The sequence below is a fragment of the Bos javanicus genome, chromosome 14 (genome assembly GCF_032452875.1).
Source record: "Bos javanicus breed banteng chromosome 14, ARS-OSU_banteng_1.0, whole genome shotgun sequence".
Classification (NCBI taxonomy): Eukaryota; Metazoa; Chordata; class Mammalia; order Artiodactyla; family Bovidae; genus Bos; species Bos javanicus.
In genome coordinates, this window is record NC_083881.1 from 27,379,310 (window position 1) to 28,532,742 (window position 1,153,433).

Here is a 1,153,433-nt window from a genome sequence, read left to right on the forward strand (position 1 = left end):
AACTGGGGTCAGGGGAAGGCCAGGAGGCGTGGTGTGTTCCTTGGAACTGGCACAGAAGGCAGAAATGGCTGCTTATGGTCCGTCAGTTTGTATTACATTTCAGAGAGGAAAATAAAGGCTGCTTTGATCTCTTTTTGGTCATGCATGATAATAGGGCTCAAAACCCTCGTCCTAGTTCATGGACACACCAGCTTCCAGATTAACTGAGTCATATACACAAACAAGAGAGACTGTTTCATGTGAAATAGTTTAGAACAAACTAACTATGTTGTATACTTATACACACAGCTATGGAATTGATCTTTGGAAAAGCTTTGGTACTTTCCAAAGTTCAAAGTGTTTGGAAGTGACAGTTTAAAGTAAAAAGCGTTTGACTTAAAATTATTGGTTAGTGTTTCATAAGACCAGCCTCTGAGGTAAGTATTTCAAGGTAATTAATTTCATTTAATCTTCACAATAGCTATAAGGAAACCCATTATTATCCTCATTTTATAGCTAGGATAACTGACACTCAGAGAGGTTAAGTGATTTGCTCAATGTTAAAGAGCTAATGGTGGCAGGTCAGGGTTCAAACCTGAACTTTTGACAGTTCTATATTGTATATAATGTCTGTATTTTATTTTACTTTTTTTGAAGTTAAAGACTATTAGCTGCCCAGGAGGCGCAGTGGTGAAGAATCCACCTGCCAAAATAGGACACTCAGGAGATGTGGGTTCAGGAAGATCCTCTGAAGGAGGGAATGGCAACCTGCTCCAGTATTCTTTCCTGGAGAATCCACGGACAGAGGAGCCTGGAGGGCTACAGTCCATGGGGTCACAAAGAGTTGGACACGACTGATCACGCATGCATTAGCTGCTACAGAATTGGTAATATTGCTTTCGTTCATTCCTGGAAATGCCGAATTGGTGTTGGTTTTGAGAACTAATCACACTTGGCTGTTTTGAATATCTGCAAGTAAATTTAATCTTAAAATGAGATTGTTTTCTTAGCAAAGCAATGAGTATAGAAATAAAAGCAGAATGAGGTTTTGAGGAGGAAGAAAACATTTTTGTTCCTTTGAAGGCTATTGATCCAGCGCAGATGATTCAGAATAAAAAGCCATTTCAGCTAAGTTTGGTTTGACTTTGACAAGGGTGGGGAAGTAAGGAGGAGGAAAGGGAAGTGACCATAAGTGAGTGGAGAGGGAAAGAAAAAAGAATTACGACTCACTGCAATGGGACCCCACTCCAGTACTCTTGCCTGGAAAATCCCATGGACGGAGGAGCCTGGTGAGCTGCAGTCTATGGGGTCATAAAGATTGGGACACGATTTAGCGACTAAAATCAAAACCATTTTTTGCCCAGATAACACAGACTCTTTTTACTCAAAGTATTCAAATACTCTGAACTTGTTGCCACACTCTTGATCATTAAAAAAAAAAAAAAAAACTCCTCAGGTTTGAAAAATGTTAGCTTTCTAAGAATCATCAACTGCTACTTTTTACTGTGTGTTCTCAAATGATGGCTTATGGCCTTTTCTTGCCTTTGAATACTATGACTTACATTTATAGTTTGTCTCCTCTAAAGGCAGCTTCAGTGTAGACGATCACGGGGATGCATTAGCGATGGAAAGATACACAAATATTAATTTCCAGACAAATAAAGTGAATGGAACAGTTTGACAACTGTGCATTCTAAAACACACAGAAAAGACTTACATGCGTAGGTGACTGAAGCAGAAGTGTTGATGGTTTGTGTAGTTTTTAACCACATCCATGAATCTCTCCTGTGAGAATTCAATCCAGTTCTACAGAGCTAGTGTTTTGTATAATAATCTAGTGAGAGATAGGAAGATGAGAGCTAATGGCAAGATGCTTGCCTTGGCTAATGAATTAAATACTAACAATCAAAAATTAATTTTTTTCCTCTGAAAGAAGCAGATGTATCAAAATTCATATATCTGTTGCTCTTCTTCAAGTTCTGTAACTTTAAATATGTTATTAAATTCTTCTGAGCCTCAATTTTCTAATCTGTTAAATGGGATTTCCTATTTTCTCCCATGATTGTTCAGAAAATATATTTAAGAGTGCTTTGTAAATGGTCATATACTTTTAAAATAGCATTTATATAAAAGTAGCTCAGATTATTTAGGAAAGTTTTCACCAAGCTAGTTTCAGTATAATCAACATAGGAACATTCTTATCTTCCTAAAGTAGATATGGTAAATATGAAATTTAACCCACCTTTTGCTCTCTGTAAGGAAAATTTTAGTATTTTAAATATCTTCATAACTGAGATAGTCTGCTCATGGTAAAGTGGAAAAATAAATGAGATCCTTGGCCAGATGCTTAAAAAATGTGAAGTGTCTGACCTTACAGTTTTGAAAATCATTTTGGGGAGGCTGCCCTACAAAGGGGCTTCCCAGGTGGCACTAGTGGAAAAGAACTTGCATGCCAATGCAGGAGACATAAGAGACACAGGGTTGATCTCTGGGTCGGGAAGATCCCCTGGAGGAGGTCATGGCAACCCACTTCAGGATTCTTGCCTGGAGAATTCCATGGACAAAGGAGCCCGGAGGGCTAAAGTCCATGGGGTCGCAAAGAGTTGGGCACGACTGAGCGACTGAGCATATACACACACACATTTCAGTGGATACAATATGGTGACTACAAAGATTCAGAGACTCAATCAGAATGAGTCAAAAATGTTTTTTATCTCCTTTCTGTATATGGTTCAAAGAGCTGATTTATCAGGCAATTCTCCCAATTGTTAGAGTGGGGTCTTCTCTAATGATCCAAGTGTCCTTACTGGATACTTACAGCTCTCCTACCACTGGACAGGCTAAGTTCATAAAAGCTTTTATAGACTCCTCAGTACAATTATTTTTTGTTCTTAATATTTATAGGAAAGTAAAGTAACCCAAATTGCATATCAAATCAACAATCTGAAGTCTTTGAAAGCTTAATTAATATAATGCTTATAATTATATTCCTACATTAAAAACTGACATTTGAATATTTGAGTGTATGGATTAAAAATGCTGCATTTTAATAAGGTACTTTAGCCCTGTAAATTCAGTGCATGAATGTTTTATGTTTCCCTCTATACAATTATAATTGTAGGTTTGTATGCTTCTGAGATCAGAAATCCATTTTCCCTCTAGTATGTTTTAAATGTGCCTAGAGAATGAATTGGAAGGGTGTGGATTTCTGAGATGGGAGTGGACCCCTAGGGGAGCCTTTGACTCTGTATGAATAAGCAAAGGGAAAGTCTGGTGGTGGGGTGCCTGGTAAGCATTTTGGTGTTATTTTCTTTGTGGAATGGGACGAAAGTAAGAAACATTGCTTACTCTTAATGTTTCAATTGCTGGGTTTACAATTTTTATTTTTTTACTTTTATGTGTGCTAATAATGATTCTTAAGTCTGTCCCTCTTCATTCTTAAAAAAGTAGCTGGTCTCTCCTTCACGTTCCTTCTATCACTAGCTATCAACCAACGCCAGACTCCCTGTGGCTTCACCCCTGAACTCTCCACAGATGCCTTCCAAGCCTGCTTCTTTTGCCCACTCTTTCTCCTGAGACACCTCCCCTCACTGAACCTTTACACTGAAAGTTTTTTTTAAGGTTAGGTCCAAGAAGCCCACTTTTTGTTTTTTTGGCTATGCAGGTCTTAGTTGCAGCATGTGGGATCTAGTTCCCTGACCAAGGATCGAACCCCGGCCCCCCTGCATTGGGAGCCTGGAGTGTTAACCATTGAACCACCAGGGAAATCCCTATACTGAACCTTCTATCTAGGTAACTAATGGTTACCTTGAATGCAACACATCTAAGCTTATAAATCCTTCTGTCAGAACTTAGTTTACCTCAACACTTATTATTATTATTTTGCTTATAGCATCACCATCTTTTGATTCACTTGGATTTGAATCAGCAGTATCTTTCAGGTTGTATCACCTCTGGGTTGCTCTGGTCAGATAATCCAAAGTCAAGTAATGCTGGACCAATTCTGTCCCTTTTTCCATCAAGCTCGTTCTGTATTTCAGGTCTTCACTTGCTTTCCATTTTGAGCATTCTCTGTTCTCTGCCTCCCTCATTCTGCCCAATCTGACCTCCATACCACAGCTCACGAGTCATCCTCTGCTGGTGGTTTGAGCTTTTTGACCACTACTCCCCTCCTGGCTGCCAGCACAGATACTGTCCAATGACTCCCCATTCTACTGAACTTCTACCTTTCTAATCTGACATTCACATTTTCTAAGATACAACCCTAGCTGTCATGTCATCCATTCTTTTCTTTCTCCTTATCCTTCATGAGTGATGAGGTGCTAGGGATATGTGATGTGCGGGACAAACTCCACACCTGCTTTTCTAGAGCGTGCAGCTAAAAGACAGATAGATAAGCAATCCCGTCAAATGTGATCAGTCCTCTGATAGGGAAGTGTGGGGGTGGAAAGTGAATGCACAAGGATCTCTTACTGAGTAGGGTGAAGAAACAACACTGAAGTTGAAATGTTTAAAAATTAATCAGCACAAGAAAGAGCTTCAATATCCACAAATCAATCAATGTAATACACCACATTAACAAATTGAAAAATAAAAGCCATATGATTATCTCAATAGATGCAGAGAAAGCCTTTGACAAAATTCAACATCCATTTATGACAAAAAAAAAAAAAAAAACTCTCCAGAAAGCAGGAATAGAAGGAACATACCTCAAAATAATAAAAGCTATATATGACAAACCCACAGCAAACATTATCCTCAATGCTGAAAAATTGAAAGCATTTCCCCTAAAGTCAGGAACAAGACAAGGGTGCCCACTTTCACCACTACTATTCAACATAGTTTTGGAAGTTTTGGCCACAGCAATCACAGCAGAAAAAGAAATAAAAGGAATCCAAATTGGAAAAGAAGAAGTAAAACTCTCACTTTTTGCAGATGACATGATCCTCTACATAGAAAACCCTAAAGACTCCACCAGAAAATTACTAGAGTTAATCAATGAATATAGTAAAGTTTCAGGATATAAAATCAACACACAGAAACCCCTTGCATTCCTATACACTAATAATGAGAGAATAGAAAGAGAAATTAAGGAAACAATTCCATTCACCATTGCAACAAAAAGAATAAAATACTTAGGAATATATCTACCTAAAGAAACTAAAGACCTATATATAGAAAACTATAAAATACTGGTGAAAGAAATCAAAGAGGACACTAATAGATGGAGAAATATACCATGTTCATGGATCGGAAGAATCAATATAGTGAAAATAGGTATACTACACAAAGCAATCTATAGATTCAATGCAATCCCTATCAAGCTACCAATGGTATTTTTCACAGAGCTAGAACAAATAATTTCACAATTTGTATGGAAATACAAAAAACCTCGAATAGCCAAAGCAATCTTGAGAAAGAAGAATGGAACTGGAGGAATCAAGCTGCCTGGCTTCAGGCTCTACTACAAAGCCACAGTCATCAAGACAGTATGGTACTGGCACAAAGACAGAAATATAGATCAATGGAACAAAATAGAAAGCCCAGAGATAAATCCACACACCTATGGACACCTTATCTTTGACAAAGGAGGCAAGAATATACAATGGAGAAAAGACAATCTCTTTAACAAGTGGTGCTGGGAAGACTGGTCAACCACTTGTAAAAGAATGAAACTAGAACACTTTCTCACACCATACACAAAAATAAACTCAAAATGGATTAAAGACCTAAACATAAGGCCAGAAACTATAGAACTCCTAGAGGAAAACATAGGCAAAACACTCTCCGACATAAACCACAGCAGGATCCTCTATGACCCACCGCCCAGAATATTGGAAATAAAAGCAAAAATAAACAAATGGGACCTAATTAAAATTAAAAGCTTCTGCACAACAAAGGAAACTATAAGCAAGGTGAAAAGACAGCCTTCAGAATGGGAGAAAATAATAGCAAATGAAGCAACTGACAAACAACTAATCTCAAAAATATACAAGCAACTCCTGCAGCTCAATTCCAGAAAAATAAATGACCCAATCAAAAATTGGGCCAAAGAACTAAATAGACATTTCTCCAAAGAAGACATACAGATGGCTAACAAACACATGAAAAGATGCTCAACATCACTCATTATCAGAAAATTGCAAGTCAAAATCACAATGAGGTACCATCTCACGCCAGTCAGAATGGCTGCAATCCAAAACTCTACAAGCAATAAATGCTGGAGAGGGTGTGGACAAAAGGGGACCCTCTTACACTGTTGGTGGGAATGCAAACTAGTATAGCCACTATGGAGAACTGTGTGGAGATTCCTTAAAAAACTGGACAGAGAACTGCCTTATGACCCAGCAATCCCACTGCTGGGCATACACACTGAGGAAACCAGAATTGAAAGAGACACGTGTAGCCCAATGTTCATTGCAGCACTGTTTATAATAGCCAGGACATGGAAGCAACCTAGATGTCCATCATCAGATGAATGGATAAGAAAGCAGTGGTACATATACACAATGGAGTATTACTCAGCCATTAAAAAGAATACATTTGAATCAGTTCTAATGAGGTGGATGAAATTGGAGCCTATTATACAGAGTGAAGTAAGCCAGAAAGAAAAACACCAATACAGTATACTATGCATATATATGGAATTTAGAAAGATAGTAATGATAACCCTGTATGCGAGACAGCAAAAGAGACACAGATGTATAGAACAGTCTTTTGGACCCTGTGGGAGAGGGAGAGGGTGGGAGGGAGGGAGAGGGAGAATGGCACTGAAACATGTATAATATCATATAAGAAATGAATCGCCAGTCCAGGTTTGACGCAGGATACAGGATCTTGGAGCTGGTGCACTGGGATGACCCAGAGGGATGGTACGGGGAGGGAGGTGGGAGGGGGGGTCAGGATGGGGAACACGTGTATACCTGTGGCAGATTCATGTGGATGTATGGCAAAACCAATACAATATTGTAAAGTAATTAGCCTCCAATTAAAATAAATAAATTTAAATAAAAAATAAATGAAAAGAGCTTGATCTAATTTGCAGTTGGAAGGTGTGCCCAGGTTGCAGTGTAGAAAGATGACTTGAGAGAGTGGTCCTCAAGGTTTAGTGTGTACTAGCATCTTTTGGAGAGCTTGTTAGAACACCCTTTGCTGAATCACACCTCCAAGTAGATCTGGGAAGAGCCTAAGAATCTACATTTTTGACAAGCTCCCAGGAGATGTTTAAGCTCCACATTTGAGAACCACTGCTCAGAGGGAAGAAAGACTGGAGGCTGGAGGCTATCTATAAGATAAGCTGTGATGAGTGACCTGGACTATAGGAGAGTGCAGTGATGGAGAGAAGTGCAAGGTCTTGAGAGCTGTGCAGAGCTGGACAAGCCCAGATTAAGCCATTGATGGGATGTGGAAATAATGGGAGGAAGGAGCCAAGATGGTGCCTAATTTCTGGTATCAACCCCTCTTTGGATTGTTGTTGTTGAGTCACTCAGTCATGTTCAATTCTTTGCAACCCCACGGACTATAGTCCGCCAGGCTCCTCTGTCCATGGGATTCTCCGGGCAAAGAATACTGAAGTGGGTTTCCATTTCCTTCTCCAGGGGATCTTCCTGACCCAGGGATGGAACCCAACTCTCCTGCACTGGCAGGCAGGTTCTTTACCACTATGTCATCAGGAAACAGCCTGGGTGGATGGATGCAGCTTAAAAAACTGAGATCGAAGAAGGAGAAGCACACCTTAAGGCAGAAGGTGCCGAGTTCAGCTTGAGGTAAAATATGATGCTGCTACCAAGCATATAGGTGCTGAATTGTACTTCCTGTGTTTGAATGTCAGCTTTATACCCTCCCACCTGGAGAACCTCAAATTTATTATTTTTTTTTAAATCAAGCTGTGCAACACCTTCATTAATAATAAACATTTTAAGTGAAAATAAGGAATGAATTGATCAAAAAACATCTCACTGCAAGTACTTAAATTGCTGATTAATCACTGAACAACTCCAATACTGTAAGTTAGTAGGGTCTACACTCACTCTGCATACATGTTTAACTACAAACAGATGGTCAAACAAAATCTTTAATCCCCTGTGCTCTAATTTCCTCATTTCAGTATCATGATAAAATAGTAACCACTTCAGACGATTGTGGTGAGGATTAAATGACATACTATATATAAAATGAAACAGTTTCAGCCATATTTTACCTGCTATGAGTAATTTCCTTCACATATCACTGGCTTTTTCCAAACTGGTACCTTTTTCCCAAAGGCTGCACATTCCATGTTTTTCTCTCTTTGTCGCTTTGCATATTCTGCTTCCTCTGTCTAGAATTTCTTTCTCTCATTCCTGAGCTGTACTTAGTTGCTCAGTCATATCCAACTCTTTGCGACCCTGTGAATTGTAGCTCACCAAGCTCCTTTGTCCACAGGGATTCTCCAGGTGAGAATACTGGAGTGGGTTGCCATGCCCTCCTCTAGGGGATCTACCCAACCCATGGATCCCACCCAGATCTCCGACATTGCAGGCAGATTCTTTGCAGTCTGAGCCACCAGGGAAGCCCTCTTTCATTCCTACTTATCTCTAAATATTTACTTCTCAGGGTCAGCATCAACTGCCACTCCATGAAGCCTTCTCAATGGCCCTTTGGCCCAGTGATCTTTGTCTTCTCACCTCCTAGCCCCCTTCATTTATGATCCCATTTTAGAAGCAACAATGTTTAGCCCTGTGGTCTGATGTCTCCTTTACATGCCTTGTACTGGCAATGATGTCCAATCACGTTTCATGACTTTCATTTATGCTTGCACCCAATTCTTGAATGAATTCTGAAGTTAGACTAAACATTACGGATAGCTGTTGCTTTTAGTTTTCACCAGCATTTGGATTTGAAGTTGGGGACACTGTTAGGATATCTTTATGTTTAATAAATCACACTTGGGACTTCCCTGGTGGTCCAGTGGCTAAGACTCGGTGCTCCCAATGCAGTGGGCCCAGATTCTATCCCTGGTTGGGGAACTAGATCCCACACGCCACAACTAAGAGTCCACAAGCTGCAACTAAAGATCGCTCATGCTGCAACTAAGACCTGGCACAGACAAATACACAAATAAATAAAAATAAATATTTATCACACTTGTATCCATAGCAACATGAGTTTATAAGTAGTTTATTAATTCAAGAGTGATTAATATCAACAAATCTTCTATTGCATTGTTTCCTGCTCCTTGGGGAAAACAATTCCGGGGTAAATAAAAATGTGCGTGGGTGCTCAGTCGATTCGGTTGTGTCTGACTCTTCGTGACCCTGTGGACTATAGACCACCAGGCTCCTCTGTCCATGGGATTCTCCAGGCAAGAATACTGGAGTGAGTTGTCATGCCCTCCTCTAGGGAATCTTCCCAACCCAGGGATCGAACAAATCAATACTGCTTTCCAGTTCCAAAAGAAAATGTACATTAAAAAAAATTGAGTAAGGATAGCTCTCTTTTTCTACACACACACACGTACACACACAGTGTTCTTAATAATTCTTAACACTCAGTTCTGTTTTGATTTCCTGTCTTAGTAGCATTTCAATATGGTCTACTTGTGGAATTGGGTCTCGTTAAAAAAGCTTGTTTCTACCATCTCTGCTTCATTTCTACCAACGAATATGTTCCAGAATGCCTTTTTTTTTTTTTTTTTACAAAACAAACCTGGAATAAATTCAGAGCATTTGCCAAGAAATATCTCTTGATCATCTTTTTCCCTGAGGAGGGTGTAAGTGGATTACAAGACTAAAAACAGGAAATACTTTGAAAATTGCTGAAACTCAGTGTGGGAAAATAATAATAGAAAATATTACTCTTTTAAAATTTTTTCTGAAACATATACTTTAGGGAAGAAAATGATAAAGATATTATTCTTCCTTTATTTTTTAAATTAATTAATTTATTTTAATTGAAGGATAATTGCTTTACAATATTGTGGTGGTTTTTGCCATACATTGACATGAATCAGCCATGGATGTACATGTGTCCCCCCAGCCTGAACCACACTTCCCTCCCCACCCTATCCCTCTGGGTTGTCCCAGAGCATGGACTCTGAGTGCCCTATCTACTTTACATATGGTATTATTCTTCCTTTAGAAGGATAAACTTACTCTATCAAAAGCAAACTCTTTTTTTCTTGTCGTAAAAGGAAAGCCCGGGCCTAAAATGATACAATCTATGATTAAAGAAAGTTTTGTATTAGACCTGTGCCACGCTAGGTATTCATAATATACAGAAGCCTGATACTTCTACTACATACTCCTATGGACTCTTCTTTCCTCTTGCATCTGGGGAGCTCTAGCCTGTGCTTGTCTGGGCATGAAATGTTAACCTTTCTCCCTTCACATTTTTTGAAGAAACTGCTCTTCTATCTGGAGGCTTCCCAGGTGGTACAGTGGTAAAGAATCCACTTGCCAATGTAGGAGATACAGGAGATGCCAGGAGATGCCAGTTCGATCCCTAAGTCAGGAAGATCCTGGAGGAGGAAATGGCAACCCACTCCAGTCCTCTTGCCTCGAAAATTCCATAGACAGAAGAGCCTGGTGGGCTAAAGTCCACGGAATCTCAAAGAGTCGGACATGATTGAGCATGCATGCATGCTCTCCTTGCTAGATGTACCAGCAGACAAGTTCCTTGCCCCCAAAGTTAGGTTTTGTAATGTTGTAAGAATTTGTATCACAAGGTCCTGCAAAGTTTGAGAAAAGCCAAGGCCAATTTCTTGCAGAACCATCATAAACAGTATTTCTCTAATCCCCAACATTCACCTAAAGTCTTCACCAGCTCACACAGATCCATGTAGTAGCTCCAGGGCATGCCTATGGTCCATGCAGTGTGAGTCTGGTGGTAACAATGTAGCTTATCCTGTCCTCCTTCTTGTGGCAACAAAGTTGTGATACTGAGTGTTTGACACTATGTATATATTTAGAACACAAGGCAATGCAAATGCAAGAAATCTATACAGTCATTACAGTGAAAAAGACATTCTTTCAGGACTAGCTAAACTCCCTCCAGTGCGTACAGTGGTCTTTTTTGATCATACCTGGGGAACACAGATTATGGTGACAGCATGGCCAGATTCATCCGCCTTCCCTCCTGAAAGGGGCTGTGATGTCCTTTCTCTTTCAACCACGGCAGTCTCAGCCCAGGTGCTGCTTCCCCCTTGGGTCAGCTCTTCCTCCTCAAACCATCCCTGGTGTGGCTATTGAAGCCAAACACACACACACACACACGCAGCTTTACTTTTTTACTAATTCCTTCCTGTCCTTTCCTGGTGGCTCAGATGGTAAAGAGTCCACCTGCAATTGCAGGAGATACAGATTCAATCCCTGGGTGTGGAAGATACCCTGGAGAAGGAAATGGCAACCATTTCCAGTATTCTTGCCTGGGAAATCCCATGGACAGAGGAGCCTGCTGGGCTACAGTCCATAGGATCACAAAAGAGTCAGACATGACTGAGGGACTAACACTTCCTGTCCTAGTCTTCCCCCTCCATAGCGGGGTCTCTGCAACTTCCTGTCTCTTATACCATCTCTCTTTTTTTTCCAAGGACACAGGACCTTTGAAACATTTAGACATTTAGGGACTCCTTTATCTTATTCTTTTAATTAATTAATTAATTTGGCTGTAATTTGGCTTAGATGCGGCTTGTGGACTTTCTCTAGTTGTTGCACATGGGCTTCTCTCAAGTTTGTGGTACGTGGGCTTCGTTGCCCGACTAGGGACTGAACCTGTGTCCCCTGCATTGGAGGGCTTCCCAGGTGGCATTAGTGGTAAAGAACCCTTCTACCACTCCTGGTTAGATGTAATAGACGTGGGTTTGATTCCTGGGTCTGGAAGATCCCCTGGAGGAGGGCATGGCAACCCACTGCAATATTCTTGCCTGGAGAATCCCATGGACAGAGGAGCCCAGTGAACTACAGTCTATAGGGTTGCAAAGAGTCTGACAAGACTGAAGTGACTTAGCACAGGCTAAAATTTATCATTTTAACATGTATAGTTCAGTGGCATCAAGTACCTTCTCAGTGTTGTACAACCATCACCACTGTCCAGCTTCAGAGTTTTTTGTCACCTCAAACAGAAATCACTTACCCATTTATTAGTCACTCTCCATCCTGACTCCCTCAAGCCCCTGACAACCCCTGAGCTTCTTTCTATTTTCTTGGATTTGCTTATTCTGAGTATTTCGAAGACATGTAATTATGTGCAGTCATATGTGGCATTTTGTGTCCAGCTTCTTTCACTTAGCATGTTTTCAAGTTTCATCCATTCACCTTGTAACATGTATCAATATTTCACTCCATTTTATGACTCAACAGTATTCTATTTTAAGGATATATTTTTTTTATCCATTCATCCATTAATGAACATTTTGATTTCTTCAATCTTCTGGCTATTGTGAATAGTGCTGCTGTGAATAATATGCAAGTTTTGTTTGAACAACTATTTTCAGTTTTTCTGGCTTTATATGTAGGAGTAGAATTGCTAAGTCATTGGGTAATTCTGTATTTAACTTGTTGAAGAATCATCAATCTGCTTTTCACAGAGGCTGCATCATTTTACATTCCCTTCAGCAAAGCATGAGGGTTACAATTTCTCCACATTATTGGTGATACTTATTATTTTCCATTTCTTCAAACAACCATTGATATTCCCATTGACTTCTCTGATAGTCCAGTGGTTAGGACTCCTCCCTGCCAATGCAGGGAATGTGGCTTTGATTCCTGGTTGGGGAACTTAGATTCCATATGCCACAAGCCCTGGCCAAAAAATGGGAAAACAGAAGTCCTGGTAGTAGGTGTGAAATGGTCTTCTTGTGGATTTGATTTGTGTTTCCCTATAGCTAATGATGATGAAATCAGTCATGAACATTCACTGGAAGGACTGATGCTGAAGCTGAAGCTCCAATACTTTGGCCACCTGATGCAAAGAACTGACTCATTGGAAAAGACACTGAGGCTGGGAAAGATTGAAGGCGGGAGGAGAAGGGGGCGATAGAGGATGAGATGGTTGGATGTCATCACCAACTCGATGGATATGAGTGTGAGCAAGCTCTGGGAGTTGGTGATGGACAGGGAAGCCTGGCGTGCTGCAGTCCATGGGTTGAAAAGAGTAGGACACGACTGAGCGACTGAACAGAACTGAACTGAATGATGATGAGCATCTTTTCATAAGCTTGTTGGTCAGTTGCATATCTTACATGGAGACATGTCTAGTCAAACTTTTGACCCACTATTAAATTGTTTTTTTTTTTTTTTCTTTTTTGCTACAAAACAGCTTTTATTCATTTGATCATCAGAGAGGAAAGGTATACTAACATTCCAGTAGAAAGCCTTACAAAATATGAAAGGATAGCAGTGATTGCTACAAAGAGATGCCTTGTTGATCTTGGCATCAAGTTAAAAAATTATGGGAGATTCTTCAGGCTTTGGTTAAAAAAAAAAAACACTATTTGAACTAAGTCTATTTTTAAAATCTAATTTTGAGAAAATAGAAATTTTTTTTTACCATACATGCTCTTCATACACCTGAGCAAGTAAGGAAGTGGTTATAATAAGGCCAGCTGGTCTTCCACTAACAGGACCAGAGCCAAAGTTCATGCCTGAGTTCCTCCACTGCAGACTAGGTTGGGCTGTTTGTTTTTGAGTTCTTTTGGTTTTTAAGAGGGCAATTTATAACCAATTGCTTCTGGATACTGTGGGAAGTGAAATCGTCTCCCAAAGTTGTTCATGCCCTAACCCTCCAAACCTACGAGTATGATACCTTATACAAAGGAAGGCACTTTGCAGATGTGAGTAAGTAAAGGATGTCGAGATAGGATGAATATCCTGCGTCATCTGGAGGGTCCCAGAGTAATCACAGAGATAGGAGCAGGAGAAGGACATGTTATGATGGAAGTGAAGGTTGGACTGATGACTTTTTTTTTTTTTTTGCTACACTGTGTGACTTGCAGGGTCTTACTTCCCCAACTAGAGATTGAACCCAGGCCCTCAGTTGTATAAGTGCAGAGTCCTAAACACTGGACCATCAGGGAATTCCTTAGAGTAATACTCTTTGAATATGCAAGAAGGGGCCACAAGCCAGGGGGACTCTAGAAACCAGAGAAGGCAAAAATCCAGATTCTGCCCTAGAGCTGCTATGAATAAATATGGCCCTGCTAACATGTGGACTTTAACACAGCAAAATTCCTTTCTGACCTCTGACCTCCAGGACTGTAAAGTTATAAATTTGTCTTGTGTTGACCCATTGACTTTGTGGTAACTTGCTAAAACCATACTTGGAAACTAATACAGATCTAGTGTTTTTGAAGACAGGAAATATATTTTAAAAATATAATAAAAAAATAAAGCTCTTTGGGAAGAGATGAGAATGATTTGGATAGACTCCACCCCAAGGCAAATAAGTTTGAAATCCACTAGGTACTTCCAGTGGACACATGGTTACCCTGACCTTGCAAGTTGCTCTACTAGAGATTCTAATAGAACCATATTAGTTAGATAAAATAGTTTTAATAAGCACATATATTTGTGAAGAAATAGTAATGAGTAGGGGCTTCCCTGATTACTCAGACAAGTAAAGAATCTGCCTGCAATGCAGGAGACCTGGGTTTGATCCCTGGGTAGAGAAGATCACCAGGAAAGGGAATGGCTAACTAGTAGGAAGGAAATCTATTAAGAAAAGACTTCTAAATTTTTTTGTAAAATCTACTTAATGCTCAGTAGAGGTCAGTAATGGAGCATGGCAGAAAAGAGAAATAAAAATAATAAATATGGAGAATTTGGGGAGATATTAAAGATTTCATGTATGATTCTCAAAATTAAGTCAGAGATATATCTTGGTTTAATATTGTGTATATCTTTGTTTTGTTCTTTGGAGGGAGGGTTATTTTTATGAAGCCTAATTCAGATTTAATAAAATGTACCCCTTCTAATATTCAGTGGATTTTGACAAATGTATGCACTTATGGAACTGTCACTGCAGTGAAGATACAGAACACTTCTTTTTATCACCCCCAACAGTTCACTTGGGCCCCTCCCCATTATTTCTTACAGTTCAGTTCAGTTCAGTTTAGTTGCTCAGTTATGTCTGACTCTTTGTGACCCCATGGACTGCAGCATGCCAGGTTTCCTTGTCCATCACCAACTCCCAGAGCTTATTCAAGCTCATGTACATTGAGTTGGTGATGCCATCCAACCATCTCATCCTCTGCTGTCCCCTTCTCCTCCTGCCCTCAATCTTTCCCAGCATCAGGATCTTTTCCAATGAGTTAGTTCTTCACATCAGGTGGCCAAAGTACTGGAGCTTCAGCTTCAGCATCAGTCCTTCCAATGAATATTCAGGACTGATTTTCTTTAGGATGGACTGGTTGAATCTCCTTGCAGGCCAAGGGACTCTCAAGAGTCTTCTTCAACACCACAGTTCAAAAGCATCAATTCTTCGATGCTCAGCTTTCTTAATAATCCAGCTCTCACATCCATACATGACTACTGGAAAAACCAAAGCTTTGTCAAGATGGAAATTTGTTAGCAAAGTAATGCCTCTGCTTTTAAATATGCTCTGTCTAGGTTGGTCATAACTTTTCTTCCAAGGAGTAAGCGTCTTTTAATTTCATGGCTGCAGTCATCGTCTGCAGTGATTTTGGAGCCCTAAAAAATAAAGTCTCTCACTGTTTCCCCATCTATTTGCCACAAAGCAATGGAACAAGATGCCATGATCTTTGTTTTCTGAATGTTAAGTTTTAAGCCAACTTCTTCACTCTCCTCTTTCACTTTCATCAAGAGGCTTTAGTTCCTCTTTGCTTTCTGCCATAAGGGTGGTGTCATTTGCATATCTGAGGTTATTGATATTTCTCCTAACAAAATTGATCACAGCATGTTCTTTATCCAGCCCAGTATTTCTTATGATGTACTCTGCATATAAGTTAAATAAGCAGGGTGACAATATACATAGTCCCTTTCCAATTTGGAATCAGTCTGTTGTTCCATGTCCAGTTCTAACTGTTGCTTCTTGTCCTACATGCAGATTTCTCAGGAGGCAAGTCAAGTGGTCTGGTATTCCCATCTCTTTCAGAATTTTCCACAGTTTGCTGTGATCCATATAGTCAAAGGCTTTGGCATAGTCAATAAAGCAGAAGTAGACAGAGTTGGACACGACTGAAGTGACTTAGCAGGAGCAGCAGATGTTTTTCTGAAACTCTCTTGTTTTTTCGATGGTACAGTGCATGTTGGCAATTTGATCTCTGGTTCCTCTGCCTTTTCTAAATCCAGCTTGAACATCTGGAAGTTCACGGTTAGCGTACTGTTGAGTCTGGCTTGGAGAATTTTGAGCCTTATTTTGCTAGCGTGTGAGATGAGTGCAATTGTGTGGTAGTTTGAGCATTCTTTGGCATTGCCGTTCCTAGGGATTGGAATGAAAACTGAGCTTTTCCAGTCCCATGGCCACGGCTGAGTTTTCCAAATTTGCTGGCATATTGAGTGCAGCACTTTCACAGCATCATCTTTTAGGATTTGAAATAGCTCAACTGGAATCCCATCACCTCCACTAACTTTGTTCATAGTGATTCTTCCTAAGGCCCACTTGACTTCACATTCCAGGATGTCTGGCTCTAGGTCAGTGATCACACCATCGTGATTATCTGGGTCATGAAGATCTTTTCTGTACAGTTCTTCTGTGTATTCTTGCCACCTCTTCTTAATATCTTCTGCTTCTGTTAGGTCCATACCACTTCTGTCCTTTATTGAGCCTATCTTTGCATGAAATGTTCTCTTGGTATCTCTAATTTTCTTGAAGAGATCTCTAGTCTTTCCTATTCTATTGTTTTCCTCTATTTCTTTGCACTGATCACTGAGGAAGGCTTTCTTATATCTTCTTGCTATTCTTTGGAACTGTGCATTCAGATGCTTATATCTTTCCTTTTCTCCTTTGCTTTTCACTTCTCTTCTTTTCACAGGTATTTGTAAGGCCTCCTCAGATAGCCATTTTTCTTTTTTGCACTTCTTTTTCTTGGGAAATGTCTTGCTCCCTTCTCCTGTGCAGTGTCGCAAACCTCCATCCATAGTTCATCAGGCACTCTGTCTATCAGATCTAGTCCCTTAAATATATTTCTCACTTCCACTGTATAATTGTTAGGGATTTGATTTAAGTCATACCTGAATGACCGGTCTAGTGGTTTTCCCTACTTTCTTCAATTTAAGTCTGAATTTGGCAATAAGGCATTCATGATCTGAGCCACAGTCAGCTCCCAGTCTTGTTTTTGCTGACTATATAGAGCTTCTCCATCTTTGGCTGCAAAGAATATAATCAATCTGATTTCAGTATTGACATCTGGTGCTGTCCATGTGTAGAGTCTTCTTCTGTGTTGTTGGAAGAGGGTGTTTGCTATGACCAGTTGCATTCTCTTGGCAGAACTCTATTAGCCTTTGTCCTGCTTCATTCTGTACTCCAAGGCCAAATTTGCCTGTTACTCAGGTATTTCTTGACTTCCTACTGTTGCATTCCAGTCCCCTATAATGAAACGGACATCTTTTTTGGGTGTTAGTTCTAGAAGGTCTTCATAGAACCGTTCAACTTCAGCTTCAGCATTAGTGGTCAGGGCATAGGCTTGGATTACTGTGATATTGAATGGCTTGCCTTGGAGATGAACAGAGATCATTCTGTTGCTTTTGAGATTGCATCCAAGTACTGCATTTTGGACTCTTTTGTTGACTATGATGGCTACTCCATTTCTTCTAAGGGATTCTTGCCCACAGTAGTAGATATAATGGTCATCTGAGTTAAATTCACCCATTTTAGTGCATTTTAGTTCACTGATTCCTAAAATGTCAATGTTCACTCTTGCCATCTCCTGTTTGATCACTTCCAATTTCCCTTGACTCATGGACCTAACATTCCAGGTTCCTATGCAATATTGCTCTTTACAGCATCAGACCTTACTTCCATCACCAGTCACATCCACAACTGGGTGTTGTTTTTGCTTTGGCTCCATCTCTTAATTCTTTCTGGAGTTATTTCTCCTCTGATCTCCAGTAGAATATTAGGCACCTACCAACCTGGGGAGTTCTTCTTTAAGTGTCTTATCTTTTTGCCTTTTCATACTGTTTATGGGGTTCTCAAGGCAGGATTACCGAAGTGGTTTGCCATTCTCTTCTCCAGTGGACCACATTTTGTTAGAACTCTCCACCATGACCTGTCCGTCTTGGGTGGCCCTATGCAGCATGTCATATAGTTTCTTTGAGTTAGACAAGGCTGTGGTCCATGTGATCAGATTGGTTAGTTTTCTGTGATTGTGGTTTTCAGTCTGTCTGCCCTCTGATGGAGAAGGATAAGAGGCTTATGAAAGCTTCCTGATGGGATAGACTGACTGAAAGGGATACTGGGTCTTGTTCTGATGGGCAGGGCCATGCTCTGTAAATCTTTAAATCAATTTTCTGTTGATGGGTTGGGATGTGTTCCCTCCCTGCTATTTACCTGGGGCCAAACTATGGTGGAGTAATGAAGATAATGGTGACCTCCCTCAAAAGAGCCCAGGCATGAATCAAGATCCATGAATGAAGGCAAATTGGATGTGAACAGACAGGAGATGTCAAGAATGAACATTGGCATTTTAGGAATCAGCAAACTAAAATGCACTAAAATGGGTGAATTTAACTCAGATGACCATTATATCTACTACTGTGGGCAAGAATCCCTTAGAAGAAATGGAGTAGCCATCATAGTCAACAAAAGAGTCCAAAATGCAGTACTTGGATGCAATCTCAAAAGCAACAGAATGATCTCTGTTCATCTCCAAGGCAAACCATTCAATATCACAGTAATCCAAGTCTATGCCCCGACCACTAATGCTGAAGAAGCTGAAGCTGAATGGTTCTATGAAGACCTTCTAGAACTAACACCCAAAAAAGATGTCCGTTTCATTATAGGGGACTGGAATGCAACAGTAGGAAGTCAAGAAATACCTGAGTAACAGGCAAATTTGGCCTTGGAGTACAGAATGAAGCAGGACAAAGGCTAATAGAGTTCTGCCAAGAGAATGCAACTGGTCATAGCAAACACCCTCTTCCAACAACACAGAAGAAGACTCTACACATGGACAGCACCAGATGTCAATACTGAAATCAGATTGATTATATTCTTTGCAGCCAAAGATGGAGACACTCTATTTAGTCAGCAAAATCAAGACTGGGAGCTGACTGTGGCTCAGCTTATGAATGCCTTATTCAGACTTAAATTGAAGAAAGTAGGGAAAGCCATTAGACCATTCAGGTATGACCTAAGTCAAATCCCTTATGATTATACAGTGGAAGTGGCAAATAGATTCAAGCAATTATTCCCTATACATCTATTCTCAAAGCCAGACAACCACTGATGTGCTTGACAGTGCTTCACCATAGATCAGATTTATTCATATTTATTCTTTCTAGAGTTCATGTAGATGGAATTCTATCTTATCTTCAGTTTTATATCTTAAGTAATATTTTAAGTTTGATAGGAGCTGCACCTATTAAATTATGGCAAAAATCTTCAGTGAACTGCACAGTGATTTTTTGATAGGAATAATTAACTCTGAATTCTTACTTTAGGATTCTATTAAAAAGTCTTAAACTAAATTTATTTGCCACTAAAAGAAATTTTTTAATCTAAGGCAGTGTTTTTCTCTTCCATAAGTAAAATAACTTTGTATAAGTTCTATTACTATTGTAATAGGTTTGATATTTTCCCTTTCTGATGAAGAAATCACCTGAGGTCACTTTAGAATTCAAGTTGATGCTTATGTTCCAAGCAAACTGTCATAGTTGTTTACAGAACAGGTGTGGATTATAGGTGAGCAGAGCAGTTTGGAAGGATTCCCAGCTAAGGTACATGAAAAATATTTTTAAAGAAGCTGTGACATTTCCCAAGAGATGTTGCTTCAAAGTGAAGTAAAGCACTTTAGTAATGGATCAAATATATGTTATATGGCCTACTTTAGAAGTGTATACATTGATGAAGAAGTAGAATTTAAAAATTTGTGCACTTCATGTATGCACATGTTTCCCCTCTACATCTCCCAGCTTTAATAAATCTGGAATATTGACTGTTACTGGTTTCAGGAATGTTTGGAAACTGAATCTCAAAAAGGAAGTTACAATGCATATCTCATATTATGAACTTATTTTACATTTCTTTCTCAACAAAATTGTATATCTTTACCTCTGATTTGTGGGGCTCACCTTAGTAAATGATTACAGAAAAAAATATAAAAATTGTGCATATGGACTACTGGGTCTTGCACTGTATGTGCTCAGTCTCTCAGTCATGTCTGACTCTTTGTGACCCCCTAGACTGTAGCCTGCCAGGCTGCTCTGTCTATGGGATTTTCTAGGCAAGAATACTGGTGTGGGTTGCCACCCGCTTCTACAGGGCATCTCCCTGACCCAGGGATTGAACCCGCATCTCCTGCATTGGCAGGTGGATTCTTAACCACTGAGCCACCTGAGAAGCACTACTTGCCAAACTCTGTCATTCAGAGTACAGGATGGAGGGTCAACAGCTTCCCTTCCTGAGAACTATGAGCACCAACACCGATCTAGAAAGTAATCACCAAAAACATCTAATTACCAGGCCAAAGGGATGACCATTTTCATACGTGCATCAAAGAAACCCAGCTAAATTCTCTGAGCCCTCATTGAGCGGCAAAGCCTCTTTCAGTAAAATGACAGCTCTCAAATGTAATCTGAAAATTCCAGTTTCCAAGAAAATGACCATTTCCATCATTGAACATCAGAATGGCTGAAGTTGAGAAAGGCAATGAAAATGGAAACAGAGGTTGACATAGACCACTGAGACCCAAAGATAATAGCAATGTCAAGTAAAAAGTTTGCAACACCCAAGTAGGATGCCCTGAATAAAGGCAGTGTAAGGTTATCTTCCAAAACAACAGAATGATCTCTGTTCATTTCCAGGGAAAACCATTCAATATCATGGTAATCCAAGTCTATACCCTGACCAGTAACACTGAAGAAGCTGAAGTCAAACAGTTCTATGAAGACTTACAAGATCTTTTAGAACTAACACCCAAAAAAGATGTCTTTTTCATTATAGTGGACTGGAATGCAAAAGTAGGAAGTCAAGAAACACCTGGAGTAACAGGCAAATTTGGCCTTGGAATACTGAATGAGGCAGGGCAAAGGCCAATAGAGTTTTGCCAAGAGAACACACTGGTCATAGCAAACACCCTCTTCCAACAAGAGATCTTCCAACAAGAGTCTTCAGGTGAAGACTCTACACATGGATGTCACCAGATGGCCAACACCGAAGTAAGATTGATTATATTCTTTGCAGCTGAAGATGGAGAAGCTCTATACAATCAGCAAAAACAAGACCGGGAGCTGACTATGGCTCAGATCATGAACTCCTTATTGCTAAATTCAGACTTAAATTTAAGAAAGTGGGGAAAACCACTAGACCATTCAAGTATGACCTAAATCAAATCCTTTATGATTATGCAGTGGAAGTGAGAAATACATTTAAGGGACTAGATATGATAGACAGAGTGCCTAATGAACTATGGACAGAGGTTTGTGACACTGTACAGGAGAAGGGAGCAAGACCATCCCCAAGAAAAAGAAATGCAAAAAAGAAAAATGTTTGTCTGAGGAGGCCTTACAAATACCTGTGAAAAGAAGAGAAGTGAAAAGCAAAGGAGAAAAGGAAAGTTATACCTATTTGAATGCAGAGTTCCAAAGAATAGCAAGGAGATATAAGAAAGCCTTCCTCAGTGATCAGTGCAAAGAAATAGAGGAAAACAATAGAATGGGAAAGACTAGAGATCTCTTCAAGAGAATTAGAGATACCAAGGGAACATTTCACGCAAAGATAGGCTCAATAAAGGACAGAAGTGGTATGGACCTAACAGAAGCAGAAGATATTAAGAAGAGGTGGCAAGGACATTAAGAAGATATTAAAAGAACTGTACAAAAAGATCTTCAGAACTCAGATAATCACATGGTGTGATCACTCACCTAGAGCCAGACATCCTGGAATGTGAAGTCAAGTGGGCCTTAGGAAGAATCACTATGAACAAAGTTAGTGGAGGTGATGGGATTCCAGTTGAGCTATTTCAAATCCTAAAAGATGATGCTGTGAAAGTGCTGCACTCAATATGCCAGCAAATTTGGAAAACTCAGCCGTGGCCATAGGACTGGAAAAGCTCAGTTTTCATTCCAATCCCTAGGAACGGCAATGCCAAAGAATGCTCAAACTACCACACAATTGCACTCACCTCACACGCTAGCAAAATAAGGCTCAAAATTCTCCAAGCCAGACTCAACAGTACACTAACCGTGAACTTCCAGATGTTCAAGCTGGATTTAGAAAAGGCAGAGGAACCAGAGATCGAATTGCCAACATGCATTGGATCATCGAAAAAGCAAGACAGTTTCAGAAAAACATCTACTTCTGCTTTGTTGACTATGCCAAAGCCTTTGACTATATGGATCACAATAAACTGTGGAAAATTCTGAAAGAGATGGGAATACCAAACTATCTGACCTGCCTCTTGAGAAACTTGTATGCAGGTCAGGAAGCAACAGTTGGACATTGAACAATAGACTGTTTCCAAGTAGGAGAAGGAGTACTTCAAGGTTGTATATTGTCACCCTGCTTAATTAACTTATATGCAGAGTACATCAAGAGAAACGCTGGGCTGGAAGAAGCACAAGCTGGAATCAAGATTGCCAGGAGAAATATCAATAACCTCAGATATGCAGATGACACCACCCTTATGGCAGAAAGTGAGGAAGAACTAAAAGGCTTCTTGATGAATGTGGAAGAGGAGAGTGAAAAAGTTGGCTTATTACTCAACATTCAGAAAACCAAGACCATAGCATCCAGTCCCATCACTTCATGGCAAATAGATGGAGAATCAATGGAAACAGTGAGAGACTTAATATTTTAGGGCTCCAAAATCACTGCAGGTGGTGTTTGCAGCTATGAAATTAAAAGATTCTTACTCCTTGGAAGAAAAGTTATGACCAACCTAGACAGCATATTAAAAAGCAGAGACATTACCTTGTCAAAAAAGGTCCCTCTAGTCAAGGCTATGGTTTTTCCAGTAGTCATGTATGGATGTGAGAGCTGGACTATAAAGAAAGCTGAGTGCCAAAGAATTGATGCTTTTGAACTGTGGTGTTGGAGAAGACTCTTAAGAGTCCCTTGGACTGCAAGGAGATCCAACCAGTCCATCCTAAAGGAGATCAGTCCTGGGTGTTCATTGTTAGGACTGATGTTGAAGCTGAAACTCCAATACTTTGGCCACCTATGCGGAGAGCTGACTCATTTGAAAAGACCCTGATGCTGGGAAAGATTGAGGGCAGAAGGAGAAGGGGACGACAGAGGAGGAGATGATTTGATGGCATCACCGACTCAATGGACATGAGTTTGGGCAAACTCCGGGAGTTGGTGACAGACAGGGAGGCTGCTGTGCTGCGGTTCATGGGGTTGCAAAGAGTCAGACACAACTAAGCAACTAAACTGAACTGAAGGTTAGTGCTGCTGGAAGAAAAGCTATGACAAACCTAAGCAGCACATTAAAAAGCAGAGACATTACTTTGCTGAGAAAGGTCTGTCTAATCAAAGCTATGGGTGTTCCAGTAGTCATGTATGAATGTGAGAGTTGGACTATAAAGAAAGCTGAAAGCCGAAGAATTGATGCTTTTGAACTGTGGTGTTGGGGAAGACTCTTGGAGAGTCCCTTGGACAGCAAGGAGATCCAACCAGTCAATCCTAAAGGAAATCAACCCTGAATATTCACTGGAAGGACTGATGCTGAAGCTCCAATACTTTGGCTACCTGATGTGAAGAGCCAACTCATTGGAAAAAGGCTTGATGCTGGGAAAGATTGAAGGCAAAAGGAGAAGAGGGTTGCAGAGGATAAGGTGGTTAGATGGTAACACCGACTCAATGGACATGAACTTTAACAAGTTCCGGTAGATAGTGGAGGACAGGGAAGCCTGGTGTTCTGCCTTCCATGGGGTTGCAGAGTCGGACACGACTGAGCAACTGAACAACAAACCAGGTAGTGCTACACCTTCAGACCTTCAGTCATCCAGGTGAGGGGCTGGGTACACAGCCTCATTCCCCAAGGTGGTGGTGCTATCGGATCAAACCCCTGGAGGAGTCCTCTGTGTGTGTGTGTGTGTGTGTGTGTGTGTGTGTGTGTGTGTCTATGTATATACACAGCCTATTTCAAAACATCTCTTTGGGGCAATTTCTTGCTGCTGATCCTCTTTTCACATGTCTTCTCTAGTAGCCAACCTGGCTGGAGAGTGGATGACCAACACTTTCTTTTGTCTTAGGAAGCTGGGGGAAGGGGCCTTCTGCTTGCATTATAAATGGTTCAGTGGAAGTGGGAGGAGCTTGCTTTGGATGAACTGACAATGAAAAACCTTCTAGGGGCTCCCAGCTGTGCAGCTCTTCCATTTCAGTCACTTATGTTTTTCCTAAGAGCTCTGTGCCCTTGATACTACTGAGTCATTCCATGCACACCACGTAGGATATCTTAGTGAGTGAGTAATCTTTGCTTAGTCCCCAGATCCCAGGGCTCTGTGGGGGTTTCTCAGCATCCACACACCAGTCAAATCACAGCAGTTGGGTTTGTCAATTTAATGTATTAGGGATCTGGGTATTGTTTCTATAAAAGGCATTCATTGCTGAAAAAAAATTTGAAAAACATGAATAAAATGTGTTAATTGCTTGGATTTGAATCCTGATTCTACCAATGTCTAGCTGTGTGCCATTCAGTAGTTCAACTCATCTTAGCTTCAAATTGTCTGTGGAATAAGGGTGGCTCAGATGGTAAAGAGTCTGTCTGCAATGCAGGTAGACCTGGGTTTGATCCCTGGGTTGAGAAGATCCCTTGGAGAAGGAAATGGCAGCCCACTTCAGGATTCTTGCCTGGAGAATCCCATGGACAGAGGAGCCTGGCAGGCCACAGTCCATGGGGTTGCAAGAGTCGGACACGACTTAGTGACTAAACCAACACCATCAGGAAGCTATACTTAGCTTTTTCAGAATGCACTGGCTTCAGGTTTTCAAGAGAGAAAGAGCTGAATCTGCAGAATCTTTTAAGGACGAGGCTTTGTAATGGAGAGGATGTACCTTAGCTTATGTTCAATGGGCCAAAGACACCTACAGAGTCAGTCCAGATTCCAGGCGGATCAAGAGATAGGCTCTACCTTTTGATGGAAACAGCAGCAACACATTGAAGAGGAGTGTAGACATTCAATATCTGGAGCTCTTGTATTTTTTTGTTGTTGTATTTTTTCTTAATTATTTATTTTTAATTGAAGGATAATTACAATATTGTGTTGGTTTCTGCCATGTACCAACATGGCTCAGTCATAGGTATACATATGTCCCCTCCCTCTTGAGCCTCCTTCCCACCTCCCACCCCATCCCACCCCTCTAGGTTGTCACAGAGCCCCAGTTTGAGTTCCCCGAGGCATACAGCAAATTTCCACTGGCTATCTATTTTACATATGGTAGTGTATGTTTCCATGCTACTCTCTCCATTCATCCCATCCTCTCCTTCCTATTCCCCAACCCCCCGTGTCTGTAATTCTGTTCTCTATGTCTGCATCTCTGTTGCTGCCTTTGGGAATATACATTATGTTACACATACAGTCCTGATTCTTTCTCCTTATTTTCTCGATCTCATATAGCCCTTTCAAAACTTATTCAATAAGCATTTATTACATTCCTATTATATTCTGGCATAGTGCTAGAGGCTGGGAACAGATCAGCCACTGTCTTCAAGGAATTTTCTCTTTTGTATCTATAAAATCAGAGGAACAAGCTCTGAATGGGGTAGGAAGGGGGATAATGACAAGAGCATGGCAGGAAGGTTAGCAGTAGGAAGCCAGCAACATGGGAAGGTAGGCTGGAAGGGAAGTGGAATCACATCATTGGATTTTTCCCAAAATTGCCTATAAGGGAGAATTTTATTCTCCCAGCCGTAAACATAATTTGTCTTTTTTCAGGAGTAATCTGACTTCAAAGAAAGGGAAGGTCCGTGCTGGGAGTCTAAGAACTACTTAGTACTGCTGGGAAGTAGTTTTAATGTCCTGGAATACCTCCTAGAGAGAGGAAATATCCGATGTTAACCCAGAGCTACAGTAAGTCAAGCAAGGCCATCTGCCAGATTCAGGGTTAGTGCCAAGGTCGGCCATTCAGGCAAGCCTTCCTGGAGCAGTGTTGGGAGGATGTGGAGCCAGGGCAGCTCCAGAGCATGAGGGGCGGGAAGAGCCTCCTGACTGGCAATTCTCATTGGAGTAAACATACCATCTGTCACTTGTCTGGCCCATAGTTTACCACCCTGCCCCCCAAGTACCCCAGTGTGGGAGGAAAAACAGAAAACAGAGCCGGCTCTGTTCACTCCTTTGTTCTGTAGACATGGTTGGCAGGGTGCCACCCACTCAACTCCAAACCACCAGGGCTTAAAACAAGCACAGTCTCATAGTCTCTCAAATCTCATGCCTTATGTTGTATGAAGAAGGCCTGGGAAATGTACTGTCAGTTGGCACAATGGAGATTCAAGTGGGTTCATTCCTTTTTAAAAATGAGATTTAAAACTCTGATGATGATAATTTACATAACCTTCTGTTTCCATAACATTCAATTGTGGAAGTTTTCAAGTTCACTGGACTTCCTTTGTGAACCTTTACAATATTTTCCTGAGGCAGATGAATGACAAATAGCTTCATCACAGGTGCTCAGATGATCCACTCTACTGAATTATATTAAAAAAGACCTGGTGAGTTTTTGATCTACATGTGCACTCGTGTCCCCCGCTCTGATATCAAGGTGCCCATCTCTTACTAAACAGCAGTTGCATTTTTCCACAGCCTTTCATAACATCTGCCAGTGCTACCCAAACAAATCCTGGAGTAATTAGGCAGCTCTAATGTAAATGTTTAATAGAGGCATGGGACTCTCCTCTGATTACTTCACTGCTGCAGAGAAACAGGACCTAATTTAACATTAAACCTGTAATTAGTGAATAGTGCTCTTCTGCTAGGGCAAACTCAGTCCTGTGTATTTTGATAATGACCTGTATTCAGAACTGAAATTAAACTAAGCTAGAAAAATCACACAGTGCTACCTTAGGGTAGCACACGAAGTCCATCTCCTGGAGACAGTTCACAAAAAGTAAATCTGAATTGCTATGGACCAGAGTTGACACTATTGGGGGAGCTGCAATTTTTTGTTTGTTTACCCTGGGACCTCCCACTCCTTTGGCTTATTTATATTTGTTGGTTGGTTGGTTTATTTACAAGACATTGTGGGGAATGTGAGTGGGTACCATATAGTCAATGCATTTCGTTTATTAAGAGAGCAAGGGTCTAAATAATACAAGTAGGCACTGATGCTCATCTTCAGTGGGCCTCTCCATTATAGAACAAAAAGACCTTTCATCTTTCATTTTTCAAGTAGAAGCAGCAGCTTTGGTCAGATGAATGTCTCCAAGTCTCTGGCTGTTTATTTCCAGGCATTACAGTCAGGGCTTTTGTTGATGATCGTGGCTGCAGGCTGAGCACTGAGCAGAGAGAAAATGGTGGCCCAAAAGAATGCATGCACCCCAGTGTTCATTACAGTGCTGTTTGCAATAACGACAACACACATGCCTGGGTGCTCAGTCGCTTCAGTTGTGTCTGACTCTTTGCGACCCTATGGACTGTAGCCTGCCAGGCTCCTTTGTCCACGGGATTCTCCAGGCAAGAATGCTGGAGTGGGTTGCCATGCCCTCCTCCAGGGGATCTTCTTAACCCAGGGATCGAACCCTGGTCTCCTGCATTGCAGGCAGATTCTTTACACCATTGGGGAAGCCCACGGACAACATGGAAGCGACCTAAATGTCTGTCAACGGAGGAATGGATCAAGAAGATGTGGTACATATATGCAATGGAATATTATTCAGCCTTAAAAAGAAGGAAATAATGCCATTTGCTGCAACATTAATAGATCTGCTGCTGCTGCTGCTGCTGCTGCTAAGTCGCTTCAGTCGTGTCTGACTCTGTGCAACCCCATAGACAGCAGCCCACCAGGCTCCCCCGTCCCTGGGATTCTCCAGGCAAGAACACTGGAGTGGGTTGCCATTTCCTTCTCCAATGCATGAAAGTGAAAAGTGAAAGTGAAGTCGCTCAGTCATGTCCAACTCTTTGCGACCTCATGGACTGCTGCCATACTGAGTGAAGTAAGTCAGACAGAGAAGAAGAAATCTTATAAGCATCCCTTATATGTGGAATCTGAAAAGAAATGATACAAATTAACTTAGAAAACAGAAACAGCTTTAAAGAACAAACTTATGGTTGCCATGGGGGAAGAATGAGGGTATGGTATAGTTAGGGAGTTTGGGATGGACATGTACACTCTGCTATATTTAAAATGGATAACCAACAAAGCCCTACTGTATAGCACAGGGAGCTCAGCTCATTGTTATGTGGCAGTCTGGATGGGAGGGGGGTCTGGGGGAGAATGGATACATGTACATGTATGGCTGAGTCCCTTTGCTGTCCATCTGAAACTATCAGAACATTGGTAATCGGCTATACTCCAATACAAAATAAAGGTTTTTTTGTTTGTTTGTTTTTTTGTTTTAAGAAGGAAATCTCAATCCTATGGGAGAATATTGATCCATGAGCTAAAGTCATTGAGAAATGTAGGATGATGATCTGGGATCCATAGAGGACAGAAAAAATGAGGATTTACAAACAGTATCATTTTTAACACATGGCCTTCAAAGCCAGAAAATTTTGGAGAAAAGAGAGGGAGAGCAAGAGTGGGCTTCCAGTCATGACTGGCAAGGAGGAAAAACAGACATAATGGCTTTAGTTCCTTGATGGTGCTGGGGGATAGAAAAGTATACACTTCAGGATTTCAAAAACTTCCTCTTCATCCCCAAGGCATTAACATAGATATATTGTTGAAATTCACTATACATTGTATTTTCTGGAAATTATACCCCTGCTTTACCATCAGTTTTTGTTGTTGGTCTTTGTTTAATGACTTTATTAGCTAATTCTGTAAAATACATAACCTTTGTTATGTGCAACCACTGACATCTCTGCTCGGTTAACTTCATTTCAATTGCTTAGTTGTGTCTGACTCTTTGTGACCCCATGGACTGCAGCATGCCAGGCTTTCCTGTCTATCACCAACTCCCAGAGCTTGCTCAAATGCATGTCCATTGAGTCGGTGATGCCATCCAACCATCTCATGCTGTCATCCCCTTCTCCTCCTGCCTTCAATCTTTCCCAGCATCAGGGTCTTTTCCAATGAGTCAGTTCTTTGCATCAGATGGCCAAAGTATTGGAGTTTCAGCTTCAGCATCAGTCCTTCCAATGAATATTCAGGACTGATTTTCTTTAGGATTGACTGGTTTGATCTCCTTGCAGTCCAAGGGACTCTCAAGAGTCTTCACCAACACCATAGTTTAAAAGTATCAATTCTTCGGCGTTCAGCTTTCTTTATGGTTCAAGTCTCACATCCATGCATGACCACTGGAAAAACCATAGCTTTGACTAGATGGATTGCTTAACTTAGTGGTCAGCTAATGACTGATCAAAAACTTCCTTAAATTCTTTGAACGAATACATTTCCTGTCCTTTGCTAAGGGGCTTTGCATGTATGTTAGGGCATGCATACTGCCTTAAATGGCAGTTTCCAACTGTGCCTTAGCTTTTGCTCTGGCTTTCAAACAATTTCAAAGCCCATACTAGAGCTTTCTCATGTCTTTCCTTGACAGGCTCACAGACTTACACATGCACATGGCTTTCTTGGGCTTCCCTTGCAGTTCAGTCAGTAAAGAATCTGCCTGCAACGCAAGAGGCCTGGGTTTGATTCCTGAGTTGGGAAGATCACCCTGGAGAAGGAAATGGCTACCCAATCCAATATTCTTGCCTGGAGAATCCTGTGGACAGAGGAGCCTGGTAGGTTTCTAGTCCATAGGGTTGCAAGAGTTGGACACGACTTAGCAACTAAACCATGGCTTTCTAGATTTCCATGTCAGAACTTTTCAAAGACTCTACAAACATTTCATTCTCAAAACATTTTTTAGTGTTTTTTGGCTCACTTCTTTTCAATCTTACCTTTTTAAGCCATGATTTTAAAATAATTTCTCTGTAATAAAAAATGTAAAATAACATTTTTTGGATTTTTTTTCCCAGACAGAAGCCATTCCAATAATGTGTGGTTGTTTTATAGACACATTTAATCATACTTTGCATGTATATATGACTAAGCTAAGTCGCGTCAGTCGTGTCCAACTCTGTGTGACCCCATAGACTGCAGCCCTCCAGGCTCCCCCATCCCTGGCAAGAATAGTGGAGTGGGTTGCCATTTCCTTCTCCGGTGCATGAAAGTGAAAAGCAAAAGTGAAGTCGCTCAGTCGTGTCTGACCCTCAGCGACCCCGTGGACTGCAGCCTACCAGGCTCTGCTGTCCATGGGATTTTCCAGGCAAGAGTACTGGAGTGGGGTGCCATTGCCTTCGACTACATCCTATAAATATTAGCTTTTGTCTGTAAGGTCAGGTACCATATCTTATTTACCATTCTGTCTATAATCAGCTAGCACAGTGGCTGACAAATAGCTGTTCACTCAACAAATACACAGGGGCAAATTTGAGGACAGAAAATTTCTTTAAGGAGATCAGATGAATGATTGCTTCTTTAAGAAATGCTTAGACATTTTCATCCTTTCATGATTGGTGGTAACTGCAATGAGGGAAAAACAGCTTTTGTCAGTCCTATATTTGAAAAATCAAAGCTAAAATATACAATAGTGTATGTGATGCTCCTAACTGCTACTGACATATTCCATGTCAGTTCTTACATTTTACCATCCATTGTTTTCACAAGGTGTTTCTGTGTATTTTGGAAGAAATTGTTTTCTGGTCAGCTCTGAGTATCTCAGCTCTAAACTGAGACTCTTCAACTGTCAGAGAATTAACATGTTTATGGAACTAATCTGTCACTAATCTAGTGTACAAAATTTCTCTTGTTCCTCTGCCAAGCCTATGCATCATGCTTTTAGTTGAAAGTGTTTTGAAATTTGTACTTTATGCTTTGTCATTATTCAAACAGAAAAAACCCTTGTGTGGAAAATAGTAATATATATTTATTATGTGCTGTGCTGTGCTCAGTCGTGTCTGACTCTTTGCGACTCTATGGACAGTAGCCCACCAGACTCCTCTGTCCATGGAATTTTGCAGGCAAGGATACTGTTTGATTGCCATTTTCTACTTCAGGGATCCCCCAACCCAGGGATCAAAGTAGCATCTCTTGCATTGGCAGATGGATTCTTTAGCACTGAGCCACCTGGGAAGCCATTTAATGATGCTCTTCCAATGAAATGAATGGATTTTTCAGATAATCTTTTTTTAATCCCTGTATTTACTTTCTAATTCAAAACTTGCATTTCTATTATATTCATGAAGGACATAAGAGAACTTACACATTAGCCTGTGAATCAACCTCAGAAAAGTGGTAAGTAAGGTTTTATACTTTTTTTAAACAAATGACTAATTTAACTTCAGGGAGAATCTAGCTTTATATTTGCATGAGAGATTTTCGTCATTATGGAAAACTATGAGAAAATGTACTTTCTTTGGTGCTGATATATTTGAATGTTAATTTTGAGTCCAGTTGTTGAATTGATGGAAAATGAACACACAAATATATATAATGCCGAGAAACTAAACATTTCATTTAAATCAGTGGCAGAAATATTCAACCCTGTTTTAGTGGAAATATCATGAAAATAAATCTGAATTCTGTAAATATTCTCCACTCATTTAAAGTCTTCCAGAATTAAAATTTCACAGAACTTCTATATCACGCAGTGTGTTCCTGCTAAGTTGCTTCAGTTGTGTCCGACTCTGTGTGACCCTATGTAGGCTGCCAGGCTCCTCTTTCCACGGGATTCTCCAGGCAAGAATACTGGATTGCCATATCCTTCTTCAAGGGATCTTCCCAACCCAAGGATGGAACCAGCATCTCTTGCATTCAGGCAGATTCTTTACCATCTGAGCTACCAGGGAAGCCCCAATGGACAGTGTGGTTTATATGAAATCTATAGAGGCTGTACAGTGCTTGGATCCAGAGAGATCTAAAACAAGAGAAGTTCAGTCATAGGGCTGGCACCTTGCTTCCTCAGAAATAAAGCATGAAACCAACAGTCACATATTAGCATTTGTTTTTGGATCAGGCTTTATGCCATTATCAAAGTAGACCACAACTTAATAACACTCAAACTAGATGGTTATTTAAGCAGGAAAAAAAAAATAGTTGCTTAACTTTATTTAAAAAACCAAGTGGTTTGTGGTTTATTTTTCTTTAGTTTTTCAGTTGATTATGATGACATTAATAATCCCAGCATGATTAGCAAATACCACTGAGAAATTTTTCTAGCCAAGAAAAAGAAGTTAGTTAATTTCTCCAATCCCATAACTTATTAAATGATGTGACAAATTTGTAGGAAAATGCCTTAGAGTGAATACTGATGTACTTCCCTTTTTCCAGTCCCCTTATTCAATGTATTTTTTTGGTGAAAGCTGTTGTTGTTTAGTCTCTCAGTCATATCTGAGACTCCATGAGACCCCATGGATTGTAGCCCACCAGGCTCCTCTGTCCATGCAATTCTCCAGGCAAGAACACTGTAGTGGGTTACTGATTCTTTCTCCAGGGGATCTTAACGGCCCAGGGATCAAACCCCCATCTCCTGCTTGGCAGGAAAATTCTTTACCTCTGAGCTGCCTGAAAAGCCTGTGGTGAAGATTACATTTCTCAATAGCAGAGAGACTGTGAACACAGAGGTTAGGTGCACAGACTTGGAAGCCATACTACCTGGGTTTAAAACCTAGCTTGGCTATGAAGTACCTGTGTGACATTGCAAGTCACTCAACTTCTTTTTTTAAAAATTATATTTATTTATTTTTAATTGATTATTATTTTACAATGTTGGTTTGATTTCTGTCAACTTCTTCATTTTAGTTTCTTCATCTGTAAAATGTAAAATACTAGTGATGACCTCATAGAGTTGGTAGAAGGCTAAGCAAAATAATGTATGTTAAGCACTTTGAGCAGTGCCTGGCATAAAATGTGCTATATGTGTCTGCCAATATTATTAGGTATGATTACTTCCAGCATCTATTTGGCTTCCCAGGTGGCACCAGTGTTAAAGAATCTGCCTGTCAATGCAGGAGACTCGGATTGGATCCCTGGGTCTGGAAGATCCCCTGGAGAAGGAAATGGCAACCCACTCCAGTATTCTCGCCTGGGAAATCCCATGCACAGAGGAGCCTGGTGGGCTACAGTCCATGGGCCTCAAAAGAGTTGGACATGACTGAGCATGCACATATACACTAGCATCTATTTACTGCTTTTGATTCTGACAGACTTCAAAACACAGCAAACAATTTTAAATGCATATATATCCTGCAAAGTATTTGAAGAATTTTAATAAAAATACTTCCCATTATTTCTAAAAAGTCTTTCTATTCCAAATATTCAATTTTGTAGATAGAGACACAAGAGAACAGACATTAATAATTATTCTACTTTCACACATGACCTTCTTTGAGCCACTTTGCAGTATTCCCAGTGAAAGAACTGAGTGTAATTGGGCCACCAGCTCTGTAGACTTCTGCTAAACTAGCTATCTGAAAGGTCATGTCTTGTTGAAAGTATCTTAGAACACCTGAGAGGCGATTTCCTGGTTTAGAATTAGAGAAATTAATTAGGACAAATGTTCTTATTAATTTGGAAATGAAATTGAGTTATTTGGAGATCTAAAACTAGTCACACACCTTTGGGAAAACATCTATGAACTGGCTGAGTTCAGCCTTGTGTGAAGCATATTTGAATAAAGTGTTTTAAGAAAGCAGATGTGAAAAATTAAATTGGGCATAGTGTGAAGAATGAAGGGTCAAAGAGACCAAAAGTAATGGATGCTGCATGTCATATGGGAAAGAAATCCAGTGAACCACAAACCAGCAAAAGCAGTGAAATGTTTGTTCCCTTTAGTTTTTGAAGACAATGGAGAAAAATATAAGCCACTGGTTGATAATTTCACAGTGTAACATTCCATGCAAATCATTAGAAAACTTCCAACTACAAGAAGAGATTATCCCCAAGCAGAGATAATGGCAAAGAAAATATAACTGCTTGAATTGTAAGACGCTCCTGGTGGCTCAGTGGTAAAGAATTTGCCTGTCAGTGCAGGAGACGGAGATTTGATCCCTGGGATGGGAAGATTCCCTGGAGAAGGAAATGGGAACCCACTCCAGTATTCTCATCTGGAAAATCCCATGGACAGAGGAGTCTGGTAGACTAGAGTCCATGGGATCTCAAACAACAACAACCACTACTTCAGAAAGGAGGGCCATATAAATTGTGGTTGGGATGGACAATGACCAAGCAGCAACTTCAGTTTGACATAAGGAAAGCAAAAAATTGTGCACTGGGGTTGGACTAAAACAGAATTCTGAGCCTCTCTCTGTCTTTCACTTTGCTTCAGTAGCTTCTGTCCTCAAGGCTTCAGGGAAGAGACAGCACCTGTTTCTCAAGAAGGGACGTGGTCCTGGTGGGTGCTATTGCTTGTCCTGGTGATGACGGTGATGTTCTTCGGGGTGCTGACTGGGTAATGGTGGGCGGATCTGAAAATCCAGATTATCTTCCTGCTTCTGTAGAACAAACTAGAGACCACTGGAGTGAGGGAAAAAGAAGTGGACCCTGCAGATTCTTTCTTACATTTCCATTCCATCAGATTCAAAGGCTGAATTTGAAAATATCTAAGGTTCCTTTTATGTTTGTGTGCTTAATATATCGTTTAATGAAGGCAAATTATTATTCTTGAACATGTTTTTTGTTCTTGTTTTGAATGAAACAAAACACCATTTTGAAAAAGAAACTGCCGAGTTTTTTCTTTTGTCTTTTTCAATGCTTACACTTACTTGTGGCAAACAGTAGGGGTCAGACAAAGAATAGCTGTATTTTTCCAGCTGAGTTCAAACTTCAGTTGTCATTGACCTTCCTGGTGTAAAGATTCTAAACTCAGCCAAATCATGTGTGCTGTGGATATTTAGACATGATTTTTTTTTAAAGATGAATCACTTGACTTCATTTAACTAAAATCGATGAGACTATCACACAGTTTTGAAAAATACAGTGACCTGATCATTGTGAGAAAGCTCCACTAGACCAGAGCAAGTTATTCTTGCTTAGTTGTAAATGTAGCATTAAGTGGGAAATGTAACAGCAGAAATACTGGCTTAGGGAGCTGGGAACACATGGCAGATGGGTCCCACAGGGCTCTTTTTTATCATTTAGCACAAACAAGCTATGCTTGTTTCAGCAGTGGGATGAAGTGTTCTAAAGGGCAGTGTCTCGGAGCAGAGAGTGGAAAGCACCAAGTGAACCACTGAGGCCAACTCAAAGACTGGAAGAATATTTAAAATTTTTTTTTCCTGGAGTATAGCCGATTACGGGCTTCCCTGGTAGGTCAGTAGGTAAAAAATCTGTCTGCAATGTGGGAGACCCAGGTTCAATCTCTGCATCTGAAAAGCCCCTCAAGAAGGGAATGGCAACCCATTACCAGTATTCTTGCCTGGAAAATCCTATGGACAAAGGAACCTGGTGGGTTACAGTCCATAGGGTTGCAAAGAGTTGGACCTAACTGAGCACATACCCACATGGCCCATTAGCAGTGTTGTGATAGATTCAGGTGAGCAGCAAAAGGACTCAGTCATATATATACATGTTCCTATTTTTCCCCAAACTCCCCTCCCATCCAGGCTGCCACATAACACTGGGTGGAGTTCCCTGTGTTATACAATATGTCCTTGTTTGTTATCCATTTGAAATATAGTGACGTGTACATGTCAATCCCAAACTCCCTAACTATCCGTTCTCCCCATCCTTCCCTCCAGCAACCATAAGTTCGTTCTTGAAGTCTGGGAATGAGTGGAGAATTAAAAAAAATAATGCTCTTGATGTCAATGGCAACACAGTAAAGATATTTACCTTTTAAACTCTTATAATAGGTAAATTCCACATGATTTCAGACACAGGACAAAACTTACTCAATGAGCATTTTATTAAAAAAGCAACGTTTTCAAGATGGACAGAGTTGCATCATCAATAGAAATTCTTTAAAAGATTTAAAAGATGATGGGTGAATATGAGAAGTCTTTTCTTTGTCAGTGTGCCCAAAAGTAGGCAAGGAAGGCTAATTGTACACTCAGGAATTGTTGTTCAGTCACTAAGTTGTGTCTGACTCTTTGTGACCCTGTGGACTGTAGCACGCAAGGATTCCCTGTCTTTCACCATCTCCCAGAGCTTGCTCAAATTCATGTCCATTGAGTCTGTGATGTCATCCAACCATCTCATCCTCTGTCTCCCCCTTCTCCTTCTGCCCTCAATCTTTCCCAGCATCAGGGTCTTTTCCAATGAGTCAGCCCTTCGTATCAGGTGGCCAAAGTACTGGAGCTTCAGCTTCAGCATTGGTCCTTCCAATGAATATTTCAGGGTTGTTTTCCTTTAGGACTGGTTTGATTTCCTTGCTGTCCAAGGGACTCTGAAGAGTCTTCCCTAGCACCACAATTTGAAAACATTAATTCTTCAGTGCTCAGCTATACTTCATCATAGTTTTTTTTTTTTTTTTTGCTCTAACCCTTTGAATGATTTTTTTAAACTATAATTTTGCACTTAAACAAGGATTTAATTAGAATTACACTTCGAATTTGCAATGATTTCCTTTAAGGAAAGACTTTCCCCATCTTTGTCACATTTAATGTACTAAATGCTCCATGTACTTAAGCTTTTTTTTCAAGTGTGCTGCATTTTTGCAATCTTTATAATCAAAGAACCTGGGTCTTTGCTAAGGAAGCACATTTGCTCAGTGCATGATAAATGCTGATCTAGAACACTGTAGACTTTTCTTCACAACTGATATGATGTCATTTTCCTCAACTTAGCATATTGATTTATGGTTCCTATCTTAAAATCACAGGCCTGGGAAGCACCTTGAGAAGCAACTATATTCAGTTCCCCTGACTCCACAGAGAACCAAAGAACTTGGCATGGAGAGATCCTACGATTGTCTTCAGAAGCCCTGTGTTTAATAATCCATAAGATTCTCAGAAAAGTTTTGTTATATCATGTTAAATTACCAGTGGTGCATAGATTTTGAGTTTCAATCCTAAGTAACTGGAATAAATTACTTTTTCTAACAAAACAGACATCCACATAGGATCTGAAGAAGTGCTGTCTATGTGAAACAAACTGAAAATATTACTTTTCTGGGCCGGAGCAAGAGATTTTCAGTCAAGTGCCCCCAACTCCATAAAGTGTCTATGCGGCAGTAAGCTGGACAATTTACATCACATGATCTGAGATGCAACCCTCTTGGACTTGCATAAATAATATTAGCAATAGGACTGAAACTGACAATACAATATAAACTATGACCTGGAGTCAGACACACTGGCAGGGTGATGGGTCAGGCAAACAGACAGCAATTTTAAGCTCATCTTAGCAAGTACTCTGAGTCCCAGCAGACATACCCAGGCTCAGCCAAGCTCCCCCACCCATGTACTCCTGTAAGTCATTTCCAGAGCAAGACCTTCTTTTGTCTGCTTATTCTCTAGATGCTAGTTTGCCTGATATTTGACCTTGACACATCTGATGATTTCTGATAGTGGATAGTCAAATGTTTACAGAACAGGCAGAAACTAGACTGAATTGCCTGGTGGTTCAGGGAACGATGTCATTCATTTCTACTCCATCAAAGGTGGAGAATAAGATGGGATAAAGGATGGTGGTCTATACTTTGCCCACAAAGTTTCGTTTAGTCAAGGCTATGGTTTTTCCTGTGGTCATGTATGGATATGAGAGTTGGACTGTGAAGAAGGCTGAGCACCGAAGAATTGATGCTTTTGAACTGTGGTGTTGGAAAAGACTCTTGAGAGTCCCTTGGACTGTAAGGAGATCCAACCAGTCCATTCTGAAGGAGATCAGCCCTGGGATTTCTTTGGAAGGAATGATGCTAAAGTTGAAACTCCAGTACTTTGGCCATCTCATGTGAAGAGTTGACTCATTGGAAAAGATTCTGATGCTGGGAGGGACTGGGGGCAAGAGGAGAAGGTGACGACAGGGGATGAGATGGCTGGATGGCATCACTGACTCGATGGATGTGAGTCTGAGTGAACTGCGGGAGTTGGTGATGGACAGGGAGGCCTGGCGTGCTGCGATTCATGGGGTCACAAAGAGTCGGAGACGACTGAGCGACTGATCTGATCTGATCTGATGGTCTTCTGGTACTCACGTATGGATGTGAGAGGTGGACCATAGAGAAGGCTGACCACCGAAAAATTGCTTTCAAATTGTGCTAGAAAAGACTCTTGAGAATCCTTGGACAGCAAGGAGATCAAACCAATCAATCCTAAAGTAAGTCAACTCTGAATATTCAATGGAAGGACTGATGCTGAAGCTCCAGTATATTGTCCACCTGTTTGGAAGAACTGACTCATTGGAAAAGACCCTGATGCTGGGAAAGATTGAGGGCAGAAGGACAAGAGGGCAGCAGAGGATGAGATGAGTGGAAAGCATCATTGACTCAATGGCCATGAACCTGGTCAAACTCTGGAAGATAGTGAGGGACAGGGAGGCCTGGCATGCTGCAGTCCATAGGGTCACAAAGAGTTGGACATGGCTTAGAGACTGAACAACAAAAAGGATCATGGAAAGCCCATGGGGCAGTGGCCACAGAACATGCAATAGACCAGTTGTGAAGAGTAACAAACTTTTATTGTCCTAAACCATTGAGATGTTAGGTTGTTGCTGCCCACTATTTGATAACCCCTTCTGACCAACGCAATATTGACTCCCAATATGGAAGTGTTACATTCTGCTTTTCTAACTTCCCACGATGTCATTAGTATTCTCTGCATTTTACAATATTTAAAAATAATCATCTTTTTAAAAGTGAAGTTATAGAAGATAATAATCCTTCAGGGAGATGCATCATTATTTATTTAATTAATTTCTTATGGTCAATTGGGGCTTCTCAGGTGGCTCAAATGGTAAAGAATCTGCCTGAAATGTGGGAGACCTGGATTTGGACCCTGGGTCAGGAAGATCCCCTGGAGAAAGAAATGGCAACCCACTCCAATATTCTTGCCTGGAGAATCCGATGGACAGAGGAGCCTGGTGGGATACAATCCATGGGGTTGCAAAGAGTTGGACACAACTGAGCAATTAACACTTTCACTTATGGTCTATTGTTTACACCTTTACATATCTCCCCTGCTTTTATTTAAATAATATTGAAAATATGTAGATCCATTGAATTTCTTCAGATTGATTTCCATGAGGGGAGGTTTACTAATTTCTTTATTAAATGACAAATTAATATATATTTCTTCATGGTCAAACCTTTACGTGGACTGAATCAACTTAGAGCATGATAAAAAATAATTTTAAATTGGGATTATAAGAAATATAGTTCATAATGCATGGTATAGGAGTACTTGCCCTTTGGACCAGTTATTCTGAATATCAGCTATGGAGATTAGAGTAGTTGGCATATAATGTCCCTTCAACTCAAGTGTTTTATTTATTTGGAGCTGAAAGTCCTTCAAGACACAGGCAAGCATCGTGTTGGTTACCCCAGAAGCCACCCTACGGGAGCTTTTCCTCCAGGCTCCCTGCTGAACATCAGTGTGAATAAACTCTGTACAATCTGCTTCTTGAGAGTTCAAAGCCAACTTTATGTCAAGATAAAATACCCTTTCCAGTTTTCTTTGATATTCTACCTGCTGAAATAATTTCTTAGTATTAATTATCAAATTAAAAATGAAGCAACATTTGGTTTTGAACTATTCGAACATGCTGACATTCATCTCTAAGGAACTGAGGACCTGGTCTCTTTAATCCAGAGATTTCTCATCCTCTGTCAAAATGCCACTTCCTCAAAAACAAGATCTTAAATGTGGATTTATGGAGAAATGTTTCAGTGTGGCAACTGAACATTAAAAGTAGTTTCATCATATATATCAGAAAATGATATTTTGGCTAGAAAATCATTGGTACCCTAGTAAAATAAGGTAGCTGATGAGAAAATGTAGAATATAGACATCATTTGAGTAGTAATTTTATCTTTTTCTCTGCTATGTCCCACTGCCTAGCACTTCCTAAGTGCTCAAACAAAATACGTTAAGTGAGTCAATAATTGAGTGAATGAAAGAAATCCTAAACCTGTATTTTCAGGACATAATGGCTAGTGCCTTCCTACACTAAAACAACTTTGTCTGATGTTTACTAATAACTTTGATAAATGAGAGTCCCAAATTATCTGTGAGCTGGTCTGCTTAGAAGTTCCTAAATAATTATATGGGGTGCTTGGTCGTGTCTGACTCTTTGCGGCTCCATGTATGGTAGCCCACCAGACTCCTCTGCCTATGGAATTTTCCAGGCAAGAATACTGGGATGGTATGCCATTTTCTCCTCCAGGGGATCTTCCTGACCCAGGGATTGAACCTATAGCCCTTAAGTCTCCTGCATTGGCAGGTGGATTTTTTTTTACCACTCACGCCACCGGGAAGCCCAATTATGTGGGGGATATTATGCAAATTCAAAGTCACTAATTCTTCAAATATAAATATCAAATTTCTGTAAAAAGAGATAGCATTCTTCAAGATTAATAATTATAAAATAAGGGCATTTTAAAAGGCTTTGTACTGATGCTTAAGCTCAGGAGATTAAAGAACTTGATAATTATCTACTAATGCTTCCTAGTGCCTGATAAATTCTAACAGAGTAATTAACAATATGCTCTAATATACTTAAGGATAAGACATGATGGACAAGAAATTTCCAGGCAATTAGTCTTCTCTGGTTTGGTTAGAAGGTACTAGGCAGATAAAGGAACCATTTAATCATGCAAGAAAAGTACCCATTTACTGAAAAAGGGCTGCTAGAGACTTTTATCAAGACTCTCAAAATATAAAAAGACACTTTAAATAGAGAAAGGCAAACAACTGACATCCCGCACAATTGACATGTCTTTAGAGATGACAAAGTAAAGAGATTTCTGGCCACTTATTATATAAAAGTGTGGAAATACAGAAGTTCCTACTTAAAAATTTCCCTTTATTGCATGCTTATTTTCTTCAACTTGCTAAATTCACATTTATATCATATCCATTCGTTCTCAGCTTAAACTACAACCATACTTTTAACCTCGCCTGTTTCCAAGTTATAGAGATGACTCCACATCCCTTTCGATGCCTCTTTTTATGTTCATATTTGATCAAGAGTTTGGTCTGTGCCGAGCCGGAATGGCTTGAAGGACGCACTTGACAGTTACAGTCCACTGGTAGCTGGAAGTGGTGGAGTTTCAGACTCTAATGCCAGCCAGGCCTGGGCTGGAATCCTGGCCCAGACAGCCCTGAGTGCACTGGAACAACATCTGCCAACTCTGGTCTACAAATGTAGGCAACCATAGCACCAATATTGAAGAGCTGTGATGGGGAAGAAATGAGATCATGGTGGAGGTACCAGCAACTCATGCCTCACAGGACAGTAAGCGTTTTCAATGTATTATCCCACTTCATCCTCACAACAGCCTAGAAAATCAGAACTACCGTCACCCCTACTCTCAGAAGCAGAAACCGAGGCAAGATGACTGACTGAGACATAGTGAGAACCTCATATGCATTATTATTTTTGTTGGTATGCATGGAGGACTTTTATGTGTTACTTGACTAAAAACATACTAAGGATCAACCAGCGTTACATTGAATCTGAAACTAGGTTGAAGACTTTATGTGAGTTTCTAAATTAATTCTCACATCATTCTTTGGCAGTACCACAGTCACCTGCATTTTGCAAATGAGCAAACTGAAGTTTAAAGAGGTTAAGTTACACATCTGAGGTATGAGAGGTAGAAAGCAAAAGAAGGGCCAAGATGAAAACCCAAGATGCAGAGGTAACCTGTGCTAGGGACGTCCCTGGTGGTCCAGTGGTTAAGAATCTGCCTGGCAGTGCAGGGGTCACGGGTTCTATCCCTGGTCGGGGAACTAAGATCCCACATGCCATGGAGCAACTAAGTCTGAACTCGGAAACTGTTGAGCCGGAGCCCCACAACTAGAGGGTCTGTGCCCCAGTGAAAAATCCTGCAAGATGCAACAAAGATCCCATGTGCAGCAACTAAGACCTGAGGCTGCCAAATAAATAAATAAATAAACTTTAAAAAAAGGAAAGCAACCTGTGCTAGTCTACACTAACTCAAGCTTATTACCTAAAATCCAGATAGTAAGCAAAGGGAAGTGTTAAATAAACAAAAGGAAGTGGATTTGACAGAGGTAGATTGTGGAATAAAAAGAAAAAGAGCATTCAGTGACAGTAATTCAATTCAGCATGTACACATTAATCTAATAATACTATGTCAAGCACTTGGGGCATAGAAAGTAATATGATATTTAATTGACTCTAACATGCCACCATTTGTGATGTGTATTAGTTTATTTTCAATTAAGGAAAAGAGTGCTGAGAGTAGTGGGAGACCCTGCTTAAAGTTGAGACGAATGTTATAAACTTGGTATAAGAGTAAAGAAGAAATAAGCCTGACAGAAAAGCACAGGGGAAGTTACATGTCTCAATCTTACCACTGGGCAAGGGAAGAAAATAAATCTCACTTGAAAAGGTAAGCTTGGTCTTCACTCATCTATGTGCTTTGAATATACACTGTAGGTTTAATCTAAAGTATTTTGGGGCTTCCCTGGTGACTCAGATTGTAAAGAATCTGCCTGAAATGCAGGAGACCTGGGTTCAATCCCTGGGTCAGGAAGTTCCCCTCGAGGAGGAAATTGCTACCCACTCCAGCATTCTTGCCTGGGAAATCCCATGGACAGAAGAGCCTGGAGGGCTCCAGTCCATGGGGTCGTAAAGAGTTAGACAAGACTAACACACAAACACACACAAAGTAGTTCCAGATTGGTAATATCTGACAGAAGCAGACTCAAACACTCTCTACAAGAACACACTGCCACTCAATCCTAAGATGACTGAACCTCCATTTATTGTAAAATGCATTCTGATTGCAGAGTTGTTGAAATGCGGGGAAAAACTCAGAAAAGATGAAAGAGGATATGACATGTACTTTCTGCCTTTAAAGAGCTTAGAAACATCTGATCTCATTATGATTAACAAGATAAAACACAAACAACAGCAGAAGTTATTAAATCAGAGTGCAGAATAAGTGTTACAGATGTGCAGCAAAATGAGAATTCAAAATTGACAAACATCTGGCAGAGGAATGAGGTGGGAAGTCTCCACGGGCGGGTGGGACTCAACCTGGCTCTTGATTTCTGGGCTGGATTTGGATGCGGAGGGAAGGCATAAAACGAGGTGTGGGGTGAGATTAAATTATAGTATTCAGTATTTTTAGATTGGAGGAAATAAGGAGATCAGTCTAGTTGAAATGGGGACCTTGTACTGGGCAGGTAAGTTTTGAGAGTCCTGTTGAGAAGATATCATAGAAGATTTGTAAGAGGAGACTTACGGTCTTCCCTAATGGCTCAGTGGTAAAGAATCTGCCTGCCATTGCAGGAGACATAGGTTTGATCCCTGTTCAGGGAAGAGTCCACATCCTTGGAGCAGGTAAGCTCATGCACTGTAACTGCTGAGCCTGTGCTCCAGAGCCTGCGAGCTGCAACTACCGAAGCCCGTGTGCCTAGAGCCCTTGCTCTGCAACAAGGGAAGTCACTGAAAAGAGAGTACCCCAACTAGAGAGTACTCCAACCACACACAGTAACTGGAGAGTAGCCGTCACTCACCTCAAATAGAGAAAAGCTCGAGTAGCAACGAAGACCCAGCATAATCAAAAATAAATAAATAAATAAAATTATATATATATATATATATAAAAGAGGCGACTTCAGTAAGTAAGGAATTAAGAATGGAAATGACATCATTCATTCATGTATTCAGAGCCACTTGATCAACCATCTACCCAATCAACAAACCTTAAACAGACTCTTTCATGCCAGGTACTGTTCTGAGAGCTAAGTATGAAATGATGGATGAGACAGTGTGAAAAAAAATGAAAGTGTTAGTTGCTCAGTCGAGTACAACTCTTTGCAACTCCATGGACTGTAGCCCACCAGGCTGCTCTGTCCATAGGATTCTCCAAGCAAGAATACCGGAGTGGGTTGGCCTTCCCTCCTCCAGAGGATCTTCCTGCTCCAGGGATTGAACCCGGGTCTCCTGAACTGCAGGCAGATTGTTTTTTTTTTTTTTTTTTTTTAACAATTTGAGCCACCAAGGAAGCCCATGAGACAGTATCCTGTTCTTAATTTACAGTCATTTAGCAGAAGAGCCAAGTGAACAATTGGGATTATACCACAGTATGTCTTATAATAGCTGTAATTTATCCAACAACAATTATTTCCGAGGTCCCAGGTAGATAACTTATATCTTACACATTATATTTTAAAAGCAAGAATATATTTATTTTAAAGGCAGTTTGTCATGGCAGCAATAAAAATCCAACACATTCTGTCTGATCAATTTTGCTTCTTTCATCCCTCAGGCATGTTGATTCTGAAAACATTTCCCAATCAACTTCAGGCAGCAAATCTCTACCTCAGTGTCTCGTTTCTATGGGATGTGACCTATGACACTAACAAATATTTGACTCTTTCATATTTTTTTCTACTTGAAATATCAATCTCACGTTCACAGAATCACTAGTGGTATTGAGATGGAGCAGGACCCTATGGTCTTTCCCCCTCTAATAGCTTCAGCTTGCCTTTTGCCTGTGAAAAAAAATTCAGCCAAAGAGTAAGTTAAATAAGAAAAGTGAGAAAATGCAAAAGCAAAGCAGAACAGTCCAACAAGACTAGTAGTTTAGTCATGAAGCAAACTGAGGACTTCAGTTTCTCCTCAAGGGCTGTAGATAATCTGAGCTGTCTCAAAGATACTGAAACCCCCATCCGGTGGAAGAAGTAATTATATGATGACCAGACTGTAATCATGACTTAACCTGCCACAATTCTGATAATCAGCCTCGAGGAAATGGGAACAAACCAACTCTGGAACTGAAGACTGACTGTACCTAAAACAGTCAAGTTGATGTTGGTCAGACCACCAATCAGCAATTTGAAGATGACTGTCAGAGCTGACTGTGCTGTTTCTGCATGTAGCCCCCTCACTGTCTGTAAGAGCTCTTGCCCCCTGATCGTCACAGGGGGTGGGGTGGGGGTGGCAGTTGGACTTTGGACAAGTGATCACCTTCCCCCCAGCATCCAAAATAAAGCAAACTTTCCTTTCCATCAACCTTACCTTCTTATTGGCTTTTGAGAGGAGAGCAACCAGACTCCACTTTTGGTTGCAGTCTTGCTGATAAAAGTCAGCTTAAGGGCATGAGATTGTGCAGCTTTATTTGCAAATGTGTAGCTAGGTTAGCTTTTGAGGGACGGTGGCCAAGAATGTGATGGGACAGGTGGAGACTGGCATAGAGAGAGTCAGGGAAATGGAAGACCCAGTGCAGCTTTCAGGGAGACTCAGGCAAGAACTGTGGGCCGTTCAGTTGGGGAGAATCTGTTCAGCAGGTTTTAGGACCCCAGTCCAGAAGACTGGTAGGCAGAAGATTAAGAACGAAAGGACCAGAGCCATAAGTACACTAAGTCCCCTACATACGAATGCCTTGCATTCTGAGAGTGTGTTCCTAAGTCCAATTTGTTCATAAGTGCAAGTTAGACTGGCTATCCAATTAACACAACCAGCTATATGCTGCTGCTGCTGCTAAGTCGCTTCAGTCGTGTCCAACTCTGTGCGACTCCGTAGATGGCAGCCCACCAGGCTCCGCCGTCCCTGGGATTCTCTAGGCAAGATCACTGGAGTGGGTTGCCATTTCCTTCTCCAATAACCAGCTATATAGTACTGTACTATAGTGGTTTATACTTTTTGCACGAGTAATATCTAAAAATTAAATGCAAAAAATAAAGAAAGCATTTTAAATCTTACAGTTCAGTACCTTGTGAAGTACAGTAGTACAATACAACAGCTGGCACACAGGAGCAGGCACTGAGTGAGCAGGCAAGAAGGACTGGAGGAGGGAGGGACGGTGGAGAAGACAGAGCTGAAGAATCGCCAGCAGTAGGAGATGGAAGGCAAGCTGCAACGTCACTCACGCCTGGCCTTGAAGGAACACACGTGCGCATCTTTGAAAGTTCTAAACTTGAAGGTTCATATGTAGAGGACTCAATGAATTGATGCTTTTGAACTGTGGTACTGGAGAAGACTCTTGAGAGTTCCTTGGACAGCAAGGAGATCAAACCAGTCAAGCCTAAAGGAAATCAGTCCTGAATATTCACTGGAAGGACTGATGCTGAAGGTGAAGCTCCAATACTTTGGCCACCTGATGCAAAGACTGAAAAGACCCTGATGCTGGGAAAGATTGAGGGCAAGAGGAGAAGGGGGCAACAGAGAAGGAGCGAGATGGTTGGATGGCATTACCGACTCAATGGACATGAGTTTGAGCAAACTTTGGAAGGTGGTGAAGGGCAAGAAAGCCTGGTGCGCTGCAGTCCATGGGATCACAAAGAGTTGGATATAGCGACTGAACAACAGTGTAGAGGACTTACTGTACTGAGGCTGGCATGAAAGAGGCAATTAATAAACGTGCACTCCTGCTTCTGTCCCCATGTGGATACCTGAGAAACTCCTCGGTTTCCTGGGACTCTTTTTCAGAGTATAATTTCCACTGAGCAGCAGGAAAAAGTACTTTTTTCTGTGTGGGTGCTTTAAAGCAACTAAAGCTATTATTGAAAGCAAGAGGAAAAAATGTCAAACAAATTGTCTCCTCTCTAATTTAAAAACAAATCCAAAATAACAAGGCCCAGATGTACATCTGAATGTAACTACAGGGAAAACAAAATGTGGTCGGCCTTACCACCTGTCAAGGAAATGCGTGTATGTGGAAAAGGGGATAAAAGCTACCATTAGCATCACCGAGGCTGCACTGGGGACCTGGGAGACACGGGAAATGCATTACCACAAAATGGGCTCATTTGAGCACTTTTCTTCAGATGGCAGGAGGCTTTTTCACATTAGTGCATGTTGAGGCTCACAGCCCTCGGAGGCATCGCGAACAGAGTCATCCAATACCAAATGGACTACAGTGAGAGCCTAATTACCTGCATCCATGTTGTGAACTCGTCTCAACACTCAAATTTTCCCAGCCCCTGGGAGAAGGACGGTGGCTGTGACATTTACTCAAAAAGGCCCAGAGAAGAGATGAACACCAGGCTTTCTTCTCCACGCCATCTGTTTACAGCATGGCTCACTCCCTGTTGTGTATCCTACTTGTAGTGTTGTAAGTGACCACCACCTGACAGGCCGAAAGCACCTTTACACGAAGCTCTGAGTTTTATGACCTTATTTATTTTTGAATTAATATAACTTTTTGGAGGGGTTGTGCTGTGCCCTTGCAGCTGTGAGGGGCTTTAGCGCACAGGCTCAGTAGTTGTGGCCCATGGGCTTAGTTGCTCCTCGGCATGTGGGGTCTCCTGGATCAGGGATTGAACTGGCATCTCCTGCATTGGCAGGCAGATTCTCTACCACTGAGCCACCAGGGAAGTCCTATGACTTTATTTTTTTTAATTTAATATCCTGCACCATGTTGCAACATGTATAGCACATTGGACTTCTAGTAATACCAGCAGAAAGAAAGGAAGCACTAAGAGAATTAGAAAGACAGAGAGAAATCCCCAATGACATCATAACCCTAGGGATCAAGCTGTAGGTGTCTAATGATGGATCCATATATGCACATCTCAGTTATATAAGCAAATATATTCTTATTTACTGCTTAGGTCAGAAGAGTTTTTTTTTTTTTTTTGCAATATGGTAATGCAGAAACTGCTTGGAAAATCCCATGAATGGAGGAGCCTAGTGGGCTACAGTCCATGGGGTTGCTAGGAGTCTGACACAACTGAGCGACTTCACTTTCACTTTTTGCTTTCATGCATTGGAGAAGGAAATGGCAACCCACTCCAGTGTTCTTGTCTTGAGAATCCCAGGGACGGGCGAGCCTGGTGGGCTGCCATCTATGGGGTCGCACAGAGTTGGACATGACTGAAGCGACTTAGCAGCAGCAGCAGCAATGCAGAAACATGCTATATCCTGTACTTCCTGGTGTTTTATTTGAGTAGATACCTATTTTTAAAAAATCCTTTTTAATAAACTCATTCAAAAATGAGTAGAAATTTCCAAGCTCATATTCATATTTAGTGTTACAATGTCACTGTAAGCAATATTTTTAGAAAAGATTCTAAACAGGCTTCTAGTATCACAATCTTATTTATCTGTACTATCAAATCAATATAATCTTGGCGCTAAAACTTCCATTTTACATAGTTTTATGCAGTTTAATGTTAATATTTTGGCCACCTGATGCAAAGAACCAACTCATTGGAAAAGACCCCGATGCTGGGAAAGTTTGAAGGCAGGAAAAGGGGATGACAGAGGAAGAGATGGTTGGATGGCATCACTGACTCAGTGGACATGGGTTTGAGCAAGCTCCAGGAGATAGTGAAGGACAGGGAAGCCTGGCGTGCAGGAGTCCATGGGATCACAAAGAGTCAGACAGGACTGAGTGACTGAACAACAGCAATGTTAAACCACCGTGAAGAACAGCTGAAGGAAAGAATGGAATACTGTTGGGCATAGAAAGATTTCTTAAGAGTACCTAGCTGCCAGATAAGCTCTCCAAAAAAGAAAAAAGAAAAAGAAAGAAAGAAAAAAAGAAAGAAAGAAAAACCAAAATAAAAAACTCCTGTTCACCAGGTGAAGTAGGATGCCAGGAAGCCCAAGGGCATTTGGCATTATGCAAATTTGGTTGAGCTCTTTCTACCAGTCCCACATAGATTTAACATTTCAAATTTCCTGAGAATGAAGGCAGCACATGAACAATTTTACGTGAAGGTAAAAGTGTCCATGAAAACATAACTATGAGCGACTGAACTGAACTGAACTGAAGACACTGTGTGAACTTTTTTCACTCTACATCATTGGTCATACCACACTTGAATTATTCATTAGCTTAACTGTGAATGTTCAAATTTTGACGACTGGGTCAAGCACACCGCCCCCTAGGATTTTGGTTATTTCCTTTTCTAGAAAATTCAGACTCAGAGTTCTCTGTCATGAACAGAAATTAATTCTAACTTGAACAAAAGGCATTTGTGTGCGAGGATGGATCTTAGGGTGTGTGTGGAGCCCTATGAGTAGAGCCTCATAGAATTGATACAAGGTAGCATAGTAGACTTGGAAACAGGAAGAAACCAAGGGAGAAATAAACCAAACACACACCTGTATACAACAGGACACAGCCTGGGAGGAGATCTCCACCTACTACACGAGAAATGACATACCTCCATCATTCCCTCTCCATCATTTAGTCGAGATGCAGATTCCCAGGAGATATTCATCATGTGGTCAGATGCAGGGAAAGAAAGTCTCTTTGACTGGTATTTCTGCAAGGAGAAGCGGACACTTGGATTTACTCTCCCCAAAGAAATCTGAGTACTATTATGGGTTCTATCCAGACAAAATGGTTGAACCTGGCAACTGCAGTACCTAGAGAACAGGAATCCGAAGTGACTGTTAACTCCTCAGAAAGCCAGGATACTAAAGGAGTAAACAGCATGATTACCGTCATTTTGTTTTGCTGTTTTAAGCTGCTCAGAAAATTGAAAAGGTTCTAGAAATATACATCTCAAAGGTAACGTGCAGGGCAGGTTTGGAGTGGGAACTACTTGGAGATGATATTTGTGATGATGCTGTGTGACTCCGAAACATTGTAAGAGGAAAAAGTTCGAGACTGTAAGCCTGCAAGCTATTTTCTGTTGCTTAAAGAGACTGGCTCCCTTACAATGAAAGAAATGAGTGTTAGTTGCTCAGCTGTGGCTGACTCTTTGCAACCCCATGGACTGTAGCCCACAAGGCTCTCTCTGTCCATGGGGTTTCCCAAGCAAGAATGCTGGACCTTCCTGACCCAGGGATTGAACCCAGGTCACCTGCATTGCAGACAGATTCTTTACCATCTGAGCCACCAGGGAAGCCCAGATCCCTTGCAAATAAAAAAAGCAGGCTTCCTAAGGGAGAAGGGCTGACTTCTCAAATTCACCTTTAAGGAGAAGATAGCAAGTCAGTCAGTAAATTCGTGAAAAATGCTTTTATTGGAAATATCACACTGAGCAAGACAACAAGGTAACATTTTTATTTCAAGTCTTTGTCCTCTAGGTTTCTAGTAAGCAAATGTGGTTATTCTCATCTATAGCATCTGCATGATGAGCCTATTTTCCAAGCACCTTATCTTTGCCATATTGGATTATTTAAAGCTAACTGAAGAAGAGAGTTCATCCTTAGACTGAAAGCCTGTGAACAAAAGCCTTGAGGTCTGTGTCAATTGTAGCTAAGCAACACACAAGAAGAGATGGTTGCAGGGAGGAAGGGGAAAAACGCATCATTGTTCTTTAACTACCAACCCATTTCCTTTACACTCAAAAGAATAGTAATAGAAAAAAGCAATCACACTTTCCTATAAGCAGCCCTTTGTCAGTGTAATTCACTGGTGCCATATCTAAATACTCAGAGGGTTTGACAGTCCTATCCATTACAATGCACCCTCACCATGTCGCTGCCTCAGAGGAATAGAGGCAAAATGACATTCAACTAGCCAAATAGAAGAACCCAGGGAAAAAACTATATATATGATGTGCCACTTGGATATAGCTTTGCAAAATGTGTCTTTTCCCTCTATCTTTTGTTGCATGTGTGCACCACCCAGCACAATTGCACACTTCACACACATTTATACAACAAAACTCATTTCTCTAAAATAGAAAAAAGTCCATATCTAGAAAAGACTCTGCTGCTGCTAAGTCGCTTCAGTCGTGTCTGACTCTGTGCAACCCCATAGACGGCGGCCCACCCGGCTCCTCTGTCCCTGGGATTCTCCAGGCGACAACACTGGAGTGGGTTGCCATTTTCTTCTCCAATGCATGAAAGGGAAAAGTGAAAGTGAAGTCGCTCAGTCGTGTCCGACTCTTCGTGACCCCATGGTCTGTAGCCCACCAGGCTCCTCCATCCACGGGATTTTCCAGGCAAGAGTACTGGAGTGGGGTGCCATTGGCTTCTCCAAGAAAAGACTCTAGTTATAGTAAAATTGATTTAGATTCTGTTATGACCTAGGCAGGGTTAGTTAGAAATTAAGGTTAAAAAAGAAGTATCACCTTTTCACTTTGTCTTTTTCTTTATTGCTATCGAGAAGCACAGTACAAATTTTGTAGGCAGGTAGAGTATAAAAGTAAGATTCAGTTACAGCATCTTCTCTAATATTTTTCTTTTATGCAATAGTTCCACAAAAATGAAGACTACAAATACAACATTGTAAAGCAACTAAACCATACTCCAATAAAAATTAATTTTAAAAATGTAGACATTTATATACACACTAAGGAAAATATTTATAGATCCAATGCAAAGCAGGTATCAATACTATGGATATATTCACCTTATATTCAATTCAAAAAAATATATTCAATTATATATATAAAATTTAAAAATAAAAAATAAACTGAAAGTCCCCATTCTCTCCCTTTCTTTCCTTATATTCATTTTGAAATAATTTGCACTGTGTATATATCAATATTTAGTATGATCAGGTGTTGACTTAGTAAGAAGTCTAATTTTTTGATTATTTGTTAATGAGCATTCCTTCAAAACACTCATATATACAATATCTTTCAACCTGCTTTGCATGTTATAAGAACCCAATGAATTTTGCATAAATGCAGGAACATTGAGTTTATTATTTAATTAATAAAAATACAGCAAAGAATGCTTGGTCATCACTGAAGTTACACCCTATGAGGGCAGGAACTTTGACTGTTTTATGAACTGCTCTATTCCCAACATAAAGAAGACAGCCCAATTCATTAAATATTAGTTATGTGCTAATATTATGGTTGAATCTAAAGCCTGGATATGTGTAGAGGATTATTGTGTAGCAAATTCAGTCCCTCTGAAGGTAGGAGGAAGAGATGACTCCTGTGATGGAAGTGATAAAGCAAGAGCATTGTTAAGGTGTTGACCTTATACAAATAGACTGCCAGTTATTTCTCTAGCAAAATGGGTTTATTTAGGATCAGCAAAGAGTTGTGATTCAGAGTCTGCAATTACAGGGAACAACATACAAGTTCCTGCAAAACAAGGAACAGAGCAAAGGGAATCTGGGATGGCCGTGGTAAACAAAGAGACCACTGGAGGAAATGAGAACTGAAAGCAGAGTGGGTTTTCATTGGCTGAGTTGTGGCAGCCCCCATTGGTTGAAGTCTTTCCAGGTGAGATGAGAAAGTCCTTCTACTCCCTGTTGGACCCTGCCTTGGTCATGTGTAACGATAGCACCCTCTTTTGGCCTCCTGACTCTATTTGATTCAGTTCAGTTCAGTTCAGTCACTTAGTCGTGTCCTACTCTTCGCGACCCAATGGACTGCAGCACACCAGGCTTCCTTGTCCATCACCAACTCCCAGAGCTTGCTTAAACTCATGTCCATTGAGTTGGGCTGATGCCATCCAACCATCTCATCCTCTGTCATCCACTTCTCCTCCTGCCCTCAATCTTTTCCAGCATCAGGGTCTTTTCCAATGAGTCAGTTCTTCACATCAGGTGGCCAAAGTATTGGAGTTTCAGCTTCAGCATTAGTCCTTCCAATGAATCTTCAGGACTGATTTCCTTCAGGATTGACTAGTTTGATCTTCTTGCAGTCCAAGGGGCTCTCAAGAGTCTTCTCCAACACCACAGTTCAAAAGTATCAATTCTTCAGTGCTCAGCTTTCTTTATGGTCCAACTCTCACATGCTTACATGACTACTGGAAAAACCATAGCTTTGACTAGATGAACCTTTGTTGGCAAAGTAATGTTTCTGCTTTTCAATATGCTGTTTAGGTTTGTCATAGCTTTTCTTCCAAGGAGTAAGCGTCTTTTAATTTCATGGCTGCTGTCACCATCTGCAGTGATTTTGGAGCTCAAGAAAATAAAGTCTGTCACTGTTTCCACTGTTTCCCCATCTATTTGCCATGAAGTGATGGGACTGGATGCCATGATCTTAGCTTTCTAAGTTGAGTTTTAAGTCAGCTTTTTCATTTTCCTTTTTCATTTTCATGAAGAGGCTTTTTAGTTTCTCTCACTTTCTGCCATAAGGGTGGAAAGGGTGGTGTCATCTGCATATCTGAGGGTATTGATATTTCTCCCTGCAATCTTGATTCCAGCTTGTGCTTCATCCAACCCAGCATTGCACATGAAGTACTCTGCATATAAGTTAAATAAGCAAGGTGACAATATACAGCCTTGACCTACTCCTTTCCCAATTTGGAACCATTCCTATTTTAATTAAGGTTTCTATTTTTTAACTTTTACGAAAAGAAAGGGAATATAAAGATAGGAACATGGACTCAGTTACAACTACTTTAGGAATTACTGATATGGCTTCCCAGGTGGTGCTAGTGGTAAAGAACCTTGCTGCCAATGCAAGAGATGCAGGAGATGTGGGGAAGATTCTCTGGAGAAGGGCATGGCAACCCACTCCAGCATTCTTGCCTGGAAAATCCCATGGATGGAGGAGACTGGTGGGCTACAGTCCATAGGGTCACACAGAGTTGGACATAATTGAAGCAACTTAGCACACAGTTGGAGAAGGCAACGGCACCCACTCCAGTGTTCTTGCCTGGAGAATCCCAGGGGTGGGGGAGCCTGGTGGGCTGCTGTCTATGGGGTCACACAGAGTTGGACATGACTGAAGTGACTTAGCAGCAGTAGCAGCAGCAGCACACACTAGAAAAAATACTTATTTCAAGGAAATGGCAGCTCAGAGTGTGTGGACAGGGAGGGGCTGACTTAATGCTCCTCAGCCAGCCTGGGCTCCTGTGTAGCACAGAAGACACCAGAAATTTCAGTTTCCTATAGGGGGAGGGGAGCTGGGTGAGCTGGGAGCCTCAGGTGGGCTCATTTTAGCATGAGCTAAGTGACCCTGAATCCAAGGGCTGATGGACAGGCCCCTCAGGATTCACATAAATGACCTTGACCTTGAATTGCACTAGTCGGAGCTGGAGAGGGGCCTGCTCAGCAGTGGCGGGTGCTGGGGTCCCAGGAGCTGGGCCTGGCTGAGCAAACACACAGGGAGTTACACCAGCAGGACCTGAGCAGGAACACAGGCAGGACTCTCTGGTTAAGACAGATGCAACCATCTCAGTAGAGACCAGCCAGAGGACAGTCAGGACTGGGGGCCAGTGCAGGGGACCAGCCAGCACCTTGGGCCAGGCCAGGGGCCCTCCCCTACCATCTGCACATCAGGAGGACTGGCCACTGCTCCTTCAGACAGCAGCCACCTGGGGGAGGAGCGGCGGCGGGTGGGGAGGAACAGGTCTGTAGGGTGAAGCAGCACCAGTGGGCATGCACCCACAGTGATGACCTGGACTGCAATACACTGAGTGGCCACCAAGTTTGCCTCTGCCCCACCTCCTCGGCCTTGCCCAGGGAAGTGGAGGCTGGTGAGGAGCAGATGACAAGAGAAAATAAAAGGTGTCATTCATTTGTTTTTATGAACCCAGTATGTTAACACTGCAAACTATCCTCTTTGAGGTCCTGGGGCCATGAGAAGAGCAGCTTTAGACAGAAACCAAGTGGTAGCCTGAGACTCAGACAGAAAAGAGCACAACTATCCTCAGTAGTCATAACAGCTCAAGGTGGTGAAGCCTGCCTGGGTAGGGGTAGAGGAGGGAAACAGGGGAAGGCCCAGCTCACAGCAGGAGCCCCTGACCAGAGAGGGAAGCTGACCGACCCAGAAGATGGTACCCGTGCTTCTAATCTGCTGTCAACTTGCTGGGTAATATAAGTGTGTTCTGCAATTACTCTAATCTATGGAGCTCTGTCTTATCTAAATTGCCTCTATTGAGGATTTGGAAGTCCCTAAAAAGCTAGTAACGTTAAACACGCATTTGACACTCAAATGTGCCCCACTCTACTGTTCTCAGTAGAGTTCGATTGGAGGAACTGAATCGGAAAGACCAAAAAAGAAAAATTCCAAGGCTCAGAGGATTACAGTGTGAAAGTGTCTTGAGAAGGCAATGACTGAATAGGCTCTGGACTGCTGTGCGGATGCCCTCGTTAATCCCACAGTTTCACAGCATCTTTTATTTATTTTTTTTTCTGTTGGTTTTGAATTAGAAGATAATTGCTTTACAATGTTGTATTGATTTCTGCTGTGCTACAACGTGAATCATCTATATGTATACACATATCCCCTTCCATCCCACCCCTCTAGGTCATCACAGCTAGCTGAGATGACCTGTGTTATACAGCTGTTGCAGCTGTATAACTGTCAGCTGTTATGCAGCTCACAGGAGCTGAGCTCCCTGTGTCATACAGCAGCTTCCCAATTAGCTATGCATTTTACACGTGAAAGTGTTAGTAACTCAGTCGTGTCCAATGCTTTGTGACCCCTTGGACTGTACTTCTGTTTATGCGATTCTCCGGGCAAGAAGACTGGAGTAGGTTGCCATTCCCTTCTCCAGAGGATCTTCATGATCCAGGGATCTAACCCACGTCTCCTGTGTTGCAGGCAGATTCTTTACTGAGCCAGTATATGTCAATACTACTCTCCCAATTTGTCCCACCCTCTTCTGCCCTTTCCAAATTTGCTGGCATATTGACTGCAGCACTTTTACAGTATCATCTTTCAGGATTTGAAATAGCTCAACTGGAATTCCATCACCTCCATTAGCTTTGTTTGTAGTGATGCTTTCTAAGGCCCACTTGACTTCACATTCCAGAATGTCTGGCTCTAGGTCAGTGATCACACCATCGTGATTATCTGGGTCATGAAGATCTTTTTTGTACAGTTCTGTGTATTCTTGCCACCTCTTCTTAATATCTTCTGCTTCTGTTAGGTCCATACCATTTCTGTCCTTTATTGAGCCCATCTTTGCATGAAATGTTCCCTTGGTATCTCTAATACTCTTCAAGAGATCTCTAGTCTTTCCCATTATATTGTTTTCCTCTATTTCTTTGCATTGATCACCAAGGAAGGCTTTCTTATCTCTTCTTGCTATTCTTTGGAACTATGCATTCAGATGCTTATATCTTTCCTTTTCTCCTTTGCTTTTCACTTCTCTTCTTTTCACAGCTATTTGTAAGGCCTCCCCAGACAGCCATTTTGCTTTTTTGCATTTCTTTTCCATGGGGATTGTCTTGATCCCTGTCTCCTGTATAATGTCACAAACCTCATTCCATAGTTCATCAGGCACTCTATCTGTCAGATCTAGGCCCTTAAATCTATTTCTCACTTCCACTGTATAATCATAAGGGATTTGATTTAGGTCATACCTGAATGGTCTATTTTTCATTCCAATCCCAAAGAAAGGCAATGCCAAAGAATGCTCAAACTACCGCACAATTGCACTCATCTCACATGCTAGTAAAGTAATGCTCAAAATTCTCCAAGCCAGGCTTCAGCAATACATGAACCGTGAACTTCCTGATGTTCAAGCTGGTTTTAGAAAAGGCAGAGGAACCAGAGATCAAATTGCCAACATCCGCTGGATCATTGAAAAAGCAAGAGAGTTCCAGAAAAACATCTATTTCTGCTTTATTGACTATGCCAAAGCCTTTGACTGTGTGGATCACAATAAACTGTGGAAAATTCTGAAAGAGATGGGAATACCAGACCACCTGACCTGCCTCTTGAGAAATCTGTATGCAGGTCAGGAAGCAACAGTTAGAACTGGACATGGAACAACAGACTGGTTCCAAATAGGAAAAGGAGTATGTCAAGGCTGTATATTGTCATCCTGCTTATTTAACTTATATGCAGAGTACATCATGAGAAACGCTGGGCTGGAAGAAACACAAGCTGGAATCAAGATTGCAGGGAGAAATATCAATAACCTCAGATATGCATATGATACCACCCTTATGGCAGAAAGTAAAGAGGAACTAAAAAGCCTCTTGATGAAGGTGAAAGAGGAGAGTGAAAAAATTGGCTTAAAGCTCAACATTCAGAAAACGAAGATCATGGCATCCGGTCCCATCACTTCATGGGAAATAGATGGGGAAACAGTGGAAACAGTGTCAGACTTTATTTTTTGGGGCTCCAAAATCACTGCAGATGGTGACTGCAGCCATGAAATTAAGAGACGCTTACTCCTTGGAAGGAAAGTTATGACCAACCTAGATAGCATATTCAAAAGCAGAGGCATTACTTTGCCAACAAAGGTCCATCTAGTCAAGGCTATGGTTTTTCCAGTGGTCATGTATGGATGTGAGAGTTGGACTGTGAAGAAGGCTGAGCGCTGAAGAATTGATGCTTTTGAACTGTGGTGTTGGAGAAGACTCTTGAGAGTCCCTTGGACTGCAGGGAGATCCAACCAGTCCATTCTGAAGGAGATCAGCCCTGGGATTTCTTTGGAGGGAATGATGCTGAAGCTGAAACTCCAGTACTTTGGCCCCCTCATGCGAAGAGTTGACTCATTGGAAAAGACTCTGATGCTGGGAGGGATTAGGGGCAGGAGGAGAAGGGGACGACAGAGGATGAGATGGCTGGATGGCATCACTGACTTGATGGACATGAGTCTGAGTGAACTGCGGGAGTTGGTGATGGACAGGGAGGCCTGGCGTGCTGCAATTCATGGGGTCTCAAAGAGTCGGAGACGACTGAGTGACTGAACTGAACTTCTGCCCTAGCTGTGCTCCCAACCATCTTATTCTGCCTAGATTGAGGAACATGGACTGGAAAAATGTAAGAGGATGTTCAAGGAAAGGGGTTCCCCAAAATTTCTCAAGGGCTCTCATAATTTAGTATTTTCTCATGAAATCCCCCTATCCAGAATTGTATTAAGCCCCAAATCCTTTAGTCTGGAAATACCCTTCATATCTTTTCTTTGTAAGTTACAGTTTAAGTTTCTTTTGCCTTTAGTCCAGAGCATCTTCTATGTAGATTATCCTTCACCAGCAGCTTTGTTATCTCACTGGAGAACCCAAGGTTAATGCTGCATCCAAGGCCATGACCTTTGTATTTTCCAGCTCATCATCTCTACAAATATGACCCAGTAATTGGTCTTCTTTTTCTTTAGAGAGATTTTTTTTTTTTAAAGTGAAGCACCATTTTAAAATGTGTAATTCAGGTGTGGATACCTCCTCACTATTTATAGACTTAATTATAGATTGTAAAACTAACTATAATCTCTATGGTGTTTCCCTCTGAAATTGCTCCAGATAGTCTCCATTAAATTTCACTACATCTTTGTGAAGTTTGGCCAGAAGATCAATTCTTTTGCTTTAATAGAAAGAAGAGAAGGAAAGTGGTTTGTCCAAGGTCAATCACCCAATTAGCACTGAAACCTTACCTAAAGGCCAGGTCACGTGATCCCTGCTTCTGTGCTCTATCAGGAAACCGTGTTGTCCCCAGACCCTGTGGTGGTGCCAGTTCAGCTGAAGCAGGCGGACCTCCCCTGAGGTACTCGGCCAGACAGAGAGCATGTAGCCCACCACAGGGGCCGCTCTGTCAGACAGCAGCGTCGCTAAATAGATTACATAGTACCGTACTGCACTGTACCATGCTATATATAAATACATCACACCATAGTAGCTACTCCCAGTGAATCACAGGCTTCCTGATCCATTGCTCTTTGGAGCTATTGGTTCTATTTCTTGGGCCTTTGATTCCTTCTCTGAAATGTCCCTCACTTCAGAAAAGAAAAAAAAAAAAGGCCATTGTTGTAGGTGAGTGGCTATCTCAATTTGCTTTCTGCTAGTGAAATTTTGAGAGTCTAAATGTCCTCATGCAATCTGAACAATGTTAGTGCCTCTAAATGGAAGCTGGTGGCTTTTATGCTTGGGTAAAACATTTACTTAAATTTCTTAGAAGCCCTTTTACCTAGTCGAAAGGCATTTCTCGACACTACTCTAAATCGTTTGTAGATCTTAATTTTTTTTATAGCCATGTTTTTGATTTGGTCATCACCATTAAGAATTTTACTGCATGGTGAAGTGGGATGTGAGAAAGTTTTATTTTCTCAGTTGGTACTGAGGCTTTTAAATTCCCTCTAAATTCTGCTTTAAAACTAAATCTTCAATAGAGAACAAGATGGCAGAGGAGTAGGTGAATGTGGAGTACATCTCTTTCCACAGATACATCAGGAACATACCTTCAGACACAGAAGTGCATGAAGAACAACAGCTGAGAGCAGACAGGAGTACCTGACCAGCAGAAAAGAATATACAGACCCATGCAAAACTCGGTAGGATGAAGAAACTAAGGAGAAAAACAGGAATGTTAGTAGACTGGACCTGCCCTCGATGGGTGAGGGAACTGAAGCAGGGGTCTGATCCCCATGTCGGGGCCATTGTCTGAGTCAGAGGAGAAACATTTAAGGCTGAGAGTGAAACAGCAGATCTGTGGCAGCCTAAATGGAATGAGAATCAGATGGTCCAAGCTGCAGCCATACATACCCTAACTGCACAGTGGCTGGGAGCTGAAGTTTAGGGATTGTGGAGCAATCCCTGGTGAGGGCTGCTGTTGACTGCAGAGAGAAGGATCAAGGGGATGTGAGGAAGGAGATCGTGGTGGGAAATGCCTGTGGCGGAAAACCCAGCAGCCATGGAAGCAACGTGATACTAATGAGTCATGCAAAGGGAGTGGAGCCATCACCGTAGCCTCTCTCTCTCTCCACACTCCAGCATGGGCAACTGAACAATAGAGAGGCTGGACCATTAAACACCTGATGAACTGAACTACAGAGTAGTTCACCCACCCAGGGTGCCCCTTTAACTGCTTGACAAGCCGATCTACAGAGTAGGACCCCGGGGGGGAGCTGCAGGGGCCCTCTATGTGCCTGATGTGCTGAACAACAGAGAAGGACGCCAGGCCAGGAAGCCCTCTAAGTGACTGAATGGGGGGAGCTATGGAGAAAGACTGGCCAAAGAGGGCTTCTGATTGCCAGCTACAAGAGGCTCGAAAAAGACTCTGATAGGGCCATAACTCCTGCAGCAGAGGCAGTCCGTGTCCCTGCATACAGCCAGGGTCCCCACAAGCCAAGCAGCTGCGCCACCTTCACGCTCAACTCTCACTGGGGCAGAGCTGCCACAGGCAAAAAAAGTCTTGTGCCTATGCACAAGCTCAGGGTTGCTTTGGTAGTGTCCGACTCTTTGTGACCCTGTGGACTGTGGCCTGCCAGCCTTCTCTGTCAGGGAGGGGGTTCTCCAGGCAAGAATACTGGAGCGTATGGGTCAATACTGGCTGCCATATCCTTCTAGAACACTATATTTCCTGCTGCCCTAGCCACCAACTCCCCTGAGTACCTGGTGCTGCCAGAACCCCTGCGACCCAAGCAGCTGTACCACCTCCACACCTGGCCCTCACAGAGGCAAACCCAGTCCTCTAGGGCAACCTCAGGAGCAAACCCCAGTGGACAACCCACATGCAGAGATGGAAATAAAACTGCAATTGAAATCCAGGGGCAGTGTGACTAAGGAAGAAAACCCAAAACCCTCCCACTAGCTGTACAAGCTGCAGATTAAATTCACATGATCAACTAGGCAGACTCTGTGTCTGTGGAACAGAGAAGGTCACTGAGAGCTCCCACAAAAGAAAATGTACTAGTTCTGATAGCTGTGGACATTGGAGGCAAGAACAGAGGAGTAAGAACAGATTAGAATCTGAGCTGCCCACTGTTTATAATAGCCAGGACATGGAAGCAACCTAGATGTCCATCAGCACACAAATGGATAAGAAAGCTGTGGTACATATACACAATGAGTATTATTCAACCATTAAAAAGAATATATTTGAATCAGTTCTAATGAGGTGGATGAAACTGGAGCCTATTATACAGAGTGAAGTAAGCCAGAAAGAAAAACACCAATATAGTATACTAATGAATATATATGGAATTGGTATATATAAGAAAGATGGTATTGATAATCCTGTACGCGAGACAGCAAAAGAGACACAGATATATAGAACAGTCTTTTGGACTCTGAGGGAGAGGGCGAGGGTGGAATGATTTGGGAGAATGGCATTGAAACATGTATAATATCATATGTGAAATGAATCACCAGTCCAGGTTCGATGCATGATACAGGATGCTCGGGGCTGGTGCACTGGGATGACCCAGAGGGATGGTACGGGGAGGGAGGTGGGAGGGGGGTTCAGGATGGGGAACACGTGTACACCCGTGGCAGATTCATGTGGATGTATGGCAAAACCAATACAATATTGTAAAGTAATTAGCCTCCAATTAAAATACATAAATTTATATTAAAAAAATAGGATCATCTTTTAGTATTTGGACACTGTTGAAAAGACTATTGTTTCTCCATTAAATTAATTGCCTTTGAAAAAAATAAAAAAAGAATCTGAGCTGCCCCCATAGCAGGTCCAGAGGTCAGCACAGTGTTGGAGGGCATCCTAGAAAGGTGAGGTGGACTGTGACTCCCATCGAGGGAAAGGACTCTGAGAGCAGTGACACAAGAAAAACATTCATTATTCTTATGTTTTGACTTGTTCTGTAGATTCTTTTGCTTTTTGTTTGTTTGTTTTCCTCCCCCCGCCCCATTGTAGTTATCGATTTTATTGGCACTATGAACTCTAATTAAGCTTTTGAGTTTTTTTTTTTCTTTTTTTTCTCAGTCACATTTTTTATTGTTATTATAAACTTCTGCGTCTATGTTGGGCTTTTGCAGTTCTGGGGAGTTTTTTTATTTTTTATTTTCTCTTTTTTTAATTTTAATTTTTCAAACCTATTATTATTTTTTCTACATTTATTCCTTTGCTTTTCCTACTGTTCTTTTACCCTTGCAGTTAATCTTTGATATATAAAAATCTTCTTTATATACCTCTCTTTAACTTTGTATATCTATTCTTTCTTTCATCTCTTTCTTTCCTTTAGCCTCAACATATTTGTTAGTTTTCTTGTCATTGCTTTATTCCTCAATTGGCATCTTGCATTAGTTTTGCTTTCCAGTTTGTGCTATAGTTAGTTTTGTTCTGATAGACATAATTTTTGGTTCCCTTTGTTCACCAGGTCAATATATTGTACTTTATTTTTGTTGGAATGCTTTTATTTTGCTTATGTGTGTATAATGATAGTGTGATCACTCACCTAGAGCCAGATATCCTGGAATGTGAAGTAAAGTGGGCCTTAGGAAGCATCACTATGAACAAAGCTTGTGGAGGAGATGGAATTCCAGTTGGGCTATTTCAAATCCTGGAAGATGATGCTGTGAAAGTGCTGCACTCAATATGCCAGCAAATTTGGAAAACTCAGCAGTGGCCACAGGACTAGAAAAGGTCAGTTTTCATTCCAATCCCAAAGAAAGGCAATGCCAAAGAATGCTCAAACTACCACACAATTGAATTCATTTCACATGCTAGTAAAGTAATGCTCAAAATTCTCCAAGCCAGGCTTCAGCAATACGTGAACTATGAACTTCCAGATGTTCAAGCTGGTTTTAGGAAAGGCAGAGGAACCAGAGATCAAATTGTCAACATCCGCTGGATCATTGAAAAAGCAAGAGAGATCCGGAAAAATATCTATTTCTGCTTTATTGACTGTGCCAATGCCTATGACTGTGTGGATCACAATAAACTGTGGAAAGTTCTGAAAGAGATGGGAATACCAGACCACCTGACCTGCCTCTTGAGAAATCTGTATGCAGGTCAGGAAGCAACAGTTAGAACTGGACATGGAACAACAGACTGGTTCCAAATAGGAAAAGGAGTATGTCAAGGCTGTATATTGTCACCCTGCTTATTTAACTTATATGCAGAGTACATCATGAGAAATGCTGGGCTGGAGGAAGCACAAGCTGGGATCAAGATTGCTGGGCGAAATACCAATAACCTCAGATATGCATATGATACCACCCTTATGGCAGAAAGCGAAGAAGAATTAAAGAGCCTCTTGATTAAAGTGAAAGAGGAGAGTGAAAAAGTTGTCTTAAAGCTCAACATTCAGAAAACTAAGATCATGAAATCTGGTCCCATCATTTTATGGCAAATAGATGGGGAAAGAGTAGAAACCGTGGCTGAATTTATTTTTCTGGGCTCCAAAATCACTATAGATGGTGATTGCAGCCATGAAATTAAAAGATGCTTACTCCTTGGAAGGAAAGTTATGACCAACCTAGACAGCATATTAAAAAGCAGAGACATTACTTTGTCAACAAAGGTCTGTCTAGTCAAGGCTATGATTTTTCCAGTGGTCATGTATGGATGTGAGAGTTGGACTATAAAGAAAGCTGAGCACCGAAGAATTGGTGCTTTTGAACTGTGGTGTTGGAGAAGACTCTTGAGAGTCCCTTAGACTGCAAGGAGATCCAACCAGTCTATTCTGAAGGAGATCAGTCCTGGATGTTCATTGGAAGGACTGATGTTGAAGCTGAAACTCCAATACTTTGGCCACCTGATGGGAAGTGCTGACTCATTTGAAAAGACCCTGATTCTGGGAAAGATTGAGGGCAGAAGGAGAAGGGGACAACAGAGGATGAGATGGTTGGGTGGCATCACCAACTCAATGGACGTGGGTCTGGGTGGACTCTGGGAGTTGGTGATGGACAGGGAGGTCTGGTCTGCTGCGACTCATGGGGTCACAAAGAGTCGGACACAACTGAGCGACTGAACTGAATTGAACTGAACTGTATATGTGTATATTCAGTCACACATTTTATTGTTGTTATAAACCTCTCCTTCTATGCTGGGCCTTTGCAGTTCTGTGGAGCTTTCCTTTTTCAAATCTCACTTAATGCCACAATAATTGGAATCTTCGTTCCTGACCAGAGATTAAGCCCTGAGCCTTTGGAGTGGGAGCACTGACTCCAAGACCCTAGACTACCAGAAAGCTTACCCTAGGGAGTATCAAATAGTGATACTCACACAAAGGAAACCACTGGTATACAGGACCCAGCATCACCCAGCCACCAGTAGCACCCTGTGCAGGGCACCTCATCTAAACAACAAACAAAACAAAAATACAAACCCAATCATCAGCAGACAGGATTACCACCTCACTCAGCCTGGCTCACCAGAGGAAAAACAAACAAACAAACAAAAACTCAGCACAAATCTCACCCTATAAGAAGCTTACACAAACCACTGGACCAACCTTAGGTGGGCAGAAATCAAAAGGAAGAAAGAATTCTTTTTGGAGCCTGGGAATAGGAGACCTCAAACAATAAGTTAAAAAATAAATAATGAAAAAGCAGAGAAGTGCTACACAAATGAAGGAGCAAACTATAAACACAGAAGTCCAAATAAATGAAGAGGAAATAGACAAACTACCAGAAAAAAATTCAAAATAATGATAGTAAAGATGATCAAAAACCTTGAAAGCAAAATGGAGAAAATGCAAGAATCGATTAACAAAGACCTAGAAGAATTAAAGAATAAACATACATACAACACAATTAATGAAATTAATAGCAGAATATCTGAAGCAGAAGAATGAATCAGTGAGATGGAAGATAGAATGGTAGAAATAACTTCTGAAGAGCAGAATAAAGTAAAAAAAGAAAGAAAGAAAAGAACTGAGGATAGTCTCAGAGACCTCTGGGACAATATCAAATGCACCAACATTCGAATTATAGAGGTCCCAGAAGAAGAAGCACCACTCCAGTACTCTTGCCTGGAAAATCCCATGGACGGAGGAGCCTGGTAGGCTGCAGTCCATGGGGCCTTGAAGAGTTGGACACGACTGAGCGACTTCACTTTCACTTTTTACTTTCCTGCATTGGAGAAGGAAATGGCAACCCACTCCAGTGTTCTTGCCTGGAGAATCCCAGGGACGGCGGAGTCTGGTGGGCTGCTGTCTGTGGGGTCGCACAGAGTCAGACACGACTGAAGCAGCTTAGCAGCAGCAGCAGCAGCAGAAGAAGAAAATAAAAACAAAGGGTAAGAGAAAATTTTTGAAGAGACCATAGTTGAAAATTTTCCCAACATAGAAAAGGAAATAGTCAGTCAAGTCCAAGAGGCACAGAGTCCCATACAGGATAAACCCAAGGAGAAAGATGCCAAGATACATATTAACCAAACTAACAAAGACTAAACACAAAGAAAGAACATTAAAAGCAGCAAGGGAGAAGCAACAACTAACATACAAGGGAAACCCCATTGCTTAACAGATGATGTTTCAGCAGAAACTCTGCAGGCCAGAAGGGAATGGCAGGATATATTTCAAGTACTGAAAGGGAAAAATCTACAACCAAAGTTACTGTACCCAACAAGGATCTCATTCATAATTGGTGGAGAAATCAAAAGCTTTTCAGACGAGCAAAAGTTAAGAGAATTCAGTACCACCAGACCAGCTTTATAACAAATGTTAAAAAGACTTATATAGTCAAGAAATACAAGAGAAGAAAAAAAAATCTACAAAATCAACCCCACACAATTAAGAAAATGGCAATAGGAACAAATATATCAATAATTACTTTAAATGTAAATAGGTTACATGCTCCAACCAAAAGACACAGACTGGCTGAATGGATACAAAAGCATAAGTTCAGTCACTCAATCGTGTCCAACTCTCTGTGACCCCATGAATTGCAGCACGCCAGGCCTCCCTATCCATCACCAACTCCAGGAGTCTACCCAAACCCATGTCCATTGAGTCGGTCATGCCATTCAGCTATCTCATCCTCTGTTGTCCCCTTCTCCTCCTGCCCCCAATCCTTTCCAGTGTTAGGGTCTTTTCCAATGAGTCAACTCTTCTCGTGAGGTGGCTTCAAAGTATTGGAGTTTCAGCTTCAACATCAGTCCTTTCAATGAACACCCAGGACTGATCTCCATTAGGATGGACTGGATCTTCTTGCAGTCCAAGGGACTCTCAAAAGTCTTCTCCAAGACCCATATATATGCTGTCTACGAGAAACCCACTTCAGATCAAGTTGCATATAGAATGAAAGTGAGAGGATTAAAAAATATATCCCATGAAAATGGGAAGCAAAAGAAAGCTGGAGTAGCAATCCTCATATCAGATAGAATAGACCTTAAAATAAAGAAGACTACAAGAAATAAGGAAGGACACTATATAATGATCAAGGGATCAATCCAAGAGGAAGATATAGCAATTGTAAATATCTATGCAGCCAACATAGGAGCACCGAAATACACAGGACAAACACTAACTGACATAAAAGGAGAAATTGACAGTAACACAATAATAGTAGGAGACTTTAACACTCCACCCACACCAATGGACAGATCACCAAAACAGAAAATTAATAAGGAAACACAATTCTTAAATGATACATTGGATGAGATGGATCTCGTTGATATCTTCAGGACATTCCATCAAATGCAGAAGAATACACCTTCTCAAGTGCACATGAAACATTGTCAAGGATAGACCACACCTTGGGTCACAAAAAAATTAAGTAAATTTTAAAAAATTGAAATCATATCAAGTATCTTCTCTGACCACAATGCTATGAGACTAGATATCAATTACAAGAAAAAAACTGTAAGAAACAAAAACACATGGAGATTAAACAGCATGTTTCTAAATAACCAACAGGTTACTGAAGAAATCAAAAGGGAAATCAAAAAACTTCTAGAAACAAATGACAGTGAAAACATGACAACTCAAAACCTATCAGTTCAGTTCAGTTTCAGTTCAGTCACTCAGTCGTGTCTGACTCTTTGCAACCCCATGAATTGCAGCACGCCAGGCCTCCCTGTCCATCACCAACTCCCGGAGTTCACTCACACTTGTGTCCATCGAGTCAGTGATTCCATCCAGCCATCTCATCCTCTGTCGTCACCTTCTCCTCCTGCCCTCAATCCCTCCCAGCATCAGGGTCTTTTCCAATGAGTCAACTCTTTGCATGAGGTGGCCAAAATATTGGAGCTTCAGCTTTAGCATCAGTCCTTCCAATGAACACCCAGGACTGATCTCCTTTAGAATGGACTGGCTGGATCTCCTTGCAGTCCAAGGGACTCTCAAGAGTCTTCTTCAACACCACAGTTCAAAACCTATGGTATGCAGCAAAAGCAGTTCTAAGAGAGAAGTTTATAGCAAAACAATCCTACCTCAAGAAACAAGAAAAACATTGAATAGACAACATAACTTTACACCTAAAACAACTGGAAAAAGAAGAAGAACAACAACAAAAAACCCCCCCCAAGATTAGTAGAAGGAAAGAAATCATAATGATCCCAGCAGAAATAATTGAAAAAGAAATGAAAGAAACAATAGTAAAGATTAATAAAACTAAAAGCTGGTTCTTTAAGAAGATAAATAAAATTGACAAGCCTTTAGCCAGAATCATCAAGAAAAAAAGAGAGAAGAATCAAATCAACAAAATTAGAAATGAAAAAGGAGAGCTTACAACAGACAATGCAGAATACAAAGGATTATAAGAGACTATTATGAGCAACTCTATGGCAAGAAAATGGATAACCTGGAAGAAATGGACAGATTCTTAGAAATGTTCAATCTTCCAAGACTGAACTGGGAAGAAACAGAAATTATGAACAACCCAATTACAAGCACTGAAATTGAAGCTGTGATAAAAATCTCCCAAAGAACAAAACCCAGGACCAGATGGCTTCACAGGAGAATTCTATCAAACATTTAGAGAAGAGCTAATGCCTACCCTTCTGTTGCTGCTGCTGCTGCTAAGTCGCTTCAGTCATGTCCGACTCTGTGTGACTCTGTAGACTGCAGCCCACCAGGCTCCCCCATCCCTGGGATTCTCCAGACAAGAACACTGGAGTGGGTTGCCATTTCCTTCTCCGATGCATGTAAGTGAAAAGTGAAAGTGAAGTCGCTCTGTAGTGCCCAACTCCTAGCGACCCCATGGACTGCAGCCCACCAGGCTCCTCCATCCATGGGATTTTCCAGGCAAGAGTACTGGAGTGGGGTGCCATCGCCTTCTCTGGCCTACCCTTCTAAACTCTTTCAAAAAATTGCAGAGGAAGGAACACTTCCAAACTCATTCTACGAGGCCACCATCACCCTGATACCAAACCAGACAAAGACAACACAAAAACAGAAAACTACTGGCCAATATCACTGATGAATATAGATGCAAAAATCCTCAACAAAATTTTAGCAAACAGAATTCAGCAACACATCATAAAGCTCATACACTATGATCAACTTGAGTTTATTCCATGAATGCAAGGATTCTTCAATATACACAAATCAATGTGATGCACCATATTAACAAATTGAAAGATAAAAACCATATGATCATCTCAATAGATGCAGAAAAAGCCTTTGACAAAATTCAGCACCCTTTTATGGTTAAAACTCTTCAAAAAATGGGCATAGAAGGAACCTACCTCAACATAGTAAAGGCCAAATATGATAAGCCTAAGCAAACATTTTTCTCAATAGTGAAAAGTTGAAAGCATTTCCCCAAAGATCAGGAAGAAGACAAGGGTGTCCACTTTCACCACGGTTATTCAACATAGTTCTGGAAGTCCTAGCTACAACAGTCAGAGAAGAAAAAGAAATAAAAGGAATCCAGATCAGAAAAGAAGAAGTAAACTCTTACTGTTTGCAGATGACATGATACTGTACATAGAAAACCCTAAAGACAGTATCAGAAAATTATTAGAGCTAATCGGTGAATTTAGCAAGGTTGCAGGATACAAAATCAATACACATAAATCACTTGTATTTCTATATACTAACAATGAAAAATCAGAAAGAGAAAGGAAGGAATCAATCCCATTCACCATTGCAACAAAAAGAATCAAATATCTAGGAATAAACTTACCTAAGGAGACAAATGGGGAAGGCAATGGCACCCCACTCCAGTACTCTTGCTTGGAAAATCCCATGGATGGAGGAGCCTGGTGGGCTGCAGTCCATGGGGTCGAGAAGAGTCAGATACGACTGAGCGACTTCACTTTCACTTTTCACTTTCATGCATTGGAGAAGGAAATGGCAATCCACTCCAGTGTTCTTGCCTGGAGAATCCCAGGGACGGGGGAGCCTGGTGGGCTGCCGTCTATGGGGTTGCACAGAGTCAGACATGACTGATGCAACTTAGCAGCAGCAGCAGCATGGAGACAAAAGAACTGTACTCAGAAAATTATAGGATACTGATGAAAGAAATCAAGGATGACGTAAACAGATGGAGAGATATTCCATATTCTTGGGTAGGAAGAATCAATATTGTGAAAATGACTATACTACCAAATGCAATCTACAGATTCAATGCATTCCCTATCAAATTACCAATGGCATTTTTCATAGAACTAGAACAGAAAATTCCACAATTCATATCAAAACACAAAAGACCCTGAATAGCCAAAGCAGTCTTGAGAAAGAAGAATGGAGCTGGAGGAATCAAGCTTCCTGACTTCAGATTAGACTACAAAGCTACAGTCATCAAGACAATATGGTACTGGCACAAAAACAGAAATATAGACCAATGGAACAAGATAGAAAGCCCAGAAATAAACCCATGCACCCATGGGTACCTTATTTTTGACAAAGGAAGCAACAGTATACAGTGGGGCAAGACAGCCTCTCTAATACATGGTGCTGGGAAAACTGGACAGCTACATGTAAAAGAATGAAATTAGAACACTTCCTAATACCATACATAAAGATAAACTCAGAGTGGATTAAAGACGTAAATGTAAGACCAGAAACTGTAAAACTCTTGGAGGGAAACAAAGGCAGAACACTTGACGTAAATCAAAGCAAGATCCTCTATGACCCACCTCCTAGAGTAAGGGAAATAAAAACAAAAGTAAATAAGTGGTACCTGATTAAGCTTAAAAGCTTTTGCATAGCAAAGGAAACTATAAGCAAGGTGAAGAGACAACCCTAAGAATGGGAGAAAATAATAGCAAATGAAACAACAGACAAAGGGTTAATTTCCAAAATATACAAGAAGCTCCTACAACTCTTTGCTAGAAAAACAAACAATACAATCAAAAAGTGGGAAAAAGACCTAAACAGACATTTCTCCAAAGAAGACATACAGATGGCTAACAAACACATGAAAAGATGCTCAACGTCACTAATTATTAGAGAAATGTAAATCAAAACTACAGTGAGATACCACCTCACACTGGGCAGAAGGGCCATCATCAAAAAATCTACAAACAATTAATGATCTAGAGAGTGTGGAGAAAAGGGTATGCTCTTGCACTGTTGGTGGGAATATAAATTGATACAGCCACTATGGAAGACGGTATGTACCTTCCTTAAAAAAAGAGGAATAAAACCACCATATGACCCAGTGATCCCATTCCTAGGCATATATGCTGAGGAAACCAGTGTTGAAGAAGACACATGTATCCCATTGTTCATTGCAGCACTATTTACGACAGCTAGAACATGGAAGCAACCTAGATGTCCATCAACAGATGAATGGATAAAGAAGTTGTGGTACATATACACAGTGGAATATTACTCAGCCATAAAAACAAATGAATGAGTCAGTTCTAATGAGGTGGATGAATCTAGAACCTATTATACAGAGTGAAGTGAGTCAGAAAGAGAAAGATAAATATCATATTCTAATGCACATATACGGAATATAGAAAAATGGTACTGAAGAACTTATTTACAGGGCAGCAAGGGAGAAACAGACATAGAGAATAGACTTACGGACATGGAGAGAAGGGAGGAGAGGGTGAGATGTATGGAAAGAGTAACATGGAAACTTACATTACTTTATGTAAAATATATAGCCAACAGGAATTTGCTGTATGGCTCAGGAAACTCAAACAGGGTCTCTGTATCAACCTAGAGGGGTGCGATGGGGAGGGAGATGGGAGGGAGGTTCAAAAGGGAGGGATGTATACCTATGGCTGATTCATGTTGAGGTTTGATCAGTCAGTTCAGTTCAGTCCCTCAGTCGTGTCTGACTCTTTGCGACCCCATGGACTGCAGCACGCCAGGCCTTCCTGTCCATCACCAACTCCCAGAGTTTACTCAAACTCATGTCCATTGAGTCGGTGATGCCATCCAATCATGAGGTTTGATAGAAAACAACAAAATTCTGTGAAGCAATTATCCTTCAATAAAAAACAAAAATCAAAAAAACTTTGCAATAACAACAACAATAAAAACTAAATTTTTCCTTAATTCATCTCCCTCCTCCCACATCTATGAAAAAGGAATGAAATGTCACTTGGAAGATTGTCTCCTCAGCAAATCCCAAAGCCCATCACGTATTTCCCCTTTTCCAAGTTGTTGCAGGTGTCAGTTTTGTCCACTGCTGTCCTATCTCTAACTCAGGTTGCCACTTTTACAGTTTTGCCATCAGCTCCTTCACTGTTTTTCTAGCTTCTGCTTAGTCTTAAAGCCAAGGTCATATATTTTAACCATTTCTTTCTGCAGCCCTCCACTGTCCATTGTCTTTCACTGTTGAGAAATCTAAAGAGATGTTACATGTCGATGTTTTGAATTTGACCTGACTCTCTTAAGAATCCGTGACTGTTCCATTCTCTTAAAACAATGGTACAATAATCCTACCTTTCTCTATGTTTCTTTGGGCAACACCCCACATCTAGCTTCCAACTGCATCATCAGTATGTTTTACAGCATAAAAACCACCCCAAACTCAGTTGTTTTTAGAACAACTACCTTTTATATGACTTCTAATTTTTGTGGGTCAGCAGTTTGGACTGGGCTCCGTCCCGTGTCTCAGTGGTGGTCACTCCAAGGTCAGAAGGGTATTGAGTTAGGGGCCTCTGCTTCTGGGGTTAGCCAGCTGGGCACCTGAACTAGGGGCCTGACTGGAAAGTGTTCTTCATCATTTGTCAGGCAGGCTCAAACTTTCTCACCAAGGATATGGCACAGGGTGCCAGGAGCATAACGAGGGGGCTCTAATACACAAGAACTTTCTTTTGTTTCTGTTGGCGTCACTTTTGCTGCTGTTCCATTGTCCTAAGTCAGTTACAGTCCAGTGTAGATATAAGATGAGTAGAGAAAGCACTTCTCTGTCATTTTTCATCTCCTATAGCCCATGAGTTTCCCTTTTCTTTTCCATTTTACCGTTACACTTTTGTTAGCCACAACTTCTTAAGAAATGGTGTTTTGCTTTGAGACTATTCTTGCTTGAAAATGTCTTTGTTCTGATCTTGCTTGATTCATAGTTTGCCTTGGTGTATAATCTAAGTTAGAAATATTTTTCCTGCTTAATTTTGAAGGCATCCCTTCACTGTCCTCTGTCTTCCACTGTTGAGAAATCTAAAGAGATTCTACATGTTGATGTTTTGGATTTGACCTGACTCTCTTAAGAACCTGTGACTCAGTTTCATTCTCTTGAGAAAATGGTACAATAATAATCCTACCTTTCTCCATGTGCTATGTAGAATAACATAGGAAGGTAACATGTATGTGGTGCTTGACAGGGGTCTGGTATGTAGGAATTGGCCCCTAGAATGGTAGTGTAATGCCCCACATTTCCTGTCTTCTATCGGCAATTTTAGAAATGGGAAATGGGGATTGGCAGCTACCAGCCACTCCTCATTACCCCACGCAATGACCCTCTTTGAAGCATCCTCAGAGGGATTTCCCAGATGGTCCAGTAGTTAAGACTTCGCCTTCCAATGCAGGCGGTGTGGGTTCGATCCCTGGTGAGGGGAACTAAGATCCCACATGCTGTGTGGCCTAGAAAAAATTTGTGTACCTCTGCACAAAACAAAAGAGCAAAACAACTGGTTGTACTTTGCACCATATGCAAAAGATTAACTAAAAAATGGATCACAGACGTAAGTAAATTTAAAAACCTAAAAGGAATTGAAAAGAAAATCCAAATGAGGATTTTTAAAACATCCTCAGAAATATTTTGCAAATAGATAGACTGAAAAGAAAAAAAAAAAAGGTGGTTTTGTCCTACCATTTATGAAGCAATGACAGCGGCTCAGCATATGCCTGACAGTGCTTTCGACTAAGCTGCCGGATCCAAAGTGAGAAGACAGGGTTTGGGTCACCTGTCAGCCAAGCTAATGCTGACTCTGTTATGAGAAAATTCACATGATTTTTCTTATCATTGAAGGCATAAACTTTCATTACAGAGGTGATCCCACTAAAAAAAAAAAAAGCATGAGATGACATTCTTGAGGTCCCATGAAAAGCTGAAAATTGTGATAAAGTATTCATTCCAAACCTTCCACAAGGAAGATGGTTGTCTCCCACTGCTAATAAGTGCTGAATATGCCCTGGAGAAGGGAATGGCTACCCACTCAAGTATTCTGGCCTGGGGAAGTCTGTGAATAGAGGAGCCTGGAGGGCTACAGTCCATGGGGTCGCAGAGTTGGACACAACTGAGCAATTAACACTTCCACTATGGGAGAATTAGGGAAGTTGATCCAATATGAGATTTTATTATTTTATTTTTATTATTTATTTATTTTTTTTTACTTTACAATATTGTATTGGTTTTGCCATACATCAACATGCATCTGCCACAGATATACATGTGTTCCCCATCCTGAACCCCCCTCCCACCTCCCTCCCCAAACCATCCCTCTGGGTCATCCCAGTGCACCAGCCCCAAGCTTCCTGTATCCTGCATCGAACCTTACTCTACATTTTCCCCTGGTGCTCTTCCTCCAACAATTCAGGTGATAAAGAGGTGTTTAAAAATGACAGAGCATCTCTTTATCATGCAAACATGAATATAAAATGTGAATAAAATTCAATCGTAAGTTATAAATTAGAGAAAAATAAAAAACATTAAAATTGTTCTGAAAACTCCACTTTTCTCTGAGGAAATTAACCTTGCAAAAACATTCCCTTTTCCTTTCAGAAAAGAATTTATTTTTTGCTGAAACAGATGGGAAATCAGAAAATACTTTAAAATGAATTTTGATTCTAAGCATATATATCTCCTTGTTTACCATAGATATTCTGTGAATTTAAAGAGGAGTATAAGGTCTCAGTGAAGATCCCACAAACATACAAAGCAGAAAGACGTGGCAAAAAGGAATTTTTATTTAAAGAGAATGTTGTTTTTAGACAATCATCACTGTTACTTGTGTGCTTGCTAATTTTTCATTATCTAAATACAAAGATATTACATTTATTAAAAATCTCAGATCAAGACTGATACTGTTCCCTCTTGACCAGGTTCATGAAATAAAATAATAAGCAAAATAATATTAGGGCTCCAGCCACACTTCTGACAGCTAATTTGGAACTCAACATCTACCTGACATTTGCCAGCATTTAGAGAAACCAATCTCTGTTTAACTGCCTCTAGCCTTATTTGTGAGTTGAAGCCCACTAATTCATCCTCCAAGTTAAAAAAATTTACTATTTTTTAAATGAAAGACTGACAGATAAACAGAAAGACACAAATACTTATAACCAATCATTATATTTAGTTATTTGTTAATAATTTTTTAAGTTGATATGTTGTATTTTCATTTTTGTTCAGTTCAAGAAATTTTCTTTCTTTCTTTTTTTTTTTTTTGGCTGCATGGCATGAGGGATCTTAGTTCTCCCACCAGCCCCCTGCAGTGCAAGCAAGAAGTCAGTCCTAACCATGGGATACCCAGGGAAATCCCACTTACAACTAATTATAATAAAAGGTCACTTATCATAAGTGCTATAAACAAAGCATACATGATCTGTAGTTACAGGGCCCTTCAATAGGTCTCTTTTAACCTGGGCTCAGACATTTGATGAAATTATGAACCTGACAGACAGGAGCTTTCAGAGGCGGGGTCTGCCGTCTGTGGGAATCTCATGACTCAGCACTGGGCTGGATTTTCTTGTGGGGCTGGGACCAGCCAGGTAATGCGCCACTGTGTTTGCTTTCCTGCCTTTCCAAAAAATTTTAAAGTTCTTTATTGAATTTGTTACCATATTGCTTCTGTTTTATGTTTTGGCTTTTTGGCTGAGATGCTTGTGGGATGTTAGCTCCCCGACCTGGGATCAAAACTGCACCTCTTGCGCTGGAAGGCGAAGTCTTAGACACTTGGCCACCAGGAACATCTCTTGCCTTTCCTACTTTACTCCTACTTTTCTCTTATACTTCCTGCCCTGCTATGGTGCCCCACACCCTCCAACAGAGTGGGGAATGGCTTTGGCTCTACTTCTTGGGGACCTGGGCTAGGACATGGGACTATCTTTCTTCTCCCCAGGGTTCCCGCTGGGTCCTTTGTCTTGTCACAACTTCCATTCTACCAGGGAGACATCATCTACTGTCAAAATTTCTGTTATGTAACAAACCATTTTATATGTATAAAATGATAAGATGTAATCTGATGATTCCTGGATCTCCACCTCCAGGGAGCCAGGTCTAATGGGATCTCTGTCCTTGGAAAATTTACAGGTATTTCCAACTCAACATGCCCCGCACTTATCCATGAGCCATACCCAAACTGCTCTCCCTTAGCGTTTCCTTTCTCAGTGAATGACATCACCATGCATCCAGATGTCTTCATCATTGAAAGCTAGAATCCTCATTCCCTCTCTCGCTGTTACTGTTCACTATTTACACCAGGTCTCCCATCAGGACTCAACAATTCTATGTTCTAAATGCACTTTAACCTCCTCTGAGTGATCCCACCTCCACTGCCACAGATTTGCTAAGCCATCTTTCTACTGCTCCTGCAACCCTCCAGCATATTCTTGAGACGGTAATCCCTGTAAAACACATCTCTCAAAGGCTTTTTGTTGTCCTTATATAAATATTCTTTAACGTTATGGAGTCTGCACTTACCTTCTATCTACATTTTCAGGTTCATTTCTCATCTCTCAACAATCTAAGGGTCTGGGTTCCATCTCTGCTGAACTTTTATTTCTTTAGGATCTCATGGTCTTTCTTACCTCTGAATCTTCACATAAGCTATTTCCTCTGCTTCAGACAGTCTCTCTCATCTTCACATTGCTAACTTCTACTCATCCTTCAGGTCTCAGCCTAGATATCACTTCCCTCAGGAAGCCCTCCTGAGATCCCCACTCTTTCCCCCAGTTTAGGTCAAGTGTTCCTGCTCTGGGGCCCAGGACCCTGGCACCGAGTCCCTCCCACCCAAGGGTGGTAGTAGCTTCCTGCTCTTTCTGGGTAGCTAATGTCTGGGTTCCTTCCCTCTCATTTTGTTTACCAGATTCTGTCATTCCTTATGTAACTCTTTCTATGTGATGGATTTCCTCTGTTGCAAATACTCCCAGTGTTTTCTACTTCATGGCTAGTTCTAAGTACTTAGTTTCTAACATGTGACTCACACGGTAAAGAATCTGGCTGCAATGCAGGAGACCTGGGTTTGATCCCTGGATTGGGAAGATTCCCTGGAGAAGGGAATGGCTACCCACTCCAGTATTCTTGCCTGGAGAATTCCATGGACAAAGGAGCCTGGTGGGCTACAATCCATGGGGTCTCAAAGAGTTGGACACAACTTAGTGACTGAACAACGACAGCAGAGCACTAAAGTCCATTTCCAGGGTGATTTCTGAGGAACATAGTATAACTCTGCACCTGTACGTATGCATTCATTGCCCTGGAGCTCTTCATCAGAGGGTATGTTTAATTGTCCTGCCCCTTCTGTAGAGGGGTTGGGGCTCGGTCTACCTTGCTCATAACTGCTTTCCGCAAAACCTGGCACAGTGATTGGCTTAAAAATATGTCTAACGTATAAACACATTTGTAAATGTTTTTGTCTTCTCACATTTGTACAAGTCTAGAGCATCCAGCTTTCTTTCCCTAGAATTTCAGGAAGCTGGTATGTGCTATCATGACTTTGCAGATTGTTTTAACCGCTTTCCCTACAGAATTACTTGAGATAGCATTATAATGACTTTTCACACACTAAATTTTTTTAGCTAGATTTTATCATCAAATACTAAGAAATATGTCAGATAGATGTGAATGAAGCTGTTATTACATGTTTCAAACTTTGCTTTCTGTCTTACATTCTGGTTCTGTTGGAATATAAAACCTAAAACCTACAGTCTTCAAGAATTTATTTCACTGCAAATGGGTAAATGAGACACTCATCTTTATTGTCTGCCAGGACTTGCCATGTGTGCACAGAGAGCCCAGCTTAATTTTAGCTGGGCTAAAATTAAAATTAACAACAAGATAAACATGAGAGATTCATCATTTATAACTTTAAAATAAGCTTATTGAAAGGCTATAGATTATGATGTACTTGGATATTCTCGCTAAATCAAGTGAAAAATGAAATTAAATTTGTTTTTTCCAGAAACTTTAAACAGAAGGGAGAGTCAGTAAAATTAGAATGAAACATTTATGAATGTGCTTTGGGAAACAGTTTTGGTTGAGTATATGATTTTGTTATTATCCACTAGCAAAATTTAACATTAAAGATAGTAAGAAGCAGCACACTTCAGTCATAAACCATTCATTCATAAATTATTTGGCCTTTTAATTTCTGACTTGAAAGTTTAATTAAGCATTCAACACTTTCTAATGTGTTCAATTAATTTTATCAAAACCTTGTATTCAAATTATTTTGTCAGTATAATCATGGCTACATCAGACTAAAAAGAAATGATTTTAAAACTGCTTCATGCAAGTCATGAAACACACAAAAAAGTTCTCACCTCTCAACAGGATGAGAATAAGAAGAACTATAATTATGTGGTTGAAAGAGTTTTATTAGGTATAAATGTCATTTAGAAATTTCTAAGAGTGGCCCTAAACTAGGTGGTATGGATTTAAAAAAGCATTAAAATGATACTAATGTAAGAATCATTTAATAATCATTAATGTATTATTTAGTGGATAGTCATACCTAACAATGAGCAAATTTGTAGAGCATTTTAAAAGGCATGTTTATAGAACACTGTTAATACTCATGTAAATAAATATTAATTGTGAAGAATAGACCTCAAGAAGTGTTAAATATATTTAGAAAAGAGAGAGCAAGGGCTAAGTGAAAATTGCTCATTTTGGTTAAAAAACAATCTTTAATCAGAACTATGTATATAAATAACATAGTCAAGAGTCAAGATACTTTCAAAATGTGATTTTACTAGTGAATATTAGGACAAGCAGTGTTTTTATTCTACCCTCTTCTACAAGAAATACTGGTAATTACAAATAATCAAGTGGAATTATTATTAGACAGAAATGGTATATGCAGGGACGATGCAGGTTACTTATGTCATATTACAATTTAAATACACATCTTGAAACACCTGACAATCAATATTTCCTCCAGAATTTTCATTAAGCCAATCTGTTTAAAATGCAACTTTTTAATTTAACTTTTAGTAAATTCAACCGCTTTATCTTCCCAGTGATGGACCATGAGTATCTGATCAGAAATAGACAACAATATTTCTCACTCTGATCACTGTTTAAAAATCCTTTTTTTCCAGAAAAAAAATTTTTTTCTTCTGGAGAAAAATGTATGTGTGTGTGTGTATATATATATATATATGACATTATATATATATATATATGACATTACTGTATATATCTAACATTAATATATCAAGAATACATTCTAACATTCTTCATGACTCCTGCCAAAGCCTCAGTTTACAGTCACCTCTATGAAAGATTTCTAATTTGGATGTTCACCTAGAAAGACTCAGTCACTGGGACCCACCCCAGGGCTCTCTTTGGAGATGCAGCAATCCGTTCTCAGTGCCATGTTAGATACTTGTTCTTTCATGGGTGTCCACAGATTTTTTAAGTTTGTTTGTGGATCTTTATTTTTGTTCACTTTGCTTGTTTTCTTTAGTAGATTCTCAGGTCAATCAGGTTGGTATCTGTGTACATAACCATATGGATGGAGATGATAAACAAGTTGTAGCTTTAGCATAGGGAAAGGAGACTGCAAAATCAGAACAGCAACCCAAATCCTTCACAGGGGGGTGGAATAGATACATTTTCAGTTCCAAGGGATTCTGGGTAGAGAATCTTAGATCAAGTGGTGTTTTTTTTTTGGTGGAGGGGGAGGCTGCGGAAGGAAGGGGATTGAAAGTCCCTTTTGTGTTGGCATGTCTGGAATCTTTTGCTTCTTCAGTTAGAGTTTCCAGGCATCTCCCCAGCACTAAGACTTCAGGCATAGAAAACTACAGGTGTACATTTTAAACGCATCCATAAACCAGAAGTCTTCCGCAACCTAGATATCTATCGACAGATGAATGTATAAAGAAGATGTGGCATATATGTATATACACACACAAAAATATACAATGGAATATTACTCAGCCATTAAAAAGGAGTGAATTTGAGTCAGTTGTAGTGACATGGATGAACCTAGAGCCTGTTATACAGACTGAAGTAAGTCAGAAAGAGGAAAACAGATATCATATATCAGATATCATGTATCTCTTTCATAGAGATGACTGTAAACTGAGGCTTTGGCAGCAGTCATGAAGAATATTAGAATGTATTCTTGATTATATATATATAGTAATGTCATATATATATATGTATGTGCCTACATTTTTCTCCAGAAAAAACAGATATCATATGCTAATGTATATATATATATATGGAATCTAGAAAAATAGAACTGATGAACCTATTTAAAGGGAAAAAACAGAGATACAGATGTAGAGAATGGGCTTATGGACACATCAGGAGAAGGAGAGGGTGGGACAAACTGAGGAAGTAGCACTGACATCTGTACACTACCATGTGTAAAATAGATAATTGGCGGGAAGCTGCTGTATAGCACAAGGAAGGCAGCTTGGAGCCCTGGGATGACCTACAGGGGTGGGATGGAGGTGGGGAGGCTCAAGAGGAAAGGACTTTGTTGGAAATTATGACTGATTTGCACTGTTGTATGTCAGAGACCAGCACAGCATTGTAAAGCAATTATCCTTGAATAAAAATAAGTAAATAAATAAAGAAAAATAATAGTAATAATAGTAATAAACCCTCACAGTTTCTTGGCTCAATACCACCCTGTTCCTCTACCCACTAGCCCTGGTTTACATCATTCTTAAATCTTCTCCCAAGTAAATGGGGTCTTCAGGGTCATAGTTTACAAGCAGCCATCTCAAGCTGTCTAGTGTGACTTATGTGTCATCACCTGCTTTCATAAACTGACCTGCACACTCCAGATAATTGTCATGAACATCCTGAGAGGATTTAACTGTTTTCAGTATAGTTGGTCTCTCCCTTCTTTGGTGTTTAATCCCACAGTAAGGAAGTCTTTATTTTCTTCTGAGCTCATAAACATCGCTTTATTACAAGGTTGAGTTCATGTTGTTCTGATGTATTTGGCCCTTTTCTCTAGATTTTAAGGTCCTGTCATAACCCAGTAAAGAATTTTCACCTTCTTATAAAGGTTTTCAACAGCATTTGTGGTCTCGTTATTTATGATGGCTAGCACCTGGTTTTGACTTCATCTGCCCTTCTAGGTAGTTCTGCTCAGTATTATCTGAATGTCTAGAATGAAGATAATTATTCAGAATATTGGGGCTTCCCTGGTGTCTCAGATGGTAAAGAATCCGCCTACAGTGTGGAAGACCTGGGTTCACTCCCTGGGTTGGGAAGATCCCCTAGAGAAGGGGAATTCAGAATATTAGGCTGGATGTCAGTCACCTTGTTTTTCCAACAAAATATTAAATACTGAGAAAACACACACACACACACAAATCTGATTGCTGATCCAGAGAGGGAGGTTAAACAATGCAGCCAAGAATGCTGCCATTTTTGTAAGCATATTTCTGGCATCTCTGGTGGGCTTCCCACTGCTAGGAAGAGAGGGTGGGAGTGAGGACGAGGAGGCTGGACCACCAGGCGCAGTGGTCCAGGGAGCTTCAGGGGCTCCGCCCTATGGCATTATTTTTAAGGTTCCTTTTGTGTGTGGGCGCATGTATGCGGGGATGTCTGTTACTTTACATGAGCATGTATGTTATTTCCACTACATTTGTTGCTCTGTAACAACTCCGAAAGCTGTCAAGCTTATCATCTGTTGAATCCTAATTGCTGATGACAATTTTTAGGATTATTAAATGCCATATGGGCTCAGGTCATAAATGATAATTTAAAAAATTAGAATAGTTTTCCAAAGTATTCAACTTAACAATACAGATAAGTCTGTTAAGAATGGATATTACAATTAAAAACAAAACAATGTCATTTGCAACAACATGGATTTTCATAAGTGAAGTAAGTCAGAAAGACAAATACCAAATGATATGACCTATATGTGCAATCTAAACTATGGCACAAATGAGTCTATCTACAAAAGTGAGAGAACAGATTTGTGGTTTCCAAAGGGAGGAGGTTGGGGGCGGGGAGGACTGGGAGTTTGAGATTAGCAGATGTGAACTATTATGTACAGGATGGCTACACAACAAGGTTCTACTGTATAGATTGTTTGCCTAGTGACTTGTGGTTGTATTTTTAGGAGTGAGGGTCTTTCCCATGTTCCTATATGCCAGTTAGAGGTGGAATACCTCATTTAGGTTTTGTTGCATTAAAAACTTTCCCCAAAATTAGCAGATTGAACAACAACAACAAAAGAATGGATATTACAATGATTTTAAATAAAGATTAGAAACACATAAATTAACTTTACAGTTGTATGTTCAGAAAAACTCTTGTCAGCTTAATAAGGACTTTTTAGTTTGAAACATATCTCCTGAGAGGGTAACAGGTAGGAAGGCCAGAGGTCCCCAAGTGGCAGGCGGAAATAAACTGCAAGTGGCAGATGTTTTTTCCTTTTCTACACAAAATCAAAAGGCCCTTCTTTTAATTCTGTGTTGGCTACACCTGCTTCTGCCTTGAGCTAACCAATACCGTTTTTCTTATGGAAATGTTTTCTTAAGCTATGTTAATGAAAGTGTATTTGCTTTGGAATCTGCCTTTCTTCAAAATGATTCTACCTAAGACTAACTCTGTTTCTTTCCTCAAACCTTGGGCTGATAACGGCTTAACAAACCAGTGTTCATGTCAATTGTTTCATGGCCAAGGGATGACACACCTGGTGCCATCCTGTCTCAAAAATACAGACTTCGGGAGAGGGGCTTGGGGAAACTTTCTTAGCCTTGAGGTGGCTCTCTTATCTGAGTAGCAGCTTGCTAACAGACATAAAATGCCTTGCTAAAGACTAGCAAGCAGGCACTCTTTCTGTCCCCTTCTGATGTCTGTGTCAGAAGCTTCCACTGTCTCTATTATACTTTAATAAAACTTTGCTACACAAAAGCTCCAAGTGGTCAGGCCTCGTTTCTGATCCCCGGATCGAATCCCTCTCCTCCAGAGGACACAAATCTCGGCATAGCACATAGCTTGCACCAGCAACCTTTCATTCCTATCTAAACTGATATTTTTGGATTAAGTCTCAGAAAATCATTTCTAAGTCTTCAGATATTTAAATGCGTGAATTGATTATGGGGGGTGGGAAAAGGGTGAAGAAAGACCTTTCCTATAAGTGGTATTTACCACATAGTCCCTCACTGAGTGTTATTTTAATCTATCTAATGAGGCAATGCAAAAAGGTCACATTTTTCAGAGTTAATAAAGGTAAATATGACCTGCCTGCATACATAACTATAGAACTGTCAATTGCACAAACAATTAATTATGTGAACAGATTAATCAGCCAGCAGTTATTAATCACTTGCTCTTTACCTCGCGGCATGCTAGGTGGTATGAATGATGTAGAACAATGCCCTTACAGATACATATTAATTTCTCAGGAAGTACGTTGGGGAAAAAAATGTAACAAAAGCTATTCAGAATAAAAGGTGAATTGATATTTAAAATCAGTGTGCAGCCATTACTTAGTTTTCAACAGTAATGAAAGATAATTGCCCTATGGTTTTCCTTTCCATTGACTTTATGAGTGAAACATCTGATTCACTTAACTTTACAAAGAGCCCTAGAAATCTCAAACATAACTTTGGGATGGATGGATGATATTCAGACAAATAGAATGGCAGATAAACAATGTATAGTTTCCAGTTGTCTAAAGTGAAGTTGCTCAGTTGTGTCCAACTGTTTGTAACCCCATAGACTGCAGCCTGCCAGGCTCCTCCATCCATGAGATTTTCCAGGCAAGAACACTGTAGCGAGTTGCATTCTTTCTCCAGGGGATCTCCCCGAACCAGGGATCAAACCCAGGTCTCCCGCACTGTAGCCTGACTCTTTACCATCTGAACCACCAGGGTCTAGGTCTGCCATTTTGAAGGATTTGGCTGTCTCAAATACTGCCTTACAAACAAAACAACACATAAACCATAATGGAAAAGAATATGAAAAAAATAAACATTATATATATATATATACACATATAATGTATAACTGAGTCACTGTGCTGTAAGCAGAAATAAATACAACATTGTAAATCAACTATATTTGAATAAAATAAATTTTAAAAATAAGTAAAAATGCTTTTTTTTTTCCTTTTTAGTCACCAAAGTGAAAGTGAAAGTCGCTCAGTCATGTCCAACTCTTTGCGACCCCATAACCTATGCAGTCCATGGAATTCTCCAGGCCAGAATACTGGATTGGGTAGCCTTTCCCTTCTCCAGGGGATCATACATCCATTCTTTGTGACTCCATGGACTGTAGTCCTTCAGGATCCTCTGTCCATGGGATTTTCTAGGCAAGATAGAAAAAAAAAATACAAAGCAAAAACTCCACAAAACAATATAACAAGCTAACCTCTTTAATGAGAATGTTGTGCTTTAAGTTCCTTTTGTTAAAAAAAATATTTGCCTTACCCCTTAGTAACCACAAGTCTGTTTTTCTATGTCTGTGAGTCTAAGTTCCTTTTTAAACATTAGGATATAAAAGTTCGACATTTGGATCAGTCAGGATCGACCCTAAGGGGAAAGAGATGGCACCCACAGGTTAGAATATTTTAAGGAAACTTTTAATTTACAAAGGAAATAATTACCAGGGTGTAGCGGGGTTTACAGAACCACAGATGTTCCCATCAGCACAAGGAATCCAGCAGCAGTTGAGGTGTTAACAACACCCAAACCTGAAAGGTGAAATCACAGATACTAACAGGGAGGAGGAAGGAGAAGCAGATCTTGGGCCAGAGAGACTTCCCTGGCAGTCGAGGGGTTAAGACTTTGAGCTTTCACAGCAGTGGGTACAGATTCCATCACTAGTTGGGAAATTCTGATCCTATCTGCCGCATGGCTCAATAAAACAACAAAACAAAACACTCAAACAGTCCCATGATCTTTCTTACCTCTAAGTCCTACCATAAGTTGTTTTCTCTGCTTGAAATGGTCTTCTCTTTCCTCTTCATTTTGTTGATTTCTCATCCTTCTGATCTTAAGCTAGATGTCACTTCATCCAGGAAGCCCTCCTGGATCTCCTTTAACCCCAGTTAAGAAGGATCCTTGTTATGGTCACCATTGCCACCTTTACTAGAGCTCTTAATCAGAGGGGTTAATTGTCCTCCTCCTTCGTGTATAGGAGTGGGGCCACTTTTCCCCAAGCCTAGTATGGTGACTGACACACAATAATGACTTAAATATGCCTAAAAACCAAGAGCAATATCAATACAACAACCTCATTTAAAGTAATTTTTTCTGATAGCGAGTGCCCAGAATTTTAGAAAACTTATGGGGATAGACTTTCTTTTTTAGATTATTTTAGAATGTCTCCTTCAGAAAGACAGGAGATGGCATTTTAAACACTTTGAAGATGGCAAGGTAGAGCATATTACTACTCGTTCTAAGAAATAACACCCCTGAGATGTGAATGCAATTGCCATTACATATTTCAAAGTTTTTTTGCTTTCTGTTTTGAATGTGGATTTGACAATAATACAGGGGAAATGGATCCTCTTAAGAAGTTTTTAAGAATGAGTTTTACAGCATGTGAGTGATTGAAGCACTTGGGGTGGAGTGCCTGCAAGCCAGGGGGCTGTCACTCACATAGACCAGACACAAACATCCTCAGGAGATACACTGCATTCTTCTGGACCCCTGTCTCTTGGTGTTAATGATCATCACTGTGTTTGATCATGGTCCTCTGGGCTTTTAATTTCATAATTGAAATGGAGTAGGTTTCATATACTCTTGCCCTTTTCGAAACGTTTTTAGCTGTCATTGTACTTGTTGATCTTGGTTTTGTGCCTCTTTGCTGTGTTGTGGGCACATGCATTGTTTCCATTTTATGTGTTGCTGAACTTGAAATTTATCATCTCTTGAGTAGAAATTAATGATGGTGATTTGTAAGGTTATAAAATGAATTGCAAGTTCGTAAGATGTGAGAATATTTAAATGTATTTTTTCAAAAAATAAAGATTACTAAAGTCTAAATATGTTGGAAATGATTCAGTGCTATATAGATATTATATAATTGCTTTAAACTATAAATATTAGAAATACATAAATTCATCTTCAGCCAAAGAATTGATGCTTTTGAACTGTGGTGTTGGAGAAGACTCTTGAGAGTCCCTTGGACTGCAAGGACATCCAACCAGTCCATTCTAAAGGAGATCAGTTCTGGGTGTTCTTTGGAAGGAATGATGCTAAAGCTGAAACTCCAGTACTTTGGCCACCTCATGTGAAGAGTTGACTCATTGGAAAAGACTCTGATGCTGGGAGGGGTTGGGGGCAGGAGGAGAAGGGAACGACAGAGAATGAGATGGCTGGATGGTATCACCGACTGGATGGACATGAGTTTGGGTGAACTCCAGGAGTTGGTGATGGACAGGCGGGCCTGACGTGCTGCAATTCATGGGGTCGCAAAGAGTCAGACACAACTGAGCGACTGAACTGAACTGAACTGAAGTATGTTGGAAATGATTCAGCACTATATAGATATTATATAATTGCTTTAAACTATAAATATTAGAAATACATAAATTCATCTTCAGCATGGTATACAGTGGTGGGCTGTGGGTGGGACAAGGTCTATCTAGACAGGGACTTTCATGTTTTAGTTCTAGGTCTGGAGCAAACACTATATACTCAACAAGGACTTTTTACTGTCTAAGCATGTTATCTTCTAGAACTGCGTCAGTATTTAAATAGTATTTAGTATTTAAATGTCTCAGCTGGCAATTTTGAAGGTGAATAGGAACAAAAGAGGCCACGGCACCATAAGACAGATACAAAGCTCTATTCTGCATCCTGTTTTGCTAGCTTATTTGAGTCTGAAATTTTTGAAATAGGTAAACCCTTTATTTCTACTTCTTGAGGTTATCTCAAGAAGCCCTTGTGATGATATAAAATATTTGAAGAATAACTATTTCACAGATTGAGAAATGGGTACTAGAGGTAAGTTAATTATTAACAGAATTGAAAACTTGGCATTCTCCATCACAATTCCCCAGCCCCAAACAATATTTTTAGCTAAAGAGGGAACGATTGGTAATACGTTTTATTATTAGTTTTGTTTCCCGTCTGTTTCCGTTGTCCTTATCCTTTTCAACTAGAAAAGCTCTTCATTCTTCAATTGTTCATTCACTCCCTTACTTGACAACGATTTATTGACCACCTACCACTCTGCTCAGGTTGTATGAACAGAGATGCAAGCAGCAGTCCCTGTTCCCAAAGAACTCACAGCTCGTTCAAATTGTCTAAAGGCAGAAGGCGGACGGAAAATAGCAAAGCTAGAGATGATGCAGTTGCCTACTTAGTTTGCATTGATGACAAGGAATTCAGGCGCTCTTATTCTTCTCATTGCAAGAAACATGGAAATTCAGGGAAAAGTCAGGACTACAGATGTAATTTGACTTTTTCACACTCGGAAACTCCATCCAAAAATGTAAGGTTTTCAAAATAGAAGTCTAGCATTGATTGGGAAGTTCATTTCTCTGAAACGATGAGAAATGAAATTGGTAGTAGAAACATAGAAGGCATCATTGACGAGGCAATTACATGGAGAATAAGATGAGTAGGGATGCATATCCTCAGAAATGACTTTATTTTTAATTTCTCAAATATTATAAAATAAGAACAACAAAGATGTGTTACATAATAAACTTTATCCTTCAAGGAGTGTCCACTGCAGTCCTGAGAGGTTTGAACTAATTTTTACAGATGCAGAAACAGAAGTCCAGGGAAGTTAGGTAACTTGCTCAGACATCCAGCTATTAGAAGATAGAGTGAGAATTTGGAATTAGCAGGGACAGGTTGCCGATTCCCGCTCCTGCCCTAAACTTGGCGTCCTTGGTATGAATCATCTGAGAATCCTTCAGGAGCCACCTTGATCCCTCCTGTGGCCGAGGGCGACTCTGCTCAGGTCCTTGGCTTCCCATTGAAGGATGAGATAGAAATGGGACATTTCCCCTCGGATAGGAAAAAAACTGACGGGGACATGTTTTAATTAAATTTGAGTAGAATTTCCATTCCAATAAGGGCATGAATTTATTCTCTCTGTCAAAATCCTTCAGGGCCATTTAAATCCTATCTCCTAATTAAGAACTTTGCACCAAAATTGTATTCGTGCACGCTTTGCTCTTCAAACTCTGCTTCAATCTAATAGAATATATTTTCAAACTTGCAGAACTGAAGAGAACAAAGGGCTTTAAAACTTTGCTGTACTCGTAAGGAAGCCGAGTGTCATTGTAGGCCTTGACGCAGCACTTCACAATGCTGAGGCTATGGGGGGACGCTAGTTCATCAGTAATAGGAATTTCATTAAAAATGCTAGTAATATATTAAACTGTACACATATGCACAAACATGTATATAAATGCAAAGACTATAAAACAAATGTACATTTAAAAAGTTTATATTATGGCTTGTTTTTAAGATAAAGAGTATTGTGTCCGAGAAAAGGAGCATTATCTGAAAGACCAGCTGATGAAGAACCTCAGAGTTGAATTTGTCCATCTTCAAAATAGTGTTTTAAAAGTAAATAAAATATCATCAGCCAATTCATATGCATCTTGCCTGTCCACTTACCTGGGTGTGTAATTCATCTTGTACAGTGTAATGTCATCTCTGATGATTTGTTGAAACAAAGAATTGTGTCTTTTGAAATCACAAATTAAATAAAAACCCTGAGTAGACTCAGGATGATTGTTGAATAATAGTTTCTAATCACAAACCACTTCAGTGGTTAACTTTAATCATCACATCTACCATTTTACATTTAACTCTTGAAAATCAAGGTCAAAGATAAAAAAGTAATTTTTTAAAACAATCTTCCTTCTTTCCCCTTTTGAGAAAAAATTTAGAGGAAGCAAAGTATCAGATTTGAATAGTAAGGAGTGTAAGACAGAAGAATCTGTAAGTATAAATGTTCAGATATAGTTCCTTGCTAAACAAGAAGAACATATTGACTGACTTGTTTCTCACATAGAAAACAAAACTTCAACTGGTATTTTAAATAATGACAGTTGGCATATGCAGTTTCAGTATAGAAATTATAATAAGAACCCTAGTTTACAGGTTTAAACTTCCTGGGAAATACTGAAGAATTTAATAACTTACTATAAGCCTGGAGAATAAACTTAGAATGTGTTTCAACAATTTTCCCACTAATATCTGTTTTAATCTTTTTGTGTATTCCAGGATCCAACCTAGGGTATTGCATTTTATTTAGTAACAGTTTTAAAATCTTTACCTGATATTTTATGAACCTGCCATAGAGACTTTTGAAAAACATGAAGTATTTTTTAATATAAATTTATTTATGTTAATTGGAGGCTAATTACTTTACAATATTGTATTGGTTTTGCCATACATCAACATGAATCTGCCACGGGTGTACACGTGTCCCCCATCCTGAAACCCCCTCCTTTTTCCTTCCCCGTACCATCCCTCTGGGTCATCCCAGTGCACCAGCCCTGAGCATCCTGAATCATGCATCAAACCTGGACTGGCGATTCGTTTCACATATGACATTATACGTGTTTCAATGCCATTCTCCCAAATCACCCCACCCTCGCCCTCTCCCACAGAGTTCAAAAGACTGTTCTATACATTTATGTCTCTTTTGCTGTCATGCATACAGGGTTATTGTTACCATCTTTCTAAATTCCATATATATGTGTTAGTATACTGTATTGGTGTTTTTCTTTCTTGCTTTCTTCACTCTGTATAATAGGCTCCAGTTTCATCCACCTCATTAGAACTGATTCAAATGTATTCTTTTTAATGGCTGAGTAATACTCCATTGTGTATATGTACCACAGCTTTCTTACCCATTCGTCTGCTGATGGACATCTAGGTTGCTTCCATGTCCTGGCTATTATAAACAGTGCTGTGATGAACACTGGGGTACATGTGTCTCTTTCAATTCTGGTTTCCTCAGTGTGTATGCCCAGCAGTGGGATTGCTGGGTCATATGGCAGTTCTATTTCCAGTTTTTTAAGGAACATCCACACTGTTCTCCATAGTGGCTGTACTAGTTTGCATTCCAACCAACAGTGTAAGAGGGTTCCCTTTTCGCCACACCCTCTCCAGCATTTATTGCTTATAGACTTTTGGATCACAGCCATTCTGACTGGTGTGAAATGGTACCTCATTGTGTTTTTGATTTGCATTTCTCTGATAATAAGTGATGTTGAGCATCTTTTCAAAACATGAAGTATTTTGTAGAATGTCCTTCATTGGGTTTTTCTGATGTTTCCTCATAATTCAGGTTAGTTCAGTCACTCAGTCATATCTGACTCTTTGCGACCCCATAAACCATAGCACACCAGGCCTCCCAGTCCATCACCAACTGCTGGAGTCTACCCAAACCCATGTCAACTGAGTCGGTGATGCCATCCAACCATCTCACCCTCTGTAATCCCCTTCTCCTTCTGCCCTCAATCTTTCCCAGCATCAGGGTCTTTTCAAATGAGTCAGCATTTCCCATCAGGTGGCCAAAGTATTGGAGTTTCAGCTTCAACATCAGTCCTAACATGAACACCCAGGATTGATCTCCTTCAGAATGGACTGGTTGGATCTCCTTGCAGTCCAAGGGACTCTCAAGAGTCTTCTCCAACACCACAGTTCAAAAGCATCAAGTCTTCGGCACTCAGCCTTCTTCACAGTCCAACTCTCACATCCATACATGACCACTGGAAAAGCCATAGCCTTGACCAGACAGACCTTTGTTGGCAAAGTAATGTCTCTGCTTTTGAATATGCTGTCTAGGTTGGTCATAACTTTCCTTCCAAGGAGTAAGCGTCTTTTAATTTCATGGCTGCAATCACCATCTGCAGTGATTTTGGAGCCCAGAAAAATAAAGTCTGGCACTGTTTCCATTGTTTCCCCATCTATTTCCCATGAAGTGATGGGACCAGATGCCATGATCTTATTTTTCTGAGTGTTGAGCTTTAAGCCAACATTTTCATTCTCCTCTTTCACTTTCATCAAGAGGTTCTTTAGTCCTTCTTCACTTTCTGCCATAAGGGTGGTGTTATCTGTGTATCTGAGGTTATTGATATTTCTCCTTGCAATCTTGATTCCAGCCTATGCTTCCTCCAGCCTAGCATTTCTCATGATGTACTCTGCATATAAGTTAAATAAGCAGGGTGACAATATACAGCCTTGAAGTACTCCTTTTCCTATTTGGACCAGTCTGTTGTTCCATGTCCAGTTCTAACTGTTGCTTCCTGACCTGCATACAGGTTTCTCAAGAGGCAGGTCAGGTGGTCTGGTATTCCCATCTCCTTCAGAATTTTTCACAGTTTATTGTGATCCACACAGTCAAAGGCTTTGGCATAGTCAATAAAGCAGAAATAGATGTTTTTCTGGAACTCTCTTGCTTTTTCCATGATTCAGCGGATGTTGGCAATTTGATTTCTGGTTCCTCTGCCTTTTCTAAAACCAGCTTGAACATCAGGAAGTTCACAATTCACACATTGCTGAAGCCTGGCTTGGAGAATTTTTAGCATTACTTTACTAGCATGTGAAATGAGTGCAATTGTGTGGTAGTTTGAGCATTTTTTGGCATTGCCTTTCTTTGGGATTGGAATGAAAACTGACCTTTTCCAGTTCTGTGGCCACTGCTGAGTTTTTCAAATTTGCTGGCATATTGAATGCAGCACTTTCACATCATCATCTTCCAGGATTTGAAATAGCTCAACTGGAATTCCATCACCTCCACTAGCTTTGTTCATAGTGATGCTTCCTAAGGCCCACTTGACTTCACATTCCAGGAATCTGGCTCTAGGTGAGTGTGAGTGATCACACCATCGTGATTATCTGAGTCATGAAGATCCTTTTTATACAGTTCTTCTGTGTATTCTTGCCACCTCTTCTTAATATCTTCTGCTTCTGTTAGGTCCATACCATTTCTGTCCTTTATTGAGCCCATCTTTGCATGAAATGTTCCCTTGGTATCTCTAATACTCTTCAAGAGATCTCTAGTCTTTCCCATTATATTGTTTTCCTCTATTTCTTTGCACTGATCGCTGAAGAAGGCTTTTTTATCTCTCCTTGCTATTCTTTGGAACTCTGCATTCAGATGCTTATATCTTTCCTTTTCTCCTTTGCTTTTTACTTCTCTTCTTTTCACAGCTATTTGTAAGACCTTCTCAGACAGCCATTTTTCTTTTTTGCATTTCTTTTTCTTGTGGATGGGGTGCTCCCTGTCTCCTGTACAATATCACGAACCTCCGTCCATAGTTCATCAGGAACTCTGTCTATCAGATATAGTCCCTTAAATCTATTTCTCAGTTCTACTGTATAATCATTAGGGATTTGATTTAGGTCACTTGAATGGTCTAGTGGTTTTCCCTACTTTCTTCAATTTAAGTCTGACTTTGGCAATAAGGAGTTCATGATCTGAGCCACAGTCAGCTCCCGGTCTTGTTTTTGCTGACTATATAGAGCTTCTCCATCTTTGGCTGCAAAGAATATAATTGATCTGGTTTTGGCGTTGACCATCTGGTGACATCCATGTGTAGAGTCTTCTCTTGTGTTGTTGGAAGACGGTGTTTGCTATGACCAGTGTGCTCTCTTGGCAGAACTCCATTGGCCTCATTATTAGACTAGGATTATGAATCTGGGGGAAGGATGTCACAGAAGTGAAGAATCATTACTCCATATCAGGAGCCCCATGATACCAACATGGCTTGTCTTTGATGACACTAACCTGGGTCGTTTGGGTAGGGTTCTGTCTGATAGGGTTTCTCCATAGGAAAGTTTCCATTTTTCCCTTTTCATATTCTGTTTTTTGGTGGAAAGTCACTAAATGTAGTTCATACTAAAAGGAAGGAAAATTAAGGTTCACCTCCTTCAGTGGAAAAAATAAAAGTGAAAATGTTACTGGCTTAGTCGTCATTTCCGACTCTTTGTGACTCTATGGACTGTAGCCCACCAGGCTCCTCTGTCCATGGAGTTCTCTAGTCAAGAACACTGGAGTGGGTTGCCATTTCCTCCTCCAGGCGCTCTTCCCAATGCAGGGATTGAACCTGGGTCTCCTGTGTTGCAGGCAGATTCTTTACCATCTGAGCCACCAGGGAAGCCCCTCCTTTAGTGAAGGCAACATAAAAAATATAGGTTAAGACCCAAGCAAGTGTTTGGAGGTAAACACTCTGAAGCTATGCAGATAACCTATGCTATGCTATGCTAATCACTTCAGTCGTGTCTGACTCTGTGTGACCCCATAGACGGCAGCCCACCAGGCTCCCCCGTCCCTGGGATTCTCCAGGCAAGAACACTGGAGTGGGTTGCCATTTCCTTCTCCAATGCATGAAAGTGAAAAGTGAAAGTGAAGTCACTCAGTCGTGTCCGACTCTTAGCGACCCCATGGACTGCAGTCTACCAGGCTCCTCTGTCCATGGGATTTTCCAGGCAAGAGTACTGGAGTGGGGTGCCATTGCCTTCTCCAATGCAGATAACCTGTTTCTCCTTAAAGCTTTCCCATTAATTTTATTGTTCATTGGTGGATCTTGCCTACAGTGATTATTGTTGTGGTATCCAGGGAGGAATTTTCTATTTTGCTCATACCATATTCTTTTGAAAAGCAACTTTTAAAAATAAGAATTCTGGTGCAGGATAAATTATATCTATTGAAATGGCTTAAGCTACACAAAGTGCATTTGTATTGTTTTCTTCAAAACAGTATCAGCTCAAAGAAACAAAGCCCATCACCATGCTGTCTCAGGGACAAGTGCACTAGAGCACTGAGTGATGCAAAGATGCTTAATGGTCCCAGGGCAGGTGCATCACCCTTTCTGACAGTGCTCATTTGCATATGCACGTTTAATCCCAGCAGGAGGTGTGCATTCAGGGGTCCCCCAGGGCAGAAATACAAACGCTCTCAGGTAAAAGCAATTCTTCATAAACTTTATAATCTCATTCCAAAACTCCAGTTGTCAGTGAACAGCTTTCTAGACTGACATCTTAAATCAAGAAAATGTCACGCGTGTACAGTAACTGGACTAATCTTTTCTGTAAATTGCTGCCTGTGGTTTTCAAAAACATGGTAAATTGCTGGCAATTGACAATGTGTCTCCCTGCACAGCTAACTTCACTTCTGCAGTTAACAAATCAGTCTTAAATTATTCATCAGATCACCCAGTGTCTACGTTCTGATTGACAGTCATTGATTTTGGGGACCTGGAATTCTGCCTTTTATACTGAGATAGAATTTGCCACCTGATTGTTTCTATTGTCTTCAAATGTAAAATTAAAACCATAAGCAGGAAAAATAAGTGCACGTCCTGCCGCAGTATCTCAGTTAATGTTGAAGCACAAGTCGCTACCCAGGCTTTTGCTCTCCCATGCTGCTAGGACGTAGAGCAGACTGTTCTCAGACTCACAATGCCCTCTAATGTTTCAAACACAGAGCTTTTCTCTGTTAATTGTGTAATTATTGGACAACAATTAAATGATTAATTATTTGTACAAGATAAAACATGAGATGCCCCATTAAGAAATGATGCTATTACACCACGGCACATTGTTCTGGGAACAGGGCTAAATCATCTTAAACAGCTCAAACAAATAGAATTTTGTTCCTAAAGTCTGTTTAGGAATGTAGTTTTTTTCTTCGGAGACTTCTTAGCACCATTTTTTTTTTTTCCTAGCAGTATACTTTTTTAAGGGGATTTTTTCCAGAAGCATATGTACCATTCCTTGAAGCATGTTTTTGAGTCAGTGCTGGCTCTGAGTTAAATAATACACATGGATCATAAAAGTGTCTTATATTTGAGAAACACATTTATCTATATTTGCTCAGGAAGATTAACTTCAAGGTACCTTAGAAGGATCTCCATCAAGAAGGCTTGTCACAGTTGCTCTGGTCTATATAGCTCAGTTTTATTTAGAGCATTTCTCTTCAAGATCACCTTTTAAGGACAGTGATTCACATTCTGATTCATGATCACATGCAATCACAAGTATAACTATAGGTAAAAGAATCTGGGAAAAGAGTGTGGGATGGAAATGGGCAAATCAATACAAATTCATCACAGGAGATAGGAAAAACATTGCTTTTCTTAACTGTGGTTTGTCATAAACACCCTCATATGTGAATATCAACATTAAATAGGAAATATTAAGGCTATATCCTCTTGGTTCTTAAACACAGTTCTTTTTTTCTTTATTGGGGGTAATCACAACGCTGTGTTGGTTTCTGTTGTACAACTTGAACCAGTCTTAACTGTATATATGTATAGGGCTTCCCAGGTGGCACCAGTGGTAAAGAACCTGGCCTGCCAATGCAGGAGACACAGTGCAGGTTCAATCCCTGGGTCAGGACGGTCCCCAGGAGGAGGGCATGGCAGCCCACTCCAGTATTCTTGCCTGGAGAATCCCCTGGCCAGAGGGGCTTGGTGGGTTACAGTCCATAGGGATGTAAAGAGTCATACACAACTAAAGTGATTCAGCACACACAGGCGCAGGTATATATACATACCTTCTTTTTGAGCCTCCCTTCCCCTCCCATCCCACTCCCTCTAGGTCTTAAAATTGTAAGTTTATAAGTTCTTAAACTTATAAACCTATTATGTTTTCCTCTGGAGACCATTGTTCATCCTTGGGTTTAACACTCTTGCTTTATGTAGCCGGAATTCTAAGAGAAGTCCCTTATAATACTTTCACATTGGATCATTATTTATTAAATTGTTTATGTTTCTCATTATGTAGAAAACTTTTTGAGAACAGAAGCTGACTACCTGGTGTATTTTTATGTTCCCAATTGCCATGCTCATGAGTTCTAAATTAAAATGTGGATGAATTGGTTCATAGTAGGTTGTCTTGTGTATCACGGAAAAGCCCTAAAACCGTGGCTTTCAGGATAGTCTCTTGTGTACAAGAAATCCATTAATAAGACAGTCTAGATGTGATGTCACAGCTCCTTAAAGTCAGAAAGTCCCAGGCCCTCCTCCTGTCTTTGTTTTATTATCCAAATGAATGACTTGTCTGTTCCAGGTTACTTTATGGTTCAAGCTGGCTGTTTAGGCTTCAGCCAATTCCTTTTTCCATCTTTCCCTACATAGTTCATTTGGTTTCCCCATCATTCTGTTTATCCTCATTCTCAGCCTTTCTCCTTCAGCATAGGAGATCTAGTCTCTGGTGGATGTCCTAAGACTGACACACCAGTCAAACTACAAATCAAATGTGCAGTGAACTTCCTCTGTGTAAAGAGAAATGTTTTAGCTCTGCCATTAAGTATGTGATTCTTGTCAAATGAGTTACAGAGGCAAGTTCGTATGGCAATTCAATAACTCTTTTTTTTTCCTCTATAATATTTCAGAAGGTAGTGCTGCATAATTGTATTATAAACTCTGTTCCTGCAAGGCCCTTTGGCTAAATATTCATCAGTGACCATTTAATTTCATGATATATTCTTAACTATTGTATCAAACTGCTTGAAGTCGTACATTGCCATTGTGTTAAGTAAAACAGTGTGACACGCCCATCAACGTACTTAGTGGTTCCCTTTTATAGTCTTTTGAAACATTGCAAATGTCACTAAAATTCTTCATGTCCCATTACCTCTTCATTGACGTTTCTCAACTATTGCTGTAACAGTAAGGGCGTATCCATTAAATACAAGAATTAACCTCACTGCAGGGTAATTGACAGTCTTAATGACGTTTACGGGTGTACTATTTGTTCTACATACTGTTATTCTAGAATGACCTTATGATACATATGCTTGCTCCATCAAGAATCCCACTTGTACATTTGCATTTCCTTTCAAAAGCCACAGCAACATATTGCACTGAACATTATGAAAGCTGTTTTCTTTGGAGCATAGCAATGCTTTCACTGACATTTAGCAGTCATAGCCTACTCTCAATGCTTTAACTTTGGCAAACAGTGACCTAACTCCCATAGATTGAAATGATTTCAGATTAATAAGAAAGGCATGCTGGTTTTGTTGATGCATGTGAGCAAAGTGGATAATTGTGGACACCATCACATCCACAGACCCTCAGGGAGATCAGAGAGGAGTGAGAGCAAGATTACCTCTACCCTCCCTCCAGCTTCAGTCTCACTCAGATGTGTTCCACGGCTCCATCCTACCCCTTGCTTAGGTGGCAGAGCCTGGGGAAGGAAGTGTGGGAAGAGGAGAAAACCCTCAAGCCACAAGCCACAAGTGTGGTTGGCTTGGCCAGGGAGCAATATAAGATGGTGATCTGACAATCAAGTTTTAACAGTTAAAGTTGGTCCAGACTCTAGGTATCGTGTACTAAGGAAATTGAAATAGGGATGTAACACGGAAGAATTAGGGAAGGAGTTATTGGAGAAAATATAATCCTTTCATATTTGTATTCCTGAATTGAAACTATGAAGTAAATGAATTACACAGACAAAACATTTAATTTCATTTAAAAAATGTTTATTCCTGTATGTTGACTGGAGGGAGAATATAGTACGAAATAAAATTGGCAGAGACAATATAGTTCAGTGTAGTTATTCAATTGTGTTTGCAAAGACCTGTTCAATACAGTTCTGTTATAAACATGAAATCAGAGAGATGCTGAATGAGGGCAATTAGAATGGTGACAGAAGAAGAGATGACCAATGATAAATTCTCTGTCAAGAAGATGGTTAAAGATCATGATGTCTAATGTTCAAGATAAATTCTCATTCATCATGTGCTGTTCTGCCATCTTTTGTTACAGTCTTCAATAAGTGTCTGCTATGACCAACAGCCCTGTGTTGGTGGTGTTTGATGCAACAGAGGAAGTGACTGGTAGAGGGACAAGAGAAGTGGGAGTGACAGTGAGGAACTTAAACCCAGCAGAAAAATGGGCTGCCTGTTGCCAATTCCATAGGCTGTACCTTCTCTGGTCTAATTTGCTATCTATTTCAAACTAGGTTATAGAGAAGGAAATAAAGCAAATGCAAATTGCAAGATTCAAAGTGGATTGAAATAAGCATAACATAATATACATAATGATTCTATTTGTAAAGTCCAAATTATCCTATAATCTGTATATGATAGAAGACACTTGGGCAATTATTAGCACATTATAAAGGAGAAGTACTAGCTTATAGGTATTGAACTTGGTATAAGAAATGCACTGTGTGGTCCACAGACACAGCTATTGATGTAAGATGTGACAAGTTCTAACTACACAGTATTTATATTGTAGAACAGATAGAAGCCATTTCTGAGGGTGTTAGACGAAATCCTCCAGGGATATCTTACTGCTTAACTGAATCAGTGCTTTTTTTTTTCTTTACAAAATGGGCCTCACTGGATTTTTTGTTAGGATTATTGTATAAGAATCTGCTAGTTCAGGCAGCATTTCCAAGATCTAAGCCATAAGGACCAGTAGAGACCCTTCATGGTAGTCAGAAAGCTTCAAGAGCGACAGCATGCATTTGAAGACTATAGTTGGAAATTTAAACCATAGATGTGGCTTTTTATTTAATCATACTATTTAGGTTCATCACAATGACAGCTTAAACTGTATACAAGAAAATATTTAAATCATTTAAAAAATTCAACACAAGCTGCTCTTATATTTGGAAAGCAATCAAATTCTGCTTCTGCAGGCATCCTAAAAAGCCTGTACCCTGTTGACATGTATGCTAGAAAGGCAGATGTAACAGTTGTGGAAGGGTTACCTACCCTCCTGAATGGGTCCTTTTGACTAGGAGCATTTGAGCCAATAGAACAAGACCAAATTCCATTGAGAAGTAGAGGAAGGCTTTAGGTTTTGATCACAGAATGGAGAGGTGCCAGTTCAAGCTCTGGGGCACACACTCCCCGCTCCCCAACCACCCTGGCTGTGGGCAGGGCTGGTTTGGAGGGACCTCGTGCTGGGGGCAGTTCTCATGAAGCACCACTGACGTCTTGAATCATGGTGTCTCTACAGCTGGGCTGAGGTGTTGGTGCCACCATTTGGCACCAGGAACTCTGGTCTGAAGGGCCAGGTGTGAGGCCTCTGCACACAGCACACTCTGAGCAAATGAAACTAGACAAAGCCCAAAGGAGAAAGAGAAAGGGTAGTCTTGATTTTATTGCCCAGATTCTGTTTTTGTTTCCTGGGATCTGTTCATGGGGTAGGCTGGTGGCGTGTGTCTCCTCTGCCTTTTGTCTGGCTCCTCATTCTTGAAGGACACTGAGGGCACAGGGCTGGCATCTGTGACTACTTCCTGGGGATGTGGGCATCATTCTGACCCCAGGGAGAGGAGTGAAACGCCCCCCAGCCACCTTACGTGTGTTTGGTTGTTCCCAGGCTTCAACCCTACGTGTTTGTAGCTCTGAGAGACCCCCATTTGTCTAACTTTTGGAAACAAAGGACCTGAGACAACACAGGATGCATGGCGCACATATCAGCAAGAGAAACGTGGTCACCTGCAGATGTTTCCTCAAAGTGCAGCTCTCTAAGTCTCCAGCCTGTACGAAAGTGTGTCCTGATGTGGTCTGTGTGCCCTGGTCACATGGGATCTCATTATCCCCTTTGTCACTTGAGACCCAAATGCTGGACCATTATCGTGTTGTGGGAATCCTGGGAGTCCAAACCTGGTGGTTATTTCTTTCAATGCTTTAGTCACGTTGGCAGTTGTTTGGGTTCTAGTGGGAAATGCTTCTATCCACCCAGAAAATGTGTGCATGCTTCCCAGGTGGCACAGTGGTAAAGAATCTGTCTGTCAGTACAGGAGACACAGGAGACGTGGGTTCGAAACCTGAATCAGGAAGATCAGGAGGAGGGCATGGCAGCGCATTCCAGTATTCTTGCCTGGAAAATCCAATGGACAGAGGAGTCTTAGTGGGCTACAGTCCATGGGGTTGCAGAGAGTCGGACATGACTGAGTGACTGACACTATATACATTAATACATGTCTATATACATTATAATATGTATTATATAATCATAGTAGGTCTAGATATAGAGACTATACTATATATAATATAGTACACATAGCTATCTTATAACTGGCATAATTCAATATGTGATATGGACAGTTGACAACCATCAGACAAAGCACTATATATGTATATGTGCGTATAGACATAGATACAGATTACTGTATCTGCAGGGTATATTTTACCTTATACTGTATTTACTATTTTTATAGGTCTATACACATGTGCAAAAGCATACATACACACAGAGTAGTTTTCTGTGCTGGTAATCAAATAGCATTTCACATTTTGGATTATCTCAAGGTCATGAAGAAATAGGAATAAATTAATGTCTTTGAATCCTAAATTAGAAGAAAAGACAACTTGGATTACTAAATCAGATGGCTATGTTATGGTTAAGAAAATGACTTTTTAAAAATAAGACTTTGAACTTAAACACTTTCTTAATTGTGAAACGTGTTAAGTATTCAGAAATGAAATTATTCTCTAAAGCTCATGCCCATTAAGCAGAGCATGGCCACTCTATTGTAGTTATTAAGATGCTAGGGAATACTCCCCTGGGAAAAAAGACAGTAAATGAGAGAATGTTGAACAAAACTAAAACATTTCTGGCTAGAAGACTAATTATATGAAATGATATAGAAAAATGAAGCTTTTACCTCTAGAAAGAGGAGGAGCTAATTTAGTCCAATCTACTGCAATTATGTTACCAAACACATTTTAACTCTGCTTCTTTGAAAGGGAATATTTAGAACTCTTCCCATATTTCCTGCCATAATTGCAACCTGCTAATCATATGAGTTCCATCATGATGACACATTGAGTAAATGCATGTGTAAAAGAATTAATGCATAGTCCTTGCTTTGAGCATGGAAAGCTACAGAGGCTTTCTGCTGAACTCATTGCAGACATTTAATGTATTAACCAGAATCTGTTGTCAAGATGACAACTGATGGCAGGCATTCTTTCCGGCACAATCTGGCTCTTTCTGCAGGAACCCTGTTTGTCTTTCATGACTTCATAAGGACACTCTGTACTCTCAACATCATTTGGACAGAAAGAAAAAACAATAAATAGCATTGGAGTTATTAATTGTGGTATCCCTGACCTCCTCCTCATACAACTTGGTTATGCTACAGTAGGAATATCAGCTGCTTAGAATGAAATTAGTGGTCTAGTGTAAAGCAGTTTATTTAATCAGATACGGTTTCATAATTTTCTATTTTTCATTTGTTTGCATTTATAAACAGTTAAGCATACTTACGAAAGCTGTTAAATGAATAGACTCATACTTCACATCCTGCACACAAAAGCCACCTAAAACTTCTCTGCCTGAAACCTGGCTTCCAGATTCTCCACTTAGGCTGTTCCAGAAGTCTGGGCACTGGCTGCCAGTGCTGTGGAATGAATGCTCATCTGGGAGTCAACAGAGATCATCCCATAGCTAATGAGAAGCACAGCTGTGTGACCTTGGACTAGTTACTTAAGCTTGCTGAATTTCAGTTCCCTGATCCATAAATTGGGACTCTTATTTCATAGAGTTGTTGGATCCATTAAATAAGATAAGACAACGCAGAATAAATGGTCAACGTGCTATTAAAATAGTATGGGTTAGCTGGATCTCTCCAAACTTCCATCTTTGCATTGATAAAATGAACATGCTTGACTGAAAAATAAATTTAGTTTCCTCTAATCCTATCGGAGAAGGCGATGGCACCCCACTCCAGCACTCTTGCCTGGAAAATCCCATGGACGGAGGAGCCTGGTAGGCTGCAGTCCATGGGGTCGCTAAGAGTTGGGCACGACTGAGCGACTTCACTTTCACTTTTCACTTTCATGCATTGGAGAAGAAAAAGGCAACCCACTCCAGTGTTCTTGCCTGGAGAGTCCCAGGGACAGGGGAGCCTGGTGGGCTGCCGTCTATGGGGTCGCACAGAGTCAGACACGACTGAAGTGACGCAGCAGCAGCAATCCTATACACCTATAAATTTGATATGCTTTCTACTATACTGCACACCAAGAGTAGAGACAATTTCTACCTTTGTATTCTTACCAGGAATAGTGTTGATGGAATGAATTTGTAACAAGCAAAAAAAAAAAAAATGAGAGAACCATAAGAAAAATGTCAATTGTTCATTGTTAAGAATGTGTGCCTGAGTGATTCTCATAACCCTCTGAGCCAAATCTTATGAACCCCAAGATAGTGGTATTTTTAATGCAGCTTTAATACCGCAGTCGCTTGTTTTTCTAAATCTTAGTTATACATGTCCTTCTCTTTTGCAGAAATCATGTCCACATTGATGTTTACAGTAAGCACTCTCTAGTGCTTATATTGTAATAATTGCCTTTCCTCATTCAATCTATTTTTAATTACTAATTCCTCAAACACTTAATGAAGATCCTTATATCTTAGACATAAGTGGGCACGGGAGAGTGAAAAAGCAAAACCCCACTGCAGCATCAAATAGGCAATTTTAGTTACAGCTGCTCAAGCTGGAGGGGATTCTGTATAGAGATAAACATAAAATAAGACAGACGTGTGGGATTTCTGAGCAGTGGAGAAAAGATATTTTTCTCTTCCCTCTAAAACTGCTACCAAAAGAGTCACTAAAAAGTATTCTTTTGAAGTACAACTTCAAAAGGCATTGCAAATTGGTAGAATATTGTACTTAGGATATTTCCAGAGATTTGAAAAATAAATCAGAGTATTTGAAAATCTAGAGCAATACAATTATAGTTGGTGTGCATTTATTGAGCCACATGACCAAGCTTAATAGGCAGAGGTGAGTGGTCCAGCTGAACCATATAATCTCCACTCTACAGAATCACATTGTCTTGTGAGACCTGGAACTGAGTAGACATCTTGAGACCAAGCAAGGAGGATGCTCAAAAAGATGAGTCTGTGAAGGAAGAGATAAATCAGAAAGACTCTGGGTCTTAAGTGATATAAGTCACTGGATTTACCAAACCTGGGTGCTGACAGATGAATTGGCCCCAATTAGTTTTTCTTTTTTTCTGTTTTGTATAGGCATTATTTTAATCATGTTTACAAATCACAGGAGAAAGAGTCCTGTTGGTTAGCCTCAGGCATCATTTCATGCCAATCTTGCAGAAGGCTGTCCAGTTCAACTGACATTTCCACCACCCTGCATGACTTCTTCAGTCTTTATGAAAAATTGTACCTCAAAAAGGAGAAACACACTGGGGATGCTGCAGCACTAGACAGGACAAAGGTGCTTAGTGGTCACAAAGCCAAGCGTCATACAGAAGGGAAGTCTAGTGTTTCCCCAAACTACAGCTTTGTGTAAACTAAGCATTCTGCTTTAAGCTTCATAAAATAATTGAAAATAAAGTTTAAAATACATTAAAACTTTAAAAGATTTTTTGATATGGACCATTTTAAAAATCTTTATTGAATTTACTAAAATATTGTTTCTGTTTTACGGGTTTTTTTTTTTTTTTGGCCCTGAAGCATGTGGGATCTTAGCTCCCAGGGATGGAACCCGAACATCTTACATTGGAAGGCAAAGTCTTAACCACTGAACTGCCAGGGAAGTCCCCCAAAGTATATTCTTATTCCAAGACTTTATATATGCAAAATAGTAAACCCTGAAAGTTACTAGATTCTTTCTAGTTTTTTTAACATATATGGTTATCTTCACACAAATCTCAATTTGAAAATGAGCATGTTTTTCAAAGTTATATAAATTAAGTAAAACTCTGCTACCCAAGTTAAAGAATAGTGTTTTTGAGTGGCATTCTTAATATTATCATAAATACATTCCAATACATGCCCAAAAAGTAATCCCACAATGTACCCTGCAAAGAATATAGAACAGCAGTTTTCAGATTTGAAATGGAGAGCTTAAAAGAAAAAGGGAGGGGAGGTTCCCTTTCTTCCATTATTTCCAGAACACTTTATCAGTAAGAGAGAGTAACTGAAAAGTGGTAAAAGTCACAAGTGTAAAACTGATGATGTCTACACGGTCAGGGATTAGGTCAATAGATTTACAATACATTGTTCTATCAATTTTAAGTTCTCAGACATTTAACATGTCTCTTTTTTTGTGACAAAATAGACAGGGAATATGTTGTTGATGATAAATGAGAATGATGAACTCATCTACAGAAGCTTGATCTATGCAGTTTCCTGCAAGAATGAAGGTGAATGAGGAAAAGAACAGGTCACTGAGTCTACCCAGTTCCAAGGGATTAACACTAGCCTTATTTAGAGTGTGACTGTAGGTTAATCACTAAACAGGCATTATCTCCTTTTGTCCTCACAGCCTTCCATAAGATAAATATTATTATCCTCAGTTTACTTACAGAGATGTTGAGACTCATCAAGGACAGACAGATCACAGTAATTCCCCAAAGCAGGATTCCTAGCCAGGCACACCTGCCTTCTAGCTCTTGCTCTTTCCATGATGACGTGTTGCTTCTACCATGACTCCAGCCTTGGGACTTGGTTGGTAGACGGAGCCTTCCTCCAGCCTCCAGGGTCACCTCATAAGCATTTATGAATGTCTCCTCTTCAGTGACTAAGTCCAGCACCACATAACTAAACTACTGAATGTTGTTTGTTTTTTTAGCTTCCATTTAAGTTCCTCTCACTGTAACTTCTCAGGGAGTTTCTATTAGCTATTCATAACCCTTCATCTTATCCTGTTTTCATTGCTTTCTCTACAAAGCAGACAGGTGTATAAAAATCTGTAACTATGCTTTTCAATCCTAACAACAACTCTGATGCAGCTGGAAGAAGCTAATCATCCTTAGTTTGCAGAACACCTGATAACCTGATGCTGTGTGTGTCCAGGGCCACTGTGTGTGTGTGTGTGTGTGTGTATACACGTGTGTGCTCAGTCATTTCCAACTCTTTTGCAACCCCATGGAACGCAGCCCGCCAGGCTCCTCTGTCAGTGGAATTTTCCAGGCCAGAATACTGGAGCAGGTTGCCATTTCCTTCTCCAGGCGATCTCCTGACCCAGGGATGGAATCCGCACCTCCTGCATCTCCCGCGTTGGCAGACAGGTTCTTTACCACTGTGCCACTGGTCCCCATACTGGACCACGATGCAGTTGCTACCTGATTTCATATCTGTCTCTGCTGCCACCTCCCGATGGCATTAATGCCACTGCGTTAATTATTTACTCAAGGCACTGGGCAGTATTCACAGAAGGGTGGCACTTAAGATTAATTTGCAGTGTGTCTCAGATCATATTTTCAGGCGCATTTTTAAACTCAATGAACTATGCCCTTAGTTTATTGATTGATTTTTTTTTTTTTTACTATTTCTTTTGTGGAAAAACCACAGTTCAAATATGATATTACCTTGCAACACTTTGAAGAATACTAAGTGCTTTGTTATTATTTTCCTACTTGCTATTCCTTATAATCTATCTGTAGTTAGATTTGGATTTCTTATCTCTATTTTCCAGATTAAAGAAACAGGGCAAAATGTGCCCCCATTTACAAAAGCTACTATAGACCATCAGAGTTTTGGTCTAGCCCATTGTTCTTGCTCATCTCTATCCCAAATTAATATATGAGATGGTGTTTATATGTCATTAAAATTTAAAGGTTCTCATCATTCAAAATACTTTAGATTATGTTTTTAAAGGAGTGATCATGTATATATTTAGTAATTTAAGCCTCAGATATGCATTTTTGAAAACACAAAAGAACAGAAATATGATGGAAAATAAAATTATACATGAAAGGAATAATAACACTAATACCTATAATTTAGCATGTAGCATGTGCCAGGCACTTGGACAAGCACTCCATAGGATATTTATCTTATCAGTCACCCTTTGCTATTGTCTGGATGTTTCTGTCCCATATCCCTCATCCCCCACCAAATTCACACACTGGAATCCTAACACCCGATGTGATGGTGTTAAGAGGTGGGGCCTTTGGGAAGTGATTGGTCATGAAGGTGGAATCCTGATGGATGGGAGTAGTGCTTTTAAACAAGAGATCCCCCTCCGAAGCTCTCTAGCCCTTTCTGCCGCAAGGATACAAACAGTGTGTAATCTGGAAGAGAGCCATCACCCAACCATGCCAGAATCCTAGTCAGTCGTCCAGCCTCCAGACCTCTAAGAAATATATTTCTGTTGTTCATAAATCACCCAACCTGTGATATTTTATTATAGAAGCCAAAATGGACCAAGACAGTCCCCAAAGGATTTTACAGGAGAAGAAACTGAAATTTAGGTTAAAGCTTAGCTCTGCTGGTGAGTGGCAAAGCCACAGTTCAAACAAAGTATTCAACTGACTTCAGGTTGAATGTTCTTAGCCTCACTGCCATACTGCCTCTCTAATTTTCCTTACGTATACTTTAACAGCTCATGTTCTACACAGATTCTGTCTTGTACTTGGTAACTTACTGTTCATGCATTGCTACTGGTAGCTATCCTTGCAAGTATTCATGCACTTGTTATCCACTCTATTTTCTAAATATTAAGATAGGTGTATATTCTAAGAACTTCTCCCGAGTAGTCTCCATGAAATTTCAGAAAGAACAGAACTCCCAGTAAACAGCATTCTTAAGTCATTAACACATAATGTACCACACGCATGTAGACTCTGGGGATATGAAGGTGAATTAGAAGAAATCTCTACTCTCATAGAACTTGATGTCTGGTTATTGTGCTGGGGAGCAGACGATTATGTAAACAGATAAACAAGTGTTATAATAAAGATGGGCAAACATGCAATGGGAGATTAGAGGCAGATGCTAGAGAATAATCATGCTTGAGGGAATCTCCATTTCTGGGTAGGTGTTTCTTGAGCTTGTCCTTGAAGGATGGAATATAATTAGGCAGAATAATAAAGGCATGACTTCAAAGCATATAAAAAGTATGTGTTCTGAACAGTAGATGCTCTCTGTATATTAATGAAAGAAAGACAGCAGTACATGATGAGGTTTATGGATGACTTAGAGATGATGTCTGATTCTGGAGAGTTTGGACTTACACATGGAAGTGTTATTGCTAAAATGTTTTAAATTTTATAAAGTCACAATTTGAAGATGCAATAGTTGGTCACAAAAATAAAAATGAGAATTATCATTCAGTCAGTTCAGTCGCTCAGTCGTGTCTGACTCTTTGCGACCCCATGAACTGCAGCACGCCAGGCCTCCCTGTCCATCACCAACTCCTAAGAACGGGATGGACCAACCAATTCCTCAGTGAGCCAGTTGTCTTCCTAGAAACCTAGTAAGTTACAAAAGTTAATTTCTCACATTTACTAATATTTCCAAGACCCCAAAAGATTTATTGTTACTGTGTTATTTTGTCATTCTCCTCAACTCTACTCTCATGGTTAGATTGTGACTGGGGATCAAGAACTATGATATATATGGGTTAAGTGCAACTTCTGTTGAGAGTGATATGCTATATGTAAAGAGGATGTGATTGTTATATAAAATATGCGGCAATAAGATTGAAAATGATATATAAATACAGCTTTGTAATAAACCACATCTCCCATGTTGCTGTTGTTCAGTTGCTATGTCCAACTCTTCGCGACCCAATGGGCTGCAGCATGCCAAGTTCCTCTGTCCTCCACTATCTCCCAGAGTTTGCTCAAATTCATGTCCATTGAGTCTGTGATGCTATCTAATCATCTCATTGTCTCCCGCTCTCTTCTCATTTTCCCTCAGTCTTTCCCAGCATCAGGGTCTTTTCCAATGAATCGGCTGTCCGCATCAGGTGTCCAGAGTATTAGAGCTTCAGCTTCAGCATCAGTTCTTCCAATGAATATTCAGGGTTGATTTCCTTTAGGGTTGACTGATTTGATCTCCCTAGCTCTTTGTGAATTAGTGAATTACAAATGTATTTGTTTGTCATTACATTTGAAAATGCAGATATCTTATCTTGTTGGGAAAAAGTCAACTTCAATGAGGTTAATAGCAAAACATTAAAGTAATAATGTAGTGGTTAAGCCATGTGGAAATTTTACCATGATTCTTCACATTTGTAACACTATTTTTCACAAAGCAGAAAATACTGCTTTATCCTCTGAAAGCATATACCATCGTAAATGTTTTTGAAAAGATGAATTTACCTATATAAATGTCTCTTATAGAAACAAATGGAACCATTGTATATTGGTTATGTTGCCTCAGTGTGTAACAAACACCTCATCAAATATTTTCCTCTGTGTCATCTCTAAGTGACCATTGCTGTCCTTTATTTCCTAGACTGACCCCCATAGTTCTGAGGGGTTTTGTGCTATTTGAAAAAGAAGGCAGAGGCCTCTTCAATTCCTTAGCATGTTCTGCGTCACCTTGGAAACTAATTGTGTATATCAGAAATTCCACTCTCCAATCTCAAGCTCATCAAATGCTACAGTCCTGCCCCAAGTACAGCATGCGATGCCAACTGCCTGTCAGAAATGCAGGTGGGTCCTCAGTGTATTGAAGATAATTATTGCCTTTTAGATATTGTAAATGGTTAAGTGCTTATTAAAATTAATTACAGAGAATTATCTTACCTGGCAGGGCCAGGGAATGGGATATTCTGGCTAGTGGTTCAATTGAAAGAAAGAGAAAATAAAAGATGATTGTGCTCCTGAGATTTAGTCTGGGTGTGTGTGAGGGGACTGGATTTTTCCAGCATGTTCTCTTTCATCAAGAAGACCATCACAGGATACCATCAGATATTTAAGTAGCAGCAAAATATTTTTCAGGATTGTTGTCAACTTTGGTTTAAACGATCCTCCAAATTCTTTGTCAGGAAGATCTCCTGGAGGAGGAAATGGAAGCCTGCTCCAGTATCCTTGATGGGAGAATTCCATGGACAGAGGAGCCTGGTGGGTTACAGTCCGTGGGATTCCTCCACTGCGCCTCTCACCTGCTTGTCCACCTGTCTTGCTTTTACAGCCTCCTCCACTAGTTCATTTTCTTTATAGTATTTTCTTAAATAGTATTGTCCCTAGGACTTTGTCTTCAGCCCTATTTTGATATCTCTTCTGCTCTCAACTTGTGTGACATAATCCTTTCATAGAGCTTCAATTATAAAACAAAAAAATTTCAAATCTGATTTGATCTCCATTTGTGACCTCTCTCTGCAATGAGAATCCCTAATGCAATCACATACTTTAGCTAAACAGCACAGACATTATTGCCACCCTCAACACTCTGTCTCCACTTAGATTTCATAAATCAATTGATACGTCATAATCACCTGGTCATTCAACTTAGAAAACATTTCCATATACATCAAAATGGATTTGTTACTAACTCTTGTCAGATTCTCCTCTGAAATGCACTTCAAACCCTATTCCCTGTCTTGCTTTCCAGTGATAACTGGCCTAGCTTGGGCTTTGGTTTCTTTACCCTGAGTTTATTCTAAAAGTTAAGGCATATGCTGATCTTGCTGACTCCTGTCTCTTTTGTTTCTTAGCTATCTTACATCCTGCTTCCAGCCCATCTTAATGATATAATCCCTGAGATAGTGGCTCCCCAAACTCAGACTAAAGTCCAAATTTTTGGAGCAATATGAAAAGTCCTTAACAATTTGAGACAAATATACACATCTAATCTTTATCTCTCCTACAGTAAAAGCCAAATACAGAAACAACCCATTTGACATTAAATCCTTTCTATAGATTCCATGCAGTTTTCCAGTGCCTTCTAAAAAATAAACTGTAAAACCCTGTGCTTTGGAGGTAATGCTTGGAACCTCACTGCCACTGTTAACAGCATCTTTTCTACGGTTTTGGTCATTGCCTCAACCTTGTGGAAACACTTGGGTTGTTTCTACCTTTGGCTACAATGAACAGTGCTGTTCTGTAAATATTTGCATTTACAGAACAGGGTTCATGTGGATGTATGATTTCATTTCTCTTGGATACATACCTAAGAATGGAATCAAATGTAACTCTATGTTTACTCTTTTTGAAAAGTGGATGAACTTTTTTTCTTAAATGACTGCACCATTTTATATTTCCACCAGCTATGTACAATGGTTCCAGTTTTCTGCATCATCACCAACACTTGCTATTATCTATTTGATTCTAGCCATCCTAGTGGGAGCCAAGTAGTAGCTTGTTGTGGTTTTGATTTGTACTTTCCTGAAGACTTAAGTCAGGAGGGGTGGCGGTGAGGAGATACCCCTTGTCCAAGGTAAGGAGCAGCGGCTGTGCTTTGCTGGAGCAGCCGTGAAGAGATACCCCACGTCCAAGGTAAGAGAAACCCAAATAAGACGGTAGGTGTTGCAAGAGGGCATCAGAGGGCAGACACACTGAAACCATACTCACAGAAAACTAGTCAATCTAATCACACTAGGACCACAGCCTTGTTTAACTCAATGAAACTAAGCCATGCCCTGTGGGGCCACCAAAGATGGGCGGGCATGGTGGAGAGGTCTGACACAATGTGGTCCACTGGAGAAGGAAATGGCAAACCACTTCAGTATTCTTGCCTTGAGAACCCCATGAACAGTATGAAGAGGCAAAATGATAGGATACTGAAAGAGGAACTCCCCAGGTCAGTAGGGGCCCAATATGCTACTGGAGATCAGTAGAGAAATAACTCCAGAAATAATGAAGGGATGGAGCCAAAGCAAAAACAATACCCAGCTGTGGATGTGACTGGTGATAGAAGCAAGGTCTGATGCTGTAAAGAGCAATATTGCATAGGAATCTGGAATGTCAGGTCCATGAATTAAGGCAAATTGGAAGTGGTCAAACAAGAGATGGCAAGAGTGAATGTCGACATTCTAGGAATCAGCAAACTAAAATGGACTGGAATGGGTGAATTTAACTCAGATGACCATTATATCTACAACTGCAGGCAGGAATCCCTCAGAAGAAATGGAGTAGCCATCATGGTCAACAAAAGAGTCCGAAATGCAGTACTTGGATGCAGTCTCAAAAACGACAGAATGATCTCTGTTCGTTTCCAAGGCAAACCATTCAGTATCACAGTAATCCAAGTCTATGCCCCAACCAGTACACTGAAGAAGCTGAAGTTGAACGGTTCTATGAAGACCTACAAGACCTTTTAGAACTAACATCCAAAAAAGATACCCTTTTCATTATAGGGGACTGGAATGCAAAAGTAGGAAGTCAAGAAACACCTGGAGTAACAGGCAAATTTGGCCTTGGAATACGGAATGAAGCAGGGCAAATACTAATAGTGTTTTGCCAAGAAAATGCACTGGTCATAGCAGACATCCTCTTCCAACAACACAAGAGAAGACTCTACACATGGACATCACCAGATGGTCAACACCAAAATCAGATTGATTATATTGTTTGCAGCCAAAGATGGAGAAGCTCTAGACAGTCAACAAAAACAAGACCAGGAGCTGACTGTGGCTCAGATCATGAACTCCTTATTGCCAAATTCAGACTTAAATTGAAAGTAGGGAAAACCACTCATAGAAGGCAATGGCACCCCACTCCAGTACTCTTGCCTGGAAAATCCCATGGACAGAGGAGCCCGGTAGGCTGCAGTCCATGGGGTCACTAAAAGTTGGACACAACTGAGTGACTTCACTTTCGCTTTCCACTTTCATGCACTGGAGAAGGCAATGGCAACCCACTCCAGTGTTCTTGCCTGGAGAATCCCAGAGACGGGGGAGCCTGGTGGGCTGCCATCTATGGGGTCGCACAGAATCGGACATGACTGAAGTGACTTAGCAGCAGCAGGGAAAACCACTAGACCATTCAACCACGACCTAAATCAAATCCCTTTTGATTATACAGTGGAAGTGAGAAATAGATTTAAGGGACTAGATCTGATAGAGTGCCTGATGAACTATGGACGGAGGTTCGTGACATTGTACAGGAGACAGGGATCAAAACCATTCCCATGGAAAAGAAACGCAAAAAAGCAAAATGGCTGTCTGAGGAGGCCTTACAAATAGCTGTGAAAAGAAGAGAAGCGAAAAGCAAAGGAGAAAAGGAAAAATATAAGCATCTGAATGCAGAGTTCCAAAGAATAGCAAGAAGAGATAAGAAAGCCTTCTTCAGCGATCAATGCAAAGAAATGGAGGAAAACAACAGAATGGGAAAGACTAGAGATCTCTTCAAGAAAATTAGAGATACCAAGGGAACATTTCATGCAAAGATGGGCTCGATAAAGGACAGAAATGGTATGGACCTGACAGAAGCAGAAGATATTAAGAAGAGGTGGCAAGAATACACAGAAGAACTACACAAAAAAGATCTTCACGGCCAAGATAATCACTATGGTGTGATCACTCACCTAGAGCCATACATTCTGGAATGTGAAGTCAAGTGGGCCTTAGAAAGCATCACTACGAACAAAGCTAGTGGAGGTGATGGAATTCCAGTTGAGCTATTTCAAATCCTGAAAGATGATGCTGTGAAAGTGCTGCACTCAATATGCCAGCCAATTTGGAAAACTCAGCAGTGGCCACAGGACTGGAAAAGGTCAGTTTTCATTCCAATCCCAAAGAAAGGCAATGCCAAAAAATGCTCAAACTACCACACAATTGCACTCATTTCACACGCTAGTAAAGTAATGCTCAAAATTCTCCAAGCCAGGCTTCAGCAATGCATGAACCGTGAACTTCCAGATGTTCAAGCTGGTTTTAGAAAAGGCAGAGGAACCAGAAATCAAAATGCCAACATCTGCTTGATCATCAAAAAGCAAGAGAGTTCCAGAAAAACATCTATTTCTGCTTTATTGACTATGCCAAAGCCTTTGACTGTATGGATCACAATAAACTGTGGAAAATTCTGAAAGAGATGGGAATACCAGACCACCTGACCTGCCTCTTGAGAAACCTGTATGCAGGTCAGGAAGCAACAGTTAGAACTGGACATGGAACAACAGACTGGTTCCAGATAGGAAAAGGAGTATGTCAAGGCTGTATATTATCACTCTGCTTATTCAACTTATATGCAGAGTACATCATGAGAAACACTGGGCTGGAAGAAACACAAGCTGGAATCAAGATTGCTGGGAGAAATATCAATAACCTCAGATATGCAGATGACACCACCCTTATGGCAGAAAGTGAAGAGGAACTCAAAAGCCTCTTGATGAAAGTGAAAGTGGAGAGTGAAAAAGTTGGCTTAAAGCTCAACATTCAGAAAACAAAGATCATGGCATCTGATCCCATCACTTCATGGCAAATAGATGGGGAAACAGTGGAAATAGTGTCAGACTTTATTTTGGGGGCTCCAAAATAACTGCAGATGGTGATTGCAGCCATGAAATTAAAAGACGCTTACTCCTTGGAAGAAAAGTGATGACCAACCTAGATAGCATATTGAAAAGCAGAGACATTACTTTGCCAACAAAGGTCCGTTTAGTCAAGGCTATGGTTTTTCCAGTGGTCCTGTATGGATGTGAGAGTTGGACTGTGAAGAAAGCTGAGCGCCAAAGAATTGATGCTTTTGAACTGTGGTGTTGGAGAAGACTCTTGAGAGTCCCTTGGACTGCAAGGAGATCCAACCAGTCCATTCTGAAGGTGATCAGCCCTGGGATTTCTTTGGAGGGAATGATGCTGAAGCTGAAACTCCAGTACTTTGGCCCCCTCATGCGAAAAGTTGACTCATTGGAAAAGACTCTGATGCTGGGAGGGATTGGGGGCAGGAGGCGAAGGGGATGACAGAGAATGAAATGGCTGGATGGCAACATTGACTCGATTGACGTGAGTCTGCGTGAACTCTGGGAGTTGGTGATGGACAGGGAGGCCTAGCCTGCTGGGATTCATGGGGTCACAAAGAGTTGGACATTTCTGAGAGACTGAACTGAACTGAACTGAAGACTTAGGACATGAAAAACTTTGCATGTGTTTATCGGCCGTTTTTAGACCTTCCTTGGAGGAGTGTCTAATCTATGATTTTTTTTTTCATTAGTATCATTTATTATTATGGTCTTAGACTGCTCTTTCACTTACTACCTCTAATGTGATTTAATTTTTGCATAATTTCTCCCCAAAAGACATATCATGTACACATATAATGTGAACCATTCCTCCCCCAGTCTTGTTTCCTGTACAGCAATTTTTCTTGCAGGTCACACGAGGATCTCAGATATAATAAGATTTTATGTCCACTAAAGCCAGATAATTCTCCATTGTTTGTCATATTATGTCACACAGAAGTTACCATGAAACATGGACTCTCTCCTTTTACCACTTCTTCTTTTTAGTGTTCATATTCTCTCAGTGTGGCCCAGTCCATAATGCTGGTATTTTATAATGTTCCTCTTTAGACCTTTCTATTAATCTGAAAAAGATTCATGTTTTTTCTTTCAGTTCATGAATGCTAGTTCATCTCCCTGGATTGGATTCATGTTAGGCAACCAAAAAGCTGTTCTTTGGTGTTTTCTCAGTTCCTGATTTACTAGGGAGCTGGTCTCTTTCCCAGTTCCCATACACCCACCATGTCTCTTACACCTCAGATTTTGAACTACCCAGAGTTGGTTTTATACCTTCCCCCCTCTGTATATATTGCATCAGGTGTCACAACTATTCTTATCACTTCTCCCCCTAGTTTCTGTGTTCCATTCACTAGCTCCAACTTCCCAGCTCCTTCTGCTTCTCTGGGATGCTTCTTGGAACCTGTAAGAACATCTGCAAGATGTCCTCTGCAGCTCTCATGGTTGCCTATGAAGCCTACACCTCTCTCTGCAGGTAATGCTGTTTCCAATATCCTTAATACTAGAGATTTGGGAGTGTGCAAACAACAGCCTTAAATTACCATCTACATAGAAGTTATTTCACAGCCAGTATGTGAGCAACAGAGAGCAAAGAAATCAGTCCAAATGCTGGTAGCAGGACCTGGGCTCAGGTTCCTTGCCTTCAGAGGTTGTGAGCAGGAACATCACAGTACATGGTGAGGTGTGGCAGAAGAGAGGGCTCATGGCAAATCCATCGGTGCCTAATTTATGGGAACCATGAAAACAACACGTGGCTGCCCCATCCTTCAGGTGCTCCTGCAGTGATGTGCATGGATGGGTCAGTTACCCCATTCACTGAGTTAATGGTTTCTTCACTGCCAGGAGAGCATGCGTGTGCTATTGGCCCAGTTCTTGTCAGAAAATCCTTAAAAGGTGTGTGTCCATCTGTGCACACATGCGTGTATGGGTATGTGTGAGTCTGTGAATCTCCACTCATCCTTGCCCTCATTCCAGCCCTGGCGAGGAGCGTGCGCTCTTACCTAGGTCAGCCCTGTGTACTTCCCCACGTGACGGATACTCTAACCTTCTAACCAGCTGTTTCCCCCCACACCCCTCTACAGGAACAAATTCTCCCACTGGTGTTTCCCTCTGCCCAGCAGATCTGTAACTTTTCTCTGATAGTTCTTGGACCTTTCCTATATTTCATCTCAATGAAGCTGCCTCTACATTTGCAGTCCAATCACATATCTTTCCATTCTAAAGTCACAGGTTATTCCCTCGCCTCTCGTTTCCTGCTTTATAGCTGTATCAATTTAGTTTAAAGTCCCCTCAACCCCTTTAGAATGACAGAGGAAAGCTGTATGTTATTTATGAAAGAGGTGAAAGGAGACAGAGACAAAGAGAGGAAAGTAACATATAAATTACCAAAAAGAAAAAATAGGGGAAGTGAGAGAAGTATTTCATCTTCTTTTTGAGATACATGGGAAACTTGCACCTACTGTGAAAATGTGCGCACCCATAACAAAGTTTACATAATAAAAATGCAGCAGTCATTCACTTCTTTCCCACAAGTCTTCAGATGTGCAAACTTCTCTGGCCTAAATCCCATCTGATGGAAAAAGCAATTCATTCTCTTGATGCTTTCTTATGTTTTCATACACATCTTCTTTTTCAGGGGCCCAATATTCATATAAAATAAGTATCAGTGACCTGGTTCTAAAAAGTTAAGCCTTTTTATTTGATCTTGGAACAGTGAAATGCTTTAAGCTGATGCTAAAGCAAATCTTATTGGCAAATTCATTGTTGTAGCCACATGTTCCGGGAAACAAACTCACTCAGAAGGACAGTGCAGAGAGTGGAGGGCAATTTATTACACCAGTGGGCCCGAGGCAGAGTCTCCTCTTAGCCAAGGACCCCGACCAGCATTTGTGAAAATCTTTTATACTCCAGGTGTACGTGTCTGAACCCACCACTCCAAATTCCTTGAGACTTACATAAACCAAGGAAAATATAATCCAAATAACCCCATGATTTACGTGCTCTGTGCTCAAACAGTCAAACAATTAGCCAATAATCAATAAACCTGAGGTTACACTCCAATAGATACAGAAAAATTTATGGCCTGTCTAGAGCAAGGGGTGATTAGTGTATGTTTTCTCTTAGGCGATGAGTAACCTAGATATGATTCAAGGTTCCCCGGTCTGGAGGGGGTCTTATCCTTCTGTTGTTTTCATAGGCACTAAACACAGAATCCAGAGTCCATTGGAAAGGTGGCCGAGCATGATCAGCATGAACAGGCCTAAGATGGAGTCCAGGCCTTATGAATTCCTTCTTCATCATAACTGGAACCTACAGTGATACTAATAACAAATGTTTATGGAGGGCTTGCCATGTGTCAGGCACACTTCTAAACACACAGCTTGCTTTGATTCATCGCAGCCTCCTTTCAGTTTTGTATGTCTTATTATGTGAGTATGTACTTAGTTGCTCAACCATGTCCGACTGTTTGTGACTTCATGGACGGAAGCTCACCAGGCTCCTCTGTCCATGGGATTCTCCAGGCAAGAATACTGGATTGGGTTGCTATTTCCTTCTTTACGGGATCTTCCTAGTCCAGGAATCAAACAAGGGTCTCCTGCACTGCAGGTGGATTCTTTACTATCTGAGCCTCCAGGGAAGCCCATGTATTATTATCGTTGAGCTGAATTAAGGCATAGAGTTTCAGTAACGTGTCCAGTCCTCAGTAAGACACTAAACAGAACGGTGATTTACCTGCAGGGACTCAAGTCACAGAGCTATTATTCATGACCACACCTTTATGCAACTCTACTAACTACATCATCTATTGATACAATTTAACATAATATTTTTCTATTTGAATCAACCCAAGTTTGCCCAGGGCAAACAGGTAGTATAGCACTAGAAAGTGCCATTCACATCAGTACGATGTGAATTGTGCTCCTAGGAGATGGAAGGCAGTATGGGGCTTCCCAGGTAGCACTAGTGGTAAAGAACTCACCTGCCAATGCAGGAGATGTAAGAGACAAGAGTTCAATCCCCTAGAGGAGAAAATGGCAACCCACTCCGGTATTCCTGCCTGGAGAATCCCATGGACAGAGGATCCTGGCAGGCTATAGTCTGTGGGGCCGCAAAGAGTTGGACATGACTGAAGTTACATAGTACAGGTCTTCAGTGTGTCATGAAATTTCCTTGGTGCTATTCTTGCCATCATGATATGTCTGAACATCTAGTTTAATAAACAACTAAAAGGAAATTAAATTTTGACCAGAAGAGAAGAATTAAGATAGTGCTTCTCCAACTCTAGTCAAACATGCAAATTTCTGAGTGCAACCCGCAGTGTTCATGGGAAAGTTGACAAGGTTTTACGGGTCTACTGACACAGACAATCTCCTGAACAGACAAGAAATGCTGCGGTTTGTGGGGAGGAGACGAGAGAAGAGCAGTGTTACTTTCCTCTATTTTTTGCTCCATTGTCATGAACATTAAGGATGCTTCTGTTTTTCACTCTTGTTCCCCCACAACTGCTGGCCGCTGCAGTAAATCAACAACTTCATCTCCAATAACTTAGTGCAGCCAGCCTCTGTGCTTGTAGCCCCAGGTGGGCTCCACAGATTACAGTTTCCTGATCTTTGGCTTGGTTCACATCACGGACTGGGCTGGGTGTTAATCCCCTCAGCCAGCATTTTTTTTTTAAGATTATTCTGCCCTTACTACTTTTGGGCCGTGGCTTGAATTCCAACCCACATGGTACCCTGACCACTGGCTGATATAGCTGGGATTCTTGTTTCCTGTTTCCCTCTTCCCTGTCTACTGTGGGAGGCCTCCCTGACCAAGACAGTTCCCACTGATCCCCTTGCTTCTATTCTTCAGCCAACACATCAGACTCACTGACCCTTTAGACACCAACTCTCCCTCTGACCACTGCACCTTGACTTGGTTTCTCTAGAAGGTGGCCATCCTCTGGAGTTAGCATTTGTGCCTACTAATGTGCCTAGTGGAAACTTAAATAAGAAAGAGAAGTAACTATGATTTCATTTTAGCTTCTAATTTGTCTTATTTATTTCTATGGAGAATTGAGTTGGGCTACATATGAATGAAATTAAAAGACACTTGCTCCTTGGAAGAAGAGCTATGACCAACCTAGACAGCATATTAAAAAGCAGAGATATTACTTTGCCAACAAAGGTCCACAGAGTCAAAGCTATGGGTTTTCCAGTAGTCATGTATGGATGTGAGAGTTGGACTATAAAGAAAGCTGAGCGCTAAAGAACTGATGTTTTTGAATTGTGATGTTGGAGAAGACTCTTGAGAGTCCTTTGCACTACAAGGAGATCAAACCAGTCAATCCTAAAGAAAAGGATTGGAAGGACTTCATTGGAAGGACTGATGCTAAAGCTGAAACTTCAATACTTTGGTCACCTGATGTGAAGAACTGACTCATTGGAAAAGACCCTGACGCTGGGAAAGATTGAATGCAGGAGGAGAAGGGGATGATAGAGGATGAGATGGTTGGATGGCATCACCGACTTGATGGACATGAGTTTGAGCAAGATCCAGGAGTTGGTGATGGACTGGGAAGCCTGGTATGCTGCAGTCCATGGGGTCACAGAGAATCTGACATGACTGAGCCACTGAACTGAACCTATGAATAGATGGAAAATCCAAGGAAATATTAAAGACATTGTTCTGACTCTAGAGAGAAAGATGGGTTTTAGAACAACAGGGTTGTTTTCTTATTTATGAAAAATAAAACAGTGTGTTCCAAAGAGAAGATAAGAAGACATGATTTCTAGTCTCAAAACATGCTGATAAGACTACCTGAGGAAGTAACACTAAACCTGGTTGAAAATAAGAGGTCACAAGAGACAAATACAGATGCTACGCATCACAGGACTTCAAAGGAGTTTTAAAAAAAAAATTGAGTTGAGCTGTAAAGTTTAAAAATAATATGGAAAAAATCCAAAGGCATCCTGTTTAATTGTCATATAATGTATATATAGGAAAATAGAAAATTGATCAGAAATCCACCTGCCAATTTCAAACACTGTTGAAATTCTTCACGGTCAGTATAAATATTAAAATAACGAACTTTGTTTTACTGTCAAAAGACAATAAGAAGGTTTTTTCAGTATATTCTTCAGATTTGACTGCTTTGCAGGTATCAGTATCAATAAGAATAAATTTCAGGTTATAGACCTGCCTTAGAGAAGTCTTATTCAGATTTTATAGAGCTGTTTGCCACAGTAAGATCCACTTTGGTTTTCCTTTTATCCAGCTAAAAGAATGATAACGATGCCACCATGAGGAATATGAAGCATAAAATTTTCTATTTCTATCAGATAGTGGAAAACCTAAATGGTGTAGAACTCGTACACGCTGAATGAAAGCCATTTAAGCAACTTATTGCACTTCCAAAGGCAATTAGAAATCCTCTTTCACTCTTAGATGTTCAGACCCATCAGGAGCTAATTAACTGCTTTGGCGGCAGAGGGATGTTGGTAACACAATTCACAGTTTCTGAATGGCTGCAGGGTATTTAATTTGAACAATGGAAGAATTAAAGGGCAGCCGTTAGCAAGAGTATCAATAGATAGAGTATGCTGCCTAAATGTTTCTTATTCAATTTCAAACATGAACTGCCTGAAGATTTATTTTGGGGTGATTTTTCATAATAAGAGAGCCTTACATTGCAAACACCAGTGAGGGAAGCCATCACTCTGTAACTGTGCCTTGTAGATGCTAATAGACTGTTTCTAGTCAAGAGCAACACGAGAATGGGATGAAAATGGTGTTCACGGCATCAAGGTCTGAACCCCCAGGCTTCTGCTAAGCCTAAGTCACTAAGCAAAGGACAATCCCAGCCCACTTGGCAACAGTTATCTTTAAAAATAGAAGAATATATTCAGAGGAGGATCCAAGCAGTTGGTTACTTAGATTGGTCTCTGGAAAAATAAGTCAGTATATGCTGTATCTTTGTCAACCGTTCTTTCAATGACTTCATTGACAAAACCGACAGCTGATAGCGGGGGTCAACAGGAAGGACAGCAAGAAGCCACCAACACCAGGCCGGTCCATTAGGGATTGCCTGCAGGTTTCCTCCCGCCCAGGCATTGACCCAAAGTGCTGAAGAATCTGGCTTCACAATCTGGCTGGGGTGACGGCCAGGATGTCCGCTGCCTTTGCACATCCAGTGCTGGTTTGAGAAATGTAAGGAAACTGTTCGTTTTCTTTTTTCTTTTTCTTCAACCTCCTGAGTCATGTGGTTCTGCAAACGAATACCTTCAACTAGGATTTAGACCACTAAGAACTTGCACAGAAAAACACACACTGAATGTGTGTTAAACCTCTACATTGTGATGAAGTTGCACTATGTACCATACTCTAAATGAAATGAGAGCTGTGTGTGTATGTGGGGTGGGTGCGTGCGTGTGTGTGTCTCTGCACGTGTGGGTAGTATGAGTGCGTTTTCTCTGGCTTTAAAATTTTAAAAGAAAAAAAAAAGCCATAGAGAGCAGTACTTGCCGAGGGTCATTTATTGCCCAAGTTTACAACAGTAGCGATACAAGTTTTTGCAAATTGAATTTGCCTCAGATTTCTCTGTCCTAATGCTTACTTTGCACAAGTATTTAAGCTATGGTATTGAGTATCCCCCTTTGTCGGAAATACCGCTCTTGCTGAACCGTCTTGACCATTGACTATGACACGGTTTCTTATTTATGTAAATACTTGCATCCCAATAGCCGACGGGCATCGGATGCAGAACCTAGAGCCAGTTTTCAGGAACAACTGCAAACCTGACTTGGTACTGTGCATCTATTCATAAAACACTTAAAACTGTGAAAATATGGTTTACACTTAACTGTACATAAAGGTAAATGGAGAACTCAGTTCAGTACCAGTTCATTTGTACATTTTGGGGGGGTGCTTTTCACATTAACTGCCCATCTGTGTAATTTATAGTTTGACATGATGTGTTTGTTTAAAAAAATTACATAGTATAAACCCATTAAAGATCTGAGGGAAAAGAAGCTTAATGTAGAACTAAGTTTTTAAAGTATGTTTTGTTTTTTTTTAAATCCTGGTCTTGGTGCAAATGTTAGCTATGCCTTATTCATATTACAGTTAGGTCACTATGCTGTGACATGGTCTGTATTCATGCTGCCCTAGATACTTTTGTAATTATTTGTTGCAGACTTGTGACTGTCCCTCTTAACTTTCTTTTATGTAAGTAATTTGTAAAAAGTTTCTTAAAATTTTTGCTTTTGCTTATTTAATTTTGAATAAAAGCTAAATTCGTAAAAAAAAAAAAAAAAAAAGAATATATTCAGGATCTATTAAGTACCCACCTCTGTCCATGCAACTCTCCAGGCAAGAATACTGGAGTGAGTTGCCATTCCCATCTCCGGGGGATCTTCCCAAGCTAGGGATCAAACCAGGTCTCCTGCATTGCAGGAGGATGCTTTACCATCTGAGCCACCGGGGAAGCCCATTAAGTAATTGCACTGCTACTTATTACCTCTATATTCCACACTCACCCTCTGTCTCAGAAGGAACAACTCACCTTGAGGTTTTCTTGAATCCTTTCTGTATTAAGTATTCTCTAAAAGTCGGACACGACTGAGCGACTTCCCTTTCACTTTTCACTTTCATGCATTGGAGAAGGAAATGGCAACCCACTCCAGTGTTCTTGCCTGGAGAATCCCAGGGACGGGGAGCCTGGTGGGCTGCGGTCTATGGGATCGCACAGTTGGACATGACTGAAGCGACTTAGCAGCAGCAGCAGAGAAACAAGAAAAAAGAGATTCCTATTCATAGCTTGATTCATCTGTATCTATGTATCTATAACTATATGGAGAGAGATAGGCTTCCTTGGCTGTTCAGTGACAAAGAACCCGCTTGCCAATACAGGAGACTTGGGTTCAATCCCAGGGTCAGGAAGATTCCCTGGAGCAGGAAATGGCAACCTGCTCCAATATTCTTGCCTGGAGAATCTCAAGGACCAAGGAGCCTTGCAGGCTACAGTCCATGGGATCGCAAAGAGTGAGAGGCGACTGAGAGACTAATACTTTCACTTTTCACTTTTCTCACGGCTTCCTTCTCACCTGAAAGAACTGCTGCCTATAACCAAGAGGCAGCCTTCCAGGCAGAGCGAAGACACCAAGAGCAAGGATCCTGGGGCAACAGAGAATCTGGCATCCTTTGGAATGAACACTTTTGCCCGAGCCATAGCAGAGGACAAAGAAATGTGGTACAGTCAGAGAGCTATGGAAGATGGTCTAGACCAAGGCTAGGAGTTTGGATTTTCATGTAAATCTCTTGGGGAGCCATGGTTGAGTTTTAAGTGGTGAAAGTGACTTAACCTGACTTATCTTTTAAAACAATCATATCCCTTTTAATTTTGAATTACTGCTATTTTGGTAAATATTCCCTTGCAAACTAGCCACTGAGCATCTCAAGGTCTGGAACAGATTTTTTTTTTTTTAATTGAAGTGCAATATTATAATGGTTTTAAGTTTACAGCATAGTAATGCTATATTTTTACAGATTATACTCATACAAAATTATTATAAAATATTGACTATATTCTCTGGGGTCTACATTACAGTTTTGTAACTTATTTTAAACCTAGTAGTTTGTGTCTCTTAATCCCTTCACCTAATTTCCCCCTCCCCTCAGTAGTAACCACCAGTTTGTTCTCTGTATCTGTGAGTCCTTTTCTGCTTTGCTATATGTGTGTGTTTGCTTTATTTTTTAGATTCCATATACAGGTAAAAAGCTACAGTATCTTATTTGCCTGACTTATTTTAACTAAGCATAATGCCATCCAGGTCCATCCATATTATTACAAAAGGCAAAATTTTGTTCTTTCTTTGTGATTGGGTAATATTCCATTGTATATATACCATGATTTTCTTATCTGTTCATCTGTTGACAGATACTTGGGATGCTTCCATATCTCTCTATTGTGAATAACACTCTGTGAACATTGGCGTGCATGTATCTTTTTGAGTTACTTGTTTTCTTCACTAATATCCAGGAGTGATATTGATGGCTCTTATGGCAGTTCTATTTTTAATTCTTTTGAGGAATCTCCATACTTTTTTCTATAGTGACTGTAACCAATTTACTACATTTTCCCCAACAGTGAATGAGGGTTCCCTTTCCTCCACATCTTTGCCGAAACATTATTTCTTGTCTTTTTGATGATAGTCATTCTGACAGATGGGAGGGGATACATCATTTCAGTTTTGATTGACAGCCCCTGATGATTAGCACCTTTCATATGTCTGTTGGCTGTGTGTACATCTTCTTCAGAAAGATGCCTATTTAGGTTCTTTGCCCATTTTTAAATTGTTTTTTGATAATGAAGTTCTTTATATATTTTAGATACGAACTTATTTTGGTTGTGTCTCTTATCTTTTCCTAACCTCATTTCTCCAGGACAAGGACAAGATCTCATTTGTTCTTTCTCTCTCTGATTTCTGCATAGTATATCTGGTAACTATACTTTAAACAAGGGTGTTTGATAAGTCATTTGATAGCAATTGTCAAAACTGATTTGAAGTTGCTCAGTCGTGTCCAACTCTTTGCGACCCCATGGACTATAGCCTGCCAGGTTCTTCCGTCCATTGGATTCTCCAGGCAAGAATACTGGAGTGGGTTGCCATTTCCTTCTCCAGGGGATATTCCAAACCCAGGGATCAAACCCAGGTCTCCAGCATTGACGGCAGATTCTTTACTGGCTGAGGCACAAAGGAAGTCCAGCAATTATCAAAGATTGGGCCAAAAATATGTCCACAATTGATGAAGTGGGTTAACACAAATAACACAGCTGCTTTTGAGATCAAATAGAAAACTGGAAAGGTAAGTGAAAAAAGAGTCCTTTGTCAGTATGTGGTTATCTTAAACTGGTAGAATGGCAATCTCTGTACCCAGCAAACAAAAACACAATGGAGCAACTATAAGAAAAGTAAGCGAAAAGCAAATAATAAGAACAGGTTTTGATTAATTGATTTCTCTTCCACTCAACTACTTGTGGGAGTTAATTTTCTGTGTCAACTTGATTCAGCTATAGGGTGCCCAGATATTTGGCTGGACATTATTTTTAGGTGTATTTGTGAGGGTGTTTCTGGATGAGATTAACATTTGAACTGGTGATGTGCTGAGGCCAATTTTCTTCCACAAAGTGAGTGGGCCTCATTCAATCCAGAAAGGCCAGAATGGACTAAAACTCTCTGCCTTTGAGCTGAGATGCTAATTTTCTCCTGCTTTGTACTTGGACTAGAATTGAAACTCTACCATTGACTCTCCTGGTGCTGACTTCTCAGTCATCATAATCCCATGAGCCAGTAATATATACATACATACACACATATGCCAGAGAAGGCAATGGCAACCCACTCCAGTACTCTTGCCTGGGAAATCCCATGAATGGAGGAGCCTAGTGGGCTACAGTCCATGGGGTCTCGAAGAGTCAGACTCGACTGAGCAACTTCACTTTCACTTTTCACTTTCCTGCACTGAAGAAGGAAATGGCAACCCACTCCAGTATGCTTGCCTGGAGAATCCCAGGGACGGGAGCCTGGTGGGCCGCCGTCTATGGGGTCGCACAGAGTCGGACATGACTGACTCGACTTAGCAGCAGCATGCACATATGCATATCCTATTAGTTCTGTTTCTCTGGAGAACCCTAATACATTATTTATAATGGAATTATGATCAGGAGTGAATGTTTAGAATATATATGAAAAATGAATGCATTACTGAATACATGACTGAATACAAGAAAAGCAGCGTTCATGTGAATAGGATTAAAAACACATATTGGACAATTCTGGCCACCTCTAAAATCTCAATGGAAAGGATTAAGTTTTTCCATTAGCATGCATTTATGATTTATTGTTGGAGATGTAATTAGTCTCTAAAATTATCCTTTTCCAGAAGTTTGTTCATTCTCTATTTCTCGGTATTAATTTTCTTATTATGCTTAAGCAATCTCTTGCTGATTAGCATGCATTTAAATAGCCAGGGTAATTTATTAAATTACATTTTTATAGACAGGTTAAATTATTTTAATTACATGTTTGAAACATACCATTAAATAAATATGATGATGTTAAATGTGTAACGATAGGATAGTGACAATTTAATAAGGCATTATAAATTTAGAATTTAAGTACTATTGATTTGAGCTTCAATGTTCTCAAAAATAACAAAAGTGAAGTTGCTCAGTTGTGTCCGACTCTTTGCAAACCCATGGACTGTAGCCTCCTAGGCTCCTCCATCCATGGGATTCTCCAGGCAAGAATACTGGAGTGGGTTGCCATTTCCTTCTCCAAGTCACTCAGTCATGTCCGACTCTTTGCAAACCCACGAACTATGCAATCCATGGAATTCTCCAGGCCAGAATACTGCAGTGGGTAGCCTTTCTCTTCTCCAGGGGATCTTCCCAACCGAGGGATTGAACCCAGGTCTCCTGCATTGCAGGTGGATTCTTTACCAGCTGAGCCACAAGGGAAGCCCAAGAGTACTGGATTGGGTAGCCTATCCCTTCTCCAGCAGATCTTTCTGACCCATCAAACCAGGGTCTCCTGTATTGCAGGTAGATTCTTTACCTATCAGGGAAGCCCAAGTGTATAGTAATAAGTTCTCATAGAACCCTTTGAATATACTGTATTTTGCATTTTTCAAATGGGTGAGAAAAATGTTAATGGCACATTGTAGGAAGAGCTTGTGAGATGCAGAACTCATTGTAGCCTTAAGGAAAATACCGTTTGTCATCTTATTAAAAATTACATGGAAAACGACTAAACATTTTGACTTAGGTCTGGTTCCCCAAGAAATTTTACATAAAAATGAAGTAGCATTTAATAAATGTTTGCTGTATTAGGGGCATCGATTTACCCTTAGAGTTCATAAAGTTCATTGAGAGAGGCAGAAAATAGAAGAAGGAATGGAATGTCTGTTCCTGGTCCAGGCTGCCCCTTGTGAGTGGGGCCGACAGTGCACACTCAACCCATGGGGAGGCAATGCGGCTTCATTTACATTGACAAGGGTTGGGCTATCTCTGCCCACTTTCTGGCAGCTGCATGAATCAAACTCCTATGTTTCAAGATGAAACTGTGAGAAGCCAACATTGCTGTTAACCCCGGTACCACCCCCACTGGCATTTCCTTATTTTATAATCATTCTTGGAGAAGGAAATGGCAACCCACTCCAGTATTCTTGTCTGGAGAATCCATAGACAGAGGAGCCTGGCAGGCTATAGTCCATGGGGTTGCAAGAGTCAGACATGACTTACTGACTAAAACAACCACCATAATCATTCATTTCTATGATCATTTTTTTTTCATCATGAAGTTGGCCCTTCTTTATTCTTTATTTAGACTTTTTTTCTGTACACTTTGCCTTTGGACACAAACATTACCTGAAAGGCAAGATTCTTTCCTGCATTAGGCTTGTCATTTGTTCTCTTTAATCATTACACTTAACCTTCAGTGACAGTTCTCTTTAATAATTACATTTAATCTTCAGAGAGTTATACTTTTCATGTCCTTGGAGAAAAGATGTGTGAAAGGGAAAGTGCCAGCATTACTTAAGTCACAAAGAGGCTTTATTAATTCACTTGTGCGCATCTGATTTAATTTACATTTTCTTGGATATTAACTTTTAAAGGCCAGAATATATAGCTATTAAAAATACCATAAAGCTGTTAGTTTAATATTTAAAAGGTAACATAATATACAAAGAGGATAAAAACAGAGGACATACTAGTTGGATTTTAGCTCAGCACCTAGTAGTTATGAGACTGCAGGTCACAGCATTTCCCAAAGATGCCAAATCCTTGTATATATACAGTCTACATGTCAGAGCAGATAATTTCTAATGCCTGCATTTCTAATGACAATTATAGAACACTCTAGTTCTTTTAGTAATATATCAATCAGTTTGAATTTTATGTGACTTCATTAAAAAGACTTTAATTCCATCCTAGACAGCATATTCAAAAGCAGAGACATTACTTTGCCAACAAAGGTTCGTCTAGTCAAGGCTATGGTTTTTCCTGTGGTCATGTATGGATGTGAGAGTTGGACTGTGAAGAAGGCTGAGCACTGAAGAATTGATGTTTTTGAACTGTGGTGTTGGAGAAGACTCTTGAGAGTCCCTTGGACTGCAGGGAGATCCAACCAGTCCATTCTGAAGGAGATCAGCCCTGGGATTTCTTCGGAAGGAATGATGCTAAAGCTGAAACTCCAGTACTTTGGCCACCTCATGCAAAGAGTTGACTCATTGGAAAAGACTCTGATGCTGGGAGGGATTAGGGGCAGGAGAAGGGGACGACAGAGGATGAGATGGCTGGATGGCATCACTGACTCGATGGACGTGAGTCTCAGTGAACTCCGGGAGTTGGTGATGGACAGGGAGGCCTGGCGTGCTGTGATTCATGGGGTCGCAAAGAGTCGGACACAACTGAGTGACTGATCTGATCTGATCTTTTTCCATTTGCAAATAGTTTTTCAATTTATATGATTTTTCATGAGTGTCCATAAAAATAAAACTCTGGTTTATCACAAATTTGATTGAACCATCCTTAATCAGGAATGTATTAGTATACAAAGTGGTGTTCTGTGGGCTTAATCCAGGTTGTGTCCTTTTTTGTCAATAAAGATTTATTGGCACACAGACACACCTGTCAGTTAATGTATTGTCTGTGACCTGCTCTTGTACTACAATGGTAGAGGTGAGTGGTTGAGACAGAATCACAGAGCTACAAAGCCTCAAATATTTACTTTCTGGATTTTTACCAGAAAAACATTTGCATGTTCCTGTTTTAGAACAAAGGAAGTCAAGTGCAAAAATGATAACGAAAATCTTATCCTTACTTTGAAATACCTCGGGTTAAATCAAGGCACCTCAAGAGGTTTCTCAAATCCTTTAGTGAAGTGAATTTGCTCAGTTGTGTCCGACTTTTTGTGACCCCATGGACTGTAGCCCACCAGGCTCCTCCATCTATGGAATTTTCTAGGCAAGAGTACTGGAGTGGGTTGCCATTTCCTTCTCTAGGGGATCTTCCCACCCAGGGATCGAACCCAGGTCTCCCGCATTGTGGGCAGACGCTTTACTGTCTGAGCCACCAGGGAATCTCAAATCCTTAAGCAGCTTTCAAAAGTAAATTTACATTAATAAGCATTTAAAAAGATGTCATAGTAATGGGAAGGAATAGGGAGCCCTGGGATATAGATTGTTTGGCCTTAACTTTTTATTTGTTTTGTCCCTAACTTTAGCACTTATAGCAACTTATTGAGGTTATACGACAATGTCTTTATCAAATCATTTTTACATTACTGTTAATAAATTGTAAAAACTAGCTAGGGCTTTTGATGCCTGCCAATACCATCAATGGCTCAAATTAATCACAGTAACAACAACAACAAAAGAACTCTCTTCAAACTGAGGACAGTAATGCATAATAATACAAAACTTTCCAGGTTTTTGTGATTCATTAAGAAAGTGATTTAACAGATTAAATAAGATTTTTAAGGTACAAATTACTCCGTTATCCTAACATCATTTTACAGCTTCAGTTTTTGATTTGAAAGCCCATGACATTCTTTATGAATTACCAAACTGTACTTGGGGTGGGGGGCCCTCTGGGGCAGGCAGGTGGTGGTGGTGATGTTGTTGTTTAGTTTTCAGTCGTGTCTGATTCTTTTGTGACCCCAGGGACTGTAGCTCACCAGGCTCCTCTGTCCATGAGATCTCTCAGGCAAGAATACTGGAGTGCATTGCCATTTCCTCCTCCAGGAGATCTTCCTGACCTAGGGATCAAACCTGCATTGGCAGACGGATTCCAGGCAGATTCTTTGCCACTGAATCACCAGGGAAGCCCAGTAGTGGTGATACGTAACTATAAATGAAGGACTGAAAAATACAAATCCCTGAAGCAAGATATAATTGCCACATGAAACACCACATAGACAAAATCTCACCAGAAATATAAATGCAAAGGATATGGAAATTAACATTACATTAACTTGGATCTCCTGGAGATCCTGCTTTAAGAGACTCTGATACCCATTCATTTCCTTTTTCAAATGTGCTCAGCCCAGTCATGTGAATGCATTACTGATATGGGGCAGTGCCAGCATGCAAGGACAGTGATGATAATTTTCCTCGTGGTCCATGAAGAAAATAAGCAACCTTAATGTGGCTCATTAGAAATCTGAATAAACACAAGTTTAGTTCACTCTGACCACACAGCAAGACACAACATCAGTAAGAATTAAATGGGCTTGGAGGTGGGGGGTAATGTGAAGGTAATTTTCTACTTCAAACTATAAACATATTTTTTAGGTGTTTTTAATACTTAAAAATTACTCCTGCAGAGAACATAATCTGCCACTATAAATCACTTGCACATGACCTGAAGGATAAGAAACAGAAGGAACTTTAATATATATCAAAGTTTATTGTTACTTTTATGATGTAACTAAATGATTATAAGCTGTAGCTACAGCTAACATCAATGGGTAATTCTGACCTAAAAGCCATAGCACAGGGCTGTGTGTGCGAGATGGATCATTCTGACAGTCCTAAGTGCACCATGAACTTTAAATATTTTATACCTTCCCTATCTGTGTCTGTTTCCAGTCAAACACAGACACAAATTGGAATATAGCTGGTTGACTGAAGCAATGGTTCAGAAAATCAGACCTGTATTTAATGGACTGTGGGTAAACCAAGCTTAGTTTCCACACTTGGTTTTTATTCATCTATTGAAAACTTTTTGATACCTTTATTGTTTGATTCAAAATCTATCCCCATTATAGAAATATAAACTATATAGAGTAACCAGTAATTTCTTCTTCCCCCCGCCCCTTAGGAAATACTCATTTCTCTCTGAAATTTAGTTCATTTAAAATTGAATACTGGATGCTTGGGGCTGGCACACTGGGACGACCCAGAGGGATGGTATGGGGAGGGAGGAGGGAGGAGGGTTCAGGATGGGGAACACATGTATACCTGTGGCGAATTCATTTCGATATTTGGCAAAACTAATACAATATTGTAAAGTTTAAAAATAAAATAAAATTAAAAAAAAAAGAAGCTAGGAAACAAACCAAAAAAAAAAAAAAATTGAATGCATCCTTGGATTTCTAATGACTTTTAAAATAGTTATGACTTTTAAAAACTTATCCATTCAGTTTTAATTGTAATACTGAGAGTTATGACCTCTTATGACCCTTTAAATACAACCATAAGTATTAGAGGTTTGACCCCAACTCTTTTGATTGGAAAAAACAAGGAAAGAGAGAATATGCCATTTAGAGAGGAATCTCGGGGCGGGGTCGCAGGGTGGGGGGGCGGATCAAGGGGAGGAAAAATATATGTGTATATATTTAACCTGATAAATTGAAAAGTAGATATTTATTAGATTAAAATATATATGCAAAGAAAGTGTATATTGGAGAAGGAAATGGCAACCCATTCCAGTATTCTTGCCTGGGAAATCCCATGGACAGAGGACTCTGGTGGACTATAGTCCATGGGGTCACAAAAGAGTTGGACACCACTTAGCAACATTACAACAACAACAACAACAACGTGTATATATAAAGTTCAGTTCAGTTCACTTCAGTGGCTCAGTCGTGTCCGACTCTTTGCGACCCCGTGAACTGCAGCACGCCAGGCCTCCCTGTCCATCACCAACTCCCGGAGTTCACTCAGACTCACATCCATCGAGTCAGTGATGCCATCCAGCCATCTCATCCTCTGTTGTCCCCTTCTCCTCCTGCCCTCAATCTCTCCCAGCATCAGAGTCTTTTCCAATGAGTCAACTCTTCGCATGAGGTGGCCAAAGTACTGGAGTTTCAGCTTTAGCATCATTCCTTCCGAAGAAATCCCAGGGCTGATCTCCTTCAGAATGGACTGGTTGGATCTCCTTGCAGTCCAAGGGACTCTCAAGAGTCTTCTCCAACACCACAGTTCAAAAGCATCAATTCTTCGGCATTCAGCTTTCTTCATATACTCTAATCTGATATATAAAATATTTGGCATATATCACCTTATTTATACATTAATGTATACTTTAATTTGATACATGAATATATATATATATGAAGTATATCCTGATTTGTATATGAAAATTCAAAAACGGTGGAACAGAAGTGTTTTTAGCGCAATAAAGGGCAAATCCTTCCCTAACACAGATATATTCCCTGATCTCAAGGACAAACACAAGTTGTTTCTCAGTTGATTGCGCTTCATTTCCAGTGGCAACTGTTGTACTATGCAAATTTACTGAGGAAACTGTGACAAGAAACTGATAACATCTGTCTGAAAAGGTTCTGAGCGCTCAACACTTGAATCACGTTATACTGAAGGAGCATGGAGTCTAGTGTGGAGGGTGTAACAGTGTGATGGAGGAGCAGCCCAGCCCTTGGGTAGAGTACTTCTCCCCTCAAGCATGCAGACACCCTGGAGGGAAATGTTAGCTCTGCAGTGGTGTTTGAGCTTTAATCTGGACTGTTAATGTTATGCTCAAACACTGCAAGTCTGGTCTTACTGTGAAGTGAAGAGGAAGGCTGAATAGATCGAGATGGACCTCACCCTTGACTATAAAAAATACTTCGCATTAAAATAAATAGAAATCATACAAAATATGTTTCAGAACACGATAGAATTAAACTAGAAACATGACTAGCCCCAAATATTTGGAAATTACACAACATATGTAAAATCCATGGGTCTAAGAAATCTCAAGAGAAATTTTAAAGTATTTTGAGCAGAATAACAAGGAAAATACAACTTGTCAAAATTTGTGTGATACATTGAAAGCAGTGCTTTGAAGAAAATGTATGACACTGAATGACTTTCAGAAAAGGAGAATGATCTAAAATCTTATACTTTCATCCTGTTAAACTGGAGAAAGAAGAATCATGTATGTCTAAAGCAAGCAGAAGAAAAGAAATGATAAAAAATGGAGTAAATATCAACGAAAATATAAATAGGAAAGTGATAGAGAAAAATTAATGAATCCAAAGCTAGTTCTTTGTAAAAACAAACAAACAAACAAAAAAGGAAAATAATTAGTAAGTCTCTAGCTAGGTTACCAAAAGAAAAAAAGAGAATTCATAAGTGGCTAATACCAAAAATATAAGAGGGTATTAAAAGAATAATAAAACATTATTATTTTAGTAATGAATAATGAAGATATTTAAATAATATTAAAAGTATATTAAATGTTAAAATAATTATAAAACAATACTGTAAAGAACTCTATGCCCACAAATTTGATAACTTAGATAAAATGAACCAATTGCTTTAAAAACACAAGCTACCAAAACTTACACAAGGAGAAATAAATATCTGAATAGGTTCATATCTGTTAAAGAAATTAAAGCAATAATTGAAAACCTTCCAAATAAAGAAAACACGAAGCTTGGGCGGTTTTACTAGTGTTTTCTAAAAAAACATTTAAGGAAAAAGTGATACCAGTTCTCTACAGTTTCATCCAGGAGATAGAAACAAAGTGAATACTTCCTAATTCATTCTATTCAGAATCATTGTGATAATGATACTAGATGAAGATGTTATAAGAAAGAAAAAGGGCAGACCAGTATCTCTCATGAATGTAAAAATCTTCAATAATCCCACAATATATGAAAATAATTGTATATTACAACCAATTGGAATTTATTCTGGCTATGTAAGACTGATTTAACATTCAAAAATTAATCAGTAAAATCCATTTAACAATAGGCTCAAGAAAAAACATGAGCTTGTATCATTTGATACAGAAAAAGATAACAAAATTTAACACCCAGAAAACTAGAGTTGAGAGGAAATTCCTCAATTTGATAAAGAGTATTTAAGAAAACCTTCAGCTAACATCATACTTATTGGCGAGAAATTGAACCATTGATCTACCCCACCCCACCCATTGATCATGTACAAAGCAAGGATCTTCTCTCCTATCATTCTGACTCAATATTATACTGGATGTCCAAGCTACTCCAGTAAAAGCAAACAAGAAAGAAAAAACAATTCAGACTATGATAAAAAAAAACTTTGTCCATTGATGATATGCTTTTTTCGTTTATAAGATCCCAAAGAATTAACAAAAATAACTATGACTCCAATAATAAGGTTAAACAATATTATTTCTTCAAATAATTTTTGACTTTCCTCCATTTGGGGGACTCTAATTAAATATATCGGAGAAGGCAATGGCACCCCACTCCAGTACTCTTGCCTGGAAAATCCCATGGATGGAGGAGCCTGGTAGGCTGCAGTCCATGGGGTCGCTAGGAGTCGGACACGACTGAGCAACTTCCCTTTCACTTTCCACTTTCATGCATTGGAGAAGGAAATGGCAACCTACTCCAGTGTTCTTGCCTGCAGAATCCCAGGGACGGAGGAGCCTGGTGGGCTGCTGTCTATGGGGTCGCACAGAGTCGGACACGAGTGACATGCTGCTGCTGCTGCTGCTGCTGCTGCGTCGCTTCAGACGTGACTTAGCAGTAATTACATATATGCTGGACTGCTTTGCACTTTCCGACAGGTTGTCCAGGCTTTATTTAACTTTTAAAGTTGCTTTTCTCTCTTATCTATTGTCTATCTATCTGTGTATCTACCTATGTATCTATTATTTATCATCTATTTAATATTGCTTTGTCTTTAAGTTTACTGAAAGTATTTATAAGTATCTAATACTCCAGTACTTTGGCCACTTCATGCGAAAAGTTCACTCATTGGAAAAGACTCTGATGCTGGGAGGGATTGGGGGCAGGAGGAGAAGGGGACGACAGAAGATGAGATGGCTGGATGGCATCGCTGACTCAATGGACATGAGTCTCAGTGAACTCCGGGAGTTGGTGATGGACAGGGAGGCCTGGCGTGCTGCGATGCATGGGGTCGCAAAGAGTCGGACACGACTGAGCGACTGATCTGATCTGATCTGAATAACCTATTAAACATTGAAAATGTTTTTCAATTCCCATTTTACACTTTTCTTGTGTAAAAGTAATATCTGGTTCATTTTTTATAAATTCTCCTCTCTGTTTAGGTTTACATTAAAAAAAACCCCTCATTATATTTGTAATAGCTGTATTAGAGCCTTTTTCTGTGAATCCCACCAGCTCTGTCATATTTAGTTATTTCAATAGTCGTTTTCTGTTTAGTTCTGGCTAAGATTTTCCTGCTTTTTCATATTCTAGTAAGTTTTAATTGGGTGCTAGTCACTTTATTGCACTTTTCTTGGAGTGTTGTGTCTTTCTTTAAAAAAAAATGCTAAAGTTAGTTTTGACAGTCAAGTTATTTGTGGAATAGCTTGATCCTTTTGAAGCTTTTTTCCAAGGTGTTTTTTGGGTGGGTCTGGGCTAGGTTTGCTGTAGGTATAAATTAACCTATTGGTGAAATATGATCATCCTGATGTCTCTACCATGATTGCTCACTGAGGCATCTCTTCTATGGCAGGTTGTAACTTGAACATCTTTTAGTTTTCAGTGATTTCTAGGATGTGTTTATATTATAAATTAACAGTATGTCTTAGCCTGACTTCAGGGCATTTTTGCTGTATGTGTGTGTGATCGGTCACATCGGACTCTTTGTAACCCCCTGACTAGACTGTAGTCCACCAGGCTCCTCTGTCGATGGGATTTTCCAGGCAACAATACTGGGGTGGGTTGTCACATGTGAACAAATTAATGTTCAGCCACACATTCAAATGGCTGAACTCTGTGCAGATTTCTAGGGCTCTTTCTCTGCATAGCTCCCTCTCTTCTCCAATCCTCTGTCCTTAAAATTTTGGCTGCTAGGGCTTAATCAAAATGCAATGTCTGTCTCCTCAATTCAGCAAAATCTCCATGGTATGCTCTTATAAGCTGCTTTTGAAAGTGCCTCCATGAAAAACCTTAGGGCAACTTATAAGCTTCTCTGTTAATTTTAATTTTCCAAGGAGCAAAGCCCTGCACTGCCTGCCATCCAATGTATAAAGTCAATTGTTTCATATAATTGTGTCCAATTGTTCCAATTGTTTTCCTAGTTGTTTCTGCCAGGAGGCAAAATTGGATACTGGTGACTCCAACAAGGCTTAGTGTGATTTTACAGCTTCTTTGGCTTATTCGCATTATTACAATCAGAAAAGCAGTCTGGTGAGTGCTTTTTGCCTTCCAGCTAGATGTAGAAATCAGGACTACAATATTTGTTAAACACTTACAAATATAAAAGCTTCTATGAAATTGTAAATTAAGTACTATTCCACTTGGGATCGTTCCACTCTGCTGTAAGAGTGGAGTGGTCTCTTGCATATCTCTGAGAGAGACAGATTTAATTCCCAGTTCAAATGGGCCAAGTCATCAAATGAGATTTAAGGCATAGAGTAGTGGTAAGTACTGAGCTTTGACCGAATAGGAAAACACGGTGGGCATATGAGTGCTAAGGAAGTCTAAAATGCACGTGTCTGACTCTTTGCAACCCCATGGACTATTCAGTCCATGGAATTCTCCAGGCCAGAATACTGGAGAGGGTAGCTGTTTTCCTTCTCCAGGGGATCTTCCCAACCCAGGGATCAAACCCAGGTCTCCCACATTGCAGGCAGATTCTTTACCAGCTGAGCCACCAGGGAAGCCCTCAGTCTTCTAGATGGCAGTATTAAGAGACGTAATACTCATTATTTCTTGGATTCATTTCTGCATGCTCCTAGTGGCTCAGACGCCTGCAATGCAGGAGACCCTGGTTTGATCCCTGAGTCAGGAAGAACCCCGGGAGAATAGATAGGCTACCCACTCCAGTATTCAAGGGCTTCCCTGGTGGCTCAGATGGTAGAGAATCTGCCTGCAATGTGGAAGGCCTGGTTTCAACTCCTGGGTTGGGAAGATCTTCTGGAGGAGGGCATGGCTACCCACTCCAGTATTGTTGCCTGGAGAATCCCATGGACAGAGGAACCTGGTGGGCTACAGTCCATGGGGTTGCAAAGCGTCAGACAAGACTGAGTGACTAAGCATATTGAGACATAATCTAATCTAATCTAATCTTTGGTGATAATACAAACTCCATATTCAAATTGCTTGGTCTAGAACAAGTAGATAATTTTAAAAGTACAATACCCTTCTCTTTGGCTGTTTCCCATGAAAAGATCAGAGACAATATGACAAAATATAACATCATAAGATATAAAAAGTTTGCTAATCTACAGTATCTTTTCCATATTACTTTGACTATAGGCCTTTAATTCACATCAGTGTCACAGAGAGTATTTTGGGTGACAACTTTTTTTTCTTATGTAGTAGTTCACTAAAACAATTCTATAGTTATTAGTCATTAAAAAATTTTTTTTAACAATTGTTTTTTGTTTAAGGATCTTACAATTATTAAAGAGGATCTTGGCTGAGTTCTTCAACCAGGAAGGTAAGACTGAGTTGGGAAATTAAATAAGAGGTATAGAGGGATATTATCCAGCAGTTTGTGAAGATTTCAGACTTGCAAATAACTTTCATAATGATTCTATTTTCCCTGAACATCTTTGCAAAGTCAGAGACCTTTTCTGTGCATTCCTATGGATTATTTTGGGCCATTTGGCCATTTTCTAAGAAGGAATAATATAAGGGGAAAATAAAGAGAAATTATCCAACTAGAAGACATACTTTTTAAGGTAACCAGGTTAAGTAAGGTAACTGATTGGTTCTAAAGTTCCTTTTTAAAAAAATTGCTTATTCTTACTCTTGTGTAAATTATCTATCATATACCAAACAACTTAAGGTGAGTTAACAATAATTTTATTTATACTTTAATTGGATGTATATAATCCTTGCTGCTGCTGCTGCTAAGTCGCTTCAGTCGTGTCCGACTCTGTGTGACCCCATAGACAGCAGCCCACCAGGCTCCCCCGTCCCTGGGATTCTCCAGGCAAGAACACTGGAGTAGGTTGCCATTTCCTTCTCCAATGCATGAAAGTGAAAAGTGAAAGTGAAGTCGTTCAGTCGTGTCTGACCCTCAGTGACCCCATGGACTGCAGCCCTCCAGGCTCCTCCATCCATGGGATTTTCCAGGCAAGAGTACTGGAGTGGGGTGCCATTGCCTTCTCCTTAGGACAAGTTAATTAACTTTTGTTTTTATAAGCTCTCTTTCATTTGTTCTCAGAGGATCTCAAAAAGATAACTAACACAGCATTTATTGCTATTGATTGCTAATAAGACAGCAGAAAGTAACTGAATTTTTTAGGTTAATAGAGTATTTTTTGAAAATCTGTTATTTTTGAGTATGATAAAGTCGATTACTATAACAACAATGCTTTCAGACACAAACTAGAGTTAGAGCAAACACAGATGCCAGTTATTTTAATTTGTTATATTTAATTCTATCAATCAGCTTTTATACATTAAATTATGAGTGTTTCAGTGTAACAGAAGTGGAAGATACTAAGAAGAGGTGGCAAGAATATACAGAACTATATAAAAAAGATCTTAATGAGCCAGATAACCACAGTGGTGTGATCACTCACCTAGAGAAAGACATCGTGGGGTGCAAAGTCAAGTTGGCCTTAGGAAGCATCACTTGAAAGAAAGCTACTGGAGGTGGTGGAATTGCAGTTGAGCTATTTAAAATCCTAAAAGATGATGCTGTTGAAGTGCTACACTCAATATGCCAGCAGATTTGGAAAACTTAGCAGTGGCCACAGGGCCAGAAAAGCTCAGTTTTCATTCCAATCCCAAGGAAAGGCAATGCAAGAGAATATTCAGACTACCACACAATTGCACTTATCTCACACGCTAGTAAAGTAATGCTCAAAATTATCCAAGCTAGGCTTTTAACAGCACGTGAACTGAGAAATTTCAGATGTTCAAGCTGGATTTAGAAACTGGAGAGGAATCAGAGATCAAATTGCCAACATCCATTGGATCATAGAAAAAGCAAGAGAATGCCAGAAAAATATCTACTTCTGCTTCATTGACTACGCTAAAGCCTTTGACTGTGTGGATCACAACAAACTTGGAAAATTCTTAAAAGATATGGAAATACCAGACCACCTTACCTGCCTCCTGAGAAATCCATATGCAGGTCAAGAAGCAACAGTTGTAACCAGACATGAAACAATGGACTGGTTCCAAATTGGGAAAGAAGTACATCACGGCTGTATATTGTCACCTTGCTTATTTAACTTATATGCAGAGTACATCATGAGAAATATGGACTGAATGAAGCATAGGCTGGAATCAAGATTGCAGGGAGAAATATCAATAACCTCAGATAAGAAGATGACACCACCCTTATGGCAGAAAGCAAAGAGGAATTCAAGAGCCTCTTGATGAAAGTGAAAGAGAAGAGTGAAAAAGCTGGATTAAAACTCAACATCCAAAAAACTAAGATCATGGCATCTGGTCCCATCACTTCATGGCAAATAGAAGGGGTAGCAATGGAACAGTGACAGACTTTATTTTTGGGGGCTCCAAAATCACTGCAGATGGTGACTGCAGCCATGAAATTAAAAGATGCTTGCTCCCTGGAAGAAAAGTTATGACAAACCTAAACAGTATACTGAAAAGCAGAGACATTACTTTGCCAACAAAGATTTGTCTAGTCAAAGCTATGGTTTTTCCAGTAGTCATGTATGCATGTGAGAGTTGGACCATAAAGAAAGCTGAGCACCAAAGAATTGAAGCTTGTGAACTATGGTGTCGGAGAAGACTCTTGAGAGCCCCTTGGACTGCAAGGAGATCAAACCAGTCAATCCTGAAGGTGATCAACCCTGAATATTCATTGGAGGGACTAATGGTGAAGCTGAAGCTCCAATACTTTGGCCACCTGATGTGAAGAACTGACTCACTGGAAAAGACCCTGATGCTGGGAATGATTGAAGGCAGGAGGAGAAGGGAAAGACAGAGGATGAGATGGTTGGATGGCATCACCAACTTCATGGACATAAGATGGACATGTACAAGCTCTGGGAGTTGGTGATGGACAGGGAAGCCCGGCGTGCTGCAGTCCATGGGGTCTCAAAGAGCCAGACATGACAGTGACTGAACTGAACTGAAGATTGTTTCACTTACAAGTTTAAATGTTATACTGGCTACTCTAAATTTTATGTCTCAATAAATTCAGCACAGATTAGTTCAGCCTGAGCTCCAGGCATAGTAAACAATATAGTTACCACAGAAAAAAAAGTTTTACTAATATTTTTATTTTGAGTTATATACAAGCTGCATTTAACTTCAGGAATGGACTACTTGGGGCTTCCCAGGTATCACTAGTGGTAAAGAACCCACCTGCCAATGCAGGAGACATAAGAGAGGTGGGTTCAATCCCCGGGTCGGGAAGGTCCTGGAGAAGGGCATGGCAACCCACTCCAGTATTCTTGCCTGCAGAATCCCATGGACAGAGGAGTCTGGCAGGCTACAGTCCACAGGGCTACACAGAGTCAGACACCACTGAAGCAACTTAGCATGCACACACATGGACTTTTTGTGCATTTATATTAATTCATGATCTTGTATCTAATGAGCATTCTAGCTGATTGAATTAAAATGTCAGCCTATTTAGAAGAAATTTTATAATTAGAAACCACAAAAGCATTTAAAGAAAGTAGAAATGTCCCTTTAGCTGTCTCCAAACCAAATCAAGAGCAGACATTTTAATTCTCTACCATTCTTTCTTATTTAACCCAGAAATCCTTATACTTGAATGCAACCATTTACTCATTCAACAGAACTGTGTCTAGAGTAATCTTTTCCTCCCTGGGAAATTTTGGTTTAAAAAAGTGACACATGTTGGAGGAAGCCTCTGCCCCACCCTTTAACATCTAGGCACAGGAAGCAGAAGGTGTGCTTTCCAACCTGAAGAAGAGAAGTGAAGTCAGCATCTAGAGAACTCCTTCCCACAGTCAGTGTCCTGGCATTGCTGTTTATTGGGAGGACAAGCTGGTTCACACTTTCCTATGTTTGCCCACCAGCTCCTCTACTTGGAGGGGCTCTGTCAGTGTCTCCAGCACATCACCTCTGCCTTATAAGCACATTCACCTCTTAAGCCCACCTCTTTCATTAAGTCCTTCCTGAACATCCCTCATCTCAGCGCATTCTGTTGTTTGACTGCACAGGAAGAGCACAGCATTTGCTTTTGACCAGTCAAATAAATTTATATATTTTCTATTTATATATAAATACACAAGTTGGAGAGAAAGGTAAATTCCTGCTTGTCACCACTTTCCTCCGGCTGTGTTACCTATCAGTAAAGAGTGGACATTCTGGGTTGGAACAGCTTTATTTAAGTCTGGTTCCTCATTTATTAGTTGCAGAACATATAAGTTATAATTTATTTCACTTTGCTGTGCCTCAGTTTTCTCTCTTTGAAATCAGGGATAATAGTAGTCATTCTGAAAATCGAGGATATGCAGTTACCTTATAACGTAATTGTAAAACATTAAATTGTATAAATAAATAGCACAGTGTAAGCATTCAATGGGCTTCCTAGGTGATGTGAGTGGTAAAGAACCCACCTGCCAGTGCAGGTAGATATAAGATTCACGAGTTTGATCCCTGGGTCCAGAAGATCCCCTGGAGGAGGGCACTGCAACCCATTCCAGTATTCTTGCCTGGAGAATCCCATGGACAGAGGAGCCAGAGGGCTGCAGTCCATAGGCTCGCCCAGAGTCAGACACGACTGAAGCCACTTAGTACACATGCAAGCATTTAATACACATTAGCTATTAAGTAAAGAATTTCAGCAGTCCATATCCACAGGCAATTTCAGAGAGAGAAAGAGTCACCCATGGAGAGAAAATCTCTTCTGGTTGCTCCAGAAAATTACCTCTGCCTCAGAGTGTAGGGGGCAGTGGGACCCAGGTATCTTTGCTTTTCCAAAGACCAAAGCCATGGGCTCTCACTTTCTTTTATGGCACTTTTGTATGAGTCCTTTGGAGTCGGAGTCAAGGATTTTAAGGGAGTTATTTTTGCAAGAGTTAACCTCTCCTTTTGCAAATAATGACCTGGGCTAGGAGGATGCCAGATGAGTTTCCATAGGTACAAACAGACTGACAATGGCCTGCCTGGGACAAGGAAGCTGGTGGAAAAGGTCCCATTTCTTGGCCACTTCGGTTTGGGTTATAACCTCTAACTCTCTGTGGTAAGTTTGCTAGTCATACAGATAGCGAGGTTGTCTGAACAACATGGTGGATCTTTCACCATGTTTTTGTTGATCTTGCCTACAGTCAACAGTGAATAGTTTAAAAACAATATTTAACTCTGAGTATAAACTAAAGAGAATATCAACATTTTTTTTTTTTAGCTTCGGAACAAAGGGAAACTTACTATTCTGAAAAGTTTTACATCTATAAAACTCTGCAAGTAAATAAGACCCAACATATTCATCTGATGAAGTGATAAAATTTGCCCTTTAATTTTATGCTGTAATCTCTAATCTCTATAGCACAAAAAAGGTCACTGCACAAAAATAACACCATGGCAGATTTTTATTGAATACTTTACAGTAGATTACAAAAATTATAAGAATACAAATGATGAATATAGTATTAGCTATCGTTTATTGCCTATCTGCTTGTGTCAGGTGCTTTATGTGACACACACTCATCCATCCTTCAGGTATATTCTGAGCATCCGCCGAGGGGATGCCATTAACAATACAAAAATGACCTCTGCTCTCATAACCAGCCTAATGAAGTGGAGCGACATTAAGCACTCATCACCATTAACCAATTTTCATTGTGGTCAAAACCATAAAGGATAAATTCAAGTGGCATGGGAAGACTTTGCTGAAGGAGTGATATTAAAACTGTAAATGACAAGATGCCAAGTGAGGTAGTGATGAGGGACAGAGACACTTTCAGGTAAAGAATACGGTATTTGATGATCAAAGGTCAGGTGTCGTCTCCATTTTACAGGAAGAAAAACAGAGCAATGTTAAAAATACTAATTTTGACAAAAATAAAGTCTGGGAACTTGACTGCTAAATTACACTTTTATAGAAATATACTCATTTAGGAAATAGAAGTCCTAACTGTGGACACAGTTAAAAACTAATATCCACACTGGGAATTGATGACACTTTTATAATTATTTGCTGTGTAAGAATTTAATCTATAAATATTAAAGATTAAATTCTACTCATATGCAAAGCCTGTTCTTTGATTACAGTGTTCATTTTTTCCAGCATTTGGAGAAAAGGGCTTATTGTTTCTAATATTCCTATTACCCAAACCTTTGCATTCCTTTCTCTCTGTTGTGCTAGGAAAGTTTTGAATCTCAACATCTTTAAAGGTAGACCATGCCCTGGGGGTCAACTCAGCAACTTGTTTAATCTTTTACATCCCTCCAGGAGATTCTGATTCTGCTAAAGTTTGGGAATCACTTCTTGAATTCTATCTTGAGAAACTTACATTTTTATTTCTTAGATTAGGGGAAAAACTCTTTAGCATCAGTTCAATGTTATGTGTTTTTTTCTTTTAAATTTTTTTAATCTATTTATTTTTTTACTTTACAATATTTTATTGGTTTTGCCATATATTGACATAAATCTGCCATGGGTGTACATGTGTTCCCCATCCTGAACCCCCCTCCCACCTCCCTCCCCATCCCATCCCTCTGGGTCATCCCAGTGCATCAGCCCTGAGCATCCTATATCATGCATTGAACCTGGACTGGCGATTCGTTTCACATATGATACTATACATGTTTCAATGCCATTCTCCCAAATCATCCCACCCTCGCCCTCTCCCATAGAGTCCATAAGACTGTTCTTTACATCAGTGTCTCTTTTGCTGTCTCACATACAGGGTCATCATTACCATCTTTCTAAATTCCATATATATGCATTAGTATACTGTATTGGTGTTTTTCTTTCTGACTTACTTCACTCTGTATAATAGGCTCCAGTTTCATCCACCTCATTAGAACTGATTCAAATGTATTCTTTTTAATGGCTGAGCAATATTCCCTGTGTATATGTATCACAGCTTTCTTATCCATTCGTCTGCTGATTGACATCTAGGTTGCTTCCATGTCCTGGCTATTATAAACAGTGCTGCGATGAACATCAGGGTACACGTGTTCTTTCAATTCTGGTTTCCTCAGTGTGTATGCCCAGCAGTGGGATTGCTGGGTCATATGGCAGTTCTATTTCCAGTTTTTTAAGGAATCTCCACACTCTTCTCCATAGTGGCTGTACTAGTTTGCATTCCAACCAACAGTGTAAGAAGGTTCCCTTTTCTCCACACCCTCTCCAGCATTTATTGCTTGTAGACTTTTGGATCGCAGCCATTCTGACTGGCATGAGATGGTACCTCATTGTGGTTTTGACTTGCATTTCTCTGATAATGAGTGATGTTGAGCATCTTTTCATGTGTTTGTTAGCCATCTGTATGTCTTCTTTGGAGAAATGTCTGTTCAGTTCTTTGGCCCACTTTTTGATTGGGTCATTTATTTTTCTGGAGTTGAGCTGCAGGAGTTGCTTGTATATTTTTGAGATTAATTCTTTGTCCATTGCTTCATTTGCTATTATTTTCTCCCATTCTGAAGGCTGTCTTTTCACCTTGCTTATAGTTTCCTTTGTTGTGCATAAGCTTTTAATTTTAATTAGGTCCCATTTGTTTATTTTTGCTTTTATTTCCAATATTCTGGGAGGTGGGCCATAGAGGATCCTGCTGTGGTTTATGTCAGAGAGTGTTTTGCCTATGTTTTCCTCTAGAAGTTTTATAGTTTCTGGTCTTATGTTTAGATCTTAAATTCACTTTGAGTTTATTTTTGTGTATGGTGTTAGAAAGTCATCTAGTTTCATTCTTTTACAAGTGGTTGACCAGTTTTCCCAGCACCATTTGTTGAAGAGATTGTCTTTTCTCCTTTGTATGCTTTTTCTAAAAAAATGTTATATAGAACTCTTCTTCCTAAGAACTCACATAACATACACAGTTCATGTATTACAGGTAAATACCATCTTTAGTGAGCAGTATCATATTCTTTTATGTTATTAAAATATAAGTAATGAAGTTATTTATGTATTTGCCATAGCAAATCAACAAATATCTGTTGCATACTCTGTATGTATCCACTCAAGTCTTAGGCACTAAAGGACAAAGTAAGGATAAATATATTTTTCCTAAACAAGACATCAGAAAGACATTTTATTCATCATTTGTGGTAATTAAGATAAACCTTCTTTATTTATACTCTACTAAGTTCCATTGATTGAAGATCTCACAATCTTATTGAGGAAATGAGGCTTATAAAGTAAAAACAATTAGTAATTAGTACATAATAATTTCCTGTCAAGTGACATCTTGTATAGTATAAATTATTAATGCTTCACTTGTGAGAATAGAGGAATTATTGTGAAATTAAAAAGAAGGAAGCCTTCAGCGGAAACAGTTGAAATGAGCCTTCAACATGAACAAAAGTGTGTTTGGTAAAAAGGAGAAGATGAAGGGTTTTGGTAAGGAAGAGCATATAAGAACAGTGGTGAGAAGATGGAGATTACCAAATGTGCAAGACAAGAAGATGGTTATTTAGAGTAGTTGAGGAAATACTTTAATTAATTCAGAGTTTAATCATATTAAACGTTAATATGAGTGTACTTACTTTTGCGATTTAAACTGCATTAACACTGTATAGCCCATAAATCATGGAGGACTTGAAAATGTGACCTGAAATGAACGGATATATGCTAATTTACTTGAGACTGGTGAAGAGCAGGGAAGTCTGATAAGGACAATGGAACATGACAAGATAAAGGACTGTGATTACAGTGGACACATGTATTGTTTGATCCTTGATCTGACCAGTAAGAGGTAAATCTAAAACATGAGAATGCTTTGGGGAAGGAGAAAACAGTGTGGCAAAACTATGGCAGCAGGCAGAATATACCCAAGTGCCACCATCCCATGCATTCTGCCATTTGTCCATCAACAAGTAGGCTAGCCTTCCTACATCAGCTTTCCCCCTCTTCTCTACCATATTCAACCTTTTGAATTTTATATTACAGATTGAAATAAGGAGGGAAAAGTAGAAAAAAGAGATAGGCAAGATCAGACTAGGGAAGAAATTTAGGGAAAGGTAAATATAAGCCTGAGGCTTAAGAGATTTATATGAAAAAAAAAAGGAAAAAAGCTAAGTAATGCCATGGACTGTGTACACGATCCACCACATGAGAAAAACATGAAAAGACACGAGTTATTTTGTAACTGCATATAGTGGTTATCTGTGTGTTCTTTGTTCTGAGACTGAACCACATGACTCATGATGTCAGTTTAGTGAATATCAAGTTTATACTGTTATATTTACTATGAGAAAGAAAAATGCACCTCTTAAGTACATCATGAGTTAAAAGGCTAAGCCATGTCACTCGCCAGCTTGTTCCTATTTCTAATCTCTAAAGAGAATCCACATTCTCCATGGCTTGTGAAGAGCCACCCACTGCTTCCTCAATCACTGTACCCAGGAAATGTCTCTAGATTGAGAAGAGGGAGGGAATGAGGAAGGCAGAGATATTCCGGAACCAGCGCAGAACAGTCTCTAAGATAAAGCCCCATTCTGTGACTCATCTCATTCTGACTCCAAAATAAATTACCGTAACTTCAATCACCTCTCGCTGCTGCTGCTGCTGCTAAGTCGCTTCAGTCGTGTCCAACTCTGTGCGACCGCATGGACTGCAGCCCACCAGGCTTCTCCGTCCATGGGATTCTCCAGGCAAGAACACTGGAGTGGGTTGCCATTTCCTTCTCCATCAATCACCTCTTACATGACTATTATTTTGTAGGAAGCACAGATACATTTCTTTGAGAGAAGAAAAATACCTTTCTTTATGGAATCCCCCTCAAGTTTTTTTCTGAGTTGATGATTAGAACAATAACAGTCAATATTTGCTGAGTGTCTACTATGTGCCAGGATTCTACTTGGTACTCTGTAGGTTTTACATGTGAAACAAGCCCTCTGAGAAGGTTCTGTTATTATCATCACAGGCATGGAGGGAGCAGTTGAGGATGGAGGGTAGAAAGGCACAGGAGAGTCAGGCAGAAATCTGTGAGTGTGGACTTTATCATGGGGGACTGGAGGGCTGTACGGGATTTTAACGCAGTAATACTATCATGTTGCACGGTAATCAGAGCGCAGAACCTGAATTATTCAAGGCTTCAACTAAAGTGCATTTGCTTAAACACCCAGATCAGAATTTGGGTAAAAAGGAGAGTTGGTGGTGAATGTTCCTGTTTATAATCCAACACTTGGGACTCACCGTAGGTGAATAACAAAATGGCTCAGTGCCAGGCAAGTCCTGACTCAAATGACACCCTCTCCTGCAACATATTAAATGTTTCACAAATTGCAGAAGATGTGTTTTTTGACTAGAGAGATCATTTCAGTTGTGAACTCTTTCAGAATTTTCCATTTTAAGTAAATAGATTTAATTTTCTTCTTTCTATTCATATGCAGATCTGCTAAATTATGTTTCACAGAAAGTAAAGTGGTCAGATTTAATCAGATCATTCATTCTTCCCAGACAGGGCTCTCAGTAATTACTTTTTATCTCAGATAATTTTAATTTGCCTTACATTTACATAATGAAATTATTTTGTATCAGCTTGCAAGGTCTCAGGAGGAATATTTTAAAATATCAACATTCAGTAGTCATTAATTGTTTATTTCACTTGTTTAACAATATTTATATATATTCTACTATGTGTAAGGAGCTGTTGCCATAGGCACATTGATTAGAAAGATAATCATGATTGTCTACAAAACACAAAGCTAAACAATAATTTGAATGTCTATGAAAAATAATCCAGATATTACAGGGCCCAATGCGAATTTTAGAGGGACCCTGCAATCAGGTATGACCACCTTCACAAGAATATTAATATATAATTTTATTCTTATTTTTAATTTGTAGACCAAATGTATGACAATTTTTTGTGTGTTTTAGAAAGTGGTTTAAATACAGTCCATGAATTCCTATAGCTTAATTGCTTTGTAATCAGAGTCTAAATCTTACTTACTTTTGTAATCTCTGTATCTAGCACACAGTTGGACACAAAGCAGACACAAAATGTTTTTTGTTGAATGAAAAATGAGTAATAAAAATTACCTTCTTTTCCCTGTTAACCATTGGCTGTTAAATCTATGGGGCCATTTTTTAAATTGGCTATGAAATCTCCTGTTGAAAATTGATTCTGTATTAATGATGTCATCACTTATTTGGTACTTATGAAATCAAGCTTACTGTCATTTTTCCCCTTGCATATATATTCTGTTCAGTCATTTTTATCATATAAATACTGGTGGTTCCTCAAAGATTAGCATTGTGAAAACATGAATGATTTGTTTATATGTGAATAATATATATTGACATTTTCATCACCTTTGAATTTTACTGAAATGTGCACACTTTAAGGTTTATCATTATTAATATTAAAATAATTTGAAACAAAGTAGTTTGTTTTGCATTAATGAAGCTCTTAGGCAAACTATTCCTCCACTGTCAAATTAATGCAGAAATATAAATATCATTCTCCGAGGAATCATGAACTTGAACACATGGTAATATCAGGATTTTAACAGCTGATTGAAAAAGAAAAAAAAAAAAACTTTTGCTGAAACTATATACTTAACAAATTTTAAACACTGAAGAAAGATTTAGATTTTAGATTAAGCAGATGTAAGAAACAAATCAGTCAAATTGAAAGAGAACAAATAAACTCTCTAAAATTCCAAATTCAACAAAATACTTATGTATTTTCTTCATTTATTCCTCCAAATAATTGAATAAGAAATAATTTATTTGAAGCTGTATTTAAAGAGTTATATCATGGGGGTATTAAAAAGACAACAGTTATAATACCTATTTAAAATTTATTGGATTTATTATGGTATAATATATCTGAAATAATAGTCCATAATGTAGTATTTTATGAGTTGTTCAGAGTGGATGTTGTTGCATAAGGAGCTTTACAAAAATAATGAATTGTCAAGTCTGATTTGTCTCAGCACCCAAAGTTCATGCACAAAATAATATAAAAATACACAGAGGTAGTGACATCTATACCTCAAAGTGAACACAATAGTTTCTTTTTAAAATGGATTTTTCCATGTCAACTTAGAAATACTACTTCTGCATGAATTTATCTTTCTTATCCAAAGGATTTCATAATTTTTCCTTTTACTTCATGCTGTATTTCCTCTTCTTCCTTCATTATATTACAATAAATTTTCTTCTCATTTAAATTCCTTCTTCCTATGTTTTTCTGTTATCATTTTCACCCATTCCCCAGTTCCAGGTACCACCTTAATTTTACCTTATTTCACAGCCTGGATTATATCCTTATTTCCATCACCAAGTTAGCAATTTCATTTAACTCCTTTCATAAGAACTATGTAGATGAAGGACCCTTTTGTCCATATATGTGTATGTGTTCAGTCACGTCTGACTCTTTGTGACCCCATGGCCTATAGCTCACCAGGCTCCTCTGTTCATGGAATTTCCCAGGCAAGAATACTGGAGTGGGTTACCATTTCCTCCTCCAGGGAATCTTTCAGACCCAGGGGTCAATCCCACGTCTCCTGCGTCTCCTGCATTGGCAGGCAGATTCTTTACCACTGAGCCACCTGGGAAGCCTGTCCACTAATATCTTCACCTAATAAACCTTAAATCCTCAAAGTATAGTGAACATCCAAATGGTCTCCCCATAACATCTCAGGAAAATTACCATGATGCCAGGTTCCCAGTGCCTTTTCTTGAGGTGGCAGCAATGAATCTCCCTGTCTATATCCTAAAGCAAAAGGCATACAGAACTGGGCAGATAACTATTGCCTCCAGATGTTTATCCATTACAGGGGCTATAAAGGCAATTGCTTTTCTCAGATGGAGCTGAATATCCATTTTATTCATAGGAAAAGCATTGGAAAAATAACTGTAATTCTCTAAGATACTGCATGACTACATTGCTTTAAGTGATCTCCAAGGGGCCTGAAAATTTAATTGGATTCTATGCAATTATGAAATTGTATCAGGAAGCAACTTAATAAGCAAGGTATTTTGTTCTTTGGAAGAGTAAAGACATTGAATAATTTTCTTCTGTTCTGCATGGCTATATCCATTCAAGGAATGTGGATATAGAAAAGCATTTATAATTTCCCTCATAATCAAAATGTTTATTCATGAAATTTTAGGCAGAGGGATGGGTTAATGTTTCACCAACACTGAGCCCTTCCTGAATCCTAAAATGAATAATAATGCATGATTTCTTACGTGTACAGCAGAGACTGTTTAAATTGATGTGTTCTTCAAGAGTAGCTTTGTAAACGGTATGGAAAACCATTGCTTTGCGTTTTTCATCTTCTACCTTAACCTACAGAAGTTAGTTTCAGGCAGAGGAAACTTCCAACTTTATGTTATAGTCTTATGTCTTCTCACAGGATAGCTCAGTCTTAAACTTACCATTAAGACTGAGCTATCCTGTTTAAGACTGAGCTATCCTGTGAGAAGCCATAAGACTATAAAATAAAGCTGGAAGTTTTACCCACTCCAGTATTCTTGGGCTTCCCTTGTGGCTCAGCTGGTAAAGAATCCGCTTGCAATGTGGGAGACCTGGGTTCAATCCCTGGGTTGAGAAGATCCCCTGGAGAAGGGAAAAGCTACCCACTCTAGTATTCTGGCCTATGGGGTCACAAAGAGTTGGAAACAACTGTGAGACTTGCACTTTCAAACTTACCATTAAGAATGGTGAGTGCAAGCATTCTGCAGGTCCTATTCCTCTGCTGAGGGGGTTTAAGGCATGAAGGCACTGCTCAGACATGTCATGATGATGTTGTGTCTCCTTGTGGCCCCAACCAGCTTCTGGTTCCATGAGTTTGTGTTTACAATCTCTAGGGAGAAAGCCTTCTTCCCCCAGCTGGGATCTCAGAGGACAGGTCAGCTGTGTCACAGCTTTTCCACCAGCATCGAAGTAAGTAAATCCACTTCAGGCTTGTCTTAGAAGTTCTTATGAGCTTAGTCTCTCAGTTGTGTCTGATTCTTTGTGACGCTATAGCCTGCCAGGCTCCTCTGTCCATGGGATTTTTCAAGCGAGAATACTGGAGCGGGTTTCCATTTCCTCCTCCAGGGGATCATCTTGGATTGACCCAGGAATTGAACTCACTTCTCCTGTGTCTCCTGCATTACAAGTGGATTCTTTACCCACTGAGCCAGTGGGGAAGTCTTTCTCCTGGCTTTATCAAAGAGCCATGCATTTGGCAGGTTTAGGAAATTTCTGCGGCCCATTAATTAACTGAGAAGCTGGCTTCTCGCTTGGCCACAGAATTCTTTGCTAGTAAGTGACTGGACCGTGTGAGTCCAACACTGTCATATGGCAGAGGAGATCTGTGTGCTTCAGATATAGACAGAGCTGGGTTGAGTCCCAGTTCAGAGATGACCTAACTGTGAGAAATCGAAAAGTTTATTTAAGTCCACTGAGTCCTGGGTTCTTAATTTTAAGTTAGGGTAGCTTAACTGTACCAGTTGTTTGAAAGTTACAGGTAATAGAGTGTGAAATGCTTAGAATAACACTTCATGAGCAATATGTGGGCTTCCCAGGTGGCACTAGTGGTAAAGAACCCACCTGCCTAATTAGGAGACATAAGAGACTTGGGTTCAATCCCTGGGTTGGGAAGATCCCTGGAGGAGGCTATGGCAACCCTCTCCAGTATTCTTGCCTGGAGAATCCCATGGACAGAGGAGCCAGGCAGGCTATAGTCCATAGGGTTAAAGAGTAGGACAAGACTGAAGCAACTTAGCATGCATAGAACGAGCATAGACTGAGGGTTTGTTAAGAGCAACTGATTAGGTGTGAATAAAAATTAGTTTTCTTGTTTGGCTTGTTTGTGATCATTTACCATATTCATCAGGACTTGAATAGCCAGGGAAGAAGCCTTATGAACAAAAATTTACCTGGAAAAACAAAATAAAGTTTCCAAATCATGAAATAAATCCTGGTTCCAAATGAAGTCTCCAACTAGTAAAGATGAAGATAGCATAAAGGTTTAAAAAAATTATAGCTTTTATATATCAAAGATAAAAACATAAAAATTATTATTCTGAAAAGGTACTTACAGTGTTCCAAAGTAACTCATAAGAAAAAAAATTAGCTTTCCATTTAGAAAAATTATTGTAGCAAATAGACACCACATTTTTTTCCCCTAGTATTAAGCCAGTACAAAACTTCTACATGGCTCTTGGAAAACACATAGGGAAAACTAATTAACATTTCAGAATTCTATGCTAACAGGTTATAATTTCCTCTCTTAAATAATAGAGTGCATGAGTTAAATATACCAATGATGAACAATGTAGATTTTGGGAATATTTGTGAAAAGTGATTTTCATAAAAAGAGAAATTTTCCCCAGCAGGTATTTACCTAGGCAACAAAAACCTTAAGCAAAACAATTTACTTTTTCTTCACAAGAAACCCTTCTAGCTGGCATGAAGGCACTGGTTAGGTATGTCATGATGACATTGTTCTGTTTCCCTGTGGCCCCAACTGGCCTCTGGTTCCATGGGTCTGTAAGCATCCCTCACTGGTTTAGACTCCCCCGGCATTCCAGGTGTGCTCATTATCCCAGTGGATAGAGCCTTGAGACAGAAATGCTTTGTGAGACCATGTGGACCGTGTATGGGACTGAACCTGTTAGAGCCTCTCTATAAACTAGTGAAAACTAGTGCTTACCAGTGGAGAGAGGGGAGGGAGGAGGGGCAAGGGGCAAGGGTAAGGAGTTAAAAAGTTCCAGGTACTGTGTCTGAAATAAATAAGATACAAGGATATAGTGTAAATCAAAGGAATATTGTCAATGTAACTATAAAAGGAGTAAAACCTTTAAAAATTGTGAATCACCATGTTGTTCTCCTGTAACACTGTACATTGACTATGCTTCAAGTAAAAAAAAGGTAATGCACATGTTTGAATATACTAGTTATATCCCCACCCTGTCTTTCCACGCACTCACACACATCCAAATACACAGCTTTGTATTGGATATTTCATATTTCATAGATTCAGTTGTTTTGACTCTTTGCTTCAATAAAGCATTTCAGTGAGTTCCGTTTGTAATAGGTGATTCATTTTCATCCTACTATCTGTCTTTATCATAACCAATTATGATATCAGAAATGTTTTCTGTTACCTCCCCAATAAAAACTAAAATAATTACAAATTTACCAGGAAATATTCCTTGATCCTTCTTTTATTTTCTTTCTAAGAAAGCAAGAAGTGTATTATGGTATAAAAAATGTAGTAAACTGCTGAAAATCACTAGGAGAAAATTACAAATATAAATAATACTATATTTATGTTACTTATGAAAATGTTGTTCAGAGACTAGAATGAAGGCTCAAACTCTCTCCCAAACTGAAGTTTTAATAGTGCTCCATCACATTATTCCTTTGAAACAATAAAAAATGTACTAATGAATGCGAACAACTCTCTTTTGCGTGGTAAAGAGAAAGAAAAGAAGTATAAGATTATACAATATTCTTTTTAAAAATAATTTTATTTATTTTTGTCTGTGCTGGGTCTTTGCTGCATGGGCTTTCTCTAGTTGTGGCAAACAGGGGCTATTCGTTATGATGCATGGTCTTCTCACTGCAGTGACTTGTCTTGTTGTGGAGCACAGGCTCTAGGGCACGTGACCTCAGTATTTGCAGCTCCTGGGCTCTAGAACAGGCTCTAGGCTCAACACTGGGGTGCATGGGCTTAATTGCTCTGAGGCATGTGGGATCTTCTCAGATCAGGGATCAAACCCTTGTCTCCTGCATTGGCAGGCAGATTCTTTACCTCTGAGACACCAGGGAAGCCCTACAATATTCTTTATTAAAGAAATTCTTCAGCTTCTAAGTCTGTGCCACAAAATAAAAATACCTGTATGACAGAGTTGTTTTTTCCTTTTGTCTATGGGTAGGGAAATCAGCTCTGCATTTCCCTGAGTAAATGACCATTTTTAAACTCACTTCACTTTTTTTTCAGTGCAAACTGTTGTACGCAGTCGGCCCTCTGCAGGTTCCGAATCCCGCAGATTTGAACACTTCTGATCCACAGTTGGTTGAATCCAAAGATGCAGACTCTTTAAATACGGAGGGTCCACTGCACTGTATCATTCTGTTCAGGGGACTTGAGGACCTGGAGTTTCTGTATGGAGGGTTTCTGGAGTCAGTCTCTTGCGGATACCCATGGGTGACTGTATCAAGATATACTACCTACTCTCTCCCAAGGCTAAGCATCACATGGCAAAATTTGGTTAGAAACAAAAGAATGTTTAGGGTTTTAGTAAAGCTAGAGTACTTCTTTGGGGAATCAACAGTTGGAGACATTGTTTGTCAAACTTATTCCTTCATATATTTTCTTCCTGGTTTTATCCATAGGCCTTACGACACTGGGCATAACCATTTTGATCATGTTATCTTTGTTGGATGGATCAACACAGCACAGCTTCTTTTTGCCATCCTCTAAGCAATAATGTCAGTAAAATTGTGTATGATATACTAGTTATAAAGGTATAAAGCATAAAATAGGTAAATTTTGAAATTTCTGTCTAATATGATCTAAAATTAGTTGATACATCCACAGTGGTCTGTTGGCCACATTCGAAGAGACACTGGCCACAGCTACAGCTGAGATCTTCCTTTATTTAACTGTAATATTTTAGTGGTTTATTTGGTGCTGCCTTTTCCCCTACAGTTACTAAACTTTATTTACACATTATACCAACATTTTGAGAAAGACTGCTGTACAAAATCTCAGACTATTCAGAAAAGAATTTTGTGTGTGCTTAGTCATGTCTGACTCTGTGATCCCATGGACTGTAGCCCTCCAGGCTCCTCTGTCCGTGGGATTGTGCAGGCAAGAACACTGGAGTGGATTTCCCTTTCCTTCTCCAGGGGGTCTTTGAGAACTTTCATCTCCTGCATGGGCAGGTGGATTCTTTACCACTGGGACACCAGGGAAGCCCCAAAGAAAAAAACCAGGTGGCTAGTCCTGCTTCACACTATCTGGAAAACTCTGATATCCTCACTGACTGCTTGAATAGATCCTGCTTTGCATAAATACATTTAATAACTTTGTATCCATAATGCCAACAGTTTATCCTATGAAACACTGGATTATAGCCTTTACTCTATTACATTATTTAACAATTTCAGAACCAAACAGATGAATAACAAGTAAGGAAACTGAATTTGTGATTAAAACCCTCCCAAACAAAGAAAAGCCCACAACCATAGGACTTCACTAGTGAATTCAAACACTTAAAGAATTAACGCCAATCTTTCTCAAACTCTTCTGAAAGTTGGAAAATGAAGGAGCACTCCCAAATTCATTTTATGATGTTAGCATTACCCTGATACCAAAGCCAAAATAGAACACTGCAAGAAAAGAGAACTGCAGGCCAACAACCTTGATGAATAGAGAGGGAAAATTTCTCAACAAAATATTAACAAATAAAATTCAACAGCCTTTTAAAAGGATCATACACCACAATCAAGTGGGATTTACCCATGGGATGCAAGGACAGTCCATTTATTATTTTCTACAATTTTTTATATGTTATATATTATATATTTTATATATATTATATATATATATTTTAATATATAATATATAACATGCATATATTTATATAATATGCATGTTATGTAATTTTTATAATATAATTGTGTATATTATATACAAATCAATCACATTAATAAGATGAAAGATAAAAATCATAATCATCTTTATAGATGCAAAAAAAGCATTTGACAAAATTAAGCATACTTTCATGATAAAAACTCTCCATGAATGCTGTATAAAAGGAATGTAACTCAATAATAATAAAGGCTAATTATGATAAGCCCATAGCTATCTTCACACTAAACAGTGAAAGGTTGAAAGTTTTTCCTCAGAGATTGGGATTGAGACAAGGGTACCCACTCTCACCACTTCTAATATCCCACTTACTGTTTGCTCAGTGAACTCTGCCTGTGTGTGGAGAAAATGTTGACAGTGGGCTTAAATAATTCCAGGTTCGTAACAATAAAAGAAGATAAGCATATGCAAATGCAATCAAGTAGCAAGTTTAAAATGACTAATTAACAAATACTTTTATTTGGATGCTATTAAGAAACTCCTTTATTGACAAATGTTTTAGAATCAAATGTTTTTTTGTAAGTAAAAGAAATGTATTTTTTAAGTTAAATGCTCAAGGTTTTAAGGGAGTAGAGAATGATGTCTACTGACCATTTTCCAAAGCAAATAGATTGTTTTTTGCATATATTAATCTAAAACATCAATTTGTGTCCGCCACATGGGAAGATAGGTCATCCTGATACTATAACTTTCCTGATTGTTCTTGTCTTTCTGATCGTCATTCTATGAAGGTAAATCATATGAGTATGGTGATATTTAGTAATAGAAATATACTAGTAAATACAAATTGTTATTGTTTTAGTCGCCAAGTCATGTCCGACTTTTTCGTGATCCCATGAACTGTAGTCCCGCCAGGCTCCTCTGTCCAGCAAATACAAGTGAAGTGATGTGAATACCGTGTCTCATTTTCAGTGTTGAGTACAGATGACTTAAACAGAAGTATAGCCCTGGAAAATAATGCAGGTCCTTAATTTTTATAATCCAGCAATATTTTATATGTCATAAAAGCTATATAAAAACATAGTATAAACCTTAAGAAAATCTGTTATACTTTTCTGATATTAGTAATTCTTTATGAGTTAATCATTGGCAATTTGGGTCTAATATTCCTTTTTCATGAAAAAGCACATATATTTAAATTTCATTAAAAATAACCTTCTAAGATTCAAAAAAAATTCCTCATGTGTAAAAGAATAATTAAGAAGGCCTTAGAACACTTTAACCAGACTTGCCATTTCCCATCATGTTGTAACATTTTCTCATAAAAAAATCATTTGTTTACTTTAGAATCCAGGTTGGTGCTTATTTTTCAAGCAAGCAGCCGTGACTGTTTACAGAGCAGATGTGGATTATAAATAAGCAGAGCAGAACATTTTGGAATAATTCCCTCTCAAGGTACATGAAAATGATATTTAAGCAACTTCTGATATTTCCCAAGAGATCCAGCTTAAAAGTTTGAAATTAATCAAATAACATTGCAGCTCTAAAGCTGTTAAAACATAGACATTTTTCCTGTGCACAGTCTGTCTGCAGTTACTCCCCTCTGCTTCTTCCAGCTTTAACACATCTTACTATGCTGCATGTGGTAGTTACCAGCATCAACAACCGACAACTGGATCCCGGGAAGGGGTTCCAAGCTGGGTCTCATATGGATTATTATTTTGAATCATTTCTTAGTTCTGTTCGCAGCCATATTTGAACGTTTTTTCAAGCCTCTGGTCTACTCACATCACTTTAAGCAAATTACAGAGAAAAAGATGAAGTGAATCTACATATGAATTTTTGACATCACCTGACGATCTCTTTACCATTCAGGATGGAAATTCAGAGTTTTGACTACAAGTACTAACACAGTTTTGGAAAGTCATCACCAAAACAGCCATCATCCCATCATCAGATGACAAAGAAGGACCTCTACACAATACTGGATCCTCTTGTTCTTCACCGAGAATCAGGAGACTGAATGCATGGAGTGTAGCTGCTTCCAGTTCTCAAAGGATACTCGGTAAATTCTAGGTTGAAAAGAAAGTCATTTCATCATCAGTTGTTAGCCATGCTGGAGTTGAGTAAAAGCAGTGAAAATGAAACAAGGCTGCAGTATGTTTCTGTAAAGCAACACAGGGAGGAAAAATGTTCAAAAAGTGAGATATATCCAAGTAGGTCATGTTAAATAACATTGATCTGAGGACTTTGCTACACAGAGTGCCTTAGTACAGACAACCGGAAACCTACAGTCCCCCATCTGTTGATTGCTGCCCTGGGTGAGGAACTCCTGGGTAGTGGCAGTATTGCCTCAAGTTCTTTGTGAAATTCTCAGTGCATGTGAGGGTAGCATATGGTTAAGAGAACAGAGTCTAACATTTTTAAAAAATGTTTTGAAAACTCTCCTCTTTTGCATTCTGCTTCTTCCAGCCTCTTTGCTGTTAGCTCATCAAGCTGGACAATAAGTGGCCCCTGCTCACTTTCTCTTTGGAAGCTGAGTGAAGAGAACTTCTTCTGTCACTGGACTTGGCACCGTTAGCTTGTCTCAACTGTCTGAACTCAAGAAGGGAAAAGTGCCTGGGCTGCTGGGCCCCCGGACAGCGCATTACTGCTGTTTCCCTTGCGTTTAACTTCACTTGACAGTGTGGAGCCTGCTCATACTTCTCAAAGTAGTGTCTAGTAAGCACTTTTGCTGTATGTCTCAGGGAATTCAAACCGGGGCTCTGTATCAACCTAGAGGGGTGGGATATGGAGGGAGATGGGAGGGAGGTTCAAGAGGGAGGGGACATATGTATACCTATGGCTGATTCATGTTGATGTTTGACAGAAAACAACAAAATCCTGTAAAGCAATTACCCTTCAATTAAAAAATAAATAGATTCAAAAAATATTAAAAAAAAAAGTGATTGCTCTTCATTTTGTCTTGGGGACCCTAGAGTTCTAAACTTGAACCACACCAGCTAGACTGGTCTGTTTTATTTATTAGGGATCTAGATAATAGTATGAGAAATGAAATTGGGAAACATTTCGATAAAAAGAGCATGGATACTATTTTGAGAAAAAGGGATGTTCTAGTTAAAAAACATTTTAGAGTGACTAATGTAGTAGTTAAAAGCTAGAATGAATTGGATTAGAATCATGGCTTTACTACTTTTCTTTTCAGTTTTTTTTTTTTTAATGTGGACCATTTAAAAAATCTTCATTGAATTTTTTACAATATTGCTTCTGTTTTATGTTTTGGTTTTTGGCCATGAAGCATAAGGGATTTTAGCTCATGAATAGGAACCACTGGACCACTAGGGAAATCCCTGCACCACTTTTTATTGGAGTGCACCTAATCCAACTCAGCTTCGAATTAGTAAGACTTGTGCTTCAATGCAGGGGGTATGGGTTCAATCTCATACCCCCTGCATTTAGGGAACTAAGATCATACATGCTGTGTGGTCCCCCCAAATTTTATTTTTTAATTTTTAACTTAAAAAATTAAAACTAAGGTTAATAATATTTCAGGGGCTTGTTATGAGAACAAAAAAGGATAATGAAATTAAAACTGTTAACTATTCCTATAATCCCACTCCACAAAATATTTTCATTAAAGTCAATTAAATTGTCTAGTCTAGGATATAGCAGCAGTAGCAGTCTAGGATATAACATCAAAGGCATAGTCCATGAAAAATAATTCAAAAGCTGTACTTCATTAAAATTAAAAGCTTCAGCTCTATTAAGGACACTGTAAAGAGAATGAAAAGACAAACCACAGACTAAAAGAAAATATTTGCAAGACACATCTGATAAAGGACTGTTGTCCAAATACACAAAGAACTCTTAAAACTCAACAGTAAGAAAACTAACAATCCAATTTTAAAATGGACCAAAGACTTTAAGACACCTCACCAACAAAGATATACAGATGGCAAGTGAACATGTAAGGAGAAGCTTCACATCATTTGTCATCAGGAAAATGCAAATTGAAACAAAATGCCATTGCACACTTATTAGAATGGCCAAAATCTGAAACACAAACAACACCAAATGCTGGTGAGGATGGAGAGCAACAGGAATTCTCATTCACTGTCAGTGGAAATGCAAAAAGAAGCACTCAGTTTGCCAGACTGTTAGATTGTTTCTTAAAACACTAAACGTACTTTTACCATATGATCTGGCAATTATGCTCTTTGGTATTTACCCAAAACTTATGTACACACAAAAACATGCTCGTGAATATCTGAGTAGCCTTATTCATTATAGAGAAAACTAGGAAGCAACCAAGATGTTCTTCACCAGGTGAATAAACTGTGGTACATCCAGTCAATGGAATATTATTCAGCACTAAAGAGAAATGAGCTACCAAGCCATGAAAACACATGAGGAAAGATTAAATGCATATTACTTAATGAAAAAGTCAATCTGAACAGCCTGCATGCTGTATGATTCAACCATCTGACCTTTCAGTGTTTGTCACTCAGTCATGTCTGACTCTTTGCAACCCCATGGGCTGTAGCCCACCAGGCTCCTCTGTCCATGGGATTCTCCAGGCAAGAATACTGGAGTGGGTTGCCATTCCCTTCTCCAGGGTATCTTCCTGACCCAGGGATTGAACCTGTGTCTCCTGCATTGCAGGCAGATGCTTTACCATCTGAGCCACTGGGGAAACACCTCTGATCTTTCTGAAAAAGACAAAACTGAACACTGAGAAGATTAGTGGTTTCCAGGGGTGGGTGGTTGGAGGGATGAGTAGGTACAACACAGAATTTTAGGAAAGTGAAAATACTCTGGGTGATACTATAATGATGGATGCTGCTGCTGCTGCTGCTGCTAAGTCGCTTATACAGGACCTTATATCTCTGTCCAAACCCATCAAATGTACAACACCAAGAGTGAATCATAATGGTAAACTACAGACCTTGAGTGATAAGGATATATCTATGTAGGTTCATCAATTCTAATAAATTCTACAAATGTATCACTCTGGTGAACCCTGAGGTCCCAGTCCTCACTGACACCACCAGGATTTCCTACTCAGAGTCACAGTGGCCCAGCCAGGTGTTGGGGACCAAGCGCCCCACCCAAAGTCTGTGCAGGGACAGGACAGCCCAAGATCAAAATTGGGGGTGAGGGGTGAACTGTGCATGCTTGGGCAGCAAGTCTTCCAGGAAACCACCGGCCCTGGGATAGCAACTCAGGTTTCTTATGGAACCTGGGAACCGCAATCCCACCTTTGCCAAGATCCAAAGTCAACAGCAACCTGAATGCACAGTTCCATTCCAAAACCAGAGACTAAGTTGTGTCAGGCCAGCAGAGACCTGAATGGGAGCTCACCTGATAATATCCGGTGCTGTTAGCTCTGACCGCCTTCCGTCACCAGACTCCCGCAGTCTTCCTCCTTCCCCTCTTCCTGCAGAGCTGAGCCTCTCAGGCTCCAAATGCTGCTCCACTCAAACCACCCGTGGGTAGAGGCAGGCTGGGGCCTGGGGCCTGGGGCCTGGTCTGCGTGGGTGGAGTACGGGGTTTTCCAGGAAGGGTGCAGCTGGAGCCCCCAGCGTGCGCTTTGGTGGTTTCAGTGGGTGAAGGGAAGTAAGTGTGGGTCCTGATGGAGGGGCAGGGAGAAGATGGGTTGGGAAGCCCTGAGTATCTGGGGCTACTCAGAGGACGGTGGAACTAGGCTGAGGAAGTGTGAGCTCGCGTGATCTCTTGAGATTTCTGTAGAGACCAGCAGGAGAATCCTGGATGAGAAACAGCTGAATGCCCCAGGTGCTCCCGGCCTCTCATTGCAGGCTCCTTCTTAAGGAGGCTGGCACTTGCCACTTATCAAACAAATCTCAATCCTCATGGACGCCTCCAGGATACCCTAGTCAAGGTCACAGTGAGGTACCGCCTCTCCCCAGGGGCCCAGCCAGGGTGAAAATTCCGGCCCAGTCCCAAAGGCTCTGCAGGTGCAGGACTGCCCCAGGTCAGACTGTGAGAGTGAACTGCTCGTGCTTGAGCAGCAAGCCTCTCGCCTTCCAGGAAACCAAAGGCCCCAAGTTAGCAATTCAGGGTTCTGGCACCCAACCTTGGAACTCAGGTACCACCTCTGCCAAGATCCAAGGCCACAGAAACCTGAACTGCACAGTTTCATTCTGAAATCAGAAATTAAGTTTGTCAGGCCAGCAGAAGACCTGAACTGAACCAGAGTTCACTTGATAGTACCTGGTGCTGTCTGCTTCGGCTGCCTTCCACTGCCAGTCTCCAGCCATCTTTCCCTTTCTCCTCTTTCTGCACACCTGAGTAGGCTGCCCTCCAAATACCACTTGCCTCGATGTCCATGCAAACCAAGGACTCACCTGCCTAATGCCTCCAATAGCTACCACAATATAAAAATATCAGAAGTGAAAAGGATAAAAAAATATGATATAACTGAAAACCCATTATACTATGTCCAAAAATCAATGGGTCAAAGGCTCAAATTATGAAATATAGTTAAAAGATCATAAAAGTACTGCACATCATAATTTTGGAGGTAAATTGATATATATATAGTCAAATTTATAGATGTAAAGGAGAAAGAAATGGCAACCCACTCCAGTGTTCTTGCCTGGAGAATCCCAGGGGCAGCGGAGCCTGGTGGGCTGCCGTCTATGGGGTCGCACAGAGTCGGACACGACTGAAGCGACTTAGCAGCAGCAGCAGCAGCAGCATAGATGTAAAAGCAACTGAAAACAAGGATGATTGAAAGCAAATTAGCTGAGGCTTCAACTCAAAAATTTAAAAATCTAGAAAAATGAGAAAAATTTGAAAATGAAATATTTTTAAAAACTATATAAGAAGGCAATAATTAACATATGAGGAAAAAATCAGTGAAATAGACAAAAAAGTAAAGCATTAACAAAATTCAATCTATTTTTAAAAGACAACTAATATAGACAATTCTCTAGTAAGATTTATCTGGAAAAAAAATTTTAAATAAATATGCAAAATTCAGAATAAAAGAAACCCACCTCTTACAGAGCAGCAATTCTTATAACTGTAACTGAATCTTTTGTTTGCTAAAATTGGCCAGTAAGAAATAGAAAACTGGAATAGTTCAATAACCATTAAAAATAATAGAATGATAGATGAAAACTTCTCTCCAAAAGAAGTCACCACCAAGATAGTCTACTTAAGCACTTTTAATCAACCATTCAAGGAACACATAATAACCTACAGCTTCTATAATTTGTCCTGGAAAACAGAAATAGAGACAAAGCTGCCTCTAATTTTTAGAAACTATGTAACATTTATGACAAAAATATACATTCAAGAAATTAACATTATAAATCATTCTCATTTGTGAATGTAGTCACAAAAATTCTGTGTAAAGGATTACCTAAATGAGCCCAAGGGTATTTTGTAGAAACATATAAGTTGTATTGTTTTTGCAAATTGTATTAATTTTTCAAATTGAAAGAAGCAACAAAATTATATAATTTATTAAACTAACTACACTAATTGAGTAAAAGGGAAATAATATGTCATTATAAATCATGTAAAAATAAAAGCGTTCAATAAAAAAACTTATTCTAATGGCTGGTAAATGGTCTGCACCCAGTGGCAACTTTTATTGTCATTTTTAAGCTTCAATGCTTTGGCCACCTGATGCAAAAAGTTGACTCATTAGAAAAGACCCTGATACTGGGAAAGATTGAAGGCAGGAGGAGAAGGGGACAACAGAGGACGAGATGGTTGGATGACATCACCAACCAATGGACATGAGTTTGAGCGAACTCTGGGAGATGGTGAAGGACCAGGAAGCCTTGCATGCTGCAGTCCACGGGATCACAGAGTCGGACACAACTGAGCAACTGAACAGCAAAAGATGGTGACAAAACCAAGCACACGAGGGAGGCTGATCATAGGGTAATAAATTAAGATAACCACAACAAAAATCCACAGTGAGGATTTTCCTTGATGTCCTCTCTGAGCATTTTCAGATTGAGAGGCTAAAACAATGAATTCTGCACATCATAGAAAAGCCCTAACCGTGCTTAGAGAAGAAAATGGAGTTTCTGCTCAAACCAATGCTGCGTACTGTTAGTCCAACTGATAATTTGTTAAAGACTAACTTTTTGCCTCCAAAAGCCCCCCATTAAAATATTTCTACCAATAAGTGTTATCTGAACCCTTTTCCTGAGAAATGGTTGCCCTGCACTGTATCAGGAATGTGGTCAGATTCAATGGAAAGTGGGTGCATATCCAGGGGAGGTCAGTCCTGTGTGAGCTGCACTATGTGGAACCTCGTTGTGGGGAGAAGGTCACCCAAAGAGTAGGTTTATGGGGAAGAATTTCAAATGAAATTCAGGCAAACCATCCAAACTGTTTGTCAGAGAGAGAGCTGGACAGACAGGGAAGACTAGGTTTGAGCATCCTCTTAGGAAAATGGATAAGATCAAGCATGTTCTGAACAGAGGGTGTTCAGAGAGCCTGGGGAACACCCCCAGCCTGAGAAAGGAGCTTATTATAGAGGAATCTGGGGCCTCAAGCAGCGGGGCAGAAGAAGGCATGGAGTAAACCTGGACCCAGAGCTTATTTCTTTGTGCATGAACTAGTCACCTGGCCAGTCCTGATTTTTCCTCTTTGGCTTGTCTTGTTAACTGTAACCCACGATTAACCCTTCAGGCATTGTATCATGAAGGGAAATACAGGAGATACTAAACATCTTTTACAAACCTTTTTTTTTTTAATTCCTCACTTCCCCTCCTGTCAAAGGAATGGAATGGGTGGTGGGATAATCTAGCATTATTTCACAATACAGGATGATGATGTAAAACATCCTAGGTGAGTCAGTGGTTCTGCCAGCAACCTTGACTTCACTAGTTTGCTGTTTTCTAATCAGTTCGGCAATTCTGTTAATTAGCCCATTGTTTCTGTCAATGCTACCAGTCTGTAGTAGGCAGGCATAAAGATTATGGCAGGGGTTTCGAACCTCCAAGATCCAATGACTAATGATCTGATGTGGAGCTGATGTAATAATAATAGAAATAAAATGCACGATAAATGTAAAAAAGTAAAGGAAACAGAGCCTGCTGAACTCTCTTGAGGGCAGTGACACACTTGGTAACTTCTGCTGCTGCTAAGTCGCTTCAGTCGTGTCCGACTCTGTGCAACCCCCATAGATGGCAGCCCACCAGGCTCCCCCGTCCCTGGGATTCTCTAGGCAAGAATACTGGAGTGAGTTGCCATTTCCTTCTCCAGTGCATGAAAAGTCAAAGTGAAGTCATTCAGTCATGTTCGACTCTTAGTGACCCCAGCCCACCAGGCTCCTCTGTCCATGGGATTTTCCAGGCAAGAGTACTGGAGTGGGGTTCCATTGCCTTCTACTCAAATGCAAACCACTAGGGCTTTATCAGTAAAATCTCATAGTGTTACAAATATCATGTCTTCGTGAAGATAAAAAGAGCTTAGGAAATGTGTCAACAGTTGCCACAAAAGGAGCCTATGTGGACTTTTTTTCAACATTAAACTCTGATTATGGTAATTTAAATAGATTTCTGTTTCTACAACACTGAATGCTTAAAGTTTTCTGGGCTTCTTTTTGTGATTTCTTGCAATATTTCCCTGAGGCAGATGAAGAATAAATACCTTCATTACAGGTGCTCAAACACACTATTGTAATGAGTTATGTTAAGAAGCACCTGCTTTGTTTCTTGATTTCATGCACTTGCTTATCCTGCTCTGATGTCAAGATGCTCATAAGTGGGTGCCCATCTCCTATGGAACAGGGACTGTGTTTTCCACAGCCTTTCAGAACATCTGCCAGTGCTACCCAAACAAATCCTGGCGTAATTAGGCAGCTCTAATGTAAATGTTTAATAGAGGCATGGGACTCTCCTCTGATTACTTTACTGCTGCAGAGAAATAGGACCCAATTTAACATTAAGCCTATAATTAGCAAATAGAGCTCTTTTGCTAGAGTAAACGAAATCCCTTGCATTTGGACAATAACTTGCATTCAAAAATTGAATTTAAATAACCTAGATAATCACAGCCCTAATTTGAACACACTAACCTGGTCAATCTCATTTAAGTTGCTTTCAAAGGGTAAATTCAAATCACTGTTGCCTGGAGTGGATTTAACTTGGAGCTATTTTTGTGTGTATTTCTTTTTTTTTTAGTTTTTAGCATAGAAGTAACATCAGAGTCTTCTACTCCTACCATAACCCTTCTTTTTTCTTTTCCTTTTTTTTTCTTTAGTGCTTACAAAGTATATTAGAACATTTATGGCTTTTATAGTTTAATGTTAGAATAGCACAGGTGTAAATGGTACAAATCTTAATACACATCTTTCTTTGGCTCTCTATCAAGAACAGGAGACACCCTGTGGCTCCACCTTTTATGTTTCAACAGGGGGAGTAGATTGGGCCAGTCTGAATTCTCAGTGTCTCAGGACACATAGCCCTGTCTGTTGTTGAACAGGGAAGCTGATTGTCCTTATTTTTATGTCCTTATTGGTTAGGATTTGAGCTGCTGCTGCTGCTGCTAAGTTGCATCAGTCATGTCCGACTCTGTGCAACCCCATAGACAGCAGCCCACCAGGCTCCTCCATCCCTGGGATTCTCCAGGCAAGAACACTGGAGTGGGTTGCCATTTCCTTCTCCAATGCATGAAAGTGAAAAGTCAAAGTGAAGTCACTCAGTTGTGTCCGACTCTTAGTGACCCCATGGACTGTAGCCTACCAGGCTTCCCCATCCATGGGATTTCCCAGGCAAGAGTGCTGGAGTGGGGTGCCATTGCCTTCTCCGAGGATTTGAGCAGAGGCTGCCATTTTGTTCTATTGTTATTGGTAATGACAAGATTTTGGGCGTGGCCATGAGAGTGTCTGAGAAAAGTGGATACACAAAGTCACTGTGGAAAGGAGATCAAGCAATGGAGAGGCCAGAGTATGGGAGAGATTAGTACAAGTATCCTGAAATTGCCAAGAATTAAAGCAAGGAACGGAGAAGGCAATGGCAACCTACTCCAGTACTCTTGCCTGGAAAATCCCATGGATGGAGGAGCCTGGTGGGCTGCCGTCCATGGGGTCACTAAGAGTCGAGCACGACTGAGCGACTTCACTTTCACTTTTCACTTTCATGCATTGGAGAAGGAAATGGCAACCCACTCCAGTGTTCTTGCCTGGAGAATTCCAGGGATGGGGAAGCCTGGTGGGCTGCTGTCTATGGGGTCGCACAGAGTTGGACACAACTGAAGTGACTTAGCAGCAGTAAAGCAAGAGAAAGCCCATGGTGGGAGCTAAGGTCTAGAATCAGTAAAAATTAATGGAAATTAAAAAAACAAACCAAAATGTTGTAAAATAATTATTTGATTTGTGAAATTCAAAGCTTAATGAACCTTTAGAAGGAAGGGAAGGAGAATAGTTTGAAACTAAGAAGTAAGAAGTCCACCCCCTGCCACAGTTTCCAGCACGGCATACAAGGCAGAAGGAAGCACAGCCTCCACTTGAGAGGCTGAAGGAGGTAAGGTCCTCAAGGGAGAAGCAGTTTTTCTCACATCAGGAACGTGATTGGAGCATTTAGAAAAGAGGCTAAGAATGCAGGTAGATGTGCGGATGATGGAAGGTGAGCTCCAGAGGGCATAGGAAGGTTTAGAGGTAGGCAAGGAGGAAAGAAAAGAGGCCATCAGAGACTGAGGGTGACTGATGTCCCCAATCTGGGGCTTCTTAAGATAGCAGCTTCTGAGGACAGCAGAAGTGAGCAGAACCAAGTTGGTTTCTGTCATTTCAAAGTAGGTGGTGGTGGAAAGGCTGAGTGTGAGCCAAGGACAGGAGTGGTAGCTGGGGATGTTTCTACTCCCCTGAGAAAAGTGTAGATGCTCTAGAGGCATCATACTGTCAGTTCCAGTATGCCTGTCAACTCAATTCCTACTGGGAGAGGAGGACATGCTCTTGGAGGCTGTGTGCTTTGCCTGCACCCTCAATGATGAAGCTGAGACTTCTATAGACACCTACCAGCAAAGGAATGGGCTCAGTTTTTGCTCCTGCTGACAAAGGTGTAAGTAGGCATGTTGTCAGTCCCAGAGCCCTGGTCCACTCCAGAAACTGCAACACTGTTTCATACTGTCTTAATTCTCTAGGATATGGGGAATTTTCAAATTCTTCAATGGTCTGTACTTCAAATACATTAATTGATGTGTAAGGGACCCAAGAAATATTCATGTTCAACTCTTTCATTCTACAAATGAGAAAATTGAAACGGAAAAGGATTAAATTACTTACCTTGGATAATGTCTTGCTGAAAGTTAATGAACAAATCAGAATGATAATTCAGATATCTTAATTCCTAAACTTCTGCTTTAAGGTTTGAAGAGTCTTTTGTTGGCTTCTAAATCATTATGGCTTTAATCACTTAAAAAAATCACTTGAGGAGGGTTCAGGATGGGGAGCATGTGATTTTTTTTTAAAAAATAAAAGAAAAAGAGAAAAAAAAATAGTTTTAGGCCAGAAAATATATAGATTATTTATTTTATGAATGAAAACTTTTAAATTGATAGTGTTTTGTGACTGAATATAGAATTTATCCATATTTTGAGCATTTTTTCACAAAACAGTTCAGTTGTTTAGTCATGTCTAACTCTTTGCAACCCCATGGACTGCAGCACGCTAGGCTTCCCTGTCCATCACCAACTCCCAGAGCTTGCTCAAACTCATGTCCAGAGAGTCGATGATGTCATCCAACCATCTCATCCTCTGTCATTCCCTTCTCCTCCAGCCTTCAATCTTTCCCAGCCTCAGAGTTTTTTCCAATGAGTCAGTTCTTCACATCAGGTGGCCAAAGTATTAGAGCTTCAGCATGAGTCATTCCAATGAATATTCAGGACTGACTTCCTTTAGGATTGAGTGGCTTGATCTCCTTGCAGTCCAAGGAACTCTCAAGAGTCTTCTCCAACATCACAGTTCAAAAGTATAAATTATTTGGCATTCAGCTTTCTTTATGGTCCATCTCTCTAATCCATACATGACTACTGGAGAAATCAAAACACTAAATACATAACAGTATTATGTGAACAATATTAGCATGTGGTCAAGATGTTATTTTGGTGGAATTTAAAGGCTGAAGTCATGTACAGATGTGAGAGTTGGACTATAAAGAAAGCTGAGCACAGAAAAATTGATGCTTTTGAATTGTGGTGTTGGAGAAGACTCTTGAGAGTTCCTTGGACTGCAAGGAGATCCAACCAGTCCACCCTAAAGGAGATCAGTCCTGGGTGTTCATTGGAAGGACTGATGTTGAAGCTGACACTCTGGTACTTTGGCCACCTGATGCGAAGAGCTGACTCTTTTGAAAAGACTCTGATGCTGGGAAAGATTGAGGGCTGGAGGAGAAGGGGATGACAGAGGATGAGATGGTTGGATGGCATCACCGACTCAATGGACATGAGTTTGGGTAAACTCCGGGATTTGGTGATGGACGGGAAGGCCTGGTGTGCTGGTGTTCATGGGGTCACAGAGTCGGACACAACTGAGCGACTGAACTGAACTGAAAGGCTGACTGGGCTTCAGGCTTCTCTGGTGGCTCAGATGGTAAAGAATCTGTCTGCAATGTTGGAGACATGGGTTCAATCCCTGGGTCAGGAAGATCCCCTGGAGAAGGAAATGGCAATCTACTTCAGTATTCTTGCCTGGGGAATCCATGGACAGAGAGTAGCCTGGTGGTACAAAGATTCAGAAACCAATGAACCACTGAACACACAAGGTGTTATTTGGGGGAATCAAAGGCTGAATAAGGAGTGTAAATTAGGGTTACTATAGGAACTGCACTTGAAGGAAGACTTCTGAATTCTCTCTTTCAGTCTTAGCAGTAAAATAGAGAATCAGCTCTCCCACACTGGAGATCGCATTTTTCTAGACAGTAGGTTTTGAACTTCTCTTATGAAGGAGTTTTCTCAGGGTGACATTGCACACTAATCCATATGTTTAAAATGATACACATAAAGCCCTGACTGCTATGTTATTACATGCCTGAGGCATCAAGGTAATTGCATTGCTAAAGTTCACCCTTTCTTGTGGTTCCCTTGTTTCAGAAATTCTATATTTTCTGTAATAGGGTATATTGCTTAAAACATTATATTTTATACTGGCCTTTGTCTTCTGGCAAAATCCAAACATTAAGTGTAAACTGAGTATAATTTGGAAAAGAATTATGAATTCGAGAAAACAATTTATGTTTATTAAATCAATGACTTGTGATTTTTAGTTTTTATATAGTAAAAAAAACGTACTCTTTAGATTGAATTTTATCCCCAAATACATAATTTTCAACAGACATCAGTATGCACATTCAATCCACCTTTACAGATGATTAAAAACACAGATATACCAGTTTCTGAGAGAAATTCTGCACCTTCTAAGTGAATTTTAAGCATTAAAAGTCAAGATATCAATACAAAAATAAATAATAGATATCTGATTCACCAGGTTATTACATTCTAAACCTTCAGTATTAAAATACAATTTTTCCATGTTATTAATTTTCTGTAAAAGAATCTCAGTGTCTAGAAAAGCTGTTTTCAGAAATCGTTATGCTGGTCAGACTCAGTTGTTTGATAACTTCATATAAATATTTAGCTGATCAATTAGGAATGATAAAAAGTCCCTCTTTGTTCTTCCTCTTCCATGTTTATATTCTCAATTCTCTGTAAGCTTCAATAGGAGGAAAAAGATAAATTAAATATAAACAACTTGTGTACTGACTGCAATATTTTTTTTGCATTCTGAACACATTTTTTAATCTATAAAGATATCCTGATTAATATTTCAAATACTGATGGAATTAATGTTTCATTGGGATCTGTCATCCAAATTCTTTTATCGTGTTTCAAAAGAAAGTACAGTGTGACATAGCAGACACTGTTTTTTTAACAGCTCAGGAAAAGAGTGCTTACCCCATGAAAATCACTGTCCTTCAGGTATTGAGTTTCTTGGTCCAAAAGATCAACATATTTCTAGTGGCATCACAGTAATTACAAAGAAGTCATTTGAAATCTGACTCCAAATCTGTGCTCAGAAGACCTGGTAGCACAGGGTCACCACAATGAAAATTAAGCCTACATAACTGATCAGACATTCCTAGAGGCTTCTGAGCTATCCTGGACAGGAGAAAAATATTAAAAGCTAAATCATTTCAAATTTCAGGGAAATGAGATGCTAGTGTTACCATCCAGATTTTTCTTACCAGCTCCTTACAGCAACATTTGCTATTTCATCTTCCTGCAGACAAATCAGTCAGGTCTCTGAATGATGTGGGGGCTTTCTTCATATTATTTACATGAAAATTATTTGATTATAATTCAGGCTATATTTTCTTTGTGAATTACAGCCAGTTTGCTGTGTGTGCAAATACAAATTACGTCATAGCAAATGGGACAAAAATAAAAGTTTGGAGGAAAACTTAAACTTATTATATTCACTTAAAAATTTCACAGAAAATTAAGAATGAGAAATTAAAGAAGGCACTCTAAAACTCCAATTTCTTTAAATATTTCTCTTTATAGTTACCTTGCTTCGTGGTCTTCATATTTCATAAAACAAAACTGAGAAAAAATACCTCTTCTCCATCTTTTCTCCAAATCCTTTAAGATTTTCATTCCAACATAGTTTTTATATATATATATATATATGAAATTTTGTTTTGTATTAAGGCAGAATAAGTTTTTCAGACAACACTACATATGAAAAGAACTACAGAAGATGTGTGTATATATATATATATATTTTTTTTTTTTTAATCCTTTGAGTAGTATGGAAGAGCTATGAAGTCTATAGAGGAAACAAAACAAAAACATCCCAAAGGTAATTCTAGCTTTGGGGAGAGAACAATTTCCTCCTTGATCCTGAAAACCTAAGAGATTGAAAACATCTTCAATCGGTTCACAGACTTCTGAGACAAGGTTGAAATTCAATGTCCATGAAGAGCCTGGCAAGTGCCAAGAGCTCTGAAAGTCTACACCTTAAAAAAAAAGCTACACTGAAAATAAGCTCAGCATTGTTTTGAGTTCCCAGGAATTAGCTCTGAGACAGTGCCTGATAGCCCTTGAAATATTCAGTATTTCCATTCCGTTAAAGACTTACTCTGGTAAATAGCTTTAGGACCCTTTGATTATGGTTAGGACCAATTTCACAAGGTATATATAAAGGCTTGGTTGCAAGGTTCATTTTGAAGTCTCTCTTGCTTTCTTTTATTCATGTTGTCTGTGAACTATTTCAGGCCTGGGAATCAAGAGAGGACCAACTCTATTTATTATAGTAGCTCAAGACAGACTTTTGTCCCAGAACTCAATTTTCATTTTGATTTCTGATGTTCTTCCAGGAAATTCATGTTCAATTGACTGTAGCAACACTGTGAGTCAAATGGGCTTATTGTGCCAGTCCCGCTGCTTGTTATGATGACCATGTTTGCCTCAGAGAGTGCTATGGCCTGACATTTCTTACCTTAGGGTCTAGAATATCTCTCATTCTGCATGGCAGAAGCAATGCAAATCTCCCAAAGCAGTCAGGAGTCTTCCTATACTACATATAGGAATTAGATTTTGGATGAGACACGTATTATTTATATGTGTGTATATGTGTGTGTGTGTGTGTGTGTGTGTGTGCGTGCGTGTGAGCATGTGCTAAGATTCCTCAGACATGTCTGACTCTTTGGGATGCCATGGACTGTAGCCCACCAGGCTCCTCTCTCCAGGGGATTCTCCAGGAAAGAATATTGGCGTGGGTGGCCATGCCCTCCTCCAGGGGCATCTTCCCACTCAAGGATCAAACCCATGTCTCTTTTCTCTTATGTCTCCTGCACTGGCAGGTGGGCTCTTTACCATGAGTGCCACCTACATTTACGTATGTATTCATATGAATTTGATTTTAGCTAATCTAGCCATTTCATTCTATGGAGTGCTATATTCCCCTCTAGGTTTATGGATAGGATTTGTCATTGTTATGTGCCTTATTTTTCCAGAAGTTAATTCAGTTTTTGCTTGTTGTCTGCAGTGTCGCTAACCTGTTGATACAAGCAAGAGAGAGCAATGGTGAAAGTCAAGGGAGATTCATCAGAATAGTAGTGGAGGAGTTCACAGAATGGCTAGAGTGCTGAACCTCATATTTGGAAAACAGATAGGAATCAAGGAGCTCAGGAGGAGCAGGTAAAGGGACAGCAGCTAAGCTGATTCAGGGACATGGGACCCTAATCACCACTGTTTCCTTCTGAGAGTTAGTATTCATTCAAATAATATCTTTATCATGTATGTTGTTCCTTTAATCGTGGCAAACTTTCTAAATGCCGCCAACACTCAAATATACACTCAGCATTCATCATTGGCAATTGCTCCGTCAAAAATTTTGTGAGGTTTTATTACAAATTTATTTTGACAATATCCCCAAAAATGCTTTTTTATTTTTAAATTCAAATGTTCCTATCAGTACCCTAAGAGACAAGAGAATTAACACTTAAGACAATGAGAATTGTGTTATTTTAAGACCATTGATAATTAGACAACTGCTAAGCAAGACTTTGTTTAATCAACTCATAAATATTCCCAAAGTAAGAAACTGAGTGGTAACTAGAATATGAGCTGCTCAAACTTCTGCTGAAAAATAAACTTAATAGGTTCAGTTCAGTTCACTCACTCAGTTGTGTCTGACTCTTTGCAACCCCATGAATCGCAGCACGCCAGGCCTCCCTGTCCATCACCAACTCCCGGAGTTCATTCAGACTCATGTCCATCGAGTCAGTGATGCCATCCAGCCATCTCATCCTCTGTCATCCCCTTCTCCTCCTGCCCCCAATCCCTCTCAGCATCAGAGTCTTTTCCGGTGAGTCAATTCTTCGCATGAGGTGGCCAAAGTACTGGAGTTTCAGCTTTAGCTTCATTCATTCCAAAGAAATCCCAGGGCTGATCTCCTTCAGAATGGACTGGATGGATCTCCTTGCAGTCCAAGGGACTCTCAAGAGTCTTCTCCAACACCACAGTTCAAAAGCATCAATTCTTTGGCACTCAGCTTTCTTCACAGTCCAACTCTCACATCCATACATGACCACAGGAAAAACCATAGCCTTGACTAGATGGACCTTTGTTGGCAAAGTAATGTCTCTGCTTTTGAATATGCTATCTAGGTTGGTCATAACTTTTCTTCCAAGGAGTAACCATCTTTTAATTTCATGGCTGAAGTCACCATCTGCAGTGATTTTGGAGCCCAAAAAAATAAAGTCTGACACTGTTTCCACTGTTTCCCCATCTATTTGCCATGAAGTGATGGGACCCGATGCCATGATCTTCGTTTTCTGAATGTTGAGCTTTAAGCCAACTTTTTCACTCTCCTCTTTCACCTTCATCAAGAGGCTTTTTAGTTCCTCTTCACTTTCTGCCATAAGAGTGGTGTCATGGAAAAGAAATGCAAAAAAAAGCAAAATGGCTATCTGAGGGGCCTTACAAATAGCTGTGAAAAGAAGAGAAGTGAAAAGCAAAGGAGAAAAGGAAAGATATAAGCATCTGAATGCAGAGTTCTAAAGAATAGCAAGAAGAGATAAGAAAGCCTTCCTCAGCAATCAATGCAAAGAAATAGAGGAAAACAACAGAATGGGAAAGACTAGAGATCTCTTCAAGAAAATTAGAGATATCAAGGAAACATTTCATGCAAAGATGGGCTCGATAAAGGACAGAAATGGTATGGAACTAACAGAAGCAGAAGATATTAAGAAGAGGTGGCAGGAATACACAGAAGAACTGTACAAAAAAGATCTTTACAACCCAGGTAATCATGATGGTGTGATCACTGACCTACAGCCAGACATCCTGGAATGTGAAGTCAAGTGGGCCTTAGAACGCATCACTATGAACAAAGCTAGTGGAGGTGATGGAATTCCAGTTGGGCTCTTTCAAATTCTGAAAGATGATGCTGTAAAAGTGCTGTACTCAATATGCCAGCACATTTGGAAAACTCAGCAGTGGCCACAGGACTGGAAAAGGTCAGTTTTCATTCCAATCCCAAAGAAAGGGAATGCCAAAGAATGCTCAAACTACCGCACAATTGCACTCATCTCACACGCAAGTGAAGTAATGCTCAAAATTCTCCAAGCCAGGCTTCAGCAATACATGAACTGTGAACTTCCAGATGTTCAAGCTGGTTTTAGAAAAGGCAGAGGAACCAGAGATCAAATTGCCAACATCCACTGGATCATTAAAAAAGCAAGAGAGTTCCAGAAAAATATCTATTTCTGCTTTATTGACTATGACAAAGGCTCAGAGGTTAAAGCATCTGCCCGCAATGTGGGAGACCTGGGTTTGATCCCTGGGTTGGGAAGATCCCCTGGAGAAGGAAATGGCAACCCACTCCAGTATTCTTACCTGGAGAATCCCATGGACGGAGGAGCCTGGTGGGCTATAGTCCACGGGGTCGCAAAGAGTGGGACACTAGTGAGCGACTTCACTTTCACTTTCAAAGCCTTTGACTGTGTGGATCACAATAAACTGTGGAAAATTCTGAAAGAGATGGGAATACCAGACCATCTGACCTGCCTCTTGAGAAACCTATATGCAGGTCAGGAAGCAACAGTTAGAACTGGACAGGGAACAACAGACTGGTTCCAAATAGGAAAAGGAGTACGTCAAGGCTGTATATTGTCACTCTGCTTATTCAACTTATATGCAGAGTACATCATGAGAAACGCTGGGCTGGAAGAAGCACAAGCTGGAATCAAGATTGCCAGGAGAAATATCAATAACCTCAGATATGCAGATAACTTAATAGGTTACATCTTGTCAAAAGTACTTTAGAATAACCTAGTGATAATCTCCTGATTTAGGGAGTAAATATCTTTATTAGTTTGGAAATAGGGAACAACATTGAATAATCCAACATCTAAAGCTAACCAGTCATCACTGGGAAACTATAAATTGACTGAATTCAGGATCAAAAGAAGTAGAAAATTCATAAATTAAGTAATGCAGATTTGGGGGTGTATAAGCAGGCTTCCCTGGTGACTAAGATGGTAAAGAATTTGCCTGCAGTGCAAGATTGAACCTAGGTTCAATCCCTGGGTCTGGAAGATCCCCTGGAGAAAGGAATGGCTACCCACTCCAGTATTCTTGCTTGGAGTATTCCATGGACAGAGGAGCCTGATGGGCTACAGTCCATGGGATCACAGAGTTGGACATGACTTAGCAACTAACACACAATAGTATATAATACAAAGGAGATGAGAAGAGCTAGATTTTAGGATTTTAAGAAAAACAAGCAAACAATACAATTCTCTTCTTTATCTGCCAAGAACATACCACCTGAAGTCATAGATGAGAGCTTTATAGGGCTTCTACTGTACAAAAAGGTTTCCTCCTACCAGAAAGGAGAGAGAGTTGGTTGAATCAAAGAGCTGTATTTGGGGATGTCTTGTAAAATGGTGGATAATTACTAAGATTATCTCAGTTGACTGGAGAAAAGTCAGACAACTCTGAACTCAGAATGGAATTAGTAGAGAATAAATCCTTTCTCCGGCCCTTTCTGCTGTGCCCTTGGACTAACTTGAACTTGCCCACCAACTTCCAAGCAGGCAATGAGTGAGTGCACCTACATCTTAGCCATGGCAGGGCCCAAGGAGAGGTGATGGCCGGGATTAAAGGCCGTTAATTATTTTCCCATGGTGGTAAAACAGATTTATGGCCAGTGTGGGTGCAAAGATTGGAATGCAGCTCCATAAACTAATTTAGATTAATTCTGTGATCCTTAAAAGTATCAGGCTCTGGTGTTTCTTCTATCAAATGGTGTTAACCTCCAAGCTTCTTCTGGGTTGATTTGTCTATGCTCAGTATTTACTCACTAAGGATGAAATTTTTTATGATTAAAAAAAAAAACAAACAACTGTGGGTATGTATTTCTTTGGAAACTTTTTTTTTGTTTAATACAGTCGGAATCCACACTTATTTGCTGTTAACACTAGAGGTCAGGCTAAGAATAGTCCTGTTTTCTATCCTATTATGAGCCATGTCAGATTTATAGATACCTAAGACATTGAGATTTTAGTTATGTCTTCCAAATTTCCATTATGTATTTTAGATTACTTACTCACACTTTTTCCACAATAAAGACAAACTAAATGAGAAAAAATTTCCTACAAACTAAAAAAATTAAGGAAATAAAAATATACGTCTAAGCTTTCTAATGCCAATATTACAAATGAAAGTCTAATAGTTGTTTTCAAAGTAAATCTTACAACCAAATGCATCACAGTTAACAGTCTACATTTGTTGTTGTTCAGTCACTAAGTTGTGTCCCACTCTGCGACCCCATGGACTGCAGCACTCCAGGCTTCTCTGTCTACATTACCTTTTCCTAAATATATCATGGTTAGGTACATTTTCCTAACCTTCCCTATTTTCTTTCCCCTTTTCTCTTTTCTGCCCTGTGGAATTACAAGTACTGTGATAAAAGCAACAATTTCCCCAAGACTCAGAGTAACATTGAAACTCAAACAAATGCAATCATAATGATGGGAAAATAATAACATCCACTTTAAAGCTATTTAAATGGATTTTGATATCATTTTGACATTTTGAAGGCTCTAGGTGTTATGCTTGTTTGTTAATTCGCTAAGAATATAGGTACACTGTAAACATAACCAGTCTCACACACACGTACATGCAGAAATAGATGCAATGTGACTCTACATAGAATTGGTGGATTATTTCACCTTACATAGGTAACCCAAATTAGAGCAAAGAAGGGAATGAAGATGCAGCTAGAGCTCAAAAGATAAGGTCAGCAAACATCAGCTAGTGCTTCATTGGCTGTAAAAGTAGAACTGGCCTCTAAGAAAATATAAACAGATAAATTTGCATTCCGTGAAAAGAAACTCTACTCTGTAGAAAGAAAAAAAGCATCATGTGTATATCACTTTCATTCATTTAATTCCTATGTGTCTGGAAATTAGCAACTGCCTTTCTATTTTAGCCAGTATAAGATCATTCCTGTGAACCTAAAACAGGATGCATGCATGCATGTTAAGTCACTTCAGTCATGTCTGACTCTTTGCAACCCCATGGAGTGTATCCTACCAGGCTCCTCTGCCATGGGATTCTCCAGGCAAGAATACTGGAGTGGGTTGCCATGCCCTCCACCAGGGGATCTTCCCAACCCAGGGATTGAACTTGAGTCTCTTATGTCTCCTGCACTGGCAGGAGGGTTCGTTAGCACTAGTGATATGCTTCAAGAAACTATTCTTTCTTCAAGGAACCAATGTAATCAATCATCTGCATGTGACAGTTTTACCTGAAGAATGATTTGATTAAAAAGTGAAGACACTGTGCAGAGGACAGGAAAGATTTTCCTAAGTGAGGGTGTTTGGTTGAGACAAACCCTTGAACTCAAGGGAAAAGGACTGTTTTCCTGCCAGTCATTTCCAGCGCTCTTTGTACTGGTCTCCCAACATGGAGGGGAGGGCAAGCTCTGGCTGCCTGACTTTGGATCAATTGACCTTTTACGTTTTTTTATTGTTTCCGCTGTCCTTTAAATCCACATCAATGTTTTGTTTTCTCCAGGGCATCTTTTCAGGCCTAGGTAAACAGGATGCCTCTTCCTGTACAAACAATGATGCAGCCTCAAGATGGAGCTTGGAGGTGAAGGGCTAAGAACAGAGTGGATGTCCCCTCCTTCATTCTGATACTGAACAGGAAAAGCTTCTGCATTCACTTGAATTTTTTGCCAGGAGACCTCTGCTTTGTCTCCTCATGGCAAGTTTAAAATAAAACCAGAATTAATGTTTTTTTAAGTCAAGAGCACATTTTTCAAAACCACTTTCACTTGTATTCATCAACCATACAATGACCAGCTGAGCACTTTTCTCTTTTTCAGGTCCTCTTGATCCTGGGCAACTGCTCCAACCAGGCTTTCTGTCTTCTCACCAAATCTAGACAACCTGGTCCATCCAGCCCTGAGGAAGGACCATCACTGTGCCCTGGCACTTAGAGTGACCTGGAGGGAGAAGCAGATTCTAGCACAGAAAGGACTTTTTTTGTTTCTCTGTATTACATACTTGCGTAACAGGATCAGTTTAGAGAAACTTTGGAAAGCTTAAAGTCAGCTTGTTGACATTAATATTTTTTTAGTAATGTATACAAATATAAGGCAAGTAAGAAGGCAAGTTAAATATAGCCTTTGCCTGTTCTCTAGCTGATTATAATCTAGAATGAAGGCACTGCTGCGCATAATAAAGTGTAAAACTGCTTTAGCATTATTGAGGATGACTGACATTTTTGTAAATGTGTATATTCTTCATGCATATGAATCTTAATTGCTTGATTGTCTTTATATGTGTGTGTGTGTGCTCATTTAAAATGTCTTGGGAATTACTTATTAACAAAAAGTAAATGTATTGCAGTAGTTTGTAATTTAGGAAGGTCTTACTGTGCTCCGTTTGATGAGGTGAATAATCCTTTCTTAATTATTTATTGTGTATTTATATCAGTATTTGGGTTTTGATACTTTTATACAAAATGAGTTACATAAATCCACGGAGTATTTGAAGTCAATAAGAGAGGTGAATAAAAAAAGTAAAGGTATAGTTTATTGACTGTTCTCATGTAACAAGCATTCCATCTCATTAACTTTTTATAACAAAGCAAAATGAACGTTCTTTTATGATCCTCCCTACATAGCTAGTGGAACTGAATGAAACTTGTGGAGGTGAAATCATTCACTCACAGTCACATACTGATTACTGGGCAGAGCTGGGACTCAGTTTCCATCTGGCTCCTGACGCTCATGCTTGGAACCCCTACTTTTCTCTCCTTTGAGGAAAGGGTTTTTCAAAATGCTGATACCAAAACAACAACAACAACAACAACAACAACAAAAACACACAAAATGCTGATACCAGTTGTTGCTATGCAGAGAAAGACTCTTATTCCTCACCTTCCCTGCCATCCTAGGTGCTCTTATTTAACCCAAGAATGATGAAAAGAGGCAAACTCTCCACGGACAACATAAAAGGATGACAAAGGCATTTTTGAAAAATGTTTTCTAATTGGAAAAACAGAATATGCTAATCTATAATAACTGGGGTAAGGAAAAAGGCAAAAAGTCATCAAAAATATTAGTCAACAGCTCTATTTTTCAGTCCTTGTTTCAAACTTAGTTGACTTTTTTTCCAATAAAAAAATTTAATTCTTCTATGTTCATGGATAGGAAGACCCAATATTGTCAAGAAGTTAGTTCTTCCCAAGTTGATCTATAGATTCCATGCAACTCCAATCAAAACTCAACATGTATGTCATGGATATTAAAAAACTTGCCCCAAAATTTATATAGAGAAGCAAAGACCCAGAAGAGCAAGTTCAATATTTAAGGAGAAGAACAAAGTTGGAGGGCTGATGCTACCTGACTTTGAGACTTACTCTAACCCACAGTAATCAAGACAGTGTGGTATTGGTGAAAAAACAGACAAATAAATCAATGATACAGAAGACAGAGCCTAGAAATAGAACCACACACACACACACACACACACATATATATAGTAATAGATTTTTGATGAAAGAACATACAATGGAGCAAAAATAGTCTTTTCACCAAATGATTTTGGGACATACACATGCAGAAGAAAATAAATCTAGATACAGACCTTATAAATGCCTTTCACAAAAATTCACTCAAAATAAAGACCTAAATGTAAAACACAGAATTATGAAACACCTAGAAGATAACATAAGCAAAAACCTCCATGACTTTGGGCATGATGATAACTTTTTAGTTACACCGAAGGCATAATCCATAAGATAAATAATAAGCAGAATTTTATTTAAAAATTTCTGCTTAGTAAAAGACAATGGCTAGAAGATGGAAAGACACACCAGTTATCTCTGGATTGGCTCATCCTCTAGAAGATTCTCCAGGGAGATCTTGTGCGTGTGTTAGTCACTCAGTCGTGTCTGACTCTTTGTGCAACCCCATGGACTGTAGCTCCCAGCCTCCTCTGACCATGGAATTCTCCAGGCTAGAATAGTGGAGTGGGTTGCCATTTCCTTCTCTAGGGGATCTTCCTAACCCAGGGATTAAACCCAGATCTCCTGCACTGCAGGCAAATTCTTTACCATCTGAGCCACCAGGGAAGATGGAACCCACATCTCATGTCTCTCGCATCGGCAGGCAGGTTCTTTACCACTAGTGCTACCTTGGAAGCCCAGGAGATCTTGAGAATGCAGTATAACATGGGTTTAAAATGTTAAATTATTTTTCTATAGCCTTGATAGTTGAATGACAGTTTTTCATAGTGCAAAATCTTTGATTCACATGTTTTTCATTGAAAATACTTTCTATTGTTGTTTAGCTTTTTATGTTGCTTTTAAGAAATCTAACATCAGTCAATTCTGTTGTCCTTCTAAATTATTGATCTTTTTGCCTGTAAGTCAAAAGGACTTGCCTGTAAATCCTAAAGATTTTTTTAGAATCAATTAAGTCTTATAGATTTATTAACATACATCTTGAAGTTAACCACTGTTAAGGTCTAACCCAATCAGCTCTCTCTCCTTTAAAGGTTTCATATGTCCAAACACACCTCAGTACAGTGAGTGGGTGTTAGTCAATCCAGAGGTTCATTACTCTCTCAGGTAAATGAGAAGTAAGGTGAGTTGTGGGGCTTTGATCTCCAGGCCCAGAGAAATGGACCAGAGGTCCTGGGCATACATGACAGGAGACCACCTGGGGATTTTGAATAATACTGAGGTGGACAGATTTCTAGCAGTGTTCCTAGTGTGGGGGCAGGCAGATCATGAAGCAGAGCAGTAGTGAGTCTTGCTGGCAGGTCTGATGCTCATCCCAGTAGGTTAACAATTGAACCAAGTGTCTTATTGCCTATGAGTGACTTAGGGCTTTCAACTTTTTCTCTATAGTAGTCTCAAGAAAAGTTCTCAGGTACTTGTTGGGTGTCTTTCCATATTTAAAAAGTGTTCTTATTTTATTTCCAGGAATATTTTTATTAAAGAATTAAATACCGGTTGCTTTATTGTTTGTTTTTCATTATCAGACTCCATATTATATGATGTTTTTGTATTTACCTCTTTCATTTTAAACCATCTACTTCTCATTTTTTTACTTATTTTTTAAACTTGTTTTCATTCTCTTGCTTACTTTACTACTTTTGTCCAAAGTCTCTTATTAAATGTTTGTTTAAACCTATTCTCCCTAAGCTACTTCACAACTGAGTCATCATTGCTGTTATAATTTCCCCCTTGTCTTCAAACTTTTCCTCTTCTTCTTCCTCCTTCTTCATTGAGTTCAATTTTTATTTCCTTTCTTCCTTAATATATATATGAAAGTGAAAGTGTTAGTCATTCAGTCATGTCTGATGCTTTGCAACCCAATGGACTGTAGCCCACCAGGCTTCTCAGTCTATGGGATTCTCCAGGCAAGAATACTGGAGTGGTTTGCCAATCTCCTCTCCAGGGTTTTATATATATATATATAAAGCAGAATGATATGTATATATCATATTACATATATATATATATATGTATATGCATGTATGTATCATTCTTCTTGTCCACATATGCTTGTTTGGGGATATTTAATTCAGTCTGGAATGTTGTATTAGAGTTTTCTTGTTTTTACTTGGTTTCCTGAGAGAGGATTTTCACCTGGGAGAGCAAACATCTGATTCCCACTGTTTCCCTCCTGTAGTAGTGGAGTGTGTAGATGCAGACAGCTTACAGCTGCAGTTTGTGGACAAGATGCTAGTGAAATGGATTAAGTTTTCTGTTTCAGGAGAAGGAAATTCTTCTGGACTGTTCAATTTGGGTTGTTTATTTTGTTAGTTTGAATGCAGATTGTATGCCTTTGATTTTATTTTTTATTCTTTTTTTTTTCTAGTATGATCACATTTCCCCATCCTGCTTCTTTTTTCCCTTTACCTTCCAGTATCCCCTAAACATCACTCTCTTTCTTATAACCTCATCCTTCAGAAAAAATGCCTCTCAATCATATCACCGTGAGCTCCACACACTGTTATGTCCTTTCTCCACTGTCAGTGCTTTGATTTATCAGAAGTGTTTTTCAGTATTTTCACACTTACAGTGGACTTTCTCTTGCTTGAAGGGCAGGTGTACGGCCATTTCTTCTCCTCTTCCCTCTTCCTCAGCAGTTTTTCCAAGCCCTCCTCTGCACCTCCACCCCATCTCTCATCTACAGCACTGAGAGATGGCACTGCTGAAAATAGGCATTTCTTTCTGTACTTACAGGTAATTTGAAGTTTGTAGTGTTGTATGAACTCTAGCAATGTCATTTTCCTGGTTTTATTTGCTATACTGAGCAAGAGATACTACAAAGGAGTGGCCACTGGGAAGAATGTAGTGTCACAAAGCCAAAGGATAAAAATCTTTCAGGAACGATGATCAATGTGGCAAGGGCCACTGGGAGGGTGAGTAAGATGAAGACAGAAAACTAGCCATTGGTTTAGGGTCATCCTTGGTCCCACTGAAAATGGGTACAAAAGACCGACTGGAATGTATTCTACAGAGAAAACTGTGAGAAAGTGGATACAGTAAACACAGCAAGTCCAGAGCACTAATTGGAGAAGGCTTATTATATAAGATTATATGCATGTGTGGTAGCTGAGAGTGTTATGGGGTCAAGTTTTATTTTTTTGTAACTTTTTATTTAAGCATATAGTTAACAAAAAACGCGTGTATCTTAAAAATACCTCTTGATGAACTTTCAGAAGCAGCAGCCTGCAGATCAAAGAATAGGCTACCACCCCCTTCCAGAAACCCTCAGTGCTCCATGAAGTCACCAATTATCTCCCAAAGGGTGACCCTTATGCTCATGTGCGACACCATAGTGCTGGCTTCTCTTTTGTGTCTGATTTCCTTTGCTGTGCATTATGTTTGTGATTGCTATTCACTTTTTGATTAACACTTATTGGTGGTTGTAGCATTTTCTTTCTCATCACCATTTAATTTTCTCTCATCTGAATATACTACAGCTTATTTATCATGGTATTGAAAGGAATTGTACAATTTTGGACTTTTATACATAGTGCTGCCATGTACCAGTCATGATTTCCTAATTTCTAGTCATGCATTTTCTTGTATGTGACTTTTGGTGAACATATGTATGTCTTTACCTAGGAATGAAATTCTTGGATTACAAAAAACACACATATGAACTAATTATAGCCAAGCAAACCTATACAGTTTATTTTTAGTTTGTTTATTCAGAACTATATTTGAGTTCACTTGCTGGATAATTTTTTCAGCCCTTACATAATACTTTTTAAAAACTTTCAATTTATCAATTGTGACACAGCTTTTAAATTGCCTTTCATTGAAGGCCAACCAACGAAGGCATGTGATGGTAGGCAAATTGGATGCTGCCTTTGAGAAGTATCACTTCATACATTTTTGCAGTTTTTCTCTTTGTTTAGTACTTTTTTCCTCATTGATTTGTAGATACTGTTTCCATTTCTGGATATGAGTGCTTTACTGGTTAGAGGCTCTTTTACAGTATGAGAAATAGTAAAGTATGTTTGAAGATGATAGGAACGATTTAGTGATTCAGGATACAGAAGGAAAGTGTGGGAGAGAAATCCTTGAGTGAACAGTGGGGATGAGATCCACCCAGCAGGAGGAGCTGACAAGTGTGACTCTATGGTAGTCAAACTTTTAGTTAAATGTTACTTTACTATTATAAATATGATAAATATGTTAACTAAACAAAGTTAGATTTTTATATTGAATCATTTTCCTGGAGAAGGAAATGGCAACCAACTCCAGTATTTTTGCCTAGAAAATTCCATGGACAGAGGAGCCTGGCAGGGTACAGTCCATGGGGTCACCAAGAGTCAGACATGACTGAGCACACACACACAAACACACACACACTGGATCATTTTAACTTTCCAAAAATGGGCAATCTTTATTAAAAATTTAGAATATAAAGTCTTTTTGCACATACATAAAGGAAAAGTATTCTGTGCTGTGTTCACTGGCTTTCTGTTATAAGGACATATGCCACTGTGTCATGGTACTAAATCTGAAATATTATTGTTGAATCATTCAATTTTTTTACCCTTTTTGCTTTTATTTAATCCAGTCTTTTGAATAATATTCATTTTGCATTACTTTATCTGACTATATTGCCTTCTTCTAAGCTTTTACTTTCATTAAATGGCCTAATGGGTATCTTCAACTACCCACTTGAAATTGTCTTGGGTTGTTTTTGTTTTGTTTTGTTGTTTTGTTTTGCATTTTCTTTCTCATGTATTTCAGCAAGTTTTAAGTTCTTCTGAATTTTAAAAATTTCTCTTTTACCTTATTTATTTTTATTTTCTTTAATGTCTTTAGTATTTTAATTTTTGCTAAATTTATTTTTAGCTTTTCTTAACTTGACAGGAAATATAAAATAAATAACAAGGACCTACTGTATAGCACAGGGAACTCTACTCAATTCACTGTAATGTGTATACTCTGTTACTCAATCACTGTAATGATCTCTAAGGGAAAGTAATCTAAAAAAAGAGTGAATACATGTGTATGTATAATTGATTTACTTTGTTGTAGAGTAAAAACTAATACAACATTGTAAATCAACTATACTCCAATAAATTTTTTTAAAGAGCTAAAGAAAAAGAAAATATATTAGCAGAAGATATTTAAATAATTCTTCAAATCCCAGTTTGAACACTTCTATTCCTTCATTCAGTCTTCAATGGATTTCTGGTTTTTTGCAATCCTGTTAGTAGCAAAATATGCAATCAAAACCTATGGTATTTACTTGAGCATTCATGAGCCCTGTGACAGGTTGCGCCAGAGGTGTCAGTTTAACAGAAGGGAGAAACAGACTGATAATTCTATTCCAGGAAAGTGCCTCCTTTCTGGATTAGTTTAACCAAACATGAAGTTCATGGGAGTTGGGGAGCGGGATTTCTCTGACATTGCTATATGCTATTAATAATCAAGGAGAGGCTAACTAGGGCCAAGAATTTTCATTATATAATTTTGGAATAAAGACAGTCTCTTCTTTGTGGGATCACCTAACAAACAGAAACATCCCCTCCAAAAGTCAGCATGACTTTGTTTCATATCTCAGAGCAAAAAAGAATTCTTGCCTCATCTCTCACTTTAACCCTCAGCTGTCAAAAGAAAAGTAGACTTCTTAATAGATATGCTTGTAACTTTAAAAAGAACAATTTTTTATAAGACTTTTCTGTCTTTGAAAAGTTAGGTGGAAAACTTGCAGCACAGAGGTCTCACTGACCTACCATTAATAACTGATGATTTTATCATCGCATTCTGGGTCCTACTCTAAGAGGAATATCTTTCCTTCAGTCAGTTCTGTCCAGCTTCCTCTCTCATTACAGGGTGATGTTTTCTACTCTCCCTCACACTTATAATTGTCCCTCCAAAATCCCCCCTCTCCTGCAGGATTATGGGTCCTTACAGTCATTTGTGGGCTTCCCTGGTGACTCATATGGTAAAGAGTCTGCCTGCAATGTAGGACACCAGGATTCCAGCCCTGGGTCGGGAAGATCCCCTGGAGAAAAGAACAGCAATCCACTCCAGTACTCTTGCCATGGAAAATTCCATGGACAGAGGAGCCTGGTGGGCTACAGTCCATGAGATCATTTGTATTGTTCATTATAGATTAGGTTTAGTCATGTCCGACACTTGCAACCCAATGGACTGTATATAATTTTTCATTATAGTCATTTGTATTGCTCATTATCCACATTCCCTAGATGTGAGAGTTGTCTATGGTGATTCTTCTCAGCTAACTTCTCAGTTTACCATGAACCTTCACATAAAACCGAGTCTAGAGAACAAGATGGCAGAGGAGTAGGTGGACGTGGAGGACATGTCTCTCCACCAATACATCAGGAATACACCTTCAGACGCAGAAGTGCATGCAGAACACCAGCTGAGAGTGGACAGGAGGGCCTGATCAATGGAAAAGAACATACAGAACCATGCAAAACTCAGTAGGACAAAGGGACTAGGGGGAAAAATGGGAGTCTTAGTAGGACTGGACCTGCCCTCTGCCAGTGGGGGAACTGAAGCAGGGGTCTGATCCCCACATGGGGGCAATTGTCTGAGCCAGAGGAGAAACATTTAAGGCTGAGAGTGAAACAGCAGATCTGTGGCCGCCTAAATAGAATGAGAACCAGACAGTCCTTGCTGCAGCCATACATACCCCGGACAAGGACGCAAGTCCCCTGGAAGGTACAGCGGCTGGGAGCTGGAGCTTAAGGATTGTGAAGCAATCAATCTCAGGGTGAGGGCTGCTGTTGACTGCAGAGAGAAGGATGAAGGGGATGTGAGGGAGGAGATTGTGGTGGGAAATGCCTGTGGAGGAAAGCCGGGCAGCCATGGAAACAAGGCGATAGTGTTGCAGTCTCAGGAGCCTCAGGAGCAAACCCCAGTGGATGACCCACGTGCAGAGGTGGAAATAAAACCACAATTGAAACCCAGGGGCAGTGTGGCTAAGGAAGAAGACCCAAAGTCTTCCCATCAGCTGTAGAAGCTGCAGATTAAATCCACACAATCAACTAAGCAGACTCTGTGTCTATGGAATATATAAAAGGTCATTGAGAGCTCCCACAAATGAAAAGGTACTCGTTCTGATAGCTGTGGACATCGGAGGCAAGAACACACAGGAGTAGGACCAGATTAGAATCTGAGCTGCCCCCACAGCAGGTCCAGAGATCAGCACAGTGCTGGAGGGCATCCTAGGGAGGGGAAGTGGACTGTGGGAAAGGACACTGACAGCAGTGACACGAGAAAAACATTATTCTTATGTTTTGACCTGTAGATTCTTTTAGATTTTTTTCTTTCCTTTTTCCCCCCTCTGTTGTAGTTGTTGATTTTATTGGCACTATGAAATCTAATTAAGCTTTTGAGCTTTTTTTTTCCTCAGTCACATTTTTTATAGTTGTTATAAACCTCTGCCTCTACATTGGGCTTTTGCAGTTCTGTGGAATTTTCCTTTTTTCTTTCTTCTTCCATTTTTTTCTTTTCTTTTTATTATAATTTTAATTTTTAATTTTTTAAGCCTATTATATTTTTCTACTTTTATTTCTTTGTTTGCCATTCCTACTGTTCTTTTTCCCTTGCAGTTAATCTTTAATGTATATAAATCTTCTTCATCTACTTCTATTTAACCTTGCATATCTATTCTTTCTTTCCTTTTTTTCTTTCCTCTTAACATTTTTGTTAGTTTTATTTTCATTGCTTTATTCCCCAATTGGCACCTGGCTTTAGTTCTGTTTTCCAGTTTGTGCTTTAGTTAGTTTTGTTCTGGTAGATATAATTTTTGGTTTCCTTTATTCACTGGGACAATCTATTGTACTTTGTTTTTGTTGGACTGTTTTGATTTTGCTTACGGGTGTATATGTATATGTGTATATTCAGTCACACTTTTTACTGTTGTTGTAAACCTCTGCCTCTACATTAGGCTTTTTCAGTTCTGTGGGGTTTTCCTTTTTTTCTTTTTTCTTTCTTCTTCCCGTTTTTTTTTCTTCTTTTCTCTTTTTTATAATTTTAATTTTTTTGAACCTATTATATTTTTTTCTAAATGTATTCCTTTCTTTGCCATTCCTACTGTTCTTCACTCCTTGCAGTTAATCTTTAATGTATATAAATCTTCTTCATCTACCTCTATTTAACTTTGCATATCTATTCTTTCTTTCTTTTCCTCTCAACATATTTGTTAGTATTGTTTTCATTGCTTTATTCCCCACTTGGCACTGTGCTTTACCTTTGTTTTCCACTTTGTGCTTTAGTTAGTTTTGTTCTTAACTGGTAAATATAGTTTTTGATTTCTTTTGTTCACCAGGTCAATCTACTGCACTTTATTTTTGTTGGACTGTTTTGACTTTGCTCATGGGTGTATATGTATATGTGTATATCTCTTTATTTTAATTATTATTTGCATGATTTTATAATTGCCATTAATTTGAGGATCATCTTTGGTTTCTAATTTTTGGATATTGGTTTTAATCTCACTTAAAGCCATTATACAGAGTGAAGTAAGCCAGAAAGAAAAACACCAATACAGTATACTAACACATATATGTGGAATTTAGAAAGATGGTAACAGTAACCCTGTGTATGAGACAGCAAAAGAGACACTGATGTATAGAACAGTCTTATGGACTCTGTGGGAGAGGGTGGGAAGATTTGGGAGAATGGCATTGAAACATGTAAAATATCATGTATGAAACGAGTCGCCAGTCCAGGTTTGATGCACAATACTGGATGCTTGGGGCTGGTGCACTGGGACGACCCAGAGGGATGGTATGGGGAGGGAGGAGGGAGGAGGGTTCAGGATGGGGAACACATGTATACCTGTGGTGGATTCATTTTGATATTTGGCAAAACTAATACAATTATGTAAAGTTTAAAAATAAAAAAAAATAAAAAATAAAAAAAGCCATAACAAACCATTTTTGGAATCTTTGTTCCTGACCAGAGACCAAACCCTGAGCCTTTGGAGTGGGAGCACTGACTCCAAGATCCTAAACTACCAGAGAACTATCCCTAGGGAGTACAAAATACTGAGAACTCACACAAAGGAAACCACTTGAATACAAGACCTGGCATCACCCAATCACCAAAAGTACCCTGTGCATGATGCCTCAGCTAAACAACAAACAAAACAAAAATACAAACCCAGTCATCAGCAGGCAGGATTACTCCTCACTCAGCCTTGCCCATCAGAGGAAAAACAAACAAACAAAAACTCAGCACAAATCTCACCCTATATGAAGCTTACACAAACCACTGGACCAAACTTAGGAGGGCAGAAATCAAAAGGAAGAAAGAATTCAACCCTGAAGCCTGGGAAAAGGAGACCTCAAACCCAGTAAGTTAAAAAAAATAATGAAAGGCAGAGAAATACTACACAAATGAAGAAACAAACTAGAAACATAGAAGTTCATATAAATGAAGAAGATATAGGCAAACTACCTGAAAAAGACTTCAGAATAATGATAGTAAAGATGATCAAAAACCTTGAAAACAAAATGGAGCAAATGCAAGAATCAATTAACAAAGACATAGAAGAATTAAAGATTAAACATACAGAGACAAACAACACAATTACTGAAAATAAAAATATTCTAGAAGGAATCAATAGCTGAATATCTGAAGCAGAAGAATGAATCTGTGAGCTGGAAGATAAAATGTTGGAAATAACTTCTGAAGAGCAGAATAAGGTAAAAACAATGAAAAGAACTGAGGATAGTGTCAGAGACCTCTGGGACAATATCAAATGCACCAATATTCGAATTATAGGGGTCCCAGAATAAAAAGAGAAAGAGAAAGGGCATGAGAAAATTTTTGAAGAGATTATAGTTGAAAATTTCCCCAGTATTGAAAAGCAAATAGTCAATCAAGTCCAAGAGGCACAGAGTCCCATATAGGATAAACCCAAGGAGAAACATGCCAAAACACATACTAATCAAACTAACAAAGACTAAACACAAAGAAAGAATATTAAAAGCAGCAAGGGAGAAGCAACAAGTAACATACAAGGGAAACCCCATACGCTTATCAGCTGATCTTTAAGCAGAAAAACCCTGCAGGCTAGAAGGTAATGGCAGGATATATTTAAAGTACTGCAAGGGGAAAATCTCCAACCAAGATTACTGTACCTGGCAAGAATCTCATTCAAAATTGATGGAGAGATCAAAAGCTTTTCAAACAAGCAAAAGTTAAGAGAATTCAATACCACCAAACCAGCTTTACAACAAATGTTAAAGGGACTTATATAGTCAAGAAATACAAGAGAAGAAAAAAAGATCTACAAAATCAACTCCAAACAATTAAGAAAATGACAATAGGAACATATATATATATATATATATATATATATATATATATATATATCTCAATAATTACTTTAAATGTTAATGGATTAAATGCTCCAACCAAAAACAAAACCCATAAATATGCTGTCTACAAGAAACCCACTTCAGACCCAAAGACACATATAGATTGAAACTGAGAGGATGGAATAATACATTACATGCAAATGGGAAGCAAAAGAAAGCTGAAGTAGCAATCTTCATATCAGAAAAAATAGACAATAAAATAAAGAATATTATAAGAGATAAGGAAGGACACTACATAATGATCAAGGGATCAATCCAAGAGGAAGATATAACAATTGTAAATATCTATGCACCCAACATAGGAGCACCTCAATACGTAAGACAAACATTAACAGACATAAAGGAGAAATTGACAGTAACACAATAATAGTAGGAGACTTTAACACCCCACTCGCACCAATGGACAGATCACCAAAACAGAAAATTAATAAGGAAACACAAGTCTTAAATGATACATTAGATAAGATGGATCTCTTTGATATCTTTAGAACATTCCATCAAAATGTAGAAGAATACAACTTCTTCTCAAGTGCACATGGAACATTCTCCAGGATAGACCACATCTTCAATTACAAATCAAATATCAGTTAATTTAAGAAAATTGAAATCATATCAAGCATCTTCTTGGACCACAACACTATAAGAGTAGATATCAATTACAAGGAAAAAAACTGTAAGAAACACAAACACGTGGAAATTAAACAATACGTTTCTAAATAACCAACAGGTTACTGAAGAAATCAAAAAGGAAATCAAAAAATGTCTAGAAACAAATGACAATGAAAACACAACTCAAAACCTATGGGATGCAGCAAAAGCAGTTTTAAGAGGGAAGTTTATAGCAACACAATCCCATCTCAAGAAACAAGAAAAACATCAAATATACAACTTAACTTTACACCAAAAACAACTGGAAAAAGAAAACCAAAAGAACCCAAAAATTAGTAGAAGGAAAGAAATCATTTATAAAGATCCAAGCAGAAATAAACAAAAAAGAAATGAAAGAAACAATAGTAAAGATTAATAAAACTAAAAGCTGGTTCTTTAAGAAGTTAAAAAAATTGGCAAACCTTTCACCAGACACATGAAGAAAAAAAGAGAGAAGACTCAATTCAACTAAATTAGAAATGAAAAAGGAGAGCTTACAACAGACAATGCAGAAATACAAAGGATTAGGAAAGATTATTTTGAAAAACTGTATGGCAATAAAATGGATAACCTGGAAGAAATGGACGGATTTTTAGAAAAGTTCAATCCTCCAAGTCTAAACCAGGAAGAAATATAAATTATGAATAACCGAACTACAAGCACTGAAACTGAAGCTGTGATAAAAAATCTCCCAAAAAGCAAAAGCCCAGGACTAGATGGCTTCATAGGAGAATTCTATTAAACATTTAGAGAAGAGCTAATGCCTATCCTTCTAAAACTCTTTCAAAAAATTGCAGAGGAAGGAACACTTCTAAACTCATTCTACGAGGCCACCAAAGCCAGACAAAGACAACACAAAAACAGAAAACTACAGGCCAATATCACTGATGAACATAGATGCAAAAATCCTCAACAAAATTTTAGTAAACGGAATTTAGCAGCACATCAAAAAGCTCATCCACCATGATCAAGTTGGGTTTATTCCAGGAATTCAAGGATTCTTCAATGTATGCAAATCAATCAATGTGATATACCATATTAACAAACTGAAAGATAAAAACCATATGATCATCTCAATAGATGCAGAAAAAGCCTTTGACAAAATTAAGCACCCTTTTATGATTAAAACTGTTCAAAAAATGGCCATAGAAGGAACCTATCTCAACATAGTAAAGGCCATATATGATAAGCCTACAGCAAACACTGAAAGCATTCCTCCTAAGATCAGGAACAAGACCAGGGTGTCCATTTTCACCACTGTTAATCAATATAGTTTTGGAAGTCCTAGCTATAGCAATCAGAGAAGAAAAATAAATAAAAGGACTCCAGATCAGAAAAGAAGATGTAAAGCCCTCACTATTTGCAGATGACATGATACTGTACATAGAAAATGCTAAAGATAGTATCAGAAAATTATTAGGGCTAATCCATGAATTTAGCAAAGTCACAGGATACAAAATCAATATACAGAAATCACTTGCATTTCTATATACTAACAATGAAAAATCAGAAAGAGAAATTAAGAAATCAACCCCATTCACCATTGCAACAAAAAGAATTAAATATCTAGTAATAAACTTACCTGAGGAGACAAAAGAACTGTACCCAGAAATTTATAAGACACTAATGAAAAAAATCAAAGATGACAGAAACAGATGGAGAGATATTCCGTATTCTTGGGTCAGAAGAATCAATACTGTGAAAATGACTATACTACCAAATGCAATCTACAGATTCAGTGAGATCCCTATCAAATTAACAATGGCATTTTTCAGAGAACTAGAACAAAAAATTTCACAATTCATATGGAAACACAAACGACCCTGAATAGCCAAAGCAGTCTTGAGAAATAAAAATGGAGCCAGAGGAATCAACCTTCCTGACTTTAGATTAGACTACAAAGCTACAGTCATCAAGACAATATTGTACTGGCACAAAAACAGAAATATAGACCAATGGAACAACATAGAAAGCCTGGAAATAAACCCATGCACCCATGATACCTTATTTTTGACAAAGGAAGCAACAATATACAATGGGGCAAAGACAGCCTCTCCAATACATGGTGCTGGGGAAACTGGACAGCTACATGTAAAAGAATGAAATTAGAACACCTCCTAACACCATACACAAAGATAAACTCAGAATGGATTATTTGGCAAAACTAATACAATTATGTACAGTTTAAAAAAAAAAAGATATAAATGTAAAACCAGAAACTATAAAGCTCTTAGGGGAAGACATAGGCAGAACACTTGACATAAATCAAAGCAAGATCATCTATGACCCACCTCCTGGAGTAAGGGAAATAAAAACAAAAGTAAACAAGTGGGACCTGATTAAACTTAAAAAGCACAGCAAAGGAAAAGCACAGCAAAGGAAACTATAAGCAAAGTGAAAAGACAGCTCTTAGAATGGGAGAAAGTAATAGCAAATGAAACAACTGGCAAGAATTCATTTCCAAAATATACTAGCAGCTCATACAACTCAATGCTAGAAAAACAAACAACCCAATCAAAAAGTGGGAAAAAGACCTAAACAGACATTTCTCCAAAGAAGACATACAGATGGCTAACAAAAACACATGAAAACGTGCTCATCATCGCTCATTATTACAGAAATGCAAATCAAAACTACAGTGAGATATCACCTCACACCATTCAGAATGGCCATCATTAAAAAGTCTCCTAGTCTCTGGAGAGGGTGTGAAGAAAAGGGAATGTGCTTGCACTATTGGTGGGAATGTAAATTGACACAGCCACTATGGAAGACAGTATGCAGATTCCTTAAAAAACTAATAAAACCATTACTTAAAAAAGTAATAAAACCATCATATGACCAAGCAATCCCACTGCTAGGCATATACCCTGAGGAAACCAAAATTGAAACAGACACATGTATCCCATTGTTCATTGCAGCACTATTTACAATGGGTAGAACATGGAAGCAACATAGATGTCCATCAACAGATCAATGGATAAGGAAGCTGTGGTACATATACACAATGGAATATTACTCAGCCATAAAAAGAAATGCATCTGAGCCAGTTCTGAAGAGGTGGATGAACCTAGAACCTATTATAAAGAGTGAAGTGAGTCAGAAAGAGAAAGATAAGTATCACATTCTAACACATATATATGGAATCTAGAAGAATGGTACTGAAGAACTCATTTACAGGGCAGCAATGGAGAAACAGAGATAGAGAATAGAGTTATGGACATGAGGAGATGGGAGGAGAGAGTAAAATGTATGGAAAGAGTAACATGGAAACTTACATTACCACATGTAAAATAGATAGCCAATGGGAATTTGCTCTATGGCTTCGGAAACCCAAACAGGGGCTCTGTATCAACCTAGAGGGGTTGGATGGGGAGGGAGATGGGAGGGAGGTTCGAAAGGGAGGGGATATATGTATAAAGTGAAGCGAAGTCGCTCAGTCGTGTCTGACTCTTTGTGACCCCGTGGACTGTAGCCCACCAGGCTCCTCAATCCACGGAATTTTCTAGGCAAGAATATTGGAGTAGGTTGCCATTTCCTTCTCCAGGAATCTTCCCGACCTAGGGATCGAACCCGTGTCTCCCGCATTTCAGGCAGACGCTTTACTCTCTGAGCCACCTGAGCCCTAAGCTTTGACAGAAAACAACAAAATTCTGTAAAACAATTATCCTTCAATAGAAAGATAAATAAACAACAACAACAAAAAGAACTGAGTCTAGAAGCTGGAAGTCTTTTCCAGATCTGAAATTTAATACCAGATCTGATAGTTAGCTACTTGCTACTGTGGCCAGAAAGCAATTGATGTTTTTCTAGGGAAATTAAAATGTTTTGTTCTCATGAGATTGAATTAAACCAATTAAAGAACTGGTTAAACATAAGACATGTTAATCTGTTTCAGGCCAGCCATATCCAGTAAGGGGTGATGTCTATTAAGTCACAGTTACATAGTTTCACTTTCCAAATGTCTCTAAAGCACAGGATAGGTTATTTTTATACTGGAAAGACTCCCAGACTATACTTTCTAGTGACTACTGTTATAATTACAATAGTTTATAACCTTCATCTTTCTTCTTTAATATTCTTCTTTCCTAAGATGCTTAGATTTTAAAAATATAAATCCCCATTCTTTAGAACTTTTGGCTCTTTCTTCTCTGGCTATATAGGAAAATATATATTTAGATAGATAGTAGAGATAAGAGGTCTGGCTATCTTGGTTCTAAGGAACAGAAGATAGGGGTGTGGCAGATTATCACCTGCCTCACAGGCTCAGGTAACATTTCATATTTTCCCCATTTTGATTCTGACACTCAGAGGGAGAGATGGCATGGTATGTCTTTTGTAGCCCTCCTGCCAAAATTGTCTAGTCTCTTGTTTTTACAAAGAAACTTCTGTCCATGGTATCATCTTTATCCTGACAAGTGGCATAATTATTTTCCAAGATGAGAGCACAGCACTTGGCAAGGGCATAATCAGAGGCTTATGATTAGTGAGTCTAGACTTGGAAGGCTGTTTCCATGGGTTGCTCATTTTCTGATGGCTTGTGACTCCAGGGGAAACACAGGGAACAAAGATACTGCTTGAGTTTTACCAATGATGTCAAAGAAAAAAATCATCACTCAAAATCTAAAACAGAAAAGTGAGCTTGTTGCTTATTAGACAAAGAAAAACTGCATTTGCAAAATGCAATCTCTGAATAAATCAACTGCTGATCTCACTTAGGATTTGTAGAAGCTTGGGATTGAATCCTGGATTGATAATGTATAGAAGAGGACCTTTTAGGGAGACATTGATCTCTAGCTGAGAAGGCTTGGTTATTGGAGCGTAGCTATGGCTAGTATTTTCAGGAGTAGGGGACCGTCACAAAATGCCTGGCTTACAGAAGTGTGATTGCTGATTCAGAGTCTTCACTGATCAACTGGGATTTTTTCAATGCCAGGTATGAATTACTTGTTACCATGGTCAAAGAAGAATCAGTCTATTTCAAGGGAAATGAAAATGTTCTTGTTCTTGGTGAACATTTTTATATACTCTTTGTACTTGCACTATGCACACCAATGTTTTATCTACTTGACTCTACTTAGGCTCATTGAGGGATCTTATAAAATTATAACCCTGTTTTCCATAGCACCCTGTGTAGTTTTCACTGGGTTGGGAGGTAGTCCATGACCAAGGTCTTCCGGAATGTAGTAGTAATGTCTCCAGAGAAATGAGGCAGAGCATCTTTTTAATGAGTTCAAAGACACATGAATGGAGAAATTTTTAAAAGTTCAGACAGAGATGGCTATAGTTACATCAGTTAACGAGTTCCCTAGTATACAAGGAAAGATAAACCTGACTAGAAGCCAAACCAAAAGACATGTTTTTTTATAGGCAACACTGCTTTTCTGGCTCCTCAAACCTGCCTCCATCTATCGTCTCACCTGCAAGTCCAAGTCTGGCTCGGCTTCTCATGTTTCCCTGCCCCACCTCCTCAGCCCAGCCGTGCTTCAGCACAGCTAAGATCTAAAACCTAGTTGAGATGTAATTTTTCTGCAGAACATAGAGTTCTCTTTTCCTTTCCACTGCTCACACAACATTGAGTACTGTGCACTCATACTTGTGGCCCTTGAGCCCCGCACACCTTATCCATCCACTGATGCTAATTTAAAAGATCAGGAATATACCACAGGATTGGGGCAGCACAATAGATACTCACCTTAAATGTGGGAAAATTCTAGGCACATAGCTGATTCATAGCAACTCTGCAACTGGATAGGTAGGTATTGCCAGTTTTTTGGTTAGAGCTCGTCCCTAATTCCTGGAAAAGAGTCTCAGTGGTATTTGGATCCACCCTTCATGGGCCTTCCTGGTAGTTCAAAAGGTAAGAAATGTGCCTGTAATGCAGGACATCTGGGTTTGATTCCTGGGTGGGAAAGATCCCCTGGAGAAGGGAATGACAACCCATTCTGGTATTCTTGCCTGGGAAATCCCATGGACAGAGGAACATGGTGGGATATCATCCATGGGGTAGCAAAGAGTCAGACACTTTCACTTTTCACTTTTTCATGAATTTGAGTCATTGGTCCTTTTCCATAAAAAAAAAATATGTCAGGTTTGCAGCTGTGTCGTTGTCTCATCCAACTTCCTCTCCATAAACTGTTAGGAGACCAAATACCAAAGTTACCTTTTTTCTTTTTTTTCACTTTTTAGTGTCTGTGTCGGTTTTAATTAACAGTCTTTCACCCAGCGCACATCTCCTGAAGTTTTGTAGTTGTCTAATACATCGGAATTATATTTCACTGGACTAGACCAAACCCATACTCTTATTACTCCCCAAGGCAACCAGTTACCTACTTTGGGCAATTTGTGAGGTCTTAGAAAAAAATTTTTTTTAATTCCTAAAAGTCTTAAAAATACTATTTCCTAACAAAGAGGATCTATAAGGCATTCCCTTACATCTTTATGAAGTATTAAAAAAAGGGTCATACAGCCTTATCCTGACTTCAACCTTGCCCAGAGACCTAGTCTTACTCCCTGGGGTTTGACTTATGCCCTATGGCCATTTCTGACTTTGAGAATCTCTTCCTGGCTAGAAAGACTGTCCTGGGTACTTTATATGTTCCCTAAATTCTGCTTGAAAACCCATCAACTTCCACTTTTCTTTTTAAATTTTCTAGCAGGCAAGACTATTTTATCATAGCTAGGATAGTCAATGTTTCAGAGTTCTGCCTGGAAATCCCCTTAGTTCCTTAATTAGCTACATTTCTTATCTTCTACCTGCAGCTCTTAAGTGTTGCCAAGCTTTCTGGTCCTAAGTAACTAGAATTCCCTTTTCTCATCACTGTGTCTCTTAGTGGATTGTAAGATGCATAAAAACAGAACCTCATCTTTTCTATTGCTATTAATATTATGTGCCAGTAGCCAGCACAGTGTCTGAAACATAATTGCTTAACAAATAAATAGAAACAGGAATGCCATCAAAGTTAAATGAAAATTTAGTGATAACGACATACTTATCCATAGGAAAAAAATGTCAAAAACATTAATGAAATTACAAATGATACTCAGTGTCATAGCAAGTACCAAATCCTTTAAAAATGCCCAGAAGTTCTTTGTAGTGTTTCTACATAAATGTCCTATCTCCTTCAATTCAAATATCCAAGATGAAGAAATGGAATGAAAAGCACCTATTTCCCATTTACTCATTTTTTATTGTTAATATTAAAGCAGCATAACCATAGAGGGCTAAATATGTTTTGGAGGCTAAACAGGCAAACAAATATATCAATGTTGTTCATCAAGAAAAACGCATTTTTATTTCCCAAAGCATAAAAATTTGAGGTGCAACCAAGCTAAATGGAGAACTGCCTAAGTAACCTGTGAGTATAGAAAAATAAATAGGCTACATGCCATTTAAAAATGGCATGGTACAATTTTTGAGAGCCATTTATATCTTTAGTTTCTTTTATAATATGAATGCAGGGACAGCATTTTGGAGGGTTTCTAATCTCTCTCCAGTTTACTGAATGTAGATAGCAAATAAATATATTTTTGAAAGGGTTTCTCCATTCTCACTGCATGAGTTTTAAGGGTTATATTAAAAGCTGTAGTTTCCCCCCCAAGATGGTAGTATCACTGCCACATTCGCAATCAGTCAAACTTGGTAAATATCTTCTAAGTCCTCAGTGTTGGTTTAGTTCACGATAAATGCTTATCACTGCCTCTAGAATATTTTATGTTTGCTTTCTTCCCATACCGATAAGATATAATTTTTCTCAACACAGATCATTGATTTTAAAGCATGAATCATAGAATGTCAGCCCAGTAAAGGACCTTGAGAAGTTATCTATTCCATATCCTTGCCTTCATATGGGTCCACCTTAGCCCACAGTGGATAATGTTCATTGATTCCATTTTTAAGGACCTTTGAAGGAAGAGGGTCTTTCAATTTTCTTCTGTAGCCCATTTCAGTGTTTAATAACCCATAAGGCTCTCAGGAAATTCTTCCTTATATCCATCCTAAATTACCAATGGCACATGGATTTAGAGTCCAATCTTAAGTAACTGGAATAAATTACCTGTGCCATGGAAACAGACATTCACTCTGAATTTGAAAAAGTGTTGTCTGTGTGAAATAAACTGAAAATATTACTTCTCGGGGATGGAGTAAGTGAATTTCAATCAGGTGCCCCCAACTCCACAAAGTGCTCGTGCTGCAGTAAGCCAGGTGATTGTTGTCAAGTAGTCTTGGCAAAGCCCTTCAGGATATTTCTGAGCGGTATAAGCCCCAAGGCCAGAACTGAACACAGAAGATGAACCACGACAAGGAGTCAGACAAATTGTGGTCAAGCTGAATGGGTGACAGGTTATGTACACAGACAGGCTTTCCAAGCGGATCTCAGCAAACACACTACATCTGAGCAGATGATGACAGGCTGAGCTCAAGTTCCTGTGCATGTCTGTGTCTTTTGGATAGAAGGAGTTGCCTTGATGGCAGGGCCCTGGAGAAACTGAGTACATTCAGTCTCTAAGGCAGCAGACTGACCAGCCCAGTTCACACCACCACAGTAACTGAGAAGTAGCAGCTTGTAGCCAGGGCTTTCCCTGGGGGGAGGCATCCTTCCAGTAACAGCCATCGTTTGGAAAAGCTAGGAAATGTGCTGAACTCTAGCTTTCATTAAATCTTTGGATAATTATAACAATATTACGGCACTTCCTTGAGGAAGTGGCTCAAATGGTAAAGAATCCACCTGCAGTATGGGAGACCTGGCTTTGATCCCTGGGCTGGGAAGATCCCCTGGAGGAGGGCATGCAACCTACTCCAGTATTCTTGCCTGGAGAATCCCCATGGACAGAGGAGCCTGGCAGGCTACAGTCCATGTGGTTGCAAAGCATCAGACACAACTGAGTGACTAAGCACAGCACAGCACAACAATATCATGAGAGGTGTGATTGTGTGCTCAGTCACTCAGTATATTTGCGTCTCCTGCATTAGCAGGTATGTTCTTTACCACTAGCGCTACCTGGGAATGAGATAGGTATAATTATTATCCTTATTTTACCATTAAGGAAATTAAAGAACAAAGAGATTAAGTAAACTTGCTCCAGCTACTAAGTGCCAGAATTGGAATTTAAAATAATGCAGTAATATTCCCTGGTGTCTCAGATGGTAAAGAATCTGCCTGCAATGCAGGAAACCTGAGTTTGATCCCTGGGTCAGGAAGATCCCCTGGAGAAGGGCATGGCCACTCACTCCGGTATTCTTGCCTGGAGAATTTCAAGGTCAGAGGAGCCTGGCGGACTACAGTCCATGGGTTCACAAAGAATCGGACATGACTGAGCAACTAACACACACACAGTCATATTCCAGAACCCACTCTCTTAACTACTATGTCTCACTGCCTCTCACACTAAATTAGAATAGGGAGCAATTTTTTGATGAAAGCCCTAATCAGTATCCACTCACATCACTGACCTCTAGCCAGCTGGTCAGGGTGGGTACAAATCAATACATTTCATTTATGAGTATACCATCAGTGCTTATCAAATTTAATGGAAAATACACAACAACAGGAATCTCTGAGTCATTTTTTAATCTCATAAATATCAAGTAGTAATGTCTTGTATCAGCTTTGCAATATATGACATCTCAATTTTCACAAACAGGCTGGCATCAAATAGGAATTAATATACTTGTTTTAAAGGTGAAAAATAAAAGCTAAGTTCCAGGGACATTATTTCTAAAAAGGAGAAGTTCTCAACAACCGGTCTTTCATCATGTTCTCTTTCAATTATGCCATGTTGAAAATTAACATATGTTGAAAAAAACTGAGTGTATATGGAATTTCTTATGTCTGAGGTAAATGACATTGAATATAACTACAAAAGCCCGTGATAAGGGATCACGCGAACACTCTTTCCAAGGGTCGCTCTTTCCCGGGCTGCCCTCTTGGGGACTGTTGTCCTTCTTGGACTAGTAGAGACTTAAGGTCATAGATAATTTCATTGACTTTCTACTTATCTAAGCCTCTGATCTATGAAAGTTAAAAATGAAAGAAAGTGGAACTCCATCATTCTCCCAACCTCTCCTCATTCTGTGAAAATCCTGGGAGAAATTCACTGTTCTATGATATCAGGAAGTGAAGTGAAGTCGCTCAGTGGCATCCGACTCTTTGCAACCCCATGGACTGTAGCCTATCAGGCTCTTCCATCCATGGGATTTTCCAGGCAAGAGTGCTGGAGTGGATTGCCATTTCCTTCTCCAGAGGGTCTTCCCAACTCAGGAATCGAACCTGGGTCTCCCGCATTGTAGGCAGACGCTTTACTGTCTGAGCCACCAGGGAAGCCATATGATATCAGGAGTGACGTTCAAACTGTGAACAAGTGTTACAGCTCAGTCACCAACCACTGAGACTCCCTGTGGAGCCAGGAGTTTCCCCTCCATTTGGTAGGTTTCAGTAGGTGCAGGAGGGTACCAGGTCTAGGAAATGGGTGGTTTGGAGAGAAGAGTCCTTGAATGGCTTGGAACAATGGCCACTTAATAACTGGGAAAAGAAACTTTTCAATATATCAATTCCAGTATAAGCCTACCAGTGTGAACTAACTAAATATTAACTCTTGTTGGGTTCCTTGAGGGCAGAAACTGTGTTCTAGATTTCATTAAACACCACAGCTCTGTAGGCCTTCACAATTATGAAACCCCCAAAGCTGTAAAAGATAAAAATTGTCTCTATAACTCATTTGGCTGCAAAACTTTGTCTGTGTTGATGTGAGACCATTTATAAACTTTGTTATTCCTAAGTGAATAGTCATGATTTTCATCACTGACACATTAATGTGTTTGATTATAGGATACTGTTTAGGGTTCCCCTGGGAGTATTTTGAAAGAGAAGATGAATGCACTGTTTTACCTTCTTAAAACTTGGAAAATTCTGCATTCAGGAGCATATTTGGTCCTAAGAGCTTGAATAAAGGGCTGTGTACAGATACCATCTAGCCTAGTATATGCTCTGGGACAGAGTAGCTTTCAACAACAAATTCTATTTTGTTGAATGAATGCGCCTATGCGGCTTTCAAAATTTTGCTTCAATAAGAAAAATGGGTAAAGGGAGTAGAAAAGCCAGTTTCTGCTCAGACTTGGGTTTGTACACCTATTTTATTTAAAATCAGAACAAAAATTATATCATTGGATTTATATCACACCATCATTTTCTGCACAAAGGCCAGGAGAAAACTATCCCCTATGGACAATTTACAAATGTAGATAGTAAACAGGCCTATATAACTAAGTCAGCACTTACATAACTTCTCGTGATCATATGCAGAACCCCATATATAGAAGATATTCACAGTCCTTTACATTAATAATAACCTTGAAAGGAAGATCGATATCAGTTTAGGAAACCATGTGCTTCACTTTGCCCAGAAACATTTCCAGTGTTCAAGAATACTCTGATGATACATTGTGAATCACATTGCCTTTTCTATGTTTAAAGTGATTAGAGGTATATAAAATCTCAGCCCTTGAAAGTACCAGAAATTGTCTCATTGGAAATACTGTGAAGGAAATATCACTAAAGATGAAAGAGAGATGAGAAATTTCAGTGTTTTAGAACAGATTCATATAAATACTTCTGCAAGATGAATTATCTTGAACCCACTGAAAACTTTCAAGTTTTCTCAATGAAAAGTTTTCAACAAATCACAATGACATAATTTGGACAGGAAACAGCATAAATCTCAGAATAACAGGATGACGGAAAAGGCAAAACCCAGATGGACTTAAAAATCGAAGGAGATTGAAAGCAGAATGGGGAACAGAGGATAGACCCTGTGGGCTAGAGAAAGTCAACATCTGAGAATGCCTGGAAGCCTGGGCAGTGGCAAAACACATTAGAGATCTGAAGTGCTCCTGCAGCATGTGAAGAATGATGAAACACGAGGCATAAAAACAGGCAAATCTAGAAGCACGTTGCAATCGGGCTGGGCACCATAAGAGACTGAACCAGAGCTGTGATTGCAATGGAAAAGCATGGGAAGGAAGTATAGCATACACTGAATTTTTTATGTTGCTCTTTCTACTTAGATCTTGGAGTCATGCTAATGGATTAATAACTCTGGGCTGATGGGCTAAAGGCTTAGATAGACTTTGCCTCTTGTAGCATATTTCTACCTTTTTTATAAAGGAGAAAAACTTAGGATGAATGAATACACGTCTGGCGATGGTTAGAAACGTTTTGTGAATGTTTCATGAGGAACCGAAGACATAGTGCAGTCCTTGCATGATTGTCATAATCTGATGTATTTTACCATTTCTCTCTGTCATGTTTATGGGGAAAAGAGTAAGAGAAAGATGTGCTGGCCTGCCCTTAGTGAAGTCTAACTGCAGCAGTGGTGATGTTCCTTTTTTAATCAAAGCATCATTATTCTTCATGATAAACTCAGAGAATAATAGAAACTACATTGCAGAGGGGAGACTACAATTATATGAAGTCTCTTTCGCTGAAAACAAATAAATAAAAGCGTTTCACAGAAATCACTTCCTCTATACCACCATCCATCAGGCTATTAAATATTACTTTGAGGATAAAATTCTAAGGTTATTAATCTATATAAAACCAAGTTTTCCAGGCTTGAGGAAAGCTGAGAAAATTTCCCATGGGAATTTCTACTCTTTTCTAAGGTTGAAGAAAAGACTCAATTCAGATGGTTATCAATAAACTTGAAATAATACAATGCATATTATTTTTAAAATGAAACAAACCTTCAGTTAGGTTTTCTTATTTTTTCCTTCTCTGCTGGGAAGCACTTGTTAGAGCTTTTGTGACTTGAATAATTTAATGGAATATCAAGAACTGAATAAATAGCTGCCTATGCATCCTCCTAAAATTTCCGTTATTATATGCTATAATATATTGATATTGAGAGATGCTGCTCCTTTACATTTTATAGTGAGTTTATAAATACATTAATACAGCTAAGTTGCTTACTATCATTGATGGTATAAAGATGAAAACCATTATTTCTTGATACATATTTTGTAAAAAATGAGTTTGAATATTTGACTACTGGGTGAGTTTATGCTTGCAGTAGTATGGAAGCTAGCTTGTTCTGTGACCTTAGTGCTTCTCTTTATAGCTAGGCATTAGTATTTTTTTTTTAATTGAAGTATTTTGGGCTTCTCAGGAGGTGCAGTGGTAAAGAATATGCTTGACAATGCAGGAGACACAAGAGACGTGGGTTGGATCCCTGGGTCAGGAAGATCCCCTGGATGATGAAATGGCAATCCACCCGAGTTAAAAAACAAAAACAAAAACAAAAACACCCTCCGTCTGTGTCTTCTCTTCTGTGCCAATATCAAGCCAAATATCACATTCTCAGCAATAATATTAATAACTGCACAAGCAACCTCAGCTTATTATTAAACCGTGTACCTCTGACATCAGATTCAGTAGTCTGCTCACATTGGCTTGTTTCCCACACTCTGCACCAAATACCCTCTCTCTCTCTCTGCTCAGTCATGTCCAACTCTGTGACCCCACAGACTGTCATCTGCCAGGCTCCTCTGTCCATGGGACTTTCCAGGCAAAAATACTGGAGTGGGTTGCCATTTCCTTTTCCAGGGGATCTTCCCGACCCAGGGATTGAATCCAGGTCTCCGTCTCCTGCATTGCAGGAGAATTCTTTAGCCACTGAGTCATCGGTATCAAAGACAGATGGCTGCCAACCAGTGGCAAGAATTGGAGCAGTGACAACCACACACTTCTAGGGTCTTTGAAGCCAAACACGATGTCTTTCCCTGGCTTACTGATTTCACTTATGTAATTAGCGGGGACGACAGATGATGAGATAGCTAGACGGCATCACAAACTCAACGGACATGAGTTTGCGTAAACTCTGGGAGCTGGAGATGGACAGGGAGGCCTGACGTGCTGCAGTCCATGGGGTTGCAAAGAGTCGGACACGACTGAGCTACTGAACTGAACTGAATTAGCCTTAGTCTGTTCTGTAAACCACTCAGTAAATAAATTGCCTTGTAGAATGATTCCTCTTGCCTTTACCCCTTTGTGGTACGGCTTCTGCTAGAAAAGCTCTCATTGTCAGTATTTCTTTCACTTTGGATAGTTGTATTTTCCAAATCCAGTGCAAGTAACATTCCCCTGACTCCAACAACCAATCTGTCTTATCTGTTACATTGAGTCGAGTCACAGAAATTATTATTTTATCTTGTTCCCCGGGATAACAGCTTCTCTTCCCAATGCTCCCCGGAATCAGAATCTTTGAATATTGCATACTGAGCCATCTGCTGGTCTCTATGTGGATTAGTAAGTTTAGATTTTGCTTTATCATAGGAAGGAAAAATTATCTTTCAAAGCTGAAATCAAGCCCACGTGCATGTGAGCATGCTCAATCCTATCCGACTCTGTGCGACTCCATGGACTGTAGCCGCCAGACTCCTCTGCCCATGGAATTTTCCAGGCAAGAATACTGGAGTGGGTTGCCATTTTCTTCTCCAGGGGATCTTGCCAACACAGGGATCGAACCTGTGTCTCTTGCATTGGCAAGCAGATTCTTTACCACTGCGCCCCCTGGGAAGCCCACCTGGAACTAATTCCTGCCATGGTAATGTGAGGATGGGTTCCTTATCTTTTAAATACCATCTCCCTGCCCTCCCCACAAATGTCACCTTTTAATAACATCATCCTATTTCCAGTCACCTAGACTTCAGACTTCCAAGTCATCTTTGGCTCATCTTATTCTTTCCTGTCTTGTATCCACTTCATTCCCAAGATCTACTTTTATATACTTGTCATTTCCACTGTGCAATTATTGTGTAGCTCACTTTACATGTTATACGCCATGTTTCCTGATACAATCCAGCCAGCATACTACAGCCACTCTTTATTATGTGAATACTATCAATTTCTGTTCAGAAGTTTCCAATGGTTTCATTTTTCCTGATTTAAGATAAACCTAGTTTCAGATATTGTAACATTGCTGATCATGGCCTCATTCTGTTTTCTGTCTTATTTCTCATTTATTTAAGCTGTACCTTCTTATTCCAGTCAAGTTGGCTTTCTCACTTCCCAAGAATATGCTAGAATCTTTATCCTGAGTCTTTAGTTACTGTGTTAGCATAAGGTCTCTGAATGAAATGGATGACAAATTAAAACTGGATGACTTGCAAGATTCTAATACAAGAATGCTTCCCAGGTGGTACAGTGGTAAAGAATCCATCTGCCAATACAGGAGATGCAGGAGATGTGGGTTCAATTCCTGGGTTGGGAAGATCCCCTGGAGGAGGGAACGGTAACCCACTCCAGTATTCTTGCCTGGGAAATCCTATGGACAGAGGGGCCTGGAGCATTACAGTCCACGGAGTCTCAAAGAGTGGGACACAATTGAGCACGCAAACAATTAAAATATATGTGAAAAACTTAAATGATAAAGGTGAAATCTCACTCCTGTGGGTTTAAAGCCAAGATGGACAACGGGGGTTACAGTCCAGGGAGATCACAAAAGAGTCAGATACAACTCAGCGACTAAACAACAATTAAGAGGAGATGGGTAACCTTATCAAAACAGCAGGCTAAACCGAAGTCTGGCTAATTTACCAGAGAAAGAAGGAAAAATAAAAAGGCCTCCCTAGGTCAGGGCCGGAGAAGGCAATGGCACCCCACTCCAGTACCCTTGCTTGGAAAATCCCGGGGACGGAGGAGCCTGTTAGGCTGCAATCCATGGGGTCGCTAAGAGTCGGACACGACTGAGCGACTTCACTTTCACTTTTCACTTTCATGCCTTGGAGAAGGAAATGGCAACCCACTCCAGTGTTCTTGCCTGGAGAATCCCAGTGACGGGGCAGCCTGGTGGGGTGCCATCTATGGGGTCGCACAGAGTCGGACACGACTGAAGTGACTTAGCATAGCATAGCATAGGTCAGGACAAAACTCAATACTGACTTCGAAAAATATCCCTACAAAAGATATCAGACTATTGGTAAATTTATGCCCCAGGTCATTACTGAAAACAATAGAGCTATTTGTCAGCTATTAGCACAGCCTCAAAGGTACCCCTGATACAATCAGAGGTAGACAATGAAGAATTGATGATTTTGAACTGTGGTGCTGGAGAGTCTCTCTGACTGCAAAGAGATCAAACCAGTCAATCCTTTTGGAAATCAACCCTGAATATTCATCAGAAGGACTGATGCTGAAGCTCCAGGACTCGGGCCATCTGAGGCAAAGAGCCAACTCATTGTAGAAGACCCTCATGCTGGGAAAGATTGAGGGCAGGAGGAGAAAGGGGTGGCAGAAGAGATGGTTGGTGGCATTATTGACTCAATGGACATGAGTTTGAGCAAACTCTGGGAGATAGTGAAGGACAGGGAAGCCTGGAGTGCTGCAGTCCGTGGGGTCACAAAGAGTCAGACACAGCTGAACAACAATGAACAACAAGAGACAGAGACATTCAAAGAGAATCCTGATGGTATAGCTGTCAACCCCCATGACTGTGTGCATGCCCTAGGCTGCAGCCTCTGAGGAGCCACATGTGTGATGCACAGTCGTTCAGTCGCTCAGTCATGTCTAACCCTTTGTGGCCCTTTGGATTGTAACCTGCCAGGCTCTTCTGCCCATGGGATTCTCCAGGCAAGAACACTGAAGGAGTTTTCCTTCTCCAGGGACTCTTCCCAACCCAGGGATCGAGAGCCACAACAAGGGTTTAAATGTAGCTAAGCAGTAGTCCTGGTGTGGGTGACGGTGCTGAGGATGAAACCAAGAGGAACTGAGACCTCAGCCTTGGAAGCACAGCTCTATTGCAGCAAAGTCAGCAGGCACCGATGTGTGGACTTGCTGGTGTATGAGAAAGATATACCCCAACTTTAGCATACTTTTATAAATCAGACTTCATGCAACTTACTGCTTTCCAAACATGGAGATTATGCAGACTTCTCTTTCTCCAGACTTCCTAGGATTCGGCTGGTGAGTCATGAGTGCTGGAGGGGAAGGTGAGAATGGAGGTTAGAGGTTTACAGAACTGGACTCGACTCTACAACATTCTGATCTGGTGGTTCTGAATGAGGTCCAGAAGCCTGCCTTTTTAATAAGCATCCCAGGAAGATTTTGAGAACATGTCATACAGATGTCAAACATTATGATAATTTATATCCATATAATTCTTTTCTTCCAGACTTTTTAGCTTTCATTAGATCTATCTAGGTTGAGAAAACAGTTACTTTTCCTGGGATGTAGCTATGCCCAGAATTGCAGAAATTACATCTGTGTGAAAAGATCATTTAAAAATAGTTTAATTCATGTATTCATTTGGTTGGAGGATTGAGGGAATGAAAAGTGCCCACCAAAGTGATAAGGTCTCTGAAGACTGAAAAATGAGGCAGGCAGCTGTGTACAATCGATGGGTCAGTTTATATATGGTTAGTTACTCAAAGGGAGAGCAAGTGGAACGAGGGTCTGGTGGACAACCATCTAGGAGCCTTCACAGCTGCACCACTTAGGGGCCATTGGGACAGATTTTATAGTTATCCTAGGGTATGGTGGTACGTACTTGAAAACAGAATGTGCATTCCTAAGTTAAGATTTATGAATGAGTACCTAGCCTTGCGGGCTTTCCAGGTGGTACTAATGGCAAACAGACCTGCCAATGCAGGAGACATAAGAGATGCAGGTTTGATTCCAGGGTTGCGAAGATCCCCTGGAGGAGGAAATGGCAACCCACTCCAGTATTCTCAGTATGCCTGAGAAATCCCATGGACAGAAGAGCCTGGGGAAACGCAGTCCACAGGGTTGCAGAGTCAGACACGACTGAAGCGACTTAGCGTTCACAGACACACCTAGCCTTCTGGGCACTGAGAACATGGTCTTCTTCATTGTTTGGGGACTAACAGCACAGAGGTCATCTGGTTCTGTTGACTATTAAACAATATCTATTAACTACAAACCCCCTGAAGACAAAGAAGTGATTTGGAACCGGGATAGTCCTGGGTGGGGGGGTATGTGCGTGCTCAGTCGTATCAGTTGGGTCCTACCCTTTGCGACTCCATGGACTGTAGCCCACCAGGCTTCTCTGCCCATGGGATTCACCAGACAAGAATACCAGACTGAGTTGCCATGTCTTCCTCCTGGGGATCTTCCAGACTCAGGGATCAAACCCATGTCTCCTGCATTGCCAGGTTATTTTTCCACTGAGCAACCTGGGAAGCCAATAGACCTGGGTAGGGTCAGTGAAAGGACAGGAGGAACTGTATGGGCCCAGGATGGCATCAGTGGCATCACTTATGCTAACATTCTTACAATTGTAACCATCTTTCAAAGAAAATTTTGTAATATAGAAAAAAAAAATGAATTCTTTTTGCACATTCTGCAATGAGCACTCTAAATGGAAAGGTACAGGAATGGTGCCCTAATTTTGAGTTATTTGTGGACACACAGTAAGTTATCATTTCCACTCTCTGTTCCTACCTGTCAACCCACTCGTTCTGTCTGGCACCTCCACCTTTGTCTATTTGAGATAAATAATGATTAGTAAATATTCCTTTACTGTCTTCAACAATTGTTTTGAAATCTCCAGAACCTCCATGGCCTGTTGAGTGCAACAGAACATCCTTCATTCTCAAGAGTTTGAAGCCCAAACTTCCCATTCAAAGAACTATTGATATCACTTGCTTCTGGAACACAGAAGGAAATAGCACATAGGAAAAAAAAAATTAATGGGTGAAACATCAGTCTGAATTGAATTAATCAAACTTAAACAAACAAAGGAGATAATTTGGAACTCGGAAACTACTGAATTCCAATTTTTGCATATTTGAGTGCTGTGCTATTAAATAACTGATTTTAGCCTGTTTCCCCCTATTTAGAATGATGAGGGTAATGCCACATATTTCAAAGGATTGGCAATGGAATGCCCAAGGTTTCAGTAAATACTTTGAGACTCGAAACCACTAAGTGCTAAGTGTTATTTTAACCAGAGTGCCTCGGAGAGTATCCATTGGCATTCCTCGCTGTTGAATGCAGGGTCTGGGAGTTCAGAGGAGGTGAGCTACCCCACTTAGCGCCTTCATGACTCATTGATCTGAGCTCTTAGACAACTGCTTGAACTTCACGTTTCTTAGAGAGTAGTTAGAGTTTGTAGCCGACTTCTCACCGGGGACGACTTGGAATGCCCCAAAGCAATATCAATGATAGCTTGAACTGGATGCGTCAGGGAATTTGAAAGGTGAAAAATGATAGGCTTGGAACATATATTCCCTCCAATGCTTCCAATTTTGCTCTGGGGTAGATTTTCTCTAAAAATACGTTATCTGAACGACTTAAAAATTCCAGGAGCAATAACTCATCTGACTGTGACGGTGGATTTTCAGCATCTCCAAGTTTTAAGGTGAAGATTCTGCAAAGCAATAGAAATTTGAAACCTGGCACAAATCCCAGACTTACACTGCCGTTGGGCTCTAAATAATAAACATTCCTTTCCCAATATTCGATCCAGCTACACCTACAGCCAGAGTGAGCACGTTCGTCATAAAGCAGGAAATGTGAAGATTTTGGAGACATTTTGTGTTTTAGTTTGGTTTCCTCTAACATAGAGCTTGAAAGGGGGTTTTAGGGCAGGTAATTTGCCTGACAGATTAACTCAGGAAGCAGAAGTAAGGAAGAGAGGGAGACAGAAAGACACCGTAGGAGGAAAGTCACTAAAAACGTGCAGTATGGTTAGGCTTCCCTGGTGGCTCAGTCAGTAAAGAATCAACTAGCAATGCAGGAGACCCGAGTTCGATCCCTGGGTTGGAAGATCCCCTGGAGAAGGAAATGGCTACCCACTCTAGTATTCTTGCCTGGAAAATTCGAAGGACAGAGGAGCCTGGCAGGCTACAGTCCACCGGGTCGCAAGAGTCAGACAATGACTTAGAGATTAAACCACCAACCCCCATTGTTGACACTGGTAAAGGCATTTGGGCAATTCATTCAGAACCTCTGAGAAATGAAGAGAACATTTTTTGGAAATGTCCTCATGAAAGTCAGGAAACAGCAGCCTTTATCCACTGAAATTCATCTCCCATTGGTCATTGGCCGAAGGTCACTTCCAATGGTGTGGCTTTAGACTGTGCCTAAGACTGACCAAACAAGTTCCGTTGGCATCTCAGAAGGCCCTGGAGCACCGTGCACTGATTCAGGCTGGCATGTTTGGGTACACCCAGGTGAATCAGAGTCCAGGTGCCACTGTCCACTGAGGGGAGGCTAACACTGAGGTGAGCCACGTGGCATTGCTATAGTACAGCCTGTTTCACCCTTTAGATTGCATCTTGTCCCTCACTAAGTCCACTCTGTCACCACATTTTCAAGGTGGGATTGGCTACAGTTGCTATCAAAGAGTTTTATACAGGCAGATTTAGTGGAGCAAGCTACGGTCCTCCCTGACGCAACTGGTATCCAGACCACAGTTAGGATTTACCATCTCCCTCTAGTCCATGTCCTAGACATGGGATTAAAAAGCAGAGACATCACTTAGCTGACAAAGACCTGTGTGGTCAAGGCTATGGTTTTTTCAGTAGTGAAAGTGGGACCATAAAGAAGGCTGAGCACCAAAGAATTAATGCTTTCAAATTGTGGTATTGGAGAAGATTCTTGAGAGTCTCTTGGACTGCAAGGAGATCAAACCAGTCAATCCTGAAGGAAAGCAACCTTGAATATTCATTGGAAGGACTGATGCTGAAGCTGATGCTCCAATACTTTGGCCACCTGATGTGAAGAGCAGACTCATTGGAAAAGATCCTGACGCTAGGAAAGATTGAAGGCAGAAGGAGAAGGGGACAACAGAGGATGAGATGGTTGGATGGCATCACTGACTCAGTGGACATGAGTTTGAGCAAACTCCAGGAGATAGTGAAGGACAGGGAAGCCTGGTGTGCTGCAGTCCATGGGGTCACAGAGAGTCGGACCCGACTTAGTGACTGAACAACAACAAAGCTGCATACGAGCACAGGCTGAAATGGGATCCCAAAAGAGTTGGATAAGATCTTATGAGATGAGAGCAAGACATGCAGGTGCGTGATGAGTTTGGATGCTGGAAGCACAAAAGCAGGCTGAGCTTCTGTGGAACTGTCCACCATGATTAAAAGTAAAATCAGAAGTGTGCCCAGTTGCTGGGAAGAGAGCATGTGACGTGTGCTACAATGTGGCATTACGAGGAAGTGATCTCACCACCTACCCTATACCATACCCTCTCCAAGCCCAACCATGTCTAGTGAGTCACTCTTTGTCTGATACTACCTAATTAATGAGGCATCTGTGTGCATGGCTGGAGAGCAGCCAGAGACCCAGAGCACATTCACCTGCACTTTCGAGTACTGCCCTGTAGATGACGCTGGTTGCCTGTAAAAGAAGGCCTGGAAGGTCTTTTTGCATACTGGGGCTTCCAGTGTGGTGCAATGGGTAAAGAATCTGCCTGCTAATGCAGGAGACACAAGAGATGAGGGTTTGATTCCTGAGTCAGGAAGATCCCCTGAAGTAGGAAATGGCAACCCACCCCAGTATTCTTGCCTGGGAAATTCCATGGACAGAGGAGCCTGGCAGGCTACAGTCCAGGGGGTCGCACATGACTGAGGAACTGAGCAAAGCACACAATATAGACCTCAAACTGTTTAGAGAGGGATCCTTGTTTCCCACCATAGTGTATATGAGACTGCATATCAAAATCTGGTCACGCTGAACTTGAACTCCTTCCCCAGAGACAGGAGGCAGGGTGTTGTAGCTAGCACAGGGCTTGGTGTTGTAGTTAGTACTGTGACAGCCCTGGTTTATTTCTCAGCTCTTAACCAATGGTGCTTATGATCCATGGGGTCACAGAAGAGTCAGACATGACTGAGTGACTAAACAACAACATGATACATAGCATATATTGCTACATATGCAATATGATATATGCATATATGCAATATGATACATAGCATATATACATAGTTTTATACACTGCCTGTGTGCATGCTAAGCCCCTTCAGACGTGTCCAACTCTGCGACTGTATGGACGATAGGCTCCTCTGTCCATGGGATTCTCCAGGCAAGAATACTGGAGTGGGTTGCCATGCCCTCCTTCAGGGATCGAACCAGCATCTCTTATGTCTCCTGCACTAGCAGGCATGTTCTTTACCACTGGGAGGCCCTCATACACTGTCTGGTGCATTGTGAATGTTCTGGAAGTGCCCTAGTGAGTGGCAGTTGTTAGTCTGCTGAATCTTTTCTGTTTTCTCCATTTTCCCTGAGTGTGCCTCCCTCATGTACCCCTCTCAGCTTCCCTCTAAAGTGTCCTTTTTTAAAAAAAAGAAATTCTTTTGATGTGGACCATTTTTAAAGTCTGTATTCAATTTATTACAATATTGCTTTGTGTTTTATGTTTTGGTTCTGGCCACGAGGCACATGATACCTTAGCTCCCTGACCAGGGATTAAACCCACATCCCTTGTACTAGAAGGCAAAGTCTTAACCACTGGACCACCAGGGGAGTCCCCCATCTGAAGTGTCTCTGATGAGCTCAGTCAGGGTCAGTCACCACACGGTGCTCCTACACCAAATGCAGTCATACCCGAAACATCGCCAGATGCCTTATGAAAATACGAATGTCTCCTGCTTTTCCCTCATGTGTCACTGTAGTCACCCTGTTGAGAAAGAAAATCATGTAAATCTTACGGGACTACCAGTTATGAAACCCATGCTGTGCTTTCCTAACGCTAAACAAACATCTTGGTAAACCACTCTTGTCTATTTCGTGGCTGGAATCTATCTGGTAGAATCAGACACTGATGGCTGTCTATGGTTTGCAGATATGAGCTTATGCCAGGCCAAGCCCTCAAAGAAGAGTTACCAGGCAGGCTTAGACATGGTTAGACAATTAATTGAGGAAGTACCCTGCAGAGTAAAGAGGGACGGGATAGGAGTAGGAGAAAGGAGCCTTTCCACTGTCCTGCAGGGCTGGCTCCTGTGAGTGCAGAAGAGAGAGGAGGGACTGAGAAGAAAGAGCCTCAGACCACTGTGTGGTTCTGGGGTGGTGTCACCAAACTAACACAAGTGCCCAAGCCAGGATGGGGGAGCCCCACACCTGGCATGAATGGTCTGCTGAGAAGTCCTGCCATCCTCAGTCACTGATAGGAGAAGTCGGGGGGAAGCAGGGACTCAGCTCGGGAGCCAAGAGCACTTGGAAGCAGCAGCTGGGGCCTGTGAGCCCCGTCAGGAAGTTCTCCTGATGCGGGGTTTCTGCAAGGCATCTCCACCATTCTCACAAACCTCTCTCTTGTCAAGCTTACTATCCTATTTTGAATCTTGGAGCATATATGATTTCTGGCCCCAATTCTCTACATAACCTGGAGTAAAATTTGTTCAAAAAGAAGACTTGGACTCAGAACTACACATGTAAGCCAACACATCTAAACCCTACATAAAAGCCCAGACCCTTGGAACAGGGCTTAATCCGCAAGGACAATTTGAGTCTGGCAGGAAGAGACGGTTGATCTGCTCTTCAGCACTTGTTATCTCTCTCGTGGGTGGCATTTGGCTCAGGCTGGTCAGTCTTGCCCTGCCCTAGATGTGTTGGGTTTTAAATAAACAGCTAAGTTTTAGGTGTGCTGCATGTTGATCTTTTCTGAGCAGTTGACTGCAGATTGTTTTTTTTTTTTTTTTTTTTGCTGCATCATTGGGTGTTGGCATATAACCAACTCCAAGGGTTTCAGGCAGTGCTTTTGACTGATCTGGAGCTTTCTGTCTCACTCAGTGAATCGCTCCTTCATTTTCCCACCCCCTGCACATTTCCTGTTAAGAGATGTTCACGTTCCCTGCAGTTGGCAGGTGGAGGGGCGAGCCTCAGACTGCTCCTTAGCAGAGAGCTCTGTCACTGTCCTGTGGCTTATCAGACACTTCACTGCCACTATGATGAGTTTGCCAGGCTCATCTTTTGTCTCTGATGATGAACGTTTGGCTGCATTTTTTTTTTTTTTTTTCCAGGAGGGAGTCTCTGTCTACAGATCAATTTGGACTTGACATTTAAAACTAAGACTTCCTTTTATTTCTGAGTAGTTTTGTTGATGTCAGTTTCTATACTCTGTCAGTTCCAATGCTATTTAGTATCTTTTCTAATTTAACGTTAAGAGCATCACAGAAAATATAAACAACTTGGCGGTTTAGAGGCTTCTGACACTCCTATATTGGCTGGCCGCAATTTATCTGATTTTTTTTTTTCTTTTTGATAACCAAGAAACCAGACAGGTTTTATCTTTTCAATATCCTATCATGGTGGCTACAAATGGAATCCCATGCATTTTTCTTTCCATGTGGATTGACAGAGTTAACTCATTTTCAATTTTTGGGGGGTGAGGACATACAAATGACCCTTGGTTTTACCTCCTGAAAGAGAGCTGAGTGGCAGCTTTGATGTGATGGGGAGATCAAGCACGCCGTGTCTGAGGCTGGTAGTGGATGACTCTTAGCTGCTTCCCAAGAGACGAGGTCCAGGTATCAGAAATCACCCTAGCCTGAGTACCAAAATCTCAGAGATGATGTCACTGGCTGAAACCTGTTCAGCTCTGAAAAGACTTCCTCCTTCGACCCTCATCTGCCTTCCTATTACAATCACTATTTAAAGATATAAGTGCTTCACAAACAGCAGTTCATTATTCCTCAAATCAATTTATGGGGTAGAAAAGGAAATGGGAGTTTCCAGGCTTTATCTCTATAAGATCTGAGATGGTGATTTAAAGCAGTCACTGGTGCCCTTCTACTTCCACCAAAGCAGCTTGATCGTTCTTAATATTTGTTTTCCCTTTTCTTCTCACACACTCTCTTACTTTTAATTGGGTAACAATTGTCTGGCATACAGAGTCAAAGAGAAATGTGTCATTGATGAAAATAATGTCACACGTTACAGGAGCGTCTTCCATTGTGGGTACGCCTTTTTTGCTAGCTACTTTATTTACGGTAAGAGAAAAGAGCTATTTTTCCTTGTCCTTTCGATACATTTATCATTTGCTCTAATGCCTGTTCTGTCTGCTTTTCCTGGGGACGACGTCTGCTGTCTTATATCTTTGTTTCTCCCCTTCCATCAGTACAGCCACTTAGCACACTGCCACGTTTCAGGACTAGAGGGAACACAAAGGCAGTCTCTCTCCTCTCTTTGACCTTGAGATCTGATATTTAAGGGGGCTTTTGCACTGTGTCCCCACATGACAATAAGAATGCTATGAATGCCTTGGAACCACTTTCAGTTCAATTCCATTAAGTGAAAATTTATGGAAAGTATTTCCGTGGAGTTATAGGGACGCACTTTTTATGATTATTATTATTGATTGCAATAAGTTTCAGTCCCATTCTAATCCTGGTATCCAGGGTCTTTTCGAGGCTGGAGAATGTACCTGCAACCTTGGACCTGGCTGTATGTTTTCCCACCATTTTTCCTTGAAGGGTGAACTGCAGGAAGTTTGTTCTATTTTATATACACCAAAATAGATTTTAATTTTTGTGCGGTTTTTACTTTGTAAAAGTCATAAATTTCAGAGTTAATTTTCTTTAGATTATATTCTCAATGCACTTGACTTTAAACTGGAAACAGGTTTCAACAGCTTGCACCAAATTCTGACATCACAGTTACTGGTTCAGACAAAGAGCCTCAGCAAAATAATTTTCAGGTTAGAGGCTTTTATTAAAACATTCTAGAAGAGTGTAAATAATAAGAATTGATTTATGGGCATTTTTTCTTTAGTCTACCTTCCAATTTGATACAAAATAACTTTTTAAAGTAAAAAACAAAGAGTGCACTAATGTTTGGGGGAAGACAAACTTTCTATGATGTAATCCTTGCAATAGATAAAACACTGAATTGTTGGTGAGTCACTAAGTTGTGTCTGACTCTTTGTAATCCCATGGACTGCAGCATGCCAGGCTTCCCTGTCCTTACCACCTCCCAGAATTTGTTCAAACTCATGTCCATTGAATCAGTGATGCCATCCAAACCAGCTCATCTTCTGTCGCCCCTTCTCCTTTTGCCCTCAATCTTTCCCAACATCAGAGTCTTTTCTAATGAGCTGGCTCTTCGTATCAGGTAGCCAAAGTATTGGAGCTTCAGCTTCAGCATCAGTCCACCCAATGAATATTCAGGGTTGATTTCTTTTAGGATTGACTGGTTGGATCTCCTTGCTGTCCAAAGGACTCTCAAGAGTCTTCTCCAGCACCATAGTTCAAAAGCATCAATTCTTTGGTGCTCAGCCTTCTTTATAGTTCAACTCTCGCATTTGTACATGACTACTGGAAAAACCATGGACATTGTATCAATCATGAAATAATAAGTGATGTCCTACAATATCCCCGAAGAGAAAAATCACTGAGAGGGGTCTCCTAGCTGACCCCTTCCACCAATGAGAATACCTGTGTGTCGGGGCCGATCAGGGCCAGTCAGCAGTAGTTTCAAGGAGTGCAGGGGTGAAGCGTGGTAGCAGCAGCACAGTAGAGAATCTGTGTGGGGTGGAGGGGAGGAGTGCCCAGACACAGAACAGAACAGTCCAGGTCTGCACTTGCTTTGGGGGCAGTTGGCAGAACTGACAGATGCATGGAAGCATAGTTTTCAGCACAGGTGACCTGTCAGAGTGGAGAGTCCTGGTGGAAAAGAGCATCCTAGTCGGGCTGGTGAGGCTCAGGAAGAAGTCAAAACGGAGAAATTGCCTCTACTGGCTCCATTGTCGGCACTGCTCGAGGTCTGGGACCAGAGACTCCACTGTGATGCCAGGATGTGTGTGTGTGTGTGAGTGCTTAGTCACTTAGTCATGTCTGATTCTTTGCAATCCTAAGAACTGTAGCCCGCAAGGCTCCACTGTCCACGGGATTTCGCAGGCAAGAATACTGGAGTGGGTTGCTATTTCCTCCTACAGGGGATCTTCTTGACCCATGGATTGAACCTGCATCTCCTGCATTGGCACGTGGGTTCTTTAGCACTGAGCCACCTGGGAAGCCGATCCTAGGATGCAGTTGGTCCAATCCACAGGACTCCGTAAGTGACTTCTTTCACAGGTGGTACCAGAGGGAAAAGGAGCTGTGAAATGAACAAGTTGGAGAGAGAGCCTCACACCTCAAACCCCTCGTCACTCTTCCATATAACGTACCTGTGCCAGCTTGGCAAAACTGCTAAATTCTCTGCTGCCCTTTGCTGTTCTCATTAGTCTTCATAACACCTGACGTGGGGATGGAGAGTAAGTGGGAGGCCTCCCAGGAGGTTTCAAACTGGGAAAGGCCAGGAGCGATGGCGAGAAAGACACCGCTGTGACCCTGAAAGTAATGACAGACCCACATGAACCCTGCTTCCTGACCGGCATGAGACTTGCCATGAGGATGTGAGGATTGTTTATATATTTAATTTTATATATATATATATATATATATATATATATATATATATATATATATATAATGTTCTGGCATCTTAAAAACTTTTCTGGCTGGTGAGAGGTTGCCCTTTCTGGAACTAAAGGTCCCAACCCAAGGCAGGCCTTTGATTTCTAAACTAATCAACCCAGAGCCCGCCCTCCTCTGTGGGCCTCTGAACACTGTGCTCAGTCATTCAGTTGTGTCTGACCTTAGTCTTTGCGACCTCATGGACTGTAGCCCACCAGGCTTCTCTGCCCATGGGATTCTCCAAGCAAGGATACTGGAGTGGGTTGCCATGCCCTCCTCCAGAGGATCTTCCCAGCCCAGGGATGGAACCTGTGTCTCTTATATCTCCTGCATTGGCAGTCAGGTTCTTTACCATTGCACCACCAGGAAGGCTCCTAGGAGGCAATATGTCTCTGCCTCCATCACCCCAGAGCCAGGTAACTGGCAGCTAGGGACTACCCCTAAAGCTAGGATTCTGCTGAATAGATTCAAACAAGCCAGTCCTTAACTGTTCGCCTGGCCTTGCCTTGCCTTTCCCTGGGAATCCTCCCAAAAGTGTCTAGTCAAAGCTTTCCCCTCCCTCCTGTTTTTTACTTCCTCACCAGTGAGGCCTCTGAACGTGGCCCTGCATGGTATGTGGGACCTATGTGTATAATAAACCTCACTTTCCTGAAGCTCTCTTGTGTCTCCTCTTGTGGCTTCACGTGACTGACCATCAGATAAAAAACCAAACACAGAGCAGTATAGAATGTTTTAAAAGTGCTTTGGACTGTTCAGAAGTATCCAGAGATTCAGTGGCAAGGGATATAAAAGTGGATTTTATTTTAATAGGAGGATTCTTCAAGTATCCTTTTCATTTTATTAAACTCAGTTACCAGGCACTGACCTCGACCCTGGGAGATACAGGGATGGAGTGAGTCATGACTCTGCTCCTCAAGCAGACAGTCAGCTGGATAAGATGCAGAGAAACAATAACTGCCTTTTGGGTATTTGGTGCCTGGTGAGAGGTGGAGAACTTGGGAGAGCAGGGGCTAGAAGGGAGGGTTTGCAGCCCCTTGAGCATCAGAGAAGGTTGTCTGGAGGAAGGCATCTTTATTTAGTCACCAAATACATTACTTTTTAAACCAGTGATATTGATGTTATATTGACGGATGTCCAGGATAAGAGGCTATATGTATGGATTTCCAGGAAAAGTCAAGCATTTTGAAGAAGTTTCTTGAAGAAACAATTTCTCAAACTAATGGATTTCAGAATGGATGGTGCTTGGGTAGTAAATTTGGGTGCTGAATAAAAGGCTTTTAAAATTGTGTACAGTTGACCTCTGAACAGCATGGTTTTGAGCTGCGTGGGTCCACTTACATGAAATATTTTTCAAAAGTAAATATTATAGCAGTACAAGATCCCCTACTAGTTGAATCCACAGATGTGGAATTGAGGATATGGAGGAACCTTGGTATAGGAGGAGCCTCAAGATATGGAGAACTGACTAAAAGTTATACTAGAATTTTCGATAATGTGGAGATTTGGGGCTTCTGGTCGTCATGGTGTTCAAGGGAGGGCTGTATTACTGTTGGGCATAAAGTTAAGACATTTCAAATCTTTAATAAAAATTATTTGTTTAGGTTTTACTCCTATAGAAAACACTCAATTTAATGAAAAAAAATTAATCATTATCCTCATATCTACATAGGGCTTCCTTGGTGGCTCAGAGGTAAAGAATCTGCCTGTCTAGGCAATAGACTCTGTTTCAATCCCTGGGTGGGGAAATTCCCTGGAGGAGGTAATGGCAACCCACTCCAAGATTCTTGCCCAGGAGATCCCATGGACAGAGGATACTGGCAGGTTATAGTCCATGGCGTGGCAAGAGAGTTCAGACATGACTTAGTGACTAAACGACATCTCTACATAATAATTTCATTCACTTTATAGTATAAGTTCTGATCAGTGTCTGTTTAGTTAGAAAGAGAGAGAACCAGGAATTGCCAACCATGTTATAATGAAAAGTATTAGTAAATACACTCTTGATCATGGAGTGCCAGGTGATATCACAGGCAACTACAGTTGATCTTGCAGTTTTTAGAATACAGAATACAGAATTTAGGACATTTTATGATGTAATCCATGAAAATGAATTTCATGGCTTTATTCACATACGTAAAGAGGGAGATGTTTAGTCTTTTTTAAATTGCATCTCGTAGGGGAAGTGCTTTGTGAACTGCACGGACCCTGTGAGGTGGAGCTTAGCCATGCTTAGTCATGTGGCAAAGAACACAGGATGTGAGTGCCATCTGGGGCTGGAGATGGTGCACAGCCTGACTAACCAACTCCTTCATTCAGTGCGCTTCCCTTTTCATCTGTCTGTCACACAATAAAGGGAATTAAAATCAGTGATTGATTGTGCTTCACTGCCTTATCCTCAAGGCAGGATACATAAACAAACGCACCAAATGAGAAGCTATTTAATCACATTCTCTTTTTTTCTGTGTATCTAACTCAGTGTATCATGGGCCAAGTCACTGACTTGTCTTTTTTTTTCAAAAGAGGAAAGGAAATTTATTTATCCCATTTGAATGTTTTTCCTGTGTGTTTTTTTTTTTGTGTTTTTCCACAAAACTGGCACTTTCCTAACCATCTACCTAACAACTTGGTTTGAAAAGAAGGTCCTAATTATTAAGGTCTTACTGCACTTGCCAATAACTCTAGAACAACAATAAATATAAGCAAGTCAGCAGCCATCTCTTTCCTTTTCTTAATTTTTACAGAAAATATTGATTTAAACATTAAATATGATAATATTGATGGTTTTGCTATAGATTAAAATATATCAGGTTAAGAAAGTTGTCTTCCGTTCCTATTCTTCAGTTGTTAAGTTCATGTCTGACTCTTCTATTCCTAGGTTGGTAAAAAACTTTTAATATACATGAACATTGGATTTTAGCATATATATATTTTTCTCATATCTTCTGACATAATCCAATGATTCCCCTCTTTTAATGTTAATGTAGTAAATGACATTAAAAGAATTTCTATTGTTCAAGCTTTCCTGCATGACTAGATAAAAGCAATGCTATTATTCTATATTACTTGTGGGGTTTATATATATATATATATGCCAACCTAGTTTTCTAACATTTTCAGGAGAATTTGGCATGCATACTCTTAATGAAATTGGCATGTCGTTCCTCTGTCATCTGCCTGTGGGAGGACCTGACTGTAAGTCACACAGCTGGAGGAGGGAAGAAGTGACTCTCCCTACTTCCTCTAAAGCTGTCCTGAGTGGTAGCTGCAATGATAATAATCCTGTAACAGCAACAGCTTTGGAAGTTGAGACAATATGGATTTTAGCAGCAGCAGCACCAGGGGATTCCTGTGATAGAGGCCACAGTGGCAGCAATGGGAACAATTCAGGAAGTAATGACAATATTAGCTGCAGCTGGAGCAGTTGACACATGAGTCCTCACGGTGGCAGCTTCAAAAACAGCAGTAATGACCCAGCCTCAGAAGGACCACTTGCTAGACTTCTGCTTAAGAAGCTGAACTTGGACATCTGAAGGTCTGAAGTACCTGCCATTGATCTCTGGGCAACATTTTCACTCCTCCAACTTAGAGGAAACAGAGATTGCTTGTAGTGACTAATTTTCAAACAACCCTACTTTTCCATCTTTGGCTCCATACATTCTCACAACTGATTTCTTGATGAAATATGACAAATGTGACTCATTTGTTTTGTTTCCCATGCAATGTTTTAATTTCCTAATTAATTGCAATTGTGGAAAACCTGGGGGTAAAATATAAAACTGCATTTTTCAGCCTCCTCTTGGCAGTCTTCAGAATAGGCAATGTGATACCCACTCCTTGCAAGGCAACAGTTGGCTGATTCTGAGTAATGTCTTCCCCTTTAAACAAGTTCATCACATTTCCCATCCAGGCAGCCTCCATTACTACACTTCCTTCCTGGCCCTGCACACACATATTTGCCATGCCCACTGTAAATGGTAAACATGCACAGCAGAAATTCAGGAATATTTATTTTCTTCACTTATCAAAGCAAGATGGATTTCAAAAGGTTCATAAAGATAACTGACTTAAACTGCAGTAGTAACATTTAGAGCCACCCCAGGTGGTACTAATGGTTAAATAATCCACCTGTCAATGCAGGAGACGCAGCAGATGTGGGTTCAATCCCTGAGTCGGGAAGATCCCCTGGAGGGGGCCACAGCAACCCACTCCAGTATTCTTGCATGGAGAATCCCATGGACAGAGGAGCTTGGTGGGCTATAGTCCATTGGGTCACAAAAAGTTGGATATGACTGAAGTGACTTAGCACAAGCACACAACATAGCTATTAAATGACAAATAAATAGACTAATCACATAAATACAGCTTTAAAATTAATTGTTTGGAAACAGCAAGGATTTGGTTTCTTTGGTTCTGTTTTTGTTTTGCTTGGTAATTTAAGCCTTAAGTAAAAGAAATGACATTATTTGCTCCACATTCTCAACTCTTTGTAGCTTTGGATTTTCTTTTTCCACGCATATGAATCCTTTGAAGTCAAGCAGGGCTGACGGCAGAGGACTGTTTGTGCAATCCAATCAGGCTAATTTCAATTTCAAGTGCAGGAGACAGGCATGCTTTTCATCGCCTCCTTTGTGCAGCTATGATGGATTGACTACTGTTGAGTTAGTAAGATTTCCAGGAAAGGACAGTACAAATGCTGGCCTAAGCAGCCTGTTAATAAATAGACCTCCAGTCTTGAAATCTCCCACTTGCTGTTTTAAGAGTAAAGCTCCACAAAGTGCAGAATACATTTCACTTTGCAGTTTCATCTGAAGAGCTACTGTTATTTACATTCCCACATGTTTTTAATAAGAAGTGCAGGGAAAAGAGCCCTGTATAAAAGAACATACAGACTTGTAAGAGCAAGAACTGGTAACAAAAAGAAGTAAGAGTTTCATGCTATCTAAATAAACATAATCTTATTTGCTTTATCCATTTCAAAATACTTTATTGAAATCTCTTTTTCAAAGGGTGTGGGCAGAATATGAGATAAACTCTTAACCCAATGAAATTATTTCTAAATGATTATCATGTGTTTGTATATGTACCCTTAAGTATATAAAAAAATCAAATCATCATTTGAAAAGAAGCATGGGCTGTATTGTGTGTTAGTCACTAAGTGGTGTCCGACTCGTTGTGACCCCATGGACTGTAGCCCACCAGGTTCCCCTGTCCATGGGATTTCCTAGGTAAGAATACTGGAGTGGGTTGCCATTTTCTTCTCCAGGGGATCTTTCTGACCTAGGGATTGAACCAGGGTCTCCTGCATTGCAGGCAGATTCTTTACTGTTTGAGCCACCAAGGAAGCCCTGAGCCATATTAAGTGTACAAAAAAAGTGTTTCCTGATGATTTTCTTTATTTTCATTGCTTAAATTCTTCCAAAAGAAAGAGAAAAACAAGTATAAAATGATGAACAAAAACAAAGCAAAACCAAAATAAATTATGTATCTAAACCCAACATCAATTCTCAATTAAAATCAAGAGAATTTTAAAAATTGTACTAATCAAAATAATACCTAGCTCGTACCATCTATTCACTGTGGGTCTGGAGCAGATCCAATGGATTTATGCTAATTTACTCATCTGATTCTCATAACACTTTCTGTTTAAAACCTTTATCAAGATTCTCATTTCACAGAGAAGGAAAGAGAAGTAATATAATTTTCTCAAGGCCATGGAGCTGGTTGAGTAAGATTCAAGTCCAGGCAATGGGCATTGGGAGGCTTTACCAGATGTTACTAGCTCTTGTTTTCCAGATACATATGTTTACATGTTGATTTAGTCAAATGCTGTTAATGCTGCTTCCATGAGATACGGACATTAGTCATGTCTTCAGGGTCTCTGATCTCATGTCTATCTAATTTCATCCAATTCTGCCCCTCTGGGTGACCTTCACTTCGATTGAAGACCTGAAGGAGGGGTTGGCGAAGTTGGGTAGAAGAGGCGCAGGTAGATAAGACTTCACAGAGATAGAGCAGTGGACATGGAGTTGATCCTTGAATTTGATGGTGAATTCCCTTGGGAGAGGTGTTGTGCCCTTTTGGAGCTTGGTAGTGGAGGGAGAAACCTTGTTGGATATTGTTGGACTCCTTGTTGGAGTATCATGCCAGGGAGAAACAGTAGGAGATGAAGACAGATGAAAAGCAGCCTTGTAAACCATCCTAAGACCTTACTGCACAGCTGAACCACGGCTCAGCAAGCCAGGGAGAAAGAAAGTGGAAGTGTTAGTCACTCAGTCATGTTTGACTCTTTGCAACCTCATAGACTATAGCTCTCTAGGTTCCTCTGTCCATGGGATTTCCCAGACAAGAATACTAGAGAGGGTTGCCATTTCCTCCTCCAGGGGATCTTCCCAACTCAGAGACTGAACCCACATCTCCTGCATCTCCTCTATAGGGAAGGTAAAATTCAACCTGGTCTGCTGTCCTGAAACTTGCATCCCTGGGCTGAGAAATATCTGACAAGTAGACCAGGGTGAAGAATCCAGGCCCTTTTTAGCTAAACACTTTAGAAATAAGGACTTCCCTGGTGGCTCAGACAGTAAAGCATCTGCCTATAGTGCGGGAGACCCGGGTTCAATTTCTCGGTCTGGAAGATCTCCTGGAGAAGGAAATGGCAGCCCACTCCAGTACTCTTGCCTGGAAAATCCCATAGACGGAGGAGTCTGGTAGGCTACCAACCATGGGGTTGCAAAGAGTTGGACACAACTGAGCGACTTCACTTTCATTTTCACTTTAGAAATAAGACTGTCTTCTGGGCAGAGCTGCTGCACATCACTAGACAGGCTTTTGCTCCAGGCATTAAAAAAAATGCACCTAAGTTGCTTCAGTCATGTCCAACTCTTTGCGACCCTATGGATTGTTGCCTGTAGGCTCCTCTGTCCGTGGGATTCTCCAAGTAAAAATGCTGGAGTGGATTGCCACACCCTCTTCCAGGGGATCTTCTCAACCCAGGGGTCGAACCTTCGTCTCTTATGTCTCTTGCACTGGCAGGTGGGTTCTTTACCACTAGTGCCACCAGGGAAGCCCATTTAAAAAAGTAAGGAACCTTAAGATTGAGGCCAGACTTATGGGTACAACGCTGCTTGGAGTGCCTTGAGCTTTCCTTTCTCATTCAAGGACAAGTTTAGCATTATCATTTGCTTTTTAACATGAAGACTAAGCCATTTGCATTTCCTTTTTTAAACTGTCTAATGATGTTTACAGGTGTTTCCCTGGTGGCTCAGATGGTAAAGAGTCTGCCTGCAAAACGAGGGACCCAGATTCGATCCCTGGGTCAGGAAGATCCCCTGGAGAAAGAAATGACAACCTACTCCAGTATTCTTGCCTGGGAAATACCATGGATGAAGGAGCCTGGCAGACTAAGTCCATGGGGTTGCAAAGAGTTGGACACAACTGAACGACTTCATTTACTTAATGATGTTTATGCTTAAGATGGCAAATGATGGTGGAGTGTTATAGGGTATTTGTTGTATTTACCTTTATCGTCACCATACAACTTAGACTGCGTAGTAATGACAGGAAATTTTGCCTGAATCCCTGTGACTTAGATCAAGTAATAATGAGAGAAAAAAATTGCCTGTCTTCTTCAGGTTAAGCTCAGAGGATCCACTCCTACTTTCTGCAGAATAAGTTAAATTTACATAGATTAATAGCAGGTTCATATGTTGGTTATGATAAAAAGGCTGTGCTTTTTCAACTGCACTGTGCTTCTGCAGAGCATTTAGATAAAATTCTTCCTCTCAGTTTGCTTACAAATACTTAGTAACTTAGTCGTTTTACATAAACTGCTTCCATTTCAATGAAGGATGTTATTTCCTAGCATGAGATATAAGCATACATGAATTTAAAATGAGATCATCTTTATGTCTGTTTCTTCAAGGATATATTGAAAATAGGATTTGCTAGAAACACCAACGATACTATAAAATATTCAATGGCATTCATACAAAAGGAAACAGCAGACAGAAATCTTCTGAAGCACTTGTATCAGAAATAGGGTCAGCCAGCACTTGAGGAAGTGGCAGGCTGATCTAAAACATGTATTTTCATGGGCATCTCAAGAAGCCTCAGGCAGAGGGTGTAAACATGAGACCCTCCTTGGACAGGGATAAAGGGCAAAAGTTTCTGGTAGCAAATGTTTGTGCATAACTTTTTGGATTAGCATCCTCAATCATCCCGACCGGTGCTCAGCAGAAATCTCTCCCCACCACTGTCCACTTACACATCCATTCATTCAAAAAATATTTATTTGTCCATGTCGGATCTTCATTGCATCATGTGAGATCTTTCGTTGTGGTGCATGGACTCTCTAGTTGGGAGTGTGGGCTTCAGTAGCTGCTGAAGCACGTGGGCTCAGTTGCTCCATGGCACATGGGATCTTAGATCCCTGACCAGGGATTGAACCCATGTCCCCTGCATTGCAAGGTGGATTCTTAAGCACTGGGCCACAGGGAAAGTCCCTTACAAACATTTTTAAAGTTAGGAACTAGACTAGGAACAGGGAAAACACAAAGAATGAGCCAGGACTGCTGTCTGTGACAAACTAAAGCAGTCCTTGAGGATTCTGTCACACTATGCCTGTGCTTTGGGATATAACTGTGTTTGAAGTGAAGGTTACTGTCAACTCCTTTTTCTTTTTTTTTAAGTTTTCAAATCTCCCTACCTATTATGATTCATGGATGTGACAGATTTCTTAGTTTTCTTATGATTATCTCCTCTTCTTTTTTCTACCGTGATAGAAGGAAATAAGACATAGTATTTATTATTTTTTTAATTTTATTTTATTTTTAAACTTTACAATATTGTATTAGTTTTGCCAAATATCGAAATGAATCCGCCACAGGTATACCTGTGTTCCCCATCCTGAACCTTTAAACAGTTAAATATGTTAATATTTCTTCTCCCTACACTTTCCCTACTGTGCTAAAGGAATAGCAAAAGTCAGAATCCTTTATCACTTACTTAGCAATGGTCTATAGAACAGTTATCATGGGATCATGCTGATGGTAAGTGATGGCTACTAGGCAGGAAAAGAGATTCACAGTCACTGACTAGCTGTGTTAGTTGCTTATTCTAGATATCTCTGTGGCTATTTTGAGAAGCAAGTACATTAAAAGGTAGAACAACACCTTAGCACTATAAATCTGGGCAAAGCATTAATGTTAACATATAATGATGCCCAGTTGAAGGGGTGGTTCATGCTATGGAGACTGTCTACCTAGAGCAGTCATTTATAGAAAGCATTTATGGTAGATGAACCATGACACTGTGTTCTTCTGGTAGCTTTTTTATTTCTAATGGGCGTTGACATGTATTCCCAAAGGTTCAAGCTTAACTGTCTCTGAGATGGGCCTCTTTCTCCATCTTTCAACCATGGTAATGCCTTTTATCCAATGAGACTCAAGAAAGAAAACCCAACTCATTGATCAGTATGTCATCACATGACTGGAATGAAACAGGAAAGCAGTCCAACCTCTGCACTGAAGCGTTAGCAAGTACCACAGGTGTATTAGTCTTCTGCTTCCATTTCAGGCTTCAACAGCGTCCAGAAGTTGTACTTTCTACCAAAAGGAATAGGGACATATAGGCTCATCTTTGCTCTTCAAAATGAGGCCTCACAAAGAACCAAGTTCTTCCAAATAGAAAAAGAAGCCCCAGGAGGTGTAAGGGACAAGTGAGAGGCAAGCAGAAGGTAACCCTTGTCAGAAGGATCTTTTTCTGAATATAAGAAATGGTAGCTTCGTACTGAAAGTAGATTTTGAGCTACACACAAGCAGAGACTGAGCATAATTGGCATATAATTAGAATAAGAGTTTTGATGCAAGGGCAAGTTGACCTCATTGGAGATCATCGTTACAGCATATCTAGAAGTAGGCTTGGCAGAACACATCAACGCTGGATGAGAAATACAGATGTGATCAAACTGTTCATTCTTGCAGTCACCTGTTGCTAAGAGTGATGCTAATACTTAGTGGGGAGGAAATAGGAAACTCAAGTCAGCATCTCAGTGTGAAATTTCTAGTATGTAGTATACCGTGATGGCCCACAGTACACCATGGTGTTTAGGCTAATGACCGTGAGCTGCCTGCTGTTCTGATCCTATGCTGTTGGTTAACTCATCATCTGCTCATCCTTTTGTTACTTTTATGAAATCAATTTAAAGAATCACTAAGTTTCATGTATAAAAAATTGAGTTGAATCTTACCAATTCTGCATTCAAGATACCAGTGCCAAGAATGGAACACCAGGTGAGTGTAAGTGTGTCTTGGTTTGGACTTTTATGGAAATAGATCCTTAGATAAAAATTCAAATGCAAGCAGTTTGTTTGGAAGATGGTTCCTGGAAATTACAGAAGGAAGTAGGACATGAAACCAAGAAGGGGAAGGGCCAATAAAGGCGGATTATGAAACAAACTGGGCTTCCCAGTTAGGTAAGTGGTAAAGAAAATACCTGCCAAGCAGGAGATGCAGGTTCAATACCTAGGTCAGGAAGATCCCCTGGAGAAGGGAATGGCAATCCACTCCAGTATTCTTGCCTGGAGAATCCAAATAGACAGAGAAGCCTGGCGGACTACAGTCTATGGGGTCACAAAGAGTCAGACACGACTGAGCTACTAACACACACATTAATACTTATGCGCATTGGTATATTTGGGGGGGACCATATATGCATAGTATAATACCATGGACAAATAAAAAATCCATAATTTATATATTACTAAAAAATAGTTTGCTCCATATAAGCCTAAGCTAATCTACTTTATATTAGGTTTTACATTTCAGATGGACTACTGTTCAGTGTTGCATATGCAGTCAAGGCTATGGTTTTTCCTGTGGTCATGTATGGATGTGAGAGTTGGACTATAACGAAAGCTGAGCGCCGAAGAATTGATGCTTTTGAACTGTGGTGTTGGAGAAGACTCTTGAGAGTCCCTTGGACTGCAAGGAGATCCAACCAGTCCATTCTAAAGGAGATCAGCCCTGGGTGTTCTTTGGAAGGAATGATGCTGAAGCTGAAACTCCAGTACTTTGGCCACCTCATGCGAAGAGTTGACTCATTGGAAAAGACTCTGATGCTGGGAGGGATTGGGGGAAGGAGGAGAAGGGGACGACAGAGGATGAGATGGCTGGATGGCATCACTGACTCGATGGACGTGAGTCTCAGTGAACTCGGGGAGTTGGTGATGGACAGGGAGGCCTGGTGTGCTGCGATTCATGGGGTCGCAAAGAATTGGACACGACTGAGCGACTGAACTGATCTGATCTGATGTTACATGTGTAGCATATTTTATATGATTATTTCTTACTTTTAACTATTTTAAAGTAATATTAGGCTACAAGAAAAGTAAATTACAGAGATCCCATATGTTTTCCTTAATGTTAACATCTTAGGGAAACATTATTTAATAAAATGTGACATTATATGATAGTGTGTGCTATTATATAATAATATAAGACTGATTCTGGAACCAGATAGATGTGAGCAGATCTGCTGCAAAAGTTCATCATTTTGTAGAGATATGCTTTCCATGTATGATGCTGAAATGGATAAAAATATTTACCATCCTTGGTTTAAAAATAGCAGAAAAAATTGTTTTATTTTGGAACACAATGTAATCCAATAGATAGATGGATAATACATACATACAAAGAACAAGTTGTGAGGCATCAGGGTTCACTGACTTTGTATTAATGTTATCTTTTTGCTTTCAGTCATGCCAGCTTCTCTTTCTTTGTTGGGGTCTAGCTAAGCTGCCATGCAGAGAAGTCTAATCTGATTTTCTGGAATCTTCAGAAAAGCAGAGGGCAGGAGAGCAGATTTTAATAGTAGGAAGGAAGTGTTCGAGTCTCTGATATGAGGGCTCTGACATAGTATGCACGCAGTGGCATTTGTTGCATAAAAATCCCCAGTGGTTACCAATGTTTGGCAATAAACTACTAAGTGAGACACGCTTGAGCTCCTGGTGTCAGGAGGGGCGTCTCAGTGCATGATATTAGAAACATCCTATATGTATATCACTATAGTAGTAGTTATGATAATAGTAAGCACAGAATCAGTGTTGTTAGACCAATAAAGCGTATGATAGGTAAATATTAATTGAGGCTTAGTTTTTAACCCAAATCATCCTTTTCAAATTTTTAAACTACTTATTACTAACAGTTCTTGAAGCAAAATGCTTCAAAGAAATTTTCTTATTCTTTCTCCTTTTGTAATTCTCGCATCCTCAAGCCTTTCTGGTGTTCTTAAAAACACTTCCACACACCCTATCCATCTGCCACTTCTTTCTCACTTTACTTCCTAATAAAACAGCCCCTTGAGGGTGGGTCACTTTTAAAGCTTTGATGTAAAGTGCTTATAGCAAGAAGGATCTCTCTTTGTAGGGAGTAAGGAACTATTGAAATTATAACTGCCATCTCTCTGGTGTCCCCAGCATACTGGGGCATTCCTTGCTATGCATAACAAGTGAATCAATTCTAACTAGAATTGATTGTGGCCTCAACAGGCATTGGACAGCACACTAATGTACCGCAGTCTTCACGACTGTGCTTCACACGTTCCACATGTAGGTCTCCAATTTCACTCTAGTGTGAACATTATCTTTGCTCCCACCAAGCAGCCATGCTGTCCTTTCAATATCTGTCAGATATCCATGAAGTTTAGTCAGTGGCAGCAGGAGGTGTGGAGGATTTTAATTTTCTTGTGCCAAGGAGGGCCCCACTCCCACCCAAATCAAGCAGGAAAAGACACTTATTTAGTGGCATGTTTAGGAACTTTTCTCAGTGGAGATAGGAAAACACTTATCAGTCTGAACACCATTTCATGCAAACGAAAGTGCCAAACAGGAAGGCTTCAAAAAAAAAAAAAAAAAGAAAGAAAGAAAGAAAAAAGAAAAACAAGCAGTGAAATGATTAAGGAGGAACTTTAGTTCCTACAAGCTGGTGTCTCAAATCCTAGTATTTGAAAGACCTGTGGACTCTATTATGCAGTCTGAAAATCTGCACTTTTGGATCTGTTCTCTAGGGGTGCTCTCTTAACCCAGGTATGTTACTCTCCCCATGTGTAAATAATTTGCTTCTCTCTCAACTTTAAGGGGATCAGGACTTGAGTTTCTCAAAAGGAATTTTACCAAGAAACTGAGAAATAGAAAAGATAGACTAAAGACAAACACATAGATTTGAGTGTCATTAGGGTATGTGTGCATGTTTATACGTATATGTATAATACAGGTATTTACTGTGCTCTAAAGGCAATGGCACCCCACTCCAGTACTCTTGCCTGGAAAATCCCATGGATGGAGGAGCCTGGTAGGCTGCAGTCTATGGGGTTGCTGAGGGTCGGACACGACTGAGCGACTTCACTTTCACTTTTCACTTTCATGCATTGGAGAAGGAAATGGCGACCCACTCCAGTGTTCTTGCCTGGAGAATCCCAGGGACGGGGGAGCCTGGTGGGCTCCTGTCTATGGGGTCACACAGAGTTGGACACGACTGAAGTGACTTAGCAGCATACATGTGTGTATACATATATATCCTACTGTGTGAGAAATATTATGCTAAAAATGTGCACAGGTTATATTTTTCATTCAAGAAATAATAAATTCAACTATTGTAAGCACTGGAGAAATAGCATTGCTTTTGAGTGGGGGAGATGGGAAATCATAAACAAATCACTGTTTTAATAGAAAATACAATAGGCTGGCTAGGGTGTTACATCAGACAGTGTGGTCAGCGAAGGCCTTGTAGGATGTGACATGAGGCTAAGATCTGCATGAAGCGAGGGAGCCAGACACAGGTAGGTGGAGGATGAAGAACAAATGTCAGGCTTAGTCCTACAGGGCAAGTCACATCACGCTGACTTTACACAGGAAAACAAGGAAGCAAAGTGACTTGTCTGAGATTCTACAGTGAGGAAGTGGTACAGGCTGTTCTGTAGATTATAATTTCTTTCTCCATCAGGTTTTCCAAAATCCTCCCTAGGCCCCAACCTTTTCCATTGTTCAGTCACTTTCTACTCTCTTCGCCTCTCCCCTCCCCAAGAGATCAGAGCATTCCCTTAGCATCCCTCATTGAGGGAGAAAACTTGATGACAGTGCTCAGTTCCAGGTGGGCTCAGCTTCCCTGACCCATCTGCTCTCCCTTTCCACCTCCAAGCCCTAGAAGGGAAGGGACAGAATGTATCACTTGGCTTTGCAAACCTGGCAGCGAGCATCGCTTTTGACATAAGCAATTGGCAAAAGAAACAAGAAAGAAATACTTGAGGGTGACACTGAGGAAGAAACAAAACAAAGAAGGGGGCGAGGACGATTTTTAGCTCATGATGCAAATCACTTTAGAAAACAAAGATGAGAGGCCGCAGTGACAAGCAGGTAGTCTCACACACTTTCTAGACTTCTCCCTAGCGTTGTGCTATCTCTGTGTCTTCTCTCTTCCTCTCTTTCAAAGCCAAAACCATTTTGCAACTGTCTTAAATTATTACAAGGAAGACTCTAATCTGGTTCCGTCGGTAAATGGGGCAGTGGGAAGGGAAAAGGTGCAGGAGGACCACCCTGGTCCCCTGGAATCACACCAGGATGGTGCCACTGGCTCTGGAGGTGGGGCCAATGCAAATGATTATGTCTCCTTCCCAGCAAACAGTTAGCTCCTCTGCAGGTGTCACTCGTGTCCTAAGATTCAAAGGCAGCGCAGTGAATGTGTAAATCCAGGAGCTCTTGAGTCAGATGACCTGGCTTTCCCTTTCTCTTCATCCATTCAGTAACCACTGGATGCCTGTTCCCAGTTCACATCTCTTCACTGGGGAGGCTCATGGCACGTACTTCATAGGTTGTTGTGAGGATGGAATAAATGAATATATGTAAAGCACTTAGCCTGGTGCCTGGCAAGGATCCAGTTCATCTTAGCTGCACATTTGGTACTTCTTGAAAAATAAAGTGATGAAAAAAAGGATATTTGGGTGAACGTATGTAAATGTGGAGGGAAGGAAGGACCATTATGTTTATTATCATCATTCATCGAAATCCCTGATGGTGAAGAGGCTATGATAATTTCTGGAAGTTGCAGGTGGTTCATGCCCTTTCTCTTTGGCTGCCTCCTTCAGTTTTAGAGGGGTCAGTAGTCTGGAATTTCTGCGCCATCACTTCTTGTATGCTAACGTACCTATCTGTCAGTGCCTATTCTTTCCTGTTGGTTTCATTCATCACGAAAGGTGATGGCTGTTTATTGTGCTTAGAAGCAGCATGTCCTCATAATCCTTGATCTCGAATGTCTTAAATGTTGGTTTTGGTTTTTTTTAAGCTTCTGACTCTATTAACCCCCTTCTCCGAGACAATGGACAGAGGTGCAACCTAACAACAAATGTGCTTTATCCTCTCCTTGACCCAAATCCTCAGGTTATTCGTGTGTCCCTACTACCATTTCAGAGCCACCATGCAGCGATTTTCCTGGGAACTATGTTTTAAGTTACAAACATCAGTCCTGAAGGAACGGTTCAGCAAGAGCCAGTTAATTTCAAGACAAATAAAACCACAACTCCCTGTAATGCCTGAAGGCATGGCTTGAGCAGTTTCCCTGTATGGAGTGAATTTTTAAAAACGCAGAGATCTTTCTCCTCTCATTAACCTACCACTAAGGACCCAGGAGGGCAGCACTGGGTTAGGATGGGGTTTCTGTGCCAAGTTCCGCAGAGCCTCTTTGGAGACGATCGGCCAGGAGGCTTGTTCTGCTCTTCCAGGTGCGCAAGCTCCGTGCGTTCTTTCACCAGATAGCAAAAGTGCGCGTGAAAACTGACACTGAGCCTTAAGAAACTGAATCTTCCGCAGAACTCCTCGGCTTTAACCTACTAGGGGAGAGCGAGCGAGCAACAGAGCCTCCTTGGTGTTCTTGGCGAGTTAGTCCTGGATCTTAACTATCCGGGATCAGGGCTTATTTCCAAGCTCCTTTCAAACAATTTAATTATCTCTGGGAAGAAATCATATTTATCTTCAAGCCGGAAACATTCTCATTCCTAGAAAATCCACGCGTCCTTATCTTTCACGCCTGGTGACAATTTCTAACATCCTTTTAGTTGAGAAACCTACGCCGGGTCTCCTCGCGGTTCCGACTTCTCCCCGCGCTCCGTACCAGCGCATCTCTTTGCCGCCGCATCGCCTCTGCCGGATCCAACTCGGTCAACTCGTCCCGGAGACTCCAGCAGGGGCGGCCTCCGGGGTAGCTGATCGCAGCGGCCGGGGGCGACCCTGGCCCCGAGATCCCGGAGCCCCACGCCCAGGGCCGGCCGAGTGGACGCGCCAGAGCCGGCAGCCCGCGTCTTGGAGCTCGGCCTGGCGCTGCGCTCGGCTTCTCGCCTCCGGGATCGTCTTCCACAGAGAGGTCTCAACTCCCACCCTCTGCACCTCCGGGCATCAAAGTCAAACCCGGCCCCCTGCTTCGTACATCCCTGGACCACCTTCCCAACATCCAGCACAGCCCCGGGCCAGAAAGCCCCGCCCGGGTCTCCCCAGTTCCAACCGCGCCGAGGGTCTCCCGCACCAGCCGTCGCCCCCGTTCACGCTCATTCATATTCATTCTCTTTCTCTTTCTCTCTTCCTCTCTCCAGACTCCTAACTAGACAGGCCGATCCTCCCCCCGCCACTCCCTTTCATTCATCCCCTCCGCCACACACACATACACATACACACACACAAACACACACGAGCGCGCGCGCACAGACACACACACAAGCACACACCGACATACACACGCGCGCACACACAGCCCACTCCACTTTTCAGACGCCCACTCCCCCACACACACTCCCCTCCCCTAAACATACTTCCACCCACTCACCATCTGTAGCCTCCCTCCCTCCGGTCCGCCCCCACCCCGCTCGCCCGGCTCCCCCTCCCCAAGAAGCAGACCTGCCCCGCGGGCCGCAGGGACCCCAGCCAGACGCTCGGGTCGTGCGCGCCGCACTGACCTCTGCCCGCCCGGGAAACTAACAAAGGCGGCGCGCGAGCCCGGCCCCGGGAGCGGAGAGCGGCGGCCGCGGGGCGCGCGAGCCGGGGCCGGGCGGGCGAGCGCCGAGAGGGGGCCGCTCCGGAGTCGGGAGGCGGCGGCGCCGGACGACGCGGACCTCAGGCGGCGCGCGCCGCTCGGACGCCGCGAGCACCATGGGCTGCTGCACCGGGCGCTGCTCGCTCATCGGCCTCTGCGCGCTGCAGCTGGTGAGTTTCTGCCCCGGCTCCCTCCGTCGGCCCTCGCCCTTCCGGCCAGCCGCGGGCAATCGCCCTGTGGCCCTGCCCTGCGCGAGGGCGCGGTCTCCCCGGGGCCCCGGGCGCCCGGCGTCGCCACGCGGTCCAGGGGCTACTGCCCCGGGGCGCCCGGGGGAGTGAGCGACTCCTCCGCCCCTGGGCTGACCAGCGGGCTTTAGCCCCTCCGTCTTCCAGCTGAAGTTTCACGGGGGCTTGGGGGCTCTTTCTTCTCGGGATGGTTTCAAGTAACGTGGTGTCATCAGAAGGTGCGTGGGAATGCCCAGTCTTGGGGAGACGGGGTCGCGCCCCGCTCCCCAAGTCTTAGTTAAGAGTGAGATATTCGTACCTTAAACGCGGTTGAAAGCGGGTGTTTGAGGAGGCTTGGATCTCCAGGAAGGATAGGAGGTCGCGCTGTGTGTGTTTTGAAACAGGTTTCAGCCTCCAACCTTCCAATTTCTCTGTAGATTTTGTTGAAATGTGGCGTGTTCAGACAGCGACAGACTGACAGCTGTCTTGTGGGACAGAAGGCGTGGTGGCTTGCCAGGGAGTGCGTGGAGTGGGAAGTTGGGGACCAGAGCGGAGAGTGAAAGGGCTTTCAGTGTGGGACGAACACTTCTCTTGATATATGTCCTGTTGGGACCTAGACTGGCCCTGTGGTCTCTTGCATAGTCGCTCGAGGTCAAGGCCACAGACCGATGTGTGAGACTTCTATGTGTGAGAGATTAATAGACATCTCCCTTTTATTACACTTAACGACAGACTCTTTAGATGCTATGTCAAGCTTTCTTCCAAGTGTTGTTTTTCAAAGTCACCAACATTAGCTAGCCTGTTTTGACTATCAGAAGGAAAAAGGTTTTTGGTGAGCTTGACTGCATAAGGTCAACCCTTGCAAGACTCGTTTACTGAGGGATAAAATAATGCTCTTTCTTTAATAGTTAGTCCTTGTACCCATGAATGTTTTAAGAGGTTTCACTTTTCTCTTGCCTCAGTGTTTGACTCTCCCATTAAACCCTCACTTTAGAGGTTCTCTTCATTGTTTACATAATGTGTGCATAATTTATATATTTATAGATCTGAAATCAGTGACTCCTTTGCCTTAAATCTCTGGAACATTCCTTCTGTCCTGTTAAATAGGATGTATTTTCTAGAGTTTTCCTGAAAAATAATTTTAAAATTCGCTGGAACACGAATGCTTTCTTTCATTAAGGAAGGAAGGACAGAGGATAATTTACACTTTGGTTGTTAGAAGTGGACATGGCTTATACGCTGGGAAAACAAGAAATATTTAGTCAGCCTTTGAGTATGCAAAATAGTAGATAGGCACACTGGGTTGTATAATCTATAGTGGCATCATTCTTTCTGTTTTATACACAAATGATATGTAAGGGTTTTTGATACAGCAGATTTTTCAATGCAGTTATGATGTCCTTAGTTGATATTGTACTTGTTTTGATGTTAATGTGTTTGGTATTTCATGTATCAGCCTGGAATGCCTCCATCTCCACATACACCTTAATTGATAGAAATGCAACTTACTCCTCAAAGCTTATCTAAAATTTCCACCTTATCTGTGGAGTCTTCCCTGGTGCTCCAGGTAAAATCAATCACTTCTTTTCCTTTAATTGCACAGTATATTGCCTTTTCCTCTGTGAGAATACATGTCATCCTCTTACGATATTTTTAGTGATTGACACATTACCAGACTGTAAGCAGCCTGAGGATAAGGAGCAAACACGATTCATCTTTGCAAATCCTGCAGTTCTTTAGGAGTGCCTGTATTAGGAGGGGAAACATATGGCTGAATTGATGATGGTAAATTAACATTTGTGATCCATATCGGGTTTTTACATGAACATTATTTTACCCTTAAAATTACCCTCTGAGGAAGGCAACCCATTTCTCTAGTTTGCAGAAGAGGAAGGTGATGCTCATAGAGTTCAACGACTTCTTCAAATTAGTAGTTTTTAGATAGTAGAGACAAAGGACTGATGGTAAACATTTGGTGATTAGGTCTTGGACAAACAAAACATATATGTATATATTACATTATTACATAATATGTTATAAATATTATGTCTATTAAGGATGTATAGCAAATCAACCCTGAACATTCATTGGAAGGACTGATGTTGAAGGTGAAGCTCCAGTACTTTGGCCACCTGATTTGAAGAACCGACTCATTGGAAAAGACCCTAACGCTGGGAAAGATTTAAGGCAAAAGGAGAAGGGGGCAACAGAGGATGAGATGGTTAGGTTATCATCACCGACTGAATGGACATGAATTTGAGCAAACTCTGGGAGATAGATAGTGAAGGACAGGGACGCCTGGTGTGCTGCAGTCTGTGGGGTCACAGAGTTGGACACGACTTAACGACTGAACACACAGCACTCTGTTTGACAATTAATAATAATAAAATAGGGCTTCTCAGGCGGCACTAGTGGTAAAGAATCTACCTGCAAATGCAGGAGACACAAGAGACATGAGTTCGATCCTTGGGTTAAGATACCATGGAGTAGGAAATGGCAACCCACTCCAGTATTCTTGCCTGGAGAATCTCATGGACGAGAAGCCTGGCAGGCTGCAATCCATGGGGTTGCAAAGAGTTGGACACGACTGAGCGCGCGCGCGTGCGTGCACACACACACACACACACACACACACACACACACACACACAATAATAAAATATGCAGTACCCTTGATTGTAAGTTCTACATAGCCAGTTAATTCTGGCAGGATCTCTTTTGTTCTGTGAATCTGATGAACCCTTTTCTAGGTTCAGTGATGTCTTCTTTCTGGATGGTCTCAATAGCACACTGCTGTCAAGGCTGCATCCTTGGAATGGTTTCAGCCTCTACCGAGGGCATGGTGGGCAGGACTTGCATTCCAAGGCCTGGGAGAGCGGGAGCCTCCCATTGCCTGGAGTCCCTCTTGAGAGTCACCTGGAGGTCAGGTCTGTTCCATGACCTCTTCCAGCATATGCAGATTCTTTGCTGAATTGGGTAATAGTTTTCAAGTACTGGAAAATTATTTTCTTCATTTCTTTTTTTAAACAAATCAACCACAGTCGATTTACAACATTGTGTCCGTTTCAGGGGTACAGCTTCAGATTCTTTTCCATTATACGTTATTACAAGGTAGTGAATAGAGTTCCCTGTGCTATAGAGTAAGTCCTTGTTTATCTATCTCATATATAGTACTGTGTATCCATTAATCCCAGATTCCTAATTTATCCGCCCCACCCTTTTGCCCCTTTTGTAACCTTAAGTTTATTTTCTATGTCTGTGAATCTGTTTCTGTTTTGTAAATAAGTTGAATTGTATTATTTTTTAAGATTTCACATATAAGTGATATCATATTTGTCTTTGTTTGACTTACTTCACTTAGTATGGTAATATCTAGTTGCATCCATGTTACTGCAGATGGCATTATTTCATTCTTTTTAATGCTCGAGTAATATCCCATTGTGTGTGTGTATATATATATATATATATGTACCACATCTTCTTTATCCATTCATCTGTTGATGGATACTTCGGTTGCTTCTATGTCTTGCCAGTTGTAAACAGTACTTCTGTGAACGTCGGGGTGCATGTATCTTTCTGAAGTAGAGTTTTCATTTTTTTTTCTGGATATATGTCCAGGAATGGGATTCCTGGATCATATGGTTATTCTATTTTTTTTTTTAAGGAACTTCTATATTTACATTCCTACCAAAAGTGTAGGAAGGTTCCCTTTTCTCCACACCCTCTCCAGCATTTATTATCTGTAGACATTTTGTTGATGGCCATTCTGACCCACGTGAAGTGATACCTCATTGTGATTTTGATTTGCATTTCTCTAATAATTAGCAATGCAGAACAGCTTTTCATGTGTCTGTTGGCCATCTGTGTATCTTCTTTGCAAAAATGTCTATTTAGGTCTTTTGCCCACTTTTTGATTGGGTTGCTTCAGCTCTTTTGTGCTATTGGGAATATAATGACCTGACACATTTTAAGTTTAAGACACATTGCTAGAAAAAAGTTCTCTATCATTTTCTTAAGTCTAGACAATCAACAAAACAGTGTTACACCCTGATTTTTAGCATTTGCCTATTTCTTTGGTGTAAATACTCCCACGCTGGCCAATTTGAAATAGACTATTACAAAGTCCTTCCATCATACAGATAAAATAAGCACTCGATAAGTGCAGAGTATTAGTCACTCAGTCGTGTCTGACTCTTTGCCACCCCATGGACTCCTTTGTCCATGGAATTCTCCAGGCAAGAATACTGACTTGGGTGGCCATTCCCTTCTCCAGAGCATCTTCCTGACCCAGGGATCGAACCTGGGTCTCCTGCATTGCATGCAGATTCTTTACCATCTGAGTCACCAAGGAAGCCCTCAAATAAGTATAAATAACCTCAACAGCATAAACAAAGTAAAACACAGTAAAATAATGAGGAAAGGATGTGCTTAAGATATTTTAGTCCCTCTGTTTTTTAATGCAATTGACTTAAAGTTTTTATTATTTATTTTAAAATAATGGTTAACAGCTGGCTCATTAAATTCCAAGTTTAACTTGATGAGCTGGTGTGAGCCTCCTCCAGCCTACCACCGGGTAGGACTCCCAGATCTAGTGTTCTTTCCACTAAATCCAGCTGTCTTTTTTCCCCTCTCGTGTTTTTTTCTGCTCCCACCAACTGTTGGAAGGTGGGGTTATGAAGCAACTGAAGGAAGTGTGGGTGTTGAGGGGGAATGGCATTCAGAGGACACATTTGCTGAAGAGAAGCTGAGTGCTGATGACTAAGTCACTGTGTGGACCATTAAAAGATGGCCCATTAACTCCCTCTAAAAGTTAAAGAAACAAATGAAAGGTTTTTAGTATCTCATTCACTTGGCTTCTGACCTCCCCGCTCCCAGATGGGGGATATCATTAGAGAGAATTTACCATTTTAAGGCTAGTGTATTTGAATGAGTTTTGGTTTGTAAAAAATCAGTCTCCTTCTGCTTCCTTTACTGCACTGCTCTGGCCATCTCCCATCCTTACTATGCTTCTAACCTCGAACACATTTGAATGTTTGCCTCACATTTCACATTCATATTCCTAGTTTTGCTAGATAAGCTTGGAGAGAATGTGAAAAGCATACCCATGGAAAACTGTGCAAAGTAAATCTTTTCTGAAAAAACGGTTTCAGGTAACAGATTCATGAAGTCATCCAAGAACTTTAGACACATTTTTGAAGCCTGCTTTTAATTTTGCTTGTTTTAGAATAATGTTTATATACATGTGAAACACTTGATTGTGTGCTTTTAGTAAACTGTTTTAGTTGCCACATTTAAAGGAGTCTTAATGGCATGTTTCTAAATCCAGAATTTCCTCCACATGCATTTCCAAGCCATTTTCTTTTCTTTTTCAAAAAATTAATTTATTTATTTTAATTGGAGGCTAATTACTTTACAGTATTGTAGTGGTTTTTGCCATACATTGACATGAGTCAGCCATGGGTGTACATGTGTTGCCTATCCTGAACCACCCCCCCCGCCCCCGACCCGACCTCCCTCCCCATCCCATCCTTCAGGGTCATCCCAGTGCATCGGCCATGAGCACCCTGTCTCATGCATCGAACCTGGACTGGTGATCTGTTTCACATATGATAATATACATGTTTCAATGCTGTTCTCTCAAATCATCCCACCCTCGCCTTCTCCCACAGAGTCCAAAAGTCTGTTCTTTACATCTGTGTCTCTTTTGCTGTCTCACATATAGGGTCATCTTTACCATCTTTCTAAATTCCATATATATGCGTTAGTATACTGTATTGGTGTTTTTCTTTCTGACTTACTTCACTCTGTATAATAGGCTCCAGTTTCATCCACTTCATTAGAACAGATTCAAATGCATTCTTTTTAATGGCTGAGTAATATTCCATTGTGTATATGTACCACAGCTTTCTTATCCATTCATCTGCCGGTGGACATCTAGGTTGCTTCCATGTCCTGGCTATTGCAAACAGTGCTGCAGCTTAGAGTTGTCTCGGTAAAGTGTTGAACTTAGCTTGGGATTGTACCCACAGAACTTTCAATGTCTTCCCCACATCACAGGGGCAGCTTTGTCCCTGGAGGTGGACATTGCTGCTGCTGCTAAGTCGCTTCAGTCGTGTCCAACTCTGTGCGACCCCATAGACGGCAGCCCACCAGGCTCCCCCATCCCTGGGATTCTCCAGGAAGAACACTGGAGTGGGTTGCCATTTCCTTCTCCAAGGCATGAAAGTAAAAAGTGAAAGTGAAGTCGCTCAGTCGTGTCCGACTCTTAGCGACCCCATGGACTGCAGCCCACCAGGCTCCTCCGTCCATAGATTTTCCAGGCAAGAGTACTGGAGTGGGGTGCCATTGCCTTCTCTGAGGTGGACATTACCAGGAGAGATTGATTGCATCTTGCATTGCATCACTTTATGGATAGGTGACTGCCATATTTTTATGAGGACTGAAAATTCCCAACTCTTACTTTCCATATTCACAGTAACAGAATCTTTAGAGGATTTATAAAAAAAAACAAGCAACTTTTAACACCACGATGGCCTCAATGTTTTTATTTTAGAGAACGTCCTGTCAAATGAAATCAAGCTAGTGATTTTTCTTTCTCATTGTGAAAAATCAGTTAACTTTCTCTCTACTCCACATTCAGACCATCTGTGACCACATGTGTCACTGTGATGTTGAGACAAAAGGTGTTGAGAGATGTCCTGGTGGCGTAGTTGTGGTAACATGTTTTTAAACTAAGTTTTATGAAATGAACCACTCAGTTATCATAGATATCTGGCAGTAAATGCAGAAATACATTTATTTTACTACATAGATAAACTGATACTTTTGTCTTAAGATGTTTTTTAACAGCTTTTTCTCTTCTCCTGAACAATATAATTTGTAATCATTTAGTTTCTATTCTTTTTCTACATTTAAACCGTCTGGTTCATCTTACAAAACTTAGAAATGGTTAGGGAAATTAAATGTTTGTCTAATGAAGAGACTTTCGTTAAAATGTGATAGGTGTTAAAATCATTACAATATTCTGCATTAGCCGCTTTTCTACAAACAGAAATCCCTTTGTAGCTCTTTTGTTATTTATGTGTACAGAGTATCAAATTTGCTTAAGAAATGTGTTCTTATGGGCTTCTGTGTTGAATTGTTTTCCCCACAAATTCTTATGTTCGAGTGACCCCCATGGACTTTTGCTCACCGGGCTCCTGTGTCTGTGGGATTCTCCAGGCAGAAATAGTGGAATAGGTTGCCATGCCTTCCTCCAGGGGAGTCTTCCCAACCAGGGATTGAACCTTCATCTCCAGTGTCTCCTGCACTACAGATGGATTCTTAACTGTTGAGCCATCGGGGAAGCACATATCAAGTGCTATTGGTTTTTAAAAATTGATTAATTAATTAATTTTAATTAATTTATTTTAATTGGAGGCTAATTACTTTACAATATTGTAGTGGTTTTGCCATACATTGACATGAATCAGCCATGGGTATACATGTGTTCCCCATCCTGGACAATTGTCCCTAGTTTTAACAAAATCATTTCCATTCTGATTATTTCCAAGAGGATAATCCTAATTATAAGATGCTTAAAAATAAATTGCTTTCTTTCCCCAGAACTTTAGTAGTACTTCCTTTTTTAAAAAACTGAACTGCTTTGTCTGTGTTTTTTTCATTTTTCTCTCACGAATTTTACAATGTCCATTTTGGGCCTCAAGGAAGCATTTGAACAATTATCCAGATTATATAAAAGAAGAATTTCAAATGTAAGCATAAGGAATTTTGAGTTAATATTACTTAAGATTTTGGCATTAGATACATATTAATATAACTGTGTGGCTTCTTTGCAAAAGTAGAAAATAAAGCAGGATTATTTATGTATCTTTTGACAATTTTCTTAAGCATTTGTTTTCATCAGTGAAGTATATCTTGCTTTAAAAAGCAGGATTCAAATGCTTAATAAAAAGTACTCTTTAGATAAAAATAAGAATGGAAAACACAAAATTTGAGGGCTTTCACAACAAGATGACAAATCATAGAAGCATCTACCTTCCATTCTTCCCAAGGTCCCAAAGAATGAAGTGATAATTGTGATGTAAAGAAAAGTGGAACAGATAGATGACCAGCAAAATTGAGGAATCCAGGAAGATAAGAAGCAGAGCATATTTTATCAGAGTCTTAATAGAAAGATGCGTGTGTTGTGTGAGCACAGGTGTTATATGTTGGGCAGAAATCCAACTCTATCCACTTGCCATGAGGAGCACTCTGGCACGGGGCTGAAGAACTGGGTCCCTTTTAGTGTCGCATTTTGAAAGTTAGCTGATGAGTATCATTGTGGAGATGACATGAAATAGCAGAATAAATGTATTAATCATTTTAAAAGTAAAGCTCATTATTAGGTAAACTAGGATTTTTAGTAATTTAGACAGAAAATGACAAGGTTAAGAAGAAAACCACAAATGGCTATCGTTTTAATTGCTTATTTTGATTTTCTTATAATACTGTTTATGTTACACTTCAAAATAATTTTGACATTAATTTTGAAACGAGATTTTTCACACAGTTTTGAAGATATTTTGAGTGTCAATTTTGGGAAACTATTTGACAAATATTTGATGAAGTTAAAGTGGACCTTCTTTCTTAGGTGCATCAAAAATTCATGCTTTTAATGCACATTTACACTAATTGATGTTAATGTGTATGAATCTTCATGCATTTATAACAGAATGCAACATTAGACTAAAAGATAGCACTTCCTCAAAGATTTGTATTCAAAATGCCAGTTAAATAGTGGAACAAACAAATGACATATAGCACAAACTATCTAATTTACATTTTTATTTGATATATTTGGCAGATACTGAAATAAAACAGGAGATAGACCCTAAATGTCCTTTAATGAAACATTCTTTTTTGAATTAACCTTTGTCTGTGTATAGTTGACTTACAATGCTGTGTTACTTTCTACTGTATGGCAAAGTGTATCAGTTATACATATACATGTATCCACTCTTTGTTAAATTCTTTGTAGGTGTAGGTAAAGTATTGGAGAACAGATATTTTAAGATGGGCATGCTGCTGCTGCTGCTGCTGCTAAGTCGCTTCAGTTGTATCTGACTCTGTGTGACCCCATAGATGGCAGCCCACCAGGCTCCCCAGTCCCTGGGATTCTCCAGGCAAGAACACTGGAGTGGGTTTCCATTTCCTTCTGCAATGCATGAAAGTGAAAAGTGAAAGTGAAGTTGTTCAGTCACGTCCAACTCTTCGAGACCCCATGGACTGCAGCCTACCAGGCTCTTCGATCCATGGAATTCTCCAGGCAAGAGTACTGGAGTGGGTTGCCATTGGCTTCTCCAAAGATGGGCATAGTAAAAAAAAAAAAAAAAAAAATCAGATGAAAACCTTGAGTTTTACTGGCTCACGGAATTAGGGAAGGTGAAATCCTTGAACTAGTAGATTGTTCTGTTTAACTTTTCTTAAGAGCATCCCTAGTTCCTTAATTTGGAGAATTATCTGAATTAGGGTTTCCTAGGTGGGGCAATGGAGAAGGCAATGGCACCCCACTCCAGTACTCTTGCCTGGAGAATCCCATGGACGGAGGAGCCTGGTAGGCTGCAGTCCATGGGGTCGCCAAGAGGCGGACACGACTGAGCGACTTCACTTTCACTTTTTACTTTCATGCCTTGGAGAAGGAAATGGCAACCCACTCCAGTATTCTTGCCTGGAGAATCCCGGGGACAGAGGAGCCTGTTGGGCTGCCGTCTATGGGGTTGTGCAGAGTCGGACATGACTGACGTGACTTAGCAGCAGTAGCAGCAGCAGGTGGGGCAATGGTAAAGAAACCGTCTGCCAATGCAGGAGACAGAAGAGATGGGTTTGATCCCTGGGTCTCGAAGATCCCCTGGAGGAGGGCGTGGCAACCCACTCCGGTATTCTTGCCTGGAGAATACTGAGGAGCCTGAACAGAGGAGCCTGGTGGGCTGCAGTCCAGGGGGTCATAAAGAGTTGGACACGAATGAAGACACAGCACACACACATCTGTTTATTGGGAAACAGAGATGAGGGTGAAGGCCGGTGAGCAAGCAGGAGTGGTGGTACTAACAAGGGCTCTGACTGCAAAAATTAAAGGGTCTTTTGTTAAATGAAGGAGGGGCAAGATCATGGCAATGTTGATGAACTTGTTCTGTTTTTCTAGATTTTTTTTTTCCCTGCATAGAGGACCACTCCTTAGAATGGTTTTCCTGATTCATTTCATTAAGTAGAATTAAATGTTTGAGTTTCTTCACTCTGTCTACAGGTACTTGCACTAAGAATGGCTTCATACAGAGGCCCAGTTCCTTTATTAACAGGTATTGAAATAGGATTGTAGCTATTCCAAGAGGTATTGGAATATGCTTGTAGCTATCAGATTCTTGTAAGAGATAGGAACTCAATGGATGGGATGATGAGTTTTAAATTTATTTCTGACAGTTTCTCTCTATTGCAGTCATTAGAGACATGGTTGGAGTTTGGTATTGATTAATATATGGTGTAATAAGTGCTTGCATGTGGGAAACCCCAGGCACCAGAGGTTGATTGGTTAATTGGTTAATTAAGGTACAGAGTGGAATGCTCTGTACTCAAGTTGTGTTTCCTGTCCTGATAACTAGCTGTGACTGATCATAATTAAGAAACTGGGAAATATAAAATTCTCATTAGTGGCAACTCATTATCAATTTATATTTAAAATATAAATTCTTAATGAGGGAGCTCTTTCAAATTATAGTTTATGAAAGGTATCATATCTTAGCTTTGAGGGGTCCTTAAGTGGCAACCCACTGGAGTATTCTTGCTGGGAAATCCCATGGACAGAAGAATCTGGTAGGCTACAGGCCATAGGGTCACAAAGAGTTGGACATGATTGAGCAGCTCTCATTGTTTTCTAAGAAATGGTCTGCTGCTGCTGCTGCTAAGTCGCTTCAGTCGTGTCTGACTCTGTGTGACCCCATGGACGGCAGCCCACCAGGCTCCCCCATCCCTGGGATTCTCCAGGCAAGAACACTGGAGTGGGTTGTCATTTCCTTCTCCAATGCATGAAGTCGATCAGTCCTGTCCAACTCTTAGCGACCGCATGGACTGCAGCCCACCAGGCTCCTCCATCCATGGGATTTTCCAGGCAAGAGTACTGGAGTGGGGTGCCATTGCCTTCTCTCTAGATCTGTCTTTATCACTATAACAAGTCAATGTCTGAATCTTCAATACCGAAGACCCTGATGTTGGTTCTTAAACTTTCTCTGAGAATGGAAAATTTTACAAGTAGCCAAATCCTCCTTATATTTAAGTGGAACTTCTCATGCTTGATTTCTATTCTGTCTTCTATATATTTGCCTTTTATCTGGATGATGAGTAGCAGCTGGAGGCAGTATCGTACTAGGGCCAGCTCATATCAACCAGGGAAAATTTACTGTTATGTTTCCAGAAATTCTGTGAGCCAGTTGTTAAGTGCAGCCTTTATTAAACATTAGTATAGTTATATAAAATTTAAATTATATTAAAGCAGAAGTAATAAGTATCGCAAATTCAGTCCTTCCTAATTATTTTACTGCACTGCTCTGTTGTCTGTACTTCAGGGGTGATCTTACATCTATGATGGTATGGTAGAAATTCTGTGTAATACTGTGCTGCTCAGCATCACTTTCCAATTCTGCAGCCAGTGACATCATTTTGGTAGCTCAAAATCTATTATGGTGTACGTATTCACATCACAGAGATACACAAACTCCAATCAGGGCCCTCCTCTCACCCCCCAGAACCAGTTACTAATGATTTACCAACTGCCACTGGGATGGGGCACTCACAGAAGAAAGCCTGTTTTTTTTTTCTTGGACATGTAGGGAACTGATTTATAAGCTCTTAATGGAACTAATTAATGCTTGAGTAAAAAGTATATTTCCTAACCTAAATGTTTTATTTAATGCTTCCAGTGCCTGTGCAAAATTGTATACACAATGGAGAAGTTTTTATTTTCAAAAATTCCACTATGAACTCCTTTTATTGCAAAAGCTTTCGGACCTCCTGAAACACTGGAGTTGATAACTGGTTTGTGACTAAATGATCCAGAGTTGATCATGGTTTCATTTCTGGGTGACTCCAGCAGTCCTACCTTTTTGGCACCAGGGACCTGTTTCTTGGAAGACAGTTTTTCCACAGACTGGGGGTTGGGGGTGGTTTGGGGATAATTCAAGGATGTTGCATTTATTGTGCACTGTATTCTATTATGATTACATCAGCTCCACCTAGGATCACCAGGCATTAGATCTCAGACACTGGGGACCTCTGGACTAGACTCTAGAATCCCCCACTGAGAGGAAAGTTGTTTCTGCCTGATCAGTGATGCTGGATTCCTGGGGCAGAAAGAGGACTTTCTTCTGAGCCCAGCTGCCCCACCTCTCTAAGCTGTTGGTCCTCACATCTTCCCCAGGGTTGTGACGTCCTTCAGTCAATGACAAAAAGGGCAAAATGCCCTCTTCCACCAGGGTTGGGATGAACTTCAATTTTCTATTGTCCCCACATTGAAATACTAAATATTCGATCTTGCAGGAGATTGGGAAAAGGTGATTTGCTTGTTTGTGTGTGTGTTAGTCACTCAGTCGTGTCTGACTCTTTGCGACCCCGCAGACTGTAGCCTTCCAGGCTTCTCTGTCCATGGAATTCTTCAGGAAAGAATATTTGAGAGCACACTAAAATATGTTTGGCTCATAAAGTTTATTTCCTGAATTTTAAAAAGTAATCATTGTTAACAATTTTGAATAAAACCCTGTTGCCCCCTAAGTTCTCTTGTTTCTTTCTTATAGCACCTCCATGAAGCAGATGTTGATATTTTTTTCCATTTGCTGATGCGAAAACTAAAATATGGAGACATTCTGCTATATATTGAAATCGTATATTAGTATATGGCTTAAGCCATCCCAAAAAAGCATATTAAAAAGCAGAGATGTCACTTTGCTGATAAAGTTCCATATAGTCAAAGCTATGGTTTTTCCAGTAGTCATGTATGGATGTGAGAGTTGGACCATAAAGAAGGCTGAGTGCTAGAGAACTGATGCTTTTGAATTGTGGTGTTGGAGAAGACTCTTGAGAGTTTCTTAAACAGCAAGGAGATCAAACCAGTCAATCCTAAAGGAAATCAACCCTGAGTATTCATTGGAAGGATTGATGCATAAGCTGAAGCTCCAATACTTTGACCACCTGATAAGAAGAGCTGACTCATGGGAAGACCCTGATGCTGGGAAGGATTGAGGGCAAGAGGAGAAGGGGAGATAGAGGATGAGATGGTTGGATGGCATCATCAACACAATGGACTTGAGTCTGAGCAAACTTTGGGAGATAGTGAAGGACAGGGAAGCCTGGCGTGCTGCAGTCCATGGGTCGTAAAGAGGCAGACACGATTCAGTAACTGAACAACAACTAAGCCATCAGAAATGAGGATAACAATTTTTTTTGTGTGTTACCTTAAGACTGAATTTAAAAAGAGAGTTGTTTCTATGGGTTCAGGCCAAACCTGCTGGAAAGAGTAGTTATTTAAGCAAGCTGTTTCTTTACATAAAATGTGATTTTTAAACCATGATCAAAGTGACTTAAGTAACATGAAGCAGCATTGCAGACTTCTTTTCTCTTCCATCTCTGTTAGTAGAGGTGGCTCTCTTCATGATGGATAGGTATTTTTAGAGTCTCTCAGGAGACACCCCAATTTATCCTGAAACAAAGGAATGAAATGCAAGGTTTATACACACCAGATATTCTACAGTTTTTGCATGCTCTACTTTCTTCAACAGATGAACCACTTCTGACAATGCTTGCACTGTCCAGATAGAATCTTCTAATACCATTGGGACCTCTACTAACAACTATCCTCTCTCTCTCTCTAAGACTTGAAGCCATGAATCCTTTTTGCTTTCTGATGGGAAACTCTTTCCTGGCCTTGGAGGGTATGATTGCCAAAGATCTAAATATTGCAGCCACATCATTGACTGAGTGTCTTAAATGCAGAGCCAATTAGGGGAAAGCATTAGATAAAGCCACTGACCCATTAGGAAGCCTGCAAAGGTTCCTCACAGCCTTTTCATCTAAAAGAGAGCTATGGTTGGGAATATAGATGGAGTCATCCTCAGGGATCTGTCTGTTGAAGCGTTTCACAAGTGGGAGACTTCACGTTTTGTAACATTTCACGGACTACACCATACAGAGGCACATTGGTCATCTATTATTAATATGTTAGTTTGACTAGTCCTAGAGTGTCTTTGTACACACTTTTTAACTCCTTGACTACTGATGATACTTTTACTGGAAGGCAGGGATTTGGGGGTATTAAGATATAAATAATGGCTCAGTTTTCTTTCAAGACAACACAAGTACAAGATATTGTTTTTCTTGGTTTATTTTTCTTTATTAATAATAAACTAGCTTGGTATTTAAAAATGTGGATGGATTCTAATTCATGATGCTTTATTTTTGTTCTGTTGTATTGAAGAAATTATATTATTTGCATGTTTTAGAGGACCATACTAAAGCTGAAGAGATAATTAAACATATTTTAGACATCTAAGTTTTATATTTTTTATATTTTTAGTCATCATAAAATTTAGTTTGATTTTTAAATGTTGATTTAAAAAACAATGAAAAGTTTAAAATGTCCTTCCGGAGAATGGTAGTTCAAGCTCTTTTTTATGAGTAGAAATACACTTCTTTATTTAATATGTATTTTGCATTATGTTTAATTAAGTCATCTGAAGTTTAGATTTGGGTCCAGTTTCGCCTGCATTGCCTGCATAAAGCATGACCTGTAATGAACGGAAAAGGAGCAGAGAACCATCGCTCCACAGGCATCAGAATTACACTCATGGACAAGTAGCCACAGTTTTCTCCAAGGTGCTGAAGTGAGTACCGGAGGCTCACCTTATGGAGGGGAATTCACAGCCGCATGATGAAATTAGTGCTGTAAAGGCAGCATTTAATGCGATATAACTTAACCCAATATAGCAGTGGAAAGTCAGATGATACTAGGAATAGATTGTCTGGATTGCAGTAAATATGAGTGAAAAAATAGTGCAGTAAGTCATGGCAGATTTCATAAGCTTCATCTGTAACCCCGAGGAATCAAATCCTTGGACATTTCTGGGAGTTCTTGGTAATTGGACTTATTTTTTCCCATCACATTCAAATATAGGGGGAATGATGTTTTTGACAGGGTTAAACTACATATTCATGTATAAACTCCATTGCATGCAGCAGTAACAATTTGCAAGAAAGTCCTGGAGATAAGAATTTGAACAGTAATAAACAACAGACAAAAGCCAAATCAGCAGTGTAATATTCTTTAAGCAGCAAATATTGCAATGCGTAATGTAAGCATGATATGTAGCAATCCTGTCTAGGCAGTGTCGATCAGATATATTTAAACAAACAAAAAAAAGGTGATAGTTTCATATTTCTCAGAGTGAAACATTTTGAGAAACGTATAGTTCAACTTCAAGGGAATGCTAATTCAGAAATTGTTCAGAAAGACAAATGAAGATATTTGGATTGTTTAGCTTAATGGTGGATTATTAGCATCACAAGGAACTGTTGCAGAATGCTGAAAGGAAAATACCCTCCTCCCCACCCCATCTTCTGCTGCTTCCATCTCTGTTTCCTTCATCCCTGGAATCATTGTCCTTCTCCACCTATTCTGATCCACCTGTTACTGAGCCAATATTGACAGAATAGTAGGTATGTCATCTTCAGCCCTTCAATTGGTTACAGTTAAGACTTTAAGTCATATGTGTGAAACTCTATTTCTTTTTAAAAATTAATTAGTTGACAATTAATTAATTTTCGTTTTTTACTTCGCTGGGTCTTTGTTGCTGCCCTGGGGCTTTCTCCAGTTGCGGTGCTCCGGCTTCTCACTGCGGTGGCTTCTCTCGTTGTGGCGCACACAGGCTCTAGGTGTGCAGGCTTCAGTAGTCGTGGTACATGGGCTTAGTTGCTCCACAGCATGTGAGATCTTCCTGGACCGGGGATTGAATCTATATCCCATGGATTGGCAGGTGGATTCTTAACCACTAGACCACCAGGGGAGTCTACGTAAAACTCTATTTCTTAGAAGCAGAAAGAATAAAAGATGATATGGCAAGATGCTAATAATACAGCAAGAGACACTTGGACACCTTATAAGATGGTCCCTTATTGCTCCTTGCCTGCTTGGTTCCCAGGCTTTCTTGGTGCTTCCCAAGATCTGACAACTGCCAGCTTGTGCTTCTAACCTATATTATTGCACTGGGCCTGTTCATATAATAAGATGCAATTGATGATAACTTAGCACCGTGTTTAGTTACATCTGTTGCTCGTGCTTTCCACATCCATCTCTTCCTGCAGACAAAGATGCAGACACTGAGGCTGACATACTGGCATTCAGCCTGGAGACCCTCCCTCTGCCGACCCCAGCTGCAGCTTTATCTGTTCAGCTGTCCATTATGACAGTAAAATTACAGCCTAATGGTGTCTGCACTGCTGCTCCTGTGACCACCATCTGCCTGTGTCACGTCGTGAATGCTCTCCTCAGTTGTATTTTTGTGAGCGTGACACTCTTATGGAGGCTCTCAGAGGCCACCTGGAGCAGTGTTTTATGATCTGGACTTTCCCACCCATGTAGCTGAGGAAGGAGCCATGTGACATTTCCAAAACAGCCACTTCCTTGACATAAGAGAAAAGTGGTATCAGAAACTCTCACCTTATGGCAGTGCGCGGTGGTTAAAACAGGTGCATAAAAGGTGCTATTACAGAAAACCAGTTTGACATTAATTTAGGTGCACAGGTGATCAGTCCTTAACTGTCTACTTCCCAAATCATTGTTTAAAATGACTACTTGAGAGTAGTCAAGTAGTCAAGCTCCTGCTCTCAAGTAGGAGCTTGAGAGTAGATGTGTGTTTCTTTCTACCACTCCATTTGCTTTTCACTCCAGTGTAAAGCCATGGTGGTGACTACTCTATAATTATACTCTTCTACCAAATGGCTGGCATGATCAAACTCAGTATCACTTTTATCTGAATAAGTTGTGAAGTTTACTGGAAGGAGATTTTGGAAATTGTTTCTGTGATGGTTTAAAGAATAGAATAGATTGAGGCTACTTTTGTCTGAAAGGACTGATTCAGCCTGTATTAGTGTTCTTCAGGGGACTAGAACCATTATAATGTGTATTTGTATATCTTTATAATACATGTATAATACACATGTATTATAAATGTATATGAGGAAATTTATTACAGGAATTGATTTATGTGATCATGAAGGTTGAGAAGGCCCCACCTGCTGTTGGCAAGCTGGAGAACCAGGAAGACTGACGTCCAAGGACAGGAGAAGATAGATGTTCTAGCTCAGGCAGAAAGAGCAAATTCTCTCTTCCTTAGCCCTTTTGTGGGGCTTCCCTGGTGGCTCAGATGGTAAAGAATCTCCCCACAATGACAGAGACCCGGGTTTGATTCCTGGGTTGGGAAGATCCCAAGGAGAAGGGAACGGCAACCCACTCCAGTATTCTTGCTTGGAGAATTCCATGGACAGAGGAGCCTGTTGGGCTACAGTCCATGGAGTCACAGAGAGTCGGACATGACTTCAGTGACGGAGCATACATGAGCAAAGCAGAGGAGAGAATCAAGCTCTGCATTGTGAATGTCTAGACTCAGATTCTTTGTACTCTGCTGACAAAGCTTATTTGTGTTCGCTATCCGTTGTATTTAGATGATATCGAAACCTGGGAAAGTCTGACCCAGGGAGACTGACTTGAGTAATGCCTTCTTTCAAATAGGTAATGTGAACTACCTTAGCATATCTGTGCCCAGGTAATTTGATTTCTGGAATGTGGGCCTACACTTGTTTTCTTATCTGGTCACATGAACCCTCTGCTGCTGTCTGAAAAGCATCCCCTATACAACATCTGTCACTGTCATTACTGCCCTGGGGGTCAAAGGTCACCTCTACTAGCATAGGATTGGTGTAATATGTAGACAGATAGATTCCCTTTAATTCTGCAATCTAGAAGACCATTGTTCAATAAGCCCCCTGTCCATAGTGGATAAGTATAGCTTGAAACTTTCTTAATACGGCAATACTATTGTACATCAGCTTACCTAGGCTTCCAAAAGCTATTTTCAACCCCAATGAGGGCCATGCAACCACATTCAAACACTTCTTAGCAACAGAGCTCTTTGGTAAACTGAAAATTGCCCAGTTTATGGAATTTTCTCTCTATCTTATAGTTTCTCATATTCCAATTCCCTAGAAAATTGCTTTGAGAAAAATGAGACAATATATCTCTGGAGTGGTCCATTTTTTTTTTTTTCATTCTACTGTGAAGCTGGGTATACAGTCCTAATTATCTTTGACCATGTTCCTTTTTGAAGGAGATATTCTCTTCTAGTTTATTCATACATCATAACAAAGTGTACAGGCTCTAAAAACAAGCTTTGGGACATTCATCTTTAATACACAAATATGTAGACTTTATTATTACATTTCTGAAGATTTCAGCACTTACAAGCTATGTGGGTCCACCTGCAGATATGTTTTTCCTATCACAGCCTTATAATGTCAATTATACTCAATTGTAAGTTAATTTAGGTCAACAACTTTGACTCTTGTGGCATTTGATAATCTCATTAATGTTGCTGACTGCCTCTGTATGAAAGACCCCAGCATGTACATAATTAAACATTCTCATCAGATTCACTATTTCATGAGAAGTCATAAAAAAGAAAACTTGAAGCAAAACTGACCCATTTATCTTCTAAAATTTTCTATGTACTTTAGATTAAGTAAAACAAAAAGTAATACTTAACATTGAAGTACAAATCACAGAGTCAGACATGACTGAGCAGCTAAGCACAGCACAGCACAAATAATCCAAAACAGTTTAATTTTATTTTACTTCATGTGGAGGACTTCATGCTTTTCTCCATTGTTTGGTAACCCAGATATCAAGTTTTTATTTTGAGCATGTAATGTGATATTAGTATTATAGTAGGGAAGTTTAGAAAGCCTTGTGAAATCATTTATTCTTCCTGTTCTTTTGAAAATTTGTGATAAGCTTAAAAACTGGTCTTAAAAACCTAATTAATATTTTTAGATGTCACCCATAAAAACATACATATTTCTCCTGTTTTCTTAGCATCAAACATGAAACATATTCAGAGTATTCACTCTAACATTTTTTCCAAAGTAGTTACAAGCTGTTTTAGTTTTAGTTAGAAACAATGCAGAGACAAAGGTCAAATGATAAATCTCAGCAGATGTGCTTCTGCCAGGGTTGGAATGCAGCATGAATAAGATTTACTGTGACCCAGACTTTCAACAGAATAGCTCATAACAGCAAGAGAGGGCCACAAATGAGGTGTTTTCTCTTTTATTGCACTCAACTCTTTGACTTATTTGTTCTTACTGTTGTCTTTAAGCCCAAGGTTTGTGGCAGACCCAGAGACTGGGAATTTCAGAAAGAAAGCTTTACATGGGACTGACTCAAGGAGCAAATGGAAAACATCTTGGTATGGTTGTCTGGGATCCAGTAGCAGGGTGTGCCTAAGAGCTAAGGCATTAAACAAACACCAGCTCTGGCCTGGTAGTATTAGGAGGCATGCAAGTTACGGTGAGGTAAGAATTTCAATATGATTTTATCCAGGTCAAGAATGTAATGTTTTCATAATGCTCTATTTTCCATGTAGTAAAGAACTACCAAGGGTTGTATTTTATTTTTTTTTAAGAAAATGGTAGATTTTAATTCAACCACACCAATGACTATAGTGAATGTTATTGGTGTAAACATAGGGACTGTAAAATCATATGAAGTAAGAAGACCCAAATATATACTTTTTACAAGAAACTACAAGAAGGGCTTCCCTGATAGCTCAGTTGGTAAAGAATACACCTGCAATGCAGGAGACCCTGGTTTGATTCCTGGGTTAGGAAGATCCTCTGAAGAAGGGATAGACTACCCACTCCAGTATTTTTGGGCTTCCCTTGTTGCTCAGCTGGTAAAGAATCCACCTGCAATACAGGACACCCTGGTTCAATCCCTGGGTTGGGAAGATCCCCTGGAGAAGGGAAAGGCTACCCACTCTAGTATTCTGGCCTAGAGAATTCCATGGGGTCACAAAGACTGAGCGACTTTCACTTGCACAAGAAACTAAGTTATTGTTCAGTCGCTAAGTTGTGTCCCACTCTTTTCGACCCCATGGACTGAAGCACACCAGGTTTCCCTGTCATACACTATCTCCAAATGTTTACTCAAACTCACGTCCACTGAGTCAGTGATACCATCCAACCATCTCATTCTCTGTTGCCCACTTCTCTTGCCCTCAGTCTTTCCCAGCATCAGGGTCTTTACCAATGAGTCAGCTCTTTGCATTAGGTGGTCAAATTATTGGAGCTTCAGCTTCAGTATCAGTGAGTATCCCTACAATGAGTACTCAGGGTTAATTTCCTTTAAGATTGACTGACTTGATCTACTTGCTGTCCAAGGGACTCTCAAGAGTCAAAGAATACAATAGATTAAAAATAAAGAATAAATAAAGTTATATGATGCAAGTCCGAAGGTTGTATCTTAATATTTTCAGGATACTAAGGGGTCCATTGGTCCATTTGTATAATAGCACTAGAAAGGACATAGAGTCTTTTTACTTTTTTAAAAGTGATGTTTTAGAGATCATCCACCACAAGCCCTTTCTTCTGAGAAGAGAGAGAATTAATTTCCACTCTCCTGTTTCTTCGGAGGGTGAGCTGTGTTGCTGAACTCCTGTGGTTGTCAGCTTTCTGCTCTACCACACTTAGGGAAAGTCCACAAGGATCTGCGGTGAGCCCCAGGCAGCTTGCCTCCTGGCTGTGGTTGAAGGCTGGGTTACTCTGCTTGCAGGGCTCAGCCGAGCAATTCATAAAAATGTGTGGCTAATAGCAGAGGCAGTGACTGGTGGTTAAACGGTAGAAAAGTCTGCCCTCCAGCCAGCCTCATAAGAAACAATGGGATCATAGTGCTCTGAGGTAAGAAGTGCTCAGTGAATGTTTGTGGTGCACGTGAATAAAGGAGGGAATGAACATATGGTCTTCTGGAGTGGAAGTGGGTCCTAAGTTCAGTAGGTCACTCCTTTCCTTTGGAATTCCCACAGCATCTCATCTCCCCTCGTTCTTCACCCTTCCGCTCACTTGGGGACCTGTGTGGTGACATTTTGGTTGCCCTGGTGATGGGAGTAGGGGAGGGATGAGGTGCTACTGGCATTTAGGTTCCCGTAGGGCAGAGATGATCCTTCAGTGAATAGGAAGTCTTGCACAGTGAGAAAGTCTTCCCTAAAATGATAACCAACATCCCGCCAAGAAGCACTGAATTTCCATCTGGGTTCTCTGATAGGAATGTCACAGACAAGAAGTCATCACTTCCTCAAGTAGACAAATATCTTGTTGGACATATTGTTGTTCAGTTGCTCAGTCGGGTCCAACTCTTTTCGACCCGCTGGACTGCAGTCCTTCACCATCTCTTGGAGCTTGCTCAAACTCATGTCCATTGCATCCCTCAGTGGTGATGCCATCCAACCATCTCATCCTCTGTCCTCCTCTGCTCCTTTTGCCTTCAATCTTTCCTAGCATCAGGGTCTTTTCTAACAAGTCAGCTCTTTGCATCAGGTGGCCAAAGTATTGGGGCTTCAGCTTCAGCATCAGTCCTTCCAATAAATATTCAGGATTGATTTCCTTTAGGATTGACTGGTTTGATCTCCTTGCAGTCCAAGGGACTCTCAAGAGTCTTCTCCAACACCACAGGTTCAAAAGGATCAATTCTTCAACATTCAGCCGACATATAACATTCAGAAAAAGATTTCCTGATGCTTAGCTAAAGCCTTGAAAATTCACCCATTGGTATCTGCTCTGTCCTCCAAAGGAGTGGAGAGACCCGTTAGCTTCCTCTAATGTTATTCGTACAACTCATTTACTGACCATCCCCATTCTGATTACTTTCCTCAGGGTTGGACAGGTTTTCTTTTGTCCTTGGTATGGTGGGACATTTAGAGCCTGACACTGTCCTCTGACTATGGCTTGACTGTGCAGCGTAAAAAGCACCTGGAGCCTTAGCGACTGAGGCTAACTTCTGATCTAGTCACAGCTGTTACTGTTATTTTTATGAATATAACTGAAGACTGTGTTTATCATTCTTGATTTTTATCAGCTGACCATTAAAAATTCCAATCTTATTCACATCAACCATTGGCAATCAGAATTTCCATCATCAGTGGGGGCAAACTTTTTCAGTAAAGAACCAGATAATAAATACTTGAGGCTTCTCAGGCCAGCTGGCCTCTGTGACAGCTACTTCACTGTGCCTTTGTAGCCAGAAAGCAACTGTGGACATGACATAAATCCTTGAGTGTGGTTGTGTTTCAATTTTATGTTCTTTACAAAAATAGGTGGTAGGCTAGATTTGGCTCCTGGGCCACAGTTTGCCAACCCCTGTTCTGTACTTAAAGATTTATTAGATTAAAATCCAAATGTGGTAGTGTATTTATTATGTCTGTTTATATTATTGTATTGATTTCAGCCAAATCATACAAACCATCTAAGCACCTCTTGAATTCTAATTACTCAAGTTCTGTTATTCAGTAAGAATTAGGTTCGTTTTCACTTTGTATCACCTAATATGTCACTTCTGTGCTTTTATCTAGTCATTCTTCATACCCAGAACAAAGACGCCTTGTACAGAATAAAGCCAAAAATAGACCCTAACTATGTAGCAAGTTTTAGCTTATGATGACTAGCCATCTAAGTGATAAATATTTGATTATAATAGTTTCATCATCAATTAATTCATGAATTCACACCAAAATTCCATTATGCACCACAATTATTTTTTCTTTATAAGAATCATGAGGGGGTTGTGTGTATTTTCTTCCTGAAATCAAGATGTATGTCTATTACAAGTTCTTGCCATTCCTCTCTATTAATGCCAACAAAACTATATTTCTCATATAAAACTGGCTTATAGTAAATTAACTATTTACGCATATATTCTTGCAGTTTGCTGAAAGTAGATGAAATCTCGTGAGTCTCACCCCTATACCTGCTCCTCTTGAGATACTTGCCCAAATGGGGTTTTCATGCCATTGTAGCATGACTGTGCTTCTGAGGTCACAGTTATGGACCTCTTAAAACTCTCTATCAGAGAAGGCAATGGCACCCCACTCCAGTACTCTTGCCTGGAAAATCCCATGGATGGAGGAGCCTGGTAGGCTGCAGTCCATGGGGTCGCTGGGAGTCAGACACGACTGAGCGACTTCACTTTCACTTTTCACTTTCATGCATTGGAGAAGGAAATGGCAACCCACTCCAGTGTTCTTGCCTGGAGAATCCCAGGGACGGGGGAGCCTGGTGAGCTGCCGTCTATGGGGTTGTGCAGAGTCGGACATGACTGAAGTGACTTAGCAGCAGCAGCAGCAAAACCCTCTATAGAGGAGGAAGAGTTAACAGGGTCTTAGCAGCAGCAGCATCCTTCTTCCTTCTTAAGGACTTCCTGGATCACTGCTGATCTCCATCAGACATCCTGCAGACATTCCAAGTAACAGAAAGGTAAACTAAGAAGCGCATATCTAAGTTTGTCTTTATTTAATAGAGTATTCTCTGTATTAATTACCTGTTATAAATAAATAAACCTGAAATTTAAGTGGTACAGGTGGCCAGAGAGTGGGAGTTAGTCATGTAAGTTTTTTATCTGCATGAGGAATGAAATATGAAAACTAAGAGGGCCGTCAACTTATTTTCCCTGGGGTAGCTTGCACTAGACGTACTTGGCACTCATCTGTTACTCTTAACACCAAATTGCATCCCTTTTGGGAAAAAGGATTTTCTGAAGCTGTGATAGTTCAGGGTTTTTCATAGTTGCAAGTGTGCCTGTTGTTTCTTGTACTGTTAAAGAGTAAAGCAGTGATGTGGTATTACAATAGGGAATGGGTCCAGGAAACTGAGCTCCACTGGGATTTGTACAGAGGAAATGTGGCATTTTAAAGGGGGATGAGAATCCAGGGAGTGGGTGAGAGGGGTGCTCTGTAGAGTTGGGGAAGTGAAAAATTATAAAAAATGGCAAGGGATAGTTGGTCCATGGGAAGGGTTTGCTGACCGCTGCGTATGATTGAATCCTGCTTTCTTTGCAGGTGTTGGCTGGAACAGACACTAAACTCTTGCAGCAACCTTGAGTTTTCTCAGGCAGGCACTTTAAGGGAAATTAGGGTCATCCTTGGGACACAGCCTTGAGCTGTTAGAAACTGTGTTAGTGTTTGTTCAAGTCCTTGTAGGCCAAAGTTGACTGGCCTATTCAAGAAGCAGGCTCAGAGGAGCCTGGCTAGAATTTTCAAAGAGCATCTTTGTCAGCATCCTTCACTAATCACTAGTGAAGTTGGGCGCTGTGTTTGATCTCTGATCGCCCCGAATCAGCTGTGATGATACTAAACTCTAGGATTCTGTACTGTGATACTATTCATTTGGGCCTGAGACCTGTACTGTAAAGGCCATTACTTTTTAGATGGATGCTCTGGGGCAGTGTGTGTGGGTCAGAGCGGGGGGAGGGGGAGGCGGAGGAGTGGGGGGAAGTGTGTGAAGGGAAGTCTCTGGTTGCTTTACATATTTTGTGAGCTCAATTTTCTTTTAAGGTGTTTGGAATATTATTTCATGTTCCATCTTCATTTAACTAGGACTGAGTAGGTAAATCTGAATTTTTTTCTGCCATTTTTGTCAAGTTGTAAGCCCCTTACTTCCACAGTCATAGACTGACTTCTTTCTTTTTTAAAATTATATAAATCCTGCCATTTCCAATTTAAAGACCAGTTTTGGTGAAGAACAGGGTAAGTGCTGTAAAAGGGGACAAATATTATTTGTGCTAAAGGAGTAGGAAAACCTTTTATAGTTTATATTTAAAGTGTTGTTTATATAATTTTATGAATCACAAGGTATAAGTTTTGTAGTGTTATGATATTTCTAATATAATTCCATTATTAGTAAACTGTTCCTATTACTATTTTAATTATTTTAATGTAAATTACATTAATTTAAATTTTAGTTTAAATTTATTTTAGTCTTGAATATATGTTGAGTGATGGACATTGAATAATATTCACTGTTCTGAATTTGAAGCTTATCATTCATTTTCTTCTTAGGTTTTCCCATGACTTTTTTAGATGCTTAAAAATGATAAACTATTTGAGGTTGAAACTTAGTTGTGTAGAAAATCAGGGTGTCTTTTTCTTGAATTTAAATAAGACCCAATATGTTAGAAATGTAGGGGAAAAATTCATATTTGAGAGAATGACATGTAACTAGTATATTATGTCAGTTCTGAATTTTATTTTTTTTAATTAGTAATTAAAGAGAAGTAGTTTTGAGTGGTGACAAGGCTATACATTGCTAGGCAACATTGCTAGACTTATGAAGAAAAACTAGAAATGAAGCAATAATTGTATTTCTGATTACCTCAAGCTCTATCGTAATGATCAGTTATAAAAATGAGAGATGGTATGCTATAAAGTATGTATATGCTTCATATTAATTTTATATTTACCTCCATATTCAGTTTTGTCTATTAAAATCACTTTTTTGTGTTAGGTTGGCAAATTTTCCAATTTATTAGTTCATCTATTTCTTTCAGGCAATATTCAATAGAGTGCTAAGAAAGGTTAAAATTAAAAGGCCAGGAATTTATAATTACTAGCAGTCATGCATAAATTATTGAGGATGGTAATTTTGAACGCTTTATTCATTAGAATAGTTTCAATTTGTTCAAGTCAGTCATCACAATAAAATTTTGACTCTCTCTTTGGACTTCAGCTAATATGTCTATGCTTTAGAATTCACTTAGTATTTCCATGCAATGGTGAATAAAATGCTATTTTCTCATCACTTTTCTGAATTTTATTTTTATAATACTCCATACTTTACCACAAAAGATTCTATTCCTTTGATCTTTGACTTGCTTGTTTTTTCTCTTGATTTGTATAATTTAATTATTTGCTAGTAATAGGTAAATTTTATTGATCAGTGAATTTCAATTTTGAAATGCCCCCAAACCAACTACTTTTGAAATCAAGGATAAAACAACTTAATTTTTTGAAATTGAAAAGCAGATGTGTTTTAGCTAAATTCTTAATGAATCTGTCAACAGTAATTGGATAGAATATTATATAAACAAGATACCTTTTTCTTTAGGTATCTTCTGGGTCTGTGTAGTAATTTCTAATTTGTAATGGACAGAAAGAGGTTTGTATTTTTGAAAGCTTCTGGTTTACTGGAGAATTAAACTTAGATCTGGGAAGATTTGTGGTGATGTATAGGTATATTGGTAAAGAATCTGCCTACCAATATAGAAGACACAGGAGACAAGGATTCAATCCCTGGGTTGGGAAGATCCCCTGGAGTAGAAAATGGCAACCCACTCCAGTATTCTTGCCTGGAGAACCCCATGGACAGAGGAACCTGGCAGGCTTTAGTCCATGGGGTCACAAAGAGTCAGACACGACTGAAGTGACTGATCACAGTACAGCATGGATTTGGGATGTATACTTGAATGCAATTCACTTTATTTATTTTTAAAATCCTTCTTTAATTATCTGTAAACTTCTGCTTCTGGCAGATGAAGTAACTGGTACTGAATTTTCTCTTTAACATAAACAATTGTAACACTGGACAGAAGAGCTAAGACAGTGGTTCTCAGGCACCAGGCAACAGGTAATGCAGGACTATGACTTTGACAAAGGGAAGACTCTACATGGTACTTTCTGAATGAGAAGCAGGGTCTAGAGCCTACCCAGACAACAGAGGTGTTGCTGATATGAAGAGGCAGGTGTTGGAGGTCAGAGCTGAAGTTTGTGGAGCAGGTAACAGAGAATGAGATGCACGGTGAGAAAGGAGGAGCTGATGAAGTTACATCTCAAGACATTGGCTGGAGCTGGGCCACAAAGAGCAAAGAATAGCATCAGAAATTATAAATAGTTGGATAAGTGTTTTTTCTTTATCTCTTTAAAAGGCAATAAAAATAATGGCATTGTATTATGGGTATTATATCACATATAGATATAAAATATATGAAAAAGGTGGTTCAAATAGATGGAATTATACTGCTGTAAAATTCTTACATTTTACTAAAAACATTATGATACTAATTAGGGTAAAGGATGTACAACAGACCTGCATGCAATTGGTCTATTAACTTTTGACAAAGGCACCAAGACAATTCAAGGGAGTAAAGAAAACCTTTTCAACAGATGGTGCTGGAATATTGGATAGACATATGAAAAAATATGAATTTTGACCTCTATTTAATTCCATTCACAAAAATTAATTTGAGATGGATCATAGACATAAACATAAAGGCTGAGCTTCTGACTTTCTGAAAGTAAACTTGAGAGAATAGCATTGCAACCTTTGAACAGGCAGAGACAGCGTGCAAAAGATAAAAGGAAAAAGATGATAAATTGTACGTCATAAATAAGAAACTTCTGTTCATCCAAAGACAAACTTTGTAAATGAAAAGACAAGACATAAGTAGAAAATATTTGCATTACACCTTCCTAAGAAGGGACTTGCATTTAGAATATTTTAAGAACTAATACAAACCAATAATTAAAAGATAAGAGCTGAATTTAAAAATAGACAAAGGAGTTGAAGAGAGAAACATTCAAGGACATATACAAATGCCAGGAAACATATGAAAAAATTCTCACAGTTATTGTTCATCAGGAAAATCAAGTTAAAATTACAATGAAATACTATTTCTTAGCTATTAAAAGACTGACAACACAGATGATGGTGAGGATGTAGAGCAACTGGAAGGCTCATATATGGTTGGAAGACTGTAAAAAGGGAAACTTAAGAAATGTGAAATTTCTCAGAAATTTAAACATATCCTTACTCAATTCCAGAATTCCACTCCTATGTGTTTACACAGAAAAAATATACATCAAGACAAAACCTTTTACACAATTGTTATAGTAGCTTTATTCAAAATATTCACAAACTACAAGCAACCCAAATATCCCCAAATTTCTGAATTAACTGCTGATGCACTCAATAATATGAACGTGAGTTTCAAAAATACTGTAATGAAGGAAAGGAGACAGACATAATCTTCTAGAAAAAGACGTGGGAGTTCTTACTGTATAATATATTTAAGTTCAAGAACTTTTATAGGAATAGAAATAATGGTGGTTCCTTAAGGGTGGTGGAGGAGGAAGAAGCTGTGGAAGGTGGCAAGTGGGAATGGAGAAAGGTCTATCTCTGTTGGATTGTTGGCTAAAGGGGTGTGGACATTTGTCAAAACTCATTGCATATAATTGTAGAAATAAGATCTTTGCATTTCTCTGGTGTGTTTCTTCATTCAAACATATGTTTAAGTGTTCAGTGTAGATTCCCTCTGAACACTTTAAAGCTCTGAATTTTGTGTTTTTCTCATTTGATAAAAATTATCTTTACGTATTTCAGTTACCTGCTAATTAGCTTTCCTAGTACCTCGTTTTGATGACTGCAGACATTTCACTGTCAGCAACCTTTAAGTCGGGTTCGATCCCTGGGTTAGGAAGATCCTGTGGAGAAGGGAAAGGCTACCCACTCCAGTATTCTGGCCTGGAGAATTCCATGGACTGTATAGTCCATGGAGTCGCAAAGAGTTGGACACAACTGAGTGACTTTCACTTTTCACTTTCAGCCTTTAAGTCAGCTTCCCTGGTGGCTCGGATGGTAAAGAATCTGCCTGCAATTTGGGAGACCTGGGTTTGATCCCTGGGTTGGGAAGATCCCCTGGAGAAGGGCAAGGCAACCCACTCCAGTATCCCTGCCTGGAGAATCTCCGTGGACAGAGGAACCTGGCAGGCTGCAGTACATGGACTCACAGAGTTGGAAACGACTGAGTGGCTAAGCACACCTTTAAGTCAGCTCTGCATTTTGTCCTTTCAGTAGAAAGCATGTTAGTGCAGAGACCATTTCTTCCGTCTTGTTAACTGTAATGTCCATTCTCTGTAATGACCAATTGATTGCTAATAAATTTCTCATGGACTCCTGAAAAACAGGTAATTAGATGATTTTCCTTTCAAGGTCTGGCTTTGCTTTTCATTTGTTCTGAGGATTTCAGGCTATAGGGAATACACCCACGTAATCCCCCTTAGAGTTTCAAATGCTTTGTTTATTAGGCAAATGGTTTGACAGAATATATATATACATGGACACAGACCTGTTTAAGGAAGATGCGTGTGGTGCCTTAATGGCTCTGCAGATCAAAAGAGAAGAGAAGAGAACTATGATAGCACTCAAACCAGAGCTGCTGAAACCACACCAAATATAATGGAAGCTGTGCTCATTACATACCTTCCTGAAACCAATATTCTGGAATGTTTTTGTTTCCTGAATTTTCAAATAAAGTGATGCTATTTATGCTTACACTTGCCAAAACTTAAAGATTGAAAAGTGCTTAATTTCAAGCCATGACTTAAAATAGTCTACATTTTTGGTGATATGTAGGCAAACATTTTGCTTTTTAAAATTTTGTGTTTTATGTACTCTGGGAATAAGTATAACAAGCCCATGAAATTCTTTGATGTCTTTGGAGATATATTTGTCTATTTTTAATAATGCATTGATTTAAAGAGAAGTCATACAACAAGCAGCACAAAAGTAGCAAGAATTATTAAGATTGATATACGAAAATTAGAGTAGTGAGATATTCTTCTTATACTTGGGAAAGCTACAGCACCTCCCTAACTGTTCACTATGGATTCCTTATTCTACTTTTCCTTTCTTAGATCTTGAGACCTCAGTCCAGAATGCTACCTGTTTCCTCTACTTCCGGATGACTTTCAAACTGGAAAGGGTGGTCCCTGAAAGAGTATGGAAAGGAGGTCTTTTCTTAACATAGCATTGGTGCTGACTGGCTCAGAAAATTGTGTTTGTGGGACTCTGGGAATTTGTCTTGTTTTTGGTCATTATAATCCCTGTGAAGAGGATTTAGGGGAAGAAGGTGGTGTCCCTGAAGGACATTCAGTTCAGTTCAGTCGCTCAGTGACATCCAACTCTTTGTGACCCCATGGACTGCAGCACCCCAGGCTTCACTGTCCATCATCAGCTCCTGGAGCTTGCTCAGCCTCATATCCATCAAGCTGGTGATGCCATCCAACCATCTCATCCTCTGTTGTCCCCTTCTCCTCCCGCCTTCAATCTTTCCCAGCATCAGGGTCTTTTCCAGTGAGTCATTTCTTCGCATCAGGTGGCCAAAGTATTGGTGCTTCAGCTTCAGCATCAGTCCTTCCAATGAATATTTAGGACTGATTTCCTTTAAGATTGACTGGTTGGATTTCCTTGCAGTCCAAGGGACTCTCAAGAGTCTTCTCCAACATCACAGTTCAAAAGCATCAGTTCTTTGGTGCTCAGCTTTCTTTATGCTCCAACTCTCACATGCTTATATGACTGCTGGAAAAACCAGGGCTTTGACTAGATGACTTAGCCAGTAAAGTAATGTCTCTGCTTTTTAATATGCTGTCTAGGTTGGTCATAGCTTTTCTTCCAAGGAGCAAGTGTCTTTTAATTTCATGGCTTCAGTCACCGTCTACAGTGATTTGGGAGCCCAGGAAAACAAAGTCTGTCACTGTTTCCATTGTTTCCCCATCTATTTGCCATTAAGTGATGGGACCAAATGCCATTATCTTTGTTTTTTGAACGTTGAGTTTTAAGCCAGCTTTTCACTCTCCTTTTTCACTTTAATCAATAGGCTCTTTGATTCCTCTTCACTTTCTGCCATAAGGGTGGTGTCATCTGCATGTCTGAGGGTATTGATATTTCTCCCTGCAAACTTGATTCCAGCTTGTGTTTCATCCAGCCTGGCATTTCACATAAGCAGGGTGACAATATGCAGCCTTGACATATTCCTTTCCAAATTTAGAACCAGTCCACTGTTCCCTGTGCAGTTCTTACTGTTGCTTCTTGGCCTACATACAGGTTTCTCAGCAAGCAAATAAGGGGGTCTGATGATTCCCATCTCTAAGAATTTTCCACAGTTTCTTGTGATCCATACAGTCAAGGCTTTAGCGTAGTCAATGAAGCAGAAGTAGATGTTTTTCTGGAATTCTCTTGCTTTTTCTACGATGCAATGGATGTTGGCAATATGATCTCTTGTTCCTCTGCCTTTTCTAAATCCAGCTTAGACATCCAAAAGTTCTTTGTTCATGTACTGTTGAAGCCTAGCTGGAGAATTTTGAGCATTACTTTGCTAGCGTGTGAGATGAGTGCAATTATGCACTCATAATTTGAGTATTCTTTGGTAGTTTGAGCATTCTTTGGCATTGCCTTTCTTTGGGATTGGAATGAAAACTGACCTTTTCCAGTCCTGTGGCCACTGTTGAGCTTTCCAAATTTGCTGGCATGTTGAGGGCAGCACTTAACAGCATCATCTTTTAGGATTTGAAATTGCTTAACTGGAATTCTGTCACCTCCACTAGCTTTGTTCGTAGTGATGTTTCCTAAGGCCTGCTTGACTTCACACCCCAGGATGTCTGGCTCTAGGTGAGTGGTCTCACCATCATGGTTATCTGGGTCAGAAGATCTTTCTATAGTTCTTCTGTGATCTCTTACCACCCCTTCTTAGTATCTTCTGCTTCTGTTAGGTCCATACCATTTCTGTCCTTTATTGTGTCCATCTTTGCATGAAATGTTCTCTTGGTATCTCTGATTTTCTTGAAGAGATCTCTAGTCTTTCCCATTCTGTTGTTTTCCTCTATTTCTTTGCATTGCTCACTTAGAAAGGCTTTCGTATCTCTCCTTGCTATTCTTTGAACTCTGCATTCAGATGGATGTATATTTATTTCCTTTTCTTCTTTGCCTTTAGCTTCTCTTCTTTTCTCAGCGATTTGTCAGGCCTCCTCAGACAACCTTTTTGCCTTTTTGCATTTTTTTTCATGGGAATGGTTTTGGTCACTGCCTTCTATACAGTGTTACGAATCTCCATCCATAGTTTTTCCAGCACTCTATCAGATCTAATCCCTTGAATCTATTTGTCACTTCCATTGTATAATAGTAAGGGATTTGATTTAGGTCATACCTGAATGGTCTAGTGGTTTTCCACTAGAAGGATGTCCAGTCTTTTTGTATTTTCTTTAGTGTTGTCTTTGCTGTTCTGGTTAAGATGGTGGATGTATGGTGCTTAGTTTCAGAGAGTAGGGCTCATTCAAGACCCAGCAACAATGATACACAGTCGGTAGGATTTTACCAAGAGGAAAAGGGTAAAATATGAATGAGATGCAAAAATAAACTCCCCAAATGGGAAAATCCCATATACGTAATTATTTAAATAGAAGTCAGTCAAAATTCCTAGATAAGTTTGGTACAAATGGCTTCAGTGACATCTGAGTTCAGTGGTTTAGACATGCATCTGTGAATAAGCTGGCGGAGAAACTGACCTTTTAGTTTTCAGATTTCTTAGTGAAAAGTAGCAACACAGTGATTTAAAGCATTGGTCCAGGACTGCACTAGAATGACTCCATAATTTCAAGTACACTACTGTTGATGGAAAATAAAGAGACACTGTCCTAGCACTCTTCAATATGCACCATAAAACTTCTCCTTTAATCTTTCTCCTGATATAGCCCAGGCTTCACAAATGCTAAAGCCACCAAAATACAGATATTCACAGGAGAAGACAAGATCACTGTAAAATCGAGAATGGATGTCTTCTAAGCCATTCATCTGAAATTGCTGGCTGTGAAATCTTGGCAAAATAATGCTTCTACTGAGTTGTGTATTTTATGATATGAAGGAAAGTTTATAGAAAACACAAATGTATGTTGTGCTCAGTTACAAACATAGCCATCTGCTTTCTCTTGGAAATACTAGCTTTGGGATATCCCATTATTAGTAACTATTATTAATAGATTCTCTTAAGGTGTCCCTGGAATGAGAATTAGAGTTTAAGAGTCTGAGCCTAAACCAGCAGAGGCTGGAGTAGATTTTGGGGAGCAGTTCATCAGAGGTTCCCTGACTTCCATCCTGGTCTCTCTTTTGTGTCCCCAGTTGGGCTCTGCAGTAGGATTTAGAGTTCCCCTTCTAGTGGCTTTTACAGCTCTCTGTGGCACCACTGCCTCTTTTTCATGCCACCTCCTGAATTGTGAATGAAACTTGACACCTGAGGGCCTTCAGAATCCATCCCCATTCAGTCCCTTTTCCTCTGGAGTTGATGTGTTGTTCAGTTGCTCAGTCGTGTCTGACTCTTTACAACCCCTAGCCCAGAACAGGGCTCCTCTGTCCATGGGATTCTCCAGGCAAGAATACTGGAGTGGGTTACCATTCCCTTCTCCAGGGAATTTTCTGGACCCAGGGATTGAATCTGGGTCTCTTGCATTGCAGGAAGATTCTTTACCATCTGAGCTATCAGGGAAGCCCCTATCTGGACTTGATAGACGAGGTTAACACACACCCCATGGAAATATCTGTACTAGGAAGCTTGAAAGCAATTGCAGTTTTCTTCACTTAGGATTTTACATGATTTATCAACTCAATTTTCTATACTTGCATATTGGAAAGAAAGACTAAATTAGACATAACTTTTCTCCTAGAAAATTGAATCTGTGTATTCTGCATGTGGGCGTATTTATTTATGGTGTACACCCTTCCATTCCAAGACTTGTGGTAGCTCACACACTTTTTAAATGCAAGATAAGGTACTTATTTATATATGCATCCCAAATGTCTAGCCAAGTTCTTGGTATCCTGCTGATAATTAATGTTTATGGAATCAAATTGAGCCTAAAGTAGAGCAAAGATTTTTAAAAATACCTTTTAAATTTTTTCAAATTTTATACTGGAGTATAGTTGATTTACAGTATTGTGTTAGTTTCAGGTGTGCAGCAACATGGTTCAGTTATACATACACATATATTATTGTTTTTCAGGTTCTTTCCCATGTAGGTTATTACAGAATATTTAGTAGAGTTCTCTGGGCTAGACAGTAAGTTCTTGTTGATTATTTTTTATGTAGTAATTTGTATAAGTTAATCCCCAACTCTTATTCTCCTGCCTCCACTGAACAAAGATGGTTTAAAGAAAGAAAATGATTATACCAGATGTCTGCAACAGAGTGTTGTCATTGGATCATTATTTGCCTCTGAGCTTCCTAAATTGTGCAGACTATTCCCTTTGTGATAAATTGTTCATGATTTAGTTTCTGACAAAGCAGCATATAACCCTTACCTTGAAAAGATATAAGAAAAATATAAAATTTATCTGAGCGTGTTTCATGTAAAGAAGTATAGAAATGTAATGGTCAGTATCCTTGACTGTATTTTCTTCCTATTTGTATGAAAGAAGATGCAGAAATATTTTTAAATGAACAATTCTCATGTACCCACGCTCAAATGCAGAAGGCACAATACGACACCATCCCATTTCAGTGAAGGAACTCTCTGTGGACCAGAGATAATACTGTTCAGGAATCCTCTATTTATATTACAATTTACTATGACAGAACTTGTATAATTTAAATGAATGAATCTCTATTAAACTATCATTTTCAAATATTACTGTTCTTGGCAAATTCCCAGCACGGATCAGTTCATGAATCTCTAACAAGTACATGTAGCCCAGCTAGTCAGTGATTTTGACTAAAGAAACAATCCTGACATGAAGAGGCAAGGTTGACCTTCAGTGGTGGGTGGGTTAGGAGCCTGATCTGTGTTCTTAACTGGATAGAAACCAGTTCATTTCAGTGCACAATTGAGGCACTTAGGTGCTTTCATGTAAGCAACTCACGGAAACAAGTCAATGACGTTTATCTGCACTTGGGCTGTGTGTGTGTGTGTGTGTGTGTATGAGTGTGTGTGTGTGTGCCCACGCACATGTGCGTGCATGTACTCAGTCATGTATGACTCTTTGAAACCCTATGGACTGTGTAGCCCGCCAGGCTCCTCTGTCCATGGGATTCTCCAGGCAAGAATACTAGAGTGGGTAGCCATTCCTTTCTCCAAGGTATCTGTCCAACCCAAGGATTGAAACCAGGTCTCCTGCATTGCAGGCAGATTCTTTGCCATCTGAGCCACTGGGGAAGCTCTGGGTTTATTGGTGCTGCTATAAATTATCACTGATTTCGAGAGGGTCTTCAACTTTCTCTGACTTTCCAAACTGCAGTGATTTCCATACATTTCCCCACCTCCTTCAGACCTTCCAGGCTGTTATACCTTGTTCTCTGTCCCATTTCTTACTCTCACCCAAAATATGACCAGCAACTAGGCCTTCCATCATCTCTGGGCCATCCATCACTCACTGGTCTCTCTTTTCCACCCACTAGTCCACCTTTCTATGACTGCTTCATCTACTATTTTAAAAAACATTTTATTGGTGTACAGTTGATTTACAGTGTTATGTTTTGGGTGTACAGCAAAGTGAATCAGTATATATATATCAGATCAGTCACTCAGTCGTGTCTGACTCTTTGCGACCCCATGAATCGCAGCATGCCAGGCCTCCCTATCCATCACCAACTCCCGGAGTTCACTCAGACTCATGTCCATCGAGTCAGTGATGCCATCCAGCCATCTCATCCTCTGTCGTCCCCTTCTCCTCTTGCCCCCAATCCCTCCCAGCATCAGAGTCTTTTCCAATGAGTCAACTCTTCGCATGAGGTGGCCAAAGTACCGGAGTTTCAGCTTTAGCATCATTCCTTCCAAAGAAATCCCAGGGCTGATCTCCTTCAGAATGGACTGGTTGGATCTCCTTGCAGTCCAAGGGACTCTCAAGAGTCTTCTCCAACACCACAGTTCAAAAGCATCAATTCTTCGGCACTCAGCCTTCTTCACAGTCCAACTCTCACATCCATACATGACCACAGGAAAAACCATAGCCTTGACTAGACGGACCTTTGTTGGCAAAGTAATGTCTCTGCTTTTCAATATGCTATCTAGGTTGGTCATAACTTTCCTTCCAAGGAGTAAGCATCTTTTAATTTCATGGCTGCAGTAACCATCTGTAGTGATTTTGGAGCCCAGAAAAATAAAGTCTGACACTGTTTCCACTGTTTCCCCATCTACTTCCCATGAAGTGATGGGACCGGATGCCATAATCTTCGTTTTCTGAATGTTGAGCTTTAAGCCAACTTTTTCACTCTCCACTTTCACTTTCATCAAGGGGTTTTTTAGTTCCTCTTCACTTTCTGCCATAAGGGTGGTGTCATCTGCATATCTGAGGTTATTGATATTTCTCCCGGCAATCTTGATTCCAGCTTGTGTTTCTTCCAGTCCAGTGTTTCTCATGATGTACTCTGCATATAAGTTAAATAAACAGGGTGACAATATACAGCCTTGACATACTCGTTTTCCTATTTGGAACCAGTCTGTTGTTCCATGTCCAGTTCTAACTGTTGCTTCCTGACCTGCATACAGGTTTCTCAAGAGGCAGGTTAGGTGGTCTGGTATTCCCATTTCTTGAAGAATTTTCCACAGTTGATTGTGATCCACACAGCCAAAGGCTTTGGCATAGTCAATAAAGCAGAAATAGATGTTTTTCTGGAACTCTCTTGCTTTTCCCATGATCCAGCGGATGTTGGCAATTTGATCTCTGGTTCTTCTGCCTTTTCTAAAACCAGCTTGAACTTCAGGAAGTTCACGGTTCACATATTGCTGAAGCCTGGCTTGGAGAATTTTGAGCATTACTTTACTAGCATGTGAGATGAGTGCAATTGTGTGGTAGTTTGAGCATTCTTTGGCATTGCCTTTCTTTGGGATTGGAATGAAAACTGACCTTTTTCAGTCCTGTGGCCACTGCTGAGTTTTCCAAATTTGTTGGCATATTGAGTGCAGCACTTTCACAGCATCATCTTTCAGGATTTGAAATAGCTCAACTGGAATTCCATCACCTCCACTAGCTTTGTTCACAGTGCTGCTTTCTAAGGCCCACTTGACTTCACATTCCAGGGTGTCTGACTCTAGGTCAGTGATCACACCATCATGATTATCTGGGTCGTGAAGATCTTTTTTGTACAGTTCTTCTGTGTATTCTTGCCTGTGTATATATTCTGTGTATATATTCTGTGTGTGTGTGTGTGTGTGTGTGTGTATATATATATATATATATATATATATATCTCCAGTCTTTTTTAGATTCTTTTCCCATATAGCCATTACAGAGTATTGAGTAGAGTTCCCTGTGCTATAATAGGTCCTTGTTAGTTATCTATTAATATTTTATGTTTGAAGTGCAGTTCCTTTGAACATTTCCCCCTTCACAGAAGAGTTTAACGTAAATGAATTTTATCATTACACTTTTTCATGTACGGATAGGATCTGTAGTCAAGATAATTTGAGAAAAACAAAAGCTATGTGAATTTAGAAGTTAATAGTCATTCAGAAAGGAAAGTCTCCCTGTATATTACCCCATGTATTCTTTGTTCCTTTATTTAATAGACTTTACAGTAATTTCCACATTTAATATATCAAAAGTTTTTTAAGTTACTCTTGGACACATGATAGGTTTCTCAGGTGGCTTAGCAGTAAAGAATCTGTTTGCTAATGCAGGAGACATGGATTCCATCCCTGTGTGGGGAAGATCCCCTGGAGGAGGGCATGGCAAGCCACTCCAGTATTCTTGCCTGGAGAATTCCATGGACAGAGGAGCCTGGTGGGCTATGGTCCATGGGGTCGCAAAGAGTCAGGCACAACTGAGTAACTGCGCATGCACGCACGGGCATGTGACACCAATTGCCCAATATGTAGATGTAGAAAGGCATGATTTTATTGCCTTTGCAGCATTTCTCCACTGTATTTCATTATCAATTTGTCATATATTTTTAGCTAAAAAAAGTGTGACTTTGAACTTGAATGTTGATCAGGTAATTCTAAATTAGAAATTTGAGGAATGAAGGTGCTATCTGTCAAAAATTATAATCAGAAGAAGAATTATTTCCCTGTCATTAATGCAATCTGAGTGGCAAAATGATTTTTACATCTTGTATCAGTTGTGACATGTTGTTGCTTGACCAGAGGCTTCATTTGTATCATCCAGTTGAACCTGAATTTACATGTGTGATGGAAGGGTGGTGTTTGTATGTCAGTTGGCAGGGGTGGGGGGGAATCCCTCCGGAGAGGTAACCTGCAATAAACATGAAAAAGATGTTTATTATAACATCAAACATAATTCTATTATTTTAATTCAAAGTAGATAAGAAGAGCCCTTTTTGGAACAGATGTATTATCAAAATTAAATTAAAGGAGAAGCAACAAATGAAATTATCATCTTACTGATATGTCACTTACCTCTGTCTGGGGAATGTAACTTGATAAAGGTAGGTATGGATGGTAATGAGATTATCCTCTCAAATGGAAAAGCAAGGACAGACTTCAGTCAAAAGTTTAATTTCTAATTAGAAAAAAATAAAAATCATGTTCAATTTTAATTTCATTGCTACTGTTAAAATGTATAGTTCTAGTAATTAAAACTAAATCAATCATGAAACAAAAATAGTACAGGTGGAATAAATAAAAGGAGCTTAAAAAGTGTCCTATTCAGCCAAAATCAGCAGCCAGGAGTCATGTATGGATGTGAGAGTTGGAATATAAAGAAAACTGAGCACCAAAGATTTGATGCTTTTGAACTGTGGCGTTGGAGAAGACTCTTGAGAGTCCCTCCGATAGCAAGGAGATCAAACCAGTCAGTCCTAAAGGAAATCAGTCCTGAATATTCATTGGAAAGACTGATGCTGAAGCTGAAGCACCAATACTTTGGCCACCTCTTGTGAAGAGTTGACTCACTGGAAAAGACTCTGATGCTGGGAGGGATTGGGGGCAGGAAGAGAAGGGGACGACAGAGGATGAGATGGTTGGATGGCACCACTGACTTGATGGACATGAATTTGAGCAAGCTCTGGGAGTTGGTGATGGAAAGCCTGGGGTGCTGCAGTCCATGGGGTCACAAAGAGTCAGACACGACTGAGTCACTGAACTGAACTGATTTAGCCAGAGTAAGTTTTTTATTGAGATTTTTACAGTTTATCATAAATTTTAATTTTTAACATCAAATGGGAAAATGACAAGGCATATTTTTCACATAAACAATTTGAAAGGTTTAGAGAATTTATAGTCAACCACCAAAGAATATTTTTGGTGAAGCAGAGAAGTTGCAGTGGAGTCAGAAAGCAGACATTTGGTTCATTGAATCATTATTATTCCTTAAATGTGTACTTTTGCTTCTTCTCACTTAGATTTTGAATTTCCCCTAATATACTAACCATTATAAAGTGCCAATTATAGTGAGAAAGAGTATATTATAAGCAAATAAAATGTTCATTCTGATAGTAGACTTAGTAGCTGTTTTTCAGGCCTATGAACGTAAGACCACCAAGCCTCATAAAGAATAAAGATTTCAGCATGCAAACAGAATGGTCATTGCTTTATTTTAAAAATATTCAATATATGGAAGTATGAATTCTCTGAAATCTAATTCATATGTTTAATGATATTAAGTCAAAATCTAACAAGGAAATTCTGTAAATTCAAAGAAATTATTCTAAAGTTCACTTGAAGAAAGACTTCCCTGGTGGCTCAGATGGTAAAGCATCTGCCTACAATGCAGGAGACCCGGGTTCAATCCCTGGGTTGGGAAGATCTCCTGGAGAAGAAAATGACACCCCACTCCAGTATTCTTGCCTGGAAAATCCCATGGACGGAGGATCCTCATAGGCTACAGTCCATAGGGTCACAAAGAGTTGGACATGACAGAGAGACTTTACTTTCACTTCACTTGAAGAAAACATTAGTAAATTTTTTTTAATTTAAATATTATTTAAGAGAAACATCTCCATAGCAAGCATAGATGTAGTAAAAGGCAAATTAATCTATAGAGTTTTCTGGTTTAGGCACAGAAATAGACCTATGAAACAGAAGAGTGTTCCCAGAAATTTTCTTCATAGTTTAGAAGTTAGTGATTATTGAAGAAGGCGTTACAAAACAAAGAAGGTAAAGTGGATTACTTAGTGAGTGGTACTGCAAAGACTGATAAGAAATGTAGGGAAGGATGAAAATGAAACCTGGTAGACTAGATGGTTGCTTTACATTGCTGCGTCAGTTTCTGCTGTAGAGCAAAGTGTATCAGCCTTACGTATACATATATCTCCCCTTTATTGGATTTCCTTCTCATTTAGATCACCACAGAGCTTTGGGTAGAGTTTCCCGTGCTGTGCAGTGGGTTCCCATTCGTTATCTATTTTATACATAATACTGATAGTGTGTGTATGTCAACCCCAATCTCCCAATTCATCCCACCCCAACCCCTTCCCCCTTTGTTGTCCATACGTTTGTTCTTTATGTCTTTGTCTGTTTCTGGTTTGCAAATAAGATCATTTTAAACATTTTTCTAGATTTAACATGTGTTTATTATTTATTTTTTTCTCTTTCTGACTTTCTGCACTTTGTATGACAGTCTATAGCAATGACAATTGACAACATCTCTGTAAATGACACACTTTCATTCCTTTATATGGCTGAGGAATATTCCATTGTACCCATGTCCTGCATCTTCTTTATCCATTTATCTGTTGATGGACATTTAGCTTGCTTCCCTGTCCTTGGTATTATAAGTAGTACTGCGATGATATGTGCACGTGGTCAATGGCTTTCCCTTTCTAGAAAACTTAAGGCAGCCCTGAAAATATATATTATGACTTCATGAATGGGAAAAAGACATGAATAATCATCTGGATCTTACAGTGCTTTGGGAACTGATACATGTTGGGAACCTATTTTCTGATAATGTTGAAAATATGAGAATGTACACATTTATATATATATTATTGTGAAAAGACCTTTTTGGTTGCTGACTTTCAATAAATTGCTTTTGCATCTCTTTTGATAGGCATTTCCTGAAAAGAAGTGGTGTGTGTCAAAAGAACAGCATATTTTGCAATGAGAGATGCCAATCAAATAGGGAAGTGCATGGTGGTTCTTGATTCTTGGCTCTAATTACATCTATGACCAGTGACATTACCCAAAAATAGAGGTTGAAGGGGAAAATTTGAAATCTCAATCTCACCCTGAAATGCTAGTTTAAAGAGGTGAACTGGATATTGAAATGGATAAAAAAATTGATGTTCCATATTAGTTAGAACTTTGAGTCCCGAGGAATTAGAAACCAGGACCATTTCTACATTGCCTCTTCTTTATTTTTGGTGACTCAGCCATTGGAAATACTCCCAGGAGCACTTGGAGGATCCTATAATTAAGAATTATGGCTTCTAAAAGTGCTGTCCACTTTGATAGGGTTCTCCTTGTCCCACTGCAGGTTGCTGTGAGTTAGTCTGAGCTCTCTCTCTCTCTAGTAAAGATTTATGATTTTTCTTTGAAACGTATTAGGCTCTAAGCACTAACAATTGAAGGCAGGTTGACTCCCCAAGGAGAGACTGGAATGGAGGATCCTCCATTCCTTAGGATTATATAACAATAATGTATCCTGCCTGAGGACAGTCTCTGGATTAAGGACAGTCTTTGGATTAAACCTTCTGGCTAATTCTGTTATCTTAAAATGTAAATTATGGGAGTAGATCTGATGAGGTCTTTACAACCTCCAGACATTCTTTGGATTCACTGGAGAGTATATAACTTCATTGTTAACACTAGCAAGCGGGTACTCTTTCTACCCCCTTCTGATGCCTATGTCAGAAGCTTTCTCTATCTCCTTTATACTTTAATAAAACTTTATTACACAAAAGCTCCGAGCGATCAAGCCTCGTCTCTGGATTGAATTCTTCTGAAGAATCGTATTCGTGTGATTCAACAACAACCTTTCACAATGATGACCCTGATGATGCTGACAATGATAACTTCAACCAGATTTCTGGACAACTTAATTTTTCCAGTAGAGGGAGGGAGGAGGTCAGATGGTCAGAGGCTTGCACTTTGGGAAAGGGTGTAAACTGCAGAAGAAATGAGCTTGTATTGCTCTATACAGTTACAAAATTAGAGTTTATCTGCCATGTCTTCCAGGAAGTAAAAGTCACGATTATAGTTTAATTGTAAAGATTATACTTTATGAAATTTTTTTTACATTATCAAAATATTTTAATGGGAGATAATATAAATTAGTGATAACCTAGTGCATCTTATAACAATAAAAGTTTCTAATGTGCTTTAGGATTCATCTTATTGAGTTGATTCTCACAAGTTGTGTGGCATAGATCTGAAAGGCTTAACCATTTTATTATGTGAGGGAACCAAGGTGTAGGGAGTCTTAATGACTTCCTTGGAACAGGGAATGAGACAGGAAGATCTCCATGTAGGGGGAACCAAAGCTGGCACACTGGAATTGCAGTAAAAATAAAACAAAGTGAAAAGCCAAGCAAAAAGAAAAGAAGAGTATCTGGTTTTGATGGTCCTCTACCAATTTCCCTTTTGTCTCACTAAATCTTTAATAGTCTTACTATTTCAGAAGTGCTCTCAACAGAGTCAGACATAATTGAGTCTTTACTTGGTGCAGCGATGTGAGGGGAGAAGAGATCAGAGGCGTGTGGCAGCGAAAGTCACAGGCGAACAGGTGTCAATGCATCAGGGCTGGCTTCCCTGGTCCTCAGAGTTCTCCTCACTAGAAACCCTGGGAGGTTTGAGTTCTTACTTCATGAAGGATGGCAAAGATATCCTTCTCCAGGGACCTACTCCCTTCCTGCTAGTCATCCTGTGTCTTAATCACATCCGGGTGTCACTGGGAACTGTCCAGGCTCTAACGTCTTGTATTCTGTTCCATTCCTTCAACGTCAACTCCCACCACCCCCGCTTCTCAGCCTCATCAAAATTCCACATCAAATCCCTTGTCACCTTCCTTTTCTCCTAATTTATTTTCTCATTTTGGAACACTTTCCATTTCTACATTTCCTGTGAATACAGAGTTCAGCTCTTCTTTCATCCATCCTTTCACTGCCCTTTATCAGTCTGCTACAGCTACCCTGCAAGTCACCATCCCTGAGTCAGTCCAGCCTTCCTTCCACTTGTACTCTGGTTTGGAATGTTATGAAGAAAATAACACTGTTGTGTAGATACTTGGAGTCTACCATCTAGCTAGACCCATACAACTCTGCAAAGAGCTGATTCATTGGAAAAGACCCTGATGCTGGGAAAGACTGAAGGCAAAAGCAGAAGCGGGTGGCAGAGGATGAGGTGGTTAGATAGCATCACTGACTCAATGGACATAAATCTGAGCAAACCCTAGGAGATAGTGAAGGACAGGAGAGTCTGCTGTCCTAGTGTTCCTGGGGTCATAAAGAGTCGGACATGACTTAGTGACTGAACAACAACAACATACAGCTTTCAGGGGAATTATTTTTTTGTTTTGAAGAGTGTGCATTGCCATTCCTCACAGTAGTTATTCTGATTCCTATGAGTCACTTGAAGTCCTTATGTCACTAATGGCTTCTCATATACTGAATGAAAGTCAGGCCTGAGCTACCCTAACCACTCACTCTCAAACCTTCAGGTGCATCCCCATCCATGCTCCTCCTCACCTCCTCTCCAGTAGGGTTATATTTCTGCCTTATTGTGGTTTTCAACAGCTGCTACCACAGGCTATCCTACAAACAGTCTGAATACCACTCCTTACTCAGTCTGAGTGTTCTCTCTTGCCTAATTACCCTACAAGGCTTCCAAGATGAATAAAAACATGTTCAAGGACTGCCCCCTTGCCATGCTCAGAATTCTCTAACGAAGCTATTCATGGTGGCATGGCTTGGCGGTGTTTCTCCGTCAGGTTTGCCAAGTGGGTAGACCAGGGGCATTCATGTGGGTCATCTATTCATTAGGAAGAAAGCACTTTCTATGCTTTGATTAGTCTCTTCTAGTCCCCTAAACCACGTGGATAAAAGGCACCTTTCTTCTTTCCTCAGCTGGGTTCCCAACTTCTTCTGCCGTCCTTTTTATCAAAGGAAAATCTACAGGTTGTATTTCAAAGACTAGGCATTATTTTTCGGTGCTAAGCAGAAAAGTAATTAAAGTCCATTACACAAAAGCTCGGTTTCTCTTTCGCTTCTCTTTAGAAGCTGTATCAGTAACAAGGAAAATATAATCATGAATTTTAAACTATCATTTTAACCAACTATATCCTCTGTTAGAGTTGCGGAGTGGCCCATGTTTGAGCCCCGCAGGGATGTCAATATTGTCCACTGGAAATTTGATAGCGATTTCTGGCTTTTGCCCTAGTGCCAGGCGCACAGAAAGCACTTAATGAATATTCGTCACCTAAAGATGTGAATCCTGTCCCCTGCATTGTTTCAGAGGTGAGAAAAGCTAACAGTACATCTCCAGAGAACATGTCACAGAGTTTATTTTCTTCTTAGTAAACAAATGCAGTAGAGGAAAATAATGATGTTTGGGTTTAGTCTGATCACAATAAAACAGTATCTAGTACATCTTTGTCAGAAGATTCATGTTTTGTTTTGCTCATCATCCCTGGGGTTTCTTTTTTACAGTGGGGATGGTACACAGAGGTTTGGACTCTTCACCCCTCCTGCTTGTGCCTCTGAAGAAGCCTGGGGTTTCTTTTTTACAGAAGGGATGGTACACAGAGGTTTGGACTCTTCACTCTCCCGCTTGTGCCTCTGAAGAAGCCTGGGGTTTCTTTTTTACAGTAGGGATGGGACACAGAGGTCTGGACTCTTCACTCCTCCCGCTTGTGCCTCTGAAGAAGCCATGGCATGGTAACACGTTCATGTCGCACATCACTTGAGCTGCTGCCGGGGCTGGAGTGGCTGAGGGAGCTTGCAGTGAAGAAGTTTTGTGCCTTGGTCCTGATTTTGAACTATTAAAAATAAGGTGTAGATTTCAAGGACAACTGGGGAAATGTGTTCTCCGATGGCTGATTTACTGTTGCTTTTGAAAACAGTTGTGTTCTTTGGTCATGGATTCTGTGACAATTAAAATGAAATGTGTGAAACTGTTGAATGATCCCTGGATGAGACTAATGACCTTGGAAGAATTCCACCGTAAGTTTGGCTTCCTATTCCAATTTCTGAAGTGGTCACAGGACTCTTGAAAAACAGCCAATGACTGATGATGCAATTTTTGTCCACTCATTTTTTTTTTTAATAAGATTCTCCCCCTAAAACAGGTGTTTACTAACACCTAACTATGCTTCAAGGTACCCAGGTGAGCATTATCTGGGACCAGATCATGTTAATTGCAGAAAAAATTGCCTTGAAATAAGGACCCTTTTGGAAATTGTAGCTTAATGTGGTGAATGAACTTAAATGCATGATGTGGAAGCTATGAGAAAATAGTTGACTTCCTCACTCATAGCACTGACAGGCACTCTCCTTGAGTGCTTTCTCTCAAATTGAAAATAAAGCATCTTAGGTTGGAATCAACTTATTTTTCAAAAGTTTAAACTTGAAAAATAACTTCAAATTCTAAGATATTAGGATTGCAGAATCTTGTAAAATACATATTGGAAATATTGATCGATTAATAAAAATAATACAACATCTAAAACACAAAATCTAATGCTTTAATTTAGTATTACAGGATTATAAATGCATGGAATAAAAATAATCAACATAGAATCACAAAAGTTGTTACAATTTTATAGGTTTAATTTTCAAGGGAGTATCTAATAATCTTCTCTTTCTGATTTCATATTTTAAAATTAAGTGTGATTAGAGCTGCCTTTTTCAGAATTTGTAGGAAAGAATAAAAAGGAACAGACTTCATTTGTCCCCAGCCAGTTACGGGAACTTGGGCAAATCATTGATTTTATATTTAAAGTAGAATAGGGCAAACATGGGCTTCCCTGGTGGCTCAGATGGTAAAGAATCCACCTGCAAGGCAGGAGACCCATGTTCAATTCCTGGGTCAACAAAATCCCCTGGAGAAGGGAATGGCTCCAGTATTCTTGCCTGGAGAATTCCATGGACAGAGGAGCCTGGCAGGCTACAGTCCATGTAGTCACAAAGAGTCAGACACGACTGAATGACTAAGACACCAAAACATACTCACACACCCACAGGGCAAGCATAGTCAGCTACAGAAATATATCCCAGGGGATGGCATGAAAATGCATTGCTGAGGAGTTGTCTACGTGTCCAAATCCATCTGCGTAAGCATGTAATCAGCAGAAAGGAAAACAGTGCCAGAAGTTATGAGCGCTCTGCCATCCCCATCAGGGGACAGAGGAGGTCCAGTTCACTTTGTCCTAAAACAGTGCCAGAGAAGCTATTTTCAAATGCATAGTGGAATCATCAAAGCTGATTTACCTCGCACGGGCAGACAGACACTTAACACGTATTTGCAGAAATGTAACTATGCAATTAGAATGAGGAAAGCACAAGGCATTGAGAGCCAGCAGGTGTAAAAGGGTAGTTTTACTATTGCTAATTGACCTGGCCCTGGGCTGATGACACAACCACTCTGGGACTAATAGTCTGGATTTAATTGTTTCACTTATAAAGTGTTTAAGCACCACTGGATGCCATAGGAAAATGTCTGCCTCCGTTCTAACTTGCCTAGAGTCACAGCATCCTGCTGTGATTGTGTCCTTGGTGTATGGTTGTCCATGGTGAAGGTCATAGGTCAGCACAAGCTACTTAATGAATCACAAGAACATCCATTCTTAGGTGACCCAGACTTTGCTTTGGGAAGTCTCAGTTATAGTTGCAAGAGTGGGAGGGAAATGTGGTTAAATCTCAGGTTCTGAGCTTCATTTGCCATGTGACTTTGGGTCAGTGAAGTGAAATAGCTATGGGATATTTCAATGACCAGAAGGAGCGTCTGGAAAGGAAATAGCACATAGCCTGGCACAGAACAGTTTCTCCATAAACAGTATATTCTTAGCATCATATTTAACATAGTACATCCTTCACCCTTGATTATACAAAATTTAAGGCATTTTTAAATCTATCAATCCTCAGAGTTACAAATCCATTTTTATTGCTGGTAACTATTTTGAAAACATATTTCTATTAAATATGACTTTAAAGGTTTAATGGTTAGAGATCATTCAGCAGAAATTGGGTTTTAGGAGAAAATAGAACTAGAGTTAGGGCATTTCATAATATGTTGTGTGTGTTAGTTGCTCAGTCATGTCTGACTCTTTGTGACCCTATGAAGTGTAGCCCACCAGGCTCCTCTATCCATGGGGATTCTCCAGATAAGAATACTGGAGTGGGTTGCTATTCCCTTCTCCAGAGGATCTTCCCAACCCAGGGATCAAACCTGCATCTCCTGCATCACAGGCAGATTCTTCACCACTGAATCACCAGGAAGCCCAATTTCATAACATATGTGGATATTATTTTGACAGAAGGATATTGCAAAGACTGCATCTACCTTAAAAACTCATCTCAGTGTGGAATACAGTTGTTAATTAGAATAAACGTGTACCAGAACAGCTCACAGAGTGCTCACTGCCTTTGTTGTTTCTTATTGACAAATGCACCCCTAAATGCCACTATTTTTTAAAATTTATTTTTAGTTGGAGGATAATTGCTTTACAGTGTTGTATTGGTTTCTGCCATACATCAACATGAATCAGTCATAGGTATACACATGTCTCTCCTCCCTCTTGAACCTCCCTCTCACCTGCTCCCCATCCAACCCCACTGTGTCATCACAGAGCCCCCGCTGAGCTTCCTGCACTGTGCAGCAACTCCACTAGCTAGCTATTTACACATGGTAGTGTATATGTTTCAACGCTACTTTTCAATTAGTCCCACCCTCTCCTTCCCTTGCTGTGTTCACAAGTCTGTTCTCTATTTCTGAGTCTCTATTGCTGCCCTGCGAATAGGTTCATCAGCACCATCTTTCTAGATTCCGTGTATATGCTTTACTATTTGATGTTTGTCTTTTTCTTTCTGACTTAGTTCACTCTGTATTAACAGACTCTAGGTTCATCCACCTCTCTAGAACTAACTCAAATTGGTTCCTTTTTATCAGTTCAGTTCAGTTGTGTCTGGCTCTTCATGACCCCATGGACTGCAGCACGCCAGGCTTCCCTGTCCATCACCAACTCCCAGAGCTTATTCAAACTCATGTCCATCGAGTCAGTGATGCCATCCAACCATCTCATCCTCTGTTGTCCCCTTCTTCTCCCGCCTTCAATCTTTCCTAGCATCAGGCTCTTTTCCTCTTGATGGCTGAGTAATATTCCATTGTGTATATGTATATGTGTATATATATATATATATATATGTACCACAACTTCTTTATCCATTCATCTGTTGAAGGACATCTAAGTTGCTTTCATGTCCTGTAGATGCCACAGTTTTTTCAAAGGGCAAGTGACAATGGAAGCCTTTCTAGAGACAATGGAAGCCAGTAGTCTCTCTCTGCATGTTCCCTAAAAATGCCTGTTTGAGAGCCTATAAATTACAGGCTGTAAGCGTGATGGCATTACTAGATATATATTGTGAAAAGATCCCCATGATAAGTCTAATTTAACACCCATCATCACACAGCTACCCTTTTGTTTTGTCATGAGCACTTTACAGATCTCCTCTCATGGCAGCTTTCAAATATACAACACAGTATTGTTCACTTCAGTCACCATGCTGTATGTTACATTATCAGGACATTTATTTTGTAAGTGCAAGTTTGTACCTTTTGATGACCTTCAGACTTCTTGAGTTTTTGAAAGGAGGACTTTTTTTTACCTTTGGCTGTATGTGGTAGTGGGTAATAATTGGGTATGTCCCAAGAGCTTAGAATTAAGAGCAACCAAACAGCTCCATAAGTTGAACTATTAAAGCAAAATGCAATAAGAATGAGCAGAGCTATGAAAGCCTTAATGAGATAGTTTTTCCCAGCCAAAGAAATACCTGACTGAATATTTTCATTAGATGAATACAGGCCTTATCCATGCCAATCATCAGAAGGCAGTGTGTGTGTATGGGGGAATGGGGTGGAGAAAAGTATTGATTGGCCATAGAACATAGAAAAAGAAGCCTCAGAGTGTCAGAATTTTGACACTGATCATTCGATAACTGTTAGTTTTAGTGGAGTGATATGTTTGGCCAAAGAGCCAGATAATAGAATTCCATGTTCAGGATGAATGACATCTTAAGCAGATAGACACTGCAAATGATCCTAGATTCATGACATTACCTTTTCAGATCCTATGACAAACATGCCTGGCTCTGATCCCAGCGTTCACCAAGAAATATTCACTTTAATGTTGGCCAACCCATGCAGGTGTGTCCACAGAAGAGTGTGTGTGGGTCACGGCCTCATCAGTTATGCCATAGTTTCTTTTTTATTTTCTGAGTGTACATCAGAAGAGTCATGTTGCATCCTAAGTCTACCACTTTGACTTTTGTGAGCTTGGTATTTTGAATACCCTCCTGAGACACTGGAGAAGGAAATGGCAATCCACTCCAGTATTCTTGCCTGGAGAATTCCATTGGCAGAGAACCCTGGTAGCTACAGTCCATTGGACACAACTGAGCAATTATCAGTTTCACTTTACACTGAGCTAGACTCTAAATTTAGGGGCTTCCCTGGTAGCTCAGGTGGTAAAGAATTTGCCTGCAATGTAGGAGACCTGTGTTCAATCCTTGGGTCAGGAAGAACCCCCGGAGAAGGGAATGGCAACCCACTCCAGTATTCTTGCCTAGAGATTTCCATGGACAGACCATGGAGTCACAAAGAGTCGGACACGACTGAGTGATTAACACACACACACACACACACACACACACACACACCATGCCTGAGACACAGTTCACATGGCTGAGCCTCTGGAGCTGAGGGCCCATCCAGGTCAATCTGCTGGTCACCTCTCCTCCCCTCCCCCGAGACCTTGGGTAGCTGAGCAGCTGTGTTGCCTGGTGACATACTGACCACCTGCATGGGATTCAATTTTTTTTTGATGTGGGCCATTCTTAAAGTTTTAATTTAATTTGTTACAATATTGCTTCTACTTTATGTTTTTGTTTGTTTGTTTGTTTTTGCTTGCAAGGCACGTAGAATCTTAGTTCTCTCACCAGGGATTGAATCTACACGCCCTGCATTGGAAGGCAAAATCCAGACCACTGGACTATTAGGGAAGTCCCTGGAATTCCATTTTAAATGCTATCTTACCTAATCACTTTAAAAGAAACAGCTTTTCCCCTTTATGTTTTAATTCCCTCCGTTCCATTAAAAAGATAGCACAAAAAAAATAAAAAATAAAAAAAATAAAAAGATAGCACAAATGGCTTCACTGTTCTGAAATTCAGTGAGACCAACAAGCCAAAATTTCGTGTATAAAATGTTCACTTTATTTCCTCTTCACTTTCTTATTTCCACTTCATTTCCTCTTCCTTTTCTCTTTCCTTCTTTCTTTTCTGTCTGTCCCTTTTTGTTCCCTCCCTCCCTCCTGCCTTCCTTTTCTGTCTCTTTATGTGTCTTTGCTTCCTTATTTCTTTCCTCTCCTCCCTTCCACATGCATTTTTCTAGAGCACTCTCATGTACCTGACACTATAAATACTAGCAGGAAAAAATCCTAATAATCTGGTAGGAAAAAGAGGTACATACTTAAATATGCAGTAAAGGGTGAAATATATTTTTCATTTGTGATTAAATTCTATTTAACTTCACAAGTATGCATTAGGATTCTTTTGTGTGCAAGCACTGTTTTGGGTTTTGTGGAAGATGCCAAAAGCATAAGCTTGGCCTCAAGTTGTCGTGTTATTAAACACGTAGAGAAAAGAAAAAACAACTCTAGGCAGAATGTGGGAAATCTTATGTGAATTGTACAGTGTTCTTAGAGGCAAAGAGAGAGAACACTTCTAGCTAGAATGTTCTGGGTTGGGTTGGGTTGTACAGTAGGACTGTGTTGGCTGAATTTAAATTGGGCGGAGAGGTGCATCAGGGCATTGGGGTTAAGGCAGGGTCATGGGGAGATAGAATGAGGCAAATAGAGCTGGTCAGAACTGATGGTGGTGCTCAGGCTTAGAGATAAGTTTAACAGGTCAGGAGAACATAGTATTGAGTTGAAAGCTGTGGTCTTAGATGAGCAGATAGGGCAGATTTGGCTGGATAATTATGTTGACACCAGAGCCAAAGGTTGTATTCTCAGGCAGCTGTGGGAGAAGCTAGTTGCTCTAAAAATTATTTAAAGAAAAATATACTTTTTTGATGGGCTTCCCAGATGGCTTACTGGTAAAGAATCCGCTTGCCAATTCAGGAGATGCAAGAGATGTAAGATTGATCTGTGGGTTGGGAAGATGCCCAGGAGGAGGAAATGGCCACCCACTCCAGTATTCTTGCTTTGAAAATCCCATGGACAGAGGAGCCTGGCAGGCTTCAGTCCGTAAGGTTGCAAGAGTTGGACATGACTTAGTGACTGAGCATGCATGCACATACCTTTTTGGTTTATTTTTTCCTGGTGATAGCTCCAAGTGGTCTATTCAATTGTACCTCAAAGGCTTGTTCACCTGACAGACCCCTCAGCCACCCAGGTTTCCTCAGTCTTCATGTCTGAGGACAATATGGCAACTTCAAACTTGGTATTTGTAAGGAATAATTTGTATTAATATTTCCTTCCAGCTGGGACACAAGGTAAGCACGGTTGTTAAGACAGCTGAGTCTGGGGCTACGGAAAGCCTTAATTTTGACTTAAGGAATTAAAAGTTAAATTCATATGACAACTTGAAGAGTTTGATGGTTTGTCAGAAAAGGCCATGATCAAGAACTGTATTTTAGGAAGATTATTCTGCCAGGTGCACATCTGGATATGGACATTTATGGGTATATGGCAGCATCTTTGGAAGAGATATGAGAATGGTCAACTAGAATAATTGTACTCTACGTGAAAGGTCATCCTCATGGTTCATGGTGGAAGTAAAATCAATAGGACTTGGCAATCAGTTGACTATAGGCAACAAATGAGAAGCAGGGATCTTGTAATTCAAAGAGCTTGAGTCTAGGTGGTAAGTCAGCTACTATAAAAAGATAGTATCAGCCAAGATAGGGAAATAAGCAAGCACATGAGAAGATTTAGAAACAGAACATGCAGATCTGCTGAAAAGCCTTGCGTTTCACAGCTGAAGGTCTACCTGTGTATGTGTGTGCCTATTAGTGTCATGTCTGACTCTGTGTGACCATATAGACTGTAGCCCGCCAGGTCCTCTGTTCATGGGATTCTCCAAAAATGAATACCGGAGTGTGTTGCTGGATAGTCCATTAACAAATGGCAAGAGGTATTTGTTTACTTTCATAATAAAATAGACATTATTTTGCGTCATTCTTGGGAAAAGTGAATCAATCATATAAACAACTATATATTGAAATTTAAAGGCCTTTATTATTTGCTCCAGGTTATCTCAAAAGTTACTATGACTCAGATGTGTTTGAAAATATTTTGATGTTTTAGCTAAAGAAAAAACTGTATCATGTTAAAAATCAAAGTATCCACCATTATGGAACTGTGCTCAATCCATATACCAAAAGTGGCTTTGTCTTATAAAAATGGTGTCCATTTAAATTTGGAGTTTGAATTTTAAAAATGATAGTATTTGCACATCTGTTATATGTCCAAATTGAAATAAATCTGTTTAATCATGATTCAGAAGGTTATAAGGATGACACTGAAAAAAGACTTGCTGAAAAAATTTTATTTCAGTTTCTATAAAGTATATATGCTTGTAAAAAGCATCTTCTGTTTATTGAGAAGGTAAACTGCTCTGTGTAAATGCTTCCTATTTTGATAATGTAGATACAAGTCACATTCAGAAGGGTTTGAAAAACCGAGGTGCAAATATATTAAATTCTAATCCATGGCAGAAGATAAAACCATCGCTTACTGGGGTCAGGGCACACTTTATAAAGATGGTAGTTAACAGGGTCTAAGTGATATTTCAAAAGAAAAGTACTAAACTTGTTTGTCATATGAATGCTAATCCTAGACCTATAATCTCCCAAATCCTTGAATCTGTTACCTCCAGAGACTCCAAGCATGGGACTTTATATCCTTCAAGTTATGTGTTTGTATGACTTCTGGTTAAATGTAGATAAGTATCATTCAGATTCTTTGTATTGTCTGAAATAGAAGTATGTTCTGCCTCATAATTTAGCAGGAAGTTCAAGAGATACTCTTCATTCTTTGATGCAGCTTCAGTTATTCATAATGAACAATATTTACATATTAGTAGATCTCCAAAAATTCCAAGCAATGCCTAAGCGATGAACTCTGAAAGAGACAGAATGGAATATCCCCGAAACTTGTATAAACCCCACAATTCTGCTTGGAAATATATGTCTTGCATATTACACCTCAGTTATAAGTTATTTCCACAAACATTGCCATAAGAAAAATTCTAAAGCTGATATTTTATAAAATAGAAAGTGATTGTTCATACAGATTCAACCTAGTGTCAACTTGGTGTCAACCTGGTGACCCAGCAGCATAACTTGTTTGTTGTGTTCTTAAAATAAAACAGGCTACACTTATTTTTTTTTTCAGATGACTCTCTTTATACTGTCTTATAAAATGCGTTTGTGTGAGAGACAATTAAATGTTAAGAGGGGTGGAAAACTTTAAGTGAATGTTCAGTTAACAGAAAAATGTACTTAAAGAAGAAAGTAGATGGGGTTGGATTCAATTCCTTATGACTAAAAGCAAAATATTGGCCGTTTCTGATAAGTATTTAAATTCCATATGACCTTTTCAAAGCCATTTGGTTAGGAAGCCATTTTTGTTAGGCTAAAGGACAGAGAAGACACCTGTACTTAAAACATCACAAAGCAAATTGTAGGTATTAATTCTAAAATTATGGAAAAGAGCAATTTTATATGAGGTTTAGTGTGTTTGGAAAGCATTTAGAAAGTATTTCCATTCCATAGATATTTCTACTCTACAGTGGGTGCTAGAGTGCTTAGAGCTTGGTTCTTATTTTTATTATTATTATTTTTTATTTGTTTGTTTGTAAGCTGCTTAGTCTAAGATTGTTGTTGTTTTCAGTCACTAAGTCTTGTTCGACTCTGTGTGACTCCCGTGGACTGCAGCATGCCAGCATTCTCTGTCCTTTACTAGCTCCCAGAGTTTGCCCAAGTTCATGTCTAACCATCTCATCCTCTGCAGCCCTCTTCTCCTTTTGCCTTCAATCTTTTCCAGCATCAGAGTCTAAGATGCTGAGGGTCAAATAAAGTAGACATGGATATTGCCGTTACTTGGAGTATCTGATCAAACACTGGGTGAGCAGAGAGACTGGTTCTATTTGCCTGTTCTTAGGAGTTGTGTAATCAGACCCACACAGACTTGTATGAGCCCCATCATTAACCAGAAATGTGACCCCTCTGCTCCAGACCCTGTCAAGAAGCTGGGGGTTGGTGTGGGCAATGGTGGTACCCTAGGAACACTGAATATTAGGACTGTCCCTCTCCAGGCCCTGAGGGCTTCAATGATCCATCCAGGTCATAATCAAAGTCTCCCAGCACCCAGACTGAATCAGGAACAACCAATAGAGTACAATTTCTGGGCAACAGAGAGCCTCTTTCTTGCCTTGAATTCATCTCACCACTGGGCTATACCTGTGATCTCAGCCCTTGAAGAATTACTGCTTAGATGTATGTTTTGATGACTGATTTTAAAAGCTTAACCAAATCAAACAAGAACAGAACAGAACATGTAAACAGGTAGAAAATGCAGTGTTTGTTTCCTGCCATTTTATATCCTAACTTTAAGGCAGAACTGACTTAGATATGTATATTTTGGGAAGGAGATGGGAGATGAGCAGAGGGGGTTGCTGGATTACCGATGGGGGAGGGCAGACAGGGCAAAGCAAACAGTTGTATTTTGTGCAGTGTGCTCTGTACTTCAAAAAGATATTGCCTCTAATCCTCACAAAAGTCAGGTATTATTAGCTTCCTCTATAAGTTGAGGAAACTAGGTCCCAGAGGTTTAATCAGTTTGATTTAGTTCATTCTGATAGCCCATGGCAGACCTGTGCTTTCATCTCATGTCTGAGTGTGTGCTCATTTGCTCAGTTATATCTGACTCTTTGCGACCCCATGGACTGTAGCCCGCCAGGCTCCTCTGTCCATGGGATTCTCCAGGCAAAAATACTGGAGTAGATTGCCATTTCCTTCTCTAGGGAATCTTCCCTACCCAGGGATCCAACTCCACCTCCTGCATCTCCTGATTGGCAGCCCAAGTCTTCACTACTGGACCACCTGGGAAGCCCTCTCATATCAGCAAGCTAAGTTGCTTCAGTCGTGTCTGGACTCATTGCGACCCCATGGACTGTAGCCCACCAGGCTCCTCTGTCCATGGGATTCTCTAGGCAAGAATACTGCAGTGGGTTGCCATTTCCTCCTCCAGGGGTCTTTCCGACCCAGAGATGGAACCTGTGTCTCTTGCGTCTCCTGCATTGGCAGGCGGGTTCTTTACTACTAGCGCCACCTGAGTGTGACTCCCAATTCCTTGATCATTTCAGTCCCTGAGACCACATTTGAGTGGGAGGCCAAGGGAGCCCTGCATGTGAAGCCTTTCAGGAGGATCAGCTTCCAGATCCTCAACTTCCATTCAGTCTTCCATAAAATTGATCTGCCTTAAATACACCTGTGTTTGGAATGGGGTCCTTTCCCCACATCCTTGTACTCAAATTCCATCCTCCCACTCTGCAAAATACAGACTGACCTTTTACCCATCTCTAAGTTCACCATCATGTGTGGTTCCAAGAAGTAAAAAAAAAGAAAAAATAGTGAAGAGTGAAGTCAAGAGAGAAAAATAAATATATATTAATACATATATGTGAAACCTAGAAAAGTAATACAGATGAACCAATTTGCAAAGCAGAAGTAGAGACACAGACGGAGGTAGAGCACAAACATGTAAACACCAAGGAGGCAGAAGGGAGGTGGGATGGATTGGAAGTTTGCATTGACATATAGACATTACTGTGTGTAAGATTAGCACAGGGGAAGAAAAAAGACACTGCAATCTGTTGGTAGGACATATATTAAGTCAACCTTAAAAATGCCTTCCAATATACATTAGGTTCAGACAGTTTGATTCCACTTATGCGAGCTATCTAGAATAGTCAAATTCATAGAGTCAGAAAGTACGTTGGTGGATGCCAGGGGCCAGGGGCCAGGGGTTTTAGGAGGGGGATTGGAGAATTAATGTTAAATGGGGACAGAGTTTCAGTTTAGGAAGGTGAAAAATTCGGGAGATGGATGATGGCGAGAGTTACACAGCTGTGTGAATGTCCTTAGTGCCACGGAACTGTACAGCTGAATATGGTTAAAGTAGCATGTTTTATATCATGTGACGTTTACCACAAAGGACCATTCTTTGGTCCTTCTTTGGAGGACCAAAGAAAGGGCATTCAAAATACTGATGTGAGTATTGGCAGAAAGAATGACAGATAGTGACAGAAAGTAAAAGTCTAAATTTTAGACAGATTTTTGCAAAGAAGTAAAGTAGTTTGGAAGTGTTAAGAAAAAAGTACCTATGCATGAGAATGAAATTCTCTGGGGGATGTGAAATGTCAGTGTAAATTCAAAGAGAGAAACTACATACAATTTCTGACTTTTGAAGTCATGATAGTTCATGTCTGTTTTAGTAGCTGCTGATGGGTTCACTACTGTATTTAGATGAGATGGATATATTTAAAAGAGTAATGTGGCAGTTTTATTTTTAAATGTAATTATAATATGGTGAAAAGTAACATCTTTTGTAACTACTGCATCTTTTTTTTTATGTCAGATACATAGAGATATGTGAGGGGTTGAAAGAAAAAAATTAGGGTTATATAAACAAAAAATTTGATGATTGCTATCGATTCTGAGTGTCTTCAGATTAATGAGCCATCCTGCTGGGATCTTCTTTATTATCCAGCTAGATAGGATCAACTTTGGAGAAGAAAGAGGAGGTTAATATACAAGGATCCCACCCACCCCACCCTCTTCCTCATATTACTTTTAGAAATACACGTGAAAAAATGGGAGATGGGAAGTGTTCTGGGTTTATTATTGCAAGAATGATGATATCCAAAAAACTACTGAAGAAGCATGAGGAGCTGAAGTCGAATATTTGAATCTTCTTCCAAACTAATTGTCATGTATTTTTCTGCCTCCAGTTATTAGGAGGAGAGTGGTTGCTAGTCATTTAATGAGGGGTATATGAAAGTGGATCTGTGGTGAGTGACGTACTGACCTGGGAACCTATTTTGTTTAAATTACCTCCTACTGCCCGTCTTCGTATGACCAACTATTTCCAGCAAAGACATGAGAACTGCTTAACTTTTTCTCTGTCTCTATGCCAAGCTAATTATGGATGTGGAGCTTTAATCCATGATATTGATGCAAAACACTCATGTGGGTAAGCTCTCTCAAGTTTTCCTTGTTATTGATTGAACAGGTAATGGAGATTGTCCTTCAGGAAGGGCTTCCCAGGTGGTGTTAGTGGTAAAGAATCCGCCTGCCAATGCAGGAGACGCAGGAGATGCGGGTTCGGCCCCTGGGTTGGGAAGATCACCTGAAGATGGTAATTGCAACCCGCTCCAGTATTCTTGCCTGGGAAATTCCATGGACAGAGGATTCTGCCAGGCTACAGTCCATGGGACAGCAAAGAGTGGAACATGACTGAATGCACACACACACACACACACACACACACACACGCGCGCGCGCGCACACACACACCCTTTCAGGAAATCACTTCTACAGGCTGAATGAAGTTAGTTCATGGCTCCAAGCATTTAAATAATGAAGTTGTGTCTTTGAAATAACAAGACTTTTTTTTTTTGCAGAATTTCCTTTAATATTTAGATTTTCCTTCCCTTTTTTTCTGGAAGCAGGAGGAAAATGATAGTGCAGGTGTTGATACATAGCCAGCATATAACCTCCCTGTGATGTAAGTCGGAATGTTTCTTTGGAAGTGCAAGTGCTCAGGGCATAAAATGTCAGCACTTTTGAAAAAGCTGGTATTAATTATAAGGGGCTCAAGGGCAAAGAGTGGATGTTACTGACAGGAATGATAGACACAATGGGCTGAATGCTTGAAAAGGTTTTTCTATTTGGGAGAATATTTACCTGTTTCACTCAGGTTCCATGCAGCATGAAAGTCTGTCCTTTCAGACCGTGCTATAAGAATTCTAGCACCTAACACATCTGGAAGGATGTAGACGTTAGCACAGCTGTTTACACTGCTGCAAGCTCACACGCAGACCAAATACCATGCTACTAATGGTTCCAAACCTCCATACTCTTTTGTTCACTTATTTATTTGCAAAACATTTGTTGGGGATACTGTGAACAAAGCCCTAGAAGGTTGCTGCCAACAAGATTAAACCCTCTCTGTGGCCTGGAGGAGAGACACAACAGTGCTTCCTATTAAAAAAGACCTGTAATAAAATGTATGCATGCCTTTTTTTTTAAATCAAAATTGCTTCTGCTCATTGTCTCTTGGTGTAAGAATGACTTTAAGTATCCTTTAGTGAGTACATCCACCTTCTGAAAAACTCTCTCTCAGGTTCCTATACAGGCATTCAGAATAAAGCCATGAATGAAGGGAAGACTTAAAATATTCTGCATGTAATGCAATACTGAATCAAGTATCTATGGCAAAATCGGACTCATTTTTTTAAATTTCTAAATTACTAGGCAAATTTTAGATGTTTCAGTATTTAATAGCACCCCCAAAATGCTCCTGCTGTATTAAATTATTCTGCTAACCTAATCCAGAGTCACAGTCTTGTTTATGGGGCAGTCTGGGTTGCCATTTTCCAGGCCTTCAGTTGGGTCCTATTGTTCCCATCGCACTGAATGAGTGAAAAGGCCTCCTTCTTGCTATACTGAAAACCTCAAGACTTGTGAAGAAGCCAAACTCCTGCCCTTGACTTTAAATTAATGGGCCCCTGGAGACAGACTTAATTCTATTGACAGGAAGCCACTGCTTTCCTGTGAAAGGAATTCTCCGTTCAGTAATCATGACCTGGCTCTAACTGCAGTGCCAGCCTGTACCACATGCTTCTTCCTCCTTGGCAGAAGGAAGATCTAACTGTAAGCCCCTACCTCTAGCCCCCAACTTGTTACATTGGAATTTGGAACTTTCTCTGATAGGCAGTCTTTAGTTATAATGGAGAAGGCAATGGCACCCCACTCCAGTACTCTTGCCTGGAAAATCCCATGGACAGAGGAGCCTGGTGGGCTGCAGTCCATGGGGTTGCTAGGAGTCGGACACGACTGAGCAACTTCACTTTCACTTTTCACTTTCATGCATTGGAGAAGGAAATGGCAACCCACTCCAGTGTTTTTGCCTGCAGAATCCCAGGGATGGGGGAGCCTGGTAGGCTGTCATCTCTGGGGTCGCACAGAGTCGGACATGACTGAAGTGACTTAGCAGCTTTAGTTATAAAGAATCCTGTCCATTCGAGGTCCCCTGTGATGGTTATGTCTTGCCAAATAACATATCTGCCAATAATCAAAGCATTGCTTCCTTTGCAGCAGATTTTTAAAAAATTTTTTAATTAAAATTTTTTTAACACCAAAACCATTTTGTATCGGGACATAGCTGACTATACCCCAATACAAGCTAGGCTTCAACAGTACCTGAACTGAGAACTTCCAAATGTTCCAACTGGATTTAGAAAAGGCAGATGAACCAGACAACAAATTGCCAAAATCCCTTGGATCATAGAAAAAGCAAGAGAATTCCAGAAAGACATCTACTTCTGCTTTATTGACTACGCTGAAGCCTTTAACTGTGTGAATTACAACAAACTGTGGAAAATTCTTAAAGAGATGGGAATACCAGACCATCTTACCTGCCTCCTGAGAAATCTGTATGCAGGTCAAGAAGCAACAGTTAGAATAGGACGTGGAACAGACTGGTTCCAAATAAGGAAAGGAGTACTTCAAGGCTGTATATTGTCACTCTGCTTATTTAACTTATATGCAGAGTACATCATGGGAAATGCTGGGATGGGTGAAGCACAAGCTGGAATCAGGATTGCAGGGAGAAATATCAATAACCTCAGATATGCAGATGATACCATCCTTATGGCCGAAAGTGAAGAGGAACCAGAGTCCCCTGATGAAAGAGGAGAGTGAAAAAGCTGACTTAAAACTCAACATTCAAAAACAAAGATCATGGCATCTGGTCCCATCACTTCATGGCAAGTAAATGGGGAAACACTGGAGACTATGACAGATTTTATTTTCTTGGGCTCCAAAATCACTGCTCACTGCAGATGGTGACTGCAGCCACAAAATTAAAAGACACTGCTCCTTGGAAAAAAAGCTATGACAAATCTAGAGAGCATATTAAAAAGCAGAGACATTGCTTGGCCAACAAAGGTCCAACTAGTCAGAGTTACGGTTTTTCCAGTAGTCATGTATGGATGTAAGAGTTGGACCATAAAGAAGGCTGAACGTCAAAGAATTGATGCTTTTGAACTGTGGTGTTGGAGAAGACTCTTGCGAGTCCCTTGGATAGCAAGGAGATCAAACCAGTCCATACTAAAGGAAATCAACCCTGAATATTCATTAGAAGGACTGATGCTGAAACTGAAGCTCCAATACTTTGGCCACCTGATGCGAACAGCTGACTCATTAGAAAAAACCCTGATGCTGGGCAAGATTGAAGGCAGGAGGAGAGGACAAGGTGGTTGGACTGCGTGAGTCTCAGCAAGTTCTAGGAGATGGTGAAGGACAGGGAAGCTTGGAGCGCTGCATTCCATGGGGTCACAAAGAGGTGGACACGACTGAGTGACTGAACAACGAAATATCCGATTAGCAACGTTGTGGTAGTTTCAGGAGAACAGCAAAGTGACTCAGCCATACATATACAGGTGTTCATTCTCCCCCAAACATCCCTTCCATCCTGGCTGGAACATGAGCAGAGTTCCATGTGCTATACCATAGGTCTTTGTTGGTTATCCGTTTAGACATCCCTTATGTGAAGAATCTAAAAAGAAATGATACAAATGAAATTACTTACAATACAGAAAGAGATTCACAGACTTAGAAAACATACTTATGGTTTCCAGGGAGAAGGGATAGTAAGGGACTTTGGAAAGGTTATGCAGCAGATATTTTTAGTATGTGTTTTACACTGTATTAATGTTAGCAAACTCATATGTGACAAGGATCTGTAGTCATGAACACTGAACCCAAAATTCTCCCGTGAAGAAAAATGATCTTTATTTCAGGAGGTTAACTCTCGAGAGCTGTGGCTCATGTAAGTTGTAGGTGAGGTGATTTGCCCAGCTTGCTTGTTTTCTCTACCTGTGCGGAGCTTGTAGGACTTTGCTGGGGGCAGAAGAGCCTGGTGTCTGGTGTAAATAGATCACAGAGGAAGACTTAATAGATTTTTAAGACACAGTCATCATATAGGACATACTTCTTTTTTCTGACAGGAAGATAAAATCTTTTTTAGCCCATTTTATCTAAGTAACAGCCCCTGCTTGACTGTTGCAGTTGTTTAAAAAGGATGCTGGAAGGAAAACACTATTGAAAATGGAATTCATAGAAAGCTCTTACATGTCAGTTTTTCAGAGTGCTACAAACAAATTGTAATGTAAACATAATGGCATGAGTAGTAGTATTTAGAGATTTCTGTTGCACTCATTCAGAAGACTTGCTGCACAGGACCTAGCTATTAAACATCTTGACCTCAATTTCCAGGGTAGCCTCAGGGATTCTTCAGGATTTGTTGCAAATGCTAAGAGATGCGTGATCTTTCACTTTCTTGGAGTCATCCAACTATCCTTACATCACTGTGGTTGATTTAGCAAGGGAAATATTTTTTAAAGATTGTTTATCTTAGACAGTTGGAATGAAAGGATGACCTGCTTCTAACATCCAAACTTTAAGTGCATCTGGAAGAAGCAAGCATGATTCCTTTGGGGAGGGCAGGAATCAGCCATGTGACCATGTGTGTTGAGCGCAGCTGTGTAATGGTGTAACTCTTTTTGTACCGGTGACTGGTGTCCAGTTAGAAAAAGAATCAGTCTTCTTACTTAAATGCAGGTAACTCTGTGAAACAAGCAGCAGTTTTGAAAGTGGACTGATTTGTTTTCTATCAAGTTTCTGTTACAAATACATTCAAATTTTGTCTTTAGAGGGTGAGTGGAGATATATGAGCAATTTATTCTCAATGATTCCTCTAGAATATTTAAAAATATACCTGCACAAAACAAATGTTTTCATGCAAATCCATGTTATCAATGGAAAGCACTTTAAATGGGCATATTCAAACACTTGCTGAATAAATACTAAATGCTGCTGCTGCTGCTGCTAAGTTGGTTCAGTCGTGTCCGACTCTGTGCGACCCCATAGACGGCAGCCCACCAGGCTGCCCAGTCCCTGGGATTTTCCAGGCAAGAACACTGGAGTGGGTTGCCATTTCCTTCTCCAATGCATGAAAGTGAAAAGTGAAAGTGAAGTCGCTCAGTCGTGTCTGACTCCTAGCAACCCCATGGACTGCAGCCCACCAGGCTCCTCTGTCCATGGGACTTTCCAGGCAAGAGTACTGGAGTGAGTTGCCATTGCCTTCTCCGAATACTAAATGAGGGACCTTCTAAGTTTTGAAGATCATGTAAAGATAAATGAGAAAATTAGTTAAGCTATTAAAAACAGACGACAACATAGATGGGGAGAAAATATTTGCAAAAGATAAGGGACTTCCTTGGTGGCTCAGTGGTAAAGAATCCATCTGTCAATGCGGGAGATGTGAGCTTGATTCCTGGGTTGGAAAGATCCCCTGGAAAAGGAAATGGTAACGTACTCCAGTATTTTTGCCTGGAAAATCCCATGGACAGAGGAGCCTGGTGGGCTACAGTTCATGGGGCCTGAGAGTCTGATATAACTGAGCAACTGAGCACATTCAGTGATTATGATGTTGAGCATCTTTTCATGTTCTTGTTGGTCTTCGTATATATTTTTAGGATGGATGTCTGATCTAATCCTTTGCTCATTTTTGAATTGGTTGTTTGATTTTTGTTATTGAGTTTTGTACTCCATCTCCAGAATAAACACACACACACACACACACACACACACACACACACAAACACACATCAGATTTTAATCCTTCATCATATATATGATTTGCAAGTATCTCCTGTTCTGTGGCGATATCTCCTACTTGGTTGATTTTGTTGATAGTGATAGTGTCCTTTGATGCAAACAAGTTTAAAATTTTTATTTTCAATTTATTTTTTCTTCAGTTGCCTGTGCTTTTGCTTCATATCTAAGAAATCATTGCCAAATCCAATATCATAAATCTCTTACCCTGTGTTTTCTTCCAAGCATATTGTAGTTTTAATTCTTGCATTAAGTTTTTGATCCTTTTTGAGTTAGTTTGTGTATGTGGTTTTAGATGAGGGCCCAATTTCATTCTTTTACGGGTGGGTATTAGGTTTTCCCAGCACTATTTGTTGATCATTTTCCCCATTGAACAAGTTTGGCATCCTTATTGAAAATCATTTGACCAGGTATGTGAGAGTTTATTTCTGGAATGTCTATTCTGTTGGTCTATATGTCTGTTTTTAATCCAGTATAACTCAATTTTGATTTCTGTGGCTTTTCAGTAAGTTTTGAAATCACGAAATATGAGTCTTCCAGTTCCGTTCTTTTTCAAGATTGTTTTGGCTTTTCAAGGTCACTTCAAATTTCATATAAATTTTAGTATAAATTTTTCTCTTCCTGAAAAAAATGTTATGGGGATTTTTATAGGGGTTGCATTGAATCTGTAGAATGCTTTGGACATTTTAACAATATTAAGTCTTTTAATCCATGAACATGGGACATCTTTCCATTTATTTATGTCTTCTTTAATTTCTTTCAAGAGTAGTAGTTTTCCTTACAGAGCTTTTAAAAAGTTACGTTATTTTGAAGCAATAATCTTAATAATGAATTTTTTTCTTTTTGGTTCAGTCTTTAGCACATTGGGCTTCCCTGATAGCTCAGTTGGTAAAAATCCTGCTATGTAGCAGACCCTGGTTTGATTCCTGGATCAGGAAGATCTACTGGAGAAGGGATAGGCTCCCCACTCCAGTGTTCTTGGGCTTCTCTTGTGGCTCAGCTGGTAAAGAATCTGCCTGCAATTCAGGAGACTTGGGTTCAATCCTTGGGTTGGGAAGATCCCCTGGAGAAGGGAAAGATTATCCATTCCAATATTCTGGCCTGGAGAATTCCATGTACTGTATAAGCCATGGGGTGGCAAAGAGTTAGACATGACTGAGTGACTTTCACTTTCACTTTAGCACATCACCAAGCATAATACAGTGTTGCATTGTGCATTGATCCATCTATTATGCTGGCTTATTTTATTTACAGACAGAGAGCTCTTAGGGCTTACCAGGTGGCACTAGTGGTAAAGAACCCTCCTGCTAATTCAGGAGACAGAGGACATACACACTGGTTAGATCCCTGGGTCAGGAAGATCCCCTAGAGAAGGGAATGGCACTCTACTCCAGTATTCTTGCCTGGAGAATCCTATGGGCAGAGCAACCTGGCAGGCTACATACAGTCCACGGCGTCACAAAGAGAAGGACACGACTGAGACATGACTGAGCACACACACACATACATACACATAGAGAACTGCTTGTCAGTTGTACCTGTGGCATAAACATTCATTAGAACAGTTAAATGACATTTAGTGCAGTACAGCTAGAAAATAGTGTCAGTCGACCAGTCCATTACTAAAATAATTTACTTTTTGAATTACTTCTCACTAAGCCCAGCATTGCCTTCTACAGAATTCGCAAGTTCAATGAAAAGCAAAATAGTTTAATATCCTTTGCCTTGTTTATGGTTCTCATTTTCTTGCTTAATGAACCTGTTATTTCAGACATTGTTTTCCTTTACCTTTTAATAAGCTTAAATGTATCAAAATGCCCATAATAAGACAAGTCCTATTACAAGTAAAGCATGAGAATCAATGGGTAGCAATATTTCTTTCTTTCCCTTTTCAGTGTGTAAAGAGATGATGTGATTATTATGTCAGAGCTTTCCTGTCTGCTCAGCCTTCTGGGGAAAAAATAACCACATGCCATGAAAGCAGTCCTCATTGTGCCAGGTATCTTGTGCAAAAGAAGACCTTAACATCCCAGAGATCCACTTGCTCACTCCCCTAGCTCCCTCTTGTCCCCTTCTCTCCCCACCTTCCAAGCCCTCAGCATAGCCCTGTTAAAGTACTGGGGTGGTTTGTGCCCCTTCATACCTGCTCTCCCCTTGACTGCCCCCCGGCTCCAGCTAACTCCTGCATGTCCAAGACCCAGCTTATGTGTCAACTCTGCTTGGACAGATGCCCTGGGATCTCTGACTCCCATCTCTGCCAGGTCTCACCCCACTATGTTATAATTTGTGAATCACATGGTAATCGTTCCTGCGGGTAGGTGAATGAACTCCTTGAAGGCGGGAACCATCCCTCACGTGCCTCGTAGCATCAGCATGGAACCTGACGTGAAACAGACAACAAATGCCTGCGCAATGGCTACATGGCTGGAAGGAACATTGCTTCAAACATCCGACTTCTTTTTCTGAAAAAAACCATCCAAAGAAGAAAGCGCAGAGCGTAGGAAGCCTTTGTTCTGCTTTCAGAGCTGGGAAAGCTTGAATAATTCTTTCTTATCAGCTCTGGGAAGGAGTTTGATTTTTATCCTGGATGAGCTATAAAGTGTGTTAATGAGCATTAGAAGCAAATATCTCCCAACCGGACTTTTAACAAGGAGTTTATAGCTCCAGGACCTGTAGGTTATTGTGTATCTTTGTTTGTGAAAGACCAATTAAACAGTGCTTTGGAAGAGTTCTTTTAGAATTATTAAAAAAAAATCCTTTTTTTTCATTTTTAACTCTGTCTTCAGATAGGATTCAGCTGATGTCTCTTCTCAGAGGAGATAGCTTTGAAGTCAGGGAATTCCCCAGCTGAATGACCTGGGCAGAAACATGCTCAGGCTGATCATGATATGAATTTGAAGGGAACAATTAAGGACTTGTTTCCATTTTGATTCTAATAGGAAGCCTTTTTACTTGTGTGCCTTTCAACCTGTCTACATTCCTTCTGAAACTTCAGTGGAACCTCATGTCAGAGCTGTTAAAAGGACTTTGGAAAAGGAATGTGTGAAATCATAAATGCTTCAGAAATAAGAAAGTGTTTCCCAGTCCATTACATTCTTAACCCCTTGTTTCTGCCTAACAGACTCTGTGAAAGGTCAGCAAGAATGTTTTAACAGTGTATGTTTTAGACTTCTAGGAGGACATAGTATTTCTCTTCTACATATCCTTTGTTATTAAGTGAGGCGTGGTATTTTCTGAGTTGATATTTTGAGTAAAAACAAAACTCATCCTCAGAACTGTGCTTGCTAAGTCGCCTAAGTTGTGTCCATTTTGAACCACCAGGCTTTCCTAGTGGCTCAGACATCATTAAACATAAGCTAAATTGGAACCAAAATTTCAAAACCTCAAGTTAAAGAGAACATACCTGAATGTAATTTGGGATGACTTTCTCAACTAGACTGATGAATAATATAATGTAATATAATATTTAATGATCATATAATATAATCTGTATAGTGGCTTGTGATTTTCAAGGAATACCTGTGGCGGATTCATTTTGATATTTGGCAAAACTAATACAATTATGTAAAGTTTAAAAAAAAAATAAAAAAAATAAAAAAAAAAAAATTAAAAAAAAAAGAAAATTTCCATACAGTTTTCTCATTTTTCATCATAATGATTCCGTGACATAGGTAATAAGATCCGTAAGAGAGACTGAAGGCTGAGAAGGTTCTGTGACTTGAGGACCTGTCTAAAGCTATAAATGAACTGTGCGGTGAACTGACGTCTACAGTCACAAGCCTCTGTTTCATCTACTTGACAGGACTCTATGTTTCTGTTCGGATTTTCATTTATTCATTTCTTTATGAAAAGTTTTTCTAGTGCAATTTACAAGATGATTTTTGAAGGTGCACAAACTAATACTCCTGAAAATATTTTCAGGTCTCCCATTACACTAGTATAGAAATATGTCATTTAACTATCTTTTCCCCTAAGAAATTAATTTTTTTAAATTGTGTTAAAAAAGGTAGAGTTACCTGTCTCTAAAGGATATTTCCTTCAAGTACTCATTGGCATTTTTGAATCTGTGGTTCGTTTCACCTTTTATGACCCTAGGTATTAAACGATTCTAGGCTGTACATCAGAAGATTATCATGTAGTTATTATTTATTTTTATAGCTCAGGTGAGTCTGGTACTAACTCATTGCAGTGCATGTCCCATTGGCCAAATGAATACAATCTGGAAATATGACATGAATTTTTAATGATAATAAGGCAGTAATTCAGTATTCTTCATAGGTGTAGCAGGGGCTACTTAAGGGAGGTTTAATGTCATTTCAGAAATACTGTGGATGTCCTTACTGAAATCCTTACTGAAATAGTCACATTTATCTTATCTTTTCCTGAAGTTAGGTATAAACAGTTATTTTGGAAGAGGATTTACTCAGCATTAACTTGATATATCATTTTTCCTAGCCATACCTATTATCCTTCAGTTAAAATAAGCAGCATAAATTTTCTCCTATTTTTAGACGGATAGGCATTCTGAAGTCTTGATAGAAATACAAATGTACATCATTAAATGCTTTACCTATGACTTTAGGCTCAAGGCTCATTATTTGAAAGTATTTAGAATGAGTAACTAAAAGCCACAGAAAATTTTCAAATCTCATTTTAGAGGATAATTACAGTTATCCATCACCAAACTGCTGGCAAGTAATGGCTTTGCCTCATTGGATTTTTATCCCTTTTTATGGTGCTGGCCCTTCCTTAGGTGTGAGGTCTATAAGCCATTCAGTGGATTTGAAAGGCTGGGAGAACCTGATGCCTGGAATCTCCCAGCCCTGTGATTTCAAGAACCAGTATAATAAAGCATTGGTACAATATGAAGAACTAGCCTAAATATTTGGAATTTGTGCATGCCAGTCTGTACGTGCATGTGTGTGTGTGCTCAGCTGTGTCCAACTCTGTGCAACCCTCTGTCCATGGGATCCTCCAGGCAAGAATACTGGAGTGGGTTTGCCATTTCCTACTCCAGGGGATCTTCCTGACCCAGGGATCAAAACTGCAGCTCCTGCATCTCCTGCATTGGCAGGCAGATTCTTTACCACTGAGCAATCTGGTAAGGCCAAAACAACACCCATTTGATTATGTATCAGGATTTTGTGGGCCAAAACTTGGGCAGAGTTTGGCTGGGCAGTTCTCTGTGTGGCCTCCATGGTGTTCTCCAGTGAGTGGCTCTGCTGGAGGGTCAAAGATGGCTTCATTCAAGTGAGAAAGCCTTGGGTTCAGGACCTTTTCACATGCTTTCTTGAACAGGGTAGTTGGAGGTCTTGCATGGTAGTTTGGGGCTGCAAAAGTATATGATCCAAGAGACAGGAACAAGAAACTTTTAGTGTCATAAAAGCCAAGCCCCCAAATTGGCACAATATAGCTTCTACCATATTCTATTGCTCTGTATAGTTACAGGTTTAAGGGAAGATGGGGCCACTTTCTATGGAAGGACTGTTGTCCAACTTCTGGCCACAGATTATTTATGAAGCAAAGAAGCCTTTTTATCTAGTTGAAAGAGTTTATTAAACACATCCTATGATTCATAGAGGCCTTCTTTCCTTGCAGAGTGGGGCTAAGATGGATAACCCTTAAGGTTATTAGAAGCCCTATTAGGCTTGCCCTCAAATTTTTTGAAGTCTGAACAAAGAAACACCCATGAGCTTATTTACCCCATGGCAAATTTTACAAGCAGTAGCCTGGATTTAACCTTTGCTCTGAGGCCATTTCTGGCTTTGTGAAGTCTAATGCTAGGCCAGACCAGTATGAGAAACAGTTTTATTATCATATCCAGGCAGCTCTCATTTCAGTTCAGTTGCTCAGTCGTGTCTGACTCTGCGACAAAAACCAGGCAGCCTTGGTTTCATTATATTTCCTGTAAATCCTGCTCACAAACTCAACAATTCCTCCTTTAGTTCATCTATCTTCTCTTGTTTTACTCTCAGTAGCTAGAAGCCAGCTGGCTCTTTCTCTGTTCTGCCTGTTAATCTTCTCTGCCAGGCTCACAAATTCATCCAGTTCCTTTTGTGTTTTCTTCATTATCACACCAGACACTAATGCCAACCTTTCTGCCAATACAGTAGAAGTATCCCATGTTCTCCAGTCTCCGATAGCATATTTTCATTGTCCCTCAAGGCTTCACCAGTAGTCTTTTCAAGGCTCTTGCAGCTTTTATAAACACCATCTTTCAAAGTCTTTCTTTCCACTAACATTCTCCTTGAAGCACTTCTAGCTTCTTTCTGCTGTCTGATTCCAAAGCTGTTGAACATGTCACAGGTTTTATACAATAAAGTCACATTTCCAGGTTATGAATTATGTTTCAACTTTCAATTATTGTATTAAAAATTCACCCTAAAACTAGTGGTTTAAAACAACAACCATTTTATTATCCTCCATGATCTGGAATATCCCCTGGAGAAGGAAATGGCTACCCACTCCAATACTCTTGCCTGGAGAATTCCATGGACAGAGAAACCTGGCAGGCTATAGTCCATGAGGTTGCAAAGAGTCTGACACCTGCATGACGAACACAACAACAGCATGGTTTTCAGAGATTAGAAATATAGGCAGAGCTTGGCTGCGAGATTCTTCTGCTCTGTGTGGTGTCATATAGGGTCATTTGGAGGTGTGTGGCATGGTCTGGAATAGGGGTGAACAATCTCTTTTGTGAAGGGCCCGATAGTAAATATTTTAGGCTTTGTGGGACACATTTTATATTACAGTTTCTCAATCCTGCTGCTGAAATGTAAAAGTAGCTCCAGATATTATGAAAACAAATGACCGTGGTTGAGTTCTAACATTTAATTGACAAAATCATGCATCTGTGCTGTAGGCCATAGTTTGGCAGCACCTGACCTGTAATATGCAAGAAAGCTTCCTACACGTGCCCTTTATTTTCATGAAGTTGGCTCAAATGGAGGGCTCAGCAGGACATCTCCCATCCTCTAGGTAGGTATAAGGCCTTTCTCTGTGGTTTCCCCAGCAAGGTAGTCCAACTTCTCACAGGGAAGCTCAGCACCAAGAGTGAGTGTTTCCAGAGACAGGAAGGGGGAGCTGCTAGGCTTGTGAGGTTTAGGTTCAGGAAATGAGCACCATGTATGTCATCACTTCTGCCGTTTTCACTGGTCAGTGCAATTGCATAGACCTCCCCTTGCAGGGGTGGGAAAGGGACACAACCCTTAAGGACAGTCTTAATGGAAAGAGTGTCAGACAATGAGGTACCATTTCATGCCAGTCGGAATGACTGCTATCCAAAAGTCTACAAGCAATAAATGCTGGAGAGGGTGTGGAGAAAAGGGAACCCTCTTACACTGTTGGTGGGAATGCAAACTAGTACAGCCACTGTGGAGAACACTGTGGAGATTCCTTAAAAAACTGGAAATAGAACTGCCTTATGACCCAGCATTCCCACTACTGGGCATACACACGGAGGAAACCAGAATTGAAAGAGACACGTGTACCCCAATGTTCATCGCAACACTGTTTATAATAGCCGGGACATAAAAGCAACCTAGATGTCTATCAGCAGATGAATGGATAAGGAAGCTGTGGTACATATACACAATGGAGTATTACTCAGCCATTAAAAAGAATACATTTGAATCATTTCTAATGAGGTGGATAAAACAGGAGCCTATTATACAGAGTGAAGTAAGCCAGAAAGAAAACCACCAATACAGTACCAGTTCAGTTCAGTTCAGTTGCTCAGTTGTGTCCGACTCTTTGCAACCCCATGAATCGCAGCATGCCAGGCCTCCATGTCCATCACCGACTCCCAGAGTTCACTGAGACTCACGTCCATCGAGTCACTAATACCATCCAGCCATCTCATCCTCTGTCATCCCCTTCCCCTCCTGCCCCAATCCCTCCCAGCATCAGAGTCTTTTCCAATGAGTCAACTCTTCACATGAGGTGGCCAAAGTACTGGAGTTTCAGCTTTAGTGTCATTTCTTCCAAAGAAATCCCAGGGCTGATCTTCTTCAGAATGGGCTGGTTGGATCTCCTTACAGTCCAAGGGACTCTCAGGAGTCTTCTCCAACATCACAGTTCAAAAGCATCAATTCTTCCGCGCTCAGCTTTCTTCACAGTCCAACTCTCACATCCATACATGACTACTAGAAAAACCATAGCCTTGACTAGACGGACCTTTGTTGGCAAAATAATGTCTCTGCTTTTCAATATGCTATCTAGGTTGGTCATAACTTTTCTTCCAAGGAGTAAGCATCTTTTAATTTCATGGCTGCAGTCACCATCTACAGTGATTTTGGAGCCCCCCCAAAATAAAGTCTGACATTGTTTCTACTGTTTCCCCATCTATTTCCCGTGAAGTGATGGGACCAGATGCCATGATCTTTGTTTTCTGAATGTTGAGCTTTAAGCCAACTTTTTCACTCTCCACTTTCACTTTCATCAAGAGGCTTTTTGGTTTGTCTTCACTTTCTGCCATAAGGGTGGTATCATCTGCATATCTTTGGTTATTGATATTTCTCGCGGCAATCTTGATTCCAGCTTGTGCTTCTTCCAGTCCAGCGTTTCTCATGATGTACTCTGCATATAAGTTAAATAAACAGGGTGACAATATACAGCCTTGACATACTCGTTTTCCTATTTGGAACCAGTCTGTTGTTCCATGTCCAGTTCTAACTGTTGCTTCCTGACCTGCATACAGGTTTCTCAAGAGGCAGGTTAGGTGGTCTGGTATTCCCATTTCTTGAAGAATTTTCCACAGTTGATTGTGATCCACACAGCCAAAGGCTTTGGCATAGTCAATAAAGCAGAAATAGATGTTTTTCTGGAACTCTCTTGCTTTTCCCATGATCCAGCGGATGTTGGCAATTTGATCTCTGGTTCTTCTGCCTTTTCTAAAACCAGCTTGAACATCAGGAAGTTCACGGTTCACATATTGCTGAAGCCTGGCTTGGAGAATTTTGAGCATTACTTTACTAGCGTGTGAGATGAGTGCAATTGGGCGATAGTTTGAACATTCTTTGGCATTGCCTTTCTTTGGTATTGGAATGAAAACTGACCTTTTCCAGTCCTGTGGCCACTGCTGAGTTTTCCAAATTTGCTGGCACATTGAGTGCAGCACTTTCGCAGCATCATCTTTCAGGATTTGAAGTAGCTCAACTGGAATTCCATCACCTCCACTAGCTTTGTTCGTAGTGATGCTTTCTTAAGGCCCACTTGACTTCACGTTCCAGGATGTCTGGCTCTAGGTCAGTGATCACACCATCATGATTATCTTGGTCGTGAAGATCTTTTTTGTATAGTTCTTCTGCTCCCCAGTACAGTATACTAACACATATATATGGAATTTAGAAAGTTGGTAACGATAACCCTGTATGTGAGACAGCAAAATAGACACAGATGTATAGAACACTCTTTTGGACTCTGTAGGAGAGGGAGAGGGTGGGATGATTTGGGAGAATGGCATTGAAACATGTATAATATCATATATGAAATGAATCACCAGTCCAGGTTTGATGCAGGATACAGGATGCTTGGAGCTGGTGCACTGGGATGACCCAGAGGGATGGCATGGGGAGGGAGGTGGGAGAGGGGTTCAGGATGGGGAACACATGTACACCCATGGCGGATTCATGTTGATGTATGGCAAAACCAATATAATATTGTAAAGTAATTAGCCTCCAATTAAATAAATTTATATTTTTAAAAAAGAAAATTTAAAAAAAAGAAAAAAATTAAATTATAGTTTATGTATAATATTGTGTTAGTTTCAGGTATACAGCAAAGTGATTTGAATATTTTATTTTTTATATATATATATATATAATTTTTAGATTCTTTTCCGGTATAGGTTATTAGAAGATATGGAATATAGTGCTATACAATAATCCTTGTTGTTTATCTAGTTTATATATGGTAGTGTGTGTCTGTTAATCCCAAACTCCTAGTTTATCTTGCTCTTCCCCCTTTCCCATTGGTAACCATGTTTCTTTTCTGTATCTGTGAGTCTATATCTGGTTTATAAATGTGTTCATTTGTGTACTTTTTAGATTTCACATATGATAAATAAGATATGATATTTATCTTTCTCTGCCTGGCTTGCTTTACTTAGTATGATAATCTCCAGGTCTATCCATATTGTACCAAATGACATTGTTTCATTCTTTTTTGTGGCTGAGTGGTATTCCATTACATATATGGTACTATTCCATTATATATATAAAATAGTACCATTCCATTATATGTATGTAAAATCCCATTATATACATTATATACATATAAAATGTCTGTCTTAACTATTGTAAATTAGTACTGCTATGAATACTACAGTGCATGTATCTTTTAGAATTTGAGTTTTTGTCTTTTCTGGATTTATTCTCAGGAGCAGGAATGCTGGATCATATAGTAGCTCTATTTTTAGTTTTTTAAGGAACTTCCAGACTGGCTCTACCAATTTACATTCTCCTGTGGCTGTCTTTAATCCAACACAGTGCATGACCTTAATTCAGTTCACAGATGAATAAGACTTTTTCCTCCCCTCAAGGCACTTACATAAGAGTTGGAAACAGATATGTAATTAATTCACTGTCCACTGAATGAATTTCACAAGTAATCCTTTATCCACTGAATTAATTTCACAACTGCAGTTTGATTTCATAAAGTGAAAAGCAACAGTCTAGAAGAGGCGGAAGACAGTCTTGTCGGTCAGAGTTGCACAATCACTTCCTGTTAAAACATTTTTTTTTGCAGATCTGGGAATTGATTTAATAGGGGAATATGAAGGAACATTTCACAGCAATTCTTTGCCCAATGGCTTCTCTGACAAAACATTGACCCAGTATCTTTTGATATATGTTATTTGGTTCCCTGCCAACGATGGCTGTTAAAATTGAGCTATTCTAATATGACATTAGTTTGAAGGAGCCATAAATTCTTGCTAGCTTTGGTAGGTTGTGAATATACCATTGTGTCCTTGTGGAAGTCATTACATTTTATGATAATTTTTTTTTCTAAATTGTGAAGAAATTATATACTCATGCTGAGGATTTGAAATGGGAAACATATGGGGAAAATAAGGGTTTACTGAGTGCTTGAAATGCAACAGCAAACAGAACAACACAACTCTGCTATCACAGAACTTCTATTCTTCAAGAACAGAAGAAAACAAGTCAACAGACCAAAACAGTTATAAGTTGGGATGGATGCTATGAAAGGAAAAAGCATGAGCTGAAATTGAGATTATTGGGATCAGCTCTTGACAAAGAGTTCCAGGAAGGGCCTTTCTGAGCAGATGGCAATTGAGAGAGTAAAGGATGAGAAGATATGCCTGTGATTAGACCAGTGGGAAGAACATTCCAGAGAGTAAGTAGAGGCTTCAGCATCAGGATGTGGTTTTTGTGTTTGGGGAGTTGAAACTCCAGAGGCAGTGATGCCTAGAGAGCTAGGCTTGGGAGATGTAAGAGGTGAGATGGAGTGGGAGGTGGACAGGAACCCATCGCAGGTCCTAGGGCCACAGTAGGGAGTGTGGAATTTCTTTCCTTTCAGCTCAATAGGAGGCTATTTAGATATTTCTGCAGGAAAAGGCAAGGTCCAATTTATATTTTAAGAAGTCCTGTTTGACTGCTTTGTAAATATTGACCTCAAGAGGAATGAAATTTGACATGAGAATACTGACCTTTTTCCTTTTGAAGTATTTTCCCTCTGTTCCTGGTGAATTTAAGGTTCTTGCCTCCTGGTGAAAGAATTTGGAGACAAGCAGGGAGGTTAAGAAAGTAATGCTCACGCTGCATGCGTGCTCAGTTATGTCCAGCTCTTTGAGACCTCATGGGCTGTACCCTGCCAGGCTTCTCTTTACTGTCTGAGTCAAGTGAAGGGAGCATTTATTTAAGAAAGAATATGCTTTCAGAGAGGGCTTCCCTGGTGGCTCAGTAGAGAATCTGCCTGAAATGCTGGAGACCTGGGTTGTTGCATCCTTGGGTCGGGAAGATCCCCTGGAGAAGGGAATGGCTACCCACTCCAGTAATCTTGCCTGGAGAATTCCACAGACAGAGGAATCTGCTGGTCTACAGTTCATGGGGTTGCAAAGAGTCAGACAGGACTGAGTGACTGACACTTTCACTTTCTCTAAGAAAACTAACCATGAGTGATAATCAGTAGAGCCAAAGACCTTTAGAGAAGTGAATGAGTGGTTGATAGCATTCAGTCCTGAGGAACCAGCAAAACATCTGTTGCAGACAGAGTAACATGTGATGCTTTACCATACAAACTCTAAGTTGGTTCTGGAGAGCATAGTGGTGGAGGATTTTAATATGAAGATTTCTGCTGTAAATTCAGCTCACTGAAAGCAGAGCACTTGGCTTGTCTATGTCCTCCATAACTCAAAAGGAGCTTTGGTTGAATTAATTCTATCCAGAGAGGAAAGGGTTTCCCTGATAGCTCAGTTGGTAAAGAATCCACCTGCAATGCAGGAGACCCTGATTCGATTCCTGGGTCAGGAAGATCCACTAGAGAAGGGATAGGCTACCTACTCCAGTATTCTTGGGCTTCCCTTGTGGCTCAGCTGGTAAAGTTTTCTGTCTGGCTCAGCAGGTAAAGAATCCGCCTGCAATGAGGGAGACCTGGGTTCCATACCTGGGTTGGGAAGATTCCCTGGAGAAGGGAACAGCTACCCATTTCAGTATTCTGGCCTGGAGAATTCCATGGACTGTACAGCCCATGGGGTCACAAAGAGTTGGACACAACTGATGACTTTCACTTTCCCTTTCAAAGAGGAAACCATGCTGGTGCTTCAGATCTTGTGGGAACCTCAGGAGCCCATGATGCTGTTAACTTAGAAGTCACAGTGAAAAGAAGAAGTGTTGGGCATCTCCAGATCTGATCCTACCTTTTCTAAAAAAGATATTAGAAAAAGTTTAGAAAAGGGGGTTCATTTCCACGTTCAAAGATTCTAAAGAGAGAGATTTTCTGGAAATGATGAGAGACTTTCAAAATCCAAATCCTGAATGCACAATTATAAGTGACCCTAGGGGAGTTCAAAGAGTAAAGAATTTCTGTGAGGATATAACTGGATCCCTTTTAAGTCAATCTTTTGAAAGGAGATGCACATAAAAAAAAAATCAAAGAAAAGGTACATAACTGATTACAGATTCTGAAAAAAAGAGAAATAAATGTGTAAATATAATGCCAGATAATATAAAGCCTACAATGGTGGGGTGTTTTGAAAAATGTTCAGAAACTTAAGTAGTTTTGCAAAGCTAGTTGGAACAAGAATAATAAGAAGGATGTTATAGGTCCATTTCTGGGTAGCTAAATATGAGGCTACAGAATGAAATTGAGAAATCAAGAACCACTCATGCTTCATTTCTTCCATATTGTCCAAGAGAATGAACTTTACATTGGACGAAAGAGACTCTTCCTCATATATTTAGGGAATCAGACTGTGAGAAAGCATTTGGTTGTTTCAAACAGAAGAATTGTTAGGTCTTAAAAAGAGTTGGAAAATATGATTTTAGATTCACTGTCAGTGTTTTTTTTTTAATACATTGTTGTCTAAAAACATACTAGGTTACCAGAGATAAGCAATCTTGATCCTAATTTCCAAAATTGAGAAAAGATAAATTGAAGCAACTCTAGGTTAGTATACTGTTGATCTTCCCTAATATTAGGAAGCATAAGATGACTACTTTTTAAAAAATGTTGTAATAACTAGGACATCATATGGGTTCACTAAGGCCAAGTCATCCAACTTAAACTATTTTCTCTCTTTTGTAAGGCTGCTATTTCCAGAAAGTACACTTATCATATTTGAAGATGAGACAGTCTTTTAGGCATTGCAGATAAATTTAGTGACATTACTAAAATTGAAAGATATTTCTGTTGGCTTGCATGATGGAAAGAAACAGACAAGATAATGTATATGTAAATCAAGCACCCAAGCACCAAGGAGGTAATATGTATTTAACAACATTAATATCAGAGGTTTCAGTTGCTCACAGTTTGTATGGGAACCAACTATGTGTCTCTGGCTTCTAAAAATAGGTAACACAATCTTCTATTGCTCTACAGGTTTGCTGAGATTAGCAAAGTTTTCCACTGAGCAGTTCTCATCTGGTGGAGCCAGCTTTTAAGATAAACCCTAATAAACTAGAATTTCCTCACCCGAGGATACTGAAAACCATGTTGTATGATGAACGTTTGAAGTAGTTGGAGATACTACTCTGGAAATGATAGACATGATGATTGTATCAGATTGTTTTTTTTATTTGCTTAATACTATGTATTTAAGATCCCTCCATGTGTTTTCAGGCTTGATAGCTCATTTCTTTTTAGCACTGAGTATGGCATTATATTTTAATCATGGTAAAATATAAAAATATATTGCCTTCAAGAGGAGGCAGGATACAGAGTTATAAGGACAGAGACAGATTTGGAGACAGATAAAGATTTTTTTGAGAAGTATTATACAGTTGGAGAGACTGGAGGTAGAACTCTAACTCAGTCACTTACTAGCTGTGTCACTTTGTAGAACCCTGACTAGCTGTGCCACTTGGAGCAAATTATGAGTTCTCCGTCCTCAGGTATCTGATTTATAGACTATAAATCATAGTTCTTAATTTGAAGTGATGTTAGAACAACCAAGTAATATGAAAAATATGAAATTGCCTGGAACAGTTTCTGTGGTTTACCAAGTGCCCATTACATGTTAATTTCTGTTGAAAAGTACCTTTCAACCCTTTAGAATTTATGATTCTAGGAAGTACCATTACCTGAAAGTAATTTATTTTGTAATAAATTTATATAAAGTGACTTGTGTGAAGATATATTTATTTTGAGATACTATGCAGGAGTCCTGGGCAACCATGGAAGAGACGAGGTTGCAGAAGTCACGTTCCAGGCTGGAGACAGAGAACTTCCTCCCGGGCTGGGTTAGTGAGAGTCATGGATGAATCTATAGGATGAAGCTGCTTGGTTAGTCAGAGACCAGGTTTGAAGGCTGATAACACTTACCAGGCCAGGAGGTGGAGTGAAACCAAAGATCAAAGATGCAGGAAGAGTGGGAGGGAGAACATATTGGAAACAAAGAATTATGCCACTTGAACAAGTCAGACTTCTAACAGAGCAGGGATTTTTAGAAAAGTCAGGTAAAGGTGGGGCCATAGGCACTGAGATGCTTTTATTTCTCCCCTCATGCTTCTGAGCTTCACCTCCTGTTTGTCATCTGCCTGCCTGGCCAGTGAGCATCCATTCTTCTCTCACTGCTCTCCTCAAGGTCTCCTCTAAAGCTTTTCCAGCAACGCTTGGTAGAAATGACAGCTTCTTTCTGTGTCCTGTACACATTCCTCCCATATCACATGGACCATTTTATTCACTCACACTGATTCCAACCTATTAAACTTCACATGCTTTGTAGGGAGAGGCAGTGTCTCCTCTGCCTCCCTGGGAATTAATGGAGTAAATGGATGAAATACAAAGATGAGCAGAAAAGGAGGCTGAAAGATGGGCGAGTCATTCAGACTCTCTGGAGGAGTCTTTGAGGGGAAAGAATTAGCTGAGCATCATCCTCTTAAAAGGCCTCACTTCTCCCAACATTAAAGATAACTGCCATTTGATCTAGATCTTGAATAAACAGATAGAAGACATTCATGCTAGCTAAGTCTCTTCAATCGTGTCTGACTCTTGATGACCCTATGGACTGTAGCCCGCCAGGCTCCTCTGTCCATGGGATTCTCCAAATAAGAATTCTGGAGTGGGTTGCCATGCCCTCCTCCAGCGGAAGATCCTTGCTTTTTATTTAGTGAGATGACTTCGGATCTCACACCCTTCCACCAGGACATAGCTTGTCACGTCCCTGCCTTTCTCACTTCCACACTGGAGATTCCTTGGATCCAGAGATTCCTTGGGTCCATGAAGACACCGTTCATCTCTGTAATTCTCCCGCTACATTCCTTCCTAGCTACTGGCTCCCATAACATAGGCACCACATTAGTAATTCTGGAGTGAATGAGTTAATGATAAAGTCTCAGATATTCAGCCTTTACCAACACCCACTGCATAATAATAACTGTATTCCAGCTTCAGGAACCCAGACTTACTCTTAGTACAGACAGGCAGACTGATGACTCGGAGGTCTGGACCAATAGGAAGAATGAGTCCATCTGCCTTATTACTTGATCAGCAGTCAAATCAGATCAACAGCCTAATCCCCAGATGTAGTGTAGTCTGTGCCTTTCAGATTAAAGTCTCCAAAGCCTCAGCGTGTGGTCCAGCCCCAGGTAGGCCCGTGACATCAGTGTAAGAATTCCTGACAAGGGTTAATTGTGCCTCAGGTGAGCCTTTGCCTGCTTTACAAAAGCTAAAAAAAATGTCGACCCTTAGACAGGGTTAGTTTAAGTCTAGTTTAATTGTTTCCGTGTGGACTCTTAGGAAGAAATATTAGCCCAGGGATTTTAATGCAATTAGAATTTAAATTCTACTTTCTGCAAAGAAATGAGTTTTCATTAACACTACTGATCTGTAATGGTTTCAGAAATCCCCTGGCTGCCAAAGCATCTATTTGATACAAAGCCTGGATTCTTCTCAGTGTGTATTTCTTCATTCCAGTACCCATATATTCATTCATTCAACCATTATTCAAAATTTTTAATGTATGAATGGTAAATTATCTGTTTTCTAGGACACTGAGGCTGTAAGAGATAGCTGCTCTTGCTGTTTAGTCATTGTGTCTGACTCTCTGCCACCCCATGGAATGTAGCCCGCCAGGTTCCTCTGTCCATGGGATTCTCCAGGAAAGAATACTGGGGTGGTTGCCATGCCCTCCTCCAGGGGATCCCTAGGAATCGATCCTTCATCTCCTGATAAGAGAATTGTAAACTCCTCTATTTTACTGGACACTTTAGGATGACAAGGAGCTCAAACCAGTCAAACCTAAAGGAAATCAACCCTGAATATTCATTGGAAGGACTGATGCTGAAGCTGAAACTCCAGTACTTTGGCCACCTGATGCAAAGCGCCAACTCATTGGAAAAGATCCTGATGCTAGGAAAGATTGAGGGTAGGGAGAGAAGGTGGGTGACAGAGGATGAGATGGTTGATAGCATCACTGACTCAACGGACATGAATTTGAGTGAATTTCAGGAGATAGTGAAGGACAAGGAAGCCTGGTGTGCTGCAGTCCACAGGTTGCAAAGAGTTGGACACAACTTAGTGACTGAACAACAATACTCATATTTTGTTAATTTTTATATCATAACATCTATTTCAGTTCCTGGCACATAGTAGGAACTCTGTTAACACTTATTAATGTGTGGACAAATTTCCTAATCTTGTAGAGAAATTTTTGTCAAACATGAATGAATACTTATCAAATGTGGAGAATAACATTATCTTGTGGCTAACATCATTGAAATTGAAACAGCCATAGATGCAAACTTCAGATAAAAAATGGACCGGCTGGTTTAAGATGTCAGAGGTTATCATGTTGATAGACATTTTCAGCTGCTGGGAGAACCTTCACAACTAAAGCTGTATTTGAATGGTGTCAGAAGGGAAGTGAGTGTGCATGAGGTGTCTGAGAAAAGATTGATCACAGCTCATCTGAGCAGTTTAAGAGGTGAACTTTTAACTGATTAGATCAGATTGTGTTTTGAAAATAAATGGAAAGCATACAGGTCTCTGATTTTTGTTTATTTATTTATTTGTAAGAAAAGTGGAAGCAAAACTCTGTTAGATGTGGCATTCTTTTGGAAAAACAACTTTAAAATTATTAAAGAATAAAAACATAAAACAGAAGCATTGTTATTGCCAAAGCTACTTCTATTTTTAATATAAATCGTATGTACTTGATGAGCTGGAAAGAGAACCAAAGATCCCTTAGCCCAAGCTGTTTTTATTCTAGACACATAAAGGAAGGAATGTTTAGAATTTCAAGGACTGTGAAGGGTCTGAGATTTCACCCTACTCGCAGAATAGCCAGCTGGGTTGTCACAGGGACATGGATGCTGGCAGGAGATTCCAGACTCCTGAGTCAGAGGTGGAAGATAGGTTGCTACTGAAGTGACTGTAGCCAGTGTGTTAGCATCTGTGCACTCGAATCCTAAGCCCCTGGTCCCACAGGGGAACAGTGCCACGTCTACCCACACACAGGGCGCCGCATTCAAGAACAGGAGCCCAGAGCTTAGGGACTCTGAATCTTTCGAAGTGGTCCCAAAGCATGTTTGCGCTTCCCTCTGTAAGGAGGCTGATCTTTATTAATGGGGAATAAACATGTTTGCCCTTTTCCCTGGAGGGAAATACTGTCTCCATCTTCCAAGGCTGTTTGCTACCCAGATATATTTGTAAACATAGTCCAGAGAAAGGGTAGTCAGGGTCTCGCTGTCAAGATGTGCAGAAATTCAAGAGCTCCATGGAGATTTGTTTCCCAAAAGTAACGTCTCACCCATATGCGACCATAAGGCTGTTTACGAGCCTAGAGTTTTTTTTTTCACACCACCATAGTATTTCCCTGTAAACACCCCGAGTCACAGCACATAGAGCTTTTCATTTTCTAGAAACCTTGTTTCTCCCAATTTGAGAAGCTACCTTTGAAATCTTTGTGATGCAATTTAGAGTCAGTACCATATGTGTCACTCCTAACTGCACATTACTTTACTGCCTGTCTTGCTTTCAAGGTCAGCATTGGTTTCCCAGTTTCAGCTTTGATAGGATCTAGTCAGGCACCTCTTGAGTCAACGAAACAGTGGTAGTAGTGAAGAGTGGACAGGATCCAGACATCAAAGAAGCCTGAATAAAGGCAACTCAGCATAAAACATGACTCTCCCACTTTTTCAATAAGAAGAACTAATATTTTTGGCCTGTCTAAATGTCTAACTCTTAGAGACGTAGGTGAAGATCTATGGCTTATTTATAATTCTTAATTTATAATTTTAATTATTCATATATACTTAAAGCCACATATGCAATTATATGGCATATTAGTAACGCTGCTTTTTCTCTATTTTCTAAAACAATGTCATTCAGATTCTTCATGTGTATTTCAACATTAGAGCCACTTTAAAAGTGAAAAGTGAATGTTAGTTTCTCAGCTGTATCGGACTCTTTATGACCCCACAGACTGTAGCCACTCTGTCCATGGAATTCTCCAGGCAAGAATACTGGAGTGGATAGCCATTCCCTTCTCCAGGGGATCTCCCCAACCCAGGGATCAAACCCAGGTCTCTTGCATTGCATGCAGATGCTTTTGCTGTCTGAACCACCAGGGAAGCCCATTTGGGCCACTAGGGAGCCCCTTTGGGGTCATCTAATACAGTATTTTATGACCATCATTTCTACATTCTACATTCATATACATTTTAAAAGATTCAATAAATTTGTTTCTGTGTATGATGTTACCATTATATATTTTATCTCCTGCCATGAATATATTAGGAAAGTTCCTTATATATCTATGTCATACGTATGTATGTAGTCTCTAAAATATAGCAACACCATATGACTTTTCAAAGTGATATTTTAAAACTTTGCATACAGTAACTCCCAAAGGTGTGAAGACATAAATCTAAGCATTAGTCCTAAATCCAGGTTACATTCCTTGGCTTCCCCTTTCTATCAATTTATTCAGCCGAGCACCAGAAACATCTCAACCAGAATTGGCTGAGAACATTTCAGGCTGATGCAGTTTCTTCAAAACATATACAGAGCCCCGAACCATCAGAGATTTAATGCAGAAACATTTTCTCTTTACTGTGTGATGATTTAAGGGATGGAGGGTAATCTCACCTTGTTATGCATGCGTTGTTAGCTTAGTTTAGTAGAGTTATTTGAAATTTTGATCTCATTTTTCTCATGGTTAAAATACACAAAACTGTGTATACTGCTTAAGTTTTAGAGTTGGTATGGGTGTGAAAGAACATTTTTTAAGTTTTATTTTGATGTGGACCATTTTTAAAGTCTTTATTGAATTCTTTACAATATTACTTCTGTTTTAAGTTTTGTTTTTTGGCTTTGAGGCATTTGGGATCTTAGTTCCCCAACCAGGGATCTAAGCTGTACCCCCTGCTTGGAAGGCAAGGTCTTAACCACTGGACCACCAGGGAAGTCCCGGAAAGAATTTATAAATTACAGTTTCCATGTGCGTGAGTATCTGTTCATGCTGTTCCTTCTCCTTTATTCTCCACCTAGATTTGTTGGCACTGTATCACCCTAGCCCCAAAACTTCAAATTTGGAAAGTATCTTTAATATACCCCTTTGTCAAACTAATTATCAAGTGCTGCCGATTTTTTTTCTTATAGGTAGATCCTAGTCTTTATGCTTCTCTCTTCCCAACTACTGCGGCCTTCATTCCAACCTTGATCATCTTGTCTTGACAGCCTCCGTGATATCCTTGCAGCCTCTTTTTGCACAGCCATCAGAGCAATCTATCTTTCATGCACATCAAACCGTGTCACTCCCAGGATTAAAATCTTTAAATGTCTCCCATTTGCCTGAAGTCACACTTCAAGTGTGTTTTGTGATGCTAGGTTTTACAAAGAAGTATTCTCTTAGAAAAGAATTCGATAGTAAAAAGAAAATTAGAAATTCTATAGGATATATTTAAAATTCTTGTTGCTGAAAAATTCTCATTTGCATATAAAAGGCTCTTAGAAGTCCTGGGATAAAGACATCTTTAAGTCTTCCCCAAATAACAATATATATATATATATCCAAATTATTTGGTAATAAAATTATTTTGTTTGGCAAAACATTTAGTAAAGCTCTAAGAAAGGCAAGCCTGCAAAATAATGCCCAAACTACTCAGTTTGGTATCTTCACCTCTCTCCTCTGCTGGACGTTGCCTCCCAGTTCCAGTTACTGTCAGCAGAGTTAATAAGAAAAAGAGGGATTTGATTTCCTCAGAAATTAAGGAGAGTCTACACTCTTAAAATGCTGCTGCTGCTGCTGCTAAGTCGCTTCAGTCGTGTCCGACTCTGTGCGACCCCATAGACAGCAGCCCACTAGGCTCCTCTGTCCCTGGGATTCTCCAGGCAAGATTACTGGAGTGGGTTGCCATTTCCTTCTCCAATGCATGAAAGTGAAAAGTGAAAATGAAGTCGTTCAGTCATGTCCGACCCTCAGCGACCCCATGGACTGTAGCCCACCAGGCTCCTCCGTCCATGGGATTTTCCAGGCAAGAGTACTGGAGTGGGGTGCCATTGCCTTCTCCGCCACACAGTCAAAGACACATATAAATGTCATCAGGCTGTTTGTTCTTTGACGATAGCACAGGTTTCTAATTTTGGCTGATATTTTAAGAGGACACACTGGATTATATTACAGATTCATGAAGATTGTGTGTGTGTTTAGTTGCTAAGTCGTGTCTGACTGTTTGCTACCCTTTGGGCTGTAGCCCACTAGGCTCCTCTGTCCGTGGGATATCCCAGGCAAGCATACTGGAGTGAGTTTCCATTTCCTTCTCCAGGGAATCTTCCTGACCCAGGATTGAATCTGTGTCTCCTGCATTGCAGGAGGATTCTTTACCTGCTGAGCCATTGGGGAAGCCATGCTATGGGGATAACAGATGGAAAAGCCTATCTAACTTATCAAGCCTAAGTGTTGTTCATGTCTCAGGCACACACATGGAGGAAAGGCTGGAATTGTGTCACTGACAGTTTCACCAAGAAGTACAGAAGTTTACAAGATTGAGAGTTGAAGCTCATTAATGTTCTTTGACTTTTTTTTTTTTAATACTCAAAGGACCTGAAGATAGTTTGATAATGAGACTGTTCTTCATTTCCAGATTGAAATTAGACATGATTAGGAATGCTGAAGTACTGGGCAGGTCAATTGTGCACCATTATTAGAGCCATTTAATGCATTTTAATGGTGGTTGATAAGGTACAAAATGCTACGTAAGCCAAAAGAAGAAGTTTTATTCCATGATATGTAAGCATAGATATGGATGAGCCCACATTTGCATTTTTTATGCATTAGTTCAAAAAATTAAACATATTCTTTGAGATATGAGTGGTAGAATATGTAATTTCTGAGCAATGAGCATTGCTGAAGCCAGCATATCAAGCTCCTTAGACACTGATTGTCCTTTAACAGTGAATTCAAGAAAAGATGTCTTCAGCATTTGTGTTGCTGAAGAATCATGCTCTGAGTTATAAAGTCAATTGCTTGTGTGACTAGCCTGTTCTACTTATTTTCTCAAATTTATTAATAAATATGGAATAATAGCTCACATGTGATTGTATTATTTACATCAGGCTTACAGAGTTCATTGATTTATATAGGTAACCAAGCAAACAAACAAAAGAGTTCAAAGACATTTTGTAGGGGAGTTTCCATTTTTTTAGCTATGCTTTTAAGGTCTGTTACTCATTCCCATGTACTTTAGATAAGATTCCAAACTTTAAACATTATTCTTCTACTTCCCTGGTGGCTCAGACAGTAAAGAATCTGCCTGCAATGCAGGAGACCTGGGTTTGATCCCTGGGTCAAGAAGATCCCCTGGAAAGGGAATGGCTACCTACTCTAGTATTCTTGCCTGGAGAATTCCATGGGCAGAGGAGCCTCATGGGCTACAGTCCATGAGCTGTACATGGACTGTACATGGGCTACATGCAAAGAGCTGGACATGACTGAGCAGCTAACACTTGCACTTTTTCTTAAAAACAAAACTAAGTATTAGGATTGGACAAAATCAGTAAATATCGTTCTTTCTGTCCTCTGTGTTCATCTGGTTTGGAAATCATTGAGACACAGACACAGAGATCACAATAGCACTTTTTGCTTTTTCCCTGATGAGGAGCTATTGAACTGCACAGTCTGTGTCAGTAAGTAAAGTGGATTATTAACCCTTCCTGATCCCCACACTAGCCTGGGGACCACTGTCCCAGAGGCGAGATTTGGATCTGAAAAGCAGAGACACTTCCCCAGGGTTGCTACCTCTGGTCCAGGGGAGGAGAACAGTTGGAGACCAAATTCCCCAAGCTCCACCCAGTCAAGAGGCCAGGTGGCTGTCATCCAATGACTGGTCTCCCCACAACTCTGCACTTTGGAGAGTAAGCAGGCTGAGGCCACAAGTCTTCTCTTAGAAACCAGCAAGCATCCCTCCACTTAGACACTTCACTGGCGCTCCTGCTGTGTGTGTGGCATGTGGTTTATGGGGGTAGGACACCCCTGCACGCTCTTCTCTGGAGGTGCCACTGCCCTGTGTTGTCGCTGGAGCAGCGATGGGAAAGCCTCCTATGCCTCTATTCTGTTCCTTGTGTAAAACCTGCATGGAGCTTGCTGGTAGTGTTCCCGGTTGACGTCCTGATGTCAAGCTCCTCCCGGCCTAGGAACATCTCTGTGACAGGTCTGTGAGCCACGCTGCGGCTCCTCAGGGTCACCCACACCCAGAACCTCACCTGCGCTCAGTGCTGTTTTACTGCACTTTTCCTTGTCCCTGAGCCCTGTCCAGAGACCTGGGTGGGGATACAGCTAGGCAGGAGCAGGGGAGTGGTCTGTCCAGGTTATGGGGTCATGGGCTCACTGTTGCACTGAGCAGCTGGGTTCATTGTGCAAATGACTGAGCGTCTGCCTATGGGATTAACATGTGGTTGGGCTGGTTACTGGCGGAGGTTCCCAAGCAGCTTGTGCTTAGCCCTTGATGAAATTGTTAGTGACTCAATCGTGTCCGACTCTGCGACCCCATGAACTGTAGGCTCCTCTGTCCATGGGATTCTCCAGGCAAGAATATTGGGGTGAATAGCCATTTCCTTCTCCAGGGCATCTTCCCAACCCACGGATCAAATCTAGGCCTCCTGTATTGCAGGCAGATTTTTTACCATCTGAACCCCTGAGGATTTAATCTCAAAGAAAATTGCAATCAGGACATAACCAGGCAGGGTTTGCTAAAAAGAAGCCAGCTTTTGACCATTTGGAGTAGGAAAGAACCCTTTCGTGATAGCTCTTGAGAGCATAGGAAGGCAGAAATTGTTCATAAACCTCCGAATAGCAAGGGTCTTTACTGTTAATGGATTAGAATGCAGCTAGCTCGTGTGTTTAAAACAGTCAAGACACACACAGTTCTAAGAGCTTAGCATGAATTAACTCATTTAAGATGAATTAACTCATGTGCAGTCTCAGAATAACCCAATGAGTTTGTACTAACATTATTATAATTTTTATCTTCATATTATTAAAAAATGGAATGAGAGTCATATAAGGCTAAGTAACCTCCTGAATTTCATCAAGTTAGAAAATGCCAGGATCAGGATTACAGCTGCTCTTTAGATTAGCCAGAGCATATAACCCCTACAAGCTGCCACTTCTCATCAGTCTACTATGATTGCTTGAAATCCCTAATAAACTGAGTCCAAAGCTAGAAAGTGAGTCTGTGACCTGTGGTTGTTTAGAAAGTTGTAAAGGAAATATAACAAATGCCATTTATTAGAAAGAATTTTTAGTGTTGGTTTGATTTCAGCAGCATTTTCAGTAAATGAAATTTTTTATGTGACTTGGTCTTACGTTTATGGATCATTTGCTCTGCTTTGCCTTTAATGTTTCTATTTGAAGTGCTACATGATGTATTTAGATGTTTACTGCTTTTTAAGTTGGTCTTTTCTTCCCTCTATTAGCATAGTAAGCGTCCTGAAAGAAGTACTTAGCAATAATAGTAACTCATTAAATATTTGTACAATGATTGAATGAAGTTAAAAAGTTATTTATTTAGTCTAAAGTGCCCCGTTTTCTTTCTCGCTATACTTTTAAACTGAGAATAGCTCTCATTAACTCAAAATTTTTAGGGAGGGGAGTTGAGATAAATGAATTATTGAAAATTCTTGCAGGTCTGTGATTTTATTAAATGTTGTACCTAATGACTCATATTCTTAGTACAAATATGTGCTTAATGATTCATGTTCTGAACATTAGTATGTACTTATTTATTTTTAATTGATGTAATGTGAAGTGAGCAGTGACGAGTTAAGTGTTTAAAAGATTTTCTGTACCATTCCCAGCAGGTACAGTACTGAGCAAATTTGTGAATGTTTCTTTCTACTTCTAGGCTTTGTACACGTGGTTTCCTCTGCCTTTAGTGCTCACTTCTTCCTTTCCACCTTGAAAACTCTTGTTCTTCATTTGTTCTTAACTTTCCATATGTCTTCTTCCAGGAGGCGTTACTGGGCCCTCCAAGATGAGTCAAATACACGTTCTCTATTACCTGCTCGTGTGCTTGTGCAGTCGCTTCAGTTGTGTCCAACTCTGTATGACCCCGTGGACTGTAGCCCACCAGGCTCCTCTGTCCATGGGATTCTCCAGGCAAGAATACTGGAGTGTCTTGCCCTGCCCTCCTCCAGGGGATCTTCCCAACCCAGAGATCAAACCTGTGTCTCTTATGTCTCTGCACTGGCAGGCAGGTTCTTTACCATTAGCATCACTCTGGTCCCTTTTGTAATGAACCATAACTTGCTCATCTTTTGGACTGTTTTTCCACAGGATCCTATAGTTCTTGATGGCTGAGATTCTTTCCAGCACCTAGTACAAGATATGCTGCAGTGGAGCATTTCAATAAATATGGAATGAGTGAGTGAGTGAATGAATGAATGAATGAGCACCAGGGACGAGGCAAAGGAGTATGCTATCAGAGTCACTCTTAAGCAATATAATGTAATTTAGAGAACAGAATAAGAGCAGGAGGCAGTTTTTAGAGGGACAAATTCAGAATGTTCAGTATAACACAAATGTTTATAATGGCTTCCAAAGAGCTGGATATATATATCAGTGTATCCCAAACAGTTCCCAGAGCTTTTGTGTCAATTCCAGGAGCAAGGAGGGTAGAACATAGCACTGGGGAAAACAAGCACAGACAACACTTGATAGGAAACAGGAGCTGCAGAGAGAGGACTACGTGTCAAACTGAGGGACAGTTTCTCTGCTGGGTGGAGAAACCCAGGAGGCATTGGAAGCTGCATGAGAAGCAGACAGGAGAAACTGCAGAACAAAAGCAAAAGCATACAGTTCCAGTAAAAACAAATGGACACTTAGAGTAAGATAAAGAATAGTGTAGGAGGGCAGGAAATCAGGGTATGAAAAACAATATATAGGTGGTGTTAATGGTAAAGAACCCACCTGCCAATGCAGGAGACATAAGAGGTGCACGTTTGATCTCTGGGTTGACAAGATCCCTTGGAGGAGGAAATGGCAACCCACTCTAGTATTCTTTCCTGGAGGATCCCCATGGATGGAGGATCCCATGGACAGGGGAGCCTGTCAGGCTGCAGTCCATTGGGTTGCAAAGAGTCGGACACGACTGGAGCGACTTAGCATGCATGCAAAGCTCTAAAAGATGCTGTAGTAACTGAGTACTGTTCTGAAGAACCTGTGAAGGCAAAGTGCCGTGGAGCACATGCTTGGGGATGATGTTCCCATTCATTTCCTGGGGCTGCCTCTGTGCACTCCTAAGGTATCTTCGGACTTTTGATTCTCTTGACAATTCTCTTAACAAGAATTCTCTTGATTCTCAGTGAATCAGCATGATGATGGCCAGGGTCTTATCACTGGAGATCACTTTCTTGATTGTGTCTAGCTTTTTCATCTACAGTTCCAATTTTGTCTTGTCTCAGCCCTCACAGTTGGAACAATGGATGCGACCTAACTGTCTGGGACGATGAACAGTCAGTCTGTCTCTTCAACGTACTGGTCTTCAATGTTGTCCTTGGAACTGTTCTTCTCTTTGAAGATTTGTGTGAAGCTGCAATCCTGCCCCATTAAATGAGCATATCAGCTGTATGACAGTATATCCCAAAGTGCTACTCAAATGTTAGTGATTGTTATTTGGGTAGATAAAATATATTTGAAAAAAATTACAATGTAAAACTATATGTTTCAAGTTCCTTAAACTGTCAGAGAAAGGAGATGACCATTTCTGACTGGAGTCATGGAATGAAAATGCCAGAGATTAGAGAAAAATTGTTTTGTGTCTAGTCCATCAGCTAACTTCTAGGCAAGCAAATATTTATAATAAAGTCTATTGGAAAATCTACTACCTCAATGACTAGTGCTACTTGAAAGACATATTTTCTTTTTCAAGCAGAAGAAATGAATTGCTAGTCTGAAATTAGAAAGGTGTTTAATTAGTTCTTATTGTCTTTCTGTTTTTCAATACTGGTTAGAAATTATGCAACTTATGTAGAATGATGCACTGTACCATAATAATGGGGAATGGTTACTCAGAGGATATTTCTCATTTGATTTTCCTTCGGTAGAGGTTTGTGTGAGTTTAAAATTTTTCATGTATCATTTTCTTTAAAACCTATTGGAGGATAAGGAAAAGCCAATGTTTATTGAGCATGCTAATGAGTGAATGAATAGTTTTCTGTATGTGCTCTGTTGTATTCCTATTAAATGAAAGCACTGAAACAAATTAGGGCATTACCTAAAGTGTATATTAATAGATTTAGGCTTTTTAACATACAAAAAGTCAATTAGCAAATCGAGACTTAGAGCAATGCCTTAAAGGTAATTATAAAACTTCTATGAAAGTCTTTTTTTCCCAAATCATTTAACTTCTATAGCTTGGAGATTTTGTAGGAGAGGGTTTACAATGACAGTGTAGGAAGATCTCAAACTCACCTCTTGCCATGGATAGGACAAATCTCTAACTACATATGGAATGATCCCCTCAGAAAGGGATTTGAAAACTGAATGAACGGAGCTTCCGCAACAAAGCGTGGAAGGATAGCATCAGGACGTGTAGGAGAGGCAGAGAGAGTCTCAGCAAAGGAAAAAAAAAAAATCCCAGCCGTGGAAAGCCACAAGTGGAAGAGATCACAGAGATAGATCTCTCACACTTCCCTGAAGAGTGAGAGATTCTGGCTCCACCCAGAAATCCTGCACAGGAAAGTCGAGCCCCCTAAATACCTGGCCTTGAAAACCAACAAAGCCTGTGTTCAGGAAATCATAGGATTGCAGTGGATGGACAAACTCCCTCTTTAGGAGCCCACACCCAGACTGACTTGACCCAAAACCATTATAGGGAGTCCGACTCTTCTAGTCTTCCCATACTAGTTTTATTTCCTATGGGATATTTCAATTGTATAGCTCACTTTAAAGTTTTTCATTAACCTGCTTTGGTTAATTAAAATATATGTGTTCTAAACCTTTTATTTGCAGATTCATTGTCCAGGCTGCCCTTCAAGACAAATAAGTAGAGCTTAGTTGTGATTTGTTGTTAAAAAATTGAGATCTAACAAAGAACTGCTGTGTAACTCTAAAGATATCAGAGGGTGAAGAATCAAAATAGGTGCCATCTAAAAATCAAAGTCTAGATACTTTGTTTTTCAAATCATATTTATTCATTTTTATCACTGAGGATTGTTTAAATTAAAAAGATTTGATCTTATTATAGGGTGTTATTATTTTGATATTTTTTCAAACATGTAGAAAAATATAGAGAAAAACCTGAAACACCTGTACATTTCTTGCTAAACCTATTCTCTCCCATCCTCCAAATGGCAGCATTTGGTGTTTATTTTTTCCAGTAATCTTTTTAAATTTTATTTTATGTTTAATTGGGTGATGGTAATTGCTTTACAATATTGTGATGGTTTCTACCATATATCAACATGAATCTGCCATGAGAATACATATATTCCCTCCCTCTAAAAACACCCTCCCACCTGCTTCCCCATCCCACCCCTCTAGGTTGTCACAGAGCACCAGCTTTTCCCAGTAATCTTTTCATACTTTATATTTATGTACTCATAAATAATATGGTATTGTTTTGCATATTTAAGCTTTATTTAAATATTAGTGAATAAAATTTAAATATGTGCAGTAAAGCACTACTATTGCTTTTTCTGCTGAACCTACTCTTTTTGAGACTTATTCATCAATATGAAGCTCTAGTTTATTTTAATTTCTATACAGTATTCTAAATAGAGGAATGGACATCTATGTTGTTTCTACTTTTTATTCTTACAAATTCAGTCGCTATAAGAATTTCCCTAAGCTTGTGTGTGTGTGTTAGTCGCTCAGCTGTGTCTGACTCTTTGTGGCCCCATGGACTGTAGCCCGCCAGGCTCCTCTGTCCATGGAATTCTCCAGGCAAGAAAACTGGAGTGGGTAGCCATTCCCTTTTCCAGGGGATCTTCCAGCCGAGGGATCCAACCGGGGTCTCCAGCATTGCAGGCAGATAATTTACCATCTGAGCAATCTGTAAACTTATAGGAGGGAAATGGACAAATAACATAAGCACAAAACTTCAAGTTTACCAAGTTCTAATGTTATAATTTGCACTGCTTCCTACAGGATTGCAGAGTGCTTATTGCTATACCATCACTCAGAACCTTCTGAGAATTAATTTGTATTTATCTTTTGAGTATGAAGTTGTATCTCAGTGTTGTTTTAATTTGCATTTATCTGAGTAGTGTGAGCTTTGCATCTGCATATTTGCTCTCCATATTTTTAAAAGTATTCAATAAAAGTGTACTCATTAAAAAAGAGGATAAAGAAAACTCAGGAAGAAAAATGTTGCCTGTAACTTTATTGTTTATGGAAGACAATTAGTATTTTACATATTAATGCATTTTCTTATTATCCTGGTTTTCTTTGAATATCATTACTCTATATCTTTGAATATCTTTCTTTGAATATCATATTAAATATATAACTATATATCATATATTGATTTTAGACAGAATTCAGTAAGATTAATTTTTTAACATTCATACGTTCTTGATTGAGTACAAAAATATTTTTTACAGGGTAAATTTTTAGTCTTCAGTGTAAAAGAAACATTGACATGTGTTTTCAACAGATCAGCTATATATATATATAATATATATATATTTGGATTCTCTCTCTCTCTCTATATATATATGTATATTCCTTGAGTGGGCTTCCCTGGTGGCTCAGTGGTAAAGAATCTGCCTGCAATGCAGGAGCTGCAGAAAATGTGGGTTTGAGCCCTGGGTTGGGAAGATCCCCCTCCCACCGGAGGTGGGCATGGCAACCCACTCCAATAATCTTGCCTGGAGAATCCCATAGATAGAAGAACCTGGGGGTGCTACAGTCCATGGGGCCGCAAAGAGTCAGACACGACTGAAGTGACTAAGTACACATGCGTACAGTCATGCATTCCTTAATTGTGTTGATTTATTTAACAACTTGACTTTTTTGAATGGAAAATAGAGCCTTTTTGACTAATAATTCTCATAGCACTATGTTCGATATTGTTAGTTAAGGAATCTTAACAAGAATGAAACCAATACTACCTATTGTAACAAATAATCATGAAAATTACAAAACATTATATTTGAATCACGAGCAGGATGTGGTTTAAGAAACATATTTTTGTGTGGCTGGTAGTGCAACAGATCCAGAAGAAACGGTGCGGGAGTTTTGCAGAGTCCAACTGCCCCAGGCTGCACAGAGCACCTTGCAGTTATTTCCTCTGAGATTTAAACCCAGTTAAGGCAAACCCACCAATCTGGTCTTATCTGAGGCCTGAGTTGTAGATTTGTTTCTTTTCAAGATTGCCTGTAGTAAATCTCAAAGAACATTTGTAAACAGGAGCACATAAATGTGATGTGTCCGGAGCCCTAGCATAACTTGGTTTATTACCCTTCTGTTGGTTTAATACAGCAGTAATAATGCGGCTGACAACTCACTATGCCGTCTTTTTCATGAGCCTCTGTCAACATTATGTTTCTGTCCTTCTGAATTTAATGCCCCAGGGAAGCCAGATCCAGACAACATACTTCGTTATTTGTTGTTGTTGTTGTCATTGTTTTGAAGGCTGTTTTCTTAATTCTCTTTCTCCCTTCATCCCTCCTCTTCCCATTGTCTTTGTTTGTACTGTTATTTCATTTTATTTTATTTTCTTTGTCCTTTTAAGATTCATCTACATTGAGGTTGCTTTTTTTTTTTGGCTGCAGTGAAATTAGTGCTTGCATGCATAGTGAGAACACTTTTGTTGATTTCCAGAAAGAAGACTTAGTTCCATTTTTTTTTTTTTTTTACATGACTTCTACTTAAGTTATTGGTTCTTCCTCAGGAGCAACTTCAAGGCTGCCATTTTCTGCCCTCCATATTTAACTACAGTTTTCTTCTTGTAATATCTTTGACTTTTCTTCTAAATTCTGGAAGAGCTTTTTATGTGCTCCAGTCCTTGGTTTTATTTTCTGCAGTATAAATTCTGAACTGTAAATTTCTACTCTTCAACCTGGATTTTAAATCAGCTTTTGTATTTTGTAGTAATTTTAATATTCTTGAATTCATTCCTTAGTTCACACAGATCTGTTACATTGCATACTGTAATTGATTTTAATTTTTGCCTATTCTTTTTAGGCACTAGTGAGAATGCTGAAAGTTTCTAAACTTTCCTCCTAGTTTCTGTGGTAAATTATCTTCAATGATTTATCTACCCTTCTTTATTTCTTGCAGACTAGGCTCCCTTTTGCTTCTTCGACAGAAGTTTATCAAAATACTTTTGCTTTTCTGTTTTTTTTGTTCTTTAATATTTGATGTAGAAATGTATATCAAAAATATAACTTAGTTCTGGTTTTATCCAATCAACATAAACTGGCTTTCCACTCTGATTATATTTCCCGAGACTAAAAAAGTCATATTGATTAGCTGAGTGGCCCGGTAGGTTAGAACAAAGAATTTATGAAGACTGTAGATCTGGGTGTGTATCTTTTCTCTTTATCTATTTAAGCAAGTGCTTAAAAAGAAAAAGAAAAATGAAAGCTGTATTTATATTACACAGACGTATAAACTTTAAGTAATATTTAGTTATATACAGAAGGTGCATTATTAATTTTTACTATTATTTCTCTAAAAGACAAAATATAATTATTAGATGTATCTTGTTTTAATAGAATTTTTTAAATAGATAGAGGGTTAGTTCATTATTTTTTTTGAACTTTGGTCCTATTGTATTTCCTTTTTGTGATTCTAACAAAATATATGTTTTATGCTTGAAGGAGGAGAAAGTTGTCAGCTGAATGGATATCTTTAGACATTTATCTGGTGGTAGATATTCACACTACACATTTTGTGTCAAAATTAAATATCCTGAGCAATCAATCTTATTTAACCAGGGATGTACTTTCTTGTGGACTTCCTTGATGGCCCAGTGAGTAAAGAATCCTCCTACAATGTAGGAGACACAGGAGACGTGGGTTCAATTCCTGGGTTGGAAAGGTCCCTTGGAAGAGGAAATGGTAACCCACTCCAGTATTCTTGCCTGTAGAGTCCCCATGGACTGAGGAGCCTGGCAGAGTTTTGATAGATAAATTTGAGTTTTATATGCTTGCTGGTATGCTGGCCTCATCCTAAAGAGGTATTGTTGTTTGATTAATTTTTATTTTATGTTTCCAGGTTGTCTTAGATAGCGACCAATTATACTCTCATAAAACCACAACTTCATGAAGTATTTACAGAAGAGCAGAACATACATAAAGACAGAGATAGATTACTTTTTGTAACATTCTCTGTCAAGTATGGGCTATAGTTAATATTTCGTTAAATCCAATTTTCATGAAGATGTTTATTTTTAAAAGAGTATCTAGTATTTATGTCCATCATGGCACACTAATGAAGTTTTCAGTACTAAGGGGAGACTAAAATGAGCTCTTGTTTCATTTTGAGAAACAGGTTGAATATGTTTAGCTAGATGTACAGGTAGAATCAAACATATTCCATTACCAATGTCTCATGTTTTTTTTTACTTCTGCACCATTAGGGTCTAACAGACTTTGTTACTAAAAATGTGTGCGCTAAATGAAGAAAAATAGATTTTGATATGGAAGTGATGGTAACCTTTGAAAGAAGTGATCTGTCTTAAAGTTTACAATAGCAAAAGAATGAAATAAAAGTGCTAACAGAAGATTAAAAAAAAATTCAAATTACAGACAAGTATAATCTCAAGGACAGAGGCTCAAAAAAGGAATGTAGCTTATGTGTGTGTCTGACTCTTTGCAACCCTGTGGACTGTAGCCCACCAGGCTCTTCTGTCCATGGGATTCTCCAGGCAAGAATACTAGAGTGTGTTTCCAAACATTTCCTCCTCCAGGGGATCTTCCTGACCCAGGACTTGAACCCATATCCCCTGCATTGGCAGGTGGATTCTTTACCCCAGAGCCACCTGGGAAGCCCATTCCTGATGGTGGAATAGGCAAATTCTGGAAAGCAACTTAACAAGACATTTTCTTAAAATGTAGAATTCATATATTTCCTTTGACTTAGAAATCTGTTTCTAGAAAATTGGAGGAAGATAACTGTGGATTATGTGAAAGTATCACTAGAAAGAGAGTCACAGTGGAGCTGATTATGAGAGTTAAATGCCAGAGTCTCTTTTCGTTCCAGATAAATAGTGGTTACCATAAAGGGCTGTCAAACTTTAGATGAATTTTGAAAAGCAAAATTTTTTTTAATGTATTTTTTAATTGAAGGATATAGCTTTACAGAATTTTGTTGTTTTCTGTCAAACCTCAACATGAATCAGCCATAGGTATACATATATCTCTTCGCTTTTGAATTTCCCTCGCATTTCCCTCCCCATCCCATCCCTTTAGGCTGATACAGAGCCCCTGTTTGGGTTTCCTGAGCCATACAGCAAATTCCCATTGGCTGTCTATTTTATATATGGAAGTGTAAGTTTCCATGTTACTCTTTCTGTACAGCTCACTCTCTCCTCCCCTCTCCCCATGTCCATAAGTCTATTCTCTATGTCTGTTTCTCCACTGCTGCCCTGTAAATAAATTCTTCAGTGCCATTTTTTCTAGATTCTGTACATATGCGTTAGAATATGATATTTATCTTTCTCTTTCTGACTTACTCACTCTGTATAATAGGTTCTAGGTTCATCCACCTCATTAGAACTGACTCAAATGCGTTCCTTTTTATGTCTGAGTAATATTCCATTGTGTATATGTACCACAACTTCTTTATTTATTCATCTGTCGATGGACATCTAGGTTGCTTCCATATTCTAGCTATTGAAAATAGCACTGCAGTGAATAATGGGATACATGTGTCTGCTTCAATTTTGGTTTCCTCAGGATATATGCCTAGGAGTGGGACTGCTGAGTTATATGGTGGTTTTATTACTAGTTTTATAAGTAATCTCCATACTGTCTTCCATACTGACTGAATCAATTTACATTCCTGCCAAAAGTGCAAGAGCGTTCCCTTTTCTCCATACCCTCTCCAGCATTTACTGTTATTAGACCTTTTGAAGATGGCCATTCTGACCAGTGTGTGGTGATATCTCATTGTAATTTTAACTTGCATTTCTCTAAAAATGAGTGATGTTGAGCATCTTTTCATGTGTTTGTTAGCCATCTGTATGTCTTCGTTGGAGAAATGTCTGTTTAGGTCTTTTCCCCACTTTTTGATTGGGTTGTTTGTTTTTCTGATACTGAGTTGTGTGAGCTGCTTGTATATTTTGGAAATTAATCCTTTGTCAGTTGTGTCATTTGCTATTATTTTCTCCCATTCTTAGGGTTGTCTTTTCACTTTGCTTATAGTTTCCTTTGCTGTGCAAAAGCTTTTAACTTTAATCAGGTCCCACATGTTGACTTTTGTTTTTATTTCCATTACTCTAAGAGGTGGGTCATAGAGGATCTTACTTGGATTTATGTCATCGAGTGTTCTGCCTATGTTTCTAAGAGTTTTATAGTTTCCAGACTTACATTTAGGTCTTTAATCCATTTTGAGTTTATCTTTATGTATGGTGTTAGGAAGTGTTCTAAGTTCATTCTTTTACATGTAGCTGTCCAGTTTACCCAGCACCATGTATTGAAGAGGCTGTCTTTGCCCCATTGTATATTCTTGCCTTCCTTTGTCAAAAATAAGGCACCCATAGGTGCATGGGTTTATTTCTGGGCTTTCTATCTTGTTCCATTTGTCTATATTTCTATTTTTGTGGCAGTACCATATTGTCTTGATGACTGTAGCTTTGTAGTATAATCTGAAGTCAGGAAGGTTGATTCCTCCAATTCCATTCTTCTTCCTCAAGACTGCTTTGGCTATTTGAGGTCTTTTGTGTTTCCATATGAATTGTGATTTTTTTTTTGCTCTAGTTCTGTGAGAAATGCCATTGGCAATTTGATAGCAATCACATTGAATCTAGATTGTGTTTGCTGGTATAGTCATTTTTACACTATTGATTCTTCCTACTCAGGAACATGCAATATCTCCCCATCTGTATATGTCATCTTTGATTTCTTTCATCAGTGTCTTATAATTTTCTGTGTATAGTTCTTTTGTCTCCTTCAGTTCAGTTCAGTCGCTCAGTCGTGTCCGACTCTTTGTGACCCCATGAATCGCAGCACGCCAGGCCTCCCTGTCCATCACCAACTCCCGGAGTTCACCCAGACTCGTGTCCATTGAGTGATGCCATCCAGCCATCTCATCCTCTGTCGTCAGCTTCTCCTCCTGCCCCCAATCCCTCCCAGCATCAGAGTCCTTTCCAATGAGTCAACTCTTTGCATGAGGTGGCCAAAGTACTGGAGTTTCACCTTTAGCATCATTCCTTCCAAAGAAACCCCAGGGCTGATTTTCAGAATGGACTGGTTGGATCTCCTTGCAGTCCAAGGGACTCTCAAGAGTCTTCTCCAAAACCACAGTTCAAAAGCATCAACTGTATACGAGACAGCAAAAGAGACACTGATGTATAGAACAGTCTTTTGGACTCTGTGGGAGAGGGAGAGGGTGGGATGATTTGGGAGAATGGCATTGAAATATGTATAATATCATATATAAAATGAGTCGCCAGTCCAGATTCAATGCACGGTACTGGATGCTTGGGGCTGGTGCACTGCGACGACCCAGAGGGATGGTATGGGGAGGGAGGAGGGAGGAGGGTTCAGGATGGGGAACACATGTATGCCTGTGGCGGATTCATTTCGATATATGGCAGAACCAATACAATATTGTAAAGTTTAAAAATAAAATTAAAAAAAAATCATCAATTCTTCGGCATTCAGCCTTCTTCACAATCCAACTCTAACATCCATACATGACGACAGGAAAAACCATAGCCTTGACTAGACGAACCTTTGTTGGCAAAGTAATGTCTCTGCTTTTCAATATGCTATCTAGGTTGGTCATAACTTTCCTTCCAAGGAGTAAGCATCTTTTAATTTCATGGCTGCAGTCACCATCTGCAGTGATTATGGAGCCCAAAAAAATAAAGTCTGACACTGTTTCCACTGTTTCCCCATCTACTTCTCATGAAGTGATGGGACCAGATGCCATGATCTTCGTTTTCTGAATGTTGAGCTTTAAGCCAACTTTTTCACTCTCCACTTTCACTTTCATCAAGAGGCTTTTGAGTTCCTCTTCACTTTCTGCCATAAGGGTGGTGTCATCTGCATATCTTTGGTTATTGATATTTATCGTGGCAATCTTGATTCCAGCTTGTGCTTCTTCCAGCCCAGGATTTCTCATGATGTACTCTGCATATAAGTTAAATAAGCAGGGTGACAATATACAGCCTTGACGTACTCCTTTTCCTATTTGGAACCAGTCTGTTGTTCCATGTCCAGTTCTAACTGTTGCTTCCTGACCTGCATACAGATTTCTCAAGAGGCAAATCAGGTGGTCTGGTATTCCCATCTCTTTCAGAATTTTCCACAGTTTATTGTGATCCACACAGTCAAGGCTTTGGCATAGTCAATAAAGCAGAAATAGATGTTTTTCTGGAACTCTCTTGCTTTTTCCATGATCCAGCGGATGTTCGCAATTTGATCTCTGGTTCCTCTAAAACCAGCTTGAACATCAGGAAGTTCATGGTTCACATATTGCTGAAGCCTGGCTTGGAGAATTTTGAGCAATACTTTACTAGCATGTAAGATAAGTGTAATTGTGCGGTAGTTTGAGCATTCTTTGGCATTGCCTTTCTTTGGGATTGGAATGAAAACTGATCTTTTCCAGTCCTGTGGCCACTGCTGAGTTTTCCAAATTGGCTGGCATATTGATTGCAGCACTTTCACAGCATCATCCTTCTGGATTTGAAATAGCTCAACTGGAATTCCATCACCTCCACTAGCTTTGTTCGTAGTGATGCTTTCCAAAGCCCACTTGACCTCACATTCCAGGATGTCTGGCTCTAGGTCAGTGATCACACCATCGTGATTATCTAGGTCGTGAAGATCTTTTTTGTACAGTTCTTCTGTGTATTCTTGCCACCTCTTCTTAATATCTTCTGCTTCTGTAAGGTCCATACCATTTCTGTCCTTTATTGAGCCCATCTTTGCATGAAATGTTCCCTTGGTATCTCTAATTTTCTTGAAGAGATCTCTAGTCTTTCCCATTCTGTTGTTTTCCTCTATTTCTTTTCATTGATTGCTGAAGAAGTCTTTCTTATCTCTTGCTATTCTCTGGAACTCTGCATTCAGATGCTTATATCTTTCCTTTTCTCTTTTGCTTTTCACTTCTCTTCTTTTCACAGCTATTTGTAAGGCCTCCCCAGACAGCCATTTTGCTTTTTTGCATTTATTTCCCATGGGGATGGTCTTGATCCCTGTCTCCTGTACAATGTCACGAACCTCATTCCATAGTTCATCAGGCACTCTATCTATCAGATCCAGGCCCTTAAATCTATTTCTCACTTCCACTGTATAATCGTAAGGGATTTGATCTAGGTCATACCTGAATGGTCTAGTGGTTTTCCCTACTTTCTTCAATTTAAGTCTGAATTTGGCAATAAGGAGTTCATGATCTGAGCCACAGTCAGCTCCTGGTCTTGTTTTTGCTGACTGTATAGAGCTTCTCCATCTTTGGCTGCGAAGAATATAATCAATCTGATTTTGGTGTTGACCATATGGTGATGTCCATGTATAGAGTCTTCTCTTGTGTTGTTGGAAGAGGGTGTTTGTTATGACCAGTGCATTGTCTTGGCAAACTCTATTAGTCTTTGCCCTGTTTCATTCCATATTCCAAGGCAAAATTTGCCTTTTACTCCAGGTGTTTCTTGACTTCCTACTTTTGCATTCTAGTCCCCTATAATAAAAAGGACATCTTTTTTGGTGTTACTTCTAAAAGGTCTTGTAGGTCTTTATAGAACCGTTCAACTTCAGCTTCTTCAGCGTTACTGGTTGGGGCATAGACTTGGATTACTGTGATATTGAATGGTTTGCCTTGGAAACGAACAGAGATCATTCTGTTGTTTTTGAGATTGCATCCAAGTACTGCATTTCAGACTCTTTTGTTGACCATGATGGCTACTCCATTTCTTCTGAGGGATTCCTGCCCACAGTAGTAGATATAATGGTCATCTGAGTTAAATTCACCCATTCCAGTCCATTTCAGTTCGCTCATTCCTAGGATGTCGACATTCACTCTTGCCATCTCTTGTTTGACCACTTCCAATTTGCCTTGATTCATGGACCTGACATTCCAGGTTCCTATGCAATATTGCTCTTTACAGCATTGGACCTTGCTTCTATCACCAGTCATATCCACAGCTGGGTATTCTTTTTGCCTTGGCTCCATTCCTTCATTCTTTCTGGCGTTATTTCTCCACTGATCTCCAATAGCATATTGGGCACCTACTGACCTGGGGAGTTCGTCTTTCAGTATCCTATCATTTTGCCTTTTCATCCTGTTCATGGGGTTCTCAAGGCAAGAATACTGAAGTGGTTTGCCATTCCCTTCTCCAGTGGACCACATTCTGTCAGATTTCTCCATGATGACCTGCCCATCTTGGGTTGCCCCACGGGCATGTCTTAGTTTCATTGAGTTAGACAAGGCTGTGGTCCTAGTGTGATTAGACTGACTAGTTTTCTGTGAGTATGGTTTCAGTGTGTCTGCCCTCTGATGCCCTCTTGCAACACCTACCATCTTACTTGGGTTTCTCTTACCTTGGGCATGGGGTATCTCTTCACAGCTGCTCTAGCAAAGAGCAGCTGCTGCTCCTTACCTTGGACGAGGGGTATCTCCTCACCGCCACCCTTCCTGACCTTCAACGTGGGATAGCTCCTCTAGGCCCTCCTGCGCTGGCGCAGCCAAGGGCTCGAGTATATTCCAAGATATTTAATTCTTTTTGTAGCAATGGTGAATGGAATTGATTCCTTCATTTCTCTTTCTGATTTTTCATTGTTTTATTCAGAAATCCAAGTGATTTCTCTGTATTGATTTTGTATCCTGAAACTTTGCTAAATTCACTGATTAGCTCTAGTAATTTTATGATACTATCTTTAGGGTTTTCTATGTACAGTATCATGTCATCTGCAAACTGTGAGAGCTTTACTTCTTTTCTGATCTGGATTCCTCTTATTTCTTTTTCTTTTCTGATTGCTGTAGCTGGGACTTCCAAAACTATGTTGAGTAATAGTGGGAAAAGCGGACACTCTTGTCTTGTTCCTGATCTTAGGGGGAATGCTTTCAGTTTTTCACTGTTGAGAATGTTTGCTGTAGGCTTATCGTATATTGCCTTTACTATGTTGAGGTAGTTTCCTTCTATGCCCATTTTTTGAAGAGTTTTAATCATAAATGGCTGCTGAATTTTGTCAAAGGCTTTTTCTGCACCTACTGAAGTGTTCATATGTTTTTTATTTTTCAATTTGTTAATATGGTGTATCACATTGATTGATTTGCATATTTTGAAGAATCCTTGCATCCCTGGAATAAACCCAGCTTGATCATGGTGTGTGAGCTTTTTGATGTGCTGCTGAATTCTGTTTGCTAAAATTTTGTTGAGGATTTGTGCACTTATATTCATCAGTGATATTGGCCTATAGTTTTCTTTTTTTGTATTTTCTTTGTCTGGTTTTGGTATCAGGGTGATAGTGGCCTCATAGAATGAGTTTGAAAGTGTTCCTTCCTCTGCAATTTTTTGAAAAAGTTTTAGAAAGATAGGCATTAGCTCTTCTCTGAATGTTTGATAAAATTCTCCTGTGGTCCTGGGCTTTTGTTTTTTGGGAGATTTTTTTTATCACAGCTTCAATTTCAGAGCTTGTAATTGGATTGTTCAAAATTTCTATTTATTTCTGGTTCAGTCTTGGAAGATTGAACTTTTCTAAAAATCTGTCCATTTCTTCCAGGTTATCCATTTTATTGCCATATAGTTGTTCATAATAGTCTCTTATAATCCTTTCTATTTCTGCATTGTCTGTTGTAACCTCTCCTTTTTCACTTCTAATTTTGTTGATTTGATTCTTCTCTCTTTTTTTCTCGATGAATCTGGCTAAAGGTTTGTCAATTTTGCTTATCTTCTCAAAGAACCAGCTTTTAGTTTTATTAATCCTTACTAGTGTTTCTTTCATTTCTTTATCATTTATTTCTGCTGGGATCTTTATGATTTCTTTCATTCTACTAAATTTGGGGATTGTTTGTTCTTTTTCCAGTTGTTTTAGGTGTAAAGTTAGGTTATCTATTCAATGTTTTTCTTGTTTCTTGAGGTAGGATTGTATTGCTATAAACTTAACCTCTTAGAACTGCTTTTGCTGCATCCCACAGGTTTTAGGTTGTGTTTTCATTGTCATTCATTTCTAGAAATTTTTTTATTTCCCTTTTGATTTCTTCAGTAACCTGTTGGTTATTTAGAAATGTATTGTTTAATTTCCATGTGTTTGTGTTTCTTACATTTTGTTTTTTTCTTGTAATTGATATCTAGTCTCATTGAGTTGTGGTCAGAGAAGATGCTTGATATGATTTCAATTTTCTTAAATTGACTAAGGTTTGATTTATGACCCAAGATGTGGTCTATCCTGGAGAATGTTCCATGTGCACTTGAGAAGAAGTTGTATTCTTCTACATTTGGATGGAATGTCCTGAGGATACCAATGAGATCCATCTCATCTAACATGTCATTTAAGACTTGTGTTTCCTTATTAATTTTCTGTTTTGATGATCTGTCCATTGATGTGAGTGGGGTGTTAAAGTCTCCTGCTATTATTGTGTTACTGTCGATCTCTCCTTTTATGTCTGTTAGTGTTTGTCTTTTGTATTGAAGTGCTCCTATGTTGGGTGCATAAATATTTACAATTGCTATGTCTTTCTCTTGGATTGATCCCTTGATCATTATATAGAATCCTTCCTTATCTCTTGTAATAGTCTTTATTATATGGTCTATTTTGTCTGATAAGAGTGTTTCTACTCCCGCTTTCTTTTGCTTGCCATTTGCATGGAATGTATTATTCCATCCTCTCACCTTCAATCTATATGTGTCTTTAGGTCTAAAGTGGGTTTCTTTTAGACATCATGTATATGGGTCTTATTTTTTTTATCCAATCTGTGTCTATAGGTTGTAGCATTTAATCCATTTACATTTAAAGTAATTATTGATTTGTATGTTCCTATTGCCACTTTCTTAATTGTTTGGAGTTTGTTTTTGTAGGTCTTTCTCTTCTCTTTTACTTCTTGACTATATAAGTCCCTTTAACATTTATTGTAAAACTGGTTTGGTGGTAATGAATTCTCTAACTTTTGATTGTCTGTAGAGCTTTTGATTTCTCCTTTGATTTTGTGCGATATCCTTGCCGGGTAGAGTAATCTTGGTTGTAGATTTTCCCCTTTCAGTACTTTAAATATATCCCGCCATTCCCTTCTGGCCTGCAGAGTTTCTGCTTAAACATCAGCTGTTAAATGTATGGGATTTCCCTTGTATGATACTTGTTTCTTCTCCCTTGCTGTTTTCAGTATTCTTTCTTTGTGTTTAGTCTCTATTAGTTTGATTAGTATGTGTCTTGGTGTGTTTCTCCTGGGGTTTATCCTGTATGGGACTCTTTGTGCCTCATGGACTTGATTGACTATGTCCTTTTCCATTTCGGGGAAATTTTCAACTATAATCTCTTCAAAAATTTTCTCGTGCCCTTTCTTTTACTTTTCTTCTTTTGGGACCTCCATAATTCAAATGTTGGGGCATTTGATATTTTCTCAGAGGTCTCTGAGACTATCCTCAGTTCGTTTCATTGTTTTTATTTTTTTTCTGGTCTTCAGAAGTTATTTCCACCATTTTATCTTCCAACTCGCTGATTCTTTCTTCTGCTTCAGAGATTCTGCTATTGATTCCTTCTAGAGTATTTTTAATTTCTGTAATTGTGTTATTTGTCTCTATATGTTTATTCTTTAATTCCTCTAGGTCTTTGTTAATTGATTCTTGCATTTTCTCCATTCTGTTTTCAAAGTTTTTGATCATCCTTTCTCTCATTATTCTGAATTCTTTTTCAGGTAGTTTGCCTATTTCCAGTTCATTTATTTGGACTTCTGTGTTTCTAGTTTGTTCCTTCATTTGTGCATTATTTCTCTGCCTTTTCTTTTTTTTTTTTTTAACTTACTGTATTTGAGATCTCCTTTTCCCAGGCTTCAAGGTTAAATTCTTTCTTCCTTTTGGTTTCTGCCCACCTCAGGTTGGTGCAGTGGTTTGTGTAATCTTTGGATTGGGTGACATGCTAACTTTTTTGTTTGTTTTTCCTCTGATGGTGGTAATCCTGTCTGATTGGAATGATGATTGGGTTTGTATGTTTGTTTTGTTTGTTGTTTGGATGAGGCATCCTGCACAGGGTTCTACTGGTGGTTGGGTGATGCCGGGTCTTATATTCAAGTGGTTTCTTTTGTGGGAATTCTCACTATTTGATACTGCCTACGGTTAGTTCTCTGGTAGTCTAGGGTCTTGGAGTCAGTGCTCCCACTCCAAAGACTCAGGGCTTGATCTCTCATCAGGAACGAAGATCCCACAGGTAGTTTGTTATGGTACTAAGTGAGATTAAAACACATACCCCAAATTGGAAACCAAAGATGAACCCCAAACTAATGGCATTTACAAAATCAGGCAAATAATGATTAAAATAATGGAATATACACATACACATCCATAAGCAAAATCAAAACAGTCCACAAAAATAAAGTACAATAGGCTGACCTGGTGAACAAAGGAAACAAAAAATTATATCTACCATTTATGAACAAAACTAACTGAAGTGCAAACTGGAAAACAAAACTAAAGCAAGATGCCCACTGGGGAATAAAGCAATGAAAACAAAACTAACAAATATGTTGAGAGGAAAGGAAAGAAAGAAAAGAAAAAAATAATAGATATGCAAAGCTAAATAGAGATAGAAAAAGAAGATTTATATACATCAAAGGTTAACTGCAAGGTGAAAAGTTCAGTAGGAAAAGCAAACAAAGGAATAAATGTAGAAAAAATAATAATAGGTTTTTAAAAATTAAAAATTGAAAAAAGAAAAAAAAAAAAAACTCCACAGAACTGCAAAAGCCCAAGGTAGAGCTAGAGGTTTATAACAACAATAAAAAGTGTGATTGAAAAAAAAAAGAAGAAAAAACTCAAAGGCTTAATTAGATTTCATAGTGCCAATGAAATTGACAACTACAATGGGGGGCGGGGAGGGGGAGGAAAAAAGAAAAGAAAAAAGAAAAAGAAAAATACAAGAGAAACTGCAGAACAAGTCAAAACAAGAATAATAAATGTTTTCCTTTAGTCACTGCTGTCAGGATCCTTTCCCTCTCTGGGAGTCATAGTCCTTCTCACCTCCCTAGGATGCCCTCCAACACTGTGCTACTCTGGACCTGCTGTGGGGGCAACTGAGATTCTAATCTGGCCCTACTCCTGGGTGTTCTTGCCTCCAGTGTTCACAGCTATGAGAACTAGTGCATTTTCTTTTGTGGGAGCTCTCAGTGTCCTTTTATACAGTCTATAGACACAGAGGCTATCTAGTTGATCATGTGGATTTAATCTGCAGCTTATACAACTGGTGGGAAGGTTTTAGGTCTTCTTCCTCAGCCACGCTGTCCCTGGGTTTCCATTGTGGTTTTATTTCCACCTCTGCATGTGGGCCTTCCACTGGGGTTTGCTCCTGAGGCTGCCCTGGAGAACTTGGGTCTGCCCGAGTGTGGGTCAGGAGCAGAGGTGGTGCAGCTGCTTGGGTTGCAGGGGTTCCGACAGCACCAGGTACTCAGGGGAGTTGGCAGCTAGGGGATCAGGATATGTAGTGCTCTTGAAGGGTATGGCAACCAGTATTGGCCAATACACTCCAGTAGTCTTCCCTGGAGAATCCCCCTGACAGAGAAGAGTGGCAGGCCACAGTCCACAGGGTTGCAAAGAGTTGGACACGACTGAAGTAACCCTGCATGCATAGACGCAGGACTTTTTGTTTTTTGCCTGTGGCAGGTCTGCCCCAGTGAGGATTGAAAGTGAAGATGGTGCAGCTGCTTGCGTCACGGGTACCCTGGAAGTGCGAGGGACACAGACTGCCTCGATTGTTGGAGTTATGGCCCTATCTAGGTTTTTTCGAGCCTCTGGTAGTTGTCGATCAGAAGGCCTTTTTGGCTAGTCTTTCTCTCTAGCTCTGCCTGTTCAGGCTCTTAGAGGGCTCCCTTACCTGGGGTCCTTCTCTGTTGTTCCATGTTAGGCAAATACAGGCCCCCCCAGCTGGGGTCCTCCTGTACAGATCAGTGCATCAGGCATTTAAAGGGGCATGCTGGCTGGGGTCCTCCTGTATAGATCAGTGCATCAGGCACTTAAAGGGGCACCCTGGGTGGGGTCCTTCTCTGTAGTTCTGTGTGTCAGGTGCTTGATGGGCCAGCCTCTCTGTTGTTCAGCTGCCAATGCTGGCGTGTGGGGAGAGAGAGGCTATGGTGACGGCTCCAACCCCTACCTGTGACTCAGCAGTATCGCCTTGCTTTCATGGCTGCCTGGCTTTCGCCTACAGGCATTTCCCCACAGTCTCCTCCCTCACATCCTCTTGGTCTATCTCTCCGCAGTCAACAGCAGCGCTCATGCTCGGATTGCTCCACAATCCTTAAGCTCCAGCTCCAAGCTGCTGCGCCTTCTAGGGGACCTGTGTCCCTGTCTGGGGTACATATGACTGCAGCAAGAACTTTCTGATTCTCACTCCATTTAGGCTGCCACAGATCAGCTGTTTCATTCTCATCCTTAAATGTTTCTCCTCTGACCTAGATAGTTGCCCCGATACGGGGACCAGACCCCTGCTTCAGTTCTCCCACCTGCCAAAGGCAGGTCCAGTCCTAGTAACACTTCTGTTTCTCCCCCTAGTTCCTTCATCCTACCGAGTTTTGCGTGGTTCTATATATTTTTTTCTGCTGGTCAGATACTCCTGTGTGCTTTCAACTGGTGTTCTGCGTGCACTCCAAAAATGTTTTAAGTTGCATGTTCTATTATCAAATAAGTAAAATATGGATTAGGAAATTTTCCTAGTTAGAAAATACCTTGATGCTGGGAAAGACTGAGGGCAAGAGGAGAAGGGGGTGAGAGAAGATGAGAAGGTTTGATGGCATCACTGACTCAATGGACATGTGTTTGGGCAAACTCCAGGAGATAGTGAAGGACAGGAAAGCCCGGTGTGCTGCAGTCCATGGGGTAACAAATAGTCGGACACAACTTAGTGACTGAACAACAACAACTTAATTCTCCTAACTTTGCTTTAAAAATCAATATGACTTCATAGCTGATGGAATTCTTAGAGTAAATGTTAGAAGTCTTGCATACATAGCAATATTTTGGGGGTACTCTTATTCTCATTGAGAGAGGAGAGATTACACACAGCTATTTTTTCCTGTGTCTCCTTGTATCCTACCACTTTGGATGCTTAGAACCCTCCTAAACCAAGGCTTTTGGATGAGTTATTTCAGACGTATGGTTTAGTTCCAATGAAACACCTTTACAGTTGAGATAATGAATCATTTGATGTAAGGTTGCAATGAAAGTGAAGAAATAAAAAACTTCCTTAAAATGAAGATCGTTACATTTTATTGCACTGAGGAAATGAATTGTCATTAATTGCAGCTGTCCATCTACAAAGGTACTTGTAGACAGACACATCTACAAGTGTCACAAAGGTGTTCATTGTCACTTCAGTACATTCTAGACTTGACTTCCAATGTCCTTTACAGAAATTATACTTCTTGAGCTTAGAAAGCCACCCTTCAAATACAGTTCTCAAAATGAAAAGTGTATTGATGGCCAGCTTTGGAATAAAATGATTTTGTGCTAGCGCTATTCACTAAAAATTCCTTTTACAGTATATTCATTGCTTGGCTACAGACCTTCTACAGCATCTGAGTATATAACTCATTAATATTGGCAATGGCAGCCTGACTCTAATTTGCCTCAGTTTGCAGACAAAGTTAAAATTATGCTTTGGTTTCCCCAGGAGTGATGCAATTTCTCAGGTGTCTGAGATTTGAGGAGTATAGCCTAAGAAGGATTGTTGAGCAGCTTTAAGCAAAATGAGGAGTTCTTTCCCTCCTGGGAAAGTTACTGCTAGTTTCCAACTGTGAGCCTGAACCATGAAATGAGGGCTTCTTAGTGGCAAATTACACACTGAGGCAGTCAGTTTTTATGATTTTTTTCTTTATAGCTTCCCCATTCCAGCCAGTAAACAAAATCTTGGCAAATTAAGCAATCCTAGGGGCAGGAATGGGGAGAAGGATTGGAGGTTTGAAAGGAATCTACAAGCCCAAGTTAGTGGAACTTCAAGCAAATGGGTGTTAAAATCAGGCATTTTAACCTAACTTGAGTCAGCAATGTTAAAGCATGTTACCTGCCTACTCCATTTATGTGGAATAGACTGTATCATTTGAAAACAGGCTTCACTGACCCAAGGAAAGATAATCCCAACTGAAGATGCTCTGGAGAAGGAAATGGCAACCCACTCCAGTATTCTTGCCTGGGAAATCCCATGGACAGAGGCGCCTGGTGGGCTACAGTCCACGAGGCCACAAGAGTCATACATGAGTTGGAGACTAAACCACTACCACCACCAAAACCTCCATGCTCGTAAAGAGAGCTTCATGGTTTATTGGCAGCATTTTACAACTTTTGCTCCCTTTTTTCATGGGTTTATCCATCCTTTGAATAGTTCATTTTCATTGTTTCTGATGTATAAATATCCTGTTCTTACCACCCTAAATAAAACATGTTCCTCTGTTGAGACGCATTATTTGAAATGAATGATTCTCAATGTTGCATTTAAAGTTAATCATGTAGGTTTTGAATTACCCAGATCATTTTTTTACCCCTCAGCAAATTTGATCATAAGCAAGCCATTTTAGCTCAGAGATTCGAACCTGTCACCTTTAAAATAGGAGCAATGTGATCAGACCTATGTTGCTCACAGTGTGAAGATCAGTTATATCAGGTCTATGAACACTGTGAAGTGTGGTACAAATACTGCATGTTGATATTTGTAGGCACTGCAGGTTTTTCCTTTGAAAACATGTTTGAAACCGACAGCTATCTTGCCCTGGAAATGAATAAATGTGAACCACACGTCATGCCTCTGATTCCAGGAAGCGTGCTGTGGAAAGAGCTTAAAGTTGGGGTCACAGTGAATCCAGATGTTAACCAGGCTAGGGAGCCCCACGTCCTTTATTCAGTTTTCTGAGCTTCAGTGGGATTTTGATTTATAAGAGCAGATAAAACCTTAGGACTAGTGAATGTCAACCCTGTACTGCGCTTAGTTGCTCAGTCGTGTCCAACTCTTTGTGACCCCATGGACTGTAGCCCGCCAGGCTCCTCTGTCCATGGGATTTTCCAGGCAAGAATACTGGAGTGGGTTGCCAATTTCTTCTCATATCTGTATCTATAAAGCACAATATGATAACCCTGTACAAAGACCTACATTTTATGCAGATAAAGCTTTCTAAACTTCTTCCATGAAGTTCTCTCATTAGAATACTTGAGTATATAAACATAAGTTTTGATGAGAAGGTTAATGTAATGGAAAATTAACAATAGAATAAAAACACATTTTGCTACCTAATTAGCATCTAATTAGGACTAAATTTTCATTTCTATTATGAAAAAAGTGTTGATTGCTGAGAACATGCACAGTCTTCTTTTTTAAAAAAATTCTCCTTTGTCTCTTTCTCTCTCTCAAACAGATACACACACACACACACACACACAAGAAAGCATAGTTTCATACACATAACACAACTTTTCCTCTATCTCTTATTCTTCCCTGAAAACAAGCCTTCCAAATTCCTTATTTAGGGTTTTAAAAATTATCAAAGGCTTATTTCTCTTCTAAATGCTTTGTTTCTCAGAACTGTTTTCAATCTAACATCTGTTTCTTTTAAAAATTTTGCTCTATTATGAAAAACACTGTAGTTGTTTTCAATGGGCTCTGCACACACACATGCAACTTTAGGAGGCAGAAAAGAAATGGTGAAATGGTGACCATTTTCCAGTGCATGATGGATATTAATGTGCCGTTCTGTGTTACTGCGTATGGAGCAGAGAATATGCAGTGATGAACTCTAAATGTAACATGGATAGAAATAACCTGTATTTCCTTTGGCACAGCTTCTCCACCAGGAACTCTTGTTGGTTATCTCCTCGAGCTCACATTCCTACAATATAGTTGAGGGTAACGGGACCCAGGCAGGTCTCATTGGTTAATAGAGCTAGGTCTTGAGTCTCTGTGTACCTCCAGCCATTATATCTCAGTGTCTGAGGCAGCTAACTATATTTAGGGAAAACTGTTTGCAGCAAAGATAATTAAATAGCAAAATTGTTTGGTGAAGGAGCTTGATGACTGGTATGTTAACATAGTTTAAAAACATGACAGAACATTTTTGTTTGAAATGGCTTAGGTAGACTTCTGACAGAAGACAGAAAAATAGACACTGTAGCCTTTAATCTGAGCCAGGATGTCATGAGAAGATTTTTAAATCAATAAATATTTTTCACTTTCAAAAGATAAATGAACTCACTTGCATGCCTCAATAGGATAACCAAGACGATGACTTGGACTTCTTTTGGACTTGAACCACTTTTTGCCATAAGTGAATTGTTCCTCTTAGTTACCACTTTCATATGATGAGCTTTTCCATCTCTTTATCCAGCCAGATGACAATGGGGATATGGGCTAGAGCATTCTAGGGGTATCCGCCTCTTCTGGCTTATCAAAAGATAAGACCCTCACAACCCAACTAATGAGGCAGGAATTCCACAGTGGTGGCCCCGAACAGGGCTGGTAGCTCCCTTGCTGGTCTCAGGAGAGCCTTGTTACAAGAAGCAAGTAGGAGTGACCGTGTCAATGCTGGGAGACAAGCAGTCTTTCAGTACCAACCCCCGAGTTCCCAAACTTGAGTAATCTCTGTTTAACATTCATGTGAGATAAAGTGAGGGCGAAACAAAGGAAAAGCTCCCTCAATTATTTTAAAACATTATAGTAAAAGCCTTGGTTTCAGCTGCTCCTAAAATGTGGGCACTTAAAGCTGATCACAACAGGTGAGCTCAATCAAACGTTCATGTGTGAAATACAAGCTCAGTTGTAAGCCATTCTGAAGAACTATTATGCCAATAAAGAGCAAATGGTAATGGATTTTTTTTTTCCTGTAAGGCACAAATAGGGACTTTGTAATTTACTTCTTATGGGGCCTATTGAAAAAAAATCCAATGTGATCTCCTTTCGAGGTTCTCCGTTTTTAAAAATATCAATTACTTGGTTTTGTAATTAAAACATAAATTATGTATGCTTTATTCCATGTTACATTCTCTAGAATTATAAAGGTGAATAAAGCACTATTTCCATACTTTACAAGACCCTTTATCGTTTCTGAATGTTTGGAACTTGAGTTTGCTTTTTCTTCCCCTTGTCACTGACAATTTTTCCTGTAGTTAAAATTTTTACTTACTTTTTCTTTGTAGGAGAACCTTTAAGAATGCTGAAATCCATTTTCTCCCCATTCACCAAGACATTTTTATCTTGCCAATCAAATTCAGGCTGAAATTTTACTCCTTCTCTGCCTGAAACTTCAAGCATGTATGTGACCACTTTATTGGAGGATGCCCTGCTATTGTTTCCTTCATTGCCCCCAGGAGTCAAATATCTAATCCTTTAGGTTTACAAAGAATTGTTTGACTAGGATGGCGCTTTATTCTTAGTAAAGGAAAAATACTTCATAAATTAAGTAGAACAAGGAAATGAGGTGTTGTTTAGTAATATAAAGGTACGTTGTTTTTCTATGCCTGCCCTAAAGTAAGTGACATGGACATTTATATAAAGAGCTAAATTAAATGAACTCACTCCAGTCAAGGTCTCTGATGGATGGAAGAGAGAGAATTTGATACACAGCGAGGACTAGAACCCAGTCTCCTGGCTCCAGGCTCAGTGTTCTCTCCAAGCTATGATAGTTGGTTGCTGCTGCTGCTGCTAAGTCGCTTCAGTTGTGTCCGACTCCGTGCGACCCCATAGACGGCAGCCCACCAGGCCCCGCGGTCCCTGGGATTCTCCAGGCAAGAACACTGGAGTGGGTTGCCATTTCCTCTTCCAAATGATAGTTGGTTAGTATCAACGAATACGTACATGCTCATAAGTTCTCCCCTAGACACGAATATTTTAATAATATTTTTACCAATCTGCATGTGCAGACTGATCACTCCCTCTTCTAACTTCTGGTTAAACTCCATCAATATTCAGCTGACTCCCTTTGTTAAGGGAGACAGGGGAGCTGGAGACCCCTCCTGGTCCAAATGGTGAAGAATAGTCCTTTATTCCTTGGGACTATCATGCATTTGGCCTTCCCCAGTGGCTCAGTGGTAAAAAATCCACCTGCCAAGGCAGGAGACATTGGTTCAATCTCTGGGTTGGGAAGATTCCCAGGAGAAGTAAATGGCAACTGACTCCAGTATTCTTACCTGAAGAATCCCATGGACAGAGGAGCCTGGAGGGCTACAGTCCATGGGGTCGCAAAAGAGTTGGGACACGACTTAGCAACTAAACAGAAACAATATACAAAACACTGTCAAACACATGTTCTATGTAGCAATTGCATTTATAATTTCCAGAAGGTCTCTTACAACAAACTACAATGATATTACATATCTATAGATCCTTTGGCATTGGCATTGGCATCACATTCAGAAAAGACCCATTCTCTTATGGAGGTCACAGGTGAATAGAGACCGCGTTTTGCCCATCATCACCTTTGTTCCTCTTCAGAATGATCCTGCCTCCAATTTGGAGGGAAAAATGCACGAACCTGCCTGCTGTGATTATATCCCCCACTTTGGTACTTGTTTTGGTGCTGCTATGGCACTCTGGGAAAGTCACTTAACCACATTCTGTATCTGGAAAATGAAGGCATCAGGCTAAGTTAAATCTGCACTGATTTTCATTCTAAACTGCCACATGACTATAGTAAGATTAGCAGTAGTTATAATTTTAGGCATAATGTTCCATGTACTTTTCTGTCTTGTCTTGAAAAAGGAGAAGCAATAACTCTGCTTATGGTTTCTTGTTGCCTAGGTAAATATCTGGCAACAAAAAGATTTCTCTTTTATATAAATAAAAAAGTTACTTTCCTAGTATTCTTCCATTGGGCCTGGTGTTTTTAGCCTAGATAAATTTAACCCATATCATGGCCTTGCTATTTAATGATATCCTGGAGTATCAGAAAAAAATTGTTGTCTTATCATAGAACACTAATTCTTAAAGATATTTAATAATTTCTCCAAACATTTGCTTTTAAATTGTCATAGACCTTCACTTGCTAATGTCAGACTAAAAGAATATATAATATCATTTCTGTGAATCAGCATTTACATTATAAATGTCATTGTAAAAGTTGTACATATTGAATAAGATGCCTTCATTTTTATTAACGTATTTTAGGACCCCTAAAAGTGTTTTTTTCCAGGTTAAATAATTTATATTGATCATTTTTTACATATAAAACCTGCTAGATTGCTTTATCTTTGTTCACTTGTAAATAATAGCCAAAATGTTTATAATATTTGATTATTGTCTGTTCACATCCAACAAAGTAATATGTGGCTGCCAAAAAACCCTCAGTATTTGAGGAAAACTTTTGCGCCTAAGTGGACTAATTGTGTGCTTAGTTGCTCAATCATGTCTGACTCTTTGCAACCCCATGAATGGTAGCCTGCCAGGCTCCTCCATCCATGGGATTCTCCAGGCAAGAACACTAGAGTTGGTTGCCATTAATTGCAGTTCACACCTAATTAGCTACTTTTATCAAATCCTGGCCGTTATCTTGCACACCAAGTTCTACTTCAGGCACTTTACAATCATTATCTAAATTAATTTTTAAAACAGCCATCAAGGTTGCATTATCCTAATTTTAAAATAAAGACATCAGAGCTCAGTGAGTTTGCACAACTTCCCTAAGTATCTTGTCTCCAAATGGAGATTTAAACTGATCTGTCTGCTGTCCATTATGCTAAGCATGCTGCAGGGCAGAAGACATGCCATCCCTTTTCCACTGTCTGGTCCTTCCAGTTGTAAGGAAATATCTAGTTAACCAAAAACTCTGTGGTCAAGGGAGAAGTTGAGTTATCAGCTTTCTTGATGGGCAGGACTGGTGCCTTTTCCTCCTAAGCAGAGACTTTTTTGATGGAACTTGAGACAGAACTAGAGCAGGTATGGCTGACATTGGTCTCTTCTGCTTAGCTGCAGTACAGAAACTGCCAAGGAGAGATACTCTGCCTAAAGGATTCTAGCCAACGGGGATGGAGGTTGCTATGCAGAAACTAGACATTCAAAAACCCTCAACCAGAGCAGTTTCATCCACAGAAGAATCACATCCAGAGTCTCACAACAAGCCTAAGTCCTGCACCTGAACTCCTTACCTCCACCCAGCAAAGAAGCAGGGCCCCAAGATTGCAGGCTGTCACCTGGAGTTTGATTCCTTTTCCTGTGCAGAAGAGAAGCAGGGAGAAATAAAGGTGAAAATGTCCTTCCTGGTATTTCACTGAGGAGAAGAGGTACTGGTAGAGATTATTTCCGTAGCAAGAGGACCTGGCGATGGAGAACCTGTCTGGCTATTCCTGGGCAGCCACAGCTGTGCTGAGCTGAGGGATGCTCTGGGCAGCTCTCTTTTTTAGTGTATAGAAAGGGCTTAATATCACTGGATGATTATCTCATTTCCTCTTCCTGACATCTTACAATAAACGTATTGGCAGACAAGAGAAACTCAGAATAAATTTGTATAGCATACCTGCTTCTGAGATGGTGCAGTGGTAAAGAATCTGCCTGCCAATGCAGGAGACACAGGAGACCGAGGTTCGATCCCGGGTCAGGAAGATCCCCTGGAGGCAGGCATGGCAACCCACTCCAGTATTCTTGCCTGGATAATCCCACAGACAGAGGAGCCTGGGTCCGCAAAGAGTTGGACACAGCTAAATGACTGAGCACGCAGCGTGTCTGTATACAGGAATGCAGTACAGATGGAGATCAAAGAAAAAATATGCAAAAAAAGCAGAATAACTGTTTATTAAATGGTTCCGGATATAGTTTAGTGGTTGAGAGGAATGCAATTAAGTTTCCAGGCTGCTTGAGTATCATTTATTTTACAGTAGCAGTAATGGCTTGTCTTAGATAATGTTATTTTGCCTAGTTTTTTTTTTTTTTTTTTGAGAATAATGGAATTCAGTTCAGTCTAAGAAACGGCTGATTTGCCCCTGCAGGAATAGCCAGCCTGGAAGCCACAATTGTCTGTGCCAGTGCATGCGTCTTTTCTCTTGGCACCATTGAAAGTTTCCTGGGTTGCCCTGGGGAGGCAGCGTCTCTGTTAAAGCCTTAACATTCAAAGGGGTGGCTTTGTTTAAAACATTCCTTAGAAGGAACTTAAAGGAAGTAACACTAACTTTGTTGATGGAAATAACGATCAAATTCAGGGTGTGGAATAAAAAGTCAAAACCAGGCAACAACATTAAATAAGGATGAGCACTTAAGGTTATACCTTGAGATGAATAGATGAAAAAAGAGCATTAAAGAAAAGGGAAGTCAGCCTTTAATATGCAGAAAAGTAATTTGGACACAATGAAGGGAGAAAAGATACACTGAAATTGAATAAAATAGAAAAATTAGGAAATCTTAAGGATAAGAAGTGAACTGTCTATAAATATGACTTTAAAACAGGTTTTAGTAAAAATAAATGATAAAAATAAGATCAAGTGCCAATCTTTGAGATTTAATCTGAAGATTACAATGGCGGTTTTTAATGTCACACATTGTTTAATGTTGTATGAAAATTAATGTGTGTGTGTGTGTGTGTGTGAAAAATTCAAGATTCACTTGGGAGAAATACATAGTGTCAACATATTACCAACATTTTCTCATGTTTCATGGAATGAAGTTATCTGGCCCAACTGAGGTAATTCCTTTTTGGCACATTAATCTCTGACCCTCTCTTACTAGCAACAGCAATCATTAAAAAATCATTAGACAGCATGAGAAAGTTCTAATTAAAACCCCTAAAAATATTTAGTAGAAAAAATTTAAGATGGATAAAATGTCAGAACTGTGAAAAATTCAACATTCTAATAAAATAAAACTACAAGGAAATTTGTAGGACAAGTCTATACTTTTAAAAATAGTTAGTATTGAATATTTTTACTCTGAACAGTGAAGTTTGTTGGCAATTACCTGATCTCAGAGTAATTCAAAACTAGATAAACGTGTAGCATACAGAAATAGTAAATTTTTATACAATCATAAAGAGCATTTTGCTAAGTACAACTTTTTAAAGATGTGTATAATTTGATGGATCATTTTGTAGCCCAGTGAAGCTCACTTTTAGAGCTAGTTTTTAACTTTAAGGACAGAATTTAGATAAGTTTTACAGTTATAATGCAAAGTTGAAATATTTGAATTGTTTAGAGCTACATAACTTCAAAAAATTATCTTGCTTAGTTGGCCACTTCATTATGCAAAGAAAAGCACAAATGTATTATATTCATTGAACCATTAAATGGGAGTCCAGCAAACCATTAAAATTAATAGGTCATTCAGGTAAAGGACAGATATAGCAGGAAAAAAAAAAGTCTATGTTGATTAGCTGTCAAAGTGTTGCCTCTCTTTGGTAAGGCGAATAGAAAAGCAACTGTCTTTGGTAATTTTCTTTCCATTTTCTTTATCATAATTCATGTGTTGCTTTTTAAAACCTGCAGACTAGATTGAAATAAAACTATTCTCACTCCACTCTAAAAATGCAAGAAATAAAATATCTGATTTGAAAATAAGAAAACTTGATTTTGTATTGAGCATTGTCAGCCTCCTTAACTCTAGCAGCAACATAAATATTCGCATTGACCAGGTGCATAGGTGTTGATTTTTTGGCAGAAAAATTAGTAAAAGGTTAAGAAAGGTTATTACAGTGCAGAACCCTCTCTTCTGTTTCAATAGAATCTGAGTCCGTATTTCATAGAGAGTATAAATTAAGCATATTGGCTAGGAAATGACACCAGAATGCAAAGTCACCAAAAAAGAAAAGGTTTTTTTTTTTGTAATATCACATGATATTCCATCTTTTTTTAAAATTAATTTTTACTGGAGTATGGTTGACTTACAATTTTGTGTTTCTACTCGACAGCAAAGTGAATCAGCTATACGTATACATATATCTGGTCTTTTTAAGATTCTTTTTCCATATAGGTCATTACAGAGCACAGAGCAGAGGCCTCTGTGCTATACAGCAGGCCCTTGCTATTTTCTGTTTTATCAATAGTAATGTATATGTGTCAATCCCAGTCTTTGGTGTTTGAGGAAATTCTTGCCTCATTGGAAATTCTTTCAATATGGTATCATTTGGTCTTATACATATTTTTTGGGTGAGAAAAACATCCTTGTAAATTAGATACTACTATTTTTGGTAACTGTCTTTTCTATTTTTTAATAATGGCAAAGAATTTAAGGATTCAAATTTTACTGGTATTATAGAAGCTTGTAAGAAAAAGATGTTATAAAAGTTACTAATTATGGAAGACCCATAACAACATTAACAGTTACTGCACTGCTGCATATACGCCATGGTTGCAACTATTAATAGCCTAGCAACGTCAGTATTTGTGGGAGGGCACACACATGCCAACACATAAACCTGTAGACACACACACACACACACACACACACACATGTACACACACATCCTAGCAGCATAATGGACCAAAATGGTCTTTAATTTCCTTCAGTGTTTACAATACCATATAAAACTAGTAAAAGTATTTAGAAGCTAAGGAATGTTACTCCAGAAGAGTCGGAAATATCAACAAAATGAATTGGTAATACTCTACCAAAGCTGCCAAAATTAACTTCTGTTTACCATGGAGGAAAAGAGGCTATTTCCCAGATCTTATAAAAATCATAGACAAATATGTGATAGGGTTGCTGCTGCTGCTAAGTCGCTTCAGTCGTGTCCGACTCTGTGTGACCCCACAGACGGCAGCCCACCAGGCTCCCCCGTCCCTGGGATTCTCCAGGCAAGAACACTGGAGTGGGTTGCCATTTCCTTCTCCAATGCCTGCATGCAAGCTAAGTTGCTTCAGTCGAGTCCGACTCTCTGCGACGCAATGGACGGCAGCCCAGCAGGCTCCTCTGTCCACGCAATTCTCCAGGCAAGAATACTGGAGTGGGTTGCCATTTCCTTCTCCGAAGTGATAGGGTAGGGATAAAAAATTCACAAACTATAGATAAACGCAATGCATATGGGTAACCCAAGAATCAAGTGGCCAAGGAACACAGTATTTTTCATAAATGTTAAATTTCATAATCCAAGTTCCTTCCCTCTGGAATCACTTCTGGAGAAGACTGGCAACTCTGGTAACTTTCGGGTAACCAGTGCTGTGTTCTCCCCACCTTTCCTACCTCCCCTCATAGCCCCACTTCTCTCTGCAAGTGGCATCTAAATTCCAGTGTGGCGTTTGGAGGCCAAGGACTGTGTTTCAAGGCCTTTGGGGAGAGGGCCATCTGGACTGTGGTCATCCTTCACCCTTTTCTGTCATTCACAATGGTATTTTGGAGCTGCTGGACTTTGCTAAGCTATCCCTATTCTTGTTGTATCCACGGCTGGAGAAGGTCACACACACCTGTTGGAGTCCCGGGCACTTCCCTAACTCCACTGGGGCTAGAAGTTCAGAAGATTAAGTCCTCTCTGTCTGGATATGTCTGGCCATATTTTATTTTAGACTGATGCTTCTCTAGTCTGCCTTTGAAGTCTTTCCCAGGAAGCTTACTGTTTTAGTCTTTACCCAGAAAGCCAGCATAGGTCTTATCAACCATCAGTTACTTCTTCTCCAAAGGAAAATCTACATAGGCTTCTGTGATTCTCATGTGACCACACTAGGACTCTTTGTAGGGGAGTGGTAAGATAAGAGACAGCTTCTCAGAAACTTCTTCTATTAGCCAAGTCTCTTGCCTGCTTATACTCAATTGCCTGCTTGTATCAGTTATCTATTGCTATGTAACAAATCAGCCCAGATTAGTGTTGGCATAAAACAACAACCATTTATTTGCCCATGATTCAGCAATCTGGACTGCTTTTCTGCTTGTCCTTCCTTGGGTCATATCTGTGACTGTTGTCATCTGGAGTCTCAAGTCAGGCTGACTGACCCAGTAAAATTGTATTCACATCTCTGCTGCCTCAGTTGGGGTGGCTGGAACATCAGAGGCCTGGCTGGACCTCTGTCTCACACAGACTTCTCATCAATGATCAATGTGCCACATGATAAAGAAGCTAACAAAAAATATGTAAGTGGAGTAGCATGCCTTACCTGACCACTTAGGTATCCAAAAGAATGACAACTGAAGCTTCCAGGCCCGCTTACAAAGCACTTGGAAGCAATCCATCATCAAAGCAAGCCATCAAACTAGTTTAGATTCAGGAGAAGGAAAAGTAGTATCCATCCTGAATGTGAGGAGGGGAATGAACCTCCTGGGGTGGGAAAAATTGACACAGACTATCCATCCCACTTCTGACAGAATTCACCTCCTCTGAAAGGTAAAGGGGTTCTTCTGTCAACATGAATTCTCACCTCCTCTGAGTCCTTCATGTTAATACTTTGGAGATTCAAAAAAACTTTAACCATCACAATTTAATGCATTAGCTTTAAATTTTGTTTGCTGCAGGTCTTGAGGCTTATTTTAAGTCAAAAGCTGATACAAATGCTTATTTGCATTCTCTCTCAGAGGAACTGCTCCTTCAGTTCAAGGTCTGTTCTGAATAGCAGAAGGGCCATGTGAATGTGTGGTGATGAGTTTTATAAACACATTTAAATAGCTTATCTGTTTATATTTAAAAATATTTCTCCACATATATTTTTGGTGAGCTTCTTCATGATGTGACACATTTATCATCTTCCTATTCTTAGTAAAATGTTTACCTTTAAAAAAAGACATGTTAATTGAACATGGCTAGAATTTCACCTGTCACAGTGAGAATCACCATCGAAACCTCAGATTATAAAAGAAGTTGAGTGGGTAGGGATGCTCTCTTTAGAGAAGACTGCTCTGTTATTCCAGAGAAGGAAATGGCAACCCACTCCAGTGTTCTTGTCTGGAGAATCCCATGGACAGAGGAGCCTGGCGGGCTACAGTCCATGAGGTCACAAAGAGTTGGACACAACTGAGTGACTGAGCACACATACAGAAGACAGTCCATGAGGTGGCAATGTCTTGATATGGTAACCGGTGTCTCAGTGTCTAATCATCTGCGTTGTTGGTTTTCACATGCAATTTTGTTACAATACCTAAAGTCAAACATTTTCCCATAATCTTAGGTTTCAATGGTGGGTTGCCATTTCCTTCTCCAGGGGATCTTACCAGCCCAGGGATTGAACCTGTGTCTCCTGCAAGTCTTGCATTGCAGGCAAATTCTTTACCACTGAGCCACCTGGGAAGCCCTTTAATGTTACATATGTGATTTATTACATTTCTGTAGAATGGCACTGGAGTAGACTCTTCAGGTTGAAACTTCAGCATCATTTGTTTGTCCTGGATATAAACTATTCTTTAACAGTAGAAATCTCACCTTTTGTTTTATTCTCTTAAGGATATACATTATATTTTATTCTCTTAAGGATGTACATTATATACATATGTTATATTACATACATACATATGTATTAGATTTACAATATTAGCAACAATTTATTGAGACCCTACTTCATTTTATTTTAATTTTCAGATCATGCTTTATATTAAGTCCTCCATGTTTAGTGGTACTTACTCTATCTGTTCTTCAAGAAACTAAATCAAATGGGTTTACACTTTACTCCCAGAACAAGTCCTTCATTTACTTTGCCCCCATGACCTTTCTTGTGTTGATTACCGTCAGGAAAATATCCCCATGGACCACTCAGAGAAACTTCCTGATGTAACTTTGTTTCCTGGGCGCCAGGTTAGAATGACTTCATTTGACATTATCTATGCTCATTGATGGTGATTCTGAAACCACTATCATCTCAGCTTATCGTTCAGGGAGAGAGGATGGAGCCCTTGAACAGGCAATAATATATATAGTCTCTAGCAATCTGATGGCGTGTACCACAGATGCCCATAATATATTATGTTGAGTACTGGAATATTTGGGGTATTTTTGGATGTGTTCTGGAGGATTCATCTTAAAACTCCCAGCTCAGAAATAGTATTTCCTTTATCAGCGGTGTCCTTCACAATCTTTCCGATTTTAGTGTTTCATGCAGATACCATTGCCTTTGTTGCTCTAAAGATACTGACCCTTGCTACCCTCCTGACATTTCATTAGAGGAGAAAATAAAATTCAGCATCCCATCTATGCCTTTAATTACCTAGTTCCTTAAAAAAAAAACCAAAACTCCAAAACTTCTAAAATTCACATTTGGTTGTTTTGCAGAGCGAGAGTATGATGGTATTGGGTTATTTTGTTTAAATGAAAGTGTTTCTGTCTTAAAGTATGTACGTCTTCTTCCTCAGGAACACAACCTACTCCACAGGCAATAACTCATTTAGACCTCCAAATTCTGTGGAGGGTTGGAGGTGATGAGTAGTATATCCAATTTACAGGGACAACGATTGAAATAGAGTGATGTGGCAAATTGCTCCGAGTCACAAGAGCACAGCTATCTTGGATCTCAGAGTGGAACTAGGTCTCTTGACTCCCAATTAGCTCTCTCTCCACTCGATCACAGTACCAGCCCCCTCCGTCCTTGGAAAATGGATGATAAAGTTTATATAAAGCGAACTCTCAGCACCTATGGTTATAGTGGACAGAACCCGGTTTATTGTCACATCCTCGGTCTCTAGTCCGTTATGGGGTGTCTGCCAGCATCCTTCGGCTCAGCCGTTCTCGTTGATGCTACGACAAAGGCAGAAGAAAGGCAGAAAAGAAGATAGCCATGGAAGCAAAAGGATCTTGTGTGTGGGAAACGCACAAGCTTGGAGGTGTTGGGAAACAGACTAACAGTTGTTGAGTGAGGTGGTAAGGAGTTTATTGCCCTCTATTTGTGCAGATGGATGTAAATTGAAATGACATTCCACCCTTTTATATACCTTTTCCCGTATATAAACCTCCACATTAAGTAAACATAAGGGCAGCTCTAAACCGCAACATCAACATAAGCAAGCAGCATTTGAATCCAGAGGTTTCTCAGTTCAGCAAGGTCACTGCCCTTCCAAACCACAGGCAGATTTCGTGTGAGATACTGAATGTCTGATACCAATGGTATGACACAACTGAAGGTAGAAGATAGTAATTTGAAGATTTCCAGATAAGACGGGTAACAATTAAAGCGAATATATCACAAGGTTCAATAGAAAGGTTATTTCAAATTCTTCAGTCTCATATAAGTAGTAATTTGCTCCTGGCACCTTGGAGAAATAAGCTGAAGCATGTTCGCTATTAGCAGAAAGAACTGTCACTGTGCTGTTTTATTTATCGTTATCTTCATTTTGATTTCTCAGCAGTTTCTAATGTATCTTCTTGAAGATCAGAATTGGTTGTGCTGTTTAATATAAGGAATTATAGTCACAGGAATTCCTTGGCAGTCCAGTGGTTAGGACTCCATTTTCTCACTGCTGAGGGCCTAGGTTCAATACCTGGTCAGGGACCTAAGATTATATGAGCCACATGGTGTAATCTTAAAAAAATTATAGAGACAATTTATATGGGATAAAGCTACTCCAGTTTTTGTTCCTGTTGTTGGAGTGTTTAATTTCTTTTAGAAGATAAGATGAGCTTACTACATGAAATTACAGGGCTTCCCTGGTGGTTCAGACAGTAGGGAATCTGCCTGTCATGCAGGAGACCGGGTTCAATCCCTGTGTCAGGAAGATCCCCTGGAGAAGGAAATGGCAACCCACTCTGGTATTCATATCTGTGAAATCCCATGCACAGAAGAGCCTGGAGGGCTATGGGGTTCATGGGGTTGCAAAGAGTTGGATATGACTGAGTGACTAAACACTTCCCACTTTTTTCCACTTTTCATTACATGAAATATGTATTTATTTCTGAGATTTATTCAGGCAGGTGATAATTATATAAAATAAGGAGAATGGAGAGTGTGCTAAACCTGAAAGAAAATGTAAATGACTTATGTAATCATTGAAAGGGGCTTCCTTTAAGAGACTGGAGACTGGGAGATTGCCAGTGGATGATAGAAGAGGGAGAGGGATAATAAAGTAAACAAGGTTCCTAAACAGCCAGGAGAGGATGGGACCCCAAGCAGAAGTAGGGGGCAGGCTCGGATGAGCAAGATTCCTTGTGCTCATGCAGAGTGAAGGGAAAAAAAAAACTGAGGTCACACTGAAGCCTAGTGAATTGAGAGCCTTCCTTTATGGTAGATGCTATAATTTTTATAAATTGGCTTCTCCGTGGAAAATGACTAGAAGTAGTTATTGTAGATACAGAGAAAGCATGGGCCAGAGGCATACAATAAAGAAGCCAGAGAATGATGGAATCCCCATAAAGAGATGGAACAGGACTCCATGGTCAGCAGAGCTGTGGGCTTCCCATCAGGCAGGAGGAGGGCCAGAGATGGAGAAGACTGAGCAATCTGTCCAGAGGTGGCATGTGAAACCACCACATCCAGTGGGCCCTTCCACAGTCCCTGAAATTCCCCAGATTATGGCAACCCTTGGGTAGAATGGAAGGCTGGGGACCGATAGTAGTGTCATCAGTAAATGATGGAAAAGGCAGGTGGGTAGACATCAGAGATGAGAAGAGTGATACAGCCATGTGGCCTAAATGGCAAGCAGACTCACACAAGTTAAGTGTTCAGACAAGACCAGATCATTACCCAACAAAAACTGACTAAGCTAACAGCTGTAATAAACCTGGCTTTATGTTTTCTTGATTGTAAAGATTTATCTTTTAGCCTACTTCCCCTTGTATAAGGTTAAGTGTATAAGAAAAAATATCACTGGAATATATCTCAGTGTATAACAGTTTGCTCATAATGTAATGTAGAAAGGGGATCTAAGCTTTCATTATTTGCACAGATCCAAAATTAAAATGTTGAAAAGTATAGATTAAGTAACGTAAGCACCGATAGTATTTCTGTTTATGCACCATTTATACAAATATATTATTTTACACCATGTACCCTGAATGTTTTAGTGGAATCCACATTTCATTATGTATCTGAAGCCCTTTGTGAAATGCAAAAGTAAATCTTAATATTTAAAATTATGTGGATTACTCTCTTTTTAATAACCCTATGATTTTATCTTTGTAAATATAGCATCACATAGGTTATCTCTTTTCACTTATTTAGAGAAGTAAATGAAGAAAAAATTATGGACATTTCCTACATTTTCAATTATGATTAATTAATTTTTACAGCTGCTAGACCAGCAATAGAATAACTTCAAGTTTATAAATCTGCAGGGTCAGTATATTCAACAAAAGTTTTACGGGAGTTCAAGAAATACTTACATTCCAGTGAACTCAAGTTCTTGCATCTTTGGAGGACCACATTTACATTTCTGCCTCACTAATTTTTATAATGTGAAAATATTTTGCATTAATAAGGACTTTTATTAATGCAAAGCAGATTTCTGCTATATACACCTTTTATAACAAAGTGCCTGAGATTACACCACATTTCAATGTTAATAAAATTGGTGGGTGGAACCAAATGTGAATAAATTATTCCCATACAAACAAGAACATTCTTGGTTTTCAAAAGCTGGTCATTTGGAGATCACAGGTATGCTGCTGCTGCTGCTAAGTCACTTCAGTCGTGTCCGACTCTATGCGACCCCATAGACGGCAGCCCACCAGGCTCCCCTGTCCCTGGGATTCTCCGGGCAAGAACACTAGAGTGGGTTGCCATTTCCTTCTCCAATGCATGAAAGTGAAAAGTGAAAGTGAAGTCGCTCAGTTGTGTCCGACTCTTAGCGACCCCATGGACTGCAGCCTACCAGGCTCCTCGGTCCCTGGGATTTTCCAGGCAAGAGTACTGGAGTGGGGTGCCATTGCCTTCTCCCAATCACAGGTATAGGTAAGAGAAAAACAAACTCAGTAAGTTATAGCTACAAAAGGGAAAGGACACAGAAATTAATTTTATACGTATTGCACATTGATAACTTGTACATGGGCATCATTAATATGGAATCAGTTTGCAATTTAAATAAAGAAATTACAAATAGTAAAGTCTAAGAGCCAAATATCAATTTTATCCTACTCCATCCTATTCAATAAATACTTGATCAATGCCGGCTTTGCCAGGGATTGTGCAAATGCTGGTGATACAAGCAAGTGCAGCCCTAGCTGTGAGCTACAAGTGGGTGACTTCTATTCCCCAACATATACACACAGATATTTCAGCAAATTTGCTTTACAAAACTGATTAGGAAGAAAAGAATCAAATTATTTCATTAGTATGCTTGAAAGATGGGCAAAAATGATTACAAACACATTCCCCCAAATGTAGGTTATCTGGACTGTTTCAGTTCAGTTCAGTCGCTCAGTCGTGTCCGACTCTTTGCGACCCCATGAATTGCAGCATGCCAGGCCTCCCTGTCCATCACCAACCCCCAGAGTTCACTCAGACTCACGTCCATTGAGTCAGTGATGCCATCCAGCCATCTCATCCTCTGTCGTCCCTTTCTCCTCCTGCCCCCAATCCCTCCCAGCATCAGAGTCTTTTCCAATGAGTCAACTCTTCACATGAGGTGGCCAAAGTACTGGAGTTTCAGCTTTAGCATCAGTCCTTCCAAAGAAATCCCAGGGCTGATCTCCTTTAGAATGGACTGGGTAGATCTCCTTGCAGTCCAAGGGACTCTCAAGAGTCTTCTCCAACACCACAGTTCAAAAGCATCAATTCTTCAGCACTCAGCTTTTTTCACAGTCCAACTCTCACATCCATACATGACCACTGGAAAAACCATAGCCTTGACTAGACGGACCTTTGCTGGCAAAGTAATGTCTCTGCTTTTGAATATGCTATCTAGGTTGGTCATAACTTTTCTTCCAAGGAGTAAGCGTCTTTTAATTTCATGGCTGCAGTCACCATCTGCAGTGATTTTGGAGCCCCCCCCAAAAAATCTGACACTGTTTCCACTGTTTCCCCATCTATTTCCCATGAAGTGATGGGACTAGATGCCATGATCTTCGTTTTCTGAACGTTGAGCTTTAAGCCAATTTTTTCACTCTCTACTTTCACTTTCATCAAGAGGCTTTTTTGTTCATCTTCACTTTCTGCCGTAAAGGTGGTGTCATCTGCATATCTGAGGTTATTGATATTTCTCCCGGCAATCTTGATTCCAGCTTGTGCTTCTCATGATGTACTCTGCATATAAGTTAAATAAGCAGGGTGACAATATACAGCCTTGACATACTCCTTTTCCTATTTGGAACCAGTCTGTTTTTCCATGTCCAGTTCTAACTGTTGCTTCCTGACTTACATACAATTTCTCAAGAGGCAGGTCAGGTGGTCTGGTATTCCCATCTCTTTCAGAATGTTCCACAGTTGATTGTGATCCACACAGTCAAAGGCTTTGGCATAGTCAATAATGCAGAAATAGTTGTTTTTCTGAAACTCTCTTGCTTTTTCGATGATCCAGTGGATGTTGGCAATTTGATCTGGTTCCTCTGCCTTTTCTAAAGCCAGTTTGAACATCTGGAAGTTCACGGTTCACGTATTGCTGAAGCGTGGCTTGGAGAATTTTGAGCATTACTTTACTAGCGTGTGAGATGAGTGCAATTGTGCGGTAGTTTGAGCATTCTTTGGCATTGCCTTTCTTTGGGATCGGAATGAAAACTGATCTTTTCCAGTCTTGTGGCCACTGCTGAGTTTTCCAAAGTTGCTGGCATATTGAGTGCAGCACTTTCACAGCATTATCTCTCATTATTTGAAATAGCTCAACTGGAATTCCATCACCTCCACTAGTTTTGTTCGTAGTGATGCTTTCTAAGGCCCACTTGACTTCATATTCCAGGATGTCTGGCTCTAGGTGAGTGATCACACCTCGTGTTACAGAGACTCAAATCTTAGTTTTGATCTTATTTTGAAATAATCATAATTTCTCTCCTTGATATGCCTTTGTGCACAGCATCTTGTACATACTAGGATTTCTGTGAATATTTTTAAAAGAATTGGGAAAAATGTAATGAATGGGCAAATGCTATATATTTCTATTCTACAATTTTTTATCTTAGAGAAATACGTGTGATATATAAAAAGCAGACAAGTAAAAATACTTAAATAAAGCAAAAGATAGAAGGAAAAAAATGTAACCCTGCCTGAAAAGAATGAGTGGCCTAACAGACCACACCACTTTTTTTATTTTTTAAATGTAGGTGAGCCTGTCTGAATTACATTCTTTCCAAACAAAAGAGGAAAAATAATACTGAGTCCTTTCTAATACTGAGGCAAAATATAAAAATTGGACTAATTCATAACTGAAAAAGTCCTACTAGCAAAAAGTGTGCTTCTGAGCTTTGTGAAAAGAAGTTTGAAAAAATATGTAAAGGAAGATTTCCTTTGACTAGTCATTCATCTCTCTCACTAGCAGTTGAGTCTTTATATCATTCATTCAGGGAAGTGAGTCTTGTATATTCTGAGTCTTGACCATACAACTATGCGCATTTATAAGAACTTCCCTCCCCTCACTCACTGCTAAACTTCCCTACCCTTAACCATTTATAGCATCTATCAATGCCAGTAAGGGAGAGAATGTCACAAGTCACAGTCTTATGTATCTTAACCACAGAATTGGTATGCTATCTCTTATGCCTTATTCTGCTGGTTAGAAGCAAATCACTAGTCTAGCCTACAGGTAAGGGGAGGAGATTATACAAAGATATGAGAACAAGGAGGCTGGGCTTTTGGCGGGCCATCTGAGTCTGACTGCCACAATTCATCATTTTTTAAAAACTTTATATATTGGAGAATAGCCAGTTAACAATGTTATTATAGTTTCAGGTGGACAGCAAAGGGACTCAGCCATACATAATCCATTCTCCCCCAAAGCCCCCTCCCATCCAGGCTGCCACATAACATGAAGCAGAGTTTCCTGTGCTATACAAAAGGTCCTTGTGGGTTATCTATTTTAAACATAAGCAGTGTGTACATAACCATCCCAAACTCCCTAACTGTCCCTTCTCCCCATCAACCATAAGTTTGTTCTCTGTCAGTCGCTTTCTACTTTGTAAATAATTTCATTTGTATCATTTCTTTTTAGAATCTGCATATAGGGGATATTGTTCATCATTTTTGTTTGGTCACAGGAGTGTAAGAATCATACAACCTCTTTTTCTTCTCTCCAAAAGCTGCTCTCAAATCTTTGATGTGGCTTTCTTTGGGTATTATACATGGTGTATAGGTCTGCTATGGCCTCAGTTATTTCACTCAGTCAGTTTTATTTCTCTGGCCAGGTAGTCTACTGTTTTTCCCACCTTGGGTTTACTTACCTCATGGCTGCTTCCAGACCATATTTGCTTGTTCCCTAATAGCTCTAAAGTATAATATATATCAGGTCACTAATATGCATTTGACTTGGCCAACAAAGGTGCTTATAGTCAAAGCTATGGTTTTTCCAGTAGTCATCTATGGATGTGACCATAAAGAAGCCTGAGTGCTGAAGATTTGATGCCTGTGAACTGTGTGTTGGAGAAGAATGTTGAGTGTCCCTTGGAAATCAAACCAGTCAGTCCTAAAGGAAATCAATCCTGAATATTCATTGGAAGAACTGAAGGCTGAAGCTCCAATACTTTGGCCACCTGATGTGAAGATCCAACTCATTGGAAAAGACCCTGATGCTGGGAAAGATTGAAGGCAGGAGGCGAAGGGGACAACAATGGACAAGTTGGTTGGATCCCATCACTGACTCAGTGGACATGAGTTTAAGCAAGCTCTGGGAGATGGTAAAGGACAGGGAAGCCTGGCGTGCTGCAGTCCACGGGGTTGCAAAGAGATGGACATGACTGAGCGACTGAACAACAACTACAAAACATGCTAACATTTTATTAACATGTTTTAGCCAAATTATCATGTTTTAGTCAAATACATATTAGTGACCTGATCTATATTATACTTTAGAACCATGGGGGAATAAGCAAATATGGTATAGAAGCAATCATGAGCTAATAAAATAGTATATTTTACTCTCATTACAAACTTTTAATCTGTTACTCTAAGAAGCATTTCCACATATTCTGGTCACACCCTTCTATGCCCCTCACTTCCTGACACTCCCCTGCCATCTTACCGATGCTCCTCTCTTGTGCTTTTCTCAGTTCCACCCACTACCCATTCTCCCTACCTTAATCCTGTTCATTTTTTAAGTCCAAATTTAAGTATTCTTGATGAAGCTTTCTTCCTTTACAAGCTCACTAATTTATCCCTTCTCTTAACTAACAAAGTATGAATAATTTACACCATACAAGTTATTACTTGACTATAAATTATTTTGAACCAGTATCCAATTGTTCGAAATTTATGAGTCTCCTTTCTCCAATAAGTTCTTCGATCAATATTGCTCACTACAGTATAACCAAGGATAATTTATCTTAGTCACCACAAATGCTTAATGAAATATTGTTCCAGCGTCTTTCTTAGGGAAATAAGGCTTATATTTAATCTCTCTTCTCAATACTAACACATAGCTAACTACATGCAACATATTCATTAAATGTTTGTTGATATGGGCAACTAGTAAATATTTAAGGCATGTATATAATTTTGTTGAATACATTTTCAGCATCTTAAAACAAGAAAGGCTATGCCTCACTAGAATTAGTGTCTGCTGTAATATATGAACTGTTTGGTCTCTTAAGAGGAACTCTCTCTAAATTTAAGAAATATATAAAATTTATATGATATCCAAAATTCGTTTCAAAACAGGAAAATAAGATTATAAGTTGCACAAGATACAAAGCATAAGGCTAAAACTTTGCTGTAAAAAAATAAGTAGGATACTAATCACTCTTACTTTAAATTTTTTATGTATTTTTTAAGCCATTTTTTAAATTGTGTGCTTAGTCACTCAGTCGTGTCTGACTCTTTGCGACCCCATGAACCACAGCACACCAGGCCTCCCTGTCCATCACCAACTCCCAGAGCTTGCTCAAACTTATGTCCATCAAGGCAGTGATGGCATCCAACCATCTCATCCTCTGTCATCCCCTTCTATTCCGGCCTTCAATCTTTCCCAGCATCAGGGTCTTTTCCAGTGAGTCGGTTCTTCACATCAGGTGGCCAAAGTATTGGAATTTCAGCTTTAGCATCAGTCCTTTCAATATTCAGAATATTAAGAACTGATTTCCTTTAGGATTGGCTGGTTTCATCTCCTTGCAGTCCAAGGGACTCTCAAGAGTCTTCTACAATACTACAGTTCTAACGCATCGATTCTTCAGTGCTTTCTACTTTAATGGATTGTAAATATTTATTTTATAATTGGCACTTCAAACATTTCTATAGTTATTCTTATATATTTTTTAGATTTGGGTGGTTAAATTTTTTAAAACTTAATTTACCTTTGATCAAAATTGTATTGAAATGTTAAGCTAACTTTGGAAGAATTGGCTGATTTGTAATAGTCTGTCTTTTTATTTACAAGGATGGATCTATGTTCTATTCAAATCTTCTTTAAAGTCTTATTAAAGACTTGTAGTTTTTAAATGTAAAGCAGGCATATTTCTTTATAATAATTTTTAATATTTCATATTTGTATTACCATTGGGAATCAGATCTTTCTTCTAATAATACTCTTGCAGGAAGAGTTGCAAGATGATTATTGTGCATCCATCTTTTACATGACATTTTACTGAATCATCATATTAATGGGAACAGTTTCTCAGTTGTTATTTTTTTTTTAACTTTAAAACGTAATGCTTTATTTCATTGTACTTATAGTCAGTTGTCTTGACTTCATATTCTATCTTTTCCTTGAAAGAAACTTGAGATCTTGTTTCTATTACTTGCCTTATAACACTGGCCAGAATTTCCCAAAAAAGTGATAAATAGTTATGACAACAGTCACCCTCCAAGTTGTGTTCTTAATTTTAATGAGAAAACCCGCTAATATTTCACAAATTGTTGGGTACCATTCTCAGAGTTCTGAGTCAGTGGGTATGATTTATATGGAAAAGTTATAAAAAGGAGCTCCAAAATGTAGGCATGGAAAATCTTTCGGATTGATCAAAAACCAAATTATAAATCTTGACAGTTGTCAAAAGAATTACATTTTTACAATTCAAAGGCAAGAAAAATGAGGCATTTTGACAAGCTGTATTAAAGATTAAAGATGTATTTAACATTTGGAATTAGAATTTACAAAGTGACTATGTTCCAGGTTCATGGAAATTGATGAGCAGTTAGCTCCATTCAAAGGATTTTGTGAATTTCATAGGAATTTCAAAATCTTCAAAACCAGGAATATAAGCGATGAAAAAAGATTTTGTTTTCCATTGGAAAAAAGAGTTTTTATATTTGAATTAGTATATGTTTTATTAAAGGTGATTTGAAGATTTTTTTCATTCTTTCTTTAAAAATTTATTCATACAAAGGTTTTAAATATAAAAAAGTTAAAATGCCCATGACTATCTTTCCTCCTTATACTGAGAGTTAAGTAAGCTGTGAAACATATACATCATTCAGCTATGAGTGAGGATGTAGATCTCTTAGTTTTAAGTGTATGAGAGTTTTTCGTAAGTAGAGTCTAAGTGTGTATGTGATGGGTGGAGCAGGAGGAGGCTGTAACCCCTACAGGCTTAATCTTTGGGGAAGCAGTTTATTTGGAGAAGACCACACACCATCTGCCTGGGGATGGAGTTCATTTTCCTATATCAGCTGAAAAGGTTGTGAGAGAATTTGGCTCTCAAGAGAAGTCCTGCTCTCTCTCTCTGCACCTGCCTAGGGGTGTGAATCTACTCTCCATGGGGAACTAGATTGCATTTCCTCATCATTTAGTAGCAAGTGTGTGTTGGATGCTTACAGTATGCTTCATAATTACATAATGTAATCCTTATAAGAATCCCATGACATAAGTACCAATGTTCCATTTTTGTATATGGGGAAAACTGAGACACAGATTAATTGAATAGTGTAAAGCTATGAAGTCATGTAGTTAGTATGTGGTAAACTGAGCTTCTACTTCTGCTTTATTGACTACGCCAAAGCCTCTCACTGTGTGGATCACAACAAACTGTGGGAAATTCTTAAAGAGACGGGAATATCACCTGGCCTGCCTCCTGAGAAATCTGTATGCAGGTCAAGAAGCAACAGAACTGGACTTGGAACAACAAGACTGATTCCAAATTGGGAAGGGCATATATCAAGGCTGTATATTGTCACCGTGCTTATTTAAGCTATATGCAGAGTTCATCATGAGAAATGCCAGGCTGGATGAAGCACAAGCTAGAATCAAGATTGCCGGGAGAAATATCAATAACCTCATATATGCAGATAATACCACCCTTGTGGCAGAAAGCAAAGAGGAACTAAAGAGCCTCTTGATGAAAGTGAAAAAGGATAGTGAAAAGGTGGCTTAAAACTCAACATTCAAAAAGCTTAAATTATGGCATCTGGTCCCATCACTTCATGATAAATAGATGGGGAAACAATGGAAACAGTGACAGACTTTATTTTGGGGGGCTCCAAAATCACTGCAGATGGTGACTGCAGCCATGAAATTAAAAGACACTTGCTCCTTGGAAGAAAAGTTATGACCAACATAGACAGCATACTAAAAAGCAGAGACATTACTTTGCCGACAAAGTCTGTCTAGTCAAAGCTGTGGTTTTTCCAGTAGTCATGTATGGATGTGAGAATTGAACTATAAAGAAAGCTGAGTGCCAAAGAATTGGTGCTTTTGAACTGTGGTGTTGGAGAAGACTCTTGAGAGTCCCTTGGACTGCAAGGAGATCCAACCAGTCAATCCTAAAGGAAATAAGTCCTGCATATTCATTTGGAACGACTGATGCTGAAGCTGAATCTCCAGTACTTTGGCCACCTGATGCGAAGAACTGACTCATTGGAAAACACCCTGATGCTGGGCAAGACTGAAGGCAGGAGGAGAAGGGGGTGAGATGGTTGGATGGTATCACCACCTTTATTGACATGAGTTTGAGAGTTCGTGATGGACAGGGAAGCCTGACATGCTACAGCCTATGGGGTCACAAAGAGTCGGACATGGCTGAGCAACTGAAAAGAACTGAACTGAAACTGAGGTACAAGTTCAAGCTTCTAGAACTCTAACTTCACTGTCACGCAGAGTGGTGCAGAAATAGGTCATGATGGATATGAGTCTGCCTTAAGGTCTGTTGTTGCAGCCGTGATTTCATAGGAATTGATATTTGGCTAGTCAAAGAGGACAATAATTTCCTTATCATAGCTTTTGCAGATAACATTTAGATAATGAAACTAATAAAGATATCTAGAAACCTACGGTATGTAAGTTATTTTGTTTTAGGGCAAAATGTCATAAAGTTACATATTTTCTTTGCTTTGAATGATGAATAAGATACATCATTAAATATTTAAATAAGTTTTTTTTAATGATAGTAATTCCTTCTCAAATTTGTGCTTTCTCAGCAGAAAAATGTGGTTTGAATAAACAGTATTTTAATTTATTTTTAAGATTATGAGTCTTTCCCTTGGTGTGACCATTAAACATGATGACAAAATTGAAATGTGAAAAGTATTCTGAATGCAAGGATGAGCACATGCGGTGCCTAGTAACTGAGAATTTAAGGGCAAAATATCAGCTATCCAGATTTGGTTGACATTCTCGTGGAGTCTTATATTTTTAACTTGATTTTGAATGCCCTACTTTGGTGACCTAAAAAAAATTAAAAATCATGAATGACGACCACATGGCAACTGTCCCATCTCTCCTGTCTTGCACTCATGGGAGACATTGCTAATCAACTACATGCTCTTTCTCATTGAAAAAGGATATTATCTCAGAAGTTTTCCAACACAAGTCTTGAGGCCACACCAACAGGAGTTAATATAAGTGTTCACCTTATTTTCCATCTCGGATATGAGCAGTACCATCTCTACCACAGCTTTGCATATTCTCCAAAAATTTACTTGCATCATTATGATAAATCATCAAGAGCATTCAAGCAGATTGGAAATGTCAGATTAATATCTGACCAAGTAAGCTCTGTAACATACAGTGAAAGTGAAAATCTTGTCCATTTAGAAGGACAGTGATGAGAACACTGGGTCTACCACTAAAGACATACATTGACTTAATTATCCCAGTTTCCAGTTTAATGAGGATAAAATGTATGGTTGGAAAATTTAAACATGTATATTTTTAAAGAAATCCTTCTTAATTTCTTTCAGTAAGCCTATTACTCCACCTGTCAGTGAGCTAAGGGGAAACTTTTTAAAAACTAATTATTTCAGAATGTATTTAGAGTGAGAATCTACTTTTTTCATGGTCAAACTGTAATCTTAAACTGATTAGATATTTATAAAGTCAGTAGTAGCCAGCAGCCATTGACACAGTGATAGACAAATTTATCTTTAAGGTGGCCTTTTGCATATGGGAAGATCACCTTTTAAAAATACATTTTCTTCACAATAGAACACTTCTGATTAGCTCCAGGTTGCACCATTTTCTGCTTGATTCTTTGTGTGTGGTTGAGTCGAGTGCATTTCCTTAGCTAAGAGCCTTGGTAAAACTGCCTCAAGTGATATTTCATGGAGACCTTCCATAGATGCAACAATGTAGCACAGAAACAATTCTGACTTTAGCTTTCCTTAGTTGCTTTCCAGTTTGCTTGCTTTGTTCTGTTCTTTGTTAACTGTGTCCATGTTAAGATATTATTTCAGAAGTTGCTGAAGTTGGTAAGAAGAAATTATATTCTGCCCATATCAGTTAGCTCACCCACTGTGTAGGTAACGCGGAGCATAGGTAATAAGTACCATCTTGGATCCTCAGAAAGTACCTGTTGGTCGTAAAGATGCGCCTGAGCTAGAGACTTTTGTATGAGGTGGTACCTGTAGAGTTGATATGCACCCTTGTGTTTGATGGGAGCTACTGGTGATATTTCTATCCATCAACAGAATGGTGTCAAGATGGCCATTTAGTCCAGTTATTTATTACGCCAGGGATGCTGTACATGTAGGTTTTAATATATACAAACAAGATTATATTATGTCAAAATTATTAACATTGAATGTAAGTTTAAGTGTGCCATAATTTTTTGAAATCTGGATTTAGAGGTGCTAAAAATATATGTTGTTGTTCAGTCACTAAGTCATGTCCAGCTCTTTGTGAACCCATGAACTGCAGCATGCCAGGCTTCCCTGTCCTTTGCAATCTCCCAGAGTTTGCTCAAACTTATGTCCATTGAGTTGATGATGCCATCCAACTATCTCATCCCCTCTGTCACCCCATTCTCCTCCTGTCTTCAGACTTCCCCAGCATCAGGGTCTTTTCCAGTGAATCGATAAAATATATTTTAAGGTCCTCAAAAACTGGAAATGTCCTAGACCTTTGTAGATTACTACCAGATTCTGCTATTAACCAGTGGAAGAGTCACTGAAAGACACCAGGGCTGATGAATAAGAGGTCTTTGAGATTCTCAGATGGGCTCTGATCCTCATTCCACTGCTTGCTGGCTGGAATAAGTCACTTGTTGTCCATCAGATTCAATATCCCCATCTAAAATGTAAATAATAATTTGAAGAGTTTTTTGAAGAAAAATTGAGGTAGTAAGAATCCTGACACTGATAATTACTAGGTACAAAATAATCATTGCTGATAAATGTCATTAAGACAGAGATGATATATTGGTAAATTTTTTTGTGCACAGAGAATGTCTCTGTATGCAGAGCTTGCTGCCTTTGGTTCTGCCTCCCAGAGATTTTTTTTTCCCTTTGTTTTCTCAGAAGAACCCATTCACTGCTGAGAATGTACCTTGGACCACCTTTGTGTGTTAATGTGCTCCTATAGAGCTGTAGGCATTAGTGTTCCACATGGGCACGGTCATCACATCCGGCTTACTCCAGTGTGCGTGCTGTGGCTGCACTGGTAACTGTTCCAGTCTTATTTTATATCCACTCTTTTTTTTTTTTAATTTTATTTTATTTTTAAACTTTACAATATTGTATTAGTTTTGCCAAATATCGAAATGAATCCGCCACAGGTATACCCGCGTTCCCCATCCTGAACCCTCCACCCTCCTCCCTCCCCTCCCCTCCCTCTGGGTCGTCCCAGTGCACCAGCCCCAAGCATCCAGTACCGTGCATCAAACCTGGACTGGCGACTCGTTTCATACATGATATTATACATGTTTCAATGCTATTTTCCCAAATCTCCCCACCCTCTCCCTCTCCCACAGAGTCCATAAGACTGATCTATACATTGGTGTCTCTTTTGCTGTCTCCGTACACAGGGTTATTGTTTCCATCTTTCTAAATTCCATATATATGCATTAGTATACTGTATTGGTGTTTTTCTTTCTGGCTTACTTCACTCTGTATAATAGGTTCCAGTTTCATCCATCTCATTAGAACTGATTCAAATGTATTCTTTTTAATGGCTGAGTAATACTCCATTGTGTATATGTATCACAGCTTTCTTATTTTATATCCACTCTTTTTTAAGATTCTTTTTCCATCTTGGTCATTGCAGAGTACTGAGTAGAGTTTCCTATGTTATACAGTAGGTCCTTACTAGTTATCTATTTTATGTATAGCAGTGTGTATATGTCAATCCCAATCTCCCAATTTATTCCTCCCTCTCAGTAACCAGAATGGATAATGATGTGGTGCATATATACAATGGAATATTAGCCACAAGAGAGAGTGAAATCATTTGCAGGAACATGAGTGGACCTAGAGATTGTCATACCAAGTGAAGTAAGTCAGAGAAAAATAAATGACATATGATAAAGCTTATATGTAGAATCTAAAAAAATGGTACAAATAAAGTTATTTACAAAACGGAGATAGAGTAACAGATGTAGAAAATTGATCCATTCTTAAGCATGTCCTTAAAAGAAGTCCAAATGGAAATGTTGCATTTGAGAATGGGTATATTTCTAAAGTAAGAGGGTAAAGAAACTGCCTTGAATTAGAACTGGAGGAATAGAATTATAAATATTTGTTTGGAGAGGGGTAGTGGGAGAGAATCATGGAAGGGATGGAAGTCCAGGTGTGTGCTGAATAATTAGTAGGTTCTTGTAGACCCTGATGAGGCAGGCCGCCAGTACAGGCAGACAGTGCAAAATGAGTCCATATGGTGTGAAACTGGCTGACTGAGAAATGGCACAGAAATATGATTCAAGAAAAAGTTGATGCTAGAAAGATAGGGAGATAAAATACTCTTAACATTTAACAAACATGTTTATGACTGCATTACATATAAATGCTTCCTGGAAGCAGTGTTCCTTTCATTAGAAGACTTTTCTTATATCATATACAAAGACAGTCTGAGTCAGAGTAATTCCTGGTTGGATTACTCTAATTCTAATCTTTAATCAGCCTGTCTTCTTTAAAAATGAGAGACCTGAAAACGAATTCTCTAAATGTATTTAACAAAGAACATAAAGAATTAAGGTGCATCTAATAGTTTTTTCACTTGTATCTCCACTGTTTAAGTTAAATATAGCTTATATTCAAAATAAACATGTTAATGGCATTTTATTTATGTCAACTATATTCTGTTATTTTCCCTGAGCTCTGACTGAAATGGTTTATGTTAAACTGACTAGATATGTGGCCAAAAATAAACCAGTATTATATTCAGAATTGTGAATTTGGATAGGCAAATAGTGGGGAAACAATCATAATTTTAGGTCAGAGTTTCTTTTAACAAATAGATTAAACTGTCACAAAATGAAATAAGTAACATCTTTATGTTTGTTCTTACTTCAGGCTTGTATCTGAAAAGCATTATTGCTGTAGCGATTGATTTTCTTGTATTCTAAAATAACAAAGGATTTTTTGTAATGTTTTCAGGTAGCCTAAAAAAAAATGGTGATTTATTTTCTGCTAAGTCTTGTTAGCAGTCGATGGTAACAAGGACTGTAAAAGTGCCTTAGAGAATGCTTAATTATCTGCTTGAGATGCTGTAAGGACAACCAAAAGAAAGGCATATAAAAAGGAAAAAGTTAATTAACTTGTTCTAAGAACTATATCCACCCAATTAAACTATAACTGACATGTAGTTATCCCATGTCAAAACCCTTTAGATATTTAAGTATATGAGAGAAAATCATTTTTAGCAAAAGAAATAAAATAAATAGTAGAAAACTAATGGAGAACCAAATGTTGACTGCATGGTTTTATCCTCAAAAAGATTCTAATTTGATCATTTCTCTTTATAGTCTCTTCAATTTGCTCGTCCCCAAAAGATAGCCAAGTCACTCAAAATAAGCCATACAAATTCACAAAGAAGGTCTCTGATGTAAAAATACTAAGGGAAATGGAATCATTATGATGGTTCCACAGAAGTCTGAAATTGTCAGACTAGAAATTCCTTTAGAAGTGGTTTTGTTTAATTTCCCAGCTGAGTCCTGCTTTTCCAGTCAAGGGAAACCTTAGCCTAAGAGCTCTTTTGTCACTGAAGGAACTTCAGGAAATAGGGAAATTATTTCCTTACAACTACACAATCTTTTTTTCATTATTGGAGTATAGTTGCTTTACAATATTGTGTTAGTTTCTGCTGTACAGCAAAGTGTATCAGCCACACGTGTACCTATATCCCCTCTTCCTTGGATTTCCTTCCCATTTAGGCAGTAGTTTCTCATTAGTTATCTATTTTATACATAATACCAATATTGTGGAGCTTCCCAGGTAGCTCATTGATAAAGAACCTACCAATGCAGGAGACACGGGTTTGATACCTGAGTTGGGAAGATTCCCTGAAGAAGGAAACGGCAACCTACTCCAGTATTCTTGCCTGGGAAATCCCATGGGCAGAGGAGCTTGATGGGCTATATAGTCCACAGGGTCACAAAGGAGTCAGACACAACTTAGTAACTAAACACCATCAATAGTGTGTGTGTGTGTGTGTGTGTGTGTGTGTATGTTAATCCCAATCTCCCAGTTCCTTCCATTGCCCTTTCCTCCCTGTGGTGTCCATATGGTTGTTCTGTACGTCTGTATCTGTATTTCTGCTTTGTGAATATGTTCATCTATACCATTTTTCTAGATTCCACACACATGCATTAATAAATATTTGTTCTTCTCTTTCTGACTTACTCTGTATGACTGTCTCTAGATCCTCCACGTCTTTGCACATGGCACAATTTTGTTCATGTTTTGTGGCTGAGTAATATTCTATTGTATATATGTACCACATTTTCTTTATCCATTCCTCTATTGATGGACATTTAGATTGCATCCATGTCCTGACTGTTGTAAAATAGTGCTGTAATGAACACGGAAGTGCATATGTCCTTCTGAATTGCAGTTTTCTCTAGGTATATGCTCAGGAATAGGATTGCTGGGTCATATGTCAGCTCTTTTTCAGTTTTTTAAGGAGCTAGACAATCATTTTAATGAACTACTTCTATGTTAGAGGAGTGGACTGTGGAGTGGTTTAGATCTGTAGTCTAGAAGACCCTTTTGATATTGAGGGACTTAAGGGCCCATGTTTCAAATTAATCTGTGACAGAATCTGTACATCAGCATGTTGTTTGATGTCTGTCATAATATCGCACATATATTTTTTCCTGTTGTCTTTGAGCTTATAATGCATCATTGAAGAGAAGCACATCCCAGTTTACACTCCTTAGTCTGGACCACGTGATTTGAATGTAGCATGTAGATTTCATATTCCTCCAAACATTTGCTTCTCTCAACTTGAACTTTGGAGAAGGAAATGTCAACCCACTCAGGGTGGTTTGTTGCTTTCTTAATTCCAAACTAAATTAGTTAAATCCTCACTGAATTATTTTGACAGAGCATTTTATATTTATGAAAGTTTAATAAATGTTCTGGCTCTTTTAAGAGTAACTTAACTATTTGGGGGACTTCTTTATTCAAATTCAGTCTTAATTGATTTTTGTTCAGTACAACTGAAAATGTAGAGTCATTGAAGATCATTCCCTGCTAAATTTCAGATCACAAGTGTGAGGGCCATCTCTGAGTAGAAGCACCAATTTCTACCAAATGTTCAGTTTATTAGCTCAGGTTATAGACAGTCTCTTGGTAGGAGGTAGGGAACAGAAATGATCAGCTCCTAGAATTAGGTTAAGAATGGGAAAAAATAGGTTCATTTGTAGCAAATGCTGGTAATGTGGGAAACTGTGGGTAAGGGCATAAGGGCAAAGGGTATATAGGAAATCTCTGTACCTTCTCAATTTTGCTGTTCTACAACAATAAAGGCTTAAAAATACAAATGGCAAAGTAGTTACAGATGCTAGTAAAATAATAATGCAATTCTAAATATCCATCTCTTAAATTACTAGAAAAAGATGCAGGCAAAGTTGCAGCAAAAACAGTCTTCACAGGTTTGGGTAATTTTATTTGCACTTTAGAGTCATTTCATAATCTCTAAATGCAATAAAACCATTTAAAAAGCTCTATCAGAAATAGAAACTTAGATATCTATTATACTTTTTCTTTATGTGATGACAGGTATTTTTCTCTAAGCTAATCCCAAATTTGGGGGTTATTACTTTAAATTTCATTTGACATTAAATTTAATGAATGAAATTAGTTAGATAAGAGGAGTTAAAATTTTCCTTGATGGAAATATCTATATCTTCTCCCTTTTGTGGCTTTTGAAACTAAATCTTTGGTGAACATAAAAGTCAAGCAAAGGCATGGAACATTCCCCTCAATACCCTGTCATCCTTTTGTGCCTTTGATTTTTAATCTTCAATTCACTTATGTAGCATTTTTTTTTTTTTTTGAGTACTTACCAAATGCAAGAGTCAATGCCGAGTCCTAGTGATACAGATACAAGCAAGTCAGATACGCCCTCTGTCTTCATGGAGCTTGTAGTCTGTGTGAGTTTAGTGTGGACCACACCAGGGTGACAAGAATAAGATCTAATGAAGGAAGTGCACATAAAATACTCCATCACACCCTGGAATAAGTCCTCCGGTAGAGATCTGTACTGACACTATAGCAGAGCTCTACTCTTTCTAAGAAAATCAGAGCTCTGTCTTTTGGGAGCTGACACTTGAGCTGAGTCTCAAAACTGATCAAGATTTAAACCCTATTGGTATCACTGAGTCATGAGTGTCTTAGCCTTATTTCTTCTCTTATTTGTTATTTATTCAGCAATGTTGAAGAGGAATCCAAGATATAAAAGTCATTTTGCAGGATGCTAAGAGTGCTACTGAAGTGAGTCAGTCAAGGACTCTGCTCTCAAATTTCATGAGGGGCGAGAGAGAGAGAGAGTAAAGAAACCAGGAAGAAAGGCATGGGCGAATTGTGACATGAAAACACAAATGATGAAGCTCTCCTCCCAAGGGGAGCAGTCAGGGAATGCAGTGGATGCAGTAACATTGGAAGTAGCTGAAAACGTGGCTCCAAGCTTTTCAGCCCTGCATAGGTCCTGCTAAGTGGTAGGAGTGTTCTGCTTTATCAGAACCATGGTTTATCTTAAGATAAACATCCAGCGATGCATATTTGGGGAAAATTTTGGAAAGGGACCACTTCTCCCCCAAGTCTCTGTCCCTGCACCTGATATAGGTAAATAAAGAAGTTATGATACATCATGATCAAGCCATTCATTCCATAGAGACCTATAAGGAAATACCACTGCATTTAGGCTTAAGAATTTCAAAATGCCTTTTGGAAAGCATGAGTCCTGAATATGTTTATAATGAAAAGGGTTACATGATAATTAAATTTAGGAAGCATTCAGTCTATAGACCTTTCTTGAAAATTAATTATACCTATGTGTATCTATTTTTTTTATCCTATGATTAACAGAATAAATGAGCTAATCATTGAATACCTCTCTTTCCCCCTGTTTTTCATAGACCATGTATTAACACTGTTGGAGCTCTGATACATGTCATTTATTCTTACACATCAAGATATTCTGTCTTTCCCAGTGGCAGACATGAGCCAGGAGAGTGCTTGAAAATACTGAGCTTGGAGCAGCAGATGGCAGGATGGAAGATGGGGACAGGAGGAAGAAGGGATAAAAACGGGATGAAAATAAAATGGAGATTTCTTATAAGTTGACAGTTTTCAGTCATTTCTAATGCCTGTAGCTTCTGAAGTGAGACAATTCAGGCTTTGAAATTCTCCCCTAGTGTTTGGTTTCTTTTATGGCCGCCTTCAGTTACTGGAGGTGTGGGGACCTTATTGGCCGCCAGGGCTTGGCTTCCTGATAATTCAAAGTGGTTTTTCCCAGGGGCCTAATAACCAGTGTCTGATTCAGAGCAACATCAGATTCTAACAACTAAAGGTTGTAGACACAATAAAATCTCTCCAGCACAGCTTCCTTTATTTTCACCTTTACCAAAAACCACATGCTGACAGTTATGACATGAGGGGACTAAAATGTTGGACAAATGGGTCCTATATAAAATAAAAAGAGTTGGGACTTCCCTGGCAGGCCAGTGGTTAAAGCTTCACCTTCCAATGCAAAGGATACAGGTTCCATCCCTGGTTGGGGAGCTAAGAAACCACATGCCTCAGGGCCAAACAATCAAAACATATAACAGAAGCAATATTGTATTATAACAAATGCAATAAAGACTTTTAAAAGTGGTCCATATCAAATATATATATTTTTAAAGGTGAGTAGATATATGAAGTAAAAAAAATAATTCCTTACAAATTCCACTGATAGTTATTGCTTAAAATAACTGTGTGCTGCCTGTGTACTAAGTTGCTTCAGTGATGTCCGACTTTTTGCTAATCTGTAGACTATTGCCCGCCAGGCTCCTCTTTCCATGAGATTCTCCAGGCAAGAATACTGGAGTGGGTTGCTATGTCCTTCTTCAGGGGATCTTCCCAACTCAGGGGTTGAATCCATGTTTCTTAGGTCTCCTGCATCGGAAGGCAGGTTCTTTACCATTCAGTTCAGTTCAGTTCAATCACTCAGTCATATCCAACTCTTTGCAACCCCATGAATCGCAGCACGCCAGGCCTCCCTGTCCATCACCAACTCCCAGAGTTCACTCAAACTCATGTCCACTGGTATACATGTGTTCCCCATCCTGAACCCTCCTCCCTCCTCCCTCCCCATACCATCCCTCTGGGTCGTCCCAGTGCACTAGCCCCAAGCATCCAGTATCGTGCATCGAACCTGGACTGGCAACTCATTTCATACATGATATTATACATGTTTCAATGCCATTCTCCCAAATCTTCCCACCCTCTCCCTCTGCAACAGAGTTCATAAGACTGTTCTATACATCAGTGTCTCTTTTGCTGTCTCGTACACAGGGTTATTGTTACCATCTTTCTAAATTCCATATATATGCATTAGTATACTGTATTGGTGTTTTTCTTTCTGGCTTACTTCACTCTGTATAATAGGCTCCAGTTTCATCCACCTCATTAGAACTGATTCAAATGTATTCTTTTTAATGGCTGAGTAATACTCCATTGTGTATATGTACCACAGCTTTCTTTATCCATTCGTCTGCTGATGGACATCTAGGTTGCTTCCATGTCCTGGCTATTATAAACAGTGCTGCGATGAACATTGGGGTACACGTGTCTCTTTCCCTTCTGGTTTCCTCAGTGTGTATGCCCAGCAGTGGGATTGCTGGATCATAAGGCAGTTCTATTTCCAGTTTTTTAAGGAATCTCCACACTGTTCTCCATAGTGGCTGTACTAGTTTGCATTCCCACCAACAGTGTAAGAGGGTTCCCTTTTCTCCACACCCTCTCCAGCATTTATTGCTTGTAGACTTTTAGATCGCAGCCATTCTAACTGGTGTGAAATGGTACCTCATAGTGGTTTTGATTTGCATTTCTCTGATAATGAGTGATGTTGAGCATCTTTTCATGTGTTTGTTAGCCATCTGTACCTGTGGCGGATTCATTTTGATATTTGGCAAAACTAATACAATTTGTAAAGTTTAGAAATAAAATAAAATTTAAAAAAATAAATAAAAAATAAAAACCAAATTTTGGTCTAAATATGGAAAAAATAAAAATAAAATAAAAATTAAATTAAATTAAAAATTAAAATAACCCCATGAACAGAATGAAAAGGCAAAAAGATATGACACTGAAAGTTGAACTCCAAGGTCGGTAGATGCCCAATATGCTACGGGAGAAGAGTGGAGAAATAAAATGAGACATATAGGAAACTCTCCCTTGATGTTTATATTTTATAAAAGGAAAAATAAATGTTTAATAGAAAATTAAAAACAAAAAAAACTCATGTCCATTGAGTCAGTGATACCATCCAGCCATCTCATCCTCTGTTGTCCCCTTTTCCTTCTGCCCCCAATCCCTCCCAGCATCAGAGTCTTTTCCAATGAGTCAACTCTTCGCATGAGGTGGCCAAAGTACTGGAGTTTCAGCTTTAGTGTCATTTCTTCCAAAGAACACCCAGGGCTGATCTCCTTCAGAATGGACTGGTTGGATCTCCTTGCTGTCCAAGGGACTCTCAAGAGTCTTCTCCAACACCACAGTTCAAAAGCATCAATTCTTCGGTGCTCAGCTTTCTTCACAGTCCAACTCTCACATCCATACATAACCACTGGAAAAACTATAGCCTAGACTAGACGGACCTTTGTTGGCAAAGTAATGTCTCTGCTTTTGAATATGCTGTCTAGGTTGGTCATAACTTTCCTTCCAAGGAGTAAGCATCTTTTAATTTCATGGTTGCAATCACCATCTGCAGTGATTTTGGAGCCCAAAAAGATAAAGTCTTTACCATTAGGGCCAACTAAATTTTAATTGGTTATGTCCATATGTAAGTACAACTAAATGGCCCAAAGACAAAGCTCACTCTTTTAACCTCAACATGCTTAGAAATTAATATGTATTATTATCAGAGATTGCAAAGTAATATATATTAATTAGAAATGTAGAAAATATAAAAAGCATTTTAAAATATAAGAAATCACCTTTCTGGTGAGAAACAATGATATTTTGGTGTATATCATTTCAGGGATTTTTTTGTATAATATACATTAAGGGTAAGTGTTTTAAAATTTCATATTATGCTACAAAAACTATTGTTTAGGCCTTCTTCATTTAAAAATGTATTGACAGTATTTTCCCTAGTCATTAAACACTTTACACAACTTGCCTTTATATGAACATCCTATTAATATAATTTTTAACATGTAATTTTCTCTCTTTCATTCTTAATGTTTTGACATTATTTTTAAAAAGCACTGGGATAAATATTTTTAGGTGTAAATCTTTTTGCTTGCCCTTGCTTTTTTTTCCCTTCAAGATAAATTCCTAAAGGGAATTTTCTGCCTTACAGCATGTATGAACATTTTTAAGCTATAATGTAACAGATTATCAAATTGCCCTTCAAATATTATGTATCTGAATATCTGGTCCACCAGCGGGTATGTGGAAAAGCCAGCATATCCGCATCCTCACTAATAAATGGAGATTTTAAAGTGCCATAAAAAGCTCTTTAAAAGTCTTCTCTCACTCATAATTTACCTCAAGTCTTCCAGCTACATTCTAATTAAGGCAATCGGGTGAAGTTTTATTTTTGCTTGAGTAGAACTGAATTCAGGGTTGTGAACTTTACATAAAGTATTTTCTGAGAAGAGTCTAAACTATAGAGACATCTTTTATTTATTTAAATAGTGTTTAATATGGAGATTTCAAATGAGAGAGAATAAAGCCATTATATTACTTCTTATCAGTTTAAGCAGTTGTAAAACAGCTGTGAGTGCCAGCTTAATAAATAAGGAAATTTTACTTAACAATCAATAGATTCTAGTCCTCATGTTTTTGTTATTAGTTATTAAATACACAATAAAGCAATTACAGCTTTTCAAGTAGTCGTGTATGGATGTGAGAGTTGGACCATAAAGAAAGCTGAGTGCTGGAGAATTGATGCTTTTGAACTGTGGTGTTGGAGAAGACTCTTGAGAGTCCCTTCGACTGCAAGGAGATCCAACCAGTCAATCCTAAAGAAAGTCAATCCTGAATATTCATTGCAAAGACTGATGCTGAAGCTGAAACTCCAATACTTTGGCCACCTGATGCGAAGAATGACTCACTGGAAAAGACCCTGATGCTGGGAAAGATTGAAGGCAGGAGGAGAAGGGGACGACAGAAGATGAGATGGTTGGATGGCATCACTGCCTTGATGGAATTGAGTTTGAGCAAGCTCTGGGAGTTGGTGAAGGACAGGGAAGCCTGATGTGCTGCTGTCGATGGGATTGCAAAGAATCAGACATGACTGTGTGACTGAACTGAACTGAAAGCAATTATATTAATACACAGAAATTAGAGACAGTTTCCTTTACCAGAAGTCCTAGTTTGGTCACTTAATTAGGAGTTCTCACACATTGACCATTTTCCTAAAACAACAATGATATAAATGTCAAGTAGATTTTCATACAAATAGTAAAGCATCAGAAATCTACTTTATTGTAGAATGAATGGCAATGTCACAGGCTACTGAACTGATGGCCTTGACCTGGCAGTTAGCATTGTTCACATTTCTCAAAAGTACTAGATTTTGTACAAACTGAATTAAGAAATTAAGATCCCTGTGAAGTGGGAAGAAATGCAATTTGATGTGTGGGACACACCAAAAGGAGGGATACATATTTAAATGAATTAATAATTATATTTAAATCTCAATAAAATGTGCTAAAATAAATGAAAGATTGTTTTACATTCTTCAGTATGATTTTCCAATCACTGTAAGTTTCATTGCTTAATTTTAAAATAGAGGCAAATGAGTTACTTTAAAAAATTTTTTGGTTTTTTACTTTTTACAATGTTGTGTTGGTTTCTGCTATATAACAGTGCAAATCAGCTGTAATTATACATATATCCCCTCCCTCTTGAGCCTCCCTCCGTTCCTCCCATCCCACCCCCTGGGTCATCACAGTGCACCAGACTGGGCTCCCTGTGTTGTACAGCAACTTTTCACCAACTATCAATTTTACACATGATAGTGTATATATGTGAATACTACTTTCTCCATGTTTCCCTTTCACTCTCTCCCCATTGTGTCCAAGTAATCAGAAAGAGAAAAACAAATATATAATCTAAAAAAAAATGGTATTGATGAACGTATTTGCAGAGAAGAAATGGAGATGCAAATGAAGAGAGGCAAATACATTAGAAAGAAGAGATGTATGATTAGAAATTGCTGTTATTAGATGTGAAATTTTCAATATTCTTAGTATGGACACATGCAGAATTTCTTTCTTTTGGCAGAAGAGCCTAAAAGCATATGAAAAACCATTAGATCATTACTGACCTATAATATCTCACAGGACACACACAAAAACAAGAAAATAGGTATGGCTGACTTATTTGAACTTCCCTCAAGGAATCTTCATAAAATTTCTCCTGAGTAGCAAGAAACAAAGCTTTAACACTGTTAGTAGAAGAAAGAAAAGTTTCATTTTCTCTGCAGAAGAAATTCCCCTAGGCCTGCAGGTATACACAGATAAAGGAATATGGAGATGTTTTCTTGATATACAGGCTCCATTTTAGCTGTGAACTTGGAAATCCTGCACTGTGGACAGACTTAAATTGACTTATCAATGCTACAGGCTATGTTCTCCTGTCTTCCTCTGCAAGCAAGGGTCTGTGAAATTCTAAGTTATGTGAGTCACTGAAAACAGTTGTCATTGTTCAGTCAGTCGTGTCTGACTCTTTGTGACCCTGTGGACTGCAGCATGCCATGCTTCCCTGTCCTTCACTATCTCCTGGAGTTTGCTCAAACTCATGTCCGTTGAGTCGGTGATGCCTTCCAACTATCTCACCCTCTACCACTCCTTCTCCTCCTGCCCTCAATCTTTCCCAGCATCAGGGTCTTTTCCAATGAGTCAGCTCTTCACATCAGGTGGCCAAAGTATTGGAGCTTCAACCTCAGCATCAGTCCTTCCAATGAATATTCAGGCTTGATTTCCTTTAGGATTGACTGGTTTGATTGCCTTGCAGTCCAAGGGCCTCTCAAGAGTCTTCTCCGACACCACAGTTTGAAAGCCTCAGTTCTTCAGCATTCAGTCTTCTTTATGGTCCAACTCGCACATCTGTACATGACTACTGGAAAAACCATAGCTTTGACTATACGGAGCTTTGTCGGTAAAGTGATGTCTCTGCTTTTCAATATGCTGTCTAGGTTTGTGAGAGCAGTAAAGACCACATTTTGGGAGTCCTCCGGTAACTCTTAGATCTTGTGAACTTAAGTATGTATGATGACTATTTTTATATGTAAAACACTGGAAAGAACTTTAATATTCATATAGGGTATGTGGGTAAATATACAATGTTCTGTCTTCCTGATGGAATCAATATTATTATTGAAATTGAAGTATAGGAAGAATATATGATAACTTGGGAAATTGCTGTAAAAGGAGTAAGTTGTCAACTATATTAAAACCTAAAAATAAATCTAAAAACTACACATGTCCAAAAAAGGCTAGAAGAAAGCACAGCAGAGGTTTAACATCATTTGGTTTACTTTGCAAGGACCTTGGGTCATTATTTTTAATCTTCCTGTGTTGCTAACTTTCCACGTTTTCTCTGGTAAATGTACACTAATTGTTTGGTATATAATGCTCCCTAATTTGAAAATACTTCATGGACCCCTTAAGTGGGTGCATAGATTTTATTTTCTTGGGTTCCAAAATCACTGTGGATAGTGACTGCAGCCATTAAATTAAGATGCTTACTCCTTGGAAGAAAAGCTATGACAAGCCCAGATAGCATCACTTTGCCTACAAATGTCCTTATAGTCAAAGCTATGGTTTTTCCAGTAGAGAGTTGGACCATAAAGAAGCCTGAGTGCTGAAGAACTGATGCTTTCAAATTGAGCTTCTGGAGAATACTTTCCAAAGTCTATTGGACTAACAGGAGATCAAACCAGTCAATCCCAAAGGAAATCAACCCTGAATATACTGTGGAAGAAGTGATGATGAAACTGAAGCTCCAATACTTTGGCCACCTGATGTGAAGAGCTGACTCATTGGAAAAGATTCTGATGCTGGGAAAGATTGAAGGCAAAAGGAGACAAGGGCAGCAGAGGATGAGATGGTTAGTTAGCATCATTGACTCAGTGGACATGAATTTGAGCAAGCTCTGGGAGATAGTGAACGGCAAGGGAGCCTGGCATGCTACAGTCCATGGGGTTGCAAAGAGTCGGACATGACTTAGCAACTGAACAACACCAGCAGGAGAAATGACCACACTGGGCTCCAGGCCCTCCCTTTCTTCTACCCTGTCACCCTGCTTCCCTCACTTCTCTTCCTTTCACACCCTTCTCTGAGCAAGTTTCACATTTTTCTTGTTTATCTTTCCATAGGTAAGTGCCCAATCCTTAGCTGAAGGAATAAATAAAATCAGTTGCTATTGTCTCTTTCTTTAGCCATACTTTGTGATGGGAATCAGTGTGCTAAGTTCACATTTGTGTTCACAAATAAAGTGACATTTACACTATGCCCATTACAACTGCCATGAGCCCTCACTTCCCCTTCCTGTGACTTACCCATACACTAGTGAGTCTGGTAGCTGCCATGCAGTCTATCACCCAGAATCATCTCGTATCACCTACTGTATTATCTCTCTTCTTTGTGTCCACTTATCAAACACCCTTGAAGCCAGTGTCAGAAGCAGCCACTATGAGAATGCCATAGTGCTTGGGATGGCTCAGAGCCCCAAAGTTGCTAATCCTTGGGTGCCAGAGCAGTGACTTGGGAACTGAAAGAATCCAATGTGGCTGAAGGATGGATACTGGCAGGGGTAGATCCCAGCTTTAGAATGGAGAGGTGGGTGAGGCCAATCGTGCATGACCTTCCAGGACAAGTTAAGTCAGGATACTAGGCTTTATGGGCTTCCCAGTGGTGCTAGTGGCAAAGAATCCACCTGCCAATGCAGAAGACATAAGAGACATGGGTTCGATCCCTGGTGGAGGGCATGGCAACCCACTCCAGTATTCTTGCCTGGAGAATCCCTTGGACAGAGGAGCCTGGAGAGCTACCATCCATAGGGTAGCAGAGAGTTGGCCATGACTGAAATGACTTAGCGTGCGTGCACGTACTAGGCTTTATCCAAGGTCACTAGGGAGCGCTTGAAAGATTTTATTCAGGGGAGAATGATGTGAAAAGTAAATGATGATTCTGGCTGTGGTCCACATTTGTACAACTGGTGGGTAAGGCACCAGGCTGAGGGCCCAGGTCCTCTGGATTATGAAATGAAGACCCTTTTCACACTGCAAAGAACACTGTTAAGAATACTCTTGGTTCAGAAATTTTAAGGGAGATGCAGGCTCTTAGAAGACTGTTAAGTACCATAGAGCCTCTGTTTCTCTGTTAGTATAATTTTGATCCTTGCCAGCCCATGCTTTTCAGTTCTTTAAAAGATTAAACTTAGCAGGTGTTCGAGCCTGGAAGCAAATGACAAATACCAGCATTATTTTGGCGAAGGAATAGATTTCCTTCAAGTGTCTCCGTATTTCAGCCTTCATTCTGAGAAGAAAAAGATGCACCTACCACAGACTGCTCTGCCTCACATCACTCGCTGTGTCAGACTTGGAAGACTCAGTACTCCACTCCATTTAAGGCAGAAGTGTTAACATTTGTACTTAGCTGCACTGGATTCAAACACTGAGTGTTCAGAACATTTGCAGGCGGATGTTATTGAAGATGTTCGCATTTCACGGTTTCATTCGTTTATTTGCATAGAACAACCATTGCCACCAACTTGAGCCGCAGTCAACAGAGACACATTTTTGTTTGTTTGTTTGCTGTTGAATTATGAACATGCATTCATACAGGGAAAGCATTTTACTTTTCTGCACAGATCAGCTGTTGTTCCAGTCTTGGTTTATCGTTGTTTTTGTTGTTTTACTTACTCTGTTGGGAAGCAGATATTAATATGAGAAGAAAGAGTGTTTTGCTTACACTACAATGCTGATTTTAATGAAAAGAAATTCAGAACCCACTTTTTCATTGAATTTTGCCTCCTTCTTTATAACTGAGATTGAATGCTCTGCCTTCCCTGAAATGTGCATTTTATTTACTCCTTCACACAAGTCCAAGGTCAGGGCAGTTCTTGAATTAGGAAAACATCATTATCTCCAGTATCGATTTGTTAGTCTTCTTAGTTACCTTCCATACTGCACACCAAAAGGACCCAGAAGGTAAACAGTGGGACAAAATCCAGCCCCAACTAAAGGTGCCCTTCAGGTGTGAATTTTATGATTTCTTTGATCTCGCTCAGAAATTAATGTCAATCAAAGGATCTGTGTCCAACCTTCACTGAAGATGAAAAGCTGGTCAAGATTCAGACAGGGTTTGCAGCTGACAAGGCAGCATTTTTATCAGTAGATATGCGAGGGACCAGTTGAGCCAATATATTGACAAGAGTGTCACTTTCACTCTGTCTTAGGAAATAAGATTCCTGCCTCCTGTCCTTGGTCATAGTCTCAAACTGCTCTCGATCCAATCCTTTCCATCTCACTGTCATCATATCTCCTTTGTCTACAGACTTCTTCTATTGTGAGTTTCCCTACATACATGTCCATGCTCAAATGTATGAATATACACTAAGCTCCCTACATACAAACCTTCAACTCGTAAACTTTCAAAGATGCAAATGTGCATTCACATGTCCAAACTCATAAGGTAGTTTACATGTCTGGTGTCCATTGTCACATGTGTGCGTTGTCTACAAGTGATTTTACTTTTGTGTACTTTACTGTACAGTCCTTTGCAGAGGACAATAGTAGAGTATGCTTATTTCAAGCCCAGAATATCTGGAAGCAAGCATAAAGGCAGCAGTGATGTACCTGGTACACTGTAAGGTACTGTACTGTAAGATTAAAAATGTTTTATTTTTTGTTTGTTTTTATGTATTATTTGTGTGAAAAGTGTTATAAACATTTTACAGTACAGTACTATGTAGCTAATTGTGTTAGTTGGGTACCTAGGCTAACTTTGTTGGACTAACAAACAAATTGAACTTATGATCTCGCTCTTAGAACAGAACTCTTTCATATGTAGGGAACTTACTGTGTGTGTGTATATATATACACACACTTGCCTATATATATAAATATAAAATTATATATATATATATAATTGTACATATATGGGGCTTCCCAGGTGGTGCTAGTGGTAACCAAAGAACCTGCCTGCTAATGCAGGAGTCATAAGAGACATGGGTTTGGTCCCTGGGTTGGAAAGAACCCCTCGAGGAGGGTGTGGCAAACCTCTCCAGTATTCTTGCCTGGAGAATCACATGGGTAGAGAAGCCTGGAGGTTTGTAGTCCATGGTGTCACAGAGAGTTGGACATTACTGAAACAGCTTAACATGCATGCACAACTGTACATATATATAACCAAATATACAAATAAACTATTATATGTAATTATATATAAAGGTATATATAATGTTATATATAAGTATAACTATATGTATATGTATATAAAAGTCTCCCTAGCTCCTCAGTAACTGTCTAGTGGCTACACTCTCCTTTCTTTTTTGTATCAAGCCGGTACTAAGGACCATGAAATAAAGGCAGAATGAAATATCTTTCCCCTCAGACATTCTTGCTCTCCTGACATGCAGTGTTCCAGGAAGATTAATCTGACTGGGGGGTGCCAGAAGCAGGCAGATCAGTTTGTGGCTATTACAAGAGTTTATTACTTGCGAGGTGATGAATAAAATTGCACAAAATTCCTTTTCCAAACATCCTGACTTATTTCAGAGCTCCCATGACACACGCACACTTTGCTGTCAGCATCATCCCTGAGGTGGAGCCTGCCTCTGTTGCCGTGTATCCACCTCTATTTCTGAGGCTTCATCTGGTGAGAAGGTGTAAAAACACTCAGCTTTGGTTTGTCTCTTTTGTAGTCTATTTGTGTTTACCTCTTGCTTGTCATTAAGGTTACAGTTTTGAATACAGGGTAGGTCTCACTGGTTCCAGCAAAGAGCTAAGGTTTTTATTCTTCTTTGAAGAAGTAGCACACAGAGATACTGATTTTAACAGGTAATTAAGCTCCATACTCTTTTTACCACTGCAGCTATGGTATTTTGTTTTATTTTCTTTTTTCTTTTCTGTATGTCTTGATATATTAGATGATATATTAGATGAGTCACCCCCTATTTAAAAGAAATAATTTTATCTTCCAATATTATGAGTTGTCTTTGTGTCTTTTTTTTTTTTTTTTAGCCACACTACATGGCTTGCAGGATCTTAGTTCCCCTACCAGGAATCAAACCCCAACCCCATGAGTGAAAGTGCCAAGTCCTAACCATTGAACCACAGCCCCCTTTATTATAAATGTACAATATTTGATATATTTGCAGTGCAGAGTTCTCTATCAGTGAACAGAGTTTAACTCTTCCTTCATTCAGATCTTTTATATCTGTCAGTAGAGTGAATAAAGTTTTAAAAGAAGTTTTGTCTACAAGGTTGTATGCATTCTTTATACACACGGTTGCAATAATCCCTAGGTATTTTATTCTCACTTTGCTCATTTGAATAATTTCCACTTTATTTCTTATGTTCTTATTTCTTGTGTAGAAGAAATTTTGAATGTTGATCTCGTATCTGACAACTTTCCGTAACTAACTTATTTTTCAGTATTTACCTGTTAATTCTATTGGAGTTTGTTTGTAGGTGAACGTATATTGGTTAATAATGGCACTGGATTGTGATCATCTCATATATAGGATTTAAGTTTTGTGAAAGATCCTATTAAAATTTTTTACTAGAGATCCACAGTTTCTCATCCAAACAGCTTAGAATGAGATGGGTTTAAGAACTCAGAACTTTCCAGGTTTCAGAAATGTGATGACACACACACTCTGAATTTTGTATAAACCCCAGCGGAGTCTTCAAATTCCATAATCAAACACGTTAGGATTTCTGCAGCAAACTCTTTCAGAATTCTCACAAGGAGGATAAAAGCTTTACCTCGTTTCTTTCTGGGTTAGGTTGGATTGTGCCACCAAATGAAGGAGTCCTCAAATTAAGAAAACCTTTGGTTATTATAAGGGATATGCTATAGTATGGATTTTTTTTTTAATGCACAGAAAATCTCCAAACTCCATTTTGTCAGTTTTTCCACTTTTCTTTCTTCTTTGTCACTATTGACAATGAGAACACAGTCCCTCGTCTGACCTTAAAATTGTCCTATGCTATGTCTGTTGAAGGAGCAGATGTTATCTTGGAATTTTCAAATTATGTGAGTTGTCTTTATTCTTTTATGAAGTTTATACTTCCTAACGCAAAGATTTACCATGTGAGGATGTTCGTAATGTGATCTTTGTAAAAAACTGAATATTTGAAGCCTGTCGGAAGTCACAAAATGCTTTTCTTTTTTTTTTCTGGGTAGTAAGAATGAGATTTATTGGTTTGTGTTTTCCTTTTTTTTTTAATTTTATTTTATTTTTAAACTTTACAGTATTGTATTAGTTTTGCCCAACATCGAAATGAATCCGCCACAGGTATACCCGTGCTCCCCATCCTGAACCCTCCTCCCTCCTCCCTCCCCATAGCCTCCCTCTGGGCCGTCCCAGTGCACCAGCCCCAAGCATCCAGCATCATGCATCGACCCTGGACTGGCGACTCGTCTCATACATGATATTACACATGTATATATGGAATTTAGAAAGATGGTAACAATAACCCTGTGTACGAGACAGCAAAAGAGACACGGATGTATAGATCAGTCTTGTGGACTCTGTGGGAGAGGGAGAGGGTGGGGAGATTTGGGAGAATGGCATTGAAACAAAATGCTTTTCTTATCAGGGGTCAGACAGCTTCATTTAAGTGAAAAGCAACTGGTGTTTAGAAGCAGTGCTTAAAAAATTATGGGATCCGCTCTTCTTCATCCTTTTTCAAGATTGCACAGGGATGTGTTGACAAATACGTCATGAAATTCTTAGTGAATGAAAACAAGCCTAAGATTAGAAGCCAGGCTTACTCTGTCTATAGTCTATTAAATCTGCATCTGACTCCCAGTCATCAGCCTGCTGTATTCCACTCTGTATCTGTATTTGACTGGAAGCGTTCACAAATGGGGAAGACATAAAATATTTAGAGCCCATGAAGCACTCAGGACTGTCAAAAATGATCTATTTCACATACATGGCCATGTGCTGGCGCTTTTAGGGCGAATTTGTCCATTTATGTTGAATATACCTACAGTCTTTGTTCTCTTGGATTTCATTGAGTTCTGTCATAAAACTAACAATAAGCTTTGAGATGCACTTGAGTTCTGTTTCTTTTTCCTTTCTTTTTTCCCCCCAGCCTTTGAGTCATGTATATGTGATTGAGAGAGGCAGATTGTGTCTTCAGAATGAGTGAGTTTTAAGTATTTAAATACGGTAAGGTTTGTCTATAGTGGCTCAGACGGTAAAGCGTTTGCCTACAATTGCGGGAGATCTGGGTTCAATCCCTGGGTGGGGAAGATCTCCTGGAGAAGGATATAGCACCACACTCCAGTATTCTTGCCTGGAAAAATCCCATGGACAGAGGAGCCTGGTTGGCTACAGTCTGTGGGGTCGCAAAGAGTCAGACACGACTGAGCGACTTCACTTTCTTTTCTTTCACTTTCTTTTGTCTATGGTTTAGAAAAGGAATGACTGCCAGGAGTCCCCTACCTCCTCCCTTTACGTCTTCATGAGTTTATGTCTTACTGAGTTGTCAGAAAAGCTTGTCTTTACTGAAATTTAATAAAGCATAGTAAGCCATCACATGACACAGACCACCAAGGAGCATCACCCTCACGCGGCCCTTCCTTACTGGGTTTATTACTCATCAGTTGTTGCTGTTCATTCACTCAGCTGTGTCCGACTCTTTGTGACCCCATAGACTGCAGCATGTGAGGCTTTCCTGTCCTTCACTATCTCCTGGAGTTTGCTCAAACTCATGTCCATTGAGTCTGTGGTGCCATCCAACCGTCTCATTCTCTATTGCTCCCTTCTGTTCCTGCCCTCAATCTTTCCCAGCATCAGGGTCTTTTCCAATGAGACAACTTTCCATCAATAGTGGATATAAATGATTTTGACTGAAGAGAATCTTAGCAGGAAGATATTAATAAATGTGTGCTGCTGCTGCTGCTGCTAAGTCATGTCAGTCAAGTCCGACTCTGTGTGACCCCATAGATGGCAGCCCACCAGGCTCCCCCATCCCTGGGATTCTCCAGGCAAGAACACTGGAGTGGGTTGCCATTTCCTTCTCCAATAATATGTGTATCCACACTAATACCAGAGCCTAAAACAAAGAATTGACTCATTGGAAAAGACCCTGATGCTGGGAGGGATTGGGGGCAGGAGGAGAAGGGGACGACAGAGGATGAGATGGCTGGATGGCATCACTGACTTGATGGACATGAGTTTGAGTAAACTCTGGGAGTTGGTGATGGACAAGGAGGCCTAGAGTGCTGTGATTCATGGGGTCACAAAGAGTCGGACACGACTGAGGGACTGAACTGAACTGAACTGAAAGCAAAACAAAATAATGTGTTTTTAATTTCAATATTCTTTGTATTCAGGTTACTGTTGAGTTTTAGTGCTTTCTTATTGTCCCCTGTATCCTTGATGGGGTAGGCAGGATAATTCTATTGTGCTTTTGATGATCAATTTGTTGTGCTGTCTTTATTTCATTCATTTCTTTCTCTCCACTTGGCTGTCCTTGGTTAGTTCATGAAGAATGCTGTAATCTTACAAATCAAAAATGGAGACTAAAACTTTCTTTAGTGTATCAAATTGTACTTTAAAACTTCATTAAATCTGCAGTGTCACCATCTTTATAAATTATATGACCAAGGTGTATTGTTATTATTCAAAGCATTGCAATCTTTAGTTGGAATAAAGAGCCTTTTACTACTACTAGGATTGAGTGAGCTAATGAAATTCTAGTTCACCTTCACTATTTGCTAGAATATGTATATTGCTACTACGTGAAGGAAATACATATTTCTAAACAGTGTTTGAAAAAGACACTGAGTTCTGTGTGTTTCCCTCACCAGTCCCACCCTAGACACAGTTTATACTCTCTCTATTTCTCTCTCTCAGATATAATACATCTCCAGACCCAGAATAACATTAACAATTCCCTCCTTCAAAGTGACCTTTAGCCAGTTTGGTCACTACTTATATCTGATAATTTACAAGGAAAGGTTAAAACACTTGAAGCTAGGCAGAAAGTTAAGGTAAAAGTTATTGAGTTTGCAAAATAAAATTTGGGTTCAAACAAATGTGAAAGTGATGCATGATGAAATCCCAATATCCATGTCATCTGCCGTTTTCTGTTATTGATTAACACTCTCAGAACATTTCAAGCAGCAGTTAACTTAGCTAGTTGGCCAGCAGCTCATCCAGAAAATGCAAAGTGGTAATAAGCACCATGTGAGCAATCTGCTTCTAGACTCATGCTATTCAGTAGATGTTTGATGGAGAGATCTGTGCTAAAATCTGCCATAAAAACACTTTGTAGAATTCTAAAAACTGAGTGTTTCAAACAGTGGAAATAGATTACTTAGCATCATTCATGGTCAAGTATTCTTGAGTCTTCAGAAAATGGTTTTTTTTTTTAAAAAAAAAACCTTAATAACCAAAGGGGTTCTTTTCTGTACCTTATGGACATGGTTATAAAAAAGCATTTGAAACTTAATTAAACAGTATTCAGATTCATGGGATATTACAACTGGAAGCAAGCTAGGAAGCTTCAGAAATGACCTCTCATTTTCCAGGAAAAATATCTGAAGTTGAAAAAACTAAAGGGACATGAAGCTGACACCGCTGTTCAGTTGAACACTATTTATTATGCATACTATTTACACATACACGTGCTTGCTTTATTTTCCAGGATACCTCAATTACTAGTGAAGAATGTTGAACACCTATGTGGGCCACTCTTTACCATCTGAAACAAAGGGAATGGGTACCCACTCTAGTATCCTTGGGGCTTCCCTGGTGGCTCTGACAGTAAAGAATTTGCCCGTAATGTGGGAGACCTGGGTTTGATCCCTGTGTCAGGAAGATCCCTGGAGAATTCTTGCCTGGAGTATCCCCAAGGACAGAGGAGCCTGGCAGGCTACAGTCCATGGAGTCGCAAACAGTTGGACATGACTAAGTGACTAATATTACTTATTGTCTACTCAGTAGAATAATGCAACTCATTCATCATGTTCAGAAGGATACAGCAAAATCACACAGAAGATGAGATCTACATCTGGGAAGGAGGACTTAAAATTAAATTAGAATGTTTACACAGAGTGAAATGCCATGAAAAATCCCACGCAGTATCAAGTTCTCTGATACTGGACTCAGAGCTGAGATAATCCATTTGCATGATGGGTGATAGAGCAGGTTCTTTCAATGAGCATGGTCACTTTGAAGGCCTCTTCAACTGTGATCATGTGACTTTCTCAGGGGATGCAGTGGTTTACCTAGTGTTTCTCTTTTTAAATTTCAACTTTGCAGAGGTATGTGAGTAATTGACTTTAATGTAATTGAGCACACAGTGATTTCCACTTATAGTTTATAATTTTTTCTAATATTTATTTATTTATTTGGCTGGGCCAGGTCTTAGTTGCAGCAGGTGGGATCTTCCATCTTTTTTGTGATATGTGGGATCTATTTTTAGTTGTGACGTGTGATCTGTAGTTTCCTGACCAGGGATTGAGCCCAGGCCTCCTGCACCGGGAGTGTTGGAGTCTCAGCCACTGGGCCACCAGGGAAGTTCCTATAGTTCTTACTTTTCCTCAAGACAACTCCTAATTTCATTCAAAAAGCTATTTTCTTACTTTTTAGCTGTGAGTTCTTTCTTCTAGGTCAATAGCTATTGCTAAAAAGTATTGAGAAAAGCATGATTTAAGCACACTTTACAATTGATTCAAATTTATACCACGGCTTTTAGTATATTAAGTTAGTCATGTATAGGCATACTATGAAATAACTTGGGTCTGCCTTGTACTGTAAGTTACTTTTTCTTACCATGGTCATTAGCACTTGCTTATACCCAATTCATTATTTTTCAGGGAAGATTTATTCAAGTCTTTCTCAAGTGAATAGAATAGACACATGGCCAAGATTACCTAAGCCACCATGCCTTCCGAAGCTCACTATTGATTACCTATAGATTTCTGTCTCTCTGACTTGGGTTGTGTCTATCGGTAGGTCCCACAGGGCAGTGGTTAGTGTATTAGTCCAGTTTAATCTGATCTTCAAATGCTCTAGTTTTGTTTCTCGTCTAGAAACAAAAACTACAGCACTACTGTAGACAACTTCAAGTGTATCGCTATCTCCCTGTCTAAGTATCTGCAAGTCTGACTCTGTCAAGATTAATCTCTGTGTTCTTCAGCTACTTAGTGGAGGCTGCTGTTTGTGAAAGAGTCCATGTCTTATGTTCAGCCCTTTCACTTGATTGCATGCTCCTACTCCTATCTCAACAAAAACATTTGCCAGACCTAAGGAGTCAGAAAAAGTATGGAGAGGAAGTGTGTGTACAAGATCTTGTTAAGAGGAATCATGTTTATCACAAAAGAATAAGGCTTTTAAGAAATACAAACATGTCCAAACATATCTGCTGGTGGAAATGGAGCATGATAGGTGGCTGCCCTGGAGTGTGACGGGTGGAGCATGGTGGGTGGCTGGATTTGGAGGTCACTGACTCAGCCCTTCACGGTGTGAATAATGGCTGTTGGTATTTGAGCAGCAGATCCTGAACTGGCTGTCCCTAGGAAGGTCAGAAAGAATGTATGTTCTGCTGGTCATCTTGATTTGGAAAAAGCAGCTGAGGAGGATGATGTTCCAGGTCTTTGCCTTTGTAGAACAGCTTGCATTTGTCAGGTGGAACATCTTTGATGCTTCTAAGACATTGTCCATCCATTTGACAACTAGCCTCTTCACAGGACACAGGCATTCTGTAGGCCAGCTTTGCAAACCTTGCTTCATAACTTTTTCTTAGATTTTGTTTATGTGGACCATTTTTTAAAGTCTTTATTGAATTTTACAATATTGCTTCTGTTTTATGTTTTTGGTTCTTTGGCTGCAAGGCATGTGGAATCCTAGCTCTCCAACCAGGGATCGAATCCGCATACCCTGCATTGAAAGGTGAAGTCTTAACCACTGGACCACCAGGGAAGCCCCCATACCTTTTTCTTTTCATGCAACCACCTTCTCCCATATTGCTGAGTACCCAGAACATTCTAACTGCTCTCAGAGTCTAACAACTGCTTCTTTCAACTGCATGTTTTCTCAAAGCTCCCACAGCCTTTTATGGGCTCAACTCTTAACAGTGCATCTCATATTAGGCCTTTTATTGAATCTCTTGTCCTTCTTTTCTGTTTCTCCTTGTAGTTTTTGAGCTCCTTCAAGGGAAAACTAGCATTTTATAATTCTACTCAGAGCTATGTTTCCTTATAAGTAGGAACAACCAATTGTGCAATAAAAATGAGTTTGCTCCATTAAAATTCAGTTTAATAGAACCCAGCAAATTTAAAATCTATTTTAGGCATAGTATAAGGCTTATTAGCAATTAGCATTGGTATTACCTTGGAAAATGTTGAGAATCAATGCAATCCATCTTACAAAGCAGAGCTACTTAACAGAAACACAACATTCCTATTATAACCTATATTATGGAAGCTAGAGTGTGCATTCATGCTCAGTCTTGTCCAACTTTTGCAACCCCCATGAACTGTAGCATGGGATTTCCCAGGCAATACTGGAGCATGTTGCCATTTCCTCCTTCAGGGGATCAAACTCCTGCATCTCCTACACTGGCAGCTGGATTCTTTACCACTGAGCCACCTGGGAAGCCCCACATATCCTAAAATATACCACGGGCCTGTTGAATGAAAAATTTGTTATTAAAGTTCATGTCCTTGGACTAAATTTTGTGATAGCTGAAAACTATGTCATAATATGGAAAACTATATTAACTCGTGGTGATTTGCTCATTCTCTTTGTCCCTTAAAGCTGATTCCTTGCCCCTAAATAAGTTTATTTATATGTGATCATGCCCTTGTGTTGTGTGTGTTTGTGTCTACCTATCTAAATCTATCTAACTATAGAGATCTAGCAATCTAGTTACCCATCTATGTCTCCATATCCCAGTACAAAAATCAAAAAGTAAGGGGTATATGGGAACTCTTTGTGGTATTTTTCTGACCTTTCTGTAAATCTTCAATTATTCTAAATTAAATTGTATTCAAAAATAAATGAGAGCTGCAGTATTTAGAAAGGATTCTCAAATTAAAAATGGCAAAGCTGGTATATCCCTTGATTCCTCTTACATTATGAAGTCAATAAAATTACTCTTGATAATAGCACATTTTATCAAATAATTACTACTATATAGTCTCTCTAGGTATAGATGTACATGTATGTGTGTATTTGGATTCACACAGAAAATAGTTAAAAAGAGTAATCACTAGTATTTGATTCATAAAGTAACATTTAAAAAAATTAGTCACTACGTGGGCCTTCCGTTTTTTCTTTGTTCAAAACCATTTTGACATTTGTTAGACATGTAATGCTAGTTAGAATGTTATATTTAAAGATGTTCATAGACATATCCTAATGATGTTCTAAATGCTATTAGAAAAGTCCTCCATGATGGGTCAGGAGGATCTTCAAGTATAACTTATGTTGGGAAAGCAAATTAGCTTATGGTCAACTAAACTTACCAGTGATTCAGTGTGGACTGAAAAATGCCACAAGTAAATTCTTTCTTGATATCAGTGAGACTCCACATGCCTAAATGTACTTGAAATAAAGATATACCTGTGTTATTTATCATAGCACTTTTTAATAATGCAGCTTGCAATTTGTTTGCAAAATTACCTGAGGCTGTAGCTCAGATGTGAAGATGGAATGGTCATTTCAATACAGTGAGTTTCATATGTAGAAGGAATTTACATTTTCTAATGTAGTTTCTAATTAACTTTCTTCCTGTTGGAAACCATTTTAAAGACAGATACAACATAGCATTTTCAATTATAAAATAGGATTTTTTTTATAGACTAAAAATTTATAGTCTATTTAGTCCATTCAAATGCAAATATTTTTATAGACTAAATAGATTGCTTAAGTCAACAGTATCCTGGACTCTTAACATCTTTCTTAAATTGCCATTATCGTATTCATTGCAAGTTATATACCATCATTAGGTTTATACTCCAAATTGCAAATGTATAATTACTAGAATTTAACCTCTCCCAATTGATGTAATTCAACCTAATTATCCTGGCTACATAAATGCATGCTAATCAGCAAGAATACACTTAAATAAAACAAGAATGTTAACACAACAACCACAGAATAAACAAGCTTTTGAAAAAGAAAAAAAATTCAGGGGCTAATTACATCTTCAACAATAAATCATAAATGTATACTATTTTAAAGTATTTTCCTATCCACTGAGACTTACATTGTGGCCAGAATTATTTCAGGGTGTGTTTTGAACTCTGTCCACATTGATGGTTCTTCCTGTATATTCATTTCTTCATTCAGCAAGCCATCTTATTCATTTTGTAAACATTTATTCTCAGCCTGTAATGAATCGGATGATATGGAGGTGTCAGAGCTGAATCAGAAACAATTCCTGTCCTGAGTTTAGTTACACAATTTACTTAAATAAAACTAATTCAAAGAGAAAAGATACTATCACTTTAAAAGTTGTTGTTGCTGTTCAGCTGCTCAGTTGTGTCTGATTCTTTGTGACCTCATGGACTGCAGCACATCAGGTTTCCCTGTCTATCACAATCTCTTGGAGTTTGTTCAAATTCATATCCATTGAGTCAGTGATGCTATCCAACCATCTCATCCTCTTGCTGTCCCCTTCTCCTTTTGCCCTCATTCTTTCCCAGCATCAGGGTCTTTTCCAGTGAGTGGGCTCTTCACATCAGGTGGCCAAAGTATTGGAGCTTCAGCATCAGTCCTTCCAATGAATATTCAGGGTTGATTTCCTGTAACCTTAAAAGGTTAAATCATTCATTTTCTTGCTTGTTGTGGTTGTTCAGTCACTAAGGCATGTCTGACTCTTTGTGCACACAAATTCATGAACTACAGCATCCCAGGCTTCTCTGTCCTTCAGTGTAGTTCAGTTCAGTCGCTCAGTCATGTCCGACTCTTTGCGACTCCAGGTACTGCAGCACACCAGGCTTCCCTGTCCATCACCAACTCCCGGAGCTTACTCAAACTCATGTCCATCAAGGCAGTGATGCCATCCAACCATGTCATCCTCTGTTGTCCCCTCTCCTCCTGCCCTCAATCTTTCCCAGCATCAGGGTCTTTTCCAAAGAGTGAGTTCTTCACATCCCTGTCCTTAACTCCCCCTAAATGACTTCCCTTGGGACTTAAATTCCATCTCAACTCCTAACCTGTAAGACCCCACTTGACCTGGCTCTAATCTCTCTCCTGCTCTCCAGGTCTACAATGCAGCAGTCATGGGAGATATATTTCTGTTCCTAAAAGGTGCCTAACTCACTGCTGCCTCAGGACCTTGGCACTTACTTATTGCTTCTGTCTGGAAAGATAGCTCTTGTTTCCTCATACCTCAGCCTCATCCAAGTTAGATTCTAGGCAGTGCTTTCTTCTTATTACCTTTGTGTGTTTCTTAGAAACTGTATCATAAAAAAAGTCATGTACTTTCCTAGAAAGAAAAATATGAGAGATTTCCTAACCAGGGATTTTGTACCAAAGAAATCACAGCCATAGTCAACAATCTTATGAAAATAAAGGCGCTCTCCTGTAGGCATTTTAAATTATCCTGAAACCTTACACACTGGTGTTTGCTTTTAAACTGTGCGGGACTTCCCATGTGGCCTTAGTGGTAAAGAAGCTTCCTGTCAATGCAGGACACATAAGTGACATGGGTTTGATCCCTGGGTCATAAAGATCCCCTGGAAGAGAGCATGGCAACCCACTCCAGTACCTTTGCCTGGAGAATCCCATGGACAGAGGAGCCTAGCAGGCTACAGTCCTTGGAATCACAGAGTCACACACGACTGAGAGACTAACACTTACACTTACTTTGAGTTCTGTCTGTAATAAGTACTTGACACAAAAGTACAGTTGTCCCTAATGTGTCACAAATTTATCTGAAGTCCATATGGAAGTTACAATAAGGCATTACCAATTTCATTAACTATTTTTTAAAATGTACTTTCTTGTGCCAAGCCTTAGTTGCGGCATGTGGGGTCTGGTTCCCTGATCAGGGATAGAACCCAGACCCCCTTCCTTGAGAGCCTGGCGTCTTAGGCACTGGACTGCCAGGGAAGTCCCCGTTAACTATTATTTTTACTGTTTAGAATTTACAGGACTTTGAGGGCAGATAATTTGGATGCTCCGGATGTCTCTTACAAGCTGCTAAAGTAGGTTGTGTTTATGTCCTTTTATTTTCATGACTTTGTTTACATCAGGGAGAGTACCTGTAATGCACAAATATTATGTTTCCTTCATTGAAAGGAGCTTTTATTTTTGAGTTTACTCTATATTTGCCCCCATTTGCCTTTTCTTACATGGTCAGTGGATTCGGCCACAGGCACTTAGTATTTTCCCAGCGTACTGGCTCTATGAACAACTAGTCATCTGATTTCTGGAAAGATCATCTAATTAATTATTTAATTTAATATCTGATACTTTGCCTAAGTTTATTTTATATAAAAACAAGGTTTTCTGTGTAAAAATAAGATGTCTGACTCTTTGTGACTCCATGGACTGCAGCCTGCCAGGCTCCTCTGTCCATGGGATTTCCCAGGTGACGATACTGGAGTGTGTTGCCATTCCCTTCCCCAGGGGATCTTCTCAACCCGGGGACCAAACCTGTGTCTTCTGCATTTGCAGGCGGATTCATTTGAGCCGCCTGGGAAGCCCCAAAATAAGGTTAATTGACTAGAAATAGAAATGAGGATCATGAATAGACTCTATATATGTGAAATATACTAACCAGGAAAGGTGCAGTAGTGGACTTTGGGATTTTAAGAAGAAAGTGGTTTCAACTCATGGGCCTCCAGTTTTCTCATTTCAGTGCTGAGGGGTTAATGTAGATCAGGGAAGGCAAATAGGTTCATTCTCTCTTTTTTGCCAAACCACATTGGTTGGGAGAGGCCAGTGCTCTATATTGAGAGTCTTGAGGCCACATGTTGGGTCACCAGAGAACACAGCAATTACACTTTTAGGTTGGTCAAGAACACATAATTTGGAAGTGCCAGCAGATATTACAGTTTTTACAACTTAAGATTTGTGGCAATCCTTTATCAAACAAGTCTATCAGCTCTATTTTGCCAACAGTATCTCCTCACTTTGTATCTCTGTGTCAAATTTTGGTCATTCTCGTAATAGTCCAAAGTTTTTAATTATTATTGTATTTATTATGATGGTACATGATCAGTGATCTTTGATGTTACTATTCTAATTGTTTTGGGGCTCCACAAACATCACTGTCTTATTTCAAGAAATTGCTACAACCATCAATTGCTACAGCCATCAACAACCACCACCTGACCAGTCAGCAGCCATCAGCATCGAGGCAAGGTCTTCCTCCACCAGCAAAAGCTGTCTGACTCACTGAAGCTCATATGATGGCTCATATTAAGGGATAAGGAAAGTTATGTCCAACCTAGATAGCATATGCAAAAGCAGAGACATTACTTTGCCAACAAAGGTCCGTCTAGTCAAGGCTATGGTTTTTCCTGTGGTCATGTATGGATGTGAGAGTTGGACTGTGAAGAAGGCTGAGCACCGAAGAATTGATGCTTTTGAACTGTGGCGTTGGAGAAGACTCTTGAGAGTCCCTTGGACTGCAAGGAGATCCATCCAGTCCATTCTGAAGGAGATCAGCCCTGGGTGTTCTTTGGAAGGAATGATGCTAAAGCTGAAACTCCAGTACTTTGGCCACCTCATGCGAAGAGTTGACTCATTGGAAAAGACTGATGCTGGGAGGGATTGGGGGCAGGAGGAGAAGGGGACGACAGAGGATGAGATGGTTGGATGGCATCACTGACTCGATGGACGTGAGTCTGAGTGAACTCCAGGAGTTGGTGATGGACAGGGAGGTCTGGCATGCTGCGATTCATGGGGTTGCAAAGAGTCGGACATGACTGAGTGGCTGAACTGATTAAGGTATACACATTGTGTTTTTTAAATATAATGCCATTGCACATATAAGAATACAGCATAGTATAAATATAACTTTTATATCCCCTGGGAAACCAAAAAAAGAAGTGTGACTCATTTTATTGGAATATTTGCTCTATTGTGGTGGTCTGGAACCAAACCTATAATATCTTTGAGGTATGTCTGTGTTTATCCACACTGATTCTACTTTGTTGTGATTTAATTTAAATAAATGGATAATAAACATATGGTCACTCCCCTTTCCAATGTCTTCAAAGTTCAGTTCTGCTTAAATGTTTTATTTATGTCTCTAAATAACCTTTCCTATAGTAATTGGCACCACCAGAATGAATTTGTCAGATCCTGACTTGTTTTCTCTCTCTTTGCCAGTGTCTCAAAATGGAATCATTAATTTGACATAAGGCAGCCCTAATCCCAAAATCTAGTGTATATCTGTTGGGTTTCTACATTCTTCCCAGTAATCAAACTTATTCTCATCCAACCCAGGGTTCTGTTGCTTATTCTCAAGCCATCAAGACCTAGAATGTCATCATTCTCTCCCAGTCCGTCACCTCTGTATAAGTCTTGACCATAAATCTGGGTTACTTTCTGAAATATGCTAGTGATTCCATCTGAGACTTCACGTCCCTGAGTCTGGAGTGTCATCCTAAACCAGTACCAATGACTGGATGTTGTGTCATGCCCTCTTATTTCCTATCAGTCCTCATTCCTTTCCAATGAATTCTCATCTTAAATAATAATGGTAATAATAGAAATCATGTTTTGAGCAGGTACTATCCTGGATTATCTCATTCTTAAAAGCAATGTATAAAACCCACATCCATCTTGCAGATGGGGAAGTGGAGACTTAAGAAAGCTAAGTCACTTGCTCAAAGTCACACAGCTTATAAATACTACCATTGAACATGAACCAAATGGCCTGAAGCCAGACCTATTTTCTGAACTGCAGTCTGGGGCTCCCCTGGAATCACTGACTCACAGCTTCTGCTGGACTGCTCAGAGGTGGAATGCAGGCACAAAGAAGACCTGCCTTTTCTACACTGGGCCCCTTCCCCTCAGACCCCTTTAACTGTTTTTTATGACTATATTATTATGTGTTCAGGGAACCGCTGCTTGGCACTGGGGTTATGTAAAAGACAAGAGAGGCACAATCCTTTCTATCCAACTAAGCATCTGGCAGGAGAAAGAAACCTTAATCACCTAATTTTACAGAGTTGCAAGTCTACTGTTGTCATAAGCTCACTAAGGAAGATTGCTGTGCACATGAAGAGCCAACAGGACGACCTGACCTATTCTAGCAGGTCACAGATATCTTGCCTCATCAACTCAATCAGATGGCTCAGTACTTACTATCTGACTCACACTCCACTTCCTTTCTAGATTCAGCCACAAGAAAGTTTGCAGCAGAATTCCAGCTCTGAGCTGCACAGGTCCCAGCATGCCTTGTGGCTCTCCCAGTTCATAGCAGTCTCATCTTCATTAATAGAGGTTTTACTAAATATATTTGTTAACATATTTCAGGCTACCATTACCTTATCAAGCCTCTGCTCTGCTGAAATATGGAGCAATATTGTTTTATTGATTGGGTACCTACTGACGGTAGCAATATGCACATATGCATTATTCTCGTACCACTGTAGCTTTAATAGGCTGGAGGTAATATCAAAAGTAATTTACTGTCATCTATATATGGCAGTTCCAATGCTGTGGTCGTTAGAGCTGCCAGTTTGGAAATTCTGGTCTGCATACGAATGAGTCATCTGAAGTCTTTTTGGAACTAACTTGATCAGACCAGATAGCAACAAAGACCAGTCCTCTGAACAGCATCACTGATCTAATTGCTATACACAAGTACAGTGAATGCAACTGATTTACTAAGAATGAGAGAGAGACTTACTTTATCCTGAGCTTATAGTGGAGTCAGCGACAAGAACTGAATGAGAATTTGGTAACATATTGATTTAATTTAGTGTCAAAATCCTGCATCTTTCTGCTCTCTGCATCGTAGGCTTAAACCCATGAGCTGCAGATAGAGCAGAGGTTTAGGGCTTCCCAGGTGGCTCTAGTGGCAAAGAACCTACCTGCTAATGCAGGAGTCATGGATTTGATCTCTGGGTAGGGAAGGTCACCTGGAGAGGAAAATGGCACCCCACTCCAGTATTCTTTTCTGGAAAATTCCATGGACATAGGAGCCTGGCAGGCTACCGTCCATGGGGTCGCAAAGAGTCAGACACGACTGAGCGAACGAGCACACACATTAGATAAAGAAAATACTGAAACAGTTTTTGTTTCCCCTCATCAGTGATAACACTAAGAATTTTTATGTACTAAGTCCTTCAATATTTTATATTACCAAGGGCTCAATCTTAAGCAGAAGCAGACAAAATCCTACTATTGTAAAAACTCACTTTATGTTCATTGCTTTGCTTGGCCTAAATGCATTTTGAGAAATGAAAAAATAGAACTTAAGTTCCATAAAGTGGTGTAGATCTTATGGATCCACTTTAACTCTTGGATATCTTTGATGGCATCCCATTTCATAAATCACATTTATGTAAACGTTGCACAGGAGAGGAACAATTGCGTTGTTTTCATTTTTTGTTTTACTAGCATACAGTGATTAAGTGAAAATCCTAATACATATCTCCTTGAGCTCATTTAGCTTCCCTTAGATAGACATCTATAAAAAGAGGGAGAAAAACAAGCTATTAAAAATATGTGCAGTTGGATTTCAATTACATAAATCTTAAAAACACACATATTATTTACTGATGAATTTATTTATATTGTAGAAATTCAAAAACATGCATAGGAGCACATCAACTTTTAGAAGATATTTCTAGAGAGAAAGGCAGTACAGGATGAAAGTAACATTTTAGCAATGTCTGTAACATCATATTTCTTAAAAAAAAATGATCTAGAGCAAATTGCAATATGTTAACATCTGTTCAGTCTTGGTGATAATTATGTAGATGTTTTATTTTTCTTATACCTTATAAGTTCTGTTAAAATTAAGTTTTATAAGAAGTTTCAGGATACTATTTAGGAAAGAAATTCTCTCATGTATCATAAAACATTCAAGTTACTGGTAAAAAAAAAAAAATCCTTGATATGTACACTCAAATTCATGTCCATGGAGTCAGTGGTGCTATCTAACCATTCTATCCTCTGCCACCCCCTTCTCATCCTGCCCTCAGTCTTTCCCAGCATCAGGGTCTTTTCCAACGAGTGGGCTCTTTGCATCAGGTGGCCAAATATTGGAGCTTCAACTTCAGCATCAGTCTTTCCAAAGAGTATTCAGGATTGATTTCCTTTAGGATTGACTGGTTTGATCTTTTTGCTGTCCAAGGGACTCTCAAGAGTCTTCTCTAACACCACAGTCCAAAAGCAGCAATCTTTTGGCTCTTAGTCTTCTTTATGGTCCAGCTCTCACATCCGAACACGACTACTGGAAAAACTATAACATTGACTATGCAGACCTTTGTTGGCAAAGTGATGTCTCTGCTTTTTAATACACTGTCTAGATTTGTCATAGCTTTTCTTCCAAGGAGCAAATGTCTTTTAATTTCATGGCTACCGTCACTGTCCGCAGTGACTTTAGAGTCCAAGAAAATAAAAGCTGCACCAACACAAAGTCACTGTCTTCTTCTGTCCCTGGCTGTCTGCTAGGGAGGGCTGGCTCACACTTTAAAGCATTCATCCTGATATAAATTTCCAGGGGACACTTTTGAAGCCAGACAAGAATCTTTAATACAGGCATTCTCTATCTGCTACCACTCTTACTCACTGCTGCTTTTAAATTCTCCTTTTATTCAAATTAAATACCTTACAGTCATTCAGAAACTCTTCCTTATGTTGCCACATCTTCCCACCGTCAGAGCAGTTAATTAGTTCTTGGCAGGTCTGAGATTCTGAAGAGCTAGAAAGGATGATTTGCAATTGTGTGCTGAAGTACAGCAAGATGCTTCGAATAAACATGGTTACAAGTCCATTGTTTGGCATTTGTCAATTTCTACACCATCTAGATTTTCATTTATTTGGCAGACATAGAAAGCCTTATTTATTTCACATTTCTGAAGGTAGAGCCGTCATCATTTCTAATACCTGAACAAATGAAGGCTGTAAAAAAAAACCTGAGGAAAAGCATTAAAAGGAAAATGGGATCTTATTGAAGCAAAAAGCCCTATAAAATCTGGAAAGGGCTTTGCTATGGAAGACCTATACCGTAAAATTGATTCTTATTACTACTGTTACCTTTGAAGAGGTCAACAATAAGAGACATACAGAGAATCTTTTTTTATTCATCTTTGCCAGCAAAATAGGGTCCTTTCTTTTGAGATTGGCATTCAGAATCGTCAGGGGTTTTGAACCTAGCACATTTCTCTGATTATTTCTTCCACTGTTTATCTGTACATGTGCTACATGGCAATTTTTTATCATTTCAGCCCTTCTTAACAGCCTGACTCAATTTTTACTTGCTTCCAGAGCCTTTTTTTCTTCTACTGGGGGCTCTTCCCTCCTAAGGACAAATTATGAAAAATATAGGATGTCCAGTTAAATTTGAGTTTCAGATAAACAAGGGATATTTTTCAGTCTAATAATGGAATATGCAATATTTGGGCTATACTTGTACTAAAAATTTAAATCTTGCATATATGAAGTTCAAGTTTAACTGGCTGTCCTGTACTGTATCTGGCAACCCTACTTCCTCTGAACTCTTGGGGGACTGACTATTCTTATCATTCACTTATTGCCTGGCATTCCCTACCCAGTCCTATTGTATCCCTTTAGTCAGATTTTCAGCTCCATGAAACAGAGAGGAGTTCCATTTCCAGTTTGGATGCAAAAGGATAAGCAAGATCTTCATTCATGTAATAAAACTCAGAAATCACCAAGCCAACATACAAACAAAAACAATTAAAAATTTTTTAAGACATGAAAGAATTGTGAGCACAAAGAAATGTTAAAGATATAATACCAGAGAAGCTGGTAGACATGAGATGAGTTTCTGTGGCTAGTCAGGAAGCATAAAGGAGTCAGCCAAAGAAGATCTGTCTTTGCTGGGACTAGGAGAAACTAGTCCATGCTGGACAGCTCTTGGACTGGCATGTTATATTTTAATTTAACATCATTCCAAACACTAGTCCTCTGTATCTAGTAATTCCCTCTCTGGGAGTTTTGCCGAGTAAGCAGAGGCTGGGAGCTGGGATGGGAAGTGAAAAAAGACAGTGTGATCTTGGAGCCAGAAAAAAAGAAAGATCAATACCTGCAGGGAATAATAATAAATATGACATTGTAAGAAACAATGGAGGTGGGAAAAAAAAAACCTTTGAGGTGCTGAAACACAAAAACTATATAATACTGTCTATCTAAAATTCTGTATTGGAGAAGGAAATGGCAACCCAGTCCAGTGTTCTTGCCTGGGAAATCCCATGGACAGAGGAGCTTGGGGGGCTACAGTCCCTGGGGTTGCAAAAGAGTCAGACATGACAGAGATTAAACAACAACAAATTTTATGAAAAAAAATAAAAGAAATCACTAAAATAATGGTTATATAAAAATATTTTCAGGTAAACAAAAGATAAGAGAAATAATTGTTGGCAGATTCACACTATCAAATATGCTAAAGAGAGTTTTTCAGACTGAAATGAAATGATGCCAGATGGATATTTATATCTACAATAAGGAGTAAATAACCTTGATACAGGGAAGAATAAAGGGTTAATATAAAAGATTATCTTCTCTCTTAAATTTTTAAAAAGTCAATTAAAATTTTGTACATTATATGTAATATCAATTCAAGGTTGATCATGATAAGTTGTAATCCCTAGAGGGCTGATTATAAAAATAATAAAAATAGGCATAGCTAAAAAAGCCAGTAGACAAGATACTAAAACGTGCTCATTTATTCCACTCCTCTCCAGATAAAAAAGTGGAAAGAAGGAACAAAGAATTAAAAGGAGCAAAAAGAGAATAGAGACCCTGTTTCCTTTGGAGATTTCTATCTTTGTGATGAACTAATTTTTTTTTAATTGAAGTATAGTTGCTTACAATATGTGATAGTTTCAGGTGTACAGCAAAGTGACTCAATTGTACATGTATATGTGTGTCTGTGAATATATTTTTTTCTTTTGCAGACTCCTTTTCCTTATAGGTTATTATAAAATTGCATATAGTTCCCTGTACTATACAGTAATTCTTTGTTGTATGTCTGCTTTATATATAGTAGTTTGTTATTGATTCCAAACTCCTAATTTATTCTTCTCCCTCCCTTTCTCCTTTGGTCATGGTAAATTTATTTTCTATGTTTTTCTAAGTTCATTTTCTAAATATGTTCTCTGTCTTTGTCATAAACTACTTTACTTTTCTGAAATGAATGAAAAAATCACACCTCTTCCAGCTCAGAGAATTAATCCATTCTAACCCTGTTCTTCGTGGGCGTCTGTGAGCTGTAGTCAGAGGGGCTTGCCTGGAATGCTGTATCTGTGTGGTCAGTTCTGCATGTGAGTTTTGTTTTTCAAAAGCTTTCATGAGATGCAATTTATGTGTAAGAAGGTTCACCCTTTTAAAGGATACAGTTTAATGTTTTTAGTATGTTTACAGAGATTTGCAATAATCATGGTAACCTAATTTAAAATATTGCATGAATATTTTATACATGCACTATTTCAGGAAACTGTGATCAACTTTGCTAATTATTAGAGAAATGCAAATAAAAACTACAGTGAGGTATCACGTCACACCAGTTAGAATGGCCATCCTCAATAAGTCTGCAGTCAGTAAACAACTGGAGAGACTGTGGAAAAACCTTCAACACTGTTGGTGGGAATATAAATTTATACAGCCACTATGGAGAACAGTATGTAGATTCCTTAAAAACCTAAAAATAGAACTACCATATGATCCAGCAATCCCATTCCTTGGCATATATCTGAGAAAATTATAATTCAAAGATACATGTACCCAAGTGCTTCTTGCAGCACTATTTACAATAGCCAGGACATGGAACCAACCTAAATGTCCATCATCAGAGGAATGGATAAAGATGCTGTGGTTCATATAGACAATGGAATATTACTGAGCCATAAAAAGAAGGAAATAATGCCATTTGCAGTGATATGAATGGGCCTAGAGATTGTCACACTAAATGAAGTAAGTCAGACAGAGAAAGACAAGTATATATGGTATCACTCTTATGTGGATCTTTTAAATATGTTGTTGGATTCTGTTTGCTAGAATTTTGTTGAAGATTTTTGCATCTATGTTCATCAGTGATATTGGCCTGTAGTTTTCTTTTTTTGTGGCATCTTTGTCTGATTTTAGTATTAGGGTGATGGTGGCTTCATAGAGTGAGTTTGGGAGTTTGCCTTCCTCTGCAATTTTCTGGAAGAGTTTGAGTAGGATAGATGTTAGCTCTTCTCTAAATTTTTGGTAAAATTTACCTGTGAAGCCATCTGGTCCTAGGCTTTTGTTTGTTGGAAGATTTTTGATTACAGCTTCAATTTCCATGTTTTTGATGGGTCTGGTAAGATTTTCTATTACTTCCTGGTTCACCTTTGGGAGGTTATACTTTTCTAAGAATTTGTCCATTTCTTCCAAGTTGTCCGTTTTATTGGCATATAATTGCTGATAGTAGTCTCTTATGATCTTTTGTATTTCTGTGTTGTTTGTTGTGATTTCTCCATTTTCATTTCTAATTTTTTTTTTTTATTCTTCTCCCTTTTTTTTCTTAATGAGTCTGGCTAATTGTTTGTCTGTTTGTCTTCTCAAAGAACCAGCTTTTAGTTTTGTTGATTTTTGCTATAGCCTCCATTTCTTTTTCAGTTATTTCTGCTCTGATTTTTATGATTTCTTTCTTTTTACTAACTTTGGGGATCTTCTTTTCTTCTTTTTCTAGTTGCTTTAGATGTAAAGTTAGGTTGTTTATTTGATGTTTCTCTTGTTGAGGTAGGCTTGTATTGCTATGAATCTCCCTCTTAGCACTGCTTTTATTGAATTTCATAGGTTTGGGGTTGTCATGTTTCATGTTCATGTTTCTACACATATTTTTATTTCCTTTTTTATTTCTTCCATGATTTGTTGGTTATTCAGAAGCGTGTTGTTTAGCCTCCATATGTTTGTATTTGTAATAGTTTTTTCCCTGTTCAGTTCAGTTCAGTCGCTCAGTCATGTCTGACTCTTTGCAACCCCATGAATTGAAGCACACCAGGCCTCCCTGTCCATCACCAACTCCCAGAGTTCACTCAAACTCACGTCCATCGAATCGGTGATGCCATTCAGCCATCTCATCCTCTGTCGTCCCCTTTTCCTCCTGCCCCCAGTCCCTCCCAGCATCAGAGTCTTTTCCAATGAGGCAGCTCTTCGCATGAGTGGCCAAAGTACTAGAGTTTCAGCTTTACCATCAGTCCTTCCAAAGAACACCCAGGACTGATCTCCTTTAGAATGGACTGGCTGGATCTCCTTGCGGTCCATGGGTTGACGTCTAATCTTACTGCACTGTATTTGGAAAAGATGCTTGAAATGATTTCAAGTTTTTTGAATTTTCCAAGGCTAGATTTATGGCCCAGTATGTGATTGGTCCTAGAGAATGTTCCATGTGCACTTGAGAAAAAGGTGAATTCTGTTGTTTTTGGGTGAAATGCCCTGTAGATATCAATTAGGTCTAACTGGTCCATTGTATCATTTAGAGCTTTTGTTTCATTGCTAGTTTTCTGTTTGGTTGATCTATCCATAGGTGTGAGTGGGATATTAAAGTGCCCCGCTATTACTGGGTTACTATTAATTTCCCCTTTCATACTTGTTAGCATTCGCCTTACATATTGAGGTGCTCCTATGTTGGGTGCATATATGTTTATAATTGTTGTATCTTCTTCTTGAATTGATCCTTTGATCATTATGTAGTGTCCTTCTTTGTCTCTTATCACAGTCTTTATTTCAAAGTCTATTTGTCTGATATAAGTATTGCTACTCCTGCTTTCTTTGGGGCCCCATTTGCGTTCTAAAAAATGGTACAAATGAACTTATTTATAAAACAGAAATAGACTTGTAGATGTAGAAAACAAATTTATGGTTACCAAGGGGCAAAGCAGGGGGATGAATTGGGAGATTCATCTACACTACTACTAACTAAAAATAAGGAGCTACTGTGTAGCACAGGGAACTCTTCTCAATATTCTGTAATGACTTCTATGCGTAAAGAATCTAAAAAAGAGTGGGTATATACATATGTACAGCTGATTCACTTTCCTGTAAATCTGAAACTAACATATTATGAATAAACTATGCTCCAATAAAAATTAATTTAAAATACAAATCAAAAATAAAAGTAATTAGAAAAGGAAAAAGTATGTTTCATCATCCCCAAAGAAACCTTGTACTCATCTGCCCCTTTCATGTAGCCACTCGGCTTGTTAAATTTTGGAATCCTAGACTCTACCTTAAAGACTCTGAAACCACATGCCTTGGGGTAGATAGGAACACATGTGGTTTAACAAGCTCCTGCAGATGCTTTGGGGGAACACAAACAGTTGACAACCACATCAGTAATTGTTATTCTCCTCTCCTTAAATCTATTTCACTTCGTCTTTTGTTGCATCCTGGAAGTTCACAAGCATCTCGTACTCCATGGTGAGATTGAGCTTGTGCCCTCTTCCGGGACTGCCTGACCCCAGAGGCTCATCTTCTAATGCCTTGTTTGTGATGGATTCCCCCAGTTGATGCTGTCTCAGGGCCCTATGAAAACTCACATAGATTTAAAAGGAGAAAAAAATAATGCTAAAGAATACAAGCAAACCTTTTAACTGATCAATATAAATCACTGTAGACAGTAGTGCTTAAGAAAAGAGCATGAAGTACGATCAGGTCCAATCAAAGGGGTTTCTCTTTGTGAAGTTGAGCAAATCACTCCAACTCACAGCAAGTTCTACTCTGGAATAACACCTTCCTGAATTTAGGATTAGGATAAAATGAAACAAAAGAAGTCAGTTATCTGGAAGAATGCCTGGGACAGGACACGCGTTCCATAGATATTAATTATTATCATTATAGTTTATGGCTCACAGTTTCCGGTTAGGCTTGTTATTGTTGTTTAGTCGCCAAGTCGTGTCTGACTCTTGTGTGACCCCGTGGACTGTAATCCTCCAGGCTCCTCTGTCTGTGGAATTTCCCAGATGAGAATACTGGAGTAGGTTGCCATTTCCTTCTCCAAGGGATCTTCCTAACCCAGGGATTGAACCTGAATCTTCTGCATTGGCAGGCAGATTCTTTACCACTGAGCCACCTGGGAAGCTCTGATTAAGACCAATTTGAAGAAGCATTTTGCTGCTGTATCCCACTATCAAGTTAAGAGGCTTGAAATTTTATAACCACGTCTTGTTTCATGGCATGTTGTCACTGAGAAATAGATATATGGAAACACAGAGGGAAGTGTCAGGGTAGCAGATTGTCTACCTTATTCAGATGGAATTTAGAAAAGTTGAGTCTGCACATTTTTTGCAACTATTGTCATGGAAGCATAGAGTACAAACATGTATCTTTGCTGGTGAAAGATGGTTAGAAAACCTCACATGTTGTATAGCTCCTGTTTGTTTCTATAGTAATTCAAAAGCCATCGTACCCTCTCTCTACATAAAACATTTGGGGTAATTAATTTTTTTACATATATCTGTCTGTCCCTGTTTCTTGTTTCATGAATAATATTCTATGTTCTCTGACACTGTAAAGCAATCACAGGAATTCTGAAATGAATCAGTCCACCAAGACAAAGGGAAAGGAGAGGGGAGGGAGTGCGCTGTTACTTTAGGATGGAAAGATATGTGTGGTTTGACTGCAAATACAGAGGCAGCTTTGACTGGGGAAACATAGGAGAGATACAAGAGCAATCAGAGGAAACTATTAAAGATCTCCCGGGCAGAGGGAAAAGTCAGCGCAGGAAATATTCATGTGGGGAGGAAACAGCTGGTTAAAAATACTGAGTATCCATCATGTGGAGAAATAAACATGGAGATGAGCACCATGAGAGCACAGGCTTCTTGCCAGGACTGGGATGAGAGCAGGGATGGGCTTAAATACATGCCCACACACACGTGCGCGCGCACACACACACACACACGCGCGCGCACTCCAGTATCTTTTGGACCTCTTGCCAAGGACAGTGACAAGAGCGTATCCTTTGCCTGGTGATGGGATGAATGAGACCTGTGGGCTGACTCAAGTTACCTCGAGAAAGAATATCTCGAGCTGTTATTTTCATTGATTTCATAGGTCTTGAGGGCACAGCAGCTCTCCCATCACAGCCACAGAGCCCAGGAGACAGTTCTCCCAACAGAACAGTGCTTACACCCCTTCCTTGTATACTTTCATCTATTGAGCTTCCTTTGGGGGGAAAAATCATATTTCTGGGAGATAAGGGTACTTGCCTTATTGTGTGAAGGGAACTCCTGAGAGATATATACTTTAGAACTTAGAGAGTCTGAAAGAGAAAGAAGATAGGAAAGAGGAGTTCAGCAGTAAAAAAAGAAACAATCGTGACTCCCATGAAATACTGAGTTGGCCAAAAATTTTGTTTTCCATAACACCTTATGGAAAAACCCAAACAAACTTTTTGGCCAATGTAACATAACGCAGGCTGGCGGTTGAGGAAAAGAGGAATAACATTCTAAGAATGAGGGCAGAGAGACAGACTCAAATAAAGGAGATCAAGGAAATATTAGAAAAATATGTATATTAAATAGTTTTCAGAACCTAATTTGTACTTAGGATACTAACTTCTGTGAGCTAAGACTGATACATAAATGACAGATCATTTTTATAATAGAGGCATCTTAAATGGAAAACACAGAATAAAAAATAAACATGAATATCATACTTTTATTGTACTGACAAAATCTGAAATTGATAAACAGGAAGGATAAATGGAGGCATGTTCTATGCTTTCTTGTACTTTGTGGATGATATAATAAGAGAAAGGATGGGAAATAATCAAGTTTTTGTGATCATCCTCTCTTAGATCTAAGATGCTCCTGAGATCTGAAACAAAAATTGTTCTGTAGGAAAAAAAGATAAATTGTAAAATGCATCCGTATACTGTGTGGTTCAGGGAAAGAAAAAAGTGCTTTTGTAAAAAGTGAAGCACAAGGACAGTGGGTGAAAGTATAGCAAACAGCAGAATAATAAGTTACCACCAGGGGAAGAAAATGTCACTTCGAATAGGAAGTAGGAAAACTCCTGATATGTTTGAAAAGAGAGTTTCATATTCATTCCAATTAAAAGTGCAGACAGGTCAAAGCCAGATGTCTAGAGTTTCAGAGAGAATAACATACAGGTAAATATCACCACTGAAGGAACAATGCAAGTCAAAGACATAGATTTTAGAAGTGTTGCATTTTTGAGTGTGTATTTTGTTTTATCTTTATCATAAAGTGTTAGTTGTCCAGTCGTGTCTGATTCTTTGTGACACTATGGACTATAGCTTGCCAGGCTCCTCCATCCGTAGGATTCTTCAGGCAAGAATACTGGAGTGGTAAACTCTTAGAGATCTCGACATGAAAAGGTAAAAGTGCATTATATAAATTAGAAGGACACGTCAAAGATATAAAATCAGTTTGTGCTAATACTTCTAAAAACATGTTTCTTTTCTTAAAAAGGAGGAAGCTGAGGCCATATTTTTGCTTGTCATTTATCTCCTTTCTTTGCTTGCTCTCCAGTCCAAGACTGTTTTTCACACCAGCTTCATCCTCATCACTGTGGTTAGAATGGCATTACATGTTTGTCAATTTTTCATTTATGGATCTTTCACCGTATTTTTAATCTTGAAAGAAAAATCATACAGTTACTATTATAGCAACATTTTAAAAATCCATGTTTGTTTTACTTTTTTATTTTTATTCCTTGTTCATAAGCTTATGTATTCTGACACAACAATAATTATACCAGAGTGTTTTTTTAAGTGTGTCCTGCCTGCAGCCTTGGACCTGAATTGCTAGACTAAATATTGTGTGGGGGGATCTTCACACTCAACCCCTGAATTCCACTGGCTGCCACATGTACTCTACAAATAGCCTCTGTCTGCTTCCGTTTTCTAGTTTAAAGGAAACTTGCTGTTGTCCTTTTCTCTCTGACTTTATGATAAAACCTTTTATATACCATCACCCTGGACTGTGTCCTGCTTCCTCAATGTTCCTCCATAGAATGTTGCTGCCATTTGGGGGGCCGCCCTCTCTTGTGGGCAGTGTGAAATGATTGTGGTTTTCAGCCACTATCCATGAGAAGGGCTTCCCCTTTCCTTGGGACAGGTAAAAATGCACTACACACACATTCCAAAATTCTTGTTAGAAAGTAACACCAACCCCCATCCCTCTGAGAACTGCTAAGACACGTCACTCACTGTGTGAGCTAAAACTTCAGAACCAAATAACCACAAATGTAGCGTGATCCTAGAAATGTGGCAAAGAGCTAGCCATCCAAAGTGTCTCCTCAGCAGGCCTCCATGATCCCTGGAATCCCCACCATTGAGCACTGCCTCAGTTAGGTATATATAATGATGTTGTTGTTGTTCAGTCGCTGAGTCATGTCCAACTCTTTACAATCCCATGGTCTATAGCACACTAGGCTCCTCTGTCCTTCACCATCTCCTGGAGCTTGCTCAAACTCGTGTCCATTGAGTCAGTGATGCCATCCAACTATCTCATCCTCTGTCATCCCCTTTTCCTTCTGCCTTCAGTCTTTCCCAGCATCAGGGCCTTTTCCAAGGAGTCAGCTCTTCACATCAGGTTGCCAAAGTATTGGATATTCATCTTCAGCATTCCAATGAATATAATGATGAAAAAAACCAAAATGTGTATAGCTCTTACAACATGCCAGACTCTGTTCTAAGCACTATTCACGTGTAGTAATTTAATGAACTCTGTAAGGTGCTATTATTATTCTTCTTCCCATTTAACTGATGAGAAAACTGAGGAACAGAGACATTAGGTAAAGGGTAACTAGTAGAATCAGCTGTTCAGCTGGTTAAAGGTAGGGCCAGTATTTGGGCCAAGGCTGTCCAGGCCCAGAGCTCACTCATGCATGCTTTTAGCCATGGGCTTCCCAGGGGGTGCTAGTTAAAGAACCCCCTGCCAAAGCAGGAGACATAAGAGACGTGCGTTCGAGCCCTGGGTCAAGAAGATTCCCTGGAGGAGGGAATGGCAACCCACTCCAGTATTCTTGCCTGGAGAATCCCATGGACAGAGGAACCTGGTGGTCTATAGTCCATGGGGTCTCAAAGAGTCAGACGTGAGTGAAACGACTTAGCACGCACCCACTATGACACGTTATAGAATACAAAGTCAAGGTCACAAACTCAAGTGGCCATTGCTCAGATAACTGTACATTATCATGGAATGTAAAGAAGGTAAAGCCCAGCAGTGTGCTAATTTTTATGTATTCTATATAGTGAAAGTGAAAGTCACTCAGTCGTGTCTGACTTGCTGCCACCACATGGACTATACAGCCCATGGAATTCTCCAGGCCAGAAAGCTGGAGTGGGTAGCTGTTCCCTTCTTCAGGGGATCTTCCCAACCCAGGGATTGAACCCAGTTCTCCCACATTGTGGGCAGATTCTTTACCAGCTGAGCCACAAGGGAAGCCCATACTATACGGATGGCCCATTAAATATAAAATGAACACAAGGCATATATGTGGTTACATACCTTGAAGCTGCTCAGACCTGCCTTCCCATCCTAGTCTTACCACCACAAATTGTGTAACCATGAACTTAGCATTGTGAGCAGCATTAGGTAAACTGTCAATACATACTACTGTTAGTGTTATCATCTTTATTATGAAACATCTTTATTAGTAGTAGAAAAGTAGCATTTTTCCACAATGCTTCTCAACCTGGTAGTTCTTTAAAATTAATGGGAAAGGTTTTAAAAACGACTTTGACTTTGGGATTTCCCAACATCCCTCAATGTGAGGAAAAGTCAAGACACTTTTAAAACAGTCCCAGAGGAGAGATGCCTCAGGGCTTGTTGAGAAAAACCCTAGGTTTCTATTTAAAGGACAGCTCTGAAGTGAACCCAGAAAAACCATTTCTTGAATAACTTTGGGACTTTCTTTGAAGCCACACACCAAAGTCACGGACTTCTGGAGTCCTGAATAGTGATGAGAAATAGACTCTGGGGGCAGGAGGGAGCCAGCATCGTGGATGCTTTTTCTCAGTGGCTATAGAGTACAGAACTTACAGAGACAAAACTGAGGAATGAGCAGAATAGAATAACTCCCCAGGGACTCGGAAAGAGATACGGAAGGGGACCTAAGAGAAGAGAAGTTGCTAATCCCAAGAGATCATGAGCCACCCTCTTCTCCTGGATTGATGGTTACTATATAGGGTATAAAAAAATCTAGGTTTTTGAATTCAGAGGAGAACACATAGCACAATGGGTCTGAGGTTTAGGCTTTGCAGTCAGAACAGATGTTGAATGCTACCATCTACTGCTTGCGTGGTTTTGAGAAATTACTTAACCTCTTTGAGACTGAATTGGTAGACAATGCCTACCTCATATGGATGCTGACCTTAGACCATCACGACAACCCATAACATTATTTGCATTGTTATGATTTCTGCTTTATTACCTTGTTATGATTTATTACTATGTAGCTCTTTTTATTGGAGAAGGCAAAGGCACCCCACTCCAGTACTTTTGCCTGGAGAATCCCATGGACGGAGGAGCCAGTGGGCTGCAGTCCACAGTGTCACTAGAGTCAGACACAACTAAAGCGATGCAGCAGCAGCATATGATCTGGATGCCTGACCATAATGATTTAAAACCCAACCTGTCTCATGCTTTTCATATTTATAATCATGATATCACTGCCATTTCATTTTTATTGATTGATTTTTGTGACAGATAATTTTAAATTCTTCCTTGATGTAGATGTTCATATGCACTTTATTTTTAATACTTATTTATGTTGTTGGCTGCATTAGGTCTTAGTTTTGGCATGCAGGATCTTCACTGTGGTGCACGGGCTTCTCTAGTTGTGACTCAGGGGCTCAATAGCTGTGACGCGTGGGTTTAGTGGCCCCAACAGCATGTGGTATGTTAGTTCCCAAACCAGGGATCGAACTCACGTCCCTGCTGCGGAAGCACGGAATCTTAACCACTGGACCGATGATGTTAATAATTCTTCGAGATATCCTCCACAACTGTTCCTCCTCTCGTACCTGACGCTGCATCAACACTCAGTCACTTGCAATCACTTGCATGCACCACACTGCTTATGACCTCCACGTTCTCTCCCATTTCCTCCTCCCTTTTTCTAGCCACTTCTTACTCATCCACTCAGATCCCTTTTCAGCTGGCACTTTCTCTAAGAAGGCCCCAGGTTAGGGGATGTATTCATCTTATATGGACATAATTTTGGTGCATGACTCTGTCACTGGACTTTACCCATTCTCTATTAACTGTCCATCTCTGCCACCCCGGACACAACCATAAGCTGCTTGAAATGCAAACTTTACACGTGCATCCACTAGAACAGAGGCGGTTTCACGGCAGCATTTGGAAAATGTCCATTGATTTGATAACTGATGGAATAAAAAAGAATGAAAATGTTTGGGGTAGCTTTACTACAGTTCATCTAGAAATCCATAGAAATAACCAAAGCTGTGAGGCCTCCAGTCATAGGCAACCAGGCCCAGCCATTGCTTGGGCATCAATGGCCCTGGCACAGGGACTGCATGTTAGTGTGGACTGGCCTTTACTGGGCTATGGACTTAGTGACAAAAGCCCCTTCCATCCATCCAGGATAAATAAACCCTGTGCACAATGCTATCATTGGACTCAGCAAATTATATATTAATTAACTATTTCTGTGGACCCAACATGAACTGATGGTCCCTGCCAGGCAGAGCCATTGGGTCAGCAGAAGACAGGGTCTTGACTGCCCCAGGGTAAGGTCCTTTGTCACAACAGATGCACAGCCTGGCAACTCCTGCTTACCCATCTGCCCCTGCAACATCAGAATGCAGACCAAAACCTTACAGAAACATTGGTAATGATGGAAGTAAGAATCCATGGGTCAGATCTCAGATGCATTTTCCTAAAATCCATCCTAAGAGACTATGGAAATCTACATGGGGTGTGTGTGTATAGTTTCAAGTCAAACAGATTATTTTTGTTTTTACCACGTACAGAGGAAATAACATTTTTTTCAATTGAAGTCTAGTTGATTTATAATATTGTTTTCATTTCAGGTATATAGCAGAGCGATTCAGTTACACATGTATGTTTTCTGATCCTTTTCCATTATAGGTTATTACAAGGTATTGAGTATTGTCCCTGTCCTATATAGTAAATCTTTGTTGTTTATTTTATATATAGTGGTGTATATCTGTTAATCCCATAGTCCTAATTTGTCCCTCTCTCCTCCTTTCCCCCTTGGTAACTGTGAGTTTGTTTTCTATGTTTGTGAGTTCATTTGTATTATTTTTTTAGATTTCACATATAAGTGATACCATATAATATTTGTCTTTCTCTCACTTGCTTCTCTTAGTATGATAACCTCCAGGTGCATCTGCCTGTGTGCTTAGTTGCTCAGCTGTGTCCGAGTGTTTATGACCCCAAGGACTGTGCCCACCAGGCTCCTCTGCCCATGGAATTCTCCAGGCAAGAATACTGGAGTGGCTTGCCACCTCCTCCTCCAGGGGATCTTCCCAAGCCAGTGATTGAACCTCAGTCTTCTGCATTTCCTGCATTGGCAGGTGGATTCTTTACCACTGAGCCGCCTGGAAAGCCCCTCTATGTTGCTGCAGATGGCATTATTTCATTCTTTTTTTTGGCTAAATACGTAATATTCCATTGTATACGTGTACCACATCTTTCTGAATGCATCACATACATCCATCTATTGATGAACGCTTAGGTTGCTTCCATGTCTTTGCTATCGTAAATAATGCTGCTGTGAACATTGGCGTGCATGTATCTTTTCGAATTAGTTTTTTTCCCAGATATATGCCAAGGAGAGGGACTGCTTGGTGATATGGTAGTTCTATTTTTGTTTTTTTTAAAGGAACATCCATACTGTTTTCGATAGTGGCCGCACCAACTTACATTGCCACCAAGACTGTAGGAAGGTTCTCATTCTCCACACTGAGAGGAAATAACCTGTTTATATCACAGATGTGTCAGATCCTGTTTAAAGATCGTTCATTCATCAGGCAGATACTTACTGTGTGCTCACTACGTGTGTTGTCTGCCAAATTAGATGGTTGGCAATAGGGGTTAAGTTTTACATATTGGGGTCAGCTTTCTAGGGACCTTTGCATTCTACATCAAGCAGTTGGAGTCTTATTCAGCAAAAGTGTTAAGCCAAGAACACAGTGGACCTATGGGAACATCACTTTGTGACCCTTTACCATACAGAGCAGTGGTATAGACGATGGCCGGAAGGGACGAGAGTGTAGAACAGGAGAGATCAAGAGACTGTAGCATTTATTCAGGGAGAAGAGACTAAAATCTAAACAAGGCGATGGCCCTGGGGAAAAGAGAAGAGAGAATGGATTTGAGCATGATTCTGGAGGTCAACTTGAGAGATTTAATGACAGATCTGATCTGGAGTCTGAAAGAAAGTGTTTTAGCTTGAGTGAGCAGGGGATTGATAATGATTTAACTGATTTATGAAATATGGGTGGAGGGCAGGGCTGAGTGATGACAATAAGTCAATGTTAATTAGAAAGTAGTTGTAGGCTTTTTAGCCAAAAATATGCCGTACAAATGAGAGTGTCAGCTTAGGGGTGAGGCCAGGGATGGAGATGAAAGAAAATTTAGGAAATTGTTGGTATATGGTTAAACCTGGGAGAGAGGATTCGATCACCCAAGATAAGCAAAGAAGAAAGTAAAAAGTACTGAGGATGGAGTCGTAGGGACACCAGCATTGAAGGGGCAGAATAAAATGAAGCAGCAGAGGAGACTGAGAAAGTCATGCAGGCAGAGACTCAGCCGAGACTGATAAAAGGATGCTGTAAGAGAAGAGACTTTCAGGAAGGGGAGGTTGACATTGGAGGCAAGAAGAAAGGAAACCTCTGTAAGTTAGAATCTGTTGATCTCAAAGATGAAAAGTTGTGTAAGGAGTCAGTTCATTGCATGCTGAGCTCAGGGTCATAGGTTTTCCTCCTTTCTTCATCTTACTCCCATCCTCTTCCTCCTCCTCCTTCTTCCTTTAGATTTTTTTTGTGTATAAATTCTTTCGTCTGAATACTTGGTGCTTCGGCAGATATTGTATTAAATATTTGGAGCATCCCCTCATGGTAATTCGAAATATTGCATCAAATTAAGCTTGGATGCTGGTTTCATCTCTGGTAGAGCTCTCCACAAGCTGAGTGAGGTGTCTTGCTCATTTGCATTTGATTTTTGACATAGTGTCATTGACCTCAGGACATGTGAAAAAGTAATATCCTTTGTTACAGTTTCACAAACACTCATAGAGGAAAATGGGAAGGACATTGTTAATCTTCCCATGGCAGTTCTCTGGCTCTTATTGCTCCTTGTGATTGTCTTAAGGCTCAGTAAACAGTGACTGGCATTTCACATCCTTTTTCCAAGGAAAGACATTGTGGAAGAACGAGTAGGGAGGAGAACCAGTTAAAATAGAGTTGGTCAGTTGCTAAGTCCTGTCAACTCTTTCTGACCCCATGAACTGTGCCATGCCAGACTTCCCTGTCCTGCACTATCTCCCAGTTTCTCAAACTCATGTCCATTGAGTTGGTAATGCCATCCCACCATCTCATCCTCTGTTGTCACCTTCTCTCTTGACCTCAATCTTTCCTAGCATCGGGGTCATTTCCAATGAGTCGGCTTTTCACATCAGGTGGCCAAAGTGTTAGAACTTCAGCTTCAACATCAGTCCTTGCAATGAATATTTGGGGTTTATTTCCTTTAAGATCAACTGGTTTGATCTCCTTGCAGTCCAAGGGACTCTCAAGAGTCTTCTGCAGCACCACAACTCAAAGCATTAATACTTCAGTGGTAAGCCTTCTTTATGGTCTAACTCTCACATCCATACATGACTACTGGAAAAACCATAGCTTTGACTAGGTGGATCTTTGTTGGGAAAGTGATGTCTCTGCTTTTTAATACAGTGTCTAGGTTTGCCATAGCTTTTCTTCCAAGGAGCAGCTTTTCTTCTTTTAATTTAGTGGCTGCAGTCACTGTCCACAGTGATTTTGGAGCCCAAGAAAACAAAATCTGTCAATGTTTCCATTGTTTCCCCATCTATTTGCCATGGAGTGATGGGACTGAATGCCATGATCTTCATTTTTTGAATGCCGAGTTTTGAGCTATCTTTTGCACTCTCCATGTTCACCTTCATCAAGAGGCTCTTTAGTTCCTCTTTGCTGTCATCTTCATATCTGAGGTTTTCTCCCAGGAATTTCTCCAAGCAATCTTGATTCCAGCTTGTGATTCATCCAGTCTGGCATTTCTCATGATATACTCTGCATATAAGTGAAATAAACAGGGTGACAATATCCAGCATTGACATACTTCTTTCCCAATTTTGAGCCAATCTGTTGCTCCATGTCCAGTTTAGACCTGTTAGATCGTTGCTTGTTGACCTGCATACAAGTTTCTTAGGAGGCAGGTAAGGTGATCTGGTATTTATGTCTCTTTAAGAATTTTCCACAGTTTGTTGTGATCCACACAGTCAAAGGCTTTAGTGTACTCAATGAAGCAGACGTAGATGTTTTTCTGGAATTTCTTGGCTTTTTCTATGATCCAGTGGATGTTGGTAACTTTATCTCTGGTTCCTCTGCCTTTTCTAAATCCAGATTGTACATCTGGAAGTTTGCAGTACACATGCTGTTGAAGCCTAGCTTGAAGGGTTTTGAGCGTTACTTTGCTAACATGTGAAATGAGCACAGTTGTGCAGTAGTTTGAACATTCTTTAGCAATGCCCTTCTTTGGGATTGGAATGAAAACTGACCTTTTCTAGTCCTGTGGCCACAGGTGAGCTTTCCAAATTTGCTGGCATATTGAGTGCAGCACTTTAACAGCATCATCTTTGAGGATTTTTAGTATAATAAATATAGTCTGCTGCTCTGATAGTCTTTTCCTTGTGTCAGTTTGTCAAGGTATAGTCTGTAGTTATTCAAACACTGATCTTGGTGTTACTGTGGTGGTGTTTTATAGATGTAATTAGAGTTCACAATCAGTTGACTTGAAGTTAGAGAGATTATCCTGAATAATCTGGATGAGCCTCATTTGATCAGTTGAAAGCCCTTAGAAACAGCTGGGCTTCCCCAAAGAGAAGAAATTCCACTTTTCCCCCTTCCCATCCATGGTTTATAACTTCCCTTTCATGATGGCCTAGTCCTAATGATTTCAGATTTACCGATCTGAACCTCACGATGGTATAAGCCAGTTGCTTGCATTGCATCTCTTAATATGTTTTTTCATACTGGTTCTAGTTCTCTAGTTGATACAGTGGCAATTTACATGACTGTGCTCTTTGAGAGGAAGGCATGATAATGAATACAGGTGACAATGAGGGATCAAGCAATCATATTGTGCATGATTAAGAGACACTTTTTTCAGAAGATCAGGTGGGAAGAAGGGCCATGGGAAGTACTAAGAATAAGTCCTCATGCAGAAATTTAGGAATATGGGAATGTGTTAGCTCACTGAAAAACAGAAATCTGAACATTTACATGTGCCTCGTAAAGTATAAAATCGACCCATGGGTCCAAAGGAATGCCCAGTCCATCAATCAGTTCACAACAGTATCATGGGAGAGGCAGTGTATCAGGTTATGGTAGAAAGAAGAAGGGTACAGAAGTCAAACACACCTGAATAAAAATCATGCCTCAGGGAGTCATTGCTAGTTGCCTGACCTTGGAAAAGTTATTTAAACTCGCTGAAGCTCACTTTTATTACTTTTTAATGAAAATGTCAGATAATAATACCTTTGTCTCAGGGATGTTATAAGAATCAAGAGGGAGACTTCCATGGTGGTCCAGTGGTTAAGACTCTATGCTCCAAATGTGGGGACCCCAGTTTGATCCCTGGTCAGGAAACTAGATCACCCATGCTGCAACTAAAAGATCGCACATGCCTCGATGAATACCTTGTGTGCCACAGCTGAGACTAAAGCAGCCAAGTAAATAAATAAATATTTAAAAAATAAAGATGCATGTATAGGGCCAGCATAAAATAAACACATGATAAATAGTGGCTAATAGTATGACACTGAGACTGTGGATTTTCAACACACTATGCCCTTTCTCATTTTCTGAACTTCTTGCTAAGAACCAACCTTGATGAACTAGCATCTTTAGAGGGTAATTGAACACTCACGTATTCCCTACCTCCATGTCACAAGGAAAAATAAATAGTAAATATCCAAATAAAAGTCATCAGTTCATGTTTCCTAAATTGTGTGAACGTGAAAGTGATGTCTCTCAGTCATGTCCAACTCTTTGCAACCCATGGACTGTAGCCTGCTAGGCTATTATAAATGGCACCATAGTCCTAAGAAATTGACTACCTAGCCTATGCTCTGGCAATGTATGATTTCCTCTAAACATTACCGAACAATTGAAAGCACGGGCACAGCACAGAGGATCCTACAGGCCAATGGTCAACTATTGGTCTAGCCTTTGCCCATGTGGTCTCCTTTTTTATCATGCCTAGATTACTTTTTTCCCTACCCATTCATGCGTTAGATGTTCTGGAAATAACTAAATATAAGGACTTCTCTTGCCTTATCAAACTAACCATTGCTCTGAATTGTCTTTTGAAAGACATCCTAGACTTTTTTCCTTTTTCAATTTCTTGTTTGAGGCAAACATAAATAATGGCCTCTAAGCCTTCATGGGTCTTCTTATGTGGTACAGTGTTGAAGAATCTGCCTGCCAATACAGGAGACTCGGATTTGATCTCTGGGTGGGGAAGATCCCCTCGAGGAAGAAATGGCAAACCACTCCAGTATACTTGCCTTGGAAATCCCATGGACAGAGAAGCCTGGCAAGCTATAGTCCCTGGGGTCATAAAAGAGTTGGACACCACTTAGCAACTAAACAACAACAAAAGATTTAGTTACACTGATATTAGCAATTTCCTGCAGTCTGCATAAAATTTAAAAAGCATTAAAAATCACTAAAATAGAGGAAAAGCAGAGCAGATGTCATATGTGGGAGGGAAAAGATGGTGGTATAATTCCATCTTGGATATAAAGTCCTATTTGAGTAACTGTAGGAAATAAAATCTAGGCTAATGAGAATTTTCTGAGCATTATTCCCATTTCCTTGATCAGTCAGGAAAAGCATCTACAGTTGGAAGATAAGGGGGCTAAGAATAGAGCCCTGGGTACCACATACTAAACTGCAGGAAAAGAAAGAGAAGTTCCTGGAGTAAGCGAAAAGGAGAGATAAATGAATGTGGTTGTTTTAAAGAGAGTGTAATCAATAATGTCAGTTACTTCTAAGGGAAGAAGCCAAAGCATTGGGGACTAAAAACTTTCATTCCATTTATTCATTAAGAAAGTCATGAATGATTTTAATGAGACCAATGTAACTGGAGTTATGAATATAGACCATGCATTGCAATAGCTTGAGTAGGTGAAGAGAAGACATAAAAAATTGTAGAAAACTTCCCCAAGAAGTTAAGCCAATAAGGAAAGAATAAAGATGTGTCAGGGATGTTAGTAGATCCTAGTGGTCAATGATGGGCTTCAACAAAAAAATGTGATGAGTTGCTTCTCTCCAGCAGTGGAGTGTAGTAATTGTTTAGTAAGTGTAATGATGGAGTTTGGTACCACTTGGTTTTATACCTGAATTACCTGTGACATTTTATAAAGATAAATGCCCAAGTCCTACCTCAAATCTGTGAACCAGTTTCTTAGGGAAGGAATGAGTCTTCTGTAGTCCTGGTTTTCTTCTTGTCTTACCATGTACTCTATATATGTCCATGCTCTACCATATTGTTTTCTTCTTGGTATCAGAGTTGACATGATAACTTGAAGATGTTACTCAACTCCATCTACAGTTTCTTAAACTGTAGTCTGAAAGCATATCTTCCAACTCTTGTTCTTTTGTAGTAACTAGTTCAAATGTTCTGACTTGTTATTTTACAAATCTGTAAAAATGTCGGAAGTACAATTTTCAACCAATTTTTGCAATTATGCTTTTTGCAGCTGCCTGTGAATAGCAGAAAATGCTATCAGTAATTTAAATGGTAGCAATTTTGGAGGGAAAGAGCAAGTCTGGTCTGAGGTTTACTTGAAAATCTCTCCCTCCGTTATCCGTTATCCAAAACCCTTTATTCTATTGTTACTTCCCATCTCTCACAATCCATTAACATATTTTGCTACAGCAGCTATAGTTAAAACTGCTTGCTGCACTGCAGTTTTCTTGTAACTGTTTCATGACCAATTATATGTGAGCTATGTAAATCTTTAGTAAATATTTTTGAATCAAAAACTGAGGTTAGCTTTGAATGACAGATTGAAATTAATAGACTAAGAGCATTGATACGTAGTCAGAAAATAGACACTATACCAGCACAAGGGGTTTCCCTGGTGACTCAGTGGTAAAGAATCTGCCTGCCAATGCAGGAGACACAGGAGACTGGGGTTAGATCCCTGGGTCAGGGAGATCCCCTGGAGAAGGAAATGGCAACCCACTCCAGTATTCTTGCCTGGGAAATCCCATGGACAGAGGAGCCTGGTGGACTAAGTTCATGGGGTAGCAAAAGAGTTGGGCACAACTTAGCAACTAAATAGCAACAAATACCTGTGGAAGGAAAGAAAGTCTATAATTAAGCACTAGAAATAAGTAAATGAGCACAAACTTTAATTAAGTATTTTTAAAAAACAGCACTGTGTTTGAGAATTACACAGGTATGTGTCTTTAGTACTGAATTAGCTTTTTTCAATAAATTCATTTGATCAATAATGCAAGTGTTACAGGGGGTGCCAAAGTAGGGACTAATTAAGTAGAGAATATATAAAAATATACTTAAAATATATTCTTGTGGGACAAAAATATGCTTTAGATTTTTTTTAATAAATGGAAAAAACACTGAAGCATTCAAAGAGTATATTTTTCCTATTATTTACTGGCTGACCTTGCACTATACTAAGCTATTTACCCAGATTGCTTAATATCTCAACAGTTCTATAAACTAAGAGTCCTAACTTGTAGATAAGAGAATTGAGATTCATAAGGGTGAGGTAATTCACCCAGGGTCACACAGCTAACAACGTAACCAAAGGGCTGACTCCCAAGCCTGGGAGCTCTTTAGCAATGGAGTCCCAGCGCCAGCTCAGGGCTCACTGTGCAGCACGGATAAGTCCAGATTGGGCCCATTAATTTGGTCTAAGCAAGGAATTGTCAGTTTAGTAACTGAGCAGTGAGCCTGGGGAGACCTTTTCTTTGTATCATTTGTGGTTATATGCTTCTATTAAAATCATCATGCCTGTTGAACCACGTAAAATGTTGTGCATACTGCTTATAATCTGTAAATATAAAAGGAAAGGAAGAAAACTATAAATACACAAAAGAAGAGATAAGCTGTTTTAAATAAGGCTACTGATAATGCTTCTCTTATGCACCCTCCCAAGGGGCACAAAAATCTGATATAGCCAGCATTTTTATTGTGAAAGTGAAAGTGTTAGTCGCTCAGTCGAGTCTGATTTTTTTTTAAATTTTATTTTATTTTTAAACTTTACAATATTGTATTAGTTTTGCCAAATATCGAAATGAATCCGCCACAGGTATACATGTGTTCCCCATCCTGAACCCTCCTCCCTCCTCCCTCCCCATACCATCCCTCTGGGTTGTCCCAGTGCACCAGCCCCAAGCATCCAGTATTGTGCATCGAACCTGGACAGGCGACTCGTTTCATACATGATATTATATATGCTTCAATGCCATTCTCCCAAATCTTCCCACCCTCTCCCTCTCCCACAGAGTCCATAAGACTGTTCTATACATCAGTGTCTCTTTTGCTGTCTCGTACACAGGGTTATTGTTACCATCTTTCTAAATTCCATATATGTGCGTTAGTATACTGTATTGGTGTTTTTCTTTCTGGCTTACTTCACTCTGTATAATAGGCTCCAGTTTCATCCACCTCATTAGAACTGATTCAAATATATTCTTTTTAATGGCTGAGTAATACTCCATTGTGTATATGTACCACAGCTTTCTTATCCATTCATCTGCTGATGGATATCTAGGTTGCTTCCATGTCCTAGCTATTATAAACAGTGCTGCAATGAACATTGGGGTACATGTGTCTCTTTCCCTTCTGGTTTCCTCAGTGTGTATGCCCAGCAGTGGGATTGCTGGATCATAAGGCAGTTCTATTTCCAGTTTTTTAAGGAATCTCCACACTATTCTCCATAGTGGCTGTACTAGTTTGCATTCCCACCAACAGTGTAATTGGGTTCCCTTTTCTCCACACCCTCTCCAGCATTTATTGCTTGTAGACTTTTGGATTGCAGCCATTCTGACTGGTGTGAAATGGTACCTCATAGTGGTTTTGATTTGCATTTCTCTGATAATGAGTGATGTTGAGCATCTTTTCATGTGTTTGTTAGCCATCTGTATGTCTTCTTTGGAGAAATGTCTATTTAGTTCTTTGGCCCATTTTTTGATTGGGTCGTTTATTTTTCTGGAGTTGAGCTGTAGGAGTTGCTTGTATATTTTTGAGATTAGTTGTTTGTCGGTTGCTTCATTTGCTATTATTTTCTCCCATTCTGAAGGCTGCCTTTTCACCTTGCTAATAGTTTCCTTTGTTGTGCGGAAGCTTTTAGTTTTAATTAGGTCCCATTTGTTTATTTTTGCTTTTATTTCCAATATTCTGGGAGGTGGGTCATAGAGGATCCTGCTGTGATGTATGTCGGAGAGTGTTTTGCCTAAGTTCTCCTGAAGGAGTTTTATAGTTTCTGGTCTTACATTTAGATCTTTAATCCATTTTGAGTTTATTTTTGTGTATGGTGTTAGAAAGTGTTCTAGTTTCATTCTTTTACAAGTGGTTGACCAGTTTTCCCAGCACCACTTGTTAAAGAGATTGTCCTTTTTGTCTCTTTTCACAGCCTTTGTTTTAAAGTCTATTTTATCTGATATGAGTATTGCGACTCCTCCTTTCTTTTGGTCCCTATTTGCATGGACCATCTTTTTCCAGCCCTTCACTTTCAGTCTGTATGTGTCCCCTGTTTTGAGGTGGGTCTCTTGTAGACAACATATGTAGGGGTCTTATTTTTGTATCCATTCAGCCAGTCTTTGTCTTTTGGTTGGGGCATTCAACCCATTTACGTTTAGGGTAATTATTGATAAGTATGATCCCGTTGCCATTTACTTTATTGTTTTGGGTTCGAATTTATACACCATTTTTGTGTTTCCTGTCTAGAGAATATCCTTTAGTATTTGTTGGAGACCTGGTTTGATGGTGCTGAATTCTCTCAGCTTTTGCTTGTCTGAAAAGGTTTTGATTTCTCCTTCATATTTGAATGAGATCCTTGCTGGGTACAATAATCTGGGCTGTAGGTTATTTTCTTTCATCACTTTAAGTATGTCTTGCCATTCCCTCCTGGCTTGAAGAGTTTCTATTGAAAGATCAGCTGTTATCCTTATGGGAATTCCCTTGTGTGTAATTTGTTGTTTTTCCCTTACTGCTTTTAATATTTGTTCTTTGTGTTTGATCTTTGTTAATTTGATTAATATGTGTCTTGGGGTGTTTCGCCTTGGGTTTATTCTGTTTGGGACTCTCTGGGTTTCTTGGACTTGGGTGATTATTTCCTTCCCCATTTTAGGGAAGTTTTCAACTATTATCTCTTCAAGTATTTTCTCATGGTCTTTCTTTTTGTCTTCTTCTTCTGGGACCCCTATGATTCGAATGTTGTAGCGTTTAATATTGTCCTGGAGGTCTCTGAGATTGTCCTCATTTCTTTTAATTCGTTTTTCTTTTATCCTCTCTGATTCATTTATTTCTACCATTCTATCTTCTAATTCACTAATCCTATCTTCTGCCTCTGTTATTCTACTATTTGTTGCCTCCAGAGTGTTTTTAATTTCATTTATTGCATTACTCATTATATATTAACTCTTTTTTATTTCTTCTAGGTCCTTGTTAAAACTTTCTTGCATCTTCTCAATCCTTGTGTCCAGGCTATTTATCTGTGATTCCATTTTGATTTCAAGATTTTGGATCAATTTCACTATCATTATTCGGAATTCTTTATCAGGTAGATTCCCTATCTCTTCCTCTTTGGTTTGGTGGGCATTTATCCTGTTCCTTTATCTGCTGGGTATTCCTCTGTCTCTTCATCTTGTTTCAATTGCTGAGTTTGGGGTGTCCTTTCTGTATTCTGGCAGTTTGTGGAGTTCTCTTTATTGTGGCGTTTCCTCGCTCTGTGTGGGTTTGTACAGGTGGCTTGTCAAGGTTTCCTGGTTAGGGAAGCTTGTGTCGGTGTTCTGGTGGGTGGAGCTGTATTTCTTCTCTCTGGAGTGCAATGAAGTGTCCAGTAATGAGGTTATGAGATGTCTATGGTTTTGGGGTGACTTTGGGCAGCCTGTATCTTGGAGCTCAGGGCTGTGTTCCTTTGTTGCTGGAGAATTTGCTTGGTATGTCTTGCCTTGGAACTTGTTGGCCCTTGTGTGGTGCTTGGTTTCAGTGTAGGTATGGAGGCATTTGATGAGCTCCTGTCAATTAATATTCCTTGGAGTCAGGAGTTCCCTGGAGTCAGGGTTTGGACTTAAGCCTCCTGCTTCCAGTTATCGGTTTTATTTTTACTTATTTTTACGTTTCAAAACTTCTCCTTCTATACAGCACCATTGATAAAACATCACAGGGTTTTGATCTATTGCCTGTCGCTTCCAAGGCAGTTCCCTCTGTTATAGCTTCTTCTGTTTGCTGGTCTCTTCAGTGTCTGATTTCCGCCCTGACACAAAGCAGGTGGTGGTGGACACTTTTTTTTTTTTTTTTTAAGGCTCACTTGTTCAGTCGCGCTGGGGAGAGAGGGATGCTGCAAACAAATAACACTGGCGTGTGCTCGCAGTGCCTCAGCCTCACTGGGTCTGCCCCCGCTCACGGCTCGTGTAGCCTCACTGCCCACACTGCTCAGGCTCTAGGTTGCTCCGCCGGGAACCATCCGTGGCTGGCCCTGGGCTGCCTGCACCTCCCAGGTCCAAGCCACTCAGGTTCAGGCACTCAGGTAGTCCTCAGAGGCAAAGACTCAGTTGGGCCTGCATTTTGTGCCCTTCCCAGGTCCGAGCAGCTCAGGTGATGAGGTGTTTGGTGAGCGCGATTGCTGCGACTCACCGCCTCCCTGCCGCTCGGTTATCTAGGTGTACAACTGGCACACCTTCTCAGGCAGATGTTGACCATCCAGACCCCCGAGAAGTTTTAGTTAGCAAAGAAGCCTGCTTACAGTTGTATAGATAATGTCTCTCTGGGGCTGCGATTGCCCCCTTCCGGCTCTGGCTGCCTGTCACCGGAGGGGGATGGTCTGCAGCTGGCTATCTCTGTTCAGTCCTTTGTTCCCTGCATGGGCCTGGTGGTGTCTTATGTTAGGGCTGGCTTTTCGTGTGGTAGATATCCCACAGTCTGGTTTGCTAGCCCAAATTATTTTGCTCAGATAGCGCTCAGAGTATTCAGGCCAGATCCTTACTCTAAGTGATGCAGCCCGCGCTGCGCTTCCCTGCCCAGCCCCTGCTTGCTAGTGGCGTGTGCAGGCGTCTGCACTGCTTCTCCGCTGGGGGAGTTACCACAGGGATCGCAATCTGCGGGTTTTAATTGTTTATTTTTCCTCCCTGTTATGTTGCCCTCTGTGCTTCCAAGGCTCAGCACAGATTCGGCAGTGAGAAGGTTTCCTGGTGTTTGGAAACTTCTCTCTTTTTAAGACTCCCTTCCCAGGATGGAACTCTGTGACTCCCTCTTTTGTCTCTTTTTTTGTCTTTTATATTTTTTCCTCCCTCCTTTCGAAGACTTGGGTTGATTTTCTGGGTGCCTGATGGCCTCTGCCGGCATTCAGAAGTTGTTTTGTGGAATTTACTCAGCGTTTAAACGTTCTTTTGATGAATTTGTAGGGGAGCAAGTATTCTCCCCGTCCTACTCCTCCGCCATCTTCTCGAGTCCGATTTTTTGCAACCCCATGGACTGTAGCCTGCCAGGCTCCTCTAGTTCATGGAATTCTCCAGGCAAGAATACTGGAGTGGATAGGCATTCCCTTCTCCAGGGAATCTTCTAGACTCAGGAATCAATCCCCAGTCTCCTGCACGCAGGCAGATTCTTCACCGTCTAGAGAGCCACCAGGAAAGCCCATTCTTACCATAGCTTCACAGTATATATGGGAGAAAGTCACATGTTCTAATAATTCCAGTGAATTTCAGCTCTCTACCTCAGTTCTGCCTGAATGATGTTGAAAGTACTTGATGTCAAGCTTGTCCAGAGCCTCCTTGCTGGGTGATTAGAGATGAAGAGAGCTCCAGCGGAAGGAGAGTACCGTAGAGAAAGGAATTCCCTAGACCACCATCTTGCCCACTGGTTCTGGCTGAAACATGTTTAGAAGGAAGTCTGTGATGCTTTTTCCAAGCTCGTGTTCATCCATTCATGCATTTACTCCCACATGCATTTACTCAAGAGATGGCATCACTGACTCAATGGACATGAGTTTGAGCAAATGCCAGGAGATGGTGAAGGACACGGAAACTTGGCTTGCTGCAGTCCATGGGGTCACAAAGAGTCAGACACAGCTTAGTGACTGAACAACAACAGGATAGAGAGTGTGAAGAGTGGCTTTCACTGGTGTCAGGGAGTATGGGGAGACTTCTGAAAGGCTACTAGAGACCTTCCTTCAGAAAAACAGAGCTAAGATAAGTTGTCCAACTTGATTAGACTAGATTAGACTGGCTTTAGCTCCATTTTGGTGGGAGCAGAAGTTTCATTTGCTCTATATTGTTTATGCAATTATTTTCTAAGTGGAAATGTTTTCATTTTGTTCTGGCCCCCTACTTTCCTGGTTCCTCACCGGTGCAGTGATTCCCTGGAATCTTAATAGCTACAATGGGTATGCTCTGCTTAATGGGTATGAGCTTTAGAGAATAATGTCATTTCTGAACACTTAATGAGTTTCGCAATTAAGAAGGCATTGAAGTTCAAGGTCTTAAAAAAAAAAGACATTTCCCTAATGATACAGCTGCCAACTAAGGAGTTGATAATCTGAAAAAGAAGTTGTTTTTTCTGCTTCAGGCTAAAATAAATTCCTTCTATCTTACCATGACAAAATTCTAAGTGTTTGAAGTGCTTTTTGACAGCTATTACAAAAAGACTTCCAAAATATGTAATTTAATCATTCTTAGTTGTAAAAATTTAGAATTTGAAGGAAAGACAAGAGAATGACAAATTGTAGCAAAATGAACTACTAAACATAGAATGTCTGTCTCACTTGTAGACTTATACCTGATAATGGAAGACAGGATATATATTCCATTTTCACAATAAAAACAAATAGTAATTATTGATGCAGAGTTCTGTGGGATATAAGGTATGCGGGCAGTGATTTCTAGGTATTCCTTGAATTTTCTTTTCAAGCTCTTAGCAGAAGTTTTAGAGTCATAGCTGTTGTTTGTTGCCTTGCAGGCAATTTAATTTAGAATAAACTCTTACAATAGGAGTAGAAAATGGTCTCCTTACCCTGTAATTTACTTCCAACCCCCTAGTCCCTTCTTGGTTCCAGGCTTGTTTTCAATGGAAACACACTATAGACTATCATCTTATTTCACAGAGACCAGTTCTAGTTAGGAGAGGACCCTCCATATCTAGCATAGGCCCAAAGTATCCCTGATAAAATACACTAAGAGCCAAATTTGAATTCGATGTTGAAATCCAGGAGCCTTGTGCTGTGCAGTTGGGGTTTTGATTCCAGTGCCCCGGGATATTTATGTTTCTCTGAGTTCCCAGCCCTAGGGAGTTTAGTCTACTGATTTCTGCAGACTGAGTTCCTGTCATTGCCAACTTGGGCTTATTAACTACAAAATCTTAGGATTAGCATCAATAAGCCTGCTGGTAACTACTGTTGAAGTGGCTGAGTGATTAAGGGGAAGGTGGGAAAGCTACTTTACTTGGTATTCATGCACTTGAGTCCTCTGATGTTGCTTAGTTCCTTTTATTTGATTTTTAGAACATTGCCAGGTTTGTGTGTATGTGTGTGTGTGTGTGTGTGTATAACAGATGTGCACTGATTATGACTATAGACTACCATCACAAGTAAGGAAGGCTAGTAATTATCAAGCCTTTGGGCTGAATTGAGAATAATATGTAGCCAGGGTTGTTATATAACACATTGTAAAATAAGGTCCGTTGTTGCTTTGTCAAAAAAATAACACAAGATAACATATTTCATTTTATTTTATTTCTTATTAGAATATAAATACTTTACAATATTCTGTTAGTTTCTCCTGTACAACAAAGTGAGCCAGCTGTGAGTATACATATGCCTCTCTTGCACCCCTCCATTACCCCATCTCATCCATCTAGTACATCACAGAGCACCAAGCTGAGCTCCCTGTGCTATACAGCAGCTTCACACTAGCCATCTATTTTACACGTGGTAGTGTATATATGTCAATGCTATGCTTTCAGTTCACCCCACCCTCTTCTTCCCCCACTGTGTCTACAAGTCTGTTCTCTACATCTGTGTCTCAATTCCTGTGTTGCAAACAGTTTCATGTATGAAACAATAAAAAAAATCCTGTGATTAAACCATAATGGAAAAGAATATGATGTATATATATCTCCATATCTCTGAACCACTTTGCTGTACAGCAGATATTAACACAGCTTTGCAAATTATGTGGTATGATATACGCTAAGTCACTTCAATCATGTTTGACTCTTTGCTACCCTATGGACTGTAGCCTGCCAGGCTCCTCTGTCCATGGGGTTTCTCTAGGCAAGAATACTGGAGTGGGTTGCCATGCCCTCCTCCAGGGGATCTTCTCAACCCAGGGATTGAATCTGTGTCTCTTATGTCTCCTGCGTGTTGGAAGGTGGGTTCTTTACCACTAGCACCATCAAATCAACTATACTTCAACAAAAAAAAGTTTTTTTTAATAAAAGATAGCAAATTTCAACACTTTTCACTAAACAAGGCAGAATTGGTCTGAAGAATGCTTTATTTAGTTTTTTATTTATCTTAACTCCATTGTAAAGATTGGATAATACAATTGCTTTTCTCCTCAGACTTCTTCTTGAAATGTAAACTTTTCAATTTGGTTATGATGACTATCCCTTAACTGCTCTGTCTTCATTTTATTCATACTTCCAACTCTACTGTCAAACACGTGCAGCACCATAATGCTTCAAATTACATGAGTTATATTTGTCTAACCAACTGTCCAGCCCTTGCATTCTACCATATGAAGCTCTGTGCTGCCTGTTTCTTGTGGTATCAGCAGAAGCATGAGGGACAAAGCAAGTACATTTCAATCCTCTGCTTGCATCATCCTGGTTCAATCTCACTGGACAAAGCAAATCACATGACTAGGTCCACAGTCATGAGTGTGTCTTAGTCAACTCAGGATGCTGTAATAAAATACCATAGCGTGAATGGCTTAAACAACAGATTTACTTATTTATGTTTATTTGTCATGGGTCTAGAGCCCAGGAAGTCCAAGATCAAGGCATAAGCAGATTCAGTCCTTTGTCAGAGCTCTCTTCCTTGCTCGTAGGTAGCATCTTTCTCACTGTGTACTCGCAGGACATTTCCTCCTTGCTTGTGCCTGGAAAGAGAGAGCTCTCTCTTCATGGAAGGTCAAAATTACATCACAAGGGTCCCACCTTCATGACCTGAAATTAATTGCATTACTTCCCAAAGACATCACCTCCAGATACCATCATGTTAAAGGTTAGGGGGTCAACATATGAATTTGGGGGAACACAGTCATTCAGTCCATAACAGAGTGGCAAAATATAGTCTACCATTTTAGGGATGAACTGAAAAGTTACATGGCAAAGGTCTTTATGATGAATATAGTATTGGGCCAGTAACTCAGGCTACTAAGTGATACATGTATTTCCTTTTATTAAACTTCTATTACTATATCCTAGGACTTTAAATTGTAGCTGGAAACAAGGCAGAGCCTCAGAGTTGATGAATCTTACAGCAGAGTGGGGACAACTGACAGGGAGCAGTCCTGGTACAACTGTGATCATTACTGTGATAGGGCTTTTCTCATCATATATATAATTTTTTTCTGGAATGTTCTTCCCACTTAATATCATTTATTTATACCCAATAACAATTTTAAGACTGAGTCAAATGTCTCCTTTTGTAGAAAGTGGATTTTCTCCTCTAATCCTCTTTATTGTATGTTCTCCCACTTTTTATCAATTCTGATTCTCTACTGAACCCCAGGAAAGGATTCCTTGTTAATACATATTCTGTAGCAGATGTCAGATTATGCCATATGATTGTCCTGAGCACAACTAAGATGGAAGTAGTAGGGTATCTACATGGAGGACTACAGTAAGTATGGAAAGACCTTCCCTGGCCCATGATGAGACCTGGTGAAAGTCAGCTGCAAGTGTCACACTTTTTGAAGATAGAAGCTGGAGCTTCTGTTCTTTTTGCTGCCTCTCTAGGACAGAATGCCATTGAATGATTCCCAAATCTAACTTTTCAATACTCATGATATCTCAAATTTATTTGAGAGGTGTTTCATTTAATGTCTTTGAGCAGAATTCAATTTTATTTATGTAGACTTAATATAAATAGAAGAAAATGATGTTTCATGTATCACTGGGAGGGCAGATAAAGTGGCAAAGGCTATAGCATCGTATCTCCTAGGAAGTTGAAAGTCACTATAAATAGATGCTTTAATCAAAGTCAGTTAACGGCCAGAGTAGGACTTATATATTTCTCTTTGTTAACAATTTAGTCAGTATATTTTTAAGGATGTCAGCTTGTCATCCCACTAATAAAACCTTGAAACTTGAGATCAACAAGGACTGCGAAAGAAAGCAATGTCCTATCTCTGGTCTTTTTGTTCCCCTCTGTCTTTTTTTTTTTTTTTTTCCTTTTTGTGTCCTTGTCACGGCAAGGATTTTTCAGTTCACCAATTAATCTTTCTTTTTATTATGTCTTGTCATGGTTGAAGCATCTTCTAAGAACTGATAACAGGAGGGGGGAATTGATGATTTATTTCAAGAGGAAGATCAGACCTAACGTTTGAAGGTTGACACTAACATCAGTGAATAAGCATTCACACAGAAGTGTGTTTGGATGGATCTGAATGTGTGTACCACTTGTCTCTGAAGAAGGTCGCAGAGCCTAGGGATTTTGGAGTGCCAGAGAACATTGTCATCCTCAACCCTATATTTTGCATATAAGCCATCTGAGCCCTGGTAAAGGTAATTCCTGGTGCCAGAATCTGGATTTGAATCCAAATATGCTGCTTCTTTAATCCTGTGCTCTTTGAATCGTATCAGCTTTTTTGGAGGTTTATTTCAGCAATGGAAAGCTCTTTTATCATGCCTTCCTTAACTGAGGACAAATGCTACATGGGTTTCAATCCTAAGAGAAAATGTCAGGCCTTATTCAGAAATGTAAGAAATGATCAGAAGACAATTAGATACTACCCCTGTGGCACCTTGATGAGACTGAAAGAGAAGAGTAAAACACTGGGCTTAAAACTCAACATTAAAGAAAGCTAAGATCATGACATCTGGTCCTATCGTGCTGGGCGTGCATGCTCAGTCACTTCAGTGGTGTCCTAATCTTTGCAACCCTATGGACTACAGCCCGCCAGGCTCCTCTGTCCATGGGATTTCCCAGGCAAGAATACTGGAGTGGGTAGCCATGCCCTCCTCCAGGGGATCTTCCTGACCCAAGGATTGAACCGGTTCTCCTCTGTAGCCTGCACTGCAGGCAGATTCTTTATTGCTAAACCACCAGGGAAGCCCTCTGGTCCCATCACTTCATGGCAGACAGAAAGGGAAAAAGTGGAAGCAGCGACAGCCTATGGGGTCACAAAGAGTTGGACATGACTTCAAGATTGAACAACTGCTGCACCATGTAGCAGCGGGAAGGATGAAAGAGAAAGACACAGCAGTGGGGAGGATTTGGTCAAGGAAATGACCCTGTGTTTGAGCCTTGATGAATAGGCTGTGTTTGATGTCAGGGTGGAGGCAGATGAGTTTGGATGAAGTAGGAGAGGGATGTCATTAGAGAGAACCAGAGAAGGCAGAAGCCCAAAGACACCAGGAAGGGAACGTCCAGATAGAGTTCATCCTGGGAGCAGGGAGATGACTCCCAGGCCACTATCAGGGAGGAAGTGGTGTTTGCTGTGCCAAATGGGACTGCTAGACAAAAGCAAAATGCTTCAGCTTTTCAGAAAATCTGAGAGTATATCAGTTGTTCTCTTATGCTGATTTCATGCATATAAACAGATTCTTACACATGTTCCTTTTTCTGGTGTTAGTCACTCAGTCATGTCCAACTGTTTGTGACCCCATGGACTGTATCCCGCCAGGCTCCTCTGTCCATGTAATTCTCCAGGCTAGAAAACCAGAGCAGGTTGCCTTTCCCTTCTCCAGGGGATCTTCCTGACCCTGGGGTTGAACCTGGGTCTCCTGCATTGCAGGCAGATTCTTTACCATCTGAGCCACAAGGGAAACCCTCCTTTTTTTAGTTATTCCATTTATTGTATTTTTTTTAACTGTTTCCCAACTAGACTAAACTGAGAGTTTAGGGAAGGCAAAGATCATTTATGACATAACTGTATTATTCGCAAATTTCCTAGTCTTTTTTATGAATATAGGATGAAAATATATTGAATACATGAAAGAAGGGGATGCAGTGTAAGAAATCACACCCTGACTTTCCAAGAGTGGCCCTTGAAGGTCCCACCACCTACCCTGACCCCCATTGCCCTACTCAGTCCTTCTAAGACTTGTCTCTTCTCTCCTTATAAAATCGATCTTCTGGGGACCAAGTAATCTAGGGTGCTGCCTGGATTGTGTTCCTTTTGGGCTTTCTCTTCAAGGTTGATAAGTTTCTTTTGCTAAACTTTATTTGCTTTCTCAACTCCCTCCGAGTTACAATGCTTTCTACTAACTGGTGTCTTTTCCGGGTCTCCCATTTCTCTTGTTTGTTGCTGATTCTAAACCTTTATTGCTCTTGTAGCTCTTTTTCTTTTTTAATATTTATTTATTTATTTGATCAAATAGGGTCTTATTTGCAGCATGCGAACTCATAGTGGTGGCAGGTGGGATCTGGTTCCCTCACCAGGGATGGAACCCTGGCCCCTTCTGGAGTCAAACTGTTTGCTGTGCTTTCCACCCGTGATGGCTGGCCATGATGCAAAATGTGCATTCTTGCTGTTGTGTATTCTGTACGATGAGACTAAACCTTGGCAGATACTCTTCCTCTAGTACTCTAAATATTTGTCTTATGATTGCTCACTTAAAAGCTGAAATCAATTTCTGTAGCAAACAGAGGCTGCTGGGTTTACACTTCCTGTATGTAAGTATTCAAATCAGTGCTACTATATGTATGCAAAATAAAACCATAAACTTGAGCAACTATCCCTGGTATTTGCTAATGATATCGCTATGCTAAGTGATGATGAGTCATGTCTGACAGACAGCATTTTTCTCAGTGGATGCATTTTACATACCAATATGTGAAAAGTGAAAGTGTTAGTTGCTCAGTCCTGTCCGACTCTTTGCGACTCCGTGGACTGTAGCCCACTGGGCTCCTCTGGGATTCTCCAGGTAAGAATACTGCAATGGGTAGCCATTCCCTTCTCCAGGGGATCTTCCCACCACAGGGATCAAACCTGGTTCTCCTGCACTGCACGCAGATTCTTTACCATTAGAACCAACAGGGAAGCCCACATACCAAATAACCTAGCTGGATATCATGTTTGAGTTAAAGAGGATTTAAATGTCTCAACATGCCATAGATACAGACAGTTCAGTTCAGTTCAGTCACTCAGTCGTGTCTGACTCTTTGCGACCCCATGAACCACAGCACACCAGGCCTCCCTGTCCATCACCAACTCCCGGAGTCCACCCAAACCCATGTCCATTGTGTCGGTGATGCCATCCAACCATCTCATCCTCTGTCGTCCCCTTCTTCTCCTTCCTTCAATCTTTCCCAGCATCAGGGTCTTTTCCAATGAGTCAGCTCTTCGCATCAGGTGGCCAAAGTATTGGAGTTTCAGCTTCAACGTCAGTCCTTCCAATGAACACCCAGGACTGATCTCCTTTAGGATGGACTGGTTGGATCTCCTTGCAGTCCAAGGGACTCTCAAGAGTCTTCTTCAACACCACAGTTCAAAAGCATCAATTCTTCAGCACTCAGCTTTCCTTATAGTCCAACTCTCACATCCATACGTGACCACTGGAAAAAGCATAGCCTTGACTAGATGAGCTTTTGTCAGCAAAGTAATGTCTCTGCTTTTTAATATGCTGTCTAGGTTGGTCATAACTTTCCTTCCAAGGAGCAAGCATCTTTTAATTTCATGGCTGCAGTCACTATCCACAGTGATTTTGGAGCCCAGAAAAATAAAGTCTGACACTGTTTCCACTGTTTCCCCATCTATTTGCCATGAAGTGATGGGACCAGATGCCATGATCTTAGTTTTCTGAATGTTGAGCTTTAAGCAAACTTTTTCACTGTCCACTTTCACTTTCATCAAGAGTCTCTTTAGTTCCTCTTCACTTTCTGCCATAAGGGTGGTGTCATCTGCATGTCTGAGATTATTGGTATTTCTCCTGGCAATCTTGATTCCAGCTTGTGCTTCTTTCAGCCTAGCGTTTCTCATGATGTACTCTGCATATAAGTTAAATAAGCAGGGTGACAATATACAGCCTTGACGTACTCCTTTTCCTATTTGGAACCAGTCTGTTGTTTCATGTCCAGTTCTAACTGTTGCTTCCTAACCTGTATACAGGTTTCTTAAGAGGCAGGCCAGGTGGTCTGGTATTCTCATCTGTTTCAGAATTTTCCACAGTTTATTGTGATCTACACAGTCAAAGGCTTTGGCATAGTCAATAAAGCAGAAATAGATGCTTTTCTGGAACTCTCTTGCTTTTTCGATGATCCAGCGGATGTTGGCAATTTGATCTCTGGTTCCTCTGCCTTTTCGAAAACCAGCCTGAACATCTGGAAGTTCAGACATAGACATGACATACGGACATAGACATGACATAGACATGTCCATTCTGTAGCAACTGCTGCAGTCCCACAGGTGGCCTCCAGAGGGATATAACCCAGCAGTAAGCATCATCCTTCCCATTGCATCCCACCAAGTGATCCCCTGAGACAGTGAGGAAAATCCATCTCTTTCTCGTACGTTCATAGTCTTCCCTCTCCACTGCCTCATTATACCCAAAGAAGCCTTCCTGTAGATATGAAAACATACAGAAAAAAGTCTCCTTGTTTCTACATCCTCTGTCCCATGTCTAGTCTTCCTGTCACTGCTAAATGTCATGAAGAACAGGCTTTATGTCTTTACTACTCCTCACCACCCAACCCAGGCTCTCCCGGTACTTGTTGATTGCCAGAGCTCCTGATGGATTCCCCTTTGCAAAATTCAGTGACCTCTTGTCATTTTCCCTCCTCCTGTAATTTTCTAGTTTATTCTAGCTGACTACCCACTCCTTGACATGCCCCCTCTTGACTTCTGTGACACTACGCTCTCCCTGTTCACGTCTCACTTTTTCTACTCTCAGTTTCCCCTCTGACTTTCACTTTCTCCATCTACCTAAAGGAGTAACATTCTTGGTCTTCTCTGTTCTCCTGGGTCCTCCTGAAATTCCATCAGATGCTTCCCCAGCTACCATTTACCACCATCCTTTCAAGATGACTTGAAATCTCGAGCTATCATTACTCTCCTGGGCACCCCAAGAACATTGGCAACAGCTTTCTAGGCATGGACATTCTCCTGGCTTTCAAGTTCAGTGTGTCCAAAGTGAACCTGGACTGTGAAGAACAGCTTAAAGACCATGACCTCTGTACGTGAATAGACCAGGGTTTGATTTCTGGCTCTTAATTGCTGCAGGATGTTGGAAAAGATACTGAAAGTTTTTGCATAACAATAAAAAGAAGACTATAAAACTGACTTTGTAGAATAACCCTCTACATAAAACATCTAAAACGGAACTTGGCAAATGGTTGTCACTCAATATATAGGTGATATTCAGCATTATTATCTTCTCTTCAGCACCTGTTTCTCTTCTTGTATTCCTATTACTTTTTACTCAAAGTGTCACCACACTGTCATCATGTTCTCTTCTCCTCTGTCCCAGTCCTCAGTTCCAGTCACTGATTGTGTCTTGTTGATTCTATTTCTTTAGTTTCCCTGGACCCAATTGCTAGCCAGCTATGTTTTGGTGCTTACTGTTTGTTTCCTGGATTATTGCGATAACATGCAAATTGATGCCTTTGCTATCTACTTCCCATTTCTCAAAACTGTCCATTATGTTGTCATAAGAGTTTTATGTTCCTTTGTTTTGTTTTCCTGAAACACAGAAATAAATAGGTTAGTCTTCTCAAGACCCTCAGTAACTCCTGTTGCCTATGGTACACTTCTGTAATCCCTGAGTGTAGCCAGCATCATCCTTTACAGTGGTATTCATTCCACTGTCTTTTCCAGAGTTTTCTCCCAGTAGCTTATGTGTCAATAACACCAGATTCAGTGTCCCCCAAATAGCTGTCTGCGTTAGTGACACTCCTTCTCTTTATCTTTTTCTATATTTATTTATTTACATGGCTGTGTTGGGTCTTATTTGCAGCACGTGGGATCTTTCATTGTGGCACATGGACTTTCTAGTTGTGGCCCAGGGGCTCAGTAGTTGTGGCGCATGGGCCTGATTGTTCCTTGGCATGTGTGATCTTAGATCCCTGACAAGGGATGAAACCTGAGTCCTCTGCATGGCAAGGCAGATTCTTAACCACTGGACCCCCAGGGAAGTCACACGCTCCTTCTCTTTAGAAGCCCTTCTTCCTTGAACAGTTACTTTTAGCCACTTCTTCCTTTAGCTTCCTGTAACATTTGACTGTCAGTGCTTCTTCCTTCTATCATAGTTAGTATGCAAGTAGTCTTTTCCCCCACAATCTAAGTCCTTTGAGAGCAGACAAGACAAATGCAGTGCAGCTGGAAAAAAGAAATTTAAAAATGGCCAAGAAAGAAAAACAAGAATAAAGCCAATACGGCAACAAAGGCCCTTGCTATGACTGTGCACAAAACATAGTCAAGCGTTACTTTGATTCACTCCCCTCACAAATAATTTTGAGTGAATCCCTTTTACCCAGCACAAAGTATTGAAAGGCAACCAATAACAAGATAGATCTGACTCCTACTTAGAAAATATATGTCGGAATAAGTCATACACGTGAAATGATCTTAGAAGAATAGATGCAACAGTTCATTATGAGAAACATTTCTCCAAGAGAAATTTCCCATTTGGTGTATCATTTAGGATATATTGAGGGAAATAAAGGGTAACACCCTCAACAATGCTTTCATAATTAAAACAGAAGCTTTATATGACTATTAATTACCATTGAAAAGCAATGAATATTCCCTACCCTGTAGTAGGCACCTGCTGAAACATTTTTGAAATCAAGTGCTATGACCTCATTTTAACAATCTTTTTGCCAAATACACCCAGACACACCTCCAGTAGTATCATTGACATCTTAGTCAAAATGGCTGTGTGCAATTTATTTGAGATATTAGCACCAAGACACCCTTATTTGCCAGCCCATATGTATTAATTTTCTATTGCTGCTGTAACAAATTATCACAAAACAAAGGCTTAAAATAACCAAATTTATTTCGTTAACAGCTTTGTAGGTTTGAAGTCACTTATAGTTCTCACTGGCCTAAAACCTAGGTACCGCCAGACTTGGTTCCTTTATGGCGACTCCAGGGCAGAATTTGTTCCATTGCTTTTTCCAGTTTCTAGAGGCCATCCATATTCTCTGGCTTGTGCCCTCCTCTTTAAAGCCTCATGTCTCTGGCCATCATTACATAGTCACATCTCCCCTTGATGACAGCTGGCAGAGCTCCTCTGCTTTTAGACTGGACACACCTGGATGATCCAGGCCACTCTTCTCATTTTAAAATCTTCAATCACATCTGCGAAGAATTTTTTTTGTTATACAAATAATACATCCCAATGATCTGAGGATTAGTGTGAGAATATTTGGTGGGGGGTTTAATTCAGCCTCCATACCATCTTACTGACCTGTGTTATTTCCAGTGAAGATTGTGACTCATCAGCTGCTGGTTGAAAGGAGAAAACTGCATGATGTAATTAATTCTGGATGCTTTCCCTATAGCTCAGGTGGTAAAGAATCCACCTGCAATGCAGGAGACCCTGGTTTGATTCCTGGGTCAGAAAGATCCCCTGGAGAAAGGATAGGCTACCCACTCCAACATTCTAGGGCTTCCCTTGTGGCTCAGCTGGTAAAGAATCCGCATGCAATGTGGGATACCTGGGTTCAATCCCTGGGTTGGGAAGATACCCTGGAGAAGGGAACGGCTACTCACTCCAGTATTCTGACCTGGAGAATTCCATGGATTATATAGTCCATGGGGTCACAAAGAGTCAGACATGACTGAGCGACTTTCACTTTCACTACAACAGCAACTAAAATTGCACTTCCTGAGAATCCACAGGCAGTTGCATCAGGATGTGTGTGCATGTGTGACTTAAGACATACACGTTTCTCTCTGTTTTATAAGGTTAGAAATTAAAGATGGTGTGTGATTTGGCCATGTCTGAATCTATTTCATTTATAGGGAATACTGGAGGTCCCTCTTCTCCCTCTGACCTCTTTCTAATGCTTTGCATTTCCCTTTCCTACACCTCATGTGGAATTGATAATAGGTTAAAACCATCTCTTCCATTTCTTTGACAGAAGCAAAATGAAGCCATAAAAATATCTACCAACCCGGCAGAGCTCCTGCATAAATGACTGGTGTTTATTGCAAATGTAAAACGTTTTTGATTGTGAACATGCTGCTTGATGTGATCTTCTGAATAAAGATAATTTTGCACTGTGTGAATAATTTCCCATTGTTTTCCAAAGTGTGTGAGTGGTTAGAAAAAATATTTCTACAATGTGTTTGTCGGCTTCACTTTACAAAATTGAAACAATCTTGGATAGTGTGGATACAAGCAGATGGATGAGGATTTCTGATTTGAGTCTGGAATGTGAACAAAGTGGAAAACACTGCTTGTGGATTCTGGATTACTCGCTGGGACTTATGGAAAACTAATATAGTCAGTGGGCTTCCCAGGTGGCGCTAGTGGTAAAGAACCCACCTGACAATGCAGGAGACATAAAAGACGTGGGTTCAATCTCTGGGTCAGGAAGATCCCCTAGAGGAGGGCATGGCAACCCCACTCCAGTATTTTTGCCTGGAGAATCCCATGGACAGAGGAACCTGGTGGGCTACAGCCCATAGGATAGCAAAGAGTCCGACATGACTGAGCAACTGAGTACAAGCATAGCACAACGTAACCAGTATCTCAGTAACTATCTTGTTCTGCACATAGTAGACACTTGATAAATACTGTTTGCATAAGAGAATAATCATGTTTCACTTTTCCCCTGTAGCCAATAGTCATTTGATGGGATTCTTCCCAGTCAATTTCCTATAAAGCAGGCAGAAATGATTGACATGCCTGTCAGATGAGTTCCTCCTACCACCGTGGTCCGCATGATGCCCACTCCCAGGTCCTTACAAGGCTTTCTACTGAATGTCATCACCCTCCCAGAATTGTTAACATTATTCCCACTGGTTGAGAATAACAAAGTTGCCATCATTTATTTCCTTCTTTGTCTCCTTTTTAAAAGAATAGTATCTATTTGTAGAGATGTAGTTGGACCTAGAGTCTGTCATATAGAGTGAAGTAAATCAGAAGAAGAAAAACAAGTATCATATATTAATGCATATATGTGGAAACTAGAAAAATGATACAGATGGACCTATTGCAGTGTGGGAATAGAAATGCAGACATGCATAATGGACTTGTGGACACAGGGTTGGGCTGAGAGGGTGGAATAAGCTGAGAGAGTAGGACTGATATATATACACCACCATGTATAAAATAGATAGCTAGTGTAAAGCTTCTGTATAGCACAGGGATCTCAGTTCAGTGCTCTGTGATGACCTAGAGGGGTGGGAGACGGGCATCTGAGGAGGTCTAAGAGGGAGGGAATATATATATATATATAAGCTGATTCACTTCATTGTACAGCAGACACTAACCCAACATTGTAAAGCAATTATACTCCAATAAAAAATGAACAATAAAAAGTGCCCCAGGATAGATGGAGGAGACATTAATATCACCCTCTCCTCCTTTCTCTTACAAACCTGCTTCCACATCCACCAGTTGTACCAAATGATCGGCTGTTTCATGTGGACTCTGTAAAAGTAACCGTGCCTATTCAGGGCTGCCCACTGCCAGGACCAGTGACAGAGTAAGGGCTTACTGAAAGGACGTGTAGGAGAAGAGGGATGAGAGTCCATCCAGTGACCTTTGGGGAGATTCTGCTGGCTCATCATTGGTGCTCAGCATTGATGATGATTCTGCTGCTCATCATCAAAGACCCATGTTTTTGTTCCATGGTGTTAAAAGTGCTGAACAACATCTCGGTGTGTTGTTTTTCAGGATCAGCTAAAACAGACATCTGTCCCAATGTAGTGATGGGGCTTCCACAGGGAATGTGATCTATTATTATTTCTAGGAAATCATTCCTTTTATGCCCTTTTCTCTAGATGGTCACTGATGATTGTGTGTTGGGCTGGGGAGAAAGCAGGTCTTAAAAACACGGGGAGATTTTGGTTAGAGAGTAGGTAGGCCATGCTACAAATGCAAAGAGGAAGCATAAGGATGAGGAAGTGATCCTTGAAGATAGTAAAGCTGAATCATTCTAGCCATGCTTCATGGCTGAAGGACTTTTTTTTGCTCAGTTTTCAGTTCTTTGCTCTTGAGTCTCTCTGCCCCTCCTTCCTCCAACGTGGGCATTGCTTCTGGAGTCTTCCTTTACTTTCTAGCTCCCTCAAGCTGAGGCATGACCACCAGTTTCCCTTCATGCACCTCACAAATGTCCCATCCACTCTCTGTCTGGGTTGTGGGCTCCTGAAACTGCAGGTGGACCCATATGCCAAGCCGCTCCTATGCTGGGGACCAGCTCTGCATGCCTCTTGCATGAGTTTGTCGGAAGAACCCAAAATACTGTGCTCCCAATGCTTAGCCCACTCCAGAGCATTCTTCCAAGATGATGTGGTCCATATTCTACCACACTGAAGAGCTAGTTCCCCATGGTTCTCACAACTCAGTTGGGGCCCTCATATTCACATGAACTTTGTTATGGGTTTGTTTTCAGATTAGAGATATTTCAGCATGAATTTTTCAGTAAGATTTTTTTAAGTTTACGTTTTATTGAAGTATAGCATACATTCAGAAATATATACTGATCGTAAGCATGCAATGGAATAAACTTTCACAAAGTAATCACACTAATGGGCTTCCCTCGAGGCTCAGATGATAAAGAATCTGCCTGCAATACGGGAGACCCAGGTTTGATCCCTGGCTTGGGAAGATCCCCTGGAGAAAGGCATGGCTATGCTCTCCAGTATTCTTGCCTGGAAAATCCCATGGACAGAGGAGCCTGGTGGGTACAGTCCCTGGGGCTGCAAAGAGTCAGACACGACTGAGTGACCTGCACTTTCACTTTTTTCAAACCACACTAATGTAACAAACACCAGAAGAAAAGAGAGAACTTTATTATCGTCAGTACCCCAGGGCACCCTCGTGCCTCTGCACAATTCGAAGGGTTTTTTTTTATGGAAGTTTGTTTTTTTGTAGTAGACATTTTTTATTTCCATGCTTAATGCAAAGTATTCAGCACCTGAAAACTGAACTTTACTATAAAACTCACATATATCTACACAAATAGATAATAAGTATGTATTAAACAGAAGCAAGTTTAAATTATGTGAGCTCTTTGACCGAAGGAGGAAGAAGGCCACTAGAAAATAAAACAAAATCATGTCGCACTCCACTTCAGGAGTCATAAAACTTGAATTCTATGCATTAATCTTTTCAAAAACTTTTTTTTATTTGTTCAGTCACTCAGTCATGTACGACTCTGTGACCCTGTGGACTGCAGCATACCAGGCTTCTCTGTCCTTCACTATCTCCCAGAGTTTGCTCAAACTCACATCCAGTGAGGCGGTGGTGCCATCCAACCATCTTATCTTCTGTTGCCCCCTTCTCCTGCCCTCAGTCTTTCCCAGCGTCAGGGTCTTTTCCAATGAGTCGGCTCTTCACATCAGGTGGCCAGCATATTGGAGCTTCAGCATTAGTCCTTCCAATGAGTATTCAAGACTGATTTCCTTTGGGATTGATTGGTTTGATCTCCTTGCTGTCCAAAGGACTCTCAAGAATCTTCTCCAGCACCACAGTTCAAAAGCATCAATTCTTTGGCACTGATACAGCCAGTTAACAATGTTGTGATAGTTTCAGGTGGACAACAAATGAACTCAGCCAGATATATACATTTTAAAGAAGGGCTTTTTGGTGGGGGGAATTCATTCACATCTCCCCACAGTCAGGCATGGTTCCCTCTGAGAATGTTCAGTTCTGTCCTGTCTGTGGGGAAGGGGTGGCTTTCTCTGTAGGGTCTCCCTTAGAGACTTGTAGGGGGAGCACAAGGACTCAGCACAAGGGAAGGACAGCTGAAGGACTTTGCTGAAATGAGTGTGATGAGCATGAAGAATAGAGTGTTGATCAAAGGGAACAGGGGAAGGGAGTGAGCAGATTTTTGTCAAGAAAAGCTTCCTCAAGGCTGAGAAAAGCACTTAGAGACTCATCTCATCCTATCCTTCACCTCACTTTATCATTTGTACCTCAGACCCTGCTTTACTGTCTCAAGTAACTGCAACCACCCACGGTGCCATCTGTCCGGGTGAAGGGTCCCCTCCAGCGGGATCTGTGGCCCTTGTTCTCGCCATCCTTTATCTGTCACTTTCATTTCTGTCTGTGCTCCACATGCTTCCTTCCTTTGTTGCCAGTGTTGCATAACCCTGGCTTGACAAAGTCAGCCTTCAATTTGGTCTTCCTGACTGTGTGTGTGGTCACTCATTCATTTCCGACTCTTTGCCACCCTTTGGACTGTAGCCCACCAAGCTCCTCTGTCCATGAGATTTCTCAGGCAAGAATACTGGAATGGGTTGCCATATTCTTCTCCAGGGTCTCTTCCCAACCCAGGGATCGAACCTGCATCTCCTGTGTCTCCTGCTTTCCAGGCAGATTCTTTACCCGAAGAGCCATCAGGGAAGACTTCTTCCTGATCTTTGGTCTCTTACTGAATCACAGCAGTGGTTGCATTCGTATTTCTAAGCACCACAAGCCTCCAGGTGCCAGAAATGTAAGATCTACACTGCCCTGAGATTCAGGTCCACTATTCCAGAAATATGCCATTTTCCATGAAGCTGTGTCTGAAAATTGCTATTAACTCTCTCCTCTGGCGTTGATTATTCTACTAGGCATTTTCTTTCTTATCATGACACTCCTAAATATTACATTACCTGTCAATCTCTATTACTAGATTCATTCATATTGAAACTCTTACACATTTTATTAAGTCACTTCTAAGGAACTTACATGGGAAAAACCATGTATCAGGTATTAGAAAATAAAAATAATGTGAATGTGAATCTTGCCCTTGAGTAAACTAAGGTCCAGTAAGGGACCCCAGGTTGTGCTAGTGGTAAAGAATCTGGCTGCCAATGCGGGAGATGTAAGGGACTCGGGTTCCATCCCTGGGTCTGGAAGATCCCCTGGAGGAGGGCATGGCAACTCACTCCAGTATTCTTGCCTGGAGATTCCCATGGACAGAGAAGCCTGGCAGGCTACAGTCCATGGGGTCTCAGAGTCAGATACAACTGAGCAGCTAACACTTTCACTTTCACTTGCTCATGGTTAAGTTGCCAGTGTCTTGCATGGTGCCTGGCAAAAGTCTAATGCTCAATAGATATAACTCTGCTAGCCAAAATGAATGAGTGAATCAACTTTCTTTTTTACACCATAAAATTCTGGGGAACTGAGACCATCCTGATTTGACAAGTTCTTATCTGTGAGAGTCACTAAAATGATCAATGGATGATTGATTTAATGAATGAACTATTGTAACTGTCAGGCTGATGAATTTGTAGCTATCAACAGGAGATTGTAGGCTTGGAAGGAGTCCATTGCCCTAGCCAACTAACCCCTGATATTCCTAACCAGCTCATCCCTCTAATGCTCTTAGCTCATTTCTTTTACACAGTCTTCTCTTTCAAATATTTAATGAAAACTTAGAAGCATGTTCTCATCTCTCCCTCCTGGGATCAGGTCACAGAAACAGGACCCAATATGTGGCAATGTTCCCCTTGGTTTTAAAGGATTTGGGGTTTTAGATTCCTCTGACTTCTTTTTCAACTTTACTGTCAGTTTTGTTTCAGGTTGATATTCATTTCTGATTTTTAATCCCCCAAATCACCTCCCTTGATGTCAGATTCTAGTCTTAGACTTGCTTATTCTTTCATCTGGAAGCAACACTGAGGGAATAGATACTTCGCAGGACTCCCACAGAGGCAGGTCCTAAAGGGTGGTGTCCACACTGCAGAGACGGATGCTGGGAAATCTCCTTCATGTGCAGTGAACACACAGACTGCTCATACTACTACTTGTGTCTGAGCTACTGTTACATTTAAAACCATTCCTCTCACCTAGGGCGTCCATGTATGTAACCGTATGTTTAAATGCAGGTAATTCCCGAGTTTCAGCCTCCTCTTGGCTTTCCTTTCTGATCAGCAAAACTTTTATTTTTCATGTATTTCGTTTTCGCTGAACAGATGGTACATTATCAGCAAGTGACAACTAGCTTCCCAATAAGTGTTGAGAAACAAGTTTAACCACACACACATGCACACACACACAAAGGCCATGGCAGCAGAGCGTATGGGACACTCACTAAGTAAAAGATTTTATCACAGTATTTGCTGTTGTACTGGTGTTGTAAAGTTCATTTTGAAAATATACATATGTATATAAAATGTTGAAAGAAGCTGAACTAGACGGCTGACTTCGCATCAAGTACATTTCCTGTGGAACACAATTATTGGGGAAAATGTTGTCGTTCAGTCACTAAGTCATATCTGACTCTGCAACCCCATGGACTGCTGCACACCAGGCTTCCCTGTCCTTCAACATCTCCTGAAGCTTACTCAAACTCATGTCCATTGAGCCAGTGATGCCAGCCAACCATCTCATCCTCTCTTGTCTCCTCCTCCTCCTGCCTTCTATCTTGCCCAGCATGAGAGTCTTTTCCAGTGAATGGGCTCTTAGCATCAGTTGGCCAAAGTATTGGAGCTTCAGCTTCAACATTAGTCCTCCCAATTCAGGGTTTATTTCCTTTGGGATTGATTGGTTTGATCTCCTTTCTGTCCAAGGGACTCTCAAGAGTCTTCTCTAGCATCACAGTTCAAAAGCATCAATTCTTTGGCGTTCAGCCTTCTTTATGGTCCAACTCTTACATCTGTAAGTGACTACTGGAAAAATTATAGCATTGACTATACAGACCTTCATCAGCAAAATGATGTCTCTGCTTTTTAATACACTGTCTAGCTTTGTCATGATATACTCTGCATATAAGTTAAATAAGCAGGGTGACAATATACAGCCTTGACATACTCCTTTTCCTATTTGGAACCAGTCTGTTGTTCCATGGCCAGTTCTAACTGTTGCTTCCTGACCTACATATAGGTTTCTCAAGAGGCAGGTCAGGTGGTCTGGTATTCCTATGTCTTTCAGAATTTTCCACAGTTTGTTGTGATCCACACAGTCAAGGCTTTGGCATAGTCAATAAAGCAAAAATAGATGTTTTTATGGAACTCTTTTGCTTTTTCCATGATCCAGCAGATGTTGGCAATTTGATCTCTGGTTCCTCTGGTTCCTTTCTAAAACCAGCTTGAACATCTGAAAGTTCATGGTTCACATATTGCTGAAGCCTGGCTTGGAGAATTTTGAGCATTACCTTACTAGCGTGTGAGATGAGTGCAAGTGTGCGGTAGTTTGAGCATTCTTTGGCATTGCCTTCTTTGGGATTGGAATGAAAACTGACCTTTTCCAGTCCTGTGGCCACTGCTGAGTTTTCCAAATTTGCTGGCATATTGAGTGAAGCACTTTCACAGCATCATCTTCCAGGATTTCAACTGGAATTTCATCACCTCCACTAGCTTTGTTTGTAGTGATGCTTTCTAAGGCCCACTTGACTTCACATTCCAGGATGTCTGGCTCTAGGTGAGTGATCACATCATCGTGATTATCTTGGTCATGATAATCTTTTTTGTACAGTTCTTCTGTGTATTATTGCCACCTCTTCTTAATATCTTCTGCTTCTGTTAGGTCCATACCATTTCTGTCCTTTATCGAGCCCATCTTTGCATGAAATGTTCCCTTGGTATCTCTAATTTTCTTGAAGAGATCTCTAGTCTTCCCCATTCTGTTGTTTTCCTCTATTTCTTTGCATTGATCACTGAGGAAGGCATTCTTATCTCTTCTTGCTATTCTTTGGAACTCTGCATTTAAATACTTATATCTTTTCTTTTCTCCTTTGCTTTTTGCATCTCTTCTTTTCACAGCTATTTGTAAGGCCTCCCCAGACACCCATTTTGCTTTTTTGCATTTCTTTTCCATGAGGATGGTCTTGATCCCTGTCTCCTGTACAATGTCACAAACTTGTGCTTCTTCCAGCCCAGCGTTTCTCATGATGTACTCTGCATAGAAGTTAAATAAGCAGGGCTGTATATTGTCACCCTGCTTATTTAACTTCTATGCAGAGTACATCATGAGAAACGCTGGGCTGGAAGAAACACAAGCTGGAATCAAGATTGCCAGGAGAAATATCAATAACCTCAGATATGCAGATGACACCACCCTTATGGAAGAAAGTCAAGAGAAACTAAAAAGTCTCTTGATGAAAGTGAAAGAAGAGAGTGAAAAAGTTGGCTTAAAGCTCAACATTCAGAAAATGAAGATCATGGCATCTGGTCCCATCACTTCATGGGAAATAGATGGGGAAACAGTGGAAACAGTGTCAGACTTTATTTTGGGGGGCTCCAAAATCACTGCAGATGGTGACTGCAGCCATGAAATTAAAAGACGCTTACTCCTTGGAAGAAAAGTTATGACCAACCTAGATAGCATATTGAAAAGCAGAGACATTACTTTGCCAACAAAGGTCCGTCTAGTCGAGGCTATGGTTTTTCCAGTGGTCATGTATGGATGTGAGAGTTGGACTATGAAGAAAGCTGAGCACCAGAGAATTGATGCTTTTGAACTGTGGTGTTGGAGAAGACTCTTGAGAGTCCCTTGGACTGCAAGGAGATCTACCCAGTCCATTCCAAAGGAGATCAGCCCTGGGTGTTCTTTGGAAGGAAATGCTAAAGCTGAAACTCCAGTACTTTGGCCACCTGATGCAAAGAGTTGACTCATTGGAAAAGACTCTGATGCTGGGAGGGATTGGGAGCAGGAAGAAAAGGGGACGACAGAGGGTGAGATAGCTGGATGGCATCACTGACTTGATGGACGTGAATTTGAGTGAACTCTGGGAGTTGGTGATGGACAGGGAGGCCTGGCATGCTGCGATTCATGGGATTGCAAAGAGTCGGACACGACTGAGTGACTGAACTGAACTGAACTAGGTTTGTCATAGCTTTTTTCCCCCAAGGAGCAAGCATTTTTTCCTTTCATGGCTGCAGTCACCATCCACAGTGATTTTAGAGCCCAAGAAAATAAAGTCTGTCACTGCTTCCACTCCCCCGCCCCCCACTATTTGCCATGAAGTAATGGGACTGGACTTTTTAAACACAGTTCTTTAAAACTAAAATGAGAGATTTTAAAATATTTTTGTTTGTGTATTTGAGTTGCTCTTAAATGTCCACCTAAATTATCTCTGCTGTTGCTAAAACAGCATAAAGAAGCAAATCTTCTAGTGACCTAGATTCGGGCTATAGTTGTCTGCTAACTAGATACAGGATTTAGAAGTGACATTGATGCTTGGCTCCCAGCTTTGTCAGTTCTACCATGACGGGATTTCCTAGTCAATCTTTGAGATTCATTTTAGCATCCAAATTCTAATATTTAACAGCTTTAACAATGTGCAAGGTCAACATATTTTTCCTAAGGATAAAAAAAAGGGACTGTGCAATATTTCATGTAGCGCTTTGTACCAAAACCTAGAAAACACAAGAAAAGTTGAGGACACAGTCCCCACCCTCAGGAAGCCTCTAATATTAATATTAGATAGATGAAATTGATGGCACATGATGGTAAAAGCAAGTGCAGTAACAAAAGTTAGTATTGCATAATGTCGAGGAAAAGTTGGAGCGGAAAGGTGACTTGCTAAAATTCTCAGGATGATTCATTAAAAGGTCTGGAAGTAGAAATCTCATGTCTTCTGCTTTTATCCTCCTAGGAGTTTCTCTGTTAAAACAGACCAGATTCACTTTCCTGACCCGTAAAATGGTGCTGTCATGAATACACATCACATCAAAGAAAAACTGCTAGTCATTACACACTTTATTTTCTCAGAAGATCAGAATCCATGAGAGCACATACAGTATTAATGCCTACAGTCACAGGGGGTGCACACAAGGCACGTTCTTTGGGTATCATTAAAGGACACCAGAGAGGGGTTCCAGGAGGAAATAAAAAGTGGCTTTTAACATAAGGTGAAAGAAGGGAGCATCGATCACCCTAAGTCCACCTTTTGTGGGTATCTCTGCATGGTCATCTCCCCTCCTGAACAAAGCTGGGTCTGGTGATGGTCCCCTTCTCAGCACTAATCCTACTAAATCCAGGTAATCCTTTAAAAAATCATTTGCAAGTCTTGTATGTGTGTGATTTGTGTCTGACTATTTGCGACCCCATGGACTCTAGCCCATCAGGCTCCTCTGTCCATGGGATTCTCCAGGCAAGAATACTGGAGTGGGTTGCCATGCCCTCCTCCAGGGGATCTTCCTGACCCCCTGCATCTCTTACATCTCCTACATTGGCAGGTGGACTCTTTACCGATGGCACCACCTAATAATGCCGCTCGTCTTTTCATAGCCAGTTGCATTCAAAATAGCTTCCTAAATCTTCAAATTGCCAAGACCTCTTCCCTTTGTGACTTGCCTCTTGTCTCCAGCCCCATCCTGTGCACACACTTCCCACCCGTGTTATGCAGCCCTCTGCACTTCAAGGCCTTCCCAGACCAGCCAGATGACTGTGGACTCATAACACGCCTCTGTCAGCTTTTTCCCTTTTTTTGCAGACTCCCATTTTATATCTATCGTAGGCAAAATTTGAAATAAGACTAACAAAAACAAAAACCTTCACACCAACTTATTTGTGTACATTAGATATTCTTTGATTTGTCACTTGCTGGAGCATTGAGACCATGGTTTTTGTTGTTGCCCAGTGGCTCAATCATTTCTGACGCTTTTGTGACCCCTTGGACTGTAGCCCACCAGGCTTCTCTGTCCATGGGATTCTCCAGGCAAGAATACTGAAGTGAGTTGCCATTTCCTTCTCCAGGGGATTTTCCTGACTAAGGGATCGAACACACATCTCCTGCATTGCAGACAGATTCTTTATCACTGAGCCACCAGGGAAGCAGCCTGCGAACATGAAGACAACCTTAAAATCTCTTCCTCTGGCCGCTTCTCATCATGACTTTGTGACACAACATCTAAAATCCTGCTGTTCCAACTTCCTTCCTTTCCTCTCTCTACCTTCAATCCTGCAGATTCATGAAGCTTATGAGAGGAAATAAAATCAGAGATAGAACACTTGTTAAGGAATTCTTTTCAGGATTGTGATTTAGTTAGATTAAAAAATAGTAAAAAAAAAAAAAAAAGGTGAAATTAACTTTGATAATGTTTTTTATTTAACCCAATGTCCTAGACAGCTCTGGCTGCCATGACAAAGTACCATATACTGAGTCACTTAGACAACATTCATTTGTTTATCACTATTCTGGAAGTCTGAGATCAGAGTGCTGGCCAGGTTGGTTCACGGTGAGGGCTCCATCCTTATGACCTGATTACCTCCCACCAGCTCCACCTCTAGATACTGTAACATTGAAGATCAAGCCTTCACCATGTGAAATGTTGGGGCTGGGACACAGATATTCAGTCTATAACATCCAGTATAGCCAAAACATTGTAATTTTAGCATGGAATCAATATAAAAATATTAATGAAATGCTTAAATTCTTTTTATTTGAAGTCTCCAAAAGTCCCCTGTGTGTTATACACTAAAAGATATCTCAAAGCAGGTGCTGAATTTTCATCAACAATACTTGAATGTTATTTATGTCATAGAACTTACATGTGAAAAAGGAGATTGACAAACCAAAGTTGTTCCAAATATACTTCAAGTCTTCCAAACATTGTAGCCAGTCTTTCAATCTAAACTTTTAATCTAAACTTAAATAAACTACAACTAAATGAAATTAAATATTCCATTTCTCAGTCACACTCACCACATTTCACATACCCATGTGACTAGGAGTGACCATTCTGGGCAACACAGAGACTTTGTATTTTATTCAGGTCTAGTTAGACTTTCTTGGGCTCCAAAATCACTATGGATGGTAACTATAGCTATGAAATTAAAAGACACTTGCTCTTTGGAAGAAAAGCTTTGACAAACTTTGATCGCATATTAAAAAGCAGAGACATCACTCTGCTAAACAAACGTCTGTATGGTAAAAGCTATGATTTTTCCAGTAGTCATGTACAAATGTGAGAATTGGACCACAAAGAAGGCTGAAAGCCGAAGAACTGATGCTTTTGAACTGTAGTGCTGGGGAAGGCTCTTGAGAGTCCCTTGGACTGCAAGGAGATCCAACCAGTCCATCCTAATGGAAATCAGTCCTGAATATTCATTGGAAGGACTGATGCTGAAGCTGAAGTTCCAAAACCTTGGCCACCTGATACGAAAAGCCCACACGTTGGAAAAGAGCCTGATGCTGGGAAAGATAGAAAGCAAGAGAAAGGGATGACAGAGGAAGAGATGGTTGGATAGCATCACTGACTCAATGGACATGAGTTTGAGCAAGCTCTGGGAGATGTTGAAGGACAGGGATGCCTGGCATGCTGTAGGCCATGGGGCTGCAGAGTCAGACATGACTTAGTGACTGAACAAGAACAAGTTGACTTTACATGAAAATAATATCTAAACCTGGATTTAAGAACTAAGAAGAAATAGAGAAAACTTTGAGAAGCAAGTGAAAGTCATAAAGTGATTTTAATATTTCAGAAGCTTGGGGAAAATAGAGTCCTCAAGGAGGAACCTGATTTCCATTTGTGTGGAGTATGAGGTATAAAGATTGTTAGAGAGACCCTTCTGCATCTCAAAGGGCAGCCAGACACGATGAATAGACTTCAGCTCTAAAGGGAGATATTGTTTAGCTGTAAGAAAGGCTTTATCTCTATTCAGACTAGAAAGTCATGAGAGCTCTGTCCCTGGAGCTCCTTGAAATTAGGGCAAATGTACTTCTGTCTGGGATGACTTAGCTGTAGTCTACCTGAAGGGCAGAGGGATTGTTCTCTCAATGTCCCTTCCTGCTCTGATTTCATGATTCTGAGATAACCTGTGGGTAGAGAGACCACACACCAGCTGTTTTTAAATGTTGTGTTTGGAGGAACAATTAATCTTTGTGATTACATAGTTATGTAATCTGTAGCGTTTTCTAACTTTTGTTGCCTGGGAGCGTGTGGATCATTGAGCAAGGGCTTAGCAGTGAGAGCAGGAAACTTCTGGAGCCATAGAGGAGTCCTTCTATGGCCATATGTGTGATCATAGTGAATGGACAGTAAATCCCATGTGTCTCTAAGAGACACACAGACATTCCCTTAAATGACCTGCAAAAAACGGCTGAGGCCACCTATAAATCCATGTTGAATTAAATGCAGTTAGCAAGTCTGTTCACCCCACTCACCAGTCATCTTGAGTTGCTTTAATTGTTGGCAACGTAGCTGAATGATGGGCAAAAAGAGCATACAGGATCTGGACCTGGATTGCAGCCTCTGATTCTCCACATCAGTTCCAGTTTATCTCAGAAGACTCATTAACGCAGAGTACTTAGGGGTTGTCAGTTCAAGAAAGAAGGATTCTAGAAGCCAGAAAACATCTCCAGCTGATGTCATCAGCATCTTTATTCATGGATGAGATTTTAGTTACAGTTTTCTATAACATTTTCTCTCTTGGTCCTGGGAAATCTGAATTCTTCAATGCCGTAATTGCTGTTAAAACGTATTGAATGTGTGATGAGAAGTTCTCCATGTTTCGGTTGAGATTAGGCATGTGTTCCCTGGATCAGACAGTTGTCAGGAAGCAAGTGATTCTAGTTGCATGGCTACCCTTGTCCTCTTGTGGGTCTGAGAGTGAATAGGAAGCAAAGAGCCTAGAAAGGCAGCAGTCTAGGTTTTGTTCAGTGGTAAGATCTCTTCATATTCAGACACGAGACCTGTAATCATCTCCACACTTGTTCAGTGGGAGAGGGCTGGGGAACACAGGTCCTTGGATCCCAGCAGCAGTGGCCATATTTCTCCGTATTGACTGTGTTTCTCAATATCCACTGTTGTTTAGTCGCTAAGTCGTGTCCAACTCTTTTGCAACCCCATGGACTATAGCCCATCAGGTTCCTCTGTTCGTGGGATTTCTCAGGGAAGAATACTGCAGTGGGTTGCCATTTCCTTCTCCAGGGGATCTTCCCAACCCTTGTCTCCTGCACTGGCAGGCAGATTCTTTACCATTGAGCCACCAGGAAACCCCCCAATATCCATTAGACTCACCAAAACAGGCACAAAGTAGGCAGTGCAGTGAGCAAGGAACAGCTAGCAAATTGTGAAAGAGAGTAATTATTAATAAATAACCCACCGGTGTGGACTGTTGCCTTCTAGAAATCAAAACCTTTAGGCCTGGAAGATATTTTCCTGATACAGGGAAAGGGAAATGGGAAGGCTCACTCCCTACGGGGTCATAGCATTCCCATGAGATCTTTGGGTTACAACAAAGGCACTAGAGTTCTGCGTATCCTATTGGCAGAGGGTAAGGAAGTGATACATCAATAGTACTTTGTTTCCTATACCTATGTGTACTGCCAGCTGAACTGGATGTACAGTGGGCAAGAATTTGAAGAATCATTGTGATACAGTAACACTACTCTAGAGTCTGAGACTTCTCCAAGCCTCACAAAGAGGAGGACAAGTTAGAGATTCAGCTGGCTTAGCCAGTCCTACCATTTTATAGTCCGTATTTTCTAGAGTTTTAACAGTCCCAGGGAATTTCTCCTGTATGGCTTTGGTCCTTGAGCATGATGATCTGGCCTGAAAGTAGCAACAGTTGCTTTCATATAATATTCCCTCTAACACAGAATTGATGACAAGACCCTTTATGTCAGTGACATTGATAAATCCTACTATTCTAGAATAGTCACTGTGGATGTGTACGAAAAGCAAGGATAAATGAATGGAAGAAATATTCAATTTATCACATCAGACTCCTCAAAAATCTAGCTAATATATCTTGACCACGATTTTTAAGCCAAGATTCAATGGGTTTTAAGAATAACAAACATGCTGTGTGTCTGATTTGTCTTCAGACTCATGTCATCATTTCCAGAGTTTTCCACTACAGAGATTTATGCTGTCATTGGATCTAATTATGAATTAGTGATTGATTCATTTAGGGAATAACTCAACCAAATGGCAGTGGATTGAAAAATGAGCAGGCCCTGAAGGGACACATGGGCAGAGATAACTAATTCTGTCTGCTGATGGGAATCAGCCCAGGTCATTCAGAAAATAGCCCTGAATGGAACAAATTATTCATCTTCCATCCACAGTGAGTGGCTTTCTCAGCCTTGCACTACTGACATCAATTAACCCCTGTGGCATTCTTCAGTTATTTGAAATCTCCAGGCTCACCCCATCCTTCTAAGGGAGCTATCCAGAACTTTTCAAATTTGTTTTGGCTTCTTTGCAAAGGTCTGACATTCACCAATTGTACTACTTTTCACTTTTCATTGTTAAGAGTACTCTGTCCACCTCATGCATGTTATTTGTTCACTGTCAATCCTTGGTATATCTTGAGATTTTATGAAATGAATACAGGCCTTCAGAGAATTATTGAGATATCCTGGTTTAAGAGCTGCATTTGTTTGGTGATGTAAATGGTTGTATTAAAGATGTGTTCATTATGCATAAAGACTGATTTTACTGAAAGTCTGTAAGAAATAGCCCACATATAACTATCTCTTGCTCTGTCACCTCATTCTTTCCAGAGACTACTGTATGTGTATGTGTGTGGGGGGGGAGGGTGTGGTGGAGAGATCCTCAGAGGGTAAATGATTCCATATAAATTTCTTTGATTAGCAATAGCTGTATTCCTACTGTGAGCCCCCAGCTACACTGAGATTAGCTTTTGTGGGGAGCCATGTATCAAGGATTTTGCTTCAAAACCCCTTCATGAGAGCTGATTACATTCCTTTTCAAATACTTACTCAGGGAGGCATACTTAAGAGTGAATTGTAACCTTTTCAAAATTGACATTTCAAGGGAAACAGATACTGAGTGGTGGGAGGAGGAGGCAGTGATAGAACAGGCAGTTTTATAACTAGAGGAAAAGACAATGTCAGAAGGAGCCCTTGTTCCTGGTCAACCTGCCAAGTCATCCCCTGGGGTGATCCCCTCCTTCTCTTCTGCTTAGTTCACCTGCCACTTGCTCCTCTTTGGAATGGGCTGCGATTTGATGCTAGTTAGAGGGATTTATGGGCTCCCCAGGTGGCACTAGTGGTAAAGAATCCGCCTGCCAAGGCAGGAGACATAAGAGACGTGGCTTCGACCCCTGGGTTGGGAAGATCCCCTGGAGGAGGGCATGCCGACCCACTCCAATATTCTTGCCTGGAGAATCCTATGGACAGAGGGCGATGGTCCACGGGGTCGCACAGAGTTAGACACGACTAAAGTGACTTAACACACAGCACGCACACAGAAGGATTTATATCAAAAGTTTCACTGGAAGAGCTCCTCCATCTTGACCATATAAATAATTGAAAGTCATATTTAATCTATCTTCCAGCCCATATTTTCTTATTTATTCTTATACATCTCACTTCATTGCAAAAGGGATTTGAAACATCTCCTAAAAATATTAGTATTATCACTACATGAATTTGTTGTGATGTTTGTTGGAATATTTGGCTGGAGAGAGGACATGAATTTGTTGGGATACTTGGTTGAAATATTTGTTGAACTATTTAGTTGGAGAGAGGACATGAGTAGGAAAAGAAAACAGCACCAAGCTCAGACTTTTTCTGCCATTTTTCCTTATAGTGTAGTCACATGCCTCGTTGTGTGGTCATAGCTTCCAGTGGTCAAAGCAAAAGGAAAATATCAACAGTTATAAAATGTACACAGTACGGTGGATAAAGTAAACTCGAATGTCCAAAGTACAATCTCCACAAAGGAATCTCTCCCATAATATCTTCAGGAGTCATTATGTAACACAATAGACAACAATTACAGGAGCATTTGTTCCTGTCTAACTGCAACATCCGCTGGATCATGGAAAAAGCAAGAGAGTTCCAGAAAAACATCTATTTCTGCTTTATTGACTATGCCAAAGCCTTTGACTGTGTGGATCACAATAAATTGTGGAAAATTCTGAAAGAGATGGGAATACCAGACCACCTGATCTGCCTCTTGAGAAATCTGTATGCAGGTCAGGAAGCAATAGTTAGAACTGGACATGGAACAACAGACTGGTTCCAAATAGGAAAAGGAGTACGTCAAGGCTGTATATTGTCACCCTGCTTATTTAACTTCTATGCAGAGTACATCATGAGAAAGGCTGGACTGGAAGAAACACAAGCTGGAATCAAGATTGCCGGGAGAAATATCAATAACCTCAGATATGCAGATGACACCACCCTTATGGCAGAAAGAGGAACTCAAAAGCCTCTTGATGAAAGTGAAAGTGGAGAGTGAAAAAGTTGGCTTAAAGCTCAACATTCAGAAAACGAAGATCATGGCATCTGGTCCCACCACTTCATGGGAAATAGATGGGGAAACAGTGAAAACAGTGTCAGACTTTATTTTGGGGGGCTCCAAAATCACTGCAGATGGTGACTGCAGCCATGAAATTAAAAGATGCTTATTCCTTGGAAGAAAAGTTATGACCAACCTAGATAGCATATTCAAAAGCAGAGACATTACTTTGCTAACAAAGGTTCGTCTAGTCAAGGCTATGGTTTTTCCAGTGGTCATGTATGGATGTGAGAGTTGAACTGTGAAGAAGGCTGAGCGCAGAAGAATTGGTGCTTTTGAACTGTGGTGTTGGAGAAGACTCTTGAGAGTCCCTTGGACTGCAAGGAGATCCAACCAGTCCATTCTGAAGGAGCTCAGCCCTGGGATTTCTTTGGAAGGAATGATGCTAAAGCTGAAACTCCAGTACTTTGGCCACCTTACACGAAGAGTTGACTCATTGGAAAAGACTCTGATGCTGGGAGGGATTGGGGACAAGAGGAGAAGGGGACGACAGAGGATGAGATGGCTGGATGGCATCACTGACTCGATGGACGTGAGTCTGGGTGAACTCCAGGAGTTGGTCATGGACAGGGAGGCCTGGTGTGCTGCGATTCTTGGGGTCGCAAAGAGTCAGACATGACTGGACGACTGAACTGCACTGAACTGAACTGCAGTAGAGAATTTCATAAACCCTTTCCTTATAATGTGTGTTCATGGGCTTCCCAGGTGGCACAGTTGGTAAAGAATCTGTCTTCAGTACAGGAGACACAAGAGACACCGGGTCAGTCCCTGGGTCAGGAAGATCCCCTGGAGGAGGAAATGGCAACCCACTCCAGCATTGTTGTTTGGATAATCCCACGGACAGAGGAGCCTGGTGGGATAGAGTCCGTGGGATCGCAATGAGTTGAACATGGCTGAACATGAGTACACATGTGTACATTTGACCAAATAGTATCTTTACAAAGTATCAGTGGTGATATACTATCCCATTTGAAACAGCAAGGCAAGGTTTTTGAATCTGTGACTGTTCTGAACATTTCAGGGTACACAGTCCCTATATAGTTAGCAGGTCATTTACTATGTATTTGGGATTTAATTCACGGACCCTCAGTTTTCTTTCCTATATTTCAAATGTGAAAAATATTTTCTTTTTGGCAAATGCTATGGATAGGTTAAGAACTCATGTTTTAGAAGATGTATTAATATGTGTACCTCTCCAATCCAGTCAAGATCCAATAATAAACATTAGTCAGAAGTGTTCATGCCTCAAGTATGAAACTGCTTTGGAAATGTCAAGAGTATAATGAATCCTCAGGATTCTTGCTGGGTCTGAGACTTCACTTGATGATATCAATATGAAATTGGTTGTTTATGAAGGATTTAACATCGGGGTTTTTGGTGGTGGTGGTGGTGGTAGTATGTATGTGTTCATGTGTTAGTGAGGAAAATAAATCTATTCTTTATTGGCCATTATATGTATCTGTGTGATTTTATGAAAAGAAGAAAGCAACTGGATTAAATCAAATGGATTCTAAAGGCAAGATAAAAACCCTTCCTGAATCCCACACTTCTCGTCCAAGAGGTTATGGAACTGCACCTATGGCTTCTCTTCCTTCTCCTTGGACTAACATCTCTCTCCCAGTATAATGTGTATACATAGATATATGAATAAATGTAAATACTTTTTGTACAATAAATGTAACGTGGAAAGTTTCCATAAGGGCTCTATACTGCCAGTGTTCCTGTTCCTGTAGTGGACTTTTGGTTGCCTCCCTGGCATCTAGTCTATACCATCAATCACTCTTCCTCTGTAGCATCCGTATTGTTTGAGTGATATTGACGTACTGATACCTCTCTCTCTCTCCCTTTCTCTCTCTCCCAAAGCTCATTCTTCTGGAGCACCTTATAATAAAAAGGCACTTAGGCCCTATCGAAGGCAGTCTTAAGGGATGCCCAGTAACAAGCTCCTGGTGACCATTGTAGTCAAAAGATGATAACACCCGTGAAGGCTGACCATCTTAATTTTCCAGTTATGGGGCCAGTACATTCCATGTGGTCTACGCCAGTTTGAGTCAGCTTTTCTGTTATTTGCGACCCAAAACTTTCTAGTTTGTACACTGATTGTTCAGCATACTTCAGGAACGAAGAGTCAGTAAGTCATAGATAGAGTGCCTACACTTTTTTATCATTTTATTCCCCCAAATGGTAGATACTGTCTTTCCAATTCTCAGATAAGAAAAACAAGGTATGTAGAAGCTGAGTAATTTGACCAAAGTCATAGCGGCAGTGAAAGAATTAAAATCAGGGCTGTCTGATAGTGAGACATTCTGCTAGATCAGCAGGTCTAACCTAGTTCTCCTTTATCACATACACCTAAACACACTCCAACAGGCTACCGGGCGTTGAGTGCAATCCCTGGCCTCTTCTGTAATTCAACCCTTTTCTCTCCTATTCAAGAAAGCAAATCAGGATGCAGTGAGAGTGGCATTCTTACATGATCACCTTGAAGTGTCTTTAATTGAAAAGGAAAAAACATTACCCAAAACCCACTAAGACCTTCGGTAGTTGAACTTCAAATTATTCAGGACAAATCTTACTGGCATGTTGCTCTTTTCTACCTCCTGCATGAGTGCTAAGTTGCCTCGGTCACCTCCGACTCTTTGCGACCCAGTGGCGGACTGTAGCCCCCAGGCTCCTCTGTCCATGGGGTTCTCCAGGCAAGAATACTGGAGTGGCTTGCCATGCTCTCCTCCAGGGGATCTTCCCTACCCAGGGATCGAACTCAGTCTCTTTCATTTCCTGCATTGCAGGAGGATTCTTTATCACTGAGCCACCAGGCAAGCCCTTCCTGTCTCCTACTATAAAGTAGACACATCCTTTTACACTTTCAGCACAGGCTGGAGGGATAATGAGATGTATAAGCCATGTACAGAACAAGCACTGGAGTCAGAACTATCAAGCTGAGCTCTTGATGTTTTCACATGAAGCAAACAAATCTCTCGGTACCTTGGTCATGATGCTAGAAGCTTCCTCTACAAGTTCTAGCAGCAGCCAGTCTGGGTTTCACCTGGCTTGGCTGTAGTCCTCCTCTGATCACATTGCACTGACAAGTTTGCTTTTATTAACTGCATCGACTACAATAAAGTCACAGAATTTAGGACTGCAAACAAATGGAACAATGCTGAAAAGAATTGAGCAATGAAATGGGGGGAAGGAATGATTAGGCATGTTGAAGGGAACCAGTTACTCTTGTACAGGAGATGCCTCTGAAATGTGAGCTGCAGTAACCAACCCCTTATCCACACCCACAGCTCACCAGAGACCTGACAGTTCTTCATGTCCCTTTAGTAAGTCATGAACATTGGGTGATTATGAACATTAAGTGCCTTTTGTCTTTCCATCTCTTTCTGTTTTCAGTCACCATACTCAATCTGCCTAACATATCTCATACTGTGGTACTTATGTGAGGGACCTCTCCTCAAGCATCATATGAATTCTGTCCATGCTTCTCTCATATGTTATTTCTTTCCATACTTAAAATAGCCTTAGTTGCTCCCTTTTTGCACCCCCAGGCCATTGGAACTTTATTTATTTATTTATTTATTTTTAATTGAAGGATAATTGCTTCACAATATTGGTTTGATTTCTACAATATTGGTTTGACTTCAACATGAATTAGCCACCACTGAATATGTGTCCCCTCCCTCTGGAACCTCCCTTCCCCCTCCCACCCTTTCCCACCCCTCTAGGTTGTTACAGAGCCCTGCCACTGGGTCTTTTATCTTTAATTTTTTAATCACAGTGGCAGCACTCTCACCATGTACTGTAAGGAGGTAATCACACATCAGTTTCCCCAACAATCTCAGGCTCTTCAAGGACAGGCATCTTGAGCTTCTGCACCCCAAGCCCACTGAATGATGCAGAGTAGGTGCATGTGTGCATGCTAAGTCACTCAGTCAAGTCCGACTCTGTGTGACCCCATGAACCGTATGGGGTCATGACCCCATAGCTTCTCTGTCCATGGGATTCTCCAGGCAAAAATACTGGAGTGGGTAGCCTTTCCCTTCTGTAGGATATCTTCCTAACTGAGGGACTGAACCCATTTTCCCTGCGTTGGCAAGTGGATTCTTTACCACTGAGCCATCAACAAAGTCCACAGAGTAGGTGGTGTAATACTTTTTTTTGTGAGTAAAGCAATAAAGGAATAAAAGCACCCACCATGTAGTTTAAGATGCACTGACATAGAGATGCTGTGAAGGTAATGTCTGGCTGATGGTGTTTTTCTCCCAACACCCTGCTCAGATGGTGCCTGGTCTGATTGCAGAGGAACAGACAGATTGAAGGAAAATGGCCAGACTCTGGACCGCTGGGCATGTGCATCGCTGCCCACCTTCCTGGGGGAAATGCTGCTCTCAGCTGCACAATCACGCTCCCCCTTGGAAGTCTGGCTGAGCCCCAGGTGCTGCGCCTCCTGCCAAATGTCATCATGACCGCCCCGTCTTCTCAGATGACAGTAATGAAGCAGGAACTTAATATACCTCACCTCCGTGTGTCTGGGGAAATCCTGTCATTTAGAATTTACTTGTGAGCCCCCATGGACACGTTCTTCTGTCTCTGGCATCTGTTCTCTGGTTAAAGCCCCTGGTGTGATGCTTTCTATCGTGATCTCTGCTTGGCTTAGCTCTATTAGGCTCTGGTTTTTTTTAGTGATGTCCGTGAGAAATGAGATGATCATCTTGTATGTACCTTGTCATCACACTGATCATGACTGTGAGATGAAAGTGAAGGTGAGCCTCATGGCACCCGGAGGTGACATCGAAGCCTGGCAGAAAGACAGAGCTGTTCACCCATGCCAAGGATATGATCTGGTTCTGCCAGGCATCCCCTGCTTAACTGCCCAGACTGAGTCTCCATGCCTTCATGATCCAGTCCAAAGTGTAATGTCTATATTTGTACTGGAGCCCCAAGGGGGGAAAACTGCATTATAATAAATGTGTGCTTTGCTAGCTACAGCATAATAAACATGATGCTCTAATTATCCATGTTTTCATAGAGCTAGGAAGCTAATCTCTTGAAGAATTAGTGTCCCTGGCAGACAGGCTCAGCATTTTGCATTGGTTTTGTGATGATACATAGCTTTGTAGGGTGTGTGTTTGTGTCAGCATTTCAGCATCTCCAGATAGGCACCATATTGGAACTATTTTGGTACTGAGTCCAATTAGAAGTCTATAGGTTGTAATCGGGCTTCCCTGGTGGCTCAGTGGTAAAGAATCTGCCTGCAATTATGGAGACGTAGGAGATGCAGGTTCAATCCTTGAGTCAGGAAGATTCCCTGAGGAGGGCATGGCAACCCACTCCAGTATTTCTTGCCTGGAGAATTCCAGGGACAGAGGAGCCCGGCAGGCTACAGTCCATGGAGTCACAGAGAGTCAGGCATACATGGCTGTAATCACTTGGTGATCTGGTTCTGCCTTTCAATTCCGTTCTGTGAGAAAGTTCACTAAAGTAGCCTAAGACGGCGGGAGCTCTCCCCATTGGCTTCTGGAATCTCCTCCTCAGTCGAGGTAGTGTCCAGGTTGATGGCGGTAGTGAGATTTGAGGGCCTGTGTATGAAAAATCTTCCACATCCCAGATCGCTGTTGGATTTCATGCTTTCCTTTCCAGCATGGATGAATCAGCATTTTGAATCTAGGAAATACCGCCTTGTGGAATAGTCATTTGTTTATTCTTTTGACAAATCATTCAGAATCTGCCCTGTGTCATCGACTCTTCTAGCTACCTTGGATACAACGGTTGGCTAAACAAAAACCTCTGATGTTCTAGGTGGGGGACAGAGAAAATAAATCAAATAAATACATAAAATATATAATTTTGGAATGAAAAAATGTACCACAGAAGAAAAGAAACAGGAAATAAAAGGGGAGTCTAGGCAGGGAACTGTAATTTATAGTTTGTTTGGGAAAGTCTTCCCAGAAAATGTGACTTTACTTACTCCTAGTTCAATTGTGATTATCTCAAGGGGAACAATGTAAAAAGATGGACTCTTTACCTGTAATAATTAAAGCTGTTAACAACTGGTGTCTTTAGGAGAGTATGTATAGCATTGCCCAGCTTCAGTGGAACAAATTGGAGAAATTAGACTGGAATTCCATATGGTGACAGCCCTCTCCAAATTCTCCTATTTTATCATATGAGTTGGAGTCACCTTAGTGCCTGAGTCAGGGGCCCTGATGTTGTCATCTTCAGATTCTACTTCCCAAACCAGTTTCAGGCACTTGGGTGGGGAGAATCGGTCTCTGAGGAACATGAGTATCTTTGGGGGACAGAGTTTCTCAATTTTGAAACCTCAGTTAAAGCTCTGCCTTCTCTCCACTGCTTCTTTCCTTTATAGATGATTTTTTTTTTGGAGCTTCTTAAACTTTTAATTGTTCTCCCTTTTCCTTGAGACCCTGATCATTACTTATAAAGACAGGAAAAATCCACAGGCATAAATTGGTAGTTCACATTATATTCCTAGAAATCTTAATTATGCCTAGATTTTTAAAATATTTATTTTATTGACATACAGTTGAGGGACTTCCCTGGTACACTTCCAATGCAGGTGGCACAGGTTCAATCCCTGGTCAGGGAGCCAAGATCCCACATGCTTCACAGTCAAAAAACCAAAACGTAAAACAGAAGCAATATTGTAATGAATTCAATAAAGACTTTAAAAATGGTCCACATCAATAAAGTTTTTTTTTAAAGAAATATAATTAATAATCTTGTGTTAATTTCTGCTGTACAGTAGTGTTTCAGCTGTACATATATATGTATATATATATATACATATATATTCTCTTTCATATTCTCTTCCATTATGGTTTATTATAAGATGTTGAATATAGTTCCCTGTGCCATTCAGTAGAACTTGTTCTTTATCTATTCTCTATAAAATAGCTTGCATCCTAATCTCAAACTCCCAATCCATCTTTCCCCCACCCCCTCCTCCTTACGCCTAGATTTTTGAAGTCTTTTCTCTCTGGACTCTGCGCAAACAGAACTCCACTATGAAACCATGGAAAACAAAGTTATGATAATAGCTATTCTGCAGTATCATCTAAATTTACAAGGTTTTAGACATGAAAGAAAGGCGGCAGATTGAAAGTGAGAATGGGAGAGCACTGGAGAATGAGGGGTCCACAGAGGGTCATGCTGGCCTCCCGGCAATGCTGGTCCCTACCTTCAGGTGCATCATTTGTTGCCATGGCAACTTCATGGAAATAAGGAAGGTGGACGGAGCTTGGCCCAGGTCCTGAGTTTTCTGGACTCTCCTTATCCTTTGATGACTTTCTTGCTTTGGATCTGCCAATCTTTATTAAAGATGAAAGCTTTTCTCCCTTAGCAGACTGATTCCAATGTCTGTTCAAACGGATACACTCAGGATACCTAGCTATGAGCTAAACAGCAACCGAATGTGGAAAGAATTTCTTCCTTTGAAGGTTAGTGAGCGATGAAACACTGGATGAAGATAAGAACAGCCAACAGGGACAGTAGTGAATAGAACAGCTCCCCCTCTGGCAGAACTCTGTAGTGCAACTTTTCTTTCACATTGTGGATATTGCTGAGTTATGAAATCACCCAACTCACACTTCATTTGCTGCTGCCGCTGCTAAGTCGCTTCAGTTGTGTCCGACTCTGTGCGACCCCAGAGACGGCAGCCCACCAGGCTCCCCGTCCCTGGGATTCTCCAGGCAAGAACACTGGAGTGGGTTGCCATTTCCTTCTCCAGTGCATGAAAGTGAAAAGTGAAAGTGAAGTCGCTCAGTCGTGTTCGACTCCTAGCAAACCCATGGACTGCAGCCTACCAGGCTCCTCCGTCCATGGGATTTTCCAGGCAAGAGTACTGGAGTGGGGTGCCATTGCCTTCTCCGATACTTCATTTAGTGTGTGGTAATTGAGGAGAAGGGGACGACAGAGGATGAGATGGCTGGATGGCATCACTGACTCGATGGACGTGAGTCTGAGTGAACTCCGGGAGTTCGTGATGGACAGGGAGGCTTGGCGTGCTGCGATTCATGGGGTCGCAGAGAGTCGGACACGACTGAGTGACTGAGCTGAGCTGAACTGAACTGAACTGAATTGTACCACTTTGGGCTTCCCTGGTGGCTCGGCAGTGAAAGAATCCGCCTGCAATGCAGGAGACCTGGGTTTGATCCCTGGTTCAGAAAGCCCAACTACTCGATTTCCTGGAGTAGGAAATGGCTCCTCACTCCAGTCTTCTTACCTGGAAAAGCCCACAGAGGAGCCTGGTCGGTTACAGTCTATGGGGTCTCAAAGATTCAGACACGACTAAGTGACTGAACAATAACAACAGAATTACCTGGAAGGCTTGCTAAAATGGGGTGCTGGGCCCCACTCCAGTATTGAGTGGATATTTCTTTTTCTAACAGAAGTTGGAAGAATTTCCATGTATTGACACTGTGTCTCCTGGACCACACTTTGAGAACCTCTGGTTCAACAGATGCCTGTTTTCCACTTCCACGTGGCTGTCACTCCTCCGTCAGGAAAATGCTTCTTTCTTTGTGGCAGAAATGTAGTAACATTCCATTTGTTGTTTCTTTCTTTGTATGTTTTCTGATTTTTCTGAAAGTACCACAGAATGGTCCCAAAGGAAATATTTATAAGCAGCTTCTTGTGAAACACAGCTAGACAAATAACATTCTGCTCATTGCAGCTGTATATTGAAATTCAAATTGATTTGTGTGCATGCTTTGTTTATGAGTAGCATTATTTATAAAACTTGGAATTGGACTGTCTTTGTGGAGTCATTATAGCCTTTCAGCTAACACCAAGTGATTCCTCTTTGCATCCAAAACTGACGGAGCTCACAGATGAGCACTGAGTTAAATCCACATACTTCTCATCCTATTGAAGCCCCAGTATTGTATGCATCACTCATCTACATGTCATATGATATATGTCATATGTATAAATACATGTGTGTGCGTGAGAGCTCAGTCGCTCAGTTGTATTCACTCTTTGCAACCCCATGGACTATAACTCACCCGGCTTTGCTGTCCATGGAATTTCCCAGGCAAGAATACTGGAGTGGGTTGCCATTTCCTTCTCCAGGGGATCTTCCTGAATGGATTGAACCCACAGCTCCTGCTTGGCAGGTGGGTTCTTTAGCACTGAGCCACCTGGGAAGCCCACCTTATGCCTTTACTTTAGAATAAATTCTGAGTGGGGCACATTTCGAATGAAGACAAAATGCTAATACTTCCTGGCAGTCAGACTTAGAAGGAACTCATTCTGTAATTGATTGTTTTTAACTGAGCAGGGGCTGCTCCCAAATTTCTAGATAAGTGGGGTCCCAGGACAGCAGTCTAGTTGGAAGAAAGAGATAAGGAATTTGTTCTGAAGTTGTGTTTGTTAAGTAAATATGCTGACTTTACTTAGGGTGTACTGGCAAAGTTTTTTGTTTAAAGACAACTTTGTATTTTATATGGTTTTTCCTCCACCTACACACTTCTCTGTTTATTTTGCCTAGAAGAGGAAACCCAATAGAAGTTCTTGGGGTTCTAAAGCACTTCACCCTTCTTGCTGCCACTGCTGTAAAGTGCCCAGCATCTCTTTAATGTGCCGTTAAGTATTAAAAAGCAGAGACATCACTTTGCTGACAAAGGTCCATGTCATCAAAGCTATGGTTTTCCAGTAGTCATGTACGGATGTGAGAGTTGAACCATAAAGAAGGCTGAGCACTGAAGAATTGATGCTTTCAAGTTGTGGTGCTAGAGAACACCCTTAAGAGTCCCTTGGACTGCAAGGAGATCAAAACAGTCAATCCTAAAGGAAATCAACCCTGAATATTCATTGGAAGGACTGATGCTGAAGCTGAAGCGCTAATAATTTGGCCACCTGATGCGAAGAGCCCACTCATTGAAAAAGACCCTGATGCTGGGAAAGCTTGATGGCAAGAGGAGAAGGGGGCAACAGAAGATGAGATGGCTGGATGGCATCACTGATTCAATGGACATGAATTTGAGCAAACTCTGGAAGATGGTGAAGGACAGGGAAGTCTGGTGTGCTGCACTCCACTGGGTCACAAAAAAAGTCAGACACAACGTAGTGACTGAACACGATGTAGCAACAAAAACAAAGTGATTTTAAAAGATTTCAGTAAGAAACAAAATATTCCCAGGAGGATTCTCCTTTTCTTAGTTTGGTTTCATTGCTCCTGGCCACTTCTCCTTAACTGCATCTTGTATCTTGTTATAGCTAGCAATTCTCTCATCAGTTTCCCTATTTTATATTTTTCATCCAACAGTTCTCAATCAGCAATTCCTTTGTATGTTAGTGTGTAGTTTCATAGAGGCTCTGTTGACCCTTGAACTCTTTGGGTTTGAACTGTGTGGGTTCACTTATAGATGGACTTATTTTCAATAGATACTACAGTACTGCCTGATCCCATGGGCAGGGGTCCTGGAACCAATCCCCCTTGGATACTGAGGAACAACTGTAGGTAAGACTTTTTTTTAGGACTCTCAGAAGATACATTCTGTTTGAAAATGTATAAGAGCCTTGCTGCTATGCAGTGAAGATGGTGACTTTTGAGAGCTGACTTCTGCTTTCTGGGGCACCTTTGATCAGGTTGCTTTTGAAAGATACTCAGGAAGTGCAGGATAATTTTCACTCTTAGACCCAACCTCAGAGAAGCCAAGTTCAAGGACAGAGCAGTGTGGTTTTTTTGCTGCCCCTCGTAGTGATGGCAACTGTGATTACAGCCCAACGTCCCTGAGTCCAGGGTCTCTGCCAGGAGTCACCTCCCCTGATGGAGAGCAGGTGTCACAGCACCAGGGGAAGTGGCAGGAAAACAAAGCCCCGAGGAACTTCAGGAAATTGTAGGTCTGGCTTGATAGTTAAACATGTCATTGGCAAAGGTAGTTCTTGTTATGATGCAGCCGAATAGTTGGTTTTTTTTTGGAGGGGGGGAGGGTAAAATAAATCTTAAACAGAGTTCCAAAAGAAAGTAGTTTCAGAGTGTGTATTGCTATAAATTCATATTACTAATTTTCAGCCATAAAACAGATACTGTTGGAGTTCATGTTTTAGGAGGTTTTTTCTGTGAGTGACAAATTTCATATATTCCAAAGCACTAACTATAATTTCAGCCTCTGTAGTCTCAGTTAAAATTACTGTTGTTTTCTGCCTTTTTGTGCCAACAATATGTTCCTCTACATGACATAGCACATTTTCTGTGAAGAGTTTTTCCTACTACCTCAATTTCTAGTAGATCTCTAATTATATTAATTTTGAAAGATTGAACTGATGCATATTATATTTAAGCCAGTAGTGAAATAGACAGCAGCATCTCCTTAACCACTTTATCCCATACCCTCTTTCATTTTCCGCTCACTGTTGTGCATATTAAATATTTGTTCATCTACTCCCACTATATCCGCCAAGCACCCAGAACACTGTGGGTCCTCCTGAGAGACAGTCAGTGGATGTTCAGCAAATTATGTTAGCAGGGCTCCTTGTTCTTTCTACCTACTGAGTTCTGTGTCTGTGTGCTAAACTGTGTATATCATTCTTACGTTGCTTCCAGAACTATCCAAACTGATCACGAATTCCTTTTGAGCTTGCATGCAGTTAGCAACATCACTTCACAAACGTGACATTCTGAAGAATTAATTTCTTGAATGATAACTCAGTAGGAACAATTGAATCATCAAAGATAAAGTTATGGGGACAGCAAAATGTAAATATCCCAAACTGAAGGAAAGCTAAAGGCTTTACCTGAAACATCTAAAGAGTCAGTTGTAAAACTGGCAGAAAACAACTGTAAGCATTCATTTCAGCTTTTCTGCAGTCTGAAACTGGCCTATTGTCATACTCTCCCTATAAATCACCAAGATTAGAGGTATATTATGTGCAGATATTAAAAACATTCAAAGGATTTCTTTTGATCAATCACAGGAAAACTTTGAACAACCTGAATGCATTTTTCAAATTTTTTAAAATTAGCATTCTAATGTATGTTGTATGTGTCAATCACATTCAAAAGAAAAGGCAACAAATTGTCTATGCATTGCTTCATTTTGTGTTAATAAATGTGTCAGCTTTTAGTTAAGAACTATAAACCCTATTGTTATGTATATAACAACTGCTCAGTTCAGTCAGTTCAGTTGCTCAGTCATGTCTGACTGTTTGTGAACCCATGAACTACAGCATGCCAGGCCTCCCTGTCCATCACCAGCTCCCGGAGTTCACTCAAACTCATGTCCATTGAGTCGCTGATGCCATCTAACCATCTCATCCTCTGTTGTCCACTTCTCCTCCTGCCCTCAATCTTTCCCAGCATCAGGGTCTTTTCAAATGAGTCAGTTCTTCACATCAGGTGGCCAAAGTATTGGACTTTCAGCTTCAGCATAAGTCCTTCCAATGAATATTCATAACAACTGTTATGGCTTTAAAAAATTTTTTAATCAAAGTTATACATTTAAACTTTGTTTTATATACACGTATAAATATGTATATATAATCTATAAATGAATATATAATATTTGTATGATATATAATATAATGTATAACATATGTACAATATATATAAGGTGTATATGTATAATACATACATTTATAAAATTTAACAGTCAACTAATTCAACAACATTGAAAATATCCATCTCTTGCCTGATTCCTAATTCCTGCTCTCAAAAGGAAAGTTTATAAATCTTCTAATTGTTTCTTTTTGTGTTTATTTCTAAATCGGTCAGTAACATGCTTGAGCTACTTCTGGCTGGGTTTTTTTTAGCTTTATGCAATTAGCAATTAATATCCACCATAAAAAAGGGGGATTTAGTATTTTTCATTTTCTCCCATCACTCTCAACCCAATCCTCACCTGCATAATTACTTCTAACCATTTGCCAGTTGTTAAAAATCGTAATCTTTTGATGGATCATTATTCAGTGTCTTGGAGAAGGCAACGGCACCCCACTCCAGTACTCTTGCCTGGAAAATCAGCAGCATGTATATATATGCTATGCTATGCTAAGTCACTTCAGTCGTGTCCGACTCTGTGCGACCCCATAGACGTCAGCCCAACAGGCTCCCCCGTCCCTGGGATTCTCCAGGCAAGAACACTGGAGTGGGTTGTCATTTCCTTCTCCAATGCATGAAAGTGAAAAGTGAAAGTGAAGTCGTTCAGTCGTCTCCGACTCTTAGCAACCTCATGGACTGCAGCCTACCAGGCTCCTCCATCCATGGGATTTTCCAGGCAAGAGTAGTGGAGTGGGGTGCCATTGCCTTCTCTGATATATATATATATATAGGGAGAGAGAGAGAGAGAGAGAGAGAAAGAGATTGGGGAAGGAAATGGTGACCTACTCCAGCATTCTTGCCTGGATAATCCTATGGACAGAAGAGCTTAGCAGGCTACAGTCCATAGGGTCACAAAGAGACAGACACAACTGAAGTGACTTAGAATATATATAGATGTGTGTGTGTGTGTGTGTGTGCTTCCCAGATGGCACTAGTGGTAAAGAACCTGGCTGTCAATGCAGGAGACATAAGAGACACAGGTTCGATCCCCAGGTTGGAAAGATCCCCTGGAGGAGGGCATGGCAACCCACTCTAGTATTCTTGCCTGGAGAATCCCATAGACAGAGGAGCCTGGTGGGCTATCTCCATAGGGTTGCAAAGAGTCGGACATGACTGAAACAACTGAGCACACACACACACACATGTGTCTGTGTATTTTATATATGTATAATTATATATATGATATGATTATGTATAAATATATATGTGTGTGTTCAGTCACTCATTTGTGTTTGACTCTCTATATACATACATACATAAATATATATATATACCCATATATCATCAAACGCTACCTAACCTTTAAAGGAATTCCTTTCATTTGTTGAAACCATGAAGAAGTCCAGTGCATTGTGAGTTTATGTCCTTTGTTTGTATATTTATATAACCTCCCACTCCCCAAAAGCAAAGAAAAGCAAGGATAGCTTCTTCTTCTATGTCCTGAAACATCAAAATGATGGCGCTAGTGAGGGTGACTTTCGCCCATCTTGCTGAGCCCTTGGTTGAAGAGGAGGAGGTCTCATCTAGAAGTTTATTCTTGAGCGCTGAGAAATTTTATTAAATTATTTGGGTTTCTTTTTGTTGTTGTTTTTGCTTCTTTAGGAACTCTTATTATTTAGTTATTGTATCTCTCATCCTTTTTCTCCTATTGTCCTATTTTTAATTATATTTTCTGAAATATTTTCTCAGGTTTATCCTACTTAATGAGTTTTCTATTATTGCTATATTTTTAAATTTCTGAAAGTTCATTACTGTGTTTCTAGTTCTTCCTTAGAACATCCTACTCTTGCTTTATAAATGTTGTCTTCTCTAAGGCTGTAAATGATAGGGTTTGGATTGTTTCATATTTTGGCTGTGGAATTTTCTTCTCTACTTTTTCTGCAGCAAGCCATCTTCTGCCTGAGACTCCCAGCGATGCTGCTAGTTCCTCACTCAAGTCATTTTGCTGAGTCAGTTTGTCACCTACTGGCTTTTGCAAGCATTCCAGGCTATTTGCCTTGCTTTGGTCCACCTGGCTTGTTTAATGTTTAGAGAATTAAGGGATCATTTATTTTCCTTCCATGTCCCTTCCAGAAGGAACATGTAAGAGAGTTCTGAAAACTTAGCTTTATGGATCATGCCTTCAGTTTCTATGTAAGCAGTGGTTCAGAGGTGGCACTGAAGGCCCCATAGGAGACTCTGTCCATCAGGTTGCAGAGCCCCACTGAGATTAGTGTAATCACAGAAAGGGTTTGAGCACGCATGACCGTAGATGCTAGAATTGTCTGTCACATTGGTCTAGAATGTGACAGTTCCTGGGCACCATACTTTTAGCACCCAGAGAAAATGCTGATCTTTAATCTGCTTCAGATAGACTCTTTAATAAGATACTTTGGCAAAATCTTTGCCAATATGTAACACCCTTGGTACATAGAAAACCGAAATTCTCAAACTAATTTCCTGAATTTAATTCTTTTACCATTTTAACGTTCCTTCTATTTTATATGTTTGGTAATATATAACTATTTTGGCCCACATGTCCCAGAGTTTTGAAAGTTTTCGTTTATTTTTTTGTATCTATTGTTTATAGTGCAAAATTATAACATATAGAAAATTTCTCAAGTGCAGTGAAATAGGAGAACACCAAAATAGTAATATTATCTGGGAGTGTCATCAACCAAACAGAATTCCTGTTAATATTTGTGTGCTTTTTTGCAAGTTATGTTTTCTTCTTTACTATGATGTTAGGATCAAAATTGCATGCTAAATTTAAAAGATAATTTTTTGTGATTATGATGATATTATATCTTCATTATAGAACATTGGGAAATACAGAAATATTATAAGAAACTTAAATCCAGAATCTGAACATTCAGACATAACCAGTTTAAAGCTTTATACTTTTATATATCCTTAAGGCCTTATTTTTTTTTTTTACTTTTCCTCACAAAACTTTAAATACTCATTTCAAAAATATAGATAACATAGAGTTGTAGAGCACAAATAATTAGGATTCCGTTTTAGCCTTATTTTTCCCTGAAATAAGGTTCCTCAAGGTTTAACTTCTTTAAAGTTGCTTGTATATTTTCCCAGATCTCCACTATGCATCACATTATTTATTTATTTATTTATTTTCAATTTATTTAATTTTTAAACTTTACATAATTGTATTAGTTTTGCCAAATATCAAAATGAATCCGCCACAGGTATACATGTGTTCCCCATCCTGAACCCTCCTCCCTCCTCCCTCCCCATACCATCCCTCTGGGTCGTCCCAGTGCACTAGCCCCAAGCATCCAGTATCGTGCATCGAACCTGGACTGGCATCTTGTTTCATACATGATATTTTACATGTTTCAATGCCATTCTCCCAAATCTTCCCACCCTCTCCCTCTCCCATAGAGTCCATAAGACTGTTCTATACATCAGTGTCTCTTTTGCTGTCTCGTATATAGCGCATATTTCCTAAAGTCCAAAGATGCATGTATATTATGCACACTAAAATAAATAGGTATATACACCAACCTTTAAATTTTCTTACTTGAATAATGTACAGAAAACATACTGTTCCACAACTTACTTTTTAAATCTGGTCTTTTACAATGAGCACATCTCTTATCTTAGTGAATATAAATCTATTGCATTCTTTCTAATAGCCTCATGGGACTGATATGCAATAATTTATGTGAAAATTTTCTCAACAATCTTTCTTTTTTTTTTTCCTTTCCTTTTCTTAATTGAAGGATAATTGCTTTACAGTATTTTGTTGGTTTCTGCCATACATCAGCATGAGTCAGCTGCAGGTATACATATGTCTCCTCCCTCCTGAACCTGCCTCCCACACTTAATTTTCTTTCTAGTTTTTTTTTTTTTTTTACTATTATGCTGAACACTGCTCTGTGTATCTTTATACACAGAGCCCTTTGCATATGTGTGCAAAATGTCTTTTAGTCAGATATAATCCTAGAAATAAAATTAATTAATCAAAGGTATATGAGTATTTATTGAATTAATGCAAGATCCAAATACTTTTCAAAAAGGCACTATATAAATCACGCCAAAAATATATAAATATGATTGTTGCTTCACACCCTCACTAATGCTGAATACTGTCAGTCTTTAAGTATTTTGCCAATCTGAGCAATCCAAATGACTAATTATTATTTTAAAATATATTTCCTTAAGTATAAACAGTCATTCAAGCCTGATTTTTCACAGGCACACAGGCCTTTTGCTGCTGGATAGCTGGAGTAATTGGCAAATTTGGCCTTGGAGTACAGAATGAAGCCAGACAAAGGCTAATAGAGTTTTGCCAAGAGAATGCACTGGTAATAGCAAACACCCTCTTCCAACAACACAAGAGAAGACTATACACATGGACATTACCAGATGGTCAATACCAAAACATATTGATTATATTCTTTGCAGCAAAAGATGGAGAAGCTCTATAGAGTCAGCAAAAACAAGACCGGAAGCTGACTACGGCTCAGATCATGAACTCATTGCCAAATTTAGACTCAAATTGAAGAAAGTAGGGAAAACCACTAGACCATTCAGGTATGACCTAAATGGATTTAAGGGACTAGATCTGACAGACAGAGTGCCTGATGAAGTATGGACAGAGGTTCATGACATTGTACAAGAGACAAGAATCAAGACCATCCCCAAGAAAAAGAAATGCAAAAAAGCAAAATGGCTTTCTGAGGAGGCCTTACAAATAGCTGTGAAAAGAAGATAAGGGAAAAGCAAAAGAGAAAAGGAAAGATATACCCATTTAAATGCAGAGTTCCCAAGAATAGCAAGGAAAGGTAGGAAAGCCTTTCTCAGTGATCAATGCAAAGAAATAGAGGAAAACAATAGATGGGAAAGACTTCAAGAAAATTAGAGATACCATGGGAACATTTCATACAAAGATGTGCTCAATAAAGGACAGAAATGGTATGAACCTAACAGAAGCAGAAGATATTAAGAAGAGGTGGCAAGAATACACAGAAGAACTCTACAAAAAAAATCTTCATGACCCAGGTAATCATGATGGTGTGATCACTCACCTAGAGCCAGACATCCTGGAATGGGAAGTCAAGTGGCTTTAGAAAGCATCACTACTAACAAAGCTAGTGGAGGTGATGGGATTCCAGCTGAGCTATTTCAAATCCTGAAAGATGATGCTGTGAAAGTGCTGCACTCAATATGCCAGCACATTTGGAAAACTCAGCAGTGCCCACAGGACTGGAAAAGGTCAGTTTTCATTCCAATCCCAAAGAAAGGCAATGCCAAAGAATGATCAAACTACCACACAATTGCACTCATCTTACACCCTAGTAAAGTAATGCTCAAAATTCTCCAAGCCAGGCTTCAGCAATACGTGAACCGTGAACTTCCAGATGTTCAAGCTGGTTTTAGAAAAGGCAGAGGAACCAGAGATCAAATTGCCAACGTCCACTGGATCATCAAAAAGCAAGAGAGTTCCAGAAAAAACATCTATTTCTGCTTTATTGACTATGCCAAAGCCTTTGACTGTGTGGATCACAATAAACTGTGGAAAATTCTGAAGGAGATGGGAATACTAGACCACCTGACCTGCCTCTTGAGAAACCTGTATGCAGGTCAGGAAGCAACAGTTAGAACTAGAAATGGAACAACAGACTTGTTTCAAATATGGAAAGGAGTATGTCAAGGCTGTATATTGTCACCCTGCTTATTTAACTTATATGCAGAGTACATCATGAGAAACGCTGGGTTGGATAAAGCACAAGCTGGAATCAAGATTGCCAGGAGAAATATCAATAACCTCAGATATGCAGATGGTACCACATTTATGGTAGAAAGTGAAGAAGAACTAAAGAGCCTCTTAATGAAAGTGAAAGAGGAGAGTGAAAAAGTTGTCTTAAAGTTCAACATTCAGAAAACAAAGATCATGGCATCTGGCCCCATCACTTCATGGGAAATAGATGGGCTGAAACAACGGAAACAGTGACAGACTTTATTTTGGGGGGCTCCAAAATCACTGCAGATGGTGATTGCAGCCATGAAATTAAAAGACCCTTACTCCTTGGAAGAAAAGTTATGACCAACCTAGACAGCATATTAAAAAGCAGAGACATTACTTTGCCAACAAAAGTCTGTCTAGTCAAGGCTATGGTTTTTCCAGTGGTCATGTGTGGATGTGAGAGTTCGACTATAAAGAAAGCTGAACACCAAAGAATTGATGCTTTTTTTCAAATAAAATTAATTTATTTAATTGGAGGCTAATTACTTTACAATACTATAGTGGTTTTTGCCATACATTGATATGAATCAGCCATGGATGTACATGTGTTCGCATCCTGAACCCCCTCTCCCACCTCCCTTCCATCCCATCCCTCAGGGTCATCCCAGTGAACCAGCCCTGAGCACCCTGGAATTGATGCTTTTGAACCGTGGTGTTGGAGCAGACACTTGAGAGTCCCTTGGACTACAAGGAGATCCAGCCAGTTCATCCTAAAGCAAATCAGTCCTGAATATTCTTTGGAAGGACTGAAGCTGAAACTACAATCCTTTGGCCACTTGATGCAAAGAGTTGACTCATTTGAAAAGACCCTGATGCTGGGAAAGATTGAAGGCGGGAGGAGAAGGGGATGACAGAGGATGAGATGGTTGGATGGCATCAGCGACTCAATGGACATGAGTTTGAATAAACTCCAGGAGTTGGTGATGGACAGGGAGGCCTGGTGTGCTGCAGTCCATGGGGTCATAAAGAGTCAGACATGACAGAGCCACTGAACTGAACTGAGGGGTCATGCAGTATAGAAAAACTACATTCCCCTGGATGCACTGCTTCCAGGACTGCTTCTGCTTCTACTTGTATCTACAGTAGGTTAATGCATTACTCTCATGCCCATATCCATATCAGAATTAGACGGTAAGATTCACGACCTTCATCAGGCCACTCATATTGCAATCCCACCCATTTTCTGAGCTTCCTAGTTGGAATGGATGTAGGAAAAAGCATTCATGGGGGCAAAGCTGATGTTTTCCATTGGCTTATACCTAAGCAAGCAGAAGCTAATTTTAGAGATGCTATGAATCTTGCGTTTCTGATCTCAGGCACACGTGGTGAGATACCCAAGTGAGGGTCGTGGGGGCACCTGGGTATCTATATTCACAATTGCAGGTTTGTGTGGTTCCCAAACAACAAAGCACAAATGGGTGTTAGTTGTGCTTTTGGACCCAGTCCCATCGGTGATTATTTCTCCCAGATTCTGCCCTGGGCCCTTGGTCTGTGATGCCATTCTCTGAATTTTCACTGTTTTGGTGTGTTCTCCATTATCATTGGGTGAATTCAGAAAGGCCATGTCATGAATATTGAACTAGACACTGTTTTAAATCAGAAGTCTCTAGATTGCTCTGGATGAAATATTTTATATTTATTTCATTCTATTTAAGCGTAAACTTACAAAATATTGCAAAGACAACAAAAAGAAATATGAAGTAACGGTTCAGTCTTGCCATTACACTCAGCACACCATCCCTGGTATTCTGACAGCGGGTATCAGGAGATCCACCTTGGCTTTAAATATTAAATGATGGGATTTGTGCCAGTGGAGCATATGGTTTTAAATGAACAATGAATATTCTATTATCTGGGGTGTGATGCCAGGGAGGAAGGTGGACTTGTGAGTATCTGGCACAGCTGAGCCTGCATCAGAGACAACCCTTTTCGTCCCTGTTGTCTAAGGTCTAAAGACAGATTGAGGGACACATGCAAAGAAGTCAGATGAGGGTGAGGTTGTTAATGAGGTACAGCTGTGCCCACAATGGCACCAGCAGCTGCTACGATTAGATACATTTTGAGTGACTTGCTCGTGTCCCCAGTGATCAGACAAATCTTACATCTTCTACTACTGGGAGCATGGTGACTTCATCCTTGTCCTCGGAGAGGTCTCCCCGTGGTTCAGCTCCCTCTGGTAGCTCCTGATGGGTTATTAACACAGGACCATATCTCCTTGCCTCCAGCCCTGAGAGGTTCAAGTTTCTCCTGTATGAGTTTGTCAGAGACAAAGATAACTAAAAGAACATTGTGTCAGGAGGAATATCATCAATAATTAGTCAAAATGAGGCCCTGGCTTATGGCAGCTTCAGTTGACAATCAGGAACTTTTTCTTGTTTATTCATGTCTCATTGAAAGGAAAAACTCAAGAGGTCACTAGGCTGGTGCTGATGAGAAACAGAAGGCTGTATCCTGTGATTTTAGTGATTACATTTCTATTGTTTGAATTGGCTTTAAAATGCTTGTAGAATTTCAAGGCCATTACTTAATTGGCGCCTAGCCACCAGCTCAATGATGGTCTAAACATGTGATAAAACTGCTTCTCTGATCACCCGCAAGCAAACACAATATAAAGGGTCGGCTCCCACTGGGCTCTAGGCTGTAAGGAGGGTCCCGGGTTTGCTGTTTCTATAACCACAAGGATTGGCACTCTGCATGGCATGTTTTCACAATGCAGGTGGTCTCTGGGGCACTGCTTCTCAGATTTGAATGAGCATACAAGTCACTTGGGAATCATGTTAAAATACAGGTTCAGACTCTGTAGTTCTCCGTGGGGCATGGCGTTCTGTGCACTAACCAGTACTCACCAGCTCACAGGTCCACATTCCACACTTAGAATGTATGAAGTCTTAGTTTCTAAACCTTTTACTTAGAGCTGAAGGTAAAAACACAACCTCTGTTGGTCTGTGATCCCTTGGGTTGTTCATCTTGCACCACCTGTCCATACTACCTGCCTACTCTTTTGCTCTTTCCTGGACATAAGTGAACAGAAATTCAGTTTCTGCAGTGACCAAATGGTGATGAATATTTTTTCTGATAATCCCCTTATTCTTCCTGAGTCTGCAAAGTAAACCTGCTGTTGTTAAAGTTGAGCTTTTGTAAATAAATTGAAAATATGTTCAAGTATTTTACTGTTTGAAACATAGTTCACAGTTTGCCAAATATGAATACAGGACTTAGGAACATTGGTTAAGAAGGACAGTAATCTTAAAGAAGTAGATTAGGTTTCCAGTCTGTTACCTCCCTGTCAAGACTCGGTTCAGCCCTTCCCCAGCCAGGGTCACTGCCATCAGAACACCTTGCCGCCCCTCTGGGTGGGTCCTCACACCACTCCAGGGCTAGCCCTGAGTCCCATTTGTCCCTGCGTCCATGTGCCACCCACAGCCCACCTGGCACTTGTAAATGCTCAGTGCATGTTACTGAAAAAAGTCCCCACTGAAATAAAAATATTAGATAAATTATGGCATAGGGCTTCCCTGGTGGATCAGTGGTAAAGATCCTGCCAATGCAGGAGACATAGGTTCAATCCCTGATCTGGGAGGAGACTGTGGAGAAGAAAATTGCAACCCACTCCAGTATTCTTGCTTGGGAAGTCACATAGACAGAGTGGCCTGGCATGCTACAGTCCATAGGGTCACAAAGAGTCAGACATGACTTAGCAACTGAGCACACACACACACACATTATGGCATGTCACGCTGGTGAAATAGAATGTACCTCAGTAAATTACAGATCAGTTCAGTTCAGTTGCCCAGTCATGTCTGACTCTTTGCAACCCCATGAGTCGCAGCATGCCAGGCCTCCCTGTCCATCACCAACTCCCCGAGTTCACTCAGACTCATGTCCATTGAGTCGGTGATGCCATCCAGCCATCTCATCCTCTGCATCCCCTTCTCCTCCTGCCTCCAATCCCTCCCAGCATCAGAGTCTTTTCCAATGAGTCAACTCTTCACATGAGATGGCCAAAGTATTGGAGTTTCAGCTTTAGCATCAGTCCTTCCAAAGAACACCCATGACTGATCTCCGTTAGAATGGACTGGGTAGATCTCCTTGCATTCCAAGGAACTCTCAAGAGTCTTCTCCAACATCACAGTTCAAAAGCATCAGTTCTTTGGTGCTTAGCTTTCTTCACAGTCCAACTCTCACATTCATACATGACCACTGGAAGAACCATAGCCTTGACTAGACGGACCTTTATTGGCAAAGTAATGTCTCTGCTTTTGAATACGCTATCTAGGTTGGTCACAACCTTCTTCCAAGGAGTAAGCGTCTTTTAATTTCATGGCTGCAGTCACCATAGCAATGATTTAGGAGCCCAAAAAAATGAAGTCTGACACTGTTTCCACTGTTTCCCCATCTATTTGCCATGAAGTGATGGGACCAGATACCATGATCTTTGTTTTCTGAATGTTGAGCTTTAAGCCAACTTTTTCACTCTCCTCTTTCACTTTCATCAAGAGGCTTTTTAGTTTCTCTTCACTTTCTACCATAAGGGTGGTGTCATCTGCATATCTAAGGTTATTGATATTTCTCCCGACAATCTTGATTCCAGCTTGTGCTTCTTCCAGCCCAGCGTTTCTCATGATGTACTCTGCATAGAAGTTAGATAAGCAGGGTGACAATATACAGCCTTGACATACTCCTTTTCCTATTTTGAACCAGTCTGTTGTTCCATGTCCTTTTCTAACTGTTGCTTCCTGACCTGCATACAGGTTTCTCAAAAGGCAGGTCAGGTGGTCTGGTATTCCCATCTCTTTCAGAATTTTCTACAGTTTATTGTGATAAACACAGTCAAAGGCTTTGGCATAGTCAATAAAGCAGAAATAGATATTTTTCTGGAACTCTCTTGCTTTTTCCATGATCCAGTGGATGTTGGCAATTTGATCTCTGGTTCCTCTGCCTTTTCTAAAACCAGCTTGAACATCTGGAAGTTCATGGTTCATGTATTGCTGAAGCCTGGCTTGGAGAATTTTGAGCATTACTTTACTAGTGTGTGAGATGCATGGAATTGTGCGGTAGTCTGAGCATTCTTTTGCATTGCCTTTCTTTGGGATTGGAATGAAAACGGACCTTTTCTAGTCCTGTGGCCACTGCTGAGTTTTCCAAATGTGCTGGCATATTGAGTGAAGCACTTTCACAGCATCATCTTCCAGGATTTGAAATAGCTCAACTGGAATTCCATTACCTCCACTAGCTTTGTTCGTAGTGATGCTTTCTAAGGCCCACTTGACTTCCCATTCCAGGATGTCTGGCTCTAGGTGAGTGATCACACCATCGTGATTATCTGGGTCATGAAGATATTTTTTGTACAGTTCTTCTGTGTATTCTTGCCATCTCTTCTTAATATCTTCTGCTTCTGTTAGGTCCATACCATTTCTGTCCTTTATAGAGCCCATCTTTGCATGAAATGTTCCCCTGGTATCTCTAATTTTCTTGAAGAGATCTCTAGTCTTTCCCATTCTGTTGTTTTCTTCTATTTCTTTGCATTGATTGCTGAGGAAGGCTTTCTTATCTCTTCATGCTATTCTTTGGAACTCTGCATTCAGATGCTTATATCTTTCCTTTTTTCCTTTGCTTTTTGCTTCTTTTCTTTCCACAGCTATTTGTAAGGCCTCCCCAGACAGTTACAACAACTCTAATAACACAAAATTTTATATCATGTTAAGTGAAAAAGTCAGATGTAACGATGCATTTTGTTTGTTTATAATTTTTAATATACACAAAAGATAAACAAAAAAAAATTTGGGAAAGAGAACTGTAAGCTAGTCAAAGTGTTGAGTATAGATGGTTTAATTTCCTCTTAGAAAGTACCTCTTTTTATAATACAATTTTCAATAAATTACAGGAAAACAAGAAACCTCAATAGTAATATTTTTCAGTCATTCATGCTTCTCTCCACATATTTAATTGCAAAAGTCCACTCTACCTAAGACTCCCTTTAGAGAAATTAAGCAGGTTTTGCAAATATTTCATTGACTGTAAGAATGAATACATTTTTACAGATTTGGTTAATACTTTCATTTTTCATGCAAACTCTGTAGTGAAGCTGTTAGTTGCTTAGTTGTGTCTGACTCTTTGTGACTCCATGGATTGTAACCTGCCAGGCTCCTCTGTCCATGGAAATCTCCAGGCAAACAGACTGGAGTGGGTGGCCATTCTCTTCTCCAGGGGATCTTCCTGACCCAGGGATCGAACACGGGTCTCCTACATAGCAGGCAGAATTTTACCATCTGAGCCACTAGGGAAGCCAAAAGCTCCACAATGTTCCCTAAAATCTGATTCATCAGATTCATAGGGCCCTTCAGGAACAGCTCTTGACCTCATCAGACACTCAGTAAAAAGTGTTGTTAGGAAATTCCTTTATCAAGTGACATCCACCTCTTGAAATCCAATTGGGTAGTCTGTTCCCCACTGTAGCCCTTTTCTTCTGGCCTCTCTACTACCCAAGTTATTTTCTTTTCTAATTTAAAATCCTGTATTTGTTTTCATCTTGTATGAAATCTAGCTTCAGCAACAGGTATGTCCCTTCATCTTTCTGCCTACAGCCTTGAAGTTTGTAAAGGATGTTATTAGGTAGAATCAGCTATCTGCTGATACAGACATTTCAACATTTAGTATTTTCACCTGAGAAGGAAAAATTCTGCTCAGAAATCTGACAACACGAGTCCATGTTGCAATCGTTTGACTGACGGCAAACAAATTCTCTTTTTCTTATGCTGGCTTGTTGACTCCTTTCCTTTATCCAGATGGGCTCTCTTCTCATCTCTCTCCTAGTCTCCCCACCCCCCGCCCCTTCCAGGTTTCTCTCCCTCTCTGTCTCTCTTTTCTCCCTTAAATGATCTTTACTTCTAGATAAGTGTCTTTGAATTAATTTTATTCAAATACTTGAGAGGTTATATTTACATGTACAAATATATACATGTACTCACATCTGCATGCTTGTCTTGTGGCAGCCTCATGTTTCTAGAAATGCAAGATTCATGAAAAGAGTGTCCTTTCACTCACCTTGTACCTCGAGAGTCTAGCAGATCACCCAGTATGTGTTTAGTGAAAGAAAGAATACACAAATTAAACCAGGAGGAAATGCTATTACTAGTGAGATAAGGACTAGTGTGGCAGACCAACTAGTTATTAGAAAACTCTTAGGATTATAGTTTGTATGTGTACATGCATTGCCCTTCTGCTCATATCTCCAATCATGTCATTTTTGTTGATAAACATTTCTCTTTTGCTTCACTATTTGCTGTCAATCCACAGCCTTAACAAGGCGTTTACTCTTTCATTTTCATACCAGTTTTCCCTTTTCCTTTGAAAAATGTGGACAGCACTCAAAAAGCTGTAATTTCATCTCCTCCCCGAGCTAGGACAGCACTTGGTTTTCACTTCTTTTATGTCATTCATCTCATTCTGCTCCATCATTTAGGAACTTGACTCTATGGCTCCTATTAGGTTTTCAAGCCCTTTTAAGAAAATACTGATTTCTTTCCTTTTGTATTTTCATCTCTGGCATTGCCTAGATTGGTTCCTGGAACATCATGGATGTTGGATGAATTGAACTTTATAATTTGAGACCTTCTGTACAAGCAGTGAGACAGTTACTTTAAACAATGCTTGTCTGGAGATGAAGAGTAGAAATAATTTTTAAAGAGAAGTTTCTCAAAGGAAACATCCTATTTATTAAACTTCTCTGAGGCAAAAATGAAAGTTGCATTTTATACAAATAAAAAGACTGGTGCATTTAATGTGTTCCTCTAAAATTAGATGTGCTATACATTGTAAGGGATTTTTAAAGATTCTTAGAATAGGATCTCCTTTGTACAGAAGATGAGGTGGAGAATGAGTATGCGCAAGAAGAACAGGTCAAATGTGTCTTTGGCTGGCCAAGGAAAACGATGTAAATTCCTTATTTCATTTATAAGTCCTGACTCTGTTGCCCAGAAGCACTTCAAAGCTACTAATGATCTTTTGGAGGTTTCTGATGTTGCCTCTGTCATGCTCTTATTTCCTTCCTTCACTGCTCTTCAGTATTTGTATGGCTGATGTTGTTTCCATCTCTTCAACTTGACTGTTGGCTTTGGGTGGTGGCCCCATACTTAGTCCTTGACTAAATATATAACACAGTGTTATATAACACTGTTATATGTGTGTGTGTGTGTGTGTGTGTGTGTGTGTGTTATAAACACACATGACACAGTGTTATATTGTCATAGGGGTTTTGTTTTGTTGTTATTTAAGCCATGGACTAGTTGGTTTGAAATATCAGTGCAATTGAACTGTGACAAAGAGGAAAATCAAAACAGCTGTGGAAATGATGCCTATCTGTGCCTTAGTAATTATTATAGAAGAGAAAATAAGAGAAGGATCTTAAAAGCCAAGACAAGTTAGCATTATATTGCCTGAGTGTTTGGTGCTGGAATAGGGCTTGTTTCTGACATTAGCTTTTAGCTCAACCTACAAAGATCAGAGAGGACAGAAATCTATTACATTTGAACAGGTGTTTTGAACTCTTTGGAAATAAATTTGTAATTTGATTTGCAGAGATAAAAGAGGTACTTCATTGTAAAAACCAAACCATCACTTTCCCAGGAGTTTCAGCAAGAAGACTGTTGGATGCAGAAATCAGGTGGAAAATGTGCAAAATATGTTTATTCCTGAAATATTGTTAGCCAAACCTTGAGATCCGACATATTGCTTGTCATGTCCATTTTATTTGATCCTGAACCATTGGCTTGAGTAACATCTCTCTTGTGATGGAATACCTTTACTCTATTTGGGTGGAAAAGCAATCTTTTGATCACGTTTCTTTGCACATGTTTTCAATCAGTCTTACTATCTGCAAAATACCTAAGTAGTTGAGGATGTGGGTCTTTCCATTGAGTTCCTTGTGCTTTAATCCAGAGTGTAATTCATTTACCCAATATACAACTGCTGAATTCAACACATGCTAAATAGTATAGAGCCACAGATGCAGCTGTTGAGGAAGTACAGAATAAAGACCTCGCTGAACGTAGTTTGGGCTACTTTTACATATCACAATCAGTTCTAATATTTTCTGTTTTACTTTCTAAGTATTAATATGTCTCCCTTTTCTTGCTTCCTTGAAGATTTATTCTAATTGATTTAGTACTTATGAGAATAAAAAGAATATTCTAACTCCAGATTTCCACTGGAAAAATGCCAGTTTATAATTTTGCCAAGCTGCTCACAACATGCATCAGATAATCTCTTGATGGAGTTCAGTGGTTTCCTTGCATTGGCTATCTGTCATAGTGCAACGCCTGCAAGCTCTTCTTAGTTCAACCATAAAGATGAAAGAAAGTCCAGTCTTGATGAGCAATTCATTCATGTTTTTGTTGTGACGGATGGCACTATTCAATGACCAAAGAAGCATCCAGGTCTCATTAAATCGCCGTGCCAGTCAGGAATGGCACAACATGGGCCCAATGGAAAAGGAACATGCCATTTTTGAACTTAATGCCAGCTTTCTGGCATATCTTTTGTCTGGTTTGATACACTGAGATCTCAGTGAATGCTGTTGACAAGTACGTACACTTTTAGTTGCCAGCCGGGTCTTAACTTTCACAAAACAACTGCTGGAGACGTTTTGGCCCTGAGATAGCTGCTGGGATAAAGGCACCTTTCACTAAAAAACACTACTCTCCCCTCTGTGTAGAGTGCCCTAAAACGCAGCAACGCAGTCACTGGAGGGTGACTGTGAAAACCAAGGTAGAGAAAGAAAATTGCTGGATTCATGGTTGGCAGTACAGAGTTACATAAAGTTGGCCATACAGTTGCAATCTTGCTGGTAAATCGATACATGTTGCCATGGAGAGATGGCTATAAGAGGAAAAACAGATGGTGCTGGTTGTGCTGGAGACAAAGAAATAAAAACTCCAAGTCTCCTTCCGTGTACAAGTTATGTAGCAGTCAATAACTGAGGGGAGAATAATCAGGCTCGTATTACCATTTTTATCACATTAATGCAGAAATATACCATGAAAATTGTTCCATTATTCATGTCCTTGTTTCCCAGCTCAGGAGTTACCTCTCTCACTTCACTTGTCAAACCACTTGCCTTATTTCCTCCAACTCATGTAAATGCCCATTTTATGTACTCAGTCTATCATGATTTAAACCAAGATGTCCCACCAAATATTTTCACAGCAATTTCTCTTTGTCAAAAAGAAAAGAGAATCTTGTTTGACAGATATTTATTGTAGAGCTACAATATGCAAAATACTGCTATACTCTTTGCATGTGTGCCGTCTGATACAAACATAAGCTGACCCAAGCCCTGGATTATTAAATATTATATCTTATGCCTCAGACTGTTTTGCCCTCTAACATTTGCATGATGACAAACAGCATGCGTTAGTTTTTCGACTTAACATAGGCTGATTCCTGAGTTTCTAAAAATGCATAATTCAGTAATGAAAAATCAAATTTCAATCACTATTTTCAAAGATTTCTTATTTGTTCCAATATTTAACATTAAACAGTAATACTGCTTGATGGAAATGAAATGTGTTCAAGTTCCTACTTTGCCTCAGAATAGAGAGGACCTATGTCATTAGTTCCCTAATAAAGCATATCAGTGGAATTTTGTTTCCTTGAAATAAGACTTCTTTAAATTCCGTAAGAGGAACACATAATAGAGGCAATATATTATTTGAGATCAGAAATATCTTTGGAAGATGTATTTCTGTCAGAATGGTAGAATAATTTCCCTGAACATCACTGCTGTTAAAAAACAATTGTGAGTGTCAGATTTAAAAGATGTTTTAGTTGCATCAGTGAGTCAACAAGAAACTAAGTTCTTCTAAACTTGAACTTCGTTTTCAAAACTCAAAGAATGGAGAAAAAGAGACAAATTCCAAATGACTCTCCAATCTGGGAGTCTAACAGAAGACCCTTCTCATAAAACTGGAAGCCCACTCAGATATAACCTCAAAGTGAAGGTGAGAAGTAGAGCAAAACCTATTCCCAACAGACAAGCAAAATTGTCTGCCTCTAGCCTTAGTCTCAGGCTTTGCAGGTGGCTCAGTGGTAAAGAACCCATCTGCCAATACAGGTGACCTGGGCTCAATCCCTGGGTCAGGAAGACTCCCTGGAGTAGGAAATGGCAACCCATTCCAGTATTCCTGCCTGAGAAATTCCAGGGACAGAGGAACCTCATGGGTTATAGTCCGAAAGAGTCAGACAGGACATAAGGACCAAACAACAACAACCTTAGTCTTAGGTGGAAAAAAAATTAAAACAGCTCCTCGATATTCATTAAAATAGATTAGTCCTCACAAGGATTTGTAAACTAAATTCACACCACTTGAGAGATGCAAATACAAATAAAAATCCAAAAGAAAAGAAAATCCTTTGGGTTGGGAGAGGGGTTAATATGTCATCAAAATAAATCATGAAATTTCCCAAAGATAAAGTTCCAAGGCACTAGATTCACAGTAAACAATTCAGAATGTACAAAGAACCAAGGGACCATACCTGTAAATCAAGGATTAATCAAGTAACTGAATCAAACTCACAAAGATTAAACTCACAATGTTTAATCAAATAACAGAATCAAACTCACAAACTCCTGTCAGGCACAGAACAGGAAAGAAGCATAAATTTAAATGCTCCAAGTAAGAGAGAGGTTTGAGCTAAGGAAAGAGCAAAATGACTAAGTATTTGAAAAAAATCAAATAGAATGAATAGAAAAATATACATAATATCGGGGCTTCCCTGGTGGCTCAGACAGTAAAGAATCTGCCTACAATGCGAGAGAACTGGGTTTGATCCCTGGGTTGGCAAGATCCTCTGGAGAAGGGAATGGCTACCCACTCCAGGATGCTTGCCTGAAGAATTCCATAGACAGAGGAGCCTGGTGGGCTACAGTCTACAGGGTCGCAAAAAGTCAGACATGACTGAAGGGACTTTGCATACATGCATATATAACATTAATTTTTTTAAAAACTCAGTGAGTGGGTTTACCAGATTTAAAACAGTGGAGAAAAATAATGAATGGGAAAATAATTTGTGAAGATATTATACAGAATGCAATTCAGAAAAACAAGAAAATATAGAAGATTAAAGGACAGGAAGATGGAATGAGAAGTTCTGTGTTCCTGAATAGAGTTCTGGAAGGGAAAAAAAGAAGAGAGGCAGAATACAAGTGTAACTATTTAGAGAGGATTTTAGCTGAGAATTTTCCAGAACTGATGCAAAACATCACATCAATCATCACGTTATGGAAGACCAAAATTTACCAAGAAAGATAGATGAAAAGACACAAAAATACATCAGAGTCAATCCTCAAAGCTTCAAGAACGTAGAGAGATTTTTAAATCTATTGGAGAGATATGGAGGAGACATTGCCTTCAGAGGAAACATGATTAAACAATAGCTCACTTCTAACTAGCTCCTTTGGGATCCAACATATTTTCATTATGCAGAAAGTAAAATTAATTTAATGGGAAATGTTTTTAAGTGTTGGAATGAAATAAAGATACTTTCAAGTGAAGAAAAATGGAAAGAATTTGCCACCAACAGACTCTCAATTTAACAAATTTAAAGTATATTCTTCAGGGACTTTTCTGGCAATGCAGTGGTTAAGACTTTACAACCACTATAGTTAAGACTTCACTTTCCAATGCAGGGGATGTGGGTTTGATCCCTGGTCAGGAAACTGAGATCACATGTGCCCCACCGCCAAAAATCCAGAACATAACAACAGAAGCAATATTGTAACAAATTCAATAAAGACATGTAAAATGGTCCACGTCAAAAAAAATCTTTTCAAAAAATATAAATAAATAAAAGTATATTCTTCAGGAAAGAGAAGTTTTCCCATAGAGAATGTCTGAGAAATGAGGCGCAAGAAGCAGGTATATATATATATATATGGGTAAATCAGACTTAAATATTGATTAAATAAAATAATAACAATAACAATGTCAAGATATAAAGCTGTATGCAAAAATACTGATTTGGGAAATTATGGTGTTCTAAGATTGTATTGTTTGAGAAAAGGAACAGATGATTATTAACTTCAGACAATGATAATTTATGTATATATGCTAAAAAGTCTAGGTTGATTATTTGTATAAAAGAAAGCCTTGAAACTAATAAGGGGATAAAATGAAATGGGAAAAAAACTGAAATTTCAAAAGAAAGGATAAAAGTAGAAGTAAAATCCTAGAAATGGTAAGAAGCAAAAATACAAAGCAAGAACAATATAAACAAATCCAAATAATATAAACAAATCCAAATATATCATTAATCACAATAAATATAATTGGACAGTAAAAGACAAAGATCCTCATGCTGCACTGAAAACAGTGAGCTGTATGCTTATGTCATGCATTTAATGTGAGTTGCTTAGAGATGCCATAAAGACAGTCATGGTTTGTAATCCACTTTTCTCATTTCTCTCTCAATTTGCATATGTAGACTGTTTACCTTTAATGTGATTCTTGATATATTAAGGATTAAAATCTAAAATTTTATTTTGTGTTTTCTGTTCACATTATTTTTCATTTTTCTTTTTCTGCCTCCCTGTGGGTTATTTGAACATAGCTGATGAAGGCGATTTCATCAATTAAACCATAGCTATTGGCTAGTGATAACTGTGAAGAAGAAAACAAAATACAAGTGTACACCAGAAACGCCTCAGTCGTCGTCTAGGGTTTTCACTAGTTCTGTAGTTAGGGCCACGGGCCACAGTGGGTTGCTGCATCTTTCCCAGGATATGAACAGCAACGGGACACTCAGCAGCTGCTGCATTGTAAACGGAGAGTGGCAGGAGAAAAACAAAGAGATCAAAAGGAAAATGAACAGCTGAAGTTCACCTGCTTTAGCACCATGAGCTGATTATCACTTAAAGGTCTGTTGTACATTCTGATTTTCAGGTGAGAATGGCTTCTGTATAGCATAAATACTTTGACATATTCAAGTTTCTCCCCATATTGTTTTCTAAAGAAGAAACATTTAATTTCCTTCCCAAATGAAATGTATACCTTAAAGGAATTCTTTTAAAAAAGGAATTTTACAGGTGATCACCACAACAAATAAAAATGTGAAAAGGCCCTTAGGGAAACTTTCCATCCATAACCTTCTCTCTGTCTTCTCATGCTGGGTTGCCATTTCAGCCAAACCTCCATGGGAGTCTGAAATGCCACAGCAGGCGTGTTCCCACCAGCTGTTTGTGGGCTTGTATAGGTCACCAGCCTAGGGGTTCAACTTTAGTGTTCTTGGATCCATTATGGCTCCACTGGAGGGTTGAAATTTAATCTTCAATCACTGTTCTGTAACAAATTGGTACTTTGGGCTTTTGCTAAAATAGTTGCCTTCTTCCTGGCTTGAGCTATTCATGAACTGGAACTGTGTTTTTTAAGGTCAGCTTCAACCTGGCAAAGTTGGAGGAGTTAGGCTGCAGGATAATTTCTGTCAGGGGAAGGATACTTAGAAGCTTAATCAAATGATGTAATCGTCCTCTTTAGACATCAAGGGACATCTTCAAACAAATACTGACAGATTATTACCGCCTGCCTAATTTTTGTGAAATTCTTACCCAGAGCATCACTGACGCAGTATGAAAAGAGGAAGCAGAGTGCTCATCACCTGGTTTCTTCATGGCATGGTTCGCTTTATGTCTCTTTCGGTATCTTCAGGGCTAGCAAAGAAGTATGAAAATGCCTCTCTGGACAAGAACCTGTTGGTAAAATGTAAGAATTTTTTTTTCAAACTGTGTGCTACCAAAAGAGATATTTTTAAAGTTTACTCAATTTTAAAAGCCTCATTTCAGAAAATTAAACCCTACAGTTTGAAACTTTGCATACTTAGTTAAGCTAACTGGGTTGATATGAGAAATTGTTAACATAATCCCTAGTAGTCAATCAGTTCAGTTCAGTCACTCAGTTGTGTCCGACTCTGCGATCCCATGGACTGCAGCATTCCAGGCCTCCCTGTCCATCACCAACTCCCGGAGTTTACTCAAACTCATGTACACTGACTCATTGATGCCATCCAAACATCTCATCCTCTGTCGTCCCCTTCTCTTCCTGCCTTCAACCTTTCCCAAAATCAGGGTCTTTTCAAATGAGTCAGTTCTTTGTATCCAGTGCCCAAAGGACTGGAGTTTTAGCTTCAACATCAGTCCTTCCAATGTATATTCAGGACTGATTTCTTTTAGGATTGACTGGTTCGATCTCCTTGATGTCCAAGGGACTCTCAAGAGTCTTTTCTTAACACCACAGTTCAAAAGCATCAATTTTTCGGTGCTCAGCTTTCTTTATAGTTCAGCTCTCATATCCATACATGACTATACTGGAAAAAACCATAGCTTTGACTAGATGGATCTTTGTTGGCAAAGTAATGCTTCTGCTTTTTAATATGCTGTCTAGATTGGTCATAACTTTTCTTCCAAGGAGCACGTGTCTTTTAATTTCATGGCTGCAGTCAGTATCTGCAGTGATTTAGGAGCCCAAGAAAATAAAGTCTGCCTCTGTTTCCATTGTTTCCCCATCTATTTGCCATGAAGTGATGGGCCAGATGCCATGATCTTCATTTTCTGAATGTTGAGCTTTAAGCCAACTTTTTGACTCTCCTCTTTCACTTTCATTAAGAGGCTCTTTAGTTCTCCACTTTCTGCTATAAGGATGGTATCATTTGAATATCTGAGGTTATTGATATCTTGATTCCAGCTTGTTCTTCATCCAGCCCAGTGTTTCTCATGATGTACTCTGCATATAAGTTAAATAAGCAGGGTGACAACATACAGCCTTGATGCACTCCTTTTCCTATTTGGAACCAGCCTGTTGTTTCATGTTCAGTTCTAACTGTTGCTTCCTGACCTGTATATGGATTTCTCAAAAGGCAGGTCAGGTGGTCTGATACTCCCATCTCTTTGAGAATTTTCCACAGTTTGTTGTGATCCGCACAGTCAAAGGCTTTGGCATAGTCAATAAAGCAGTAGATGTTTTTCTGTAACTCTCTTGCTTTTTTGATGATCCAACAGATGTTGGCAATTTGATCTCTGGTTCCTCTGCCTTTTCTAAATCTAGAACATCTGGAAGTTCACGTTTCACATACTGTTGAAGCCTGACTTAGAGAATTTTGAGCATTACTTTACTAGGGTGTAAGATGAGTGCAATTGTGCGGTAGTTTGAGCATTCTTTGGCATTGCCTTTCTTTGGGATTGAAATGAAAACTGACTTTTTCCAGTCCTGTGGCCACTGCTAAGTTTTCCAAATTTGCTGGCATATGGAGTGCAGCACTTTTAGGATTTGCATCACATTAGGATTTTAGCATCATCTTCTAGGGTTTGAAATAGCTCAGCTGGAATCCCATCACCTCCACTAGCTTTGTTCATAGTGATGCTTCCTAAGGCCCACTTGACTTCCCATTCCAGGATGTCTGGCTCTAGGTGAGTGGTCACACCATCATGATTTTCTGGGTCATGAAGATATTTTTTGTATAATTCTGTGTATCCTTGCCACCTCTTCTTAATATCTTCTGCTTCTGTTAGGCCCGTGCCATTTCTGTCCTTTATTGTGCCCATCTTTGCATGAAATGTTCCATTGGTATCTCTAATTTTCTTGAAGAGATTGCTAGTCTTTCTCATTCTATTGTTTTCCTCTATTTCTTTGCATTGATCACTGAGGAAGGCTTTCTTGTCTTTCCTGGCTATTCTTTGGAACTCTGCATTTAAATGGGTATATCTTTCCTTTTCTCTTTTGCTTTTTCCTTCTCTTCTTTTCACAGTTATTTGTAAGGCTTCCTCAAAGAGCCATTTTGCTTTTTTGCATTTCTTTTTCTTGGGGATGGTCTTGATTCCTGTCTCCTGTACAATGTCACGAACCTCTGTCCATACTTCATCAGGCACTCTGTCTATCAAATCTAATCCCTTGAATCTATTTGTCACTTTCACTGTATAAATGTAAGTGATTTGATTTAGGTCATACCTGAATGGTCTAGTGGTTTTCCCTACTTTCTTCAATTTGAGTCTGAATTTGGCAATAAGGAGTTCATGGTCTAAGCTACAGTCAGCTTCTGGTCTTGTTTTTCCTGACTGTATAAAGCTTCTCCATCTTTGGCTGCAAAGAATATAATCAACATGATTTTGGTGTTGATCATCTGGTGATGTCCATGTGTAGTCTTCTCTTGTGTTGCTGGAAGAGGGTGTTTGCTATGACCAATGCATTCTCTTGGCAAAACTCTATTAGTCTTTGACTGGCTTCCTTTTGTACTCAAAGGACAAATTTGAAGGTTACTCTAAGTATCTCTTGACTTCCTACTTTTTCATTCCAGTCCCATATAATGAAAAGGACATCTTTTTTGGGTGTTAGTTCTAGAGGTCTTGTAGGTCTTCATAGAACCGTTCAATTTCAGCTTCTTCAGCATTACTGGTTGGGGCATAGACTTGGATTACTCTGATATTGAATGGTTTGCCTTGGAAATGAACAGAGATCATTCTGTCATTTTTGAGACTGTATCCAAGTACTGCATTTTGAACTCTTTGTTGACTATGATGGCTACTCCATTTCTTCTAAGGGATTCTTGTCCACAGTAGTCGATATAATGATCATCTTAGTTAAATTCACCCATTCCAGTCCATTTTAGTTCACTGATTCATAAAATGCCGACATTCACTCTTGCCATCTCTTGTTTGACCACTTCCAATTTGCCTTGATTCATGGACCTAACATTCCAGCTTCCTATGCAATATTATTCTCACAGTATCGGACTTTACTTCCATCACCAGTCATATCCACAACTGGGTGTTGTCTTTGCTTTGGCTCCGTCTCTTCAATCTTTCTGGAGTTATTTCTACTCTGATCTCCAATAGCATATTGGGCACGTACCAATCTGGGGAGTTCCTCTTTCAGTGTCTTAATCTTTTTGCCTTTTCATATTGTTCATGGGGTTCTCAAGGCAAGAATACTGAAGTGGTTTGCCATTCCCTTCTCCAGTGGACCACGTTTTGTCAGACCTCTCCACCATGACCTGTCCATGTTGGGTGGCCCTACATGGCATGGCTCATAGTTTCATTGAGTTAGACAAGGCTAAGTTATTGTTGTGTTTGTGTTAGTCACTCAGTCGTGTCTGACTCTCTGCGACCCCGTGATTGTTGCCAGCAAGGCTCCTCTGTCCATGGGATTTTCCAGGCAAGAAAACTGAAGTAAGTTGCCAAGCCCTCCTCCAGGGGATCTTCCCAACCCAGGGATCAAACTAATGTCTCTTAGGTCTCCCACATTGGCAGGGAGGCAGTTTCTTTACCACTAACGCTACCTGGGAAGCCCCAGAAGGAGCACCACATCATGAAACATCCCACTGCACTCCCTATATTATTTCTATCTCTTGTGAGAGAGCTCATTTCAAAATTTAACCTCATTAAACAGTGTATATTTTGTTGCATGATTTCAGAGTATTATGGGAGAAAGGATGTAGGATCAGGGCATAAAGACACTAGACTGCTCTCTGATGCTTATCAGCTGACTGTTCCAAGAAACTGTTATATGTTTCTTCATGTAAGGATAATAATGTTTATCCTATTTTGTTAGCATCAAATTAGATTAATGGATATGGGAAAATGTAAGCTTTAAGTACTGTCCCATTCATTGTATTACTATTCTTTCAGGCTTTAGAGCACTTTTTTTCAATTAGGTGGCTTCTCTGCCACACTGAGAAATTGGTGAAATAGTCGTCACTCAACCAGTTGACGTGCTGAGTCAGTGTATAAGATACACTAAAGAATTTTCCCGACTGAATCTGTGGTTCATAAAGGCCCTTCACGTGAATCTTTCAGCTCACTGGTCTCCATAAATCCGTCCATGGGCAGTGCAATATCTGTTCCTTTTTAAACAGGAAACTTGGTATGTTACCCACAGTTTCTTATTTCTTCAAAAAATAGACTTGCAACACAACACGTGGTTGTTTTCTGATTTCCCAAAAGTGCTTACTTGACCAACTAGTTTATATCTTTCTGATTGAATTGTAAGAGTAGAAAGTGCTCATCAATTTCCTTGAGATACAGGGATTCAAAATATATTGACAGAATTCAAGAAGCCTTTTCAGAGGTTCTGGAGACAGTACCCAAATAAAGCTAATTCAACAAATAAATTTCAACAGACACTTGACATTAAGAAAACACTCTTCCTCTGAGCTGTCATGGTTCTGCCTCCCCTAGCTGCAAATGCATTAGTAGACATTCAGGCCACTGCAACTTGATTTCACTTTATTCATTTCACTAAATTATTGGTTTCTGGTTTCACTGGAATAATAGCTCTTGCCCTCTAACTGCTACCAAAAATAATACTAAAGCATGCAGAAACTATGAAGCCCTTAACACAGTTGATTTCCTCATTGGGTAAACCAAATCATGAACAGGCTGTATCTGAAATTCCTGGGTCCATCACAGTCTGTGCACATCCTAAGCCTTGGTTACCTGTCTATAGGCAAGAGAATCCTCTCCAAAACAGCACCTGCTTTGACATAGTGGTAAATCTGCAGGTTATTAGGACTTTTTGTGACACATCTCTATAAGTAGGCTCATGATAAAAATGCTACTGACCTTTCTATTTATTTTTTTTAGAGCCATGAAAAAGTATTCTCAGATTATGGCTTAAAACATAAACTTGTAATTTGGTCTTGGCCAGGTCTATGAACACAGAAGTTTTGAATCATCAATCTTGAGCGTGAAAAGTCCATTGAGATTGAGTAGCTATGAGATTCTAGAACAAAGGAAGCAAGGATGATGGTGGTAGAGCTAAGGGCTACGCTGACCTTCCAGACAAAGATGAACCTCTTCTACCAAAAGTTATTTGAAATGGTCTGGAATGTATCAGTTTAGCTAATGCATACATGCTCAGTCATGTCTGACTCTTTGCAACTCCATGGACTATAGCCTGTCAGGTTCCTCTGTCCATGAGATTTCTCAGCAAGAATATTAGAGTGGATTGCCATTTCCTCTTCCAAGGGATCTTCGCAACACAGGGATCAAACCCGCTTCTCTTGCATCTCCTGCATTGGCAGGTGGTCTTTTCACCACTGCGCCACCTGGGAAGCCCCAGCTTAGCTAGTAGGAGTGTTAATTAGAGCTTTTGCATTCTCCCTTTTTATGAAAGATGAACTTCCTGAATTCCTAGAGGTTATATAAAAGAGAGTATCAATCATACAAAAAGCTTTAATTTTGGTGTTTTAGGAAACCATCCTTTGATCAAATACCTTCCTATAATGCAACTAACATGAGGAACACTGGTTTGATCTATTTTATTGTGTTTGACTCTATTGATCAGGGAAAAGTCCAAGAGAAATGGAAGTTAAAGGGAGCTCACCTTTCTCACTGTGAAGTTCAGCCTCCAAGGATATTCACTTCTTAAGAACGAGCATTCCTACGTAGGTTTTGTTTAGATAGAAGCATATTATGTAGATCCAACTAGGAAATGCCTAGGAAAATATCTGGTCACCTGGAGTTTTTATAGCTCTTTAATTAAGTATAAATACTTTCCACAATTTATAATAATTATGAGCTATTAAGCAAAACACTGTGTTAAACATAATATGTGGATAAGAAAGTTACTGTATTTTAGAGTGAACTAAGTCAGACAGAAAAAAGCAAGTATCATATATTAACACATGTACATGGAATCTAGAAAAACAGTGTAGATGATCATATTTGTAAACCAGAAATAGAGACACAGAGGTAGAGAACAAATGTATGGATACCAAGAGCGGGGGCAGGGTGCTGTGGGAGAGATTGGGAGACTGGGATTGACATATATACACTATTGATACTATGTAGAAAATAGATAACTAATGGGAACCTACTGTGCAGCCCAGGGAACTCTACTCAATGCTCTGCTGCTGCTGCTGCTGGTAAGTCGCTTCAGTTGTGTCCGACTCTGTGCAACCCCAGAGACGGCAGCCCACCAGGCTCCGCCATCCCTGGGATTCTCCAGGCAAGAACACTGGAGTGGGTTGCCATTTCCTTCTCCAAAGCATGAAAGTGAAAAGTGAAAGTGAAGTCGCTCAGTCGTGTCCGACTCTTAGCGACCCCATGGACTGCAGCCTACCAGGCTCCTCTGTCCGTGGGATTTTCCAGGCAAGAGTACTGGAGTGGGGTGCCATTGCCTTCTGGGGTGACCTAAATGGGAAAGAAATCCAAAAAAGAGGGGATATATGTATATGTAAGGCTGATTCATTTTGCTGTACAGCAGAAACTGACACAGCAGTGTAAAGGAACTATACTCAAAAAAAAAAAAAAGAAAGAAAGAAAGAAAAATTGCTGTATTTTACATGTGCCCCTGTTTGTTTCTATCTGCATTGTCTGGGCATAATAAGGAAATAGGGACCTTTATTGTGCTATTGGGAGTATTGGTGGTTAATTTGAGGTGCAGTTAATGATTCATATGTTTACAGGAAACATTTTTACCTTGGAGCCTGACAGAAGGAAATTCCTGACCTGCAGGAAGAATTTTAAAACATACCCCTTCCCCTTGCCATATACACAGCATTTACATAGAATATTCAGCCCCTTCTCAGTTCTGTTATACTTTATAGGGTCAAATTACACTTATATTTTCATAATCATAATGAAGACTTCTGAGCTTTCTACAATTGGATTCTGAAAGTTACAAGCCAAGTTACATTTTTATTATAATGAGTATGAGATAATTCCCACACCATCCCAAGTATGACATAGGGTTACATTTCTCTCCTTATATAGTTCTGGTGTTGCCATCCAAGGAGAATGTTTCTATGATTTCTTCATCTCTACATTCAAAATCATGCCCAGTTTTAATTTTCTTGGTACTTTTGAACCATACTTCCTTTGCATCACTCATTTGGTCTCCTTGCATTCCTTCCTTCCTTCCATCTTATTCAGATTCTGTCTGCCTTTATTTTTAACTGGTTAGGAATAGATCCATATTTTCTTCCATCACGTTCTTAGAACTTCCAGAGTCTTACCCACTTGACCTGTCCCCTAGAAAAGCTCTTTACGCCACTGCTTCCTGTTCTGTTTTTAAACTGGGGACCAGATAGTTTTGCTTTCCTCTGGATTGTTTGTTCCCTTTCTAGTTTCTTGAATTCTCTATCTTGGTTTAAAACTCAGGTTCTTCCAGGGTCTCATTCATTCTCTTCTTTGCTATGGCGTCTCTACAGAGCTGTCCATCCTCTGCTGTCATATGGGCCAGATGCTTCCTCTTGATGCTGCATCACACATTTGATGACTTCCTTCTGCTGTTCTCCTGAGTCAGAACCACTGTTTTCTAAGTGCCATGTTCAGTGGTGCAGAGGTAACTATTTAACCATAGGCTCTCATTACAAATAAACAAGACCTTGATTTCTTAATGCTTCCTGATGTCCATGTTGTGGGTAGCCTGTCCTTCTCCAGCAGATCTTCCTGACCCAGGAATCGAACCCAGGGTCTCCTGCATTGCAGGTGGATTCTTTACTAACTGAGCTGTCAGGGAAGTCCGTGTAGCAAATATACTGGGCAAAGTCAGGTTCCCAAAGCAACATCATTGATAGAGGAGTTGGGAAGAGACGTACCTGATCTACCCTCCCCAGCCTGCACCAGCAGCTTCAGCACACTATTGATGAGACCATTTTGACAGACATGTTTCTAAAATACATATGTTTTGGAGTTAACAAAGCAACCATGATATCATTTAGTTTTATTCTGTGGCTCTCAGTCATCACTATTAATACCAAGCTCTAAGGCAAAAAGTGCTGTCTCTAAAGATGATGACAGTAAGAGAACATGTGAAAGTCTCAGTTGTGTCTGACTCTGCGACCCCATGGACTGTAGCCTGCCAGGCTCTTCTGTCCCTGGAATTCTCAAGGCAAGAACAGTGAAGTGTGTAGCTGTTTTCCCTTTTCCAGTGTATCTTCCCAAGCCAGGGATCGAACCTGAGGTCTCCTGCATTGCAGGTGGATTCTTTACCATCTGAGCCACCAGGGAATCCCAAAGAGAATATATTTGCCTCTAAACTAAATGGCTTAATAGCCGAACATGGAAATTAGATAAAATAAGTAATACAGAATGCAATGGTATTTTGTTTACCTTTAGAGGACTTTTTGTCTTTGTTAGTTGACTTTTTCAAACACAATACTCAAATCTAATTTTCATGATTTGTATAGTTGTTTTAGCTGTCTCTCGCCTGGTTCTTGATATGACCTCCTTATTTGTTTGTTGTTTGTTTATGACCTTTTATTTGTGCTTTGATTTCAAATCACTGTAAATCCATTTTAAGTTATCAGAGAATAAGTATTAATAAGTAGAGAAACAGGGTGTCTTCATAAAGAGTGCAGATTTTCTAATGACTGGTGTTAATTTGGCTTCCCTTTCACTGTGTATTTTCTTTAATATCATAAAAGAGAATGCTATTCATGTGTCTTCTGACAGAAAAGAAAATGGGTTTTTCTGTTTGAAAAGTTCACTTTAAAGGTATTTGTGATGCACGATGCTTTAAAATCGGGTTGCTTTTCACAATAAATTGCCTGCAGTTGCTCTTCAGGATTTTGGTTTTTTTTTTTTTTCTGAGCACATCCATCCTGTTTGGATACAAAAGCCCACATATTTATATCACTGATGGGCCAATAAGTAGAATGCTGCATTTTTAGGGGAAGGTTCTTGGAAACTATTTACAGTCAGGAGCAGAAAAGAAGAGGGTTGAAAACTCGGCGCTGCTTCTTACCTTGCTCTGATTATTTTGAATTTTAGCCATTCCTGTACATCCTCCCGTTTGCGAGTGCAAGGGTTGGTGACAAATCACTGATGATCAGGAAATACCCATGAAATGAATGTGGTTCTGGTGTGGTTGTCTTGAGGTATTTGCTCGTTTCTCTTTCTCCTCCACATCTTATTGAAGGTGAATCTAAACCAAGGTAAATTCAGCTTCCTGGATAGAGGACATTTCTTTATGTCCAAGGAAATTAAAGTTATTCAGGCATACACCAGCCACATAACTAAAAAAAAAAATACCTAGGGTACCATTTTCTTTTCAAACCTGCAGTTTCTAGTGCCGGCAGGATGGTTGATCAATGGGTCGTTTTCTCAGAATTACTATTTTATCAAAGTTAATGTAGAAGAATGCTTCAGATGTATTAAGATCCATGTCCAAACACAGCAGGTGGGATTATAAAATTTCTAGATATAAAGCATAATAAATATTATTTGTACATGATAGTGACATTGTTGACATTCACTGGACTATGTGAAATTCATCTGTTTCATCATAAAGAGTATAAGTGTATACTTTAGTATATTTTAGAATTGCTTAAAAATGTAATTGTATCTAATGCAAATATAATAAACTGTGACATGTCTAAAATTGTCATTACCCTATAATTTTTATCTGGGTATTTAGAAAAGATTAACCTAATTGAATAGTACTTCCCTGTAGCTCAAATGGAGAAGGAAATGGCAACCCACTCCAGTATTCTTGCCTAGAGAATCCCATGGACAGAGGAGCCTGATGAGCTGCCGTCCGTAGTGTCACAGAGAGTCAGGCACGACTGAAGCGCCTTAGCATGCGTGCATGCATTGAAGAAGGAAATGGCAACCCACTCCAGTATTCTCGCCTGGAGAATCCCAGGGACAGAGGAGCCTGGTGGGCTGCCATCTATGGGGTCTCAGAGTCGGACACGACTGAAGCGACTTAGCAGCAGCAGCAGCAGTAGCACAAACGGTAAAGAATCTGCCTGCAATGCAGGAGACCAGAGTTCGATCCCTGGATTGGGAAGTTCCTCTGGAGAAGGGAATGGCAATCCACTCCAGTATTCTTGCCTGGAGAATTCCATGGACAGAGAAACCTGCTGGGCTACAGTCCATGGGGTCGCAAAGAGTTAGACACGACTGAGCAATGAACACACACATACACCCATACCTAATTGAACATGAATGTTCATGTAAATATATTATCTCAATAAAACGTCATTCAAAGGAACTATGACACTCCAGTGTTAGATTGGGAACTAAAGTAGATAAATAAGTAAGCTCATTTTGAAAAAGTAGTTATCATCATGAATATAAATAAGTCAAAAGTAAATAAATAAGCTTCATTTTGAAAAAGTGACTAGTCATTATAATCAATGACAATCTAAAGAAAGAAAAAAAAAGATTTGATAATTGAAATGGGGGTAGTTTTTCTTATTTTTATTTGTTTGTTTTCCCAAATATTAATAGCACTGGCATTGAAGCCTAGAGTTACTGTTCTAAGTATGTTATAACTAAGCCAGTCATTTTTAGGTTAATATTAGAAAATACGATATCATAAAAGATTTACTACTATAGCAAAGGATTTCAGGAATATATCTCTAGCGCTCCAGAAAGGCTTAAAATCTATTTATAATTGAAGTCCTGATATTCAAAGTAATTTTAGTGTATTTTCTGAGAGACATTGAATAAAGGGTACATGAAATGGGTGTCACAATCTTAGTGATAACAGTGTCCATAAGTGCAATTGAAATTGACTTTACCGCCTTCTCCAACCATGAAGCCAACATTAATGTGGTCTGATGGTGCACAGGTTATATACTCATGGACTCTCTTTGCTTTGTTGCAGCTCTCAGCATTAGAGAGGCAGATCTTTGACTTCCTTGGCTTCCAGTGGGCGCCCATTCTTGGCAATTTTCTACATATAATTGTCGTCATATTGGGTTTGTTTGGAACCATTCAGTACAGACCTCGATATATTGTGGTGGTAAGTCTTATTTTTAACTTGTGTTTTCATATAAACACTGTAAAACTGTTAGGAGAAGAAAAAATTATTTCAGTTGTTCTTTCTGATATAATATGGCTTGGCTGTACTGGCCTTCATTACTGAATTCTGTGGAGAGATGATTATCTGTGGGGAAGAAGGCTCAGTGAATGTTTACAACGAAAGCAAACAACGTGACTATGAGTGTGAGATGCATAGTGTAACTGAAATCAAGATTCACAAGGAAATTTAAGATGAGTTTCAGTAGAGGATGACCTGTGGTCTTGATGTTAGATGATCTGTAAATGTGCATTAACTATCATTTCAATCATGTGTGTCACTAACACTAAAAAACAAACTTGCCTAGCCATAACTATTTACTAACTGAGAAAAAGCAGCTTAGCTTTAACTCGTGTAATAAATGCATGTGCATTTAGTTCATGAAGTGAAGTGAAAGTCGTTCAGTCATGTCTGACTCTTTGCAACCCCATGGACTCACGGAATTCTCCAGGCCAGAATACTGGAGTGGTAGCCATTCCTGTTTCCAGGGGATCTTCCCAACCCAAGGATCGAACCCAGGTTTCCTGCATTGCAGGCAGATTCTTTACCATCTGAGCCACTTTATTTCATCAGATCAGATCAGATCAGTCGCTAGTCGTGTCCGACTCTTTGTGACCCCATGAATCTCAGCACGCCAGGCCTCCCTGTCCGTCACCAACTCCCGGAGTTCACTGAGACTCACATCCATCGAGTCAGTGATGCCATCAAGCCATCTCATCCTCTGCCGTCCCCTTCTCCTCCTGCCCCCAATCCCTCCCAGCATCAGAGTCTTTTCCAATGAGTCAACTCTTCGCATTGGGTGGCCAAACTACTGGAGTTTCAACTTTAGCATCATTCCTTCCAAAGAAATCCCAGGACTGATCTCCTTTTATTTCATACTTATCCCCTAATTTACAGCATACTATATATTGCTAAACATTTCTCAGCTTTGTGAAGATAAATTTGAAACAAACCCATGCTCCAAACTATCACATACATTGTCAGCACACCCTCCATTGTAGGAAAATTTAATAAGGAATATTCTGTGCTCCACATTTGACTGGAAGTGATTTTCAGTAATTAGTTCTCTTTTCTAGAAGGGAATATTTTAGGCTACATATATGTATAAGTAGGTTATGAGAAATACCAAGCAAATGTAAGGGATTGTAATGAGGAGTAACACACTCTAAAATGCTCACTGAACCTGAATAAATATACAGTGTTCAGTAGAATTAGTGAATATTTTCTTGTGATGTGAGTGATTGTGTCACTAGAAGAAAACCAAAAGACTTAGCAGCATGCCATCTTCCTGTTTTGGTTTAATTCAATCACTCCTATCAAAAATAAGAAAGTTATAATTTTTTCTATAAATGCATCAACTCTCTTAGTCTCAAAACTCACTTTGGGAGTATCTTTCATCGCATCACACAGAGGTGAAGGTAGCCAGCTCACAGCAGACTCTGTGCTAGAACTTGCTACCCCGGGTACAGGAGAGCATTTCTGTCCCTCGGCTGACTGCAAGGGCTAAACAGTTCCTGCTTTATTCTTCTTCCCTGAAAGAGAACCTCTGCAAAGCCACCATATGATCTACTAGAAAGATGTTTCACAGAGTTGGACTTGCAGCATGAAAGACTTTAGTATGCATAATATTAAACTCTTATTGGAGTCTGTGTGTGCTCAGTCGCTCAATTGTGTTTGACTCTTCGTGACCCCAGGGACTGTAGCCCACCAGGCTTCTCTGTCCATGGAATTCTCCAGGCAAGAATACTGGAGTGGGTTGCCATTTCCTCCTCCAGGGGATCTTCTTGACCCAGGGATCAAACACGCGTCTCTTGCATCTCCTGCCTTGGCAAGTGTGTTCTTTTGCACTAGCGCCACCCGGGAAGCCCCGAGATTCTGCCCTAGAATTATTTAAATCTTTATTATTTCATGGGTAATAACAATCAAGAAGTTTTACATTACTTTAAAGGCAGAAATGTTAGCTAACTTGATAGTTTTTGAATACAGATTAACACTGGAATTAACTGTTAAGCTACTGCTACTGCTAAGTCGCTTCAGTCCTTTCTGACTCTGTGCGACCCCAGAGACCGCAGCCCACCAGGCTCCCCCATCCCTGGGATTCTCCAGGCAAGAGCACTGGAGTGGGTTGCCATTTCCTTCTCCAATGCATGAAAGTGAAAATTGAAAGGGAAGTTGCTCAGTCGTGTCCAACTCTTAGCGACCCCATGGACTGCAGCCTACCAGGCTCCTCCGTCCATGGGATTTTCCAGGCAAGAGTACTGGAGTGGGGTGCCATTGCCTTCTCCGAACACTGGAATTAAAAGTAACCCCAAACTTCCTCTAAAAATTAAAAAAAAAAAAGGAAAGAAAAGAAAGCCAAGTAAGTATGCTACATCCATAAGTTAGTTCTTTGGACTTTTATACAAAGGTCCACATCCAAAGAACTGCAACTTGCTTTCATTTGAATAATTATACAGCGAAATATGGGGCTTCCCAGATGACTCAGTGGGTAAAGAATCTGCCTTCCAATGCAGGGGACACAGGAGACATGGGTTCGATCCCTGGGTCAGAAAAAAACCCAGGAGGAAGAAATGGCAATCCACTCCAGTATTCTTGCCTAGGAGATCCCATGGACAGAGGTGCCTGGCAGGCTATAGTCCAAAGGGTCACAAAAAGTCAGACATGACTGAACACACATGCACTCTGTACATAGGGAAATATCCCTACTATGTCATCACAAATCTTCCACCAGAGTTACTGTTTAGAATGGCAATTAAGAGTATTAGGTTCATATTCAAGGGTCTCAGATTTAAATCCCCCTGGACATGTATACTAAACTCCAAAAACTGTTAGAACAATGAGTGAGCAAGAAACAGATCCTTTTTAAAAAATAAGCATAACATATTGTGATACTACTATATCTAATTGATACACATGTGAATGAATTAATGAATGGTCTTCTTGGTAATTGAAAAACAAGCTAAGGAAGTAAAAAATAATTTATGTTATAGACTAATTGCTCAATGAGAAAAAAAAATATACTGGGAGACTTCTAAAGTTCATTTCAATTAAAAAATGCTGAAATATCCTCATAAAACTATGCAATATCCTGGAAGCCACATAGAACAACATAAATGGGTTTTCATCTTTATAGGCACTGTCTAATTAAATTAGGATTTAAAGTATGTGTACTGAACATAAGCAAAGTAGGATAGATAAATAGTTGATAGATTATATGGAGATGATGGGTAAATAGATGGGTAAATAATTATGCAGAGTGAATTTTTCTTTACTTTGAGAAGTTATGTCTTCTATACTGCAGGTATATCTATGTGACTGTCTGAGTTTGTAGGCATACTCCATGATGACCAAAAGATATTTGTTAAAAATGGAATGTATCTCTTTTTTTTAAAATTCTGGTTTCAATTGCATAAATAAGTTTGTTGTTGTTCAGTCACTAAATTGTGACCTACTCTTTGCAACCCCATGAACTCTAGCCCACCAGGCTCCTCTGTCCATGAGATTTCCAGGCAAGAATACTGGAGTGGGTTGCAATTTCTTTCTCCAGGGGATCTTCTGGGACCAGGGATCAAACCTGTGTCTCCATTAGCAGGCAGATTCTTTACCACGGAGCCACCAGGGAAGTCCTAAAAAGAAATTAATCCTCGTCAAAAAGATGACAAGGAGGATAGCCAGTATCTTATACCATATGTTGTCCTGATACTTTCTACCTCAGCAAAATTCCTTTGGATGTGTTATTAGTGCCGCTAGAAATCCTTCCTTTTTTCTCTATGTACAGATTTGGGTCTCAGGTGCACACTGAGGTATGAAGTTTCCATCTCAAAGCAATCCAAAATTCAACCATACTGATATTTTTTGTTCTCAACAGGCCAATGTATTAGAATAAAGAAACTTACAATATTACTTTTAAAAATCCTGATGTCTATATAATGCATGACACATTAATAGCAAAATAAGAAATCATTTCAAAAATATAACTGGTTATTAAATATGTATGAATGAAGTAAATTTTTGATAAATTGGTGAATTGATCATTTTATAAAATGGAAAATTTGGGAAAGTGTTAACTTGCAAATTAACCTGTAGTCCTTTTCCTAAAATTTTTTCAAATGAAGCTTATCATTTGATGCCTAAGCACTCCAGCTCTTGCCAGAGTGCTGTCCCAAGTCTCACACTAACTACGTGATCAAATGATTACCTCTCTACCTTGGTCTTAGTGTGATGACTGAATGACTTAATCTATGTAAAGTGCTTAGAAAGGAACCATCGAAAGCAGCTCAGTAATAACTGTTGTTATTGTTAGGAATTTCAGAGCTGACAGTTGGAATCTATAGTACTCAGCCTGATCAATTTATCTTTGAATGTTCAGAAGTGACATCAAGAGTACAACTTGTGATGTATCAGAATACACTTCCATCATGAAGTTTGTGCCTTGACTTTAAATAGATTTGCCTCAATATTCATTTTCTGTAACTCTGAGTTGATTTACTTTTCTAAAATAATACTTGGGGTATAGGTTTGCAGTCCTAATAATTAAGAACTATGTGGTTTTACAGTTAATTTGGTTCATTTTCTTACTTTAGTCCTGCTTTATTTTATGTCCACCCCTTAACCTTTATCCCTAGATTTTTCCTCATGACTTAGTGGTCTGCACTGCTCTTTTACTCAATTATCTCCATAATTAGACTTATGTAGAATGAAAAATGTCCAATACCAGATGCCATCTTATTAGTAACATCTTTAAAAATTTGTTGTGGTTTTATGACTTTATCAGTTTGCAAAAAGCATACATTGAGGATGTAGGTTAGCTATTTTAAGTTTTCACAAGAATAATTTGTGGGTCAGAAAAGTGCATTTCAATGTATTTGGTGCATTTTTAAGAAAACATGTATGACCCACTCACACTGGAAGACTCCTTAACAGAAAATATCAGCAGATCAACAGTATCTGCAAATACCAAAAGCCTCAATGTATATTTTAACTGATGTTAACTTTTTGGCATATTTTCCAACTCCTCTATAGTTCTAGTGACTTTGGAGCCTTAACTCATTATTATAAATGTATTACTCTTTAAAAATCATAAATGATAAAGATAAAAAATGTAAATTGAATTTTAGAAAAAATTTAAAAGCTTCTGATAAGGCTTCTAGTAAGGATATGGCTGTTTTATAGTGTTTAAAATTCATGAGCCTATTATTTGGCAGAACATAGAAGAAACTAATATTAATAAATTATTTTAATACTTAGTTTAATATTAACAATAAGTTATTTCACCATTTATCATGATTTAACAGTAGAAAGCAATAACTGAATTAGTATGTCTATTTAAGAATTCATAGATTTTTGTAAAATCTACGTAAAATAAAATAAGCAACCCATTGTATTTGGTGTATTCATTTTGCTGCTGTGGCAAATTCCTTCCTCATTCAAGCTGTCCTATATGTCAGTTTTCCAGACCTTAGTGTCTTTGTCTGCTTGAGAAAATGACTGGATGCAGAAAGAGAAAAACAAATATCATATATCAATGCAGGTATATGAAATCTAGAAGAATGGTACTGCTGCTGCTGCTAAGTCGCTTCAGTCGTGTCCGACTCTGTGCGACCCCATAGATGGCAGCCCACCAGGCTCCCCCATTCCTGGGATTCTCCAGGCAAGAACACTGGAGTGGGTTGCCATTGCCTTCTCCAGTGAATGAAAGTGAAAAGTGAAAGTGAAGTCGCTCAGTCGTGTCCGACTCTTAGCACGCCATGGACTGCAGCCTACCAGGCTCCTCCGTCCATGGGATTTTCCAGGCGAGAGTACTGGAGTGGGGTGCCATTGCCTTCTCAGAGAAGAATGGTACAGATGGACCTATATACAGGGCAGGAATAAAGATGCAGATGAAGAGCACAGACTTGTGAACACAGCGGGGAAGAAGAGGGTGGGACGAATTGAGAGAGGAGCATTGACATGTCCGCACTACCATGTGTAAACAGCTAAGGTGAAGCTGATGTATGACGCAGGGAGCTCAGCTCAGTGCTCTGTGATGACCTAGAAGGGGAGGATGGGTGGCTAGTGGAGGGAGGCTAGGGAGGGAGGGGATATATGTATACTTACAGCTGATTCATGTTGTTGTACAGCAGAAACCAACACAACATTGTAAAGCAATCATCCTCCGATTAAAAATAAAAAATTAAAAAAAGAAAAAGGAAGTGACTGGATGAATTGAACCCTAAGACCATCTCCTTTGATGACTCTTGATCTGAGGTTACCTTAATTCAGTCTGACTAATACTCTTGAGAAAGGCATTTCCTAATACACAGTGCATTCATAAAACCAATTAATCAGTAAGGCTGGCATGTTTTGAGAGTTTGGGGATGTAATTGGAAGGTATTTTCCCATTATGGAAATATGTTGCTTATTTGCTCATCCTTAATCCTAGCTATTAATTTCTATGCTTTTAAAAAATATTTTACATGCTCATGTTATAGCCTATCATTATATTAGGGGCATACATTCCATTCAATAAAATAGTCCAACAGTTGAAAGCTGGTTAATTTTACTCCACATATCCATTTTTCCACATGATTCTAATTCAGTGATATGGAAGTGAAGGGTTTTGACTAATATTCCTAAAACCGTGATGATTTAATATTGTAACTAAAAGCTAGCTAGCTGATTAGATGGGCTTCCTTGGTCACTGAGGTGGTAAAGAATCTGCCTGCAATGAGGGAGACCCAGGTTTGATCCCTGGTTTGGGAAGATCCCCTGGAGGAAGGAACGGCAACCCACTCTAGTATTCTTGCCTGGAGAATCCCATGAACAGATCCTGGTGGGCTACAGTCCATGGGGTCACAAAAAGTTGAACACTACTGACTAGCTGACTAGATAGCCCACAGAAAATTTGCATAATTTTAACCCTTGGAAAAGTTAGTTCTCAGAAAACAGAAATCGAACCAGCACTTGGATTTCACTTGCATCTGCAAGCCAGCAAAGCACTTTCAAAATAAATCTAGTTTTATTGACATCTACTGAAAGCAGTAGAAACTATTGGATTTTTAATTTCTAGAAATCTTAGGGGACCCCATAAGGAGCACTCTGCTGAGCATGCCCTGTTTCATCCCAGAAGACAGATTTATTGACATTTTTATTATCGACTTATTGAGTATACATTCCTTTCATCTCCACATTTTTATTCTTTTTCTCTCCCCTCCCCACCCTTTCTTTCCAGTATACAGTATGGACTGCCCTGTGGGTCACCTGGAATGTGTTTATTATCTGCTTCTATTTGGAAGTAGGTGGGCTCTCTAAGGTAAGTTCATGATGGTTTTAAAGTACACTTTTAAAAAGAGTACACTAATAAATAATCTAAGTAACATTACAAATGGAATACTAATATATATACATCTTTACAGTGTACATATATTACAAATGAAATACTAAGTATATATAACAATCTAAATAACATTAAAAATGGAATACTAATATATATGCACATATACAGTAACTTAAGCAGCATTACAAATGGAATACTAAGTATATATAGTAATTAGAGCAACATTACAAATGGCATACTAAGAAATATGCATATATAGAGTAACCTAAGCAGCATTACAAATGGAATACTAAGTATGTATAGTAATCAAAACAATGTTACAAATGGAATACTATTCAAAAAAGAGTTTGGATATCATTTAGAAAAGAATGACCTTGGGAGCATGTTAATAACAATGAAACTCCAAAACAGTAGCCTTATAATTTATTTTGCTAAGCTGCAGTGGGACTCAGCTTCCAGTATATACTCATGTCCAGTTTTAAAAAGCCTCTCATCCCAGTGACCACAAGCCCCAAATGTTAAGTGAAAAAATGGCTTTAAACATTTCTTGTGTTTAAAGTGGGGAAAGGCATTGACCAAAATGTAACAGATATGAATAGCAAGTTGCCATCTTTGCTTGAATATCAATTCTGAGAAAAAAGTTTGACAGAGAAGGAAATACTCATTATATTTAAAGGGAGCGTATGTTTACTAACAACTATGTACATCAGTGTGTTGACTCCTCTGTGAATCCTGATCAGAGTTGTCTTTATGCATCATGATACAAATGTTATTTCTGTCTGTCTAGAACTCATGTCAGCAAAACACACAATTTTCATTATGACTCTTGCAGAACTATCTTTTGATTACCACCCAAATGGAATAGCACCTTAGGTTAAATTTCTCATTATGTTTCTTAAGTATTTTTCTCATTGCAGTTGTCATTTGAAATCGTAGAGAAGAAACTTAACAGTATAATTACAAAAAGAATAAGAAAGTTTTAACCTATTTTTCTAGGTTTCTTGTCTTCAACTATCTTTGTGCCAGCTTATTCTATTGTTGCATAATAATGTCAGATTTTCTTTAAGTAGCATTTGTGGTTTAGATCTTAGAAACATTTGCCTTGACCAGCACAGAGACTTTTAGAATCGTTAGGCTCCATTGAAGTCCATAGGGTAATAAAGAATTTTTGATGTACCTAAGAGCAAAGATCCCTGAAGGGTTTTCTCTAGAACCTTCAGAGTTGATTGTTCCACACTATAATAATTTTATAATTAGAACTTGTCATCATTTTCTTACATTGGCAAATGTATTCAGGAACCAAAAATGACATTCCTAAAACTGAATTACATAGAAATGCACCAACATCTACCTTTAGTATTTGTGCTATTAATTGCATTTCACCACTAATTTCTAAGACAGAAAAAAGGACTTAAATCAGTGCTCAGTTATCATCTGTAACATGCAGATTATAAACTAATTTAAAAATGCAAATATTGTGAATAAAATAATTGTGAATAATAAGTTAAGCATAGCATTTTTCAACCCATAACATTTTCTGTTTCTTGATTTGAATGGTCAGTTTAAATCATGTTTTTATTTCACTGGATGGAAATCATCTTTTATTTTCTTCTCTGTCAACTGGTTTGGAATAAATTAGACCAGAGGAAATTTGTTCTATGGATTTGGCATCATAGTGTGTTGAAAAAGACTAAATTTCAAATCATAAGCCTTTCATTCAAATCTTGTCTGTAGCACTTATAAACCATGGGCCCTTAGGCAAATCACTGAATCCCGAAAGTCTCTGTGAAATATAAAAACAGGACCAGCATCACCAATAATGATAGTAATCAGTGTTTGTTTGGTGTTTAGCATTGTTACCAAGTAGAAACTCAGGTAAGCTTCAAATGTGATGTGATTTTTAAAAAAAATTTTTTTAATTAAAATAATAGTATCAGTGATTTGTCCCACAAAAGTTGATTTTGCTCTACTGCCCAAGATGACCTTTGTGAACTGTTTCTTGTAACTGGCTTTCTAACATTGATGTGAATGATGTGAATGTGAATTTCACATGAATTTCAATGTGAATCCTTGAAAAACATCAAGGATTTTTTGCCCCTCATTTCTTTGGGTTCAGAGTTTAAAATGTGGGTATAAGGTCCCAGTTACTCATTTTATGACCCATGCAAATGCCATTAAGCAGGCCACCAAGTATTCTAGATCATTAAAAAGACAGACGATTCCAAAAGGCCTAAAGGTTTTCTGTTGATCTCTTTCTGTTTCCTGTTTCCAAGCCTGGTAATTGCTCCCTGGCTAGCCACAGGTGAATCTCAATTCCAGTCTGTCGGGAATCTATTCTGAAAACTAGAGCAGCATTAAGGACCCTTGATAAACCCAGGCACCTCTGCCATTTTCCCAGGTGGTACCCTATTTCATAAAATAATCCTTGTTCACATGTGCATCTTTATATACTTTATATACTCTCCAGAGTCCTCCCTCTCCTTCTAGTTCATGAAGTCATTTCTTGGAATTATATACTTGGATAGATTAATAAAAGCCTCACTCTACTTTGATTTTTGCCCAGAATGTCCATTGTAAAATGGTGAATCTTTCTCCAAACACCAGATTCAGCTTAATTTCCACAACATCTTTATGGATTTGGGTGTTATTCCAATGACAGGCACTACTGAACCATTCTTGTAAACTAATGATGTACTCGCTGACCATGAGTGATCATACCTCTGGCCTCTTATGGAGACTCTTGATCACAACCTTCAGATTTTCCTTTTGCTTGGCATCATGCTTTTGTCCCTGTGTCCTGAGGGTCTCCCTGGACATTCTCCCTGGATTCTAGAACTTGAAGGAAATGGATGTGCTGTTTTAGGAAATGTGTGCCTATATGGTGAGATTGGGGATGACTATGGGTAGGTGACCAAAAGTGCCTGTACTTTCATAATCTACTGGAATCTCAGTTTCCTTTTCTGCAAAATGAGGAAAAACCACAGCATTAATTTTACTGTTGTTGTTTAGTTGCTAGGTCGTGTCTGACTCTTTGCGACCCCATGGGCTACAGCATGCCAGGTTGTTGAAATTGTTTGTAATTCATACAAAGAACTTAGAATGGATCTTGGAATATTGTGAGGTTTCAGTAAAAAGTGGTTCTTATAAGTGCCATCAGCATCATCGTCTTTCTTATTAGTGAGAAATTAACAGACATCTCGATCCTCATTCTGCAAACCTGTGGGACATATATTTATTACTATGCAAGAGCTGTAAAAGAGGAATATGTAGGATTGAGTGACTTGCTTAAAAAGTATGTAACAGTCCCTTGTGCTAGGACCCCAGATCTGCATATTAACTTCGCAGCTGTAATACGATTAATTAAACCCTTTCCTTCAACATGTAAATAGCATTTTTGAAATACTTCTGTAGCTAGATTCTGCTGCTGTCTCTCCTGCTCCCCCTGGGAGGAACTTTATGCGTCTTTGGAGTCTCCAAGGCAGTTTTTCATGCTGTACTTTAAGATCACCAAGGGTACAATTAATAAGTTATTGCTGCTTCTTTGGAAGCAGACTTGAAATCATTTTTTTCTTCCTAGGCATCCATTCAGAATGCAAATATGAAAACCCAACTCATTTGTTACATTTAAAGATACTGAAAGATAAGTTATATTTGTTGTATTTGTTTTTAATCCCTCCAAAATTAAACTGATGCCTTAAGGCATCTTTTCGATTACTCCAAATTATAGAAACTTTAGGTTAGTATTTCTTCTAACTGTCATTTCCTGAAAAATGTATGTAATTTACTCATTACTGATCCTAGAGAATTTTCAGTGTGTTACATTTTCCTAGAATTCTGACTGTGTGCTACGGTGCATGAGCATAATTTAGATGTAAAAAATGAATATGAATGGAGGAGGAGCTAAGATGGCAGAGGAATAGGACAGGGAGAACACTTTCGCCCCCACAAATTCATCAAAAGACCATTTAAACGCCGAGTAAATTCCACAAAACAACTTCTGAATGCTGGCAGAGGACATCAGGCACCCAGAAAAGCAATCCATTGTCTTCGAAAGGAGGTAGGAAAAAATATAAAAGACAAAAAAGAGACAAAAGAGGGAGGGACGGAGCTCCATTCCGGGAAGGGAGTCTTAAAAAAATGAATATGAAGAAATTCTCTGAAGACTTTTATTAACTATGAGCTTTGACCAAGAGTCTCCTAAAACTTAGGAAGAAGCCCGAAAGGGAAACAGGTGAACCCTCCCTGATACCTCCTCTGTGCCTGTGTTCACGTGGCCTTCGCATAAAAGGAAAACTACCTACATTTGTTTCTCTGTATCCTGTCTATCCTGTCTTAACGGCTGCTTGTTTTCCATAGTACCTGATTTGTGGATATTTTGATTCTTAAAGAAATTTAAGCCATTTCTCCAATTGGCAATAATAGCACTTTCTTGTCCTCTTTTGACTTAAATTGTCACCATTCACTCACAAGGGTTCTCTTCTCTCATGAGATTCTTCAGTCGAGTATTTCACCGGAGCAGTCTGGCAGGGTCAATGACATCATCCTTCTTTTTCAAGGTTCATTCTTATTACCCAGCCTGAATTGTTCCTCTATACTTACTGAGAAAAATCTCTCTCTTCATCAAGATTCCCTTTCCTTCAAGGATGAATTCTTCCACTAACTTTGGTTTGGTCAGGCACATTCAAGTAGGAAACTTTTAGACAATTCAGAGTTCCATGTACCAGTTATTGCATAGGAAACAAAACTGTCTCTCCCCTTCAGCTGCATACAGCCCCTCCATTATTTTTAATAAGCGTTCTAAATATTTTTATGTCTCTAAAGAATTCTTTTTCTGTGGGCAGTTTCAAACAAAATCAGTGATACGTAGAATATGTGCGTGCACGCTCAGTCACTCAGTCATGTTTGACTCTTTGCCACCCCACGGACTGTATCCTGATGGAATCCTCTGTCCATAGAATTTCCCAGGCAAGAATACTGGAATGGGTTGCCATGTCCTCCTCCAGGGGATCTTCCCAACCCAGGGATCAAACTTGCATCTCCTGCATTGGCAGATAGATTCTTTACCACTGAGACAGCTGGGAAGCCCCTAAAGACGTAGTATATATCTTTCTTTAAATAAATACACTTATTGAATCTAGTAATGAGTATTAAACTTGCATTTATCCTTTCCTTTGAATTTCTTCCTCCTTGAACATTTTTCAAAAAGAATCTTGAAATGTGATGTTTATGGAGGACTGAAGCTAGGATACAAAGTATCTTTATTTGAGAATAATATTATATCAGCAAATGATATAGGAATAGCATCCAAGAACCATGGCAAATGTATACCTACATTTGAAACTATAAGAATGATATTTTACTGTTTCGTGAGATGAATAGCATATCTATACCAATAAGAATCTTTGAAAAATGCATAAACTTTCAGTTTACTAGAATAACAAACTATTTCAGGTCTGAACTAATATATTGGTATATACTTATCATGATGTCCTGAAAGAATATTTTTATAATATTGATGCAGAAAGGGACAACTGAGGTGGCGGTGAACATCTATCCAGTTATTAAAAATGTATAAAGGAAGAACCATCACAATCTGATTCTGGGCATTAAATCAAAATGAAGCCCCAAAACTTGCAAATGTTTGTTTTTGTTTCCTATATAGTCCTTTCCCTAAGTGATGCAATTATTTTATATTTTTTTAAAAAGTAGCAAGGCGGTGTAAATATAGTTATGCATTTCGTATTCCAACGGACTTAAACTATACTTTTTCCCTTGGTCTGGGTCTAAATAAACATAACTTCTGAAAATAACATCTTTGGTATTCTTTGTGTGGTAAGATAATTGTTTCCCCCATAGCTTCTTTTCCACTGTAAAGAAAATTATAAGCACGTCTAAACTCAGTATTATATTTTCATAGATTTCATCAAATACAAACATTTTGAAACCCTTTGCTCAAAAAATCCAATTTGCTGCTATGTTATAGTCCAATGATGTATAGAAACCGCAATAACTAAGTAATTGCTGCAGCCTGGGCGGTGTTTGGAGTTTGTAATCACAAGTTTGTGTGATAACCTTGTACCCTTCTGTAGAAGTTCAAATATTTTTGTCAAAAGAACAGATGGATATATTATTTGATCAAGAGCGGCTCTGTTGATTGCTGCAGAGTAAGAGTTACTGAACAAAGCCTGTGCAAATATAATTGAATAACTGGGCTATTATCTCAGCTCAGTGGATTATAGTCATGAAATGGCTGTGCTTCTTTGAATAAACCATCTCCCAACTGTTCTGTCTCTTACCCTATTCCCATTGCTTATTACGTTGGGTAACAGATTCTGTGTACAAGTATGGTCATGGAAAATTAGTCTCCTGTCTGGGTCAAACCTGTTCTCCACTCAGTAAAGCTGACATGCCTAAGGCCTTGGTCACCTCTCTCTCTTCCCTTCCCTTGACTCCACTCCTCAGGGAGAAAAGAGAGGACGTAGTCAGCTTCTATAGCCAAGCCTGAGCTGATGGTGAAGTTTGCAGAGATCCTGACCTCATGCCCGGCTTAATCTATTCCAGTCACTGGTAATGGCCACTGCTGATGTCACGGTCTCCACACTGGCTAATTCTTCCCTGCATACATGCTAAGTCGCTTCAGTTGCGTCCGACTCTATGCGATCCTTTGGACTGTAGTCCACAAGGTTCCTCTGTCCATGGGATTCTCCAGGCAAGAATACTGGAGTGGGTTGCCATTTCCTCCTCCAGAGGATCTTCCCAACCCAGAGATCAAACTCGGGTCTCCTGCATTGCAAGCAGATTCTTTACTGTCTGAGTCACCAGGGAAGCCCCACGTCAATTATATCAGGTACCATACTCACAGGCTCTGAGAATTAGGACATAAACTTCTTTGAGGCCCATATGCTGCTACCAGAGAGGTGCCAGCCATCTTAGACCATGAGGTAACCTTAGGGATATCAGCCATGCATGAGAATAATTGAGTACAAAGAAAAAAGGAGCCTGGGACACTAACTCCATGGAGATTTTATGTTAGCCCTGAATTTCCCACACAGACTTCTTTCAGATTAGAAAATGTGTTTAAGCCACTTTTTACTAAGCAAGCATTTACTTGGTCCAAAGCACTGTGCCAGGCACTAGGGCTCCATCCTATTTCTGCCTCATAAAATGTTCTTACCAGAGGAAAGACAGACATTAAATGAGTAATAGCAAGAGAATGTAACCAGTATTAGGATAATGAATTGAAAAGGACTCTTATACCATAGAACAAGCAACACAGTATCACCAGGATCAGGTAAGGTTTCCTAAGGAAGATGGGATGAGGATTGTACACCCTCAGGAAAGAACAAATACCATGCTGACCTTCATAGACACAAATGCTGTTACTGATTTACCATTGGAGAGAAAAGTGCTTTGAGCTGCTATTTGTTTTCAACTTCCTATAATGAATTTTGTCAGTCCACCCACCTCCATCCTGTACTCTTTTCCCAGACTCTCCTCTGGCCCAGCATATATTGGAGAGAGAACTCCATAGGGTTACATGAATCAGAGCCAAGGTCACTACCCTTAGAAGGTGGTCATGTAAGGACCACAAGGGAGCTTTCGGGTTATACTTGATTACCAGTGGCCTGAAAATGATCTGTTTAGGCACAGCTGGGAGAAAATACCAGAATGCTAGATATCCTTTTGAGATGGTCTGGAGTTAATTTTCCTGAACATCAACAGACAAAATGAATGAATGATTCACAGACTGTAGTACTGCGTGTTTAGCTTCTTAGTTGTACTGGGTTCTTTTTGGCCCTTTAGACTGTAGCCCACCAGGCTCCTCAATCCATGGGATTCTCCAGACAAGAATACTGGAGTGGGTTGCCATTTCCTACTCGAGGGGATCTTCCTGACCCAGGGATCAAACAAGAGTCTCCTGTGTCTCCTGCATTGCTGGTAGATTCTTTGCCCGCTGAGCCATCAGGGAAGCCCTAAATAGACAAATATGATCCTCAAATATGAGGCTATTTCCTTGCACAACTGCACTGTTTAACTTAGAGCCAGTCAGTGATTCAAAAAGTATTTCAAAGAAGGACAAACATGCTTCCAGCAAAATCCTCTGTGTGCTGCCAAAAGAAAAATGGCACTGAGTTAAAGAACAAGCACTCTATCCCCACACTCATTTTAGCAACCAAAATTCAATTTGTCAAGATGTCTGGAGAGTTGATTTGACCCTTTTTCTAGAACAAAAATGCAATGGTTTGATGGCATCCTTTCTGCATGGACCATCTGTATTTTAGCTTGTACATATAGTTCGTCACTTTGCACTTGTCCTTAATTGTAGAATTAATAGAGAAAACACTTCCTCCATGTATTTGAATTATCAGGGTCATTAAGGCTATTTTAAGTATTAGTGTACGACAAGGCTCTGTCCTGCTTCGAGGCAGCAGAGAACAGCAGCAGCACTGATTGTGTAGTCAGCTGCCCTCACCCTTAAGTGAGATCCTGAGACAGAGGATAGTTGTTATTTCCTACATGCAATTAATTTTATATGCCCAGAACATTGTGTGCATTTCACTTTAGTATAAAAGGCATGCAGGCTACTGGTCCCTGAAATCAATGGCAGTCAGAAGAGCCTAGACATTGGGTGATCTGATGAATAATTTAAGACTGATTTGTTAACTGTGCAGAAGTGAAGTTAGCCATGCAGGGAGACACATTGTCAATTGCCAGCAATTTACTATGTTTTTGAAAACCACAGGCAGCAATTTACAGAAAAGATTAGGCCAGTTACTGTACATGTGTGACATTTTCTTGATTTAAGATGTCAATCTGGAAAGCTGTTCACTGACAACTGGAGTTTTGGAATGAGCTTATAAAGTTTATGAAGAACTGATTTTACCTGAGAGTGTCTGTATTTCTGCCCTGAGGGACCCCTGAATGCACACCTCCTGCTGGGATTAAATGTGCATATGCAAATGAGCACTGTCAGAAAGGGCGATGCACCTGCCCTGGGACCATTAAGCATCTTTGCATCACTCGGTGCTCTAATGCACTTGTCCCTGAGAGAGCATGGTGATGGTCTTTGTTTCTCATAGGAGGAAGTCATTGGCCATATATTTCTTTAGTCCTGTGCCATCTCGGGGGTGTGATCACTTTCATCCTGCATTGGAAGTTTACTTTGCTCTTCTTCATAAGAAGGTGATTAAAGGGAAATCCCATTTTTATTAGTGTAATTTCTTTCCACTTCTTTTCCCTTTTGGGATTGACTCAGTAATGATTTCTTCATATTTGAATTTGTAAAAAAGTAAAATGAAGGAAGCCTTAGCACTTGGTGGAATTTGATACCATAAAGTATCCTGGGGGTGACTTCTATAGGAAGAATATGCATCAAGTATAGCATCTCATAATTGAAATATGACAAAGTATAGCCTAGGATTGATCATTTTTGGAACTCTACCCCAAAAAATGGACTTTTGTTATACTTTTAAATTTATTCCCAGTGTTTATGTTATCAACTTCTCCAAGAATTCCTAGCAGGCTTAAATGTTGCAAATCAGGGCTGTAATCATAATTCTTCTTTTGAAATTGTAGATGCCAATAGTAACTATATATTTTAAATGAGTTTAGTTTACCAGACAAGAGACAAGTTGAGTCTTTATGTGTGTCATTGTTAGTAATGAAATCAATTTGAAAACTAAGACAAATACCTTCTTTCCTCTGCCTTAAACTTTTTCTCTATTTGCCCCTCTGATGAGATTTATAAACTTCTTTACAAATTAATGGAAGCCTTTGTGTTTTCTTTAATCATTTCCCCCGTGTTTTCCTCAAGAGGAGAAAACAAGATGACCTTTTGATAAACTAATTTTTATCTCCCATATCAGATATTAAAAGCAAAATATAGAATTCTAGAAATTTATCATTTCGACTCATTGGAAAGACCCTGATGCTGGCAAAGATTGAGGGCAGGAGGAGAAGGGGGCAATAGAGGATGAGATGGTTGGATGATATCATCCACTCAATAGACATGAGTTTGAGCAAATTCTGGGAGGTGATAAAGGACAGGGAAGCCTGGTATGCTGTAGTCCATGGGGTTGCAGTGAGTTGGACACAACTGAGCAACTGAACAACAACGAATATTAATATTAAGCCACAACTCTGTCTTTACCCAGAGAGCTTTTTTCTTAATTTAAAAAAATCAATAAGATTAAAGTTCACATGAATGGGCAACTTCTAAAATATTACATTAAAGACCAACACAGCTCTTCCTTGGCTCGGCAGACCTACTGTCTTGACACATAAGGCAATAGAAAAACACTCCTGGCAAACACATGTAAGCTTTTAATTACACTGTCTTGGCTTTGGGTGACTATTTAAATCACACGGTTTCCTTGTTCATTCTTTGTCTATAGTATTTTAGTGTGATGTGTGTGTGTGTGGGGGGGGGGGTGTGTGCTGCAGTCGTGTCCAACTCTTTGCAACCCATGGTTTGCAGTCTTCATAGCCTGCTAGACTCCTCTGTCCATATATATATATACTTTCAGAAGGGGGAAAATATTGGCTTATTAAGAGATAGCTGTGTTGTAGACAATAAAATCAAGGTTTTATCTGTTTGACTAAAGATTAGATTGGAGTATAATAATGGTAGCAGCTAACAGAATGCCTTGAATCTAGAAGGCTATCACCGTTGTTGAAAGACATCATCAGGACATGAATTTCCAAGGTTTCAATCAAGATGGGTTTACTCACCAAGGCCCCTTGCCACCTGGATCAGACTGTAATGATTTTGACTTGATCTATCCCTTTACCTTTAGAAACCCCCTACTTTATTTTTCACTAAATCGTCAAAAGCCTCATGTACATTATTATGAATACCAAACAGAGAGGTGGTTTATTATTACTTTGCATTTATTTTGTATTTTCCTTCAAGTACCTAAAGGGGTTTTACAAAACAAGACAGCAGTCATCCAAACACTTTGTCAGTCATGTAAGGCAGGAAATAATGCTGGTGTAAATGTGCCAGAGACATAATGCTTACTGAAAAATGTTCATTTTCTACATGTTTTTCAAGAGATAATCTTTTTAAGGAATCTTCTTTAAAAGAAGTTCCAATTGTATTAAGTATTTTCTTTTCTCAGCATTGGAGTCAGACATTTTAATGCAACAAATTCATTGAGCATCTTCTCTGTGCCAGGTTTTATTGTAGGTGCTGAGAATACAACTGGGAGATGAAAAGGACCTGCTCTCACGGAGCTTTTATTGTAGTGAAAGAGACGTAATATATAACCAAATAAATTCATGATGTGATATCCTGTGTTAAGTGCTATCAAGAGAAAAAAAAAGGCAGAATAAGGGAATAGAGGGTGACTTCATGGGAAGATGGAGTTTAGAGGCCCAAGTGGCAGACAGGAGCAAGCCATGCCAAGATACAGGAAAATGCCAGATCCCTGAGATAGAACGATGCTCAGTGTGTACCAGAAACAGCAGGGATGCTGTGCTATGTCCCCAACATGCTGTGAGTGTGGAGAGCTAAGTAGGGGTGAGATCCTGTAGGAACTTCATGGGCCATGGTAAGGATCTGGATCTATCCTCAATGTAATGGGAGCCCAATAGAAGTTGGAGCGAAGGAGAATGACAGGATCAACCTTGGTGTGGCTGTCATGTAGGAAACAAGAATAGAACCAAGAGGACCCATAGACAGACGATTCTGGTGATCTAGGGAAGAAATAAGGGTGGCTTGGATTAGGGTCGTGGCAGTGGCAGAGGAGACAGTACAGTACGTCCCCTGCATACAAAGGAGTTCTGCTCCCAGAGCATGCTTTTAAGTCCAATTTAGGTGGGGAAAAAATGGAAACCGTGACAGACTTTATTTTCTTTGGCTCCAGAATCACTGTGGACGGTGACTGCAGCCATGAAATTAAAGATGCTTGCTTCTTGGAAGAAAAGCTATGACAAATCAAGACACCATATTAAACAGAAGAGACATCACTTTGCCGACAAAGGTCCATCTTGTTAAAGCTATGGTTTTTCCAGTAGTCATGTATAGAGGTGAGAGTTGGGCCATAATGAAAACTTAGTGCCGAAAAATTGGTGCTTTTGAACTGTGGTGTTGGAGAAGACTCTTGAGAGTCCCTTAGACAGCAAGGAGATCATACCAGTCAGTCCTAAAGAAAACCAGCTCTGAATATTCTTTGGGAGAAGTGATGCTGAAGCTGAAGCTCCAATACTTGGGCCACATGATTCAAAGAGTCAACTCATTGAAAAGACCCTGATGCTGAGAAAGATGGAGGGTAGGAGGAGAAGGTGGCGACAGAGGATGAGATGGTTGGATGGCATCACTGGCTCAATGGATGTGAGTTTGAGCAAACTCCAGGAGATGGTGAAGGATAGGGAAGCCTGGCGTGCTGCAGTCCATGGGGTCTCAAAGAGTTATACACAACTGAAGTGATTTAGCATGCACACAGAGAGAGTGGGATTGAAAGTTCCAACCTTCTAATTGTGTGGTTCCTTCCTTCAGCAACCAGCTCTCTCCCTGAAGCTATCTAGGACTTTTGTCTCCTAAGAGTCACCTCTTTAACATAAACTCGGGTAAGATGGAAAGGGGCTCCTTGTGAACCACAAAAGACACTCTTATCTCAGGAAATTCCAAAGGTTTTAGAATCTCTGTTCCAGGAACTGACAAATACCAAGTATATATTTTTTATTATATATCACACTTTTTAATTACTATCCCACTGAGAAAAGAACTTTCGAAGGACCCTGACACTAGGTGCTAGGGTTCATCCAGAATGAGAAAGACAGTACAGAGGGCAGAAGCCAGGGGAAAGAAACAAAGGAAGCAAGGGTTTGAGGGTTTTCTGTGTTACCAGGCAAGTTCCCAGAGGGTGCTCATTTCACCCTGCCATCAGTCTTCCAAAGGAAGTGGTCTTTCCCCTTAATTGGTAAGAAAATGTAAGGTTTAGAGAAGATAAATAATTTATTCCTGGTCAGACAACTGATGTCTGGCAAATATAGTTTTTAATCCCAGGCTGCCATCTCCAAGACTAAGATCACATCCATTGTTCACAGTTTCTTCTGGTGTATAAAAGAATCACAAAATGGAAGAAAACAAAGAAAAACGGGCCAAACATGTTACTGTATTCACACCTTCCTTCTCCACCACTGAGGAGTGTTCCTATTGCGGCAGCCTGAAAGCCTGAGACATGGGAGATTTATGAAGAAACAAAACTCTGTCCAAAGAGCTGACACCAGACTGTGTGTGTTAAGTAGCTTCAGTTGTGTCTGACTCTTTGCGACCCCATGGACTGTAGCTCACCCCCTTGGACTCCTCTGTCCATGGGATTCTCCAGGCAAGAATACTGGAATGGGTTGCCTTTCCCTTCTCCAGAGGATCTTCCCAATGCACGGGTCGAACCTGGGTCTCCTGCGTTGCAGGCAGATTCTTTTCCTTCTCAGTCACCAGGGAAGCCCATAACTCATTGATTAGCCTCATCCTCATGCCTGCCAAGGAACCTTTGCAATAGACAACAGCTCCAGCCATGTCACCAAGTTTAGTCCTGCCTGGTGTCCCCTTCATCCCATTCTGAAGACCAGGGTAAAACGTCTCTGAGAAGTTAAGTCTGTGAACACACACTATATTCGTGGTTAAAAGGAGAGTCAAACATAGAATGTCAGACCCATATCCATGAACATTGCCAGGGTGTGAGTCAGGGGTGGACTTGGAAGCATTTAAATGACCTTTTGGAATCCAGAAGCTGCCTGAGCGGTCAACCCAGCTGTGAGCAAGGCGAGGAGGATGTAGCTAAGAACTGAGCCAGTTGAGAGCTACTGTTCCATCCATCTGTCTCTGAAAACAGGCATGATTATTGTGAGTGCCCCACTTCCAGTGGAGAATTAATTGTGGTGGCTTGTCTTTTTAGATTTTTTCCGCTTATTTATTTTTATTTTATTCAGTATTTTTCCCACTTATTTATTTTGCATCACTTTTCCCTTCATTAGAAAAAAAGGCAAGCAATAAAATAGATATGCTACACTTTTTTTTACAGTAGGGCTGTTGAATTAATAAACATTCTGTATGTGTGTGTTGCTATAATGTGTGTGCATGCTCAGTCGTGTCTGACTCTTTGCAACCCAGTGGACTGTAACCCACCAGGCTTCTCTGTCCATGGGATTTCCCAGGCAAGAATACCGGAGTGTGTGGGCATTTCCTACTCTAGGGGATCTTCCCCATCCAGAGATCGAACCCGTGTCTCCTGCATTGGCAGGTGGATTCTTCACCACTTGAGCCACCTGGGAAGCCCCTAATAACATTCTGATTTGGTTCTAATGTTGCTTGTTAGACCTCAGGCTCCAGCTTGGAGAAACCCTATACTTAGTTGGCAGGAAACTGTAACCAGTGATCTCATGAGAAAATGATAGTGGACAGCTGTTGTGCTGCCATCAGATAGATGCGAATATTTACCTACATTAGCTGAACTCAACTTGGCAATTCCTGCACTGAGTCACTTATATTTTCAGGAGAAGGGAAAGATTCAAGCTTGGAACAGCTGATACATACAGGCAAAACATATTGAAAATACATGCCAGTGTTTTTAAGGGTCTTTCTAACTACTGACAAATTGGTAAGTGTTACTGAACCAGGTCTGGCTGCTTGCCACTTAAAAAAAAATCAATACTGGCAAAAGTTGGTAGAAAGAAAAGCTGCTTTTAATCAGAATGCCGATAATCTGGGGGGGTGGGGATGGGAGGACAGTGGACTCAGTGTTTGGCCATGAAAGTTCTCAAGGGAAGAAAGGAAGTAAGTCCAGGTAACCACTGAGATGGGGGATCAGAATGTCACCATCTGCACTGCGTCCAGTCTGTGCGCAGGCCTGTGGACTGCTCCTGAGCTTCCTTTAGGTGCAATCTTACTCACAGTTTGTTTTTGAGATTGTTGAAGGGGAAGTTAGGGAAGAGCTCTGGTCATCTATTAAATACTTAGTCCTCATTTCTACTCCTCTGATCAATGGAAAGAACCAACAGAATAGGCAAGGTATTGTATAATCAAGATTTGAAAAGTGTGCTAGGACCTGAAATGAGTAGAGTGTGGAGGTGCTTGGTTCAAGGTTAGTGACAAGACAAAGGGACCTCCTACAAAGAGTTTCTTTACTGCCAAAAGCTACTTACAAAATGCTTAAGCTGTGGAAAAAAAAAAGTGAACAACATCCTTGAGAAAGCAAGTGAACTAACCTAAGGCTAGCCCTGAAAGGAAGAACTGCAGGTGTGGACTTAAAATTTTTTCACAGCCTAAAACTTGAGAGTTATGTCTTATTCTGTGGGAATTTTAGGACTTAAGTCCAGGAGGCAGCATCTCTAGTAACCCTGAGGGAACTGCTTCGAAGAGGCGAGAGGAGGAGTCAGGTTATATAGAAGTTTTGTAACAGAGGGCAGGCAGTCTGGATGCCAAAAGATGATTTTTAATGAAAGAAAACCAGATATCCAAAGTTAAGGAATTTAGCGCATTTCTGTATAAGAAGATGCAAGCGTCTGGGCTCACTGAGATCAATCCTTTGATATGCACCTCAGGTTCTGAGGCTGGTTTCATGGGTTTTCACATGCTGAGTTTCTTCAGCGCTCATCATAGGAAGCGGCTGCAATTGCTGATGACTGTGACCTCCTTTGTTTATTGATATGTCAGGAAATATCCATTTCTCACAGGGATGTGTTATAGACAAATTGTATTAGCAAGTCTTTGTGGTCAATCAATGTAAGGGATGCCAGGGGTCATTTGGAATATATTTGATTTTCACATTCTGTGATGACTTTCAACTCAAATCTGACATAAGAAGCCAATACATTTTGCCTGTTAGTATCAATTCTTAGGGCTTCCTAGGTAGTACAATGGTAAAGAATCCACCTGCCAGTGAAGGAGATGTGGGTTCAATCCCTGGGTTGGGAAAATACCCTGGAGGAGGAAATGGCAATCCACTCCAGTATTTTTGCCTGAGAAATCCCATGGACAGAGGAGCTTATTAGGCTACAGTGCATGGGGTTGCAAAGAGTCAGACACGACTTGAGCACGCATGCACACATAGAGATTCTTAGAGAACTGCTACAACTACATTTATGTTACAACTAATGCAAGAAGGAAGACAGTGAGGAAGTAACTCTGATTTTTTTGGAAATAAAAATTAAGTTTTATTCATCTCCATCCACCTCCAGCCTCCTACCACTTTTTATGTATCAGACCCCTTCTCAACAAAGGCAGATAGTAATGATCTTACTAACATATTAAACAATGGCATAGAAAAGGCTGACATTTCCCAAAGCTTTTGGTCAATGATTCAAGTAATGAAAGTTGCCAGTTACTCAGGCCAAGCCTATAAAGGCCTTAAATTCACTCACTGCCTGAAAGGTCAGGTAAATTAAAGGATAATATAGGGCCAGCCTTGAACAGTCTGCGTGCGGTGATCTTGAGTGCTCTTAAAAGTGGCTGAAACTCAGAGACCTGGCATTAATTCTAGCCAGCTTCCTGGTATTGATTAAGAAGTAATCGCAAGTGCTCATTTGTGGGCAAATTAAGAGATAAGTCCTTTTCGGAAGGTCATTTACATGTCTTCTTTTTAATTAATATTACTGACTTGAAGATTTGCAGTTAAATTAGCCCATTAATTATAAAAGCCATCAGTTTGGAGAGTAGGAAAGGATAATTTATTTAATATCAGATCCAGATTGTCAGTAAATTCCCATTTCTTCTGATACTCTGCTAGAAAAGGTCTGAAGTTTTCAAGTGTTGGGTTGGCTCAAAAAGTTTGTTCAGGTTTTCCTGTAATGTCTTATAGAAAAATCTGGAACGAACTTTTTGGGCAACCCAATATGAGTTGAATGGGTGGCCACGACTTAAGCTGGCTTATTTTTGTTATTGCTGATTATAAATGTAATATATAAACATTTTTAAAAAACTTTAAAATGTATTGAATTAGAATGAAGAAACAAATCTTTCTCCCTTCCACCACTTGTATTTCAGCATTCCCATTTGTTAAGCTCAACATATATATAGATTTTGTTTATGTGTAGGCACATTTACATAGTATATACACAGCTTAGCACATATATAAAATAGATATACTCTAAATTTGTCATTACTTAAAATATTTTCATATTTTGCTTTTTCACATGTTATAATAAGAGCACTTGACTATGTAATAAATATCCTTTGAAAACCACATTTGATTATTTTTTTCTTTTAAGACAATTGTAGATGCAATAGAATTGTAAGAAATAATGCAGAAAGAGCTGATATATCCTTTGCCCAGTTGCCTCCAGAGGTTGCATCTTGCAAAACTATTGTACAATGTCACAACAAGATATTAACATTGGTTCAATCAAAATAAAGAGTAATTCCATAACCACAAGGTCACCCATGGCACCTTTTATAGACATACATGCTTCCCTCCCATTGTTAATGTCTCAGTTCAGTTCAGTCGCTCAATCGTGTCCACCTCTCTGCAACCCCATGGACTGTAGCACACCAGGCTTCCCTGTCCATCAACAACTCCTGGAGCTTGCTCAAACTCATGTCCATCGAGTCAGTGATGCCATCAAACCATCTCATTCTCTGTTGTCCCCTTCTCCTCCTGCCTTCAGTATTTCCCAGGATCAGAGTCTTTTCCAATGAGTCAGTTCTTTGCATCAGCTGGCCAAAGTAGTGGAGTTTCGGCTTCAGCATCAGTCCTTCCAACGAACAGTCAGGACTGATCTCCTTCAGAATGGACTGGTTGGATCTCCTTGCAGTCCAAGGGACTCTCAAGAGTCTTCACCAACACTACAGTTCAAAAGCATCAATTCTCCAGTGCTCAGCTTTCTTTATAGTCCAACTCTCACATCCATACATGACTACTGGAAAAACCATAGCCTTGACTAGATGGACCTTTGTCAGCAAAGTAATGTCTCTGCTTTTTAATATGCTGTCTAGTTTGGTCATAGCTTTTCTCCCAAGGAGTAAGTATTTTTTAATTTCATGGCTGCAGTCACCACCTGCAGTGATTTCCGAGTGATTTTGTTAATGTCTAGAAACCACTTATTTTTTTGTCATGTTTTTTGTTTGTTTGAAGAATGTTATATAAATGGAATCACCCAGTATATAACTTTTCATCAAGCATAATTCTCTGGAGATTCATCCAAGTTGTTACATGTATCAGTAGTTGATTCTTTTTGCTTGCTGAGTATTTATTCCATGATATGGACGCACCGGTCTGTTTAACCATTCACACAATGACAGACATCCAGGTTGTTTCCAATTCTTGGCTATCATGAGTGAAGCTGCTATGAACTTTTGTGTACAGGTATTTGTGAATATGTTTTTACTTCTTTTCATTTCTTTCAATGTGAAATCTTTCTGGGATAGATGTCCAGGTGTGTAGCTGTTGGATCATTTGGTATTTACATCTGTAGTTTCATGTAAAACTGTCAAACTATTTTGTAACATGGCTGTACCGTTTTACTCCCCACTATCAATGCTTGAATGATCTAGTTTCTCTGTATATTCACTAACATTTGGTCTTGTCACTGTTACTTATTTTAACCATTCTGGAAGGTGTATAATGCGATCTCATTGTGGTTTTAATTTGCACATCCTTAGTAGTTAATGCTTCTGAATATCTTCTCATTTGCTTATTTGCCATTGGTGAAATATCTCTCCATGTCTTTTGCCCATTTTCAGATTGGATTTATTGGAATTTCTGATGTTAAGCTCTGACACTTTTTTGTAAATTCTAGATACTATCTTTTGTGAGATATGTGGTTTGCAAATTTTTTCCAGTATGTTATTTGTCTTGTCATCCTCTTAACACACTCTGTAACAGAGCAAATGTTTTTAATTTTGATGAGATCCAACTTGTCAGTTTTTTCTTCTTATGGATAATACTTTTCCTGTCAAGTCTAAGAATTCTTTGCTAGCCCTAGATACTGATGATTATCTTCTTTTCAAACTGTCAATGAAAATTAATCAGTACATCTAAGAAAGAATTGAAAAATTGTATTTAAGCCAGATTTGAGGATTATAACCCAGGAAGAGCATCTCCAAAAGCTCTGAGAAATGTGCCTACTATCAAAAGCACAGTTATATAAGCTTTTTGATACAGAAGACTATACATCAAGTAATGTATTATTGAGTTTACACAATCCAAATTTGTATTATCATGGTGGGTTATGTGACCCCTTACAAGATCCAAAAGGAATGTTATCTTTTAAAGAGTTGTCTTGTTGATGCTGGGAGAATGTTGCTCGTTATGGCTGAGCAAGTATTCCTGCCCATGGGAGACATCTGTTGTTGTTTAGTCACTAAGTCGTGTCTGACTCTTTGCAACCCCATGGACTGCAGCACTCCAGGCTTTCTGGTTCTTCACTATTTCACGCAATTTGCTCAAACAAATGCCATCCAACCATTTCATCCTTTGTTGCGCTTCTCCTCCTGCCTTCAATCTTTCCCAGAATTAGAGTGTTTTCCAATGAGTTGGCTCTTCAGATCAGGTGGCCAGAGTGTTGGAGCTTCAGCTTCAGCATCAGTCCTTCCAATGAATATGCAGGGTTGATTTCCTTTAGGATTAACTGGTTTAATCTCCTTGCTGTCCAAGGGACTCTCAAGAGTCTTCTCCAGCACCACAATTTGAAAGCATCAATTCTTCAGCGCTCAGCCTTCTTTACTGTGCAACTCTCACATCTGTATATGACTACTGGAAAAACCATATCTTTGACTATATGGACCTTTGTTGGCAAAGTGATGTCTCTGCCTTTTAATACAGAGATCTGGTCAATGCCTAATGCATATACACAATGTGGGGAGAGAGGAGGCCATAGTACAGAGAACAATTTTTATGTTTAATTTTTTTTTGTGCTGCCATAAAATGTGACTTTAATTTCACTAAATATTTCACAGTTTTATGTTTTAAGTTGGTGACCTATTTTGAGTTCATTAATTTAGCTGTAATTTTATTCCCTGTGTAAGATTGAATTAAAATGTTCACAATGAGGTAACTTGTTTTTAACTGTTGAATCTAGAAATTCATGGATGAAGTGAGGCTGGGAGAGAAAACAGCATAATTGGATATTAACTGAGGATAAACTACAGTCCATCTGAACCAGTGGAGACAAGGAGTCTCAACTGACTCCCCTTCTTGGTAGTCTGCTTTTAACAGTTCTCCAGATGTCTAATCTAGAACTCCCATTCATCACCTTCTCTCCCTCATTATTGCTGCTGAACTCTTGAGGTCTTTGATCTGCTAACACACTCATCTTCCCCTTCCTTCTTTCCCTATGTTATTCTCTTTCTTTTAATTTAAGGAATCTTTCATTCTGTAAATGAATAAATAAAAATAAGATGCTTAGGGGAAAAAAGAATATCAACCTAGTGCTAATATTGACAACTGCATTCAGATATTATCAAACTACCTAAAATCAGGAAGTTCTTCCTCGAAATAAATGTGTGTATAGAACCACTATGGCATTTTCCTCCCTAAGGAAGTCTTAACTAAATCAATATACATGTGTTTGTGTACAATCCAGACAGATGTAACATAGAAGTCTAGATTTGGAAGCAGATAATAATCTCCAAGGATACCATTTAGGTGACCAGGCTCTGAACCAGGATCAAAGGACTTAAAGGAAGACAGAAAGACATCCTGGAGAAGAGAAATGGGGAAAATTCATGGATCTGGCCTCACAGGATTTATAAACATACTTCTTTTAACCTCTCTCCCTTATTGACCTTGTAATTATCATTGTGCTTTGGGACTAATGGTCTCAGAGTCAATATTTCCTTTTTTTAAAACAGAAAATATTCAACAGAATGGTGAAAATATAGGAAACTTTTGTTGGCTGTAAGCTATGCAAAGGCTCCAAGGGTCCAGAAGAGAAGAAAAGAACAAGAAAAAAGGTTTATCTCTATAGACAGAGGCATAGGAAGGAAAAGAAAGTCCCATAACAGAGACCATTAGCTGTAGTAAAGGAAAACCTCTGTTTCCGTCCGGATGATAGCAATGGGGTCATAGGGCCCCCTCTTCTATCACTAGCCTGGCAGATGACGGAGGATGTTCTTATTCTCCTGTGAGATCAATGATGCAGGAAAAAAATTCACACCACTTTAAATTTACATGAACCGTCAGGATATGCCAAATGACAGGGTACTTGTTTGAGGAACAATAGTCATAACAAAAATGTTATGAATATGAATGGTTGATGGTAGATTTTTCAGTAACATAATGAATAGGTGCTTCTAGATCATGTAAGTGCAAATGGATACTGTGATTAGAAGAAAAAATATGCATTTGTACAGACATTGTTTGAGTACCTGGGAATATTAACCAATCAATATAGCCATTTATAAAGTTTATAGCTATGTCTAACTTTTATATTTGTATGATTTCTCCTACCTTCATTCCTCCATAAATGTCCAGCGGAGCATATATTTATATTAAAATAATAATACTATCCATAGTCTGAACAACTGATAGATAGCATTACTTTGATGTGATATTGTATTTCAGAGCTTAATATTCTCAGCCTGACTTAATCTTTCATATTTCATTCTTTGAAACAAATTTTTTAAATTTTTATTTATGTATTTATGGCTGCCCTAGGTCTTAGTTGCTGTTCATGGGCTCTCTCTAGTTGCAGCGAGCAGGGGCTACTCTCTAGCTGTGGTGCACGGGCTTCTCGTTACGGTGGCTTCTCTTGTGGAGCACGGGCTCTAGGGCACTCAGGCTCTGTAGCTGTGGCGCATGGGCTTAGCTGCCCCTAAGTATGGGAATCTTCCGAGACCAGGGGTTGAAGCCATTTACCCTGCATTGGCAGGCGGATCCTTTACCACTGGACCACCGGAGAAACCCTCATGTTCATTCTTTCATCCAACCATTTGTTCATCAGCACCCACAACATGCTGGACATTGTGTTGAAGATACAAAGCTGGGATCAAGGTGTAGACATAGTAGATAGTTCTAATAAAAGCTTCAGTTGATTAATTCCTACTGGTTTTTGGCAAGTGCTATCTCGTTTAATTTTCACAGCAGTACCAAGAAATAGACATCATGATTCACATTTAACAGGTCAAAAACCTAAAGTTTGCTCAAGGTCATATGGCCAAGAAATGGTGAAAACTGGATGCCTGCTTGGATTTTTCTGATTAAGAGCTAATTAGGGTGGTGTACTACAGTGAGTTATATAAAAGCAATCACTTTGAATTTCTTTTTTTTTTAATTTTAAAACAAATTATTTTATTTTTTTAAATTTTATCAAAATATAGTTGATCACAATGTGCTGATTTCTTCTGTACAGCAAAGTGACTCGGTTATCCATAGATATATATTCTTTTACATGCTCTTTTCCATTATGGTTTATCACAGGATATTGAATGATATACCATAGGACCTTGATATACAGTAGGACCTTGTTGTTTATCCCTTCTATATATTGTAGTTTGCATCTGCTAATCCCAAACTCCCAATCCTTCCCTCTCTCCCCACCCTGCCCTCTGAGAAACCACAAGTCTGCGCTCTATGTGAGTCTGCTTTTTTTTTTTTTAACTTTACAATATTGTATTGGTTTTGCCATATATCAACATGAATCCACCACAGGTATACACGTGTTCCCCATCCTGAACCCTCCTCCCTCCTCCCTCCCCGTACCATCCCTCTGGGTTGTCCCAGTGCACCAGCCCCAAGCATCCTGTATCCTGCATCGAACCTGGACTGGCGATTCGTTTCATATACGATATTATACATGTTTCAGTGCCATTCTCCCAAATCATCCCACCCTCTTCCTCTCCCACAGAGTCCAAAAGGCTGTTCTATACATCAGTGTCTCTTTTGCTGTCTCGTATACAAGGTTATTGTTACCATCTTTCTAAATTCCATATATATGCGTTAGTATACTGTATTGGTGTGTTTCTTTCTGGCTTACTTCACTCTGTATAATAGGCTCCAGTGTGAGTCTGCTTTTGTGTCATATTTTAGGCCCCACATATAAGTGATAGCTTAAGATCTTTGTCTTTCTCTTTCTGACTTACTAAGATTTGTGTCATAATCTCTAGGTCCATCCATATTGCTATAAATGACATGATTTCATTCTTTTTAATGGCTGAGTAATATTCCATTGAATATATACATCACAGCCTCTATTCACTCATCTGTGATGGAAATTTAGGTTGTTTCAATGTCTTGGTTATTGTGCTGCAATGACTATAGGGGAATGTATATCTTTTTGAATTGTAGTTTTGTCTGAGTATATGCCCAGGAGTAGCATTGCTGGATCATATGGCAACTCTATTTTTAGGTTTTTGAGAAACCTCCATACCACTATTAATAATGGCTGCACCAATTTACATTCCCACCAACAGTGTGGGATGGTTGCCTTTTCTCCACACTCTCTCCAACATTTATTTTTGTAGACTTTTTGATGATGGCCATTCTGACTGGTGTGAATTGATGCCTTAGTGTTGTTCTGATTTTCATTTCTCCAATTTGCAGTGATGAGCATCTTTTCATGTGCCTATTGGCCATGTCTTCTGCATGCCTTCTTTGAAGAATCGTCTATTTATATCTTCTGCCCATTTTTCAGTTGGGTTGTTTGCATTTATTTGTTATTGCATTGTTTAAGCTCTTTATATGTTTTGAAAATTAAGCCCTTGTCAGTCACCCAGTCACTGTATTTCTGCTCCATTTGAGGTCTGTCTCCCGCATACCGACTCTGTAACTCAAGCAGATTGTTTAACATCTGACTTCAGTTTCCTCATCTGAAGATGGAGACAGTAATAGTTCCTGCCTCGTCAGGTTGTGATAAGTTTGACAACTATTCTGATGGTGAAATAAACAGAGTGTGTAAGTTGCAAGAGAAGTAGCACTGTAGTTTGCCTAAGGAATTGAGAAGGGCTTCTAAGAAAATATGACATATGACAAGGGTTTTGAAGGATGAGAAGGAATTGAAAGCTGCCATATCCCTGCTCCTTCCCCTTGTGGATCTATTTTAAGCCATGACCTCTATTTTATCACTCTTCCCATTATGTATCCACTTAGGGAACTCAGCAGCAAAGACAAAGCATAGTTATTAAACATTTTTACATTAATGTCAGGCATCGTTACAAACATTTTACATATGTTAATGCAACAGAATCCAAACAGCAACCCTGTGATAAGGAAACTGAGGCCATGGAAATTTAAATAATTTGCACAAGGACCACAACTCATGAGTCCTATACTTGTGGTATGCTTAATTTGGAGGAAGACTAGCTTTCTAGCTCATTAGCCCTTGAGATATGTCCATGTTCTTTAGCTCTCAAGCCCACCCTCCCCACAGGGGTATAGGCACCACCTGGAGTTTCTTGCTTCCAACACAGTAAGTGGAAGGAGTGACCAGTGATTCTATTAGTACATCTCAGGCAGGCCCTTCAGAGCCACTCAGTTTCCATTGATTTCCATGGAGAGAAGCCTCATTTAAATGGAAATGCGGAAATGGATTTCTTTGTTCATGATATAAACTCATATTTTATGCTGGGCTCAATAATTCCCACAAATGGAGAGGCTGAATTCAGATCAATGAAGATTCTAGAGATTGTTCTTACTGAGCAAATATGTCAAGTGACCTTTGGGGCACAGACACTGAGAAAGCATCAGAAGCATGAGGTCATGTGGAATGTCAGATGTCTGTTCTACACACAGCTGCTGATACTCAATGAAATCAACCCTGAATATTCATTGGAAGGACTCATGCTGAAACTGAAGCTCCAATACTTTGGCCATCTGATGCAAAGAATCAACTCATTGGAAAAGACCCTGATCCTGGGAAAGATTGCTGGCAAGAGGAGAAGGAGGTGACAGAGGATGAGATGGTTGGATGGCATCACCAACTCAATTAATATGAGTGAGAAAACTCCAGAAGATGGTGAAGGACAGGGAAGCCTGGCATGCTACAGTCCCTGGGGTCGCAAAGAGTTCCACACAACTTAGCAACTGAACAACTCTCATTCAATGCCAGCCTCTGCAGGATTCCCCAAAGAAGGAGGGAGGTCTGTGGGAGACAGGGAGTAGGTCATCAGGTCTCAAGGCCAAGACTCTGGGAACACACTCCTGAGGTTTGTGTCTCACTTCTAGCTGGCTCTTTGAGAAGTTACCTCACCATGCCTCAGTGTTCTTATCTATAAAATGCACTTAATAGTGACATCTTCCTCTTAGGGTGAACTAAGAATTAAATGACCTAGTCTGTGTAAAGTGCGGAAAATGGTACCCACCACACATTAAATGAAGCAATGAAAAATATATATATACTTTGGTTGAAAGCTTTGGCTTCCCTGGTGACTCAATGGTAAAGAATCTGCCTACAAGGAATGAGACAAGGGTTTGATTCCTGGGTCAGGAAGATTTCCCCAGAGTAGGAATTCACAACCCACTCCAGTATTCTTGCCTGGAAAATCCCATTAACAGAGGTACCTGACAGGCTACAGTCCAAAGGGTCATAAAGACTCAGACATGATTGAGTGACTGAGCACACACACTTGGCTGAAAGCATTTTTCCGTAAGTACACATTTGAGACTGTAAGTCATCCACTCTCACTTCTGTGTTGCCAAATTTAACAGTAGCTCTGTTCACCATGTCAGTGACATACAAAGGAATATTTAGCAAGCTTTTGGTTTATTACGTCTCTAACCGAATGGTTTGTCCATGCCATGGCTCCAAGGAAGGATGGGCTGGTGGCCAGAACTAGGAAAGAGCCAAGGAGGAAAGTTATCCTCAAAAGAAGGGCAGTGCCTGCGAGCAGCTGTGAGTGATAATAGACAGGATGTGCAATCATGAATGAGACGCTCTGTGGGGGTGGCCTGCCACTTGGCAGCAGAAAGACTCTGTGCCAATTATTTTCTCTAAAACTGAGTTTCTCTACTTGGGAAATACAGATAACATCACCTCACTAAATTAAATATGCTCTAAATGTATCTGTAAGCAACAGTTGTTGTTCAGTCACTAAGTCATGTCCAACTCTTTGCAAACCCATGAACTGCAGCACTCCAGGCTTCCCTGTCCTTCACTATCTCCTGGACTTTGCTCAAACTCATGTCCATCCAACCATCTCGTCCTCTCTTGCTCCTTCTCTTGCCTTTAATCTTTCCCAGCATCAGGGACTTTTCCAATGAATCAGCTCTTCACATCAGGTGGCCAAAGTATTGAAGCTTCAGCTTCAGCATCAGTTCTTCTAATGAATATTCAGGGACTGATTTCCTTTAGGAGTAACTGGTTTGGTCACCTTGCTGTCTAAGGGACTCTCAAGAGTCTTCCACAGTTCAAAAGCATCAGTTCTTCAGTCAGTGCCCTCTGCAAATGCTATTATTGCTACATTGACTCAGTGATTAAAATGCATGTGTCCTAGGCAGATTGGACTGGTATAGGAGTTATTGGTAGACTATTGTGACCTGTTTTAAGAGGCAATCAGGTTTTCTTCCCCTTAGACATGGTTGGGACCGAGGATGCTGGTTGTTGAGGACCTTTCGCTGAGCAATGGAAAGGGTGGTGGGAAGAGTGTATCTCTTAAAGTATGGAGAACTTGAGATCTGGGGTGGGAAGCAGTCCAGAGAAAAAGATAGCAGAATTCTTCTAGTTTTGTATGCTTTAAAGGGAAGCTGACACAGACTTTGATATGACTGCTCATCAAGATGATGACACGATCATGATTGCAGTGATTACAATAGCTTGCCTTTTCACAGCTCTTGACAAATTTAAAAAACTCCTTATTACTGAAAAAGTCATATCTCTGGTAAAATCAAGATAGGAAAGGGCATGTCTTTTGTCATCCTTAGGATGCTGCTTTCAGGGAGATTTGAAGGAAAGACCTGTTTTGTGGGAGGTAACAGGGCCCAGAGGACAGGAAGAAGATTCTGGAGGCAGAGGGGTACTTCCAGGTGTTGAGTAGCCATGAGCACTTGGACAAGCCCCTGAGTCCCACAGAAACACAGATTCCTCATCCTTTAAAATGATAGTGTCACGCAAGTGTATGTTCTTTGGTTTTTGTCTCGTCACAACAAAGATTTGGAGTGACGGACATTAAAGCCCCCTTGGCATGTCACAGTTCTCAGGTCTTGGATAGACCGTGTTATAGCTCTCAGGTCTCGAATGGACCATGTTATAGCTCTTAGGCAAATCAGTGTTACAGCTCAGTGTTACAGCTCTATTTTATTTAGAAGATAGCAGGAAAACCCATCTCTGAGGCTTGAGGGCACGTTGATCCAAAGACACGAGGAGAAGAGCGCCCCAGCGCGCGGGAGAGAGAGAGAGCTAGCTCTGGCTCCTCTTTTTATATGTTTATCTCTCCCTGGGCCTGTCCCATGTAAATTGGGCCAGCCAGGAGTGTTGTTTGTTTTACCTGAGGTCCTCACTCTGGTCCTCGGACCTTCTTTTGTCTATTTTCGCGGGCTTTTCCCTTCCTTGTCTTTTAGCCACCGCCATTTTGGACTCCTTTTCCCTACTCTACCTACCTAACAATAGCACCCACTTCACAGGCTGTGAAAAGGTGAAATAAAATGGTGTGAACAAGATGCCTTCTACCAGGCACTCAATACACAGAGTCCTTTAGTACCGTAGCTTCCCGGATCCATTAGGCATCCTGCCCTCTGAATCACTGTGGGCCCTCTCTAAATGCACTGTGAGCCTAGGCGTGCTTCTGCTTCACAGATGGGGATGCTGAAGGCCACAAAGGTCAAAGGACTTGATGAAGACCATAAAGCTCTCTCACACATCCACTTTAGGAAGCCGCCTCATGAGTAGTGGGGCCTGGAGAGGAGGCTGTGCCTGAATCCAAGTTCATGTCACTGAAACGCTAAAATGTCATCATCTCAATGTGGAATGAAGTGCTCGTATATGTGACTGCACAAGAAAATGCATGGTTAATATTTTCCCCCCTGGGCTTACATGTGGTTTGCATAGCAGATTTTGCACATTTTGTCATTATCTGTATTTGAAAATAGAATGTTTCTCGATAAATTATCCCATTATCTAACCGATTTTATCATGACCAGTTTTTTTGTTTGTTTCTCATTTCCCATCTAAATGTTTCATTCTTGGATGTGGCATGTCTCTTCTTACTATGCAATGCTAAATCATGGTAAGTGATTCTTCTAAGCTGTTCTGTCATTCTCTTCCAAATATTAGTGAGTAATCATCCTTTCCTTACCATTTTATTTACTCTAATCTATACATATGCTTGGAGAAGGCAATGGCAACCCACTCCAGTACTCTTGCCTGGAAAATCCCATGGATGGAGGAGCCTGGTAGGCTGCAGTCCATGGGGTCGCTAAGAGTCGGAGACGACTGAGTGACTTCACTTTCACTTTTCACTTTCATGCATTGGAGAAGAAAATGGCAACCCACTCCAGTGTTCTTGCCTGGAGAATCCCAGGGATGGGGGAACCTGGTAGGCTGCAGTCCATGGCATCGCACAGAGTCGGACATGACTGAAGCGACTTAGCAGCAGCAGCAGCACACATATGCTATGTTCTTAACGTTTTGGCCAAGGTCCTGCTTTTAATCAGTTAGCACTTTAATTTGGGTTCCAGTTATCAAAAAGTTTTTATAGTTTTCTCATGCATAAGTCATGGTTTTAGGTAACTTTCCATTCAAGATTGTAAAAAAAAAAAAAGCCTATATTGTTGACTCATTCCATCCCAGAGTGACTTCTATGAGGTCAGGGACTGTCTTTTTTTGTCTTTTGTCAACATTTTATTGTAAACACCCAGCAGAGGACCTGAAACTGTAGTCCTTGATGATGTTTGTTGAGTGAATGTTGAATGTATGGCTTAAATTCTTTTACTTTTATTAAAGCAAATAATTTGTGACATAGATGATCTTATTTACAAAGCAGAAATAGTGACACAGATCTATGGATACCAAGGGGAAAAGGGCAGTGGGTGGGATGAATTGAGAGACTATAATCAACACAAGCACACTATTGATACTATGTGTAAAACAGACAACTAATAAAGAACTGACTGTAGAACACAGAGAACTTTACTCAGTGCTCTGTGGTGACCTAGATGGTAAGGAAACAGAGCTGATTCACTTTGCTGTACAGCAAAAGCTAACGTAACATTGTAAAGCAATTATACTCCAATAAAAATTTAAAAATAAATACATACATCAAGCACATCGTTCACTAATGTCTCAAAAATATCTCTTTGAAAACATTTTCCACCTCCATCATGTTTGTGTACAACCTAATTTATGGAAGACTCTAGCTCAGCGACTGGCAGTGGGGTTTGACAGAGAGTAAATGGATAACTCTAGTAATGTTGGCTGAGCACCAAAGAATCGATGCTTTTGAACTTTGGTGCTGGAGAAGACTCTTGAGAGTCTCTTGTACAGTAAGGAGATCAAACCAGTCATTCCTAAAGGAAATCAACCATGAATATCCATTGGAAGGACTTGGGCTGAAGCTGAAGCTCCAGTACTTTGGCCACCTGATATGAAGAGCCGGCTCATTGGGAAAGACCCTGATGCTAGCAAAGACTGGGGGCATAAGGAGAAGGAGATGACAGAGAATGAGGTGTTTAGATAGCATCATCGATTCAAAGGACATGAGTTTGAGCAAACTCTGGACATTGGACAGGGAAGCCTGGACTGCTGCAGTCCATGGGGTTGCAAAGGGTCAGACATGACTGAGCTACTGAACAATGGAAAGTATGTTGACAAATTCCAACAATATTGGCAAATTTCCCAGACAGTGTTATTAGCTTCCAGGCTCTGTCCTAACAACTCATGTGTGTGAATGCATTTCCTCCTCACCACTACCCTATGTTAAGTGCTTTTCCCAGGTTTGCTCTTTGAATTTGCTCCAACCTTAGCCTATAACAGAGGTGAGTTAGCATCTCTAAGGCTCAGTTTCCTCATCCATCAAACGCAGATTCATTTACTAAGTAAATATGTTTTGCATGCCTACTGTGTGCCAGACACTGTTGTAGGTGGTAGGGATGTAGCCACAAACACAATGGAAAATATCCTTATCCTCATGATACTAGCACTTACCTCATAAGATTGCCAGGAGTATGAAATGAGAGAATACTAGTAAGATCACCTAGAACAATGCGGGCACATTGTAGACAATAAATATTAGACATCATTGCTATGCAATAGCATATATAGGCTAAGTAGTTAAAAATGTTTTGCATTGATTAAGAAGATCGAGGGAGGACAAAGAGCTCAATATAAATTTATTATCACCCAGTAAAAAAAATTCTAAGTGTTAGACTGTGATGGACCCAGGAATTTGGGGACCACACATGTTCTTTTAGACTGAGAAGTACTAATTAGAGTATTTCAAATTCACTGCATTTCATTAGATATCTGAGTTTCTGAGACTTAATGTGTGGATCTGCACCCAAGAGTTGGATTCATTTTTTGATTCTTTAAAAGATGCATACTAATAACTCTAATGTAATTACATTAGATAATTGTTTAAGCAAGGAGTGGAGTCTGAACTGTAGAAACATACTGTAGGGTGGCCTTTCTTCCCTCTGAATATAAAATGATGTTCTGCAGTAAAATGAGGTGTAAGCCATTCAGCTGACAATTATAATGGGATTTAACCTAATTAGTGTTGGAGAGCAGAGACTCTTCATTAAAAGTAGCACTTCATAATTGTGTCATAATGAAGCTTTCCTTCTCAAAAGCTGATGGAAGATCTGACCCTAAAAAAAAAGTATTTCTAGATTTCTCCAAATATATTCATCAAGTCACCAACACCATCATATCCAGAACACGGTGCCTTGTCCATCCCAGTGCTCTTGTCTCTGTTACTTTACTCAAGTCTTGAACCCGAACCTCATCACCCCCAGTTTAGCAGGAGTCCTCACTTTTTGTTTCAAAGTAGAAACAGAGGCAACCAGTTCTGACGTTCCTCCTGTAATCACTTGACCGCCTTTCTCTCCCTTCTTTTTTTACCTCCTTTCTCTCTCTAATCACTTTTTTTTCTCTCTGATTTAGAAAAAGAGATAAACCTCTGCCTAACACCTTCTGCTTCCTCTGGAAGTCGTGTCTTTCCTTCCTGGGTTTTTGTTTTTCCTCCTCTCTCCACCGCCAGTGCTAGATCTTTCTTTTTATCATATAAAGAAACCTCAAGGGCTTCCCTGCTGGTCCAGTGGTTAAGAGTCGACCTTGTAATGCAGGGGACATGGGTTCGATCCCTGGTCTGGGAAGATCCCACATGCCACGGAGCAACTGCAACTATTGCAATTAAGTCCATGCCCTGCAACTACTGAAGTCTGTGTGCCTAAGGCCCATGCTTCCCAACAAGAGAAGCGACCTCAATGAGAAGTCTGTGCATTTCAACTGGAGAGTAGCCCCTGCTTGCCACAACTAGAGAAAGCCTGCACGCAGTAATGAAGACCCAGTCCAACCCACAATAACTAACTAATAAATAAAATTATTAAAAAAAAAAAAAAACAAGCCTCAAGTCTCAATCCTTGTCTCCCATGTTAAGAGAAGGGCAATTTTCCTTTACATCTGGCCATGTATCTCTCCTTTCACAGACAAGTTTCTAGGAGGACAAATCTTTTTCCACTATGTCCACTTGCAAACCTCCCACTTGGTCCCCAGAAGAAAAAGGGTCCTTGCGTTTCCGATAACACTGCACTTTCAGTGGTCACTAATGACCTCTCTTTGCCAGCTCAGGTCTGCTCCTATTGGGTCCCTTTTTACTAGAATTTTCTGTGCAAAAGCTTATAAGTTTTATTAGGTGCCATAACATGATTTTTAAAAATTGAAGTACTTGTTAACCCTTGAGGAACCATAACTGAGAAATTTTAGTCCAGAGTATTAAATTGAAAATACATACATTAACATGAATTTTACATGGTTCCCTTCCTTCAATTCTGGGCAGGAAACTGAAAGCTTCAGCAGGGTTGAAGTAGAACAGGTGTTTGAATAAGTTAGCTTCAACAGCAGTTCATTTACAGATATCTGTAAGTAGGTGTTAGGTTTAAATGCCCCTGAGGGATTATGGATTCCACAGGTGAGAGTGAATTCATGCCGTGACTACTCAAAGAAATTCAAGAAAATATGCCTCCAGCAGACTTGCCCTACCAGGGGGCAGTGCTCCGTCTCCATCTTCTCTGCAGCGCTTACCCGGGAAATGGAGGCAGAGTGGCCCTGGGCTGCAGGGGCAGAGGGGAGGCTCTCTGATCCTTTGTTTGCAATGTGCAGAGGCTGTGAAGTGTGGTGTGGAAGCAGGAACCCAGGAGCCTGCTATTCCTGCCTCCAGATCCTCACTCAGCCTCCTAATAACTGGGGGCCCGAGCCAGTGACCTGATCTTTCCCAGCCTTGGTTTCTTCTGTCTCTTGTCAGGTGGAGAAACTTGTTCAAATCTCACAGGCTGTTTCCAGCATTATTATTTCAGAAGATTTTAAAGCATGAACACCAAAGTACTTACGGGATTACCACTTCCTCTTCTCCTTCTTTTCCATATGACTGTTTCTTTCACGTCGCTATCGATAACTGCATGCCGCACCACTTCAGGGTCCTGAGTCATTACAATGCCTAGTACCTCAGTCGTCTGTCTGATCATGGGTTATGTGTCCACAGCCATAGTCCTGACTTCCTCACATCCCATGTTTCTTACAGTGGAAAAGACTTATTGAGAGAGTAAAAGCAGCAGCAGTAACAGTGGTCACTGAATGTCAGTCTCGCCTATACTAACTCTGATCCATGTAACAGCCCCACAGGGTAGGTGTCAGTGTCTGACATTAGAGAGGCGCACCACAGACAATGGAGGGATGGCGTGTGGGCAGCGAGGACGTCTAGGAAGTGCCTCCTGTGGGCCGAGGTCCTGTGAACACAAGCGCTAAAAGTGAAGCCTGCCTTTGACACGCTTTCTGCCATGTAACCCAGCAGTGTGATTGGAGACAGATGTGCCTGGCTTGGGGGGCACCAGCAGGAGTCCTGCCTGGTAGAAGCCCACTTAGACCAAGCCTTGAGTGCATGCTCAGTCACTTCAGTCCTGTCCGACTCTTTGGAACCCTATGGACTGTAGCCCACCAGCCTCTTCTGTCCATGAGATTCACCAGGCAAGAATACTGGAGTGGGTTGCCGTGCTCTCCTCCAGGGGATCTTCCCAACCCAGGAATCAAACCTTCATCTTCTGTGTCTCCTGCATTGCAGGTAGATTCTCAGATTCTTTACTGTCTGAGCCACCAGGGAAGTCCAGACCTGCCCTTACCTAGTCTGAATGTGAGAAGACATGGAGAAGCTGTGAGCCTCCTGAGAAGAGGCACCTGTCATTCAAGGTCACCTCCCTCCTCTGTCCCTCAGCATCTCAGAGAGTGCAGCCAAAGCAGGCAGTAAAACCAGGAAGATGGAGGCTTTACTTACAGAGCTGGGACCCTCTCTTACCTCTCCCTTCTCAAAGAGAGAAATTAGCATGGATTTAGGAATGTATGCTTCACTGAAACCAAGGGATTAGTAATGTAATTACGTGGAGAAGTGCTTTTCTTCTCTACAGACACTGAACGGAATGCGGTGGCTGCACCTCCCAGCGATGGGAAGAGGTGGTCCCTGGTGGGGAGACACCAGGAGGAGCAGGAGGGGAGGGACAGAGCTGTGAGGGGCAAGGGTGTGTCGGCATAGATTCAAGATCAAAGGTCTCTTAAAAGTGTCTTTTAAGAAGCAGGGCAAGAGAGGGAGAGGGAGTGGATGGAGTTACTCCACGAACCAAGCAAGAACGGCAGGCCTGCTGTAACAGCCTTAGGATAGTGTGATGGACATGCAGGGAGAAACAGGAGGAAAAAGAAGGAGAATGAAAGGGGCAAGAAGAAGCTCCAGGTGCTGTAGTAGGTAGAATCTCAGCTCACAAAAAGAATCCATACTGAACAGACAGAACCTGGGGATTCCCGTTATCCGGTGGGTCAGGTGGCTCTGTCTCAACCACTAGAGTGTGGGGATAGGAAGGAAAAACCAAACCAAACAGCTTCTCCAAAGACCTTAGGCATCAAGGACATGCAGAGATAAAATAAGTACATAAAGCTTACAAACAATAAAGCAAAAGGAAGATACACTTGAAAGCTATTTTTAAATATTTTAAATACATGACAAGCTGCATGAGATTGTCTCCAAGTTGTAACCTGTCTCAATTGTGTATTTTTTATTCTGAGATTCCCACAAATTCTAGTATGAAATAGTCATGCACATAAAGAAATTCTGGGAATATATTAATTTAAAATTGTCTTGTAAAGTTTGAGATTAAAAATCCCAAAGTCAGGGCTGGTGGTTTTTGAAGGAAGGTCTCCTTGTCTCCCAGATGGTGACCGCAGGGACATCTGTCTGCACGAGAACTGTGTATAGACACATTTGGGAACTACCTCAGAAAGTTGAATCCCTAGTCCCTCAGCATGAGGGACCATCTTAGTGATGGTAATCAGTGATGGAATGTTAGCAGAAGCCACGGTGTCATCTGGGAAAATGCAAGAGAAAACATTTGACGGCTGACCATCCTGTCTACATGGACGAGACCAGTGCCCACACTGGCACACTCGGTGTGTGCACCGCAGTGAGAACTGAGCCCCATGGTAGGGAACTGAAGCAGGTACAACTGAAGATGACCTAGGTGGGAGTTAAAAAAAGAAAACACACGCTTCTGGCCATTTTTTTCCTTCTTACAGATTCAGAAATAGATGGAAATTGAGAACTATGGTTGGGGAAGGCCAAATTTGCAATCGTATTACTAATTAACTTATTTACAGTATTCATTTTCTAATCTGTGAGGCAGCAATCTTCAAACTATTCTGTATCAGTGTCTCAGGGTGAATGATGCAAGAAAGCGAAATTTTCACTTTTCACAGATTACAAAAATGATACAAAGGGTTCACCCTGTAAACACACACATACACACAAGTTGTGTGTAGCAATGGCTCCTGTCAGAATTTTCCTAATGCACTTTATTCACAATAATTTGAAATGGATACTAAAGTCTCTCCTTGTACCCTCAAAAGATGAAATTTACCAGAGTAAATTGCTCATTTAAAAAACAGAAATCTCTGAACAATGTTGAACTTGAAAATTCATATCCCTGGCAGGTCCCAGAAAATAAAAGTCTCAAGCTGGACATGAAGTTCTCTACTTTGAGACAAATCACTCATTGTGAATTTCAGCTATGTCTATGGTAGCATTTTAGTGGGCATACTTCCATTGAGGAAACTTTTATCTCTATTTAGGGCCTTCCTCATAATTAGAGAACTGAATTAATTATGCTAATATCCTAACAAAAGGAAATCATGTCACTGGTATAAATTTTGCTACAAAGGACCTCATTAGAGAACTCAGAAATCCCCATTAATCTTATGTTCATACTCTATAATGATAGTAATTAGTGATGATAAATTGATATTTAAAAAATACACAATAGTTAGCAATGCTCACTCCATCACAATGAACTCTGCAGTATACTCTCCTAATTATAATTGTTTAAAGTTGAATTTTTTGCTCCTTTGTCATGAATTAACTTCCTTGTGTTATATAAAAATGTAACTTTTTTCATTTTGTACACATATCAACATCTATCAGTTTCCTCTATTAAAAATGTGAATTTAGTATGTTTTAGAAAAGTGTGGTTTCAAGTTTATGATTGTAGTACAAAAAGTTGTTAAAAAGCAAAAGCTAAGGCCAGGCATCAGTTCAGTTCAGTTCACTCACTCAGTCGTGTCCGTCTCTTTGCAACCCCATGAATTGCCACGCACCAGGCCTCCCTGTCCATCACCAGCTCCCAGAGTTCACTCAAACTCACATCCATCGAGTCTGTGATGAGATCCAGCCATCTCATCCTCTGTCATCCCCTTCTCCTCCTGCCCCCAAGCCCTCCCAGCATCAGGGTCTTTTCCAATGAGTCAACTCCTCGCATGAGGTGGCCAAAGTATTGGAGTTTCAGCTTCAGCATCAGTCCTTCCAATGAACACCCAGAACTGATCTTTAGGATGGACTGGTTGGATCTCCTTGCCGTCCAAGGGACTCTCAAGAGTCTTCTCCAACACCACAGTTCAAAAGCATAAATTCTTCAGTGCTCAGCCTTCTTCACAGTCCAACTCTCACATCCATACATGACCACTGGAAAAACCATAGCCTCGACTAGACGGACCTTTGTTGGCAAAGTAATGTCTCTGCTTTTTAATATGCTGTCTAGGTTGGTCATAACTTTCCTTCCAAGGAGTAAGCGTCTTTTAATTTCATGGCTGCAATCACCATCTGCAGTGATTTTGGAGCCCAAAAAAATAAAGTCTGACACTGTTTCCAGACATAAAATAAATTGTTTCCTCTAATTAAGGAGAGGGTGAGATGAATGGAGAGAGTAGCATGGCAGAATATACACTACCGTAAGTAAAACAGATAGCCCATGGAAATTTGCTATATGACTCAGGGAACTCAAACCAGGGCTCTAACAACCTAGAGGGGTGGGGGTGGGAGGTGGGAGGGAGATTCAAGAGAGGGGACATATGTACACCTATGTTGATGTATGGTGTATGTTGATGTGTGGCAGAAATCAAACCAAACATTATAAAGTAATTATCTTTCCATTAAAAATAAATAAATTCAAAAAAAATAAAGTTCAGTGTTTAACCAAAAGACCTTTTCTTCCTTTTCATCACCTGGAGTCTTTGAGGAGCACCCCCGAGGCTGCTCAAAGAGTTCCCTACAATATTCTTTATTGTATATGGACCAAACAAGCTGTGAAAGGAATACAGCACCCGTGCAGGAGGATGTGTGAGCAAATGAGCTGCCTGTGTCTGCAGATCCCGCTGGAACAAGCGATTTCTGCTCTTCTTCTCCCCGTAGGAAAACTCCAGTACAAAGACACTAATCAGATGACTGCCAAAAATGAGTGGTTCTCAGTCTGCAGTTTCCCGCAAGGAAACAAAATAAGGAAGCTAAGCAATTAGGAGGCTTCTCCAGAGAATGTTCTTATCTGCCTTTCATATTCCATCCCAAGGAATCCTCAGTCCTCTGGAACCACTTATTAGATGAGGCTAAACAGACTTCCAGGCCAACTTTGTCCTGCAGAGGAGAAGTGCTGTAAGTCCTGGGCATTTGTCATTAATTCATTCTAGAGCATAATGATGGTGGAAATTGTACTGCAGAATGAGGCCTCCCAGCACTTGGGCTCCAGTGTCAGGGGTCTGGGGACGAGGTCCTTGTATCCTGTACAAGGGGAACTAAAGAATAAGAACACAACAGAAAAATGCAAAGGTCAGGTTTTCAGGAGGTGAAATATGCCACTTATTTTATGTTGAATCTTCTGTCCGTATGCATTATAAACAGCGACCTGGAAAGGCACCGAAATGTAATTACGGATTATTCTTATCCAGTCCAAAAGAAGAGCCAGTTCATTGGCTAACTTTGGTGGCTCCCATTAGCACCTCAGATGGTAAAGAATCTACTTGCAATGCAGGAAACCAGGGTTTGATCCCTGGGTCGGGAAGATCCCCTGGAGGAGAAAATGGCAACCCATTCCAATATTCTTGCCTGGAGAATCCCATGGACAGAGGAGTCTGGCAGGCTACAGTCCATGGGATTGGACATGATTAAGCAATTAACACTTTCACTTTCATTAACTTTCTAAAGTTAAGACAGCTTACAGGATAATATATTAATAACATGTTCTACTTTGTGAAAATATCTAAGAATGAAATTATTGGCTTCATCAAAATATGAGTGTCCTTAGATTGTTTGACTCCTAGTCAGAGACCCTTCTAAATGTGCATTATTGACCAATCCTAATAAGGACTTCCCAGGTGGCGCTCAGTTCAGTTCAGTAGCTCAGTCGTGTCCGACTCTTTGTGACCCCATGAATTGCAGCACGCCAGGCCTCCCTGTCCATCGCCAACTCCTGGAGTTCACTCAAACTCACGTCCATCGAGTCGGTGATGCCATCTACCCATCTCATTCTCTGTCGTCCCCTTCTCCTCCTGCCCCCAATCCCTCCCAGCATCAGAGTCTTTTCCAATCAGTCAACTCTTCGCATGAGGTGGCCAAAGTACTGGAGTTTCAGCTTTAGCATCAGTCCTTCCAAAGAACACTCAGGACTGATCTCCTTTAGAATGGACTGGTTGGATCTCCTTGCAGTCCAAGGGACTCTCAAGAGTCTTCTCCAACACCACAATTCAAAACCATCAATTCTTCGGCACCCAGCTTTCTTCACAGTCCAACTCTCGCATCCGTACATGACCACTGGAAAAACCATAGCCTTGACTAGACAGACCTTTGTTGGCAAAGTAATGTCTCTGCTTTTCAATATGCTGTCTAGGTTGGTCATAACTTTCCTTCCAAGGAGTAAGCATCTTTTAATTTTCAAGTGGCACTAGTGGTAAAGAATTTGCCTACCAATGCAGGAAACATAATGAGACACAAATTCCATTCCTGGGTCGGGAAGATCCTCTGGAGGAGGCATGGCAACTCACTCCAGTATTGTTGCCTGGAGAATACCATGGACAGAGGAGCCTGGTGGGTTACAGTCCATAGTGTTGCAAAGAGTCATACACAACTATAGCAACTTAGCTTGCACACACACACATATATATACATATATATATATGTGTGTGTGTATATATATAATATATATATATACATATATATATAGGCACTCCATTCTCAAAGTGTGGTCCTTGTACCAGCACATCAGCATTTGTGAGAACTTACTAGAAACGCAGAGGCTTGGCCTTGCCCCAGACCTATTGAACCAGCATCTGCACCTTAACAAGGTACTCAGATGATTCACAAACCACCAACGTTTGATAACCTCTCTTACAGTACAAGAGAACCTGCCAAGTCAGGTTATGCAATTGCACGAACAGAAAGCTTTGCAACATGGAAGAAATTTTACAAAGTGCCTTAATCGTTTTGTAAATAAAGGCACACTGTATTGCTGTGTGTGTGCTCAGTCGTGTCTGACTCTTTGTGACCCCATGGACTGTAACCCACCATGCTCCTCTGTCCATGGGGATTCTCCAGGTGAGAATAGTGGACTGGGTTGCCATTTCCTCCTCCAGGAGATCTTCCTGACCCTGGGATGGAACCCGTATTTCCTGCATCTCCTGCATTGGCAGGCAGATTCTTTAGCCTTGAGTCACCTGGGAAGCATCCTGTATTGGTAGGTAAACACCAACCTAAGGAACAGAAAGTTTGGGAGGGTGATTGTCAGGAAAGCTGAATTTTTCCATGTCAGCTGCAGCTTAGAAATTAGACATGAAATAAATAATCATGATAAGAAAACCGCTTTCAGCAACCCACCAATGCTTTGTAGCTCATTTGCTCTCTGTAGGCTTTTAATAAGTGGTGGGGAGAACCACTGGCATTCAGGAAAACTGTTACTCAACAGCCTAATGCTAATCCAGCTCTAAATTCATAACCACAGGAAAGTGTTTTTTGAGCAATAAAATACGATTCAGCAAGTTAAATATGTCATGGATAAAGCAAGATATAAGTCCAGAAAGGGGTTGCTTATCTGAATCACTTACTTTTGAACATGTAAATCACAAAATTATTTTCATGAAAATGTGTAGAAGGACAGATAACAGGAAAATTTAGATGGAGCTTTCTTCTAGGCTACAAATCTTTCAAGTTCTTATAGTCTTCTCTCTGAGGAGTTGTGTGCTGAGTGCTCAGTCGCTCAGTTGTGTCTGACTCTTTTGCAACCCCATGAGCTATAGCCCACCAGGCTCCTTTGTCTGTGGGATTTCTCAGGCAAGAATACTGAGTGGGTTGCCATTTCCTCCTCCGGAAGATCTTCCTGACCCAGGGATCGAACTTGTGTCTCTTATGTCTCCTGCATTGATAGGCAGGTTCTTTACCACTACCAACACCTGGGAAGCCCTCTGTTTATCCCTATATCTTACTGTATACATGTATCCCACATTTCCTAGAAATTCAGAATTACGACTTTTAGAAACTGTTTTAAAAACTAAGTGAATCAAACGTTCATATGATGAAGTCTATGGGAAGGATGACTATAGATCAGTCATATTTGGTTATTACTGAATGCAAAGTAATGGCTGCACAATGATTATAAGTGTGGATTTTAGCATTTTCTTTCTGAAGACTTTTGCTTTTCTAAATGGTTCTTCAGAAATGAGCATGCACTAGGAAGGTCTTTACTGCCTGCAGCCTGTAGTGGAGAGTCAAGCACAAAACGGACTAGTCATAACTCATTACCAATTAATTTGTTTGCATAATTAATTGTTTATGCAGTTATCTGCATTCAGCTCTGTACTTTGGGAGGCAGGCAGACCATCCATAGCTATATTATTTTCCGGAACACGTGGATTTTGTTGCATTTTCTCATTAGCTAGGTTAATGGAACACCCAGAGGGGGATTATATAGCAAACAGTACTTGTGGGAAATGTCTCTAACTTTGCTTGATTAGGTTATCATTCACCTAAGGCGAGTCATAGCAGTCTCTTGATGGTCTGATTCCAAGACTAATTAAGAACCACTGGGCAGGAGAAGAACAGAGCCTGGGTGATGGCTTAACTGTGAGTCACTCCTCTCTGGATTCAGGTCACAGAGTTGGGTAGCACAAAAATAAGGACAATTCTGGGGTAAAGCTGGGTCTGCAGTTCTTTGAAGATATTGTATGTTCATACTTCGGACAAATTTAACCCCAAATCTTCCAGATAACTCAAGCTTTTACTATTTTTTTGTTTTTGTTTTTGAGACACAAAAACTCTTACCAGATAATATATGAATGACACTGTTTATGAATCCTCTTTTGATAAATGTCATGGAACCATGCTGCTTTCGGAAAGGGGTTAGTATAGGGAGACAGTTTGGTTTTCTGAAGTTTTATTTAAAGATGAATGAGGATAAATATCTTAAAATAACCAGGATGTAAAGAGATGGTCTACACAAACACACAGAATTTTTAAAATCCTCACTTTTTAAGTCAAAAATTACACTTACTGAAGATGAAAGAATTAACCAAATTTATATGAAGATATGGGTTCTCTGAAAGTTCAAAGACCCACATTTCTAAATAGAATTTTTCTGTGTTAATAAGTAAAGGATATCATTACTGCTGAGCATCAGGTTTGTTTTAAACAATTAAAGATATTCTGGGGTTTCTGTTCTCAACCACTGCTCTTGCCGTTAGTGTGACTTTGTGATGCAAATCATCTGAGGCTCAAGTCCTTGTTTCACCCCTAAAATTTTTCAGAAGCATTTCCTAGTTAATCTGAAGACCTATTTACATGAAATTAATATTCTATTTTCCAGAAGTATTACTGTTCTCAAAATGGCATTCTGCTTTATAACTAAATCTTGAAACATTACTTTGAAATGCATACCAAAATCTTTTCAGATGAAGCATTTTGTATATATAAAGCACACACAGGGTTAGCCAAAAAGTTCATTTGGGTTTTCCCATAACATTTATTTTTTTGATAAATAAATAAATTTATTTTAATTGGAGGCTAATTACTTTACAGTATTGTAGTGGTTTTTGCCATACATTGGCATGAATCAGTCATGGGTGTACATGTGTCCCCCATCCTGAATCCCCCTCCCACCTCCTTCCCCATCCCATCCTTCAGGGTGATCCCAGTGCATCAGTCCTAAGCACCCTGTCTCCTGCATCGAACCTGGACTGGAGATCTCTTTCACATATGAGAATATACATGTTTCAATGCTATTCTCTCAAATCATCCCACCCTTGCCTTCTCCCACAGAGTCCAAAAGACTGTGTCTCTTTTGCTGTCTTGCATATAGGGTCATCGTTACCATCTTTCTAATTTCCATATATATGCATTATTTTACTGTATTGGTGTTTTTCTTTCTGATTTATGTCACTCTGTATAATAGGCTCCAGTTTCATCCACCTCTTAGAACTGATTCAAATATATTCTTTTTAATGGCTGAGTAATATTCCATTGTGTATATGTACCCCATAACATTTACATACACATGTATACACATCACTTCATGGCAAATAGATGGGGAAACAGTGGAAATAGTGGCAGACTTTATTTTTTGGGGGCTGCAAAATCACTGCAGATAGTGACTGCATCATGAAATTAAAAGATGCTTGCTCGTTGGAACAAAAGCTATGACCAACCTAGACAGCATATTCAAAAGCAGAGACATTACTTTGCCGACAAAGGTCCATCTAGTCAAGGCTATGGTTTTTCCAGTAGTCATGTATGGATGTGAGAGTTGGACTATAAAGAAAGCTGAGCACCAAAGAATTGATGCTTTTGAACTGTGGTATTGAAGAAGACTTTTGAGAGTCCCTTGGACTGCAAGGAGATCCAACTAGTCCATCCTAAAGGAGATCAGTCCTGAGTGTTCATTGGAAGGACTGATGTTGAAACTGAAACTCCAATACTTTGGCCACCTGATGTGAAGTGCTGACTCATTGGAAAAGACCCTGATGCTGGGAAAGATTGAGGGCAGAAGGAGAAGGGCACAGCAGAGGATGAGATAGTTGGATGGCATTACCGACTCAATGGAGATGAGTTTGGGTAAACTCCGGGAGTTGGTGATGGACAGGGAGGCCTGGCGTGCTGCAGTCAGTGGGGTCACAAAGAGTCAGACACAACTGAGTGACTAAACTGAACTGAACTGAACACATACATATATGTATGTATGTCAGTTTCAATGAATTAAAAATAAAGGGTGTTTTTCTCATCGTGTTAGGAAATTAGATGCAGGCTCAGTGGTAAAAAAAAACCTGCCAAAATGCAGGAGACTCAGGTTCGATCCCTGGGTCAGGAAAATGCCCTGGGAAGAGAAATAGCAAACCATTCCAGTATTCTTGCCTGGGAAATCCCATGGACAGAGGAGTCTGGCAAGGGGTCATAAAAGAGTTGGACATGACTTAGTGACTAAACAAGAACACAACATGTTGATTGACAGGAGATTGTTGACCTTTCTTTTTAGAGAAATCTGCAGGAAATGTTCTAATCACAGGTTATAGTTACAGCCTCCAGAGCATTTGGTGTGCATCTCGATGCTTATATCTGAATGGTACAAGTGGGGCTCAGCTCTGTTTCCCATTCAGGTCCTCACAGGGTGCCCTTACTAAATAAAGAGCATCATGGTCAATGTGTGGGTTGGAAAAGAATTTCCAGACATGAGGTAGAATCAGAGGAGAATAAAGTTTATTAGAGTGGGAGATGCTGTTAGAACAGTGGGCCAGCTCGAGGGAGAGTCAAACCCTTTTGCCGACTAGTAGCACAGAGTCGGACATGACTGAAGCAACTTAGCAGCAGCAGCAGCCAAATGTTTATAGCCTCAAGACAGAGAAATTCTTACCGGAATGTTGGCATTAGATGACTGGTTAGGATGCTAGGCTTCCCCAGTGGCTCAGACAGTAAAGAATCTACCTGCAATGGGAGACCTGGATTCGATCCCTGGGTTGGGAAGATCCCCTAGAGTATGGAATGGCTACCCACTCCAGGACCCACTCCATGGACAGGGGAGCCTGGTGGGCAACAGTCCATGGTGTCAAAGAGTCAGACACGACTGAGTGACTAACACTTTCTTTCAGCTTAAGATGCTATAGGGTGGGTAACAGGGTGGATATTTTACCTAAGATGTGGGCAGGGAACTGGCAGGTTTAGATCCAGAGACTCATAGCAACAGTTGCTATGGGGTTTGGTCAGTTCTAGAGACTTTTGTCCTGCGACCTTTGTACAGGGCTCCACTCCTGTGACCTTGGTACAAGGCTCCACAAAGAGCAGGGTGAAGCCTTCCAGCCAAGGTCAGAGGGATCCATATCCTTCAATAATTATGACAGTAATTATAATGATGAAATTCTAGGTGTGCGTGGGGAGTGGGGTGCCCAAGAGGGAGACTTAAACATCTGGTTGGTTTCCTCTGAAAGAAGGTCTGTGTTATGAGGCACACATTTCTGGAAACATCCGGAAGACCTGGTTGGGCAGGGAGCTTGCATCCTGGAACCAGCCCTCCAGCACTTCCTAGCTTCTTCCACAGTTTTATCCCCTCAACCGCCACACTAACTCAATTCAAAGGTTTTAAGACAATAAGACTTAGAAAGTGATTTTTTAAGAGATCTAATTCACTTCTATTAATAATGTATTTTTTATACATCTATATGAACCTGAAAAACAGTGCTGCCAAAACCAGTGTTAGGCTTTGAATCTGTGCTTATGGAGCCGTTTCTTTCATTCACCCAGCTCCGAAAAAGTCATTTAAGATACTAAAGAAAACTAATGTAGGAGATAATATGCTTAGACATAAAAATGCCCTGACTGAGCCTATAATAGCTTGTTCTGACCATAAAGCACAGAGGTTAATTTATATGTTCCTAATGTTTATAATAAGCCATTGTATTTATCCATTTTGAACAGGCTTAGCTTTTACATAAAGTTGATTTCTTTGGAAATCTATTCCATTTAAAAATTGCCATTTATGATATGAACCCATATTACATTTTATAACCCTAAAAATTGCCATCAGCAACTTCTTTTCATGAGATAATAAACTGGAAACAGAGCAAAAATATAATGCCTGTGATCACACAAAGTAACAGGGAATAAAATAAAAACACACAAGCAAAAATTATAATAATCAAAAATGCTATTAAAGGTACAATTGTTTAGGTCAATCACACAATAAAACCTCCAAGATTGAGAGCCATGTTGGCGGTGAGGGGGGCAGTCATGAATACCAGCTCAAAGTGTCATAAATGAATAAAAAAATGACTTGTAGCCTAGCTCGCTGTACACAGTCCCTGGCAAGCTAAACTGATGACTGTTTAATTTACTCATTTGCTGTGAAATCAATTCTTTAAGACTGAGAATTTTTTTACTTGTAAGACCAAAAGGAAACAAGCTTTGCAATATATAATAACAGCAGCATTCATGTCTATGTGGTAATATTTCTTAGAAATAGTCAATAGTATATTCTACCTGGGAGTACAATTATTTGAAACCATTTTAATACCATATCTTGTGACCTTAAGGAAGACTGCTCAAAGAGTCTGCAGAAGCAAGACTGTGCAGAACAGTTGTCTGAAATTCTAAGGAGAAAAATCCTGGATGTTCTGGGACTTGGCACAAAACACAAGGCGGTAAAACTACTTACAAAGAGGCTTGTACATTAGGGGTATTTTTGGACCAGCCCCTGGGCCAGGTTCTGAGGAAAACCATCATGAGCAAGGTGGACAGACGACCTACCCCTTTTTAGAAAGAAAAGAACTGGAAGGTATGTGTGATTCAGCTCCATAAGTGCTGAGAGAGCAAACGTGCAGGTGAGGCAGGCACTGACCTAGAGTGGGGAAAGGGTGGAAATAAAGGAGGGCCTCCAGGAGGAATGACAACGAGACTGAGCTCTGGAAGATGAGTAGAAGTTATCTAGATGAAGAAGCAGTGGAAGCAGTTTTATGTGAAGACTCAGAGGTAAGAGAGGATGTGGAGCCATGAGAAAATAAACACTCAGCGGGGCTGAAGCCTAGTCTCCTAGATTGCTGAGAGGCAAGAAATGAACCTTGAGACACAGCCAGGGCAGAGGGCATCAAGGTCAGGGTCAGCCTCACTGAGGATGTTTTACCTGAAATAACAAAAAGACTTGGAGATCCATGTTTTAAAGGGTCTCAAAGTCTGCTCCTGTTCTTCCTCTGACCAGAAGTTTGTGCTTTTTCAACTGGTATTTCCCCATCCTCTTACCCCACAGCATCCATTTGAGAATCATTTTGCAGTATACAAGTGTGTCAAATCAACACATTGTACACAGTGAACTTCCACAATGCTATAGGTCAATGAAGTTCGGGAAAAAATAAAAATAAATAGAGGGACTGCTCTCTAGAAAATGAACCGGAGGAATGCAGGCAAGCTAGGAGGATGGCTGGGAGAGGTTATGGAGTAGTAATGGGATAAAGTTGTTGGGGCCAAGATGTATTTAGAAGATAGAACCTGGAGCCTGGTGAGAAAGTGGATGTGAGTAGTGAGGAGTAAGAGGTGGGGAGGGATCAAGTGGCTCAAGGTTTCTGATTCAGGCAACTGGACACCTGGTGGTGTCATTCTCTAGCAGAGGAAATATCAAGGGAAGAGAAGAAGTTTGGATTTGACATGTGGATAAGTTTGGGGCATGCTGAGGCTACATGGAAACCACCTGTAAGCCTTCCAAGGAGAGATGTGCGTTAAGAACCGGCTCCGTGGAGCTGGAGCTCAGAATGGAGATGGAGACGTGGGAGTTATTGGACTACAGTTGGTGATTGAAATCTTGGGAGTGGATGGTTTCTTCCCAGAAGAATGTGTGTTATAAGACAAGTGACATAGGAGATACCCTAAGGATATGCCATGATCAGAGAAAGATGGTCTTGTGTCCTAATCCAGGTTTCCTAAGGAGCAAAGTTCCAAAGTAAAGCTATGTAAATCCCCTATATTCAAACCTTCAAGTTGCGAACTTTCAAAGATGCCAATGTGTCCCTGTATGCCAGCTGCTGTATTGTACTATAGTACTTTCCAAGGTACCATACCATAAGATTAAAGATGTTTTCTTTATTTTAGTGTTTAGCTTTTGTGTATTATTTGTGTGAAAAGTATTATAAACCCATTACAGTGCAGTACTATATAGCTGATTGTATTAGGTCCGGGTGCAAACAATGAGCATGTGACTTCCCTGAGACAGGGTTGACCAGTGAGCCATCCAGGCCACTGGGACCCCCATGCAGGAATTTCACTGGAGCAACAGGCAAAAGCCAGAAGGCTGGGACGTCTACATTTTGTGAGCAATAAATGTTGTTTTATTTTTCTAAAGTTACAGTTTGAGTTGTGTTTTGTCATTGGTGACCAGAAGACACCTGCTTACACCAGAAGCTGGAAAGGATCCTTTAGGTTTGATGGACTTGGTGACAAAGATTATTGAAACCTTCAGTGATGGTGGTTTTCAGTGGATTGGTGCGGACAGAGCTCATTCTTCATCCTTTTCATTCTCTTTCCTCAACCCTTGAAACATAGGATCTACTCAGGAAAGGATGGAGAAAGTCAAGCTAAATGTTAGAGAGCCCACAGGAGAAAGCAGAAATGACAACACGAACAATCGTGGCATCTTGGAGCCATGCTGCTCTGGATCTTCTCGGGGGAACAGGCGTGCTGCATCATGTAGCTTTTATAGGACCTCAGTGAAACCTTTCAAATTGTTTAAAACGTCCAGAGAATGCCAAAAAGATGTGTATTTTTTAATGAACCTTCATTTGAATTAATTCTGGTTTTCCACCAGTACCTGCAAAAAGAAAAACATCTTTTTTGAAAAGAAAAGAGAATACATTTGCAGAATTATTCCCCCTTGGGAAAAAGTGGTGTTTTTTTTTCCAGAATAACACTGATACATGTTCTTTTTCTTCAATTTATAATTTAATTTTTATGCACATTTTATATTCATATTTGCACGATTAAAAAAGGTGCCACATCTTCTTTACCTTTTTCTGGCTTTAATTGCTAAAGAGAGACACCTAAGGAATCAAAGAGAAGTAACAATTTTCAAGTCTTGTCTGGGAGCACTTTGCATAATGTCTAATATTCACCTCATTAAGTGTCATTGGTAGAGGACTGTCTCGATGTGATAAGTTTGGGAGGAATATTACTTGGCAATTTTCATGGCAGCCCAGTAACGTCATTCAGTACCTTATATGAAATTGTCTCATCTAGAACTTTGGCCTTCGATATTCAACTAACCGTCCAAGCTGTCTCTTAAGAGAAAGTTAGAAGTTAGCTCAGTAACATATGATATCACTTGTTTGTGGAGTCTCAAGTAAGACAAAAGGGAACTTAGCTGTAAAACAGAAACAGACTGGCAGACATAGAGAACATACTTGTGATTGCCAAGGGGGAGGACGGGGAAGGGATGGGATGGGAGTTTGGGATTAGCAGGTCCAAAGTAGTATGTATAAGATGGATAAACAACAAGGCCCCACTGTATAGCCCATGGAACTATATTTTACATTCTGTTATAAAGTATAATGGAGAAAGATTTGAAAAAGAATATATATGTATAACTGAATCACTTTGCTGTATGCAGAAATTAACACTTTGCAAATCAACTATACTTCAATTATTTTTTAAAAAAAACAAGGACTTCCCTGGTGGTCCAGTGATTAAGACTCTGTGCTTCCATTGCAGGGGCGTGGATTCTATCCCTGATCAAGGAACTAAGATCTTGCATGCTGAGCAGGATGGCCAAAAAGGAAAAAAAAAATTTTTTTTAAAAACACACACAATTTAAACCAGTTGGTGAACATTACTTAAAGGCTCATACTAGCCCTCCTGCAGCTTCGCCAAAGCACTGCCAGACAGATGGACTGAACTATTTGTTCTCAGAGGAAGGATAACCTTTATTTAGAAGAATAAGAAAAGCTTCTGATTCTCAGATGTTAAGATTAGAAGGAAAGCATGAAAAACAGCTAACCTCCTTTCCAATCAGACAATTAGCCAAAGTGTTTCTGAGGAGATTTTTAAGGAGATAGACTATTGGGGATAAACCAGGAATAAACAGTGTCACACATGCCGATTCACTGGCTGTTAATTCGATTGCCCCTGCTATAGTGGTGTGGGTGGGTGAGAGCTACCGATACCATTTTTTTTTTTTTTTGAGACAATAATTTCTGCCAGAGCTTTTCTAAGCTTTATACCTTCCGTCGTCCAAACAAACCTCTGAGGTGGATACCCTCACTGACCCTCCTTTACAGGGAAGGGAACAGCCACAGATGAATCGCTTATGGTCCTACCACTAGAAAGTGCCAGAGCCAGCCTAACTCTCAGGTCTGATATGCAGACCTGATATACTATCTGTTTATAAAATGAGACTGAAAGATCAGAAGGGAGGAATGTGATATTCTTCATTTTGGCACATAGAACTGAATCTCCTGTTGTCACTATGATTTGTGTTCTCCGCAATAGTAGTCCCACCTTGATTTATTCAAGATTCTTACGCAGTTTTTTTCTGTTAGATACTTGTGTTAGTTAACTTGAAAAATGAAAGTGTCAGTCTCTCAATCCTGTCCAACTCTTTGTGACCCCCTATTCTGTAGCCTGCCAGACTCCTCTGTCCATGGAATTCTCCAGGCAAGAATACAGGAATGAGGAGCCATTCCCTTCTCTGGGGAATATTCCCTACTCAGGGATCAAACCCAGGTCTCCTGCATTGCAGGCAGATTCTTGATCATCTGAGCCACGAGGGAAGCCCATGTTAGGCAGCTTAGGCTGCCTTAACAAGATACCATAGACTGGGTGGCTTAAACAACAGAAATGTATTTTCTCACAGTTTTGGGGGCTCAAAGTCTATGATCAAGGTGTCAGCATAGTTAGGTTCTGACGAATGTCTCTTCTGACTTGTAGGCAGTCACCTTCTTGATGTTTCCTCAGATGCAGAGAAAGAAAGAGAAAGAGAGAGAGATCTGGTGTCTATTCTTATAATGGTATTATTTCCATCATGAGGGTTCCATCCCATAACTTCATTTAAACCTAACTATTTCCCAAAGACCCTCTCTATATATACTATCACAGTGAAGTTCAGGGATTTAATGTATGAATTTTAGGACAGAACACAATTCAATGCATCAGTTCAGTTCAGTTCAGTCACTCAGTCATGTCTAACTCTTTGCAACCTCATGAACCACAGCATGCCAGGCCTCCCTGTCCATCACCAACTTCCGGAGTCTACCCAAACCCATGTCCATTGAGTTGGTGATGCCATCCAACCATCTCATCCTCTGTCGTCCCCTTCTCCTCCTGCCCTCAATCTTTCCCAGCATCAGGGTCTTTTCAAATGAGTCAGCTTTTTGCATCAGGTGGCCAAAGGATTGTAGTTTCAGCTTCAGTCCTTCCAATGAATATTCAGGACTGATTTCCTTTAGGATAAACTGGTTGGATCTCCTTGCAGTCCAAGGGACTCTCAAGAGTCTTCTCCAACACCACAGTTCAAAAGCATCAATTCTTAGCTTTCTTTATAGTCCAACTCTCACTTCCATACATGACTACTGGAAAAACCATAGCCTTGACTAGATGGACCTTTGTCGGCAAAGTAATGTCTCTGCTTTTCAATATGCTGTCTAGGTTGGTCATAACTTTCCTTCCAAGGAGTAAGCATCTTTTACTAATCTAGGTATTGAGATTTCAAAGTTGAAAAGACCTAAATTTCATTTCAAGGAAATAAAAATTTAAGGGTATGCATAAAGAAATTATTACAAAAAGTACAGGTCCCAAGGGGCTTCCCAGGTGGTACAGTGGTCAAGAATCCTCTTGCCAATGCAGGAGACACAGGAGACATGGGTTCGATCCCTGGGTTGGGAAGATCTGCTGAAGAAGGAAATGGCAACCCATTCCAGTATTCTTGCCTGGCAAATCCCATGGACAGAGGAGCCTAGTGGGCTACAGTTCATAGGGTTGCAAAGAGTCAGACACAACTGAAGCGACTTAGCACGCACACGCACTTACCAAACCTCATGGCTCTAGCTGCCTGTGGGTTGGCTTCAGGGAGTGGACCTCAGGGAACAGCTGGCAGCTGAGAGCTGATGGAGGCTGCCTCACCTGAGCAGTGGCCTTGCCACCATGCAGAGCAGCAGGAACCTTCTGCCGCTGATGCTGCTTGCCATTCTGAACCATGCCTCCCATTGATTCTCCGTTATACTCCCTGTTCTCCAATTTAGAAAATCTGACTCAGCAACTTGTTCTGAGCTCAGCCTTGAAAATCAGGACATAGATTTCTAAGCTTGAGAATACTTCTGTGGCTTGCAAAATTTCTGAAACATTTAGCTAAGAAAGTAAGTGAGAGTCATAGAATTCTAAAAGTCTGTGTTTGAGGTTCTTCTGTGACTCAGGGCAACCAGCCTCACAAATTAGAACCTCATTCTGTAAACTGAATTGATATTTAAAAATTGTTGTTGTTGCTTAGTCGCTAAGTTGTGTCCAACCCTTTTACAACCTCATGAACCATAGTCCACTGGGCTCCCCTGTCCATGGGATTTCACGGGCAACGATACTGGAGTGGATTGCCGGTTCCATCTCCAGGGGATCTTCCAACCCAGGGATCGAACCTGCGTATCCTGGATTGGCAGGTGGATTCTTTACCACTGAGCCACCAGGGAAACCCTCTTTGAAAATTATCTTTCCCCAAAGAATGTTCAGCCCTGGGATTTCTTTGGAAGGACTAATGCTAAAGCTGAAACTCCAATACTTTGGCCATCTCATGGGAAGAGATGACTCATTGGAAAAGACTCTGATGCTGGGAGGGATTGGGGGCAGGAGGAGAAGGGGGCGACAGAGGATGAGATGGCTGGATGGCATCACTGACTCGATGGACGTGGGTCTGAGTGAACTCCGGGAGTTGGTGATGGACAGGGAGGCCTGGCGTGCTACGATTCATGGGGTCGCAAAGAATCGGACACGACTGAGCAACTGAACTGAACTGAAAGAATGTTGTTTCAGGCTATGAATTTGTGAAGTGGAATAAGAGTGTTCTTCACAGTTACTCTAAAACGTCTAGCCCAAGCAGTCCCCAAATTATAGTTCTCATGCTTCCTATCAGCTCTCTTTTAACCATGGCCCTCAGCAATTTTTTTCTCATTTTTAAGAGAAGCTTGAGATAGAGTGCTGTGTTTGTGAGGCTGCCTCCAGCTGAGACTGTTCAGGGCAGATAGAGAAATTTATAAGGAAAGACAATGGAAGTGGCTAGTAAATTAACATATTACCAAATAATTGATGATTCTATTAAAATCTGTTTGTATAAGAGAATCATTTTTAAATAAAGGATATTCTTTGTGTTTTCTAAACTCAAGCATTAGAAAGGTCAGTTTCCAACATATGAAGCTATACTGCAGTTTATTATGTTTATAACTTTTATTGTTTCGGCTATTTTGTTCAGGCTAGAAACAGTATCTAAAACATTTCAGTGTTCACACTATCTTAAAGGTCTGCCTAAATATGGAATTCTATCTTTCAAAATTGCTATCTAAGCATGTCTGAAATTTGCTATTTATCAACGGCTGAGAACAGTTTTGTAAATATTTCATGGGTGTACAATGAAACCTCTTAAGATGTCAGAATCCATTTTAGAAACTGAAATAATGTAGTGTAGCATATATTCAATAATATTCACTTTAATAGACTGGTTGGTCAATATTCCACATTTAATTATACTCATTTGGATCCACTTTACATATGCATTATAGAAGAAGCAAAGCCCATCTTTCTGTGTGCCCACAGTTAATTCTCAGTAACAGGAAACTGGGACTCCCACAAATAAGCAAGCAGTCCTCCTTTTATCATCTTTTATGTTCAAAGCCCATCCCCTTACAGTTCATTTCTCCTATGGGTAGAAAGTTGAAAGAAGTACAAGGAGAAACTTTAATGGTTTACATGTTTCATGATCGGTCTGTTCATATCATGGAGACAAGATCTTTAGGCTGTTCATCGTTCTGTCTGCAGTACCTAAAATATAAAATAGTTCCCCACACGCAGATGCAATGAACTCTCAGTAAATACTTGTTGAATTAGTGAAAGGTGCCCGCTGCAATCTGTGAAATATACCACGAAGATGGTACACTAGAAAAAACCCCGCAGGAGGACACACAAGCAGTGCCATTTTCTCTGTCTTCTGCCCCTTCTGGGGTGACCTTGACCAAGGCTGTGTCTCAGAGTTTTGAGGCTCCTCATTTGAGGGATCAAGATAAAACTATTGACCCCTTCCCTTGGCAGTCATTAAGCGGCATGAATGGAGACAGCTCTGTAAATATTCAAGTAACCAAAAGGACAAAAGAAAACACAATGATGGAAGAGAAGGCAGATCTCTTGGTTTATCTCAGCCATCCATGTGCCTTTCTGTTTATCATCAGCTTTTTTAATTATTTGCATTAATGAAGGGCAGCCAAGGCATGAATAATCCCAAGCACTTGTGTTTGGCTTTGGAATTAAATTTGAATGTGCTCTGTGTCGCATTCAGAGAGTATACTGTCACAAAATTGTGATCATCACTGCAAAGATGCAGTTCTATGGAGCTGGCTTTGGGGTGAACTTGTGACAGCCTCTTAATCTTCCCTTGCCTTAAAGGGATCTTATTCGATGCCCAGACAAGTGACAGCTATGTGGTGAGCATCATAAACACAGCACACCATCCTCTGGCAAAAATTTAATTTGGTCTTGAGGATGTAGTGCAAGATTCTTCAGTAAACTTTGGAAACAGTCGATTTATTTATTTGCTTTTTCTAGAAAGAAATTAATTGAGTTTATCATTGGGGAACTGAGGCAGTAGATGCTCAGAGTTCTAATGTATCACTGCTTGATGCATTATATGCAAATGAAGGTTACTCATACAAATAATTGACTGGTGCACTTTTGAATAAATGAATCTATCACACCATGAAGATATTGAGTCATATATTGAGTCTTTAAAATAAGCCCGGTGTTCATAGGTTCCCTTCCACTCAGTGATTTATCATTGATGAAATATGAGTTTTTGAAGTAGTGCTGAAATAATTTATTTGTTTTCTAGCCTGTGCATTTGTTGATTTGGTAAGTAATTTTCTCCTCCCTGAGCAGCAGTTGGCTGGTAAACTCTTCCTTGAAACTTCAGGAAGTGAAGTATTACCTACTCGTGGCTCTCCCTTCTGCCTCCAGGCTACACTGTAATTCTAACCTGTCCTACTTCGCTAAGGACATATTTTTAAGTGTCAGAGAGTTCTGCATATTTACACCTCAGTGTGTATCTGAAATGCAGGGGTTATTCAAGACTCTAAAAATGGAGCCAGGATGGGGAGAACAGAGTGATAAAAAGTGAGCGGTCCAGCCCACGTGAGAGGAATATCCCTGTAACCCCTCTCCCATGTGGAATTCATCATTTTTCACCCTCCAACTATCCATTCTGTCAGAAGCCATTCATATCTCCACGGAAACACCTTGACATTGGGCTTGATTATGCCAAGGTCACGACATTAGTACCAGAGCCAAGATGTTACACGAGGGACACACACTCTACTTCATCTCCTGGTCCCTGCTAAGCCGGTTTCTGAGATGACATCCTGGGGTCTGTCTCTCTGGTCCCCGTGAGTATCAATGACCTGCTCTGATGGGTTCACCTTCCCTGCTCTAACAGTGCAGTCAGATCTGAGCTCAGGTCCTGGCTCTGGCACTTACCAGTTGATGGTGTGTACCTCACAATGTTTTGTATGGATGAAATGGGATGCTACAAGCGAACTACCTTACAGGCTTGCATGTAAAAACTCTTGATGTGTCATAGATTAATGTGACTCCTGGCTGCATTGCACCTGTGCTTTTCTGTTGTGATGACGATGGGTTTCTGAGCCTGAGGTTTTCCAATGCACTGTGCTGTGCCGGATGGAGCTGGGGACTGCTTCCTCGTGGTCCTGTCACCTATTTGTGCTTAGTCGCTCAGTCATGTCAGACTCTTTGTGACCCCATGGACTGTAGCCCTCCAGGCTCCTCTGTCCATAGGGATTTTCCAGGCAAGAATACTGGAGTGGGTTTCATGCCCTCCTCCAGGGGATCTTCCCAACCCGGGGATCTTCCCAACCCGGGGATCGAACCCAGTCTCCCACATTACAGGTGGATTCTTTACCAACTGAGCCACCAGGGAAGCCCAAGCATACTGAACTGGGTAGCCTATCCCTTCTCCAGTGGATCTTCCTGACCCAGGAATCGAACCGGGGTCTCCTGCACTGCAAGCGGGTTCTTTACTAGCTGAGCTACCAAGGAAGCTGTCACCTATTTAGTGATGCTGATTTCTGGCCTGAGGGTGAGGACACAGTTGTCCCAGTGGTGGGCTGGCTGAGCTCCTCAGGGGAATCTGCCTGCTTAGCTGCACTGGAGCCTCTCTGTGGTTTAGGGGGCAACATGGTTTCCTGATTGAGCACAGAAGTAAGGATCCCTTGACCTGGGTTTTAGGCAGGGTTTCAGTGCTAATTTGGTGATTGACCTTGAACAAAGGACTTTCCTTCTGTTCTTTCTGTTAAAGCAAAATACTTGATCTTATGGCCACACCTCACAAAGTCTTGTTGCTGTTGTGTTGTTCAGCCGCTAAGTCATGTCCGATTCTTTGTGACTCCATGAACTAACTGCAGCAGTCAAGGCTTCCCTGTCCTTCACTATCTCCCGGAATTTGCTCAAGCTCATGTTCACTGAGTTGGTGATGCTATCCAACCATCTCATCCTCTGTCACCCCTTCTCCTGCCTTCAATCTTTTTCAGCATCAGGGTCTTTTCCAATGAGTCCGTTCTTTGCATCAGGTGGCCAAAGTATTGGAGTTTCAGCTTCAGCATCAGTCCTTCCAGTGAATATTCAGGGTTGATTTCCTTTAGGATTGACTGGTTTGATCTCCCTGCAGTCCAAGGGACTCTCAAGTAGTGGACATTAACACAGAATATCTGGAGTAGATTCAGAAGGAAACACCACTGAACACACCATTAGTTTTATCGTCTATGATTAATTATGTATGTGGATAGTGAGGAGGTATTCGCATGTGAGTTATACATTATACATTTAAAAACTAAACCTTTTTCTTTCCTTTCTTAGAAAAGTAAAGAACCTAATTATGCTTGGCCTTACATTAGTAGAGATGATGACCTGGAAAACTTTATTGGGAGGCATTTTGGAAGCTTTAATGTATCAGGCGAATGTGATATCAAAACTGCTAGTGAAATGATTAAAGGCAGATCTCATAGTCCAGGACAAGAGGCAAATGTGATCAACTGTTCTTTATTCACAAAAGAAAGGAATCTAGCAAAGATAATTAGAGATGAAAAGTTCAAGGTCTTAACATGATTCTGGATGTGGGCTTGTGTAGTAGTCACTCAGACACTATGCAGACCTGTCTCTGGAGGCTTTCCTCCACACCTTCCATGACCACATCCCTCCAAAAGGAGAAGAGGGAAGACTGGAGGACAGAGAGAGCTGCCAGGGTCAGCCAGCTTGAGGGTCTGTCCGTGGGACTCCGCTGGGCATCTGGGGACTTCCCTCTCCCCACCGACTCCTGCCAAAGGCACACTGTCACTGAACAGCCTGGGCGATGTGCACACAGTATTTCTGCCTCCCTCTAGTGCATTTCCAGATGCTTAGCAGAGGCAACAGAGGGAAATAGGAGCTCCGAATTTTAGGATTGTAACAAGCACACTTACACTACCCAGTGAGTTGACAGCAGATTGGAAGCATGGGTACCATCTTCCGGATCGGTCAGCTTTCTTTCCTGGTCAGCGGCTCATGCTTTGAGCTGGACCTTCCCCTGTTTTCTTTCCCCTACTCCTGCCCAATCAGGCTGGGCAATCTTGAGCTGTTATGACTGTTGAGGACAGTCATGCCCTTCTCTGTCTGAGCCCCAGGCCACCACTTGGGTCTGAAGCTGCTCTTCTCATGGCTCCAGGATCTCCAAGTGGACAGTTTGCATTGTTAACATACTGGGTTCATAAGAACAAATGAATGATGCTCTTTTATTTTCTCTTGTGATCTGCTCTTCAGCCTCTGCTTCCCTGGGCAGGGCCAAGGATGTGGGGCAAATGGAAATTTAGCAGCCCTCAGTTTATTTCAGTCCAGGTCATCGCTGCTGGGTGAATGTGCACTGAGGCAGCTTCACCCTACAGACCTGTTCCCCCCGACCCCCCGCCGCCCCTCCCCTAGGTGGCTGCTGTCTGAAGGGGCAGCGTCCTATCCTCCTGATGTCCAGATGGTAGGAGAGGGGCCCTGGCCTGGCACGAGGTGCTGGCTGGTTCCCTTCACCGGCCCCTAGCCCTGACTGTCCTCTGGCTGGTCTCTGCTGAAATCGGTGCATCTGTCTTAACCAGGAAGTCCTGCCTGTGTTCCTGCTCAGGCCCTGCTGGTGTAACCCCCTGTGTGATCACTTAACCAGGCCCGGCTCCTGGGAGCCCAGCACCCACCACTGCTGAGCAGGCCCCTCTCCACTCTGACTAGTGCAATTCAAGGTCATTTGTGTGAATCCTGAGGGGCCTGTCCATCAGCCTTTGGATTCAGGATCTCTTTGCTCGTACTAAAATGAACCCACCTGAACTCTCAGCTCTCACAGCTCCCCTCTCCCGAGAGAAAACTGTAATTTCTGGTGTCTTCCATACTACACAGGAGCTCGAGTCAGTTGAGGAATATTAAGCCAGCCCCACTCCCTGTCCCCCGGAGAAGGCAATGGCAGCCCACTCCAGTACTCTTGCCTGGAAAATCCCATGGACGGAGGAGGCTGGTAGGCTGCAGTCCATGGGGTCGCAAAGAGTCAGGCACGACGGAGCGACTTCACTTTCACTTTTCACTTTCATGCATTGGAGAAGGAAATAGCAACCCACTCCAGTATTCTTGCCTGGAGAATCCCAGGGATGGAGGAGCCTGATGGGCTGCTGTCTATGTGGTCGCACAGAGTCGGACATGACTGAAGTGACAGCAGCAGCAACTCCCTGTCCACACACTCTGAGCTGTCACGTTTACCTGCTGTGGTTTCTACAGATTGCAGCCTTGCTCCACAGTCTTTCCAGGCAATCCGAACCAGGGGTGGACAAAAGCATCTCAACTCTGTTCTCTGTCAACATCCTCAACATCTTCCCAGCCAGAGATGATGTACAGCCTCTTTCTCAGCTTCTTCGAATATGTGTTTAGGACTTCCCTGGCAGTACAGTGGATAAGAATGCACCTGCCAAGGCATGGAACATGGGTTCGATTCCTGGTCCTGCTTTAGAAAGATCACACACGCCTCGAAGCAACTAAGCCCAATGAGTCCCTGAGCCACAATGACAGAAACTGGTGCACCCTAGAGCCCATTGTCTGCAACAAGAGAAGCTGCCACAGTAAGAAGCCCTCGAAACACAACTAGCATAGCCCCTGCTCTTCACAACTGCAGAAAGCCCACATGCAGCGACAAAGACCTAGCAAAACTAAAAGTAAAATTAATTAATTGTTTTAAAAATTTAAGGAGAAAAAAGTGTGTGTGTGTGTGTGTGTGTGTGTGTGTGTGTGTGTGTTTTGAGGAAAAACACACTTTTTCTTCATCACCCCAACTATTGAATCCAGCTGGGACTGACGCCACAGTTCTACTGTGGTTTTTTTCCCCCATTTTATTTGGAAGTTACTCTTCTTTTATTACTTTTCTCACTGGAGTCGTCTTTTCCTTTTACCCTCAGATAGACCTGATATCCATTGATCTTCAGACTCTTTTGAATCATTCATACAATAGATTTTTATGGAGTTGCACTTTGTTCTTTGTGCTGGGAATTTAAAAAGTTAATAAGAAATTCTGCCCTTGTAACATTTACAATCTGGTGAATGGCCCAAAGTTATTTTTATTTCACTTTTATGAAATATTTAATAGATTGGTTAGTGCTTTCATGCAAAATTCTTTGGACACCTACTACAGGCAAAACACATTGGGAGACGTTGTGTGAATGTGCTCAGAAGACTGTTCAGTGATTAATAAACACTGTCTTTCTTCCTCATTCTTGTCCCATTTTTCTTGCTGAGTTTCCACAAAACCTGGGGCTCCTGATATTACTCTGACTTCCCAGCCTGTCTATCTCCGTCTCCTGTGATGGATCCTTTCCCCCTTTTTTATGTTTTAAGTCAGGATTTCTCAGCTGGAGTTCCCCAGAGCACAAAGCCCTGCTGGTCAAAGGCATCTGTGGATGTAACCTCTCCTTTATGCACCTCAAATAGATTAGTTAGATGCCGTCCTTAGGATGGAGAGAATACACCATAACAATTGTCTGTGTTCTCTGGTTTATATGAGGAACTCCAGTTGAGAAAGGATGCTCTAAACACCAGGGTGTCCTGAAGTTCAGTCCCTGGCTCTTTTCTTGTCTCTTGAGTACACTTACTGCTTAGATGAACTTATGCTGATGACAACCAAAATTTCTCAACTCCAACACTCTTTTTCTTTTCAATAATTTTATTTATTTGTTTTTGGCTGTGCTGGGGGTTTGTTGCTGTGCAGGCTTTTTCTTCAAGTTGTGACAAGTGGGGGCTACTGTCTAGCCACAATGTGTGGGCTTCTCATTGTTGTGGCTTCTCTTGTTGCAGAGCATGGGCTCTAGGGCACACAAACTTCAGTAGCTGCGGCATGGGGCTCAAAAGTTGCAGCTCCCAGGCTCTAGAGCACAGGCTCAATAGTTATGATGCACCAGCTTAGTTGCTCTGAGGCATGTGGGATCTTGCTCGATGAGAGATTGAAGCTATGTTTCCTGCATTGGCAAGCAGGTTCTTTACCACTGAGCCACCAGGGAAGCCACCCCCACACACACCACCACTACCTCTCCTTTTAATTCCAGTAACTTGAAATCACCATTTAAACTACTATTAAGATCTTTCGACTCTGTGATCTTAAGAATGTCACTAGGGACACTGAGGAACTGGTTATAAACGTAGACTCTCAGGCTCTGCCCCACAACTGTTCAGTCAAAAGTCTGCATTTTATGGCATTGAAACATGTATAATATCATATATGAAATGAATCGCCAGTCCAGGTTCGATGCAGGATACAGGATGCTTGGGTCTGATGCATTGGGATGACCCAGAGGGATGGTACAGGGAGGGAGGTGGGAGGGGCGTTCAGGATGGGGAACACGTGTATACCCATGGCAGATTCATGTTGATGTATGGCAAAACCAATACAATATTGTAAAGTAAAAAAAAAAAAAATTGTACAGAAAATAAAAAAATAAATAAAAAGTCTGCATTTTAACCAGATCCCCAGGTCCACATGCAAGTTTGAGAAGTGCTGGAGTAAAACATTTGAAGCCTAATATGCCCTAAAGATGGTCCTTCATCTTCTCTTGCTCCTCCTCAGATATGCTCAGAGATTTCCCTTCCATGAGTCTGAAGCTCTTTTAGAGCTTACCATTTATTTGCTTATTATTTTCTGACTCACCAACTTAAAGAATACAACAAATTGTGACTTTCATCTAAAAGAGGATTTCCTTTAGATTTAATGAGCTTGTTTCAGGAATCCTCACTGCCCAGGCCCCTTTCAAGGTGCTGGGAGGGGTCCTAGCAATGTGCTCACATGATGTTTCACTAAAGTTTGCAAAATCATTTGTTCAAATTGTTTAAGAACCACAGTCTCTTTTCACTTATAATTGTGCCACACTTTTGGGTGGCAGGATGACTTTGGAACAGATGGGCATTTTGGCCAACCTGGTATTATGTTTTCAGATTCCACATATAAAGGATAGCATATGATGCCTGTCTTTGTCCCCATCTCTTTAAATGCCAGAACAACAGGACTGGCACCCACAAGCATTTTCCCTGGTGACTCAAATGGTAAAGAATCCGCCTGCAATGGCTTTGGGCCCTGGGTTGGGAAGATCCCCTGGAGGAGGGCATGGCAACCCACTCCAGTATTCTTGTCTGGAGAATCCCATGGACAGAGGAACCTCGTGGGCTACAGTCCATGGGGTCACGAAGAGTCAGACACGACTGAGCGGCTAAGCACGAGCACACAGTATAAAGAATATCTAACCATAGACATCTTCTCTAAGGAACTGCTTCTATTCAGTCTCTGTGCCTTAGATAGCATTGGCGTAAATACTTGAGATAAATACTACTAGACCCAATGCTTTAGACTTCTACACAAAGCACAATGTAGTTATTATACTGCTAACTCCTTAGCATTCTGTGTCTGTCTGAGACTGCAGGACTTTGCCTTGGGATCCGAGGGTCTATAGTTCCTACAGTGAAAATGTGAAAATGTATGCTGCTTTGGCTAGCCCGAAGGTGGTCCCCTCTAACAGTGCCTCAGTTTTCTTTTGGAAATGGACTTTTCTGTGGCTCAGTGATAAAGAACCTGCCTGCCAATGTAGGACACACAAGAAACATGGGTTTGACCTCTGGGTTGGGAAGTTCCCCTGGAGTAAGAAATGGCAACCCACTCCAGTATTCTTGCCTGGGAAATCCCATGGACAGAGGATCCTGGCGGGCTACAGTCTATAGGGTTGCAAAGAGTTGGACACGACTGAGCAACTGGGTGTGCACACGTGCCGTAATGTATGTTCCTATTAGGAGGAAATGGTTGTAGATTTTTAAATCCCAGGGCTGGAGTTCTAGATAAGTTAAAATATGGGAACTGTGGGTCCTATTCCCTGATTTTTGTCCTTCTGTAATTTTCTTGGTTTCCATCTGTTTCTAAGTCTAATCCCCAATCATCTATCATTTCTGGGAGATTCTACCTCATGCACATACACACAGAAATACCTTTCCAAATAAATGTTTTACTCAAGTATCTAGATTTATCTTGCCTCTAAATTTTGGTAGATTAATCTTGCTTATTACCAAGAATCTTATTATATTGATGCCACAATTTGGAATCTTATATATATAATTTTTTTAAAAAGCAAATAAGCAAAACCCAAATGAGTGGGTACATGTTGGTCCCAGTCCTCCAACACTGAACATTTACAATTATTTTTGTGCAGGAAGAGCAGTGTGATGAATGTTGTCATGTAGAAAGGGAGCTTGGTCTAGTGGCTTTCAATAAATTCATGTTATTTTTTTCTAGACTCTCGTCTTTTCAAAGATGTTTTAGTGTGCTATCTTCATTTACACACACTTTTATGTGGGAGTCAGGTCACTCATGATGAGAGCAGATAAGAATGCATCTTACTTCTCTTGGTGAGTTGAGATTTTTGAGAGCCTGCCTGACTTTTTTTTTTTTTTTTTTGCCTTAAATAAAAAATCTACTTATGCCCAAGAACTTCCTGTTACATCTTTCAAGTGCTTTTGAAAATAGTTTAAGACTTAGGTGTTTAAAACTGAAAATTTTATGCAAAAATTTTATTGACTTTTGAATACTGACAAGTAAGCACCATATAAATCTCTCCCTAATAACATCAGAGAGTTGCTTAAGTGGGGTAGAATCATTTTGGAAGAATACTAGGGAGCTATGTGGTTCCAAATTGTATGTATTCTTATCAGGATTTTATTTTAAAAGCTGACAAAATAAAAATTATTTATGATGACACACCAGTATACTTTTCTATGTCAGAGCCCTTTGTTTTGCAAGTAACATCAAACTTAACTAACCTAAATGAGAAGAAAGAATCCATTGGCGTTTATAACTGAGATGTTGCGCATGGGTCAGGCTTCAGTCACACTTTGATTCTTGTGTGTGCTCAGTCGTTCAGTCATGTCCGACTCTTTGCAACCCATGGACTGTAGCCAGGCATCTTTGTCCGTGGGCTTTCCCAGGCAAGAATATTGGAGTGGGTTGCCATTTCCTCCTCTGGGGATTTTTCCGACTCAGGGATGGAACTCGATTCTCTTGCCATCTCCTGCATCGGTAGGCGGGTTCTTTACCACCTGGGAAGCTCTGTTTGATTCTTGGGAGCATAAGATAACTGGGGTCCTGACTCTGCGTTTTCAGATGTCTCTTAGTTTTTCCCTCCTTTCCTGGGGTTTTCTTCAGAACGGCTTCCCTTGTGGTAGAAAACAGCGGGCTGCAGCAGTCCGTGGCCTGGGATCCGCTCTCCACATCATCTGGAGGGAGGCATCACGCCTTTGTCTCACAGTTCCAGGAAGACCTGGGACAGGCTCACTCAACTGGATTGGGTCACATGTCTGCAAAAACCAATCACTGAGTTAAGGAGCATGCTGACTGACTTCTCCCAGCCATGTGTCCCATCCCAGTGCAATGGGCTTGGCTTCTCCAAAATCACGTGAATCCCCAAAAGCAGTTACTGGGAAAGAAGTGAGGGAGAGAGAGATAAACCGTAGGCAACCAGCAAGTGTCCAGTCATCCCCCTCATCTTGCTATCGCAGATGAGGAGCAAGAACTGCATGTCGACATGTGCTGCAAGGCTCATCCACACCATCCATCGCTTTATTCCCAGGCATCCAGTTCTCCCCCTGTACTCTCCTCGTCACATCCTGGACTAAGCTGTTAAGACATGTAGGCTCCACACACAGCTTCTCCATGGGCTTCCTGGAAACTCCAGGAAACCGTGTGGTCTGGGTCTCGCTTTTGTCTGGGAATGAAGAAGTTTTTCATGTGAATGTTTCTGAGTTTCAGTCTGTTCACTTGTGAAACGAGGTTAAGAATACATAACCCACCTACCTCAAGTGATTATCATGCACATTGCTATTGTTGCTCTTTAGTCCCTAGTCGTGTCAGACTCTTTTGGGGCCCCATGAACTGGTGGGTGAGGCAGGAGATGACTCTGGCCTGGCAGGAGGTTCCCATGGAGGTGGGACAGGGGGTGCATTCCATCTTGGTCTCCATCAGTTGACCACAGTGAGGACAACTGTGCCTTCTAGTAATAACCTATGGACTCTGATTCTGAATTCATTTTTAAATGAGAAAAGAGAGGATTTATTTGACATCGTTCTTCCTATGACTCTGTCCGTTAGCTTTATTTATTTAAAGTACCCACCCACAAAGAATGCATTTCCTGCCATTCTGTTGCAATCATTCTCAGGAGGAGACTGCCAGCATGAAGGGAGGTTTTCAGCTACCCTCATCAGGACTGGAAGAAGAATGTACATTCAGAAATTGCCTCTTCCATGCCAGGCAGAGTGCCAGGGTTTACACGGAGACCATTGAACCTGATGCTCACAACTCTCTTGTGAGGTAGCTTGGTAACCTTGACCCCCACTTTACGGAAGTTCAGAGAGGGTAGGTCACAATGCAAGGATATGGAGTTAATAAGTGGAAGCATAGGAATTTATACCCAGATCTGCCTGACTCCAAAGAACATGCTGTTAGAACATGCTGTTAGATTAGAAAAAAACAGATACTTAAAGGTCAGTCACTTGGTCGTATCCGACTCTTTGGAACCCCAAGGACTGCAGGATGCCAGGCTTCCCTGTCCTTCACGGTCTCCTGGAGTTTGCTCAAACTCATATCCATTGAGTTGGTGATGCCATCCAACCATTTCTTCCTCTGTTGCCCCCTTCTCCTGCCTTCAATTCTTCCCAGAGTCAGGGTCTTTTCCAATGAGTCAGCTCTTCACGTCAGGTGGCCAAAGAACTAGAGCTTCACCTTCAGCATCAGTCCTTCCAATGAATATTCAGGGTTGATTTCCTTTAGGATTGACTGGTTGGATCTCCTTGCTGTCCAAGGAACTCTCAAGAGTCTTCTCCAGCAACACGGTTCAAAAGCATCAATTCTGCAGCACTCAGCCTTCTTTATGGCCCAACTCTGACATCCATACATGACTACTGGAAAAAACCATAGCTTTGACTATACAGACCTTTTACACATGGTAGTGTATATATGTTAATCTTAATCTCCCAGCTTGTCCCACTCTCCCCTCCCCATTCTGTGCCCACATGTCCATTCTCTACACCTGTATCTCTATTCCTGCCCTAGAAATAGGTTCATCTGTACAATTTTTCTAGATTCTGCATATGCATTAATACACAATACTTGTTTTTCTCTTTCTGACTTACTTGCAGCAGGAAATGGGATTATTAACACTTTATAATGAGTAACTGGTTTATTAAGAAAAAAAGAGCTGGGTTATAAAAATAAAACTCTCGTTTATCAATTATTGTTCCAAATGTGCTCTGTTGAACCCTGTCTTTCCTATTTATTCAGTGAGCCAATCTTAAAATCATGGTTAGAATCCTTAAGTTTTCAGTTTTATTTGGTGATTAAATCAGTCACTTAGAGTTCTTAAAAATTCAGAGTCTCATAAACATTTTATAGCTCTTTTCTCCATTCTGCCCTGCCCTCCATTATGTGGAGTGGAAGGGTTTCAGTCTGGCTCTCTCGAGACTCTCCCGTGTGTATGTCACAGAGGCTGGTTTAGGGACAAGAGGTGCATACGAGAGGGATCTTCATGGACTGCCTAGGGTGATGTCCCATTTCCTTTTTGGATGGTCACACCGGCTTGTATGTAGTTTGTGACAAGGATGGATGGAGTGTCTCTAACAAGCCTCACTGATAAGGGTCCCATTCCTAGCAGACCCCTAGGCGTGAAACATGTGAGATATGACCTGATCTCCTGACCCACCCCCACTGGCAGCTTTACCCCAATTCCCCCGAAGTATGTGTGGTACTTCCCAATCTCCTCTGTCATCCACCGCCAACCTGAGGCCCACAGGCACGCTCAGGATCCATTTCAAGAACTGGAAACTCAGGGGTGGCCGAGAGGAAGGAGGAGGAAGGTGGTCGGGGACCCAGTCTGCCAATGAAACCCCCATGTTTTCTCTCTTCCCTGTGTTCTCCTCCTCCCCCACAGGAAAGAGGTGTCAGACTTCCATTCTTGTAGGCACGTCTTTACAGAGCTATTTCCTTGGAACTTTCCTTCCTCAGATCGAGGGAAGCAAAGTACCTCTTGCCCCATCCCTTCCAATCTCTGCTCTTCTGACAAGGTGATCGTTCTCCCTTCCTGTCACCTTGTTAACTGCATGTAGGACTTGGTGGGAGGAGGAGTATAGACTGAGTTCTGTGGAGCCAACCCATCCCAGCAAAACTTTAGATGGGGATAGCTGGCCCCGCAGCTGACAGGTCTATGAGAGACGGATGTAGGGCTACCTGTACCCACTCTTATTCTCAAGTGTGCAGCAGGAAGGCAACATACTGTTCTGCACTAACCGCCTCAAGTCCCAGTGTACTGGAAAAATTGGTACCAGGGTGTCAGGCTGCTGTAAAGGCTCCTACCTCCAGTGAGGGTTTTCCTTCCAGGCAAGCCTAGGCCCATCATTAGTGAGATTTATGACAACATGTGGGAAAGGATTTTAATATCCTCTCCATATGGGTAATATAGAGTTTAAACTCACCAGAGCTCAAAGGAGCAAAATGGACTCATGAAGACTGAGACTTGGGTGAGATTTTCTATTGTTGTTTAGTCACCAAATCATGTCTGACTCTTTTGCAACCCTATAGAATGTAGTTCACCAGGCTTCTCTGTCCGTGGGATTTCCCAGGCAAGAATACTGGAATAGGGTTGCCATTTCCTTCTCCAGGGGATCTCCTGATGCAGGGATCAAACCTGCATGTCCTGCATTGTCAGGTAGATTCTTTACCACTGAGCCACCAGGGAAGCCCTGAGACTTTTTTATGAGTCTCTATTATTATGCCATTTAGTTTAGAAAAAAATCATATTAAAAAGTTTTCAGTCCTCATTTTTAGTCACTGACTTAAAAAGTACCCTCCTTTTTATTCAGTTTCATTAACTTTCTATTCCTTGCCATGGAGAAAATTGAATTTAATAAGCTTTAATTTTTTATTTCTGAAGCACCTCTTTGGTTCACTCACTTTTGAAAATTGATCAATAACAATCACTTTAAATAAATCACTGAGACTTCCCTCATTCTTTCCTTTTAACACAGCAAGTTCAAGAACATTAATTTCTCTTTGCTTATCCTTTTACTCAAGTGGGAAATTTTATTTTTTTCTAAGCGTCCTTGCTATTCGTGGTCATACGACATTCAGACACTTGTCCTGAGAGGTTTAATTGAGTGCCTAATGAAATCAGTACAAAGGATATCTTCAAAACTGTATACAAGTTCCCCTGCTCTCTGAAACTAGAGGCTTACTAGGAAACCCTTCATAAGGTAAAATGCTGTAAAGTGAAGAAGCTATCACCTTAGGACACGTCTTGCTAACAGTGGCTCAAGATTGCCTTGCCTTGCTAAGTCACTTTAGTCAGTTCTGACTCTGTGTGACCCCATAGACGGCAGCCCACCAGGCTCCCTCGTCCCTGGGATTCTCCAGGCAAGAACACTGGAGTGGGCTGCCATTTCCTTCTCCAATGTATGAAAGTGAAAAGTGAAAGGGAAGTCGCTCAGTCGTGTCCGACTCTTTGCGACCCCATGGACTGCAGCCTACCAGGCTCCTCTGTCCATGGGATTTTCCAGGCAAGAGTATTGGAATGGGATGCCATCACCTTCTCCATGCTCAAGATAAATCAAGATAAAGCACAGGTGCTCACAGGCGTGGTTCAAAGCTCTGGCAGCTAGATGCCGAGAGGCTCAGTATGGTCCCCTGGAAGGAGTGTGGCAGAGCCATGCTCACTGCTCGGGGTACCCACTGCCTCTACAACAGCTCTTGTTCTTGTGCTCAGTCACTCAGTCATGTCTGACTCTTTGCAACCCCAGGGACTATAGCCCGCCATGCTGCTCTGTCCATGGGATACTCCAGGCAAGGGTACTGGAGTAGGTTGCCATTTCCTTCTCCAGGGGATCTTCCCAACTCAGGGATCAAACCCATGTCTCTTGTGTCTCCTGCATTGGCAGGTGGGTTCTTTACCATTGAAATACCTGGGAAGCCCCTGCAAAGGCTCAGCTCACTGCTGAACAAAGGCTGAATACTTCCTCTTTGAATATCTTTTGGCTTGCAAAAACAGGTACTAGTGTAGGTCTTTCATGAAAGCAAAAATGGCATAAAATGAATCTTTGAAAAGTGGGAGACTCCTGTATTTGAAGAGGTAAGCTTCTGTACCTGGTGAGGTGAGGGGGAAATGACTTATCCCAACACTGTGACTGCTAAGTCTTTAGGATAACCTGTTCCCATGCTTGGCTGCTCACTTAACCCAGGCGCTTCTTGTCAGTATTATAATCCCTTCGCCTCTTCTGTTCCCCTTCTCCAGAACTCTGCTCAGGAACCTACCCCATATCCATAGCCGCACTATTCTAAGAATTCATTACACTAAAAAAAAAAAAAAGAACATTGGTGGTCACGGAAGCCTTAGTGGTGAACCACTCAGCTCTCCTTTCAAGAGACAGTTTGCCTTAAAGAAGCCACTTAGCCGGCTGCCTCCAGTAGTCACCAGTTCAACACCTGCTTGGGGCTGTGTCCCTTTCAACCTGGGGCCACCCAGTGCCTTCTTCAGCTAGCATGCCTGGACGCTCCTTACAGACAACATTTTGCTGGGTTTTCCTATCTCCTCACAATTTTACCTGAAAACGGATGTGGTCTCTTGTATTCTCAAGCCCCTTAAGCCCTTTTTGGGGTGGTTCTGCTTCCACGTGGATCTACCCAAGAAGGAAGCTGCAGGGTATCTTTCTCTGAGGTATCAAGTAAGTACCTCGCTGGTCATTAAGCAGTCTACACTTTGTTCATCTAATTCTAATTCACTAGTCTGGATTATCCTTTTCAAACCAGTCGGGGAGCTGTGATCTTTTTTTTTTTCTTTCACATATTTCATCTGTGCCCCTAAGCTTCCAGCTTCCCCTAAAGGCTTAGGCTTTTGAAAACAGAAAAGCCAAAAGATAGCAGACTTTCCAATTGTTGTTCTGCGTATCCTTCTCCTGGGGCAACAAGCACAATAGCAACCATCTGCTTTAAAAGGAAAAGAAAAAGGGAGAAATGCCAAATGGGGGGAAGAACTGTATTATTCTGCCACTTCAGCATATGGCTAGACAGTAAATTAAAGTTTGAGCACGGAGAGGAACATTAGAGTTTTTCCAATTCAACTTCCTTTCCTGTCTTCTCTATTATATGTTCCTGACAGGTGGTCAGGCAGACTCCATAATTCCAGTGCCAGAGAATTCAGTTCCTCATGAGAGTGCATCCCAGAATTACCGAACTTCTTATAAAAGTCACATTTACACTGAGTTGGCATCTGTTTTCACTCAGGGCAGCATCAGAGAAAGTCTGTCATTGTCCAAGTAATAGTAACCTTGGACCCAAACAGACAGAGATGGTTCAGATAATCTCTGTGAACTTCCATTTCTTCATCTTTAGAAGGGAGCTGATAATATGAATCTTTCAGAATCATAAGGAAGATTAAAGGAGATAAATAAGCATAATTACCTAGTAGAGTGTTTGTCATGGTAGATGCTTGCTGAATATTATTTCCACCCAATAACAGTCAAAACTCATTCACTCATTCACTGGTGCAACATTGATTTAGCAAATTTATCTTATTCCAAACCATGGACTAGAGACTTCCCTGATAGTTCAGTTGGTAAAGAATCTGCCTGCAATGCAGGAGACCCTGGTTCGATTCCTGGGTCGGGAAGATCCGCTGGAGAAGTGATAGGCTACCTACTCCAGTATTCTGGCCTGGAGAATTCCATAAACTGTATAGTCCATGGGGTCGCAAAGAGTCAGACACGACTGAGCTACTTTCACTTTCACTTTCATCTTATTCCAAACCATGGACTAGAGACATTGGTAATATAGGAGAGAATTAAAAAAAAAAAAAAGAGTGGATAGCTTGTCTTGAGATATAATGTATCCAAAATAAACATCAAATTACCAATGTTAGAAGTGCTATGAAAGAAAACACCGGGATACACAGAGAGCACATAAAGGGAATCATAAAGAGCAAGTTGACTTTCTGTTGTGCACACACACCCACATACACACAAAGCTTAATGTATTATCTTTCTCCACAAAGTTTTCTTATCTCAAGAATAAAGATTTCAGCGCTGTCATCCATTTTTCAGATAGCATGGTTATGAGATGACTTGGTTTTTCCTGTTAAGATGTAGAACACCATAAGATCCTTAACTTTAAACCTAATAATAAAGAATTTGTATTATTTAAAACTCCTTTTCATGTTTTTAAGTCCCTTTAAACATGTCAAGTAACAACTGCAACATGCATTCTTTTTAGATTTTGCACATTCTATTCTCAGTTTTCTGGCATCTGGTTGCCTGGTCTTCACATTAAGAAACAAACAAACAAAAGCAAAAAAGGGAAAACAGATACTAGGCGGCGATGAGGAAGAGAGAGTGGAGAAGACTCCTTGGCCTTGTTCCCCTTGGGATCCCTCTGGCCACTGTAAGCACCTCCTCCTTAGGGGCTGACTAGACGAGGGCACCAGCTACAAGTCTCCCCCAGCAGGGCTCCTGTGCCAAGTGGTCCCCTCCTGACCTCGCACATCCACCAGCAGCTACAGTGACGAGGGGCAGAGTTTGACAAGGCAAGCACTTGTCCCTGAAAGAGGGAAGAAATGTCACCCTCCCTCCATGAGTAACTGTGGCTCTTCTCACTGTCTCCCTTGAAAGCCTCCTTCTCTGAAGTACAAGCTGTTATGCTGAGGCAGATTTACAGTCTGGGACATTTTCCAAACTTGGCTGAAAAGCACGAGGTATTTGGCCACCACGCCTTCACAGAGGCATCCTTCTCGTCTCGGGCCGCCAGACTGGCAGCACTGGGCAGTTGTCTAGAAGCCGGATGGGGAGGAACCCAGACTTGGGACAGGGGTGGCCCCAGCCAGTCCCTTTCGCTTCTGTTTGAAGCGCCAAGAAGGTTTTCCCTGACAGCTGCATGCATTTCACAGGAGCCAAACATTCCACTGATAGGGCAGCTGCTTGGATTTGTCTGAATAAACTGCATTCTGAAAGGTGCAAAGTCCTGAGCATCAGAGCACAGGGGTAGGTGAGGCCATCTTTGCTAATGGAGCCACCCGTTTCTGTTGTGTTCCCTGATGCTTGGGACCATATAATAACTACAAACCAGGGACTAAATTATGAAGATAAGGCTGTGTTCCCCACTCTCATGCAGGAGGGTCTCAGACACCCAGCCCCTGCCATCTTATCACAGAGGACCAAGTCATCCAACTCCCAGAGGCCTTTGAAAACCTTCCCTAAGTCTAAGTATCTTAGACTTCCATGGCTTTGAGTAGGTAGTTTGATGTTTGCTTTATTTTCATAAGAAGCACTTGAAGCTAAGTAGCTTCTCTACCTGGTCTTACACACCATCCCTTCCTTCAGGGAAGTGTTTTCAGCAGGGAGGCAGGTGTTATGGTAAAGAGACTGACTCAAGTGCATCTTGGAGGGTCCTCAGTGCTTGGCTAGGGAATGTAAGAGGGTGAGGTATGCTCATCCCATTGTCTCTCTTCGAAACCTGTTCCACGCGCAGGAAGACAAGCTGAGCTGGGAGTGGGGGCTGATGCAGTGGTGGGGGCTCTCACCATGGGGGTGAGGGGAGTAAAAGGAAGCAAAGGGCTCTTGAATGTCTTCATGGAGATTTCCAAATGTCCCCAGATCTCACAAATTTTTAAAGTTTAAACGTAAGTTTATGATTTTGTTGTTGGTTTGTTTGGGAGTTTTATCCAAAGACGAAAAAAAATTGGTGTATTTAAAAATGTTAAATTCTTAACAAGTCCATCAGAGCCTGTGTGTTCTGGGTTTTGTGGTGGCACTAGAGGTGAAGAACCCACCTGCCAATGCAGGAAACGTAAGAGATGCATCCCTGGGTCGGGAAGATCCCCTGGAGGAGGGCATGGCGACCCACTCTGGTGTTCTTGACTGGAGAATTTCATGGGCAGAGGAGCCTGGCGGACTACAGCCCATGGGATCACAAAGAGTGGGACATCACTGAAGAGACTCAGCATGCCCACACTGCTTCATTTTAGGCCACTTGCCTCGAGTGAAGGAAAGAGACCACAGTTGACCCTTGAACAAGGTGGGAGGTGGGGGCACTGACTCCAATGCAGATGAAAATCTACCCTTAAAACATTTCAGTTCAGTTCGGTTCAGTCGCTCAGTCGTGTCCAACTCTTTGTGACCCCATGAATCGCAGCACGCCAGGCCTCCGTGTCCATTACCAACTCCTGGAGTTCACTCAAACTCACGTCCATCGAGTCGGTGATGCCATCCAGCCATCTCATCCTCTGTCGTCCCCTTCTCCTCCTGCCCCCAATGCCTCCCAGCATCAGAGTCTTTTCCAATGAGTCAGCTCTTCACATGAGGTGGCCAAAGTACTGGAGTTTCAGCTTTAGCATCATTCCTTCCAAAGAACACCCAACACCCCCAAAACTTAACTACTAATAAATAGCCTACTGCTGACCCAGAAGTCTTACCTATAACATGAATAGTTGACTAACACTATTAATTTTGTAGTTGTGTTCATACTGTCCCTTTACTATAAAGCAAGCTAGAGAAAAGAAAATATTAAGAGGAAAATCATAAGGAAGAAAAACTGCATTGCAGTACTGTACCATATGTACACATAGATAATGTTAATTCGAGATGAATCGTCTCTCGGTGCCTACATAATATTGTCTTACATGACACAAAACACTGTAGATGTTATACACATCGCTAACACTAGGCATCAGAAATAAAAAGATAATGTGAGAAAGAAATTCATATTTATTTACAGGTGTGGAAATTCATGTGTTGATATGAAGAATGTACCATGTGCATGCCATCTGGGGAAGGTTCAGTGATACTTGAACAAAAAATAAGAGCAAAGCTTTAAGAAAATAAGTATGCAAACAGCATGGAGAATGAATTGGAGAGGAAACCATATGCAAAGGGCCAGTGAGGACAGCACTGAGATGATCCAGGCTGATGAGAAATGAGGCAAAGTGGGAAACGATCAGAGGATCCAGAGCAATGTTGCTGTTCAGTCACTTAGTTGTGTCCAACTCTTTGTGACCCCATGGACTGCAGCACGCCAGGCTTCCTTGTCCTTCACTCCTTCATGTTCCTGTCCTTATCTCCCAGTTCACACAAACTCGTGTCCATTGAGCTGATGATGCCACCTAACCATCTCATCCTCTGGGGAATTCCATGGCAGACCAGTGGTTAAAAGGCTACCCTTCTAATGCAGGGGGCGCAGGTTCCATCCCTGGCCAGGGAACTAAGACCCTGCATTCCTTGCAGTAAGGCCAAAAAAAAAAAAAAAAGAATATTGGGCATTTCTGAAAATGGAATCCACAGTACCCAGTGAGGACTTAGAAGGGCAGAAGGAATAATTGACAAGAAAGACACAACTGAGCCTGGAGCTAAGAGCAGGTGGATTTTAGTAACAATCCTTGGGAAAGCAGGAGGGAAGCTGAACTGTTTCGGATATGGTCAACATGGACTCCATGCTGTGCGTGATGTTAGCTATTGCTGCCGCCTTAAGAAAAACGGTTACAAATGAAAGGGATATTTTTAAAATTGGGAAACTTGAGTTATTGCGTTTTAAATTTTCATGGTCATCAAGTAAAATTTCAGTCAGTTAAATATCTCATTTTCTTCACTGTAACACCTGAAGTGTATTTTTTAAGGAGGTCCATGTTAGCTGTATTGAACTGTTTCGTTAAACTTCTTTTAAATTACTGCCAGGATTTCTTCCTTAAAGGTCACTCATTGTAATAGAGTGAGAACGAATTTAAATCTGGATTAAAAGCTTTTGGTGAATTCAGAGTGGTATTTTTTTTCCCCCTGACTCAGAATTAATGACTAATGCTCCCTGAAGATTTCATATCTATGGGCAACATACACCATCTTGCTGAGTTAAAATCCTAGTAAGGGATTGGATTAATTCTCCATTTCTAATGAGAAGAGAAGAATACCAACAAAGATTCTAATTATATCTCAGACTTGTACAGCTCATTTCTTCCCAGGAGCTAAAGGAAGGTCTGCATCTGGTACTTAATTTGTACATAGAAAGAAGTGATCTGACAAACGCTACATTGTATGCCAGTGTGATTAGAATCCTGGTATTAGAAAAACAGGAGTTTTGATTCTACATTTAGTATACTTTGTTTAAAGTTCCCATCTTCAAAAAGAGAGAGAAAAAAAGTTGTAATTTGTAGAATGAAGAAGTCTTATTTGCCATAAGGAAGGCATTTCTGAATGGGGCATCTGTGAAGCTTTGGTGTATGGATTATAAGGCACTGTGAAATTTCTTTTGCTAGAAGTATTCTAAGGTAAAACAGATTCATACATTTCTGAAATCATTTACTGAGATACAATCTGATTGAGGCAAGGTGGAATAGATTATTTCTCAACACTTGCTCCAGTCATATACTTCAATGATTTCTCTGATAGGCTCTGTTATACTTTTTTCCTAGTAAAAAATTTTAAAAGTGTACAATAAATGCAAAATAGCACTGTTAAATTGCTTCATTTTTTACTTTTACTAGGGAATAAATGGAAGAGACTTGATCTCAATCTCTTCATACTTGTCTCTCTGCAGTCTATTTTCAAAACTGCAGCCAGAGTGATCCTTCTAAGACTTGGGTTAGAACATGGGCTCTAACATGGGTTAGAACTTGGGTTAGTCCTATGCTCTGAAAGTGTTAGTCGCTCAATCATATCCAACTCTTTGTGACCTCATGGACTGTAGCCTGCCAGGCTCCTCTGTCCATGGGATTCTACTGAGTGAGGCAAGAATACTGAGTGAGTTGCCATTCCCTTCTCCAGGGGATCTTCTGAACCCAGGGATCAGACCCAGGTCTTCTAAATTACTGACGGATTTTTTACCATCTGAGCCATCGTGGCTCCTTATTCTACTTGGACTAAGAACCAAGTCCTTACAGCAGCCTACACGGTCCTGCATGATTTTAGAAGCATCCCTCCTAGCCTCTTAATCCTCTGTCCTACCACTTGCTCACTGGTCCAGCCTCACTAGCCTCGTTGTGTTTTCCACACTGAGAACCTGCCTGCCTCAGTGCCTTTGCACATGTGGTTTCTTCTGCTCTTTTCTTCCAAGAGTTATTCTCATGTCTCTTGGCTTCCCCTTCCTAAGACCATCTCAGACACCTCTTTCTTAATGGGAATATCCTCATCACCCCCTATATAAAGTTGCAAACTTCCTCCACCCCCAATAAACTCTTTTTTTTCTTTTTTATATATCATTTTTCACTTTCTAACACACTTAATAATTTGCTTATTTATTATGTTTTTGTTGTTGTAGTCTCAATCCAACAACACCACCTCCTCTGAACCTCTAGCACTTCCCAAATGCTAGAAGATACAGACCTTAAGGGCAGAGATCTTTGTCCATTTTTTTCATTAATTCATCTCAAACATTCAAATATTGTAGTAAAATAATTCAACCGTAAACTGGATCTAAAACAACACATTAAATCAGTGTAAACTGGGAAATGGAAAGAAGATGGAAACGGTGAGGTAAAAACAGTGGGAGAAAGTTCCCTTTTTTCACAGATGGAGACAATAGAATAGTGTGATTTATGCCCATTATAAAGAAAAAAAAAAGTTAAGTGCTTTTCTTAAATCTCATTTTTAAATATCAGAACCTTCAAATGTTGGAAGAGAAATTTCATTTTCCACTCACTGCTTAGGATAAAGAATGAGCCGTTTCACAATTGTCCTAAGTTCCTGTTCATGCTCATGGATCATCTTGCAGAGCAACACCTAGAATTGAGTGCTCCCTATAGCACAGGGCAGAGCATTGCCACCCTCTCACTTCTAGATGTTTTGCTATTACTAATTCAGCCTAGGATCAGTTTGCTTTTTTTGATGCTATATTCATGACTCATATGTGATTCCTATTGAATTGAATCCCTAGGTCTCTTAGGCTACGTAGTCCCCACTGTGTACAGTCAGGTGTAAGACCTAATATTTTTCCGATTAAATACGAACTTGGTAGATTTCAGCCCATGGCTACATCATGTGAAGACAATTTTGATTCACCATATTTACTAATCTAATCTAATTAGTTCATCGAATACTAAGTTATCTTCAACTATAAATGGAGAAGAAGGGGGAGTATGCCCTCTACCTCTTTACTTAAGAAATATAAGTAATTGGAAAAATGCTATAGAGAACAGATGAAAAGCTGAAACCCTGCAGCCCTTCCCTATAAACCTCCCCTGTGATTAACATCAATTTATTAATGAGCATCACTGAGGGACTTGAGGCTGGAGAAGACTCTCAAGAGTCCCTTGGACCGCAAAGAGATCAAACCAGTCAGTCCTAAAGAAAATCAACCCTGACTCTTCATTGAAAGGGTTGATGCTGAGGCTGAAGCTCCAGTATGCTGAAACTTTTGGCCACCTGATGTGAAGAGCCAACTCATTGGGAAAAAAACCCTGAGGCTGGGAAGATTGAGGCCAGGAAGAGAAGGAGAGACAGAGAATGAGATGGTTGTATAGTATCTCTGACTCAGTGGACATGAGTTTAAGCAAACTCTGGGAGATAGTGAATGACAGGGAAGCCTGGCGCACTGCAGTCAAAGACTTAGGATCTGGTGCGTTGGGGTCACAAAGAGCTGGACATGACTTAGCAACTAAACAACAACAATTGAGGGCCTATGATGTAAGTAGTTTCTAAGCCACTTATCTGTTGTTCAGATTTCTTTCTACCTAAAGAATAAGAATATTGCCTAAGAGTTTACCAGTTTAAGAACTAGTCCTGAATGATCATTTCTATGTATTCTTCATCTGGGAACCCAGTCAGAGAAATAAATCCAGATGTTCTTGTTATGAGACCCATACTAGATTCCTTGTGATCTTCCTCAGGATATTTACACACCATTTCTTAATAATTTATCCTCAAATCATTTTCACAGTTTTGCTTCCTACTTTTTGCAAATTAGAAATTTGATACAGCCCCACAGTATTGTTGAAAAAAAAAGTCAAACATGTTCAAGGAAATTGATATGATTTGCTGCCTTCTTATAAAGCACATTGCTGGACTTCTATTATAATTCACTTTTAATTCTAAGTCAGTTATGTTGAGAATCTATATTAAACCGTGAATGATGATCAGTTAAAAAGTCTTTCTTTGGCATTTCCCTTCAAAATGGAATTAGTGCTATTGAAATAAACTGTTTGTGATATGGTGGAGCCTCTGATGACATGCTTGGTGCTGTAATTAATTGGGAAGCCTTGCGTATGGAATTCTTCTAAATATCTGCTTCTCTTCCACCCGCTTCCCTACTTTTGTTGGGGGAGGGAGGAAGGGAGGAGAAAGAGGAGTCTGTTAGTTGAACTTAAGATCTTTACCTAACATCCTTTTTCCATGGTCTACTCATCCTTGTCCTGTCAGTGGGTATTGATAAAGGAAGATCTTAAGTTTGCTTGGCTGTTATTAATACTCTCATAATTATTATTAGTCAGTCAGGAACTGTGTGTTTTGGGGGGGAAGAAAACCTCAGAAAGGTAAATTTACAGGATTTTATGATACTCAAAGTTATCCACTATGCCAAATGGGAAGATGGGTAATCTATGAATTATTACTCAATATCTTGACATTTTTAGAGCAGATTTTTTTCTACTCAGTTACTTAATCACTTGCTGGTGATTTAAAATTCGAAGTGAGTAGGTAGTTGAGGTCACTGCTCTGTGATGCTAAAGAGTCAACTGGAGAAAGTGTGGAAATGAGGGGAGGGAAGAAGAAATCTCTGAAGTAGCATTTTTGATTGGGATTTACTTGATAATTCAGAAAAGGTGTACATGTCTACCACTTAAATGCCAGTGCTGGGAGTCAGGTTGTTACAACCTGCATTGCAATTTTCTGAGCTAAAAAATGGAGAAATGATATCTTCCAGAATTGCCTCAGGATAATTTCACTCAAATGTGGAAGTGTTTTATGAACTATGAAATACTGTACAGACTCCCAGAAATATAATCTCTTTTCCTATTCACCCCCTAATTCAATCAGAATGGTCAATTTGGTAGACATGCATTATTTAAACCTTGGATCACCTATTAATCAGCACCTTCGGCAGAGAAGACGGAGATGCAAAAAATAACAAGTTCTGTCCAAAAAGCTCAGGTACGCGATCTGACATCCACGTGTTTCCCCGGTGTTTCTTTTTCTAAAAAGAGACTTCTCTCACATTTTTAAAACAATGATCAGTTGACTGTTTTGTTGTCATTTTGTGTTTTGTTGATTGATTCATGAACAAACATAGTTTGGAGATGGTAGACTTTTTCTGTCACAGGCAAATTAGAAAAAAAATAGCCAGTATCAGATCATATTTTCTGAACTGAAAATACTGTATTTTTATACCATTGTTTTCCATCTGTTTCCTTTATGGACTCTAACTGCTCCGTGGTGCTCTTGGCCAGAAACAAATTAATTCTAAATATTATGTTTGCATTTTGATCCTTTCTCTTAGCTGTAAAATTATGCATAGCTAGACTTTTGCCCCTATAAACCCATCTGTGGCCGCTAAAAAGTAAATTATTTCATTGAAGGTCAGCGTTAAATCCAGCCAGATTTACCTTTTATTAATCCCTGTGTGTTGCTTGGGTTGTAAGCTTTTTATCACTGTACTCTAACCGTTTTTGGGCCCCAGCATCTTTTTTCTCGTTTTGATTCATCATGCTGCTCTAACGCTGTGGATGTGAGGATTTGGCCATCTGGGCGTCTTAAAACGTGGGCATCAGACCCATGGAGTCACCATTCGGTGCTGTGTCTGATGTTCACTTCTTCACTATGCATAACCAGGCATTTGTCAAAAATGCCCAGCCTGGACCCAACAGTTTACTGTGGTCACGTATGCTTTAGTCATGCTTTCTAACTCTCAATTAGAAGAATCTCAGATTTAGTCATTACATGTTTTATGGATTGTGGAAACATGGAGGTCCTTCAAATGGATGGACAGCTGAGAAACACGGGGGGCAGTTTGATGCAGTCCAAGTGAAACTCCCAACAGATCGGCGATTTTGTGTCCCTGCTGTGCTCAGACTGCATGGAGATAGAAGTAAAATTCTATTTTCGGTATTGAGGAATTAAATGGGGGCGCCAAACATGCAGAGGCCTGAGCATCAGCGTCCTGGGTGGGCAAGATGACGTGAAAAATCACCTTGGCTTCTCAGATGACCTTTCTTCAAGAGGAGTCTCTAGAGCCCCGTTTCCATCCCTGGAAAATGGGCCAGAGTGAGAAACAGACTGTATTTCCAAGATTTCTCTACTGAGATGCTGCCCATTCTTCCAAATCCAAATGCCACCTCCTCCAGGAAGGCTCCCAATGTGCGCCTGTTTAGAACTGACATTGTGGTTCCAAAGCAGTAACTTACAGGGTGGAACGCTCCTGTAAGCACTTGCTCCTGTGTACACAGAGCTGCAGCCGTTCACTGGTTCATCTTGTTCTTCAAACTCCACGTAAGCACCGCATAGGTGAACAGCAGCCATGTAGGCTTGTGTGACCATTGCAGAGATTTCTCCTTTCTTCTCTGTTAACCCGTTTGATTCTTTACATGCTTGTCTTTGTGTCTAGATGATAAACATCTTGAGGTCCACACCCTTCTAGGTTATCTCCATAAACCCTTTGCACTTGAAGTACTGCAACTGAAGAATGTTGAATGAATTTAGACTATCAATCCAATGAAGACAATCTTCAGTTCTGCCATGACTGCCTATGCTCATTTCAGAATTTGAATATGTTGTTTGTATATTATATTTGACATAAAAATGCAACTTCTAAACCAATACTACTGGTATCATTCCACTCAAAAAATCACTCTGTTTAAGACAGAAGGCCATACTATTATAATTTAAAAAAAAAAAATGGGGAGGGTGTCAAATTAATTGGGAATGTATCTTAATGTGGGAATTGTGGACATTTTAGAAGCAAATGTTTGTTTCTTTTGATCTTGAAAGTTAGACTGTTTTGCAGATAGTGTGTATACAAAGACTAAGTGCCTGTGGACAATTTGTTTTCTGATCAAACTAGTAATTATTTTGCTTGTATTAGCAAGGATGAACATCAATGACTGAGCCAAACATGGTTTTTGGAGTTTTCTAGATGGTTTATATGTTGCAAGTTTGAGTCAGGGATCAGCACTTTATTTTAAAGACTCTTTTAACTTGTCTCCTATGTTCTATCATTAGCCACAGATCCACTTTTGAAAATTCTAGATGGCCCTATTTTAAATTTGTCTCTTAAATGGTTCTGTTGTTTTAGAATCCACTTAGCAACATTTTAGGTTTTGTTTCCAGCATTTTGTTCTGGGAAAGCTTAGCTGGTTGTTTCATTTTGATTCCTAAGACAAATTTAACAACTATTAAGACTCCCGCAACATATCGATGTAAACTTCAATGAAACCGTGTAGTAACAGAAGAATTAAAAATAAAAAAACCACAGGGAGTTAGGCTGCACTGAAACATGTTGTCAGCATTAATGATTGCTTCCATTTGCACCAATATTTCATTCTTTTCATTCCATAGGATCGTGCGACTGAGCTCCATTAGGATAATATATTCCAAAGGAACTCATTATTTTCAGGGCTGGGGGGACAGGGGTATTGTTCCATGACAGAGCTACTAAATTTAATTTCCTCTACCTTGCAGGAAGTACATACATTCATTACTTTAATTTATTAAAAATGTATTACCTAAAACCACAGTTAACTAAGTCAGACAATTTGCTTAATCTCATAATACCCACCGCTTTGGTCATCTTTCACTAGGTATTCCCTGAAGCACACTTTAATTTTCTTCAGTAGCACTTTCTAAGTTGGATTTTTAAGATCAACACACCATTTCAGCAAGATAATCATTAAATAGAGGCTTCTGCATCTTCTATCACAAATGAGTAAGGTGAATTTTGTTTTGTTTGATCTGATTATTTTTTTATTCAGTGTTTATTTTATCATGGCTATAAAAATGGTATCTGAAAAGAAAAAAAAATGATATCTGCAGATAATATGTGGTAAAACTCATATACTTTTCTTGAACAGCTGTTTTAAACTTCTTTGGAATTTCTTTGGGAGAGTTCTTTAACTTCATTGTCTAAACATTTCTAAATGAGCTTTTTATTTATATCCTAATATTTTCAATTCCCCAAAGATTATTTTTTACAAAGTCTTGATAGTTATAATATTTTATCTCTGCTTTCTGTGGGAATAAATGATCATCTTTTCTCTGGAGAAAGAGAGCTATCTTTGCCAGGATGTCGCTTTCTTCCAAATACTTTGTTGTGGTGTCTGTCTCCTGTCTTTGGAGAGGGATTGCTCAAAAACTCTCGACAAATTCCATGACTCATCTTGGCCTGTCCTCCATATTAGGGTAGATCTGGCTTTGCTCTTCAGCTGTCAGATATCCCAGAAAGAGACTCTCCTCACCTTCCTCCCAGAAGAATGAACCTGGCTGCATCCTTGCATGCCTGCATGCTTTTCTTAAAACTCTTAATGTTGAGCTTCTCAGGTGGCTCCCTGGTAAAGAATCTGCCTATCAAGTGGGAGACACAGGTTTGATCCCTAGGTTGGGAAGATCCCCTGAAAAAGGAAATGGCAATCCACTCCAGTATTCTTGCCTAGAGAATCCCATGGGCAGAGGAGCCTGGGGGGCTACAGTCCATGGGGGTCACAAAAAGTCAGACATAACTGAGCGACTAACACACACACACATATATATTTGTTCGAACCGCCATCTTGATCAAGAATTCTCCTTTGTTTCTGTTTAGTCTCAATTGCAAAAGTAGAGATTAATTAAATAAGTATTGAGAATAGAAGATGAAAGGAAGGAATCAAGGAAGTTAAACAGGAGTTATCATAAAAGGAGTACGTTAAGGCTGTGTATTGTCACCCTGCTTGTTTAACTTATATGCAGAGTACATCATTAGAAATGCTGGGCTGGATGAAGCACAAGCTGCAATCAAGATTGCTGGGAGAAATATCAATAACCTCAGATATGCAGGTGACACCACCCTTATGGCAGAAAGTGAAGAAGAACTAATGAGCCTCTTGATGAAAGTGAAAGAGGAGAGTGAAAAAATTTACTTAAAGCTCAACATTCAGAAAACAAAGATCATGGCATCCGGTCCCATCACTTCATGGCAAATAGATGGGGAAAAGTGGGAACAGTGGCAGACTTTATTTTTTTGAGGGGGGCGGAGCTCCAAAATCACTGCAGATGGTGACTGAAGCCATGAAATAAAAAGACACTTACTCCTTGGAAGAAAAGTTATGACCAACCTAGATAGCATATTGAAAAGCAGAGACATTACTTTGCCAACAAAGGTCCATCTAGTCAAGGCTATGGTTTTTCCAGTAGTCATGTATGGATGTGAGAGTTGGAGTATAAAGAAATCTGAGCATTGAAAAATTTATGCTTTTGAACAGCGGTGTTGGAGAAGACTCTTGAGAGTCCCTTGGGCTGCAAGGAGATCAAACCAGTCAATCCTAAAGGAAATCAGTCCTGAATGTCCATTGGAAGGACTGATGTTGAAGCTGAAACTCCAATCCTTTGGCCACATGATGTGAAGAGCTGACTCATTTGAAACGACGCTGATGCTGGGAAAGATTGAGGGCAGGTGGAGAAGGGGACGGCAGAGGATGAGATGGTTGGATGGCATCACCAACTCGATGGACATGAGTTTGGGTAAACTCTGGGATTTGGTGATGGACAGGGAGGCCTGGTATGCTGCAGTCCATGGGTTCTCTAAGAGTTGGACACGATTGAGCAACTGAACTGGACTGAACTGAAAGCTTTGTTTGGGAAAGGTTTCCATTTGAATTCAGAGTTAAAGGGTCTGAAAATTCTGACGAACATATCGTATGGCTTGTCTGTTGCTGAGAACATTAATTTGGTCAAATGGAATGAAAATCCTTAAGAATTACTCATTTTTTCATTGGCAGCACTTGGCACCATTTGGAATGACAAACACTATTTCCATAGATGTTAATAGCCCCAGAAGGTACATCACATTTGGATGATGAATGTTATACAAAGTTGCATAAAGATGACATTATGGACCAACCCCCACCTCCTGTTTTTCTTTAAGGGGATTATTAAATAATATGCAACTGTCTGGAGATTTTTTCTTATATTGCTTTAATATTTTTCAATTAAATTATCACCCAGAGCTCCAGGATTTAGTCTTTCATATTTCAAGGCACTGAGAGTTAAATTATGGTCTGGCTCAAGGGATTCTCAGAGCCCTTCAGGGCATCACCAGACCCGGTGATGAATGAGTTCTGGGAAACAGGCGGCTCTTCACTAACAAGGCATCTCATGCCCAATGTTTAGCGGGCCCTTTCTGGAAACTTATGACCTATATTTTGGGGAAATGTTCTTATATCATTTGTTGCTAATTTTCTTGCTTCCCCGTTGTACATCCTCCATGTTCTAATGGGAACTTTTATCACTCAAACAATGCGTATTCTTGACTAATCTTCTAGCTTCTTGCCTTTTCTCTATTTTCCATTCATTTGTCTTTTTACTCTACTTTCAGGATGATTTCTTAAAACTTTATCTTCTGATCTGTCTGCTGGATTTCCATGTGAGCTGTTATGTTTCTAATTTCAGATGCTCTATTTTTGAACTTGAGTGTCCTGCATTAATAGCATCGATTTGGGGTTTGTACATGTTCCTAAGTGTTTTGTTTTATATTTTTTTTTCTCCCTGCATAATCTGTTTTCTTGGAATGACTTTACTTTTTTCTGTTTGTTAGTTTGAATCTTTATCTTTGAGAGCTTTTCCTCAGGTTTTCCTCATCCCGGGCTTTTTGTGCATGATAACAGTGAGGGCTTTCACGTCTGTTTGGCCAAGCTGCCTTCATCATTGGGTATCTCAGCTCTCAGCTACACTGGGAATTGCCCTATGTGGTACCATTTCTTCAAGAATTCCAGGTGTCAGTGTATTTGTCTTTTCTGCTTTGAAATAGACTAGTGCATGCAAGCTCCCTCACTCAGTCAGGTCTGACTCTTTGCAACCACATAGTCTGTAACCCACCAGGTTCCGCTTTCTGTGGGATTCTCCAGGGAAGAATACTGGAGTGGGTTGCCATTTCCTACTCCAAGGGATCTTCCTAGCCCAGGGATCAAACTGCATCTCCTGCGACTCCTGCATTGGCAGGCATATTCTTTAACAGCTGCACCACCTGGGAAGCTCAGAAATAGATCAAATTCCCCAGGGGGGCAGGTGGGGGGGAACATCTTCTAGTTTCTATCTAGAGGGAAGGGATCTGGGAGTTAGTCTCTTGAGTACCAATTAAGGTTAGGGACAGGGGCTGGGGGACTTTGCATTACTTATTTGGCATGCATTTGACCATGATATCAGCTGTGTGTGTGTGAGTGCTTAGTCACTCACTCATGTCCAACTCTTGTGGCCCCAGGGACTGTAGCCTGCCAGACTCCTCTGTCTGTGGGATTTCCCAGGCAAGAATACTGGAGTGGGTTGCCATTTCCTTCTCCAGGAGATCTTCCCCATCCAGGGATCGAACTGGGGTCTCCCTCATGTCTGGCATCTGCTGCCTGGGTGCTGTACTTAGTCACTCAGTCGTGTCCGACTCTTGTGACCCCATAGACTGTAGCCTGCCGGGCTCCTCTGTCCATGGAATTCTCCAAGCAAGAATACTGGAGTGGGTTGCCATTTCCTTCTCCAGAGGATCTCCCCAACCCAGGGATTGAACCCAGGTCTCCTGCATTGCAGTCAGACTCTTTAGTGACTGAGCTCCTGCTGCAGGTGGAGTCTTTTCCACTCACACCCCCTGGAAAGCCCCCTGCTCGGTATAGCATTTGCCAGACCTAGAGCCTCTGTTTACCCTCTCTAGGGAATGCATCTCTAGGCTCTGGGGGGAAGAGGGACACGCAGAAGACATCAGAGGTCTAACTGCTTCTCAGACAGATTCCACCCAGGCTGCCAATTTCAGAACCACCCTCTTTGCCTCCACTTCAGAAGTTAACAGATGCTGGTTATGACTCTAAAAGTATAACTCAGGTCTGTCTCTATCTTTTCCTACTGATGTCGCTCATCTATTTCCTTCTACCTTCCAAAACTGTGTGATTTTTATCTTCTATCCTGTCTTCTCCATCCTATGGATTATGTTTTTGATATATATCCCTTTACTATAGTTTTTGTCAGTATGTTTTCAGTATTGCATCTTAATAAGAGAGCAAGATGGTACAGTTTTCATTTTTACTCTCTTGTAATATGTAACAATGCTTAAACATAATAGACACTGACTGGTATTTGTAGAATTCAATAGATGAAAACTTTAACTACATCTAAAGCATAGTACTACATCATTCATTTTCACATATTAGAGATTTATTGTATTTGATAAATAAATAAAATTAAATATCTCCTTTCTTCTCTAATAATGCAACATAAAGATATAGCTCCCTAAGTAAAAATCTGCAATAGACAAAGTTAACAATACTTTGAATGCACATTTTACCAACTCCTGTGTTATCTATTCAACAAATACGAATATCTTTGAGAAAGCACAATGTGACTAATAATTCAGTACAGTTCAGTCGCTCAGTTGTGTCTGACTCTTTGTGACCCCATCGACTGCAGTATGCCTTTTCCCTGTCCATCGCCAACTCCCAGAGCTTACTCAAACTCATGTCCATTGAGTCCGTGATGTCATCCAACCATCTCATCCTCTGTCGTCCCTTCTCCTGCCACCTTCAATCATTCTCAGCATCAGGGTCTTTTCAAATGAGTCTTCCCATCAGGTGGCCAAAGGATTGGAGTTTCAGCTTCAGCATCAGTCCTTCCAATGAATATTCAGGACTGATTTCCTTTAGGATGGACGGGTTGGATCACCTTACAGTCCAAGGGACTCTCAAAAGTCTTCTCCACCACATTTCAAAAGCATCAATTCTTCAGCACTCAGCGTTTTTTATAGTCCAAGTCTCACATCCATACACGACTACTGGAAAAACCATAGCCTTGACTAGATGGACCTTTGTTGGCAAAGTAATGTCTCTGCTTTTTAATATGCTATCTAGCATATCTAATATGCTCCTTTTCTTCCAAGGAGCAAGCATCTTTTAATTTCATGGCTGCAATCACCATCTGCAGTGATTTTGGAGCCCCCAAAAATAAAATCTGTCACTGTTTCCATTGTTTCCCCATCTATTGGCCATAAGGTGATGGCCCAGATGTTATGATCTTAGTTTTCTGAATGTTGAAATTTAGGTCAACTTTTTCACTCTCCTCTTTCACTTTCATCAAGAGGCTCTTTAGTTCTTCTTCACTTTCTGCCATAAGGGTGGTGTTACCTGCATATCTGAGGTTATTGATATTTCTCCCAGCAATCTTGATCCCAGCTTGTGCTTCATCCCGTCTGGCATTTCTCATTATGTACTCTGCATATACGTTAAATAAGCAGGGTGGCAATATACAGCCTTGACGTACTCCTTTCCCGATTTGGAACCAGTCTGTTTTTCCATATCCAATTCTAACTGTTGCTTCTTGACCTGCATACAGATTTATCAGGAGGCAGATCAGGTGGTCTGGTATTTCCATCTCTTGAAGAATTTTCCACAGTTTGCTGTGATCCACACAGTCTAAGGCTTTGGCATAGTCAATAAAGCAGAAATAGATGTTTTTTTGGAACTCTCTTGCTTTTTCCATCATCCAGCTGATGTTGGGAATTTGATTTCTGGTTCCTCTGCCTTTTGTAAATCTAGCTTGAACATCTGGAATTTCATTGTTCATGTATTGTTGAAGCCTGGCTTGGAGAACTTTGAGCATTACTTTGCTAACATGTGAGATGAGTGCAATTGTGCAGTAGTTTGAGCACTTTTGGCATTGCCTTTCTTTGGGATTGGAATGAAAACTAACCCTTCCAGTCCTGTGGCCACTACTGAGTTTTCCAAATTTGCTGTCATATTGAGTGCAGCACTTTCACAGCATCATCTTTCAGGATTTGAAATAGCTCAACTGGAATTCCATTGCCTCCACTAGCTTTGTTCATAGTGATGCTTCCTAAGGCCCCCTTGACTTCACATTCCAGGATGTCTGGCTCTAGGTCAGTGATCACACCATCGTGATTACCTGGGTCATGAAGATCTTTTTTGTATAGTTCTTCTGTGTATTCTTGCCACCTCTTCTTAATATCTTCTGCTTCTTTTAGCTCCATACCATTTCTGTCCTTTATTGTGCCCATCTTTGCATGAAATGTTCCATTGGTATCTCTAATTTTCTTAAAGAGATCTTTAGTCTTTCCCATTCTATTGTTTCCCTCTATTTCTTTGTATTGATCGCTGAGGAAGGCTTTCTTATCTCTCCTTGCTATTCTTTGGAACTCTGCATTCAGATGGGTATATCTTTCCTTTTCTCCTTTGCCTTTAGCTTCTCTTCTTTTCTCAGCTATTTGTAAGGCTTCCTCAGACAACCATTGTGCCTTTTTGCATTTGTTTTTCTTGAGGATGGTCTTGATCACTGCTTTCTATTAAATAGTTACTGAGATTCACTAATAATTTCACTAATAACTACTGATATTAATATTCACATTTGGTAACATAGCACATATATTATGAATTGGATATTATTTAATTAGTAGGAATATCCTCTAAATGAAATTTCATAGGTTAAAATCTGTTAGCTCCCAAACCAAGAACAGATTGAAGTAAACAGTTTTACAGTTTATGTATGTCAGTAAATAAGATTTTGTTACATAGAAGCTCTCTTTCTATTACTAAATTTAATAATGCAGATGGAGTTTTAGTTTATTGCTTCTACAGAAAGCTTAATCAGTTTCTGAGAGAGCCTGAAAGCTAATTGTAATGTATTTGGAATTTTTTAGGATCAGGTGGTTATTATAAATATTTATTTCAAAGCAGAATTATACTTAAGCCTCTAGATCTTGACAGATCACAGTTTCAATATTTCCAGATAGTGTAATATTTCCTTAGAAATATAGTATTAGATATTTAACTCTTGTATTGGGGTATTTGATCTATGCAAGTTTATGGATCAACAAGCAATATAATTTGCCAGATATGTCCCCATTTTTTATTTTAGAAATAGACCAATTTTTCATACCATAGTATGGCATTTCTTATGTAACAGTTTGCACAAACCATAATTTGTTTTCATTTATTATAAACAAGTATGAAGTTTGTATTCAGACTGGTTTATTGAAGGAGTAAACCTTTACTTAAATGACGACAGTATTATTTTTTAGTGTATATAATTTTTCTAAGAAAAACAAAATCCTAAGATAGCTTTAACTCAAAATAGAAAGGACTGCTTTTTCTTTAAAAGTCTTTAGCAATTGTTTTATTTTCTATGTCGTATTTATATTATTTTGATTAAGATAAAAAATTAGCTGGAAAGAAAACCACTGAATTTCTTTATGCTAAATATTTTATATGGGTTGTTTCATATAATATTACAAGCATAGAAGGTTATTGTTACTCACATTTTACAAATTAGTCACTTCAGTCATGTCCGACTCTTTATGACCATGTGGACTGTAGCCCGCCAGTCTCCTGTCCATGGGATTCTCCAGGCAAGGATACTGAAGTACGTTGTCATGCCCTTCTCCAGGGCACGTCCCTGGCCTGGTGATGTAACCCATGACTTCTGCCTCTCCTGCATTCCAGGCAGGTTCTTTACCCACTGAGCCATGTGGGAGGTCCGTTTTGTGGTTTGTCAGTTAAAATACATAAAGTGCTAAGAATTATGGCTGGCACTCTGTAAGTGCTACATATGTGTTAGCTATCGGTTGTTGTTTTTCTGGTTATGCTGCTGTGACAGTGTCCAGGAAAAGCGATTATGGTGCTCTCACAGATATGGAAAGTAGTTTTAGTCTTTGCAGCAAATTTTCTCTCCCATCTGCCTTTCAGGAGTTGGGTTTCATGCCTTGCCTTTGGACACCACCTCATAGAAGAACAAGTTTGCCTTAGAAAACAGTCAGGACACCCCAGAGCTGAGGGGAGTCAACTTCTTTTGAGGCCAGGGCCATGCAGGGGTTGGGAATAAAGAAACAGGCTCAATGACCTTGCTGTCTGCTGTGAATCTGATGTAGAAGTTGTCAGAATTGGTGCCTCCAAAGAACTGGGCATAAGTCACAGTGGAAAAGACGAGGAACAAGTCAGCAGCCTGCATCTGCCCCCCTCCCCTGCCATGTACCTGCTTTGTAGTTCAAACACAGACTCCCCATCCAAAAATCAGAGCTAGGTCACCCAGTGTCTTTTTGACTGAGCGTATACACATTACTTCCCCTGCGCCCCCACATCCCTTCAGAGTCAGCCAGTGACCTTCCCAATAAGAAGAGACCCTGTCCAACCCATCTTTTTGGTCAATGATACAGAAGATGCTGTGCGTCCCTGCCAGGTGCTCCAAACAAATGAGGGTATTGATTCACATCCTCCCGACTTTAAAGACTGGATTTAAGAATGAAATGTGATTGTATGTGGAAATGCTCTGCACATCTTTAAGACATAGCAGTATAGAATAGGAGTTAGGACTTCCCTGGTGGTATAGTGAATGGGAATCCATCTGCCAGTGCAGGGTACGTGGGTCCAGTCCCTGGTCCAGGAAGATTCCACATGCCTTGGAGCAGCTAAGCCTGTGCACCACAACTGCTGAGCCTGTGCTCCGTGACAAAGGAAGCCCCCCCACACTGAGAAGCCTAGGTACCACAGCGAAGAGTAGCTCCCATTCACCGTGACTAGAGAAAACCCTTGTGCAGCAATGAAGACCTAGCACAACCAAAAATAAAATAAATTTTTTGAAAACTCAAAAAAAAAAAGAGATGAAAAGAATGGGGGTTAATTTACCCCTGCAGGATTTCTAATCCATCTGCTATGGCAATGGATGAGTCCTTTCCTGATAATGGATTGATGGCAGATGTACAGCATTAGAAGCTATGTGGCTCATTAACCCATGACACTAGAATCTTGGTTATAAAAGTGAGCAACTTTATAGAACACATATTAGCGAGAACATTAACGAAATGATCAGGATTTAATGTCTCCTAATGGGCCATTATATCCTTTTTGTTCTTGAAGTAGATTAAAAAATACATGAATCTGTGGCATAGAGATTAATATCATCCTGAAGAACTGGCACCGGAACACTAATAGACACATGGAAAGCTGCTCCCTTTGGCCTGGGAACTGGAATTCTCGGAAAAAAAAAAATAAGCGTAGAGGATAGCAGCTGTTAGGAATCATCCTTCAAGAAGCCTAGCTGAAATTTACCTAGAAATTAACACCTGCTACTGAAGCTGTGTCTAATGACAAAATTAGCAAGGACGCTATGGCCACAGTTATAGTATTATGGTTTCAATTCTACTTTAAAATTGCCGTAGCAAAAGAACATTTGATCAGGAGATAGCACTGAGTTTTACTCCAAATGGGTTTCCCTGGTGGCTCAGTAAAGAACCTGCCTGCCATGCAGGAGATGGGGGTTCAATCACTTTCACACTTAACTGCAAATGAGGGTTTGACTACCGCTAAAATAGTGTCACACCCAGAATGTGAAATGTGAAGAGGACACCTTTCAATCAGACATTCTGTGGCTTCAGTTGTTAAATGGTCACACTTATCTGCAGAAAGGATATTCATTTTCTAGCTAAAGTGTTTTATTATATTTTGAAAATACTTCACTGAGTCATTTTCATAGAAGCATGAGAATATTCCCCATTAAGCTTCTCAAAGTTGAAAAGTGATTTTTATCGCTGCCTGTACTTAACTCTTTGCTTCATCAATTAGTGATTTCTACCTAATAAGATTAACATCACAGTACTAGAGTCTTTTTTTTAAAAACTAAAGCTGTGTGTTTTATTGTGTTATATAGTTCATTGTAATTAAAGTTGTATTTTTATGATACCAAATGATGAATAGCCATTATGTAGCTAATTTGATCAAGCCACTAATTTCAGATTCTGAGTTAATTTAAAAGTCTCAATACTTACATACACAGAATTAGATTCTTATTAAACAGTATTTATTTTAGTTATTTTCTTATAAATTTGCATTTTTGCATGAGTACAGAAAATTTGATTTGTAACTAGAACTTCAAACCTTTTAACTTTACTAGACAAACAATGATTTTCCCCAAAAAAATCTTTCTGATGGTGAATCAGATGGCAAAAATTACAGGTATAAGAATAAAGTTTATGACTTTTCTAAAACATGACTTTTTCTCTATTATCTCTTAGGCTCCTTAACCTACAGTCACGATTTTCTTGGTTAGTATGGTATACTGACCAAGTATACTACTACTTGTAAAACAACCTCAGAAAAAAAAAAAGCTGTGGTAAATGGAAGGACCATTTCTTGTTACATCCTTGAAGATATCAGCTGTACATATTTTACAAATAAATAACTCATTAGTACTTTAATTTTGTGATCACACCTAAGGACATCAATCTAGTTGACCAAACTCTGAAAAATACAGTTAAACCAATTATTGATTGACGAAGTTTTTAAAAGACATTTTAATGCATTTTGTTTAATTCAAGTAGCATTTTTCTTCAATGTAGTAAGCCAATTTATCTGTGTAAACATGGTATAATTTACATAAATATGATGCCTTTTAACTTGTGGTTAAAAATATTCAATTGTGGCAAAATCATTTTTCAAAGCATCCTACCATAACACAGGTGCAAGTCAGTCAATTTCTTTATTCCAACACCAGTTCTTCTTTTCACTAGCTGTCATCTAAAGCAAACTTGTCAAGTCTATTTATCATGTTTTTTTCTTTCTTTGATATTTTTGTTTGCATAGTACTTACCCACCCTAAGATAAATCTTCATGTTTTTCTTCTAATTTTTATGGTTTATATTTTATATTTAACTCTTTAATGCATTCAGAATTGACCATTTGATATTAAATTGTGTATATTATTTTACATTTTGTTTTTTAAATTGAAGAAGAGTAGATTTACAATGCTGTATTCATTTCAGGTGTACAGCAAATTGATTCAGTGATAAATACACATATATCAATTTCTTTCAGATTCTTTTCCCTTTTAAATTATTACAAAATATTAAGTATAGTTCCCTGTGCTATGGGAAGAACCTCTGGAGGAGGAAGTGGGGTTGCAGAGTCAGACACAACTGAGCATGCATGCATGCCACTCCCACCTCATAAGTCCAGGAAGATCAGGACATTATGACTGCCTTCCAGTAAATATTGGGCATAGTGTGACCCTCAGAATTTTTTGCAATGCTATGTTTAGCTTGTGTATGATGTGGAAACTTAGAGAAGACTCATTTGGAATCTGTCTTCCCTTCTTCTTTCTTGTATAGGTTGAGCTCCCATGTATCTCTTCCACATTATTCTGCTTTTCTGAGTTGTGGGAGAAGAGACCTGTGCTGCAGGGAGTAAAGTCAGGAACACGAGTGAAGGAGAAAGGGAGAGAGGACCATACTCCATTAAAAATCTAAGAACCATCAGAAGTAACTAGCATTCTAAAAATGGACCCTCTACTTGTCGATCAAGTCCTTTAATTCTCTTCATTGACAAATTTGCCTTGACTAGGAGCCTGGTTACATTCTCTTGGGAACTAACTGTTGACATTTTAATACATAGGACAAGCTTTGAAACCTTCTGGGATGACCTAGTCTTATGAATCACTGCTCTACACTCAGCTGAGATCTTGTCTAGCTTTTTTTCTTCTTTTTACTCTGAGCTTCTGGCTTTGTTCTCAATTGATTCTCAGCAGTATGTCCACAAATAATCCATTTGTGTTATACTTTGCCTGACAGGTATACTTTGACTTCCCTGGTGGCTCAGAGAGTAAAGCGTCTGCCTACAATGCGGGAGAACCGGGTTCTATCCCTGGGTTAGGAAGATCCTCTGGAGAAGGGAATGGCAACCCACTCCAGTACTCTTGCCTGGAAAATCCCATGGACAGAGGAGCATGGTAGGCTTCTATAGTCCATGGGGTTGAAAAGAGTCAGACACGACTGAGCAACTTCACTCACTTGCCTGACAGGTAAATTTCAACCATCACCAAGACTAATACTGTGGGTTGGTTGACTCTCTAATCTGAATACATTCCTATCAGATGAAAGAATTGACCTGGCAAAAAATTGTCACAATTCACACACAAACAGTGAAGCAAAGCCCTCATTTTATGTGTAATTATGACCAAATTAGGTATTTATCAAACTAAGAAGCTGTAATTTACACATTCCCAAAGTGGAATCTTTTTTGATATTGAGAATAATTATATAAATGGCCCAGAATGTTTTTGATAACCATACCTGGTATTTATGATGAAATGATGGCCCTAACACATTTATGCATTCACAGTAAATTATAGGAACATTTTTATTTCTAAATGTTAATAAATAAATTTGCATTGTATGAGTGAGTGAGTGTTAGTTGCTCAGTAGTGTCCAACTCTTTGCAATCCCATGGACTATAGCCCACCAGGCTCCTCTGTCCATGGAGATTCTCCAGGCAAGAATACTGGACTGGGTTACTTTTCCCCCCTCCAGGGGATCTTCCCAACCCAGGGATCAAACCTGGGTCTCCTGCATTGCAGGAGTATAGTGCGTTGCATTGTATAGTGCAGTCTATTATAAAGTATCTGAATTTGAGGACAGAATTCATGGTCATAAGTAAAATAAATGACAAAGAATGCTATAAATCATTCAATAGCTACAAAAATCCTCAATGAAATTATTATATTGTAATTCAAATTTTGTCTTTTATTAATTGTATGTAATGCATGGCTCTGACCCATGGATTCTAGGTCTACTGAACATCCCCATAAAATTCTGTTCTCCTGGACACAGAGAATGGATATGTTTCTGAGTTTCTGAGTTATGTGCGGTCCGTCCTTCCTTACCCAGAACGCATCTGGTAGGTATTACGCATCCATCCCTCCCTTCTTTGTGGATCTTTGCAGAGGACCGTGGACTAGCACATACTGGTTTCTGATATAATGTGAGATCCTGGGGAAGGGATCATTGGGAAGTTTCTGCCCTTATAGAATTTATGTCACACATGTTCTCCAATTTTTTTCATGGCTTAATCTGCCTATAGGTAATATTTACCTCACCAAGTCATATCTAGAAGCTGAAATTTTAAAAATATGAAGGAAAGGCAGATGTGCCAAAGAGCACAGTCCTTTGCTGAAGGCTGCCTCGATTTTCAAATATAAGGGAACTACCTGGACTTTTAAATTGAAGTTTTATATAGCTTGTCTAAAGTGTAATAGTACTGCTACTTGGCACATGGCCTAGAATTAGACAATGTTCTAGAGGTAAAGAAAAATGAAATTACTTAAGGATACAGAGAGAGTACAAGTGCCTGCCCTACTATTTCAATTCTTCTTTGATTAAAGTTAAAAAAAAATTTTTTTAAGTCAGCCAATAGTCCGCTACCCAAATTGAGGTTTTTGTGTTTTACAGTGCATCTGTGATCAGGCAGGTGCTTCCCTGGTGGCTCAGACAGTAAAGAATCTGCCTGCAATGCAGAAGACCTGAGTTCAGTCCTTGAGCTGGGAAGATACCCTGGAGTAGGAAATGGCAACCCACTCCAGTATTCTTGCCTGGAGAATTTCATGGACAGAGGAACATGGCAGGCTACAGTCCATGGGGTCATAAAGAGCTGGACACGACTGAGCAACTAACACACATGATCAGGCAAACTGTGCTTTCAGATTCACTTGCAAGGTGTGTGGCACAGCTAATATGGGGTCTTATTCTCCAGCTAGATATGGTCCTAAGAACACTGCCCTTCACTGAGGACACAGACACCTCTAAACATATAATAGTTTTGACAGTAAAAATAAGAAAATATCTTCTCCTATCTGATATATTTTTGGAAAGTCTCCAAACAAACTTCTACAGTGCTGTGTGCTGTGCTCAGTCATGTCCAACTGTTTTGTGATGCCATGGACTGTAGCCCACCAGGCTTCTCTGTCCATGGAATTTTCCAGGCAAGTATCCTAGAATGGGTTGCCATTTCCTTCTCCAGAGGATCTTCTCCACCCAGGGATAGAACCCTCTTCTCTTGCTAGATTTCTTCAAAAACTGCATATCTCATTTCCAGACTCAGAAATAAAGAGCTGAACTCTTGATTGATGAGATTTTTCAGCTTCAGGGACTGCGTGGGAATATTCTGGTTACTGATTGGACCACCATCCTCAATACCAAACTGTTATCCTGCACCACACCTTTCAGTATGCATGGAGCTTCTGATGGGCAATATGAGAAGTGTCAGTTGCTCAGTCATGTCTGACTCTTTGTGACCCCATGGACTGTAGCCCACCAGGCTCCTCCTTCCATGGAATTCTCCAGGAAAGAATACTGGAGTGGGTAGCCATTCCTTTCTTCAGGGTGTCTTCCTGACCCAGGGATCGAAGCTGGGTCTTCTGCATTGCAGTCAGATTCTTTACTGTCTAAGGCACTAGGGAAGCTCTCTGATGAACAATGTTAATTCTCAAATAACAACTAAGATGCCATCAGGCCTTGTCATTGGTTGACAAGATGCTCAAAGCATCATTCTTAAAGGAAAACTATATCAGACTGTGAGTCATTTTCTATATCAATGGCTCTGAATTAAAGTAATTCTAAACATCCTTGCTCCTCATTCATCAATATATTGTAATTAATATAGCTTATATATTTTTAGTTTATGAAGTACTAATGATGAAAATATGAAACTTTTGCACTATGATGCATAGAAAACAAAGACTATAAATAGCATTTCTGTTAAAGAGATAAGCAGGAAAAATTTATGCATTCATTCTCAAAGAAGTTCTTGTGACCTAATGAGATCTTTAAATTTATTAATGTAATTATCTGTAGGGCTCCCTGGTGGCTCAGTGCTAAAGAATCCACCTGCCAGTGCAGGAGACACAGGTTCGACCCCTGTATTCTACTTTGGATAATATAATGTGTCTCCAACTAGGTACATATGGAAAGTGTAGCTAAGTCTGCTTTTGGAAAATCTGGGTATTTTAAGAGTAGCTGCCATCTTTAAGGACAACAGAAATTGATATGTCCTCATGATCTGCAAATTGAAAAGGGCAGCCCATGGGGTCGCAAAGAGTCCGACACGACTGAGCGACAGAACAACAAATTCTTTGGAAAGTTTCAAAGTAAACTTTAAGGAGGAGCTCAAAGTGGTCTTTACTTCATTTAAGGGAATTAAAATTATTGAGATTAATCTTTGCTGTTAAGAACTCACATTCTAATGTGTATTGATTGATAGTTTGGAAGCACCTTGAGTTCCTTAGGACAGTCAGAAATTTACCCTGATAATTAGCCACAGGGTAAAAAAGAAAAACCTTAAATATTATTCTCCTACCAAAAGAATTAAATAGTGATAAAATAAACAATGTGCTTTATGGCCACTGGACCTTATATACTTGTGGGATATCTGTCTAGTGACAATTAATCTTGTTGAGATGAAGGGCAGAGAGACAATAAAATGGAATTAAGCATCTCCATACTTGATGTGATTACTTCCCAGTCATGGCAGAGGATCAATGGAGGCAGAAAGACAGACAATATCCTCAAAATGAATATCATGGATAGATGTGGGCTTTTATTCTCAGTTTAGCTCCTGCCCCACAGCAAATGAATAGTCCCCTTGCACACATGTGCACACGTATACACATTAAGATTTGCATGGAATAGGAAGACCCAAATGAAGAGCCAAGCAATAAGAATGGGCTGACACCCAGGCACGGCTACAGTGGAAATCCAGCCAGAGCTGTATTTGAATCCTTGTCTCTGAAACTTCCAGACCCCGAGACACTGTCTCCTGCAAGCCGTCCAAGGTGGTTACTCTACAACTTGAGATTGATGGTGAGAGAGAAGAACTTGCCAGAGAGGTTTTTACCACATCCAAGTTTACAATTAATCAGACCTCTTTCCAGCCTTCACAATTATTTGAGCAAAGGAAGCAATTAAGAAAAATAGTCTTCTTTTGCCGAGGGTTTTAAACCACACCAGCAGCCACATCCACAGGTCAAAAATACCAATATTACTCGATTTATTCAGCTACCTTTCAAAAAGGGAACAACTAAATGGATCATGCTTTTAAGTTGTGGTGCTGGAGAAGACTCCTGAGAGTCCCTTGGACAGCAAGGGGACCAAACCAGTCAATCCTAGGAGAAATCAACCCTGAGTATTCATTGGAAGGACTAATGCTGAAAATCCAATACTTTGGCCATTTGGTGTGACTTGCTGGAAAAGACCTTCATGCTGGTAAAGACTGAGGGAAAAAGGAAAAGGGGGCCAATGGAGGATGAGATGGTTGGATGGCATCACTGACTCAATGGACATGAGTTTAAGCAAACTCTGGGAGATGGTGAAGGACCGCAAAACCTGGCGTGTTACAGTCCATGGGGTCGCAAAGAGTCAGACACAATTTAGCAACTGAACAACAGAAGGATCGTATGACCTTGCCTTTTTATTTTCTTTAAAAGAATACTATCTCATTAAAGGGGCTTCCCTTGTGGCTCAGCCGGTAAAGAATCTGCCTGCAATGTGGGAGACCTGGGTTCGATCCCTGGGTTGGGAAGATCCTTTGGAGAAGGAAAAGGCTACCCACTCCAGTATTCTGGCCTGGCAAATTCCATGAACTGTATAGTCCATGGGGTCGCAAAGAGTCAGACATGACTGAGTGACTTTCACTTCACTTCATCACATTAAAACAAACATCTATTTTTTGCAAACAAGGAATTTTCCAACCAAAATTTTAAAATAAGCAAGGATCTTCTTTTCAGATGGCAAATTTAGCAAAAAACAGATTGAACAGAAACATTTCTGTTGTGCAAATGAAGTAAAATGTGTGCATGCATGCACATGCAGCATGAATTATGAACACAACAAACTATAAATATAACACATTAGTACCAGCAGGAAGCACAAAGGTAGCACAATTTTATGGTCTCAAAATCCTAATTAGCATAAAAGGCATAACATTGTAATCAAATAATTATTGATTAACACAAAGACAGAGAAGCCAGATGTGTTGAGTGGGCTTGGTAATTAGCTAAGTAAACTACAGGTGTTTAAAATTCATAGATTACAAACAAAATGTATCCTTATGGTTAAAGAATTATCGGTAGGCAAATCTTAGTGTCGTCAGGTGCAGCAAATGCATACCATAAATGTCAGTACCTGGAATGTACATTACACTTTCACAAATAATATTTGAGGCATCCCTGGCATGAAATGGGTTTTTCATTGCGTTGAAAATGTGGTTGCATTCAATGCACAGATGCTCAGCTTTTGAAAGGCTGTTTTTGCAGGGAGATCCCTGGTTCTGCCCTGTAGACCTGATGCACATCAATAGTAGCATAAAATAAGACATGGCTAATGAATGGACAGCTTCACAGTAAACACGGATGAGAGGAGGGGAGCTTGACATTTAAAAGAACAGCAGAAGTTTTCCTGCAAATTGCAGACTTTTGTAAACTTCTCGCTATGTTTTCCCCACTCGCTCTGTGTGTGTGTGTGTGTATGTGTGTGTGTGTGCATGCTCAGTCATGTCTGACTTTGGCAACTGTTGCCTGCCAGGCTCCTCTGTCTATTCTACAGGCAAGAATACTGGAGTGGGTTGCCATTTCCTCCTCCAAGGAATCTTTCCAACCCAGGAATCAAACCTGCATCTCCTGTATTGGCAGGCAGATTCTTTACCACTGAGCCACCAGGGAATTTTCTACTTCACATAGCATTTCTTTGTATGAATGCCAATTTCTCAATCTTCAATAGATGTTTAGGTTGCTCCCAAGTTTCTACTGTTTCAAACAATGCTATGAACATGCTTACATGTACGCACAGTTGTACGTGTGAGCTAGGTATATTCAGAAGGGTAAAGTAGCAGAATCACAGGCATGCCTATTTAAACTTCTAGATGTTGCCACCTTATGTTGTTTATGACTGATCATTGTCCTGTATTTGAGTGGCTGCCATGCCACCTTCCCTGGTGGCTCAGACAGTAAAGAATCCACCTGCAATGCGGGTGACCTGGGTTCAATCCCTGGGTAGGGAACATCCCCTGGAGAAGGCATGGCAACCCACTCCAGTATCTTACCTGGAGAATTCCATGGACAGAGGAGTCTTGTGGGCTACAGTCCATGGGGTAGCAAAGAGCTGGACGTGACTGAGCAATTAAGCACACACCATGCCAGCTGGACAATGACAAGTAATATAAGCTTGATCACCCTTACCAGGGCATTATTAATGTTATTGGATTTTTAAAGAAGCAAATCTGTGCTTTGTTGATCCTTTCTACTGTATCTTTGATTAGTTTCTGCTTTTATATCTTTCTGGCTGTCCTTCCTCCACTCTTTTTAATAAATACTCATCTTCTAACATGAAAGAGACTTTATTTTTGCTTATATTTATAGTCTGTCTTCTTGTACTAGAATGCTAGCTTCACTAGAGCAGAGATTTTGTCTGTTTGGTTCGTAGATTAGTCCCAGGTCCCAGTACAGTGTAGACACATAACAAATATTTGTTAATTAAATCTGTATCTACATCTTCTAACATCTTTAGTCTTAACTTGTTATACTTTTTAAAATTTTGAACAGTGTGCTTTGTTTATTAATTCTCAGGCTTTCTTCTTTTCTACTCTGAATATTTAATGCCATAAAATTTCCCCTGAATTTCATTTTATGTATATGTCACAAGTTCTGAAATGTAATTTTTTAATATATTGTTCTGTAGTAGTACTTGACTAAAAAAGAAAATTGTGTTATGTACTTTGGCACTACATGAATTAACTACTTAATTTTAATTTTTTTTTTTTTTTGCTATCAATCACTAATCCTTATAAGTGTTGATCTCTCAGTTATGTCCATCTCTTTGTGATCCCATAGACTATAGCCCACCAGGCTCCTCTGTCCATGGGATTCTCCAGGCAAGAATATTGGAATGGGTTGCTGTTCCCTTCTGCAGGGAATCTTCCCGACCCAGGGACTGAACCTGAGTCTCCTGCATGGGAGCCGGATCCTTTACTGTCTGAGCCACCAGGGAAGCCCAAATCCTTAAATCCTTATAAGAATCAAATAGTTTCATTATAATTTGTAATTTAAAAAAAATTCTTTCCTTTCTTCTATCTTTGTTTAACTGACATCAGTTATATAGCTTTACTTAATTGACTTGGTTATCTTGAAACATAATGCCTTCTGGAAAGGCAAAATAAATGCTTAATTATTTCCCTTAGTCACTCATTTTTCAAACAAAATTTGTTTTTTGTAATTAATAAACTTTGTTTTGTAAAGCAGTCATAACAAAATTGAATGGATATCTCAGAGAAGGTGTTATATAGCTCTTTTAACTATTACCAGTGAGTTTTTCTGCCTTTCTTTTTTTGAGTATTATGGAATCACAGGTTTTCATTAATTCAGTGTGTTTCATTGGCCTCAGTCATTATTCTTTTTAATGTTCAAATTATCACAACTTTGGCCAGTTATTGACCCCTCATACTGGCTCCTACATCTTTTTATATACCATAACCCATACATTTTTAAATTTTCTTTATTTCTAGCTCAAAAAATGTTCCACACTCTGCTTATTGCTTCCTGTATCACAGCTGGATTTAGCATTTCTCCAAGGAATTACCTTGGTTCATCTTAGTGAGGGGTTGTTTTAGAGAACATGAACCAGAAGTTCTCATTGCTATTGGGGTAACACTGTTTCTAAGCCATTCCAGTGGCCAGAGTTCACACACACACACACACACACACACACACACACATTCTATACAGTGATTTTAAATTGTGAGTACACTTTGATATTTTCAGTTCAATTTTAACATCACATTTTTTTTTAGCAGTGGTACAATTTTACTTACATGTTTAAAGTGCCATGCCTACAGTACCGAACCTTCAAAGACTAAGGAAATAGAGCTTATATTAATCCTTTAAATAAAACAGTGGATATATACACTTATAAACTAAAACTGTACTAATCCTAAAATTCAGCTAATCCAGATACAAATATAAATAAAAGACTCAGCAAAGATGCTCAACATCACTCATTATCAGAGAAATGCAAGTCAAAACCACTATGAGTTACCATTTCACGCCAGTCAGAATGGCTGCGATCTAAAAGTCTACAAGCAATAAATGCTGGAGCGGGTGTGGCGAAAAGGGAACCCTCTTACACTGTTGGTGGGAATGCAAACTAGTACAGCCACTATGGAGAACAGTGTGGAGATTCCTTAAAAAACTGGAAATAGAACTGCCTTATGATCCAGCAATCCCACTGCTGGGCATACACACTGAGGAAACCAGAAGGGAAAGAGACACGTGTACCCCAATGTTCATCGCAGCACTGTTTATAACAGCCAGGACATGGAAGCAACCTAGATGTCCATCAGCAGATGAATGGATAAGCAAGCTGTGGTACATATACACAATGGAGTATTACTCAGTCATTAAAAAGAATACATTTGAATCAGTTCTAATGAGGTGGATGAAACTGGAGCCTGTTATACAAAGTGAAGTAAGCCAGAAAGAAAAACACCAATACAGTATACTAACGCATATATATGGAATTTAGAAAGATGGTAACAATAACCCTGTGTACGAGACAGCAAAATAGACACTGATGTATAGAACAATCTTATGGACTCTGTTGCAGAGAGAGAGGGTGGGAAGATTTGGGAGAAAGGCATTGAAGCATGTATAATATCATGTATGAAATGAGTTGCCAGTCCAGGTTCGATGCACAATACTGGATGCTTGGGGCTGGTGCACTGGGACGACCCAGAGGGATGGTATGGGGAGGGAGGAGGGAGGAGGGTTCAGGATGGGGAACACATGTATACCTGTGACGGATTCATTTCGATATTTGGCAAAACTAATACAATATTGTAAAGTTTAAAAATAAAATAAAATTTAAAAATAAATAAATAAAAACAAACAAACAAAAAGACTCAGCAATAGAGTTATTTTTATCAACTACTCTTTATTCTAGGACTAAGGTACTCAAATGAATGAATTAAAAGATCAGAACAAAATAAATGAATGCAAACATTATCCATTTTAATGAAAATTATATAGTTAGCAGTATGACTGAATGTACTAGAGCCTCAACTCAGAACATGGTAATAGAAGTTGTGTAGGTAACATCAGGATGGAATTTAAATGAACTGATTTCATCCATTTTAAGATTAATTCACCGACTCAATGGACTTGAGTTTGGGCAAACTCCGAGAGATAGTAAAGAACAGGGAAGCCTGGCATGCTGCAGTTCATGGGATCGCAAAGAGTCGGACACAACTTAGCAACTGAACAACAAGATTAATTCATAATGGGCAATATTTTAGCTCTTATTTCTAAAGTAAGAAATAATTATGGTGAAATATATTACTAAAATTTATGCTACCAACATGAAGAGCATTAGATTTTTTGTTTCCCAAATCACAGTATTTACACTTGTTTTTCCTTGATCTCGTAACTGTCTCTTTTCTCTTACACTAAAAATCCTTATTTCCAACACTGTTTAGTGTGATTACGTATTTGTTTTAACCCACATTTAAGGAAAATGGCTTGAAATGGCAAATTGATAAAAATACACTGGTAAATGTTATTTTTGTCCTTTCCCCCTTTACAGGGCTGAGGTGCCCACTCCCTAGCTGTTGAATTACTGGCTGCTGATGGCTCAGAGCTGCCCTATTCTTCAGAGAGTTGCCTTCAGCAGATGGGCTCAATCAGAAACTTGAATCCTCCTGCATCCATCTCTTCTTGTCTCCACACTCTCTTCTACCTGCAAAATATGTCTCCGCTCTCTGTTCTGCCCCTATGAAGCTGCCATCTTTCTCCGGATTCCCTGACCTGCTATAGTAACCACCTTACTATCTTCCACTTTTGTTCCAGGCAAATCCATTCCCTATACAATTCTTAGAATCATCTTCAAAAAAAAATGCAAACCAGGTGATATCAGTCTTTGACCTCCCACCTGGATTTGAGTAAAATTCAGACTCTTTTTTTAAAGTTAATTTTTATTGGAGTATAGTTGCTTCACAACATTGTGTTAGTTTCTATTGCATTCAGCAGAGTCAATCAGCTACACATATGTGTGTATATGTGCATATGTGTGTATATATACACATATACCCCCTCTTTTTTGGATTTCTTTCCCATTTAGGTGGCCACAGAGCACTAAGTAGGGTTCCCTGATGTATACAGTAGGTTCTCATTAGCTATCTATTCTTTACACAGTATTGTTAGCGTATAATGTCACTCCCAGTCTCCCAATTCATCCACCACCACCCCAGCCTCTATCATAACTTATTCCTGTATCTTCAATCTTTTCTTATACCACTTCTGCGCTCACTTCAGCTTCCCTCCATCTGCGTGGACCCTCAGTCAGTCCCTGGAACACCTAAAACTCTTTGCCATCTCATGAGCTTTGTACTAGCAGTTGTGTTTGCATGTGACACTCTTTCTGCAAATCTTCACATCTTCTGGTTCTTCCTCAAACAACAGGTCTTAGCCTACATATCAACCATCAGAGAGGCCTCCTCTGCCACCTTGTATGAGATAACTCCAGCCTCATCACAGTCACTCTCCATCACATTATTCCCTTTATATTAATTTTTACAATGTATAATTGTCTACTTAATTGTTTACTTTGTTACTTATTTTCTCCACTAGAATATAAGTTCCATGAGGGCAAGAATAAGATCTAATGTTCACTTAAATCCCAGTGCATAGCTCATTTTAGAAACTCCATACATATCCATCTAATAGATGGATGAGACTTCACAACTTCCTGAAGTGGTTCAGTCTAGGGAATTAAGGTCAAGATTGAAGACAAAAAGCCTGATTACTCTTAGCTCTGCCTCTGGCTTCTGATCAATGGTAAACAATGGGAAAGCCCTAGAAGTACCTAGTTGTAAGGATGAAAAATAGAAAATCAAGATGATCCATGTCTGCTCCTCACTCTGCTGTTCTTTATATTCGACACCAGTGGCATAGTCCTAAATAATTATGACATGCTCATGGCTTACAGGAAGTGTTCTTTAAGAAAGCAACAGCAAATGACTAACACTTTCCAATGGAAAACCTTTGAAGTTTATCTCTAAGAGTTGCTTTTAATATAGGAAAATGGCATAGAGTTTTTGATATATTTGAACTGATGCTAAGTCTTTGTATAATGGGCTCCACACACTTAAACCTCTCTACCAAGCACAGTGTTTATCCTTTATTATTAATCTACAGTACTCTTGGAAATATTTGATGCTTCACTGAAAAGAAAATTATTAGAAGTGTAGTACAGTTGTTTTCACTTTTCTAATTCTTATTCTGAGATAAACAGTATTTCAAAAGAAGTTTCAACTGACATGAATTTTATTATATAAATGTAAACTCAAAGCTAACTCTAAAACTGAGCAAAATCGGTTTTCTTAAATACATGTGTACTTCTCTTCAAGGGCACATTTTCACTTCCACATGGGCTGGTTTATGACAAAAGAAAGTGAAAAGACAAAGAGAGTAGATAGCCATACGAAACTGGTTTCAAGGACCCTTTCAGTCACAACTAAGGAGGAAGGGGGAAAAAATGATTATGAATAGTTGGGAGTCCATTTCTAGAAACAGAGAGGATTAGTATTGGAGGAGGAAATGGCAACCCACTCCAGTGTTCTTGCCTGGAGAATCCCAGGGACGGCGGGGCCTGGTGGGCTGCCGTCTATGGGGTCGCACAGAGTCGGACACGACTGAAGCGACTTAGCAGCAGTAGCAGCAGCAGCTAAGATTAAATTAAACACATACCAAAAAAGCAGATAATTAAAAGAACAAAGACTAAGAGAGAGACTAGATCTTTGATCAATGAAAAATTATATAGTGGTCTACTATAATAGGGAGAAGGCAATGGCGACCCACTCCAGTATTCTTGCCTGGAAAATCCCATGGATGGAGGAGCCTGGTGGGCTGCTGTCTATAGGGTCGCACAGAGTCAGACATGACTGAGCGACTTCACTTTCACTTTTCACTTTCATGCATTGGAGAAGGAAATGGCAACCCACTCCAGTGTTCTTGCCTGGAGAATCCCAGGGATGGAGGAGCCTGGTGGGCTGCCATCTATGGGGTCTCACAGAGTCGGACACAATTGAAGCGACTTAGCAGCAGCAGCAGCTACTATAATAGAAAGCGAATATTGAATTTTTCAGGATGTGAACTGGTTCCAATACTGTGACTACACTTACTGCCAATAAAAGTGGGCAGTCATGTCTACCTCATAATGAACATTTCAAAAAATGCTAGAAGGCTTTTTTTCTTAACTTGAGTACTTTAAGAAAATAGGAACAACTTGGAGATTCAAGGTTGAGATGAAAGGGCTTTTAAACATTTAGTATTTAGTTGGGTAGATATTCAGGGAAAAGCAGATGCTCTGAAATAATTTTCTTTTAAGTCATAATCTGGTGAGTGTGAGCAGGTGTATGGATTGACCCTTGTTCTCCTTTTCTACCCTGGAAGCCGGCATCCCATGTTCTTATTACCTGGAGTCCCAACTTCATGAAAAACACCAAATCTCTCTTCTCAATCCCCTCAATTCCTTGAAATCCAATTTTTCACTCCCAGTGCTCTTCTGGCATGTATTTGTAAAGTCCCCATTAGCCCACCAAACAGAAAATTCAATATGTTCTGTTTCGTCTCTGGCTTTACCAACTTCCCTTAAGTTCTTATTCCAGTTGACCTTGACATGCTCTCTTTTCCCAGGTTGTCCTGATACCTCCCAAACCCTTCATCTTTCTTGTCTCTCTCCTTGCTTTCTTTCTCCTTGTTTTACACACTGTCCCTTGGTAATCATATATACTCACATAAATCCAAATACCATTATCTATGTCAATTTTCTTAACCATGGTGTGCTTAAATTCTCAGATAATATTCTGACTCCAAGAAATAGCATTTAAGCAAGAATGTTATTTCCAAGAAATAACAATTAATAACGTGAATTATTTGTCAGTTCAGTCACTCAGTCATGTCCGACTCTTTGCGACCCCATGAATCACAGCATGCCAGGCAGCACGCCAGGCCTCCCTGTCCATCACCAACTCCCGGAGTTCACTCAGACTCACGTCCATCGAGTCAGTGATGCCATCCAGCCATCTCATCCTCTGTCATCCCCTTCTCCTTCTGCCCCCAATCCCTCCCAGCATCAGAGTCTTTTCCAATGAGTCAACTCTTCGCATGAGGTAGCCAAAGTACTGGAGTTTCAGCTTTAGCATCTTTCCTTCCAAAGAAATCCCAGGACTGGTCTCCTTCAGAATGGATGGGTTGGGTCTCCTTGCAGTCCAAGGGACTCTCAAGAGTCTTCTCCAACACCACAGTTCAAAAGCATCAATTCTTCGGTGCTCAGCCTTCTTCATAGTCCAACTCTCACATCCATACATGACCACAGGAAAAACCATAGCCTTGACTAGACGGACCTTTGTTGGCAAAGTAATGTCTCTGCTTTTGAATATGCTATCTAGGTTGGACATAACTTTCCTTCCAAGGAGTAAGCGTATTTAATTTCATGGCTGCAGTCACCATCTGCAGTGATTTTGGAGCCCAAAAAATAAAGTCTGACACTGTTTCCACTGTTTCTCCATCTATTTCCCATGAAGTGATGCGACCAGGTGCCATGATCTTCCTTTTCTGAATGTTGAGCTTTAAGCCAACTTCTTCACTCTCCACTTTCACTTTCATCAAGAGGCTTTTGAGTTCCTCTTCACTTTCTGCCATAAGGGTGGTGTCATCTGCATATCTGAGGTTATTGATATTTCTCCTGGCAATCTTGATTCCAGCTTGTGCTTCTTCCAGCCCAGAGTTTCTCATGATGTACTCTGCATAGAAGTTAAATAAGCAGGGTGACAATATACAGCCTTGACGTATTCCTTTTCCTATTTGGAACCAGTCTGTCGTTCCATGTCCAGTTCTAACTGTTGCTTCCTGACCTGCATACAGATTTCTCAAGAGGCAGGTCAGGTGGTCTGGTATTCCCATCTCTTTCAGAATTGTCCACAGTTTATTGTGATCCGCACAGTCAAAGGCTTTGGCATAGTCAATAAAGCCGAAATAGATGTTTTTCTGGAACTCTCTTGCTTTTTCGATGATCCAGCAGATGTTGGCAATTTGATCTCTGGTTCCTCTGCCTTTTCTAAAACCAGCTTGAACATCAGGAAGTTCACAGTTCACATATTGCTGAAGCCTGGCTTGGAGAATTTTGAGCATTACTTTACTAGCATGTGAGATGAGTGCAATTGTGTGGTAGTTTGAGCATTCTTTGGCATTGCCTTTCTTTGGGATTGGAATGAAATCTGATCTTTTCCAGTCCTGTGGGCACTGCTGAGTTTTCCAAATTTGCTGGCATATTGAGTGCAGCACTTTCACAGCATCATCTCTCAGGATTTGAAATAGCTCAACTGGAATTTCATCACCTCCACTAGCTTTGTTCGTAGTGATGCTTTCTAAGGCCCACTTGACTTCACATTCCAGGATGTCTGGCTCTAGGTCAGTGATCACTTCATCGTGATTATCTGGGTCATGAAGATCTTTTTTGTACAGTTCTTCTGTGTATTCTTGCCACCTCTTCTTAATATCTTCTGCTTCTGTTAGGTCCATACCATTTCTGTCCTTTATCGAGCCCATCTTTGCATGAAATATTCCCTTGGTATCTCTAATTTTCTTGAAGAGATCTCTAGTCTTTCCCATTCTATTGTTTTCCTCTATTTCTTTGCATTGATTGCTGAGGAAGGCTTTCTTATCTCTCCTTGTTATTCTTTGAAGCTCTGCATTCAGATGCTTATATCTTTCCTTTTCTCCTTTGCTTTTCACTTCTCTTCTTTTCACAGCTATTTGTAAGGCCTCCCCAGACAGCCATTTTGCTTTTTTGCATTTCTTTTCCATGGGGATGGTCTTGATCCCTGTCACCTGTACAGCATCATGAACCTCATTCCATAGTTCATCAGGCACTCTATCTATCAGATCTAGGCCCTTAAATCTATTTTTCACTTCCACTGTATAATCATAAGGGATTTGATTTAGGTCATACCTGAATGGTCTACTGGTTTTCCCCACTTTCTTCAATTTAATTATTTATAATTATTTTTAATATTATTTTAGCACTTACCTGTGTATTTCAGAACTGACAGTTTTGATATAACCAAAAGTGTCAAAAAAATGAACAATCTTATACATTTTCTGCATTTATTTCTTTGTTTACTTTTCTTTATTTAAAAGTTGCAGTTTTCTGAGTTGCATTTTCTCTGACATGCCTCTCATAGGAAATTGAGTTTATTATGTGTTAAGGTGTTTTTTAATGTTTGAAATCTAACTGCTAAAGGAGATAGAAAGCATACACAAACTTGTAGTAAAATTTTATACCAAATTTAAGTGAGAGGCTTGAATTTTAAATATCACTTGATGCTACTGATGTTCTCATTCAAATTTTATACAGTCATTGCAAAGAATAGTAGAGTTTATAAATATATTATGTGTGTGTGTGTGCATGCTCAATCACTCAATTGTGTCTGACTCTTTGCGACCCCAAGGTCTGTCACCTGCCAGGCTCGTCTACACATGAAATTTTCCAGATATGAATAATGGAGCAGATTGCCACTTCCTTCTCCAGGATGAACCCAAGGATTGAACTTGAGTCTCCTACATTGCAGGCAGTTTCTTTACTGCTGAGCTACCTGGGAAGCCCATAAATATGTTGTAGTCCCAACAAATTGAGAACCACACTGAGACATTTCTATGAGTGTAACAAATATGTATCGTTAGTTCATAAATTCACTTTTTTTTATTTGGGTAAAATAAATTTTAGTCAAAGTCATATTAAAAGGAACTTACAGTCAGTCCTGCATTAGCAAAGGCAAGAGGTAAGGGTAAGAATGCTTAAAGAGTAGAGATTGCTATGAGTTTTGAGATAACACTAATTTATCCTGAACCTAATGAAGTCTATTAAAATCAAAAATAATAGTTCGTCTGCAGTGACCAAGACTAACTCTAAGAGATTAAATCTGATGGCTAGCAAAGAGGGTAGCATGCAGTTTGCCTGCAGGTAAATTGCCTTGCGTGAAACTGAATTCACTAGCGAAAGCAATTATTTTTCTATAATACTTTCCCTCCAGAGGGTAACTGCAAATGATACATATAGCCAACCAACACCTAAAAACAGTATGATGTAAAATGTCTTATTATCCATAAAATGCTGTAACTGTGAAGGTAACTGAATGATATTTGTAGCAAACCAACACCAAAAAAAAAAAAAGAACATGTTTTATTATTGATCTAATCACAGGCATACTTATAATGGTACTTTGAATTGAGTTGAGGAAAATCTAAAACTGTGGAGTAACTGCCTACTAGCGTGAACTGGAAATGTTCTCACCTCACAATGTGGGTATCACATACAGCAGAGCAACGGGTGACAGGGTCCTCCACTGTCCTTGCTCTGGGGGCTCCCACACTGGTTTTCAGGACCAGCCACCTAGAAGTTCAAGAACTTTCCATTTCACACCAGTGTCCTGTAAGTCTGCAGAGTTCCAAACCCAGTGTCTCTTCCTTAGGAGTGTCCTACGCCACTCAGGTAAGGACAGTTCTCTAAGTAGCACAGGGATGTACAGAGCATCATTGTGGGTGCACAATCAGTGGGTGGCCCCTGAGTGGCTGAACAAGAGCCATCTGTGGTACCCATTCAACACGTCCCCCTGGCACTAGTGATGACAAGCTCGCTGGGAGTGGAGGCTGGGAATGGACCCAATCCCTGGCTCCTGGATCCTCCGTTCCCCAGCAGATCTATGTCCCAGTCCACCAACTGTGGTAGGTAGGCGCCCTTGCCCTCTGTCCATCCTCACCCTCCCTCCTTCCTGCTCCACATCAGCAGCTGTAATCTTTACTTTATCTGGGAGCCAAGAGTCTGGTTCCTCATCTGTTCTTTTTAAAGTATTGTTTATGACAAAAACATTATAACCTTAGTCCTTCATAGCTGACACTTTGCAGATATGAAAAGGCTACTCTTGAGGTTTAAACATCTGCACGGGTGTCTCTGTTAGGAGTTTCTGGAAGTCTCTTTTGATAAGGAAAAGTCAAGGCTTGCCTTCTTTGTTCTTTTGCTCGGCTGTGGTGGCATTTTCTGAAAACAACTAAAGAGGGAGGAACTAGCTCCCTTCAGGGTCTGAGGAATTGTAAAGGGTTGGGCAGGGGAACAGAGGAATGGGAAAGCACCACATCACAGCTGAAAGTACAGACCGCATGGGATCGAGTTCTGGGTCTGCCACTATATGCTGTGCTGTGTGCTGTGTCACTCAGTCATGCCTGACTCTTGGTGACCCCGTGGACTGAAGCCCGCCAGGCACCTCTGTCCTTGAAGATTCTCCAGGCAAAAATACTGGGTGGGTTGTCATGCCCTCCTCCAGGGGATCTTCCTAACCCAGGGATTGAACTCAGGTCTCCTGCATTGCAGGAGGATTCTTTACTGTCTGAGCCAGCAGAGAAGCCCAAGAATACTGGAGTGGGTAGCCTATCCCTTCTCAGGGTACCTTCCCAACCCAGAAATGGAACCAGAGTCTCCTGCATTGCAGGTAGATTCTTTACCAGCTAAGCTACCAGGGAAACCCCACCATACATAGGAAGTTCTTTTGATTGATTTATTAATGAGGTTGGGCACTTTATTTTTCCTTTCTGTGACCAACTTTTCTCATCTGCTTTAATTTTTTTTTTTTTTTTTATGATTGCTATACAACAACTACCATGAACCTGGTGTCTTAAACAATGGAAGTGTATATTCTCATAGTTCTGGAGGCCAGAAGTCTGAAATCAGTTTCACTGGACTGAAATCAAGATGCTGCCAGGGCCAGGCTCCCCCTGGAGTTTTAGGGATAATCTTCTCTTGTCTCTCCCAGCTTCTGGTGGTGGTCAGCATTCCTGTGGCCACATCGCTCCAATTGTTGCCTCCATGGTCACCCTTTTGTTCTGTTCTTCCTTGTGTCTAGCATCCCTTTGCTTCCCTCTTAAAAGGAAACATGATTGTCTTTAGGGCCCATCAGTTAATCCAGAATAATCCCCCCATTTCATGATCCTTACCACAATCATAGCTACAAAGTCCTATTCTTGCTGTATAAGGTAGAATTCACAGATACCAGGGCGTTGGATATAAATGTGATTTGGGGGGACCATTATTCAACTACTGTAAGTTAGGACGATGATACCTGCATGAACGCATAATATATGGAAAGTGCTTAGAACAATGTCTCGCAGGCAAAAAAACTCTCTCAGTACACGTTACCATGATGGTGATACCAGTGGCAATGGAGCAATAAGAAACCAGAGAAGAAAATTCCAATGTGGACAATATAATTGAAGGGAGGGGTGGGATGAATTGGGAGATTGGAATTGACATATATGCACTACTGATGTTGTTTAAGGGCTTCCCTGGTGGCTCAGAGGTTAAAGCATCTGCCTGCAATGCGGGAGACCTGGATTCGATCCCTGGGTCAGGAAGATCCCCTGGAGAAGGAAATGGCAACCCACTCCAGTATTATTGCCTAGAGAATCCCATGGACGGAGGAGCCTGGTGGGCTACAGTCCACGGGGATGTTGTTTATAAAATAGAGAAGTAATGAGAACCTACTGTATAGCACAGGCAACTCTACTCAATGCTCTGTGGAGACCTAAATGGGAAGGAAATTCAAGGAGGAAGAGATATATGTATACATGTGGCTGAGTCACTTTGGTGTGCAGCAGAAACTGAAACAACACCGTAAATCAACAATAGTCCAATAAAAAAACTAAATAAATAGGCATATGAATTTTTAAACAAATATATCATCTCTGAATTTTCGATGTTGTGCTAACCTTATAGTGTTATCATTCAAAGAATTACATCTCCCCACTGAATAACTATAATCCATATGAAAATAAGCTATTTCGTTCGTATGATACATGCAGTCATGTTAGGTTTGTCTTTCATCATTCTTTACCTGGAATTTAAACCATTTCAGGAATTTCATTCATCCTGAATTCTTCCTAAGGTGAAAGCCGAAGATGTAATGTAATATGTTTGTCTCCTTTCTCTGTCTTGTCTCCTGCCCGCCTAGGATACAGACCTAATGACATTCAACATCTCTGTGCATCGGTCATGGTGGCGGGAACACGGGCCCGGCTGTGTCCGAAGAGTACTGCCCCCGTCAGCCCACGGCATGACGGACGATTACACGTATGTCTCTGTCACCGGCTGTATCGTTGACTTCCAGTACCTGGAGGTCATCCACAGTGCCGTCCAAATCCTACTCTCTGTAAGTATCACATCTGTGTCACTGTCGGATCTGGACTCTCTTTAACGTCATTTTGTATCTAAACCTTCCATCCATGCTCTCCTGGTAGATAATGCCATAGATAAGTACACAGAGAACATCCTTTAAACAATGGAAATAACAGTAATGATGCTAACGTTTGTTATGCTTGATGGCAGTTTATGTCTTTTTCCTCTTGATATCCAGACATTTTTTTAGAACCAGTTAGTTACTGTAGTTTCTAACTTGAGATGCAATCCACATAATTCAGTGGAATAGAATCACTGTCCTCCAGAAATGGTGACTGTCCATTCGGTACCATGGGTTCTTCTCCTAATACATTTCTACTACAGTTACTATTCCTAATGCATTCTTTTACTAATTCTCATTCATTCTAGAGACAGAAGGATGGAAATATGCCCAATGTCTTTTTCAATCTAATAAAACTCATATTTCCAATAATTATTCCTTAAGAAAACAAATTCCTCCAGAGAGTCCTACACATTTTAGTGCCTAAAATCAGTTGTGAGGATACAGTTCCATTGAGAGAAATAGAGAGGAAATGGCTTGAAAAGACCACACAAAGCCTATGTGCTGGGAATTCCTTAAAGATATTTTCTTTCCACCAGACTGCCCCACCCACAGTTTGATCACACTGTGGAATGGAATTAATTTAAGGTATATACCATCATCAAGAAGTCTTTTTCTTTGAGATCCAACAAGGATTTGGTGTTCTTTTGAGTCAATATATGATAGTCATTCTCACAGTGCTTTTCACATGAACCAACCATTCCAGTTCTTCTGTTCCAATGGGTTAGAGTCAGAATAAGAGATTCAGGTTCAATAATAAATAAATAGATGATAGAAGTGTAAGAGGTGTATGTCAATGAAGAATGGATTTGGAATCATTTCCAGAAAGAACTTTAGGAGTCCTTGTAACACTTACTGTAACCATTATCTACTGCTGTCTAACAAACCACTCCAAAATATAATTACAGAAAACAATATCATTATGTTGCTTTGAGTTTTGTGGGTGAGGAATCTGGGCAGTTCTGCTTCATAGGATACTGGCTAGGGTCACTCATGTAAACTTTTCAACCAGGAGCTTTGCTGGGGTTACACTATCCTAGATGTCCTCACTCATATGTCTGGGGCTGGCTGTTGACCCACATTCTCCTCCACATGGCTTGTCTTTTCGAAGAAAACTTGAGAAGCTTTCTTACAGCCAGTGAGCTGGGTTCCAATAAAAGAAGCCCAACATGCAAGCATTTATCTAGCCTCTTCTTGAGAGTAAAGCCTACTAATGTCCCATTGGCTATAGCAAATCATGTGATCAAGCCCAGCATTATTGTGGGAGGGGCCTCTAGAAAGGTGAACATACTAGGAGCCATGGCTCATTTGGAGCCATTAGTGTGCTAGTCTTTTCCTCCTTTACAGAATGTATTAATTATTGTTCTTTAAACCACATATGTTAAGGTCTAAAATAGTATTTTAGAGCATGTTTGAATCATAATTTTCTAGAAAGACTAAAGACTTGAACATAAAACTCCAAAGATCTTTTAGTGTCCTAGTTCAATGAAAAGCAAATTCTACACTGAATTCAAAGAAAGAGGCTGGACCTCAATGATAAGGAATTTTCTTTCAAAGATGTAACAGGGAATCTGATTATTCTTGGTTTCTGTATGTTTGTCATCACTTGTCAATATATGTTTATCAATCTTTCTGTATTCTCTGGTCTTTCTTTACTCTCCTGGAAGTTACCTATGGAATTGTGGCAAAATATATGTTTAAATCTTTGGATTAAAAAAAAAAAAAAACATGGAGGCAAATTTTCTTTAAAATGTTTTCAACCTACTGTAAGGTGAAACAGTACTCTATCATATTTTAGATTCTAAAGGTTCTTAGTGAATTTTTTAACATTGAAACATTTTTCTAGAATCATTCATATATGAACAGATTCCCCTTCTTTAAAAACATTCACAGAAAATTGCTAAACCATTTTGTGGAGTGATGACATGATTTCCAAGTTTTCATAATGCAGCAGAATGCTGTAGAATCAAAAAGTCGTTTCTCCATAGTAACTCCAATTCAAATGAACAGCAAGGTGTAAGTATTTATTTGATAAGAAACTGAACTGACACATAGAAAACTACATTAGAGAAAAGCACTAAATAAAGTGTATGTTGCCACCTAAAAGTACTTGTCATTCATGAATTAATTCCTCGGCATATTAGTTTACTGAACGTTCAGACCTGTCCACTGCACACATAAGCCTCATTATATTATTCAGCCTTCCAGCAGTAAAAATATTAGCTGCTGATCTCTGACTTTTCTTGTGTAATATACCTGCCAGACAACAATTTCAATATTTTTTCTTTTTTATGTTAAAATGAAAGGTATCCTGACTTTGTCTCACAGCAAAATAACTATGTATTATTGTTGTGGTTGATTGCATATGGTTTTCTTGTATTTTCTATCTATTTCATATGAATATGTTTACAATGATTAGAACTTGGATTTTTTTTAAAAATCCAATGATATGTAAATGCTTCCTGTATCAGTCACTTAGCATGTGCTAAAATGTCAGTCTTATTTCTGGGGAAAAACAAGGGCTGATGGTTGTAAGATTTAACAGCCCGTGCTGCTTGGGTAACTGCTAGACAAACAGGCAAAGGACTCTGAGATGGGGCAGAGTCCCAGGGGCCCTACTGCTTCAAGGGTTACCCTTACAATTGCTGGAGGTGCCAGAATATCTAGAAGTTCACAGATATTGAACTTGAACAGATTCTGAACTCCTCACAGAAGGGAGGAGCCAACAGAGGCAGCTAGGATGGCAGAGGAGGGTTTCAGGGCAGCAGCTCTCTGGCAAGTTGAGATGGAAGTGTTTGAATAATCTACCTATGGTACGTTTCTTCTTCCCACCCCCAACTCTTCATCCACTGGTCACAGTCCACGATGAGACATCTTTCCTCTGAAAGTTCCAGGATAGGTTTATATAGATAATTAGATAGATCAATAATAGATAGATAATTAGATAAATAGATAATTAATTCACTTAATTCAAAGAGATAAAAATCTCTTTGAATTAAGTGCAGTGAAATCTTCCCTCCTGTCCCCACTTGCCTGGATCCCCTCTCTCTGCTCCCCATTGGGCAGCCCAACCCATTTTGTTTTGTTTGTTTGTTTAGGGTTATGCATAGGATTCCAAAGTGTCTATGCAAATATAACAAAATGTGATTCTGTGTTCTTATTTGCCCCACAAAAGACTGCCTATGATATGCACCTCTCTGAAACTTTCCAATTTTTTACTTATTAGATATTTTGGAGCTATTTCCATATCAGCATATCTCTGTTTCATTGTTTATTTTAATGGCCCCCTATTGATGGACACTAGTATTGTTTGACCTCATCTAAATATAATGATTTTGGGTATATATAATATATACAATATATCTAACATATGATATATAGTATAACATAATATCAACTGTGCATCATAATTATCTATTTTGTAACTATCACACAGGTGTTATAGTAAATAGCTGTGTACATGTGTCACTGAGAACATTTCCTAGACCTGCCCAGCTCATGCATCCCCAGGATGTACATTACAGGTGTCCTGCCATATAAGCACACTGTTAATAGAGTTTAACTGAGTCTTTGGTCTGTCTACCTTCCAGAATAAAAGTTCCTTGAAGGATAGAACAGTGTCCTTTTAAATCCTGTTCATTTCCGTGGTCCCAGAGACTAGCAGAGCGATGACACTAAATATTTATGAGTTCTTGTGAATATGAATGAATAAATGACCAACAGACAAGAGATTACAAAGCCTGAAGTAAGTAAACACAACAAGAAGAATTCATTGATCAAGAACTGGCATGGATGAATGCACAGACAAAATGCTGGAGCCAGAGAGAAGATGCTGATCATTTGGAGGCACTCTTACATCTTCGCTATTACTGTACACTTAGTTATTACTAGATACGTCGTCTTAGTGGACTGCCCAGTCCCGAGGTCGACAGGTCAGTAATAGTGAGTATGTAATCTAAGGCACTTTTTAAATTTTAGGATTCCTTATTTGTGGCTAAATAGATCCATATTATATTTATGTTAACTATTGAACAAGGTATTTTAAAGGTGCTAATTTTTATAAATAGTAGACAAATGCTAATCTCTAAACCTTTAAAACTCAACCTTATCTACATCTCGTTAAACTCACCTTGTCTTCAACTCTTTGGAGCTGATTTTATATACATATTGTCTGGAACCCTCACTGTCAAGATATTCTCCTTCATATCTGATAGGTGATGAGTCTCATTCTTTAACGTCTTTGGAGGTTGTCACCAGGATCAGAGCTGGGGATCAGAGCACCCTGAGAATTGGTTTTCCATCATGCCCGTGTTCTTTGCATTGCGTCTATCTAGTCCCGTCATCAGCACTCATCACTATTTTCTGTCTTTCATATCAGACACCTTCAGCTTAAGATAAATGAAAAGTCAAGAGAGAATGGTAAATGATAACAGTAGACCACAAGGTATCCTACAGAATCTGTGTTCTCAAAAGGCTGTGTGAGCACTGGATTTGAGCTCCCTGCATCATACAGCAAGGAGCTCAAATCTCATGCTGTGTGACAGAGGGGAGGGATGGGCTAACAGGTGGGAGGGAGGCTCAAGATAGAGGGACTTGCGAATACCTATGACTGATTCATGTTAATGTATGGCAGAAGCCAACACAACATTGTAAAGCAATTATCCTCCAATTAAAAACAAATAAATTTAAATTAAAAAAAGAAAGTGCAAACAACCAAAAAAGGCTGTGCAAGTATCTATTCCATCTGCTTAGAATACATGGCTTAGTCACAGGAGCTAATAATATTATTGCTAATTCAGTAACGTATGCTCACACAGTATAAGAATTCAAGTCAAATAGTAAGCTTTTGAAATGAGTTCCAATTCCTATCAATTGTATCCCTCCAAAAATGCATGCTAAGTTGCTTTTCAGTCATGTCTGACTCTTTGCAACCCTGTGGATTGTAGCCCACCAGGCTCCTCTGTCCATGGGATTCTCCAGGCAAGAATACTGGAGTGGGTTGCCATGCCCTCCTCCAGGGGATCTTTCCAACCCAGGGATTCAACTTGCATCTCTTATATCTCCTGCATTGGCATGCGGGTTCTTTACCACTAGCATCACCTAGGAAGCCCACTCCCAAAATGCAAATATCATTAAAAGTGAGTTTCCTTGGCCGGGGGGTGGGGGTGGGGTCTTATTTCTGAGATAACATTTCATTTATTTAACAAACTGTTAGTATATGCTTAGAGCTACTCTGAGTGCTTTGCAAATACGAACTCATTTAATCATCAAAATGTACAAGTGAAAAAAAAAAATTAGTGTTAGTAGCTAAGTTGTGTCTGACTCTTTGTGACCCTATGGACTGTAGCCCGCCAGGCTCCTCTGTCCATGGGATTTCCCAAGAACACTGGAGTAAGTTGCCATTTCCTCTTCCAAGGGATCTTCCCGACCTAGAGATCAAACCCCTGTCACTTATGTCTCCTACATTGGCAGGTGGGTTCTTTACCACTAGCGCCACCTGGGAAGCCTATTTATGGCTGACTAATACCAATCATATAGATACTTTTAATAGTTTTATCTGTTATAGATATGTGTACAATATTTAGCAAATATTTCAGATTTACAATTCAAATGTAGAAAGACCTCCCATGCCCACTGATAAAACCCTAAGTGGAATTTAAGCAATTCATCATCTATCTTGTCTACATATATATATATATATATATATATCCATGTTTTGAAAACATCTGGGTCCTTATTAGATGTCTGGTCTTACATAAATCTATAGTGAGTGAATGAAGTCGCTCAGTTGTGTCTAACTCTTTGCGACCCCGTGGACTGTAGCCTACCAGGCTTCTCTGTCCATGGGATTCTCCAGCCAAGAATACTGGAGTGGGTTACCATTTCCTTCTCCAGGGGATCTTCCCGGCCCAGGGATCGAACCCCGGTCTCCCGTATTGTAGGCAGATGCTTTAACCTTTGAGCCACCAGGGAAGCCCCTAATGTTATCTGTCACTTGTACACATAGTTATTCAAACCCATAGTTTGAATATGCAAACATTTAAAATTCGTATTCCTCTTATACTATAGCATTCTCCTTAATGGTATGTGTATGATTGGATTTTATTCTGTATGTTAATCAGTCATCACAGACATTTATGTTTCCAAACACAAATTCACATGATTTCCAAACAATACAATTTAGTCTCCGGAGGCCTAAATGCTCATGGTTATCCCAGACATGTTTGCAGGTCTTCATATATTATTACTGCTCTACTAGTTTCAAATAATCTGCCAAATATTGATTATTAAATGCAGAAGTGAGTTATAACATTTGGTAGACTTAAATATGATTTTACCAGAGAAATGTAAAGCTTGATGAGAAATCATATCTAGCACAAAACCATTAATTTAGAAAATCTGAGATATGTTTAATAATTAATCAAGGCAAACATTGTGACTATAGGCTTATGGAGAAATTAGAAACAAGGAAGTTAATTTTAGTGATGCTTACTTAGCGTAATTTAATGTCATTCAGATGTTTACAGAGGTTTCCTCTTTAGCCTTAGGTACGAATAATTATTGAGTTGAAAAAAGGCAGTTTTCATTAAAACAAAAGTTAATTCAAAAACATTTACTGTCTTCCTTTAGAAGACAAAATTTTTTTTTTTTTTTGGAGTACAAACAAATTTCCTTTGCCTTTTATTTATTTATTTATTTTTAAAAATCTTTTTGTTTTTTTTTTTTTGTTTTTTTTTTCTAATTTTATTTATTTTTAAACTTTACATAATTGTATTAGTTTTGCCAAATATCAAAATGAATCCGCCACAGGTATACATGTGTTCCCCATCCTGAACCCTCCTCCCTCCTCCCTCCCCATACCATCCCTCTGGGTCGTCCCAGTGCACTAGCCCCAAGCATCCAGTATCGTGCATCGAACCTGGACTGGCAACTCGTTTCTTACATGATATTTTACATGTTTCAATACCATTCTCCCAAATCTTCCCACCCTCTCCCTCTCCCACAGAGTCCATAAGATTGTTCTATACATCAGTGTCTCTTTTGCTGTCTCGTACACCGGGTAATTGTTACCATCTTTCTAAATTCCATATATATGCGTTAGTATACTGTATTTATGTTTTTCCTTCTGGCTTACTTCACTCTGTATAATAGGCTCCAGTTTCATCCACCTCATTAGAACTGATTCAAATGTATTCTTTTTAATGGCTGAGTAATACTCCATTGTGTATATGTACCACTGCTTTCTTATCCATTCATCTGCTGATGGACATCTAGGTTGCTTCCATGTCCTGGCTATTATAAACAGTGCTGCGATGAACATTGGGGTACACGTGTCTCTTTCCCTTCTGGTTTCCTTAGTGTGTATGCCCAGCAGTGGGATTGCTGGATCATAAGGCAGTTCTATTTCCAGTTTTTTAAGGAATCTCCACACTGTTCTCCATAGTGGCTGTACTAGTTTGCATTCCCACCAACAGTGTAAGAGGGTTCCCTTTTCTCCACACCCTCTCCAGCATTTATTATTTGTAGACTTTTGGATCGCAGCCATTCCGACTGGTGTGAAATGGTACCTCATAGTGGTTTTGATTTGCATTTCTCTGATAATGAGTGATGTTGAGCATCTTTTCATGTGTTTGTTAGCCATCTGTATGTCTTCTTTGGAGAAATGTCTATTTAGTTCTTTGGCCCATTTTTTGATTGGGTCATTTATTTTTCTGGAGTTGAGCTGTAGGAGTTGCTTGTGTATTTTTGAGATTAGTTGTCGGTTGCTTCATTTGCTATTATTTTCTCCCATTCTGAAGGCTGTCTTTTCACCTTGCTAATAGTTTCCTTTGATGTGCAGAAGCTTTTAAGGTTAATTAGGTCCCATTTGTTTATTTTTGCTTTTATTTCCAATATTCTGGGAGGTAGGTCATAGAGGATCCTGCTGTGATGTATGTCGGAGAGTGTTTTGCCTATGTTCTCCTCTAGGAGTTTTATAGTTTCTGCTCTTACGTTTAGATCTTTAATCCATTTTGAGTTTATTTTTGTGTATGGTGTTAGAAAGTGGTCTAGTTTCATTCTTTTACAAGTGGTTGACCAGTTTTCCCAGCACCACTTGTTAAAGAGATTGTCTTTAATCCATTGTATATTCTTGCCTCCTTTGTCAAAGATAAGGTGTCCATATGTGCGTGGATTTATCTCTGGGCTTTCTATTTTATTCCATTGATCAATATTTCTGTCTTTGTGCCAGTACCATACTGTCTTGATAACTGTGGCTTTGTAGTAGAGCCTGAAGTCAGGTAGGTTGATTCCTCCAGTTCCATTCTTCTTTCTCAAGATCGCTTTGGCTATTTGAGGTTTTTTGTATTTCCATACAAATTGTGAAATTATTTGTTCTAGCTCTGTGAAGAATACTGTTGGTAGCTCGATAGGGATTGCGTTGAATCTATAAATTGCTTTGGGTAGTATACTCATTTTCACTACATTGATTCTTCCAATCCATGAACATGGTATATTTCTCCATCTATTAGTGTCCTCTTTGATTTCTTTCACCAGTGTTTTATAGTTTTCTATATATAGGTCTTTAGTTTCTTTAGGTAGATATATTCCTAAGTATTTTATCCTTTTTGTTGCAATGGTGAATGGAATTGTTTCCTTAATTTCTTTCTGTTTTCTCATTATTAGTGTATAGGAATGCAAGGGATTTCTGTGTGTTGATTTTATATCCTGCAACTTTACTATATTCACTGATTAGCTATAGTAATTTTCTGGTGGAGTCTTTAGGGTTTTCTATGTAGAAGATCATGTCATCTGCAAATAGTGAGAGTTTTACTTCTTCTTTTCCAATTTGGATTCCTTTTATTTCTTTTTCTGCTCTGATTGCTGTGGCCAAAACTTCCAAAACTATGTTGAATAGTAATGGTGAAAGTGGGCACCCTTGTCTTGTTCCTGACTTTAGAGGAAATGCTTTCAATTTTTCACCATTGAGGATAATATTTGCTGTGGGTTTGTCATATATAGCTTTTATTATGTTGAGGTATGTTCCTTCTATTCCTGCTTTCTGGAGAGTTTTTATCATAAATGGATGTTGAATTTTGTCAAAGGCTTTCTCTGCATCTATTGAGATAATCATATGGTTTTTGTTTTTCAATTTGTTAATATGGTGTATTACATTGATTGATTTGCAGATATTGAAGAATCCTTGCATCCCTGGGATAAAGCCCACTTGATCATGGTGTATGATCTTTTTAATGTGTTGTTGGATTCTGATTGCTAGAATTTTGTTAAGGATTTTTGCATCTATGTTCATCAGTGATATTGGCCTGTAGTTTTCTTTTTTTGTGGCATCTTTGTCAGGTTTTGGTATTAGGGTGATGGTGGCCTCATAGAATGAGTTTGGAAGTTTACCTTCCTCTGCAATTTTCTGGAAGAGTTTGAGCAGGATAGGTGTTAGCTCTTCTCTAAATTTTTGGTAGAATTCAGCTGTGAAGCCGTCTGGACTGGGGCTTTTGTTTGCTGGAAGATTTCTGATTACAGTTTCAATTTCCGTGCTTGTGATGGGTCTGTTAAGATTTTCTATTTCTTCCTGGTCCAGTTTTGGAAAGTTGTACTTTTCTAAGAATTTGTCCATTTCTTCCACGTTGTCCATTTTATTGGCATATAATTGTTGATAGTAGTCTCTTATGATCCTTTGTATTTCTGTGTTGTCTGTTGTGATCTCTCCATTTTCGTTTCTAATTTTGTTGATTTGATTTTTCTCCCTTTGTTTCTTGATGAATCTGGCTAATGGTTTGTCAATTTTATTTATCCTTTCAAAGAACCAGCTTTTGGTTTTGTTGATTTTTGCTATGGTCTCTTTTGTTTCTTTTGCATTTATTTCTGCTCTAATTTTTAAGATTTCTTTCCTTCTACTAACCCTGGGGTTCTTCATTTCTTCCTTTTCTAGTTGCTTTAGGTGTAGAGTTAGGTTATTTATTTGACTTTTTTCTTGTTTCTTGAGGTGTGCCTGTATTGCTATGAACTTTCCCCTTAGGACTGCTTTTACCGTGTCCCACAGGTTTTGGGTTGTTGTGTTTTCATTTTCATTCGTTTCTATGCAAATTTTGATTTCTTTTTTGATTTCTTCTGTGATTTGTTGGTTATTCAGCAGCGTGTTGTTCAGCCTCCATATGTTGGAATTTTTAATAGTTTTTCTCCTGTAATTGAGATCTAATCTTACTGCATTGTGGTCAGAAAAAATGCTTGGAATGATTTCTATTTTTTTGAATTTACTAAGGCTAGCTTTATGGCCCAGGATGTGATCTATCCTGGAGAAGGTTCCATGTGCGCTTGAGAAAAAGGTGAAATTTATTGTTTAGGTCTAACTGGTCTATTGTATCGTTTAAAGTTTGTGTTTCCTTGTTAATTTTCTGTTTAGTTGATCTATCCATAGGTGTAAGTGGGGTATTAAAGTCTCCCACTATTATTGTGTTATTGTTAATTTCCCCTTTCATACTTGTTAGCATTTGTCTTACGTACTGTGGTGCTCCTGTGTTGGGTGCATATATATTTATAATTGTTATATCTTCTTCTTGGATTGATCCTTTGATCATTATGTAGTGACCATCTTTGTCTCTTTTCACAGCCTTTGTTTTAAAGTCTATTTTATCTGATATGAGTATTGCTACTCCTGCTTTCTTTTGGTCCCTATTTGCATGGAAAATCTTTTTCCAGCCCTTCACTTTCAGTCTGTACGTGTCCCCTGTTTTGAGGTGGGTCTCTTGTAGACAACATATGCAGGGGTCTTGTTTTTGTATCCATTCAGCCAGTCTTTGTCTTTTGGTTGGGGCATTCAACCCATTTACGTTTAAGATAATTACTGATAAGTATGATCCCGTTGCCATTTACTTTATTGTTTTGGGTTCGAGTTTATACACCGTTTTTGTGTTTCCTGTCTAGAGAATATCCTTTAGTATTTGTTGGAGAGCTGGTTTGGTGGTGCAGAATTCTCTCAGCTTTTGCTTGTCTGAAAAGCTTTTGATTTCTCCTTCATACTTGAATGAGATCCTTGCTGGGTACAATAATCTGGGCTGTAGGTTATTTTCTTTCATCATTTTAAGTATGTCTTGCCATTCCCTCCTGGCTTGAAGAGTACCTATTGAAAGATCAGCTGTTATCCTTATGGGAATTCCCTTGTGTGTTATTTGTTGTTTATCCCTTGCTGCTTTTAATATTTGTTCTTTGTGTTTGATCTTTGTTAATTTGATTAATATGTGTCTTGGGGTGTTTTGCCGTGGGTTTATCCTGTTTGGGACTCTCTGGGTTTCTTGGACTTGGGTGATTATTTCCTTCCCCATTTTAGGGAAGTTTTCCACTATTATCTCCTCAAGTATTTTCTCATGGTCTTTCTTTTTGTCTTCTTCTTCTGGAACCCCTATGATTCGAATGTTGTAGCGTTTAATATTTTCCTGGAGGTCTCTGAGATTGTCCTCATTTCTTTTAATTCGTTTTTCTTTTATCCTCTCTGATTCATTTATTTCTACCATTCTATCTTCTAATTCACTAATCCTATCTTCTGCCTCTGTTATTCTACTATTTGTTGCCTCCAGAGTGTTTTTAATTTCATTTATTGCATTATTCATTATATATTGACTCTTTTTTATTTCTTCTAGGTCCTTGTTAAACCTTTCTTGCATCTTCTCAATCCTTGTCTCCAGGCTATTTATCTGTGATTCCATTTTAGTTTCAAGATTTTGGATCAATTTCACTATCATTATTCAGAATTCTTTATCAGGTAGATTCCCTATCTCTTCCTCTTTTGTTTGGTTTGGTGGGCATTTATCCTGTTCCTTTATCTGCTGAGTATTCCTCTGTCTCTTCATCTTGTTTAAATTACTGAGTTTGGGGTGTCCTTTCTGTATTCTGGCAGTTTGTGGAGTTCTCTTTATTGTGGCGTTTCCTCGCTCTGTGTGGGTTTGTACAGGTGGCTTGTCAAGGTTTCCTGGTTAGGGAAGCTTGTGTCGGTGTTCTGGTGGGTGGAGCTGTATTTCTTCTCTCTGGAGTGCAATGAAATGTCCAGTAATGAGTTATGAGATGTCTATAGTTTTGGGGTGACTTTGGGTAGCCTGTATCTTGAAGCTCAGGGCTGTGTTCTTTTGTTGCTGGAGAATTTGCTTGGTATGTCTTGCCCTGGAACTTATTGGCCCTTGTGTGGTGCTTGGTTTCAGTGTAGGTATGGAGGCATTTGATGAGCTCCTGTCAATTAATGTTCCTTGGAGTCAGGAGTTCCCTGGAGTCAGGGTTTGGACTTAAGTCTCCTGCTTCCGGTTATCGGTCTTATTTTTACAGTAGTTTCAAAACTTCTCCTTCTATACAGCACCATTGATAAAACATCTACATTAAAGATGAAAAGTTTCTATACGGTGAGGGTCTCTCAGAGAGGTTCACAGGGTTACATGGAGAAGAGAAGAGGGAGGAGGGAGTTAGAGGTGACCCAAATGAGATGAGGTGAATCAATAGTGGAGAGAGTGGGCTAGCCAGTAGTCACTTCCTTATGTGCACTCCACAACTGGACCACTCAGAGATGTTCACGGAGTTATACAGAGAAGAGAAGGAGGAAGGTGACAGAGGTGGCCAGGAGGATAAAAGGGGGAATGAAAAGGAGGGAGACAGATCCAGCCAGTAATCAGTTCCCTAAGTGTTCTCCACCGTCTGGAACACACAGAAATTCACAGAGTTGGGTAGAGTAGAGAGGGGTTAGGGAGGAGACCTAGGCGACCTGGTGGAGAAAAAGGAGAGTCCAAAGGGAGAGAGAGCAGTCAAGCCAGTAATCTCGCTCCCTAGTGAAAAATGGGTCCTGAAGATTGGGTCATTAAAGGTACAAAATTGGTAACAAATACATAAAAGCAAAAATTAAAAATCTAGAGTAGAGTTTGGAATTTCAAAAATACGATGTTAAAGAAAAGAAGAAGGAAAAGAAAGAGAGAAAAAACAAACAAACAAAAACAAACAAGGCCGCGAAAATTATAAAGAAAGTACAGGTACAAAATTGATAACTAATACCAGAAAGCAAAAATTAAAAATCTAGAGTAGAGTTTGGAATTTCAAAAATACAATGTTAAAAAAAAAAAAAAAGAAGAAGAAGAAAAATAAAGAGAGAAAACAAACAAACAAATACAAACAATGTCACAAAAATTATAAAGAAAATACAGGTACAAAATTGATATCAAATACCAAAAAGCATAAATTAAAAATCTAGAGTAGAGTTTGGAATGTCAGATATACAATGTTATATAAAAGAAGAAGAGAAAGAAACAGAGAAGAAGAAGAAAAAAAAAGTCACAGAAATTATATAAAAAAAAAACTATAGGTACAAAATTGATAACATATACCAAAAAGCGAAAATTAAAAATCTAGAGTAGAGTTTGGAATTTCAAAAATACAATGTTAAAGAAAAGAAGAAACAAACAAAAGCAAAAACAAACAAAAAAAAAAACAAGGTCAAAAAATTATAAAATATATATATATGAAGTTTGCTGAAGAAGAAAAAAATAGGGTCTTTTTTTTTTTTGCAAAGTAATAGGTTATAAAAGTGAAAATTAAAGGAACAATAGAGGACTTAAATTTTTTTTTTAATTAAAAAAAAAAGAAAGAATGATCGTAAAAATAATAAAAATATATCTAGGACTTTCTTGGTTTTTTTGTGGGTGTTGTGGGTTCAGTTCATTTTTGGCTAGTTCCTTGGTCAGACTTAATATTTCTCAAGATCTATAGGCCCCTTCCTATGTAGTCCATAGTAACCACAGGGTTTTGATCTATTGCCTGTAGCTTCCAAGGCGTTTCCCTCTGTTATATCTTCTTCTGTTTGCTAGTCTCTTCAGTATCTGGTTTCCGCCCTGACACAAAGGGCACGGTGGAGGACACTTTTTTTTTTTTTTTTTTTTAGGCTTACTTGTTCAGTCGCGCTGTGGGGAGGGAGGGAGGGATGCTGCAAACAAATAACACTGGCGTGCGCTCGCAGTGCCTCAGCCACCCTGGGTCTGCCCCCGCTCACGGCGCGTGTAGCCTCCCTGTCCACACTGCTCGGACTCTAGGTTGTTCCGCCGGGAACAATCCGAGGCCGGCCCTGGGCTGCCTGCACCTCCCAGGTCCAAGCCGCTCAGGTTCAGGCACTCGGGTAGTCCTCAGAGGTGCAGACTCAGTTGGGCCTGCGTTTTGTGCTCTTCCCAGGTCCGAGCAGCTCAGGTGATGAGGTGTTTGGCGAGCACCAATGCTGCGACTTATCGCCTCCCTGCCACTCGGTTATCTGGTTGTAAAACCGGCGCACCTTCTCAGGCAGATGTTGACCGTCCAGACCCCCAAGAAGTTTTAGTTAGCAAAGAAGCCTGCTTACAGTTTTATAGATAATGTCTCTCTGGGGCTGTGATTGTCCCCTTCCGGCTCTGGCTGCCTGTCACCGGAGGGGGAAGGTCTGCAGCCGGCTATCTCTGTTCAGTCCTTTGTTCCGTGCACGGGCCTGGCGGTGTCTTAGGTTAGGGCTGGCTTTTCGCGTGGTAGATATCCCACAGTCTGGTTTGCTAGCCCAAATTATTTCGCTCAGATAGCGCTCAGGGTATTCAGGCCAGATTCTTACTCTCAGCGATGCAGCCCACGCCGCGCCTCCCTGCCCAGCCCCCGCTTGCTAATGGCGGATGCAGGCGTCTGCGCTGCTTCTCCGCTGGGGGAGTTACCATAGGGCTCGCAATCTGCTAGTTTTAATTGTTTATTTATTTTTTCTCCCTGTTATGTTGCCCTCTGTGCTTCCAAAGCTCGGCACAGATTCGGCAGTGAGAAGGTTTCCTGGTGTTTGGAAACCTCTCTTTTTAAGATTCCCTTCCCGGGACGGAACTCCGTCCCTCCCTCTTTTGTCTCTTTTTTTTGTCTTTAATATTTTTTCCTACCTCGTTTCGAAGAGTTGGGTTGCTTTTCTGGGTGCCTGATGTCCTCTGCCGGCATTCAGAAGTTGTTTTGTGGAATTTACTCGACGTTTAAATGCTCTTTTGATGAATTTGTCGGGGAGAAAGTGTTCTCCCCGTCCTACTCCTCCGCCATCTTGGCTCCTCCCCCTAGAAGACAAAATTGAGTATAGACTGTATACAGAAAATTTATTTTTTAGTTTAGAGTATAATTGCCATACACTGTTGTGTTAGCTTCTGCTGTACACCAATGTGAATCAGCTATATGTGCACACACATCCCCTCCCTCTTGAACCTCCCCCAACATCTTCATCACAGGCCTCTAAGTCATCACATAAAGAAAATCTTGTCACTTTTTGTATTCTTTCTAAATGAAAACAGACAGTACAACATCCATTCAAAAAAATATATGTATATATATACACAAAGGAAACCCCTACACTCTACAAAGCACTGTGCTAGGAGGTGTGGACATGAGAGGAGGAATTCAAATTTGTTGTGGTTCTACCCATGATACCAGAGGAGATCAGGCAGGAAATTAAAGGACCATAACATGGCAGAAAATGAGAGAGTTCCACAATTCAGAGTCTAAGTGCTACTGGGCTCACAAAAGAAAGTAGCATATGGGAAAGCTGTGATATTTTGCTTCACCCTACTCCCCCCCACCCAAAATGTTTGACTCTTGAAAATGAACTCTTTCTTTTTTTAAGGACAAAACTATAATATTTCAAGGACATCCCAAGTGAATTCCTGGTGGGCTTACAGAAGCATCCATTGTTGCCACCACAGGGATAATTAATAGTTATGAAAATTGAAACAGTTACTTTTCAGGATACATTAAAAAAAATGTTGTCATCTAGTCACTAAGTTGTGTCTGACTCATTTGTGACCCCATGGACTGTAGCCCACCACGCTACTCTGTCCATGGGATTTCCTGTCCAGGCAAGAATATTGGAATGGGTTGCCATGCCTGCCTCCAGGGGATCATCCTGACCGAAGAATTGAGTTCATATCTCCTGCACTGCAAATAGGTTTTTTACCATTGAGACGCCAGGGCTGCTGCTGCTAAATCGCTTCAGTCATGTCCGACTCTGTGCAACCCCATAGACGGCAGCCCACCAGGATCCTCCATCCCTGGGATTCTCCAGGCAAGAATACTGGAGTGGGTTGCCATTTCCTTCTCCAATGCATGAAAGTGAAAGTGAAGTCGCTCAGTCGTGTCCGACTCCTAGCGACCCCATGGACTGCGCCCTATCAGGCTCCTCCATCCATGGGATTTTCCAGGCAAGAGTACTGGAGTGGGGTGCCATTGCCTTCTCCCATGACACCAGGGAGGCCCACATAAAAATAATCACTTCAGTTCCGTTCAGTTACTCAGTCGTGTCCAATTCATTGCAACTCCGTGGACTAAAGCACACCAGGATTTCCTGTTCATCACCAACTCCCAGAGCTTGCTCAAACTCACGTCCATCGAGTAGGTTATGCCATCCTACTATTTCATCTTCTGTCATCACCTTCTCCTCCTGCCTTCAATCTCTCCCAGCATCAGGAACTTTTCCAAAGAGTCAGTTTGTCGCATCAGGTGACCAAAGCCTTGGAGCTTCAGCTTCAGCATCAGTCCTTCCAACGAATATTCAGGACTGATCTCCTTTAGGATGGACTGATTTGGTCTCCTTGCTGTCCAAGGGACTTTCCAAGAGTCTTCTCCAACACCACAGTTCAAAAGCATCAATTCTTCAGCACTCAGCTTTCTTTACGGTCCAAGTCTCACATCCATACATGACTACTGGAAAAACTACAGCTTTGACTAGATGGACCTTTGTCAGCAAAGCAATATCTCTGCTTTTTAATACGCTGTCTTGGTTGGTCATAGCTTTTCTTCCAAGGAGCAAGGGTCTTTTAATTTCATGGGTGCAGTCACCATCCATGGTAATTTTGGAGCCCAAGAATATAAAGTCTGTCACTGTTTCCATTGTTTCCCTATCTATTTGCCATGAAGTTATGAGACCAGATGCCATGATCTTAGTTTTTTGAATGCTGAGTTTTAAACCAGCTTTTTCACTCTCCTCTTTCACTTTCATCAAGACACTCTTTAGTTCTTCTTTGCTTTCTGCCATAAGGGTGGTGTCATTTGCATATCTGAGGTAATTGATATTTCTCCTTTCAATCTTGATTCCAATTTATGCTTCATCCAGCCCAGCATTTCACATGATGTCCTCTGCATATAAGTTAAATAAGCAGAGTGACAATATACAGCCTTGACATACTCCTTTCCCAATTTTGAATCAGTGCCTTGTTCTGTATCCAGTTCTAATGGTTGCTTCTTGACCTGCATACAGATTTCTCAAGAGGCAGATAAGGTGAACTGGTATTCCCACCACTTTAAGAATTTTCCACGGTTTGTTGTGATCCTACAGTCAAAGGCTTTAGCATACTCAGTGAAGCAGAAGTAGATGTTTTTCTGGAATGCTCTTGCTTTTTGTTATGATCCAGTGATCTAATGGATATTGGCAATTTGATCTCTGGTTCCTCTCCCTTTTCTAAATCCACTTGAACATCTGAAAGTTCTCAGTTCATATACTGTTGAAGCCTAGCTTGTAGAATTTTGAGCATTACTTTGCTAGAGTGTGAGATGAGTGTAATTGTGTGGTGGTTCGCACATTCTTTGGCATTGTCTTTCTTTGGGATTGGAATGAAAACACCTTTTCCAGTCCTGTGGCCACTGCTGAGTTTTCCAAATTGGCTGGCATATTGAATGCAGCACTTTCACAACATCATCTTTTAGGATTTGAAATAGCTCAGCTGGAATTCCATCACCTCCACTAGCCTTGTTTGTAGTGATGCTTCCTAAGGCCCACTTGATTTCACATTCCAGGATGTCTGGCTCTAGGTGAGTTTTCACACCATCAAAGTTACCTGGGTCATGAAGGTCTTTTTTTGTATAGCTCTTCTGTGTATTCTTGTCACCTCATCTTAATATCTTCTGCTTCTGTTAGGTCTATACAATTTGTGTCCTTCATTGTGCTCATCTTTGCATGAAATGTTCCCTTGGTTTCTCTAATTTTCTTGAAGAGATCTCTAGTCTTTCTCATTCTATTGTTTTCCTCTATTTCTTTGCATTGCTCACTTAGGAAGGCTTTCTTATCCCTCCTTGATATTCTCTAGAACTCTGCATTCAGATGGATATATCTTTCCTTTTCTCCTTTGCCTTTCACTTTTCTTTTCTATATTAAGGCATACCACAAAGTATAAAACCAGAGGCATACATCAGAACAAAAACAAGCAGTGGGTTGCCTGTCTATACAGAGGGCAGGAAAACTCCTTCTGGAGTTCATAGTCCCAGGAAACAAGGCTGTGTTGGCCAAAGAGAGATCCAGACATGGGTTTTGATGGATTCTTATTATAACCACTCAAAAGCAAGCTCAAAGGAAACCAGGGTTCAGAGTTCCAATTGCTGCAGCTGGAGCCTGCAACAGAGAGAGCTTCAGTGAATTCTCGTATGTGTTCTGAACAGAGGAACTAGCATAAGTAGGGAAATAAAAATAAGAAATCAGAGGAACCATGGGTTACTTCACTTTGATTTGAGCAACTAGGGTGCCCACAGAGGTAGTGACTCAAGTTGGAAAGAAAGTTTGGGTGAGGGGAATTTGAATTTCAAGGCTTTGGACTTTACCCTAAATGAATTCAAGCTATTTTTGGTTTATAAACAGGTAATGATGTACACACAACTTTGAACTAGGGAGACTATTCTGAGAGGTGTGTGTAGGGTGGATGCCATAGGAGGAACACATATCAGAATGGGCTGGTCATAGTCTGGGCCCATATGTCCCAGAGTGTCCTTGGAACACCTATCCTACAAACTGAACCTCAAGAAAGAGTTCATGGTGACAGAAGTTTGACTGAGGTCATGTTATATCCACTCCTTGGAGATTACAGTGAACATCAGCATATTAAAATTTGTGAGAAATCCTGCTGTTAAAAAAAAAATCATGGAAAACAAAGATTGAGGGACTCTTCTAGATTAAAGAAGACCAAAGAAACATGACAATGATGCCAAAACAAAAAACAGGGCAACAGATCTTTGTGGGACAGTTGGAAATTGAATAATGTCTATGGATTAGAAAGCAGCATTATGCTTGTGTACATGTACCCACGTTAATTTACTGGGTTTTTTATTATAGTACTGTGGCTGCATGAGTTGCTAACATTTAAGGACTCTGGATTGAAGGGTATACAGGAATACTTGATTGATTTTTTTCTTCTATGTTCCAGTAAGCCTGAAATTATTTCAAAAAGAAACTTTAAAAATGTTTTTAGAGACTTTCCTGGTGGTCCCATAGTTATGACTGCACCATCCAATGTAGCGGTTGCAGGTCTGATCCCTGCTCAGGGAGCTAAGATCACACACGCCTTGTGGTCAAAAATCAAAACATAAACCAGAAGCAATATGATAACAAATTAAATAAAGACTTTAAAAATGGCCCACATAAAGGAAATCTGTATTTTTAAAAACTTGTTTTTAATCTTAAAAAAAAAAAACTACTGCAGTCCCAGATAATTTTCTAAAGGAAACATTTTGGGAAATACGGGCTAAGTGAAAGTTAGGATGTGTCAGTGAGAATGGAAATCAGAGGATAGGCCCAATAAACATTACTGGGACTTGGCAAGTGACTATGAGGTGGGAGGCAGGGGCGGTAAAGCCCAAGAGAGCAGAGGTGTCTACTTCTACACAGAGGCTGGGGGAGGGGCTGTGTTGACAGAATAAATGGGTTTAGATGTGGACACATGATGAATCTTCGCACCATCCTTGCTCTTAACATTTTTAAGATACATATAATTTTCCAGGCAAAAATACTGGAGAGGGTTGCCATTTCCTATTCTAGGAGATCTTCCCAACTATTTGTAAGGCCTCCTCAGACAGCCACGTTGCCTTCATGCATTTCTTTTTCTTTGGGATAGTTTTGGTCGACACCTCCTGTACAATGTTATGAACCTCAGTCCATAGTTCCTCAGGCATTCTCTCAGATCTGCCTTGAATCTATTTGCCACTTCCATAATCATAAGGGATTTGGTTTAGGTCATACCTGAATGACCTAGTAGTTTTCCTTACTTTCTTCCATATAGTCAAAGCTTTGGCTTTTCCAGTAGTCATGTACAAATATGAGAATTGGGCCTGAAAGAAGGCTGAGCGCCGAAGAATTGACAATTTCAAACTGTGGTGCTGGAGAAGACTCTTGAGAGTCCCTTGGACTGCAAGATCAAACCAGTCAATCCTAAAGGAAATCGACCCTGAATATTCATTGGAAGGACTGATGCTGAAGCTGAAGCTCCAATACTTTGGCCACCTGATGCAAAGAACTGACTCACTGGAAAAGACCCTGATGCTGAGAAAGATTGAAGGTGGCAGGAGAAGGGGACGGCAGAGGATGAGATGGCTGGATGCATCACCAACTCGATGGACATGAGTTTGAGCAAGCTCCAGGAGATAGTGAAAGACAAGAAACCCTGGTGTGCTGCAGTCCATGGGGTTGCAAAGAGTCAGACACTATTTTCCTACTGAACAACAACAAGAGGGGAAGGAAAGAAGCTAATTTGTAGGCTCTTCCAATAGGTTGCCAGGAAGAAGATGATGGTTTGGACGTGGGTGGTAGCTCAACAGATGGAAACGTGTAGATGATAGTTCTTACAGGAAGAGAAAAGTGGCATGTGCAGAAAAGGAAAAAATAAGGATGGAGCTTGAGGTTTGTGTTTGAGAAGTAGGGTAGATGATCCTACTTGTTTCCAAGATGAGAGTCTGGGAATTTTGTTTCACTGGTGAATTTTATCTTGACATAAGAAATAGTGGGAACCAAACATAGGTTTTTAAAAAAAATAGTTTTAATAGAGAAATATTTGCTAAAATATCACAAGACTTACAGAGCCTAAAAGAAGCATCCTATAGAAGTAGAAGATATGCCTTCTCAGACTGGAAAACCCTGACTTTCTAATGGTTCACAATTGATTGTCATTTCATAATGACTTAAAGTAATTATTGCAGTATTAGCCCTTCACATTTGACTAAAAGTAAAACTGATAGCAAGAAAACCACAAGGAAGTGGTGTTCTTTATTTAAATTGATTAATGTAAATAGCTCTTTCATTTAAAATTGGTTTATATAAAATTCAAGCAAATATTTGCAATGCATTATTGTTACTTAGTAGCAAGGATAATCAGGAAGTCATTCAGACAATGAAACATGCACAATTAAAATCTTCAGGATACACAACAACTTTAATTAATCAGTTAAGCTAATCTAAATAAATAGAAAACTGGGTTGTAAGGCTTGGCTGTAAAGGATTTTAAACCCAGTGGTATAATAAAAGAAATCATAGCTATCATTAACTGGGTGTGTACGAGGTGCCTGGGCATCATTCTTTGAAGTATTATCTTGTGTAATGTTTTCAAGACTAATTTACATATGAACACACTGGACATTAAATAAATAGCCTGCCTAATTTCTTGTGGGCTTCCTAGGTGCCTCAGTGGTAAAGAATCCACCTGCCAATTCAGGTTTGATTCCTGAATGGGGAAGATCCCCTGGAGAAGGAAATGACAACCCATTCCAATATTCTTGCCTGGGAAATTTCATGGACAGAGGAGCCAGGCAGGCTACAGTCCATGGAGTCACAAAACAGTCAGACATGACTGAGCAACTAAACACCAACAATTTTCTGTGTTCAGTGATTGGGGAGAGTGCATCAAACTAGATTCTGATGTATCCCAAAACTACTGTGCTTATTGAGGAAGTTTTATTAATACATAAAACAAAATACAATATTTATAATATAAATGGTTTAATGTTAAATACAAATGTATCACTTAGTGTATGCTTTGGCAGGATATTAGAGTTCTAAAGAGTCAGTTTGCACATTTTTCCTATCTACTTCACAATTTCATACAAGTAAAAAGCTTCAGATTGTGAGATTCCTGAACTGTACATCTATTGGACAGAGGAAAAAAGTGGACATCTGCCTTGGCTTGCCAGCTTCCACACTCCCAACCTTTGATAACAGCACCTCAATTGCTCTGTTCAGAGAGTCACACACCCATTTTTCCCTGTGTGTGGAGAAGCTGGGCTCACGTGGGGTGAGGTGACCTCACCTCACCAGCCCCAGGGTCAGACATGAGACCCAGGTATCATCATTGGATCCAGTGACTGGTTCAGGAAAAGTCGTGTCAGGAAAGCAGATCTTTGGGACTCACTTCAACAGTTCTCAACTTTTAGGAAATATCAATTCTTTCCCACAAGACTGCTGAATTAGGAGTGTTTGCATTTGCGGATGTAGGCAGTCACCATGTGGAGAGTGACTACCTGAGACAAAACTTCTGTAAAATAGAAAGATACAGAGACTTCCCTGTCAGTCCAGTGGTTACACTCTGCCGTCCAATGCAGGGGGTGCAGGTTCAATCCCTGGTCAGTGACCTAAGATCCCACATGCCTTGTGGCCAAGGGACCAAAATGTAAAACAGAAGCAATATTGTCACAAAATGAATAACGACTTAAAAAAAAAAAAATAGAGGGACACATACAGAGATGGAGTCAGGCAGATGCAGTCTTCGCTCAAGTCATACTCAAACCAGCCTGACCCTGGCTGGCTTTTGGGTAGTAGACAATTTAAAATCACAGATGCAGCTCGCTGTGTATTTCTATTGGCCAGTGCAAGTCTGTGACATCCTTGATGAATGGCGATGCAGCCTCTACTTGAACAGGTTGTTCATTACCCATCCAGGTAGCCCCATCTATTACAGTAAGTCCCTTTACATACAAACCTTCAAGTTGCAAACTTTCAAAGATACGAACATGTATTCACATGTCCAATCACATCAAGCATGAGTGACAGTGCAGCTTGCCCTCCGTCTCTTATTGCTGATGACTCTTCAGCTCTACCATCTCCCACCTCCTGTCCCTCCTCCAATAACTCTTCTTACCTGTTCACTCAATGCCAACTCTTGTGTGCCAGCTGTTGTACTGTACTATTATACTTTTCAAGGTAGTCAGGTAAAACATGTTTTCTTTATTTTTGTGGGTTTTTTATGTATTATTTGTGTGGAAAGTATTATAAGCCTATCACAGTATAGTACTAAATAGCTGATTGTATTGGTTGCATACCTAAGCTAACTTTATTGGACTTACAAACAAATTGGACTTACGAACACACTCTCGGAACAGAACTCATTTGTGGTAGGGGACTCACTGTATTGGGCTGCTCTAAGTGTAAAACATGATTTGTAGATTTAATTTAGTTTGTAGATCCAAAATCCATCACGTTGGAACTTCTATCTATTGGCCCTGGTTCTGCCTCCTGAGTATCACAGAAGATGACCTTCCAACCATCCCCATAATCTTTAGGCCACCACAGACATTTTTGACTGGTGTTTTGCTGACAGGATCTTGTGTTTGGAAGTGTATTAGCCATGATATGGGTGTGTGTGTGTGTGCACACTCAATCATTTCCGTCTCTGTGGGACTCCATGGACTGTAGCCTGCCAGACTCCTCTGTCCATGGAATTCTCCAGGCAAGAATACTGGAATGAGTAGCCATTTCCTCCTCCAGGGGATCTTCCAGACCCAGGAATCGAACCCAGGTCTCCCACATTGCAGGCAGACTCCCCAGATGGATCCTAAGGTGACCCCTAATAATTCTCTTTTTCTTCTGTTTATGCCCTTGCATAATCTCCTCCTCTTGAATGTTTGGAGAGAAGTGTATATTCTAAAATTAGATTGGGATAATATTTGCACAACTCTGTGAATATACCAAAAATCACTAAACTGTACACTGGTAGCTGGCTAATTGTATGCTATGGCAATTACATCTCAATAAAGCTGTTTTTGTTATATACTATGACCAAGAGAGATTTATCCCAGAAATGCAAAGCTAGTCAACATCTGAACATCCAATCTTTCACTGTTTTTCTTTCCTGCTAAAATTAATACTGCATTGAATAGAGATATTATCCTATTTTAGGGGATTTTTTAGGTAATACATTACTCCTTTTAAATTTAAAATAAAACAGGAAAACAATACAAGAAACAGACAGGTGGAAATCTGAATATGAGCTTTATCCCTCATAAATCCAATTGAAGAGCATGGCTTTAAATAGGCAACTGAATGGGCTTTCTAAACCCTGCTTCCCAAATTAGGCACCACACAGCTGGGCAGGCAGGCCCCTGCCCCCATGGGACCCAGACAGAATTAAGTGACAGAGGGCAGACAATGCATGCTTCCTGCAGGAAGACTGGCTCCCTCAAAAAGAGAAAAGGGCTTAACTCAAATGCTATCAACTCACTAGAGAAAATTTAATCCCTCCAAATATATACACAAGGAATGGAGATAGATACTACAAATTCAAGTCATTTTGCAGTTACTTACACTAGACATAGGAAAAATCATAATTAAAATTTTCTATTATAAATGTGGAATGAATAAATGATTAAGAATAATTGAATTTAACAGTGTAGTACTGAATTGTTTTTATTCTACCTAGAATAATATATTTTTAAGTACCTTCCGTTTTGTCTATTGGAGGAGGTGCCACTTGGAGGTGATTAAGACCTTGTAGTAAAACCTTGCCCTAACTGAACACTCCTAGGGGATTGCCACCTGCTCCCCAGGGTATGCATGTGCTAAGTCTCTTCAGTCGTGTTTGACTCTTGGCAACCCCATGGACTGTAGTTCCCCAGGCTCCTCTGTCCATGGGATTTTCCAGGCAAAAATACTGGAGTGGGTTGCCATCTCCTGCTCCAGTGGATCTTCCCTGGCCTGGGGATCGAACCCAGGTCTCCTGCATTGCAGGTGGGTTATTTACCATCTGAGCTACCAGGGAAGCCCAAGGTTCAATGTATATGTGAATTATATACGTTGTGCTATTTGACTGAATTACTGATGTTGGACAGGCAGTGTCCTTGGTATCAAGATGTCACACTGCCTACCACAAGATGCTAATGGCACATAGAGATGGGATAGGAGAACTTCTGGGACAACTGTTTGGAATTGTGAGTGAAGAATATAGTGGCAGCCTTATCTTATTTACAATACTCCTAGCTTTCATGGTGGGCTTCCCAGGTAGCTCAGTGATAAAGAATCTGCCTGCCAATTCAGGAGATGCAGTTTCAATCTCTGGGTTGGGAAGATCCTCTGGAGAAGGAAAGGAATTCCATGGACAGAGGAGCCTGGCAGGCTACAATTGGACATGACTTAGCAACTGAGAATGCAGCACATAAAGAAACATACCTGGATTGGAATTCTGGCTTAACCATATCCTGCATAAACTTTGGGTTTCCCTGATAGCTCAGTTGGTAAAGAATCAGCCTGCAGTTCAGGAGACCCCAGTTTGATTCCTGGGTTGGGAAGATCTGCTGGAGAAGGGATAGGCTACCCACCCCAGTATTCTTGGGCTTCCCTTGTGGCTCAGCTGGTAAAGAATCCACCTGCAATGCGGGAGACCTGGGTTTGATCCCTGGGTTGGGAAGATCCTCTGGAGAAGGGAAAGGCTACTCACTCCAGTATTCTGGCCTGGAGAATTTCATAGACTGTATAGTCCATGGGGTCACAAAGAGTCGGACATGACTGAGCGACTTTCACTTTCACTGGGTAAACTTTAAGAAGTTCTAATTTGTCATTGGTAAAGATACTAATGATGTCCTTTTTGCCGGGTAATTGCAAGGCTTGGAGATTATATATGTAGGGATCAACAGTACATGAACCATGAACTTCCAGAAGTTCAAGGTGGGTTTAGAAAAGGCAGAGGAACCAGAGATAAAATGCCAAACATCTGCTGGATCATCGAAAAAGCAAGAGAGTTCCAGAAAAATATCTATTTCTACTTTATTGACTATGCCAACGTCTTTAACTGTGTGGATCACAACAAACTGTGGAAAATTCTGAAAGAGATGGGAATACCAGACCACCTGACCTGCCTCTTGAGAAACCTGTATGCAGGTCAGGAAGCAACAGTTAGAACTGGACATGGAACAAGACTGGTTCCAAATAGGGAAAGGAGTCCGTCAAGGCTGTATATTGTCACCCTGCTTATTTAACTTATATGCAGAGTACATCATGAGAAATGCTGGGCTGGATAAAGCACAAGCTGGGATCAAGATTGCCAGGAGAAATATCAATAATCTCAGATATGCAGATGACACCACCCTTATGGCAGAAAGTGAAGAACTAAAGAGCCTCTTGATGAAAGTGAAAGAGGTGAGTGAAAAAGTTAGCTTAAAACTCAACATTCAGAAAACTAAGATCATGGCATCCGGTCCCATCACTTCATGGCAAATAGATGGAGAAACAGTGGAAACAGTGTCAGACTTTATTTTGGGGGGGCTCCCAAATCACTGCAGATGGTGATTGCAGCCATGAAATTAAAAGACGCTTACTTCTCGGAAGGAAAGTTATGAGCAACCTAGTGAAGTGAAGTGAAAGTTGCTCAGTCATGTCCAGCTTTTTGTGACCCCATGGCCTTCATAGTCCATGAAATTCTCCAGGCCAGAATACTAGAGTGGGTAGCCTTTCCCTTCTCCAGGGGATCTTCCTAACCGAGGGATCAAACCCATGACCAACCTAGACAGCATATTAAAAAGCAGAGACATTACTTTACCAACAAAGGTCCATCTAGTCAAAGCTATGGTTTTTCCAGTAGTCATGTATGGATGTGAGAGTTGGACTATAAAGAAAGCTGAGCGCCAAAGAATTGATGCTTTTGAACTGTAATGTTGGAGAAGACTCTTGAGTTCATTGGACTGCATGGAGATCAAACCAGTCCATCCTAAAGGAAATCAGTCCTGAATATTCATCGGAAGGACTGATGCTGAAGCTGAAACTCCAATACTTTGGCCACCTGATGTGAAGAACTGATTCATTTGAAAAGACCTTAATGCTGAGAAAGATTGAAGGCGGAAGAAGGGGACGACAGGATGAGATGGTTGAATGGCATCACCAACTCAATGGACTTGAGTTTGAGTAAGCCTTAGGAGTTGGTGATGGACAGGGAGGCCTGGCGTGCTGCAGTCCATGGGGTTGCAGAGAGCTGGACATGACTGAGTGACTGAACTGACTGACTGAAGCCCAGTGATTGGCCCACAATATGCATTCAGTAAAGTTTAGCTGATAATAATGTCACAAGTACCAGAATGCCCATAACAATACATTAGTTCGAGAGCCACAGGATGTATGGAACTCTTCCGGAAAAAAAAAAAAAAATGTATTACATAAATGGTAAGATCTTCTTATAATATTATTATACACAGATCATCTAAGGTGCTATCTCTTACTGGAAACAAAGACATAATTAATTAGCTGTAGATGATTTTAAGTAGGCTTCCCTGGTGGCTCAGATAGTAAAGAATCTGCCTGCAGTGAGGGAGACTCTGGTTCAATCCCTGAGTCGAGAAGATCCCCTGGCAAAGAGAATGGCTATCCACTCCTGTATTCTTGCCTAGAGAATTCTCTGGATTTTAAGTAAGATTTTCTATGGTGTTGGAAAAAAAAATGTTTTCGTATCAGGACATAAACAGTAATAATATATATCCTAGTACTTATGGTATACCCCACAACAGTGAATGCATCTAACCTTGATTACAACAAATGCCTGGAAAAGTTGAAAAAAAAATAATAATAACACCTACTGAGAGCCCATCATGAGTGATCCAGGGAGCTGTAACAGAAGGGCACAAAAAAGAGAAATGGTCATGTAATTGCTTTCTGTCAAACAGCTAGATAAGCAGCCAGTAGTTTTGCATTAGAATGCATTTGGTTATCCCATCGACAATGGGCTGGTAATCCTATAAATATTTATTACTGAACTAAAGAAAGCAGCAGAAGCTTTTACCCTTTGAGAAAAGTCCGTAACCTGCATGGTGCCAGTGAAGTATGAAACCCTAATGATTTGGTTACTTCTTAATATGTTAAAGGCTGGGCTGCGCTTGGCACATGTGAACAGTCTGAATGCAGTTGTCAGAGCCATGACCCTGGAGGGCAATTGTGAGCATATGCTTCCGTGGGTGAGCTCTCAGACCACAGCTGCTGTCCAACCCGACCCAAAGCAGGACAGTAGAGAACCCATGGTTTAGCTGATTGACCTTTATGGGCTGGAAATAAGGATTAACCCCTTATGAACAGACTGAACACAACAACAAAGGAGAGAGAAGGGAAGAAAACCAATTTTCTTAAAATGATTCTGTATCTGTGTGTGTGTGTGTGTGTGTGTGTGTTTAGTCGCTCAGTCATGTCCGGCTCTTTGTGACCCCATGGACTGTAGCCCGCCAGGCTCCTCTGCCCATGGGATTCTCCAGGCAAGAATACTGGAGTGGGTTGCCATTTCCTTCTCTGAGGGATCTTCCCAAACCAAGGATCGAACTCGCATCTCCTCTCTCTCCTGTATTGCAGTTGGATTTTTTACCCACTGAGCCAATATTACATAATGCTCCTCCACTGTGACTTGGAGGAAATAAACTTATTCTTTCTTTGAAAAGCATGGCATCACTTAAGCAATAAATATATTCCATTTCCAATTCTCTGTGCTAAACAAAAACCAAAAATATATCACTTCTGGTTTTGCAGATCTTTTCATATCCTGTCTACTCCCCAAAAAACTCAGGCTGCTAATAATAAAAGCACAAAAATAAAAAGACCAAAAACAGCTATCAATAAAACAAAGGAAATAATAAAGAATCAGAGAGATCAAAATCTACTGGTTGAGAAAACCTGCAATAACTAAGCATGATAATTAAGAACTTCCTTAGCAACCAGAATGAAGAGGAAAACTCACTAAATAAATACCACGATCCTGTATTTGAAAAAGTTATGGTACCTTCTCAAATTAAAGGACCTTTAATGTAAGAATTCTGAAAGGGAAATAGTTCTCTCAAACATCTGCTCTACGCCCAGTACCTTTCCAGGGATACATAAAAATATCCCTGGAATATAAGGGGGTCCTCTTCTTGCTCTGCTTGAGAAAGACATAGTTTTGAACAAGTAATTGCAACTCTGGAAAATGTTACCTAACGTGATAGGTCTATGCTCCTCCTCTGACCAATAGCAAGGAGATACTATTCATCCTTGGTTGACCACAGCATTTAATCTCTGCCAAGAGTGTGGCTTTTAAGACTGTAGGTTCTAGAGTCAGAACACCTGGGTCTGATTCTAGGCAGTGATTGGTCTTGATGATCAATATTGAGCTCTGTGACCTCAGCCAAGTTATTTACCCTCCCTGTGCTCCAGGTTCTTCATCTTTAAAGCGGGGATAATAGTAGTACCTGCTTCTTGTATGTCATTGTGAGGATAAAACGGATCTTCTCAAGGCAGTCACAGGGTTCCAAGAGCATACTAGTGAAAACTGCAAGGTCTCTTGAGCCCTAGTTTTGAATGTATTACCTCAAATCTCACTTCTGCAGTATCACACTGGCCAAAGACCAACCCAGATTCGAGGATGGGGGCAATACAGTCGGTTCTACCTCTTGATGGAGAAGCTGCAAATGTGGCCAGTGTTATAGTCTTGCATGAGTTGGTGGGGATGAAAAGACCACTAGAAGTGTAGAATGAATAGTTTTTAATGCTTGTTTGTATGTGGGGGAAGAAAGAGGAAAGAAAGGAACCAATGATGACACCACATTTTCTATCCTGAGCAAGCAGGTGGCTATTTCTGCAAATCACTTGGTACTGAATTGAGAATCAGCCCATAATTTAAACTACAATTTTAAATTGTGTTAATATTGTAGAGTTTCTCTTTTTAAAATTTTATTTATTTTCGGCTGTGTTAGGTCTTCACTGCATCGGGGGCTTTTCTCTGGTTGTGGTGTGTGGGCTTCTCATTTCAGTGGCTTTGCTAGGTCTTCACTGCATCAGGGGCTTTTCTCTGGTTGTGGTGCGTGGGCTTCTCATTTCAGCGGCTTCTCTTGTTGTGGAGCACGGGCTCTAGAGCACAGGCTCAGTAGTGGTGGTGCACGGGCTTAGTTACCCTGCTGCAAGTGGGATCTTCCTGGACCAGGGATGAAACTCGTGTGTCCCCTAAATTGGCAGGTGGATTCTTTACCACTCAGCCACCAGGAAAGCCCTATGTAGGGTCTTTCAAAGGCCTGTATGCGAGACAGCAAAAGAGACACAGATGTATAGAACGGTCTTTTGGACATTGTGGGAGAGGGCGAGGGTGGGATGATTTGGGAGAATGGCATTGAAACATGTATATTATCACATGTGAAATGAATCGCCAGTCCAGGTTCGATGCATGATACAGGATGCTCGGGGCTGGGGCGCTGGGATGACCCAGAGGGATGGGATGGGGAGGGAGGTGGGAGGCGGGGTTCAGACTGGGCAACACATGTACACCCATGGCGGATTCATGTCAATGTATGGCAAAACCACTACAATATTGTAAAGTAAAAAAAAAAAAAACAGGGACAGGGGAGCCTGGTGGGCTGCCGTCTATGGGGTCGCACAGAGTCGGACACAACTGAAGTGACTTAGCAGCAGCAGCAGCAGCAGCAGCCAACAACTCAGGCTTTTTTTTTTTTTTTTTAATCCAAATCCTATATGTTGTTTAAATATTGTTGAATTTGCTTTTACTCCATACCTCAAGGGCTAACAGAAAAGAAATTCTTCAGTGTGTAGATGAAGACATATAACCTGTCCATTAGGACAAATTCCATATATGCCATGACTTATACCATTTATTTTGTTGTTGTTTTTGTTTATAAGCAAAACATGAATATCTGACTTTCTAGAAAATGGATACAATGACGCTACACCTCAAATGAAAAATTCTTGGTATTTTCCATATACCCCTAGCTCCCTGGCTGTTACAGTGGAAAATGTGCTGACATCTTCCTTTAATAGAGAACTCTTAACAGTATGAAGGCTTCCCTGGTGGCTCAGACAGTAAAGAATCTGCCTGCATTGGGGAGACCTGGATTTGATCCCTGGGTTTGGGAGATCCCCTGGAGAAGGGAACGGCCACCCACTCCAGTATTCTTGTCTAGAGAATCCCATAGAGAGGAGCCTGGCAGGCAGTCCATGGGGTCACAGAGTCATACACAACTTTCACTTTCATGACAGTGTGGTAATTCCTCATGGTAAGAATTTGCTCATTTTAAGTAGCTGTTTTGTTTTTTTTTTTTTTTTTTTTTTTTAAAATGATTTTTTTATTGTTGTTTTTTTTTTAATTTAATTTTATTTTTAAACTTTACATAATTGTATTAGTTTTGCTAAATATCAAAATGAATCCACCACAGGTATACATGTGTTCCCCATCCTGAACCCTCCTCCCTCCCCATACCATCCCTCTGGGTCGTCCCAGTGCACTAGCCCCAAGCATCCAGTATCGTGCATCGAACCTGGACTGGCAACTCGTTTCTTACATGATATTTTACATGTTTCAATGTCATTCTCCCAAATCTTCCCACCCTCTCCCTCTCCCACAGAGTCCATAAGACTGTTCTATACATCAGTGTCTCTTTTGCTGTCTCTAAACCAGAAGGGAAAGAGACACGTGTACCCCAATGTTCATCGCAGCACTGTTTATAATAGCCAGGACATGGAAGCAACCTAGATGTCCATCAGCAGATGAATGGATAAGAAAGCTGTGGTACATATACACAATGGGGTATTACTCAGCCATTAAAAAGAATACATTTGAATCAGTTCTAATGAGGTGGATGAAACTGGAGCCTATTATACAGAGTGAAGTAAGCCAGAAGGAAAAACATAAGTAGCTGTTTTGACTTCCACTCATTATAAAGATTGAAGTCTTTGTGAGGAAACATTGTCCTTATTCATAACACAAATTCCAGAAAAATTAACATTATTTTACCAAAAGGCCCTGACAGTAAATCTTGTTGATTATATCTACATGTATATGAAAATATGGTGGCTTTGTTGTGTGTACTTCTAAATCTCTCTCTCTGTCTTCCCTTTCCCATCTCTGCCTTAATTCAGATTCTGAATAGTCCTTAACCAGTCATACTGACTGTTGTCTCTCCCTCTTTGGACTATTCTCTACATGATTCTAAAATGCAAATGTGATTATTAACTTCTCTACTTGAAAAGGGTTACTGTCTCCACCTTGCCCCAGAGTCCATTCGAGGCCAGTATTTTCAGTGGATTTCCAAAGAAAGAGATTACTTTGAATTGTTCTCAGACTCTTTGTGGAAGGATAGATACATGTACTGACAACTGAGTTGTTATTCCAAAGGCCAGGCTATTTGTTCACTTGGTTATAATTCAGTCATTATGTTCAACAATTATTTCAGTGGAAATACTGAATATAAGTTTTGTCTAGGGTCTTAAACTTCAAATTATCAGGGTTTACTTCTATTCTTCCAAGCTATTTCACTTAACACATAAGTGATGGGGTTACCATAAAAGAGGTGTTTTTGATTTTTTTTAAAATTTTATTTATTGATTTATTTTTGGCTGTGCTGGGTCTTCGTTACTGCACAGGCTTTTCTCTAGTTGAGGCAAGTGGGTGTTACTCTTCATTGTGGTTTCAGGCTTCTAATTGCAGTGCCTTCTCTTGCTGCAGAGCACAGGCTTTAGGGCACTTGGGCTCCAGTAGCCCGGCATGTGGGCTCGATAGTTACAGTTCCCAGGCTCTAGAGCATGAGCTCAATGGTTGTGGTGCACAGGTGTAGTTGCTTCACAGCATGTGGGACCCTCCAGGACCAGGGATCGAACCCATGTCTCTTGCATTGGCAGGTGGATTCTTTACCACTGAGCCACCGGGGAAACCCATGCCTTAGTTTTTTAAAATTTTTAGTTATTTGGGATCATATTCTAAAATATCAGTTGTTTTAGGTTAATTAAAAGCACACATTGGGACTTCCCTGGCCATCGAGTGGTTAAGACTTTGCACTTTCACTGCAGGAGGCTCAGGTTCCATCCCTGGTTGGGGAACTTAAGATCCCACATGCCATGCAACCAAAAAAATCAATAAAGACGTAAGAGCAAACAATTACAGAGTACTGATTTGTGCCAGAAATTGAAATAAAAACATGGTCCTTTTTCTTAGGGATCTCATGGGCTTTTAGGTAGGCTTTCTTTTTTAAGAATTTTTTTTTTTTAATGTGGACCATTTTTAAAGTCTTTATTGAATTTGTACAATATTGCTCCTGTTTTCTGGGTTTTTTTTTTTGGTTTGTTTTTTGGTTTTTTTGTTTTATGTTTTGAAAGTCTTAACCACTGGACCAGCAGGGAAGTCCCTAGGTAACTTTTGGACAGAGTTTTAACAGAGAAGAGTAGTTTTGTGTGGCACATTAGAGGACTAGGTATGGTCGAAGAGAGGAGTGAAGAAGGGATCTATTAAGTCTGAGGAAATCAGGGAAGGTTTCCCAGATAAGCTAGTACTTGAAATAAATCCTGAAAGAGGAGTAGGAATTTACAGGTTGAAAAGTTAGGGAGCAGCAATTCATTCAGAGGGAATGATGTAAACAATTTTGGAGAAACATGAAACAGCATGGTTCAGGGATGCATAATGACTTAGTGAAGCTTCAGATGAGATAAGGGAAAATGGCAGAAGATGCCAGGCTCCATGTTCTCTGCATGCCCAAGATGGTACCCATACAACACAGTGTCAGACTGAACCATGTGAAACTGACAACTTCGTTGTTGTCGTTCAGTTGCTAAGTCGTGTCTGACTCTTTTCAACCCTGTGGACTGCAGCACACCAGGTCACTCTGCCCTCCACTGTCTCCCACAGTTTCCTCATATTCAGGTCCATTGAAGCAGTGATACCATCTAACCTTCTCATCCTCTACCACCCCCTTCTCCTTTTGCCTTCAGTTTTTTAAATCAAGTCGAATACAAGGATCCTTTGCTTGTCAAAAGTTTGCTTTATGCCGCTTCACTGTTTCTAAAGACCTACATTAATTTTCGCTAATCAAAATAAATCCGAAGAGGATTTTTGCCTTTATTTAAAAGGGTGAAAATAGAAAATAGCTTTCGTTTTCCATCAAGCTGGTATAGAGGAAATGGGAACCCCAAACCATCAGTGTGGCCCCGCCAAGTTCGTTTCCCGAGAACCACACTCAGCATCTCACAGTCCAGCCGCTGCAACTCTGAACTGTGCCCATGAGCATACGTGCTTCATCTTGATTTATTTTGCGCCTCCGTTAACAAGATGTATCCTGAGGTCATTGCTTTTTTGCTTTGCTTCTTTTTGGCTAAAAAAGGTTTCCAGGCATGCTCTGCTTTCGGATAGCATCAGAACCTGAACTGGAATTTCAGAGACACAAACGTTTAAAATTCATCTGTGGAGCCTTCACTTTGGCATTTTGCAGTGAGTTTGTCTAATGACACATTTGCTTGTGAGAAAAAGAAAAGTAAAACAGTGAAGGTGTCAGTCACTCAGTCGTGTCTGACTCTTTGCGACCCCATGGGCTGTAGCCCACCAGGCTCCTCTGTCCATGGGATTCTCCAGGGAAGAATACTGGAGTGGGTAGCCTTTCCCTTCTCCAGGGGATCTTCCCAACCCAGGGATCAAACCCAGGTCTCTCACATCGCAGGCAGATTCTTTACCATCTGAGCCATCAGGGAAGCCCAAGAAAAAGAAGCCCTTTGATGCTTTTTCAAGTAAAGCATGGTTGACTGAGGCGAAGAAAAAAAAAAAAAAACGTTCTTCTAAGAGTCCAGGGAGAACTGGACTCAGGTGAACACCGTGGAAAATAATAGATGTGACCCCTGACCCACCGCCCTGTCCATGGTGTTGCTGTCCTTCCTGCTAACCCATCCTACGTTTTCTCCTCTAGCCGTTGACTTCCTCAGCCTGCTCATAGTTAGCACTCCTTCATACCTTCAACTCACTGCAGACATGGCGCCCCCAGCCCTTCTCCAGATCACAACCCTCTGGCCTCAGCTCTCACCAGGTACTAAGGATGTGCACAGATTTTGAAGTTCTAAGAGGATGCATCATACTGGCTCACTGCCCCCCACCCCTTTTGGTGCTAGGCTGTAGGTCAGGTCGCAGGCCAATTTATAAGCTGGCTGTCTGGTCTCTTTGAGGCCACTCCCCTGCTGCAGGTCAATTATCTGTGGGAATTATCATGGGAACAGCGTGGCTACTAGTGGCAGGAAGTGCGCAGTGGGACTGCTCCTTTCCCAGGTAAAGCTGGGTGAGTGCCTGGGAGCTGCTTCTCTGAGACCCAAGAGGACCTCACCTCTAACAGCTCATTTTCAACCCTAAGAACATCTAAGCAGTGTGTCCTCAATACCATTACCCAGAAAATCCATGACCCTCATCAAACCTGACATTTTGGGGTTAAAGAATTCCTATCCTTGCTGGAGTTTGAGCCTGAGGGAAGGGAAATATCATTAATTAAGAACTAGCAACAGCATGATGCCCTTTTATTATCTAAATCTTTTTAAGTATATAAGCAATTCTTGAGAGTCATTCATTTTACCATTTTATACATACTTGAATATCTGCTTTTTTATCTTTTTTTAAAAAGAACCTCTTTTAGAATTCTGGTAACTACTAGGAAAACAAGTGAGCTCAGTGCTGAGGGCAGCTTCGCCCTTTTTCTCTTATCATCTCTTGTGGGGTTTGTTTTTTTTTGCTTCCATTAGTAGTAGCCTTTGCACACACAGCATATTATTTCTCTCCAGAAAATAAGGTGGTTTCACTAGCAGTAAATGGCCTCACAATGAGGTGATTATTTTTAACGTGTGTAGATTCTAGTCTGATTCCAATAAATATCATATAGAGCATGAGACAAATGTCACAGGAAATTCCTTTTTCACTTCCGATGTGGTGTTTAAGTACAAGAAAAATCCATTCAACTGTCACCGATAAATGCTCTTAATAAATAAAGTGTCATCAAGCAAAAATGGAACTCGGTAACAGTATTTAGAAAATAGTCTTCAAACTTGAAGCTACTCTCATGAAAATTTATAGTTCCTTCCCCGAACAAACATACCTGAAATACTGGGCTGATATCTATGAAAGTGTTTCTTGAGGTGAGTGAGGAGCCGGGGAAGGAAATGGAAAAGTTGGTAAGCATGAGAACTGGAGACCTCTTCAACATCAAGCCTCCCCTTGGCATCATTTTCTTTCTCATCTTTCATGTGCAGCATGTTCAGCCACTCAGTCATGTCCAACTGTTTGTGAACCCATGGACTGAGTGGACTGCCAGGCTCCTATGCCCATGGAATTTTCCAGGCAAGAATACTTGAGTGGGGTGCTATTTCCTATTCCAGGGGATCTTCCCAACCCAGAGATCAAACCTACATCTCTTGTGTCTCCTGCATTGACAGTCAGATTCTTTCCCACTAGTGCACCCCGGGAAGCCATAGTTGTTATTTATCTGGGGGATAGTTGCCAGTAAGGTGACACATCTTGACAGTTGCCTGCATCCCTAAGGTGCTATAATAATTTATCTTTGCAGCATTAAGAAGAGTCTAACTCTGTGGAAATGCAGAGTAGGTCTCCAATAGACTGTGGAGACAGAGGGAGAGTGAAGGCAGAGAGACCTCCTGAACACAGCATTTGCCTGCTGCCATAGTCTCATAGGCTCTTAGCTCCTGCTTCTTCTTTTACTGTCCTTTCTACTTCTTTCATTCAAGTATTTATCCATCATCCATCCACCCATCCTTCCATCCATCCTCCCTTCCATCCATCCATCAATCCCTACCAGCCTTCATTCTGTACCTTCTGTGTATGTATCAATTTGCCTTTGTATCAAAATTTCAGGAGAGCAAGGTCCAGGAGTTTGTGTATCTAACAAAATCTGTAGGCAAGTTTGATTCTCAGATGTGTGTGAGTACCACTTACTTAGAGGCTGCAAATATGAGTAACCTGGATTCCTGTCCCAGGACCCAAGGAGGTCCCCCTTTTGCTTACTGTGTGCACTATTCAAATCTCACACACATTCTCTCCTTCCCACTTATCCAACAGCAGACAGTCAATCTGAATTCCTTACCTGGAGGCTAACGATGCCCCCAGGCATCAAGAGTTAGATCTGGAATTTGCAGAGAACACCTTCTCTTAGCATGTAGATTTCCAAGGATGAGCTGAGCCACGGGTTCCCATCTCAGCCTGTCTTGTGCCATGCAGAGGAACAAGTGTGTTCCGGTTATGAACACTGTGGGATTTATTTAATAATTTAGTATAGAAGGAAGCAGAATTAATAAGATCAGAGAACTCTAGTTCTTACTTCATTCACACGCACACACACAGACACGTGCATTGAACCTAACAAGAATTTAAAGGCATCACTGGACAGGCTGTCATCCTAGAGACGGTCCATTAGCAACAGTGTGACTTCCCCCAACAGGTTGGTCCTCCAAACAAAAGAAGAGTGTATCTCATAAGGTCACTCAGGGTCACTTAAAGAGAGACCAGCGTGCTCTCCAGTGCAGTTTGTTTAGAGACTGAAAGCTCCCCTGTGGCTAACAGAAGTTGGATAACGGTATCTTCTACCTATTGTTTCTTCTGGATTTTTCAATGGGCTTGCTCTTTAATTGTTCTGTGGAGAAGGCGGTTAAGCCACTATTCTGTGCACAAAACTAGACCACAATTTGGTTAATGGTGGTAATGTGCATGTGTGTGCTTAGACACTCAGTCATGTCCAAGTCTTTGCCATCCTTTGGACTGTAACCCACCAGGCTCCTCTGTCCATGGGATTTTTCAGGCAAGAACACGGGGAGTGGGTTGCCGTTTCCTATTACACATCTGCATATAGGAGGGTGTTTATGTAGGTGCTCTGAGAGGCGCTGTCTGTAATAGGTAGCCTAGGACCATGGTTAAATTCACCAGGACTGTGGATTGAGGCCACACTTCTCTCAACAAATACCAAGCCAACCACCCTGCCACTTACCTATTGTGATGGCATTCTGTTTATAATATTACAAAATGAGATCTATTCCTAAATGAATTCCCAGTAAAGTGAACTGGAAATCAAGACATAGGTCAAAAGACTTACAGGGTGGGGCGTCATGGGCTTTTTTTCCAACATCAGTTAATTCTGGAGAATTTCAGGAACACTGTTGCATCTTCCAAAATCACCAGAACAATATCTTGTTTATTTCCAGTTGTCTACATTAAGCCAAGCAGACATGAGATGAGACGAAAGTCTGGCCTCTGAAGGATGGAGGGATTCAGATGGGAAGCAAGTGAAATGGGCACACTGATTACCCTTCCCAAAATTGTAATTAGGACTTCCTCAAGATGCATATCACTCCAGACACATTTAATAAATCTAGTATTTCATTTATTAAACTTCTTTACAACAAAGGGTGGATTTTCTTTTTTAATTTGTACACCTATGCCCTTGTGAACATATATAATTTGTGGACTTTTTATTGTGTTATATTTCAAATTAACAGAAAATAATATAACAGAGACCTTTGTACCCAAATTGAACAAATACTAACACTTTGCCATTTTTGTTTCAGAAATTTTCAAATAAAATTTTGCAGTTATCACCAAATAGGGCTTCACTGGTGGCTCAGTGGTCAAGAATCTGCCTGCAATGCAGAATACCTGGGTTCAAATCCTGGGTCAGGAAGATCCCCTGGAGAAAGGAATGGCTTCCCCCTCCAGTATTCTTGCATGGAGAATCCCATGCACAGAGGAGCCTGGAGGGCTACAGTCCATGGGTCACAAAAGAGTCAGGCACAACTTAGCAACTAAACAGCAACAAGTATCACCAAAGCGCCTTTTTCTCTTGCTTCCTCCATCCTTCCTCAAAGGTAGCCATTGTCCGAAAATGGATCAGTAACCTTCCCCTTGGAGTTTTTATCTAATTAATGGATATAGAATTATGACATAAAGATAACAGATTTTTAAAAATTTTTCTTGTTTTGTTCCTTCTACTTAACACATTTTCTTCTCGCTTCATCTTACCTGCTTTTTTGTGAGATTCATCAATTTTCTTCTTTCTCTTCACTTCCCTTCTGCTAGTTAAGGAGTTAAATATCTTTTTATGGCCTTGCAGTAGTTATCCTTAAAGATAAGATACATATATGTAATTAATTTAAAATTCCGAATTTATATTTTTATCTTCCTTTTGAACACAATAGGCTTCCCTGGTGGCTCAGAGGGTAAAGCGTATACCTGCAATGAGGGAGACCTGGGTTCGATCTCTGGATGGGGAAGATTCCCGGGAGAAGGAAATGGCAACCCACTCCAGTATTCTTGCCTGGAAAACCCCATGGATGGAGAAGCCTGGTGGGCTGCAGTCCATGGAGTCACAAAGAGTCAGACACAACTGAGCAACTTCACTTTGAACACAATAAAGACATAAAGTCCTTTACACTTTAATTCCAGACTTCCACTCTCATTTTCCATGTAATTTTGAGTAGTATTTTCAGTCCACCTTATGTATAAGGACTACAACTTAGCGACTAATGTTTTTATAGCAACTGCTTATATTTTCCCTTTCTTCCTACTTTTCCTTCAGGATAAACAACTGCTTATTTTGATAATTGCACCTGCTTATCAATTTCTTTGGTCACTCCTGCTGTTTGCATATCACCCCTCTTTGTTCTAGGCCCCACTACCCTTGAAATAGATGAAGCATGTGCTTTAGCTGTTCTTCCGTAGAACTCGTGAACAGCGACCTCTGGCTTCATTGGTCTGAATGTCTTTCAGCTACATTCTATAATAGTAATTTGACTCAACAGTTATCCTAAGTCATCAGCTATTTCCCTCAGCACACCATCTACTGTTGTCTACTGTAACTGTCAGATGTTACTAATCACACTGCTTAGGTAAGCAGTCCCAGAAACACGTATGTGTGAGGGAAATACATGACCTGAAATTTTCATGGGAAAACAATTTTATAGGTAATTAAGTGGTTCCACTACTACTATATTTAAGCCTTTTCAAAATAATTCAAATTCAATTTTTGAAAAATGTGTTCAATACCTGTTAAAGGCTGGAGGCTTTCCCACTCCACTGCATCTCACGATCTTAGCAAATTTTAGTAGCTATGTATTTTACAGATGAAGAAACTGAAGCCTAGGGTGAGCAAATAATTTACTCTTGATTACACAGCTCAGAAATGGCATTCATGGGCAGCAAACTTACGTCTTGTAATTCCAAGTTGCATCTAGAATTAATACATTGATTTTTTACCCTTTCACTTATTTTGATGATGGTAAAAGGAAATAGACTAATAATAACTTAAATCCAGAGTCCTTGATCTCTCTCATCTAGTGATCGCATTCTTTATGGTGTCTTCCTCAGGAACCCCAAGGTGAAGGTCAACCCTCTAAGTTCAAGGATCACAAACTCCAACCTGCCCCTGAGGGCTGGGGAAGAGACTTCACTTTAGAAGACAGAAAGTTAGGAAGTCGGCTGCTTGCTTGAGTAATCACGTTCATGAGTTTTACATTCAGGATAGATTCCCACAGCCACAAGTGGAGAAATTGAAAAATGGCAAAATTGAAAAATAAATGACCTTTGAAATACAGAAGGGTCTTTACTCCAGAGAAAAATGTAATTCTGTTTTCAGGCACATTTCCCTTCTTTTATGATTTGAGGATATCACAAGGCAGGCCAGTGAGTCTAATGGGAGATATTTGGTGGAGTAGGTCATTTCTGGAGTAAAAATGTTTTGTTTTGTTTTGTTTTTGTTTTTTATAGCATGTGAGCATGGGAATTAGGGGGACTGGGTTTCAGTTTGGATCCTGAATCCAATTTGTTTTAAGAACACCCACAAGTCATTCCTTTTTCTCACTCAGGAAATGTAAAATCTGAAGAAGATGAGATATCTGTCTTTTAATACATTTCTAATTATTGGGCAGGCTTTGATCTTTTTATTTCACAATTTTATTTACCATACTGGGTGTGTATGCATGTAGATAGGTATGTATGTGGGTGGGTCAGTCAGTCCTGTCCAACTCTTTGCGATCCCATGGACTGCAGCACGCCAGGCCTCCCTGTCCATCACCAACTCCCGCAGCTTACTCAAACTCATGTCCGTCAAGTCAGTGATGCCGTACAACCATCTAATCCTCTGTCATCCCCTTTTCCTCCCGCCTTCAATCTTTCCCAGCATCAGGGTCTTTTCAAGTGAGTCAGTTCTTCACATCAAGTGACTAAAGTATTGGAGCTTCAGCTTTAGCATCAGACATTTCAATGAATATTCAGGACTGATTTCCTTTAGGATTGACTGCTTTGATCTCCTTGAAATCCAAGGGACTCTCAAGAGTCTTCTCTAACACCACAGTTCAAAAGCATCAATTCTTCTGTGCTCAGCTTTCTTTATAGTCCACCTCTCACACCCATACATGACTACTGGAAAAACCATAGCTTTAACTAGGCGGATCTTTGTTGGCAAAGTAATGTCTCTGCTTTTTAATATGCTGTCTAGGTTGGTCATAGCTTTTGTTCCAAGGAGCAAGGGTCTTTTAATTTCATGGCTGCAGTCACCATCTGCAGTAATTTTGGAGCCCAAAAAGATAAAGTCTCTTACAGTTTCCATTGTTTCCCCATCTATTTGCCATGAAGTGATGGGACCTGATGCCATGATCTTAGTTTTCTGAATGTTGAGTTTTAAGCCAACTTTTTCACTCTCCTCTTTCCCTTTCATCAAGAGGCTCATTAGTTCTTCTTTGCTTTCTGCCATAAGGGTGGTGTCATCTGCATATCTGAGATTACTGATATTTCTCCCAGCAATCTTGATTCCAGCTTATGCTTCTTCCAGCCCAGCGTTTCTCATGATGTACTCTGCATATAAGTTAAATAAGCTGGGTGACAATATACAGCCTTGACATACTCCTTTTCCTATTTGGAACCAGTCTGTTGTTCCATGTCCAGTTCTAACTGTTGCTTCTTGACCTACATACATATTTCTTAGGAGGCAGTTCAGGTGGTCTGATATTCCCATCTCTTTAAGAATTTTCCACTTAAAGTGGAAACCTTTTGAAGGAGGTAGCCATTTTCTTCATTACCTCCACCATAGTTTGGCCTCAGGTCAAACAACAGGAAAGGAACACAGCCCCGCCCATCAATAGAAAATTGGATTAAAGATTTTCTAAGCATGGTCCTGCCCATCAGAACAAGATCCAGTTTTCCCCTCAGTCAGCCTCTCCCATCAGGAAGCTTCTATAAGCCTCTTATCCTTATCCATCAGAGGCAGACAGAATGAAAATCACAATCACAGAAACCTAACCAAACTGATCACATGCACCACACCCTAGTCTAACTCAAGGAAACTATGAGCCATGCAGTGTAAGGCCACCCAAGACAGACGGGTCATGGTGGAGAGTTCTGACAAAACGTGGTCCACTGGAGAAGGGAATGGCAAACCACTTCAGTAGTCTTGCCTTGAGAACCCCATGAACAGTGTGTGGGTGGATAGGCAGGTATTAATTTTGCTTTCTTTTCTCTTTTCCTGACTTCTTTTAACTTGATAGTTTTAAATACTTCTGGTCCTACTTAAGAATGTATCCATGTATTTATGTGCTGTTCACTTGGAAACTGCATATTTATTTTCTCCCATGAAAGATTACCTTTAGTTTCTTCTTTACATTTTTCATTAAAATTTTAAGCTAAGTGTAGATTTACTTAGAGTCGTAAGAAATTATAAAGGAAGAGTTTGTATACCTATAGCTGCTTTTCTGCAATGGGAAGTGTATCTTGCATAACATATTATAACTAGGATATGGACATTGTTACAGTCAAGAGATAGGAATACCAGACCACCTGACCTGCCTCCTGAGAAATCTGTATGCAGGTCAAGAAGCAACAGTTAGAATGGACATGGAACAACAGACTGGTTCCAAATCAGGAAATAAGTACGTCAAGACGGTATATTGTCATTCCTTATTTAACTTATATGCAGAGTACATCATGCAAAATGTTGGGCTGGATGAAACACAAGCTGGAATCAAGATTGCTGGGAGAAATATCGATAACCTCAGATACACAGATAACACCACTCTTATGACAGAAAGCAAAGAAGAACTAAAGAGCCTCTTGATGAAAATGAAAGAGAAGAGTGAAAAAGTTGACTTAAAACTCAACAAGCAGAAAACTAAGATCGTGGCATCCAGTCCCATTACTTTATGACAAATGGATGGGGAAACAATGGAAAAGTGAGAGACTTTATTTTGGGGGGCTTCAAAATCACAGCAGATGGTGACTGCAGCCATGAAATTATAAGACCCTTGCTCCTTGGAAGAAAAGCCATGACCAATTTAGGCAGTATATTAAAAAGCAAAGACATTACTTTGCTGACAATAGTCCATCTAGTCAAGGCTATGGTTTTTCCAGTAGTCCTGTATGGGTGTGAGAGTTGAACTATAATGAAAGCTGAGCTCCAAAGAATTGACGCTTTTGAACTGTGGTGTTAGAGAAGACTCTTGAGAGTCTCTTGGACTGCAAGAAGATCCAACCAGTCAATCCTAAGTGAAATCAGTCCTGAATATTCATTGGAATACCTGATGGTAAAGCTGAAGCTCCCATACTTTGGGCACTTAATGCGAAGAACTGACTCATTTGAAAAGACCCTGATCTGGGAAAGATTGAAGTCCTAAGAAGAAGGGAACAACAGAGGATGAGATGGTTGGATGGCATCACTGACTCGATGGACGTGAGTTTGAGCAAGGTCCAGAAGTTGGTGATGGACAGGAAAGCCTCAAATGCTGCTGTCCTTGGGGTCACAAATAGTCAGACACAACTGAGCGACTGAACTGAACAGTCAAGACACAGAACATTTCCATCACCAGAAGTATCCCTTCTATTGCTCTTTTCTAACCTACGCTCACTTCCCTCCTTCCCTCCCCCTCTGTGTGTGCCCAATTGTTTAGTCGTGTCTGACTCTTTCTGACCCCAGGGACTGCAGCCCACCAGGCTTCTCTGTCCATGGAATCTTCCAGGCAAAAATACTGGAATGGGTCACCATTTTCTCCTCCAGGGAATCTTCCTGTCCCAGGGAGCAAACCAGTGTCTCCTGCATTGACAGGTGAATTCTTTACCACTGGGCTTCCTAGAAAACCCCTTACCCGTCTCCTGCACCTCAATACCTAATCTCTAGCAATTACAAATCTGTTCTCCATTTCTATAATGGTACTTCAAAAATGTTATATAAATGGATTCATAAAGTACTCAAGGGCTTGGGATTGGCTTTTTCTCACTGAGCATAATTCTATTGCTGTGAAAGTAAGATTGCTTGCTAAGAATACATAACTCTTTGTTTAACCATTTTTCTGTGGAAAGATATTCAGATCGTTTGCCAATTTTTGCTGTTGAAAATAGAGCTACTGTGAAGACTTGTGTACAGGTTTTTATGTGACCAGAGGTTTCATTTCCTGGGTGTAATTTCTAGAGGGTAATTGCTGGGTTGCATGGTAGCTGCATATATAGTTTTAAATGAAGTTATCAAACTGTTTTCCAGAGTGGCTATGCCATTGTACATTCCTGCTGGCAATGTATGCCTGATCTAGTTTCTCTGCTTCCTCAAAGGCATTTTGTGTTTTTACCATTTTTATTTTACCCATTCTTACAGATATGTAGTAAAATCTCATGGTTTTAATTTGCATGTCTTTGATGGCTCATTGTGGCTCAGATGGTAAAACGTCTGTCTATAATGCGGAAGACCCGGGTTCAAGCCCTGGGTTGTGAAGATCCCCTGGGAAAGGAAATGGCAATCTACTCCAGTACTATTGCCTGGAAAATCCCATGGACAGAGGAGCCTGGTAGGCTACAGTCTATGTGGAATAATTTTTCATGAACTTATTTGCCATCTGTACATCCTCTTCAGTGAAATATCTGTTATTATCTTTTGTCCATTTTTTAATTGTATTTTTTTCACTATTGAATTTTGACAGCTTTTTTTATGGATACTAGAAATAGCCTCTTTGTTGAATATGTAACTTACAAATATTTTCTCTCTGTCCATAGCTTATCTCTTCAGCCTCTTAACTGGATCTTCCACAGAGAACCGTTTTGAATGTTCACAAGATCCCAGTTTATCAAAATTTTTTTATGAATCATATATTTGATGTCAAGTCTAAGAAGTCTTTGCAACACCATAGACTCAAAAGACTTTTTCCTATACTTTTTTTTCTATAAGTCTTATGATTTTATGGTTTACATTAGACTCCTTAATCCATGTTGAGTTAATTTTTTAATAAGGTGTGAGATTTTGGCCAAGATTAATTTGCCTCTGGATAGTTTCAGCACCGCTTGTAGAAACAGCCATCTTTCTCCATTAAATTGCTTTTGCACTTTTGTCAAAAATCATTTGGGAGACTTCCCTGGCAGTCCAGTGGTTAAGACTTTGCCTTCCAATGCAGGGGATGCAGGTTTGATCCCTAATGGGGGATCTAAATCCCACATGCCTTGAGGCCAAAAAAACCAAAGCATAAAATAGAAGCAGTATTGCAACAAATTCAATAAAGACTTTAAAAAAGGATCCACATAAAAAATCTTTAAAAAATCAACCAGTTGTAATATGTAGTCCTCATTTGAGTAAACAAGTATAAGAAAGAAAGCTATTTATAGGATAAATGAAGAAATCTGAAAACAGATTGGATGAGATAGTAAGATATTATTGTTAATAATGATTTAATAATAATAATGGCAATAAAGATATATGTTAATAACAATGGTAGTTAAGGAATTGTTGCTAATTTTATTAGGTAATATGATGATATTGTTGTTAATATTTTTAAAAATATTTTAAGTTTCAGTTTAAAACTGAAATATTCACAAATAAAACAGTGTGATGACTGGAATTTGCCTTAAAATATTCCAGAAAAATATAATTGTGGGAGATAAATGATTCACAATTGACAAAAATTTACTAATTGTTGACATTGATTGCTGAGAATGAGAATTCATTTACACTATTCTCCCTACGCTAATTCTATGTTTGGAAATTTTCATAATAGTAAGTAAAATATATTCCTTAATCATCACCACTTTGCATAACAGAACATTTAGCACCTAATTTTCATTTTAATTTATTCTGAATCATAGACAGCATTGATTCATTTTTCAGTCACAGTAGCAACAGTTTCTTCTTTGGGGTTATGGGTTTCTGTATTCCATGGCATTAGAAATAGTCATGTCATTGAAGGAAGAAAAGAATTTATTGGAGTAATTTGTGCTTCCTCTGTGGACTGGATGAAGATGGAAATTTTTTTAAGAGAAATTACTGGGGACAAGATTTCTTTCTATCCATTACTATTGGACTTATGAATGATTTTTATCAACTCTGAAACTGTAAAGCCACATTTTTGCCTCTGAGAATAAGCTGATAGGATTTAAAAACATTCTACCCCAAAGCTTGCACAATAGTTTATAAATTTTAAAAGTAAGCTTCAAATAGTCGCATTAGAAAATTTTATTTTTTATCAATAAGGAAAAGTATTAAAAGTTTGGGGGAGGCCTTGCTAGATGAAAGAAAAGACCAGGAAGGGGAAGCAGTATTGATTTTTTTTTAAATTGTCTTAGGAAAATATTGTCTGGAGCCAGGAATAGCAAAAGACCAAGGTGACTGGGTGCAGTTATGAAGCTGAAATATAGTAACCATATGGCTAAGGGTCAGTTCAGTCAGTTCAGTCTCTCAGTAGCGTCCAACTCTTTGCGACCCCGTGGACTGCAGCACACCAGGCCTCCCTGTCCATCACCAACTCCACGAGTTTACTCAAACTCAGGTCCAATGAGTCGGTGACGCCATCCAACCATCTCATCCTCTGTTGTCCCCTTCTCCTCCCACCTTCACTCTTTCCCAGCATCAAGGTCTTTTCAGAGTCAGTTCTTCACATCAGGTGGCCAAAGTATTGGAGTTTCAGCTTCAACATCAGTCCTTCCAATGAACATTCAGGACTGGTTTCCTTTAGGATGGACTGGTTTGATCTCCTTGCAGTCCAAGGGACTCTCAAGGGTCTTCTCCAACACCACAGTTCAAAAGCATCAATTCTTTGGCCCTCAGCTTTCTTTATAATCCAATGCTCACATCCGTACATGATTACTGCAAAAACCATAGCCTTGACTAGACAGACCTTTGCTGGCAAAGTGATGTCTCTGCTTTTGAATATGCTATCTAGGTTGGCCATAACTTTCCTTCCAAGGAGTAAGCGTCTTTTAATTTCATGGCTGCTGTCATCATCTGCAGCAATTTTGGAGCCCAAAATAATAAAGTCAGTCACTGTTTCCATTGTTTCCCCATCTATTTGCCATGAAGTGATGAGACTGGATGCTATGATCTTAGTTTTCTGAATGTTGAGTTTTAAGCCAACTTTTTCACTCTCGTCTTTCACTTTCATCAAGAGGCTCTTTGGTTCTTCTTCACTTTCTGCCATAAGGGTGGTGTCATCTGCATATCTGAGGTTATTGATATTTCTCCTGGCAATCTTGATTCCAGCTTGTGCTACATCCAGTCCAGCATTTCTCATGATGTACTCTGCATATAAGTTAAATAAGCAGGGTGACAATATACAGCCTTGACGTACTCTTTTTCCTATTTGGAACCAGTCTATTGTTCCATGTCCAGTTCTAACTGTTGCTTCCTGACCTGCATACAGGTTTCTCAAGAGGCAGGTCAGGTGGTCTGGTATTCCCATCTCTTTCAGAATTTTCCACAGTTTATTGTGATCCACACAGTCAAAGGCTTTGGCATAGTCAATAAAGCAGAACTAGATGTTTTTCTGGAACTCTCTTGCTTTTTCGATGATCCAGCGTATGTTGGCAATTTGATCTCTGGTTCCTCTGCCTTTTCTAACCAGCTTGAATATCTGGAAGTTCACGGTTCATGTATTGTTGGCTAAGGGTACTTCCTAACAAATACATTTTTCCAGACTTACAAATTTGTGTTTAATCCCATGGTCAAAAGAGGGCCAATGGAGGTTTGAAATGGAGAAATAAAGAGAGTCATGTTTGTTTTGTAGGTATCAGATAATGACATGATGTGTGAGATAAAGAGAAACTGATCTGGCCATAGCAACACCAAAAAGATGAAGCTGTTTAAATGGTCCAGACAAGAGATGATGAGAGTTTGAACATGGCTTGGGAAATGAAAGGAAATGCTTTGGCTGGGACTGATTTAATTAAGATTTGGAGTCTCAGTGAAAGGGAAGGGAGGGAGAAGAATGACTCACTTGACCGTAACATCATTAGCAAGGTAGAGGAGAGGATGCGGAACTTGGAACAGGTTGGGGAGGGAGTGCGTCAGGTGTGTGATATTAGACATGCTCGCTGAGAGGGTCCACAAGCCATCCGGCAGCATGCAGGATGACCGCTTCGGACCAGAGGTTAGTTGGCGTGAAAGGTTATTACATGACCAGGGAGAACATGTAAAACAAGAAGACCTGATCAAAGGCAGAACTCTGGTGAGCCCACATATTAAGGTGGGAATGAAGGAGGGGCAGGTTAAAAACCAGCCAGTAGAGGTGAGGGGGAGAATTACGAGAAAGCAATATCAATTTCAAAAATGCTTCCTGGAGTAGGTGAGATCTGAGGAGATGCTTTAATGGAAGACTACTATATTAGGGAGCTGTAACAATCCGTGAAGAAGAAACTCTAAGTAAACAAACAGAAACATGGATGTGAGTATTTAGCTAAATAATTTGAAGCAATCTGAGTCTACAACACCTTTAGTACTGTTTAATTTTCTTTGCAATATGTGTTTCCTGGTAGTTTTTATTCTCCTGAATCTATCATAGGCATAAACAAGAGTGTTTTAATTCATGCTGGTTGCATTTTACCTTGACACACCTGCAAGATTCAAAGCCTAAATTATCTTTTGTAATAATGAGTTAGAGTTTGAGCTTTTGGTTTCTGTAAAATGACAGTTCTAAAAATGATACCAACTGTTGCCTAGAAGAATGTCTTTCCCATCTCCATTGATAGTAAATGTTTCCTTTTGTTTTATAACTGGCAAAGTCAACTCCCAAATATCTCACTGCCAAGGAGATGATAATCTGTGGCAAAGTTTTTCTTTTTATACTTTTTATTTTGTATTGGCGTATACCTGATTAGGCCTTCCCTGGTGGCTCAGTGATAAAGAATCTGCCTGCAATGCAGCAGACACAGGTTTGACTCCTGGGTCAGGAAGATCCCCTGGACAAGGAGATGGCAACCTACTCCATTCCTTTTGCCTGGGAGATCTCATGGACAGAGGAGCCTGGAAGGCTACAGGCCACGGGGTTGCAAAAGAGTCGGACACGACTGAGTAGCTGAACAGCAACAACGTAGCCTGTTAGCAGTGTTGTGACAGCTTCAGGTGAGCAGTGATGGGACTCAGCCATACATGTACATGCATCCATTCTCCCCAAACTCCCCTCCCCTCCGGGCTGGGTGGCAAAGCTTTATGCTTCATAATCACTGTGATAGAGACAGGGTGGTAGTGGATTTTTCTTTTCTCTTCTGTTTGTGTTTGTATTTCCTTTTTCACTATATCGAGATTGAGGTCTTGTCCCATCTCAAAGTTCACATTTAATACTCAAAACACTTAAATGTCTTTCTCATCACTAGAAAAATTTTCTGACCACAAAGATTGTAACCTTAGAAGAAGAAAGAGCAGTTGATTGCTGGTTTGTGCTTTCCATCAATGTAATAGGTAACCTTACGTGGTTTGCGGAGGACTTCTTCTTAACAAGAAATAGAATTGGAGATATAATACTGCTTCCAATCTCATTTTGAAGCACATCATTATTTTTGAAGTGGTCCTGAATTTCTAAATTATATATCACACTCAGTCCCCTGCGTATGAAGAAGTTCAGCTGTGAGAGCGTGTCCGTAAGTCCAATTCATTTGTGAGTCCGTCAAAGTTTACCCAGGTACCCAGCTAACACAATCAGCTATATACTATTGCACTTTAGTAGGTTTATAATATTTTTCACACAAATAGTAGGTATGTAAAAAACAAACACAAAAATAAAACATTTTTCATCTTACAGTACAGTATCCTGGAAAGTACAGTAGTACAGTACAGTAGCTGACATACAGGGCCTGGCACACACGTTCCTATCTTTGAAAATTTGCAACTTGAAGGTCAGTATGGCACCCCACTCCAGTATTCTTGCCTGGAGAATCCCATGGACGGAGGAGCCTGGTGGGCTACGGTCCACGGGGTCGCAAAGAGTCGGACACGACTGAGCGACTTCACTCACTCACTCATGTAGGAGACTTACTATAAAGTGAAAGACACTTGCCTCTTTGCCTGACCCACATCTTCAGCACATCAACATTAGTTTAGATGATAAAAGATAATGTATTGTTGTTAAAAATGTTCTCCCTAAGCTCCATCTTCCTCTCATTTGAAGGAACCAACTGGTGGAAGATTCCTAAGAAATCCACATGGCCAGGTCCTTGTGTTCATGTGCCCATAAATCGACCTCACTAAGCGACACAGTGTTACTGAAAAGAGAAACTAGAGATAATAATGCATTTCTCATTTACTGCTCATTAAAAATGGAAACCCAGAAAAGCTGTACTTTTGGGGGCAATGTGCCAGTAGCCTTGCTAGTGAGAAGCCATTATACAGAAGCTGATGACCAATGCTACAGATTAGGCTGGAGGAAAAAAAAAATTCCTCCAGGATGCAACTGTGAAAACCCAGTTTCTCATTACTAACTTATGACCCTCTGTGAAGTTTAAATTGGATTGACAAGGTGGCCAAATCCTTCTGCTATCAAAATGGAGCATATTCTCAAAAGAAAAAGGCACCCACTGACCTACAGTGGTTGTTCTATTGCCAACTTTACCTTCTTGATGGTGAGTATAATTTATTTCCTCCTACTGGAAGGAGATAGAATATTTGAAAGCTTCTGAGTAAATGACATAAAAAAATTCTATTGATAATAGTACAAAAATAGAAAGCAGTTGATTCTTACATGTGAAAACATTGTTTCAAAAAAGCATTAACATGAGGTAAATTCTATGTTGGGGCCTCCCAGATGGCTCAGTGATAAAGAATCCACCTGCCAAGCAGGAGACTCGGGTTTGATCCCTGGGTCAGAAAGATCCCTTGGAGAAGGAAATGGCAACCCACTCCAGTATTCTTGCCTGGAAAATCCAATGGCAGAATAGCATGGTGGGCTGTAATCCATGGGGTCGCAAAGAATAGGACATGACTTAGTGACTAAACAACAACAAAGTTTTATGTTAATTAATCTTTAAAGCATTTTACCCTAATGGTCTAACTTGCATGTGTGTAACATACGTGCTACTTTTCTGTGGTTTAGTATTATAAGGAAAGCATCAAAGGATAAAATCAACTAATCTAGGGGAATCTAAGAAAGACTTATGCTGGAACCAACTTTGGGAATTATTTCTCAGATCTCTTTTTCTGCACAGACTTGGCAGGGTGCTCTGTCACATTGTTCTTGCCATCTTTGGGCTAAATGTTCAAGTTATTTATGGTGTCATGTGTAGCCCAAGGATTCCCAAGGACCATATTTAAGAGAGTCACCCTTCTGCTGAAGATATTCCCCAGTGAACAAATATATAAATACACAGAAACCATAAACCATTTTCCCCTTGACACTGTAATGCCCAGTACAAATATTAATAAGTGCATATAATACTGAATAGAAAACTCACAAGTATCTATTTCAAGAATGGTATGGTGTTGAAGCCTGATAACAAATTCAAATAGAGCAGCCATGAAAAGAACCATTGCTTAAATTTGGGTTAAAAGCTGACATCATATTACCACTCTTGAACTTCAGCAAAAATAAGAGTGTAGCATTGAGAAGATAAAAATGCACAAACAGATTAGAAAAACCTTTCATTGATGAAGCACAAATCTACCTTTCCACTTCAAGGCTGCCTCTAACCATCGTAAAGTACCATTGAACTGTGGGAGCACCTCCTGCCTTTATAATCACACAGGTTTGTATATTCAGGGCCATAATTTTCTGATAGATGAGTAAAGGCAACTCCTTCTAATTCCTGCAGAGATGTCATTTGGGCTTAAGGCATTGTTGTTCCAACCTCATCCTCTGTAGTAGGAGGATTATATAAACTAAACTCCCCCTGGCCATCTCAGATTGGATTCTGTGAGAAACAGACTCCTAGGTGGAAATCTGCACCCAGAAGTTTAATGGGGCGTGTCCTTTGGATGCAGATGGGATGTAGTGGGGCAAGAAGGACAGAGCAAAGAGACGTGAACTACAATGAAATCTCAGCAGAGATGTCAACCAGTCCCCCAGGGAGCTCCGGAATGGTCAGAGCCCTTCAAAAACTGCTCACTTTGAGGGAAGGAGGCTGAGGATTTTTTTACTCCTACATTAACCAGCCATTGCATATGGACCCCTCCCTCACCTGTGATGAGACAGCGTTCTTTAGCTGTGAGTACTTTCCCAAAAGTGATTGGTCAGCGACACTCCCCATTGCTGGGAGAATGAGCACTGAGTCCCTCTCGGAATGGACCGTGCCATTCCCTCCATCCGCCTCACCTCCCCAGCATCTTCGTCATCTTCCCTATCCATTGATGTCACGTATTTGTTAGATATTCAGTCTACCAGAGACTCAGTATCTGCTGGATCATGACAATATAAAGGTGAGTGGAAAATGGGCCTGTGGTCTAAGGGAAGAAGAAAATACAGGAAAAAAAAGATGGTGGTAACTGCCATAATAATAATAGTTGCAATGTGCTTTGGGAGTGCAAAAGAGAGAGGTTTACTTCCTGGGGAGATTCAGTTGCTCTTTCATGGTGGGGGATGGAAAGACTGATTGCAGGGCTTGTATATTCCACTTTCCTGGCTTCTTGCTTGGCCTGGAATGCCCTCTTCATTCCTTTCACCGATTTAAATGGTCTTTTTACAGCCCTGACCCAATTATAACTACCATGAGGCCTTCCATCAACAACCCTCCCTGTGGTCTTAGAGACCTCTGCTTTGCACTAGCCTGTTGATTTCTGATGCTACGCATCACTTATCATCTCCAGTTGGTGTAGCATCACCTACCTAATGGGTAAACACCAGTGGAACAGAGGACAATACAATTCTGACAGTTGCTTCATAGATGATTATAATCACGGGATATAATCCCAAAGAGACTATAGAGATGATTTGACCAAACATCCCAAGTGGGAAAAAAAAACAAGAAAGAAGATTGTGACTTTCTCTAGGTCTCCCATATGACATAACAAAGATATTAATAAGATTAGAATCAAATAGAACTAAATAGACATTTCTCCAAAGAAGACATACAGATGGCTAACAAACACATGAAAAGATGCTCAACATCACTCATTATCAGAGAAATGCAAATCAAAACCACTATGAGGTACCATTTCACACCAGTCAGAATGGCTGCATTCCAAAAGTCTACAAGCAATAAATGCTGGAGAGGGTGTGGCAAAAAGGGAACCCTCTTACACTGTTGGTGGGAATGCAAACTAGTACAGCCACTATGGAGAACAGTGTGGAGATCCCTTAAAAAACTGGAAATAGAACTGCCTTATGATCCAGCAATCCCACTGCTGGGCATACACACTGAGGAAACCAGAAGGGAAAGAGACACATGTACCCCAATGTTCATCGCAGCACTGTTTATAATAGCCAGGACATGGAAGCAACCTAGATGTCCATCAGCAGATGAATGGATAAGAAAGCAGTGGTACATATACACAATGGAGTATTACTCAGCCATTAAAAAGAATACATTTGAACCAGTACTAATGAGGTGGATGAAACTGGAGCCTATTATACAGAGTGAAGTAAGCCAGAAAGAAAAACACCAATACAGTATACTAACACATATATATGGAATTTAGAAAGATGGTAACAATAACCCTGTGTACGAGACAGCAAAAGAGACACGGATGTATAGAACAGTCTTTTGGACTCTGTGGGAGAGGGAGAGGGTGGGATGATATGGGAGAATGGCATTGAAATACGTATAATATCATATATGAAACGAGTCGCCAGTCCAGGTTCGATGCATGATACTGGATGCTTGGGGCTGGTGCACTGGGACGACCCAGAGGGATGGTATGGGGAGGGAGGAGGGAGGAGGGTTCAGGATGGGGAACACATGTATACCTGTGGCAGATTCATTTCGATATTTGGCAAAACTAATACAATATTGTAAAGTTTAAAAATAAAATAAAATTTTAAAAAAATAAAAATTAAAAAAAAAAAAAGAACCAAATCCATGGACTCCCATCCCCTCCTCACACCATCTCCTCTGATAAATGAAACAATTCATGGATTTCATTGTAGCAAATTTAAGGAAATTTTGAAATACCAACTAGGAAGTAGATTTCCCTAAGTAATAATCGACACACTTTACCAAGCTTAGTGACCTTACTTTTAATTCCTATGCATTTTCCAGTTTTACTAGATATACACTTAGGTGAAAATCATAAGTGCCTTATATCTAGATTCAACAGGTGGCTGAGGTAAATCCATCCTATAGTATATACATGCAATTGAGCTATTATGGAGGAAGTAGGAATATCATTTTCTCTCTAATCTCTATAGTCTACTGCCAAAAGGTGCCCAGAGGCTATCATGATATAAAATCCATTAGATTAACTGATCCACTTAATTTGATTAGTTATGATAGTGTATATGTGTGTGATCTTTACATTCTACATGGCTCTACTTGAACCACTTAAACCAGCCAATTGAAATTGTGATCAACAAGGGGCTGCCAGTCAGAATTACCCAGGAATGTTTTGATAGATTCTTGAGTTTCTGAGTCTCGCTCTCTGGGGAACTTCATGACTGGGTATGAAATGAGGTCCAGAGAACAGTGTGTGAAAACCTCCTCCAGGTAACCCTTTGTGTAGCCAGCTGAAGAAATCATATTGTGATGAAGTGTAAGGTGACAGAGTCGATCACTCCATGCTGCTACTATAGAGCGTAAAGCCATCACACCCACTGGCTCAAGTCCCCTGACTGCTGGTCAATTTCAGACAGCCCCATCAGTTACAGAGAGTTCTGGAGCAAGGGAATGAAGGACACAGGTGCAGTCACACCATGAAAAAGCACAAAGAACAAATATTTTGCAGGCATATCAATAACAACCTTGAAGGTGAATTGTAGCAAAAGATTCTTCCTACATCAAAATACATGATCCTGTCTCAGACCTCCTCCTCCACAAACATCACCACGCTACCAACTCAAACCCCTGCTCTGCTTGTCTCCCATCATCAGGTTGAAACTGCCTAAGTAGATACTGCACTTCAGTGACCTGCGTCACTTAAGCCTCATTTTCTAACTTAAGAGAATGATACATCATTGAAAAGAGCTTACAGTTATTTGAGGCCATAAGGCATAAATAAAATAGGTATTAAAATAACAGGAGACATAAGAGATGTGAGTTCGGTCCCTGGGTTGGAAAGATGCCCTGAAGGAGGAAGTGGCAACCCACTCCAGTATTCTTGCCTGGAGAATTCCATGGACAGAGAAGCCTGGTGGGCTACAAAGTCCAAAGGGTCACAAAGAGTTGGACACAACTGAAGCGATTTAGCACACATTAGAATAACAGCTTACCTGTAACAAGTGTCTGTGTGTATACATATATATATATTTAAAAATCTTGTCTAAAGAATAAAAAAAAACAAACTTCTCTATTTATTTAAACTAGTTGAATAGACTAGTCAATATTGAGTATTTATAACGATAGCAGACAAAGCCATACTCAAAAATGTGAGCAGTCTCTCTACTGACTTCTCTGTTCTATTTAATTCAGAATTATGAAGTTCTCTACGGCAGTGCATATTAAAATTTCCTTACAGCAAGGGTCTTTTGTCTCTAACTTTGTTAAATAAGATTCCCCATGTAGAAAAATTCTATCCATTCCATAGTAATAAGGTTGCTTTTAGATGGATGAACCCAGAAAAATTGAGTTGTATCCCTAAGCACTTCATAATTGCTGAATAACAGGACCTGACTGCTCCAAGACAAAACCCTGATCTCATTAGGACCTGCTGTTTCAGTACAGAGAAGACAATTATATGTGAAGGGTACTATGCTTTTGGAAATGCTAATTAATTATACATTATTTATTGGAAATACAATGCTCTCTTCGTACTGTAGGTAAAACAGAGGAAGTAAGTGCGAATTTGAGTAGCTGAGACTTGCGGAATTGTAAGGAGCTAGAGTCCTGTGTTTCAAGTCTGGGCTCCTTGGCTGAATTGCATACAAGTCTACTATGTCTGAAGTCCAGTCTTTCCCCTTTATCTTTTTGAAAAATATTTATTTATTTTGGACTGCACTGGGTCTTCGTTGCTGCATGGGCTTTCTCTAGTTGCAGTGCGAGGGCTTCTCATTGTGCTGGCTTTTCTTGTTTCAGAACATGGGCTCTAGTGCTCAGGGTTTCAGTAATTGTGGCGCATGGGCTTAGTTGCTCCACAGCATGCGCAACCTTCCTGGACAAGGGATAGAATGGTGTTCCCTGCATTAACAGGCAGATTCTCAACCACTAGACCACCAGGAAAGCCCTTTCCATTATCTTTAATTGACCATCAAAATCTAAGAATGGAAGGGAAAGAAGAATGGTTATTTGGTAGGTTTTAGCCAAGCAAAGGGCTTCCCATGTGGCTCAGCATAAAGAATCCATCTGCCAATGCAGGAGACACAGGAGACATGGATTCGATCCCTGGGTTGGGATAATCCCCAGGAGGAGAAAATGGCAAAACACTCCAGTATTCTTGCCTGGAAAATCCCATGGACAGTGGAGCCTGGCGGGCTACAGTCCATGCAATTACAAAGAGTTGGACACAATTGAGCACAAGCACGATACTCTTTGGAAAAAAAAAAAAAGCCAAACTAAGCTGATCCAGGTAGTTTAGTTTTCCTTTTACAGCAAAAATTACAGGGAAATAATAGATAAATAAATAACAGTAAATAGTGTGTAAACAGTTTCCCAACCCAAACCAGTGACAGTAAAGAAGTCGAAGCATGGCAGGGGCTGGTTTCAGACAAATTAGACTCTTTTACATCAGGGTGCATGTATGCGAATTGCAGTTGTGTCCGACTCTTTGTGACCCTATGGAGCCTAGCCCAAAAGTCTCCTCTTTCCGTGAGATTTTCCAGGCAAGAATACTGGAGTGGGTTGCCATGCCCTCTTCCAGGGGATCTTCCCAACCCAGACATCTAACCCACATCTCTTTCATCTCCTGCATTGGCAGGCAGGTTCTTTACTACTAGTACCACCTAGGAAGCCTTTGCCTCAGGTTAGCAGTCACATTCCTGGTAGTCTTTATCCTTGTTTTTCTACAAGTTGCTGGGGTTAGTAGCAAAAGGCTAAAAAGGAATAGGATCTCTTCACACACCAGGAAAAGAGAGTGAGGACTTTCTGTTCTCACAAGCCTGCTAATTTGTTTTCCCTGCATTATACCTGTCTAGTGTGCCAGGGGAATAAGAAGAACGAAGACGGAATAAGAATCCTGTCGCTGACCTCAGCTTGCTCTCATGTGTGTTTCTTAAAAATATTGATTCATCCAAATATGTGGTTATCAAATGCTAGAATGTGAGAATATATACAGTTAATTTAAAATCATATGTAATCTGTTATTTTACCTACATTGGCTGTGAGCAGCATGACACATTGGGAAGAGGCAGGAGACCTGGGTGTCTCTCTGCCAATCTGCTCCTGAGTCCATGATACCCCCAGTCTCAGCTCTTCATCCATCATGGGAGTACAGTGGGCCAGAGTGTGTGTGTCTGTGTGTTAGCTATTCGGTCCTGGCTGACTCTTTGTGACCCCATGGTCTGCAGTCCGCCAGGCTCCTCTCTCCGTGAAATTCTCCAGGTAAGAATACTGGAGTGGGTTGCCATGCCTTTCTCCAGGGGATCATACCTGGGTCTTCCACGTTGCAGGCAAATTGTTTACCATCTGAGCCAGCAGAGAAGCCCCTGGACCAGAGAGAAGTCTATAAATATTTAAAATTTTGTATTATGTAGATTTTTAAAACAAAAGAGTTTAAAGTACAGTATAAGGAAGCCCAATGCATCTGTCATCCCATTTAACCGTTAGCAACACAATCTCCAGACTTTTAAAAAAATAATCATTTATTTATTTGGTTGTGCCAGGTCTTAGTTGTGGCAGGTGGGATCTTTAGTTTCGGTGTGTGAACTCTTAGTTGCAGCATGTAGGATCTAGTTCCCTGACCAGGGATCAAACCTGGACCCCCTGCATTGGAAGCTCAGAGTCATAACCACTGAACCCCCAGGGAAGTCCCAATCTCCAGACTTTTTGATCACATACCTTTACCACTAAGTTAGTGAGGACTCACACACAAGTTATATATATATTATAAACTTGTATTACTATACCAATACATTATGCCCATTTTTAAACATACCTCAGGTATATATTTTTAATATATGGATTAAAATATAATGAAGCTCTGTACATGAATGTCCATACCACTTTTATTTGTGACAGCTAAAACTGGAAACAATCGAAACATCCTTCAATAGGTGAGTAGATAAACCAACTGGTATATTGAGTTCAGTTCAGTCACTCAGTCAGGTCCGACTCTTTGTGACCCCATGGACTACAGCATGCCAGGCTTCCCTGTCCTTCACTATCTCCCAGAGTTTGCTCAAACTCATGTTTTTTGACTCGATGCCATCCAACCATCTCATCCTCTGTTATCCCCTTCTCCTTTTGGCTTCAATCTTTCCCAGCATCAGGGTCTTTTCCAATGAGTCAGTTCTTCGCAGCAGGTGGCCAATGTATTGGAGCTTCAGCTTCAGCATCAATCCTTCCAATGAATATTTAGAACTGATTTCCTTTAGGGATTAACTGGTGTATTAATGCAATGCAGTGCCACTCAGAAGTAAAAAAAGAACAAACTACCAACATGCAACAACTTAGATGATTCTGAGATACATTGTGAAAAATTAGATTCAAAAGGTAACACACTCTGTTATTCCATTTATTTGACACTCTCAAAATAAAGGAAACTGTTGTCATAGAAAATTAATCAGTGTTTCCCATGGGTGAAGTAAGGGCATAATTATAAATAGCATAAGAGAATTTTTTGAAATGATAAAAAAAAAAAAAACTTCTGTATCTTGGTTGCAGTGGTAGCTGTTCAAATCTATTAATGAACTAAAATTTATATAGCTGTATATCAAAACAAAAATTCTACTATATTGTATGGTAATGTACCCAAAAAAGTAATGAAGTTCTAATATTTTCTCTTTGAGCACCAGCAGTTCATCATTCACCTTAATTTGGAAACCAATAGAGTAGATTACCTCTAAATTCCCTTTTAGTGATCATAGTCTGAAATAATCAAGTTACTACAGCAGATTGATTTAAGATTGATATAAAGAAGGCAGAGTGCCAAAGAACTGATGCTTTTGAACTGTGGTACTGGAGAAGACTCTTGAGAGTTTCTTGGACTGCAAGGAGATCAAACCAGTCAATCCTAAAGGAAATCAATCCTGAGTATTCATTGAAAGGAGTGATCCTGAAGCTCCAATACTTTGGCCACCTGAAGAGCCAACTCTTTGGAAGAGACCCTGATGCTGGGAAAGATTGAAGGCAAAAGAAGAAGTTGGCAGAGGATGAGATGGTCGGATGGCATCACTGATTCAATGGACATAAATTTGAGCAAACTCCAGGAGATGGTAAAGGACAGGGAAGCTGGGTGTGCTGCAGTCCATGCTGTTGCAAAGGGTCGGACATGACTTAGCAACTGAACAGGGCAGACTGGAAGTAGTCAAAAATTCTTTGATGCTTTCCCACTGAGAGGTGGGGTATTTGTCCCCTCCCCTTGAGTCTGGGACAGCCCTCTCACTACTATGACAATAGAATACAGAGGAAATGGTTTTATGTCAGCTTTGGTAGCCAGACCTTAAGAGACTGGAAGCTTCCACTGACTTTTTCCTGGAACACTCACTCTTGGAACCCAGATACAATACTATGGGGAATTTCACGCAGCTTCATGGGGAATCCCATGTGGAAAGAAACCAAGGCTCCTGACTGACAGCCAACAGCCAGCACCAACTTCTATGTGGAAAAAAGTGAAAGTGAAAGTGACTCTGTTGTGTCGGACTCTTTACAATCCCATGGACTATCCATGGAATTCTCCAGGCTAGAATACCTGAGTGGGTAGCCGTTCCTTTCTCCAGGGGATCTTCCCAACCCAGGGATCAAACCCGGGTCTCCTGCATTGCAGGCGATTCTTTACCAGCTAAGCTACCAGGGAAGTCCTATGTACTAGAATTAAATCTGAGTTTTAATATTAAACTCAAGTATGAATATAAATCATACATAGCATTAACTAAGGGGTTGAAAAATCAAATAATAAATGTGAACACACTTCATATACACCCCTGAACGTAACAAGGACTTGATTAACATAATTTTCCATAAATTCTTCTGAAGGTAAATTAGTTCCTTTCCTTCTTAGAGTCTCCATTATCTTTTTTTTTTCCTCTGACTTCTTGAATGTAGTTTCACCATCATGGCTTACAACCATTAAATAGTGATATATCCAATGATAAAAGTAGTTGTATTACTGGAAATAAGGTGCTAGAAAATAAAACTAAATTCTCACTCAACCCCTATGTCTAAAATAAATGTTCTAATATATCCTTTTATTATAGGTTTCTAATGCATAAATATCTGTAACAGAAAGAAGAAAGATTTAGCAGATTTATTCAGTACAGTTCTATTTTTCATTCAAAAGTTTCAATACTGAGTTGCGTAATGTCAGTCTGGCCTTCTCTGACCATCTTTAAAGTTCCTTTTTACATGGGAAGAAGGGGAATTGGAGGAAAATAGTCAAAAGGTATGTGCCATGTGCTCAGTTGTGTCCAACTCTTTGTGACCCCATAGACTGTAGCCCACCAGCTTCCTCTGTCCATGAGATTTTCCCAGCAAGAATACTGGGGTGGGTTTTCATTTCCTCCTCCGCGTCTCCTGTGTCTCCTGCATGGCAGGCAGATTCTTTACCTGCTGAGCCATCAGGGAAGCCCCCAGTCAAAAGGTATAAACTCCTCAGCCTATGATGCATAAGTAGAGGGGATGTAATGAACAACATGATGGTTATGCTTACTATTACCATATGATATACAGGAGCTCTGTTGAGATTGTGTGTCTCATCACAAGGAGAATTTTTTTTTCCTTTTCCATTTATTGTATCTGTATTATAATGGATGTTAACTAAACCTATTATGGTAATCATTTTATGATATATGTAACTCAACCATCACACAATATACCTTAAACTTATACTGTTATGAATTACAATTATTTCCAGTAAATCATGAAAAATATTTTTCGTAAAAAAAAAAATTTCTCTTTGAACAAAATCAGAAGGCAAAGCAGCAGCTACTCATGTCAAGTACCTAGAACTGATGGATTTTTTTGACATCAGTGAGAGCAGAGAACAAAGTCATCTGCATGGATCAGGGCTGGCATCAGGCAGACCTGGCTCAGGAATGAATGGAGTTTGGGCAGGGCTTCTCTCTGTGTCTACCTCATAGCTTTGCTCTGATGTCTTCCAAAGATCTCCGTGGTAAGGTCCATAGTAAAGAGAAGGCTCTGGCATAAAGTAATGTCCAGGGATATTTAAGAATCTGGACTCAGTGCCCTGCCTAGAAATTTAAGCAGCATTTAGTCAGTTCAGTGGAGGAAGGCATGGCAACCCACACCAGTATCCTTGCCTGGAGAATCCTATGGATGGAGGACCCATTCAGGGAGTTAAAGGCACTAATATCTATATGAATTGTTGAGCAGACAGTTAAAGTTCAACCTTTTAATAAACAATGAGTTTGCCTAGAAAGTTAAAGTGTGACAGGGACATTTAACACTAAAGGGAGTAAATGCAATTTCTGTCAAATGGCATTTGACAGAAATTCTAGACAGAAAAGTCTAGACTCACAGTCCTGCCTTCGTGGGACATTCCGGCAAGATTCCACTAGTTGTTTTCCAAGAAAACATTAGCAAGGAGTAACCAGCTTCTGCACTGTTAGGACCTTGTAAGTGACATTGTGGGTAATGAACTGGGCATTTATTTTTAATGAATGTTATCTTCTTTCTGTCTTCACAAACTTGCAATTTATTTAAGATGTTTGAAGTTGATTGATTCCGTGCATCATCGTGAGATGGGGAAGGTAACACCATCTCCAGTGAAGTTTAAAACATTACTTCGTGATATGTTTGAATCCATGATTCATGGTTTAGTGATGATCACAACTGCTGAACTGAGCTGTGGCTGTTCAGTAACGTAAATGTGTGGGAAACAAAGACCCCCGCAATCCACACTGGGCAATTTAAAGAATCCCCTCCCCACCTGAAAATTTCAGTAAGGTTTTAGAATAATCTCAAAGTGAACTTTAATTGTTTGGTGGAAAATTTTTATCTGAATATGAAAGCAATATGTATGGTATTATATTATCATAGTCAAACTTCCTGGCGTTTTGGTGGCCAGAAATACTATTTTTATCTGTAGGTCAGGATTTTGCATCTTCCATCTGTGTGTGTACTCAGTCATTTCCAACTCTTTTTGACCCCATGGACTGTAGCCCACCAGTCTCCTCTGTCCATGGGATTCTCCAGGCAAGAATACTGGAGCAAGTTGCCATTTCCAACTCCAGGGGATCTCCTGACCCAGGGATCAAACCTACATCTCTGGGGTCTACTGCATTAGCAGGCAAATTCTTTACCACTGCGCAGCCTGGGAAGCCCCTTCCATCTGTCTCCTGATTTGTAACAGAACAACTTTTGGAGTAGCTAGATTTGACAAAATGTAATGTACTATCATATCATATTCACACAATTTTTCTAAATTCAATATGCTTCATGGTTAATGAGAAACAAAAGACACTGAGCTAATTCACTTTGCCTCTTTTGCCAAAAACAATTTGAAATTACAAAAGCAATTTACTTTAAACATGATGCAATATGCCCCAGCTCACCAGAGGGAATCTTGTAGCAGGGAGCTGCAGAATGCTTGTGGGGGTTGATATCAAGAGAGACCTTGAACTCAAATTTTTTAAGCTGATTTGGCCATATAGTCTGTAAGTGTTTACGAAATGTCTGCGACATGCAAAGTAAAGCCTAAGAGCTAATGAGAGGTAAGAGTAAGAATAAGCCCTCTTGATTCTTAACACTTGTTAGGAATTAAAATGATATGGAGGAAGTAATTAAATCCTAGAATTTATAAACGTGCAATAGTATCAAAATGACCATTAAGTCAATTTGCATCATTCGGAGTTTTTCTCTGAATGGAAATCTCAAGGAAGACAGCTGGGACATTTAGAAAGAGACTTGTGGGTTTAGTGAAAATTTAATAAGAAATGGAAGATACAAACAAGTAAAATTATGTAGCTAGGGTGATTCTCAGATTATTCCACAATTACCTTATTGAATGTGTAAATGTTATTCTGCCCCCAAATATGGTCTACTTAAGTTTTACCCAGAGAAAATTTATCCTTTGGATCCAGCTTTAAATGGGTTACTGGTTAGCTCCTTAGCTCCTTTAGATGGGTTACTGGCTGAGGGAAGATAGTGATGGACTCTCTCTCTCTCTTGATTCAGTTCAGTTCAGTCACTCAGTTGTGTCTGACTCTTTGTGACCCCATGGACTGCAGCACACCAGGCTTCCCTGTCCATCACCAACTCCTGGAGCTTACTCAAACTCATGTCCATCGAGTTGGTGATGCCATTCAACCAACTCATTCTCTGTCATCCCCTTCTCTTCCCACCTTCAATCTTTCCCAGCATCTGGGTCTTTTCAAATGAGTCAGTTCTTTGCATCAGGTGGCCAAAGTATTGGAGTTTCAGCTTCAGCATTAGTCCTTTCAAACAATATTTAGGACTGATTTCTTTTAAGATTGACTGGTTGGATCTCCTTGCAGTCCAAGGGACTCTTAAGAATCTTCTCCAACACCACAGTTCAGAAGCATCAATTCTTCGGTGCTCAGCCTTTTTTATAGTCCAACTCTCACATCCATACATGACTACTGAAAAAAACCATAACTTTGACTAGATGGACCTTTGTTGGCAAAGTAATGTCTCTGCTTTTGAATATGCTGTCTAGGTTGGTCATAGCTTTTGTTCCAAGGAGCAAGCGTCTTTTAATTTCATGGCTGCATTCACCATCTGCAGTCATTTTGGAGCCCAACAAAATAAAAATCTCTCACTGTTTCCACTGTTTCCCCATCTATTTGCCATGAAGTGATGGGACCAGATGCCATGAGCTTAGTTTTCTGAATGTTGAGTTTTAAGCCAACTTTTTCACTCTCCTCTTTCACTTTTATCAAAGGGCTCTTTAGTTCCTCTTTGCTTTCTGCCATAAGGGTGGTATCAGCTGCATACCTGAGATTATAGATATTTCTCCTGGCATTCTTGATTCCAGCTTGTGCTTCATACAGCCTGGCATTTCGCATGATGTACTCTGCATATGTTAAATAAGCAGCATGACAATATACAGCCTTGACATACTGCTTTCCCGATTTGGAACCAGTCTGTTGTTCCATGTCCAGTTCTAACTGTTGCTTCTTGACCTGCATACAGATTTCTCTGGAGGCAGGTCAGGGGGTCTGATATTCCAATCTCTTGAAGAATTTTCCACAGTTTATTGTGATCCACACAGTCAAAGGCTATGGCATAGTCAATAAAGCAGAAATAGATGTTTTTCTGGAACTCTCTTGCTTTTTCAATGATCCAATGGATGCTAGCAATTTGATTTCTGGTTCCTCTGCCTTTTCTAAAGCCAGGTTGAACATCTGGAAGTTCACGGTTCACATACTATTGAAGCCTGGCTTGGAGAATTTTGAGCATTACTTTACTAGAGTGTGAGATGGGTGCAATTGTGCAGTAGTTTGAAAATTATTGGGCATTGCAGTTTTGGGGGATTGGAATGAAAACTGACCTTTTCCAGTCCTGTGTCCACTGCTAAGTTTTCCAAATTTGCTGGCATATTGAGTGAAACACTTTAACAGCACCATCGTTTGGGATTTGAAATAGCTCAACTGGAATTCCATCACCTCCACTAGCTTTGTTCATAGTGCTGCTTCCTAAGGCCCACTTGACTTTGCATTCCAGGATGTCAGGCTCTAGGTGAGTGATCACACCATTGTGGTTATCTGGATCATGAATATATTTTTTGTATAGTTCTTCTGTGTATTCTTGCTACCTCTTCTTAATATCTTCTGCTTCTGTTAGGTCCATACCATTTCTGTCCTTCATTGTGCCCAAATTTGCATAAAAATTTCCCTTGGTTTCTCTAATTTTCTTGAAGAGATCTCTTAGTCTTCCCCATTCTATTATTTTCCTCTTTTTCTTTGCCTTGATCACTGAGGAAGGCTTTCTTATCTCTCGTTGCTATTCTTTGGGACTATATATATATATATACAAATGGGTACATCTTTCCTTTTCTCCTTTGCCTTTAGCTTCTCTTCTTTTCTCAGCTATTTGTAAGCCCTTCTCAGACAACCATTTTGCCTTTTTTCATTTGTTTTCCTTGGGGATGGTCTTGATCACTGCCTCTTGTACAATGTCTTGAACCTCTGTCCATAGTTCTTCAGGCACTCAGTCTATCAGATCTAATCCCTTGAACCTATTTCTCACTTCCACTGTATAATCCTAAGGGATTTGATTTACCTCATACCTGAATGGTCGAATGGTTTCCCTACTTTCTTCATTTTAAGTCTGAATTTGGCAAAAGGAGTTCATGATCTGAGCCACAGTCAGCTCCTGGTCTTGTTTTTCCTGACTGTGTAGAGCTTCTCCATCTTTGGCTGCAAAGATATAATCAATCTGATTTCTGTGTTGACCGTCTGGTGGTGTTCATGTGTAGAGTCTTCTCTTGTGTTGTTGGAAGAGTGTGTCTGCTATGACCAGTGTGTTCTCTTGGCAAAACTCTGTTAGCCTTTGCCCTGCTTCATTCTGTACTCCAAGGCCAAATTTGCCTGTACTACAGGTATCTCTTGACTTCCTACTTTTGCATTCCAGTCCCCTGTGATGAAAAGGACATCTTTTTTGGGTGTTAGTTCTAGAGGTCTTGTAGGTCTTCATAGAACCATTCAACTTCAGCTTCTTCAGCATTACTGGTAGGGGCATAGACTTGGATTACTGTGATATTGAATGGTTTGCCTTGGAAATGAAAAGAGATCATTCTGTCGTTTTTGAGACTGCATCCAAGTACTGCATTTCAGACTCTTTTGTTGACTATGATGGCTACTCCATTTCTTCTAAGGGATTCTTGCCCACAGTAGTAGATATAATGGTCGTGTGAGTTAAATTCACCCATTAAATTCACCCATTCCAGTCCAGTTTAGGAGAAGGAAATGGCAACCCACTCCACTGTGGGTTGCCTAGAGAATCCCAGGGATGGGGGAGCCTGGTAGACTACTGTCTATGGGGTCCCACAGAGTCAGACACGACTGAGCGACTTAGCAGCATCAGCAGCAGTCCATTTTGGTTCACTGACTCCTAAAATGTTGACATTCACTCTTGCCATCTCCTGTTTGACCACTTCCAATTTGCCTTGATTCATGGACCTAACATTCTAGGTTCCTATGCAATATTATTCTTTACAGCATCAGACTTTATTTCCATCACCAGTCACATCCACAGCTGGATGTTGTTTTTGCTTTGACTCCATCTCCTCATTTTTTCTGGAGTTATTTCTCCTCTGAGCTCCTGTGGCATACTGGGAACCTACTGACCTGAGGAGTTCATCTTTCAGTGTCCTATCATTTTGCCTTTTCATACTGTTCATGGGGTTCTCAAGGCAAGAATACTGAAGTGGTTTGCCATTCCCTTCTCCAGTGGACCTTGTTTTGTCAGACCTCTCCACCATGACCTGTTCATCTTGGGTGGCCCTACACAGCATGGCTCATAGTTTCATTGAGTTAGAAAAGGCTGTGGTGCATGTGATCAGTTTGGTTAGTTTTCTGTGACTGTGGTTTTCAGTCTGTCTGCCCTCTGATGGTAGCTTCTCTTGTGGTATTTGAGCTGTTTGTGCTGCCTGAGTTTTATGTCTCAGGATAATTTCCCTTCATTTCCTTAGTGTTTCATTCTTTGGTTGGGTTCAGAGGGAAAATGAATGATGGAAATCTGAACATGCTTTGACCTCATTTTCCAGTTTGTAAACGTAGGCTTTTGGAATATTGGCACATTTCCAAAAGTAAAAGGTAATGTGAGTTATCATGGAGGTGAGATGTGGGAAACCCGTATTTGGAAGTTGTTGTTAGAATAATCATTACTTTGGGAGTTCCCTAGTGGCCTGGTGGTTAGGATTCCACACTTTGACTGCCCTGGTTTGGGTTCAGTCCCTGGTCAGGGAACTGAGGTCCTGCAAGCTGCATGGTTTGGCCAGGAAAAAAAAAAAGAGAGAGAGAGAATAAATGTAACCCTTCACATTCAACAACTTGCATTCCCTGAAGGCAGGAGTTCTCAGCCTTGGTTGTCCATTAGAACCACATGGGAGCTTTCTGCAATCCTATTGCCCAGGTTTCATCCTAGACACGGAGAAGGCAATGGCACCCCACTCCAGTACTCTTGCCTGGAAAAATCCCATGGATGGAGGAGCCTGGTAGGCTGCAGTCCATGGGGTTGCTAAGAGTTGGATACGACTGAATGACTTCACTTTCACTTTTCACTTTCATGCATTGGAGAAGGAAATGGCAACCTACTCCAGTGTTCTTGCCTGAAGAATCCCAGGGATGGGGAAGCCTGGTGGGCTGCTGTCTATGGGGTCGCACAGAGTTGGACACGTCTGAAGTGACTTAGCAGCAGCAGCCCTCTGATGCAGAAGGATAAGAGGCTTATGGAAGCTTCCTGATGGGAGAGACTGCCTGAGGAGGAAACTGGGTCTTGCTCTGATGGATGGGGCAATGTTCAGTAAATCTTTAATACAATTTTCTATTGATGGGTGGGGCTGTGTTCCCTCCCTGTTGTTTGACCTGAGGCTAAACTATGGTGGAAGTAATGAAGACAATGGGGAACTCCTTCAAAAGGTCCCATGCATACACTACCTTCCTCAGTGCCCCTGACCCTTCAGCAAGCCACCATCAACCCACACCTGGACACTCATGGGCAAGTCTGGGTCAGTCTCTTGTGGGGTCACTGATCCTTTCTCCTGGGTCCTGGTACACACAAGGTTCTGTTTGTGCTCTCCAAGAGTCTCTTTCCCCAGTCCTGTGTAAGTTCTGGCAGCTCTGTGATAGGGTTAATGGTGACCTCCTCCAAGAGGGCTTATGCCCTTATGTCGACTGCACCCACAGCCCCTGCATCTGCCTCTCTCTCTCTCTCTCTCTATATATATATATATATGAAAATTTTAGCATTTATAAGGTACAATTTCCAATTCTTTTCACATTTAGGTTATTACAGAATATTGGGCAACATTTCCTTTGCTATACAGTAGGTCCTATTTGGTTATCTGTTTTAAATATAGCAGTGTGTACATGTGCATCCCAGACTCCCCAAAGAATAGATATATATATATATATATATATATGTAAATGAATCACTTTGCTGTATACCTGAAATTAACACAACAATAACAAGTTGATTGTTAATCAAGTCTGCTTCAATACAAAATAAAAATTTTTTTAACTTTCTCACAAAAAGACACAATTCTTAGGTATAACAGGTAGCAAAAGCCATCACGCATCCAATTTGCACAAAATAATTGATGATCATATCCAAGGGAATAAACTTAGCGTTTGAGACACCAATCTCCAATCGTTTGAGTGAAATGTAAATATACATTGTCTTTCAGCTTGAGCCAGACCATGATATTTGTATTCCTGAGGATAAGAAGCACTCCTCTAATGGCAAGAAAATAAGTGACTTGTCACTAATTTTCTTATCTTTGAATTACTTGGGGAGGATTTCAGTATGCATGGGGCTTCCCCTTATTTCTATGTATAAGGGTTATTGGGACCCGGCTCCATACCTGTACTGCAGAAAGTAGATGTTTCCAACATAATTTCATCCGTTTCCAAAATATGAAAGTGAAAGTGAAAATTAGTCACTCAGTCATGTCTGACTCTTTCTGATCCTGTGGACGGTAGCCCACCAGGCTCCTCTATCCATGGAATTCTCCATGCAGGAATACTGGTGTAGGTTGCCCCTTTCTTCTCCAGAGGATCTTCCTGACCCAGGGATAGAACTCAGGTCTCCCACGTTGCAGGCAGATTCTTTACCATCTGATCCACCCTCATATGCCTATCAGACAGAATCTGACAGTAAAGCTCTCTATGTCATGTTGGGTTTTTGTTTGTTTGTTTTTTAATTTCTTTTATTTTTGGTTGCACAAGGTCTTCATTGCTGCACACAGGCTCTCTCTAGTTGCGGTGAGCGGGTTCATAGCCTGTGGGCTTTGCTGTTTTGCGGCATTCGGGATCTTCCTTGACCAGGGATCGCATCTGAGTCCCCTGCATTAGCAGGCAGATTCTCAACCACTGGACCATCAGGGAAGTCCTCAATAAGTACTTTTGAATGAAGGAATGGCTTTTGTGAATATAACCAAGCTTTACTGTCATCACTGGGGTAGTGGGGAGGAGGAAATGTTTCCTGCCTCCATCTTCCCTAACCCACATCATCCTTCAGTTATTAGTTTCACACAAAAAAGAGAGCTCTCAAAAGGACGTTGACTTACTTTGTGACCTTGTTATACACTTAGAGTTTATAATGCAGATACCACTGTTTAACTTGATCTCTTCAGTTTCACCACAGACGTCAACTGGGCTTTCTAAGAGGTTAATTTTTCATTGTAACCCATGATTTGAGCTTTCCTCTAGGGCTTGCTTTATTTAAGTCTAGAGGATCAGGGAAAAAAGCAATAAAAGAGAAAGTGAGAACTTCTTTCCTCAGTTTTCTGTCCTTTTACCCTATTCTCTATATTCTTTAGTGTTTCAAAAAAATGTTTCTAGGCAGAGATGTCCAGGGACTTCCCTCGTGGTCCAGTGACTAAGACTCCAAGATCCCAATGCAGGGGGTCCAGGGTTTGAGCCCTAGTGGGGGAACTAGATCCTGCAGGCTGTAAGTAAGACCTGGTACAGCCAAAATAAATTTTAAAAAAATTTTTTTTTTTTTTTTCAAAAAAGAGAGAGACCTCCAGAGGATCACACTGCCTAAGAGTCAGACTGATGGTAACATTGCATCCCAGTGCTGATTGACTTTCCAGGATGAAAGGAGTTCCACAAATAAATTTTATAATTCTAAGCAGAGCAGATACTACAAGGTGATTTCTCCGATCATTTAAACAGTATTACATACACTTTTCAGTCCCAATTTCTACGTTAAAAAGCTGATGACTCAACCCACATAAAAGAAAAATATGACTTTGATGAAGGAAGGAAAAAAGTCAGCACTGAATATGTGACTTTGTGAAGATATTTGAGAAAGAAGAATCACCTGAACAGCTGTGAACAGCATCTCAGCCTCATAGTCCCTCAGGGGTTGCCATGCATATACTTTCATGCAATACCAGCTTGCATGTCCCCCAGGGACTTTCAAAATGAAAATTCAAGTTAGAATGCTCTAATATCTACTGAAGCCAGGTATTTCAGTAGGAAGAATCATGGCCCACTAAGGATGTGTATATCCTAATCCCATAACCTGTTAAAATGTTACCTGACATGGCACAAGGGATTTTGCAGATGTCAATAAGATTAAAACCCTGGAAATGTGTAGAGCATCATGGATTATACAGGTGAACTCAATATAATCACCAAGGTCTTTAGTTGATTTACAAGGTTGTGTTAGTTGCAGGTATACAGCAAAGTGAATCATTTATATATACATATATCCATCCACTCTGTTTTTTATTCTTTTCCCATATAGGTCATTATAGAGCACTGAGTAGAGTTCCCTTTGCTATTCAGTAAGTCCTTACTATTTATTGATTTTATATATAGTAGTGTGTATATGTCAGTATACTCACCCTGAATATACTCAGGGTTGTACACAGACACTCAGGTGATGAATGCTTCCCCCAGCGGTTTAACCTGGGAGGCATTCCGGAAGGTTACTCTGATTGCACCCTGGGTGGCATCAGAGGCAAGCAAGGTTTTAATGGTGAAGAGCTGTACATGAGTTAGGGATGCCATCAGGTCTACCCCTGGTGCATCCCCGCCCGGTCTCGGTGGTAGAACCGGGAGGGATGAGTACAGCTAGGGATGCCAACAGGTCTACCCCTGGTGCATCCCCACCCTGTCTTGGTGGTAGAACCAGGAGGGACGAGTACAGCGCCTGCATTGGTAAGAGACAGATTAAGTCCGACCAGGAAAGAAAAGCTTTGATGTAAAATCTGTCTACACCCCCATCTAGAGCAAGGAGGGACGCCTCCGGTAGAAAGATGGCGCTGGTCTCTTTTTTTCCTCTCTTACAGATGGAAGCTAACAATTCCAGCCTCACTCCTTTTGAACTGTATCCTGAAAACCTGGGATAGATTTGATCCCCAGGGCTTAAAGAAGACACACCTGATCTTCCTATGTGATAGTGCATGGCCACGGTATCCATTGGAGGATGCCAAATGGTGGATGGTTGGAGGTTCTCTTAAGTATAATACTGTTTTATAATTAGACCGGTTCTGTAGAAAACAAGGAAAATGGGTAGAAGTAGCATATGTGTTCCACTTCAGTACTCTTGCCTGGAAACTCCCATGAATGGAGAAGCCTGGTAGGCTGCAGTCCATGGGGTCACAAAGAGTCAGACACGACTGAGCGACCTCACTTTGAATTTTCACTTTCATGCACTGGAGAAGGAAATGGCAACCCACTCCAGCGTTCTTGCCTGGAGAATCCCAGGGACAGGGGAGCTTGGCGAGCTTCCATCTATGGGGTTGCACAGAGTCGGACAGGACTGAAGCGACTTAGCAGCAGCAGTAGCAGTGTGTATGCTAATCCCAATCTCCCAATTTATCCCTTCTTACTCCCTCCCTTGCTTATACCCTGAAAACCAAAAGTTTGCTTCCTGCAACTGTAACTCCATTTCTGCTTTGTAGATAAGTTCATTTATACCTTTTTTTAGAGTCTATATATAAGCTATATCATAAGATATTTGTCTTTCTGTGTCTGATTTACTTCACCCCGTATGACAACCTCTAAGTCCACCCCTGCTGCCTCAAATGCCATTATTTCCTTCTTTTTCATGGTTGAGTAACACTCTATTGTATATGTGTAGCTCATCTTCCTTATCCATTCCTCTGTCAACAGACATTTAGGTTGTTTCTATGTCCTGGTTATTGTGAGCATTGGGATACATGTTTCTTTTTGAATTATGGCTTTCTACAGATACATGCCTAGGAATGGTATTGCTGGATCATATGGTAGTTCTATGTTTAGTTTTTTTAAGGAACTTCCATACTGTTCTCCATAGTGGCTGTACCAGTTTACATTTCCACCAACAGTGTAAGAAGGCCTTTAAAGATAGAAGAAGGAAGTGAAAGAGTGAGTCAGAGAGAAGAGACATGAAAATTTAACTTGTCACTGCTGGCTCTGAAGATGAAAGGGGGCCTAGCCCAGGAAGACCTGCAGAGTCTAGAAGCTGGAAAAGGCAAAGAAAGAGATACTCTTCAAGAGCCTCCAGGAAGTTCCACAGCCCATAGCACCCTGGTGTTATCCTGGGAAGCTCATCTTGAACTTCCGACTTCTTGAACTGAAAGAAGATAAATTTGTGTTGCTGTAAGCAAGTAAGTTTCTGATCACTTGCTACAGTGGCAATAGGAAATAATAGAGTTTTTTCAAGATTCTTTCTGACCTGTGTCTCCTTCTAAATTGAGCAGTGGCTGTAACAGGGAGCCCCTGGCCCTCTGGTCTCACTCCTGTGCCTACTGGTGTTCTCAGGCAAATTCATGACCTTTCCTCTTTGCTCAAATGCAATGCCATGTGAGAACTAAGAAAGCTTGAGGAGGATCTCATTAGTCGTTTGGGGTCCCAAACTTTATGAAACCTGTAACCAAGAAGTGGTTTGAGACACTTTGCAGTTTCACAGTAAAAGGCTATTTGTATGCCAAATTAATAATGTAGAAATGGTAACTGTCAGGGCAAAAGCTGAAACACCAGTTTAAGTGCCTCAAACATGAAGATCCCTGGTCTAGCTGATCGGACGGCACCTCCTTGGTCTGAAAGACTTTTTGCATCTCGATTTATTTACATTTTTGCCTTGAGCTTTCTAAAGACCTGATTCCATTATTTATGGAAGGGATAATCGGGGATCTCTCCAGGGTTATTGCATGTAAAGCTGGATAGAAAGTGAATGTATCCACAGAATAAAATAACTCCATAGCAACAGTCTCTTCTCATGTCCAAGAAGGATGATTTATTTGGGGGGACAGTAGGAATTTCAGATTCCTTTCAGAAAACTACAGATGAACTGCATACATTCGAGAGACTTACTTAAGTTTTAGGTTAACATTGGTGACAAAATGGGAAATCAAGGTTCAAGAAAATGTTTATTTTTAAGTCAAGAATGGAGTAGAGGAACTTTTTGTGTCGTAAGATGATCCTCATTCATTGCCCTCCCCAGACACTGTTTGTTGGCGGGGTGGGGGGCGGGGAACGGGTGGAGGGGGCGGCTCAAAGTCCTTGTTTATCTTAATATTTAATTGGAGGATAATTGCTTTACAGTGTTGGTATCTGCCATGAACAACGTGAATCAGCCATAAGTATACATATGGGCTTCCCAGGTGGTGCTAGTGGTAAAGAATCTACCTGCCAGGGCAGGAGATGCAAGAGACGTGGGTTGGATCCCTGGGTCGAGGAGATTTTCAGAAGGAGGAAATGGCAACCTGCTCCAGTATTCTTGCCTGGAAAATTTCATGGGCAGAAGAGCCAGATGGGCTACAGTCCATGGGGCCACGAAGAGTGGCAAGTGACTGAGCGACTAAGCAACAGCAACAAAACAATAGGAAATAAAAAAGGACTATCTGGGGTGTTTTAAAATTACTCAAAAGGTCACTGTCTTTTTGCTTATGGTTTTCTCAGGGTATATGCCCAGGGGTATGATTGCAGAATCATATGGTAACTCTATTTTTCATTTCTTAAGGAAAAGGTGAAGGTGAAAATCATTCAGTCATGTCCGACTCTTTGCGACCCCTCTTTGTGACTATACAGTCCATGGAATTCTCCAGGCCAGAATACTGGAGCAAGTAGCCTTTCCCTTCTCCAGGGGATCTTCACAACCCAGGGATCGAACCCAGGTCTCCTGCATTGCAGGCGGATTCTTTACCAGCTGAGCCACAAGGGAAGCCCATTTCTTAAGGGACCTCCATACTATTATCCATGGTGGCTGTGTCAATTTACATTCCCACCAACAGAGTGGGAGGCTTCCCTTCTCTCCACACTTACTCCAGCATTTATTGCTTTTAGATTTTTTGGATGGTCATTCTGATGTTGTGAGGTGACACCTCATTGTAGTTTTTGTTCTATTTCTCTAATAATTCATGATCTTTTCATGTGCCTTTTCGTCATCAGTACGTCCTCATTGGAGAAATGTTTATTTAAACCTTCTGCCCAGTTTTTAAAATTGGATTGAGGCACTATTTACAATAGCCAGAATAGCAGCTTAAATGTCCATCAACAGATGAATATATAAGGAAGATGTGGTACATATACACAATAGAATATTACTCAGCCATAAAAAGGAATGAAATTGGGTCATCTGGAGAAATGTGGATGGACCTAGAGTTTGTCATACATAGTGAAGTAAGTCAGAAAGAGAAAAACAAATATCATATATTAACATGCATATGTAGAATTTAGAAAAATGGTACAGATGAACCTATTTCCAGGGCAGCAGTAGAGACACAGACATAGAGAACAGATGTGTGGACATGAGTTGGGGAAGGGGGATGGGATGAATTGGGAGTTTAAGACTGACAAATATACAGTACCTTGTGTAAGGTGACTAGCTAGTGGAAACCAGCTGTGCAGCTCAGGAAGCTCAGCTCGGTGCTCTGTGACTCCCTAGCTGGGTGGGATGGTTGGTGGAGGAGGTCCACAAGGGAGGGAATACATGTATACTGATAGCTGATTCATTTTGTTGTACAGTAGAAACTAACACAACATTGTAAATCAACTATACCCCCTTTTTTTTTTTAAAGGCAGGTGTCCAAAGTTAAGGATGCCTTCAGTGCTTACATATTTTCAATTCTCTTCCCCACACTGGTTATATGTCTTTTAAAACGTTATTCTTCTTATTTTAATAATAGGCTCATTGGTTTGCTGCTGAAGTGATAAAACAATTCTGTATCTAAGACAGCTGCCTTCTCACCCATTTTTATTCCCCTTCCTCCACCCCATCACTCCTCCCCCCAAACAAGAAGTTCCATTAGAAAGACTCAGGTTTTCCTTAGGTCTGCTCCTCCCCCACCAATGGGACCAGCATCTAAGTTCTCTCCAGAAGTACTGGACACAGACAGAGTGAAAACAAGACCCAAAAGGGGTAAAGAAATGGGATCGGAACAAGACTGAAACTTCCTAACTAAGAGATGTAGCATCTGTATTCATTATTTTTGCTTATCATGGTTATCCCAGAAGATGTGAAATAAAAATCAGAGAAAAGGACTTTCTAAGTAGAATTGAACATTATGTTAAAATCACCCAGACAAAGACAGGTTTTGTTCACCCCCATCCAACATGATACCAAATTCAATTTAATTTTATTAAACATGACATTCACTCTGTTTTCTATATTCTATCATTTCATTTAATAAAAATATGCCTTTGTGATTCATATCCACATACAGCTAACCAGGACCTCTGGTCCTTTTAGAAGATTCAGAGTGAATTCATAATGTCAGATTTCTAAGACTTGATTATAACCCAGAAGACAGAAAAATGTCACTCAGTACTTGAGTTTTTAAAAATCCATACATGATCATGCAGCTATCAAAGAAGAAAGATCAAAACCACTAAAGTGATGTGTAAAGGGTGAGGAGAGAAGGCCTGTGTGTTTCGTCCAGTAAATGATGAATGCCTAACAGAGAGGCAGGAAATAAAGGAGTTTTGACAAATGAATTTACTTAGAAATCAATGACTAGACAACCAGGGCAAGATTTATCAAAAGCATAAGAAGTGTAACAAGTGGTTCAGTTTTTCTATTTTTACAAATGAAGGGTTGATTTGATTCACATATTTAAATTCAAATTTTAAAGAGTAGCATTCTGATGCTGCTTTTTCAATACTGGATGGCATGATTTAATTATGTGTTTGTGCGCATAGTTAGTGATGCCAGTGGTGAAATGTGAACGGTACATAACAAAGCATCATTTTCTTGCTGCTTATTTTCTAACTTAAGAGAAAGTTCAGTGCCCTGTTAAAGAGCAAGATTTTCTTATTTCAGTTAATTTCTTCTATACCCTTACTTCAAGTAAAATATCATTTTACTGGAAGGAGTTCAGTTAAATTTAATCAAATTCAAATAAATAAACATAGCCTAGAGGGATAGGATTGCGGGGGTAGGGGGGCGGGTAGTGGGAAACAGGCTCATGCGAGAGGGGATATATGTGTACATATAGCTGATTCACTTTGCTGTACAGCAGAAACTAACAACATTGTAAAGAAATTATACTCCAATAATAAATAAAATAATTAAAGTAATCTAAAATAAGCCAATATACAAAATAAAATAAATTGCTTTAAAGATAATGAGCTTTTATGCTCCTATCCCTGCCCCCTTTCTGTTTTGGTTGTTGTTTTTTTGCTTATTTTTTAAACTTTTTATTTAGTATTGGAGCATAGCCAATTAACAATTTCATGATAGTTTCAGGTGGACAGTGAAGGGATTCAGCCAGACATATACATGTATCCATTCTACCCGCTTCCCATCCAGGCTGCCACATAACATTGAGAGAGTTCCTTGTGCTATACAGTAGGTCTATGTTGGTTATCCGTTTTAGATATAGCAATGTGTACCTGTCCATCCCAAACTTCCTAGCTATCCCTTCCCCCCACCCTTCCCCACTCCTGCTCGCTTTCTTTATCAGTAATAATACAGAATTTACTAGATCTTTCCCAGCAATCTCCAGTACTACACAGGCTATTGGTGAGTCTTGAATTTACAGAAACCCACATTTACATTTACATTAAGAGACGCATTTGCAGTTCCATTCCCATTTGCAGAGACAGTGCCATGTCCCAGGTAGGGGGCAGTAGGAGCTGCTTCCAGTGCTGCTGGTTCAGAGGCACAGAGGATGCAGCCCAGGGAACCAGGGAACAGAAGGGCAGAGGAGAATGAAATTGTTAATAGCTTTGCTCTCTCGGTTCTTTGAAAAAATTGGGTTGCACTTGACATTTGTTGCCATTTTGCTTTTTCATTTTGAATGAACATCTGTGTTGAGGGGAGGAAGAGGAATGACCTCAGAAATGTCAGAATTATTATGAACGGCGGACTATGAGTGGGGATAGGTGGACGATGGTATTTCACCAGTCTTTTTAAATGCTGACTGTAAAGTAGAACCCTGAAACAATAAGGAGCTTTTTAAATTTTGCAAGAAGCAAAATTTGTGGTAGGAAAGCAATGGCTCCTTTCCCAACATTGGTGTGTGGTGGGTGATGCCATAACGAATGAGGAGGGACTCTGGGCAGGCCAAATGTGAGCTCACTTCAGCCTCTTCTTTACTTGTGACCTCAGGCAGGGTCTACAGTCCTTCTGGGCTTCATTCTTCCAATCTGTAAAATGAAATCATAGCACGTACCTCATCAGGGTGTTGAGAAGATTAATAAGATAGTGTACGCTTAGGCGCTATCATTGCCAAATTGCCTTTCCCTCCCTTATTTCTACTTTATTTTAATATTGTGAACCATTTACATTAACAACTAATTGAGAACTTGGACCAAGGCACCTTGTAAGGACCTGGCTCAGCCCTGCAGGACTAAGTGGCCCAGCAGAGGGAGTCTCTAATTCACCATGGTGGGCTCACTCTTGTCTCTTCTTGCCTAACAAGTTCATGGTCAGACCCTGGCAGTGTTTGAATGGGTACTGAGGATAATCCATGGTGCTTGCCCGCATTTACTTACCTGCTGATTTGAGGTCAGTGGTCTACAGGGGAAAACTGTCAATGAATCCTCTGATGCCCAGTAGTCCAGGCCAAACTACTGGACCTTGGGTTGCAGCTAAGTAGGAGGAGCCATCCAAGATGACTTGTGTTCTTACATGCAACTCACCGCAACACTTAGACAATGTTCGATCCATACGCCCAAGATGAGAACCCAGATACTTCCATTCCAGGTGATTTTAATTCTACAGAGATACTGGAGTTTTCCTGAAACTGAATCACCAGGGTAGCCTCATTTCAGATCAGGAATTACACCAAATGCCTGCTCAAAACTGAGCATGGGCAGGGCAAAAAAGTTCATCTTGCATGACAGTCATCTGTTGGGTGTGACTTCCTAAACAGCTGTGTGTATAGGAATTCCAAGGGCCCTTATGACTTCAGCATAAACATGTGCCTTGGGCAGTGGTGCCATGGGGCCTAGGGCAGGTTGTTGGGACACACACAAACCTCATTCGCTGAGAGTCCTCAAAGTGCTGCTTTAGTTCAACACGGACATAGACTGTCATTCCGCAGATGGTTGCATCCACACACACAGGGTGCTCTGTAACGATGGGGTAGTTCCCTCAGGGAAGCCCACATTGCCAGAATGCATTTTTTCTCTGTTGTCACCTGTGAAACAGATCAGCTCTCCTGATAGCCATATGGTATCCAACTGCTCCTTGTGGTATAAAGTTGTGCTTGTCCTAACTAAATGTCTGCATTTACTATATTGTGTTTACTACAGTTTGTTTGATCTGTGGTTCAGTTTGGCTATTGATACTGATTGTCAAAAAGTGAATATACTGTCAGGAATCCAAAAATAAAAACAATATTAATAAAACTAGACAGCTGCCCCTTTGTATTTTACGGCTGTAAAACAATTCATTTGGCTTGCCTGTTTATAGGGGGAGCCTATGCTTCATGTACAACACAGTCAAAGGAAAGAAGAAACTTGCCATGTAGATGACAGGTGTAAAGTAGTTCTGTTCTATAAAGAAGACAGTGAGTACTTTGCACAAGAAGAAAAAGGAAAATATGGTATAGAACCAATGAATGAGATCATAGCAAAGTCACGTGGGAAGTCATGATTCTCATGATCATGATTTAGACAAAATAAAAATTTAAGTGTTGAAAATTAAAGAGGAACTTCCCTAGTGGTCCAGTGATTAAGACTTCACCTTCCAATGCAGAGCGGTGTGGGTTTTAATCTCTGATCAGGGAGCTAAGATCACACATGCCTCAGTCAAAAAAATAATAATAATAATAAAGATTGTAACAAATTAAAGACTTTTAAAAATGGTCCAGATTAAAAAAAAGTCTTAAAAAGAAAATTAAAGAGATTTTAAAAACTGATTAATTGAAAAGGGGTCAGATATTAAAAACCTGAAAGAAAAAGTTTAAGTGAAAATACTATTAAACTTTTTCTGGGGAAAAAAGAAGGGAACTATTTACCATTTGTTGGAATATCTGAGTTTCCCTTCCTTCCAGGCACACGGGTCCTGAAAATCATGGGGAAGTCTTAGTTCTAAATGAAATACACTCAAGAGTTTTTAAAGGTCCCTGAAAATCATCCTGGAATTGGAAAAGGTATTATTGAGTGATGTATAGCTTTTAGGCAAGAGAGGACACAAATCAACAACATGATGAAATGGAAAGAACACAGACATGAGAACACAGAGAAAAGAACAGGCTACTCCACAGAGAAGCTGGATGATACAAGTGCAGTTTGGGTTCTCAGTTCAGGAGGGAAGGTGGCCCAAGTTACTTTTTCCATAAACTCTGAAAAGAGCTTTAAAGTGGTTGCTTTTCCATCCAAAAATACAGGAGTGGAAAATTCCATGTTTAAGTGTCTATATTGTGCATGAAAGTGAAGTGAAACAGTTAGTTGTTGAGCTGTGTCCGACTCTTTGCGACCCCATGGACTGTAGCTCACCAGGCTCCGCTATCCATGGGATTCTTCAGACAAGAATACATGAGTGGGCAGACATTCCCTTCTCCAGGTGATCTTCCTGACCCAGGGATGGAACCTGGGTCTCCCACATTACAGGTAGATTCCTTACCGTCTGAGTCACCAGGGAGTGTGTATATGTCTGTGTGCATGTGTTTTGTGTATGTGTATCCATGCTATATGTGTATCCACACGTGTGCATGTAAACAGGTGCCTATGTATGTGTGTGTATACCAACGGAACCATATTAGACAATCCAGACCCTTCACTCCTTCACACCAAACATCTCTCAATTAAGGAAGAGGTAAGAGTGACACATAGGTAAAGAATCTGCCTGCCAATGCAGAAGACTTGGGTTCGATCCCCAAGTCAGGAAGATCCCCTGGAGAAGGAAATGGCAACCCACACCAGTATTCTTGCCTGGAGAATTCCATGGACGGAGGAGCCTAGCAGGCTATAGTTCATGGGGTCACAAAGAGTCAGACACACAACTGAGGAACTAAACAACAACAAATCAAAGAAAGAGTAATTAGGACTTCCCTTGTGGTTCAAAACATCTTCTTCTGCTTTATTGACTACCCCAAAGCCTTTGACTGTGTGGATCACAAGAAACTGGAAAAGTACTAAAGAGATGGGAATATGAGGCCACCTTACCTGCCTCCTGAGAAATCTGTATGCAGATCAAGAAGCAACAGTTAGAACTGGACATGGAACAACAGACTGGTTCCAAATAGGAAAGGAGTATGTCAAGGCTGTATGTTGTCACCCTGCTTATTTACTTATATGAAGGGTAGATCATGCGAAATGCCAGGCTCGATGAAGCACAAGCTGGGATCAAGATTTCCAGGAGAAATATCAATAACCCAGATATTCAGATGACACCACCCTTATGGCAGAAAATGAAGAAGAACTAAAAAGCCTCTTGATGAAAGTAAAAGAGGATGTAAAAAAGTTGGCTTAAAGCTCAACATTCAGAAAACTAAGATCATGGCATCCGGTCCCATCATTTCATGGCAAATAGATGGGGAAACTGTAGAAACAGTGGCTGACTTTATTTTGGGGGGCTCCAAAATCACTGCAGATGGTGATTGCAGCCATGAAATTAAAAGATGCTTACTCCTTGGAAGGAAAGTTATGACCAACATAGACAGCATATTAAAAAGCAGAGACATTACTTTGCCAACAAAGGTCCATCTAGTCAAGGCTACGGTTTTTCCAGTGGTCATGTATGGGTGTGAGAGTTGGGCTATTAAGAAAGCTGAGCACAGAAGAATCGATGCTTTTGAATTGTGGTGATGGAGAAGACCCTTGAGAGTCCCTTGGACTGCAAGGAGATCCAACCAGTCCATCATAAAGGAGATCAGTCCTGAATATTCATTGGAAGGACTGATGTTGAAGCTGAAACTCCAATACTTTGGCCACCTGATGCAAAGACCTGACTCATTTGAAAAGACCCTTACACTGGGAAAGATTGAGGGCAGGAGGAGAAGGGGATGACAGAGGATGAGATAGTTGGATGGCATCACCAGCTCAATGGACATGAGTTTGGGTAAACTCCAAGAGTTGGTGATGGACAGGGAGGCCTGGTGTGCTGCAGTTCGTGGGGTTGCAAAGAGTCGGACATGACTGAGGAACTGAACTGAACTGAGATAATGTATAAAGCCCTCAACATTGTGTGTGGCACAAAGTTATCATCAATACATGATGTTTGGTATAATCATTATTTGACTTATACACTTACTAAACTAAGACACACCAGAAAGTCCAGTGAAAAAATAAGAGATGGAGGAGAGAATTGAGAATTAACAAGCCAGTGGCTCCCAGTTGAGTCTCTGAATTCGAGACTCAAATGGGAGCCTCCAGCCTCCAGCAATATAGACCCTACATCTCTGACTGCTAGCCCATGAACCACAGTCAAGTTTGGAAGGAAACTCAAGATTCCAGGAATAATGAGCAGCCATGATAAATTTCACACTAAAGTGCACTACCCACTAGCAAGAAATGTTAGTTGATGATGACAAATCCAATTGCCTGGTGTTAAACTCAGATATTTAAAGCAGCATATTACATCTTTTAAATAACCACGCTTCACTCACAGTCCAAAAGCACAGAATAAAAGTCTTCTTGAGCCATCTCCCAAAGTGAAATTGATCACTTGGTCATACATGTATGCATATATTTACGCTGAAAGTCTATACATAAATTCACAAACCCATGCACAGAGAAATGTAGTACATTCAGCTGGGAAAGAATAAAATGGCTTTAAGACATATCAACAAATCAGCACTTAAATCATTAAACTGACAGGAAACCTTGTACACTATTCTCATGTCATTCTGAAAAGAATATCCTGGATCTGACTAGAAAGCATTAAAAGACCAGGGTGTCTGGAGATTGAAAAGCATCTTTAAAGGAAAAAAAAAAAAAAAGCAGAGATGTGACTATTAGAAAAGGAAGCAGATGTTCTCACAAGGAAAAAAAAAAAAAAAAGCCAAATTACAAACACTTGAGCTTTACAACAGTTTTAAATAACCCTCTGTGGTGCAGCCTAAGAACTTTTAACTTTAATGAAAGCAAAACTCATTTTATCATACTGATGGGAGCATATTTGTCCTTTTCATGTTGCCTTTTCATTCATTTTTGGTTTGCTTTCATTTCCTCCCCCATGATTCGATATTTGCTTCCATTACAAGCTAGGACTTTACTAGCAAAGGGAAATGGATCAAGGAGGCATTTATCTCAGTCATTCAGGGAGAAACAATTTATACCAAAGAAGATGTTTTAGACAAAAGAGAATTTTTGCTCAGATTAATTCCAGACCTGGCTGGATTTCAGACATAAAATAATGTATTGATGATACCATGGAGCTGTGACTTTGATCCATCCAGTGCCCTAAGTCCTGCCCGTGCTTTGGAACCCTTTTGTGATCAGGGCAGTGTTATCATGTATGTGAGGGCTTTCTTTTAAACATCACCATGCAATTCTCCTATTCTGATGTACTGATGTCAGAGTTGGACCATAAAGAAAGCTTCAGTTCAGTTCAGTTCAGTCACTCAGTCATATCTGACTCTGCAACCCCATGAACCACAGCACGCCAGGCCACCCTGTCCATCACCAACTCCCAGAGTTCACTCAAACTCATATCCATCGAGTCGATGATGCCATCTAGCCATCTCATCTTCTGTCGCCCCTTCTCATCCTGCCCCCAATCCCTCCCAGCATCAGGGTCTTTTCCAATGAGTCAACTCTTTGCATGAGGAGGTCAAAGTATTGGAGTTTCAGCATTTTCCACAGTTTATTGTGTCCACATAGTCAAAGGCTTAGGCATAGTCAATAAAGCAGAAATAGATGTTTTTCTGGAACTCTCTTGCTTTTTCTTTTCTTTTTTTTAATTTTATTTTATTTTTAAACTTTACAATATTGTATTAGTTTTGCCAAATATCGAAATGAATCCACCACAGGTATACATGTGTTCCCCATCCTGAACCCTCCTCCCTCCTCCCTCCCCATACCATCCCTCTGGGTCGTCCCAGTGCACCAGCCCCAAGCATCCAGTATCGTGCATCAAACCTGGACTGGCAACTCGTTTCATACATGATATTATACATGTTTCAATGCCATTCTCCCAAATCATCCCACCCTCTCCCTCTCCCACAGAGTCCAAAAGACTGTTCTATACATCTGTGTCTCTTTTGCTGTCTCGTACACAGGGTTATTGTTACCATCTTTCTAAATTCCATATATATGTGTTAGTGTACTGTAATGGTGTATTTCTTTCTGGCTTACTTCACTGTGTATAATAGGCTCCAGTTTCATCCACCTCATTAGAACTGATTCAAATGTATTCTTTTTAATGTCTGAGTAATACTCCATTGTGTATATGTACCACAGCTTGCTTATCCATTCATCTGCTGATGGACATCTAGGTTGCTTCCATGTCCTGGCTATTATAAACAGTGCTGCGATGAACATTGGGGTACACATGTCTCTTTCCCTTCTGGTTTCCTTAGTGTGTATGCCCAGCAGTGGGATTGCTGGATCATAAAGCAGTTCTATTTCCAGTTTTTTAAGGAATCTCCACACTGTTCTCCATAGTGGCTGTACTAGTTTGCATTCCCACCAACAGTGTAAGAGAGTTCCCTTTTCTCCACACCCTCTCCAGCATTTATTGCCTGTAGACTTTTGGATTGCAGCCATTCTGACTGGTGTGAAATGGTACCTCATAGTGGTTTTGATTTGCATTTCTCTGATAATGAGTGATGTTGAGCATCTTTTCATGTGTTTGTTAGCCATCTGTTTTTCTTCTTTGGAGAAATGTCTATTTAGTTCTTTGGCCCATTTTTTGATTGGGTCATTTATTTTTCTGGAGTTGAGCTGTAGGAGTTGCTTGTATATTTTTGAGATTAGTTGTTTGTCAGTTGCCTCATTTGCTATTATTTTCTCCCATTCTGAAGGCTGCCTTTTCACCTTGCTAAAAGTTTCCTTTGATGTGCAGAAGCTTTTAAGTTTAATTAGGTCCCATTTGTTTATTTTTGCTTTTATTCCCAATATTCTGGGAGGTGAGTCATAGAGGATCCTGCTGTGATATATGTTGGAGAGTGTTTTGCCTATGTTCTCCTCTAGGAGTTTTATAGTTTATGGTCTTACGTTTAGATCTTTCATCCATTTTGAGTTTATTTTTGTGTATGGTGTTAGACAGTGTTCTAGTTTCATTCTTTTACAAGTGGTTGACCAGATTTCCCAGCACCACTTGTTAAAGAGATTGTCTTTAATCCATTGTATATTCTTGCCTCCTTTGTCAAAGATAAGATGTCCGTATGTGCGTGGATTTATCTCTGGGCTTTCTATTTTGTTCCATTGATCTATATTTCTGTCTTTGTGCCAGTACCATACTGTCTTGATAACTGTGGCTTTGTAGTAGAGCCTGAAGTCAGGCAGGTTGATTCCTCCAGTTCCATTCTTCTTTCTCAAGATAGCTTTGGCTATTCGAGGTTTTTTGTATTTCCACACAAATTGTGAAATTATTTGTTCTAGCTCTGTGAAGAATACCGTTGGTAGCTTGATAGGGATTGCATTGAATCTATAAATTGCTTTGGGTAGTATACTCATTTTCACTACATTGATTCTTCCAATCCATGAACATGGTATACTTCTCCATCTATTAGTGTCCTCTTTGATTTCTTTCATCAGTGTTTTATAGTTTTCTATATATAGGTCTTTAGTTTCTTTAGGTAGATATATTCCTAAGTATTTTATTCTTTCTGTTGCAATGGTGAATGGAATTGTTCCCTTAATTTCTCTTTCTGTTTTCTCATTATTAGTGTATAGGAATGCAAGGGATTTTTGTGTGTTGATTTTATATCCTGCAACTTTACTATAATCATTGATTAGTTCTAGTAATTTTCTGGTGGAGTCTTTAGGGTTTTCTATGTAGAGGATCATGTCATCTGCAAATAGTGAGAGTTTTACTTCTTCTTTTCCAATTTGGATTCCTTTTATTTCTTTTTCTGCTCTGATTGCTGTGGCCAAAACTTCCAAAACTATGTTGAATAGTAATGGTGAGAGTGGGCACCCTTGTCTTGTTCCTGACTTTAGGGGAAATGCTTTCAATTTTTCACCATTGAGGATAATATTTGCTGTGGGTTTGTCATATATAGCTTTTATTATGTTGAGGTATGTTCCTTCTATTCCTGCTTTCTGGAGAGTTTTTATCATAAATGGATGTTGAATTTTGTCAAAGGCTTTCTCTGCATCTATTGAGATAATCATATGGTTTTTATCTTTCAATTTGTTAATGTGGTATATTACATTGATTGATTTGCGGATATTGAAGAATCCTTGCATCCCTGGGATAAAGCCCACTTGGTCATGGTGTATGATCTTTTTAATGTGTTGTTGGATTCTGATTGCTAGAACTTTGTTAAGGATTTTTGCATCTATGTTCATCAGTGGTATTGGCCTGTAGTTTTCTTTTTTTGTGGGATCTTTGTCAGGTTTTGGTATTAGGGTGATGGTGGCCTCATAGAATGAGTTTGGAAGTTTACCTTCCTCTGCAATTTTCTGGAAGAGTTTGAGTAGGATACGTGTTAGCTCTTCTCTAAATTTTTGGTAGAATTCAGCTGTGAAGCCGTCTGGACCTGGGCTTTTGTTTGCTGGAAGATTTTTTATTACAGTTTCAATTTCCATGCTTGTGATGGGTCTGTTAAGATTTTCTATTTCTTCCTGGTTCAGTTTTGGAAAGTTGTACTTTTCTAAGAATTTGTCCATTTCTTCCACGTTGTCCATTTTATTGGCATATAATTGTTGATAGTAGTCTCTTATGATCCTTTGTATTTCTGTGTTGTCTGTTGTGATCTCTCCATTTTCATTTCTAATTTTATTGATTTGATTTTTCTCCCTTTGTTTCTTGATGAGTCTGGCTAATGGTTTGTCAATTTTATTTATCCTTCCAAAGAACCAGCTTTTGGCTTTGTTGATTTTTGCTATGGTCTCTTTTGCATTTATTTCTGCTCTAATTTTTAAGATTTCTTTCCTTCTACTAACCGTGGGGTTCTTCATTTCTTCCTTTTCTAGTTGCTTTAGGTGTAGAGTTAGGTTATTTATTTGACTTTTTTCTTGTTTCTTGAGGTATGCCTGCATTGCTATGAACTTTCCCCTTAGGACTGCTTTTACAGTGTCCCACAGGTTTTGGGTTGTTGTGTTTTCATTTTCATTCGTTTCTATGCATATTTTGATTTCTTTTTTGATTTCTTCTGTGATTTGTTGGTTATTCAGCAGCGTGTTGTTCAGCCTCCATATGTTGGAACTTTTAATAGTTTTTCTCCTGTAATTGAGATCTAATCTTACTGCATTGTGGTCAGAAAAGATGCTTGGAATGATTTCTATTTTTTTTAATTTACCAAGGCTAGATTTATGGCCCAGGATGTGATCTATCCTGGAGAAGGTTCCGTGTGTGCCTGAGAAAAAGGTGAAATTTATTGTTTTGGGATGAAATGTCCTATAGATATCAATTAGGTCTAATTGGTCTATTGTATCGTTTAAAGTTTTTGTTTCCTTGTTAATTTTCTGTTTAGTTGATCTATCCATAGGTGTGAGTGGGATATTAAAGTCTCCCACTATTATTGTGTTATTGTTAATTTCTCCTTTCATACTTGTTAGCATTTGTCTTACATATTGCAGTGGTCCCGTGTTGGGTGCATATATATTTATAATTGTTATATCTTCTTCTTGGATTGATCCTTTGATCATTATGTAGTGACCATCTTTGTCTCTTTTCACAGCCTTTGTTTTAAAGTCTATTTTATCTGATATGAGTATTGCAACTCTTGCTTTCTTTTGGTCCCTATTTGCATGGAAAATCTTTTTCCAGCCCTTCACTTTCAGTCTGTATGTGTCCCCTGTTTTAAGGTGGGTCTCTTGTAGACAACATATGTAGGGGTCTTGTTTTTGTATCCATTCAGCCAGTCTTTGTCTTTTGGTTGGGACATTCAACCCATTTATGTTTAAGGTAATTACTGATAAGTATGATCCCGTTGCCATTTACTTTTTACTGGACACTTCATTGCACTCCAGAGAGAAGAAATACAGCTCCACCCACCAGAACACCGACACAAGCTTCCCTAACCAAGAAACCTTGACAAGCCACCTGTACAAACCCACACACAGCAAGGAAACACCACAATAAAGAGAACTCCACAAACTGCCAGAATACAGAAAGGACACCCCAAAATCAGCAATTTAAACAAGATAAAGAGACAGAGGAATACCCAGCAGATAAAGGAACAGGATAAATGCCCACCAAACCAAACCAAACCAAAGAGGAAGAGATAGGGAATCTACCTGATAAAGAATTCTGAATAATGATAGTGAAATTGTTCCAAAATGAAATCAAAATGGAATCACAGATAAATAGCCTGGAGGCAAGGATTGAGAAGATGCAAGAAAGGTTTAACAAGGACTTAGAAGAAATAAAAAAGAGTCAATATATAATGAATAATGCAATAAATGAAATTAAAAACACTCTGGAGGCAACAAATAGTAGAATAACAGAGGCAGAAGATAGGATTAGTTAATTAGAAGATAGAATGGTAGAAATAAATGAATCAGAGAGGATAAAAGAAAAACGAATTAAAAGAAATGAGGACAATCTCAGAGACCTCCAGGACAATATTGAACACTACAACATTCAAATCATAGGGGTCCCAGAAGAAGAAGACAAAAAGAAAAACCATGAGAAAATACTCGAGGAGATAATAGTTGAAAACTTCCCTAAAATGGGGAAGGAAATTATCACCCAAGTCCAAGAAACCCAGAGAGTCCCAAACAGGATAAACCCAAGGGGAAACACCCCAAGACACATATTAATCAAATTAACAAAGATCAAACACAAAGAACAAATATTAAAAGCAGCAAGGGAAAAACAACAAATAACACACAAGGGAATTCCCATAAGGATAACAGCTGATCTTTCAATAGATACTCTTCAAGCCAGGAGGGAATGGCAAGACATACTTAAAATGATGAAAGAAAATAACCTACAGCCCAGATTATTGTACCCAGCAAGGATCTCATTCAAATATGAAGGAGAAATCAAAAGCTTTTCAGACAAGCAAAAGCTGAGAGAATTCTGCACCACCAAACCAGCTCTCCAACAAATACTAAAGGATATTCTCTAGACAGGAAACACAAAAACGATGTATAAATTCTTTTGCTTTTTCGATGATCCAGCGGATATTGACAATTTGATTTCTGGTTCTTCTGCCTTTTCTAAAACCAGCTTGAACATTTGGAAGTTCATGGTTCACATATTGCTGAAGCCTGGCTTGGAGAATTTTGAGCATTATTTTACTAGCATGTGAGATGAGTGCAGTTGTGCGGTAGTTTGAGCATTCTTTGGCATTGCTTTTCTTTGGGATTGGAATGAAAACTGACCTTTTCCAGTCCTGTAGCACCGAAGAATTAATGCCTCCGAACTGTGGTGCTGGAGAAGGCTCTTGAGAGTCCCTTGGACAGCAAGGAGGTCAAACCAGTCCATCCTAAAGGAAAGCAACCCTGAATGTTCATTCCAAGGACTGATGTTGAAGCTGTTGCTCCAATACTTTGGCCACCTCATGCGAAGAGCCAACTCATTAGCAAAGACCCTGATGCTGGGAAAGATTAAGGGCAGGAGGAGAAGGGGGCAACAGAGATGAGATGGTTGGATGGCATCACTGACTCAGTGGACACAAATTTGAGCAAACTCAGGGAAATAGTGAAGGACAGGGAGGCCTGGCATGCTGCAGTCCATTGGTTCTTGGAGTTGGACATAACTGAGCAAGCACGCAGGGAGAGCAGGCTGTGGGGAGGGAAGCTGACTGGAACTCCGTTCCTAGACGCAGTGTCAGGACAAGGACCTAGGCTGCTGGGGTGGGGGGGTGGGGGCAGCTTTCCCTGAGACCCCACAGTAAGGACCTTCATCACCTGATCACCTGTGCTACCACCTGAAAAGCACACATACATTTTCACTTAGAGTGAGACTCCTCACCCACTGGTTAAAAATTTAGTGCTAAAATGGTCAGTTACTTAGTCCTACCAAAATCGGTTTATTTTTATATTCACAACACAATATCCATTTTCCTAATGAACAAATGAAAGAAGGTTTATTTTTCTTTTAAATGATGGTATCAACATATAGAAAGATAAAAACATCTAATAGGAGACTTCGCATTTCAGCTGAGGATCAGATATGAGCAGTAATTTGCTTTGAATCAACTTTCCCAGTTTTTTCTGGTGTTTCAGAATGCTGGGAGGTTTTTTAGTAAGGCAGTAAATGGATTAGATATTTGAAGGGAAGGATATATTACTTTGTTAGGTTTACATTTCTTTCTGTAAAAGAATTCTACCTATAAAATCCCAATGGAGATAATATCTTGATTAATCAAATAATCCTTCTCTTATCAGTTAATATATCCTCCCAGGAAAAGCAAAACCTAACTGTGTAATTTTCCTTGTCTGACTTGAGAGTCTTGCTGGTGGCAAAATATTAACCCCTGAAACGACTCAGCTTCCCCAAACGCGGTTACCGCTGCGATCGTTGAAAGCTTGACCTCTGCCATTTTTGTTGTTGTTGAACTGGAGACATTGACCTGAGAGCTGTCTAGGGGTCCAGATGAGGGGGCTGAGTGCCAGGCATGGCCCCGTGAATTGCCTATCCTGCTCCCACTGAGCAGAGAAGACTGTTCTCCAGGAGGTTGGCAGGCTGTTCTCCAGGAGGTTGGGGGTCAACTTGGTGTCAGGTCCATCCCACCGTGATCCCACCCCCTGGAGAACTGTTCCCTTGTCTAGAAGCAGATGTCACAAAAACTCCTTGAACTCTGGAGGCTTCTTAGAGCCCTGGATCTCCAGGCCCTTTCTAAGATGCATGTGTAATGCTTTACCCCATGCCAGACGCTACCAATCCCTTCACTTATAATAACCCGGTTAATCCAAAGGGAAATTCCATTCATGGGCTAGATATTAGTATTATCACCCTTATTTTTTTATAATTTACCTGGTGGCTCAGATGGTAACGAATCTGTCTGCAGTGCAGGAAACCCGGGATGTAGGTGGCTCAGGCATTTTCCCCATGGGACTGTCAGCTTAGAGACTCCTGTTCCCGGTCACTCCATCCTACAAGTCAACGGACAGAATACAACATCTACTAAATACCAGAAGTGGGAGTGTGGCTAAAGGTCCAAGTACCGGGGCTAGACTATTCAAATTCAACTGAAGTGTCACATTGAAAATCATTCCTTTCTGTGGTTTAATCTGTATATATTTAATTTATGCATCATATTGACTTTTTTAATAGACTTTATTTATTCATTCAGTTTTATCGAGATATTATTGACATACAGCATTGTTTAAGGTATAATAATAACTTGACCTACAACATAATAACTTGACTTATGTATATTATGAAGTGATTAGCACAATAATAATAGTTAACATCCATCATCTCATATAGACACACAGAAAGGTTTATTTTTTATTATGAGAACTTTTAAGATCTACTCTCTTAGCAACTTTCAAGTATACCATACAGCAGTGTTAACTGTAGTCATCATAATGCACATGCATTATATTATCAATACTTATTTATCTTTTAACTGGCAATTTGCACCTTTTGACCACCTTCATTTAATCCACTCTCCTACTCTCCCTTTCTGGTAACTAAAAATCTGACTGTTTTACTATAAGTTTTTTTATAGACCTTATTTTTCAGGAAAGTTTTAGGTTCACAACAAAACTGAGCAGAAGCTACAAAACTTTCCCATATACCCCTTACTTCTCTATATGCATGACCTCCCCACTACCAAAATCCCACACTAGTGGTATATGGGAATCTCTGACCTTTCTGCTCATTGTTACTGTGAACCTAAAAATGTTCTAAAAAAATAGTTTATTAATTTGGGAAAAAAAAAACACCCTCACATCAGATTGGTCCATTTGTTACAATTGATGAAGCTACATTGACATGTCATGATCATACAAAGTCCAGAGTGTACATTAGAGTTCACTCTTAATGTTGTACATTCTGTCGAAAGTGAAGTCACTCAGTTGTGTCCGACTCTTTGCGACCCCATAGACTGTAGCCTATCAGGCTCCTCCGTCCATTGGATTTTCCAGGCAAGAGTGCTGGAGTGGATTGCCATTTCCTTCTCCAGGGGATCTTCCTGATCCAGGAATCGAACCCGGGTCTCCCACATTGCAGGCAGACGCTTTACTGTCTGAGCCACCAGGGAAGCCCATACATTCTGTGAGTTTTAACAAACGTTTAACATGTATTGATCATTGAAGTATCATACGAAGTAATTTCATTGCCCTAAAAATCCTCTTTGCTCTATCTATTCACCCCTGCCTCCCAGGCACCGACCCTTTTCTTGCCTACATGTATGAGCATGTACTCAGTCACTCAATCATTTCGACTATAGTCCCATGGGCTGTAGCCCACCAGGCTCCTCTGTCCATGGAATTCTCCAGGCAAGAATACTGGAGTTGGTTGCCATTTCCTCCTCCAGATCTTTCCAACCCAGGGGTCAAACACATGTTCCTGCATTGGCAAGAAGATTCTTTACCACAGAGTCACCTGGCAAGCCCTATTGTCTCCATAATTTTTCATTTTCTAGAACTTCATATGATAGGAATTATATAGTATGTCATTTTTTCAGATTGATTTCTTCCTCTTAGGAATATGTGTTTAAGATTCTTTCACGTCTTTTCATGTCTTCACAACTCATTTCATTTTAGTGCTGAATAGTATCCTATTATCTGAATGTACCACATTCACCTACTAAAGGACATCTTGGTTGCTTTCAAGTTTTGGCAATTATAAATAAAACTGATATAAATATCCATGTGCAGGATTTTGTGTGGACCTGCTTTCAGCTCCTTTTGGTACATACCCAAAGTAGGAATATGGTTCTGGGTCAAATGCAAGTTAGGTTTTGCAAGAAATTACCAAACTGTTTCCAAGTGCACTGTTTCACACTCCCCAGCAATGAATGAGAATTCCTATAGGAATTCACATCCTTGTTGCTATTTGGGGTTGTCAGAATTCTGGATTTTGGCCATTCTAATAGATGTGTCATGGCATCTCACTGTTTTAATTTGATGCTAAACCTGAAACTCCAGTACTTTGACCACCTCATGCGAAGAGTTGACTCATTGGAAAAGACTCTGATGCTGGGAGGGATTGGGGGCAGGAGGAGAAGGGGATGACAGAGGATGAGATGGCTGGATGGCATCACTGACTCGATGGACATGAGTTTGAGTGAAGTCTGGGAGTTGGTGATGAACAGGGAGGCCTGGCGTGCTGAGATTCATGGGGTTGCAAAGAGTCAGACACGACTGAGCGACTGAACTGAACTAAATGACGTATGCTGTTGACCATCTTTCTTTATGCATATTGCCAACCATGAATCTTCTTTGCTGAGACATCTGTTCAGGTTTTTGGCCCATTTTTCAATGGGATTGTTCATTTTCATAATACTGAGTTTTAAAAGTTCTTTGTACACTTTGACTAACAGTCCTATCTATGTCAGATGTGTCTTTTGCAAATATTTTCTCCACATGTCTGAAAAAGTCTGAAGAAATATTTTCTTTGCAAGGCTATAGTGTGTATACTTATTCTCTTGACAGTGTATTTTACATAACAGAAAATTTTAACTTTCATGAAATTCATTTTATCAATTATTTTTATAATGGACTGTGCCTTCAATGTTGGATCTACCAAGATATTATGATATCCAAGGTCACCTAGATTTTCTCCTATGTTATCTTCTAGGAGTTTTATAATTTTGTGTTTTACACTTAGATATGTGAACTAATTTTTGAGTTAATTTTTATGAAGAGTATATTCTTTTTACTTTTTGTTTTTGTTTTTTGAGTTTGAAAACAGAAAAAATTCATCATTAATATTTCTAATTTCATCTTGAGAAACCACATGGCATGGCATACTGAAAACTAACTTTGTTTCCTTTAATAAGATTTTGGTTGAAAATATGTATTAATAAGCATTATATAGTCACCTTCCCAATTAAAGTGTGGTGTGTTTCAGTGGCTGTAAGAATAACTTAAGCATGGTTTTCAGCTGAATAGAACATCAGCTTAGCTGACAGTTCTAGCGGTTGGATTCACATTATCCTTCTTGAATCCATTGATCTGAAGCAGCATTAAAATGTTTCAATAAGTGCCCTTATAAAGACAGCAGGCCAACATTACTAAACTTTTTAAAACACTTCAAAGGGGATTATGGAAACATGTTGAAGCTCTGATAGTAAATAAGTATGCGTGCGTGTGTACTAAACCGCTTCAGTTGTGTCCAACTCTTTGTGACTTCTGTGGACTGTAGCCCACCAGGCTTCTCTGAAGATGGGATTCTCCAGGCAGGAATACTGGAGTGGGTTTCCATGCCGTCCTCCAAGGGATCTTTCCAACCCAGGGATCATACTCACGTCTCTTATGTTTCTCCTGCATTGGCAGGCAGGTTCTTTACTGCTAGCACCACTAGTATACTGGCCACCAAAGTGATCTTTAGCAAATGAGCACTGATAGTTCGGTTTCTAATTTCCCTCCTCTTAGTTAACTTGCACAATGATGATATATAGTTGTAGATGTAGATAGTTGACTCACTCAAGCCTACAGCCTACGCACAAGATGCAGATGAAAACTTACTACTCAGACCAGTTCTTCCTTTCAACTGATATACATTCCATGAGTTATTGTCCAGTTTATTGGAAGGTCATTTCTCTGCCCACAAGTAAAGTGTTTAATTTCTCCCTGTGGAGAAGAACCCTCCAGGTTGGAAATGTATTCAAGCACAGACAATTATCATTTCAACTCATCAGCTGAGTTTTCCTCTCTTCTAATTGGAGTGCCCTTCGGGTGTCCATGTTCTTGCCATGTGAGCTTATATGCTCACCAACTAGGGACACAGGATTTGAGGTTCCCCTCCCAACAGGGCTGGCCTTCTCACCCAGAAGGAAAGTGTGTGCTACCGTTTTGGGGTATGCAGTCTGTCATCATATCACCTCTGTCATCACTAGATCCAGCTCTTCCCCATGGCTAGTTAATGTGACATTTTGCAACCTTGATCCCTTTAAGATCATTAAGTGGCTTAATACCTTTATTGTTTTATCCTTTGAAGACCAACATAGGGCTTTGATTTTTCACTCTTTAATGCCAATGAGGCATCGGAGACTATCTGAGAGGGAGCTATGTGGAAGAAAACAGACACTGGAGCCTTCTGGAAGCCAAAAGCAGAGGAGAGAGGGGAGATGGGGGACAAAGAGAGCCAGTTTGATGTCACTGTTAACTACTGAAATACTATTGCTATTTGGTCTTTTAAGCAGAGACAAAATGTCATCCTTATTTGGCCAGTTTGCATGAGGATTTTGCTTTTCCTAAAATGCAAGTAAAATTCCTACCAACGCCCTCTGACATGGTTTCTATCTTAAGTACATCACTCCCTCCCTCTCTTTCTCTAGAGCCCACTCTTTCCCACTTCCTCTTCTTCCTCCACTCTCCCTTCCTCCTTTCGTCTTCACACACATAGATAGTATTCATTGAATGAAATAGAAGAGAAAGGGTGTCAGGAAGGTCCAGGCTGAAAATTATTTGAGAATCCATCAGTAAGTGAAAGCAGGTTTAAAATCCTTCTATTCACAGGATTAAAGCTGCAGCAAAAGCAAAAATAACAAAACTAGAGCTGATGAACATGTAGGAGGTAAAGGTTACAACAGATTCCATAGGTGGCTTCTATCCATTTTAACAAGGATTAAATCTATTTTAATAGTTCTTTGTTAAATCATTTAATTACTTTTCTGAGAAGAGACAGCTCTAGGTATCATGTAAGGTAAAACCTTTCAGAATTAAAAAAATAAGAAGTGAGGGGGAAAGGAAGCAGCTAGGTAATCAAGATAAGATTATAGTCAGAGCCTTACATAGAAAAGTTAACATTTCAAATGACTTCTACAAAAATCCCTTTCCAAATCTGCTTCCTTTCTAGACTTTGATTAAATTCACATTAGCACCATGGGGGGAAAAAGGCAGATGTTTTAAAAACTATTGTCATATTAACTGATGTGAGAAAATGTTTCTTGATTTAATGACGTGTAAATAAGATGTATCTTTATATTTTTCTGGCTGTGGTTATTAGCCTCCTGGTAAAATGCTCAAATTATATGCTTGAAAATATAGATACAAATATACTCCAAAAGAAAATAAATAAACAAAGCCAGGTGTGTCACTCTAACTCAAGTGAAAGTAAATTCAAGTGTAAAGGAAAGAAATGGTAAAGATTAGGAAGAAACAATTGTCTCATGTCAAAACCCCAGTTGTTTCATATGGTAAAATGTAAAATTATGTAGTTATTTGTTCATATATATACATATAATATATGTTGTTATTGTTTGGTAGCTAAGTTGTGTCTGGCTCTTTGTGACCCCATAGACTGCAGCATGCCAGACTTCCCTGTCCTCCACTATTTCCTGGAGTTTGCTCAAGTTCATCTCCATTGAGTTGACGATGCTATCTAACCATCTCATCCTATCCCTACTTATACATATATATATATATATATATATATATATAGTATAATATCATATATACACATATATATACATTATATAGTATATCATATATGTGTATGTGTGTGTGTGTGTGTGTGTATGGTCTTCTATTAACTTCCTGAAATAAATAAAAAGATGATACCCCTCCCTCCAGGAGTCTGTCATTAATTTGAAAAGTTGAGACATACAAGCATAAAATGGTAAAGAAATGGTAATAAGATGTGTTAGGCAGTGATAACTAGCTTTGCAGGTCAGTTACCTGCCATACAAAATAAAGGGAGGGCTTCTAATACTCAGTAGATTCCATTCCACTTTTAAAATGTATAGTGTGTGTGTGCACACGTGTGTGTGCATAAAGACATATGCAACTGGGAAAGGTAAAAGAGGAAGCACCCTTCTGACTCTGGAAGGATCCACAATCAACAGGTTGGAATGATGAGAAAGTATGGAACATTTGGGTAAAAGAGGAAAAATTTTCCCCAACCAGAAAAAAGATCAACTTTATAGTAGAACATAGCCTTGAAAGACAAGTGGAGATGTTTGTGTAAGGAGAAGATTCTTGAATGACATTGATTCATTGCATTTTGATCACATGTAAAGATTTGTGCCTTCTCGTATGTTTGCTGTAAAATGGCATGCCCAGTGAAAATCCAACATTGCAATTAGGTAGATTAATTTCTGTCAATATCCAACAAAGACACATGGTTTTTTCCCAAAAGTTATTTTATTTTTAAAAAGTTTTATTTATATTTGAGTATAGCCAATTAACAATGTTGTGGTTGTTATCCATTTTAGATAGAGTAGTGTATACATGCCGATCCCAAACTCTATAAATATCCCTCCTTCCCCTCTGGCAACCATAAATTCATTCTCTGTTTCTGTTCTGTAAATAAGTTCATTTGTATCATTTCTTTTTTAGATTCCACATATACAAAGATACATAGTATAAAATACATTTCTTCCTTAGCCATTTGTTCACTTGTTATCAGTCACAGATATGAATTCAAAATCTTGAAGATCTGATTTCAGTGGCAAAAATGCTGCAACTTTAATTATTTGCGTAGTGATCCTGATGTAAAATCCTGCAGAAGGCAAGACAGGAAATCAGAGTTGGGTTGAATGTCAATTATGCATGCTAATTTCCATTCATATACAAATATCTGATTAAATTCATAGAATGCAGCTGGGTCCACTTTCATCTTTAATGAAAAGAAAATATCACTCAAAGGGTGTGAAAGCAGGGATTGAAAATTCGAAGGGTGTTTTTCTTGAACACTCACAGGAAGTCATTTCTCATAGTACTATTATTTCTGTTTCAGTTGTTTGCTTTTTGTGTTGTGTTTTGTTGTTATTGTTTATTTGTTTTTTGCAGTTGTCATTTTCTTAGAATGAAAACTCTAAAAAGAGCCCAAGGGAATATTGTAAAATTTAAATTTTCCTCCCAGCCCCAAAACAAGGGTATATCACTTCCCCACTCTGGTGGCAATAGCTGATATCAGTTCCAGAAATAGTATGTGCATTATAATACCAGCTCATAATTGAATTTAGCTATATATATTTTTTTAAGCCCAAATAATAGCTGTTTAGAAGGTAAGTGTAAGTCACTCAGTCATGCCCAACTCTCTGCAATCCCATGGACTATAGTCCACCAGGGTCCTCTGTCCATGGAATTCTCCAGGCAGGAATACTGGAGTAGGTAGCCATTCCCTTCTCCAGGGGATCTTCCCCATACAGGGATCAAACCCAGGTCTCTGGGATTGTGGGCAGATTCTTTACCATCTGAGCCACAGGGAAGTCCATTTAGGAGGTAGAGATTTGTTTTACTCTCATCTGAGAGGGATCTGGCAGCAGGCACAGCAGGCCTATAATGGTGCCTCCATGGTCATCTGAGAATCAGTCTTTTTTAATATTTCCTTCCTCATCTGATCTCAGATCATTCCATTTTCATCCTGAAAGCACCTCATGATCACAACAGGGCAGCCAGAGTGAAGTCTATCACATCAACATCCTCGCCAAGAAGAAGGAAGAACAAAAGGGCATGCCTCCCAGCTGTCAGCTCCCTTTAAAGAGGTTTTTTCTGGAAAGTTACTTACAGCATTTAGTTGACCAGAAGAGGCAGATTTTAAGTTGGAGAGAACAGACAGGTGGATACGGGAGGGAAGGGGGCGGGGTGGGATGAAATGAAAGTTTGCTTTGGAGTCGGCCTTTCCTCCCCAGATTCCAGGCAGATTTTTCCCACTCTGACTTTGTGTAAGGCTGGGGTTGTCTCAGCTTCTGCCCTTTTACACAAGGGCAGATCAACATCACACCCACACAGGACCCTGTTGCTGTCATCAGAAAGGAATTCGGTGTTGAGCCCCACCATGAACCCAACCCTTTGGTCCACTGTCACCCAGCCAAGTGTCGCTTCTGGGCACTGGGGCCACTGAAGTCCAGAGGCAGGTGGGATACAGATGCTGGGGTGCCCGGCAGAACTGAACACCCACAGTCTACTTGGAGTTTCATGTCAATTCTCTGTGAATTTGGATGGATAAAAAGACCATTAGATTTGACAAAATGTAGACTGCTAACCTTTAAAAGAGCAATCTCAGCAGAAAAGTAGGGCCAGAAGCCAAATTGCAGTGAATTAAGGAAGGAATGAAAAGCAGAGGAAAGCAGGCAGCTGATAACAACATTCATTTCAGACGTTTGTGGGTGGAAGGAGGAAGCTGTAAGACATAACAGAATCAAGTGACATTTTTGTAAGATAAGGGAGAACTAAACATTTTTGAAGGCAGAAGGAAAAGAGTCTGTGAAAAGGAGATATTGGAGACAAGCCCAAAAGAGCAAAAGAAAGATCTTTGGAAATCAAGATAAGAAAAAACATCAGGGAGACGGGAGTGATCCTTTAAAAAGGAAAGATTCCTTATCCTCAGATTCATTAAAAAAGAATGAAGGAATATGTGAAGAAAAAAAATACAATCGGGTGTGTCTGTGTATATGTTAATTGGTTCACGTTGTCTTACGTTCAACAAAGTGCTAGAAAAGAATAAGAATTGTGTTGAGTTAGACTGGGGACTTCCATGGGATCAAAAATGTTTATTGTAGGAAAAACCTATGGAAACAATCTATTAATGTATCCTCCTCATTTGAAGAGACAGGAAACTGTGTATGAGAAAATAAACTGATTTACTGAGATGGGTTGAAAGGAATCTGTCAGGACTTTTTACTATGTGAGAAGAATCCCTGAAGACTACGAGTGAGATGTGAAACCAGAATGGGCCCAGTTCTGGAAAGAAAGCTGAGGTCTGGGTGAGGCTGGGGGTAAGCTTGAAAGGGGGAGATGAAGCCACGGTTGAAGCTGAGGAAGTTCAAATTCATTTGTTCTTATTGATAAGGCATGAGCACTAAGGTCCTGCTCTACTTTGTGACCTAAGAAGGGAGCAAAGAAAGGAGAAGGAGAAGTGATACAGGTTCAGGCTTGGTTCCGTCCATCAAAGAGCAAGAATGGTTGGGATGCTAAGCCTGTAGGGAGGGCAACATAAAGCCACTGGCCAGGCATGCTGCTTCCATCAGTAAAAGAGACGCTCTGATGAAACCAACATCTTCATCGTCTCAGGTCTCACCCAGTGAATGTGGAGACAGCCTGAACTATGCCATTGACCTTTGTAGACTAATGACATGTGCTTGATTCCTGATTCTACTACTAACTAGCTATGTAACCTGGAGCTAGTTATTCTGATCCTTCATTTCCTCATCCACAAAGGAGAGAAACTACTACTCACTTTGCAAATATGTTGTGAAAGTTAAATTCTTGAGAACTTAGCACTAAGTACCTAGTAAATACTCAGATGTTGCTACAAATGGTTACATAGGTCTCTTTTAATGAAATATCCAATGCAGCATACAATGTAAGAAGATAGAATCTCTCTTGAAGTATCTGATTATTACATAGAAAGAGCTATGTAATATACAACCATTCCGATATTCTCTAGGATTCTCTACAATAAATGAGATCATCCTCTCAGCTCAGCTTCCATCATATAGAAAATAAGAAAACTACCAAACGTGGTAGGGGAGAGATACTTTCTGTTAGTGATTCTGAGGGCAATGCCTGGAGGGACCTCGAGGAACCTTAACCGTATTTTTAAGGCTCATTGAACACCATTCTCTCCCACTGAGTTTATGTAGCACCGAAGCCTCTTGTCATACAATTTCTACCTCTCAAGGCATAGTAGGGAGACCACCTTTAATTACCACTGAACCAACCCTTAATGCCTTCCTCCTGGGATGTCCATACAGTGTAACAATTTTAGTCTGAGAACTGGAAGAGGAAACCAATAGTCAGCTATTGTCAACTATTCTCATTTTTAAACACCTGAAATAGAAGCAGAGGTGCCATTTATTTTCACTCAAAATTACAAAAAGTATTACCTGTTTTTTTTTTTTTTTTTTTTTTTACTTAGGATTTTTGTGGGCAAAGTATTTCTACAAAGATTCTTTTAAAGCATAACTTAGGGCTTCCCTAGTGGCTCAGTGGTAAAGAATCTGCCTGCCAATGCAGGAGACATGGGCTCCATCTCTGGTCCAGGAAGATTCTGCATGCCGCAGAGCAACTAAGCCCAACTTTTGAGCCTGTGTTCTAGAGCCCAGGAATTGCAACTGCTGAGCCCATGTGCCACAACTACCGAAGCCAACGTGCCCAAGAGCCTGTGCTCCACAACAAGAGAAGCCGCTGCAACAAGAAGCTCATGCTCCGCAACTAGCAAGTAGCCCCCACTCAGTGCAGCTAGAGAAGAGTCTGTGTGTGCAGCAGCAGTGAAGACCAGCATAGCCAAAAATAAATAAAAAAATAATTTAAAAAAAAGTATATCTTAGATCTGCAAAGCATCTAGAAATTTTACTGGTTTCTGAAGTAAAATACTATAATCCAAAATCATCTTAGAAAAAAAAAAAACAAACTCTTAGTTTGGGCAATTAGAAAATGGGTAACATTAGTGAAAACCTCTTCACTTCTAATCATTTCAACATATTATAAAGAATAATGATGACTCTTTCCCATTGAATTGGAAATGCATGCATGCTAAGTCACTTCAGTCATGTCCAACTCTGTGACCCCATGGACTATAGCTCTATAGGCTCCTCTGTCCATGGGATTCTCCAGACAAGAATACTGAAGTGGGTTGCCATTTCTTCCTCCAGGGGCTCTTCCTGACCCAGGGATCAAACCCATGTCTCTTATGTCTCCTGCATTGGCAGGCAGGTTCTTTACCACGAGTTTTATAAAACTAAAAATAAAGTCTGAAAACTCTAGATTATAGACACAATTATGTTGGAACTATTTTATGCTTTTGACTCAACTCTTACACTTTTCAGGCTTTAAAAATGCTATGGAAAGTTTAGATCATCATTTTAAAAGAACAGACTATATGGTGCGCAATGTGGTGAGTGAATAGTTGGATCACACTTAATCCCATGTAAGATTATTATAAAAAATTATACCATCTTCCTGGGATTGTACCATAAAGGAGTTTGTGCCTGCTCTGGATTTTAGAAGAATTGTGTATACAGTAGTAGTAAGGAAAGGGATCAACATCATGAACTACAGAGTCAGAATATAACTTCCTACCTAAATGGTTTGGAAACAAATTGATTAACCTCTGTGCTTCAGTTTTCTCTTCCATAGAATTAAGATAATGATAGAACTTAGCTCTTAAAGATATAAGGGCTTAATGAATTAGTGGAAATATGGTGTTCAGCTAAGCCCTGGGCTAAGCACTAGGCATCCATTATTCAGTAATCCTCATAATAATAAGTGAAGTAAAATGATCATTATCCCCATTTTACAGAGGAGGAAACTGAGGCTCAGAGAGGTCAAATATCTTGCCAAAGTTTGTTCAGATGGTATTGGAAAAGTCAATATTTGAACTGAGATCTCTCCAACCACAAAGCTGAACTCTTGACCAGCAAAACCATTAACTGTAAGGAAAGCACTGGATTCCAGTAACAAGGCTGAAATTCATCCTGAGAACTGGATAATTGGAGCAACCCCAGCAGCGAGTGTGGCCTCTTGTGGATTCCCCAAGCATTAGATGGAGCTCCTTGGAATCCCTCTGAAGAGCATCATTGGCCCTGAGGACTTTGAAGTTGTTCTCGCAGTCAAAAGAGAAGAGATATAGAGGCTCAGAACCAAGGAGGGTGCAGGAAGACAAGGAAAGTGATGGTGTGCGTGCTGTGTGTGCTAAGTGGCTTCAGTTGTGTCTGACTCTTTGACCTATGGACACACCAGGCTCCTGTGTCCATGGAATTTCCCAGGCAAGAACACTGGAGTGGGTTGCCACACCCTCCTCCAGGAGATCTTCCTGACCCAGGGATCAAATACACATCTCTTATGTCTCCTGCATTGGCATTCAGGTTCTTTACCATTTCACTGAGACCATCAAAGGAGGTCAGGTGGTCCATGACATGGGATCCTCCCCACCCCCTGGCCCTGAGTAGAACAGAGGGGATCTGCTGCACAACACTGAAGTCTAGGCAGGTCCCAGGCTCCGCATCTGCTTCACTCAAAGGTTCATTAGTTACAAAGGCTGGTACACTTAGTACCTCACACAGAACACTCTGGGACCTTCTCAGAGCTGGGCAACAGCATCATCAGTCTCATTTGGTCTCCTGTTCAAGAAGGTGGAATTTAGGTGGAATTGATTCCATGTACTAATTCAGTCGAGTGGATCACAGCATCTACCACATTTCACTAGGCAGAACTTTCCAATACATCCCTCAGACAAATCAAGAAGCCTGTGAAAACCCCATTTCTGTTACAGACAAGCAGACTTTCATATTGCAAAATCCTTCCCCTCAAATTCCACAAATACATCCAGGCAGAGAAATGCCTGTCTTTCTCTTGGGTTCTCCTGAGCTCTATAAAATCTATATATCCACATACAACTCCATCTATAATAAGGGGCTGAGAAGTTTACTGAGGTTGCATGACTGTCCCCAGATGGTGGGAGCAGTGTCCACAATAGACAGGGCTCCAGACATTGCCATTTGATTCCACTGCTGATGAGCCAGCTCCTCGGTGGGAAGTGGCTGGCAGTGGACAGACATGCAGATCTGCATGCCCCTGGGGTGACGCCTGGCTGCCTAAGATGGGGCTTGGAGCACGGCTGCTCTGCCATCTGCTGCCTTTCAGCGGGTGTTCTTGGGATCTCTGTTCTCAATACATGAGACCTGGAGGTGGACATCCCAACTATCGGGTTGTGTGGTCTGCCAGCAAGCTGGATTTGAGGGTGTATTGGCAGGCATGTCTCTCCTGAGATATTGAGGGTACCCACCCTTGACCCTGAGAAGCACAAAAAGTCATAATGCTCTGGTAAGCTAGAGGGCAGTTTCAAAAACGTGTCCTGAGAACTAGAGGTCTGAGTTGTTAGAGAGTGAAGTCAACAGCTCAAGAAGAGGGACAGAAGATGGAACAGGCAAGCCTGAGGCCAGTCTGAGTGGACGTGGACAGAGGGCTCCTGCCCAACTGCAGTTTTCATTCCAGTTCCCTGGGCCTGACTCCGTGTAGAGAGTCAGGTGCGGAAGAGGCAGCGGCTAATAGTCCCCTTTTAGGCTCACCCAAGACCCTACCCCTCACATTCTGACACTGTCACAAAACAACTGTTTGGATCCAAACTACATTTATAGGTTCATCTCATACCTTTACAAACTGACTTTTAGCTCTATGTTTAGGATTGTAAAGTGTGTAAATATTAGAAGACATATTTTTTATAGAAACATTTTTCTTCAGCTTACTTCATAACACTCAGGTACTATGACCCTAGTAAACTATTTACATGATACCACTGAAGAATTGCTTCCCAGGTGGCACTAGTAAAGAATCTGCCTGCCAATGCTGGAGACGTAAGAGACGCAAGTTCAATCCCTGGGTCAGGAAGATCCCCTGAAGGAGGGCGTGGCAACCCACTCCAATATCCTTGCTTGGAGAATCTCATGGACAGAGGAACCTGGCGAGCTACTGTCTATGGGGTTGCCAAGAGCCGGACACAACTGAAGTGACTGAGCACAGAGCACACACGGTGAAGAATTATTAAGCTTGGCAGGCGACACTTAGAAAAGTCCCAGATATGAGCTACTTAAATAAGTCTATTTGTTTGCCGTGTTTGAACAACGCTGTTGTTCCTCTATGACTTGACACCAGAAATGCACTGAGAACAATGCTCTTTGCAAGTCAGAGTAACTTGTGTGTCCTCCATATATTGCTGAGCTGGCTTGTACAGAGCATCTGCATCACAAAAGCATGTCATTAAAAAGCTTATCTTCCTTGGTAGAAGCCAGCAAACCATTTGTTTTCCATTTTGACTGTCTACACGAGTGCTTCTCCTATACATAAGGGCAATAAATCCCCAAAGCCCAGAGTAATGCGATGCTGTTGCCGTTGTGCATTTTTATGGTCATTGTAGAGGAAACAACTTATTTCCATATTCATTGATTCATTTGAAGCCCAGGGTGCCAGTGGGACTCTTAGGAGAGTGAACCAAATGTCTTCAAATAATTTCAGGCTTCATTTGGCATAGGACACTTCCATAAACAGGCATCACAAATTCTGGATTCCTGAAGGATAAGTGTGAGCAGCTTGATTAAAAAACAAATAGGTTAGGAGTTACTGGGATTACAAGGAAATTCTCCCCATAGTTATCTAAATAAATGAGAACCCAGGCCCTTGTCCCCTGAGGAACCTAAGTTCCTAGACTTCTGTGCTGCTGGGTACACAGAAGAAAACAGATAGACATGGGTGTGCACAAAAACACCCTGCTGGGAGCCCTGGAGAAAGAAATGTGTCTACACAACTCTGTGGTGAGACTGTCCACCTGCAGCCTGTTCTTCAGCCTCAGAGTCTTTTAATAACTCCTTAGGAAGGAGGGAAATGTCCGTGTCCAGCCCAATGCAGAGGGTGAGCCACTGTGCAAAGGTGAGCCTTCACCCCTCCTAAAGGAGAGAGTCAGAAGGTTTCCAAGTGATTAACCACCTGTCACGTTTCTGGACCTTCTGTCATCTATCAACGAGAGGGCAAGCTGCATTCAGACTGCAGCGAGGTTTGGAGTTATGAAAACCACTGATCACTTTGATAAAGTGACTGGAAAATTCATATTCCATCATGTTATTCGTATTTCTCCTCTCCCCAGTGAAGGAAGTGGCGTGTATTCAGGAACACCTGTAGCTATTTTTCATGTACTTCAAATGTTTGTATGAGTGCTAAGTCACTTCAGTTGTGTCTGACTCTTTGCAACCCCATGGACTGTAGTCCACCAGGTTCCTCTGTCCATGGGATTCTCCAGGCAAGAATACGGGAATGGGTAGCCATGCCCTGCTCCAGAGGATCTTCCCAACCCAGAGATCAAACCTGTGTCTCCCATGTCTCCTGCATTGGCAGGTGGAGTCTTTGCCACGGAGCCATGTGTGAGGCCCTTACCCAACCCACTGGTCAGTAACACAGTGCTCCTTGTCCTTGACCTGTCAGAGGCCTTGGCCACGGCCAACTGCCCTGGCTTTCATGTATCCCCCCATCCCTTGGGCCAGTCCTTTTCAGTCCCTTTTACTGCCTCTTTGGCATCTTGCCAACCCGTAAATGTAATAATGTTGCAGGTCTTCATCCCTGAACCTCTTCTCTGCCTTCACTCACTTCCTTAGTGATCTAATCAAGTCATGTGGCTTTAAACACCATCCGTAGACACACTGATGACCTCCAGATTTATTACTGCTCTTTGCCTGAGCCTTACTCAGGGCTGTGTTTTCAAGCTAACAGTCTTTACAGATGAGGTAACTTCTCCTCCATCCCACCTTTGACAAAGAGTAGGCTTGCTTCCTCTTACTAGAAAAGTAACTCAAAAAATCACTATAGAAACTTTTTAAATATTTCAGTATGATCGGTTTTTGGAGGTAAAATTACTGGGTGAAAGAGTTTATATAGTGTTTGCCAACTTCTTCCAAATGTAGTATGTGAGAATGTCAATCTGATCATCTTTGTTAACACACACCCACAAAAATTTTAAGAAGTGTTGTAAAATATGGTGACAACATAGCTTCCTTGTAGTCTTCATGTGATTTCCTTTATGTCTGATGTATGATATCATTCCACAGTTTATTAGTTTTATTTCCTTCTATATGGCTTAGATATCTATGTTTTTTGCAAATTTTTCTATTGTTTGCCCTTTTTAAACTTAGAGGAATGATTTACTTTTAAAAAGCAACTTAAGAGACTTCCCTGGTGGTCCAGTGGCTAGGACTCAGTGCTGTCAGTGCAAGGGGCCTGGTTTTGATCCCTGGTCAGGGAATTAGAGCTTACATGCCCCAACTAAGATCTGACGCAGCCAAATTAAAAAATAAAAATATTTTTTTAAAAGGAACTCAGGATTCCTCTCCTGCAATATGACCTTCTATGTATGCAGGGGGCCATCATGGCCCATGTGGGGAGTACAGCAAAGAAATGTGAAGTTCATTCTGGCTTCTGTACCCTGAGTAGTCAAGTCCTTCATCTCTGGCCCAGCATCCACGAAAAAGTAATGGGCTAACTTGTTAGATTATACATAGAGTAAAATCCCAAATCCTGCACATTCTGACATTAGGTAGCTATGGTTTCTTTTATAAGTAACTTAACACCTTAACCCAAATAAATTACATGCAGATGCTTTCTACTCACAAATGTTCAACTTAATGACGTCTGTAGGGACACAGAAGCTAAGAGCTAAGCATGCCAGCCTCTGCCTGCATCCCGTGGGAGGGACTTGGGCCAAAACTTTTATAAAGTCCTTTTGGACTTGAGGAAAAATTTGGACTAACAAAGAGCCATTTAGAATCTGTTTGTTAAATAGAAAAACTTCCCTCCTTCCTTACAGATTCTCTTAAGCTTTAGGGCTTAAATGTTGGCGTGAGTGGTGGGAAATTTGGGACAGTATCGGGGACTTATTTTTGCTCATGAATCCTTCTGGCTTCCCTCAAATCTCCCAATTCTCTCCTAAGGCAAGTACTGAACAAGTTTTCCTCTCTGCATTCCCTAAATGAGTTTTTCTCACCATCCACTCCAATGAAAAGTGATCCCTTAAGACACTCAGGGGTTTCCCCAGTGGCTCAGCAGTAAAGAATCAGTCTGTCATGCAGGAGACTCAGGAGACTCAGGTTCCATCCCTGGGTGGGGAAGATCCCCTGGAGGAGGGAATGACAATCCACTCCAATATTCTTGCCTGGAGAATCCCATGGACAGAGGAGTCTGGCGGGCTACAGTCCATGGGGTTTCAAAGAGTCAGACACGACTGAAGAGACTGAGTACATACACAAGACACTCAGGCTTGTAGAAATTTTCATTTCTTTGACTTATTCTTACCAAGACTCACAATTAGCAGGACACACAGACCATGGTTAGCTGTCCTGCATGAGTGAAATCTAATCCTGTCAATCCTTATACAAGCCTGCCAGGCTCCTCTGTCCATGGGATTTCCCAGCAAAAATACTGGAGGGAGTTGCCATTTCTTTCTCCAAGGGATCTTCTTGACCCAGTGGTTAAACCCACATCTCTTGTGTCTCCTGCACTGGCAGATGGATTCTTTACCACTAGCTCTACCTGGGAAGCCCTAAAGGCTTGCAGCCCAAACAAATCAATTTTCTACACAAATTCTACTTGCAAAAACGAATCAATCCCTTCACACACACACAAAGGTGCTGGAATCTAGTCTTAGGCCATTTGCATCCATTTAATATATTGAAAAAGATGGAATTTATGCAGTCAGAAGGAGAAAATCATTTGAATGTTATAACCATAGAGATGGATGTCTTTAACAGAAGAGAAAAAAGATGTCTTTAAAATGAATGACTCTTTCAAAACTTTATTTGAAGCAGAAATAATCAGGATTATTATCCTGATGTTGTTTATTTTGTGTCTTTGCTATTGGCAAGAATGTATTTTATTCCATTTCTTAGAGATAAGCAGAAAGCCATGGGGACTATTTCAACTCATTTTCTGGGAAACCAAGAACTACACAACAGTCAGCCGTCTACAAATCAGTGATTAACATGGTGTCTAGACATGTTCTCATGAGAATAGCATTATTAATGAAATAGCAGTTTGGTTAATCATGAGAGCAAAAGTAATTTAGGGAGTAAATAATTTATTAGTATGCCAATCAATGAAGCAAAAGTAAAAGGATATGTTTTAATTAATTCATTTGTTATAATATTGAGATTATGACTGGCAAATTCTGTTTGAAGACTTGGACAGTAATCCAATATTGCCAATATGGCAGGTCTTTATCTTTCTGTTTCCAGCTAATGGTATTGCATATTTCAATTACCCAAAATTCCTTTTGTTTCATATGTCAGGATATTATTAAGATCCATTAATAAACAATTGGATCTGCAAATTTTCTGTTGCTATGCTATGCGTTGCTCTGTTTCTTTAAAACTGGGTGTTCTCACATTTCATTAACAAAAAAATTTTCACCAACTAGGGGAAAATAGTGTGATGCCAGTATAACTAAGAGCCTCATCTTATTTTCTGCTACTTAAAAGGCTCATTTGGAAAAAGAGTAATAAATATATTGACCAATAATCTTAAGTATATAGACAATCTTTTCAGAAACACAGTTAACCCAATAATTTAAAAATAATCTATGGTCCTAAAATGCAGGGAAGAAATACAAGATAAACAAGACTTAAATAAAAACATACTTTTTGAAAATTTTATTTGAAAAATTATTCAACTGAGTTTGCTTCTTTTGCCTTTATAAAAGTACATCTATGGACTTCTCTGGTGGTACAGTGGCTGAGAATCCTCCTGCCAATGCAAGGGACATGAGTTCGATCCCTGATTGGGAAGATTCACATAGGCTAATATACGATGGCAACTGAAGCCCACACACACTAGAGCCCGCACGCTGTAACTACTGAGCCTACATACTACAACCACTGAAGCCTGTGAGCATAGAGCCTCTGCTCTGCAACAAGAGAAGCCACCAAAATGAGAAGCCCACACACCACAACTAAGAGTAATCCCCACTCGCCACAATTAGAGAAAGCCCCAGTGCAAAAACAAAGACCCAGTGAGACAAAAATCAATCAATAAATAACTTTTTTTAAAAGTACATCTATGATCATCTTCTTATGTAGTCCTACTAACTGCTCAATGTCTCATCCTAACCCCAATCCTCTCCCTAAATTTCAACTTACTCAAATGATGGAATCAGAACTTTCTAACTTGCATTTTAACAGTTACTATTTTCCAGGTCTCTTGTAACAACTGGAAGGGCAAACCAGAGGAGATGGGATAGACTTCATTTTAAGTTAAAATTTCTCTATCAGGATGGGATTTTTTTCAACCCTGTCAGATTAGCTCTGCATATTGATATGTGAAAACAGTGTTTCAGCACTGAACTCACCAAGTGTGTTCTCATGGGCCCTTCTAGTCAATACTCTGGCCTTCCTTCCAGGAAATGCCAGTGAACCAACTAGTAAATGCAGATGGATCCAGCATGCCAAATGGAATGAGCCAATGCTAAAAAAAAAAAAAAAAAAAAACAAACAAAATATGTTCCCTGTCAGAGAGGCTAATAATAGGCTAATATCAGCATCATTGTCATCTCAAAAGATATCAATGAAGATAAAACAATAACTTATCTTACTTCAAATCAACATAAATGTGTAAGTAGAAGTGTTAGATTTTTTGTAAAGATATATAGTCTGTTAGGAAAGTAGAAAAGTATTATTCATTGGAGAACTGAGCTATCATGAAAGCCTTAACTTTATACTAGAAAAGTCCTACAACACTCAATCAAAACATTTTGCTTATCTTGCACCTACGTAAATGGAAAAATAATGATTTGTGAGATTTAATTTACCTGAGTTCACTGTGTGGGAAAAATTATTGGATTACCTAAGCTATCAAGCAACTATGGGCTAACTATTCAATATGCAACTGCCAAGATAAAGCAAACGGTGTAGCATCTAAACATTGGTCTGTAAGCAAAGTAACAAAACCAGTTCAGAATTGTTCTTATTGTAACATGATTCATTCAGTCTTCTACTAACCTTCTCCTTGCCAAGTGAGTAGAAGAGACCCAGAGTATCAGTCATCCTGGTCACACTGCACACGAAGAGACTTGATTTGTTTGGCTGTCACTTTGTCTAGCTCTTCAGTGTTCAAAGGAAATGTGAGCTGCCTATTTATGTCACTAGGACTCGTGGCACCTGAACTCACTGAACTGCTCTTCAAGCCAGTGGGCCATCGTCAAAGTCAGTTCCCCACAGTAGGGCATATTCATCCAAAGAGCTACATCAAGGAATCCAAAGTAGAACATGTGTATTGAAAAGAGTGAACACGATAACACCTGGGAACGTAAGGAGAAAATATTACTTCTGTTTCTATTTATGTATTTATTTATTTTCTAAAAACTGAAGAAAAACAAGCTTTTAACAATAAATAATGTGTAGTTTGACTCTGGCTTCCCAGGTGACTAAATGGTAAAGGATCTGCCTGCCAATGCAGGAGACACAGGAGATGCAAGTTCGATCCCTGGGTCAGAAAGATCCCCTGGAGGAGGAAATGGCAACCCACTCCAGGATTCTTGCCTGGGAAATCCCATGGACAGAGGGGCCTGGTAGGTTTCAGTCCATGGGGTTGCAATGAGTCGGATACGCCTTAACAACTGAGCACACACTCACACAGCCTCACCTGGACTGCATGTCGGAAAGTCACATGTATTTCTAAAGTACTAGCCGTAGCCTGTGAAGGAATAGGAGCCCCCCTCTGACTTGGCTGCAGAAGAACTCAAAGTATACTGTTCTCTTGGGTGGAGTCCAGCTGTCTTCAGAAGGCCTTACCCCGTCAACTACGGGCACACACACACATCCTAGCCCCTGAAACCAAGCAGGATCCTGTGGCGCCCCCTTGGGTACAAAAGCCTTTTCATGTCCCTGTTTCTTTGTGAGAAAATGGCTTCAGCTTCTGAAACATTCCCTGAGTTCCGAAGAGCAGATTGAAATAGTTACTAATTAGGAAAAGGAGGAGATGCAGAAACAAAGTAGGAGCAGTCAAGAAAGAAGAACAATATACCTGGTGTTTGCATTTTCCCAGGTGGCTTAGCCGTAAAGAATCTGCCTGCAATGCAGGAGACCCAGGTTTGATCCCTAGGTGAGGAAGATCCCCTGGAGGGCATAGCAACCCACTCCAGTATTCTTGCCTGAAGTATCCCGTGGACAGAGGAGCCTGGCGGGCTACAGTCCATAGAAAGAGTTGCACACGACTGAAGTGACTAAGCAGCAGCGGCACACCTGGTGTTTGCAGCTGGCCATTTATAATTAACAAAGCAATTTAACACTTAATTAGAATTTACATTTTCAAAGCATTTTCCATAATTAAATAAATGATTGGTATTTAATTTACAGTGAACATATTTTGATTCCCCTTGTGGTGATTAAACATTAAAATAGTTGTGGTAATAATGAAAAGTGCTACAAATTGCTCTACAAATAGTAAAAACTTAAATATGTATGTTCTGAATAACCTGTGGTGATTTTAAAATATAAGAACTGGAAATACCAAATCAAAATCTAAGGGAAATATCTGTGATTTGTTCCAAATCAAAATCTAAGTAAAATATATCTATAATTTTTCCCATTTCTGTGTACTACTTTAGAAAGTCATTAAGCCTAAGTAAAAATGAAAAAGTTTCTTTAAAATCATAGCTGCTGCTGCTGCTAAGTCACTTCAGTCATGTCCGACTCTGTGCAATCCCACAGATGGCAGCCCACCAGGCTCCCCGTCCCTGGGATTCTCCAGACAAGAACACTGGAGTGGGTTGCCATTTCCTTCTCCAATGCATGAAAGTGAAAAGTGAAAGTGAAGTCGCTCAGTCATGTCTGACCCTTAGTGACCCCATGGACTGCAGCCTACCAGGCTCCTCCGTCCATGGGATTTTCCAGGCAAGAGTACTGGAGTAGGGTGCCATTTCCTTCTCAAAAATCATAGCTATTATTTTAAAATATTTAAATAGCATTTAAGTTTTTTTTCTAAATGTTACAAATTCATAGATGATACTACTGTATATTCTTTATCTACTGATTATACAGTCTCTTTAATTATGGACATTTGTCCTAGATTTTCAAGACTTTTTTTTCTTCTTTGCAGTTGGTTGGTTTTGTGTATGCCTGTTATGTGATCAGTATTTTCATGGAAGAAGAGGATACCTGTAAGTATTATTTTATCTGCTTCTGAGTTTATTTTGCATGAGATTAGCTTCCAAAACTAATCATTACAGGATCATGAAATGTTTTATATTTGGAATTTTAAATGATTAAAATCAACAGAGTAAAGTTACAATCAAACATTTACAAACTATCCTGCACACAAATAAGATTGCACCAAGTATGGAAGCCCTCAATCCAAGTCATGCAAAAGAATGTGGAGAGACAGAGATGCCCACTGATTGCTGCTGTATCATTTTAGTAACTTTTCATCAGAGACCTAAATGTCTTTCAGAGTAGAAAATTAGGGTTGCTTTATCTATCACCAGTTATAAGTATGCTGGCTGCAGAATTTTGAAATCTGACTAATAGCAATAACATCAATAGGATAATACAATATATCAAGCACTACATATGTATATAAACTCCATAAAGGAAACAAAAATGACAACCTTCAATGTAAGATGTAAATAAAGAGAGAGACATGCTGAAAAACAATTAATGGAATGATAATAAGTAGTCACATTTTAGCAGAACACTAAAAAAAAAAAACAAAAAGACATTATTACTGGAAGTTATGTGGAAAGAACCTTAGCAACAGAGGCCAACAACTGGCATTTATGGAACACCTGCTAATCGATAAGGCACTTCTTGGCACAATTTCATTATAGGCTCATGTCATACCAAAAACCTTAAATTTGCTTTTTAAAAATAAATTATTATTAGATAAATAAATCATAACCAACCATCCTGGGGATTTGGTTATATCACTGCAGTTACTGTCTGGGTTGTAAAGTTGACTCTTTTTTTAAAAAATGAGGGTCAGTGTCTAGTTAACTGTTACAACTTCTTTCTATAACGTAATTGCAAAAGAGTAAATTCTTACCACCAAATAGGTACAGCTCATGGTGTATGAACTGGAATCCAGTTAACAAAGAGGATTTATTTAGTCAATGGAAGAAATACTCAGATCAGATCAGTCACTCAGTCATGTCCGACTCTTTTTGACCCCATAAATCGGAGCACGCCAGGCCTCCCTGTCCATCACCAACTCCCGGAGTTCACTCAGACTCACATCCATCGAGTCAGTGATGCCATCCAGCCATCTCATCCTCTGTCGCCCCCTTCTCCTCCTGCCCCCAATCCCTCCCAGCATCACAGTCTTTTCCAATGAGTCAACTCTTCTCATGAGGTGGCCAAAGTACTGGAGTTTCAGCTTTAGCATCATTCCTTCCAAAGAAATCCCAGGGCTGAGCTCCTTCAGAATGGACGGGTTGGATCTCCTTGCAGTCCTAGGGACTCTCAAGAGTCTTCTCCAACACCACAGTTCAAAAGCATCAATTCTTCGGCACTCAGCCTTTTTCACAGTCCAACTCTCACATCCATACATGACCACAGGAAAAACCATAGCCTTGACTAGACGAACCTTTGTTGGCAAAGTAATGTCTCTGCTTTTCAATATGCTATCTAGGTTGGTCATAACTTTCCTTCCAAGGAGTAAGCGTCTTTTAATTTCATGGCTGCAGTCACCATCTGCAGTGATTTTGGAGCCCAGAAATATAAAGTCTGACACTGTTTCCACTGTTTCCCCTTCTATTTCCCATGAAGTGATGGGACCGGATGCCATGATCTTCGTTTTCTGAATGTTGAGCTTTAAGCCAACTTCTTCACTCTCCACTTTCACTTTCATCAAGAGGCTTTTGAGTTCCTCTTCACTTTCTGCCATAAGGGTGGTGTCATCTGCATATCTGAGGTTATTGATATTTCTCCCGGCAATCTTGATTCCAGCTTGTGTTTCTTCCAGTCCAGCATTTCTCATGATGTACTCTGCATATAAGTTAAATAAGCAGGGTGACAATATACAGCCTTGATGCACTCCTTTTCCTATTTGGAACCAGTCTGTTGTTCCATGTCCAATTCTAACTGTTGCTTCCTGACCTGCATACAAATTTCTCAAGAGGCAGATCAGGTGGTGTGGTATTCCCATCTCTTTCAGAATTTTCCACAGTTTATAGTGATCCACACAGTCAAAGGCTTTGGCATAGTCAATAAAGCAGAAATAGATGTTTTTCTGTAACTCTCTTGCTTTTTCTATGATCCAGCAGATGTTGGCAATTTGATCTCTGGTTCCTCTGCCTTTTCTAAAACCAGCTTGAACATCAGGAAGTTCACGGTTCACATATTGCTGAAGCCTGGCTTGGAGAATTTTGAGCATTACTTTACTAGCATGTGAGATGAGTGCAACTGTGCGGTAGTTTGAGCATTCTTTGGCATTGCCTTTCTTTGGGATTGGAATGAAAACTGACCTTTTCTAGTCCTGTGGCCACTGCTGAGTTTTCCAAATTTGCTGGCATATTGAGTGCAGCACTTTCACAGCATCATCTTTCAGGATTTGGAATAGTTCAACTGGAATTCCATCACCTCCACTAGCTTTGTTCATACTGATGCTTTCTAAGGCCCACTTGACTTCCCATTCCAGGATGTCTGGCTCTAGGTCAGTGATCACACCATCGTGATTATCTGGGTCGTGAAGCTCTTTTTTGTACAGTTCTTCTGTGTATTCTTGCCATCTCTTCTTAATATCTTCTGCTTCTGTTAGGTTCATACCATTTCTGTCCTTTATCGAGCTCATCTTTGCATGAAATGTTCCTTTGGAGAAATACTAGACCTTGAGATTAAACTCACCAGGCAGTGAAAATATGCAAACATACCACATCATCTCTTTTTTTTTTCCACATCATCTCTTTTGTGCCTGTTTGTGGCTCTCTTTTATAATGCTAATTGATCTGGAAAGTTTCTGACATTTCAAAAGTGCTGCTGTAACAACAACACTTCCAACTATGAGGTTAACTTCAAAAGTTATATTTTCAGGTGTTCCAGTAGTAGTTCTGCAATCTTACAAAGTTTACGTACTGAAAATCAGCAGAATGCTTCCAGTGCACAGCTAAGACAGTCTGCACAGCCAAAAACAACCAGTTGAGCAAGGACAATTTTAACTGGAATTGGGACCTTACAAAATTATTAGAGTTGGGGCTGTATAAATGCTTCTACAAAGCATGATATTAATACATTGATTGATAAATCCCAGCTGGATACCTTATAAAGTACTTTTGAGCAGGTACCAAAAGGATCTTCTTTCTTCTCCTCACTGAACTGATCAGAGGTTCTCAAATGATGCCAATTCTTCATTTATCCTACCTTCTTGTGTGAGGGCAGGCAGATTAATCAATAGTCTTTTATCTAGTAGAATAAATACATAAAGGACTTTTCCTTGAAGCTTGTGATTTTAAGCTAAATTTGGAAATGCAAAATGACATGCAAAATAAAAGATTCATCTAAATTGAGTAAAACATTTTTGACCTTCTTTCAGCCTTTTATGGCATAATAATGTCCATGTATATGAATCAGCTTGCTACTGGCAGACATTATGGTTTCATTGATTTTAGAGTCTTTAACTACCTTACATTTCTGTATAGAAATCTCTGAATCAGCTATTTTAATGCCCATGAAACCGTCATTGAAGCAGCTGCTAGCAGCCTATTCTATTAATGGTTTAATTCTAGTGTTTGTTACTAGGATCATACATTAAGTTACCAAGAGACATCCAGATAAAGTAGTTGTGTTACCATCAATTCAAATAATACTTAGAGCCAAAAGGGTCTTGGGTGCTCAAAATGAAGTAAATACGCCCCAGACGAACTTGACATGATAATTGGCTGGAAGCAAGATGACAGTAAAAAGCAATCACAAACCTTTTAGTCTGATAGTTCTCAAAGTGAGGGTAATCTTACATTTTTTTATGGAAAGAAGTAGGACTCTAAGTGCAGTTGTAATTAAATTGTCCCAGAGTCTTCAGAAGGTAGATGTGAGCAAAAAGAAATGTCTGAAACTGATTGCATTGATCCCATAGACTAGTGCAATTTATGCCAACACTTAGCTGTCAGGTAATAATGAACTGCCCTTTGGAGCCACCACTGAGCTAGCGAGAGAGCATTACCAACCTCCAATCAAGAAGATGTGTCCTTTGAATTTTGTTTCCAGAATGTAAACATCAAATAAGAAAACAATACTGGTAGCCTTTCAGTTTATCTAAGCATACTTCTGGAAAGCTTCTTCTGAAAGGTAACTGCAAATAGACAATGTAAAGTCATAGTATTTTGGCAGACAAAATAACATTTATCATTTTGATTCCTATTCTAACTAATGAAAATCTCTGCATTATTCAAAATGCAAAGTTAAGCCTTGCTCATGGACTGAAAGCTGTCAGCCATCCTTAAAAATTAATAACTACCTGCCTCTCTCCTCTGCAGTGCTTAAGTGGCTCTATGGGACTAACATTTCAGCTGATGGACATTTCTGAAGGGTAATAAATGCTTGAGGAAACATTTATTTCCAGCCACCCATCTTAGTTACCTTTCAGACTCTTTCGCCATTTCCTATAAAGACTATGATTGCAGGTCAAAGACAATGAAATAAAAAGCTCTCAAAAGCAAGAGTGCTGCTAAGTAGGGTCAATACTGTTCATCATTCATTCTCATGAAAAAGCCTATTTATATCTATTTCATTTTTTATTTCTTTTTTTAATATCTGTCAATCTCTTTGAACACTTTTGTGAGACCAGGGTATTTGGAACCTGTAATAGTAAAAACATGTCAACATCTTGTTTGTGAACCATTTACTGCTGAAAATGAACTTGTGGGATGGCTACTGTCTTGTCAGTTTTACTAAAAACAGCTTTTTTAATTCAAGGAAGTGTGGTGGAGAAGCAAAGACGCTGACAAATAGTATTAACTTTATAAATATAGTCAGGTTTTTTCAGAGGATCTTTTGCTAGCACTGCTTCATCTGACATTAGGTTGCAAATTGCGAATGGAGCATCTGTTGGGCTTGCAAAGCCCAGCCTACTATGTATATGTTGAATGGCTGGAGAAATGTACAGTTGAAAACCCTAAGTGTTAGTTTTTGAAAAGAAAACAAATTCCCTAGATGTGGGTTCAGTATTTTATTTTTAAAATCTCAAAATACCTCTTTATACAACTGTTTGACCCTTGCTAATGTAGTTTGGGGAACTTTTTATTGGAAAGAAGCACAAGCTTTGGAAAAATAATTGCGTATCTGCTGTCCTTGAGGCTTCCCATAGGCTAGTGCTCATGTATTTGCTTGTCTTTCTGTGAATTCCTGTTAAGAGAGCAAGGTGATAGTACCGTAGCAATGATGCGAACTTAGGTCCTGCCAAGAGTTTACCGGAGAAGCTAATGGGAGGGAAACTGACTAGTTTGAGTGTTAATTTACAGTTTCACTTCCTTCATTTTGTGATGTCTGGAAAAGCCTTAGAAAAATAATGTGACCCAGAAGTCAGGCAGTAGAGGAGAGAGAGAAAGCAGCAGAGGCCTGAATGATCCTCAGAAGAGAAAACGTTTCTTTATTTTGTGAGCTTTGAAATATGTGTATGTTTGAGGGTTGTTGGGCTGCACTCCACAGGCTTACAAGCCCTGTACTTGCCCAGCCTCAAGACTGAAGAAAGAGCCCAGAGTCAGCGTCAAAGACATCAGTGATTTCATGGTTGGGGGATTTTACACATCCCAATGTCTCTCAAGAGGGATGTCATCAACACCCAGCTCCCCAAACCAGTAAGTCAAGGAGGGACTCTCCATGGAGTCGATAGCAAATACTAAAACCAGCTCCAAAGTCAGGGCTAACCTCACAGTGAAGTGGTGCCTAGACAGTCAGAAACGGGTTTAATTTTCCTGTGTTTCCACTTGAAACTGTATGTTAGAAAGTTTTTAAATGAGATTGGTCCTCATTCTGCCAATACCTAGCTCTGTGCCCATTAACTAATAGAATCTCCCATTAGGGGCCCCCAAGCACTTAGCTCTAACATCACAGCCCTGTGGATGACGCCCAGAGCCAGGAGTATTTCAAGGCACCATCAAGTGCATCACCTTTTCTTCATGCATTTCAAATGGTAAATATCAGGTTGCTATTCAAGACATCCTCATCTCTCTGCTCCAGACTAACAGCCCAGGCAGTGTGAAGACCAGCTTCACCCCTTAAGGCAAGCCCTCTACACAGATGCCTGTCAACTCAAAAGAGACATGATCTCATCTCCCTACAACCGGGGTCAGACAGGTTGGAGCTCCCAGGTTCTTATGGTTACCAAGAGTCCAAGCTGTGGGGCATGCCCTTCCCTGAGAAGGAAGACTGAAGGATCTGCCATCCAGATGGTACAGAATGGAAGATGAGAGATTTGGGAGCCAGAGGTGATTATGAGGGAACAACAGAAAAAAAGAAAGTTCACATCCTCATGGCATCCTAAATGCAGTAAGAAAAAGAAAGGGGTGGGGGGAATGTAGGGATTTTATGTGGATCCTGGGCAATAGTTTTTATTATTTATTCAATAATAATGCATTATTAGTGGGAAAATTTAGAAACCCAAGGGACAGAGGAGCTAGCAGTATTCTGACATGATCCCTTGTATTTTCATTTTAATTCTAAAGTCAGTAGCCCCATCCCAACTCATCCCCACCCTTCTCAGTCATCCAACTGAGCTGCTCAGGCAGCCCTACCATGGGTAAACTGAGCCCTTGTTTCTCTCCAGCCATCCCTGAGCTGTCCAGTGATTGGTCCCTGAGCAGCAGAGAAGCATGTGCCTTACCCACTGGCCCTGATGCTGTCCCACGAGGGCACGTGTGTGAGGGCCCCCTCTGCTTCCTCTCACGCATTCCAAATCAATGGCGTCTCCTGGTCCGTGAAAACTGCAGCCTTAGAGCTCCCTACACTGCAACTTTGGAGTCCTTACTCTCATTTTAGGAATGAGGACATGAAGCCCAGACAGGTGATGTAATTGTGGCATCTTTGTCCTCCTCTGCTCTGCACTGACAGCATGACACTCTAAGATATAGAGAAGGCAAGCCAGCAGACATGGCTTCCCACAGGCTCCTTGGGTCTCTTTCCCATCAGAGCTGTCCATATTTATCCATGATTTTCTTCTTGCTGACACAGAAGAGGGGGACCTTCACTCTGTCCTGGGGCTCCTGTGGCTCCTCTGTGCGTCCTTCCCACGTATTCAGGCAGCTGGCATCATTAATGATTCTCTCTCCACCTCCCTGGCTTTATCTCTTTTTCCCTTCCCCATCCTAGTTTCTTCCTCTCCTTGAATCTTTTTCTTCAGCTTATGAATAAAGCTGTGCGTGCATGCTCAGTCGCTCAGTCCTGTCTGACTCTTTGCCACTCTATGGACTGTAGCCTGCCAGGCTCCTTTGTCCATAGGATTTCCCAGGCATGAATACTGGTGGGGGTTGTCATGCCCTCCTCCAGGGTATCTTCCTGGCCCAGGTATCAAACCCATGTCTGCTCTTGCTGTCTTCTGTCTCGCTTCTCTTTTGTTTGCTCTTGCTCTCTCTCTCTGATTATAAGAAGAACACAAAGTCTATATTAGAGTGAATGGGATACCCTGAGAACATCTTTCTTTGCTGTATACAGTTCAGTCAGCTGCCAAGCTTGAACATATGTGCTTGTGTCAGGGGCTTGCCAGCTATTTGCCATTTGTGTGTTCTTCTTCTGGCAGACCGCTGGGTTGCATCTCCCAAGCTCCCTGCAGTTGGGTGTCCCATGACACTGAATTCCAGATCATGGAATGTGAGCAGAAGAGACACCCCCACTTCCAGGCTTGGCCTCCAAATCCTCCCCTATGTGGTTCTCCATGTTCTTCCCCTTTCTGCCTCTTGGTTACAGACCAGCATAGAAGCTTTGGAAGTCACATGTTCAAAATGGTGGAACCACCACGGTGAATAAATATTGAAATAAATGTTGGAATCTATTTCTCTATTAAGTAAACATCTCAGATGATTTGATTTTGCTGCATGTTAAGGGCTTTTCTGGTGGCTCGGAAGGTAAAGAATCTGCCTGCAATGCAAGAGACCTGGGTTTGATCTCCAGGGAGGGAAGATCCCCTGGAGAAGGGAATAGCAACCCACTCCAGTATTCTTGCCTGGAGAATTCCATGGACAGGGAATGGATTTTCAGAGCTTTTTAAAATAGTTGGTGGAACAAGAAGACATCTCATGCCATATCCTTCCAATGTAACTAATTCAGCAGCCCACAGCCTTGGGACTCAGATGACATTAGATTTGAGTAGACGCAAGACTTTACTCCTATCAAGAATCTCTTTCTGGTTGGCTTTATAGTCACTAACCCTCTAAAACATTTTAATGTCTTCCCACGCGACTCAAATGTTCTGTTGACATTCCACTTATCTTCTTTCAACCATATCTCCTGATGGTATTCTGTGTTCTTTCTATATTCTAGGTAGGTTGCAAATTCTTGCAGTGCTCAACTAGATTTGGCATTTTCCAAAATCTCTTCTTGTTCTATAGTCATTGACCTTTCGGTGTCTGAAAGTATAGTCCAGATCCAGAATACTATTGTTTAATTTTAAGACTTAAACAAGTTTAAGTAGCTAATCCTTTATTCATTTGATTCATTAGTTCAAGAAACAGTTACTGAAAGACTGCTATGTATTAGACCCACAAGGATACAGAGATCAGTAAGCCTTGGTCCCTTTCTTAGGAGATCTCACATCCAATAAGTGAGCCAGGTATGTAAATAATGATGAACGAGTGAAGCGCAGATCATGGTCTGCATAAAGTGAATCAGAGGCACAGAAAAAAATCAGCAGAGGCTAATCACCTGTCAGAGCATCAAGCATGGCTTCTCAGAGCATGAGAACATGGTCTTATATGAAGAAAATTACAAGGAAGAGGACATTAAAATGCTGGCAAAAAGATATGTCAAACCAGTGTGGGGAAACCATGGGGTACTCAGGAAGTGATGAATATGGGGTGTGTTCAGTTCACTAAGTGAACAGGGTCAGTCTTTGCGGGACCTTGGATTCTGTCTTATACCATTGTTAACTCTAAGTCACTTTAGTAGCGTCTGACTCTTTGTGACCCCATAGACTGTAGCCCACCAGGTTCCTCTGTCCATGGGATTCTCCAGGCAAGTGAGTCCCAACCTATTTTATATCTTGGCACTTATAGAGAAAAGTCAAAATTTATGAGGCACACTGTGACAAATAAGCTACTTTTTCCCAGCAATAAATGACCACCCAGACCACTAGCTACCCCTAGTCTTGCTCAGCAAGCATGTGGGTATGAGCATGGCCCCCCGTCCCACCAAACACACACCAGGGAATTAGGGAATCAATATCCTGTCAGCTGTACCTACTCAGGTCTCAACAGCTGGGATGCTTTGATAGATGATGTGGAATCAATGAAAAGATTTAATCTTGGGAAGAATATGATCAGATTCAATTTTCTTTGAATAGTCATTCATAGAAAGAGAACTTATAAAATGATCTCAGAAGAAATGGCATTTTGGGGATGGAGTCTATCCTAGAAATTGGAAAACCAAAAGTAATAATAGAGGCTATTTTTAAAAGGAAAAAGAATATTCAAAGGGGAAATGTTCAAAATTGTAGAAGCAGACAGGAAAAACTGAATTATAGAGACTTCAAAGTCAACAAATATTTGTCACTTGATTTATAGAGCAAAATAAAACATTAGCTAGATTTAAATGAATGATAAAAATATATTGGGGAAACATTGAATAACTAAGAAAAATGCATTGTATAAGGGGGGAATATGTACCTGTTTAGACAAATTCTTAGAGCTGTTTTTAGCCCTTACCTTTTTAATTTAATATTTTTTCTCTGAGTCATTCCATTCTGCTTTATTGACCCCAAACAGATCTTAGAAATTCACTGTGCCATTGTTTAAGTATTATATACTCATGGAAAATTTTAAAGTGGAAAGAAACTGTGTGCTCTAATTATGGGAACATCTGCCTTCAGAAATGTGGACCCATGAGAAAAACAAAAGAGGAAATTCATCCAAATAAAAAATGAAAAGGGAGCTCCAAAAATAGAAAAGGGAGGTGTTTTCAGAATTTTTAAAAATCTTTTTTCCTCTAGAATAAAATATTCCTCTGAATGAGCCTAATAGTAATGACGCAAAGGCCTTCAGCCACCCCTGATTCTGAGCATACGGTAATTGAAACTTATAAAAACTTTGAAAGAGACTTCAGGAAAGCCAAATTGCAGTTGTTAATAGTAAGCAGCCATTCCACCCAATTACTGATGAAGAGGAACCAAAGGGTTAGCAGTGTATCTACAAAAGGAAAGGAGTACAACTTCTGTGACTTTAAAAACCTGAGTAACTTTAAAGGGACTGTTTGTGCGTGCATGCTTGCGTGCTCAGCCCTGGCTGACTCTTTGCGACCCCATGGACTGTAGCCCACCAGGCTCCTCTGTCCATGGAATTCTCTAAATAAGAATACTTGGAGTGGATTGCCATTTCCTACTCCAGGGGCTCTTCCCGACCCAGGAGTTGAAGCCATATCTCCTGCATCTCCTGCATTGGCAAGCAGATTCTTTACCACTGTGCCACCTGGGAAGCACTTTAAAGGGAATAGAAAACAATTAAAAAAAAAAAAGAGGGGATATATGTAAACATACAGCTGATTCACTTTCCTGTACAGCAGAAACAAACAACATGGCGAGGCAATTCTATGCCAACAAAAACTAATTTTATAAAAGCAAATATACGATTAAAGATGAAAATTAAAAAGGAAAAAGAAAAGGACCTAGGTTCTTTCTTCCTTAATATGAGAAAATGAAAACTAAAAAGTGTATATGTACATTGAGGAAGAAGGCTGTGGGAGCCGGTATGTCCTAGGCATTTTTATAAAGATAATACAACTCTAGCAGTCAAGAGTGAGAGAAGAAATTACAGCAACAGATGCTTTATTATCACAGCACCTTGTAGAGACACTATAACCAGGTTCCCCTCGCACAAGAATCAAGACAAAATGCTACAGACTGTCCATGGTATCCTTACAGAAAAACTGTATAGATTTATAGAATACAAAACAGAAATTTTGTAGTTTCTATTCAAATAGTGTCATAGAATAAGTGTACCCATGCACCTAAAGGAAAAACACTGAAAGCATTGGGGAAATGTCACTCTGCGCACTTTGTACAAAGGGGATGTATTACGTACAAAGAATCCCATAGAGTGATTTGAAATACCAAGAAAAAAGAGAGTGATTTCCCCTCAGTGTCTGTGCTACTATGAGGAAAAAGGACTAGAGAATAAAACAATGCCAGTTAAAAGCTAAAAAAAAAAAAAAAAAGGCTCAAGAGTGCATGCTAAGTCACTTCAGTCATGTCCAACTCTGCAACGCTATGGATTGTAGCCCACCAGGCTCCTCCGTCCAATGGATTCTCCAGGCAAGAATACTGGAATGGGTTGTCATGCCCTCCTCCAGGGGACCCTCCCAACCCAGGGAGCAAACCCACATCTCTTAGTCTCCTACACTGGCAGGTATGGCAGGTGAGTTCTTTACCACTGCTGCTGCTGCTGCTGCTAAGTTGCTTCAGTCGTGTCCAACTCTGTGCTACCCCATAGATGGCAGCCCACCAGGCTCCGCCATCCCTGGGATTCTCCAGGCAAGAACACTGGAGTGAGTTGCCATTTCCTTCTCCAATGCATGAAAGTGAAAAGTCAAAGTGAAGTCGCTCAGTTGTGTCCAACCCTGTGCGACCCCATAGACGGCAGCCCACCAGGCTCCCCCATCCCTGGGATTCTCTAGGTAAGAACACTGGAGTGGGTTACCATTTGCTTCTCCAATGCATGAAAGTGAAAAGTCAAAGTGAAGTCACTCAGTTGTGTCCGACTCTTAGCGACCCCATGGACTGCAGCCTACCAGGCTCCTCCGTCCATGGGATTTTCCAGGCAAGAGTACTGGGTGGGGTGCCATTGTCTTTACCACTAGCACCAACCAAATCAAATGTCTCATTAGCAAGAATTCAATGTAAAGCTTATCATTACAATAACAGAATTTTAGGATGTAATTCAAATACTACACAATTGTGAAAACAATGCCCCCACCAAAAAAAATAACTGTTTACTTTTAATAGTTGCAAAATTTTATATGGCTATAAAATGAACATCTAATTAATAATCCGCCATTATTAAAATCTAGCTCAATCAAATGGCTTCCTTGATGACTCAGTGATAAAGAATCCTCCTGCCAAGGTCTGCCTAATGCAGGAGATGTGAGTTCTATCCCTGAATTGGGAAGATCCCCTTGAGAAGGAAATGGCAACCCACTCCAGTATTCTTGCCTGGGAAATCCCATGGACAGAGGAGCCTGGCAGGCTACAGTGCATGGGGTCACAAAGAGTCAGACACAACTCAGCAACTAAACAACAACAAATAACAATCAAATGTAACAGAGTGTGATATGACAAATATTATGGGTATGATCTTTAAAAATAAAAAATGTGCCTTCCTTATTTTGGCAAAATCAGATTTCGCATTTGAAGCTTATCTTTAGAACAATGGTGGGCTTCCTTGGTGGCTCAGATGGTAAAGAATACGTCTGCAATGCTGGAGACCCAGGTTCGATCCCTGGGTTGGAAAGATCCCCTGGAGAAGGAAATGGTAACCCACTCCAGTATTCTTGCCTGGAGAATTCCATGGACAGAGGAGTCTGGCTGCAGTCCATGGGATCACAAAGATTTAGACACGAGTGAGCTACTGACACTTTAGAACTGAGCAAACGTAAATTTATTGCAGATATTGATGAACAAGTCTTAAACATAAAATGAAATATTTATTGGAAGGGTACCTCTTAATAAAATGGACAGGGTGGTTTTGTTTCAATTAGTTCATGTATTCATAGATGAATATTAGTTATTGCTAGAATATAATAGGTACCTGAGGTACTTTTTACCTCATTTCAATATAAGAATGGGAGGAAATTTGTTACAGCAATGTCACTCAATTGTGTTAATTCCTTCTCTCCCCAAATAGTTTTGAGAGCTTACCTTGTACCAGACACTGTTCTAAGTTCTGGGGAGATAGCAGTGAACAAAACCAGACAAGATCAGATAAAAATTTTTATCTCATAAAACTTAAATTATAGTGAAGGAGTCAGATATCAAATGAGTTTTTTTTTTTTTTTTAAGTAAAATATATAGTGCGTGTGTGCCTGCTCAGTCATGTCCAACTCTGCCATCCCATGGACCACAGCCTGCTAGGCTTCTCTGTCCATGGGATTTCCAGGCGAGAACCTAGAGTAGGTTGCCATTTCCTTCTCCAGATGATCTTCCCAACCCAGGGATCGAAACAGCATCTCTTGGGTTTCCTTGCATTGGCAGGCAGATTCTTTACCACTAAGCCACAAGGAAAGCCCAAAATACAGTACAACATGGTAAACAGTGGTAAACACAAAAGAGAAAAAATAAAGGAGGAAAGCAGATAGGATAAATGGGAATTATAAAGTGGTTGAAGTATATGTCAAAAAATTATTTTTTAGGGAAGGATAAATTAGCAGTTTGGAATTAAAATATGCACACTAATATATATGAAATACATGACCAACAAGGATATACTATATATCACAAAGAATTATACTCAATGTCTTGTAATAACCTATAATGGAAAAAATTATAAAAAGATATATATCTATATATAAATATATGTGTATGACTGAAACACTTTGCTGTACATCTGAAACGAACAGGACATTGTAAATTATAATTCAATAAAAATTGTTAGATTATTTTAAAGTACTACAAGTGATAAATCAATTATGTCCTCCTTCAATTATTTTGGAAGCTACCTACCTTGTCATTAGTAGCTGTTACTTTATCATCCCTCATAAGAAATTAAAACTTCCCTTTGGTTTAGTGACCTGGAGCCTTTTACCCTGGAAGTGCAATAAGATGAGTGCCTCTCCAGATGGTTGAGATAAATGCCTTCAGTCAAACGGAAAGTAGATAGCTGTGGAAGAGAATGAGTGAACCCAGAACCAGAATGGCCAGAATGGCCAAAGGTACCTTTTCAGGACACACACATTTTGGAATAACACTTTTGGAATTGGCTCAGCAGTGGCCACAGGACTGGAAAAGGTCAGTTTTCATTACAATCCCAAAGAAAGGCAATGCCAAAGAATGCTCAAACTACTGCACAATTGCACTCATCTCACACGCTAGTAAATAATGCTCAAAATTCTCCAAGCCAGGCTTCAGCAGTATGTGAACCATGAACTTCCAGATGTTCAAGCTGGTTTTAGAAAAGGCAGAGGAACCAGAGATCAAATTGCCAACATCCGCTGGATCATTGAACAAGCAAGAGAGTTCCAGAAAAACATCTATTTTCTGCTTTATTGACTATGCCAAAGCCTTTGACTGTGTGGATCACAATAAACTGTGGAAAATTCTGAAAGAGATGGGAATACCAGACCACCTGACCTGCCTCTTGAGAAACCCATATGCAGGTCAGGAAGCAACAGTTAGAACTGGACATGGAACAACAGACTGGTTCCAAATAGGAGAAGGAGTATGTCAAGGCTGTCTATTGTCACCCTGCTTATTTAACTTATATGCAGAGTACGCACAAGCTAGAATCAAGATTGCCGGGAGAAATATCAATAACCTCAGATATGCAGATGACACCACCCTTATGGCAGAAAGTGAAGAGGAACTAAAAGCCTCTTGATGAAAGTGAAAGTGGAGAGTGAAAAAGTTGGCTTAAAGCTCAACATTCAGAAAACGAAGATCATGGCATCTGGTCGCATCACTTCATGGGAAATAGATGGGGAAACAGTGGAAACAGTGTCAGACTTTATTTTTCTGGGCTCCAAAATCACTGCAGATGGTGACTTCAGCCATGAAATTAAAAGACACTTACTCCTTGGAAGGAAAGTTATGACCAACCTAGATAGCACATTAAAAAGTAGAGACATTCCTTTGCCAACAAAGGTCCATCTAGTCAAGGCTATGGTTTTTCCTGTGGTCATGTATGGATGTAAGAGTTGGACTGTGAAGAAAGCTGAGCACTGAAGAATTGATGCTTTTGAACTGTGGTGTTGGAGAAGACTCTTGAGAGTCCCTTGGACTGCAGGGAGATCCAACCAGTCTATTCTGAAGGAGATCAGCCCTGGGATTTCTTTGGAAGGAATGATGCTAAAGCTGAAACTCCAGTACTTTGGCCACCTCATGCGAAGAGTTGACTCATTGGAAAAGACTCTGATGCTGGGAGGGATTGGGGGCAGGAGGAGAAGGGGCCGATAGAGGATGAGATGGCTGGATGGCATCACTGACTCAATGGATGTGAGTCTGAGTGAACTCCGGGAGTTGGTGATGGACAGGGAGGCCTGGCGTGCTGAGATTCATGGGGTCGCAAAGAGTCGGACACGACTGAGCGACTGAACTGAACTGAACTGAACCATAAATTGGTTTCCTGGGTGGCTAAGATGGTAAATAATCTGCCTGCAGTGCAGGAGACACAGGTTCCATCCCTGGGTCGGGAAGGTTCCCTGGAGAAGGGCATGGCAACCCACTCCAATATTCTTGCCTGGAGAATTCCATGGACAGAGGAACCTGGTGGGCTACAGGCCATGGGGTCGCAAAGAGTTGGACACGACTGAGCAACTAACACTTCCACCTCCACCTTAAATTACACACCATTTGGGAAGTCCTCACATCCCCTGGGGCATGCACTCCCCAGCTGAAGACAGCTGGCCTCTTATTGCCTCCCCACCCCGACCCCCCAAGAGGAGGAAGGACTGGGGCCCCCAGACAGACGTGTAGTTTCTTCCAGACCCTCCAGACTCTCCCAGTGACACCTCTCGGTGTTTCCCAGGCCATAGTGCCATCTGAGTCATTGCGCTGTATCAGTTTTCCACATCCGTGCCTTTGCCTGAGGGGGACCAGATGAAGTGAGATGAGTCCATCTTGCATGGCTGATAGCAGGCAAAAAGAGGTAAACGTGCTGGAAGACAGACCTGGCCAAGGCCGCCTCTAAGGTGGCAGACTCTGCCCTTCCAGTGAGGCTGACTTCTCCCTGAGTGTCTCAGGGGTCCCGTGTGAGAAGTTTCCCTTCTTCAGTTCCCAGTGCTTTCTGAAAGGTGGGGTGGGGAGAGGATGGTAAATTTCCTGCATTAGAGAACAATCATGAACATTTATAAAGCTTGCCTGTGGGTTGTCATCTACCAGTTTGAACAGCTCTTAACATTCCTAAAGTTATTTCTGGCAGGCGGTTGCACAGCCTTAACCACCTCCTCTGGGGGTCAGCAGCGTTTCAGGGCATGGTCAAGTTCACCAGCTACAGCAGACCCATGGGGGCACCATGCCTGTACCCACTCTGTGTGATGTGAGCTGCCCCACCATGGTCTGCGATTTGGCACAGCGGGTCATGCCCTCTGAAAGCTCAGATTCTTCAGACAGGGGGAGGCAGCAGATCAGCGATGCTGTGGGCCAGCTCGTTCCCTAGTAACACAGGCAGAGTTCAGTTGCCAGCTCCCTCAGAAATCACTGGTCTCTCCTAAAAGCCTTCATTACCTACGGGGGTCTGCAAAATCCTCCCTGTGGTCTGTTAAGGGCCTCTCTGCATGAACTCAGTGGATGTCGAGCATCTGCCCTGGCTTTTCTCTTATGAATTCCTATCACAGAACGAGTAAATCACAATGTAAAGCCCCCATATTTGAATTCTTTAGAAGCCTGAGCAGTGCTCCCTTAAGCAGTATTGCTGGCAACCTATAAAATAAATGCTTATTAGAATAGTCTCATAACGACATAGTGGGAACAATGATAGAGCAAGAAGCAGGCTCAGAGAAATCTGTTAATTGATCCTCATCCTCCCAAGTCTTTCCATTTCTCTGAGCTAAATGCAATGGTAGAGTGTCTCCGTGTTTCCCAATCAGAGACAAGGCAGTGTGCAACAGAGCTGGATCAGAAAAAAAATGCATGCATTCTGGTTCATTCTTTGCTGGGTGTGTGTGTGCGCACTTAATCGTGTCCAGCTGTTTGTGACCCCATGAACTGTAACCTGCCAGGCTCCTCTGTCCATGGGGATTCTCCAGGCAAGAATACTGGACTGTATTGCCATGCCCTTCTCCAGGGGATCTTCCCAACCCAGGGATCAAACCCACATGTCTTATATCTCCTGCATCGTCAGGCGAGTTCTTTACCTGGGTGAATTCAGCCACCAAGGTGAATCTAGTTAAACCTGGGACATAAATGATAGCTTGAGTGCTCACTGAAAATGGCCTGTCTTGCTTTAGGTGTCAGTCAGGATTGCAGTGTCTGGATGAAGCCCTGAGTCAGTAGTACTGAGTTATCTATTGGAAACCTCACTGATGACCAAAAGTTCCCTGTAGTCAAACAGAAGACTCAGTTGTGAATCTCTTACAAGTGGAAAAGTGGAAAAAAAAGAAAAGTGAAAGTGTTAGTCATGCCCTGCGACCCCATGGACTGTAGCCCACCAGGTTCCTCTGTCCATGGAATTTTCCAGGCAAGAATACTGGAGTGGGTAGTCATTCCCTTCTCCAGAGGATCTTCCTGACCCAGGGATGGAACCCGGTTCTCCAGCATTGCAGGTGGATTCTTTACCGTCTGAGCCACCAGGGAAGCCCAACAAGTGGAAAACAGTTCTGTGTTTGTACAGTAAGATGATGCTGTAAATCCAGAGTGGCTTTGGAGTTCCTCCAGGTCAGTGAAAGCCCCTGTCTGGGATCTGCCATGGGGAAAGTGAATAACCGCAAAAATGTTCCATTGAAAGTAACATAATTTGTTCCAAGAAGTCACTTGGCTCTGTGGTTGGAAGTTGGCACAGGAAATACATTTGAAAGGACTACGAACAATGGGGTTTCTAGGCTGTGGGCTCTCCCCAAGGGATCTTTTATAGTAACACCTCAGTTTCCGAGAATGGGTGAAGAGGGCAATGTTCTCTGTAGCCGGCTTTTCTGCACCATTGATGCCAGCTCTTAATTGTGCTGATTTTTCTGTTCTACATTTTAAGACTTTAATAAGCAGATAATTCAAGTCAATTATCCTGCAGGTCACTCAGCAAGTTGTGTACACCCCCCTACCTTCTGTCTTCCTCATCTCCTCCAAGGCCACTCTTCTGCCAAAGACCCTTAAATGGTGCTCTTGCTGTGATTGCTTCAGATTTCATGTTTTGTTTCTAATTCTCCTTTTCTAATATTTCTGAAAACCCATCTATGCCTCCTCTGCTACTTCTCGGGTTTCATTGCGATTCATCTCCTTATTTCTACTGGAACAACTCCTTGATTCAGCAGCTTCTGTTCTCACATCTTTCTCATTACGGTGACTTTTAGAATGCAGTCACTTCACTTTCTTAACAGTGTGTTACAGCTACCACTCTGAAAGCTTAAAAAGCTGGTTATTTCCTACTGAGCTGTTTTCAAGTATTTCGTTGGGTCAAAGAACAACTTCATTTTTTAAAGCATCATTTTTAAAAACTTTAAAATCTATAAACACTTCAGTTTACCTCTTGACTTAAACTGTATTCCTACACTGGCAAATGGGGAGTGTCAGTGTGTGCTTAAAAAACTATTTTTCTAATATGGAAATATCAGGTTTCTGTTGTCAAAAACAACATTGTTCTGTTCTACCCATAAAAGATTCTTGATGTTTTCAGTTTCTTAATTACCTGCTTTTTCCACCTTTTGGATATGATGAATAATGCTGTTTCCAAAATGATTCAAAATCATCTTTTGAATCTTTTTGTAAATGGCAATAAGTGAAAGCTTACAAAAAAGGAAAACATGGAAATTTATGCTCACAAAATAAGCAAACTGGACAAACTAAATACTGAGAGTTTAAAAATTTGTGTACAAATTTTTGTGTGGACGTATGTTTCCATTTCTCTTGGGTATATACCTAGGAGTGAGAATCCACTTGCTAATGCAGGAGATGTGGGAGACATGGGTTCGATCCCTGGGTCAGGAAGATCCCCTGGAGGAGGGCATGGCAACCCACTCCAGCATTCTTGTCTAGAGAATCCCCATGGACAGAGGAGCCTGGTAGGCTACAGTCCATGGGTCGCAAGGAGTCAGACATGACTGAGCATGCATGCATGCATGGTAACTCTGTATTTCCTCTTTTAAGAACCACCAGTCTTGCAACATTTTACATTACCACCAGCAGTGCATGAGGGTTCCCATTTCTCCACATCTTTACCAACATTTATTATCTGATTTTTATAACCATTTTAGTGAATATAAAGTAGAATCTCATTGTGGTTTTGGTTTGCATTTCCCTGAGTATATTTTTGTAATGCAATTGATGTTGAAAATAAGCAAACAAAACAAAGTCTTTGGGATGACAGAATGTTTTCTCTCTTGGCTTCTCTTCATCAATCAGTTAGGGTCATTTCTGTCTTTAAAGAACTACTTCGTAAATTAATCCAGATGACTGTGAGCATTTTATAAGTGAGTCTTCCACATTTTAGCTGCACTGCATTCAAGATCAGTTGAAGAACTTAAGTCAAATTATTCAACAAATGAAGCACCCCCAAAATCATCTTTTGAACTTGTTAGTAAATGGTAATAAGTGAAAGCTTACAAAAAAAAAGAAAACATAGAAATTTATGTTCACAAAACAAGCGAACTGGACAAATTAAATATTGAGAGTTCAAATGTTATATGAAATTTGATTTTCAGTTTCATAGTTCCCTTTTGAAATCTCTTGACTTGAGAAAAGACTCTTTTGACAGAGCGGAATTTTATTTGACAAATTTATATTCTGCACCAAAATGGAAAAAAGTTAATTTGTGAGAAGATCTAAAAAGTATCATAAATAAATGCAAGTTATTTTGTGTCTTGTAAAATTTTTGGCACAGAAAGATGTGCTAAATGGAGGTAAAATTGCAGTGCTTGGGAAAGTATTTGGGCTAAACTATATGAGACCTGTCCTTTCTGTAGCTAATTTGCTTGGCATTTATCAGCATGAGTTTGAGCAAGCTCTGGGAGTTGGTGATGGACAGGGAAGCCTAGCATGCTGCAGTCCATGGGGTTGCAGAGTTGGATACGACTGAGCGACTGAACTGAACTGATACGGAAAATATTTTCATAGTTAAAAATACTATGATTTGCAGAGGCAATCAAGATATCAGCAATTTCAAGTTTACTAATCATAAAAAGAAATGTTGAATAAGATTGTAAATAAATTTATAAAAATAATAAAACCATATTGAAAAGATATGTGTATATTTTCCCCCAAAATATCAGTGATGTGGTATATTACAGACAGACATGGACCATGGAGCAGATTCATGGCAGTACCTGAATTTATACCAAAAATAATCATTATGTTAATGTTACATTTTAATGTTCAAATGAATGTTTTCTTTTTATTCTGCTTTAATAAATATGTATATTGATTTTAATATTCATTTTTATAAATAATTTTATTTTGAAATAATTTTTTAATTGAATAATTTTATTCATGAATGTATGTTTTTATAATTTTGTTTCTTTTAACATACCCTTCAACTTCCAAAGGTGCCTCTGTAAGTCATAGTATCTTTAACTATGAAAATATTTTCCATATCAGTTCAATAAATTATAGTACCACCCAACTTTTTCTTTTAGGACCATTCAATTTTTAATCAATAATGTTAATTGATCATGTGATTTTTCCTTCTAAATTTTCACCCATTGGTCAACAAGGTCAGGGGTTGGATATTTGATTAAATATCTAATCTAATAAAAACTTAATCTAATCTGACTAAATGACCCCTTTAGACACTGGTAGTTCTCTCTGACAAGATTCCTTTTTTAATAGAAGAATTTTTTAAAGTATTTTTTTTTTGCTGCACTGGGTCTTCTTGCTGCACAAGGGCTTTTCATCCCAGGACTCCTCTTGTTGCACCTTACAGGCTTAGTTGCCCCAAGGCATTGTGGGATCTTCCCTAAGGAAAGATCTAACCTGTGTCTCCTGCATTGGCAGGTGGATTCTTAACCACTGGACAACAGGGAAGTCCTGGGAAAATCATTTTAGTGTCTCAGATTGACTCTTCTCTGACTACTTCTCTCCTTAAGGTTGCGTCCAGGTGACTTATGTGCCTTGGTAGGAAAAGGATGGGCTTTTCTTGGCCCCTCTGAACTTCTAGGCTAATTCATCTTTCTCAAAATCACAGTTTACTAGCATGCCTGTTTTGAGTGGAGAATATGATAAAATATTCACATCTTGTGTACCTAAACACACACACATACCAAGCTCAGGGTGTTCCTATATATCCACATAGATGTATATGTTAGAGTTAATGTTAGAGTACTATAATATAACCAGAGCTTGATATGACCTAATTAATAGCTTTAATGGACTACAGCAGGAAAAAAAAAAAAAACAGGAGAAATGAGCTAAGATTAACCATGGACATTAAGTTTGCAAAAGAAAGATTGAGATTTTGATCAAAGTGAAAACAGATTAGAAAGAATATTAACAAAATTAGTGAGTCTATACAGTGTGAGGCAAGTACCACACTACCGGAGAGAAGCTGAAACTTTCTCTGCAAAATGCAGGTGCTTATTTGTCAGGAATGGCTTGAAGACAGAGGGCAAGGACATAGATTTTGTGACTTCTCAAAGGTCTTTCTAATAATGCAATAAATATTCTTAAGGAAAACATAATGGTTTCTGGCAACAAGAAGAAAAGGTATATCTTTTGATATATGAGGGGAAAGGGCATATTTGTATGCCTAAGGACAAGCACATTATTTAAAATCTAATACTATTTAGTATACTTCATTTTTTACTAAAGCCAGTAACAACTGTGATTTTTCAGTCCCTAAGATCCCAAATTCTGTGTGTGTTTCTTCAAATTTCCCCATTTTTTTCAGGTGCTCTGTGACAACCTAGAGGGGTGGAATGGGGTGGGAGGTGGGAGGGAGGTTCCAGAGGGAGGGCACATATGTACACCTGTGGCTGATCCATGTTGATATATGACAGAAACCAACACAACATTGTAAAACAATTATCCTCCATTAAAAAACTTGTTTTAAATTTCCCCATGTTTTGACCACTGATAATATTTTGAACAGTTTTTAGATTAAATACACATTCTTCCATTGTGTGATAAATATTTTTGTTAGCTTTTTATGTGTTCTTTTTAAATCATCTACTATTATGTGAATTTGCACACTTATTCATGTCGGGCTATGTTGTATTTGCAGTTGATTTCATAGGTGGACTTGATGCACACTCCTACTGCCAGGATCATGTTACGTTAAAGCCTGTTCATCTGTAAGTAAAGGTGTGATGAGATGGAAAATATTAATCCTTCTAACTTGGCCAAAACTAACCAAACCTGAAATAATTTGGACCTACCACTACTAATCATTGGTTTAATTTTCCACTCATATTTGAAACACACCTTTCACATGTAACCCAACATTATCATTATTATTGTTCATTCCAAAAAGGATTTCAAGTAGTACAATGATTTAAGTTTCTTAAATGATAGTTTTGCTTTATTTTTCTTGTTATTAGATTGCCAAATTGGGGGAAGAAAGGGTGATTTAGTGTACAAAACAGAGGCTTAATATGTGTCTTGGGGGAGCATAAGACTAGGTTAGGATCCAGGCTCTAACTGTGTGATCCCAGGGGCCTTCTTTCATGTCTCTGAGAATAGACTTGGTTCTGTCAACTGGGTGGAGGAGGGAGGATGGATTAAATGGAATACAGTATAAAGAGCATCTCTAAAGCTGCTTATGACTGTGCCTAGTACTCAAAAGGAAAAAAAAGTGTTAGTCTTTCAGTCATGTCCAACTGTTTGCAACCCCATGAACTGTAGCTTGCCAGGCTCCTCTGTCCTTGGAATTTTCTAGGCAAGACTACTGGAGTGGGTAGTATTTATTCCAGCAGAGTGAGCTAAAGGAAACACAGGCCCATGTGCTACTGGAGTGGGTAGCCATGTCTTCCTCCAGGGGACCTTCCTGACCCAGAAATAAAACCCAGGTCTCCTGCACTGCAGGCAGATTCTTTACCATCTGAGCCACCAGAGAAGTCCACCTAGTACTCAAATGATTAATCAGAAGAAAGTCAACAACTACAATGAAAACACCTCAAACTTGACAGATTTCAGTTGAGTATAAGGAAGGAGTCACAGTCACTTGACTGATAAAATACTAAAAAACAAGAAAATAGATACCATGACTGCATTCCTAGAAAACTCTAAGCAGCAACTAAACAACTATATAAAACAGTAGCTACCGTGTACAATTTGCACTATTATCTCACTTCATCCTCATGAAAATAATGTACTAATAGTCCATTTTATAAATAAGAAACCTGAGATTCATAGATGATAAACGATATTCCCAAAGTCTCTCAAGTAGTAAGGGGTGGAGCTGGGGTCTTTCTTGGGTGAGACACTCTCACCATGACATTGTAGACTTGCTCAGATGACCTTCCTGTTCTTTCGGGCCAATGCTCTGTAATTTCCTGATGACAGAGGAAATTGGTAACTAGTATAAGAAATATATATGAAAGGATTCACCAGCTGCCTCTTTGCCCAAATCTGCAATTCCTCCCCCAGCTTTTTTGCGGACAGAAGCCTCTAGAAGGCTGTACGGCTCCTCCACGTCCCCATGTGGAATTAGTTTTATTCCAGCAGAGTGAGCTAAAGGAAACACAGGCTCACATGTTACACAAATCAGCACAGTGCCAGTCACGTGATAGATGTTTAAATATATGTTGGTTTCTCAAAGCAAATCCAATTTGGAAAAGCATTCACCCCACGTCACATTCCAGAACCAAGCAACCACCACCTCATTACTCATGCTATTGAGTGCTCATGAATGATCTACCCCAGAAGTGGGTATCTCTGCATGTGGGGAACTTGGCAGGGATTGTACAGTAACAAAGATGACCGGAGCATCGGAAGTGAGAAAAGAACTGAAACAATGCCGAGCAGTGACTTGGACCGTCTTCTATACACTTGTTATGTGAAAAGAGGATGATGAATGATTTCTTTCATCCCCACTCTGAAGAATAACTCAGCAGAGAGATTGCAGTATGAAAGATGTTGGTTGGATGTAAGAAAGATCTTTTTATTAGGGGAAGTTATTAAACACAGTAATTGATTACTGATGGTAATGGAATCTCCTTTCTTGAATGACACTCGCTCATCCATGTGCCTGAAAAGGGTGTCTAGTGGGATGGCCCAGAGGCACGTGACTTCTGTCTCTGTTTCTTAAGGTCCCTTCCAGCTCTGTGAATCCAGAATGCATGAAACATCCTGGTAAGATTACCTAAAAGGCTGTGATCAACTCCACTCCCTTGTAAGGGCTTTTCCTAAAAAATTGAAGTATAGTAGGCTTCCCTGGTGGCTCAGTGGTAAAGAATCCACCTGCCAAGCACCAGACACAGGTTCAGTCCCTGGAGCTGGAAGATCCACTCCCGACATTCTTGCCTGGGAAATCCCATGGACAGAGGAACCCGGTGGGCTACAGTTCATGGGGTCGCAAAGAGTCAACTAAAACAACAAAAACAATAGCTGATTTACAGCGTGGTGCCAATCTCTGCTATACAGCAAAGCGACTCACTTATACACATACAGACGTCCTTTTCTAATATTCTTTTCCATTGTGGTTTATCACGAGATAGTGAATATAGTTTTCCTGTGCCATCCATTAGGACCTTGTTGTCTATCCATTCTAAATGCAATAGTTTGCATTTACCAACCCCAACTCCCAGTCCATCCCTCCCCGACCCCCTCCCCGCCTTGGCAACCACAAACCTGCTCTCCATCAGTCTGCTTCTGTCTCATAGATAGGTTCGTTTGTGCCACACTTTGGATTTCACATGTAAGTGATATCTTACGGCGTTCGTCCTTCTCTTCCTGACCTACTTCACTTAGCGTGATAATCTCTAGTTACATCAACTACCCTGTTCACTGCTGACCTCCCACACTTTTCAGCTGAAGGTGGCATCAGCTACAAGCTGCAGGAAACAAGAGAACAAGTTTCTGCTTTGATAGATGATGCGTGTCATTATGCCAGATGAATATGGAATGCCTTCAACTGTGAAGGAAGCAGGAATCTGCAAGATCAAACTAAACCCAAAATAAAATCGTTGTGCAGGAAACAATTTAAGAGGTCGGTGCGGGTTCTCCCCTCAGGTATGCAAACATGGCACAGTTGATCCAGCTGGCATCAGTCAGCCTGCCTGATTGTTCTTTAAAAAGCCCTTGTTTTGGGTTCCATTGTAACCTGCGCAGTGATGCCATATCCCTTGTACCAGCAACAGACTAGAGGAAAAGCCAATCTTCTGCACTAAATTGTTAGGGGCAGGGCATGCGTGAACCCTGGCTTTGAAGCTTCATTAAGGCTCTGATCTCCATGGAGTACAAATCCATGTTTATGGAAAAGCTCCTTCATGAAGGGAACCGGAAGAATCTTGGTCATATTCTCAAGCACATGTAGACAGGTAACTGTCGACTTTAGATGGATGGTCACAGACAATCCGTTCACTGTAGACTTGCACAGGGAGTCCCCATTCTTGTGTTTGATTGTGTCACTGCTCACAATCATAAAGTGTCCGGTTCCAGGGCCCACAGTCCACCTGTGTGTGACTATGTGCCCTGGGGTGATGCGATGGGGTGGCAATTCACATATGGATTTGGTCTTTCCTGCTTTGTCTCTCTTTAAAATACCGGCATCAACAAATGAACTTATTTACAAAACGAAAACAGACTCAGACACAGAAAACAAACTTATGGTTACCAACAGGGAAAGGTGAGGGAGGAGTAAATTAGGAGTTTGGGATTAACAGAAACTATTATACATAATAACTATACTATTATACATAATAACTAATACTATTATACATAAAATAGATAAACAAGAAGGACCTACTATACAGCATAGGAAACTACATTCAATATCTTGTAATAATCTATAAGGGAAAAGAATCTGAAAAAGGATTATATATAATATATAAATACTTACATATGTACATATAATGTGTATACATATTATACATATGTGTGGGTATATATACACACACACACACACACACACACACACACACACACATCTGAATTACTTTGCTCAACACCTGAAACTAATACAACATTGTAAATCAGCTATATTTCAATTTTTTTAAAAAGGTAACACTCTGCTCAATGTTATGTGGCAGCCTGGATGGAAGGGGGTTTGGAGGAGAATGGATCCATATATAAGTATGGCTGAGTTATTACAACATTATTAATGGAACATACCCCAGTACAAAATAAAAAGTTATTTTTTTTAGAAAAAAGTAACAGCATCAAGCTATCATGACTCACTGGTTAAATAAATTGGTTTACTTCCATTTACAACTGTGTATTGATCACTTACAACGTGTGTACCAGGATCTGGGCTGGAAATAACAAAAAGTTATTTTTGTCAATAATAAAATGATGAGTGATCTTTGAGCTTCAACCTCCAGCAGCTAATGATCCAGGAGAGGAAGCCTACATAGAAATAAGCAGATACAAAATGGTGACCCCAAGGGAAGTTTTTACAGAAGAGGGAATGTTTACTTCTCACTTGGGGAGAGAAGACACCACTGAGCTGTGATGTCTGAGCTGACTTTGATAAGAAGATGAAGAGTTTATCAAGAGAAAAAGAAGAAAACGAGTGTTCCCTACATGGGGTCTCATCTGCTTGGCCACTCTGCACAGGATAAAGTTGAAATCTGTGCCTATCCAATCTGGCCTTTGCCATAGTTCTCACATAAAGTCAGCAACCCCACAAGGAAGCAGATGTTTAAGCAGAGAAGGAATCTTGGCTCTTGGTGAGGATGCTCTGAGATCCCCAGCAGCCATTGCTTCACCATCTAAACGATGTTGTTCTTTATGGCTAAGGCTATAGAGATGCTTCCAGTGATTGTCATCTGAGTCTGGCTTGGAGGTCAAGGGGAGCCTATGCTGGGGTCCGTTATCTTGCCATGGCTGTGAGTCGGGGTGGGGGGAGGTTAACTCTCAACATAAGTACATCCGGGGTTTCTACCATGGTCTCCTCCATTGCTACTGCTACACCACCTTTCATGATGGGGGAAGGACCAGTGCAAGGGTTGCTCATGTGGTCATCTGTGGTTTGAAGAGGACAGCTTCAGGGCAGCTTATGGTGGAAGCAACAGTACCACCAGAGGTAGAGGGTTAATAGAAGCAGCTACACCTCTCAGGAAGAAACTTAGGCATATATAGGCATATAGTGTTAGTTGCTCAGCTGTGTCCAACTCTTTGTGACCCCATGGACTGTAGCCCTCCAGGCTCCTCTGTTTATGGGATTTCCCATACAAGGATACTGGAGTGGGTTGCCATTTTCTTCTCCAGGGGATCTCTCCTACCCAGGGATCAAACCCAGGTCTCCTGCATTGCAGGCAGATTTTTTCCGATCTGAGCCACCAGGGAAGCCCCAGGAAGAAACATAGTTTGGCATAAACCCAAGCTGCTCTAAAAGAGATACAGATAATCAAGGAGCATCATCTTGAGCAACTGAAATACTTTAAGGTTTGTAAAAACCATCATAATGGTCAGGGACTAGGTGGTGGGAAAATGAAGCCCCGTGTAGCAATAACTCTTCACATAAAAATAATCAGAGCAAAGCAGCTTATCAAAGATAGACAGCAGTGGAGTTTTAGAACTAAGTTTTCCAAGAGAAGTAGAGAGATTTGATAATGTTAGAAATTTCCACAGGGAAGATTCCCCATGACTGCAGTTGAGAAAATTTGATGGAAAAAGCTTCTCCTGTTGCTTTTAGCCAATCTTTTCCTCAGATTTCCAAATAAGAACTTGACTTTTCTCTGGTATCTTGACTTGTCTGATTGCCTTTGCAGGAGGCTGACTTTTCTTCACAAAAATTGTTACATGCCATGTGACTACCATTGATTGTCTGCTATTGCAACCAAGTTCTGGAAAACACACTGACCCCCATTTCAGGCCAGCACTGCAGTCAGTTCCCCCTGTATGTCCATCCTTCACAGTGCAGACTCAGAGGAAATCCTCCTCTGACAGCTGGGCTGCTGGATGGAGCCAGAGGTGGTCACGTCCATCTGCTCTTTCCTGAGAACAGATGTTTGGTATCGGCATCCTTACAGGTTGGTGCCAAGCCATCCTGAATTTACAGCATCTAGATTAGAAACCAGCTGGGAGGACAACTCAGAGGGGGTTGTGTGTGAGTGTGTAGAAGGCAGGGAGGTAAGAATGATGTGCTTTCAAACTCTGATTAACACGTGTGTGGAATCTAGAAATATGGTATAGATGATCCTGTTTGCAAAATAGAAATAAACACAGACATAGAGAACAAATGTATGGATACCAAGTGGGAGAGGGAGGCAGTGGGAAGAATTGGGAGATTGGGATGGACATATATACGCTATTGATACTGCCTATAAAATACATAACTAATGAGAACCTACTGAATAGCACAGGGAACTACTCTGTGCTCTGGAGTGACCTGAATGGCAAGGAAATCCAATAAAGGAGGGCATACGTGCATGTATGGCTGGGCTTCCCTGGTGGCTCAGGTGATAAAGAATCCTCCTGCAATGCGGAAGACAATGGGTTCGATCCCTGGGTCTGGAAGATCCCCTGGAGGAGGGCATGGCAACCCACCCCGGTACTCTTGCCTGGAGAATTCCATGGACAGAGGAGTCTAGCAGGCTACAGTCCATGGGGTCCAAATAGTCAGACATGACTGAGTGACTAAGCACAGCACATGGCTGATGCATTTTGCTGTACAGCAGAAACTAATACAATTATAAAGCAGCTATACTCCAATAAAAATTAATTAAAAAATAAAAGACACAAAAATACATTTACAAAATAATAATAAGTAAAAGCCAACAACCTCCAGCAATGTATCAGTAAACTGCAGCCAGGGAACCACCATTCATCCCATCACTCCTCCACTTCCTGACCGAACAACTGAAGACTAATAAAATGATAGCTCTCTGGCTGGATCCTATTTTGACTCGTCCTCAATTGGCTTTCACACCTTCATATTCATCTAGGTGTCTGTGTGTCTGTCTCTATGCTACACAGAGCCAGGTGCTGATGACCTGCTCGGAGCAATGACTGGCTCACTTTTCCCATTACTGAGCGTGCAGTTCTGTTCCCATCAGTCCCTGGAAAGGTAGCTCTTTGTGCACATTAACCCTGCAGGGTGGCCTCAAGCCTCCAGAGCACTAAATAATAAAGCACTCAGCCCCTCTGTGTGGTCCCCAAGGACAGCTGGTGTCCCCGCCTGCCTGCCTTACTTGGCACCCAGCGGGCAGCACCCAGGGCTCACTGTTCTCCCTGGCTTGGAGTTCCTTCCCCCAGTCTCGGCATTCATGACATTCTGATCCATCCTAGGTGATGATTATCCCTTTTGGGGACTATATGAGAACATATCCTACAGCTGCTGCTCAGTCACTCAGTCATGTCCGACTCTGTGACCCCATGGACTGTATAGCCCACCAGGCTCCTCTGTCCATGGGATTTCCCAAGCAAGAATACTGGAGTGGGCTGCCATTGCCTTCTTCAGGGGATCTTCCTGATCCAAGGATCTATCCCGGGTCTCCTGCATTGCGGGCAGATTCTCTACTGTCTGAGCCACCAGGGAAATGTGTAGTTATTTGACCAGTAGCAGTGAGATGGCTGTGTTTATACAGCTCACACAGTTGTGACTCATTCCTACTCTGGCCAGTCGATGCACCCCTGTCTACTAGGCAAGAACGTGGCCACCAGCGCTGCAGCTGGCCACATGCAAGAGAGGCTCCTTGCCCATGTTCAGTTATCTGTCCTGTGCCTCCCTGGAGACACAGGGGTCCTCTTATTTGACACACGACCTTGCACACTGCCCCCAGAGCTTATGGAGCCTGGTTCACATAAAACCTTTTCCAAAATGAGAAAGCTCATATCCAAACGGTACCCTCCAGGGAAGTTATCAATTCCTGTCTTTCCAAGAAACTCAGGATTTTTCTCAGTACTTGTCATCGGTGTGAACGGCATGAAAATTCATTTCTGTAGAGGTGTGGAGTTACAGAGCATCTCCCCCCCAAAAAAATTAATCAGCATGAATAAAGGTAGCTTCATTTGGCCCTGTCCCCAAGAGGAAGTATCCACTGATTTTAAAATTAAAGATAATGAACATAAACCAAGTTTAATGTCAAATACGTATCTTTCACTTTATAGTCACATCAAAAATATGTATAAGTTGCAAGTTATGACAGGTTCTGGGAAGAAACAAGACATAAGAAAGCTTCTTTCTATGCCGACAGTGCTCTGGCAGAGGTGGTGAATGTTCTTAAAACCTGCCAGACTTTCTGTACAAAGTGTGGCAAGCGCCAGCTGCACAGAGTGACACAGTACAAGAAAGGCAAGGATTCTCTGTATGCACAGGGAAAGTGGCGTTATGACAGGAAGCAGAGCGCCTATGGTGGGCAGACTCAGCCAATTTTCCAGAAAAAGGCTAAAACTACAATAAAGGCTGTACTGAAGCTTGAATGTGCTGAGCCCAACTGCAGATCTAGTATTAGTCATTCAGTCGTGTCCGACTCTTTGCAACGCTATGGACTGTAAACCGCTGGGCTCCTCTATCCATGGGATTCTCCAGGCAAGAATATTGGAATGGGTTGCCATTTCCTCCTCCAGGGGATCTTCCGCACCCAGGGATCGAACCTGAGTCTCCCACATTGTAGGCAGATTCCTTACTGCTGAGCCACCTGGGAAGTAGATCTAGGAGAATGCTGACTGTTAAGAGATGCAAGCATTTTTGATCTGGGGGGAGATAAGAGAAAGGGCCAATTGATCCAGTTTTGAGCTTCATATTTTGTTATATTATGAAGACAATAAAAATTTGAGATTGTTTACTTAAAAAAGGAAAGAAAGAATGTACAAAACAGTCAAGCACACACACACACAGCACACACACCCCAGAAGTGACACAGTAAGACTTAAAAAAGCAATAGAAAAAGAGACAATGATAGGACCATCAGGAGATGAACTTTGGAATAACATCACTGTCTTATCATTTGATTTCATTCTGCCTTGAGGGTAGTTACCCTCAGGCAACTGCTAACTTATCTACAAACATCTGCTAAAAAAAAAAAAAATTTTTTTTAAGGATCCCCAAACTCAAACTGTTCAACCTAGACTAACTGATCCATCATTAAAAGAGTGACAACTAGACATCACCACCTCCAGAGGCGATGCAACAAGAAGACATGGCACCGTCTATGAAATATCTTGGACTAACTGATCTTGGACTGAAAGTGTAAAAATACAATAACAGAGTAAGTTAAACTTCACCACAAGGAAGTAATCAAGCAATCTAGAATGTGGGAAATAGCATAGGGAAAATGGGAAGAAAAAAAAAATGTGGGGGTGAGGGAACTCATAAAATTTAAAAGAGATTTGAAAGACCTATTGGGTTTCTCTTGTGGCTCAGTAGTAAAGAATCCACCTATCAATGCAGGAAACTCAGGTTAGATCCCTGATCAGGGAAGATCCCCTGGAGAAGGAAATGGCAACCCACTCCAGTATTCTTGCCTGGAGAATCCTATGGATGGAGGAGCCTGCAGGCTACAGTCCATGGGGATGCAAAAGAGTCAGATATGACTTAGCCACTAAACAAGAACAACAAGGAAAAATCACTGAGCTAGGGAATCATCACTTGGATGTGCCCATAAGTGACACATATGACATGATGTCTAAGATTTGCTTTTAAATACTCTAGCTAAAAAAATTAAAATGTTGCGTGAATACCTGAAACTTAATTAGATCATTTTTATTTTAGTTGATTCTGGATGGTGAGTAAACAAGGATTCATAATAGCATTCTCTTTACTTCTATATATGTTTGATTTTTTAAAATCCATCTGTTAATAAAAACTTTAGGCATGGTTGTCAACAAGCTTTCCCGTCAATGCCTGCTTTCAAAGTTGCTTTACTGTCTTCTTAGAAAACTCCTTGCAGGCATATTTCCCAATGCCTGAGGAAACACTCCAGAATTCCTACCAGGAATCCTTGGAACAGTCTCAGCCTACTTCACTGTTTTTTCAGTAAATGTTGCTAAATCCCCAGAGCAGAAAAGAGTACCTATATGGGGCTTCCCTGGTGGTCCAGTGGTTAAGATCCCATCTTGCAATGCAAAGGACACCGGTTTGATTCCTCGTCCAAGAGGATCCAATTTGCCAAGAAAAACTAAGCCCATGTACCACAACCACTGAGCCTGTGCCCTAGAGCCTGAGAGCCCCAACTACTGAAGCCCACATGCCCTAGAGCCTGTGCTCTGTAACAAGGAAGCCACCACAATGAGAACTTGTGCACTGCAGCAAGGAGTAGCCCTCACTCACTGCAACTAGAGGAAACTTACGTGCAGCAAAGACCCAGCACAGCCAGATAATAAAATAAATAAAAGTTTTTTTTTAAAAAAAGAAAATAGCTATAAGCAGAGGTTCAGTTCAGTTCAGTTGCTCAGTTGTGTCCAACTCTTTGTGACCCCATGGACTGCAGCACGCCAGGCCTCCCTGTCCCAGAGTTTACTCAAACTCATGTCCATTGAGTCGGTGATGCCATCCAACCATCTCATCCTCTCTCATCCCCTTTTCCTCCCACTTCCAATCTTTCCCAGGATCAGGGTCTTTTCCAATGAGTCAGTTCTTCGCATCAGGTGGCCAAAGGATTGGAGTTTCAGTTTCAGCATCAGTCCTTCCAATGAATATTCAGGACTGATGTCCTTTAGGATGGACTGGTTGAATCTCCTTGCTGTCCAAGGAACTCTCAAGAGTCTTCTCCAACAACACAGTTCAAAAACATCAATTCTTCAGTGCTCAGCTTTCTTTATATTCCAACTCTCACATTCATACATGACCACTGGAAAAACCGTAGCTTTGACTAGATGGACCTTTGTTGCAAAGTAATGTCTCTTCTTCTTAATAAGCTGTCTAGGCTGGTCATAACTTTTCTTCCCAGAAGCAAGCAACTTTTAATTTCATGGCTGCAGTCACCATCTGCAGTGATTTTGGAACCCAAAAAGATAAAGTCTGTCACTGTTTCCCCATCTATTTGCCATGAAGTAATGGGACCAGATGCCAGAATCTTAGTTTTCTGAATGTTGAATTTTAAGCCAACTTTTTCATTTCACTCTTTCACTTTCATCACATGAAAGATAAATGTAGGGAAGTGAGAGTAAGATGAATTGGGGGTGTGGATTGTCATATATACATTATTGATATAGGACATGGAACATATAGGACATGGAACAACAGACTGGTTCCAAATAGGAAAAGGAGTGCATCAAGGCTGTATATTGTCACCCTGCTTATTTAACTTATATGCAGAGTACATCATGAGAAATGCTGGGCTGGAAGAAGCACAAGCTGGAATCAAGATTGCCGGGAGAAATATCAATAACCTCAGATATGCAGATGACACCACCCTTATGGCAGAAAGTGAAGAGGAACTAAAAAGCCTCTTGAAAGTGAAAGTGGAGAGTGAAAAAGTTGGCTTAAAGCTCGATATTCAGAAAATGAAGATCATGGCATCTGGTATTACTTCATGGGAATCTGGTATCACTTCATGGGAAATAGATGGAGAAACAGTGGAAACAGTGTCAGACTTTATTTTTGGGGACTCCAAAATCACTGCAGATGGTGACTGCGGCCATGAAATTTTAAAAGACGCTTACTCCTTGGAAGAAAAGTTATGACCAACCTAGAGAGCATATTGAAAAGCAGAGACATTACTTTGCCAACAAAGGTCCATCTAGTCAAGGCTATGGTTTTCCAGTGGTCATGTATGGATGTGAGAGTTGGACTGTGAAGAAAGCTGAGTGCTGAAAAATTGATGCTTTTGAACTGTGGTGTTGGAGAAGACTCTTGAGAGTCCCTTGGACTGCAAGGAGATCCAACCAGTCCATTCTGAAGGAGATCAGCCCTGGGATTTCTTTGGAAGGAATGATGCTAAAGCTGAAACTCCAGTACTTTGGCCACCTCATTCCAAGAGTTGACTCATTGGAAAAGACTCTGATGCTGGGAGGGATTGGGGACAGGAGGAGAAGGGGACGACAGAGGATGAGATGGCTGGATGGCATCACCAACTCGATGGACGTGAGTCTGAGTGAACTCTGGGAGTTGGTGATGGACAGGGAGGCCTGGCGTGCTGCAATTCATGGGGTCGCAAAGAGTTGGACACGACTGAGCGACTGAACTGAACTGAATTGATAAGACAGACAACTAAGTGAGAATGTGCTGTATAGCCCAGGGAACTGTACTCGGTTTTCTGTGGTGACCTAAATGGGAAGGAAATCGAAAAAAGAAGAGATATATGTATACGTATAGCTGAGTCACCTTGCCATATAATAGAAACTAACACATCATTGTAAATCAACTATACTCCAATAAAAATTAATTTTTTAAAAAAGGTAAAAATTTAAAAGATTTTTTTAAAAAACGATATGAGCAGGTACCTAGATGTTCCCCTAACCACACACCCCCACCACCACCAATACTATTTGCTAACAAGGAAAACATCCTCCTCCACTGTCTATCCCATTCTAGAAGAGTCATCTGTTGGATGGATGAATAAACCTCCATAACTTGACTCTCAAATAAATCTTCGGACTAAAAGATTTATAAAGCCACAACAATTCCACCATTTAATTTCACCCTTTTATCTTTCCTTGTTAAGCTGCAGTGGAGTAAAAGGGCTAGGCATTTGGGCTACATCTTTCAGAATGTAGAGAAATAGGAGGGCACAGAAAATGTGATAAGTAGTAAGGAGGGAACGGAGGGGTCCCACCCCTGATGACTGAGAAGGGAACAGAATTTACAGGGATAAGGGTGGCTACCAAAAGGCAAAACTGGAAAGCTGGATCTTTTTTTCAGCTATTTCAAGTTATGACTAAAAAGTCTATATTCCAAGTCATAGAGAGAGTCATCAAACTGAGTTAATGGGAGAGAACTGCTGGATGGGGAGATAAAATAAGCATGAAAGACGGTCTCCACTGGCACCCTGCTTATAATTTAGTTGGAGGGAGAAAACTTATGGAGCTGAGTGAAACAGTTGCTTGTGAGGCTGAATGCTGTTCGCCCCACGTGGGGTCCAGTCATAGTGTGTGAGTTGCCATGAGCAGTATGAGCAAGCAACACCACTGAGGTGGAAGTGGGGACTTCAAGGAGGAGAAGAAATATCCACTGACCTCAAAGATAAGTAGTTTTGGACCAGCTAAGACTTCTCACAAGAGAGAAACAGAGCAGAAGTATGCAACAAATATTTGCCAGGTGTCAGTCATGTAGCAGACACTGTGTTGAAGCTGATACTGTATGAAGATGCTGTAACTAAAGCCCTCACTTTCCCAAGGCTAATTACTGGTACAGGGTCTGAAAGGTGCAGCATCTTTATCAAATGTGTGGAGACAAGGACGACTGGAGATGAGAGTGTGTATTCCAGAGAAACAGAATCAATAGGGTGTGTGTGTGTGTGTGTGTGTGTGGAGAGAGAGAGAGAGAGATTTTAATAAATCTGCTCATGTGATTATGGGGCTGGCAAGTCTAAATCTGCAGAGTAGGCAGGCAGACTAGAGAGCCAGGAAGAGTTGACATTGCATCTTGAGTCCAAAGGCAGTCTGGAGGCAAAATTCCTTCTTCCTCCAGGGACCTTAGTCTTTTCTCTTAACACCTTCAACTGATTGAACACAATCCACCCACATTATGGAGAGAATTTACTTTACTCAGTCTATTGATTTAAAGGTTAATCGCTTTAAAAAAAAATGCCATCACAGTGACTTTTAGACTTGTGTTTGACCAAATATCTGGCTGCTATGACCTAGCCAAGTTGACACATTAAGTTAACCATCACAGGGCTTCCCTGGTGGCTCAGTGGTAAAGAATCCACCTGCCAATGCAGGAGACACGGGTTCAATCCCCGGTCCAGGAGCAGCTAAGCCAGGCACCACAACTACTGAAACCCATGTACCCTAAAGCCCGTGCTCTGCAACAAAAGAAGCCACCACAGTGAGAGGTCTGTGCACCGCAACTAGAGAAAAGCCTGCTCGCAGCAAGGAAGAGCCAGCACAGTGAAAAATAAATAAATTAAAGTATTTTTTTTAATTAACCATCACAGAGTGGGATGTATGTAAGGGCCATAGGTGGTGTGAAAGCCACCTATGTGTTTATGATTCTTGAGCAGTCAACTAGCAGAAGCCTATAGGTTAGGTTAGGGGCGTATCTGGCCGTTTGGAGACAACACCACCCTGTCGTCTTTACCCCAAGGTCACCAAAGACAACACCCTTACTTCACCCCCTTATCTTCTTGTGGCTGGCACTTCCTTCCCAGGAAGCCAAGTTCCACCCTCTGATGTTTACACCTGCTCACCCACCCTGATCCGAAAAGCAGGGAACCCTGGTGTTTTGGTTGCTGACTCTACAGCCAGGAACCCAGACAGCACAAGTCACATTTTGCCTTTTATAAAGCCCGGGTAAATAGAAAGGAAATTTCATTTTCAATTTTGAAGTCTTTTAAAGCCATTCATATTTTCTGTTTTAGGTCGAAATAAGTAACGACACTGACTCTGAAACGCAGCTGCTGAATTTGACTTAGGAAGCCAAGCACCACTGACAGCACTCTCTGCATCAGCACGTCTCACTTCCTTCCAGAGGGTGGACTGCACCTCCCCGCTTTTCCACAAGTCACGGAGTTCTCCGGGCACCGCCTACGTATTAGTAGCCTTGTTCGCTAGATGAGTTGTAGGTGCTTGGGTGGGTATTTTTTCAGTCGTTTCCTTCTTATATGAAGACTTGTAAATTGTACCCCCAGAATCGGTTTTTAGTTTTTTAACAATATTTAATGTGAGGCATGCGACATGAAAGAAACATTCTGTGAAAACCTTCCACAGTCAATTCTAAGAGAAATGTGGGTTTGTAGAGTTGAGGTGTCAGGTCCCCATTGCTGCCTGCGGTGACCCCAGACCTGAAAGAGTTCACATGGTAGACGTCACCCAGGGTTTCTCAGCAGCAAGCTAGATGCCATGACAGCTGATAAATGAGTACAGAGAGTAGATGAGGCTTTCAGACTGAGTATGGATCAATTGTTCACCACCACCAGACAAAACAGGGAGTCCTCCTTTGTTCTCAACTTTCCAAAACCCAGATTAATAGTATGGCAATCTAAATGTTCAGATGTGTGAATGACATCTTGTTCTTCCTGTGTTCTGAAAAATTATATATCATGGGTGTAAGAAAGAGTGAAATGACCAGTAGTACATCTTTGCCCTTTGGAGGGAATCTGGGCATCTCTGAGGTTCAGATTTTTTACCCTTTATCCCAGACCTGCCATTGGCACCCAGACCTACATATACAGCTTATAGGTTCATGGGACAGAAATCACAACCATAAATCTGCAATCAGAAGTGTTGCTCTTAATATATTCCAAAAAAGTATCAAAATGGCATGGAGTTCTCTATATACTTCTAAAGAAGTATATATACTTCTATTGGTTCTTCATCAACTTTTCTTTCTTCTAACCTATTCCAATAACCAAGAAAGTAATACGGGAAACATAATTTCCCATGGAAGAAAAGGACTGTCTTGAAAACTCATCACATTTTTCCATTCTTATCTTTCAATTACTATTTCCCACATCAAAATAAGCTTTGCTCACTTTGTGTAACAACCAGGACTGGTCCTCCTAGAGGCCATGAAATTGGGTACATGCACTATTTAATCCAGAAGTTGTTAACCTGGCCCATGAACCTCTAAGTCGGTCTACAACCCATCTTAAATGGTGTCTACTTTTTTGTATTTCTATAGAGGCTTTCGTTTCCTACTTCTTCTTCCAAGTCCATATATCTTATGAGATCGCCTTAAGACTGAGAATTTATGCAATAAAGTCCGCCCTGGTTCTTGACAAACAGTGTGGGCTTTCTGGAGGCCTGCTAGACTCACAGCCTCCTCTGGACTCTGTCTCCCATCAGTCAGCTGACACCCACTGAATCCCATCACTTTTCATTCCACTGAATAAACCCAAATTAAAAATGAACAGGAGGTAGCAGGGAGTGGGGAGAAAGACCAGTCCAAGTCACCTTGTACAGTTGAGGGAGGTGAATCCTCGGGGATTTGCTGATGTATCCAGAGTCCTGCGGTGTCCAGAGGGCATGTTTTGTGGCCCAAGGAAGGAGAAACTGGAGGACAAAGACAGGGAGGGGCTTGGGTCCCCAGCCCACCCCTGTGGTCTTGGAGAGTGTCTCAGCCCTAGAGAATTCCTCATCTGTAAGTATAACAACAATCCCTCCCTCCCAAGGGTAAGGTGAAGATTAGTTGGAAATGTACCACAATTAAAAGAGGCAGTTCTCACTGTCATGTCAGAGCAACAAGTTGGATCCTGTCTGGAGCTCTTGCTACCCATTCAAGTACTGTGAAAACCTCATGCAAACTCCAAACTCTTGCAAGTTTCCTAAAAAATAGCTTGAAAAAATTGCCCATATTTAAGAGATTAGAAATAATATTCACTCAACAGCGCGTTTCTTAATTTACAAGTAATTTTTACCTTCAAATCCAAGATGAATGCATAGTATTACTAGAGAGGAAGCTAATAGAATATGTAAAAAAAAAAATGTAGAAAATCAGTAAGACAGAAGAATAAAATTAACATTTAAATATTTTAAACTGTCATTTCATCCCCTCCACACATACACACACACACACAAACAAAACACAGTGAACACTTCACAAAATATTACCACACTAACTTGCGTTGCCTTCATATAAATTTGAACATACTTCTACGAAGCACTGCAGAGTCCTAGATCTTGTCTAACTGAAGATTTGAGGAGGAAATCCTTTTATTAGTCATCTTTCTATGGATATTCAATATATGGAACTACTTGATATGGTATGTGTGTTTTTAGTTTTTAATCTTTCTTCATTGAAATTATCACTGTTTCAAACCCCAATGCTGTCAATCCATAATGATAATTCTAAAGTTCCAGGAAAGTTGCCACTCATCAGAAGCAAACCAGATAGGTCCCCTGTCTGCTCTCCCTCCCCTGGAGCTCCTCCGTACCTCTCCTGGTCCCACCAGTCTTCAGAAGTTATGCTTTCTTAAGACCAATGGATGAAAAGATGCACAGGCTTGTGCAGTAGCACTCAGCAGCCACTCCTTGAACTGGGTAATTCCGACACAAAACTGTCAAGCTTGCTGCCTCTTTGTTGTTCAGTCGCTCAGTCATGTCTGACTCTGTGAACCCTGGACTGTAGCCCTGGACTAGACTCCTCTGTCCATGAAATTTTCCAGGCAAGAATACTGGAGTGGTTTGCTATTTTCTTCTCCAGGGGATCTCCCCAACCCAGGGATGGAGCCTCTGTCTCCTGCATTGGCAGGAGGATTCTTTACCGCTGAGCCACCAGGGAAGCCCCTTCCTGCCTCTTAGAAGTGAGCATTTCCAGCTTTTGCAGCTTCCTGTTTTAGAGAATCCACGCTGCACCATGCATCACACACCAGCACTTTCGACAAAGACACGTTCACTGTTATGTACGTTCCTGCCTCATCTTGACTTCTCTGTGTGCAAGTGTGTGTCTGGTCAAAGTGAGGGAAAATGAACATGTGTTTTTAGCCTGGGTCCATTGGATAGAATTTCCTCATCCTAGAAGATGATCCAGCTCCAGGTTCAAGCTCTCTTCTCAGAAGTGGCCCCAGTAAAGCTGGAGATGGGACACCCAGTGCCCATGTGCCCCTTAGCAGTTCTCACGGTCATGAGCGCTGATTAGAATGGAGATGGGGAAAGTTAAAACCACTTTATTTTTCCCTCTTTGAACCATCCTGGCATTGTGTCTCGTGAGCTTTGTCCACCCCTACCCCAGACTGAGTCTTCCATCTCACATCAATGACTTTTCCTTTTATAAGTGTCTTCTGCAGCCGTTGTGCAGTTAAGATGCTTTCTAATTTACTTTCAAGGTAGCAGAAGTAAAGCAGGGGAATTACAGCAGAGGAGGGGCTGAATTAGAAAGTTCCCAAGAGACAGAATACATATGGGGTATGGAACAGCCTCAGACAGATTTCTCTGATTTCGCTTTATCTGCCTGGAGTTGGGGCAGAAAGATGCAGAAAGGGCTATTCCCCTGCTGCTCATCAAACGTGCGTTCGATGTCAGTTTCCTTCGGGTCAGTTTCCAAAGGTCACAGTGCAGATAATGATTCAGCATTCTTTATTTTCTACTATTCTTATAGAATCTGGTTTCTTCTCAGCTGCACTGAAATGTTATCTTAAAGACTTCTGTTTTCTTCTCTGCCTTTGTCCAAGGATAGAGAAGCACCTGGGAAGGCTGGAATAAAGTGAAGGTATTATTTAAAAAAAAAAAAAGGAGAAATTTCTCTTAGGAAAAGCTCTAAGATAGTACATCCACAAGTGTCTTAGCCTGCCACCTGCTGTACAACGTCAGGGTATGTGTCCTTGAAACAAAAACTTGTGTCCATCACTCCAAGCTGAGAGGCTATTGGCTTACCTGTTTTGAAGATAACTTGACATCCTGCCTAGGAAAACACTGACTTCCTTCTTTTTTCCTCAAGAAAAATAAGCCCTACTATTTCCTGTAGTAGTGTAGTGACACTAGTGGTAAAGAGCCCACTGCCACTTGCGGAGGCATAAAGGACACGAGGATGCCCTGGGGGAGGATGCCCTGGGGGAGGGCACGGCAGTCCACTCCAGTATTCTTGCCTGAAGAAGCCCATGGACAGAGGAACCTGACAGGTGACAGTCCATGGGGTCACAAAGAGTCGGACACGACTGAAGAGACTTAGCACATAGCACACGTTTCCTGTAGACCTAGGTAAGGGAGGCAGCCAGTTTTAAGACGCTGAATCTGGCAAACTATGGCAAGACTACCATCTGTCTCACTTAATGGATGGACCACTCATGACTGAGAGGAATTTGTCTTCATCGACACCAGCTGAAATATACATTGCAAAGCTGGAGAGAACCATCGTGACTCTGCTAAACTGAGGAGGAAGTAAAAACCAAAATTGCTCATTTCAATCTTCGTAAATTAGAAAGGAATCCTGCCAAGAATAAACAGATCTTCACTTCACACCTAATTTTAAAATGTATAATTTCCCAAAATGTGGATTCAGTATGGAGTAAACATTCTGGCTAAGTATTTCTCAAAGGAAATACTCGCTTATAATTTCAGAGTTACATAGTATGTAAATAGGAGAACTTCTGCAGTTGATTAGAATTCAAATGTTCTGACTCGACCTTTTAGCCCAAGTTAGTAGCTCTTCCAATGGATAATTGAATTAAGTAGGAAATAATATCAGTAATTGATCTTTTAAAACTTAGAATGTCTCTTTTTCTTATTTCCTTCCTATTTAAGAGTCATCTGTAACCTTTGCTGGATTGAAGGTCTACCTATGTTCCCTGTTCAAATATTCATGATAAATAAATAAGCCTGTAACTTAAGGATATTATGCCCAAAAGTAGAACTGATAAAGGGAATCACTGCTCACACAACTGCATAGTGTGAAATGCAGAAAGGGAGTGAATGTATCTGAAATATTAGAAGAATGTATTTATAAGTAAATAATTCATCAAAAAACCATTCTCAAAAAATTCACAATTTGTGGGCAGCATTTATCTTTTCATCCTGAAAAACCTTAATTTCTTTATTGTGAGCTAAGTGGAAAAAGGTGACTCGTGAACTTCCACATGTTCAAGCTGGTTTTAGAAAAGGCAGAGGAACCAGAGATCAAATTGCCAACATCTGCTGGATCATGGAAATAGCAAAAGAGTTCCAGAAAAACATCTAGTTCTGCTTTATTGACTATGCCGAAGCCTTTGACAGTGTGGATCACAATAAACTGGGGAAAATTCTGAAAGAGATGGGAATACCAGAACACCTGATCTGCCTCTTGAGAAACCTATATGCAAGTCAGGAAGCAACAGTTAGAACTGGACATAGAACAACAGACGGGTTCCAAATAGGAAAAGGAGTAAGTCAAGGCTGTATATTGTCACCCTGCTTATTTAACTTATATGCAGAGTACCTTTTGAGAAACACTGGGCTGGAAGAAGCACAAACTGGAATCAAGATTGCTGGAAGAAATATCAATAACCTCAGATGTGCAGATGACACCACCCTTATGGCAGAAAGTGAAGAGGAACTCAAAAGCCTCTTGATGAAAGTGAAAGTGGAGAGTGAAAAAGTTGGCTTAAAGCTCAACATTCAGAAAACGAAGATCATGGCATCTGGTCCCATCACATCATGGGAAATAGATGGGGAAACAATGGAAACAATGTCAGACTTTATTTTGGGGGGCTCCAAAATCACTGCAGATGGTGACTTCAGCCATGAAATTAAAAGACACTTACTCCTTGGAAGGAAAGTTATGACCAACCTAGACAGCATATTCAAAAGCAGAGACATTACTTTGCCAACAAAGGTCCCATCTAGTCAAGGCTATGGTTTTTCCGGTAGTCATGTATGGATGTGAGAGTTGGACTGTGAAGAAAGCTGAGCACCGAAGAATTGATGCTTTTGAACTGTGGTGTTGGAGAAGACTCTTGAGAGTCCCTTGGACTGCAAGGAGATCCAACCAGTCCATTCTAAAGGAGATTGGTCCTGGGTGTTCTTTGGAAGGACTGATGCTAAAGCTGAAACTCCAATACTTTGGCCACCTCATGCGAAGAGTTGACTCATTGGAAAAGACTCTGATGCTGGGAGGGATTGGGGGCAGGAGGAGAAGGGGACGACAGAGAATGAGATGGCTGGATGGCATCACTGACTCAATGGACGTGAGTTTGGGTGAACTCCGGGAGTTGGTGATGGACAGGGAGGCCTGGCGTGCTGCGATTTATGGGGTCGCAAAGAGTCGGACACGACTGAGTGACTGAACTGCACTGAACTGAAGTGAAAAAAAAAACTCCATTACTCGAAGGTAGGTAAATCTTCTTAAATATGGATATTTGTAGAGAAGTTTGGTGCCAAGTGATACATAAATCATCTTTCATGGAGTTGCAGGCATATAAAGAGCAAGAAATACATGAGATACTGAAATATTCAAAGAATTCCAAATATGTTTTGGCCTGAAACTGATAACTAAATTAAGTAAAAAGAAGAAGGAGAAATAAGAAGAAAAGAAAGGAAGGAGTAAAGAAGAAAAGAAAGAGAAAGACGAGAGGAGGGAGGAAGAAGGAGGGAAGAATTCAAATCTGAAATTCTACCTAATTTGGATTTGGACGCATCAGTCCTTAACTTGGGGTTATTGTTCTTGTTTCTTTGGTTGACTGAAAACTTGGACCATTTTCCATTTAGCACACACTTTTCCTTTGCTCTCTAGAATTAAGTTATTTTTACAACAGTTTGAAGAAACCAATTATCTAGTTATTCTCATAAAATTGCTTTGGCAGTCAACCTTGCCAGTCTGTATTTGTTAGGATTAGGGTTACCTACGGAGAAGGCAATGGCACCCCACTCCAGTACTCTTGCCTGGAAAATCCCATGGATGGAGGAGCCTGGTAGGCTGCAGTCCATGGGGTCTCGAAGAGTCAGACATGACTGGGCGACTTCACTTTCACTTTTCACTTTTATGCATTGGAGAAGGAAATGGCAACCCACTCCATTGTTCTCGCCTGGAGAATCCCAGGGACAGGGGAGCCTGGTGGGCTGCTGTCTATGGGGTCGCACAGAGTTGGACACGACTGAAGTGACTTAGCAGCAGCAGCAGCAGCAGCAGAGTTACCTAGGGCTTCCCAGGTGGCTCGATGGTAAAGAATCTGCATGCAGTGCAGGAAACCTGGGTTTGATCCCTGGGTTGGGAAGATCCCCTGGAGAAGGGAATGGCTACCCACTCCAGTATTCTTGCCTGGAGAATCCCATGGACAGAGGAGCCTGGAGGGCTATGGTCCATGAGGTCACAAAAAGTCGGACACAACTAAGCAACTAAAGAGCAGCAGCAGCAATGTTACCTACAAATGACAGAAAAGAAAACTGGCAGTGACTTCAATAAGATCCAGGTCTATATCTCTTCATATTTCAAAATCCTGGAGATAGTCAGCGAAGACCTGGACTTGGGTTCCCTAGAGACAGGGACCCAGGCTCCTCCTCTCTCATTGCTTCAGTATGTCTCCTGCCATTCTCAAGATCATAACATGATTCTAGATGGCTGCCAAAGTTCCAACCATTGTTTTTGTACTCCAGCTAAAAAGGGGACAGAGAATGGTGCTTCTTTCACTTAAGGATGTGTCTCACATGTTGCACACACTACTTGGTTCATCCCAAGTTCATCTGCAAGGAAAGCTAGAAATTGTAGTCTTAATCAGCCGTGGCCTTGTGCTCATCTAAAATTTAGGGGTTTGATTTCTTAGTAACAAAGGGAAATGTATACAGAAGAATGTTTAGCAGTCTCTGACACACAGTTCAGACTAGTGGGCGTGGTTTTTTTGGAAGAATATTTTCACTTACTTTGATTACAATGCATTATTTAAAAAATACATATATTCTTCAATACTGTGAGAAATTATCAACTCTGTGAAATGAGATTTCTACCTCATCTTTCTGCCTTTCTTCTTAGAAATAAAATAATAAACCTATGACACAAGATCTTTCTATGTTTCCCATAATTCTGCAGAATATATTTTAACTTTCCTTCTCTGGAAATTAAATTGCAATCTAATGTATTGCTTGGTTTTCATTGTTCTGCTACAAACATACGTTAATTCTTCTATGATCATAACTCTTCTTGTGGCAGCGCCTTTTCTTCTGATTTGATTGGGTGTGCCATTATTTTCTTTTCATTCAATTCACCAAGTATGTAATGGACATTGGTGATTAGGGAGATGGGGAAGGACATTCAAATGAAAAATATATGACCCTTCCTTTTCTGTTATTTTCTCTCAGTAAAAGTTGGGCTTGTGTTTCCTTTCAACCTCTAAGAACATAATATTGGCTAGAGACGAATGGGTACAGTCATCCTTCTGTATCCATGAGAAACTGGTTCCAGGAGCCCTCACAGAAACCAAAATCCTCCAAGCTCAAGTCCCTTAAATAAGGTGACACAAACAGTAAAAACAGTCACCCCCCTCCCCGTTCCTGCACCCATATTCCAGACGGGCAGATGTGGAAACCCGTGGAGACAAAGGGTGTATTTTAAACTACTTGGTAGTCTGTTTCTCTAAGGATACATACAGTTGAGGGAAATCCTAAACTGTTTTTGTAATTAGATTTTATCATATGTTCCTCCAAGACTCTGTGAGTCAGTGAGTGTGTGTGTGTGTATGAGTGACAGAGAAACAGAGAGAAACCTTCCAGGTACCACTCATTAAACAATATTCCTCAAAATGATTTCTGTTGCTGAAAAGTGTTAGTTATAGTCCCTCATACCTTGTACCTGCAAAGCTGGCTGCTGACACTGATCACCAAGATAAGATTGGTCCACTTGTCCATGTTCAACACACACATACACACACCAACTTCACTGAGCATGTCCTTTTTTAAATAATGTACATGTGGGCCATGTTCCTGAAGGATAAATAGTATAAAATTGTTTTAGGGATTGAGAGCTAAAAGAAGAAAGATGCCTGAGACGTATATTCTTTTCTCTGCAAGATCAGGCTGTTGCCTTGAAAGGACCTCAGCCATTGGTTTGCTCAGTTCAGGGATGAGGAGACAGATGGAGGCTGGTATCTGCAGAGGCTTGCCCCTCCTCCTACCCAGTCTGCTAGACAAGCTGTCGGTCCAGCCTTCTTTTCTTTCCATTGGGTGGTCATTGGCTATCATGAGTCTGGACTGAACCATCCCTTGGCTGTTGATGGAAATCTTATGATTTTTTTCATCTGGGCTCTGGCTGATGGCTCCTCCCACTCCACGTTTCCTCTGCCTGTATCTGAGCATCAGCGAGTCCCAACCAGTGGCCTTGCCTCTTGTCACTTTGTCTTCACAGGACCAAAAAACATCTCAGACCTCAGACAGCTGCTCTTCACTTCCCAAAAGACAGAACTGCTCTGTCCTGCCTACCTTCTTCTTTCTTTATTCTAAAGAAATATGATTCTATCTGCCCCAGTCGAGCCTTCTCCTGCCTTTTTTGTCAACCGACAGAGAGTTTCCTTTCAACTACAGTACCAGATATCAGGCTCTTCTCAAGACTTTCATTCTTGAGGAAGTGGTTTTGTAAGTAATTGCTTCAGGTCACTTTTTAACTGCTTCATACGGTTTCCTTTCTTTTAAACCTCTTTAAAAAAAAAAAGAGGGGAGGGAATTGTTCTTCTGGTGTCTTAACTCTCTTTTAAACCTAAACTAGCAGTCAGTGAATGCACTCCTAACAGAACAGTTTTCTTGGGTCTCCTGTGTAAAATGAAACTAAGAGCCTTGTCATTGAAGTCAGTACACTACAGCACTCAGATCATGGTGGTACAAATAGAATATTCTACATGTGAATGGTAATCAGCTTCTGCTTCCCTCGTCATAACTTGCCTTGTGTTGAGCAGACTTTTCTTTGCATTGTCCAGGGTATTTATTATTCTAAACTGTCACATTTAACCCATGTATTCAACCAATGCCTAGAACTATTTATTTAGGTTTTTCTATGGGTTTTCATTTTTGTCATCACTCTAAGTAACAAAATTTCTTTCCTGTGCTACATATTTTTAAGCAAAATATAATATATAGAGCACCAGGTTAAGTAACTTTAGACATTAGAATCTGGGGCAAGTCATATGGCACGCTTGTTTTTATAGGGCAAGCAAAACTCATTAATTTCACTTTATTTATTATTTTTAAACCACTTGTTTAATGTGGTGAGTTAAGGGGAAAAAAAGATTGATCTTTGGGTTTTTTTAACATCACAAAGAAGAGCCATTGATTACTCAAATATCCAAAGTTCACCCAGAAATCGAAATCTCTTTGCCCTCTGGAAAGTTCTTTCTGTGCTGTCAGGCTTACAAGGATTTGGCTCTGAAGTCTCTGAGCCTGAGTCACATTGGTCCCATCAATCTTTGTCAAGAAGGAAGTTTCAGGGGAGGGTCGAGAAGGGGGTCTTCCGATCCTGTTTTATTCTTTCCTCTTTTGCTTCAGGGCCCATGACTGACGACTCTCCTTGAATAATATAAATTCTGCCTGATCTTCACATGTCCATATCTGTAAATATGGGGCCACAAGATAATTAAAGCCTCTTAAGAAAGTGGAGAGCTTTCATTAAAGTTCCCCTGCAAATCTAAGACACCACATGATGGATGCTTAGGGTAGCACAGGATATTCTTAGCATCCATGACAACTGTAATAAGGTTACGTTCTTATCTTCTCATAAAGACATAGCTACTCCAGTTTCCTCCTATATAACTCAAAGGGAATTTGGGCATTAGCACTTCAAAATACTTCTAAGTCCTTAGGGGAATATTTGAAGTGAAAAGTACTAATTTTCTAAAGCAAAAATACATTTTATTCTCTTTCATAATAACAAAGTTATTGCTCATCTCCTGATAGAAATGTATAGGTGAGAACTGCTGCTGAGACCATCCCAATCTGAAAACACTTAAGGAATTTCTGCCTTTATAGGTAAAAAGGCAAGAAAACATTGTCTTCTCAATTGTGCTTTCCTTTCAGATTTTTCTGAGACTCCTTTATATGAGACAAGAACTCTGCTACCTGGCAACCTCTGCCCACAGCAGAACTGAGAACCAAGAAACAAACAGAAACAGTCTTTGACTACCCCAATAAATGTAACAAAACCCACACTCTGAAACTCCTGAGTTTTTCCCATGGAAAAGCTCTTCAACCCTCTTTTTTAATACTATTGAGTCAATTTACACACAATTTTAATTATTTTAATGACATTTTCATGTCATGACATTTCATGTATTTTTCAAGTAAAAATTAAAAATTAAACATGGGTATTGTATCCAATTAGAGAAGGCAATGGTAACCCACTCCAGTACTCTTGCCTGGAAAATCCCACGGACGGAGGAGCCTGGTGGGCTGCAGTCCATGGGGTCGCTGAGAGTCAGACACGACTGAGCGACTTCACTTTCACTTTTCATTTTCATGCACTGGAGAAGGAAATGGCAACCCACTCCAGTGTTGTTGCCTGGAGAATCCCAGGGACCGGGGAGCCTGGTGGGCTGCCATCTCTGGGGTTGCACAGAGTCGGACATGACTGAAGCGACTTGGCAGCAGCAGCAGCAGCAGCATTGTATACAATATGCAAAAATACAATAATTTAACATATTCTCCCAAACTAAAAGAACAGAGGTAGGGAACTAATATAAAAAATTCTACAGCACAGTTGTCTGGAGACATTTAAGGTAAGAATGAATGCACTTAGTAGAGTCTGTGGGTAACAATGTATTGCTTCAAGGAATAGCATTTTGTTCATACAGTGATAAATCCAGATTATCAATAAAAACATTTATTGTAAATTAGGAACCCCTTAGTCAAGATACTGTCCTTTCATTTGTCCTAAAATTATAGTATTGATTTTTGCTTATTTACTTTGTCATCTACCAGAAAAATTTTCAAATAACCACACAGATCTTCAATGTCCTTAATTTGAATGGAAACACTTTAAAATGTGGCACTGCTGTGCTCCATATAACCTGCACAACTTTATACATTGGCACTGTGGTGAACAAGTTCTTCTTAAATAATTGGGTACATAAATTTTATTTCAAAAAACTCACCATCCAAAATGGGTAAAATAAAAACACTTGGGTATTCAGAAGGTTAAAGTCTCAGTAACATCAAAGATATCCCTTGAATATTCTGAATAGGAACCATGTTCTAATAAGATCCTCTCTCTGGGGAAAAAAATGAAGAGATTTTCAAGATTGTGGTTCTTGGTATTAGTTGTCTGGCATTCTCCCCTTCAATAAATTTTCCTCCATCTTGTGGTTCCCAAAATATCTCTTCTACTAGGATGCCCTGATATTTTCAGTTGCAAGGATAGTGAAGTCCTGGAGATGTTTCACAGACAAGGTAAGCTTTTGCAGAAAGCATGAGTGTAGCAGGCTTTTTCCATGGGAGGGGTTACCCTCCTTCTCCGTTCACCAAAACAAACTTCTTCCTGGTGCATCCTTGGCCTGTCAGAGCTCTTCTTTCTGATAACAGCAGCATATAGCAAACTGGGATGTGTTGTTACTTCTTCATTCATGAAAAGTCTGATATGCACTTTGGTGTATAAAGTTGACAATATCTAGAAGATACTCCTGCTCTTGAAGTTTCTCTTTGGGTAGGGACCATCCTAGCATTTGGTACACCAGCTCCTCTAGAGAGACAGGATTAGATGACCTCCTTGAAGCCATACCAGCATCCCCTGGTGTTTAGCTATAGCTGCTGCTTCTTTTCAAAACACACGTCTTAGCACCTGCTGCATGTGATGGTCTGGGTGGACACTAGAGAGATGAAGGAAGATCATAACAGGGTTTGCCCACAGGGAGCTCACAGTCAAGAGTATGAAGAAGAGTACTAACCTCACAGCCCTGAACCAACGCCCGCTGGTGCTCTGCACAAGCCAGACCCTCGCGAGGTGGGGGGACTGGGGCTTTGCTTCCTCCAGATTCCAGGTCCCAGCTCACAACCTCACTGTTTCTCCCTATGACTCAGCAAAGGCTCAGCATCTACTTTGCACAAGAAGCTGGGGTAGTAACAAAAACATCTTTGCCTTGAGAAGTTTACAGAAGAAATCCCAATAGCTTTCAGGTAGCTGGTAACTTGCTTTCCTGGGGTCCAGCCTCTAAAAAGGATACCTGTCCACACTATAATACCGAGGTTTCACTAGCTCAGAGGCTGCTCCATCCATCTGGGCCAACCTGTGCCATCTTTTCTGTTGTGACTCTGGATGAAAAGAGCAAAATGGACCAAATGAGCCCCCTACCACTCACGACCTGAGTCACAAATGCCAGGACTGCTGTCACCCCCTCAGACAAACCAAAGCCAGTCTGAAGGGCCTCTGAATTCACATCAAAGCTCCTCACAATCAAAAGCAATCACAGTCGCTACTCACTCAAGTAATTTTCTTGCTTCATCTCTGATCATCCGGGGGTGGTAGCGTAGGGTTTCTAGTTTGATAGATCACTGTTTAAATAAAATGCAGAGCAGGCAAGTAAGGGGACAGTAAAGGAGAAAATGCAAGGCTGAAAGCATAGTTGCAGAAATGACACGACATGTAATTATTTCTTTAGTATTATTTCTAACTAACTCAATATTATATTTATTGAAAGCGGCAGAGCAGTATTGAAATGGTGAGAATGCCTCTACGTCTCTTTATCGCTGTAACTAACAGAATTCAAGTTAGTCTGTCCTCACATTGGTAACATCAACTCTGCCATCTTATGGAAAATATGGGAAGTACTTAAAGCATTTTGCTCCATTTCAAAGGCAAGGATCTGCTGGTAAGAGGACATAAGGACATGGCCTATGTATTTCTACATGTTTTTAACCTATCAGATTTTTTTAAAACATCATTTAAAAAAAAAATTTGCCACCAATGTGTATCTCAGTCTCAACACTTCAACTTCATGTATAAATATGGGATAATATTTTGTACCAGTATGAATTTCTACTGCCCCCTAACACTGTGTAGTGACTTCATTGTATATTAACTTCTTTTCTACAGATCTCTGAGCTACCAGGTAAATCAATGAAAAAAGTCAAATTCTGTTAGGAATCATCCTATATGATGTTGGTAGCCTGTGAAAAATGAATGTCTTTTTTCTTATACAAACTATTAACAAGACTTGTTTTCACAATTCCTTTTTACATTTCTGTGCATATAATACCTGTATATTATACTCATATTCTAAAGTGACCAGAAAGTGTTATTTAATAGAAACTGCATAGCTTTTTTTATGTCTCTATGGACCCTTTGACTCTGGAGACTCTTACAATAAATTAGCAGTATAATAGGCTATTGTTTTCAATTATGAATAAAAATGTACATTGAAGTAAAAGATGACTACTGTTTTTAAAAAGATTTTTCCCCATTCCAATCTGTATTCATTATAATAAAATTAGGAAAGGCATGCATCTTGTATGTTCCTTCATTCTTCAGATTTCAAGGGGTTATAGTGAAGTTGCTCAGTCGTGTCCGACTCTTTGCAACCCCATAGACTGTAGCCTACCAGGCTTCTCCGTACATGGGGTTTTTCAAGCAAGAGTACTGGAGTGGGTTGCCTTCTCCTTCTCCAGGGGATCTTCCTGACCCAGGGATCAAACCCAGGTCTCCTGCATTGTAGGCAGACGCTTTACCCTCTGAGCCACCAGGGAAGCCCTCTCTTTCATACACAAATGAAAGTTACATCTCAGGCTACCTGACTATAAGAAACGCAGTCCCTCCCCCATGTATTTCTGAGCATGGCTGAAATTCCAATACTTTGGCCACCTGATGTGAAGAGCTGACTCATTGGAAAAGACCCTGATGCTGGGAAAGATTGAAGGCAGGAGGAGAAGGGGACGACAGAGGATGAGATGTTTGGATGGCATCATCAACTCGATGGACATGGGTTTGGGTGGACTCCGGGAATTGGTGATGGACAGGGAGGCCTGGCGTGCTGTGGTTCATGGGGTCGCAGAGAGTAGAACACAATTAAGTGACTGAACTGAACTGAACCGGGAGGGTTCACATGCCCTACCCATCCACACAGGTGCTACTGGGGGCTCCTTGCAGACAGCTGCTCTGGGCCACTCTGCCAGTGACCCTAACTTTCTGGTAACTTCTCTCGTCCTCACAGTCCACTCCAGGCAACCTCTCTCCAGAGCAGGAAATCAGGCTTTTTTTCAATTCCTAGGCTAAACTGAAACAAGCCCTTGTAATGAATAAATTTTACTAAGGTTTGATGATAAATCAGAGAATTCCATTCCAGAAAGTGTAGCAGTGAAAAGGAAAAAGAGGAATGAGTTTTTTCTTTCCTTTTTCTGAGAACAAAGAAGACAAAGGGAACAGTGAGCAGGACTGAACATTCCTAGTTTGTTTTTACTTTAACTGCTCCTAACTCGGCATGTCTGTAACAAAGTTTGCTTTTCTGCCCCCTAACTCTGCAGGAGCTTCATTTCTCACCTGTTATCCTTTGCTTACTTACCCTTACAACACCCTCTTCCCCTTGTAGTTCCTCTTTTTACATACCAGAATGAAGGCTGCAGAGCCCCGGAACTGCCAGGATCAATTATTGGGTTACAGACGCCAGCCTGTGACTGGTTTTGAGCAAGATCCTAACATCTTTGTTCCTCACCCCCAACTCCTGACTGTGAGCCCTCGTCTTATATAATCAGCCCCGAGGGAGTATATCAAGGCTGTGTACTGTCACCCTGCTTATTTAACTTATATGCAGAGTACATCCTGAGAAACGCTGGGCTGGAAGAAGCACAAGTGGGAATCAAGACTGCTCGGAGAAATATCAATAACCTCAGATATGCAGATGACACCACCCTTATGGCAGAAAGTGAAGAAGAACTAAAAAACCTCTTGATGAAAGTGAAAAAGTAGAGTGAAAAAGTTGACTTAAAGCTCAACATTTAGAAAACGAAGATCATGGCATCTGGTCCCATCACTTCATGGGAAATAAATGGGAAAACAGTGGAAACAGTGTCAGACTTTATTTTTTTGGCCTCCAAAATCACTGCCGATGGTGACTGCAGCCATGAAATTAAAAGACGCTTACTCCTTGGAAGGAAAGTTATGGCCAACCTAGATAGCATATTCAAAAGCAGAGACATTACTTTGCCAACAAAGGTCCATCTAGTCAAGGCTATGGTTTTTCCAGTGGTCATGTATGGATGTGAGAGTTGGACTGTGAAGAAAGCTGAGCGCCGAAGAATTGATGCTTTTGAACTGTGGTGTTGGAGAAGACTCTTGAAAGTCGCTTGGACTGCAAGGAGATCCAACCAGTCCATTCTGAAGGAGATCAGCCCTGGGATTTCTTTGGAAGGAATGATGCTAAAGCTGAAACTCCAGTACTTTGGTCACCTCACGCGAAGTGTTGATTCATTGGAAAAGACTCTGATGCTGGGAGGGATTGGGGGCAGGAGAAGAAGGGGACGACAGAGGATGAGATGGCTGGATGGCATCACCAACTTGATGGATGTGAGTTTGAGTGAACTCTGGGAGTTAGTGATGGACAGGGAGGACTGGTGTGCTGCGATTCATGGGGTCACAAAGAGTCGGACACGACTGAGCGACTGAACTGAACTGAACTGAGACTCCTATGGAGCGAGGGCGCAGTTCTTGAGGCATGAATCTACTGTGTTCCCCTCTTCACTGGCAGAGAATTAAAGCCACCTTTCTATTACCTCCAAACTCTGTCTCCATATTTTTTTATTTGGCTTCAGTGGGCAGAGAAATCCAAGATTTTGTTCGGCAACAAAAGAGAAAGCTTAAAGGTACGTCTCAGGGATCTCCCTGGTGGTCCCAGCGGTAACCTGCCCTGTGACGCAGGGCGTATGGGTTCAGTCCCTGGTTGGGGAGCTGTGATCCCATCCCATGTGCCATGGAGCAACTAAGCTGGTACACCACAACTAAAACCTGACGCAACCAAATTAATAAATAATTTTTTAAGTGCATCTCAAGGTACCAGAGACCCTGGGGTTGTTCTAAGGTCAGCTCCCCTGGAGAAGGGTGGCCTTGGTGGGCGCCTTCTTCTTAAACTCCCACTTGCTCCCTCCTTCCTCCCCGGAGACCTGCCCACTGTTGATTTCTGTGCTGTTTCTAGGTCAGGTTACCAAAAATACTTTCACCCCACCTCAATCAGGGAGTAAAATCTCTTTAACATCAGAGTAATCTTCAGAGAGATTATTCAAGACAATACTGTTATTTACATTGTATAAGAGAGTATTAAGCATCTGGCCTGAAGCCTGTGCCCTGGGATTCTGTCAAGAACAGTGAGTAAATTTGTCTTGAACCGATTGGTTAGCAACTCATGTTTTCAGTTCATCCGCAGGAAAAAAGAGGGAGAAGCAATGGGATGCATGGAAACTCTACTTTTGCAATATTTCTATAATTCTAAAAGTAAGTTTCTTTAAAAAGTAGGGAAAGGGCTTGTTTCAGTGGTATGATCCAGATTCTAACCCTTAGAGATGAAAATACAACAACCTAAAAAATAATGTTTTTCCCCTTTTCCATTTGTCAAAAAAAAAGAAAAAAAAGGAATGTAGTCAAGTCTCAGAGCACCCCGAGGCTTACAAGCAAAATGAAGCAAAATTAAAATTGCTAATCTTATTGCCTTTTCCCTTAAATAGGCATTTAAATTCTTATGCCTCCTAGCTGGACACACAGAAATCATGTAAGATATTCTTATAACCTAGTCATGGCTATGAATTTTTTTTCAAGATCTCTTTGGTGTGGCCCATTCTTTTTAAGTCTTTATTAAACTTGTTACAATACTGCTGCTGTTTTATGTTTTGGTGTTCTACTCAAAAGGCCTGTGGCATCTTAGCTGTCTGACCAGGGCTCGAACCCTCATCCACTGCATTGGAAGGTGAAGTCTTAACCAGTGGACCGCCAGGGACATCCCACAGCTATGAATTTAAGCAACAGACGAGCATGTATCCCTTCCCTACTCTAAGCATATGCTGAATTTTATTTTTTCTCCATTTTTTCACATGTGTGAAAATGGCTCAAATATCATCTCTTAGTCCAGCTCTCCAGTTCCGCTGCCGCTGCCCTTGGTTCCAGCCCTCATTGTCTTTTAATTTGACAGCCTCCATAAGGAGCTTAGAACTTCCATGTTTCCCTAAAAACTCTGCTTTCAATATAGTTCTAAGTAATAAACCTGAGCATTGTTTTATCACTCTATTTAAAATCTTGAAATATAAAAAATGAGATCCAAACTCCTCGGCTGGGTATGTAAGATCTTCCATTATCTGACCCCCCTAACAGTATCAACCTTGCCTCTTACTATTAACTTTTGCATACCTTCTATGTCTCTTTCATGCTTTTGCCCACATGTTTCCCCTGACTTCTCTTGCTTCTATTATTTGGGAGCCCTTTACTGTAAGTTTATATTGCCTTGAAGGCTAGATGTATTTTACTCAAACTTCAAGACCCAAATCAACTGTTATTTCCCTAAAAACCTACTCAACTTACAGTTATGGAGTACTTACTATGTTGAAGACTCCGAATCTACTTGGCAGACTCAGTCTTTCTATACTCTAAGGACTTTGATCCTCCTTCTGCAATTACACGTTGAACCCTAACTACACTGTGAGCTTTCTCAGTGCTTTATAAATACGAATCGTGTTAGCCTTTCTGGCCATCATATGACGCTGTTTATTCCCATTAATTCTTCCTTCACCTGGAGTTATAAGGTTAAAGTCCCTCCTCAACATATGCTACTACAGCTAAGTGAAAATGCCCCAACCTGCCTCTAGCTTAAACCCTCCAACAGGTTTATTAGACTCAATTTCAGGTACTTACATTGACTCTTATTAAACTTAATTTTGTTAGACTCAGCCAGTCATTTGAATATGACTATATACTTTTAAATTCCAATTTTTTTTAACCAAACTATATTGGTTATTCTTCTCAAATTCATGTGACTTACAAAATGTTCAAATATCTTTTTATCCAGAGTCTAAAAATTGTTGAATAAGGTAAGTTAGACAGTGATTACTGACAAATTATCATGTTATTCCCATCAGGCAGGCTTCAAATGCCTCCTTAGGATCTGGGATCCTACTTTTAGGTAAAGTACCATTCTGAAAGCCAGACTTATCATTTTCTTGATCTCCTCTCTAGTCTAGTCTATTAATTTTATGAAAAAGAAATAATATATGTGACTTGAATTTGTATTAGTTATTAAAGACCACAATTGGTTTTTACAAGATTTTATAAGTTACATCTTAGTGTCTTCCTTGAGATTTTCACTAAATTCATCAGTTTAAGATTTGTGAAATCTACTGTCTTTCACTTTTTTGAAAATTCTCACATGGATAGCCCATTTTCTGGAACCTCTCCCATCCTCTGAGATCCTCCAAGTTTACTCAGAGGAATGATCTTACTGCAGTTTTATTTAATCTTTCAAGAAGTAGATAGTGAACATTTATAATGTTCCAGACTCTGGGCCGGACACTGGTATTGGCCTTGAGCCAAACAGCCATGATTCCTCCATCCAAGGAGTTCACATCATGATTCTCTGTGTCTTGAATGGTTATACTCCGGGGAGTCAGCTAGATCTTTGCTCCAACTCTAAGGGACTTCAGTAACATTTACCAGTGTTTGTCTGGGAAGTCATCCTTCTTACAAGAGAAGGTGAAGAAATGCTGACTGACAGTCATTTGCAATTATATCATTTCCTAATGACAAAGGAAAATTTCCAGGGACTTGGTCTCTAGCAGTCCTCTAGGAGTTCACATCTTGATGAGCAAAGACAAATCCAACAATCACATGGTATGTAAACTTGGAGAAAACCAATGAACACATTGAGAATGAATTCACATTATGGTAAGTGCCATGAAAACACAAAACAGACTGATGTGGTAGAGAGTGAACAGACGTGGAATGAGTATCTTGGATAGAGTGGCCAAGTGTGACACCTCTGATTTAATTGCAACTGCAAAGACTGAGTTGGGAAGGAGGTGGATGCCTGCAAGGACCTTAACCAAGCCCTCCAGAGCTAGAGTGTAGTGAGTATGGTAGAGAAACGTGAAAACAGGCTGGGAGATGTGGAACAGGGAGGAGTCACCAGATTCAGAGCCTTGTAAGTCATGCAAGTAGAGATATACCCACTATGAAGTCAGTGAATGGCATAGAGTCCCAGGGGTAAGTCAGGTTATCTCCAATACTGTCTCTTTGGGTAACACCAGTAAATACTAGGAACAGCATGCATCTTCAAAAGCCAAAATGGTTGGCAAAGAACAGGAGCACTGTCCTATACCTCTTACTTAAACAGAAATTTCATTTCATTCTAATCCTCTGAGAATACACCTTCATCCACACAGAGCAAAGTATGTGTTTGCTCATCTCACCAAGACACATAATAATCCTTGACATTAGTCAATAAGTTGAAAGTGGAAATTCAATCATAAAAGACATTTCTGCTTCCAGATGATGTAGAAATGACCTCATTAAGTCTGTTTTCAAAAATTACTTTCCCCAAAAGCTGATGACTCCTTGAATGGTGATGTTAAATGGCTCTGATAAAGACAAACACAGACTTAAGTGTCAGCATCAGTGGTGCCTGATTCTGTCTTTGTCGTCATGGTGACAAGAAATTAAAGAAGACTGGATATCATCAGTTAATGCAATGCTTTGGGAGCTCTTAATTGAACAATTCCTTTAGGGACAAGGGTCCTGGGACAAAAAATGTTTCCCTGAGTTGCAGGCAGGGTTGTCTGTAAACATCTTCAGAGGACAAGGGAGTGGGCAGTTGATGAGGAGATGCTATTCAGTTCAGTTCAGTTGTTCAGTCATATCCAACTCTGTGACTCCATGAACCGCAGCATGCCAGGCCTCCCTGTCCATCACCAACTCCCGGACTCCACCCAAACCCATGTCCATCAAGTCGGTGATGCCATCCAACCATCTCATCCTCTGTCATCCCCTTCTCCTCCTGCCCTCAATCTTTCCCAGCATCAGGGTCTTTTCCAATGAGTCAGCTCTTCGCATCAGGTGGCCAAAGTATTGGAGTTTCAGCTTCAACATCAGTCCTTCCAATGAACACCCAGGACTGATCTCCTTTATGATGGACTGGTTGGATCTCCTTGCAGTCCAAGGGACTCTCAAGAGTCTTCTCCAACACCACAGTTCAAAAGCATCAATTCTTCTGCACTCAGCTTTCTTCACAGTCCAACTCTCACATCCATACATGACCATTGGAAAAACCATAGCCTTGACTAGATGGACCTTTGTTGGCAAAGTAATGTCTCTGCCTTTTAATATGCTGTCCATATCCCACTCCCATTAAAGGAGGCTGATAGGGGGCGGTCCTAAGATAGCAGAGGAATAGGACAGGGAGACCACTTTCTCCCCCACAAATTCATCAAAAGAACATTTAAATGCTGAGTAAAATCCACAAAACAACTTCTGAATGCCAGCAGAGGACATCAGGCACCCAGAAAAGCAGCCCATTGTCTTCGAAAGGAGGTAGGAAAAATATAAAAGACAAAAAAAGAAACAAAAGAGGTAGGGAGGAGCTCCGTCCGGGGAAGGGAGTCTTAAAAAGAGAGAGGTTTCCAAACACCAGGAAACACTCTCACTGCCAAGTCTGTGCCAAGCCTTGGAAGCACAGAGAGCAACATAATAGGGAGGAAAAATAAGTAAATAACTAAAACCCACAGATTACGAGCCCAACGGTAACTCCCCTAGTGGAGAAGCACCAGAGACGCCTGTGCCCGCCACTAGCAAGAGGGGGCTGGGCAGGGAGGCGCGGGCTGCATTGCTTAGAGTAAGGATCGGACCTGAATGCCCCCAAGGGTAATCAGAGAGAACTAATTTGGGCTAGCAAACCAGACTGTGGGATAGCTACCACGCAAAAAGCCCTAAGACACTGCCAGGCCCGCGCACAGAACAAAGGGCGGAACAGAACTAGCCGGCTGCAGACCATCCCCCTCTGGTGCCGGGCAGCCAGAGCCAGAAGAGGGCAATCGCAGCCCCAGAGAGACATTATCTACCAAACTGCAAGCAGGCTTCTTTGCTTACTAAGACTCCTTGGGGTTCTGGACAGTCATCCGCCTGAGAAGGCACGCCAGTTGTACACCCAGAAAACCGAGCGGCAGGGACAGGAGAGGCGATAAGTTGCAGTGACTGCACTTGCCAAACACCTCATCACCCGAGCTGCTCGGAGCTGGGAAGGGCACAAAACGCAGGCCCAACAGAGTCTGCGCCTCTGAGGACTACCGGAGTGCCTGAACCTGAGCGGTTTAGACCTGGGAGGTGCATTCAGCCCAGGGCCGGCCTCGGACGGTTCCTGGAGGAGCAACCTAGAGCCTGAGCTGTGTGGGAAGGGAGGGTGCACGCGCCGTGAGCGGGGGCAAGCCCAGTGTTGCTGAGACACTAGGAGCACACGCAAGTGTTATTTCTTTGCAGCGTCCCTCCCTCCCCACAGCGTGACTGAACAAGTGAGCCTAAAAATGTGTCCACCACCGCCCCCTTCTGTGAGGGTGGAAATCAGACACTGAAGAGACCGGCAAACAGAAACTAAAACTGAGGGAACCGCCTTGGAAGTGACAGGCGCAATAGATTAAAACCCTGTAGTTAGTACCGACTACATAGGAAGGGGCCTATAGATCTTGAGAAATATAAGCCGGACCAAGAAACTATCTGAAAATTAACTGACCCCACACTGCTCACAACACCAGAGAAAGTCCTAGATATATTTTTACTATTTTTATGATCATTCTTTTCTTTTTCTTTTTTTAACTTTTTTTAAAATTTTAAGTCCTCTTTACTCCTTTAATTTTCATTTTTATAACCATTACTTTTCAAAAAAAAAAAAAGACTATTTTTTAAAGCAAACTTCATATCAGATCAGTAGCTCCGTCATGTTCGACTCTTTGCGACCCCATGAATTGCAGCACGCCAGGCCTCCCTGTCCATCACCAACTCCTGAAGTTCACTCAGACTCACGTCCATCGAGTCAGTGATGCCATCCAGCCATCTCATCCTCTGTCGTCCCCTTCTTCTCCTGCCCCCAATCCCTCCCAGCATCACAGTCTTTTCCAATGAGTCAGCTCTTCACATGAGGTGGCCAAAGTACTGGAGTTTCAGCTTTAGCATCATTCCTTCCAAAGAAATCCCAGGGCTGATCTCCTTCAGAATGGACTGGTTGGATCTCTTTGCAGTCCAAGGGACTCTCAAGAGTCTTCTCCAACACCACAGTTCAAAAGCATCAATTCTTCGGCACTCAGGCTTCTTCACAGTCCAACTCTCACATCCATACATGACCACAGGAAAAACCATAGCCTTGACTAGACGAACCTTTGTTGGCAAAGTAATGTCTCTGCTTTTCAATATGCTATCTAGGTTGGTTATAACTTTCCTTCCAAGGAGTAAGCGTCTTTTAATTTCATGGCTGCAGTCACCATCTGCAGTGATTTTGGAGCCCAGGAAAATAAAGTCTGACACTGTTTCCACTGTTTCCCCATCTATTTCCCATGAAGTGATGGGACTGGATGCCATGATCTTCGTTTTCTGAATGTTGAGCTTTAAGCCAACTTTTTCACTCTCCTCTTTCACCTTCATCAAGAGGCTTTTTAGTTCCTCTTCACTTTCTGCCATAAGGGTGGTGTCATCTGCATATCTGAGGTTATTGATATTTCTCCCAGCAATCTTGATTCCAGCTTGTGTTCCTTCCAGTCCAGCATTTCTCATGATGTACTCTGCATATAAGTTAAATAAACAGGGTGACAATAGACAGCCTTGACAAACTCCTTTTCCTATTTGGAACCGGTCTGTTGTTCCATGTCCAGTTCTAACTGTTGCTTCCTGACCTGCATACAGATTTCTCAAGAGGCAGATCAGGTGGTCTGGTATTCCCATCTCTTTCAGAATTTTCCACAGTTTATTGTGATCCACACAGTCAAAGGCTTTGGCATAGTCAATAAAGCAGAAATAGATGTTTTTCTGGAACTCTCTTGCTTTTTCCATGATCCAGTGGATGTTGGCAATTTGATCTCTGGTCCCTCTGCCTTTTCTAAAACCAGCTTGAACATCAGGAAGTTCACGGTTCACATATATAAAACTTTATATATATATATATATATATATATATATATATATATATATATATATATATAAATAACTTTTGTGACTTTGTTTTTTTCTTCTTCTTTTCTTTAATATTGTATTATTGAAAATCCAAACTCTACTCTAGAATTTTAATCTTTGCTTTTTGGTATTTGTTATCAATTTTGTACCTTTAAGAACCCAATCTTCAGTACCTATTTTTACTTGGGAGCGAGATTACTGGCTTGACTGCTCTCTCCCCCTTTGGGCTCTCCTCTCTCTCCACTAGGTCGCCTCTGTCTCCTCCCTCCCCCTTCTCTTCTCTACCCAACTCTCTGAATCTGTGTATTCCAGATGGTGGAGGACACTTAGGGAACTGATTACGGGCTGGATCTGTCTCTTTCCTTTTTATTCCCCCTTTTTATCCTCCTGGCCACCTATGTCTCCTTCCTCCCTCTTCTCTTCTCTGTATAACTCCATGAACATCTCTGAGTGGTCCAGACTGTGGATTGCACATAAGGAAGTGATTACTGGCTAGCTTGCTCTCTCCTCTTTTGATTCTACCTCATCTCATTCGGGTCACCTCTAACTCCCTCCTCCCTCTTCTCTTCTCCATGTAACTCTGTGAACCTCTCTGGGTATCCCTCACTGTGGAGAAACTTTTCATCTTTAACCTAGATGTTTTATCAATGGTGCTGTATAGAAGGAGAATTCTTGAGACTACTATAAAAATAAGACTGAAAACCAGAAGCAGGAGGCTTAAGTCCAAATCCTGAGAACGTCATAGGACATCTGACTCCAGGGAACATTAAGCGATAGGAGCTCATCAAACGCCTCCATACCTACACTGAAACTAAGCACCACCCAAGGGCCAACAAGTTCCAGAGCAAGACATACCACACAAATTCTCCAGCAACACAGGAACACAGCCCTGAGTGTCAATATACAGGCTGCCCAAAGTTACTCCAAATCCACTGACATCTCAAAACTCATTACTAGACACTTCATTGCACTCCAGAAAGAAGAAATACAGCTCCACCACCAGAACATCGGCACAAGCTTCCCTAACCAAGAAACCTTGACAAGCCACTGATACAACCCCACCCACAGCGAGGAAACTCCATAATAAAGAGAACTCCACAAACTGCCAGAATACAGAAAGGACACCCCAAAATCAGCAATATAAAGATGAAGAGACAGAGGAATACCCAGCAGATAAAGGAACAGGATAAATGCCCACCAAACCAAACCAAAGAGGAAGAGATAGGGAATCTACCTGATAAAGAATTCTGAATAATGATAGTGAAAATGATCCAAAATCTTGAAATAAAAATGGAATCACGGATAAATAGCCTGGAGACAAGGATTGAGAAAATGCAAAAAAGGTTTAACAAGGACCTAGAAGAAATAAAAAAGAGTCAATATATAATGAATAATGCAATAAATGAGATCAAAAACACTCTGGAGGCAACAAATAGTAGAATAACAGAGGCAGAAGATAGGATTAGTTAATTAGAAGATAGAATGGTAGAAATAAATGAATCAGAGAGGAAAAAAGAAAAACTAATTAAAAGAAATGAGGACAATCTTAGAGACCTCCAGGACAATTATTAAATGCCACAACATTCGAATCATAGGAGTCCCAGAAGAAGAAGACAAAAAGAAAGACCATGAGAAAATACTTGAGGAGATAATAGTTGAAAACTTCCCTAAAATGGGGAAGGAAATAATCACCCAAGTCCAAGAAACCCAGAGAGTCCCAAACAGGATAAACCCATGGCAAAACACCCCAAGACACATATTAATCAAAGATCAAACACAAAGAACAAATATTAAAAGCAGCCAGGGAAAAACAACAAATAACACACAAGGGGATTCCCATAAGGATAACAGCTGATCTCTCAATAGAAACTCTTCAGGCCAGGAGGGAATGGCAACACATACCTAAAATGATGAAAGAAAATAACCTACAGCCCAGATTACTGTACCCAGCAAGGATCTCATTCAAATATGAAGGAGAAATCAAAAGCTTTACCGACAAGCAAAAGCTGAGAGAATTCAGCACCACCAAACCAGCTCTCCAACAAATGCTAAAGGATATTCTCCAGAAAGGAGACACAAAAACGGTGTATAAACTCAAACCCAAAACAATAAAGTAAATGGCAACGGGATCATACTTATCAATAATTACCTTAAACGTAAATGGGTTGAATGCCCCAACCAAAAGACAAAGACTGGCTGAATGGATACAAAAACAAGACCCCTATATATGTTGTCTACAAGAGACCCATCTCAAAACAGGGGACACATACAGACTGAAAGTGAAGGGCTGGAAAAAGATATTCCATGCAAATAGAGATCAAAAGAAAGCAGGAGTAGCAATATTCATATCAGATAAAATAGACTTTAAAACAAAGGCTGTAAAACGAGTCAAAAAGGAAACTACATAATGATCAAAGGATCAATCCAAGAAGAAGATATAACAATTATAAATATATATGCACCCAACATAGGAGCACTGCAATATGTAAGACAAATGCTAACAAGTATGAAAGGGGAAATTAACAATAACACAATAATAGTGGGAGACTTTAATACCCCACTCACAACTATGGATAGATCAACTAAACAGAAAACTAACAAAGAAACACAGACTTTAAATGATACAATAGACCAGTTAGACCTAATTGATATTTATAGGACATTTCACCCCAAAACAATGCATTTCACCTTTTTCTCAAGTGCACATGGAACCTTCTCCAGGATAGATCACATCCTGGGCCATAAATCTAGCCTTGGTAAATTCAAAAAAATTGAAATCATTCCAAGCATCTTTTCTGACCACAATGCAGTAAGATTTGATCTCAATTACAGGAGAAAAAAATATTAAAAATTCCAAAATATGGAGGCTGAACAACATGCTGCTGAATAACCAACAAATTACAGAAGAAATCAAAAAAGAAATCAAAATATGCATAGAAACGAATGAAAATGAAAACACAACAACCCAAAACCTATGGGACACTGTAAAAGCAGTGCTAAGGGGAAAGTTCATAGCAATACAGGCTTGCCTCAAGCAATACAGGCATACCTCAAGAAACTAACTCTACACCTAAAGCAACTAGAAAAGGAAGAAATGAAGAACCCCAGGGTTAGTAGAAGAAAACAAATCTTAAAAATTAGGGCAGAAATAAATGCAAAAAAAAAAAAGAGAGAGAGAGAGAGAGACCATAGCAAAAATCAACAAAGCCAAAAGCTGGTTCTTTGAAAGGATAAATAAAACTGACAAACCATTAGCCAGACTCATCAAGAAACAAAGGGAGAAAAATCAAATCAATAAAATTAGAAATGAAAATGGAGAAATCACAACAGACAACACAGAAATACAAAGGATCATAAGAGACTACTATCAGCAATTATATGCCAATAAAATGGACAACGTGGAAGAAATGGACAAATTCTTAGAAAAGTACAACTTTCCAAAACTGGACCAGGAACAAATAGAAAATCTTAACAGACCCATCACAAGCACAGAAATTGAAACTGTAATCAGAAATCTTCCAGCAAATAAAAGCCCAAGTCCAGATGGCTTCACAGCTGAATTCTACCAAAAATTTAGAGAAGAGCTGACACCTATCCTATTCAAACTCTTCCAGAAAATCACAGAGGAAGGTAAACTTCCAAACTCATTCTATGAGGCCACCATCACCCTAATACCAAAACCTGACAAAGATCCCACAAAAAAAAGAAAACTACAGGCCAATATCACTGATGAACATAGATGCAAAAATCCTTAATAAAATTCTAGCAATCAGAATCCAACAATACATTAAAAAGATCATACACCATGACCAAGTGGGCTTTATCCCAGGGATGCAAGGATTCTTCAGTATCCACAAATCAATCAATGTAATACACCACATTAACAATTGAAAAATAAAAGCCATATGATTATCTCAATAGATGCAGATAAAGCCTTTGATAAAATTCAACATCCATTTATGATAAAAACTCTCCAGAAAGCAGGAATAGAAGGAACATACCTCAACATAATAAAAGCTATAAATGACAAACCCACAGCAAACATTATCCTCAATGGTGAAAAATTGAAAGCATTTCCCCTAAAGTCAGGAACAAGACAAGGGTGCCCACTCTCACCACTACTATTCAACATCATTTTGGAAGTTTTGGCCACAGCAATCAGAGCAGAAAAAGAAATAAAAGGAATCCAAATTGGAAAAGAAGAAGTAAAACTCTCACTGTTTGCAGATGACATGATCCTTTACATAGAAAACCCTAAAGACTCCACCAGAAAATTACTAGAACTAATCAATGAATATAGTAAAGTTGCAGGATATAAAATCAACACACAGAAATCCCTTGCATTCCTATACACTAACAATGAGAAAACAGAAAGAGAAATTAAGGAAACAATTCCATTTACCATTGCAACGAAAAAAATAAAATACTTAGGAATATATCTACCTAAAGAAACTAAAGACCTATATATAGAAAACTATAAAACACTGATGAAAGAAATCAAAGAGGACACTAATAGATGGAAAAATATACCATGTTCATGGATCGGAAGCATCAATATAGTGAAAATGAGTATACTACCCAAAGCAATCTATAGATTCAATGCAATCCCTATCAAGCTACCAGCGGTATTCTTCACAGAGCTAGAACAAATAATTTCACAATTTGTATGGAAATACAAAAAACCTCGAATAGCCAAAGCTATCTTGAGAAAGAAGAATGGAACTGGAGGAATCAACCTGCCTGACTTCAGGCTCTACTACAAAGCCACAGTCATCAAGACAGTATGGTACTGGCACAAAGACAGAAATATAGATCAATGGAACAAAATAGAAAGGCCAGAGATAAACCCACGCACCTATGGACACCTTATCTTTGACAAAGGAGGCAAGAACATACAATGGAGAAAAGACAATCTCTTTAACAAGTGGTGCTGGGAAAACTGGTCAAACACTTGTAAAAGAATGAAACTAGAACACTGTCTAACACCATACACAAAAATAAACTCAAAATGGATTAAAGATCTAAACATAAGACCAGAAACTATAAAACTCTTAGAGGAGAACATAGGCAAAACATTCTCCAACATACATCACAGCAGGATCCTCTATGACCCACCTCCCAGAATATTGGGAATAAAAGCAAAAATAAACAAATGGGACCTAATTAAACTTAAAAGCTTCTGCACAACAAAAGAAACTATAAGCAAGGTGAAAAGACAGCCTTCAGAATGGGAAAAAATAATAGCAAATGAAGCAACTGACAAACAGCTAATCTCAAAAATATACAAGCAACTCCTGCAGCTCAACTCCAGAAAAATAAATGACCCAATCAAAAAATAGGCCAAAGAACTAAATAGACATTTCTCCAAAGAAGACATACATATGGCTAACAAACACATGAAAAGATGCTCAACATCACTCATTATCAGAGAAATGCAAATCAAAACCACAATGAGGTACCATTTCAAGCCAGTCAGAATGGCTGCAATCCAAAAGTCTACAAGCAATAAATGCTGGAGAGGATGTGGAGAAAAGGGAACCCTCTTACACTGTTGGTGGGAATGCAAACTAGTACAGCCACTATGGAGAACACTGTGGAGATTCCTTAAAAAAGTGGAAATAGAACTGCCATATGACCCAGCAATCCCACTGTTGGGCATACACACCAAGGAAACCAGAATTGAAAGAGACACGTGTACCCCAATGTTCATCTCAGCACTGTTTATAATAGCCAGGACATGGAAGCAATCTAGATGTCCATCAGCAGATGAATGGATAAGAAAGCTGTGGCACATATAAACAATGGAGTATTACTCAGCCATTAAAAAGAATACATTCGAATCAGTTCTAATGAGGTGGATGAAACTGGAGCCTATTATACAGAGTGAAGTAAGCCAGAAAGAAACACCAATACAGTATACTAACGCATATATACGGAATTTAGAAAGATGGTAACAACAACCCTGTATGCGAGACAGTAAAAGAGACACAGATGTATAGAACAGTCTTTTGGACTCTGTGGGAGAAGGGGGCGGGGGATGATTTGGGAGAATGGCATTAAAACATGTATAATATCATATAAGAAACGAATCGCCAGTCCAGGTTCGATGCAGGATACAGGAGGCTTGGGGCTGGTGCACTGGGATGACCCAGAGGGATGGTATGGGGAGGGAGGTGGGAGGGGGTTTCAGGATGGGAACACATGTACACCCGTGGCGGATGCATGTTGATGTATGGCAAAACCAATACAATATTGTAAAGTAAAAAAATAAATAAATAAAGGAGGCTGACACCAACTCCATTTGGTTGTTAAGTGAGAAAATACATGGAAAGTAGTCAACACAGGCCCTGACATATTAGTGAATCCCCATGAACATGAGCCTTCCCTCACCATTCTGTCCCTTTCAACACCCTCCTTCTCCCTCTTCCTTGCCCTTGATGAAAGCCAACAAGCTGTTCTTAGGGCCATGGCTTTTATCAGCTGTAACTCTCATTGTCTGAGAGTGGGGGCCACTGAAGTAGAGTTTACTCTTCTTAGAAGTACCTTCTAGTTTGCAAAGTAGACTTCTATATTGGTTTTTATTTAAAGAAGTTTTGGGGCTTCCATGATAGCTCAGTTGGTAAAGAATCCACCTGCAATACAGGAGACCTGGGTTCGATCCATGGGTGGGAAGATCCCCTAGAGAAGGGAAAGGCTACCCACTCCAATATTCTGGCCTGGAGAACCCCATAGACCCTATAGTCCATGGGGTCGCAAAGAGTAGGACACGACTGAGTGACTTTCACTCAAGAAGTTTTATGCAGAATTATCTGAGCCCTTCTAACTCAGGGTAAAATTTTTTACTTAAAGTTGGGGCATAGCTGCAAAGAGCAGCCTCCCTGGTAGTGCAGGCAGCCTGTTGCCCGTACAGGTTGCCCTAAGAGACCTTGGAGACAACCCCTTCCAGTGGACATTCCTGACTGGCATGGTACCCCCAGTCTATGCTCCAGACAAATGTGTGCCTTTGGGAAACCCCAGGGCGCAGTGGCCAGGATCAACATTGGCCAAGTTGTAATGTCCATCCACACCAAGCTGCAGAGCAAGGAGCACGTGACTGAGGCCCTTCACAGGGCCAAGTTCAAGTTCCCCAGGTACCAGAAGATCTCAATCTCCAAGCAGTGGAGCTGAATGCGGATGAATTTGAAAACATGGTGGCAGAAAAGCAGGTCATCCCATTGACTGTGGGGTCAATGCCTAATCCTGGCCCTCTGGACCGATGGTGGGCCCTACACTCATGAGAGCTTGGCATTGGCCCCTCCTTACTCATGCCCACCAATAAATTCTACTTTCCTGTTAATAAATAAATTAAGCTGGAGAAAGCTCTACTGTGAGTTTGAATTCTACTTTCATGCTTTCTTGCCTGGAAGCACATATGTATCTGGATGTTACAGTAACCTGCCAGCAGATATCAGTCCAAGGAGAGAACTAGCGTCCCCCTATTTTGGTGGTGGTGGTGTTTAGTTGATAAGTTGGAGGCTACAAATCTTAGGCTTTCCTGAGTTGCTCTCTTAAAGAAGAATTCAGGCCCAAGACTCATTCTGTGCTCTGGCTTTCCTGTGACCTAAAGCCTGGAAGCCTTTCACCTCCAGCTGGTCAAATGGAGAAAGAAAGAAAGACAGAAAAAGTGATGTCATGGAGGCATGATGGGGGGCGGATTTTTAGGGGCCAGGCCTGGAAACAGTGCCTGGGACTTCTGCCTACTTTCCTCTGTCCAGAACGTAGTCACAAGGACCTCACCAAACAGCAAGGAAAGCAGAGAAGAGATTTGAGCTGTGGCCCAGAAAGGAAAGGAAAGGAATATAATAACCACGGGCTTCCCAGGTGGCACTAGTGGTAAAGAGCTAGCCTGCCAATGCAGGAGATGAGCATTCGATCCCTGGGTCAGGAAGGTCCCCTGGAGGAGGGCATGGCAACCCACTCCAGCATTTTTGCCTGGAGAATCCCATGGACAGAAGAGCCTGACGGCTACAGTGCATAGGGTCACTAACAGTCCGACACCACTGAAGCAACTTAGCACCCAAGCACACATGATAACCACATAGCAAATGCTGCCTGACCATCTTTTATTACAGATAGTTTTGTCCAGGGTTTTTTTTTTTTATTGTAATTAGTAGTTGTTATATTAGAATTTCACCAATAATTAATAAAATTCGAGGATTTGGAACCAAGGAAATTATCTTCCTTTTAAGATCCCATAGAAGAATAGAAACTATCTTCAGTGGCATCTTTCCACAGCCCTACAAATATATACAAGCCAACAGTGACATCACCCACAATACACCCAGAGCAGCATAGAGCCTCCCTCTCCTATCAGGAGAGAAGACTCTCCTTCCTCATCCCTTTTCCCTTTTCCATCTTCCAGGACTTCATCACAGACTCAATGGACATGAGTTTGAGCAAGCTCTGGGAGACGGTGAGGCACAGGGAAGCCTCACATGCTGCAGCCCATGGAGTCACAAAGAGTCGGACAAAACTAAGAGACTAAACAATAGCAAAGGACCTTGTGGTCCCAGGGTTTTTGCTACCCACCTACTCCTCATACTCAGCCTTGGACATCAGACCTAGTTGGGCCAGATGTTGGTGTTGAGACAATGGAGACAGGAAGAACACTAGATTTCCTATTTCCTGACTTTTATTACCTAAGGCATCTTGTGTTACCTTCTGGCTCAGAGAAGTTGAAGGATGTACAGAAGGTGAGGAGAAGAAAAACAACTCCCCAACCTTGCTGAGAGGTTCTGCTCGGCACAAGCAGTTATAGTCAGGAAGGCTTTCTCTAATGGACCACAAACTAAAGAACAGGGAAGGAGTCCCTGAAGGTCCAGTGGTCCAGACTTCAGGGGGCTCGGTTTTGATCCCAGCTCAGGGAATCAAGATCCCACAAGTCTTGCAACAAAGCCAAAAATTACTCTTAAAAACTTCAATTAAAAAATAGTGAGCCACAGTTCATAAAGAGCTATCTAAATTTAGGTTACTAGGTTTATCCCTTACATTGCTCCCAAGCCTTTTGTAAACTCTTGCTGAATGTATATATTACTCGTGTGTGCTGGGGTGGAGGGTGTGCATGAAAATATTTAGTGTAAATTTGGCACTAGGTACTAACCTTAAAGATGCACCAATTCATCGACGCAGCAGTTTCCAGGAAATTGTCTTACAGATGCCACATATGTGCAAAAAAGTTGTTCTTCACTATTTTTATTGAAGCAGTTTTGGTAATAGGAAAAGACTGGAAACAACGCAAGTGCTTGGAAACTGGCTAAATGAATTATGGTAGAGCTATGCAGTGGTCATTACAGAAAAGAATGAGGGACTTCTTTTCTATAATGAAGGTGGCCCAGTGGATAAGAGTCCACCTGCCAATGTAGGGGACACAGGTCCAATCCCTGGTCTGGGAGGATTCCACAGGCCTCAGAGCAGCTAAGCCCGTGCATTACAATTCCTGAGCCAGAGCTCTGCAACAAGAGAAGCCACCACAATGAGAAACCCGCACACTGCCAGCTAAAGAGTAGCCCCGCTGGCTGAAACCAGAGAAAACCAGAGTGCAGCAATAAAGACCCAGCACAGCAAAAAAATAAGTAAATAAAGTATTTAAAAGGGAGAGAGAAAAGAATGAGGAACTCTGTATGCTGGAGTAGTTCTAAGACACAGCCGGAGGCAGAGTCACTTGTGGTGGTGTGTGCCGTGTTCTATATCTTGTATTTGTCTCAGCCTAGAAGATGCAGAGAAACCAGTTACACAGGTTGTCTCGGGGAGACAGGGCTGGGGGGCTGGGGTCATAGACCAAAGAAGAAGACTTTGTAGCCTCTCCTTGTACAATCTGCTCAGGAAAATTCAAGTTGGTAATAAATAAACAAAATGTTTTCATCTTCAGTCAGCAGTGCCATGGGATACTGGGAGAAGAGATCCCATTCTTACTTTGAGTAAAAGCCTCCAAGAGCAGGCGGCATCTGTGAAGCCAGGGCGACTCAGGTCTCACAGGGGGAGGAGCTGAGGTGCCAGGGTCTACACTTCCTCCAGTCCCACATGCAGAGTCCCTTCCTAAGGTGCCAACCTAGAAGAATCCAGGTTTTCTTTTACCAAGAAAGGTGGCATTTTCCTTCACAGGTCATCGGACTCTGTTTTCATAGTTTCTTTAGTTTGGCTGAAACTCAGGAAAGTAAACAGCAAAAACAAGTGAACCATGAAGTTAAGCCTACATCATTGGGGTGTGAACTAAGATCATTAAATCTGTCATGTGAGATCTAAATATTAATGTAGAAATTCGATGATGCTGTAAAATTGTGCCAAAAGTAGACTAACCCACAATAATAACAGAGTAAACAGCTGCTGCTGCTGCTAAGTTGCTTCAGTCGTGTCCAACTCTGTGCGACCCCATAGACGGCAGCCCACCAGGCTCCCCCATCCCTGGGATTCTCCAGGCAAGAACACTGGAGTGGGTTGCCATTTCCTTCTCTAATAGAGCAAACAGCACGACTGACAGATCTGAGAAAGGACTCAACCCTTCCAACTGGTATTTACACGAGCACATACTCATCTTTGGGCTTCCCTGGTGGCTCAGACAGTAAAGAATCCACCTGCAATGCAAGAGACCTAGGTTCGATCCCTAGGTTGAGAAGATCCCCTGGAGAAGGGAATGGCAATTCACTCCGGTATTCTTGCCTGGCAAATGACAGAGGAGGAGCCTGGCTGGCTACAGTTCCTGGGGTCGCAAGAGTCAGACATGACTGATCGACTAAGCATAGCACATACCCATCTTTAATGACAAGGAGAGAAATAGTGTTATAGATACTTAATGCATCAGGGCTCAGTGAATTTGGGGAGAAAGCAGATGGCTTGTGTAGACCTGAGAGCATTTTAGTATTAGGCAAATGAACCACAATTAGATGGGCGTGGTGAAGGCACAGCCTGTTGCATGCTTAATTGTCAGTAGGGGATCCTTCAGATGTTCGTCCTCTTTGCTCTTCAGGAGTTCATGCAAATGTGGTGCAAGCTGAAGGGCAAGAGCCGGGGGCATTGAGCACAGCTAAGTAGAGAGAGAATTCACTATACTACCAGAGATGGGCTTCCCTTGTGGCTAAGTGGTAAAGAATCCGCTTGTCAATGCAGGAGACACAGGTTTGATCCCTGGGTCAGGAAGATCCCATGGAGAAGGAAATGGCAACCCACTCCAATATTCTTGCCTGGGAAACCCATGGACAGAGGAGCCTGGTGGGCTACAGTCCATGGGGTTGCAAAAAGTCACGACTGAGCAACTAAACAAAAACCAACAATGGAGGAGCCCAGCCTGTGCCTGAGGGAGAGGAAAATCCTCCTTCCCCCATCTCCCCCTTTACTGTGCCCAGTGTGGAAGCAGGGTTGTTGCCCAAAAAAAAGAAAAAAAAAAAAAGCTTCATTGATCTACATGAGTTATCACTGATCTACAAATGTCATGAGATGCATGGAAGAAAGAAGACTAGGGGCAGGATGGGTAACTGAGGAGGAAGAGGAAAAAGTCTGAGCAGAAAGGGAAGGAGATTGGAGTGACTACAGAACTTTAAAGATGAACGATAGCTACAGAGAGTGGTAGGAAATCTGAATGTATTTGTGACTGTGCACCCTCCACCTCTTCTGTAGCCTCATAAAAAAAACAGAATGAAAACATCAGTTATTACTCCTCAGTGCTTTATGGAGTTGGATTTATGTTCTTTTCTGTGTATGGTGCTGGGCTGACAGGGGTTTTGAGTTGGAAGCAAGAAAGCTTAGTGTTTGAGGGGGTTGGATTATTCAAACTGAAACTTATTTCAACTTATTGAAACAAATTGAAACTTACTGAATTATTCAAATTGAAAATGAACCCAGGACACTTTTCAGTATATTGATGTCTGAGGCACTTGACACCAGCATTTACTTACCAATGGTCGTCAGAGGCTTTACAGACCTTTGAGTTGCCAGGTTTTTGTTCTTTATTTTATGAAAGGGGCCACATGGCCATGGTCTTCTATAGTGGAGTCAACTCATACTCAGGGAGTGAAGTTGCAAAATGCATGCATAAAGCAAAAGTGAAGTATAGTCAAAATTTCCATTTAAAATACTGGAATTCAGGACTTCCCTGACTGTCCAGTGGTTAAGAACCCATCTTGCAATGCAGAATACCCGGATTCAATCCCTTAGTCCAGGAACTAAGATCCCACATGCTGCTGGGGGCAATGAAGCCCGTGCACCACAACAAAAGATCCCACACACTGTAACTAAGACTCAACGCAACCAAATAAATAAAATTTTTTAAAAATACTAAATTTCACCCCTGAAGTCCATTACTGGTGAATTGTATACCAAAGTTCAGCCCAGTCAGAAGTTTTTCATCATTGAACACACAGCCCTTCATTGATTATTTAATCAGCATCAACCACACGCAGTGATGTAGGACAAAAATAGTCCTCACCTTCATGTAAATTATGTTCTAGGTGATGCATGCTAAGTCACTTCAGTCACGTCCGATTCTGTGTGACCCTTGGACTGTAGCATGTTAGGCTGTTTTGTCCATGGAATTCTCCAGGCAAGAGTACTGGAATGGGTTGTCATGCCCTCCTCCAGGGAATCTTCCTGACCCAGAGATCAAACTTGAGTCTCCTATGTCTCCTGCACTGGCAGGCAAGTTCTTTACTACTAGTGCCATCTGGGAAGCCCTAAAGAGTCCTCACTTTCACGTGAATTACGTTCCAAGTGACGAGGCAGAAAATAATGACACGAGCAAGAAAATAAAATGACATCACAGAAAAATATGCTGTGGAACCAAATAAAACAGGAAATGAGAGGAGGCAGCGCCAAAACAAGAGTTACAGTTTTGTGTAGCTTGATCAGGAGAGGATCATTCAGATGGTGACATTTCAGTAAAGATGGAAAGGGAGGAAGGAAAGCAGCATGTGAGCCAGCAGCTCGATGGTGGTTGGCAGGAGGGGGAGTGCATGTCAGACCAGAGAGCTTGACTGCAAAGCTCATGTGTGGAAGCAGCTGGGACAGGAAGACCCAGAAAGGAGGTTGGGACAGCTGGTAGCCAATATAGAGTGAGAAGAGAGATGATGCCAGATCACTGAGACCTCAGAGGCCAGTACACAAGGTCAGCAGGTACTATGAGTGAGTTAGGAAGTAGCTGAAGAGTTCTGAGCAGAAGAGTAATATGAGGGGACCCAGGTTTCCCAGAGGAGGGCATGGCAACCCACTCCAGTATTCTTGCCTGGAGAATTCCATGGACAGAGGCGTCTGGTGGGCTACACTCTGTGGGGTCGCAAAGAGTCAGACACAACTAAGCAACTGAGCACACATGCAGGTTTCTCAAGCATCACTGTGGGGACTTCCCTGGCGGCCCAGTGGTTAAGAATCTGCCTTGCAACACAGGGGACATGGGTTCAATTCTTGGTCAGAGAATTAGGATCCTACATGCCACTGAGCAACTAAGTCCATGCGCTCTGGAGCCCACAGATCCCAAGTGCCACAACTAAGACCTGACACAGCCAAATAAATAAATAAATATTTCTTTAAAAAAAAAATCTGTATCAACCTAGAGGGGTGGGATGGAAGGGAGATGGGAGGGAGGTTCAAAAGGGAGGGGATATATGTATCCCTATGTATACCTATGGCTGATTCATGTTGAGGTTTGACAGAAAACAACAAAATTCTGTAAAGCAATTATTCTTCAATTAAAAAATAAATAAAATTAAAAAAAAAAAGAATCACGATGGATTAAGGAATGGATAAAGATGTGGTACATAGATAAAATGTAATATTATTCAGCCGTGAAAAAGAATGAAATAATGCTATTTGCAGCAACATAGACGGACCTAGAGATAATCATACTAAGTGAAATAAGTCCCACAAAGACAGATATCATATGACATCACTTATATGTAGAATCTAAAAAAAAATGATGCAAGAAAATCACTCTGGCTCCTTTGTTAAGGAAGAGACTCTTGGAGGAGCAACAGTAGGAACAGGTGGTGGATAAGGAGACTGTTGCAATACTCCTGGTGAGAGATGGGGTGACTTTGACCACAAAAGGGGTGGCAAGAGTGGTGAGAAGTGACTGGATTCTGTGGGTACCAGTCAGATGAATTAGTTGTTAGAGGTCTTTTCCGTGGAGGGATCAAACTGTCACCCTGGGATTTTTTTTTCATCATTACAGTTTTTTGTTTGTTTTTGCTGATACTATGTGGTTGAAATAGAAAAGTTAAATGCTCAATGATGACATCCACCTGAATTTCCCTTTTATTTGGCTATTTGTTCACCTTTCTAAGGCCTGGGCTTCTATGCCCACATTCAGAGTTACTCTCAATATTATCTTTCTTACGAGCAGGTTACAATCTCTGAGCATCTGTTTCCTCATTTGCAAAATGTGGGGTAGCAATAATAGTCATGTATGCAACAGGATGGATGTGCTGATTAAATGAAATGTGTATCACTGCTCAGTCCAGCGACTTTGCAGGTACCCAGCAGATGTCAGTTCCCTCCCCATGTTTGTGCCTTTGTACACTGGCATCCGGTCCCATCACTTCATGGGAAATAGATGGGGAAACAGTGGAAACAGTGGCAGACTTTATTTTTGGGGGCTCCAAAATCACTGCAGATGGTGACTGCAGCCATGAAATTAAAAGATGCTTACTCCTTGGAAGGAAAGTTATGACCAACCTAGATAGCATATTGAAAAGCAGAGACATTACTTTGCCAACAAAGGTTCGTCTAGTCAAGGCTATGGTTTTTCCTGTGGTCATGTATGGATGTGAGAGTTGGACTGTGAAGAAGGCTGAGTGCCAAAGAATTGATGCTTTTGAACTGTGGTGTTGGAAAAGACTCTTGAGAGTCCCTTGGACTGCAAGGAGATCCAACCAGTCCATTCTGAAGGAGATCAGCCCTGGGATTTCTTTGGAAGGAATGATGCTAAAGCTGAAACTCCAGTACTTTGGCCACCTCATGAGAAGAGTTGACTCATTGGAAAAGACACTGATGCTGGGAGGGATTAGGGGCGGGAGGAGAAGGGGACGACAGAGGATGAGATGACTGGATGGCATCACTGACTTGATGGACGTGAGTCTGGGTGAACTCCGGGGGTTGGTGATGGACAGGGAGGCCTGGCGTGCTGCGATTCATGGGGTCAGACACGACTGAGCGACTGAAACTGAACTGAACTGAACACTGACTTCTTTATAATAATTAGGAGGTAAAAGACTTCAGTTTACATCTTGGAAAATTAAGGTAACAAGAACTCGATTGCAAGTTAAAATTCATGTCTTTGGAACTAGTTGAAGATTTAGGATTTTTTACAATTAAAGAAAGCTTCCACAAAATAATTCACCTACAGTCTTCACAAACTTAAGGTCATGAAAGAGAAGCCTGGTGGGCTACAGTCCATAGGGTCACAAAGGGTCAGACACGACTGAAGCAACTTAGCACTCACATATGCAAGGCAAAGACTGAGGAAGAGACTAAAGGATACTAAGAAGACATTAATAATGGCATGTCGCATGTGATTCTGGATTAGATCCCAGGCCCCCCATTTTTTTTTCATTTGCCATAACAAAGGATAGCAGGACAATTGGCAACATTTTAACAAAGTCTGTTGGTGTGACAATTACACAGTATTATTTAAGAAAATAGTCCTGTTTTTAGAAAATATATATTAAAGTACTGGGCTAGCCAAAAAGTTTGTTCAGGTTTTCCCATAAGATGTTATGGACATTTTGACCAACTCAGTATTGATGGACTGTAGCCCACCAGGTTCCTCTGTCCATGGGGATTCTCCAGGCAAGAATACTGAACTGGGTGGCCATGCCCTCCTCCAGGGAATCTTCCCAACCCAGGGCTTCAACCTGCATCTCTTAAGTCTCCAGGATTGGCAGGCAGGTTCTTTACCAGGGATTAGAGGCAACACACCTGCAATTTAATCTCATGTAGTTAGAAGAGTATATGTGTGTGTGCACATACACACCTACTTGCACACACATACACAAAGCAGAGAAGGAGAGAGAGTGAAAATACAAATGTGTAAAATGTTAACAAGTGGGCCATCTGTGTGAAGGATATACAGGAATTCTTTGTATAATAGTTGAAGTTTTCATTTAAGACAGAATATATCAAAACAAAAACTTTGTAAAACAGAAATTTTCTATTACAAAAGGGAAAGTAAATGACTATTATGTCATAACAATACAGGAACTCCTACAGAGGGAAAAAAGTCAAAATTAACAGACAGACTTTGGAAGGGAAGTATGTTAAAATGACCCAAGGCAGAGACCTGGCAAGGTTCACAGAATTCTCAAGGCCTTAGTGAGAAGTGATGAGACCTGAGCTGTAATATCTTGACACACGGTCACTTGCACAGCCTCAGCTGTTTCTTAAAACTACAGTTCAACACAGTGCCCTACAGGCACTGTACAGTTTGTCAGACCCTTCTGTTTCAAAGACCCCTACCTTTGAAAGAAAAGGTAAAAGCTTAATTGTAGTACCAGAGCAACGAGAATCCACACACATCTGATTGTACCTGTAAATAGCTGGTTTGAGAAAATGCCATCGAGAAAATTACAGGCTGTGACCACCCTATCAAGTCTTGGAACGCTTTTATTTATGTAAAGTAGACATCTGTAAGGGCTTCTCAGGCGGCACTAGTGGTAAAGAACCCACCTACGAATGCAGGAGACATAAGAGATATGGGTTCGACCCCTGGGTCGGGAAGATTCCCTGGAGGAGGGCGTGGCAACCCACTCCAGTATTCTTGCCTAGAGAATCTCATGGACAGAGGAACCTGGCGGGCTACAGTCCATACGGTCGCAAAGAGTAGGACATGACTGAAGTGACTTAACACACACGCACACATATATGCAGATGTCTGTAAACTTTAACCATGCTACTCTAATTGCACCATTTAAATATCCAATTGATTCAGCCCTCATTTATTTAACATGCACATTCAACTCCATTTCTAGGAAAGAATCCACATATTGAATGTGGAAAATGCATATATATATATATATATATATATATATGTATACAAAGAAAAGGTAAATTAATAACACTGCTATATTTATGCATAATATAATTATAGATATTTATACATACATTGTATATAAATAAAATGCAATAAGCCCTCAAGAATCAGTTTAAAAGTCACTAGAATTTACAAATGGCTCAGTGAAAAGAACAGGTACAAAATTCACAAATGTGAGTGGACTGCCAGTATGTCAAGTACCTATTACTCTTTCCAAAAAAAATTTTTTAATGCTGTTAAAAATTTTAAAATACATCCAGGAATTCCCTGGTGGTGCAGCAGATGAGAATTCGCCTGCCAGTGCAGGGGACATGGGTTCAAGTCATAGGGTCTGGGAAGATTCCACATTCTGGGGAGCAACTAAGCCCATGAACTGCAACTACTGTAGCCCTGAGCCCCTAGAGCCTGTGCTATCCAACAAGAGAAGCCACCGCAATGAGAAGCCTGTGCGCTGCAGTGAAGAGTAGCCCCCACTCACGAGAACTAGAGATGGCCCACGTGCAGCAACGAAGACCCAGAGGAGCCAAAAATAAATAAATAATTTAAAAAAAAATAAAATAAAAAATTTTAAAATACATCCTATTCTGATGAGTTTAAGAGATGTATGTTTAAAACTTTGCATTTAAGAAAGTAGATAAACAGACTCCACTGAGCAATAGTAATAGACAAGGAAACACCTAAGAAAACTCATCATAAGAAATGAAACTACTTAACTAAATTAAGAGATATAAAAGATGCATTGTATACTGCTTTATGAAAAAAAGCTAAATGCTCTAAATCTAAGTTTTTTCCAATCCTCAAACTCATTTACTATAAAAAAAGGAAAGTACATCAAAACAAATTATTTAAAAAAACAAAAGATTAGCCATACATTAAAATATATTACTAAGCCATTATAACTAAATTAGTACTACTGCCATAATAAACATAGGGAGACTTGCATCAACCTGGTGCTCTGTGACAACCTAGAGGGGTGAGATGGGAGAAAGGCTCAAAAGGCAGGGGTTTTATATATATATATATATATATATATATATATATATATATGACTGATTCATGTTGATGTACAGCAGAAACCACAACATTGTAAAGCAATTATCCTCCAATTTAAAAAAAGGAAAAAAAAAAGAATAAGCAGAAATCAAGGAAACAAAATAGTACAAAATAGCATTTACAATAATTTAATATATTAGAGACAGCCTTGTAAATAAGTAGGGGAAAAAATGATTATTTGATATAGATGCTAAAACAAAAAACTCTGCAAACATGGAATAAAAATTAGGTGCTAACTCCACACCACACTCTACTTTGGGACAGTCATGTACCGACTGCCATGTTTAAAATGGACAATCAACAAAGACCTATGGTATAGCACATGCAACTCTGCTCAATGTTATGAGCCAGCCTGCATGTGAGGAGTGTTCGGGGGAGAATGGAAACATGTACATGTATGGCTGAGTCCCTCTGCTGTTCACCTGAAACTACCACAAGTTTGTTAATTGGCTATACCCCAATACAAAATGTTTTTGGTGTGTTTAAAAAAAAAAAAAACAGGTAGGAAAGGCTGAGACACACTTCTGCAATAATCCCAAATGATACACAGCACCATATAATTGGAAAGGAGCCCCTAACTCCCATCGTTCACAGATGCAAAACTGAATTAAGACCCTCTGCATGAATTCAGCACCTCATTGGTTTGTTCCAGAACTACCTGGGCCTCAGGCGGGGCACCTGGGTGTTAGTTAACTCACTAGCTGCCCCAACCAAATGACCCATAGAATCCTGTTTTGTTCAGTCGCTCAGTGCTGTCTGACTCTTTGCAACCCTGTGGACTACAGCAAGCCAGGCTTCCCTGTGTTTCACTATCTCCCAGTGTTAGCTCAAACTCATGTCCACTGAGTCGGTGATGCCACCCAACCATCTCATCCTCTGTCACCCCCTTCTCCTTTTGCCTTCAATCTTTCCCATCATTAGGGTCTTTTCCAATAAGTCGGCTCTTTGCATCAGGAAGCCAAATAAAATTCACTACCCTAAAACGCTGAATGTTCACACAACCTGTTAAACATCAGGTTAGCTGGTTCTCTCCTGACCTCTAGTGTTCCTGATTCATTACTGCAAAATATTTCCATTAATTTTAAGCTATGAGAATGAAAATATTACATGGAATTTTAGAAGAAAATTTGAATAAAGATACAAGCTAAATAATAACAAAATTTCTGTTTCTAAGGAGTGAAAAATCTTTCTCTTGTGGACTTAAAAAATATTCACAACCTAAAAGCTGAGAGTTAAGTTTTATTTGGCAGGAAATTTTAGGACTTCAAGCCCGGGAGACAGCATCTCAAATAATCCTGAGAGAACAAGGTTGGGGAGGGGGAGAGCCAGGTTATATGGAAGTTTTGCAACAAAGGGCAGGTAGTCTGAATGTCAAAAGATGATTGTTAATTAAAGAAAACCAGATATCTCTGAATGAAGGAATTTAGTGCTTTTCTGTATTTGGGAAGACGCAAGAATCTGGGTTCACTGAAATCATTCCTCTGATATGCACCTCAGCTATCTGGGGCCAGTGTCCTGTGTTTTCACATCCTGACTTTCCTCAGGGCTCACCAAGGGAGTGGCAGCAGTCTGATGGCTCCTCAGTTCAGTTCAGTTGCTCAGTCGTGTCCGACTCTTTGTGACCCCATGGACTGCAGCACGCCAGGCCTCCCTGTCCATCACCGACTCCCAGAGTTTACTCAAACTCATGTCCCTTGAGTCGGTGATGCCATCCAACCATCTCATCCTCTGCCGTCCCCTTCTCCTCCTGCTCTCAATCCCTCCCAGCATCGGAGTCTTTTCCAATGAGTCAGTTCTTCGCATCAGATGGCCAAAGTATTGGAGTTTCAGCTTCAGCATCAGTCCTTCCAATGAACACCCAGGACTGATCTCCTTTAGGATGGACTGGTTGGATCTCCTTGCAGTCCAAAGGACTCTCAAGAGTCTTCCCCAACACCACAGTTCAAAAGCATTTCTCAGCACTCAGCTTTCTTTATAGTCCAACTCTCACATCCATGCATGACCACTGGAAAACCCATAGCCTTGACTGATGGCTGCTGGAGAACAGGTACTCTTTACTTCCTTCCTGAGCTCCCTCAGGATTCACTGGGTCCCCAGCAGTGGTGGCTGCAATTGCTGATGACCATGACATCCTTTGTTTACTGACATGGCAGGAAATATTCCATTTCTCACTTGGGAACTGATTAGAAGTGCAGATCCTCAGGCTTAACCCTGGACCTACTGAATCAGAATCTTAACTGAATCACTTTAACAAGACCCCTAAGTGACTCCAGTGCACACAAGTTTGAAAAGCCCTGCTGGACACCAGGAACTGTAAAAGTGTTCATCGCTCAGTCGTGTCCAACTCTTTGCGACCCCATGGACTAGATAGCCTGCCAGGCTCCTCTGTCCATAGGATGTTCCAGGCTAGAATACTGGAGTGGGTTGCCATAGACTGGAAGCAAATGAGTTTCAACTGACAAACCACCTCTAGGAATAAGAGAAGCTGACTTGTTACGAGTCCAAGCCCGCTCTGCTCACTGCATAAGAAGCCAGTAACTCCCCAACAAGTGGTTGAGACAAGGAAGGGACTTAATTCGGGAGCCAGCTGACCCAGAAGATAGCAGGCTAGGTCCTCAAAATAACCATCTTGTCTGGGCCTGGATGCCAGGTTCCCTTATGGATCAGAGATGGTGGGAGGTGAGGAAAAAAGTAAAAAGACTGTTCAATCCTTGCAAATGTCCCCTAGAATGGCAAGCCTCAGCCTGGGGGGATGTGTTAGTCTCACTTCCTCACAGTGCTTCACAGGTGGGTAGAGCAGGTTATCTCCCTGAGGCAGGACATTATGTATGTTTATAAAAATTGACAGCCCACTCCAATATTCTTGCCTGGAGAATCTCATGGACAGAGGAGCCTGGCAGGCTACAGTCCATGGAATCACAAAGAGTCCAACATGACTGAGTGACTAACACTTTGTTTCATAACAAAAGCAGCAAGATGAGGGTTAAAGTCACAGAAGCAGATCCAGCATAAATTCAAAATTAACCTTTCCCGGTTACAACCTTGAACAGGCCCAAGGCAAGAGTTCTGGGACACTGAGGGCTGCCTTCTTCGACCACGGTGAGGAGTATGGCATCCACACTTGTGCTCAGACACAAACCTTCTAAGGCCTCTTACTTAACCCTCTCAGCCACAGCTGGCCCTGGGCCCGTGATGAGCCAGGTGGTGTCGCCCTCAGGTGAGTGAAGCCCCTGCTCAGACCTGTCTCCTCAGAGGTCCCCAGACTGAGCAGTACCTTCCTCCAAGCTGTTTAAGCCCCTTTCCAGTGCCTGAGACCCATCGGGGGCAGAAGTGTTTTCTAGGTGAAGCAGCCCATACCTGGAGCTGGTCAAATGTGGGCCCTGGTCCCAGGATGGACCACCTCAGTATTTCATAAGGGGAGGAGTCAGCCAGGGCAGGGCCATGCCTGCAGGCCACTCTGAGCCTTTTGGGAGCTCCACGGTCCCTGCCTCCCACTTTTCTCCTTCAAGGTGCCTCCCTGTACCTCCCTATTCCTGGCTCAACCACAGGCCCCTTGCTCTGGGAGTCATGATGATGGGATGGCGCCAGGAGAGCTGCCTGGCAAGCACAGTAGTTTTTTCTCTCAGAGGATTTTAAGAAACTTTCAAGCAGAATCAGTTCAGTTCAGTCGCTCAGTCGTGTCCGACTCTTTGTGACCCCATGAATTGCAGCACGCCAGGCCTCCCTGTCCATCACCAACTCCCGGGGTTCACTCACACTCACATCCATCGAGTCAGTGATGCCATCCAGCCATCTCATCCTCTGTCGTCCCCTTCTCCTCCTGCCCCCAATCCCTCCCAGCATCAGAGTCTTTTCCAACGAGTCAACTCTTCGCATGAGGTGGCCAAAGTACTGAAGTTTCAGCTTCAGCATCATTCCCTCCAAAGAAATCCCAGGGCTGATCTCCTTCAGAACGGACTGGTTGGATCTCCTTGCAGTCCAAGTGACTCTCAAGAGTCTTCTCCAACACCACAGTTCAAAAGCATCAATTCTTCGGTGCTCAGCTTTCTTCACAGTCCAACTCTCACATCCATACATGACCACAGGAAAAACCATAGCCTTGACTAGACAGACCTTTGTTGGCAAAGTAATGTCTCTGCTTTTGAATATGCTATCTAGGTTGGACATAGCTTTCCTTCCAAGGAGTAAGCGTCTTTTAATTTCATGGCTGCAGTCACCATCTGCAGTGATTTTAGAGCCTAAAAAATAAAGTCTGCCACTGTTTCCACTGTTTCCCCATCTATTTCCCATGAAGTGATGGGACCGGATGCCATGATCTTCGTTTTCTGAACGTTGAGCTTTAAGCCAACTTTTTCACTCTCCACTTTCACTTTCATCAAGAGGCTTTTGAGTTCCTCTTCACTTTCTGCCATAAGGGTGGTGTCATCTGCATATCTGAGGTTATTGATATTTCTCCTGGCAATCTTGATTCCAGCTTGTGTTTCTTCCAGTCCAGCGTTTCTCATGATGTACTCTGCATATAAGTTAGATAAGCAGGGTGACAATAGACAGCCTTGACGTACTCCTTTTCCTATTTTGAACCAGTCTGTTGTTCCATGTCCAGTTCTAACTGTTGCTTCTTGACCTGCATACAGATTTCTCAAGAGGCAGGTCAGGTGGTCTGATATTCCCATCTCTTTCAGAATTTTCCACAGTTTATTGTGATCCACACAGTCAAAGGCTTTGGCATAGTCAATAAAGCAGAAATAGATGTTTTTCTGGAACTCTCTTGCTTTTTCTATGATCCAGCAGATGTTGGCAGTTTGATCTCTGGTTCCTCTGCCTTTTCTAAAACCAGCTTAAACATCAGGAAGTCCACGGTTCACATATTGCTGAAGCCTGGCTTGGAGAATTTTGAGCATTATTTGCTAGTGTTTGAGATGAGTGCAATTGTGCAGTAGTTTGAGCATTCTTTGGCATTGCCTTTCTTTGGGATAGGAATGAAAACTGATCTTTTCCAGTCCTGTGGCCACTGGTGAGTTTTCCACATTTGCTGGCATATTGAGTGCAGCACTTTCACAGCATCATCTTTCAGGATTTGGAATAGCTTAACTGGAATTCCATCACCTCCACTAGCTTTGTTCATAGTGATGCTCTAAGGCCCACTTGACTTCACATTCCAGGATGTCTGACTCTAGGTCAGTGATCACACCATCATGATTATCTGGGTCGTGAAGCTCTTTTTTGTACAGTTCTTCTGTGTATTCTTGCCACCTCTTCTTAATATCTTCTGCTTCTGTTAGGTCCATACCATTTCTGTCCTTTATCGAGCCCATCTTTGCATGAAATATCCCCTTGGTATCTCTAATTTTCTTGAAGAGATCTCTAGTCTTTCCCATTCTGTTGTTTTCCTCTATTTCTTTGCATTGATCACTGAGGAAGGCTTTCTTATCTCTTCTTGCTATTCTTTGGAACTCTGCATTCAGATGCTTATATCTTTCCTTTTCTCCTTTGCTTTTCACTTCTCTTCTTTTCACAGCTATTTGTAAGGCCTCCCCAGACAGCCATTTTGCTTTTTTGCATTTCTTTTCCATGGGGATGGTCTTGATCCCTGTCTCATGTACAGTGTCACAAACCTCATTCCATAGTTCATCAGGCACTCTATCTATCAGATCTAGGCCCTTAAATCTATTTCTCACTTCCACTGTATAATCATAAGGCATTTGATTTAGGTTGTATCTGAATGGTCTAGTGGTTTTCCCTACTTTCTTCAATTTAAGTCTGAATTTGGCAATAAGGAGTTCATGATCTGAGCCACAGTCAGCTCCTGGTCTTGTTTTTGCTGACTGTATAGAGCTTCTCCATCTTTGGCTGCAAAGAATATAATCAATCTGATTTCGGTGTTGACCATCTGGTGATGTCCATGTGTAGAGTCTTCTCTTGTGTTGTTGGAAGAGGGTGTTTGCTATGACCAGTGCATTTTCTTGGCAAAACTCTATTAGTCTTTGCCCTGCTTCATTCTGTATTCCAAGGCCAAATTTGCCTGTTACTCCATGTGTTTCTTGACCTTGTACTTTTGCATTCCAGTCCCCTATAATGAAAAGGACATCTTTTTTGGGTGTTACTTCTAAAAGGTCTTGTAGGTCTTCATAGAACTGTTCAACTTCAGCTTCTTCAGCAATACTGGTTGGGGCATAGACTTAGATTACTGTGATATTGAATGGTTTGCCTTGGAAACGAAAAGAGATCATTCTGTTGTTTTTGAGATTGCATCCAAGTACTGCATTTCAGACTCTTTTGTTGACCATGATGGCTACTCCATTTCTTCTAAGGGATTCCTGCCCGTAGTAGTAGATATAATGGTCATCTGAGTTAAATTCACCCATTGCAGTCCATTTTAGTTCACTGATTCCTAAAATGTCTACATTCACTCTTGCCATCTCTTGTTTGACCACTTCCAATTTGCCTTGATTCATGGACCTGACATTCCAGGTCCCCATGCAATATTGCCCTTTACAGCATCGGATCTTGCTTCTATCACCAGTCACATCCACAGCTGGGTATTGTTTTTGCTTTGGCTCCATCCCTTCATTCTTTCTGGAGTTGTTTCTCCACTGATCTCCAGTAGCATATTGGGCTCCTACTGACCTGGGGAGTTCCTCTTTCAGTATCCTATCATTTTGCCTTTTCATACTGTTCATGGAGTTCTCAAGGCAAGAATACTGAAGTGGTTGCCATTCCCTTCTCCAGTGCACCACATTCTGTCAGATTTCTCCATCATGACGCACCCATCTTGGGTTGCCCTACGGGCATGGCTTAGTTTCATTGAGTTAGACAAGGCTGTGGTCCTAGTGTGATTAGATTGACTAGTTTTCTGTGAGTATGGTTTCAGTGTGTCTGCCCTCTGATGCCCTCTTGCAACACTTACCATCTTACTTGGGTTTCAGAATGGTGATGTCAAAATGCTTTTTTTTTTTTTTTTGGCAGCACCACACAGCATGTGGAATCTTAAGTTTCCCTACTTGGGATTGAAACCAGGCCCCCTGCACTGGACACACAGAGCCTTAACCCCTGGACCACCAGGGGTGTCCCTTGACCTGCTGATTCCCAGTGACTCTCATGATGGGCACAGGGCAAGTTCAGAGATCGGCTGTTGGAGACTCGCCAGCCCTGGGTTGGAACCGCCATATGCGCCTGTGTACTGGCTGTTCCTTCTCCAACTACAGTGTCACCTAGTTTACAGAACCCAAAAGCAGCAGAGTGGCAACACCCATCTGCCAGCCTCCACACCTCTGGCCGCTGGCACCCCTTCCCCAGGTTCCCTGGGTGTCAGTTCTCCAGCGGTGGCCACCTGTCTACTCCCAGGGCTTCCTGACTGATGCTCACGAACATCAGCAGACCCTTCTCAGCCACGTCCTCCGCTGGCTCCACTAATGAAGCAACATCAGGCTGCCCTGGGTCATCTCCAGCCACGCTGACATGGAACACACACCTTTCCTGAAAAAACTTCTCTCATTCACCCTTAGGCCTCTTGCTGAACACCCTAGCGGTGGTGTGGGGAAGGCAGGAGGGCTGAAAACTTTGCAAGAGATTCTGCTTTTGGAATTAAGTTGCGTCCAGCATAAACATAACACGGTTGGGGAAAATGGAAAATGTAATGAGTCAAGAAAAAAATCAACAGTCCACCTTTTCCTGCATTTGTGGTCACCATCACCGTGAGAACTATGGCAAGCAGTAAGAAGCCAGTGTTCACGGGCAGGAAGATGGCTGATACAGCACCATGAGTTACAATGCCATCTGGATTCAGTGTTACTAGGGAACTTTGGAAATGAGCAGATCTATAATTCAACAGATGGGCTAGCCCAGGGAGGGTGAGTAATAACAGTGTCGCTGCTGCTGCTGCTGCTAAGTCACTCAGTCATGTCCGACTCTTTGCAACCCCATGGGCTATAGCCCAGCCAGGCTTCTTGGTCCACGGGATTCTCCAGCAAGATTACTGTGTCACTATCTTTTCTGATTGATAAAAGATGTGAAGTTAGTCAGAAATGGCACATTTGAGAAGACAACACTCAATCTTCATGCTCATGGACAGAAACTAAATCTCCCATACTTCTGTTAAGGTCTTCTCAACTGATTAAACGTGTTAACCTCTAATTTCTATGTTCTGTGTGGCCTTACTGTCCAAAGCTTATGGCCTGATCCAGTCTTTTCAGATTATTGCTCCTATCTGCACATCAAATCATTCCTTATCTTCCCCAGCATCTTGCCCAATCACTCAGCTTCCCATGCTCCCCTCTCCAGCAGTATCTCCAGATCAAGGAGAGCAGATACTTACCTGCTGCCAGAAACAGCTCAAAAAAAAAAAAAAATTCTCTCTTTTAACTGCTTGGTTGCCCTCAAGGTATTTCCAAACTTCAAGTGTTTTTGAGGGTATATGGGATGGTAAGGGGTGGGAGAGGGAAGCACAGACTAAGAAATAGATAAAAATATACCTGAGCAAATATATGACAGCATTTGAATCATTTTCCATGGAAAAAAAGATACATTCACGAATAGTCATAAGCATTTATTGAGGAACTACTATGGTGAACACTGGGAGATAAAAGTTCAAAACACAACTCTGCCTCAACTATGGATTTGAAACAGCAGAAACAGAAATATATGTCTGTACAACACACACACACACACACACACACACACACAGGATTACTCAGCCATAAAGAAGAGCGGAATCTTGCCATTTGTGACAACACAGATGGATCTGGAGGGTTATTACACTAAGTGAGAGAAGTTAGACAAAGAAAGACAAATGCTGTATGATTTCAGTTATATTTGGGATTTAAAAAAATAAAGCAAATGAATAAACATACCTAAACAGGAACAGTTACAGAGAATGAGCAGGTGGTCACCAGAGGGGAGAAAGACAGAGGGCTGAGCAAAGTAAGGAAAAAGGATTAAGAGATAAAGACTTCCAGTTACAAAATAAGTAAGCCAGGGGGATGTAATGTACACACAGAAAATACAGCCAATAATATTGTAACAACATTCTATGGAGATGGTAACTAGACTGTGGCAAACATTTTGTAATGTATTAAAAATATCAAATCAATATGTTGCACACCTAAAACTCATATAATGTTGTATGTTAACTATACCTCAATAAAAATTAATTAAAAAATAAAACCAGTCTTCAGCAAGGATGAGGTAGGTGGAAGGCTTAGGGAGTGGTATTGCCAGAATCAGAAAAAATAAAACATCTGTATCTTCAATAAATTTATTTCCTAATCTTTAAATAATACAAAGCTTTTCCATGAAACACACTATGATTATTTATCTGTCTCACTGATTATCAAATGTGATACACAAAAATACTGAATGAAGAATCAGAGCCAGTAACATCACAGAAAAGGCATCTCTGTGACCTACTACTGCCATGAGTAGCACATTTTTCATTATTATAACAGTTTACTCAGGGAGTTAATCAGAATTCCTGTTAATACAGAGAAGCCTTTCAATCAAATATATAACTTTGCTGGAATGAAGAAACGTTTCCAGTGTAAGTTGGACGGTACTGATAAATTAGTGCTTTGGTCTCTTCAACATCAGACTCAAAATGGTGATTGCTTTTCCGAGCTGCAAGACAAAGAAAGGATTAATTTTTAAGAAAATGGGGTACAACTTTCAAAAGGCTACTTTATGATGTTCCTTCCTCTAATCAGCATTATTTAGCAGGACAAGGCCAGCAAAAAGGAAAAAATGTCTTATAAAATTCCCCCCAAATAAAGCAGTACCTGACTTGGAGGAGCATTACCTGACAGCAGCCACACCTGCTCTGCACCAGACCCTACGTGGTGCTCTGTTCTCACTACATTCAAACACCTGCTAGGCACCTACTAAGTACCTACTTTGCACAAGGCTTGACACCTCTCCTGGAGATGTAAATATTCACCAGGCAATGTCCTAACTCTCAAGCAACCTAGTCTGATTCCCATACAGAAGGGGATACTGTTAACATTTTTGTTAACACTGGTAGCAGAGTCTTAGCCACTGGACCACCAGGGAAGCCCCAATCTTTTATTTGCTTCTTCTTTACTTAGGCTACTCACAACCATAATTGGAAATAATCTTCTAAAATGAAGAGTCTTTGCAGTTGATTTATCACTCTAGTCTTATAGACCAAAAAAGGAGGAAGACCTGCCTACGACATCAAGGAAGAAGCTCCAACTCCTCCATCAGCAATCAAAGCAGAAACTGTACCTAAACTATTCCCTGAAAGCTGCACATAAAGAGTGACCTATTATTGTCATGTGCTATGTCAGTATTAACGACAAATTCTAGAGGATCCCATTGCTGTGTACTTTGTATACTAAGTGACCTGCCCCACTGCAATGTACAGGGATTTCTCTGGTGGCTGAGACGGTAAAGCATCCACCTGCGATGCAGGAGACCCAGGTTCAATCCATGGGTTGGGAAGATCCCCTGGAGAAGGGAATGGCAACCCACTACAGTATTCTTGCCTGGAGAATTCCACGGATGGAGGAGCCTGGTGGGCTACATACAGTCCATGGGATCACAGAGAGTCAGACAGGACTGAGTGGCTAACACTTTCACTTGATTGAACATGATACATTCTGTATATAAATCATACATTGTTTACTCCATGCATGAGTACAAACTACGAATATTACATCATTTTTTATAGACTAACTTCCTGAAGATGGTTCAAGAGTAAAGAGGAGGGAGACACTGTATAGCCGAGGCAGGTGTGTTGGTGGTGGGGAGAAGAGAGGCGGAAATTAGAAATGGAAGGAGGCACGAAGAAGTCGGCGAAGCTGAAGTTTGAATGTGAGGGGGTGAAGGCTCAGACCTTACCTTAAAGTCAAAATAAAGCAATATGGGCTTTTCTGGCATTTTTTTAGAAACAGGGCATTGGAAGATGAAGACAGTGGAGTCAAGCCTGTGACAGTGCTGGAGAAAACCATGCCCTGCCCACCACTGTCCTCATTCACTTCTACATACGTGACCTAAAAATGTTTCTTAGGACTAATACTGCCCATGGGAGAACTTTTGGATTTTTATTTTTAATTTGGGGTTTTGTCAAGAAATAACCCATTCAACTGAGCATAATCTTAAACCACGGTGAACTCAGGATGCAGTATATACCTGCCAGTGTGAACAGAGGGGTGATAAACCTCAGGGAAAGCTCGGATGGAGAAGGCCAAGTCTTCCCATGCCCATGCCTCGCCTGAGGGATGCCCCATCCTTGGCGAGCTGCATCTGTAGCTCTGTCTCACACCCACATCATTCAACTAAACCTCAAGCATCTAGCACCAAATTCTCAATTACCCACAAACATAACACTGTGTGACTACATCTGTGTTTCCAACATGAAAAAGCAGGCAAAGCGTATTAACTCTCCAATGTGCCAATACTTATAGACAGGGAGATTTAAATCCACAGACTGATGAGTATAGATTCAACTCATATAACTGTCTCGGAAAAATAAGATCTAATTCTCAGATAATGTCACAATTAAAATATTATTCCAAAGAAGAGCAATGATGATGGCTGTTGTTTAGTTACTCAGTTGTATCCAACCCTTTACGACCCTGTGGACTGCCTCCTGCCAGGCTCCTCTGTCCATGGGATTCTCCAGCCAAGAATACTGGAGTGGGTTGCCAGTTCCTTCTCCATGGGATCTTCCCCACCTAGGGATAGAACCCAGATTTCCTGCACTGGCAGGCAGATTCTTTACCACTGAGCCACCAGGGAAACCCAACACTAATGGGAAAAAAATCTTTAAAAAAGGAATCAAGAAAGACAGAAAAAAGAAACAATCTTTATGCTGTTAAGATTTCAACCCACTTTAGAGAATGCAGTACTGTTAAGGGAAATAATGGTCCTGATTTGATTTAAATTACTAATATCTCAATTTCAGGGCTCTCAAATTCATTTTCTTAAGTTAAACCTACAGAACATTTATAGAATACACAAAAGTTCAGACGAGGGCAATTTCCTTCAGAACCACACTAGAGTGATAAAATTATAACCTCTGCCTCAAATTACCTTCAGCCACAAAGAATTCTGCTAAATAAAATGCGGCCTTCACAGCATTAGGTGCATGGGAAATGCCTCGTAATTGCCCCCATTCATAAGGAGCTTTCTCCGGATGCCACTGGACGCCATATATTGGATACCGGTATCCTGCACAAAGAACAGACTGGTGAGTATTAAGTGGTAACAATGGTCTAAGATGTTACAATTCTGTTGTATATTCTGTGTAAAATGTTACTTTTATAGCCCACAATGTCAGACATAGTAAAACTGTGCATATTATTATCACAAAGAATTTCAATTCACAGTCAATGTGAGGTTCATAATAACAGTATTTAACTGACTTATAACCTTTTATGAGAGTCCCAGGTGACTAGTGTAAAAGAACCCGCCTGTCAAAGCAAGAGACATAAGAGACAACTGGTTCAATTTCTGGGTCGGGAAGATCCCCTGGAGAAGGGCACGGTTACCCACCCACTCCAGTATTCTTGCCTGGAGAATTCCATGAATAGAGGAGCCTGATGGGCTACAGCCCATGGGGTCAAAAAGAGTCAGACATGACTGAAGTAACTTAGCACGCATGCACAACTTTTTATAATCTGAAATATGATTTACTTTACTAGGTGATCAGAGTTGTTGTTGTTCGTCATTTAGTTGCTCAGTTGTGTCCGACTCTTTGCAACCCCATGGACTACAACACGCCAGGCTTCCCTGTCCTTCACCATCTCCCAGAGTTTGCTCAAACTCATCTCCATTGAGTTGGTGATGCCATCCAAGTATCTTGTCCTCTGTCGTCCCCTTCTCCTTCTGCCTTCAATCTTACCCAGCATCCAGGTCTTTTCCAGTGAGTCAGCTCTTTATATCAGGTGGCCAAATACTGGAGCTTCAGTCTTAGCATTAGTACCTCCAATGAATATTCAGGATTGATTTCCTTTAGGATTGACTGGTTTGATCTCCTTGCAGTCTAAGGGACTCTCAAGAGTCTACTCCAACACCACAGTTCAAAAGCATCAATTTTTCAGCACTCAGCCTTTTTTATGGTCCAACTCTCACATCCATACATGACTACTGGAAAAACCATAGCTTTGACTATATGGACCTTTGTTGGCAAAGTAATGCCTCTGCTTTTTAATACACTGTCTAGGTTTCTTTGGCACCCCACTCCAGTACTCTTGCCTGGAAAATCCCATGGACGGAGGAGCCTGTTAGGCTGCAATCCATTGGGTCGCTGAGAGTCGAACACGACTGAGTGACTTCACTTTCACTTTTCACTTTCATGCATTGGAGAAGGAAATGGCAACCCACTCCAGTGTTCTTGCCTGGAGAATCCCAGGGACAGGGGAGCCTGGTGGGCTGCCATCTATGGGGTCACACAGAGTCAGATGTGACTGAAGTGACTTAGCAGCAGTAGCAGCAGCAGGTTTCTCACAGCTTTTCTTCCAAGGAGTAAGCATGATCAGAGCAGAGTGGAATAATTGAGCCTCTGAATACAGACCAGTTCAATAGTCAGGGGTACATCTGATTAGTGACAAGTTTCTTCTACAATGGGTTTCTTTTCCCCTCACTTCACACCACATCTTCATCCCCTCCAATATAATGACTTACTCATGTGAGAATGAACTATGCCAGCATCTCTGGTGTCTTTATAGGTTAGCTAGTTTGTCTCAGCATACACTGTGCCTCTCTCATGGTCTGTGGAATGGTTCATGACTTCACTGAATCAATTTTTAAATAGTTTTTTTAGGAAGTTTAAATTTGAAAGATTTTTGCTACTATAGTTCACTTATTCTTAGAATTATTAACTACTTTTATATATAAAAATGATATGATCCCTAGGATTTACTCCAAAAAATATTGTAGTAGGAGGAAAAAGTAAATATGAAATAAGTATGTCCAACTCTTGCGACCCCATGGACTGTATGAAATAAGAATGGCCACATAAATGTGAAAGTTCTTGAAACTTACAGAAAGGTACCCAGGATGTCACTATATTACTCGCCTACTTCTAAGTGTGTTTTTAAAATTCTGTAACTTTTAAAAACGTGAATATGTGTGATATTTGTTTTCTGAGAAATTTACATACTGATCTCATTTTTTTCTTCACACGTATGCCTTTCCTCATTTTAACAATTTATTGACCAGAAATGTATTAATAACGTCTTTTGTTACCCAAACATTACTGACTGGAGTGTTTTAATATTCACTTACATAACAAATCTCTGGCCACAGGCATTAGTTTCTGCAAAAAACCCCCCAGTCAATAGTGTGTTAATTGAAAAAGAAATCCTCTATTACTTTTGCATTGAAATTAAAACCCTAACTACCATATGAAAATACTTGGAGGAATGAGTGATCTGAAAGTACAGGTATCCAGGAAAAAGAGCACCGTCCTCTTGTATCCCATGAGACTCTGCTAGGAGAGAGCACATCACAGAAAAGAAACCTACTTTATCCTACCCTTCCTCAGGCAAGGTTCACAAGAGGAGAACCTAAGACCAAGTAGCTGCGGTCACTACTCCATCCCTCTCCCACTGATCACCTCCTACCTCCCTGTAATATACTCTCTTTCTCTGTCTGGGAGCACATGTGGTGACACCAGCCGGAGACCCATTGGCTAGATGACTAGAAAATCAATTGCTACACACAGATAACTGAAAGACAGATCTTCTAATATATTTCTTTGAGATACGAAAAGTACTATTTAGGATAAGAAACACCCTAGCTACTACAAACCTAGACAGCATATTAAAAAGTAGAGACAGTACTTTGCTGACAAAGGTCCATATAGTCAAGCTATGGTTTTCCCAGTAGTCATGTATGGATGTAAAAACTGGACCATAAAGAAGGCTGAATGCCGAAGAACTGATGCTTTTGAACTGTGATGTTGGAGAAGACTCTTGAGAGTCCCTTGGACTGCAAGGAGATCAAACCAATCCTAAAGGAAATCAGTCCTGAATATGCATTGGAAGGACAGATGCTGAAGCTGAAGCTACAATACTTTGGCCACCTGATGCGAACAGCTGACTCACTGGAAAAGATCCTGATGCTGGGCAAGACTGAAGGCAGGAGGAGAAAGGGACAACAGAGGATGAGATGGCATCACCAACTCAATGGTAAGCAAATTCAAGGAGATACGGAAGGACAGGGAAGCCTGCCATGCTGCAGTCCATGGGTCACAAAGAGTCGGACACAGCTTCACAACTGAACAACAAGTGATAAACTGTAACAAAGATTTTTCAGATAGATAGAAAAGTAGACAGATGAATGTTTAGACAGAGATACACACTGAAATTCAGAAACAAGTTGAGATTCACTCTCTTTTTTTTTGTAAACTACATCACTGAAAGATCAATACAGGTTCCTGACAAGGTAGGAACCAGGCCCTGTCCTCACTAATTTAGAACAAAAGTATCAAGAATAGGAAGGAAATATGCAAATAAGAGCACCTCAAGTGTTTCAGTGTTTCTATCTAGCAGGTATCAGGAAGTGTTCAGAAGATAAAATTTTCAAATGAGCCTGGTATAATGACACAGCCAGAAACACAACCAACACGGAAAACTGACGCCCTAATTTCCAAGCCAAATCTCTTCCATTTACATAATTAGTCATCCATTCAACATCTCCTGGAAACACAAAGAATAAGACACAGTCTCAGCTCTCAATGAGCTCTTAGCTCTGAGCAGTTCTGCACGCAGGATTCGTTGAGGGTCCAGCCTTTCGGGTCCTGCTCCGTGGGGGTACTCTCCAGAGAGGGCGCTCCTGAGCTTCACCTCAAGTTCTCCTGATTCAGTAACAATGCTAGTTTAAATGCTCCATTTAACTCCTGGAGTTTAGGACCTAAATACCCTTACTGTCCTTTCATCAATGTATTTAGGGAGATTTTTTTCCTGCATGCCAATCACATTTTTTGTTGTTGTCTGGAGCATGTACTTAATCTGCAATGTTGCTAGAAAAAGAAGTCATCTTCTCCATTTAACTTCATTGATCCTCCCCATAGTCTTCACCTCCCTTCCATTTCATCACCTTGACCTAGAAGGTGACCCAGGTAAACCACAACTGATTTGGAACCTGAGCAAAACATGGGCCTCTTTTCTCCAATAATGCCCGAACTTCCAACTTCAGTCCCCAAAGTTTTATTCATGATTTTATTTTTAAGAGAGATTTTAAATGATTTTATTCATAAGAGAAATATAAAATCAAAATTCATAAATATAATAAAACAAAGTGTACATGTGCAGTGATACATACCTTCCATGGTTGAAATAAAGTCAATATTGCCATCTGTATTTGTAGTTAATATACTGAAAAACGCCTTTAACTTTTCATTCTTCGTAAAATTCTAAAGTGTAAAAATAAAACCAAAATGATTACTTCTGCAGTAAATCTAAATTTAGCATGGATTTCACTGCATAATAAATGAGATACCATCACGGAGAGGCTCCACTTGTGGAAATGTGCGGTCAGAGGTTCTACTGCTAATGACAACAGCAAGTCAGCAGGAAAATTCTGGAACATTCTGCTCTGCAATGTACCTGAAAAAATTTAAGCCCAAGAGAAATTATTCAAACGCAGGAAAAAAATAAAATCCACTGAAGTCAGAGCCAGAGAGAGGCCACTGTGAAGACACAATCAAGATGACTAAATGACTTGCAAACACATCATTTCCACAGGAGTATTCTAGTCAGGCACAAAATAAGTTCAACACACAGTTCCAAATATGTTCCACACTTACGTACCTTTCTTCTAGAATTGCAACATAAATAACTAAAATTCTTTGGACATGATAATGAGCAGGATTTTAACTTGAGTTCTCTAGACAGGGCTGAAAAATAGGTAAAATTGTCCACATGTGTATATATTTGTTTGCTCAGGAAAGGATCTAGAACTTGCAATACATTTTCAAAGTATCTGGGACTTAAATGGTTAAAAATACCAACAATGTGGAAAAGAACACAAACCAGGTCACGAACCACTAGCAGATCAAAAGAAGCATTTTACTTCCCTGAAAACTCTGGAGTCTGACACAGACATACAGCAGCAAAAGGATAAGAAACTCCTGATGGTAATCAAGGCCCCAGCGTCAGCTGTCCTCAAATGAGCCTGTCATTCAGGATGCTAACGGTCCGTGAGAACCCCAGATCATCATGCTGGGCATCATGTTGGGCACATGCCCCAGATCATCAAAATCTGCTGGTTCCTTATTTCAGTGAATTTCATTCCTGGTTTGTATAAACTCGGTTTCAAACACACACAACCCAAAGAAACTGACCCAAGACATATATTTCCCATATGATTTTTGCACTATTTGAATGTGAGAAAGAGCTGTGAAAAGTATAGAGCATTTTATAAGTTCTGGGAATAACAACTACTGCTTTCCAACCAAAATCTGTAAGAGAACAAGAAAGGTTGGTAGAATTCAATTCTGATGATTCTGAAATCAAGTAACCTACAAGAATCATCTTTTTTGTTTTTAGTTTTATTTTTTGGCTGTGCTGCATCTTTGCTGCTGCCTGAGGGCTTTCTCTGGATACACGGTGGGCAGGAGCCCGGGGTGGGGTGGGCTTTCTCTGGATACACGGTGGGCAGGAGCCCGGGGTGGGGTGGGCGTTGCTACTTTCTGGTTGTTGTGCGCAGACTTTGCATTGTGGGTGGATTCTCTCATTGTGGAGAACAGGCTCTACAGCACACGGGTTTCAGTGGCTGTGGAGGACAGGCTTAGCTGCTCCGTGACGTGTGGGATCTTCCCAGACCAGGGATCAAACCTGTGTCTCCTGTATTGGCAGGTGGATTCTTCAACACTGGACCACCAGGGAACTCCCAAGAATCAGTATCTATTTACACAAACTGGCAAATAAAGAAATTTGTCTGGTCTTTGTCCTGGGTTCCCGAATGGGAGCTTTTAAAACCCTTGGAAATTTTAAGGAAATTCGCGAAGGATGGGCATGTCTTTGTGATGCTCATGAGGTGGCATAAGGTGGCCCCTGGACAGCTTTGGGATGAGGCTGGTGACCAGAAAGACTGACCACATGATTACAGCAGGTCTGGCTTTACCTGAATCTGCAGCATATGGATATGGATATGAAATGGACTTCAAGAGTAAATCTGACTTTGAGCCAGCCTGATCTCCAGGGATGGGACAGACAGGGACTAGAGACTCAGTTCAATAACATGGCCAGTGATGTAATCAATCATGCCTTCACAATGAACCTCCAATAAAAACTCTGAGCACCAAAGCTCCCTGGAGCCACTTGGCTGGTGAAATATTGATGCGCCAGGAGGGTGACGTGCCCTGAGTCAACAGAAAGAGGGCAGGAGGTTCTGCATTCCCTCCAGACCTCAGCCCATGTGAATCCTTTACAGCAAAACTCTTACTGCAAACACGGCCCTTTCTGAGCTCTGTCAGTCATTCCAGTGCATTATTAAACCTGTGTGTGAGTGTGTGCTAAGTTGCTTCAGTCACATCTGACTCTTTGTAATCCTATGGACTGTAGCCCGCCAAGGTTCTCTGTCCATGGGGATTCTGCAGGCAAAAATACTGAAGTGGGTTGCCAGGCCCTCCTCCAGGGGAATCTTTCTAACCTAGGGATTGAACCCGCGTCTCTTACATCTCCTGCATTGGCAGGTGGGTTCTTTAGCACTAGAGCTACCTGGAAAGCTCTCCGTACTCAATGAAGAGTACAGAGATCAGCCCTACCCACGGAGACACGCTGCTTTATAATTCACTGCTGTCATCACTTACAGGCCGATGTTTCCTTATAAGAACATTTTATTGGTATGATAATTAGATTATTTCACTGCCTCCTCCATTCTGCTGCCCCATGCCCCTCCCCCATCGAGGATTTCACCAATTACAGTGGTTTCTCCCAGGAAACATGCGTATGTTGAACTCAGTTGAACATGGGCTGTCGGCCACCTCCTCCTTGAACCCGGGCCCGCCGCCCTCACTTCCAGTGCCACTGCACTTGAGGCCAGGGCCCCAGGTGCCTCGGCAGTTGGCACAAGTGAGGACTGTCCACCCAGGAGGAGAGGGAGAGCACCTACAGCCCCCTGCCCAGGCACCCTCTCTTGGCCTTAGTTACATCACAGCCCCTGAACCCCAACCCCACCCAGCTCTGAGCCTAGCCCACTTTCAAAAAAAAAAAAAAAAAGCTTCCCACTTGGGAAGCCACCTGGGAAGCTTCACTAAACCCATGGGTATCCCCAAACTCATGGCCAGTTGATCAGAAGTGTGAGTAGCCTTGGGGCATGACTAGAGGCTGGTCCCTGATGTAAGGGTAGTCTGGTCAGGGAGATGACCTTTACCTGGAGCCTGAGCTGCCTCCAGATGGTATACTAGAATGGAGTACACCCCAGTTGGGGTCAAAACACAGTACACAGCCAAGGGGGAAATGCAGGTTCAACCCCTGGGTCAGGAAGATCCCCTGGAGGAGGGCCTAGCAACCTACGCCAGGATTCTTGCCTGGAAAATCCCATGGAAAGAGGAGTCTGGTGGGCTATGGTCCATAGGGTTGAAAAGAGTTAGATATGACTGAAGCTAACATTTATGAGAGTTATGTTTAAAGTGCTGAGCATAGTACCTGGAAAACACTGTCTTATTTAACCCTCACAAAAAACAAAAAACACAAAAAGTAAATGCTTTTAGAAATAATTTGTAAAAGTTAAGACAGGTTAAATGATTCCCCGAGGCAAAGTAACAAAGTTAGAACTCAAAGCCAGGTCTTGGTTTAGAGTTTTTCATCATGCATGGTCCTGATATCACTAGAAGCAGTAAGTTATAAACATGCAAAATCCCTTAAGCCATCTTTATAACTTAGTACAAAGAGTTACACCTTAAGCCTGTGTAAATAAGTTAAAAATTAACAAATGTTACAATTATTTTTTGACTTGGATATTTGCAACTTACTAATCATACCCAGTTACTACCTTTTTGAAGGAGCAGAAAAAAAAATTCTTACCTCTAGAGAAGTTCAGTGGCAGTTTAATTCCAACAGTATCTGTAAGGGTTAATAAGCTCTCTCCACTGACCAGATAAATAAGCTCTTCAAATCCAAGGCAGGTGCCCCACACAGGAAAATAGTCTCCTTCGCCAAAACTCTTTGCAGAGTAAAGATAAAAACTAAGCTTATTCAAACTTTTCATAATAAAATTTATACATTCAGTTTGTCCTAACAAGATGGGCACCTAAGTCACACATAGATTTCTAAGGAATTTCCAAGATCAGTAGTAGTAGGCCAGCATTTTCTTTTCTATCAGCTGGTTATCACTTCATCTGTCTGTAGACCAAGCACCCTCATAACACTTAAGGTTTAATTTACCAAACTATCCAGACTCAGTTGTGCTGGGAAAGAGACAGACATCTGCCAGTCAACTACCAAACAACACATGTTATACTTTAGGGACTGTAAATATGGAAGATGATGCTAGATAAATGCCTACTTATACATTTTGTACAAATCCTATTGTTTTAAATGACTGTCCAGGTTTGAAACTACTCTGAATGGAGGTTTTCCTTTCCCTCCATTATCTCAGAATTTATAGTAACAGCCTTCGGCCAATCAGGTTTAATCTGATGAAAGCCATAATTTGGAAGGAAGGGAACAGTCAGCAAGCAAAAGTTAACGACTTTTCACACAGTAAACAAAGAAGTACAAGCATACTAGGGCTCTCAGAGGGAACTGAAACAACTAGTGTGACTGGGAAAAAAGTATTCTGGTGACTGAATTTTCTGATTAAAGATTAAACCCATATGTACTTATAGTTACAAAAATGGGTTTTGTAACTTCCTTAAAAACCGTGGTTTTCCTGCATAGACTGTAAAATATAACCTAACTGTGTGTGTGTGTGTGTGTGTGTGTGTGTGCGCTCATTCTCTCAGTCATGTCCGACTGTTTGCAACCCCATAGACTGTAGCCCACCAGGCTCTTCTGTCCATGGGATTTTCCAGGCAAGAATACTAGAGTGGGTTGCCACTTCCTACTCCAGTAACTCCAGAAAATGTTAAGGAATTTTTTTCTGTTCCTCAGTAAGAAAAATATAGAACAATATTAATTCTTATATTTTCTACTTCAAGATATGATTTTTATCCTTCATATACAAATCTAGGAAGTTTTTACTTTTAGAAGTTAGAATTGCATATGCTATGTTGAAAGGCCTTACGACATTCAGTTAACAATAAACACAAAAGAAGACAGAACTGCTGTTTCCATATGTACCAAACTGGATTTCTGGACTACATGTTATATCCCCACTTGCTGGGACCACATCTTTTATTTGTTGTGATCAGCAGAACAAAAGACACAGAGTGGAACCATACAGATCTAACAGAAATCACTTCTGAAGGCTGCTTCTTCTGAGGGCTTGTGGACCCCAGTGGCTACACCTAAATGGAAGTTCAAGATTGCTAAGCTTTTTCCTTTGCTTTGAAATCTTCAAGTTGTCAAATAGACCTTTTGTGTCTTATGGGTTGGGCAGTTAGGTGACTCCTTTGTTTTTTTTTTTTTAATTGAACAAACCAGGTTACACAAGTCTCTATTTACGAAAGGAAGAGTTACTTTATAATATTCATATATATGCTTCCCAAATGCATTTTTAAATCATTCTTCTTATAATTTTGTTAAATTTCAATTTTGCTCATTAGTTTTTTCAAAAAATGTCCACTGAGCAGGTACTAAGTACACAGAACCATATGGTATAAAACGAGGAATGCCTCGAAGGGTATCAGAACCATGCAATCTGATGAGACATCAACAGCTAACTCCAAGATCTTGAGTCTCTGAGATAAAAGCCCTTTAATCTCAGAGAGCTTCCTTGGTAGCTCAGTGGTAAAGAATGCAGGAGATGAGGGTTCAATCCCTGGGTCGGGAAGATCCCCTGGAGAAGGAAATGGCAACCCACTCCAGTATTCTTGCCTGGGAAATCCCACAGACAGAGGAGCCTGGCGGGCTATAGTCCATGTGGTCACAAAGAGGTGGACATGACTTAGTGACTGATCAACAACAACAAAATACTCTAAAAGTTGAGCAGAAGGATGCCATTCCAGCAGGGGTAGAGAGACACCTCCCCATAAGGTGCACAACCCTTAGCCCTGAAAGCTGGCTAAGGCACAAATGACAAGACGAGATAGAAAGAAACAGACAAAGCAGATTTGAAAGTAGGACATAGGATATGTTCTAGAAACACCAGTCTGACTGCAGGTACCTGCACAAACAAAGGCTGCAAAAGGTGGGCTGTGGGCACACTCTTCACTCAAAGACTATAGAAGGCTACAGGTCATTGAGCCAAGCCAGTCAACATTTTCCATCAAGTATCTCACATGCCAAAGGCAGTTTCTTAAGGGAATTATTTAAGGTTGGGTAGATGGTAGGGCCAGCAAGATTAATTAGAAAATTGCTGCTAACAGTTCCAGGGAGAAATCCCAAGAATTTGAGGTATGATGCAAAGGCAAGTGCAATGTGAGGTTACAGAGAAGCTGAGAGGCTCCACAAGTCACTGCATGTGGAGCCTTAGGGTCCAAGGTCAAACAGGACTGGATGACTTGAGGGCAGCTTGCGAGGGGAGATGAGAATTAACGACCTATGAACAACGCCCAGTACATAATAGACACTGCTTACTCAGCCACTGTGAGTGCCTGGTTCACGTTAATGAGCCTGAGTACAGAGGGCTGGTCAGCAGAACTGGAGGGTTCCCTGGAGTCCAGAATTAAATGAAACACACAGAAAATAGGTGAGAGCTGCCACAGGGTGGAAAAGAACCAGCACCTCAAATGTTAAAGGGGTGATGAGACTACAGAGTGGTGAAGGAAGTATCACCACGTGCTTTAAAAAACAATTACCCTTTTGGAAAATTACAAAAACTCACCTGGAATAATAAGAAATAACTGAGACTTACCTTTATGGACAAGTTGTAAAACATTTTGGCCACGCGAGCATAACCGGACCTCATGAGGTTAACGCTTCCTCCAGGGAAAAGGACTCTGAAACAACATCAAAGAGGGTGCATTTCAACCTCTCCTCCCTCCCAGAAAATCAACACTTTTTTTATTTTAAAACAACCTTTCCTGATTACACAAGCAGCCAGAGCACTACAGAAAATGAGAAAAAATTGGCAAAAAAATATAAAACACTTACAATCTCACCTATGTGTAAACTACTGCAGTTAACAGTGCATTTGTGCATATTCTACCAGACTTCTTGGATAAACAAGTCTATTTTTGAAATAGGGTATGGATAAGTTAAAGTAAAAGAAATTGGGGGCAAGGGAAGAATAGGCAGAGCTAGAAATCAAGTAGAAATAAAATTCTAAGTGTAGCTATTAATAGGTTTAAATTAAGATGATCAGAGATGCCAAAATCAACTGCAGGTTCATAGCCATGAGTCAGTCTTGGCTCACACACACACAAAAAAATTGCTATAACCATAAAGAATGAAATAGTCATAAAAATACAATAGGCTAGAACTCAATATCCATGAAAATTTTCATTTATTATTATTTCCCTGAGTTCTCTTCAGAAATAAGAATGGCATCAGAAAATTTTGAAAAAGAACACAATGACAATTCTTTTTTATTTAAATTTATTTATTTTAATTGGAGGCTAATTACTTTACAATATTGTATTGGTTTTGCCATACATCAACATGAATCCACCACAGGGGTACATGTGTTCCCCATCCTGAACCCCCCCTCTCACCTCCCTCCCCATACCATCCCTTTGGGTCATCCCAGTGCACCAGCCCCAAGCATCCTGTATCCTGCATCGAACCTGGACTGGCGATTCATTTCTTATATGATATTATACATGTTTATGACAATTCTAAAAAACTTCTCAGAAAAAAAAGAAGAGCGTCACAAACATCTGACTACTGGACTCTACCAATAGAAGAGATATATAGAAAAGTATTTATATTTTTATTTCAACTTTTCAAGTTAAAGAGCTCTTAAAGTAACTAAGGACATTCTAAACAGATTACAAAAGTTGGACAAAATATATTAAAATTTTTAAAAAGTACTTAAATATGAATTTGAGATGTAAGAAATATCACTTTTGAGACTGTTGTTCATTCAGTAATAGGTATTAGCCTGGAGAATCAGAGATGGGCAATTCTTGCTGTTGGTAAGGTCATGGTCTGGTAGGAAATACCAAAACTATAAGGCAGAACATCTGTCACAAAACCGAGCAGGAAAGTGCCTTAATGAAGACTCATTAGCAGCTCCCCCTTTTTACTGAGTCGGTATTTAAAAAGCTGCCTCTGAATGAACTTGGCATGTTTAACCTCAGTTCATTCAAAAGTAAAACTTGACTGTCCCTCCTGATTGGCAAACACCTTGAAAGCAAGGATCCACCTTTTCATCTCTGCACCGTCCCCCCAAAACAGTACAGGGTTCACGGCATAACAGGGCTCAGTAAAAGTGGTTCTTAAAGTGAGAGGAGAGTCGTGCTCACTTTATTTTCGAGGTTCTATCTCATGGTCTCTCCTGGACTTATCTTTGTCCATGCCAAAGTACACTGCACGTAACAGGCATTGTAAATATTTCACTAAATTGAACCGATTTAAAATACTTATTGAACTAAACTGACCTGAATGCAAATGACCGCTTTGAACATAGCTTTTTAAAAAAATGAGCAATTATTTTTAATTTTTAAAAGTTCTTTTAATAAAAGCTTTACAGTAAGACAGACTCCCTCTATTCCACTCCCAAGCAGAAATAACCATCATTAAGATTTGCTGGGTTAATCTGATATATATTATGCATGTCTCCTCACCCCAACTTCAAAAACAAAAGCAAATGGGAGTACACTACACACACCTCTGTGTACCCTGCTTGTTTCGTGTAACAATACCACACTATTCAGGTTACAACAGTGATTCAGGGCATCATCTACAGACACCCTCATTTTTAACCATATTCTATCATATGAGTATAGTTTATTTTTAACCCAGTTCCCAACTGAGGGGTGGGTGGATGGGTTCCAAATCAGGGGTGTTTCAAACAATACGACAGTACATATGTTTGGGCCCAGGTCATCATGTAAGACAGGACTATATCTTTTTTGCTTTACTTTTTATTGAAATATAGTCAAGTTTCAATGCTGTGTTAGTTTCAGATGTACAGCAAAGTGACTAGGTTTTCTTTTCCAGATTCTTTTCCCTTACAGATTATTATAAAATACTGAGTATGATCCCTGGGCTGTACAGCAGACCCTTGTTGGTAACCTATTTCACATATAGTAGTGTGTATATGTTAAAGGAGAGGATTATATTTGTTAAATAAAATTGCTTCTGAAGCATTTCCTGTGACACATGGTATGTGTATTTTTAATTTCAAAAGATTATAAAACTGCCCCCAAAAGACTATCTAACTTCCACCCTGATAGAAGAAATTTTCACCTACTATGAGCTAGCATGAGCTAGTATGGGGAAGTCATTCTGACTTATACATGATTTGACTTGAACTTTATGCTAATAAGAACAGTCTGTCTATGGCCCATCAAACATGTACTGTACCTCTGCTTTAATCATTAAGAAAAGAATGCATTATCTAGAAGTTAAAGAAAAGTCCGCTCTGAAGATAGGGATAAATGGCCGCCCTTCCTATGATGCCCATGCTAGTGGTCCTTCCAAGATAAGCTTCCCTTGCCAGACATTAAGGTCATGCTGACTTGCTGGCCACGTCTCTGTTGAAACCTGGAAGGAATGTAACCCTGTCATGTTTGATGTACATTCTTTGATCCGTCAAGATATAACACAGTGTTTTTCTGAAGCACTTTCTTCCTGGGCTATAGTCCTCAGTATGGCTTAAAGAAAACTTTCTTCTGTTCCTTAATGTAGACTGTTTGTATCTTATTCGCATCAACAACTCCCACAAATAAAGTACAAGCACACTATTTCCTCATACCCTCACCTTAGCACATCAGCACATTTTCTGCTTTCTGCCAACCCGGTGGTTTTTAATTGTTATAATTAGCTTTCCTTTAATTATGAATACGTCTCACATTTTTTCATATGATTTTTTTCTGTGAGCTAAGCAATCATATCTTTTGTGATGAAGCTAGAGGATATAAAACTTTTTACCAAATTCTATTCAAATCACCTTCTGAAAGATAACCAATTAATATCTTCAGTCTTCAGACATAAATCCCCTAAGCAAGCAGTATGTCATGGCCTCCAAAGTGGCTTCAAAGCCTTTAAGACAAGCATTAAAAGAATAAAAATTATGTTACACATTAAAAAAAAATGTTATCTACTATATAACATTTATTTTCTAACCTGCCTTCTCTCTGCAGGATTTTTGCATCGCTCAACAAAATAATTTCTATAAAATAACTCAGAAAACTAACATTTATACCACTGAAAAATAGTTACCTAGAAACATATATTGTATTCATACGTACTCTTTTGCATCACTTAGACCTCATATACCGTCTTAAACCAATGTTGACGACTTACCCATTAATAGATTTGAAAAGCTTTTCATACTCTTCATTTTTAAGATCAAGCCTGAAAATGATAAAAATAGTTACAAAACATCCATTTCCAAAACTGAAGAAAGTAAGTCTCTAAATGAAGCTACCACATTAATATTTAAAAGCCAGGTGAAAATAATTCTTTTTTTTTAAAATATTTATTTATTTGGCTGCATCAGGTTTTAGTTGCAGCATTATCAGATCTAGCTCCCTGATCGGGGATGGAACCCAGACCCCCTGCACTGGGAGCACGGAGTCTTAGCTGTGGGACCACCGGGGAAACCGCTGAGTCCCAGCGTTCTGCCAGGTGAAACTACCCAGATTATGTCAACAAAGAGGGGACCAGTCGGGACACAGAAGCTTCCCCATGGACATTTAAATCAGGATGGGCAACTACCACCATCAGGAGCGCCAACGGATTGAGATGAATCAGCTGCTCTCCAGGGACTCCTGCCAGGTAGCCTTGCAGCTGAGCTCTGGTCATTTCACTCATTCTAAAAAACAGTTCCCACGTTGTCCATGCCTGAATTTGGGGGCCCAGTGCATCACTATTAAGGGGCTTAACTGTGGGTTGGGGACGGGGGTCACAAACTTCGGTGTCTCAGAGACCGTGAAGGCAAAACAGACCAGGGCACGTTCTTTGAACACAGATGACATTTGCATGTTGTCAGACTTTCTTGAAATGCAAGACTCCCTCAATAAATTCTCTTTAAAGAAAACAACATACATCTAGGAATGATGGCAAATGACAGGTTCGGAGCATGAAAAGGAGCAACAGGCACTGCTGCTAATGGACAGCTCGTGCTCTGTTCAAAATTAGCTCCAGAAAACTGTGTTAAAAAAAAATAAAGGCCAAAAATTCAGACTTTTATGAAGTCTCCTGATTTGTACATACCTTAAACACTACCAATGAAACAGATTTTTGACCAAAAGTGCCAGTGGGCTGCCACATGCCACCTCTCAGGAGGCAGACATCCTCTGGGTCCCTCCAGTTCTAGGGCAGGAGATTATAATAACCTGAGTGCACCGGGCACCAGAGGGTGAAGGCCAGACAGGAGGAAGGGCACCAAACACAAATGCCTTCGCCTGCTCAAGGATTCTGCTGAGGTCTCCTCTCGTCCACCTCCTCTTTCCCTCTGAACTATAGCAGTCAGTGCCCAGCACCCGAAATTCAGAAATAAACCAACCAACATCATCAGTGTGATCACGACTCATTCCATATTAGGCAATCCTTTGCAGGTTGCTCTGGGAATTTAGCTGCCACGTATTACTCTGCTTTTATAGAATCACATGATTCTAATTCTGAGCAATATACCTTAAAATGAACTTTGGGAATCCAAGCTGGAAATTAACCTGTATGCCATGTTTTCAGCATCTCAGTCATAAATCCCAGTATTCTGCAAGTCATCAGTTTCAACACTTTCCGTTTCAAAACCTCTGTCATTCTTGTCTATTCCTCCCTGTGCCTTTTCATCCTAGTAGTCATCAAGTCTTATTGATTTTTTTTTAAAGACATTTACCTAGCAATTCTACAACCACTGCTCTAAGCCAAGCCTTCCTTGCTTCACACGTAACCCACTCACATCTCTGAACTGGCCTACCTGTCTTTTGTCTCTCCCACCTCCCACCCATGTTATTAAACCTATTTTCTAAAAGAACAGCTTACAGAAAAAGCTTCCAGGATCAAAACTTTGCAAGTTGTCTTGAGGACTGTCCAGAACCTCCAACTCAGCTCTAAAACTCTGCTGTTAAGTTCCAAAGAAGATTTCATTTGAAAAAATTAGACTGCTATGAAAAAACTGAAGACTAATGTCAAAAGCAAATGTTCATCTAAACATAAAACCATTTTGTGGTACTATTCTCAAAATTGTAGCATTTGCATTTTGAGTATTAATGTTCTACTTTTGTTACCATTTTTCATGTGAAATTATTTACAGTAACAGGTTTTCCTGAGCAAACAGTTGTGTTTTATGTGTGAAACCACTTATAATGGATTAGGTGAGGGTGCGAGAAGACCCTCAAATACACTATTTTGGGGTGATAAGATAATATCAATACAACAACAAGGCTTTTGTTAAAAAAAAATTCAAGTCTTTCCAAATCAAAATGACATGAATCATTTATCATGTCATAAATATGACATGAGTCATTTTATTGTTCCTTAGATCATTAAACCACAAAAATAATGTAGCTCCTTTAAAGTCACAATACCTGCAATTAATATCGAAGCAATAGTGCTGTATTAGTCATTTCCAAACTTCTAAAGTGGCGTGGGAAGGTCTCTGAAAAGTCCTCTTCTAGAATATTCCTTGATTCCCTACATGTTTCTTTACACTAATATTATAGAACGAAGCTGGTGAATCTAGAAGTGCTTTTACTCCATTGCTTTTGTAATATCTGATGAGTATCACCTTTTCTGGAGTAAAGGAACTTATCATTTCATTCTCTATCTAATACACATGACACAGCTCTAATGATATGATAGAAACATGTAGCTTCACACTTTGAACAACTTAATGAGAGACTCTAAACATTAGATTTAGGGCAAAAACCAGGTATAACATTAATGTGCTTGAATAATGCAATCGCAGGAGAGAAAGCATTCATTTTAGAGATAAAAGATAACTTTAGAGAGGAAACAGCAGTTGCAGTTTTTTTAATTCAGTGTAAAAACTATCGCATCGTACCTTACTGGTACCACTCTTGCACCAGCTGACTCTAGAAACTTCACGTAGGATGCAGCAATGTAGTATTTTCCCAGGGCTCTCATGTTCTTATTATGGCACTTTTGCATTAATATTCCTAAATTACAAAAAAAATAAAGTTTCCATTTCAAGTAATGTCCTTTTTTCCTGCTTAGAAACTGAAACATATCACCCTAGAAATGTCACTTCTTCACTCATTTAATTCACAGAATTAAACATGAAGCTTCTCCTGAAAGGATATCTATAGGATTTGGGAAAGGAGTAGTGGAGGCTGATCTGAATTGTAAGTAGCTTCCTTCTTGCCACATCAGGGAGGCCAAATAAGCCCCCAAAGCCAGGTTCTTTGGCACAAGCTAGAATCTATGTCAGAGTACTGATCCTTAAATCCAGCAGAAGGCCCCTCCCTACACACACAGACACACAGACACACAGACACACACACACACACACACACACGCGCGCGCACATAGTTTCCTTGACAACAAAGTAAAAGAGTGAAAAAATTCTCTATGCATGTTTCTCCAACACCATCAACACCATCTTAATCCAAGCAACAAACATCCTGCCTACCCCTCCCCCAACGTGGATTATTCTAATAGCCCTTTAAAAGGTCTCTCTGCATCCGTTTTTTTGTTTTTGAAGGACCTTTACTCAGATTTACTGAGGTATAGATTACATATAGTAAAATGCACATATATTTTACCAGATACCATGGAACAAACATTGTAATCAAAATATAAAGCATCCTGTGTAGTTTTGTTTTGCAATGTGCTCAGTTGCTAAGTCATGTCTGACCCTTTGCCACCCCATGGACTGTAGCCTGCCAGGCTCCTCTGTCCATGGGATTCTTCAGGCAAGAATATGGAGTGGGTTGCCATTTTCTCCTCCAGGGGATCTTCTTGACCCAGAGATCAAATTTGAATCTCCTGCATCTCCTGTATTGGCAGACGGATTCTTTATCACTGAGCCACCCAGTAAACCTACATAGGATTTCATTTTGAGTTAATTCCCTTTGAAGATTTTAACCACTATTTTACATAGATTATGAAATAATGCATCCCAAGTTCCAAATATTGATACACAACATACATAAAAATGGACACTACCAATATCCATGAAAAAAATGCTCAACTACTTTCTATTTAGTTACAGAATACAGTGCCCATTTTCGTGGGAAATAAAGGGAAAAAAAAAAACAGAATGAAAGGCATAACAATACTACCAGCTAAAATGAAATCAATTCTAGTTGTCCGCCCACAAATTACTTTTTTGCACATTTCAAATACGAGCTGATTTCTCCAGGGTTGCTTTCCCTTGCCCCAGTCTTAAATGTTTGTTCTGGCGATTCAAATTGATTTTACTCCCTTTATAGAACATTAAGTGTGTTGAAAAAGAAAAATGACTTGTTTTACTTTAACACAAAACAGAATTGCTACTAGGATCACAGGAGCCATGGCTGCCCTCTGCTGCCAAAGAGGACAAAGGCCAGGTATACCATAATTTCCCAATTATCTAGTCAATTCGATTTTGCATTTTTCCTCGAAATGAGCCCTCAACCAGTGAAATTTTAATAAAGATAATGCATGAATACAGAAGGTTTAGTTAGCAGAAATTCCTGCTGCTGCTGCTAAGTCGCTTCAGTCGTGTCCGACTCTGTGCGACCCCATAGACAGCAGCCCATCAGGCTCCCCCGTCCCTGGGATTTTCCAGGTAAGAGTACTGGAGTGGGTTGCCATTGCCTTCTCCGCAGAAATTCCAAATGAGTACAAACACAAAAACCATCCTCAGGATTCTTCACGATGCATGCTCCTCCCTTCCAATTTTAAGAGCTAAGGATGTGCGGGAAATCAACGAGCATTACCTAGGTATATTTCAGCAGGATCTCAATGAGGGTTTGACCCCTGGGCTAGGAAGTCACACATCCTATCCCTAGGCTTGGATGTTTCCAGGACCGGACGCACCTGCCGAAGCGCAGCAGCTGGAAGCGCCCAGGGCGCGCTCCCGGCTCACCAGCCCCAGCCCCAGCCCTGGCCGCCTCCTTACCGATGATGGGCTTCTTGGGGGTAGGCGCGGGAGGGGCGCTCAGACCGAGGCCTGTCGCCCCGCACAGAACCAGACCCAACACGCTCAGCAGGCGACCCAGTCTCGCCATTGCGCTCGCCGCCTCCCGCCGGCTTTCAAAGGCACTACCGGCGAGCAGCAGAGTGAGGCAGCTGCTGTCACCCGGCCGCTCGAGGGCGTCGGGCGGGGGCGGTGCTCCGCCGCGGGGGCCTATGGGAAAGGCCGTCCGGGCGCATGTGCGCTGGGGCCGCAAGGGCGGGCGACTCCGGGGACCCAGAGGCCGCGCCTACCCCATCGCTCCGCGGCCGCCCGGACCCCTGGCCCCCAGCCCGCCCCGCGGCGTCTGCGGGGGCTCAGGAAAGTGCGATGGGATCCGCGTACTCGAGCCCGCCCTTTCAGCTGTTTCCTCGACGTGACCTGAAGTCACCCGGAACTAACTGGGGCGCAGGGTCCCGCGGTCGAGTGGGGAGCGCTGGATTGCAGCCTGACCTGATTGGTAACCAGGCAGCGGGGGAGGCTGGCGAGAGGTTCTAGAAGTCGCCTGAGAACTTTGCGCCAAAATCGTCTTGAGGAATGCTGGCAGCGGAGTTGGACACCCCCGCTTTCCATCAGGGATGGTTGGTGACTTGGGAGGTAGTTTCCGCGTCCTGCCATTTGCGTGCAGGTAGAGGCTTCTGGACCAAACGAAGAGAAGATGAGGAAAGCCCGATAGATGTGAACACGCCCACGAGCATCGCCTCAGCTCAGAACTGGGTCAAGGAGGGGCCCACTCCTGGCATCACGACAAAAACAAGTCCAGGCCAGGCCCGCACACGGTGCCTCCTAACTTTAGCAGACTGTTCTCCAACAGGGCACAAAGGGTGACTTGGGTTCCTAATCACTAAAAGTTTTTTTGAGGTTTCTGTTTCAAATTTGAAAAGAGATTTAGAAACACTGAACTTGTTTTGGTGGGCTAGTAGATGAAAGGTAAGCTTTTTCTTTCTATGTGAAAACCAAAATATAAAGATATGGCTTATACTGGGAGTTCCCACCTATAAGGGTGAAAATCAGAATAGAAGAGTATTTGATAATCAACTCAAGGCCAAATATAGAGGATGCAAAGATTAATTGGGCAATGCCTTGTTTTTTCGTCTTAGAAGTTTGGAGTTTTGTAAGGAAAAGAGAGAACAGGATTTGTGAAGAGAATGTATTTCAAGAAGAGAGAATGCAATATGTCGTATGCTTTGTTAAGATAATAATGCTGCTCTGGAAGGGCGTGGTGAGCGATAAGCTGAATGGATGTGTTTGTGAAAGGCCTTACATATTTGGCTTGTTTTGAACTCAGATGAACAGATGAGGAAACTGTACCAGTATGAAGTTGTGAGCAATTGTCTGTCCACATAGGAAAAAAAGTATTACCTCTCATTATACACAAAAATAAACTCTAGGTGAGTAAAGATACAAACGTAAAAGGCAAACTGTTATACTTTGATGAGAAAATATAGGACTGTGTGTCCATGACGTTGATGGAATTTCAGAAAACATATTTCTAAAAAACATGTTAGTGGAAGAAATTGGTAGATTAAATGATGTTATAATTTTAAAACTTCTGTTTAACTAAATGAATTGAAGATAAGGCACAAATTTGGAAGATATATTTACAAAATACAGAATTTCAAAGATGTTTATTTCTAGCATGTACAAAGAACTAAATGAACAAGAAAGAATAACAACCTAATAGAAAACTAGGAAAATAATATGAAAAGACAAAGGTTCACTAGTCATCAGGGAAATGCAGATTACAACAAGATAGTATGTCACATCCATCAGAATGACAGAAGTGTAAAAAAGTGTACCCTTGATAATAAGGGTGTAGAAAAACAAGAAGTCTCAACACTGCTGGTAGAATTGTAAAGTATTACAACTGTTTTTGGGAGCAATTAGGCAATATGTGGTAAAAGGGAAGGTGCACATAGTGTATAACACAGCGTTTTTTAGACTTAGTATTTGCCCTAGAGAAATGCCTGCATGTGTGAATAAATAAACATATACAAGTATGTTCTTTGTAGCATTCTCTTGTAATAGTGAAATATTAAGTGCAACTTAAATCATTATAAATAAAAGAATGAATACATTGTATAATTAACTGATATTTAGAATGCATGAAAATTAATAAATTGGAGCTGGTTATCAACAGAGTTGGTGGTGCTAATGGTAAAGGACCCACCTGCCAATGTAGGAGCTGTAAGAGAGGAGGAGCAGGTTCGATCCCTAGGTCAAGATGATCCCCTGGAGGAGGAAATGGCAACCCGATGCATTATTCTTGCCTGGAGAATCCCATGGAGAGAGGAGCCTGGTGGGCTACAATCCATAATGTCACTAAGAGATGGACATGACTGAAGCAGCTTGGCATATGGCACATTAACAGAGTTAATTTTATACCAATAAGAAAAAACAGATAAGTTATGCTGGTGTCCAGAGACTTATGTCAACTGCCTAAGCCAGAATCTGTCTACAGATCTTAAGAAAAACCATGAGATATACAAGGAGTTTAAAATAAAGTTACACATGATATACGCCTTTAACAATACTTGGAGATGGAGGGCACCACAAACATCAAATTAACAGAAAGACTGCTAAGTAGCAAACTCCAGCAAGTTTTCTCCACTGCTGCAAGACTCCGATGCTGAGAGCAGAGGATGCAAGCCTTCCTCTTTGAAAAGGAGGAAAGAGGAGCAAGTAATTTAGACAAAGCATAGGCAAAATCAAGCCCTGAAAGAAAATGTCAAACATGAAATGCCAGGATACTGAGCACAGGCTAGGTCTTGGAAGGCTGTGTATGCCTGTGCTCAGGAGCTCAGTAGTGTCTGACTGTGCAGCCCTATGAACATGGCCCGCCAGGCTCCTCTGTCCATGAGGATTCTCCAGACAAGAATAGTGGAGCGAGTTGCCATTTCCTCCTCCAGGGGATCTTCCCCACCCAGGGATGGAACCTGTGTCTCCTGCAGCTCCTGCATTGGCAGGTGGGTTCTTTATGGCTGAAGCCCTACCCCTGGGAAGCCCTCTTAGAGGGTTAGTACTGGCTGTCAGGAAGGAGCCAGAGATGGCAACTTCAGGTAAGTATTGTTTCTGAGGACAAAACAGCTGCTTTGACAAGCAGGTAGTGTCCCTTCAAGAGAGGACAGTGAAGGGAAAGAAGGAGATAAAGGGGGAAATAAAGAGAAATAAGTCATGGCAATGACCCCACTTCACCCCCACATACACACAGTTGCCACCACTAAAACATCTGTTGAAGGAATTGTTAAGAAAAAGGAGAACATCCAAGACACCATAAAACCCAAGTGGATCAATCATGAAGAATGGGAATGAACCTGAGATAGCCTGAATCCTCAAATCTACAACCCAGCTCAAGACCTGATGGATTTACTAGGCTCTCGTGATACCTGACAAATCAAGGAAAGGAAGAGCTGTCGCTGATCTGAGATATTACCTACAGATGTTACTCTACAGCTAAACACAGTGTCCAACATAAAATATTATTTAAAATATGAAGGAACAGAAATATGTACTAGTAATCTAATAAGAAAGATAAAATAGACTCATAGATGACCCTGATCCTGGAGTTAGAAGAAAAGGCCTTTATTTCTTGAAATACAATTGATGTACAAGAGTATGTTAAGTGTGATCAAAGTGATTTGATATTTGCATACCTTAGGAAATGTTCACCACAATACATCTAGTAACCATCTGACTCCATACAAATTTATTACAATAAAATGTTATATATGACATCTCTATGTCTTATTTATTTTCTAAGTGGAGGTTTGTATCAATTAGGAATGCAGGAGATGCAGGTTTGATCCCTGGGTTGGGAAGATTCCCTGGGTTGGGAAGATCCCCTGGAGGAGGAAATGGCAACCCACAGTATTCTTGCCTGGAGAATCCCATGGACAGAGGAGCCTGAGCAACTTAGCAAAAGTATTTCAGACATCACCTTACTAGTTTGCTGAGTTTGAGGTTTGTATGTTTGACCAGTTTTGTGAGCTGCTGGCTTGATTTAGGTGGGTAGCAAAACTATTACTTGCTCTAGGACTTCTGTGTTATTTCCATAAGGGAAATATATTGATAATCTGAAATCATGATCTGGGCTGATAGTTTCCAAATCAAATTATCTGATGAAGTGATATACTCTGGCTTTTATCACTTAAGTTTTAACTTTTGAAAGTATGCATGGCTTAATTTTATGAAATTAATCTGTGGTCCCTTTAAGCATAACAACACCGGGGAAAGTGGTATTGAACTGAGCAGCGGTGGTGGAAGTGGGGGAACCAGTCTGCAATTGAAATTGAGGACAACTAGATGGATGATACTTTTTTCTTAAGCTTTTCTGTAAGGAAAAGCAGTTTTTGAAAAAGAATACCTAGTATTCTTATTTAAAAATGGACAACCAACAGCTATAGTTTAAGTGAAAAATCTTTATTTTGTTTTGAACAATATTCGAACAAACATTATCTTGCAGTTCAGTAACAATGAGCACATGTTAGTCTTTTAAAAGGCACTTCTGGTGCAATTACTGTAAAGTAATAGAGACAATTCAATAGTGATTTATCGTGCCACCTTATAAAACTGCTTGTTTATTTTACATTGTTGTAATGTTCCTCAGTGAATCACTGCATTCCATAAAAAATTCAAAATCCTATCATGAAATGTACTTCTGTTGATTGACTTACTTTAATTCTATTTACTGTTAATAACATCACCCATGAATAATATTTAAAAGACATTTAAAAATACTATCTATTGTGCTAAAGTAATCATTCCTTTATAGAGTCAGAAGAAAGTGGTTTAAGTTCCCAAAATGTGAATGAAGTGGAACTTTGTGATGTAAACCATGTAAGAATAAAAGTTGGGTAAACTAGAGCTTTTTGTTGTTGCTGTTATTTACACTTTTTAAGTGTTTTTATTCTGCTGTTATTTTTAATTAAACAGTTTTAAATTTATGATTTTATAAAGGTTTTATCATTTTTTAGAAAACAAGCATGATCTAATTTTTTTAACAAAAATTATAATGTACAGTTAGCTTCCCAATGCTAAATCACAAAGACGTTCTCTAAAGAACATTCATAATCATTTGATTTTTTACAGATGTATGTACAAAGAATCATAAGTACCAACTCATCTGATTAGAATAATTTTCTTATAAAGAAAAACAGCCTTTACATAGTCTTTCACAAAGCTAATATTGTATGATTAATGTTGAAACCCAACTAAGCTAAAACATGTTTAACAAATTTTGTATCCTGTGTTCTTTCATTAGGTTTAAAATAAAATTCAAAATTATACTGTAAAAATTGTCATAAATTGAAAGTTATATTGACATATCTTTCTCAATAAATGAAATATGCATTAACATAGCTACAGTACAAACAGCACATTTTAACTACTGATTTTTTTAAGTGAATATGAATTGTAGGATTTGGCTAGAATGTTCTGATAATATAGTAAAACCTAAATTATTTCATGCATAGTCTGAAAAGTTCCAGATGTAACTGACTGATTTTACAATGTAAACATTTCCTTCCCCTTGTGTAATCATGTTACTGTTTAGTTAAAAATAGAGTCCATGTATATGGCAACCAAATATTATTCCATCTCTGAATTTCTATGGAGTTAATTGTATCAACATGAATAATTTCCTAGAGACCTGATGCAGCGTATAATAGTTTATTGCATATGGACTTCATTCAAAAGTTTCTATTGTGCAGATATGCTAAATAGAATTTCCCTGAGGTGAACTAGCTTGGTGGCCCGTGGAAATAACTATGTAAAACTGTACTCAGACTTCAATCTGAATTATAGTCTCATCTGACACACCTAAAAAAGTGTGAATAGATTTTTATAGTCAGTTGATTTGTGCTAATATTTCTCTTCAGTGGACTATGTATTCATTTATAATTAAACCTATATAACCAGAAAAGTTTTTAAAAATAAAACTGTAAACACAAATGTACACATGACGGTACTTCAGAGATAACTTTCTTTCAAATGCCAAAAAAGGAACCTCTTCTATGCTTTTAAGGTATACTAACATTTAATTACTTCTAAGGTAAAGAAAAGATACTTAAAAAGTAAAGAAGTTTCCCAAATACCCACGTTGCTCAAGTTAAAAGATTTTTACATTAAAAAAAAAAAAAATCAGAAAAGCATTAATTTAAAGATTCCCTTCCTTTCATTCATATAACCAGATAGGATCTCAGTCATGAATTTTTAATCAGGAAACCTTTCACATCAAGTAACTTCTTCTCCTTTAACCGTCTGTGAAATGCTGCTGAGATAATTTTCCGACTTCATTATAAAATTTGTCCACTCCTGACAGATGTCCTCTATGGAGTACTCTTCACCACCGTATTCCAGTGGAAGAATGTCTGGGAAATACTGGAGTAAGCTTTGCTTGTAGTTGTCCCCATGCATATGAATCTGAAACAGACAAAATGTTTTAGAAGATATGCCCTCTGCCTCCCAGTATAGCAGAGGCATTTCCAGCAGAAACTCAACATCATAAAACGAGGTATTCTCATCACATCTAAGACAGAAGAACATGTAGTATGTCGGGACAAATGATGTAGTATCTGCATCATTTGTCCCTCTGCTTATGAAGCCAATAATTTTACTTATGTTTAGACGGAAAAGGCAATGGCACCCCACTCCAGTACTTCTGCCTGGAAAATCCCATGGACGGAGGAGCCTGGTAGGCTGCAGTCCATGGGGTCGCTCAGAGTCGGACAGAACTGAGCGACTTCACTTTCACTTTTCAGGTTCATGCATTGGAGAAGGAAACGGCAACCCACTTCAGTGTTCTTGCCTGGAGAATCCCAGGGACGGGGGAGCCTGGTGGGCTGCTGTCTATGGGGTCGCACAGAGTCAGACACAACTGAAGCGACTTAGCAGCAGCAGCAGCAGCTGATGAAGCTGCTCATCTTACTATTTTCTTATATTTGCATCCTTATAACTATTCAGAATTTATAAAAAGATACTTTTTCTTTCAAAAGTAGATTTTTAAAACTAAATAAAATCATTTCATACATTCTATTTCCTATTAATGTATTGGTGATTCTTAGCAAAAGATCGAATATCCTGGAATGGTTCTGTAGATGATTAAAGTGTACTTCTTTTTATTAGTTCTTATCAGGGGGTTTCCCTGGTGGCTCAGTGGTAAAGAATCTACCTGTCAATGCAGGAGACACGGGTTTGATCTCTGGTCCACGAGGATGCCACATGCCAAGGAGCAACTAACCCTATGTGCCACAACTATTGAGCTGTGTTCCAGAGCCCAGGAGCCACAACTACTGAAGCCCCCACACCCTAGAGCCTGTGCTCTGCAGCAAGAGAAGCCACTGCAGTGAGAAGCCCATGCACCACAACTAGAGAGTAGCCCCTGCTCACCGCAACTAGAGACAAGCCTGCGCAGCGACAAAGGCCCGGCACAGCCAGAAATAAATAATAAATAATTTTTGGAAATTATTTTATACCTTCTGTTCCCTACTAATGTATTGGTGATTCTTAGCAAAAGGTGGAATATCCTGAAATAGTTCTGTAGATGATAAAAGTGTATTTCTTTTTATTAGTTCTTATCAAAAGCATACATTTGAGCACACAACTAGGTATGTGGGGAATAATTTATGTGGTACAGTTGACAGATAGTCTTTGGCTAATAAATTAAGAGTAATTATGATGGTTGAGAACTTAAATTTTCAAACATTTTAAACTATATAAATTCATCATATAATGTCCTGAAGTTAAAGACTTGGAAACTTTGATTAAAAGCACATCTTGTTACAAATATATAAACAACCTTTACTTATCTGCTAGGGTTCATGTGTAAATTCAGTCTTCTAATAAGCACCTGCTATGTGCTAGGGTTGACATTACTTTGCCAACAAAGGTCCGTCTAGTCAAGGCTATGGTTTTTCCTGTGGTCATGTATGGATGTGAGAGTTGGACTGTGAAGAAGGCTGAGCACTGAAGAACTGATGCTTTTGAACTGTGGTGTTGGAGAAGACTCTTGAGAGTCCCTTGGACTGCAAGGAGATCCAACCAGTCCATTCTGAAGGAGATCAGCCCTGGGATTTCTTTGGAGGGAATGATGCTGAAGCTGAAACTCCAGTACTTTGGCTACCTCATGCGAAGAGCTGACTCATTGGAAAAGACTCTGATGCTGGGAGAGATTGGGGGCAGGAGGAGAAGGGGACGACAGAGGATGAGATGGCTGGATGGCATCACTGACTCGATGGACGTGAGTCTGAGTGAACTCCGGGAGTTTGTGATGGACAGAGAGGCCTGGCGTGCTGCGATTCATGGGGGTCGCAAAGAGTTGGACAGGACTGAGCGACTGGACTGAACTGAACTGAACTGATGTGCTAGGGTTGAGGCTTCCCTGGTGGCTCAGATGGTAAAGAATCTGCCTGCGATATGGGAAACCTGGATTCGATCCCTGGATCAGGAAGTTCCCCTCAAGAAGGGAATGGCTCTCCACTCCAGTGTTCTTGCCTGGCAAATTTCATGGACAGAAGGGCCTGGCGGGCTACAGTCCAGGGGGGTCGCAAAGAGTAGGACATGACTGAGCAACTAAGACTTCCACTTTCACTTCATGTGCTAGGATACAAAGACTGAAAGAGGAATGAAACAAGTTTCTTGTACTCAGGAACCTCACAGTCCCAATTCTTGATTTTTTCAGAAATGTTTAATTCAAAAATTCTACTATCACTTCAAGAAAGAGGAAATAAGATCATTCACAGAGTATTGCCAAAACATTTAAAGGGAGAAAGTGGCAAGATTTGGTCTTCCTCACCCTCCTCATTTTGGCAAATCTGTTTCATGTCAATTAACTTCCACTGAAATGCTCCACTTAACTTCTCAATTTTAAATTTTTCTTCTTTTCTTGCTCATGTTATCCTGTTTATTAGGTTCAATTTATTGCTATATCTTGGGGTTTTTGTGATCCAAAATATAACTCAAAATAGAAATACTTATTTTTATGTCTTTCAGAGTTCTACAGAGATGGCCAGCTATTATCAAACTATATTGAAGAGAGGAAAAAATGAACAAAAAATTGACTTTTATAAAAATGAAAGAATAGGGGTGGTTCCTCTTAAAGACAGACAGAAATACCTACTGGAAAACCTCAAATGAAGCTCTATGGTCATAATTTTCTGAGAAGATGCAAGATAATACATTTTCAGAATCCGAAAGAATATACTTTCTAAAATTCCAAATATGTTATTACTCACATTATCAGTACTTATATTTAAGTAATTTTTGAGATTTAAATCATCAAAGCCTTTAAAACCTGTTTGTGTCCTTGCATTAGATGTTGCCAACATTTGTCTAAATATTATGCTCTAAAAATTATCCTTTAAAGGAATTCCTTGGAAAGATCCAGTGGTTAGACTCTGAACTTCCACTGGAGAAGGCACAGGTTTGATCTCTTGTGGGAGAACTAAGATCCCACAAGCCATGTGGCATGGCTAAACAAAAAAAAAATTATCCTTTACAGATTCATGCAGAAGAATGGTTGCCATTTTTGGGGAACTCAGATTCTATTGTGAACACTTGAAAAATTCCAAGTGATACCACCTGAGCTAAGACTCCACAAGATAGGTAATAAAACATCAAATCTCTTTGCTTTAACTAACATGACATTAAGTCACACACTTTGGGTACTGCGGTTTTCAGTTACACATGTCTAATATAAGTACATTTATTATTTACATAAATAATACATTCACATGGCTAGAAATCAAAACAAGATAAAAGACAGCAAGACAGTGTCTTGCTCCCAACCCTAACCTCATCCACTCCATCCATAACTTGCTTCTGTTCTATACTGAGTAAACAATTTGGTTGTTGTATATCCTTTTTGAGGATAACTTTTATGCAAATAAAACTATAGTTTCTGATGTCTTCCCTTTTTATACAAAAGGTAGTATAACATAAACATTATTCTGCATGGTCTTATTTCACTTCCCAATACATCCTGCAAGTCGTACTGTGTTCCATTGTGTGGATGTATCATAGCTTATTTAACCAGTTCCCTCATGATACACTTGATAGTTTCCAATCTTTTGCTACAATGAATTGTATATATAATTTTGTTTATGAGCAGTTATTTGTTGTTGTTTTATTGCTAAGTAGTGTCTGACTCTGCAACCTCATGAACTGTAGTCCACCAGGCTCCTCTGTCCATGGGATTTCCCAGGCAAGAATACTGGAATGTGTTGCCCTGCCCTCCTCCAGGGGATCTTCCTGACCCAGGTATCAAACCGGTGTCTGTTGCATTAGCCTGTGAATTCTTTACCATCTGAGCCACTAGGGAAGCCCCATGAGTATATCTTTGGAAAAAAATCTCAGAAATGTGAAGGTTGTAATTTTTATAACTATGGCCACACTTCCCTCTATAGGGAATATATCATTTTGCAGTCTCACCAACCATGTATGGGAGATCTGGTATTTGATTTTAATTAAAAAGAAATTTTTATTTATAAAAGTAGTTGGATTATTAAATATTCAAAACACTTGGATAATGCTCTGTGTGTGTCAGGGGAAGGGTGGTAATAAGAGAGCTATTCTTAAATTTTAAAAGGAGTGGAACATATAATACAGAAGAATTGTGATTTGAAAATGTTTTACTCACCCGTTCCTTAATTTTTTCAGTCAGAAATGGTTTAATCATGGAAAAGACAGCATGGAAAATTATTGGCTCATTTATCAAATGGATACCACGAACTTTTAATGGAAAGGAATCCTTTTGAAAATAAAGAAAATGTCTTATTAATAACAAAACATAAATCAATATGTGATCCTATCAACAAACCCCTTTTTTGAACACTTGCTAAATGTACAGCAATACCTAAAGTGTGATTTAATTTTCAAAATTATGCCATCAACACAATAGCCTAATTTATAGTTCGCTGTCCCTAGAGTAAGAAAAGTTTTCACCATGTAACTTAGGCAAAGTATTTAAAGAAATACATGCATATTTCATAAATAAGACATAGAACATGTCTCCCCCAATCACATATAAATGTGCTTTTGAAAAATCAGTGAGTCGCTTGTATATTTATATTTAACTTTTCCCTTCAAATTTTTATTTTGAGGAAAAAAAACTTTCATAAAAGTTTCCTTCAAAAGAAAAAGTACAATAAACAAACACTTAAACTTTTTTTTCACTTTTAAACTTTTGACACAGGTATAAGTCTTTCATATCAAAGTAATATCAGCTTTTTTCTAAGGTTACAAAGTTAAGAATTGAAAGAAAAACATTATCAGCAGTTTCCCTAACCAAAGATGTGTTGTTAATTTTTTCCTGCCAAGGTTCTTTTATGCAAAATTCTTTTCTTTTTTTTTTTTTCAACACACAGCTTTTAGAGATGTGTTACCAAATTGTCACTTTTCCTTTCAGGTTCTTTCTATGAATAATTTTATTTTAAACATAATTTCCATTATGCTCTCTAAATAATTTACACCCTGTTTTGTTTCACAGACATAACACAATTTTTGTAAACATAGTGGGTTTTAAATATTGAAGCTATAATCTGTCAAGTGGCTGTATCATCGTCCAAGTAACCCTTTTCCTATTTCTGGATAAATAAGCTGTTTCTAATTTTCTTCTCGGAGAAGGCACTGGCACTCCACTTCAGTACTCTTGCCTGGAAAATCCCATGGACAGAGGAGCCTGGTAGGCTGCAGTCCATGGGGTCGTGAAGAGTCGGACACGACTGAGTGACTTCCTTTCACTTTTCACTTTCATGCTTTGGAGAAGGAAATGGCAACCCACTTCAGTGTTCTTGCCTGGAGAATCCCAGGGACGGGGAAGCCTGGTGAGCTGCCGTCTATGGGGTCACACAGAGTCAGACACGACTGAAGTGACTTAGCAGTAGCAGCAGCATGTCACCTCTCTGACATAGTAAAATAATGTGTAAAATGGAAAAAAATAGTCATATGTCATAAGCTTTTGGTGTAGCCATTAAACGGTAATGCATTTAAAACATTCAGTAAAGTATCCAGCACAGAGTAAACCATCATTATTATACACAAAGTCTTTGCTATATTTAAGATTATTCCTTGGCTAGATTTCCACAGTAGGATTACTGGGTCAAAGATGATGGCCATTTTTAAGACTTATTTTCTGGAATGAACTGTTCAATCTATACCAACCAAACCTATATGACACTTTGTTGTATATTATCATTGTTATCAATATTATTTTTTGAGTCAATTTTTAATTTAGGAACAAAATTTTAATGACAGATAAAGTCATCACATTCTTGTTTAAATGTATGAATTCTGTGGTTTGAAATTTTGAACATATTTTCAGTTTGTTGCAACATTCTTTCTTTTTGAAATAATAATTTTACTTCCTCTTACCATTATTGAATTCTATGTATCTCTTCTAAAATTTTATTTAATTTTCTAATAAATGTACTTATGTGTGTGATTGTGCTCAGTCACTCAGTCTTGTCTGACTCTTTGCAGCCCATGGACTATAGGTCACCAGGTTCCTCCATCCATGGGATTTCCCAGGTAAGAATATTGGAGTAGGGAACCACTTCCTACTCCAGGGGATCTTCCTGATGCAGGAATTGAACCCGAGTCTCTTGGCAGAAAGAGACTTTACCACTAGCATCACCTGGGAAGCCCAATAAATGGAGTGGATTGCCATGCCCTCCTCCAGGAGATCTTGCCAACCCAGGGATCAAACCCAGGTCTCCTGCATTATTGTCTGAGCCACCAGTGAAGCTCAAGAATACTGGAGTGGGTAGCCTATCCCTTCTTCAGGGATCTTTCTGACCCAGGAGTCAAACAAGGGTCTCCTCCATTGCAAGCAGATTCCTTACCAGCTGAGGTACCAAGGAAGCCCAATAAATATACTATCCCTTCTCTTTAACACACAACTAAATTTATATTTAATATTTGGAAGCATTATCCTGAAGACAGTACCTTGGACAGCAAGGAGATCAAACCAGTCAATCCTAAAGGAAATCAACCCGATGCTGAAGTTGGAACTCCAATATTTTATCCACCTGATGTGAAGAGCTGACTCGTTGGAAAAGACTCTGATGCTGGGAAAGATTGAAGGCAGGAGGAGAAGGGGATGACAGAGGATGGGATGGTTGGACGGCATCACCGACTCAATGGACATGAGTTTGAGCAAACTCCAGGAGACAGTGAAAACAGGAAAGCCTGGTGTGCTTGCAGTTCATGAGGTCACACGAGTGAGCGATGGAACGAAAACAATCCTGAATAGACTACACACTTACTGTGAGAACAGCAGCAATCTTCTTGGCTACAGAGGGGGTAATTTGAAAGGCATGAGCAAACTGCCAGCCTTCCAAATCAAAGACAGCCTTGATTCCATTTCGCTGTGTCTCTACCTCCTGGACAATAAGCTCCGACGTGATGAGACTCACACGAAATGCATCATAAGCTGTGAAAACTTTTGGGTCCCAGTGCGCTGAAAAAAAAAAATGTAAAAACTTATATCTCAGTACTGTGTGAAGAATAAAGGATCAGAAAGATTTACAGAAGGAAATGGATTCTTTTTAGATTTCAAGATCAATAGAAATAGTACATATACGAAGATCATGAATAGAATAACAGATCAAATTGGTGGTCCAAGAACATGAGCCTGCTTTTCCCTCCCTCCCTCAAATCGCTAGTAAAAAACAGATTCTTTCAACTTCCCTGGTGGTCCAGTGGTTAGGACTTTGCCTTCCAGTGTAGCAGGGGAGGGTTCAATCCCTGGGAGCTAAGATCCCACATGCGTTGGGGTCCAAAAGCCAAAACATAAAACAGAAACCATATTGTAACAAATTCAATAAAGACGTTTTTAAAAAAAAAGTGAAAGTGTTAGTCACTCAGTTGTGTCCTACTTTTTTGTGACCCCCATGGACTATAGTCCACCAGGCGCCTCTGTCCATGAGATTCTCCAGGCAAGAATATTGGAGAGGGTTGCCGTTCCCTTCACCAGGAGCTCTTCCTGACCCAGGGATCACACATGTGTCTCCTTGTCCACATTAAAAAAAGAAGAAGAAGAACAGATTCCTAAGGGCATGGGGAAAATAAAAGAATGAATGCAGGCTGTGTCTGATGGCCAGATGAAACTACAGCACAAAATATGCAGGACGGAGCTGTGGCTGAAGGTGGGAATGCCTCTGGATATGCTCCACATTCAAAGGTATTGAAAATGGGAAAAGCAAGGCTCTGGATTACCAAGAGTAGCCAGGGTCCTATGGTAACCACAGAGGTTGTTGCTAAGGGAAATGCGTGAGACAGGCAGGTAGATTCTCTCTGACACCCCTCCATGATGAGCAGCGTGTAGCGGTCATGTCCACACAGGCTAGAACAGTGAGTGTGGTCTTGGAAAGTCAAGTCAAGAAGCACTAGGGTAGCCACCCAGGAAAAACAAGGAATACCTGTGCTAAGGAGTTGCTGAATTCTTATCCTCTCCCCTCCCCCACTAGTCCTGGGGGAGGCCATGGTGGGCAAAAGTGACAGTAATGGATAGGCAAGCAGGCGATCTATTAAAAAGATATGCAACCACTACGAATTATAACATTTTTAAAAATACTGACACACAAAAGAAGAAAGGATCCAACTCAATAGACAAAGGCATTACAATAGAAGGAGACAGCTAATAAAACAAGAAAAGGTAAAGGAAACAAAATAGTTTCAGTGGGGAAAAATAAAGATACTGTAGGCTATTATTGTGTGTGTGTTAGTCACTCAGTCATGTCCGACTCTGCGACCCCATGGACTGTAGCCCGCCAGGCTCCTCTGTCCATGGGATTCTCCAGGCAAGAATACTGGAGTGGGTTGCCATGCCCTCCTCTAGGGGATCTTCCCGACCCAGGGATCATACTTGGCTCTCTTGCATTGCAGGCAGATTCTTTACTGTCAGAGCCACCAGGGAAGCCCTAGGCTATTACTATTAGAAGAGGCTATTATGAAAAAGAATCAATTGAGTTCTTAGAAATAAAATGACAATTTGAGCAAATCTCTGTTAATAGGACAAATGTCAGAAAACACACAGCCAACAAGTGAATAAAGGTCTGGAATATCGAGCTGAGGAATTCTCTCAGTTTTAGCATAGGAGAGCCAGAAGTCAATATGTATGAATAAAAAGGTACGAGATGGGCAGCTAGATACAGAAGTTTCAAAATCCAACTCATCAGAGTTCTGGAAGACAAAAAACACAGATAATAGGCAACAGAGGGGAAAGGAAAATTCTTCCAAAGCTGGAAAAAGATGCAAATCTTCAGATTAAAAGTTTCATGCAATACCTAACAAGATGAAGGGAGGGAAAAGATTTATGACTAAAGAAAGGTAAAATTCTAAAAATACCAAAGTTTCTGGCTTGGACAATCGGGTAGAATGGTGGTACCATTTGTTGTGTTTGGGGAAGGAAAGATTATAGGTAGTTTTGAACACATTAAAATTGTGCTGGTGAAATGTCCAGGCGGGTACAGTTGAGACAGGGAACTGGTTGTCTGGAGCTTTGAGAAACAAAGAGAGGATGGGCTGAAGATACAAATCTCAGGGATTTTGTGGTTATATCTAGGCCTATGGCAGTGATTATTGTGGACTTAACGGTTCTCTCTGTTGTAGTACAGAGATATATAGCTAAGAAGAGGAAGCTGGGGCCAATGTCTAAAAGAATTTCAGAATTTGAAGTAGAATATGTAGTGCCAGTGAAGGAGACTAAGAATAGTCAGTTAAGTTGGGAGAAAACACCAGGAGACTGTGGTATCAGAGAGGAAGAGGTTTGCTGTGAAAAGATGATCACTGATGATTTGCTCAGGTCATTTCAGCAGAAAGATGGGAGTGGAACTAGTCCAGGGGATGTTGAGAGGAGCTATGAGAAAATGTGAGTAGTGAACATGACTAACTTAAAAAGTGTGGCTGAGAATGGGAAGTGTGGGGAGGTGGCTGGGTTGGAGGCCAAACGGTCTCATGGGATTGAGGAGGGAATTTTGGCTGACCCTAACAGATTTAGATGTTAATGGGTAGTGTATAATAGCATGGAAAATTATGAAGACAAAGAAACAGAAGCAATAATCAGAGGTATTCCTAGGAAGGCACAATGGGATTGCTCTTTGTTTTTTACAGCTTTGTTTATTTATTTATTTGGCTATGCTGAGTCTTTGTTGCTGCTTGGGCTTTTCTGTACTTGTGGTGAGCAGGGGCTGCTCTGTAGTTGTGTTGTGTGGGCTTCTCGCTATGGTGGCTTCTCTTGTTGCTGAGCACAGGCTCTAGAACCTTCGGGATTCAGTAACTGGGACACCACTTAAGCTCAGTAGTTGCATCTCCCGGGCTTAGGAGCACAGGTTCAGTAGTTGTGGCACATGGACTCAGTTGCTCCAAGGCATGTAGAATCTTCCCAGACCAGGGATCAAAACCCTGTCTCCTGAATTAGCAGGCAGATTCTTTACCACTGAGCCACCAAGAGAGCCCTGCTTAATGACTTAATGACCTAGTGACTAAGCAACAACAACAAAACCCAAGTTAAAAGTTAAAAAGCTAAACTCTTAAATATAAACTCATGGAAGCTTCTGATATGGCAGTCAAGAAAAATAGAAAAGAGGAGAAGTGTGTGACTTACCAATTCTATAAATCAGAACTTTGCTGCCGGTGGGGTCTCGGGCTCTCAGGACACCGACGTAGCCTGACTTCAGGAGGCCAAGGATGCTTCTAGGGTGGAGATCTGCACTTATTTCTGGACATTCTGCTCTCCACTTAAAGTAATTTTTCAGTAACTAAAAAATAAAATAAAAATTGTTTACAGATAGCACACCTGGTAAGCCTTTTATAAGAGTGATGGAAAAGTCTTGGCATCATGTAGGGCCCTTGCCAAGCTAACAGAACTCTAGATCACAAAATCCATTATGATAGGATTTTAACCTGGGGTATCTATTTAGCTGCAAAAACTAAAAGCACTCTTCATCCAAGATATTGGGTGATAGGAATTAGTCACAAACTCAAAGGAGAGGAATTTTTATTTGTCTCCTATAGTAAAGAGACTCCCAATGACAGCTGTCAACAATGCCTTCCTTCGGGGACTTCCCTGGTGGTCCACTGGTTAAGACTCCCTGCTTCCAGTGCAGGGGGCTAGGGTTTGAACCCTGGTAGGGAACTGATCTCACAAGCTGCATGGTACAGTCAAAAATAAATAAATAAATATTTTAAAATGCCCTCCATCCAGTGTACATATGTCCCAATTCCACCAGGTGGTGGAGTCCAGTGATTCCTTCCTCTCGAAGCTGAGCTGGCCTCTCATCTCCCTTTGACAGAAGTGACACTGTGCTAGGGTAAGAAGCCTCTTTTTTTGCTTTTTGGGATCCAGATACCACGTGCGTGCTAAGTCACTTTAGTCATGCCCAACTCTTTGCAACCCCATGGACTGTAGCCTGCCAGGCTCTTCTGTCCATGGGATTTCCTAGGCAAGGAGTGGGTTGCCATTTGCACCTCCAGGGAATCTTCCTGACCCAGGGATCAAACCAGAGTCTGCTGCATCTGTCTCTTTCATTGTGGTAGGGGTGGCAGGGACAGGGTGTTTTTACCACTACTGCCACCTGGGATGTCCATGGTAGAGAATATTTACCTCAAATTACACTTTTAAAATGTACTATATTTCAATAGATCTCTTTATGATTTTCAGTTTTTCTAAAATGACAATATATTTGTTTTGAGTTTAAAGAGATCTATTAGCAATGTAGAATCAAAGTTCAGATCATAAGACAGGACAAATTTTGCTTTTGAGTCATTGGAATAAACATGATAACTGTATTCACAAAGTAGCAATGATCTGAAGGAGAACCTACAAGTTTAAAAAACCAAGCCTTGGGGGGATGTAAATGGCTGGGAATGGCTGGAGGAAAAGAGAATCTGGTTGCACCACAGGAGAACTGGTGTCATGATGCACAGACGGGAGGGAAACAGCATCTGTTTTGCTGTGCTTCTCTGTTTCCCTCTTTCTTTCTCTCACTCTGTCAAGTTTGTATTTAATAAACTTGCCTTAATGTTACTAAGAATTAAATGCAACAGAGAGGTTAGAAAGGAAAAAAGTCAGTAAATTTGCCAACAAAGAAATAATTGGTGACCTAAAAAGAAGTTTCCAAATGCAGCAAGAACAAAAGACACATTGTAGGTCCTAATGCATTCATTCTATGCACCAGATGAATTTCTCTTCCTCCTCCTGTCTTAGTGGGCATGGGAATAAGTGTTAATAGCATCTTCAATGCTCATCACTTTTTTGATACTTCCCTCGGATGTAAAAACAGTTCTTTAAACTTTGACTCAAGCAAAACACCAGAAGCACTGTAGGAGCTCCAATAAAGAAATAACAATTTGAACTTCCCTGGTGGCGCAGTGGATAGGAATCCACCTGCCAATGCAGGGGACACAGGTTCGATCCCTGGTCTGGGGAGATTCTGCATGCTGTGGAGCAACTAAGCCCAAGAGCCACAACTACTGAGCCCTCGTGCTGCAAATACTGAAGCCCGTGCACCAGAGCCCATGCTCCACAAGAGAAAGCACCTCGAAGAGAAGCCCATGCCCCACAAAGAAGAGTAGGCCTCACCTACAACAACTAGAGAAAGCCCACATGTAGCAACAAAGATGCAGCAAAGCCAAAAATAAAGTAATACTTTTTTTAAAAGAGATGTTTATTTTCCCATGGAATAATAAAAAAAATATAGCTTTATTAAAAGGGATCTTTTAAGTAAGAGAGGTGGGTTCTTCAGCTCATTGATCTCTGCAGAATGCTGGGCACTCAGGAAATAGGTACATGTATTGAGTGAAAGAATAAATAAATATATGATTAAACCAGATGTGTTGGAAGATGTACAAATCACCCTCATCCTTTTGACACTTAATTTTTGCAAACTGACAGCTCTACACCTGGATCTTTGATTATTACCTTTTCACTGATAAATTCAAAGGTCCAGCTTACATAAATAAATTACATAAAATTATGTAAACTGCTACTCAGCAATTATCCAACAAAGCACATAAAGTCTACAGCAACAAAAAAAAAAAAACCCAGCTGCAAGTGAATATTTATTCCCCAAATGTGCCTGTTTTGTACCACCATTAGCAATAAATAAGTATAAAAAGTTACAGCTTATCTTAACCATGCTTCATAACAGAGTACATACTTTCAAATAAAGTTACAACCATCTTTGTGCCACTTTTCTAGCATTTAATAGCATCATTTCAATTCTTGCTCATGACCATTCTGAGAGGTAACTATGGTTACCCCATTTTGTGGGTTCAGTTCAGTTCAGTCGCTCAGTCGTGTCTGACTCTTTGCGACCCCATGAATTGCAGCACGCCAGGCTTCCCTGTCCATCACCAACTCCCAGAGTTCACTCAGACTCATGTCCAAGTTTGAAGAAATTACACATTAATGGGAGGGCAGTAACTATCAGGAGCAGAGTGGAGACTGAAACTGACTCTTGTAAGGTAAACTTTACAAAAGAAGCTGTATTTAGGGGGCGGCCCTAAGACGGCAGAGGAATAGGACTGGGAGACCACTTTCTCCCCCACAAATTCGTTGAAAGATCATTTGAATACTGAGTAAATTCCACAAAACAACTTCTGAATGCTGGCGGAGGACACCAGGCACCCAGAAAGGCAGCCCATTATCTTTGAAAGGAGGTAGGACAAAATATAAAAGATAAAAAGAGAGACAAAAGAATTAGGGACAGAGACCCATCCCGGGGAGGGAGTCATGAAAGAGAAGAAGTTTCCAAACACCAGGAAACCCTCTCACTGGCGGGTCTGTGGGGAGTTTTGGAATTTCAGAGGGAAACATAACTGGGAGGAGAAAATAAATAAATAAAACCCACAGATTACACACCTAACCACAACTCCCAGAGTAGAAGTAGCCCAGATGCTCGCGTCAGCCACCAGCAAGTGGGGGCTGGACAGGGAGGCACGGGCTGCATTGCTTAGAGTAAGGACCGGGTCTGAATGCCCTGAGGACAATCTGAGGGAGCTAACTGCGATAGCAATCCAAACTGTGGGATAGCCAGAGAGAGAGAAAAAGAAAGAGAGAGAGAGAGAAGCTTCCCGAAAAAAGCTCTAACCTAAGGCACTGCTGGGCTCACTCACAGAACAAAGGACTGAACGAATACCAGAGGAGAGCTAGCCGGCTGCGGACTGGCCCATCCTCGCTGGAAGGCAGAGAGGCAGGCAAGCGACAGCCAGAGCCAGAAGGCAAGGGGCGATCTCGGCCCCAGAGATGGCATCCTCTAGCAAACTGTGAGCAGGCTCCCAAGTTGCTAACCAAGTCTTCCTGGGCTCCCGGACGGTGGACATCTGCCAGGAGGGTCACAGCCAGAGATCAGCTCCCCAGAGGAGACATATGGCACACCTGAGACGGCACTCCCGCTGCATACTCAGGAAACCGAGCGGTTGGCACGGGGGAGGTGACAAGATGCACCGCCCACCTGGGGAGCGTACGCTCACCAAGCACCTGGTCACCTGAGCTGCTCGAACCTGGGAAGGGCACAAAACCCAGGCCCGACTGAGTCTGTGCCTTTATGGAGTACCCAAGAATCTGAACCTGAGCAGCTTAGACCTGGGAAGTACACGCAACCCAGAGCCCACTTTAGACAATTCCCTTGCAGAGCAACCTGGAGCCTGAGCAGTACAGACAGGGAAAGCCCACACTGGGAGTGGGCGCAAACCCAGTGTGGCCCAGACACTGCAAGCACTCTCCACACACACCAGTGATATTTGCAGTGTTCCTCCCTCCCCACAGCACAACTGAACAAGTGAGCCTAAATAAGTGACCACCTTCGTCCCCTTGTGTCAGGGTGGAAATTAGACATTGAAGAGATTTGCTAACAGAAGCCAAAATAAACAGAGAGAACCACTTCAGAAGGGACAGGTGTGACAGACTAAAACCGTATAGTTAGCACAGACTACATTGGAAGGGGCATATAGACCTCAAGAAGAAGTATAAGCTGGAACAAGGAACTATCTGAAACTGAACTGATCCCACACTGCTGGCAACAGCACCAGAAAAATTCCTAGATATATTTTACTATTATCATTTTTTAAACTTTTTATATTTTTAAGTCTTTCATTACTCCTTTAATTTTCATTTTAAAGCAAATTTCATATATATTTTTTATAATTTTTGTGATTTTTTTTTAATATTGTATTTTTGAGACTTTAACCTCTACTCTAGATTTTTAATTTTTGCTTTTTGGTATTTGTTATCAATTTTGAACCTTTAAGAATCAAATCTTCAGTACCCATTTTTACTTTGGAGTGTGATTACTGGCCTGATTGCCCTCTCCCCCTTTTGACTCTCCGTTTTTGCCCCCAAATCGCCTCTATCTCCTCCCTTCCGCTTCTCTTCTCTACCTAACTCTGTGAATCTCTTTGGGTATTCCAGGCTGTGGAGAACACTTAGGGAACTGATTACTGGCTGGATCTGTCTCTCTCCTTTGGATTCCCCTTTTTATCCTCCTGGCCACCTATGTCTCCTTCCACCCTCTTCTTTTCTCTGTATAACTCTGTGAACATCTCTGAGGGATCCAGACTGTGGAGAGCACATAAGGAAATTATTACTGGCTAGCTTGCTCTCTCCCCTTTTGACTCCACTTCTTCTCCTCCTGGTCACATCTATCTCCCTCCTCCCTCTTCTCTTCTCCATGTAACTCTGTGACCCTCTCTGGGTGTCCCTCACTGTGGACAATCTTTTCTCCATTAACCTAGATGTTTTATCATTGGTGCTGTATGGATGGAGAAGTCTTGAGGCTACTGTAAAAATAAGACTGAACCAGAGGCAGGAGGCTTAAATCCAAAACTTGAGAACACCAGAAAACTCCTGACTCCAGGGAACATTAATCGACAAGAGCTGATCCAAAAGCCTCCATACCTACATTGAAACCAAGCTCTACCCAAGAGCCAACAAGTTCCAGAGCAAGACATACCACACTAGTTCTCCAGCAACACAGGAACATAGCCCTTAGCATTAATATACAGGCTGCCCAAAGTCACACCAAACCCATAGACACCTCAAAACTCACTACTGGACACTTCATTGCACTCCAGAGAGAAGAGATCCAGCTCCATCCACCAGAACACTGATGCAAAATTCCTACCAGGAAACCTTGACAAACCACTTGTCCAACCCCACCCACAGGGAGGAACCTTCACAATAAAGAGGAACCACAAACTTCCAGCATACAGAAAGGCCACCCCAAACACAGAAATCCAAACAAGATGAAAAGGCAGAGAAAAATTCAGCAGGTAAAGGAACATGATAAACGCCCACCAAACCAAAGAAAAGAGGAAGAGATAGGGAGTCTACCTGAAAAAGAATTCAGAATAATGATAGTAAAAATGATCCAAAATCTTGAAAACAAAATGGAGTTACAGATAAATAGTCTGGAGACAAGGATTGAGAAGATGCAAGAACAGTTTAACAAGGACCTAGAAGAAATAAAAAAGAGTCAATATATAGTGAATAATGCAATAACTGAGATCAAAAACACTCTGGAGGGAACCAACAGTAGAATAACTGAGGTAGAAGATAGGATAAGTGAGGTGGAAGATATAAAGGTGGAAATAAATGAAGCAGAGAGGAAAAAAAGATTTAAAAGAAATCAGGACAACCTCAGAGACCTCTGGGACAATGTCAAACCCCCCAACATTCGAATCATAGGAGTCCCAGAAGAAGAAGACAAAAAGAAAGGCCATGAGAAAATACTTGAGGAGATAATAGTTGAAAACTTCCCTATAATGGGGAAGGAAATAGCCACCCAAGTCCAAGAAACCCAGAGAGTCCCAAACAGGATAAACCTAAGGTGAAACATCCCAAGACACATATTCATCAAACTAATGAAGATCAAACACAAAGAACAAATATCAAAAGCAGAAAGGGAAAAACAACAAATAACACACATGGGGATTCCCATAAGGATAACAGCTGATCTTTCAATAGAAACTCTTCAGGGCAGAAGGGAATGGCAGGGCATACTTAAAGTGATGAAAGAGAAAAACCTACAACCCAGATTACTGTACCCAGCAAAGATCTCATTCAAATATGAAAGAGAAATCAAAAGCTTTACAGACAAGCAAAAGCTGAGAGAATTCAGCACCACCAAACCAGCTCTTCAACAAATACTAAAGGATCTTCTCTAGACAGGAAACACAGAAAAGGTGTATAAACTCGAACCCAAAACAACAAAGTAAATGGCAACAGGATCATAGTTATCAATAACTACCTTAAATGTAAATGGGTTGAATGCTCCAACTAAAAGACAAAGACTGGCTAAATGGACACAAAAACAAGATCCTATATATGCTGTCTATAAGACATCCACCTCAAAATAAGGGACACATACAGACTGAAAGTGAAGGGCTGGAAAAAAGATATTTCACTCAAATAGAGACCAAAAGAAAGCAGAACTAGCAATACTCATATCAGATAAAATAGACTTTGAAATAAAGGCTGTGAAAAGAGACAAAGGAGGACACTACATAATGATCAAAGGATCAATCCAAGAAGAAGATACAATTATAAACATATATGCATCCAACACAGAAGCGCTGAAATATGTAAGACAAATGCTAACAAGTATGAAAGGGGAAATTAACAGTAACACAATAATAGCGGGAGACTTTAATACCCCACTCACACCTATGGATAGATCAACTAAACAGAAAATAAGCAAGAAAACACAAACTTTAAATGATACAATGGACCACTTCGACCTAATTGGTATCTATAGGACATTTCACCCCAAAACAATGAGTTTCACCTTTTTCTCAAGTGCACACGGAACCTTCTCCAGGATAGATCACATCCTGGGCCATAAATCTAGCCTTGGTAAATTCAAAAAAATTGAAATCATTCCAAGCATCTTTACTGATCACAATGCAGTAAGATTAGATGTAAACTACTGGGGGTGGGGGGTGGCAGGAACTATTAAAAATAGAAGCATATGGAAGCTAAACAACACGCATCTGAATAACCAACAAATCACAAAAGAAATCAAAATATGCATGGAAATGAATTAAAATGAAAACACAACAACCCAAAACCTATGGGACTCAGTAAAAGCAGTGCTAAGGGGAAGGTTCATAGCAATACAAGCTTACCTCAAGAAACAAGAAAAAAATCAAATAAATAACCTAACTCTACACCTAAAGCAACTGGAAAAGGAAGAAAAGAAGAACACCAGGGTTAGTAGAAGGAAAGATATCATAAAAGTTAGGGCAGAAATAAATGAAAAATAAACAAAGGAGACCACAGCAAAAATCAACAAAGCTAAAAGCTGGTTCTTTGAGAAGATAAATAAAATAGACAAACCATTAACCAGACTCATCAAGAAAAAAAGGGAGAAGAATCAAATTAACAAAATCAAAAAAGAAAATGGAGAAATCACAACAGACAACACAGAAATAGAAAGGATCATAAGAGACTACTACCAGCAACTATACGCCCCAAAAATGGACAACTTGGAAGAAATGGATGAATTCTTAGAAAAGTATCTTTCCAAAACTGAACCAGGAAGAAATGGAAAATCTTAACAGACCCATCACAAGCACAGAAATCAAAACTGTAATCAGAACTCTTCCAGCAAACAAAAGCCCAGCACCAGATGGCTTCACAGCTGAATTCTACCAAAAGTTTAGAGAAGAGCTAACACCTATACTACTTAAACTCTTCCAGAAAATTGCAGAGGAAGGTAAACTGCCAACCTCATTTTATGAAGCCACCATTACCCTAATACCAAAACCAGACAAAGATGCAACCAAAAAAGAAAACTACAGGCCATTATCATTGATGAACATAGATGCAAAAATCCTTAACAAAATTCAAGCAAACACATTCTAACAACATATTAAAAAGGTCATGTATCATGACCAAGTGGGCTTTATCACAAGGATGCAAGGATTCTTTAATATCCACAAATCAATCAATGTGATACACCACATTAACAAATTGAAAAATAAAAATCATATGATTATCTCAATAGATGTAGAGAAAGCCTTTGACAAAATTCAACATCCACTTTAAAAAAAAAAAAAAAAAAAACCTTCCAGAAAGCAGGAATATAAGGAACATACTTCAACATAATAAAAGCCTTATATGATAAACCCACAGCAAACATTATCCTGAATGGTGAAAAATTGAAAGCATTTCCCCTAAAGTCAGGAACAAGACAAGGGTGCCCATTCTCACCACTACTATTCAACATAGTTTTGGAAGTTTGGGGCACAGCAGTCAGAGAAGAAAAAGAAATAAAAGGAATCCAAATTGGAAAAGAAAAATAAAACTCTCACTATTTGCAGATGACATGATCCTCTACATAGAAAACCCTAAAGACTCCACCAGAAAATTACTAGAGCTAATCAATGAATATAGTAAAGTTGCAAAATATAAAATCAACACACAGAAATCCCTTGCATTCCTATACACTAACAATGAGAAAACAGAAAGAGAAATTAAGGAAACAATTCCATTCACCATTGCAACTAAAAGAATAAAATACTTAGGAATAAATCTACCTAAACAAACAAAAGACCTATATATAGAAAACCATAAAACACTGGTGAAAGAAATCAAAGATGACACAAATAGATGGAGAAATACACCGTGTTCATGGATCAGAAGAGTCAATATAGTGAAAATGAGTATACCACCCAAAGCAAACTATAGATTCAATGCAATCCCTATCAAGCTACCAACAGTATTTTTCAGAGAACTAGAACTAATAATTTCACAATTTGTATGGAAATACAAAAAACCTCGAATAGCCAAAGCATCTTGAGAAAAAATAATGGAACTGGAGGAATCAACGTGCCTGACTTCAGACTATAATACAAAGCTACAGTCAAGACAGTAGGCACAAAGACAAAAAACAAATGGAACAAAATAGAAAGCCCAGAGATAAATCCATACACCTATGGACACCTTATCTTTGACAAAAGAGGCAAGAATATACAATGGAGAAAAGACAATCTCTTTAACAAGTGGTGCTGGGAAAACTGGTCAACCACTTGTAAAAGAATGAAACTAGAACACTTTCTAACACCATACACAAAAATAAACTCAAAATGGATTAAAGATCTAAATGTAAGACCAGAAACGATAAAGCTCCTAGAGGAAAGCATAGGCAAAACACTCTCCAACATAAATCACAGCAGAATCCCCTATGACCCACCACCCAGAGTAATGGAAATAAAAGCAAAAATCAACAAATGGGACCTAATTAAACCTAAAAGCTTTTGCACAATGAAAGAAACTATAAGCAAGGTGAAAAGACAGCCTTCAGAATGGGAGAAAATAATAGCAAACAAAGCAACTGACAAAGAATTAATCTCCAAAATATACAAGCAGCTCCTGCAGCTCAATTACAGAAAAATAAACAATCCTATCAAAAAAATGGGCCAAAGAACTAAACAGACATTTCTCCAAAAAAGACATACAGATGGCTAACAAACACATGAAAACATGCTCAACATCACTCATTATCAGAGAAATGCAAATCAAAACCAGAATGAGGTACCATATCACACTGGTCAGAATGACTGCTATCAAAAAGTCTACAAGCAATAAATGCTGGAGAGGGTGTGGAGAAAAGGGAACCCTCTTACACTATTGCTGGGAATGCAAACTAGTACAGCCACTATGGAGAAGAGTGTGGAGATTCCTTAGAAAACTGGAAATAGAACTACCATCAGTTCAGTTCAGTCACTCAGTCACGTCTGATTCTTTACAACCCCATGAATCGCAGCACGCCAGGCCTCCCTGTCCATCACCAACTCCTGGAGTTCACTCAGACTCATGTGCATTGACTTGGTGATGCCATCCAGCCATATCATCCTCTGTCGTCCCCTTCTCCTCCTGCCCCCAACCCTCCCAGCATCAGAGTCTTTTCTAATGAGTCAACTCTTGGCATGAGGTGGCCAAAGTATTGGAGTTTCAGCTTCAGCATCAATCCTTCCAATGAACACCCAGGACTGGTCTCCCTTAGGATGGACTGGTTGGATCTCCTTGAAGTCCAAGGGACTCTCAAGAGTCTTCTCCAACACCATAGTTCAAAAGCATCAATTCTTCAGCGCTCAGCTTTCTTCACAGTCCAACTCTCACATCCATACATGACCACAGGAAAAACCATAGCCTTGACTAGATGGACCTTTGTTGGCAAAGTAATGTCTCTGCTTTTGAATATGCTATCTAGGTTGGTCATAACTTTCTTTCCAAGGAGTAAGCATCTTTTAATTTCATGGCTGCAGTCACCATCTGCAGTGATTTTAGAGCCTAAAAAATAAAATCTGACACTGTTTCCCCTGTTTCCCCATCTATTTCCCATGAAGTGATGGGACCAGATGCCATAATCTTCGTTTTCTGAATGTTGAGCTTTAAGCTAACTTTTTCACTCTCCACTTTCACTTTCATCAAGAGGCTTTTTAGTTCCTCTTCACTTTCTGCCATAAAGGTGGTGTCATCTGCATATCTGAGGTTATTGATATTTCTCCCGGCAATCTTGATTCCAGCTTGTGCTTCTTCCAGTCCAGTGTTTCTCATGATGTACTCTGCATATAAGTTAAATAAGCAGGGTGACAATATACAGCCTTAACGTACTCCTTTTCCTGTTTGGAACCAGTCTGTTGTTCCATGTCCAGTTCTAACTGTTGCTTCCTGACCTTCATACAAGTTTCTCAAGAGGCAGGTCAGGTGGTCTGGTACTCCCATCTCTTTCAGAATTTTCCACAGTTGATTGTGATCCACACAGTCAAAGGCTTTGGCATAGTCAATAAAGCAGAACTAGATGTTTTTCTGGAACTCTCTTGCTTTTTCTATGATCCAGCGGATGTTGGCAATTTGATCTCTGGTTCCTCTGCCTTTTCTAAAACCAGTTTGAACATCTGGAAGTTCATGATTCACGTATTGCTGAAGCCTGGCTTAGAGAATTTTGAGCATTACTTTACTAGCATGTGAGATAAGTGCAATTGTGCAGTAGTTTGAGCATTCTTTGGCATTGCCTTTCTTTGGGATTGGAATGAAAACTGACCTTTTCCAGTCCTGTGGCCACTGCTGAGTTTTCCACATTTGCTGGCATATTGAGTGCAGCACTTTCACAGCATCATCTTCCAGGATTTGAAATAGCTCAACTGGAATTCCATCACCTCCACTAGCTTTGTTCGTAGTCATGCTTTATAAGGCCCACTTGACTTCACATTCCAGGATGTCTGGCTCTAGGTCAGTGATCACACCATCGTGATTATCTGGGTCGTGAAGATCTTTTTTGTATAGTTCTTCTGTGTATTCTTGCCACCTCTTCTTAATATCTTCTGCTTCTGTTAGGTCCATACCATTTCTGTCCTTTATCAAGCCCATCTTTGCATGAAATGTCCCCTTGGTATCTCTAGTTTTCTTGAAGAGATCTCTAGTCTTTCCCATTCTGTTGTTTTCCTCTATTTCTTTGCAATGATTGCTGAGGAAGGCTTTCTTATCTCTCCTTGCTATTCTTTGGAACTCTGCATTCAGAAGCTTATATCTTTCCTTTTCTCCTTTGCTTTTCACTTCTCTTCTTTTCACAGCTATTTGTAAGGCCTCCCCAGACAGCCATTTTGCTTTTTTGCATTTCTTTTCCTTGGGTTGGTCTTGATCCCTGTCTCCTGTACAATGTCATCAACTTCTGTCCATAGTTCATCAGGCAGTCTATCTATCAGATCTAGGCCCTTAAATCTATTTCTCACTTCCACTGTATAATCATAAGGGATTTGGTTTAGGTCATACCTGAATGGTCTAGTGGTTTTCTCTACTTTCTTCAATTTAAGTCTGAATTTGGCAATAAGGAGTTCATGATCTGAGCCACAGTCAGCTCCTGGTCTTGTTTTTGCTGACTATATAGAGCTTCTCCATCTACCATACGACCCAGCAATCCCACTGTGGGGCATACACACCAAGGAAACCAGAATTGAAAGAGACATGTGTACCCCAATGTTCATCACAGCACTGTTTACAACAGTCAGGACACAGAAGCAACCTAGATGTCCATTGGCAGATGAATGAATAAGAAAGTTGTGGTACATACACACAATGGAATATTACTGAGCCATTAAAAAGAATGCATTTGAATCAGTTCTAATGAGATGGATGAAACTGGAGCCTATTACACAGAGTGAAGTAAGTCAGAAAGAAAAAGAACAATACAGTATACTAATGCATATATATGTAATTTAGAAAGATGGTAACGATGACCCTATATGCGAGACAGCAAAAGAGACACAGAAGTAAGGAAAAATCTTTTGGACTCTGTGGGAGAAGGCAAGGGTAGGAGAGAATAGCACTGAAATGTGTATATTATCATATATGAAACAGATCACCAGTCCAGGTTCAATGCATGAGACAGGGTGCTCAGGGCTGGTGCACTGGGATGACCCTGAGGGATGGGGAGGGAGGTGGGAGTGGGGTTCAGGATGGGGAACACATGTACACCCATGGCTGATTCATGCCTATGCAGGGCAAATACCACTACAATATTGTAAAGTAGTTAGCCTCCAATTAAAATAAATAAATTAATATTTAAAAATAAAAATTAAAAAAAAAGAAGCTGCATTTAGTGGGAAATTACTAGGGAGAGTCAATGGAATTCTGAAAACTTTGAAGTCTTGGGAAAACTATAAAAATAATTAAAGAATAAAAAGTCGTGTCACATGAAACAAAAATATAAAGAGGAATATTCACTTGTGAAAGACAAGAATTCACAAGAATATACAAGACAGACAGAGGTTAACAGCTAGTTGTTTCAAACACATGAGGCAAGTGTAGTGCACTTAAGAGTACAGGCTACCCTGAGTTCAACTCAAGTTCAGATTCTTGCTCTACCACTCAACAGCTGCTATTCTGGACAAGTTACTTACTCTTTATGCCTCAGTTTCTTCTAAAATAGGAAAATAATGAGATGATCCACACAAATGCTACTCACTAAAGTAACTGGCACTCTAGAAGTTATTAGAATTCTAAATAATCACTAATTTGTTATAACTTCAAATACAAAAACTAGAATAATGAGGAACTTCATTAAAACTTGTTTTCTTCAAACACTAAAACTATACAGCTTTTATATTTTAAATAAAGCAATGTGAATTGAATTAACTGCTTTTCTGGAGGAAAATGAAGAAATAGTTTCACACTCTAACCCTCTTTCCTTTCAAGTTGGCAGAAAAATAGGGCAAAGAGTTCACAGAAACTTGATTCCTTTCCAGTCAATTTGGACAAGGTCCAGTGAGCCAGGTCCTCAAGGACATGATGCAATGAAAACAATTCAGGAAAATAAATAATATGGGAAAGACATAACACAGAGGCAGGAGATAATTTTATTTCATCTTCTATTTAGATGTTACTTTTAAAAAGCAACCAAAATGAGGGCTTCGCTGGTGGCTCAGTGGTAAAGAATCCACCTGCCCTTTTTTGAGTACTTACTATGTGTCATAAATTGTTTTGGAGCTGAGGATGTAAAATGAATAAGATAAAGCAGCTGATCTTAACACAAATTTGTATTTTATACAAATTAGGTAAAACAGACAAGAAAGTAAATGATTATAACATAGCATGTGCTATAACATAAGCATGTACAAAGCCTCAAGTACATACAAAGCAAAAATTCTATAGAAAGGAGGCATCAATTTTCAAAGCCTTCAGCCTAAGAATGATGAACTCATTCCAAAATACTTAAAATCAGCTCCTATTAATAAAAAAAAAAAAAAAAAAAAGAATCCACCTGCCAGTGCAGGAGACCTGGGTTTGATCCCTGGTCCAGGAAGATCCCACATGCTGCAGAGCTACTAAGCCCGTGTGCTGCAACTATCGAGCCTGTGCTCTAAAGCATGGGAGCTGAAACTACTGAGCCCTTGCCCTGCAGCTACTGAAGCCTGAGCGCCCTAGAGCCCGTGCTCCAGAACAAGAGAAGCCATCACAGTGAGAAGCCCACACACTGCAACTGGAGAGTGGCCCCTGCTTCCCAAAATAGAGAAAAGCCCACACAATAATAAAGACCCAGCACAGCCAAAAATAAACAAATAAATAAAATTATTTTCTTAATGCGACCAAAATGAAATCTGTAAATCATACACTTTTAATTGTTAGCTACTATACATGTTTAATGTACCATTTGAACTATACTTATCATGGAAACTGAGATTGTTTCTTCATATTTAGTAGCAAGTGAGTAAATATCAGGACACCTAGGTAGCCATCTGACAAACAAAGGAAATAGGCAGGCTCTTATTTGCTTCCTAAGTTCAAACTAAAGCCCAGTAGATCGACAACCCCAACATAAAAAATGAAGCCATAAATTACTAGAGAAAATTTTGCAGAAGAGCTTATGAAACTAGAAGCAATCACAGAACAATGAAATCAATATATTTGATGACATAAAAACTTTAAAATTCTGTACAGAAAGAAAATAGCACTAACAATGTCAAAAGACGGAAACTAGGCCAACAGCCTATTTTCTTTAATACAAGAAGATATTTTATGAATAAGATGTTTTGTATTTTATGTAAGCAAAGTGGAATAAAACAAATAGCAAAACAAGCAGTTAATTAGAAGGGAATTTTAAAATGTTAACTATATGAAAGATGATTAACCTCATTTATAATTAAACAAATTATAATTAAACATATTATAATAATAATGGGAAACAGTTAATCGCCTAGCAGGTTGACACACAGATCATAAAGTATGATGACACAGCGGGTGATAATATGAGGAAAGACACCACTATGTAATATAGAAGTGATAAAATAATGGAAACACTTTGGAGGACAACTGGTTTATTTATCAACATTGAGAATGCACACAGTACATCAGCTGTTCAAGTTCTGAACTTATCTTGTAAGGATTTTCCTATTTTTATACAAAGACAGACACATACTATCAGACTCAGTTGGTGACGGAAGAAGCCCCATTTGTCTCGGTTTCTGTCTTTTGTGAACTGCCAAGCAAACTGTAGGAAGTCAAAAAGTAATCACTGAATGTAGAAATGAACAGCATGTGCATGACAGCACTGCCAATGTCTGACGACAAATCCTATGTCCAATACAGGAGACTGGTTAATACATTTTAATAGAATAAATTGAGACAATGAAACAGTACACAGCCCCAAAAAGAATAATATACATGTTGAAATAGGGTGATCTGTAAGATCAGTTCAGTTGCTCAGTCATGTCCAACTCTTTGCGACCCCATGGACTGCAGCACGCCAGGCCTCCCTGTCCATCACCAACTCCTGGAGTTTACTCAAACTCATTCCACTAAGTCAGTGATGGCATCCAACCATCTCATCCTCTCTCATCCCCTTCTCCTCCCACCTTCAATCTTTCCCAGCATCAGGGTCTTTTTTCAAATGTCAGCTTTTCACATCAGGTGGCCAAAGTATTGGAGTTTCAGCTTCAACATCAGTCCTTCAAATGAATATTCAGGACTGATTTCCTTTAGGATGGACTGGTTGGATCTCCTTGCAGTCCAAGGCATTCTCAAGAGTCTTCTCCAACACCACAGTACAAAAGCATCAATTCTTCGGTGCTCAGCTTTCTTTATAGTCCAACTCTCACATCCATACATGACTACTGGAAAAACCAGAGCCTTGACTAGACGGACCTTTGTTGGCAAAGTAATGTCTCTGCTTTTTAAGTTAGGTTAAAAAGGCAAAATGTAAAACACATACATATGCTTGAAAAGTGTTAGTCACTCCGTTGTATCCAACTCGTTGTGACCACATGGACTGTAGCTCACTAGGTTGCTCCCTCTGTCCATGGGATTTTCCAAGAAGAATACTGGAGTGGGTAGTCATTCCCTTTTCCAGAGGATCTTCCTGACCCAGGGATCGAACCCAGGACTCTTTTGTCTTCTGCATTGCCAGGTGGGTTCTTTACCACTAGGGCCACCTGGGAAGCCTACATATGCTTGTGGACTGTATTCTACCTGGACAGGTAAGAGGTAGGTAAACACAAATGCGACTGGGTAGATGGTTTGTAAACTAAGGTCTGGGGTGAGGGATTTTGTGCTTTAGAAAGTTACTTTTAGGAACTTATTTTGCATTGCTTACTCTTTGTGGATTAAAATAAAAGCATCTGTACTTATTGTACTTTTTCAATTAAAAATTAGTTATCAACAGCAAAAATCCCCATACTGAGACCTCTGGGACGCTGCACTGTAACACTTCTCTGCCTCCCAGCTCGCTGTGGGTGAGCTAGCAGCTTGGAGAAAGGGCTCCATCAAGTTCAGCTGCTGAGCGGTCACCGCGCTGGGTACGTCCTGTTCTGTTAAACCAGTCAATGATCAGACCTGGAAACCAGCCATCTCTGGACACCTTTTACCCGTTACTTAACAAATGCGGATGCTAAGTCCAAAGTGACACAACTCAAGGTCGCACCCCTCTTTCTGATTTCTGTCTTCCCACCACCCTGCTCTCAACCCGGTGTATCACACCTGGAAACACAAAGGAGAAGCCTCATCCCGACCCTTCCGCTGAAGATACTCTGCACCGCTTTAATGCCTTGACTTGAGTATTACTATTACCAATACTCTTTTGCTAGAATTTGGCTTCAGATTTTCAGTTTTCCTGGCAATTTCATTTCTCCCACACGTCGAGTTATCTGCTGAGATGAAATAAATTTAGGCTTCCCACATCTCAGAGGTCATTATCTTTTATCTCTGCTGCTCTGCCGCGGAGAGTAAGGCATTTCCGAAAAACTTTATAGGTTCGGGAGACTCATCCAAGAGCAGAATTTCACTGCTTGGGGTCAAATAGGCCCTCACCCCAGAGGGCGCCAACTCTTTTAGAGGTTTCCCGTTTCCACGACCCTGGAGAAACTGGAAGGACCAGCGCGGGATTTCTCAGGACACCCGCTGTCACCGCCCGGTGCGCCCCGGGAGCGTCCGGGCCGAGGTTACACGGCCCTCGCAGCCCCCGGCTCCCGGCACGGGTCCCGGCGAGGGATCGGTCTGGGTCCCGGCCCAGCCTAGGCTTCCCGGCGCGTCACCCGGATGGGGCTCGGCGGGAAGGTCCCCTTACCCGCCAGGCCAGGTCCAGATCGAAGTCCCGGGCGCGCAGGAACCGCAGCAGGAAGGCGTCGCTGAGCAGCCACCCGGCCAGCGGAGCGCCCGCCGCCCCGGCCCGGCGCCGCAGCTCGGCCAGGCTGGGCTGCAGCAGCGGCGAGTGGTCGGGCAGCGCGCTGAGTTGCAGCCCCGCCGGCCCCGGCCGCGCCTCCGCCATGCCCGCCGCCCTCTCCTGCGGTGGTCCGGGGAGCCAAGGAGAGCGCCCGCGGGCCTCCTGCCCCTCCTCCGCGGACGGCCTGCCACGCCCGGAGGGGTGCGCCCAGCGGTCTCTTAGAGCGAACCACGTGGTGCCCTGCGGGGCTCAGGGCTCTGCAAGCCCCAGGTAGTATCCCCGGCCTTCCCAGAAAGGAAGTCACTGGTGCTCAGCGTCAAGAAGATGACATAGTGTGTTTGCCTCCGCTGATGGTGATCGGTGGCGATGTTTTAAAACTAGTCAGCTAGAGAACTTTATTTTTTCCATTTTCTTCCTTCTTTCCCTCCGCCCCACCCCCCATCTACCTTTCTCTCCCTTCCGTCCTTCCTTTCCTTTTTCTTTCTTCCTTCCTCCCTTCTTCCCTCCATTATTCCTTCCTTCTTTCTTCTCTCACTCCCTCCCTCCCTTCCTTCCGTCTTACAATCCTACCTTGTCCTAGAGCTGGAAGGAGCCTTAGAACCACCACTTCGCGTCTCAGTGGCGGGCTCGCAGAGGAGTCCTTCTCCCTACCCTTCTATTAATGCTTCTCACTGACTCCTCACCTCAACCTGTGTTTCATCGTGCGTGCGTGCTAAAGGGGTTTCAGTAGTGTCAGACTCTTTCGACCCCACGGACTGTAGCCCCCCAGGCTCCTCTGTCCATGGGAATTCTCCAGGCAAGAATACTGGAGTGGGCGGTCATTTCCTTCTCCAAGGTGTGTTGTTGAATCAGTAGTTTCCAAAATACACATCCCCAAAGGGCACCTTAACTGACTCACTGCTCCTCCCCTTCCTCCCATTTCAGGCAAAGTCTTCTGAGTTCTTTGGTGGCTTACTCTGTTAGTGATATACAGCAATAAATGACTGTCCTTTTTCAGTCACTAAGTTGTGTCCGACTCTGAGCGCCATGGAGTGCAGCACACCAGTCTTCCCTGTCCTCCACTATCTCCCGGAGTTTACCCAAATTCATGTCCATTGAGTTGGTGATGCTATCTAACCATCTTACCCTGTGCTTCCCCCTTCTTTTGCCTTCAGTCTTTTCCAGCATCAAGATCTTTTCCAGTGAGTTGGCTCTTCACATTATGTAGCCAAAGTATTGGAGCTTCAACTTCAGCATCAGTGCTTCCATAGAATATTCAAGGTTGATTTTCTTTAGGATGGGCTTATTTGATCTCTTTGCAGTCCAAGGGACTCTGAGTCTTTTCCAGCACTACAATTTGAAAGCATCAATTCTTCAGCCTTCTTTATGGTCGAACTCTCACATACGTACATGACTACTGAAAAAACCATAGCTTAGACTATACAGACCTTTGTGGGCAAAGTGATGTCTCTGATTTTTAATAATCAAGGACTAGAAAGTGCCAAGGAAAATCTTTGTAAACACTACATACTTCCTGTGTTATGCTCCATTATCATGTCTGGTCACTCAACAGAGTCCAAAGTCCTCACATGACCTCATCTAAGTGATCCCTCTTTATGAAGATGGAGCAGGGAAGTGATGCGGAAACCAGAAAGGCCATTAAATTGGTCTTTCCTTGATCTTTGTCTTTTGCAACTATCCCAGAACTGACCCGTCTCCCTGAGGGAGAACTCATGAGTTGAATTTTTATTGAATATATACTATGTGACAGATAAATACTAAAATCTCACAAACAAATAAAACCAAATCTTTGCCTTTATGATGTCCAATGGGAGGTGAGAGAGACTGCCATTTCATTCATGAAAAAAATTAGTTATTGAGCACCTTCTGTGTCCAGATCTTGTTCCAGGTACTGAGGGTCCATTCTCAAACAAAACAGATACAACCCTCATCTTGGGGGCTTTGATTTTTGTGGAGGGAGATTAGACGAGGAATGAGATAAATAAGCAGTAAAACAGAGTCAGGGAGGTGGTGATAAGCGTTTTGGGGAAACATAAAGCCCTGAAGGAGGGTTGAACCCACAGTGATGTTTGAATAACACCTGCAAGAGGGGAGGAAGTTGGACCAGAGGTCCCTGAGATGCAGATGGGGGCCAGGCTTGGGAAGTCAGTGAAGTAAATAATCAAAATTCAGTGAGTAAGCTATGGTAAATGAGGGCTGGAGGTGCCAAGCTTTGATTTTCATTTAGAGTGAGATAGAAAGCTATTGGAGGAGAGGTTTACCATTCAATGTGAAAACTGTCATGAAAGGGTTAGAGAGAAAGTACCATAGAGAACACAGAGGAGGGCTTCCTGACCCTGCTTAGGGTATCTGGGAAGGCTTCATAAAGAGAGGGTCTTTGCTTAGCCTTAATGGAGGCATTGGGAAGGTTTGCCAGGTGAGAGAAAGAGGTGGAATCTGGAAGTTAAGTACTAGTCCAAAGGGGTAGACTTTGCAGAGCCTTACTTGGAACTCTGAATAATGAAAAATCCAAAGGAAGCCAGTTTTCTCTGGGAGCTTAAAGAGTTTAAAAGTAAGCGAACAAGATAGTGTACACATGGAATATTTTCTTCTCTTCCAATTAAAAAAAATACATTCTTTTAGTTGTTTCTAGTAATTAGCATCTGCTGTTTTGAAATAGGGCAGAAAGTTCATTCAGAGGGACTTCCCTAGTGGTCTAGGGGTTAAAAGATGCCATGCGCCCAGTGCAGGGTGTATGGGATCCATCCTTGGTCAGGAACTAAGGTCCCTAAAGCCATGTGGCACTGCAAAAAAAATTCACCAAGAGATCATGGACATAGCTATAGTATCATAGCTGTAGCATCCGTTTTTGAAACTGAGCTTTGTGGTGTATGGAGTCTGATTTGGCTAGGTTTGTATTTGTAGAACTCTCATAGGAAAAACCCAAAAGAATTTTTATTGACTAATGTTGATGGATAACCATTAAATTTGGTGAAAGTGGAAGCAACATGGAGCCCAGGTGACCAAGAGACATGGTTCCTAATAACCCAGAGGTACAGACGTAGTGGAGCATCTCTGTGGTCAAAATATGAAACAATTCCAGCACCTGCAGTTAGTGCCTTTGAAGAAAAACTAAGAGAGAAAAGAAAAGAAATGTGGAGGAGTAGTGGAGTAGACAATGGCACCCCACTCCAGTACTCTTGCCTGGAAAATCCCATGGATGGAGGAGCTGGGAAGGCTGGAGTCCATGGGGTCGCTGAGGGTCAGACACGACTGAGCGACTTCCCTTTCAGTTTTCACTTTTATACATTGGAGAAGGAAATGGCAACCCACTCCAGTGTTCTTGCCTGGAGAATCCCAGGGATGGGGGAGCCTGGTGGACTGCCGTCTATGGGGTCGCACAGAGTCAGACATGACTGAAGTGACTTAGCAGCAGCAGCAGCAGCAGCAGCAGCAGTGGAGTAGACTCCTACAGAAAAATTTGCTTACTTTTTGCTAAGTAATGCAGACCACCCAGCTGTGTTTCGACCATGTATCTTAGATCCGAAGAAACATTTTAGAATTTTGCCACAAATTTTCTGTCAGTTACTCACTCTTTATTTTGAAATGGTTTCACTTTTGCTTTGCTCCTATGTTACTCTGGTGAGCTTACCGCACATGCATCCAGGCCTCCTATATAAAGATTCCAGAAGTGTTTCTGGAACTAGTGGCATGAGAAAATAAAAACAAACATGGAGGGAAAAGCCAGTTATTATGTGTACAACTAACTCACAATTCACTCTGAAATTATTTAGCAACTATTTATTTACATGTAATAATTCATAAGTATACCAATGAATTTATTTTATTTTCAGTTTCACAAAAAAGAGATAAATACTATTTATTATCACTGTTAAGAGATAACCTTCAGGACTTTCCTGGTGGTGCAGTGGATAAGAATCTACATGGCAATCCAGGGGACATGGGTTCAATCCCTGGTTTGGGAAGATCCTACATGCCACAGAGCAACTAAGCCCATACACCACAACTATTAAAGCCCGCACACTCTAGAGCCCGTGTTCCTCAACAAGAGAAGCTGTAGCAATGAGAAGCCTGTGCACCATAACAAAGAGTAGCCCCACTCGCCACAAGTAGAGAAAACCCGCACAAAAACAACGAAAACCCAGCACAGCCATAAATAAATAAAGATAGCTTTCAAAAGGGGGTAAAATTATGACTCTCATACAGATACGAAGTTTTTATTTGACTTAGAAGCAGAGAACCAGACAGAGACAAATCAAACTCAAAGGACAAATCAAAACAGCACACAATTATATGGAGTGAAGGGTATGGAAATGGGTTGGGAAGATCCCCTGGAGAAGGAAATGGCAACCCACTCCAGTATTCTTGCCTGGAGAATCCCATGGACAGAGGAGCCTGGCAGGCTACAGTCCATGGGGTTGCAGAGTCAGACAGTACTAAGCAGCTGAGCACATGTGTACATGCAAAGTTTGGGGACAAAACTAACTTCTTCCACCATGAGAGCAGGAGACCAGTTGAAACTGTACCAGGTAGGGCAGCATTTGCGTGCTCTTAAACGAGAGTTGCCATTGCCACCAAAGAGCTATAATTTACCATGTTGAGAAATAACCTAGATAGAATCAGAATCAGATAATCCAGAGGGAGTGCTCTAGAGTCGACACAATGCATAGTTCTCCTCTGACACACAATTTGATCCTATATCACTTGGAATGATGTAAACTCATTTTATTATTAATGCTTATTGAAGCATAGCTGCTTTACAATGTTGTGTTAGTTTCTGCTGTATGGCAAAGTGAATCAGCTACATATATTATATATCCCCTTTTTTTTGGATTTCCTCCCCATTTAGGTTGCCATAGAGCACCAAGTAGAGTTCCCTGAACTGTACATCAGGTTCTCATTAGTTGTCCATTTTACACATAGTATCACTAGCGTATATGTGTCACTCCCAGTCTCCCAATTCATCCCACTGCCCCTTTCCTTTTTACGTTTGAATCCATACATTTGTTCTCTGATGTAAATTTGTCTTAAAAAATTTAATATTTACGCTAGAAAATTTTAAACATACATAGACTACTAATGAACACTAATGAACAACTTGTTTCAGCAATCACAGATATCTTGCCAATCTTGTTTTATCTGCCTCTTCCACTTTTTAAATAAGCAGTAACATTTTAAAGGTTTCCTATATTTTAAAGAATCATTTTCCTGGTAAATACTTAAATGTGCAGTTTTTTCTTTTATGCATGATCAAGATACCATTTTTTTCACACCTAAGGAAATTAGCCACAATTCCCCAATACCATCTAATATCTAGTCTGCATTCAAATTTCCCTAATTATCTCAAAAATATCTTTTTAAAGCTATTCAAATTAGGATCAGCATAAATATATGTCCTGCATTTGGTTGGTCAGCCTAAGTGTCAAAAGTACCTCTCTTTTTGTTTTTCTGATTTTTTGTTTTTTAATTTTTTTAATTTATTTTTTAATTAAAGGATAATTGCTTTACAGAATTTTGTTGTTTTCTGTCAAATCTCAACATGAATCAGCCATCCCAGTGAAGTTGCTCAGTCATGTCTGACTCTTTGGGACCCCATGGACTATAGCCTACCAGGCTCCTGCATCCATGGAATTCTCCAGGCAAGAGTACTAGAGTGGGTTGCCATTTCTTTCTCCAGGAGATCTTCATGACCCAGTGATCTAACCCAGGTCTCCCAAATTGCAGGTAGACGCTTTACCGTCTGAACCACCAGCGAAGTTGAATCAGCCATAGGTATACATATATCCCCTCCCTTTTGAACTTCCCTCCCATCTCCCTCCCCATCCCACCTCTCTAGGTTGATACAGAGACCCTGTTTGAGTTTCCTGAGCCATACAGCAGACTCCCATTGGCTATCTATTTTACACATGGTAATGTCAGTTTCCACTTACTCTTTCCAAACATCTGACCCTCTCCTCCTCTCTCCCCATGTCCATAAGTCTATTTTCTATGTCTGTTTCTCCATTGCTGCCTGTGAATAAATTCTTCAGTACCATTTTTCTAGATTTCATATATATGCATTAGAATATGATATCTTTCTCTTTCTGACTTACTTCACTCTATATAATAAGCTCTAGGTTCATCCACCTCACTAGAACTGACTCAAATGCATTCCTTGTTATGTCTGAGTAATATTCCATTGTGTATATGTACTTTCTGTTTTTTTTTTTTTAATTAAATATCATTAGTTTGTTGGAGTAACCAGTTCAATGTTCCTTAGGATTTACCATGTTCTAGATTTGGCTGATTGCCTCCTTGTGGTATCATTGAATTGTTCCTCTTTTCCCTACATTTCCTAAGCATAAGTAGATCAAGATGTTTGATTAGATCTAGGTACAATCTTCCTCTGGCAAGATCATTTCATGAGGTGACTCGTCTTGGGATCATTGCATCTTTGTGTAATATCCATGCTCTCCTTTTGGTATACTGATACTGATCAGTTTGCTTACATGCTGTCACCCTGATCCACCTATTGTAAAGTTTTCCATTTACCCAATGAGTTTTAGCATTTGCTGATGACAATCCTTGCTTAGGCCCATAACTTTATTATGGATGATAAAATGGTCATTTTTCTAATTTTCTTAACTAGAAGTCACCTTTCTATGAATAGGAACTTACCCTTCTCAACTATTTTGTTAACCTGAAGTTCAGTTTTTATGGGAAAGTTACAATAAATGCTTGATTTATCTCATTAACTGGTTGTCAGTATTTACTAAAGCTAAAAATATTCATGCCTTATGACCAGCCATTTCACTCCTACATATATTTACATATGTATAACACAGGTACAGCAAAATATGTGTCTATACATGTATAATACATATGTTCAACAAAGATGTACAATGTGTTCAACAAAAGACATGTGAAAAATGTTCACAGGAGCTCTATATGAGCTATAGTCCATGGCATTGCAAAGTGGCAGACACGACTTAGCTACCAAACAACTCCTGTTGCAGGGCACAGGCTGTAGGAGAATGGGCTTCAGTAGTTGCAGCGCATGGGCTTAGTTGCTTCACAGCATGTGGGATCTTCCTGGATAAGGGATTGAATCCTTGTCTCCTGCATTGGCAGGTAGACTTTTATCCCACCATGGAAGCCCAAAAATGCATTTTTTAAAAAGCAGAAGCTACATCATGAATTCAAACTGATTTTTCCCAGTGGAACTTAAGATTGGCCTGTTGTTACTGATCTTTGATTTTATATTTGCAACTCTGTTTTCTTACACTGGAAATCTTACCACTTATTGATATTAGCATAATGACTTAGATGTTTTAGTCACATAATTTACATGTAAAAGTTTAAAATTGGCAGTATCAATAATACTGCTAAAAATATGATGACTGAATGCTGTTGAAGATTTCTTTGTGGTACTTTTTGTCCTTAGTGGGGATATGTTTGTGGGGAAATTAAACTTTCTGAGATTGCTTAGTATTCCTGTAAAAAGCCCTAGACTCACAGAAACATCTTCACGTACCATGAGAATTAGATATGTAACTGTGTTCTAGTTAATTACTCTAACCTGAAAGCTAATCTCCTGGAGAAAGCTAGATGACCACAGTTCTGAATATTCATTAGAAGGACTGATGCTGAAACTGAAGCTCCAATACTTTGGCCACGTGATGCAAAGAGCTGACTCTTTGGAAAAGACCCTGATGCTAGGAAAGACTGAAGGCAGGAGGAGAAGGGGGCAATAGAGCGTGAGACAGTTGTATGGCATCATTGACTCAATGGACATGAGTTTGAGCAAACTCTGGGAGACAGTGGAGGCAGGGAAGCCTGGCGCACCGTAGTCCATGAGGTCGCAAAGTGCCAGGAAGACTGGAATGGCTTACCTGTGAACCAGGAGACAGCTCTGAATAGTAGAAGCTGAGAATCAAAGGGAGACTACTGGATCTCTTTGGCTCCTGGGGAGATTTTATTTACAAACCAAAGGTATGGAGGTCTAAGGAGAAGCCCCTTTCAGGAGGGAGAACAGCTGCCTCCTTCCTCCTCTAGAGTGCGTGCGTGCCCACTAAGTCACTTCAGTTGTGTGGACTCCTCACGACTCTATGGACCATTGCCCACAAGGCCGCTCTGTCCATGGGATTCTCCAGGCAAAAATACTGGAGAACACTTGTTGTGGCAAAGGGTCTTGTGTAACACAGTAAAGCTACAAGCCATACCATGCAGGGCCCCCCAAGACAGATGGGTCATAGTGGGGAGTTCTAACAAGACTTGGTTCACTGGAGGAAGGAATGACAAACCACTCCAATATTCATGCCTCAAGAACCCCATGAACAGGATGAAGAGAAGGACCTAGCTTCTCTCTGCACTTTAGGATCGCCACATCTGTGGACTGAGGTGTGTAAACTGGGAGGTTTTGGTCTGGTTTTGAACCACACAAACAGGTCTGTGGCTGCACATTAAGGATCATGTGGCCTACTAAAAGCAAATATTTGTTCCTTTTGTTAGGAATATTATCTCTTATACTGGTGTCAATCATTCATTTGAAAATTACCTGTGTTAAAACCTAGATGAAAGCTCATTTCTTTAAACAAGAACTTATATATCCTTATGTCTGGCAAACAATATTCTAAGCTCTTTACAAATATTAATTCATTTAATTTTCACCACAATCATACAAGATAGACTCTATCACTTCCATGTTATAATTGAGGAAAACAAGGAACAGACGAGTTAAGTAACTTGCCTAAAATCACACAGCTAGTAGTCACAGTTTCAGTGGTTGTGGTGCACAGGCTTAGTTGGTCAGCAGCATGTGCGAACTTCTTGGATCAGGGATTGAACCCATGTCTCCTCATCATCAGGTGGATTCTTACCACTGAACCACCAGGGAAGCTTTATTTCTCATATGAATTTAAATTGTGGAAACCAGATTATCTTAATTTATCATTGAATGATTGGGTCAATGAGCTGTTATCATGAGTACAAATAAAGTCTTTGAGAAAATATTAAATCCTACTAATAATATCACTTTCCTAGATACTCTGCTCCATATTTTAATGTACCTTAACTTTACTTTCACAACAGTGCTGCACTGTGGATACTATTAACCTTATTTAGAAATGAGGAAATTGGGTCTCAAGAAATTCAGTTCAGTTTCTCACTTATGTCCAACTATTTGCGACCCCATGATCTGCAGCACACCAGGCTTCCCTGTCCATCACCAACTCCCAGAGCTTGCTCAAACTCACATCCATTGAGTTGGTGATGCCATCCAACCATCACATCCTCTGTCAACCCCTTCTCCTTCTTCCTTCAATCTTTCCCAGCATCAGGGTCTTTTCCAAGGAGTCAGTTCTTCACATTAGGTGGCCAAAGTATTGGAGATTCAGCTTCAGCATCAGTCATTCCAGTGAATATTCAGGACTGATTTCCTTTAGAATTGACTGGTTTGATATCCTTGCTGCCCAAGGGACTCTCAAGAGTCTTCTCCAATACCACAATTCAAAAGCATCAATTCTTTGGTGCTCAGCTGCCTTTATGATCCAACTCTCACATTCATATACGATTACTGGAAAAACCATAGCTTTGACTAGATGGACTTTGTCGGCAAAGTAATCTTTGAGATTACTGCTGTGATATCTAATGACACTCAGGTCTTGAGTGCTGGACAAGATGACCAAACCCCATTCTTGCCTGAAGGATCTGCCTACCTGAGCCGCTGGCATGTTAGGAACTTGTGATCACTTGACCACTCCCCCTGGGACACAGAATTTGACCTTGATTACACTGAAAGCCCAACAGCCAGAAACGAGTCCTAGAATACATCACCTTACTCAAGTGCACATCTTTGGCTCATCTGAACTCACAGAACCCAATCACATGCTGCTTCTCACAGTTAGTGATAACAAATGATACAATCATTCCTGTGATCAGGGAAAAGGCCCCAGACTTCAGAGTCAGAAAGCTAGAGTTGGACTCTGATTCTGTTTGTCACCAGATGTGACTCTAACCACCTGCCTGGCTCCTTTCTGGATCTGTCAGTTACCTCAAAGGGATGTTTCTAGAGTCAAGTCAAAATGAGATAATATATGTGAAAGGGTGTTATAGTAAATAAAAGTGCAGGGTATCAGATAAGCATCAGTATGTTGATTCAAGATGTGTTCGTTGTCAGATTCAGTATGTACATCGCGTGTGTTTAATATATATTTATATATAAGTAGGACTTGCCAGGTGGCACAGGTGGTAACGAACCCTCCTGCCAATGCAGTCAGACATAAGGGGTGCAGGTGTGACCCCTGGGTCAGGAAGAGCCCCTGGAGGAGGGCATGACAGCCCACCCCACCCCAGTATTCTTGTCTGGAGAATTCCATGGACAAGAAGCCTGGAGGGCTACAGTCCCTGAGGTCACAAGAGTCGGACACAACTGAAGTGACTTAACACACACATATTTATAAGTATTATATTTCTTTAAAGATGTATAGTGGTTGGGAGTGGCTATAGAAGTTCTATATTTTGCTGCTGACTTGCAGTCATGAACTGATTTTTTTTTTAAATTATGTATTTAGTTTTGGGTCTTGTGTGCTGCACGGGCTTTTCTCTAGTTGCCATGAGTGGCAGCTACTCTTTGTTGCAGTGCTCGGGCTTCTTACTGTGGTGGCTTCTCTTATCTCGGTGCATGGGCCGTGGGGTATTTGGGCTTTGGTAGTTGCAATCCCTGGGCTCCAGAGCACAGGCTCAATAGTTGTGGCACACGGGCTTAATTGTTCCGTGGCATGTGGTATCTTCCCAGATCAGGGATCGAACCCATGTTTCCTGCATTCGCTGGCAGATTCTTTACCACTGAGCCATCAGGGAAGCCCCATGAACTGATTTTTTGCAAGCTCTGATGATCACTGACCCAGACAGGAGTTTTTGTCCAGCTTTTCTACTCAACAAACAATAAAACAGTTATTTCCCAAACTAGGCCAAACATTAGATTATTTACCTAGTGAGATGTCCAATCTTGTAGGAGATGTGAATCAGAATCTCCTTGTAAGAAGTCTGTAAATCTGGGTTTGTAGCAGACATTCCAGAGGATTCTTAGCATAATGCAATTTTGAGAAACACTGACTGAAACCAGTCTATTTTATCTCCCTCACCTACAGATTTTATAACTCTGAAACTAGCATGATTTTTGCCTTCCATCCTGATGAGCTGTCATGTTGATCAAGGAGACCTCTGAGCTGTCTGACCCTCTAAACCAACCAAAAGAGATTTACTAAATAATCTTGTTTCTTGAAAAAAAAAAAGAAAAAGGAAATCTGTCCTGAATATTACTGGAAGAACTGATGCTGAAGCTGAAGCTCCAATACTTTGGCCACCTGTTGTGAAGACCTGACTCATTGGAAAAGACACCGATGCTGAGAAAAAATGAAGGTAGGAGAAGAAGGGGAAGACAGAGAATGAGATGGTTGATGGCACCACTGACTCGATGGGCATGAGTGTTCATAAGCTCTGGGAGTTGATGATGGACAGGGAAGTCTGGTGTGTTGCAGTCCATGGGGTCGCAAAGAGTCAGACATGACTGAGCAACTGCACCCATACTGTTAAGTTCTGCTTAGCTTAAATTTAGGAATTCACATCCTTAGTAGGTAGTTTTTTGTTCTGTCCTATTAAAATACACTCTAGTTAAGGAAGAAGTGATTGTAACAATAGTCCATGTCCACATCAGATAACATAATATCTGGCAGCCTGTATTTTGTTCACATAGGCATGCAGACCTGTTTTATGAGGCTCTGGATGTATAACTGGAATTTGTAGGCTATTAAGATTGCCCTAAACCTCATTTCATCAAAGTGACTTACAAAAAAAGTCTTGCAGATGGCAGTGGGTTGAAGGAGTCATCAAATCTCTGAGGAACACTAGCTCAAAACCTGGGACCACATGTCTCTGCTACTTAGTAAAGTAATTGCAATTTCAGTTGCAAATTATAAGTATTATAAATAATATAGAATATAAAAAGCTAACACTGAGATCCTAACTTCAACCCACATTCTCCTCAAGAAATCATTTGCCTCGATTCAATACTGTTGGCTTCCCCTTTGGCTCGGCAGTAAAGAATCCACCTGCAACGCAGGAGATGTGGATTCGATTCCTGGGTCAGGAAGATCCCCTGGAGGAGGGCCTGGCAATCCACTCTGGTATTCTTGCTGGAAAAATTCCATGGACAAGGTAGCCTGGTAGGCTACAGTTCATGGTCTCACAAAGAGTTGGACATGACTGAAGCGACTGAGCAAGAAAAAAAAAAAATACTGTTGAAATGCAGAACTGATGATCACCATGTAGCTTAGATGGGGTTTTATATTACAAAGACATACACACACATTAACCATGTCACAGAGATCATACTAAGCTCTTCATATGTTATGTCTGCTCCAGTCTTTTGAGAGAGATCATTTAAACACCTTCCAGCAGCAGTAATTCATTTTACAAATAACTGTAAAGTGCCTTTTATGTGTTAGGCACTGGGCAAGGTCCCATGAAACTTTATTTTGGAATCATGGAGCTAAAACAGCTTATTTCAAAACATAAATTATAGAGAATCTTTCCATCTATTTTTCTTACCTAAAAATGAGATATTTATCTTACCTAAAAATTCCCTGGTGGCTCAGTGGTAAAGAATCCACCCTCCAAAACAGGAGACTATACAGGCAACTATAAGGCTAACAGTATATTCATTAGGAAATGCAAAGCAGGTTCAACTCCTGGGTTGGAAAGATCCCCAGAGGAGGAAATGGTAACCCACTCCAGTATTCTTGCCCGGGAAATCCCATGAACAGAGAAGCCTGGCAAGTCCATGGGGTGGCAAAAGAATGGGACAAGACTGAGCGACTGAACAACAATATCTTAAGTATAAGCTTCATCCCCTTAAAATTTGCCTTCTCTCCTGTAATATTTTCTGTGACAGCAGCATATGGCTAACTATATCCATTAGGAAATGCAAAAATCTTTGTCATGAAAGTGCTTGTATAAGGTAGAAAAGTAAAATGAACATATGTTGCTATGTATACATACCTGTGGTACATACCATGATGAAAAGTTGCTTCCCTAAGTGACCCTAATAAGAAGAATGACAACTGCAGAGTGATGATTGAGAAAGGATTTTTATATGAAGGAGGCCATTTCCTGACCTAAATTATTTAACATCTGATTAAAAGGGAATGGCTACCTACGCCAATATTCTTGCCTGGAGAATCCCATGCATAGAGGAGCCTGGTGAGCTGCAGTCCACGAGGTTGCAAAGAGTCAGACACGACTGAGTGACTAACTTTTTTTTAAGACTAGGAAAATATGCCAATTTGTCTTTTTTCATTGATAAATGTTAATACATAATATTCCTGTTATATGAAAACTATTTATTTAGGTTGTCTCATTCTGGGACTAGGAACAAATATCTGCATGTGAAGTTTTTAGAAGGAAGGAGGTGATCAGGCGCCCACAGTCTGTTTACATAATGCTGACCTTTAATACACTGCCCAGCACTGTAAATAACCAAAACCAACTCTGGAAAGTGTTTACTTGGCCTTGCCCTGTGAGTTAGTGCTGAAAATCAGTGATGTAAATCAACCAAGTTCAAATAATACTCCACATATTATGTGCTTAAGTTTCTACTACATGAAATTAGAATTTTCATAAAGTTTTCCAAAATACATTTTTTAAAAACCTGACATTCATGCATCTCCAAGAAGCTTACATAAATCCTAGTAAACAAGATGAAACAAGGAAATGCTGTTTTAGTATATCAGATTGCAATTGATTAAAAAGGAAGATGTAAATAGTTGCTGAAAAATGCATTAGGAAATCAGCACCAGTTTCCAGGTGGAATGATGACCTGGCAACCTTTGCAGATTTCTTTGGTAATCCACAGTCAAAAGCCCTGGGCGTGGCAGGGGGTGGGGGAGTTGTGGGGGAGGGAAAGACCTGCAGTTCAACCCAGAGATTTATTCTGAGGACATAATCAGTGAAGAATACAAAGATCTACATAGAAGAATAGAAGAATGTTCCTTTTGGGGATGGTGAACTCCAAGATTTCTCACTAAATATTTAAAAGTTAAAGCCCAAAGTCTCTGCTGTGGGGGTCTCCTTAACTGGACATAACAAGTGGGAGAGAAGGGGTCTTCCTGTCTCTGACATGGGAAGCTGGCTGCACTGTGCTGTACATGGGAGCCCAGGACCATGGAAACGAGAGTGGGCCCAGAGCACACCTGAGAGTGGGAGGAGCACAGATGCTCAGGCAGGCAGACCACCTGACGCTGCGGCGATTGTCTGGATGAACCAATAGAGGCACAGTGAGGGCACCGTCCTGCCCCTCTACACCCCACCGCTGATCTATGGGCCTGTGTAACACCTGCCTGGGCCTCTCTGAAATACCTGGGGTGGGGGGAGGACTTTTTGAGAGACGGGAAGATTCTGCTATAATATAATATGATATGATCTGGGACACTACTGCAAAAAACCTGGGGGCCCAGGTTCAAACCCTGGTTGGGGAATTCGAATCTTGTAAGCAACGTGGTGTGGCCAAAAAGAAAAAATATATATAATATGACTTAATTTTTATCTAAGAACAGGGCAGATTTGGGGATTTTAGAGTTTTAAGTATATAACTGGCAATCACAGATTTAACATTTTTAGATTCAACTATCTTTCATTCAACAAATATTTGAGCACCTGTGTGTGTGTGTGTGTGTGTTAGTTGCTCAGTCATGTCCGACTCTTTACGACCCCATGGACTATAGCCTGCCAGGCTCCTCTGTCCATGGAATTCTCCAGGCAAGAGTACTGGAGTGGGTTGCCATTTCCTTCGCCAGGGGACCTTCTCAACCCAGGCATTCTCAACCCAGATCGAACCAGGTCTCCTGAATTACAAGCAGATTCTTTACCATCTGAATCATTAGGGAAGCTCAACTTTGAGCACCTACTATGCGCCAGAAATCCTTCTAGACTCTAGGACCACAAGCGTTACAGATGTGTCATTCTACTTTTAGAAACTAACTCTTAATGACACATTAAATTGCCTTTTGTTGTACAGATGTGGAATTTGAAAAAACTTCTAAGCTAATAGAAATAGTAACAATTTAAAAATTTCAAATCCAGCTATTGACAAACGTTTTTCTTGAAAAAGTTTATGTAAATAAAATACCATGTACTCATTTTGAATATTTTATTATTCCTATAGACACATGTAGTACATGCCTTGAACTTTAGAAAGCAATATAAGAATGCAAATTTATTGCCCCCCAAATTGATATTTTTACCATGAAAATACTTATGGTCAGAGTTGAGCAGAAGAGAGAGGTATTAACATATTATTACAGTTTCAAATTATGATCTTTTTGTATTCTAATATTTACTACAGGATGATCAGTGTGATAAATGATGCTTATGTTTCATCTCAGGGCAAACCTTTTCTAGGCTGTTGAACATACTTTGAAAACTATGGTCCAATGTATTGCTTTATAGGTCCTAATTTTTTTCAATATATTTTTTTTAATTTGACTGTGCCACACCACTTGTGGGATCTCAGTTTCCCGACCAGGGGTTGAATCCAGGCTGCAGGAGTAAAAGTCTGGCATCCTAACAATGAGCTCACCAGGAAACTCCCTTTATAGGTCTCAGTCTTGAGGAAATTAGAGCTACAGTCAATATCCAGTTCAAAAACAAGCTCATTTCAGATATTCAGTTATAAATACCTAAATTTTCTTTAGATAATTGTACCTCTTTCGGTTTTTTAAAAGATATCCCAATTGTCTGGTTTTGCCTGGTAGTTAACTTCATGCCTCTCTGAAGGCATGCTGTAAGGACTGCTGGAAGCAGACCACCCTGATCTATGTTCTTGCTGGACATGGGAGCAGTTAGGTCACAGCTCCCAGGATACCTCTTGAGTTGGGTGCTTCATGACTGACTTCTGGCCAGTAGAATTTAAGCATTTGCGATGAGTGATGTCAGGAACCAGTTAGGAAAATTGACACTGGGCATTCCAAAATACAGACAATTTAATGCAGATTTTTCTTTGCAAGAGTGTTGAAAAAACTGAGTAAAAAAAAAAAAGAAAAAAGAAAAGAATGAAGTGGCATAATGTACGGTATCATAACTATGGTTGATACTGCTGTGTGGTTATTTTGAAAGCTGCAGGACTGGAAAAGGTCAGTTTTCATTCCAATCCCAAAGAAAGGCAATGCCAAAGAATGCTCAAACTACCTCACAATTGCACTCATCTCACATGCTAGTAAAGTAATCCTCAAAATTCTCTAAGCCAGGCTTCAGCAATACATGAACCGTGATCTTCCTGATGTTCAAGCTGGTTTTAGAAAAGGCAGAGGAACCAAAGATCAAATTGCCAACATCCGCTGGATCATGGAAAAAGCAAGAGAGTTCCAGAAAAACATCTATTTCTGCTTTATTGACTATGCCAAAGCCTTTGACTGTGTGGATCACAATCAACTGTGGAAAATTCTGAAAGAGATGGGAATACCAGACCACCTGACCTGCCTTTGAGAAATCTGTATGCAGGTCAGGAAGCAACGGTTAGAACTGGACATGGAACAATAGACTGGTTCCAAATAGGAAAAGGAGTACGTTAAGGCTATATATTGTCACCCCGCTTATTTAACTTATATGCAGAGTACATCATGAGAAACACTGGACTGGAAGAAACACAAACTGGAATCAAGATTGCTGGGAGAAATATCAATAACCTCAGATATGCAGATGACACCACCCTTATGGCAGAAAGTGAAGAGGAACTCAAAAGCCTCTTGATGAAAGTGAAAGTGGAGAGTGAAAAAGTTGGCTTAGAGCTCAACATTCAGAAAACAAAGATCATGGCATCCGGTCCCATCACTTCATGGGAAATAGATGGAGAAACAGTGGAAACAGTGTCAGACTTTATTTTGGGGGGCTCCAAAATCACTGCAGATGGTGACTGCAGCCATGAAATTAAAAGACGCTTACTCCTTGGAAGGAAAGTTATGACCAACCTAGATAGCATATTCAAAAGCAGAGACATTACTTTGCCAACAAAGGTCCGTCTAGTCAAGGCTATGGTTTTTCCTGTGGTCATGTATGGATGTGAGAGTTGGACTGTGAAGAAAGCTGAGCACCGAAGAATTGATGCTTTTGAACTGTGGTGTTGGAGAAGACTCTTGGGAGTCCCTTGGACTGCAAAGAGATCTACCCAATCCATTCTGAAGGAGCTCAGCCCTGGGATTTCTTTGGAAGGAATGATGCTAAAGCTGAAACTCCAGTACTTTGGCTACCTCATGAGAAGAGTTGACTCATTGGAAAAGACTCTGATGCTGGGAGGGATTGGGGTCAGGAGGAGAAAGGGATGACAGAGGATGAGATGGCTGGATGGCATCACTGACTCGATGAACATGAGTCTCAGTGAACTCCGGGAGTTGGTGATGGACAGGGAGGCCTGGCGTGCTGCGATTCATGGGGTCTCAAAGAGTCAGACACGACTGAACGACCGAACTGAACTGAACTGAAGAGAGTAGATTTTAAGAGTTTTCATTACAACAGAAAAAGAATTCTTTTCGTCTTTCACTTGTATGTATATGAGATGATAGATGTTTAAACCTATTGTGGTGCTTGTGTCACAATATATGTAAGTCAAGTCATCATGCTGCACACCTTAAACATACACAGTGCTATATGTCAATCATATCTCAATAAAACTTGAAAAAAAATAGAAAAGAAAATTAGTAACTGCAGGAAGCACCTACCAACCCCCAAGACTGGAAGAATAAAGGGCCTAGGTGGTGTCACTACATAACAGATCTATGGGGATGTGACACCTGGCTGGTTCTCAGAGGAGCCCTGTCCTGGTGCTGAAACTACAGAGGGACTGAGGGCTCCATGTGCACTGGTAAAATCATATGGTCCCTTCAGTGGTAGGTGGTAGTTGTTAGGCCTGTGGAGTGGTGCCTGAGCCCTGGTGCTGAGACTGAAGAAGGGGCTGTGCCCAGTGTGTAACAGTGCCACTATGAAATTAAAAGACACTTGCTCCTTGGAAGAAAAGCTATGACAAACCTAGACAACATATTAGAAAGTAGAGATATCACTTTGCCAACAAAGGTCTGTATAGTCAAAGCTATGTTTTTTCCAGTTGTCATGTATGGATGTTAAGTGTTGGACAATGAAGAAGGCTGAGCCCTGAAGAATCGATGCTTTCAAATGTGGTTCTGGAGAAGACTCTTTAGAGTCCCTTGGACCACAAGGAGATCAAACCAGTCATCTCTAAAGGAACTCAGTCCTGAATATTCATTGGAAGGACTCATGCTGAAGCTAAAGCTCCAATACTTTGGCCACCTGATGGTAAGAACTGACTCATTGGAAAAGACCCTGATGCTGGGAAAGATTGAAGGCAGGAGGAGAAGGGGATGATAGAGGATGAGGTGGTTGGATGGCATCACCAATGGACATGAGTTTGAGCAAGCTCTGGGAGTTGGTGAAGGACAGGGAATCCTGGTGTGTTGAAGTCCATGGGGTCAGAAAGAATCAGACATGATTGATTGACTGAACAACAAACAACAAGGACACTCTTTCACTGACTGCTGCTGTTTAAGGGATATTTTTTTAAAACATTTTATTTATTTATTTGGCTGCACTGGGTGGCATGTGGGATCTTTTGGTGGCAGCATGTGGAATCTGAAGTTGCATCTTGCCAACTCTTTGTTGTGACATGTGGGATCTAGTTCCCTGACCAGGAATTGAACCTGGGCCTCCCTTCATTGGGAGCGCAGAGTCTTAGCCACTGGACCACTGGGGAAGTCTCAGGATATTGATATGATGAAGAATAAGGGAGTCTCTTTTCCTCTGCTCCCATCTGCCGGTCTTTCATTAGTATCTCATTGTTAGAAGGCACTAGAAGCCAGTTAGCTTCCAAGGAAGTTTAGTAAATGAAGTTTTCAAGGTCCCTACTGCAGAAGTACATATCAGTGCACAGAGGGAACAGAAAGACTCATGAGGAGACAAGAGGCTGGTGACAGGCCTGGAAGATCACACAAAGGAATTTGAACTTCATTTTTGAGACAAAGAGAAGCTCTCTGAAAAAGAAGAAATCGATTAAAATTTCTGGAAGCCTGTGCTGAAGTTTAAAAATATTTAAAAGAGGAAGAAAATGTGAATATGTCTAAACTTTGCATGTTTTATTTTCATATAACATTTTTTCCCATTAAGAATGAACACAGGCTTACAGTAAAAAATTTGTAGAGAAAAAAATATGAAAAAGAAAATAGGGCTTCCCTGGTGACTCAGTGGTCAAGAATCTGCATACCAATGCAGGAGACACAAGAGACGTGGGTTCAATTCCTGGTCTGGGAAGATCCCATATGCCATCAGACAACTAAGCCTGTGGCCACAAACTACTGAGCCCAAGCTCTAGAGTTTGTGCTCTTCAACAAGAGAAGCCACCCCAATGATAAGCCCGAGCACCACCACTGGAGAGTAGCCCCCTCTCTCAGCAACTAGAGGAAATCCCACACAGCCATGAAGATCCAGCACAGCCAAAAATAAATAAGTAAATATTTTAAAACAGAAAATAATTCTGCCATCTGTCTTCAGTTCTGTTCAGTTCAGTCACTCAGTTGTGTCTGACTCTTTGGGACCCCATGGACTGCAGCACACCAGGCTTCCCTGTCCATCACCAATTCCCAGAGCTTGCTCAAACTCATGTCCATCGAGTTGGTAATGCCATCCAACCATCTCATCCTCTGTTGTCCCCCTCTCCTCCTGCCTTCAATCTTTCCCAGCGTCAGAGTCTTTTCCAATGAGTCAGTTGTTTGCACCAGGTGGCCAAAGTATTGGAGATTCAGCTTCAGCATCAGTCATCTATAGACTGCCATCTATAGACTGTCACAAATAACATTTAGGTACAATTCCTACTAGCCTTTTGTCTAGAAATACACATAGTTTTACTATAGCTCTTTCTTCAATCACTATTCTGTTGTGAGCATTTTTTCAAAGAGCAGTTTTTTTAACAGTTACATATTGTATTCAGTGAAATACCCTATAAATTATGTCACGATTCGTGACATTGTTAAACGTGGAACAGAATGAAAAAGTAGAAATTTACTAGATTCCCGAGGTTCTTAGATAGCAGATACCAAAATGAATTGGGAGACAAACTGCTCTGCAGTAACATCGACGTCATTATGTGAAAACTGGCTCCTGACTTGGAATGCTTTATTTTCATCTAGGCTGTAACAGGGTCAAAAGTGGAGATGACTTCATACTTAAGCAAGTCAGTCTTCAGTGGGGTCCCCCGAGAACTGGTGTGACTGACATCCCTGTGGTTAGCGGAACTTAGTAGACTGGTATCTGACTCTTGACTGGAGAACACTGGGCAGAGACCTACAGGTTACCCGCTCTTGGGCTAGGAAGAGAGGAGAGCGGCTGTTCCCATTGTGAATTTGCGAGGGTAACAGACAAGCGCTTCCAAGGGCAAGATCTTGGCTGCACCTGTGAGAAAGAGCTGGCCTGGAACTGTGTTAGATTCTGTCCACGGGGGGCCACCTGGGAACACTGGTCCCCCCAAAATCTGTGTGGAATAGACCATGTCATGTGCTGCTGCTGCTGCTGCTGCTAAATCACTTCAGTTGTGTCCAACTCTGTGCGACCCCATAGACGGCAGCCCACCAGGCTCCCCCATCCCTGGGATTCTCCAGGCAAGAACACTGAAGTGGGTTGCCATTTCCTTCTCCAATGCGTGAAAGTGAAAAGTGAAAGTGAAGTTGCTCAGTCGTGTCCAACTCTTAGCGACCCCATGGACTGCAGCCTACCAGGCTCCTCCGCCCAGGGGATTTTCCAGGCTAGAGGACTGGAGACCGGTGTCTAAACAGACCATTGAAAACAAAACCAGGAACTGAGGGGACAAAGTTCATCTGGAAGAGAATGCATCATCCGTATCAGTAGTTTCTCAACCTGGAATGTGTTTGTACCCCTGGGGACATTTGGCAATGTCTGAGGATTTTTCGTTGTCACAACTGGGGTTGAGTGGTGTGTTACTGGCCTGTGGTTAAAGGCTGGGTGTGCTGCTGAGCATCCTATGATGCATGGGACAGCTGATGATTATTTGGCCCAAGTGTTAAATGCTAAGTTTGGAAGACCTTGGTGCATATCATGTAGAGAGAAGGAAAGACTCAGTAGGAAACATTTGCCAAACCTTGACTGTGGGGCACAACTCTGTGAATAGGCTGAACATACTGAACACTTTCAATGGGTGAATGATTTTATATGTAAATTGTTGTTGTTGTTTAGTTGCTCAGTCGTGTCTGACTCTTTTGCTACCCCATGGACTGTAGTTTGCCAGGCTCCTCTGCCCATGGGATTTCCCAGGCAAGAACACTGAAGTAGGTTACTATTTCCTTCTCTAGGGGATCTTCCTGACCCAGGGATCAAACCTGAATCTCCTCCTTGCAGGAAGATTCTTTACCATTAAGCCACCATGGAAGCCCTCATTCTCTCTCTATAAAACTGCTATAAAACAATGGGTGGGAATTCCCTGGTGGCATGATGGTTAGAATCCTGGGCTTTCACTGCCATGGCCTGGGTTCAACCCCTGGTTGGAAACTGAGATCCTGCAAGCCAACATTTCAGAAACAAACTTATCATAGAAAAAACTTAATATATGTAAAGAATGCCTTGAATAGAAGTGTTCTAGAAGTTAATCAAATGGAGCCTTTATTTCTGTGTCCCACTATGACTTTATAATATGTCCATTAGAAATTCTTCCTCTGCTCCTGGAAGATTTTTTTTTTCTCATTTCCAGTTAATAACATTTCTGTGATCACTTAATGTCACCAAAATATTATCAATTTAGAAACTAGAATGTTTAGTCTACCCAATCAAAGCTTTGAGTAGTATTTTACATTAATGGATTTTCTAATGGCTGAGTAGCAAAGAATCCACCTGCAAATTCAGGGGATGCTGGCTTGATCCCTGGATTAGGAAGATCCCCTGGAGGAGGAAATGCAGCCCACTCCAGTACTCTTGCCTGGGAAATCCCAGGGACAGAGGAGCCTGGTGGGCAACACGAATGGGCAACTAACATTTTCGCATTCACCTCCTTAGTATTACATTACATTAGCACCAGAGAAGCAGTGAGGTGACCTGTTTTTGTTAATTGGTAATGACATAATTAAGAAATTGGAGAAAATAAACAGCGCTTGCAATTTCAAAATAAGACTAAAGTTTGAGAACTACTGATTAGAGAAAAAAAGTCATGATTAATCTCACTGTAGCACCACCTAGTGGAACTTCAGAAGAAATCAATAGGTTTTTTCCGTCAGTCTTGTTCACTAGCTAAATTGGGCTGGACTCTTTGTGACCCCATGGATTGCAGCAAGTCAGGCTCCCTTATCCTTCACTGTCTCTCAGAGTTTGCTCAAATTCATATCCATTGAGTTGGTGACGTTATCCAACCATCTAGTCCTCTGCCATCAGTCATGGGAACAAGGAAAAATATAAAGTGAACTAGGTTTCATCGAACGTATGCGTGTGTGCTCAGTCATGGCCGACTCTGCAACCCCATGGACTGTAGCCTGCCAGGCTACTCTGTCCATGAAATTTTCCAGGCAAGAATACTGAAGTGGGTTGCCATTTCCTTCTCCAGGGGATCTTCCTGACCCAGAGGTTGAACCCGCATGTCCTGCATTGACAGGCAGATTCTTTATCACTGAGCCATCAGGGAAGCCCTTAGATTCTCCTTAGAATTCTTTAAAAAAAAAAAAAAATTATTTCTATGTTAAAAGCATATATAATTGAGAGCTCTAGGCCCTGTAATTTCACTCCATGTAGTAACATGGTAACATGGCTTCAGAAATTTCAGTCTGCAAAATGAGGAAACACTGAGGATTCTAAGCTTTATTCAGTCACTAAAATAATCTGCAGTATAAGATGGAGACTAGAAAATTAACTGCAACTACTATTGCAAAGTTAAGATTTGTCATAAAATACACTAAGTCAAAAAGCAGATGAAATGAAGTTTCTTCATTATTCAGTTTCTTAATTTTTCCACTAAATTCCAAATAGAGTTGGGGAAATTCTACTGTTTCTTCTGACACTTTTTCTTTAACAGGGTCTATCATTTTCTTCTGTATCCCTAGGGTGTCCTCTAGGATTGTCAAGCCAAATTCCATTTCCTAGACATGAGCGCTTCTGCACTCATGTACCTAAAAGCATGCACCTTTGGAGCTTTTCTGTATTTGTCTGTTGCTCCCTTGGCTTTTCCTTGGCTGGATTATTGCGCTAATGGATTCCTGGCTAATTGATTTGCGTGTGTGTCTGCTAAGTTGCTTCAGTCATGTCCAACTCTTTGCAACCCCGTGGGCTATAGGCCGCCAGGTTCCTCAGTTCATGGGATTCTCCAGGAAAAAATACTGGAGTGGGTTGCCGTTTTCTTCTCCAGGGAATCTTCCTGACCCAGGGGCTGAACCTGTGTCTCTTGCGTTTCCTGCTTGGCAGACAGATTCTTTACTACTGCACCATCTGGGGAGCCCTCCTCTACTCACGAGGAATTATCACTTCATTCATGTTGTGTTCGTGTTAATAAAACTGTCGCTCATTGGAATCTAGCGTGCTATAGGAATTTTTTGCACGGTGCTAAGTCACTTCAGTTGTGTCTGACTCTTTTCGAACCTCTGCACTGTAGCCCACCAGGCTCTTCTTTCCATGGGATCCTCCAGACAAGATACTGTAGTGAGTCACCATGCCCTCCTCCAGGGGATCTTCCCAACCCAGGGATTAAACCCACATCTCTTATGTCTCCTGCATTGGCAGGCAGGTTCTTTACCACTAGCACCACCTGGGAAGCCCAGCTGGTTTAGAAGATTTATATTTCACTTTTTTTTCATTTTCAGAAATGAGATCTATTATTTCAATTTTAAAAGACTATCTTTTTCACTTGATATCGTCATTGTTAATTCCTCCAATTGTCAGCTCTTGTCATCACATTTTTGGATCAGCTGTTAAGTCACATCAGCCTACTGTGCTCCAGCCAGGCCCCTGCCTCTTTTGCCCTCTCAGGTTCTCACTTCCATGAGCCAGAGCACAGACTCACAGCTTCAAAGTACATTCTAAGCACATTCAGCTCTAATTTTGTATGGGAAAAGAACCATTTCTCCAAAGAAGCAACATAATTATGGCTAAAGTCTATCCTGAACATCTATATTAAATTATTAATTACATTTCACAATTCTTAAATGGTTTGTGTGGTTGAAAGTTTTTCACATTGATTGGTCATTTAGGTGTCTTCTTTGGTGAATCACTGGCCATTGAGTTGATCATTTTTCTATTGGAAATGTATTTTTCTTTTTATTTGTACATTCTCATTATCCATTAGGGATATTCATCTATTTCCCCCCTAATCTATGACCTTTTTTAATAAAAAAGGAGGAAAAAAAACATAACTAGAGGTACCAATATTATTTCAAATTTAACCTTTGCAACTGTGCTCAACATTTTCCTGTTACAAACCAGCATCCTTTTAATATGTTCCTAAGTCTATCCATAATACCATCTTTCTCCTAATCTCCAAAGCTAGAATCCCCTAAAGAACCTTTAACTCTTCTCTCTATGAAGTCCCTTATACCCCAAACTATCACCAGGTTCTGTCATTTCATTGCATGGCAACCCACTCCAGTATGCCTGCCAGGAGAATCCCATGGACAGAGGAGCCTGTGGGCTATAGTCCACAGGGTCACACAAAGTTGGACACCACTGAAGTGACTGAGCACGTGTGCACCTGTGCTTTTAAACCTAAAAGGCCAGGAAGAAAATCCTTTAATCATCTCCCTGCGCACCAGACACCACATCGTAGCTACATCCCATCCCTGTGCACAAACAGAAGAACAAAAGTGCGGCTTAATATGGAGAAAGGACGAAGAAGACAAACGGAAATGCTGGGAAAGAGGAGAAAGGGTTGGATGAATGCTGACAAATACTGTGGAATCAGTGTTCTGCTTCATGTTCACAAGCAAAACCTTGACTCCTGAATGGAATATTTGTGATGGATCACTAAAGGGGAATTCAGGATGATTTGCATACTGTTTTTTGTACTTAAAAAAATTATTTCTGACATGTACACTCTATTTATGGTTGTCCTGGGTCGTCATGGCTGTGCGCAGGCTTTCTCTAGTTTCAGAGACTGTGGGCTACTCTCGAGTTGTGGTGCACAGGCTTCTCACTCTGGTGGCTTCTCCTGTTGCAGAGCTTGTGCTTTGGGTGCATGGGCTTCAGTTAGTTTCAGCACAGGGGCTCTCAGTAGTTTCAGCTCCCGGGCTCTAGAGCATAGAATCAATAGTTGTGGTGCACAGGCTTAGTTGCTCCAAGGCATGTGGGATCTTCCAGATCAGGGATTGAACCCACATCCCTGCACTGGCAGGTGGATTCTTATCTGCTGCACCACCAAGGAAGTCCTATTTGCATATTCTTTATCTGAGACTGAGGTAAAGTGCAATTAGCAGGCTGTTGGATACAACATCCCCCTGCATCTCAGAGAGAATTACCTTTTGACAGAGTCCCTTCTTCCCTGCTAACTCGGTGGTAAAGAATCCACCTGCAATGCAAGAGTCGTGGGTTCAATCTCTGGGTCGAGAAGATCCCCTGAAGAAAGAAATGGTTACCCACTCTAGTATTCTTGCCTGGGAAATCCCACGGACAGAGGTGGTCCATGGAGTTGCAAAGAGTCAGAAATGATTTATCAACGAAACAACAACAAGAGTTCCTGCTTGGCCCCAGGGCTGGAAAAATGTTTCTCAGCGACTCTGTGACATGGGTGTGATGACTCCACTTTTAAAATGAGGAAACTGAGCATGTTTTAACCTTAGTTCACACAGGTATTAGGTGGGTTGGCAAGAATTTGAAGCCAGATACATATGATTGAAAAATCCATGTGTTCTATTTTTTGTTGCCTCTCATACAATTTTGGACTCATGAATAGTATTGGTCTAAGAGAGTATTTCCTTCTTTTTGAGAGACTGAACCTGGTCCACAGCAATGGAATTCTAACCACTAGACCACTAGGGAACTACCCCAAAATTTTAAAACAATTAAGTTAAATCTAATTTCCTCACAGGCTAGGAAGTTATGTTCAACTTTCTATAACCCCACCACCACTTATAACCAACTACAAATGACACCTGTTTCATTTGCACATTGGTTGTGGTGGTGGTGGTGTAGTTGTTACATCATGTCAGATGCTTGTGACCCCAGGGACTGTAGCCCACCAGACTCCTCTGTTCACCAGGTTCTCCAGGCAAGAATACTGGAGTGAGGTGCCATTTCCTGACCCAGGGATCGAACCCGCATCTCCTAAATTGCAGGCAGATTTTTTACCACTGAGTTGCCAGAGAAGCCCCACCTGCACATTACTGTCTGATATATTTCACTAACATAACTCACTTATATGAGAACCACAGGACTCATATAAAATTTTATTGAGTAATTCAGCATCTCAGTCTGTACCTACAAAAAGAGAAAGGAACACTTGTAAGTTACGTTGTGTTAATCACTATGCTATCACTTTGTTATTCATGAATTCTGTATTTGCAAATACACTTCTTAAAATTTATTTATAACCCTCAAATCAATATTCAAACACTTTAGTGATTGTAGTGATATATAAGGGCAGACTAGGGGAAAATCTGAGTTGCTGAAGGAGGTGCAAGTCTTAATTGAGGTATGATATGGTTTTGCCAAGAAAATGCACTGGTCATAACAAACACCCTCTTCCAATAACACAAGAGAAGATTCTACACATGGACATCACCAGATGGTCAACGCCAAAATCAGATTGATTATATTCTTTGCAGCCAAAGATGGAGAAGCTCTACACAGTCAGCAAAAACAAGACCAGGAGCTGACTGTGGCTCAGACCATAAACTCCTTATTGCCAAATTCAGACTCAAATTGAAGAAAGTAGGGAAAACCACTAGACCATTCAGGTATGACCTAAATCAAATCCCTTATGATTATACAGTGGAAGTGAGAAATAGATTTAAGGGCCTAGATCTGATAGAGTGCCTGATGAACTATGGAATGAGGTTCCTGACATTGTACAGGAGACAGGGATCAAGACCACCCCCATGGAAAAGAAATGCAAAAAAGCAAAATGGCTGTTTGGTGAGGCCTTACAAATAGCTGTGAAAAGAAGAGAAGTAAAAAGCAAAGGAGAAAAGGAAAGATATAAGCATCTGAATGCAGAGTTCCAAAGAATAGCAAGAAGAGATAAGAAAGCCTTCTTCAGCAATCAATGCAAAAAAAATAGAGGAAAACAACAGAATGGGAAAGACTAGAGATCTCTTCAAGAAAATTAAGAGATACCAAGGGAACATTTCATGCAAAGATGGGCTCGATAAAGGACAGAAATGGTATGGACCTAACAGAAGCAGAAGATATTAAGAAGAGATGCCAAGAATACACAGAAGAACTGTACAAAAAAGAGCTTCACGACCCAGATAATCATGATGGTGTGATCACTGACCTAGAGCCAGACATCCTGGAATGGGAAGTCAAGTGGGCCTTAGAAAGCATCACTACGAACAAAGCTAGTGGAGGTGATGGAATTCCAGTTGAGCTATTTCAAATCCTGAAAGATGATGCTGTGAAAGTGCTGTACTCAATGTGCCAGCAAATTTGGAAAACTCAGCAGTGGCCACAGGACTGGAGAAGGTCAGTTTTCATTCCAATCCCAAAGAAAGGCAATGCCAAAGAATGCTCAGACTACCACACAACTGCACTCATCTCACATGCTAGTAAAGTAATGCTCAAAATTCTCTAAGCCAGGCTTCAGCAATACGTGAACTGTGAACTTCCTGATGTTCAAACTGGTTTTAGAAAAGGCAGAGGAACCAGAGATCAAATTGCCAACACCTGCTGGATCATGGAAAAAGTAACAGAGTTCCAGAAAAACATCTATTTCTGCTTTATTGACTATGCCAAAGCCTTTGACTGTGTGGATCACAATCAACTGTGGAAAATTCTGCAAGAGATGGGAATACCAGACCACCTGACCTGCCTCTTGAGAAAGCTGTATGCAGGTCAGGAAGCAATGGTTAGAACTGGACATGGAACAACAGACTGGGTTCCAAATAGGAAAAGGAGTACGTCAAGGCTGTATATTGTCACCCTACTTATTTAACTTATATGCAGAGTACATCATGAGAAACACTGGGCTGGAAGAAGCACAAGCTGGGATCAAGATTGCCAGGAGAAATATCAATAACCTCAGATATGCAGATGACACCACCCTTATGGCAGAAAGTGAAGAGGAACTCAAAAGCCTCTTGATGAAAGTAAAAGTGGAGAGTGAAAAAGTTGGCTTAAAGCTCAACATTCAGAAAACGAAGATCATGGCATCTGGTCCCATCACTTCTTGGGAAATAGATGGGGAAACAGTGGAAACAGTGCCAGACTTTATTTTTGGGGCTCCAAAAGCACTGCAGATGGTGACTGCAGCCATGAAATTAAAAGACGCTTACTCCTTGGAAGGAAAGTTATGAAAAACCTAGACAGCATATTCAAAAGCAGAGACATTACTTTGCCAACAAAGGTCCGTCTAGTCAAGGCTATGGTTTTTCCTGTGGTCATGTATGGATGTGAGAGTTGGACTGTGAAGAAGGCTGAGCGTCGAAGAATTGATGCTTTTGAACTGTGGTGTTGGAGAAGACTCTTGAGAGTCCCTTAGACTGCAAAGAGATCCAACCAGTCCATTCTGAAGGAGCTCAGCCCTGGGATTTCTTTGGAAGGAATGATGCTGAAGCTGAAACTCCAGTACTTTGGCCACCTTATGTGAAGAGTTGACTCATTGGAAAAGACTCTGATGCTGGGAGGGATTGGGGGAAGGAGGAGAAGGGGACGACAGAGGATGAGATGGCTGGATGGCATCACTGACTCGATGGATGTCAGTCTGGGTGAACTCCGGGAGTTGGTGATGGACAGGGAGGCCTGGCGTGCTGCGATTCATGGGGTCGCAAACAGTCGGACACAACTGAGCAAATGAACTGAACTGAACTGATGGCCACACACTGCCTTGTTTCAGCTCTCATATGTGTGTTAGTCACCCAGTCACGTCTAAGTTTTTGAGACCCATGGTTTGTAGCCTGCCAGGCTCCTCTGGCCATGGAATTCTCCAGGCAAGAATACTGGAGTGGGTTACCACTTCCTTCTCCAACTCATACTGTATATCTGCATCATTTTCATAGTCTATATCAAATGCCAATTATCACATTTTTATGTGTTCTGTTGCTGATTTCTCTGTTTAAAATGCCCCCCACATGTAGTGCTGAAATGCTATCTGGTGTCCACAAGTGCAAGAAGGCTGTGACGTGCCCTATGGAGAAAACACATGTTTTAGGTAAGCTCTGTTCGGGCATGAGTTCCATTGCTCTTGGCCCAGAAGTCAACATTAATGAATCAAGAATATATATTAAAAAAGTGTCCTTAAAGCAAAAACATAAACAAAACAAGGTTATGTTCTGATTGAGAAACATGCTGGGATGAGAGGCTTGCCAGGAACTTAACCCTGTGATTCCCCCAGAGAGATGGCTCAGTATTTGCTGATTCAGTCTCCCAGAGATTTTATAGAACCCAACTATCTAGAATGATGGGGCTTCCTTAGATGGCTCAGTGGTAAAGAATCTGGCTGCCAGTACAGGAGCCTCAGGAGATGCAGGTTCGATCCCTGGGTCGGGAAGATGCCCTGGAATATGGCAACCCACTCCAGTATTCTTGCCTGGGAAATCCCATGGACAGAGGAGCCTGGTGGGCTACAGTCCATGAGGTCACAAAGAGTTGGACATGACTGAGCAACAGGTCTTGCATCGAGACTGATGAGAACTGACTGCAGCAACAGCAAAAATAAGGTAATTTTTCTTTTAAATTTTCATCATGGAAAATTTCAACTGTGTAAGAGAGACCATAATAAACAGACCTTTTGAGCCTTATGACCCAGGCTCAATAACAGCTGATCCAGTCAGTTTCCTCCTTCTTTCTCTCTAGCTGGATTAAATACAAATCTCAAGACATGTAACATTTCATCCTTAACTATTTTTTTTTAATGGTAGGGAAAACTTTAAGACTATTGTGGTAAAGTGTCAAAACTATTGAAATAGGAGAGATGAGTTCAGCTCTCATTAAGGACAACTTGGGCTTTACAGACAACAGGTTACGTGTGCGAGAGGGGGGTGGGGGTTGTGCATGGAAAATTACTAAGAGAAGACATCAAGCATAGGGAGAAGTTTTTCCAAACTTATTTTAAGAGCTTTCTTACTGAATGGCAGGCTAGGGTGATTAGATATCAATGATGGGAGATGAGAAATTTGATTAAACATTGAAAGTGATCACATATCAAGAGTGGGAAAAATCCTCTCTAAGCAGACTCAGCTCATCCTTAAAAACTATTTTATCGGTAAATTCTTGTTAATGTTTTAAAATTATAAGAGTAGAAAATCTAGAAAGCAGAAAATTACAAAGAAGGAAATAACCATGTAAATTGATACTGAGTGCACATTTTGATTGATTTCTTCTGTCTTCTTACACAGAGTAAATTGAAAGATGGGAACCATATTGAATAGATCCTCTCTTTTCATTGAATAGTAAGCCAGTTTGCCATATCTTTAGTCTTCAAAAATAAACGGTACTCTTTATACATTATCTCATTTAATAAGAGGTATGCCATTTTTTCCATGTTTGCTTTATCATTTTGAAAAGTGTGATTCCTTATTTAAAATCACACTTTTTATCTTGTTATAAGTGTACCTTCACACACACTGTAAGAGATAATCCAGAAGACACAGTATGCTCTCTACTCAGGTCCCTCCACTGGGAACATCTTGCAGAACTATAGAGCAATGTCACAACTAGGAGAATGACATCTCTCAGTCAAGACAGAACTTTCCATCATCAGGACGATCCCTCCTGTTGATTTTTCACAACCGTACCCACTTCCCTTTGGTCGTCAAATCTTCCTTAACCCTCTGCTGCTGCTGCTGCTGCTGCTGCTGCTAAGTCGCTTCAGTTGTGTCCTGACTCTGTGCGACCCCATAGACGGCAGCAGCCCACCAGGCTCCCCGTCCCTGGGATTCTCCAGGCAAGAGTACTGGAGTGGGTTGCCATTTCCTTCTCCAATGCATGGAAGTGAAAAGTGAAAGGGAAGTCGCTCAGTTGTGTCCGACTCTTAGTGACCCCGTGGACTGCAGCTTACCAGGCTCCTCCATCCATGGGATTTTCCAGGCAAGAGTACTGGAGTGGGTTGCCATTTCCTTCTCCAATGCATGAAAGTGAAAAGTGAAAGGGAAGTTGCTCAGTTGTGTCCAACTCTTTGCGACCCCATGGACTGCAGCCTACCAGGCTCCTCTGTCCATGGGATTTTCCAGGCAAGAGTACTGAAGTGGGGTGCCATTGCCTTCTCTGCCTTAACCCTCAGGGAACCACTAATCTGTATTTCTATAATTTGTCATTTCAAGACGATTAAATATATATATAGCATCATCGACTCAATGGACATGAGTTTGAGCAAACTCCAGGAGATAGTGAAGGACTGGGAGGCTTGGTGTGCTACAGTCCATGGGGTCACAAAGAGTTGGACACGACTGAGCGACTGAACAACATATATATATGGAATCACACAGTATATAAGCTTTCAAGACTGGCTTTTTTCACCCATCCCAAGATTCAAGTTGTTTTCTATATCAGCTTTTTTTTTCCTCTCCCTTTTATTATTGACTAGTATTCCAGGTATGGATGTAGCACAGAATGTTTTCCCATTCATCCACTGAAAGATACTTAGGTTTTTTCTAGTTTTTGGCTATTATAAATGAAGCTGCTATAAAAATATGTGTATAGATGTTTGCGTGAACACAGAAATGCGTTATTTTCTATTGTGGCTGTAACAAATTGTGTTCAGTCGTGTCCAACTCTTCGCAACCCATGAACTGTAGCCCACCAGGCTCCTCTGTCCGTGGGATTTCCCAGGCAAGAATCCTGGAATGGGTTGCCATTTCCTCCTTCATGGGATCACCTAGACCCAGGGATTGAAACCGTGTCTCCTGCATTGGCAGGTGGATTCTTTGCCACTGAGCCACCTGGGAAGCCCCAATTTCTTCAAGCTTAATCTAAAAAACCCTCAAATGTATTATTTTGCAGTTATGGAGATCAGAATTTTGAGTTCCTTCTGGAAGCTCCAGGGGTGCATCTGATCTTGGCCTTCTCTTTCTGGAGCTGGCCAGCATTTCTATGCTCATAGCTACATTCCAAGTGCTGCTTCCAACATCACAAGATCTTCTAACTCTGGCGCTCCTTGTTGTTTTGTTGCTGACTCATATCCAACTCTTTTGTGACCCCATGGACTGTCGCCTCTCTCTTACAAGGGCCCTTCTGATTTTATTGGACCCACTTGAATCATCCAAAATAATCTTTTCATCTTAACATCGCTAACTTAATCACAACTACAAAGACCCTTTTGCCAAGTAAGGTATCATATTCACAAATTCTGGGGACTAGATTTAGTCAAAATATAGCAAAGCCATTATTTAGTCAACCACAAGTTTTCATTTCTTTGGCGCAGGTGCTCAAGAATGTAACTATCATTGATGATCACACGCTTAGCTTTATAAGAAACTCTTAAACTATTTTCCATAAGGATTGTACTAGTTACAGTCCCACCAGTGATGTAAGGGTGATGCAGTTCTCCACTACAACTTTGCAAGCATTTGGTCACCTTTTTTAGTCATTCTGATAGATGTGCAGTGATATCTCACTGCGATTTTAATTTGCATTTTTTTTAATGGTAAAAGACACTGAACATCTTTTCAAATGCTTAATTGCCATCTGTATACCCTCTTTGGTGAAATAGCTGTCCATGTCTTGTCTGCTTTATTTTTAAAGCAACTTAGAAGTGCTTCAGAAACTCTCACTAAGGCTGCTAACAGAATTTATGGGTTCTTTGGGTAGGTTTTTGACCTGGATCTTTGAGGAAACTTAAGTGCAGTGGTTCTAAAACTTAGTGTGCCTCACAATCACCTGAGCTTGATAAAATACAATTTGCTGGGACCCATCTCCAGCGTCTGATTTTCTAACTATGGGGTGGCACCCTGGAGAACTGGCATTTGTAACAAACTCCCAGGTACCACTGATGCTTTTATCCCAGGATCATACTTTGATATGCTTTAGGGAGACTTTAGGGCTACTTGATGTTTTCTTTTGCCATTTCCTTGTCACAGTAAATTTCCTTGTAGTAAACATTACAATGAATGAAATACTTACGCTCCAAAGTGAAGTGCTTGGGGAGAAAAAAAAAAAAAGAGGACAGAGGTAAGGCAAAAGCACACAGAAATTAATCTGATCTCCCAGGGGCCAAAGACTGGAACAATTTGAGCAACTAAATTAATTATGAAAGCACTGGATAAATATCCATGAGTCCCTAGTGATAGAAATACGGGAGAAAGGTCAGATCTTCCTTGCACAGGAATTCCAAATACTCCAGGAGGGGAGCTTTAATTCCCTTCTCCTTGAGTATGGGCTGGATTTAACGACTCACCTCACAAGACTAGAGTATGGAAAGTGGAAAATACTAATTTTGCCATGGAAAACCTGGCAGACACAGCTTTAGCCCAAATAACCAGGATTAACATGATCAGTGACAAATCATACTGATATCACAAGCCCTGATATAATGACATAAGGAAGGCACTGCACTTGTAGTATCGTTTCCCTAAATCCATAACCCCAACCTTGTTGTTAGGTCACTAAGTCGTGTCCAACTCTTTTGTGACCCCATGGACTGTAGCCAGCCAGGCTCCTCTGTCCATGAGTTTTTCCAGGCAAGAATACTGGAGTGGGTTGCCATTTCCTTCTCCAGGGCCTCTTCAGGCCCAGGGATCAAACCCATGTCTCTTACATTAGCAGGTGGATTCTTTACCGCTGAGCCACCAACCCCCACCTAATTGTGAGAAAACATCAGAACTCAATTTGAGATTCATTCTAAAAACATCTGCCCTATACTCTTCAAAAAAGTGTCAAGGCCATGAGACTAGACCAAGAAACTCACAAACTGGGGGGAGATAACAAAGAAAAAGAATATTAGTGAAAAAAATGGGAAATCCAGGTGGTCTGTAGCTAACAGTACTATAACAATGTCAATTTCCTGGTTTAGATAAATGTAGTAACTGGTTAAGTAATACATGTCTATTAGGGGAAGCTGGGTAAAGGATACATAGAAATTCTTTGCAACACTTCTGTTAATCTACAGTTATTTCAAAATAAAGAAGTTCCCCACCCTAGAGCTTCTGACCTAGTATATATGGTGGGTACCAAGAATTTTCATTTAAGTTCCCCAGAGATGCTATTAGCCTAGGGAAACACTCTGGAATACACCGCTTTAGGGAAACCTTAGGGCCACTTGTTTTCTGCTTTTTCTTGCCACTATAAATTTCTTTGCTTGGAAAATTCCACGGACAGAGGAGCCTAGTGGGCTACTGTCAGTGGGTTCCTAGATGGTCGGACACGACTTAGTGACTGAGCAGGCGCACACATGAGAACGAAACAAAGTTGTTGACCTTTCTGTTTCAAAGCAGGTTTTAATTGGGGGGTGGGGCGGGGAGGGGGTTCAGTGTTCTCCTCAGAGATTGCTTTCACCTTAAGGATATTTAAGGATATCATCCCTTAAAAATGCATTCATCAACCCTCAAATTGAATTTTCCGTGCTTGGTTCCCTTATACTATGTTACTTAAAGATAACAAAAAGCCTTAGAAATTGTCTTAAATACTGGGAAAAATTCAAATAGTTTAAATGCTGCTGGGTACGAAGTGAATCTGGGCAATTACTACACGTACAAGGTTCATTACAATTTGTCTCTCACTATCCATCCTCTTTCTGATCTTTAAACTGAGCACATGGTCAATCAGAATGTGTCAAAAACATATCTTCCCAGGGGAAGCTGACCTGACCTAAAAACGCCTCTTGGCGATTTATATGAAACACTGGACTCTCAAGATAGGATTCACCTCTATCATTCAGTGCTTCTGTAAGTTCACGCCAGGTGTCAGAGGCTGTGGTGGGGAAGGGAGGGGACAAAAGAGTATTTGCAATGCTTTGTTGAGCTGGTCACCCTGCTTTGCTCCCAAGTCACTCAAGTGGGAGAGTATGGTTTAGAATCTTTTGGGGCTAGAAGGTGGCCTAAACAAGTATACATTAAGTATATACTAAACAAGTATACATGAAGTCTTTTTTTCTTTTTTTTTTTACATCTTAATGCAGATATAATTGACATAAAATAAAACGCACATATTTCAAGTATATGATTGCGTAAGTTTTGACATGCGTAAACACCCACGAAACCATCACCAAATTCAAGATAATGAATATACTCATCACCCCAAAATGTTTCCTCTCTCCGCTTTATGACTGTTTTTCTTATCATCATAGTAACACACTTTGTTCAGCTGTGAGAATGTATATATGTGATCAGTCATGGCCTGAGATATGAATTGATTTTTTATTTTCTACTGTATTTAATGGCCCCTTTTTAACGGGCCAGTTTTTTAGCTGTAGTGGCTTAGACGGTAAAGCGTCTGATTGCAACGCAGGAGACTTGGGTTCGATCCCTGGGTTGGGAAGATCCCTTGGAGAAGGAAATGGCAGCCCACTCCAGTATTCTTGCCTGGAAAATCCCATGGACAGAGGAGCCTGGTTGGCTACCGTCCATGGGGTCGCAAAGAGTCGGACACGACTGAGCGACTTCACTTCACTTCATTCAGTGCTTCTAAAATATTGTTGCATTGTTAAACACAAAGTTAATCTCTTATCCGACGGTTTTGAGGTAAGGATTTGGCCATTTAAGTTATTCCTTTATATACAGTCAACATTCACACGGTGAGGCAAGGAGTCTTCGCCTTTAACGCAAAGACGTAATTTTAACCAAACATTCAAAATGTTGCAAATCAGTTCCTTTGGTTTTGCAGAAGAGTAAGTTTCTCGGTTTCTCTTGAACCTTGAAACGTCTGTCCTTTTAGGATTGAAAAAGCGTTCGGCAACTATGCTTACCTTTCCCAAAGTAACTTTATTCATTCATCAAAATCATCGGCAGGGGAGGGCACGGTCTGAACTCGGAGGGAACGGCAGAATATGTTATTCCTGCCATGCTCCTAGGGTTTAGCGAGAACGAATATTCGCCGGGGCACCCGCTATGTGCTGTTAAGTGTCGGCGCCCAGAACTCTAACACAGCCGCTAGCGCTGCATATGCTGGCTCCCGGCCGGGCCAGCAACTCGGTCCCGGGGGCGGCTCGGCTTTGGGGGTGGCCTCGGCTCGGCTGCGGCGTTCCTACCTGCCAACCCTCACTTCGCGCCGGCCCAGCTCTAGAATCCCGGGCAACTCCGCCAGCCTCCCAGGCTAACTTCCTGTACAGAATGCGCCGGAGTCCGACTCCCGACCCACTCCCGGATGCCGACCCCCGACGCGCGCCCAGCGGCCTCAGAGCCGGACAGAAGGATGGCACAGACGCACCGCTGGAAGTTGGCGCTCGCAGTCCCTCTCGCGCGCTCCCACCGCGGCGCCTGCGCCAAGGGGCCGACCGCGCGGGCCCGTCTCCGATGACGTGGCAAGGCGGGGGCGGAGCCAAGGTCGGCGGCGGGAGGGTGGGGGAGGAAGAGCGAGGTGAGCGCGGACGTCAGAGTGGAGAGCGGAAGGTCAGGGAGGCTCGGAGCGGAAGTGAGACCGGGGAGTCTGTCCGCCATTGTGGACCCGAGAAGCGAAGAGCTAGAGGGGAAGAGGAGCGTGCAAGCGGAAGAGACGAGCCCCTTCCACCAACTCCCGAGCGCGAGGCCGTCTTTCTGGCTTCTCAGCGAGCGGCGGCGGCAGGAAGAGCCTCTCGGCCGAGGGCGGCAGCCAACTGCTGTGAGTGCACAGGGAGAGGCCCAGGCGGCGGCGGCGGCGGCGGTAGCAGCAGCAGCAGCAGCAGCTCTCGGGTTGCGGTGAAGAATGTCAGCCACTAGCGTGGATCAGGTGAGGGAGCAGAGGCCGCAGGCTTGGCGAAGGCCCGAGCCGCGGAGCTCCACCCTCGCTTGGGGCTTCGGCTCCTCCCTGTCGCCGCCGCTGCCCGGCCCGTAACGGTGCCCGGGGCGCAAGTTGCTGCGGTCTCGCAGCCCGGGCTGGGGCGTGCGCCGTGGCCCCGGAGCCTGCGGCCCGGGCGGGCGGCCGCGGGGCCGCGGAAGGTGCGGGCAGAACTGCGCTCCCGGGCCTTCGGCCGCGTCCCGAGGGCGGCAGACGCGGGGCTGAGAGCGAGCGAGCCCGAGAAGACGGCTTCCGAGTGGCGGGTGGGAGGTTTCAGGACCGGGATTGTGGGGAGATCGGTGGCGATGGAGGATGTGGTGGGTTTCACTCCTACGCGGATTGTTTAAAATAACTTGTCTCCGGTAACGTCTCGGGTTAACACACTTTTCCTCTCTTCCCCCCCTGTTTTTTCCTTCTTATTACTACACCTTTCATCTTGCTACACAGAGACCTAAAGGGCAAGGAAATAAAGGTGAGTTCGGATATTTTTTTATCTTTTCATTGTTAGTTTGATGATACTCTTAAACTACGTGAAGACCTTTTTGTTTTTGAGTTTTTTTTTTTTTTGAAATGCAGAATTAGAAAAACAGTTCATCACAGCTAAGGCAGCCGAATGCTGTCTGAAAGTTCGGTAGTTCCTTGCTTTGAAGCCACTTTTATGGGAATCAAAAGGATACAAGTAACAGTTTTATTAGTTGTACTTCACTTAAGGAAGTATTGGTTATGAATTGTAGTGACTTTATTTAATTTTATAGTTTGTTTTTTGTGTAAGTTCTGCAGATCCAACAAATGCAGGTAGATAGGTGGGCATTTTCCTCGACATGTCTGGTTTACATCGAAACATGGAACCCACATAATTATTCTGTTACATTAGTGAAAATTGTATTGTTAATCATTGGTTCTGTTGAAGTCAGTTACACTGAGGCAGTAGCCTGTTAGAGATCAAAACTGAGCAGGCATGTCATCTTGCTATGTAGCCCTGAAAGGTTTAACTCAGTATGGTATTTTAGAAATGACAGAGAAGGAAATAATTTGTGAGGTTCCTGCCAGGATTATGTGGTTTACTCTTTAGTTAGAAGGGAAAAAAGTAACATTGAAATTCGAGCATTTAAAAAAATGAGTGTATTTTTTATTTATTAATATGGAACAATACAGTCAGCTGACTGAAACATGACATTAATCATGTGACATTTATAAGTGTAGAACAATAACTGCTTTCTTGGGACAGTGCCAGTTAAATAACATTGCAGTGAACTATATATTTGTTACATTTTATAATAGGGCTTGAAATTAGGCTAAACAGAATTAAGCGTCCTGTTTTTTATTTCTGTTGCAAAGTATTACCTATAAAGTAAAATCTGCAGAGCCTTTTAGATGTAAATTCAATGTTTTTATTAGTGTCCTTTATATTCTTAGGGTTTTTATTAGCTATTTCAATAAATTTAAAAGGATTGAGTTCTGTATACACAATTTAGTTAATTTTCTTTGAGTTGTACAATTTTTTGACAATTTTTGATGCTAGTAATGGCAGTGTATTAGATAATCCATTGCTTCATTTTGATTAAAGATATATATATAAACAGCAATTTTAATTTTTAGACTGATTTTAATTTTAGAATTATTTTCTGTGTTGCAAGCATAAAGCTCACAATTTGATACTGATTTATGTGAGTTTTAAAAAAATTGGTTTCTTAATTTAAAGAGAATGATCCATTAATTTCTTTCATGCTGGTCTGCCCATTAGAAAGTATATAGACTTAGACATATGTGAAATCTGTGGTCATTATTGCCTAGCATAAATTATTTTATCCTAGATCTGTGGGGAGGTGGCACTTTGCAAGGCTATTTGAAATGCTAAGTGTTTTGTGTTACCTGCTTTAAGGTAAGTGTGCAAGTTCTATGAAGTACTTGTCTGACAAAACAAAATAGAGTATCTCCAGCATTGTAAAGCATTACTATAAGTATGGTTTGTGACATAGTCATTTAACTTAGGTGTGTCCTTATGACATCTTTGATATTAGAGATACAAATTTTCTATAAACAAAATTGTGTATTGATTACAAATATTTTAGGTTATTAAAATTATTTTCATCCATCAGTATCACCTCAGTTGGATACATTTAGTCACACATACAAAGTATTTATTTGTATAAATGTTTATTCGAAGAAATTTTCTTTCTTTCTACAGTTTACAGTTTTACCCATGGATACAGTAGACTAGGATCCCTAGGAGACCTGTGTTCTAATACTACCTATGGCCACTGACTTGCCAAGTGATCTTGAGCACATTACACTTCTTGGTCAGAATTTCCCCTCTCCCTGTAAAATAAACGTAATAATTCTGGCCTTGAATCCTGTTGTATGTTTTGAGGGTTGTTGTAGTTAAAATAACCCACCTCTTTAGTAGCCATTATATTTGCTGCCTCACCTCATCTGTTATTAAGGTGCAGGAAAGCTATTGCCTAAGACATGGCAGGGGCAAAAATATCGACTGGCCTAAAAGTATTCGTAATGACTTAAGATGCTTCTGGGGCTTCCCTGGTGGTTCAGACAGTAAAGAATCTGCTTGCAGTGCAGGAGACACGGGTTCATTCCCTGGTCAGGAAGATCCCCCAGAGAAGGGAGTGGCTCCCCAATCCAGTATTCTTGGCCTGGAGAATTCCGTGGACAGAGGAGCCTGGTGGGCTACAGTCCATAAAGTCTCAAAAGAGTCGGACACAACTGCGCGACTAACACATAAGATGCTGTAAATTGGTGGATACTCCAAGTACACAGATACACATATACATTACTTGTATTTTTATGCCTCTGTGGGGAGAATTACAAGAAGGCAGCACCTCCAGCAAACTGATGAGTGACTGTGTTGGAAAAAAACTGCTCTGCCTTAGTTGACTTGGTTTTCAAGCTAGTAAAATCGTTTTATATTTATTCTGTTTCTTTTTATGAAGCAGAAGGACTTTCCTTGAACTAAGCCCCAGTATTCTAAGGATGAGTATGAAAGTTAAATTCAAAACTTAACAAACTTACGAAAAATGCATATCTCTGAGGAACTATCAAAGTTTTGAAAAGCATACTCCTTTTTAGTTGATTTAGTATGATTTCAGGGACTGTGAGTTTCCTTTCTTAATAGTCTTCAGTTGACAGCATCAGCCTAATGTCTTTTAAAGGCTTTAATGTCTTGATTTTCTACCAAGTATTTTTCTGTATGTCCTTAAACGCACTGAAGGAGTGAAAATTTGCAAAGAATTCTGTATCAATCTCTTTGTAAGGCAAAAATACTTTTGAAGCATAAATAACACTGTTAAGTTTACTTGTTTATAAGTTGGAATTCTTTTTTTTTTTTTGAATTCTTTATAATTGATAGGCTGTCACTATGTTAAGTATTAGAACTCTGTTATTCTTGGCCAGGGTAGTACTTCAGGATAGTAGAAATTTAAGGATAATTGTGTACCTATTGGCCCATAATTTAAGGCTGACTTAATATCATTTTATTTATTAACAAGCTGAATTTTTGCTTGCTGGAATAAAAGTGTATATATTTTTTAAAAAGTGTATTAAAATGTTTCCTTTCCTTGCAGGCACCACAGATAAAAAGTGTCAGATCCCAGGCTCCTTGTAGCCTCAGGCCTTGCTGCCTGTTTCCTCCTTTCCCTTAAGTTTAAAAATAGGCACATATTTGGAAAGGAATTTATCTTTTCCCTCCTTTCCTCCCCTACCCCTCTGAGCAGAGGGAAATGTTCATTGTTTGGTACCACAATTTTAGAAAATTAGGCTAAATTTGACTGTTTTTTTAGTGTTTCAGGAAAGCAGTGAAAAATGCCTTGTATTTTGGCAGTATCTTTTGTATATTCTCCCCACCCTACCCACTCTGGAAATGATTGCAAAGCACTTTACTGTTGTTAATAGGCTTCATTTTATTAATCCTCAAAAGATCCCTATAAGGAGATAGAGGGTATATGGTATTGTCCCTGTTTTTATAGGTGGGGAAACATGATGCACAGATCTGTTGACTTTCCTAACTTGATGTAGTCAGGACCAGAGCAAAGAATCACCTGACTTCTAAGGCCCATGTTCTATCTTGATTTGACTCTGCTTCATAGAGCAGAGGAAACAGGCGAAGAATCATGTAAGTCATCTGTTCTTTTTTCCCTGAAGAACTTGTACAGACTATAGAATTGGCTGGGATTTCATTACTTTTTAATGGCTTTGGGTCTCCAAGACATTAGACTATCATTAAGGGATGTTCAAAACCTAGAGTCTTTAAGACAATTGAATTTCCTTAAGAAAGGTATGCTTCTGAGATTCAAGGACTAGCTTCTTACTCAGATTCTAATTTGATGCAAATTGCTTGTCAGTATGAGTGAAATACTTGAAACAAAATATTTTTATCCTTAGATTGACATAGTCCTTTAATAATCTTTTAGGACTTGTTAAGACATTTTAATGCATCATTTATAAAAGACTGGACCTGGGAGTATTTTCTTGGTCTCATCCTTGTAGAAGAGAAAGAACAGGAAATGAGTAAGAATAGCAGTATAATATATATTTAGATTAATTATAAGTAGGTACTTTTAAAAAAACTTTTAGCAGTGTAGAATAAATTTCTGAGACTCTATAGTGAGTATAAATGATAAATGGTTGTAATTTCATACAAGGTAGCTGTTTCAGATACTGGCGAATACCTACCAGTGACACATAAGTATCAGTCCAGGAGTGTGGTGAAGAAATGTTTTTCAGGAGATTAATGGATCAGGCATAACTAGCTTTTTGATAAAGGATTGGTAAAGAACAGGTATATTAGAATCTTTTGGGCTGAAATGATTAGTCCACCAGAAATAACTTAAGGTACCCTCCGCTTTAATTTTGTTTCTAATAGTTGTTACATATGTAACTCCTGGGGAGCACATTCAGCTCAGCTCTAGTATTGATACAGTCCTTATCAAATACAGTTAAACCACCTCAGTGGAGCCAGGATTGTGGTGACCTTCAGGTTTCTCTTAGAGGCTTTGAGGGGCAGTGGAGAATTCATGAGAGGTCTACTTTGAAGGCTTCAGAGAGTAGTAGTTTTTGAGTGATCATTGGTACCCAGAATGGCAAAAAACAAGGGATTTTATCTAGCTTTGTTCCCATGTCTCTGTCAACTTGTATATTTCGTTTAGGTCCCTAAACTTGTTGGAATAAATTAAGGAAAATAGAGATGCTATTATACAAGAACACACAACTTAAATCCATTGCTCCTAACCTTAATTTATAATATTTTATATTTAATGGTTATACTTAAAAATACACTATTTTCAGCAATAAATCTTCAGATATTGAAGGGCTTTTTTTTTGTTCCTAAGAGATTAGTCGCAAACTTGTTAATGTGGTCCTAAAGTAATTTTTAGTCCTATTTGGATCTTGTAATATTTTATACAATAATAATATCCAAGATTATTACATACTGTCATTGAATACTCAGATGAGATGAAGTAGGTACTATTAATAACCTCCTTGAACAGGGAAGTAGAGTTAGAGAGGCTAAATTATGAACTTGAGATCTCCCAGCCTCTCAAGGTTGGATTTGGGACTCACACCAAGGGCCTTTTTACCACCTTGAATCTGTGCTTAAAAGTACCAAGATAGTGTCCAGAACAGCAGCTTTATACAGAGCATTGATGGAAGTGATCTCTGAACAAACATGGCATTATAAATCAGCCTCTAACTGGTGTTTTCATATGTTGCAAGAATATTATGGTTATCTTCAGTGTCTTAGTTTTATTTGAACTTTCTTGTAAAAGTCTTCATTGTTTATTGTTTAGGATTAAGGCCCTTTTTATTTAGGTTTTTTATGATAATATTTTATTGTGATACTACTTCAAGTGAATTTTTAGTCACTGTAACTGGAGATACATAAGATACTTATTTTAACTTTGGTTACCAAACAAGGTTTTTTATTTGTCTTTAATAGACTGAATAGTTACAGTGATTTAACAAAGGTAGAGCACATTCAGAAGTCTATCTTGTCAACAGCACTGCCTGAAGTGGTTATTTTAGATTGAAATACAGCATTAGCAAACCCTTCCAACATTTAAATTTAACTGTTTGCTTACTACAGTGTTGAAATTGAGATGTTTATGTTATGTTTTTAGTAGTGGGAAGTATATATATATAGTTTGTGTTTATGTGATCTTGGGTTTATATATACACAAGATTTGTAAGTTTTCGGTGCCTTATAAATATTTATATTCAAAATTAAGTTCATCCTTAAGGGGGTTTTCTAATGAAAAGAACAAAGAACTCAGGATAATTTTTTCCAGGCTGACTTGAAAAATACTGAAAATATTAGGTTATTCTGTGAGTTTCATAAAGATAATTACAATACATCTAATACAAACGTATTTTTTAGTTTCAGTACAAAACGGTTCGATTCATCAAAAAGATGCTGTAAATGATGATGATTTTGAGCCATACTTAAGTAGCCAGACAAATCAGGTAAGTCTGACAGTCCCGTGTTTAGGAAATGAAACAATATTAATTGATTTCTTAAAATGTTTTAATTGAATGAGACGAACCATATCGTGTATTAATCTAGTGTGCCTACATAATAGTGAATAACAGTTGCGGGTTTATGACACAGCGCAGCTCTTTGGAAATTGTAGATGGCTAAAACTCAATTATGAAATGTAAAGATCTAAAGATGAGCTTTTGTATATATTGTGGTTAGATTGACTGTTGAATTTAATCTTTCAATGCTGCTGCCATGTCTTCATAGCCAAAGCAAATGACAGGGTTTAATTAGCTAGAAATTTAGGGGAGAGAACAGTTTGTACCTGAAATTTTTGGTTAGTATATTTAAAATTTTTATTTAACCTGATAATAAGGAATAGAATTAAAGATATGATAAACACACTTGCCCTGTATATTGTAAGCATAGAGAATTTCATCAAATCAAGTAACTAGTGGCTTTTGAGGTTCTTTGTTTGAATTTTTCACAAATAATCTTGTGAATTTATATATAGGAATAATTTAGACTTAAACATTGACCAAACTGAATGATATTCCTTAGTCTCTGTATTCCATTTCTGCACCTCTGTTAATAAAAATACCACTACTGGAAATAAATTTAACAGATAAGCTTTCATTATTAACCAGTTTTTTTAGAGACAACATTTTGGAATGAAACTACTTTTGTTAATTTTCCTTATAAAAAGATGCATGAAAAAATATACCTTGAAATATTAACCTAGATTGTTTTTAAACTTAATAAAAGAACAAGGAACCAAATATTGTTATAGAACTTTGCAGTTGCAGAGAAAATTTCAACAAAAAGTAGTTCCCAATTTGTGGAATATATGATTATTTTTAGGACTTTGGAGAACTATGGTTATGTTCAACCTAATCTATGTTTATTTCTCTCTAACACTCCCTTCTATCAGTTGATCTACATCCCTCAAGTATGTTGGGAGGGAAGAAATAAATGAGAAAAAATAAAAATGATAAAATGTACGTTTTTTTAAGATGTTTGGCTACTTCTAAAAATGAAAAAAAAATCATTTCATGCATATGTAATCTAACTTTGTGGTCTCAGTAACAATTCTACTTTCCACCTATAGGTGTGAAAGAATGTATCACTGGAAAGTAGGGGAAGATCATTTGTTGGGGGCGTGTAGTGAAGGTTTTAAACTCTGTTCTGTTTGGACCCAGACAGTAATCTCAGTTAACATCCCTTATGGCAGTATTTCCAATTTTTTGAGAAATTCTGATATAATGAGTTATAGTAGATACTCTGCTAACAAGGTCTCCATTGTTAGATAAGTTTGGGAAATTTATTTGGTTGGGAAATTTATTTGGTTTGAATAATTGAATTGTTTTTTGCTACTTGATTTTGTACTTAGTGTGTTATAATGTAAAATAGAATGTCTAAGGCAAGGGTACAGTATGAGTATTTTCTGAAATATTTGTTCAAACTTTATTTTCAAGATATTTTAATGGATTATAAATGTTTGAGAATTGCTGCCTGTTTAAGAATCTTCTTGTTTTATTTGGTAACAGATATTTCATAATTTATTTGTCACAGGGACTTAGAAGATTGGTTTTTTGGCATTCCACAGAGATGCTTCAGGTCTGCCTAGGGGAGACCTGGGGAGGGTAACCTGGATCCCACCTGTGTAGCAACCAGAGCTGTGCTTTGCATTTTATGTGTTTTATATGTTGGAATTCTGCATACAATTTCACATAAAGCATTGGAAAGTCATTGTTTTTTTTTTTTTTAAGACTGTAAGGGCATTTACATTAGTGAATCCAGTTTTTAAATTGTATCATAAAAGTTTCCTTATGTTGGGGCAAAAACATCTATAAAAGGTTTGTTTTAATATGATGTTTAAATGAAAGGTCTTATGCTTTCTATTAATTAAATCACTTAAATCAATGATGAATCAATGTAATGTGCTGTTTAAAGAGATGTCTTAAAAGTTTGATACCAGTGAGACTATATTTTACCACCTCCTCCTTGCCAGTACTAATGAATAGGTTTTGACCAGTTACCTTTCTGTAATAACTAAAAATAATGATCTAATCAGGGTAAATGGTACTAAGACTTCCCCAGTGGCTCAGCAGGTAAAAGAATCCACCCACCAATGCAGGAGACACGGGTTTGATCCCTGGGTTGTGAATGTCCCCTGGAAAAGGAAATGACAAGTCACCCCAGTATTCTTGCCTGGGAAATATAGTCAGAGGAGCCTGGGGGGCTACAGTCCCTGGGGTCGTAAAGAGTCGGACACAACTTAGCAACTGAGCATGAGCATGAACAATATAGAATATTGAAAACTGGCTTTATTGGAGAGCAAAATTGAAAATTATCTGAAATCTTAAAGATAAGCCTTACAAAATTTAAGTTTGTTGTGGTTACTTAGCTGCAATAGAAAATACAAATTGACCTTTTAAAGTAGATTAGTGAAAACTTGTATTGGTGAAATATTTGAAGTAATTATTTGGAGATTTAAAGTTATGCAAGTATTTATAGCTTCTTGCACTGACCTAGCCAAAATAATTGTTTATTTAAATTTTCAACAAAAAACACAGTATGTCTTTAAAATGAAATCCCTTCATCTGATTTTGCTATTATAAATAATAAAAATTATATTCTTTAGTCTGGAAAGGTTTTTACTGTTTTATATACTTAGAGCTAAATCAGTTCAAACTCAGAGATGCTTTAAAAACAGATTGTTGGTCTTTTACTTCTGTGGCAGTATATTTCTTCTATTTTCCTAGTGCTCAATATCTTAGGAAATAATTTTCATAGTAATTTAAAAAATAAATGTCCTTCAAGACTTAAAATTAGTTCTCTATAGTTCCTCAAAATAGTCTAACAAGGAAGTTGATTGAAAATTCAGGTTTAATTACTGTTAAAAGATGCCATGTGATTTATGAGTATAAATTTGAAGAATAAATTGAAAAACACCAAAGTTTGAATTTGTCTGCTTGTGTATATATGTGTGTGTATATATATATATATATATATGTGTATATATATATATAGGGAAATAAATTCCTAGCTGTGTTGATCAGAGAAGAGGTATAGAGAACTAAGAACATAAAATATCTTTTTCTGTCCCTGTTGTTACTGCCCTTGGGTAAGGTTTTCATTATTTCTGCCTGTTGGAATGATTTCCTGACTGGGGATTCCATATTGCCACTCAGTGGTCTTCTTAAAGTCGTAGTCTGTTGCCATAGTCTTGTTTAAAGATTTACCAAAGTTTCACCACAGTGGGTATATTCATAGTGTTGAGTGCCATTAAAGTGACTCCATTCTCTCCCTGACTCATCTTTGGCCAACTTATCCATCTACGTTATCTAGGGAATAGGACTTATTTTCTGGATATTTTCTTTCATGATCTCAAACTTTTTATCTATATGTATGATTTACACACACAGTCTCATATGTCTATCACTTAGTGAAGTCTTCTGATTTTTCCCAGTTACTTGTTCCCTCTTGTTTATGCTCAAGTGTTTTGTTTTGCTTTGTTCTTATTTCTGTAACTATCCTTCCTAGATTGTCTTCCCTCCTAAATGTGTGAAATGCTCTAGGCCAAAGACTGTCTTCTTTTTCTTTCTGTCTCCAGTGATTGGCACTGTATCTGGCATGTAGCAGGCATTCATTAAGTATTTATTGAATAAGTAGATTAGGTTAACTGCTAGAATTAAGAAATGAAGAAGTATGGCTGGTGAAATAATTCAGATTAATTGAGTATAATATATGATGCTACATTTTCTTACAACATCTATGTGATTACGTATGCATGTATTACACTTTAAGAAGTATAATAATATTTTTAAAATAATAAAATTCACATACACATTAAAAGTATATTAAAATCAACATTTTGTTGTTAATCCAGTAAGTTAGTTCTGGAGTTTGAAGCACCTCGTTCTTAATGGATAAGTTTTCCGTTTTTCTCTGCAGACATACTATTAATGGTGAATAACACTAACCTTTTTTGTATTGACCTTCTAAGACATTGTATAGTATTCTCTCTTGAAGTTTGGATATTTATGAAGTAAAAATTGGTATTAGTATGGCTGGAAGACTCAGTTATAATTGAGTTGTACTGAAGTGCCCTCAGGTCAGAATAGTAATCATGAATTTTTTCTTACTGTTGTTCAAACTTTGAGATAATAGAAAAAGGCTAAGAAATGATAATTATAAGTGATTGAAATTCTAAGGAAGAATTTTTAATCTTTTCTATATTTGTTTTCAAATTAAAATAAGATTAACTCCTATACTTTAGCACTTTGCAATTAACAGGTAGATTTTTTAAATTTTGTAATTGATTAGAGCAGCAGGTATTATCCCGTTTACCAGTGAAGGAACAAGGTTAGAGAAATTAAATGATCTGATGATCACTGACAACTGACATAGAAGCTGAAAGAGTAGAGAATTGAACCTATGTCCTTGATTACAACTTCTGTGTCATACTGTGACTTTATACTCTTAGTCAATTTGAGTGAAATTATATGCATTTGGTGATGAATTTACATTTTAAGCTTATATTTTCAAAAGGCAAGTTAAATTGTATTAATGAATACAACTATTGTTGATTGAATAGTTAGTGTGTCCTAGGTACCTTATCTTTATTTCTTTCAATATTTGAGGAAACTCAAGCATTTAAATAGCTTGATACTGGTTTTACACAACTGATGGGTTGGGATTAGAATTTAGATTAGATACCTCCTGGCATCACATCTACCTTATATAATTAAATGGTCTCTCTCCAGATTGTATTTCTGAGTTTATGCTCTAGGTAAAGGGTTTGTGGATCTGTTACTTTACAAGTATGTTTCATTATATCCATTGAATTTTATATCAATTTTTGTGTGTACATATTGTTACCTTCCTATTTCCAATTCGTTCTTGAGTAAGAGAAATACCAAACATTTCACATCACTTTGTTTAGAAGTCATATATCTTTACAACAAAGTAAAACTTCACTATGAATAAACTATTTTAAAGTGATTATTTGGACATAAACTGTTAAATTGATTATACCTCGTACCAGATTTGAAGTAAAAGGTGAAAGAGAGTTTTGAGTTATATTGTTTTCCATCATCAGTAGGTAGAAATTTTGTTCCCCTTCTTTACCCAAGGTACTTTCCTAATTGATATCCCACTTAGCAATTAAGAATTTACCTTATATTTGGCAAAACATTTAAAAATATTTCCAATTATAACAAAGCTCTGCTAATACAAATTGTGTTTACTGTATCTTACTTTTAAGCTTTGAACAGTTTCCCAGTAAAACTTTGTTTTCACTAGAACCCAAACTGAAACCCTAGCCCAGCAGGAGACTGTTTAGGTTTTTCTTTCACAGAGCTAAGAAAAAAGCTGCTCTTTCAGCTATAACTACTGAAAGAATTAGGAATTAGTTAGCATTGTTTGGTCAACTGGAGAGAGCGGGCCATTTATCCATTGTGCTCACTGTGGATATCTCTGGAGTTAGGTATGGACAGCTGTGCATCTCTGCTGACTAGCCTGAGCTGTCTAACAAGATACTTGTGGTTAATGGAGCACGTTGTAAAGTAATTTAAACTTAGTATTTTGACACAATCACTAATTTAGGGGTGAAGTAAAACTCATGATTCAAAAGTAATTATATTTAACAAAAATCTCCACACAAAAAGGGTTTGGACCTGGTCCAGCCCCAGAAGTGAAAGAAATGGCAAAAATTTGTTACCCACTGAATCTAATGATACAGGTTTTTTTGTTTTGTTTTTTAAATAGGAATCAGTATAAATAGATAATCTATTAAAACCAGGTTGACAAACTGATCCAGGGACCAAAACCTGTTTTCTTTGAGGAAACCCTTGAGCTAGAAGCTTTTTAAATAGTTATAAAAAGATGAATATGTGACTGCAACCAGAGGCTGTATTTGGCTTGTGAAGCTTAAAATATTTGGTCACTGGCTCTTTAGTTTGCTGATACCTGAATCGTGTGATGTGTATAGACAAATTAGAAACTTGATGTGTAACTGTTGTGCAGAATTCAGCATTTGTGAGGGTAAAGAAAGAATATTCAACGTAATTTGTGAGTATGGTTTTGCAAACACTTTTATCATGAAGAATGAGCTTCAAAGCTTTTCTCTTTGTTTTTACACTCCCACATCCAGGTAAGGATGCACTGAGTCCAGATTTCAGGCTAATACTCTAAATTAGAACTTTGAAAGTGATTACCTGCATATGCATTTAGCTGTCTTATTCCCTTGTGTGATGTGTCTTCTTAACTGTAGGTTTTCCTTTAGAATGAATATCTTATGTCAGTATTTTTTACAATGTAGACATTTAGTAAAGTGTTTGGTTAGAATAAATAATAAAGTAATAAATGGAGTTATTTTAATAACTTGAAAAAAGTTAAAAATTAAGAAAATCTTGATTATTTATATTGGCTAAACTTAGGCTTTCTCAAGTGACTTCAGTATGAATACTTTAACAAGTAATTTACTGATTGAATTATAAACACAGATGTGAGTGTATCCATGGCTAATGAAGTTTGCTCATTATTCTTTAAGAATTTTATTTTTTTATCAAACCACTGTTGGTGATTTTCAGCATTCCTCAGGCTTCATTTCCTTCATGCTAATATTGTGAGAATTTTTTGAATATATTTTTGGATATGGTTAATAATTATCTAAAAACTAAATTAATAAATAGTTGACATATATTTCCAGTTTTGAATACAGTGGAATTAATGTCAAATGTATTTAAAGTCTTTTTTTTTTAATATTGCTAAATGACAGTTGTTTTTTGTTTTTAAGTTCGTGTTTAACTGGAAATACTTGGTAAATCTGTGTCTTATTTAAATGCAACCTTTATTTGATTCTTTTGTTATTTTCATTTAATTATATAAGAATTATTTCAAAAGACAATATTAAATTAGCTTTCTTATAGATAGTGTACAGTTTTAACAGTTGTGAGGTATATATCACGGATACCTTAATAGTAATAGTAAAGCATTTTAACTTTTAGTAATACGCCTTTTAAAAAATAAAATGAATTCCAGGTAGTATCTATGGTATGATTGTCACACATTCATGTTGCTATTCTTTCTTGAGTGGGAAAGCAGTGACAGGAATAATCCCCTTCCCACACACCCTGCCCCCCCAACTTCCGCCAAATGCACTTTGCTCCATTACCTTCTTCACTTTGCTCCAGGAAACTTAGAATGTAAAGTGAATAATTGAACTTCAAAATGGTATTGACCCTTGGAAAAGGAATACAAATTGTCTCGACTGGAGATTAGCTAAATTTTTTCATCTTGATGAATTTTACAAAATTTAAAGCTCTGTTCAAGGCTTTGAAAGTCACACCCTGAATATAGAGTGAAAATCTATTACAGATTGTCCCTTGGGGGAATTTGTTTCAGGACCCTACTGATATCAAAATTCACAGATGCTCAAGTCCCTAATGGCATCTGTACCATAGAACCTATGTACAGCCTCCTGTATACTTCACATCACCTCCACATTACTGATAATACCAAATAATGTAAATGCCATGTAAACATGTTGCCCATGTGCCAAATTCAGGTTTTGCTTTTTGAAACTTAGTGAAAAATTTTTTTTTCCTGAGTGTTTTTGTGCCATGGTTGGTTAAATCCATGGATGCAAAACCTGTGGACTGGAGGGCTGACTATTAGACATATTTGGGACACAAGAAACCTACCTTCAAAAGAAGTCCATAGACTGATTTTTTTACATTGGCTAGTTAACAAATTTGAGTTTTTTTCTTTAATAAGCTTTGAATTTTGACATCACTAAATGAATGATGAGTTCATTTTATTCAAAATAAAGGCCAATTTAATTACAGTAATTCTGGAAAAAATGGTAGGAACTTAACCATTTCTAAGTTAAAATTCTGATCAGGAAGTTGGTAAATTTACTGTGTAAAATTTTTTTTTAAGTTATTTATAATTTTTTTTTTCGGCTGCATTGCATGGCATGTGGGATGTTAGTTCCCCGATCAGGGATTGAACCTGTGCCCCCTGCGTTGGGAGTGTGGAGTCTTAGCCACTGGACCACCACCATATTATGTAAAATTTAGGACATAGAGAATAAGAAGAGTGGTACCTGTTACCAACCATTAAGAAACCATTAGAATTTCATTTTGTTTTTCAAAATGAGCGAGGCAAAACTAAATATGGATTTATATAATATTAAGTCTTTTTTTTTTTCTTCTCAGTGTGAACATTTCTCTGTTTTTTACAAAAGTGCAAAATTGCTGGACTGGATTCCATCATAGATATACTGTAATTTGTTATTTGGCATCATCTGTGTTCATTTAATTCTTACCCATAAATTTTTTCATACATCAGTGGCTTAAGATAAAGCTAACAATCTGTTTCTGCAAGTTTATAAATCAAGTTTTTGTAGAAATTAGAGTGTTTTTAAATTGTGCCCAGAGGATCTGGGTCTTATATAAAAATAATCCCCATCCTAACCTCCCATCCCCCAAAAAATCCCTGTAATTTTATTATAAATATATTAAAGTAGTCATCAGTAAATTTTTCTGTTGATAAAATTAGATTTAAAATTTTAATTTTTTTTTATCTGAAGCAGGTACATCTGTTTCCCATTCATTTAAAACAATTTGATTTTAGGAGTGTACCCCTCCCCTCACATCTTACATCACTTCTGACTGTGATCTTTTGTTTTCCAGAATAACAGCTATCCACCAATGTCAGATCCATACATGCCTAGTTACTATGCTCCATCCATTGGATTTCCATATTCGCTTGGGGAAGCAGCATGGTCCACAGCTGGAGACCAGCCTATGCCATATCTGACAACCTATGGACAGATGAGTAATGGAGAGCATCATTATATACCAGACGGTGTGTTTAGTCAGCCTGGGGCATTAGGAAATACCCCTCCATTTCTTGGTCAACATGGATTTAACTTTTTTCCTGGTAATGCTGATTTCTCTACATGGGGGACAAGTGGATCTCAGGGACAATCAACACAAAGTTCTGCTTATAGTAGCAGTTACGGCTATCCACCTAGTTCTCTTGGGAGAGCTATTACTGATGGACAGGCTGGATTTGGCAGTGATACTTTGAGCAAGGTGCCTGGCATTAGCAGTATCGAGCAAGGCATGACTGGACTGAAAATTGGTGGTGACCTGACCGCTGCAGTGACGAAAACTGTAGGAACAGCATTGAGCAGCAGTGGTATGACCAGCATCGCAACCAATAGTGTGCCCCCGGTTAGCAGTGCGGCGCCGAAACCCACCTCCTGGGCTGCCATTGCCAGAAAGCCCGCCAAACCTCAACCGAAACTTAAACCCAAGGGCAATGTGGGAATCGGGGGTTCCGCTGTGCCGCCACCTCCTATAAAACACAACATGAATATTGGAACTTGGGATGAAAAGGGGTCAGTGGTAAAGGCTCCACCAACCCAACCAGTTCTGCCTCCTCAGACTATAATCCAGCAGCCTCAGCCATTAATTCAGCCACCACCCCTGGTGCAGAGCCAACTGCCTCAACCGCAGCCTCAGCCGCCACAAGCGCAGCAGCCACAAGGACCTCAGCCACAGGCCCAGCCTCACCAAGTACAGCCCCCGCAGCCACAGCTGCAGAACCGCTGGGTGGCGCCCCGGAACAGGGGGGCCGGCTTCAACCAGAACAATGGAGCGAGCAGTGAAAACTTTGGTCTAGGTGTCGTTCCTGTCAGCGCTTCCCCGTCGAGTGTGGAAGTGCATCCCGTGCTGGAAAAGCTAAAGGCCATAAACAACTACAATCCCAAAGACTTTGACTGGAACCTGAAGAACGGACGTGTGTTTATAATTAAGAGCTATTCTGAGGACGACATACACCGTTCCATTAAGTACTCTATCTGGTGTAGTACTGAGCATGGGAATAAGCGTTTGGATGCGGCTTACCGTTCCCTGAATGGGAAAGGCCCACTCTATTTGCTCTTCAGTGTGAATGGCAGTGGACACTTCTGTGGAGTGGCTGAGATGAAGTCTGTTGTGGACTATAATGCGTATGCTGGTGTCTGGTCTCAGGATAAGTGGAAGGGCAAATTTGAAGTTAAATGGATCTTTGTTAAAGATGTCCCCAATAACCAATTACGGCATATTCGCTTAGAAAATAATGACAACAAACCAGTTACCAATTCAAGGGACACTCAAGAGGTACCCCTAGAAAAAGCTAAGCAAGTGCTTAAAATAATTGCTACTTTCAAGCATACCACCTCAATCTTTGATGACTTTGCACATTATGAAAAGCGTCAAGAAGAGGAGGAAGCCATGCGTAGGGTAAGAGTACAGTAATTTTTGTGTGTAGGGTCTTTTCATTGGGGTGGTGTGTATGGATGGATAGTCTTTAATGCCTTGTGGTGTTATATTCTGAGTTTAAGAACATTACCCTGAAGGAAACTGACCACTTAGCTTATGGAACACGACTCTGTAAACATCCCTGAAGGCCTGGGATGCCTTCCCAAGGGCAACCCTTACTCTGAATTTGCCTCCTGCCTATTCTTCATACTTCTCAGATGATAAAGGTCTTTGAGTCCTGTTCATTAGAGCTCTGAATTCTGCATTCGTTATTAAGAACTGGCTAAGGATTCTAGTCACTGATCTTTTAACTTTAATTTTATGGGAATATGTATTTGGAGTTTGAGACAAACAGCTTTTAAATGTTTGAATGTTACTGATGTTGTGTTTATGATAAATAGATATTTTCCCTTAATATTCCTGAGGCATATTTATAATTTGTGCACTTACAGCATTTGTACAGAATATATTGAATAGTGAGGATCTGACTTTAGCAAGACAGCTTAGAACTGAGAGGAAGTGGACTTAGATGTAAACTGCAGAATTCGATTTCTGATTCTGTTATTTGCCCTCTGTGAGACTTTATGGGAGACTGACCCTGAAGTTAAATACTGTTTACACTTGCCTCAGGTTGGCCAGGGTTTGATCACAGAGCGGGACGGGCTGAGGATTGTTTTCTGTTCCAAACTACAAAAGTAAATTGCAGAGTTCTGTTTTTAGGAGGAGAAGAGAATGGATGGAGTAGGCAACTGGCAGATTTTCCATTCATAATACATATAAATTTCTAGTAAAGCAGAGCTCATTAGAAGCTTCTCCAGTAAATTAAGTTGGTTACGATGGAAAGCTTCTATGTAGAAATGAAGATAAAGCAGGAACTTCAACTTGTTCTGTATGTAAAACATCAGTGGTTTGTTTCTGTGTGAACCTAAGTATCTTGTGGCTTCTTAGTCTGTACAGAAGAGGGAACTCTTTCAAGTACAGTCCTCACTGCTCAATAATGTTGGAAATAATGATCCTAAGGCAGTAGTTTCCAAAACTTATGCCATACAAATATATACAGTTAAGGTGCTTCCTGATATCGCAGCTTCTTGAATATCCCACTCTAGGAAAATCTGATACATTTGATCAGAGGCCTGGTGTGCAAACATCTCGGGTGATTCTGGTGCTAGTGATCACTGTGCTAAATTTTGAATCAATTCAGCACAATACAACTGACTGTGAAAAGCACCACTCAGCCTTACCAATGAATTGCTGAATATCCTTGAGTTTTCTCCAGGTTAAATGTGGGAAGTGAGGGAAAAAGAGGATCAAGAGTAGCTTTTTTGAGCTCAGCAGTTGAGTCAGTGGCCCCACTGTAAGCACCTTTGCAGAGAGTGAATCAGAAGGAGTGATTGCGCTTTTCTTTCTCCCACCACTAAGGATAGGTCACCCTTGTACATATTCTCACATTTCTTCTCTACCCAATTTGAAAATTTATCCTAGTTTTATTTTTTTGTTATATAATTGTCTCAGGAATTATTTATGTTTTATAATCGTATGTACAACAAAGATTTAAACTTAAAATTTTTGCATTTAAATTGTTTCATGGCTTACTGCCAGTCTTTTTATAACATGTCTAAACCCACCTTTGACATTTTAATTTTGAATCTAACTTACTACCATCATCAATTGTTTTTTTTTTTAGGAAAAGTAATTTGGTAATTATTAAAGCACTTCTAGATCCAAAAAATGCCTTTCTTTGGCCATGATATGTGAACAACAGTTTTATCTGGATATAGAAATCTTGGGTCACAGTCTTTTCATTCAGGCTTTGTTTTATAGTTTTCTATTTATAGTATATTATTTATAGTTTTATATTATGGAGAAGTCTGAGACCAGCCTAAATTTTCTTTCTTTGGAAATAGCTGTTTCTCTTTGTGTGCACAAAATTTATTCTTGCAGTGTGAACATGTGTGTGGAATGTGTGCAATGTGGGTCTCATAATTTTCCTTATTCCTTCATTTATAGGCCAAGTTTTTTTTATTCTCCCTAGTAATGTCAAAAAATAATACTGAATCTTGGTCCTTCAGTGCCATTGGTTCCTATCTTTATTATTGTTCTTTGCATTTGGAGAATTTCTCAGAATTGAACTTCCATGTCATGGATTTGACTGTTGACTCTCTAATTTGTAAGGCTTCCTGTTCCTCACAGACAGCAGTAGTTTGTTTACATTATCACATCCGTGTCTCCTTTTATACCTGTTGTTTTCTTACCTGAAGCCCTTGTTTCAGAGTCCATCTTGATTTTATCGAGCACAAAGATGATTGTTGAAATTTCTGCTTCCTGTAATTACCATTTTTAGAAACTCCTTCCTTTTCCATAGCTTCTTTACCTTTCTCTTTTTAAAAATTAAAGTACAGTAAAGTTGAAAAATAACTTTTGCTGCCTCTTTCTGGTCAAGTGCTCCCTTCCCCCTTCTAGTAAGTAATTCTCTGATCTTTTCTCTGTCTCCGTAAGGCATTTTCCATAATTTCACATAAATGAAATTATAATATGTGAACTTTAACACTGGAGTCTTTTACTCAGCACTGTATCTTTGGAATTTATGTTTTGCCAATCAGTTCTTTGTTCCTTTTAATTACTACCATTCCATTGTATGGATTTACCACAATTCATTAACCAATCATTCTTTTGAAGGACATCTGGTTGCTTTCAGATTTGGAAAATAAAAGCTTCTATAAATGTTTGTATTGTATAAATCCTTAACAAAATTAAAAAAAGTCTTACAGTGAAAGTCGCTTTTTTGGGGTGTACAGTTCTGTGAATTGTAACACATTTGTAGATTTGTGTAACTACCGCAACCAGGTTATAGTATCCCCCAGATTATCTTTTTCTGCCCTCTTCGTCTTTTATCTTTCCCCTATGTCTATCTGAATTCATTGCAGTTTGGTTAGTGTCTTTGTGTGTGTGTGTGTGTGTGTGTGTGTGAAAAAAATATTTTAAGACTCCTGGCTTTTTCTTTAAACCAGACAGAGATCATCTGGATCAGGTGTTTGCCCTGAAATAGGTTGGTTTCTGTGTGGTGCTTTAGTGCTGATGTTAGTTGCATATTGTCTTTCCATGGCAGATGCGAAGATGAGAGAGCCATGATGTATTGAGTTGGCCAAAACATTTGTTTGGGTTTTTCCAGAAGATGCAATGGAAAAACCTGAAAAAAGTTTTTGGCCAACCCAGTATGTTGATTTGACAAGTTAAGTGATTCATCAGTGAAGGCTAAGAGGGAGAGCCAGTGCCGTGGACATGCTAGTAGCTAAAACTTGACTCTCCTTAGACTTTGAAACCACCACATCAGGAAATCATTTCCCCCACTAATTAACTGTTTGGCATTTGGGACATCATGTATCCTTGCCATTTTTTCCCTGGTACTGTTACTCATTTGTGTATTTCCTCTTAGACATGCTTGTGTTTGCACTCTAGCTTTCCAGCAAAAATTGCTTTCAAATACTCTGGGCATCCTAGTGATGAAGGATGTGTTCCTTGTCTGTTCTAGTCCTTTTTGGCTCCATAAGAAAGGACAAATCAGTGGTGTTTGCTAGGATTTCCTTTACTGGTTATGCCTCTCTTCTTTTTTAAATAAAAGGAGCGGCAAGTCATTATCCTAGTATTCACTTTTAATATGACACCTTCTGTCTTGTATTCAGCTGAAATTCCTCAAAGCTTCTGATACCCTGGAAGTCACACTTCCCCAGGTGACCTTGGGTAAAGTAGGGTTTCTTAAATGACACATGAAATGGAACTACTTGTAACAGAAAAGACTTAATATTTGTAAGAGAAAAATTTGCCTGGATTAAAATCTCTTCATCAAAAGAAAGTTAAGTAAGTACTTAAGTAATACTTTAAAGGAAGTAAAAAAACGTGCTAGGAACTGGTAGGAATTTAACATAACTGACCAAAGACAGTTATATATAAAAACTCCTGTGAATTAGTTTAAGAAAAAAATAGTCCCATACAGAAATGGGCAAAAGATAAGGATAGTCCTTTTAAGAGAAAGGAAACAAGTATGACTAGTATAAAAAGGTATTCAGTCTTAATTCAGGAAATGAATTAAGAGTTAATTCAAGACTAAAATGAGAAAATATTTTTTATATCTACTCACTTGGCAAAATTAAGAAATTTGATAATAGCAAGTATTGGAAGGAGTGTATACCAACAGAATGTCTTACGTGTTTGCAGATGGGCGCATTAAATTGATACAGCAGGTAGTTTGGGGCAGGTAGTTTTGCATTTTCTTAACAAAGCTGAACATTTCAGTACCTTACAATTCAGCAGTTCTCCTCTAGGATATGCACCTAAGAAAAACTTCCCACATACCCCAGATACATACAAGAACATTCTTAGAGTGTAGTTGACAGTAGTAAATAGCAGGAAACAACCTAATGTCATCCACAGGAGCAGTGCTTGCCTGATACGGGTTTTTTGAGAGTACGTTTCATACATCATGGCTCTTTACCCCAAAAATGTATCGTGTATATTTTCTAAGGATAAGGTTGTTCTCTTAGTTACCATGATATTCTTTCAGTTCGCCCACAGTGTCCTTTTAAGTGTTTTGGGTTTTTTAGCTCTTTTTTTTTTTTTTTTTTTTGTAGTATAGGATCTATAAAGATTGGAACAACCCAAGCAATTTTGAATAATAACTATTTTAGAACATCTATGCTAACATGACTTCATATCTTTGTCTTCTCCAAGTTTGAGAAACTTTTTTCCTGTACTTTCTTTCTTTTTTTTTTTTTCAGGCAGAGAAAGATTTATTATGAGAAGAAAGAAAGTGACTGGCTTTAGAGAGAAACCAGTGCTCACCCTTTACAGCCAACCCTCCTTAGTTTATCTTTAGCCCACAGCTGGGGTCTTGTGATCACGGGTCTCACAGCAGGTTTTCCTGTACTTTCTAATAGAACTTTTGTAATTTAAAATTTTACATTTAGTTTTGTGGTTACTGTAATTTCCTTTCTTTTCTTACTATGTTTATGTTTTTCTTTAAGTTGTTGAGCTGACTTGTGGTAACAGACAAGAAGTGTAAAGAGCTAATTTCATCTTGTCATTGCTAGAGGTTTTTTTTTTATTGACTAATTTTTTTCTTCCCCTTCTGGTTATTTTGGCAGTGGAGGAATTCCCCACCTTTCTTTGCCAGCACAGCACCCTATGGAGGAGATGATCACACATAGCCTGTTGAGTTATATAAAACTTGGAAAGTTCTGGTTATATAAAACTTGGAAAGCCAGATTTTCTCATTTATAGTGAAAGGGTAGTTGTGAAGCGTAAAGCTAAAGGAAAAATTAATGCCAGTGTCATTGTAGTATTTGTATAGTTCTTCATTTTTAGATTTGAACACACAATTTTGTTATATTTGATTAAAATCAAGCTTGACAAGGAAAAAAAAAAAAACAGGCAAGACGGATCCTCTAAATGAAATAGGTAATTCAGAGACCAGAAAGTAATTTATAAAACAAAACTTGATTTGTTAAGATTCGTATGTAAAAAGAAGAAAACCAGAAAATGTTCTTGGAAATGAAAAACACTATCAAATTTAAAAAAAAAAAATCTTTTTAAGCAAGTGGATTAATACAGTGTTAATGTTTTAGTTCTGAAATTTTAAATCAAAGAAATTTCCAAATGTGGAGCAACAATGATGAAAAATACAAGGAGTGGAAGACATGGTGGAAAGGAGATCCACTGCCTCTAAAGGAAAAAACAGTCAGAGGGCAGAATGATTAAAGAGAACTTTCCAGAGCCAAGAGATGTATGTTTTCAGAATGAATGGGCTCACTGAGGAACCAGCAGGATTATTTAAAACTTTAAAAGAAAAAAAGGTAAAGAGACAAGCTTTCTGAGCAAAAGACAGATTATATGCCTACTACCTATAAGCCACAAAGGAAGGAGAGTCAGACTACTGTCAAAATTCTCTCATCTACAACTCTGGACACATACACAGTCTGATTTTGTTGTGTAGGGGAATGGGGCATAGAATCAGGCTCTTGAAGATGAGTGTTAAATTATATCAGTGAGGGACGAGTGCAAAATAAAATTTTCAGGTGTATAAGAGCTTAGCTACATATCCTAGAAAAACTTGAAGAGGTATTTCAGCAGAATGAAAAAGGAATTCAAGAAGGATGACAGCTGCTAGCTGGTTACATTAGAATATCCTCTGTAGAGACTCTATGCGTTTTGAGTCAGACAGTCCTCATTGTAGAGTGAATCTCAGGGCTGTAACCATCTGCCTGCTCTGTCTGTTAAATGGCATTGTGGTCTTTGAAGCCTGACAGAGACACGAGCCCTTGGTTGGGATGCCCTGAGCACTCATGGTTGGAGTTGCTCTATGATTCTAGGATTCTTTGCGAGTCCTTAGCACCTAATGCTTGGCCTATAGTAGGCAAAGTCAAGGACGGTCACTGGAACTAAAATAGTGAGCTCTGTTGTAGAGAAGAAGAGAGTATAGCATTCACTGTGATAAATTGCTCATCATATACAATGGGAGGGCTTCCTTCATAGCCCAGTCAGTAAAGAATCTGCCTGCAGTGCAGGAGACCTGGGTTCAATCCCTGGGTCAGGAAAATCCCCTGGAGAAGGAAATGGCAACCCACTCCACTGTTCTTGCCAAGAGAATCCCATGGACAGAGGAGCCTGGCAGGCTACAGTCCACGGGGTCACAAGAGTTGGACACGACTTAGCGACTAAACCACCACAACCATACAGTGGGAATCAATAATGTATATATTAGTATGCCAGTTAAAGTTACAGTGGTAGCCTGTCCGAGGAAGTTAAAATAGAAAGGACTTGAGGAGGGTAGGGGAGCTTTACTTTCTTTAACTTGCAATTGAGTGTGTTACTGCAAAATAAAAAACTGCTAATGTCTGGAGTATATTTGCCCAGTATAAATTCGAGTCTACATAGCCATCTTAACTATTTAGGTAACATTTTACTGAAACTTTACTTTGTTATAATGACTGCATCATTTAACTTCTACTGTATTCTTTCATTCTTACAAGTCCTTATTGATCAGTAAACAGACTGAGGTGAGATTTTTAGTTTAATAGATTTTTAATTCCATATAAGAAATAATTAGTGTTTTTGAGTACCTGTAACTTTGGGGTACAGTTCTAAAATATGATACTCTTTCCTTAGAAAGAGATGAAGCCCTGCAGCTTAAACTGAAACAAGCAAGATATAATTGTAATAAAATCCCTATTAAATAGTTTCAATTTCCAGAACAGTCTGTATAATTTAGTCATTTATGCTATTTTATATTGTTGAGTATTTCCAAAGAGTAAGTTTTAGTCCCTGATAGAAGTTTTTTCACAGTTGGAGCAATATTGATTCTGAGATGAGATGATGTTAGGTCTGTCTCAGAGTAATCAAGTTTGTGTTGATACAGAGGAAATTACTTGAACAGTAGGTATATCTTTGTCAACAGTAAACATTTTCCTGGCAGTTCTATACTGCTTTTTCTCAAGTGGAACATTTAGTTTAATGCTTTCTCATTGTCAGATTATAGTTGTTAACTGTTGTATGGTTGAAGTTGTCTGTTAGTGAGTTCATTATGGTGAACAGAAGCAAACTCAGTGTATAAAATCCCACTTTTCATTTGATCCTCACTGTAATAAAAGATTTCTCTGGAAGATAGGTTTTGGCCCAGGATGTATCATACTTGATAGAATAAACTTACATATTTAAGTGAGTAATTCTATGTTAAGACATTGGGTGTTCTTCTGAATAGTCAAGATGGTTCCATTTTTATTGTAGTAACACTCTATTGTTAGCTTCATAAATAACTCATATCTATTACGGTGTGAACAATCATCCTTAAATTGAATGGTATTTCAACTGTTTCTTTTTCTTCAGCAGCAAATGCATGATTACAGTCAACCCTCCATGTCCACAGATAAGAACCTGTCGATATGGAACCCATGGATACAGAGGGCCAGCTACTGTGAGGGCCTTGAGCGACCTTGGATTTTGATATCCACGGGGGTACTGGAACCACCTCCCTGCAGCACATAAAGTAAAAGACCTAGGATGTAAAAAAGCTACATGTAAACAGATTCACTTACGAATGACAGTCTGGAATATAATAAGTTTATTATTTTCATTTTATCATAGTCCAAAACCTCCCTCCAAAATAGGGTTGCATGTTGATTCCTCTGCTTGTTTTTAAGAACTTGTTACTGGGTCCCAGATAAGTTCCCCCCGCACCCCTGCCCCCACCAGAACCCTATCGTGAATCTTGCGCTAGTCATCCTTTATCACCATATATTTAGACCCTGTGTGTTCTCTTCTTAACTGTTCCCTTATTCATTCAACAGATAAAGGTTTACCAGTAAGCCGCTTAAGGTAAATAGCCCTTGCTTTGTAGAACTAAGAGTTTGGGGAAAGACAAATATAATTGTAAAATTTTGTAGTTTTCACTGTTGAAAACTTCATGACTCTTATGGAATTTTTTTGCTAAGTATTTTATATTTTTTTCTGCTGTTTTAATTTGTATTTTCAGTCTTCCCAGTTGTTTGCTACAAGCTTATAGTGATGTCCTATATTGTGTGACTGTACTAAATTCACATATCAATTCTAGTAGTTCTAATAGAACATCTAGGATTTCCTGCCTAACAGTCATATCATCTGCCAGTAGAGACCATTTTCTTTTTGATTTTTATGCTTTTTTCTTAAAGTTTATTACTTATATAGTGTTAAAAGGAAGTAAGTCATTTACCTGTAATGTTTAGGTGATGACCCCTCTGAGGACACTGAAGAAAATTTTTGTTTTAAACTCTCTCCTACCTTTAAGGGTATGGGAGTTCTTAGCTCATCTGTTAAGCTGTGTCAAAAAGACATGGGCTGGCGAGTAAACTTCCTCCCAGAGTTCATCTCCACAGGCCGAATTCTAGGTGTTGGTCTTGAGATCTCCTGTGCCTTTGCTGAAATCTGGGTGGGGAAGAGCCGTCAGATACCTGTATCTGCTTGGTTGATACCTAGCCCTCTATTCATGGAGAAGAGAGGGAGGAGAGATTTTTCTGCAGACTGTTTTCTTGTTTTGTTTTTTTTTTTTGAATTGTCATTTGTTATTAAAAGTAAAAATTGAGTTCTGTGAATCACTTTTGGAAAGTTTGTATCCTAAAGATGTCTGAAGTGCTGTCTCCTGAACCAGCGCTAGAGGCTTCATCCTTTTCCAGGTCTGCTGGGCCTTGGCTCCTTTGTGTAATTCAGGTTTCCTGTCTCCCTGTGTTACTTCTGTGTCATATGTACTTGGTTTTAAAACAACACTAAAGGTTATATCACTGATAGATAGCTCGTTTTTCCTTAGTCTCATGCTTTTAGTGGTCTATGAGTAATAGCATATCCAGAGATTTCTCATAGTCAAATGTTTATTTAATACTGACAGTATCAAGCACTGTTCTAGATCTTGTCATATAAATGTGGGGTACTTGAGGGTTTTTTCCTAAAGCAGAGGTGTTGATGACCTTGTAGACTTCAGGAGGAATTGAATTTTGTTGAAGGACTTTATACCATGCTGAGGACTTGCAAATTTGTATACTCACGCTGGACCTTTCCTTCTTTCTCTAGACTCATGTATCTAATTGCCTATGTAACATCGTCACAGTTGTTTCATAAGCATCTTAAATCCAATATGGCTTCTGTTTCTTTGTCTGCCCCAGACCTGCTCCCCCTTTGTAGAGGGCCATTGTCCTTCCAGAATAATTTGTTATTTCTCTTTCACACTCCATATGTAAACCAGTCTGTTGGTCAGTCTTGTTGGCTCTGTTTTCAGAATATATCCTGAATCCAAGTGCTTCTCACTAGCCCTGCACCCTTCATTATTATCATTACCATGTTGGAGGATTGTTGTGCTGTCCTTACTGCCTTCCTGCACCTACCTGTGCTCCTCTCCACACTCTGTTATCATCAGAACAGCCCATAAGAGATCCTTTTGGGACAAGTGAGACTGGATTCAGTTTTCTCATGCTTTTCTGAAGTTAGTATCAAAGTATTACTAACCTCAAAATACATCAAGAAATATTCTTTCTTTTCCTTATCTCTAATTCTGGGATAATTAATCAAATGCATTTATGAAACCATGAATCTGGTAGTTTTTAGTTTTTTAATTGTCAGTTAAAGTTCTTTAGTTTTTATAAGTCTCTTCAAGTCTTCTTTTTACTGTTGAGTTTGTTTTGGCACGTTGTATTTAATAAATAATATTTTTAGCAAGTTGTTGGTTTTGTCTCAAACATTTTTGGCACATTGGCATTTGGGACCCTATGGACTGTAGGGTCCTTTTCCAGGTCATGTAGGTCTTCCAGGGTCCTCTGTCCATGAGCTTCTCCAGGCAAGAATACTGGAGTGGGTAGCCATGCCCTTCTCCAGGGGATCTTCCCCACCCAGGAATTGAGCCGGAATCTCCCACATCACATGCATATACTTTTTACTGTCAGAGCCACCAGGGAAGCCTCATATTGGTGTTAATCAGATCAGATCAGTTGCTCAGTCATGTCCGACTCTTTGCGACCCCATGAATCGCAGCATGCTAGGCCTCCCTGTCCATCACCAGCTCCCAGAGTTCACTCACACTCACGTCCATCGAGTCAGTGATGCCATCCAGCTATCTCGTCCTCTGTCGTCCCCTTCTCCTCTTGCCCCCAATCCCTCCCAGCATCAGAGTCTTTTCCAGTGAGTCAGCTCTTCGCATGAGGTGGCCAAAGTACTGGAGTTTCAGCTTTAGCATCATTCCTTCCAAAGAAATCCCAGGGCTGATCTCCTTTAGAATGGACTGGTTGGATCTAATAGTATTTTAAATTTTTTTTAGCTATATCAGTCTTCATATTATTTATGCTTTCTTTTTTTAAAAATGAGTCTTTTCTAGAGATTTTTCTATTGTTAGCTTCTTTTACCTCCTCCCCCCAACATCAGTGTTTATTTTTGTTTTCTTGTGCTGTCTTTGTTTTTTGTTTTCTGTTAAATTGTTCTCCTGGGTCTTATATTCTACTTTGGGGGACTTAACTGCTGCTCCTTTCCTAACATACTGAGTGGATGATGAGCTCATTTTTCAGCTGAAAAGTATATATATTTTCAAATCAACACTTGTAAATTTCTAAGTGCTATTTGAGGGCTTAGATTTAGTATATTGTACTGGTGTAAAAACTTTGGAGTTTTTGTTATGGTTTTTTGGGAGACTTTTAGAAGTGTTTTAGAATTTCCAGTGTGGAAACATTTCGTCGTTGTTACCTGTTTGCTGTTAAAATTGATGTCAGAAAATGTGATCTGTATGATACCTATTCCTTGGTATTCAGGTTCGTTTTCTGGTCTAACATGTAGTTCCTTTTTGTAATTGTTCATTGTGTACCCTGCTGTAATTATTTGGCTCAGTTTTCTGTTTTCTGTATATTCAGTCTTTATTTTCACCAATTTGTCTTTATCAATTACTGAGAGAAATGTGTCTAATTCTCCTACTACAATTAAGAACCTATCAGATTTTCTTTGTAATTCTGACAACTTTTAATATATGTAAAGTTGTATTTTTAGCTTAATACTGCTGTAATTATAAAATGTTTTTCATTCAGTATGTGATTGTTTATCTCTAACAATGGTTTTTGCCTTTAGAATCCACTATAACTGTATATATCAATCAAGTATATACAGTTGATTGATTCAGTCTTCATCTGGCTTGTTTTTCAGTATTTTTAACTTTTCTGTCTCCTTATGTTTAAGGTTAATTTCTTGTAAATCATTTTTTAATACAAATTTGAGCTCTTTTGTGGTTCTGTTGAACCTACATGTTTTGATGGCTTTATTTAAATGTGTATTTCTGCTGCTTTATATTTGTGCTTTCTCATTAATCATTTCATGGGGAAGAATGAACAGTGAGCCATTTGTTACCTCCTGTGTTTTATAATCCAGCTAATTATAGCAGGCTTCACCATTTCTTGTACAAATCTGTTTCCTTCAGCTGAGAAATACACTTCCTTTATGTTTAGGCTGATTTTTTTTTTAAGCTTTAGGTACCTTGTAAAATTAGACTGTAACTTCCTGGTTCCAAATTATTATTACTTTTTTCCAATTGTGGGGGGTCTTTTTCCTTTATGCTGTTGGATTTTTGTTTTTGTTTATCCTTTTGGAAATTAGCTCGCTTTGTGTCTGTTTTCATTTTTGTTTTATTCTTTAATTTCAGAATATCCCACTGATACTTATGGGTGCATAAAATAGTTTATTGGTGGTTATTTGTATAGTAGGACATTTATTTGTTAAACTTTCTGTGTTAAATACTGTTATTCAAGTTGTAGAAATATACACAAATGAAGAAGGAAGGGCTTCAGTAACAAAGAACTTTAGGTTGTCTTTAAAATCTTAAATAATTTTCTGATGTCACAGAGGATGGGACATCAATTTTACCTTTTTCAAAGTATGCACATATTTATTATGGAATCTGTATTACTCATGAAAAAGGAGTAGTGAAACCAAAAATAGAGTCTTAGGATGTATTAGACACAAGTGGCTTTCAAACTATGGTCCTTGGACTGGAAGCATTAGGATCACTTGTGAACTTGTTAGAATTGTAGGCTCAAAAAATAAGTATTGCGGGTGGATATTTGGTTAAAAACCATCATGAAAACGTCACTCAGTTTAACTTTTGTTCAAGGGATACCTGCTTTCTTAAAAGGAATTATTAGTAATAAGTATTAATATTTATTCATATGAAGAATTATGCTGAATGTGAGAGTATGACATGGAGAAATTAACACTGAAAGCTTAATTGAATGCAACTCTAATGCACCTCTTTTCCTTTCCTCCTGACCCTACCTCAGCCAGTAGTTTTCAGATTGCTTCACAGAACTTAACAGTCTATTTGATACTTAACCATCAAGAACTCATGGAAGGGGCTAGAAATACATTTATTGTAGCAGCCTCACGTAAACAAAATTCTGTGGGAAAACAGGGCTGTGGAAGGGACCTATAATCTCTTGAACTGGGTCTTTGTATTTGGAATTGTTTATTTTAAAATGGCTTGTGGTACTCCCACTGAGGTGTGTGTAGGTAATAGTGAATCGTTTTTGCCTAACTACTTGAATTAGTATTTGAAGAACTTCTTATGGACATGGTTTTCTTTCTGTGTGCATCTAATTTAAATCGCTAAACAATGATGATGTTTCCTTAAAGGTCTTTGTGTTTTTCTTTCAGGAGAGAAATAGAAACAAACAATAACCCTATGAAGATGTCCTGTTAGAATCACAACACTAATGATGTAGACTCTGGAAATGCCTAATAAGTCAAAGACAACGTTATTAAAGCTTTTTTCTGCTTAAGGTGACATCTTTGAACTCTAACAACACAGAATTGACTCTTCTTGTAATGGTTTTCATCAGCGCGTCTGCCCTTATACTCTCACCAAACACACTTGAGAACTGTAACTCCGTCAAGCACTTTCTGTCCTGAAGCTTTTACCAGTATCTGCTGTCTTTTGTAATTATGCATCCTAGCTAAGGCACAGAAGACTGAATGAATGCAAGGATTCATTAACTCTTTGAATTTGTTAAATACTAACAGTTAACCATTAGAAGTGGTTCAATGATGTAAGAGTCACACTGCTTCAACTTTTTCTTTGTTGTAGTTTTTAAATTGTCAATTTTTAGCTATTTGACAGATTAAAAGCAAAAGAATCATGCCATACTTAGTCCTGGAGTTCAAGTCTAAATGTTTATGTGAAAATTATTGTAGTAAACTTTTAATATGGCAAAGCAACCTTAAGCTCTATTTTAGCCAAATGAAACATAATCTGAGATTATATTAGAACATTTCCCTTGTCTTCAAACTGTTTGGTGTAACAGAATATTGATATGCAGCTTGGTGGGTCTCACCAGTTAATGCACATTCTTCTCCCCTCCTTCCCCCAATAATATGTATACTGAAAAATGTGCATTTGTCTGAGGAATTATTTTGTTTGCTACCACTTAATGAATCTCAAAATTTTGAGTAATGTACCTCAGTCTAATCAGACTTTTTATGACCTTTATAACTACATTTAAAACCCTTAATTCCTATTTCTGGGTGTTTGCGAGCCTGATTGCTATCATGAAGTAAAAATTTATTACTCTAGGTATTCACTAGCTAAATAAACATAGTTCTTGTTTAGCAAGCATATATTGTTCCTCAAGTCCTTTCTCCGGCTTTTGCGGTGTCCTGGCATCCTTAAAATATTTGAAAATATGGCCTTGATCCATGGATTAAATCAGTATCTAAGTGAATGTGTTGATGTTTTATTGATCAGATCTATATAAATGGGAATACAGCATATATCTGGGTATTCTTATAGTTATCTTTTTAACATCTTATTTTTTTCATTAATGACATATCAACGTTAATTTTGTATCTTGAAACAAATTGATTTTGTATAATTAAACGTGTCAAGCATCTGTATTACCTGATTTGATGGCATATGGTTATGAAATAATGTACTGCCCCTTATATTACGGTTCCAAAAGGAGAAAGCTATGTAGAAAGATACATTAAGGATGGAAATAGCAATATAGTAGATTTGAATACCTTGGTGTTTTGCGTTACTCCACTTATGTTTACATCATGTTTAGAAATGTTTTCATTACTATGGTCTTTGGTCACTTCAACTCAAAAATTTAGTGACAGATATTTCTTTGAGGCTTTCATTTATATGATTTTTTTTGTACAATATTTTCTTAAAATGTACAAATACTGTATTCAGGTGAAAAAAATACAGTATTTGTAGATAAATGTAGTGACTTCACAGTGCTTTGGTAGTCCCAGCATAGTTATCAGTGTTTACTGAAGGGAACATCAAAATATTAATAGTGTATTACAAAAATCAAGACTTTCTTAAAGGAAAATTGCACCTATTTTACCTTTTTCAGAGTAAGCCATGAAATCTTGTAAGATATCTCTTAACTATTTATAATGAAAGTTGGCGTTTGGGTGTAGTCCCCGCAGCAGCGTTCCACGTCCCTTGGGTTACATGGTGGGACGGGTCAGAGGACTGTTGTCACTCTGAAGGTCCTGTGGGAGAAAACTGTGCAGGAGTGACCTGTAGAAAGGCTCTGAGTCCTCTGAGCTGCTCTTTTTCTTGGTGCTTTATTAGCAACTCTGAATATTTTTTATAAAACTAGTTGTTATTATTCACAGATCGAAACTTGTTTAATTTACAGTAGGTTTCTGTGTAAGAAATGTCACAGAACACTCAGCAGGCAGGCTGATTGCAATAGCAGACTCAGAAGTGTCACCTGTAATTCTACTCGTGGTGAGGAGTTCCTCCCAGTGCCTTTAACCTGGATTTCTAATATTAAGTGAAATGGGTGCAGCATTCCTTTGGGAAAAACAAAAACAAAACTTTTCAATCGGTGAATTTTTTTTTTCCCCCTCATTTAAGTTTTCTTCAGAGTACCTACTTCTCTCCCTTCTTGGTCTGTCAATGTACAGCAGAATGTTTTTCCTCTTAAGTGAAAGGATCGCAGGTTGTCCCATTAGCACAAGGAATGGGAGGTTTCTTAACTCCCGGGACCCAGAAGAGTGAGAAATTGGGCTCTTCAACAGGAGACTGACCCGATATTTTGAGCAATCACAGATTGAGACATTATTGGCCCAGTAAACTCCTTGCCTAATGTTTTTCCAAGATCCGGTTTGAATGTTTCTTAATTAAAGTTTATCTTATATGGGTGTTTTATTTTGAAAGGTATTATATATAGTTTGTATATTTAACAGTAAGGGGGAAAATGTAACCAAAATTAGTATTCTTTCTCTATACATATTGGTACTTGAAGACTCCTTTCAGAAGAAACCCCAGCCTTTTCCTGAGTTCAGTCCTTGTTTTAACTTAAGTGATCTTTTTAATTCTGAAGCTGTGTTCTTTTTGAATACCATGCATGGGGGTTAAAGCTGATGTTAAAACAGTTTGCAATAAAAAAAAAAAAAGAATCAGCTTAAGTCATTTAATCATTTCAAGTGCATTCTGCATCCTATAAACATAAGTTTGAGAAATTTAAGAGAATTGTGTTTCATTAAGTTTTGCATATCTTTTGTTATGCCATGTAAATTCCCTTTTTCATATGATTAAAGAAAGGTTATGATAAAATGATTAGTTCATTTACATTCACTTGTAGCAATTACATGAGAATTTGAATTTTGTCGTGTTTGGGTTTGTTCATTCCTGTGAATGATGGTACAGTTAGGTGAGATTTTCTGTTATGGTACCCAAACTCACCATTTGGTCCTCTTAATCTTTGAGGGTTTCAATAAAAATTGTTCACTCATATCTGTGTTCTTTCCATTTTATCTTTATAAATATACATTGCCTTCCAGAAAAATGTTAACGTTTTTGCCAACTCTGTTAGGAATTTCCTGATTGACATATTTCTCAAGTACAAATAGATTATATCACTTTATTTAGTTGGCCATTTGAAATTAAGTAGGGGAATTATAGAGAGGAGGAAGGCTAACAGTTTATCCTAATCTTTATCCACTCCAGTGAGCTTATTGAATTACATACCATTAATACTAAACTTAGAGGAAAAGAGAAAGAGGCTTATTTAATGGGAGGAAGTCTTGGTACCAGCTGTCTAATGACCATAACCTCCCATTCTTGGGACCAGGGAATGCTTTTTAATAGTGTGTACATTATCCTTTGGGCTGGTTACAGCTTATGGAGGTAGGGTGGTGGTGACTCTGAATGGTGTGTTGGTAATCGTAGCTGGGCTCTGTAAAGCACTTGTTCAGACGGGGGAAACCAGAGTTTAGTTTTGTGCTGCATACAACACAGTTAGCCTGCGATCAGGACATTGTTTTACAGACACCCCAGGTGTCCACACTGTGGCATCACTGGAAGCCCCCTTCTTACTGTTCATCTCCTAAAGAGAAGGTTTGCCTCACTTCAGCAGCTTATATTTGAGGCTACTTGTTTCTGGTTGGGACTCTTACTTGCTTGGCTTTATCTTCATGACATTAGATTCAGTAATTCTAGTCTAGGAACAATCTTGCAGTTAGAAGCTAAGTGACCTAAGTTGTTTGCTTGCTTAGTTGACCCATGAACAACACAGGTTTGAACTACATGGGTCCACTTGTACATGGACTTTTTTTAGTAGTAAATATGAGTGTACTACACAATCAGGTTGACTGAATCCATGGACTCGGTCATTTCCTAATCTTGACGTGTAATCTTTCCCCATCTCTCTTGGTGCATCACAGTGAGGAGCAGAAGTCCCTTGTAAATCACCCACAGATAGGACAGTTTAAATACAATTTATTTATGAACATTGCACTAAATTCAGAATGTGTCTAGTCCATAACTTGAGTTACTTGTACAACATTGGAACTAATTGTAAATAAAAGTTGTTATAAAATTTAGTGTTCAAGTAACATGTGAGTTCAGAGTTTGTAGCACTGTGGGTTGGGGCTTCCACATCCTGCTACCCTGGGCCCTTCCAAAGAATACCCCTTACGTAACACAGCCAGAGGTTAGCTGCTGGAATGTCATTTTGAAACATTGTTGGCTACTTCTGACATGTTTGTAACCCGAGTAGAATTATTGTATAGAGGAGGATTTTAGAATTGGAAATTGGAAAGTCAAACAGTCACTCTTTTTTTATCCCCCCTTAGGAAATTTACCCATTTCATGGATAGGTTGCAGTTGCTCTACATTTTACCCTATTAATGTAGAAAATACTGAAATAGAAGCTGCTTTGTAAAATGACAAAACATTGTATCCAAAGATAAACTATGTTTTACACAATGGTTCCTTTTCCCTTAGTATTAAATTTTAAATATCTATTTCTTTTTGTTAAAATGATTATTTTACATACTCCATAAGTATATCTGCATCACAAACAGCTCAGTAATTCTCATACTGTTTCTAGAGGCTTGTAATAGGAAGCGCACACGATTCCTTCTAACTGGTAGACTGACCCTGAACAGATCACTGTGTGGTCAGTGCTGTTAAGTTCAGGAGGTTGGCATAAAATGCATCTTAGCTTCTTTGCAGTTCTATATTTTTACAACTTTATGATTTAAATCACTTTCTAAACTTGACTTACTCCGGCAATGAGTGTTCGTTCGAAAGTAAGTCTGGAAACCAGTAAAATTTATGATAGTTATCTTTTGTTTATTTCAAAATATAGGTACTAAAAACCTCAAATTTGATTAATTGCCTCTGATAAAATACAGCCACTACTTCCCTTCACTGAGTCTTGAAGTCTAGTGGTTCAAACCGTGATCTTAGCGACCTCATGGACTGCAGCCCACCAGGCTCCTCTGTCCGTGGGATTCTCCAGGCAAGAGTACTGGAGTGGGTTGCCATTGCCTTCTCCCGGCTACAGTCCATGGGGTCGCAAAGAGTCATCAGGACTGAGCGACTTCACTTTCACTTTCACTTCTCACAGAACAACTGAGAAAACGGTACAGAGAGTTTCCATCTACTTTGCACCCAGTTTCCTTTCTTGTTAACATCTGCCATTAGTCTGGTACATATGTTGTAATCAATGGATTGATATTGATGTGTTTTTGTTTTTTTTTTTTCCTAATTTTTGTGTGGTTTTACCAAATGTCCTTATTCTGGTTCAGGGCCCCATCAAAGATAGATACCACATTACTTTTCAGTTGTCATGTCTCCTTGGATTCCTCTTGACCAAGATGGTTTCTCACACTGGGTTTTGATGACCTTGATAGTACTGAGAAGAACTGGTGAAATATTTTGTAAAGTACTCCTTCTTTGGAACTTAAGTCTTCCTTATGATTAGACTGGGGTTACAAGTTTTTGGGAGAAAGACCACACATGGGTAAAGCTGCCATTTCTACCACATCATGTCAAGGATACATACCACCGACATGCACCTGTTGATTTGACTTTGACCGCTTGGCTGTGGTAGTGTCAGATTTCTCAAGTCACTCTTCCCTCCTTTCCATGCGGGGCTTTGGGAGGAAGTCACAGTCCATACTTGGGTAGACAGTTACACTCTTCCTTCATCCTTGTGTTTATAAAGAGGAATACAGGAATCTTACTACTACCTAGGCTCATCCTGGCAGGCTTGTGTGTCCTTTTTACTTTTATTAATTGGAGGATAATTGCTTTACAATGTTATATTGGTTTCTACCATACAAAAACGTGAATCAGCCTTAAGTATGCTTATATCCCCTCCATCTTGACCCTCCCACCCCACTCTAGGTCATCGCAGAGCCCCCGGCTGAGCTCCGTGTGCTATACAGCGGCTTCCCCATGTATTTCACACATGACCGTGTATATATGTCAGTGCTACTCCCCTTTTCACTTTTATCTCTTTAGAGCTACCCTCCCCTCCCTCTTTTTCTTTCCTCATTTCTCAACAGTTAGTTGTATTTTGGAGGAATTCTAATAGAGATTCATACCTCCTCCCTGAATGGATTCTAATTGTGTGTATAACAGTGCAGAGGTTTTAATAAAGGGAGTGAAGGTGTATTAATAGGGAAAAGTTAGATGGTAGCTGATTATCTTGGTCTTATGTATAAGAACAGATAGTCATTCCAATTTGCCTGGATTGAAAAGCCAGAGGTAAGAGTTAAACAACATTATGGTTAGAATGATGCACTCCTTTTAAAGAAGGTGATTTAAATAGTTCGGCATCCTTTTTGATGGAATGGTTTTGAAATATTTCTGAGTCTGCTGCATAATATTCTCGCCAAGAGCCTAGACTTTGGAGACTGATAAACCTGTACTGGAATCTGGGTGCACTAGGCTCCGAGCCTAGATTTCCTCATCAGTTAAAAAAATAAAGGGATGAGTATTAGTCACTCAACCGTGTCTGACTCTTTGCGACCCCATGATCTATAGCCCGCCAGGCTCTTCTGTCCATGGAATTCTCTAGGTAAGAATACTGGAGTGGGTAGGTAGCCATTTCCTTCTCCAGGGGATGGATCTTCCTGACCCAGGGGTAGAACCCAAGTCTCCTGCATTGCAGGCAGATTCTTTACTGTCTGAGCTACCAGGGAAGCCCCAAAAGGAGTGAGAATGGAGCCTATTTCAGAAGGATTACATAAAGCGGTGAGCACAACCCCTGGGTCTGTGGCAAGACTTTTAAGTGTTAACTTGCTCTTTTGTTTCATGTGGAAAATTTAAGATTTATTGATTACCACTGGACATTTCTTAGGATAATCTTCACTACTCAGATGCAGTAGAAAGTTTGATTATTTTCAGTTCATAGTGTTACATGATTGAAATCCTGAGGACAGGCACTGCCTGTCTAAAGTTTAGTTAAATTATTATTTATCTTTGTTTTTTGCAATTTTGGGTTTTCAGTGACTGTCAGCCATTGTTTTTCAAAGTAAAGTGCAACAATACAGTTAGTTAATCCTGCTAGAGCAGAGCAGACAGTAAAACCAAAGGCAAATTAGACTAAAAGGAGAGCAAATGGAATAACAAGAATATCTATAAGCAATATAAGAAAATAAAGGCAAAGATGAAAATTAGATCAAGAAATTTTGCTGTAACTAAGACCTGGTACTGCTAAGTAAATGTGTGTGCTTAGTCGCTCAGTCATATCCAACTCTGTGCAACCCACTGGACTGTAGCCACAAGGCTCCTCTGTCCACGAAGTTTTTCAGGCGAGAATACTGGAGTGGATGCGGTTTCCTTCTCCAGGATCTTAGTGACCCAGGGATTGAACTCGCATCTTCTGTGTCTCGTGATGCAGGGGGATTATTTACCTGCTAAGCAATAAATAAATACTTAAAAAAAAATGATGCTTTGAAACAAATGGGCATTTGAAAAACAAATGCCCCTTGATATCCATGCCACTTAAGTATGTTAGTGAATTATAAGAGCTTCACAATGAATATTTAGTAACAATTCAAAATGGAAACAGTAATGTGGATGTATTACCTCAGTATGGCGTTGGTAACATTGTACAGCTTTAGAAGGAAGAGGTATTTGACATATAGCAATTCTAGCTACTCTGGTACATATTCAAGATTATATCTTGAGATAAAAAGTTTACAAATTAAAGCTTTATCATAATATTTTTGCATGCTAATAAAGCGATTGTCTCCAGTATATTAAGCTTATTCTGCTTGGGCTGTCAGCAGTAACTGACTTGGGTAGAGCACAGTTAATACTTGCATCTCAGAGCTGTTTTCTAGTTTGCCCTTGTACATATGCTTACCAATATCATTTGTGGTTTTTTCTAAGCTTGTTTATTCCAGTTGTACTTATTTCTTTTATTATGAGATTTAAATATGTAAATTGATAAAATGTGACTGAAGGAGAGTTGCTTTGAAAACTAAATTGACGGCTTTGAAAATACTTGATAAAAGGGAGTTGTCTAGGTGTAGATCAGAAAACGGAAAAAAACTTGGCAGGAAACTCATTAAAATGTAGAAGTTGCTTGTAGTTTGCAAGTGTATTTTCAGTTTTCACTCCAGTGGGAAATTTTAGATGGTGCCTTAGAGGTGAGGTGTGGTTCATAGAAGAAAGACATGATTCCTTTTTGAAGAACTCTTGGACCTAAAATCAAATCCTTGTGGGATCCTAGTTCTGAGATCAGGAACTGAACCCAGGCCCTCGGCAGTGAAAGGACAGAGTCCTAACCACTGGACCATCAGGGAATTCTCTACACATTTGTTTTAAATTACAATGTGCAAGGTTTGTTTGTATCACTTACGAATCCACTCCTTAAATGACATATCTTTCATTATTTAACACTTTATTTTAAAGGTTTTGACCTAAATTATCCTTTTCAAAGTCCCAAAACTTCTTTCCCTCTGTATTAAATAACATGACTGCCTGTGTCCATATGTAATGATAACTTGGTAGGACATCTTTGCAAATAAATGTAATAAAGACAAGTATTCATACCCCTTGGAAAATATAATGTGCCAGCACTTACATATTTGTTCCAAATATCTAAACTATGAGCAATGTTTTCTGTGTGTAATGTTGGAGAGAAGAAATGTACCCACTAACAATTTCTCGTATCTAAATTTAAAGCCAACTGAAACCATGTCAAGTCTTGAGTCAAACCATTCCTCTTTTGGAAAGGCACATGTTTCCTTTCTCAGAGTTTATGTAAATTGATGGTTTTCCCCCGTTACTCCTTTAGTAAGGTGGGGGGCGGGAAGGCCTGAGAAAGAAGTTAGATATTCAATACCTATCTTGGAGTTGTATGTGGCCTTGGCTTGATTCTTTGTTTTGGTTCTTCCCCCAATCCCCAAATTTCTTCAGCTTTCCAGGCGATGGTTGAAAAGTCACGTGTTAAATGAAATGTGAAATGGAAAACTGAAGTTTTCAAATTTCTTCAGGTTTCCAGGCAGTAGTTGAAAGGTCAAATGAAAAACCAAAGGGATGAATATCAATAGCATATATATGTATGTGTGTGTGAAGAAATATTGAACAGCTTTCTGAGAAAGGTTCAAATGTAAAAAAAGACATTAATGCGAGTTTCATTCTCATAGACACAGCCTCTTCTTCCCCTTCAGTTCTTGTGTACCATTTGGTGTAGAAACATCCATTCCTTTTAAGGAAAGCCTCCCATCTTTTGTCACTGTAGATCTGCTTTTACATCATTCAGGAGTGTCACACAGGACCAATGGTAGACAAATTACTGCCTTGGAAGTGGTTCATGGATGGTTTTGAGTCTTGGATCTACTGTCCTAGTATCTAGTCTTAATGCAACTCCCCATTTAATAATAAAACGATCACCAATCACTATCCTATTGTAACATTTACGTCACATTTATAGTATAGTATAATACTATATAATCGTAATAACCTCAAATTTATTAACAGCTTGAGCCACAGTTCTCAAACTTTTCTGTTACCCTGAAATGATTGAGGAACCCCAAAAGCTTTTGTTCCTATGGATTTTATCAATAGTTACCATACTGGAAACTAAAACGGAAAAATTCTGAAGGCTTAATGTTTCATTTAGAAGCAGCTGGATTTTCATCGGTCTTGTGTTCAAGCTGTTGCAGTATCCCTTGTCACGTAATTCTCTGGGAAACTGAACTGTACACTCAGTAGAAAATAAGAGTGAAGAGTCCTGGTATGATTATGAGTATAAACTTGGCACTGTGGATGCCCCCTGGGAACCAGTGCTTTGGGGACACTTGATGGACTGTGTGGTGTTCGTGGTGAATAGCTGTCCTTAGATCTGTCAGCTCCTGTTGGATAACTCCACCATTCATGGGTACACAACCCCCCACCTTTCTAGAGAGACACACCAGTCTTTGTCCTTCTTGATCTGCCAACATAAAGTCCAACAGGCTTCTCAGTTAACATCTTCATTACAAGGAACCTATTGTTCAGAGATTTTAATTACCCCTGAACTTTTTTCCTTTAACTTTGTATCATTTCCTCACCTTATCTGCTGTTTTATTGCCTATAGAAATAAGAACGTGAGTGATTTGATGCTCAAATTAGTTTTTTTTAAATATATATTTATTTGGCTGTGCCCGGTCTTAGTTGCCACACTCAGATCTTTAGTTGCGACATGTGGTATCTAGTTCCCTGACGAGGGATCGAACCTGGTCCCCCTGCATGGGAGCATGGACTCTTAGCCATTGGACCACCAGGGAAGTCCCTCAAATTAGTTTTGACTTGTGTTCGTATTTGTCAGGGATTTGTTTTGGGGGATATCTGCTGGGGGATGTTTGCTTTCATCCTTGGTCTTCCTTGCCTCTCCTAACCCCACTCAGCACGCTTTCACTTCCTTTTTCCTCTGCTCTCCTTTCCACACCACCATTTAGCTTACAAAGCTCCAAGCAAAGGTGGTGGGAACAAAAGCACGGGCTGTGCCGAGTGAGCGGGGTTCCTCTTCTCCATTTTCCCCAACTCCACTTCTCTCCTGTCCAAGTTGGCTCTCCTGTTTCCATTGTTAACCAGCCCAGATTCCCCTCCAGCCTCAGCTCACACACCTTCTCTCTGCCCTGTCCCCATCCTCCAGCCACCCTGACTTTCTTTCATTCCACATACTTTAGATTCACTCCCACTTTCAGGGTCTTCTGTCATCAGCTTGGATCAGATATTTGCTTTCTTCTAGGGACTCCGCTAGGATAACTTCCTCAGAGAGGATGTCCTGAGGGGGATTCAAGAGGGAAGGGACATAGGTACAGCTAATGCAGATTCATGTTGAGGTTTGGCAAGAAACCATCACAATATTATAAAATAATTACCCTCAAATTAAATATATATATATATATATATGTATATAAAGTGAAAGTGAAAGTTGCTCAGTCGTGTCCGACTCTTTATGACTTCATGGACTGTATTGCAACTATATACAGTCCATGGAATTCTCCAGGCCAGAATACTGGAGTGGGTAGCCTCTCCCTTCTCCAGGGGATCTTCCCAATCCAGGGATCAAACCCAGGATATATATATATATAAGGGAGAGAGAGACTGGATGTCCCTAGTCTCCATAGCTGAAACAGTTACCCTACCACTCCATTCTCTTACCCTCTATTTTCTTCATAGAACTTCTCCAGAAGTATTTGTGTTTGTTCTTGTCTTTGTAAACTGTGAGATTAGGAGGGAAGAGACTTCTCTGGAATGTAAAGTGCTCTGAAGCTCCCAGTTGAATGAGTCATCGGCACCTCCCAGCGCTCCAGGGTTGGGATGAATGGAGCCTTTGCTATTGATGTTTCGATGGTGGCCTTTGCTGATTGAGATCCAGACGTCAGTCTATAAACTGGCGGTGAGTGGAGCAGGAAAAAGTTGCTGCTGCTCATTATTGTTTGAAAAAAAGCCATGTGACTTTCATTTTTCTCACCAAGGGGCAGGTTCACCACCTGCCAATATCTCCATTTCAGTGCAAGTATTCTATTTGGCTGCTCTTTTGAAATCTGCCAGCTTCCCTCCCACTTTTCCTCCCTCCTTTCCTCCTGATCTCAATGAGGCAGCAGTGAGCGGTGGCATGAAGCAAGATCATAATTCCCTGCCTAGAATTGAACCTGGGTAACCTGAGGGAGGGACTGGGGGCAGGAGGAGAAGGGGATGACAGAGGATGAGATGGCTGGATGGCATCACCGACTCAATGGACGTGAGTTTGAGTGAACTCCGGGAGTTGGTGATGGACAGGGAGGCCTGGCGTGCTGCAATTCATGCGGTCACAAAGAGTCGGACATGACTGAGCGACTGAACTGAACTGAACCTGAGTGAAAACCAGGAATCCTAGCCACCAGATCTAGATCTAGCCACCAGGGCTAGAGGCTAGAATCTCTTTTTCCCTGGATCTTTGCCCCCATTGAAAGATCCCGGGGGCAGAAACTATAAATGCAGGTTCAAAGTTTATTATTAGAGACGTAGCACAACAAGTGGGAGAGCACAGAGAGAAATGGTTTGTTTAGTTAAGACAGAAGCAAGGACAAGGTGAACACCCACAGAGAAAAGGTGTGACTGTCCCCCTAGAGAGGAGGAGCTCAATAAAGAGGCAATTAAGTCATTTATATAGGGCAGTTCTTCCGGGTCTTTGTTTACCTTTAACCAATTTTCTGGTTTCTTTTTCCACACCTGATCTATCCTGGGACCCTCTCCCGGGTACCCACACAACCCCTCAGCCAAGATGGATCTTGAAGTGAAGGCTTCTGGGAGGAGCAAGACTCATTATGGCTGGTATTATCCCCTGACTTTTGACCCCTAGGAGCCTTTCTGAGCATGTGTAGTGTCTCATGTCCCCAAAGTGGGGAGGGGTGGGGGAGGGATGGAGATCCTTTAATCCTTTACTCAAACAGGGTTTTGCCCTTCTTTGTTCTTGCCATGACTATTACCTTAAGGATTTTACAAGAGACAAACACTGGCAATTTTCCCTGTTTCTGTTGTTACTTCCATTTCAGAGGGCAAACAGGAGGCTGCTTGTAAATGCCTTAACTGGAGCCCACCTATCTCTCCTCTCAAGAAATGCCAGCAGTATTAAGTATCTAATCTGAAGGCCACTTCTTCATGGCCCATGAAACACAAACAGGAGGCCAGTTTTAAACGTCTAACCTGGAGCCCATCTATCTCCTACCTCACTCCACTCTTTCTCCCTCTTTCCAACTCCTTCCTTCCTTCCTACCTTCCTCTCTTTTTCTGCAAATTGCCTTTGTCATTTAAACTGAACCATCTCTGCGTCAGATAAAGGGGCGGGTGGATAGAGTGTGATGGGCCTGCAATGGTTTCGAGTACTGGAAAAGACCTGTGAGGTCACTGAATCCCATGTTTCAATTTCTAGTGGAAGAAATAGGCTGCGAGGCTACGACTTTCTCAGGGCCCCCGTGAGTGACAGAATGAGCACTTCAAAGCCCAGATTTTCTAGCTCCCATTTCAAAGCCAAAGGCTTCTAAATCTGTGCCCAAGCTTTCTCCTTAGTTGTTGACGGACCAAACAATTCAGTGTCTTCTTGTTCGTCAAGTGAGAAACATCCCCGCTCAGACGTGTTCGGAGCGTCCGGTGAGGATGCGCGCCGAGGGGCATCCTGCCCGCAGCCTCTGGGCGTGTCAGCCCCGGCTCCGCCCTCGTCCTCTGACCTGCGGTCCTGGCGCCTCAAGTGGAAGAACCTGTTCTCCTAATTGGCCTGGTGTTTGTTCCTTTCTCCGCATTCCAACCTTACGTCTTCCACATCCTTTTCAAAGCCATGGGCTTTTCAGCTCTCACAGGACCAGTGTGGCCTAGACAAGTGAATCATTAAGAGTTGTCTTTTTTATAATGTGCCTAATTTTTAGAGATCGAGGTTTACTGAAGAGTATATAGCACTTTTCACTTTAGAAATGTAGCCATTTCTTTTGTTGTTTAGTAGCTAAGTCGTGTTTGACTCCATGGAGTATAGCCCACCAGGCTCTCCTCTCTATGGGGATTTTCCAGGCAAGAATACTGGAGTGGGTTGCCATTTCCTACTCCCGGGGATCTTCCTGACCTATGGATTCAACTTGTGTCTCCTACATTGACAGCTGGGTTCCTAACCGCTGAGCAACCAAGGAAGCCCAGTCACTTCTTTAAGTTACCCTAATGCCTCTACTGTATAGAAAACTGCCCCACCATCAGATCATCCTTATTCATGATACAGGAGTGGGCTTCCCAGTGGCGTTAGTGGAAAAGGAATCAACCTGTCAGTGCAGGAGACATGAGACAGGAGCGATGCTTCCAGTTTTAGATGAAGTAATAAGGATTTTATCAACTGACTTCTATACTACCCAGCTTCGTGTGATTTGTAATTGAATAAAACAAACAAAAAAATTAAATTACATAAAACGACAGCAGAGGGAGCTATTGAGGTTTGATTACATTTTCCATTGCCCTGGCTGAGGGTTTTCTTTATCATATTTCGACTTAGACTTTCTCAGTTTTCTCAGTTGTCAACAGGCAGGGCAAGTTTTATTATATTAGAAGAGAATATATACGCTGTGGAGGATTACAGAAAATGAGTTTTTTTTTTTTTTTAATCTGGTCCCCTTTCCATCCCTTTATCATTCCCCCAAACACCTATTAAGGTAGTTGGTATAAGAAAAGTCATAATTTTACGACAGTGATTTTAGAAATGAAGCTCCTCCATTAGGCTAAATCTGGGTCAACAGGATTAGCTGTTCTACAAGCCACTGTCCCAACTTGTGTTTCTGTCTAGCTTTGTGGAGACTGATTTGGGGGTCTCAAAGTCTTACAGTGATTGCCTGTATTAATGTGAGCACTATCTCTCCACCCTGCTTCAATTATATACGGTGGAAAATGAGACCTGAAAGTGTTGAAATTCACAGCATTTTGTGAAAAACCCTCATGCTGAGGAGGGAAGGTTGCCCTGGATGATATGTGCTGTGTGCATGTGTGGGTGGGCGACGGTTTGGGAAGGGAGGTGGAAAAAGTTTGTTTCAGGCCTTTCTTAGGTCACACCCACGGGTGTGGTCTGCTTCTGGTCTCCATGGCTGTGGTCCCTGCTTGCCCTGTGCCCCGTAACTGGACCCTCAGGTTCAGACTTCTCCCCGCTCCAAGCCTACTCTCTTCACTTCAGCCATTGTCTTCATTTTTTCAACACCACTCTGAACTCCTCTCCTAGCAAGTTCTCTTTGTGTACATAAGTGCACAAAAAAAGGTGTGAGGGGGTGGGCGTACTCCTTGCTGTATTGTTTGTAATAGCAAATTAAAGAATGGAGACAAACCTGTTGGTCTAAAAAGTAAATGGTGGAATTCCTTACAATGAAACATTAGGTAGCTGTAGATGCTGATGCAAGAAGGTGGTGATATATTTTCTTAAATTAAAAAAAAAAAAAACTTCATGGCATATATGATCTGTACCAGGAGTTTTAAAATTTACACAACTGAAATAAGAGATCCACATATAATTTTAATACATAATTTAAGCATTTTAAAAAGGGTTTTATAGCTAAAGATTTTGGAAGTATACATAAGGCATTCATAACAATGACTACTTCTAGAGTATGATGTTAACCTTGCTGGCTGAAGGGGAGGAAAGAGGAGAGGTTTTGCTTTTTGTCTTATATCTTTCTTTGTTTTTCTAAAATGCAATTTTGTTGTGTATTTATTTTATTATTATTATTGGAGTAGAATTGCTTTTAAAATGTGTTAGTTTCAGATGTACAGCCAAGTGACTCAGCTATACTTATATCCACTCTTCTTAAGAGTCCTTTCCCAAGGTCATTACAGAGTACTGAGTAGAGTTCCCTGTGCTACACGTGCATGTGGGCTCAGTCATTTCAGTTGTGTTTGACATTTTGCGACCGCCATGGACTATAGCCCGCCAGGCTCCTCTTGTCCATGGGATTTCCCAGGCAAGAAAACTGGAGTGGGCTGCCATGCCCTTTCCCTTCTCCAGGGGATATTCCCAACCCAGGGATCAAACCTGGGTGTCCTGCATTGCAGGCAGATTCTTTACCACTGAGCCACCAGAGAATATAGTAATGTGTGTATGTCAGTCATAATCTCCCAATTTATCCCCCACTTTCCCCTCAGTAATCACGTGTGTTTTCTCCACTTATGACTCTTCCTGTTTTGTAAATAAGCTCACTTGTGTCATAGTTTAGATCCCACATATAAGTGATATCACATGCTATTTATCCTTCTCTGACTGACTTCACTCAGTTTGACAGTCTCCAGGTCCATCCGTGTTGCTGCAAATGGCATTATTTTGTTCTTTTTTTTTTTTTTTAATGGCTGAGTATTATCTTTGCTTTGAACTGCCTACTGAGAGCTTCTAGTTATAATTGACAAAATAATTTAAATAAATGAATCTATTGATCTTCCAAGAGTGAATCACAGCCTCAGTGGCTCCTGAAGCCTTTCAGGCACCGCCGGGCCTGAGTTGGATGGTGTTTCTTTGTGGTCACTGAACTGAAATCCTCCTCTCTGCTTGAGGCAGCTTTTGTACTATGAAGCAGAAAGGGCTTTGATCTTAGGACTGGGTAAAATCAAGACCCGGACTTTACCTGCCATGTGAAATTGGGCAAGATATGTAACCCCCTTTAGCCTGAGTTTCTTCACCATGAAAGTGGGGACCCTGATGCCATTTTGCAAGATTGTTGTGAGGGGCAGAGTGAATTTCTGCCAAGACTCATCCAATGACAGGCAGATATCTGTGGTCAATAAGAGGTCACAGGTATTTTTTTAGAGAATGGAAACTATTTTGTCCATTCTCATAGCCTTGATGCTTTGTGGAATAAATGTAGTAATGGTTTCTATACAGGATCTTCTGCTGGCATGGCGTCATTCTTTAGACTTCTGTATCAAATTGTACCGGTGCTATGTCTCATTCACTTCAAGCTGTGCTGCCAGCTAGCTATGTGGATGAAGAGTCTTGAGTGTGGCTTAATACCAAAGCTTGCTGCCGAAAGTCCAGTGGTCCTTTAGTGGCCTTCCTCCAAGGCGAATCCAGTGGTGACATCCAGGCACTGTATTAGGAAGGACACAGTTATAAGAAATTCAGACTGAAAATTTGGCTTCTTGGTGGTTTCTACCTTCGATGGCGTGGGTTTTGTCTGGCCAGCATGGAGCCGAGAAGAGCAATTTAAGCTGATGTTGCAGCACTGGCATGCTTCAGAGATTGTGGGTAGTCCCACAACTTTAACAATGTCACCCTGTTATGCATGACCTCTCTTTAAAGCCACTTCCCCTTACTGCTTTTTATGATACTTTATTTTGAAATGGTAAGTTGCATTTGTCCTATGGCAGCACCTTCTCAATGAAAATTTTTGAATGAATGAATGAGTCCATGAGTTTTGCCCAAGTCTGATGACTTCCCCAAACATCTGCTTTTATATCATTTTGTTTAATGAGGTATAATCAAATACTGTCTGCTGCTTCTTGGGTAGCATTTGGAATGCAAGAACCACGGATCAACTCAATTTTTCCATAAAGATGTAAATGCTACTGGCAGAGTTCACTTACTTAAGAGATGTTTCTGGAAACTGGTCCTGCATGAATGTGATGAGGGATGCATGCAGGTGAGTGAAATATGTGTCAGAAATAGATCTGATAAAAATTCAGTGCGGCTGTCTCCTTTAGTTCCTTTCAGCAAGGAGCTGGAAGTGTGCTTGGTTTGAGCTTTGTTTCTTTTGACACTTTGTTTTTTATCAGCAACAAGAGATGTGTTGTTTTAAGTTCTGTTTTTAATCTGTTTTAAACTTGCCCTCCCATCCCCCACACCAAGAACAAATTAAGGTCTCTTTTTTCTTAATAGCTAAGATTGTTATTCCAGGAAATGAGTCGGTGAAAATGTCTCTGCATAAAATAGCAGTAGCAAAATCTATTCTTAATGAAATGCATTGTTCTAGCAAGATCCAGCAGCTCAACAAAGAGGTCAGATGATTTCCCCAGAGCACCGTGGCCGAAACTTCTGCCAATCAAGTCAAGATGCAAGGTCACATACCTGGAAGGAGATACTTACTGAAGCTCCTCTTCAATGAGCCTATTTGGGGAGGAAAAAAATGACCACAGTTCCTTCATCATTCCCCTCATCAGGAGTTGGTGGTGGTCCTTTAGTCACTAAGTCGTGTCCAACTCCTGGGACCCACCAGGCTCCTCTGTCCATGGAATTCTCCAGGCAAGAATACTGGAGTGGGTTGCCATTCCCTTCTCCAGGGGATCTTCCTGACCCAGGGATCAAACCTGCATCTCATGCATTGGCTTAATCAGCAGAAGGCACTGCAAGTGACACTTGCCTATGTGGATCCAAGCATTAAGGTCTGGAACCTTCCAGTTTCACATTTCTTTAAGCCCTGGTTGCCATATAAAAAATCTGGCTACCCTGCTGGAGAGACCACATAACACTACATGGAGAAAAAGTCCAATCCATCCAAATATCCATGGGAAACCTCTAAGTAATTTCTGTCTTGTTCCCCTCCTGATTGCATGCATGCTCAGTCACTCAGTTGTGTCTGACTCTTTTGCAACCCCATGGACTATGTAGCCCACCAGGCTTCTCTGTACATGGGATTTCCCAGGCAAGAATACTGGAGTGGGTTGCCCTACTCTAGGGGATCTTCCTGACCCAGGTATTGAACCCATGTCTCTTGGGTCTCCTACATTGGCAGGCGGATTCTTTACCACTGTGCCACCTGGGAAGCCCTCTGCTCCTGATTACTGTTGACTTAAAAAATATTCACAACCTAAAAGTTGAGAGTTATGTTTTGTATAGAAGTTTTGTAACAGAGGTCAGGTAGCCTAAGCATCAAAAGATTATTGTTAATTAAAGAAAACCAGATATCCCAAGTCATGGAATTTTTAGTGTTTTTCTATGTATGGGAAGATGTAAGAGTCAGGGCTCACTGAAATCATTCGTTTCATAGGCATCTCAGCTGTTCTGGACCAGTATCCTGTGGTTTTTTTCACATCCTGAGCTCCCTTGGGGCTCACCTTAGGGAGTGACTGCAGTCTGATGGCTGGTATTCTCCTTCCTAAGTGCCTTCAGGGCTCACCAGCTCACCATCCGTGGTGGCAGCAACTGCCGACAACTGTGACATTCTTGTTTATGGATATGGCAGGAAATATTTCATTTCTCATTCAATCTATCACAAAAATTTATGACTTAGGATTTGACTTTGGGGTGGGTACAATCTGGAAGGGACTCAAGGGGATTATTGTTCTGTGGCCTATGGGATCTTCCCGGACCAGGGACTGAACCAGTGTCCCTTGCATTGCAAGGCTGATTCTTAACCCCTGGACCACTAGGGAAGCCCGTGTTGTTCACTTTTGATTGGCAGTTCCACAGACTTGAAAAAATTAGCATAGACATTTATTACACTCTGAAATTTCCATTTAGGCTTTATGCCAGTTGTCAATTGATTCCCCGTCAACTCCCAATTCATCTTTCAATATCTACTATGTCAAAATGGACAGGCTAACATTAAACATTTTTCCTTTATAGTGAGCATGATATTAAGCTTTCTCATAGAGGGTACTGGAAGGACGCCACCAAAGGAAGGGGCATTTGTGCTGGTTCTGGTGCCTGCACTGTCTGTCAGCGGTGTGGATGTGAACACTTGAGTGGTACTCTGCCCCAGAAGTGAGTCCAGAACGCATGGTCCTTTGATGATTTGCAACCCTGGCCTGAGCTGATGATCAAGACACTGCCCTGTGGGCTCTCTGCCCCCACTGGCACCCCACTCCCTCCCAGCCCTCTTGCCTGCTCCCTCCATCCCAACTTCATCTCCTGCAGCTCTAGCAATATAAACATTAGGCCCTCCAGACACGCAAGTGTCCCCATCCCTCAGCACCTTGTGGGCCAGCTCATCAGCCACAGCTTGCTTGTGTCACAGAGATCGCTTCCTCTTTGCCCTGTTACTGTGGACTGGAAAATTTATCTGCCAAGTAGTAGTCTGAAACGATCACTTCTCTACTGAGCTCTGAACCCCAGCCCTGGGGAGGGGACCTACTCTTATGTTTGGTTTTCCTTGAGGACTTACTCTTATAAAGTTTTCTTACATATTAAAATTACCCTTAAGTTGCAGTATAGTAATTCTTAATGTTAAATGCGCCCTGTTTAAGTCACTGTGTAGATTCGGTCTCCTGATTGGACCCAGACCGACCTAGGTCTCCTGAGAAGCTCTGGCTGCTCCTGAGTGTCTTGTAGCCCATGTCCCCAGGGATTCAGAGAAGCAATGTGAATGGAGAGAGAAACACCAGGGGCAGGATCAGGGGACCTCAGGTTTCTGGTTCTATGACCAATTGACTCTAAAAGCTCAGGCAAGGGACTTCCCTGGTGGCCCAGAAGTTAGGACTTTGAGCTTCCCAGTGGAGGGTGAGGGTTCAATCCCTGATTGAGTAACGAAGATCCCACATGCCTCGTGGCAAAAATAAAAAAATAAAGAAAAAAGCTCAGGCAGGCAGCTCACCTTTTCAGCATCTGTATACAGAGTATCAATTTTGTCCTGCTGTTGCACTAAATGTGAGGGCTTCTACTATGAATAAGACACCACCTTCCATCTGCCTTCATGGAACTCAGTGTCTAGTGGTGACGAGGGAAGACAGATATGGGGCAAAGTATTATTAATATTAAATATTTTTATAATTGATACATGCACAAAGAGAACCAGAGGAGGAAAAGGAAGTCAGGAACTGTTCTGGAATAAAAAGAAGGGCTTTGCAGAGGAGGTGATACTTTTGAGTCCTGAAGAATGAATAAGCTGGGGAAGGGCATTTCAGTCAGACAGGGTGGAGTGTACAAAAATGTAGAGGTGAGATAAGGAAATAATACTAATAATTTACAGAGTACTTACTATGGAGCACTCACCAGGATAAGAATTCTACATGGGATGTAAGCCTCATTGATCAATTCTAATGAAGTAATCCTCTTATTAAGCTTATAGAAAGAAAGTGAAGTCGTTCAGTCATGTCTGACTCCTTGCGGCCCCATGGACTGTAGCCCACCAGGCTCCTCCATCCATGGAATTTTCCAGGCAAGAGTACTGGAGTGCGTTGCCATTTCCTTCTCCAGGGGATCTTCCCGACCCAGGGATCAAACCTAGGTCTCCTGCAGGGTAGGCAGACACTTTACCATCTGAGCCACCAGGGAAGCCCTGTTAAACCTATGCAGTTGGCTAAAAAACTCCTGCTGCTACTGCTACAGCTGCTAAGTCGCTTCAGTCGTGTCCAACTCTGTTCGACCCCATAGACAGCAGCCCACCAGACTCCCCGTCCCTGGGATTCTCCAGGCAAGAACACTGGAGTGGGTTGCCATTTCCTTCTCCAATGCATGAAAGTGAAAAGTGAAAGTGAAGTTGCTCAGTCGTGTCCAACTCTTCACGACCTCATGGACTGCAGCCCACCAGACTCCTCCATCCATGGGATTTTCCAGGCAAGAGTACTGGAGTGGGGTGCCATTGCCTTCTCCAAAAAACTCCTAATATTGTTAAATATCAATAAGAATGTGTTTAAGTGGAAAGAGACTTACAGACTTAACTTTTGTTTGCCGAGGGGAAGGGATAGTTATGGAGTGTGATGGAGATGTACAAACTGCTATATTCAAAATGAGAGTCAACAAGGACCTACTGTGTAGCACAGGGAACTACTCCACGTTATGTGACAGCCTGGATGGGAGGGGAGTTTGAGGGATAATGGATATTATACGTATATGTGTGTCTGGGGCCCTTTGCTGTCCACCTGGAACAATCGCAACATTGTTAATTGGTTATACCCCAACACAAAATAAAGACTTAAAAAAAATGTGTATAAGGACCTGTTTTTAAAATGAGAAAACAGAGGTACCGAAACATGCGATCTGTCCATTGTACTTAGCTGCTCTGCTCTATGAGGAGCATGGAGGATGGCCGAGGGGCACAGGGCAGGGTCAAAAAGGCAAGCAGGGCTCCATCAAGAATCTGCGTGCTGTCACCTCTTGAGCCCAGCTTCCTCAGCTGCAGAGGGAAAGAGCTGGCCTAGAGACCTCTAGCTCATGAAATCTGAGTGCTCCAATCCACCATATTCTCTAGGGTAAGATTCTGTAAACTTAATTGCCCGTTAGCATTTAATGGAGAAGGCAATGGCACCCTACTCCAGTACTCTTGCCTGGAAAATCCCATGGATGGAGGAGCCTGGTGAGCTACAGTCCATGGGGTCACTAAGAGTCGGACACGACTGAGCGACTTCACTTTCACTTTTCACTTTTCACTTTTCACTTTCATGCATTGGAGAAGGAAATGGCAACCCACTCCAGTGTTCTTGCCTGGAGAATCCCAGGGATGGGGGACCCTGGTGAGCTGCCATCTATGGGGTCGCACAGAGTCGGACACGACTGAAGTGACTTCGCAGCAGCAGCATTTAATATTCTTCTTCCCATGAGATTTTCTGAGCTTAGGAGGAGAAAATGTGTATCTTGTCCTAAGAAAAGATAATGGGGAGTTGGGTCATGACTAACTCCCTTAGGTCACTTGCCTACGAGTCCTAGAAGTCTAAGTGGCTGGTGGGGACAGGGTGGCGTGCCACACGCTGACTAAGGAGGTGGACCGAGTGTCCTCTCACTAGGTGAGCTTCTAAAGAAGATGAGCTGGTGGGGGTGAGCCCCTGGGTCTTCTGATCCACCCCACAGCTGCCGAGTTAGCAACCACGATAGCCTAGTACGCGTAGTATGGAGTCAGTGACTCCGTACCAGATGACTGTGGATCTGGTGACTTCTCCACGTTTGGCTGTCTCCAGGACCGCATTGAGTTAACCAGAGACACAGGCAGTGGAGCAGAAAAAGCACAGTTTGAAACTGGCCGTGGCTGTGAAGCCCTGCTGTGACACCCACTAGCTCTTTGACCTTGATAATATTCATTGTATCTCTCCAAGCATCAGTCTCCTCACCTTAAAATGGTGAAATGAAGACCTGTTTCATAAACTCTTAATTGTGCTTAAATGAGATATGATACAAAATGTGATTCTATTAGAATGGAGGCTCAAAGAAAGAAGCTGGGGTGACCATTAGTCGAGTCCTTTACTCTTGCCAAGCAGAGAAAAGATGAGGGAGGCCACTTTAATGAATGATTAGATGAGGGTTGAATATAAAAGTTTAATGGACATAGATTATCTAAGTGATACTAACTTGAATTCAAGTTAATTTTAGTTTGCGAACTCAGTGTCTGTGTTAAAACCTCTTTCCCTCGTATTTGTATTCTTCATCCATTGTTCTCTAAACGCTTAATACTGTCATCATTCTTAATTCCTTGGTGACACTTTATGCTAACCCATAGCCTCAAAGTATGTCCATTGTAATTACTTTCCCAAGACATTTGGTGACAAGTTTGATCTCATTATAAATTGTTGAGTGGTTGCTGGAACCAATTTTATTGACCTTGATCTTTTGAGAAATTGATATCCTTCTCTGTTTTCTGCTTGACTTGATGGTGTTCTAACAATTACTGAGATTTATTAAGGCGTTTCAGAAATTGTTTCTTCTGTGTCGAAAACACAGTCTCTTGTCTTTTATAACTCAGAAGACGTGGAGGAAGCCTTTGTTGTTGTTTTGCAAAAGCAAGCTTTTCTTGGAGGTGGGTGTTTTGCTTTTAGAAGAAGCTCCTCATCAGTAGATTATCTGAGATTTCACACAGACAACAAAAAGCATAGAAAACCACTCTGTAGGCATATCAGTTTAAAAGATTTCCGTGAAGTCAGGTAAGAATCTGAGCCATGTAGGTGATGTTCAGCATTGGCAACGGGTTGTTCTTGTTTTTAAAAAGACATGAAGTGGTAAAAGAAGGATAAAGAAAAGAAAAATTACAAAAACTAAAAATTCCCTCTCATTTTGGACTGAAATTGTTGAAATATCTAATATCGTGGAAGGCTGTCAAGGTTGAGTCTTAACTCACTAGTAAGTGAAGAAGTTGATGTGATACAAGTCTGAAAACGCTGATCATTGATCCCTCTTTCCTCCCCCAACCCCTTCCATCTTCTCCTCACTTCTTCCTTCCTTTTCTCAGTTTTTATTTTTTTAATTAAATTTTTCTTTATATGCATGCACACACATATATGTATCAGTTCAGTTCAGTTCATTTGCTCAGTCGTGTCCAACTCTGCGACCCCGTGGACTGCAGCATGCCAGGCCTCCCTGTCCATCACCAGCTCCCAGAGTTTACTCAAATTCACGTCCATTGAGTTGGTGATGCCATCCAACCATCTCATCTTCTGTCGTCCCTTCTCCTCCTGCCCTCAATCTTTCCCAGCATCAAAATCTTTTCAAATGAGTCAGCTCTTTGCATCAGGTGGCCAAAGTATTGGAGTTTCAACTTTAACATCAGTCCTTCCAATGCACATTCAGGACTGATTTCCTTTAGGATGGACTGGTTGGATCTCCTTGCAGTCCAATATATGTAATTTAATATAAATGCTTAAATGGCATCATACAATAATCTTGGAGGAGAAGCTATAATATCTTTTTTCTCCTTTTTTGCTTTTTCTTTCTTCTCTCCTTTGCTCTTCCCCAAATCAGGCAGACACTCCCTAACCCTTCTGAATGTGTTTACTCCATGTGCTATAATTATAATTATAAACAAACTACATATAGATACACTCCTATACACACAGGTATAGAAATAGAAGGCCATTTTTAGTTCTTATTAAAAATGGCATTATTATTTTTATTATTTTTGGCCTAGTGGCTTGTGGGATCTTAGTCCCCTGACCAGAGATCAAACCTGGGTGCCCTGAAGTAGAAGCTCGGAGTCTTAACCAATGGACGACCAGGGAATTCCCTTAAAATGGCATTATATTATTCCTACTATTATGTGTTTTCTTTTTGTCACTTAAAACTTCAAGGAACTCTCTTAAGTATATAGTATCATTCTAACTCGTTGCTTTAAGTGATGCAAATTATTTCATGATGTAAAATTATCTTAATATAATCAACTATTTCCCAAATTGATAGTACTGCATATCAACAGTCCTGTGAAAAAAGCAGAGTTGTAGATATTTTTAGGTGTCTTTATTTTTATATGATAGATTACTAATAGAGTGGCCCCATCAAAGGAGGTAATTCTATTACATTTCATTAGATGTTGCTAGATGATTTTCCAGAGAAACTGTAAAGCTGACACTTCACCCAGATAGCATATTCAAAAGCAGAGACATTACTTTGCCAACAAAGTTTTGTCTAGTCAAGGCTATGGTTTTTCCTGTGGTCATGTATGGATGTAAGAGCTGGACTGTGAAGAAGGCTGAGTGCCGAAGAATTGATGCTTTTGAACTGTGGTGTTGGAGAAGACTCTTGAGAGTCCCTTGGACTGCAAGGAGATCCAACCAGTCCATTCTGAAGGAGATCAGCCCAGGGATTTCTTTGGAAGGAATGATGCTAAAGCTGAAACTCCAGTACTTTGGCCACCTCATGCCAAGAGTTGACTCATTGGAAAAGACTCTGATGCTGGGAGGGATTGGGGGCAGGAGGAGAAGGGGATGACAGAGGATGAGATGGCTGGATGGCATCACTGACTCTATGGACGTGAGTCTGAATGAACTCCAGGAGTTGGTGATGGACAGGGAGGCCTGGCGTGCTGCGATTCATGGGGTCGCAAAGAGTCGGACACGACTGAGCGACTGATCTGATCTGATCTGATCTGATCACCCAGTAGTTTGAGTCTCTTTCCCCTGCGTTCTTGTCAGTAGCAGGCATTTATTGCACTTGAATTTTTGCCGGATATGATACCTCATTGCTACTTTTTAGATGTTTTTGTTTTTGTTTTTGTTTTGCATTGACTGCTAATGAATCTGAAATCTTTTCGTTTGTGTGCTGGTCACTCAGATTTGCTTTTCTGTGAGTTGCCTGTTTTAATATCCTTTCCCATGCTTTCACACGTTGTTTTGGAGGAACTTTTTACACATTTCAAATGATAACTCTTTATCGATCTTTCAACTTGTGACTTCTTTTCCCCCAAAGCGCTGTTTATCTGTATTATCTGTTGATTTTGTTTGCAACACTTTCACCCTAATGAAAAAAAACTGCTTTGTCAAATCTGTCCTTTTCTCTCTTCCTCATTCCCTTCCTAGTTTTTTGTTTCTTTCAGTTTTCAGTTTTTCTCACTTGGTTAATAAATTTTCTTCCATACTTAGAGTATATATACAGTCTCTTACATTTTCTTCTAACATTTTATTTACTTACACAGATAATTTTTGTATACGCCTGGGGATGGTTTTATACACAGTGTACATAAGGGCCCATCCACTCTCACTTTCTCCGTATGGAGCACTATATTATCAGGCTTTTAAAATGAATCAGTTCATTACTCATGAAATTAATGTATCCCTTTGTGACATGTACACTGGGATCTATTTATGAATTGTCTATTTTATTCCATTGATTTATTATTTTAAGTCTATTTTCATGTCAATACCATAATGATTTTATTACAGTGGCTTATTACAGTACATCTCCCATTGCCATTAGATTTTTAAATAGTTTTCTTGGTTATTCTGGATATTTGTTCTTCCATAGGAAATTCAAGATAATCCTAATGAAATAAAATTTCTTTTGAGATACTAATTAGAATTATATTGATATTCACAGTATTACTTTTGGGAGAACTGACATTTTTATTACTGTCTTCCTATGCAGTATGTTATATCTTTGCATTTGTTCCAGTTTTGTTTTCTGTCTTTTAGTGATATTTGTACTGTTCATTTCTGTGCTGCTCTTGTACTGTTACTACTTTACAGTTTTTGTCACTTTTGTGAATGGAATATTTTTCCATTTATAAGTGCTTTTTTTTGGCCATGCTGTGCAGCATGTGGGGTCTTTATTCCCTAACCAGGGACTGAACCCACGCCTCCTGCAATGGCCATGCAGAGTCTTAACCACTGGACTGCCAGGGAAGTCCCTGAATGTGCTATTATTTCTGCAGAGAAAAGCTACTGATTAGAAGTATTTATTTTGAACCCAGCAGATACATTCTTTCAGTGAGTTTATAGAACATATTTACCATTCCTTTAACAACTCTATGTTGAACACTTTTCTAAGCTCTAGGATAAAGCAGTTGAACACAAGAACTCTGCCCTAGAGGGCTCATATTCTAATGTGTATTACAGTAACTAAAGCAGGGCATATGGTCTCAGTCATTGAAACAAAGGAGCACTATGATAGGCTGGAGGAGCAGACTCAGAGTGTTTACTCTCAGCATGACTTGGTGGTGTCTTGCAGGATATGGCAAAGTGACCATCAACTGAGATTGGAGTCTTGATCACAGTCTTTTTCTGAATTCTCTCTGCCATGTTTGGAGATTTCCACAATTTCCCCCTCCAAGCACCTCTTTCCCCACTACATCTTATCTTTTATGCATCATGTGCTTTCAGAGTGTCGCTGCTCTGAGACAAATCTTTTAACTTAGGAAGTTGGGATGCACCAAAAATCCTTGTGTTGCCATTTCAAACTTGAGAAGAAAGGTAAGAAGAAGCAGTACTGTTATTTGTCTAAGCTTTTCTAGAAACCAATTAGCTAATTACTATGTCATCTCAGTTCCTCCATCCATGTATTTGCAGACTTTTCATGGATTTTCATCACAAAACAGTGTCGAGTGCTTTGTTGAGATGTAAATAGATTGTTATTACTAGATACTTTCATGTATTCATTCAGTAATGTCAAAATACATGATGTGGTCTGATGTAGCTTAGGCTCTTATAAATATGTACTGATAACAAGGCTACATATCCTTCTTTCCCAGATAGACAAAATTAATTTCCTTGTTGTATCTTCAATAACTTTTGAGATATCAAGAAACAAGCCGTTTTAATGATTAACAATTGACTCTATCTCTTCTGGAGTTGACTCACATCATTTTCTATAGCTCTGAAATAATTCCTTTGATGACTATAATAAATCAAAGATATCTTTCCCAATAATTTGCTGCCTCATAATCCTGATAAGATTGTTAATCTTTATTATTGCCCGTCTAGACTCTTGCATCTAGAGGTTGATTATGACAAATCTGAATTGTACATTAATCCCTCTCTAGTTTGTTCTCAAGCTTATTATCTGAAATTTATAAACCAGCTTCTGTTTATACACCCCTGGAACAAGAATATGACACTGGATTGTTTCAGAGTCTCCATGTACATAGTAATTGTTGATCAATAAAACATTCTTTAAGTGATTTAGCTATTTAACTTTTGGCAGAGCCAAATAGACTATAGGATGAAATACATGGCAGACAGAAGTCTGCTGAAGCCTGATAACCATGCTTACTGTGAGTGAGAGACACTCAGAGATTAGAATCACATTCATGTACTCTGATCCCTTCCTGCTCCATACTGCGAAGAACCATGTGCTCTCTTCAGTGTTGTTTAATCACTAAGTTGTGTCCAACTCTTTTGCGACCCCATGGACTGTAGCCCACCAGGCTCCTCTGTCCATGGGATTCTCTAGGCAAACATACCTGAGTGGGTTGCCATTTCCATTTCCTTCTCCTGGGCGTCTTCCTGATCCAGGGATCCAACTCGTCTTCTGCACTGGCAGGAGGATTTTTCATCGCTAAGCCACCAGGGAAGCCCTTACTCTGCATTATATTAAAGTCATTTTTAAAAATTATTATTTCCCTTACTACTGTTGGGTTTTCTCTGGTAGATATTGTAGTTCTTGAAAATAAAACTTATGTTTTTATTTATCCACTTCTGACCAGTCTTTATCACCCAGTCCAGTGAGCCACACAGTATACATATGACAGTAAATGAATGGGATTGACATGTAGGTTTGGAAGTTAATCCCATGACCCTTGGATGGGGTCATGCAGCTGCTAGCTGAGCTCTGTCAATAATATAAAACCTCTCATTCTGTTTTCTTGTTACCAAAACATTTTAACACAGAAATAACAACCTTGGGCTAAGGTGATAGAAGTAAAGTCTGATGCTGTAAAGAACAATATTATATAGGAACCTGGAATGTTAGGTCCATGAATGAGGAAAAATTGGAAATGGCCAAACAGGAGATGGCAAGAGTGAACATCGACATTTTAGGAATCAGTGAACTAAAATGGACTGGAATGGGTGAATTTAACTCAGATGACCATTATATCTACTACTGTGGGCAGGAATCCCTTAGAAGAAATGGAGTAGTCATCATGGTCAACAAAAGAGTCCGAAATGCAGTACTTGGATGCAATCTCAAAAACGACAGAATGATCTCTGTTCGTTTCCAAGGCAAACCATTCAGTATCACGGTAATCCAAGTCTATGCCCCAACCACTAATACTGAAGAAGCTGAAATTGAATGGTTCTGTGACGACCTACAAGACCTCCTAGAACTAACACCAAAAAAAGAAATCCTTTTCATCATAGAGGACTGGAATGCCAAAGTAGGAAGTTAAGAGATACCTGGAGTAATAGGAAAATTTGGCCTTGGAGTACAAAATGAAGCAGGGCAAAGGCTAACAGAGTTTTGCCAAGGGAACACACTGGTCATAGTAAACACCCTCTTCCAACAACAGAAGAGACAACTCTACACATGGACATCACCAGATGGTTGATACCGAAATCAGATTTATTATATTTTTTGCAACAGAAAATGGAGAAGCTCTATACAGTCAGCAAAAACAAGACCAAGAGTTGACTGTGGCTCAGATCATGAACTCCTCACTGCCAAATTCAGACTTAAATTGAAGAAAGTAGGGAAAACCACTAGACCATTCACTAATCAAATCCCTTTTGATTATACAGTGGAAGTGATAAATATATTCAAAAGATTACATCTAATAGATAGAGTGCCTGAAGAACTATGGACAGAAGTTCATAACATTGTACAGGAGGTAGTGATCAAAACCATCCCCAAGAAAAAAGCAAAAAGGCAAAACGGCTGTCTGAGGAGGCCTTACAAATCACTGAGAAAAGAACAGAAGCAAAAGGCAAAGAAGTAAAGGAAAGATACACCCACCTGAATGCAGAGTTCCAAAGAATAGCAAGGAGAGATAAGAGAGCCTTCCTCAGTGATCAGTGCAAAGAAATAGAGGAATAAAATAGAATGGGAAAGACTAGAGATCTCTTCAAGAAAATTAGAGATACCAATGGAACATTTCATGCAAAGATGGGCACAGTAAAGGACAGAAATGGTATGGACCTAACAGAAGCAGAAGATATTAAGAAGAGGTGGCAAGAATACACAGAACTATACAAAAAATATCATGACCCAGATAACCACGATGGTGGGATCAATCACCTGGAGTCAGACATCCTGAAGTCTGAAGTCAAGTGGGCCTTAGGAAGCATCACACGAATAAAGCTAGTGGAGGTAATAGAGTTCCAGTTGAGCTATTTCAAATCCTAAAAGATGATGCTGTGAAAGTGCTGCACTCAATATGCCAGCAAATTTGGAACACTCAGCAGTGGCCACAGGGCTGGAAAATGTCCATTTTCATTCCAATCCCAAAGAAAGGCAATGCCAAAGAACGTTCAAACTACTACACTGTTGCACTCGTCTCACATTCTAGCAAGTAATGCTCACAATTCTCCAAGCTAGGCTTCAACAGTATGTGAACTGAGAACTTCCAGATGTTCAAGCTGGATTTAGAAAAGGTAGCGGAATCAGATTAAATTGCCATCATCCGTTGGATCATAGAAAAAGCAAGAGAATTTCAGAAAAGCATCTACCTCTGCTTCATTGACTACACTAAAGCCTTTGTGTGGATCACAACAAACTGTGGAAAATTATTCAAGAGATGGGAATACCAGAGCACCTTACCTGCCTGCTGAGAAATCTGTATGCAGGTCAAGAAGCAGCAGTTAGAACAGAACATGGAACAATGGACTGGTTCCAAATTGGGAAAAGAGCACATCAAGGCTGTATATTTAACTTATATGCAGAATACGTCATGTGAAATGGGGACTGGGTGAAGCCCAAGTTGGAATCAAGATTGCAGGAAGAAATATGAATAACCTCAGATATGCAAATGACACAACTCTTATGGCAAAAAGCAAAAAGGAACTAAAGAGCCTCTTGATGAAAGAACAGAGAGAAAAAGGTGGCTTAAAACTCAACATTCAAAAAACAAAGATCAAGGCATCTAGACCGATCACTTCATGGCAAATAGATAGGGAAACAATGGAAACCATGACAGACTTTATTTTCTTGGGCTCCAAAATCACTGCAGATGGTGACTGAAGGCATGAAATTAAAAGAGGCTTGCTCCTTGGAAGAAAAGCTATGACCAACCTAGATAGAATATTAAAAAGCAAAGACATTTAATTTACCAACAGTAGTCCATCTAGTCAAAGCTATGGTTTTCCAGTAGTCATCCATGGATGTGAGAGTTGGACTATACGTGTACCCCAATGTTCATCACAGCACTGTTTATAATAGCCAGGACATGGAAGCAACCTAGATGTCCATCAGCAGATGAATGGATAAGAAAGCTATGGCACATATACACAATGGAGTATTACTCAGCCATTAAAAAGAATACATTTGAATCAGTCCTAATGAGGTGGATGAAACTGGAGCCTATTATACAGAGTGAAGTAAGCCAGAAGGAAAACACCAATACAGTATACTAACGCATATGTATGGAATTTAGAAAGATGGTAACAATAACCCTGTGTACGAGACAGCAAAAGAGACACTGATGTATAGAACAGTCTTATGGACTCTGTGGGAGAGGGAGAGGGTGGGGAGATTTGGGAGAATGGCATTGAAACATGTAAAATATCATGTATGAAACGAGATGCCAGTCCAGGTTTGATGCACGATACTGGATGGTTGGGGCTAGTGCACTGGGACGACCCAGAGGGATGGTATGGGGAGGGAGGAGGGAGGAGGGTTCAGGATGGGGAACACATATATACCTGTGGCGGATTCATTTTGATATTTGGCAAAACTAATACAATTATGTAAAGTTTAAAAATAAAATAAAATTTAAAAAATTAAAAAAGAAAGCTGAGCATCAAGAATTGATGCTTTTGAACTATGGTGTTGGAGAAGACTCTTGGGAGTCCCTTGGACTGCAAGGAGATCAAACCAGTCAATCTTAAAGGAAATCAGTCCTGAAAATTCAGTCCTGATGCTGAAACTGAAGCTCCAATACTTTGGCCACCTGATGCGAAGAACTGATTCATTGGAAAAGACCCTGATGCTGGAAAAGATTGAAGGCAGGAGGAGAAGGGGATGACAGAGGATAAGATGGCTGCATGGCATAACCGACTCTATGGACATGAGTTTGAGCAAGCTCCAGGAGTTGGTGATGGACAGTGAGGTCTGGCGTGCTGCAGTCCACAGGGTCTCAAAGAGTCAGACACGGCTGAGTGACAGAACTGAACTGAACTGAAGGCCTCTGAGTCAATTCCTTTGGGAAACCAGATGTGGTGAGTGAATGTTAGTTCTTGGAAGGCTTAGGGGAGGGGGAAAAGAATCTGCCTACAATGCAGGAAACCTGGGTTGGATGTTGGGTGGGAAGATCCCTTGGAGAAGGGCGTGGATACCCGCTGCAGAATTCTTGCCTGCAGAGGAGCCTGGCAGGCCACCGTCTATGGGGTTGCAAAGAGTTGCTACCATTAATTATATGCTTATAACCTATCAGACACATTATATATATCCATAGTTAATCAACAAATTTGAAAAATAAGTGCAATTATCCTGATTCTGCAGGTGAGAAAATGAAGTACAGAGCATGCAGAGCAGTTAGGTTGTTTACTGAAAGTCACTTAGCTAATAAATTACAGTACCTTATTGTGGCTTGAATCTATAGCCAAAGAACTCAAAAACTCATGAACTGTTAAAAACTTTATATTATGGTAACAAAATAACGTGAAGTGGCCTTTACAGAGTTTATCCCCCATTATTTTGGGGTTGTTTCCTGGTCAAGGACCTTGTTCTATACAGTAATTAAAAATCTACTATAGACCGAGTTTGACTGAAGAATTTCTTTGGGCATATCACTAATATAAGGGCTTCCCAGGTGGCACTAGTGGTAAAGAATCGGCTTGTCAGTGCAGGAGAAGCAAGACACGTGGGTTAGATCCTTGAGTTGGGAAGATCCCCTGGAGGAGGAAATGGAAACCCACTCCAGTACTTTTTTCTGGAAATTCCGATGGACAGAGAAGCCTGGCAGGCTACAGACCACAGGGTCACGAAGAGTCGGACATGACTGAGGGCGCACACACACAGACACACACACACATCACTAACATAGATGCATGTTTTTTACAGGTAATTGTCTAATTCTCTACTTGCACTTACTTTATGGCAAGATACTTAAATTTGCAGCTGCATATAGATATTGATAGAGTTCAAATGGTTCTATACAGATAATTTTAAAATTACAGTACAGAACCATGTTTGGCCACCAGAGGGCAGCAATGCAAGATTCTGAATGCCTTTCAAATAAAATCTCTTCCTGAGACTATATTCTTAAATTTTATACTTGGGCATGTGTACTACTGAAATATACTTTTACAATATCTCAGGAGAAACATATACTTCATTTCAGCATAGGGAAAATGAACTTAAACTGTGAATTATCAGAAGCCTGGATTAACGAGATTTTAATATATAGACATGTTTACAATAATTAACAGGATAAATTCTTTTTTAAAGAATCTATCACATTCATTATAGCACATAAATGTATAATTTCAAGTATGAATGCGTCTTTTCTTGAAGCAGAATAGACAAAACTGTATTTGATTGCACTTGTTGGCAGGAGCTTCAAGTTAGACTGTGGACTTTACAATAATAACTCTACATTTTAATAACACAGTGTATGATTTAGGCTGTTCTCTCCCAGGTAGTCTGGATTAGTGTTTATTTTTTTATATGTTTCAACACCAAATTCAAATAAGGTGATGGTAGAAGTAGTAATAATTAGGATAATAGCAAATGGATTCTGAATAGTTGACCAAGCATTTTCCTATAATTGATCTCATTTTGTGATTGATAGCTGGTAGACTGATTTACGTATCAGTTTGACTATTATAGAAAGATATTACAATATTTGTTTAGGAAATACTTCCCTAACTCTTTCTTTCTTTTCTAGGTGACTGCTTAGCCCTCCTGGCAAACATAAACAGATCAGTTTGAAGAATATGCAGACAAATGTGCTTCATTTTACGGAAGATCACCCATAGCAGCTTTCAGGTTTCCCAGGTGTTTCAGTGGTAAAGAATCCACCTGCCAACACAAGAGACACAAGAGACATGGGTTTGATCCCTGGGTCCAGAAGATCCCCTGCAGGAGGAAATGGCAACCCACTCCAGTACTTTTGCCTGGAGAATCCCATGGACAGAAGAGCCTGGTGGGTTACAGTCCATGGGGTTGCAGAGTCGGACAGGACTGAGCGACTGAGCAGGCACACACACACACACACACACACACACACACACACACACACCCCTCTGTCTCAAACTCTTGGATGATTGATACCCAAGGAAGTCCCTCTGGTAAGAGTTACTCTGTCGCTCCTTTGTAACGATTAGTGAGGTTTTGTGAAATGACAGATAGCATTCTTGGATTATATTCAATTTAAAATTACAATTAAAGAAATTAAAAATCACTTAACTCCACATCTGGTGTCAAACCTGGGGCTTAACGGGTTTCCCACGCGTCTGAGAATTCATTAGCGTTCCTTCTCCTTTGTTCTTTCTCGTGTCTTGACTTCATGCTTAGTGTACTGATCCTTCCTCAGCCATGCAAGAAGCTCTAAAAGTATCTGTCTACAATACTTATTTTTTAATTCTGAACAATTCCTCTCCCAAGGTTAGTGCTAATTATACTGTCAGGATGCGGTGGTGGAGTTAGCTTAGTTAAAAAGAAAGAAATGCAAGAAAAAAAAATGGCTATTGATAACTTGAGGCGACGTTCTGAGTGTAAGAACACAGCAGAAACACTTGGTGGATGGGGAATTAAATTTCCACATGACTGTATGGATGTGCGTACATGATTCAGTGAGTCAAAGATAATGAGCCTTTATTTGCTTGGCTCCATATCCAAGGCTCTTCAACTGATTTCTATTTCAGAAGCATCCTCCTGTCTGTCCTAAGAGGATAGATGAGGCAGCTCTTCTGCTCCTCACTGCTTGTTTGGGGGTCCTATACACTGTGTCCTAGCCCTATTTATCAACTCCACTGTTTGTAAAAGTGAGCTGCTAATCAAGGATGTCTCTCTTGTCCCCGCTACCCTTATTGGTTGTCTTGAGCACTTTTCTTAGGCTCCTGTTTCATCAGGTTTAGAGGAACAAGGAGGTGTCAATGCCTACCTATTACCAGGTATGCAAATATACACAAAGAGCCCTGGCACAGTGCCTGAGATGTTCCTAACCCCCCTTGCTCCTTTATGCTCTTTTAATCTTTCCTCAAATGTTTCTTCTGAGAGGGATAGCGGTCAGCATTTTGTAGACTGACAGTTCTCAGCGTCTCCTTTCTGCTTTGTGTTCTTTCTTTTTTAAAAAAATTTATCTGTTTGGGTCTTAGTTGTAGCACGTGGGATCTTTAATCTTCGTTGCAGTATGCAGGATTTTTTTTTTTTTTTTAATTGTGACATGTGGGATCTAGTTCCCTGACTAGGGATCAAGCCTGGGCCCCTTTAATTGAGAGCTCAGAGTCTTAGCTACTGGACCAACAGGGAAGCCCTTTGCATATTCCCCTAACTTTTAAAAAATGAGGCATAACTGACATGTAAAATTATTAGTTTCAGATGTGCATATTGTCTTACTACAATGATTCCAAGATTTCTGGATTTAGCAGACTTGTAAAATTTAAAGAAAGCTTTGAGGGCTCAAATAAAGTTGCAAACATTTTATTTAGCCAAGTATTTTAAAAAAAAAATCTACCATCTACTGTCATCATCATTTAATAACAGAAGGGGGCTTCCCCAGTGGCTCAGCTGGTAAAGAACACACCTGCCAATGCAAGAGAGGTGGGTTTGGTCCTGAGTGGAGAAGACCCCCTGGAGAAGGAAATGGCAAGCTACTCTAGTCATCTTGCCTGGAGCATTCCATGCACAGAGGAGCCTGCCAGGCTACAGTCCATGGGGCCTCAAAGAGTCGGACACGACCGAGTGCACATGCACGCACACACACACACACACACACACACACATGATATTTTAACAACCAAAGGATATAATTTAGAAATAAAGAATAGCTTTACTAGTCCATCTAGTATGATAGGAATGTAAGCAAAGTTGCTGCTCAGGTTCTTTGAGGAAGGAATGACCCTGTGTCACACGCAGTACAAAACCAGGAACTCCTGTCTAGTGTCTTGGGGGTGACAGATAAAGCGTCTTTCCTCCAAAATACATGCACACTCCCAGAGACTGGGGAAGCTTGAGAAGGTGCGGGAGGTATGTGGGAGACGTTAGGGAGCCACTGGCAAGAAAAAGAAGGATGCAGAGAGACTGAAGGAGCAGGCAAGAGAAGGAAACATCTTGAGTTCAAAAGGCGGGAGCTTGAGTAGAGGCTGTGGGTGGAAAGACGAGAGATGGGGAAAGAGGACTTTCAACGTTGGGCACTTTCCTCCCCAGAAACTAAAGTAAAAAAGTTAGTTACCTTTTATAGACTAATGACTGTGCAACCTATATTTCTACCCTGGATTCTATTTTTGAAGCTTGAACGGAGCCAGCTGCCTGCTGAATATCTCGACTTGAATGTGTCTCGACTTGAATGCCCTGCTGGGCCCATTTGCCACTTACATTGTCCAACATTGTTCAGTTGCAAATTCATATTGAACAGAAACCACATTTATCCTTGCTTAGGCCAGAATGGGGGAATTCACAGGATTAGGTGACCAAGTCCTGGACGCCTGGGATCAGGGACTCTAGTGCGTTGGGTTTTGCCCCAATCACTTGTCTGGGATTCTCTTGGTTTGTTGGCTTTATTCCAGCCAAGTGTGTCCTGCCCTTTTCAGTACAGTGGCTGGCAGTTCTCAGGTTCCCATTTCAGAGCTCCTATTAGAAGAGGACAAAAGCTCTTTTCTTCAGCTCCATTTCAAATATACATGGGAAGGACTCTGCTGGCCCATCCTCACGCTTGTGATACCTGCCACATGCTACTGCAGAGCCCCGTTCTATGGACTGCAAGCTCCTTGGGACTTGTGTCCTTCACATGCCTTTCCCAGCACCTGGTGTGACACAGACTCACATATAGAAGGACTGAGTGTGTCACAGAGCTGTGACTTACCTCCTAGGAAGCTGAACCTGACACTGGGTGTGGGGGGACCAGCAGGTTCCATCAGAGGAAGGGATGGCCCTTATCACCCTGACGAGCTCCAGCCTGCGTGTGTCAAAGGGAGCAAAGATGCATGTTTAGGGTGCGGGTCTCCCAGTTCACTCTATGACTCAGAACTCTCACAGGAACCCTTCAGAAATTGGATGAAGGGACTTCCCTGGTGGTCCAGTGGTTGAGTTCACCTGTCAATGCAGGGGACACAGGTTCCATCCCTGGTCTGGGAAGATTCCATATGCCTTGGGGCCCCTAGGCCCTTGCACGACAACTGCCAAGCCCACGTGCTGCAACAACTGAAGCCCACACGCCTAGAGCTCGCGCTGTTCAAGAGAAGCCACCACAGAGAGAAGCCCGTGTGCTGCAATTACAGAAAGCCCATGCTTAGCAATGAAGACCCAGCGCAGCCAAAAATAAATAAAAATTAAAAAACAAACTGGATGAAGATAAATGATAATGTGGCAAGAGTTTATGTAAAAAATAGCTGTGGAGTCCTTGCTTGATGATTGTGGTCAAGGCCTTTTTGTAGCCTGCTTTCAGTTACTCAGAGAAAGACATTTCAAAAACACTGCTTCATCCTCTTCCTCCTCCTCGTCACCTCTAATAACTCCACATTGTAAATCTGCGTTATTTCTCCTTCACCAAAAGTCAGTCAGTCTAAAAGCATTCATTTCATGGACAATTATCACACATTCTACTGATGCAGAGCACATTTAATGACAAGAAATAAAAAGAATTGGCTGTTACTGCGCGCTTGTCACCTTTGATAGTCTGTAGAGCTTTATTTCCCTGTTGTGTAGAGAAGACTGTGTAGTGTCTGACATGGGGGCCACCACATTCATTACACGCTCAGTCCTTCCATCCATTTGTTTCTCGTTGATTTTTTAAAAATTATATTTATTTATTTTAAATTGATTGATGATTGTTTTATAATATTGGTTTGACTTCTGTCATACATCAGTATGATGTATGACATCAGTATGATGTATGACAATGTAATTCATACATCAGTATGAATTAGCCATCGGTGTACATATGCCCCCTCCCTTTTGAACCTCCCTCCAACCTCCCACCACATCCCACCCCTCTAGGCTGTCACAGAGCCCCGGTTTGAGTTACGTGAGTCATACAGCAAATTTCCACTGGTTATCTATTTTACATATGTTATTGTGCATGCTTCCATGCTAGTTCTAGTTGATTTTTGAGGGTAGATCAAGGTATAGACAAGTTTTCCCCCCTCTTCAACAAAAAAGAAAAAAACCCCACAGTGATTACTTTTACTGTTGTTTCACAGTCGCTAAGTTATGTTCAACTTTTTGCGACCCCATGGACTGCAGCATGCCGGGCTCCTCTGTCCTTCACCATCTCTCAGAGTTTGCTCAAATTCATGTCCATCCAACCATCTCGTCCTCTGTCATCCCTGTCTCCTTTTGCCTTCAGTCATCAGGGTCTTTTATTTTAACTATGGTAATAGAAACCACAAAACCTCTCGTTGGAATAGATAATAAGGAAAATTGTCTAGCAGGAACAGGAAACCCATGTTGGGTGTTCATGCTTCCTTTTCTCAGTGCCATTGGACTGAAGTGAGAGGTCACTCTGCTCATGGCCTCCTGTAGCTTGCAGAGGCCGAGGGCAAGGGGGCGGGTGGTGAACAGCTTTATCTTATTAGGGAACAGTCACCTCTGTTTTGTCCAAGGTGCTGTACTTACTAAGATTATCACTGATAATTGTGTGTCTGGTAAGCTTTGCTTGGGCTTCCCTGGTGGCTCAGCGGTAAAGAATCTGTCTGCAATTCAGGAGATGCAGGTCTGATTCCTGGGTCTGGAGGATCCCCTGGAGAAGGACATGGCAACCCATTCCAGTATTCTTGCCTGGAAAATTCCACGGACAGAGGAACGTGGAGGGCTGCAGTCCCTGGGGTCACAAAGAGTCGGACACTTCTAATATGACTTAGCAGGCAAACTTTGCTCACCACAGTCAGAAATGTTGGCCCAGATTCTAGTAAGAAAGGACAGAGAGCCCTAGCTGGTGGCACTGGAAGGAAATCAACCCTGGATATTCATTGGAAGGACTAGGGCTGAAGCTCCAATACTTTGGCCACCTGATGTGAAGAGCAGACTCATTGGAAAAGACTCTGATGCTTGGAAAAATTGAAGGCAGGAGGAGAAAGGGATGACAGAAAATGAGATGGTTGGATGGCATCACTGGCTAAATGGACATGAGTTTGAGCAAACTCTGGGAGACAGTGAAGGACAGGGAAGCCTGCTGTGCTGAAATCCATGGAGTAGCAAAGAGTCAGACCCGACTGAGCGACTGAACAACTGCCCGAGGGGTCCAGGTTCCACAGCCTCAGGCTGGTTTCTGGCTCTGTAACAGTTACTAGAAATTCATGAGTGTCAGTTTCATCAACCTGTAAAATAGGCTCCTAATTTCTACCTTGACACTTTATTGTGGGAATCAACAATAAAAAAAATAACTAATGAAAACATATTGAGATCTTGATCTAAAACAGCTCCATGCTGAGTCTTTTATAAACTCATTTGATTTAAACAAATGATGGTATTCCATCCTCCTGATGCAGTATGGGGTGGTTTCTTCGTATTCTCTGTTACCAGAGGAAAGACAGGTTTACAGGGGTTGAGGAACTTCCAGTAGGTTAAACAGTTATGGGAACCCAGACAGGTATGTCCTAAAGGTGTGGCCATAGCATTGACACAAATCTTTCTTAAGCTTAGAACTGTACGAACCCTTTTTCCTATAAAATTTATTTTATTTATTTGGCTGCACAGGGTCTTTGGGAAAACCCAAAGTGAAAGTGTTAGTCACTCAGTCGTGTTCGACTCTTTGCGACTCCATGGACTGTAGCCCGCCAGGCGCCTCTCTGTCCATGGGATTCTCCAGGCAAGAATACTGCAGTGGGTACCCGTTCCCTTCTCCAGGGGATCTTCCCGACCCAGGGATTGAACCCAGGTCTCCCACATTGCAGGCAGATTCTTTACCATTATAGCCACCAAGGCTTATAGTTCACATCTTTATTATGGATGTGAATTATTTTTTTCAATGTTTCTTAATTTCCACAAGCTGAAGATTGGTATGTGTTTGATAATACAGGGAAGACATTGCAGCTTTACTCTTTATGGTGCATGCATGCTAAGCAGCTCAGTGGTGTCCGACTCTTTGAGATCCCATGGACTGTAGCCCACCAGGCTCCTCTCTCCATGGAATTCTCCAGGCAAGAATACTGGCGAGGGTTGCATTTCCTGCTCCAGGGGATCCTCCCAACTCAGGGATGGTAATTTCATCTCTGGCATCTTTTGCATTGGTAGGCGGATTCTTTTCCTCTGGATGCTAGGGAAGTCCCATCACATTTTAAACTAAACATTTTTGAATAGGTGACTTACGGTCCAAAATTTTAAAAGTCTAAAAAGGAGAATTGGTGTTTAAATGAACAAATTTATATAGTATGCCAGAATTGGTTAATATATGTATATACATTTTTTACCATTTTTATTTTCTGCCAATCAAAACTATGAATGATCCCAGAATGGTTATGTAGAACATATGGATGACCATCTTTTTTTGCATTTCTTGTCACAGCTAACTTTCAAACACCAGGGAGGCCAATTTTTAGAAGGATGGATAAATGCAATCATGTAATATACACCTATGTATACCTACACGGGTTCTCCCTTGATGACAGAGGTGCAGTTTTGGAGAGAAGAGTAGCAATACTGACAAGGAAACACGTGGTGTGTTGGAACGAGTGGATCTTCAGTCAGTCATGGGCACGTTGCTGGCTGTACCGCATTTCAAGATACTGCATCTAGATTTGTGTCACTGGGAAGGCTTCGGAGAGAACAGATGTGAAATGCTAAGCCAAATGAGTGTGCGAGTTTTGCACATCTGTCCCTTTAATTTCTCGTATTTTTGCTTCATTATCTGCGCCATTGGACTGCTATATCTGTCATAGGCCGACAGATGGCAATATTATAAGATCATTTTTTTAAGATGGTTAAAATGAACGATAGTCTCTGCTGCTCTGAGATTAGTCAGATGGAAGAAACAAGATCTTTATTGGTTGTCTCTTTGGTATTTACAAAATCTTTTTTTTCTAAATTTTCCATAAAATATTAGCCATGTTATTTTCACTTCACTGCTGCCTCTTTGTGATTGGTTTTCTTTTTTTTCTCTTTTGCTTAATTTTTTTACTCCATAGTTAAATCCATCTTTGTTGTATTCTATGTGCAAATATGGTGGTAAAGAATCTGCCTGCCAATGCAGAAGATGCAAGAGACACGGGTTTGATCCCTGGGTCAAGAAGATTCCCCTGGAATAGGAAATGGCAACCCACTCCAGTATTCTTGCCTGGAGAATTCTCTGGACAGAGGAGTCTAGCAGGCTACAGTCCATGGGGTCGGACAAGACTGAACGACTGAGCACATGTGCAAATATAAACCTGCTAGTAATGAAGGCAAAGAATATAACCATATAACTATTATTAATTAAGTAGTACTAGGCATATAACATAATGAATTTAAATGAAGTTGGTTTTTCTGGAGAACAAGAGACCAACAAGCCACACTCATATTGTACCTTTTTTTTTTTTTTTAATATCTTTTAGACTGGAAGAAGTGTTTTTATTTTTTAATGAATTTCTTTAAATGGAGGAGAGTTGCTGCACAATATTGTTTTAGTTTCTGCTAAAGAAACAACGAAGTGAATCAGCTGTATGTACACATACACATACATTTTGAGCCTCCCTCCCCTCCTCCCCCCATCCCAGCCCTCTAGCTTGTCAGAGAGCATCTGGTTGAGCTCCCTGTGCTACACAGCGCCTTCTCAGTAGCTGTCCATTTTACACATGGCAATGGCACCCCACTCCCCTGGAGATCCCAGGGACCGGGGAGCCTGGTAGGCTTCAGTCCAAGGGGTCGCTAGAAGTCAGACACGACTGAGTGACTTCACTTTCACTTTTCACTTTCATGCATTGGAGAAGGCAATGGCAACCCACTCCAGTGTTCTTGCCCGGAGAATCCCAGGGACGGAGGAGCCTGGTAAGCTGCCGTCTATGGGGTCGCACAGAGTCGGATATGACTGAAGCGACTTAGCAGCAGCAGCAGCAGTGTATATATGTCAGTGCTACTCTCTCAGTTTGTCCCACCCTCTCTCCATGGAAAAAGTGTTTTTTTTTATTTTAGAATCAAGTGTTTACAATTTGTAAAGACCTCAAAAAAGGTAAAATTTTTATTTTGAGTACTACGCTTCTCTTCTCACTCAGTTCATGTTAAATCTGACCCCTGTGGAGACCCTTGAAAGACTTTTAAGAAGCTCTGGGTTCTGGTGGTTGGAAGAGCTTTGAGTAAAAGGCTTAAGACAGGAGGGAGACAGGGTTGAAGGCATTGAACCTACACTGTTGCCAGAAGGAGGCACTTCCTCCTGCTGCATCAGCTACATCCAGACGGAAGCCCCTCTTTTTTTAAAAAAAAATTTATTTCTTGTATTATTATCATTATTTTTGGCTGTGATTGATCTTTGTTGCTGTGAGCTGGCTTTCTCTAGTTGCAGCGAGCGTTGGCTACTCTTCCTTGCAGCACGCAGTCTTCTCACTGCGAAGGCTTCTCTTGTTTCAGAGCACAGGTTGTAGGAGTTTGGGCTTCAGTAGTTACAGCATCCAGGCTCAGTAGTTGCGGTTCGCAGGCTCTAGAGAGCGGGCTAAGTAATCATGGCACACAGGCTTGGTTGCTACTTGGTATGTGGTATCTTCCCGGACCTGGGTTTGAACCCATGTTCCCTGCATTGGCAGGTTGATTCTAATCTACTAGACCACCAGGGAAGTCCCAAGACTCCTTTTTATTTGTAACTTTCCTGTCCCTTTTCCTCTGCCCCACAGCCCTCTGGGCCCTGAGAGCAGCTCACCTGATATCTCTACCTGCGGGCTGTAATCTCTGTCTCCCACAGACTTCCAGACCTCAATCATATATGAGGGTTAGAAATATATTCCCAGGTCGGACGGCTCTTAGAGCCCCAGTCCAGCTGCTTCCTGGACTCCCAGCACCTGCTGAATTCACTGGCATTTTGAATGCACTGTGCCCGGGAGAGTCATTTCCTTCATGAGCCAGCTCTGGTGTCTTATTTAATACAATCCATTTCCCACAAGTGCAGGTTAGAGGACTGGTCCACAGGTCCTTCATACCTGAGTCCTGAGAGATACCCAACAAGAAAAGATGGGAGAAAGTCTGGCTATTTATCACCCCTTTGGAGATTCACAGTACTTACAATTTTAGCACAAGCTCAGAGAGGATTTGCAGAAGAAAATGCTTTTAACTCATTTTAACTTGATTCCCCTGCTTATTTGAACATGGAATCCCTTTTCTAAGGGGTTTCTGGTAGAAATCTTGAGAACTACAGCCTAGGAGTCATGTGTACCTTATCCTTTCCTCCTCCTCCCTTGCTGAAAATATTGAGATGCATCTTGCATACTGTGCAGCACACAGATATTAAACGTACAGTGTGATTTTATGTACGTTCGTATTTGTGTAACCAAAGCCAGATCAAATGATAGAGCTTACTCTGTGATCCCACTTACATGAAATTTAAGACTAGGCAAAACTAATCTGTGATGACATAAGTTAGAATATTGATCACCTCTGGGGGTGTGCCAGGAATGGGGGTGGGGAGGCAACATGCAGACTGGGGAAGGGCCTGCAAGAAAGTATGGGGTTCTGGAAATATTCTACACCTTCCCCATTGGTATTTGCATCAACAGGATCTTTGTGCTCCCCTGGCTTGAAAGTTTGAATGGTCCTTACTGCCTCCTTTTTCTATCTTTTACTTTTTGGCTGAGCCCCACGGTAGCATGTGGGATCCTAGTTCCCTGACCAGGGATCGACTCTGTGCCCCCTGCATTGGAAGCATGGTGTCCTAACCACTGGACTACCAGGGAAGTCCCACTGCTGTCTTGCTTTGTGTGCCCAGGGAACCTCATTTCTCCCCTTTATGTCAGTGCCCTGTTTATTCTGGGCTATGCCCTTTCTTTTTCCTGGGCCACCCCCTACACTGCTGATACTTCTCGTATTTCTGACATCACCATAGATGTCACTTGCTGCTAAAGTTGAGCTCAGAATCCTTTTTATGCACCCACCACATTCTGGGTTTTTATTCTATCACCCTGAGCTGCAGTACCCTATTTAAGTATCTGCCTCCCCACCAGACTGTCATTTCCTTGAGGGCAAATGTCTTTTTTTTTTTTCTTTTTTAAATATTTATTTACTTATTTATTTTTGGCTGCACCGGGTTTTTGTTGCTGCATGCAAGTTTTCTCTGACTGTGGCGAGCAGGGGGCTTCTCTTGTTGCTGAGCATGAGCTCTAAGCTCAAGGGCTCAGTAGTTGTAGCGCACGGGCTTAGTTGCTCTGAGGCATGTGGGATCTTAGTTCCCAGACCAGGGATCGAACCTATGTTCCCTGCATTGTCAGTTCGGAGTCTTAACCACTGGACCACCAGGGAAGTCCTTATCAGTGTTTTTACATGTTGATTCTTTCAATGGTTTAAAGAATATCCCACAGATTTGTTTTTAATAAGATTTTTACAAACTTTTAACTATAGAAGAACACAAATAAATCAGACTTCAGGTAAGAGAGGTTACCTATACTTATTATTGCTATTCAGCATTTTAAGATTTCTAATCATCCACCTGGAAGCAGGAAATCGAAGAAGGAATGAAATGTAGCAGAAAGAGCAGTAGGTCAAGAACCTTTGATCTCATTTTGATTCCTAACTCTTCTATTCATTAACTGTGTGACCTTGAATAATTCGCTTTGCTCACTGTGCTCATCTGTAAAAGAGACCTCTGAAGTTAAAACTCGCTAAATTCTTTTTCAGTGTTAGACTGTTATGATCAGCTGCAACAGCAGGAATAGATAGAGCTGTCTCTGACTTAAAGGAAACCCCATCTGTGAAAGTTGTGAAATTTTGGCTTTATCAAAGAAGTTAAGTTTTTAAATATGTTTTTTTGCCCTGCACTTTTTACAGCATTACTGTGTTTTCTCAGCATCACTAACTGCAACAACACATTCTCAGCCCTCACCTTACTTGACTTGTCAACAGTGTTTACCAGTTTGATCACTTCGTCCTCCTTGTTGACCCCTTGTCATCCCATCTCTTTGTCCCTTTCTACTTTCCTGATGGCCCTCCATCTCCCTGTACTTTCCTCTTATTTTCCTAACTTCTAAATAGTGGTGAACCCAGAGCCAAAACCCAGTTTTCTCTTCTGTCTACATTCATTCTTATGATTCTCTTGTTGTTTAGTCGCTAAATCATGTCTGATTCTTTTGCGACCCCCTAGCCCACCAGGCTCCTCTGTCCATGGAATTCTCCAGGCAAGAATACTGAAGTGGGTTGCCATTTCCTCCTCCAGGCGATCTTCCAACCCAGTGATCGAACTTGAGTCTCATGCATTGTCAGGTGGATTCTTTACCACCTGAACCACCACGGAAGCCCTATGATTTTGTATTAGTTGTATATTGCTTCATAACAGCTTATCCCGAAATTAGCAGCTTAGAACAATACACATTTATTATCTTAGAGTTTCTGTAATATGCGTCAGGAATATGGGCACAGCGTAGGTGGGTCCTCTAATTTATAATTTCTCAAGAGGCTGCAGTCAAGGTGTCAGCAGAGACTGGGGTCTCATCTGAAGACTTGACTGAGAAAGGGTGTATATCCAGGCTCACAGAGCTGTTGGCACAATTCAGTTCCTTTGGACTGTTAGGACCACTGCCTCTGTATTTAGCTGGTTGTTGGCTGGAGGTTGCCCCCACTGTCTTGCCACATGAGCCTCACTAACATGGGCGATAATTTTATCATCCTTTAAAAAGATAATATTTATTTATTTATGACTGCATTGGGTTTTCACTGCTGCTCAGGCTTTCTCTAGTTGTAGTAAGTGGGGGCTATTCTCTGGTTGTAGCACATGATTTTCTTATTGCAGTAGCTTCTCTTATTTCTGAGCACAGACTCTAAGCACACGGGCTCAGTATGTGGCATGTTCCCTAATCAGGGATTGAACCCATGTCTCCTGCACTGGCAGGCAGGTTCTTATCCACTGTACCACCAGGGAAGTCCCTTTCACCCTTTACATAAGATATACCTCTATCTCTTCTCTCTTGCTGGAAGTTAATAATAAACGTAATCATGTTTAATTGGCATCTCAAATTTAACGTGTCCAAAACTTAATTCCTAATGTGCAACTCAGGTCCCCACCCCAAATATGCTCCTCTGCAGTTTTTACCTTTACAGTCAATGGCAATCAGGTTTTTACAGTTTCACATGCTCCAAACCTTGCAGTCATCCATGGCTTCTCTTTCTCACTCACATCAATCCATCGGCAAAGCCTGTTGACTCTACCTTCAGAAGAATTTATATCCAGAGCTCAACTATTTTTTTGCTGCCTCCCCTACTACCATCCTGGTCCAGGCCACCAACACATTTATCTGCTGTCTTTGTGCCAGTGAAGAGTCTCCATTGCTCTGAAGGTGAGGAGCAATTCTGTGGAAGGACCTACCCCAATCAGAGCTGGATACTTGGTTAGCCAGGGGTTTCTGTTGGGATAATACCCTGAGGCTCCTTCTACGTTCCCTAGAGAGGACCCTTGGCAGAAAGTTAGCTCAGTGAATAATAGTCAGAGAGGCACCAATGACGTTATATCTGCCCTTGAACATAACTGTCTCCTGAGGATGACTATGTGTGACCCGGGAGTGTCCTGTCCTCCAGCCAGGGACTGGACAACAGAGGAGGTGAGCGGTTGTGCTGTTTTCTTTTGGTTTACTAGACATGAAATAGCTCCCCCCTTTTTATTAATAAAAGGTAAAGTTAAAAATGTTCAGTTTGATGAGTACAAGGAGTTGGGTGATAGACGATTTAAGCAGAGTATTTTTAATTACTCTGGCTCATCCAGATGTCATTGTACAATAAAGTGCATGCAGCTTTAGGCCATAAATCTGTCCCTTAGAATTTGTGTTATAAAGTATCAGATTCCAAAGGCATTAAAAATTAAATAGAAGAAAGGCTTAGCGTTTTAATAGTGCTTTACATCCTGGAAAATTTCCAAGCATTCTTACATGCGTGACTTTGTTCATTTATTCAACCTATATGCACACCATATGCTGGGCTCTGTGCTAGGCACCACGAATAAAACGAAGAACAAGAAAGACAAATATGAGGCTTGTGATCCATGGAGGGACGTGACAAGAGACCACTACCAACAGAGAGGAGTCTGATGATCTAGGAAAGAAGTGGAGGAGACATTCAAGAGAGAAGGTTAGAGAAAAAGCCTGAAGGTCACAATGGAGCTTGAATCCCAGTACAGATCTTCTCTGACTTACAATGAGGTTACACCACATCGCCCCCCATTAATCCATCCTAAGTTGAAAATATCATAAGTTGAATATGCATTTAATAGGCTAATGTACTAAACATCATGGGTTAGACTGCTGCTGCTGCTGCTAAGTCGTTTCAGTCGTGTCTGACTCTGTGCGACCCCACAGACGGCAGCCCACCAGGCTCCCCCGTCCCTGGGATTCTCCAGGAAAGAACACTGGAGTGGGTTGCCATTTCCTTCTCCAATGCATGAAAGTGAAAAGTGAAAGTGAAGTCGCTCAGTCGTGTCTGACCCTTAGCGACCCCATGGACTGCAGCCTGCCAGGCTCCTCAGTCTGTGGGATTTTCCAGGCAAGAGTACTGGAGTGGGTTGCCATTGCCTAGTCTACCTTAAATGTGCTCAGAAAACATACATGAGCCTACACTTGGCCAAAATCATCTTGTACGAAGCCTATTTTATGATACAGTTTTGACTATCTTATGCAACTGATTGAACACTGTACTGAAAGTGAAAATTAGAGTGGTTGTCTGAGTCCAGGATAGTTGGAGGCGTATCGGTTGTTTACCTTCATGATTGCGAGGCTCTCTGCCACTGCCCAGCGTCATGAGAGAGGATCGTCAGAAGGTTGCTAGCCCTGGGAGAGATCAAAATTAAAAATCTGAAGGCAATTTTTACTGAATGTTTATTGCTTCTGGACCACCATAAAGTTGAAAAATTAAGTCGAACCATTGTTAAGTCAAGGACCATGACTGAAATATGTTACATAAGGAAGTGACAAAATCAGGTTTGTGGCTCTTAATTCTCCTTCTAGGCAAGTATTTAAAACTTATCTTGGTACTTCCCTGGAGGTCCACGCTTCCAGTGCAGGAGGTGTGTGTTCGATCCCTGGTCGGGGAATTAAGTTCTTACATGCCTCAGGTGCAGTTAAGGGAAAAAAAAAAAAAAACCCTTCTCCTCCCCTCAGAAAACCAAATAGAGCACCTCCCATACAATAGGTTAGCTTTAGGTTTGTTTAAACATTTCTTTTCTTGTTATATTTACTTAGCTAGACCATGGCTAACATGGTAAGAAGCAGCTGCTACACCTAAGGAAAATAAAGATTCACCCATCTGTGCTGTCTACTCTGAAGCATAACAGCAAAGGGATCCTTGGGTACAAGATAAATCAGAGTTTGAAGCTTAATTTTATCACTTATCATTTTCAAATTTGTGAAAATTTGAAAAAAAATCTTGTATCTTCCCTATCTTTCTGTTTCCCTTATCTGTAAAATAAAAAGAGTAGTATCAGAATATCTGCAAAATAGCTTTCAACTTGCAAGTTTTGTGGTCTTTGTCCTGGAGACAGTGGGAAACTTCCACCAAGTTCTTAATAAGTATAGTATATGACATCTGCTTAAGATGCCACTCATTTTTACATTACAGTCTCTGTTCTTGGTTCAGTCTGCTCACATGAATTTACCTACCAACACATATCTGTGAGCACTTGACTTTTCCCCCAGATTCCATACTAACTACAAACTATTACTGTGCTCACTGATGGGATTACAGATATAAAAGATTGAGAAGATATAGATGGTGAGCTTCCCTGATGACTCAGATGGTAAAGAATACACCTGCAATGTAGGAGACCCAGGTTTGATCCCTGGGTCTGGAAGATCCCCTGGAGAAGGGAATAGAGACCCACTCCAGTATTCTTGCCTGGAGAATTTGATGGACAGAGGAGCCTTGCAGGATACAGTCCATGGGATCTATTCCTGTGCTCATTGATGTGATTAGAGATATAGAAAACTGAGAAGATATAAAAGAGCTGTTCCATTCTTTCACACCATCAAGCTTCATGATATGAACAGAGCTGGCTGAAAACCAAGTCTTAGAATTAATTAATTGACTTGTTGGTCATTAGGAAGAATACAACTTGTATTATCAAATAGTATCACGTTAGGTTTAACGGCTGTGAGAGTGGGGTTACCTCTGAGCTCAGTCCTGGAATCTCTGAACTTCACAGTCACAGCATGGTTTTGACCCAGTGAACCGCATCCACCGCCACTTGGGCTTGCGTTGGCCTTGAGAAAGAACACCCACTCCTCCTGGGGGCGAGGCTCTCCTGGTAGTTTAGGTGGTGACATGCTGTTTGCTTCTCTTGCTTCTTTCTCCCCCAAACAGACCATGTTGGCCAATTCAATTTGGTCATAAATTCATTTTCCTTAAAAATTTTTTTTTGCAAATGTTGGGCACGGCTAAAGCTGAAAATTGGCACTTGGGCACAGCAGGGGACACATTTGCTGTTTTGAATTTAGGTTTTCATTTTCTCAAGTAACACACTCCCACTCTCTCCTCCCTAGCAGCTTGGAGGATGTTCCCTTGAGTCTGTATTTATTGCAAAAATATAGAGCCACAGGCCAGGTTTTAATTCTATTAACTTTTCTGTGCAATGGATGTTCAGAAGAGAAATGCTGATTAAATTTATACATAAAGGCTAGAAATTTGGAGAAAAAATATTTTATAAGTTAGAAATGCTTCTCTAGTGTCCCTTCTCTAGGGCTTTAACTATTAATTTAGATCCAAAGCCCACTTTGTTTCTTCCACTCGCCTGTGTGGTTTGTTTGTGAACAGTTTGCTTATGGAAGCTGAATGGCTTGGTTTTAAATAGGAGTGTGATATTATTACTGCTCATGGCAACCTCCAGCCTAATTGAATAATTCGCCTGATACAATTTCTCTAACTGAATTGTGTCAGTTATCGACAATATTAAGGACTCAACGTCACCTGTTGTTCCAGTGCTCTGCTCACTCCCTCTGAACAGGAGGCTGAAGTTTACAGAGGGATCACTTGGTAAACAAGCATTTAAAGAAACACATGCTGAGACCAATGGGGACTGGTACAAGCTTGGATAATGTAATATAATGTCACCCATAGCTCTGGGTGTACAAACTGCAGATTTATGCAAGTAATTAATAGTGTCTTGCCAAGAGAGTAGGCTTTTCAGAAGGAATCTTTCTTTGTGTCTTTTGATATTTAAAGAGCTGTAATTACAATGGCAGAGCTTTGAATTCTTTTTTTTTTTTTCGTCCTCTTATACACATTAATTTATGGACCAATCCAGTATTACAGACAAGCTAATGAAAGAACCACATACTCCCTTTATAATTTTTTTTTACAGTTTCACTTGCGAGGATGAATGTAAAGTAGTTAATGCTATAAATAAGTATAATGATGTATCTCTTCTCTCAATTGCCAGTTGTTGATACTGTAGCCTCACACAATGGAAGAAAAGAATTGAATTTAAATCTCTATCCATCTCATTTTCTTCTTCTCTCTTGTGCACCAGTTAAGAAATTCAACTGTTTCTGCCATTATGAGGTGTTTAAAAAAATACACTGAAACTGGATTTTCCCCACTCCTTTTTAATTTTAGGGTTATGGAAGACTCGGGAGAAAAATTACGTAACTTCTGCAGTCAGCTTAGGCTTTAGGCTTTGCCAGTTTCAAGGTTTAGCATCTTGGTTTCTCAATAATAAGTTCTACTCCTCTAACTTTACTCATTTATAAATGACAAAGAGAAAGTGTATACATTTAAGGTGTACAAGGTGATGGCTTGATATACATGCACAGTTTGAAATGACTGCCACCAGCAAATTAATTAACACACACACATCACCTCATGTAGCTACCTTTTTTTTTTTTTTTGGTGTGTCTGTAGTAAGAATACTTAAGATCTATTATCTTAGTAAATCGCAAGTGTATAATTCTGTGTTATTAACTACAATCACATTCCTGCACATTAGACACTTAGAACCTATTCATCTTCCAGCTGAAGGCTTGTACCCTTTTACCAAGCCTCCCCAGTTCCCCAAACTCCAGCCCCAGGTCACCACCACTTTACTCTCTCGTTTTCAGAATGCCATACCATGTGGGGTACACTGACCACAAACCTTCAAATGTTCACAAAAATCATCCAGCTTATGGGAGTACCTTGGCCAGAAAACATGACTGTATTCTCTGAAATTTTTGAATTTCCCTTTAAAAGTTTGAAATGATGTTTGCTTTTCCTTCAAACAAGTCATTTTAATATGTGACTTAACTAAAGGCATAAAGCTTGCTAGGACATTTTACCTAAAATAGCCTTTGGGCACAAGGCTAAGGCCAGGACTTGTGGAATTCAAATATCCGGGGACCAAAATATGAGCCAGGATCATATTATATTTACGAAAGCACTAAAGCCAAGATGCTTCAAATCCTTTCTCCTTGCATCAAGTCACACAAACTTTCCAAAGGATATCATCATTGTGCCACACTCAGTTCTTGGGACTTAGTGACATGTCTCATAAAACCAGTGTCAAATACCAATGTCAGGATGCTAATCTTCTCAATCCGTTTAAAGTATGTGTTTCCGCCATGAACTTAGAAAGGTCCTCTGCATCACCTACCCTGGGGGCTCAGACAGTAAAGAATCTGCCTGGAGTGCAGGAGACCTGGGTTTGATCCCTAGATCGGGAAGATTCCCCTGGAGAAGAAAATGGCAACCCACTCCAGTATTCTTGCGTAGAGAATTCCATCGACAGAGGAGCGTGGCGGGCTACTGTCCATGGGGTCGCAAAGAGTCACACACAACTGAGCAACTTTCACTTCACTTAATTTTTGTATCATCTAACCCAAATTTCTTTTATTTCATGAATAATAAAACTGAGACCCTGAAGAAGGAAGTGGTGTACTAGGGTCCAGCAGAGAGTTGATAGCACAGCTGGGACTTAGGTCCGTGTGAATGAGGACAGTATGTCTTCCACAGACTACATCTAATTATTTGTTTTTATGACATCCATCAATTCAATGGGGTTGGAGCAGGTAAACAGTCACTCTGTTGCTTCTTCTGTTTGTTGACCCTTTTAGACTGTAATTTCCTTAAGGACAAAGTCCTTGCATGTTTAATTCGCTCCATATGTTACCCAAGAGGAATTTATAATAAGAATGAGGGTTGGAATGGGTACTGCACTCCAGCAACAACATGCCTAACTTTTTAAAGCCAACTTTGGTTACCATAATTTATTTTTAAACATTTTGTGCTGGGGTATAGCTGATTAACAATGTTGTGACAGTTTCTCGTGAACAGAGAATGGGTAACCTCATTTTAACACAGCAAATGTGGTGAATCATCTGGTTCAGTTTAACCATCCCGGAAGGGAGTCATTACATTTGAACAGTATTAATGACCATGAGAAGTCTTCTTGAGAAAACTAAAATCCACATGGTAGGCACAGTTAATAAATCTTTAAGCCTAATTTTGTAGGTAACAAATTATAAGTCACATATAGTGGAGAGACCAGAGCATGAGCTTTGTGTTGGTTCTGAGACCACATATTTGATTTTCTTCTGAGAAGTTGTTTATTGATCTGTCACTCTATTTCAAACTTGTGTTAGTTGCCTTTAGAAAGTTCCTCCCTTATATTCTAACTTTTGTACTAACTGCAAAGAATCACCAGATTTTCTTTGCTTGTTTAAGGTTTATATGCTAAGGACTGGGTGATTAGTAACTATATGGCTGTGGTAATGCTGTGCTGTGCTTAGTTACTCAGTCGTGTCTGACTCTGTGCTGTAACCCACCAGGCTCCTCTGTCCATGGGGATTCTCCAGGCAAGAATACTGCAGTGGGTTGCCATGCCCTCCTCCAGGGGATCTTCCCAACCCAGGGATCAAATTGAGGTCTCCCACATTGCAGGTGGATTCTTTACTGTCTGAGCCACTAGGGAAGCCCCTGCCATAGTATTATTTCTTATTTTTTTTAAAGATTATTTATGATGTGGACCATTTTTAAAGTCTTTATAGAATTTGTTACAATATTGTTTCTGTTTCACATTTTGTTTTCTTTATCCCCAAGGAGTGGGGGATCTTAACCCCCTGACCAGTGATTAAATCCATACCCCCTGTGTTGGAAGTCAAAATCTTAACCACTGGACTGCCAGGGAAGTTCCCACATTGCTATTTCTAATTTGTATCTACATATAAATCAACACAGGGAGGAGGAAGACAGCCTGAAATCTAGTCCTTTCCCTTTATGGGAATACAAAAGTGTATGCTGTTGAAGAAAAAAAATATCCATGACACTTGTTAAAGGCAATACGGAAGACTTTACTCAGGGTGTACCTACGGAATGTATGGATGTCACGTATGGATGTGAGAATTGGACTATAAAGAAAGCTGAGCGTCAAAGAATTGATGCTTTGGAACTGTGGTGTTGAAGAAGACTCTTGAGAGTCCCTTGGACTGCAAGGAGATCCAACCAGTGAATCCTAAAGGAAATAAATCCTGAATATTCATTGGAAGGACTGATGCTGAAGCTGAAGCTCCAATACTTTGGCCACCTGATGCAAAGAGCTGACTCATTGGAAAAGACCCTGATACTGAGAAAGATTGAAGCCAAGAGGAGAAGGGGGCGACAGAGGATGAGACTGTTGAATCGCATCACTGACTCAATGAATATGAGTTTGAGCAAACTGTGGGAGATACTGAAGGGCAGGGAAGCCTGGCATACTGCAGTTCATGGGGTTGCAAACAGCTGGACATGACTGAGCAACTGAACAACAAGAGTGTTCTCTGCCAAGAAAGAAAACCATACTTTACCTAGAGAATTCACCCACTGCCCTAAACAGAGAATGCAACTGCTGCAAAAAGTTAAGACCTGGAAGGCCATACGTAGGATTGAGACTTCGCCTCGCTGTGTCTGTGTATCTTAGCTATTTGCATTCTTGCAACTGTTAGGAAAGCTTGGTCCTGGGTAAGATCTCTTTTGAGTGACTTAACCATGTGATGCTTTGGGTCAGCTCATCTATGATACAGGGAAATAAGCTTTGCTTTCCTTCAATGTTCTTTCTCAGTGATGCTTACTCGTAGTTTTTTCCCCCCTATTCTTTTCCTGAGGATCATTTATCTCTATATCCTGTGGTGGAGAAGACTAGGCTATGCAAATTTCATCTTTTTTTTTTTTAGGGGTAGAAGAGATCAACTTCCAGATTGAACATTACCTGAAACATTCCCTTCAGCCCTGAAGAAAATATCAGTTATTTGAGATTTCCAGTTTTGTATTCTCCAAAAATTTCTCCTGTTACTGTAGCCCCCAGATTTTTGTGACGTGAAAGTCGTTCAGTCGTGTCCGACTCTTTGCGACCCCATGGACTATATGGTCCCTGGAATTCTCCAGGCCCACTGGAGTGGGTTGCTGTTCCTTCTCCAGATGATCTTCCTAACCCAGGGATCCAATCAGGTCTCCTGCCCTGCAGGTGGATTCTTTACCAGCTGAGCCACAAGGGAAGCCCCACTTTTTAGTGTCTTACAATTTTATGACCACTGTATTTGTGAGCTATGGGTGGATGGCAAGTAGTGTCAGCAGTCCGAGTTCCCTTTGGTAAAACGGACACTGTTTATGTTGTTCTGGAAAGAACAGCGCTTTTTCTAGTCATGGGCTGAGCACTAGACTGAAAGTTGGATAATGGTCCCATTCTGCTTCTAATTACCTTTTCTGCATTGGAATATGAAATTTGTTTTCTTGTCTTTACTCTTAAAAATGGAATTAACTATTCTCCTTTGGTGGTAAAAGCTCTCAAAATATCTGTGTTTGTGCCTGTTGTGTGCATGCATGTGTGTGTGAGAGAGAGACAGACAGTAAAATCCTGCTGTCCTTGGTTCCGTAAAGCAGGTGGTCAATGTAATATGAAAATACTGTGTCAGCTGATTTTTAGATAATAGCACAGCATTCTTTATGAGGTTTTTAAGCTCAGATATTCAAAATACACTCAATAAAATAAGAATAATTCTATTAAACTGATTGGCAGACAGATTTCTGAAACATAGTCTGTAAGTAAACCAAATCCATATTAGCCTTCACGACTGTCATTTATTTATTTAATTATTTGTTTAGCTGCACCAAGCATCTTGAGCGATTCCAGTTCCCTGGCCAACCAGGGATCAAACCTGTGCCCCTCTCCCCACTTTGCAGCGGAAGCTTGGAGTTCCAACCACTGGACCACCAGGGAAGTTCACGACTCTCCTTTATTAAATAAAACCTTTAAAGCAAATGATCCTATATTTCCATATATTTTTGTTGAACAAGAAATAAACTTTTTAAAGGTAAAAAAGGCTTGTAATTGATATGTAAAATTCTGTCCAAGGTCAATACAGTCAATGGGGTTACAAAGAGTTGGACATGACTGAGCAAACACACACAACTCTCAATCGAGGGATCAGGAAAGACTCTCTCTGTGAAATCTGAGCAGAGCAGGTGAGAGAGTGCATCTTAGGAACAGCTGGTGAAAGGCTCCTGTAACAGGAGCATGTCTTGAATGTTTGAGACTCAGCCAAGTGGCCAGTGTAGATAAGAGCAGAGAAGTAAAGCTGAGTGTGTGTGTGTGTGTTTGCTCCAAGTGAGTGAGTTGGCCAGTCACTGGAGGGTTAAGCAGAGGTGTGATATAACCTGACTTAAGCAGATTTGAAGTATTCTCTCTTGGAGCAGGACAGGAACAACTTGAAACACAGATGAAGCAGACTAGTTAATATTGAAAGAATAGTTTTGGCTGCAGTGTTGAGGCCAGGTAGAAGCAGAGAGACCAGGTTTGAAGCTATTGCAATAATCCAGGCAGAGTTGATGGTGGGCTTGGCCTGAGATGGGAGTGATGGATATGCTGAGGTGGGGTTGAATTCTATTTTACTAAGAAGGTAAGCAGAATTTACCTACAGATTGGAGATGGAATATTAGAGAGAGAAAGAAGTTAGAGAAACTTCCAAGGCCAAGGTATGTGGGAAGATGGAACTGCCCATAATTGAGATGAGGATGATTCTAGAAGAACGAAGTTTTTTGAAAAAAAATTTTTTTAAGATTTTTTAAAAATGTGGACCATTTTTAAAGTCTTTAATGAATTTGTTACAGTATTGTTTCTGTTTTATGTTTCAGTTTTTTTGGCCACGAGACACGTGGGATTTCAGCTCCCCAACCAGGGATCGAATCCACACCTCCTGGATTGGAAGGTGAAGTCTTAACCACTGGACTACCAGGGAAGTCCCAGGAAGGATGTTCTGAGGCTCGATCCTGTGTCTGTTAGATTTGAGATGTCCATTAGATAGTTGAATGGAGAGACCAAGTTAGTAGTTAGATATAAGAGTCTGAAGTTTTGGGTAGTGTTCTGGGTTGGAAATACAAACTTGGGACCCCAGTGAATAGATGGCATTCTAAAGCCATGAACTTGGATGGGATGAAGGTGTGAACAAGTGGAAAAAAGAAGAAGCCCAGGAAAGAGTCCTAAGGAGTTTCAGTGTGAAGAAATTGATTAGATGAGGCAGGGCTAGTGATAGGCATGAGAAGGCGCACCCTGTGGACAGACGGAACCAAGTCAGGATGCTATCAGAGGGCAAGTGAACACTGTTTCGGAAGAAGAGCGATGTGAACTGTGTGCAAACTGTTGATGTTTGGAATACGATCTCTTGATTCTATCTTGAACATTTAGAGATTGTTCCATATTTGCCATTTAATATATTTCAAAGGTGAAAATTGCTATAATGAAAATATTATCTGAAATCAAGCATTTTTTTTTCTTCTAAGGAGTGGGTAGGAAGTAAGATATCCTTTATTCTTTGGGAAAATATAAGTGAACTCACATTAGCTTGTACCTTTCACATGGTGGCCTATATAGTTTAGCTTAGTACAATTTGGGGCAAACACTACTTATGTAATAATACTGACTTATTTAATTTGGGCTACAATGCAGTGTTTAAAGTTAAATAACTGACCACGAATAACTGACCATTTCATATCCTTTGAAATTTGACCAAAACATAAGTGATTTCCCTCTCTTCACTAGATATAGAAGATGCTTGCTATTTATGCACATTCAATCATGTACTTCTGGTTCTCTCTGGCTGTTTTTTTGGTACCTTGTTGTACGTTTGGAAAATGAGTTATTCATTTGCAAGTGTGTGAAATCCATGAAGCAAATGGAACATTGTATGAGATGATCTCTAAAGCCTCATCCAGTTCAAAGATTCTGAGAAGAATGCTTATACCAGTGGTCTGTGTTAAGTCAAGTTGGATGGGGGTTGGGAGTTAGCAACCCTTCAAATAAGCTGGATTAACCCTGCTGCCATTTCTCTTAGGGAAAAGGCAGCTCAGCTTTTGAGAGCATATAGGTCATCAGTAAAAGTTAGATTATAAAAGTCTTCAAGTCACAATCATTCTATGGAGTAATAGAATTGAATGTGATTTAGGCTTAAGAGTCAGGGAAATGAATTTCTAGTTAAGAGCCATGGAAATCAGCACAATTTTGTATAGTTTAAATAGACTGCTATTCTCGGTTCAATATAGGCATTCACTCAGTTCAGTTTCCTTGAGTTCAGAGGTAATAAAAAAAGATACACATTTTTCTTCAAATTCAATCAGTTTTGAAAGGGCCTATAATTTTTAAAGCTATTTTTTTTGTTTAAATTGCATACCTACTAATTTTTCACTGCCAATTTCAAAGAAAGATGCTACAATCTGGAACCTTCCATGTCTGACAGAGGAAGTGTGGAGATGAAACAACGCCAGAGAGGTCTTCCCACTTGTCATTTCTTTTCTAATGTTTCAAAGGGACTTTCAAACTGGGCAGAACCTCTGAGGACTTTACATCCAAAGTTTCCTCCCCAACAATGCCTTCTTTATCACTAGTATATTGTACACCGCAACTTTGGGGAATGTTCGAGAAGGAATTTCCTTCATAGTGGAAACCAGTGTCAGATTAAGTTTATCAAAATTGCCCAAGAATAAAAGCTGATTTTATGGTTAAAATGGTGTAAAGTAAATGTGAAGTAGTCACTGTTGGGGGCTTCCCTGGTGGCTCAGTGGTAAAGAATCTGCCTGCCAATGAAGCATGATGTGGGTTTGATCCCAGGGTTGCAAAGACCCCTGGGAGGAGGAAATGGCACCCTGCTCCAGTATTCTTGCCTGGAAAATTCTTGCATGGACAGAGGAGCTTGGTGGGCTACAGTCCGTAGGGTCGCAGAGTCAGACATGACTGAGCACCACGCGCACACACACGCACAGGGTAGGGTAGGTGAGGGAAACTGGTAAAGCGTGTGTGTGTGAGAGGTAAGGGAGTGAGGGAGATGGGACAGTGTAAAGGGACAGCCACTCCCCAGCTCCAGTTCCTAGAAGACTGACCAGTCCAGGATTGTCAGGGAGGAAGTAAATCCAAAAGGGCATTGGTGGGTCAAAGGAAGAAAGCAAAAAGTGGCCTGAGCGGGTTTCTCCTATCATTCAAGTCCGAGTCTTTCTGCCCCACACACTCAATAACTATTTAAGAAAGGAATGAATGAATCCAATTTCACTAGAGGTAAGCAGATAGAAAGAGGGAGGCTAGAGGTATAGAATGTAAGCTTTACATCAAATGCTAGACCTTTGGTTTCTCTTATTTGCATAGTAAATGCAGGCTGCAGACGGCTTCCTGTTATTACAGCTGCTGAATCAACTTACACTGGCTGCAGAATTCTATTGCCCTTGTTGCAGAAAATGACCTTGAAAAACTGAAGAACTCTTTGGGTTTGTTTCAGAAGACAATCACAAAAGCAGAATTAGGTCAAAGGATGGGTTATATATTTTAAGGTCTTTTAGGTAATTCCAAGGGCAACTAGAAATCCTTTTTGAAGTCTGAATTTAGATTTAAAAGCTCGATAGAACCCTTATCCTCACTCTCATGCTGTCGTTTTATTATTTAAGCATTACCAGCTTCCTTTCTATTTTTGATTAGGTTGCTTAATATTTTGTGGTTTCTCTTCTTTTCTCTCCTGCTTTCCACACTTCTATCTTTAATAAAGAAAGATGAAAGGAAGAGTGCCTTTTCTACCCATTAAAATGATTTTACCTTTGCATCAGCATGTTTCTCACTTTTCATAACTTGTGAAAATGTCACTATTATCACAGACATGCACAGCAGCATGTTGGAAGGTCTGTCTGAGATTACAGAATCCCTCTGCACATTTAGGAGATCCTGGAAGACCAGTGAAGTGTGCTGCATGAAGCAGTGAGAGCCTGTGAGGAAAGGTTAAATGGATTGGGATTATTCATCCTGTATAATAAGGGAATTTGCTAAAAATAATATTAATTCGTTTCAGACAATGTGATCGGTTAAAAAGAGAAACTATAACATCTTAGAAAAAATTTCCTTCTCTGTACAACTTAAAGAGACATATCTGTCAGCCGAGCTGAGGGGAGGTTCTCTTGGTACTGTATGATTTTAGGGCTGTATCAGGGTCTCCTAGAAGAGACACCACACAGAAACTTGAGCAAGGAAATCTTAATGTAAAGAACTGACTCTTGGAAATAGTGGGGAAGGAGAGGGTGGAATGATATGAGAGGACAGCATTGAAATATTGTGTGTGCTTAATCATGCAGTTGTGTCCAACTCTGTGGGACCCCATGGACTATAGGCTGCCAGGCTCCAACTGTGGAATTCTCCAGGCAAGAATACTGGAGTGGGTTGCCATGCCCTCTTCCAGGGGATCTTTCCGACCCAGGGATCCAACCTTCATCTCTCAAGTCTCCTGCATTGGCAGGCAGGTTCTTTACCACTAGCACCACCTGGGAAGCCCAACATACACATTACCATATGTACAATATATAACCAGTAGAAGTCTGATGTACGATACAGTGAACCCAAAGCTGGTGCTCTGTGACAGCCTAAAGGGTGGGAAGGGGAGGAACGTGGGAGGGGGTTTAAGAGGGAGGGGACATAACCTCAGACATGCAGATGACACCACCCTTATGGCAGAAAGTGAAGAGGAACTAAAAAGCCTCTTGATGAAAGTGAAAGTGGAGAGTGAAAAAGTTGGCTTAAAGCTCAACATTCAGAAAACGAAGATCATGGCATCTTGTCCCATCACTTCATGGGAAATAGATGGGGAAACAGTGGAAACAGTGTCAGACTCTATTTTTCTGGGCTCCAAAATCACTGCCGATGGTGACTGCAGCCATGAAATTAAAAGACGCTTACTCCTTGGAAGGAAAGTTATGACCAACCTAGATAGCATATTCAAAAGCAGAGACATTACTTTGCCAACAAAGGTCCATCTAGTCAAGGCTATGGTTTTTCCTGTGGTCATGTATGGATGTGAGAGTTGGACTGTGAAGAAAGCTGAGCGCCGAAGAATTGATGTTTTTGAACTGTGGTGTTGGAGAAGACTCTTGAGAGTCCCTTGGACTGCAAGGAGATCCAACCAGTCCATTCTGAAGGAGATCAGCCCTGGGATTTCTTTGGAAGGAATGATGCTAAAGCTGAAACTCCAGTACTTTGGCCACCTCATGAGAAGGGTTGACTCATTGGAAAAGACTCTGATGCTGGGAGGGATTGGGGGCAGGAGGAGAAGGGGACGACAGAGGATGAGATGGCTGGATGGCATCACTGACTTGATGGATGTGAGTCTGAGTGAACTCCGGGAGTTGGTGATGGACAGGGAGGCCTGGCGTGCTTCGATTCATGGGGTCGCAAAGAGTCGGACATGACTGAGTGACTGATCTGATCTGATCTGAAGGCCAGTTCATGTTGACGTATGGTAAAAACCGTCACAACATTGTAAAGCAATTACCCTCTAATTAAAAATAAATAAATAAAATAAAAAAGAGAATTATTACTTATAATAGTGAATTGGAGTCACAAAAGATTGGCCAGTGAGAAGTACAGAGAATGTCAAAGAATGCAGGAATAGCAGTTCTAAGGAGGAGCCACTCTCTACTTCTGGGGCTGAGCTTGGATACCCAAGGAAAAGGATCTTGCCCTGGCCTCCAGCTTGATGGAGATCCAGTCTCTGATGCAGAAGGCATGGCTATAGTTCAGTGGTTGGCAGAGAAGTCACAGAGGTGTTGCTCTGGTATGAGTGGCTGGAAATCCACCCTCTGGAACTTACTGGATGGCAGGGAATCTGTGGATGGGGAGGTACCTCATTGGTGGCAGTCTACAGCAGCAAGTTACACAACCTGCCATGTGAGTGGCTGGCTGCTGGGTAATGTTGCTCACTGCATGAGCTGCATCCTGAAGATGCTGTGGGTGTCTCAGGAGCTGAGTACCCCAGAGAAGCCACCTAAAGGTGGCATCCTCAGGAGCTTTCTGAGAAAGCACACCTTAATAGGCAAGAAAGCCCCTCCCTCCTGGAACACGTCTCTAGCTTCCTCTACCTGTAAAGTTTAATATCATGACACTTGGCGGAGAACACCTAAGGGATCTGTTACGATTGTTGTTGAGCAGGCAATGAAGGGTAATTTTGCCTATGAGGGAGGCAATAAATTGATAAATATGGCACAGGGATATTTTTGAGATAATGGAAGTTAATTCGTAAGGCGGGCCAGGGGAAGAATTCTGGCTTATGTGCTGTGTGACATCTCTGGATGCAGTGAGGAGGCTGGGCTATATAACAGACCTCATTCAGCTCCTAACAATCTATTTCTGGTTTGTTACTTGTTCCCTACTGTACTTATCTTGCCTTTGAAGTCGTATAGGCAAGGTAAGCTTATATGACTTACCTTGGTTGGGTGAGATACTCCTTTTAATTTGAGGGGGGAGGGTGTTGAAAAGTCTGTTTATTATTGCTACTGTTAACGATTTCTTACTGTATGTTAACATTTTGTTGTTGTTTAATTGCTAAATTGTGTCTGACTTTTAGTTTAATCACATAAAAAGGTTAACATAGATTTTGTGATTAAAGTACTTCTGAATCTTTTCTTGGTACTTAATGTATAATAAAGGAAGCCTTGCTCTTTGCTCTGTGTAGGTGGGATTTTGGTTATTTGGTGGGGACCATTCCAACTTCTGGAATTTGGGTACTTACATTTAAAAATATTGTTTACATAGTAAGACACAGCTGGGGAATGAAACATTTCTTTTCCCCCAAAACTAGTCTGTGTCAAAAACTTTGTAAGTGAAAGAGTCATAAGCATGGTAAAGTCATTCGATAATTTTTACAAACACTTTTTGGTGTAAGTCCCAGAAATTGAGAATAAGGTTGATTGGGCAAAGAATCCTACTGAAAGTCAGATGGTTTTTAATTCTTTGCTTGCTACAGAATTAAAGGGGACTCTCAGTGGCTTTTTAGTTGATGGATCATTAAAAAAAAAAAAGACTTCCGATGATATATCACTTCATGATATTTTTGGAGGGGTTTGTAGAATTCAGTGACACCAGTAACAAAACTCCTGTTAATATTTGCTTATTTATGTGGACAAAGTATTTCAACACTTGCATTTTTGAAAATGAAAAGCAGAGATATAATTTCTGTGGAACATCTCATCCTATTGGTGTGTAATATTCATCCACAGGCACATGAACTCATTGAAAAAATAAAATGGCCTCACGGATCTCACTAGATGTGGGTTTTTTTTTTTTTGGATGAGAAGTTACTTTGATAGGCAGCATTCTTGAAATGTTCCCCCAAGGTTCCTGATGCCTAGTTAGTCAGAAAACACGAATCTTGGCATTGCTCTGAACAGACTTTGCAGAATTAAATCTTGGATTATCTGGTGGACCCAAAGTAAACATGTACATTCATGCTCAGTCGCTCTAGTTGGCTCTAACTTGGCGACCCCATGACTGTAGCCTCTGTCCATGGGATTCTCCAGGCAAGAATACTGGAGTGGGTTGCCATTTCCTTCTCCAGGGGATCTTCCCGACCCAGGGATCGAATCTGTGTCTCCTGCATTTCCTGTATTGCAGGAGGATTCTTTACCACGGGACATGGGGGAATCCCAACGTAAACACATAAACCCTTAAAAGCAGCGGAAGCAGGGAGAAGCCTCAGCCAGAGAGATGTGGCAGAAGAAAAGGAGGCAGAAGGGACATGGAGGGTGAGACAGGCACACTGCCCAGTTGCCGGTTCTGAGATGTAGATGGCTCCCTGCATGGACCGAGAGAAGACTCTGGGATCTAAGAATGGTTCCTGGCTGACAGCTAGCAGGGAAATCGGATTTCAGCTCTACTGCCTAGACTTGACTTCTATCCATGCTGAGGGGGCCAGGCACTGCACTCAGGGATGAGGGGACGGAAATACATGGAATCAGGCTGTTTCTATACGAACACAAGAAGATGACTGTCTACTTGGGGTTTGATCTTTCATCCTACAGGACTCAGCTGTCTGCTGTCTGTGCTCGAAGTGCTTTACATTTGTTGATAAAATTCTTCATTTTCTGCCCTACTTCTTCTTCTTTTTAAAAAGTTTTTTGGTTTGGCTGTGTTGGGTCTTAGCTGCGGCATGCGGGATATTTCACTGTAGGCGCTAGTTATGGCAGGCAGGCTCAGTAGCCCCTCACTCGGCTTGTGGGATTGCAGTTCCTTGACCAGGGATCAAACCACGTTCCTTGCATTGCAAGATGGGTTCTTAACCACTGGACCACCAGGGAAGTCCCTCTTTGAAAGCCTGGTTTTCCTTCTGACTGTCTGATCTCTGTTGATGGTCGGTCCGTCTGTGTAGTCACCTTCCTGGACCCATAGCCTCCTTGCTTCTCCTCTCCAGCCCCCTCAGGCCACAGTCAGAGTCCGTCAAGTCTGCTCCCGTCGGCTGGGAACTGTGGCCCATCCTGCTGTTTGTCTGCAAGCCCAGCTGCAATGCAAATGTTCACTCTGGACTGTGTCCTGGTCTCCTCTGATTCAACCCTTGTAGCTCGATGCAACTTAAAAAAATGCAACCTTGCCTAGGTTTCTCTTCCACTTGAAACCCTTTCTTCAGGGCATCCCAATCTTTCCTGTCTCCTCTTCTTCAGGCACGCTGCTCAAACACATCCTGTTCCATGACTCCCCAAGTGGTAGCCTCTGTAAGAATGGCCTCTCTCCATACTCCCTCTTGTCCACCTGGCCACTCATCTTAGCTCACTGCACACACGGTGGAAAAGTCCACACTCTCCACAGTCTTACCTGGCCCTCTTCCAGCACACTGCACCAAGGGTTACCCAAGGCACTTTCCATCCACAGACTTTGTTTAAATTCTACAACAAGCCGAGAGATTATTATTACTTCTTAGTTTTCAAATTAGAAAGCTAAACTCAGAGACAGTAAATAACCTGCCTCACCTGGGAAGAGGCTGGCTTACCTGGTGGCTCACATGCTAAAGAATCTGCCTACCAGTGCAGGAGACCTGGGTTCGATCCCTGGGTCAGGAAGATCCCCTGGAGAAGGGAGTAGCAACCCACCTCAGTATCTTGCCTGGAGAATTCCATGGACAGAGAAGCCTGGCGGGCTATGGTTCAGGGGGGTCACAAAGAGTTGGACACCACTGAGCAACTTACTCTTTCACTTCTTTCAGCAGGGAAGAGGGCTGGCCAGGATTCTGAGCTTCAGGGCTATGCTCCAGGGTGTATTCATTTTGGAGTTAATGAGCCATCAGTTCACCCACAGTCCTGTTCCGCAGTTGTGATCCAGGAGGAGGGGGAAGTTACTCAACCTCGCCACAGTGTCTCTCCTGTAAACCAGGGGTCTCCAATCTCCAGGATCTAATGCCTGATGATCTGAGGTGAAAGTGTTAAGTCGCTCAGTCGGGTCCGACTCTATGATCCCCACGGACTGAAGACCGCCAGGCTCCTCTGTCCATGGGATTCTCCAGGCAAGAATACTGGAATGGGCTGCCATTCCCTTCTCCAGGGGATTTTCCTGACCCGGGGATCGAACCCAGGTCTCCTACATTGCAGGCAGATTCTTTATGGTCTGAGCCAGCACGGAAGCCCAAGATGAGGTAAGGTGTTTGTTAATGGGTAGTGTGAGCACCCTGCCAATAAATGTTCCTATTCCTTTTCTTTTTTTTTGAAATGACACTTTGCAAACAATTTCCTGACCCTGCATGATGACCTTTTGGGCATCCCAAGGGGTAGATTCCCGGGGAGTGCGCTCAGACCTCCTCTTTCTGTTCAGTTGAAAGCTATGGAAAATCATAAGGACTGTGGGGCTTGAACAATCGGCAGAAAGATACTTGCACATGAGCTTTTTTATTAGATAGTTGCGAAAACCAAGCTATTTACAGATGTTGTCGCTTTTGTGTCTTTAACTGCTGGTTAGATTTCAAAAGCATCAACTTTGTTCTGTGGTTCACAATGGCTGTGAAAAGATGTTAAGACTTCTGGAAATTCGTTGATGGTGAGCAGAATCTTTGCCTATGCTTTTGATTTCTAAATCATAGCTAATTTCTTTGGCAAACCCATCATTTCTAATTTAATGAATAGTATTTCAGTAATTGAACTAGCTTTTTGAAAGCAACAATGGCAGCCAAGGAGATCGTAACAGAGGGCAGGAATAAGATAAATGGAGAAAGAGACACATTACTCCTTTTTGCTCGTCTGGTTGTTATTATTGTTAATAATAATAATAAAACTCAAGAAATTGATATAACTGTCTTTTTTTATCATTGTTTAAAATATCCTTGGGAATGTCACAGAAAATAGCAGTTGTGGCAGTGCACCCTAAATTATAGTACAGTGAGAAAAATTGGCAGTGGTGGGTTCTGCCTGACAATTGCTGCCTGATATTTTGAAAGCAAAATAGTCACTTAAACATTTTTAGGCCATTTCATGAAAAAAAAAAAGAGAATCACAATTTCAGGTGAGTTTCACCCCTGATTATGATTTATTTGCAAGGAGGGAGGGATGGTTTGGTGTGGCAGGCAGACAGGTGGCCCAAGGACCTCCGCCTTCTGTGTTCCTGTCCTGCATGATCCTCTCCTCCTGAGTGTGGGCTGGATTTCAGGGGCTCGCTCCTAACAGATAGGATGTGGCAGGAATAACGGGATGCCATTTCTGAGGCTGGTTGGTAAAGGGTGGTGACTTCCATTCTCGGTGCTCTTTCTGGCTCTCTCTCTACCCCCTCATCTGGGAGGTGGCCAGACGCCATGGGCATCTCCATGCTGGGTGCCTGCACTCAGTCATGTCTGACTCTTTGTGACCCCAGCAACTGTAGCCCACCAGGCTCCTCTGTCCATGGGATTTTCCCAGACAAGAATACTGGGGTGGGTCACTGTTTCCTTCTCCAGGGGATCTTCCTAACCCAGGGATTGAACCTGTATCCTCTGCATTGGCAGGCGAATTATTGTTTTTCCTTTCAACTGAAGGATTATTGCTTTACAGTATTGTGTTGGTTTCTGCGCATTTCAGCATGAATCAGCCTGGCAGACGGATGCCTTACCACTGTGCTACTTGCAGAGTCCAGTGGAAGGCCCCAGAGGAGAAGAGCCTGAGTCTTGTCAATATCCCTACGAATGAACCTGAAAGTGGCTCTCCTTCCTCACGTCCCCCCGCCCCAACCCCATCAGCTTTCAGATGAGAACACAGCCAAGGCTGGTAGCTTGACTGTCCCCTCACGAGAGGCTTTAAGCCCGAGGCACTCAGCCATGTGACACTCAGACTTCTGACTGCAAGATAATAAAAGCAGATAATAAATGCAAGATAATAAACTGCAAGATAATAAACGTTTGTTGATTTAAACTGTGGAACTGTGGGGTTATTTGGTATGAGGCACTAGGTAACTAATACAGATGGGGAGTATGATGGGAATGACGAGTTCTGGAGTGGGTAGGTCTCTGAAAACTGGGGGCCACAATGACAGGATCCCTAGGCTCTGTTTTGGGGGGTTTCTGAGAGCACACATCTGGCATTATCCAAGCTCTTGGGCCCAAGACTTTTCATTTCTGGATACTGAGGCTAACCCTCTGTCTTCAAGCAATGAAAATGGAAACTAGCCAACTAAAGCAAAGGGAGATTTATTGGAAAGCTCTCAGGAGGCTGTAGAATCAACAGAAGACTTTGAGGCCAGGTTTGGGGACAGGCAGGGACACAGAGTCCCAGGATTTAGGAAAAAGTACGGCAACATTCTCCTAGCTGCAAGTTGGGTCAGCACATGGCCACTACAATATATGGCCCATGATGTCATTAATACTTTCTATCCTTGTGTTATTCAAGATTCAAAACCCTGAGAGAGACCATTCAATTGGCCATTCTTAGCTGTGTGCCCAACTCCTGGTTGCTTTGACGCTGGGAAATGAGGAGTGGGGCCCTTTGAAGTTCTTTCTTAAAAAATATATATTTATGTATCTTTGGCTGTGCTGGGTCTTCGTTGCTGTGCAGGTTTTTCTCTAGTTGTGGAGAGTGGGCGCTAGTCTCTAGGTGTAGTGTGTCGGCTTCTCATTGCGGTGGCTTCTCTTATTGCAGAGACTCCTAAATCAGGGATTGAATCCAGGCACGAGAGCAACTCATCCTGAACCTCTCTCAACACTAAGTGGGCAGAGGTGTGGGTGGGGGAAGGGCTGGCCTCTGTATTTTCAGTAAGCTTCCCTGGAGACTGTGCCATGCAGACTAGTTTAGGATTCCCTGGTTTAGCTATTTGCTCACTAAACTCCCCTATGGCTTAATAATTCCATGATCCAGAGAGTTCTTTTGCATTAAAAAGGTGTCCATGGATGGGGAAAGGATAAAGGATGTGAAAATTAGTGTTGTGTGCATTGACTAAACATTGATAACTGTGAAACTCCCTGTCAGGGTATAGGTCCAATGTAGCAATTCTGATTTGCCCATACCTGGGGGCTCAGACAGTAAAGAATCCACCTGCAGTGAGGGAGACCTGGGTTTGGTCCCTGGGTTGGGAAGATCCCCTGGAGGCGGGCATAGCAACCCACTCCAGTATTCTTGCCTGGAGAATCCCCATGGACAGAGGAGCCTGGTGGGCTACGGTCCATGAGATTGCAAAGAGTCAGACAGGACTGAACAACTAAGCACAGCACACAATGATGCTGTCATCAAAATTACAGGACTCTTTTAATTCACAAAATGGTCTGTACCTCGTGAGCAGTGCAATGCCATTAGCTGTAGAGGACATCTGCCATTAGGCCACCAGGTACAAGCAGGTGCGTCATCATTCTGCTGGTACTTGATTTCTTTTCAGGACCCTACCTTTCCCCCAGTGGCTGTAGCTTCAGGTCACAGACTAGACTGCCTCAGTGAGTCTTGTTTAATCAAGATAGGAGTTTATTTCTATCTTATAACATTTAAATTATTTCTTGTACAACACAGAAATTACAAGACATAGAAGATATTTCTTATATAACATACATAAAAGTTATTTCTCACTTATAAAGTTTGAGATGGTGGTCCAGACCTGAGTGAGGGCCCAGTGGTTTTGAACACACAAGCTCCTTCCACTTTTAGACTTTGCTGTTCCCAAGATGGGCTTCCCAGGTGGCTCAGAAATAAAGAATTCTCCTGCCATGCAGGAGATAGAGACATGAGTTCGGTCTCTGGGTTGGGAAGATCCCCTGAAGGAGGAAATGGCAAACCACTCCAATATTCTTGTCTGAAAAATCCAAAGCACAGAGGAGCCTGGCGGGCTACAGTCCATGGGGTCATAAAAGAATCGGACACAACTGAGCGACTGAGCATCCCACGGGTATGGCCCTTGTACATGAGGTCAGAGATGACTGTTCACGATCTTTACATTCAGCTATAAAGAGAAGAACTGAGAAAAAGGCAGTGTGACTACCTTCCTTTCCTTTTATGGGTGCGGCCCAGAAGTTGCACAAACCATTTTTGCTCATATGATCTCACTAACTAGAATTAGGATACATGCTTTTGTATGAGGGAGGCTGGGAAAAATGCAGTCTTTAGGCCAGCTATAACTTTCATTACTAAAAAAAGAAGAGGGAACCAGACAATGGGGAAACAGTTATAGTCTCTGCCACAAAAGGAAAATTCCTGGTGCTTGCCCTCCATTAAGAAATTCAGGGCTTCCCTGATGGCTCAGTGGTAAAGAATCCACTTGTCATTGCAGGAGATGTGGGTCTGATCCCTGATCCTAGAGTGGGTTGCCATGCCCTCCTCGAAGGGACCTTCCCAACCCAGGTGTTGAACCCAGGTGTCTTAGGTCTCCTGAATTGGCAGGTGGGCTTTTTATCACTAGCGCCACCTATAAGTCAATATAAAATAAAATGAAAAGTTATTCTTTAAAAAACAAAAGTGACGTGTTTTGACCTCTTCTTGAGGTCTTTTTTCTCCACTGAGCTTCAACAAGTCCTTGTAGGTGCACTTGCTGTTTCCACCCTCTGAGCCATCCCCATGCACAGGGGACCCTGCATGCATGCCACCTTGGGAGGGTGTTCTTCTAACATCTGAGCCCATATTAGATTTCTCAAGTTACACTGGAGTATGGGAATGGGTACTAGGGTGCTAGATGTGCTGTTGCTACTGCTGCTGCTAAGTCACTTCGGTCGACTCTGTGCGACCCCATAGACGGCAGCCCACCAGGCTCCCCCGTCCCTGGGATTCTCCAGGCAAGAACACTGGAGTGGGTTGCCATTTCCTTCTCCAATGCATGAAAGTGAAAAGTGAAGGACAAGTTGCTCAGTCGTGTCTGAGCCTCAGCGACCCCATGGACTGCAGCCTACCAGGCTCCTCCATCCATGGGCTTTTCCAGGCAAGAGTACTGGAGTGGGGTGCCATTGCCTTCTCTGAGATGTGCTATTGGGAGGATCTAAAGATAAATGTCACTGATTTCTTGACTCTGATCTGCTTTGTCACCATAGTAAAAGCAGGTAGACAAGGAGAAAACGATGGATGTTAGAGGCAACCTGAGGACTTAAACTAAGGCAGCCCCAGGAACATAATTAAATATCTGTGGTAGGCAGAGACAGATTTCTAATTAAATAAACCGAAGTTAATTCAAACTTGATTTAAAACAAAGTATTTGTTCTCCTTTCTATCAAGTCAGATACAATTCTAAGTGTTTGTGCATTTTAGGCTTCAAGTGTGCATTTAATTTACCTTTCTTCATTGGAGCTAGAAGCTCACGGCTACAGCTGAGACTGGATGTAATCATGTAACCTATTAGGTGTTTTAAAGAGGAAATGGGTTATTGTAAACACTGCCTAGGTTTTTAAGTCCACTCTCACTGGGTACTTTTGGGGGAATATATATTATACATAATTTATATAATACACATATTATAACATGTTGAATTATAAATATATACATAAATATAAGTATATATATATATATATATATACTAATATATCATACTATATATTATCTTGTGTGTGTATGTATGTGTGTATATATATATATATATCTGGGCTTCCTTGGTGGCTCAGTGGTAAAGAGCCTACCTGCCAAGGCAGGGTTCTATCCCTGGGTTGGGAAGATCTCCTGGAGAAGGAAATGGCAACCCACCCCAGTATTCTTTCCTGGGAAATCCCATGGACAGAGGAGACTGGTGTGCTACAGTCCATGGGGTCACAAAAGAGTTGGACATGACTTAGGGACTAAACAACAACAACATATATAATTATGTATACATAGTATAGTTATATATACATAATATATAATATATATACATAATATAAGTTCACAAAGTTAGGTGAGGAATAAATGTAAAATCATTTTTTTTATAGCTAAAACTAGACTTTAATTTTGTGTGCTAATCTGTTGGGATTTATTAAAACCTAATTTTAATCTATTTAGATCTCTCCTTTTCCCTCTGGTTCCCTCACATTTCTGGGGGATTTAAATGATGCCACAGAACTGAACAGGGGGAGACAACTGGTCTCTGTCATCTATCCACACTTCCCTCTGATGGCCTCTGTTAGCCTCTAGTCCCGGCAGATGGTCCGTGAAGGTCACTGCTAAGCCGTCCTCTGTTCCTGTCCCATAGGCCTCTTCGGGTCCAGACTGTTGTTGCTGTTCCTTCAGCATCACAGCACGATTGAGGGCACACAACCATCAACTTCCATTACGGTCCGGGCCTAGGCCCCCCAGACCCCACAGAATCACAGGGGATCCAAGCACCTCCCTACCTGGAACACGTGCAGCAAAAGCGATGTGCAGTCATGGGTGTGGCGGTTACTCCTCTCTGCCTTCTCCAGCGCTGCTAAGGTCTTCATTTCTCCCCTGAGAGATGTGCTGGGAGAACAGGTGGTGACTCGTGAGTGAGGCCCGAATGTCGTCCCAGAACTGAGGGTGATCAAGTCAGCCTCAGATGGCACTTCCTCTGCCCTGGATTCGAGTCACTTTCATTTTCAGGAATACGAAGTCCAAAGTCGTGGACTCCCTGGGAATGCCGGCGTGGGGACACTCCTGCGACCTCTGACCTCTCCTGGTGGGGAGGCCTGGCACTTCCACGCATGCTCAGTCTTCCTGAGCATCTCGCGAGCTCGGCCCAGGTGGACTGCACATGAGAACTGTCTCCATTTCTGTTGTCCCGCCAAGAGCGAGGCAGCTCCACGGATGGAGGGGTGCGGACCCGGAACTGGACGACTCTCCTGGTTTCAGGGTGCGGGGCCGGGCGGCTGCGCCCCTTTTCCCATGTCCATCTTTTACAACAGAAAGCACCCCATGTCGTGGTCCCGGGACCCTCACTCCTCCTCCGCGAGGTGGCCCGTGTCCGGGTGTCCCAGGTCCGGTGAGTCTAGGGGAGCAACTCTGCTCCCCGAACTTCTGCCCTAGAGCCCTTCTGGACCCATGATATTTACGTTTATTTCCTCGCAAGATTTTTACTCCTTGCTACAAGTTATAGACTTTTAAGTGAGTCTGAGCTTCAAAACTTTAATGATACGCAGTTGTTAAAGAATACAAACGGGGAAATTGACCAACTGTGAGGCTGAAAGAAAAGGGTAGGCAACAGAATTATGTACAGTATACTTAAAAAGAAGATATACTTTTGAGTGCTTCTAAGGGCCAGGCACTGTGCTGGATCTGAAATTTGTAGATCAATAAAACACAGCCCCTGCCCTTAAGAAGAAGTGCCAGTGGCCAAAATAGTAACACATTTATTTCTAGAAGACAAAGGTGTAAGTGATTTTTATTTTCTTTAGGCTTTTCTTTGTGAAGTGTGTTCACAATCTTGAAGTACATTTTACGTTTACCTTTAGATTCATCCAGTTGAGTTATTTTGCCATAAAGGATACTTTAGAGATCCTTTATGTTTTTCAGAAACTAGTGGCTGTCGCCAGTGTAGGACAGTGGTTCTCATAATAGGTGTGGAGACACCCTATGTCTCCTTATGTAGACACCTTATGTAGACAGTATAAAAGGCTAAAGTTATTTTTACATTGATGTAAACATATTATTTGTCTTTTTTACTCTTAGTCACTCAAGAGTATACAGGGGAGGTTTCCATTGTACACTTAGTATGGTACAGTATAACTTAGTAAACCAGCATCTTCCAGTTGACTGATACATGATGTTACAAAATGAAGCATGGGTAAAAGATCAATTCAAATTTCTAGATAAATCAATCAGTTTTAGGGTTAACAGTACAAAAGATATGGTTTCATATTTCTCACTGCAACTAATCTGTTAGGAAACTACATTTGTTAAGCTATGGTGTGATATCAAAAAGAATATCCATATTATCTGAAATGACTATTAAAATGCTTCATTTTCCAGCTTATAAAAAAAGGAAAGGAAATCAGAAGGAATCAGGAATGAAAATAAAAGGAAATCAGTTCTTAGTTTTTGAGAGTCAAGAGCTTAACTTGTTATCTTGATAGCCCCTGGTTCATGGCCATGTGGCTATCTAAATTTAAATGAATTGAAATTAAATACATAAAAAGCCAGTCCCTCATTTGCACATTTCAAGTGTTCAATAGCCAGAAGCTGGCTAGGGAAGCTACTATGAAAATAGTTCAGATTTACAGATCATTTCTACATGACTGGGATTGGACAACTGAGTTAGATCACAATACATAAAAAGTAAAAGTGAAGCTTTCAGTCTCTGGGACTTGAAAGGATTTTCTTAGATGGGGAAAGATAAAGGGCTGGAGGAGGCAGGAGAAAGGAAAGACAAAGGTGGTCATCTGATAGAGGTGGAGGTCATGTCTGGAGGTGCTTGGTATCCACTGGAGGATGCTGCCACTGCTGGCGGGGGGCGGGGGGCAGTATGGGAGCTGAGTCAGCGTGCAGAACCCTGTGGTCTGCATTCAGGTTTTGTCGTGTGAAGCCTGTCTTGAGGAGTTGTGGCAGGTGTTTTGCCCCATGGCATGAATCATAGGAGGATTGTTGGTCCCTGTTGAACGTCACCGACAGGCTACATTTGATTAATCATTAACTCATTGGAAAAGACCATGATGCTGGGAAAGATTGAGGGCGGGAGAATGGGACGACAGAGGATGCGATGGTTGGATGGCATCACCAACTCAGTGGACATTAGTTTGAGCAAACTATAGGAGACAGTGAAGGACAGGGAAGCCTGGTGTGCTGCCGTCCATGGGGTTGCAAAGAGTTGGACACAACTCAGCAACTAAACAACGACAACAACAACAACAAACACGTTGCTTAGAGCTGTTTTTTTTTTTAATCTCCTTGTCCTTAATATGGAATTTTTTCCTCTTTCTTTTTTATTTTTTAAATTATGAAAGTATGATAACACATTTACAGGAGACTTGGAAAATACAGGAGTTTTTTTTTTTTTTTCTTTAATAATAGCTGGACAAAGCCATGGTCAACTCTAGAAGATTCAGCAAGATCACCATTAGGAATCCTCCTTCAGGTGTTCCCAGAGGATCTCATTTAATTGGCTAACCATTACTGTACCTGCGAGTTGTGGGAATAGAAAGTGAAGATGCCACGTGGTGGATGAACGGATGACTGGGGTGGTGGTGTTCTGGAGCTCTGTTCCAGTCCATTCTCTTGAGGTGAAATGGTCCTGGATTTCAATGTGGGGAACAAAATTGACCTCAGCTCTTTCTTTCACACCTCCTCCTGGTTTTGGGGTGGCTTCCTGGGAGCAACTACTTTCCTCCCCATCACAGATCTCGCTGCTGCTGCTGCTGCTGCTAAGTCGCTGCAGTTGTGTCCGACTCTGTGCAACCCCATAGACGGCAGCCCACCAGGTTCCCCCGTCCCTGGGATTCTCCAGGCAAGAACACTGGAGTGGGTTGCCATTTCCTTCTCCAATGCATGAAAATGAATAGTGAAAGTGAAGTCGCTCAGTCATGTCCGACTCTTAGAGACACCATGGACTGCAGCCCACCAGGCTCCTCCATCCATAGGATTTTCCAGGCAAGAGCACTGGAGTGGGGTGCCATTGCCTTCTCCCACAGATCTCGATGGACAGCTCCAAATCCACAGACCCACTAACAAAATCATATGACCAAAGCTGGGACCACCAGAACCTGTCCTAGGAGTTCTGTTGTATCAACCTCGAAAGGCCCTCTGTTCTTCTCAGAGTTGCTGATTTGGTAGAACGTAAATCTGGAACTGCAGGTGGCCATTGTTGTTTGTAAATAGGAAGAGTCCTCTTGAAAATAAAGCCACACATAGGAAAGCGTAACTGAGAGATAGGAGCAGAGCCTTCACAGTAGTGCTCGGGCACCCGAATGTGGCAGTGCCTAAAATCACAGATTAACCCTTCAGATTATCAGTTACACTAGTCAGTCAGTTCTTGTTTCTGCTTCAGCTGGTTTGAGCCAGTCTTCCCATCATTTTCAGGGTAAGGAGTTCTAACCAATACAAGATGTTAATCATCTTTTCCTCTTTTTTAAGAATCTATAGGATAAATGTTTTTTGGGAGTTTTCAGATCTAGAAATGTTTTTTTCCCTTCTGAGTGAAGGCTTTGTTTTTTTGAATACTGTGTATCACGTAAGCAATTTTGTTTCAGGCATAAAGTTCAGAAACAAATTTTGGATTCGCTTCTAGTCAGTGGATAGAGCTTTATCACATTTTTTAAAAATGTGGCAACATTGCTCTTGGCTCTATCCTATTTTTTCTACTTTTACTATTCTTTTGACCCTATTTCATCACCTATTTTAACTTTATCTTGTTTTATTTTGTCTCTGTAAGCTTGTCTAATTCTTTTTTAGCAAAGACAGTATGTAAATAAGTAAGCCAAATGAGGAGAAAATTCCATAAGGTTCTGTTTACATTTCCATTGTCAACTAAGAACATCTGTTTCTTTTGAGAAGATATCTCCTTAGTGTATTACAAACATCACTGCCTGCCTGTAAGAGATAATGTGTATAATCTTGCATTTCTTAGTAGGCTTGTGGCTTTACTTAATCTCTTTGCCAAAAAATTATTGTCTTGAGGGGAGATCACAGGGTCTTATTTAGGTAGTTATATAATTTCTTCACAGAACAAAAAATGTAGACAGGCCACGAATGCATGGATTTACTAAAAGTGGGCCATGTAGGGGATGTTAGCCTACATTACTGGTTTTGGCATTTATTCTGTAACATCTTAAAAGTTTTTTTTTTTTTTTAATGTTGTATTATGAATGTAAGGTTCTGTGGTCAAAGGATGTCTTCTCCATACTCAGTGTCTCTTTGTAAGATTTCTCTAGCATGGCTTATCGTTCAGTCTTTTATCTTCTTATTCCTCAGTCTCTGTCAGGGTCCACTGAATTGGCCACCCTACTCATCTCTCCCCTTCATGGATCATAGCCTTACCGTGGCGAAGGGGACTGTGTAACTTAGTGAACCTATGAGCCATGCCATGCAGGGCTACCCAAAATAGGTGGGTCATAGTGGAGAGTTCTGATAAAACATACTTCCCTGGAGGAGGAAATGGCAACCCATTCCAGTATTCTCCCCTGGAGAACCCCATGAACAGTATGAAAAGGCAAAAAGATATGACACTGGAAGATGAGCCTCTCATGTTGGAAGGTGTCCAGTATGCTACTGGGTAAGAGCAAAGGACCATTACTAATGGCTCCAGAAAGAATGAAGTGGCTGGCCCGAAGTGGAGATAATGCTCAGTTGTGGATGTGTCTGGTGGTGAAAGTTCAATCCTGTAAAGAAAAATATTGCATAGGAACCTGGAGTGTTAGGTCCATGAGTCAAGGTAAATTGGGCATGGTCAAGCAGGAGATGGCAAAAGCGAATATTGACATCTTTTAGTAATCAATGTACTAAAATGGATGGGAATGGGTGAATTTAATTCAGATGTGACCATTGTATCTATTACTGTAGGCAAGAATCCCATAGAAGCAATGGAGTAGCCCTCACAGTCAACAAAAGAGTCGGAAATGCAGTACTTGGGTGCAACCTCAAAAACAACAGAATGATCTTGGTTTGTTTCCAAGGCAAACCATTCAGCATTACAGTAATCCAAATCTGTACCTTAACCACTGATGCCAAAGAAGCTGAAGTTGACTGGTTCTATGAAGACCTACAACATCTTCTAACACACACACACACACACACACACACACACACACACACACACACACAAAGTCCTTTTCATAATAGGGGGTTGAAATGCAAAAGTCAGAAGTCAAGAGATACCTGAAATAATAGGCATGTTTGACCTTGTACAAAATGAAGCAGGGCAAAGGCTAACAGAGTTTTGTTAAGAGAACTTGCTGGTCGTAGCAAACACCCTGTTTCAGCAACCCAAGAGACAACTCTATGCACGGACATCACCAGGTGGTCAATACCGAAATTAGATTGATTATGTTCTTTGCAGCCAAAGATGGAAAAGCTCTATACAGTCATCAAAAATAAGACTTGGAGCTGGCTGTGACTCAGATCGTGAGCTCCTTACTGCAAAATTCAGTCTTAAATTGAAGAAAGTAGGGAAAAGCATTAGGTCATTCAGGTATGACCTTGGACTCCAAGAAGATCAAATGAGTCAATCCTAAAGGAAATCAATCCTGAATATTCACTGGGAGGACTGATGCTGAAGCTGAAGCTCCAGTATTTTGGCCACTTGATACGAAGAGCTAACTCCTTGGAAAAGAGGATGATGCTGGGGAAAGACGGAAGGCAAAAGGAGAATGGAGTAGCAGAAGATGAAATCGTTAGATATCATCATCCACTCAATGGACATGAATTTGAGCAAACCCTGGGAGATAGTGGAGGACAGAGAAGCCTGGCATGCAGCAGTCCATGGGATCACAAAGAGTCAGATGTGACTTAGCGACTGAACAACAAGAAGAAGTCATCTCTACCTCTGCAGGGTGCTCTATACATTGTCGCCAGGGCAGTATTCAACACTTGGACAGGCGTGCAGTGGCCAGTTCAAGTCCTTATTGTGGTTCTCTAACTGATGATGATTGCAGAATCACCTTCAAGGAAGTCTCACCATCTGTCTCCCTACTTCCACTATTTCTAATACCAGTCACACCTGTTTCCTCTCTGGGTTCAGAACAGAGTTTTGCTCATGCTTTTTTTTTTTTTTTTGCAGTGTCAATATCATCTTTCCAAGTCCTCCCTCTTTCTCTGTTTATCCACGTGGTACAGTTGTCAAGTTTAAATTCAGTGAAATTCTTCCTGGGCATTATTCTCTGCACACTTCCTTCAAGTCTACAGGCCATCCAGCAGAGTGTTCTGATTTCAGCCTCACATTATGTGTAATTGCATGCATTTCTCTAAATAATAGCTATGTATATATGTTTCTTTTATGGAAGTATCTTGTTTCTTAAGAATAAATAAAAGCTCATTGAGGGGAATTTTTAGGCCTTTATATCTCTTATTCCCTAAATATTTAGCATAGTGCTACAAGCATGCTGCTGCTGCTGCTGCTGCTAAGTCGCTTCAGTCGTGTCTGACTCTGTGCGACCCCAGAGACGGCAGCCCACCAGGCTCCCCCGTCCCTGGGATTCTCCAGGCAAGCACACTGGAGTGGGTTGCCGTTTCCTTCTCCAATGCGTGAAAGTGAAAAGTGAAAGTGAAGTCGCTTAGTCGTGTCCGACTCTTAGCAACCCCATGGACTGCAGCCTACCAGGCTCCTCTGTCCATGGGCTTTTCCAGGCAAGAGTACTGGAGTGGGGTGCCATTGCCTTCTCTGGCTACAAGCATAGTATGTATTTAATAAGTGAAGTGAAGTCGCTCAGTGTGTCTGACTCTTTGCGACCCCATGGACGGTAACCTACGAGGCTCCGTGGTCCATGGGATTTTCCAGGCAAGAATACTGGAGTGGGCTGCCATTTCCTTCTCCAGGGGATCTTCCCAACCCAGGGATCAAACCCAAGTCTCCTGCATTGCAGACAGACGCTTTACCATCTGAGCCACTAGGGAAGCCCATGTATTTAATAAAAGTCAACCAAATGGGCTGTGAACAAGGAGCCCTGAAATTTAGTTACAAGCTGAAGAAGGGACCCCACCAGGCTCCTCCATCCATGGGATTTTCCAGGCAAGAGTACTGGAGGGGGGTGCCATTGCCTTCTCCAACTCAGCTAATGCGTGGAGCATCGTACATAGTGTGTGGAGCATCGTACATGCTCAGTAAATGTTGATACTTAGAGAATGGAACAGTTACCTCAAGTGAAACAATGTAGGTATGACTTTTCCTGGTCTACTTATTATCTGTGTCAGGGTCATATGTACTCAGGGACTAAGAATTGACTTTAAGCCGTGATTGTGACAAACTGTAACTCCATTTTTGTTGACTTAAAATGAGAAGTTTTAATGTAGATGGAAAATTATTTTTTTAAATGTCAAATAATCATACAAATAATAGCACTCATAGAGCTGAAGTAAGAATCTATCTCATCTTTCTGGAATAAAGTAGCATATAAACCCTGGATATAGTCACACAAAGGACAATAAACGTTACTACATTAGCTCTTATAAAGCCCTTGCTCTGGCTGAATAAGCAAATAAGCAGCTGTTCTTCATTAGGGAGAGGGAGGCTTTGGGTCATCTTCACACTAATTTAATTTTATAAAAATCTTCAGCTAGGTCTTGGTCACTACAGAGGACGATGTTTTTTTTTTTTTTTAAACTTTTTGTTTTGTATCGGGGTGTAGCCAATTAACGAACAATGTTGTGATAGTTTCAGGTGAACAACAAAGGGACTCAGCCATACACATACATGTATCCATTCTCCCTAAATTCCCCTGCCATGGCTGCCCCATAACATTGAGTAGAGTTCCCTATGCTACACAGTAGATCCTTGTTGGTTTTCCATTTTAAATACAGCAGTGTGTACATGTCCATCCCAAACTCCCTAACTATCCCTTCCCCCGCTCCCTTCTCCTTTCCCCGGCAACCATAAGGTCCTTTAGAGAACCCTGATTTTCAAGTAACCATGCAACCCTCATTGCTTCCATCAAAGATGGAACTTGCAGTTAGCTGAGAAGCTTGATACCTGGTTCTTGGTTCCCGAAGCTACATCCCTAATGGTTTCCATGGAAATAACAGTGGCAATGGCTCCATGTGTCTGAGTAGGAGCTGCAGCCAGCTGAGCTCTGGAAAGGGGCTACATTTTCCCTTGACATCCAGAGCCAGCCGTCAGCGTGGACAGACTGCACAATGCTATAGCCTCTGGCCAGGCCTCAGAGCCGCAGTTACTCAGATGATTGAGGAAATCTGATATTCTGGCGAACAGTTCTGGTAAATAACTAATAAAACTTCTACAGATACGCAATTACATAGATTGGATATCTTCTTTAAGCTCCAGTTAATTGCATCCAATATTCATACTTAGATTTAATTTAGACTCATATATCTGATATAGCAATTGGTGCATGACTTTTATGAACATGAATTTGTTTAGATTGCTAAAAATTCTCTCATCTTTCATTTAGAGAGAAAGATAACCTGTATATTGTGTGTCTCGAGTGTTTTCAGTGGGAGCTATGTGCTCAAGTAGTACCTGATAAACGGGGAGTATGTGTAAGAATTTTTATTAAACTTTGTAACCTTGTTTAGACTCTTATAACTTGCTGGGAGAGTTGGCAAACTACCTAATCTCTGGATATCTTGTTTTCTAATTTATTACGTAAAGTGTCAAAGTGGGGGTAATGAAGACTGAGATCTATTCTGACACAAATGGTTATAAAGTTCATAACAGAGTGTATGTTTACTAGACTATATTAATATGTAAGTATAACTAACATTTAATGACCAACTACTGTGCACAGTCATAAACTGGACAGTTTTGGAAAAATAAATATTCTGCTTTATTCATTGTTGACATATAGTCCCTATCTGGCTAATCAGTTTTCAAACGGTTTTATACCATGTGATAGGTTCTAAATTATTCTACACATAATATAGTTTTTTATGATTTAGGAGTCACTTTGTGTAATGTGCATAATATACTATGAAAATCAGTTAACAGAATACAGCACAATGAACATAAAAATGGTAGAAATATGATAGACATCTCTCCTAATTCTTTAAAATTATTATTTTAATTTAATTAAAAAATTATTATTTGACAATTTTGTCTTTACTGTAGAAATAGAGCTCAGGAAAGATGTTCTCATTATTTGACTTTCCACTGGCTTAGATCATAACTAAAAAGTAAATTAATGAGCTATAAAAATAAATATAATTATATATAGGTATATCCGATTAGTGAGAAAAAGACTAAAGATTTACCAATATACTTGGAGGGAAAAAAAAAACCCTATTCTGACCTAAGGGTTAAAATATGTAGATGTGAATTAAAATTGAAAAGTATAAATTCACAGAGGAATAAATGTGTATGTTAATTGAAGCTGGAGAAATCACCAAAGGCAGAAGATGATCAAATTATCATCTTTAAAAACAGGAAATCAGATATTTTGAGGCATTTTAAGGTTTATTATAAAATATGGAAATTCAGACCTGGAACACAGTAAAGTTCATTGATATTTCCCATGTCACTTGATTATCTTACTCTTCATGTGATGCCAGTTTTTTTTTTTTTTTTCATTTCTGTGTTAGCAATTATTTTTTATATTCAAGTCACAGTACTCAGGATATTACAGCTTTTGATATTTGAATTTAATATCGCTATAGGAGTGAAATCCATTAGTTAGCCATCTGGTTTAGGGTAGCTTGCTTGCTATTTCTTTAGGCTTTCAAATTCTTGAAAATGTTTTGTACTTACGATCATTTGCATTTTAAATGTGTGCATGCATGTTCATGTATATACTGACATCTTGCTATAATATTGCACTCTTTTAGAGCTGAATGAAATGAAAGAATGACTTCCAAGAAGATTTAGTACATGAAATGCCAAAGTCATCTCATTACGAGTTTTGTCCCCAACTGTATCAGTTTCTTACGGCTGCTGTAACAACTTGCCACAAACCCGGTAGCTTGCAGTTCTGGACAGAAGTCTGAAATCAGTTCCACTGGACTGAAGTCAAGTTGTTGGCAGGGCCATGCTCCCCCTGGAGGCTCCAGGAGACACTTCCTTGCCTTGCCTCTTGTCATTGCACTCTTTGCGTTACTTGGCTCGTGGCCCCTTTCCCCATCTTCAAAGCCAGAACCCTAGCATCTTGCTTCAGGCATATTGCCCTCTTGTCTGCCTTCATCTTATAAGATGCTAGTGGTTACATTTACAATCCACTCGGGTAACCCAGGATATTCTTTCCTCCTCGGATTCTCATTTTAACCGTATCTACAAAGTCTCTTTGGCCATCTAACGACATTTACAGGTTCCAGGAATGAGAGCCAGAATGTCTTTGGGGATTATTATTCAGTTGTGCAGGAAAAATTAACTCAGCAGGCCTGGGTTGCTCCAACCCTATACATTTCAAAGGTCTTCAGACCTGACCCTACATCTGATCCCCAGGAGATGATCCAGTCTGAGTCCTTGGGGTATCTTACTTGGTAAGTTTCTTTGTTTACCCGAGATCTTGGGCCACATGAGATAGCTTATGCTTACAATATGATTTGTAGTAAGCACCTGTTTTGACAGGCCTGAGACTGTGGACCACACATGTATTTGACTTCTTAGAGGAGGTGGGCTGCAGACTGAGCAGCTAAGACCAGTCATACAGATGCTGTGTGCTGTGTGGTGGACTCCTAGTAAAAATCCCTGGACACCAAGACTCAGGCGAGATGGTTGAGTTGGCAGCACTTAACATGGGTTGTCACACATTGTTACAGAGAGAATTAAACACTGTGTGTGTGATTTCATAGGGAGAGGACAGCCGGAAGCTTGTGCTTTGGTTTCTCCTGGGCTCTGCCCTCTAAGCTTTCCCTGCTGATGTTAACCTATACCTCTTCACTATGTTGTTTTTGTTGTTCAGTGGCTCAGTCATGTCTGACTCTTTGTGACCCTATGGACTATAGTACGCCAGGCTTCCCTGTCTTTCGCCATCTCCCAGAGTTTGCTCGAATTCATATCCATTGAGTCAGTGATGCTATCCAACCGTCTCATCCTCTGTTGTCCCTTCTCCTGCCCTCAATCTTCCCCAGCATCAGGGTCTTTTCCTCTTCACTATAGTAAACTGTCAGAGAAGTCAATGGCAACCCACTCCAGTACTCTTCCCTGGGAAATCCCATAGACAGAGGAGCCTGGTGGGCTGCAGTCCATGGGGTTGCTAAGAGTCGGACACGACTGAGCGACTTCACTTTCACTTTCATGCATTGGAGAAGGAAATGGGAACCCATTCTGGTGTTCTTGCCTGGAGAATCTCAGGGGCGAGGGAGCCTGATGGGCTTCCGTCTATGGGGTCACACAGAGTCGGACACGACTGAAGTGACTTAGCAGCAGCAGCGGCATAGTAAACTGGTTTAACAGTGTGTAGAAGTCTTCTGAGTCCTGTGAGTCCTTCCAGCAGATCATGGAGCATAAGGATGGTCTTCAGGAACCTCAGAACATCAGCCAGCCACACCTAATTAGTCCAATAACATAGAATTCAGGTTGATGGTAGAGTGGCAGGAGGTGGCTGTGTGTATAAAATGTATTGTTCAAATAGGATATGTGTAATACAGAAAAGACCATCTTTGGTAAAATATTAATTTTAATCAAAAACAGAAACCTTTCTGGAATTACAAACAAATTGCTGAGAACCATGGAAATCAAATACTATATCATTGCTGCTTTGGAAAGAATGGAAAAGTAGTGAAGATACCATAGCTCTGTATACAAATTTGTAAGCCCAAACTTCAGATAAATACACCAAAATACCATGTGTGGCATTTAATCCTCACAACAAAGGAAGGAAACAAAGCATTGTTTTCAGTTTATGAATGCTGAACCTGAGATTCTAGATGGCAGAGCCTGAGTTCATACCAGAGTGGGACAAATTGGAATTCTGTGCCCTTCCTAGTGCGACACACTACTCAAAAAAGCATAAATTTTCAGTCAGTGCTGACTTACCCTGAGAATTGCACAGACTTTTCCATGAATTACAATGCTTACTGCCTCTGAGGGAGCATTGCATTTTGTTGATGCATCCTTTTTTTTGCATCTCGTCATGGATTTGCCCCTTGGCTCCTCTTACCCTGCTGCCTGGAGATTTATGTCTGTAAATCTTTATTTAAAAAATAGTGCTCTTTTTAAGGGTGTAAACCATATCTTACACATTTCTGTAAGATTCGCAATGCCTTGCCCAGGGCCATCTGCATGGTGTTATTACTAAATAGTTACTTTTTTTGTTTTGATCATAGTGTGAGATGGAATGATCTGTGATGTTATCTTGTAAATTATATGTGGATAACATTTAAAATCTTTACCTTGCGTGTGATTTTTCTGTAATTTCTTGGCTAGTATTAGCATGTGGTAAATACTTACCTAATAAAAAGATAGTACATATATACATGAAATCCCTGATGTTGGAATTTCCATATCTGTCTTGGTGATACATTGTTTGGTGAAAGGAGGTAAGTAAAAGATAGCAGTGGTTGGTTGCTGTCAAGAAAAAAATTTATTTCAGTGGCCCTTGAATTTCTGGTTTGTCAGATATTGACAGCCTCAGGGGTACAAGTGAAGGATTTCTAAAGATAATTCAAGAATGCTTAGAATGTGTTTGAGACACAGGAAAAATCATTTGCTAACAGGGTCCAATAACACTGAATAGGAATTCATAGACTAAATTGAGCGACTTTCAGTTTCAGCTGCTCTTTCTGTTTTCCTCATTTTGCAGGTAATAGCATTTATTTTCTCTCTTCTGTTGGAAGTGTTATAGTTAACCCTCTCCACAGTGAATATGTTGGAAGAAATTCTCTCCCTTCCTTCCTTCCCTTCTTCCTTCCTCCCTTGCCTCCTCCTTTTCTTTTATTGGATCAGAGAAAGATGACAGAGAGAGTTACACATATATATTGTATAACAATGCTTCCCTGGTGGCTCAGGGGTTAAAGTGTCTGCCTGCAATGCAGGAGACCTGGGTTCGACCCCTGGGTTGGGAAGATCCCCTGGAGAAGGAAATGGAAACCCACTCCAGTACTCTTGCTTGGAGAATGCCATGGACGGAGGAGCCTGGTGGGCTACAGTCCATGGGGTCACAAAGAGTCAGACATGACTGTATAACATGACTTTTTTTTTAAATGAAGAAAGTTGTTTACTTGAAAATATGAACAGAATAAATGACTTTCTCCTTAACATCAACTATTGATCATCTCCACCATGACAAATGGTAACCAGAAAATTTTGCCTTTGAAAATATGCTTTTATGTATTTGACATGAAGGAAAATATTGATTTTGTTTAAACTTTCAGCAGAGTGTTTCACTTGAGAACATTAGTGAGAGTGTGGTAGAAAGGAAGAAGCAGAAAAACTGTGATATCTTTTTTCTTGTTACCCATCATATTCTTAACAATTTTACTTTATTTTTTTTCACACAGCTCTCTGCATTCTCACTTTCTCTCATATGGTCCCTCCAGACTTCTTAACACTTACAGAACACTTGTAAGACTAAAAAACTTCCTATCTAAACCATGCATAAAAAAAAAAAAAGATTTTCACAGGTAAGAATAAAAGCATTCTCATTAATTTTAACAAGTATTTAATATATCATAGAGTTTCAGGGAATTTTTTTTTTTTAACAAGGACTCTTAATAATTGCCGGATGTCAACCTCAGTAGTTTTTCTGCTTTGAACTGTTAGAGAGTGAAAGAAGTGTTTTTGATTGTTCATTTTCTAAAAGTAGAGTGACCAACTGATAATTAATGAGGAAATAAAAATGGAAAAAATCAGGCTTCTTGGTGGCTTAATTAAAGAATCCTCCTGCCAATGCAGGGTATACAAGTTTGACCCCTGGTCTGGGAAGATCCCACCTGCCTTGGAGCAACTTAGCCTGTGCTGCACAACTTTTAAGCCTGTACTCTAGAGTATGGGAGCCCAAGTGCCACAGCTGCTGAAGCCCGAGTGCCCTAGAGCAGATGCTCTGCAACAAGAGAAGCTACCGTAATGAGAAGCCCACACACCATAACTAGAGAGTAGCCCCCCTTCCATTGCAACTAGAGAAAAAGCCTGAGTAGCAGCGAAGGCCCAGTGCAGCCAAAAATAAATAAGTAAAATTATTTTAAAAATACATAAAGAATGGAAAAAATCTGTGAATAACTGTGCTAAAAAGAAACCTACCAAAAAACAAGACACCAAAAAAGCTTTTAGCAAATACTGCACATTAAAAAAAAAAAAAAATAGAGAAAAAAAGAAGAAAAGAATAAAGGAATCAGAACCAGGAAGAAATTGTTCACTCTGTGAAAATAGCAGCCTTGGTCTTACTGTGGGTTTTCTCTTTGTTCCTGAGACTTTGTTTTTCAAGGCAGTGAAAGTAGCCTCAAGAAAGACTGCAGTTCAGTCTTAGCCTTGCTTGTAAACTCACACCAAAGAGCCACAATATGTGGTAGTGGCCTCATTTGATGGGAAAGAAATCTTTTAAGGTTTTTCTTTTTAATTTTTTGGCATTCCCTGATAGGTTAATAGGTGTCCTTTCCTATCATGTCAACAACTTCCTTAAAAATATTTCTACAAAGACAATTTGGAGCATACAGAGAAATAGAAGAGTGTAATGCGTTCATATATCAATAAGATTTAACAACTTATTAACATTTGCTAGTATTTTATATATTTATTCCATGTTTTAGATTTATACAATTTTATCAATCCTAAGGTTTTTCATAGAAGTGTAATTTACATGCAAGAAAACTTTAACTGATAGGTGAATAACATTGAAAATGAAAATTTCAATGTCTAGGTGAATAAATCTTGAATTATGAGGTTTGACAAATATATACAGTTGTGGGCAACCAGCAGAATCATGATCTAGAAAATTCCACACCCTAAAGTTTTCTTCTGGCCATTTCCAGACAATTCCTTTCCTCCACTAAAGCTCCAGTAAGCCACTGAATTCCTTTCTTCTTCTACAGTTTTATTTTTTCTAGAATGTCACATAAATTGAATCATAAGGTAAATAGTATTTTATGTCTGTTTTCTTTCACTTTTCATGATACTTTAGAGATTCATCCATTTTGTTGAATATATTCGTATTTTTTTTCTTTTTATTAATGATTAGTGTTCCATTGTATGGATATACCAAGGTTTCCCATTCTGTCCCAAAATGTAGACATTTTGATTATGTCCAGGTTTTTTTTTCTTTTTTTGCCTATTTTGCATAAAGCTGCTATAAGCATTTGGTTATACATCTTTGTGTAGACAGCTTCTTCATGTCTCTTGGCTAATTACCTAGAAGTAAAATTTTGGGTCATATGGTGTGTATTTAATTGTATAGAAAACTGAAACTGGTTCCAAGTGGCTATACCATTTTGCATTCCCATCTGTCATGAATGAGAGTTCCAGGGGCTCCACACCCTCAGCAGTACTTGATTATGTCAGTCTTTTAAATGTAGCTGTTCTGGTGAGTGTGTAGTGGTATCTTAATTTGCATTACTCTAATTATATTGAACATCTTTTTACATGACTACTTGCCACTTGTATGCCATGTTTTTTAAAGTGTCTTCCTTAGTCTTTTAAGAAATTGAGTTGTTAGTAATCCTATTATTGAGTTTTAAGAGTTTTTTTAAATATAATTCTGGAGGCATGTCCTTTATTGGATACAGATTTTGCAAATATTTTTTCCCAAGTCTGTGTCCTGTATTTTCATTCTCTTAACTGTCAATTTTGAAGAGCAGAAGTTTTAAAATTATGATCAATTCCAAATTATCATTTTTTTTTATAGTTGATGCTTTCTGATATAAAGAAATTTAGGCTGTCAAGATCAGCAAGGTTTTGCTCCTATGTGTTCTTTATGAAGTTTTATAATTTTCCATTTCAAGTAAATGATACTAGGCGAATGTCCAATATCTTTTTATATTTGCATATGATAATCAAATTGTTCTAGCACTGTTGGTTGAAAAAAAAATGATTTCCCCATAAATTATTTTGGTATATTTTTCAAAATCAATTTTCTAGTTACATGATGGACTACTTATGGACTTTCTAGTCTCTTCCATGGGTTTTTATGACTATCCTTGGGCTTCCCAGCTATCCTGGCTTCCTGACTTTTCTGGAGTGACTGTGAAGAGATACCCTATGTCTAGGGGAGAGAAGCCCCAGCAAGATTGTTGGTGCTGGAGCAGCAGCTGTGTGGCCCTAGAGCGACTTTGAGGAGATACCCCACATCCAAGGGCAAAGGAGAAACCCCAGCAAAACTGTAGGAGGGGCAAAATTACATTTAGAATCAAACTCCATCCACCAGAGATGCTCAGAAGGCTCAAACAAACCTTATGCGCACCAGGACACACACAAACTGAGCCAGAACTGTGTTTGAATGTCTCCTGTGGAGGTATGGGTCAGCAGTGGACCGTCGCAGGGGCAAGGGCTCTGGGTGCAGCAGACCTGGGTATGGCATAAGCCCTCTTGGAGGAGGTTGCCATTGGCCCCACCATAGAGCTGCCAGAACTTACACAGGACTGGGGAAACAGACTCTTGGAGGGCACAAACAGAACCTTGTGTGCACCAGGACCCAGGAGAAAGGAGCAGTGACCCCACAAGAGACTGACGCAGACTTCCCTGTGAGTGTCCAGGAGTCTCTGGCCGAGGCGTGGGTCAGTGGTGGCCTGCTAGAGGGTTGGGGGCAGTGCGTGCATGGGACCTTTTGAAGGAGGTCACCATTATCTTCATTACCTCTACCATAGTTTGGCCCCAGGTAAATAACAGGGAGGGAACACAGCCCCACCCATCATCAGAAAATTGGATTAAAGATTTACTGAGCATGGCCCTGCCCATCAGAATAAGACCCAGTTTCCCCCTCAGTCAGTCTCTCCCATCAGGAAACTTCCATAAACTTCTTAGCCTTCTTTGTCAGAGGGCAGACAGACTGAAAGCCAAAGTCACAGAAAAATAACCAATCTGATCACATGGACTACAGCCTTGTCCAACTCAATGAAACTATGAGCCATGCTGTGTGGGGCCACCCAAGATGGATGCGTCATGGTGGAGAGTTCTGACAAAACGTGGTCCACTGGAGAAGGGAATGGCAAACTACTTCAATATTCTTGCCTTGAGAACCCCATGAACACTATGAAAAGGCAAAAAGATAGGACTGAGAGATGAACTCCCCAGGTTGGTAGGTGCTCAATATGCCACTGGAGGTCAGTGGAGAAATAACTCCAAAAAGAATGAAGGGATGGAGCCAAAGCAAAAACAACACCCAGTTGTGGTTGTGACTTGGGATGGCAGTAAAGTCAGATGCTCTAAAGAGAAATATTGCATAGGAACTTGGAATGTTAGGTCCATGAATTAAGGCAAATTGGAAGTGGTCAAACAGGAGATGGCAAGAGTGAACATTGACATTTTAAGAATCAGCAAACTAAAATGGACTGGAATGGGTGAATTTAACTCAGATGACCATCATATCTACTACTGTGGACAAGAATCCCTTAGAAAAAATGGAGTAGCCATCACAGTCAACAAAAGAGTCCAAAATACAGTACTTGTATGCAATCTCAAAAACAACAGAATGATCTTTGCCATTTCCATGGCAAACCATTCAATATCACAGTAATCCAAGTCTATGCCCCGACCAGTAATGCTGAAGAAGCTGAATTTGAATGGTTCTAAGAAGACCTACAAGACCTTCTAGAACTAACACCCTAAAAAGATGTCCTTTTTTCATTATAGGGGACTGGAATGCAAAAGTAGGAAGTCAAGAAATACCTTGAGTAACAGTCAAATTTGGCCTTGAGTACAGAATGAAGCAGGGCAAAGGCTAATAGAATTTTGCCAAGAGAATGCACTGGTCATAGCAAACACCCTCTTACAACAACACAAGCAAAGACTCTACACATGGACATCACCAGATGGTCAACACTGAAATCAGATTGATTATATTCTTTGCAGCCAAAGATGGAGAAGCTCTATTCAGTCAGCAAAAACAAGACCAGGAGCTGACTGTGGCTCAGATCATGAACTCCTTATTTGCCAAATTCAGACTTAAATTGAATAAAGTAGGGAAAGCTGCTAGACCATTCAGGTATGACCTAAATCAAATCTCTAATGATTATACAGTGGAAGTAAGAAATAGATTCAGAGGATTAGATCTGATAGACACAGTGCCTGAAGAACTATGGACAGAGGTTCCTGACTTTGTACAAGAGGCAGGGATCAAGACCATCCCCAAGAAAAAGAAATGCAAAAAGGCAAAATGGTTGTCTGATGAGGCCTTAAAAATAGCTGTGAAAAGAAGAGAAGTGAAAGGCAAAGGAGAAAAGGAAAGATATACCCATTTGAATGCAGAGTTCCAAAGAAGAGCAAGGAGAGATAAGAAAGCCTTCCTCCATGATCAATGCAAGGAAATAGAGGAAAACAATAGAATGGGAAAGACTACAGATCTTTTCAAGAAAATTAGAGCTACCAAGGGAACATATCATGCAAAGATGGGCTCAAAAAAGGACAGAAATGGTGTGGACCTAATGGAAGCATAAGATATTAAGAAGAGATTGCAAGAATACACAGAAAAACTATACAAAAAAGATCTTCTTGAACCAGATAACCATGATGGTGTGATCACTCACCTAGAGCCAGACATCCTGGAATGCAAAGTTAAGTGGGCCTTAGGCAGCATCACTACGAACAAAGCTAGTGGAGGTGATGGAATTCCAGTTGAGCTATTTCAAATCCTAAAAGATGATGCTGTGAAAGTGGTAATATGGCAGCATATTTGGAACACTCAGCAGTGGCCACAGGACTGGAAAAGGTCAGTTTTCATTCCAATCCCAAAGAAAGGCAATGCCAAAGTATGTTCAAACTACTGTACAATTGCACTCATCTCACATGCTAGCACAGTAATGTTCAAAATTCTCCAAGCCAGGCTTCAACAGTACATGAACTGAGAACTTCCAGATGTTCAAGTTGGATTTAGAAAAGGCAGAGGAACCAGAGATCAAATTGCCAACATCCGCTGGATCATCGAAAAAGCAAGAGAGTTCCAGAAAACCCATCTATTTCTGCTTTATTGACTATGCCAAAGCCTTTGACTGTGTGGATCACAATAAACTGTGGGAAATTCTGAAAGAGATGGGAATACCAGACCACCTGACCTGCCTCTTGAGAAATCTGTATGCAAGTCAGGAAGCAACAGTTAGAACTGGACATGGAACAACAGACTGGTTGCAAATAGGAAAAGGAGTACGTCAAGGCTGTATATTGTCACCCTGATTATTTAACTTATGTGCAGAGTACATCATGAGAAACTCTGGGCTGGATGAAGCACAAGCTGGAATCAAGATTGCTGGGAAAAATATCAATAACCTCAGATATGCAGATGACACCACCCTTATGGCAGAAAGTGAAGAGGAACTAAATAGCCTCTTGATGAAAGTGAAAGAGGAGAGTGAAAAACTTGGCTTAAAGCTCAACATTCAGAAAACTAAGTTCAAGGCATCCAGCCCCCTCACTTTATGGCAAATAGATGGGGAAACAATGAAAATAGCGAGATACTTTATTTTCTTGAGCTCCAAAATCTCTGCAGATGGTGACTGCAGCCATGAAATTAAAAGAAGCTTACTCCTTGGAAGAAAAGTTATGATCAACCTAGATAGCATACTAAAAAGCAGAGACATTACTTTGCCAACAAAGGTCCATCTAGTCAAAGCTATGGTTTTTCCAGTAGTCATGTATGGATGTGAGAGTTGGACTATAAAGAAAGCTGAGTGCCGAAGAATTGACGCTTTTGAACTGTGGTGTTGGAGAAGACTCTTGAGAGTCACTTGTTCTGCCAGGAGATCTCAACCAGTGAATCCTAAAGGAAATCAGTCATGAATATTCATTGGAAGGACTGATGCTGAAGCTGAAACTCCAATACTTTTGCCACCTGATGCGAAGAACTGACTCATTTGAAAAGATCCTGATGCTGGGAAAGATTGAAGGCAAGAGGAGAAGGGGATGACAGAGAATGAGGTGGTTGGATGGCATCACTGACTCAATGGACATGAGTTTGAATAAACTTGGAGTTGGCGATGGACAGGGAGGCCTGACATGCTGTTGTCCGAGGGGTTGCAAAGAGTCAGACACGCCTGAGTGACTGAACTGAACTGAAATGAACTGCAGTTGCTGGGTGTAGTTTCCTAAAAATGTCAATTAGGTTGAAGACAGTGATTAGTATCATTCAGGCCTTTTATCAAAAATACTGATATTTTGGTCTCATTTAAAAAAATTATTGACTGAAAAGAGGTGTGTCAAATATTAATGATGGCTGCAGATTAGTCTTTTTCTCCCTGTAGATCCATTATTTCATATTTTGAAGTTCTTTTGTAGGGCACATACATACTTATAATTGTAATCTCTTCCTAATATATTGAACATTTTATCATTGTCCATAGTAGTATTCTTTGATGTCTGTTTTTTTGATTTTACATAGTCACTCCAACTTTATTTTTGCATTGTATATCTTTTCTAGTTTTTCACTTTTTTCTTGAATGTCAGATTCTTCAAATTCTATAATGCTTTGCGATTTTCAAAAAATTTCACATACATGATTTCATATAATCCCATGTTGTGCTGTGCTGCTCAGTTGTGTCCGACTCTTTGTGACCCCATGAACTGGGGTGTGCCAGGCTCCTCTGTCCATGGGGATTCTCCAGGCAAGAATACTGGAATGGGTTGCTATGCCCTCCTCCAGGGGATCTTCCCAACGCTGGAATTGAACCCAGGTCTCCCATGTTGCAGATGGATTTTTAATCCCATAATAACCAACCCCTTAAATAAGTTTTTCAGTTTTTCACTTCTAATATTTCAAGTGCATTTTTTTATAGATAACATATAGTTGCATTTTACTTTTATATATAGTTGAGCAATCTTTGTCTTTAAAAAGTTTCTCATTATTATTATTATTATTTTTTTTTTGGCTGTGCTGCACATGTGGCATGAGGAATTCTTAACCAGAGATCAAATCTGTGCCCCCTGCAGTGGAAGTGCAGGGTCTTAACCACTGGACCACCAGGGAAGCCACAATCACAGTGTTTTTATTGGGCTGTCTGGCCTATTCCCACTTAAAGTAATTATTGGCATAATACCTTTAGGTCTTCCATTTTGGCCTTTTTTTTTTTTTTTCAGTTGGTTTTGTGTTTTGTTCTCTGTCTTTCTTTCCTGTTTGCTTCTGTGATAATCAGTTATTTTCTAGTTTTCCATTTCAGTTTTATTATTGCTATGTCTTTCTGTATTTTTTTTAGTGGTTGCTCTAAGGTTTACAACATACACCTTAAAATAACCCCAGTCAATTCAGAATTAATATTTGAATTACTTCAGGTAACATATGGCAATTTTGAAACCGTACATTTTTGTTTGCCAACTCCCAGTGCTATTTTATTGTATATAGCTCATGTGTGTATGTCATATATTTATATGTAAATATGAAATATAAATACAAATATATATGAAGTATATATATATATTTGTGTTCACCACATATTTGCTTCTGGGAGTCTTCATCCTGTTGATCAGTAGTTGCTATTTGATAGCACTTCCCTTCAGACTTCTCCTAGTGACTCTTTTCCCTTGGGGATAAATCCAATCCATTTTTATTTATTTGACAATGTCTTTCTTTTCTTTCAGTTTTAAGGATAGCTTTACATGCTAGTAAAGTAATGCTCAAAATTCTCTAAGCCAGGCTTCAGAAATATGTGAACCGTGAACTTCCTGATGTTCAAGCTGGTTTTAGAAAAGGCAGAGGAACCAGAGATCAAATTGCCAACATCCACTGGATAATCAAAAAAGCAAGAGAGTTCGAGAAAAACATCTATTTCTGCTTTATTGACTATGCCAAAGCCTTTGACTGTGTGGATCACAATAAACTGTGGGAAATTCTGAAAGAGATGGGAATACCAGACCACCTGACCTGCCTCTTGAGAAATCTGTATGCAAGTCAGGAAGCAACAGTTAGAACTGGACATGGAACAACAGACTGGTTCTAAATAGGAAAAGGAGTACGTCAAGGCTATATATTGTCACCCTGCTTATTTAACTTCTATGCAGAGTACATCATGAGAAACGCTGGACTGGAAGAAACACAAGGTGGAATCAAGAAGATTCCAGCAGGGAGAAATATCAATAACCTCAGATATGCAGATGACACCACCCTTATGGCAGAAAGTGAAGAGGAACTCAAAAGCCTCTTGATGAAAGTGAAAAGTGGAGAGTGAAAAAGTTGGCTTAAAGCTCAACATTCAGAAAACGAAGATCATGGCATCTTGTCCCATCAATTCATGGGAAATAGATGGGGAAACAGTGGAAACAGTGTCAGACTTTATTTTTCTGGGCTCCAAAATCACTGCCGATGGTGAGTGCAGCCATGAAATTAAAAGACGCTTACCCCTTGGAAGGAAAGTTATGACCAACCTAGATAGCATATTCAAAAGCAGAGACATTACTTTGCCAACAAAGGTCCATCTAGTCAAGGCTATGGTTTTTCCTGTGGTCATGTATGGATGTGAGAGCTGGACTGTGAAGAAGGCTGAGAGCCAAAGAATTGATGTTTTTGAACTGTGGTGTTGGAGAAGACTCTTGAGAGTCCCTTGGACTGCAAGGAGATCCAACCAGTCCATTCTGAAGGAGATCAGCCCTGGCATTTCTTTGGAAGGAATGATGCTGAGGCTGAAACTCCAATACTTTGGCCACCTCATGTGAAGAGTTGACTCATTGGAAAAGACTCTGATGCTGGGAGGGATTGGGGGCAGGAGGAGAAAGGAACGACAGAGGATGAGATGGCTGGATGGCATCACTGACTCTATGGACGTGAGTCTGAGTGAACTCCGGGAGTTGGTGATGGACAGGGAGGCCTGGCGTGCTGCGATTCATGGGGTTGCAAAGGGTCAGACACGACTGAGCAACTGAACTGAACTTGCTGAATATAGAATTCTTGATTAACATTTTTTTTCTTCTGCACTTCAAACATTTTATTTCAGTTTCTTCTGACTCCCAGAGTTTCCTGTAAGAAGTTAGTCAATAGTTTTCCTATGGCTTCCCTATGTGTAATGTATATTTTCTGGCAGCTTTGAAGAACTGCAATTTTTCTTTGGCTTTTTTGACTGTGATATTTGACTATGATGTACTGAGGATGGTTTCCTCTTTGTTTATTCTCCTGTGAGATTCACTGAGAGTTTTAGTTTTAAAAATTAATGTTTCCCAACAAATTTGGAAAGTTTTCAGACATTAAAATTTTTTTTTCTTTCCCTCCTTGTCTCTCTCCTTCTGACACTCCCATCACACCTACTTGGATCATCTCATATTGTTACTAGAGTTTTGTGAGGTATTGCTATTTTTTATTAAATGCTTTTTGTTTGTTTGATTTTCAGCTAGGACAGTTTTTATGGATCTATCATCAAGTCCAGTTATTATTTTCTCTCATTTCTTGTCCACTTTTCAGCCTATTTAGCCTTTTTTAATTTTAGTAATTTACATTTCAACTCTATGGTATCCTTTTGAAAAACATAATTTCCCCTTTTCTGTTCAGATTTCCTATCAATTATTGCTGGCAAACTTTTAAAAAAAATTCTTCTAACATATTTTCTGTTAACTTTTTGAATATATTTACAGCAACTTTTTTTTTTTTTTAATGTTTTTGCCTGCTGAATTGAACATCTGGCCCAAATTAGAGTCGGATTCTGACTGCCTTTTTTTCCTGAAGATGGGGGTTCACAGTTTCCATTCTTTGCATGACTGAGTTTTGACTGAAGCTAGATATTATATGTGATGAACTCTGGGTTTTGCCGTGTTTAGTTGCCAGCCGGGGGTTTGTACAGTTTGCTCTGAATTTTGGTCTCTCTCCTTCTGAGGCTCTGTTGTTACTAAGATTTTCCCCTTTTAAATTTCCAGTTGCTTTCCAAGATTGAACCCAGTCTCTGGCATCTTTAGCTAAAATGGGTGTTTGTTCTGCCTGCTGTATTTCAGTAGCCATAGCTTTGGAGGTTGGGCAGAGCCATGGGTCAAATAGCCACAAACTCAAAATTCTTACCTTTTCCAGTTGCTCTTTTTTAAAATTAAGTATGTGTGTTGTTTCTGCTTGTGTTTGGAAGCTTTCTGAGATTTTTAAAGTCATCCTGATTTAAATTTCATGTAGTATTTTATAGCTGCTGTCTGTGAGCGCCTCATCATCATCTCACCTTTCCACCGTTACTGGACATTGGCCCACATCTTTATAAAAATATTTTAAAGTGAGTTATACACATTATGTCATGTTTCATCTAAATATTTTATGTGCAGCCTACAAAATGAGGACATTTTCTTAAAGTATCCACTGTAACGTTATTATATTGAACAAAATTAACAGTGAGTCATTATTAGGTTTTAATTCTGGTTCATATTTCCTTTTCCCCAGTTGTTCCCAAAATGTTTTTTATGGTTAGTAAACCAGAATTCAGAAAAACCCACAGACTCCAGTTGTTATATCTTTTAAGTGCCTTGTTTGGAATTTTCTTCTCCCTACTTCTTAAATGACATTGAGTCATTGAAAAAAACTAAAGCAGGTTACTCTGTGGAGCATCCCATATTCTGGATTTGCCTGGTTTTGTTTTGCTGTTCTACCTCTCTTATTTCCTATAAACTGAAAGTTAGAATTAAGGACTAGACTGCTGCTGCTGCTGCTGCTAAGTCGCTTCAGCCGTGTCCGACTCTGTGTGACCCCATAGACGGCAGCCCACCAGGCTCCGCCGTCCCTGGGATTCTCCAGGCAAGAGTACTGGAGTGGGGTGCCATTGCCTTCTCCAAGGACTAGACTAGAATCAAGTTAAACTTTCTTGATAAAATATATTCCAGTGATGTATCATTCATGATTGATACTGTGAAGGTTTAAGCAGTGCATGGTTATTCTGCTGGATTAGAGCAGGGGTCCCCAACCTCTGGGATCTAGTGCTTGATGATCTGAGGTGGAGCTGATGTAATAATAATAGAAATAAAGTACACAATAAATATAATGCCCTTGAATCATCCTGAAACCACCCCCACACCCCCATCCATGGAAAAACTGTCTTCTGTGAAACTGGCCCTTGGTGCCAGAAAGGTTGGGGACTGGGGAGTGGGTTCAGGTGGTCTTCAGTCTCCTTTCTTCCAGACCCTTTCTTCAGAAGATGACTTGATCAGCCAACTTGGGAATCACTATCTCACTTAGAGTCAATAGGTTCATATTAGAATTGTATTTCAACTCCCAGTTCTTAATTCATATCATCACCAAAATAAGAGGTTATCCTTAAATTCTTCCTAGTTCAGTCTGAATCCATAAAATTCAAGGACATCTAAATTGAAATGAATAATCTCAGTGAGTCACCTAAGTGTATGTCTATATACTGTCAAGTATCCTCCACTTTCTATCTCCTCTATAGCTATGCCTCGTAGGTCTGTAGCTTCTAAAAGATAGCCATGGTTTTGCTGATAACACAGCATTCGTTTATTTAATTAATGTAAACAGCTGCAGTGAAAAGTTTCAGGACAATTAAAAATACCCATATAGACGATTAACGGATATACACTACTATATACAAAATAGGTAAATAAATTCAGTACCTTGTAATAACCTATAATGGAAAAGAATCTGAAATATATATATATATATATATATACACATACACACATATGTATATATGAATCACTTTGCTATATACCCTGAAACTTATACAATATTGTAAATCAACTTTACTTCAATAAAAAAATACCCCTATAAGACTAGAGTTACTGATATTGATTCTGTTGACCTAGTATTCATAATGTGTTTGATGCCTGAATCAGAGAAAACTTTTTATATTATGCAGCTCAAGTCAGTTCCTATATATTAGATTATATCAGCTTGATTAAATTTTCTTCTATGTATCTCAACTGGCAGTCATTTCCATGGGCAAAATGAAGACCTTTGAATTATCTTCTTATTTGATTAGGACATGCTGTATTTTTTTAACCTCTATCTCTCTCTTTTCTAAATCAAGATTTAGTCACGTTAATTAGAACTGGTAGACCCTACAGCCAAATTTTAAATCAAGCCAACGGTCTCATTTTTTGAAATAGCCATGGACGTTTGTATGGGGAAATCTTCCTTTATTACCACTCACTATGGTAGAAAGGAGCAGAGCAATTACTATTGCAGAGTAATTTAATACTGTTTTATTAACACAGCCTTTCATCTTGGTAAGGAGTTCTGGGATTCATGAGGATGTCCATTTTCTGTGAAATACTATCCCATTTAAATAGATTAATCCACTATCTATCGTTATAAAAGCATAAAAAAATAAAGATGAACTAAAATTCGAGTAGAGAATAAAATGTAAGAATCAATTAACTTGCATCCTTTTAAAAAATATTATACTATTATCTTTAATAATTAGATACATTTTTCCTGTTTCTTACCTGAGCTATTGTTCTTTTTTATGCCAGGTACTTGACATGTTAGACTAGAGAAGAATTAAATCTGGAATTAAAACTTGATTAATGGTCCAAAATACTTTAGAGTTTAAATCATTTGGATGAAGTAAATTGTAGAAATGGATGTTTGTTTTTATGTAGTGAATGGCTCTTTTATCAGACATTATTTGGTGTTTAGGTTATAGTTTACTTTCTCTGCCCAGCAGGTTTCCTGGAGAAACGGCATTGTAGGCATTTTAGAGAACTTACATGAAAGAACATTCTTTTGCAGTGCTTTCTTTGTAAAAGTAGCATACAAACATAAACTTTTCTCATAATACTTCCTTCTTTTAATTGCAACTATTACTTCTCCCAGGGAGAAGTGAAAAATTAAATCACAGAGAAACCAAAGAACTGTCTTTTAAGAGCAGATAGTCTTTAATTCAAATGAATATTCATTTTATTCTTCATATCTGAGTACTCCTTTATTCCTCCAGATCAAAGGATTTGTGTTATGTTGTTTTCTGTATGTATTTTGCCTGTGTTGCCATTTGTATGGAATAAACTTGTTCCATGGCATTAAAGACATTTAAAAAAAGCCACATCCATTTATCTTTCTGATTTTCAAATAAAACTTGGCTCAGGATCCATTTAACTAACCATAATGTTTTCAGTGCTCAGAATCACATTCTTCTCCTCAGCCTCTGATTTCCCACAGTAGAAGGAGGTAGATCTCAGCTTTAGTTTGGGGGTGTGTGTGTGTGTGTGTTTGTGTGGGTGTGCACGCACACATGTGTGTTAGTTGCTCAGTCATGTCTAACTGTTTGTGATCCTATAGACTGTATAGCCCACCAGGCTCCTCTGTCCATGGAATTCTCCAGGCAAGAATACTGGAGTGGGTTGCCATTCCCTTTGCCAAGGGATCTTCCTGATCTAGGGATTGAACCTGGGTCTCCTGCATTGCAGGCAGGTTCTTTACTGTCTGAGTCATCAGGGAAGCCCCAGTTTGGGAGTCCCACTTTAATCCTTCCCTGGCTGCCTGCAATGGATTGTCAGGAAGCAGAGTGGAGCTGACCTGACCCCACCTTGACCTGCTGTCCATCACCAAACAGGCATTTAGGCATTTTTTTCTTTCCCTCCACCCAGGAGTCCTAGCTACCAGTGGTCACAATGAAGATGAGGCTTAAGAAAGCTTTTTCTGTTGGATCAGGAGAGCCTCTCTTATTTTTTCAAGACTCCTAGACTATAAATTGCATGTTGAAATCAAGTCCCTGCCCCACCCCCCCCCAACTCTGAGTTCCCCTGCTAAATGTATGATCAACCTCTCTATCCAAAACTTTATTCTTCTTCTTGTTGTGTCCCTGTTCCCCTCAAGATTGCTAAGTCGCTTCAGTCGTGTCCGGCTCTGTGTGACCCCATAGACGGCAGCCCACCAGGCTCCCCCGTCCCTGGGATTCTCCAGGCAAGAACACTGGAGTGGGTTGCCATTTCCTTCTCCAGTGCGTGAAAGTGAAAAGTGAAAGTGAAGTCGCTCAGTCGTGTCCAACTCCTAGCGACCCCATGGACTGCAGCCCATCAGGCCCCTCCGTCCATGGGATTTTCCAGACAAGAGTACTGGAGTGGGTTGCCGTTGCCGATTGGGGAGTATCAAACACAAGGGGGAGACTGAAACCAAGCAGGATACTGTGGGGTCCTCCCAGGTACAAAAGCCCCTTTGTGTCCCCAATTTCTTGCTTGTACAAAAGAAAGGCTTTAATCTCCTAGGCTTTCCTCTCTGAAGATGCCTGCCTGCCATTGTCTGAAAGCTTGTGCTTCCTCTTCCCTTTTTGCTGAGTCATGAGGACCTTTGCCAAGGCTGGCAGGCTCTAGTGCTTATTGTCTGGACTTCTTAGGTACACACACAACAGGGACCTTTCTTAGAGTTATTACAAGCCCCGGAAGGGCTGTGTACACAAGGCAGAGTCCTTGGGAGACCCTGTCCTCTCTCGTGGGCATCCAGTTATTTCTGAGTTCAGATCTTCTCTACTTTCTTCATGTCTGCAGCTCTGCTTATCTTAGAGGAGAGCTTGTATTAAACCTTGTATATTGCTGCTATGAAATAAGTTTTGAGAACAATCCGTAATTACCTGGGAAACCAACACTTCTAGAACACAAAGCTCTGGTTTTTGTGTCAGTGCCCAGTATGGGGGAAAATGTAGTTTACCTATCCTCCTTCTCTTGCTTTGGAGAAGGAAATGGCAACCCACTCCAGTACTCTTGCCTGAAAAATCCCATGGATGGAGAAGCCTGGTAGGCTACAGTCGATGGGGTCGCAAAGAGTCGGACACGACTGAGAGACTTCACTTTCTCTTGCTTATATGTATATTTTTTTATTGATGTTACTATTCTCTGATACTTTTCACTTCCTGTATTGTCCCTCCTTTTCATCCCAGCTCACTTTCTTTCTGTCTTCCCCTTCTATTTCTTCTCCAAAGAAAGCAGTAATGGGCACAGCAGGTTGACATCAGTGAGAAGGAATGGAAACATAGTATCTGTCTGATTTCTCTGTTGATTTAAAGGGGAGTTATGCCCATTTTGGGCTTCCCTGGTGGCTCAGTGGTAAAGCATCTGCCTGCAATGCAGGAGACCCAAGTTTGATCCCTGGGTCAGGAAGATCCCCTGGAAAAGGGAATGGCTACCTACTCTAGTATTCTTGCCTAGAGAATTCCACGGACAGAGGAGCCTGGAGGGCTACAGTCCACAGGGTCTCAGAGTCGGACACTACTGAAGTAACCTAGCACGCATATATATGCCCATTTTCCTAGGAGCAATAAAGTTGAATGTATTCAGATGGGACCCCAAAACCACTTATTGTGAAGTACTAAATATAATAGTTGAGAAATATATAATGCCAGTACAATGGTATGTTCTTTACTTTCCTTTTTGCAGATTGATTTTATTTCTGTTTTTCAGCTTGTAACAAACATCGCCTGAACCTTGAGATAAAGATGAACTTTGTTTTATCTCCCTGGGTTAAGGAGGAGGCTAAAGGGAGCAGAACCCACCTGAGTGGAAATGTTTTGCCGTGAGAGGGGCGGTTACCCTCCATTCTTAGAACATTTTGGGAAAAAAAAATCTATTGAATCACAGTGAAGGCTGGAGCAGGATTGAGATTTATCCGTAAATTGGAATGGAAAAATTCCTGGCAGGGCTGCCAAGGCTGGAAAATTACAGATGTACATTTTCTTTATCCACGGAAGGTCAGGGAGTTTGTTTATCCCCTGGATAATTAGTGCGCATCCTCTCAGACACCTCCCACACCTGGTGATCTTTCAGGCTGCCCTTCCTGCACTGGTCTTCAACCCTCTAAATATCCCCCCTGCCCTCACCTGCCCAGGCCTCTGGGGAGTATCCCCCAGGTCACGCAGGCCTACTGTGGGCCTCCCTTTCCACAGGCACTCAGGGGGCCCTGCTTGCCCTAACTGTAGATGTTTCAGGAATAATTTTCCTAAGGATGTGCCCTGGGGGTCACGTCATTTCTCCGGTGGTGTGAAAAAGGTTATGGGCTGTGCGCCAAGCTGTACCCCAAACTTGGCAAATGGTCAGCTGTTCTCATGGTGAAGGAGACCTGTCCCCCGCATCACTGGGTGTAGAGGGAACTCTGTGATGATTTCTGTACAAATGATTTACATGCCTCTAGAAATAAGATATCTCATGTCTTTTGCCTCATAACGATAGGTTTAGAGGATTGAGGAGCAGGGGAGAAGTCAAGGTGACCATTTCCGATGGTCATTACTTTGTTCATAAAACAACCTATAAATTTGCCAGTGTTATTACAGGATAGTTGGTTTAAGCCATTGCAGCCTCTCAGGGGTGCCTGGGGTGAAGGGCAACATTTCTTCCATCTCACAGAGCATCCATGGATTAGTTCAGGAAAGGTAAATAAGAAGGATATTCAGAGTACCCCAAAGCAGAAGCAATTTCCCTAGAAGAGGGCAAGGAGCTTATTTAGGGAGCTGTTGGTTTTTGTGAAAATCCTCTCTTTATACATTAGTTATGAAAAGAGGAGTTAGACTTGAATGTTCAGGAATGAAAGAGTCTAGTTGCTTGCAGAAAAGGCTCAGGATAATTAAAGATGCAGCATTTCCACCCTTGAGTGCAAGAGAATGTTAGTGAAGCAAGTGGCAATATCATAGACAGGGCTTAATAATTTGACGGGGTTTACCAGTGCTGAGATGACAGAAGAGGGGAAATAAAGTTGGCTGGAAAAGGAGGAAACAAAGACTGTCTTGGGAAGGCATTTTTAACTCATTCTACTCCCTAATGAGATTGCGCGAATATCTAGAAATGGGCAGATGCTGGTAAGAGTCTTATCAGAAGCTTTCACATATATGTAAACATGTATAATACAAAGAGATATAGCTAAAACTACATGTTCCAATAATTTTAAAAGGGCAAGAAAAGGGAGAAAAGAGAAAAATATCATTGAAGACAAAAAGCAAAATAACCTAACACTAGGTCTAAATCCAGACATCACACACACATTCATATACACACACATGCACACACACACACACATATTCACACACACACACATACACACACCGCACACATACATACATATTCATATACACACACAGACACAGACACACATAGACACACAGACACACACACACAGAAACATGCACACATACAAACACATTCACACATGCACACATACACACATACGTACACACACACACACATAAGCACACACACATACACATATGCACACATACATAAACACACACATGGCATTATCTCTTGCATTAATTTGGCAGGTAGTTTTGGCTGTGTTTCTTCCCCTGATAGAGTTCCATTTCCATGTTTATGAAGCGAAATTCACCCTGCTGGCTCTTGACCTCACTGAGGGGTGGACGGTTAATGAGATCTTACACTGGTCCTGACTGTCAGCTTTCCAGAGTGCAGAACCCGACTCCATTTTCCACTCCGGACTATAAGACCGCATGAGACAGTGGACCTGGGATGCTGTGCTTTCCTTCTCCAGCCCTCAAGCTTCAGCCGGGATGTTTAGCTCTGACACTGCAGTTCCTGTCCTCAGCCATAACTCTCTTCTGATTTCTAAGAATTAACTTGGACTTTGGAATTGTGACTGAGGTGTAGTCTATTAGTTGATGGTGATAGATTCCTGTTATATTGAGACCAGAGAATTTACTGGCAGGCCTCTGAGAGGGCAGGCAAGAAAGAGAAAGAATGTGCTGGAGAATAGAAGATAGTAACACATCCCCCGGAGTACCCAACATGCAGAAGTGAGATAGGACCCAGGAGTAATAGCGTGCAGAATAACAGGAGTCTCCAGGGAGGACTCTGAATCGCTGCAATTAGCATCAGTGTGTGCGTCTTAGTCATTCAGTTGTGTCCTATTCTTTGTGACCCCATGGACCGTAGCCTGCCAGGCTCCTCTGTCCATGGGATTCTCCAGGCAAGAATACTGGAGTGGGTTGCCATTCCCTTTTCCAGGGGATCTTCCCAACCCAGGGATCAAACTTGGGTCTCCTGCAATGCAGGCAGGTTCTTTACCATCTGGGCCACCAGGGAAACCTGATTAACATCAGTAGGACTAAGAAAAATGACCATTACAGAGGAAAGGTGGCTTGTGATTTCCCATTGTTTTGCTCTGAATTCCCTTTAGCTTCTTTATCAGTTTACTTTTCCTGGGTCTGGAAGGTTCAGGTCTGGACAGCTTTCCTCCCTGCAGTGGTGCTAAAGGGTTGAGTTATGAGCCACAGACTCTAGGGAAAAACTACCTCATTTTCAAGGGGACCTCAAATAATTTAGTTCAGCAAAATACCATTCTGATCGGCTAGCTCAAAAAAGTGCTGCTGAGCTGGCAATAATTCATCTGCCTCCTTGAACAGCTACCATTGAAATTGCATTTGAACACTGAAAACAAATATGCTTTCAGTGTAAGTCCAAAATCTTTTAATTCAGCCTCCAAGTTCCAGAGCAGATAGATACTGCATTGCAGCTCTTCTGTTCTTGCAGAGAAGCTCTGTTGGCTGGAGGCTGGGAGGGGAGGGGCCGAAGTAAAAGAGCTTGTTTTTAGCTCCACTCAGCAGATCCCTCAGCTCTAGGATATAATGAGTAAAGTGTCCTCAACTAAACTTGGGTGGACAGAGTTGACAGGGGAGAGAAGGCTAGGTTCACAGGTACTAATGAAATAAGGTTTGCTTATCCTCATTTATTTGTTAAAAAAATCAAGTGTTTTATCAGGCAGTACATTTTCTTCAAAGAGTCAACACTTTTTTTTATATTCTGGAGAATTCATAAAATAGATTCAGGGTGTCAGATGGAGTCTCCCCATTCCCACAGGCTCTGCTTCACTGCAACGGGTGGACATGCCATGTCTTGGCCACTAGCTCGCTGGCTGGAGACATTTATGACAGCAGTGTCCATGCACGCATACAGTCACCCATGCATTCTCCATGCATTTACTGAATATATTCCAGCACATTCTGGATACCAGAAATGCAGGTAAACAAGACCCAAATCATCAACTGCAACAATAGCTTCTTCATCCTCCTCAAACCACAGTTCTCACCTGTGTCTGGAACGTCTCTTGTCATCTGTCTCCTTCTTTCACCCCCGGGGCCCCAGGCTGGCCTCAAGGCAGTGTGTGTGTTCTGGTCGGCCCCTGCTATTTCACATCACTTCTCTGTCATTTTTTGCTGCTAAATTCCACTTGCTGAGAGTGGAGCACACACAAGACATACAAGCATCTTCTCTCTCGTTAAAACTGACTTGTGATTTTGGTACTTCTATGATCCTCATTTTATAGGTGGAAACCACGAGGTAAAGTGACTTGCTAAAGGTCACTTGGCTAGTGAGAAGCAGACCTGAGATTCCGAATCAGGTCTTGGATTCTTGCCAGAGTCCTCAACCGCTTCGCCTCCTGTCCCCAGCTGGTCTGATGATGCGTTGGCTCTGGCTTGGGGAGACCAGAACCCAGGCAGCAACTGCTGGGCTCCTTATCTAGACATCAAAGCCTCATCTGAGGTACCTTATTTTACATTTTGAGCTCCTTATGAACAGATCCTTTCAGTCTTTCCATGGCAGTAGTCTGGTCTTATAGGGCATGCGTCTCTACTTCAGGACAGTCTGCCAAGGGCATGCCTTCTCCCCCAACCCCTTCAGTGAATTGTGTTATTTGATGCTTGTATTAGGGTGTCGTCTACTTAAGGAAGTTATGATGGTTTTCTCCTAGTTCTGCTTTAGTGACCTGGTGCTATTTCCCCTTTAATGGTAATAAAAAGAACCACACTCATGCAGAATCTACTGTATGAGACTGGTGGTTTTTCACAACAACATATGGCCTCTGAAAACCATGCCTCGAGTTTAAACAGAGAAGCCTTGACTGTAACTCCAAAAGGAGGTTTGTCTGGGAAAAAGTTGTGCAGCAGAGAGCAGTCTGAAAGAGGCTTTTTGATGAGCTTTTGTTCTAGCCTGTTTAACAGCTTAAGGTTTAGAGAAGCCTATGTGAGTTCACTTTTTGCATTTGAGTCCAAAGACTGAATCCATTAAAGGTCTCTCTTGAGCCTGCCGTGAATTTCAGGGCTCCTAGGAGAATGCTCCAGGCTCACTTAACTGGTTTGAAATCGCATGGCCTCAGGCTACACCGTCTTTATTTGGAGCAGAATGGGAGCCAGGGAATTAGTTCAAAAGCCACAACCACTTTTTCCCTTTACTATCTAATTTCTGTGGTTCCGTGTTGGTTGGCTTCACACCATTTGCAAAATTTTAAGAACCATCCAGAAGACATCGGTCATGGCTGTTAGAATGAATATCTTTCTGTCACTTTCTCTTCTGTTTTTCACGTTTGCACCCTTGCCATCCATACGTATGTGGTCTGGACTTTGGAAATTTGGAGGCTTGAAAAAACACTGCAAGCCTTCTCTCCAGCCCCAGATGGAACTTGTGTTTGTTTTTGCTTGTGGTTTGGGTGGTGTGTGTGTGTGTGTGTGTGTGTGTTGGTGGGGGGATGGGGGGAGAGAGAGAGAGAGATGATATAAAACAAAGAAAGGGAGGGTTTTGATGCATGATACCCAGACATGCAGAGAATATCAGTGTTCTCGGCAGAAGGGAATTCACATGGTAGAAAGCAGGATGAGACTGTGGAGGGTGATGTCTGTACGCGCAGGATTAAATCACAGGCTCGGTGTAATAGCACCTGCCCCAGGAAGCACGGCAGGACCTGCTGAGCGTCAGCTCCACTCTGAGCAGGTTTGGAGGCGGACTGCTTATACTCAAAGACTGTTGCTGCCTTTTGATGTGAAAAAAGGACTAGTCAGTTTTGCTCAGTTGGTCAGCAAGAGCAGCAGCGGATAGGTGGCCTAGGCAGTGACTGACGCCGGAGTCACAGGGCTGGGTGCAGACCCTGTAGAGGAGAAAGGGGTTGGGGGGGGATGGGGTGGGGGGAGGTGGCTGGAGACCTGCTGTCTTGACTGTGAATGTAGAATGTGACGCCAGGAGAGTGTCTGGGCTCCAATCCCAGCTCTGCACTGAGGATGATGGTGCGACTCTGATTGAATGACTTAACTCCCCAGCTTCTGCATCCTCATTTATCAGCAAGTGATAATAAGACTTTCCATACTGTTCATGTTCATGGGGTTCTCATGGCAAGAATACTGGAGAAGTTTGCCATTCTCTCCTCCAGTGGACCGTGTTTTGTCAAAACTCTCCACTATGACCCGTCCGTCTTGAGTGGCCCTGCATGGCATGGCTCCTAGCTTCACTGAGTTACCCAAACCCGTTTGCCACAACAAGGCCGTGGTGGATATGAACCTGAGCAAACTCCAGGAGACAGTGAAGGACTGGGAAGCCTGGTGTGCTGCAGTCCATAGGGTCGGAAGAGTTGGACACCACTGAGCACAGCACAGCACAGCAGCCTACAATCATGAGTAGATTATAAATAAAAAAATCAAAGGGTAAATACACCAAAATTGAGCTGAGCATATGCAAGGCTGGGCTTCCAGGAGCCCTTGATGAGCAGGCTGCTGTCCGTGGTCACAGGAGCTGTTTTGCTCCTTTCTCCTTGGCCTTCAGCGCTCATTGCACCCAGTGAAATGGAATCCAGGACACCAACCCTTCCAGGCAATAAAGGGGACAGGGGACAGAGCTGGGTCTGAAGGTAGAAAAGGAATCTAATCCTTCCAACACAGCTTCAGTAGAAGAAGCGTGCAAAGGGGGCTGGGGAAGGGAGCAGCCTGCTGTCTCCAATCTCAGAGCCCCTGGGTGAGTGAGGGGCTCAAGGGAGGGCCCCCCCCCGCCCCCGACACCCCGAAGCTTCTCTCCCCAGAACTCTCAAGTTACTTATATAAGTAACTCAAGAGTCTTCAGATTTTGAAGACCCTGGTTTTTCTGTTACTGGCAGCACGACTCAAGCTCTGCTGAGTTTAATGGGCACTTTAAGCTCCTTCATTTATTTCCAACCGTCAAAATTGTTTTCCAACCTCTTGTTTTGTTCAGCGATTACTCCCCCACTTAAAGTTCGCTTCAGATGGAAGGACAGAGAAGTAACATTGGTTTGCTTGAGTCTGAGCTGAGGTGATGAAAAATCTGTGGCTTTGATGTGAATACTTCTGGAATCTGGAAAGGCAGTAAGGGCTCTAGTTAGTGGTCAAACTGAACGGTTACTTCTGAAATCAAGTGAATGGAGTCTTGAAAGTGCAAAGTAGCCCTGATACACAAAATTCAGTCTTAAAGAGGTGGCTTTTCAACTGACTGCTGAGCTCTGTGAGTTCATTTTCGTGTCTATCCCCAGGCTCCTCTCGTATTTTCTTGCCTGAATTTCTTGACACCTTCATCTCTTCACTCACTCACCCATATGTCCATCATCCATCCATCTATTCAGTGACTTCATTGCACTCCTGTTATGAGCCAATCAGGGCTTCCTAGTTGGCGCTAGTGATAAAGAACCCGCTTGCCAATGCAGGAGATAGAAAAGACGCTGGTTCCATCCCTGGGTTGGGAGGATCCCCTGGAGTAGGGCATGGCAACCCACTCCAGTATTCTTGCCTGGAGAATCCCATGGATAGAGAAGTCTGGCAGGCTATAGTCCATAGTGTCACAAAGAGTCGGACACAACTGAAGCGACTTAGCGTGCACACATGCAATGAGCCTGTTGCCGCCTAGATTTGGGGAATATTTGGTGAATTGCCTCGGAGCGGGCAGATCCTCACAGCTATCACCAGTCTGTACTTCTTCCATCATTTTCACTCCAGTACCAGCCCCTTTCTTGGCTAACTCCTGTACTGTCCCCTGCTAAACTCGTCTCCTAGTATCAGGTTACTAGTTTATTTCTTGTTCCCACAACCACCCTGACATGTATAATTGCTGAATCCCATTTCACCAAGAACCAACTTTTTTGTGTGGTGACAGAGTAGAGCTCAGCCCCTGGAGATGGGGGTGGGTGCATTGGGATAATTGTAAGGTGCAAGAATGTAGTTTTGTGTTTGACATGGGGACCAGGGAACCTGAAGATGACAGATAACTTCCCTTAACCTCATGGAAAATCAGTTGGAAAACCCTAAGAGTTTACCTTATCCAGTTTCCTGGACATCAGAAATCTCTGCAATGTCTATATCAGATCATGAGCCTTTTCTGTAATATTTCTCAGGATAGAAAGTTCATTTAGCAGCACACTTTGGGATTCATCTTAACTATTACAAAGTTCTTCCATGTATTCTCACCAATATCTTCCTTTTTATTAGAATAACCTCATACTTTGGTCCTTGTTTACTCTCCCTATGGAAACAACAAGAATATCCAATTTCTTTTCCATATTGCAACTGAATTACTGTGAATTTTTTCATTTGGAAGTAACCCGAACCCTACCTTAACTGGCCTAAGCATAATGGGGGACTTAATAAGAAAGATGTAGAGTTTTGCTATGGGACCCAAGGACAGAAATGCACAAACGCGTTAGGCCTGAGGAATGATCTGGAAGCAGAGACTCAAAAGCACCAAGATTCTTTCCAGGTCTTTCATCTCTGTCTCTCCCTCTCCCTCTCTCCTCCATTTTTGCAGGCAGATTCTTTACCCTCTGAGCCACCAAAGAAGCCCAAATGTTAGATGCTCAAAGTCATAGTTAAACAAATGGGATTATAATATATTATTGTAGGGAAAGGATGTTTTGATCCACATTTCCTATTAAAATAAACAAACAAGCACATACTTCCTCATTTTGGCTAAAGAGGTTAAATGCCCCACAGTGAACTCACAAAGCAAACTCAGTTTGTTATTTTTTGTTATTTGTCATTCAAATAAATATTTGACTGCAGCAATATTTGTAAATATTTCTCCCAAATTTTATCACCAGGTTATATATCTTCAGTTTCTCCAAACCTTCCTCAAATGATACCTTCCATGAAGACTATTTCCCTATCTGTTTTTTTTTTTTTTTTAACTTTTCAAACTTTTATCCTTAAAAACATGGCTTCACTGGAACAGATGTATTTGATCAGTATGGAGTTAAGGTCATTTGGTCAAAAGTTGGAGTCCCCCTTGGAGATACCATCTCTTGGAACTTACCACTTCACCTAACCTGAAAGTTTCCATCACTCGTAAGAGTTATGATCCCAAAGAAATTTTTCTGTATAGAGAACTCAAGATGAAAGACTGAATAATGACATTGGCCAAGGACGGTCTGAATCCAAAGCAAAGTGAAATCTTATTAATAATATAACTGAAAAATTTGCCCTGAGAACATTGGGCTATTACTTATACCAAGCTTTTAGAGACATATTGTCTCATATAGTAGTTAAAATTCATGAGCTACAAATAGTAAATGCATACAGCAATTTTTTTCTTTATATACTATTTATCTCTTATATAGCGATACTTAAGTGGTACTTTAAAAGTTACTTTATGTTTTGTAATTGGTTTAAGCTTCATTATTTCCTAAAATAACAAGATTACCTTTACCACTGCATTGTTTAATTTAATAAATCATTTATTTAGAACCAACTAAAGACATATATAAAAGGTATTATGCTATAAAAGGTACTGGGGCTTTGGAAGTGAATATGACTTTTGAATCTCAGGAGCTTATGATCTAATAATGCACCTCTCCATGCATGCACACAAACTGTAGTTAAGGGTGTGTCTCAGGCTTACCTAGGGTAGCTGCAAAAATCAGAGGACAACAAATAAAATGTAAGGGCATTATGGAGGCTTCCCAGGTCACGCTAGTGGTAAAGAACCTGCCCGCCAATGCAGGAGACATAAGAGACAAGGTTTCGATCCCTGGGTTGAGAAGATCCCCTGGAGGAGGGCACAGCAACCCACTCCAATATTGTTGCCTGGAGAATCCCATGGACAGAGGAGCCTGGCGGGCTGCAGTTTATGGGGTTACAAAGAGTCGGACATGCTTGAAGCAACTTAGCATGCACACACAGAGGACAGTGAATGACCTTCCAGGCATGACCTTGAGGTCTCTGTGGGCCTCTTGGTGGAGATGTTTAATAGGTATTTAGATTTTAAAGAGAAGTCTAACGCAGAAATGTGACTCTAGGCTCTGCAAACTAGCTAAGTCATTATCCCATTTGTTGTGCATTGGAATCCACTCCCAGGCTCTTCTCTGGAAGGCCAGTGGTTAAGACTTAGCCTTCTAGTGCAAGGGCTGCAGGTTTAATTCTTGTTTGGGGAGCTAAGATCCCACATGCCTCATGGCCAACAAATGGAAGCAGTTTGGTTCAGTTCAGTTGCTCAGTCCTGTCCGACTTTCTGCAACCCCATGGACTGCAGCACACCAAGCTTCTCTGTCCATCACCAACTCCCAGAGTTTACTCAAACTCATGTTCATCGAGTCGGTGATGCCATCCAACCATCTCATTCTTTGTCGACCCCTTCTCCTCCTGCCTTCAATCTTTCCCAGCATCAGGGTCTTTTCCAATGAGTCAGCTCTTCGCATGAGGTGGCCAAAGTATTGGAGTTTCAGCATCGACATCAGTCCTTCCAATGACTATTCAGGACTCACTTCCTTTAGGATGAACTGGTTGGATCTCCTTGCAGTCAGTCCAAGGGACTCTCAAGAGTTTTCTCTAGCACCACAGTTCAAAAACCTCAATTCTTCGGCACATAGCTTCCTTTATAGTCCAACTCCCACATCCATACATGACTACTGGAAAAGCCATAGCTTTGACTAGATGGACCTTTGTAAGCAAACTAACATCTCTGCTTTTTAATATGCTGTCTAGGTTGATCATGGCTTTTCCTCCAAGGAGCAAGTGTCCTTTAATTTTGCAGTCACCATCTGCAGTGATTTTGGAGCCCAAGAAAATAAAGTCTGTCACTGCTTCCAATGTGTCCCCATCTATTTGCCATGAAATGATGGGACTGGACCTAGATAGTATATTAAAAAGCAGAGACATTACTTTGCCAACAAAGGTCCATCTAGTCAAAGCTATGGTTTTTCCAGTAGTCATGTATGAATGTGAAAGTTGGACTATAAAGAGAGCTGAGTACCACCAAAGAATTGATGCTTTTGAACTGTGGTGTTGGAGAAGACTCTTGAGAGTCACTTGGACAGCAAGGAGATTCAGCCAGTCCATCCTAAAGGAAATCAGTTGTGAATATTCATTGGAAGGACTGATGCTGAAGCTGAAACCCCAGTACTTTGGCCACCTGATGCGAAGAACTGACTCATTAGAAAAGACCCTGATGCTGGGAAAGATTGAAGGCGGGAGGAGAAGGGGACAACATAGGATGAGATGGTTGGATGGCATCACTGACTCAATGGACATGAGTTTGAGTAAACTCTGGGAGTTGGTGATGGACAGGGAGGCCTGGCATGCTGCGGTCCATGGGGTCAAAAAGAGTCGGACACGACTGAGGAACTGAACTGAACTGAACTAATGGGACTGGATGCCATGATCTTAATTTTCTGAATGTTGAGCTTTAAGCCAACTTTTTCACTCTCCTCTTTGACTTTCATCAAGAGGCTTTTTAGTTCCTCTTCACTTTCTGCTATAAGGGTGGTGTCATCTGCATATCTGAGGTTATTGATATTTCTCCCGGCAATCTTGATTCCAGCTTGTGCTTCCTCCAGCCCAGCATTTCTCATGATGTACTCTGCATATAAGTTAAATAATCAGGGTGACAATATACAGCCTTGACATACTCCTTTCCCGATTTGGAACCAGTCTGTTGTTCCATATCCAGTTCTAACTGTTGCTTCTTGACCTGCATACAGATTTCTCAGGAGGAAGGTAAGGTGGTCTGGTATTCCCATCTCTTGAATAATTTTCCACAGTTTGTTGTGATGCACAGAGTCCAAGGCTTTGGCATAGTCAATAAAGCAGAAGTAGATGTTTTTCTGGAACTCTCTTGCTTTTTCGATGATCCAAAGGATATTGGCAATTTGATCCTAGTCAACAAAGGAGTAGCCATCCTAGTCAACAAAGGGTCCGAAATGCGGTACTTGGATACATCTCAAAAAGGACAGAATGATGTCTGTTCGTTTCTAGGGCAAACTATTCAGTATAATAGTAATCCAAGTCTATGCCCCAACCAGTAATGCTGAAGAAGCTGAGGTTGAACGGTTCTATGAAGTCCTACAAGACCTTCTAGAAGTAACACCCAAAAAAGAAATAGAAGCAATGCTGTAACAAATTCAGTAAAGATTTTAAAAAGGTCCACATCAAAAGAAAAAAAAATCTTAAAAAAAAAAAAAAAAAGAATTCCCTTCAGGGCTTTCCTGATGGGTCTAAACACTGGAAACCTGTAATCAGTGTGATATCTTGCCTTTTACTGGTACTAGCATACCCAGAAGTTTCTTATTTACCAGGAAATCACTCATCTCACCATGCATTCATTGCTGCCCAGGAAAAAACACTGGACATAGCTCATACTGAGTAACAGACTTGGAGACCAGGTAGTCAGAGTGGTTACACTGGGTCTGATTCATATCAGGAGTTGGACAAGAAAGTCTCCACTCTGAAATCTCTCCTAGAGACACTGCAGCATGAACAAGCAGTAAAAACTGTGTTTTAAAAATTTATTGTCAAAAACCTTAGAAACTTAATAAAAAGTTCCGGGAAATCCCAAGCTTCTGGTGATGTGTGAGTCGTGGGGGAGGAACGCATGAGCCCCTGGCCAGAGCTTGACCGTCTAATGATGAACGATTGTGTTTGCCTCCTGTCCACCGAGCTCTCAGACCCACAGTCAGTTGCCAAGCCTAAGTTAACTGACCTCGTAGGAAACTCTCATCTCACAGATAATTCTCATCTCTCTTTCTCTTCCTTCTAATTCCTTTCAGTGACGATCTCAGCTTGAGCTTTCACACTAGATTCCTTCCTACCTTCCAAACCATTCCACACCTGACATGGCATTGATCTTAAATCACTGAACTCAGTCCAGGCTGGCATTCAGGTTCCTCCACAGTGCACCCCCAGGCTGGCCTCCCAACTCCCTTCATTCAACAAGTGTTACAACTAGAAGCTGGACTTCTTCTAAATACACATTGCCTTTTCCTCCACTTGCATTTTTTCTCCTACTGTCTTTTCCTGCTGTGCCTTTTCTCCATCTTTGTCCTTACCCTTCCACCTCCCGCACTGAGCCCTTTCCTGTCTTTAGCAACCATCCTGAAAACTTCTTTTCTTAGGATGGACACTCTTATCATCCAAGTTGGAAACCCATCCTTTTAAAAGAAACTTCGTTATACTGTGATGTATGTAAAAATGTTTTCTCTACTCAAATATAAGCTCTTCTAGGACAGAAAAATGTTACTTTGTTTTGTTCTTGTACCCTGTACTGTGCCTTCCATCCAGTAGGTACTTATTAAGTGACCGTTGAATAAATAACTGAGGCCATAGGTCTTGAACCTCCTTGATTTAAAGTTTTTCCACTTTAGCATTTCTTGGAGCATCCCTCCTCTTAGGAACTAAGTTTGGCCGGGGGGGTTATGCTGACAAAGGTTCTGTTACAAGTGAGTCTTAACCTTTGTTTGGGGTACTGAAATTCAGTCATTTGCTGGAAGATTTATTGAGAGATTATTAAGCTTCAGACACTGCACCAGCCTCTGAGGTTACGGAGCTATAGAAGACACACTCTGCCCCAGAGGGCGCCAGGGTTAAAAGTGCTATAATAAAAGCATGTTTGTAATGCTGAGGGAGTCCTGAGGAGGGAGCTCTAACCTTGCTTGGAGAAGTAGGTACCCCACCAACACTTGGTATAGCATTTCATTCGTTGGTCAGTGCAGGCACTTCCTTAGCATTCCCTTTACAGAATGTATCGAGTACCCAAATGCTATGTTTGCACCTGTGTCTAGCTGAAATCAGTTAATTTTTCCACAATTGATAGACATGTCCACAGTCTTCAGGAATCTTTAGGTCATTGTGTCAGGCATTATTCTAAGCACTTCATAGACAATATCTCACTTAATACTCATGACAGTCTTATGGAATACATATTGTTTTACATGTTTTTTCCAGTAGTCATGTACGGATGTAAGAGTTGGACCATAAAGAAGGCTGAGTAGGAATTGATGCTTTTGAACTGTGGTGCTGGAGAAGACACTTGAGAGTCCCTTGAACTGCAAGGAGGTCAAACCAGTCAACCTAAAGGAAATCAGTACTGAATATTCATCGGAAGGACTGACGCTGAAGCTGAAACTCCAATACTGTGTCCACCTGATGCAAAGAACTGACTCACAGGAAAAGACCCTGATGCTGGGAAAGATTGAAGGCAGGAGGAGAAGGGGTCAACAGAGGATCAGATGGTTGGATTGACTCAATGGATGTAAGCTTGAGCAAACTCCAGGAGATGGTTGAGGACAGGGAAGCCTAGCATGCTGAGTACATGGGGTCGCAGAGTTGGACATGACTTAGTGACTGAACAGCAAAGTCATAGGGAAGTAAATTAGTTTTTTACATTAATTGTCAGGACTGGGACTTAACATAGTTCTGTTCACAGTGCAGAGTACTAACCACTATCCGATCATGACAAGTTACAGGAGACCTGCACGGTTCTGATTCCATACCCCCACTTTCTTAACATTACAAGTTAATAATTTTGAAAGACAAATTTGAAAAAATTATGGAAAAATCATGACCAAATTTTGGCATTTAAGTGTTTTATTTTTTTTCATTGTGTTTAAAAATCATTTAATAGGCTTAATTTCTTACAGAATTGTGATTATTAATATATATGCTTATTTTTATATTACTATTTTGTGTTATGTATAGCATACATTTCCCCTTTTAAATTTTTTCTCATTTTCTTCCTTTATCTAGTTTTCTACAGTTTTATGTATAATTTTGTTCATTTAGTGTTTACCCTTACACACTGAGCACACATTCAGGCTATTATCTTTCTACTCAACAAGGAGCATTGAGAAATGAAAGCATTTTAATTTAAATTTTATTCTTTTTTTAAAATTTTATTTTATTTTTAAACTTTACATGATTGTAATTGATGAAAGCAAACCTAAATAGATAGCCACTCTTTAGGAGAAAAAAATAGTTTATTTATGTATTTATTTTATTAAAAAAAAAACACTTCAAGTACTATTTAAAGCACAAAACAATCAGTAAACTAAACCTTCTCCATAGAATTCTGAGGTTTGTGAAAACATGAGATCTTACAAATATGGGAGGAGAGAAGGAGGAAAATGGCCATACCACTTTATTTGTTTATTGTTACAGTCACTTCTTGGACTGTTTAACATTTATCTTCTTAGGAACTGCTTAGGAATAGTATTTCTGCTTTTGCAAAAGCTTCAAAATCACCATTCCGTGCTCTCCTCCTTAAATACAGACTTGTGGGAAGTAAGTCTTCAGTTATTAACATCGAGTCTCTCCAATTTGTGCTCCAACAGCTCAGAATCCTCCCACCCCCCGTTTTTCCTCCTCTGAGGATCAATTTCCTAAACAGGGCTTGTTTATTCTTATCTCTATTTTTTATATTTGGAGTACAGATTTATTTTAGAATCTCCCACAGTATATCTACTTAATACAGTACAGGTTTGTGTATGGAATTTTTACCCAAGGAGCTTTAAGTAGTGTAAAGGAGCTTCTGAGACATTAGGGAAAATATATGTGTGTGTACATCTGCTTCTGGTTCTTGGCAGAGAGCTCCTAAAGCCGATGTAAATTCCTACTTGATAAAAGCATTTGGAGCATCTTTTGTTGTAGTGAGGTGGCTCTGGATGGCTTCAGGTTGGGGGCTGGTCACCAGAAAGAGGAAGCCATAATTAGAAGCTTTGAATTTTTTTTTTTTAAGTTATTTTTAATTGAAGGATAGTTGCTTTACAATATTGTGTTGGTTTCTGCTGTTTATCAACATGAATCAGCCGTAAGTATACATATGTCCCCTCCCTCTCGAACCTCCCTCCCACATCTGACCTCCTCCCACCCCCTAGGTTGTCATAGAATCCTGGTTTGAGTTCCCTGAGTCAGACAGCAAATTCCCACTGTCTGTTTTACATATGGTAGTGTGTATGTTTCCATGCTACTCTCTCCATTTGTCACACCCTCTCCTTCCCTCCACCCCCATGTCCATAAGTCTGTTCTTTACGTCTGCATCTCCATTGCTGTCCCACAAATAGATTCATCAGTACCATCTTTCTAGATTCCATATATATGCATTAAAATACAGTATTTGCTTTTTCTCTTTCTGACTTACTTCACTCTGTATAATAGACTCTCGGTTCATCTACCTCATTGACCTTGACTCAAGTGTGTTCCTTTTTATGGCCGAGTAATATTCCATTGTATATATTTACTACAGCTTCTTTATCCATCCATCTCGCAATGGACATTTAGTTTGTTTTCCTATCTTAGCTACTGTAAACAGTACTGCAGTGAACATTGGGATACATGTGACTTTTTCAGTTATGGTTTTCTCAGTGGTGGGATTGTTGGGTCATATGGGAGTGTTATTCCTATTTTTGTAAGGAATCTTCACACTGTCTTCCATAGTGACTGTATCAATTTATATTCCCACTAGCAGTACTAGAGGGTTCCTTTTTCTCCACACCCTCTCCAGCATTTGTTGTTTTTAGATTTTTTGATGATGGCCATTCTGACTGTTGTGAAGTGATATCTCATTGCAGTTTTGATTTTCATTTCTCTAATAATGGGTGATGTTTAGCATGTTTTTATGTGTTTATTAACCATCTGTATGTAGAAGCTTGGAATTTTTAACTCTACCCCCACATTCTTCAGAGAGGGGAGAGGGGCTGGAAATGAAGTGAATAATTGATCACACCTATATGAAGAAGCTTCAACAGTATGGATCTCAGAGTGCTTCCATGTTAGTGAACACATACCCATACGGGGAGGGTGATGGGCTCAAACTCCATGGGACAGAAGATCCCCCCAAGACCCTGTCCTGAAGGTCCTGTCCTGAAGATCTCTTCATCTGGCTGTTCACAATCCTTTAATAAATTACTAAATGTAAGTAAGTGTTTTCCTGAATTCTCCAAGATGCTTTAGCAGAATGTCAAATCCAAGGGGAGGAGGTAATGGGAACCTCTGATTTGTAGCCATGTCAGACAGATTGTGGATAACCTGGACGCTTACTCTTTGTCATTATCTGAAGTAGGGAGTCAGTCTTTTGAGGCTGAGCCCTTAACATGTGGAATCTGATGCTGTCTTTAGTAGACAGTGTCAGAATTAACCAGCTGGTGTCACAGAGAATTACTTGGTGTGGGAAAATCCCACACATATTCGGTAACCAGAAGTGTAGAAGTGTTGTGAGTGTGAGAACAAAGGAGAAACCCAGGAGGAATACTGGAGATTTTTCCCTACACAGAGCTGTAGTTTATAAGCATTCTGCATACCAAACATGAAAGATCAAAGTGATTAGTAGGGTGCTAGGCATAAAGCTTGGGTAAGTGTCTCCATTCCAGATCCCAGAAATAAACCCACACATAGATGGCCAACTGATCTTCAACAAAGATGCCAAGAACTCGCGTGGGGAAAAGACAGTCTCTTCCACAAATGGTATGGAAAGACTGGATATTCATGTGCAAAGAAGAAAATAAACCCTGATCACATACACACCACTCACAAAATTGATTTGAAATTGATGTCAAGACCTGAAGCTGTAAAACTACTAGAAGAAAACATAGGGATTAAGTTCCTTAACATTGATCTTGGCAACGGGTTTTGGATATATACCAAAAGCACGGGCAACAGCAGCAACGATGGGACCGAACCATTTCAAAAGCTTCACAACAAAGGAAGCAATCAATAGTGTGCAAAGGCAATCTACAGAATGGGAGAAAACATTTGCAAACCATCTATCCGATAAGGGGTTAGTATCTGAAGTAAATAAGGGACTTATATAACTCAATGCCCAAAATTAATCAGATTAAAAAATGGGCAGAGGACTTAAGTAGACATTTTTTTCGAAGAAAACATATAAATGGCCAACAGGTACATGAAAAGATTGTCAGTGTCACTAATCATCTGGGAAATGCAAATCAAAACCACAGTAATGAGATATCAGTTCATACCTGTTCAAATGACTGTCATCAAGAAGACAAGAATTTTGTGTTGGTGGGGATGTGAAGAAAAGGGAACCCTTATGCACTGTTTGTGGGAATGTAAATTGGTGCAACCACTGTGGAACAGTATGGAAATTCCTCAAAAAATTAAGAACAGAGCCACCGTGTGATCCAACAATCCTACTTCTGGGTGTATATCCAAAGGAAAAGCAGGTTATTGAAGAGATTTCTGTACTTTGTGCTCATTGCAGCATTGTTCACAATAGCCCAGGCGTGGAAACAATCCAAGTGTACATTGACAAATGAATGGGTAAAGAAAAAGTTATATAAATAAATAAATAAGTGAATATTCAGCCATAAAGAAGAGGGAAACCTTGCCTTTTGTGACAACACAGATGGACCTCAAGGGCATTATGTTAAGTAGAAGAAGTCAGACAAAGAAAGTCAAATATTGTATGATGTCATTGTGGAATCTAAAAAAGCTGAGCTCAGACGTAGGGAGTAGAATGGTACTTACTAGGGGTTGTGGGGCAGAGGAAATGAGATGCTGGTCAAAGGGTACAAATTCTAGCTGTAACATAGTAAGGTCTGGGCATCTAATATACAGCCTGGTGACTATAATTAATAGTACTACACTGTGTCCTTGAACGTTGTTAATAATAGATCTTAAATGTTGTCACCACAAAAAAGGTAATTTGAGGAGATGGAGGTGTTAACTGATCTTATTGTGATAATTATTTTGTGATATACATGTGTCAGATCACTGTCAGCAGTCTCAGTATCATGCCCATCAATTTTAAAAACAATATATGTTTTACCTATTTTACCTAATTGTTAGGAGAGACTATATTTTAAAATCTTCAGCTCCTCTTCCCCTGGTTTTTACCTACTTTATTTTGTCCTATCATAGCATTCCCTTCTATCAACTTTCCTATTTACAAGGCCATTTTTATTCTCATCTCATTCCATCCTGATGCTCTCAAATCCTCCCCGCCAGTTCTTTCTCTTCCATGATGTCTATTTCAAGATTCCTGAGAGATTGACAAGTCCTCGAAATACCACTTGCCCATCTGCTTTCTTTCCCTTCTTTCATAGTTGGACCTGAATTTCACTCAAACACATCTTCCTAAATGCTTCATGACTATGACAAACCTGACATGCTTATAACTGGCTCTTGTCTAAGCTTTGTGCACCTGCCAACTTTAGGGAAAGTGCTGAAGTTACTGTGTGTGTCCTTGTGTGTCTGTGCCGACACTAAAATGTTAGCTATGCTTCTCTCTAGATGCAGAGATACAGGTAATTATTTCTCCCTCCACTTCCTCCTCTTCCTGCTTTGTGTCTATTTCTTTTACTCCTCCTCTTTCATTTTCCTCTTTTTTAAAAATTCTTCTCCTCCTTTCTTTTCATTGTCTCCTTCCTCCACTAATTCATATCTCACCTCTGGTTACAATTCTACCAATGTACTTCTAACAATGTTTTCATCTTCACTGTCTGACGGGAACAGTTCATGTTTTGTTAGTATCCCAGTACTATGAACCCTGTAGCTGTTAAAAGTTGATTTTTTAAAAATTCTCATTTTCATCTTTGTTTTCTTCTAGCTTTATTGAGGTATACCTACAAAAACTGTATATATTTAAGGCATACATATATGGTGAGAGATCTAGAGACTAGAGATCTCTTCAAGAAAATTAGAGATACCTAGGGAATATTTTGTGCAGAGATGGGCACAATAAAGGACAGAAATGGTATGGACCTAACAGAAGCAGAAGATATTAAGAAGAGGTGGCAAGAATACACAGAAGAACTATACAAAAAAGATCTTCATGACCCAGGTAATCACGATGGTGTGATCATTTACCTAGAGCCAGACATCCTGGAATGTGAAGTCAAGTGGGCCTTAGAAAGCATCACTATGAACAAAGCTAGTGGAGGTGATGGAATTCCAGTTGAGCTATGCCAAATCCTAAAACGTGATGCTGTGAAAGTGCTGCACTCAATATGCCAGCAAATTTGGACTGGAAATTTGTGGCCACGGGACTGGAAAAGGTTAGTTTTCATTCCAATCCCAAAGAAAGGCAATGCCAAAGAATGGTCAAACTACCACCCAAAAGCACTCATCTCACATGCTAGCAGAGTAATGCTCAAAATTCTCCAAGTGAAGCTTCAACAGTATGTGAACTGTGAACTTCCAGATATTCAAGCTGGATTTAGAAAAGGCAGAGGAACCAGAGATCAAGTTGCCAACATCCGTCAGATCATCAAAAAAGCAAGAGAGTTCTAGAAAAACATCTATTTCTGCTCTATTGACTATGTCAAAGCCTTGGACTGTGTGGATCACAACAAACTATGGAAAATTCTGAAAGAGAAGGGAATACCAGACCACCTGATCTGCCTCCTGAGAAATCTGTGTGCAGGTCAAGAAGCCACAGTTAGAACTGGTCATGGAACAAGAGACTGGTTCCAAATAGGGAAAGGAATACATCAAGGCTGTATATTATCACCCTGCTTCTTTAACTTATATTCAGAGTACATCAAATGAAATGCCAGGCTGGATGAAGCACAAACTGGAATCAAGATTGCTGGGAGAAATATCAATAACCTCAGATATGCAGATGACACTACTCTTACGATAGAAAGCAAAGAACTAAAGAGTCTCCTGATGAAAATGAAAGAAGAGAGTGAAAAAATTGGCTTGAAACTCAATTTTCAGAAAACAAAGATCGTGGTATCTGGTCCCTTACTTCATGGCAAAGAGATGGGGGAACAATAGAAACAGTGACAGACTTTATTTTGGGGGGCTCCCAAATCACTGCAGATGGTGACTGCAGCCATGAAATTAAAAGACACTTGCTCCTTGGAAGAAAAGCTATGACCAACCTAGATAGCATATGGAAAAGCAGAGACATTACCTTGCCGACAGAGGTCTGTTTAGTCAAAGCTATGGTTTTTCCAGTAGTCATGTATGGATGTGAAAGTTGGACTATAAAGAGAGCTGAGTACCACCAAAGAATTGATGCTTTTGAACTGTGGTGTTGGAGAAGACTCCAACACCCAAGAGTCCCTTGGACTGTCAGGAGACCAACCAGTCAATCCTAAAGGAAATCAGTCCTGAATATTCATTGGAAAGACTAATGCTGAAGCTGAAACTCCAATACTTTGGCCACCTGATGCAAAGAATTGACTCATTTGAAAAGACCCTGATGCTGGGAATGATTGAAGGTGGGAGGAGAAGGGGACAACAGAGGATGAGTTGGTTGGATGCCATTATTGACTCAATGGGCATGAGTTTGATTAGGCTCCAGGAGTTGGTGATGGACAGGGAAGTCTGGTGTGCTGCAGTCCATGGGATTGCAAAGAGTCAGACACGACTGAGTGACTGAACTGAACTGAAGTATATGGTGAGAGTGGGCATCCTTGTATTGTTCCTGATCTAAGAGGAAAAGTGTTTAACCTTTCATCATCGACTATGATGTTAGCTTTCTTTCTCTTTGCTGTCTTTTTTTTGTGTGTGTGAATGATAATTTTTCATAGTGATATGCTTTGATTCCCTATGTTGATATTTTGAGTATTTACTGTCCGTTTTTGCTATGTAGTTATTATGAGTGTTATCACTCAGAGGTGTCTGACTCTTTGAGTGACTAACACTCATAATGAATGCATAGCATATATTATGAGCCTTCATAAAATATTTTTCAGATATAATGGTCTGTTTTAAGCTGATAACAACTTAAGTTTGCTTGCATACAAAACTCTACTCTTTCACATTTCCCCCCAAATTTTGTGTTTTTGATATCACAATATACCTCTTTTTATATTATGTATCTGTTATCAAATTATTGTATAGTTGTTTTTAATACTTTTGTCCTTTAACCTTTAAACTAGAGTTAAGTGGTTATCTGATTATCACACTGCTATATTGCAGTACTAGAGCAATCTGAATTTGATTATGTATTTAGCTTTACCAGTTTTATATTTTGATGTTTTTTAATGTTACTGGGTATTGTCCTTTCATTTCAGCTTGAAGAGCTCCTTTCAGCATGTTAATAAAGGCATTACAAGACATGTTGTAATGTGTTGATGAATTTCCTTACTTTTGTCTGAGGAAATATTAATCTCTCTTTCATTTCTTTTTTCCCCAACTTTATTCATTAGTTTTTATTCATCTTCAAATTCATTATTTCTTTTAAAATGGTTAATTGAAAAAATTTAAAATTTTTGTTGTTTTATTGAAGTATATTTGATGTACAGTTCAGTTCAATTCAGTTCAGTTGCTCAATTGTGTCTGACTCTTTGTGACCCCATGGACTGCAGCACGCCAGGCTTCCCTGTCCATCACCAACTCACGGAGCTTGCTCAAACTCATGTCCATTGAGTCGGTGATGTCATCTCATCCTCTGTCGTCCCCTTCTCCTCCTGCCTTCAATCTTTCCCAGCATCAGGGTCTTTTCCAATGAGTCAGTTCTCTGCATCAGGTGGCCAAAGTATTGGAGCTTTGGCTTCAGCATCAGTCCTTCCAATGAGTATTCAGTACTGATTTCCTTTAGAATGGACAGGTTGGATCTCCTTGCAGTCCAAGGGACTCTCAAGTGTCTTCTCCAACACCACAGTTCAAAAGCATCAATTCTTTGGCACTCAGCTTTCTTTATAGTCCAACTCTCACATCCATACATGACTACTGGAAAAACCATAGTTTTGACTAGAAGGACCTTTGTCAGCAAATAATGTCTCTGCTTTTTAATATGCTGTCTAGGTTGGCCATAGCTTTTCTTCCAAGGAGCAAGCATCTTTTAATTTCATGGCTGCAGTCACCATCTACAGTGATTTTGGAGCCCAAGAAAATAAACTCTGTCACTGTTTCCATTGTTCCTCCATCTATTTGCCATGAACTGATGGGACCAGATGCCATGATCTTCATTTTTTGAATGTTGAATTTTAAGCCAACTTTTTCACTTTCTTCTTTCATTTTCATCAAGAAGCTCTTTAGTTCCTGTTAGCTTTCTGCCATAAGCATGATGTCATCTGCATATCTGAGGTTATTGATATTTCTCCTGGCAATCTTGATTCCAGCTTGTGCTTCATCCAACCTGGCATTTCGCTTGATGTACTAGGCATATAAGTTAAATAAGCAAAGTGACAGTATACAGCCTTGACGTATTCCTTTCCCAATTGGGAACCAGTCTCTTGTTCCACGACCAGTTCTAACTGTTGCTTCTTGACCTGCACATAGATTTCTCAGGAGGCAGGTAAGGTGGTCTAGTGTTCTCATCTCTTTCAGAATTTTCCACAGTTTGTTGTGATCCACGTAGCCAAAGGCTTTAGTGTAGTCAGTGAAGCATAAGTTGATGTTCTTCTGAAATTCTCTTGTTTTTTCTATGATCCAACGGATGTTGGCAATTGGTCTCTGGTTCCTCTACCTTTTCTAAATCCAGCTTGAACATGTGGAAGTTCTCAGTTCATGTACTGTTGAAGCCTGGCTTGGAGAATTTTGAGCATTACTCTGCTAGCACGTGAGATGAGTACATTTGTGCAGTAGTTTGAACATTCTTTGGCATTGCCTTTCTTTGGGATTGGAATGAAAACTAACCTTTACCAATCCTGTGGCCACTGCTGAGTTTTCCAAATTTGCTGGCATATTGAGTGCAGCACTTTCACAGCATCATCTTTTAGGATTTGGCATAGCTCAACTGGAATTCCATCACCTCCACTAGCTTTGTTCATAGTGATGCTTCCTGAGGCCCTCTTGACTTTGCAGTGCAGGATGTCTGGCTCTAGGTGAGTGATCACACATTCATGGTTATCTGGGTCATTAACATCTTTTTTGTACAGTTCTTCTGTACAAAAGTTCTTCCTGCCATCTCTCAATATCTTCTGCTTCTGTTAGGTCCATACCATTTCTGTCCTTTATTGTGCCCATCTTTGCATGAAATATTCCCTTAATATCTTTAATTTTCTTAAAGACATCTCTAGTCTTCCCCTTTTTATTGTTTTCCTCTACTTCTTTGCATTGACCAATGAGGAAGGCTTTCTTATCTTTCCTTGCTATTCTTTGGAACTCTGCATTCAGATAGATGTATCTTTCCTTTTCTCCATTGCCTTTTGCTTCACTTCTTTTCTCAGCTATTTGTAAGGCATCCTCAGACAACCATCTTGCCTTTTTGCTTTTCTTTTTCTTGGGGATGATTACAATGTTGTGTTAATTACTGCTCAGTTACTGTATAGCAGAGTGACTCATTTATACATATAATATATACATTATTTTTCATTATGGTTTTTCACAAGATATTGAATACTGTTCCCTGTGCTGTACAGTAGGACCTTCTTGTATATCTGTTGTATATATACCAGTTTACATCTGCTAATCCCAAACTCCCAATCCAGTCCTCTCCTAACCTCTCCCCTCTGGCAACCACCAGTATATTCTCTCTGTGAGTCTGTTTGTTTTTTTCATAGATTCTCCCTTCATTTCTTAAGGATAGCTTTACCAAGATAAAGTATTCTTGTTTGACATTTTTTTTTCTTTTAGCACTTTGAATATAGCATCCCATTCTCTCCTGGCCTGCAAGATTTCTCTTGAAAAATCTATTAGTCTTGTGGAATTCCCTTACTCTTGCTACTTTAAAAATTCTCTCTTTATCTTTGATTTTAGACAATTTTATTATAATATGTCTTGTCTTTTATTCTACTGTCTTAAAGATCATTCTGAGTTGAAATTTTGAGGTAACCAAGTAGCTTCAGAAAGTTGGATGTCTAAATCGCTCACCAAATTTGGGATACTCTCAGCTATTATTTCTTTAAATAAACTTTGTTCTTTCTCCCTCTATTCTTTGTCTAAAACTCTGAGAATGGGTAGATTTTTTTCTTTCAATGGTATTCTATAATGCCCACAGAATTTCTTTACTCTTTTTAATTCTGAGTTCTCAGAAAACTGTCAGGAGCCTGGTTCCATGGGAGTTGGCTGGCTCAGTAATCAAGGTCCTGGGTTGGCTAAAGTCCATGACTCCCACAGGTGTCAGGGAGCTGCCTGGGGTCATGGAAGCCACCCAGAGCTGGGCAGGGAACTGGCGTTCTTTGAGACCACTTGGGGCTGCTGGAGCCAGCAGATGCTAGAGTGAGTCGAGGGCCTGGACTTGTCGGAGCCGCTGGGACTTGGTCCCATAGAAGCTGTCAGGAGTGTTGGACCCACTTGTGGTCCCGGGCAGCAGGGACTGACTGGAGTCCAATGACGTGGACGTCACTTTGGGCTGGGGAGCTGCCTGGGGCTGCTGGAACTGGTGGATACTGGGGTGAACCAGGGCCCAGGTTTGAGGGAGCCCACTGGACCCGCCTAGGGCCATGGGAATCAGTCTGGTGCTGGCCATTGGCCTGCTCAGTGGTATAGACCATCTCATGTCTTCTCATTGCTGGATTGAGGGTGATAGTGCAGTTTCTCTATGAGACATGGTTGGCGTTCTCATGGCAGAGGGCAAGTGTACCAGAGGCTGTGCTGGTGGATTCAGAACTTCTACATCAATTCACACAGGCAGGCCTGGTGGGGAGACAAAGACACATATGCTGCCTCCTGTGGGGAGACATCACAGGGCAAAAAGTGTGTAATCTGCTCCCAGATGAGATGTGTGTGTTCAGTCATGTCCAGCTCTGTGCAACCCCATGGACTGTAGCTCTCCAGGCTCCTCTACCCATGGGATTATCCAGGAAAGAATACTGGAGTGGGTTGTCATGCCCTCCTCTAGGTGATCTTCCTGACCTGGGGATCAAACTCACGTCTTTTGCATCTCCTGCATTGGCAGGCGTTTTTTTTTTTTTTTTTTTTTTTAACCACTTGTGCCACCTGGTAAGCCTTCACATGGCAGGAGAAAATAATTTGAGTAATAGTAAGAGGTCCATGTTAATAATCAGCTGGACCTTAATTTTTTCATACTGGGCTTTGGGGTACTTGCGAGAATCATGAGAAGGAAAGAAGTCTTTAATTGCAGGTGTGGCAAAGACAAGAATTTGAAAGTGTCTCATGTCCATCTATTCCTTATTATATCGTTTTACCCCTGAAATTAAAAGTGAATTCAATATTTAAATGCAAATATAATTAAAAATGCAAAGACTATAACAATATTAAAAATGCAAAGGGACTGCAAATATAAATTATGTCATTTACCTTTTTGACGTATTTTGTCTGCAGAGACTTGGGCTGACATAATTTCATCTTGTTTAGTTTGCAGATAAAAAGATAATCCCTGATACCATGTGAATTACATTGTGGAAAGCTGTATGGGGGAAATGTAGCTGGACTTCTTACTCGTACTCACATTATCGACTAGTAGTAAAGAAAGTGGAAAAAAAAAAACAACAACCGTACAGTTTGACCTACCCAGGTCTTTCACCTCGATTGAGTTAGCAATTTACCCCTCAGCATATTTTTTCTCTGGATTGCTTCCTTAACCATTGAAAGATGAAGGGTGCAGTCGGACTTCTGAAGGATGCTATCAGCAGCCCCTTCTTCATAGTAACCACGCTCTGTAACCAACTTCCCATTGACTCTGATTGCAAAGTCCAAGATATTAAGGTCTGAAAATTGAGGTTTTGAATTGAAAGGAAAACACCTCAATTTTAACTATACTGCTGCGCTTTGGCTTTTTAACATAGTTCTCTAAGAATCTTTTCCAGGAGCGTTTTCAGATTTGAGGTTACTTCTGCCTTAGTTCTTTGAGTAAAAGAAATAAGAATGCAAAGCTGACAGTGCTGTGAAGAATGATGTGAATATGAATGCATTTGTGTAAGTGTAATCATTTCCACTCTATGTCTTTTATCACCATGATGAAAATAATAATATCATATTACATGTTTGTGTTGATTATGGAGTTTAGGAATTAAGTCACTGGGTGACATGCTACCATCTTTTGCTGAAGACCAAACTCAAATCCTGCTCTCATTTAAGTGGCCTTTTCCAGTTACTCTAGTGTTCTATGAACTCTCTAAACTGTGACTTTATTTTCTATCCTTCTCACAAAATCCATTATGTATTCCACTAGATTGTACAATTCATGGGGCCAGGCCAGGCCTGACCTGTTCACCCTGTCTCAGCTTCCAGCACAGGCTTGGCAAGGTGGTTGGTTCTAAATGTCTATTCATTAAAGGAATGATGATGTTGACTTGCAGAGTCATCATTGCATCGTTGCATCTAATTACATTGTGAGTGTTGCTCTCTTCATAGGACTATGAGGTCTTTGTAGTCAAGGGTCCTGTTGTACTTTTGTTTACATTCCACAGCACTTTGTGAAGTGCTGGCTGGGCACACAGGGGCACTTACGTGGTATTTGTTGAAATGGTTTTCCAAGTTCAGTTAGGTTCGAGTCTTCCATGGTACCACCTCCTCAAGATTAAGTTTAGTCTTTTAATATAATATGGCTATGGGTACCTGCAGCCAAGGATGGTGTGATATTCTCATGTGCTTTTTGAGTGCCTCATGGCACCTCACATCTGAGGGGTAGATTATTCAGATAAATTGAACACTTAATTTTAACCATGACTTAGTCCTGCCCAGCCATGTTGACAAAAATCTCTAGCTACTTAGAACCCAAATGAAATATCATATAGGACAAAGAAAAGTGGGAAGCTTGATTAGTTAACTGAGTAAAAATGACAGTGCTTCAAGAATATCCCATTGGCATCATGGACTCTTTTAAAGTAGAAAGAAGTTTTTAAGGCCTTTGTAAGAGATCTAGGCCATCACCCAACAGATCATGGACTCTGATGTCAGATGACCTTGGTTCCTGCCCTATCTCCTCCATGTTCCATTCGTTTGATCTCAGTTCAGTTCAGTGGCCTAGTCACCTCCAACTCTTTGTGACCCCATGACTGTGGCACACCAGGCTTCCCTGTCCATCACCAACTCCCAGAGTTCACTCAAACTCATGTCCATCCAGTCAGTGATGCCATCCAGCCATCTCATCCTCTGTCGTCCCCTTCTCTTCCTGCCTTCAATCTTTCCCAGCATCAGGGTCTTTTCCAATGAATCAGTTCTTCACATCAGGTGGCTAAAGTATTGGAGTTTTAGCTTCAGCAATTAGTCCTTGCAATGAATATTCAGGACTGATTTCCTTTAGGATTGACTGGTTTGATCTCCTTGCAATCCATGGGACTCTCAAGAGTCTTCTCCAACACCACAGTTCAGAAGCATCAGTTCTTTGGTGCTCAGCTTTCTTTTTTTTTTTTTTTTTGCTTTTTATTTATTTATTTTAATTTATTTATTTTAATTGGAGGCTAATTACTTTACAATATTGTGGCGGTTTTTTGCCATACATTGACATGAATCAGCCATGGGTGTACATGTGTTCCCCATCCTGAACCCCCCTCTACCTCCCTCCCCATCCCATCCCTCAGGCTCATCCCAGTGCACCAGCCCTGAGCACCCTGTCTCATGCATCAAACCTGGACTGGTGATCTATTTCACATATGATAATATACATGTTTCAATGTTATTCTCTCAAATCATCCCACCCTCGCCTTCTTCCACAGAATCCAAAAGTCTGTTCTTTACATCTGTGTCTCTTTTGCTGTCTCACGTATAGGGTTATTGTTACCATCTTTCTAAATTCCATATATATGCATTAATATACTGTATTGATGTTTTTCTTTTTGACTTACTTTGCTCTGTATAATAGGCTCCAGTTTCATCCACCTCATTAGAACTGATTCAAATGCATTCTTTTTAATAGCTGACTAGTAGTCCATTGTGTATATGTACCATGAAATTAAAAGACGCTTACTCCTTGGAAGGAAAGTTATGACCAACCTAGATAGCATATTCAAAAGCAGAGACATTACTTTGCCAACAAAGTTTCGTCTAGTCAAGGCTATGGTTTTTCCTGTGGTCATGTATGGATGTGAGAGTTGGACTGTGAAGAAGGCTGAGCGCCAAAGAATTGATGCTTTTGAACTGTGGTGTTGGAGAAGACTCTTGAGAGTTCCTTGGACTACAAGGAGATCCAACCAGTCCATTCTGAAGGAGATCAGTCCTGGGATTTCTTTGGAAGGAATGATGCTAAAGCTGAAACTCCAGTACTTTGGCCACCTCATGCGAAGAGTTGACTCATTGGAAAAGACTCTGATGCTGGGAGGGATTGGGGGCAGGAGGAGAAGGGGACGACAGAGGATGAGATGGCTGGATGGTATCACTGACTCGATGGACGTGAGTCTGGGTGAACTCCAGGAGTTGGTGATAGACAGGGAGGCCTGGTGTGCTGTGATTCATGGGGTCGCAAAGAGTTGGACACAACTGAGCAACTGATCTGATCTGATCTAATCTGACCAAAGCTTTCTTATCCATTCGTCTGCCAATGTACAGCTAGATTGCTTCCATGTCCTGGCTATTGTAAACAGTGCTATGATGAACATTGGGGTCACGTGTCTCTTTCAATTCTGGTTTACTTGGTGTGTATACTCAGTAGTGGGATGGCTGGGTCATATAGCAGTTCTATTTCCAGTTTTTAAAGGAATCTCCACACTGTTCTCCATAGTGGTTGTACTAGTTTGCACTCCCACCAACAGTGTAAGAGGGTTTCTTTTTCTCTGCACCCTCTCCAGGATTTATTGTTTGTAGACTTTTGGATAGCAGCCATTCTGACTGGGGTGAGATGGTACCTCATTATGGTTTTGATTTGCATTTCTCTGATAATGAGTGATGTTGAGCACCTTTTCATATGTTTGTTAGCTATCTGTATGTCTTCTTTGGAGAAATGTCTATTTAGTTCTTTGGCCCATTTTTTGATTGGGTCGCTTATTTTTCTGGAATTGAGCTGTAGGAGTTGCTTGTATATTTTTGAGATTAATTCTTTGTCAGTTGCTTCATTTGCTACTATTTTCTCCCATTCTGAAGGCTGTCTTTTCACCTTGCTTGTAGTTTCCTTCGTTATGCAAAAGCTTTTAAGTTTAACTAGGCCCCATTTGTTTATTTTTGCTTTTATTTCCAATATTCTGGGAGGTGGGTCATAGAGGACCCTGCTATGATTTACGTCAGAGAGTGTTTTACCTATGTTTTCCTCTAGGAGTTTTATTAATCCATTTTGAGTTTATTTTTGTTTATGGTGTTAGAAAGTGTTCTAGTTTCATTCTTTTACAAGTGTTTGACCAGTTTTCCCAGCACCACTTGTTAAAGAGATTATCTTTTCTCCATTGTATATTTTTGCCTCCTTTGTCTAAGATAAGGTGTCCATAGGTGCGTGGATTTATCTCTGAGCTTTCTGTTTTGTTCCACTGATCTATGTTTCTGTCTTTGTGTCTTTGTGCTATGTTTCTGTCTATACTGTCTTGATAACTGTAGCTTTGTAGTATAGCCTGAAGTCAGGCAGGTTGATTCCTCCAGTTCCATTCTTCTTTCTCAAGATAACTTTGGCTAATCGAGGTTTTTTATATTTACATACAAATTGTGAAATTATTTGTTCTAGTTCTTTGAAAAATACTGTTGGTAGCTTGATAGGGATTGCATTGAATCTATAGATTGCTTTGAGTAGTATACTCATTTTCACTATATTGATTCTTCTAATCCACAAACATGGTATATTTCTCCATCTATTTGTGTCCTCTTTGGTTTCTTTCATCAGTGTTTTATAGTTTTCTATATATAGATCTTTCATTTCTTTAGGTAGATTTACCCCTAAGTATTTAATCTTTTTGTTGCAATGGTGAATGGAATTGTTTCCTTAATTTCTCTTTCTGTTTTCTCATTGTTAGTGTATAGGAATGCAAGGGATTTCTGTGTGTTGATCTTATATCCTGCAACTTTACTATATTCATTGATTAGCTCTAGTAATTTTCTGGTGGAGTCTTTAGGGTTTTCTATGTAGAGGATCATGTCATCTGCAAACAGTGAGAGTTTTTTTCTTCTTTTCCAATCTGGATTCCTTTTATTTCTTTTTCTTCTCTAATTGCTGTGGGTAAAACTTCCAAAACTATGTTGAATTGTAGTGGTGAAAGTGGGCATCCTTGTCTTGTTCTTGGCTTTAGGGGAAATGCTTTCAATTTTTCACATGGAGGATAATGTTTGCTGTGGGTTTATCATATATGACTTTTATTATGTTGAGGTATGTTCCTTCTATACGTGCTTTCTGGAGGGTTTTTATCATAAATTGATGTTGAATTTTGTCAAAGGCTTTTTCTGCATCTATTGAGATAATAATACGGTTTTTATCTTTCAATTTGTTAATGTGTTGTATCACATTGATTGACTTGCAACTATTGAAGAATCCTTGCATCCCTGGGATAAAGCCCACTTGGTCATGATGTATGATCTTTTTAATATGTTGTTGGGTTCTGTTTGCTAGAATTTTGTTAAGGATTTTTGCATCTATGTTCATCAGTGATATTGACCTGTAGTTTTCTTTTTTTGTGGCATATTTGTCTGGTTTTGGTATTAAGGTGATGGTGGCCTCATAGAATGAGTTTGGAAGTTTGCCTTCCTCTGCAATTTTCTGGAAGAGTTTGAGTAGTATAGGTGTTAGCTCTTTTCTGAATTTTTGGTAGAATTCGCTGTGAAGCCATCTGGTCCTGGGCTTTTGTTTGTTGGAAGATTTCTGATTAGAGTTTTGATTTCAGTGTTTGTGATGGGTCTGTTAAGATTTTCTATTTCTTCCTGGTTCAGTTTTGGAAAGTCATACTTTTCTAAGAATTTATCCATTTCTTCCAAGTTGTCCATTTTATTGGCATATAGCTGCAGAGAGTAGTCTCTTATGATCCTTTGCATTTCTGTGTTGTCTGTTGTGCTTTCTCCATTTTAATTTCTAATTTTGTTGATTTGATTCTTCTCCCTTTTTTTCTTAATGAGTCTGGCTAATGGTTTGTCTATTTTATTTATCTTCTCAAAGAACCAGCTTTTAGCTTTGTTGATTTGGCTATGGCCCAGCTTTCTTTATAGTCCAACTCTCACATGTCTGTTTGCTTCAAATTCATCATCTCTAAAATGTGATGGCAACAGCATCTACCTCACAGGATTGTTGTGAGGCTTACATGAGATAAATATAGAGAAAATGCTTAGCATAGTACTGGGGAGAGTAAACACCTATCAAATTAAGTTATTATCTGCTGTTGCTGTTATTGTTATGTATTGAACACACATCAGGAGGCTGCAGTGAATAAGGCATAGCATTAGGAGTTCATGTATATGGCTACCAGTCATTTTTTAGAATCACCATTTACTAAACATTTAGATACTATGTAAAATATTAAATTCATTATCTCAATACTTAAAAGAACTCTTTTACAAGTGTGGAAACTGAGACTTAGGCAGGTCAAATAGCTGACTCCCAGTCATCCAGCAGGGCTTCCCTGGTCGTTCAGATGGAAAAGAATCTACCTGCAATGAAGGAGACCAGGGTTTGATCCCTGGATCAGGAAGATCCCCTGGAGAAGGGAATGGCAACCCACTCCAGTATTCTTGCCTGGAAAATTCCATGGATAGAGGCGCCTGGGGGGTGACAGTCCATGGGGTCACAAAGAGTCAGACACAGCTGAGAGACTAACACTTTCACTTTCTGTCACCCAGTAAGTACTTAGAAGACTCAAGAATCAAACACAGCTCTCTCCCAGCTGAATTCTGCAGGTTATACCCTCTCCATGGGAAACACCCCCAAAGTGGTGTAATAAGGGATCAACAACAATACTATTGAGAGGTAGGCATCCTTAGGAAAGGGAGTTCTTTTCAGGGCAGCATCTATTGTGGAAAATTCCATGAGGAAAGTTACACTGGATGAGCAGAATTGTAAGAGAAATCCAGATAGAATTTTAACTTAAACTATATGAACTTGCCATGTTTGTATGTCAATAAAAGTCATAAGTTGTTAATTTTACATAATTTCATCTAGAATAATTTGTGACAGTGTTGATGACCTGGGCCAAGTTTAAAAAATAAGGAGTTTCAGTCCTCTCCCAGGCTCCCTGTTTTCAAACAAGGGGTCTTGAATGTTTGAGAGAAGACAGTCAGGCATGTGAACAGATTAGGGTCCAGGGATTCTGGGAAAAGGAGCATTAATCTTTAATGGGATGAAACTCAAGAATAAATTACTAATACCATGATTGTCACTGTGTGGGAATTTTAAGTCATTTTAACATCTTTTTATTTTTAAGTAATTTATGTAAGTGGTAAACAAATGATTTAATTAAAACTGTAAGGAACAGGAAGGGCAATGGAGATGTTTCCGCAGAGCTACTTAAGGTTTTCACGAAACATTATAGCATGAATCTGAAAATGCAGCATTCATTATTTCCAGAAGGAGTGTGTGTCAGACACAAGTAACACTGCAGACATCCCTTCCTTCAAATTTGCCAAGCAGGTTTCCTTGACATCAGACTATAAGACTTTTGCTCTACATGTTAAAAGGATGACTTTGTACTTTTCTGATGGAAAAACAGAGATCAAAGAGGGACCTTTAAAGACTATAAATACCTCCGCTTCTGGAATGCTCTTCTCTGTTTTGCTGACCTTTGTGATAATTTATCCTGAGAGATAACACATCTGAATGACCCCCCTGTTCTGGACAGGTGCAGCCTGTGTTTCAGGGACAATCCTTCTGAAGGAAAGGAGGGTGGCATTATTCACAAGGGACCTCAAGTACAAGGCTTTTCCCACCCTGCCTCTGACAGGCTCCCAGGACTCTCAAAATCCCCTAAAGAACCTGTATTCTATTTCTAGAAACTTCTGGAGATGAGGAAAAGAGAATGCTATCTATTGACATTATTAAATACTAGACAATAGGCCAGATCCCTTATGTGCTTTATTTCCTTTAACCACTCAACAACATTATTCTTATTACTACTGTTTTATTATTATTTTATATACATGAACCTGAGGCTTAAGGGGGGAAAAAAAGAGGCCTAAGGTTGGTGGCTCAGTGATAAACAGTCCACCTGCCAGTGTAGGAGACACTGGTTCAATCCCTGGGTCAGGAAGATCTCCTGGAGAAGGAAATGGCAATCCACTCCAATATTCTTGTCTGGAGAATTCCATGGATAGAGGAGCCTGACGGGCTATAGTCCATGGGGTTGCAGAGTCAGACACGATTGACTGACTAAACAACAAAAGGTCTCGTCATTTAATCTGAGCCCTGGTTCTTACTAACCCTAAAGCCTATTTGCTCTTCTGTGCATCGTGGCGTCCTGTAGTCAGACATCTCTCTCAGTTCATCGGTCACAGTGTTTAATAATTTTGCTACCAGCCTCATCCCCATAAAGCAGTGATTCTCAACTGGGGATGGTTTTGCCATTAGAGGACTTTTGGGTGGTCACCACCTGTGGGGGTGCTGCTGGCATCTAGTTGGTAAATGCAGGAATGCTGCCATGTATTCCCCAAGGCACAGGACGAAGGATCACCCAACTCACACAGCCAGGGAGTGCCAAGGTTGAGCTGCCCTGTCCTGAATCTTATGTGCTTCCTAGTCCCCCAACTCATCCCCATGTTTCCTTGTTCTGGAAATTTTTTGTCTAGCTGCTGACAACCCACTTTGATTTCTAGACAATTAGAAAAACTGAATAATTAATGTAATCTTCCCTTTATCAAACTTTCACTAATATCCGCCTGTAAAGGTGATTAGCCAGACACTGCACAGTGCTTAGATCTTGTTGCCTTCTATTCTAAACTTGTAACCATAGGCAGACTTTTTTTTCCTAAAGCAGGAAGAGAAGCCAGCAGGGTTGCTAAACTTCTGTGCCCTTAGTAGCAAAGTGGGACAGGGGAATGTTTTCCGGTGAAGGAGGGCCCAGGGAGGGAGGTCAGTGTCACGACCGCCCCCAGTGCCCCGCCCCTGGCCCCCGCCCTGCGCTCCCCAGAGGCAAGGAAAGTCATCACCTTCTCCCAGCTCAAGGCACTGTAGCCACAGGAGGAGGCTGGATTTCAGAACAGCATCTAGCAGGAAAGAATTTGTCTTGGAGGCTGTGCAAGGCTGGAACGCACCACTCATGTAGTGCCAATACTATACACGCTTCAATGTTTCTTCTGCAGCTTGTTTTTGGTTTAGCTGATGAACACTCCTGCAAATGATCTGAACTGTCTCTTCTTTCACTTTGTTTTGCCCGTGTAAACATAGCTACAGCCCACAGTCATTCAGTTATCCTCTCTGCATTGCAGCCTCCTTAATCATGTGTTCTTTAAACATAAAGCTGATACTTTCTGTTCTTTGCAAAAGAGGTTAGTTGGGATAGACAGTCACAGTCCTCTTAGGAAAAATAGCTCTATAGGTTTCCACAGGACTCGAGGCAAGCATAATTTATGGAAAGACAAACTTCCCAAATCCTGAATTCTTGAGATTTCAAAATTCCCTAACTTGTAGCTTTAATGTTAATACAATCCGAGGCATCTCCTAATTGCATTATCTCCGAGTGGCCACAAGAGGGCGTGTAAGGCACACAGTCCTCTTTGGAGCTGGGCTTCCAGAAACCACTTCCTTTACCACAGAGAAACCCCATCTGTAGCTTCCTGCACTGGAGCAGGTGGAACGGATCCTTAGAACAATCACTTACACATCTTTTTTAAACATGCTGTCTACACAGAAGAGGGAGAAAGGCAAGGTTCACAAATATGCATGAGGTCCTGTGTCCTGGGTTTCCAAGTAGTGTCTGGAGCAGCTCCGTCCATCCTCTCACGCAGGCTTGGTGCCCTGTTTGATTTAGTTAGAGTGCCCACCTCTGCCAGAAAAGGCCAGGGCTCTCGGGCTGAGACTTGGGCTTTGAGTAGAATATGTCCTTTCAAGCTTGAGAGATTGTTCCACATGGTCCTTTTCTGTCAAAAAGGAGCATGTGGATGATTTAGTTTGCCTTTGGTGTTTTGAAAAGAAATCGTCACTCTCTTTTTTTGTTCAAAATAGCAAAGAGTGAGGGAAGACAGAAGCCCAGCTTCCGGCTCCCCACTCCTTAAATCCATAGATTACATTCAGTTCAGTTCAGTCGCTCAGTCGTGTCCGACTCTTTGCGACCCCATGAATCACAGCACGCCAGGCCTCCCTGTCCATCACCAACTCCCGGAGTTCACTGAGACTCATGTCCATCGAGTCAGTGATGCCATCCAGCCATCTCATCTTGTGTCGTCCCCTTCTCCTCCTGCCCTCAATCCCTCCCAGCGTCAGAGTCTTTTCCAATGAGTCAACTCTTCGCATGAGGTGGCCAAAGTACTGGAGTTTCAGCTTTAGCATCATTCCTTCCAAAGAAATCCCAGGGCTGAGCTCCTTCAGAATGGACTGGTTGGATCTCCTTGCAGTCCAAGGGACTCTCAAGAGTCTTCTCCAACACCACAGTTCAAAAACATCAATTCTTCGGTGCTCAGCCTTCTTCACCGTCCAACTCTCACATCCATACATGACCACAGGAAAAACCACAGCCTTGACTAGATGGACCTTTGTTGGCAAAGTAATATCTCTGCTTTTGAATATGCTATCTAGGTTTGACATAACTTTCCTTCCAAGGAGTAAGCGTCTTTTAATTTCATGGCTGCAGTCACCATCTGTAGTGATTTTGGAGCCCAGAAAAATAAAGTCTGACACTGTTTCCACTGTTTCCCCATCTATTTCCCATGAAGTGATGGGACCGGATGCCATGATCTTCGTTTTCTGAATGTTGAACTTTAAGCCAACTTTTTCACTCTCCACTTTCACTTTCATCAAGAGGCTTTTGAGTTCCTCTTCACTTTCTGCCATAAGGGTGGTGTCATCTGCATATCTGAGGTTATTGATATTTCTCCCAGCAATCTTGATTCCTGCTTGTGTTTCTTCCAGTTCAGCGTTTCTCGTGATGTACTCTGCATGTAAGTTAAATAAGCAGGGTGACAATATACAGCCTTGACGTACTCCTTTTCCTATTTGGAACCAGTCTGTTGTTCCATGTCCAGTTTCTAACTGTTGTTTCCTGACCTGCATATAGGTTTCTCAAGAGGCAGGTCAAGCCGTCTGGTATTCCCATCTCTTTCAGAATTTCCCGCAATTTATTGTGATCCACACGGTCAAAAGCTTTGGCATATTACATTAGGACTAACTTTTGGTGGTGTTGGTTCTATGAGTTTTGGCAACTATATAAAGCCATAAAGAATCCGCCTGCAGTGCAGGAGACCCAGGTTTGATCCTTGGGTCAGGAAAATCCCCTGGAGAAGGGAATGGTTATCCATTCCAGTATTCTTGCCTGGGAAATCCATGGACAGAGGAGCCTGGTAGTCTACAGTTCGTGGGGTGAGTGACTGACACATACACACATCCACCATTATAATATCATAGGGAAGAGTTTTACCACCTTGGAACTCCTTATACTCCAATCTGTTCATCCTTTCCTACCTCTCACCCAACGGCTGGCAATCACTGATCTTTTTACTGTCTCCATATAACTGAGCAAACCCTATGGAACCTTCCTGAGGCAGACTGTTCCCTGTCCCCCACTATGTCCTGTGTCTGCCTGCCTCTTGTGTGTAGAATAACTTTAGCTTCCTAGGCCTTCTCCAATTTCCAAAGAATAAATTTAATTGGAGAAGTGAGAAAATGCAGAAACAGAGGAAAACAGTCAAGTAAGATAAAATAATAATGGTTTAGCCATTAGAGCTGTAGATAATATTCTGAGTCATGTCCTTTGAGCCGTTTTGCAGCTACTGAAGCCCCTACCAGGGGGAGGAAGTTAGCAGTATGCTGCCCACAAGCTCATAGACCCCAGACCAGCTGGAACCAGAAGGCCTGATGATGTTGACTCCTGATTGCCTCACCATCAGCCAATCAGGAGAATGTCCATGGATTGATAACACACCTCACACCTTTCTCCCTCTCTGTGTCTTTAAAAATCTTTCCCTGGAGGCCATCAGAGAGTTTGGATTTGGGGCGTTAGCTACCTGAATTCCTTGCTGGGAGCCCTGAAATAAACACTGCGCTTTCTTTAACCACAATCTGGTGTCAGTAGATTGGTTTTACCGTGCACGGGTGACTGGACCCAAGTTTGGCTCGGTCACCTGCGTAGTTTTGCCTTTTCCAGAATGTCATCTGTTTAGAACTGTACTGTCCAGGCACTGTAGTGTGCAGCTTGCTCAGATTGGCTTCTTCCTCTTAGTGATATGCATTTAAGGTCCTTCCACATTTTCATCTGCTTATCTTGTTATTCACTCTCACCTCTTTGTGTTCACCTATTGAAGGGCATCTTGGTTGCTTCCAGGTTTTGGCAATTATGAATAAGCTTCTAGAAAACATTCACGTGCAGTTTTTTTTTTTTTTTTTTGGCGTGTGTGTGTGTGTGGATGTGAGTTTTCAGGCTGAGGCAAATAATAGCAATGAGATGTAAAGAAATACTAACCACTTGAAATCTAGGACTGTTTTGTGTCTCTTGCATCTTGTATTGAAGTTGGTGTCAAGCAGCTAAGATCATTGTACCTTTAATAGAAGCATTCCATGCAATGTGTGCATTTTTTTCCCCCCTAGGTTGATGTTGGCTAGAATGCTGTCTCTACTGACCAGGAGGCTGGGGTGAAACTAAAGTGTTTCTCTTTTGATCGCTCTTCTCCTTTGCCTTCACCTGGGCTTCTTTCCGGCCTGCAGATCCAGGTAAGGCTTTTTATTATGGAGATGAGTGTCACTCCAGTGTTGCAATGTGGGTCATTCTCCATCTAGCTTTTTCTATCTTCAGCCCACATGTTCCAAGTCCAGCTCCCACCGTGGTCTATACATTTATGTCTATTTCGAATTATATCTGTATCTATTCTGTTTCCCTTCCTAGATTAAAAACTGTCATCTTCTTTTCCTACTTCCAGAATATTATTTGGTGCCTGTAAGAGATATTTTGTAAGCATTTACTTTCAGCACAAGACGTTGTCAATGTGGTTTCAGTTAAAAGCAATTTGACCAATCAGATTCTATATCCCATAGCAGGAAAGAGGCAGACTCCTAAGAGGCTCTGAGAGTAACAATAGCTAACATATTTTAATATTTAGTATGTATCAAGTGCAATGCAAGCACTTTCACATAAATTATCTCACTTATGCTTATAAAACTCCCCATTTATTATCACTCCCATTTGATAAACAAGAAGACTACACATTGGTGAAATTAAATAACTTGCTTGAGGACCTTTGCAAATGAATCAAGTTTCAATATTGCATGTCAGAGCCCGTGGCGAATGAAAAACCAAACACATTTTAATTTAACTTACCTGTCATAGTGAATTGTGTAGTGTGAGTCCTCATCCATATCAATGTGCATGTCTGTGCTGTCTCCCCCGAGACTGTAAGCTCAGTGAGGACAAGGATCCTTTTGTTCTGTGTGTCCCCAGTTCTTAGCAAAGTCCTGACCCAGTTTAGGTATTCCAGTTCGTGAATGACCTCTGTTCTCCTATGGGGCAACTGGTTCATCTCCTGATGCACGGTCATGATGTAAGAATAAGGTGTTTTGGAAGCTGGACACGAGCAGTCTTCATTATCACCATTCCCTGGAACAATGGTCCCATAGCCTCATCTTCTATTCTCCAGATTAATTTCAGGCATAGATCCTTGATGGAGAAAACGTGCCATAACATACAAGAGAAAAGATAACTTCATCCAACAAAGCACATGTTCTAATTAATTTGTACTGTCTTATCAAGTATCTAGAAGTTTACTCTAGAAAGCCTGACCACTTTTAATGCCTGGTGGTTGGAAAGATGACATTTTGTGCCCCTCTGTGGCTCATCAGTTAGAATTCAGGAAGGAAGAGTGTATGTCCCCGCTGTGCCTCTGAACCCAGATGGCTCTTAGAGATCTGAGTGCTGTCAGAAAAGGCAGTGGAAACAAAAACAGACTGTGTTATCCTCCTCTTTTCATGAGCATTTGCTTTTGCCCTTGATTTCCTATTGCTTAGAGGTTCAAGTTTCAACTTTTTTTAACCTGGCATTCAAGAAATTCAATTTTGTGACCCTACGTTATACAGTCACTACTGTATAATAGTCTGCAGTAGGGACTTGAGTCCGCGGAAATGGATTCTGCTGTCTCTTTCATATGTCAGGGTCACTAGAGTCTTCGCTTTGCTCAGACAGCATGATTTGCTCAGTTCTCTATCCATATTTTCTCTCATTCCTCAGAACTGGGGTTAAACATGGCTTTCTGCTTTCTTCTGATGACTTTAATGCATACTGTGATTGTGATAGTTTAGTCCTGTGGCTAAGGGTTCAAATTCTGAGGTCAGATGTAAACTGACAAGAGGCCTCATCATTTGCTATTTGGGTCATTTTGAGGGAGTTACTAACTTCTCTAAGCCCAGTCTCCTCATCTGCAAAATGTGAATAGATAAAATTACCGTACAGAATTATTAAGAAAGTTAGTGAACTTTTGCATGTAGAATGTTTTGAATAATCCAATCCTAGACACTTAATAAGTACTTTGAACTCAATTTAATTTGAGAACAACATGAAGTTAAAGGAAGAAATAATAGCTTTGACATATGGTCCTTTAGTTGAGTTTGCATAATGTTTGAGTTCATCACTGCAGAGAATGCAAGAGGAGGACTGCTCTATTAGTGGTGGTGATGGAGTGAGGATTTTGTGTTCAATTTGAGAAGTGTGAAGTTGATAAAAGTTTAGGACAGTCAAGAAGAAGCAAGCAGGCAGTAGGATTCATAGATCTGGCAACCACAGAGAGACCTGGGCTGGAGAGATCAGTTTCCAAGTTCCCTTTGTTTGGGAGATAACCTCTGTCATAAGTAGGTATGGGATCATCTAGAAAGAGAGTATGCTGCTGCTGCTGCTAAGTCACTTCAGTCGTGTCCAATTCTGTGTGACCCCATGGACTGCAGCCTACCAGGCTTCTCGGTCCCTGGGACTCTCCAGGCAAGAACACTGGAGTGGGTTGCCATTTCCTTCTCCAATGCATGAAAGTGAAAAGTGAAAGTGAAGTTGCTCAGTCATGTCCGACTCTTAGCGACCCCATGGACTGCAGCTTACCAGGCTCCTCCATCCATGGGATTTTCCAGGCAACAGTACTGGAGTGGGGTGCAATTGCCTTCTCCATGAAAGAGAGTATAGATTGTAAAAAGGAGAGGACCCAGGAGCAAAGCTGAAAGATCTCACGCAGGTTTGCTTACAGGCTGTTTAGAAGATGATTGGCTTGGGGTGGAAGTAGAAGAATGTGTAGGAAGATGGTGGTGATGGTAGTGCTGAATCCCTAGTCCAGGAGAATGTTTTAAGGAGGTTGGCATTATTTGATGTTGTCAAATGGTTCTGGGGAACTGAATAAGCTGGGCATTAAAGTAATAATAACCACTGTATTATCTCTGGGAGGCCACTGTTGACCTTTATGGGAGCTACTGGAGAGCTGTTGTGAGTGGATTAGGAGAGGATGGGAAATAAAGAAACTGAGACATTGGGTAAAGAAAACAATGAAATGAAATATGTCTGTGTCAGGGAAAAGTAGAGAAAGGGTCAGTATTCAGAAAGGAATGTGGGCTCTGCTGATTTTTGTTAAAGGGAGAGATTTAAGCATGCTTAAAAGACGACAGAAGGGATGTAGGTCTGTTATGGGTTGAATGGTCCTCCCAAAACTTGTGTGTTGAAGTTCTAACTCCCAATATCTAAGAATGAGACCTTATTTGGAGATAGGTTCATTGAAAATGTAATTAGTTAAGTGAAGATGAGGTCACACTGGAATAAGATGGCCCTAATCCAAGATCAAACCAGTCAACCCTAAAGGAAATCAACCCTGAATATTCACTGGAAGAGCTGAAGCTCCAATACTTTGGCCACCTGATGTGAAGAGCTGACTCATATTTTGGCCACCTGATGCAAAGAAGCCAACTCATCTTTTCTGCTGGGAAAGACTGAGGGCAGGAGAAGTGGGTGGCAGAGGAAGAGATGGTTAGATAGCATCACCAACTCTATGGGCATGAGTTTGAGCAAACTCCAGGAGACAGTGAAAGACAGGGGAGCCTGGTGTGCTGCAGTCCATGGGGTTGCAAAGAGTCAGACATGACTTAGTGACTGAACAGCAATCTAATATGACTGTTGTCCTTATACAAAGTGGAAATTTGGAGAGATGTACACAGGGGAACACCATGTGAAGATGGAGACAGAAATCAGAGTAATGCTTCTGCAAGCGAAAGAATGCCTAAGGTTGCCAGCAAACCACCAGAAGTCAGGTGAGAGGCATGGAATGTAATTCAAAGCCTTTAGAAGGAATCAACTTGGCTGACATTTTCTGATTTTTGATTTCCAGAGCTGTGAGACAACAAATTTCTATGTTACCCAGTCTGTGGTGCTTTGCAAAGGCAACCCTAGCAAACTAATAAAAGATTTCAGGAAAAAAGACAGATATACAAAGGATAGTTGATAGTGTAAGTTCCTCAGAAGTTAAGTGGGAATGGGATTCAAGTTGATCAGAAAGTCGATCGAATGTGAGAGAGGTGTCAGCCTGTGGGCTTGCTTTTGAAAAGGTGATGGATTTCCCATCTTACAGCTTCTGTTTTCTTTGTAAAGGAGGAGAGATCATCTGATAAAAGTAAAAGAATCAATGGGAGAGCTTTGAGGACGTTTGTGAGGCCAGCCATTGCATTTCATCTGATTGGCTGACCCCTGTGTTGTGTGACTCTCTTCAGTAATGCTCAGCTATAGGATGAGTCACGCGTTAAGTGCAGAGCGGGGCCAACCTAGGGTTGGGCCAGAAGGAAACATCATCAAAATGAGATTCAGTGGGATCTGAGCCAACAGAAGTAAAGTGTTTGGTTTAAAGAACAGAGTTGGTGATCTGAAGAAAGTAAAGGTGTCGTGATGAGTTCGAAGAATGTCTACAGAGGGAGAAATTGCATACATCAGTGGAGGAGAGATTTGGGGGTAGTACAGGTGGGTGATGACAAAGTTCAAGACATGACTCTTGCAGTGGCTGGACTGGGGCAGAGAAAGGGCATAAGAGAAAGAAATGAGAGAGCCTGCACCACAGTGTGGGATAGATTTAGTTACTTATTCAATAGAGAGTAATCGAGGGCCTACTCTTGGCTGGGAACTGCTCTAGTACTGGGAATAAAACCGTAAAGAAAGTAAACATAAATTTCTACCTTGCAGAGCTTCCAGTGGGAAGAGTCAAACAATAAAGTATGCAATATGTCAGACTGTGAGAGTGCACCGAAAAGCTAAAGCTGGGGTACAGGATGGGTGTTTTGTGTGTGGGTGTATTGCCATTTTAAGAAAGATGGTCAGAGATGAAAGAGATGAACTTCTTGATAAGGCGGTATTTGAGCAGGGACCCAGAGCAGGTAAAGAAACAATCTCTGTGTCTATCTGGAAGAACATTTCAGACAAGGAGAACGGCCGAGTGAAAAGGGCTGACTCTATAATTGCTGTAAGACCTCCCACTGACTCCTTCTGTATAAATGAATCTCCTTCAGAGTGTTTCAAGCATTTCTGTGGGTGTCCTCGCAGATGGCCTGTGCTCTGTTGGGCACAGCTGGCTGCCCTGTGGCGGTGTCACAAGTCCCACTGGCTTTGGGAGGGGGTCCTTCCGGTCTTGGGTCCAGAGGGCTGTGTCCTTGCTCTGCCCCATGCAGCTGCAGGACTTGAAGACAGCTGACTCACAGGCAGACTCCCCATCAGCACCTCCTCTGCACGGCCGCCATCGTCACCTCCGACTGCAGACCACAGGGACTCCTGTTTCCCACAGGCTGGTGGGTGGTACCCACTGTGGGGAACAAGATATCCCTCCAGAGAGAGATGCCCCCAGCCAAGTCTCATCTCATTTCTGCTCCAGAGCAGTCACATGGCATGTTGGTTGTTGTTGCTTTTTCCGGGAGAGAACAGATGTGGTTTTGTTACGATTTCAAGGAAAAAAGTCAAGGTGGCTCAGTGGAAAGAATCTGCCTGCCAATGCAGGAGACATGGGTTCAGTCCCTGGGTTGGGGAAGATCTCCTGAGGAGGAAATGACAACCACTGCAGTATTCTTGCTGGGAAAAATCCCATGGACAGAGGAACCTGATGAGCTGCAGTCCACAGGATCACAAAGACTCAGATATGAATGAACACTCTCACACACATGCAATCTGACGGTGGATTATTTCTCATAGGCTAGATTGTTTGGTCATATTCATTGTTACCTCTTTACCTGTGGGGGGAAAGTCAAATGTGTTTAGCTCTCTTTGAAGGACAGTAGTCAGTTTCAGGAGAAAGCAATGGCACCCCACTCCAGCACTCTTGCCTGGAAAATCCCATGGACAGAGAAGCCTGGTGGGCTGCAGTCCATGGGGTCGCGAAGAGTCGGACACGACTGAGCGACTTCCCTTTCATTTTTCACTTTCCTGCATTGGAGAAGGAAATGGCAATCCACTCCAGTGTTCTTGCCTGGAGAATCCCAGGGACGGGGGAGCCTGGTGGGATGCCATCTATGGGGTCGCACAGAGCTGGACACGACTGAAGCGACTTAGCAGCAGCAGCAGTCAGTTTCATGGGTGATGGAGGTTTTATTGTGTATTCCATTTCATTCCCTGGTGCTCAGATGGGGAAGAATCTGCCTGCAATGCAGAAGACTTGGGTTCGATCCCTGGGTTGGGAAGATCCCCTGGAGAATAGAACAGCTACCCATTCCAGTGTTCTGGCCTGGAGAATTCCATGGACGGAGGAGCCTGGTGGGCTACAGTCCATGGGGTGGCAAAGAGTTGGACACAACTGAGCGACTTTCACTTTCCACATCATTAAAGGGCTGGGGCTATGCTGGAGCATCGAGTTGAGAGGGCAGTGCCAGGTTATGTATATTGATGTTTATGAATTAATGGTTTTATAAAAAGTCATCACAGAAACTCAGTATTTAATGAACTGTAATGGGTAATTCTGTAAAGTGATTAGACATCCCTGAATTTATTTGCTAGGTAAATCTCTTCATACTTTAGCTTACAATAAATCACATCTTCATGTATATTTATACACACATGAACACTCATGTGGGTCCATTTGACAAAGTTTAGCAGGAAACTTTCTCAAAGAATAAATTGCTGTTACTACAAATAGTATGGAACTGGGGAATAAGTTGAAAAAAAAATTTTTTTTTTAAATTTCAAGAGGAAAAAAATAAGGGCCTGCTCACTTTCTGGAGGATGAAAAATCTGAAAAATTTTATGTGTGTGAGAGGTTAAATATTTGAAAAAATATTTTATTTACCCTAATCTTTACATCTAAGCCAACCTTTTTATAAATGACCAGGAAGTTAGACTAACTTGAGTCTGAATTGTGTAGACTGACTTACAGAACTCAAGCTGAAACGTCCTCCCAGAGAGGTGGTTGGTAAGGAATGGACTTTGGGGACGTCCAATGATGTGTGGCAGTGAAATCGAGCAGTGGCAGTCTTCTCCCATTAACCATGTTGCTGACTTTGGTCTAGGTCTTTCTCTTCTCAGAGTCCTTGATGCTCAGCTGCACAAGAAATATAACTTTTTTCTTATACCCTCTGTGATCCTGTGATCCATGCTAATCTGTCCCTGCTCCTGTGACTTACTTGTTTGGGGATATGAGGACCACAAAGCCCAATAAGTCTTTTCCCTCCAAAATCTGCCATCCAAAGACATTTTTGATGCTCACACAATTCCCTGATGTTAAAACATCAGAGGCGTCCTCTAAACAATTCTGCCCTCTCAACTTCAATAGTACCATTTCTGCTTTTCATCTGACTTAGTAGCTAATAAATCAAGAAGAGAGAGAAAGAAAGCCTTCTTTATTGTAGATTCTTTTATTTTGGCTTTTCAGGGGTTATTTACTAAAGTACAGTCTTCCCATGTTCTTACTTTTAGGATTTCACCTTTTCTTTACAACTGAAATTTGTGAATTTCCTCCACTTACTTCTCTTTTGAAAAGTGTTCTGCTGTTTCATGGAAAATATTTTTAAAAAGTACTTTAATTCTTTGACAAATACCTTCTGTCTCTCACCTTGATTTATATATAAGCTTTTAAGAGAATTTTCATGTTTCTCCAAAATTAGGTAAGTACAGCATTAAAAAAAATATAGTAGAACCCTTGAGAGGGTGTGTTTTTTCATGGACTTTGAATGTGAAGTGGTTTGATCATTTCCTCAAGGATTGGGGCTTATGTAAGTAAGGATGCGTTAGTGTCCTCAAGAGAAAATCCTTATGAAAAGTGGCTTAACAATGAGGAACTTGATGATTCCTTGAAATGGGAAGAAAGTGAAAGTGGCTCAGTCTTGTCCAACTCTTCAGTACCCCATGGACAGTTCATGGAATTCTCCAGGCCAGAATACTGGAGTGGGTAGCCTTTCCCTTCTCCAGGGGATCTTCCCAACCCTGGAATCAAACCCAGGTCTCCTGCACTGCAGGCGGATTCTTTACCAGCTGAGCCACAAGGGAAGCCCAAGAATACTGGAGTGGGTAGCCTATCCCTTCTCCAGCAGATCTTCCTGACCCAGGAATTGAACTGGGGTCTCCTGCATTGCAGGTGGATTCTTTACCAACTGAGCTATCAGAGAAGCCCTGATACAGGCTTCCTGAAATAGGAAGGACTCCTGCCTATTCAAGGGAGTTAGGGACTCCTGCAAAACTTGTGAGCCTCCTATGGGTTCTGTCTTCCTCTGGGCATTCATTTTATTCAAAGACAGCAGCAGCGGTTCCTGATATGACAATGGCTGTTCATCATATGATGAGTCATATGGCTGATATGGTTCCTGATATGGCGAAGTCCAGGGAACAAAGAAAGGACTGTCTCTTCTTGTGTTTCCTCCTTGGGACCAAGACACATCTCCCCTAAAGCTCTCAGTTTTTTCTCCACTGAAGTTGGCTAGGGTTGTGTCACATGCCCATCCTGAAACCAGTCATTGGTAACAGGGATTTGAATTCCATGACTGAGTGAGACTAATCATTTGTGTTCCTTGACCTTGCCTCAGGCTCCCCACTTCACGTATACTCAGTCAGGCTAGTCGTTTGGGGTGGCCACATTAACTACTGAGACATACCTCATGTCAGCTAACACAGTACTCTTTTCTGAGATGGCTGTCCATTTCATGCTCTAGCATCAGATTCCTGAAGGGCTGAGCTACATTTGTGGACAGGCAACACTGGTACCAAGCAGAACTCAGGCCAGGAGGAGGGGATGTGAAGCTTCATTGGGCTACTATCATCTCCTAGGGTTACTTCCCCCAGACACATTTGATAATGGAGGCCCATTGTCCTGAGCAGAAAGTGATCCAGTGATGAGAGCAACACTCTCTTGTTTTTAATTCAGTCTGAATCAGGGTGTCTCACACAGCAGCTTTCTGGATTGCTGATAGGAAGCTCTGTAAGGACTTAACTCCTGTAAGGTAATTATTTATAAGAAGATCTCTTTGTTTAAGATGAAAAGAACTGAACAGATATTTTTTTCTCATGAAACTAGTTCCTCCTTCATCTTTTTCATCCTAATTCTCTTATATGCCTGAGCCACAGGCAGGGCCATCATCCTTATTCTGTCCTATTCCTCAACCTGCAGTTCCAATTCATCAGTGAGGTCACAGTTCTCCTTCTAAATGAATCCAAATTTCTCCACTCTCCTTCAGTGGCGTTTCCCGACAGCGTCTGGCAGAATCTTGCAACACGTAAACTGCACATCACTTCTGATCTTTTAATGAGTTCCTGTTGCATTTTAAGAATAACACCCACAAGCTTTCCTGGTGGCTCAGTGGTAAAGGACCCGCCTGCCAATGCAGGAGGCACAGGTTCCATCCTTGATCCAGGAAGACCCCATGTGCCTGGGGCAGCTAAGCCCATACGCCACACCTATTGAGCCTGTGTTCTAGAGCCCAGGAGCTGTAACTACTGAGCCCATGTGCAGAAACTACTGAAGCCCACATGCTCTAGAGCCCGCCCATGCTCCACAACAAGAGAAGCCACAGCACTGAGAAGCTACATCACAAACAGAGTAGCCCTCGCTCACCCCAACTAGAGAAAAGCCCGCACAGCAATGAAGACCCAGCAGAGCCAAAACCAAAAAAACCAAAAGAATTACATCCACACTCTTGGCCATGGCTTATCATGTCGCTCACACTGTAGTCCCTGCTTGTCTCTCCAGTCTCGGCTGGTCCCATCTTGCCTTCACTCCAGCCACGCGAGGCTGCTCTGCTACTTGAACATCCATAAGGTGTTTCCCTCCTGGGGCTTCACTCATTGTTCCTTAGGCTTTTGCCATCTTTTCCTCTGTTCTCTGTACAGCAGGCTCCTGGGCTGGCCTCACCCTAGACCTTACTGGCTTTCTCCACCCACTCTGTTTACACAGACCTCCTTCCTTGGAGGCATGGGAAGGTTTTAATTTTAACCCATCCTTTGCCCTCATAAGCCTTTCCTCAGTTTGTAATTTCGTCCTTCTTTGTCTGCTTCCGTTTATTATCTGCTTCCCTCCCTGGACCTTATGCTCCACGAGGGCAGGTCTGTGTTGTCTCACTCACCCCAAGACACTGTTCCCAAGAGCAGGGCCTGGCTCCCAGTAGGTCCTCTGTGGATGGAAGTGAAATAAACAAACAAAAAAGGGAATGATGTGATTCCTTTGAATACAGGTAATGTCTCTGTATTCCTAGCACCTGGCTGAGAATCTGGGCTTCCCTGGTGGCTCAGTGGTAAAGAATCTGCCTGCCAAGTAGGAGATGCCGGTTTGATCCCTGGGTCAGGAAGATCTCCTGGAAAAGGAAATGGCAATCCATTCCAGTATTCTTGCTTGGGAAATCCCATGGACAGAGGAGCCTGGCAGGCTACAGTCCATGGGCTTACCAAGAGTCAGACATGACTTTGCAACTAAACAATCATCACACAATAACAATATGTTCTCAGTGCATATTTTTTATTGGATGAATGAGGATCTCTTATTAAGACAAGAAAAATGAGCATTTGCTTGCAGGATCAGGAAGCACAAGGATGGACCTCTCATTGTTTGGACAAATTCAACAGCATCATTAGAAAACATTCAACAGGGTTTGTGATATTTTCAGGTATGTTTAGTACCATTCTTGCACAATAGTGCATCACTGTTTCCTGAATGAGAAAAGATAACTTGTAAAGATTCAGGAAGTCAGTAAGAAAATAATCACAAAGAGGGACAGTGGGAGAATCATCTTCAAATTGAACTTGATTTTATAGGACATCCCAGTAAACTCGTGGAAGGTTGAAATCAACTGTTGGTGAACCTTTGTGGTGATATGTGTTCAAAGACAGGCCTTGTCTTTGTTAAGGCTCTACTTTGGACCCCCTCCATGGTTAGTTGAATTTTTTTATCCAGACTGATAAATGCTTGCATTTCCATAGTGTTTACTATATGCCAAGCACCATTTTAATACATAAACTCTTTTAAGACTTCCACAACCCTCTCATGGGCCCTATGATTATGAAGCACAGAGATGTTAGGCAATTTTTCAAAGATCACACAGCTAGCAAGTGGCAGAGCTAGATTTCAAACACAAGCCTATGATTTTCATAGAGCAAAGACTCCATTTAGAATCACTGCAACCAGGACACCGAAGATTAACGTGAATTAGTTACAAATGTTAACAATTACTGTCTTTCACATTGATTATAGTTTATTGGGTCTCCCAGAAAGTGGACTTTCAACAGTTTAAAAAATAATTTTCAACATGCATGATACATAAACAAATGAAAGTATAAAGTACAAAATGAAATGATGATTTCTGTTATAAAAATTCATGGTGTAGTTTCTTGGAATAGAATCCTAGTGGTGCTATTTGGAAGCTGGTCACTAAGTGATTAACTGATAAAGTGGAGAGAGATGAAGAGACTGATGCCCTTAGGAGACCTGGCTCAGACTGAGGGCATCAGAGTCTGCTCAGCTCTGCTTGGCTCTGTGGCCTTTTTCTTCTCTTGGGGTCTCAGATCCTTTAGCAAATTGAGGACTCTGGGCTAGATGACACCTGGATCCAGCCAACTCTAGCCTTGACTAATTCCATACAAAGGTACCGATGTTATTTAGACAGAAAACCAGAAAAGCTGTTTAAGAGCATGTATGCTGCACTGGGAATTAATTTGAGAGAACAGAGGCTCAGAATTCAATAATTATTTTAAGCTGCCTTTTCAAATTCAAGAAGCCCAGACACTTATATGATTTTGCAGTATTGCAGCAAATGGACCAAAGCACAGATTCTCCTGTGTGAAAGGTAGATTTTACACACAGCTTACATTTTTGATTAATTGATTCATTATCCTACTGACATTCATTGGACAACTTCTGCAGAGCGCCTGATGCTTTGGATTTTTTTAAAAGAAGTGGATTGGAGGACAGTGCTTTGGTTGTTCTGGACAAAGCCCTTGATGCTTGGATAATGTTTTATGATCAGTTGTGGGCCCACGATTGCCTTGTATGAACTGTCCAGGAACCCCATCTCCTGCTGGTGTCCTGTCCTCTTTACCGCATTTGCACAAGCCCTTGGCTCCTTCCTCAAATGCACCATCTGCACTCCTACCTCTGGGCCTTCAAATAGCTCCTTTCCTTACTTGTGTCCTTCTTAGCAGAGGAATCCCCTCATCCTTCAGGATTTAAGTGTCAGTTCCTCCAGGAAGCGTTCCCTGATCCCGGGACCAGGCCACCACCCCTGGCTGTAGCTGTGCTTCACAGGCCTCACTGGGATCACAGTTAATAATGCATATCATTGTTTAATAGCCGGTCTTCCCGCTGGAATAGAAAGCGTATGAGAGGACTGCCTGCAGGTCGCTCTTCTCCCAGGTGTCTCCAGAGTATTGAATATTGTTATTCAATAATATTGAATAATAATATTTGAAATTATTATTAAATATCAATAATGGTCAATATTATTAATAGTAGTATTGAATGTTATTGTTCAATAATAACATCCAATATTATTATTTAATAATATTATTAGTATCAATTATTAATTATAATAATTAATTTCTCTTTTCTTCTAAAGAGCATTTAAAGGGTCTCAGCACAAATACAGACTAAACAATGGTTAATAAAATTGACACACAGTAAAAAGAAACAATCACATTAAAAAATGAAGTTTCAGTCCATACCATAGAATACCCATACCTGATCCAACAGTTTTTCATCTAATTTACATTACTGTGTATACCTAAGGTAAACAAGACTGACTAGCTGGTCAGCCAGTTCTTCCCTTTTTCTCTTTGGGTATTTCTCTTCCTGACTCAGAAAACCTTTTCCTGTCAGCTCCTGCTTTTCTTTGCAAGACCCCAGGCTGGAGGTTGGTACCTGAGGTGACCACAAGATGTCAGAGCCTCTGAGAGTCTGGGCCCCTAAATGCACGAAGCTGACCTTCTGTCCCATCCCCTGTGTACTGCCCATGGGATCTGACCAGAATAAGACACAGACTTCTAGGTAGTGAGCCAAAGGCAAGATGAGTTCCTTTAAGTAAAATTTGATGTAATTGAATTCTGTGAGTGTGTTCAGTCGCTTCAGTCGTGTCTGATTCTTTGCAACCCCATGGACTATAGCCTGCCAGGCTCCTCTGTCCGTGGAATTCTCCAGGCAAGAGTATTGGAGTGGGTTGCCATTCCCTCCTCCAGGGGATCTTCCCAACTCAGGGATGGAACCCGAGTCTCCTGTGTTTTCTGCAGTGCAGGTGGATTTTTTACTGCTGAGCCAGCTGCCCATTTTGAATTCTGTAGCATGAGTTTTAATATGAGGTTTAATACATATGGCCTGGTAGGCTGCAGTGCACGGGGTCGCTGGGAGTCGGACAAGACTGAGCGACTTCACTTTGACTTTTCACTTTCATGCATTGGAGAAGGCAATGGCAATCCACTCCAGTGTTCTTGCCTGGAGAATCCCAGGGACGGGGGAGCCTGGTGGGCTGCCGTCTATGGGTTCGCACAGAGTCGGACACGACTGAAGCGACTTAGCAGCAGCAGCAGCAGTACATATCTGTGGCAAAGGTCAGGGATCACTACATAAAGATACAAATCAATGAAAAACTTCATGCTTTTCCAGGGCATCATGATTATACACATCCTTATAGAAGGGAAGAAAGCAGCCACCTCCCTTCTGTCAAAATAAAGGAATGTATTCCAAATGCTGTGACGGTTACATGAGCAGATTCTGTAAGTGAAAACAGAGATGAATTCAGATTCCATCACCCACTACCCCTGTAACCTCAGAGAAGCCACTGAGCCATCCTAGGGCTGTTTCTTCATTAGGGAAGGGCGTGGAGTCGTAAAGATGTGTGTGTATTAGCCGCTCAGTCATGTCCGACTCTTTGCGACCCCATAGACTGTAGCCTGCCAGGCTCCTCTGTCCATGGAAGTCTCCAGGCAAGAATACTGGAATAGGTGGCTATTCTCTTCTCCAGGGGATCTTCCCAACCCAGGGATTGAACCCAGGCTTCCTGCCTTGTAAGCAGATTCTTTACCATCTGAGCCACCAGGGAAGCCCTGTTGTGAAGGTGCATGAGATAAATGTGTTGGGAAGGGTCCATCACTGAGCCGAGCATCTAGTCAGTGCTCACCATTGTTATTTTGTTTGGATTAGGATGGAAGAGGTTCAGTTCAGTCACTCAGTCGTGTCCAACTCTTTGCAACCCCATGGACTGCAGCACACCAGGCTTCCCTGTCCATCACCAACTCCTGGAGCCTACTGAAACTTATGTCCATTGAGTCAGTGATGCCATCCAACCAACTCATCCTCTGTTGTCCCCTTCTCCTCCCACCTTCAATCATTCCCAGCATCAGGGTCTTTTCAAATGAATCAGTTCTTCGCATCAGGTAGCCAGAGTATTAGAGTTTCAGCTTCAACATCAGTCCTTCCAATGAATATTCAGGACTGATCTCCTTTAGGATGGACTGGTTGGATCTCTTTACAGTCCAAGGGACTCTCAAGAGTCTTCTCCAACACCACAGTTCAAAAGCTCAGCTTTCTTTATACTCGGCTATTGAGGCCCTCCCTGAGTTTCAGAGGCTGTCCCTTTTGCCAGAATCATATGGCAAGATGGAGGTTCTGTACCCATCAGGCAACGGCTGCATTTGTAGGAGAAACAGGACAAAGAGGAAAGGAAGCTTTGTCTCTCCATATGCAGACCTTGCATAACATTTCCTTCTTGAGTTCTTGAATCCCAATGAGAGGAGTGAGTATATGTTTGGGAAGAAGAACTCATGAATTAATATTTTTTTTTCCCAATAGAGAAGCTCACAGAAACTTTGAAGTGTTTATTAAAGGGTTGATAATGAGGAGAAAACTTTTTGAAAATCATATTAAAAAATACTTCCCAAACTGCTTCAATAATTTAACCTTGGACTCACAAGACTCTTCTAGAATAGAAAAAAACACATTTTTCTCTCCCATCCACCATCCCTGGTGTATTACAGCCCTGCTATAGCAATGATGGTCTCTTTCTAGGAGTTGGTGGTGGAATGATAGTCCTTTTGTGACCAATCGAATAATTACTGAAGTTGAAATTTGTAATCCTGATATCGAATATTTCATAATGACATCAATTTAAACTTAATACTGCTCTTATCTTTTGACAAAAATAAGGTTTAATATGTCTTTTCTCCTAGAGAGGGTGAAATAAGGAAAGACTTTATTATACAAGATAATTAAAATTCTTCCTGAGGTTAAAAGTGATTTAAAAAGAATCACAACATGAGATAATTAGGCCTTATTAGACACTTTATCTGCTTCACTGAAGTCACTTTTTCCAGGATGATAAAATGTGCCTTTGTCTTTTTTTAGAAAGCCAGATACCAAATTTGGGGAAAAAAATGATCTTTCCTCCTCCTCTTAGACTCAGCACATGACTGTGTGAATGGATTTGGGGAAATAATTTAATGACAGGGTTACAGTTTCCAAAAGCTAGACCTTTATAGAATGTGATGGTTTTCAAGTACTTATTCATTTTTCTAGTGAAATTACATTTTACCCTCTATTTTTAGGTGGTTAATAGAAAATGATATGAATTTGTGTTTTCTGACTCCCCTCCCCTGCCTCTCCCTCCTGCAAAAGGCAGAATAATAACAGATTAGTTTTGGGATGTTTAACAAAATTCTTTTGTTGCTTGACAGATTCGTTTATGCTTTCTTGTGACATAACAGGTAAGGCAAAGAGTCAGTGTTTGTATTTTTAAAGACTAATGAACACATAGTATAGGTTTTACAATAACCATGCAGCAGTGGATGGTATTTTTTTAGATGAAAAGTGGTCCAGGCCTTTAAAGTACATGATGTTTCTGTAAGAGGAAGCAGGTACCCTAGGAGCACGGGAGTTTTGCCAGAGTTCTAAACCATATCCCTACATGAGGCCTAATCCTGCTTCTCTATTCTGCTTTTAGGCCCAATAACGGGGATCCTGTGACTTTGCTAATGGCTCTTTAGGCTTCCAGTGGATTTTAACAATGTGCAGTGCAACTAACAATAAGTGAACCAAATCGTTCTTGTTTGTGCCCACAAATTTATATCCAGCTTATTTTCTTTTTTATCCCTTGATCAGTGGTTGAAAATAAATTGTTCAACTTTGTCTTTAAGAAAACGTTTCAGTTCTATTTACAGTGACTTGCTATACAGGCTTTATCAAACTGCTCCTTCCTTCTGAATGACCCTTTCTTTCAAGGAAAGGCTAAAGTATAGATCAACGCATCAAGGGCCAAAGTATAATGTACAGATCTCTTTGATGGAAAGATAAGTACATAGAATTGTCAGGTGAATGTCTATTTTAAGGTAAAATGTCTAGAAGGGAAATAGTATAATTTGATGGACAAATGGCTTCTGTGATAGTTTCACAGGATCTATTGTAAACAATATTAAGGAGATGATGGCTTTAAAAAGAAACTTAAACAGTAAAATAAGAATGGAATTAAGCCAGCTCGTGAGCATCAGAATTGTCCATAAAGTAAAGCTTTAAATGTCTCGTGTAAGTATACTGTTGCTTTTCAGCCTGAGTGCTACCTACCTTCTTCTCTCTATCAAGCTGGTGGGACCTATTAGGAAGACTAGGACACCTTTAGGGTGCTAGCAATGGGTGTGAAAGTGTAAATGTTAGTCGCTCAGTCGTGTCTGACTCTTTGCAGCCCAATGGCCTGTAGCCCACCAGGCTCCTCTGTCCATGGAATTCTCCAGGCAAGAATACTGGAGTGGGCTGCCATTCTTTCCTCCAGGGGATCTTCCCAACCCAGGGATCGAACCCAGGTCTCCCACATTGCAGGCAGATTCTTTACCTTCTGAGCCACTAGCAATGGGTACGAGTGGGGTGCCATTGCCTTCTCTGGGTTTACTTGCTACATCTTCATTAATCTAACCATAGGTGGAATCTTTTGGATTTTGCTACACATACACACCCCACTCCAGTACTCTTGCCTGGAAAATCCCATGGATGGAGGAGCCAGGTGGGCTGCAGTCCATGGGATCACTAAGAGTCAGACATGACTGAGTGACTTCACTTTCACTTTTCACTTTCACGCACTGGAGAAGGAAATGGCAACCCACTCCAGTGTTCTTGCCTGGAGAATCCCAGGGACGGGGGAGCCTGGTGGGCTGCCGTCTATGGGGTCGCACAGAGTCGGACACGACTGAAGTGACTTAGCAGCAGCAGTACACATACATATCAGAGCCTCCCAGGTGGCTCAGTGGTAGAAGAATCCACCTGCCAATATGGATCAACAAAGAAGAAAAATTGCAGGCTCATCTCACTGTGAACAGAGTTTCAAATATTCTAAATAAAATATTAACAAATTGCATCCAGCTATGCAGAGAAATAATACAATATTTCTGGAAGATCCCTGGATTGGGAAGATCCCCTAGAGAAGAAAATGACAACCCACTCCAGTATTCTTGCCTGGAAAATCCCACGGATAGAGGAGCCTGGCAGGCTATAGTCCATGGGGTCGCAAGGAGTTAGACACAGCTTAGGGGCTGAGCATGCACGTGTACATACATATCATATGTGAATAGTGAATGTTTTGTTTCTCTCTAATCCATTTACCTTTCATTCTGTTTTCATCTTACTGCCCTGGCTGAGACCTCCAGCATAATGTTGAGTAGAAATAACAATGGCATTCTTGTCCTGGTCCCCATTCTGAGAGAGAAAAGTTTAATGTTTCATCATTAAATACAACACTTGATTTTTTTTTTCGGTTGTTTGCTAATATTTATCTTGACAAGATGTTGAATTTTATCAGATGCCTTTTCTGCCTATGTGCAAATCATCATAATATTGAGTAAATGTACTAAATGACATTGATTTCTAACGTTAAAACAACTTTGAATTCCTGGGGCAAGTCAAAATTGGTCATCTTGTATTATTTCTCTGCATAGCTGGATTCAATTTGTTAATATTTTATTTAGAATTTTTGAAACTCTATTCATAGTGAGATTGGCTTGCAATTTTTGCTTGCCGAGTTTTGGGACCAAGGTTATCTTGACCTTGTAAAAATTACTTGAAAAGTGACTCTTTTTCTGGTCTCTGGAAGATTTTTTATAAGATTAGAGTTATTTCTTATATTTAGAACAACTTGCTGGTGAAGCCGTTTAGGCCTGGAGTTTTCTTTGTGGGGATGTTTGACATTCTATTTGTTTTTATGTCAGCTTTTTAAGCGTGCTTTCCTAATAATTTGTCAATTTTATCTAAATTTTCAAAAAAATTTGGGCAAGGTTATTGCCATTTTTAAATGAAATTTTCTTCTAAATCCTATTTTTCCCCTCCTTAGTTCCACAAGTTTGTATATATACTAGTTTAGTTATCCATGCTGCTGCTACTGCTGATAAGTCACAGAATTTCTGATTATCTTTATGATTTCTTCTTTGATGCGTTTGTTCTATATGGGAGATTTTAGAGTATCTTTTGCTTGTCAATTGCTAGCATAATTACAGTGTGATCAGAGAATATACTCTGAGATTGTAATTCTTACAGTTGAGTATATTGTTCTCTTTAAAGCTGTTTCATGTATTTTTGAAAAGAAAGTATATTCTGCAGTTTTTGAGGTTGGATGTTCTGTATCGCCCACTGCTTCAGGTTTATTTATTTAAATTTTTATGTATTCATTTAGAGTGCACTGGTTCTTTGTTGTTCTGTGCAAGCTTTCTCTAGCTGTGGAGAGCAGGGGCTACCCTTTGTTGAGATGTGTGGGCTTCTCATTGTGGCGGCTTCTGTTGCCGGGTACAAGCTCTATCTAGGCACGTGAGCTTTAGCAGTTGCACTTCCGGGCCCTAGAGTGCAGACTCAGCAGTTGTGCACAGGCCCAGTTCCTCTACAGCATGTAGGATCATCCCAGATGAGGGCTCAAACCTGCGTCCCCTGCAGTGGCAGACAGATTCTTATCCACTGAGCCACTAGAGAAGTCCTGATTCAGGTGTATTAATTGTGTTCTTCAAATCTGCTACATCCTTACTGATTTTTGTCTGCTTCTTCTGAGAGGTATATTAAGATTCCTTAATTTTATTCATGTTTTAAACTTTCATCATGAATTAATTTTTCTTTGTATTTCTGTTACTTTTTGTTTTGTTTTGGGGTTATGCTATTAGATGAGCATATTTTAGAATTAGTATATTTTCCTGGTAAATTGAATATTTTATCATTATAAAGGAGCTTCTTTATCTTCGCTAGTGACTTTTTCTTTATTTTGTGTGATATTTATATCACACAAAAATGCTACCTCATTTCTTTTGGTTAATGTTCGCATGGCATATCTTGTTATATCCTTAGCCCTTCTGTTTTCTTATGCTTTAGGTATCTCTTTAAAGCACCATACATTTTATATCTAGGCTAAAAGGCTTTGTCTTTTAATCGAAAGTTTTTAATCCAGATACATTTTATGTGCATCTTAATACAGTTGATTTTAAAGCTATTTGCTTTTGATTTGTTCTGCTTTTTCTCTGATCTCATTCCCTTTCTTTTATTTGACTTGAGTATTTTTTCAAATCATTTAATTTCTTCTACCACTCCCTTATTAATTTGGAAGTCTATACTCATTTGCTATTCTTTTAGTGATTGCTCCTATAAATTAGTGAGGTTTTGTGATATCAAGTTTTAATGTTAATAAAACTTTTACTTTTCTCCTAAATAATAAAGGAATCTTAGATTACTTTAACTCTATTTATTATTTGTGTAATTTTGCCATATTTTTGCATATTTCTTTCTTCCTCACAATATGTGATTTCTCATATCCTTTTCCATTATCGTTTGTTATAAGATATTGAATATAGTTCCACATGCTATACAGTAGGATCCTATTGTTTATCTATTTCATATATGGTAGTTTGTATATGCAGATCTGAATCTACTAATTTATCCTTCCCATAGCCCCTTTCCCCTTTGGTAACCATAGATCTGTTTTCTATGTCTGTGAGTCTGTTTTTTTTTTCTCCCTTTTAATAAATAAGTTAATTCATATCTTATTTTAGATTTTATATATAAGTGGTATCATATGGTATTTGTCTTTGACTTACTTCACTTAATATAATAATCTCTAGGTCCATCCATATTGCTGCAAATGACATTATTTACTTCTTTTTTATGGCTGAGTAACATTCCACTGTATGAATATATATATATAATATATATATATATACCACATCTTCCTTACTCATTCATCTGTTGGTGGATACTTAGTTTGCTTCCATGTCACAATATACTTTAAATTCCATTAACATTATACATTATTGTTGTTTGATACAGTTAAAAAGAGTACTAACTAAATATTGAAACAGTGTTATGTTCTGAATCTTAGGTTGCCATGGCTTTGTTGCCTCTCTGTGGTATTTTTCCCTCTTATGTTTCCTTTTTCTTTTTCTTCTCTAGCAATCCTTCTGTCTCCTGTGGTTGTATTTCTTACCTTGCTCTTCACTGTTGATTTTGATGCTTCCCCTGGTATTCATTCATCACAATTTATGTTGTGTTTACATTTCTCATCTTCATATTTTTTAGTTTTTTGTTTCTCTCCTCTGTTTGTGTTTTGGCCACGTGTGAAAGCAGGTGACTTGGACTTGCTAAGATTTACATCCTAGCTGTCTGATTACTCAGGCTACTGAGTTTCCTGTCATCTAGTTGTTCTGTGACTTTCTTGAAGGGGACTCTCCTCCTTGGAAGAAAACAATCCCCCACATCGAGATGCCACCAATGTCCTCATTTTACAACTTGTACCCCTACTGCTATATGACAGGATCAAGAGAGACACCTGTTATGGTATTGTGAGTACTAACAGAATATTCTTTTTTATGTTTTTGTTTTAAATACTGTTTAAAACAAGCATATGAATAACCCAAGCAAAACTACAAAAATCACTTTGTGTTATATACACAAGCATTGAACTAGAATATATGGGGCTGTCTTTTGGAATGATATGAAGCAGCTATGAGTGGAGATTCTAATGAAAGCTTATCATTCTGGATCATTAACATCTGTGAGGAGCTTGCACAAGGATGTTGTTACTCATAAACTGAAAGTGAAAGTGAAGTCATTCAGTCATGTCAGACTCTTTGCAACCCCATGAATTGTAGCCTACCAGGCTTCTCCGTCCATGGGATTTTCCAGGCAAGAGTACCAGAGTTGGTTGCCATTTCCTTCTCTAGGGTATCTTCCCGGCCCAGGGATTGAACCCAGGTCTCCTTCATTGCCAGCAGATACTTTACCCTCTGAACCACCAGGGAAGCCCCCAAGAATTTTTAAATAAAAATGGTTTCATTGTTTTTGGCTTCCCTTCTGTGGGTTTTTTTTTTTGGTTTACATTTTGAGTAACATAACATAAAGCACTGGAGAAGGCAACGGCACCCCACTCCAGTACTCTTGCCTGGAAAGTCCCATGGACAGAGGAGCCTGGTGGGCTGCAGTCCATGGGGTCGCTAAGAGTCAAACACAACTGAACGACTTCTCTTTCACTTTTCACTTTCAAGCATTGGAGAAGGAAATGGCAACCCACTCCAGTGTTCTTGCCAGGAGAATCCCAGGGATAGGGGAGCCTGGTGGGCTGCCGTCTATGGGGTTCCACAGAGTCGAACACGACTGAAGTGACTTACTAGCAGCAACAGCAGCAACAATAACATAAAGCATACTGCAAAATGTAAACAAAAAAACCCACAGGAAGGGAGCCAAAACCAATGAAAACATTTTTATTTAAAAATTCTTGGGGAGTTCCCTGGTGGCCTGATGGTGAGGATTCAGAGCTTTCCATGCTGTGGCTTTGGTTCAAACCCTGGTCAGAGAATTGAGATTCTGGAAGTCGTGTGGTGCAGTTAAAAAAAGAAAACATTCCTGCCTCACTCATATAATACAATTTGTCCTCATTTTGTCTCTCTCAGAATCAGTTACTTTGAGCCACAAGGAAAATTGAGCTTTTTTCCCTCTCATTTAAATTTGCATGCTCACTGTTGAGCAAGCTGAACAATGATTTAGATGAGAATGGTTTTTCTTACCATTTTATGAAATTCAGGCCATTCTGACTCATTTGATGTGTGTGTGTGCAACTTTAGTCATTTCCAACTCTGCATGACCCTAGGGACCATAGCCCACCAGGCTCCTCTGTCCATGGGATTCTCCAGGCAAGAATACCTGAGTGGATTGCCATGCGCTCCTCCAGGGGGTCTTCCCGACCCAGTGATTGAACTCATGTCTTCTGCATTACAGGCCGATTCTTTACCACTAGTGCCACTGAACGTTTTTTCTCTCTTTTTTAAATTTGTATGCTCACTGTCAAACAAGTTGAACAGTGATTCAGATGAGAATGATTCTTCTTATCATTTTATGAAATTCAGCCCATTCTGACTCACTGGGCAATTGCCTGAAAAGAAGATATTTAACAGGAGCCCTCACCAAACTGTTTGAAAAAGGCTTTAAAAAGTGAAAATTGAGGGGAAAGAAGAAAATGTCCTCAAAGAACTCTATTACATTTTGATATCATCAATAATTACAGCTATGATGTGTCAATAGCTTTCTCCTTTAGAGGAGGGAGGGCTTATTGATTCTTGGGAAAAAGTAAATAAGAAGGCTATGATTGACACTTATGACTGCAGGCACCTACCTACTATTGCATAGAGTAATAAAATAAATTTTGTATTTTTTTTAAACCACAAAATGATACACAGGTGCTCATAACAATCACCAATACCATAAATGGCAATGAGAATGACATAAAACATTGACAAGAAAAATACTCCCAGCAATGGCTGGGGAGTATCAAAATTTCCTACTGAAGTTAATAAACCTGATTTTGGAAACACAGTTGAGAACATCTGGTTAAGGGTAAATTGAGAAGGAAACAGATGCAGTATCACTGTGGAGGGGCTGGGCCGTGAGAGGAAGGGAGTGATATATTTCTTACACAGATTATAAAGCAGGTGCAGCGACATGATCTAGTTGTGATAGGAAAACGTGAACTCTACAGACATCTGCTGAAGCCTTACTCTGCCGAAAGCACGGTTTTGATAAACTCTTCAGTTGCCTTGATGAGACTTTGTTCTCCAAGAAGACAGAAGTTGTAACATGCAGAACTTTGGAACCAATTCTTGTCAGGAAAGAGGAACTCACTGATGATGTAGAAGTAATACAAGACATCTCAGATTTCATAACAAAGAAAAAAAAAGTAATTCCAAGAATAGCCAAACATATAAGTTAGTGTTGAGGAAATCAAATTAAAACAAAATCAGAGGAAAGTGTAGTTCACTGGTGGATGATTATAGAGAAGAATGTGACTTAAAATAGGTAAAAGGCCCCCCAAATAGATTCAGAAAACAAAATACATTTCCCATGTGCTATGAAAGTTATATGTGTATAAAGAAATCAGTGTGACTGCAAAGAAGTCTCTTTGCTGAGCTCCAGTTTTATAAGGAATCCTCTAAAGGAGGATTTACTATTGAAAGGAGGTTCACACAACAAAAAGCATATGGAACAATAGAAAAATAATAGGCTTTCTACAGGCTTGTGAGGGCTTCCCTGGTACCTCAGCTGGTAAAGAATCTGCCTGCAATGTGGGAGACCTGGGTTCAACCCCTGGGTTGGGAAGATTCCCTGGAGGAGGGTATGACAACCCACTCCAGTATTCTTGCCTGGAGAATACCATGAACAGAGGAGTTTGGAGGGCTATGCTCCACAGTGTCACAAGGAGTTGTACATGCTGAAATGACTAGCACACACCCATGATGAATGCTTAAAAAAATAGAAAGACATGTAGCTGGGCTGAGACTCTCTTGTTTGGTTGATAAAAATGCTGGAACTTTTGGGGGGTACTTTTGCATTACTTTGCACACTCACTGGTTAAGATGTTGACTGCTGACCAAGAAATGCCCTCTTTGGCCACTGGTAGTGAGGACAGCTGGTATGGGGTAGAGATAGGTTGTGCCCACCTTAGAGAAGGTTGAGTGGTCTGTGGACCATGGCTTAATTGTCATGTAACTTTTGATTCCTCAAGCAGTGTTGCTCATACTAACAAGGACCTTTGTTGAAACATCCCTGATTCTTGTCTCAGTTGTCCAGTATTGTCTCAGAACCCTTTCAGTCTGTCTCTTTCTCTCTTCTCTTAGCTTTTTTTCTCAAATTCCCTCACTCTACTCTATCTAAATGAGGGCAAATTATTTTTAGACCTGGGGGTATTTTTTCTCCTTAAATCCTATTGACTCTACCAGCTTGCCACAAATGTTTCCTAAATCAAGGAAACAAATGGAGGAAAAATAAGGAGAAAGTACTATTTTTTCTTTCATGATAATCTTGCCTCATTATTTTAAAAAAATCCCAACTTTTATTTTCAGATAATTGTAGATTCACATGCAGTTATAGGAAGTGATACGGAGATCCCATTTACCCTTGAGCTAGTTTTCTCCAGTGGCAACATCTTGAAAATGAACATGCAATATCACAATCAAGTCTGATACCAACATTGATCAATCCGTCAGTTTTCATTTCTGTTTGCCCAGTTTTGCTTGTACTTACATGTGTGTGTGTGTTTCATTATATGAGTGTCACACATGCATGTTGGAGGGTGCCACCACGGTCGTCATGATCCACAGCAGTTCCATCACCACAGACTCCCTCATGCTGCCCCTTTAATAACCACACCTCCCTCCCTCCAGTACCTCCTCCCCAACTTCTAGAAGCCATTAATCTGGTCTCCATTTATTCAAAAATGTTATACAAATGAAATCACTTAGTATGTAATCTTGGGGGATTTTTTTCTTTCTCTCAGAAATTCAGTATGTTGCGAGGAATAAGAAAAAAAGAGATAACCTCTATTTTGGGGATCATGGAAAGAAAGAAATGCACATTCTATTTGGCATGTTTTCTTTATTGCAAGTAATATTCAAAGTGGAAAGGCTAGAATGGACCATATGCTGCCAAATGTATATGACCATTTCCAATCTCTATTCTAAGCTCCAGACCCAGATTTACACTTCCTTCTGGAAAGTTCCACATGGATCCCTTGAAGAAAATTCAAATGCAACATGTTCAAAATCAAATGTGTCATATGCCATCCTTTCTTCATAAAAAAAAAATCCTCTGTTCCACCTGTACTTCTTGCCTTAACTACAGGCACCATAGTCCCTAAAATTGCCAATCTTCATGTTGTAGTCAGCATCTCTGACTCTTGCCATCTATTCTGCTCCTTACCTTATTGTCATTAGCACCTTAATTTTGACCTACTGTAAATTCCTGTCATGTCTTTCTTAGACGTGTAAGACCCACAATATCTCTCCTCTAAACTGTGGCAAAGCTCTCCTTCAGTCCCTCTTTCTTCAATATCTTACCAACCCCATTGTCAAAATGAAATTTCTAAAAGAAGATCGCTCATATTATTCCTCTGATATTGATTGTATTTAGTACAGTCTATAAATGTGATACACTATATTTCATCTGTTTTTCACAGAGGAAGATCCTGGAGTAGATGTCTTTCAATGCTCACATTCTGTAAGCCCACATGAGAAACACATTTGAAGTCCTGCCCTGTCTCACACTATGAAGCAGCAACTAGTGGGGATTAGCAAACAGAGAAACAGGTCATTTATTCTAATGGGTGGGGAAGAGACTTACTCTAGTGGTAAAGTATTACTCATAAAAATATTATAATGATTCATTCACTAGTGTATAGGCTATGTTACCATGAAACAATTTCATTGATTACAGTTAGGCTATTGTAAAGTAATTATACTACTGCTGCAAATGCTGTTATTAATGCATGAATTGTTACTTGTTGTTGTTCAGTTGTTAAGTCATGTCTGACTCTTTGAGACCCCATAGACTGTAGCCCACCAGGCTTCTCTGTCCATGGGATTCTCCAGGCAAGAATACTGGCGTAGGTTGCCATTTTCTCCTCCAGGGATCTTCCCGACCCAGGGATCGAACTCACATCTCCTGCACTGCAGGCAGTTTTATTTTGTTGGGCTCCAAAATCTGAGTTCTCTTTCACATTATCTTTTAGTTTCTAATGTCTAGTGTTAGTAATACTTATAACATATAATGTTTTGTATCATATAAGGCAATATTAATTTAGATACTGACAAATGATTATCTTGCAAAAAGATGACACAAACTTACCATATCAATAAATATGGTACAGTACTGTAAATGTATTTTCTCTTCCTTGTGATCTTCATAATAATGTTTTCTCTTTTCTAGCTTACTTTATTATAAAAATACAGTCCATAATACATATATTGCATGTAATACAAAATGTGTATCAATCAACAGTTTATATTATTGGTAAGGCTTCCAGTCAACAGTAGATTATTGGTAGTTATGTTTGTAGAGAGTCAAAAGTTATAATCAGATTTTCAACTTCAGGGGGCTAGTGCCCTTAACCCCTGCATAGTTCAAGGGTCAACTGTAAGACAAGCTTAAAAATTTCTTAAGGGAGTAGATCTTCTCTTAAGTGTTCTTCAGTTCAGTTCAGTTGCTCAGTCATGTCTTACTCTTTGCGACCCCATGGACTGCAGAGAGCCAGTCTTCCCTGTCCATCACCAACTCCTGGAGCCTATTCAAACTCATGACCATTGAGTCAGTGATGCCATCAAACCATCTTACCCTCTTTTGTTCCCTTCTCCTCCTGCCTTCAATTTTTCCCAGTATCAGGGCCTTTACCAATGAGTTGATTCTTTGCATCAGGTAGCTAAAGTATTGTAGATTCAGCTTTAGCATCAGTCCTTCCCATGAATATTCAAGACTGATTTCCTCTAGGATTTACTGGTTGAGTCTCCTTGTAGTCCAAGGGAATCTCAAGAGTCTTCTCCAACACCACAGTTCAAAAGCATCAATTCTTCAGTGCTTAGTTTTCTTTATAGTCCAACTCTCACATCCATACATGACTACTGGAAAAACCATAGCTTTCACTAGACGAACCTTTGCTGGCAAAGTAATGTCTCTGCTTTTTAATATGCTGTCTAGGTTGGTCATAACTTTCCTTTCAAGGAGCAAGTGTCTTTTAATTTCATGGCTGCAGTCATCATCTGCAGTGATTTTGGAGCCCCCCAAAATAAAGTCAGCCACTCTTTCCACTGTTTCCCCATCTATTTGTCATGAAGTGATGGGACCAAATGCCATGATCTTCATTTTTTTGAATGTTGAGTTTTAAGCCAACTTTTTCACTCTCCACTTTCACTTTCATCAAGAGGCTCTTTAGTTCTTTACTTTCTGCCATAAGGGTAGTGTCATCTGCATATCTGAGGTTATTGATATTTCTCCTGGCAATCTTGATTCCAGCTTGTGCTTCATTCAGCCTGGCATTTCACATGATGTACTCTGCATATAAGTTAAATAAGCAGAGTGACAATATGCAGCCTTGACATACTTCTTTTCCTATTTGGAACCAATCTGTTGTTCCATGTCCAGTTCTAACTGTTGCTTCCTGACCTGCATATAGGTTTTTCAAGAGGCATGTCAGGTGGTCAGTTCTTTCAGAATTTTCCACAGTTTGTTGTGATCCACACAGTCAAAGGGTTTGGCATGGTCAATAGAGCAGAAGTAGATGTTTTTCTGGAACTCTCTTGCTTTCTCAATGATCCGACGGATGTTGGCAATTTGATCTCTGATTCCTCTGCCTTTTCTAAAACCAGCTTGAACACCTGGAATTTCACGGTTCATGTATTGCTGAAGCCTGGCTTGGAGAATTTTGAGAAGTTCCTTTAAGCAAAAGGGGAGTTTATTCTGCTATGTAACAGAAAAAATCCAGAGATAGAGTTGGTTTCAAATTTTGCTTGACCAAGGGCTCAAGTAAAGGCCACAAGGATCTTTTTTCTCTTTCTACCTCTCAGTGCAGGCTTCTCCTGTGTTGGCTTTATATTCAGAATTATCTGCTTGTTTGACAGCAACAATATATCTATAAAAGGTCCATCTTGTAGGGTTGATGTATGAGGATTCTCCAGAGAAATGATTCACATATATATGAACTGGCTCACATGAGGCAGGCAAGTCCCAAGATGTGCAGGGTGTGTTTGCAAGCTGGAGTACAGCTGATGGTTTCATTCCAGTCCACAGGCCAGCAGGCTTGTGACTCAGGAAGAGCTAGCATTAGGGTTTAAAGGCAGGGGAAAAGCTGTTATCCGAGAGCAAAGGGGCAGCCTGGCAGAAAGGATTCCCTTTTATTAGAGGAAGATCAACCCTTTTGTTCCATTCAGGCCTTTAACTGATTGGATGAGGCCCCCTGTCTTAGGGAGCGCATTCTGCTTTACTCAGTCTACCAATCAAATGTTAATCTTATCCAGAAATATTCTCATTGGCACACACAAATAATGTTAGATCAGATAGATATCTGAGCACCCTTCATCCCTGTCAAATTGATACATAGCATTAACCATTGTGGTTGACTTTCTTAAAAGCCCCTAGAATTGTCTCATTTGGTCTGATTCACTTGACTTTGGTAGTATGTCCATCCTTGACCTGTTTTTGACCTGAAGCCATGGAGTATAACGTACTGTTTTTCTAAGCCTCAGTTACATGATACACCTTGGCTGTGGGGATGGTATCAGCAAGGTGAGAGGAGCATGAAGTCTGAGAGTACAGAGAGGTGATATTCTAAGGACCAAAGCAGAACACAGCTAACGGACTTCCCGGGTGGCTCAGTGGTAAAGAATCCGCCTGCCAAAGCAGGAGATGTGGGATTGAATCCTGAGTTAGGAAGATCCCCTGGAGGAGGAAATGGCAACCCATTCCAGTATTCTTGCCTGGAAAATCCCACGGACAGTGGATCCTGGTGGCTATAGTCCATCTGGTCATGAAAGAGTTGGACACAACTGAGTGACCAAACAACAACAACAGAACACAACTAACATAGAAAATTAGGCGATTGTTGGAACAAAGCAAGGAAAAAAAATGTGTATTTATTGATATATAATTAATTAAAAATATAATGATGGTGAATAATTTTTCAGCACTCTAAAAACCAAAAGCATCAAATTACCCTCTGTGGCCTCTGGAATGGTGATTTGTGAGGGGCAAGCATAAAATAATGGGGCCAGATTTTTAACAAAGATAAAAGAATTTGCATATTCAAATGAGAATAACATTTCTAGGTCATTACCTTGGGGATTTATACACACAATGGTAACCACTGCACTAATTGAATGTCTGCTCTTCTAGGAATTTTAGGAATGTAGCTGAGAGTAAACATTACTCTAAATGCTGCCCACCAAGTTCTTAAAATCAGCCTTTCTGGGCATAACAAGAATGTTCTTGAGAGTGAGAAGCAAAGCTGATACACTGATTTTCAAATGAAATAAAGCAAATTTTGGTGGTTGGGAGTTAGAGAAGGAGATATGAAGAAAAGGTGGGGAGAGGGAGCAATGTTAGTAGGAAAGTTGGTTGGGAATGGGAAGTAACCCACAACATTTCTAATATTTATGTTTAAGTCCGTGAATACTCTGTCAAGGCTGCCCTGGTGGCTCAGCAGGGAGAGAATCCCCCTGCTAGTGCAGGAGACACAGAAAGCTCAGATTGGATTCCTGGGTTGGGAAGATCCCCTTGAGGAGGAAATGACAACCCATTGCAGTATTCTTGCCTGAAAAATTCCATGGTTAGAGGATCCTGGGTAGCTACAGTCCATGGGTCACAAAGACTCGGACACGACTGAATGACTGCACATGCACAAATACTCTGACAGTGTCTTCTAGGCATAAATGCCTTGGAAGATTGGGAAAAATCAGAGAAAAGGGATTGTGCTCTCAGTGAGGTGGCACAATTTGAAAAAAGAGGAAGATACAGGAGGCAGACTGTGAAAAACATCAAAGATTTATCAGAAACAAGAATTGAGGAGAGAGGACTGTAGAGTTAAAGCCCCTGTGTGATGCAAAGCATCCCGGGGACTGGAGTTTTCATAGATAATACCTTGAAAGGAAAGGGTGATCGCTACTGACACTCGGGTTAGAAATGCAGCCTTGTTAATTTTCCCAACAATCCCCTATTAATATTCAATTTGTGAATGAAAAAACTTGGATTCTGAGAGATCAAGTGACTTGTTGAAAGTCACACAGCTTATCGACTGGCATAGCTAGAACTTAATTCCAGGTTTGATTCTAAAGCCCAAGCTCTTATTTTCCTTTATGCTGCACTACTTGCCCTTATTTTCATCTATGTTCACAACTTTTTTGTATGTGCTCACTATTTAGATTTGACTTGAGTTATTTGATATGTGTAACAAGATATATAATTGACACTGAACTGCAACACTTATATTTGCATGGTCAGGACATTCTTTTTCCAAAGGAGGATAAACACAGAAAGTCAATTAAAATCTAATGGTCATAGGGCTTCCCAGGTGGTGCTAGTGTAAAGAATACGCCTGCCAATGCAGGAGATGCAGGAGACTCATGTTTAATCCCTGGTATGGGAAGATCCCCTGGAGTGGGAACTGGCAACCCACTCCTATATTTTGCTTGGAAAATCCCATGGGCAGAGTCTGGCAGGCTACAGTCTGTGCGGTTGCAAAAAGTCAGATATGACTGAGCACACATGCAGCATAAGCATCATGGCAGCCCAAGAAGTCCTTCATTTTTGTCTCTTCTCCCTCAACAATAAAAATTCATCTTCTATCCATGGACAAAAGTGCCTATAAGGGAGCCAGGCACTGTGGATCCAGGACTATATGCCAAGGAGTCTGGGAGAAGTCTTATCTACCAGCATATCAAGTAATAGACAGACCTGGGTCCCAGCTGTGGACACCTCAGTAGCCTGTTAGCTGGCTCCAACCCCTGTTGGCCCATGCTCTGGCAGCCCCTGGAGCTCACTGACTTAGTCACTCACTGAGAGTCCTTGTGGAAGTCCACGTTTCCATAGAAGAAGCTCCAGTACTCCACTGGAACAAAAAATACAAGTTAGGACAGACTGGAATGGGTAGAAGGAACAGTTTGACTTTGTGTCACCACTCTCTCTAGGTGGCACAACTTAGGGAAAAGAAACACTGTTCTCAGCTCTTGTCTCTGGCAACATGCTGCCAAAAGATTCATTGCTCTTCCACCCCATCCAGAGTGCTGAATTGTGAGCTACATGGCTGAGGGGCAAGAGGAGGTGGGGAAATTAGCACACAGAACTCTTGGGTTGGGGGGGGGGTATTAAATGGACATGGATCCTAACTGTGTCAGGGATCCCGTGAAGAAGCCTGCTAATGAGCCACTAGAAACCCCACATCTGTGGATCCCCCAACTGGCCAGTTGGCACTTCTAGTACTTTGCATGCCTCACACACACACCCCCACTTCTCCACCCGGTGGTAAATCAGAGGAGTGCAAAGAAAAAAAGTGAAAAAGACTGAAGAAAGTCATATCTGTGGTACACCATTAAAAAGACCAATTCATAAGTTACTGGAGTTCTGGAGAAGAGAAAGAAAGGGAGGCTGAAAACTTATTTAGAGAAACAATGGCTTAGCACTCCTCACATCGGAGGGGAGATTTGGATATCCAATTAATTAAGCTCATAAGTCACCAAACAAAGTCAACTTAAAGAGATCCTCTTCAAGACATGTTATGATAAAACTGACAAAAATCAAACACAGAGAATCTTTAAAGCAGCAAGAGAAAAAAAATCTTGTAACTTAGAACTCTTCTAAGACTCTCAGTGGATTTCTCGGTAGGAACCCTATAGGATAAGAGTGAGTGAGATGATATGTTCACAGTGCTGAAAGGAAAAAAGAGTCAACCAAGACTACTCTACCTGGCAAACCTATCCTACAGAAATAAAGAAGAGATAAAAGGCTTCCACAGAAGAAAGCTGAGGGAATTCATCAGCATTCGGACTGCCTTAACAAGAAATGTTGAAAGAAGTCCTTCAAGTTGAAATGAAAGGACACTAATTAGTAACATGAAAACATGAACATACACAGCACTCTGGTAAAGACAGATAAATGAGCAAATTCAGAACACCCTAATTGTAATATGGTATAGTGTTAACCATTTAATTTTATTATGAAAATGAAAGAACAAGAGTATTAAAAATAACCATGTGAGTAAGTGAAAGTCACTCAGTCGTGTCCAACTCTTTGTGACCCCATGGACTATACAGCCTATGGAATTCTTTAGGCCAGGATACTGGAGTGGATAGCCTTTCCCTTCTCCAGGGGATCTTCCCAACCCAGGTCTCCCACATTTCAGATGATTCTTTACCAGCTGAGCCATAAAGGAAGCCCAAGAGTACTGGAGTGGGTAGCCTACCCCTTCTCCAGAAGATCTTCCTGACTCAGGAATCAAACCAGGGTCTCCTGCATAGCAAGTGGATTCTTTACCAATTTGGGGGCTCAGAGAAGCCCCCAAATAACCATAGCTACAATAATTTGTTAATGAATATACAGTGTAAAAAAAGGTAAATTATGATATCAAAAACATAAAATTATGGGAGAGGGCAAAAGGGTAGAGTTTTTGTGTGTATGTGTATGTAGTATGTGTGTATGTATGTGATTGTAGTTAAGGTTTTATCAATGTAAAATAGACATTAAATGTAAAAGATGTTTTATATATGCCTCATGATAACCATGGAGCTTCCCAGATGGTGCTAGTGGTTTAAGAACCCTCCTGCCAATGCAGGAGATGTGGGTTTGATCCTTGGGTCAGGAAGATACCCTGGAGGGGAAAATGGCAATCCACTCCAGTATTCTTGCATGGAGAATCTAATGGACAGAGGAGCCTGGTGGGCTACAGTCCCTCAGGTCACAAAAGAATTGGACATAACTAAACTGATGCTGGGAGGGATTGAGGGCAGGAGGAGAAGGGGACGACAGAGGATGAGATGGCTGGATGGCATCACCAACTAGATGAATATAAGTTTGGGTGAACTCTTGGAGTTGGTGATGGACAGGGAGGCCTGGCGTGCTGTGATTCATGGGGTCGCAAAGGGTCGGACACGACTGAGTGACTGAACTGAACTGAACTGAAAGTGACTTAGCATGCATGATAACCACAAGGCAAAAACCTACGTAGATTCATGAAAGATAAAAGAAGAAGAGAGTCAAAGTGTATCACTATGGAAAAACAGCTGACAAACACATCAAAGCATCCATTCCAAAGTCAGTCATCTCGAATTCACACCTTGCCACCATACAACAAGATAAATAACCCTGAAAGATTGGTGGATTGCTTTTTCCAAGTTCCCTGGTGGTTGTTGCTGAAATGTGTCTTATAATCACAATAAAAAATGTAAGAGTGATCCAGTCACAACATTGTGGGGGCTCACCACAAATAGTATGGTCCCCAGTGCCCTCAGGCATTCTTAGCTGATAAAGTCACTATTGATAGGCTGAAACAGAGGCAAAACAACCGAAGAAGGAATTCATAGGGCCTGGACTCTATCTTAGGCCTGTTCATGCTGATCATGCTCAGCCACCTTTCCAATGGATTCTGAACTCTGTGTTTAGTGCCTATGAAAACAACAACAGAAGAAAGGATAAGACCCCCTCCAGACAGGGGAACCTTGAAGATCATATGCAGGTTACTCATCGCCTAAGAGAAAACATATACTAATCACCCCTTCCTCCAGACAGGCCATACATTTTTCTGTGTCTATCAGAGTGTAACCTCGGGTTTATTGATTATTGGCTAATTGTCTGACTGTTTGAGCACATGAGCACATGAGCACATAGCACGTGAACGATGGGGTTATTGGGATTGTATTTTCCTTGGTTTATGTAAGTCTCAAGGAATTTGGAGTGGTGGCTTCAGACACATACACATGGGGTATAAAAGATTCTCACAAATGCTGGTCGGGTCCTTGGCTAAGAGGAGACTCTGCCTTGGGCCCGCCGGTGTAATAAACTGCACTCCACTATCTGCATTGTCCTTCTGAGTGAGTTTGTTTCCCAGAACACATGGCTGCAACACAACTACAGTAGTCAAAAACAAACAAAACAAAACAAACCAGTATGGTACTGGCAAAGAGACCAGTGGAATAGAATCAAGAGCTTGGAAATGAGCCCTTGTATATATGGTCAGTTTATATTTGACAAAGAAGCTAAGAATAATCAATGGGGAGGGGAATAGTCTTGTCAATAAAAGGTGTTGGGAAAACTGGACTGCCTCATGGAAGAGAATCAAACTTCAACTACATTCTCACACCATGTATAAGATGACTACATTGAAGTGACTGAAAATCATATGTACAGATCTCAGTTACATTACTTTCATACTTCAGGCCATTTGAGGCTTTTTCATTATACTTATGATGGTCTGCCACTCCAGTACTCTTACCTGGAAAATCCCATGGATGGAGGAGCCTGGTAGGCTGCAGTCCATGGGGTCGCTAGGAGTTGGACACGACTGAGCGACTTCACTTTCACTTTTCACTTTCATGCATTGGAGAAGGAAATGGCAACCCACTCCAGTGTTCTTGCCTGGAGAATCCCAGGGACGGGGGAGCCTGGTGGGCTGCCGTCTCTGGGGTTGCACAGAGTTGGACACAACTGAAGCGACTTAGCATCAGCAGCAGCAGCAGTAAAAATGGAAATAGTACTTCATTTTAAGATTTATTTGTCAGAAAATTCTCTTTTGTCAAAATGTACCTTTGTATCAGTAGCACCTGTCTAATTTTAATGTATTATTAAAAGGTATTGAACTAAAAGGAAACCATTTTCTCAAATCCCTCATATCATTTTTAAAACAAAGCCTTAAACACAAGCCATTGACCTGCTCTTGTAAAGATTACCTTGGGGAATCAGGGTACCTGATTCATAGAATTGACTCTAATAGCTTCTCCAATGCCATTGTATCCTGTCAAGCTTCTGCTTCTTCAGGGACTTCTCAGAACACAGATTACAGATCCAATTGTTTAAATATGTGCTAAGTGAATTTCTCAGATGCCTTTGTTGGGTTGGAGATTGCGTGTACCCTGACATTAAATCCTGCATGTTATCAGCCTCCTAAAGAATTTATCATGAAGCTACATAGTATTCAGAGGACTCATGTTCTTCTGTGCCAGTGGTTTCCCAAATCAGGCATTGAAGAACCACTCTTGCAGATTCACCGCTTATAGTAAAATAACTTCTTTTGATCCTTTTCAACTAAATTAAAAAATATTCAATCTAAATTTCTTATTCTTTAGCCAAAAGTCTTGAAGAGTGGGTTCCCAGCTCAGTGATGCCATTGAGACCCAAGGTTTTCTGTTCTTTTGATCTATTATTCTTACCTATTGGTACAGCTTTAGGCATCACAACCTTACATTCACATTCCAAGCTGTAAGGAAGAGACCAAGGCATAATATTTTGACCTTATGAAGCTTTGCCATTTTATTTAGGATTTTATTATCTTCCCCAGAAACTTTCCCTTAGAGCTCATTGGGGACAGAAACTGGATCAAGTGCCTTTCCCTAGACCATTGGCTAGTTTAGACCAGTCAGAGAGCAGAGGAGGGGCCATTCTTTTGTAAGGGTACAGACTGTATCCCTCCTTTAGAACACAAAATCCATGGCTCTACTAGGTGGGAAGGTGATAACGTTTGCTGAATAGACAACGGTCATTGTGTGCTTTACAGCTGTTGTAGGTGTGTGAGGAAGAGGTCAAGGGCAAAACAAGGCTGAAGGAAGAATTATTGTTAAAGGGTACAAGTTGTGTATATTGTAGACGGACCATTAAGAGGAAATAGAGGGTTGTCTGGGAAAGCTCTAAGTTTATAAAGGCAAAGTAATATGTCTATATTAGGCTGTGGTGGTTGGAATCAAGAAACAGGTAGTCTAATCTTTTGCAGGAAAAAATGATAGCAGCTCATGAGGAAATCAATAAAAGGACTAAGGTGTTGTTATTGTTCAGCTGCCTGGTCGTGTCTGACTCTTTGAGACCCCATGGACAGCAGCACACCAGGCCTCACTGTTTCTCATCATCTCCTGGAGTTTGCCAAGTTCATGGTGTCCAGCCATCTCATCCTCTGACGCCCTCTTCTCCATCTGCCCTCAATCTTTCCCAGCATCAGGGACTTTTCCAATGAGTCATCTAAGAAAAGGTGACAAAAGAGTGCAAGACCTTCCCCCCACTTCTAGTCCATGGGTCCTGAAGACAAGGGCTGTCACTAACAGCCCTTGGTAGTGGAAGTAGGGAGCTGATTGGGGGAAAGGAATGAACCCAGGCTTAAACTCAGTTCAGCACAGCATCATTTATTGAGGACTTACCATGAGAAAACACTGTGTTAGATCCTCAGGGAATGAGAAAAAGTGGAAATATGTGTATACTTTGCCCATTGGAGAAAGGATTGATCAATCAGTGCATGAAGTTTAAGAAAAATTTTAGCACCCGATTGTATGCTCAGAAGGCCAGACTTTAGGTGGGGTCGATCTGTGACTGTGTAGTCTCTCAATCTAGTGGGATTTTAGGGGATACTGCAAAAGACTTCATAGAAAAGGAAAGCAAAAATTTTCTACTATTAAGGATATATTCCTTGGTGAAACATCTTTTTATACCTGTTTTATAATGAAAATACTCTGTAGAGGGGAGACTTCTGAAATTTGAAATATGAATACTTAACAACTTGGTATAACTTGGGAATCAGGGAAGGAGAGGGAGAATTGGAAAGAACTTGTGTGTGTGTGTTTGTGTGTGTGTGTGTGTGTGTAAGTTTAGCCGTGTCTGATTGTTTTTGACCCTGTGGACTGTAGCCTGCCATGCTCCTCTGTCTATGGGATTTCCCAGGTAAGAATACTGGAGTGGGTTGCCATTTCCTCCAGGGAATCTTCCCAACCCATGGATCGATCCTGCGTCTCTTGAACAGGGAGTCCGTGAGAACTTCCCAGCCTTGCTGAGGGCTACCCTGGACTCAGGCCCTATTAAGCCCTCTCCTATCTCATTTATGTGCTTTAGATCTCTAAATTCAGCAGATTTACCAAATAATGTGCAGCTTTCCATTATCTGATATGGATCCAACTCAGGGAGAAGTTGTTTGGACAATTTAATAAGAAAAAAACATCTTGATGACAACAAGTATTTTTAAACACAGAGGGGAAAAAAGTAAAACCCTGACATTGTAATCGGATTTAGCTAAATGAGACTGGAACCTCAGGAGAAAGCTAGAGACAAGCCTGGGATAAAATCAGAAACAGCATTTTTTTTTTATTGGTGTGATAAATTTGGTAAACAGCTTCTCTGCATCACTGTGGAGAAAATCTAAACTGAAAGAAAGCTGTTTTGATTTTAGGCATTTTTTAGAAGGTTATTTTAATTTAATTAATGAGAAATCATAGGTTAATTGCCTCCAGCTTTAATGTGAGGGTATTATGCATGCAGGCATATTTTATTTATATCCCGACTGTTTGATGTACACAATCAATTCAAAAAGGGATAATGAAGAGGTGTTCTGTCCTGTGTGGAATAATAATTAGGGACTCTAGTACAGAATATTTTTTATTAATTGTGCTGCTTGGTAAACATGTTTGACATAATACTGAGAAATGTATTTGTCAAATTTTACCAATATTTTTTCTTTGTTCTTTCCTTTTGTTTTCTCTAGATTTTTTCCAACTTTTTTTCCCCATACTGATCCTGTTTTCCTAAGTTGGGAACCCACATCCCTCTCACCCCCAAGAAACCTTAACAGTTTGATTTATAGACTTAGGACCACTTGCTAAATTTGCTGCCTTATGAAATTCAGGAAATCTTATTGGACATCTGGCTGCTCTTTCAACAAGGATTACCTATGTTGTTAGGGAAATGGAATTCAATTTTTTCATGGATAAGTAGAGACCACATCAGTCTGTAATACAGTAACATTAGTGGAATCTCTTTGTTCTTTTGATTGTTTTATAATTTGCTAAACAATTTTACATGTGATCCCTAGCTCCTCAGACAGTGTTGTTAATTTGACTGAGGATTCCGTTATGCTATCCCAAGGCTCTTCTTCCCTATGAAATACAACCATGGATTTCTCTTTGTCCAAAGTACAAATTATTTCCAGAATTTGCTAACCAAGTTTTTGTTGTTGTTCAGTTGCTAAGCCGTGTCCAACTCTTTTGCAACCCCATGGACTGTAGCCCCCCAGGCTCCTCTGTCCATGGAATTTCCCCGGCAAGATACTGGAGTGGGTTGCCATTTCCTCCTCCAGGGGATCTTCCTGATCCAGGGATCAGACCCCGCATCTCCAGCATTGGCCGGCGAGTTCTTTACTGCTGAGCCACCAGGGAAGCCCTAACCAGGTTTTACCTCATAACTATTCTGCCAAGCTTGGGACATCAGTAAGTTTCCCAGATCATTTCCCACAGTTTGTGGAAATGATTTGAACTCTTGAATGTTCTTTCAATGTCCTAGTGCCTATTTATTGAAAAAAAAAAAAAGTTGTATTTACATTTTTTTTTCCTGGTGAGCTATAAGCATGTCTAAAAGTTTATAGAATGTTTTTCCTTGAAAAATCTGTATAGCCGGGAGCAAATTTCAAGGGCTTGGGATATGCAGCCAAAAACTGTGCATGTTTTGGCTTCTCTTGCTACTTTGGCACTTCTCTCTTCTGACAACCATTTTTCACTTTTTTTTTTTTTTTAACCAACCCCCACCTCCAGCATCTCAAGCCGCTTTTTCCCTGTCGATAATTTTTCTGCATTTCTCTTCTCCAAGCTTTCCAGAAGGGTATCTCAGCAGGAACCATACATCTTGGTTAAGCCAATTGCTTCTCACTGCCACATGATGCAGAACTTTCCACTGAGCCTCTGATGCCCAGTGATGATCCTGTGGCCTCAAGTAAGTCATCCATGTGAGGTTTATAGAGAACCATATTGCTCTAAAAATCAAACGCAAATTTTACAGCTTCCTCCTAAATGTCCAGTTCAAATAGAGAGCTGAGGTGAAAGTGACTACAGTAATAGCACTCGAATGCTGTCACCACCTGGTGCCTGCGTGGTGGCCTATGTTATACGAGCAGGTGGTCCTTGTGTATTTTTGAGTGGCCAGCTGTCCACGTCACACAAGCCACTGTCGCATTAGTGTTAATTGGCATCTTGGTTGTAATGATCTGTGGAGAAGCCAAAGCTTGAATAGACCGCAGTATATTATTCCTCTTTGTCTTAAGAACTCTGGGTCAAGGCTGACAGATATCTCTCTCTATCCTCATTTCCTTATTTCCTGTATGAGAGTCTAAAAGGCCCAGAATTAGTGATTTTATTCAATTTATTGAAACTGAATATACACATTGTTAACCTATTTATTCTTAGCTAGGGGATCTACAAAGGAAACCTCAAAGCAACTTCATGGAATTTAGAAAGGGTCAGTTTCTTGTTTTGATAGCTCCAGAGATTATTTACCAGCCCCCAACTTTAGAAATAAAAGTGGCCTTTCCTTTATAGGTTTAATTCTGTGGGGAGGGGGATGGAGTCTGATTGATAGGTGGTGACTACCAGAAGAACACAATTGGAAGAGTCTCCTACTCTATGATCAACCATAGAAAATTGCTGACATTTTGACTTACAGAACAGGCATTTTCTTACTGTTTAACTCAATGCTTCTGCTTTTCAGTCTTCAAAGTTTCCAGGAAATATCTATTTCCTTAAGTGAAATATCCTCTATCATAAATTCTTGGCCACAGGACTAATATTTAAAATAAGCCTACCTGGACCACCTTGAGTGATGACGTCTCCATTGCATTAGGCTAGTCACAGGATGCTGTTAATACATCTCCTAAAACGATCGTGCCTTCTGAGCACAAGGTACTTGAAGAGAATAAAGAGTTGTACTTGCATGAATTTTGGTCAGAATGACAGGTGCTATTGAAAGTCATATACACACGTAAATATTGACTTTTAGAGTCAACTTACCAAAGCAACCATGAATCATTTTATTTCCATCACTCACAGAAACTGCGAACATACCCCAAGAAGCTAAATAATGTTCCAGATGCAGGGGAAAATTTTGTATTTCATAGTCAATAAATTGGCATGAAGTGTTTGTATCAAAATAACCCACAGGTGACGCTGCAATTCCATCGTCGTTCACTAAGCTGTGCATGGGTACCCCAGCCCTCATTTCTCTTTTCTCTAGATTTCACTAGGTGCCACACAGTCCTTTTTGCCACACAATGTAACCCTTGATTAGTAACTGTTTTGAATATTTAAAAAATTATTTATTTCTTATTTATTTATTTGGCTGCACTGGATCTTAGTTGAAGCATGCGAACTCTTAGCTGTGGCACGTGGCATCTAGTTCCCCAACTAGAAATCAAACTTTGACCTGTGCACTGGGACTCTGTGCATTGGGAGCACAGAGTCTTAGCCATCAGAGACCACCAGGGAAGTCCCTGCTTTGAATTTTTTTTTGTTGTTTCAAATTCACATTTATGTTTCTATAAAATCTCTAGGAGTGAGGTATTAGCATTTTAAGTCTTTTGATTCTTCCAAGAACCTAGTACTGCACCAGATAAACCTATACATCCTAACCATTTAGTAAATGTTCACTAACCAAATATTAAAGGTAGGACCGTGAGCTACACAAACAGGTTTTCAAGGTCAGATTTTTTAAAATTAAAATGAATAAAATAAGCCATTCGTACATCAAATGTCTTCAAGACACTGACCTCTGCATAAAAAGACTAGGACTTGAAATAAATTGAACCATTATAAGAGAAGTAAAAGTTAGACTGTCCATCTTTTATGCATTCCATTAATTCTGAGGATTTCATACTTCTGTGTATGGTGAGTTAGTCTTATTACTCAAGTCCTGTTCTTTTTTCTCTGCAGAATATTTGTCACACAGATATTTAAATGGAATCAGGGCTGTACATAATCATGACACAGTACTTTGTCAAAAAGAGGAAAAAGTTAATCAAGTTGGTAAATCATTCCAACTATATTTCCCTACCCCATTTCATAGACTCACAGGAAGTAGATTCTGAGAGTCTCAGAATCAGAGCACCTTAAGTAAAATATAATAAAATCTTAATCATTAGTCCATGGATAATATTTTACTGCTTTGACAATTAAGCGCTCTTTATTATATAAAAAAGAGGTTCTATTGAACGTCTGTCAAATAATTCTGGAAAGAAAAATAAAGTATACTCTTTCAGTATGAAACAGAATAAGTCACAACTGGCATGAAGTTAAATAACTAAATTAAAATTAAGTTCTTCATTGTCTTATTAGAATCATCAAGTTAGGGATCACCTAAAAAAGGCATATTGCTATCTTGAAAGTTGCTCAGTTGTGTCCGACTCTTTGCAATCCCATGGATGATACAGTCTGTGAAATTCTCCAGGCCAGAATACTGGAGTGGGTAACCTTTCTCTTCTCCAAGGGATCTTCCCAACCCAGGAATTGAACCCAGGTCTCCTGTATTGCAGGCGGATTCTTTACTAACCGAACTGTCAGGGAAATCCTATTGCTAAAATATCATATTTTATGCTCTTTTTTTTTTTTTTTTTTGCATTGCTATCTAGATGGCATGCAAAAAAAAAAATCATAAAATATGATATTTTGACTTTTTCTGTTAATGAGTCCTTTTCCTCAAAAAGCCCTTGATAGGCTGAGGAGTTTCTCATTGTAGGTGCTGGAAAAATCTGTTGGCCAGGAGATTTTCCTCTTGCTGGAAGACCTGCTCACATGCAACCCAGGACAATAAGAAGGGATGTTTAGGGACTTCCCCAGTGGTTCAGTGGTTAAGACTTCACCTTCCAATGAAGGGGGTGTGGGTTTGATCCCTGGTCGGAGAGCTAAGATCCCACAGACCTTGCAGCCAAAAACCCAAAAATATAAAACAGAAGCAATGTTGTAACGAATTCAATAAAGACTTTAAAAATAGTCCACATCAAAAAAAATCTTAAAAAAAAGGCAGAAGGTAAGTTTAGGAACAGAATTGTGTTACAAGCCTAGACTGTGGTAACAGACTGTAGCAGACAGGCGCTGGGATAGAAGAGACTATGGAAAAATATGACTGGATATTACAGAGGAAGAATGAAAATGCTAGGAAAAAATCATGAGGTCTTAAAATTATGAAAAATTTAAGTAATGGAAGGAAAATAAGAAACCAGTTAGGACTGCTAGGAAAAATAAAAACTTGTTCAAGAAATAAAATATGTTACTTGGTTATACAGTGAATGATAGTTTTATGGGCATAATTAAGTGAACACTGCATGAAATTTCATTGTGTTCTAGGATAACCCCTTGTAGGGTAAAATGTGGACATTGTTCTTGTTCAGTCTCTCAGTCATGTCTGACTCTTTTCAACCCCTGGACTGAAGCACACCAGGCTTCCCTGTCTTTCTCCACCTCCTGGAGCTTGCTCAAACTCATGTCCATTGAATCGGTGATGCCATACAAGCGTCCTGTCTTCTGTCGTCCGCTTCTCCTCCCGCCTTCAATCTTTCCCAGCATCAGGGTCTTTTCTAAAGAGTCAGCTCTTGGCATCAGGTGGCCAAAGTATTGGAGCTTCAGCTTCAGCATCAGTCCTTCCAATAAATATTCAGGACTGATTTCCTTTAGGATTGACTGGTTTGATCTCCTTGCAGTCCAAGGGACTCTCAAGAGTCTTCTTCAATACCACAGTTCAAAAGCGTCAATTCTTCAGTGCTCAGCCATATTTATGATTTATTGAAAACAGAATGTAAATATTATCACCTTGGAGATATAAAATGTAGACCCCAGTGTTTGGAGGAACAATGGTAGAGAGACTGCTAAAGGGAAGAATGGAGGCAGGAATGTTTTCACAAGACAGTGAGGATTCAAGAGAGACTGTATCAGTTGACAGAATAAGAAATAGAAAAGAAAACATATTCTTTATAGTCATGAATATAATCATGTAAATTTCCCCAAATAGTGATTAATCATTGTAAATGGATGAAGGGAGGAGATGGTAGTGACGTAAAGATGAGCATAATTCTAATTCATCAAAGCAAGAAGTTGATGCTTCATGTGTACAATTCCTGAATTTATAAATAGATGTGTAAACACACTATATGTCAACATGGATGTAGTCATAGGAAGAAGATATTAAAAATGGTCTCTCCTGTGGATCCATTCTAGATGGATAGGTGGTGGATAGGATATCATTTCTTTTCATTATATCCTTTTTTATAAAGTGATTTAAAAATTTTGTGTTTATATAATTCTAACAAGTATTTTTCAAAAAGCTATCAAAAAATACAAAACTCTCAGTCACTGATAATGCAACCATTGGACACTTATTTGCTTCCGTATGTAGATTTGAAGGTATTCCAAATTGGGCACTCAGTCCAGCACCATGTCTTTCATGGAAAATCTTGTTGTAGGTCTAAATATGCACGAATTCTCCTTCCTTTCTTTTTTCAGTTTCAAGAGGTCATTAAAATAATTAAAAAATTATTCATTAATAAATAATGTATTTATATGACTCAAATTCAATAGGCATTAAAAGGAAATATAATAAAGTTCACATGCTATTCATGTTTCCCATGTACTCAGTGTTGAACCTGTTATTCTTCTAGAGCCTTTCAGAGTTATTTCACTTGTATCAAAGCTAATGAACATACAGGCATGCATATACACATATTTCTGAAAACCTACTGGATTGCAAATTTTTGGCTAGTTTGAGCTGATAATCCACTGTTTTAAAAGGAAAAAATCATACATTCCCAGGCAATCAGAAACCTCAATTTATTTCTCCAATTGTTATATATTATTGAGCAAGGATGCCTGTGGCATAAAACACCAAGACCAGAAATATTTAATACTTAATGAAGTCATTACTGACTGTGTTTACATGCAGTACACAATGGTAACAAAGTTTGCCGCTCAAGATAGGAGGGCCAGCAGCACTGACATCACCTGAAGGCTGGTTAGACGTGTTGCCCCACAGACCCAAACCCAAATCCAGTAAATCGGAACCTGCATTTCGCTGAGATCTCCTCTCTCCGTCGACTTTATCATTTCAAACTTTTCTTCTTATGTGTGGACACTTCTGTATCTCTTAGGCTTAGCTGTTTTCTCCTTCTCTACTTTTAGGAGATGTTTTTACTTCAGATGAGAGAAGACAGTGACAGTGATGCAGAACTTGCCTAGACAGCATCAGCCTAGACTCGTTCTATGTAAAGAACACCTGAGAAGTAATCACCCATCACTCTGTTCTTCCTGGAATCGTGCATAATGCTTGCGAGTGCTTGTGTGTGCATCATTATAGTAGTTTTCCAATTTAGATAGGGAATATTGAATAGAACAATTTGGCAGTTGTTACAGTGACTCTTCTGAGACTGAAAGATCAGATAGCAAGGAAAATCAGTGCTCCACTCCCTCTGCATAAAAAAAAAAAATCAAATAGTACAGCCGTACAGGGACTGTGATACACTGTTATTGGTTTCTTTAGATGTCATTACGTGTCAGTACATGAAGAAACTTCATCGATCTTTTATGGAAGCCAGGTTACTCCACTGTGTGGATAAGCCATAATTTTATAAAACAACCCCCCTTTTTTATTGGCCATTTGGGTTAATTTCTATATTTTAGTATTAGAAGCAGTATTGCACGAACAGTTTGATACATGTGTTAATATCTTGTCATATGCCTGAAAGTGTGCTATTAAAAAGTGTGGCTAGGCCAAATGACATCACCTGCTGTTGCTAACTTGTTCTCCATAGATATTTAATGTCCCCTCCATTTGAGAGAACAAAGTGTTTCCCCATGCTTTGTTGAATAATAATGTCATCAAACTCTGGATCGTTTTCTGTATCCTAAGCTCACTTAGAGGAGCAGAATGGGATACAAGAAAGTGTGGATGTGAGGAAGATGAGGAAAAAGATCTGGTTGTTGGAAACCAAAGGAGTTCTAGAGACTTGGGGTTCCAAGAGATGGTAGAAGAATGCTAAATAGGGCAGGGAAAGGATGATGAATATAAACCTCAGATTTAAGTCCTTTACCCCTCTATCAGAAGGACAGTAGAACACACTACATTGTATGTGATGAAGGCAACTGCTCCTACCCTGGGGGACAAGGTGCAGAACATATTTCAGAGGAAAGTGCTGGTATTTTCTATTTTTTCTTGTATTTATTTGGCTGTGCTGGGTCTTCCCTGATCAAGAATCGAACCCAGGCCTCCAGCATTGGGAACACAGAGTCTTAACCACTGGACCACCAGGGAAGTCCCTTTCCTTTAAATGTGTGCTTCCTCACAGTCTGGACCTTTCTCTACATACAACCCTTTAAATACTGGGAGACTTTTTAGTGTCAGAGTTCCCAGGACTTGTGTAGGGTTTGTGTAGGACCCAATACCTCTCATTTTCTTAGAGGAAGATAATGAAATCTTGCTGATTCATCATTCACAAGTTAGAATATTTGCTGAGATTTTGGATACTATAAACACAAGCTTATCTTGGGTTTCCAGCCTCTATTTATAAGGAAGTCCTTAAAGCATTTTGCAAATGGTACTCAGGCCTAGGAAACAGTTGAAACCGTGTCATTCAAGGTAGGTCATTGCTTTGTCCTGAGGATAAACCTGACGTGTGTTAAGTAAACACTTACATCACATGATTTGTAAGCATTTAAAGAGACGGGAGTGCTTTCTGATATTAAAAGTTGACTACTCGTTAGACTCGTATTTCATCACAGACTTGCTCTGAGAAGGACGATAAGAGTTGAGGTTGATGCAGAGCAGGTGGACTGAGCTCTTAGCCCCATGTAGTGCAGAGCTGGGGAAGCTGTCTTGAGATCTCGGGCAGGTTCCTTAGACTACGCCTCGGTCATGGAGCGACTGACTTTGAACTGGGATGTGGCTGTCCGGATCTCTCTCCTTTACTCTGAAACAGCTGAGCCAGTCCCCAGTTCTTCCCCTCCTGTCTCTGTTCCTTCAGGGGGCAGAGGCAGTACTGTGGGGCCTTGGCAGTGCCCGTCTTCCACAGCCAGCGTATGGGGAGATTTTTCTTCCTGTTGCCCTATTGTCAATACCAGTTCCATACCATTAGTCAATCATAGCAATTGAGGGACCCCACCGGCCTTTTGAAATGCTGGAAATGGCGGGCTTCCACCATCAGGGTCGCATCAAAACTACATGGATCCGGCATGTTCCACTTTGCTCCAGGGCTAACGCCATTTATGGAGCTGGCAAAATGCAGCCTCTTACAGAGTCCTGTGTTAAATAATAGGGTAACAAACATGAAAAGAAATCCATTTAAAAGAGAAAACAGAGTCACATGTGACGTAACATGAACCCTTTCTGCAGTTAGTATATAGTTTCCCCCATTTGCTTGTGAAATATGAGGGCAAGAATTGTTTTTTTTTTTTTTAACTTTTGTTATCTCCATCCTCTGGTGGCTCAGACGGTAAAGAATTTACCTGCAATGCTGGAGACCTGGGTTCAATCCCTGGGTGGTGAAGATGCCCTGGAGAAGGAAATGGCAACCACTCCAGTATTCTTATCTGGGAAATCCCATGGATAGAGGAGCCTGGTGGGCTATAGTCCATGGGGTCGAAAAGAATCACACATGACTGAGCACGCATGCATGCTTTTACTTTATCTTATAATAAATACTGTTGATAGTCTAAAATGTTTTAATCAGTTTTTCTTTATGGATTTAAATTTTGAGGCAACTTTAAAAGTTTGGTCCCCTAGGAGACAAGAGTTTGATTTAAAACAACAAATGAAGACTTTGAGTCACTAATATTTTTTAATGATGTGTTTTTCCCAACACTCGAGTGTTAGAAATATTTTTGAAAATGTTTTTGTGTTAAAGGTCTATTTCTTTAAAAAAGAATGTACTGATGGGAAAAATATGACTTTATGTAGAAAGAACTTAAAAATAAATATGCAAAACTTTCCACTGAGGGTGTACAAAATAACTGAATGAGAATTGGTCATTTTCAGTAATATTACACTGATAATTCTTACAATCTCCATGTACACTTTAAATTTTTTATTAACATGAATTCATTATAGAACAAATTTCTGCACTTAAACATTAAAAGCTATTTATTTATTTATTGTTACTTCGCCTTCTTCCATGGGAAATATGCTTCTGAATGTAATGAATAAAACCAGAGGTGATTACGCTCATTTTAGTGGAGTCTGTGGCATAAGTGTCATTTTCAGTGTTGTGATACTCCCTCTTATGGGGCAAGAAAGAGAAGAAAAAGGGAAGAAAACCAGCTCTGTAGGTCTGCTGTGTCCCTGGGTCTCGTACTTTGCCTGTTATGTGGTTCCCAACATTCCTCCAAGCCATTCCTTTTTCTTTCATTTATTTTTTATTGGAAGATAATTACTTCATTATGTTGTGTTAGTTTCTGCTGTACAACGGAGTGAATCAGCTGTAAGCACACACATATCCCCTCCTTCCTGAGCCTTCGTCCCACCCCAGTCCTCTAGGTCGTCAGAGCACCGGGCTGAGCCCCCTTGGCTCTGCGGCAGCTTCTCGCTGGCCGTGTCGCACACGGGAGTGCGCATGTGTCAGTGCCGCGCTCTCGGTTCACCCCACCCTTTCTTTCCCCGCACGTGTCCACGGGTCCGTTCTCTACGCCGACATCTCTATTCTTGCCCTGCAAGTAGGTTCATCAGGAAGAGAAAAATAAATATTGTGTATTAATGTGTATATATGGAATCTAGAAAAGTGAAACTGGTGAACCCCTGAGCCATTCTTTTGGGAAGGTTTCTCATGCCCCCTCTGAGGGAAGCTGCAATTCAGACTCTTGTCTGTTTGATGCCGAAGTCCTTGTTTTTCCTAATGTCCCTCTATGTCTTCATGGGATGTTTTTCCTAAAGCCATTTGAAGTGGAAAAGGGAGCAATGCAATTCTAAATGGAAGTAATAATTAATTTCAACATAGTATAAATAACCTTGCTTTTTAAGATGGCGTGTGATTATAGTTTGCATATCTATGTTTTAACTTCGAGTTAAAGAAAAGAAGTTGCATAAATATAATAATTGCCTTGTAACATAAAATGATGGCAGGCACATAAAGATCAAGGGTAAGTACCTGGATTAGGTTCTATTTGAATTCTAACGTTGCCTTGAATCCAAAAAATGAGTGGTATTTTGGTTTACATGCGTGGGCTTTTTATTCATCTGTTGAGTCTTTTCTCACATCTGTTGAAAGCTGTGGAAATTTCCTATAAACAATGTTCATAGAGGTGCAGTCATTTTTACATAAAATTTTTTTGACAGAGCCACAGATTCCCTAAGTTCATCACTGACCCCCTTTCCACCTTTTCCCTGGGTCAATATGGAAAACTTTGTTACTACAGATGCCATTCTCTGAAATATTGGCTGAACTTTGTTCTTGGAATTTCACAAGGCTTGGCAACATAAACAAATCTTTCATTAATAGCTTAACTATGTAGCAGGGTACATGTTTAGGGAAATGTGTAATTAGGGGGATAGAAAGCTCTGGAAATGCTGTTTGAATCTGGGCTATAGCAATAGCTCACACATACATATTCCTGAAGAATGGTTCTATGTGTTACAAATCTTTACTTAATCATCACAGTCTCCCCTGCAGGGAAGTTCTGAGGTTAATAGTCCATCTTTGGCTTTACAGCTGGAGAATGGAGGAAGCTAGGATTTGACCCCAAGGAGTCTCATCCCAAGGTCTGTGTTTATTATGATACCACAGATCTCTCTCAGTTCAGTTCAGTTCAGTCACTCAGTCATGTCCGACTCTTTGCGACCCCATGAATCGCAGCACACCAGGCCTCCCTGTCCATCACCAACTCCTGGAGTTCACTCAAACTCATGTCCATTGAGTCGGTGATGCCATTCAGCCATCTCATCCTCTGTCGTCCCCTTTTCCTCCTGCCCCCAATCCCTCCCAGCATCAGAGTGTTTTCCAGTGAGTCAACTCTTCTCATGAGGTGGCCAAAGCACTGGAGTTTCAGCTTTAGCATCATTCCTTCCAAAGAACATCCAGGGCTGATCTCCTTTAGAATGGACTGGTTGGATTAGGCTGGTCCAAAACACATATTTTGATTCACTGTTAATATGTTTGCTAATTCATCTTCTCTGGATGATTGGAATTTGGCTGTTAGCTACAATTCCATGAAAATGTCATAAGTAAAGAAAATTGAAAATCAATTACCTGAAACTTCAAAATATTTAGGTTTTTGGTGCACCTCTGACTAACCAACCAGGTTTATTAGGTTCCTATGAGGGGTATTTTGTGTGTGTGTGTGTATTAGTTGCTTCAGTCATGTCCAACTCTATGCAACCCTGTAGACCATAGCCTGCCAGGCTCCTCTGTCCATGGGATTCCTCAGGCAAGAATACTAGAGTGTGTTGCTGTGCCCTCCTGCAGGAGATCTTCCCAACCCAGGGATAGAACGCAGGTTTCTTATGTCTCCTGCATTGGCAGGCAGGTTCTTTACCACTGGCACCATCTAGAAGCACCCCCACAACCCTCTCCCCCCACCGTAGGTGGCATTATATGAAGGGTATTAGAATTTCCAGGTCAACCAACTTGTGCACTGGGTAATGTTCTCTTTAACAGTCTCCATGTGGTTTTCTGTTCTTTAAAATAAACACTGCTGCTGCTGCTGCTACTAAGTCGCTTCAGTCATGTCCAACTCTGTACGACCCCATAGACGGCAGCCCACCAGGCTCCGCCATCCCTGGGATTCTCCAGGCAAGAACACTGCAGTGGGTTGCCATTTCCTTCTCCAGTGCATGGGTTGGCATTATTAAATTTTAAAATGACAGGTAAATTTAACAGGACATGAACAAGTGTTTGAAGTTAAGTTCAGAATTATATCCCTTAGTAAAAAAATGATTCTTTTGTAACTATTTCTAGAGTCTTGTCTATAACCTGAAAGCAAAGTCTTCTCTTCAGCACTGGGAGGTATATAAAGCAGTTTTCTGACCACACAGTTCTGTGAGCTCATCACAGAAAATTGGTTTGCAAGGTCTTTAGAAGGGCAGGCTATTTGTAAACTCCTTTTGACTTAGCTGGCAATGCATAAAAAGCCATCTTCCCACGCAGAAAGATACTCGAGAAAAGAAAAAGATGTGGTGAACTGGGTATATTTAGTTGAAATAAAAATGACTTCTTTATTTCTGCATAAGCAAAATATACATGTATAGGGAAAATAACAACTTATGAAATAGAATCAGGCCACAGTGCATTTCTTTATTTCCCACTGGAAGTTATTATAAAGCACTGTGTTTTCACCTCTCTTATAACACCTGCCGTGGATGATCAGCAGATCGTCCACCCCTGCTGTAGTCTTCACTTCCTGAGTGTGCGTATCATGTCTTTATCAATCTTGGGACATGCCTCCTGGGCTGTGCCCACTTTCCTGCACCAGTTTCTGCTCCACTTGGGACTTTTGTACTCACAGGCATGCCATGAATTTTTATGAGATTACACTGAATTGTCCAGTATCAATCCAGGACATTTCAACCTGGAACAGAACCTAGAACACTGTACCCTTTCCCAGTGAGGACGTGGAAGCCTTTAGATTAGTGCTCACTCTTTCCCTCTGAGTCAGTACCTCATGTGATGTTAATTTCTTCTCAAAACTATTTAGTGTCTGTGCTTCATGATCTCTATCATTGTGGTTTCTCTCATCTCATTCCTGTTAACACCCCCATTTTGGTTGCCGTTATAACACCTCTTCTGCTGATCTTCAAATTTTGCCTAAATAGGCATTAGTCTAAATAAGATAGGAAAAAAAAATATCTTAATGATACAGATAACCACACTGGTGTGATCACTCACCTAGAACCAGACATCTTGGAGTGCGAAGTCAAGTGGGCCTTGGGAAGCATCACTACGAATGAAGCTAGTAGAGGTTACGGATAGCTGAGCAATTTCAAATCCCAAAAGATGATGCTGTGAAAGTGCTGCATTCATTGTGTCAGCAAATTTGGAAAACTCTGCAGTAGCCACAGGACTGGAAAAGGTCAGTTTTCATTCCAACCCCAAAGAAAGGCAATGCCAAAGAACATTCAAACTACCACACAATTGCACTCATCTCACAGGCAAGTAAAGTAATGCTTAAAATTCTCCAAGCTAGGCTTCAACAGTACGTGAACCGAGAACTTCCAGATGTTCAAGTTGGATTTAGAAAAGGCAGAGGAAACAGTGATCAAATTGGCAACATCCGTTGAATCATAGAAAAAGCAAGAGAATTCCAGAGAAAAACATGTATTTCTGCTTCATTGACTATGCTAAAGCCTTTGATTGTGTGGATCACAATAAACTGTAGAAAATTCTTCAAGAGATGGGAGTACCAGACCACCTTACCTGCTTCCTGAAAAACCTATACACAGGTCAAGAAGCAACAGTTAAAACCCAACATGGAACAACAGACTGGTTCCAAATTGGGAAAGGAGTACATCAAGGTTGTATATTGTCACCCTGCTTATTTAACTTATATGCAGAGGACATCAAGCGAAATGCCAGGTTGGGTGAAGCACAAGCTGGAATCAAGATTGCCAGGAGAAATATCAATAACCTCAGATATGCAGATGACATCACCCTTATGGCAGAAAGTTAAGAGGAACTAAAGAGCCTCTTGATAAAAGTGAAAGAGAAGAGTGAAAAAACTGGCTTAAAACTCAACATTCATAAAACTAAGATCAAGGCATCCAGTCCCATCACTTGATGGCAATTACATGGGGAAACAATGAAAACAGCGAGATACTTTATTTTCTTGAGCTCCAAAATCACTGCAGATGGTGACTGCAGCCATGAAATTAAAAGACATTTGCTCCTTGGAAGAAAAGCTATGACAAACCTGGACAGCATATTAAAAAGCAGAGACATTACTTTGCTGACAAAGGTCTATCTAGTCAAAACTATGTTTTTTCCATTAGTCATGTATGGATGTGAGAATTGGACCATTAAGAAGGCTGAGCACCAAAGAATTGATGCTTTTGAACTGTGGTGTTGGAGAAGACTCTTGAGAGTCCCTTGGACTGCAAGGAGATCCAACCAGTCCATTCTGAAGGAGCTCAGCCCTGGGATTTCTTTGGAAGGAATGATGCTAAAGCTGAAACTCCAGTACTTTGGCCACCTCATGCGAAGAGTTGACTCATTGGAAAAGTCTCTGATGCTGGGAGGGATTGGGGGCAGGAGGGGAAGGGGACGACAGAGGATGAGATGGCTGGGTGGCATCACTGACTCGATGGACATGAGTCTCAGTGAACTGCGGGAGTTGGTGATGGACAGGGAGGCCTGGCGTGCTGCGATTCACGGGGTTGCAAAGAGTCGGACACGATGAGCGACTGATCTGATCTGATCTGATCTGATTCATTGGGAGGACTAATGCTAAAATTGAAACTCCAATACTTTGGTCACCTGATGCAAAGAACTGACTCATTAGAAAAGACTCTGATGCTGGGCAAGATTGAAGCCAGGAGAAGGGGATGACAGAAGATGAGACAGTTGGATGACATCACCGACTCAATGGATATGAGTTTGAGCAAGCTCCGGAAGACGGTGAAGGACAGGGAAGCCTGGCATGCTGCAGTCCATGGGGCGGCAAAAAGTTGGACACGGCTGAGCTACTGGACAACAACAACAACAACAAGCGTAAAGAAGAAAGCGTTCATTTCTCTAGTGAGCTGAAAAACACAGGAATTTGGAATATTTTTTGTCAGAGAATAATGGTGAACTGAGTCACAAGAAGAAGTTCACATCTGTGGTATCTCCTTCCAAGCCAAGTCTTCTTCCATGCCTCAGTGTTTTGTTTTGTTTTGTTTTTACAGAGTTTGTAGTTTGTCTGCCTACTTCCCTTTCTTTCGCTTGCCTTTTCTCTTTCTCTCTCTCTCTTGTTTACTTCATTTAGAAAGCCATTCCAAACCCTTCAAGTTGTGTTTTGAATTCAGTCTTTTATTGGCTTACCTTTTCGTACATTAAGAGGGCTTCCCTGGTGACTCAGATGGTAAAGAATCTATCTGCAATGCAAGAAACACAGATGCCGGGTGTTCAATCCCTGGGTCACGAAGATCCCCTGGAGAAGGGAATGACTACTCACTCCAGTATTCTTGCCTGGAGAATTCCATGGACAGAGGAGCCTGGCAGACTATAATTCATGGAGTCGAAAAGAGGCAGACACATCTAAGCGACTGGCACTTTCACTTTTACTCTTAAATAGGGACCAATAGTATCAGCTGTACACATTGGCTACAGCTGATACTTGGGCTAGGTGTCTTTCTTATGCATTGTATGTTACTGCCGCAGCCTCACCGGCCACTATGCATTAGTCCCTGGGGATAGGAGAAACAATCAACTTTTGCCCTCATTCTCACAAATGGCTTGGTTATTAATCAAGTGGTCACTGGCTAGGCTTCCTTTGTTCAGTCCCCTGCTTGTGAGTATGGAAGTGTTAGCTCCAGACAGAACCACAGATAAAGCAGCTAAAGCCCAGAGTGATTAATGACTTACAAGGTCATGATTCTAGGTGGAAGCAAAGCTGGGCCAAGAATCCAGGTTTTCTGTGTCCCGGGCAGGTTTTGTTGCTGTTCTTGAGCTCTGCTTCCCATAACATAAAAAAATCCTAATTCATAAATGTTTCATTGTAATGAGTGTCAAAAAACATTGCAGGCAAAGATAGTAGGTCCAATAATAGTAATTGATACTTCTTTTTCTAATCTGAAGAACAAACTACATCAGTGAAAATAGGAATTATGAAAGTATTGGTAAAAAAAAAAAACAAAAAAACAAAGCTTTAAGTAAATTAATAAGTGTTAAGAGACACATTCGTTGCTGTCATTGTTTAGTCACTAAGTCCTGTCCAACTCTTTGCAACCCCATGGAGCCCTGCCAGGCTCCTCTGTCCATGGGATTTTTCCAGGCAAGAATACTAGAGGGGGTAGACATTTCCTCCTCCAGGGACTCTTCCCAACCCAGGCATAGAATTGGGTCTCCTGCATTGGCAGGCAGATTCTTTAGCACTGAGCCACCAGGGAAGCCTAAGAGACACACCCTTAAAAACAATTTGCCATCTTCGTCCAACAGCATTTAAGGGAATGTCTAGATGGAGCTTTCATGACTTTAAATCACATGACACAATTTTCCCCCGAATTTTAACGTTTTCTTCCAAATCACTTACTAAAAAGAAACTGCAACATCTTTAGCAAGAAACGGGAAGATAGAGGGCAGCACAGGACCAGAGTGCTGGGCGCCCTGCAACAGAGCAGGTCTGCCTAACTCGCGCGGAAGAGGCTGCCAAGAAGACCGTGGAGTCAAGGCTCTGGCCCTCATCCTCTCCCCCACCCCTCCAGAGGGAAACGCAGCGTCTCTCGCTCATTGTGTAACAAGAAAAGGGGGTCTTGGAGACACAGCCAACGAAGAATAAATGAGCGCTCTGCCCGTTAAAAGTCAGTGTGCAGACTGGACCGAGGAAGCGTGCAGAGTCAGAAAGTCTTATTTTTAAAGGGTACAAACCAGAGAACAGGCCAGGCAGAGGGTGTTTCCCCCCACCCCACGCCCCCTCCCCAGGTCCCTTCCAGCCTCAGTAATTGGGTAGGTTTGGCAGCCTGGGAGAGGGCCACGTGGTCCCTTGATGAACGCTCCCCTAGCACACGGGCGCGAATAAACATATCAGCGGGGGAGGGGAAAGTGATAACCACCAGTCTCAGCAGAAAGACAGATCCTATAAATATGCCAGGGGGTCAATAGAAATGATTTCATTCCGCCTGTACAAGACTGCTGATGAGTGCTGACAGGGCAGCTGACTTCAGGGCTGCGTCACAATGGTACCCAGAGCATGAAGGGCAGGACCAACAGCATCAGCGGACTGTGTCCTGAGCTGCGGTTCTCAGCAAGGCCAACCGCGGAGAAAGGCAACAATAGACCTAGGAGGACCCGGGAGCCTGAGGCTTCCCGCTTCCTCTCCCTGCGCTGCTTTATTCTCCCCTCCCTTCTCTCTACCCCAGTCTCTCTCTCTCCCCCGACTCTTCTCCCCGCGCCCCCCCCCCCCATATTCATCCCTTTGCTGTTTTGCTATTTCTAGAAAGAATTTTTTCTCTCGCTGGCAGAGCATCTGTAACAAAAGAAAGAAGACTTAGATGCTGAAGCGGGTGTCAGGGCTTTTACCTGCAGGAACGTGAGGATCTACTGCTGTCTGGATGGGAATGAGAAAATTCTGGGAGAGCGCGGATGCTTAACTGCTCAGAGGAAAAAGCAAATCTTTTAGGGAAATCGCCCATAAAACAGTTCAGGAGCTGAAATAAAGCTATTTCCCTCATTTTCTTCTTGCTTTGGGATATAACAAGTAGGTTTCCCCAGGTATCTCCTAGTTACCCCATTGTTTGTGGCTCTTTCCCCTGACTTGGCCTGCTTTTTTCTTGTGGCTCCAAGACATCCATGTTCCCCTTGAAATGACAGCTCCTCTTTCAAGGTCAGAGAACAGAACCTATGTTTTCTTGCCTTCTCGGGCTCTGTCTTTCCTTGGTTGAGTCTGACAAATGGACCGGCAGCCACCCACCCTGCCTGCACAGCCATCTCTGCCCAGGTTCTCTTGGCTGCATTATCTGCCTGCCTGGGGCCTGTGCAGAAAAATGGAAAAGATGAATGACTGTGAAATTTAGTAGCCTGCCTTGGCACCTTCCTCGCTTTCTTTACTCAGTGCACACCCCAGCTAGTTATTTAGTCTTTGCAGTTTCCAAGGAAGTGAAACAGTCAAGAAGGAGTTTTAAAGCAAATTGTCCTGTCTTCCCTGGATGGTCTGCCTCCGTATTTACATCTTTCTCAATACCACCCATTATGTTAATGTTGTTATGAACAAGTATTATTGTATTTGCTGGGGACCACCATTCTTTCAAATTCTTCTATAAATAGAAAAAAATAAGCAGACACACAAGTATAAGTTGCATTGCTTAAAGCCAGGCTTATTTGCAAAATTAGAATGTTCTGGGCTGTCAGTAGTTCATTTTTCATGGCCTGCTGATTACTACCAGTTTTCTAAGTTTTATAGGTTTAATGTAGCCCTAATAAAGGGCTTTTTGGTTTGTTTGCTTGTTGGGGTATATCATGCTTTTGCTGTATGGCTGCAGATGATGGTGATGAAAGTCGTTCAGTCGTATCTGACCTTTGCAACCCCATAAACTGTAGCCCACTAGGCTCCTCTGTCCATGGAATTTTCCAGGTAAGAATACTGGAGTGTTTGCCCTTTCCTTCTCCAGGGGATCTTCCTGACCCAGGGATTGAACCTGGGTCTCCTGCATTACAGGCAGAATCTTCATCAGAGAAGCCCATGGTTAGAGTTACATGAGCCACCAGAGAAGCCCATGGTTAGAGTTACACACAAAAAAATTAAAAAAGGCTATAATTTCAAAAACACTGTTGGAAACACACGTACATATATGTGCATAATTTCATGAAGCCAGGTCTGAATGCCACTGCAACCAAGACTGAGTTGATTTAGAACAGGGATTTTGTAACTTGCAGGGTTTTTATATCTGAACAAACTACTCAAAAAAATGCCCACTGATAACAAAAGTACTTATTGTTGTTTGGTTTGGATTTTGTTGGGCTTCCCTGGTAGCTCAGCTGGTAAAGAATCTACCTGCAGTGCAGGAAACCCCGGTTCAATTCCTGGGTCGGGAAAGATCCACTGGAGAAGCAATAGGCTACCCATCCCAGTATTCTTGGGCTTATCTGGTGGTTCAGATGGTAAAGAATCAATGTGGGAGACCTGCGTTCGATCCCTGTGTTGGGAAAAATACCCTGGAGAAGGAAACAGCTACCCACTCCAGTATTCTGGCCTGGAGAATCCCATGGACAGAGAAGCCTGACGGACTACAGTCTATGGGATCGCAAAGAGTTGGACATGACTGAATGACTTTCACTTTCACTCACTTTGGATTTTGTTTAGTTTTGGCTCACTGCCTCTAGGTTATGGACTTCCTAGGGGACAGGTCAGTGCTATTCATCTTCATACCTGCTGTAGGTCTGGCTTAGTGTTTGTGTAAATGGTAAAATAATTGTTAGCTGAATAAAATCTAAAGCATATTTTAAGTGCTTCGACTTCAGTAAAAACAACATTTGGGTGTTGTGGAGTGGGGAGAGAAGACCAGGAGGCAATCTTCTAAAAGTGTGCTTAGCCCAATAATACATTTAATTCCAAAAGTTTACCACTCAATCTCTTAATTTATTATTTAGAAAAGAAAATAGATGAAATTAAAAAACAGGCAAAAGATCAAGGTGGGAAACTAAAAGATACCTTGAGAAACAAATGAAAAAGGATTCTTCTCAGGCAAGTACACTGAATCAGCATCTTCAAGTGCATGAGGGAGTAGGGGGATTTCTACTTTACAAGTACAAAAAGAGAAAAGGAAAGGATCATTGATAAACCTCTTTGTCTTATAAGCTTTGGAAATGAAACACAGCCCACTTAACCTAGCATTTATTTTTCACAACTGAAATTCCGGTGTCCCTGCCCCCTCAAAAAAAAGAGAAGAAGAAAGAAAACCCCACACTGAACAAGACGATAATCCCAAGAAGCTCAAAATTACGGCCTGAGAAGAAGGCAGATTGAAGAAATGGGTGATGACAGTGAAATGAATGCACGCACTGTGGCCCTTGGTACTGGCTCCACACCCAGTGTGGTTGGCAGAACTCCTTGCCTGCAGAGGCGTGGCCTCCTCGACCTTGACTAAGTGCTTGAAGTGTTGTCTTATTTTATTAAGGATTCTATGGTAGCACCTCTGCTTTCATTCCTAAGTAGTGTTTTCCTTCCTGCTTTCACCTCTGATCTAGTCCTTGCCAGTTCATGTCTGTGACCTCTTTAAGATATGAATAGTCTGCTCATTGTGAATGGACCCAGGGCGAACTTGTATATTGGAAAGGGCTGTAAGTTAATACTCTGAGCTTTAGTTGCCTTATTATTAGCAATTTAATTATGATGTGCCTTGATGTCATTTTCTTTATGTTTCTTACGAATGGTTTCTGGCAACTGTGGGTTTATGATTTTCACCAAGTTTGGAAAAATTTGACTGTTATTGCTTCAAATATTTTTTCTGTCTCCTCTGCTGTCTTTTCTCTCTTTTGAGAACTTCAATTACACATATGTTAGGCCATTCAAAGGTGTTCCACAGTTCACTGGTGCTCTGTTCATATTTTTGTCATTTTTTTCTCCATGTGGGTTGTTTCCATGTCTTCATTTTGGGTTGTTTCCATTGTTTATGTCTTCAAATTCTTGAAAATATTTTTTCCCTCCATTTTCAAATCTACTGTTAATCCCATCCATTTAAGTTTCCATTTCTAGAAATTTGACTTGGATCTTTTTCTCTTTATCCATCCCTCTCTATTCCTTCAGCTGTTTAAACATATAAAATACAGTTGTTGTAACTGATTTCATGTCCTTGTCTTCTGATATGTATTAGTTCTGGGTCACTTTATCCTCATCATGAATTGCATTTTGTAACTTTTTTACATGCCTGTTCCTTTTTATGGGATATGAACGTTGTCTTCCAGGGCTCCGAGTGGTCTTTTAGTCCTGCCCATCTCCTTGAGCTGTGTTCTGGGACACTTTCAAGTTCTTTAGACACAGTTTGATCCTTTCAAGTCTTGCTTTTAAGCTTTTTTGGGTGAGTCCACAGCTGTATTTTGTGTAGAGTTAATTTTAACCTGTCCCTGAGGCAAGACCTTTCTGAGTGTTCTACCTGATGTCCTGTGAATCCGGAGGGTAGAAAAGGGGGTTGGGGAGGGAGATCAGCACTATTCTTGGCCCCATGTGAGTTCTGGGTACTTTTCCTTGAATTCCCTTGATTGGTTCTTGCCCTAGTCTGGAATAATTTCCTTCCCTGCATGAGCTGGGCAGTGCTCTGCTGAACACTCAAGGGGATTCTTCCTCTGCAGATCACTGGAGTTTTCTCCTGCAGCTTTCTTCTTTCCTGTGCTTTGTTCTTCTAATTCTAGCCATTTTGTTCTCTAGACTTTGATCTCCATCTCCTCAACTCAGGGAGTCTACTGAGTTATGCCTGATTCCCTTTTCCTTCTCCATGGCCCAGAAATGCTCTCAAGGAAGTGACCTCAAGCAGTATCAGAAGTCACCTTGTTAATTTCTAGTCATCTAAGACCATCACCCTTCAATGCCTAATGTCCAGTGCCTTAAAGAATGCTGTTTCATTTATTTTCCCCAATATTTTTGGTGATAGGGCAGGAAGCCTTTTGAGTGAATCCAGTCCTTATCATACCTTGTTGGCAGAATCACCAAGTTCTTAATTTTCTAATCTTTAAAATTATACTTTAATTTTGGACTTACCTATGGAGTTAGATAATAAAGTAATTTGTGTTTTTGAATGTCATTACCTATCTTCTTTATAGCTCATCTCCTTTTAAAGGTTTATAGAGATAAAGATGCCAACATCAGACAAGAAAATCATGTTGGAAGGTAAGATGAAACAAGTCTAATATCCCCAAAGTTTATCTTAATAGTCAACTAAAATTGCTGAGCCCCTGCTTTGTGCCAAGTCCTAGACAAGGTACTGAATGGAGCATGCCAATAATGTTCTGTCCTGTTGGCAGAGAGTGTGCAGGCCTTGTCATGTTCCCAAGATGATGTCATCCAATACCTCAGGAGAGGCAGAATGGCCTGATATTAAGGCTGAAATTCTTCCTGAGGATACACATAAAGGGCAACCATGTGATGCAGTGGGCTTCCCTGGTATCTCAGTGGTAAAGAACCTGTCTGCCAATATGGGAGATGCAGGCTCACTCCATGGGTTGTGAACATCCCCTGGAGAAGGAAATGGCAACCCACTCCAGTATTCTTGCCTTGGAAATCCCATGGACAGAGGAGCCTGGTGGGCTACAGTCCATGCGGTCACAAAGAGTCAAACATGACTTAGTGACTAAACAACAATATGTGATGCAGTGACTGGTTCTCCCATCCTTGACCTCTCTCTTCCCCATTTACACCCACATTAGTAATTTGGTATAACTGCTTTATACTTTTCTAGGGTTATGTGCTTTCACTCTCTTGGCTCATTCTGTCTGACTTTCCTTCTGTGCTGCTCTGACTTCCTCCCGGAAGCCTTCCTTTATCCCATCATCAAGGCTGAGCGCCTGTCTTAAGAGATTCCAGAGTCAGAACTCAGGCATAGCTCTTGTGACATTGGGTTATAATAGTTTGCTTGTCTGACTTCATGCCAAACTATAAGCTCCTTAAAGGGACAGATGATACTTTAATTCTCTATTCCCAGGGCCTTGGATACAATGTTTGGCATATAATCAATGTCAACAGTGTTCAATGAATGCACAGAATGAACGAATTAATCCTAAACTAAACAGAAGAGCCAGATTCAAAGTCCTGGTTCTCATAAGTTCTCTCAATATTTGTTTATGGAATGATGCCAAAGTACAGCCAGGTGAGGCAGACAGCAGTTCAGGTACTCACTTAACTGGTGGTCTGGCCAAAGATGATCTATTTGAAATGTAAGCCATTATTGTTCCACTACTTTTAAGTTTTGTTTAGGCCTAACTCTCATAATTTATATGGTGTTTTTATAATTCCTCATGCTTATTTTATGTTACTAATAATATTTGCTGTGAACTGAAGGTTTGTGTCCTTCCCAAATTCATATGTTGAGGCCTAATCCCCAATGTGATGGTGTTTGGAGGGGGAGACTTAGGTAATTAGGTCATGAGGGTGCAGCCCTCATGAATGGGATTAGTGCCTTTATAAGAAGAGATGAGCAAAATGATTGCTCTCTCTCTCTCCACTGAGTGAAGTTACAATGAAAAGGTGACAGTCTGCAAACCAGGAGGAACATCCTCACCAGATACCGGATATCTGCTGTGGCCTTGCTCTTGGACTTCCTGTCTCCAGAATCATTAGAAAGAAATTTCTACTATCTATGCCGCACAATCTGTGGTATTCTTTTATGGCAACCCAAACTAACCAAGGTAACACTAATATATCTTATTTTAGTTATAAATTATCTCATTAAAAATATATTCACTGAAAGTAGCATCTCCTTCAGTAACACCCATTCTTTCTCATATCTAACAATGATACTGGTTATACAGAACCCCCTTAGGTTGAGTAAATAAAAGTTTTAAGCCTTATGATCTTGGCTTCCTCTTTCATTCTGCCACACTTATGTGCTTATATTATCTGATATAATGATAACAATTCTGGTGACAGGAAAATTTAGGGATTATTTTATTTGAATGACTTATAGTATAATGTTTAAAGAAAATACTTGCAGATGATAGAAAATGATCAATTTTACCTTAAATTATCAATTAAAGGAATTTGGGTTTGCTATGAAAGGAGGCAGATTTTTTCCCCCATATAATTAAAAGTAATGGGATGAAAGAGTAAACACTAAGAACTCTTCTGGGATGTATAACTGTTTCCTCTGTTTTAGAGAACAGAAGGAGGGACCTTCCCCACACTGAGGAATTCTGTGCCGTATTCTGACATAGAATCTGGTGGGCTGGGCCTGGCCAACACCTGTTCTCTCTGAATAAAATTCTGGTGATGAGGCAGACATTTAGTAAGGCCTGAACACAAGCCATGTGCCCAGGGCACTTAGGTAGTAAGACATGACCTCCAACCTCAAGGAGAGGGAACATCCCTGAATCCTTGAGATGGGGTCTAAGTTGTTTCATTTACTGTTTTAACTCCAGTGCTTTCAATAGTGCCAGATCGAGGGTACAGATTTTAATAAATATTTATCACACGAGTCAATGGGTTCTGTTACAGCATAGCTGGGCTATAATTGGGAGGATGACCAAATTAAGAAATTATGGAGCATGTATGACTAGTTCTGCCTGTGTTGAAATGTGAGGTGAGTGTGTTTTTGAACAAGACCTCATGGGAGAGGTAACATGTGAGTTGGAACTTGAAGGCTGAGTCAAATTTTTTCAAGGGAGAAAAGAGCATTTCAGTGGTTGTGGAGACAGGTGATTGGAAGCTCTGCTAAGGGGCTGCTCTTATAACCACGACTAGAGAGGACATAGACTTGACTGAGCAAAGTGTCATTGGATCTGCAGATGAGGGGGTGTTTAAGGATTTATATGAAAGAAACATGTCGATGGCAGGCAGATGCGGACTGACAGGCACAGTGGAGACACAGAGAACTCAGGTAAAGCTCCCAGGAGGAGGCTGATTGGAGGGTGGAGGCGCTGAGTCACCTTTGCTCTCCTTTTGACTCCACCCATTTCTCTCTCCCAGCTAGAACATCCACTCATGGACATGTGTTTTGTTTACTGTGGAGTCTTCAGTACCTAAAACACTTACTGACACATTTCATTTTTGCTGAATGAATGATTCAGATTTTGCAATCGTTGTCCTCAAGGATTGTGGTATTGTCTGGACTCTCCCTGCTTTGTGTGTGGCCTGTATTCTGATAGGGAAGTCTCTTATGTCCAAACTTTACTCAATTCTTTGTACTTGTCCATTCTGTTCATGTTGTTTTTTAGCAAGCCTGGAGGTCAGAAGGATATTGCTCTGGTAATATCGTTGAAGACGTAGTAAGTCTTGTTAGCCTTTCCCAGTAAGTCTTCCATATTGTGTTTGAATGGTCATAGAACATCTAAACTGGAAGGTCCTTTAATAATAATGACTCTAATAACATATTTGACAGCCTATTGCATGCCAGGAATTCTGCTTAGCACTTTTTTGGGGGGTTGTCCATTTAATCTTCATAATTCTGTTTTATTTAATCTTTACAACAATCAGCTACTTATTTTTAATTTACAGATGGAAAAACTGATCCTCAGTGGTATTGTACAACTTAAAATCCTCCCCTCCCCCCCTTTTAAGGGATCCACTTGCTAGTTTCTAATTACAATGAAAGAACCAGAATAGAGCTGAACATGACTGTAAAAATGTGATGGTTGAGAAGCCAGTCTAGGAGATGAAGACCTGGACTGGAAAGCCCTTCTGTGATACTGTCCTCACCTTCAGGCTCCTGCTTGTACCATCAGAGTTGCTTGCTGGACACAAAGATAACAGCTGATCTTAAATGCAGAGTCACACTGTGAGGTTCCTTTACTTGAAGTTCTGAATTCAGTGATCAGAAGGGCAGTGTTTCAGTAATGACTCTGAGTTAAAGAAAGATGATCCGTCAGGCAACTCATGTCCCTTGGCAGGAGAAAGTCAACTTCCTTTGACATTCTGGGTTATCAGTCAGGATCCCAAAATGTTGATGTCGGATGCGTGGATTCCTAGTTGAGATCAAACTCACAGTTCCAGAGAGCGAAGGTCAGAGCACTGAAATGGATGCATTAGAATTAAGCTGGCTTCTGTCATAAAGCTTCATATAAATATTACACCCAGCTCTATAAGAACTCAGTGTTTGGTTTCTGAACCTATTAATATATAATGAGGCTATGGTGTAATTAATATCGTTTGTTTTGATTTTCCGTTAAATCCGCTTTAGTAATAAGAATGCAAGGTAATTATTCAGAAAGCCTTTTCAACAAATGTCAGTTTTCATTGATTAAAAATCAAGTCAGTGCTTCATTTGAAATGATATTTACAAGCATGCTTTAAGCCGAAATGAATAATTATCAGGTTATTGAACTGTGAGTTATCTGCAAAGAATTGTCTACTTTTTTCTTTTTGAGTTTTGCATTAAGGCTTGATCTCAAATAATAACAGAAGGCAAAACAGGGGGTGTTGAGAAGAAACATTATGCTTTTGTTTTGAGGAATTTCATTTTCTTTATTTAATGTTGAAGCCACAGTTTCTCTCCTCTGTTGGTTGTGGAATATCCAAAGCTGAAGTCTGGGGACGTGAGAGCCAAATGTTGTTCCCTGGGAGGGACTTGAAGCCACTGGTCACCAGCCACCGAGCGTGCCTCGGTTTCCCTGCAGCACTAAGCGGTGGTTGCGCCAAGCTGACTCAGGCATTTCTTTTCACTCTAGAATGGCTTTTTCTCCTACATATTTCTCTTTCTTTCTTTCACAGAAAACAATGGGAAAGTAATCTGTCATCTGTTATTGAGTCATGCTGAAGGTAATGTGAATTCAGAGCCCTTTGTTTTTTTTTCAGGGCCTGAAGAATGTACCACGACAACCCCAGCAATGTAGACTGCAGTGTATTCGTGTTTACAAATAGACATGTATATATAAGTCAAGTCAGCAAAATTATGTACTGCATGGATTTAAAAATAAAGTCGCTTGTGTGACTAACTCTTATTCGATGTACTCCAACAAAAGGACTGCAGCCTGCCAGGCTCCTCTGTCCATGGAATTTTCCAGGGAGACATACTAGATTGAGTGCCATTTCCTACTCCAGGGTTCTTCCTTACCCAGAGAATGAACCCATGTCTTGCATCTCCTTCACTGGCAGGTGGCGTCTTTATCACTAGCATCACCTGGGAAACCCACAACAAAATGACAGAAAACCATGACTGCATGCTTTCTCCATTCACTTACCCGGGATCTTTTGTCCCAAACCCACTTGTAGGTGTTTGAGACAGCCACAGAAAAACTGCCCAAAGTCCCTCCCTTGTGAACCTCACCTTTGAACCTGGGAGATTGACAATAATGAACAGCATGTAACATGTGGAGGATATCAGATGGTGATAGATGCTGTCTGGGAAGATTGAGCAGGTAAGTGGATTGGGGTGGAGGGCAGGTTTGGGCAGAGAAGGAGTTTCATTTGAAACTGAAAAGTGAAGTCGCTCAGTCATGTCCAACTCTTTTTGACCCCATGGACTGTAGCCTACCACACTCCTCTGTCCATGAGATTTGTCAGGCAAGAGTACTGGACTGGATTGCCATTTCATTGCAACTAGTTCATCAGAAAAGCCTTACTGAAAGGAGATAGTTGGGCAGGCCCTTGTAGAGTATAAGAGTGAGCCATGTGGCAATCTGGGGGAAGAGCATTCTACCTTCAGGCAACAGGGTGTGCAACCCTACTGTGGTGGGAGGCTGGCCGTGGAAGCAGGAGAAGGAGGCCAGGGTAGCTGAGACAGGGTACTGGAAGAGGAGAATAGTAGGAGAGCCAGGAGGTGGAATTGGAGAATAAATGAAATATCCACCTCCTGACAGCTCATGTCTGTCATAGAAGATGTGTTGTAATAACTTGAGGCTAAAAGACTGTTAACCTGATGGACAACTTATGTCCTGTTTTCTGAGTCTTTCTGTGTGAGCACTAGGAATGAAGCCACTCTATCAGTGGCCATCACGGTGGGACTACTCTGGGTTCTGGGATCTGGTCATAATTCATCCCTGGTCATGGCAATTAGGCAACTTGGAAATTTTTTTTAAGTGAGAGGTAACAAGGAGAAACAATATTAGAGATGAAAAGAATGACCATTTTGTTATAATTGACAGCAGTGTTGGACATAGGTATAGGTGTATGGATTTAAGGTGACAAAGTTTTCAGATGAAATTCTGAGTGTTCTACATCATGATATTTTGGTAATTGTCCTTATATGAAAAAGGGACCGAATTTTTGAATACCATATTCTTGATTTTTGACAATCAGGATGTTCCATCTCCCCTTTTGGTTTTTCTTGGGTTCTCCTTAAGCGGTGGGAGAATGGGCTTCCCAGGTGGCACAGTGGTAAAGAATCCTCCTACCAATGCAAGAGATGCAAGAGACGCAGGTTCAATCCCTGGGTCAGGAGGCTCCCCTAAGAAGGAAATGGCAACCCACTCCAGTATTCCTGCCTGGACAATCCCATGGACAGAGGAGCCTGGTGGGTTACAGTCCATGAAGTTGCAAAGAGTCGGACACAACTGAGCAAGCATGCAGGCACACACACACATGAAAACCAAGTAGCATGTTTGGTTGAATGATTAGACTAAGGTGATATGAGGGTGGGTGGGTAGGGGAAGGTAAATAGGATGAATTTAGAATTTACTTTGTTTCCAGGCACTGTGCTAGGAATCTGTCACCCTCTTTAGTCCTCATAACTCTCTGAGGTGGATGGAGGAACTACTCAGCCCCACGAACAATCCTGTGTTTGCTTCTGACTTCATCATGCATCCTTGGAGAGACGATTCCAACAAGAGATAAGGTGGAGACTGTGAAGGTTAGGATCCCCATTTGTTAATGCTGGCTGCTGGAAATGAAATGCCACTTCAAGGTACTTTCTTATCTCATTAGAGAGAACACCCTTTACAAGCTCCTTCAGGGACTGGAACATCCCTTCCCTCCAGTGTCAGGGGGCACTGCTTTCTTTGGTTATACACTGTAGTCGGTCAGAAGTACAAACCTTGAAACTACCCACAAGGACCCAACCAGTAAATGATCAAAAAGTTTGCAGTTAGGGTGGATGAAAATCTGGGAAATGTGAAGACCCTCAGTAATTCTATGGCATCAGAAAATTAAATTTCTGTAATAACAAATTACGATATAATGAGGTCACATTAGTGAAATAAGAGGCCCAGATGCCTCAATGATTTAATCTCGCTCTTCGCATAAGCTTGTGCTGAATTTTAATGAGTATTTTGATTGATAACATATTTAGTTCAAAATACGTCTTTGAAGACAGCTGTAAGAGTATTAACATTTAAAAGATGCTATGATAGAAATTCGTTTCATTAAGTAGCTGATAAGAAAAAAATTACTGTATAAACCTGCCAGTGTCAGACATCCTGTTATGACCCATCTACTACTGAGCAAAGAGACAGTAATATGTCTTTATTGGGCTATTTTTGAACACTATAGGAGCTCATTTTCCTGATTTAAGGAAAAACCAAGTGACACCAATGAAACAGATACAGTAAATGCGCTAAATTCATGAAAAGAGAATTTCAAGTAAAAGCGGCCTAAATATGAAATGGCTTTGGTGTTTCAGCTCTCGGTAAAACTGCAGTAGCTTTGAGGGCTTAGGGATTATCTCAGTGGGGCTGAACCCTTAGACCAGCTATGTAATGGTAGCATAACGTGGGCCATAAATGTGAGTCACATATATGTATATACTGTTAGAATTTCTAGTAGCCAAATTAGAGCAGCAAAAAGAAACAGGTGAAAATAATGCGTGGGATTTAACCCTAACTGTTTAAAATATTACCATTTCAATGTGTAATCAACATAAACATTATTCATGAGATATTTTATGTATTTTTTTTTTTTTTGCATTAAGTCTTCAAACCACACCCTAGCCCTTCTTCTGCTCCAAAGAATGTAGAGCAAGTTTAATTTCTCATCCGTAGTGACAATCCCATTCACATTTTGTAAAAGGTCTTTCCTCTCTGTGTCATGTCTGACATGCTAAACACCCAAGTTCTAATAACTCTTCCTCTTTTGAGTCTTTTCTGCTGTCCTCTGGATGTCTTTGGGTTAAACAACTAGCCTTCAAAAATTTGATTCTCAGAGTTGGTATTATGAATGTAATGGGACTGTAAC

The 1,153,433-nt window shown here is 40.4% G+C and overlaps 4 protein-coding genes, 2 long non-coding RNA genes, 1 other non-coding gene and 2 pseudogenes across 30 annotated transcripts; 5 read left to right on the forward strand and 4 right to left on the reverse strand.

Annotated features, from left to right (window-relative positions):
* Positions 1–79,986: 79,986 nt before the first annotated feature.
* LOC133260172 (glycoprotein-N-acetylgalactosamine 3-beta-galactosyltransferase 1-like) lies at positions 79,987–160,191 on the reverse strand (annotated as a pseudogene).
* A 73,807-nt stretch (positions 160,192–233,998) lies between these two features.
* On the forward strand, positions 233,999–776,892 carry NKAIN3 (sodium/potassium transporting ATPase interacting 3). 2 transcript variants are annotated; one of them, XM_061438834.1, is made up of 7 exons: positions 233,999–234,119; positions 505,580–505,717; positions 512,985–513,065; positions 624,345–624,542; positions 736,630–736,690; positions 758,732–758,801; positions 773,076–776,892. In XM_061438834.1, the coding sequence occupies exons 1-7, from the start codon at positions 234,066–234,068 to the stop codon at positions 773,083–773,085; spliced, it is 612 nt and encodes a 203-aa protein (XP_061294818.1). In that variant the 5' UTR covers positions 233,999–234,065; the 3' UTR covers positions 773,086–776,892. The 2 variants fall into 2 exon arrangements, with proteins under 2 accessions (XP_061294818.1, XP_061294819.1); XM_061438835.1 differs by lacking the exon at positions 758,732–758,801 and having other exon boundaries at positions 234,006–234,119.
* TRNAC-ACA (transfer RNA cysteine (anticodon ACA)) lies at positions 273,734–273,805 on the forward strand. Its single transcript has one exon. It is a non-coding gene; the product is annotated as a tRNA-Cys (tRNA).
* A 27,123-nt stretch (positions 776,893–804,015) lies between the features above and the next one.
* On the forward strand, positions 804,016–804,141 carry LOC133260869 (small nucleolar RNA SNORA70; annotated as a pseudogene).
* Positions 804,142–823,836: 19,695 nt separating this feature from the next.
* GGH (gamma-glutamyl hydrolase) lies at positions 823,837–847,434 on the reverse strand. Of its 2 annotated transcripts, none has more exons than XM_061438837.1 (9): positions 847,056–847,434; positions 844,488–844,602; positions 841,784–841,834; positions 838,227–838,311; positions 835,295–835,433; positions 831,765–831,871; positions 831,588–831,678; positions 827,352–827,489; positions 823,837–824,918 (listed from the first exon to the last, which is right to left on the reverse strand). In XM_061438837.1, the coding sequence occupies exons 2-9, from the start codon at positions 844,592–844,594 to the stop codon at positions 824,797–824,799; spliced, it is 840 nt and encodes a 279-aa protein (XP_061294821.1). In that variant the 5' UTR covers positions 844,595–844,602; positions 847,056–847,434; the 3' UTR covers positions 823,837–824,796. The 2 variants fall into 2 exon arrangements, with proteins under 2 accessions (XP_061294821.1, XP_061294820.1); XM_061438836.1 differs by lacking the exon at positions 847,056–847,434 and adding an exon at positions 846,549–846,771.
* Positions 847,435–851,005: 3,571 nt separating this feature from the next.
* Positions 851,006–881,198, reverse strand: TTPA (alpha tocopherol transfer protein). 2 transcript variants are annotated; one of them, XM_061438838.1, is made up of 5 exons: positions 880,658–881,190; positions 863,203–863,356; positions 859,862–860,055; positions 857,236–857,346; positions 851,006–853,022 (listed from the first exon to the last, which is right to left on the reverse strand). In XM_061438838.1, the coding sequence occupies exons 1-5, from the start codon at positions 880,856–880,858 to the stop codon at positions 852,834–852,836; spliced, it is 849 nt and encodes a 282-aa protein (XP_061294822.1). In that variant the 5' UTR covers positions 880,859–881,190; the 3' UTR covers positions 851,006–852,833. The 2 variants fall into 2 exon arrangements, with proteins under 2 accessions (XP_061294822.1, XP_061294823.1); XM_061438839.1 differs by lacking the exon at positions 857,236–857,346 and having other exon boundaries at positions 880,658–881,198.
* Positions 881,199–916,024: 34,826 nt separating this feature from the next.
* YTHDF3 (YTH N6-methyladenosine RNA binding protein F3) lies at positions 916,025–950,919 on the forward strand. Of its 21 annotated transcripts, none has more exons than XM_061438840.1 (9): positions 916,025–917,776; positions 918,272–918,296; positions 921,805–921,950; positions 924,213–924,298; positions 925,884–925,928; positions 933,014–934,612; positions 942,506–942,665; positions 942,967–942,994; positions 947,825–947,885. In XM_061438840.1, the coding sequence occupies exons 3-7, from the start codon at positions 921,893–921,895 to the stop codon at positions 942,662–942,664; spliced, it is 1,947 nt and encodes a 648-aa protein (XP_061294824.1). In that variant the 5' UTR covers positions 916,025–917,776; positions 918,272–918,296; positions 921,805–921,892; the 3' UTR covers position 942,665; positions 942,967–942,994; positions 947,825–947,885. The 21 variants fall into 21 exon arrangements, with proteins under 21 accessions (XP_061294824.1, XP_061294829.1, XP_061294825.1 ...); XM_061438845.1 differs by having other exon boundaries at positions 916,025–917,668; XM_061438846.1 differs by having other exon boundaries at positions 917,329–917,776; positions 942,509–942,665.
* A 43,845-nt stretch (positions 950,920–994,764) lies between these two features.
* Positions 994,765–1,019,674, reverse strand: LOC133260213 (uncharacterized). The gene is made up of 3 exons (XR_009740688.1): positions 1,018,881–1,019,674; positions 995,637–995,705; positions 994,765–994,974 (listed from the first exon to the last, which is right to left on the reverse strand). It is a non-coding gene; the product is annotated as an uncharacterized LOC133260213 (long non-coding RNA).
* Positions 1,019,675–1,140,865: 121,191 nt separating this feature from the next.
* Positions 1,140,866–1,152,094, forward strand: LOC133260475 (uncharacterized). The gene is made up of 5 exons (XR_009740823.1): positions 1,140,866–1,141,385; positions 1,145,441–1,145,507; positions 1,150,038–1,150,085; positions 1,150,539–1,150,684; positions 1,151,955–1,152,094. It is a non-coding gene; the product is annotated as an uncharacterized LOC133260475 (long non-coding RNA).
* Positions 1,152,095–1,153,433: the final 1,339 nt, after the last annotated feature.

Bases quoted from the DNA above. Each gene is read 5' to 3' on its own strand.
- GGH (XM_061438836.1), bottom strand. From the start codon at position 846,657: ATGGCGAGACTGGGTCGCCTGCTGAGCGTGTTGGGTCTGGTTCTGTGC. The intron at 841,835-844,487 runs GTACGATGCGAT...TATCATTTTCAG, and splicing joins GCAAGAGTGGTACCAGTAAG to GCTTGATCTTAAAAATGAAG. The intron at 827,490-831,587 runs GTATGTATCACT...TTCTTTGTGCAG, and splicing joins CTTTATTTCAACCATGGAAG to GATACCGGTATCCAATATAT.
- YTHDF3 (XM_061438841.1), top strand. From the start codon at position 921,893: ATGTTCTATCTTGATTTGACTCTGCTTCATAGAGCAGAGGAAACAGGC. The intron at 921,951-924,212 runs GTAAGTCATCTG...CGTATTTTTTAG, and splicing joins GGAAACAGGCGAAGAATCAT to TTTCAGTACAAAACGGTTCG. The intron at 924,299-925,883 runs GTAAGTCTGACA...TATTTGTCACAG, and splicing joins TAAGTAGCCAGACAAATCAG to GGACTTAGAAGATTGGTTTT.
- NKAIN3 (XM_061438834.1), top strand. From the start codon at position 234,066: ATGGGCTGCTGCACCGGGCGCTGCTCGCTCATCGGCCTCTGCGCGCTG. The intron at 624,543-736,629 runs GTAAGTATCACA...TCTTCTTTGCAG, and splicing joins CCGTCCAAATCCTACTCTCT to TTGGTTGGTTTTGTGTATGC. The intron at 736,691-758,731 runs GTAAGTATTATT...TTGTATTTGCAG, and splicing joins CATGGAAGAAGAGGATACCT to TTGATTTCATAGGTGGACTT.
- TTPA (XM_061438838.1), bottom strand. From the start codon at position 880,858: ATGGCGGAGGCGCGGCCGGGGCCGGCGGGGCTGCAACTCAGCGCGCTG. The intron at 863,357-880,657 runs GTAAGGGGACCT...TTTATTTTTTAG, and splicing joins ATCTGGACCTGGCCTGGCGG to TTACTGAAAAATTACTTTAA. The intron at 857,347-859,861 runs GTAAGTGTGTAG...TATTTTCAAAAG, and splicing joins AGATTGCTGCTGTTCTCACA to GATTCCTTTCCATTAAAAGT.